The 847,166-nt window shown below is 46.2% G+C and overlaps 3 protein-coding genes and 1 pseudogene across 13 annotated transcripts; 2 read left to right on the top strand and 2 right to left on the bottom strand.

The window, feature by feature from the left end:
- The first annotated feature begins 1,998 nt into the window (after positions 1-1,998).
- IFT88 (intraflagellar transport 88) lies at positions 1,999-539,244 on the top strand. Of its 3 annotated transcripts, none has more exons than XM_085621562.1 (28): positions 1,999-2,128; positions 34,286-34,381; positions 39,127-39,189; positions 51,295-51,351; positions 55,466-55,519; positions 62,587-62,650; positions 62,738-62,807; positions 79,286-79,376; positions 133,086-133,190; positions 135,254-135,356; positions 138,949-139,063; positions 139,173-139,404; positions 159,372-159,442; positions 185,746-185,832; positions 199,340-199,439; positions 232,242-232,328; positions 247,730-247,916; positions 325,500-325,608; positions 327,570-327,720; positions 338,613-338,728; positions 349,270-349,322; positions 362,293-362,358; positions 381,148-381,254; positions 425,973-426,033; positions 456,860-456,907; positions 461,573-461,683; positions 502,032-502,154; positions 539,133-539,244. In XM_085621562.1, exons 2-27 carry the CDS (start codon positions 34,298-34,300, stop codon positions 502,151-502,153), a joined length of 2,514 nt encoding a protein of 837 aa, XP_085477688.1. In that variant the 5' UTR covers positions 1,999-2,128; positions 34,286-34,297; the 3' UTR covers position 502,154; positions 539,133-539,244. The 3 variants fall into 3 exon arrangements, with proteins under 3 accessions (XP_085477688.1, XP_085477689.1, XP_085477690.1); XM_085621563.1 differs by lacking the exon at positions 539,133-539,244 and adding an exon at positions 538,656-538,727; XM_085621564.1 differs by lacking the exon at positions 456,860-456,907.
- Positions 539,245-590,229: 50,985 nt separating this feature from the next.
- Positions 590,230-655,063, top strand: IL17D (interleukin 17D). The gene is made up of 3 exons (XM_085621565.1): positions 590,230-590,788; positions 596,938-597,245; positions 654,333-655,063. Exons 1-3 carry the CDS (start codon positions 590,774-590,776, stop codon positions 654,649-654,651), a joined length of 642 nt encoding a protein of 213 aa, XP_085477691.1. The 5' UTR covers positions 590,230-590,773; the 3' UTR covers positions 654,652-655,063.
- A 51,787-nt stretch (positions 655,064-706,850) lies between these two features.
- EEF1AKMT1 (EEF1A lysine methyltransferase 1) lies at positions 706,851-775,773 on the bottom strand. Of its 9 annotated transcripts, none has more exons than XM_085621573.1 (7): positions 775,661-775,724; positions 765,724-765,901; positions 765,084-765,206; positions 755,179-755,341; positions 752,366-752,448; positions 713,142-713,422; positions 706,851-707,596 (listed from the first exon to the last, which is right to left on the bottom strand). In XM_085621573.1, the coding sequence occupies exons 4-7, from the start codon at positions 755,326-755,328 to the stop codon at positions 707,469-707,471; spliced, it is 642 nt and encodes a 213-aa protein (XP_085477699.1). In that variant the 5' UTR covers positions 755,329-755,341; positions 765,084-765,206; positions 765,724-765,901; positions 775,661-775,724; the 3' UTR covers positions 706,851-707,468. The 9 variants fall into 9 exon arrangements, with proteins under 9 accessions (XP_085477699.1, XP_085477697.1, XP_085477700.1 ...); XM_085621571.1 differs by lacking the exon at positions 775,661-775,724 and adding an exon at positions 775,514-775,647 and having other exon boundaries at positions 765,724-766,058; XM_085621574.1 differs by lacking the exon at positions 775,661-775,724 and adding an exon at positions 775,514-775,600.
- Positions 775,774-827,110: 51,337 nt separating this feature from the next.
- Positions 827,111-828,075, bottom strand: LOC146802020 (carbonyl reductase [NADPH] 1 pseudogene; annotated as a pseudogene).
- Positions 828,076-847,166: the final 19,091 nt, after the last annotated feature.

An 847,166-nucleotide genomic window follows, 5' to 3' on the forward strand; every position in this document is an offset into this window, starting at 1 on the left:
TGCACTACCTCACTTTATTCTTTATACTGTGCATTTTCTTTTTTACTAATATTGATTTAAAAATGCTGACCTATTTCAGCCATGTGCGTTTGACATGAGTTACTCCTGCCCCCAGCCTCTTAAAGGGAGATCACCTCTCACAACTTTACATGCAAAGTGTGCATGTTGACAACTTGGGGTGACGTAAGGTTCTTTTTTATGACCTAGATGCCAGAGGTGATAAACATCCAATCTGTGCCCTCGGTGTTTCTGTTTCTCCTGTAAAGGGGACGGCCCCTATGCAAATGCGGATGAGTGCACTCTGCCCCAGAGGGACCCGCAGCTCTCGGCAAAGACAGCATGAAGGGAGGCACTTCTTTCCAGTACCCGCATCACTGTGCATTATGTGGCAAAAAAGTCAAACTACCCCGCTGGTGCTCACACCCATCATCTGCCCTGATTCCGCCATTGCAGACAGTTAGAAGTGGACTTTTTTTCCACTGGCCTAGCAAAGAACTGTTGCACTGTGAATTAATTTTAAAAGTAAAAACACTCAGACTTAATATTAATTTTAAAAGTAAAAACACTCATACTCAAATCCAGGATTTAACTTTTATCCTAAGAAGGCATTATTATTATTTAGTTATAAAGTTATCTTTATGCATTTGTTAAGTACCAATTTATTGCTCAAATTACTGTTTGAAATCTCGTTGATATTAATACAAGGACAAATCAAATTGATAGACACCTGTGGGTTTCAGTTTTACCAAATTGTGGGACATAGGGGAGGAAACCCATGAGAAGGTGTTATTATCCCTCTAGGCCTTTCTTGATGAGTAATTTGTGCTGTGTAATACGAGTTGTTTTATGGCCTGTGTATCTAGAGGACTGTTTCGCCTGGGGAAAATTGGAGACAGCATTGTGTAATGCAGTGTTTGACCTTGTTGTTATTATTTTGCTACAGTATCTTAAATGCTTATTGATGTCTGTGAAAAATGAAAGCAGCAATTCTATGTTTGTTGATATGTGGAAATGTTTATGGGTTCAGTTAAGTTTTGTACATGCTTATAGACGTTGAGTTCTACTACATGCTGATTTTTGTGACTGTCTCTCTATACTTTATGCCGTTTTTGTGTAGCAAACCATGTTCATTTCTTCACATCTTGGTGTGGCACATTCTTGCCACACTTCTATCCTAGATTGTGAGTGTTTCCAAGAGGTGTAGGCGTCTCTGTAATAGGGGGTGTCAACCAAAGTGGTATGTATTACTGCATCATCCACCTTGAATTTATTCCTGTATACCCAGGCCCATTGGAATTATGCGACTGGGGAGAACTAAATTATGTGGCAGGGTTATCTAAATTATGTGGCAACAAAATGCAAATGAAATTATTTTGAGCTATTGACATTGTAAATGGCAATGCCTTTAAAAAAAATTAAAAGGCATTGTTATTTACAATACCAAAAGTAACACCTATTGCATTGCATAGCGCGGTGTCCGTGAAGACGGCGCCACACTTATTAAAGTAAAAAAAAAGTGTGTGTTGGGGGACAGAGAGCATTGGCATAGCCAATAGGTCTTGCTTTTGGGACCTCATAAGTTTTTAGTTATGCAAGACAATATCCTTAGTGCAACAACATCAACTGTTGCATGGCTAAACACTTATAAGGTCTAAGAGACGAGACCTATTGGCTATGCCAATGCTTGTTATTCTTTCATTTGTTGTGTGCATATGTTTTTTTCCAATTCATTACTCCAAGATAGGCTTCTGCTTTCTTGGAATTGATTGCATGCTGATGTATGTGCGCATATGTGTCATCACATTTCAATTGCTTGTTTTGTCAATGCTGTTATGCATCGGTAAACAGCAAAGCTAATAGGTCGGATAATGCTGTTGAAAGGCGAGACATTTTGGCTTTGCCATTGCTTGTTTAATAAGTTGCGCATTGACAACAAACAATGAACACAGAAGATTGTCCCTTTTCTCTTTCGATTGCCTCGAACGTCTCGTCTCCTAGCAACAAGACAAGCGTCTATAGTCAGCGGCATGGTGCTCCGTCGTCATCGCTGGGCGACTGACTGTTCCCTTGGAGCCAAGTATTATAACAGATCCACCTCTGGTTGTGTACTCCGGGACAGCGGGACGAGGTAAGAGAAGCAGGCGGGCTTACTTGGGGCTGTGTAAACGTATCGTTTGCTACCTCTTGTATGTTGTTTGCTCCTGATACTTGCACTAATGTCACTATTGCCTCATGGACCGTAACGTTTGATTTTGTAACATGTCACTTGTAATTTTTCTCCTTATGTATCATTTCTGCTCCTATTGTGAAGCGCTCTGACACCTTCGGGTAAAGTCCGCGCTATATAAAAACGCATTAAATAAATAAATAAATCGAGAGTTGCAGAGCAGTGCGTAAGGAATGGAGGTTTAGGGGACAGTGTTTGGAGGAAAGGCTGAATGGACAGCTACGGGTGGGCATTGAAAAGACAGAGAAGAAAAGGTTCACTGATATATGTTGTGGCAGGGACTGACGCTTTAGTGGTGGGAGGGCTTGCAGCGTAGTGATAGGTGGCGGTGCAGATAGATTAGTCAATGGGGAGACAGGACAGTGATGTTCGTATAAGGAGGCGAGGAAATTATAGGAGGGTCAGCGGATAGGGCACGGATGAAGGGTGAACTGGCCGAATAGTGTTGAGCAGGAGGGCTGTGTTAATTCGTAGTAAAGTGAGAAAGCGAGGGATGATGGTAGGCTAAGCTGATGATAGGAGGGAGCCGGCTGGCAAGACAGTGGTGTGAAAAGGCAGACGTCGCAGTGATGGAATAGGGGACAGACAGGTCAGTAAATTGGGGTGAAGATTGTCACGCCAGTGATGGGATGGAAACCATGGCAGGGCAATAATGTGTAAAGAGTGCAGGCAGGGTAGTGATGAGAGAGAGGAACTTTCGAAGGTATGAGGAGACGACCGATACGGCAGGCATGATGGTGATGGCTCAATTAATTTGGAAGGAAAGTGACTACCGCCTTTGTTGTAACTTTAGAATAAAGTGTCAAACCTATGGCATCTTACATACTGTTTCTCTATGAATAAATCAGGCCTGTAGCATTTATCGTTGATGGGTCAACAAGTGGTGGCTGGTAATTTTGACAAGGAGGGTAGGCTGTGGGCGGGCCACACCCACACATATACACTCGCTCACACCCATGCATTCAGAAATGCGCACAAACACCCTTTCACAACATGCGGCTAACAGCGATGCCACAACCTTGTGACAAGGGAAAGGGCTTCGAGGCACTTTTGCCAGGCTGATGTGGTCACGCCCACAGGGTTGTGTAATCCTCAGCCTGGCAAAGTTCAGCTCAGGCAGGCAGGGGTCCTGCAAATTTAGCGCATGTTCAGCTTCAGGCTGCCTGACCTGAACAAGAAGAGTGTTAGGCTGACTTTTGCTCAGCCTGACAGAAACTCCTCCTCTCCAGAAAAAGGTGAGGGGGTGTGACCCATATGGATAGGCCCGACTGTTTGTCACTGTGACTAACTCAAGCCTACTGCATTGCTCTTAAACTTCCTTACAATGGCAACCGTCAACGATACCATTAAGAAATTACAAATGTGTACACAAATAGTCAACAAAACAATACACAACTCCTTCCAAGAGGGTTCAACAAGGACTATCAAAGTGCATATTTATACCCACAGCATGTGAGAGGTGGTGGCCAACACCAAAAACCCTTGCCTACTACAGTAATCTGTCAAACCCCATGTACACCAAACATCTATACAGGCTCTACTACAGTGAGATAACAATCCACCCCAAAATGCCTTTTGGCTTTAACAAATGCTTCTCACAATAAATATAACTTACCTAATGTCCTGGTCATAACTTTTCATAATAAAAAGATTAGTTCGATAGCATTGATTATTGGCTTACTTATCCCTATAACCAACTCATTCTGCTATATTGAGCATAAGAGTTCACAAGGTAAAAATGGCAATACAAACAGTATTTTTCAGTGCAAGCACACAACTTCTTTCCCATGAAATGCTGTTCTCAAGCAAATAAATGCATGACTGGAGGCAAAGCCTCTCTCTCAATAGTGCTTTTTAAACCTCTTTTTCTGTTTATTCACCCAAGGACATGCGAGAGCTGCACTGTTAAGACAGACATAAAAAGCTCTTTTGCCTATGGTAAAATATAATTTTTTTTCACTACTTTAAATGGTGTCCACCAGCTTAGATCGTTATGTTTAAAAAACAAAGTAATACAAAAAAACAGCTGTGATCCTGTAATGCCACAGGACAGGCACACATGTGTATGGTTACACATGCATGCTTCATTATGTATGTGCATGCTTAAGGAGTGAAGCAGCTATCAACAGAGTTGTTACTTTGAGACACTCATGCACACATTTGCATCATCGCCTTTTTTCTTTTCTTTTTGTTTTGCTGATGCTGCATCACATAGGGAAAAACATTGGCAAAGCCAGTAGGTTAAAAAGGTAAGACCTATTGGCTTTCCCAATGCTTGTTATAAAGTCTCTCAAGTGCCCAAAGTTGATATCCTTCCTTGATTGTTTGAGAGAACTTGTTGTGTACTCTCTCAATGCAGCATTATTCAAAATATAATTAGTGTCATCCATTTGAGTTTTTCCAGCCCCATGTGGATGGGCCTTACTGAGATGCCTAGTTCGAGGAAGAGTTCCAATTATGTTTTAGTTGTTTGAAGTATGGTTAGCCAAATTAACTTTAAAATATATGGATTCATTTAATCTGTATGTTCATGTGGGTCAGAGTATCATTTTCTTTGCTCCTCATTGTCATGTTTCAAAGTCATAAATTCTATTTACACAACCGTCTTCAAAAAAATGACTGGCAGCATACAACGTCTCTGATAAATGTACTGTACCAGTATTTTCAAAGTGAATGTTGACTATTACATGTCGTAGTTCCTGGAGGCCTATACAGTAATAAGTACCGAAGCACGCATTAGTAGTGCATACAGTGATTCTAAATCATGGCAAGTAGAAACTATAAAGTAGAAAAAACAAGTGTAATCCATAGTATTTTCTTCTTCTTTATGTGTAGTTTTTATTTTTAATGTACATCACACATCTTGATACACATAGCACAAAAAGAGGCAACCGACATGTGTTTCGTGCTTTGGACTTTTTCAAGGCTGCAAATAATATATACATATCGATAAGCACATACAGGACAACAATATATGTTATATGTGAACAATGGTAGGTGGACAACACAGTCCAGAGTGAGACCAAGGCAACCTGGTTTATTGATAGGTTACAAAAAAAGGTCAGAGGGAGTGTGTGTTAAAAAAAAAAGCAAGACATATAGCAGGAGGACCAGTAATGTGAAACTATAGGAAGAGAACCTGTGATATAAATCATATACAATAACAATATACATAAATAAAATACACGTCTCGAACTATAGCCCTTGCATGCAAGGATCAAAGAGAGACTCCAATTCTTTTCTCATAATTAGCAAAAAGAAAGATGTGCTGCATAACATCTCATGCCAATAGTGCTTAGTGAGTAAGAGAGAGCACCACAACCCGTGTTATGAACAAGACCGCTGAGTAAGTGTAACAAATCAAGAAAGAGTTTCCTAGACTGTCTTCTCCAAGAAGGAAAAGACCTGACCGTGTTGAAAAAAAGCTGTTGTTTGTTGAGTGTGCTGGATCCAGCTACTTTTGTGCTTGTGCAAGCAGTCTTAATGTAAGAAGAGTGTGTTCTATAATAATACATAGAAAATGGAACGTATGCGTTACAAAATTGGAAACACTCATAAAAAGAACAAAAATAGTCTACTGCTGGCTAGTAAAACCATAAAGTGTTGCACTGGGTTCATTGGGCAAGTCTAAGTACTACTCAGAGACATTTGCATGATGTGAATACAGTACGCAACCTAATAAAGTGAAAGAACCCGTAAAACAAACATCCTAGTCAAAAATATATGTATTTGAAAATATAATCTTTAAAATAAAAATTTTATTCTAGTTGTGTTGATGTGAAATACCTCCCGGGCGTAAGGGTACTCTCATTATGTAAACCATGCATAGCATGAAGTACCTGCACAGACGATGAGTCGTACATGAGAATTGCTAGTCCCAAATCCAGGAAAGTCATAAAGCGAACACCTAAGAAAACGTAATTGGCGAGTGGCCCCCAAAGTTCGATGCTAAGACACATCCAAATTAGTAATAGTCAGAGAGGCCATGATAAGCCTAAAAAGTAAACAGAAAAGAAAAAGGTTTTCAAACAGCGATATGAAAGGCCAACCTAAAAATGTATTAAAAGGTGGGAAGGCGGGAAGGCGTACTCCTACTTGCATTGAGTTCAGCATCTGGCATAGTATCTCGAAGACGAAAAGCGGGATAAGCCGCGTATACAAAATACCAGAATTATGCGTGCACGGGTCAAAATAAAAGTGAAATAGGACTTGAAAGGGAAAATGTTGGAGTCAGAGAACCAGCTTGAGCGCCATGTTTGTAGTCGTAAAATCTCAAAACTAAAGCGGAGAGTAGATTCCTGCAGTAGAGTGTAACATGCAGAAAGAGTAGTTTGGGCATGAAGTGCGCAGTGGGGAAGAAAGAGGAAAAAAGAGGGTAGTGGTGTTAAAGAATCACATTATGTATTGCAAAGTATAGAAAGTAAACATGTATATAATGAAGTATGAGAAGGTATATCACCAAGGATGTTGGCAAAACTTTTTCAGTGGCATAAAGGGGTTGAATTTGGCACGCCAAAATACCATTGTAACACTCAGTTACAATATAATATTTGTAAATGGAATTCTCAACAAAGGCATTAAAAACAGGAAGGCGAACATCACAAATATGTAAAGCCATCTGGTACATAGTTAAGCGCTAATATTCTTTACAGAAGCAAGAAATGGGACATGAATATTATTGCCAATCCCGAGAGTTGCGACAATATGGATGAGGGAATCAGTACATATGTTGTTCAAAACATCACATTGGGGACACACTAACCCATAGTACTGTTGAAATTGTTCCAACATACGGACATTACCATTATGCTAAACATCATACATATCAATATAAAAAGTGTTAATCGGTCATTTCATCAAAATATTATGGCGATCTCTATCCACATTAAGGCCCATGTTAACTGCTTGAAGTTGGATAATCCAACGGCTTTCAAGCTGTCTAAGAGTCAGGGTCTCGTTGCCACCTCTGGTCATCGGCCTGAGTGTGTCCAGACCATGGAGGGCAATTTTGAGATTTTCATTTTGACCATGCAGACTATTGTAGTGTGTAGCAAAAGGATAGTCTCGATTATTATTTTTGATAGCATGCACATGTTCCTGGATACGTTCCTTGAGGGGTCTATTTGTGCTACCAACATAGATGAGACCACACTCACATATGATGACTAAACCACAATCTTAGTATTACGATTCATGAACTTAATGATTTTGTATGTTTTGTTTGTGTTGTATTAGAACTCAAGAATCTTGTCTTTAGCAAACCGACACATATTACAATGGCCACATTTATGGAAGCCAGTGGGAAATCTGGGCAGCCATGTGTCTGGGGTCGAGGGAGTAAGGTAACTATGACAAAGAGTTTGTCGGACCGTTCTACCCCTACTGTGAATCATATTGGGCTTGGTAGTAATCAATTTCTTAAGTGTATTGTCCATCAGTAGAATGTGCCGGTGTTTGTACATGGCTTTAAACAATTCTGGACTAAGTACACTGTAGGGTGTGATCAGTGCAGGTTTCTTGTTACGCTGGCTACCCCATCTATGTTTGGCTGCCTGGGTAATGAGCAAATCTGTCCGTGAAGAATTGCATTGCATTACATGCAGTCTGTTTTCTAAACAGTTTGGATCGTATTTGTTTCCCATCTATATAAAGAGTATTGTCCAGTTAATTCACACTTTTAGTACAGTGGTGGTAGGTAAAATGAATGTCAAAACGGTTACTGTTAGGAAACTGTATGAAATTGCTAAGTGTTTTAACATCCCCGGACCAGAATAGTAAGACATCGTCTACATAGCGAGCCCATAATACGTTGTGTTCAGTAAATTCAGGAGGACATAGGGTCCAAATATGTGTACCTTCATAGAAGCCCATATACAAGGAGGCAAACAAGGGTGAAAATGTTGCCCTCTTTGCCATGCCTTGTGTTTGCCTGTTAAATATATTAACAGAAACATAATCAACTTTAATGAAAATAAATGCTAGACCTCCTGTATGTCTATGCTGAAGAAAATCTGCCCATAGGGAATTAGATAGGATACAGTAAGAATTCGTTTTAGTCCCTTGTCTAGAAAAAATACTTTTTTACTAGAGACCTCTCACCCACCAGGGCTGCCCCTACATGGCATGCTTCATCATTGGGGCTCCTCTCAATCCTCTACGGATTGAGGCGGGCTGCGACTTGTGAATTACGTAGGAGGACTTTATATTGTAAACTATGTGTAGTGCAGTGGAAAGGGATAGAACATTTAAAAATACCTAGTTGGTATAGTTAAAAATCAGGGGTCGTTTACTGAGAAGAAACCTGAACTTAATGAGTCTCGTTGTCTCAGTAATGTGTTTATGTTAAAATGTTTTGTGCTGTTCCCCTAATAGCTCTTCATCAGGACTCCACGGGGTCCAGCCCCGTGTGTACCACTCCTAGTGAATCCTGTAATAAGGACACAAACCATGCACACCTAATGTATACATACGGTTCTAGTGATTAATCCGTGTATGTAATTAGAAAGCAAAAAGATATATTAAAAACAGTGTACTGTCAGCCGTGCTGGCAGATTGCATTAGCATAATTGTGCATGCAACTTTCAAAATATCGCACCTGTATATTGTGGGTGCTCATATGGTCTATACTATGTGCTCAAATAGTGTGTCATGAACATGCCACACACTGTACTGGGTGACACCACTCGTAAAATAGCACTCGTGAAACAGGACGCCACGTGACAACGTACAACATAGAAAAGATAATCCATGTGACGTACTTCTGTAGATGCTATATTATTGCATCATTGGCAAAGCCAGGGGTAGAGGGGCTTGTAGTCAGGGAGGGGGAATAAAGGTCTATATAAATCATGTACTCTTGTTGCTGCTTAACAGGTGGGTAGCGTACTCCATCTGTAGGAAAAAATAAGCCCCCGCCTCTTACTTCGTCAAAGCCGCCTCTGGTACAGTAACCTACTTCTCTCCCTGCAGACCGCATACTAACTGGGGCATGAGCTATTTCCATTTATAAAGCCCTTTCCTAACCATGCGGCGGGAAAAAAACCCTGCCATTCTGCTTCGTAGTACTAGACCTCTTGGTTAGTTCAAAATGGCCGCCGTTGCCAGAGTAGTTGCAGCGCCATGTTAGGAGAATTCCCATTCTGAAACACATTAAGTTACTGGAAATGTATGAGGAAAGGAGTTGATATTAAAATGTTTCACGTAATGCAGAATGGAATCAAGCGTTATGCATACAAAAACATTGGGAATTACACAGGTATAGTATTTCACAGTTTCCCTGCCCAGAAAACAAGTCCTACTCGGGGGTGGTTAGATGTAATGGCTACTACCTAAGTGTGATATTACTTCAAGCAGGCTACTCGCTTATAATGTAGAGCGGATGCTTCCCATGTATGATAGTTTTATTCTTACTATTGCATGCATGTACCCGTGGACACAGCAGTCAGTATTTTACAATACATATTTCAAACTAATGGCTGCTTGGTAGGTTCTTTTCAACCGCTGAGATGTCCAATTATCGGACAGATGTTATCTGAAGGATCGCTCAATGATTCATTCCCGGTGAATAGTAACGCACTCTTATCACGCTCAGATGTATCATTGTTAATTGTTAGACGCGTATATTAGAATCTCTCAATTATACATTCCCGGTGTTATCCCGTATTACTAATCATGTGTAAGCAGGAAGTCATTGTTTTAAAGTGTGTAGTTTTTATAACACAATATTTTGGTGTGGGACTCCTTCATAGTTATTGTTAGATGGTTCTCGAACTATTATGTCCTTGTGAGATCGTGTACTCTAAAAAAACAGCCTCTGCTGAACTTTAACACAAAGAGGAGAATAGGTAGGAGAGGGAACACCACCCCGGAAAACACCCTCTCAAGTGACTTATATTCTTACGATAAAGCCCTGGAATGGTCGGTGCAGAAACCAATATGTATCAAATGTTGTTATGTGATGGGACGATAAATGTGAAGGGTTCTACCCTTTATAACATGGAGGTCCTCCATCACCTGACTGGTAACATGCTTCATTATAGGGCTCCTCCTCACGTTGATATAGATCTTTATTAATGTGAGCTACACTCTTTTATAAATTTAGGGAAGCTCTTGAGGTATGATTCGTAGAGGAAATTTAGATTTGAAGAAGGATAAAACATGTTGACCTCTTTGGGGTGTGAAATAACATATCCCCTTCATTAGGACCCGCCTACGACAGCTCATGCACTGTCACATGCAGGATATTTTTTTCGCTTACATTAGACTTAGCAGCCGTCCACTGTTAACAATTGTTTGGCTTAATGCTCAGTCTCATTTCCTTGCTTTTCTTAAGTCAGCATGTGCCTGCTTCCGTTTCTCTTTGTGTGATTATCTGCCCCCTCAGAGCATGGCCCAAGTACTTGTGACCTTCCACTGCCCATGCTTTGGGAGCTACTTTTTTCTTTTAGTTGAAGCCCTCCATAAGAGTGCATGTGTTTACAGGTCTACTCCATGCGCATCTACTCAGTCCTGCTCTGTGTTGTTACTTGCCCCTTTCACACCTCTCTGCGTTGTTGGTTGCACCCCCACCCTCCTGTCCCTCTCTGTGTTGTTGCTTTTCCTTTCTGTGTTTTTGCTTGCCCCCTTCCACCTTCTTGTTCCTCTTCATATTGCCGCTTGCCCCTCTCGTCCCTCTCTTTGTTGTTTCTTGCCCCCTCTTCCCCTACTGTAATGCCTCATGCTTTTGCTTGTCCCATTTTAAGTCCCTTAATGCCCCATGTTGTTGCTTGCCCCCTCTTTCCCTACTGTCCTGGCTCATGTTGTTGCTTGACCCCTCTTACCCTGCTGTCCTGCTCCATGTTTTTTCGTGCCTTCGCCTTTCCTCCTGTCCCACTCTGTGTTGCTGCTTCTCCCATCCTGCTGCTGTCTGTGAGGTGCTTGCCTCCTCCCACCCTCCTGTCCCTCTCCATATTGTTTCTTGCTTCCCTATGCTTCGTCCTCTCTCTGTGTTGTTGCTTGCCCCTCCCACATGCTTCGTCATGTTGTTTGCCACGTCCTATCTTTCTCCATCCCATTGCTTGCCCCCTCCCCCACTATATTGTGTTGTGGCTTAAAGCCCGAGCCTCCTACCCCATCCCTTAGTTGTTGCTTGCTCCCTCCTACTCTGCCACGGAGAGACAGAATTTTAATAAACACATGATGTCATGGTTAATGCCAGACCTAATTAGTGGCCCAGTTATTAAATAAAGTCTCTAAAGTGCACTCATGTCCTTGCATTAGGTGCAGATCTACAGCTTTCGTGAATTCACAAGACTTTATAGAAGTAAGCCAAGAAATAGTACTCCTAGAAAATATTTGTGAACAGCATTTTAGCATGAGCAATTATGCAGGTGTAGATTTGCTCATGCGAAAATCTGAGTGTTTGCAAGTTCACTTTCCCTCCAACCACTTTTTTCCCCAACCCTGCAAGAACGTTTAGGTCTGCCATTGTCAGGAGTAAATTTCCAACCTTTCTCAGTATGGGAAAAGATTAGAGAAGAGTTGGTAAAAACCCTTAAAACATGCAAGTTAGTAGGTGTGCACAGACTCAAAAGGGCATTCCGGCCCTGGAACTGATGCTTCTCTTCAGCGCCAGTATGTAGATCTGCGGAAATTTGACAGCATAAGGGAATTGCTAGTATTCAACCCTACTATGGAAGGAGCCCTGGCATAGTCAGAGAGACTATTTCGGAGCTCTCATGTAATGAGATTGCTGCCATAATTTGTCAACGCATTACATGGCACAAAAGGGACAAGTGGATTTTGTTACAGGACAAGTAGATTTATAAAGCAACCTGCCCCATGGACAAGTAGATATTTTATTAAATTCCACACCCCTGGCCACCCCATCCCCTGTTGTTGCTTACCCCTTCTACGCTCTCGTCCCTTCAGAAAAAGCAAGCACCAGCAAAGATAAAGTCAGTAGGTCTTGACAACACTCCTAGTGGCTTCGTTAATGTTTCTTTCTATGATGTACATCAGCATGGCTGCTATGCAGTATGGCTAAAAGTTTAATAAGCAAAGCTCTATGACGTGGCCAGTGCTGGCCTTCTCAGATCGCTTTTTTAATGCCGTAGGGAAAGGAAGGAAGCGTCTACACCCTCTGCACTGCACGAAGTTCCTCCTTCCAAGATGCCTTCTGCATTCCCTCCAACCAGCAACTAAAAAAAGCGCTATGATTAAACCATCACTTTTTTATTTTTAACTTTCAGCTACTGCTGTGCAACGTGGCTAAAAACATTGACAAAGCCAATAGATTCCGTAGGCAGGACCTATTGGCGGTGTCTTTGCCAGTGCTTGTTTTTGTATTCCTGTTCTTTGGGTACATAGAATAAAGGATTATACATTTCACCAATACTCTGCACACCCTATGTTCCTTTGCGAGCACTGCGCTCTGCTGAACACCATTTGCTGTGTGTCTCACATGTCCGTCGGTGTAGAGCTGGGGGTCGCTCCTTCAAAGCCCAGGCCCCTGAACTATGGAACTCTATCCCACTGGCTGCTCGCAGCACCCACGACCACTGGGCTTTCAGGAAATTGATTAAAACTTGGCTTTTCTCCTCCATCTAGCCCTACCCCCTCTGCCCATCTGTCGGCTAGTGCTGGGACGCCCTGTTGCTGGGGCAGCCATGCGCTTTATAAATACCCATAACATAACATAACAATAGGCTATTTTAGTACACCTTCAGTTACATCGCTCATGTTCATAATAGGAAGCATCTTTAGACATCACAGAGCTTCCTATACTAATCACACCCGGTCATACCAGAAAGCACATCAAAACATCTTTGAATGCCTCTTCGAGTCATACCTCAATTTATAGAATTGTTTCCCACATTTATATATACCTAAATCAATGTGAGAGGAGGACCCTATGCTGAAGCATGTCACCCATCGTTTGGTAAGGTTTACTGTCATATAAAGGGTAGAATCTTCAAATTTAAATAACCATTACAGGTTGACATTTGATTCATATTGGTCTTTGCACAGATCATTCCAAGGCTTACTAGTAATGGTACTCATATTTCAAACATAAACACATTATGCCTCCACAAGGACAGAAACGAAAATACATTTCTCACAAGTTTCTCAAACTTAACTTTTAAAAGACATAGTTTATCTTACTTTCAGTTCCTCTGAATTGATTCCTATTTCTCTCTTCTAATCATTCTAATTGTATTACCTATGTCACTATGGGCAAATCCCTAGGCTATATTTTATTGCTGCCTCACCTTTAAATCTCCTTTTAGAAACCTGATGTCAAACTTGTACATGCAGATACAGTTTCAAAACCTTCTTTCCCACCGGAGGCTTTGGCAATGTGTTTTGTTCACTTGTTACCTTTCAGCTAGATGGTTTAAAGAAACCACTGCTAGGCCTCCCAGCTTCTTCTGTCTTTCTCCTTAAAGATATCCTTCACTCCATGATCAGCCCAGTTTCTGGGACTGCTACTTCATTAACATCAACCCTGTTGTTTTTCAGTTGCACTATTGTCCCCTACACCCATGCATCTGTATCAAAATCTGATGCATGTTCCTTCAGGGTGCTTCTCCTGGGCCACCCTTAACATATGGCAACAAACAAAAGTTTTCAGGTCGCTCTTGATGTGCTAGAAGTCGTCAGTGTATCATTTTGAAATTATTAGGTTTCATAAAGCTAAGCTGTCTGTCAAAGCCTTCTTTTCTCCAAATCCACCAGTCGGGAGCTCCCACTTCCAGAAATCAGTTTACCTCATACCCTTCTCCTTCCTGTTTCAACAAAAGCTTAAAACCTTATTTTTCAAATTGGCCTTGTGACTCTCAGTTAAGATCCCTTCTTTCAGCTGTGCCTCGGCCCTACTGGACAAAATCCAATCAAATGTTTACCATTACTTGTGAAACTTAACATGGAACTCTTCTCCAAGTCAAATTTGTCTGCAGTTTGGCTGCAAGAGGCAATCAATTGGGTAGTAGGGTGCAATAGGCAAGTGCTGTTTTAAATTAAAACCCACGGAGCCAATACTTTAAGCAACATTCTGTAGTTAGCAATTGACAGAATGGGTAGCTGCAATCACAGCAGCATCCTCAGAGTATTTGGATAAATCCTTAGCAAACCTGTACCTTGGAAGCCTTTGGGCTCTGCTACTTTCACACAACGCTATTAAAAAAACAGTTAAATCGGCAATGGCCAAAGTCTTTTCCCTAAAGGACAAAGAGGAGCTAGCAAAAAGAGGACACCCCTGGGTGGTCATCAACCATTACCTGGAGCTAAAGTGAGCGTTGTACTTAGCCTGCACACACCCGCTTCACCTGGAACTAAAGCTGCTGTAGTGTCGTCTGCGATGCCCACCCACACTAGTAAAAAACTTGCATGGCTGTAATCTGGCGAGAGAGGTTGCAGTTTATTCAGTTCAAACAAAGAAAATCTCCTGCACCTCCCCTGCACATGCCCTGAGATGACTGTGGAGAGGAGGCGCCTCCTTAAGCCTTCACTAAACATAAAGGGATCCGCAATGCAGGCAGGCTGTCATATCCTGTCTAGAGCCCGTCGACCCTACACTGAACTGTCGCTTTATGAAGTTTTGAAACAAATTTGAACTAGAATTAACCAAAGAAGTAATTGAGACTATCGAGGTACCGTGAAAACGATCATTAATCGTTAATATTAACATCAAAAGCTAGAGTCAATCTGTCAGTTCTTGGACTCTCTTAAAATCACGACAAATTGGACCAGGCTGCTGTCGGGGGACAGATATTCATATAAAAACCTGTGCTATACCGGTCCTTCGGAACCTCCTGAAAGAGACGGGTGCATGTACCCAACTGGCTGTGCATCTTTATGATTCCATCGGACAGCTTGTTAAAACTTTTACCGTGGACATTTGCACTTTAAATCAGGTCCTTAGGAGGCCCCCAGACAAGTCATGTTTTTGACAACATCTAGACAGCTTTCTCACACTTTAAAGCAGCTAATTTGCACATTTGTACTTTAAAAACTCCTCTGGTCCCCTTGGACCTCCTGCAAAAATCGTGATACCTGGACCAGGTTGCTAGCCAGGGAACAGACACCAATATCAAAATCATGGGCTACCCTGGCACCCTTCGACAAAGCTGCGTGCATGAACAAAGGATGGCTGTGTGCCTTTTGTAACTTTAAGAAACAGCTCATGAAAACTTTTTACCCCCACACTTGCACTTCAAACAAGGGTTTTGGGAGACGCCTAGTCCAGTCACGTGTTTGATAGCCTCCAGACAGCTCTTAAGCACTTGCATATTTTAACACAGCCTCCAACTCTTTTGAAGCCCAAACCCACCAGACAGCATAAACCTATGATGTTTCCCCACCACTGCTTTGTCTATGAATTTTAATTTCTGTTTTGTCTTTGAATTTTAATTATTGTTTTTCTCTATTGTAAGATTTTAATTAATCAATACAAATAAAGTTTACTTACTAGTGTACAAGTACAACGTTTAGGAATTCACAAATATTCCCAGTAGCAGGGCTAGAAAGTTGCTTCTGCTTTCAAGGCGTACTGGGAATGTTATTGCCAGTGTTTAGTATTTGCTGGGTGTAACTCCACATTGGGGAAATGAAGCAGCCTCTACAGATCCACATTTTTTTCCTCTACAAGCAAATCATTTCCCCCTGCTGGCAAACTCCCTTTTCTACACTCTTACCCTTCTCACCCAGGAAAGGGAGCTACTCCAAACTTTGCTAGAGTAATTCCTCAACAGATTCCAGGGTGAAAAGAGGTTGTAGAGGAGCCTGTGAATGCCAACAAACTCATAAGTTTGTGGCTGTTTCAAAAACTCTCAAGACAAACTGAGCCTTGATTCTTCCACTCCCCCACACCCCTTGTTTTGGGTTTAATACTGCATAATTGTATGCAGTCCTGGCATACAGTGATGGAGTACTAAACCCATTTACGCATGCCTGGTATCTTTTTGTGGATTCCTGACAGACGTAAATAGAGACATTTTCAGCAATAAAAATAGGTTTACAGCTGTAAGTGGCTTTAGGAGTCATGCCTAGGGACATTAAACAATTTCATGTCTTATATCACACAGGAGACAGACCAGGCTTCCTACCTTTTGGCTGATGGCTGCCAGTCAACAGGAACCTATAATACATTGAGAATTATTTTCAATGCGACAAATTCAATGCGCTACAGGTTATGCATTATGGATTAATGATTTTCTTTTGTTTTACAATAAGAATCCTGGAGTGGATTCGGGCCCCAAACACATTAAGAGAGTCCTCCCTTTTTTTCTTAACAAAATTAAATTAAGTCCTTATTCAACATATACATGATATTGGATAAGCACATTCTTCCCATAGGGCTAGTGATGCCGCTATTCATGTAAGCAACAATTAGACTAAACCACCTCTCTTCATCAGAACCAATTCACTAATTCACTAATGATTGTCTGCTCATTATTTGAATTTGGGTGTACACATTTAGAAATTTGCACACCGATATTCCCCTTTCACAGGATTAACTAGGATTGGAAGTTTTTTATGAGCAAAGTGCATTTATGAATACATATATTTGCCATTGTGCTGAACATTCTGCAGTTGCATATTCAGTTACAAGTTGGTAAACACCCATGTACTTCAGTTTGTCGCTGTTCATCAACAATTTGCATATAGTTTTCAATGCTGAAAATGCTTGTAAAATTACTCTTTTCAAGGTAACTACAAAGTAGGCAATAACACCCTTATATTTGATGAGTTTTAGGGAAGGGGTTCTTGTATAGGGAAAACATTTTTTTCTGATAGCGAACCAAACACTCAAATGTATGAATTCTGAAATATGATCTTCCTCTCTTCTAGTTAATTCCTCTTATAGCTAATAGATGATGATAAACAACTTTTTTGATTGTTGTAAATGTGCTGGTATTCTGAGAGTTTATGTCACAGCATCAGGATAATCCTATATATATGACCAAATTCCTTTTTAAAGATTATCATTATAACTGCTCATGGAGGCTGATCTGTTGCTGAATGCATGCCAGGAGTACCTCACTATTTCCCCCATTGTTTCTGTTCTTTATACAGACATTTTAGTATTTATGCATAAACTAAGAGCTCCAGAGAGAGACTGGGCAATATTCTTACCCCTTCCTTTTTTGTGCCATAGCAATCATAGTTTATCACCACTTTGCATGCAATGATTTAGACCATGTTGGGCAGATGATTTCATGTCTAAAGCAGATGCTTCCAGGTCCTGCTAACATCGTGTACCAAACAGCTTTTATAACCATCAGAGTCTATTTATTGGTACTCATCAAATTTGGAAGGGGTTTGCTTTGGAAGGTAGTTAGTCAATAGAAAGCCATTTGTAGTTTTTGGTATATATATATATGTTTTACAGAACACTTCGCCATTGCTTTAGAGCTGCTTGAGCACATGATATTTGCCATCTCTTCTTTCTTCTATGGTTACCAGTCTATTTCAGTTGCTGTATGTATAGGAGAATTGAGGTCCAACTGGTTAATCTCCTCAATGGGGTTCAGGGGCCTGGATGCCTTACATTTCCTTGCTTGAGATTGCCGAACTGTGCTGGGTCACTGACCAGTGTGGTATGCTCTGGGCTTCCTTCAGTTCAATCAGGAGCAGCCAAAAGTAATGCAAACAGTAATGCAATACACTACTCTGCTCAGATTCTCCTCTTACCCATTAGCCTCCCCTTTGAAATCCATTGACCCCATCTGCCCTACAGCGATCATCATCTAAGCAATCAAGTCATCCTGAATGGCACATGAAAGAAAAAAAAATTGGCATGGTCAAACTTAATGTCTCCTTGACACGCCATGACCTACGAAACATCCTGTACAAGATCACTGAGCAGAAGGCCATTATCTCTGAACTAGAAGTCTCTATCAAGCACTTACAAGCATGTGTAGCCCCATGCGAGGCTATGTCTAAGGCATTGAAAAATCTAGTGGATGAGGTGGAAGGAAGAGAACAACACAATAACCTCTTGCTTCTGGAAGGAGCAGCAGGAAGACATCCCAGAACCTTTTATGCAATTGCTATGATGCTTCTTTCCAGCAAAGAAACTTTCCTATTTTTTGTGGAAATGACACATCTGACTCTCACTTGTGTGTCTTCTCCGATACGCCATATGCACTATTTATTCCAAAGATACTCGGCTATAAGCACAGCTGTGAAGTCTTACCATTTGTGTGAAGCCTGGAACCTGTATGTTTTAAGAAATGATGCATGTTAGTACTTTCCAAATATACTTTGCAAGTGCAACAGTAAAATAAATCCTATGAGGTGGTGAAACTAACTGCCCACAATGAACCTGCAATACATGGTTCTATATTCAGCCAAGCTCAAAGGTCTGTTCCTCTCCAAATCATCCTTCTGTGTAAGAAAGGTTTGGAGATGAGTTGCGGAGAGAAGGGGTCTCAGGCTGTGAGAAAGTGCCATCTTTCTTGCATGGTATGCCCCCACTTTTTGCTGAATTGCTGAATATACTTTGACTGAGTGTGCCCTGGACTCCTGCCAATCAGGTGACCAGGGCCTATGTTCCTAACCTAAAACCCAAATTGGCAAACCCTGGCCCCATGTCAGCCCCTGGTAAATGGTACCCTAGGTACCCAGGGCCTTGTGACTAGGGAAGGCCTCTAACGGCTGCAGCACATATTGTGCCACCCTTAGATGCCCTGTACCCTAACACAAACACACTGCCCTTGCAGGCTGAATGTCTGGGTACAGGACAAAACAGAGAGTCGACATGACACACATCCATGTGTGCCATTCCCACAACCTACACTGCCCTGGCATACATCAGCCACCCCTCTAGCTGGGTGCCCTATGCCAGTGGTGTGGGCACAGGAGCATGAGCCCTGTGCCCCTACAGTACCCAGGTCCATTCCTGGGCACTGTAAGTGCAGTGCTGCCATTTAAGAGTATATGGTGCTGGGAGCTTGTCAAATACGAACACCACAGCACCATGATGGCAACATTGAAGACTGAGAAGTTTGGTATCAAACTTCTCAACACATTAAACCCGCACTGTGTGGGATTTAATATACAATGCACGACAGAGGGCATCTTAGAGATGCTCCCTGAACCTAACCTACAATCCACGTCTTGTCTGAGAGGCTGCCTAGGCTGCCACACAGCTGTCATGTTGCTGGAGCCCTGGGTCGAGAGCCATCTGCTCTCCTGGGCCTGCAACAATGCACGTCCTGGGCGAGGTGCTAGGTCTCCTCCCTCAGGATGACCAGGGGAAGCTTCAAAGGCATGCCGCCTTTGTGAGCTTCTCCAGGCCACTTGCTGTACTCAGCAACTGGCTCCTACTGGTTCTAAACCCCCACTCTAGCGGGAAGACTGGCTGGAAAAGCCAAGTAAGGACAGGGGATGTGCCAGCCTCTGCCAACCCCACCCCTCAAGTGGGGGAGGCGAGGTGAAGCACATCTCTGGGCCCTCGCCATCTTGAAGATGGGGACCCCCCCCTACACAGGACTAGGCCACTGCCCCCCTCCCACAGGAGAGTGGCAGGATAGGGGGTGTACCCTCCCCAGGACAGGGACCCAGTGATCCCTGCCCTTTAACTACCTGTAATGACCCTAAATTTAGTATTTAGGGGCACCCTGAACCTTCCTTCCTTAGATTCCAGATTCCAAAACAGCAAAGAAGATCAAGAAGAAAGAAGACCTGCCGTGCAGCTGCTAAAAAGAGGAAGACACAAACTGCTTTGGCCCCAGCCCTACCGGCCTGTCGACCCTCGAACCTGCTCCTGCTAAATCTAGGCACCTCCTGTGACCAGCAACCTCACAAACCCCGGAGGACCTGGCTACCTTATGACTCTGAGCATCTGGGACTCTCCCAAGCAGTGGCTCTGCTCAAAGCAAGTATCTAACCCCTGGCATCAGCCCGGAACCGCGAACCCTGCATACTCTGCACCCGCCAAGCCTAGCCTGTGCTGGATTGGACAAAGACCCAGAGGATGTCCCCCTGGTGACTGTGACCCCGAATCCGGCACCCAAGGACCCACCTCAACGCTACTGACGACGCCTGCAGCCTCAGAACCAGGGACCCCCCAACCGCGATCAACAGAGGGTAAGATTTCCCGACACCAAAAGGTGCCCCTCCACCCGGCGTCCTGCGGCCCCTTGTGCCTGACTCCTGGGTACCTACCTATCCTCCAACTATCCAACTTACCTCTCGAAGTGGTGGTCACACCTGAAGAATCGTCGTCCCCGAGCTTGCCGCCTTTGTTTATCCTTGAGCTTTTCCATTGCAATCCATTGAGCGCCCGAAGGCACAAAAGCACCCTGCACCCAGCCGCCCGAGTGGCCCTGGCAGTGCAACTTCTACTCCTACCTACTTTCCCCATTTGCCCTGAGCAAGTGACCAGGAGCCCAGCTCCCACAGCCGCGTGGCCTGCTAGTCAGAAGCCACCAACCAAGGGCCCCTCTGCCTCCCATAGGATAACATTGGGCCTAACTCACCCTGCACCCGGCTGCCCCTGTGCCGCTGAGGGTGTAACAACTGTACTTACCTGACCCTGGGAGACCCCTGAGTCTATGCCCAGAACCTTGACTCTGCCAGTCGAGTACTTATCCAAAAGCCGATAACTCACCTTTCTTCCATAGGTTAACATTGACTGGTTTCTCTTGAAATTTCCTCTGTGTGGAGTTTCTAAACTTTAAAATATTCACCTAAAATCAACCGAGTAACGAAAACGGAAATACTCACCTGCCATTAGGAGAGATCCCAGTGCTGGATCTTGGTGCCCAGCACTGACCCTGAAAAGTACTTACGACCATATTTAAAAGTAACTCAATTTTCTCCCATAGGAAACCATTGACTGTTTTTCTGTGAAATTTCTTCTGTGTCGATTTTGCAAACTTATATTAGTTAAAAATCGCCTGTCTAACTTAAACGCAGTTTCTTAACTGCTTACAGGTGGTACACTCGTGCTGGATCCAGGATCCAACACTGACTTAGAAAAAGTAACCATAACCCTACTTACCTGCTAAGTGATTTCATCCCTTAGGATAACCTTGGTAATTTGATTGGAAAAAGTTTCGAAGTGTCAACTTTTAAAATAGCAAAATATTGCTTAAAAATCACACCAGTAACTAAAACGTATTTAGGACTGAATCTAGGATCCAGTCCTGGAGTTAGAAAAGTAATCCTGAAAGTAATCAATTGCATATAACTTAAAATTCCCACTGAGCTCAATGTATTATTGTGTTTGAAATTGTGTTGCCTATTGCAACAAACTGTAACTATTGCATTCCAAATCAATTGCCTCTTGCAAAGTATTTAACTAAAGCATCTCATTCTGAGAAAGTATATTTTGATACCTATTGTTGGTTCTAAAATAAAACAACCATATATTTTTATATACAAACCATTGCCCTAGAGTTCAGTTCTTGAGTGTGTGAGACCATTTGCTGACTGAGTGTGTACAACAAATGCTTTAAACTGTCCTCTGATACTGCCTTACTGCTCGACCAAGCTACCACTTTAGAGAGTAAGGTTATATCTAACTTTAGCCTCTGCCAAACCTCTGGGGGCTGTGGACTCAATACACACTGTACCTATTTGGGAACAGTATATACAGAGCCTCTTTCCTACATTGGTGGATCAGCGGTGGGATACAAACTTGCATTTGTTGGACTACTTGGTTACCATCTGATCACACAACAGAACTCTTAAAATTGCCTTTAGAATTCTGATTGGTCTTTTCCAAAACACTAAAAGTCTTGTCAGGGCCTTGCTTAAGTCCCATTAGAATTTTAGAAAAGTAAAATTCACTATAGTCAGGGTAGAGGATTAGAACTGTCAGGTTAGAATGACTCAAATAAACCCGGCTATTAGTGAAAATAATACCATGCAGGACCTGGTGGAGGAGCTCAACCTCACACCTTACTTACACTTGTCTTTCAAGGCATTGAGGTCCCTATGCAAACTTAAACATTTACCAATGGGCCAACATCCAACCAAACTAGGGCTCCAGGAGCTATTGGCTGAGTATGCTAAGGACCACCCATCTGAACATGGTGATGGCCAGTCAGATGAGGACAGGGAGGAGGAGAGAAATATAACCCCCCTCCACTAATCCCTAGGGAGGAAAGGGCCCCCATACCCTTGAATCCAAGAATCAGCATCTGGGAACCTAGAGATCACACAGGTGAACCAGGTACCAGAGAGTTCACTGGGGGACCCACCAGTGAGGAGGACAGCTTTTTAGCAAAGCTGGCCAAAAGATTGGATCTAGCGTCCAGGCTCCGTGGCTCTAGAGAAAGAAATGAGAGAGATGGGTTTAGCACCCATCAATGGTGGCAGCAATAATAAAAACAAGGACAGGGAGGAAACTTCTGATCCTAAAATCCGCAAAGGGATTGTCCCTAAATTTGAGGAAGGTGATGACATCACCAAATGGTTCACAGCTTTTGAGAGGGCTTGTGAAATAAGAGGAGTAAAGAAACCTCTCTGGGAGGCACTCCTGTGGGAACTGTTCTCTGGTAACTGCAGAGACAGGCTTCTGACCTTCTCGGGGCTAGAGGCAGGGTCCTATGACCTCATGAGGAAGACTCTGATTGAGGGATTTGGATTCACTACTGAGGAGGATAGAATTAGATTCAGGGAGGCTCACAAAACCCAGACCCAGTCCTGGATTGACTTCGTGGTCTTCTCAGTAAAGACACTGGCTGGTTGGTTAGCTGGACATGGTGTGCAGGATTTTACTGGATTGTACAATTTGTTCATGAAGGAACATATATTAAGTAATTGCACAGATGAAAAGTTGCATCAGCATTTGGTAGACCTAGGTTTAATTTCTCCCCAAGAATTGGGAAAGAAGGCAGACCACTGGGTCAAGACTAGGGTGACAAGGACAGCCACTGGGGGTGACCAGAAGAAGGTGGTCACCAAACCTCCCCAGGGGAAAGGTGGTGAGATTCCCCAAGATAAAAAGTCTGAGTCTTCCAAAGGGCCCCAAAAACCTGTTCAGGGGGGTGGGACCCAAACTACTCCCTATATGCCTCAACCCTATAGGGGGAAGAACTTTGACCCCTAAAGGCCTGGTGTAATAACTGTAAGAGGTCAGGACACCTAACTGTAGATAAATCTTGCCCCCACAAAAAAGCCCCTAAGGCACCCAGTACAGCTACTCCTGGGACAGCAAGTTTACAGACGGGATCAGAAGTGTGTCCTCAGCAAATCTGGGGACACACTGAGGCAAGTCTAGTCTCACTGGGGGAAGGGGAGTTTGCCACTGTAGCTGTGTGGCCACCCAATTTAAATAAATATTTGCAATACCCCTGGGTGAATGGAACTAGGGTAGAAGCTCTGAGTGATACAGGTGCCAGTGTCACTATGGTGAGTGACACACTGGTTGATTGAGAAAACTTACCCAGTCACCAATGCTGACAGTGTCACCACTAGTCATCCCACGGCCATGGTGACATTAGGCTGGGGGGGAGGGGGGGGGGGGGTGTTACCGGCCTGAAACAGGTAGTGGTCTTTCCAAAGTTACCAGCTGCATGTCTGCTAGAAATTTTCTGGAAACCTCAGCCTGGGCTGAGGTTGAGCTAAAGGCCCATGCAGCCATGCTGGGCATCCCTGAATTGGTGTGTGTGCAAGCCAGAGCACAGAGCAAGAGGAAGGGTGAAAAAGTAGGTCAGGAGCCTGAAATAATGGCCCAACCAACCAAGAGAAAAGGTAAGCAGACTGGGGAACCAGCTTCTGTACAGCAGACCACTCAGGACCCCTCTCCATGGGGAGAGGACTTGGATACCCCTGAGGGAACCGAGCCCATGGAGCTTGACCCTTACCAGGTTGAACTCTTGGGCCCAGGGGGACCCTATAGGGAAGAGCTGTGCCAGGGTCATCAAGACTGTCCCACTCTTGAAAGCCTGAGTCAGCAAACTGTTTCAGAAGCAAAGGGAGTTGTCAGTGGTACCCACAGAGCTTATTGGGAAGAGGGATTACTGTATGCTGAGGCAAGAGACCCCACTCTTGGAACCACCAGGAGAGTGGTAGTGCCACAGAAGTACAGGGAGCTCCTCCTGATTTTGGCTCTTGACATCCCCCTAGCTGGACATCTGGGGCAAACCAAAACTTGGGAAAGGCTAGTTAGTCACTTTTACTGGCCACAGATGCACCAAAAGGTGAAGGAGTTTGTCAGCTCCTGTGTTACCTGTCAAGCCAGTGGCAAGACAGGTGGCCACCCAAAGGCCCCCCTAATCCCACTAAGAGTGGTGGGGGTGCCCTTTGAAATCGTAGGTGTGGACATTGTGGGTCCACTTGAACCTCCCACAGCCTCAGGGAACAAATTCATTCTAGTAGTAGTGGATCATGCTACTAGGTACCCTGATGCAATTCCACTTAGGACTACTTCAGCTCCTGCAGTAGCCAAGGCCCTCCTGGGTGTCTTCACCAGGGTAGGGTTTCCTAAGGAGGTGGTTTCAGACAGAGGTTCCAACTTCATGTCTGCTTACCTGACACACATGTGGAAGGAGTGTGGAGTACAGTACAAGTTTATTACACTCTACCATCCACAAACCAATGGCCTTGTTGAGAGATTCAACAAGACATTGAAAGGCATGATCATGGGACTCCCTGAAAAACTCAAAAGGAGATGGGATGTCCTGTTGCCATGCCTGTATTTCGCTTACACAGAAGTGCCACAGAAGGGAGTAGGTTTCTCACCGTTTGAACTTCTGTTTGGTCATCTTGTGAGGGAACCACTTTGTCTTGTAAAGGAGGGCTGGGAGAGGCCTCTCCAGGAGCCCAAACAAGACATAGTGGACTATGTGCTTGGCCTAAGGTCCAGAATGGCTGAGTACATGGAAAAAGCATCCAAAAATCTTGAGGCCAGCCAGGAGCTTCAGAAGCACTGGTATGGCCAAAGAGCTGCACTGGTTGAATTTCAACCTGGGCAACAGGTTTGGGTTTTGGAGCCAGTGGCACTCCAAGATAGATGGAGTGACCCTTACCCTATCCTAGAAAAAAAGAGTGAGGTCACCTACTTAGTTGACCTGGGCACTAGCAGGACACCCAAAAGGGTTATCCATGTGTACCGCCTTAAACTCTACAATGACAGGGCTGACATCACCATGCTGATGGTGACTGATGAGGGACAGGAAGCAGAGAGTGAACCTCTCCCTGATCTCCTCTCCCACAGCCCACAAGATGGGTCAGTGGATGGTGTAGTCTTTTCAGACACCCTCTCTGCCCAACAGCAGACTGACTGCAAGCAAGTCTTGCAACAGTATGCTAGCCTCTTGTCCCTGACCCCTGGTCTGACAAACTGGTGTACCCATGATGTTGACACTGGTGACAGTGCACCTGTCAAAAACAAGATCTATCGTCAGTCAGACCAAGTCAAGGAAAGCATCAAAGCTGAAGCCAGCAAGATGCTGGAGTTAGGGGCTATTGAACCCTCTGAGAGCCCCTGGGCTAGCCCAGTGGTTCTGGTCCCCAAACCTCATCAACAGGGCGGAAAGAGAGAGATGAGGTTCTGTGTGGACTATAGAGGGCTCAACTCTGTCACCAAGACAGATGCTCACCCTATTCCAAGAGCAGATGAACTGATAGATAAATTGGGGGCAGCCAAATTCCTCAGTACCTTTGACTTAACTGCAGGGTACTGGCAGATTGGCATGGCCCCAGGAGCAAAAGAGAGAACAGCATTCTCCACACCTGATGGGCATTATCAGTTTACTGTGATGCCTTTTGGGTTAAAGAATGCCCCTGACACCTTCCAGAGGTTAGTGAACCATGTCCTGGCTGAGTTGGGATCCTTTAGTGCAGCTTATCTTGATGATATTGCTGTATTTAGCTCCACCTGGCAGGATCACCTGATCCACCTTGGGAAGGCTTTAGAGGCTCTGCAAAATGCAGGCCTCACTATCAAGGCATCCAAATGCCAGATAGGGCAGGGCACTGTGGTATACTTGGGCCACCTTGTAGGTGGAGGCCAGGTACAACCCTTACAACCCAAGATCCAGGCCATCCTGGACTGGGCAGCTCCAACAACCCAGACCCAAGTCAGGGCATTCCTTGGCTTGACTGGGTACTACAGGAGGTTTGTGAAGGGATATGGTTCCATTGTGACTCCCCTCACAGAACTCACCTCCAAGAAGATGCCCAAGAAGGTTAACTGGACAGTTAGTTGCCAAAAGGCTTTTGACACCCTGAAAGAAGCAATGTGCTCAGCACCAATTGTAAAAGCTCCAGATTATGCCAAGCAGTTCATAGCGCAGACTGATGCCTCTGAGCTAGGGATAGGAGCAGTCCTATCCCAGACCAATGATGAAGGCCAAGACCAACCTGTTGCTTTTATAAGCAGGAGGCTACTTACCAGAGAGCAGCGTTGGAGTGCCATTGAGAGAGAGGCCTTTGCTGTGGTTTGGTCCCTGAAGAAGTTGAGGCCATACTTGTTTGGTACTCACTTCCTGGGTCAAACTGACCACAGGCCTCTCAGATGGCTAATGCAGATGAAAGGGAAAAATCCCAAACTACTAAGGTGGTCCATCTCCCTACAGGGATTGGACTTTGAAGTGGAACACAGACCAGGGACTGCCCATGCCAACGCAGATGGACTTTCCAGGTTCTTCCACTTAGACAATAGGGCAAGGTTAGTCTCACCACCTTTTGTTTGGGGGGGGGGGGGTTGTGTGAGAAAGTGCAATCTTTCTTGCATGGTATGCCCCCACTTTTTGCTGAATTGCTGAATGTACTTTGACTGAGTGTGCCCTGGACTCCTGCCAATCAGGTGCCCAGGGCCTATGTTCCTTCCCTAAAACGAAAAACCCAAATTGGCAAACCTTGGCCACATGTCAGCCCCTGGTAAATGGTACCCTCGGTACCCAGGGCCTTGTGACCAGGGAAGGCCTCTAAGGGCTGCAGAACTTATTGTGCCACCCTTAGAGGCCCTGTACCCTAACACAAACACACTGCCCTTGCAGCCTGAGTGTCTGGGTACAGGACAAAGCAGAGTGTCGACATGGCACACATCCCTGTGTGCCATGCCCACAACCTACACTGCCTTGGCATACATCAGCCACCCCTCTAGCTGGGTGCCCTATGCCAGTGGTGTGGGCACAGGACCATTAGCCCTGTGCCCCTACAGTACCCAGGTACATTCCTGGGCACTGTAAGTGCAGTGCTGCCATTTAAGAGTATATGGTGATGGGAGCTCGTCAAACACGAACTCCACAGCACCATGATGGCAACACTGAAGACTGAGAAGTTTGGTATCAAACTTCTCAGCACATTAAACCCGCACTGACGCCAGTGTGGGATTTAATGTACAATGCACGACAGAGGGCATCTTAGAGATGCCCCCTGAACCTAACCTACAATCCACGTCTTGTCTGAGGGGCTGCCTACGCTGCCACACAGCAGACATGTTGCTGGACCTCTGGGTAGAGGTCCATCCACTTTCCTGGGCCTGCAACAATGCACGTCCTAGGCGAGGTGCTAGGTCTCCTCCCCCAGGATGGGCAGGGGAAGCTTCAAAGGCATGCCACCTTTGTGAGCTTCTCCAGGCCACTTGCTGTACTCAGCAACTGGCCCCTACCGGTTCTAAACCCCCACTCTGGCGGGAAGACTGGCCAGAAACCCCAAGTAAGGACAGGTTAATGTGCCAGCCTCTGCCAACCCCACCCCTCAGGTGGGGGAGGCGAGGTGAAGCACATCTCCGGGTCCCTCGCCATCTTGAAGAAGGGGAACCCTACACAATCAGGACTAGGCCACTGCCCCCCTCCCACAGGAGAGTGGCAGGATAGGGGGTGCACTCACCCCAGGTCAGGGACCCAGTGGTCCCTGCCCTTTACCTACCTGTAACGCCCCTAAATTTAGTATTTAGGGGCACCCTGAACCTTCCTTCCTTAGATTCCAGATTCCAAAACAGCAAAGAAGATCAAGAAGAAAAAAGACCTGCTGTGCAGCTGCTAAGAAGAGGAAGACACAAACTCCTTTGGCCGCAGCCCTACCAGCCTGTCGACCCTCGAACCTACTCCTGCTAACTCCCGGCACCTCCTGTGGCCAGCAACCTCACAAACCCCAGAGCACCTGGCTACCTTGTGAGTCTGAGCATCTGGGACTCTCCGAGCAGTGGCTCTGCTCAAAGCAAGTATCTAACCCCTGGCATAAGCCCGGAACCGCAAACCCTGCACACTCTGCACCCGCCAAGCCTGGCCTGTGCTGGAGTGGGCAACGACTCCGAGGATGTCCCCCCGGCGACTGTGACCCCGAATCCGGCACCCAAGGACCCACCTCGACGCCCCTGATGACGCCTGCAGCCTCAGAACCGGGGACCCCCCCAACCGCGATCAATAGAGGGTAAGATTTCCCGACACCAAAAGGCACACCTGCACACGGCGTCCTGCGGCCCCCTGTGCCCGACTCCTGGGTACCTACCTATCCTCCAACTATCCAACTTACCTCTCGAAGTGGTGGTCACACTTGAAGAATCTTCGTCCCTGAGCTTGCAGCTTTTGTTCATCCTTGAGCTTTTCCATTGCAATCCATTGAGCGCCCGAAGGCTCAAAAGCACCCTGCACCCAGCCGCCCTAGTGGCCCTGGCAGTGCAACTTCTACTCCTACCTACTTCCCCCATTTGCCCAGAGCAAGTGACCAGGAGCCCAGCTCCCACAGCCGCGTGACCTGCTAGTCAGCAGCCACCAACCAAGGGCCCCCTGCCTCCCATAGGATAACATTTGGCCTAACTCATCCTGCACCCAGCTGCCCCTGTGCCGCTGAGGGTGTAACAACTGTACTTACCTGACCCTGGGAGACCCCTGAGTCTATGCCCAGAACCATAACTCTGCCAGTCGAGTACTTACCCAAAAGCCGATAACTCTCTTTTCTTCCATAGGTTAACATTGACTGGTTTCTCTTGAAATTTCTTTTAAGTGTGGAGTTTTTAAACTTTAAAATATTCACCTAAAATCAACCGAGTAACGAAAACGAAAATACACACCTGCTATTAGGAGAGATCCCAGTGCTGGATCTTGGTGCCCAGCACTGACCCTGAAAAGTACTTACGGCCGTACTTGACACTAACTCAATTTTCTCCCGTAGGAAACCATTGACTGTTTTTCTGTGAAATTTCTTCTAAGTGTCGATTTTTGCAAACTACAAATATTCTTTAAAAATTGTACCAACTGTGAAAACGTAATTACTTACCTATTTTAGATAGATGTCCCAATACTGAGCCTAGGAGCCCAGCACTGGATTGCAGAAGTAACAAGAACATACTTTACCCGTAATTAGAATTTTCTTCCATAGTAAACCATTGACTGTTTTTCTGTGAAATTTCTTCTAAGTGTCGATTTTGCAAACTTTTATAAATATTCGTTAAAAATCGCCTGTCTAACTTAAACGCAGTTTCTTAACTGCTTACAGGTGGTACACTCGTGCTGGATCCAGGATCCACTGACCTAGAAAAAGTAACCATAACCCTACTTACCTGCTAAGTGAAATAACAGTGGTAATTTGATTAGAAAAAGTTTCTAAATGTCAGCTTTTAAAATAGCAAAATATTGCTTAAAAATCACAACAGTAACTAAAACGTATTTACTCACTTGTTTCCAAGAACTGTCCCAGGACTGAATCTAGGATCCAGTCCTGGAGTTAGAAAAGTAATCCTGAAAGTAATCAATTGCATATAACTTAAAATTCCCTTTGAGCTCAATGTATTATTGTGTTTGAAATTGTGTTGCCTATTGCAACAAACTGTAACTATTGCATTCCAAATCAATTGCCTCTTGCAAAGTATTTAACTAAAGCATCTCATTCTAAGAAAGTATATTTTGATACCTATTGTTGGTTCTAAAATAAAACAACCATATATTTTTATATACAAACCATTGGCCTAGAGTTCAGTTCTTGAGTGTGTGAGACCATTTGCTGACTGAGTGTGTACAACAAATGCTTTACACTGTCCTCTGATACTGCCTTACTGCTCGACCAAGCTACCACTTTAGAGAGTAAGGTTATATCTAACTTTAGCCTCTGCCAAACCTCTGGGGGCTGTGGACTCTGTACATTCTGTACATATTTGGGAACAGTATATACAGAGCCACTTTTCTACACAGGCTGACTGCATATGTCTTGTCAAAGGCACTGCAGAAACATACTGGAACATGCATGGAAATCCAGAAAGGGTTCACGCTTCACTCCCAAAGAGCATGTCTGTACCCCAGCCCAGCCCATTCTATTCAAACCCTATCCATCATGTGAGGCCTGCAGCTGGGCCTAATGTAAGGATTCAAGGGGATCTCTCTCTCTCTCTCTTGTAGACCTGTGTCACCCTCAGTGGAGCCCACAAACAAGGTTGGAGGATTTCTGTAGGCTCAGCATGGTCCCCTGGACTTATAAACAAAGCAACACTACACAGTTTATCCTAGGGTGCAACGATTCCATGCCTATGTTGTGATTATGAGGTAGTTAGGTTCACAATAAGTTTACTTCTTCCTGGGGTAGTGGATCCTTCTATGCTGATCTTAAACGTTTGTGTTGATTGGGCTTTAATCGCAAAGTCTCCTGTTCCGTTCTGTTGGTTTTGATGCCTATTATGATTTTGGCAATTTGAGACACACTAATCCCCTCTCTGTTTACACATTTCGTAGAAGATAGGATTGAGGGCACGGTGTGCCCCTCAAGCAGGAGTCGGAATGATTGTATTGTTGGGTGACATACATCTCTTTTTGGAAGAGTGTAGTAGGGGAACAGTTTTATATATTTCTTATTACAGATTAGCTTGTTTTTTCCTTCATCAGGAAAGGCACGCTGACATTTCAGGATGGCTATTTCCACTTATGACACCCTTGTATATCCTCCCATGGCTAAATCCCCTAACTGATGGCCACTGACAAAAAAGGACTGGAATCTTCCTCTTTTTCAAGGAATGTCAGTGGCCTACACAACAAAATCGGTTTACTCATGTGCTGTATTCTGGAACCACTAGGGGCTCATCAGGAGGCTAACAATCTTCACCGCAACTCCCTTTCATGTTCCGCACACCTGGCTTGATTTTCCGGGGCTGCATAACATTGTGCAGTTCATTAGAATATGTACCAAAATGTCTATGTGCATCCTCTGGTCCCTCCTTCCTTGCCTCCTTGGGCTCTATGATGCTTGAGGCACCTGAGGGCATCTTCATAGTAGTCTTAATTTCAATAGGATCATGGATTGGAATCTATGTAGACTCATCCCTAGACTCTTTACATTGTCAGGCTGCAACCCTCCTTCTCACTTTGACATTTCCCTTGACCTTTCGGATGCATAGAGCATGCTGCACCCTGCAACCTTCTTGGGTACCTATAAGTTGTTGTCTAGACCAAACTACTTTTCCCTGCTTCTTGTGGACTCTCATCTAATTCCAAAACTGAGATCTTGACCCGATGCATCTCTGGCCAGTTTTCCATTATCTGCTCCATAGGATAACGATAAGACTACATAAGTGTATGTGGAGGCCTTTAATCTCGTCGCATTGATTATTTCTCCTGTTTTTTAAAAGCCAAAATAAAACAAGTGAGCAGACAAGAGGTGATTTCGCTGCTGGAAACTCTTTTCCTTCAGTTAGAACTCTAATGGTGATGCCCAAACGATCAGGCCAACCTGATGGACATGGAAGTGTCCCAGATTGTTTTGAAACAGTACTCAACTGAGAAGGCAAAGAATCACTGGTTATTCTTGCAAAGCGGAGTTTATGACTGTATAGTCAAATGTAGCAAATTGTTTTAGTGGCTGACCTGACTTTAAGGTCCATCCCAGCATGTGGGAGACATTTGGAGTGAAGGAATGCGCTCTCTTGTTGCCTGTTGACAGGTGGCAGCAAATGCTTTTGATTATTGTATGTAGGTCTATATTGTAAAGGCTCCGTGGCTGGGAGTACCTGTTCTGTGACATTACCTTCCATGTCTTTCCCAGGCAGGGGGGAGCAGTTTGGACCGTCTGCTCTCTGTTGCAGATGTGAACAAAGTGGCCATGTAGATCTCATCTGGCAAGACCCCTACACCCAATGGGATCCAGGCAGAGCAGTTTAAGTGTCTCTTTTCCTAGCTAGTCCCACACCTCCAGTGTATGTTCCTTAGGGCTGCTGAAAAAAGGTTCTCCCTCCTGACTTAAGTATGCTTTTTATCACTTTAGTTCTTGAACCTTTTTAAATCATCTGGTCAGTGTCCTTCTTACAGGCCCATATCTCCAATCAGTCTGGAAGCTGAAATCTAAACAAAGCTGTTGGCCAATCACCTAGCAGCTTGAACCTATTCTCTTGTTCTGACCACAGTTGTTTCATACCAGTGGTAGATATACCTGTCACAACAGTATACACCTTCACAATGCAATCACCCTTTCCTTATTCGATGATGGTGAGTTTGAAAAAGCCTTTGATTCGGGAAGGTGAGATGGTTTGGTTGCAAACTTCTCTGGCATGGATTTTGGCCCATGGTTTTTATCCTACGCCTGCCTACTGTACACAGAGCTGATGGCCAAGATGCTAGTCAACAGTGTCCTCTCTGACCTATTCCTTGTTTCGAAGGGAAGCACACAGAGATTTCCTCTCCCACCCTTTTTACTTGCTTTAGCCTTTGTGTTCCTCACCAGACAGCTGAGAGTAGATGATCTTTTCCAAGATTTCTACTACTCTGCAGATATTAAAGTTCAGGTCTCACTATACGATTATAACCTCCTTATCTCCCTAAGCTGTCCTTCAACCTCTGGTTCATGAGTAATGAAACGCTTTAATTTCTGTGCCCACATTTTGGGCCTAAAAGTTAACTGGTCCAAATAGGTCATACTCCTGATATGGAGCTCCTTTGGTAATGCATGCTGGGACTCAGAACTCTTGACAGAGCCAGTATGCTTCAAATATTTGGGTATATATGTAGCAGACTCCGCTTCTCAATGTTAGGAAGGCAGAACTACTCCTCTCCTCAACTCCCTTTGGAGAGATCTAGATCATTGATACCCACCTATTTTGTCTCTTGTAGGGCGAGTTTGGAGTGCACTCTTGGAAAGATCACCTTAGCCCCAACCGAAAAAAAAACATATCATCCCCTTTTCATAGAAATGGAGTACTGGCAGGTGTCTCTCACCTATCTCTCTTACTTTTTCGCTCCATTTTGACAGGGAGTTTTAGGAGTCAGACAAGCCTGTCAGAATAACTGTCATGCAGGGGTTATTTATAAAGCAGAGCCACTTGCAAATTCCCCCAAAACAGTAAACACACAATGATTGGTATTTTGCGATATATAGTTACTTGTTATGCAAAATTCATCTGCAAAGCAGGTGTATCAGCTTTTGTAACTAAAGCCAGTGCCAACAAAAGGAAGGCCCCAAGCATATGTCATCACATAGCGACTCCAAAACCTATGTATGAATGTTGTGCGACTGCAGTTGCGGTCGCAAAACACTCACAGTTTACCATCCTTCTCATAAGGGTGGTAAGGCACTCGCAAACGGGAAGGGTTCCCCAAGGGACCTCTTCCCCTTTGGAAATGCATGCGCAAATATTTCTTAAGGGCAGGCAGTGGTCCCATGGACCACTGCCTGCCCTTAAAAAATGAAACTGGAAAGTTTCATTTTTATTTTTTAAAGGCATTCTATTTTCCTTTAAGGAAAACGGCCTGCAATTTTTTTAAAAACTGCTTTATTGGCAAAGCTGTCTCAGATATGGTGGTCTGCTGACCCCAGCAGGCTACCATCCCAGGGAGTGCTAGCCATTCCCAATGGGGTCGCAAATTGCGACAGCCTCATTAATATTCATGAGGCAGGCAATTTGCGACCCCATTGGGAATCACAAACAATGTCTCAGACACTGTTGTACATAGCATTTTGCGACTCACAAATTGTGACTCGCAATTTGACCCAATTTGCGAGTCGCAAAATGCTATGGTCGTACATCTGGCCCATGGTGCCTCTACATTATAGTCTTACTGAAAAATACAAATATATAAAAAAGAAGCTAGTCAGACGTATTATGGTATATTTTGCCACCATTTTTATTTCTTATTATTTCATTCTGTCAATACATATATGCTTTATATTAAACAAGGTATTTTTGTATTTGTTGTTTAGTAGTCACACACAATGCAGCACGTACATCTAGTACCTGAAGAAGATGAAGATCTTTACTCTGGATACAATGACTACAACCCAGCCTATGACACAGAGGTAAGTGCTTGCCCGAGGATTCGCTACGTCACATGCAGTGCTTCACTGGAGCCAGTGGTTGCATTTTGGGCCCCCAGCACTCATTTTACCTCATCAAATTTTGATCCAAAGCAACGGACAGGGACTGTCTGATAGTGGGTGAACCACTTTGACATTTGATAGCGATGGCTGCGGGTTTTTAAGCAAAACCTTTGGCCCCAGAAATTCTTTACAAATTAAGCCCAAATTAAAGTAAATGTAAATATTTGTCAGGAGTCTCAAAGAGAGACAGTTAGTACTGATGTAGCCTCTTCACCAGAACAAACTCCAGATTGCATTCAAAACCAGCTGCTGATTTGAGGCAGTCGGCTCTGCCAATTGTCGATGTTAAGATTGTATAAAATTGAAAATAGTGACATTAGGTGATCTAATAGATGGAAATGGGGTCGATTATTATTATTATTCTGATTGCATTTCCCTAAAAGAAGTTGAATCTGCAATCAAGGGCCTACCCTTAAACAAGGCGCCAGGTCTTGATAAGATTCCTGGAGACCTTTTTCGCTCCGAACCCAAAATCTGGGCACCATACCTGACCGTCTTGTTTAACGCGGTCTTTCAAGGTTCAGCGTTGCCAGAGACATGGCTTGGAGCCGAGATTGTTCCAATATTTAAGAAGGGCTGTCCACTTACCCCATCCAATTATAGACCCATCAGTTTATTGGATACCACCCAAAAACTGATGGGTAGAATACTTCTTAATAGAGTATTTGATTGGATGGAAACGAATAAAATTTTGACGCCTTTGCAGGCCGGCTTTCGAACAGGAGTTTCTACCCTTGACCAGATCTTTCGGCTCCAGGTCCTTTATTGGAAAACTACAAGAGTGGAGGGTGGCAGCCTCTATCTCATTTTTGTGGACCTGCGAGCCGCTTTTGATCTGGTCCCTAGGGAGAAACTATGGTCGGTCCTGAGGGAACTTGGCTTACCAATGCCTCTTCTTGACGTCCTGGTTCACTTTCACACAGGGAACTTCGCACAGGTGAGGTGCGGGAAGAATGGGGAACTGTCAGCCCGCTTTCCTGTAACTCGCGGGGTCCGACAGGGATGTGTACTGGCTCCCACACTCTTCAGTTTATATGTAAATGGCCTGATTAAGGAATTAAACAACATCAAGGACAGTGACGCACCGTTTTTGGCCTCTGGCAGGGTGCCCGCTTTGATGTTCGCTGACGATACTTTGTTGTTGTCGCGGACATCAACGGGTATCCAGCGGGTTTTGGACGGTTTCATGATCTTCTGTGCCTCGAGGGGACTGGAGATTAATTTGGGGAAAACTAAGTTCATGATCTTCAGTCCCCCAAGGCGAACCCGTCCAAACCCTACACTAGCTGGGGCCCCCCTAGAAAGAGTTAAGACCTTTACCTATTTGGGAGTCACTCTAACTGAGTACTTTACATGGGATGCTCATGTAGCTAAATCTTCCTTGAGACTCTCGCAGATAGCGGGGGGAATTGGAAGGTCTCATAGAACTTCCATATTTAAACCTATCACCCCCGCGCTGGAAATTTATAAAACTCAGGTGAGGTCAGCTGCTTTATATGCCGCAGAATTGTGGGGCCATACAAACACTTCTAACCTGATGAAGATAGAACATGCTTTTATGCGCGGGCTGGTGTCCCTTCCCCAGAGTACTCCCCTATTACCATTACGTCTGGATATGGACCTAGAATCTGTAAGTGACCTGGCGGCTCTACGTCCACTACTTTTTTGGAAAAGGTTGTGGTCTGTCCCTGAACTCACAACTTTCAGGGAGGAATTCATAGCGGTATGGAGACAGTTAAATTATAAGGATATATCATGGCTTCTCCATATCAAGACCTCCCTGTACTTAGTCGGTCTATCCCACCTTTGGGATACTCCGGCTATAAGCTGTGTGAGGACTCAGAAGTCAGTGATACGGGCAGCTGTAAGATCCTATAACTCTAAAAAAGTATGCTGCTCTACCTCTTTGGGGAGGCTGACCTCCGAGTTCCTAATGGTCAAAACAGATTCTGCTTTTGAGATATTTTTGGATTTAATCCAGCCTCCTTTAGCTAGAAAATTATATACTCAGTTGAGGCATGGGTCATTGCCAATTGGGGCATTAACATCCAGATGGGATAAAACAAAGGAGGGTACTTGCCCAGCCTGTCAAACCTGTCATGAGGACATTATTCACATTATGTTCTTTTGCCCAGTTTATTGTACAATCCGAAAATGTTGGCTTGTCCCACTGTGCAAAAACTTGGGCCTCAGACAGTGTGCTCAAGCATGTAGAGTCCTGACGTATGACACCAACCCTCCCATTGTTTATGCTGTGTCCCGTTTTTTATATGGTATGTGGCGGAGAAGGATGAGTTTTAACTAATGGAATAATTTACTTAGTTCTCAATGATAGCTTAATGTTTAATAATTGTCTTAAATCAACTTCTATTTATGGTCTTATTCTTGTACATGTATATATTTTATTGTACTTTTATGGTCTGATGACCGAAATAAAGTTATCTTGATGACAATAGTGGTAATTTTTTTGTTTTTACCTATAAGTGCAAAGACAAACGTGAAGCTTTACTGAATCAAAAGCAGTGTATAAGCCTAAAAGTATAAGGAAAGCTGATGAAGCAGCATCTTGGATCACAACTCGCTCCTCATTGATATCAAATTGGGCCTATGCTATGGATTGGGCAGTTGCCCAATTGTGTTTGTTACCCAGTAGGCATGGATATATACTCGAGGTTTGTGCTGGCAGAAAAAAGTAATGACATTAGTAAAGTTATAGGGTTTGCTTTTTGTTTCTTGGGCAGATTAATCCTTTTACCTTGCTTGAAAAGTTTGGTGTACTGTCTTTTGTGAGAGCGAGGCAGTCTTTATTTTTGTTGCGTCTGATGGTAATGCATGTGTAAGCTTTTTATAGGGATCTAGGTCAAGGATCATCCAACATGATTTGTTCTTGAGTGAGTTAATTATTGTGAGGGGTTCCACCATGATGGTTGTTTAGACGATTTCCAATGAACATTGTGTGGACCTGACACATGTTTGTAACTTTTGGAGTTGAAGAAGTTTATCATTTGTTTAGTTCATTGGGTGGCTTTATAAAATGTGTGGGTTTAGGCACTGTTCTGAGATGTTCTTTTCTTTTCATTTAATTTCTGCATGAGGAAAATGTTTTTTCTGTTTATCGATTGCAAGTCTGTGACCTTTTCCGGGCATTTTGCAATGTTTTTTTGGTCTCGCCTAGGCAGCGCTTGCGCTGTCGCTTCGAGACATGCTGTTTTCAGGCTATGGACATGAAGTTCTGCTCACTTTCCACCCATCTTTTTAATTGGGTCCTGTCACTGTCCTTTGTAAATGGTGGATTTTCATTAGCCAATAAGCTTTTTTAGTCCTTTCTGAGTACCGCCTTTTCTCTTCTTGTAACCTCCCATGAGGACACCCCCTGTTACATGTGTTGCTACTCGGTACTTGTTACTTATAGCCACTAGCACAATTTTTTTAAATGACATTTTTCTACCTGCTGTTGCAGGCAGGAAACGCTCTCCCTGCAATGCTTCTTCCCCCCCCCCCATCCCCCAATTTAACCAGTGTGGCATACCTCAGCACTAACAATGGCAGGCAGCCAAGCTTTTCATTTATTTTGTTAACTGCGATCGCCGAAGTGGACGCATGCCTTTTTTCTGTTTATGTACTTTTCATACAATCACGGCAGCTGCGCTGTAGCTTTAAACATCATAAGCTGCTATTGCTTCAAATGTAGAGAAATAGAAAAATAGATGTGCATTGTCTTTTCTATTTCTTTACGTTTGAAGCAATTGAGCCACCCGTGCTTTAGCTTAAGATGTTCAAGGCCTAAGCGCAGGTGCCGCCATTGTAACCAAAGTAAACAAATAGAAAATAAGAACCGTGCTTCCACCATTCTTTTTTCTATTTATTTACTTTTGTTACAATTGCTCCACACGCACTATAGCTTTAATCATTATAAGCTAAAGTGCGGGTGCCGCCATTGCTTCAAGAGTAAAGAAATAGAAAAAAGCATTTTGTTCTATTTCTTTATTTTGAAGCAATCGTGGCACCCGCACTTTAGCTTAAGATGTTTAAAGCTAAAGCGCAAGTGCTGTGACCCATTTGCAATGCATTAGCTCTCGCATTACTGAAAGTTTGCGCTATTGGCATTGCATTATTAATAGCAATGCCAATAGCTCAAACTTTCAGCAGTGCAAGACCTATTGCCTTGCAAATGCTTGTTTCAGAATAGGGCCTACTTCTAGCCATTTTTGCTCATCATTTCCTTTTTAAACGTTTTAGATAATCATTAAACCATTTATGGTTTGATTTTTTTTTTTTTTTTTTTTCTCTCTTTTTTGGAGGGTGTTTTTGAAGTAGGATACCATGGTTTAAGGTGATTTCAGATTGTGTAGCAGACTGCCATCATTGATTCAATTGTTCATTCTTCTTGGTTACACCGCAGAAAGCACTTTATGAAATCGTAGGAGAGTTTAAATTCTAATTGTTTCAATAATATTTTTGTGTTATTGATTGGTTGTCTTTTGTGTTTTTGATTTGTATTTGGAATTCAGTGCCTGGAAGGATGCACCTAGGGAAAATGTATAGTGTGAAGTCATAATGAATTTTTACTTGGGTCATTGTAACTGTAAAGAAATCATGATCAATGGATGAAAAGGATTTGTCCTTATGTTTTATTTTAATGTTATTGCTTTGTTTTGTTGCAGGATTTGGAAAATGATACAGCTTTTCAACAGGCTGTGAAAACTAGTCATGGAAGAAGACCACCAGTAAGTTTAATTTTCGATCTTCAAATAGAATGAAATATGAATTTTATTGATCCAAAGTGTTATAAAATAAATTAGCGCCTGTGGCATTGTTTTTCAGTAGAAACTTCATGTCCCTTCTTTGCTGTGGCATAACATTAAAGAAAAACTCCAGCAAAACATGTGTTACCTCTATGTCCAGATAAATCTTATTACTAACCACTGCCGAATTGCGTATGTTGACCGTATGATAAGTAATCAGACATGGAGGTTTGTGGTTCTTTTCATTGCGTTCACAGTGTCAAACGGACAAGAACAATTGCCTAGGAGACCCCATTTCTGTAGTTTCTAGCGTATGCGACTATGGTCCTACTATTTAGGAGAATGGAGCCCAGTGCACATGCCAAATCTGGTATAATTAAATATGCATACAGACTGCTGAACAGTAGTTGGACTGAGAATTCTCTAGCTAAGACTGCATCTCCTATTTAACAGTTCCGTTTGTGAGGCCCATCATGCATAAGGACAGCCGCAGCATATTCTCCAGTTTTTGATCTCAATATCAATGTAAGGAAATTACCCCAAACCAACATGAAGCAGGTCACTTATGTTCACAGGGGAAACTAACCTTTATCTCAATTCAGTTCAGTTCAAAATACCTTTAGTCGGTCATATTAATACGGGCCACAAAAGTAAAATGCAATCGTGTACAACACATTAAAAATCGCACAAATTCATATTAAAATCCTTAAAAAAAGATAAAAAGTCAGAGTTCAAGATAAAACACAAATCACAAGGAGCCTCATCTATAATGGCATTAATTTGAAAACCTGCCTACAATCTGCTGCGGAACTAAAAAAAACTACAGTTTAAGTAATCATAAGTGTCATGTTGCATCTTGCGATGATTGCAGTAGATACATAAAAACATATTTCATCTTTAAGCTAGAATTGCATATAATGCTATATGGCACAATAGTAATATAAGAAATGTCTAAATTACAGAAAAGGCACACAACCACATAGGAAACTACCCAAGATGTTTTCTTGTCTTGAGGGCCAGCTTCAGGAAAGTACACACAATAAATGCAGTCTCCTGTGAGGACAGGGATTGTAAAAAGTGCTGTGCTTTTGTGCAATGACGCAGAGAGTACTTCATCAATAAAGGCTTTATAACAGAAGACATATAATAAGAATAAAAAGTGCAAAAGAGCATCACATGTAAAGTGCTCTGTGCTGATTTCTGATCACATGGGTAGGGCAGAAGATCTTGTGACCAGTCATTGCACAGGGGTAAGGTAACTAATCTATGAAAGAGTCGGAACCTGAGTAAAGTAAAGTGCTTGTAGTGCTGTACATCATGCAGAAAAATGGTTGAATGTTCTTAAGTGGCTTAAGTTGGATATATGAAACAACAGTAGAAAATTCAGATACCCTTGTCCATCTCTCTTCCTACCAATGGGATTAGCAAATGGCCCTCAACGTTTTTTTCGTTCATCGTAGACAGAGCTCGTGAATGATCTTCAACTAAGTCCTCCTGCCCAGGGCCACGGCGATGTCCCTGATGCCTTCAGTCAAGAAATCTCTATGCCCCGAGACAAGGGCAAACAATCCTCAATTATCATTCTGTTTAAGCAGAGGGCCTCATTGACCCAGACCCTTCGCCACAACATTATTTGTCGTGTCCTTAAGATAGCTTCAAGATGTGGAAGCCCTAGCTCTGTGTGACTGATAAAGGAGGCGGTAGACGATGGGACAACTAATAGGCGACAGGTAAACCTATTTTCTGTAACCTGTAGTGGCAATACTGCCTGTGTGCCCCAAACCCCCACCCCGTATGTTGCCGTACCAACACATTTTGCGCAGTGAATAGCCTGCATGTGAGCAAATTATCTTTTAGCTATTTTAGCAGCAAAGGAGAAAACAGCATTGAATCTCCTTGCCAGTTGATTATTCCCATTCTCTAACTGTGGAAGCCATGAGCCTCGGTGATTAAAGGTTACCCCTAAGTAACTGAAGTAATCCACATGTTTTATCAGGGTAGCGTGAAGCCTGAAGTTTGGATTCAGGACCCTCCTATTCCGCCAGGACATTATGATGGACTTGTTGGTATTAATCCTCATATGCAGTCCCTCCATGAAGGAGGTGAAAGCATCCAAGAGCTGCTGCAATGCAACTGGTGTGCGGCCCATGATGACCGCATCATCAGGGTATAATAAAGCTGGTTGGATGCTTTCCGATCTGGGGCATGTCCCCGCACCTTGATACCAACTCCCTCTCCTGTTGGTTGTTATATAGGGTGAATAGGAAAGTCTCAAGGAAACATCAATGCGCACCCGGAGTGTCTGCAGCACTCCTCCATTCCCCCTCCCCCCCCGCCCGAACCTTACTATGGCATTTGAGTCACAATACATTTCTTTGATGTGTTAATTCTATTCTCGAGTGCATGGCCACCCAGAAGGGCCTACCAGCTCTATGACAACCAGGTATCATACAGAAGATTTTCTAGTTAAAAAAGGATTGTTTTTAACAGTTTCCTCCATGCTAGTTTCGCATTGCTTTGCCTTAGATTCTGAGGGGTACTGATGGATCTGTCAGTGCCCAGGGCTTCCATTTTACCCCATAGTTTTGTGCGAGATACTTAATAGAAGGCACTCAACAGATCCATGAAAGCCAGATGCAGGGCACCACGCTTGGCGATTGTACATTTCCCCAAGGCACAGGTTAATGCATTGATCGTCCGTCCCATCCCTATCCTGAACCCATACTGGATATCGGCGAAGGCACCATTCTCCTCCGCCCATGCCTCCAGGCGGGAGAGGAGAATAGGACCCAGAAGCTTTACAGTAGAGTCCAGGAGAGATATCAGGCAATAACAACTAGAGTTCTATCGGTTCCCTTTCTTGAAGATCGGTACGATTATTGAATAGGACCATGGTGGAATCTAGGTGGAAGTTTAAAAAACATAAGCTATCAAGGGGGCCCACAGATCTAAATTGCTCTCAGAAAAAGTCTAAATGGACCCCGTCCGGGCCAGGGGCTTTTCCACTAGGGCTAGATCTAATGAGGGACAATACTTGGGGAGGAAACAATCTTTTGCTGTGGTGTGGTAATCAATATCATGATTTGTTACATCACTGTTAGAACAAACCTCCCCTAAAAAAGTAGCCAAATCATGGCCAGATATAGCAGATTCAATCATAGGCTCTTTATGGCTTTTAAGGAACGGTTGATTTAAAATAGTCAAAAAAGGCTTCTGGTCATTCTTAGAGCATACTTCCTGGAGATCCTCCTAGGCTTTTAATCTAAGGGCATTTTTCCTTTTCAGCAATCACCCTTTTATAAGCCTGCCTTCAGCAAGCAACTTTAGGGACTGACATAGGTCGCCTGTTAAGAGAGGCCGTTAACTCTTTGTGGGATCTGGAGTAAGTTGCATCAGACCATCCCCTTTTCTCAAGTCTCTCATGTACTGCCCTACACTGGACTCCTGATACTTTCTCTGAGAGAGTGATCAACGCTTTCTTTATGTTAGCCTCATTGAACTCCACATCTAAACAGACATCAAACGAACTACGATTGCCCTTTACCAATTGAGATGTAAACATCCCAGCATTCACAAACTCCTACTTAATGCTTTGGGGAAGATGGCCACTTACAGCAAGATTATATAGTAGCTGCTCCCCAACCTTAGCAACTAAATTGGTAGATAAAAAAATAAAGCAATTCCAGAGCCTTGGCCCTTGCCCACAAAAGTGTTAGAGAAAAAGCCATTCATAGTGCTGTGTTCATTGGCAAAATATGTTACATTGCTCATCAAATAAATTAGATTGTTGCCAAGCATATCGGGGGATAAAGGAATATGGAGTTCCCTTCAGAATCCGTCAGGCCACAAGCGCACATGCGTCTTTGTACACTGGGGGGTAAAGATGGACATTAAAATAACACCCCCCTACAGCAAGCCCGGCTTATTGCCACCTCTAGGGTTGAATGAGTCCAAGTCAAAGTCTAGTTTTGACAAGATGCGACCTCAATCTGCCATTGGAATGTTGTTATAAAACTTAAAACGCTCAATTGAAAACCAGACACAAGTTCATGACCAAGGACCTGATGAAATAAATTATAAGCTGCATAAAAAAAAAGAGTTTGACTTTAACCATGGCCGAGATGTAGCTCTCCAGGCCTCCTCTGGGATGACAGCATGAGGATGAAATGGCTGGCAAGTGGACTGCTTTGAAACCATTAATATAACCAGGTGACGGGACCCATGTCTCTTGAAAGCATATTATCACAAAGGAGCTCACCAAGTCTAACCATGACTGATTCCTTAATTTCCCTTTAACGCCAGCCACATTTCATACCAAAAACGAAAGTTTCAGGGCGTTGCCAATGATATTAACATGGTGACTCCCAACCACTTGAAGGTAGAATTAGTATGATGTTATCCTCTGCTTGTGCTCGTCTTGTGTCAGGTCCTTGGTCCTCCTCAATGTAAAAAATACCCAAGGCTTGTTGAGAATAAAGTATTGTATAAACACCATATTTGGTATCAAGTACTTGAGCTGGGATTATGTATGAAGATGGACAGAGCACAAATGGCACGGGTCGCTTTCCACTAGAGATATCAGATAACGTGGATTTCCACACAAGAGGAGATACCATTTACTTCTCACCATGGCTTCACATGCGAGAAAACAGTTGCGAGGTTCTCATTCTTATAACATCGCTTTCTGCCTGCTGTGTTTGAGTAATAACTTCTCAATGATGTCCCTTGGTGTACACACATATGGCTATCAAGGGTGTGGGTATATGCTTGCAAAAATCTGAACCTATGACTCCTTTTCAGAAACTCGCTGTCTAGTGCACTAGAGTTGCTGGAACTTTGCAACAATGGGCTGGCCTAACGAGAAGGAAGCACTGGCACCAGTTCAATTCCCAACGAAAAAAAGTTATCCTTGAGCTGCCAAACAAGGTTGGCAAGATCCAGAGGAGACCAGGTTGTGATACTAATGTCTTCCCCTCTCAAATATGGATTTACCCTTCTTAACTCTATTGAATACAGATGTGTGGAATTAATGTGTCTAGTACTCGCCATTGTTCCAAGCACTTTAAAAATTGTACTCCGGTTTAGGTTGTCATGTTTACCCCTAGAGACATAATGTGCGATAAACTTCAGCTTATTGGTTGGAAAGTTGGAAATATATGCAGACTTCTGTTTTACCGCTTCTTTGGTGGAACCAGCGAAAGGAGAAGGCTGGACTATAGGAGTATTAGGCCTTTGATGAGCTGTGTGGGAATGAAAAAACACAAAGTCATCTTTGGACATAAGGGGCTGATAAACGGGTTCTGATATTGCTGTTAATTGGGTTAGCGGTTCTGTTGGTAGTTGAAGACGTGGAGGTATAACCTTCTTTTGATGGAACAGGCATGTTAACTCCTGCAGGGACAGTAGTAGAATCCTCAGAGTGTGTGTTACCAATATGAAGATTTGATGTTGATGGATTTGAAATAAACAATGATGGAGCCAAAACCCTGGCTGTAAGCTGGTTCTCCCAAATTAAAGTTTTACCACCCGTGGCAGTGTCCACTTTTTGATCAAGCTTTGGTGCTGGATTGCATTGAAACAATGAATATGTTTGTATTTCCTTGAAGGGCTGTTTGCCATGAGACAACAGAATGGCTGGCTTGCATGCTGGGGTCTCATTATCTGGAGTGGCCAACTGCACAGGAGTTGCACAAGAGTGCGGTATGCATGCTTCTGGCCATTCACTTATGTCTTACTTTCTGAAGCCTTAGCGCTCCCTTTTTGTGGGTGGCTTTACAACAGCTGTCTGCTGACTTGCAGACACTGCCCCATCAATGGTGGCGCTGGTAATGTCATCTTGTGAGTTGGGAGAAAGTGCTCCAGTGACGCCGCCGTTGACATTTTTAATGCCTGACCATCCGGATTCTAAAGTAACAAATTGCGCGAGTGTTGGTCCCTCAGATGCCTCAAGGACATCAGGTCTAATGAGAGGGCAGGGTAAGCCTGCGTGCCCTGGAAATTCAGAAGTGCAATTAAATAAAACAGGAGCCCATCCCAGTTCCTTCATATCCTGTTGGATTGGGATGGTGCCAGTCTGTTGGTCAGGTGTTGAAATTCGATGAAGGATAACGTCCAGCATTTGCGGTATCCTGGCTAAGGAAATTGAGTGTACTGGGGCAAGGGCAGTAGTGATATGCAGCAGTCTGACCTGACTGGACTCATGTAATTAAATTGTTTAAAGCTGAACATTTTGCATCAATACTCACAATGTGGGTTGCTAGAGCACTTAGGATATCCACTTGCTTTTCAAATTTGTCAGAGTGGTCAGATAGAGATGCTGAGACAGCCTCCACATTGTTGAGTAAGGCATACCAAATGCTGGCACCTGAGTAATGCAGGGGTTTTCCTTCCAACTGACTACTGAAAAATGTACGTTGTAGGTTACATTCTTCCCATAAAGACATAAGGTCAGGGTCACATGAAGAACCAGTCATATGTCCCAAGTTCCTCATCTGCAGGAATATGACTGCATGCTCCCTTGGCTGGGCTATTAGTAAGAGGTTTTGTAGACTGTAAGTTAAGTTTAATTGGGCTAAGGGGGTTAGAAGGCACCAAATGACATTCAAAATTGTGTGTGGTATTGTTCCAGTCTGTTAGTTGAGCACATGGATTTGTAAGATTGGGCTAGTCATTTGATGTACCAGTCTATTCATGGCATTTGATAGTTTGCTTCCTTTGGCTTCTCCTGCATTTGCTGTATCTGTATCCAATAAAAGGGAAGTTGAATGCTGTCTCCAAGAATGGTAAATTGCTCTGCTGATTATCTACATGCGAAGTGTGAACCAGAAAAGGAATAGTTAATACTGTGCGATGTGTCCTAGAATTACTTGAAGTACTGGGAGGGTTGATACCTCGTTCGTCACTTATGGATGCAATGCGATTGCAAGTTGAAGAACAAGAAGCATCCAGAGATATGGAGGCAGACAGGGGGAACAGATGAGAGCCCTGATTTCGTCAAAGTATTGCCTTCCAAATCCTCGGTTGAAGTGGACATATCTTTCTTTCCCGAGCTGCTTAGTTGCCTTTTTGCCACCTCCCTTCTTGTTGGCACAATGATGGCCTGTCCCCCGAGTTCTCCTTGAGCGCATCATAATTGAGAAAAGTCAAAACTAGGGGTAGAAAATTCTAGTTACATTAAGATTAAATTAGGGCACACTGCCCTAGGCTAGATTTACCCCAGAAGTGCTACGTTAAATAGTTTACAGAGTTCTCGCTGTTAAGGCCAGGAACAGGTCAAAGCAGACTATACACAGGTTATGGTCACCCCAGAGGAGCAAGCTGCACCCGCCTAATGCCAACTGCCTCTGCGATGTCTGAGGACCTGTAGCCTTGTAGGCGGAGCTTCTCAGTAAGCAGGCTCTGACCAGGCAACAAACATGTAAACGTCTTACTGAGATCAATGCCACACAATGGTCTTTCATTGGCCTTGAATCTGCTATTCCATTATTACCCGCATGCACAATATAGAAGGCAATGTCTACTTCTGTCCAGCACCGCCCGGTATATCTTGATGTCTTGTGTAGGTTTTTAAAGTGCAAATTTAAAACTTCTCTATCACTATAGCAGGCCCTCTGTACAGGGCCAGAATCAAAGCTGAGTATAGGTGCAGGGGACCACGCAGCAGGGCAAAAGCTGCACCACAGACCTAGCTGGGCCACCTCTGCATTCTGCCGGCTCAACCCTGTGGGGGGTACTAAGCTCTCCTCTCACACCGCATGCCCAATCAACGGAAATGATTACGGGTGTAAGCACAAGCGCCTTCAAAGGTCCTCTAGGGGCCTTTGGAAAGCCAAATAGTCAACTCTCCCCTGCCTTAACCCTCCTTGCCATCGGGGTGCCACCCTCAAGGCTCCCACCTTCTTCCTTACAGTGCCAGTCCCAGATGGTCCTAAATTGTCGTCGGCCTTCAGGCGACCTCCAAGGACCAGTTGCATGACCATGCTGCCGGCATGCTAAAAGCACCCGCCTCACTCCCCTGCTCCAAATTGAATGACGGCGCCTCACCCTCCCCGCTCATGCCTCACTCCCCCGTTCCAGATTTAATGACCGCAAGGCCAGCGGTGTTGGTGGGAGTGAGCGAGAACTGCATGGGCTAGAACTGAGGCGCGCTAAAGAGCCAAAGCTGAGGCGTGGGGGCTGGGGGCTGGGGAGGGAGAGACGGGCAGAGTTCAGTGCCAGGGCCGTATTCACCTTGGCGGCAAGGCAACAGAGCCGCTCTGCAAACAAGCAAATACCCAATTGTCGTGGCCAACATGTGTTTCCATTTCCTTCATCTCAACAGTGCAAGCATAAGACTTTACATGAACATTACTTCCACACCACCCTCAGCGTCATTTGGTCTATCAACGTGTAGCATGAAATAAAAGCCAGAAACATTTGTGATGCAGAGCCACCTATGAGATGAAGAGGAGAGCAGCACACAGGCAATGCAGAGTAGAATGTACTGGAAGAAAGGAACTCGCATAAGGGGAAAAATAAGGACAAGAATAGAACTGATAAAAGTACTTGATTACGTTGTGACGCATCAAAAATCCCACAGAATCATTGGACATCCTCTCGTAATAGAAGAGCAACAGAAAACAGGTGGCCAACTTGGATTAGGCTTAAATTGAATTAAGCGAAGCAGAAATCTCCATCTTGGATTGGGTGAGTTGGAAGATTGTAATTCATGTGCTGGATTCCTGCTTCTGGAAAGTTCTGCAAACGTTTGAAAAGGCAGGCTTCCTTCAGTGCTGCCTTGCACAAAGCTACCTTGCAAAGACAGAAACTGCCTCGGAGGAGAAACTCTGTGCTGCCTGTGCTCCCCATGCTCCATGGAGAGGGTTGCCAGGCCAAGAAGAGAGTTGCAAACCTCCCAACCCACAGGAAGGAACCTAGACTTATGCCAGCCCCCAAAGTAGGTAAACAGCACCCAAGGCAGTGAACACAGTCACCAACCAGACAAATAAGCGGAGTGGGCACCTCCTCTCCCCATGCTGCGGACACAAATGTGTGGTCCAAGTGATAGATACATTCTGTGCCTTTTTGTCTTATTCACATATACGGGACTTATCAATCAGACCTTACAGTGGTCATCACCCTATATCCATGGAACCAGAGGTCCCAGATCTTTCAAAACCTAACGTTTGGCAGAAATAATAATGGAGGTTCAGAGAATTTGTAAAGCCTTCATCTCCCAATGAAAGAGAGCAGGGCAGTACTCCTCTTTTATCCTTGTAGGAGAAAAATAAATCTGCTTCGAACTTGAGGAGTGTGTCCGAATCTGTATTTGAAGTATAAGGTAATGGTGGCAGCATCCATTCTGGAGAAGAGGATATTAAGAAAGGCCTGGTGGTCAACCATATGAAAAGATAAGAGCTGGAACAGGACGAGAAGGCAGTGGATCTATTTGTTGGAGAAATTGAATGTATTGCCCAACACCTGGATTGTTGCAGTCTCCAAGCTCCGCTAAGGTCTCTAGCCTTATTGATAGTCCTGAAGCTGGGTGCTGGCCTTCTCATCAGGTTGTGTTGCTACTGCCTTTTATATATTTAGTCCCAGGATTAGTAGTTGGGTGAGGCTGTAGTTCCAGAATAACTTTTTCCATATGGAGAAATACTAGTCTGACAAATTGAAGTGTCGAGAAAATGGCTGTCGTGTGAGATGCTACATTGCCAGTGCCTCAAAATTGTTTTTTACATTTTGTAGATTTTGTTTTGTGTGAATGCAGTAAAACCTTTTCCATGCAGTGTTTATGTTTAGGGAATAGGGAGAAGGCTTAACAGTGTTGTTAAGCACTTGTATTATATTGGAAGTGGTGCTGCAGTAGTACAATGCCCTGGCTTCTGTGATAAGCTTCCAGCAAGTTGTCTCTTCCAGTTTTTTTTAAATTAAGTTTTTGTTGCCACTTATTTTGTTTGCCTTGTGACGGAAATGATTCTGTTGTAAGCTCTTTAGTATTATAACCTCTTGATTATACGAAAGGGCTTAACCTTGGTCATGGTTTCAGCTTGGTCAAGGCTTGGAATTTGATGAATGGGCTTTGAGTGAGGCAGCACTGTCAGTAATCTAAAGAGAGTAGTTAGGGGGCATTGATATTTTCAGTGACACAGCCAGATGTCCCTGTGAAGGGGAAGAACTGTTGGGTGACTGGATTTGGCTGTCCTCATTGGCAGGGTATAGAGTGTAGTAGATCAATGACAATAGGCATGTTGACAGTCAAGTTTATTGGTGGTTCTAGCGATGATCGAGAATGGTCCAAGGTCTATGCTTTTGTATGTAGGTGGTGTGACAAGATGTCTGATGTGAGCAGCAGAAAGGCAATCTATGTAAGATCTCTTGCTGTATATTGACTTTTAAACAAACCCGCAGATTTGCTGAAATGCTCAGCATAAGAAATGAATTTGCCTTCATGAAACATGTGGCCTATTAGATAGAATTTATGTCCAGGATATTTAGAAATACAACGCCGATTGACAACAGTTGTATAGCACTATTAACTGAACATATCACCTCCAAACACTAAACATTAACCCTGCAATATGAAAACTTATCTACAGGTGTTTTTTGCCATTGCTTGGAGATAGTTATTTACAGGTGTAAACTTGATATGAGTTAGTGGTCTAAAAGTTAAGAGAAGATGATGTCAGCTATTCTGAAATGTGTCAGGAACAAGAACAGTAGCCTATTTGGTTATACAGTATGCAAACCAAGTAGTACATTTACAAATGCACAGCAGTGTAGGCATGACATCTGAAGCTTTGAGTCTGTTAAGCTGCTGCTGTCTCAGTGGGTCAGTTGATGCTTCCTGGACTTATTGAAAGCATGCTTTCTAACACTCAGACGCTCTTTCCTGTATGAGATGAGTGTTAGCCTTTCTTCCTCTTCAGCTCTATGGAACAGGACACCGCAATGCAAGTTTGGTCTTTAACAAACTGGGGCCCTAGTGTTTGTCCCATTCTTTTTGGAAGCTATCTGGAAGGAGACTGATGCTCTCTAATTTATCACTTGCCTCCCATCCTTCATCTAATACCATTTCTGAACCTTCTTCAGATCCGTAGACTCAGTACAAGATGGCTCCTTTTAGCGTTATCTATTCTTCAGGTACAGGAAGTGCCATAATTAGTTTTGCCTATTCTTTCATGGCTTCCACACCAGTGTTGCAACCGTTTATTTTCCCAGTCTGTTGTGGCAGAGTAGCTTTCTTTATGTCATTTCCTGCTTATTCTTCTTTGACTGCATTTTCTTTACCCCTGTGTAAGCTGCTAGAATGATCAGCACCAGGTGTCACAAATGCTACTGTGGCAGCGGGTTTCTCCCTCCTGGTTACCTTTGCTCCTTTTTAGTTCTCTTCCTGCACATGAGAGTTTGGTAGTCTTAAGGAAATTCCTATAGCATCATCTCCTGGAATCCTGTTCCAATTGGATCCGGTCCATTGTTTGTGAGTTCCAGGTTCCTCAATTTTTGCCTATCTTGGATTATCTTGTCTGTCTGGATGATTTGTATGCTGCTTAGCTTTTTCTTCCATTTATTGGCTCTTCAAAGAAACACCTGTTGCCTCCAAGTACGTTACAGAACCATTAAGTAACACAATGACTACTGGAAGGAGTCCCCCTTATTTATGGTGGCCTTGACGAGAGAAGAAGATGCAACTGTTTTCTGAATGTGGTTGACATTCACTGTCTCTGGAACATTATCAGTAGGCCTAGCCCTTGTGCAAATTTTATAGTTCCACCAATGTAATTGGGTGAATTATTAAGTTAGTGATAAGTTAGTGATTTTGTGATTTTGTGAAGTAACAAAATGCTACAAAATGCTACAAAAAGTACATGTGGAGTTTTTTTTGTCCTGCAAAACATATGTTTCTGAACTTTTCCAGGCTTTAATAAAATGCTGATTTTCATAAGATCAATAACATATGTAAAGTATTTCATAGAATTTTATGAAATTCTCAAAATCATGCATTTTCACCTGCCTCTAAATGTTGATGCAGTTTAGTGATACACTTTAACTAACTATTTGGGATACAAGTTACAGTTAAAAAATGGCTAATAACAATGTTTCCTTAAGATTACAGGTAAAGTCCCTGGCACAGCAGCTGCACGGCCTGTTGGCACTACGTTTGGGGTACGTTTTGCCAACTTGTATCATTTTTATTTAAAGACTTCCACCATTGCATTGTATAACATAACTAAAATGATATTCTGCAAGAGATTGATAATATAGTTCTCAGCTGTATGTGATAAATGTAATTTATGATGATTGATCAAAACATATGCATACCGCCAACTGTCACACCAATGCAATCTTATTGGTTATGTTATATTATTTGTACAATTCAGGTTATCCCACTGGAGTGGCCCCTTGACAGTGCAGTAATAGCCAAGTTGTAACTGTTTTTGGAATGCAAAATGTAGGTCAATGCACACCTGAGACAAACACTTCAATATAGATTTTGGACTGACAACATAGAGCAGTGATATTTCTTTTGGAATACTCATTTATTGTATTTGTATGTGAGAGAAATTGGGTTGTTGGTTGAGTGAGGTGGAAACCCTGCTCTAGCAACAACCACTATCCCTGTCCGGGTGAACCACTAAAGACACTAAATTAACCTGTGCTTAATCCTCTAATAGCTTGGCACAAAAACAGTTGAGGTAATGTGTAAAATAATTATGCAACACACAAACAGTAATGAAGTGAAAACACAACACAAGAAAAATCATACACCATTTTAGAAACGTAGAGTTCATTTAAATAAATTATTTGACACCAAAACAATAAAAATCCAATCAGTAGTTACACATTTTTAAAGTTTAAGGAAAAAACTAGCATCTAAAAGATCAAAGAGATCAACATAATGAACCAAGCACTACAGAGAACCATTGAATGGCTAGCTGACAATCATCTTAAGCTCAACTCACAAAAAAACGAATTCCTTCTGACCTCCCTCCCCCCCCTTAAAAGTTCAGCCAGAATAAAGGAATGGACCAAGATGATCACTAAATGGTACCCCGATTATAATTGACTCAACTAAGTCTCTGGGAATTACGCTGGATAAAGAATTAAACATGCAAGCCCACATTAACACAATGGCAAAAAATGCTTGTTTCCATCTGAGTTACCTCAGAAAATTGAAGCCATTCATCGATTCTGGTGATCTTAAAATGGCAGTCCAGGCGCTCTTACGTAAGAAAAGAACATACGATAGTGCGTTCACGGGAGCTGCACCAAGGATTTGGTATTTGCTCCCACCGAATATTAGAAGAATCACTGATGCTCCACGATTCAAAAGGGAGACTAAGTCCTTTCTGATCGGTGAATTTCTCCCATAACGAACAACAGGGATTACTAAAACTTTTGGGAAATCTTCAGTCATTTCAGCGATCCTCCACTCAGCTGAGTCCTAGGATGCTTGTTTCCAGTCCAGGGAGGACCTGGCTTGGCAGTTCGGGCTGGTCTGTTCCCATGAGGCACTGGGTCAATACTGATTTGCATATGGCCAGGTCTAAACTGGGGTGGCATAGTGAGCAAAAGAATGATGGATTTAACCCAGATCTCTTGACTGGGAGTTGAATGTTTTGATTTGTTCTGCATTCCGTCCATCAATTGAGTCTCTTTAACTTTGTGAAAGTGGCATTTTCAAAATTGTGACGTAAAATGCAACTTTACCATTAAAGAGGAAATTAAATTACAAATTCTCAGATACCAAACATGAATTTTCTACCTGCTCCTAATCAAATGTTAGAAGCAGCCCAATGTTGTCCTATGGGACAGATGGGCCTCACAGTAGTGAAAAACTAACTTGTGAGTTTTTCACTACAAAGACATGTGAAACTTAAAAGAACATTTCCAAACTTTTCATTACAGCGCACCATGCCCTATGGGCTATCAGGTGCCTACCTTAGGGGTGACCTATATGTAATGTAATAGGAGTTTAATCCTTGAAAAGTGGGGTTATTTTGCCAAGTCGAATTGGCAGTTTAAAACTGCATACAGGCTGCAATGACAAACTTTGGGCATGTTTCAAAGGGCGACTTAAGTTGGTGGCACAATAAGTGCTGCAGACCCACTAGTAGCTGTTAATTGACAGGTCCTGGATAAATGATATGCCACTTTATTATGGACTAATAAGTACATTAAATATGCCAATTGGGTGTAAGCCAATTTTCCAAGCACTAAAAGAGTATGATAGGGTCTAAGGGAGAGTCTAGTGACCTGCCTCAGTTCTAATCCCCTAAACCTGTAATTGAAAAAACAAATCAAAGAACTGGGGGTCTTTTCAAATCCTGCAAATTGAGCGGAAATGTGAAATAGAGGGCTGACAACCTTGGACCATCCTTGAGTGAAATCACTTCCATTTAGATGCTCTCTATGATCAAGAGAAGCATCTCATTTTGGATTGGATGACCAGATGATAAGATTTGATCACACAGACAATTGATGGGTATCCAAAATTCCGCTCTAAGGTCCTTTTAGATTGCATTTGGTTGTCTCTTTCTCTTTCTTTTTCTTCTACTCCCTCCTCTGCTATGTGGGACTAATCAGCCCTCTATTTCACATTTCTGCTCAATTTGCAGGATTTGAAAAGACCCCCAGTTCTTTGATTTGTAAGCCAATTTTACCATATTTTAGGGATGAGAATAAGCACTTTAGCACTGGTTTGATCCCCCCCCCCCCCCCCCCCTCCAGGCGACTTGAGACCCTCATGGGTATGTAGTGCGCTCTACAAATGTTTGATTGATTGGTAAAGTGCACAGAATCCCAAGGCCAGCAAAAATGAATTCAGAAAAATAGGTGGGCAAAAGCAAACGGTTTAGGAAGACCACACTACGGCTGTCTGGTCTAACTGCCATGCTCGAGCAGGCTGGTGCCCCCGCCTTTGTCACTATTATTTGTAAAATGATCAAGATATAACTTTGAACCTAGATCCAAGTGGGGCTGTTGGTGGTTGGCTGCAAGTTCTGGCTCTTCGCCAGGTGTCATGAGGCTCATAATTCAAGGTAACCTGCAATTTGCACTGGACATTTTGCGAGCGAGTTGACAACACTGAGAGCACAGAGGTGTGTGAGTTATAGAAATTTGAAGGTGGTACATAAATTATAAATATTAGGTATAATTATAAGTTTAGAAATTCTAACGTTTGAGATGTTTAAGTTTGGTTTGGATAGAAAGAATAAGTAACATTTTCCTAACTATAGTTTTATCCTTTCTTTTTTTCATTGAAGTTCATTGTTTTTTATCTTTTTAATAAATAAGTGTTTCAAATTGTTTAGTGTAGTGTTGTAAAAGCGTATAGGGGAGTGGCATAAAGCGGAGTGGGGTTGAGTGACATATCGTAGAGTGAACTGACTTAAAGTGGCGTTGAGTGGAGTGTCATCGAGTGGAGTGGCGTAGAGTGCAATGGCGTAGAGTAGAATACCATACATTGGAATGGCGTAGAGTGCAATGGCGTAGAGTAGAATACCATACATTGGAATGGCGTAGAGTGGAGTGGCATAGAATAGAATGACGTGACGTGGCGTAGAGTCGAATAGAGCAGAGTGGGGTGGTATGTATGGTAGTAGAGTCTAGTTTTAAAAGACGTAGTGCGAAAGTGGCTGAACGGTGTATGCAGATGAAATTTGGCAGGAATATAGATTATAAGGTGGAAGTTTGGTATTCGCTCAAAATATTTTAAATAGTGTTAAAGTTATAAGTATCAAACACTTAGATATATATTGGGCATTTGTATGCCACAGTACCTGCCGATCACAAGGCAGTATATTATTGGCTAATGGCTCCCTTTACAAAAGTAAAAGGCAGCCATGTCGTTTTCATCACACTTTGACTGTGTTCTGGGTTAGAGCCTTAGATATGGGTGAGTAGTAGGTTTTATTGTTGTTCCCTACCTATTTCCACTTTATTAAAGTGGTAATAAGTAGGGAAATGTATTTTATATTTTTTTTAAGTTTACAGAGTACTATATGTATATTATTTAATATAACATAATATATATCTTCAATATTTGTAACATAGTTGGACACATTTATTCAGATCTTTATGTATTTTTATGACACATATAATTGCCCACTATGGTTCATAAAAGAATGACAAGAACACTTGTAATGCAAAGAATAAACCTGCATCATCGAACATGTCAAGGTTTTCTTTTCATTTTGTGTTCATGCTATCAGTTAAATATTTTTAAAATAGAGAAACTAAAACACATATTAAATGTTTGTTTTTGTTTTTTAATTAGGGGAGGTTGACGTTGACCTCTTCGCTTGGAAGACCAATGACTGGATCTGTGCAGGTACATAACCTGTCAACATTTGTTTTTTACTTGTTAATTTCTGTGGTAGACAGCAAAGCTAGAATGAACTTCATTTCCCCCCATCGTCTTGGAACACTCGTTTGAATGTAGCTTCATTGTAAAAAATACATCTGAAGACTCAAAATCCTTGATAAGTGCAGATGTAACTATACCTTACTACTCTCTATTCTGTCAACATTTGGGATTGGGTTCTTTTTATTGTCTGAAGAGGGTGGGAGCAGTAAACACAGTCAGTGAAAAAAATAACAATGCTCCCACCAGCCTTTGTATTGAATGAATGAATGAATGAATGACCGGTAAATGTAAAGCGCACAGCTACTCCAACAGGAGTGTCCCGGCGCTAACGGTTCTCACATGGCTGCCCAGATGACGACTTAGCTCTTAAAAAGCCTTGTTTTCAGCAGTTTCTTGAAATTAGTCAGATCGGTGGATGCTCTCAGAGCCTCCGGAAGTTTGTTCCAAGCTTGAGCACCCAGGAGGTTGCAAGATTTGCCCCCTCTACACCCCAAGCATGCCTTAGGGACACAAGCAAACTCAGCCGAGGATGATCTAAGTGCTCTAGTGGGTGCAAAGCGGCAAGCTCGCCTTCTCAGGTAGCCGGTGCCCTTGCCATGGAGGGCTGTAATGAAACTTACCATGGCTTTGAATTTTATCCGCTCCCTTACTGGAAGCCAGTGTAAGTCCTTATGAGACCTGGGTTTCAATCTGAAGGATCGCCCTAGACGCTGAATTTTGCACCACCTGAAGGCGCTGAAGAAGGTAGTCCGGTATACTTAGGTAAAGGACATTGGCATAGTCTAATCTAGACGTAACAAGCACCTTAACCACTGTCTACCTGGAGTCCGGAGAGAGAAGCGGGAGGAATTTGTTCAACATGCGGAGTAAACCATAACAGGTTCCCACCAGGGCTTGAACTTGGGAACGCATAGAAAGGGCGTTATCAATGTAGATGCCCAGTTTTTTAACTGTGGATTGGGCAACGCTGGGGAGGGGGTTAGAGGGGGGGAATTCCTCGCGCCAATATTGGCTCCAATTGCTCACTAAAGGCTGGCCGAAGAAGACAATCTCTGATTTACCAGGATTGCACTTGAGCTGGTTCTCCTTCAACCATTTAAAAACATTTGTGAGGCAGGATTTAATTGCATCCCCATCAAAGTCCGTGCCTTTATCGCATGAGAAAATCAGCTGAGTGTCATCAGCATATCAAATTATCTTGGCACCTATTGCCTCCGCCATGTATGCTAGAGGCGACATATATAAATTAAAAAGAGTTGGACTTAAGGAGGAGCCCTGCGGGACTCCTATCTGTATACTGGGCAAGAGGGCTGAGAAAGGGGAGGCCATATTACCTGTTCTCTATCCTCCAAAAAGGATGTCATCAGGTTAGTGCCCGACCTCCGATGCCCATGTTCCTCAACCTGTCGAGGAGCATCACATGTGGCACCGTGTTGAATGCCGCCGACATTTTGAGTAAAATGAGAATCGCTCTCCCCCCTTGATCTAGCTTATCATTGAGATGTTCCATCACCTCCAGCAGAGCAGGTTCAGTGCTGTAGTTGGCCCTAAAGCCAGATTGGGTGGGGTTCAGGAGATTGTGATTTTCCGCATACTCCATGAGCATTTTATTGACATGTTTGTATAATATTTTGGAGAAGGCCGGGAGGAGGGAGATAGGCCTATAATTTGTGGGAATGTTAGGGATTTTTGCCTGCTTCCTGAGTGGTGGCACAATGCCCTTTGAAAGAGAGGAGTTCAGTACCTTATTGACTGGTTGATTTAAGGTGAATACTAGGGCGGGTAATAGTTTAGCTGGTCACGCATCTGCTGGTGATCCCGACTTGAGCCCCATGAGATATGCAAGTGAATCCTCAAGTTCGATGGCCGGGATGTGTTACAATGGTGGCCATTGTGAGAGTGCCGAGGGGGGGGATGGGCCAGATAATTCCATCATGGATGCGTGGTGACGACATGTCCTCTCCCTTCTCCGCGGAGAAGGACTGATAGATCGTCATTATCTTTTCGTGAAAGAAACAGGCCACCTGGCTCGTCCAATCTGCCTATAACGGGGCTTCCTTACTAGCTGCCTTAGGAGCCGTAAAAGACTTTACGATATTAGAAATTTCCTTGCCCTTGTAATCATTGTAATACAATTTCATTTTTGCAGTACAAGTAAATGACCCATTTGTGCTTTCATTGACTGGCTTTGAATACAGGTTGAATTAGCATTTCTGTGTATGATTATACTTTCTGCTGCCTAATTATCTGCGTCTGGCTTGGCTAAATGAATGTGTGTAGTCAAGACTGCTTTCTTTGCTGCTGGAATGGCATACCATACCCCACCCCTAAGTGGTTTGTTATTGAAGCAGGGCGTTCCTTTTATGTGAATTATTTTGTGCGTTTATTCCATTTATTTAATGATTGTAGATTAGTGATATTGCACTAAATGGTACAAAGGATAAAGAGTACATCTGTTTTTTAGGATGAGGTGCAGTGGGTTTTCTGGGAGCATGATGTGCAACGAGCAGGGGATGGCAGGTGTCCCTCTTTGTCTCTTCGGTTGGGTTTAGTGACTGTATGGTGAGTCCAGAAGAAGGTTGTTCCCCATCTGCCTAGCAGCCTTGCACTAAGAACACAATGGCCTGGCCGCCATGAACTGAAGGTTTGACCTCCATGGTAGATTAGTTCTAAAGCAGATCAATACTAGGCAACTTTCTAGGATGCTTTAAGCAGGGGAGGGTTGAGAACAAACAGATAATGAGGCCATTTTTGCAAAAGGAAAGGAGCTATAACATGTCATGTACTCTAGAAGTGGCACCTCATAGTGCTGATGACTTTGCACCCTTGGTGCACAATGGCATGGCATGAGGCTTATGGACTGGTGCCCATATTCTAGGTAGCCTGGCACTCAATGCTTTTGGTGCACCAGGTGACTTGGTCCCCCATGTCTTCAGTGATCTTGGAGCTCATGAGCACACTGGCTTGATATTCCATTGGTTTTGTATACTGTTTGTTTGATTGCATCCCTCCACATAAACCTGATGGTCGGGCCATCTGTGGTCTGATGGCTTGAATGTTTTTACTCCAGTTCCTGGGTCATCATCCACATGACAGCTCCCACAGAACTTCCACAGATGATGTGTCTCTTACAGTGCATTACTTTATTAAAAAAAAGTTGGGAACCTCTTCCTAGTTGTTTGTCACTTACCTTCCTCCCCACTTTTTGGCTATGAGGCTCTGTATTTCCTGTCATACAAAACCACCATTCTAATCCCTACAAACTGGGACCCATCTTAGTAGTGCCTTCATGAAACAAAAGGATCATTTGCGCATGGAATTAGAACTTTACTTGCACATACTTGAGCAGCTTTGTTTCCCCAACATTATTTTAAGGTTTATTGGGGGTAGGAAACACACACACAGAGACATAAGCATTTGCTGTGTACATTTTACAATAGTGAAAGAGCGAGTTAACAGTAAGCATCTGAAGACAGACTCGTATGTTATGGTTCAGACCTGTCCAATTTCACTGCAGCAGACCAGTCTCATTATGGGTGTGGATCCCAGTTCTGTCTGTTAAGTGGTTCGGTAGCATGTAATCGGGAGCATGTGTGATAATACAAGACAATTTATAGCTATTATTCTAATAACAAAAATAAGCAACCCCAGTTATTCCATCCCCACTCCCACACTAGATTTAACTTCATCCAGTGATTCGCATATATTCTAGACAAACAAAGTAAACCAAACAAAAGTGTTCCCAAGTTAGAACATTTGACGTCCGCCACGGGGGCGTGTCGGCAACTCGGCCAAGGATCTCCGCGTATAACAGGATAAGTGATACTGTATGTAACCAACTACTTATTTGAGAAGAGTTATATGTGGCAATTTTTAAATCTTTAGTACTGTCCTTGCGTAATAGGCTTCTCGGGGTATGTCGGGGTAGGGCAGTCCGAGAGCTTCATGAAGACTCATATCGCGGGTCTTGTGTTGTAGGGGGCGAGTGGTGCATATGCCCCGGCTCTGAGCGCCGGGTGATGACTGGCCGTGCATGGAGGACTCGGTACGCATTGCTTTACAGAAGGCTACAGCATCCGCAGGTGTGTCTAAGATTTAAGAGTGCCCTATGTATTCCACACGCAGGCGCGCCAGAAATAGCATGGCATATTTGATGCCCATTTTACGGAGTGTGTTTTTAACATCACTGAATTTCCATCTGGCCTCTTGAACCATGTGTGTGAAATCAGGGAATATCGAAATAGTTGCACCCTGGTGCTTTTGATGACCCTTATCACGTGCCATCCTGAGCGCTGTGTTTCTGTCCCTGTAGTTGAGAAGGCGCACTATGATATACCGGGGAGGGGCACCCTCCGGAGGGCACGGGCCCAGAGAGCGATGTGCCCGCTCCACTGCGTAAATGGCTGAGCAACTGGTGCAGTCAAACATGTCGACTAGAAGTTGCTCAACAAAGACCTCTGGACACCCCATAGTCATGGATTCTGCTTGACCTGAAATGTGTAAGTTGTTGCGGCTTGACCTCGCTTCAAGGTCCTTGTTCTTTATGGCTATTTGCTTCAACACACGTTCCATTTTCTCCAGCCTTTTCTGTGTTGTAGTAGAGGTATCTTCCAGGTCTGAGACCTTCTTTTCTGCCTTCCCTAGGTACACCCCCTGCCTGTCAATCTGCTCACCCAACTTGTCGATGTGGCCTGCGAGTTTGTCAAAGCACGCATCCATCGCATTGAACCCCGCCTTGAGCTCCGCCATCAAGGTTTCCATATTACCATTGGAGATACCGTTGTGGCTCTTCCTGGTGCGTTCCTCAGTGTCTGAGTGTTGACCGAACAAAACCCCTCTGTGGGCTTTGTTCGGTCGAACGTAAACTGCTGTTGCTTGGCATCAGTGCAGCTCATGTTGGATGACTTTCCACCCGGTGCTGCCAGCTTAAGGGAATTCTTTGCATCTTTCACTTCTCAAGGGGTCGCTGATAATTCGAGGTATGGTGGAGTGTATTTGACAGGGGGGCAATGACTCTATGAGGTTGTTTGCCCCGGGTCCCTGCTCAGGGCTCTCTCTGTGGCAGCAGTGGCGGGGCTGTACCTCCCACGTGGTCAGCGCAATGGGGGATGTGGGGCTAGCACAACAGGCCCTCTCAATGTTGCCTGCTTATCTCCTCGTCTGCCATGCCGATTGTCCTCTTGCGTGGTGAGTGGGCGCTGTCTGCCATGCTTGGTATGCGTCGGTGCAGAGCCGAAGTTATGCAAACAGGCATCTCTCTTACCTGATGAGGGATCAGACTGTCAGTGGGGTTCTCCCCTTGTCCTGCCGAGCCAACCTGCCTGGGCTCCAGATCATCAGCAGCCTCCCAGCTGGGCCCCGCAGGCCTGCCTCCCTGCTCGTGCAGGCAAGGACTCGTTGCTCCTGAGCCCGAATATGGCTGCTGGCAGCACCCCCGGCTGCATTCGGAGGCTGAAAGGGTGGTGGAGAGATGGCGCGCTCGCCGATGGGGCCAGATGGCCCGGCCCCTTGCTCACCCACTGCCCCTGTCGCTACGGGGCCTCCGAGCAGTGCTGATGGCACCCGCCCCTCCCCCACTCCGATGCCGGGTATGTCCAAGGGGCCGCCTTCACATCGCCTCCGCACCTCCCGGTTGGTTCTTGGGAGTCTCTGATAGTCCTGCATGGCCTCAACACCCGGTTGAATGCGGTTTCTGAGGCGGTTGGTGATGGAAACGGGCTGCCTCTGCCGGAGCCTCACAAGTGAGTAGCCATCTTGGTGGGGGTCCCGGCCACGCCCCACAGATTTTCAGTGTTGCTCACTGAGATCTGGATAGAAATCTCCTGGTTGCCTTTCCACCAAGCTACATAATATCTCATATCCAGTGTCTCCGATTGTCTCTCACTCTTTCTTTGTCAGAAGACCGAGCATATACCATTAGCAAGAAGGTATTTGGATTGAAAAAGCAAACTGTGCAATGTTTCTAGCTCCCTGTGTTCTTGCTTCTGCATTTATCAGCATAGGGGACATGATGGTAAGGTATGCTTCTTCTCCAAAACTGATACAAGTTTTGTGGGCACTCCGTAGCAGTTCTTGTAGCAGAAAGCCTAAATCTTTTTAATCTGTTTGTCTCTGGGAGTTTGACATTAGCCTGATTCACATGACCTTTTTCAGCATTATGGCATTCTCAAAATATTGTGGGATTTAGTTTGGAAGTTCAGAATAGCTCATGCATTTGAGTCTTGCTCAGTTACTCTGCTTTGCTACAGGTAGGCAGAGTCATCTGTTAGACAGAGGGATGGTTGAGGAGCCACTTCCTGTTCTTCGCAGTAGTGCTCTACCCTGTTCCCCACAAGAATGATTTGCACAGCCAAATTAGGTTGTTGACACTGTTGATAGTCTTGTGTTTCTGTCACTCGGGAGATTACAAAGAGGACAATTAATCTATAGATGAGAAAATTGCATGATTCATAGTTGCCAATAGGGAGATCTTCAAATATTCAATTGTTTTATAGTGAATAAAACACACAACAACTTCTAGGCTTGGCCTGTGGAAGATACTGATAAACTCAGCACTCATGGCTGGCTGTGGCCAATCAACTGGAGTAAAACATGCCTGCTGTGGCCTTCTTTAAAGAAATCACAGTGTCCATGTGAAACTTCTTTCCACATACACAGGAGTTACTTTGATGGGTACACTTTCACTAAATAAGCCATATAAATCTTGTACGTGCTAGCCGGCGTGGCCTGTGACACTACACGTTAATTTAGCAAATTGAGTTTTAAGGGTTTATTCATTGCAAAGAACCACGTCAGGACATAGGCAAAATATAGATCTCATTCTTCAGCTGAAGTCCAAAAATGAGGGAACATTCGAGCAAAAGATATGGGTAAACCGTAGATGACATCCCTCATGGACAGTTATGCAGAAATCCTGAAATGGTGTGGCCTTTAAGGACCATCATCTGGCACCTAAGATTTTAGCATGTACTCGCTTGGCAAGATGCAAAATAGATCTGTGGAAAATAATCAAGATGTTTATTTTTTTAAAGGATGGAGTTGCCCGACCAATGACCGCAGTTCGTGCAGCTGGCTTCACCAAAACACCTTTCAGAGGTACAGTTTCCTGTTATTTATTCAAAGCTGATGTTGCCTTTGTTACTTGATGCCTATTGTTATACACTTATTATTTTTTCTTTACAGGATCTTCATTTGATCCCCTTGGTCAGTCAAGAGGTCCTGCCCCTCCTTTGGAAATAAAAAATGAAGATACGTATGTATAACGTTTGAAATATATAATTGCATTCATTTTATTTGAGTCTAAAAGCATCAAGCAACCTTCAAAAAATGGTGGCACAATCACAACAATTAACACAATAAGAAATAGCATATAATTTATATCATGATCATTTTTTCCAAACCCTGATGCCTGATTACTGGTTGAATCTACTGTCCTATTTGTGGTTGTGTGCACCGGTAAGGGTCAGGACCATTCACCCAGAGCAGAACCATGCGTCCTGCTGCACAAAAAAAAAGGCCCATATACTAACTCTATGTAACCAATTGCATCAGTGGCTACCGTTTAAACCAACGCTCTAGCACCTTTCACTGCAGGTGAACCATCCTTGCATTGGAGGGGGTTGACAGGAATCCAACTTCCTTGCGGGGGATTCAACCAATTGCTTAACGCCTGTGAACAGGATTTCTAGAGGGCCTGTGGGACCATACATGCCAGCTCCCAAACAGTGTGCAACTTCTTAGCTGGGACACAGTTTGTGTGACTCCAGTGAGGCTGAGTTATTCCTTTGCATAAAACAATGCCTCCATGCAAATAAGGGAATGCCCCATTCATATCAAATGAGTGTGACATGTGCATCCACGCTATGGTTATTACAGAAGGTGCTGTGCAAGTGTCTGCTGCTCCTTCTTTAACACAGAAGTGTGGTAGGAGCGTAGAAAGTGGGTGCAAATGCCCGTTGTGCTAACAGGCATTTCTGCACTTTAGTAATCTGGCCACTCAAGCATTTTTGACAGTGTGACTGGCTGTTGCATGATGTACAACTACTTTACTAGGGTGCACCATAAATGGAGCAGAATCATGCTCAGTGTTTTTGATCACCATGTCATCTTCTACATAACAGTTCCTACATTCCTAGATTATGCTTTCTTTTAAATCTTGAACAATTTCTGTTGGTCTGTGAACCCATTGTATTCCCTACTATACCATTTGTAAAATAACTTCTTTTGACATTTGCTTTGCCTTAACTGCTGAGTTATCTGTTTTTTTTTAGGTTTCTGGCCAAGGCCAAGACTATGCTCCTTGTTACTAAACAAACAGCATGTATGATGTACAAACAACATCCTAAATATCTGGTTTACCAGATACAGTGCCAACATAGATTTCAAGACAGGCAATATCATTTTGATGATTGTGGACCTGATTCCCAGTTCAACTTTCACAAGCTGCTGAGCGCAGAAAAGAAAAGGATTAAACAATAAATTGAAAACAAAAGTAAAATGAAAGTGACCAAATACAGTTTTGCACATAATCTCTTTGACTTTGTGTATCGTTTGGGTAACTGAAACATCCTCGTATTTGGATGAAGTCTTAAATCCACCTGCACTATTTCCTACTATCTACTAACCCAGTGGTAGAGGATTTTTACCAATGGATTCTCCTATGAGTCTAGCTCTTCTTTAAGATTTCCCACTAACACTGAACTCTAATCAGTCTCTTAGGCTGGTTTGAAGAAATACAAATAATACAAAGACCCTGTAGAAGATAGTTAGCGATACATAGCCGAACAATGATCTATCATCTGTGGGAGGGTGAATGTGATTGAAATTGTTACTGCCATAGTTATTGCCTAATTTAGACCTTTTAAAAGATACGGTTGTAAGTATCCCCCCTCTTATAATTTGCATGCTTTTCTAGTTCATCAAGGGGTGAGACTTCAATGCACACTTTTGTATTTCTCCTCCTTCTCTTCTCCAATGTATCCACCTAAAGTTAATTAAGGGTTTTAAAATTATGGTCGCAAATATTTGATTACAAATACATTCTGTTAGAGCTCAGTTGAAGTGCATTCCAAAGGCATAAACATTTCTGTTTGTGATGACACATCTTGCACACCTATGATGTCTTCTACGTGCCAGCAGCCATTTCAGAGTACTAGTAACATAATACTGAGGGTGGAAGTGTTTGTAGTTCTTGGTTTGGTGCTAGGAGCGACAGCTTTTTTAATTAGTGCCTTCCCCATTCAGAGAAGAGGGTCCCAGCAAACACATTGGAGCTTGGTTCTCCAGGAGGGCAAGTGTTAGGTCAGTGTGTGAGATTTTCTTTGTAGATCACAAAGCTGATGTTTAAAAAAGTCTGAGATGGCTTTGAGAAGAATGAGAGAGCTCCCCACAGCTGAGCCAAGGATTCACCAATTTGGATTTGGATGCGTGCCACAAAATGGGTCAATGGTGTAGGACATGCATCATCTGACTGCAAGAGTGGGAATCCTAGGATTGTATTGGTTTTGCTTAAGCCATTAGCAATAACTGCATGGTTTACCCTTTAAAATATTTGCCTTCTTCCTCACGAAAGACACAATCTTCCTGGAGCTGAAGAGGTTGAGAAGACCTCCATGGCTGCTCCTCTGACGAATCCCTGCTTGTCTTTTTGGTACTGGAGAGAATTGTCTCCTGCTCTGTCTTGAATTTCTGCTGTGACACTTGTTTCCAGGCCTAACCAGTCTCCTACTGTCACTCAGGGCTAAGAGAGTCATGCAAAGAAGACAGATTTCCCCTACAACAATTCTCTCCTGTGACTGAAATCTGTAAGAGGTCTTGGCACAGCATAATATGTTGCTGCCTGGAAAGACTGCAAAGGACCAGTTGGAAATGGACATTTCTTGCGGACTTTGAAGTAGATTTGTGGGAACCCTCCGTTAGATTTGAGGAACCATTCTTCAATAGAGCAGCACGAAGAATATTCACTCCTATAGAGTGCTTAATTTGAACCGGTGTTGGCAGGTGGTTTCCACTGGCACTCTTTTGGGGACTGGGACTTATTTGTAATCATTAGACTGTGACCAAGAAGTAGGTGGAGGATAAAGTTGGAAATACAGTGGCAAAAGGAGAACACCGGGATGAAAAGAAACCCCCAAGAGTGTGATGTAGGGACAGGGACAGTTTATTGGCAGATGAAAGAAGCATTTGGGGAAATAAAGACTAGAAACGTCCTGTCCCGGGTGCATTTGGACCCCCAAGGTATGGTAGTGGTGGTTTCTGGCAGTCTGGAGGGGCGACCCCTTACCCTGATGTCCCTTTATGCGGCGCCATCCCTCTTGCAGTCGGCCCTCTCCCACGCAGCGGGTCTCCTCCCGACACTCCCGGCGGGCTCCCTCATTCTCGGCGAAGATTTCAACGCCGTCTACTCGCCTCACCTGGACTCGACGGGCCCGGTCTCCCTGTCCCGCGTCGCCCGCACAAAACAGCTCTCATCCTGGGCTGAATTGCAGGGCCTCTGCGATGTCTGGCGGATCTGGCACCCGCAGGCACGCCAATACACCCACACATCGGCGGCCCATCACTCCCATGCCCGGATCGACCTCATCTTCGTACCATCCACCGACTGCGCGGGGGTGCGAGATGTACGCATTCTTCCGAGGGGCCTTTCGGACCACTCGCCTGTGCTCCTCGTTCTTGGTCCCCCACCCCTCTCTGCCCGTCCGCTGTGGCGCCTGAACGCCTGGTTCCTCCACGACAAGGCTTTCCGGAAGGCGGTCGGGGGCGAAATCGCCGACTACTACTCCCATAACGAGGGCTCTGTCATCTCACCTGCCGTCTTGTGGGAGGCCGGCAAGGCGACTGTCCGGGGCGCCGCTAAGGGGCATCTGCAGCGCCAACGGCGGGCCCAATCCCAGAAGCTCGCGGAATGCGAAGCCCAAGCCTTGGAATTAGAGCGCGGTCTGGGGGAACTGGACGATGCCGTCCGATCTCGTCGATTGGCCTTCCTGCGGGAGATTCGCCTCCATTCCCTGGAGGCGGCGAAGATTCTATGGCGCTCCTCGGTGGCCCGGGTCTACGGGTGGGGAGACAAAAACGGCGCTCTTCTCCACCGACTGGCGACCTATCCCCGGGCGGGAAGGATCATTCCGGCCATCGCGGACCCAGCGGGTGGTACTCACACAGCCTCGGTGGCGATAGCCCAGGCGTTCGCTGACTATTACTCCCAGCTATACCGCCACAGGCCGTCCACGCTCCCCCTTGAGGAATTGCTGGGGACGACCGCGGTGACACTTACGCGGTTGCAGCCTGAGGTTTCCGAGACCCTTGATTCGCCGATCGAGCTGCAGGAGATCGAGGAGGCCATTGGCCGCTTGGCGCCTGGGAAGACCCCGGGTCCCGACGGGTTCCCCCAGGAGTACTACGCTCACTATCGTGAGATGCTGGCCCCGAGGCTTCGGGACCTCTTTGCAGCCGTGGTGGAAACGGGCTCGTTCCGCCCCGAGACGGACACGGCAACCATAGTTGCCCTCCCCAAGACTCAGCCTCCCTCGCGGTCCTGCTCCGACTATCGGCCGATATCCCTTATCAACACCGTACTCAAAATCTATGCTACGGTCCTGGCACAGCGGTTGCGCCCGTCGCTTGCCTCCTTGGTCCACCCGGATCAATGCGGCTTTATGCCGGAGCGGGGGACCAGACACTGCCTGCGGCGCCTGCGTCTTGCGATGGCGCACCGCGGCCGCCTTTCCCACTATCTGGCCCTCCTCCTGGTTGACTTTGAAAAGGCCTTCGACTCCGTGGGATGGGCGTACTTGGCCGACGTCCTGGAACGCATGGGTTTCGGCCCCCGGTTCCGTGCCATGGTAGCGGTCCTGTACACGCACCCGCGGGCCCGGGTGTTGGTCAACGGGGCTCTCTCTCGCCCGTTTCCCATAGGTCGGGGGACGCGCCAGGGTTGTCCGCTCTCGCCCCTCCTTTTTGCGTTGGCCATGGAACCCCTGGCGATGCTGATTCGCGCGGATCCCGTTCTTCGCGGATGGGAATGGCCAGCTGTGGCCCCCGATAAGATTGCCCTCTACGCGGACGATGTCCTCCTCTATCTTTCCGACCCAGCGACCTCGGGGCCCCGGGTCCGCCAGATCCTCCATCGGTTTGGCCAGGCGTCGGGTCTCCATCTGAACCCCAAAAAATCTGTTCTGGTCCCGCTACACCCGTCGCGGGAATGTTTCGACTGGCAATCAGATATTCCCCTCCGGAGACTCTCCTTTAAGTACCTGGGGATCTGGGTCACCCTCCTCCCGGAACTCTGCTGGGCACTCAATGTGGCTCCAGTAGTAAACAAAGCCAGATCAGATATGCTCCGGTGGCAGGCCCTCCCATTGAATCCGCTAGGAAGAGTCGCCTTATATAAGATGATGATCCTCCCCAAGTTTCTTTACATGCTGCAAAACACTCCATGCCCCTTTCCGCGCCCGTGGTTCCGGGACCTGGATAAGATGGTGACCAAATTCCTTTGGGGCGGTGGTCGACCTCGGCTGGCCTTGGACCGCTGCAGGGTCCCCTCCTACGACGGCGGCCTAAGCATGACCAACCTCTACCTCTACTATCTGGCCACCCAACTACTGGTGGTCCACGATTGGTTCTCAGGGGGCTGGGGCGACCCGGCTTATCGACTCGAGGTGAACTGCCTCGGGTTCTCCTCCATCCAAAACATGCTCTATGGCACAACGATCCCCCTGTCGCTCCCCGGCGTCGTGCGGGCTCCCTTTCTCGCGTGGCATGCGGCCTTGCGACACACCAGATGGTCGGGGACGTCCACGCAACTCACTCCGCTTTGGCACGGGACGTGGCTGCGGGAGGTGGTGGGACTAACGGGCTTTCGGCAGTGGGATCTTCTCGGTATCTCCTGTCTGGGCGATATATGGCGTGGAAGCCGCATGTGTTCCTTCCAGGAGCTTCGGACCCGCTTCTCGCTGCAGCCTTCTCAATTCTACCGCTACCTTCAATTGCGCCACGCGGTTCGGGCTCACGTCCCTCTAGATTCCAGACTGCCTTCCCATAGTCCGCCTGAGGCCCAGGTGATGTTGGGGTATCTTGGGAGGGGGGGCATATCCCGCATTTATAAATCCCTAATCAACAATACACCGGTGGATTGGAGCGGGCTAAAGCAGCGATGGGAGGCTTGGGTGGGACCCCTGGATGAGGCGGACTGGAGGGACGCCCTTATGGGCCCTCGGTCGCTTACCACCTCCGCTAGGCTGCGGCTTATCCAACTTTATTACCTCCACACTGCCTATTTGACCCCGGACCGCCTGTATCGTGCGGGCCTCCGCGTGGACGCCTCTTGCACTCGCTGTGGGGAGGTTCCGGCAGATTTTTTCCACATGATGTGGTCTTGCCCTCGTCTGGGGGACTACTGGGCAGCGATCGAGGCCGATCTAGCGGAGGTCCTGGGTTGGGAGGTCCCCCACGAGCCTAGAATGGCCCTGCTGGGCATCATGGACGGGATGGACGGGTCCCGTAATGAAAAGTACTTCCTCACCACTGCCCTTATGGTGGCTAAGAGGGATATAGCGGCAGTGTGGTCACAGCCAGACCCGCCCAGAGTGGCTACCTGGAGTAAAGGGGTGGATTGGTGTGCGGCTCAGGAGCGGTCGCTATACGCTGCACGGGGCTGCCGAAAAAAATTTCGCAAGATATGGGGGAAATGGTTGGGGGGCCTGTTTTGAAGGGTGGGTGCACAGGGGGGGGGGACGGAGGATGGGAGGGGGCGGGAGGGTTTTTGCACTTGCCTGTTGATGCTTTCCTGATTGCAGATACTGATGCCTTGTTCACTGCACTGCTGTATATTATTCCTGATATTGTTCTTTATGCCGCAAAACACAATAAAAAGAAGTTTATCAAAAAAAGACTAGAAACACTTGGTTCGAGGCATATGAGCTGCGGATTACACACTTTTGCATAGATCGCCATCTGGTGTTGGGCCCGGATGTTTGCAATTTGTTTTTCCTCTTGGAAAGTCTTTGGAAGTCACGAGGTCGGTGACTCCTCCTTTGGATCGTATTCCGCATGGGCTTCGGCTCCATCCTCAGATTGTTTTTTTCCGCCATTGGGCTCGGATGTGATCTTCGCGCTCCGGTTCCGAACAGCTTCCAGTTCGACGATCAACGCGCAATCCTCACCCTAATCGCTGTATTGTTTCGATCACGATCTCTTCAATCAACGCGCTTTCTCATCGACACAAACCTTCGGTTCCAGTCGTCAACGGCGGCCTTCGGGCCTACCCAGGCTCCGGTCCCGGCTCATGGAAAGAACTCCATTTAAAAAGTGCCCTCAATGTGGGTCCAAATTTCCCCACACCGATCTTCATGAGGTATGCAACCTTTGTCTCTCCCTGGAACACGAGGCTCGAGACTGTCCGGCCTGTAAGTCTTTCCGATCCAAAAAGACTATTCGGGACCGAAGAGCCAGAAGGAACATGGCACACTCCTCGACGTCCATTCCAGTCGACATCTTCGGAGACGACATCGACGATCCGGAACATCATCGTACCGAAGAGGACCTCGTCAGCGCTTCTGAGGCCGACGAGTGAGATGTGGAGGACATCACCCCGGCGCAGAGGGTCGTGAGTACCAATCTACCCCCTCCCACACCCGCGCCGACACCCAAAAAGGCTTCGGTCACGCCTTCGTCTCCGGGCCTAGGCATGACCAGAGACACTGCTTCACACACCCCACCTTCGGGCCCGGTGAAGAAGCCAAGTAAGCCTTCCGGCGGCTCGGGCTCGAGCCAGCCTGCCAGTGGTGCTGAGAAACACACTTCAAGAAAACAGAACAAACAGTTCAAGCTGAGAAATACTCAACACAATACTTTAATGGCTCCTAAAAAGAAATGAAACTGAAAAGGAGGGTTTTAAGAATTACCTTATTATTTGACGGAAATGATTTGAATTTATTTCATATTTCAAAAATGATCTTGCGCAGAGACATTTCTTTTGTTGCGCTAAGGTCTAATATACAAAATTTAACAAGACATATATTACAATGACACATAACTGATGATCCCCTGAAAACAAATGGCAAATATATGCAAACATTCATCAAACACTCATGGCCATTATACTCATGCATACACGGCAAACATACAAAAACTGTCAAAAACTGGGTCCTTGTGGCGACCTTTCTTCCCTTGTACAATTAATTACATCTCAATTAAATGTCCAAAAACATTTCATTATTGCATTGCCCAAATGAATATAACAAATTGTTTTAAACTTCACATGGAAATAAAAATTCTTGAAAGCGGTGCGACACAAGGAAATGAGAACTGGTCGACGCGTTTCGAACCCCAGAATTATGGGTTCTCCTCAGGACCAACCAATTTCTGAAATGAACAATAGAAAGGTTTTAGGATGTGATATTGAACTCAGAGTAACTACGGAGCACCAACAGGGCTTCTCAAACACCCACCTTAGAACGTGGAAATCTATCTGCCTGAAATGGATGCGAGTAGTTTCCAATGCAGAGGGACCTAAACATAAAAAACACCAGAACCAACTATATTAAGATTTCAACTTTTATACCACAGGCTGTACAAATAGCACATGACACACAGAAGACTTTGGACAAAGGTAGGAAAGGTTTGCTCGACTTACTGGAACAAGAGAACGTGTCCTCTTTTCCGGCTGCCAATAATTGAATACTTCTGTATCTAAAGGGAGGGAGAACGGTCGAAATGAATTGCGTTAACTATCGTCATCTCTTTAATAACTCTGCACCCGTTAACATGCGCATACGAAAACCAAGACCACAACCAGCTGAATGAAGTTTAGAACTTACTTAGATAAGTTTCTCAGTCAACAAAAAGATGCTCATCCCGCGCCGGAATCCTAAAAAAACGAAACGAGCTGTGTAAGACATCAGCGGAGACTCTAACGACCTGATATCCCAGATCTCCTGTTCCCTAGACATGACAAAACCTTGTTTCCTTACCGGGAGTACATTTTCCATCCGTCCACAACCTAGTCAAACCACGAATGAAGATACACACAGCCTTGTGGGTACTAGTGACGTATAGCTTTCCTTAGGACTACCAGAAGCGCAAAGCTTACTGGTACATGTAGTTTATGCTCAGCGATCCCACAGGTGTGTTTTTGAAAATGTGGCTAGGATTTAGTGAACCTGAAAAACAGTGTTTCGAATTTGAAATGCTAAAAATGAAAAAGACAAAGACAAGTGGTTGCCGGGTGTTGTGGTTAAAAAATCCTTCCTATATAGTTGTGTATTCACAAATGTAGAACAAATCCTTTGCTGCGCACCTAAATTACGGGGAAGGCTTCCCCAAGGCGAAATGCCTATTCATTCAGCTGGTTGTGGTCTTGGTTTTCGTATGCGCATGTTAACGGGTGCAGAGTTATTAAAGAGATGACGATAGTTAACGCAATTCATTTCGACCGTTCTCCCTCCCTTTAGATACAGAAGTATTCAATTATTGGCAGCCGGAAAAGAGGACACGTTCTCTTGTTCCAGTAAGTCGAGCAAACCTTTCCTACCTTTGTCCAAAGTCTTCTGTGTGTCATGTGCTATTTGTACAGCCTGTGGTATAAAAGTTGAAATCTTAATATAGTTGGTTCTGGTGTTTTTTATGTTTAGGTCCCTCTGCATTGGAAACTACTCGCATCCATTTCAGGCAGATAGATTTCCACGTTCTAAGGTGGGTGTTTGAGAAGCCCTGTTGGTGCTCCGTAGTTACTCTGAGTTCAATATCACATCCTAAAACCTTTCTATTGTTCATTTCAGAAATTGGTTGGTCCTGAGGAGAACCCATAATTCTGGGGTTCGAAACGCGTCGACCAGTTCTCATTTCCTTGTGTCGCACCGCTTTCAAGAATTTTTATTTCCATGTGAAGTTTAAAACAATTTGTTATATTCATTTGGGCAATGCAATAATGAAATGTTTTTGGACATTTAATTGAGATGTAATTAATTGTACAAGGGAAGAAAGGTCGCCACAAGGACCCAGTTTTTGACAGTTTTTGTATGTTTGCCGTGTATGCATGAGTATAATGGCCATGAGTGTTTGATGAATGTTTGCATATATTTGCTATTTGTTTTCAGGGGATCATCAGTTATGTGTCATTGTAATATATGTCTTGTTAAATTTTGTATATTAGACCTTAGCGCAACAAAAGAAATGTCTCTGCGCAAGATCATTTTTGAAATATGAAATAAATTCAAATCATTTCCGTCAAATAATAAGGTAATTCTTAAAACCCTCCTTTTCAGTTTCATTTCTTTTTAGGAGCCATTAAAGTATTGTGTTGAGTATTTCTCAGCTTGAACTGTTTGTTCTGTTTTCTTGTATTTTCGGCTCAGTTCAGCTGAGTTTTTTGAGCCATAACCCGGTGTTGTTTTCTAGAGAAACACACTTCGGCACCGAGCTCCGCACCGAAGCCCTCGGTGTCGAAACCCAGCTCTTCAGCACCGACGCCACTTTCGGTGCCGACCAAACCACACAAGGCCACCGGCACCGACACTTCCAAGCCGAAGCACATCTCGGCGCCGACCAAGAGACCGGAGGGTCCCAAGCCGGGTTCTTAACAAACCGGCACGGAAAAACCTAAAAAATCATCGGCCCCGACGCCTTCGAATGCCGACGGACCAAATTACCTCACCAGAGTTATTTACACCGGATCCCTTGCAAAAGACTCTTACCAAGGATCCAAAAACTGGACATTTGACGCTCTCTACTAAAAAGAGACATTTGGAGAAGCCGGCTCCGCCTCCACCTCCAAAGAGGATGGACTCTGCTACCTCTCCATTTAGAATACCTTCTCCTCCACTTCCTCCTCCTTCCCCACCTCCACCCCCTCCACCGTCTCCACCCCCACCTCATCGTTCTCCTACTCCATCTCCAGACTATGATGATCATGGGGACCCATACTATGATACAGGGGATGTGCCACAAGACCCCACCCCTACAGGATCTCCAGACCCATGGGACGATTACCATATAACAGATATTCCCAACGTCCCACAAGACAATATTTACCCCTCTAGACCATCTCCACCTGAAGATTCACTAGGGTTTAACCATCTTCTGCAAAGAGCAGCACATTATCATGGGGTGGACATGCATAATGACCCTGTGGAGGAAGATTTCCTCCTAGACACATTCGATACTACACAGAGGTCCACCTCCATACTGCCCATGCTCAAAGGGGTGGTAAAGCATGCAGCAGAAGTTTTTAAAGACCCAGTGAGAGCCAGGGTCCTTAACCCACGTATCGAGAAGAAGTACAAACCTGCTCCCTCAGATCCCTCTTACATCAGAGGACCAGTGCCACTAGATTCCTTAGTGGTCTCTACGGCACGTAAAAGGGCAAACTCACAAGCATCAGGTGATGCACCACCACCTGACAAGGAATCAAAATTGCTAGATGCTTCAGGCAAACGCACAGCATCCCAGGCCGCCAACATATGGCGTATAGCAAACACTCAGGCACTGCTGGCCAGATATGACAGGGCTCATTATGACGAATGAGAGAGCATAATGCAACATCTCCCTGAAAAATATAAAAGTAAAGCCAACGAGTTGATTCAAGAGGGTAAAACAATCACAAACACCTCTATACGTTGTGCCCTAGACACAGCAGACACAGCCTCCAGGGCCATTAATACCAGCGTCCTTCTCCGTCGTCATGCTTGGTTAAGAGTATCTGGTTTTAAACCAGAAGTACAAGCCTCTATCCTTAACCGTCCCTTTGACCAGGAACACCTATTCGGGCCAAAGGTGGATGAGGCCTTAGAAAAGATGAAAAAGGACACGGATACAGCAAAATCCATGGGGGCTTACAGTCTCACCCACCCAGACGCTCCTTTCACCGCTCATCCTTTCGGAGTGCATCCAGAGGCTACTCCTCAGACACAGCGTCCACATCGTACAAGTCCCCTACTCAGACCACCTTTACAAAAGGTTACCAAAGAGGCGTCTACAGGGGTAACAACAAAAAGGGCAGAGGCAAAACAAACAACGCCCGTTCTGCCACACCTACTACCCAATGACTTCCCCCCGCACCCCCCAGACCATTCCACTCCAGTCGGGGGCAGACTCACAAATTTCCTTCATGTCTGTGAGTCTGGGAGACCATCACCTCAGACAAATGGGTGACCCAAATAATTCAGTCAGGATACTGCCGAGAATTAACATCTACCCCCCCAAACATTCCACCCAGGCAACGCCCAATGTCACAAGAACATTCCACATTGCTAAAGCAGGAGGTAATCTCCCTCCTACAAAAACAGGCAATAGAACACGTTCCTGTCAATCAACAAAATTTGGGGGTTTACTCCCTATATTTTCTAATACCAAAAAGGGACGAGACTCTACGACCTATTCTAGATCTCCGGCCCCTAAACACATACATACACTCAGACCATTTTCACATGGTAACGCTTCAGCAGGTACTTCCGCTCCTCACCCAGAACGACTTTCTTACCACACTGGACTTGAAAGACGCATACTTCCACATTCCAGTGCGCCATGCTCACAGAAAATGCCTCAGATTTGTAGTGGACGGACAACACTACCAATTCAAAGTGCTCCCGTTCGGAGTCACAACAGCACCACGGGTATTCACCAAGTGCCTAGCAGTGGTGGCGGCACACCTCAGGAGACCGCACATTCACGTCTTCCCATACTTGGACGATTGGCTGATAAAAGCCACTTCATACAACCAATGTGTACACCACACCGCCACCACAATCCAACTACTTCACCAACTAGGCTTCATGGAGAACCACCAAAAGTCCCAGCTAACACCATCCCACATAAAACAATACCTCGGTGCCACCATAGACACCTCAAAAGCAATAGCCTACCCCAATCCGGCCAGGATTGCAAGCATTCAGGCTTTACGACAAAAATTCGTACTTCAACACTCCCTTCCAGCACGAGTGTTTATGCAACTGATAGGGATGATGGCCTCTTGCATTTTCATAGTGCCTCACGCAAGACTCCAGATGCGTCCACTCCAAGAGTGCTTAGCGCGCCAATGGAACCAGGCCCAGGGGCAACTGACAGATCTGGTGTTGGTAGACGGTCGCACCCATCGCTCTCTGCAGTGGTGGAACACCACAAACCTTTCCAAAGGTCGACCGTTCCTGGACCCGGTTCCCCAAATAATACTAACAACGGACGCATCGCTCTCCGGCTGGGGAGCTCATCTATTACACCTCACAGTGCAGGGCACATGGACGCCGCAACAAAAGTTACTCCATATCAACCATCTGGAGTTACTAGCTATCTTTCTAGCCCTGAAATCCTTTCAACCACGGATTTCAGGCAAGGCAGTCCTCATTCGCACAGACAACATGACGGCCATGTATTATATTCAAAAACAAGGCGGCACACACTCTCCACAGCTCTCTCAATTAGCACAGAGCATATGGAGATGGGCAATTCCCCACAAAATCTTTCTCCTAGCTCAACATGTCCCAGGAGTCCAAAACACCGTGGCGGATCTGCTCAGCAGACAGACACAACAGATCCACGAGTGGGAACTTCACCCACAGGTTCTTCATCCGTTCTTTCAAATGTGGGGGCATCCACAGATAGACCTCTTCGCCACCCACGAAAACACAAAATGCCCAAGCTTCGCCGCCAGATACCCACACCCATTGTCCAAAGGAAATGCGATATGGATGAACTGGTCAGGCAAATTTGCGTACGCTTTTCCGTCTCTCCCACTCATTCCATTAGTGGTGCGAAAGCTACAACAGCACTCCCTCACACTGATCCTAGTAGCTCCAACGTGGGCCAGACAACCGTGGTACACCACGCTGCTGGAACTCTCGGTAGTACCACACCAAAAGCTACACCTCTCACCATGCCTCCTAACCCAGAACCATGGAGAGATCAGGCACCCGGACCCAGCGCAGCTCAACCTTGCGATCTGGCTCCTGAAATCCTAGAATTCGGGTACCTAAACCTTCCCCCTGACTGTATGAACGTCATCAAAGAAGCTAGACGCCCTACCACTAGAGCCTGCTACGCTGCCAAGTGGAAAAGATTTGTTGTTTATTGCCATAACAACACAATCAATCCTCTAGACGTGTCTATACAACACATCATATGCTACTTACTCCACCTACAAAGGTGTAATCTAGCCTATACCTCCATTTGGCTACACCTCGCAGCAATTGTAGCTTACTTACAAAACAGGCAGCACCTATCACTTTTCAGAGTACCTGCCATTAAAGCCTTCATGGAAGGCCTCAAAAGAATAATTCCCCCCAGAGTACCACCCTCACCTGTGTGGAACTTAAATATCGTGCTCACAAGGCTGATGGGTCCTCCCTTTGAACCTTTGCATAAATGCGAACTGCAATTCCTCACATGGAAAACAGCTTTCCTTGTAGCCATCACTTCCCTTAGAAGGGTCAGTGAGTCACAAGCACTTACCATACAAGAACCTTTTCTTCAAATGCACTAGAACAAGGTTGTTCTCCGTACCAACCCAAAATTCCTACCTAAAGTCATTTCCCCTTTTCACCTAAACCAATCTGTAGAATTACCAGTATTTTTCTCGCAATCTCAGACCGTTGCAGAGAGGGCTCTGCACAGGCTAGATGTCGAACGAGCCTTACTTTACTATATCCAAAGAACACAACCTTTCAGAAAGACCAAACAACTGTTTGTCTCCTTCTCTCCACCACACAAGGTCAACCCCATCTCAAAATCAGGGATAGCTAGGTGGATTGTAAAATGCATCCAGATTTGCTACCACAAAGCAAAACGAACGCTTTCCGTTCCCCCTAAAGCCCATTCTACCCGGAAGATAGGGGCTTCCATGGCTTTTCTAGGGAACATCCCACTAGATGATATCTGCAAAGCAGCTACATGGTCAACACCGCACACTTTCAGTAAACACTATTGTGTAGATGTGCAAACCAAGCAACAAGCTAGTGTGGGCCAGGCTGTACTAAAAACACTATTTCAAACCACTGCAACAGATACCGGTGGTCGCCGCTAAGGTTGGGAACTGCTATATAGTCTATGCAAAAGTGTGTAATCTGCAGCTCATATGCCTCGAACGGAATATGCTACTTACCAGTATGCATCTGTTCTTGACATGTAGAGCTGCAGATCTACACACGCCCACCCGCCTCCCCGGCTACCTGTATCTGTTCCAGTCTAATTTAGATACAACACACATGGGTTTCTTCACTGTTGTTACTACGCTCCATCTTTCCCTGCTGGCGAAAAACAATCTGAGGATGGAGCCGAAGCCCATGCGCAAAACGATCCAAAGGAGGAGTCACCGACATCGTGACTTCCAAAGACTTTCCAAGAGGAAAAACAAACTGCAAACATCCGGGCCCAACACCAGATGGCGATCTATGCAAAAGTGTGTAGATCTGCAGCTCTACATGCCAGGAACAGATGCATACTGGTAAGTAGCATATTCCTTATTGGCCACTACAACATTCGGTAGCAGTGCCAGAGGGCTTCTGAGAAAGGCTTTGGCCCCAGCCCTTTTACAAATTCAGCACTACTTTTAGATGACAAGGACAAGCTGCCAGATGTACTATAAAAAGATGTGACCTAGGCAGCTTAATTTTAGCATTTTCCCCACTGTCCGCTCTTCTAAATGAAGTTCAAGCCTAGAGAGGGACAGCTTGCTCAATGTACTAGATCCTGTGGAGCCCTTGCTGGCTACACTTTCCAGACTTACTATGCTGATGATCTGCAGGTAAAAACTTTCAGCAGCCAAACTATCAACCTAAGTTCCGCCACGTTCATACATGGGTATGCCACATAGTGGACCTGGTCCTCCAGCATGGAGGACACTGACAATTTTTCAGTTATATTTATTGTGCCGTTAGGTCAAATGTAGCACTTTTTTCTAATGTTTTTTGTTTTTAAATAACGATTGACCGTTAAAAAAGATTCTTATAATTTTCGAGCCATTTATTTGTTAAATCTTAATTTATTGACTAGAACAGTTTTTACTTGTAAGTTCTTTAGATTTTAGCTGCATGTTATTTGACTACCTGTTGCATGCACACCACATACATTTTCTTGGATGAAGGTTCAGCTACTTGTGAAAAAGCCATCTAGGGTGAGCCATGGATTCCTCCCAGAAACCAGTTCACCTTTGTGGATTAGTTTACTTCAGCCTTGGACAGTTTCAATCACAGCTCCCAACCAGACTGTAATCGGTTTCTTCCCTATCTTAGTACTCCAGTTTCTTACAAATTGTGAGTATGAGCATTTAAACTGAAGTGGCCCTGAAAGCTTAGTGTCATGAGCCATATATTAGGGGTATAAAGTGTGCTTTTAGTGCTTGATTCAGTCTGATGAGTTACTTCATACCTTGCTAGCAGGTGACCTGATCCTGGCTCTGGTTTTGCTGGCTTCTAATTGTCTCTTTAAAATGTTCACTTGTCAATGGCGGAGTGCTCTTTAGCCTCACATTTTTCAGTATTTTTAAATTTGTGTATATCTCTTTAGAAGCAGGTCAAAATGCCTGTGTTTTGTATTGTACTTGTGAAATAAAATGTTTCCTGTTCTTTTCCTACTGGTTGTGCATTTTATTAATTCACTATATACAGTGTTCATTGTCATTGTATTGGAGGGGCACTATCTGATGATATGAGCTTCTTTTGACCAAACAGTAGTAATAGACAACAGTATTTTGTTCTTACTTACATTATTTCATGTGTTTTTCTCGTTCATTCTCTACATATTCAGTCCCGAAGAAAAGATCAGGCAATTAGAAAAAAAGGTTAACGAGCTTGTGGAAGAAAGTTGTATTGCCAATAGCCGTGGAGACCTAAAACTGGTAAGCTGGACTGTAATATATATGTATATCATCTCACAGTTAGACATTTTGACATTGTCAGTGATGGAGTGCTTATTTTTGCAATCTCTTCTCAGTTGTTTACAGGTAAGGATCCTCCGTTAGACAAGGAGAGTTTTTGTTCTAAGCACTAAATATTTCTAAATCTGTAACCTCCTGGATTATCATTTGTTGTTTTTCTGCTGCCATGTGTTCTTTTGAAATACAGAGGATTACAATTTTCAAACCTGTATATTGGTGTAGAAAAACAAGAAAAGCTCATTTTTAGAGGCTGCAGTGTGCCATTAAGCAGATGGAGTACACATCGGTCAATAACTTGCAATGTATGTCTTGGTCAACAATTTATGCGATTTATGTTGATGTTTATTAACATTGTAGTTCAGATTCTAGATGTAGCCTGCTATCACACTTGCATTTAAACAGTAATGAAAGGGCAATTGTCACGCTAATTGTCTGTGACCTGTGTGACTCAAAGGGAGGTAAGTAATCCTTGTGATAAGCACTGTAATCATCCTTAAGAACAGCTGAGTCAGGTAAAACGACCACTCACTTCAGTTCTGAGTACCTCATTGTTAACCTTTAACTTGCAGGGGGTAGCACAGTCAATCAGTGTAGGGAAGAATGCACAGTTCAGTTAGCACTTATATCATCCTCAAGAAATATAATATCCAAGCAATGTCATTCTTTTTTTTAATCCTTTTTCTTGATTTTTAAGTTTTTATCCCAACATAACATAACAGCATCACCAAGCAACCAGATGTGTTGCAGAATTCCTTTAAATGTCAATTTCAGGGGGCATGGCCAAGATGGCGGTGGTGTAGCGGCGACTCCTGGGAGCTCCACTCGCCATGGCCCAGTAAAGTAATTATTTCAGCACCCCGGGACCCCCGAACCAGCTCAAAAGCTCCGTACCTGGTCGAGAGCTAAGCGGAGTCGAGAGGCAGTGGTGATCACTATCGCCGAGAGGTGCGGGATGCGATACAAGCGTCAGGCAGCGGGTAGTAAGCTCCCAGGAGGTTGGCTGGTGAGCACGGAGGCACCGCAACATCGAGGCCCAGCTGCTGCGGCGACAGAGGAGGGGTAAGGTGCGAGCGGACTGCGAGGAGACAGCACGGAGGAGTGCCAGTTAGCCAGATACTCTCGGAGGAGAGACGCGAGGCCACGGACCAGAGAAGGGGTGAGCCCGCCCGGAGGACTCCGATTAATAAGATAGGTGGCCAGGGCAATGGGGGGCACACCAACTGGCCTTTGAATTGTAACAAGACCCGGGCCGTGGTAGGTGCATACAGGAGGCCGGGCGGGGGAGATGTGAAGTTGCCCCCCGCCAGCAGAATAAACACTGATTAAGCCGGCACCTGGACCTGGAGCAGTAGGAAGAGTGAGGGGTGGAAGGTGAGGTTCCCCCGGGATTGGAGTGTGCCTGACTGGGGAGTAGCCGGCTTGGAGCCAGGAGGAGGGCCCCCTGACGCACGGCTACTGAAGACTGCGAGGGCAGGAGGAGCAAAGTGTGATGGGCCGCGTCAGGCCTTGATTAAGAGGTGATGCGACAGCCGCAATCTTAGTACACCTGAAAGAGGCGAGAATACTCATCAGGCATGAGGGGAGGGACAGCACCCCTTTCGAACGTACCAGCAAGTGCAGCCGGATGTGACTGAGGGACCAAAACCAGACAAAGCAGGGTGTCACACAGCTAGTGGATAGCAGGTAAGATCAGTGGGGCCGGAGAGAACGTATGGCCTGTCGAAGTCAGAGCCCCACTAGGACACCCTACCGCGCCTAACGAGGCCCACAGGGCCATCGGACAGATTGCACCGGTGAACATAGTACTCCGGTATCAGAAGGAGGCCTGGAAGTTATACAGCACACACTGAACGAAGCCAGCGGAATGACGTCCACCCGTCCTAAAAAAGAGACCAACATTAAAGATCTCCTGCAGAAACCTGGGGGCAAGCAGCAGGATGACCAAGCAGCAGAGTTGCCATCATTTCAGGCCCGGGAAGAGGAATTAGGCCACGCAGACCAGGGAAAGGCAGAACCGATCACGTGGCGCTTCATGGAACAACTGTTCACCTCGCTGAGGAACGACTTTGCGGCACTTCGCCAGGATGTCTCCACAGACTTGAAACAGGTAAGAACGGATATTAACGAATTGGAAGATCGCGTAGATGCCCTGGAGAAGGCAGGCAACGGCAGGGAGGAAGAACTTCACTCACATGCAAGAGAACTGATAGACCTGTGGGATCGGAATGAGGAATTAGGCCTGCGTCTAGAAGACCTGGAAAACAGATCCAGGCGCTCGAATATGCGCATTAAGGGAGTTCCTCTTCGGGCAGAAGCTGGGAGACTAGAGGACTTTGTGACCCGACTTTTCCGATATGTCGCCCCGGTGCTGGAAGATCAGGAGATTGTTTTGGACCACAACCCCAAAACATTCTCACGTGCCTTCATTCGTACTGCCAAAAATACATTATTATGGCAGCCACCCGGGACAAGGCGACCATCCAATTCGAGGGCCTGCAAGTGGGCATTTATCAAGATCTCTCCCAGTTAACACACCAACGGTGCAGAGCCCTGCGCCCTGTCACTACTTTCCTGCGACACCTCGAAATTTGCTACAGGTGGGGATATCCCTTCAAACTACTATTTGTGTGGGACAAAGAAACACCTGCAGTGAGGTCTTTGCATGAGGTGCAGAAAGCACTGGGAGTTGACTTTGTGGCAGGTGAATCGGAGGACTATCGGCCGAGCGAGGCTGGACTGGAACAAGTAGGGAAAAAGAGAGGAGGACGCTGCACTGGGAAGATTTTACACGCACGACCCTCAGAAACGGAAAGCCAGAAGGAACGAGCAGCACTTCTTCAGCAACTGCAAGACGGAGAGGGTGGAGGAGACCAGGCAGCAGAATGAGCGGACTTCAGGGACTTTTATTAGATTCCACAAACATTCCGGTGACGGGTGATCCCGTGTTGAGAACTGATTATGGCCTTTGTGGGCGGAGCCCGCTTTTCATCCATTGCGATACCGGATGGTGCTGCACTGTCGCTGGCCAGATGGACCCACGCGCCAAAGCGCTATTGGATGCCAAGGTTGGGGCAGCCTTTTTGTTAAAATCACGCTATAAATCTTTTTTTCTTAGATATCTCCTTTTCTCTCTTTCTCTCTGGCCTCTCGTTGGCGCGATCTTTCTCCAGCCAGATCGGGGAGGAGTCGGGTTTCATCTAAATGGAAATACGGCGAGGGCACGGGGAAAGTGAGTCCGATGCTAGATGGAGAGCTCTGGGTAAATAGCACACAGGGCCTATCTACAAGACCTACAGGATTTGGAATCAGGCAGGTATGGGTGAGGGAGGGCTATCCTGCCACGGATGGGCTACCACAGCCAGGGTTGGGGGTCCATTGCATCTCATGCATCAAGAGGGGAGAGACAAACACCACTCTGACCTATGATTGGGATCCTTCCAAGTGGAAGGGCCAGGGATATACACATTACCAAGAAGACACCAAGTGAAGGGGACCAGGGAAAGATGGAAGGAAGGGATAACCGGATCTGAAGCACACACACTCACATTGTCCCAATGGCGCCTCTTAATACCTTAATGGTAAATTCCAACGTACGGGGCCTTAACTCCCAGATAAAATGACAGGCACTCCTGGCATACCTCAAAGAAATTAAATGTGGAGGGGTGGGGCTGATACATGGACCCAAGAGGGATTTACCGTTCATGTGGAAGTAGAGAGAAGGGGAGGGAGTGTGTTAGGTGGGGGGACTGGGTGCATAGGGGGGAATCGGTCAGGTTGCGCCTGGTATGCATGGTTGGTAACGGGGTCAGAACGGGGGGCGGGGCGGGAGGGAGTGGCAGTTTGAGTGAGGGGGAATAGTTTGGTTGTGTGAATGGGTTGGCTGTGCACGTCCTGGCACCAGCAGGGTAAGGGCATATTGGCATGTTTGGTTGTTGCTGGTATAGTGCTCGTGGGAGGGGGGAGGGGGGCATTGTTGGGGGGGATGTTGAAGGGGAAAGTTGATGACATCAGTTGTATTGCAGGTCCGGCACCAGAGTGGGGCTACGCCGGGACAAGTTGGCCGCGGCGGGGTGGAGGGATTAAGAGATCATGGGATACAAGTTTTTGAGCTGGAATGTGAGGGGGCTCGGCACGTGCACAAAGAGATACAGGGTCCTCTCCTTCCTTCGACGGCACAAAGTGTCGATAGCGTGCCTCCAGGAGACCCATTTAGTGGATGAAGGGGCGCAGAAGTTGGGGAAAAAATGGCGGGGGCAGCTGTTTCATGCGTCCTTTTCTACATACGCCAGGGGGGTCCTGATTTGGGTGGCATTGGGGGTGCCGTTCGCCATCCAATATATGGAGGCGGACATCGAAGGCCGATACCTGCTCCTCCGGGCGCAATTGGATGGCAGGGAAATAATCATTTTGAATTCATATGCGCCCAATATAGATGACCCCGCATTTTTTAGGGCCTTGCAGGACGTCTTGACTTATGATCTGGGGACCCCGATACTCTGGTGTGGAGATTTCAATTGTGTCCTGGATCCGGTACTGGACAGGGTGCCCCCTCGGGAGGGGACGAAACCACGTATGACTGACCAACTCAAACAAGCATTTGCAATGCAATAGGTCTCGCATTTATAAGAGTTTGAGCTATTGGTATTGTAAAATTAAAATGCCTTTTATTTATGTTTTGGTTTTAAAACAAAAAATCCATTGTCATTTACAATGTCAGTAGCATAAACTCGCATAAAAGCAGTGTGTGGAGTGCAGCACTGTGCGGCGTGCAGCAGTGTGCGGCGTGCAGCAGTGTGTGGTGTGCAGCAGTGTGAGGTGTGAGGCGTGCAGCAGTGTGCGGCGTGCAGCAGTGTGCGGCGTGCAGCAGTGTGTGGCGTGCAGCAGTGTGCGGCGTGCAGCAGTGTGTGGCGTGCAGCAGTGTTTCGTGTAGCAGTGTGAGGTATGCAGCACTGTGTGGCGTGCAGCAGTGTGCAGCGGTGTGCAGCGTGCAGCAGTGTCGTGCAGCATGCAGCAGTGTGTGGCGTGCAGCAGTGTCGTGCAGCATGCAGCAGTGTGTAATGCAGCAGTGTGCAGCAGTGTGTGGCGTGCAGCAGTGTGCGGCGTGCAGCAGTGTGTGGCGTGCAGCAGTGTTTCATGTAGCATTGTGCCGCATGCAGCAGTGTGTGGCGTGCAGCAGTGTGTGGCGTGCAGCAGTGTGGCATGCAGCAGTGTTTCGTGTAGCAGTGTGCGGTGTGCAGCAGTGTGCGGCGTGCAGCAGTGTGTGGTGTGCAGCAGTGTGTGGTGTGCAGCAGTGTGTGGCGTGCAGCAGTGTGTGGCGTGCAGCAGTGTGTGGCGTGCAGCAGTGTGTGGCGTGCAGCAGTATGGCGTGCAGCAGTGTGGCGTGCAGCAGTGTGTGGCGTGCAGCAGTGTGTGGTGTGCAGCAGTGTTTCGTGTAGCAGTGTGAGGCATGCAGCACTGTGTGGCGTGCAGTGGCATGCAGCAGTGTGCGGCATGCAGCAGTGTGCTGTGTGCAGCAGTGTCGTGCAGCATGCAGCAGTGAGTAATGCAGCAGTGTGCAGCAGTGTGTGGCGTGCAGCAGTGTGCGGCGTGCAGCAGTGTGTGCCGTGCAGCAGTGTGTGGCGTGCAGCAGTGTTTCGTGTAGCATTGTGCGGCGTGCAGCAGTGTGCGGCATGCAGCAGTGTGTGGCGTGCAGCAGTGTGCGGCGTGCAGCAGTGTGCTGCGTGCAGCAGTGTGTGGCATGCAGCAGTGTGTGGCGTGCAGCAGTGTGTGGCGTGCAGCAGTGTGTGGCATGCAGCAGTGTGTGGCGTGTAGCAGTGTGCAGCGTGCAGCAGTGTGTGGCGTGCAGCAGTGTATGGCGTACAGCAGTATGTGGCGTGCAGCAGTGTGAAGCGTGCAGCAGTGTGCGGCGTGCAGCAGTGTGCGGCGTGCAGCAGTGTGAGGCGTGCAGCAGTGTGAAGCGTGCAGCAGTGTGTGGCGTGCAGCAGTGTGTGGCGTGCAGCAGTATGGCGTGCAGCAGTGTGTGGCGTGCAGCAGTGTGTGGTGTGCAGCAGTGTGTGGCGTGCAGCAGTGTTTCGTGTAGCAGTGTGAGGCATGCAGCACTGTGTAGCGTGCAGCGGCGTGCAGCAGTGTGCGGCATGCAGCAGTGTGCTGCGTGCAGCAGTGTGCTGTGTGCAGCAGTGTCGTGCAGCATGCAGCAGTGAGTAATGCAGCAGTGTGCAGCAGTGTGTGGCGTGCAGCAGTGTGCGGCGTGCAGCAGTGTGTGCCGTGCAGCAGTGTGTGGTGTGCGGCGTGCAGCAGTGTGCGGCGTGCAGCAGTGTGAGGCGTGCAGCAGTGTGAAGCGTGGTGCAGTGTGGAGCGTGCAGCAGTGTGCGGCGTGCAGCAGTGTGCGGCGTGCAGCAGTGTGCGGCGTGCAGCAGTGTGAGGCATGCAGATTGGACTGAAAGGTGTAGAGATAAAATCAACTGAAGGCACCTGAATCACCTTTATTCCAAGATTGCCTTTGTTAAAGATTAAAAAGCGTGTGCACGCATGGGGTAATAATGGTCCTGGAGTTCTACAAATGGTTAAGTGCTAAACCCTTGTGCTTGTTACCCATTTAGTTTTATTTCGTAACATTTTTTGAGCTTAAAATAAAAAAAACAGGATGTTAAAATGCCTACACTGCATAGCGAGAGTGGAGTGTCTGACAAGTGTGGTAAATCGATAATTATGCAGGCAGTGACTCATTGTCTATGTGGCCCTGGGTATTACCATACTAGACGCAGAGACTTGAATTCGGGTGGGAGCGGGAAGCCACCTATGTCTCTCTTGAGCACCCTGCAGGAGACAGGCAGGCATGGGCCAGACCAGTGATGAAGATGTCACTTGTATTCCAGCTGACACATGTCGCTGTTTCCTCTGGAGAAAGTGCTTTAGACAGGTCACCACGTGGCCCGGGGCAGAGGCACGCCTGGGCCCTGTGACCTCCCCGGAAGAGCACCGGATGCCATTCCTGGATTCTCCCCTCTTTGATGATGAGGTGACATTTGCATCTGAATGGGGCTGGCGCTGCGGGGCCGGTGTTTTATGTCCCAGAGAGAGGGGGGGGGGGGTCGCAAGGGACCCTGGCGGACCAGCTAGATAGCAAGGTGTCGGCGCGCGCGCTCCTGAGCCCCCAGGAGGGCGGCTCCGGGCTCCTCATTATCAGATGGCCCAAGGGGGGGGTCCCTTTATCCGAATGCCGCTTTGATCTCCCCCCAGGAGGACTACTGGGTTTACAAAGTGAACAATTAAGGAGACCTACTATCATCACAGAAGCCTCTGGTTTGTAAAACAAACCTGCTTGCCCCCCCCCCCTGAGGTGAAATGTCCGGATGAAAAAAGCACAGGTCGGCCTGGAAGGAAATTGGAGGGGGCGTCGCTTTTATTGTCTTAGCTTCTTATGTCCTGAACATTTACTCAAGGCCCCTACAAACACTGCAGGGAAAGGAAACTTGTCGAAACAAGCATAATAATGTAAGTCATTCCCTGGAGATATCCTGTGCCAGTTAAGGGCCTTCCCTGATAGTCAATCATGCGAGAAGCAGTGTAGGCTTAACTGTGAAGCGGTTCTTGCTGGCAGGTCTCGAGGCGCTGTTTGTCTGCTGGCATCCTTGGAATGCAGGTGGGGGTTTCCATCAGCGTTCCCTCACGTTCATATAGGGAAGTTTCAGTCCGCTGCCGGTGCACAAATGTGATATATTACAGCTGACTTTCCCAGTGGTGCCACAGGAAATGTGCAGAAAGCAAATACGACACAGGACTCTCAAACTGAAAATGTAGTGACTGTGACTTTCTTTGCACTGGACAAATGTTTTATCAAACCCAAATTACGAAACGCTAATGGTAAATTACTAATGCACACGTGTAAGTGTGTTCGGTGACGAGCTGTGTTTTTGTTCATATTAAGAACCAAGTGGCGCACATCTTAATGAAAAAATAAAAAAAATTAACACGCCTCCCGAAATAGCACTGGGCCTTTCCAGTACATTATATCTGTGAAACTTTTAAGAACAAGCAGGAAGGGGGTGGCAAATGGTGTGCACTTTCACGGCTGCTTTGATGTCCTCAGTGGCCGTGGGGCTCACTGAGGACATCAAAGCGGCCGTGAAAGTGAGCAAACGAGTGCTTTTCAGGCTGCCAAATGGTGCGCGCGCCCGGGGCACATGCACTGTATTTGGAGGCCTGAAAAGCACTGTTTGCACTTCCAAAACTCGCTTACTATAAGTCTCGCCAGAGCAGCGCTAAAGCGCTGTCTCTGACGAGACCTAAAAAGTGATGGAAAACATAGGGGTGGTGGATGTTTGGCGCCAAAAGAACCCCACACAGAAGGTGTTCACCTGCTTCTCTCCCACCCACAACCCCTATAGTTGGCTGGATCGGGTCTTGGTGGCGGATGAGAGGAGGGGTATGTCAGTGGAGGTCACACACCTGGCTCGCTTTTTATCGGATCACTCGCCAGTGGCGTGCGTGGTCCAGTGGGGACCCCCGGTGGTCCATCTTCGTACTTGGAGGCTTCCGGCGGACCTCCTCCGGGACCAGGTGGGGAGGGCGCGTGTGGAGGCAGCCATAGGGGACTATGTGGACCTCAATTGGGGAGCAGGAGACATTGCAGTGGCCACAAAGTGGGAAGCCCTGAAGGCAGTAGTGAGGGGCGCATGTATGGGGCTCACCTACGGTGTCCGGAAACAGCTTCTCCGGGATCTACAAAAAGAGGAGGAGTTCCTCCGACAGATCCAGAGGGTGGGGGACCCCAATGCGGCGCAGCAGCAGGAGGAAAGGGAGGCTCGGGCAAGGGTGCAGGACACCTTAGATAGGTTGGACAAATTCACTCTGGGCCAATATAGGCAGCGCCTCCATAGAGAGGGGGATAAATCGGGGCGGCTGCTGGCATGGATCCTGAGGAGAGAGCAGACCCCCGAGCGTATCGTGGCCCTGCGGGATTCCACCGTCCGCGTGGTATACTCGGAGCAGGAGATACTGGGGGTACTCCAAACTCATTTGCGGCAGGTGTACGAGGCGGTCCCAGATATCTCAGAGGCCCAATACTTGCCATACTTACAAGGGCTGAGTATGCTGACCCTGGCGGACTCAGATCGGGAAGGATTGGAAGAGGGCTTGTCATTGGCAGAGGTCCGCAGAGCGCTGGCCAGCTTGCCGCGTGCTAAATCGCCCGGCAGTGTTGGTTTCCCATCAGAGTTCTACCAAGAATTCAAGGATGAGTTGGCCCCGCTGCTGTTGTAAGTATTCTATGAGACGTTCGAGAGGGGTGTCCTCCCACGGACCATGGCCCAAGGAGAAATTTGTATGATCCTCAAACCAGGGGGAGATAAGTATGATCCATCGTCCTACCGCCCGATCACCATGTTGAATACGGACGTCAAAATCCTAACTAAATTGTTGGCCACCAGGCTGGCTCCCCATATGGGTCATTTAGTGCACCAGGACCAATGTGGGTTTATCCCGGGGAGGAATACGGCAATGAATCTCAGACGCCTGAACCACATTCAGCATGAAGTGAGAGGTAGGGAAGAACGGACGGTATTGGTCTCTATTGATCTGGCCAAGGCGTTTGACACCGTGGATTGGGCATACTTGCAGGAGGTCCTTCGGAGGGTGGGCCTAGGGCCCAACTTTCGCCGGTGGATACAGATCTTATATAGCGCTCCGACGGCAAGGGTGCTCCTAGGTGCCGCGGGATCGGGGGAGTGGTGGCTGGGACGGGGCACGAGACAGGGATGCCCCCTCTTGCCGCTACTTTTCGCGCTTGCGATTGAGCCGTTCGCAGTTACGATCCGGGCGGAAATGGAGCAATGGGGAATCCAGGTGGGGGATACGCGTAATGTAATATCGCTCTATGCAGATGATGCCTTGTTTTATTTGAGGGCACCGACAGAGGCACTTCCAGTCTTGCTGCACCACCTGGACCGTTTTGGGGAGGCGTCGGGCCTGAGGATCAACCGAAGTAAATCGCTTATATTCCTGCTTTCGGGCTTTGATGCAGTGCCCTACGAGGACCTGCCGGTGCTTGGGTTGCGCTGGGAACAAACAAGTTTCCGGTATTTGGGTATTCAAGTGGCTGCCACGGAGGGATTGGCGCTCGCACGGAATATAGACCGGGTGATTGCTTCACTTAGGCAGTCTGTGACATTTTGGAACGCCCTGCCGCTTTCCCTAATGGGACGATTGGCTGTAGCCAAAATGGTAATGCTGCCGAGGACATTGTACGTCCTCCAAAATACGCTGTGCCCTCTCCCTCCTAGGGTTTTCCGGACCCTCAATTCGCTGCTGACATCCCTGCTTTGGGCGGGGGGACGCAGTAGGGTGGCCCTCAGGACGGTCGTGCGCGCCTTTGATGAGGGGGGATTGGAAGCCCCACGCTTCGACTTATATTATTATGCAGCGAAGCTTCTCCCAGCAGCCAGATGGTTTGCAGACACAGATGTGTGGGAGACGAGATTATTGGCGGGAAGGGCTACAGCGAAGGAACTTCAATTGGCTTTGATGTGGGGGTCGGGAGCGGACGCTGCGTTGCCCTACGTGGTGAAACATACGGCACAGGTATGGCAGCGTTTTATCGAACTGGTCTTGGGTGCGGCACCCTTCCATAGGGATTTACCAATTTGGATACTGGCCCCATGGTGGAACTCGAACGTCAGGTGTCCTACCGGGACTGGAAAGAGGGGGGTTGTGAAGTGCTGGCAGATCTGTACCCCTCGGAAACCTTCCTGTCATTTGAAAAAGCGGAGGAATTCTATGGCCTTAGCGGGGGACAATACCTACATTATCAGGGACTGCGCGCGGTGGTGCGTTTGGTCTGGCCGCAGTGCCCGGAGATACCCCCGATGACTCAGACCCTTCATGTAATGCTGACGTGCGGCCGGGGCCGCAGATTGATTGCATTGTTATATGCGGCAATGAAACGCGACTCTGCTCCTCCGGAACCTCTGGCGTGGGCGGCCTGGGAAGCGGACTTGGGAGAGCCATTAGATCAAGGGCAACGAACGCGAATCGGAGCCTTGACGAGGCGAGTATCCTGTAACGCGCGATTCAAGCTCACCCATTTTAACTTTATGCACCGCACCTACCTTACCCCGAAGTCGCTGAGTCGATTTGGAACGGGCAGGGGGGACAACTGCCCTCGGTGCGGCGCAGCAGGGGCGGGATTCTTGCACTTGGCCTGGGACTGCCCGCTGGTAGAGAGGTTCTGGATTGGGGTGGTAAGCCGCATCGCGGCCGCCACTGGCCTCCGAATCCAACGGACACCCCTACACTACCTGTTGGCCCTGGTTCCCAAGCCGAGGAAACGGAAACTATCCTATAAATTGCTGCAGTTAATGCTAGTTTTGGCAAGGCGTAGGGTCGCGATTACCTGGATGGGACGGAAGGCCCCGGAGCTTGACACATGGCTCAGGGATGTGAGGGAATGGACGCTGGTGGAAGAAACGCATATGCAGTATTCTAGGAGGGACGAAAAATTGCAGGAGGACCTTCTGGCGTGGCGAGTTCTGTGTATGGAAGGATTGGCGGTGGAGGGGCAATTGTCACAGAGTGAGTCGGAGGGAACAAGTGGAGAGTTGTATTCCCCGCTAACTTCTGAGGGGGAGGGGGAGGAGATGTCGGCGAGGCTACTCCTGTACTGCACTGAGCTGGGCTGGACCGGATTCTCACACGATATAGACTGTGATCTGTCTCACTCTGAGGTACTACATAAGTATATGTGTTTTGATTGGACCTGTATGTACTGCTTTTCACTGATGTCGGGGGGAGGGGGGTGTAATAAGATTGTATGTTTTAAAACGAAAAATAAAGTTTAAAAAAAAAAGAAATTAAATGTGATATCTGCCTTCTGAAAGAAACGCACCTTCGGTCGCACTGGTTTGACCGCCAATTTTTTTCATCCATGGCAGGATAGAAAGCGGGGGTGGCAGAGCTTTTCGCAACACACTTTCCACGTAGGATACTGGTGGTGCAAATGGAAATGCCAGGAAGGGTGCTGGCACTTCGGGCGGTTGTGGAAGACCACACCTACACATTGGCATCACTATACGGGCCAAATGATGGACAAGAAGGATTCCTTAGGGACGCAATTGGCTCAAGCCTAGAAGACTTGGGTGAGAATCTAATAATAGGGGGGGGACTATAATATTGTACAAGATCCCACTTTTGATAGAACCACACAATGGATGGGTCACTTGGGAGCGTTGTCGGCCTCCATGCTGTGTTGGCTGGCAGAGGTGGGACTTGCAGACGCCTGGCAACAACGTTACCCTACGGCCCGTGACTATACCTACTTCTCGGTGGCACACCAGTCTTATGCCCGGCTTGATTTCTTCCTCCCCACGAATTACTCAAGGGATACTGGACACCACTATAGGCACGGCATCACTTTTGACCATGCACCCATTTACTTTTCTTGGCGTCTAGAAGGGGACTACCAGAAGCATAGGCTATGGAGACTCTACCGTAAATTGCTTACGTATGACGGTAATATTAAAGAGATACAGGAGGCCATACAAACCTTTTTAGAGAGCAATGATGATGGTCACACACACATACACTTACTGTGGGACACACTGAAGGTGGTCATTCGGGGACAGTTTCTTGCAATAGTGGCCAGACTGAACAGGGACAGAAAGGAAAAAAGGGACCGACTGCAGGGGCAGGTTAAAGAGCTGGAAATGATGCATCGTAATACGGGGGCAGTATGGGTGCGTCGCCAGCTTACCAATGTTCGCAGCAACTGAAAGCGTTGGACCTCAATAGGGCTGAGTATTCTCTACTCCGCACTAAGCAATGCTTTTATGAAGGAAGGAACAAGGCAGGGAGGCTGCTGGCGTGCCAGCTACGTTCCCAGACACTCCAACGCCGTATAGTGGAGCTAGAAACAGCACAAGGTAACAGTGTACAGGGGGATGACCAAATTGTCCTTGAGTTTGAAAACCTTCACACAGCACTTTACATGGCGGACCCTTCTGATGAAGCAGCAGTGGCATATGTCGCCCAAGCAGAGGTTGCCTCTCTTCCGACCATTGATGCAGACAAACTAGACGCAGACATCAAACCAGATGAGGTGCTGAGGGTGATTCAGGGTCTTGGGTCAGGCAAGGTCCCGGGGGAAGATGAGTTCTCCTCAGATTTCTATAAGATCCTAGCCCCTAGCTTAATTCCGATACTCACGATACTTTTTAATTCCTTCTGCACTGAGGAAACAATAGCCAATTCTATGCATATGGCTACGACCCGAAGAAATGCACATATCGCCCCATCTCACTGCTGAATGTGGATCTTCAATTTTTTACCGGCATACTAGCAGCTCGATTAGCACCACATATGCAGGGACTGGTGGTTGGGATGTATACCTTAAAGAAGCTGTAGCGATGGCACTTGACGACTATGCCACCTTATCGACAAGACTCAACGCTCTCAGAAACCAACCTTGTTTCTATCGGTTGATGCAGAGAAGGCTTTTGACCGGGTCCAGTGGCCCTATCTGTGCTTGGCATTAGCGAGATTTGGCCTTTGGGCCGTGGTTCCTGAGGTGGGTAAATAGCAAGTATAAGGCACCTGCGGCAAGAATTAATGTGAATGGGACTAGGTCTCAACCTTTTAAAATCGGGAAGGGTACCCGGCAGGGGTGTTCACTCTCTCCCCTCTTATTCGCTCTGTAAATGGAGCCCTTTGCGGAGCATATTCGACACCACGCTGCAATTACCGGAATCTATATGGGGGATAGGGAACATAAGATTTCCCTCTACGCAGACGACGTGGTGCTCTTTATTACTCAACCGGATACCTCCATAACACCACTCCTGCAGGAGTTAGTTTGCTGATTTCGGTCTGGTCTCAGGCTTTAAAATTAACATTCATAAAACACAAGCCCTAAGCCTCACCATACCTAGTGCCGATATAGATAGACTGAGAGTGGACTTTCCCTTTGGATGGGCTGACTCAGGGGTCCCTTATTTGGGCCTCCAAATATTCTCCACGTTGGATGGCACGGTACGCAAGAATTATGATACCCTACTGAACAACACTTTGCCCTCCAGCATTGGAGACCTCTCACATTGTCTTGGCTGGGTAGGTTGGCCACTGTCAAGATGATTATACTGCCCCGTATACTGTATGTAATGCAAACTCTCCCGCTGCAAACCCCCACCCTTCCAGCACTTGCCAAACTGCAACACCTCTTAGTGGACTTTGTTTTGGGTGGGAAATAAAGCTCATATGGCATGTCAGATGTAAATCAAGCAGATGGGGGCCTAGGATTTTCCCACTTGGTGCGATATCATCAAGCGGCCCAATTACGATACACGGTCGAATGGTGCAGGCCAATGTCCGAGAAGTATTGGTGCTTCATTGATAGGGCAATAGCGTGCATTCACATGTGGAAGGTTCCTTGGCTGCCCAGACGATACCGTGCGGTGGGGGTATACATTTCCCCAGTGCTGAGAGCTACCATGACCATGTGGGACAGGGTTCATGTGTCACAGGGTCTTTCTACCCCCACGTCCCCATTGACTCCTTTTAAAGGTCACCTGGAGTTTCCGCCAGCGCACCATATACAAAGTTATCTCATATGGCAAGGGTCCAATTGCAAAAGGGTGGGAGATCTTTTTGATGAGAAAGGGATAGTGGATTTCTCCCAGCTCTCGGCTGGATGCGGTCTCCCTAAAACAACATATTGGCAATACCTTGCCCTAAACAACCGTATGTTAGCATACGGGCAGGGCCCTCTTTAACGAAGTTCGAGAAATGGCTGATAACCAGAACTTCAGACAAGCATTTATTATCAGACATATACACCTTTTTAATTACACCAGCGCAGCGTAGGTGGAAGACGGAATGCGCGAGGGAATTTTCCCCAAAGGAATGGCAGGACATCGTACATAGAGACAGAGCCTCCTCTTGTAGCACGGCAGGTAAAGAGATGTTCCTCAAAATAGTGCATTACTGATATTATACTCCAGATAGGGTAGCGTGATGGAAACCAGGAGGAGATGATCATTGCTGGTGCCACTGTGGCCAAGTAGGCACCGTGAATCATTTGCTATGGGAATGCCCCAGGATACAGCCTTTCTGGGACGCCATACTGACAGACATCAACACTACATACGACACCGACCTGGTGGGGTAGGGAAAGCGTTGCAATCAGGCTAGATTGGCTACATAAGTTATGGGAGGTGGTAGAAATGGAAATGAAAACGGCCAGTATATCGCATAGGCTCCCCTGCTTTTACAAAATCTGGAAATCCACAGTGGAGTTCCTATCCTCTGAATTCAACGAACTTACATGCCCTATATATTTACGTGTGCTCGGACTTACCAGAGGTCCCCCACAAGACTCAAAGATAGCCTCGCAGCAGGAACACAAGCCACATGATGATTCCCACTAAAGGATGCAAGATCATAACCAGTGATAAACTCCCCTTACTTCCCCTATTCTCCTTTTTTTCCTCTCTCTTCAACTCAATCTCCTCTTACTACTTTGCTATTCTATGACGTTTATTTGCCCACCGGCCGGTAGGTTGTAGGTAGTGCTTTTTGTTCTGAAAATTCAATAAAAAGATGTAAACATAAATGTCAATGTCATAATCATACCTCTCCCAATAACTTCAATTCCCTCATTTACCCAGTCTCCGTTCATCACCATTTTCTCTTTTAGAGGCTTCCTACAATCTACAGTTGGCCCTTTCATATCGTATTTGAATGGGCCTTGGAGCCCTCGGCTAATTCTGCCTGTCAGTTTTCCCACCCTGGGTCGGCCCCATGTGGTGCCTTCATGGTCCATGGTCTCTGATATCGGTCACTTTTTATATAATTTATTTCTCTATCTCAGTCGGTGATTGCTAGTCTATTGCCCTTTGTATGACCTTCCACCCCTCCGTTCCCTTGATATTGCCCTAGCTGTCTGCCTCGTTTGTCTTGCTACCATTCCCTGGCTGCTTCGCAACTTCCTCCTTTTAAGTAAAGTTTCCTTAATTCTTCCCCCTCCCTACATTTTCATCTGGTGGGCCCAAAAGTGCATCCTCCTCAATGCTGGAAACTTCACCAATCCCACCTTCCTTAAACCGAGCAGTGACTTCTCCCTATGGACCTCTCGTCTAGTCCCAGGATGCTTGTTTACGGTTTAAGGAAGATCTGGCTAGGCATTTCGGGCTGGACTGTCCCCATGAGGCATAGGGTCAAGACTGATTTGCATATAGCTGGGTCTGAACTGAGGTGGCAAAGTGAGCTAAAGTATGATGATGGTTTCAACCCAGATCTGTGACTGGGGGTGAGTGTCTGAAAAGTTTCAGCGCTCCGTCCATCATCTCCTTGTGTTTCTTCGCCCTAAGTTGGCCTGGTATGCCCAGACGTGGGTCCCTTGCTCACTTTGCCACTGGATTTAAGCTAGCCTGGCTGATGAAGGGTGTTACCCAGAAACCGGTCCCAGGATGCTTGTTTCCGGTTCAGGGAAGACCTGGCTTGGTAGTTCGGGCTGGACTGTTCCCATGAGGCACAGGGTCAAGACTGATTTGTATATAGCTGGGTCTGAATTGAGGTGGCAAAGTGAGCTAAAGAATGATGATGGATTCAACCCAGATCTGTGACTGGGGGAGTGTCTGAAAAGTTTCAGCGCTCTGTCCATCATCTTCTTGTGTTTGCCTCTCCTCTAGTTGGCCATTCTCCTCATCTCTCATGATCGCTCAGAGTGACCTAATCTTGTGGAGGGTCCTTTCTGACTGGCTCTTGTGCTTTTAGTGCTTTGTTGTTGGAGCCTACGATCCCTATATTGCCCTCCCCTAAAGCCCCTTCTCAGTTTCTATTCATGCTTCCTCTGGACTGTGTTTTTTGTCCTTTTGGGTGTGCTCCCTTCGTTCTGATCTCTGCCTCTTCTCTGATCTCTTGTGGTCCATCTGTAAACGTGCTTCAGACTGCCACTCTTCCGGGCATGCCTTTCATTTCCTTAGTTAAGTTTCTTCTTTCCACCTCTCATGGCCATGCCTCCTCCAGCATGTTCATAAGCAAACGTTCTCGATTTGTATATTAGCTTTAGTCTAGCATGGAAAAGGAGCTTATATGGCAGTAGCATTGTTCAGAGTTACTTCATTACCCCGCCAAAGGATTTCCTCTGTTTCAATACTTATCTAGAGTAGTCTAGAAAGAACATAACATTGTAGTTAATGGAGAAAAAACATTCACTTTAATAGCTTATCCTAGTCATTATAAATGGCTCAAAGTCCAGTCAATCAGGCGGCAGCACCCTTTAGAACCCTCACCACAGAGGCTCCAGACTCTCAGCTTTTCTACTGCACGTTGTGTGAAGGGAGTCTACCTGAGCTCCGCTCAATATTCCTATATCTGGCCCACTTGGCAGAAATATTTCTTCAGAATTAACATGATTTCACCTCCTCAACGAGTCCGCAACTAAGATCTCTGTTTAGACATTGTGATTCATGTGGCAAGCTGAAACTACATTCGGACGATCCTCACAAAATTTGCATTTACTGCCTTCATCCTGACCATCAGGTAGATATTGTGAAATCTGTAGAACTTTCTCACAGAAAACTTTGAGAGACAGAGAGGGCAGACTTCTTCTGTGGTTTCAGAAGTTAAAAAACAAAAAAATCCCTCTGTCAGATAAGGACAGTGATACCTCTCTTAAAACAGTTGCCTCAAACAAGAGAGCAAGTGATGTGGAGCTTTCATCTCCAAAGTCCTCTAAAGTGGTAAAAAAGCAGCACCATTCCTCTAAGGCTGATGACCATTCTTCCACCTCTAGGAAGGAGTCTTCATCTCAAAAAGGACATTCTCAGCCTTCTACACCTTCAACTGCCACCACTAAAGTTAAGACGACTTCAAAATCTCTACCTGAGGCTAAGTCAACCATTCTCTCACCTCAAAAACTAAAGACGGCTATCTCATTGACCAAATTGTCATCGACACCCCGTCGGCAGTGGTCTCGGTTGTCACGACAGATACGACAACGTTGATTTTCTCATATCTGCCGGCTAAGCTGATCATGTCATTGTCAACGTCGACATTAGTATCTGTTAAAGTAAGACCTGCTGTGCCGACGGCTACATCGTCAAAAAAGATGTGTACGAAAACTAAACCATCAATGTTGACAGATTCTTCGTCATTGAGGGTCCCCATGTCATCCGGAGACTCGAGGGTTCGCCCGTTGTCGTTACAATTATCTTTGACTATTAAGACGACAAGTCTATTGTCGGCAGCGGTCCGGTCGGCGGGTCCAATTTCGACGGCGGCAAAGTTACAAATGCTATCATCGATGGTTCCATAGTCAACGATGCCCAAGATGTCAGTGGATGGTTCATCGGTGGATGCTCCGTCGGCATGTACTCAGTCTGCAGGTCCTGTGTCGTCGGGTTCCTCGCCGGCGGGTGCTCCGTCAACGGTACATTTGACTCAAGATATATTGAGTTCTGATCCATCTACGCTCACAATGTCAGCGTTGTCGGAGCTACAAGGGGTCAAAGAGACCACTTCCATTCCATCAGTGTCTTAGTCTAAGCGTAGCGCTTCACAAGAAATAATATTGCCTGCGCATAATTCCCGAAGCAAAGTATCCCCTAGTGCTCCAGAACAACTTTTTGATTAGGAAGAGGAATGTTCTAAAGATGTTGAGGATATGTTTGGGATGGCACACAGTTCTTCCGATCTTCATATCAAGTGTCAGGAGGATGACGATGATCAATATTACTATTATCAACAACGTGATCCTGCCCAACAGTATAGGGAGAAGGAACCTGCTATTCAAATGCCTGCTTCTCTAGTTTCAAATTTTCAGCATATGGTAGAACACTACTATCGCAGATTCCCACCCTCCAAACCAGCTGCCTCAGTTCCCCAAACTCCTATTCTTATACCGTCTCCACTAGTACGGTTTCCAAGCCAGACATTACCGGTATCACCACTACCTTTGCGTCCAACAACTCCGCAACCAGTTATAGAGGATCAACAAACTACTGATGATGAAAGAGAAAAAGGAGAACTTGAGAAGTGTCTCTTCCCAATGAATGGGACAATTACCAGATCCAGACGTCTTCTCCAGCGACTCCACCTCCAGTTGAAGCCCCACTGGCAGATATGGGGCGGATTCATTCCCTGATGGAAAGAGCAGCAAAAAGATTTCAACTCCCTATGGTCACTAAGCAGTCTGACTGCTTTATGTACAATTGTAAAGAACAGACCAAAAGACAAATCAGTACAATTCCCATTGTAGATTTTATATGGGCGGAGGGCCTTAAAGTAATGAGAACCCCAGCTCCATTCCAGCAGTGCTACCCAAGCTTGAAAAGAAGTACAAGGCGCCTGACATCTCTCCTGCCTGCCTCATCAGTCATTCGAAACGGGGTTCTGTAATATTTCAGGCAGCTTAACGGCTTGCCAGGAATCCTGCTTCAACTCTATCTGCTCCTCCAGATAGAGACGCAAGACGTCTCGACAACATTGGTAAAAACATTTCCACTATGGTGGCAACCACAGTTCGGGCAGCAAATTCCCTTACAATGCTGGGAACTTATATGACTGCCGGATGTGGTTGTCCATTTCGCCTTTTATTGATCTTTTGCCTGAGCATTCTAAAGCAGAGGCTAAGAAAATTTTACAAGAGTGAGAGAGGATATCAGCCGAAAATATTGACTGTGCAGTAGACGTTTCATCTACAGATTTCTGCCAGTTAGCAGGGGCGGCAGTGTTAAGACGCCAGGGATGGTTAAGGGCTACTTCCTTCAGCCAAGAAGTGCAAACAAATATCATTGACATGCCATATGTTGAGGGAATCTCTGTTTGGTCAACATATTGATGAGTCACTACTCGCAATTAAAAAGGATACAGATACAGCAAGATTGCTAGGTACCCTGCAATTTAAAAACAACCTTTTTGTGGAGTTCAAGGCAGAGGTACCTCTTCCTTTCGGGGAGGTTACAGCCAGTATAAACAATTTCAAACCTATAGGGGACAATCCCAATACTCCACTGGGCAACATCATCATCAGCCATACAAACAGTTGCCTTCCACTTCTTCCAGACATCAAAGAAGAAAGTTATCTTACAGATGTAGGGACACCTCTAAGAAGCAGTAATGTATCTTTGGTGTCGCAACGCCCACCTGTATACAAGACACTGGTGGAAAGATTCCCGGTTTCCTTCCCAAATGGTCCAAGATAATAATGCACAGATGAGTACTCCATATAGTAATCAAGGGGCACACACACATTGGAATTTCAACAGATTCCGCCAAATTTACCACCTTGGGGTCCACTTCTTTCCCATCTAAGAGACCTATGATCTCAGATAAACATCATGTTGCGCAAAGGAGCAATCAAAGTGGTGCCGGAAGTGCAAAGAGGGACAGGATTCTATTCAATGTTGTTTCTGCCTAAACATGCGGTTGAAATCTCTATTTTATTAGCGGAAGAATGTCCAGAAGTCTTGTTTTTAACAGAAACTTGGCTTAATAAGGTATTTGATCACGATATTGTTCAAGCCCTTCCTCCGGGCTACGTCATCCAGAGACTAGACCGGATTTCAGGTAAAGGTGGCGGGATCGCCATCATTTATAAAAGTCAACTTACCTGCCGTACCTCCGTAGGTCCGTTACCAGACTGTGAGAACCTCTCATTTACTTTGCACCCACGGTCACTTTGTCAGGTATTCTAATGTATCGTCCCCCTGGGCATTGGGTCAATTTTGTAAATTTACTCCCTGATATGGCTGCTAATCTAGCCAGTGCCCCTGCTAATTTTACTTTATTAGGCGATTTAATCTTCATTTTGATGACCTCTCACATTTGGCTGCAGCTTAGATAATTAATGACCTTGCAGCCTATCAGTTTAAACAAAAGGTTATCAATCCGACGCATGTGAGGGGCCACCTACTAGATCCTATTTTTCCAATATGGAGGAATTAGCAGGAAGTGACCCCATTCCAGTACCCTGGTCCGATCATTTTCTTATTCCATTTATCTGGACCCCCACCTGCGCCACGACATCGACCAGGCCGGTGTGAATACTGTCACGTCTTTGGCCTAAACTCCCTTTAGAAAAGTGGATCTCGGCCTTAGAAAATACTAAGCCGATCCATGACCCTGATCCTATTATTGCTAATGAAAATTGAAATGGACCCAGATGAAAGTTGGGACCAACAGAATGGCATGGTATTCTCCCAAGCTCCGTGAGCTAAAACAAACCTGCAAGAAACTCAAAAGAATTTGGAGAAAGGATTTCTCCTTAACCAAGAAATTGGAATATAGGGAGGCTATTAAAATGTAGAAATTAAACTGGCCCAGGCCTCATATTATGAAGAAAGAATTTCCTTGGCAGCCCAAATTTTTTTCGCATTGCGGAAAAACTGATCAGAGCCCCTCTACCTCCAGCTACATCTGACGCTACGGGCTTACGTTGTAACAATCTGGCAGATTTCTTTTATGACAATATTCAAGCCATTTATACGTCATTTCCCTTTGCAGATAGCAATAACAATCATCAAACATTGAATATTAGTCCTGAGAGCAGGGAACATTACTTGGAGGTAATTCCCTTGATGGACTCTGAGTCATTCAAAACCATCTAATATTTTGAAGCAAGCGGCCGGAACTGTCTCCCCTATTATATTGGAGCTGATTAATGCCTCCATTTCCACTGGAGTGGTTCACCCTCCGTGGAAAAGAGCGATGATGAAGGCATTGTTAAAAAAGCCTAGTCTTTACCCTGATCTCCTGGGAAACTATTCCCTCATCTCACTTCTCCCAGGAAACAGTAAAATGGTGGAAAAACATGTTAATGCAGTACTTTCTACATTCCTGGAGTCCCATAATCTTCTCCACCCTTCACAGACCGGCTTTTGACCACTACAGGGAACAGAAACTGCCGTTCTAGCAGTAGTCAAAGAGTCCAAGAAGATTCTGGACGCCGGAGGCACCACTGTTGTTATCCTCCGAGACTTCAGTGCAGCCTTCGATACGGTCAATCACCAAATATTGGTCCATAGACTCATAAGGTTGGGGGTGACTGGAGAAGCCATAGTATGGCTTCAATCATTATTGGAAGATAATTCCTTCCAGGTCTTCGAAGTTGATGTCATCTCAAAACTGATGCCCCTCCGCTGCGGGGTTCCACAGGGATCGTCCTTGAGTCCTACCCTATTCAATGTTTATATGAGCCCGCTAGCGGAGATTGTGCTTCCTTTTGGAGTTCATATAGTGACCTACGCAGACGCCACTCAACTTGTCGTGGCACTTAACCATTCTGATAATTCCTCTCTTGATCTTCGTCCCTGTCTGGAAGAGGTAGCCAAGTGGATGAACCATTCATATTTGAAGTTGAATGGAGAAAAGACAGAGATGATGCTTCTAGGGAATTCTTCCCTTTTTAATGCAGAAGTAATGTGGCCAGCCTGTCTGGGCTCTGTTCTTGCTCCCAAGACCCAGATGAAAAGTCTTGGCATCTGGCTTGATCAAGATCTGAGCTTTAAGGTACAGGCGCGGAATGTGGCGGCTTCCTGCTCCGGCATCCTAAGGATGCTTCAGAAAGTCCTCCCACTTCTTTCCTTTTGGGCACGAAGGCTTATGGTCCAGGCGCTCATTCTTTCTCCCATGGACTACGGGAATGTTCTTTATTTAGGAGCCCCATTTGCTACCATCTCCAAACTCCAGACAGTGCAAAACTACTTCCTGGTATACCGAACCGTCAATCTGTGAAACCAGCCCTTAAATCTCTTCACTGCTTCCCCATCCAGGCGAGAGTTACTTTTAAGGCCATGTGTGTTGTCCACAAGATGCTAGCAGGGAAAAGAACATCCATCAACCGCTCCATTGTCCTGCCTTACCTTGCGAATAGACGCCTGCATTCAGACGACCTGTATCTTGCCATAGTTCCCAGGATCAATAAGGCTAGAAGTGGTGGCCGCCTGTTTTCTTACAATGCCGCCAGGATGTGGAATACTCTTCCACTTCGATTACGCAAGGAATCCAACTATTTGGCCTTTTGTAAATTGCTAAAAACTTAGCTCTTCCCTTAATGTGGTTGTGGTGTCTACTGTTTGACCGGTGTTAGCGCTGGGATGCCCTTGGGTAGCTACGCGCTTGATAAATGATTCTTTCATTTCATTTTCATTTCATTTCTCATACGGAAAAAATCAGAAGAATGGTGCCCCATCTTGTACATCCGTCAGCTCACCAAATTCCTAAAGAATCAAACATTTCTTATGCTGTCTCTTCAGAAGGTGCTGCAGCTATTGAATCAAGGAGACCATATGACGACCGTGGATCTCCAGGACGCCTATTTTCACATCCCCATTCATCCCAAACACAGAAAATTGTGCGCTTCTGGGTGGCCAGCTCAGATTATCAATTCTGAGTCTTGCCTTTTGGCCTTCGATCAGCACCTTAAGTATTTATCAAAGTATTAGCCCTGTTTGCTGCTCATCTGAGACAAGCAGGAGTTCAAATATTCCCTTATTTGGACGATTGCCTAATAAAAGTGACCACTTCAAGGGCAAACATACGTATGCAGATGTGCCATCTCTGGTCCATTCCCTAGGGTTCTCAAACAACTTTCAAAAGTCTCATATGACACCCACAACTATTATAATGTTACTAGGAGCAACTATCGACAGTCTACAAGCAAAAGCCTTTGCTTCACAGGAGAAGATCCACAACCTAGCACATTATCTCCTTGTAAAAAGGTCAGTTTCTGTACGAATTAACAAGTCTCTACTGGGAATGCTCTCTTCCTGCATTCCCCTCATACCCAACTGTCGGTTACGCATGAGGCTACTACAGGAGGAACCGGACAGCCAGTGGTTGCAGGTCACCGGCTTCTTCGAAGATATTATTCAAATCAAAGATGCTCATTGATGGTAGACACATATACCGAACATCTCCACAGGCTGTTCATTCCTTATCGACCTGCCACAATATGTAATTACAACAGATGCCTCCCTTGAGGGTTAGGGAGCACATTTACAAGGCCTGACAGTCAGGGGGCAAATGCGATGCCCAACGAAATTCTCTACATATCAACCTGTTCTAGCTCAAGGCCATCTACCTTGCTCTAGTGTCTTTCCTTTCAAAGATTTCGGGATCATCGGTGCTCAATCGAGCTGACAACACTACGAGTATGCACTACCTGAACAAGCAGGGTGGAACAAGATTGACTGCACTGTCTCTGCAAGCTCAACAAATATGGACATGGGCAGTCCAACACAATATAAATCTGACAGCGGAACACGATCCAGGCATTTCCAATGTTCTTGCAGATTTCCTGAGTAGGACATGCTCCATAAGCCATGAGTGGGAGCTGCATCAACCAACTCTGGACCACCTTTTTCATCTTTGGGGCAAGCCACATTTAGATCTCTTTGCGACAAACAAGAACCTCAAAGCCAGTACTCTCTCGAGAGAGAGATTTGACTACCAGAACTCCTCCTTCTCTCAGAGTGCAAACCCATTCAGTTGCGACCAATACCGAACCTTTTGACAATAAATCAGGGCCAGGTCCATCATCCCGATCCGACGTCTCGTAGATTATCGGTCTGGCTCCTGAATAGCATGAGTTTGCTGGGTTAGCCATCCCTCCTGATTGTTTGAAAATCCTTGCTAGTGCAAGAGCACAATCCACAAACAAGACATACAAACTGGAATGGAAATTATTTTGTCATTGATGTTCCGACTCCAAACTTCATCTTATCCAGTCATCACCAGAGTGAATAGTTCCGTACGCCCTGCATCTGGCAAGATCTGGCCTCTCTCTTTCTTCTATAAAGACCTACCTAGGCGTAATATCTAGATATCGGCGAAACATTCATGCACAGTCTCTATGCTCCTCAAGAATCATAAAACCGTTACTTAAGGGACTATTTAGGATGTTTCCACCAATAAGACTGCCTCCACCGTCTTGGCATCTCAACATTGTATTATTTCAATTAATGAAGAAACCGTTTAAGCCCATTCATAAGAAATACATCTTGTGGAAGACATCTCTTCTCCTAGCGCTTACATCAGACAGACGAGTTAGGGATATACAAGCTTTCACTACTAAGCAGCGAGTCCTTCAGTTCAGAGATGATTGTGTGAACCTTCGTACTAATCCAGATTATATGCCTAAAGTCCCTTCGGACTTTCAGTTAAATAAACAGGTCATTTGAAAGACTTTCTTCGCTTAAGACAGTTAACATATGCAAAGCAGACCAGCTGTTTGTGGCCTATGGTAACATCAGAAAAGGTTATCCTGTTACGAAACAGACTATAGCAAGATGGATATCATCAGCCATATGGTTCTGCCATCAGCAAGCAGGAAAACCACTATCGACTACAGCAAAATCTTACACTACCAGTGTTGTCTTCACTACAACAGCTCTCTTTGCCGGTATGTCCATACAACAAATCTGCAGAGCAGCAACTTGGTCCGATAGGCACACGTTTACCCGTTATTATTGTCTGGAAGCCACTGATAACACTGACAGTCTGAGGATGGAGCCGATGCCCATCCGCACTATGATCTAAAGGAGGAGTCACCTATCCCGTGACTTCCAAAGACTTTTCTAAGACAAAAACAAGTGCACATATCCGGGCCCAACACCAGATTGCGATCTATGCTCAGTGTGTGGATCTGCAGCTCTACATGCCAAGAACAGATGCATACTGGTAAGTAGCATTTTCCTTCTCCAGTATTGGTATCTTTCATAGATTCACATGCGGCACACTCTCCTCCTCATAGAGGCTCCCCCTGGCTCTTCTATAATTTGAATTCTCACTTGTGCTTGAAAATTTAAGAGCCAGGAGCCTCTGTGGTGAGGGTTCTAAAGGGTGCTGTCGCCTGATTGGCTGAACTTTGGGCCATACCTAATGACTAGGACGAGCTATTAAAGTGAAGGTTTTTACACTTTTAACTTCAATGTTAAGGTTATTGCTTACTGCTTTATATGTACCATGGGACTCCTACTTCGACGACGGGGAATGATTCAAGCATATGAATCTATGAAAGATACCAATACTGGAGAACCACAGTTACAGGTAAGTAACTTATTTATGAAGTTACTATTGGACTTATTTGCCCTGTAAAAGGAGGTGAATGTACTTTAATCAGTGATATAGTTGCAGGGATAATTACGCTGTACAATAATAGCCAAAGTGCAGTGTTATGTTATGCAATGCTAACATAACACTGCACTTTGATTCAAATGTTTATTGCCGCTAATACAGACAACATATCTGAGGTACAGAACAATAGAACAAGAGACTGGATAATGTGAGTAAGCCTGTTTGAATAGCCAGGTTTTTAATTTTTTGCAAAATAGCCTAAAATGGGTTCCTGATGTACCTCAGGTGGCAAAAAAATTCCATTCCATATAAAGAGTGGTTGGACCTTTAAATTGTGGCCTCCAGGGCTACTCTAAAGAAATTTGAGAGTGACTGCTAAATTAGAACTCATCGATCTCAGATTATGTGCAGGAATATATCTTTCTAGCATTTTGGTAATTAAGTGGGGGGCTAATCCACTCCAGCCCTTAAGGGTTGTGCAGCATTTCTTGAATTGAATAAGTTGCTTTTTAGGAAGCCAATGTAGTTGCTTTAATGATTACATGCATCCATCTTGGAAGATGGCAGATAACATGAGCTGCCTCATTTTGAATGGTCTGTAGTCTATGTAAGGTAGTATTCGGTAACCCAATATAAACAGAATTGGCATAATCCAATCTGGAGATAATCACTGCCAATGCTATTGCTTTTTTTGCCTTTAGAGGAAGGAGTGGAATTACTGAGTACTTTTCAGTAGGAATGTTGATTTGCATACAAACGCTCCAATTAGAGGTTTCATTGTTAGATTGCTATCAATTATCACTCCCAAATTTCAACTGTTAATTTTGGCTCTGCAGTCTGTCCCATTTCTGTTGTCCAATAAAGATGAGTCCACAGATTTTCCTTGTTTTGTCAGTTCTGTTTGTATTCAGCTTTAGTTGATTTGAATTTATCCAGCTACTGATAAATCACATCACATTTTGAAACTGGGAAGCCAGCATTTCATCCAAGTGGATTAACAATTAGGGGTTGTCAGCGTAATTGTAGAGCCTGCATCCTCTTGATACTAATACTTTAATCAAGGGCTTGACATAAATATTAAAGAGCTGAGTGGATAAAGATGAGCTTTGTGGCACTCCATGCTCAATGGTTATTGCCTTTGCAGTAAAGTTTGCTAGGTGAACTGCCTGGGGATTGTTAGTCAAGAATGATTTGGTTCAACACAGAGCAAAACTCTTCAAACCGGCCTCTTCCATAGGGGTGGCTAAGATCTTATGGTTACCATGTCAAAGGCAGCTGATAGGACTAATGCCGAGACTGAATAGGACTAATGCGAGACCAGTTCTGAATCATCATCCCAGCTTAGATCATCAACTACAGATAGAATTACTGTTTTGGTGCTGTTCATCAGATGAAAGCCTGCTTGAAGTGGATGAAGACAATTTGTGGACTGTTAGTGAGTGCAAACCTCTTTGGCGACTTGGGCTTCTAAGATGTTGTCTGAATAAGGAAATCAAGATATCGGCATATAATGGTTTTGTATGCTAGTGTCGTCCCCCTGTTGTGTGTTTTTTATGTGTTAGAACTACAGCACTTTTGTAAAGCACCTGGCATCAGAGCAAGCAATGGAGATTTATTTAAAATATCCAGCAAGGGTTTATTTATCACTGAGGCCAAAGATCACTGAGACCAAAGATTTTGTAATTTCTGTAGGACAGCAAGCTATTGGTGACCTTGATTTGACCTTAGTCATAAGTTCAAAGAGCCATGTTTCGCATATTTCTTGAAATAAAGATAAAGTGATGGAGTTCCTCTCCTTCTGAACTACCGTGTTGCTACTGATATTCGCAAAAATACTTTCTTTAAAAAGTTTTTTTTTTTTTAAATTCTTTTTATTAAACCAATTCGACAGTCATACAGCAGATATTCAGTGGCAGGCGACTTCAGTTACAATCGGTCACAGATTACACTATTCAATACATGTTTCAAACAGTGTTTCCTAGCGGTTAGGGGGACACATGAGCCTCATCAACTGTTCGTCTGCTCGGTGGGGGACACACATCACCTCTATAGTGGTTCCAGGCATACCTTAATCCACTTTCCGGGGCAGCCCCTGGCTACAAACACCGACTTTTCCCTCCACATGCACCAATCTAGGTCCTCTTTCCACTTCCCCAGACCGGGTGGCTGCACCGCACCCCACAACTGCGCGATGTTTCTCTTTGCTATCATGAACGCTAGCGTAGCCCACTGCTGAGTATACGTGTTGAGGTCAGTAGGCTCCCAGACATTTAGCAGGCACCTACGCGCCTCTGGATGGATGTCGACTCCCAGCACGGCCCGCATAACACGGTGTACGTCTCTCCAATACGTTTCTATCCGCTGACAACCCCAATGGATATGAAAGAAAGTCCCAGTGTCTCCACACCCCCGCCTACACTCTTCGCTGTCCGCCCGCCCCATGCGAACCAGCCCGGGACCCGTTACATATGTCATATGTAAAATATTGAGCTGTACCAGCCTAAGTCTGGCCTGAGTTGCTACCACCCTAGGGAAGGAAACCGCCTCTTGCCAGTCTTCATCATCAAGTTCAAGGCCTTCACTATTCCACTTGCCCTTAAGGCGCACCAGCGGATCTTTCATATTGTTAATTAATTTCCTGTAAATAAGGGAAATAGTTTTCTCAGGGATATGCCCATCTAACACTCTGGCCTCCAGTGCTGAGGCTTCTGGCAGCGACCCACCCCCAGGGACCCGTGCCAGTAACGCAAGCCGGATCTGCAGGTATCGGAAGTGCTCGGCGTCCACCATGCCATGCTGCTCCCTGAGGGTAGCAAACGGCAGAACCGTGCCCTGTCCCCACATGTCCTTGATCTGAGTGATTCCTATAAGATCCCACTTATCAAAGCCTTTGGATTTCCAGAGGCTCCCTAACTTTTCGGAGTTCCATAGAGGCGTTGCTAACGTCAGTTTACCGTCCCATTCCAAGTGTTTATTGACTGCATGCCATGTTTGGACTGCATGCGCAGTAGGGCCGGTCAACGAGAACCTACCCGGTCTGGCGTACAGCGCCCTAGTATAATCTCCCCCCGGGAGCAGCCACCTATCCATGGCGTAACCGGGATCATTCGGGTTGCAGTGCATCCCGTGGTTAATCGCTGCCAGCTGGGCCGCCCAATAGTATTTCCTGATGTCAGGGAAACTAATACCCCCATCGTACCAATTCAGGGTCAGTTTGGAGAATGCGATCCGTGGTCTGCCATCCCAAAGGAGTTTCCTCTGGAGGCTCTCAACCTCTTTAAAGTAGGACCCCGGGACTGGATCCATCGTGTTATGGAGCGCATACAGGAAACGCGGAAAGGCCATCATCTTAAAGAGGACCGCCCTCCCCAGCATAGAGAGAGGAAGGGACCTCCAACGCGCAACATCCGCTTTGAGTCGCTGCAGGGGTGGGTCCAGATTACAAGCAAAGCGCCGCCTCGGGTCCAGGGACACATAAATCCCGATTTTCTTTAAAGAGTTTTATTGTATAAAGAAAGAAGGTGTTGAGCTGGTCTCAGAATTCCTGAGTAGGATTTAGGCTTAATGTAATTTTATGAGATGCTGACAGTTTATTCAGAATATTACAAATATCTTTTCCATTATTACTTGATTCTAGTATTTTAAATGAGTAATAAGAGGGCATTGCCTGGCACAATTTGACTTTATAAACTGCAAGAATTATTTCAAACTTAGTTTTTCACTCCTAATCATATTCTTTTCACAACTGTTGCTCGAGTTGGCGCAATTCAAGTTTTTCCTCCTTGAGTTCCTGTGAAAAATCATGGCCCTGGCTTTGAGCGATTGATGATCTGCTGCTTAGTCTGTGGGCAAAAGATCACAGGCATTTGCACTTGCTTTCCATCTTATGGCCCACAAAGACTTTAACCTTGCGTTTAAGCATTTTACTGTTCCAGTGTGACCCCTGGCAGCCTTAACTAATTCTAATGGCACATTCAGATGTTTATTTTACTTTTAATGAATCTTGGCTTTTAGTGATTTTATGTACCTGTGTTTTCAACATTTAAAATATTGTAAAGATTTTAATTGATCACACAATACATTATTCTGACTATGGACAAACAAATTAAGATCACAGGCATTTTTCAGGCAGGAGGAAAAATCTGCTTCCGCAAAGGTCTTGTCTTCAGTAGTGCTAGATTTGTGTTCATAATATTATGCCGCCATTTGCATATTTTTTATTTCCTGTTTGAGTCGAGTTAGATACTTAATTTGAGTACAAAAGTTGATTGTATCAGACCATATACATGGTTGGAAATTTATATTAACTAAATTCAGGTAGTGTGTCCAGATTAGGTCTAATGAATGATCTTTAATGTTTGTCCGATCAGTAATGTATTGGCATAGGTTTAAATTTGCTATTAACTTAACAAATTCACTGTCTATGCATCCCATGCACTTAGGTTGTTAACTAGATAGTTGAAATTGCTAAGTATGGTCAACTGTAACTAATTAGTTTATAGAGAACAGAATTGTAAAAAAACATTTCAGGAAATGTTTCCATATGTCTAGCGGGGTCTGGATATGAGTAGACCGATTATAGGACTGTTAGTCCACTCAGTTTTAAATAGTAATAAATCTACGCTCTCAATAGGAGCGATTTGTTAGAGGGAATTGTTACTGCGCGATGGACAATTGCTACCAATCCACCTCCTTTATTAATACCAGCTCTATTTCTGTTTAATATATAATAGTAATAGTCATCAGGAATTGCTTAAAGTATGTCTGGAATAGATTCCCAAGACAGCCATGTTTCAGTTAAAAAAATACTACAAATTTGGATGCTTCTAAAAAATACTACAAATTACCACCTTCTTATTAACTAATTTGCGATTGTTAAGGTAAGTTGCTTTTGGTATTTCCTCAGTGCGCCAACGTTGGGCGGATCACTGTTTTTCTTGGGCCGGTGATGGAGCTACTGAGAGTTAAGCTATTCATACCATGTATGCCATTTGTTTCTAAATTTGAAATAAGCATGGTGGAAATACTGGATTCCACGTACCTTATGGACAAGAGTTCTTTCACTGAAGGAATCACTTTTTCAGAATAGTGGTTGCCCCTTGTCCCGGCAGGTACGGACGGACACAGGCGGGCTTACCTTTGGCACATCTGCTGTGCAAACACGCGGCCTGCTACCCACAAATAAATGAAGTACAAAACGCCAATGAATATTAAAATTCAATTGCTAGTGCAAAAAGAATCACAGTAGCAGTTTAAAACAGAGTAAAAATATCACTAAAAAATACAAATATAAAAACATTCAGTAAATAACAAAGCAGTATTCTGCTTCCGCTTCAATGTGCTGCTGTCCCAATTCATGGATAGAGATGGGCAGAGACTCACAGGAACCCTTATTGTGACACCCAATCAAAAAGCTGGGGTTCGTAGCTGAAGTGATGTAGAGTGACTCTTGGGCCTCACACTGAGATCAGTGTGATCCAATTTAAATAGGGGGGTCTGCAACAGGAATGCAGACACACTGGCCTCAAGCTGATATTGGTGTCACTGTAGACATGTAATGGTACTGACAGTGCAGGATGCAATCCATGGCTCTCGCTCTGAAACCGACGTCCTTGAAGACAAGGTAACTGCAGTGGCAATGCGGGACTCAGGTGCACAGGCCTCACACAGTCATTGGTGTAGCATGTGGTGAGATGTTTTTGGGGCAGTGGCAGGCAAAATCAGGCAGGTTTTCAAAGAGGAATTAGACTCAAACAATGAAAATCAGTCGGCAAGGATGGTCAGCGATTTGTGTGCTTCCAATCTAGGCCGGCTGGGATCTTCCATCTTCTATACTTGAGGCGAGGCTGATTAAGGCATGACCTCCAAACACATAGTAGCGCTCAATTGGTGACTGCCAACAATTCTGCATCCGTTCCTACCCTTCTTTTACACTGGTGTGCAGAGAGTAAAATATGAACACTGGGTAATCCGAAGGCGTCAGCCTGTACCCAATAAAGTGCTGTTTAGGCTGAGAGCAATTCACTAATGAGATTTAGCTTTTGTGGCGCAACAGTCATGATAAAGTGCATTGCCTTTTAAATAGGGTAATGCTCTCCCAATATCATAGGGCACAGTGTATGGGAATTGGGCCTGTATGCCATCTATGCAGTCTTGCGTCTCTATGGTAGATTACCTCCCAGACCATAAATTAACATAATTTAGTGCGTAAGGATGTAAAACATTATCCATACTCATTTTCTTTCGTTAACCTTTTCCTACTTGGGAACACTTTATAGCAAAAACCTTTTTTCAAAATCCCCGCTTCCGAATTGTTTGTTGCAGCCGAACTCAGTTAATGAACATTCTTACACTAGGACTTCTTTCATTTCTTTGTATGCAAAGGTATTTTTCCAATTAATATGTTAACAAATACAAACATGTATATGTACAAACACTTCACTGTATCGGCATTTGACCTAGACATATAGACAAATGACAGATTTTACTGAAATAAAAAGTGAAACTCAGTTTGTTGTGACACAGTACATAAACTTAAATTAGATAGTCAATCGCAACAGTAACTAACATCTTGTAGCGTCATAACATAGTTTGTAACACATCTGTAACCTATATCATTATTGCTTCAGGATAGCACAAAGTAGGGATATTGCTTTGAAAGGTGTTGTGTGTCCTTTTTATTTTGTACTGGGACCTGATAACATTGTCTCCTCTAGCATTTTCATGTGCTGGTGTTATTTAGCGGTCCTGGTAAGGTCAGAGTTATTAGTGGTGGATTTGAAGTAGTACCCTTCCTTGCACTTACTACTAGGTGCCTTATGTGCACTTATGAATAGTTCAACTGGACTTTAAGATGTAATACGCCGACACATTTCGACCTTCATGTGTGGACCTTAAGGATGCTTTGGTGGAAGGTCTTCTTCAGGGCAAATGTTCTTAGTATGGACACGTGTTTTCTTAGTGTTGTTGACTTAACAACTGGGATTTGAGCTAGACCCTTCACGTAGGGGAATCTTCCCTGTCTCACTCACAGATTCTGAGGACCGCTTCTTTTTTTCTTTTCTCTTGAAATCGCTCAAGTTAATTGTCCTGGGGGCCATTTTCTTTGCTTCCTCCATCGTTCGGCACCTGGCACGTCTTCTATGTAGTCTTAACCATGACTTAAGCCACAGTCATTGTTCAGGTATTCCTTTTGCCAAGCCAAAGGCTGATATGCTGCAACTGTCTTAGTCAAGCCTAGTGAGCACAAAAGGTCCTTCCTGCTCCATTCAGAGTATGTGCATTCAAAGCCAGACACATGCACTAGGCTTTACAAAGAATTCACATCTCTGACTAACACTAACCCTCAGGAAGTAACCTTCATACATCCAGGGGAGGCTGCAGCATGGATATCCCACATTTTATAGATCTAAGCACTAACATCACATACAATCAGGAACAATTGGGTACCCAGTCGTGAAATTCTAGACTTAGTTACCAGAGGGAGTCAGTGGACCAGAGATGTATTTGGAAAGCTATGTACTCCACTTTTATAATCTACTATCATTATCTGTTTACAGCATCATGGCCATGTCAGTTTCCTTTTCTTCGTGGTTTGCAACATAACAAAGTACTGTGGAACACTTGTAAGGAAGCTTTGAGCACTGCACAAGAACACATCATATCTGCCAAAATGGAAAAATTAGTAGGAAGTTGTCACATGGGAACTGCTCTGGGGACTATAAAACCTACAGTGTGCAAATCTCACAACTGTGTATATCACTTTCAGCAAGGGTAGGCCAGGCATGAAAGGATTTGCTGCAGAAGGGAATAGCTGCTTCTTTGGATCTGTTATGCCCCACAGTACCATCACTGAAAGCATTTGCAGTCTGTCTGTTGTTACAACTAAAACCATAAATTCTCGATAAAGTTTCAATACTCCACAATTAACGCATCACTCTTGCAGAGAGGACGGAATAACGGGAGTGCTGGTCTCTGAAGTTGGGGCTGCAAACCTTCAAAGCTGCATATAGGAATGCCTATCCTTGCAGACGAAAGTACTATGGGGTGTTAGGTTGGTAGCCCCCGCTGAGGGCCAAAGCACAATAATGCACTAACTAGTACTGCAAATGTTCAAGACTCTGAATGGGATTATAGTCTAGCATGATAAAAAATTACTTTATAGTATTTCTGTATTCTCTTTATTCTGTGCTTTAAATGTAATCAGTTAATTTCTAATATGTACCGAGTATTGGCATTTCATAATTTTATTTTCCGTATTTTAGTCCATTTTCTTTCTTTTATCATAGAATTTGTCTCTGGCTGTGAACTATGTATTTCATGCATTCCTTTCAAGATTTCCAGATATTCTCCCTCATTTCTCTCAAAATACTTTTGTCCAGCATAGAATGTTTCATATGTCCTCCCCAACACCCTAACAACCTTGAATTGTTAGCATTCCATCATTTTGGTCCTTTTTTTGAATGGCCATGTTTCTCAAATGAATCTGTGATGTAATTCAGGATTGAAACCGCTGAACGCCTGATTGATAGCTCTGATTATTTTATACTGTTTATTGAAAACATTAGGACCTTACCACTTCTGAGAACAAAGATAAGAGCATTGTTTTGTGATTGACAATAGTTCTCTCCTTGTTGTGTTCCTTAAACGCATTTTGGGTAGAAATTTCTTTAAAGTTGTTGGCGTTTTAAACAGAAAGCTCCCCACTTGAACTATTGTGATCCTTCTTTATCAACCACACTAAGGGGAAAGAAAATAAGACTGGTTCACTTCACTTATCACATTGACCAGCTAGGCAAATGCCTATGTTGTCTGCGCCCACGTCCGGGAGCATGTACCCTCCCGAAGCTATTTAAACCAAGCAACACAACAAGGTTATATTTGATTATGGAAGGAAGAGAGTAACTCAGACCCTCTTTATTTCCTCATGAAGTTACATTTTCACAGTTTCTTTGTTCTGTCATTTTCCATGGAATTCTATGGCAGGACCGGAGGCTCCGATTATGCTTATTTCCTTCTTCGCTTTAATAACATATTTTCACCACAGAAGCCAAAAAATAGAAAACAATCAACATTTCTATCCTCAAAACAAGGAAAACGCTCTTGAGAGAATAATCACGAGCACAACCAAAGTTCGTAAGACTACAGCTCCCATGAATCACAGTCCCATCCAAACGTAGTCCTTCCTCAGTGTTAGCCTCCAGTAGAAGGTCTGCCACATCCGTTGTTCCTCCTCTTTCTTCGCTGCTCTGCAGCACCAGATAAGTCGTTTTCTTTTCCTCGCCGTTTTGGTGGGTTAAAGTGTTCTGGTAGTGGTTTCGGGGCCGTCTCCTAGCGGGACTTAGGCTCCTTGTCGGGGTTTCTTCCTGTGGGTTTTCTTTCAGATTCCCCGTTGCCGCGGGAGCGCCTTCGCTCCTTTCGCGGCCGCTCCATCTCTGCGGTAGATAATTACCGCCGCCAGGGGGAGCTCGCGCGTCTCGTTGGTCCCGCTGCGCGTCTCCTTGGCTGACGGAGCGCGAAGCGAGACCAGCGGTCCGACGAGCCTTGTCCCCGCACCGCCACACCTGAACGCCCCTTGAGGGGGGTCCGTATTCACCCGCAATCAATAACTTACGCCCCGGCGGGGGTCTGTATAGCAGCGGTGCCGCGGTGATTGCCTGAGGGCATAAATTCATCCTCACTTCGCTCTCCGGAGCTTTTGGCGCTCTGGGTGGCGGTTGGGCCCCGTCACTAAGTGGGGGCTGCGCGCGTGAGGCGGGTGCGGCCTCTATTGCGGTGTATTACACTGCCCGAAAATTTACGCAGTCTGTTAGGCTGCACACATTCCACCGAGGGGTTCCGGCCCTCTATTACTAAACTCCCTTGATACTCCAAGGGGAGGCTTGCCCTATCTTCACGTTAAGGGTGATTGCTGCGCTGGTTGCTTGGGCGGTGGGTGCTTGGCGCTGTTTGTGTCTGTGAAGTGGTGCTTCCTAGCTGCTATGAGCCACTCAGAGTTTGTGGAGGAGGAGCAGGTTCAGTACTTGCCCCTGGCCGACCAGTTTTTTGAGGCGGTGGATGAGTCCATTTATAGATGTGTGAATGATGTGATGGGGCCTGTGGAGGAGCGCCTCTCTAACCGCATTATTGCGGAGTGCGCGAAGTTGGCCTTCTCCCAGGGTCCAACTTCTACCCCTTCCCTGGGGGAGGGGCCGCCTGTACCAAAAAGGGGTCGCACGGAAGGAGGCTCCGGGGAGCCGCGGGGGGTAGACAGGGACACGTTTGACCGTCTCAAGCGTGCGTTTCTCGCAAAGGCGCCCCTGTCCCCCCCCGGCGCCATCCCCGGTCCCAACTCCTGAGGCATCCGTAGTTCCGGATTCCTCTTCCCCGGACGCAGGTTCGCCGACGGATTCGGACGAAGAGGAAGGGTCCTCACGGTCCTGGCGCCCTACCGGCTCTGTCGTGGAGTTGCCGCAGGATGCCTCGGGCATGCTGAACCCGGATGACATCATTCATCCGCGGTCAGCGGTCTGGGCACCCGGTGACAAGGTGGCAAAGTTTGTAGCGAGTCGCCTCCGGAAACCCTTAGAGAAAGAGGCTAGAGGTTGTCTGAGGGCGGAGTGCCCTAGGCCGTCGTTGGACGGGAAGGTGGCCCATACACCGGAATTCGATTCCAAGATGGCCACCTTCCTGGCCAAGTGTATGAAGGACCCCCGTAAGGGCATAGACCGTTCCTGGCGCTCCTGTCAGGATAAGCTCCTCGACGTGATAGGGCCTTTGACAAAGATTTTAGATATGGCTGAGGAGGCCAAGGCGACAGGTTCCTCCATTTCTCCCGACGTTCTTTCGAACTGGGCACAGCGGGCGGTGGTCTTTCTGGGCAACGCCAATTGTGCCCTCTCGACTGAACGTCGGCGTTCATTCCTGATTAAATTGAACCCCAAGCTTGGCGACTTGGCTTTGTCCGAGGCAGGAGCGGTCGCAGAAGGCGGGCTTTTTGGCGAGCCTTTTGTGAAGGAATTGGGCAAGTTTGTGGCCACCTTCACGAGTTTGGACAAGGCCCAGTCCAATATTAAGCGGGTCTTTCAGTCTCGTTTTTCCGGCGGGGCCGGTCGTGGCAGGGGCCGCGCGACCGGCCGTGGCGGACAGCAGAACCCTGGTAGGGGACAAGGCTTCGGACGAGGTCAATATAACACTTCCGCCAATTTTACCAACTTCTACCCGGCCAGAGGGCAGAAATTCCGGGGTCGCGGAGGCTACAAGAACACCGCTGGAGGACCCACAGGTGGCGGTAAGTCTAATTTCCCCTTCCCAAGTTCGTATTGGGGGCCGGCTAGCGCACTTCAGGGAGGCCTGGGAAGCCATCACGAGCGATGCTTGGGTTCTGCAGACCATTCGGGGTTTCCACATAGAGTTTCACGATTCACCCCGCCAGGCAGGCCTTCCGCATCCTATAAGTTTTTCCGTGGCTGATGCCAGTCTTATAGACGAGGAAGTCTCCGCTCTACTCCGCAAAGGGGCAATCTGTCGGTCAACTTTGCATCCCCAGGGCTTCTTGAGCAATATCTTCCTTGTGGAGAAGACAGATGGGGGGCGGAGACCGGTCTGAAGCTGATATATCGCCATTTCAAGATGGAGGGGATCCACCTCCTTCGGGATGTGCACCTTCAGGGAGACTGGATGGCCCGCTTGGATTTAAAAGACGCGTATCTGGTTGTCCCGATCCACCCTCCTCATCGCCGTTTTCTGCAATTTCAGTGGAGACAGCACGTGTACGAGTTTACCGTCCTTCCGTTCGGGCTGTCCTCGGCACCCTGGTGCTTCACGAAGGTGCTCCATCCGGTAGTGGAGTTTCTGCGAAGCCAAGGGGTGCGGATGATTGTATATCTGGACGATATCCTTCTCATGGCACAATGCCCGCAGCGGTTACTTTCTCACCTGCGTCAGGCGGTGTCGCTCTTGCAAAGCTTGGGCTTTATCATCAACGGGCACAAGTCGATCTTACACCCGACTCAAAATATAGTCTTCCTGGGGTTCGTAGTAGATTCGGTTCACGCGTCTTTGAGCCTTCCCCAACGGAAGTTGGCCAAGATTCGGCACCTGTTACGACAGACTATCTCCAAGTCCCACACCTCCCTCCGTCAGATTGCCCGGGTGGTGGGTCTTCTCTCCTCATCCATCCAGGCAATCTTTCCGGGTCCCCTGCACTATTGTGCGCTGCAGCGCCTGAAAGCACATCATCTTCGGAGGGGCGTGTCGTACGACCAGAAGGTGTCTCTGTCAGAGGAGGTCAAGGAGGAAATGTCCTGGTGGCTCGCCCACATGGATGCCTGGATTGGCAGAGCCATTTTCGGAGCCGCTCCCGACATGGTGATAGAGTCCGATGCCAGCAGGTCGGGGTGGGGCGCTCGCTGCGGCGACTTCTCTACTGGCGGCGCTTGGTCATTAGAAGAGCAGGAGCCACATATCAATTGTCTGGAGCTTCTGGCAGGGTCGTTCGCGATCCAGTCTTGGACCAGAGACAGGGTTCGCTCGTGCGTCCTGTTGAGAATGGACAATATCTCCATGGTTCGTTACATCAACCGCCTGGGGGGCCCTCGGTCGCAGGCTCTAGCGAACCTAGCGAAAGACTTTTGGGGGTTTTGTCTGGATCATCACATATCCGTAACGGCAGAGTACCTGCCGGGTCAGGCCAATCAGGTGGCAGACTGGCACTCCCGGCATTTGCGGGATTCCAGCCAATGGAAGCTGAACGTTCAGGTTTTTCAGTGGTTAGCCACACTTTGGGGCCCTTTCTTGGTGGATCTGTTTGCGTCCCGTCTGGACCATCAGCTTCCGAGGTTTTTCAGTTGGAGGCCGGACCCTCTGGCGCAGGCAACAGATGCTTTCCTGCAGGAGTGGAGTCAGGAACAGAGTTATGCGTTTCCTCTGTTCTCCATGATTGTGAGGTTGGCGGCGCAGGCTCGCCGGCAGAAAGCAGAGATGGTCGTGCTGACGCCGTTTTGGAGATACCAAGTATGGTTTCCAGTTCTTCTGGAACTTTCTTGGGATTTTCCAATCCCACTCCCCCTGTTTCCTCATCTTCTTCTGAATCCGAACAGGGAACAACACCACCTGATCGCTCAGGGTTCTCTCCTCCTGATGGGATGGCGGCTTTCCGGCGACGCTGGTCGCTCCCAGGCCTTTCGGGATCGGCTGAGAACCTCTTGTCAAAAGCCTGGGCTGCAAGCACCTCCAGACGCTATCGGTCCGCCTGCGGTCCGCCTGGACGAAGTGGTTTCGTTGGTGTCTTCGACGGGGTTTGGATCCCGTGGTCGCGGGCATATTTCCCATTCTAAATTTCTTGGCCGAAATGGCAACGGACGGCCTGGCCTATCAAACCATTAACGCAATGCGCTCGGCTATCTCAGCGGCCCATTGTCTAATAGAGGGTGTGCCGGTGGGTGAACACCCTTTTGTCTGTCGTCTTTTGAGGGGAATTCGTTTGTCTTTGCCCCCGGAACCTCGTTATTCCGTCTTATGGGATGTCAATGTGGTTCTTAATTTGTTCTTATCTTGGCAGTCGAATCAGTACCTGTCCTTGAAGGAGATCTCGGCGAAGCTAGCCATGCTGCTGTGTCTGGTCTCTTGTCGCAGGGTCTCGGATGTGCGTGCGCTGGACATTTCGGCGCGAGTGTTCTCTCCGGATGGCGTGACTTTTACAATTGGCCGCCGAACGAAGTCGGCTTCAAGGTCAATATCGTATCCCGCCTTTGTGGAGGTGCCCAAACTTTGTGTCGTAAACTGTCTGAAAGCTTATGAGGATAAAACCTCTGAGTTATGCCCTCCGGGCGAGAGACAACTTCTCATTGCATTAAGAAAACCGCACAATGCAGTCTCCTCACCCACCATTGCTAGGTGGGTGCGGTGGGTCATGCAAGAGGCGGGGATAGACACAAAGCAGTTTGGTGCTCATTCTGCCAGAGGAGCAATGGCGTCGAAAGCGTTCTCCCTGGGGGCTCGCTTGGAGGATTTAATGCGAGCTGCGGACTGGTCCTCGGATTCGACTTTTAAACGGTTTTATTTTAAACCGGTGGTGGATTTAGCACATTTGGTGGTAAGTAAGCTTTGAACTAGCATAATCGGAGCCTCCGGTCCTGCCATAGAATCGAAATTTGCCTAGCATAGTAACGGTAAGTTTCAATTCTATTAAGGACACGGAGGCGAGGATTATCCCTCCCTTGGCACAATCTGTGCGAGCCCTCCCATATGGCAGTAAGTAAGATGTTTTTGTTACACTACATGATGTTGGCATGTCTAATCTTTGATTCACAATGCTGTGGTGATGAATTATGCAGTTTCAGGGTCTTTACGTCTTGTGCTTTGCTTTCAGGGAATGATGGTTCCAAACAAGACCAATAACGTGGAGGCGTTCGCGCGAAGAAAGAGGAGGGACAACGGATGTGGCAGACCTTCTACTGGAGGCTAACACTGAGGAAGGACTACGTTTGGATGGGACTGTGATTCATGGGAGCTGTAGTCTTACGAACTTTGGTTGTGCTCGTGATTATTCTCTCAAGAGCGTTTTCCTTGTTTTGAGGATAGAAATGTTGATTGTTTTCTATTTTTTGGCTGCTGTGGTAAAAATATGTTATTAAAGCGAAGAAGGAAATAAGCATAATCCTCGCCTCCGTGTCCTTAATAGAATTGAAACTTACCGTTACTATGCTAGGCAAATTTCGATTCTCTGGTATGGGTGAGGAGCTCTGTAACTCTTGGTAGCTAAAAGGAACATTACCACTCCTTTGTCAGAAATCCAATGAGTAGGTTCACTGGAACCGAGAGACGGGTCAGAAACCAAAGAAGGTTTGGGGCACCTACCTTTTACCACAAAACCTGAAGAAAACTCTCCTTGCTTTTTCCATTTCCAGCCCCAGGGCTTTTAAAACAAGCATTGGCATAGCCAATAGGTCTCACTTTCGGGACCTTATAAGTGTTTAGCCAAGCAACAATTGATGTTGTTGCATCGAGGATATTGTGCTGCATAACTAAATACTTATAAGGTCCCAAAAGTGAGACCTATTGGCTATGCCAATGCTAGTTGACTCTTCCACTCCGTTTTTTCCGCTGTGTGTTGGAGGGGCTCAGCTCCAGCACAAGTCTTTGTCTCAAATCTTCTGTACTGCCCTGTCACAATTCAGAGCTGAGGGTGCAGCAGAACCCCACATCATTTTCAATTAGGCGGCAATGAATACATGACACATTCATTGAATAATAATAACAATATTTAAAAAAAACGGCAGCTGTAAACGTTTTCATAGCTATGCAAGATTTGAGTGGCCCTCTTGGGTCAGGCTGCTCCAACCTAAAGGGACTCAACAAAAGGGGCAAGGTAAATGCATGCGTAAACACAAGTCCTGACTAAATATATATAGTTTTAAAGTAATTTTCCACTTTGTGTATGCAATGCATGTATAAAATAAAGGATATGATGTGTGAGGATTCTGTACTTTTGAAATGTACACTATTCCCATATGCAGTTTAATGCAAGCCCTCCATAGGAGGCAAAATTATACCACTAAGAGCCAACAGCATGAGGTGAGAGTAATATTCCTCTGGGGATTAGCAAAAGCCTATTATGTAGATGTTTAAGTATTGGTAACAATATGTATCCTGCTGCTCCCTCCAGCCAGACCTAACGAGATCTCACGGGAAGAGGCTCCAGTTGTTCTCTTTCTAGCAAACATTTGCATGAACTGTTGTGAAATGCCCATGTGCACCCACACATCACTACCCTGAGTTCACCTTCGATGCACATTTATAAAAACCCTATTTCGGGGGGTATTCTTACGCGCCAAAGCGACCAACAAGCATCCTGTGACGTTAAAAGAACCGCACTTGGATACTTAAGAGCATATCAGCGTCAGCAGCAAATTACATTTAAATAAAAGCACGCATTTTACAGTAAATACAATTCATGTGGCATTTATGGAAGATTTTGCCATGCCATCCCATGTGTGCTCAGGCTGCTCTGCGTCACCTCGCGATCAAAAGATGACGCAACAGTACTTCTGAAACTTCAGGACTTGTGGCACAAAAGGGGGAAAAGAAACACCCACATTCTTACATGGTTTAGTCTGGAGCTGGAGGTCACACTATGTGCGCAGAAAGCTTACGACAGAGCGGTCACGAACAGGCACAGAGATGCCGATTAATGAATTCTAGCCACTGTGCACAGCGTTAGCTTCTGAGAGCACCACCGGAAATTGAGAAATATAATCCCAGGTGACTCCCTTGGTGCAAGAGAGCTGGGTTCAGAGAAAGCCAGGTGTACAGTAACAGAAATATCTCCACGCCTTACAACCGAATGCTATGGCATGCCTGCAAGCAAAAAGCAGAGCAGACAGCTGTTACACGCAGAGAAGGAAAGATGAAATGCGGTTCAAAACAAAGGCTGGGGTCCCTCTGCACACCTAGGGTAAGGGGTGGTATTTTTAAAACCAGTCAAACTTTTACGCCGTACAACATGTTCCACTCTGTAGTATGTAGTGACATGCAATCACGGAAGTGTTACTTTCCATTACCGTGCAGTCTATACCGTCAAGAACACTCCTTCTTCTCTAAGTTCATTCTACATGGTTGAGAATATTCAAACTTAATCATAGGTATAGAATATAATGAACGAAAGTAATATCAACATTTTTATTAAGGGAAGTAAAGAGGAAATATAAGTCACGTGTACTGTAAAGGAAACAAGTCCTAGGGCTGATCTCCAGAGCCCACAAAGTACATACACACATATAAGTATATACTAATAAGTATATACTAAAGTATATACAAGAGATCTCGAATGCTCGACCTAAAAAGGAAGCACCTATCACTTGCCCGCCATTGACTAATGGTGGCTGCCATTTTGTTGTCAACTGGACCTGCAAGTAGAGGGGTTCATACTAAATTTGTTTAGTCTTCGTTATAGCATGGCCCTTGCTATCAGGAGCAGGGAAGTGCTAGAAAAGATTTCTTGTATCAAAACCATCTGAAACATGAGGAGTTTGCACATAGAATTGCACAGGTTGAGGAGTCTAGTTGAGACCAAATCAAAGAAAATGGATGCTGGTGGGAATAGTGCATCCTTTTCTTACATTTTTTTAATCACAGATATTTGGAATGTTTTGCACATGGGCCACTATTTTACCAGATTCACACTACTCTGTAGTATCAACGCGTCAAAGCTGGCGTTAGAACTCAGTTCTCGGGGTGCCAAGTTCAGTTAGGTAGCTGCTTAACAAGATCACACTTACATACATACATTGCACGTTTCCCGGTCCAGATTTTAGGGTGTCGAACTTAGTGGGCTCCGAGTCCTCCCCCTCACCAATGTTAGAGATTGAAGGAGCCCCATTCATTCTTTGACAAGGACGACCTTCACATTGAGATGCACAATGTTTAATGCTCATCGAAAGGGGTGTTTTGTTATTCCAAGTTCTGGCATGTTGGTAGTTTTCTGATTTCTTGAGGGCTTATTTTAGTAAAAATCAAAGCGTAGCTATACACACACACGCAAGTACGCACACACACGCGCACACACAAACACACGCACATGTTCTATGCAAATGTAGCACACTATGTAATGCAGAAGCACCTGTTTGGCCTATAAACATGTACCATGCATTTGTGCAAAGCCTAAAATAAAGAGCAAGAATTTTAACAGACTGAACACCCGAGAGGAGCATCAATTGAAATGTGCCCCCCCACCCACAAATAAGAAACAAAGATCACAAGGATTGTACGTGTACTCTCTTCACAATTTGATACCTGTTGATTAGACAATGGCGCTGAAAGATCCCTGTTCAGAGCAAGTGCATTTGATATGAAAGAGCAGGCTGGATAAAAGGAGGCATGAGGGGGTTTAATAAAGCATTCACCCTAAGTCGCCTTAAGGGTTTTAAATGCTCGCGGTTAAAGAATGTATGGCGCACTGCTAACATGAACCTTTAGGAACATATCAAAGAAACATATTCACAACTGTGGCAAACTAGCATTGAGTTTCAAATGGTTAAGAATGTCTCTAAAAAGTTTAACACGGCCCTTTAAAGAGATGTGATATCCCCATATAACCGAGTCCAAAACAGCTGCACGAACACAGTGAGTTGTATCTCCAGATATGTTGTGACTGAGCTCCCATGCACTGCTAGGGCAGGGGTAATGAATGCGGCCCTGGTTCCTGGGGTCTTGCTGAAAGGTTCACCAATCCCTCAGGAAAAGTGGGTTTTGTGTCCATTCAGCGAGATGCTGCTGGGCCAAATAAAAAACAAGTCCACAGATGCTGAAATGTTAGAAATGAAATATGGTGCGCAATACTTCAATTCACGACCTCACCCTCTAAGGACTGAGGATGTGGTAACCGTCAGAGCTGCCGATTTTGGATTCGCGCTATATAAAACTGCAACAAAAAAAAAGCGTTCCAGCCGACAGAGACTGGTCTCTTCCAACTCAGAGAGGGTGCACAGTCAGTGACCTGCTGGTACAGGGCACAACCCCTGTGTCACCTTCTCTGCCTGCCAGACTGCGCATTGCCTTCAAGGTAAGGGAAAAGCAAAGTATATTGCGCCTCTGATGTGACACCCGATCCTGCAGCAGCACACTTACATGGAAGGCTCCTCCGCTGTGTGTCCAGGTTGGATTCACTGACATCCTCTTCAAAGCACCCTGTGATCCCTACAAGTGCCTTTGGAGTAAAACCTGTGTCTCAAGCAGAGTTTCCAACTCCGTTTATGTTTGAATTATTTAAACCTACGATAAAATAAAATGTTGATGTTATTCACCATATAAATTAACAACAAGAGAGGGAGGGAATTATTTGGAGCCACTCTTAGTCCCCCAGGCCTGGTATAGATAAACAATGGAAGAGTGTGTCCATCAAGTATGAACAAGTGCTGAAAGATATAAGAAAGGTGAATCACTATGTTTTAAAAGAACCCTCACTCACCAACCTAGTTGGTGACATGCTTCATCATTGGGTTCCCACCTGAGAGACCGAATGTCTCCCCGGTGTGCTGCGACGCCTGAAGTACAGCGGAGCTGGGTTTTTTGTGTGTGAATGCAGTGCAAATTGTGATAGTGTAAGTAAAAAAATGTCACAGTTTGAACCAATAAGTAATTTTAATAGTGGTAAACTGGACACAGTTAAAAACAATGTGGTGGACGTGAGAACTCTGGTAATAATTGGGCCAGCTACGTCCTAAATATAGTGCAAAGTGATCAAAGTGGTCGACATGTTTCTGCTTCTGGCGTTATTACATGAAGCATTCTTCAGGACCTAGTGGAAGGCCACCACGGCGGTATACGCTCGCTAAGGCGTACCCTGACCTGTGGGGTCTGGAACCGCTAAAAACTTACGGTCAAAATAAGGTAACCCTTCAGGATTTCTGAGAGCTTTAGTTCTGTTGAGGCAAGAGTGAAAAAATAAAACAGAACAAACAAACAGTGATTCACAAAATACATGTATAATTTCACAGAGAACAGGCTTAGGCTAATCACACAAAATTTGTGAGTGAGTTTCATGCTCACACAGGGTGAAAATTTCCATATTAACAGAACCTTCGGGAGTTTTCACTCATATCAACCCGTGTCGATAAAGGAAATATCCTGTGGTGCTCGTTAGCGCTAGAACAAATAGTGCCGGAGAATACTACACCCTGGTAGGTGGTGAGTACGGCAAAAATGCCTGAACAATTCGCCATCACGCTCTTAGTCAACACTACAATCTGGCTGACTTATGGGAGGCGGGGAAAAAAAAACAAAAAAGGAAAAACGCTTGGTTTTAAAATGGAGATGCGAGGAATTAGCACACTGGTTGGTGAACACCAAGAAATGAGGCTGATTTCCTAACTAAAAGTGAGGGCACTGTTCCCTACTTTTATACGTTACCAAAAACTCATAAGAACAAGTTTCCACCGCCTGGCCGACCAATTATCTCAGGCATTGGTTCTCTCCTAGAGCCTCTTTCCATCTACTGCGATTTTTTCTTAAAACCTCTGATTCAGGGAACACCGACTTACTTGAAAGATACCAAAAGCCTGCTGGTTCTTTTACAAGACATAACTTTGACAGATGATCCGACTTTCCTGGTTTCTTTAGATATAGAAAGTCTATATACCAGCATACCCCAGGAAGATACCATCAGGGTCATCAGTGAGATTTTGGAAGAAAACCCCTGGGACTTCCAGACATCTAAACAGTTCGTCGTAGACTGTTCCACCCTGGCTCTCAAAAAGAATTTTTTCGAATACAAAGGGACCCTCTTTCTCCAATCCACCGGTACTTCCATGGGGAGTACCTTTGCTCCCAGTGTGGCAGGCCTTTACGTTCATGATTTCGAACGGAAGTACATTCTGACCACCAACAATCCTTTCTCCTCCTATATATCTTTTTGGAAAAGATATATAGACGATATCCTGGTGATCTGGAAAGGACCTGAGATCCAACTTGTGAAGTTTTTTTAATGGATTAATACTTGCGACCCCAGTCTGAAATTTACCAACACGTATGATCAGAACGAAATAATATTTCTTGATCTGACCATCACCAAATGGGAAGGCAAGTTACTAACTAAGACCTACTATAAACCGACTTCGAAAAATAACCTCTTAGCCTTCTCTAGCTTCCATCCACGACCCCTGAGAGAAAACCTCCCATTTGGTCAATTTTTGCGCATCAGACGCAATTGCAGTCGCATGGAAGACTATCGCATTCAATCCAATAATCTATCTACAAAATTGAAAAGAAGGGGTTATCCAGATAAAATTCTAAATCGCAGCTATAAGAGGGCTAAAAATCAACACAGAGAAGCCTTACTGGAGGATTCAGTAAAATCAGTGGAAGAAATCCCTTTGACATGTGTGACAACTTACAGCACAGCCTCTAATGCTGTGACTAAATCTATTCGTAAACATTGGGGCATCCTTGTAAGCAACAACTTAAAATGGGAGAAACCCCTTTTTTCTTTCAGAAAGGCTAGAAGCATCAAAGATGCCCTTGTGCACACGAGACCACAAGCAGTACCACCTGACAATATTCCTTCTGTATTACAAGCCTGGGGGTTCCCCAAAGTGACAGGTCATTTCCCATGTGGGCAGTGCAGTGTGTGTCACCTCACAAAAGCCAGCAAGACTTTGAATCTCGAACAAAGCAAAGTGTGGAGTCAACGTGCACACACAAACTGTAACTCATCCAACGTCATCTATCTACTGACATGCCCGTGTGGGATTAGATACGTTGGTATGACCACACGCAAAATCAAACAACGTAGTGTTGAGCACAGAAGTACCATCCGCTGTGGGAAAAGTATCACAAAAATGACAGAACATTATGTACACTTTAAACACACCCCCGATGATTTGACCTGGACTATAATTGAACAAATTAGACCAGGGTATAGGGCAACCAACATCCCGTTCGAAAAAGAACAACGCTGGATCTATCGCCTGTCAAGTCACACTATGGGTTTTAACGATAATATCCCTTGGGGCACAGTGTTAAAACGATAAACACTAAATCAGTCAGTTTGTTAAATGCCATTTACTATTCAAGACATGACCACGCTGTTATATAAATGAGTATGTTGCAGATGCTCTTTTACTTTAGCAATGGGTACATTTCCCTTTGGTCCGTCCCAAACACCCATTAGGAAGTGGCATTTATCATCAATCCATCTCGCCTCTTGAGCATCTAATTTTATGCCTGATTCTAAAATCTTTCCTGACAAATGTGCATAATTACCATTATGTCTACCTTCCATCTATGCTAGACTTATTTTCCCATGATTCATTATCGATAATTTATTTTCCCATGATATCGATAATCGATTGGTACTTTGCTGACCAGGTCTCATATGGATAAACCTTTTGGTGCATGGCGACTTCCCCGGAAGCCGTGTAAGTTATGATTTAGTCATCTAAAAGTCAGTAGTCTAGTCATCTCCTTCCGCATTTACCGTCTCACGTGATATGCGTGATGACGTTACGCCTCCCAATTGGGAGGCGCATCCTATTTTTACACTTCTCCCGGTCCGGACGCTAACATCCGAGTCCGCAGGAGGGCCGAGTAGGTTTGCATAGGGCTGGTGACCTTGGCGTAGTAAGTAAAGGTTCTGCTGTGTTGAATTTCGTACCTCTACTTCCACCATGTAAGTTATTAATTTCATTTTACTTCCTTCACTCCTTGTTTAAAGTGTGACTATAGGTCCCGCCCCCCACCCGGACTCATGTAGTGAAGTTGATTTGAACATCACGTAAGCACCGTTTACGGATTTCTTGGTGTTCACCAACCAGTGTGATAATTCCTCGCATCTCCATTTTAAAACCAAGCGTTTTTTTTTTTTGTGTGTTTTTTTTCCGCCTCCCATAAGTCAGCCAGATTGTAGTGTTGACTAAGAGCGTGATGGCGAATTGTTCAGGCATTTTTGTCGTAATCACCACCTACCAGGGTGTAGTATTCTCCGGCACTATTTGTTCTAGCGCTAACGAGCACCACAGGATATTTCCTTTATCGACACGGGTTGATATGAGTGAAAACTCCCGAAGGTTCTGATAATATGGAAATTTTCACCCTGTGTGAGCATGAAACTCACTCACAAATTTTGTGTGATTAGCCTAAGCCTGTTCTCTGTGAAATTATACATGTATTTTGTGAATCACTGTTTGTTTGTTCTGTTTTATTTTTTCACTCTTGCCTCAACAGAACTAAAGCTCTCAGAAATCCTGAAGGGTTACCTTATTTTGACCGTAAGTTTTTAGCGGTTCCAGACCCCACAGGTCAGGGTACGCCTTAGCGAGCGTATACCGCCGTGGTGGCCTTCCACTAGGTCCTGAAGAATGCTTCATGTAATAACGCCAGAAGCAGAAACATGTCGACCACTTTGATCACTTTGCACTATATTTAGGACGTAGCTGTCCCAATTATTACCAGAGTTCTCACGTCCACCACATTGTTTTTAACTGTGTCCAGTTTACCACTATTAAAATTACTTATTGGTTCAAACTGTGACATTTTTTAACTTACACTATCACAATTTGCACTGCATTCACACACAAAAAAACCAGCTCCGCTGTACTTCAGGCGTCGCAGCACACCGGGGAGACATTCGGTCTCTCCGGTGGGAACCCAATGATGAAGCATATCACCAACTAGGTTGGTGAGTGAGATGTTATTCACCATCACTTCGCCGGAAGCTAACAACCAGCGTGCCTGATCTTAGCTGACAAATGTGACCGCCCCTTTTCTAACCACTAAAAAGTGGTGTAGCATAACAAGCAAGTCCTGAATCTGTGCAACTATTTCCAATGCATCCCTAAGCTGTTTACTTGCAACCGCACATGCTGTTCCGATCTCGGGGCGACTCCTCATTTATAAAAAAAAAAAAAAAACGCTTCTGAGCACTGGTAGGTTTTAGAATTTGTTTTTATACAATACTGTCAAAACTCGGCGACCAGAGTTTGGATGGGTCACCCGCATCTACCTCCTAAAGGAACCGATCGGGAAGAAAGGCAGTCACAGGCCCAGGCGAGGAAGAAAAGGCGGGGAAAACCACACGAAAGGGGAGAGAAAAAGACACAGAGTCTGTCAAGCCAGATGAACAAGCACGCGAGAAGAAGAAAAAAAACAAGCGTCGGCAGCGCGCCCGCCTCGCTTAATGAGCATGACGAGGAAAGCCATATGGCGCCTCTGCTCGTAAGCGCGCGCACATGCACACAAGCTGTAGGCCGGCCATGGTAGCATTTTTTGAAGCCCTTACTAAAAGTCTCGCCAGGCCAGCGCATGCGCTGGGTCAGGCGAGACCTAAAAATAATATCTACCTTGCCTATGGCCTGCCCAATATCCTACCTTGCCTGATACTAGTGCCACATTCCTCAAACCTAGGCAGGCTTCTAAAACCCTGTTCTGCTGTCATGAGCTAATGACACTAAGGGGGTCCCTTGGGGGGCCACATGAGCAGTCAATATTGTGCGCTCTGCCATCAGGGGACCCAATATCAAGATGTTATCCTGCTTTTAGTATGTTTCCCAAAGCTATACTTGTTCCACTGAAGTGACAATGCACTTTGAAGGAATTATGGGGGAGCCTATAGTAGATCATGAAGAAACATATAGATATGATGATCAGGATAAATAATTTAAGAACTATGGGAACATTTCTAATTTTCTGCTAGTCTTTTCATCTTCATTCCCTTTAGTCCCTGACAGGGTTCCCTTGCATCTTCTTCCTAGCCTTGTGGGGCCACACAGGCTCGCTCTTAAGGCAAAAATAAGAAATTTGCCAGTCTTTCACTTATTGTTTAGACTGTTTAGAAGGCAGTTAATAAGTCCAATGCTGTTTATCTCTCCTGTCCACCACACTCAGACCTTGTGTCATGGTCGGGTGATCCACAGCTTTCTCTGTTCCATGACTTTCTTAATTCTCCAGACCCTGGGATGATTTTCCACGAGGATAAGTGGCTTCCCTCGCAGGACCTCTTGCCTTCTTCTGTTCTGGTCCACTCTCATATGGGAGTAGGCAAGCACTGATTAGTGATGGTGTCTAAGCAAATCTGACTAAAATTCCCTGTCTTTTCTGCCTCAATGTGTGTATAATGAAGCCCATACGTCCTTTCAGCATAGAAATCGAAAGTCACAAATCTAACATTACTTATGCTCAAACTCTGCCCTAGGTCTGCCCAGATACTCTTGCTCAAACCAATGATAAAAAAAATCTCTAGTCTTTACACCATGTATTCCAGCTCTCCTGTTGCTTTTGCCTTCCTGGGTCAGGAAAAACTTCCCTACACAAAAGAAGTGGCTGCTGGAATGCCTAGTCATACGCACATATGACCTTGAAGCATTGGAGTGCATTTTCCATTGACTTATTGCGCGGACTGCCATTGGTCTAGCAGCTGCTGACTCTTAGCCACAGAGGAGATTTTGTGTGAACAACAGGAGGAGTCCACTGATGTCAATAGCATATGTTTCCCTCAGCTAGATTACATATATTTTATATTTGAAAAAGTATTTCAGGGAATCGGAATCCAGTCAGTTCTATTACCGTTTCAACCAGGATTGCGTATACACTACAAATATACTTTTGATAGCATTTTACTGTTAAACATGAACAAATAGGGGTTTCTTTTATCCAGGTTTTGCATTTGCCACACGTTTCATTTTTCGGAGTAAGTCTGAAATATTTTCTGGCATTTTGAACATCTGCATATCGTTACCATTTACAGTTAACATAACAAAGTGTAATGTCTGAAAACTTTAGTTGTAAACAGTTGGCCATTTAAAGCAGATGAAAATGTTGTTGGTAGATGTTTGAAGATACTCCTAGGGAATCTGCCACAGCCAGGAATAGAATACTCAGTAAAATGTGATAGCCATCAAGGGAGTGAAATGCATTGATACATGTTATATGTAACAAACCTGATCACCTGTATAAGGGCTAGAAGTGGTAATACCCTCGGGACAGTGTTCATCATATATTCCCAGCTCAGAGGTGAAAGGCTGAACTGCACACAGAGGGAGGAGATATGGCATATCTTAAAAGCAAGAGAAAGAGAAGACATCAGATACAGACTATTTTGTCCCCCAGGGTAACAAGAGTAAGACTAGAAGCAAAGACCAATCACCAGTAGGCACAACACCACCGACAAGGGATCTTGTCCTCACAGACATCGGAAAGGTGGAGAAGATCATGTCTAGGCTCCAAGGAACGTTTTACAAGTTAAACCAAAAAGGAACCTTAGGAGAAGGACAGTCCTGTGAATCATGAGACTAGAATGAACACAGTTAACAGACAACAACTACAACAGTCTGGCAAAATTGGAAAGTTGGACAAAAAACTATTAGAAGTGATCAAAGGTAATCATTCCCTGGCAGTTGAAACATTTAGAGTATGTGATAGGATTAATGCAACCTGCTCCAGTTCAGATTTGAAGATATGTGAGTATAGAACTTTCACTTTCAGCCTTCATGAAAGTGATCACCTGGGGCGCATGGGTCAAACAGTCTTCAGGGAGACTTCATTACCTTCTTGCACCTTAAGGGATGGCCATGCATAGCCCATACCAAAGAGGAAGGAGTGAGAAATGAAGAAACTGTACAATAGGCGGCAGATCTTTTAAAAAAATGACATTATTTGGTGCTTTCTGATTCCCCTTGGCAAGATACAAACAAAATGGAATGCACATTACTTGTACTAACTGATGAACTTTATATCTAAAGTTGTCCCCACCACCCTAGCTTATTCCTCTTCTTGTATGAAAAAGAAATGTTGACAGCTCCTGTTCAATTATAGTTGTTTCTACAAGATAACAGTTTCCCTTCAAAATCATGGGTATACAACGAATGCACAGTAAAAAGTGATGAATTATATTGATTACAGAACCATAAATGTATAATTTCTAGTAGGCAGCTGTAGTATTTTGCCCTGTCAGGTAAGTGATTAGGTCTCACTAACTATGAAATTGTAAAGACTGGGATACAAAAAGTTAGATGTGTGAAAAGCCACTAGTTACCCGAACTATAAAAACCTGTTAATATTTGTGACCAGTGGAAGCACCTTTAAACCTTGCATAGATGTTTTTTTCTCCAGTCTTCTCGTAGTTTTTAGAGATCTGAAAAATGGTAACATTTTATATGTGTAGCACTGACCTGTGTCAGTTAATCATAAAACTGGTCTTGTGTTTGCATTACCTATTTTTCTGTGCACAATAATTTTTGGGTAGTGATTCATTGTATGTCACACAGTTTAAGAGGAGCTCTACCTTAAGACTATGAGTATTATTTATGGAATGGTCGAAGTAGGTACATACGCTTTAAACTGGCAGGTGTTTTGCTTCATTAAACCTGTGGTTCTTCTGCCTCATTTACAAGTGAGCTAGCTGACAGATTTCCCGTGGCAGAGCCTATGCCAGTTCCACCGTCCAAAACCATCACCAATTATTTACTCACGACGGGCCACTGGTGTTTGTGGATAGGAAGTCTTTTCCTGTATAGTGCTTCCTCCTGGCACTGATATTTCCTACCTAGGTCCTCCATGCGGGGCATAGAAGTCCCGGGAAGGAAAAATCAATAGTGATCCACCCCACTGGTAAGAAAATACTTCTAGTGCATCAAGAATGTTGCTGTTTTTGTTTCTCAGAAACTAAACAACACTTTTGGTGTTTGTTTCTGTGAAGCAAAACAAAAATAACAAATGCTGTGCTGCCCGCTTGCCATGGCAAAGCATAGGATTAAGTGTATTTCCTTCTTCTTTGTAAATGTGGCTTAAACCTTTTAATGTGTTGTGACAAGTGACAGATCTCTTCGTTGTTTTCTGATTCACACCCACTCACTTATTATTTTCAGTATAAAACAGCATTTTCATTGCTTTTGTTAAAAATGGTGCAAATGTGTCCGAAAGAGAAATTTGTCTAAAGCTGGCGGGCTACAAGAGTTCAACCATAATTACCTTCATTTTTGAGGAGAGCTAAACTAGCATTTAAACATGGGTTGGAAATGGTGAAAAATAAACTGAAAAAATACTGGAGTAAAATGGTTTCATTTTTCTACCTATATTAGGAACGTCTTGACCTACTCATGGAGATAATTCATTTGTTTCTTTCTTTAACAATTTCAGGCCTTGGAAAAAGCGAAAGAAGCTGGAAAAAAAGAAAGAGTACTGGTGAGGCAACGTGAACAAATGTCCTCTCCAGAAAACATCAATCTGGACCTCACATACTCTGTAAGTAGAAAAGTAGTGCCTCTAACCTTTATTGAACTCAAGTAAACATCCCATTTATTTTGAATGAGCTCTAGAAAATAGTTGTTAACTACTAATATATGTGTTTTCTTATAGACATGACAACACAATCTTTCTTAGGCATCCATTTTTAGGGCTAGCATTTAGCTGTCTGTTGTGGTAGAATGGCATTACTCAGTGTGGACTTCTGGTCAGTCTTTTGCTTGTTGTTAGTTGGCTTTTTTGTCAGTCTCATATGTTTGCTTCTTATTTGATTGCTTTCCTTCCTCTTCTTGTGGTTGTCTCTCCATGGAGCATAGTGTCTTTACTATCCTTTCTTTTTTTTCCTTCAGCTCTACATGTCAGTCCATGTATTTTATTTTTTCCCTGTGGCTACTTTCCTGCTCAAGTCTCCACGCTCTTTACAGTGCATCACTGCCCCCCATTTCATCCTTCTTATGTATTTCTTCCCCAACCCTTATCCTGCTAGGTTATATCCCTTTCTTTAGTATATATTTTTATTTCTACAGCCCAGTTACTCGATTCCTTCCTACCTTATTCTTTTTCTTATCAATACTTATTTCACACGTCCACCCTCATCCTTTCCACCACTGCTCCCTCCTCCCTGCCTCTAACTTCTCTTAATTTGGTGCTGGCCCTTTCGTTCGGGAAAAAAAAGATTCTTTTTTTGGGGCGAGGGGGGCTGCTTTAAGGTAATATGAGCACTCACCATATTAGAATTAAAAGAAGAAACAAACAGCCCACTGCGTCATGACACATGCTTGGTTCTTCCTACATCTGGACACCCAGACCATACCGTCAACGTAAATAAACGTTGTATTTGAGTCCGCTGTACCCCGCCGTGCCCCCTTCTTCCCCTCCAAAGGTTTCCCTCTCTCCCAGTTTACAAACCAGACCTTACGTTACACAGTCCCAACAACTTTCTGCTCTTATACTAGAATGCATGATGTTTGCAATTTGTACTTCTGTCTTTTCTACATGATGGACTCACTTGCCACTCCTCTAGTTGTACTCAGCAGTTGTGGTTCTGTACCAGCAGAACACCTGCTCTGGTTTGCAATGTCGACTGAATCAGTTCTCATGTTTCTAAAACTCAATAAAAATTATTTCCCAAAAAAACAACAACAAAAAAACAAATGACGCATGCACGGTATATGCATAATCATACTTTTCCCCCCAGCATTAGCAACAATTTTTTTACAATGCTGAACAGCATCTGAAAAAAAAATAGCAATCAGTTGGAGTGAGAACATATACATTTACATTTTTTTAAATTCAGCCACGCACAAAATTTGTTTTTTATTTTCTAATTTGCTTTTGCCCAGATTGGAAAACAAATTATGTTTAAACCTGGCCCTTCATTAAAAAAAAGTAATGTGTAAACCTGTCCCTTCTTTGTAGTTTTCTTTCTGCCTGTAGAGGAGCACATGATAAGAAACAACCTCTACACAGTTAGCCTTAAATGTACTCGGGCACATGTAAGATTTAGGAAATATACATGTGGTCCTTAGAAGAAGTTACATGATGGTGTTGTGTATCGCAACAAATGAGACAATAGCTGCAGTGAAAGGAAAAGCTCGGACCTTCAAAATGCACAGGTCTGAGGGTGTCAGCTTGTACAATGTACAACCCCACAGATTGCCTTGTTATCTTGTTGGCATAATGTGTGTCTAAGACCAACCACTGCTTCTGGGTCATACAGGCTGAGTTTACCTTCAATTATTTGTGTGTGTGTGTATGTATGTGCAGTTACTTGTAGCCTCATGTAACTATTGCGACAGTCCTTGTAAATGCTGTGACCTTAAACTAAACTTTATTCAAGTTTCCTTTTTCAAATAAATTAGAAACACATCATAGTTGTTTTGGCATGTATTGTCTTGTCTAGTTACTACTGGTCATGGTGACTGAACTTTCAATGTACAACCGTGATTATAGTTATACTCTTTGAAGAAGGGAGTAATAGCATTTGTTTATATATTTTTCCCACTTTTCGCTGGTGTTCTTATGGCCGCTTCTCACACTTTTGCTTTGTCATTCTTTTCCAGATCCTTTTCAACCTTGCCAGCCAGTACTCGGCAAACGACTTGCATTCAGAAGCACTAAATACGTATCAAGTTATAGTGAAGAATAAGATGTTTAGCAATGCAGGTAAGTACAATCACAAGGACCACTTGCCTAACATTTTTGGGGTTAATACTTTTATGTAGGTATAATTCGTTTCATTTGTTAGAAAAAAGTCTCTAAGAGGTTTTCCTTTGTCTATATTGTCTTTTATCTATACACATTTTTTTAAATGTTCTTTTTATCTTTTCTTTTAAGAGCTTTTCCATTAATTTACCTTCATTCTCACTCTCCATCAGTAAAACATTTTATGGGCGACTGATGTTTCTTCCCTTATGATTTTTCCCTGTCCTTGTGGCTCTTTCAAAAAACATCTTATGGTGGCTCCCCCCTTATGGAGCTCTGCAATACAATTAGAAGTATATTAATATTTATAACTCTAAAATATTTATGCCAGTGTATCCTACTTTGCTTTTTCATCTTCTTGAGCAGGGATCTCTGAAAGTTGGACTTTGGCCTTTTCATTTTTCCTCTAAACAACTGCTGAACAAGCATTGGCACTGCCAATAGATTGGCTAATAACTGAAAGTGCCTCTTCAGTCACTGATGAGTTTAGGCACTGAGGGCCTAATTTATATATTGGCGGTAAGCAAACTTCGTCAGAATGGAGACAGAGAAAGCTCACCGCCAATGTAATGGTCTGTCCGCCAAATTAATTCGGGAGATCCATAGATTGGTAGCGGCGGAGACTAATCTGTCTACGCTGTTCCCAAACTTCTCTTTCTTTACTGCCCATCACCATTGGGCAAACTCTGGAAGTAAGTGGCAGTAAAAAACTAAAAATGACCCCCTCGCCATGGGATATAACTCCCATGGAGAGAGAGCCTTTGCTTTTTTCATTTTCAAAATCAAAAACCCACCTTGGGGTTTTGTTTATGTAAATAAAAAAGTTTTGACAGAGCTGTATGGCAAAGTTCCAATACGTTCACAAGAACCGTCGTGATGCCAGCCTGATGGACATTTCAAAATTTGGCAAACGGGTACTCTGTCAAGGCGGTGGAGTAATTTACTCCGTCACCCACCAAATTGTAATTCAGCTTGGCAGGAACTTATCATATATGAACCTTGTCACTTATCCTTGCACTCATGGATGAATGCAACCACCCATGACTCATTCTTGTATTCACCGACCGCATTAAAACAGACACCTAAACTCAACAAGGATATGGACAATAAATTCATCAAACAAATTAAATAGAATAAAAATAGAAAAAGGAAATGTCACCACCTAAACATGGCAGGTACATACCTGCAAATAGCGATGAGTGGCCGTTTGTAATGGTATTGTAACTAGTGTATCCCTGTTTTAAAGCTCCAGCATAGCTGCAACGTTTAGAAGCAATATGTTGTCCACCTTTGTCTGGTAAAAACAATGATAAACTATGCATAATAACTTTGCAGGACAGCTTCTCATTAAACATCTCACTGATAAGCTATCTTCATACTCTAAAGTGTGTGGTGTATCATTGTTTTACTGATCCAAGGTGGCCAAATAATGCTTCTAAACATAGCCATCTTGTAACAATAAAAAGATGATCCATTATGGACAGTACAATTTTAATATCACCATCCAGCAAAGCCTTGAAAAAAAATAGAATGAAGCAGGCCACTGACAGTGCAACAGTTATAGGAGCTTAGGAATACCACTAACAGAATGGAACACAACATGTGCCCAAGTCCAGGAGTTGTAAAGTAATATGTTTATACTGCACTTATTTAGCCCCTTTAATTTTGCATAGGATCTATCCAAGCAACTCATCTGCATGCCTCAAGTGGAGAACTAGAACGCCATTCATACATATGATGTGATTTTACGATAAATTAACCAAATACTGGAACAAATAGTAGCCAGGTTGAGGACAATGACAAATATTCACATTGATGTATCAGTAAGGCAACTCTTCTTCGGAATTATACCTAGATCTAAGGATGCGAGAATTCAACATATATTTGCAATGAATTTGCTAACTCCTTCATGGTGTGTTGTGATAGCCTCTTGGGATTGGTACCTACTGGAGTGGTCACTAACTGAGGAACCTAAGATGCAGAAAGTTAGGACAGACGATAAGGTAATGAGAGACATGGCTGTATGGGCTGACATTATGGAATGGTAGGATGTGGGGAGGGAAGGTACAACTTCATAGATATTTTATATGATTTCTGACATCACCTTGTGGGGGTTTATGGTGTGGCTATTGCATTTAAGGTAAGAGATGTAAGAATGTCGGTAATATATAGTGACAGCTGGTGTATTTGAATATCAACCCGAATTAAACAAATGATGGCTTAAGCGAAACATGCATGTAAGATATCCATTATGATTACAGAATATTAAGTAAATAGGTAATATGTAGTGCTCAAAATATAATTCATCATTGAAGCTTTTTGACAAGTTTCAAGTTAAGAATTTTGTTTATGTTGTAAAATGAAAAAAGAAAAAGAAAATTATATAAACTCCTTTAATGTGCAAAACAAAGATGGCAGTTCAGTTTAGAAATAGTGGCTGAACAGGATGCAGCACACTGCAGATGAAATGACCGGCAATCAAGAGCCCAAGCAGAACTGTCTGGGAAGCTGCAGGACACTGTAAATAAAAAAGAAGGAAATAAATTAAAGGGGACTTACAAAACGAAAGAATGGAAGACTAAAGGACTAGCTACCAGTCCGGATGCTGAAGGGCACTCATTTTCAGGCAGGTGCACGTATGATCAGGCAAACTGCTGTTACTCACATGACAATAGAGCCCATGGCAGAAATGGAGCAACCTGTTTCCCCATGCAGAATGCTCTCATCTGTAGAAGCAGAATGTGAATGACACTCGAACAGACAGAAAAGGGCTTACTTTTTTCTATAAAGATTTGCAACGATTTTAACGCTCTCTTGTCACAATAAAACCATATAGTCAAAGTGCAGAACTTTGTGAGCCTAACAGACTGTCAGCTGCCACTCAGTCAGCTGCCTCTCACTCAGCTGCCCCTCACTTGCAATATGGAGAGGGCTGGAATATGGGCAAGAAGCCTGCTTCCTGTGCTAGTTTCACAAGCACCTTCATGACCACTCTGTGCACACTGTAGCTTTGATCAAACCAAATAGATGTTGGTGCATGGCTTGGACCTCTTTCTTCAGTAAAGTAGTACTACACTGGGCTCCACATTTAAGTACTGTGGGAGTGAAATCCTGTGTCTTTCCTCAGGGAAGCCAAACTTTATTACCTCTGCTACTGCAGTTTTAACCTGGGGGTCCAAGCAGCCCCTCCTCAGTGTGGAATGACCGGCTGTACAATGACTCTCTCTGTGGCAGGATACCTTGCTTCAGACTCTTCAGCTGAAAGACATTTCTATTTTAAGCTGTGCTTTCCAGCATGGCCGCTCCACTGAGTATGGTTCAGACCTTCAGCCAAGTGCAAACTTCTCATGTTATGTGTGACAACAGTAACTGACTTCCTGAAGTGTGAGTGTCACAATAAAAGCTTAAAAAATGAGACTAATAAAGGACATCTAATGGCAAGCAGTATTTAATGTTTAGTTTTCATCAGTATAGTAATGTTTTGGTACCTTAAAATAACAAAACCAGTTCTATGAAATAGAAAGTTAATGATGTTGCTGCCTTCTTGTATTAGGGAGGCTGAAAGTGAACATGGGAAATATATTTTTGAAACAAAGGCATTTCTCCAAAGCAATCAAATTCTATCGAATGGCCCTGGATCAGATTCCAAGTGCACATAAAGAAATGAGGTGAGTGTAGAACTACTTTAACAAAGCATTTTATCACAATAAATACATGTCCATCACTTAATCAAAAGGAAATGAAGTGTTAAAGCAACCAATACTCTTCTTTCTTCAGGATTAAAATAATGCAGAACATTGGAGTGACCTTCGTGAAGACAGGCCAGTACTCCGATGCAATTAATTCATTTGAACATATCATGAGTGAGTCTCCTAATCTAAAGGCTGGCTTCAACCTGATACTCTGCTATTTTGCTGTTGGTGATGGGGATAAAATGAAGAAAGCTTTCCAGAAGCTGATTGCTGTTCCATTGGGTATAGATGATGACGACAAATATATTGCACCGAATGTAAGTTGAAATGAGTTTGTGCTTTATTCATGGCCTACCTACATTGATCCCTTAATCATGCTCCTTGTTTGACGAGTTATGTCCACTTTAGAGACATGAAGTGGATGTTCACACTTATGATGATGAAATTATATGTTTATGTATTAAACAAAATCAGGCACATAGGGTATTCTGGGCTAGCACCTTTATTAAATGCCACTAATGTATAAAACAGAACTATTTTTGTTGGCATGCGTTCAACGCATACTGCGTCGGCGTGGTGTGGTAGAGTGAGGCATACATATGCCAGCTGAAATACCTTTTCCTTTTTTGCAGCAGGTAGTAGGGAATAACATAGAAAAGTGTCTTTGTGACCGTTTATGAGCATAGTATTGTCCTTACCCCAATGTTTTGCCGGATCAGTTGCCTCACGATAGGACCAGTAATAAGATGCCTTTGCAAAACCTGTTAATATGCTTCGTTTGTGTGACTCCTGGAATGGATGCTGTATAGAAATGTGCGCAGTTTCCTACTTTACGCCCAGTCCTTATTTCATACAATTTTAATTACAATAGATTTTCATGAATTCATGTTGAAAATGGGCAAATCCAAATTTTTAGATCATTTATTAAATGCTAGGGGCGTGGTTTCGGAGCCGACCAAGATGGCAGCTTAGTGTGGGAGCTCCGGCCCTCTCCTGACAAGACACCCCTATAGCCGTACCAATCTCCGCTCCTGGGGTGATAGTGACAGTGGAGCAGCGCAAGGGGCGGCTTGGAAAACAGAAGAGTTGCGGAGCAGCTCCAGAATGGCGCTGAAACATCGATGAAAGATTCAGACCGGAGTGGACCAGCGCACATTTGACCTGCGACACTTCAGGCCCGGAACGAAAGGGGCGCTCGGGACAGCGAGGACGGACCTCCCCCTCCCTAAGACTTGACCCCCGATGCCGAGACCGGTGAAACCGCGGCTTACACCGGGGCCTACTATGTCGAGCCCCGGAGGAGGGGCTAACAACCAGGGGTCAAGGACAGAGGATCACGAAGGGCCGACCACGGGGGCCCCAGGAGAAAATACGGTCCATCCGAGCTGAATAATACCCACCAACACTCCAGAGACGGATCGGTGCAGGAAGGAGGAGGCACAGATGCCAGGAACGGCCCGTGACAGAAGGCAGGCGCATCTCGTGCGGATACTGGGCAGAGACATTGAAGAGGTACCTGCGCCTGCCGGCGGGAAATGGGAGCAGATGTTCGGTGTGTGGCCTGTTTAAGGAAGACCCAAACACCCACCTAGCGACACTGGTAGGGGGACTGAGGAGTAACAGCACCTTGGAAGTAAGCGCAAGTGAGGTCAAGAGGCCCAGTGAGATCTCGGAATCCCCCACCCCCAGGACTCATAGGCAATACAACACATACTGTTACACGCCATAATCAAAGAGCTCCATGCACAGAGTAATATAATGTGAGCTCTGCAGGCCGAGGGCGTGGAGCGCCGGCACTCATTTAACGAACCCTGGATTGATTTGCCAGCAGAGTTGCGTCAAGGGGGGATAGCGAGCTCCCACTATTCAAAACCCAGGGATAGAGACAAGAGTAAGCAATCACCTTTCATCCACAGAGCTCGCACTTAGTCCCAGACCAAACAGACCGCCTGTTGAATCCATCGAGATTCACGGTCGAGAAGCGAGGCCTACGTGGACAATTGGAGGCGGATGGGGCGGGCGGAGAGTGTGTATTCGAAACTTGAAGTCCTGACATACATGGTCCACAAGGCTGCGACAAAGCTGAGCTCACAGATGAAGCCCAAGGGCAGGCAGGGTCCCAGACCAACAAAATGGATAAATACGCGGTCCCAAAACAGGCATTGAGCACCCAAGAGTCGCAAACAGACGAACCTGCGGAACCATCCTTAAGTGCAATCATGGCAGCAATTGCGGATCTGAAAGGGTCGAACAAACTCAAGCGAGATGTGGTGACCCTAGATGTGAACCTGCTGAGGGCAGACCTGCACAAAATCTCTGAGAAAGTTAACACAACAGAGACTGAAGTGGCGAAGTTACAAACTAGCACGAAACGCCTTGAGGAACAGGTGCAGACTCTTACGAAGCAGCATGAGACCATGGCTGCGAGACTGGAGGATCAGGAAGGGAGGGCACGAATAAATAACATTAGAGTGGTGGGGGTCCTGGAGGGCATGGAGTGGCCAAGTGTGGATCTATTCTTGAAAGACCTAATACTATAACATCTCAAACCAAAGAGACTTTCCACCTATTTTACAATAGAGCGGGCACACAGAGCCCCTCTTCCTAATCAAAAACTGGGTGCGCCACCTAGAACGATAATAGCCCGGATACTTAACTATTGAGACAGGGATGGCCTACTGCAGGCCGCACGGGTGCATGGGGACGTCCGATATGAAAATGCAACTATTCGTTTTTTCCCTGACTTCACGTTGCAGGTCGAGAGGCAAAGGAGGACTTTTGAGGCAGTCAAGAGGGAACTATGCTGCAAAGAAATCGAATACATGATGTTTTTCCTGGCAAAATTAAGGGTCATTGAAGAGGGAAAGACCTGGCATTTTAACACAGCGGAGGAAGCATGGGACTGGTTAGAGGGCTGGCGGACGGTGGGAAACAACTCCCAGTGTGACCAGAGAGGAGGAAGGCAGAAAAGACAGCCGCTCTGCCCAACGGAAGACGGAACACCCTCAGCCGATGGGAATGGATAGGGGGGGGGGGGGGGGGGGGGGGAAACAGAGACTGGACACCCTGGACAGGTGTATAACCAAAACTGCTACCAGGGGCCACCGACTATCTTCAGTGCTGGAATTACATTGTCAAACCTATCCATTAAGTAAAACTGGGGAAGTATTATAATGTTTGGGAAGGGAGACATTCAACCGAACACTTCTGATATTGGCAGGAGTGATAACAGGACCAAAAGCCTGAGGGGGTGGAAACAGAAGGCCATCTATGACGTCAGGCACCGGCCTACCCCGTTTTATAAAACACAGTTCAAGGGGTGACAGGCGCTCTGCCAGTTTGGGAGGTGGGTGGTTAGTTAAGCCTGCCTAGCAGGGTAGCAGGGAGGGGGTAGTTACATAGTTAAGGAAAGCGGCATTGTTATAGCCAAAACAAGATGGTTTGTTTTGTGTTACAGTATTGTCAGGATGCAAAATGTTTACTGTGTTCAATACATTGAGTGGTGTTTCACCCAGCAGGATGGCCAAAACAGAAGTTAGCGACACACAAAGGGTAGTTCCGACCCTAGGGCCACAGAAACGGACGGGGGGCAAAATTGTCAACAGGTTGGGCAATCGAATCAAACGTTCAGTGGTACTACAATACCTACATAAGCACTCCCCCGATCTGATGCTAATACAAGAAATGCACCTGAATGGTAATCATTACACGGCGCTAGATAGGTATGGATATAACCCAGTGGCACATACAGGTTATACGTTGGGGTCGAGAGGGGTGGGAATACTGGCAAGGACTGCTGGTCCCCAAGCTATTAAAGAAACCTAGCACGACCCACTTGGGCGATATGTGGCACTTACCAGGACATGGGAGTGGAGGGTCCTGAACATAATTTCGGTTTACGTGCCACCGAACTTACACTCAGATACACTATCGGGTCTGGGCGCCCTGCTCGTGGACCTTCTGCTGGGAATCCTAATACTTGGGGGGGACATGAATGCGACCATGGAGCCAGCGAGAGACAGGGAATCGAAAGCGACTAGGGGAAGGGTGGAGGAGCCACTGCAGGCGTTTGTGGAAGCCATGGGGCTAACGGACCTATGGCACCTGCACAGTCGTAGAGAACGGCAATATACTTTTTACTCAGTTGTGCATAGCAGCTATTCCCGCCTCGACCACATCCTGACACACACGGAGAGTAACAGATTGTTCCGGAATGCACATATCAAAGCAAGAGGGATTTCGGACAACTCCCCAGTGGAAGTGGCCCTCCAGGGCCCACCAAGAATAGTGGTATTGCCACCCAGAATAGAACCCTGGGTTTTTAAGAGCAAAGATATAGTCGAACAGATTAGGGAAAGGACACACCTTTACTTCCAGGGAAACGAGGGGTCTGTAGATTCCACATGCACTCTATGGGAATCATTCATACCAGTGATACGTGGACATGTGCAGGCACTACTGGGAGGGGCATAAAAAAGAAAAACAGTTCCAATGGGACAATCTGGAAAGAGAATTAGTTAATTTGGAGGCAAGAGCGCTATCAGGGGAAGAAACTGATCCACCAGTCCCGCATCAAATCAGGCTTAAAAAAGGGATATGAGAGACCTAGCGGATGATGCGGCTAAATCCCTAGCACTAGCAACGCAAAGGAGACTGTACGATCTGAGAGACAAAGCAAACAGAATGATCGCGTGGCTGGAAAAGAGAGACAGAGAGAGGAGCTGTGTTGAGGAAATACGGTACTCCAATGGGGAAATACAGAAGACAGAGGAGGGAATGGCAGAGGCCTTTGTCGCCTATTACGAGGGCATATATACCTCAAACCCAGTTCGAACAAGTGGAAGACTACCGGGAGTTACGAGTGGATGTCCGACTTCCTGAGCTTCCAGATGCAGACAAGGAAGTCATAGACCAAGATATCACAGTGCAGGAAATTGAAGGGGTCATAAGTGACCTACAGGCCGGGAAAGCATCGGGACACAACGGACTTCCCATCGAACTGAATAAGGGAACCACGGCAGTGGTGGCTCCATACTTGTTGAAGATGTTTGAAGAGGCAAGGGAAAGGGGGTGCCTACCAGCAGACCAACGCATAGCTACGGTGGTGGTGATCCCGAAGATGAGCAAATCACTGGAAGAATGCAGCTCGTATAGGCCCATATCCTTGCTAAACTCAGAGGCAAAAATCTTGGCCAAGGTCCTGGTGAACCGTACTCTGGGGGTTATCACGACCTTAAATACCCAGATCAATCGGGCTTCATACTGAATCGCAGCACTAGGCTAAACCTCTGGCGCCTGTATCGGGTACTACGCCTGATCAAGTCCCACCCCGAAGATAAAGCGGTACTGCTTTCATTAGATGCATGTATGGCGTTCGATAGTATCGAGTGGCACAACCTGTTTGCAGTCTTGGAGAGATTCGGGTTTGGCCCCAACTATCTGGTGTGGGTCAAACTACTCTACACAAAACCAATGGCCAGGGTGCGGGTGAACGGCTTGGTTTCCCGCTCCTTTGAACTGCATAGAGGAACGAGACAGGGATGCCCATTGTACCCCATCTTGTTCGCATTAGCACTGGAGCCGCTTGCCGCATGGGTTAGAGTAGACCCAGTAATTACCGGGATAATGGGATAGGGGACCTGGGAAGAGCGCATCTCATTATACGCCGACGATAATGTGTTCTATGCCACCAGGCCCCGATTCATAGTAAGCAGACTGCTACAGATATTCAGTTTATTTGGCGAATACTCAAGGTACCAAATCAATTGGGACAGGTCTCTTTTGTTCCAACTAACGGGTGGGCCTATGCCCGCACTACCGGGACAAGTCCAACTGCAAACTAAAGATAAATCCAAGTACTTGTGTATTACTATAGGGAAAATAGAATCAAAATTCCTGGAAGACAATCTAACTCCCCAACTGAAATGGTTCAAAAGGGACGTGACACACTGGAAGGCCTTGCCAATTTCATTGATGGGAAGAGCAGTGCTCTTCAAAATGATGACACTACCGCGCATGCTGTATGTCCTACAAAATAACCCCATGCAAGATACCAGATACATTTTTTAGGGAGGTCGACAGTGAACAGAGGAAGCTCCTATGGGAAGGGGGAGGTGCCAAAATAGCCCTAGCCAAGCTCCAGAAGAGTGTGTATAAGGGAGGCCTTGCCATTCCAGACATCAAAAAATACTATTGGGCATCCCAATTGATACCAATTAACGAGTGGATCTACGCAGACAGAAATGACCCGGCGTACAGAGCGGACTACCTAGGGATGGGGCACAGGGGCTACACAGGGGCGTTGTACTGTAAAACCGCGGTCAAGCACATGCCCCTGCACACGCAAGCAGTGATTAACGCATGGCAGAAGGCCAATAACTTCCTGGGGTGGGACACTATGGGACAATGACATTCTTCGAGAAGTGGGAACATTGTGGGGATTCCAGAATTGGAAACTAATAGATATAGTCCATCTGGGGGATGTGTGGAGAGGCTTGGCGATAATCCAATTTGAAGATTTCCAGAGAGAATATCAGTTAGCAACCTCGAAAAGATATAAATAAATTCAGCTGGGGCACGCACCCTGACACCATCTCAGAAAAGGAGAACAGCTCCTGGAATACAGCCCCCTGGAGGACTAGTTACTGCTGGATCCAATCCAGGAGAAAACCACATCCTCGATATGCAGAAAGATAATCAATAATGCGCCAGATCCATTGAGGGCATTGCGAGTAGCTTGGGAAACAGATGTCGGGCTCCTAGAAGACAATGACTGGGCCGAAGCAATTCAAAGCCCGAGGGAAGTAGCGATAAGAGCGAGATTTCATTTTGTCCAATTGCGGATCCTGCATAGATTTTACTCTACAGGGGTGCTGATGAGTAAGCTAGGACGGGTTCCCACGAACCTGTGTATCAGAGGCTGTAATCAAAGAAGCACCTTCTTTCAAATTATCTGGGGATGCCCGGCTATACAGCAGTTCTGGGGAAAGATGATAAGAGTTATGTCCGAGGTACCGGGGCAGGAGATTCCAACAGAGGCTAGAAGGCACATATTCTGTGTGACAAGTGATCTGTCCTGGCAAAAAAATCAAAGAATCTGGTTAAAGGTGGCAGCAATGGTAGCTAAAAGAAATATTGCCCGAGCATGGGGGACAAACCTCCCCCCGAAGGTAGGGCAGTTGAAGTCTGACTTAGATTGGTGCAGCGCTACCAAAAAAAATAGTATATGAAATCAGAGGTTGCCCCTAAAAATGTGGGAAAATATGGAACATATTGGTGGCATACAGAGGCCTCGGGAAACATGGAGGGTGAGGGTGGGAGGTAACCGGAACCATGGGGTGCATGCGAGTTGAAGAAACTTTAGAAAGGGTGTCTCAAGATAGGTTTTGAAATGCATGTACCATTTGAATACATATTTGTAATGTAATCCTCTTGACGTAGACAGTGCTCCCACGTCTGAAACATTGTATGATTGTAACTAATAATGGTTAATTTTCTGGTTCTATGACACCAAGGCTCCTGTAAATGATTCACTGTATACTGCAACTGACAAAAAGTTTAAAAGCGCGAAATTTGAAAACCCACCAGTCTGTTTTGCTTCCTGACGGGGGTGTTGTCCTTTCCATCCCTCGTTCGCTGCTGACTCTGTTTGTCCTTCGTTGGGGGTTCCTCGCTGGGTGTAGGCAGCCACTCCACCGTGCTGCCCGGAGCGGAACTACAACTCCCAGGTGCCCCGGCGCTCCCTGACGACATCGTAGCGACCGGAGGCGCATAAAAGAACGCCGCTTCCTTTGTGGGGCGGGAAAGCGCGAAATTTGAAAACCCACCAGTCTGTTTTGCTTCCTGACGGGGGTGTTGTCCTTTCCATCCCTCGTTCGCTGCTGACTCTGTTTGTCCTTCGTTGGGGGTTCCTCGCTGGGTGTAGGCAGCCACTCCACCGTGCTGCCCGGAGCGGAACTACAACTCCCAGGTGCCCCGGCGCTCCCTGACGACATCGTAGCGACCGGAGGCGCATAAAAGAACGCCGCTTCCTTTGTGGGGCGGGAAAGCGCGAAATTTGAAAACCCACCAGTCTGTTTTGCTTCCTGACGGGGGTGTTGTCCTTTCCATCCCTCGTTCGCTGCTGACTCTGTTTGTCCTTCGTTGGGGCTTCCTCGCTGGGTGTAGGCAGCCACTCCACCGTGCTGCCCGGAGCGGAACTACAACTCCCAGGTGCCCCGGCGCTCCCTGACGACATCGTAGCGACCGGAGGCGCATAAAAGAACGCCGCTTCCTTTGTGGGGAGGGAAAGCGCGAAATTTGAAAACCCACCAGTCTGTTTTGCTTCCTGACGGGGGTGTTGTCCTTTCCATCCCTCGTTCGCTGCTGACTCTGTTTGTCCTTCGTTGGGGCTTCCTCGCTGGGTGTAGGCAGCCACTCCACCGTGCTGCCCGGAGCGGAACTACAACTCCCAGGTGCCCCGGCGCTCCCTGACGACATCGTAGCGACCGGAGGCGCATAAAAGAACGCCGCTTCCTTTGTGGGGCGGGAAAGCGCGAAATTTGAAAACCCACCAGTCTGTTTTGCTTCCTGACGGGGGTGTTGTCCTTTCCATCCCTCGTTCGCTGCTGACTCTGTTTGTCCTTCGTTGGGGCTTCCTCGCTGGGTGTAGGCAGCCACTCCACCGTGCTGCCCGGAGCGGAACTACAACTCCCAGGTGCCCCGGCGCTCCCTGACGACATCGTAGCGACCGGAGGCGCATAAAAGAACGCCGCTTCCTTTGTGGGGCGGGAAAGCGCGAAATTTGAAAACCCACCAGTCTGTTTTGCTTCCTGACGGGGGTGTTGTCCTTTCCATCCCTCGTTCGCTGCTGACTCTGTTTGTCCTTCGTTGGGGCTTCCTCGCTGGGTGTAGGCAGCCACTCCACCGTGCTGCCCGGAGCGGAACTACAACTCCCAGGTGCCCCGGCGCTCCCTGACGACATCGTAGCGACCGGAGGCGCATAAAAGAACGCCGCTTCCTTTGTGGGGCGGGAAAGCGCGAAATTTGAAAACCCACCAGTCTGTTTTGCTTCCTGACGGGGGTGTTGTCCTTTCCATCCCTCGTTCGCTGCTGACTCTGTTTGTCCTTCGTTGGGGCTTCCTCGCTGGGTGTAGGCAGCCACTCCACCGTGCTGCCCGGAGCGGAACTACAACTCCCAGGTGCCCCGGCGCTCCCTGACGACATCGTAGCGACCGGAGGCGCATAAAAGAACGCCGCTTCCTTTGTGGGGCGGGAAAGCGCGAAATTTGAAAACCCACCAGTCTGTTTTGCTTCCTGACGGGGGTGTTGTCCTTTCCATCCCTCGTTCGCTGCTGACTCTGTTTGTCCTTCTTTGGGGCTTCCTCGCTGGGTGTAGGCAGCCACTCCACCGTGCTGCCCGGAGCGGAACTACAACTCCCAGGTGCCCCGGCGCTCCCTGACGACATCGTAGCGACCGGAGGCGCATAAAAGAACGCCGCTTCCCCCGCGTCGCGGGACGCGCGCGGGCGGGCGCCGGGCTAAGCCCGGGCAAAGGGCGGGCCCTCTGAGGCCCTCAGAGGACGGAAGAGACTGGACTGGGCCACGGACATTGTATGTATTGTAGACAGTCTCTGTGTAGTAACTATTCATTGTTGTGTAACGTGGGTGTAAGATAAATTTGAGGGTTATATAGCCCCTGCTAAAAAAGAACAAAGCGCTTGGTTCCAAGGATTACTGCTAATATGCATAAGGCTAAGACGAATAAACCCACTAAGGGGGTTGGCACTATGGATAATTATCTGGTGCAAAAGGTGACCCAAATTAACAACACCCGTAGAGCGTCCCTAGGGCGTGGTAATGATGTTGCCGAACTACCGCCTCCTTTGATAGTCACAGCTCCTATAGACGGCCTGAATGGGGGAAGTGGGGCGGCTGTAATTACTACAGCGCAAATACACATAGATCAGACTGCAGATGACCCTGAAGTTGTATCTGAATTAATAGAATTAACTGAGGAAGATTCATCACCCTTATCTCCCCTTTCACCCAAGCAAAGACCAATAAGGCTGTGTAGGAAGGTACAAGCTAAGCGCACGGGCAATCATTGCAAGAGTAAAACTGGGAGGGGCAATAGAGTCTCTAACAGTGGGGGACTGCAAAAGAATCTAGGGGAGGGTAGTGGCATGGGCGGATTGAGCTCTAATATCGCCCCTGAATCATTAACTCTCCTATTTCACTCTCTGGAGGGGAAATTAGAGGAAAAAATTGTAGAGCTGATGCAACCACTGCTAGTTAAATTAGATACTATGGCCTTAGAAGTTGATAGATTAGGTGGCCTGTTAAAATCCCACCTGGCTGGCGTATCTGGTAAATTAGATGCAGCCATTAATAATCCTTTCGTGGCTGTCCCGGGATCACCAAAAAGTAGTGTATCCAATATTCCATTAAATAGGCAGAACAACACACAGAATAAAGTGGTTGTTGTTGACCCTGTCTTATCAGGTCCCACGACAATAACATTGCAGAATACCATTAATACGAGATCTCTTGAGGGAAATCTGATCCATACCCACTCAAAGAAAACTCGTCATGTAAATCTTCCTCCTGATTGTGCTCCCTATGTGGCTGTGCTTACGAATGTCCCTCCCATTCAGCCCCAAGCACATCAGGTGTCTGAAGAAAATCACGACTCTCTAAAGAATAGGACAGTTTTCTGGCTTAACAAGAATTGTGGGTTTCCCGTTAAGTATGCAGATCAAATATTAACGACAAGAAGGGTCAGCTGGATTGGATCGTCCAGCAAGACAACAAATGGTGACTGCATTATTATTAATTTTAGGCATCCTCAGCATGCTGCTACAGTTCTACTTAGAGCTGCTGCACTAGCCAATACTCCCAACAGTATTTGTATACGTCCTCTGGGGTTCTTTTATTCCCATTTTATTAGAAATCCACCAACCCCTGGCCCATTTAGAACACGTATACCCTCACAGTCTCTGCCCCTTAATGATGGGTTTGATTACAACGTGGGGCAACAGAGAGGTAATGATTTCAACATTGCAACTCATAATAGATTTGATGCCCTCTCGGGATTAGAGCTATGTGACTGACAGGAGGTATCGGGCGGGCAGGAAATTCATGGCTTAACGGATATGAAATGTTCGGAACGTAATTTGGCTGTCAATACCTCTAATAATATAATATCTTGGAACATTGCGGGTCTTGGTTCCAAAATGGAGGATTGCAATTGGATTGAGTATATTAAAAAGTACCAAATTATCTGTTTACAGGAAACTTGGTCAATCGATTGTAATTACTTCCTGGAAGGGTTTAAGGCCTACTACGTACCGGCAGTAGCAACAAATAGGGGCAGAGCTAAGGGGGGCCTGGTTGTGTTTATATCTATAGCTTTATGTTGTAAGGTTCGGAGAATTACAACTAACCACACTGGCATTATTGGTTTAGTTTTAAATGGAGAAAACTGCACGGCCGGTCTGGTTAATTTTTATAATTCCACTATTTGTAGCACCAATTCTAGTCAGATAGCTACACTGCATTCTTTTATTAGTAGCTCCATGAAGGGTTGTTTTCACAACCTCATGGTGGTTGGGGATTTTAATGTTCATCCCTGTGGAGACCCTCTTTTTAAATTGATCACAGAAATTAATTGTCCGGTCTGTGAGAACTTTCATTTTGAGCACACAACTGAGGGGGAACTTTTGAATGATATGCTTAATGAATTAGAATTAACCCCTATGATGGCATTGATGGCCCCAAATAAACGTTTTGATACCCCAACGTTTAAGGGGAATGACAGGGCAACTTTTATTGATTTTATTATGTTAACTTCTGCTATGCAGTCTTTTGTAGGATCCTTCTCTATTGAAGTCAGTGAACTCAGTGACCACAATCCTCTCACTGCTCTTTTGAGGGGTCCACTGATAGCAAAAGAAAGAGTGGAATCTCTCATCGGTAGGGTGAAAACCACTGATGGCAGACGCCGTCTGAGATGGTCCATGGTAACTCCTGACCAGCTGTACACCAAAATAAAAACTACCTGTGCTGACGAGATTTCGTTATGCACGCAAGTAGATGCACTCCCAAACATTGTTCTAAATGCCTTCAACCGGTTAGCAATGAAGGTATCTCAACTACTATCAGTTCCCACAAAAAATTCAGACTCCCTAAAAGGTCCAAAGTGGTTTAACAAGGACAGCACTCTAGCAGCCAAAAATCTAAGAAGAGCATTGTCATCCAAGCCTAGGATAAAAGCTGATGTCCAGCAATGTAGAACGATTTATAAAAATACTATTGCAAGACACAAGGAATCTCTAAGGGAAGAGGCGTGGTTAGCGATCTTAGATCCTGCCACCCTTGGAAGTAGTACAGCTTTCTGGGCTTTAATGAGAAAACCATTTCTGACACAGGACCCGGGAAATGGTACTGAAAGTCATATATCTAAGGAGGAGTGGGAAGAGCACTTTAAAAAACTATATTGCTTTACAGAGGACACGGATACTAGTACTGACTGTAGTAAAACTGGTGTGCAGATTGTTTTTAATAGAACTGAGGTCTTAGAGGGCATACAGGGAATCACAGGGGGAAAAGCTCCTGGCCCGGACGGGATCCCCCCTGATTTGTACAAATCTGATCCTAGCTTCTGGGCACCGATTTTAGAATCAGTTTTTAACGCAGCTGTAAAAGAAGGATGCCGACGATCATGGGGTGTTTCCACAATCGTCCCAGTTTTTAAAAAGGGCGACAAGGGCAGCCCACACTGCTATCGCCCGATCTCTCTATTAGATTCTATGGTCAAGATTGTAGGAAGAATCGTACTGCAAAGATTGATAGAGTGGGTGGAGGAAAAGAACATTATGTCTCTTTCGCAGTACGGATTTTGTAAAGGCCGATCCACAATTACTCAGTGCCTTAATCTCTTCCTGATCTTAAGTAAATATACCATAATACAGAAAGGTACTATTCATCTTGCCTTTATGGATTTGTCTTCAGCGTTTGACTGTGTCAATCGGTGTAAGCTGTGGCAATCCTTGAGGTCTAAAGGGGTTGATAGCGGTTTGGTTGATTTCTTGGTTGCCCTGCACCATGATACCAGTGCCAACGTGAGATATTCCCTGGATTTGAGTGTATCTAATAATTTTAGTATTGGAAAGGGTGTCCGGCAGGGCTGCATCCTGGCCCCCTTTCTTTTTAACTTTTACATTAACGATTTAGATGGGGTGCTACAAGATGTTCATGCTGACTGTCCTAGAGTTGGCAGGCGAGGAATTCCAATACTTCTCTACGCAGATGATGCAGTACTTATATCTAGGACCGAGAGGGGATTGCAATCATTATTAACAGCTTTTAATACATTTATGAGAGATAGAGACCTCTTGGTAAATAACTCTAAATCCTTTGTGTTACAAGTTGGTCAGCAACCAAGAAAACCCTTCCAATTTAGGATTGGCGGAGAAATAATACCTTCAACTAAAACATTTTGCTACCTAGGAGTTCTCTTTGATACAAAATTAAATTGGGAACCCCATCTTGTAAAGAAAAAAGGTGAAATGGTGAGGGTTAATGCATCAATATTTAATTTTGCAACCAAATTGGGAAAAAAGCCAATCTGTGCAATGCTGAAATTGTACAATGCTAAGTCTGTGGCGACTGTATCCTATGGTAGTGAACTTTGGGGGTATGTTAATGGAGAGCAATTACAGATTGTTGAAAATCGTTTTATGAAGCGTTTATTGTGTGTCCCATCTGGTACGGCTAATTTCGCCGTCCATGAGGAGTTGGGGTCCCAATATATATGCGACTTGCTTTCCTTACGCCCTTTGATGTTTTGGCTTAAAATTTGGCTAAATGAGAACATACCCCTAACACACTTAATCATTAAGGACTTTATGTCACTGGACAAGGCATTGAGTTCTCCTTGGTTAAGCTATTTAAAAACAACTTTTGACAATCTTGGTCGCCCTGATCTTTTTTCTAATCCACAATCAATTAACAGGGGAGATCTGGAGCACATAAAACAATTATTTTTGTGTGATAAGAGGATCACAAGAGAAGACGTGGAGCTCCAGAAACCAAGTGTAAGAAAATTTGTTATGCTTAAGACTACCTTGGCCATCGAACCATATTTGGAAGGGTCTTTTTCTTCACATGAGAAATTTTTACTGACCAGATTTAGGTTTAACCAATTTCATCATCTGCTTATTCGACCCAAATGTGACATTTTTAATAAATTGGCAGGGCCCTGCGGCTGCGACGGAAAGTCTCCGCAGGATATGCTGCATTTTATCTTTTTATGCAAATTTTATGAATTTCCTCGTAAATTATATTTAGTGACTCTTTTAAAAAAACTTGATTTTAAACAAATCAGACCGGCTCTCTTGTACTCGCAGCTTTTGCACAGTGACAGTGTTCTCCAAATGAAGGAATTTTTAAAATTATGTATTAGATTGAGAAACTGCCTGGACCAGTGAAACCATGCCCCTCGCTCTGTGTCCATATTTTAGATAGCAATATTCTTCGTGCACTAAAATGGTTGGTGTCTCTGTAATGATGAATTGTATATTTTATGTATGTCTTTTATGGTTAGCAATAACCGAAATAAAGATTTGATTTGATTTGACAAAAAGTTTAATAAAAAGACTATTTAAAAATATATATATATTAAATGCTGAAGAAGATTATTCACATTGTAATTCCAAGTTATAAATGGTTGCTACTATGACAAACCATCAATAACTTACCAGCCGATATTAATAACAGGTTGCTGGAGTCTAATAATCAGTCTGTAGTCATCTAAAATTGTAAAGCCATTGTTACTATTTTGTCTCAGACACTGAAATTTCTCTTCTTTAAATCACAGTGATGCATGCTTTGAAATACTGATACTTTCAACACAGATTGGAAACCATCAGGGCAATGTTCTAACACTGAGCTTTAGTTTTGCTTAGAGTATTTTTTTCCCGGCAATGGACAACAGTGTCAGAATGTACATTTTGTACCTTACCAGTAATCAGCTGAAACCTGTTTCTCTTGGGTCATTGAAAACCTGGAGGTTTCTCAAGGCTAAGCTTATTGGAAGACAATGAACAAATATGGAAATGTTTGTGTTACATACCATACCTGATTTATGTTGTCTAGTACAGCAAGTATACCTCTTATTTTCATTTTCCTTTATGACACTAGATCTTACACCATTACATAACACACACTGTGTAGGGTGGGATAGTGATGGGGATCCCTGATCCTGAAGTAGACCCCTAACCCATCTTTGCTTTAATGCTGGCCGACCGATGAATGTGGCGATAATAGGAACTCCGAACATCCTCTCCTCTTTGGATTTTAATCTAATTAGTGGCGTCCTGAATAAACTTCACTAGGTCACCAACAAGATAATTTTAGCAGTACTCACTGAATCCTACCTGACATTTAGGCACAGCATTTATAAGATCTCCAAAGGTGGTGAGCGCTTTCAGGCAAATAGAAGAGTCCTAAAAGTGCACAGGACCACATGATGCCACTAGCAATGGCGAGGGTCCCATGTCCAAACATAATAGCCCCGCTTAAATATGTCTCTGTGTCTTGACCAGGATGAAGTATTAGTGAACCAAAATATCCTCTCTCTCCTGCTCTTATGGACATAATCTAAATATAGTCATCAATAAAATATCCAGTACTTTGGACCATATAGAAGTATTTTTTCTAATAGTTGGAAACACATAATGTACTACAAGTAGAATGAAGCTTCGTTTTATTGTTGTTTTCCACTCTTTCCCTTATTTCCTTCTCATTGGCTAACCTATGCCTTAATGCTTTTACTTTTAAGCTGTGCACACTTTGTCATTTCCAGCAACTGGCCTGAATAACCTCTGCACAAACTGCCTAGGGCGACAGTTTTCTGGTGTTCACCTTTACATTGAGTGCAGTTCACAGTATCCAAGGGCCAGCCAATAGGCTCTAGCAGTCAGTATCTCTACTTACACCTCCAATCCAACCAAAATGGTCGAGCTGCTCCTGCAGCCACATCAGGGATGGATGAAGCTTTCTAGATCCATCCCTCTTCTCCACTCCACAAGAAACCATGTTTAGGATATCTGGGCACCTTTCTGGATGCAGATACTGTAGATTCTCAAGCCACTGAGTCCACCACATCTTTGCTGGAGAATGAGTACATCTATGATTGATGGTAACACCAACTCTTGCATTGGTGCCCACTTTGGCCACTAAGCCTCAAGTTCTTAGACAAGATCAGAACATCTGAAAAAAACACACTGTAAGCCAGGAGATTCATATCCCATGAACAATAAATATTTGGCTCCTAATGATAGTGCAGTCTCTGAGTGCCCTCCAACTCAGTCTCTGGTGGAGGCAGCCGGGTCCAGACAAGGAGCCAAATTTGCCCAGGAACATAAAGGAAAAATATGTACCAGTCTGGTGGTGTCTTCCTCAGCCACTCAAACCACCACTGCTACTGTGGCCAGCTTCAAGCTTCATTTGTGGCACAAGTTTGATTGGTACTTCTCCTTGAGCTTGATATGTAAAGAGCTGAGTAGAACGTATTAATGTCTTAGGACCTCATCGTTACTGACAGAAGGAATATGACTTCCAATGGCGTACGTTTTCAGACTTCAAGTCAAAAGTTCAGGAGAAATAGATCAGCATTCCCTTTGATGAGAGGAACTTGTCAGATCCCTTAAGAGATGAGGAAATCCCATCAAGACAATATTATTGAGAGCACAACTTCAATTGCAGCTCAAGCTTTTAGGTATTTTAGACCAGTGTCCTTGGGCTACAAATACACAGCTGAAACCTTCCTCTCCTCAGGTTCCGTTTAGTAATCGAAAAGGAAACGCTTGAAGGAGAAAAGCAAGCCCACCTCCCACCCTCAACACAGAACACGTTTTTATTTCCTTTCACTGAGATTTGCTGCACTCTACTCCCTCATTTTAAGAGGCCTACTGCATTGGAGTGAGGTTTAGGCATCCTCTCCATTACCATCAATGGATCAAGATTGCCACTGATATACTAGTGTTGTGTTGGTATGGAACTGCTGTGCTTTACAGCTTCTCAAGCTGGTCAGTCTATATCACCCTGCCAGCTGCTTTTTCTCATATATAAACCTCAGTTTTGTATTGAATTAATTCCCTATTTGTAATCCCATTTGTGTTATCTATTACATCACATGCCCATGCACCCAAACATCCCTGAAAGTGAATGCATGCATAAGTCAACACAGGAGCAGGGTCAGTTGTAAGGTCTGTACCACTCCCTTGGTTGAGCACTTTATAAAGGCTAACCACAATGAGAATATATCTATATCTATATATTTGCAGCTCATTGCCACTGTTGTCAAACCAGCAAAAAAAATGCAATGTTAAAAAAACACTACTGCATAGATAGGAAAGCAAATGGATACATAATTGCAACAAATTAAATCTTGATCATTTTGTTATCGATGGATGTCCACAATCATTACTTTCATTAAATGTTGAAACGTTGGGCCTGATTACGATGTCAGTCATACTTGCGTCCGCCTGACACCGTAGCGGATTGGAACCGCGCAACCATAGGTCGGCGGTTTCAACCGCACAATGTGGATGCAACCGCCCTATGGGTATTGGGAAACATCAATTTTTCGATGGCAGATGTGTAGCGGGCGGAAAAGGCCCACAGCACAAGCTGCCATTGAAAAATGGATGTCTTTAAACATCCCTGCACCGTGTGTTCGGTGCCTGCCACACGATGCAGGGATGTTTAAGCGGGCACCATAGGTGCCTTCCAGGCCTCATTGAGGAGGGCTAGGGGGAAAAGTCCCTGCTAGGGGCCCCCAAAGTCATTTTCCGACAGCCTTTCCATGTCAGAAAGGCCAACATAGAAAGGCTGTTGAAAAGTGACATCATAATCCCGACGGTGGGGCCAAAGCTTGCCCTGCCTTCATTATAGGATTATGTGTGTTTCCGACAGTCCGATTGGCTCCTTGAGCCCATTGGAAGCGCAGCGGATGGTCCCTACACCCGTCGCATCATAATGAGGCGGGTGGACCGCAATGGCAGATGTCGGGCGGATCGCAACGGATGATCGGTTGGTTGCAGTCCACCCGAATTTGTAATTGGGCCCTTTGTGTTTAAGACCAGTAACAGTAGGGGACCGTATACATTTGATTCACTCTGCTCTCTCTTTTAAATGCCCAACAAAGATTTTAAAGCTTTTGGCTTTTTCAACTGATCCCTAAGCTAGTATGTATATTTAATCACTCTTTTCTTTAGGATATCTGTCATCAGCAACCCTGTAAATTGGGAAATTCCATAGTGGTCAATACTATCCCCTTCATTGTTTAATGCACATATTGCCCTGCTTGATTTTGCACAGCAAAACATGAATGATCTATTTTATATATATGCTGATAGCACACAGGCATTAAAAAAATAATGTGAATTCCCACTAGCTACCGCAGCAACATGCCTAACATCCTCCGTTTTGTCTGTTTTTGCGTGGCTACATTTTGTATTAATTGAATCCCACCAAGATTGATATACTGGTTAGCAGAAACTACTGTACAGACAGTTGAAACATCAATTCCAGGCCCTCTACGATGGGTCTTCCACCTCTCCCAGTAAACACTGTTAAAAATCATAGGCAGAATTCCAAATGCAAGCTGCTCATTAGAAGCCCAATAACAGAGGTTTCCAGCTTATGATTCTGTACCTCAAGTTTAGAAAAACGTTTTTACCATTCATTGCGGGAAGTTTTCTTAAACAAGTAGTAACCACTCTAATTTAACCCATTCTACATTATGCTAACATATGCTATCTCGTCTCGCCCAAAAATGGTTTAGACAACTACAGCTGATTAAGAATCCAACTGCACGCTTCATTTGTGAAATGCACCTACAAAGGATCGCATTATCCGTGTTTTGTTTCAACTCCGCTGTTTAGAGGTTGAATATAGAATTTGTTTCTAGTTCACAACATTTTCTATGGTCATGCTCCTTCCTTTCTAATCAGTATATTTTACATCCATTCTCCAACTTGGCCTTTACACTCTAGTGGAAAACATTTACTTGTCATCTCAAACTTCTTGGCCAATACCTTGCATGAGGACTTTTCCTTTAACAGTCACCAGAAAGAGGAATCCTCTTCCAATTACCCTTTGCTCACAAACTTCACTTCTACTTTTCAGAAAGCATGTGAAAACCTAACTGTTTAAGACTGCTTTTAATTTGTCATAACCTTCACGCTAGTTATAGTTTTTTGGGGTTATTACTCTAGCACTATGAAGATATAGTTTCTGCTGCACGTAGGAAATAACATATAATATACTTCATCCCATTTTGGCGCCACTGCGCTCAGAGACTCCTGTGAGGGGGCAATGAACAGTTGCACTGTCAACCCACTTGCACAGGAATCTCTGCCATTCATTACACTGGTCTTCTTAATGAAGTAAAGTCCCTCCTTGGATTTCCTAACCCCATCCTTTTCTGAGTCTTAATTAGTCCTCCCTATTTCATTTTAATTATTTTGTTAGCAATTTATAGCTTCAGATTAGTGCCTACCACACATTCTTTGTAATTCCTTATTATAAATGATCTTTGACACCTATGCTGATACTCTTCTGGTGATTGCTTGGCACCAGTAATCGCAGTAGGGGTTTCTGTTAATATCTCTGTGTTAAAAACCACCCCAGATCTCCAATTCTACCTAAAAATGTTTTTTTTTATTCGTTTCATAGATTTTAGTGTCCTAAAAAAATAGTCCTGATGAAAACTTTAAAACATATGAAAGAAGGGCAAAACAACATCAGCATTCTTACAAACATAGAAGAGATAGCCCATGCATTAATCAGAAAGTTGTGTGGTATAGAATTTATTTTTCTGTTGCGTACTTGCTAAGTGACTTTTTGATTGTTTGTTGTATATTCACACACCACCTCACCTTTCGTTTAGCTTTTTGTAGTTATTGATTTGTTAAAACACCTAATAATTTACTGGTATGAATAAATATCTTAATTAGACATAGAAGGACAAGTGGTTTTACAGTAAGCGCTACTCTGAAAACAATTGTCCTAATCCAAATAATTAGATGTCCGCGTGTGTTTAGAATTCAGAGTATGAGTACTCTCTTTTGTTTACATTGATTAAATTTTATGCTCTCGCTCATGGCGATGACACCCTCTCTTGTTCCTAAACATGCTACTTCTGTATCATCAGGAGATGTATCAGACCTTCTTAACAATAGCAAATTTAAGTTCATGAAGAAATGTACTTTTTTATGCACCCCATTTCTCTTTATAGGATGATCCACACACCACCTTAGTGATAGAAGCCATTAAAAATGACCATCTCCGGGAAATGGAACGTGAAAGGTAATTATTTTTACTATACTACATTCTTATAAAGACTCACTACTTTATGTGCCTCTGATGTCTGAAACAGATCCATGATGTACACTATATCCATTCATGCAGGGTTTATTATATATTTAGTAACCTTTCATAACTAAACCGTTTCCTGACCTCTCCCATTTTCAGGTACAAATTACTTAGTCTAAATTAGTTAAAAACATACATTAGTAGCACCAATTGCTTTGACTTCTGTATAGTGAGAAGATTTTTATCCCACTGTAGTAGCAACTTAAAGACAGCATGGGTTGAAATAATGCAAGCTTCCTTGATGCAAACAGCAGGTGCAGGACCCTTGACAACAGCACTTGGGCAGGTTTACTCATTCACACAGAACAGGTACAACACAAATGGCAGCTTTGGACACCTAGAACCGGTACAGCACGGCAGCAGTAATGCAGCCTTCGCTCATATATAGTACAACATAAGCAAAAGCAGTGCATATTTCCTCACATTAGAGAATAGGTCCAGCGGCAGTGCAAGTTTCACTGGCGGGGGAGTGTGTGTTTATGTGTGTGTGTGTGTGCATACCTATGTCTGTTAGATGGTGCATGAGTGTATTAGTAGGATGTGTTCGCTTTTTAAACAAAATATATCATTTTTGCAATTGATTTTACATTGAAATAAAATATTACAAAAAATATGTGTCTTGAGTCGGTACATTTTATTCCCAGCTACTAGTACAGTCAACTAAATTACTTGCTTATTTACACTCCTATCCCTCACAAGTAGCAGTTCAAACAGATGGTCTGACACTAAGCCAGGGCTCCATTGATCTGAATCCAGAGATTCCAAATTTGATCATATTTCTTTTGCACCCCTCAGGCCTTATATATTAGCTTCTCTAACATAATGCAATGGTTTATTCCACTGGTCCACTTGGTGATAGTGGGGGCTCAGGCATCATGTCAATGGCACGCCATGTCCCACTTTGCAACCAAATAGCCCATAGCTATTATGACACGAGTGGTGCTCTGCTTCCTCTAGGGTGTTTATGATGCCCAGAAGGGCTATTTTTGTGTCTGATTCCAGGTGACACCCTCCCCACAGTTCTGGTGAGGGCTCTGCTAACAGCTTGCCAATAAGTGCAAATGACTGGGCACTCCCACATAGTGTGATAAAAGGTGCTTGGCAAGGAATCACAACGAAGGCATGCAGGGCTGCCAGTACGACCCATCCGCCGCAGGGGAGTAGGAGAGTTGATGAAAATATTTAAACTGGATGAGGCGAAAGCGCATAGCTAGTTGCCTGGGAGCCATCCTCACCTCAGCTCACTCACTGTCCTCATAGGGTTCCAGACTCGCCTCCCACTTGGCCCTGAGTTGCCGTAGGGGATCAGGTATGTGTGTTACAAGGGATTTGTAGAGCCTAGAAATACCTCCCTTTCCCAAGATGTCCATCATTAATTTAACTCTAGGTGGTTATATTTAGAGAGCACCTTGAACCTATCTTTGTAAATGCCCAGGACATGTCTCAACTTCAAATATTGTTAGAATTGGGAGGAATGTAGGAGGAATTTGTGGAATTACTTAACGTTGCTTTGCTTCCAAACGTCCCCAAGATTGGAGACTCCAATTAAATCTCATCGGGTAATCCTGGAGTGTTTCGCTGTTTTAGCCAAACGTGCCCTACCACAGCGGTGTTGCGGCTGTGACTTTGCCATGCTATTTGATGTGGATTAGCAATGTTTAAGGTCAGCATATCAGCAGAGAACAGGGAGTCTCGTAATGGGAGACAGAGAGTGAGGGGGTTGGGGCGTTGCTATATAGTAGAGTGAGCATGCCATGGGGGTTGATGAGATCCAGCTCGAGGCTGATGACAGGGTCCTCCCTATCGACATACAGGCAATAATTTATATTAATCATCTGAGAAGCCCAGTACTACAATTTGATATCTGCTGAGCCTAACCCTGCCTTCTATGGTGTTAATTGGCACTTCTCGAAGGAGACTCTGGGTCTTTTTTTTCTGCCCAAATGAAAGCGTTAACGTATACTTGCAGGTCTGTGAAAAAAGTGGGCGACAAGATAGTATTGCAGAACATCCAGAAAGCAAGGGAGGGAAATAATTTGAAATATCGCGCCCGGCCAGCCATGGAACACTGCAGGGAGGTCCACACCATTAAATCACTCTTTCCCTTCGCTAACAGTAGAACTATGTTTAATTCCCAGTAGTGCTGTTGGGAGAGGGCGATTGTCATTCTAAGATACTGAAAACTGTCTCCCGCCACCTGGTGCCTGGTCTTCATTGATGGCAACTGCACCGCGCCCCATATACGGTCAACAGTCAACTTAAACCAGTTCACTCTAATCCCTGAAGCATCCCCATAAATGCTCAGAAGTTCCATGAGGCTCGGAATGGTAATGTGGAGTTGCTAGATATATAAAACCATATTGTCTGCATACAGAGAAATATGATATTCGTGCTTCCCTTTCCATTGGAAAATACGCACCCTGGCGTCCACTTGTATCAGCTTTGCGAGGGTGTTAGAAATTGGGTCTCTAGCTGCATAGGTATGCACCCTGTCCAAGTAGGGACCACAATCCTAGTCGGGGTAAGTCAGCCACACACCATAAATTATCCTGTGCTCACCCTCTGGTAGCTTGGCACTGAGCAGACAGGCCTAACTTAGGAGGCGATGTGTAAAGTATGTGTGCGCCAACACACAGTAACACAATGAAAACACCACAAAAAGACTCCACACCAGGTTAGAAAAATCGATTGGGATTTTAGAAATAAATCAAAACCAACACAACAAAAATTAAATAAGTAGAAGTCGAGATATACATTTTTAAAGAATAACAAGTGTCTGTAGCACTTAGAAGCCCTATGCGCCAATGCGGGTTATCTGGTCACGTTGGACCGGGGTAAAGTCAAGAGTTCAGGCCGACTGTGATGGAGTGCGGGTCGAATACAGGAGCCACACAGGCCCTCTGAAAACAGTACCTTGATCCTTGTCGCAACAGCAAGATGTGGGATGCAGACGAGCGATGCGTCAATGTCGATCCTGTTGTTGAGGTGATGCATTGTTTTTCTTCATGCAGTGGTGGCAATGTGTCAGTTCCGAAGATGGTGCGCCAAGCCGAGAGGCGTTGGTTCCGTAGACAATGCTTCAGGTTTCTCCATGCAGTAAAGGGGTTGCGTCGATCTTCCCACACTGCCGTGGTGGCAATATGTTGATTCTTCGATGTGGTGCGCTGATTCCGAATGTAACGCGCTGATTCTGCTCCCTCTGCAGGGTTGATGCACCGGTTTGTCTCCACACAGACTGGAGATGCGTCTTTCTCTGGAGCAAGTATCTGGGTCCACTTCCATTAGACCAGGCACAGGAGCAGGTGTAGAAACCTTGAAATCCCTGAGTCTCAAGCAACATGAGACAAGCCAACAAGCCTTGGATATCACGCTGGGTTCAAGGCAAAGTCCATCTTTCCATCAGCATGGTCAAAGGGCAGCAGGGCAGGCACAGCAGAAAAGCAGTTCTTTCAGAGCAGCAGTCCAGCAGAGTGACAGTGCTTGCAGCAGCACAGCAGTTCTTCTGACAAAGGTTCTTAAAGGGCCAGAAGTGTCTGAGCTGGTGGGATCGGAGACCCATTTGTGCCTTTGAAGTGGGGGTGACTTAAAAGAAGGGTCTTTAAAGTGCACAGAGGTCCTTTCTTTCCTGCCCTGGCTCCAGACTCACTACAGAGGGGATATCCACCCTTTGTGTAGGGACAGGACACTGCCTATTCAGGTGCGTTAGTTCCTGCCTTCCTTCCTGCCCAGGATGAACTATCAGGATGCAGATGGGCACTCAGGCACACCTACCCTTTCTTTGTGTGTGGCTATCTAGAGGGAATGCTGTCACCCCTCCATCCCCCCAGGCGTGTATTTGAGACAGACTGCATGCACACAGCTCTGTAAGAGCAAAGAAATGTCCACTTTCTAAAAGTGGCATTTCTAAAATAGTATTGTTAAATCCAACTTTACCAGTAAAGAGGATTTATCATTACCATTCCAAAGATATAAAACATGATAAAACCACTCCTTTCTAATCTGAAATTACAGCTTAAAGGTGTAATAAGGAATTCCTAATGTTAACCTATGAGAGGAGTGGGCCTTATAGTAGAGAAAAACACATTTGAGTGTTTTCCACTACCAGAACATGCAAAACTTAAAAATACATGTCCTATCTGTTACTTACACAGCACCCTACCCTGTGAGCTATGGCTATGTGAGCGGTGACATATGTGTAATAAAAAGGGAGTTTAAGGCTTGGCAAATGGTTTTAAATGCCAGGTCAAAGTGGAAGTAAAACTGCACATACAGACCCTGCAGTGGCAGGCCTGAGACATGTTTAAAGGGTTTCTAATGCGGGTGGCACAATTAGAGCTGCAGGCCCCCTAGTAGCATTTAATTTACAGGCCCTGGACACAGGTAGAGCACTCTACTAGGGACTTACAGATAAATTAAATATCCCAGTTGTGGATAAATCAAATGTAACCATGTTTAGGGGAGAAGCACATGCACTTTAACACTGGTCAGCAGTGGTAAAGTGTTCAGAGTCCTAAGGTTAGCAAAAAGAGGAGGTAAGCAGGCAAAAAGTTTAGGGAAGGCCCCCCTAAGGCTGATAGGTCTAACAGAGCGGTCAACTTTGTTGGATACCTCTCTTGATAGGAAACACAGGTGTCATTATCCCGATGACTTGGACTAGGGCCCAGAGATCTGTATAGATTGTTTCATCCCTTTGAAGTAATTGGGGTCCAAATGGCATTTTTCAGAGGACTGCCAGCAAGAAAGGCCAGTGAACGGTGCTGAAAGTGCGCTCTATATCAATTAGGGGGAAGCGCACTATCATCCGGCTACTCGTCTGCATTGGTCAAGGCTAAATGTAATCTTCGAACGCAATGCCTAGTGCTTCTGTTGGGCATGACATTGTAACCTGGGCAAGGATTTTAGATTTTACAGTTAATTAAAGAGAGCGGGTGGAGGTACACTCCTGGAGGGGGGAGGGAAGTGCCTGGGGATTAACAGGGAGGAGGGAGAAGTATCTTTTGAAAAGTTCAAATGAGAAACAATTAGGACCAGGGGTTTTCCCCAAGGGCCTATTGGATCTCTGTTGTGGAAAGGGGAAGATCGAGTTCCGGTCTGTCTGCCTCCGAGAGTGTTCTCATTGGCAGGTCCTGTGTAATGTGGTTGTAGGGAGGCGGCTGAGGACTCTATAGATCACTAATGGGAAATTAATTCACCGCTATGGGGCCCGCTGTCCGAACCGTCTCTCTCATTGAGACATGCAGCTCGGAAACAAAGCTGTGCATTCTATTCGCGTTCGCGAGCCAGTAGAGTATCTTTCCTGCTCTGTCCGCCAGATTGTATACCCTCCTCTGGTAATGAAACCAGCCTAGGTGGGCTGTGTCAAGGAGCTTTTGTTTGAAGGTAAGACGGGCTGATTTAAACTGCTGCAGTATTCCCTCAGTGGGGTAGGTCATTGCTGCCTATGCCAGGCGGCTAACCTCATGCTCCAGGTGCGGGAGTTCCCCCTCCCGGTCTCGAGTCTTACCACATATGTATGAAAAAAGCCCTCTCTTCTTAGAACCATTTTAAAGGCCTCCCAGAGCGTGGTAGGAGAGGAGGCTGTGCACAATACAAGTCAAAATAGTCACTAATAGTACCCTAGAGATATTCTGTAAATGCATCACATTCAAGTCCAAATAGTCAGTACAAATACCTTAGAGATATTCTGTAAATGCATCGTCTAGGAAACACTAGGCATTCAGACAGCCTGGTACCCTCTCCCTAACCATCGCCGTAACAACAGACAGCAACATAGTCCAGTGGTCTGAGAGTCCCCTTGGGAGTATATGAGTGCAGGTCATATTGCTGATGTCCGTAGAATGGGTGAGAAGTAATCTGAACAGGAGGAGGTGCAGTGCATGCGGGGTGCAGTATGTGTACTGCCTATTTAGAGGGGTGGAGATGGCAAAAGTACAAATAATCCATGTATGAAGGCACAGAGATCTGGGGCTCACCGAACAGGAATCTGTGTCATGTTGAGTGTTCATTATGGCATTGCAGTCACCACCTATGATGGTGAAACCCGGGGTTGAAGTAGTCAGCAACTGTGACCTGCCTCTAATGGGGAATCTAACAAGTGAGGGAGGAATAGACGCTAATGAGCAACCACATGCAACCCTCCAAGATTCTGGTAACAGTCACAGCGCGACCCAAGGTGTCCGTGGACACTTTATGGACAAGCAGAGGGAATGTTTTCTTGTGAAGGATAGCTACACTCTGAGAACCCTGGGTATATCCCACATGGTATACCCTAGATTATCCGTGTCTACCTAAGAAGGAGCATCTGTCGTCCAAATGATAAAAGTCAACACAGAATAACCCAACAAACCGATTAGGGAGCATCAACTATGTGGGGGAGGGGGGGGGTCAGAAGCACCCGTTGATACATTAACTAATAATGCATATCGGCTGTGGGTATGGCGATGTGTAAAAGGGTCAGCCGGGCTGCAGTCTCTCAGGTCATCTCTGTCTCAGTCCCAGTTTTGATGGAGTCCCCCAGGGACATAGAGCGTGGAAGTCTTGGGCGGTACATTGTGGCGTCTTCAGGGCGGCGCCTCTGTCAGTTCATCCTGGCGCACCTTGGAAGCTTCCTCCATTGAGTGATTCCCCTGCCCACATCTCCACTTTAAGCATATAGCTCAGCTCCTCCTGAGCAACACTTTCCCTTTCTTTTCCTTGTAGGCAGCCTTACCATTTTGAAATGTACCTGGATCCCTGACAGCAGTCGCCATCTTTAGATGGCGTAATCCTCCTGAGTTTTTAATAGTTTTATGAGTTTGCTTTACCAGGACACAGCTCTTACAGGGGAGCCTGTAACAACTGCAGGGGTTGCTGGACTCTGGTTTTAATTCCCATTTTCTTTGGCCTATCTGTTTTCCTTAAATCATTGATTAGCCATGACCATGCCCCCTTCAGGGGAGGGCTACTTAACGCAGTGGAGAGCGCATCTGAACAGCTCCTCCTGAGCAACGCTTGCCCTTTCTTTTCCTTGTAGGCAGTCTTGTCATTTTGAGATGTGGCTGGATCCCCACAGCAGGCGCCATCTTTAGAGAGAGTAATCCTCCTGAGTTTTTAATAGTTTTATGAGTTTATTTTCTCACTTTTTATTTTGTTGACTTTGCTTTACCAGTACACAGCTCTTACAGGGGAGCCTGTAACAGCTGCAGGCGTTGCTGGACCCCAATTTTAAGTCCTGTTTGCTTTTACCTTTCGGTTTTCCTTGAATCCTTGATTACGCCATGACCACGCCCCCTTCAAGGGAGGTCTACTTAACGCAGTGGAGAGTGCGTCGAAGGCTCGCCAAAGGCAAGCCGGCCTGCGCCCGAGTTGCACCAAGCGCCAGAGATGCTGCCCGTTTTTCCACCCAGGCACTGACGCTCTTATCATATACCAGTATGGAACTACGGAATTTAAACACCACATCTCCATCTGTGTTAAACAAATGTTTATGTTTTAACTTATGTGTACTACAGCCAAAGAAGCCTGCCGTTTGTCTAAACTGTGACTTCAATCTCTACGCCTTCACCACGTCCTATGCTCCAACCACTCCTTCTTTAATAGCACCGAGACCTAATATAAACTCTCCTCTGATTACGCGTGGAGCACTTATTAACGCACGCTCTCACCCCAAGCACAGACTCAAAATCTCTGAGCTGATAGATTCTCAGAGACTAGACCTGCTCCTAATTACGGAAACTTGGGCAGACCAGACAGCTAGTCCTGATTTCTGCATTTCTGTCCCTCCTGGTTTTTTAGTGTTTAGTCAGGACAGACTACCCAATAAAGGAGGGGGGCTTGCGCTGATTTATTGTAATACCTACAAGGCTTCCTTTGAATCCATTTCTTCCTAGGATTGTGAATCTTTCCTTTTTAACTTAAAAATAGCCAACAATTTCTCTTTCAAAGGGATGCTACTCTACAGCCTGCCGGGTACCAAACATGCCGTGCTTACCAGTTTCAGCTCCTTATTGGAATCTTGCGCTTTTGAAAATAACTTCCACATCTTAGGCAATTTTAATTGCCATTTGGAGGTGGTAGCATATAATAACACTGCCTCACTGTTAGATATCATGAGTGCGGCAGGCAAAGAGCCTATGCACTTGGCTGGTCCTACTTTAGATGGAATATTTACCAACAGTACTTAAATTAAGATAAAGGAAATCCTTCTCTTAACTTGGACTGACAGCTAGGCTATTACTTTCGAGCTTAAGGCCTCCCTTCTTGATCTTGCCAACTCTAAAAATAGATCTAACTCGTGCTATTGAAACTGAAAGCAGGTTGTTAAGAACATGCTCAGTCACCATCTATCACTTTCTCAAGCTAACTTTCCGGAAAATGTAAAACTTGCTTCCTCCAAGTCTAATCATTGGCTAACCATGGTATCTGATAGATTAGCACCTTATGAAAAATCCTCGAGTGATAGAAAAGTCCCTTCTGCTCCTTGGTTCTCAGAAGCTCTCAGGATTGAAAAACAAAATTGTAGAAGACAGGAAAGACGCTGGAGAACCCATTCAACGAGAAGAAACTTTCCCTCTATTAGACTATGCTATCTAAATACAAAGATCTTATTTTTAAAGAAAAGTGCACTTACTATTCTAAATTAATTCAGGATGCTAAAAACTCCACTAAGAAACTTTTTCAGGTGGTAACTAAACTCTCCACCCTTTCAGACAAAGCTGTAAAGGATCATTGCCAAGTTTTCTGCAATACTTTAGCTACGACTAAAAAAAAAAAAAAAAAAGTTGAGCAGATCTGCTTCAGTTTGGAAATCATTCCTAGGCCCGTGGTACGAGAACCTAATGACCTGCTAATTCCCAGCTCCTCAGCATTTACTGAATTCGCTACAGTTTCTAGCGATAAGATTATAGCTCTGATCAAGCAGGCTAAATCTGGATCTTCTCCGGACCCTTTTCCCCCCCCATGGTTTTCAAACAGGTCTCTGGAACCCTGGGAACCAATCTGTCCACCATTTTTAACTCTGTTCAAGGAAGGAGTTTTTCCTTCCATTTGGACAAGGGCCTCAATACTGTCTCTTCAAAAAAAAACTAATCTTGACCCAGCTGAACCTAACAACTATAGACCTATCTTGCATCTTCCACTTCCGGCTAAGCTGGTGGAAAATGTCATGAATACTCAAGTAGATAACTACTTACATGAAAACAATCTCTTGGACGAGATCTAGTTTGCCTTTAGGTCGGGCCATAGCACAGAAACAGCCTTAATCAAAGCCACAAATGAAATTAGTGCAGTACTAGATGAAGGGGGCACAGCGGCTCTCATCCTGCTCGATCTGTCGGCAGCGTTCGACACAGTCGACCACAAGCTGCTACTTAATCGTTTGAGCTCTCTGGGTATCAAGGATAAAGCACTATCGCTGATTTCCTCCTTTTTATCAGGCAGATCCCAGTCTTCAGATTTAGGCATGTATGAATCCCCTTCCTTTTCTCTTCCCTGCGGATTCCCGCAGCGCTCATCAATTAGTCCCTCTCTTTTCAATATTTATGTTTCAAAACTGGCAGCCTTGATGGCACTGACATCTTATTTGGACGATACCCAAATCGTTCAGTCTGTTCACAAAAGCAGTAAAATGTGTAAATGTAAATGTGTATGTACTTGTATAGCGCTCTGCCACCCCCAACGGGGATATCCTGGCGCTTTTACTCATACCGCTGTGGAACCCTTCCTGGCCTTTCCCTGTGAAATGTCCACTCCTGGGCACCCCTATGGTGAAGCCAGGCATCCCAGCGCTGCTGGGGCCGTTGTGGAGATTAAGCAAGCTATTGCCCAGAGTTGCAGCGTGGGACCCATGATTAGAATAGGCACCGAGGCGAGAATTATCAGGTCTGAGGAAATTGAATCCAAGACCCGCCGAGGCGGGGGATTGAACTCTGGTCCCGGGCCAGAACTCTGCATCAGGGTCTGCCGCTCTAACCATTGAGCCCCACTCCTCCAGTGTGTCTCTTGTTAGTCGATTTCGGGACTGCATGTTGGCTGTCAGTTCCTGGATGACTTCACACTGCCTTAAATTGAACTCTGGTAAGACTGAGATAATTCTGTTCGGTAATTGCTTCCCTAACTGGTCGTCTGCCTGGTGGCTGGATGAACTAGGTTCAGTACCCACTCCAGTAATAAAGGTGAAAAATCCTGGAGTGATCATCGATGATAAACTTAACTTCGAGGCTCAAGTCAACGCCGTTACTTCTTCCAGTTTCTATTTACTCAAAGTGATTAAAAAAATCTTGCCCTATATTCCTGAGAATAGTAGAAAGATCATAATCACCTCCCTATTTCTTTCCAAGAAGGATTATTGTAATGGTCTTTATGTTAATATGCCCAAAAAGCAGTTACGAAAGCTGCAGATGATCCAGAATGCTGCTGCAAGGATGCTTTTGGGTATCCCCAAGTTTCATACGGTGGTAAAACACATCCAAAATCTTCATTGGCTTCCAGTCAGAAGCCGTATCAAATGTAAAGTTTTATGCATCACATATAAATCTCTGGACGGCACCGGCCCTCAGTTTCGGAGGCGGTCACTGAAATGGTATTCCCCCAATAGATGCCTCTGCTCGGAAGGACCGAAATTGATGCTCCTTTCCAGGATTGGGAAAGCCAATTGGGGTGGTAGAAGGTTCACAGTAGGGGCCACAGAACTCTGGAAAAGCCTACCAAGCTCTATTAGAAATCTCCCGACTCTGACGACCTTTAGGAAGGGACTCAAAACCTGGCTTTTCTACAATTAGGGTATGTTTCATTTACTCAGGACATAACATATAGTACGCAAAGAGCTTGATTGGGGACGCTCTGCTGCAGAGCTTATCTAGCTCCCCCGCCCAGCGCCTTGAGACCCTAACGGATGAGTAGCACGCTTTACAAACCCCTGATTGATTGATTGTTTGAGCTTGCAGGCTTCTCGTGGGAAGATGTCTCTGTCTACAAAGTTCAGAATCTTGGTGATTATCAGTCGGGGGGGGGGTATTATCGGACTTCAGGGGTGTAAGCCACTAGCTACCTATGTGCACGCTCAACTACAAAACAAAATGACAGCCCCCATGCTGGGAGCCTGTAAATAATACATTCCATGATGAATATAGCTGGATGTGGCCTCTCAGCTCCCTCAGTGCTCTCCGCAATTCGTATGTTGTTCCTCCTGGACCTGCCCTCTACGTCCTCCATCCTTGCCTCCAAGTGCCTTACCCTATGTTGGAGTGCAGCCATTACAGCTTGAAATGTGCTGGTAGAGTCTTCCACCTCCAAGAGCTGACTCTATTCCTCGGTCACGCTGTTGACCGTGCTCCAGAGTTCCTGGCGGAACAGCGAGAAGTCAAGGCTCAATTCATCGATCTTGCCCTCCAGGGAAGTACTTGAGTCCTGTATAGCTTGAAATATGGAGGCAACTGAGTTTTCTAGCTCATCGGCCCCAGGGGACCCTGCACACTGGCATTCCTGCCTGTCTGCAGCAGAGGTGAGTTTTGTGAATTTAGGTATCTTGCCCTGATTCTGGCTTGACCTCTTGTCTTTGACCATGGTGTATTGTAGGGGTAATCCATACCCTGCTGAGGCGAGAGCAAATGGGCCCCACTCAAGTCAAGGAGGGCTCCGAGATCCCAGAAACTATGTTGTGGAGATGTGTTTGGGGTTCTGTGTGTGACAGCTTGCAGTGGTAGACAGTCTCCAGGTGCACTGGCACCGCTCACCAGGACAATACCTCCATGCTGTCTAACTCCTGCTTTTCGCATCAACAGGTATGACTGATGGAGCTCTGGCCTGTGCAGTGTCAATGTGGTAGTGTATGGTGCGGGCGACAACACCAGGCGCAATAGCTAGGCTAAAGCTTCTCCCAAAAAGGGAGGAGGGAGACAGAGCTCCCGTGGCCCACCTGCGACGTCCCGCCCACTGCAGTGTTCTCTCCAGTGCTTCTGCTCCAGAGCACTAGCAGCAATATATGCAATTTCCTGGGCCCGGGGGGGAGGGGGTGGTTTGGGGTCAAGCTGCCTCCTTTGTTGGAGCAGTCCAAGAACCACTCCTGTCGGGCTGCAAATTCTCCTTATTGATGGCGGGCCCAGCCGCATCCGATCCCCATCGTCACTCCTCTGCCAGTGTAATCGGGCCTATCACATGGTACTGGAGGCAGGTATCCCACAAGGCAGGTATCCCACAAGGCAGGCAGGTGACCCAGGCGCTCCCCCAATGCGCCTCTCAGCCGTAGTGTGGCAGGCCCTGCCAAACTTCCAGCACCAAGGCCTGGCCACAGGGCTCCCAGCAGCGGGTCAATTCAAAGGTCTCCGCACTTCGAGGGGAGTTCAAGGCCAAGTGCACAGTGATCCCGAACCTCAGGGCCATGAAGATGACTGCTGAAATGCTTGATTTTGTCGGGTGGCATGGGGCTGGAAACATAGCTCAGAATAGAGGGTCTGCCATCTTCAGATGGTAGCCATACACCTCACTACACCCCCATGGATGCGTTAACCTTTGGTGCTTAATGTGTGGGCAATCTGTTTTGGTATGAGAAGTAAGGAGGATGGTGAGTGTATTAATGGAGACTGAGATGGAGAAATAAGAGAGATGTGGAGAATAGAAGGTGAGGCGGAGAAATGGGTCAATCAGAGAGAAAAAGGTGAAGTGGAAATAGGTGCCGAACTGAAGTATGTCAGACCTTGAAGTCGTTGACTGACTAAGTAAAACAAACCAGTTAAATACAAACACAGAACGAGCTCAGATTCATGTGGGCACCAAAGCTCTGAACCTGGAAGACAAAGCTGGTTAGTTGACAAAGGATAAAGTCAGCGAAGAACAAATATGAAGTACAGTGGCCGAAGCGGGGTTAAAAGGTCAACCTATGACTCCTAGAGCAGTGACCCTAGAGCATATAGCCATAGCCATGATTTCGTTGAATGTGTCAAGTTTCAAATATAAGCTTGTGGACCCAGACTGGCATTACTATTTCGAGCAATTCCATCTCTGCCTCTTCCAGTAGACATGATTGGTAGATCCACCTCTTAAATTGGGATATAAAACATACTCCAAAAATGCAATTCCATCTCTGAGTGGTAGGCCATCAGAGGGGATGGTACTTTAGGTCAAAACAACTTTGACTACGGGAATTAGCATTCACAACATAGACTCACACGACATACTTGGCATGAGTCTAGATACAAAGGACAAGACCAATCTCCATCTATTTAATGTCTATAATCAGCCAAACAGATATAACTTTGTTTCTCAGACTGTAGATCTATTAAATAGTGCTCTTGATTGCACAAAACCACACAATACAGTAATTGTATGTGGCAACTTCAACTGTACATAAGAACCAATAAATGGTCTGAAGCAATAACAGAGGAGGAGGATATAGCTAGGGGCCTCCCCCAGTTCGATGTAGGTCCGTCGGTAGCATGGACTACAGCTGCAATTCGGCTAATGCAGTTTTCTTTAGAACATGATTTAAGGGCATGTAATGGAAAGGGGGAATTACAATAAGAACGAAAATTCTACCCTATACACATTTAAAACGGGCAGATCCCAATCAAAGATAGACCACTTTATGCATAGCACAAACAGTTGGCACAGGATCTCTGGCTTCAAGATCGATACAAGAGAGGATAGTTTTCATTGCCCCCTTTGCCTAGAAATAACAGGGCATTTTGATAAAGAAGCACAGCTACCTAACCTAAATCCATCATTAATACAGCCATCTATAGGGAACAACTATAGAGTGGTCAAATGGTCTCGTATTACAGATAAAATAGAGACCATGACCAATATCTACACGGCATTTGCTGAGATAGTAGGCCCTTATGTAGAACTAACTCCATCAGGAATCTCAACAATGGCAGTGCATCAATCTTTGGTGAGGACCCTAATACCCCTTTTTACCAGAGCTACTTGGGGGAATTCAGAGACACAAAACAATAACTAAATCCAAAAGCAACCCTGGTACAACTTTGATTGCAAGAAGGCAAAGCAATCTCTACTGGAGAAGCTAAAGCATGGGAGCGAACAGTCGATAAGGGGAGCCAGAAATAATTATAGGAAAACACTAGCTATCGCAAAAAAGGTTTTGGAGGAAACAAATTGGAGTGATCTTCTCCAGGCGGCCAAATCCAATAGCATATTAGTATTCTGGAGAATATTAGCTCATGGAAGCAAGGATAAAGTTACTCCCACTGAGCACTGTTTAGATCCTGCAACCTGGACTGAACACTTTACCAACTTCTACTCAGACCCTAAGCTTCTCACTTATGAATATAAATACCATGCCGCACACAGCCCATTTTAGCCTGGAAGAAACAATGCAGGCAATTGCTACTATCAAGCAGGGAAACACCCCTGAATTAGATAAATTACCAGGGGATTTGTTCAAGCAGGATAAAGAACCTTATGTTAATCTGGTCCCTAATGCTATAGAATCAGGAGCGCCAGTCCCAACCTCATGGAAGGGGGCTGAAATAGACCCTATACATAAAAAAGGGAGTAAGCAAAAACCAGGGAACTATAGCCCCATTAGTTTAATTGATGTACTACAAAACATCTATGCCAGACAGCTTCTGAACAGATTAAACGGATAGATAGATGACAATAATGTTTTAACACCATATCAGGCTGGATTCAGAGCCCGCACGTGTACGCTTGATCAAGTATTCAGACTTCTGTGCATTTTGTGAAAATATACAAGGATAAAGGGAGAGTCATATCTACATAGAATTTGTTGACTTAAGGACAGCATTCAGCCTCGTACCCAGAGTACCTTTGTGGGCCTCGTCAAAAAATCAGCAAGTGCCCGAAGATATTTTAAACCAGATAGTAAGGCTGCACCAGGATAATTATGTGAGAGTCCGCTGGGTAATGAACGGAGAGCTCACAGAACCGATCCCCATTGTCAGAGGAGTGAGGCAGGGGTGTGTGCTTGCACCCAACCTGTTCTCACTCTATATCAATGATATGATCAATTGCCTTAAAAAGTCTAAAAATGACCCGAAACTCTGCACAACCCTTATTCCTGCATTATTATTCACAGATGATACCATCTTGATTTCGCAGACGCCTAAGGGTCTCCAAATTTACTGGAGGTGAGGTAAAAGTAGTGTTTGATTTGTACTTGTGGATAAAAGTGGTGTGCCTTGCCACTAATGTTTGGTGAGTCTGATTTTTAGGTCTCGCCTAGGCAGCGCGCATGCGGTGCTCTAGGAGATGACCTTTAGAAGTTGGTCAGCTCTTTTCAAGCACTCTTGCTTGTGCTGGCATCCACCTTGCGGGAACGAGCAGCAGCGCGCGTGCGCTAATTGAAAACAGATGGCCCTCGTGCCGCTGTTCGCTCCTGCAAGGTGGATGCCAGTACGAGTGCTCGAAAAGAGCTGTCAAGCAGCGGCGTGCAGGGGCCATCTGTTCTTGCTCCTCCACTGCCTGTCTCACGCTCGCTCTCCCTTGTCAACTTGTTGATCTCTGCCACCTTTTACTTGCCCCCGACCCTCTTAAGCACTCCTTTCCTGCCCCCCTCTTTAGCACGCCTTTCATTTTCTCCCCGCCCCCCCTTTCAGCGCTGTTTTCCTGACCCCTTCTTCTGCATGCCTTCCCTGTCTCCCCTCTCCAGCACGCACGCCTTTCTCGCTCTTCAGTACGCGTTCCCTTCCCTGCATCCCCTCTTCAGCATGCCTGTGAGCAGTGCTATGAGCGCGCGCCACGCTGCATGAGCAAGGTCCCTCGTGCGGTGGTGCGGGGAGCATCTTGAACTGATTTGTGATATCCTGCCTCCTGCCCCCCCCCCCTTTCTGACTCAGAGTTTGGCAATTCCAGGGAGCCGAGGGAGTCCCTTCACAAACTTTGCAGCCGGACACTTCGAAAGGCGGCTCTGGCTCTCAGCTCTGAGCGGGAATTGGAAGCATGAAATAATAACTTCAGAAATATAGTCATCATTCCCACAGATTCCGACCTGCTGAGTAATCACAGTGCAGTCGGGTTCGCGGCGTGTGCTGGTTTCTTCTGAGATGAGTGATAGAAACACTGACATGAGTTCTCTGCACAGTTCAAGAGCAGTAGCTGAATATTTCAGCGGCAGTAGCCTATTTTGTCTTCTTGACTTTTTCATCCTGAGAAAGACAATGTAACTTCTGCCTGTCCATACCATGCTGTAGACATGGAGCAATACAGTAGACACGGCATTTCAACTTATAGTAGATTTTAAGTTGGGGCTTCTGCGTCCTTAGTCGGGGTAGGAAATAAGAAATTGCCGGTCCCAATATGCAGAGTGCTCCTAGCTGAAAACTTGAGGCTTGTGATGGTGTCACTATGAGCAGCTATGGTGGTTGTGTGTTCACAGATGCCGTGCTAGTGCTGGCATTGAGACACCACTTCCCACCTCTTGTTCCGTGAAAATCTCACACTTTCACTACAACTTTAGGGGCCTGCGCATCTTTTCTATCTCCGGGTCATAGCCTACACTTCAAATGTAAAGGCCGGCAGTTTATTTAACTTTAAATCCGACACTCATAAGTAGCCTCGATATAGCACTCTGGCCTAGTCCAGTGTGTGTATTCATTGTATTTTTTAATACTTTTAAGGTGAGTTGTTGCTGTTGTGTCGTTGCTTGTGGGCTGGGGAAGTTGTCTATTTTGCATTTGCAAACTTCAATCTAATGAGTGTTGAAAGTCTGATTTTTTTATTTTTATCGTGTACTTCATAAAATACATCCATCGACTATTATCATTTTTCAAGTAATGTTCATTTAATTGTTTCACAATGTCCTTCTATTTTGTTTTGTATCATGCACTTTTAACCCAGTATTAAAATATGAACTATCTGTCCCAGAGCAACTCTAGTCTGACCTGCATTTTGCAGTGGGTCCCAGTTCTGAGGCAATAACAGGGTTCTCACAACGTAATTTATAGTGAACTGAACCATGCACCAATATCTCACGTAAGACACCTCTTTCCTAACTTTCATCTTGCACTAGTGTACTGAGACATCTGCGGTGCCCTAGAGCTCCTACAAAGCACCTTTATCCTCACTTGCATTATGAACTCGTATGTCAGTGCTGAGGCAACAATAGAGGCTCTTCAGTACAACTGTCCCGATTTATAACTCAATCCTGGCCTGCCTCGTGCACTACCATAAGGAAGGCCCGCCCACTGTATTAACAAGCATTGGCATAGCCAATAGGTCTTGCCTTTGGAACCTTATAAGTATTTCGTTATGCTGTACAATATACTTGGTGCACCAACATCAACTGTTGCATGGCTAAACACTTATAAGATCCCAAAGGCGAGACCTATTGGCTATGCCAATGCTTGATCATCATGACACTTTGAACTGGAGACTTAAAGAGAAAGTCAGAAATGGAAGTATTGTGAAGAGAAACTGGAAAACTGAGACAAAGTGGGAATTCAGGGATGAAAAAAACCTAAGGTAGTGAGATAAAGAGACAGGAAGAGTATAGTGGTGTAAGAAAGAGGAATGAGGTAAAATCAGTCCTTAATACACAAAACCTTATATAGGAAAGGAAGCTTGAAATGTAGGAGGTTGTCCATAGGGGGTAGCAGGGTAGAATCTACCAAGACATTTTCATACTTAGGTATTCTATTTGACTCTAATGGGTCCTGGCATCGGGCTGTTAAAAGTAGGAGTTTATTTTTTATGAAATCAACGGCAGCTGTGGCCAACTTTGCAAAACAGATGGGTAGAAGGCCACCAGCACTGCTCCTGTGTGAGTTCAATGTGTGAGTATAGCTACCTATGGGGTGTGTGGGCGTTCCAGGATTCTCAACCTATTCAGAGAGTCAAAAACGCCTTTCTAAAGTTCCTCCTGGCGGTTCCAGCTAGTACCTCAGTCTACAATTGTCATAGTGAATTAGGCGTCCCATACATCGCGGATATTATCAAAGCTCGGCCTGCTTTATTATGGCACAGGATCTGGGCATCTAACAGAACTGGTCTTAACCAAGATATTATTAAGGACAGCATGAAGCTGGACCAGGCTACTAAGATCGCCTGGCTAAAATACATAAAAAAACTCCATGTATGATCTTCGGCACCCTGATTACTATAATTCTCTTGAATCCATAAACTCTGTTTCCAGGAAGGTGTTCAAAAGAATTTGCATGACTCACCTGGAGCCAAACAGATTTATTTTAGAAGCACCTAAACCGACAGTTCAACAGCATCAATTGATGTTAACTGCCCACACTATTCGTGCCTATATTCAGTATAATTTAAGTGGGTATGATAGCAATGTTTTGACCCGATTTAGAATTGAGAATTTTTACCGTTTGATAGGTTTTCCCAAAACAAATGATTGGTCAAAAGAGCTATGCTGTTGTCCTTGTGATATTCAGTCTTTGCAATCATCAATGCACGTGGTTCTATTTTGCAAATGTTACATAAAGGAAAGAAGGAGGTGGATTTAGCCAATTGTAAGATTAGGGGGTGGACCCAATTCCGACCTGCGTTTTTATTTTTGCAATTTTTAGATAATGTTTTACCAATGCAATTGCCTGCTTTTTAAAAAGTACGTTGAGAATCAGAAAAACCATTTCATTTTAAATGACACATGGACATGTGCTTTTGATATTCTGTGATGGACTTACTTCCGTGGGGCACTGATTTGATCGTGATTTCTCCTCCTTTTATTTGTCTGAGTTGTATGTCTGCTATTAAGCTTTTTTGTAAGATGATATGTTTTTAATTGTTGTGTTTGCTTTTGTGATTTTACACGCATAAAATCGAATAAAGCTTGTTCTGATTCGGTCCTTAATATCCTGCAACCCTAGCATTCAACAGCAAGAAAAATTGGGCGTCCCTTCATCTATTTTATTTGTTTGTTTACCCAAAATTAAGCATGGGTCAGAAAGGAGGGTAAGATGATGATAAATATAAGAGTTTGAGGAGTCAGAAGATAGGCTGCGAATAAGGTGACAGAGGAAGACCAGTAGTGAGTGGGGTGAAAAAGTGAAAAAGGGAGGTGGAGATCAGATAAAGGAGGGCGTGACAGCTGGTCAGATAAATCGAAAGGGGTGGATTTGAAGGGGGATACGGCCAAGAGGCAAAGAGTAAAGCACATGGAAACTGAAATTAGAAAAAGATAGAGATAATGCAGGGATCAGATATAGAGTGGAGGGTGAGTAACTAAATAAATAAATGAGAGGTCATAACTGAGAAATCTGTGTAGAGGGTCAGACAGACAGACCTGTTAGACTGGGACACAGAAAGTGGGTGAAGGGAAGCCTGTCTTCGCATAGATTTCAGCCGTGGTCTCAGAAGTGTACATCGACTTTCTGTAATAGCTCACTTAATGATTATAGGTACGGAACATGGACAACATTCCCATAACTTGGTTCCTTTCCTTGCATTCCAACTTTGTGGTTCACTCTGCCGCCTTGTAGGAAGCTGGCTCTCTATATTGTGCACTAAAATGAAGTACACTGTCTCGAGAGTCCAGGCAACCCTTATTGGTTTACAGAGACTTGCTTTAACAATCCCGAAGTGATCTATTAGTGGTAGTGTGGGCAAGCAACTTTAGGCTTATCAGAGGGAAGTTTTGAGCATTTGTTTTACAAACAGGGCCTGATTAACAAAAGTAATCTGAGACAAAATCCTAACTTTACGACTTTCGGTATTCACAAAGGGCGTTTAGGAGTAGTAAAGTTAGGATTTTGTCTCAGTTAAACTTCAGTTTTACTTAAGTTGCACTTAAGACCAAAACTTAAGTTTAACTGAGACAAAATCCTAACTTTACTACTACTAAATGCCCTTTGTAAATACCAAAAGTTGTAAAGTTAGGATTGTGTCTCAGATTGCTCTTGTGAATCGGGCCCACAGACAATAAATGGGACACACACTCAAAAATAAATTGACACCAATTTATTAAAATAACGGATTTGTATATTATTTTAGGCACCACGATATTCGTAATCAGGTAAGTACTTTTTAAAATAGGTTTTCAGTGTTTAAATAGACAATACTGTATTCATGGTAAAGTTAACCTAGGGGGAGAACATACACTGCATATGGCCTCTTGTCAGTGACTTACAGGACCACCTTCAGGACATAAGGTAAGTAGGGGCCAAGGTCCAAGATGGCTCCAAAAGGTCACCTTGCTCAGCTCTGGGGCGTCTGGGTGCAGAGGTGCTTTTTGGAGTTGGTTGGCCCATTGAAGTCAATAGGAATCAGTACCTGTAAAAAGTAGCTCCCAGCAAGACTGGGGGCCAGTCAGTTCAAACCCAAAGGGGGGCTTGGTTCTTTAGGGTCTCTGGAGCCGGGATGCACAGTCAGTTCAGCTGGACTCGGGCTATGGGACTCTTGTGCAGTGGTCTTTGGTCAGGCGCGTTGCGTCAATCAAAGCAACTCTATTTCGAAGAGGTTGCAGAAAGAGGCTGTACCCAGAGACTGAGGGGGTCAGTTGTTCCAAACTCAAAGTTGAGCTCGGGTCTTGGGGTGTGGGGCTCGGGTGCAGAGGTGCTTTGAGGTGTTTGGTACCGGCGGTCAGAGGCACGTGCTATAGGTGACGACCAGAAGTTGTGGACACAACGGGACAGCTGGGCCACTCTGGATAACGGTTTCTGTGGTGCTGACATACCTCTTCGGCTGGTCAGTCTCAGTGGGGTTCGTGTCCAGATTGGACCACCAACAAGTCTTGGCTGCTGCAAGAAGTCTGGTCCCCCGGGTATTGGTGCTGGAGGGCTTCTTGAGGGTCTGGCATCTCGTTAATCGCTGGGGAGACGGGGCTGACCTCTGGGAGCACAGAGCGGCTCCTCCTAGGTGGCTGCTGTGGCAGTGATGCCAGGGGTCAGCAGTTCGGTGACCCGGAGCTTGCATTTCGGTGCCTGCAGGATGCAGAAAAGTAGCTCTGCTACTCCACGGGAGATGCTGGCTGTTTTGCGAAGTGCTGGCAGCCCTCCCAGGCTTTTGGAGGCTGAAAAGCTGCATGAAACGTCGTCCTTGGCGCACTTGTCGGAGACAGCTGGCAGGGTTGGCGCCAAGTCAGTTGCTGCACCTCAGGGGGGAGTGGGGAGAATGAATGCCTGTTGTCAAAACATGTAAGACATTCACCAGTAGTAGTATTTACCACTGACAGATACCGTATTAGAATTAAACAAGGTTCACAAAGAGTAAGGTAGTGAGTCCCAGACCAGTATTTGTGGAGAGAAAGTTTCCTATTGGAAATGTAATAACCGACAGATGTTCCTGTGTTTGTACTACAATGCCAATTTTTTCATATGAATTTTTGCTCATCAGTGATGTACCATTTATCCGATTTCGGTTGTATCTTTGTCAGTTAAATGAGTGTGGAAATAGCTTAGTTAGTTTTCAAAATAAAAATGGATAAATACAGAGAAAATGAGAAAAAATGGAACTATCAACAAATACAGATAGGATGCGTAAACAATAAATACCACCAGGCCTCTAGCTCTAATTACAATTTGACAAGTCATTGGTGATGTCAAGTGTCAAATCATTCTTCAGGTAATTTTTCAGATCATTAGCACCACATGGTTTGAGGGGGTGTGAGATGTAGTTTACACAGTTTGCTGTAACTGGGGAATTTCAGTAGTTTGTAGTTTTTGCATTCATTTTAAATGTTTTTTTCACGGAATTTCCAAGTTTGTTTTAAAATAAGCAAATGTTATCTAACATGAGCAAATGTAACCTCAAGCAAAGGTTTTCAGTATTTTGTTTTGGTATGATTTACTACAATCAGTCCCATCTGGTTTGGTATACAAATAAGGTTTTGCTTTTAGGTCCTAATCTATGGTCAGGCCCTGTCTGCATCAACCACCCATCCCAACCAACCCTATTGAACATAGCTCTGAAATATGTGCAATGGCCCTTCTGTGTGAAGGGCTTTTCCTATAGTCTTGTCCAGGCTGTGTCCCAAACAACCCAGCTGTGCCCAGCCTGTTTCTGCTTGCAGGGCCTGGCCTACAGCCAATCCCTACATTCACGTCTGTTTGATCAAACAAGCTGTGCATGAACTTCGGCCATATCCATTGACCTCTGATTGCAGGGTCTGGCTTAAGGCCTGTCCCAGCCCCAAGTCCTCTAGTACCCAGCCTAGCTGCATACATGTTTGCCTATGCACAACACCCTTGGTGCAGTTCCTGTTCAGAATTTGACTGTGTACTACGGTTTCTGGATCCACAGCCTTGCCAGAGGTGTATTGAAGTGAGTAATATTATGTGGGTGTGAGTCAAAAATTTCCCAACAAGCAAATAGGCATACCCAATAGGCATACCCAACAAATAAATGTAGTGATGGGAAGCAGGAGGTGAGAGCGGCCGGTGTTAAGCGCGTGGCGATCTAGCGCATAAGGCATAGGCTCAGCACAGCGCGCTGCGTGACAGGGCTGTGTGCCCCCCCCCCCCCGCTGACATACATCTAGGTCCAACAACATGAAGCAGAACAACCATCTACCAGGTAGTGAGTAGTTTGGCAGAGGCATGTACCCGCACATCAATACAGCTGTGTCCAATACACATGCACATAGACCAACTACAAGGATGTCAACGTAGCGTAGTTTGGAACGATGCCCCAACATTAATACCTTAAGTTCTTTATACATAAGAGGAAAGAAATGTGATATGCACCCTGCTACATCAATGTTATGTTGCAAGCTGTTTTAAAAAAAAAAAAAAAATTGTTTTCATGGAAACATAATGTTATGTACGACCGCTCAGACTACCTATTGATGTAAAAAGGAAAAACAAAAAGAAGGGTATGAAACCCTTGCATTGTTATGTAACTACTGAACAGATACGTACTATAAAATGAGAAAAAGCAACAAAAAAATGTAAACAAAAAATAAGTAGAGCTTGGAATGTGTCACGAATGCTAAAAATCGGGAACTTAGGAAAAGTTTGCAGGCTAAAATAAATCTTTGCATACCCAAACAAAAGAACATACCATCTAGTCCAAATTGGATGTCATAGGCTCCCATGTCATATATATTCATAAAGCCACTCTCCTAATACTCCTTGTACTCATACCACACGCTCAAGATGTCAGAAAAGGGCCCAGTCATGGGACTTCAGTGGAACCTTAGAGAGCGACACTAGTAGGATTCTCACCCAGTACCAGGCATAGTAAAACAGCTTGTCTGGTTCTAAAGAACCAAAAAAGGCTTCCACCAGTAAGCGTCTATGGTCTGATGCATGGATGGCAGTCCCATGTAAAAAGGGAGGCATGTTTTTTGTGCACCTCCAGATCACAGTTACGCACCAGGTTTTTCAGTACCTTCAAGCAGACAAGTCCTAAGTGTGCACATGTGGTTGTTGTGCACTGTAAGCACTAAAATCATTCCCATGGATGATTGCTGTTGGGTATTATCTCAGGGCTAGGGTGAATGCTTGCGAAATCATGCGGGGACACCCCAACAGCAATCCAATACCAGGACTGAACAGCATGCTAAACAGCTAGCTTAACTTATCTCCATTATTTCTAACTGACACATATACTATGGGTACAACAAACAGCTCAGAAGAAATTCCTGAAAATACAGTAATGCATAATATCAGTGTTCATGTTTAACATTTGGTGGACAGTTTCCCATTCTGGCCAGTGTGGGAGGGAAGCAATTCTGGTAGGAAGGAGATGGCAAGCAATGAGGAGTGATGGAAGAGCTGTTACTGAATTAGCAGGAAGTTAGGTGTATGGCAGGGCTGAACGCTTTGCAAGATCTCTGTAGGGGCGTCAAGTGTTCTAGGGAAGTAGTTTGTCATGCAGTACAGCTCTGGCTTGATTTGCATTTGCACAGCTCTGAGGTTGAGCTAGCTAGTGTCTAAGATTTGGGCCCCAATTGCGAGGAGGTTGGTGTTTTCCAACCACTGTGTAAGTAAATCCCTGTTTCTGCAAGGGTCAGAATTAATAATTGTGGGGTGGTATTTGCTGCATCCAGTAATTACCTGACGAGTTAATTATCTGACCATACGTTACGTTTCGGCAGATGAAACACGCCGGAATTTAATGAGGGAGAAGTGTACCGCACTTACTGTGTCGTGAAGATTTTAGTGTGCCAAGTACCAAAATCTACTTGTTATTCCACTGAAACTCGTGATAGGTGCTATTTATTGCACCTGATAGATAATGTGTTCCAATATATTGTTAATTATCTGATTGATAAAAAACACCTGGATTCCGACAACTTGGAATTAGGGCCTAAGTAGCGCCAGTACACCACATACACCACTCTGAAGATATGCCTCTGAGTCTGGCCAGGCCTGTACCCAATCCCTGTTTCACTGAACCAGTGTGCAGCTGCACTGTGGATTTCTGTTTTTGTGATTTACATTAAAAAAGGATTTTTAATAAACGTGCAGTGCTGAGTCTCGGTCTGCACACCCTTGGACGCAATACAATATGTCAACTTTGGGGGCCCCCCTTGACAAAACCTGGGCGGGACTTGGAAACTAGGGTTACGTTTTTGTTTGTATTACTCTTTCCCCAGCTGCCATAACAGGCTAGAGAGGAAGGCAGATCTATGCCGTATCAATTTACCTGGTATGGTATGTTTATTTTTAGACTACACTTTCACAAAGCTTCTTGGCATTCTAGAAAAATCAAGATGTCAAACCACAGCTAAATGGAGATCATCTATTATCCGTTAATAGAACAATAGAAAACCATTAATTTAAAAGCCAGGTTTACAATTTTTTTTTAATTAAACAAGATTCGAAGGCAGATTGTTTAATATTGTGTATCATAATCTGCCATAGAAAATGGCCTATCTCCATAGATCACATAATTAGCCTTAGCCACCAGAAGAAGACAGCGATTAGAGCAGCATCGAGACAGAGTGGAGGGTGTTTCAGTCAACCATTGAGGTTAGGAAGTCTGGGGCCTTCTGAAAAAGGGTCATTTGAGCTGTTGTGCTAGGCGGTATGTCCTTTTCGCACCCTGTGATCGGCTAACCTGCTGTATTTAGCTGGAGACAATCGAAAAATGTGACTAGTGATGCTAGTTAAATGGAATTGGGGGACAACAAGCTGAACTAAACTAAAGTACTTTCTCAATGGACTTCGATGTTTGGATGAACTCTTTTTAAAAGCCTCCGCTGAGCAACGCTGTATTGAGCATCTTGACCCCTTGGATAGCTAGCGTCAAATGCGAAGTTTGTGAGGCTGTCAAGGTCACAGAACACTTTGGCTGGGGCAGGCCATGTGATGGGGGATGTTGCTCCTGTGGCTTGCATTTGTCGTTGTCTGCAGTCTCTGTTTTTAATAGGTTAAGTTTAAGAAAACTGGCCAACATCCACCAACGGATAATGGCCAAAGAGTTTGCCAAAGCCTCCAAATCGTAACTAATACGCAGATTGTAAATGATGGCTGAAGATGAGTTGGGTGCCATCCATACTCATGTGAAAATGGTCTCTGAAGTGATGGAGATGAAGTAGTCAAGACACAGGCTACTTTTACAGACTGACACAGAATGGGAATAAACTGACCCTTGCAGTGCACCACACCTCAGTGCTCAGTTTTGTTGATCCAGATGAAAAATTGACGTGTACTACTCCAAAAAAGGATTGAAATGAGTTTTGGAACTTGCCTATACTATGCTAAACTACAGCTTTCTCTTTACATCTTCCAAACATTAACGAACATCAGAACAGTTTTTCTGCAGTCGGCAGGCCTTTTCCAGTAAACGAAAAGCAGCTGTACCTTGCTCATCATTTTGCAAGGTTGTGTCATGTTTTTTGGGGGTAAAACGGACACCTTCACTCTAATTGCTCCTGTGATTGAGAACATTCTTTTGTACATGGTCATATATGAGGTAAACAAGATGACCGCTTTCATAAATGTTTTCGAAGCTTCTAGCCAATCTTTTTGCTTTTATCCATACTTAATTGTTATTTTGTTCACAGATGTCAAATTTTTGGGTTTAAGTGAGTGGTTTCCTTTTTATAACTTCTGATTTTCAAAACCAGAATAAAAGTATGTGCATTGTATAGTGACTTTATTTTTTCCCTAATGGCTGGCTGCAAATGCATCAAGCCACAAAATGGTCAAGAATGATGCTAAATGTTGCCCATCTCTTCTGCTTTCCATGGCAAATGGTACTTTTGGGAATCCCATGAAATATAATGTAATGATATAATGTATTTATGCACTAATGGCAAAGGCAATAAATGACACCTATATACAGACCCTCTTATGCCATTATGTAAATGAGATCGAATTATGAACTTTGTTAGTTATATGCATTTTTAACTAACATGATTTGTTTTTTTAAATATTTCTTAGGAAAGCCTTGGCAGAAAAGTACATCATGACGGCAGCTAAGCTGATAGCACCTGTAATTGAAACATCTTTTGCTGTAGGATATGACTGGTAGGATCTGTCTTCTGTGTCATTGAACTAAATAGCATATCTATTTCTGTCTGTAAATGTGCTGTGATCGTTAGATACTTTAACTCACAATGTTGCTGTCAGAACAATTGTATTGAGTCTTTACTGTACTTTTTACATTCAGTCTTTTAGACTTTTGCATACAAACTCAGTAAAGTCACAGTGGGGAGGGAAATGAGTGTTAGCGGAATAACTTGACTGGGGTCCCTAGTAGTGGACAAATGTGAGAAAGCGGGCACTTGTAATTGTGACCAGTAAAGAACCCCATGCAGAGATTATTTCAGTTCACATCTTCTCTGCCCAAAGGCTCGCCTCATAAAAAGGTTTGCCTTAGGCGAACCCTAGTGGTGAAAGGCTGTGGCGTCAGACACACAAGGTTGTAATGGTTATAGAACACCATGGAGAGATAAAATAAATTCTCTCCCTGCCCATGGTCGCATTTCATTGCAAGCTTTCTTGGTTATGCCCAGTTGTATATTATTTTGTTTAGTTCAGAGGTTTGACACAGTATCATTTCAGTCCACCATCGGGATTATTACTCAAACTGAGGAAGGAAAAGTGAGGTTGAAAATAAAGCTTCACTGGCAAGTATTTCATATTTTGTCGATGCCTTCCTAGGGAGGTGTTCTTTTAGTGTGTTTGGTTTTGTTCTCCGCATAGATGAGTAGTAAAGATGTTACCTTCGTAGTTTCGTCTTTGTGGGAGGGGTTATAGATGTGAATTTAGATCTTCTAGTTTTCTCTACTGCCTGGGGAAGGCTGCAACGTTCTGCGTAATATCAGGGAGGTATTTCACCTGGAGCAGTTTCTGAGTGATTGTTAGATCTTCCTATTGAGTTTGTCTCATGAGTTTCTCTAGAAAGATCTTTCTGCTCTTTGGGTACTTTTCACTTTATAAAAGGATATGTGTGATGTTTTCAGTTAAGTTCTAGTTGCAGAGGAATTCTGACCTGAAGGTCTTATTCCATCTAAGGCTTTGCTCATGCAAGTCTAACAGGTTGGTCTTGCTAGGGCAAAATTTCGGTGTTCACCATTATCCAGTATTGGGGTATCTTTCATAGATTTACTTGGTTGAATCATTCTCCTTCATCGAGATGGGAGACCCACGGTAAAATAATCAAGAAGTATTTAACAAATATCATAGGCTCTAATGGCCCTTGCCATGTTATTGATAGCCTATCTATGTCCTTTTAAAAAAAGGACCAAATGTTGAACACAGCCAATCAGCTGTCAGCACCCTCTAGAACACCCCCAGCAGAGGCAGGTTCCCTCAGATTTTCATCATACATCATGTAGAAGGGAGTCTCCCTGAGTGCTACTCAGTTTTTCCTACAACGTCTGGATTTTCTGCAGTCTTCATACCATGTCTGACCGAAGAGGCCTTTTCCGCCCATGTAAGACCTGTGGCAGGAAAATGGTTCATGTGGATGATCCACACAAGAATTGTATATATTGCCTCCATCCTAAACATGAGGTAAGAGAATGCAAAATCTGCCCTACCTTTTCCTCAAATACTCTAGATAGAGATGGAAGGGTCCTATTATGGCTCCAGACCACTAAACACTAGGCAATTTCTTCAGATGAAGAAAGGGATAGATCCTCAAAGTCTCACAAGAGCCATGTTGCATTATAGTTCCTATGGAGAAGGTAGGAAACACCACAAGCCTTCTCATGGGACCAAGGACTCTAAAAGGAGTGAAACACTCCTCAGAGCCTACATTGTCTGTGTCCTCTATGCCTTCCATAAAGGGCAAAGACCATTCCAGAGCCTCTTCCTCAGACCCTGTAAGGCATAAATCTGGGGAAGAAGCCTTCGTCGACGACGTTGCCACATTCGTTGACGATGACAAGTGTTACATCATCGACACCGTCAACGACAGCAACTGTAACAACAACGACAATATTGGGTCCTATACCGTCGACATGAGTCTCGCTCGCTAAGAGCCCGCTGACGTTGGGATCACTGCCGACGGCAACATCGTCGAAGGCCATCGATGAAGATATCATTGACGAAGATACCGCCTATAAGTGCTCCTTTGACAACCACTACGTCAATGTCACTATCTTCGATGGCGGCACCGTGGACGACAACACTGTCGATGATGGAATCTGCTCATCTGGCTGTATCTGCACTGTTGACGCCACCGTTGATGAGGGTTACTCATTATACAAAGGTAACTAAAACATTTCTACTCCCAGCCATGTCAGAGTACAGTAAGGAATGACCTTTAATGCCATCACATCTCTTGGACGTTCAGGACTCTGACCATGATGGTATTTATGGTGTAGCTCATAGTCCATGAGAGCTGCACATAAAATGTCAAGTAGACAATGATGAGGAGGATGAGGATTACCATGATGAGATCAGTATTATCAACAAAGCTACGTGGCTCCACCTCACTACCACTCGTATGGTTTTCAGCCAGAACCACGTCCTAGAGACATGGCCAATCTGCCGCCTTCTCTCATCCAAGATCTGCAGGCTATGTTAGCGGATTACAGGCAAAGGTTTTCCCCGGCAGGGGCTCAACCTGAGAGGCCACTACCTCTAGCAGACCCACTGGGTATGCCTGTTTTGCTATCAACAGTTACTCCTATGATTACTCCTCGCCACTTACCAACAGGTCCTATCGCAGAGGATATGTCTGCTTCAGACGAGGAGTGAGAGGAAGGCGAGCTCCCAGATCCTCTCCCTGTGCCAGATCCTTGGGTTGACTATATCATACCAACACCTTCTCCTCCTCCACATCTACCATCAGATTCTCCCCCCGGAGGATATTGGAGGATTCCATAATTTGATAGAGAGCATCCACCAGGTTCCATTTGCCAGTGACAGTCAAGCAGACCGACTGCTTCCAGTCCGATTTCAAGGAGGACACTAGGAAGTCTGTGCACTCCATACCCATTATTGACTACATATGGCAAGAAGGAATCAAAATGATGAGAACACCGGCAACCATACCTCTGGTATTCCTGCAGATTGAGAAAAAATATAGGGCTCCAGAGGATTCTCCATCTTGCCCCACAGGACACCCCAGACCAGATTCGGACATTTCCCAAGTGGCACAAAGAAGATCCAAGAACCCTGCTACCCAAATCATTACTCACCTGATAAGCAGGGATGCAGGATGGACATTCTAGGAAAGCGCTTCTACACTATGGCCGCAGTCACAATCAAAGCAGTGAATGCTTTACATATTTTCGGCCGTTATGACTGCCAGATGTGGTTGGATATGGGAGCTTTGGTGGATCTCATTCCAGAGGAAAGAAGGCAGGAAGCTAGAACGATCCTGTTGGATGGTGAACGTGCAGCGTTGGAAGCTATTGACTGCGCTCCGGATGTAGCCAATACTAGTTTAAGACACTTGGCGGGTGCTGCCGAACTGAAGAGGCAGGGATGTTGAAGACTAACCTCTTCAGGCCACAGGTGCAAACAAAGATTTTCGATATGGCTTTCGACTGTGATTCCCTATTTGGAAAGCACATAGACGAGGTACTTTTAGCAATTAAGACGGATACAAACATGGCAAAATCCTTAGGCACATTACAGTATCAAGAAAGTGCCATTCAGAGGGGCTAGAGAATGAGGTTTTATCTCATACAAAGGACGTTACCAGATAAACCACACAGTATCAGGCCTACCAATCTCAATACTGGCAAAATTATAACCCTCCAGCATACTGCCAGTCTTCTACAGCTGGTTTCTCTCGCCAAGGAGGCCGCAAAAGAACACCTTCCCAAGGATGTGACTCTAACAGAAAACAATGATCACGTCCGGGTACCAGCTTCGCTCCCCTCCCAGCCCGTGGGTGCGAAGATTTCCCACCATATGCATCAGTGGCTTAATATAACAACAGGTGTGTGGGTGTTAGACCTTGTCACCTTTGGAAACACCCTAGATAGCTGTAACCCTATGATCTCAAGGTCTCCAGGTATTTCCATACCTGGACGACTGGCTGCTCAAAGCACCAATGGCACGGAAAGCCACTCAAACTACAAACGCTGGCCTTCAGTTATTCCAGGCTCTTGGCCTTACTGTGAACAGAGAAAAATCTTCACTCCTTCCCAGTCAAGTCATATAGTTTCTGGGAGCTACAATATATTCCATCCAGAGCAATGCTTTCCCCTCAGAAGAGAGGCAAATACGATTGCAATAGCTAGCAAAGAACATGTAAAAAAAGGGTTGGTTTCAGTACGAACATACAAATCACTTCTGGGAATATGTTCATCAGCGATAGATCTAGTACCACTAGCCAGGCTAAGGATGAGAACTCTTCAGGAAGAACTCCAGAGAAAATGGCTGCAAGCCTCTGGATCCTTTGAGGATATAATACAGATCACAACATGCATGAAGGATACACTGCAATGGTGGTTTCACAGACCAAATCTCTCAAAGGGCCCTACTTTCCTTCAAATCCTACCAGATTTCATTTTAACAACAGGCACCTCTATGAATGACTGGAGAGGGTAAGCATATGCAGGAGCTACAGATCCAGGGCAAATTGTCCAGTGTGCAAACATTACAGCACATCAACAGGCTTGGGCTCAAGGCCATCTTTCTATCTCTTTAGGCTTTCGTGCCAAGCATAGCATGTTCCTCTGTGCTGGTTCGTACGGACAAAGCACCAGCATTTACTATGTCAACAAGCACGGGTAAACCAAATCCATCATGCTATCACAGGAAGGGCAATAGCTGTGGGACTGGACTACGCAACACAGAATCTTGCTCGGAGCTGAGCATGTTTGAGGGCTACACAACATGCTAGCGAATACGTTAAACAAAACACAGTCCAGTTGCCACGAATGGGAATTGGATCATTACCAGCTCAACAAGGTGTTTCAGATGTGGGGAAAGCCAGCTTTAGATCTCTATGCCACGAGGGAAAACGCCAAATGCCAGTTCTATGCAAGCAGGTTTCCTCTCCCAGGATCGTGGGGGAATGCCATTTTAATGCGATGGTCAGGGATATATGCTTATGCCTTTCCCCCATCCCATTAATTCCCAGGGTGCTGACCAAATGAAAATTAAATGATGTTGTCTCTTCCTGGTAGCACCACGATGGCCCAGCCAACCCTGGTTCCTGGACCTTTTTCTGTTGTCGGAATCGAAACCCATATGCCTACAACCATCACCATCTCTCCTGACCAGAGACAAGGGGCAAGTATGTCATCCTAATCCCGCAGTCTCTTCATTTGCATGCCTGGTTCCTGAGTTCTTGGAGTTTAGGGACATGAATATCTCACAGGAGTGCAGAGATATCATTGCAAGATCCAGAGCCAAAAGCACTAATAAGATGTACTGCCTAAAGTGGAAACGGTTCTGCTGCTGGTGCCAATAAAATGACTTACACCCGTTTCAAGCATCTCCGGAGCAGATTTTGCCATTTCTTTTCTCCTTAGCAAAATCAGGCCTCACATTCTCTTCAGTTAAGGTGCACCACGCCTCTATTTCCCGCTACAGAAGACCACCTCAAGCTCTGTCTCTCTGTGCCTTGAGTCTAGTGATGCAATTCATTTGGGAACTCTTCCACGCCTTCCCTCTCGGCGAGCTGGGAATGGAGATTTAACTTGGTCCTCGCGCAATTGATGAGCCAGCCCTTTGAACCAATTCACAAAGCCGAGCTAAACTTTCTGGCTTGGAAAGTAGCTCTCCTCCTGGCTCTCAACTTCCACAAGGAGAGTTAGCGAAATCCAGGCTTTTACCATCAAAGAGCCATTTCTTCATTCCACAGAAAATTATGTGGCTCTGTGGACAAACCCATATTTTATTTGAAAAGTTCCAACACAGTTGCATCTTAACAAACCAGTCATACTCCAAACTTAGATCAGTCGATCTATGGAGAAGTGAGAATCCTGAAATCAAAGATTACTCTTCACTCTAAAGTTCATGATGTGTCGCCGTAACTGGAATACTGGCTACTCAGCAGAGATGAATGCACGTGGGCGGTTTTGGTCTAGAAACTCCTGCAGACTCTGTCTGATTACCCACCAGTATGTTTAATATGTAGGGTCCGCAAAATGACCGATATAGAAATTGACGATTTCTCTCAGAGTTCTCATTAGTTATGGTCTTCCATGACGAATTGAACTAGGTCATCATAGAATACTTTGAGCTCAACAGTGCCAGCATACTACAGAAGCTGGAGACTGAGATACGTGAGGAGGAGTTTAGGTGTCAGGGTATAGGTAATAAAGAACCACTTAATAAAATAAAAGGTCTGGTGGATGTATAGAATGACGTAGCTGAATCTCAGGTCAAATTGCTGGGTAGAATGCAGTGGTCCATAAATATGTGAAGTGTATTCACCTCACACTCCATTAACCTGTATACAAGCAACGTTTGAACCTAAGGCTATATCACAGCTCGACAAGTCAGGGCTCCCTGGCTTGGTCAATTATATTGAAATAATAGATTTATGTCACTTACTCACTTCAAATCTACTGGGGCCACATTGAGTCTGGATATCTTTTTATACTTAAGGATATAACTCACAGTTAAGTCAGAAGCCAGCTGATTCACTAAGAAACCAAGATCTCTGGACGTGCCTACCAAGATCATGACAGTGCAGGGAATGGGAAAAAAGGCCTCAATATTATACTAGGATGTCTGCAGCACGGGTAGACCAGCCCCGGTGCCCCCATTAAAGAGTCTAGCAGAGGGACATGGATATAAAAAATACTGAACAGCAATCTCTATTGTGCTGTTCACAAACCAAAAGTATCTTGGTTAATAGTAGACCTAGAGAAGTATATTTTAAATAGTTGCATCAAATGCACTTCTATCAGTACTATTGTTCAAAATGGGGGTTAGAATCAATGATAAATATTACCGATGTTGAAAAAGGGGTGCTAACTTTGCAACCTTGGGGCATTGTCAAGCCAAGTGTGTAAAGTACGGAAGGGAATATTTGAGATTCTCACTTCAATGATCAGTGTTTTGATGCAGCTGTTGCCCTTGGGGCCTTGCGCTGGGATTAGTTAAGGAGATCCCGGATAACATACTGTAATTAGAAAATGGACACTAAAGTTATACTACTGCTGATTACTTCCCCTCCCAAAGATACATGGAACTCCCTTAGGCAGTATGTTCTCTCTGAGGATTTATAGTCTGAGAAGCAGGGGACTAGATGCCAGCATAATGGAGGGCAAGAGAGCCACTTGACGAGCGAGGATAGGATCAAAGCCAATGGATGCGGAGGGATGGGACTAACTCGCTCGGAAGTAAGATGACTACTGAAAGAAGGTAGCCTCTCACCAAGATGCTCTTTCCTGAGTTCCAAGATTAAGGATCGCAATCTGCACAAATCCTGTGTATACCTGAGCCACCCATCCCATCCAACCCATTCCTAACTGAGCCCCAATTGGAAATTGATTGCCCTATTTTTCTCGACCAAACTCAACCTCGTCATCACAAGCACCTGAAGTTGTGGAATCTTCCTGGGAATCAGAGATGTAATTGTTGCGGCATGACTTAGTGACTCTTGACGTTTCACAAAAGATGCCCACAATTCAATCATCTTTTTCTCCCATAATCCTGAGACCTGTTGAATCACCCCCCTTTTCTGATGATCCTGACCACTGCGTCACTTAGGACTAAAAGGTGCTGTTTCTCGTTTTCTGCTTTGCGCCATTTCAAGGCCACGCTGCCAGTTCACACATCAGAACTCCCCATGCAACTCTACAAATACATTATCTGCCTGACTCCTCTTAGCTTCTCTCGACTCATAGGCCTATGGAATGCAGTACTCCTCTATAAAAAGCTCTTATTTGCTTCTAGGAATTTATAAGGGAATATCACTCTCTAAAAAGCTCTCCTTTGCTTCTAGGGATCTATAACTGGTGCTTGTGTATCCTCAGTTTAATCAAATGCACTGATGAAACTACACTGCCACTAACTGAACACATTTCAACCACAGTGCGCCTGTACTGATGCCCTAAATTGGCTCCCAATAGAAGCAAGAAGCCTCTTCAAACAGGCTTGTATCATAAACAAAGCTCTGCATTGCAGAACACTGAAATATCTTATACAAAACTCATCCTATTTAGGGGTAGCCGCTCCCTCAGAAGCACCATATCCTTTTCCATTAACCATCAAGATTTTTAAAAAACTATCTCCCGGTCCTTTTTGGCAAATGCTTCCAGAGTTTGGAACTCGATGCACACAGACCTTTCGCTAAGAACTTAAAACAGTTCCTAATTGACAAATACCTACTAAACTAACACTCTACTTGTCCCCTGACCAGTTGTGTAACCTAATTGTTAAACAAACATTAAAGTAGATGCTAATGCCACTTGCTGAGAGACTTCTGACATGTTGACGGGGAAGGGGCAGAGCTCCCAAGTTTAGGATCTGACTGGAAACACTTATCTATTGCAATGCTGAGCTTGAATTATACACAGACCTGCTCCATCCTGTTTCAAGACCCAGAAATAGCTGGTCTACCTTAAAATCATATCTGCTTACAACCCCATCCTGGCATGTAACGACTAACTTATTACTAACTAGCATGTTAACATGAGAGGCCCACAGTTCACTAGTGTACACGTAGGGTTGGTGGGCTGGGATCTTGGCGGGGTGTTATGGGCTGTAACTGATCTGTAGCGCACTTATGTTGTACTTGTTTGGTATATTGCAGATCTCCTGTAAATTGAAATTGTAACTTGAGTCATTGACCTACAAGGCACGGATGCAAGTGCTATGCGAGTAGTTCAAGACAGTCTAACAGAGATGCATCCCCGACACACCTTACTTTACGCCATTGGTTGGCAATGATAAATGGGTGATCCTTGGCGCTCTGATAATACTACACTAGAGTTGGTGATAGATTAGTTTATTGCTTGACACAGGGTGGATTTAATGATGACAGATGATGTGGGTCTTTGGGCAGTGGCTAGTGGTTATCTCGTGGATTTTTGCATTATATGTACAGTCAGGATTTGCCCACGGGTAAACAATTGAATGGAGTTTGACATAGCCTACCACAGTGAGGCGCCTTTGTAATTAGGATGATTGGCTAATGTACACGGTTCCACTTGGTGATAATAGTGTCATTTCACACCATAGGATGTTGTGATTTAATTAGGTGTCCTACCGACTATGGTGGCATTGGCTAGTTTAAGTAGATACACAATGAAATGTACTTCTCATTGGTGAGTTATGTAATTATGCAACCATGGCCCGTTGAGATAACATAACATAACAGGTGTATTTGTAAAGCGCACGATTACCCGTAGGTGTCCTGGCGCTGAATAACAGATGTTTATTGTTACCCAACTCAATGGTACTCATTTTATCGACCTCAGATGGATGAAAGGCTGAGTGGACCCGCCGGGATTTGAACCTGTGACCATGAGGTTGAACACAGGCCCCTGCAGTGGCTGCTTTAGTCCACGGAGCCACCAGATCAATTTGCATTTAGATGTGATTTATACAAACTGATGAATAGCCCCGTTTTCTGTCTCCTGGCAATTACTGAGCCAGACGACTTCTTTCCTGAAGAGACCCTTTTACTCAAATGGGGTCGAACGTCAACATTTATCTTTCTTGGTTCTCAGATCATTTATGATCCCTATTGTGCAACGTTGTATACGCATACCCGATAGACAAAGAGTGTAATGAACCAGGGAGAATTTACTGTGTCTTTGGTATATATTTACTTACTTATTTATTCACTCACTGTGTCGTTTGCACTTGTTTTTTATATTAAGTTGTACTGCCATCTGCATGTATATTGGATAATATATAACAGCAACATAAACCCTCTCAGTCTCTGTTTTGTGTAGATGCAGTCCAAATGAGAACTTACTATTTGATTGCTTGAGTAATACATTAATTGGTGGTCTCCCCGTACTATTGGTAAAGGGAGAAAGAGACCCATGGTGGACTCTGTGTACATAGCTAATGCTGACCCTGGTCCCCGTGGGTGGATAGGGTTGTCCTTGTGACATAATACAGATTTAGTGCAGACACTGGTCTACAAGGACTAATTCATAGAATTGGTTCTACTTACTGGTTCTAGTAGGTATTATGGCACCGGAGACACTGTCCTATAGTGACGACTGCATGGCAAGAATTATAGGAGGTGCATCCTTGTTGCCTTCCGGCGTGACTCCACAGCTAGGGAATCGTGCTGACATAGAGGAGTTGGAAAGACAAAAGAAAAAAGCTGTGCGCACAGAACTGCATGGGAAATTACTAACCGAATATCCCAAAGGAGACATAATACCATTTGGCTCACAGGTCAGAAATATACTGGTAATCTTCATGGACAATGACAAATTAAAAAACGTTAGCTATATAGTCAACAACTGCTCGCTCCATTGGATGGTGTTGGGCATAGACACAGCTCTTGAAGAACTCAACATACCAAAACGATAAATTAGTGAGCTAGAGGATAAAATTAAGTCCAACAGGTATTACTAGACTCACTTCAAAAAACAATTGAAGAGTTTCACTCGATACAGTTAGGGAAGAAAATAGGCAAATATAGGTTCAGCATAGAAGCAGTTTATTCCTAGTTGAGACCAGATTTCTACACTACATCTAGGAACCATTACTTATCTCATAGGGGAACATTATCGGAATCATCAGTCAGTTCAGACGATCAAGAAATTGTGGGACTTAGCAACAGGGACCAAGCACCAGGAACAGCACCCACAACACCTCGTTTTTTAGAGCAAGAACATAGACGAGGAAGACAGGGGGGGAGAGGCAGGTATCGAGGCAGAGGATGGAGAGGCAACAACAACTACCAGACAGGGGACAGGCAAGAGAGGAACCAATACTACAGTTGGTGAACAGGAACACAGGTCCACATCCTAATAAAAAATACTCTATGTTTAACATTTCGGAATACATCCTCATGCAAGATGAGAACAATATGCTTAGCAGGACTGGGATTTGAATAACTGAGAAGTTGGATTTCTTTAGATTTTGGAGTAAACTCTACCGGTTCTTTAGAACTATCAGATATAATTTATTTTTCAAAAACAAGCCTACATCTCCCCCCAGTGAGGGCACTGGGTTACAGTCACTGTTCCAGTTTGAACCTCCCAGTCATCTCATAACTCCAGAAATCCTGGCTTTTGAAAATACATGCTCAAACAGGTCAATACACTTGAGACACAGAGAAGGCACATCCCTTGCAATATCTCCATCAGTAAGAGACAAGCACTGGACTCACTAGCCAACAACAGAAAGATACTAATTAAACCAGTAGACAAAGAGTGTGCCATCTTCCTCCAAAATACGTCAGATTATGAATAAGAAATCATGAGACAACTCAGAGATTTAAGAGATTACCAGAGGATCACTGCTGACCCTTTGGGAAACATCCAGATTGAGATACACCACATCACACAGAACGTGCTATATGAGGGAGTCAAGGTTGACTTAGTACAGCAGGATGAAGACAGAACCTTGACTTGTAAATGTTTATGACTTTTTCATTTGTATTGTGAAGTCTTCATTATTTCTATCTCTGTTTTATTTTTTTAAGGAAAAAACAACGTTTAAAAGGACATTTTAGTTTTGTGAAAATTCAAACAAAACCACTGAAACTCACCAGTTTAAGTTATCTCAAGTACCTATAACTAGTGCCCTAAGGTAACTATAACTCAAACCCTCCCCAGGCACAATGTTCTTATTAATTATGTAATTTCAGATGTTGCAGTGATGTTATCAGTGAAGTCAAAGAACATGTCATGAGCAATGTAATATGAGAGGTAATTAGCCATGCATGGTGAGGGCACAAGTTATAGTTCATTTAGGGCACATTGTTTGTTTAATATATAATCTCCTTAATTTGGCCTGGCCTGCTTACATATGTTTTATTTTTTTTAAAGTAGTTAAAGAAAACAGGGGGTTAAATCTGTTCAGTGAGATGAAATCATTGAAGATGCCACCTGGCTGTTATCATGGCTGTTTTTGTGTATAGTGTCAGTATCATGCAAGCTGTGAAGAACTAATTGGCAGCAGCGGTCCGTGAAGGGAGTTCCGTGGGGCGGAAAGGCGGGGCGGAGAGGGGCAGGGTGGGGGGTACTAAACACTGGAATATGGATAATTGGAGGTAAGTAAACAATTAAATAAATAAAACGGATTTCGTAGCGCGCGCTGCCCCGCATTTTGTGATGCTGGGCGTGCTACGAAATTCGTTTTATTTATTTAATTGTTTACTTACCTCCAATTATCCATGTTCCGGTGTTTAGTACCCCCCACCCTGCCCCGCCTTTCCACCCCACAGAACTCCCTCCACAGACCGCTGCTGCTAATTGGTGTTTTCCCTTGTACTCTATATACTATGCACTATATTGAAATTGTGGGATTGTATTTTCATTCATATACTTCTGTTAAATAACATGCTATTAGGAGACATCCATTTTCAATCTCCTGAAATATTTATATATAATATATATCTAAATGCACAGAGTATCATATGATATCAAGCGGTGAATCCTTGAGTGGTTACGCTCCTCTCCCCTACCTCGACAATGGTAATATTTTGCCAGTGCAGTGGTGCCTAATTGCAGTGGTAGACTGTGTGATCCTGATCGTGTACTTGGTAGGCACATGCAAAATTACATATTTCTTGGAAAGACACCCTGAGTGCTACATGGCATTTATTGGCATACCCAGTTCTAGCAGAATCAGAGCATATTATGTCGGGACTTGGAGGCCCAAAAATGAAAAGCTATAATTCCCTGTAACAGAGATATGATACACTCTCCTGTTACCATCACCAAAGATTAATAAAGAACATATTTTAAAAAAAACATAACAAAGCCCCTTCAATACTTTTCTATCAGTTGGAAATATGCAATCCAGTGGTTATGGAGTAGATAACAAATATGATCCATAACCATTTGGAAATGTATGTCCAAGGAAAACAGAATAATTGACATGTCCTGTGTACTGTCTGCCTCATTGAGTTAAGAATGTTCAAGAGGCAGGAGAAATTAGATAAACTCTCAGATAGCCACAAAGAATGTGAATATTAAATCCAATATATCATCAGATATGGAAATACAGCATGAATCTGTGTCAGAAGGGATTGTCTGTATAAAAGTCTACTACTTCGTTTAAAGAAACATTACATTTAAAGAAAAACACGACTTACCTATGTAATTAAAAGTTAAAATAGAATATTTAGTTTACACTAGTTGTAATGCTATTGCATAACTGTATGGATTGTTACATACTGCCTCTTTTAAAACAAAACGATAAAAACAAACTTTGCTTACAAAAAACAAGATCTGCCATAAACATTTAAGAGTTATTTTTAAAAATGGTTTGTTTCACACAAGTAACTGTGTGATCAAGTACACATTTTTTATAGCAAGATGTTTGACATTTCTGGATTTGTGTCTAAGGTGCAAGAGAATTGGCAGCTAAAAGTGTTGTTTTTATCCAAATTGTTGTGCACTTTATATATTAAAGATCAATTATGATGTATGGCACTCATTTGGTTTATTTACTTTTGCTTATCTCCTAGGTGTGTTGAAGCAGTGAAAGCGTCTCAGTATGTGGAGTTAGCCAATGACTTGGAAATAAACAAAGCAATCACCTTTCTGAGGCAAAAAGATTTTGATCAGGTAGTCTTTTTTTATGCATTTTAGAGGAAACAAAGGAGTCATCTAAATGCTGCATTGAGGAGTTCACAAACGTTCCTAGTAGTACGCCTGGAAAGCTGTATCAGCAGACTGGGGAAGTCATGCGACATCTAGGGTGACCTCTTCCCTCCAAGTCATGCAGACACCGTTTCCAATTCACTACTTTTGTGTAACAACGTGGGTGTTGTCGTTTCGTTTTGCTTCCACTAATTAGACTAACATATCTCAAAACAATGGTTTGTTGGTAAAAAGTTATCTCACGTTAAGTGAGGGGGGTCACCCTAGTGACATCTACTGTGCCCCCAATATGGGGATATATGCATTCTATGACACTGCATTGGGTAATTACAGCCCAAAGTGGAAATGCATATTTCTGTTCTTTTCATCCTTATTCCTCCACAAGGAACATATTTCCCCACTCACAGAAAACCCTTCCCTCACACACCTTGAATATTTGAAAATCTTCCATTTCTGTTCTCACCCTGCAAGGGAAGGTATCCAATAATCTTCTGGAGTAAATCTCCAGCATTTTCTAGAGTGTAAGATGAGTTTGCAAATGTCAAAAAGTACACACGTTTGTGGGGATTCACAAACAAACCATGGTTTGAACCTCTCACTATCCTGCCCGTTTCCTAGGTTTGACTACTCTATAATGACGTTGGTATTTCACTGGTAACATAGCTTTGTGAAAATAACTTTAGTAGCTAAATATTTACTATTTTGAAAGCGGATTCTATGACAATGGTAATCTCTTTATCAACATTCCATATTAACCTCCCCTAATCTCTGATAATACATTTGGTTTTTTTAAGTACATAACGTCTCCCTTTTACAAAATCTAAAATTGGGCCCCATTCTTATTTCCCACACAAGGGGTTGGAATCTAATAGACTGAATATGGATTTATGTCTAAATTTCTTAGACCTCTATAATGAATCCTGCAGTAATATCAGTGTGTTAGGTTTGCGCCCAGAATTACTGATACAGTGACTGTCCTTATAAAACCTATGGAATGGGGGATAACATTTTGAAGTAATTTTTACTGCTCCGATGTCTGTGTGCAAATCCCCAAATCTGTGTCTATTTTGTGTGTATATCATGTTTGACCTGGTAGATTTGTCCCTAGAGTCATCCGCAGTAATACAGTAGGCCTTGTAGGACCTATTTGGAAAGAAACTCCTGTTTTCACTCAAATTGGTATTAAGAGGTCACATCAGAGGGGTGTCTCAATGTTGTGCTAGTAATCATAGTATTAAATATGATGCGTATAGCACGTTTGTACTGTGAATTTCAGTCTTTATCAATTATGTCTAATGCTTAACCTCTTGCTTTACTTTTGGGTTACCTTGAGCTGTATTTCCTGTGGCAATGATGAACTACTGTGTTAGTTTAAAATGTATCCCTATGTGTAATTTAGAGGATGTAACAATTTATTTCAAAGAAATCAACAAAGAACGTTAATGTCAGTTACCATAAATCCCTTTATCAAATTATCTCTTATAAAACATTTTTATTTCATTTGTAGATGTAGTATCGTAGTACATCGTTTAATGATTTTGTTTCCGTTTTTCAATTGCATCTTTTGCTTTCCTTCTCACTTCTTGCTCCATTCTGCAAGTATAAAGAGGTAGGTTGTGAAGTTAGCATTTAGTTGCGTTGTATGTTAAGTGTATAATTAACGACTGGCAGCAATTTGGCATTTTGGAGAAGAATGGAAAAGAACACTTCAGCGCTTATCCTCCCCTTCAAACTAGCAGATACACATAGCAGCAAACAATTAGTTATTTGACCAAATGGAAAAAGTCATCCAGTTTTGTATGATGGACAACAAACTGGATTTGATTTGACCTATTACTTTCCAGGTAACACCCTAAACCTAAGTAGTTCAGAGACTCTATCATGAAATGCCACATCTTTCTAAAGGGTCATCCAAAGCTTGGTCCTTACCATGCTACTAATTCTAAGCAAGCTGAGTATTCTTTCTTCATCTTTTGTGGCCATTAATTTTAAATATAGTTTCCGATACAGGATACAGATGTATTGCTACATGTTTTCATGAGTACTGTACGCAGAAAGACCTGTGCCAATATTCTCATAAGCCATTCAAAAGCATCATTCATGTTTTTGTCGCAAATAAAAAATGACAATATATAGTTAACATACATTGCTGACTGGGGGGTGGGGGCATCAGGTTGTGGAATAGGGACTTCCAGAATACTCATATGAATTGATTTTCCTCTGTTTATCCTCTTTCTTTCACACACTTAAGTAAATTTACAAATTTAGGAAAATGTTACATTCTTTTTGGCCAAGGTGAAGTGTTATAATGTCAAACATGCTCACTGCTACTTTCTAAAGTGCCAAACTGCTAATAGATACAACTGTTTTTCACCCAGCTAGAGAAGAAATTGCAAACTATAAACAAATACCATGCGCCCACCAGCAACCTTCTTTGTTTTCAGCTTTCCTAGCAAACTGTGGCTGGGCATTTTCATTAGGCCTCTTTCCCCCACCAACTCCCAGCCTCCTGTGGAATGCCGAAGAACTGTATGGCAGTGGGGATTGCTTTCCTCACATAGAAAATTATGTGGTGGAGGCAATTTTTGTACAATGATGCATGTGTATAACCAAGCTACTCCACCATTTCCTCTCTCTCTTTCTTTTATGTTGACTAGATGTATTAAGCCTCACCCAGAGCCTCACCCAGTGCAAGTTACTACTCTGACAGAACCCCATATATTGCTGACTTCTTTGGTCTAAATGTGGTATCAATGGATAAAACTAAAAGTATGAGACCTCTTCCATTACAAGCAGTGGCAATGCCAATAGGTCTGGCTTACAGCCGAAAGAGTGTCTTGTTTAATTGGCAACTTCACGTCTGATTGTGTAGATATACATACCAGATACGCTCCTTGAAAGTGAGGTGGGTCAGTGTGAGGTCTTTGGTAACCGAATGCAGTAAAAGTAGGTACAAGTTAGAGCTGACTAAAGGTGTTGTACACATCAAGACGTTGCTTAGCAAAGCAGAAGAGATTTAAGGGCTGATGGGGAGATCATGCTCCCACTGAAATAGATGCGAAGTGGTTCAGTGGCATCACTAATACTTAAACTAGTGACTCACAGTAAAAAGAAGTAGGAAAGTGGAAGAGCAGGAGAGGGGAGCAGGCAGAGATGGACATGCATGGCTATGTTGAGGGTGTTGGTTTGGGTGAAGTAGAGAAGGTGTCGATGATAGAGGAGGAGGAAATGGGAGATGAGATGAAGAGGTTATGAAGTCTGGATAGGAAGGAAGTGGATGCTTATCATGTATGAGTGCAGAATAGTAAGAAGGAGTGGTAATAGAGGAAGTGAGCTGACAGGGAATGTGCACCCTTGTGGTGAAGGAGGTAGCAAGATGTGAAAGAATTGTAAGTGAGACGAGGGAAAATCAGTGATGAGGTAGAAGGAAGGCCAAGAGATGGAATCGAAGCATGTGGGGTAGAGATGAGATGACAACAGATGTAAAGAGAGAGGGTGAAGGAGAGAATATCTGGTGGTGGATCATAAGTGAGGTAACTGGAGGTTCAGGGGGTAATGAAAAGGTGTGTGTAGGGTTTTGGACATATGATGAGGATCGGGAATGTTAAGCAGCATAGGTTTGTGATGGAGATGGTTGTAGAATGGTTATGAGAGAGAAAAGGGTCTTCTTGTTTATGGGGAGAAGTTTGTGGTATTTGACAGTGGTAATGAGGAGGTAGTGAAGAGGACTGGAGGTGGAAGGAGAAGAGCAAGGACAGAGGGAAAATGGGTAGATGTTTTTGTGGAGGATCACGGGTTTGGCAATCAAGAGTGTGACAAGGGGCTTTGTGGCAGTAAGGAGTTTAAGGGATGGTGGCATAGGGAAAGAAGGCGGGAGAAGAAATAATGATGTTGCGGAATGAAGAGTATTTGAGAATTTGCTCTTCCTACAGGGTCACCCAGCATTATTTGCCTTTTTACTGAATCCTATTTTTGTTGTATGTAAACGCTGTGCTAACCAGTGGTAATGTGCTTGTGCTCTCCATTATAAAGATATTAAAATTGCCTGATTAACACATTTGATTTTCTTTCTAGTAAATGGTATTAACTGTACCCAGGGCCGGTACGTTAAATGCTACTAGTGGGCTGCAACACTCCTTGTGTCACCCACTGCAGTAGCACTGCAAACCTTGTCTCCAGGCCTACCACAGCAGCCTGGCTCGGTAGTTTTGAAACTGCCATTTTGGCGTGGCTAAACATTTTCCTTGTCCTAAACCTTCCTTTTTGATACTTATAAGTCTCCCCTAAGGTAGTCCTTAAATGCATATAGGACAGGGTGTACAGTATTTAAAAGTAGGACATGTCTCGTCCTGGCAGTGACAAACCTCTAAATTCGTTTATCACTGTGGCAATGCTGGATCTCTCCTAGGCTAACACTTGTTTATACTATTACATTTAATAAGTGCTAAATGCAATTTGGAAATAGCTAAATAATTGTTTTTCATTTAATAGTAATTTAAAATCCTATTCAATGGGCAAGTTGGATTCTATATTACTATTTTGTAAATTACACTTTTAGAAAGTTGTTATTTTCCTGATTTAAACCAAAAGACTTTCCTGTTGGTGGTAAGGTTTCACCTGTCCTCTGATGGCTGCCCTGTGGTGAGATGTTTATTGCTCCTATAATGGGCTCTGGAAGGGGGAAGGAGCCTCCTTCCTTGACAGGATGGTCTAGGGGCTGTGCCCAGTCCCTTATTGAGTTTCAAAGGATGCCTACCCTTTTACTGCCAGTTGAAACTCACACCTAGCCCTGCTTCCCTTTTGTCTTTCTAGTCAGGCTGGCTCCAAGCTCAGTGGGTTCGGTGGGGGGTTGCTGCCCAGAACTAGTCTACAGTGTGGAAAAATGATTGCCCCCACTCACAGGTTGGCGCTGGGCATTAAGTGGCATCCCCAGAACCCTTGTCAGAGCAGTCCTGGCACTGTTATGAATCAGAAGAGGGACTGTTCTCCAGTCTGAAGAACCAGAGGGAAGACCGCACCTGATTTCCTTGTACCCAAGACTCCAGAAGAGACACCAAGGGTCAATTGGCTGACCTCTTGTTTGAACTGCGGGGATACAACACACGTCCAGAGACCTCTCTGCCTGCAACTACCCAGCTGACCAGTTCTAACTTGACCCTGCTGCTGGTCTCTACTGGAGTGAGTCCTTACCCCTAAGTGATGGTCCCCTAGTCCTGGACTCTTGCCTGGTGTTAGTGTGTGCACCTCCTGTCCTCAAGCTTCAATAAGTAGGCCTTAGAAATGTTTTGCCAACTTTCTGGTTAAACAACTGATGGAGCCTGGAATCGTCCAGCTGTTGGCATCGAACCTCCGGTCAATATTTGGACAAAATATTGAGTTTTAAATATTGAGTTGCAGAAATATCCCCCAAAAATATCATGATGAAAAAATATTGTGATGCAGATTTATCGTTGTCCAGTATATCGATTTCGCAGGTAAGTAATATCGTTGTCAAGGGTATGGTTATTAATAGCGTTTTCAATAATATAATTGTAAAAAATATTCTTTTTTAATTATCTTTGGGTTTTAGTGCATATCTAAATTTACTGTTTGTATAATTTTTAATATTTTTAAATTTAGCTTGTAATTGTAAGTGATTTCTCATTTTTAAACTTAATTGTTAATAGTGATGTATAGTGTCATAGCAGGTTGCTAGGTTTGTAGGGGCGTAGGGTGGAAAGTTAAATATAATTACCAATTATTAATTTCTCAATTATTTAATTGATTATTAATGATGTTATTTGTGGAATAAATATATGCAAGTTCTATTAGGTGAGAACTGCTGGGTTTGTAGGGGTATTTGTTGGGAAGTTTATTAAGTAATAATTACTTACAGTTATTAATTAATTGATTATTAAATATGTAAATTGTGTAATAATTCTATATTTTTAAGGTATATATTAGGTGTGGACTGGTGGGTTGGTAGGGGTATAGGGTAGGAAATTCAGTAGTAATTAATTAACAATTGATTCTTATTTTATTATTATTTAATTGAATATTAAATATGCAATTTTTGTAATTCTTATATGTTTTAGGTTTATATCAGCTGCAGTTTGTTGGGTTTGTATAGGATGGGAAGTTAATTAAGTAGTAATTAATTAGCAATTAATTAACAATGTATTCGTAATTATTTAATTGGTTATTAATTATGTAAATTGGTTAATAGTTACATATTTTATGTTTTATATATTCGGCGCGAGCTGCTGGGTGTGTACGGGTATAGGTTGGAAAGTTCGTTATTCATTAATTAAACTAATTATTAATTTATTAAATAATATTTTATTGATTATGTTAATTGTGTTCTATTTATTTACTTTAGTTATATTTTAATTGTGGGCTAATAGGTTTGTGGGGGTGTGGTGTGGTAAGTTGATTAGGTAATAAATAAATGAAATCTTTAAATTGATAATTATGAAATTATTTAATATTCATGTTAATTGTTATATATATATATATAACACTTTTTTGTGTTAATAAATTTCATATTAAGAGTTTCATATGTGTTATAAATTAATAGGGTTATGTCACAAAAATGTTATACTTTAATAATAATAATTTCTGATTTGTAAAGCGCGATTTATCACCCCTAAAGGTATGCAGACGATGGGGGCCATCGGGGAGATTAAGTGAGCTATTGCCCAGATTCACATGGTGCTGAAATGAGCTGCTGTCGAACTCGGTACCCCGTGCTCGGGAGACAGCAGCTGTAGCCGCTGCGCCACACCTCTTCCCTGAATTGAAGTACTTTCCCTACTGTTGCAAAGACTGGAGTGGGAAAAGTAAATGTAATCCCTCCAAAGTTCAACGCTTTCCCTATTGTTGCACTGACTGGAATGGGAGTAGTAAATGTAACCCCACCGAAGTCCAATGCTTTCGCTACTGTTGAACAGACTCGGGTGGGAATAGTAAATGTTACCCCTCCAGAGTCCAACACTTTCTCAATTGTTGTACAGACTGAAGTGGGATTAGTGAATTTAGCCCCTCTGAACTCCAATGCTTAACCTATTGTTGCTCAGACTGGAGTGGTAATAGTAAATTTTGCCCCCTCCGAACTCCAACGCATTCCCTACTGCTGCACAGACATGACGGGAATGGTAACTGTTACCACTGTGGAGTCCAGCGCTTTCCCTACTGTTGCACTGACTAAAGTAGGAATAGTAAATGTAACCCCTCTGAAGTCCAACGCTTTCTTTCCTTTCTGTTACACAGACCGGAGTGAGATACTTTGTTTTATATTGTTTAAATATATCTAATATTATTATCCGTTTTTGTTTAAGTTTCTAGTATTTGTATATATAATATACATTGTTTTATTTTCATATTTTTGAAAATATTTACTAAATGTTTTGTTAACTAAATTAATTTGGTAATTTATTGAATGTTTTGCAGTTTATATTTTTATGATGTTTTATATTTATGAATATATATATGTATGTATCTGTGTGTGTGTGCGTGTGTGTATATATATATATGTGTGTATATATATATATATATATATATATATATATATATATATATATATATATATATATATTACCTACTGGCGATAGCCAGTAGGTAGTTATAGTTAGGACCACGTTTCCATAGGAAAACCTCAACATTCTATTTTGAATAACTTTGGCGCCGGTCGACGAATCCTCACGAATTTCTCAAAATAGGTGGGGCGCTACGCTCCGCTCCTACCCTGAAAGTCTCGGGGGGATTCGTCAAGCGGGGGCTGAGATAAAAGGGGGGTCCCAAAACGCGTTTTTCCCATGCATTTTTCCATAGGACCTTTAGAACGAGCTACAGCCCGAATGGCTGAACAGAATTACTCAAAATTTGGCAGAGAGGTAGTCCCTAGGTCAAGGAAGTGCCTTTTGTAGGTTTGGTGTAAATCTGTTCAGTAGATTCTGAGAAAATAGCCTTTAAATCAATATATATATCTGAGCCAGCTTACGGTACGCTTACCGTACGCTTACGGTAAGCGTACGGTGGCGTGCGCGAGCGCGATTCTGATTGGCTCTTAGATCTTAGTAAACATTCGAATCGGCCGAAACCAGGAAGCGGCGGCCGCCATTTTGTCTCTCGCACTGAGAGAGATTTTTAAAATCGGAAGCCCAAAAACATGTAAAGGGGCTGTTTTGACAACTCCCTCCCACATAGTCATGTGGAGGGAGTCCCCAAACATCCCCCAAGTGCAAAAACGGTTTTATTTTTTTTTCGGCAATTTCGCGGGGTACGCTTACCGTACGCTTACGGTAAGCGTACGGTAAAAAAATAAAAATAAAAAAAACACTATCCACACTTACCCCACCCCCTGTGCTTTTGGTGGCCGAAGGCCACCAAATGTGCTGGGCTTATTACAATGGAAAAAAACACTATCCACACTTACCCCACCCCCTGTGCTTTTGGTGGCCGTAGGCCACCAAATGTACAGGGCTTATTATAAGGGAAAAAAACTTAGCATTTAAAAAACCGTACTAATTCACTGAAAAAACCATAGGTTTCACACACGTTATAGTTAGGAATTAGCATTTAAAAAACCTTGCAAATTCACTGAAAAAACCATAGGTTTCACACATGTTATAGTTAGTGGAAATTTTACTGATAAAAAACCAATGAAATTGCCCCGTTATAGTTAGCGCAGGCAACTATAACTCACGCGACCGCAATCCTCTGCTGATGACATATGTGTCTTTATGAAAAAAAAATATTTGTAATATATGTATAGCTAAAAATGTATGGAAGAAGACATGGGCAAATAAGTGTCTAAATACAGTATTAGCATCAGCAGAGGATTGTGGTCGCGTGAGTTATAGTTGCCTGTGCTAACTATAACGGGGCAATTTCATTGGTTTTTTATCCGTAAAATTTCCACTAACTATAACATGTGTGAAACCTATGGTTTTTTCAGTGAATATATATATATACATACATACATACACATACGTACAGAAATCCGCAACATTCTATTCCCCATAACTTTGGCGCCGGTTGCCGAATCGTCGCGAAATTTTCAAAACCTTTGGCCAGCTCTGGTCCGCTCCTATCCTGAAAGTCTCGGATTGATTCGTCAAGCGGGGGCCAAGAAAAAAGGGGGGTCCCAAAACGGGTTTTCCCCATGCAATTTTCCATAGGAACCTTTAGTCGCAGCTATAGCCCGAACTGCTGAACGGAATTACACCAAATTTTGCAAAAAGGTAGCCCTTGGTTCAGAATCGTGCCTTTTGGTTAAATGGTGTAAACCCGTTCAGTAGTTCCTGAGAAAATCAAAAGTAAAATCACATATATAGCTATATCTATGGGCGCGGTGGATCCGTGCACCCTGCCGAGCACGAGCTGTATGCTAATTGGCTGTCAACACTCCAAACCAGGAAGAGTTGGCAGCCATCTTGTGTCTCGGTAGAACCGAGGCACAAGAAAGCAGAAAAAGACCACGAAAAACACAAAAAGGGGTCAGGGTAGAAACACCCTGACCCCCTAGGCTGGCAAAATCCGCTCAGGGTGCGCGGATCCTGCCGATAAAAAAAAAAAACGAAGCATGGGCTCCCGCGCATCTTTGGTAATTAGCCCCGGGGGGGGGGGGGGGGGCCAAATCCAATAGGGGCAATAGTTATTATGTAAAGGGGGGCCCAGAGGGGCTCCACAGCACCGGGCACCGCCACCCCGTGGCTTTTTTTATTTTGTGCGGGGGGGCTCTCAGGCCCCCCCAGCCCCGTGCACTGCCACCCCCCGGGGCTTCTTTAAATTAGGTGGGGGGGCTCTCAGACCCCCAGCCCCGGGGACCGCCACCCCAGGGCTTATTTTAATTAGGTGTGGGGGGCTCTCAGGCCCCCCAGCCCCGGTGACCGCCACCCCTAGAGCTTCTTTAAATTAGGTGGGGGGGCTCTCAGGCACCCCCAGCCCCAGGGACCGCCACCCCCGGGGCTTCTTTAAATCAGTTGCGGGGGGGGCTCTCAGGCCCCCCCCCAGCCCCGGGGACTGCCACCCCCGGGGCTTTATATTTTTAAACAATACCCTGTGTGGGGGGGGGCACAAGCACCCACACACGCCCCGGGGACTGCTCACTCCCCGGGGCTCTAAATATTTAAATTGGGGTGTCCGTGACATACCCCCCAGCCCTGGGGACCATCACCCCCGGGGCTCTGTAGATTGTGGGAGGGGGCCACGTGGCCCCCCTCCTGGAGCCTTGCTGTGGCCCTGGGGACCGCCACCCCCCAGGGCCGGCTCCTGCAGTGACACTGCACTGAAAACTCTCTTTCAAAATTCAAATCAAATTGCTTTTCCACACGGGGAGCTGCATCGTAGCAGCTCCCCATGTGGAAAAGCAATGCCGGCTCCCGAGGGACGCGGGGAGCTGGCAGGGACCGTGGGGGGATTGGGGACCCTCCCACGGTTCCCAACGGAGAGGGCCAGCACCGGGGGGTGGGGTCCCCGGGGCTACAAGTGGCCCGGGAGGGGGGGCTACACGGCCCCTCCCCAAAATTTACATAGTTAAAAAAAACAAAGGCTGGCCCCGGGGGATGGGGTCCCCGGGGCCGATTAAGGCCTCGGGAGGGGGGCCACACGGCCCCCTTCACAAATTATTATTTTTTTTAATTAATTTGGGGGCAGGCCCTGAGGGATGGGGTCCCCAGGGCCAAGAATAATAGGGAAAGAAGGGGGGCCACACAACCACCCCTTCTTAAACTTTTTTTTTTTTAAAAGGTCCATCATCGTGCCGGAGGCCATGCCCCCTCCTTTGAGCACTCTGCAAACGCGCGCCAGATGGGGAAATAACTATGCTTGAATACTGGGGGTCCCTAAGATACACTTAATCAGTCCGTTATACAATCAATTTTACAAAAAAAATCATCCATTTACACACTTATTTACCAATTTATTCTTCCATTGAGCTTGAGATATACATATATAAAACATATTTAATTTTAAGAAAAACACACATTCACTGGATGATGTCATCAGTGATGTCATTTGAGATGTCATCAGTGATGTCATGAGTGATATCACTGACCATGTCATGAGTGATGTAATATGTGACGTCATCAGCAGTGCATTGCGGGCGCGCGAGTTATAGTTAGCTGAACTAACTATAACGGGGGAATTTCACGGGTTTTGTACGAGTGAAATGTCCAGCTAACTATAAAGCCCCTGAAACCTATGTTTTTTTCAGTGAATATATATATATATATGTATATATGTGTATGTACGTTCCCAGCATACTACAAATCCCAGAAGGCGATGGTGAAAATAAGCACCTGTGCAGCCCACTGAGGGCAGGAATGAAGTAGTTATAAGCATGTTGGGAAATATTTACAGATTCACAGTCATGCCTATGAATAAGGAGCGGGGGGGTCTCCGAAACCGGTCAGGCGGCAGAGTATCAAGAGGATCAATGCCGGTTCCCCATGAATAAAGAGATCGGAGGAATCACGATTGCTGTTGAGTGCGTTCTCGTTTGGACTTTGGTGAATCATATATATATATGTCTGTGCTTATGAACTTGACATCATTGTTTCTATATTCACTTGTGCACGTTTTTTTTTTTTAAAGGCGTTTCCTAGGAACTGAGGCATATCATGTGATCAAGCTCGCTTTGACGAGCCAAACGCGTCATGGCAGGCACTATGCCTGTGTATTTCCGTGGTTTACTGCATTAAACCCTCATTCACGTAAGGCAGTTCGTGGGCGGTATATCTTGATTCTCCGCCTTGATATCTAAATACGTGACAGCATCATCATAGGGTTTTTCCCATGCTTCCTCCAACCCGGAGGGAACCACTGGATGTTCCAGTAGTGATCAGGGAAAAAAATTAAAAATAAAAGGAGGTGAGAAGTGCTCAAGTGTAGTGATTGGTTATGTTAAAAAATTCCTCAAGCTACCTATATTCACAAATTTTTATTCTATTAGGTGCAGGGGAAAATATAAAAAACAGCTAGTTGCAGAGTAGACATGTAATGAATCCGCTGCAGTTTTAGTCTGAGTGGTCGGTCGACATGTTTCAGCCCCTAGAGTGCCCAGAAGGGTCGGGGGGCTTTCTTCAGGACCTCAGGTGAAAACAAAGTGAGATTGGTATATTATCCAATACTAGGTGGAAGTTCCAATACTATTCGAATGAACTACGTTCAAGGGAGGGGGGGGGAGGAGGAAGAAAGGTAAACAAAGACGTCCTTGGTTAGTGCAAGAAGGACGAAGTCATTACTTGGTAAAGCTGAAATCGCAATACAAAAGCAAGTATAAATGGCAAATCTTTAGATACAGTTGGTATACATCTTTTAAGAAGCAAGTGGAAATTCGGACCATCTACGCTGGAAAATGGTAAGTTTAAAAACAGGTAAGTGAGGTGTGCATAGATAGTGCTGGGAACGAAATGTACATGCACTCTTATTAGAACCAGACCGTTCAGTTTTTAGAAGATATTCATAACGTATAGTCGATAAAGATGTTGTTAGTCTTATCAAACAAAGGTTAGTGCAAAAATAGTGGGCCAATTGTAAACGATAAGTTGTTACATGTATCGGGGCGCCGAAAGGTGCCTGTCTGTACTATGTTATGGTATATAACGGTGGTAATAAGGGTTAGTTATATCAAGATATTGCGCGTGTTAGGCAAGGTCATGGTTTAGCAAAGGTTAGTGCAAAACATTGTTGGCTGAAGCCGAACGATAAGGTTTTTTGCAGGTATCGGAGTACATGGAGAAGCAAGCCATGGCTGAGATAGGCTGTCAGCAAACGTTAGGATATGTAAGCAAAATATAAAGCAATACCTTCGGGGCTCCAAATTAGAACTCCGTAGGGCGAACAAGTCAGCGATATTACTGTTAGGGTAAAAGAAAAAGAACAAACGTTGCAGAAATAGTAAAGGTTCACAGTAACGTTACGTGTCTTCTTAATCGGCTGTGAGTAGTTCTCCATTACCGCGATTCCGGTGCAGCCACGACTTGTGCTGACACTGTCTTCCTGTTGACACGGAGGACCCGGGAGGCGGGATTAAGTATTGAGTTAGGCGCCAAGGAAGAAAGACTGTTTGTGTTGGGATCATCGCGCGTTACAGAAAACTTTATTGAGCAGGTGAATATCGTTATAGTGGAAACGACAATGAAATTGAAAAGTCGTGAGTTTGGTATATTAAAAAATTATTGATACTCAGTTGAAGCAAAAATCATTGACTGTGCTGCAAAAAATTTGCGGCCAAACATGGCAATGTTGTCATGTCACATGAGGGAGAGAGTACTCACAAATGTTCATGTTCTTATTTTGACAAGCTGGTTCCTTTAGAATTCATGTTCTGTTCTAACTTCCTGGTACCTTAGGTCATTCAGAAGAGAATGTGAGAAGGGGAGTATATGTGTGTATTCATGTCTAGTGTTATAGTTCAGACGTCTATTTACAATTACACACTTAGCCATGGGATGTCGTCGTTCAATCCTTGGATATTGGTCTTAAGGCGGTGGACCCATCTTTGTTCCTTTTCAAAGAGTAATTTTTCTGCATTGGGTGTTTTAGAAGCAAGGGTTTCGAGTATTATCCATCTCAGATCAGTCACAGTATGTGGGTGGTCGATATAGTGATTGCTCATTTTTGTTGTTCCTCGTCTGCATTTAACATTACTTCTATGTTCGCAGATTCTCTGTTTGATCTCGCGGCAGGTCATCCCAATATATCTGAGATTACACGGGCAAGTGATCATGTAAATGGCATGGGTCGTATTGCAGTTGGTATGTTGTCTCATCGTCCAAGTCATTTGAGGTGATAGTTCTATGGTTTTGACAGTTTCTGTCAGGTGCCAAAGATAGGCAGAGTGGAACTTTTTACGATATATATATGTAGTGACCAAGGCGGTACGCCGTCGAAACACGTCTAGGTTGTTGTATGGATTAAAACTTCTTTACCATCATATCACGGAGTCAGTGCCTGTCTGTTCGCCGCCGTCAGGATTGGATCGTAGCTGGATAGCTCGAAACGCGTCTTCCTTTGTGCCCGTGAATAAAGATATATTCTCGAGAACTGGATCGGTGTGGCCCGTATTTCTTCAATTTGAACTCCTTCTGAAGTGCTGGGACCCATAGGAGGGTGGCGTACACACTGGCGGAGCGTGCCGGCAAACGTAATCCAAAGCAAAAAACAGTTCAATATCGTACGCTCTCAGGATAAGAGGCAGGACAAAAGTATGTTTAATCCAAGTTTAATCCACAACGCGTTTCGACTGATAACAGTCTTGATCATATATATATATATTACCTACTGGCGGTCGCCAGTAGTTAGTTATAGTTAGGACCAAGTTACCATAGGAAAATGGCAACAATCTATTCGCAATAACTTTGGCGCCGATTGACGATCTTCGCAAAACTTTCAAAACTAATTTTTTGTTGAGATCAGGTCCTATGTTGAAAGTTTGGGGGTGATTCGTCAAGGGGGGGCCCGAGATAAAGGGGGGGTCCCAAAACGTGTTTTCTCCATGTTAATTTCCATAGGAAACTTTAGACAAGGCTACAGGTCAAACGGGTGAACGGAATTACCCCATATTTGGCAGGGAGAAGGGTCTTGGTCTAGAAATCACACTTTTGTTTATTTGGTGTAAATTAGTTTGGTAGTATTTGAGAAATATCGAAATTTACAGATATCGATATTTGGGAATTCTGCCATCTGATTGGCTGAGGCGTTACGAGCACGAGCTTGTTGCTGATTGGCTGCGAGCGGTGCAAACGGTTGCCGCCATTGGCCGCCATTTTGTGATTCCGTTGAAGCGAATAAGGTGAAAAAAGGGGGGGGAAGTGGGAAATAGGAGGGTAGGAGCACTGTAACCTCTGTGGGGTGTTTAGGGTGTGCTATAGAGGGGGTGCGAAGTGAAGTATTTACCCCTACCGGTGTGTAAGTGGTGGGCTATGGAAATTAAGTGAGGTATTGGGTAGAGTCTGATGCGGGTAAGGTGAGCTGGTGTGGGACTCGGGGATTAAAGTGTGAGCCCAAATTGTGTGTCTTATTCTGTGAAGTCATGTTCCGTGGCCGCTGCCCTACAGTTGTGGAAGTAGTGTCCGGATGTGTTTATAACTACTATGATGAACTACTGACCCGTACTGGTATGAAAGTCCTGGGATACGGAATATATGTGAGGTATTGTCTAGAGTCTCATGTTGCTAAGCTGAGCTGCTGCCGGAGTCGGGGATTAAAGCGTGAGCCCAAACTGTGTGTCATATGCTGTGAAGTCATGTGCTCTGGCCGCTGTGCCACATCTGTGCAAGTAGTGTCAGCATGTAGTTATAGGTACTTGGATGAACTTTTGTTTAGAACATTGCAGCTTGTGTATGGTGCTTAGGTGGTGGTGTATAGGGAGTGCGAAGGTAAATCAATATGGTATTTGTAGAGCGCAAACTACTCACCAATATGGGTGAGTAGAGCTGGGGATCAAAGCGAGAGGTCTGTGCTGCTATGTGAGATGGTCTGGCCGCTGCGCCACAGCTGTGTGGAGAATAAATTTTGGCGAGGGTGCGGAAGTTGGCGTTATATGGCCCTAAAATAGGGGACCTAAGTTGTAAGTTATAGGGTGGCTCTAAAAAGAGCCCTTGTGTTCATTAGTTGGAGCTACATATAAGTGCGGATGCACAGCTTCAAGTTATTCAGGAAAACTCGGTTTCCCTGATCTGTGAAGTGTACTCCATCACTTCTGTATATATCAGCCATATCAAAACGTATGTTGTTGTTGTGTATGGACCCCATTCTGTGGTCTCTGAGGTATGCAGAGACAGCTTTGTTGACTTTTTTTCCAAGATTTTTCAATCTGAAGACAAAATTGTTTGGACCATTTCCACTTCTGTCTTTGGCATATATTGGAATATACAAAGACAGTTTGAGGCAAAAGTAACATTAATTGTCCAAAGGTGTCCTTCATAAGCATTTCCAAATCTACCCCAGTCAATGTGCCTAGGTCGTTTCCACCACAGTGCACAATCATGAGGTCAGGGTGTTGGAGATTCAAACAGGTTTTAACCAAAGGCAACCATTGGTGCCACTTCAATCCTCTCTGTCCAAACCATTTAATGTCCACATTTTGTAATCCTAGGTCTAAGTCAATACGTCTCTGTTCTGCATACCTCTTGCACCAGAAAACATAGCTATGTCCAACGATCCACACTAGCATTTTGAAGGTATGGCTGGAAGGTATGGAAAGATGTCTGTAGCTCTTGCAGTTCCTTCGTAGAATAAGAGATATGTTTAAAGATGGGGAACTAGTTTCTTTTCACATGCAAAACGGTACCTGATTGGGAGATGAAAAGCATTGTTTTTTAAAAGTAGGGTGCACATTTGTTTTGTGGAAAAGTATGTTTGTGATTGATTAAGAAAAAGCAGTTTACACGTACATATTATAGTCTATATTATAGGATAAAATTTGCTCAACTCAACCTCACCTGCTACTTGCATTTGGAAGGCACTGTTCAAACTTAAAACAATCGTGAACTTTTAACCTGCACATGCCGTTAAATGTTCGAGAAAATGTTGCAAAACAATATCGATAGGTTTAAAAAAAATTGATGAACTTTTAACCTCCATGTGTTGTAGAATGTTCTAGAAAGTGTGTTGATAGAATATGTTGCATTTCTGACTTCGATGTGTACTTGAATATGAAAACAACTATTTATATGGAAAAGTAGAAAGACAGTAATAGAGAGAATTTTTGAAAGATAAAAGAATCAAGGAACTATTGTAATTTGTTCTTGATTACCTACTGGCGGTCACCAGTAGGTAGTTATCACTGTTAACGGTCTGAAAGTGCGGTGTTGCTCAGAGTGGCATGGTGGTGATATGATATGGTGCTACACTCTGGTATGAAACCAAGAGTCTAAACCGCGAGGTCATTGCTGTAAAGTGATGTGGTCTGGTGTTTGTAGCATACGTGTACAAGTAGTGTTAGTAGGCGTTTATACCATACAGAGAGTGGGAAGCGAACTACTGACCGCTACTGTGTGTTGATAGTATACCGGAAGCGGGAAGCGAAGTAGTTACGCCTACCGGTGTGAAGACTTGGGGATGAAACCGAGCTGATTGCTGTAAAGTGATGGGCTCTGGGCGGTGTAGGATACTAGCCGCTGTAGTATAAGTGTGTAAGTAGTGTTAGTATGCGTTTATAGTATATAGGGAGTGGGAAGCGAACTACTCATCCCTACTGGTGCGAAGACTCTGGGATTAAACCGTGAGCCTAAATTGTGAGCTCATTGCTGTAAAGTGATGTGCTCTGGGCGCTGTAGCATACTTGTTGAAGAAGTGTTCGTTTAAGTTTATACAATATAGGGAGTGGGAAGCAAAAGTCTTACCCCTACCGGTGTCAAGACTCGTGGATGAAACTATGAGCTCATTGCTGTAAAGTCATGTGCTCTGTGTAGTATTCCATTGTAAGTCATAGTAGAATGTTAGTATGTAATTCTACTAGAATCTAAGGGGCATATTATCAAGGAACGGCGTTAAAATTATCTCCGCTTTATCGGCAGGAAACTGCCGCTAAAACGCAGATAATGGGTTTGATAATTTGCCGTAGAGAATTCTAATAGAAGCCCATGTTAACACGAGAACATGGACTTCTATTGGAATTCTCTAAGGCATATTATCAAGCCCATTATCGCCATTTTAGCAGCAGTTTTCTGCAGCTAAAGCGGCGATAATTTTAACGCCATTCCTTGATAATATGGCCCTCAGTATGTAATGTTAGAATGTAGGGCTGTCATGAGGGGAACCTTGCGGAGTTTGTACACGGTGCTGGATTAGACGTTTGCTTTGCTGTCTGCTCCTGTTGGTGGTTGTTTCAGGTGTCTTGTTTTCTTGTAATAAATCTACTTATTGGATTCACTGCTGTCTGCGTCTTCACTACATAAATTTGGCGACAAGTGGGGGAAGGCAAAAAGAAGGCACCACTCAGCAATATTTCAAAATTGCTTGCGTTGTGCTGAAGACCCGTTTTGTTCGTGTAGCTGTTTCTACTCATGCCACGGTCGTCGGCTCATTGAACTATGTCATCCGACTTCTGATAGGATTTATATTTTTTGATTTTGCGCTTCCTCTGCTTCACTACATTCTGGTCGCTGTACTACACGTGTGTAAGTAATGTTAGTATGCGTTTATACTAACAAATGCATCATGTTATTAGGGAGGGCGACCTCTCAGGCGCAGCTCATACAATGTTCCAGGGTGTGCATTTGCTGGACATTTGTGTTCGCTATTAGAGGGTGACGCATGGCTTCCACCCTGTGATAGCAAATACTTGTTCGACTACTTGAAGCGAGAGGAGGAAAACCTCGTATCGCTGTAATAGAGGGGATGTGGATGGTAAAAATGGAGAGAAAAGAACAAAAACAAAAAAAGGCGGGGTCTCACCCGTTCTTTTAAATGAGGGCCCTGGTGGGTGGGTAATATTCCATGGCTAATCAAATTATATTGCGGGGTCTCTGTAGGACTGGGGATCTTAATGGAAATTAGGCGCGGAAGGGCACAGAGACGTTTTGCAGCCTAGGGGAGCGCCACCTTCCCAGGTATTGTTTACTAATTGTTCAAGGGGGGGTTCGAGGCCAACTGAAGTCCGGGGATCGCCACACTCCGGGTCTTTATTTAAATATGCAGGATGGGCCTCGGCAGTCCCTGAAGCCTCGGTGGTCCTAGGCAGTGCCTTATTTGTTCTGTAATTACACGGGCAGTACTTATGGTGTTATAAAGTGATACACTCATAGAACTCTTGCAGTTGTACAATTACCCAGGCTTCATTTGTATAATAGTCAGTTAGATTATGTTTGGTAGGTGCACTCTAATATTAAATAATGTTGTCCTTAAAATCTCCTATAAACAGATGATTTTCACAATAAACAATAGACAAGTGTCGTCAGAAAAAGAAGACCTATACACTCTGTTATTTATTTGAAAAAATAAGTAACCTTTATTAAAACAGAAATAAATAGAAATGTAACTTTAATAGAACAGTATAATTAAAAAAACGTGGGTTGGACTCCAGTGGAAGCAGCGTAGGAAACCTGCAGGACAAAAATGAAACATAAGTATGTGTGCTGTGTGGAAGAGGTAAAGAAAGGTAGTCCGAATGAAAGGACCATAGTGAGAATGGAAGGGAGGGGGAGTGGGTGGAAGGGAGAAGGGGAGGGAGAGTCAAAAGAAGAGAGGGAGGAGGAGACATAGTGTCGGCCTATTGCACCCAGCCCTTAGTGTTTCCCCTCCGTCACTCGTTTGTCTAGGACGCTGGGGTCTGCGAGAAAGAGTGTGGTTCAGCAAGTCCTTAAAATTAAATACGAGGCCAGAGATTATGGGCCATATTATGAAGGAAGGGCGATTACATTATCGCCGCATTAGTGGCAGAAAACTGCCGCTAAAGCAGCAATAAGGGGTTGATAATATGCCCATGTGAATTCCCTTAGAAGCCCAGGTTACAGCCTTTTTTAAGCCTTCAAAGGATTCTTGAATATGTCTATTGTATCACCCATCGAGCTTCTAAACTCAGATTATATGATATACATGAAAATGTTTTTAATAATTTTTTACCTAGTGGTCAAACCCCTAAAATCCCCACATGGCATAAAAGTACGCTGCTTTGAGCAAACCCGATGCTACTTCCCGAGTCGGCTAAGGTGGTCTCTCAGTAGCTGACTAGAGATATTGAGGCATTAGCAATGGGCAAGTAAAGGCTTTCCACAGTTTCTTTTACATTTATTAGTCATAGTATTGTTATTATTATTATTGTTATTATCATCACTATCATCATTATTATTATTATTATTATCATCATCACTATCATTATCATCACAAATACTTGCATTCCTCATCTGGGTAATGGCTAACCTGGTGCACTAGGGCTGGGAAATTGGGGTGAGTTTTCATGATATTATTCTAAGGGAGAGGCTATTGACTGTTTATACCATTTTTTTAACTTCTCCAAGGAAATGTTTGATGGAATTATGTGAGGTAAAAATTAGTTTAATTGCTCTTATTCATTATTTTTTTTGCTTTAGATATGTCCTGTTTTATTTAAAATTAATTCAATTGCAAACCCAAAAATATTAGTTGTTTGATTTAATAGGCAAGTCCAATGGATTTTTGTCTCATATTGCTATTTACCTTCCCTTGTAAATGTTGGTATTTTAAAGAGTGCCATGCTGTAAGTGTGGAAACAGGATATCCCCACATTTTTAAATAAAATAATTGAACATTCTTAGTGGTCGCTACTTTTTATAACAATATTCATTCTGTGGCACAGTATTTCAGAATGAGGCAATTTTTAAATTATGCAAACTGGGCGCAAGATGCTTTTAAATGTTTTCAAACTATATGGGAGTGATGCATTTAGAATTGTGAAATATTACAATACATTTTGATGTTATTGTCAGATTTGCCTTTAATCCAGATTTGGGGGATTTTGTGTAACATAATTATTTAGTTTCCTTTCCATAATCCCCAAAGCAATTGCAAGTTACTCACCTCCTTCGTTTTTGCAAAAGCTACCTTGCTTCGAACACTAAGATTGGGAAGATTTGAGACATAGAAAGAAACTCGTTTTTCACTCCGGGTATTCCTACACTTTTCCTCTGAGGCACATTTAGTTAATTTTCTGAATGGCCACTCCTGTGAGGAGCTTTTGTGATGAAATGCACTAATACCCAAACAGGCAAAGCCCACCTACTAGAAATCAAACTTAGGCCATCTGATTCTTTTAAAATGTCTGTCAGTTACAGGGAAAGGCTGGGATAGAAGTTGTACCAATAGAGGTGGGAGGCTCATAGACAGCACAGTGCCCATTCATGTTGAACGATCACACGCCATTATCACAAAGTATCACCTCCTTCAGCTAATACTCCAGTTTCATACAAGAGGCAAAGGGGGAATGCTGGCGAGAGGAGAATAGTGAGCATTGCAATTTTTATGCAAGGAAGGTTTCTTTGGAAAGAAGTGTACGGGGACGTTTAGGAAACAAAGTAGAGATGCAGGAGGGTGAGGCAGACATGGTGGATCGTGAATTTAAGGTGACAGAGAGAAAGAGATCAAGATAAAGTAGAGAGATTGAACTAAAAGTTAGGGATCGAAATCACAAAACAAAGTGAGTTCTTAAAGGGACATCACCCAGAAGTAACTTGCTGGTACTATGGTTCTTTCAGGTAATTTAGTACCACAAACTGATCATTTCGATGGAACATGTCCTATTTAGGAATGACATAAAAACATCACATTACATGTAACTTTATATTTGTACAAATGTTCCCAAATAACCCTCCTTCTGCCATTAAATGTATTTGATCCCTTTGGCAAACTCATTAAGCTGCAGATGGGTATTTTCACAACTGTTATCCCTTTAATGAGGTGAGAATGAGGGCCATTACTGTGGAACATTCTACAGCTCCATTGCCCTCTGCACCCAAAAAAGTGCTTTCATTTGAGCACTTCTAAAAGTAAGGTGCCTTGGGTCTCCCTCCCATATCCAAAATGATAGTGTTACTGTGATGTCTGTACTTCTTCCAATGTTGTCTAACACGCTCATATGGGGAAAAAAAGAGAAGCGAGGTAAAGATGGACACGCTGGTCTGTCCATACACGAAAGGAGGCATGCAAGTTCCTGACCTGGAGGCATACTATTTGGCAGCTCAACTGCACTTCATATCTGGCTGCTTCGATCCCGAGGGTGGTGTGGGCAGAGGGTTACTGAGAGGATGCACTACCGGGGGACATCCTACCCAGTCTACTCTTCCAATCACCATGAGTATTAAAGGAAGCCCCAAGTCTGCTCTGCGATGTAGCGTCATTAATGCGGAGATACCGCTCGCTGTTGTGCAGGCATATGCCGTATACTGTGGATCTATTATTGTGGTGCATACGAGAATTTACTCACCTGGAATGCACTATGAACATGTCAGACTGGAAGGGGAGAGCTGCCTCAGATTGGTGGATATTTGGGAAACAGGGGCAGTGTCTTCCTTCGAAACAGCCCAAGCTCATTTTCAGATACCTCATGGCCAATACCTACACTATTATGTCATCAAGGGGACATCCAGATCACTCCAGAAAACTCTGTTTCTCTGGGCCTACTGGTCCGCCCGGACTGCAGGCGATGAATCATTACACTGCTATACCCGGCCATCGGGGAGGACGCTCATAAATACCCATTACACACATGGGAAAAATGGGAGGAAGACTGCGACCGAGATTTCTCAGACACACAATGGCAACAGGCATCAATACTGGTAAAAGAGGTATCAAGTAATGCTAGGTTTCGGCTACTCCGCTTCAATTTCTTACACCGCACATACATGATCCCTGCAATCCTATGACACTTAAACCCTACCGCCTCAAGTCACTGCCTCAAGTGTAGCACTCAGGAGGTTACTTACTATCAGCTGGTGTGGGACTGCCCCAAAGTTGCTGCATACTGGGGTGAGGTAGGGGTTAGGTACATGGCACATATGCCATTAACTGTGCCGTTAACTATCTACGTGTGCTTACTGGGTTTGGATTTCATTACAAGCAAATTTAAAATCAAAAAGATTTGTTCAGCTCATGCTACCACATGGCAATACATTGACTGAGCACTAAAGTTCTAGAAATCCGTAGCTGGACACAGAATGTGTTGGGATGTACAATGGCTGAGGCCATTAGAATGACACAAGTTATAAATGACAAAGGTTCAGGATGACCTTGTTGTGGAAAGCACTATCACGTGTGCTATGTGTGCTAATTTATCCCCCGGACGAGCATCCTCCATGAATCTCTGTAGCCCCCCTATACTGTTGTACCCCCTTGACTATGAAGAACACTGACTACCAATTGTGTTGTTTGATGTGTTATGCTCATATTGTCTCACAAGGAGCTGTGTCATCTGCAATATAATCTATGCTGTGATACTTTGTGTATCTGATACCAACAAGATGTGTGTATATCATGTGTTAAAACCCAATAAAAAGAGTTAAATAAATAAGGTGCCTTAATAAGTCACATGCCTTTTAAAACTATGGTGCCTCCCTTCAAGGTCTTAAAGAAGGAAGTGAAGTCCTCTGATTCCAAAGACCGGACATCAGAATTCTTGCTTAAATGAACTTCAAAGACCATGCAATGTACGAGTAAGTTTTCAGCACCATCCTCATCGTGGAGGAATCTGCCTGTAGCTTTGTTAGCTTTAATTTAATCATGTGCGACGCTGTCAATAGCAACAATCCCGGCTTCAACATCATCTTAATCAGGGCCAAATGTAATGACTGCTACTGCCTCATCTACATACAAAACTACTTTTGTCCCATCAGCATTTTCCATCTAATCATTGTTTTTGTCACTGTCAATGGCACTTATACCTGTTACTGCTTCACCGTCGAAGGGCCTATCCCTCTTCATTGTCCCTGCCAGTGACATCATCCTCAGTAACACAAAAAAAGTTTCTCAGACAGCCAGGAAAAAAGATGACAGCCACCACTCTTTTATGGCACGCTGGGGTCATTACTCTCCGGCTCTCATGCTACCAGGACATACTTCACCATATAAGGGTCAGCAATGCCATCGGCAATGCTTTTTATCACAGGGGTCAAGAATGAGGCTAAAGATGAAGGACCTACACCTCTGCACATAGCCCAAGCCAATTACATGTCAAGAATCAAGATGATGATGCTGCTGCTCAGGATGACCTTTGTCAAACAGGAGCAAAGGGAAACTAGAGTCTCAGGTCACCCTTACCTCTAGGGGGTAGGTGAATAATGATGGCTTTAAAAAGATCCTACTTAAGGTTGGGATTCAATACATATTATGGTTGCCATCACGACCAGGCGCCTCCAATGCTGCTTGTACCCGATTACCTAATCAGGGATTTGCAAATCATGATGCAAGACTTTTATTTTGGGTTCCCCACTAATCTAAGAGACCTCCAGCTATGTCCACAGCCCCACCATCACTGCCTTCTCTGTATCCCCATCACCTCAGCAACCATGTTTGCCATTAGGCACAGCTTTGAGCCATGCATGTCCACTTCTCTATTTCTAAACCTTCTGCATGGTCCTGAAAGGGCCCAGCAGTTTGTTCCCAGATCCAAATAAAGCAAGGGCTTTCACTACAGATTTTTTCTGGTCAAGAAGAAATTAGGAGAATTGTGTAATATTTGAGATCTGCACCGGTTGAACAAATACCTAAAAAAATGATGGTTTTGCATGGTAACTTTCTGAAATCTTCAGGTTGATTAACAAAGGAAAATTTACGACATGATTGGTGTTGCAAGATACCCGTTTTATATCCCTCTACATCCTAAACAATGCAAGTTCCTGGTGGCCAGCTGGTTTCCATTATCAATTCAAAGTCCTGACTGCCCTAAAATCTGCACCCAAATTTTCTCCACATTGCCGTCTACAATCCCCCCTCCGCTCTCCTCATGTGCACCAGTTGGGGCCCCGTTACATATATCCTGTGAAGGATTTTTAGTTGAACGAGTCGCAGACAAGCAGAAATCACCACCTCCCGTGGAGAGGCCACCGCCTCCCGCCATTCCTCATCATCAAGCACCAGGCCGTCACCCTCCCAACTCCCTCCCTCAAACGTAAGCACAACACCCTTCACCCAGAAATCTCCAATCTGGGAGATTCCGATAAGGTCCCATTTGTCAAACCCCTTAGTGGACCACAGATTGCCCAGTTGTTCCGAATCCCTCAAGGGAGTTGCCAAAGTGAGTTTCCGGTCCCATCCCAAGCTTTTATTGGCGACATGCCACACCTGGACTGCGGGTTTGGTCGGGCCAGTTAAGGGGTATTTCCTGGGGCTCGAGTACAGGACCCTGTGATAGCCACCGCCAGGTACCAGCCATCTGTCCATGGTGTAACCTGGATCATCAGGGCTGCGGTTGGTGCCATGATTGATAGTGGCCAAGTGGGAAGCCCAATAATATTTCCTAACATCGGGGAGACTTATTCCTCCATCATGCTAGTTTAGGACCAGCTTATTGAGGGCGATCCGGGGCCTCCCATCCCATAGCAACTCTCTTTGTAAGCTCTCGATTTCCCTGAAGTATCTCGCAGGGACCAGATCTGGCGAGTTTTGTAGGGCGTAAAGAACTCTGGGCAATGACATTATTTAAAATAGGGCAGCCCTGCCCAACAGTGAGAGTGGGAGCACCTTCCAGTTGCCAATATCACGCCTCAGTCTCAGCAAGGGTGGGAGCAGATTTCTCTCGAAGCGGAGCTTGGAGTCCGCGGTGACAAACATCCAAGGTAGCAAAAACCATCCTCGACCGTCTTTAGAGGGCAGTCCCTGGTTACAGAGGGGGGGGTCCCCATTAAGGACATACATGAGAGACTTTCTCCAATTAATCGAGTAGCCGGAGTAACTACCAAAGATCGTGAAGATGTCTAGTACTCACCTAAGGGACATTTTGGTGGAGGCTAGGTAAAGGAGTTGCACCCAAATTTTATTAAAGTGTATTGCACCTATGGAAGACGTTCTGAGATGGCAAAGTTGTCCCCTGCTTTAATGATTGGATGATCAAAGGCAAGCCATAGCACCTGGGTTTGATTTTTAGAAAAGTCTGCCTCTGTGTCTGCACAAAAAATGTGGTTGACCTTTACTGAAGAGAAATCCTCTTTGTATCCTTTTACTCGCCTCCTAATCCTAAAAGCAATTTTGCATGTGATGATAATGTCACTTTACATTCCCATTATACCATTCTGCCTCATGAGGCCAGTGCATAAGGATTTTGAAGAGCAACATGAACAAGTCCCCTATTTCATATAATTACACTTTTTCTGAAGGTGACCTTCGTGTAGTGGGTCCAGAGATTTAACTTCTCCATAGTCTTTCAGTTTCATGTGGAAGCCACTGATAACAGAAGAAGGAAGCGCATGTATCCAGGACTTATTAGCATGAGGGTGATACACAAATCAGGAGGCAATTTGTAGGGGCCTGTAAGCCTACTTTCCAAGAATTCAGGACTAGTTTGTCTTGATGGAGCCAGACCATGTTTAATTAGAAAACCTAAGTGTTCTAGTTCACCAATTAACAAGAGACAAACTCACCTGTTCTGTCGGAGATCTTAACACATAGAACAATTGGACTGATACTTTCAGAAGATTGATAAGTAAGTGTCATGAGTTAGAGTAGGATTCAAATGCAACTCATCAAGGTGTTCCAATACTAGGACAATCCGGAATTAGATCTCTTTGCCACAGAGATCAAGAGGAAATACTGGTTCTAGGCCATCAGATGTTGACAAACTAGGTCTAGTCGGTGGAATATTTTCCAAAAACCAAGTATGGAACATTTACTTATGTTTTCCAATAATTCACCTCATCCCACTGACCATTAGCCCGAAAAAAAAGAACTATTTATGTAAATATTATTTATATAGTGTGAACCTAGCCGAAAGGCAGCAGAGCACTGTACATGTTCAAAGAAAATTATAAAGTCAATGAGTAAGAGGAGAGAAAGCTGGATTGCGGAAGGTTAATTCATTGTGGTGTAGTGTTCATTAAGGAGGTGAGTTTTCAACTCTTTCCTAAATTGGAGAAGTGCTGGGATGGAACTGATTCCTGATGGATACAGGGATGTTGTTGCAGATCCTGGGTGCATATAGGGAAAAGGTCAGCTGTCCTGATTTTTCTTTTTTACACTTAGTCTGATGGTGTCCTGGCTCCAGATGTGCCAAGATCCACCAGAAATGGTGAGCTTGTCTGTAAGACAAGTGAGGGTACTGGTCTTAATAGCTCTGTAAACGTTGCAGCTGGTTTTGTAGATGATGCAGGCTAGCTAGGGGAGCCAATAGAATTCCATCAGGATGGGGTGATGTAATAATATTCCTTCAGGCCCTGGATGAGACAGACATGCTACAGCATGTAGGATGCCCCAAAGGGTTACCAGTGTGGAGACTGGGAGACCATGAAGTAGGGTATTATCACCATCTAGTTTCAACAGTTCGAGAACTTGAATAGTGGTTCTGAAGTTGCTTTCTGGACAAAATAGTTAGATTTTTTTTTTTAGAAGCGAGAGCTGGTTGCCAGCACGACAATGCCATATCACACCAGCCTGTCCAGGGCAGTACTTGTTCACAGTACCTATGTATCCGTTTGAAGTTTCCTACATTGCTCTCTGGACACGCCACCAGATATAGGGATCAGATCTTCAGTCACAAACCATCTCTGAGCTTGACGACATGGCTCTTGAACAGCCTTTTACTCATTCGCCTAGGCAGCAGCATGTCATCAAATTCGTCCTCAAGCAAGAGCATTGTTCACAAAGCCAAATGAAACCGCTTTCGTGCCTCATGCTCAACACAAGACCTGCTTTCGATATTGTCATAGCCATATCAGATATTATCTTACCTGCTACATCTGTCAAAATCAGGACTCCAGTACAGTTCTATGAGAGTTCATCTGCCAGCAATCTCTAGATTCTTGTGTTCCCCTGATACACTGTTTCTCTTCTGATAAAGGATTGTCAAGGAATTGTTCTTGGATTTAGCTGGGGTGTTCAACTAGTATATCACGCGTAATACAGTCCTATCTCAACTCATTAACAGGTCATTCAAGCCCAATCATTTGGCAGATCTCAAATATGTGTTCTTGCAAGTGGTGTTGCTGCTGGTACTCTCTTCAGTTAGTAGTCTTTTTCATTAAATAATCCTTCCATATAGTTCAGAGGCATAGAGTGAGTGACTGTGAACCAATTCCACGTCTGCTTCTAACGTTCCAGTGGATTTCATCGTAACGAACCAGTGCTATTGAAGTCCTTCTTCCAGAACCTCACACTGAAAGATCGCTGCATACAATCGATGCCTACAATCGATGCCTACAATTGTACATTAAAAGGAGGACACACTTAAGACTGAAAAATGTGCTTTCTGGTGGAAACTGCTAACAGAAGATTCATCACCCCAGTGGCCATGCTGGATCCGGACCTTTTTATAGCAGTGCTCCTGTGCGCCACCAGGTAGTGTCATGCGGCTCTGCGTTGAACTCATTCTACCCAGAAAGGGCCGGATCAGAGCCGCATATAGGCACCATCCCTACGCGCTGATGTCAGTCCCTTTGTTCCAAAGCTTCGAACACTGCTCCCCTTTCATCGGTTGATGAATTCCTTCCAAAACGTTTAGCTCCAGCAAATGATATTCCCACCAAAAACTACAGGGTTCAACCTGTGTTGTGACTTCCAGGAACAGATGTTGGTGACAGACCCACAGGAGGTTTGCCGATGGTGTTAGGGCTCGAGGCATAACTCCAAGTTGTGCAAAGAGTGCACCCTCATGCACCCGAACAAGATCCGGGACAGTGAAGTGAAGCTTTAGGTTACTGAACACCATAATAAGTCACTGACATAGCAGGGGCAGCTCCTCCGTTGGAGCGGAGGTGCGTCACCCCACTTAAATTATCCCAAAACCCCAGAGATGAAAAATAAAATGGTAATTCATTACCATTTTATTTTTCAACCCTCTTCCAAAACAGAGTGTCAGGACAGGGCGGGGCGAGGCAGGGAGGAGGGTGGGCTGTCTATGCACTGTTTAAAGTGCGCATGTCTCTTTCGCCGGCTATCGTAATCCAGGTAGGTTAGAGCAAGTGCAGGCCTCTAGAGCGCTGTTGAGCACTGAGTGAGTCCGCTCCCTCCAATCAGGGTGCTGCTGTCATTTTTTTTTATATCTTTATTGCATTTTTATCTTTCCTGTTACATAGGTACTAAGTATCAGCACATATTCCATTTATAACAACATCCTTGATATTATGTCGCAGTTACATCAATCCAATTATTTCAATCACAGAATTATGACATAGTGCATGTTAACTTCGCAGGGATTGTCGTGCGTTTGTAAAGTATCATAGGCAGTATCTGCTCCCAGTCCTGCCGTCTCATCATTAAGTAGCTGGACATATCAGTCAAATGCGCCCCTTCCGTATTGCAATCTATAGTACTTTACCTTGTCTGCCTCAGCTCCAATCAGGGTGCTGCTCTCATGCTGCATGAGAACAGTGCCAGGATTGGTAAAGGTAGTTGCAACATCCATTACCTGGAAGAAGAGGTATGGGGTGAAGGACGTTGTGTTCATCTACAGGTAGGTGTTAGTGGGTTTTTTAAATATTATTATAGCGTGCTTCTGTCCTCCCTCCCTGTAGCTGCCAGATGACACTGAGACCTAGTGTAAGTCCTGCTATAAATCGAGGGGATGGGCTAGGTCCTGATATCAAGGTTACTCCCACGACAAGCCCTCTTTGCGATCCCGGTGTCTGGTCATTCTAAATCGAAATCAACTGCCACCCTCTGTCCAAAGAAATGTTGGGAGGGCATCACAGTGCCAGACGACCTCGCCCCATTTACTGATCACAAAGCAGATTCCTCAAGTGGTCCTATTGCAAAACTTTCTGTATCACAGGTCGGGCCTTTAAAAAGGCCACGCTGCATATTTTTTACAGTATTCTGGTCACCTATGGTGTGCCTTCGGGCCCCAGGGATCCGCCTCAAATCGGGTTACTGCTAGACGATCCATCCTCTTTGCCATCTTTCCCTCAAACCCACCTTGGGTTCTCCACTGACTCTGGTACTGACTTCTATTCCATTTGCACCAGATCCTTCTACACCGACACTGGTCCTGACATCATCAGTGTTGGAGGTCTAGTTTTTACCTACTCTGTTGCCTGACCTCAATCCGAATCTGCTTCGACCCTGACGAGGTCACGCCTTGACTCTCCCCTGGCATACCGGGTCCCAAATGCTCCAACTCAGACAAAACACTTCCTCTTCCACAAGGCCTTCCTCAAAACCTTCATGAAATTGATTGTGCTTCGAGCGCATGAAAAGACTCAATCAGCAATGTTACATAAGCACACAGGGGTGGTGCCTATATGCAGCTCTGCTCCTTCACTTCCAGGGCAGAACGAGTTTGACGCAGAGTTGCACAACTATACCTAGTGGCGGGCGGGAGCACTGATGTAAAAAAAATAAAAAAATCCAGATCCAGTCTGGCATCTTTGGAATATTCTAAAGGTGAGGAATCTTCAGTTAGATAGAATATCCACCAGAAAAGTAAGTAACTTGTTCATTTGTTACTTTTTAACATTGCTGCAAGTCATCACCTCTTCAAACTAGAGCTTACAATGTGGATCACAGTTGCTATCACATTTTGCCACTCAAAATTACTGCACGCATACAGGCAGAGCGATAGCTCATTTGAGATGAAGCAGAAGCAGTAGCGGGTCTCTATTCTGGGGTTCCACTTGTGTACATTTGGTGGGTAGCCACATGAAAGAACCATCATTTCTACGCAAAACATTACTGTCTGGAATTGAAAACTGCGGGAGAATTATCACTGAGATGAGTACTATTTTACATCAGATTGAAGGGACATTTTATTTTTTCATTATTTGAAACAAATACAATATTCACAGAAACTACCTAATTTATATTTCAAAAGCAATCAACTTAATTTCCCATTTTATCTTTTTTCTACTATCCCAACAACAAAAGGATTATCTCGGACAAACTCTTCACCTCACAATCACATCACAAATTCCCTCACATTAATTGTAACACATTGTATTTGTCGACCACGCCTTTTCCCCCTTGAATACTTAACAATCTGTACATGGAGTACCACTTCATCATGCAGATCCTATGGTCTTCTGGTCTAAAATATGACCAAAGCTTTCATGTGTACTTTCAAGATGTCAGGTTGTGATTTGCCTTCTTTTTCAATGGTCCTAGTTTAGAGACGCTTTGAAAGAACACTTTCGTAATCCATCTAGGTCTTATTAAGCTAATTGCAGTATCCTAGGATTCCACAGACACCTATGTTCCTGGTTCAAAATGCAGATGAAGGAGAAACAAAAGCAAAAAAGCATATTTTAAAGTACAAAGATCCAATTTGCGATTCGGTAACCTTTTATTGAATCACAAATTGGGTGTGCGATTCGGTTTTAGGAAGAGTTGTGTTTAGGGCGTCCCTTCCTATTATCGAATCACAATGGTATGTATGAATGTTTTGCTACCGTAATGCGGTTGCAAAAATTAGCATTTTACCACCTACTTCAAGAAGGCGTTAACCCATTTGCAAATAGGGACCCCTTGCCCTTTGTGAATGTTTGAAAAAAAAAAATTTTAAGAGCCAGCAGTGATCCCACAGACCACTGCCTACTCTTAAAAAAAGAAAACTTTTCATTTTTCTTTTTGAAACACACCCCATTTTCCTTCAAGAAAAATGGCTGCATTACTTTCTTGAAAAGCAATCACAGCCATGGTGGTCTGCTGATCCCAGCAGGCCACCATCCTTGTGATTTTTGCAATTCCCAATGGGTCTCAAACGGAGACCTACTTCATGAGTAATAATGAGGTATGTCTGTTTGCGACCAACTGGGAATCGCAAAATTTGTCAAAGACACATTTGTACATTGGTATTTGCAATTACCAAATAGCGAATCACAAAAATTCGCTATTTGGGAATCGCAAAGCATTCCTTACATACATCTGGCCCCTAGTAACGTACTAAACCCAATTACGATTTAGAAACGTTTTCAGAATCGGTAAATTGGTTAAATCAACATTAGGGATTCGCCGTTTGGAAGGGGCCTGTTAAAGGCATCCCTTACAAATACGATTTCTTAACATAAGCATTAATGTTTTGCGACAAATACGGTTGCAAAACATTAATACTTTACTAATTTAAAATTTGTGGTAAGCAATTTGCAAATGTGAAGGGGTCCCAGGGACCCTTTCTCTTTGTGAATGTTGACAAAACATTTTTAAGAGTAGGGAAGGATCCCTGCCTACCCTTAAAAATGTTACCTTAACTTTTCTTTTTTCAAACGCATCCCATTTTCCTTTAAGGAAAATGGGTTGTATTTAAACAAATTAAAAAGCTCTATTTAAAAGCAGTGACATACATGGTGGTGTGCTGACTTTAGCAGGCCACCATACCTGTGATAGCTGCAATTAACGACTTACCTCTTTAATATTCATGAGGTAGATTGACTTGTAACCCACTAGTACATAGGTTGGTTCACAAAAAAGCTTATTGGTCGCGAAAAATACTGATCGCAAATTGCGACCGGTATTTTTTTATCAGTGCTTCATACATCTAGCCCACAGTTCCTTCACTGGCTATGCTTGAACAGCACAACCAAAGTCGAACTGTAAATCAAAATAGGGAGACAAACTTTTCAATTCCCTGTTTTTGTTTGTTAGTTCTCTATGGAAATCTGGAATACTGACATAGAGGAGTTACACAAAGAAATGCCTCTTTATTGGATAGTGCAGTTACATAAGGAGTTACCGCTGAGTTGAGCAGAGTTTGAACAGCACCCCGTGGAAATGCCGGCAGGATTTAAGCATCCAGTCAACTTTGTGTCCCCACCATTCACTGTGGCCGGTCTCTAGCTGAACTCCCTGCCTTACATTGACATCTCCCAACAAAAGACTGGTAAAATAGCAGCGGGGCAGTGGCAGCTCTGGTCTACATTGTTTTAATTAGGAGAGGATTACACCTCAGGAGAGGTAGACTCGGATGCCTCCAAATTATGTCTGCCAGTGGCGAGGCAGGTAGTGGGGAGAAAGTGCAGCCAGAGTATTGGAGATGCTGACACCTGCGCCCACTCGTTTCTCTGTCGTTTGTGGGATTGGTAATAATGTTAAACAGATGGTATAGCTCAACTATGTATTTAAAGAGTGCAATATTTCTCTTTCCCCCTCTTCTAAATGCCTGTGTTTGTCAATCAGTGTGTTCAATATAACACCCTATAAATATATCTATATGCCTTTATATTTTTCTTTTAGGCAGTTGACACTTTAAAAATGTTTGAGAAAAAGGACAGCAGAGTTAAAAGTGCCGCTGCCACAAATCTTTCGTTCCTTTATTTCTTGGTAAGTGTCTTTTGTAAAATGGCTTATGCTTTTCCTAGTGATAAATGTAATGATCACTGGGTTGGCAATGTGCAGTTTCTGTGTTTAGAATAACTTTTGCACTGCTCACAATAGTGTTCCTTTTTCCTTCACTATGTTGAGATAATCTGAAAGAAATAGTGCTGGGTTTTAGGATTTAATAGTCAAAATTATTTGATTTTGAAGTTTTTTAAGGTGATACAAAAGTACAAATTTGAAGACCCCCCTTGATTAGTTTCAATGAAAGACCACGTACATGACCCTAAATTCATGAATCATTCGCAGTCTACATATGAGTGGTGCAAGTATCATACTTGCAGGTGGAGATACCTTTTATTATTAAAAAGTAGATTGAAGTTTTAGTTTTCTTTCTTTTAGCAGTTTTTTACTTCCACAGGTAAACCCTTGGTAAAAGGTACCCTGGGTACCAAGGGCACTTTGACCAAGGATGTTCTGTAAGGGCTACAGCACCTATTGTGCCACCCTTAGAGGCCCTACACCTAAACACCCACACACTACCATTGCAGGCTGTGTGTTTTGGTGCAGAGAAAAGTGAAGAGTCGACATGGCACACATCCCTGTGTGCAAAGCCTTCAACCCACTGCCTGAGGTCTAGGTAAGCCACCCCTCTAGCAGGGTGCACTAGCCCTCAGGTAAGGGTGCAGTGGTATGAGCCCTGTACCCCTACAGTGTCTAAGTCCATTCTTAGACATTGTAAGTGTAGTAAAGCCATATAGAGTATATGGTATAAGAGTTGGTCATTACGAACTCCACAGCTCTATAATGACTTTATTAAAAACTAGGACGTTTCGTAGCAAACGTCTCAGAACATTAAACCCACAGTGATGCCAGTGTGGGATTTAATGTGAAATGCACTCAGAGGGCATCTTAGAGTTGCCCCTTGAAAAACGACCAGCCCTGGTGTGGTTCCTGAATAGCTGCCCACCATTTGCCACCACCAGACAGGTTTATGGACCCCTGGATAGAGATCCTCCGTTCTCTGGGTCCAGAAACAAAGCCCATCCTGGGCAGAGGTGTCATGCCTCCTGGGGTAGGGATGGGCTGTGTCCACAAAGGAGAAGATTCAAAGGCCTGCCACCTTTGGAAGCTGTCCTTGCTTTTTGCTGCTCCCAGCAACTGGCTCCCATGGGTTCTGCCCCTCATTTTGGGCAGGGAAATTTTCAGGAAAACCAAGCTAGCAAAAGTGGTTCGCCCACCTTTATGAACCCTACCAAGACGACTCCTGCAGCCTCAACCTAAAGGGTCCCCCCGACCGTGACCGGAGCTGTTAGAGAAACCCGACGCCAAAAGACACCCCTGCACCCGACACCCCACGGCCTTGGGTGGCCCAACCGACCGTGTCCAGGCATCCCCCAAGAACCCAACTTACCTCTCCAGCCTTCAGGAAGTCTCCCTACCCAAGCCTGCAGCAACTTTGCCTAACCAAATGTCTCCATTGGAAACCACAGGGCCCCAACATCTTCTTGGCTCCCGGCCACCCCTTTGCTAACCGTTGGCCACTGCAGTGCTGACCTTAACCCCAGGAGCTTTGCTCACACACCCAGGTGGCCTGCTCACAAGCAGCCCCTAACCGAAGGCCCCCTAGCCCATTGGCTAACATTGGGCCCCTGCACTCTACACCCGGCCGCCCCAGTGCCGCTGGTGGTGCAATTTGAATGCCTATCTAGACCTTGGGGAACCTTGGTCCTCACCCCCAAAACTCCCACTCGTAAGTCGAATACTTACCTGTGAAAACGATAACCATTTTTCTCCCATGGGGATCAACGTTATGTGTTTTTTACCCTAAAAATGTTCTCTTTTGAACGGATGTTCGTATGGAGAAAGAGTAACTAAACTGCAAAGCTTTAATAGTCTTACTTACCTTGTATTGTGAGATCCCTCGGTATGGTCTTGAGGCAAACCACCCCAAGTAGTCGATGTAATCTGGCTTGGCTACTGCAGGGGCTGTAGTAGTCCTAAGTGGAATTGCTTCAGGGTACCTAGTAACATGATCCACTACTACTAGAATGAATTTGTTCCCTGAGGCTGTGGGAGGTTCAAGTGGACCCACAATGTCCACTCCTACCCTTTCAAAGGGCACCCCCACCACTGGTAGTGGGACCAGGGGGGCCTTTGGGTGGCCACCTGTCTTGCCACTGGCTTGACAGGTAACACAGGAGCTGACAAACTCCTTCACCTTTTGGTGCATCTGGGGCCAGTAAAAGTGACTAACTAGCCTTTCCCAAGTTTTGGATTGCCCCAGATGTCCAGCTAGGGGGATGTCATGAGCCAAAGTTAGGAGGAACTCCCTGTACTTCTGTGACACTACCACCCTCCTGGTGGTTCCAGGAGTGGGGTCTCTTGCCTCAGCATACAGTAATCCCTCTTCCCAATAAGCTCTGTGGGTACCACTGACATCTCCCTTTGCTTCTGAAGCAGCTTGCTGCATCAGGCTTTCAAGAGTGGTACAGTCTCGCTGACCCTGGCACAGCTCTTCCCTAGAGGGTCCCCCTGGGCCCAAGAGTTCAACCTGGAAAGGGTCAAGCTCCATGGGCTCAGTTCCCTCAGGGGTTTCTAAGTCCTCTCCCTGTGGAGAGGGCTCCTGAGCGTTCTGCTGTACAGAAGCTGGTTCTCCAGTCTTCTTACCTTTTCTCTTGGTTGGTTCTGCCATTGTTTCAGGTTCCAGACCTACTTTTTCACCCTTCCTCTTGCTCTGTGCTCTGGTTTGCACACACACCAATTCAGGGATGCCCAGCATGGCTGCATGGGCTTTCAGCTCAACCTCAGCCCAGGCTGAGGTTTCCAGATCATTTCCTAGCAGACATGCAGCTGGCAACTTTGGAGAGACCACTACCCGTTTCAGGCCAGTAACCCCCCCAGCCTAATGTCACCATGGCCATGGGATGACTAGTGGTGACACTGTCAGCATTGGTGACTGGGTAAGTTTTCCCAATCAAATATTGCTCAGGGGAAAGCAGTGTGTCTTTCACCATAGTGGCACTGGCACCTGTGTCCCTCAGAGCTTCTACCCTAGTTCCATTCACCCAGGGGTACTGCAAATATTTCTTTAAGTTGGGTGGCCACACAGCTACAGTGGCAAACTCCACTTCCCCCACTGAGACTAGACTTGCCTCAGTGTGTTCCCAGATTTACACTTCTGATCCCATCTGTACACTTTCTACCCCAGGAGTAGCTGTACTGGGTGCCTTAGGGGCTTTGTTGTGGGGGCAAGATTTATCTACAGTTAGGTGTCTTGACCTCTTACAGTTATTACACCAGGCCTTTAAGGGATCAAAGTTCTTCCCCATATAGGGTTGAGGCACATAGGGAGTAGTTTGGGTCCCACCCTCCTGAACAGATTTTTGGGACCCTTTGGAAGACTCAGACTTTTTATCTTGGGGATTCTCACCACCTTTCCCCTGGGGAGGTTTTGTGACCACCTTTTTCTGGTCACCCCCAGTGGCTGTCTTAGTCAACCTAGTCTTGACCCAGTGGTCTGCCTTCTTTCCCAATTCTTGGGGAGAAATTAGACCTAGGTCTACCAAATGCTGATGCAACTTTTCATTTGTGCAATTACTTAATATATGTTCCTTCATGAACAAATTGTGCAATCCAGTAAAATCATGCACACCATGTCCAGCTAACCAACCATCCAGTGTCTTTACTGAGAAGTCTACGAAGTCAATCCAGGACTGGGTCTAGGTTTTGTGAGCCCCCCCTGAATCTAATTCTATACTCCTCAGTGGTGAATCCAAATCCCTCAATCAGAGTCTTCCTCATGAGGTCATAGGATCCTGCCTCTGGCCCTGAGAGGGTCAGAAGCCTGTCTCTGAAGTTACCAGAGAACAGTTCCCACAGGAGTGCCCCACCAGAGAGGTGTCTTTACTCTTCTTATTTCACAAGCCCTCTCAAAGGCTGTGAACAATTTGGTGATGTCATCACCTTCCTCAAATTTAGGGACAATCCCTTTTGGGGATTTTAGGATCAGAGGTTTCCTCCCTATCCTTGTTTTTATTATTGCTGCCACCATTGATGGGTGCTAAACCCATCTCTCTCCTTTCTTTTTCTAGAGCCAGGCGCCTGGACTCTAGATCCAACCTTTTGGTCAGCCTTGCTAAAAGGCTGTCCTCTTCACTGGTGGTTCCCCCAGTGATCTCTCTGGTACCTGGTTCACCTGTGTGAACTCTAGGTTCCCAGATGCTAATTCTTGGATTCAAGGGTATGAGGGCCCTTTCCTCCCTAGGGAATAGTGTAGGGGGGTTATTATCCTCCTCTTCTTCCTTTTCCTCATCTGACTGGTCATCACCATGTTCAGATGGGTGGTCCTTAGCATACTCAGCCAAGAGCTCCTGGAGCCCTAGTTTGGTTGGATGCAGGCCCATTGGTACATTTTTAATTTTGCATAGGGAACTCAATTCCTTGAAAGTGTAAGTAAGGTGTGAGGTTGAGCTCCTCCACCAGGTCCATGTTATTATTTTCACTAAAAGCTGGGTTTGTTTGACTCATTCTAACCTGACAGTTCTAATCCTCTACCCTGACTATAGTGACTTTTATTTTTCTAAAATTCTAATGGGACTTAAGCAAGGCCCTGACAAGACTTTTAGTATTTTGGAAAAGACCAATCAGACTTCTAAAGGCAATTTTAAGAGTTCTGTTGAGTGATCAGATGGTAACCAAGTAGTCCAACAAATGCAAGTTTTTATCCCACCGCTGATCCACCAATGTGAGAAAGTGGCTCTGTATATACTGTTCCCAAATAGGTACAGTGTGTACAGAGTCCACATTCCCCAGAGGTTTGGCAGAGGATAAAGTTAGATATAACCTTACTCTCTAAAGTGGTAGCTTGGTCGAGCAGTAAGGCAGTATCAGAGGACAGTGTAAAGCATTTGTTGTACACACTCAGTCAGCAAATGGTCTCACACACTCAAGACTGAACTCCAGGCCAATGGTTTATATAAAAAATATATGGTTGTTTTATTTTAGAACCAACAATAGGTATCAAAATATACTTTCTCAGAATGAGAGGCTTTAGTTAAATACTTTTGCAATATGCAATTGACTTTTGTAGGTAATAGTTACAGGTTGTTGCAATAGGCAACACAATTTCAAACACAATAATACATTGAGCTCAATGTGAATTTTAAGTTATTTGCAATAGATTACTTTCAGGATTACTTTTCTAATTCCAGGACTGAATCCTAGATTCAGTCCTGGGGCAGGTCTTGGAAACAAGTGAGTAAATTCCTTTTAGTTACTGTTGTGGTTTTTAGGCAATATTTTGCTATTTTAAAAGTTGACACTTAGAAGAAATTTCATAGAAAAACAGTCAATGATTCCCTATGGGAGAAAATTCAAGTTACAGGTAAAGTATGTTCTCGTTATTTTTGTAATCCAGGGCTGGGCTCCTAGGCTCAGTACTGGGACCTCTATCTAAAACAGGTAAGTAATTACGTTTTCACAGTTGGTACGATTTTTAAAGAATATTTGTAGTTTGCAAAAATCGACACTTAGAAGAAATTTCACAGAAAAACAGTCAATGATTTCCTATGGAAGAAAATTTGGTTAGTGGTAAGTACAGTTGTGAGTACTTTTCAGGGTCAGTGCTGGGCACCAAGATCCAGCACTGGGATCTCTCCTAATAGCAGGTGAGTATTTCCGTTTTCGTTACTCGGGTAATTTTAGGTGTATATTTTAAGTTTTAGAAACTCCACATTTCAGAAGAAACAAGTCAAAGTTACCCTATGGAAGAAAATTGGGTTATCGGCTTTTGGGTAAGTACTCGACTGGCAGAGTTAAGGTTCTGGGCACAGACTCAGGGGTCTCCCAGAGTCAGGATGGTTCAGTTGTTACACCCTCAGCGGCACTGGGGCGGCCAGGTGCAGAGTGAGTTAGGCCCAATGTTATCCTATGGGAGGCAGGGGGGCCTTGGTTGGTGGCTGCTGACTAGCAGGCCACGCGGCTGTGGGAGCTGAGCTCCTGGTCACTTGCTCAGGGCAAATGGGGAAGTAGGTAGGAGTAGATGTTACACTGCCAGGGCCACTCGGGCGGCTGGGTGCAGGGTGCTTTTGAGCTTTCGGGCGCTCAATGGATTTCAATGGGAAAGCTCCAGGACGAACAAAGGCTGCAAGCTCGGGGATGAAGATTCTTCAGGTGCCACCACCACTTTGTTAGGTAAGTTGGGTAGTTGGAGGATAGGTAGGTACCCAGGAGTCTCGTACAGGGGGCCGCAGGGCGCCGGTGTAGGGGTGCCTTTTGGTGTTGGGGGGGGGGTCCCTGGTTCTGAGGCTGCAGGTGTCGTCAGGAGCGTCGAGGTGAGTCCTTGGGTACCGGATTTGGGGTCACAGTCGCCGGGGGACGTCCTCGGGGTCTTTGTCCATTCCGGCACAGGCCAGGCTTGGCGGGTGCAGAGTGTGCAGGGTTTGCAGTACCGGGCTGATGCCAGGGGTTAGAAACTTGCTTTGAGCAGAGCCACTGCTCATGGGAGACCCAGATGCTCAGAGTCACAAGGTAGCCAGGCGCTCCGTGGTTTGTGAGGTTTCTGGCCACAAGAGGTGCCTGGAATTAAGCAGGAGCAGGTTCGAGGGTCGACAGGCCGGTAGGGCTGGGGCCAAAGCAGTTGGTGTCTTCCTCTTCTTAGCAGCTGCACGGCAGGTCTTCTTTCTTCTTGCTCTTCTTTGCTTTTTCGGAATCTGGAATCTGGAAAAGGAAGGTTCAGGGTGCCTCTAAATACTAGATTTAGGGGCGTTACAGGTAGGTAAAGGGCAGGGACCCATTGGTACACCCCCTATCATGCCACTCTCCTGTGGGAGGGGGGCGGTAGCCTAGTCCTGATTGGGCAGGGCCTCCCATCTTCAAGACGGCGAGCGCCCGGAGATATGCTTCACCTCGCCTCCCCCACCTGAGGGGTGGGGTTGGCAGGCTGGCACATCCCCTGTCCTTACTTGGGATTTCCGGCCATCTTCCCGCCAGAGTGGGGGTCAGAACCGGTGGGGGCCAGTTTGCTGGGTACAGCAAGTGGCCTGGAGAAGCTCACAGAGGCGGCATGCCTTTGAAGCTTCCCCCTGCCCATCCTGGGGGTGGAGACCTAGCACCTTGCCCAGGATGTGCATTGTTGCAGGCCCAGGAGAGCGGGGGCTCTCCACCCAGAGGTCCAGCAACATGTCCGCTGTGTGGCAGCCTAGGCAGCTTCCCAGACCAGACGTGGATTGTAGGTTAGGTTTCAGGGGGCATCTCTAAGATGCCCTCTGTGGGGCTTTGTACATTAAATCCCACACTGGCATCAGTGCAGGTTTAATGTGCTGAGAAGTTTGATACCAAACTTCTCAGTCTTCAGTGTTGCCATTATGGTGCTGTGGAGTTCGTGTTTGTCGAGCTCTCAGCACCACATACTCTTAAATGGCAGGTCCATTCCTGGGCACTTACAGTGCCCAGGAATGGACCTGGGTACTGTAGGGGCACAGGGCTCATGCTCCTGTGCCCACACCACTGGCATAGTGCACCCAGCTAGAGGGGTGGCTGATGTATGCCAGGGGGGAAACATCCTTTACCACGCAACCATTACAACGCGGTATGGTTACATCGTGGTTTTTACAACGAAAGTCGTTACACCGACTTGCACTGGAGGGCGCTCTAGACTAAGGAATAGTGTGAATTACTATTCCAACACCTTCCCTACTGTACGTAGACTGGAGTTGGAAGAGTAATTCACACTATTCCTAAATCCAGCGCCCTCCAACGCAAGTCGATGTAACGACTTGCGTTGTCAAAACCGCGATGTAACATACCGCGTTGTGATGGTACGCGTTGTATCATCATACATCCATGCCAGGTTATTGTAGGTTGTGGGCATGGCACACAGGGATGTGTGCCATGTCGACTCTTTGTTTTGCCTTGTACCCAGACACTCAGCCTGCGAGGGCAGTGTGGTTGTGTTAGGGTACAGGGCCTCTAAGGGTGGCACAATAAGTGCTGCAGCCCTTAGAGGCCTTCCCTTGTCACAAGGCCCTGGGTACCTAGGGTACCATTTACCAGGGGCTGACAGGTGGCCAGGGTTTGCCAATTTGGGATTTGGGGTTTTAGGGAGGGAACATAGGCCCTGGGCACCTGATTGGCAGGAGTCCAGGGCACACTCAGTGAAAGTACATTCAGCAATTCAGCAAAAAGTGGGGGCATACCATGCAAGAAAGATGGCCATTTCTCACATGCTCTTTCTGTTCCAAAGCCCCTGCCCTCTCGAATGCACTACCTCTCTCCATCAAGAGCACTCAGAATCATTGGGCCTTCAGAAAAGCCTTGAAGACCTGGCTAATCTCCACCTTATTTCTCTGCCTGTTCTCTTGCCGGCTATTCTAAGACTTGCGCTGGGACACCCCGTTGCTGGGGCAGCCACGCGCTTTACAAATATTCTAACATAACATTAACATAAGATGACTTAACATAGCATAGCATAACCCTGAGGTCTAGGTAAGCCACCTCTCTAGCAGGGTGCACTAGGCATCAGATGAGGGTGCAGTGACATGAGCCCTGTACCTCTACAGTGTCCTTTTTTAAACATTGTAAGTTTAGTTAAGCCATAAAGTATATATGGTCTGGGAGTTCGTCATTACTAACTACACAGCTCCCTAATGGATTTACAAAAAACTAGGAAGTTTGGTAGCAAACCTCTCAGTACATTAAACCCACACTGATGCCAGTGTGGTATTTAATGTAAAATGCAATGAGTGAGCATCTTAGAGATGCTCCCTGAAAAACAACCAGCCCTGGTGTGGTTCCTGAATGGCTGTCCGCCATTTGCCACCACCAGACAGGATTCTGGACCCCTGGGTAGACAGCCTCCATTCTCGTGGTCCAGAAACCAAGCCCATACTGGGCAGACGTTGCATGCCTCCTCCCCCCCAGTATGGACTGGGTTCATGAAGAGAAGCTTCAAAAACCTGCCACCTGTGGAAGCTGTCCCTGCTTTCTGCTGCCCCCAGCAACTGGCTCCCACCGGTTCTGCCCCCCACTGTGGGACAGAGATTCGGCGGGAAAACCAAGCTAGGAAGAGAGGTGTGCCCACTTTTGCCAACCTCATCCCTCAGTTGGGGGAGGTTAGTGAAGCCCACATCTCACTCTCCTCCTCCTTGAAGATGAGGGGACTCAGCCAATTAAGGAGAGCTCGTGCCCCCTCCCACTGGAGGGTGGCATAATAAGAGGTGTACCCATCCTTAGGCAGGGACCCATTGGTCCCCGCCTGCACACCCCTTTAACGCCCCTAAATTTAGTACTTAATGGAACCCTTAACCTTGCCTCCTCAGATTCGAGGAAGAAAGAAGGACAGAAGAGCTGTGCTGACCCAGGAAGAAGAGGACACCGACTGATTTTTCTGCAGCCCTACTGGCCTGTCCCGTCTATGAACTGCCTCCAGCGAGAACCCCGGCGAGTACAGCAGCCAGCAATCACCAGAGCCCAGAGGACCTGCTTCCACTCAACTAAATGACTCTGTCTCCTGTGACTACTGGATGTGCTCAAGCCAAGACTCGCCCACAGAATCCGGATCCAGGCGGCTCTGCAACTCTGCACCACTCTGCATCCGAACCCAATGGACCGAGTTTGAGTGGCCTAACACCAGGAGGAGGTCTCCCCAGTGATCCTGACCTGGGATCTGGTGATCCCCGACCTCCAGCAAACTTCTAGATGACGCCTGCAGCCTCAACCTGAAGGGTCCCCCCAACCGCGACCGGAGGTGGTAGAGAAACCAGACGCCAAAAGACACCCCTACACCCGACGCCCCAGGAATTGGGTGGCACAACCAACAGTGTCCAAGCATCCCCAATAACCCAACTTACCTCTCCACCCGGTGGTCAGCCTCAGGAAGTCTCCCTACCCAAGTCTGCAGCAACTTTGCCGAACTGAAGGTCTCCATTTGAAACCACATGGCTCCCGATGTCTTCTTGGCACCCTGCACCCGGCCTCCCCTGTACCGCTGATGGTGCAGCTTCTGTGCTGATTGTTGGCCCCCTGCAGTGCTGAACTTAACCCCAAGAGCTTTGCTCCCACACCCAAGTAAGGTTGCTCGCAAGCAGCCCCTAACAGAAGGCCCTTTAGTCCCATTGGCTAAAATTGGGCCTCTGTACTCTGCACACGGTCGCCCCAGTGCCGCTGATGGTGCAATTTGAGTGCCTATCCAGACCTTGGCAACCTTGGTCCTAACCCCCAAAACTCCCACTAGTAAGTCGAATACTTACCGTTGAGACCAATAACCATTTTTCTCCCATAGAAATCAATGTTATGTGTTTTTGACCCTAAAAATGTTCTTAGTGTTAAACTGATGTTTGTATGGAGAAAGAGTAAGTAAACTCCAAAGTCTTATTTACCTTGTATTGGGAGATCCCTCGTTGTGGTATCGAGGCATACCACCCCAAGTAGTAAATGTAATCTGAGAGTAATCAAAATGTATCCTAAAAGTAATTACTGTGTAATTTGAACCCGGTTTTTAAAAACATACCAATTGCAAATCTATTCTCAATTGCATTTGTGTGTAAAGGTTTACAATTGACAGTACATTTTACCTGCCTATACCAAGTCCTGCTGGGTTCTAGAAATAAAAAAGTAGTATACCTTTTTTTTTTTGTACTTGCCCAGTTGGTCTGGATTCTGTCTATTAGTGTGTCTTGATTGCGTGACTACAATAAATGCTGAACACACCCTCTGGATATGCCTAACTGCTCGCCCACACTACCACAGAGAGAGCTGTTAGTACTTACTTAATATAGCCTCTGCTATACCTCTAGGGACTCCCTGGAGTCTGTGCACACTATACCTTACTTTAGCATACTATATACGAAGCCAGCTTCCTACAATACCCTTTATGTATTTATTTATGGATGTATGTATGTATGTATATGTGTGTATCATGAATTAGAACTTCTTTTAATGTTTCTTCTAATATGCCATCAGGTCTTTGATGACATGACAAACAAGCATTTAATCGGTCTAGATTTCAACAGCTTACAGAAGTACATACGTTTGTGTTCCCCTGCCGCTCACCTGAGGGAGATGACCCCCAGCACCTTAACATGGAGATATGGATATATATTACAAACTAATTTGTGCATAGAAACAAAATGACAGTCCACTCCTAAACGTGTTGATATGTTTTGGAGTTTATTACAGATTCATGATGGACATACTCCTCTGAAGCATTTCAGCCATAGTAGGCCTTGGTTATGGCGAAATCCTTGACTTCGAATAGTCTGTTAAAGTGTATGGTGAGAAAAGTGAAAAAGACTTTATTGGAAAACAAACTTTTCTTGTTATTCTCCAATCGCCCCCCAATATATTCTGGTTGTTACACCAGTGTTATTACTCAGGTAATTTAGTGTGTTATCATCATTTTATACAATGTCATGACCTAAGATTAAAAATAAGTAAATTCTTCCCCGTGAGTGGTCACATAAACATTCATGATCACAAAATAATAAAATTATTCTTAATCACAACCCTAACAGTATAAATCCCAGGTGGGTATAATTATCACACATGTTTAGCTCATCCATTTCATGTTCACCTTCTGTCTAATTCATTGAGTTTGAATTAGTTAATTAATCAAAATTTCTCAGGTGACTTTCATCTTAATGTAACAAGGTAATTCTCTTTAATGAAAAGGTTAAAACAATGATATAACAACCAGACTTGAGGATTAAATATAATACAATCTTGTATCCAGTTCTGTGATTTACAAAAGAATGGACATTTTCTCATCTTGGTATCCTTTTGGATGATGGCCTCCTAAGTTATTAATACATTTGAACTCGGAATGTCTCAGCTCCATCACTTTGTCTCCACTCCTATGGTTGTTTGGAATTCGGTGCCATAATACAGGAGAGCTTCCCAGCATGAATCATTAAAATCCATGACATGTTTGACTGTACTGTAACTGATATCTACATTGCTGATGGCTGGCAGAGTACCCTGTCAGCAAACCTCTAAAGAAGCATCTCAGTGTGGTTATTATTATTATTTTTTATAAACTTCCATTTGAGTAATTACTTTGGCTATTATGAGTAAAACAACATTAATTCTATTAAATGTAAAGTGTAGCTGAATCTGCAAAAAAATGTATCCTGTTTGAGGCTGGAGCAACTTGGATATTACTGAACCTTTATTCGATTTTCATTGTAAAAACCATAAAAGCAAATCATTTACAGAACATTTAGGCAATACATTTTCAAACCGGTAGTGGGGAGGGGAGGGAAGAGAAGCGAGTTCCACAACTGGTGCTCCTGGAGAAATATGGTGTTAAGTACTTTGTGATTGACACCTTTTCATTATCCATCATTCATGATCACAATCCCCACCGTCTATTTCTTTTTGTATGTAGCTGTAGGCCATACAACAGCACTCAATTTGCTATAGCACTTGCAGAATTATTTTGATAAAGTGCCCAGTGCCTATAAATTCAAAACAACTATGAGCAAGTCATATTAAAATTAGAATATGTACAATAAAATCGCGGTTAATCTTACCATCACAAGAACTTAAAATATCAAGTTAACCATAATAATAGCAGCATAATTATTTGAGCCGTTGCATGCTAAAATCATATTATAGGCATTTGTACGGGAATACATTAAGACGAAAAAGAGAACAGAATTATCTGGGATGTTTTAAGCAGGATTGTAGGAAACTGCTATATTTCACAGTTCTTTCCATTGCAATCCCTTGAATGTTACTCATCCCTGCACAAATGTAGTCCTTTCTGCAGATAGACAACTTACTACCCTGACCGTGCTTCTTCGATGTTCTTTAATGCTCTACTTCATGTCGTCCACACGTAGAGCAAGTATCTGGACAGGCCAAAGACTAGATATTCTGTGCTGTCGCTTTTCAAGATTCTGACAATCTCTGTTAAGCGGTTAGCAGCCAGGATTCGACAGATTGGGATTAACCAGGTCCTTCTTGTTTGTTTGTACGTGGGGCAGAAAAACAAGAAATGGGCTTCTGATTCATGAACACCTTTGCACCCTGGACACTGGGTGAGAATATCGACACCCTTCCAGCTGTTAACAGAACTGTTAACGAGAAGGATGCCATACCTAAATTTTAAGTAAAGTGGTGGCTCTATTCTGTTCAAGAAGTCTTCTTGCTTCATTTTGTCTTTAATGTTGAGAAATTAGATGGTTAATGCCCCTGCGTTATTCCCATTTAACCAGTTGTCCTCTACTTAGCTCCAATATTTCTTTTTAAGGAGATTTACAGAGTTTTTTAATATTTCCTCGGGGATAGCCATAGGTCACTCATGCCAAGTTTTCCCTATCATCGCTTGATATGGTTGAGCCATTGGACACTACCTTTGGTGTCCAGCAATAATATTTCTTGTAGCGATTCTTTAATTGGCAGCAGTGACCTGTTTACCCATATGCGCATCCAGAAAGTTAGAGGCCGTAAGGCAGTTGCATGGGCAACACTCTTCCTGCCCAGATCTATGCGCATTGGCGTTAGTGGGGTATTTCGGGGAAGCTCCAGCTCCAGCCAATTAAGTTATTTTCTATTTTTTCAATAGTGGATGCATTAGTGTGTCCCGAAAGTTCCACACCATAGAGTGCGGCCCCTAGTCCCTTTGCTTGATGTACTTGAATTGTGGGGGTCAATGGTCTATAGATTGACTTCCTTAGTTTTTTAATTGAATCCATCCCCACATGCTGCAGTGAGACCTGGCTTTTCACTAGTTGTGGTGACCATGATAGTGTATTTGAGAGCTGCATGCCTAGGTAATCGAATTGTTTCACCTCTCCTAATATGGTTGAGCCCAGTATTATGTTGCGATTAAAAGACTTGTGGCGGTTAAAAACCATGAATTTTGTTTTTTGTGTATTTCTAATCCATACTTATCCACTAGGTTTTGGAGCCCCAGAGTTGCTCGTGAGATGAGCAAGGTGTCCTCTGCAAAGAGTAATGCAGGTACCTCTTGGCCTGCAAGCATGGGTGAATAACCCCTACAGCCTTTTAGTGTTGAGATCAAGCCGTTTATGTAAAGCGTGAAGAGAGTTGAAGTTAGAACGCACCCTTGCCTCCCTCCACTTTATTACTAGTGAACCTTAGTAAAAAAGTACACTACTATAAATACATTAATCAAGTTAGCATTCTCTCAACTACACTTATAATAAGGCTAACAAGCATTGCCAAGCCAATACGTCTGGCACTGGCTTTTATTTGTTTTGTCATGGTTTTTGTAATACTTTATTTTTGAGGAGTTGCAAGACGATCACCAATATAAAAAGTAAACATTAGCAAAAAGATTTGTTTTGATCTCACAATGCACTTTTCCATAGTATCCATGATACTGAAGGGAACTACTTTGTTTGGATGTGCTATTCGTGAGGGAACAGAATGCTGTCACACACAGCGAGGGTAGCCAGTGGCTGAAGTGGGCTGACCCAGTGCCCCATTCTGTGTGCTGTAATGGGTGGATGAAAAATGTGAATGACACAACAACAGACCAATAGATTAAGAAGACTGACTGAAAGACACTATGAGTAACTGATATATATATACTTTTATTAAAATCAAAAAGTCTTGGCTAATGCCAGACCTAAAAATGTGGTCAACCTTAAGGGCCAGATGTACGACCATAGCATTTTTCGACTCGCAAATTGCGCCAAATTGCGAGTCGCAATTTGCAAGTCGCAAAATGCTATTCATAGAACAGTGCGATTCCTAATGGGGTCGCAAATTGCATGCCTCATGAATATTAATGAGGCTGTCGCTATTTGCGGCCCCATTGGGAATGGCTGGCACTCCCTGCTGTGGTCAGCTTTGTCAATAAAGCAATTTAAAAAAGAAAATCTAGCCTGTTTTCCTTAACGGAAAATGGGATTCATTTAAAAAATAAAAAATAAACTTTTTAGTTTCATTTTTTGAGGGCAGGCAATGGTCCTTGCGACCACTGCCTGCCCTTAAAAAATATTTGTGCATTCATTCCCAAAGGGTAAGGGGTCCCCTGGGGACCCCTTCCCATTTGCGAGTGCCTTACCACCCTTCTGAGAAGGGTGGTAAGCTGTGAGTGTTTTGCAATCGCAATTGCGGTTGCAAAACAATCATACATAGGTTTTAGAGTCGCTATTAGGAAGGGACGCCCTTGGGAAGCCCCTTCCTAATAGTGGGTCGCTAACCCTATTTTGCGAGTCGCTAATTGATTAGCGACTCGCAAAATAGGGTTGGTGCATGGGCCACATGTTTTTTGAGGTCGCAAACGGGCCCAAAACCCCTTTGCGACCACAAAAAAACAGTCATACATCTGGCCCGAAATATGTACTGATTTTATTAGATGTCTGTCCAGGAGGACTTGGGGTTCAAAGAAGCTTTTTTGTTGCTGAAGTGTTCTGTATTTCTCCCTTTTATAGGAGAATGAAGCATTACAAGCAGATATGTATGCTGATTTAGCGGTAGCGGCGGACCGGTATAATCCATACGCACTCACGAACAAAGCAAATTCAGTGTTTTTAACTGGGGACTACGAGAAAGCAGTAGAGTTTTACAAAGAAGCGCTTAGGAATGATTCATCCTGCACTGAGGCTCTTTATAATCTTGGTAAGCAGTGTTCTGTTTAGAAAAAACTTGCATGTTTTAGTTAAGAATGATATTTAGGTAATTGTTGTTAATGTTCTTGACAGATTTTGCAAATAGAAGCATTTGTCAGTAGTACACAACCTTTTTTCAGTGTTTCCTTTAAGCGGTTTAAGATCACAAATGTGTTTATATTCATTCTCAACAACTGATGTTAAGTGAGCCCCTATGCATTTTCCCAAGCAAAGCAATCTTCTCTAATTCACAATTGTTTCCTTCTTTCTTGCAGTCAGAAAGTGAACATTTGTTCTTTTAATTCTGATGAGAACATTTTCCCTATAATTTTTCATGTTACAGCCAGAGGATCACTGTGCCTCACAGATTATTATCCTGAATAAAACACTAACTTAATTAAATATAATGATTACAACATGACACCATCCTAGGTATACCTGTTAATTCTCTTAAACATGTGACTCATTCCCTCTTTCGTGCCATAGTTCACGCTGGGGGTGTCTATTAGGGGTTCAATTTAGAATCTGATAGGCAACCCACAGGCCCACCAGGGCATGGTGGCAATGGTCGTCAACCCCATGGTGTAGGACCATCTGCTATATTTAGGATTTCCCATCAGGTAGACAGGGATCTTGCCTTCAGTGGTGTCGCTGATGCAGTGGCTCCTTGAAAGCACGGATCCGTTGCTGAGTGGTCACCATGTTTGATATACCCACTCAGCAAAGTGTTTTGTTTTCTAAAACCAAAGTCCTTAAGTGGGAGTTTTCTTTCAGAAACAAATGGCCTTGACACGCAAGGAGCGCTGTTGTGCGTTTTTCCTACCTGAGAGTGGCATGCCTCACATGGTGAATCTGGATGAGGAAAACAAGTAATCGTTTTACCGATCTAAATAGGGCCTGGTAAGCCCCACTGTGAGCTGGTGCCCAGTGCCTAGCAGGCGGCCACTTCGAGGATTTATGCTAGTGGTGTACACTCAGCACTCCCCCCATTTTTAAACAGAGTGGGGAACTGCACGTTTGGTGGAGCAGGATCACTGCTGATTTATGACCGTGCTCCAGCTCTATTTCGAGTGAAAGAAAGTACAGAGTTTACATCTATTGCAGTGCTCCTACTCCAGCCATCTTAAAATAAGTATACTCTACGTACCTGGCCCTCTCCTTTATCTCCTCACATCATCATGTGGCAGAATGGTAAACTGCTTCTCAGAGCTACAAGGAAACTCTAATCTTTCACAGCCAGTGCGAGAGCTGAATGTGTGCAAGACCCCTTACCGTTCTTTTTAGGTCGCAGCCTACCAGACAGCACAACTGTCTGATTTGCTTAAGACATCTTGGGGACATTCAGAAAGTTGACCTAGAAATGCATTCCACCTGTTGTGTACCATTGGCTTTTTGGGTTTCTAGCTTTCTATTTGCTGGCTTTGTATGCTTTAGGCTGTCCAGCCTGAGGTTGAACCTCCCGTTGCTCAAACCTTGTTTACTGTATTCTTCCACAAACTATCTTTCTGCAAAAAGGTCTTTAAATCTTGTTCTGATGTTGTCACATTTACAATGCATTCACCGAAAGAGGTCAAATATCAGACTGTCTTTTCCAGGGAGCTTGGTGTTAAGTTTTTCTTTCTCTGACTTCAAAGTGAGAGGATTTATGTGGCAATCATGCTGGCTACTGTCGGACTGCTTAAGGGAGGCTATATGATGTTATTTATTTTTTTCTAGCATACAACAAGATTTAAATGTCTATAAATGAACTTTACAGATGATCAACTCAATACATTGGATAATGACATTTACACACATTTTTAGACATTCTTAGGTGTATTCTTAGGTACCATTCTTAGGTATCTGACTGATGGCCGATAGTTTGAAGCTGGTGGTACTAGGCTGAGGATGGGTGTAGGAAAGCCGAGCGCATGCAACCCTGTGTACAAGTGTGGTAGAAGAGGTTGGTAATCAATCCATGTTGGAACTTCAAGAGACCCCTTTACGCCTGAGAACTGTTGGTGGAACATTTCAGATTATTGATCCTTGCATATATAGGAACCATCCATACTGTTTTCTTTATTTGGTTGAGCTAATAATAAATATGTTTATAATAACCATTTTCAAATTCCCCTTCCCCCCCTTACTCCCTCCCCTAGTGAAAGGCAAGGCAAAAATACCTTGGTGAAATAGCCAGAAGTGTGAACATGCACTGCCTTATGCTCTGGGCGCAGAGTCTTTAATTTACATATCATATTTATCAGGATCCATTTAGATGTTGGTGCAGTGGTGAGCTTGTTCTGGCCTCCAACAAAATCTTAGCTCAACTGCTGGGTTCTGGACCTATTCCCCTGAAAAATCGATAGCTTTATTTTTGAAAAACCAGTGCAAGTTTGCAGTAATCTAGCTGCAACATGAAAATAGTGAGCACCAGTGCTGCATTGTGTGGGAGATCGAGGAGCGGAAAAACATTTTAAAAAGCTGGTGTAGAAAGTCCAGTGCATGGATGGAAGCTTAATTTCTCCAGTATTGAATCTTTCATAGATTCACATGCTTGAATCTTCCCCATCATCGAGGTGGGAGTCCCACGGTAATTTTAATAAATGATGCAAAGCATTATACAGTAAAGCTTCAACCAGTGACGTATATCAATTCACGTCATTTTAGGTAGAACCAAACTTCAGCCAATCGGAGAGCAGCTTTTGAATAATCTTTCCTCTCCAGAGCCACCACACCTCAGATTTCTAAACACACATCATGTGTAAGGGAGCCTCCCTGAGTTCTACTCAGTTCTGCCGGAAAGCTGTTACTTTGATTCCCGGTGACCTGCAGTTGAACTCTACTTCTGTCAGACAGAAGATCTAATTCTGCCTATACTCTTTTTTTTTTAACATCCATCCGTCATGTGAGAGTAGTCCAGAAAGAGCAAGGTGATGGCTATGAAGAACCACAAGGAAGCGGAATACCTCATGACCAGGCCACAAATACAGGAAGCAAATAGAATGATGATATTGTGCCAATATCAGCCCTTCCAACTCCTCCAGCAGCCAGTTCGCCACCAGACGATATTGAGGGCTTCCATGCTCTCTTAAAAAGAGTTGCTAAAAGGTCTGATCTGCCAGTACCTGTGCAACAAACCAAATGCTTCCTATATGATTTCAAGAAAACAAGGAAATCAGTGAGGTCTGTACCCTTAGTTGGCTATATCTGGACAGAAAATCTTGAATTCATGAAAAACACTGCCAAGGTGGCAGCTGTAATACCTAGACTAGATCAGAAATGCAAGGCCTCTGAAAACTCTCCAACTTGTCTAATAGGACATCAGAAGCCAGAATCAGTAGTTATGCAGGTAGCACATCGACAATCTAAAAATCCTACTATATCATGTTTAGCTCCTCTTGATAAGGAGTGTAGGAGGTTGCATTGTATTGGGAAACAATTTTCATCCATGGCAGCAATGACCATAAGAGCGTTCAAAATATTAGCCATACCAGACAGATATGATCACCAGCTGTGGTCATATTTAAAAGCATTTATTGATTATCTGCCTTAGGATAAAAATCAAAAGCAAAATCCATTTTTCAGTAGGGAGAGAGAACGTGCTCAGAAATTATCGACACTGCAATGGATGTTGCGCTGACTGACTTCAGACAGGAGTTGCTATTTTTAGATGGCAAGGCTGGCTGAAGGTAACTTTGTTTCGCCCTGAGCTACAGGCAAAGACTTTGGATATGCCTCATAACGGAGAAGCTCTTTTTGGGAAGCATATAGATGATGCGCTTCAATCAATAAAAGCTCATAAGAAACAGCAAGAACTTTAGGAGTGGTCTAACAACGTCTTTTTCTGAAATTTCGTATTACCAGGGGCAAAAGACAGTACTCCTTCAGAGGAGGCCACCAATCCAATAGATATCAGCCTTATGTTCACCCCCATCAGGGATATCGGCAGCAAATCGCTCAACACTATTGAACTCCACCAATTGCGTCTTTCTCCAGAAAACCCAACAGAAGGAAATTTGCTGATACAGAGCGGGGACATGAGTCCTCAAACAGACCGTGACAACAACATGACACCAGTCGCCTCTCTTCAGGAAAAAGTCCATTTATGTCAAACAGTACAAATTGTTTTCGGGAATGAATTAATCTTCCATTCCATTGATCTCCAACTGTCCTCTGTTCATGAGGCCACTGCCAGAAATAGACATACAATGGAAACAGGAAACTAGCTTTTCTGACAGTGTCATCAGAATAACACCGGCAATCGTAGCAACCATTAAATGGTGGACAAAAAAAGACCACATTTGCATGGATTGAAGATTTCACAGCAAGCCAACAAATTATGTAATGACAATCCATGACGACTATGGAGAGCTGGGGAGAGCACCTCCAGGACCTGGAAGTGAATGGCAAATTTTCGAGCAACGAGAAAAAGAGACGCACATACTTCCTAGGACTAAGAGCTGTGGCCTTGCGACTCCGTGCTTTTTTTTCCAATACTATAGGGATATGCGGTGCTGGTTCGAATGGACAACAAAACCACAATGTTTTACATAAACAAGCAAGGTGGCACAAGATCACAACTACTATCCAAGGAAGTATAAGGCATTTGGAATTGGTGCTTACACCGCAAGCTTTCTCTTCAGGTACAGCATGTTCATGGTAGGAACAACCAATGGCATAAGATCTAAGCAGATCTTTAAAGGAATGCCACTAATGGTAGATGTTACAAACACAACTTTCAAAGCTATTTTAAAAATGGGGGAAACCGACCTTAGGCCTATACGCTACTTTCTTCAATCGGAAATGCCAATGCTATGCAAGCAGGTTTCTACACAAGGGTTCCTGGGGGATCGCCTATCAGATTGCAAGGATAGGAATGTTCGCTTACTCTTTTCCGCCACTGCCTCAATAACTCCAGCGTGGCCAAGACAATATTGGTACACGTAACTTATCCTGATGCCGAAACAGCAACACATTCCATTCAAACCAGTCCCAGGAATGCATTCAATGAATAATGGTCAGGTGATTCATCCAAATCGAGAATCCCTCAATTTAGCTGTCTGGCCTCTGAACACAGTGAGTTCCAAAATGTTTGTATATCGTAACAGTGTAGAGACATCTTTGCGAAAGCAAGACCTGAATCTACAAGATCCTATAAGGCAAAGTGGCAAAGAGTTTGAAAGTGGTTTTCTTCAAATAAATGCCAGCCTTTTTCCTCAACATCATTACAGATATTACCATACCTACTCAGCTTATCTCACTCTGTCCTATCGCATAATTCAATCAGAATTAATCTTGCAGCAATATCAAGCTTCAAGCGATCTTGGAATCAAAAGTCTTTATGGCCATACATGCTCATAAAATAATTTTTAAAAGGGTTTTTTAGTGCATTCCCTCCAATTTAAAAAATAAATGCTAATTGCATGGCAGCTAAAACACAGTCCTGGCACATTTATTGCAACAGCCTTTTGAGCCTATACACAAGCAGACATCAAATATCTTTCTTCAAAGACAGCTCTTCTCATAGCTCTCAAATTTGCTTGGAGAATTAATGAAATACAGGCATTTACAATACAAAGGCCATACTTGCAATTCAAAGAGGACCGGGTTATTTTGAGGACTAATCCTCATTTCATACCTACGGTACCAACAAATGTTCAACTTAATGAACCTATTGTTTTAAAGGAATACTTCCAGAATCCATCAAACGAAGTAGAAAGAACACTTCAATGTCTGGATGTTAAAAGATGCTGGAAATGTTATATTGAAAAGATTAAGGCATTTAGATAATTTTATCAACTTCTAGTCGCCTTCGTACCTCCAAGAAAGGGTCAATCGTTGTCAGGAAATAGAATAGCCAGATGGGTATCAGCACACCCACAAAAAAGCATGAAGACTGCTCACAGTTAAAGTACGGCCTCATTCAGCAAGAAGTGCGGCAACCTCTACAGCACGGTTTGCCGTAGTGGCATTACCTGACATATACAGCAGAGCCAGACGTTCAACCAGTCATGCCTTCACTAGACACTACTGTCTAGATGCCACTACTAGCCAAGATGCGGAAGTGGCTCAAGCAGTCCTTTGCAATGTTTTTCAATCCTTATGCCTTGTTAAAATTATTATCATCATCATTCTAATGTGTACATGTATGGCAAATTTCCCACCTCTGCCTATTATGTATATTGGATCATGTTTGTTACTGCTCATATTCGGATTCAAGCATGTGAATCTATGAAAGATTCAATACTGGAGAAAAAACAAGTTTCTTACCTGTACACTGTGGTTCTCCTGCATTGATATCTTTCATGGACTGTCTTGCTTCAGGATTACTACTAGTAGTAATTCCCTCGTGAATTCTGGAAGTGTGGTCCACTCGTAAGTTCCTAGGAAAAGAGTGAGAAGTTTCTCTATCGGAGTAATCTAGGCCACTTTCTACAATATTTTAGGGATACCATCTGGTCCGTGTGTCTTGCCCCCTAGACATTCCTTCAAGTACATTCACCAACTCCTGCTTTTCTAATGGCATTAAATTCAGTGCTCTGTTCCATGGAAAGTCTGAAGAAATCAATCCTCAACAGATAGTTCAGAGTTGACTCTTCTATGAGTAGGTTAACTCTCCCAAAATATTCCTGGAACACTCTGTTGATGCTCAACATTGTTTGCGATGTCCCTGTGCATCTGTCATCTACAGGATGCTTTCTCTGGCCTTCTGCTCACCAATCACACCAAGAGTATCTTTCTCTGTGAATGTGTAGGACAATTTACAGTTAATATACAGCAAAATATACTGTATCCCCCTATTTGTGACAGAGGTCTTTCAGCCGTGACATCAAATCTGGCTGTTGAGCACTACTTTTTTCATTCTAGTTATGTCAATCTTAACCTTGGTTTTGTCCCATAACGTTTGGCGTTATACCCCATAAGTACAGTTTATAGACATCCCTCTTGGTACTACTTTCAGTTTGCCCCATCAATTGCACATATAGGGGTCTATCCTTCATTGTGAATGAATAAATAAATAAATGGGGGATTTGTGGAGCACAACAACTACTCAAGAGTGTCCTGGCTTTATAGTAGGTACAAATTCTTGAAGCCATGGAGTTAAAATGCAGACGACAACTGCTGCAGATAGTAATTGGTAAATTCTTCAGTTACCCTTTATCTGAACCTGTGGTCTGTCAAGGTTTCTGCAGGAAAGCTCCATGTAGCTCCATGTAGGTGCCACAGAGTGACAGCTTCCCACAGGAGTTCACGAAGGAAAATGTATACATAGGACCTTGTTGTACCCAGATGCTCTGAGATCAAGCAGAAGAACATCAATGTCTGGGTAACAAGTAGGAAGGAGTTGAAGGATTAGAATAAAGCTATCGGGCGGTGTAACCTTCAGATATTAACCAAGTCAAATAGAATGTCTTGGTTTTATCCAATCAATAAATCATCACTAGCTTGTCTTGGAGGGGCATTATTATGTTTGCCTGAGATTATGCAGTTTCCCATATGTGGTTACCAGATTACTCCGTTTTGTCGAGTCTGGGATGGTAAGTGCATACTCATCCTCAATGAGTACGTGGATAGTCTGGATTTAACTCTTTATATAATCAACGACAAAATTGCAGCTATCTAAATAGAATAGGAGAAGACACCACAATTAATCGTGGCATGCATCATCATGGGTGCCTTACCCTCAACCACGTAGGTATATACCACTCGGATTTGCTCAACCACCCTTGGTGAAGCTCTTGATAGAATTCTTTCTGAATAACAGCAGGGATTCGGTTCACACATTTAAAAATAGCTAAGGGTATACCCTAGATATCTTTTATTGAATGAGTGTCTTTACTTTGGTTAAGGCTAAAAGTGTTAGGGGTGTGTAATGAAAATGTTTCATATATCCTTTCTACATTGCATACACGTTTCAGCCATTTTATTATAGCCCAATAGGGTATTCAGCTTTCTTCAGGGTTCAAACAATCCCCACCTAATTGTTTGTACAGTTCCATGCAGTTTTGTTGAGGTGTAAGACTCTCATAGTATTTCCACGTAATTAACTTACCTACAATTAGGAATACGATCATATGGAGTTATATTATTTGTATAGACAATTGCATTATACTGTAGGAAGCTGGCTCTGTATATACTATATCAAAGAAAGGTATAGTGTGCTCAGAGTCCAGGGAGTCCCCAGAGGTATAGCAGAGGCTAAATTAGGTAAGTACTAACAGCTCTATTTGTGGTAGGGTGGGCGAGCAGTTAGGCTTATCTAGAGGGTGTGTTAAGCATTTATTGTATTCATTCAGTCAAGACTGATGGCACACACATAGAGAGACAGAATCCAGACCAATTAGGTAAGTATAAAAAAAAGGTATACTTATATTTTATTTTTAGAACCAAGCAGCACTTGGCACAGGTAAGCAGAATATACTCTCAAATGCAAGACAGTTAAAAGAAATGCAGTTGTGCTTGAAATTGCAATTGTTAAAGGTTTGTATATGGTTCAAATTACACAGTAATTACTTTTCATTACTCTTGGATTACTTTTGGATTACTCTGAGTACTAAGAATGGTATACCTACATATCACACCTTAGAATCTCTAAATACAACCTATTATACTTTGCAATAGAATTCTCTTTTCTTCATACAACACAGTTCAACACAAACATTTTTTAGACCCAAGATCTCTTTAAGTGGGTTCCTATGGGTAAAAAGTGTTAGCTCTTTCACAGGTAAGTATACAACTTACGAGGCTGCGTATTGGAGGTTAGGACCAAGGTTTCCCATGGTCTAGATAGACACTCAAGTTGCAGCGGCACTGGGGCAGCCTGGTGCAGAGTGCAGGTTCCCAGTGTTAGCCAATGGGGTTAAGGGGTCCTTCGGTTAGGGACTGCTGACGAGCAGGCCACTCGGGTAAGGGAGTAAAGCTCCTGTGGTTAAGGTCAGCACTGCAGGAGCCAACGACCAGCACAGGCGCTGCACCACCAGAGTCGCTGGGTGCAGGGTGCATAACGATCCTCAGGGACCCTGTGCTTTACACTGGAGACCTTCGGTTCTGTGACAATGCTGCAGGCTCGGGCAGGGAAACTTCCTAAAGGTGACCAGTGGTTGGAGTGCTAAGTTGGGATCTTGGGGGAAGCCTGGACACCATTGGTTGGGCCACCCAAGGCTATTGGGCATCGGGTGCAGTGGTGTCTTCTGGTGTTGGGTTTTCTTACCAGCTCTGGTTGCGGTCGGGAGAACTCTTCAGGTTGAGGCTGCAGGCATCGTCTTGAGACTCAAGGAAGGTCGTGGATCACCAGATCCCAAGTCAGGATCGCTGGGGAGACCTCCTTGTTGTGTTGTGCTAATCGAACTCGGACCATGGGCGTGGGGTACAGAGTGGTGCGAAATCGCAGAGTTGCCAGAATCCAGATTCCGGAGGTGAGTCTTTGTTTGAGTAAATCCAGTGCTTACAGGAGACAGAGCTTGTAAGAGGGTTGCAGGGAAGGTCTTCCAGGCTCTGGGGGTTGCTAGATGCTGGACTCACTGGGGTTCTAGCTGTAGGCAGGTCATAGATAGTCAGGATGGTAGTGCTGGGGCCAAGGTAGTTGGTGTCCTCTTCTTCTTCCTGAGTCAGCATGGCTCTTCGGTCATTCTTCTTTCTTCCTGGAATATGAGGAGGCAAGGTTCAGGTTCGCCCCTAAATACTAAATTCAGGGGCGTTAAAGGTGTGTGCAGGTCATGGGTCCCTTCCTTGAGGTGGGTACACCCCTTATTATGCCACCCTCCAGTGGGAGGGGCATGAGCTTCTTCCTAATCTTCAAGATGGAGGAGACTGAAATGTGTGCTTCACCTCGCCTCCCCCACCTGAGGGGTGCGGTTGGCATAGGTGGGCACACCTCTCTTCCTAGCTTGGTTTTCCCGCTGATTCTTCCATCCAAAGTGGGGACCAGAACTGGTGGTAGCCAGTTTCTGGGGAGGCAAAGGGAAAAGGGCAGCTTCCAAAGGCGGCAGGTCTTTGAAGCTTCCCCTTTCGTGGACCCAGCCCATCCTCAGGTAGGAGGCATGACTCCTCTGCCCAGGATGGGCTTTGTTTCTGGACCCAGAGAGCGGAGCCTCTCTACCCAGGGGCGCAAAAACCTATCTGGTGGTGGCAAATGGCAGGCATCCATTCAGGAACCACACCAAGGCTGGTCGATTTTCAAGGGGGTGTCTCTAACATGCCTTCTCAGTGCATTTTACATTAAATCCCCCACTGGCATCAGTGTGGGTTTAATGTGCTGAGAAGTTTGCTACCAAATGCCCCAGTTTTAGAGTAAAGCCAATATGGAACTGTGGAGTTCGTAGTGACCAACTCCCAGACCATATACTCTTTATGGCATTACTACACTTACAATATCTAAGGTTGGACTTAGACATTGTAGGGGTACAGGGCTCATGCCTCTGTACCCTCACCTTAGGGCTAGTGCACCCTGCTAGATGGGTGACTTTCCTAGGCCTCAGGCAGTGGATTGCAAGCATAACACACAGGAATGTGTGTCGAGTCAACTCTTCACTTTTCTATGCACTAAAACACGCAGCCTGCAGTGGCAATGTGTGTGTGTTGAGGTGCAGGGCCTCTATGGGTGGCACAATAGGTGCTGCAGCCCTTCCTTCCTTGGTCACAGTGCCCTTGGTACCCATGGTACCTTCTACAAGGGACTTACCTGTGGCCAGTAATGTGCCAATTGTGGATACAAAGGTACAGTCTTGGGAAAGAAAACAGGCCCTGGGAACCTGATTGACAGGGACCCAAGGCACATCAAGTCCGGTTGCATCAGATTTCAGGCAAACAGTGGGGGGTACTGGAGGAAAGTAGGGTCTGCTTTTATGGTTACCCCCACTTTTTACCTGGTGCTATGCTGTTTCTGACTAGGCTGGCTGGGATCCTTCTAACCAAGACCCCAGCTTCTGTGCTTTCTCCCCTAAATTGGACACGGTGAGTACTTGGGTACACTCCAGATTGGCTACTGGTGTACCCTTCCAAGTCCCTAGTATATGGTACCACGGTACCCAGGGCATAGGTACACCAGGGTTCTCCCCTGGGCTGAAGCATGTATACTGCCACCCAAGAGAGACCTCTCAAATTGTGACTACAGGCCTGCCATTGCAGTCTTTGTAAGCTGGTGCCAGCACCACTTACGACAGATATAAGTTTCCTTATATCTTAGGTCACTGCACCTATAAGTTGCCCCTAAGGAAGGCCTTTCAATCCCAAAGGCAGGGTGCTCGGTTCTAAATGTGAGGGTTCCCCTGCATGATAGCGGCACCCCTACAACCTTCGGAGTCCATTCTCCCGGGTTCTAAGTGCATCAGCCATTACGACATATAGATCATTATGCGATGACCATCTCTAAACTGGCTGTAACAAACCCGGTCATGTTTGGTAAATGGTGTGGGAGGTATGATTCCATTCAAAACGGTGTGGGAGGTATGATTCCATGCACTGTATAATCTCTCCTGGAGGCCCTCAGTGCTCCCGGTACCAGTTTTCCAGACCCAAACAGCAAGCTAAGGCTGCTGCCGACCAGAGACATGTTTCTGCCCTCCTGCTGCTGAGCCAAGCTCGAGCAGGGGAAGGCAAAACAATGTATATCCTGTCAGAGGGAGGTGTGACCACCTCCCGTAGGGTTTAGTGTTTTGGAGCAGGGTGGGGGCACTCGCCAGCACCACTGAGACTGCTTGAAGGGCACATTTGGTGCCCTCCTTGCATACTTCAGTTCAAACCAGTTCAGGGAGCCGTTGGTGACCGCTCTGGCGTGAAAATGGACAAAGGACATGGGAGTATCCTCCCCACTGTCCAGTCCATCCTCTGGGAGGGACCCCTGAATCGTCCTAACCCTTTCGTAAGGGTACTTAAGGGCTTACCTATGGGTCGGTCTCTAGATTCGTTGTTCAGATCCGAAACCACTTAATCTTTGACCATTTGGGCAATCTGTACTTCCCTGAACTTCACCTTGGACACCGCGACTGCAACTGGGAAGACTCCTGCTACTCCTGGTCCTGCAAGTCTGCTGCAACATCCGTGCCCGTGCTCCATATAGGATCCTCCCCAGGCTTGTGAACATCCAAGATACCTGAAGGAATCTCTCTTGAAGGAGTCACTTCCTTGCATCTGCAGGCACCGCAACACATCTGATCCTGGGTTCCCACGGACTCCGAAAGGCTCAGTAACACAGGTGGTGGTTCTAGAACTCCCTCGAGGCCTGCACTGCCTTCTCACTGAGTTTGAGACCAGTATCCCCCTTCGGGAGCGCAGGAACTGAGCCCCTGTGCACTGTGTCAACTTGCCGTTGCCATGGCTTGTTGACTCTCTTAACCAGAGACCTTCGGGCTCTAAGAAGCTCCAGCCTCGAACATCTACTGCAGCCAAGAACTTTGTCCTCACCGCATTCTTTGCACTGTGGGCCTGTATCTTTAGTGAGCTGCTCAAGGTCCTCTTGCGACTCCTGTGCCTCCGGCCTGTGGGTCCTCTTGAGGGTCCTTCTTGTAAAAACACAAAGCAGTATCAGCATCATTAGTCATGTATAGATTACATTTCGCCCACAACCCGCCCCCCCCCCCCCAACAAGATATACAAAATCACCCAGTGCGTTAGCAGCATGCAAATGAAGTCATCAGTAAACATACGAGCAATCAGAGTTATAACCGTCTTAAGAGTGGGGCTTGTGATGTGCAAAGTGTGTAGTCCTGTGAAGGAACTAATGCCAGCGGTCCGGCTATAAAATTGATAGAAAAAGGAGAACCGCACCCCTCCCAACCACCCAAAACCGCCATCCCCTAGGCAGCCTATGTGTTCTCTTCAGCAGCCTATCTCTCTCAGGCCCAATTAATAAGAGGTTCCCAAATGTCACGCGGCCGTGATGTGGGAGGCATAAGTTCCCCAAAGGTGGTGAGCTGAGAATGCCCATACGTAATGTCCCTGATCCACTCCTTAATGGAAGGCACCCTCTTTCTACCCCAGTGTACAGCCACCAGACGTTTGGTGAAAAGGAGAAGTAACACATGCAATTTACGAACTTTAACAGGGGTGTCCTTAACGTAGCTTAACAGCCCTACTTAGGGAGATGGAGTGGCAGGAACGCCTGTTTTCTGATGTATCAATGCGAAAATCGTGACCCAGAATGTCGACAGCCGCGGGCAGTCCCAGGCCATATGAAAAAAGTCGGCAGGACTAAGACAGCGCCAACAGCTCTCATCATCTCGAAGTCCCATACGATGAAGACTCACAGGGGTTCTGTATAGCGGTGAGGGAACTTAAAATGAATTAACCGTAGTTTGTAATTCGAGGATAGCTCAGAAAGTTGGCGGCAACAGTACGACCACTGTTCATCCGTGAGCGGTTCCTGGAGGTCATTGTTCTACGGCCGGAGTGCCCTCGGCTGCGTCAAGGGTGCCGTGGTTTGCATATGTGTGTATAACCGTGTAACAAGTTTACGAAGTGAGGGTGACTTCAAAAGGTTTTCCAAGGCTGCAAGTGGCGTCGGGGAGCACGGAAAACTTTCATGTAGGGAACGACAAGCCTCCCTGAGCTGATGATATAAAAATAGTTCAGCGAAAGGCACCGACTGGCCCTCTTCTGCAACTGGTGGAGGACGGAAATTTCCGTTTGGGTAGAGATTCAGCTTTTGAGCCACAGTCCCGCCAATACTATCCTGATGTGAGGCAATAAAGGGTTATGCGCCAACGGCATGGATGGAGCAAAGAAGACGGGGATACCTGCTCTCTTCCGTAGCTCGTTCCACGCCCAGCATAGAGCTTCCACGGTGTCTGTCGTCCCGGGGGTAGCGGTAGGGCTGATACAGGGCGACCCGCAACGGAATAGGTGCTGCTGCATCAGTTTCAACGGCCACAGGAGGCTGAAAAGGGGTCGGGTGAACCCAATAGTAAAGGAACTGTGCTTGCGCACACTAGGCATATAATTGCATGTCTGGAGCACCCAAGCCACCCTGACTCAATGGTAGCGTTAAAAGATCCCAGGACACCCGGGCCTGCCCACACAAGCGAGATCAACAGTGTTTTTAGAGTGCGGAAAAAGGCCTGCGGAAGGGGGATCGGAATATTGGCAAATAAATGAAGAAACTTAGGCAAGACTATCATTTTAACAAGGGCAATTTTCCCCGCAAGAGAGAGGGGGAGTCTGGCCCACAGTGAGACCTTATCCTCCAACCATGTGATGGCACGTCTATAGTTTAAGTTCCACACCTCCTGCAGGTCTCTACTGAGCTAGATGCCCGGGTATTTGACAGAGACTCCTTCCCACTTAAGAGGGAATTCGGAGACGACTAGGGCGGTGTTGTCTGTCAAGGGGAAGATGACTGATTTGGCCCAATTAATAGAGATGCCGGATGAATGAATTCCCGGAGGAGAGGATCGAGATTCACCACAGGGTCAAGCACGTACAAGGTGACATCATCCGCATAGAGCGAGATGAGGAGACTCCGGGTACTGAACCCGATCCCCGGGGCTGTATGGTGTTGTCGCACACGCGCTGCGAGCGGGTCCATCGCGACCACGAAAAGCAGGGGGGACAAGGGGCAGCCCTGCCACGTTCCACGCGATATAGGGAAAGGATCAAATAGGAGGCCGTTCACCCGGATCCTAGCCATCGGTCGGGTGTAAGGTAAGTGAATGAGATTTATGAATAGCGGACTGAAACCCATGCGGCCAAGGATGGCAAAAAGGTATGGCCATTCAAGCGTGTCGAATGCTTTAGTAGCATCGAGGAACACCGCCGCCGCTTGTACATCTGGGTGTAAATAGTGTAAGACCGAAAAAAACGTCCTAAGATTCTGGGAGGTTGCTCGCCCAGGAATGAACCTCGATTGATCGGGCCTTGCAATCAAAGGGGAGGAGGAGCTGCAACCTATTCGCAATCAATTTAGCAAATATCTTAACATCCACATTGATTAAGGATAACGGCCTATAGGAGTCTATTTCAATGCCAGGCTTCCCAGGTTCCAGCAACGTTATGATTTTGGCTTCCCGCATGGAGGGAGGAAGGATGTCGTCGATCTGGGCTTCCTCGAATACCGCCAATAGATGCGGAGCAAGCTCCTCCGCGTAAGCTTTATAGAAGGCAGTAGTTAGCCCGTCGGACCCGGGGACTTTATCAAGCGGCAAAGCTCTGATCACCTGAGCAACATCCTCCACCGTAAACAGAAAGTCTAAATAGTCTCGATATCGCTGACTAAACCATATGAGCTTGAGGGAATCCAGAAAGGATTGCATACCTTCAGGGCATTCCGACTGGGTGGCAGTATAGAGAGTGGAATAAAAAAGGGAGAATTCGTCTAGAATAGCCTTCTGCCCTCTAATAACCCTGATGAATACAAGCCCCAGCTAGGCCCGCAGGACACAAGGGTTCGCTCTCCTGTAATGGAATCTATAAGGAAGTTGGCACGGAAACTGCAAAGTACAAAGACAGCATTTATTAACCCTTAAGGGTGGTCCTACAATCCACACAACACTCTTCAGTATTGCATAGAGTAGCACAAAGAACTTGCGTACATGGTCCCCTTTTATACACAATAGAGGGGCTCATAAGTGGGTGGATACAACATGAGGCCAAAGAACATTACCATTTATGGTCATTTTCGATACTGAATCAATATGTGGGCGGAGCTAACACACTCCTTGAGCCCGCGAAAACATGGTCAAGCAAGGCTAACTGATAACAGATGTGGTCAAGTCTGGGCATGCGCCAGATGGACAAAGGAGCTATTTATAGACTGTTACTAGGCAGATTACAAGAGTAACTAACACAGAGGTTGGACTCTTCTCGTGGGGAACACGTGGAAGCATGACAATACAAAATGGAGTCTGAACTTCGGTCAACATAACAGAGAAAACATGATCTAAAGTAAGGGAATTAATGTCTTTAGTAAATGCTTAATCACATCGTTGTTTCAATTTACAACAGACGACCCTTTCAGCATTTACTGAAGACATCCGGTTTGTTAGGATAATCATCATATATGTCAATTGTCATCATTTCTTCGACTTCTTTAGCTAAACGTTTCTGGTGAGCAACATCGGCAATAGCTTTCTTATCAGGGATACAGAATGATACGCATAAGGAGCAGAGCAAAGGACCACATTGAACACAGATACAACAAGAAAACAGAACTGTTACAATAATACAAAGACCAGTTAAAACCTTCCATCCCCAGGCAGTAATCAATGCCCAAAACCATCCAGAAAAGGACCAAGTGCCGTTTTCTGTATGGATTTCAGCTGCAATTTTATGTCGTTTGTTGATGGCATTATAAACTGATGGCGTATGATCAGGGATAAACACACAACAGCTACTCCCAATAATTTTACATGCTCCTCCTCTGTCAGCTAGCATAACGTCTAATACCATACGATTCTGCAATGCAACAATTCTAGTAATTTGCAATTCCTCCGTAAGATTCCCAAGAGCAACAGCAGTCTGGTTTGTCACAGCCTCTACCACTCTTGTTAATCTTCGGATCTTCCTACTGTTCAGAGCAGCTCCAACAAAGAAAAACAGTCCTAAGTTAAAATCAATATACTGTTGCAGACTGGTATCAGTCTGATCTACATCATCAATTGATAAAGTACGTTTATACCTATTTACAGTCACATTATTCAATAATTTCAGATCCTTATGATAAGATGCGGGTGCTAGGAATACAGGAGGTAATAGAAATGATACATAGCATACCCCAGACCACCCAGCCGGCAGACGGTAATAACCTTTATTTCCGCACACAAAGTATGTATTATGGGACGCTAGAAAGGTACTATTATTCAATCCATCAATGTTCAGGACAGTGATGCAATCACTGACACCAACAGGAATAAAACCCACACTCTGGACACACAGGTCCGCTTGAGCTTGTGCTACTTGAATCACAAATTTGTCCTTCCCCACAGTGTCTCTTGTGTTCGTGAAGATGTAGGGAATGGATTGATTGTCTGGTCGGTACTCTTCCCACTCCCAAATTGTCCCATTCGCTTGCGGATACCCATTTTTATCCTGATGACATTCTTTATTGAGTCTGAAGAGCAATCGTCCCACTGTCGGTTTCCGAGTGGCAAAAAGCAAAGTGTACCATGCTCTACAAGAGCCATTGTGAGAGAAAGGAAGTGGTATGAATGGCGTACCTCCTTTCTTCTGATGGGCTGGCATCATCCCACATATCCAACAGTTCGTAGCGTTCGTAGCAACGTGGGTATGATGCAGCATCTGGATGAAAGTGTTATTCAAGTAAGACTGTCGATGCTTCAACTCTTGATACGGTAATGTATAAAAGTAGTGCTCCTCAGGCACCGGAGTTGTCAACACAAGTATTTTCCGAGCGGGAGTTACATCCTCCACAAACCATGTGGTTATCCCAACAATAGCTACTGTCAACATGAACCCTGATGCACAAAGGATTTTCTTTTTCTCCATGTCAAAAATGAAAACCCAATATCTTCCTGAAACTAAAAGTCTGTCAGAACTCTTCCCCTTGGGCAGCGGTCGATTTCTTCACCAGCGGGCCAAGACGGGTGTCGCTACACTAATGCAGGGCTGATCCCCCCCCCCTTGCCTCATCGGCTCTCCGTTTCACTAACCCAAGGGCCGTTCTGACAGTATGTCCCGGTACTGGAGAACTCACTTCCTTGGTCGAAGATGATATCGCCTTCCTCCAGGAGTCGCGTGGTCCGGAAAGAGCTCCTCAGTGACGTTTGGCTCCGCAGCACGGCCTGTCTCTGCAGCCAGGATTTCTCGTTGATCGGTCAGCACGGCAGGTTCCACCAATCCGGGCGGCACCTTCCTACAGTGCAGGGAATGGATCCAATTCTTTCTGTTGGAGACTCGCACAGCCGTCCTCGTTGCGAGGAGGACCTGCTCAGGACCCACCCATCTCGGTTCCAAGCTGTTTGTTCTGTCAAAGATTTTCATCATCACGTGGTCACCAGGTCGGAGACCATGTCCTTCACCGGTAGACCGATCAGGGAGCGCCTCTCGGACCTGTTGATGAATAGAAACCAAGTTATCCGTTAACTGCGCCAGATAATCATTCATCATCACACAAGGTACATCATACACAGCCTTGGGTTTTGGTGGACCCCAAATATTCATTGGGCGCCCAAATACAATCTCGTACGGTGTAAGGCCAGTTCGAGAGTGTGGTACCGATCTAATTGACAATAACGCCAGCGGTAGAGCATCTGGCCAAGTCAAAGACGTCGAAGCTTGAATTTTAGCGATCTTGAGCTTCAGTGTACCATTATACTTCTCGACTAGTCCTGCAGACTGAGGGTGGAATACCGCGTGAAACTTCTGGGTGATGCCCAGGCCCTTCAAGACGTACTTTATAACATCCGCTACAAAGTGAGGCCCATTATCACTCCACAGAAGTCTACAAACGCCATATCGGGGGAAGAACTCTTTCAGCAGCAACTTCGCAGTAGTCATTGCAGTATTGTCTTTCGTAGGGTACGCTTCAACCCATTTGCTGAAAGCGCAGACCACTACTAGAACATACTTCAGATTGTTACAGCGCTCAAGCTGGATGTAATCCATCTGCAAAACCTCGAAGGGTGCAGTAGGTGTCACAAATCCTCCTGCTGGAGTTCGAGTACCCTTTCCTGGGTTATACCTCAGGCAGATCATACAGGTCTGCACCACCCTCTTTGCTGTGCTAGCAATCTCTGGATGCTCCCAGACTTGGGTAAGCAATTTCACAATTGCGGAAGCTCCAACATGTGCTAGCCCATGTGCCATCTGAACCATAGGTTGTACAAAGGCCGTGGGTAATTTCCATCTATCCATCTGCTTATTTCTCCAGCAGCCCTCGTCATCCAGTTCTCCCTCGCTGGCCCATTGTTCCCGCTCTTTGTCAGAAGCGGTCCTCTGCATTTCTCGCACTTCCTCCTTCGCATCATGCCATCTTTCCACCTGTGACTTTACTACATACATGGCAGTAGTACCGGGCTGCATCGCAGTCTCCCATGCTACTCGATCTGCTAACGCATTCCCTTCTCCAACTTTATCAACTACTTTCCTATGGGCGCTACACTTAACGATGGCAATTTTCTTTGGGTATGTCAATGCAGTTAAAAGATTGTGAACTAACTCTCCATGCATTATCTGTACTCCATGTGACGTTAAAAACCCTCTCTCCTTCCAGAGTAGGCCGAAGTCATGCGCTACTCCGAAGGCATAGCGGCTATCTGTATAAACATTCACACATAATCCTGTACTGAGCTCACATGCTCGTGTTAATGCTATCAGTTCGGCTGCTTGAGCTGATTTCTGTGGTATGCGTGCTGTCTCCACTATCGTTTGTAATGTGGTAATTGCATACGCTGCTGAAGTCGTACCATCTGGTAGCTTCAGGCATGATCCGTCCACCCACAGTTCTCCATCTACATCTGGAAAGGGCGTATCCTGGAGATCAATACGACCCTTTGTTTGTTCCTCAGTCACGAGAATACAATCATGTGCTTTCCGCGCCTCAGGCTGGGTTTCGGGGTATGGCAACAGTGTTGCCGGGTTTAACGTTACGCACCTTTTCAACGTAATATGAGGAGCCAAAAGCGTCAACTCATATCCCGTTAAGCGGGCACTGGTCAGATGCTGCGTCTTCGTCTGATTAAGCAGGGCATCGACAGCATGGGGGACTAATACCAACAGCTTATGAGATAACACAATTCCCTCACTTTGGCGTATTGACACAGCTGTCGCCGCAACCGAGCGAAAACACCCTGGTAATGCTCGGGCGACAGGATCAAGTACAGCCGAAAAATATGCACAAGGGCGCTGCTTATCGCCGTGCATCTGCACTAAAACTGATAATGCACATCCATCTTTCTCATGCACATACAACGAAAAGGGTTTTGCATAATCAGGGGTCCCTAACACTGGTGCTGAACAAAGGGCCTGTCGTAGTTGCTGAAAAGCAGTATCACACTCATCTGACCAAGGGATTGGGATAGGCGTGTCCTTTGTCAAGAGGGCTAACAATGGCTTAGCTATATGTGAAAACCCCAATATCCACTGTCTACAAAAAGAAACAAGACCCAAAAATGCACGCACATCCTTCTGCGTGGACGGTCTCGGTGTGTCCAAAATTACTTGGATACGATCCGGTGTGAGTGCACGCCCCTCCTTAGACAAAAGGTGACCCAAATAAGTCACCTTTGGTCTACAGAATTGCAATTTCTTCCTAGATACCTTATGATTGTGGGATGCTAAAAAGGAAAGTAAGGATAACGTACTTCGTTCACACAACTCCAGGGTGTCAGCCGCCAGCAAGATGTCATCGACATATTGAATGAGGGCGACCTCCTCGAGCAGAACAAAGGAATCCAATTGTCTTTTCAAAGCCTGACTGTAAATGCTAGGGCTTTCTGTGTAGCCCTGGGGGATCCTACAAAAACGATAAGATCTATTATTTAATGTAAACCCAAAAAGATATCGGCTATCAGGGTGAATGGGAATGGAAAAGAAGGCATTCTTCAAATCGATCACTGAGAACATAGTCGCCGTAGGCGGGACCAAAGTAAGCAACGTCGTGATATCGGAAACCACTGAGTACTGAGGTATCACGATCTTGTTTACTTCTCTCAAATCAATTATAAACCGATAAACCCTGGCATCCGTATCCTTTTTCAGTATGGGAAGAATCGGACTGTTACAGATGTTGTAGGGAACTTCCTCCACTACCCCTACCGCAATCAAATCCTGCACTATCTGTATGAGAGCCTCCTCGCCCTCCTGGGAAATACGGTACTATGGGAGGCGTGGTAACACCGCCCCCTCCTGGACACTAATGTGGACCGGTGGAATCACCATTTGTCCCACATCAGTATCCGACGTTGCCCACAAAGCACGAGGGAGGGTAGCTAACAGCGCATCCTCTGACATCGCACACATCCGTTCAGACCGGGGGTAATTGTCATTCAATATTACCCACACACCAGCAGGGGAGCAGCGGATCGTAGCCCTAAAATGCTTTAACATATCAAGGCCCATAATGTTGTCCGGTGTGTACGGGGCAAGCAGAAACGGACAGGGTGCAGAAAAAGAATCAACCTTAAACATGAGGGGCTGCGAAAGAGGGCTTCGGGAGAGTGTACCGTCAAACCCTACCGATGTGACCATTAAGCCGGATGGGGGAGCCCCCGGAACCAATTGCTTAGACAGCGCACTACGTGTCGCTCCTGTATCCACTAGGAACTGATCAGTAGAGCCCAAAACCTCAGCCGATACATAAGGACCCTTCTGATCGACCGGCACCTCAACTGATTCTAACCCCCATCCAACGCATTCCTATGCATGCTGAGAATCATGGTACCCCGATCGGTCAATCCCCGACACTTGATACTGATGCTGGCGATCGAAAACATTCGATCTATCTCGGTGCTGCCCAGCAGAGTCAAAACGAGCCTGTTCGTTAGAATTCCCTCTAAAGTTCGAGAAACCCCCTCTACCTCGCGGGCCACCCTGAGTATGCCCCTGACGCGAAGCATGCAACACCGGGCAGTCCCTAGCCCAATGACCCGATTGCTTACAATACGCACATTGGATCCTATTCAAATCAGATCGGCCCGAGGGAGGACCATAAGATCCTCCCCTACCTCTATTACTACCCCGTCAGGGCGGGCCATATACTTGTGCCAACATCACCTTTGTTTTTAGATCTTTCGATTTCTTTTCCTCCTGGCCCTTTGCTTCTTGCTCCTGACGCTCATAATACTGAGCGATAGTCAGGAGGGCCGTCGGGGTTGCGGAAGACCAAGAACTCTCGCTCGCTTTCAAACGGGCCGCAACTGCCAGCAGCAGATTAGCTACATATTTATCCGCAAAAAGATGGCGACCCGTATCATCAGTAAGCGACTGGCCACTAAAATCATGAAACGTCTCCTCAAAGCGCGTAAATAAGTCCGCCACTGACTCGTCAACTTTCTGTTTACATGAAGCTAACATATTCCAATCAATCTTTTTAGGGGGGATGATTGTCTTCAGCTTAGCCAGAATAGCAGCAGGGAGATCTAAAATACTCTGGGGTGGTTTCTGCGCGGGCTTCCGTTCCCTATCTTCATCCTCAAGGTCAGACCACCGAGCCTTAAAGGCAACTATGTCATCTACCTTTCGGACAGATCGCCACATATCCGGTGGTAGAATAAGGCCAAAGAACAGGTCTATATCTGCTAAGGTCATAACGCAAGAATTCAAGGCCCCCTCGACTTCTTCGTAGAAGGCCGCTGGATTCTTGCGGGGGTCAGGCAACGCATTCTTTAATGCCATAACATCAGCTCTATGCCACGGAGTATAAACCCAATTATACACAAAATATCCCTTAGCATCGGCGGAGGTAATGTCCGAGCTAGTCCCCGCTCCTTTAGGAGGAACATACAAAGGCGCCGCCTCTCGCATTGGTTTAACATGCACTATGCCATCCTTATCTGACTGGGAGGTGGATGAGTGGCCTTCTGCTGTACACGAATCCAACTGCTTCTCCTCCCCTGCTCGTTGGCGCGCTTTTTCTTTAAGGGCCAGCACCGAGTCCCGCAAGGCGAACAGCCGCCGAGCCGTATCAGGAGCCTTAGAGGAAGAGAAAACACCATTATGCAACGCTTTAGCATCCGATGTCACTTCTTCAGGCTCAAAGACACTAGAATATTTCCGGAAGGCAGCAATCACTTCCTCAGCGAAATGACCCAGAAAATACAATTTCTCTCTATCCTGCCACGGCCCCCAAGTATGGAATAATTCATCCACGGACACCTTGCCCTTAAGTGCACGGAAGGAAATTTGCCGAAGCTCAGCCATTTGCTCAGCCGATAGCATGGACCGCGTATCTACCTTACCCGGACCCGGGACAGAATCTTGTGGCATCGGAGCAGATGCGCCAACATAAGGGGGCGGAGAGCGATCTAGTAAATAAAAATCATCATCAAGATTATTAAGGACAGGATAAAGTGGCTGCCGAACAGCATATTGACCCGCGACTTGCAGCCTACGCTCTTTCTCTTGCCTCTCCGTCTGTTCTCTGTCCTCCCGACGCCTCGCTTCCTGTGCTCGCACATGATCATTCTTCCGTTGTTCTTTATCAAACAGCGCTTTCTCACGCTTCTCTCGCTCACGCACCTCCTTCACCCACAACCGCACACACTCAAACATATCCTGACGAGCACGCCGCTTACACATACACTGTTCCACATACTCAATCTTACGTATATCAAACGATCCATACAAAGGCCATCGTAACTCAGGATCTTTTTTAGTATATTTCCTCCATACTGTGCTGTACATTATGGAAGAAAGACCATGCTTCACATACATATCCCTATTAGGAGTCCCCTCTGGGGGAGCTGGAGCAGATTCCTCGAGGTTCAACCGGTTTCCAAAGCAGCAACACCACTTACGGAGTGCGCTAAAAGCAGGCATGTTCAGAAATAATGCAAAATATGCAATATTATAAAGAAAATGGCACTTAATCGTTGCGCCGTTCAAAGTTACACAGCTCCGGAGAAATCTCTCCACATTACCTGCCTATATGTGTTGCAACGCATATATTTTCACAATAACAAATACAAAACATGACTAGTCATCACAAACCAAACTCAAATAGCCGGACCAGGCTTCAAAAACTCGGAGCAAGTACCGTACACCGGTTCTTACCAATCAAGAGTCCAGATTCCAACTGCCAAGCTCCAAAATCGCCCAAACGGCTTTCACGGCAAGACCGACAGAAGAGGTCTCAGTCGAGGACCGGCGCCACCCAGACGGTCAGCTCGGAAGGGAAGGAAGAAGAACCTCGGGATGCCAGGGCTAAGACGCCGCTGGCAATGATCACGTCCCCGGCCAAATTCCTCACCTTCGTCGCGACCAGTCCTTCGAGCATCCGAGTCGCCGATGAGCCCCACGTGACGGGCGCCAATTGATGAATACAAGCCCCAGCTAGGCCCGCAGGACACAAGGGTTCGCTCTCCTGTAATGGAATCTATAAGGAAGTTGGCACGGAAACTGCAAAGTACAAAGACAGCATTTATTAACCCTTAAGGGTGGTCCTACAATCCACACAACACTCTTCAGTATTGCATAGAGTAGCACAAAGAACTTGCGTACATGGTCCCCTTTTATACACAATAGAGGGGCTCATAAGTGGGTGGATACAACATGAGGCCAAAGAACATTACCATTTATGGTCATTTTCGATACTGAATCAATATGTGGGTACAAAATGGAGTCTGAACTTCGGTCAACATAACAGAGAAAACATGATCTAAAGTAAGGGAATTAATGTCTTTAGTAAATGCTTAATCACATCGTTGTTACAATTTACAACAACCCCATTGGGGCCACTGGCCAACTCAGGGATGTAGGCAGTGGAGCAAGGGGCACGGACCATCGCCGCCAACATCCTTCCCGGTCGATCACCCTCCCCATAACGTCTGGCCTCAGCGTATTTGCCCAAAAACTTGACCTCACATTGAGCCTCCTCCTCAAAGTCCAGAAGTTTGGACTTCAGGAGGGCCAGGGCATCAGAGTCATCAGAGGCATAATAAAGTGTTTCGAGATCCCTAATTTCCTTTTCAAGGGACGCAAGTGTACCCCGAATCGCTTTCAAAACCCCCGCCTGTCGCGCAATACATTTACCCCTAATGCACGCCTTAAATGCCTCCCAAATTTTCGCCACCTAATCCACCGAAGCAGAATTAAAGGTGAAATATTCTACAACGTCTGCCCTGATCTCTTCTTTAAATGTATCATCTAGGAGCGCATGTGGTGGTAATCGCCACGTAAACATACATGGAGGGGAGTCAGGGAGCGCTAGACGCAGGAGGCAAGGGGCATGATCAGACAGGGACTGGGCAAGTGCGCCACCTCCATGGTCCAAGTGGCAACATAGCGCGACACAAGCCAGAAGTTCAACCTCGACCAGGCTCCATGATACTCAGATATGCAAGTGCCCTCCCGAACCCCTGAGTGTCTGCATCTCCAAACATCTACCAAATTGCCGTCTGCCAGTATGGCGTTTAGCGCTGCGCTGGCAGCCGGGTGTAAAGTGCGGGATGCCCCCTTTCTGTCTAGATCATCATTTAATACCACATTAAAATCACCCCCCCCATATGATAGTTTCACAACCGGTTGCTTTAACTCAAGCCCAAATGTCCTGAAAGAACCCAGGAGTGTCCACATTGGGACCATATAGTGTAACAATAGTGACTGCGATGCCTCTCAGTGTTCCCAAAAGAATAATAAAGCGCCCATCAGGATCTGTATGCAACTTCCCCTCCTGCCATTCCAGGCCACTTCTAAATAATATAGCAACCCCACGAGAATAGTTAGAATATATAGAGGAATATATCTGACCCCAACGGGTATGTCTGAGCCTGGGGGGAGGGGTAACATTGAGATGTGTCTCCTGCAACATACAAATATCAATATTGTGCCGCATCAAATATGCCTGGACAAGTCTGGACTTTCTGCCATCAGACCCCGAATGTTCCATGTTAAAAAACATAGATTGGCTGCGTGGTGACTAACCAGATTGCAGGCAGATAAGTGATGGAAAGACATACCGGCAATGAACAGAACAACATACCCCACCTTCCCCCCACCACCCACACCAACCCCCCAATCAGGTTGTAGAATACCCACCCAAAAGAACAAACAACGATTCAGAAAAATCAATGTCTCTAAAGGGAGCTCTCCCATGAGGGCATGATGATACTGGCCATCTCCCCCGTAATAGTACAGGGTGGCCGAGAGTGCTTAGGAGAGCACCACAGTGCAGCCATACCCAAACCCAACAATGAGGGACATCCTGTTGTCGAATCACACACTACTCCCCATAATTAACAGTAGGTCAGTCAAAACTAAATACAGATGCCCGGACCTCTCCCAGTCTAGTAGCTGGAGGCGCAGGCAAAGGTAAACTTACAATGCGCAAATCAGTCGTTGTCACTGAGGCGATCCGTTTGTATATGGTTTGTTCTCCCCCTGGAGACCATTGTGTATTTGTGCTACTTACCTGTTTTATTTGCAAAGTATTATGTGCAGTTGTTATATATCGGGGAAGGAGATGTGGTTATGTGTTAGTGAGTGCCTTATAATAAATACATATATTTCTAACTACATTTTGTGGTTCTTTTTCATTAAATCTACACCAATAATATTGTTACGGTAAAACAAGCTGCTTTACACTCCTTCTGGACTAAGTCTGAATGCTGCTCTCCACAGCTACCACTTAGAGAGTTTTCAAAGGTTGTCTAAGGCCACTAAAATCGCCATAAGGGTTTTCTGGATTAGTGCACATAAGTGAGCACCATATACTTAGCAAGCCTTCTACATTGATGTGCAGCGGTTGGAATTCAATCCTGCATTGTTTTACCAGCTAATCTTGGTGGGGATTAATTGAAAACCCATCACTAACATTAGGCACATATAATACAGCTTAGAATAAGTAAATTCTACTGAACTTAGGGTTGGGTATTTAAGGGTCTAGCACAACACTTTCTTCAACCTTAGAGTGTTTAGTATACACTAGGTTAGGTAGGTCCAACACCACACTACACCTAATAGCCATGTCTTTAGTTTGGGATGCTAGTGCACCCCAGTCTTTTAGATAAAGTGGTCTCAAGTTCCAAGATCTAAGGACTCTGTGTACTTCTAGGAAGTTAAAGACAGGTAGCAATCCAACCACTAAGCATTTCTTAGAGCTGCTTATCCTAGATGATCTCCAGAACCCTGACAGGTTGGAGTATCAGGACAAAGTGAGTTGGGATGCTCCAGAAGATGGGTCAGGAGGGGTAACCCCCAGTAGCCCTAATTCTGAGCATGACCAAGAGGAGTCTGATGACTCCACCTTGATGAACTCTGAGCCAGGGAATAGTGCAGATGGCACAGAGGGTGTCCCTAGACGTAGGCCCCCCTTTATTCCTCCTGGGAGGGTTCAGAGCAGACAGAGGAGATCTAGGTCTCCCTCTGGAGAGTCCAAAGCTTCAGTACAGTCCATATGGACTTCAATAACTAGTCAGAGGGAGGACTCCTTAGAGAGGGAATTTTGAGAGAGTTAAACTCATGCTCAGGCAAGATCAGTTGGCCCTTGACAAGGTGGCCCTAGAAGTCCAAAAAGCTAGGAAAGGTCTGGGATTAGATTCCTATGGTGGCAGCCCAAGTGTACCTAGAATCAGGAAACCATCCTTTGACACTAGGAACCTGAGCATGATAGTGTCTCCTTAGCAGGAGGGGGATGATATTCAGAAATGGATGTCTGCCTTAGAGAGGGGCTGCAAAGTACGGAATGTCTCAAGGGCAGTGGGCAGCTATCTTGTGGCTCTCCTTTGCAAACAAAGGTAGAGATAAGCTCCTCACTCTTAGAGAAGAGGCTGCTGACAAATATTCAGTTCTGATGAGTGCACTCATTGATGGGTTTGGCTTAACCACTGAACAGTACAGGATTAAGTTCAGAGACACCCAGAAGGCACACACCCAGGACTGGATAGACTTCATTGATAGTGCTATTAAGGCTCTGGAAGGCTGGCTTCATGGAACCAAGGTACAGGACTATGAAAGATTGTACAATTTGATAATGAGGGAGCACATCCTTGATAACTGTCAGAACCAACTTTTGCACCAGTAGCTGGTCGACTCTGATGTGACGTCTCCCCAAGAACTGGGAAAGAAGGTAGTCAAATGGGTCCGCACCTTAGTCAAGCAGAACAAGCATTTGCAATGCAATAGGTCTCGCTTTTGTAAAAGTTAGAGCTATTGGCATTGCTACAAATAATGCAACGCCAATAGCGCAAACATTTAGTAATGTGAGACCTATTGCTTTGCAAAAGCAATGGGGAGCGGACACAGGAGTAACTGAGGAGAAATTCATTTTAAGTAAATGAAAAAGTATATAGCGCAAACTCGACCCGAAGGTATCTGAGCACTACAGAGCGGTCCGGCAGTAAAAGGCAGCCACCAGTTAAACCTAATAGATTGTAAAACAACCCCCTTTTTAGTAATAAACGTTAAAAAAAAAAAAAAAAATAGAGGAAGGAAGTAACGGATGAAAGGGTGGGAGAGCAAACACTGGTGGAGAGAGGAAAAATGGGGAGTGGGCACAGGAGTAACAGAAAAGGAAATTTTAATAAAATAATTTTTTTATTTAAAAATATTTCAAAACTCCTACCGTCCGCCGCATGGCTCAGTATCCCTTGTACCTACCTGGCATCAACATCACAGACGAGCGGTCTTCTGCTCGCAAACCCCGAGGTTCCCTGCATTCCAAGCCTTGTTAACTGCCCTCTGCACTGCACAATCCAGCTTGGAAGGAAGAAGGGAGCAACGGACGAAAGTGAGTGAACACTGGGAGAGAGAGGAGCAATGGAGGGGGTGGCCAGAGGAGAAGGACATTTTGATCACATAAAAAGTATAGCTCAAACTTGACCCAAAGGTATCAAAGTGCAACAGTGCAGGCCAGCAGCCACAGTTGTGCCATCTCGGGACCTGCTATAAAAAAAAACTGCATCAGAAACCCGCGGGTGCGCGATTCTTTAACACTATAGTAGAGATGAACTGTGATGAGAGCGCCTTCTTCCTACCCGCGGGTACGTACCTCTCCACCAACATCGCTGGGAAAGTTGCTGCCAGGTTTGCAGGCGAATTCGATGTCAGGCTTCTGATACGGGTTGATGGGCTTGCTTAGACCAGGCTCAATCGACGTTCACGCGGAAGCACCAACTCGCAGAAGCGCTGACGTCCGTGTAGTCGTCACTGATAGTAGAGAGTGTTCCCCCGAGCAACGTAGCAAGCAGCTGCCTTGCGTATTTTACGTTTGACATTACCCGTGGTACCAGGCGCATACGGCTGCTTGTGGTCTGTCAAGTAACGCAGGATAGCGAGGTAGCTTTCTTCGCTGGACATTGTTCGAAATTTATTACAATTTAAGGCAAGGACTGGGCAGCTAGAGGAATGTTATACTTTTTTCAGGCCAGAGGCAGAAGAGGGAGATGTACACAAGGGTCCATGCAGGCAAGCGGGAGAGAATATGGCCGTACCCCAGCGGACATGACGTCAACCCAGGCTTCGACAATCTGATGTACAGCTGGTTCCGTGTCTGAGATCGCGGGTTTATTCTCGCTGTATCGTACTAATTAAGTTAACATTTCAATTTATATTTGCCGTTCAATACCAGTAGGTGTGTTGAGTAGAAACCGCTGATATTTGTAACTAGCAACAGCCGAAAGAAACGAGTGGTGCGCACGAGCAGCGCACCTCTCTTTCCTTCTTTCATTTACTTGCTTCCCTGTGAAATGGATTCCAAAAAAAAGAAGCCCGCGAGTGGTGCGCGCGCGCGTCACAGCGAGACATGTGGTTTCAATTATCGCGCCCGTGTCTGGGCACGATAATTGAAACCACATGGCAGCGGTGCACGTAATAGACACCAATAGTCCACGGGCGGAGCAATGCGCCCGCCTTTGGCCAATTGCGTGCTGTCTTTGATAAAAAGACGCACGCAAAGGCCAATAGCGTGGCACAAAAGGAAAAGCACACGCACAAGCGTGTGCGATTCCTAGGTACGTTTGAAAACCCCCTACAAAAAGTCTCTCGCTGCGCGACCAGTGCTGTGCACTGCACCGCTAGGCGCGAGACCGAAAAAAAATGGTAATGGAGGTGACCAGAAGAAGCAAGATTCTTCTAAATCCCAAGATAAAGGTGGGGACAAGGTTAAAGATAAGAAAGAGTCTTCACAAGTTCCAAAATTCTAAGAAAGGCAAAACAAAAAGCCTTGGTGTTAATTATGTAAGGTAAAAAAACTATTGGACAATGGATGCTGATTGCCCAAAGGCCAAGGAAACTTCTACTACCACTGCCTCCAAGGAACCTGCTCCCCCTAGCACCAGTACACGTGGTAGTACAGCAACCAAGGGATTAGTGGAGTTAACCTTGGGTTCCCAGATGGGCTCTGACATAGTCAGAACTCCATCTCAGGCTGTTCTAGTTTGCAATGGTGGCATGGTCCTTGCCACCTTAATAGTAAGTCCCATTAACTGGGACAAGTACAGACAACAGCCTTTGATCAATGAAAATGAAGCAGTGGCTTACAGAGACACAGCGGTCAGTGTCACTATGGTGACAGAGAAAGTTGGGTCCCCTGAGCAGGTCATACTTGTACAAGTGTCCCAAGTCAACAACGCTAGCAATGTCAGGACTGATTATTCCTTGGCAGTTGTGAATCTCAGCTGGGGAGGGGTAACTGGACCTAAGAGGGTTGTTGTATCACCAGACCTACATGTAGATTGTATGTTGGGCAATAACCTAGAAACTTCAGCCTGGTCCGATGTAGAATTCAGAACATATGCAGAGATTAGGGGCATCTCTGCCAGTATCTCTGCTGTCACCAGAGCTCAGGCCAAACAGCTCAGCACTGAAGGAGCACTGGATCCTGGAGAAAGGACCAGGTGCCTCCTAAGACAAGGAACAGGAAGGGTAAGGACTTACCCTCCTCTCAAACTCCCAGTGAAGATCAGCCTCCTGAGGGAGATGATCTCAACCCCTGTAAAGGAATTCTCCCAGAGGAACTTGGGCCTGTCCAGGCAGAGTTCTTGTGGGCAGGGGGCGCTTCCAGGGCAGACTTGAGTTTGGAGCAGCAAACCTGCCCCTCCCTTGAACCCCTCAGGGAGCAAGCTGCTGCTCAGGAAGCAGGGAATATCACGGGTGCCATAGGGCTTATTGGGAAGATGGGCTTCTGTTTACTATCTATGTGGCCCCGTTTGCCAAGGTCATTAGGGAGTACGGCTTCACTCCTTTTTCTTACGCTGACGATACTCAATTGCTCCTGTCCTTTGATAAGGACTCTGAGTCTGTTGATCAACGTTTTACTAGGGGGATGTCAGCTATTGCAGAGTGGATGACGAACCACTGTTTGCAACTAAATGCATCCAAGACTGAAATGTTGTTGTTTGGGTCAGCCCAGAATTTCTGGTCCCCTGGGTGGTGGCCTGCAACTTTGGGTTCTGCTCCTACTCCTACCTTGGTGGCAAAAAACCAGGGAGTACGCTTAGATGTGTTGTTATCCATGAAGGACCAAGTGATGACTACAGCAGGATCTTTTTACCATACACTAAGCCTTTTGTGCAGAGTTTTTCGATGGCTGCCTCTCTCTGTACGAAGAACCCTGAAACAGATTGCAGATTGTACAAAATGTGGCGACTTGCCTGGTCCTAAAAAAACACCTTGCACCTCCTCAGGTCCATTGCTTCAACAACTTCCCTGGCATTCTATCCGCCAGAGAATTAATTTTAAGCGTTGTTGCCTCACCCATAAAGCTTTATATGGTACTAGGCCTAGCAACCTGTCAGATAAATTTCAAATCTACTGCCCAAATAGTCATCTTAGATCGGAAGGTAAAGGGCTGCTGGTGGTTCCCCGGTTTAAGAAGTTTAGAACTGGAGGCAAAACTTTTGTCCATCTAGCATCTAAATTGTGGAATACCCTGCCCAAGGAACTACGCAAATGCTCCAACTTACTCTGTTTCGGGAAACTCCTGACAACAGTATTGTTCAGAGCTTAAACCTGTCTGCCCATGTTTTTCTGACTTACCTGCTTCTCAGCGCGGAGATACCCCTTTGGGGGTGATTCCTGCGCTTTACAAATCCCAATACAAATATTCCCAAGTTAGAGACCCCAAGCCTGGTGCCACCAGGAAGTTGGTAATACCCCAGAGGTTTCCTCCTCTCCCTAGCACTTGATATTCCTCTTGCAGGACACCTTGGGCAAAGTAAGACTTGGGACAGACTTGTCCCTCACTTTCACTGGCCCCATATGTCTGAAGACACCAAGGAGTTTTGTCGCTCCTACGCCACTTGCCAAGCCATTGGTAAGTCAGGTGGCACCACAAAGGCCCTCCTAATTCCACTTCCAGTGGTTGGAGTTCCCTTTGAAAGGGTAGGGATTGATATTGGTGTTCCCTTTAACCATCCAACTGCATCTGGGCACTGTTACATCCTAGTGGTGGTGGACCATGCCACTAGGTACCCAGCGGCAATTCCCCTTAGAACCACTGCAGCTCCTGTAGGGGCCAGGGCCCTCCTGGGAATCTTTTCCAGGGAGGGCTTCCCTAAGGAGGGTGCCCGGTTCTAAGTGTGAGGGTACCCCTGCTTGAGCGGGCTACCCATACAACCTTCGGAGTTAATTCTTCCAGTTTGTAAGTGCATTAGCCGTTATGACATATAGAATGGCCATGCATCATTACGCGATGACAATCTCTAAACTGGCTGTAACAAACCCTGTTATGTTTGGTATCAACCATGTGTGGGAGGTATGATTCCATACACTATAAAGCACCTCTGGGAGGCCCTCACTGCTCCCGGTGCCAGTCTTCCAGAACCAGGTAGCAGGCTAGGGCTGCTGCCGACCAGAGACATGTTTATGCCCTCCTGCTGCTGAGCCAAGCTTGGGCAGGGGAGGGCAGAACAATAGATATCCTGTCACAGGGAGGTGTAACCACCTCCCAGACAGGGTTTAGTGTATTCGGGCAGGGTGAGGGTGCTCGCCAGCACCACAGAGACTGCTTGAAGGGCACATTTGGTGCCCTCCTTGCATACTTCAGTTTAAACAAGTTCAGGGAGCCGTTAGTGCCCTCTCTGGCGTGAAACTGGACAAAGGACATGGAAGTATCCTCCCCACTGTCCAGTCCCTCCTCTGGGAGGGACCCCTGAATCGTCCCAACCCTTTCCTAAGGGTACGTAAGGGCTTACCTATGGGTGGGTCTCTAGATTCATTGTTCATATCCGAAACCACTTAATCTTTGACCGTCTGGGTAATCTGGACTTCGCTGGACTTCACCTTGGACTCCGAGACTGCAACTGGGAAGACTCCTGCTGCTCCTGGTCTCACCGTCCTGCAAGACTGCTGCAACGTCTTTGCCTGTTCTCCTCCATAATATTAATAATAATAATAAAGACATTTATACAGCGCACAGCTACCTCAGCTGAGGTGTTTCGGTGCTTAAGCGGAAAACAACAGAGCAGAGAAGATGAAGTGCTAGTTACTTTGCCTGAATGAACAGCCAGGTCTTCAAAGCCTTTCTGAAGTCCAGTTCAGAGTGCAGTACACGTAGTTGAAGAGGCAAGTCATTACAACACTTGGAAGCTCCCACTTCAAATGTTCTGCCCCCCTGTCCTAGCTTTGACAAAACGGGGTACGGTGAGGAAGCTTTTATTGTTTGACTTCACGGATCTGCTCTGCTGGTAAGGGCACCGTTTCTTTCTCAGATAGCTAGGTCCGCTGCCCTGGTAGGCCCGAAATGCGAACGCAAGGGCTATGAATTGAATTCTCTTGGCAACAGGGAGCCAATGGAGTTGTCTGAGGTGGGGAGAGATATGCTGGCGGAGTGGGACCTTACGGACCATTCGTGCGGCCTTGTTCTGAACTATCTGCAGCCTTCAAATCAGGCTGCTAGGTATGCCTAGGTACAGCTCGTTGATGTAGTCAAGATTCGAGGTGACTAAGGCATGCACCACAGTTTTATGGGTATCCTCTGGCAAGAAGTCGATACATTTTCTGATAGTTTTCATCTTACCGAAGTAGGCCGCAGACACACGCTGGACCTGGGCTGCGAGGGACAAGTCTTTGTCCCACCGGATTCTGCATACAGCTTAAAGAAATTATTTCTCATCCAAACGGTAATATTTTTGAGACAGTCTCTGAAGGAGACACAAACTGATGATGACACGCCTCTGAAGAAGAACATCAGTTGGGTGCCGTCCGTGTAGGATATCACCTTGACCCCCGTTTTTGCGATAAGCTCCGCCAATGGTGTCAGGTAGATGTTAAAAAGTAAGGGGCTTAGGGCCAAGCCTTTAGGCACCTCGCATCTCAATGTTTTTGCCTTAGAGGTAAAAGGGTGGAGAAAAACGTGCTGGTCTCGGCCCTGGAGGTAGAGCCGATCCAATCCAGCACTGTCCCACCAATGCCTATTCGCTTAAGTCTATCAAGCAAGATGGTGTGGGACACCTTGTCAATCGCTGCCGATAGGTCGAGGAGTACTAGCATGGTCGCAGAACCATACAGGATCCTCCCCAGGCCTGTGGACATCCAAGACACCTGAAGGAATATCCCTTGAAGTGAAGAAGTCACTTCCCTGCATCTGCAGGCACCGCAACACAGCTGACCGGTCTGCTGGTCCTGGGCTCCCATGGACTCCAAAAGGCTCAGGAACACAGGTGATGGTTCTACAACTCCCTCAAGGCCTGCACAGTCTTCTCACCGAGTTTGAGGCCAGTCTCCCTCGTCGGGAACGCAGGAACCGAACCCCTGTGCACTGCGTCAACTTGCCGTTGCCAAGGCTGGTTTATTCTCTTCACCAAAGATCTTTGGGCTCCAAGAAGCTCCAGACTCAAACATCTCCTGCAGCCAAGATCTTCATCTCCACTGCATCCTTTGCACCATGGGCCTGCATCTTCGGTGAGCTGTTCGAGGTCCTCTTGCAACTCCTGTGCCTCCAGCTGGTGGGTCCTCCCGAGGGTCCTTCTTTGACTCCAGTGGGCTCTCCTGGTTGGTCGGGCCTACTCCAAATCCCCTGCTCATGGTGAGTCATTTGCACCTTGCTGGTGCCGCCACTGCACATTATTCACCTTCCAAGTTGTTTGCGGTTGCCAAGGCTTGGTGCTCCCGATGGACACCGACCCCTCATCTCCTGACATCCGGCGTCCTCCTTCTTTAAAATTGCAACTGCGACTTACCCATTGACTTGAATTGAGTACCCAGTCGGTTCACACTCTGTCCACGTCCTCCTTGAGGTTCCTAGATACTCACCTTTGGCCCCTGGCTCTTCTATGTCTTCTGGGTCCACTTTGGTCTTAAGTTGTGGTTCGCATTCCACTATTTTAGTATATGGTGTGGTCTCCCCCTGGAGACCATTGTGTATCTGTGCTACTTTCCTGTTTTATTTGCAAAGTATTATGTGCATTATGTTATATCTCGGGGTAGGAGATGTGGTTATGTGTTAGTGAGTTTCTTATAATAAATACATATTTTTATAAATACATTGCGTGGTTCTTTTTAATTAAACCTACACTAATAAGATTAAGATCTGGTAAAACACGCTGCTTAACACTCCTTCTGATCTTAGCCTGAAGGCTGCTCTCCACAGCTACCACATAGAGAGCTTTCTAAGGTTGTCTAAGACCACTAAAATCACCATAAGGGCTGTCTGGATTAGTGCAGGGTGCTACACTTACCCAAGTGAGCACCATATAATAAGCCAGCCTCCTACAATCACTGTGCAAAAAGGGGCACTTTCCTACAAGTTCCCTCTAAAAATAACCTGAGATGGACAGTTGTAGAGAAAATTGAAAATAACACCAACAATAAAAATCACAAGCTACTCTTGTATGAGCAGCACTGGATACAGACTCCAGACAGGACCTAAATGATGAGGGTGCATGGGGCCAATTGCATAACTAATCATAACTCTCGAGTGATTAGGTAATGGTCCTCTCTCCCTCCCCAAGTGTTCATCCAGTACTTTTGATCCAATATATAAAATAATATCAAAATGAACACCATTTTTGGACCTGATGTTCTTGGTGTGGTCTTCCCCCAAACATTTTGCCCTAGTCCCTCCTGTTTTGTGAATATTTTTTTTTTGGGGCAATAGGACTATACCACTGCCAACCAGCACTAAAGTGCTTGTGCTCTCACCCTTTAACATGGTAAAATGGCCCCGCGCCTGAATGACATATTTAATCTACTTGTAGGTCCCTAGTATGGAGTGGGACTAACGGCTAGGGCGGTCGACCTCCAACCTGGGGAACCGGGTTCGAGTCTCACCAATGATGCTGAGCATCCTGTGATTCTGGGCAAATCACTTAATCTCCCAGTGCCTAACAAAAAAAAACATGAATGTGTCATCATCTAATGCAACTGGTGCTATGTAAAGCGTTTTGATACCCGATACCTTCGGGTCAAGTTCGCTCTATATAAAACTCCGTTGAAAAAATATATATATATAAGTATATAGTACTACATGTACCCGAGGCCTGTAAATTAAATGCTACTAGTGGGTCTGCAGCACTCATTGTGCCACCCACTTAAGTAGCCCTTTAAAACATGTTTCAGGCCTGACATTGCAGTCTGTGTTGCAGTTTTAAAACTGACAATTCAACCTGGCAAAAGTAATCTTTTGCCAGGCCTAAACCTTCCTTTTTAATAGTTATGTCATCTCTACGTTAGGCCCTAAACAGCCCATAGGGCAGCGTGCACTGTATTTAATAAGGAGAACATTTGTTTTTACGTTTTGAAATGTCCTGGTAGGGAAAAACTCTTATATTTGTTTATTTCGCTACTGTGAGGCCTATCTGATAGAGACCTCTAGTTGTAGATTCCTTACCTTAGAATTTCCCCCTGGCGTCTGTCAGAATCTGGAGATTTTTCATTCGCATTACCCCTGCACGTCACCAGGTGGCCTTGGTCAACTCTGCTTCCATTGTCGGCATAGTGTGTGCCGGATATGACATCGCGGGAACTACATCGACGCCATGCTGACAACGGTTCTTTCTTTTTCCGCACCAGCCATAGCGCAGATCCGGAGAGAGCTACCCCTTAGCTGTTTATTGACTACCCTTTTGTCTACCTTTTTTAAAGTCGTGGACTCCTGGTGGCATTGAGATGTCCCAACATAGGACCGGATTCAAGCCCTGCGAATCCTGTCCTTGGATGATGTCTGTGGCGGATCTGCACCTCATGTGCCTCTGGTGTTAGGAGTGCCACCACGACCCGAAGTCTGAAGGCTTTGTGGGGGCGGTCCCGACAGCTGTAGTAGGCCTGGCGGTCGGCTTCGCGTCGCTCCCATTCTTGGTCGAGAGGAAGGTCCAGAGAACAGTTCACAAGCTTGCACTCCTTGTCCATTCGAAATCTTCGGGACGTTCAGGTAAGCATCAGAAGAAGTCGAAGAAGCATAGGTGTTCTTTGACTTTACCGTGTCCGTAAGCAGACGCTACGCGGGACACAAAGTGTGGTCGCTCTAGGCCTCCATCCCCGGAGCCTCTTTCCGAGACGACTCCGCGCCTCCCCACTTTTCCGGAGCTAGAGCATCTCCTGCCAATTGCGACAGTCCTTGCACCTCATCTGTGGGCAGTCCATCTCCACTGGTGTGCTTTTGGGCCCTGCAGAGTCGGTTGGGGCCCTCAGGCCTTTGCCGCCAGCAGCTCTGGCCCGGCTCCATAGGGCCCCCACGGATCGGTTGTCAGACCTGGACCAACATCGGTCATTCCACTACGACCCTCCCTGACATAGATCCCAGCAGCGATGATGCTGACGTGTCCCTGGTCGGCGTCAACCCCATCCTCGTCCCTGGCTGGGACACAGTGACTGACCAGCGTCGATCGATGTCGGTTCCGATGCAGGAGGGGACTTTCATCCCTATGTTCGTCCCTGGTGTTGATTTTGTACTGGGATGTGGAGAAGAGGACTGGGAGGGGCTCCTGGACCCTTTAACGGACCAGCTTGAAGACTCCATGAGCTGGAGGATAGACTTTGGTAATGCCAGTGGGTTGGAGGCTTCCCCTGACACTGGCTTGCTTTCTCCCCTACTGTCGCTACGGAGGAGGAGGCATCCTATGCACTAGTGGTGAGGAGGGCAGCCGAGGTCCTTGGCCTCTTGCTCCCTTCGGTAGCAGTCAGAACTAACCTCCTAACAGAGGTTCTTCAGCCTGCGGCTTCTACCTCCGAACCTCTTTTGCCATTTAATGAAGCCCTCACTGATGTCCTTCTGGGCACTTGTCTCAGGCCCAGCACCATTGGCCCGCTCCGGGTGACGGAGCGTTCCTTACACTACATCCTTTCCCTGAGAGCTTGGTTGTCTACGCCTCATCTTCTAAAGGCGCATTCCCTTCTGCTCCTCCCGATAGGGAATCCAAGAAGCTGAACTATCTTGAGAAGAGGATGTTCCTTCCCCCAGCTTGGCATTGCACTCGGTGAATACTCCTTGCCTCTTGGGATGCTACTCTCATACCATCTGGGATATGGTTGCGCAGGTGCTGCCTCAGTGCCCGGAGGAGGCCTGGGCTGTTCTCTCCCAGGCAGTTGCAGACGGGAGAGACGCAGCGAAATTCACCATTAGTTGTGGAGAGGACACCACCGACTCACTGGGCAGAACGGTTGCCTCATCAGTAGCATTATGGCGCTATGCCTGGTTGAGGACTTCTGGCTTTTCTGGGGATGTTCAATCTACTCTTATGGACATGCCCTTTAATGGCACTCTCCTTTTCGGCGAAAGGGCAAACTCGACGCATGAGCGCATTAAGTAGTCTCAGGCTACAGCGAGATCCTTGGACCTCACAGCTCTAATCCGTCCCCCTCAGTCTGCTCTTCGTCCCTTACATTTCTACGGAAGGAGCACCCACTCACGTCCTGTCCAGCCCAGTCACAGCGTCATGCATGCTGTTCAATCTCTGTGTGGCCGTGGGCATGGGACCCATCGTCCTTGTGTGACAGGGAGTCAGCGGTTGGAGCAGTCAACCCTTCCCCCCCCCCCCTCTGCCACTGCCTCCAGACCCTCCTAGTCTGGTGTTTCAGGTCCCTCATCGGCCAGTCAGAGGCAGGATACGCCATCACCTCCTTCGCTGGCAGTCATCACGTTGGCAGGTGGGTTCTGCAGATAGTTCGAAGGGGCTACTCCCTCCCCTTTGAGACTACTCCTCCATCCTTGCCACTCTGCTTCGACCGTATGTTGGAGGATCATTTGGCACTTCTCCGCGAGGAAGTTACTGCACCCTTGGCCAAGAGGGCCATAGAGTTGGTGCCTGTGCTAGAAATAGGATGTGGTTGTTATTCCTGCTTCTTTCTGGTGCCAAAAAAAGAACAAAGGCCTGCTTCCTATTGTAGACCTTTGGACCCTCAACTTCTTCCTTCGGAAGAAGAAGTTCAAAATGCTCACTTTTGCCCAAGTCCTTTCTGCCCTAGACCCAGGAGACTGGATGGTAGCATTGGACTTGCAGGACGCTTATTTCCATTACCCTGTCCTGCCTGCCTTCAGACATTACTTATGGTTCACGGTGGGCCACGAGCATTTTCAGTTCACCGTGCTCCCCTTTGGCCTTACCAGTGCCCGTTGGGTGTTCACAAAAGTGATGGCGGTGGTCGCAGTTCATCAACCGTAGATCAAGAGTACCAGTCTTCCCTTATCTCGACGACTGGCTTTTGAAGGTGGGCCTGCCCCAGGCTCTTGTCTCCCATCTCCAGACTACAGCGGACCTCCTGCACTCCCTGGGGTTCCCTATCAACATGCCAAAGTCACACCTGACTTCCTCCCAATCACTCCCGTTCATCGGAGCGATTCTGGACACACAATTTCGGGCCTATCCTCCCAAGCAGAGAGTCCAGGATTTTCGGGCTATGATATCGATGTTTCAGCCTCTAGCATGTATTTCGGTGAGAATGACTCTGAGGCTGCTGGGCCTCATGGACACCTGCAACCTGCTGGGGGATCAAGCCAGATGGCATATGTAGCCTCTGCAGTGGGACCTGAAGTTCCAGTGGGCGCAGCATCAGGGGAATCTTTCCGACTACATCCAGATCTTGTGGGAACTGTGAAGCAACAGCAGTGGTGGCTAACGAACCAAGACTGGGTCAGAGGCAGATCCCTCTCCCTTTCCCAACCAGGTCTGACGTTGGTGACTGATGTGTCACTCCTGGGATGGGGCGGCCACCAGGAAGAGGCGGTGATCAGAGGTGTCTGGTCTCCAGCGAAGTCCGGTTTCCATATCAACCTTTTGGAGCTCCGGGCAATCTGACTAGCACTGAAGGCCTTCTTTCCCTCTCTCAAAGGGAAAGTAGTGAAGGTGTTCACGGACACCACTGTCATGTGGTACTGCAACAAACAGGGCGGGGTGGGGTCGTGGACCGTTTGCCAGGAGGCTCTCCAACTCTGGACATAGTTGGAACATCAGAGCATACCTCTGGTTACTTACCACCTGATGGGTTCTCTGAACGCCAGAGCAGATAAACTAAGTTTCGGTGCCTGGTCGATCATGAATGGCCTCTCCATCCGGAGGTTGCGCGAGGTCTCTTTCAGCGGTGGGGAGAGCCTTGGTTAGATCTGTTCGCGCCGAAGAGAGTGCGCAATGTCAGCAGTATTGCGCGTTGGAGTTTCCAAGGCGGCTCTCGCTCAGCAAGTGGAGCTTCTGCCTCCTACCTTTCTGCCTATACCACTTCTGCCCAGAGTGCTCAAGAAGATCAAGCATGACCAGGGTCAAGTAATTCTTGTAGCTCCGGATTGGGCATGGAGAGTCTGGTATTCCGACCTTCTGAGCATGGCCATAGATCCTCTGATCAGACTGCCCTTTCGGGAGGATCTTCTGTCTCAGCAGCAGGGAATGGTTCTTCACCCAAACCTGTCCAGTCTCCACCTCCTTGCGTGGAGAGTGAGCGGCAGCAGTTGACAGCTTTCAACCTTCCACCCGAAGTCTGTGATGTTATCTTGGCAGCCAGGCGTCCCACCTCTAAAACGGAATACACCTGTAGATGGAACAAATTTGTGGCATGGTTCACAGCAAAGGCTGTTGTTCCCCTTTATGCCCCTCCTTCAAAGGTTCTGTTGTACATACTTTCTTTGGCCAAGCAAGGCTCTGCTTTAGGCACCCTTAAGGGTTATCTTTTCGTTATCTCTGCCTTTCTGAGACTTCCAGATCAGTCCTCTTTGTTCAGATCTCCAATTGTCATTAGGTTCCCGAAGGGCCTTACTTACTTGTTTCCTCCGTTTCCTTTCATAATGCCCCAATGGGATTTAAATTTGGTCTTGACGTTTCTTATGTGTGCTCCCTTTGAGGCCTCTTCATAATTGACCTCACAGGCTTCTAACCCTTAAGATTGCTTTCCTAATTGCCATCACCTCTGCTCGCAGAGTTAGCGAGCTCCAGGTTCTGTCTTCCAAGCTGCCCTATCTGCCTGTCTATCTAGATGAAGTGGTGCTTCGAACTAAAGCTTTGTTCCTCCCTAAAGTGGTCACTCTTTCATGTTGGACAAACCATTACCCTGCCCTCCTTTTACCCACCCCCGCATCCCTCCAAGGAAGAGGAGAGACTCCACCGCCTGGACCCAAAACATGCATTGTCTTTCTATCTTGATCGTACCAAAGACTTCTGGTTGGACGATGAACTCTTCATTGGCTAAGTGGTTGCCAAGAAAGGTGGGGCAGTGCAGAAAAGGACCATCTCTTGATGGGTTGTCCTCTGCATTAAATTGTGCTGCACATTGGCAAAGAAGGAACCTCCTGTAGGGTTACATGCTCACTCTACTAGAGCAACAGCCGCAACCACTGTGTTAGTACAGAGACCCCTAGTCCTGGATATCTGTCAGGCGGCAACATGGGCATCCCTGCACACATTTACCAGACACTACTGCCAGGACAGTCAAGTCCGGAAGGATGTGTACTTTGCCCGCTCTTAGGTAAGGAATCTACAACTAGAAATCTCTATCAGATGAGTAAGTTACTTACCTTTTGTAATGATGCATCTGGTAGAGACATATTCTAGTTGTAGATTCCTTACCACCCCAACCATCCTCTCCACTCTGCAAACTGATTTCTAGGGATAGAAACTTCCCTACAGGGCCCTAGTTTTAACGCACTAATGGTCAGTGTGTTTTATGGCTCTTCGCTTCTGATTTTGAAAGTCGTGTTGAGAACTGCCGCGCACCCGGGCAGCGTCTGTGTAGATCCTGCAATGTCAGTACCAGCGTGCATGACGCCGGATGTGGAGCAGAGCGACGCCACCTGGCGACGTGCATGGGTACTACTAATGAAAAATCTCCGGATCCAGACTGACGCCTAGGGGAAATTCAAAGGTAAGGAATCTACAACTAGTCCTGTGTCCTAGTTCACGTGACTGTGAATAGCTTGGCAGTTGGAAATTGTTTATTCCTCCCAGACAGTGAGACAAAGGGGGATTAGGTGTTGTCAGGATGAGCCATTCTGCCTGGATGGGTGAGGCGGAGCTATTTCCTGCCCCACTGATATATATAAAAATGCTAGAAATCTTCACTGCGACCCGTCCTGGTGCTGCCTGATGACAATGCCTCCTCCTTGGGCACTGCTTGCTGACTTGCTCCGTTGAACTTTACCTTCTTAGGAACTTTTCTTTAAAACGTCTTCTAAGTCCAAATGTAAGCGGAGACTGGGCCAAATCCATCTTGTGTGACCCAAATGTGCTTCGGTTTCCCACGACCATATACCGGTGGTTGGCTCTTTGATCTTCTAGACTCTATTTTACACTAAAATTTAAAATAAAATCATACCTCCAGTTCTACTTATTGGATTTAATTCATCTTGGTGTTATTTTATTCAATGAAATGTATACTATTTTTCTAAATTGGCGTGGGATTTTCTTGTGTTGTTTTCACTTGATTACTGTTTGTGTGCTGCATAAATGCTTAACACACTGCTTCTAAGTTAAGCCTGACTGCTTTTGTGCCAATCTACCACAGGGTTAAGCACAGATTTATTTAGTGAATTTTGTGATTAACCCTGACAAGTATTGTGGTTGTTGCTTGCTAAAGGTTTACACCCCTCTCAACCAATAACCCAATTTCTTACAACCATTAAGGTAGTTTAGTGACATATTTTGCGGTCTCCTTTATAGGGCACTCAGTGGAGTGGACATGTCTTTACTCTGGTTTCAAAAACAACAATCTAGACCTATTTCGTAGACAAAGCATATGAAGCACAGTGGCAATTCTGTACAAAAAATAGGGCATGAACATTAAAAACACCAAATACACCTGAGAGTATAGAATACATCCATGGTCATTTCCAGTACATTTTGAAACACTGGAAACATGCATTAGACAATTTTATACATATTTTTATCCAAACAAAAACTCTACACAGTTAAAAAAAAAAATATATAAAAGTGGACCGCTGTGGGAGAAACAAAATTTCCCATGATGCCAGGTGGAGCTTTGCACTGATGTAATTTGTTACATGCACATTACATACCCCACGGGGATGCCGCATACATAAACAAGCGGTGTCCGACGTGGTAGGAATGGAAACAATAGGTGCAAATGTGGCATTTTACCCTTGATGGAGTGAGTTCTCAAACTCCGAAACATCTTGAGCTTCCATTTCTCACCAGGACACTTCTTAAGTCAAGTTTTGAATGTGATGGATTAATTAAAGAAATTATGAAGGGCGTATAAAATGTCGTCTCCTCTCATTTTACATGTACGCCAGTGATGAGGCATGCATAAACATATGCTTAAAAATAGGCAAACTGGGGCCAGTTGGTTGTGAAGCGGTGCATGTTTGAATGTTAGTCATCACTTTTTATGTTCAACCTGGAACTTTCTCTGTGCCTTTTGAAGAAGCTATGACTGAATGCTATACCCTGCAAGTTTGAGGTAGGCAATCAGTAAAGGTCAACTACTATGAAATAGGCATAGCCCTTTGTTTTGAAATGTATGTTATGTTCTGCATTCTTGTGCTTTGTTCTTCTTTTAGCAAATACTATTTACTACTATGACTAGTTGAGGAAAAATATTTATACAAAAAGCAATCTTCTTCCTCAAAACAGTTGTGAGTACACAAAAGTGACATTTTCCCTGCCATACCGATGGGGCTTGACTAAAAAAAAATAGTGTAAGTCAGAACACTTTTTATCCAGTATTGGGGTATCTTTCATAGATTCACATCCCTGAATCATTCCCCGTCGTCGTAGTGGGAGTCCCACGGTACAAATAACATAGCAGTAAATAGTAAAAAAAACATAGGCCCATCAGATGCAAACATAGCTTATTAGTCTCTTTTTGTAAAAAGGACCAAACTGAAAACCACAACCAATCAGACACCAGCACCCTGTAGAACCTTCCCAAGAGAGGCTGAGTTCCTTAGATTTTCACAGCACTTCTTTGTGTGAGGGAGTCTCCCTGAGCCTGGCTCAGTTCTACAGTGAATTCAGATAAGTGTATATCTTATACTTTATCAGGATAATGTCGGATTCTAAGGGATTATTCAGACCTTGCCAGTCCTGTGGGAAGAAGAATGTTCACATTGATGATGCCCACAAAGACTGTATTTAATGCCTTTATCCAAAGCATGAAGCAAGGCACTGTAAGATATGCCGCACTTTCCCTACTAAAACCTTGAGGGATAGAGAGGGACATCTTTTATTATGGCTAAAAAAGAAGAATGACGCCTCTTCAGATGCGGAAAGTGATACTTCCTCTAAGTCTTATAAGAGGCAGAGGTCGCCTAAGGGACAGCCTGAGAAGTAAAGGAAGCAACCTAAGACAGCTCACATGGCAAAAGAATCCCTTAATCAGGAGAAAAAGTATAAAGTCTACTCAGGGATTTCATCCCCTCAATCTGCAGGTACTTCTAAGAGCAAATCTGCTAAGAAAACCTCCTCAAGTTCAATAGCCTTACCTGCTACTTCCACAACTTCGACTATGTCATCTTCCAGACCGTCGACGACGATAACCTCTTCAACGGCAAGTCTCAAAGGTTCTATTTCATCGGCATTGCCTTTATCGTCGACGACACCTCCGTCGTCGAGAGCATCCAAACCAAAAGCTTCGACGTCGACCGCACTGTCGACAAGCAAACATTTGTCGGTGAGAAAACCTCGCTGGTGACAGTTTCACCATCTGCAGCAATATCGCTGTCGGCGACACCATCGTCGACGGTGTCAACGACAACAGTGTCGACGACAACACCATCGTCGACGATAACAATACCACCATCGACTGCGGATTCGTCTACGATGAGGATTTCATCAGCAGTAATGTATGCCAGTTTTGCAACGCCGGTTTTGCAAAGGGCGCGCATGGAGTTTAAAACCCCAAAGATTTCACCTTTATCTCCCAGCAATCTTCTGGATGTCGAAGATACGGATGACGCGGAGTGTCAATTTGGAGCGGCTTATAGCCCCTCGCAGCTTAATGTTAAATGCCAAGAGGACGATGACTATGCTGAGGAGGAGCACTACTACCAACAGTATGAAGCCCCTCCTACTCACTTTCGACAATATAGATACTTTGAGCAGCCTATGCGGCAACCTGCTCAATTCCCTCCAGAGTTACTGATAGACCTCCAAAGTATGCTGCAGGACTACAGAAAGAGGTTCTCTCCTCAAGAACAGGAAATTATAGTACCTCCACCACAACCAGAAACTCCGGCACCACTGCCGCCTCCTGTGATACCAAGTCCTATTAACCCTCTGCCTCCACAAGAGGACTCTGCTACCTCTGACGAAGAGCAGGAAGAGGGGGAGATTCCTGACCCTGCGACACCCGCAGATGAATGGGATGACTATGTAGTACCAACGCCTTCACCGCCACCTCACCGCCCTTCGGATTCACCTCCTGAAGACATAGGAGGTTTCCATAATATTATGGACAGGGCTGCTGTTAGGTTGCACCTACCAACTGTCGTGCATCAGGAAGACTGTTTTCTATATGACTTTAAGGAGCAATCCAGAAAAAGTGTGAGGTCCATACCTATCTTCGATCACATTTGACAGAAGGGGTGAAAGTTATGAAAACACCAGCCTCTGTGATCCCTGTGCTGCCGAGACTGGATAAAAAATATAGAGCCCCTGAGGACTCTCCTGCTTGTCTAACAGGTCACCCCAAGGCGGATTCAGTAATCTCTCAGGTGGCTCAGAGACGCTCTAAGAATCCGTCCGCTCCTATTACCTTCCCACCTGATAAAGATGGCAGACGTCTTGACACCATCGGAAAGAAATTTTCATTGATGGCAGCAATTTCTGTAAGGGCGGCAAACGCTCTAGCAGTCCTGAGCAGATACAATCGTCAGCTATGGTCGGATGTAGGGGAGATGAAATCCTTCCTCCCGGAAGAAAATAAGGATGAGTTTCCTAAACTCATCACTGAAGGGGAAAGAGCAGTGTCGGAGCTGATTGAGTGTGTTTCTGTAAGGGTACTGGGAATGCTTTCATCGGCGATAGACCTGGTGCCAATGACTCGACTACACATGAGACCTTTTCAGGAGGAGTTGCAATACCAGTGGATACAGACCAAAGGCACTTTCGACAACATAGTAGAGATCACTCCGCTAATGAAAGAAGCTTTCCTCTGGTGGGCGCAGCAATCAAATCTATCCAAAGGACTTTCTTTTCTCCCAGTTATTCCAGACTACGTCGTCACAACAGATGCTTCTATGGAAGGTTGGGAAGGACACTTGCACGACCTACAAGTGCAAGGAAAATGGTCCTCAGCTCAACGCATAAATGCATATGAAGAGACTGGAGTTGAAAGCCATATCTCTCTCACTCCAAGCTTTCCTCCCATGGATTCAGGGATCCTCGGTTCTAGTCCGCACGGACAACACCACGAGCATGTTCTATATAAACAAACAGGGAGGAACCAAGTCCCTATCTCTGTCACAAGATGCCCAACAACTTTGGGACTGGCTAACGCTCCACAAAATCTCTTTAACAGCGGAACATGTCCCAGGTTTAAGAAATACCCTAGCGGATGCCATGAGCAGAGCAAACAAAGGTTGTCACGAGTGGGAACTGGAACAGTCACAACTGGACAGGATATTTGCCACATGGGGGAAACCAGAACTGGATCTCTTTGCGACCCAAATCAACTCCAAATGCCAATTCTTCTCAAGCAGATTCCCTCTCTCAGGATCTCGGGGGAATGCGCTTTCGATGCGCTGGTCAGGGATCTATGCGTACGCTTTTCCTCCCATATCCCTGATTCCCAGGGTCCTAACGAAGATCAAGTGGGACCGTTGTCGCATTCTGCTCATAGCCCCCAGATGGCCCAGGCAACACTGGTACTCAGAACTTCTCCTGTTGTCAGAAGCGATGCCCATTCGCCTCCTCCCCACGGCAACACTGTTATCCAGGAACAACGGCCAAATGTGTCACCCGGAACCAGACGCACTGCAATTACATGCTTGGCTCCTAAATTCTTTGAATTTAAAGACCTAAACATTGACCAGGATTGTAAAGAAATTATAGCTAAGTCAAGAGCTGACAGCACCAATAGAGCATACAAACTTAAGTGGAAGCGTTTCTGTATATGGTGCAGACGCAAAGCCTTAGATCCTTTTCGCTCTGCTGCTGAAGAAATCTTACCTTATTTGCTCTCTTTAGCGAAATCTGGTCTCACACACTCTTCAGTTAGAGTTCACCTTGCTGCTATATCGAGATACAGGCGATTGCCCAACTGCCCCTCGTTATGGTCATCAAGAATCGTGAAAGAGTTCATGAAAGGCCTGTTTAGGGAGGAGCCTAGCGCGCATCCAAGATGGTCGCGTGAGCACAGGGCTCCCCGGACCCTCGCTGCTCCTCGGAATTTATCCTGACTTTATCCTGACTTGGCTGACGGAATCTGAAAGGCGAATTCTGGCTGAACGTTGACCTTCTTTCAGAAACCGAATCGGACCTGGGAATCCTGATCTAAGGTGGTTGGAACTTTCGAGGCCCAATCGATGGCTGTGCCCGGTGCGAGGGTGACCTGTGGAGCCGGGGCGTAATTGAACAACAGCGGCAGCGGATCTGTGCCAGTGGCCGCTCCATTACTTTCGGTTTCACTTTTGGATCCCTGAGGGGCTGGAAATCGTAACTGCTTGGAGCGGCTGGGTGTTTATCTCTGCTGGATGCCCTTGTCTCCGCCTGCCACCAGTGTGCCCGTTGACTTTGGTGTCCTCGCCCGGCCGCATCACGGTATCTGGTGCGGCTTCTGACTGAGTGGCCGGTGCCCCCTTGACGCTTGGCCGGTGGTCCCCGTTGGTGAGCGTGGTTTTCATGGGTGGCAGGGGGGGCCCCGAGGGGCGTAAGACTAAGACATCCCTCCGCGGGGGTCCGGTCCAGACGAACAACATGGACCGCTATACTCAAGGAAGAGGGTCCCCTGGAGCGGCCGGTGCCCCCTCGGACGAGGCTGGTGGTGGCCCGTCCATTTCTTCGGATCCGTCCCTGCAGGACATTATGGGCGCCATTAACGGCATCAAGGAGACTATTGCTACGCAATACGAGGCCTTGGCCCGTAAAATCGACACGGTGGCTATTGATGTCGCACTGATTCTGGCGGATCTCTCTAAGACCAACGAGAGGGTTTAATCGCTTGACGTGCGGACGTCCACCCTGGTTGCGGATGTGTCGGACCAGCGGGCCACTCTCGGCGACCTCAAGTCGGCCAACGATCTGATGGCCCGGCGGCTGGAGGACTTTGAGGGACGGGCCCGCCGCAATAACATCCGCGTCATAGGCATCCCGGAGACCTCCGACAACCACCCAGTGGATCTCATGGTGGAGGAGCTCATCCTCAAGCAGCTTGCCCCCGCCGGCCTGAGTAAGTTCTTTGCCGTGGAGCGGGCCCATCGAGTTCCGGGCGGTCGGCCGCGGCCGGGGGCCCCCCCGAGGCCCATTGTTGCCAAACTTTTCTACTACAGAGACCGAGATGTGATTTTGCAGGCCTCGCGGGCCCATGGCCCGGTCCGCCATGAGAATGCGTCTATTAACTTTTTCCCGGACTTCACCCAACTTGTCCAGAAACAGAGGATGGGCTTCCAGGGGGTAAAGCGTCGCCTCCGCGACCTGGGTCTCAAGTACTCCATGCTTTTTCCTGCTAGGCTCCGAGTGGAACACGACGATCGGACAACCTTTTCTGACTCTCCCGCGACTGTGAGTGACTGGCTTGACTCGCTGGCGGGCCGCGGGGACCGGCCTGGGCCCTTTGCTGGTACCGAGGGTGGTGGGTCTCCCTCGGAGTGACTTTGGTCCTTGACTTTGCCATTTTGTACTGTTCGGCTGGGTTCAACTTCTTTTTTGCATTTTGTTTCATTATGATCTATGTGGGGGGTGGTCGGGGACGGGTCCCTCTCCTCCTCCGGGGTCTTTCCGTAGAATGGGGTTTATGGGGCGACAGGCACACTGCAAGTTGGGGTGGTTTTTCGGGTCGCAGGGGTGCAGGGTGGGGGGAGTTGGAAGTTGGGGGGGGTTGGGGGGTTTTGATTTGTGTGTTTTGTTTTTAATGCGAGGTCTTTGTTCTGTTCCAGTTTCGGGCGTTGCGCTATCTGCTGGGGGACCCTTGATCGATTGGAGGGGATGGGGGGGGGACGGGTTGAGGTTGATGTCATGGAACGTCAATGGATTGGGGGACCGTATCAAAAGGGGTGTTGTGCTGCAGTATTTGCGACGTATGTCTCCTGATGTGGTGTTTTTACAGGAGACGCATCTGGTGGGTAACGTTTGTCATGCCATGAACAGGGGGGGGTACCGACTCGTTGCCCATTCTGGTTTCACCACTGGCTCTAGAGGGGTTGGCATTCTCCTGCGCTCTTCACTTCCGCTGGAGATCACCAGGGTAGTCCCGGACGATAGAGGGCGCTATGTGGCTTTGACTGGGCGGTGGGAGGGGCAGTCCCTTTCCTTGGTCTCTGTCTATGTTCCCCCGGGCCTCCAGAACTCCACCTTTTCAGACTTGGGTCGAATGCTGCTTGAGCTTCCTGACAGTCTTCTGCTTATGGGTGGGGATTTCAATTCGGTAGTCTCGGGCGACCGGGATCGCCACCCGCCCAGGGCCCTCCCTGCTGCGCAGGCGTGGCTTGGCGGATTCTTGGAGACCTTCGGTCTGGTCTATTGCTGGAGGTTAATGCATCCTACACAGTGTCAGTACACCTTTCACTCTGGGGCGCATGGGAGTCTCTCCAGATTGGATTACTTTCTTATGCCCGCGGCCCAGACTGCCCGGATTCGAGAGGTTAAGCACCTGGCCCGGGGTATTTCTGATCATTCCCCACTGTGGTTGCTTTTTGACACCGGGACGCGGTCTGCTGGGCGGATCGCTCCTATTAACCCTTGGTACCTGCGGAACCCCACGATCCGCTATAGCCTGGTCAAGTCGATTGACCAATACTTCCTTGAGAATGATGGGTCGGTGATGTCCGCAGTGTCCCTGTGGGAAGCTTTTAAGGCAGTACTCCGTGGGCAGGCCCTATCCCAGATAGTGGCGGCTAAGAAGGTTAAGATGGAGGCGGTGGTGAAGCTGGAGACCGACATCTTGGGGTTGGAGGCGGCCTTGGAGACGGGTGTCACTCCGGATGGGCTACATGCCCTCAGCCTGAAGCAGTTCGAGTATAAGTCCCTTGTCACTGACGCTGCCAAGACCATGTATAGGGAGCAGCAGGGTAGGTTGTATGATGCTGGGGACAAGGCTGGTAAATTGATTGCTTGGCTGGATAGGAAGGAGAGAGTGAATCGTGTGGTCCCAGAGCTCCGGGTTGCGGATGGAGTGTGTGTGACTGAGCCTGGCGAGATTGTGGAGTGCTTTGCTGACCACCTCCGGGCGGTGTATTCCCCGGTGTCTGATAGAGATGAAGACGACTCTCGTCTTCTACTACGGGATATTGCCCTGCCCGGCTTATCCGTCGAGGACCGTGAGCAGTTGGATGCCCCCTTGTCCGTCGATGAGATTGCTACTGCGATTAGCTCCCTTCGCTCGGGCAAAGCCATGGGCCCCAATGGCCTGCCGATCGAACTATATAAACTACGCCCGGATAAAATCGCGCCCTTCCTTCGTCGTATGTTTCAGGAGTCGAACGAGAGGGGTTCCCTTCCCGCCGACCAGCGTCTGGCGACTATAGTCGTGATTCCTAAGGAGGGTAAACCACGTGACCGCTGTGCTTCTTATAGGCCTATCTCCCTCTTAAACGCAGAACCCAAAATCCTGGCTAAAGTCCTCGCCAACCGCTTGCTGAGCGTTATCTGTGATCTGATTCATCCGGATCAATGCGGCTTCATCCCCCACCGTGACACCGCTCTTAATCTGCGGCGTCTGCACGGCGTCCTAGCTAGGGCGGGGTACTTTTCTGAACCAGCCGTATTGGTTTCCTTGGACGCCACCATGGCCTTTGATACCATCGAGTGGCCATTCCTCTGGGCGGTCTTGGAGAAGTTTGGCTTTGGGGAGGGATTTCTTAGCTGGGTGAAGCTTCTTTATGCCGGACCAATGGCTCAGGTGGTTGTCAATGGGCGGGCTTCCCGGCCTTTTGCTCTCGGGAGGGGCACTAGGCAGGGGTGCCCGTTGTCCCCTCTGCTTTTTGCTCTTGCCTTGGAACCGCTCGCCGCCTGGCTCCGCTGGGAGCCCTCTATCAGAGGGATCCGGTGGGCCCCGGGCTTCGAGGATCGGGTCTCGCTGTACGCGGATGACATTCTTCTGTACCTCACCTCGCCGCGACAGTCGCTTAATGTTCTCTTTGATGTCCTCACTTCCTTTGGGAGAAGCTCGGGTTTGATAATTAACTGGTCCAAATCTTGCGTGTACCCTATCTCTGGTGGCCCTCCCATTTTGCCGCCTCTACTTCCTATCCAAACGTCCTCATCCGGCTTTAAGTACCTGGGGGTATATGTTTCGTTGGACCCGGCGGTCCGCTATGAGCAGAACCTCCTGTCTCCACTCCGACGTTTGAGGGTGGATACGGCTCGTTGGTGTAGGTTGCCCCTGTCTCCGCTTGGTCGCGCGGCCCTGTTTAAAATGATGTCCCTTCCCAGATTTCTTTACGCACTTCAGAACTCCTTTGATGTCATTCCGGTGGCCTACTTTCGGGAGGTGGAGAGTCTGCAGAGGAGACTGGTTTGGGACGGGCGGGCGCGTATCGCTCTGGCAAAGCTTACTCTCCCCTGGTATGACGGGGGCATCGCGCTTCCTGACATTAGACGGTACTATTGGGCCTCCCAACTGTCGGCAATTAACCATGCCACGTATGCTCCTGGTCTGAACCCGGCGTATGAGATGGATAAATTCCTGCTTCCCGGCGGTAATTATAACAGAGCACTTTACTCCCGATCTGCTGGTAGGACCCTCACGGGCCCTACTAGGATTGCGGTACGGGTGTGGAAGGCGGCGAATGTAGCGATGGGCTGGAGTGAGCGTTTAACGTGTGCTACTCCCTTGTTTGCCTCAGACCGCCTGGGGAGCCTCTGGACGACGAAAGGCTTTGAGCACTGGGACACGATCGGCATTAGCAGAGTGGGGGATCTGTGGGTTAAAGGCGCGGTCAAGACCTTCGCGGCGCTCCGGAGCGAGTATGAGCTTAGTGAGAGGGAGTTTTTCCGCTACGCTCAGGTTCGGCATGCCCTGCTCTCGGTTTTTGGGGAAGGGACCACGGTCCCTGTTTCTTCGCCCCTCGAGGACCGCATACTCGACGGTCACGTTCCCGATAGTACTATCTCTTTGATCTATAAAAAATTGATAAATAATCGGGCTGACCTCTTGGTGCGTCTACGGGAGGCATGGACGGGGGATGGGGTTGAGTTGGACGACGAGGACTGGCAGTCCGCGCTGTCATCTCCTAAGGAGGTTGCCATCCCGGCCCGTCTCCGTTTGGTCCAGCTTAAGATCCTCCATCGCGTTTACGTGACGGGTCCCCGATTGGTCTCGATGGGGTTTTCTGAGGACGGGCTCTGTAAGCGTGGCTGTGGGCACAGTGCCACCTTTCTCCACATCCTGTGGGAGTGCCGCGAGGTGGCGGAATACTGGCGTCAGGTGCATGAGGTTATGAGGCGAGTCACCGGGGTCACGCTGTTGCCGGAGGTGCGTCGTTGTGTTCTGAATGTGTGGGAGCCCAATGACTATAACGCGGCCCAGACTCGGTGGGCGGCCCTGGGGAACATGATAGCAAAGAGGGACATAGCGCAGCTTTGGGGTTCGCAGCGGCCCCCCACCGTGTCTGTCTGGAAGGAGAACATGGACTGGTGCATGTTCAGGGAAAAGACTGTGTATGTGGCTCGTGGTAAACCCGGGGCTTGGAGCAGAATTTGGGGGCAGTGGAATGTGTATCGTGGAAGTGTTTGTGCTCCCCCCCTCGTGGAAACGTCTGAGGTAGCCTTGTCCCCCTGATCCTTGATGGTTCCTTACTTATCTGGCACATCTGAGTATAGATTTGGTATTCCCGTTTCTCCCCCCCCCCCTACCTCTTAGTTCCCCTTCTTCTTGACTGCCATCGGGTGGCCGGGTATGGAAGTGCCCCTGCTGTGGCCCGACGCCCATCTCATGTTTTCTTGCCTCGCTTTTGTTTTAAGTTGTTATTTATGTTAAAAGGGTGTATCCTGATTTCCTTTCTGTGCAGTCTGATCTTCTGTAGGGTGCGGAGCCCCGGTGGGCCAGTCATTGTGTTTGCACTGTTTGAACTTTTTACCTACTAGCGGCCGGCCCAGGTGGTTGTAGGCCCGTGCTTGTAACCTTCTTTCTGCACAATAAAAATTTTCAAAAAAAAAAAAAAAAATGAAAGGCCTGTTTAGGGCTTTTCCACCCATCAAGGCTCCACCACAAAGTGGCAACTAAATGTAGTGTTGTCTCAGTTGACTAGGCAACCTTTTGAGCCTATACATAAAGTGGAATTGAAATTCTTAACCTGGAAGGTCGCACTTCTCGTGGGTCTCACCTCCGCAAGAAGGGTTAGTGAAATACAAGCGTTCACTATATCTCATCCTTTCCTGCGGTTTTCTAATGATAAAGTCATTTTAAGAACAAACCCTAAGTTTATTCCAAAAGGACCCTCTCAATTCCATTTGTATGAACCAGTTGTCCTTAGAACTTTTTTCCCCAACCCGTCCACACCGGCTGAAAGAACTTTACACACTCTTGACATAAAAAGATGTCTCAAGTTTTACTTGCAACAGACAAAAGAGATCCGCAAAACAAATCAGTTGTTTGTGGCTTACGGTCAAAACTGCCAGGGAACTGCAGTCACCAAAGCTACCATAGCTAGATGGGTAGCGAATGCAATACAGTTTTGCCACGACAAGGCTGGCAAGCCCTTATCACGAACTGTACGAGCGCACTCCACTAGAGCAGTCTCTGCTTCTGTTGCTCTATTTGCCGGAGTACCACTTGACAAAATCTGCAGAGTAGCAACGTGGAAGACAACCCACACGTTTTCGCAACATTACTGCCTTGAGTCATTGCACAGAGCGGACGCAGCTGTTGGACAGGCAGTACTACGAAACCTTTTTCACTATTTATATATATATAAAAAAAATATATATATATATATCTATATATGTATATATATCATCTACTGGCGGGCGCCAGTAGATAGTTATTTTCCATAGGAAATCCGCAACACTCTATTGGGAGTAACTTTGGTGCCGGTTGACGAATCTTCGCGAAATGTTCCAAACTTTTGGCCAGCTCCGCTCCGCTCCTACCCTGAAAGTTTCGTGGTGATTCGTCAAGCGGGGGCCGAGAAAAAAGGGGGGTCCCAAAACACGTTTTCCCCATGCAATTTCCCATAGGATCTGTTGTTGGAGCTACAGCCCGAACCGCTGAACGGAATGACACCAAATTTGGCAAAGAGGTAGTCCTCAGTTCAGACTCGTGCCTTTTGCTTAAATGGTGTGAATCTGTTCAGCAGTTCCTGAGAAAATTAGAGTTAAAAGTACATATATATCTATGGCCTCGGAGGATCCGCGCAACCTAAGCGCACCCTGAGCGCACCCTCCCCGAACCGAGCGCGCACCCTCCCGATCGCGCGCTGAATGCTAATTGGCTGTCGAGTCTCGGTCTACATTCGAAACCAGGAACTGTTGGTGGCCATTTTCTGCCTCGGTAGAAGCGAGGCTGAAGAAGCAAGGGGAATAAGTGTGTAAAACATATAAAGGGGGCAGAGTGGAAATACTCTGACCCTCTAGAGGTGCTTAGGGGGTCCCAGAAAGACCCCCTGGGGCCCCCTCTTTTAAAACAAAAAACGGTGAAATGCGCGCAGGGTGCGCGCATCCTATCGCGTTTGGTGCACGGATCCTCTCGCGTTGGGTGCTCGGATCCAAGGATTTTTTTTTTTTAAAAAGACAAGAAATCATTGGTTGTATGACAACTTTCTACACTGAAAGGTAGGGTGTATATTTCTTTTTTTAAAACGCATGATTCTTATTGGTTAACAAAAACTGATTGTAAGGAACATTGTATATGATAAGCTGATATGTTGAAAAGTCAAGCACTCTTGCTGTCTTGTTTAGCAACATTGTGTGCTGACCTTGTGACCTGTGTGCTCAGTACAGTGTTCCATGACCTGTTTCTATGGTAACAGGCATAAGGCAGATTGGGGGAAGGGTTGAAATGTATTTCATTTGGAAAGGGTTGAAATGTTTAACCAATAGAAATGTGTGTTTGCTTTTGAATTTATGTGTGAAGGATTGTGATTTGATGTTTACATGTATATGTGTGGAAAATGAAAGGGAAACTTTGCCATTCTTTGTTTTTGCTGAGAGGTGCACAGTGCAGAGATTCTGTATAAGAAAATCTGGTGTGTGATATCTGAAGTGTGACTGATATACTTTTTAATCTACAAAACAACTTGAAAGGTGAGTTATTTAATTGTGACGGGATGTATGTAGACTATTTTGATTTTAATCAGACTAATGTATTTCTCCTGCTAAAGTGTAGGGAGTACTTTTTTTCTCTACAATCTTATTGACAGTGTGTGTGCATGTAGAAACCATTCTTTGATACACATTTGTGTTTTTCATGTGTTTGCAGACAGATAACTGTGCTATTTTTATATTTTGGAAGAATTAGAAACCAGTCATTGTTTATGAATTTGTGAAATGAGTTATTTTTCTATACTAAAATGTAGTACTCCTGCTAGATGAAGAAATGTGTTTTGGTATAGTGCAAGGGATAGTGTTGTCTGTCTAGAATCACACAGTGAGTATGTGTGCATTTGGGAACCACTGTGAGAGAAGCATTTGGAAACATTGTGTATTTGCTGACAGATAACTGTATCAAAACCTGTCATGTTGTCAAGTTTTAGTAGCATTAGAAGCCAGTCTTTGCTTATGCATTGATAAAATAAGTCTTGCTTTGACACAAAAGTGCAGTCCTGAAATATGTTGATTGTGTGCAGTTCCCTTATCACTTCCACTGTAGTGAATGAGTTTTGGTAAACTCCTAGGGATAGTGGTGCTTGTCTAGAATCACACTGTGAGTCTGTGTGCATTTGGGAACCACTGTGAGAGAAGCATTTGGTAACATTGTGTATTTTCTGGCAGATAACTCTTTTAAAACCTGTCATGTTGTCAAGTTTTAGTAGCATTAGAAGCCAGTCTTTGCTTATGCATTGATTAGATGAGTCATTCTTTGACACTAATGTGCTGTACTTAAATATGTAGATTGTGTGCAGTACCCTTACCTCTTCTAGACTAGTGAATGAGTTTTGGTAAACTCCTAGGATAGTGTTGCTTGTCTAAAATCACACTGTGAGTCTATGTGCATGTGTACTATTCTCTTCACTGTGCCAGAACTGAAAATGTAAACGTTTTACCCAGGCACTGTCCTAGCAGTTGTCTGATGATTTAGTCAGTTTCCAAGTACTCATGTTGTGAACCATACATTACCACATAGACTGCTTCAAATGTCTATGCAGTATGCATGCAGTCTTCTAACATACTATACACTTGTCTTTCACACCCTCAATTCCCTAGTCAGTATCCATACAGTCCAGCAAACATCCTGTCACTCCCTTTGCACTCCTCTAGTGACCCATTCAGTACCAAGTACTAATCCATTCACTGCGCCAAAAGCCAACCACTTATAAATTCACCCAGGCACTCTCCTTGCTGGACTCTAATCATTCCGTCCGTACCCAAGTACTCATGCAGTGAGCCAGGCCTTAGCACATAGACTGCTTCAAATGCCTATTCACTAAGGATGCAGTCCTCTAATCACCTACACAGTTGTCTTTCACACCTTCAATTACCCAATCAGTATTCATACACTTCTAGCAAACACCCTGTCACTCACCCAGTGTGTCTCCTTATAGTACTGTAATCATTCAGTCAGTTAGCATGTAGTCTTTTAGTGAGGTAGGCTTTAGGGCATGAACTGCTTCAAAGTAGTATGCACTATGCATGTAGTGTTTTAACCATCGTCACACTTGTGGTTCAGGGCTATAGTTTCTTAGTCAGTTGTTATATAAAATGTGTTTGTACAGTAATGGAATAGTATCAATTTGAAAGTTATTAATATACATTTATCTGTTATTCTTTTTTACAGATACTGTTTTTCAACGTAAAAATAGAGAAATCATGCCAGAAAGAAAAAGAAAAGAAACTCAGAAAGGCGCCGGAGTGTTTCTCATCCGTTTGCACTCTTCTCGTGCAAGATTGTTCGGATGAAGGGTCCTTAGGTGTTTCATCATACTTGCCGTGCCGTACGAGTATTTCTTGTTAGGATCCCCTCGTGACAGAACTCTTTTGCAAATCTTGCACGTGACCAAGGTGGCATTGGTCTTTGTTTGCCCCTCGGGAAAAGTAAAAAATTTCCACACCACTGAAGAAAGACGTTGTGGGCGTGGTGCCTTCTCCAAAAATATATCCTCAGATTCGGTGAATATTTTAAAGCGGCAACATTTACAGTTTTTGTAAGTTAAACTTATAAAATTTTGTTAGCCGTAAGCATTTTATATATCTGTGATTTGTATCTTGTGGTATTTTGCTGAGAATAGCATGTTGGGGTTTTTTTAACAATCTTTCTGATTGTTTTTTTTTTGCCCGCTGTTAAGTGATAAGTACGATTGAAATCACTATTTTTAGTGAAATTCAATATATTCTGAGAACAGCAAAAAAGGCTAACAAATTACTTTGTGGAAATTATGCTGTGTTGTAAAAAATGTATTATTACATATTATAATTTTTTTTTTTTCTTTTCTTTCACAGATCCAAATTTTAAAATAAGCAATTTCTATGAATTTAGATTGCAATGAAAATCTGAAAAACATGTATACCATTTTTTATTGCTATTACTCTGAAGGTAAGTTTAACTAAGTCTCAATATGCAGAATGAGGAGGTCTGCAAGAAGCTACAAAGTTGAAACACGTTTGTAAAAACACTCTGTTTATACCTATGTAGTTTTGAAATCTGACCATAATCAGATATCATGTGACCTGTAAAAAAAGAGATTTGAGGGGTTCATAATATTTCCCATTGTAGCTATTGAAGGACCGCAATCATTTCAATCATTCTTCTTTGAACATCTTTGCAGACAAAACTCTGTGCTTCTATCATTCGCAAGGAATTTTAAAACTGGAAATATGTCACTTTTTATAACATGGTTAGTGCGCAAGACACTCTTTCATATTTACAAAGAGAGGAAAAGGCACTCTGTGCACTTTTTATACTCCATGTAAATACAACCTCCTTATGCACACCAGTTTGCATTGAAAGGGTGTTCTAAAGTGTTGTTGTGCATGATTGCACTGAATACTCATAGAACAAGACACATGTCTATATTTATCAGAAGTCATAAATCTCGATATGTGTGTGAATGCTGCACCATTCTAAAATTGGTGTAGGAAAGCACAACAAGGAGAATTGTTTTCATTTCTTAACATTTTTATATCTTCAATGCATGCTACAATGCTCAGCATACATTGAAGGAGAAAAATGCCTTTACTGATTGTTTTTGTGCAGGAAGGTGTGTCTTCCTGCACAACAACAAACAGCACATGACACAGATATCCTTGCACTATGGTGCAAGGGTGCCTGTGTCACCACATGGCTGCAGTTTAAGCAGCCATGCAGAGAGAAGCATAGGTTTGCAACATATTTATGTACATATGTTGCATCCCTGTGCTTTGGAAGTACTACAGCACACTGCAGTTAAAGAGGTTACTGTGTGATGCTGCCGCACTTCCTCATAGTTATGCACTTATACATTCACCATACGCTACTAATGCATTCATTCAGTCAATTCCATACTACACATACATTCATTTAAACTTTCACACACTAACAAAGAAATTTAGCTCTTTTTTTAAACCAGGAAAGTTAGTTCTTACAAGAACTTTTTTTTTTCTTCTTTTTTTGTTTTTTATTTTTTTGGGGGTATTCCAACAATTTTGTGATTTTGTTGGATTTTTTGGAAAAAAACAAAACAGGAGGAACCAAACAATGAACTTCAGGGAACAATAGAGAGAAAAAAAAAAACTGGCAATATGACTTTCTTGCCGGAGGCAGATCAGATCGATCGACTGCTCACCATAGCACAAAGTCGCATTGCACTTAGTGCAGAGCACTTTTAAATATTGAAATTAAGGCTGTATGTCCAAGTTTTGGGCTGATGGATGCACTCTTGAAGTGCTCGGCTGCGATGAGGTGGAAGGCGCAGGAGTGTTTCTCATCCGTTTGCACTCTTCTCGTGCAAGATTGTTTGGATGAAGGGTCCTTAGGTGCTTCATCATACTAGCCGTGCCGCACGAGTATTTCTTGTTAGGATCCCCTCGCGACAGCACTCTTTTGCAAATCTTGCATGTGACCAAAGTGGCATTGGTCTTATTATGCCACTTGGGAAAAGTAAAAAATGTCCACACCATTGAAGAAAAACGTTCTTTGCGTGGTGCATCCTCCAAAAATTCATCCTCAGATGTATGAGGAGATGCAGGTGATGCCTGCTGCCCTGAAGCCATTTTTAGTTGAAAAAAGTTAGTGTAAACTTAGTCTAAAAAATCTTCTTCTCTGCAAAGAGATGCTCCTCCAAAGAAGGTCAAAGAAGAATGATTGAATTGGGTGGGGACTTTCAATAGTTAGAACAGGAAGTGTAATGAACCAATCAAATCTCTTTTTTTGCAGGTCACATGGGATCCGCGCACCCTGAGCATACGCAGCACGCACCCAGCGTGCATCTGCGAAATTGAATTAAAAAATATTAGATTAGATGTAAAAATATATTAGTTTTAAGACTAGTTTAGAGTTTGTCTTCAATTAATATTCACATGAAATACATATATATATGTTTTTTTAACTGTTAAATATTTCGCGGGATCCGCGCACCTACCACGTCATAGACGCAGATGACGCATCGCGGAAGCACGTAAATGTCACGTTACGTACATCGAAAGTGTCGCGTATAGGCAGGGAGTCATGTACGTGTCGCATTGCGATCGCGCACTAAACACGTACCCAACGCATACCAAGCGTGGATGCTAACGCGTAGGGATCGAGAACAGTGCGCATAGGGTGCGCGGATCCAAAAACATGGAAAATAAATATATAAAATCAAGTTTTGAACATATAGTTAAAGAAATATTTTTTAAAATATAAAAAAATATGTTTGAAAAACCCAATAAAAACAAATAATATTTTTTAATTTTTAAAAGAATTAATTGAAAAAATAAATTTAAAAAATGGTGATAAAAAAAGAATTTCAAAAAAACATAATTAATGAAATTGACACACTGAATTTGAAAAAATATAGAAATCCAATGAAAATCATTAAACATGATATCTTTAGAGATAAGTTATAGATAGGAATTAGCATTTAAAAAACCTTTGAAATTCACTGAAAAAAAACATAGGTTTCATGCATGTTATAGTTAGGAATTGGCATTTAAAAAACTTTTGAAATTCACAGAAAAAACCAAAGGTTTCAGGGGCGTCATAGTTAGGAATTGGCATTTAAAAAACCTTAGAAATTCACTAAAAAAAACATAGGTTTCAGGGGCGTTATAGTTAGCTGGACATTTCCCTCATACAAAACCCTAGAAATTCCCCTGTTATAGTTAGTTCAGCTAACTATAACTCGCGCCCCCGCAATGCACTGCTGATGACGTCACATATTACATCACTCATGACATGGTCAGTGACATCACTGATGACATCTCAAATGACATCACTGATGACGTCATCCATGTGATAAATTAGTGCATCTTCTCACACCCTAATATAACCTTTGATACACCGACTCAAAATTTCAGACGGCCATTTTGAAAACCATAGATACTCCAATACCAATTACTACACACCCACTCATTGACTCTTAGGTCTACATACATCTCCACTCACTCCCCTGTACAGTCACTCATACTTACAGTCACTCTGTACAGGACTATCATATACATTTATATACCTATATAGACACTCACACGCCACCAATCATCCATTGAGGTACTGACACATCTAGTCAGTCATGCAAATAATTAATCACAGTCCAATTTACTCACCTATACAGTTAAACACACTCAAATTCACTTACTCATAAAAATACTAACAAATTCTGACGCTCTTATACAATTACTGATACGAGCACACACTGATCCATACAGCCACTCCCAAAATCACACACTCTCACATATAGATAGTTAAATACTCTTACACACATATACACTGCGTTTCACATATGTAGTTACTGACACATGTACAACTGAGATATACATTCAATCACTAACACACCCTTACATACAGTCCATCACAGATGCACTCTTAAAACCATGCACCCACTGAATCACCCACTCACACATCTATGCACAGAGTCACACACACCCTACCCACACAAACACTCAGGCACCCATACAGATACTCAGACAACCAATCAATAACCTATATAGACACTCATATAGCTATTCACAAAACCATGCAGCCACTTATACACCAACACACAGACACATACAGACATTCACACAGTTTAGTCACTAGTCTGCAGTAAGATACATTTAATGACTCACTTATAGAGTCAGTTACGCACCTCGAAAATCACCCATTCAAGGCTCTGGATTGATCGCTGTCCTGTTTAAGCCACAACAGTAGCGCCGATACGAACGGGAAAGGTTTCCCTCGCAGCCTCTATCCAGCTTGCACCTGGGCACAAGCCACACCCACTCAGGGCGGGACAATATATAACTGCAGGCTGGCTTTTCCTAATGTTTTCATGCTATTTCTCCTGAGGAAGAAGTCGAATGAACTTTGAAACGCGTTGGGCGCTGCAAAATTCTCTGGTGCGAAATGGCTGGCCGCCTTTGTTAATAAATCAACGGCAGACGAGTGCATCTGGATATGCTTGGGCATTTTGTTTATCAATTCATTACGCGGCAGCCCTGCCGCGCCAGATTGCACCATCTCAGAAATAAAGAGAGGCTGCGAGGGAAACCTTTCCCGTTCGTATCGGCGCTACTGTTGTGGCTTAAACAGGACAGCGATCAATCCAGAGCCTTGAATAAGGTATATTTTCACTCTTGCTATGAAACAGAAGGAACCCACTGAGGGTAACTACACTATCCAGCTTGCACCTGGGCACAAGCCACACCCACTCAGGGTGGGACAATATATAACTGCAGGCTGGCTTTTCCTAATGTTTTCATGCTATTGCCCCTGAGGAAGAAGTCGAATGAACTTTGAAACGCGATGGGCGCTGCAAAATTCTCTGATGCGAAATGGCTGGCCGCCTTTGTTAATAAATCAACGGCAGACGAGTGCATCTGGATATGCTTGGGAATTTTGTTTATCAGTATATATATATATATATATATATATATATATATATATATATATATATATATTCACTTAAAAAACCATAGGTTTCACACATGTTATAGTTAGGTGGATATTTCACTCGTAAAAAACCAATGAAATTCCCCCGTTATAGTTAGTTCAGATAACTATAACTTGCGCGCCCGCAATCCACTGCTCATGACGTCACATATTACATCACTCATGACATGGTCAGTGGCATCACTCATGACATCACTGATGACATCATCCTTGTGATAGTGGCGGTCGCGCGAGTTATAGTTATCTGAACTAACTATAACGGGGGAATTTCATTGTTTTTTTACGAGTGAAATATCCACCTAACTATAACATGTGTGAAACCTATGGTTTTTAAGTGAATTTGCAAGGTTTTTTAAATGCTAATTCCTAACTGTAAAGTGTGTGAAACCTATGGTTTTTTCAGTGAATTTGTACGGTTTTTTAAATGCTAATTTATTTATGTAGTATTATTTTTTTTATATATTTATTTTACAATAAACTACGTGTTAAATTTTTTTTTTTTATCGGTTTTTCACCGTGCGCGCACGGTGCGCGCACCCCGCGATTTTTAAAAAAAAAATTACAAAATGTTTTTCTGCCTTCAGGGACCCCCTGACAAAGGCTAGGGGGTCAGGAACTCTCTACCCTGCCCCCTTTTCACGTTCGCCACCTTCCTTTTTCACTCTCGCACTGAAAACAAACAAAATGGCGGCCGACACTTCCTGATTTCGACCGATTCGAACGTTGACTAACATGTAACCACCAATCAGAATTACGCTCGCGTACGTTAGGGTGCTCGCACGGTGCGCGCACGGTGCGCGCTTATAGATATTTATATGCTTTTAAATGCTATTTTCTCAGGAACTACTGAACAGATTGACACCAGACCTGCAAAAGGCACTTCCCTGACCTGAGGACGACCTCTCTGCCAAATTTCAAGTAATTCTGTTCAGCCGTTCGGGCTGTACCTTCGACTAAAGGTCCTATGGAAAAATGCATGGGGAAAACGCGTTTTGGGACCCCCCTTTTTTCTCGGCCCCCGCTTGACGAATCACCCCGAGACTTTCAGGGTAGGAGCTGAACGGAGCGCCCCATTAGTTTTGAAAATTGCGCGAGGATTCGTCAACCTGCGCCAAACTTATTCAAAATAGAATTTTCAGATTTCCTATGGAAACTCGGTCCTAACTATAACTATCTACTGGCGACCGCCAGTAGATTATATATATATATATATATAAATATATATATAGGTATGTATCCTTCTGTTACCATGTACTGGTGAATATTGTTACCTACACTGATATGACGATATCTATGCTTACTGCTGTATATAGCATCGTTGACTGTATCTTAGAAATGGAACATGTTTGCTTTACGATCCATCACTTTTCATATTTCACATGGTACTAAGCAATATATATTAGCACTACCCACCATCCACTATAGTGCTTACCAGCTAATACGTGTGCGTATATTTATGGATAAGTTTCCATTATCCATATGAGACAGTGCTTGCTATTTTGATTCAGGCATGTGAATCCTTGAAAGATACCCCAATACTGGATAAGAAATAAGTTACTTACCTGTAACTGCAGTTATCCAGTATTGGTATCTTTCATAGATTCACATGCACCCACCCTCCTCCCTGGAGAAGCTTCCTCTATACTATGGTACTTACCACACTTGTGCTGGAAAATATGAGGAACTCAGCCTCTCTTGGGAAGGTTCTACAGGGTGCTGGTGTCTGATTGGGCATGGTTTTCAGTTTGGTCCTTTTTACAAAAAGAGACTAATAGGCTATACAATGCATGTTTGCATCTGATGGGCCTATGATTTGTTACTATTTACTGCTATGTTATTTGTACCGTGGGACTCCCACTACGACGACGGGGAATGATTCAGGCATGTGAATCTATGAAAGATACCAATACTGGATAACTGCAGTTACAGGTAAGTAACTTATTTCTTAGGTCCCACAGTGTTTTATATTTTCATATACATGCATGTGTACACCAATAAATTAGTGGTTTCCGATATGTATATGTTTTTAATTTCTTTACATGTACAGTGTAGATACACCCCATTGGCCTCATCACAATGAATGTTGTTTCTGTATTCACATGTGGGGTGCTTATAGTGATTACTAATAAACAATATAATGCAATTGTCTTTACACATAAAATTACTCCATATAATTGTATTCATTATTGCAGGTGATTTAATAACACGTAAATACCAGGTATAAGAGCATTATGCCTCAACAAAACTGAATGCAACTGCACAAACCATTTGGAAGGGATTGTTTGAGCCCTGAAGAAAGTTGAAGACCTAATACAGCTCTAAAAAAACAGCTGAAACATGTAGGCAATGTACAATGAATTTATTGAACAATATTTTCATTACACATTTCTCATCCATAACACTTTTAGTTTTAAACATGGCAAGGGTACTCATTCAATAAAAGTGATATCTGGGGTATATCCTTTGCTATTTCTAAATGTGTGAACTGATCAAGAGTACCTCCAAATGTGATTGAGTCCATCTGAGTGTTATATACCTACTTGGATGAGGAGAAGACATCTATGATGAAGCATGCCATGATAAATTGTGGGTGAAGTGTATTCCCCCAATCTGTTTAGATATCTGCAATTTGGTAGGTGATTATAGAAAATGTTAAGCCCAGACTGCGCATGCGCTAGGATGTGGATGAATGTGTGATTTAAAGAGGACGTGTGTCAGCTTATACCTCTCTCTTCCAGTTTGTGTTTAGATGGCATGTACATACACATTTAACAGGCCTATTTCATGGCCATTCAGCAGCCCCACAGTTAATACAAACTGCCTTCAGGATCCATCTGGTCATGTGAATCTGCAAGGGGATCTCCTACGCAACCCACACCTCCACCCTGATGGAGTAAAAGAAGAAGTTTGCAGCAATTAATTGTCAGCTCCCCTTTTTTCAGATCTTAACATTTTTGGATTGCACCATGTGGGTGTCCATTCGAAAAGACCTTCTGTCTTTTAGCGTAATCATTCGAACCCTGAACATTCCAGGTCTCCATTCTAATATTCCATGTCATGGGGTAAAGGACGAAAAAGCTAACACACCCCAGAGTCTCCTTCCACCAGTCAACCACATTTTACCACCGAAATATAAAGTTTCGGCACATGCACTAAATGAAGCACAACCCTAACTCCCTTCTTGGACTTGAAATTATGAATGGGTAATCCTACCATTCATATTAACCAAGAATGTCCGTAGACAAGATGTGGCGAACTGCCTCCCTCAGCAACCAGGATGGGTGGACAAAGGGCCCGTGGCAGTTATCCCAGTATGAAGGGCTGGGTCGTAGTAGGAGAGGCGTTAGTATTTCCCCCTTCCTACCAAGGGAGGCACCACTCCTATGGTGGTTTAAGCTCTGAAGTTCAAAACACAGGGAGTTTGGATATATCACTTTATGGTGTGTGCAGGAAAGTAGGATCTGCTTCCATGGTTAAACCCACTTTTTGCACATGGTATGCTGTTTTCTGACTAGTCTGACTAGGATCCTGCTCATCAGCACAACAGTCACTGTGCTCTCTCCCTAAATCTGATAATAGTACTTTGGTACCTCCACAATTGGCACCTGGTGTACCCTTGTAAGATCCTGGAATATGGTAATAAGGTACCCAGGGCATAGGTACTTTAAGGGTCCCCATGGGCTGCAGCATGTTTTATGCCACCCATGAGAGACCACTCAAAGAGTAACTACAGATCTGCAATTTCAGCCAGTGTGAGTGGGTGCTTGCACCCCTCACCACAGTTATAAGTTTCCTTATATCTGAGGTCACTACACTTAAAACCTATAAGTCACCACTATGGCAGGCTCTTCAGTCCTGAGGGCAGGGTGCTTGGTTACAAGTGTGAGGGTGCCCCTGCACGAGCAGGCCACCCCTACAAACCCCGGAGTCAATTTTCCAGGCTTTGTAAGTGCGGTCAGCCATTTAATACATATAGTGGACAGCAAGTCAATTGCAAGATGTCAAACTATATATTGGCTGCTCCGAAACCAGTCATGTTTGATATCACACATGTTGTAATACCTACCCCAGCACCGATTCCAGTGTTGGAAGTAGGATCCCATGTACAGGGGGCTCCCCTAGGGTGACCCCCTGTATTCCCGGTACCAGCCTTTCAGGGTCTACCAGCAAGCTAGTACTGCTGTCGACCAAAGACACGTTTCTGCCCTCCTGCTGCTGAGCTGAGCTCGAGCAGGGGAAGGCAGAACAATAGGTATTCTGTCACAGTGGGGTATGAACTGCTGCCAGACAGGACTTAGGGCCAGATGTATCAAGCGTTTTCCCGTTAGCAAATCGGCCCGTTTGCGAACTGAAAAAAAGCCTTTCGGGATGTATCATCCCAAAAGGCAAGCGCAAAATAGGGAATTGCAATTTTTGCGATTACCTATTTTGCTAATGCATTTAGAGAATCGCAATTTGCGATTCCCTAAATGCAATGCAGGAAGCACTTTAAGGCCCATAGGAACGAATGGGAAGCCATTGCTTATTTGCGATTCGCAATTTGCGAGCCGCAATTAAAGAATGCGTAGGAATCGCAATTTTATTTGCGAAACTTACATACATTGCATTTTGCGAGTCCATAATAATGAATCGGTAAAATTCGCTATTAAGGACCCACAAAATACAATGTTGATACATCTGGCCCTTAGTGTATTGGGCTGGGGTGGGGACTCTTGCCAGGGCCATGAGACTGATTTAATGGGCACATTCGGTGCCTTCCTTGCATACTCCAGTTTGAGACAGTTCAGGGAGCCTTTGGTTCCCGCTCTGGAGCGAAACTGGACAAAGGACATGGTAGTATCCTCCCCTCTGTCCAGCTCCTCCTCTGGTAAGGATCCTTGAATCGTCTCAACCCTTTCCCTAGAGTACTTAAGGGCTTACCTGTGGGTGACTCTTCAGATTTGTCGTGGGACAAGATTCAAACTCAAAACCACTTCACCTTCAACTGTCTAAGCACCTTGGACTTTGTTGGACTCCTCCTGGAACTGAGGAAGACTCCTGCTGCTCTCGTTGTTCTGCAAGTCTACTTCTTCGTCTGTGCCTGTGCTTTATCCAAGTTCCTCTCCAGGCCTGTGGGCATCAAAGACACCCAAAGGAATCTCCCTTGGAGTGAAGGAGTCACTCCCCTGCATTTGCAGGCACCGCAACGAAGCCGACCGGTCTGCTGCTCCTGATGTCCCATGAACTCCGAAAGACTCAGCAACACAGGTGGTGGTTCTGCAACTCCCTCGAGGCCTAACCTGTCGTCTCAGCAAGTTTGAGGCCAGTATCCCTCGTCAGAACCGCTGGGACAGAAACCCTGTGCACCGCGTCAATTTGCGATTGCCAATGATTGTTGACTCTGTCCTCCAGAGATCTTTGGGCTACAAGAAGCTCCAGTCTCCATCATCTCTTCCTACTAAGATCTTTGTCCTCACCACATTCTCTGCACTGTGGGCCTGCATCTTTGGTGAGCTGCTCAAGGTCCTCCTGTGCTTCGGCCTGTGTGTCCTCTTGAGGGTCTTCTTTGGCTTCAGGGGGCTCCCCTGCTTGCTCGGGGCCTGCTCTGACTCTACTGTGCTTGGTGAGTCCTTTGGACCTTGCTGGTCTCAACGCTGCACCTTTTCCGTTTACCATCTCATGTTGCTGCTGCCAATGGTTGTTGGTGCTCCCGCTGGAAACAGACCCCCTGGTTCTTGATTTCTGACGGGGGACAGCTCTTGAATGGTGCCCGGTCTTCCACAGCATCGCCTGTTCCTCACAGCTGCACCAACAAGGTCACTGTCATCACTCCTGCGTCTTCCGTCATGAGTGGTTATTGGTCTTTTGTGCCTCCTGGTCAATTATGAGTGGCATAGACTCTATCCCCTCTGCTGGCAGGTACTTTGCTTCAAGAATCCATCCTTGGATTCCACCGGACTCTTTTACATTCTTTGCCAGCAGCATATTTTCTGAAGTCCTCCATTGTGGTCTGTGGCGGTTTCCGACGTCACTTCGCACCTATGTACCCTGCTTCCATGGTGTAGGTATCCCTGGGTGGGGTGACTCTCCAAGCTTCTGTCTTCCACTGGGTTTCTTAAGGGTCCACTGGGAAGGGTCCTTCTTCCTAAAAACTGCAAACCACGACTTTCCTATTGACTTGGATTGAATACGCAGCTGTGTTTCCACTCAGCACACAGCCTCCTTGGAGTTCCTGGGTACTTACCTTGGTGGTTCGTTGAGTCCCCAGGTCTCCTGAGTATTCTGGTCCATGTCCCGACTTCGGTCCCAGTTCGCATTCCACTTTTTTGGTATATGGTTTGGTCTTCCCCTGGTGACCACTGTGTATTTGTGCTTACTTACCTGTTTACATTTGTAATATTTTTTATATTATGTTGATATCTCCTGGTAGGAGATATACCAATGTTTTAGTGAGTGTGTATAATAAATATACCTATTTTTATTACTGCACTGTGTGGTTCTTTATCGAATAACCTAGACTATATGATTAATTCTGGTAAAACAAGCTACTTAACACTCCCACTGGATTAAGCCTGAAGGCTGCTCTCTCCAGCTACCAATTAGAGAGCCTTCTATGGTTGTCTAAGATCACTAAAATCACCATGAGGGTTGTCTGGTTAGTGCAGGGTGCGTCACTTAAATAAGTGTGCACCATGCACTAAGCCAGCCTCCTACAATGTGCTATATTTGTTCACTGTTGTTTTGTTCCATATGTGGAAGCTTTGGTCATTCTCTATAGGTCCTGTAAAGACGTTCTAAGCTTGCTCACTGCGGGATGATTTGTGCGCATAACTAGTGCCACGTTCTTCTGCAATCTACTAGCCTTTTCACATCTGTCTATCCAGTTTCAGGATGTTTCCTCAAACTGAAATAAATGTAATTTTCTCATGCACGCCAACATTTCAAAACAGGAAAGAGTGAGACTAAAAAAAATCCCTCATTGACTAAATTTTGAATAAGAGGCAACTTTAGGCTGGGGACAGCTAAATTAAAGCCATTTTTAGCTTCAAAAATCGAGAATCTCCCGCCTGAATCGGTTCTGTTAGCATGTTTACTTTCTATCTCTGATAACTTCAAGTTAAGCAAGGAACAGTTGCACATGCTTTGTGTTGTGGTCACAAAGATGTCTTTTCACTTCACTGAAGGATTTTCATGGACGCTGCACCTGATGTGCTGGAAAGATCGGGATCGCTAGACCTTCAAAGTGGTCCATCGCTTTGCCTCTCAAGCTTAGTAAAATGGCATAATTGTCCCTATTGTTCAAGAACTAGGCAATCACATGAGGGGGGAACCTGCTTAGCGGGGGGCCAGGACTCTGTTGTGCACTCTTTTGATGGTTAGTCGTTTTGAGAGGCGCCCAGCTTGGAGGGTTTCAACAGTACATTGTTTTAGAAAACGTTCCTCTGAGTGGTCACGAATCGTAGGTTATTCTGAGGAGACCTTCTTTTGGCATGCCCAGCTCTTGCCACCAGTGTGTGGCTGGAATCCTGAAGCTTAATGATAGTATTACCCATCTCTTGCATCTGGGACGTAATTGTCTTTTCCCCTTCTTCCACTACCTTAGTCCTGTCGGATACATTCCTGAGATCAGTTCTGAAGAGGTTCATCTCAACCGAAGTGTTGTCCATTTTGTGTTTCCGTGCAGTGCGCAATTCTGTGATTGCGAATACCTAGTATACCACGGATGGCTCCGGCAGGGGCCCCTGTCCTTGGGACTGTGGTAGCAAGGATCCTTCTGTCTGCCCCTAAGTCGTAGTGTAGTGGAGTATTGGATTTGGCCTCCCCAATTTCTACTTCACCATGAAGACAGCCTGCGCCTACTTGTGCTCAATAAGCAAGCATTTGGGGTCGAGTTGCGAGCAGAATAGCCCCAGTCATAGTCTTGGTAACATTTCTTGCTATAGCTGTATTGGGTCAACCAGCTTGCTGTGCCTCTATCCTTTCCAGTCGTCTGTGTGGCACTACACCAAGAACGCCTTAAGATACTGCGGCAGTTACGTCCGACCGCAGGTGGTGCGGTACACTGGGGGTACTCCATGCTGCAGACTACTCAGTTTTGCAGGTGTCTAATCAGCAGTGGTAATTCGGCCGATCCATTACCTGGAAAGCACCGGGTGGTGGAAATGCACCCGGGCGCCTCAAGGGCACCACAAGGTCCGGCAGCGCAGAAGGCTGTCATGTTGCATAGGTGCACCAGGAGGGATGCCTGCAGGTCCATCACACTCATGAAGAGAAGGATCATGTCCATCACGGGAGAGCACTTGATTCCCTTCTTCACTGTGCATTGTGACAGCTTATGGTCCCCCTGGCTATCCACTAAGCAGTGTGTTGCCCACATAGGCCCTGGTTGGAACAGCAGAGGAGACCGCCACCTCAAAACCGCCAAACTGCACATCTGGGGAAGGCCTATCAGCCACTCCTCAGCTCAAAGTCCGTTCGGCGTCACCTACCAATCAGCGAACCTTAGAGTACAGGTCAATTGGGCCACCTCACTTCCATCCAATGTTGTGGGTCAGGCCTAGGATCGTGGCCACTCTCCTCTGTTCAGTGGGCACTGGCTGCTGCCATTTTACGATGTCCTGAGTATGGAGCAGGCCTCACCCACTCCTTTTTTAGGTTGAGCCTAGCGGCAGCGAGCATGCACTGCTCGGTCTGCGAGCCATGCAGTAGTCGAGTATGCTGTGAAAGCCTCGCCTTCTCTCCGCCCATATTTTTGATTGGCTGGTGTCATTGTCCTTGATAATTGCTGGCTTCCGATTGAGGCTTGTAAGTCCCTCCTTGTTACCGCCCTGTCGCCATTTGTTACCTGGTTTTACAAGAGTATATCGAAAAAAACTAACCTATGGGGGAAACAGGATTCAACGAAAGTTGTTTGCAATCACTTTCCTAGAAAAAAAGACACTTTTTCTAGAGACCCCTCACCCACTAGGGTTTTCCCTGGGTGGCATGCTTCATCATTGGGGTTCCTCTCAATCCTCTACGCATCAAAGCGTGCTGCGATTTATGGACTATGTGAGGTGCAGTGATGTGGAGTGGAAGGGAATTTTCTTTTATTATTAAAAATACCTAACTAGTGAGCTACTATTTTATTCCCGCCCTTGGCTGGTATGGTTAAAATCAGGGGTTGATACCAGGAAGAAACGCGACCTTAATGAGTCTTGTTCCCCTAGTATTGCGTCTGTGTCAACATGTTTCAAGCTGTCTCCTAAAAGCTCTTCATCAGGACTACACGGGGTCCAGCCCCGTGCGTACCACTCCTATTAAATCCTATATTGATGATTCAGTGAAGTGCACACCTAATGTGTAGACACAAAATACCTACGTTTTTTAATTATACTCCGTATCTGTAAAAAAAGAAGCAAAGAGATACATTAAAAACAACTGCAGCCTGTCAGACAAGCTGGCAGGCCATATAAGCTTGTAAATACATGCAGCTCCTTACATAGATTAATGCACTCGATATAGTGGGTACACTTAAGGTCTATGTTGTGTGCTCATCTCGTGTGAAGTGAATGTGCCACACTCGATGACTGTGAAAATCACTTGTAAAGGAAACTCGTGAGAAAATACACCACGTGACAAACAACATAACAAAATACTTAAGCATACAATGACACATACTTATATTAAAGCAATAATATTGCCTCATGGTCAGTCACAGGGGTAGAGGGGCTTGTAGTCACACCCTGGAAATGGAGATAAGGAACTTAATTAGCCGCTTCTCCTAAAGAAAAAGAACCGGAGAATGGCAATTCCTCACCAGAGGCAAGCAAGCCCCACTTCTTTTGTACTTACTTCATCAAAGCACTCCTCTCGGTCAGTTACCTACTTCAGTCCCCGGAGACCACATATTGATGCGTGCGTGTGTCTGCTGGGCTTGTATTTGAAGCAGTCAGCGTAGAAGTGCCTTGTTATCCAGCTCAACTACTAGTACGTATACTCACACACAAAATGGCTGCCGCTATTGGGATACCGGCGGGCCATTTTGGGAGTATTCCGATACATGGTGCCTGTGTAAAACTAGAATTAGACTTGGAGGGATACTGGAGGGCCATGCCATTTTGGGAGTATTCCGATCTGTAGTGCCTGTTGTAAACTAGACTAGGCACCGTGTTGGGGTAACTCCTTGCCTATAAGTGCTAGTGTCAAACGGGGGTCAAAGAGATGATATTTTTAAGACTAGACTAGACATGAGGACCCTTTCTATACTTGTTCAAGTGTCGGTATGGTTCCAATGTATTGGATGATTTTAGCGGTGACCCATGTGGGTTCAGGTATGGACTCTGCTCATATGGTATAAGACCGGATTTTGGGGGTGTCTTTTAGGGGCATGCCAGTGATGACTCTGATGCTCTTTATAGCATCTGGTTACGGGCTCCGCTCATGTGGTACAAGCCCAGAGTATAAGGGGGTCCTTTAGGGATATCCTTTGGGGGCATTCCAGTGATGAACCAGATGCTCTGTGTAGCATCTGGTTACCAGAGTAAGGGACACTGTGTCCCCAGGCGAGGCATATAAACACTCAGAGCTGGATCATCAGTATTTGGAGAATAAGAATTATGCAGATTATACCACTACAACGATGGTACTTAAATGGGTAGTACATCCTCACAGAATGTGACTAAGTAAAAAACAGGATCATTGTTGCAAAACCGGGCTATTCCTAGTAGATTGACCAACAGAGAGCCCCCAACGGATATTATCATTTAATCCCCGTGTCCTTGTGGAGATTGTACACTCCTTTTCCAATAGTCTGTGTTCCAAATTATCAGTGTAACTCGGGTGTTCTAGAACAACCCATTTCAGATCGTTGGGTGTGTGTTTCTGTTCCATGAAATGTGCGGACATTTTTGTGGTAATGCGGTGACACCTGATGTTACTGCGGTGTTCACATACCCTGATGCTTACTTTTCTTGTAGTCATGCCTACATAATGTAGATTGCAGGGGCAAGTTATCGTGTATACTACTCCTGCAGTGTTCCAATTTGTTAACTTACGTAATTCCCAGCTCATCGCGTTATTGAAGGACACTTTTATAGTAACGGTGGTCAGATGGCATACGCTGCAATTACCGGATTGGTAATGACCCGTGGGTGGTGTCCGCAAAACAGATTGATTCCTATCTCTGTTTGTTATTGATTTTGGGTGAGTATGCACCAAAATGTCTTTCAAATTTCTCCCCCTCTTGTGGGAGAACATTGGTTTAGAGATGATAAGTTGTCCGCTGTTTAGAATGCGCCAGTGTTTTTTTACTATCTTGGTAACACGATCAGAGACAATGTTAAAGATCGTGATGCAGATAGCTTTTCTGTCTTTTTGGGTGTCCTGACTTCGATGTGTCTCAAGTAGGGCATCCCTGTTGGTTATTGGCTGCTCTCTTTTTTGCTTTTGATACCAGACTTGCTGGGTATTTTCTTGTTATGAGTTTATGTGATAACTTTTCGGCTTGTGTTTTGAAGTCTCTGGCCTCAGTGCAGTTCCTCTTTAGCCTGAGAAACTGGCCAAAGGGGAGATTCTCCAACAAATGCCTTTGGTGGAAGCTATTGTAAAGGAGTAAGCAGTTTTTTGAGGTGGGTTTTTCGTGTGTCGTTGTCTTTAGGAACCCCTGCACTGCAAAAATATTGAGGTCCTGGAATACCAACTGAGATCTGCTCAGGTGAGGGTGAATCTGAGAAAAATATCTTGAAGATTCATTTGCTCTGGACTCTTCGCCGTCCCAAAACGGCAAAATATCATCAATGTACCTTTTCCAAAGTGTAATGTGTTGGCGATAAGGGTTGGTGTCTGTCAGGATCTGTGCTTCTCGAGGTGGTGCACGTATAACCCGGCCACACTAGGGGCGAATATGCTGCCAATACTGGTCCCATATTGTTGACGGAATAGGGTGTTCTCGAAGCAGAAAAAATTCTCCGTCAGGGCCCACTTGCAGCACTCCAGCAGTCTTGGTGTGTGGTAGGTCCAGTTCTCTTCATATAGGACCTCTTCAATTATGTCTAGGGTCTCCCTATGTGGTAGGCTAGTATACAGGCTTTCGACGTCCAACCCTGTGAGGATGCTAGTACCTGGGTTGAACTGTAAGTCTTTAAGAAGACTTAGTACCGCCTTAGTGTCCTGTAGTATTTGTTCGTTCCTTGTATAAGAGGACGTAAAAAGGCATCAGTGAATTTTAAAAAGGTTTTCCAGTATGGATCCTATGCCGGAAGCAATGGGTCGTCCAGGCGGGTCCTCCAATGACTTGTGTATCTTGGATATGGTGTAGAAATAAGGGGTTATCAGGTGGGTGTTGATCAGGAAATCCACTTCTTTCATGGTAATCCAATCTTGCAAGATGGCCTCCTCCACCATGCTTGTGATCCCTATCCGTAGGCATTCTGTAGGATCATCTCTAATACGTACGTAGTTCCTCTTGTCTTTAAGTAGTCGCATGCATTCTCGGCGGTATGCCTCAGAGGTCTTTTGGACAATGACGCCACCTTTGTCTGCCGGTCTCACCATTATAATGGAGTCATTGGCCAGTTGTGGATGGCTTCATGTTCAGCTCTGCTTGTGTTGTGAAAGATTCTGATGGTTCTTAGATCAATCTCCCCTATTTCTTTCAAAATAGCTTTTTCAAAAGCTAGAAGTTTCACAGGCAATGTGGCGGATGGGGGATGAAGTTAGATTTCAGATGCAGGCCTGTGTCTCTGTTTCTGGTGTCGGCTGCTGGTTTGTTGGCAAAATAGACCTGTAGTTTGATCTTGCGAATAAATTCGTTCATCTAACAGCTCAGCTTGAATTTGTCCAGGCTCGGTGTAGGGACGAATCCTAAGCCTTTTTCCAGTACTTCCAGTTGGGTGGATGATAGAATTTTGTCAGTCAGATTTACTACTAGACTGGGCAGTTGCTGGTTGTAGGGTTGTTCGGGGGGTCCATGCTCCTCGTTGTCATCCTCGTGGCTTCTAATGGGTACGACCACTGTACTTGCTGTCCTCTTTTAGTTCTTCCTCGCTGTGTCCCTTTGCCTCTCCCTAAAAAAGAAGTCGATGGACCTGGGTATTCGGGTTGTTGAGCCGAGTTCCAGTATGTGTAGGGCTGCTGTTGGAATTGCAGTGGTCCATAGAAGGAAGGGGTGGCGGGGAAGGGCGGTGGGCCTTGGAAAGTGGGCCGTCGTTGTCCGTCTTGGTTCCTCATCCTTCCGATTTCTGAAGGTACCCCTCTTGTTGTATCCCATCTCAGAACTGTCAGAGCCGGTGTCTGATCCCTCTGTGTCAGTGTTGTAGCCAGGGTTTCTCTCTGTGAGACTGTAGTCATCTCGAGTTTATGTGTAGACCTTCTCATGTGTGAAATTCTTTGAATCCTTCTTGAATTTCTGATATTTCGTGTCTTTCAACGCTACCTCGAACTCGTGCATTGTTTTTTTTCAGCTCCTCAAGTCTCTTTTTCTGTTCTGTTTGTCACCGCCCATGTGTCGTTACGCGGTGTCCTTCATAAGTCGGTAAGGACTATTTTTTTTTTTAATTTGCAGCACGCTCCGCTTTCACTTTAGTGGCCGCTCTTGTTTATTTAATTGATTTGCCGCGCCGGCCGAAAGGCAGCATTTCTACTCCCTAATCTAACAAGCATTTGCAATGCAATAGGTCTCGCATTTACGCTAGTTTGAGCTATTGACACTGCAAATAACAATGCCTTTTATTTTCGTTTTTAAAACATAAATAAAAGGCATTGTCATTTACAATGCCAATAGCTCAAGCTTGTGTAAACGCGAGATCTATTGCATTGCAAATGCTTGTTATGTCGATGTAAACAGGCACAATCTACCAGGACTGCTGAATCCCCATAGTCTGCTTGGTCATTCAGGAGGACAAAGATGGGGCAATGGAGCACAAATGATGCAGGATACTCATGAGGGGTGCAAAGCTCCGAGAGACTACGCCTTCTCCACCATCATGCCAGCTAGCAAAGTTGCAGATAATTTGGTGCACACCATAAACTCTTATGCCTTAGCAGTGCAAACAAAAGGGGATATCATTGTATAGTAGGAAGTGGTGTCTCAGTCTTAGGTAGTTTTGTTCATCATTAAAGAGACTTGTGATTTTTTGTGTGACTTAAATTGCAATTCACGCATTAGTAAAATTGGTTTTAGGTGGAGTCAATGATGTTTGCTTTGCAGGCATACATGGTGTAACAGGAGTTTTTAAAGGTGGGCAAGATTTTGAATGCTGTGACAGGTATGAACTGGAGGCGGAGTTCTTCCTGCTGCATGTGTTTGTCTGTGGAGATTCAGCAAAAGATGTCATGCTTCAGGGATGGAATTTACCCTTTTCACCCTGTTAATATGCATCTTTGTTAAGGCTCAGGTGCATAGAGTAGGCACCTACACTCCACTGGTGGTGCATAATGTCCCAAACCCTTCGGGGGTTTCATTAGGTGAAGGGCTGTGTGCATCTGTGTTGTAACTAGTGGTACTGACATTTTAGGGGTTCCTCAGAAAGGCCCCATCATTTTGCATTACACACCTGCCTAACCCTGTGGATTCACCTTATCGCACAAAGTCTACACGAGTAGCTTAGGGAGTAGGTTACTTTATCTTTCTTGAGTTTTTCATGGAAAATCATTTTCCATTCTGCGGCATAGTTTTAAAACCGGGGGTGGGGTTTGTCGCACTTAGCTGCACAAAAAGGCCACTTAAGTGTGAAAAAAGCATTGCAAACATTTGTGACTACCCTCAAAGTCATTACTTTGTGGGTGTTTATAAAATGTCCTTTCACCACTCATTTTACACTCCCCTGGGAACACTCTACCCCCACCCCTAGTTGTTACTCTGACAACTACTGAGATTCCTACACAGCTTACAGATTTAAACAGCAGTCGTAAGTAACTTCTGCACATGTCCTGACTTCATGAAACAGGATGCAGATTTTCCCACATGTAAGTTACACCTGTGTGCAAAAAACATTTCGGGAATAGTTTAGGTATCCAGGTGAGTGAGTTACGGGTAAATACAGGGTGCTTGTGAAACTGTATGATTTTGCTTCCTAGAAAAACTGCCAAGAAAAAAAATCTTTTTGTGTGAAATTTCTGTAGTTGAAGTTGTGCAGAGTTGATAAAAAGTTGGAGGAAATTGGCAATTTTGCACACTGCGAATTTGTGTAAAGTTTAATTTTGTGCACCCGTTTTAAATACACTGTGCCATTACCAGTTACAATATTGCTCCTGTAAAAATCAAAAAGGATGCATTAAATATAAATACAGGTTTGATTCAAAAATAGGAACCACACTTACCTTTATTATGTGTTAGTGATCTTTATATTATTTTACTAACAGTGTCTCTTTGTTTTAGGTTTGACCTACAAGAAATTAAGCCGGCTGGAGGATGCACTGGATTGCTTTCTTAAACTGCATGCAATACTGAGAAATAGCGCTCAGGTTCTTTACCAAATAGCCAATTTGTATCCTTCTTTAAAGTCTCAAGAAGATTTACTGCCTGGCAAAGAAAGACACTTCGATGTAGGGGCCAGACATACTATTTACTATTCACAGAATACTGCTTTCAATTTGCGACCAGTATTTTTTTAAATGCAGCACGGTTTCCTTAGAGGAAAAAAGACTAAGTTTAAAAATAAAAGTTTCCTTTTTTTTAAATGTTTATATGAGAGTCGGATATTGTTCCGTCGACAAAAGCCTATTCCCCCACAAACCTTTTTTTTTAACATTCACAAAGGGTACGGGATCCCAATTGGACCCTTTCCCTTTTCTGAATGGGTTACCACCCCAGCCTAGGGGGTCAGTAATGTTTCAGTGAGTACGACCATTGTTTTGATTCCAAACCATTGATCCGTATCGATAAGAATCGCTATTTGAAAAAAACACCTACAACAATTGCGATTCCTAATCTATTTACAAACCCATTTTAGGAGTAAAAAAAAAATTATTGACTCCGAATATGGGTTTATTACATTGCAAAAAGCATTTTTACGGTCACAGTCTCCTATTGTCAGTGTTTGCAACTACACAAAGTATTTGTACATTTGGCCCTAAGATTCTTCAGATAGTGTTATTATATCAATGTGTTCGTCTAAGTTCTCTTAAGGATAAACAAATAAGCATAATTTTGTGAGAGTTGGATGCCACATTTCATATTGCATGAAGCTGCACGATTAAGAAAAGGTAATTGCCCTTTGTCTGATAGCAGATGTGGTGGCAAGGTGGATTTTAGCACGCAAGCCTTTTTAATGTCGGCATTAGAACGAACGCGTCGTTATGGCGAGTTCCTTTTGTACGCAAGTCGTTACAATGACTTGCCATAGAGGGGCGCTGGACTTTGGATTAGTATTATTTACTATTCCAACTCCAGTTTGCACAAGAGTAGGGAAGGTATTGGACTTTAAATCCAACACCACGATGTGCCCCCTCTTAACAAGTTGTTGTAACAACTTGTGTGCTAAACAAATGCGTGGTAACGACAAGTTTGTTCTATTGCTGGCACTTTGAAGGCACAGGAGATTACGGCGTCAGATTAAAGGATGTTGCCCGGTAAAATGATATCATGGAGTTGTAGAAAAGACCAGCGTAATTCAGATCATGTGCTAGATTTGCTGTAACACCTTGAACTGGATAAAGTGTCACTGGTGCGGTCCAACCATTTTTATTTCTTTTACAAATAGGAGTTCTTTTACGACATGGAAAGTAATTGTGTGTTCCTATACTGTCCTCCTTATACACCACCTTGGCTTCACTTGTTTGCACTCTGAGGGACAGGACATGCAGCGGTCAACTCCAGGCAGAATCTCCTTGTTTCTGACTCTCAAATTGTCATAAACATTTCTTTGAGGTAGTGGCAGTGCCCCTCTTAAGTGACAACCTCCTCACCATCCCTATCTCTTTTTCTGATGCATATCAGAAGATTTCTTACAATGCCATGACCAAGATGCGCCATGGAGCGACACATTTCTGCCAGCTGTTTTAAAATTATCCCTGTTGCAGAAAGGAGGAGGCACAAAATTGGCAAAAGGACCTTTTGTCTTAGCACTAATAGTCCTCGCACCCTTCTTGACTTCCTCCATTACCTGGTCTAGGCGATCCAATCACCAAGCATTTGACACTAGTGGTTCTAGTTCAGAATGACCCTTTGGGATATTATGTCTCATCGCTACAATACTCTGGTCACCTAACCCGCTTTGGAATAACCACCCATAGTAAGGATGGTTAGAGAGGTTTCCTCAGTAGACCATCAAGACACACCACAGAAAGCCAAACCACTCTTGCACAGCTATACATGTTCAACAGATTAGAAGGTATACAATGCAAAAAACAGTCATCAGTCAGTACCTGATTGCATTATGTATTCATGTTTTGTTTTATCAACATTCACTGACTCCAAAGTAATCATCCTTAATTTGAGCAATCCCAGGTATGAAATGTTGGAGGATCCAAATCAAGCAATCGAGTGGTTAATGCAGCTTATCAGTGTGGTACCTACAGATTCCCACGTACTGGCAAAGCTTGGTGAACTTTACGACAGTGAAGGGGATAAATCACAAGCGTTTCAATATTACTATGAGGTAATGAGGCTCTTTCTTCTTTTACAGTTCCTCGTCATAAAACTGTGACCACGCTATACACTGATATTATGCACATTACACGGGGTTACTATTGGCCTGAAACATGTATAACTATTTTTCAAAATAATTTAAAAGGTTTGATGAATTACTATTAAAATTATTGCTTGTAAAATTGTGCATATACACTCATGACTTTGCTTTGAATTGTTTCCACTTTGACTGAGGGAGAGGGTGCAGTGGGTAATCAATTTGTATCTTACCTTACATGAAAGTCAAATCAGTAGTATTGTTTGTTTATGTACTTATTAGTGATGTGGTATATAGAAAAGTGAATTCTTATGGTGCCTTCAGCTCATTTTGGCTGTGTAAAGTGATAAAGTGCAAAAGAATGCCATTAATTACAGTAAATGACTGAACTTCTTTGAGAGCTCTTGCTTATCATCTTTGAGAGCTCTGTTGATGTTGGCTTTTTAAATTCCCGCTCCATGGCATGTGGTTTTTGCTCCACCTCTCCCCAGTGGCATTCAAAACCCTCAGTGTATTTTCTTCAATTGGGCACCAAATGCCTTGGTTATTTTTACAGAAATTTCCTTTTTCTGAATTCATCTTGCTTCACGGGAAATAAAAGAACTGAGGTGTTCCAATTGGTGTATTTAAGTGAATGGTCTTACCGTATATACTGTCTTTTTGGAGATTATTAATCATGCTGAACCCAACCCTCCTGAAGTCAACAGGAGAACAAGGAGATATGTCCTTAACGTACTCCTCTTGGGTGACTAGCAAATTGCATGATTCCAAAGGTGATCCGTTATGCCCCACCTGCCCTGGGCTAGGTCTTCAGGTTTTTTAAATGGTTCATGCATCCTGCAATGGGATTTGCAAACCATCACTGTCTTGTGGATCCATGTTAGGCTTTTTGTAGGGTCTGCAAACTCGCTTTCAGATTCACTGAACCACCAAAAGGGCCAACATAGGTCCATGAAGCTTGGTGGGTTCAGGATCCCTTGCCCATAAAGCTTGCACTGGCTTCACGTGCCCCAAGCCAGTTTTTGTTAGATTTCGGCAGCCATGCCGAAGGCTACAACCCCTACAGCAAAATTGGCCTGTTTGCTATTTTTTAAACATGGGGAGGGGGCATATGGGCCTGTAGTTAGATTATACTAACCATTGCCCCTTATGTGCTCTATTACTTGTTTCTTTTCAGGTCACAGGGACTGAGTCCCTTGCATCCTTTAATAGCAATTTTTCCAGCCAACCAGAGTTCTTTAGATCAACAAACCTATATTTGGGTTGTGAAATTGAAAGGGATCACAGGGGAAAAAGCTCATTCGACCAATCAGATTTGACTGTTTTTTTAATTTTGGGGTGTGCAGAGAAACCAGGTTTGTGGAAGTCCACAAAATAATGGTCCAGATGCCTTTAACATTTATCCTCTGCATGCACAGACTGGAACACATTTGAAATGTTAACATCTGGAAAACGACAGAATGGTTTTACAAACCAAGCAAAGGGGTTCTTCGAATGGAGCTCTGCTTTCATACCATATTTGATATCAGACAACAATGTCTCAACGTGGAATTAGTGTTAGTTAGTAGGAAAGAGTGTTACGGGCCGAAACGCCGTCGACTTCAACAGCGTTACTGTTGGCGCATTTACAAACATGGGCATTTGCTTTACTGTCCTTTGAATTCCCATACATTTACTGTGTAAATGCCCTAACTTTGGCATATTCAAAATACCATTGTTCTCCTTGTTGCGCCGTTTCACCGCTGTATATACCACTTTATGTGTCACTTGCGCCGTCACCAACTCCACGAGCACTTGTGCACAGTATTTTTTCGGTTACACTTTCACTAAGTGTCACGCAGTGCTTTTTAAACCTATATGATATGTACATATGACGCAATATGTTCATCATTTGTTGAAAATACAACTCTTTCCTACTAACTTGGTCTCCTGTTGTCCTCTGTGTATGGATTCATTCCTCTGATACTGTAACATACAGCTCACCTTTGAATTACTTGTCCTTCCACTGAATTCCACGTTGAGACATTGTTGTCTGATATCATGTACTGCCCCAGTCTCACTGTGGTTTATGGGCTACCTCCTGTGGTCTGATACTTCATACCATATTTAGCGCAATTCCATGCAATTGTGTTTTCTGTAATGAAGAGCAAAGTATCCTATGGGAGGTATCCTATGGTCCTCAGGAGTATAACGGAGGTTGGTGCAGCCCCCACAGTGCGGGAGCCCCCCATGGTCTCTTGTTTTAGAAGGAGCCCCCTTAACCTCTAACCATGCCATTGCATGCCTTGCAGAATGCACGCAGTGGCTTGGAATGGGAAAAAAGTAGACGCTCAGGGAAGCTACTCTGCTTTCCCAAGCAGGCCATGGTAGCTTAGGTGGGGCCCAACCATTCAGAAGGCCCCTATTGATTCCGTTCTGCAGGGGGATATCATAATTTTGCGTTACGTCACTGATGGCCCTATGGAAGATATTAAACTCTCTGCAGCCAAACCTTCTGATCTGAGCTTCATTCTTCCACTCATAAAACATCTGCTGAGTCACAGGCATTCTTCCAATGATGTACCTTGCATGAGCAAACAACTCGTGAAAGTGGCTGCCTTAGACACATCTTTCACAGCCTGAGCCTTACAAGCAGTCTCAAAACTGACAAACATTCCAAATATCTTGTCCCTTCACATACATGTTCACGCAGTCTTATGGAACCTTGGTAGGAAATTAAAGAGTTGGAAGTAGAATCGCTTTTCCCAGATGTAGCTGTCTCCTCTGATCACCCAGAGTTTTTCTTTCTCTGAAGCTATAATCTCCCTCTCTAGTTCTGTATCCTTTTTTGTTTTCCTGCATTTCCTCCTCCCTCATTCTCGCCTCTTAGGCCCATTATTTTATGTATTTCCCTGCTCCTTTCCTGTTGTTTCTGGTGAGCTAATGTTGACTTCTCCATTTCAACCCCTGTTTTTCTCTTTTTCCTCTCCCTTGGAGTTTATGAGAGCCAACTGCAAGTTCAGCATCTCAACTAGATTACTCTGTTGTCTAAAGTTGTAACTGGCTTAGCATGATCTCAAACAGCTAGCTAGCAGTGGGTTTCATGGGATAAGCAAGGGATACTGGTCTTCGGCTGTGGTGGTGGGGTCATTTGCCTCTTATGTCTAGGGTCCATCCTACTGTGGCTCTGTAAACTGGGCCAAGTGCAACCCCTTCAGCACTTGACTCTCAGTGATATAGTTGGGAAGCAGTTACAGGTTTCTCAGGGAGGCAATGCGGGTCTGAAACAAGCTGAGAACTCAGCAATCACCCAATAGTGCAATAACCTATTGTCCAACTCAATGCTTGTTTTTTGAGAGAAGAAAGTAATACACATTAAACAAAATGCTTCACACTATAAAATGCAGGTATTTTTCACAGGGGTGGGGCCATTCCTGTTGTAAGGTTTCCTTTTCTCCTCCCTCTTAACTGAAGATAGGGGCTAATATGGCATGTGTCAGGGGCAGTTCTCCCCCTCCCTACCTGTAGACCACAGTAGTGTCAGCCATGCATGTCATCTACTTTCCCTTCTCCTGTGAAAGGGAGATGCACTTGCTGCAAGAGAGGCAACACTTGTTTTCAGGTCTGGAACATAATAGCTGTGGAGGCTGCCTCATGGGTCTGGCTGTTGACAGGCTCCCGCATCGCAGATGTCTGGTCTCTGGAGTGAGTCAGGCAGGGGGCAGAAGTTTGCAGCTGTTGATCATCTTCAGGGCGGAACCCCTCTTCGACATCATGCTCCATGATGCACGGCGGCTAGGTCTGCCCCAGGCATGACGTTTGCTCTCCTGCAGCATGATCCGCATCAGCACAGGCCATACTTCTGGGTCACAGCGGATTATCTGCTGAAGGATAGTACCACAGCTTCAGCCACATGTCGAGGTCACAGTGGTGTCATCCGCTTCGGGCACACTTCAGGAGAATGCAAAGGCTTTGGCCACACTTCTAGGTTAGAGCAGCGCCGCCCACTTATGGCACGCTTGAGGACAGTGGCAAGATTTTGACCAGACATCGGTGTTACAGCGGCATCATCCTCTTTGGGCATACTTCAGGACAATGATGCAGCTTCTGATCTGAGAGCATTCCGATTGCTCTCCCTGGAGCCTTTCTGGGTGGACAGACCCATGCGTGGAAGTCAACTGCTCAGCTTGCTCTGGTGGTCAGCACCTTTTGCATGGTTAGCACACTCTTCTCATCAGGCAAGTTCACTCCAGGTGCTTCAGGCTGGGACTCAGCTGTTCCTTCCAGATAGAACACTAGGTGATGTCCTTTCAACACTGGGATGTTGGTGGTCGGGCAGACACCAGCTCTGATTGCACAGCAGTCCTCTGGGTGCTTTCTGGAGCACCTCCTTCCTTTGTCTAAGGGAACTTGGAACTGGGTCAACAAGTGGGTCAGGAGCTCCCACTTCAAACAGGTACAGAAGACGGGGCATATGTATTCTGTCTCCGTTTTTAGAACCAGCTCGAGTGAGTTCCCCTTTCATGTGTTAGTCTCTGTCTGTTTCTAGACTCGCCCTTTGTGTAGAGGTTTGCTCCTCATAGAAGGATCATCTTCAGGTTGGGGCACCCCCAACGGAGTTACTAAATTTTCTGAGCTTCTGCGCCTGGCCATAAGTAGTCACACCTAACAGTTAGCAAAAAGAGAGACAAAAAGCTGGCCTCCTCTCAAGGACCCTTAACACTCTGAAAACAGAGATATTTCAAGAAATTAACTGTTTGAGGAACATCTGATGGACACTTCTAGCCGCAGATTCTTTACCGTAGAATATTCTCCAGGCATCATACTGGCTCCTGAAAGTTTTGACGAGCAGTACCCTTGCGCGCCAATAGGTTGTGGTGTTCTGATCCGCATGGAGTCATTGTCCACGCCAGAAGTGATGTGCGCAGTGCCTATGTAGGTGTCACTCCAGTGCGCTGACTTTGGTTCTTTTCTTCCATTCCAGTCAGCGCAGATCTGAGAGATCTAGCCCCAGTCACTATTCGACTGGCCTATTCTTCACCCTTTTGTTGAATATTTTTTCGATACTTTTTCTTCTGGAGTGAAAATGTCCACCAAAAAGGCAAGTTTCAAAATTTGCGGCGCCTAACACTTCTAGGTGTTGGTGACGGACCTACGCTTGGTTTCCTTTTGGTGTCTGGAGTGCGATCACGATGTGAAGACGGGTGAGGATTGCCTCCGCCATGCATCCAAAGGCGCAGAGGAAGCTGTTCCTCAAGCTCAAGATCTCGGTTGCAAAGAAGTTCCCGAGATTGTTCGTGGAGCTGCTGCTGGCGATCGTCGTCTCATTCAAAGTCATCAGTAAGATCTGGTAAGTCCCATAAGAAAAAGAAGTCGTCAAAGAGTTCTTTCACTTCGCCGTGCAGGTATTCGAACGAGATGCAGGGGCGTTGGCACTCGAGGACTAGCTCTGTTGTGGAGTCTGCGTCTGGGCCGCCTGCACACCTCTTTCAATTTCCGGGAGCCGGAGCGACCCCCGCCCAGCTAAAGGTATTTTCTGAGCCAAGGGGTCCCTACTGGATTTCTGCCCCCAGGTTCCAGTGATGGATCCAGAGCGGCAGCGGTCGAGCGACGTAGACCTCCCCCGGCACCCGTTCCAGTTCCAACGCCAATAGCTGGTGCCGCCCCCACCATTATCATTCCCACCATGGAGCAGGACGGGCACCGTCCGAAGGCGGTTCCGACGCTGGCTGAGGGCAGACCATCCACGTCGCAGTAAGTGCCTTATTCTTATGACCGGCCTGGATTGGGTGATGAATGGAGGGGTCTAAGGACCCTTATGATTACCAGCCCTCAGAAGACCCTGAGGACACTTGGTATGAGGATCTGGTGGGTGCCAGTTGACTGGGCACCTCACCAGACACTGACCTGATCTTTTCCCCTACCGTGGCTATGGAGGAGGGTGCCTTGTTCGCTATGGTGTTTAGCGGGCCAGCTGAGGTATTGGACCGTCAATTGACCTCAGTTGCGGTCAAGACAAATATCTTGATGGAGTTGTTTCAACCAGAAGTCACCGTATCTGAACCACTTCTCCCTTTCCATAAATCCCTCATCGACATGCTGCTTGGGGCCTGGTCCAAGCCCTGCCCTCCATGCTAACTAGTTACGCGACCCCCAGCGGCTTGGGAACTGCATATTGACTGAAACCATGAAGATCCATTAAATCATGGAAAGAAAGAAACAGAAAGAAATCGATTGTTTATTTCTTTGTACCTTTTCATGTTACTTCTTATGAAAATTTACAGTGATAATCTATGTGTGCTTGGGTTTCTAATGTAAGTTTCTTTGTTGCTTTAGCCACAAAATTTAGAGAGGCAGGTGGTTCTCTCTAACCTTTAAGCACCTTTGCAATTAGAGTTATTATTTGTAATACCTGGTGAATTAACCTTGAGGTGCCTTTTCCTATCACCTATACCACCATTTTCATTGTTACTACACAAGCCCTGCACAGGACAGTTGCCCGCCATAATAGCCCTGACCCAGGTGAACCCAATTTCCTCACCCAGCACCCCACCTCGGAGAGCTTGGTGGACCAAGCTTTCAACTCCATAGTCCACCCTGGTCTCCGTATAGGGAATCCAAGAGACTGGATACCTTCAGGAAGAGGATGCTCTCTTCTTCCAGCCTAGCACTGTGGTAGGTGAACAACGCGGGCAGATACTACCATTTGATCTGGGACTCAGTTGCGCATATGCTGCCTACGGTCTAGGAGGAGGCCCAAGCCATACTCTCTCAAGTAATTGCTGATGGGAAAAATGCAGCCAAGTTTGGCATATGATGTGGGTAGGACACGATGAACTCAATGGGCAGAGTGATTTCATCATTGGTGGCCCTTAGGTGCCAAGCCTGGATGAGAACCACAGGAGATGTCCAGGCCTCACTCATGGACATGCCCTTTAATGGCTCCCATTTGTTTGGAGAGAAGGCGTATTCCGCGCTGGAGCTCTTTAAGGACAGCAGAGCTACGGGCAAGTCCTTGGGCCTTTCCATGGCCCCTTGCCAACACCAGTTCGCCTTCTTCTCCTTTCGTGGCCACAGACGGGGCTTTCAACAATGTGACAACCCTCCCAGCCACCACGACCAGCAGGTTGACCAACCTTTTTGTGGCGGAGGACGTGGTTCCCATAGACCACGTGGTACAGGTAGCCAGAGGTCGGGCCAGTCCACCCCCTACCCCCAGCAGCCACAGCCTCCAAGCCCCTTTTGTTTGCCCTCCAGCCATCATGGGCGTCCATTGGGGGGGACAGGATCCGCCATTACCTGCGTCACTGAGGTCAATAATATCCGACCATTTGGTTTTGCGGATCGTCCAAAGGAGCTACTCCCTCCTCTTTATGACCACCCCTCCACACATTCCACCCATTTGCAACAGGCTGACGGAGGACCAACTCTCCTTACTCTGTCAGGAAATGTTGGCTCTCTTGGCCAATGGAGCCATAGAGAGGGTGCCAATGCCAGAGGTAGGTCATGGTTGCTGTTCGCGCTAGTTTCTGGTGCAAAAGAAGGACGGAGGCCTCCATCCAATATTAAATCTGCGCCTTTTCAATCTCTTCCTCAAGAAGGAGAAATTCAAAATACTCACACTCACTCAAGTGCTGTCTGTCCTGGACCCAGGAAAGTGGATGGCAGCATTGGACTTGCAGGACGCATATTTTCACATCCCTGTCCTGCCTGTCCACAGACGATACCTGCGGTTCACGGTGGGCCAAGAGAACTTTCAGTTTGCAAAGCTCCTCTTTGGCCTTACCAGCGCCCCTTAAGTGTTCACCAAGGTGATGGTGGTGCTTGCAGCTCATCTGTAGAGGTCATGAGTTGCAGTCTTCCCCTACCTGGGGACTGGCTGTAGAAGGTGGGCTCAACACAAGGATTTATCTCCCACCTCGAGACTACAGCAAACCTTTCCTCACTCGCTGGGGTTCACTGTCAATAAGCTGAAGTCACACCTGACTACAGCTCAGATGCTCCCTTTCATTGGAGCTGTTTTGGATACAGTGCAGTTTCATGTCTATCCTCCCGATCGGCAAGTCCACGATATTCAGGCTATGATACCGACGTTTCAGCCTCTATCCTGAATTTCGGTAAGACTGACTCTGAGCTGCTGGGCCTCATGGCCTCCTGCATCCTGCTTGTGACTCATGCCCGTTGGCATATGCAGGCTCTGCAGTAGGACCTTAAGTTTCAGTGGGCACAGCATCAGGGGAATCTCTCTGACATGATCCAGATCTCAGAGGTAATTGCAAAAGACCTGCAGTGGTGGCTGCTGGGTCAGTGGCAGACCCTTCTTCCTTCCCAAAGCAGAGCGGACTGTAGTGACAGATGCATCACTCTAGAAACGGGGCAGCCGTCTGGGAGGGGTAGAGAGCAGAGGACTCTGGTCTCCGGTGGAATCCGGGCTCCACATCAACATGTTGGAGCTTCTGGAGATTTGTTTAATCAAGGAAAGGCTGGTACAGGTTTTTATGGACAACACCACGTCCTCCAATCAGGCTGCCTCATCGAGAGGATCTTCTGTTTCAGCGACAGGGCAGGGTTCTTCACTCGAACCTGAAAATGCTTCACTTTCATGCGTGAAGATTGAACGGCAACAGTTGACAGCTTTCGGTCTTCCAGTCTGCAATTTTATTTTGGCAGCCAGGTATCACTCTACCAAGACAGTATACTCCTGTTGTTGGAGTAATTTTGTGGCATGGTGTACAGTTAAACATGTTGATCCTCTGTCTACACCTCATTTTCCCAGGTTCTTCTGTTCATACTGTCCTTGGCTAGCAGGGCTATGCTTTGGGCATATTAAAAGGTTTATCTATTTGTCATTTCATGGATGCCAGACCAGCCATCCATTTTCAAATCCCCTAGTGCAAATAGGTTCAGCATATAATCCCACCAGCACCTTTTAGTATGCCCCAGTGGGACCTAAATTTGGTTCTTACGTTCCTGATGTGTGCTCCTTTTGAGCGACTCCACAACTGCCCACTGAGACTTTTCACCATCAAAACGGCCTTCCAAGTGATAATGACAGGAGCGGCCGGTCCATTGGGGCTAAAGGGCCATTCCCTTCCACCTTTCGCCCCTCATGAACAGCGTCTGTCATATCTGAACAAAGGTCAGCCTGACAGACACTGTTCACTTTCAGGTCAGGCAGCCAAGAGCCAGACAAGCATTTTAGTGCAGGCTCCTGGCTGCCTGAGCTGAACTTTGCTGGGCTGAGGAAGTCACAGCTCCTGAACGCCTGACCTCCTCAGCTCAGCAGAGGTCCCTGAGGCCCTCCGCTCAGTGACGAGGGGTAGCTCACTGATTGCCTCGCAACTGGGCGCTTCAGTTTTAAGCCCTGAAGCGCCCAGGGTCGACTGTCAATCAGTGACACTTTATCTCAGAGTGGTGTGGGGTTAGCAGTCTCACTACCAAATCCCACTCTGTGATGACATTGGGACTGCTGCTTTCCCTCATTGGCTAACCTTAGGTCAGCCAATAAGGGAAGGCAGCAGTCCCAAGCCTCCTGGAAACTGTTTGGTGCATGCGTGCGTGTATGTATGAATGTTTGGTGAAGAGTGTTGTGAACGGATGTGTTTGTGTGCGTGCGTGCGTATCTGCCTGTGTGTGAGTACATTGCTTTGAGTGTTATGTGTGCTTGAGAGTGTGCCCCGTCCGCCCCCCTCCCTCCAAAACTTACCGCCGCCACTAGGTAATGACATCTGCCAGAAGAACAGTGAGTTGCATGCACTGTCAGCAAATTCTCCATACCTTAACTCCTACCCAGACAAACTGGTCCTCCAGACTCAAGCATCCTTTATACAAAAGGTGGTAACCCTTTTCCATGTAGGCCAGTCCATCGTTTTGCTTACCTTTTATGCTCCGCCTCATCCCTCTAAAGCAGAGTGGAGACTCCACCCACTGGGCCAAAAAATAGCATTGTTGTTCTACCTTGAGCGTACTTCTGAGTTCTGGGTGGACGATCAACTCTTCTTGGGGTTCTGTGAACGGATTATAGTATAAAGGGTTAACCCTTTTAAGACCCATAGCTCCGCACACCAGTGGCCAATGTTCCTGGTGGCTCTGCCCTTCTGGCACGGAAAGTGGCGAAAAGAAACTGAGGTCAGTGCGCCAGGGTTGTGCCTATATTGGCAGTGTACATGTAATTTCCGGCGCAGCAAATGACGCCACACGAAGCCAATACAACACCAACTACCGGGGCGCAGGGACACTGCTCGTCACAAGTTTCTGGATCCAGTCTGATGCCTGGGGAACCAAGGAACCTGCAGCTAGATAGGGTTTCTTCCAGATAAGGAGTTACTGAAGGTAAGTAACTTGTTCATTTTTACCATTGATGCCCTCATTAAAAGTGCCGTGGAAAGGTGGGGGGTGTGTGTGTGATATGTGATATTAATCTCTATCAGAAAAATCTGGCACTGCAGGGGTCTATTGAGTGGGAGAAATACCAACAAGAATGGGGGATAATATGCAAATTGTTGTGCTTAACGCCCCAAAATCCACATGTGCAGGTAATTACAGGCCATTTCCCCTGCAAATTACACAGGCTTGACCTGTTGAAAATTAACGTGTGCTGTGGACTTTATAGCATCCAGTGACAAACTGCATCCTTTTTTCATGAACAATACCTGAGGGGATAGAAGGATTCATTTGAAACATTGCAAGTAACCATCAAATTTTGATTTCTATAAAAGAAAGTTGTCATTTAGGGATTAGGTCTAAGTAGGCACACAGTACTTTCATTCAGTGTGTGTGTGTACGCGCGCGGGCGCAATGTTTTTGACCCATTTAAGCAGCTTTGCGGCTGGAATCGAAATGTTTATTGCTAAAATTGTTTCTCTCTCCCTTTCATACTTTGCCAGTCGTATCGCTATTTCCCCTCGAACATTGAGGTCATTGAGTGGCTGGGAGCCTATTACATCGACACGCAGTTCTGTGAAAAAGCCATCAAGTACTTTGAAAGAGCAGCACTTATCCTGTAAGTAGAAGTTCGCCCCTTACCTCGGAGCCTTGCATGTCAAGCTATGATTCTGAGCGAGGAGCTGAGAGAAATGGGACTTCTCACTGAGTTGTCCAAGATTTTTAATGAAAGCGCTTTTCTGCTTCAACTATGTTTTTTAAATGTATGTGTTAGGTGCCTGCACTTTACCTGAATAAAATATTTAGGCCCTAACGTCAGTGCCTTTGAGTAATCTCGGGTATTACATATAGATGGTGTTTATGTGATTATCTCTCTTCTGACATTGGGGCGAGGGGCGAGGGTCTGTAATGGGGCGGGGCCTAGTGACTGTTGAATGTAATGGCTCATTTTCTACTCTGTTACAATGGTGTGAATGGATTCGTACTTATGTAGAAATGTACTTTATTTTTATGCTGCTAAAGTGTGTTATATGTATGCCCCTTATATGTGCTGCTTCAGTCACTGACTAGCGCTGTTTTAACAATATACAGTTGATTTTACTTTTGTCTGTTTTAAGGATAAGTTTTCAACACATTATATTATCCCCTGAAACACAAACGTATTTACCCGCCGTTTTAATACAAGTTTCCCTTTTCCAACCTGAAGTACTAAACCAGAGAATACATTTTCTAAGAGTTGAAACGTTCAGCTGTTCTTACAACACATATGTAACATTTCCGACGTGGCCAGTTGGCACTCACAGTTACCAGCATATCTCTCGTACATCATAAGACTAATGGACAGCTCCAAGGCACTACCTAACTGAGAGCAGACCGCCATTATACCCGCTGCTTGTATGTTCTTAACGACTAAGCAACAACACAGCGTAGGCTTATGGGTAGCTTTAATGAACATTATTGTTTTTCTTTATTTGTAATGTCAGTTTTGCATATAATGGAAGTACAAATGAAGACAATATAAAATATTACAATTTGCACAATCATTGTACTTTCTTCAGATAGTGAGCAGTTCCTACAGTATTATAAAAAAACATAGTGGTCAAACCCATACTCAACAAACCTGACCTGGCCCCATCACTGCAGGAAACATCTAGACAGATCCAGCCTCTCCTTCTTTTCAGAAAATGCATAGAGTGGTCATAAAACATTTAGACGATGCCAAGACAGTAGTGTGATGAACAGAAACTATGATTACTGTCTTTAAGAAGGCGAAAGTAGTGAACGGCCACTTCACTCCTGTTAGAAATGGGGTTTCTGGTTGGCTAAGGTGTACACTCAGGCTAGACAGAACCCACCACTCTCGCCATGGTAAGCTACACACACCTGAGATAACCTGTGCTCACCCTCTGGTAGCTTGGCGCAGAGCAGGTAGGCTTATGAAAAGAGACAATGTGTAAAGTATTTGTGCAACACACACACAGTAACACAATGAATACACCACAAAAAGACTCCACACAGGTTTGTAAAAATAGCTTAGTATATTAGCAACAAAACAAGACCAAAACGATACAAAGCTGATGAACACTTTTGAAGTTAAAAGCATTTAAAATATAGAGGTAAATACGGTGCTTTGGCAACACTCACAATCAACAGTTCAAAACATGGAAGGCTCCAAGTCAAGGCGGACTTCTATCGTGGCCAAAATAGTATTTAAAGCTAGTGCTTAGCTGAAGGTGCACCATGGGTCCCTCAGAACCAGCGTGGTTTTAACCCGTTGCATACGTCGGACGGCCCCCGCCCGTCCGACGTCACAGTGGGCGTGTGCGGAGGACGGCCGGGGGATCGTCCAAACTCTGCCCACTCATAATTTGCCTGCACCGTGGCGGAATTTGCGCTGCGGTCAACGGGTTAAGGATCTCCACTTAATGGCCAGTGGCTCACACACAGTACCTTGGGGGAAAGGTGGCAGTCTCCAGGGGGGTACTCTGACAACAGTCCCCCATTACGGTGGTCGTGATGCAGTATCCTGGGTCCAGAAGAGCGCAGCTCAACATCGTCCGGGAACCCTGTAGGGGGTGGGGCTGAGATGTGACTTTGCCGGCGAGTCCTTGGGTTGCCATAGCAACACGTTGTTTGCCCCATTGGGAATAAGCATAGAAGTGCAGTGTCTTGTGAGGAGGCAGGGCGCTCAGGCTTAAACAGAGGAAAACGCTCGATCTTGATGCCAGCAGTCAGGCGAACCGCGCTGGAAGACTTTCTTCGGCATGGCGGCGTCTGTGATAGAACCAAGGCATACAGTTGCTCTCAAGCACTCGTTCTCTTTACAAGAGATGATCAGGCATACTCTGATCATTTGTTAAAGGTCCCACTGCTGGAATGACTACTGACAGTCCCATGGCATTGGCAAGCAAGTGAAATCTTTGAGGGCCCTGAGAATTTATGAACAAGGAACAAGCCAGCAAGCCCTTGTAGAACACTTAGGTCGGCACAGCAAAAATAAGAAGGCAGCTGGCCAGCACATTAAGGCAGATAGTAAGGTGGCAGTCCCTCCTGCAGCTCAACAAGCAGCAGGCCAACAGAGCAGATCAGTTAGCAGAGTGGCAGTCTCTCCTGGCAGCACAGCAGTCCTTCTGGCAATGTGCAGATGTAGAGCCAGCAGTATCTGGTTATAGGTCCAAAAAGTGCCTGATTTGAAGGAGGCAGAGCCCCAGCACTTATGCCCAAAAGTGCCTATGATAGCCCATGCTGCCTTTATCACCTACAAAACGCCCTCTGTTCCCTAAAACCAGACGTCTTTCGGCAGTTAAACAGCCTTTTGCTGTCCTTGGTATGGTTTGGTGGGTGCCCTAGAGTGGCACCCACAACTCTTCAAATGGATTAGGAGCTAGGAGGTTAGGATTGCTGAATCTTGAACTGAACTATTATGCTGTCCACATTCAACATGCTGCTAAGTGGCTGGTGGAGGAGGATAATTGGGAGAAACGACTGCTGGAGGGTGTATGTGGGGGAGTAATCATTGTCTGTACTGCTAATCAGAGGCAGTTGTTTAGAGCATGGAGTGTCGTATGTTGTACGACAGACTGCCCACATCTAGGAAAGGACTGTTAAACGGATAGTTAGGCATTCACCTTTTGCTGGGGAGTTGATCGTCTGGGACCTTCAAACCTACCGGCTGATTAGTGGTGACATGACGATTGCTGGATGGAGGGAGGGAGACTGCTTGTTGCTTGGCTACTTGTACCCAGGAATAAGTTTGTTATGTTCTAGGAGGCGCAAGACACCTTTTGGGTTTGCCCAAGGCAGTTCCTACCATATGCCAAACTGGCTGGAATTGCCAAGGAGGTGCAGACAGGTTTTCCTGCTGCCCCTCCCACAACGCATATTCTTAAAAGCCTCTTGCAGCTTGGCACGGTGCCCCATCTAGTCGTAGTGACGTATAAAGGCCTGATGGCAGATTCATCTCCACCTGGATATAAGGCCAGACGTGCCTTGGATGGGGAATTGGATGTCTTGTTGGTAGACAGCGAATGAGCGAGGAAATGTGAACTGGTACGGAGAATGTTGAGGAATCCACAATTTAGGTTAATACATTTTATCTTCCTTCATCGCACTTACCTGTCCTGAGCACATTAGCAAAAATATACCCTTCCAGAGTACAGAACTGTCTTTGGTGCAGGCCGGGTGGAGCCCCGAAGTCTTGGAATACTGGCATGAAGTGGGGGACATAGTGATGCGAGTTCAGGTTCGCTTTCCCTATGCAGCATTGCATAATGTTGTTGGGTCTGGTGGAGCATCAGAAGGAGGCAAAGTGTAATATAAATGTTTTTAGCTTGCCCTGCTGTTAGCAAAACAACGGATTGCCATTGGCTGGTTAGGTGCGTGTCGATTCAGCATTGCGCTGTGAATAGGGGATACAGTGGAATGGTCCCTGGCCGAAGAACCCCGTATGAAATTGTCCAGGAGGAATCAGAAAGCCCGGGATGACTTGTCTACCGGGGCAGCATCACAGAACACTTTAGTGATGGGGGAACACTGGGGAACGAGAGGCTAATCAAGCCACAAGCCAGACTTGTGATGAGACTGGGATGTAGGAGGGACACTCAACTGAACTATTGTACCTTGAGAGAAACAAGCTGGATGTAAGACATGCGCTGGCTGGAGAAACTGGACACGGTAATTGATGTGGGTGATTAAAGCTGATTACACAGCATAGGGCCTAAACAATTGGGTGAGGGTATTGAAAAGGAGGAGAGGAACACTTAAAAATCAATGAGATTTGGAGCTTATTGTTCTCCATATACTTAATTTGCATATCTGTTAAGAATTGATGAATGAGCATAACAGAGCTGTTCTTGAATGTTTCTTAAAATGCATAAATAAACATGTTAAAAAAAAAGAGAGAGAATTCCACCAGAAAACCATTAGATCCAGAGGTCTTCCCACTCTGGTGCTGAGATAGCAGTGTTAAAATGTATTTTGACTTTCAAAATTCAATTCATTTGTTTCCTCTGGGTCCAATGTGGGGACCTGCAAGTCTGCCACAAAGTCTGGGATGTCATCCTCCTCCTGTAATAAGCGGAAAGCATAAAGAGACAGATAACGGTCAGCAAACGAGTGGGCTATTTCAGCCCCCTTTGTGATTATTTCTCTAAGTTTCTACACCCAAAGACTATCTCCTTCAAGCCCTCTGATCCATGCAATTCATTTACATGCTTTGTTCCCTTCTTCATACAGCTGTCAGTCTGTGCCCAGATACAGATATCTGAGCCTCATTGTTAAGCAGGACCTTCTTCCTGCACAACCAGGCACTTGAGTACACCTATCTCGTCAGTTTCCAGTTGAGTTTTTCCGGTTGAATCAGGGTTCCTACCATCGCTCTTAATATCTTGTACTCTTTGTGCTACTTCCCTGGAATACAGGATATGGCGCAACTTCCGGAGAAGTCTGATACGCTTCCCAGATTGTCACTTTTGGCTGCCATGCTTGTATTTTCTTGGGTGTAATGCTTTGTCACGTCTAAGTGTTAAGGGCCCGATTTAGACAACGTTGAAAAGGATACTCCGTCGATAAAGTGATGGAGTATCCTTTCTGCCAGCCTCATTTAGAGTCCGGTGGACCTTCAGTATGTCAGCGGCAGAGACTACTCTGCCTCCGCCACTGACATACTCCTCCTACAGCTCAACTGAGTAAGGGCCATAGCAGGTTATTCCATTTGTCGCTCCCCCCAATTCAGAGTAGGCAAACAAATGGCAAGTTTTTACTTTCACTTACCGTGATCCAAAACGTGGAGGTAAATGAAAGTAAAAACATTTCAATTACCCCAACGCCATGTGAGAACACTCCAATAGTGAGGAGGTTATTGCTGTTTTTATTTTCAAGAAGAAAATCCCACTTCCGTACTTTGTTTTTGAAAACAATAAAAGAAATTGAAAGAGTGCTGTACTGCTCCGTCATGTTAGCGGAGCCACCTGACCGTTTCAATGCATTCACAGGAACCGCCGGGATGCTGGTTCCTGCCAACTGAAGAGATGTCTGCTGGGACAGTGGAAATCTGTAAATCAGAATTGCGGTTACTCCGTCAAAGTGACTAAGTAAAATAACCTGTCGCCCTGATTGAGTAACCACACTAAATCAGGCCCTTAATCATAAAGCTTACCATCCTTCATATCTCAAGTGTCCACCTCCAGTACCCAGCAAGCCTAATCAGTTAAATATCCAACGTTGTTAAAAGCTGTAACTGATCGGAGATAATATTCACTTTAGGTGGCATAACTCTTAGCCTATGTAGAGCATCCTGAGACATGAAAAAGAAGCCAGCCCTGAATAGGAGAATTGTTGATTGGTCCAGTGTATTTTGTGCCAAACATCTGCAAGTCCCAGCATATCTACGAAACCAACCAGTCCTATTTACTTTCTAGAGGCTATTGGGTTTTTGCAGGGCAGTCTACCCATCCTCTCCTTCATGCTCAAATTGAAATCTCCCCCTATTAACAGAGTCTACTCTGGCATGGGGAGTAGCAATGTACCCAGCCACCCCTGAACAGGCTATTATAACCCAAGAGGCACATATACTGAGATCCATGTGACACCATCCTAGGAACAAAATAAACGCTGCATAATACCCTTGTGAGTAAGCCTGGGTTTCTTGTACAATAAAAGCCACTGCATTTCTGTCTCTGGTGATCCTACATGTAGTATTCTAAAGCACATAGACCAGTGTATGGAGTGTAATACATTTAGTCAGGCTAGACCCTTTTAATGACAATAAGATCTTTTGCCAATTTCCTAAACTGAATTGAGTAAGAACCTTAGGAGGTATTCCTCAATAAAACAGACTTTACACTGAGAAACTTAACTTCTGAGAAACTTAAAGCTCCTATTTTCAATCCAAAAAGGATGGCAGCTGTTTGGTCCTGCAATCCAAGTGGTTAAGAATTGTCTTTGTTTAATTAATAGTGAATTCTAACTATTGCCTGAATGGTCTGTATTATATAACAGTCTATAGTGTTAAAACGTATATTCCGTTTTATTCTATTCTTAGCATTTCTAAACCTCAGTGGCTACCCAACGGGCCTCCCAGCACTACAAGTCTCAGAATCATCAGCCTTTATGTGAATAGTGCACTCTTCAACTGTTTTCTAAAGCTGAATCATCATTGTTCATTCTTAAAACTAAAGGTAGCACATTCCATTATTTAGCAGCCAAATAGGCAAAAGATCATCCTCCACGCCTTGCTTTCTTGATCTTAGGGACTTTTAATAGCGTTAAAGCAGCGGATCGTAACGATCTTCTTGGAATACAAGGATCGACAAAGTGCTCTAAAAGCTGGGGGCCCTTGTTGTGCAATGCCCAATGAGATATGCAAAAGCCTTGAACTGTACCCCCTTGGATACAGGCAATCAATGTTGAGAGGCCAGTGCACTAGAAACATCCTGATATCTTGGCAATTTCAGCAGTATCCGAGCTGCTGTTTTATTTATCATTTGTAGTCTTTGGTAACAAATTGAGGACTTCCAAGGTAAAGTGAGATACCACAGTCCAATCATTATAACACTAATCCTTCCACCACCACTCTCCATGCTGAGTTGGGTAGCAAATCCAGCAGTTTCCTCAGTGTCCTAAATGGACCAAAGCAGCTTGCAGCTAACTTCCTGGCCTGGACCAGCAGGGAGAGCTTGCTATCAATCCAAATCCACAAACTTTTTATTGGTGATTTAGGAATTGGAGGATCCCCTACAGAGTCAGGTCAGCATGAATCGTTCCAGCTAGTAGGGTGTTAGCAACTACTAGCACTTTAATTTTGTCACCATTTAATTTAAGGCAGCTTGTTGACATCCATTCTGCTACTTCCTTTAAGCAAACATTTAGCTGATTAGAGACTGACGCTGCATACACGGTAAGCAAGCTACGTGTTTGTGCATATGACACCATTGAAAACCCATGTGCATATGCAATCTCTGCCAGCGGAAGAACATACAGATTGAATAGCGTCAAGCTTAGCGAGGATCCCCTGAAGCCCCCCACACCTTAGAGGGTATGATTTTGAATAAAACGGTTCCTCATAAAATAGGAAGCTTCTATTGTTCAGAAAGGCGAGCCATTTTAGGGCTGGGCTCATAATTCCAACCTCTTCTAGCCTCTGTACTAGAATTGGGTGAGACACAGTATCAAAACCTGTGCTAAGATCTAGTAATATGACTGTGGCCGATCTGGCTTGATCAAAGATTATTTTTTACCTCTTCCATAATGGCTGAAAGTCCTGTTTTCTTACTGCTTCCAGGATGGAATCCTGTTTGAGTGTGGTGTGATATCTTATGATTCTCCGAAAAGTTTGAGAGGTGGCTATTAATACATTTTTAAAGTATTTTACTAATGCTTGGATGTTGAGATATTGGCCTGTAATTTTCTACTAATGCAGAATGTAACAATAGTTTCTTTAACTGGGTAAATTGCATTTTCCTTTTCATCGATACAGCAGGAGGAGCCAGGTCCAACAGGGATCCCGATATATTATACACAATTAGCATGATATAGTCATCCAAATTATCAGACCATTATAAGTAACTACTCAAGAGGTCTCCGGGGATCTAGCAAGCTGGTGGTTCTATAATTCGGTCATAGAGCAATGGGGATAAAGTTGTTGGGCCTCAGATAGGAGCACTGGCTCCTGAGTAGGAAAGTTGTTCAAGCAAAAGTTTCCTACACCAAACTTTCGCAAGTCCCATTGCGGCTCCAAAGGTAATCAATCTAATTGACCTCCTGAAATCCTGAGGGTTCCCTTGGGGCAGTCCATCTTACTTCTCATTCAGTGTGATACAGAAATCCAACCCTTCCCCTGTATTTGATTCCCTTCCGACGTCTGAATCTGCAGTGATCAAAGCCTCTCCAGAACAGGCTTCTGAAACTAAACAGGCAAGTATACTGAGAGCCGAGTGTCAAGCCCACCATTCCAGTGACCAAAAAACTCTGCATAAGACCCTTGTGGTCAGGTGTTGTGTACAATAAAACTGCTGCCTTTCTTAATAGTATTGCCACCCACCGTAGAACTGCTGGTGTAACCTGCTTGAATCAAGAGATGGTATTTTCCCTTCCAGTAAAGTGACACTGGTTCCTGGCTAAGTGTGCTTCTTGTATCAACCTCGAATTAGCACTTTATTGTATCAGAGATTTAACCACCAAACTCTTTTAATTTAGCAACCCAGACCATACCCTTTCTGTCCTGATCTTCAAATGTCCCTTCTTATGAGTCACTTGATGAGGTTGTTGTGTTGCTACATTGTTTTTTTCCAGGCTGAAGTGCAAACTCCATGTTATCTGTCCTATGAACAGTGGCTGTTCTAAATGAAAAAAAGTGAATAGTATCAATGACTTTCAAAATATGCCATGTTAAATTACAATCCAGTGGGGTACCAGAACTAGTACAACCACGCCATCCACACCACCACCTTACATAACTAGTAGAAACAATTCACAATAACACAGCGTGGCCCATAAAAAACCTTCTCTGGGCTGTTAATGCCCCTTATTGGGCCAATCTGCAGAATGACCAGTTATACATGGAGTTAGATGCCGCTGGGGTGGGTGACTTCAGCAAGGTCCCCTTATCAGCCCCAAGCATCCAACTTGTGGCTCAGAAGTGTAGGGCTGGCTCTCCCACAGAGCTGCTGCGGATTAGGCCCCTGGAACTCTTCTTCGCTTCTACTACTCACATCGGGCCCTCCTCATCGTGGAAGAAGAGTCCAAGGCACAAGGCCTCCTAGGGCTGCAGGTTCGAGTAGACCAGTGCTGCAAGGGGCGCAGAGCCATAACCTGACCTGATGGCCAAAGATCAGGAAAAGGGGGTAAGGCTCAGGGTTCTCTGGTGGGAAGTGATGAGTAGGAAAACAACATGAAATCCAACATGTGCCATTGGGCATTGCCAGCCGGAAGAACTGACATGTACGGTTGGTCAGGGCCCATTACCCCCTCCCCTCCCCCCACCCTGGGTGGTGGCAAAAGGTCAAAAGGGGGACACGCAGTCCCCAGCCGCAAATCCAGTGGCAATAGCACTAAGACCTTGCTCGGTGTGCCACTGGATTCAAGCTAGCCTGGCCGATGAGGGGTGATACCCCGAAACTGACCCCAGGATGCTTGTTTTCAGGGAGGACCTGGCTTGGCAGTTCAGGCTCGACCTTTCCCATGAGGATCAGGGTCAAATCTGATTTGCATATGGCTGTGTCAAAACTGGGGTGGCGAAGTGAGGAAAAGAACGATGGATTCCACCCAAATCTGTGACTGAGGGTGAGCGGTTGAAAGGTTTCAGCACTGTCCATCATTTTGTTGCGTTTGCAATAGTACAAAGACCCACACCAAAAGCAGGTATGGGTGAGGTGAAGGCAGAATGTAGTCACTATGTGGAGTTGGAGTAAACCGAACTGCAGGAACAAGGTACCCCTGAAAGGGGTAGAAAGTGAGAAGAAAGACCCAGGGGGCCTTGGGCTGCCAAATGGTAGGATTCAAGTGCTGTCTACCAAAGTTGGCGCTGGCCGCCCACACAGCAGTGCGTTGATTATGGTGATTACTATGGTGCATCCACCTCTCACCTGTTCCCTGCAGTTACGTGAGACATGGGTGGACAGTACGATCAGGATGCTGGTAGGCTGGAGCTTATTTGTGTTTCCGCTTTCTTGTTCAGCGTCCCAGCCACACCCACTGTAGTTGTTTATTCTTCACTTGACTACAGCGTCTTCAGTTGCATTGGGGGGGTTGTGCAATTGAAAGGTAACCAAACAAACATGGATAACAAGCACATCTAAAAAAGCAAAAACATACAAAAAATATTTTTACAAAAGTACCTTTGCTTTTAGCCTCAGTCGTGTGGTACTTCTACTTTTTTCCTTCTACTTCTTTCTTTCTCTGCTCTACGTATGTAATAGGACACAGGTAATGCAATTCATAACGTGTGTGACAAAAACTAATTTGCTCAACATTACCGGATTATAACCAACAAAGAATCCTTTAAAAAGATTTTCAGATTGTCCTAGATACCTCAGTTTGACCCTACTATGTGTTTTGATTTCTACAAATGTTGATTTCTTCATTAAACTATTTGTCATATACATATTTTTTTGTTATTTATGTTCGATTTATTATATTGTAACGCTGCTGTTTTTTTTTCAGACCCACCCAGGTGAAATGGCAGCTGATGGTGGCTAGTTGCTACAGGAGAAGTGGTATGTTCCATCCTTGTTCGCATTTTTAAACACTTATATTTACATTTCTGTTGGATCATATCTGTATAGATGCTCTCTACATCCACATACCTCTATGCACTTATATCCTTTCATGCACAATGCCAAAGCCAAAAATAATAATTTCATCCTTGCGGTGTGCTGAGAAGTTCTGCTAAGAAGGGGTGGTATCCCTTCAGCAAACTCTTTATTTAAAATATTGAATCCTCATGGTGGGACCCAGGAACAATTTTGACAAGCGGCCAGAAAACCAGAGGGCATCACTTGTGTTCCGGAGTATCGTGCAACACCAATAAATATAATAACCTGCTAGTACAAATGATGTGCCACTCGCTCTGACTCTTCAGTTCCATTTTCAGCACCTTAGTTTTAGGACATTGGAGCATAATAACAGTCTGCGTCCAACAGTTCAAATTCTATTTGGATTTTTTATTTTTTCATTTTTTTTTACTTTTGTTTCTTGAAATATGTAAAAATTGTCTTCAGTGTTCCAGAGTTGCAGCAAGCGCACGAAGGTGATGTCAGAATACTGACACCAAATACCACAGTAAGTGGTGTTTGCGTGTGAAACACAACAGTGATATATTGGAGGATTGCCACAGCATGACCTGAAAGGTCAGCTCAGGAGAAAGGAAATTGATAGGTCTGGCAAGTTTGGCCCACAAAGCAGACGGGCCTCCAAGAGTGAGGAATAGGCTGCTTCTTTACACCGATGGGGATTCCCATCTGAGGTATTTTACCCAACAAGCAGGGAAGAAAGAGTGATTGCAGACTTGGAGCAAAGACTGGTCTTAGTGAGAGAGGCTAAACTCCTTCTGTGGTCAATGAGGACAACCAGCGACATTTCTGGAGTCATTTGGGAAACTGCGATAGGAGAGAACTCTGAGTTCACCCTTAAGCAACTTGGGGTGCACTGGTGGAGTTGTCAGCAGTGCAATCTATGGCCCCGTTTGAACTGACTAAGTGAAAGATTCTACGATTCATGACCAAATTGAAAGAGCATTAGACCTCTCCAGCCCTAATCAAACGTGGAACATATTCCAAATCTGGGGTCGCTCTACAACAAATGTTGGAGAGCTTAGCAAAGCCACATATGTTCATCAGAGCTGTATGTATGTTGCATGCAGAGGTGTGGTGCAGTGGCCAGAGCGGCTGACTCCAGAGCCCGGGATCACAGTTCGATCCCCGGCACCAGCGGCAGCTCAGCTCCGCATCAGGTGACTCTGGGCAATAGTTCACTTAATCTCCCGACAGCCCCCAGCGCCTTGAAACCGCAAGGGGTGATATGTTTGTGATTTACAAATATGGATTTTTTATCCACACCTCTTTGCCTAGCACATACCTAGTTGGAGCACTGTTCATCAATCAGGGAATAAGAGACAATTGAGGGTTGTACGTTGAGTTGACTGTTCTGTGGCACTAACTAGTGGTTTCCTCAATACCATTACCAATCCCCAATGGCACCAGAATGAAGTCTGTGCCATAAATTCTAGTGCTCGCTCATTAGATTCATGGTGTTTAATTTTTGTCAGAAAAACAGTATGGTATAGACGGTTGAGTGTACATTTGCAGGTTTCAGAAAACGTATTCACGAAAGCAAGGATGGCAACAGTGGTTATATAACAATACACTTATCAGTTCAAGCAAAGTACAGGATACTTAAATATGTTCAGTGGCTCAGTGGGGATTCATTTCTTTCCTTTGTGGTACTTAACCTACACAGGACCCTATTGCCAAGGCCTAATTATCAAAGTGCATCATATAGTGACAGTAGGTTTGCACACCTGTCCAATATTGCAAGCACACTTAGTCTGAACAAAAAGTAAATTAAGTATACATGCAGACAGCAATAGTTTTTCCCATCTTTGTGGTTTGTTTTAAATTTTGCTTTATCTTGTTTCTTCTTGTTTTTCATCCCAACATGGGATTTTCACTAGGCTATAAAAAATCATAAGCTGCGATACATATTAATACTTCAGTAAATCAAATTCAACCAAGTGTACACTTGCTCTAAAGTAAAAACTTTGACTGCTGGTGTTCAAATGTTAACTGTTACAAAAACAAGAATTTCTTGAAGTAGCCTGTGGTGGTGCGAAGTTAGGATAATGAAGACTCTAGATATCCCCTGCCCTTAATTTATTAAATCAAAGTGTCTGCCACAGTTGTCTAGCTGCATCTATGTTAGTAAGTGATCCAGAACAGATGTGCATATTAATTTGTACCAGGGAATAGGCTATTATCCACATAGTTAGAAAATAGATGACGGCAACAAACCCACCTTGAATATCATAGTGGGTCCTTAACAGTTTTTCCTAAGTTCAATAGCATGAAAGCTTCAAGGCAGGTAAGAGGCATAAGAGGGAAAGATGCAAAAAATTGTTAAGATGAAAGCCACGGTTCACTTAAGGTAAGAGTAAAATAGGTCATTAAGAAGCAGCATGGTAGAAGAACAGTGAGGAGATACAGAAAAGGTAATAGAAGCTATAGCTTTAGAAGTATATTTAAATACCTGTATGTATTTGATAGTTACGATACGGTAAAGAGGAGTTTCTATAACCTTACAAGATTTGCAGCATGCATATAACCCAGACACTTCACATGGTAGATGAGGGAAGTGTGCCCATTCTCCATAGGTGTGTAGGAGTAAGATAGGACATATGCAGGTACTTCAGTTATACAATGCGCAGATGGCTGGAGGTGGCCAGTTCACACGGGGCCATCCTAGCGACCTTCTGGTCACTCTCGTCCAGGCGACTCACCTAAAAGTAAAACAATTTGAATCAAGGGACTTGTAGAGGTGCAAGATTCTGCACCAGCCTAGTGGGCTTGGGGAAACTCTAGATTCTAGCGATTATATTCCAGTGGGTTACCAGTACCAACTGATAAACTGTCAGGGCGTTATGTGTATTGTTAGAGCACGCTGTCACCTGCGAGGGTATTCTGGCACTGAGCCGGTGTGTGTGCGCCTTGACCTGCCCATGGCAGGTTGGTTAATTGAAAAGCCAGGTCTTTAGCTTCTTGGTGAATTCAAGAGAAGAGGAGGAGGCTCTGATATGAAGTGGGAGGTTGTTCCATTCTTTAGGAGCGATGTAAAAAAAATGCTCATCCTCCTCATCTGGTTCTGAGAATGCGTGGCATTTGTGTTAGTAGGAGTCCTGCGTAACAGAGGTGTCTGGGTAGTTGATGGAAGAAGATGCAACTGTATAGGTAGGTGGGGCCTGAGTTATGCAGTGCCTTGAATGTGTTGATGAGGAGTTTGATTTGAGTGCGTTTATGTTTCTGATGGATACATCTGCCAGTGGATTCCTCACCTTGTGAATATCCCCTGCGCCAGCAACATTCGGAAACTTTTGTAGCAGTCCACGCCGATGGGGTCGAAGATGACGTCACAGAGACACGGCTCCGCTCGCGACTCCACTGACGTCACCGGCTCCATAAGAAGACCTCCCCGGCGTGATGACGTCAGTTCCCTTTTTTCCGCGCCGACGACGCCAACGGATTTCGGGAATCGTTACTGGTAGCTTTACCTGTTACTTTGTGTTTATTCCGAAGTTTCTCTGTCTTTCTTCGAGAATGTCGGCAAGGAAGTCTGGTTTCAAGCCTTGCCATGAATGTGGCAAACACATGTCCATCACTGACCCGCATGACGACTGCGTTTGGTGTTTGTCATCGGACCACGATGTTGAAGGATGTTCGTGTTGCAGGAAGATGAGCTCAAAGGCTCTTAAGGAAAGAGAGGCAAAGCTCTTTATCGCCCGGATGAAGAGAAAGGAGAAAAGAGGTAGAAGAAGATCCAGGTCGAGGTCGAGGTCGAGGTCGGCTTCCAAGTCGACGTCGGGACATGCTTCAAAGAGCAAGAAGCATAAGAAGAAAAGGAGGCATTCGTCTCATCACAAGGCCTCGACGTCGAAGTCTAAATCGCCTGCTCGGCGTCGAAGGGAGTCAGTGTCTCCTTCTCCTGTTCCGGCTTCGCCTCCTGTTCCATCTTCTCCTGTGTTTTCTCCGGCTCCGGCTGATTCGCCGGTGCCGGCGTCCTCTCCGGCGCCGATGGCTTCTCCAGGTCCTGCAGGTCCTTCGGCTCCGACTCCGACTCCGGCCCAGGATGAGGATGATCAGGCTCCGGGTGAGTCTGTGACGCCGCAAGTTCCACCGTCGGCGCCGGCAGGCCCGAGTCCGGTGTTACCTGACCAGTATCCAGCTTTCCCTAATCCAGGTCAGGACCCCTCGCAGTATCTCAATGCGATGTATGGGGTGTTCTCACGGGCCATGTATTCCTCTGGTGCACCTATGGGTCCGATGGGTCCGATGGCTTTTAATCTGGGAGTGCCGCAGGTTTATCCTCAAGCACCGTTTATGCCTTTCTTCCCAGCGACGCCGTCTTGGCAGATGCCGGCGCCGAAAACATCGACGCCGCTTCCCTCTTCACCGGCGCCGACTCGACCTCGTTCGACGTCGGCTGCTCCAGCTGATCCGCGTTCGACGCCTCTGCCGGCGCCATCGGATTCGATCACGGCGCCGCCGACGCCGCAGGTGCGGATCCGTTCCAGGAGAGAGGCGCAGAGAGTGCTGGAGGAGAGGAGCTATCTTATGGATGAGGCTGAAGAGGGAGAATTGGTCGAATCCGATGAGGTGTTTGACGAATTGAAGGAGGCAAGTGGGTTGGATTTGTCTCCGGAGTGGGAGATCACTCCTCCTTCAGATGAACCTTCTAAAGACGCGGCTCCTTATCATGCTGTGATAAGAAAGGCTGCAGAGTTGTTGGACCTTCAATTGCCATCTGTTGAGTTCAAGTCTAATATCTTGACTGAGGTGTTGCACTCTCCAACTGCGGTGTCAGAGCCGCTGTTGCCTTTTAATGAAGCAATATTGGAGCCTGTGTTGGATGTGTGGCGCAAGCCTTTTTCGGCTCCTGCGGTGTCCAAGGTGGTTGCAAGGAGATATAGGGTGGCTCCGGGGGATCCTGAGTTTTTGTCATCACACCCTTCGCCTGAAAGTCTGGTCGTTCAGGCTGCTTGTTCTGGACGTTCAAAAGGTGCGTTTCCTCAGGTCCCAGGGGACAGAGAGGCCAAGAAGGTGGACCAATCGGCCAAGAAAGTCTTTTTTTCAGCCAGTATGGCATTAAAGTCTTCTAATGCGACTTGTTTATTGGGGCGCTATATCCATGCGCTTATGGATTCAGCTAAAAAGTTGGCACCGAAGCTGTCGGAGGTGGATAGGGCAGGCTTCAGTGAAGTACTGTCGGATGCCCAGGCGGCTGCTCGCCAGGTTATACAGAGTGGCTTGGATACAGCAGACTCAGTTGCCAGGGTCATGGGGTCTTCAGTTGCCACCAGGAGGGGAGCATGGCTTAAGTCCTCCGAATTTTCTTCGGATGTCCAGTCGACCTTGTTGGACTTACCTTTTGATGGGTCTGGTCTGTTCGGGAAGAAGGCTGATGCTGCTCTCGAGCGCTTCAAAGAAAGTAAGGCTACGGCTAGGTCGTTGGGCCTTCAATCCCAGCCGAGAGGTACTTTCAAGAGGTACAGAGGTTTTGGAAGGGCGAGTTTTCGTTCTTATAGACCAGCCCAGCAGCAGCAGCAGCAGCAGCAGCAAAGCTCCAAGGGATATAGAGGAAGGCTTAGGGGTCGCTCACGTGGCCGTCAACTCTCCTCCTCCTCTTCCTCTTCCTCAGCCCCTCCCACCACCGCAAAACAGCCCTAGATTCGACTTTCCGGATCATGCTGGTCCTGTGGGGGGCCGGCTTACCCATTTTCTACAAGATTGGGAATCGGTTACTACAGACCTTTGGGTTCTGGATCTTGTAGAAAATGGGTACGCCCTTCCCTTTCGGGAATTCCCTCCAGTTTACCCTCCTTGCCAAGGTGCTTGCTCGGAGGACCACCGTCTTCTCCTGCAGGAAGAAGTCCTGAAGTTGTTTCAGAAAGGGGCGATAGAGGTGGTTCCGGAGCAGGAGAGGGGTCAGGGATGCTACTCCCGGTATTTTCTGATCCCGAAGAAGGACGGCAGATTGCGTCCGATACTAGACCTCAGAATCCTGAACTTTTACCTGAAACAGGAAAAGTTCAAGATGCTCACCCTTGCGCAGGTTCTTCAGGCGCTGAATCAGGAGGACTGGATGGTGTCGCTCGACTTGCAGGATGCGTATTTTCACATCCCCATTCTGAAGTCGCACAGGAAGTATCTCCGTTTCACGGTAGGGTCGCAACATTATCAGTTTGCGGTCCTTCCGTTTGGTCTTACTTCGGCACCTCGAGTCTTCACAAAGGTGATGGCAGTGGTGGCAGCCCATCTCAGAAGATCTGGAATTTCGGTTTTCCCTTATTTGGACGACTGGCTGATCAAGGCGGAGTCGTCGGAGAAGGTGCTGTGTCATCTGCAGGATACAACTCGGCTGTTGTACAGATTGGGTTTTTCGATCAACGTGCCCAAGTCTCACCTGGTGCCCTCTCAGCGCAACCTGTTCATAGGTGCGGTACTGGACACTACTGTGTGTCGAGCATTCCCTCCTCCTCAAAGGATTCTCGACATACAGGAAATGATTCCTTTGTTTTTCAGCGGAGCGGTTGTTCCAGTTCTGAAGGTCCTTCGCCTGCTCGGTCTGTTCGCTTCCTGCATACTGTTGGTCAACCATGCACGCTGGCACATGAGGGCGCTCCAGTGGTGCCTCCGCAAGCAGTGGTATCAGCACAAAGGAGATCTCAGGGAGTCTGTGAGGATCTCCAGAGAAGCTGCAGCGGAGATGTCTTGGTGGAGCGTGGAGGGCAATCTGTCCCAAGGGAAGCCCTTCCATCTACCTCCATCGGTGGCCACGGTGATAACGGATGCATCCACCTTAGGGTGGGGTGCTCATCTGGGGGATCTGGAGATCAAGGGTCTTTGGTCTCCAGAGGAAAGGTTGCTTCACATCAACCTTCTGGAGTTACGGGCGATACGCTTGGCGCTCAAGGCCTTCCTCCCTTACCTTCGCGGTCAGTCTGTTCAGGTTCTGACGGACAACACTACCGCGATGTGGTATATAAACAAGCAGGGAGGAGTGGGGTCTCTTTGTCTGTGCAGAGAGGCCCTGCGTCTATGGTCCTGGGCTCAGGACCATCGGATTTGTCTGATGGCAAATCATCTGGCCGGGGTGCTGAACGTTCGTGTGGACAGTCTCAGTCGGCAGTTCTCTGCCGACCACGAGTGGAGGCTCCATCCGGAGGTAGTTCGTCACGTCTTTCGGACGTGGGGAACTCCTCGGGTGGATCTGTTTGCCACTTTCGAGAACGCGCACTGCCTGTCATTCTGCAGTCTCCAGTATCCGATGCAGGGGGCGTTGGGAGACGCGTTTCAGTTGAGTTGGGGCTCACGACTCCTTTACGCGTTTCCTCCCATACCCTTGATTCCTCGGGTTCTGAGGAAAATTCGCCAAGACCGGGCCCAAGTTATATTGATCGCCCCGGATTGGCCAAGGAGGGTGTGGTATACAGATCTTCTCCACCTCTCCTCGTGCCCTCCGCTCCGTCTCCCTCGCAGGGCAGACCTCCTCTCGCAGTCGGAGGGGCAGGTTCTACACCCCCACCTCCAGAGCTTACACCTTCATGCCTGGAGATTGAACGGGGCAACCTGAATTCTTTTTCTCTCCCGCCGGATGTGGTGGACGTTATTTTATCGGCCAGGCGACACTCCACCAAATCCATATACTCCTATAGATGGTCTAAATTCGTTCTCTGGTGTGGAGAGAGGTCGATTGATCCCTTGAAGGCTCGTTTGTCTAACATTCTGCAGTTTGCTCTTTCTCTTGCCCAGCAGGGCTTTGCTGTGGCCACTGTAAAGGGATATTTATCGGCTTTGTCGGCTTTCCTATGCCTGCCGGATCAGCCGTCCTTATTTAAGTCACCTATTGTGCTTAGGTTTCTCAAGGGCCTTACGAATAAATTTCCTCCTACTCCCTTTATTGTACCTCAGTGGGACTTAAACCTTGTACTGACTTATCTTATGGGTTCTCCTTTCGAGCCCTTACATAAGTGTCCCTTGAGATTGTTGTCTTTTAAGACGGTTTTCCTCGTTGCAATCACCTCGGCAAGGAGAGTAAGTGAGCTTCAAGCTCTTAGTTCAAAACCCCCATTCTTGACTGTGCATGCTGAACGAATGGTTCTCCGGACCAGGGCTGCGTTTTTGCCTAAGGTGGTAACTCCCTTCCATCTGGGGCAGTCCATTACCCTTCCTACCTTTTATCCTCCCCCTCACCCTTCCAAGGAGGAGGAGAGACTTCACCGCTTGGACCCTAAGAGGGCGGTGAGCTTTTACCTGGACAGGACTAAGGACTACAGGATTGATGACCAGCTCTTTGTGGGCTTTGCTGGCTGCAGAAAGGGTCGTGCGGTGCACAAGCGCACCCTTTCAAGATGGATTGTGCTATGCATCAAGATCTGCTACTCCCTAGCTGGTAAGGAGCCTCCGGAGGGTTTAAGAGCTCATTCCACTAGAGCAAAGTCTTCTACCTCTGCTTTGTCTAGGGGTGTTCCTGTGGAGGACATTTGTAGGGCGGCAACTTGGGCCTCCCTTCACACCTTTGCAAAACATTATTGTTTAGATTCTGAGGTGAGGAGGGACGGACATTTTGCCCGTTCCGTCCTTCAGGATTTTCTGGTATAGGGGGATGGACACCCTCCTCCGGGAGCGGGGACTGCTGTGGAATCTATTCACAAGGTGAGGAATCCACTGGCAGATGTATCCATCAGAAGAACAAGTTACTTACCTTCGGTAACGCTTTTTCTGGTGGATACAGTATCTGCCTGTGGATTCCTCACTGACCCACCCGCCTCCCCGTTGTCCATCCTTCTATTCCAGTGACTCTATGACGGTAGTTCTATTATTGATTTCAAATGTATTTATGACTGTCAAGGACATTGGGTTATTTCTAGTGCTTTGATGTTTCTTTTCCACACTGTGTGTGTTGATATGCATATTGTGTACTGTGTATGCTGTTTATGTACATATTGCTGTCGGTCCGTCCGTGTGCCTCGGAGGCACGGAAAAAAGGGGCGGAACTGACGTCATCACGCCGGGGAGGTCTTCTTATGGAGCCGGTGACGTCAGTGGAGTCGCGAGCGGAGCCGTGTCTCTGTGACGTCATCTTCGACCCCATCGGCGTGGACTGCTACAAAAGTTTCCGAATGTTGCTGGCGCAGGGGATATTCACAAGGTGAGGAATCCACAGGCAGATACTGTATCCACCAGAAAAAGCGTTACCGAAGGTAAGTAACTTGTTCATCGGGGACCAGTGTAGTTCTTTGAGGTGTTGTGTAATGTGAGTTCTGTGTGGGAGGTTGAGGATGAGTCTGACTGCCAAGTTCTGGATGGTTTGTTGTCTTCTAGTGAACTGCTTGTTGTAGAATAGTGGTCCTAAAAGTATGGCCTGTGGGCCGCCAGTGGCCCCGCAGGTCTTTCCTCTAGGCCCTCCGATCTTCTGGAACCCCTGGTAAACCAAGAAAGAAAACTGCTCCAGATTTGTTGTCGGCTTTTTCTGGTACCCCATCAGCATTGTAATGTCCTTCTTGGTTTTGTTTCTATAGTTAGTTCAGCGTGTTTTATGAGCAGGACTGTCCTGCTTATGGAACAAGCATAAATGACTGTGGAAACAAAGCTTAGAATCAAAAAATGAGGTTGCAAAGGCACATTTGTGTGCACTTTTGGTTATGGGCTTTGTTTTTACAGCCATTGTAGCTTGTACTTTCAACAAGGCTGCCCTGCTCATTAGTGAAACCTTATATAAGAGAACTGTGTAAGTGCTTAAGTAAAATTATGGAAAATGTGGCTATGATTACAATGGCAGGGTGTGTAGGGGAACGGGTTTGTAGAGAGGCAGTTAAAAAGTACACTATATTATGTAACTGTTTTGTTGGTATTTTATTCTACAGGTACCTGAATATAAAATATAATGCAAACACGATAAACGAAAAAATGAATGCAAGTAAAACTAATCTGTGGAAATGCATGTTTTTGGCAGGAAAGCTGAGCTAGGCAATGCCATCACATGTTTGTGTGTAACTACAGGGTCACTGAGCTGCATCGTGGTTGGCTCACTGTACAAAAGTGATGTGCATGTAAAATGCTCAGAGGTCCCTTCTTGTGACATTAAGCACTGTGAATATGCAAGTCATTAGTTTAAAAATGTATTGCACACAGTATAACATAGCCTACACAATTTAAAAACAAATGTAGGAGCTACACACAGTATAACATAAACTGCACCAAAAAGTGCAAAAAAGACTTTAAAATAAACATTTCCTAGTAATCATTTCAAAGGTGTGTTTTTCTTCTCTGTTTTGATAATCCCCCACCCTACCCGACTCCTTGGTGATGCCACGGCATCGATGTGTCCCTCGGGCACACTCCAAACTGTACATTTTGGAGCCCGAGAAAATGTTTGGGAGTACCCATGGTGTAGAGGAGGTTCTCATAGTCCAACTTTCTGGTGACTAGGGTGTGATTGACAGTTTTTCTAGTGTTACTTGGGAGCCAATTGAAGATCTTCTTCTGCATCTTCAGGGTGTGGAAGCAGGGTGCAGCAACAGAGTTGTCTTGTGCATCCATGTTCAGTTTGTTGTCAGAGATTACTCTGAGCTTCTTGGCATGAGTTCTGGGTGTGGACTTGGGTCTAAGTTCGGCTGGCCACCAGTTTGAGTGTTGTGGTGAGGTGTTTACTATTTCTGTCTTGTCTGTGCTGAGGTTGAGACAGTTAGCTTTCATTCAATTAGCGACTTCAGTCATTCAAACTGTGACGTTTTTTTCTTGTGTTAGAGGTCTTGTCCGAGCGGTAGAGTATGAGTTGTGTGCCATCTGCTTAGGAGAGGATGTTCATGTATGCGCGGATGATATTTGCCAGAGGGATCATGTATGTATTGAAGAGGGTGGGGCTGAGCGGTAACCCTAGAGGCACTCCTCAGATGAGTTTGCAGGGTTCCAAGGAATAAGATGCCAGGCTTACAGCTTATGTTCTATCCGTTAAGAAGGAGCTGGTCCAGCAGAGAGTGGTCCGTTGGATGGCAATCTTGTGCAGATGAGAAAGGGGTGTTAGACAATGGCAAATGCTACAGGAAAGCCAGGAGAATGAGGGCTGCATGTCTCCTCTGTCAAAGAGCATGTGGATGTCATCTGTAGCTGTGATGAGTGTTGTTTCTGTACTGTGGTTAGGCCTGAATCTGAACTGCATAACGTTGAGGAGCTAGTGGTTGCTCAGTAGCGCAACGTCTAAGCCTACTTCACCAGTTTTGGTTTCAAGGGCTGTTGAGGATGGGAGGATAACTTGTAGAGTAGAGTATATGCCTGGACCGTCAGGGGAGGCAGAGACCAGGAACAATTGGGGAGTGGGGACTTGGGTCTGTTCAGGTGTATTGGTGGAGGGGAGGTGAATCTGTTTATCCTGGTTTGTGCCTGCTATGGGCAGCAGGTGGTCCCTTTACATAATAACAGCAGCAGCAGCACAATGTCTGGTTCACTGTGTCCAGTGGGTGTCAAGTGCTGCAGACAACAGTTTCCATTGACCCGCCTGCAACGCAGTTGTCCACCCACAGGCAGCCCGAGCAGTCAACTGAGTCTGCAGGATACAGGTGGTGCGTGAGGCACCACAACTTGGCCTAGCCCCCAGTCCTGGGCAAAACAGGGCTGGGTCCACAAAATGATCGAGCGGCCGAGTGAATCCCAGGGCAAAAGGAAGGCCAGGGGCCGGCTTACAGTCGCCGAGTCCTGTATACATAGCCCAGTAGAATTCATTAAGATGGAGAGCCCCACCACTCAGCACGCTAAGGTGAGGCCCTTGCCATCCAGAGTCCTCCCTGTTATGCCAGAGTCATACCAAGCACCCTCCCAGACCTCAATCCAGTGCAGCGGGTTGCTCTGGTTACTGGACGCAAAGTCCATCAGCCACCCAAGCAGGCAACATCCCCACATGGCAGCACTCCCAAACAAAGGCTCTATGCAGAGGAAACCAAACTACCACACCAAAGACGTCGTTTTGGTCGCCACCAGGTGGGAGAGGAGGGACTCCAGTTAAGGAGCCAGAGGAGTGCCAGGCATCTCTCAGAGAGGGTGAAGGATGGGCTACGAGATAACACATTGTGGCCCGAGTTGCCTGATCACCAAGAACCAGAAGCTACTGTCCCGCGTCTACCAGAGCTGCAGCCTCGGGCCTCCAATAGCCATAAGCCAGTTGAGGGCACATTCAGGCCCACAGATGAATGGAGGGGTCAGCCAGCAGTTGTCACTTGAGGGTGTCACTTGAGGGTGTCACGGGTCCGCCCGCCTCCGGAAGACAATCTTGTAAATCACACATCAACTGCCTAGCAGGCAGGACACTCCTTCATCCCCAGTGCATTGCTGGTTCATAAACGAGGCCCCACAGCACCCCAGGATGCACAGGGTGTGAATCTGCCGGTTGAAACTGAATCCGCTGCCACCAGCCGCAGAATGTGGGCGGAAGGTGGAGTCGGGTGCTGGGACTCCCTAGTGAGTGTCTGCCATCTTGGTAGTCCAGGCCACACCCCCCCTTCACATATTTTTTTTACTAAGAATTTGAATCTGTGTGCAATGGTTTTAGATAATTTGTTCCTGGAAAACACTACTTGGAAAATTGTCTCAAAGTAGTATATTTATGAGGACTTTACAAATAAATGTTTTTCAAGACCGTGTGAATATGCGCTCATAAACAAAAATGCTTCTTTGCTCTTTCTGTTGAGCACTGACAGCTCAAAATGTATATGTCACCTATGTCACCTATGTCTTGTGCTGGTAGTCAGTGTGCATTATTTATAATATTTATAGCTAATTGCAAACATACCCCACACACTCTTGTTTACTACCATGGAATCTAAACCTTTATTGTATGTTGTACCAGAAGTACAAGCACATCCATTGTTTGTCGTGAACAGGGATGTTTAGAGCACTCAAACAAACTCTGTGTGTTTTATTCCAGGCAACTACCAGAAAGCACTGGATACGTATAAAGAGATTCACAGAAGATTTCCTGATAATGTTGAATGTAAGTTCTTTTGGAGTTATAAATGAATAGAAATTCATTTATTGTGTTACATATTACAGTTACTGTCATGCCAACTCCTACCTTTTTAGACACCAGAATGAGTTTGAGGAGAAAACAAATCGTAAAATATAGAAATAGCATTACACATCAAGGTTTGCTTCCTCCTAACTGACTTGTTTTATTTATTTTATTGTGTTATGTTGTCCAAAAGATATCATGGATGTTCTAACTGTGCATCAAAAATAACCAGTCCAGGAACAGAGACTCACCTTCGAGTATATGCCGAGGCAAAGTCTTTCTTGTTAGAGGTGGCTTTTTAGTTGATGTTTGTATGTGGTGTTCTAGTGGCTCTGTGGCTGTATGAATTTAAAAGAAATAAGGAGTTTGTAGTTGTTCATGAAGTCAATGGTTTGTTTATGCTGATGAATCCTAATTTATTGACCAAGTAGAGACCATATTACGTAATGAGCCCCGGGAGCAAGGGGGGAAGAAGCATTTGTACCCATTTGTGTGCCATATTTTTGAATTACATTTATGTGCCCATTTTTGAATTACAGAGGAGGCTTCAAATACTACAGTAGCAGCTTCTGTAATATGAATCACGCAGGGCTAAACATACCACTGGGCGGCGGTCTCTGTGTGCCGCATAAAAAGTGGTGCACAATCAGTGCTTCCCCCAAGAGGTCTTCTTTGGAGATTTGGCGTTGTTTCACAGTGATCTTCCCACAGGTGGGAGCAGTGATACACCACAGTCTCCTTCAGTGGACCTTCCACCCCCCACTTGAAAATGAGGCCAAAACCACTGGCAGTCAAAGATGGAAACACTGGTGTAAACTGTGTCACTGTCTTTCACTCAATTGCTTCCCCTCAGGACAGGTGCAAACTGTCAGAGTTGCACTTACGCTGAGGAAAGTGCATTTATGTACATAATTTGGAGCAATATCCAAGTCTGCGTTGTGGAAACCCAATAAAGGGTGTGCCACTGCGTGGATTGGGACACAGTCTAATTAGTAATTTGGCCAGGAGGTTAGGTGGGTGTACTGCTGATACTTTTTGGAAGTACATTCCAAAGGTGTTAGGCTGCTATTGTGAGGATCATCTGCTATTATGTGTTATTTTGTGTTTGGGGCTAATTAGCATACATTTTACTGTGCCATCGCTGGTGCTTCATACGGAATATAAGACTCGAAGTGCCTAGACCATTACCATGCCCTGTATATGACATATATGAAGTATATGAAGTATGACCTTTGAAGATTGACCGTGCCACATGGTTGGGTGTGGGTTGACGCGCTAGTTGTTGGGCTCTGTGACCTTCAAATGCCGGCACTACTGCGGCCGCGCAGCCCCTGACTCCTGAGGCTTGAGCCGGGAGATAGTATCTGGCAGTGTGGTGTGTGCTACGTGTCGCGTGTGCTACGTGTCGCTGCTGTGCCTCGCCGCGCTGCTTGAATCCTGCGATTACTTGTGAGGCTGTTTTTGATTGCATTTAGACAGTTATTTTAAATCAATAAATCATTAGACTGTTTTAAAAATTACGTTTCTTAGACCCTACCTCCTTTCCTGCCGCGTCGCAGTCTCTGTGAGGGGTGGCGAGGTGCGCTGACAGCGGGAATAGCAGAGGGGCTGTGAGGAAGTCGGGCGCCATCTTGGTTGGGTGTGGGTTGACGGGCTAGTTGTTGGGCTCCGTGACCTTCAAATGCCGGCACTACTGCGGCCGCGCAGCGGACGCGCGCAGCTGGCACGCCCAGGGCGCGCCCAAGGCAAGCCGGTCTGCGCCCGTCCGCGCGCGTCAGTCGCCGGACACCCTGCCCGAGCTCCCTCCGATTCCATCCATTATTCGCGTGCGGAGCTGCTGGGGCTGGAGGTTAAGTGCCCTGCACCACGCTGGGAGCCCCAGGTTGCTTCCTACAAGTGTAAGTCCTGTGTATTCCAGATATCAGGAACGGATAGGGCGCCATCTGCACCGGAGGTCACTGAGTTCAAGTTTTTTAGCTTGAACTGTCGGTCCCTCTTGAAACATCATGCTGAGTTGTTTGATTTACTCTTTGATGAGGCCCCAGATGCTGTATTCTTAACTGAGACCTGGCTTACGCATGATTCAGTGACCGTGCCCTGGCTTGCCCTTCCGCAGGGCTATGTGCTAAAGACAGTTAATAGAGAGGTGGGGCGTGGTGGTGGTATCGCACTAATTATTAAAGATGTATATATCTGTAGTTTTATAAAAGAAACTATCGCGGAATGTGAAAGTGCGGCGTTTAAAGTTATGTTGACCCCCAATTTCACGATGTCAGGCCTTTTAGTCTATCGGCCCCCGGGTCCTGCAACAGGCTTTAGGGAGGACTTTTTGAGTAGAATTGCACTCTATGCGGGCAGGGCGGCGAATTTTACTATTTTGGGGGATCTCAATATCCACTTTGAGATGCGCGAGAAAGTGGAGATTTCTAAATTATTGGCAGATTTGGAGGCCTTTCAGTTGGTACAATGCGTCTCCACGTGTACTCATGAGGCAGGGCATCTGTTAGACCCTATTTTCTCGAATCTTCAGCCTTTACAGGTCCCCTCCCCAGTCCCCCTGGCCTGGACGGATCATTTTTTAGTCTCTTTCACACTGCGTTTGCAGGGGAAAGCTGCTCCCCTACGCTCTGCCGCCGTGCTGAAGCATCCCTGGCATAAATTAGATCTTTGCCAACTTTCGAAGTGCCTAGCTGATAGTAAGCCTCTAATGTCCTCTGACATGGAGGCAGCAATCTCTCGCTTCCAGGAATGGGTGGTCCTGGACCTGGATGTTTGTATCCCGGCCCGTTTGGTGGTAAAAAGTAGAGGGTCTTCCAACCCATGGTTTGATACATCACTCGTTTCAGCCAAAAAGGGCTGTAAGCAGCTGGAACGTGTCTGGAGACGTTCCTATGACGCCTCAGCTAAATTGGAATATCGGGCTGCCGTTAAACAGTATCACCGCCTTATTCGGAAGGCGCGAGCTGAGTATGTGGCCAAATAAATCCTGGCAAGCTCTAATCCCGCTAAGTCGGTATTTGCCCTGCTTAAAAGTATGAAAAATGCAGGCTCTGTGGTATCCTCCCCGATTGTGTCCAACCAACAGTGTTGTAAGTTGGCTCGTTACTTTCTGGAAAAGGTTGAGCAGATCTATTCCAACCTACCATCAGCTGATCTGTGTGCTGGGAGTGAGCCTTCTATTTCATCTAGCCCCTTGGTGGGTCGCAGCCTGGTATGTTTTCCTCCTGTATCCTCCAGCGAGTTTGATGCACTATGCCTGAAGATCAAGTCTGGTTCTCCAGCTGACCCTCTGACTCCTGCTTTATTCCGCCTACTCCACTCCGTGATCTCCCCTTGGGCTGTGGGCCTAGTGAACTTATCCTTGTCCTCCGCAGTGGTTCCTAGAGTCTGGAAACACGCTAAAGTTGTTCCATTACTTAAGAAACCCTCCCTGGACCCTGGGAATTCGAGCAATTATCGGCCTATTTCCCTGCTCCCGTTTCTGGCTAAGGTGACGGAATCTCATGTCAACACTGTCCTCTCGGAGTATATAGATCAAAACGCCATTCTGGACCCCTCACAACATGGCTTCCGTGCGCGCCATGGGACGGAGTCTGCATTGCTGGCAGTATCCGAAGCCATCAGGGATAATCTGGATAGGGGTGACTCCGTGGCCCTGGTCCTTTTGGATCTAAGTGCCGCCTTCTACACCATATTACATGCAATTTTACTAACTCGTCTGCAGGAAATTGGTGTTGTGGGCGAGGTTTTGGGCTGGCTCCACTCCTTCTTAGAGGAAAGGTCTTTCCAAGTCTCTGTGCCTCCGTTTCATTCGTAGGAGCTTGCTCTGCATCAGGGAGTTCCACAGGCCTCAGTTTTGAGCCCTCTTTTGTTTAATATCTATGTTCGTCCCCTGGCTGCGGTAGCTAAAAACAGAGGGCTTGTATTGGTGTCATATGCGGATGACACCCAACTGCTGATCTCCTTCTCTAAGAACTGTGATGCCAATCTAGGGAAATTTAAGGAGGATCTTCTAGCAGTGGCGGACTGGATGGCGGGTAACTTTCTGCAGCTCAATGCCAGCAAATCAGAGATCCTGCTGTTCGGGGATGACCGGGAACTATGGTCCGAACAGTGCTGGCCTGAGCGTCTGAAACCTGCACCCTCTCCCAAAAAGGTGGTAAAGAATCTAGGGATATGGTTTGATCAGGGTCTGAGGTTTGAAGCGCAATCCAAAACTGTGGCTGCAGTGTGTTTTGGGCTTCTACGTGGCCTCAGACCCGTGATTGGCTTTTTCCCTCCCAAAGTGCGTCAAACCATAGTCCAGGCCCTAATTTTGTCTAGGCTGGACTATGGTAACGTACTTTATTTGGGCTCTAATATGGCCAGTATTAAGCATCTGCAGCGTGTCCAGAACGCCACTGCGCGGCTGCTGGTAGGACTCCCTAAGTCTAGCTCCGTGACCGCTCTGCTCCCTAAACTGCACTGGCTTCCCGTGGAAAAACGCACCCAGTTCAAGGCTTTATGTGTGGCGCATAAAATCCTGTCCGGACAGGCCCTGTTGGGCCTGGCCAAACTACTTAAGCCCTACACCCCACGACTCCTATTAAGATCGGCTGGTCTTGTTTTGGTCTGTGCCCCCCGCGTCCTCAAAGCCAGAGCTGGTGGCCGCTCCTTTCGGAACTTAGCCGCCAAACTCTGGAACTCATTACCGGTCCCTATTAGAATTATTCAGAAGCACTTGGCGTTTCATAAAGCAATAAAAACCTGGCTCTTCTCTGGCCCTGCTAAATCCTTGTAGGTTTAGCTGTCATCCTGCGTCTGTCTCTTGGTTGTTGGTCTTGGTCAGGGTCGCGCTGGGACGCCCCGTTGCTGGGGCAGCCATGCGCGTTATAAATCGGATTAATAATAATAATAATAATACCAACATAAGATCTACAGTACCTTTTTGTGTGTAGGAACCATTCACATGGCGTACCTTTTGGGCTTTTGCTGTGTGCACTACATAGAAAGGCATGGAGCTTTGGGTTTTCTAGTTGCACAGAGCAAGATCTTTGGTCTTGGCTTATGTCTGCTAATTGAAGATGCATCTAGCACCCTGCATGTAGATTTACAGAATGCTACTGATGTTGTATATATAGCTGAATGTGATATCCTGCCTCCAATTCTAGTATTTAATAGTGCCAGTATATACATACTTGTACCAGTGGCAGCTAGCATATGTAAATAATCTTAATTCATCTTAAATACCTCTACAGCATAGTCCGCCATTGGCACTAGGATGTGAATAAATGCATCAGTAAATATCCCAGTGGGTAAAGTGAGGTTAGGCAAATTCATTGGATACTCAAGTAATTAATGAACCAGAGATCACCAGCTGGCTGTGCTGTGTACTTTACGTGACAGCACAAGTACAACAGTGTTAATCTGTTATAACCAGCATAGACTTCTGCAACATTAACATTTAGACTCAAATACCACAAATGTATTCCTTTCAGTTGTAAGTAATACAAACACAGGTTATACTTACTTTCATGCACACTATGTGTGTGGTGTCTTGTGTGATCTGTGTTGCATTTACCCAGAGAGACTTAACAATGACTCATCCTCCTTTCTCTTCTTGAGTTTTCACAGTTTCCATCAATTAGTCCCACCTTGCTCCTATAGCTTTCCAGGGCCCAGCTTCACTGCCCTGCCTTCCTCAGCAGCTCACTCAGCCGTATCTCTGTCCCCTCCGTACCTCTGACTCTTGCTTCTTTTATGCTTTATTTCTCCACTCCCAGGCCTACCCCATTTCAACTCTTACTTTCCCAATTCAAACATCATACCATTTTATGTTTGCTCGGTTTGACTATCCTGTCTTCATTCGACCATTGCAGTTTTCCTGCTGACAATCTAGTAACGTTACTGACTGAATGTTCCTGGCGCCAGCCCTTCCATGAATTCTCCTCTTGCCAACTTTACAATGCTCCGCTCACAATCACCAGTGCCATTCTGCTTTGTACCATGCACTGTTTCCCCTTGCACCCTGTGCTTCTCTTCTCCCCTCTGCACCATGTGCTGCTTCCCCTTGCCCCTGTGCTGTTCCCTTATTCCATGCACTGCTTTCCTCTTGCAGACTGTGCACCTTCCTCTTGATCCCTGTGCTGCTTCCTCTTGCAGTGTGCTGTTCCCATGCACCTCTCCCCTTTGCCCTTTCCGCTGTTTGCACCCGGTGCCACAACCCCATGACCCTCCTTACATAGTCTGCGACTTCCCTTCTGTATCCCAAGTTGCTCATCTTGCAACCCTTCCGCTCATCTTTGCACCTTCCACGCTCACCTTGCACCAAGCTCTACCACACTTGCAGCTTTCTCTGCCCCCTCTTGCATCAGACACTGCTCCATCTTGCACCTGGCCTGCGTCCCCTTGGGCCTGGCACTGCTCTCCTTGCACCAGGTGCTGTTCTCTCCTTCCACCTAATGCTGTTCCCCATGTTCCACCGATACACTTTTTCTAATCCCATTCAAAACATGGCCTGGAATGTAGGTTTTCTGACCCTCTGGCAAACGTGTAGGCTCAAAGTCAATTTACCAACTTGAGCCAGCAAATCTGGTAGACTGTAGCCCACGAATCACCTAAGCATTGCAAGAGGAAAGTGCATTCTGGGTAACAATCAGTTCTATAAATCATTACAGGATTATTTGCTGTTAATAGATTCCATATTTCTTTTTATCATGAAAAGACACACAAACAAAATGCACAATATGGATACGTTTTATGATCTTATTGTTTCCTAGTGCATAAAATGCATATAGTTAGAACTATAAACATGAACAAAAGAGTGGAAATGAAAATTATTTGAAAACAGAATATTAAGAAGAATTGCAGCACTGTAACAGTGGCTGAGAATTCAGACTTCTTGTGCATGACAAAATCGAGTAGTTCTCTATTTTTCAACCCCTCCTTTCTTGCCTCTAGTTAAGTTGTCTTAGCACCTAAAGGGTCTGTGTGAGTTTTCTAAGGTGGCCTCTCACCGCATACATTAATGGAACAACTGAACTGTGTGTAGAAGGTCATTGTCTATCTGTGCTCGTTAGGTGTGGCCTCTTAGTAAGCTTATAGGGCCGGGCTGGCTCTGAGAAGCCTGCGGCCTTCACTGAAGAGTGTTTACAGTTTCTGTTCTGATCTCGGAGTCTTCCAGGAAACTGAACATTTCCTCTCTGCCTTTTACTTGTCCATCTTAACTACACTTTTCCAATTATTTTACAAAGGGCAGGCCTCACTTCTAATGATACCAACTTTAGGAATTGGCACGCTTATTTTGTTGCATCTTCACCTAAATCTATAAAGCATTACATATTGTAAATGCATTTAGGAATTATTGCTGAGCTTTAAAACTATAATAATGCAAAGTATACTTAATGCATCATGCATTTATAAATGGTATGTGTGCACTCAAATACATGAATATTTGAAATGCAGTAAAGGTACCCAAGCAGAAAATGTGAAAATTACGTCACCACCCATGCTTTTCAATTCTTGTGCCTGATGCCGATTCACCCTTTGCGCACTGCACTATTCCCCCAGACTCCCTGTAACCAGTGGCCTTCCTATTACCATTAATCTACTTTCTTGATAGTGATAATTAGTGATTAATTTGAGCCGGTGGTTGGTAGTGAAGCCCACCAGCACTCATTTCTGGGGACTGGTTTATATATTTCTGAGGAAGAGAAAGTAGGAAAAAATTGTGACAAAAAAATAAATAAAAGCAGGGATTAAAAGAAGATGAAACACTGAGATAAAGGGTCAGGGAATGTCTGGTTGTGGATGAAAGAGTCATGAAGTGGAATGAAGACCATGCACCCTTGGTATTTGGCACTCCCTACATTCAGTCGCACTGCCCGTGGGCTACTGAGCAAAACTTTGGGCACCGGCACTAATTTCAATGGTCTGATGGTCTTCTTCCCCACTAAGGACTCAGAAGCAGGTAATTCTAGATTGCATCCTATATGATACCTCTAAATGAGGCTTCCCATAGTTCAGTCATATGGAGTTTCCAAGTAGGATATTGTAGCTCTGAACCTCCCCATCCCCATTAATTTCCCAATAGCAAGGGGTTGTGGTTTGAAGTGTTCATAAGAGTAAAATAATATTTCTTTGACATTAATGTGACACATTATCCCGGGAGCTACAGATTCCTAGTTACTTCTCCATTCCACCTTACCTTGGCTCTACCAAACTTGCCATCTGGGTAGAGGGGTGAGATGGGATGGGAATGACTGCACAGAATTGTGTACTCCTGCTCTGAGTGACATGACTGGAAGTTAATCTGAAATTCTGATTTTCAACTGTCTTGTTATCATGCTAATCTAGCATGTGCACTGAGTCCTACACTTGCCTCTGAGAATGCCAACGTCAAGAAATGGTTCTATGACCTAGATAGGTGCACACATATGCCCTCCTTTCAGTGACATGAAACTGCTGTCTGTGTCCTTGGTTGTTGGCATGAAGCAGTGGAAGGAACGCAATGGTTTATGTGAATTAATAGTCCTGACCAGACCTTTTTCTGTGCCAGAAAGGAGTATGGCCTACTTGATCCACTCGATTTAAAGTTCCACCTCAATGTAGCAGCCACACACATGCGCTGACATCCATGGTGCATGTGGCCTGTGTACAGTGTGTGTGGCACACACATGGCAAAAAGACTGTCTGCATCTTTAATATGTTTACTGGGACCCGTAGGATCCATTTTGAATGGCTCCTGGTTTTGAATGGGACGAGATGGAGGGCGCGGGATACAGGTTCCCTTAGACATCGAAAGAATATTGCTTGGATTCCTGAAGCCAGGGGGTGGAGATCCAGATGCTGAGGTGAGGGAGGAGGGAAACTAACTAACTAATTGCTAATTAGATTTTTCTGAGCACCACCATTTAGCAGACCATGAGAGACAGGGAATGAGTCAGCAGATTCTTTTGTGAAAGGTGGGGAAGTTATCCAGTATTGGGATATCTTTCATAGATTCACATACCTGAATCATTCCCCGTCGTCGTAGTGGGAGCCCTGCGGTACAAATAACATAGCAGTAAATAGTAAAAAACCATTGGCCTAATAGATGCAAACATGCATTGTATAGCCTATTAGTCTCCTTTTGTAAAAAAGGACCAAACTGAAAAGCACAACCAATCAGATACCAGCACCCTGTAAAACCTTCCCAAGAGAGGCTGATTACCTCAGATTTTCACCGCACTTCGTTGTGTAAGGGCGTCTCCCTGAGCTTGGCTCAGTTCTACAGATTCAGATAAGTGTATCGGCAACGATTACCTCGTCGACGGCAAGTCTCAAGGGTTCCATTCCATTGACATTGCCTTTATCGTCGACGACACCTCCGTCGTCGAAGGCTTCCAAATCCAGAGCTTCGACGTTGACCGCACCGTTGACGAGCCATTCGTCGTCGAGAAAGCCATCACCGATGACAGCATCACTCTCAGCGATGACACCATCGTCGACGGCGCTGTCGACGACGACAACATCGTCGACGGCACTGTAGTCAGCGTTGATACCGTCGTCGACGATGACACCATTGTCGACGACAACATCGTCGACGGCAGCAATATCACCGTTGACGACAGATCCGTCGACGACCAGAATTTCACCTGCAGTTATGTATGCCAGCTTTTCAACGCCGGTATTGTAGAGGGCACGCATGGAGTTTAAGTCCCAAAGATTTCACCTTTGCCTCCCAGCAATCTTCTTGATGTGGAAGATACGGACGATGAAGAGGGTCATTTTGGAGCGGCTTATAGCCCCTCGCAGCTGAATGTTAAATGTCAGGAGGACGATGACTATGGTGAGGAGGAGCACTACTACCAACAGTATGAAGCCCCTCCTACTCACTACCGGCAATATAGATACTTTGAGCAGACTGTGCAACCACCTGCCCAAATTTCCACCAACGTTACTATTAGACCTCCAAAGTATGCGGCAAGATTTCAGAAAGAGGTTCCCCCCTCAAGAACAGGAAGTTATAGTGCCTCCACCACAGCCAGTAGTTTTGCCACCACTGCCGCCTCCTGTTATGCCAAATCCCACTATCCCTATGCCTCCAAAAGAGGAACCTGCTACCTCTGAAGAGGAGCCGGAAGAGGGTGAGATTCCTGACCCTACGACACCCGCAGACGATTGGGATGACTACGTGATTCCAACGCCATCACCACCACCTCCTCGCCCTTCGGATTCACCTCCTGAAGATATAAGAGGTTTCCATAATATCATGGACAGGGCTGCTAATAGGTTCCACTTGCAAACAGTTGTGCATCAGGAAGGCTGTTTTTTATATGATTTTAAAGAACAATCCAGGAAAATTGTGCGGTCCATACCTATCATCGATCACATTTGGCAGGAACGGGTGAAGGTGATGAAAACGCCAGCCTCTGTGGTCCCTGTGTTACCGAGACTGGATAAGAAGTATAGAGCCCCTGGGGACTCTCCTGCCTGTCTAACAGGTCACGCCAAGGTGGATTCAGTAATTTCTCAGGCGGCTCAGAGACGCTCGAAGAATCCGTCTGCTCCTATTACCTCCCCACCGGATAAAGATGGTAGGCGTCTCGACACAATCGGAAAGAAATTTTCATCAATTGTGGCGATTTCTGTAAGAGCGGCTAGCGCTCTAGCAATCTTGAGCAGATACGATCGACAGCTATGGTCTGATGTAGGGGAGATGAAATCCTTCCTCTCAGAAGCAAATAAGGATGAGTTTACCAAGACCATCACTGTAGGAGAAAGAGCAGCATCGGAACTGATTGACATTTCTATGGACATTGCCACTACCAGTTTTAGACAGTTAGCGAGAGCGTCAAGGGTGGCTGAAAGCAACTAGTTTCCGCCCGGAAGTGCAATCCAAAATTCTGGATATGGCCTATGATGGGGAAAGCCTGTTTGGTAGTCACATTGATGAGGCCTTGACTACAATTAAAAAAGATACAGACACAGCTAGGGCTTTAGGTACCCTTCCGTACCGCAAGGTTCCCTTTCGGGGAGCTCGAGGCCGGGGTTTCACAAACTACAGGGGCAATTACCAGCGTTCTCAGTCTTACCAACCGCAATTTCAACAGGGATATCAAAACCAATATAACCGCCAACCAACTACGGCTGGTTTCTCTCGTCAAGGCTCAAGACAGAAGCCAGCATCCCAAGGCTGCGACTCCGGCCACAAGTAATGAGTTCAGTCGGGTACCAGCGAGTGCTCCTTTCCCCTTAAAAGGTGCGAAGCTCTCCAGGCATTTTCACCAGTGGCGCAACATTACTTCAAACAAGTGGTCCTAGATCTCATATCCCACTGCCACACCTTGGAGTTTATTCAGATACCACCAAATACCCCCCCAGGGGATCGCACCCCCCTCGTCTGCATTTGCTCAAGAACGAAACAAAGATCATGCTCCAAAAAGAGAAGGTCCCTTTTTTGCAGAGGAGGAAGGGCTTCTACTCCCGTTTTTTCCTCATTCGCAAGAAATCAGGAGAGTGGAGACCTATCCTAGACCTCAGAAATTTAAAGAAATTGTTGAAGTCTCAAACATTCAGGATGGTCACTCTAGCAGACATCTTGCGCCGCCTCAACAGTGGCGACTTCATGACTTCATTGGACCTCGAAGATGAGTATTTCCATATCCCTATTTACCCAAAGCACAGAAAGTTTCTCAGGTTCGCAGTGGCTTGTACCCACTACCAATTCCGAGTACTTCCTTTTGGCCTCAAATCCGCTCCACAAACTGTCCCGAAATTCATAGCTCCAGTAGCAGCTGCATTAAGGAACAGCAGTCATCAGGTATTTCCATACCTAGACGATTGGCTTCTGAAAGCGCCATCAGTTCGTCTACTAGAAGCGGCAACGAGAGATTGCATTTCTCTGTTCCAGCGATTAGGCCTATCATTAAACTATCAAAAATCCTCGCTCACTCCAAGCCAGAAAATTGTTTTTCTGGGAGCAATTCAGAACAAGGCCTTCCTTTCACAGGAAAGACAACAACGATTGCAGACGCTAGCACTAAGACTGTCCAGAAAAAAGTGTGTTTCTGTAAGGGTGTTCAAATCTCTACTGGGAATGCTTTCATTGGCAATAGACCTGGTGCCAATAACTCGGCTACACATGAGACCTCTTCAGGAGGAGCTACAATGCCAGTGGATACAAACCAAAGGCTCGTTCGACGATGTAGTAGATATCACTCCACTAATGAAAGAATCTTTCCTCTGGGGGGCTCAGCAATCAAATCTATCCAAGGGGCTTTCTTTTCTCCCAGTAATTCCAGACTACGTAGTGACAACAGACGCTGCCATGAAAGGTTGGGAAGGACACTTGCAGGACCTTCAAGTTCAAGGGAAGTGGTCCTCAGCTCAGCGCAAAATGCATATAAACATATTGGAGTTAAAGGCAATATCTCTCTCACTCCAAGCTTTCCTCCCACGGATTCAGGGATCCTCGGTTCTAGTCCGCACAGAGAACACCACGAGCATGTTCTATATCAACAAACCGGGAGGAACCAGGTCCCTATCTCTGTCACAAGATGCCCAACAACTTTGGGACTGGCTAACTCTCCACAAGATCTCTTTAACAGCAGAACATGTTCCAGGTTTAAGGAATACCCTAGCGGATGCCCTGAGCAGAGCAAACGACAGCTGTCACGAGTGGGAGCTGGAACAATCACAACTAGACAGGATATTTGTGATATGGGGGAAGCCAGAACTGGATCTCTTTGCGACCCAGATTAATTCCAAATGACAATTCTCCGCAAGCAGATTCCCTCTCCCAGGATCTCGAGGGAATGTGCTTTCGATGCGCTGGTCAGGGATCTATGTGTACGCTTTTCCCCCATACCACTGATTCCCAGAGTCCTCCCGAAGATCAAGTGGGAACGCTGTCGCATTCTGCTCATAGCCCCCAGATGGCCCAGGCAACACTGGTACTCAGAACTTCTCCTGTTGTCAGAAACGATGCCCATTCGCCTCCTCCCGACGCCCACACTGTTAACCAGGAGCAAGGGTCAAGTGTGTCACCCGGAACCAGCTACACTGCAGTTACCTGCTTGGCTCCTGAATTCTTCGAATTTAAAGACCTAAACATTGCACAGGATTGTAAAGAAGTCGTAGCCAAGTCGAGAGCTGACAGCACCATTAGAACATACAAACTCAAGTGGAAGCGTTTCTGTATATGGTGCAGACGCAAAGCCTTAGATCCTTTTCGCTCTACTGCTGAGGAAATCTTACCTTATTTGCTCTTCTTAGCGAAATCTGGTCTTACTCATTCTTCGGTTAGGGTTCACCTTGCTGCTATTTTGAGATACATTCGATTGCCCAACTGCCCATCGTTATGGTCATCAAGATTAATGAAAGAATTCATGAAAGGCATGTTTAGGACTTTTCCACCCATCAAGGCTCCACCCCCAGAGTGGCAACTGAATGTAGTATTGTCTCAGTTGATGAGGAGACCATTTGAACCTATTCACAAAGCGGAACTAAAATTCTTAACCTGGAAAGTCGCCCTTCTTGTGGCTCTCACCTCAGCAAGAAGAGTTAGTGAAATACAAGCGTTCACTATATCTCATCCTTTCCTACGTTTTTCTAATGAGGCAGTGTTGTTAAGAACAAACCCTAAGTTTATTCCGAAGGTGCCCTCTCAATTCCATCTGAATGAACCAGTGATCCTAAGAACTTTTTTCCCTAACCCGGCCATACCGGCTGAAAAAACTTTGCACACTCTGGACATAAAAAGATGTCTCAAGTTTTACTTGCAACGGACAAAAGAAATACGCAGATCAAATCAGTTGTTTGTGGCTTACGGACAAAACTGTCAGGGAACTGCAGTCAACAGAGCTACCATAGCTAGATAGGTAGCAAATGCGATACAATTTTGCCACGACAAGGCTGGCAAGCCTTTATCACAAACTGTTACTCTAGAGCAGTCTCTGCCTCGGCTGCTCTATTTGCCGGAGTGCCACTTGAAAAGATCTGCAGAGTGGCAACGTGGAAGACAATTCACACGTTCACACAGCATTACTGCCTCGAGTCATCGCACAGAGCTGACGCAGCTATTGGACAGGCAGTACTACGAAATCTGTTTCACTAAGGTAAACCACTTTTGGTTTCTTACAATGTACTGGTGAATGTTGTTCACTGCCCTTTTTTCAGTCCCTACTTCAGGAAGGCTGATGACAGCCAGGTGTAGAGTTTTCACACTTTATTTTTCCCATGTAATCTATACTACTCGAAGTTAGAATCACCACGACCTGCTGTGGAGCCATCACCTTGTACCAAGGCTATGGCTGCACTGCAGCCAAATGTGAAAGGCAACCATCTCAAAATGGTTCAAAGACGTTGGATAATGGATCCCCATCCACTATCTAGAAAATTAGGAAAAAACACCCTACTTTGTTCCATTTCCAGGTTATTCTTTGATCAAAAAATGAGTGTTCCACAGAGTACTCAGAGCTGCAGTGAGGTCAGTGCTGGTGTATGAATGACAGCCAGTCTTCCAGATGTGAGGGGACATCACCTGCAGTCTGTGACTTGCTGTAGAAGTTGTGGATCTGCTTAGCACCTACCTGCCTGTCTGCTCAGAGTGGAAAGAAGCATCCTGCCCCTGCAGGAGGAGAAGTCCAGATGTTCTTCTGTTGTGCGGGACATCCAGAAGAACCGGACTACCCAGCGGTAGCTTGCCATGGATTAACTAGTGCTGCAATAGATCGCCCAGTCTCCCCAAGTGCGGTTTTAGTGAGGTGTGTTAAGAAGTGCAACTGTATAACCTCAACAAGTATTTCTACATTCAAAGGATTGGTGCTGCCACTAGTCGCCACCAAAACAGGAAGCCTGTTGTCGTCTGCATTCTGCATCTACCAGGGACCATCCGGCCCAGAAGCCTTAACCTCCAAGGGCACCCAGTGCAGAAACTGCATTTCTCGAAGGCCAACCCTCATCCATTCCTCCTTGGAAGCTAATGCCTGACGTTGTCTGCTAAAAACAGAGAGAAAGAAACAGCACCACTGTCATGGGCAAAGAGACTCCAGTGAAGATGACAACATGAACACCAGCAAGCGCCCACCAGGCCGAATCCTTCACCGATTAATTTGCCGAGCAGGTACCAGGCATGGTCTCCAAAGACTGAGACTGTACACATGGTAAGGATTAATCCTTTTCAGTAATACTCTTTTGGTCTGAAGAACTCTATGAACCAATCCATTAGTTGCCCGGTAGCAGGTTATAAGTGAAACTTGGACATATACCTAAACTTTACTAACAGGAGTGGACCACCCTAGGTACAAGATATGCCTTAAAGCAGCGAGGAAGGGACTGAGCATGTCTAGCATTACAGTATAAGCCTGGAATGAGATCATGTAACCTTACATTTTATATCCATCTAATATCAAAAGTACTTTCTTCTCCAAAAGGCCAGCACTAAGCTGGACAGTAATTTATTGGATCTGCTGGCTGATCGTTCTGTTTTGAGTTTTGCCCCTGCAATACCTAGATGAAAGGTTTTTGACTTCTGGCCCTTGCTGCCATGGGCGTCACGTGCAGAAAAAATTTACTTGGCGCATTTTGAAGAACCATAGTAGGATGAACCAAAAGACACCAGTGGCAAAGATCCTCAGCCACCACAATTGCCCCCCAGTCGCTGGAGTCAACACTTTCTACCCCACACCCCCAAAATGGGTCTGACAAGGAAGGTGGTTCCATACCATGGGGCCTATTAAAGAAAGTGCTGTGTCTCCTTATTTTAAGCGCTTGGTACATGGCACAGTCATGGGCATTAGCAGGTCTCTGGGAGCTGGCCAGAGAGTAATGGGGCAATCCGGTCTGGATTAACAGTGGTCCTTTCTTATAAAGCGCACAATGGAAAAAGCACAGTCTTAAACTGAACTTATGTGTGCACACGGGTAACCAGTGCAGTTCCTTGAAGTAAGATGATCCCTCACAACAGAAGGGCAGTTAAGAAGTACTTTCACCACAGCATTTTGGATCTTTTGGATGTGCTGGATGGATTTGTTGGAAGACTAAGAAAGAGCATATTACAATAATTAATGTGCAGTAGAATAAGAATACAAGCCACTGTCTTCTGCAGTTAGTAGAAGAATAGTTTCAGATAATGACAGCAAGAAGATCTGAAGGAACTGATTTTTCTAACAAAAGAGCGAGGTTTATCAATCTTGAGCTCAAGATTATTAACCACTTCTTTAGGGATGGGAGCAGGACCCAGATCCACAGGCCACAAGCTGGGGTACCATGACACTAAAGCACCTCCAAAAAGAATAAACTCTGTTTTCTCCCCATTTAGTTTAAGTGAATGACACCTAATCTAGTCAGCCACGGCCAACATGCAACTGAGAAACCTTGGCCTGGACGACTTTGATTCCCCAGCAAAAGATACCATAGTTTGGGCCAGATGTACAACCATTGGATTTAGCGCCTCACAATTTGTGACAAATTGCGAGTCACAAACTGCGAGGCGCTAAATCCAATGTACAAAAGTGTCAGAGACACTGTTAGCACTTCCCAATTGGGTCGCAAAATGCGAGGCTCATCAATATTCATGAACCACTCGCAATTTGCAACCCCATTGGAAAGCCAGCCTCACAGGGATGGTGGCCTGCTCGGGTCAGCAGACCACCATGTCTGTGACTGCTGTTCATTAAAGCAGTTTTTTAAAAAAAAATACAGACCGTTTTCCTTCAAGGAAAACGGGATGCATTTAAAAAAGAAATAATAAAAAACGTTTTTGTTTCATTTTTTAAGGGCAGGTAGTGGTCCCTGAGACCACTGCCTGCCCTTAAAAAATATTTCCCCCTGCATTCCCAAAGGGAAAGGGGTCCCCTGGGGAACCATTCCCATTTGCGAGAGCTTTACCATCCTTCTGAGAAGGGTGATAAACTGCGACTGTTTTGCGACTGCAATTGCGGTCACTAAAGAGTCATACATACCTGGACGCCCTCGGAACGCCCCTTCCTAATAGCAACTCGCTATTCCTATTTTGCGAGTCGCAACTAATTTGTGACTTGCAAAATGAGAATAGTACATGGCCAACTCATTTTTTGCGGTCGCAAAGGGGTCTGAAACCCCTCTGCGACCGCAAAATACGGTCGTACATCTGGCCCCTAGTGTATTATCAGCATGTGACATCAGCACATAACCAAAACCATGAATAAGCTTGCTTAAGGAATGTTATATGTTTTGAAAAGTGTAGGTCTCAAAATAGAGCCATTCATAACTCTACCTCTCAACATCTTAGCACTGGATTTAAATGACTTGAGGTACACTGCCTGAGACCTGTTACATAGAAAAGAGATCAGCCACCTTAATGCTTCTCTGTCACTCTCACCCTTAGCTCAACAACCATACAGGAAAATTGACTATTTCTCAGTAAGACACTCTTTGAAAAGGTAGTTTAGCAGGTGAAGAGAGAATCAATTTACCCTACAGACAAGGTCCTCTGAAAAGGAAGAAAGGTCAAGGAAGAGAGCCAGTCTTATTTTAGGTGTGCCCGAAACATAACAAGTTGTACTTTCCAAATCAACCTTAACGTCTCTACCCCCACACAATAATGTGGAAAGCATTCCCCCCTCAAGAGAGTGCAAATTGCATCCTAGAAATGTTTCCACATTTTCTACTAGGAGCTAACCTGAAGTCAGTCTCATTCCTGTGCCTATCAGTTTTCATGGCTTGTATCATTGCTCTAGTTCCCCAATCCAGATTTTTAATTATTTTCATACCAGAATTGAGCCATTATAAAAGGGATTTGCCACAAACAACTTTAGGCTTGACCAAATCAAAACAAAATTCTTAAGCAGTAGCAAAACTCACACACCTAGTTACATGGGAAACAACTGCACCTGAAATGGCCTTGGGAAATTGTTATCTTAGAAACGTCCTTAATAATATGAGATGTGAGCTTTAAGGACAAATCTATTAGTGTACTGTGTGGGCCACAAAAAAAAAAAAGTTACACATTAATGCTTGTTTCTTGTGTGGGACTTCCATAGTCAAAGTCTAACCAAAAATACCACATTCATCCATTTCGCGATCTAAAGAGGAGGTGTTGGCTCAAGGGTCTATGCAAGAGAGCAGCAACTTTGACACAATTTGAAGGAGTGCTTGTACATGTTTACCAAACACTACTGTTTCAAATCCAATACAAGGAGCGAGGCTAAATTTGGTAAAAGAGTTTTGACAATCTTTATACTGTAAGAAGTTATTATTTCAATCTGTAGAAGTCTAACTCCGTTGTTTGGAACTGCTACGGAATTCTTCAAGTTGAGTAATCTGCAGCAAAGACTGTTGACCAGAAAAGCAAATTCCATATGTTGGTCAAACTTTTTCTAATGGTTTAAATTCTTCCTGCTGATTCCTCATTCCCTTTCTCCTGCCCCCTATAATGGGATCATTTAAATTCTTTCTTACAATTTTTCCTAAACAAGAAATGAAAAGTCAGGTCTACACTGTTATTATGCTGGCGTCGAGTGCGCACATTGAGCATCCAAAATTATGTGAAACTGGCATCGCTGGCACAAGTTGTACCCTCATGTAAGCAACACCTCATTACTGGGGTTGGAAATAACCGCTGTGGTGAACTGTTACAAAAATTGTGGATTCAGTCTGCTGCCTTTGGATAATTCAACATAAGCGATCTGAAGGACGATTTCTCTCTATCAAAAAACTTGTAATAGAAGTTAAGTAACCTATTTGTCTTTGAGCTATTGAACCTGAAAGTTGCTATTAATTGTAGATGGAAAGCTTTGTAAAATTAATCTTTCAAACGTTCAATTGTAGGTCTACGATTCCTGGTCCGTCTTTGCACAGATATTGGGTTAAAAGAAGTTCACGAATATGCAACAAAGCTCAAGAAAGTTGAGAAAATGAAAGAAATAAGAGAACAGGTACATGGATATTGAGACAGCACAATAATTGTATGCGCTTCTGTCAAAAGAACTGTAAAGTAAGATTTTTTTCTTGCATTTAGTAGTCAATAATTAATTTTGTTAATCTGATAGCGACGTCTAGTTGCAGATTCCTTACCTTAGAATTATCCCCAGGAGTCAGACTGAACCAGAATGTGGCATCATGTGGCTCTGCGCTGGGTTATTGGTGATGTCTGTATCAGAATGACGTGCGCTGTGCTTATATAGACACCACCCCAGCGCGCTGACTTCAGTTCTTTTCTTTCTGTGCCAGTCAGCACAGATCTGGAAAAGAGCTGCTCCCAGTCAATTTTTCTCTGTCCTTTTCCTGACCCTTTTGGCAAAGATTTTTGAGACATTGTCTCTTGGCGTGGCAGGGATGTCAATGAGAAATTCTGGTTTTAAGCCCCATGGCACCTTTCATTGAAAGATGTCAGTGACGGGCCCACACCTCATTTCCATCTGGCGCTTCGAGCATAAGCACGACGCCAGGACCTGCATCGATTTTTGCGCGATGCACCCCAAGGCCTTGATGAGGCAATCCCTCAAGCTCCTTACCACTCAACGTGCGACACCACGATAGTCTCATTCCCCTTTGAGAGTATGATTCTTGGAAGAGTTGTGTAGCCACTCCAAGCGCTCGTCATCACACGCAAAGTCGTTTGAGCATTCCGGTAAGTCCCTCAAGCGCAAAAAGTCGAAGAGGTCTTCGTCTTCAATACGTTCGTCAAAATCTTCCGATGAGACGAGGCAACATCGGCCTTCTAGACCTGCCGCAGTTGAGCCTGCGCCAGGGCTGTCTCTGTATCTCCCCGAGCTTTCTGAAGCTGGAATGACCCCGTCCAAATCTGTGAGTTTTATGACGCCGTGCACCTCATATTTGGCGGGCCCGACCCACTGGCTTTCGCCCCATGGGTTCGGCCGCTACTGGTTTTCCGCCGTCGCTTTCGCCCCCTGCGCCAGTCGGTTCCCTTGAATCCTTGGATGGATCCAGACCGGAGCCAGTCGGGCCATCTCAACTATCTCCAACGCCAGCACCATTTCCAACGTTCCCAGTGCCTACCAGCACTGCCATCCCCATTCTCATCTTCGACACGGAGCTTGATGGGCGTCATCCGTTGCCGACACTGGCACTGATGGGAGACATTCCATCCAGGCTGTGATCTTCCCTATTCCTATGGGATAGTACTTGGGGATGAATGGGAGGGGCCACTGGACCCTATTGAATACCAGCCCCTAGATGTAACAGAGGGAACTATGTGTGAGGATCTGGGGGATGCCAGTGGGCTGGACACCTCTCCAGATGCTGGCTTAGTCTCTCTTCCTCCCGTAGCTACAGAGGAAGGAACCTCATTTGCTGTGGTGGTGAGAAGGGCAGCCGAGGTCCTCTACCTTCTGCTGTCCTATATGGCTGTTTTGATGGGGGCGCTTCAGCCAGAAGAGACTCCATCCTGATTAATGACGTCCTCACAGATGTCCTGCTTGTTCTGGTCCAAGCCCTACATAGGGGTTCTATGAATAGGACAATTGCACGCCCCTATCGCTCCTCCCAGGAGATCCCCGTTTCCTCACTCATCACCCCACCCTGGAGAGCTTGGTGAGTCAAGCCTCCACTTCCAATGTAAATCATGGTGCATTCCCTGCCACTCCACCGGACAGGGAATCCAAGAGGCTGGATACCTTGCGGAAGAAGATGTGTTTTTTCCCCAAGCCTGGCACTGCAGTCAGTGAAAACTGCATGCCTTTGGGCCTATACTCCCACTCTGGGGCTCGGTTGCACAGGTGCTGCCCATGGTCCCGGAGGAGGCCCGGGCCATATTGTCCCAGGCTGCGGCTGATGGGAGAGATGCAGCTAAGTTCACCATGTGTTTTGGACTGAATATGACAGACTCGCTAGGCAGAGTGTTTTCATTGTTCGTGGCCCTTACGCGCCACATCTGGCTGAGAACCGCTGACTTTTCAGGGGATGTCTATTCCTTACTTATGACATGTACATGCCCTTCGATGGCTCCCGTATCTTCGGAAGCAAGGAGGACTCTGCATTAGAGCTCTTCAAGGATCGCAGAACTACGGCAAAGGTCCTTGGGTTTTTCTATGGCCCCTCAGCAACCCCAGTCTGCCGTTCACTCCCTATGTGGCCATGGAAGGGGCTCCCAGCCATATCTCTACCTGCCCAGCCACCACAGCAGGCAAACTCCTTTACTTTTCCCTTGTACCATCAAGGAAATCCAGTGGGAGGGAGGATATGCCATATCCTGCCCACTGGAAGTCAATTGCATCTGACCGCTGTGTTCTCCATATTATCCAAAGGGCTACTCCCACCCCTTTGTGACTGCACCTCCACCCACTTGCGACAGGTTGACAGAGGATCACCTCTCATTACTCTGCCAGGAAGTGGCGGCTGTCTTGGCCAAGGAAGCCATGAAGAGGGTGCCGGCATTAGAGGTAGGTCATGGTTGTTATTCCCCCCTACTCTCTGGTGTCCAAGAAGGACAGATGCCTTTATCCTATCCTAGACCTGCCCTCTCTCAATTTCTTCCTGAAAAAGGAGAGATTCAAAATGCTCACGCTCGTTCAAGGTCTGGCTGCCCTGGACCCTGGAGACTGTATGGTAGTGTTGGACTTGAAGGACACATACTTCTACATTTCCATCCTGCCTGCCCACCTACGTTACCTGCAGTTCATGGTGGGCCATGAGCACTTTCAGTTTGCTGTACTCCCTTTTGGCCTTACCAGCGGGGGTTGTAGTTCATCTGCGGAGATCAGGGGTTCCAGTCTTCCCCTATCTCAACGACTGGCTGTTGAAGGTGGTATCACCCAAGGCAGTCGTCTACCACCTCCAGACTACGGCAGACCTCCTGTACTCTCTGGGGTTCACTATCAACATGCCAAAGTCATACCAGATACCTTCTCAGATGCTCCCTTTCATTGGAGCTGTGTTGGACACTGTAGTTTCGGGCTTATCCTCCAGAGTGGCAAGTCCAGGATATTCAGGAGATGATACAGATGTATCAGCCTTTATCCTGGATTTCAGTGCGAATGACTCTGAGACTGCTGGGCCTCATAGCCCCCCACATCCTGCTTGTAACGCATGACCTTTTGCATATATACGGGCTCTGCAGTGGGACCTGAAGTTCCGATAGGCCCAGTATCAGGGAAATCTCTCCGACATGGTTCAGATCTCAGAGGGCACTGCAAAAGTTCTGCAGTAGTGGGTGGCGGACCACGATTTCCTCCTCGCCCACCCATATCTGATGGTAGTGACAGATGCGTCACACCTGGACTGAGGCGGTATTTGGGAGAGGTGGCAATCAGAGGCCTCTGGTCTCCAGTGGAATCCGGACTCCACATCAACCTGTTGGAGCTCTGAGCAATCCTACTGGCATTGAAAGCCTTTCTATCCTCCATCAAGGGAAGGCTAGTGCAGGTGTTAATGGACAACACTACCGTCATGTGGTACTGCAACAAGCAGGGCAGGGTTGGGTTGTGGACCCTTTGCCAAGAGGGCTTACTTCTCTGGACATGACTGGAACGTCAGGGCATTTCCCTGGTGGTTCAACACCTGGTGGTCTCTCTGAACACCAGAGAAGACGAACTTAGCCAAAGATGCCTAGCTGGTCACGAATGGCACCTCCAACTGGAGATAGTGTAATGTCTCTTTTAGCAGTGGGGAGAGCCTTGGTTAGATCCGTTCACCACTGCCGAGAACATGCAAAGTCAGCAGTTCTGCGCGCTTGAGTTTCCAAGGCACGACTCGCTCGGAGATGCTTTTCATCTCTGGTGGAGCTTCGGCCTCCTGTACACCTTTCTGCACATGCCACTCCTGCCCAGAGTTCTCAAGAAGATCAGGAACGACTGGGCCCAAGTCATCCTTGTGGTTCTGTACTGGTCTCGGAGAGTTTGGTATCCCGTGCTGTTGAGCATGTCCATCAGTCCTCCGATTAGGCTGCCCCTTCTGGGGGGGATTTTCTGTAACAGGATCAGTGGCGGGTTCTTCACCTGAACTTGTCAACTCTTCCCCTTCATGCGTGAAGATTGAACGACGACAGTTGACAGTTTTCGACATTTTGCCCAAAGTCTTTAATGTTATCTTGGCAGCTCGGCATCCCTTAACCTTAACGGTATACGCCGGTAATTGAAACAAGTCTGGGGCATGGTTATAGCCAAACAGGTTGACCCCCTTATCTGCTCCTCTTTCCCAAGTCCTATTACTTATCCTTACCCTCACCTAGCAGGCCTCTGCATTGGATACGTTGAAGGGTTACTCATCCATCATCGCAGCTTTCATGCAGGTCAGCATTCCATCTTCAAGTCCTCTATTGTAAATAGGTTTCTATTTCTATAGGGACCTTAATTTGATACTAATTTTTCTAATGTGTGCTCACTCTGAGCTGCTTTATATCTGCCCTCTTAGGCTTCTCACCATCAAGGCGGCCTTTCTAGTGGCAATCACATCTGCCTGGAGGGTCAGTGAATTGCAGACACTGTCATCTCAGCCTCTATACGTATATTTCTTCCCAGACACGTCGGACTCGGGCTTCATTCTTGCCAAAGGTAGTCACCTCATTCCACATAGGGCAGTCATTCACTTTTCTACTTTTTACGCTCCGGCTCATTCCTCTAAGGAAGAGGAGAGACTTCACTGGCTGGACCCAAAAATACGCTGTTGTTCTACCTTGACCTCACAAAATTGTTCCGGGCAGACGACCAACTCTTCATGGGGTATGTCGGAGTGAAGAACAGGGAAGGCTGTGCAGAAATGAGGCATCTTCCAATTGATCATACTCTGCATTAAGATCTGCTACACAAGAAGCAACCCCCAGAGGTTTGCGCACTCATTCCACCAAAACAAAGGCTGCGACCACTGCGTTAGCACACGGAGTTCCCATCCTGAATATCTGCAAGGCAGCGATGTGGGCCTCACTGCATATGCTCACTAAGCACTACTGCCTGGAAAGTTAGGTCTGTTGGGGTGAGCACTTTGCTCGTTTTGGCCCTGCAGGACTTTTTGGTTTAAATCATGTTTGCAGACCCACCTCTGGGGAGGTATTGCATAGGTAGCTATTCTAAGTTAGGAATCTGTGGATAGAAGTCTCTATCAGATGAACAAGTTGCATACCTTCAGTAACGCCTTATGTGGTGGAGACTTTAACTAGCCGCAGATTCCTTACAGACCCACCCATCCTCCCCGCTCTGCGAACTGATTTCTAGGTACAAGGCTATTCCTTTTTCAGGGCCCTAGTTCCACACACCAGTGGCCAGTGTTCTTCGTGGCTCTACGCTTCTGGTGTGGAAAGTTGTGAAAAGAAACTTACGTCAGCGCCCTGGGGTGGCACGTTGCTTCCGGCACAGATTGCTCTAGGCGTAGCCGAATGCCCCCACTTACCAGAGCGCAGGGGTACTGCTCATGAAAAATTTCCGGATCCAGTCTGACGCCTGGTGAATAATTCTAGGGTAAGGAATCTGCTGCTAGATAGAGTCTCTACCAGATAAGGCATTACTGAAGGTAAATGACTTGTTCTTCTGTTGAAAATCCAGCTGAGTAGTTGTGTTAATTGGTTTTTGCTGCTGCAGCATCCTGTTTCACAGAAGCACACAGACTCCCTTGAGTGTTGCTAATTGACACACTGTGTAGAAATGAAACTCTCACCTTTTGCTTCAATATATTTTTGCTTAAAACATTATCTTTTTTCTTTTCCTCTGCTGTGTTCCTGGTTCTCCTGGAAATCTTGTGTAATGCTACAGCAGACTAGCAGAATGACTAAAGTGTTCACTTCAGACTTCTTAATTGCAATCCTCTCGGTTTTCCAGTGCTCTTCAGGCTACTTGGCAACATGCGCACATAGACTTTTCGTCCCAAGCAATCATTGAAATGTAAGGGCCTGATTTAGATTTTGGCGGATGTGTTACTCAAATGGATATCCCTTCCATCTTATTACAAGTGCCATAGGATATATAGCACATGTAATAAGGTGAACAGAATATACGTCACATTTGTGATGGAGTAACCCATCGGCCAAACTGTACATCAGACCCTAAGTTTGCTTTCCAATAGAAAATGTAGATGTCATTCAAAAGCAAATCTTCTTTTCTGTTGTTTGAAGACTCAACTAAGGAGTCTTCTTGACTCCTGGGATGGTTGTCGGTTCTTCATACCATATGTTAGATGTTGTATACATTTAGGCATATTGACTACTTAACGTTACCACAGAAGACTAGTGATGAGAAGGTACTCATTTCCTTTATAGGTGTCTCCCATTAGGACTGAGTTATATGCCCAGAACGTTCACCAAAACAATTTACAATATATCATCTGCTTACATAACCGTCTAAACAAGATTTGAACTATAGAGCTCTAGCCTAAATTTGAATCTTTTGTCAAACAATAGCCAATATAACTCATATGTGTTCAAGCATCTAGAGAACACGTTTGTATCTGTGTTTGTCTGATGGCTAAGAAGGATCTATATTTCACAAAACCTTGTGAAAATGTAACAATTTCCTCAAACTCAATTAAAGATTAGCACTGGGTTTTCAATGAAATTTCCATTCCACCCCTAAAATTCCTTTTTTGTTTATATTTTCTCTTTTTTCTTCCCATGCATCATCTAAAACAACCTATACCACAACACAGGGTACTTTGCCACCCATTGGGGGACCAGAAAGTGTCTCTTGAAACTGTTCTCCAAACTGCTGCAGAGCCAATTAAGCAAAGCTTACTGTCAGAGTATATAGTCTCAAAACTTTTCTTCAGATGTGTTTGCCCCTTCACCATTTATTAAAGCCTGACTGTTTAACCGGCTCAAGATTGGAGGTCACAAAAGATCCAGATCACCGATACTCCTAGGTCTCCATACTGTCTTATGTCATCAACTTATACATGGAACTGCTTGATGCTCTACTCGCATGTAACCACATTAAGATTCAGCAATTTGCCCATGATACACAACTCTACTTGGAAGTCTCCTCTACTTCAGACATTGTATTCCTCAAACACTGCTTGCAGATCATTCAGGCTTCATGTCCAGTGCCTACCTGAAGCTCAACCGAAGCAACGCAGAATTCCTTTGCCAAGAACAATGAACAAGATACAGTACAAACCTGAATCAATGACACGAACCTTGAAGGCTTTGTACCCTAACTTTCACTGAATACAAAGTCACTTGAATTCACCCTGGACACCAACCCCACCCCAGAGGAATGCATTACCAAAAAAAAAAGACTGGCTGGCACCTGCTCTCTCTTCTATTAAAAAAAGTCAAACCATTTATTCCAGAAAACGACTTAAGAACTGCTGTTCAAGTCCTCATTCATACTCTTGCATCTGGATTGTGCTAATGTCCTACTCTATGGCCTCCAGACTCCACATTGGCACCCCTTAATAGCAATTCCCTCGCTTATCAAGAGGTGACGTCGTGTGGCACTGTGTCGGGTTCACCGGTTCCAGATGTGACGTCGAAGCCACTAGAAAACTGCCACCTTCGCACGCTGACTTCAGTTTCTTTCTTTCTGCACGTTCCGAAGCAGATCCAGAGCTAACAGTGCCATCACTGATAGACTTTTTTCCACTCACAAAACTTCTAAGTTTGCATATAGTGTACAGATATGGCCCCTAATCCGACAGATTTCAGGCTCAGTTATGATTGTGTCTGGCAGATGTCGGTGACGGACACTCACGAAGGCTGCCTCTGCTGTCTTAGCACCTTCCACGATATAAAGTTGTGCTGCGCTAAGATGAAGCACAAAGCTATACAAGACCAAAAAGCCAAGTTCACAGTCACTGATCTCCAAAAGAAATTGTGAAAGCAGTCTTGATCATGGTTGAAGGCAAAAGTATGATCTCGATCGTGCTCCTGAGGTCATCCTCCAGAGTGCTCCACATCATGGTCCAGGAATTCAGGTAAGTCACGTAAATTCCACGGATCCCACAAAGAGCATAAGAAGTCTTAGAATGACTCTCCAGCATCCCACCCCTCGCACCTTTCAGTCACGAATTACCCCCAGGTACTTCTAGGCAGCGGAGGCACTCCACTGAACGGACTCTAGCAGTGGTTGCGCTCTGACTCCCCATCGAGCAGACTGCTGCAGTGAATTAACTCTGCCAGCTGAGAGAGGCTTTGGAGAGAATGTTTAGCACCCCACCAGATCCCACTGGAGCTTCTTTGGGCCCCAAGAATCCAACGTAGCAGTCTATCAAAGGACTGTCAGCAGATTAATCCTCGACATCGACCGCACCACTCCTCCTCAATACAAGGCTGGCTCCATGATCGAGAACCCGCCACCATCGTACCCCCTGGTGCAAAGTCTGGTGCCTCTCACAGCACCAAGACTGATGCCACAGGCCCTAGCCACAGTGCCGTCACCAATGTTGGACCTGAATCCTATAGTTTAAATGGATTTGGAGACTCAACCCATCCCAGAACAACGTTGGTACAGCTTTTCTGAACATAACCCTCAAAACTATGACCATGATGACAATGGAGATTTTTATGAGGAACCCACTATTTTTGTGGACTTATAGGCAGCCAGTATGTTGCCGCCTCCCCTAACATTGGACTAAATTTCCTGAACCATATGCCACTGACAAATCTGTATCTTTTACCAATATCATTCACAGGGCAGCAAAAGTGCTTGATTTGACACTACCCATGCAGTAAGTTAAATCCAACACCTTAACTCAAGTCTTTAACTCAACAGTCACAACCCAGGAATGTCTGCTACCTTTTAGTGAGGCTCTTACAGACATACTGGTGGGCACCTTGGCAAAGCCAGGATCTTGCCCCCCCAGTCAGTTGACCAGTAGCAGGACGGCACAGGCCTGCTCCTGGGAACCCAAACTTCTCAGTGCAACATCTTACCCTGAAGTGCCTGGTAGGGAATCCAAGTAGATGGAGAACTCTGCGAAATGCATCCAGTGCCAGCTTTGCCTTACTGTCTCTCAATACCTCCTGCCTCCTTAGACTGTATTAGCACATCTTGTGGCACAGAGTGGCAGACACATTACCAGCTGTTCCAGAAGATGCCAGGCATATGCTCCAGCATCTGAGCCTCGAGGGCCACGATGCTGCGAAATATGCCATCCGATCTGGCCTGAACACAAATTACTACTTGGGTAGGTCAACCTGGACTAGCTTAGTGCTTAGACCCCCACACCTGGATTTGCTCAACTGGCTTTTAGTAAGATGTCCAGTAATCTCTAATGGACATGCTGTTTGATGCCTCAAAACGTTGTGAAGGCTGACTTGGCCCTTGTGAATTGTAAGGAGAGCAAGGCCACCACATCAGCAGAGGCATTGCAAATATCCACTTTAGCAGTAACAGGTCTCCCCTCTCTTTCGAGAGCAAGGCTGAGGAGTCCGCCAACAGCATTCGGGCCTCCAGGAGCAATGCCCTACCCTGACACTCATCCTTCCCCTTGTAGCTGCTGCGAAACCATGTTAATTTGTTCTGGGCAACACACAGTCTTAAGGTAGGAGGTCGAGTCACCTTTCACCTCCCCGGATGCAGTGGCATCAGATTAGTCTGTGCTCCAGATCGTGAAGCAAGATACTGCCTCACCTCTTCTGTCTTATGTCCTGGACATGCCACCCACACTGCAACATCTCTCAGAGGACCACTTGTCCATACTACATGGAGAAGTTCAAGGTCTCCTGGCCAAGGGAGCTATAGAGATTGTGCCGGCACCAGAGATCGGGAAGGTTGTTTCTCTCGTTACTTTCTAGAGCCGAAAAACGACAGAGACCTTTGCCCATCCTAGTTCTCCACCTTCTCAACTTCTTTCTCGAGAAGGACAAGTTTAGAATACTCACACTGGTCTCCTCTGCATCCAGGGGACTGGATGGTGGCTCTCGACTTGTTGGACACATGCTTCCCCATCTCCATCCTTCAGTCCCACAGTCGCTACCTGCAGGTTCAGGTTGGCTGAGAGCACTTTCAATTCCCTATTCTCCTTTTTGGCCTGATCAGTGCACCTCTGGTGTTCACCAAGGTGATGGTGGTGGTCGCAGCCCATCTGCGAAGATTGGATGCATGAGCCTTCCCATACCTCAACAAGTGGGTACTGAAGGTGGGCTCACCTCAAGCGGTCGTAAACCACCTCCAGATGGGGACCAACCTGCTAACATCGTTGGGGATTTCCATCAATGTGCCAAAGTCACATCTGACCCCTTCACGGAGGCTCCTCTTCATCAGAGCCATCATGGATACAGTGCTTTATTTTGTTTTGTAGAATTCCTCTACTTCAATGAGTCCAGGACGTTTGGGCTATGATACGATATTTTAACCCTTGACCTGAGTCTCAGTGAGAGCGGTTCTGAGGCTTCTGGGTATCTTGGCCTCTTGGCCTCCGGCATGCTACTTGAAGACCACGCCAGGAGGCACATGTGGGCTACGCAATAGGATCTGAAATATCAGTGGGCTCAGCACCATGGCAACCTGTCAGACTCAATCCAGGTGTCGAAGGAGACTGCAAAAGATGTGCAGTGGTGGCTGCTCGACCGCAATTGGACCGGCGGTAGACCCCTCTTCCTACTCCACCCAGAGCTAACAATCGTGACCAATTCATTGTTACTTGGCTGGGATGGTCATCTTGGAGAGGTGGGGGTCAGAGGAATCTGATCCCCAGTAGAAGCTCAACTCCACATTAACTTGCTAGAGTTGTGAGCGATTCACTTGGCACTCAAGGCTTTCTTCCCATCCATCAAGGGGGAACGGGTTAAGGTTCTCACAGACAACAAGACTACCATGTGGTACTGCAACAAGCAGGGGAGAGTGGGGTCATGGATCCTGTGCTAGGAGGCTGTTCGCTTCCGGAGTTTGAAGTTTATAGATTTATATAGCTCTGAATCACCCCAAAGGGGTATCTCTGCGCTTGGACGGTAATCCTGAACAGTCAAATCAAGGGCTAGAAGAGGTGAGTTTTAAGAAGTTTCCTGCGAGAAGGTCGCACAGTAGCGAAGTTGAAGAGGCAGTTCATTCCAAAAAGCAGGGGCAAGGTGAGTGCCACCACTGCGGGTCTTTTTGATTCTAGGGGTGCAGAGTAGGAGTTTGGAACCTGATCTAAGAGATCGTGAGGGAGTGTACTTAGTTAGCTTGCTAGAGAGATAGGACGGGCCTAGGTTGTTTAAGGCCTTGAAGACAGTGCAGCCTATCTTGAAATTCACTCGCTTTCTCACAGGGAGCCAGTGGAGTTTTCTGAGGAGGGGAATAGAGGGGGTTCTAGGAGGGGCGCCCGTTACCAGGCGGGCAGCCGTGTTCTGCACAACCTGTAACTTGTTAAGGGAGGCTTCATTGGCCAATAGAAGCAGAGCGTTACAGTAGTCTATTCTACTTAGTATCAGGGCTTGCATCAGAGTTTTTTTAGTGAAAGGGGGTAGCAGAGGAAAGATCCTTCTGAGTAGGCCTAGAATATAATAGCATGTGCCAGCGGTGGTGTTGGCGTGAGCGTCTAGAGTCAGCTTCTGATCGATTCTGATACCTAGGTTCTTGACCACTTCCTTGGGTGACGGGGCTTTGCCCAACTCCTCGGGCCACCAGCTAGGCAACCAGCATATGGCAGCTCCTCCAAACAGCATGATTTCAGATTTTTCGGTGTTTAGTTGGAGGAAATTATTTCGCATCCAAGAAGCGATAGCCATCAGGCCCTCGGAGAAGATGAGTTGTATGTCTGGTCTGTACTTGTCAAAGGTGAGGAGGAGCTGGGTATCATCTGCGTATGACATGGGATTGATCCCTAAGTTCCTCATGAGTTTAGCCAGGGGGGGGGGGTGTCACATAAATGTTGTAAAGAGTGAGGCTCAAACACGATCCCTGGGGGACCCCCTTGGTGACATGAGAAGGGGCAGATCTAAAGGGGCCCAAGGTGACGGTCTGTGTTCTATCAGTTAGAAAGTCAGTCATCCATTTCAATGCAAGTCCCTGAACCCCTATGTCTTGTAGTCTCTCTAGCAGGATCTGATGAGAAATGGTGTCAAATGCTGCTGAAAGGTCAAGCAGCACCAAAAGTGCTGCCTGACCATTGTCAAGAGCCAGCCTGATGTTATCAGTCACCTCCACTAGAGCTGTTTCGGTACTGTGTTTGGCCCGGAAGCCCGACTGGGAGACATCTAGTAGGTGAGAGGATTCGATGAAAGCAGACAGATGTTTATTAATGTGTCTCTCAATAAGCTTACTCTGTAGGAGAAGCATGGATATGGGACGATAGTTGGTCAGCTCAGAAGTCTGAATCTTAAGATTTTTGCATATGGGGATTATCTGAGCATTTTTCCATTCCGAAGGAAGTCTACCTGAGCTCAAGGAGCTATTAAGGATAGAGCAGATGGGTATGGCGAGTTGAGTCGAGAGTCTGGAAGATATTTTGGCAGGGATAATATCAAGGGGGGAGCCTGATTTAGTACATTTAAGAAGGGATATGACTTCTGTAGTGGCGAGTGGAGGAAAGCAGTGTAGTTGCGAGAGAAAGTGTTGATGGCTAGAGTGGTCCGTTAAGGAGGGGGAAAAGGACAGCATTAGATGAAATAATTTTCTGATAAATGTTTTCAAATTTTTTAATAAAAAAGGAGGCTATATTATCACACAGATATTGAGATGGGGATTCTGCAGCATCACAGGCTCTAGGATTTGTAAAGGATTTAAGGATTTGAAAGAGAGTCCTGGAGTTGTTTCCAGCTTGATCCAATTGGAGTGAGATGTGGAGTTTACGAGCATTTTTAATATTTTTGTGGTAGGAAGTCAGAGCAGTCTTGTAACTCACTTTGTTTTGCTCATTGTGTGAAAGTCGCCAAATCCGCTCTAGCTTCTTACATTGGCTCTTTTCCGCATGCAAGGCGGGGGAATACCAATTAGAGGGGGTGAATTTAGGAGGGTGGGTCTGGAGTTTCATTGGGGCAGCCTTGTCTATAGTATTTAGGATGACAGAGTTAAAATGGGATAGTTGTTGTTCTACATTATAAGTGGCGGTGTCCATGTCCCAGGAGCGGAAAGGGGACAGAAGATGATCAGGCATCCAATTATTCCATGGTCTATACCAACGATTAATATGAGTTGTGGGGCTGGGGGAGATAATGGGACTGGTTAGTTGGAAGTTTCTTAGTGGTTGAATGCCCAGGGTACTCCCTGATTGCCCAATACCTGGTAGGATCTTTGAACACCAGGGCAGATAAACTAAGCCATTGATGCCTAGTGGAATCACTAATGGCAGTTGCACACAAAAGTGTCACATGGCATCTCCCAGCAATGGGGAGAACCCTGGTTCGATCTATTCTCCACGGCAAAGACTACTTAGTGTCCAGTCTTTTGTGTGTTGGAGATCCCAAGCAGGTGTCCTTGGGAGACACTTTCCATCTGCGTTGGGAATCGGGGTTCATGTATGCTTTTCCTTCCCTCTTGCACAGAGTGCTGAAAAAGATCTGGAAAGACCGCCGGGAAAAAGTCTTCCTAGTGACTCCGGACTGGGCAAGGAGAGTATGGTACCTGGAACCATGAGCATTTTTTCTAAACTTTGGCTGCCCCTACTGGAGAACCTTCTGCTGCATAAGCACGCATTCCTTTTCAAGTCACCTGTTGTAATGCTTTTTTCTAAGGGGTTGACCCAGATGTTTCCACCGACACCTTTTGTGTAGTTGCAGGAGGACCTAAATTTGGTTCTCACTTATCTAATTTGTACTCCATTCGTACCTTTACATAGTGTCCCTTACGCCTGCTAACTATCAAAATGGTGTCCATATCATAATCACTTCAGCTAGGCGAGTGAGCGAACTCCAGTCCTTGTGTGGCCAGCAATCATACACTTTGTTCTTTCCAAACAAGTTACTTAGTGTCAGTAACGTTATTTATGGTAGAGACTCTATCAATCTGTAGATTGAGATCAGAAATGTACTGACGTGAGTGCGCGAAGGTGGCAGTCTTATAGTGGCCTCAATGTCACATCTGGAACAAACGGACCCAGCTCGTAGCCGCACACCGCCACCCTGAGAGGGAATTGCTGTTTCTGGAGCCAGCGTAGCACGTGGGGGAAATTCACAAGGTTAGGAACCTGCAGTCTCTATCAAAAAAAGTATTACTGAAGGTAAGTAACTTGTTTTTCAGTGGTGTTACTAACAATTAAAGCAACCGATTTGGCAACACTTATAAATATCAACACCACTAATAGCCAATGTGCCTTAGAGTTTTAAAGAAAAAAGCCTACCTTCTCTAGCGTTTATTTCTACTATTGAAGTAATGCATCATTATGCTTTTTTTTTAAAAAAAATTTATTAGAAGACCCTTCATATTAAAAACCTAATGAAGACAGACTGATCACTGTCCTTGACTATTTTTAAGACACCTGGAAGGATGCATATATTCATCTGGGCACAAAAGCAAACACAGTTTCCACACCCCATTGTGGAATATCATTCAGAGTGTACTAATCAAAGACGCTAAAACAAACAATGCAACCAAACGGTAGTGCAACTCCTTCCACCGTACAGTTGAGTCATCCCCCCTCACCAATTTATAGACCTATTACAAAAAGAGCATAGCTACCAAAACAACACTCTCTCAAAGTCCATCTATTTCAGATCTTCTAAGAGGTGGATGACTTCGAATCAGTGGCCTACACATTAATTTAAACTGCATCTCCAAGCCAACAGTAAGTCAACCAACCTTGAAAGAAAATATACCTACACGCAGAATCATGACTTAAAAAGTAAAGTAAACCATCTTAACAAGTATATTTTTTCAACTCAATACTTCTAACCGCAGATTCTTCACCTTGTGAATTCCCCCATGTGCTAGACTGGATACCAAGATATTTCTCATCAGTGTTCTTGCGTGACGGTAGGGGACACTGTGCAGCTCCGCAATTGGTCCATCCTGCGCCAGAGTGACTTCAGGCCACAATATAACTGCCACCTCAACACGGCAATGTCAGTCCCTTTCGTTCTGCACCTTCCAACGAGGATACAGAGCTCTCGCCCTCGATTTCTGCCTCGATTGAAAATCCTGTAAAGATTGCCACCAACAGATGTTGGTGTCTGTCTGGGCTCCCCACATGACTGGAAGTTGTGCGATAAATGCATTTGGACGAATCTAGAGGCCATCAGGGACCACAATGCCAAACTCTGTCACCGAGCACCGCAGGAAGGCTCAGAAGGCCTGGGTGCCTGTTGAAGCTGAGGATGCAGAGCTCATCGTCTCACTTCAAAGATAAGTCAAGCAAACAGAAGTTGAAACATGGTTCCTCTTCTTCTCGCCAATTTTATCAGGAGAAGTCGCTTGAATGTCAGGATAACTCCAGTAGCTATCTCAGTCTTCCACTTTGGAGGAAATACTTGCACTACTCTCGATACAGCCCAAGTTTCCGGGTCCATCGACATTGCCGCAACAAATTAATGCTTGCAAAGAGCCTATGTTGCAAATCTTTTGTACCACACCAGATTCCTCTGGATCGCCTTCGGGCCCATGGATTTAAGGAGGCTGCCAGTTGGGTTACCACTGGGGAATCTGTCCCAACACTGATTGTGCTTCTCAATCCCTTACATGGTCTGCCCTACTCCACGGACGATGCCTGCTCTGAATCCCATACAATGCAGACAACTACTCCAGGAGCCCATGCGTACACGCCAGCAGCGCTACTGTCAATGACAGAAGAAGAAAACCGAAGAACTCCGATTCTGATACGCTTCCATTACACTACAGATCTTCAGACTCAAGGCAACAAGATGATGGTGGCGGTGACACATGGCCACTGTTTTACAAAGAGAAGGTACTCTTTCTGAGCCTCAAATTAGCCAGTGGCCTAGATACCTCAACTGACACTGGCCTCAACTCTCCACCTGGCCCCATCAATTGAGAAATCTGGTTTGTTTGCAGTGGTCATGAGAAGGGCAGCAGAAGTGCTTGACCTCCAGCTCCTCTCAATGGAAGTAAAGGCCAAATTATTCAATTGCGTACTGCAGCCAGTACAAAGCTCCTTAGAACCACTACTTTCCTTTAACAAGGCACTGACAGGCACAATTTTGGGCACCTGGGCAAAACAAGGCTCTTGCCCTCCTCTTAACCGCCAGATAGGTATGCAGCACAGAGCAGTTCAGGGGGACCCATCTTTCCTCCTGTATCATCCGACACCTGAGAGCCGCGTGGTTCAGGCCTCCATCACCAGGCTGAATCCAAATGCATTCTCAACCACCACGCTAGAGTCAAAACACATGGAGGCATTCAGGAAGCAAATACTCTCATCTGCCAGTCTTGCCCTCAGGTCTGCAAACTCGAGTTGCCTCTTGGGGTGTTATTCCTATGTGTTATGAAATGTGGCTGATATCTTGCATGCAGTCCCTGAAGACCTTTGCATCAACCTCCAACATGTATATCAGGACGGCAAAGACGCTGTCAAATACATGTTCAGGTAGGGCCTGGACACGACCAACTGTCGGGGTAGGACAGTTGGTACCAGCATGTTGTTTCAATGTCATGCATTGATTCAGTCTAATGGCTTTTCGAGTGATGTCCATCAATCACTCATGGGCATGCTTTTTGAGGGCACCTGTCTCTCTGGAAAACAGGCTGTGCATTAGAGTGCCTTAATAAAAGAAAGGCAACAGCCTCCCTTGGTATCAATCAATCAATCAAGTTTATAAAGCGCAGCTACTCACCCGTTGGGGTCTCAAGGCGCTGGGGGGGGGGGGAGTTGTGTAGCGTGTGCCGGTGAGGTGGATTAAAAAAGACACATGTCTGCAGTTCCTTTGTGAAGCTGGGGAGGGAGGTGGTTTGTCTGATGTGGATGGGTAGGGTGTTCCAGGAGGTGGCTGCGAGGTAGGAGAAGGAGCGTTCTCCTGTTCTGGTTTTCCTGATGCGGGGTACTTCTGCGAGAGAGAGCTGGGCTGTAACCAGCACAAGCAACACAGCAATTTCCTTACCAGTATTGGCCCTTTGAAGGTTTTGGAAGAGGCTTACAGCTGAGATTATGTCAGCCCTTGCCTCAGCAAAAACAGCCTTCTTTGACCTTTTAAGGAATGGGTCGGGGATGCGGACAACAGTGCACAGGCCTCCACGGGTAACAAACTAGCCTTTTCCTGCCCCCTTCTGCCACCTCTGCAAACCCCTTTGAATTAGTCCTTAGCGGCACACTCTCACCCCATTTGAGGCTGGTTAAGTTGTTACCTGTGTGGGTGGTAAGGCATCACTTCGGACTGATAGGTGCTTCAGATCATTCATCATGAATATGCCCTACCCTTAATTTCCATCCCTCCAAACATGTCACCTACACCTTGCTTCAGGAGGACCTTTTGTCCATTCTGTAAAGAGATGTTCAGGCTCTCTTGGAGAAGGAAGCCATAGAGTGGGAATCCGCATCAGATGTTGGGACTGGCTGCTACTCCCCCAACTTTCTGATGCGAAAAAGAGGTTGAAGGCCCTAGTCCTACTTTAGGCCTTTGACCTCTGTACTTCTTCCTCATAAGGGTAAGTTCAAGATGCTTACCATGCCCGATTTCGATCTGCCCTAAATCTGGGAAACTTGGTGGTGGCACTGGATGTGCCGGCACTTATTTCTGTATCCTCGTTCTGTAGTTCTACAGACGCTACCTGCAGTTTCACATAGGCCACAAGCATTTTCAAATCTCAGTGCTCCCCTTTGGCTTTACCAGTGTCCCTTGTGTGTAACAAAAGCGATGGTGGTGGAGTTTTGGAATACCAGTCTTCCCATACTTTGCAGGACTGGTGTCTGAAGGTGGGCTCGCCTCAAACAGCCATGAACCACCTCCAGACGACTTCTGACTTGTTGACATCTCTAGGATTTCCCATCAACATGCCAAAGTGACACCTGATTCCTTCTCAGAGTTGGAGAGGAGTTGTGAGCCCAGTGCCGAGAGGCTCTGAGCCTCTGGAACTGACTGAGTAGGTGGAGCATCTCTCTGGTTGTGCATGATCTGTCAAGATATTTGAACGACAGGACAGACAAACTCAGCCGGCGGGGCCTAGCGTACTTTTTATGGCACCTATAAAAATACGTGCTGCAGGATGTCTTCCAGCAATGTGGAGAATCCTAGTTTGATCTTATTGCCACCACAGTCAAATCAGGGTCCAAACGTTTGCGCGATGGAGTTCCCAAGACAGTTCTCGCTCTGAGATGCCTTTTAGTTCTGCTGGAGCTCGGAATCTCTGTATGCCTTCCTGCCCATACCTCTTTTGCCTACATTTCTGAAGAAGATCAGGAATAACTGGGCCAAAGTCATTCGAGTGGCTCCATATAGGGCCAGGAGAGTGTAGTACCCAGAATGTCTGGCCATGAGCAGCTGTCCTCTGATCCAGCTGCCGCTTTGGGATGATCCTCTGTCACAGCAGCTGAGCAGGATTCTGCACTCGACTGCCTGTACAACTTACGCCTCGATGCTTGGAATCTGACCAGTAACAGTTGACTTCTTTTAGCCTCCCTCTCGAGGTACTAAATGTCATTCTGGCTACTTGGAGTTCCTCCACCAAAACCATAGATGCGGAATGCTGGAAGTTTGTTGTTTGATGTTCTTCTCTACATATCCAACCCTTACAAGTCCAGTTGTCTGATGTTTTTCTTTTTTCCCTGTCTCTGTCTCAGCAAGCCCTTGCTGTGGCAACAGTTAAAGCTTACTTGTCTGCCTTATTGGCCTTTTACAATGCCTGATTACCCATCTTTTTTCTAATCACCTGTTGTGATGTGTTTTCTAAGACTGCTGACTCATATGTTTTTGCCAAGGCCCTTTGTGATGCGTCAGTGGGACTTCAATCTGGTTCTCACATTCCTAATGTACGTTTGCCCTGTGGGGTTGCTCACATTCAAGGCTGTATTCTTCATAGCGATCATATTAACTCATCACGTAAGTGAGCTGCAAGCACTTTCTGTCCAGCAACCGTATACCATCTTTTTTCAGGACAAGCTACTGCAAAGGGTAAGGCGGCATTCCTTCTGAAAATTGTAATAGCTTTCCACACTGGGCAGTCTATCACTCTGCTGGTGTTCTTCGCCCCACCTCATCCATCCAGGTCGAAGAGAGACTCTGTCACCTAGACACGAAGAGAACTTTCAGTTTCTGCACTGATCGTATTAAAGAACATCAGGTGGGCGATCAGCTGTTTTTTGGGTTCTCAGGGATGAAGAAGGGAAACGCAGTACAAAAACAAACCATCTCAAAATGGTCTTTGTATTCAGATATGCTATGTCCTAGCCAAGAAACAGCCTCCGGAAGGTCTACAGACTCATTCTACCAAAGCAAAAGTTGCTAGCACTGCTCTGGCGCATGGAGTACCAGTTTTATCCATTTGCCAGGCTGCAACATTGGCATCAGTTCACAAGTTCACAAAGCACTACTGCCTGGATAGCCAGGTCCAGCAGGAGTGCCTTTGCCTGGTTGACCTGCAGGATATTCTGGTCTGAGGAGGGGTGGGGAGGGTTGTATCCATCAGAAGAACAAGTTACTTACCTTCAGTAACGCTCTTTCTGGTGGATACTCAATCTAACTGCAGATTTCTCACCGACTCACCTGCCTCCCCATTCGGAGGAATGGACTGACTTTGTTGTTATATATTAAAAAGATTCCAATTAGAGATTGGCACACTTGCATAATTTGATTATTGAAGGCTCCGCGTCTGACTGCATGGACACATATCAGAAAGAAAGTGATGTTGAGACACATAGGTGGCAGTTATATTGTGGCCTTGAACTCACTTTCGAGGCAGGACAAACATGCATGCAACTAAAAAAATTAAAATAGAACCTACAGTAAAACACTAAATGCACACAATGAAAATAAATTAACCACAACAATAAGAACTTTTTTTAAAGCAACATAAATGTAACATATCAGAAATGTTATATGCAATGCTATTACATACATTTTACAAATCAAGCTCTTTTTTATTAATCTAACCAATAATATTCCTAAATAAAATATACAAATTCCATAGAAGAAAAGCCTCATCACATCATATAATCCAAATGATAAATCCCAGAAATGCAAAAATAAAGTTCTGCAAAATAAAAAAAAAAGCGGACTCGGAGGTGGACACCCAGGGTGAGGCCCCATCCACGCTCGAAACAACGCTCCTGGCTATGCAGCGAAGTCTCCAATCCATAGGGGGGAACATGGCTGCGCTGAATCAAAGGCTAGACCACTTGTCAGCACAATTGTGGAAGCACAACGCTAGAATAGGGGAGGTCGAACAAAGGGTCTCTGCCATGGAGGAAGAGCTTGGTGAGGTCTCTGGCAAAACCGTCAACATGGAGAAAGTGTTGGCGCTAAGTCAAGCAAAAAACAAGCATTGGCATAGCCAATAGGTCTCGCCTTTGGGACCTTATAAGTGTTTAGCCATGCAACAGTTGTATAACTAAATACTTATAAGGTCCCAAAAGCGAGACCTATTGGCTATGCCAAGCGGCCGTGCGGCTGAAAAAGTGAAAATAATCGCGGAAAAGTGCAGCGTGTGCGCCCACCCACATGCACTGTAGCTCTAGGCTGGCCTGGTAGCACTTTTTGGAGCCCTCTCAAAAAGTCTCGCCAGACCAGCGCATGCGCTGGGTCAGGCGAGACCTAACGAGGACCTAGAATCCAGGTCTTATCGTAACAACATTAGAATGACGGGCCTGCCACAGTCCACCAACACCGGCAAGATGGAGACCTATGTGGATAAGAGAGGTTTTTGGCACAGAGAACTTGTCCCATATGTTCATCATCGAGCATGCCCAGCGCTCATTGGCTGCTAAACCAATCCCAGGGGCAGCTCCGCGCCCTATTGTTGCGAGACTGTTAAATTACAGGGACCGTGATGCCATTTTGCAGATGGCTAGAGAAAATGGCGCCATTGAACACCAGGGGAATTCGTTGGCCTTCTTCCCAGACTTCCCGGTTACGGTACAAGCAGTGAAAAGGGAGTTTGGTACAGTGAAAAAACTTCTGCAAGCAGAGGGCATCCCCTATGCCGTGTTGTACTCGGCTCGCCTAAGAATCGGCCAGGAGGGGACTTTAAGATCTTCACCAACCCTAAGGCGGCGCTGGACCATGCGAAGAAGCTAAAACGGAGAGGGTGAGAGGCCTCGGCTGATCCGGACGAGGAGGAGGAGTAGTATGTGTTCGAGAAAGCCGGATACACGTTGCGCCAGTTACCTGCATGGGGACATGGACTCCAGCTAAAGCACCATGCACCACTTATTCTGATACTGAACTGGAGAATCTGGAGATGATATGCAAGGGAGGGCACCTGGATGCATAATGTTTACCTGTATAGTTATACCAGTATTGCATAAGTTGTAGATCTGATCGGCCACCTCTTACTTCAGTAGGAGGCTAGTAGCACTCTGACGCTCCCCACATGGGACAACCCCACATGTTGCGATTGTTCTGTTGTATATTGGGGGTTTTGTTTACTCAGGGTAGGGATGGCTTTAGCAAGTTGGGAGTGCTGAAGTGGGTGGAGGCTTGTGGGGGGGTGGGGAAGGGGTGTTGAGAACCTCACAACGGCACTGCAATTGAACCATGGCAGCTGATTCTCTATGTCAGGCATCACCATGTCTTCAGTATCATGCTGAACGGAAAGTATGGGAGGTGACATAAAATTCTTTACCTGGAATGTACGTGGCTTAAACTACCCTAAGAAAATCCGGACTGTCATAGTATATTTGGAAAGGTTAATGTCCAGCTTACATTTCTGCAGGAGACCCATCTCACAAAGCTATCAGAGAAAAACGTGGGCGCACGCTGGGCAGGGGTGCGGGTGGCTTCCTCCTATTCCTCCTATTCTAGGGGTGTGATGATTCTCGTTAAGAAGGGAGTTCCGTTCACTATGATTAGCTCGGAGACGGATGAGCAGGGCTGGGTTGTACTAGTCCAGGGCAAGCTTGGTGGCGTGAAGGGTACTGCTGGTCAATGTGTATGGCCCGAATGTGGATGACCCTGCCTTTTTTGCTGATGTTTGACATCGATTTTCAATGTTCCCGGCAGCGGAGATACTTTGGGGAGGCGACTTTAATATATGCCTTGATGTGAATGTAGATAGGTCAGGGAGCGAGACAGCGCGAAGCAAGCAGGCGATAGACACACTACTTGGGTTGCTGGAGGCAGGGGATATTCAGGACATTTGGTGACTGCGGCAACCCGGGTCGCAGGAAAGCACCTTCATATCCTTAGTGCATGGGACGTGGTCCCGATTAGACTATTGGCTTGCATCTGAAGTGGCATGCACATTGGTGGTCCAGGATAACCATTTGGCGAGGGTGCTCTCGGTCCCTGAGTGTGAGAGGCCCCCCTTTATGTGGCGGTTGCAGCAGGCTTCCTTGATGGACCCAGTTTTTAAAAGCGCTATTGGTGTGGCGATACGAAATTATTTTAGGGAAAATGAAGACACAGTGGATAGCGCAGGGGTCCTGTGGGAAGCATTTAAAATCACGATCCAGGGCGAGTGTATCAGCGTGCAGGCCGGAGTCCTGAAGGACTTGCGGCGCAGAATTAGCAGGTTGGCTGTGGAAATATCTACTCTGGAACGGGAGTATGAGCGGAACCCGGCCCCAGAAAAGCTTGCTGCAATACGAAATCTCGTGACTGAGCATAATGAAACGGTTGACCAAGAGATGGCACACAGATCAAGATGGAGCACTGCTCGATATTATGGGGAGGGGGGTAGACCTAGCCAGTCGCTGGCCCAGAAGTTAGCTCAAAAGTAAAACAATAAATTTTCCCTTTGGAGATACTAATAGACCCAATGGCACCATATATGAACTCTACTCATACATTCACTCTCATGCATCCATCACTACTCAGCTCGGAATGTGAAGGCACTTGTACAATCTTTAAAGAATATTTTTTGTTAAAATGTTAAAAAGACATATGATGTCACATTACGTAAAGGAATTCATAAAACGATTTAAAAAATATATATATATCACAGTAGTCCTCAGTAAATACAGTTATATAACAGTGTAGGCTCCCTGTAAAGGAAAAACAGAAGAGGCAATAACATCTGTCATCTAACAGTCAATTTGAATAAAAGCACCCAGCAGAGAAAATAATTCTCTGTCTCTGCGCCAAGGTCCCAGGAGTACATCACAGAAATGCTGGACAGGGAAAGGGTGGCGCACCACAATACACCACAATAGACCTGAGATCAGTAGGGTGGTGCTCGACTTTTACTCTGAGCTTTACGGTGCTGGGGTGCAGGTGTCGGCTGCAGACATAAGCACATACCTGGAAGATATTGCACTTGGGTGGCTGTCAGCTGGCCAGAGGAAATATCTTACGTAGCCCTTCGATGTAGACGATGTCAAACTTGCCATAATGTTTCTCCCCACATGCAAGGCAGCGGGTCTTGATCGTCTCCCAAGTGAGTTCTACAAGGCCTTTGTAGATGTGCTGGCACCCAGGCTTTTAGATGTATTCACGAAGGCCTATGACACTGGAAAGCTTCCCCCACATTTAAAGAGGCACTCATTGTTACTCTACTGAAACCAGACAAGGCAGCAAATAGGTGCGACTCGTATAGGCCTCTCTCACTTATTAATATAGATGCTAAAATATTAGCAAAGATGATTGCCAATAGGCTGCAGCCGCTGGTACCCAAATTGGTCCACCCGGACCAGTCGGGATTTGTTCCCACCAGATCGACGACACACAATCTGCGCACTATTTTTGCGACTCTGCATTACTTTGAGCCGGATTTCCAGGCAGTGGCTGTGCTGCTCGATGCAGCGAAAGCGTTCAACTCCTTGCAATGGGAGTATATGTTCACGGTACTATTGAGAATGGGCCTGCCACCGTTTAAGTGGATTCAACTATTATGAAAAATGAAAAAGAAGCATGGGGTGCGCGTCAACGGTTGGGTTTCAAAGGCATTCCCTATAAGAAGGGGCATGAGGCAGGGGTGCCCCCTGTCAATGATGCTCTTCTCGCTGGTGCTGGAGCCCTTGGCTTGTAAACTTCTTCAAAAGCATGGGCTTGCATCTCTGCGATTTCGGCTAAGACCCCTAGTGGTCTCATTATATGGTGCTGTATGTGTGTGAGCCCGCTGTGCATCTCCCGAAGCTATTGCGTGAATATGTGAAATTCGAGCAATATTCCGGTTTAGGGATAAATTGAGCAAAGTCAACAGTCTTTCCGTTGACAGTTGACACCTAAGGGGTGGAGCTGGATTTTCCACTGTCGTGGTCAAATGACCCGGTGAAGTTTTTAGGGAAATGGCTGCATAGGGACCCTGAAATGGTAATCTCCATGAACTATGGCCGAGTCATTACACAGATCACTAACCAAGTGGCGCGGTGGGCTAGGCTGCCTCTCTCGCTCGCAGACCAGAATTGCGGTAACGAAAATGACGATACTGCCCAAACTCCTCTATTTGTTTGTCAACATCCCTATTCAGCTGATAATTGCATTATTCCATACGCTACAGTCGGCCATACTGCACTTCGTATGGGGAGGCAAGAAACCCAGATGTAGTTGGGAAGTGCTTGTACAACCATTCGAACAAGGGGGTTTTGAAGCACCTGACATGCGTCTGTACTATCTGTGCGCACAGGCGCAGTTTGCGCACTATTGGTTCTTCCCACAGCAGTACCAGCCACATACTGCAATTGAGGCGGACACTGCGAATCCGATTCCTCTGGTGGCGGCAGCGCTATCGGGAGGGTGGGTGGTCCGAGAACTGAAATCAACTCGGGTCAGTGCACTGCATGGGCATGGAAGACTGTGGCTAAGCGACCACAGATGGATTATTTATATGCCCCGACGCTACCGCTTGCTGCACACCTGTATATCTCCGCGACTTAGGAGCACTAGGGGCAGCAGGAATCAGACAATTGGGAGATCTGTATAAGAGTGGCTGGTTCCACTCACTTCTAGACTTGCAGGGTGGGCGGGAACATGGTATAATGCTGGGTTTCACATATGTCAGGGTGCGGCAGGCGGTCAGAGCTATTTTTCCTGATTATCCAGCGGAGCCGAGAACATTGATGGCGGTGCTTGCGGGGGAAGAACGTAGGGCCTTGATAACTAAATTGTACAATGCATCATTGAGAGAGTGGGAGCTCACTGAAAACCCGTCGTATGATAAATAAATGGAGTATGGTGCTTGGGTCTGCACTTACGCTGGAACAGTGGAAGTTCTGCTGTGAGCTGACTGGCCGATTGACTGCAAGCTGCAACCTCCACATCTTTCATTTCAAATATCTGCATCAGTTATATATTATACACCAAGTCAATTGCGGAAGTTTGGTCTGCGAGAGAATGCATGTTGTGTGCGGTGCGGGCAGGACGATGCAGACTTTATGCATCTTGCATTGTAGTAAGGACTCCCTTAATACGTATATGCATTGTTAAGTTAGCATAACCACGTTAGATGTTAGAAAGCCATCTTGCTGTTTTTGCACACGACACTGCGTCTACATGTTATTGTTTAAACAAACTGCTGACTCGTGCTTTGCCTCACAGGGGAGCAATCTGTTGTTACCATCCCGAGCTCTGCGCAGCGACCTTGGTCTGTACATGATGTGACAAACAATTTGGGAAAAAGGGGGTGGTGATGGACAGCTCACTGCACCATCCCAGCTCAGAACCTGGCTACATGCAAATTAGTCTGTACCTGTCCAAGTGCATGATGGGAACAGGGCAAACCAAACCAAACTACCAAGCCAATTCTTATACTGGGAAGGAAACAAGCTTCCGGGGACCGGTTTCTGGCATCACAGCCTTCGTCAGCCCGGCTTGCCTGAATCCTGATGGTGCAATGAGCAAGGGACTCACGTCTGAGCATACCCTCCCACACTGAGTGTGGATAAAAACGATTTGGGAAAAAGGGGTGGTGATGGACAGAGTTTCTGAATGATGCAGAATACTCTTACCAAGTCAAGAGATCATGGTTTTAATCCATCACCGTTTTTTTAGCTCACTGCACCATCCCAGCTCAGAACCTGGCTACATGCAAATTAGTCTGTACCTGTCCAAGTGCATGATGGGAACAGGGCAAACCAAACTACCAAGCCAATTCTTATACTGGGAAGGAAACAAGCTTCCGGGGACCGGTTTCTGGCATCACAGCCTTCGTCGGCCCGGCTTGCCTGAATCCTGATGGTGCAATGAGCAAGGGACTCACGTCTGAGCATACCCTCCCACATTGAGTGTGGATAAAAACGATTTGGGAAAAAGGGGGTGGTGATGGACAGAGTTTCTGAATGATGCAGAATACTCTTACCAAGTCAAGAGATCATGGTTTTAATCCATCACCGTTTTTTAGCTCACTGCACCATCCCAGCTCAGAACCTGGCTACATGCAAATTAGTCTGTACCTGTCCAAGTGCATGATGGGAACAGGGCAAACCAAACTACCAAGCCAATTCTTATACTGGGAAGGAAACAAGCTTCCGGGGACCGGTTTCTGGCATCACAGCCTTCGTCGGCCCGGCTTGCCTGAATCCTGATGGTGCAATGAGCAAGGGACTCACGTCTGAGCATACCCTCCCACACTGAGTGTGGATAAAAACGATTTGGGAAAAAGGGGGTGGTGATGGACAGAGTTTCTGAATGATGCAGAATACTCTTACCAAGTCAAGAGATCATGGTTTTAATCCATCACCGTTTTTTAGCTCACTGCACCATCCCAGCTCAGAACCTGGCTACATGCAAATTAGTCTGTACCTGTCCAAGTGCATGATGGGAACAGGGCAAACCAAACTACCAAGCCAATTCTTATACTGGGAAGGAAACAAGCTTCCGGGGACCGGTTTCTGGCATCACAGCCTTCGTCGGCCCGGCTTGCCTGAATCCTGATGGTGCAATGAGCAAGGGACTCACGTCTGAGCATACCCTCCCACACTGAGTGTGGATAAAAACGATTTGGGAAAAAGGGGGTGGTGATGGACAGAGTTTCTGAATGATGCAGAATACTCTTACCAAGTCAAGAGATCACGGTTTTAATCCATCACCATTTTTTAGCTCACTGCACCATCCCAGCTCAGAACCTGGCTACATGCAAATTAGTCTGTACCTGTCCAAGTGCATGATGGGAACAGGGCAAACCAAACTACCAAGCCAATTCTTATACTGGGAAGGAAACAAGCTTCCGGGGACCGGTTTCTGGCATCACAGCCTTCGTCGGCCCGGCTTGCCTGAATCCTGATGGTGCAATGAGCAAGGGACTCACGTCTGAGCATACCCTCCCACACTGAGTGTGGATAAAAACGATTTGGGAAAAAGGGGGTGGTGATGGACAGAGTTTCTGAATGATGCAGAATACTCTTACCAAGTCAAGAGATCATGGTTTTAATCCATCACCGTTTTTTAGCTCACCGCACCATCCCAGCTCAGAACCTGGCTACATGCAAATTAGTCTGTACCTGTCCAAGTGCATGATGGGAACAGGGCAAACCAAACTACCAAGCCAATTCTTATACTGGGAAGGAAACAAGCTTCCGGGGACCGGTTTCTGGCATCACAGCCTTCGTCGGCCCGGCTTGCCTGAATCCTGATGGTGCAATGAGCAAGGGACTCACGTCTGAGCATACCCTCCCACACTGAGTGTGGATAAAAACGATTTGGGAAAAAGGGGGTGGTGATGGACAGAGTTTCTGAATGATGCAGAATACTCTTACCAAGTCAAGAGATCATGGTTTTAATCCATCACCGTTTTTTAGCTCACTGCACCATCCCAGCTCAGAACCTGGCTACAAACAGTCTGGGTTTTTAGACAATGCATGTTTTCCACTCTAGGTTGATCGACCCACTATTTAGCCATAACACACGGGCAGCTGCGAATACCTGAAGGTTGGTGCTTTTAATATTGCAGACATCATGTTTAATATTCAGACCGAAGACGAGCCTTCCTGCGAGAAGACTCCTGATGCTCCTGTGATGTGATTTCACTAAGCTGATCTTTGAGGTATGGGGTCCCCCATTCAAGCCTAAGAGACCTTCTATTAGCATAATAATAATATTAGCTTCTTAGTAAAGGGAAGGTGGTAGTATCCACTGTCATTATAACATGATCACTCCTTTTATATTCTATGGTATTGTAACGATGCTGATGGTTTTAATTATAATCATTTGTCTGCTTGTATTAGCCAAAGTACTGCATCTTAGGACACGTGGTTTATAAAAATAAACTCTTTTTATTTTCACCGTGTCTCTGTTGATTCTTGTTGTGTATTGATGTGAGAATAATATACGAACAGGTATTTCCGATTCCCACCATTCCTGAGAGTACACTGAGTCGCTTGTTCTGGGTTGTCTTTTCATTGGGACCGCCGAGCCAAATCTCGGATAACGAATGGGACACTTATGCTAGCCGGATACTGGGTTCTGGGTTCTGAGGTGAGTTTCTGGTACACCACAATTCACTGAGGTCCTGGGGTTCTACGCATAGATCTGTGTATAAGCAGGATCCCTGCAACAGCATGGAGCTGTGAACATTTTCACATTCTGGACTCAAGTAACGAGAGTGCTTACAGAGGTTGTGTTAGAAAATGTGGTATGCACGCCTGAAGTAGGTTTACTGGGATGGGTAAAGAAGTTTCAACCATGCAACCGGCGAATTGCCGCCTTCTCGACCTTGTTTGCCAAGTGGGCAGTGGCACAATGCTGGGGTGCCAAATCTACCCCAACTGTGCAAAAGTGTTTCCGGGGTTTAATATATTGTAGAGAACAGCTGGGGGCCTATGCAGAGGAAATACCCGAGGCCTCTCGACCGAAGGACTTATGGGCCCTGCTAACTGGGTACTTTCTTGGGAATCCAGATCTGCAGCAGACATGAAGTGTAAATGTGTGCGCTGCAAATGATTGCTAGAGGTGGGTTGGAAAGTGTGGGATGCCATAATTATGATGTATAATTACTAAGTGGTCAAGATTAGAACTTGTAGTGCCGGGAGGTGTGGGGAGGGGTTCGAGGGTATATTTATTGGGGTAAGTGTCAGATTTAAAATGCTTGTACTGCCTTATATAGTCACAATGGTTATGTTTGGTTCCAGATGTGGAATTATGTATTCACGCGTTACAAGCAGATCAATAAAAACATTTTTTTCTTAAAGGATTGCATTGTCTGCCTTTTGTCCGTCCTCTCATCATTCATGGGCTTGTATGAATCCAAAGCACTTGAAAGCTAGGCAGTATTGGCCATAGTTAAGTCTAAGAGTTTTGAATTATACTTTTTCAAGCAAGGTTAGAAGAAATGTTGTGATTTAAGAATACCCCTAGAGCTCTGGTGGAGATGACCGCGATATTTATTTGCAGCCATGCACAACACAACTTGTGAAAAATTTGTGAGAGTCCAGTTCCTCAAATTCCTTTATCCGTTATTAGAGGATCATCCGATCCCGCTATGGAGGGGAAAAAGATCTGCTGGCTGTGTAGTCAGGGGTCTAAATCGCTGACCCACATTTTGGGTGCATATATAAGGCTGGTGAATGTATGCTTACAACTAGTGAAAAATCATAGGCATCACTTCGTTTTTCGAACTGGAATTGAAGCAACACTAAGTTGCCTGGCTGGCAAGTATGTCCAGTTTATAGGGGCAATTGTGAAATTTATAGACATAGCACTGGAACGTATTGTGCTTCACAAATAGGCCTAAATGATAAAGTATCTATCTATCACAGATGGAAGGATGTTTACATCATTTTGACCATATATAGAGTGATAGAAGAATGCAGGGTTCTTCGACATCTGTTTGTGAGGTTCTTTTGTGCTAGCAATGACAAGCATGGTACAAAGCAGACAGTCCCCAGATGAGTTACTTGATGCTTTAAGATGTACTATAAACTGGTTCAAAGATGTACAGAAGGGATCAGGGCTCACTCCACTAGATGGTGTTGCAGTATGTGCTCTTCAGCGGAAGGCGCGTACCCAACATTTGTCAAGCAGCAACTTGGGCTAAACCCTCCTATGTACTGCTGCCTTGCTGCTGGTGTGGGACAAAGGGTACTATCCCAATTTGCAAATCGAGGATGTGCAAATTGCACTCTGACTTGTTTGTGGATGAGGATGTAATTTGTCACGTGACCTATGCTCTAATAGATCACATCACAAACTTCCAATTTATGAAGAAAGCAAAACCAGATGCCCACTGAATATAAATTAGGCAGGCTGTATTTTGTGACTTCCTGTAAATGTCTACAAACGCAGGGATGGTGGCCTTCAAGGGACAACAGACAACCATTTCTGCATTTGCTTACCCAAACTGGGAAACTTATGTTTTTCCAAAAGCAGTCCGTGTCCATCAAAGAGACTCGTGCTGCTTTTGCAAAAAGAAAAAAACATTTTACTATCTGGGAAAATATTAGACGAGCACTGGTCTATAGAATCGCTGCCTGTTCTCTCCAAAGCCATCCAATATATTTCCCAAAGGGAACAGCCTCCCCGTTGTAAATCAGATACTACCCCAACTTGAGAGGTGGTAACTACAATGGTTTCCAACAGCAATTGAGGTCACAAACCATTCATGTATTTATTTGTGACTTCAAGACTGCATCTTTCACACCCCATCCTGGGTTTTATTCGGAAATCGGTGAAAATCCTCCTATACAAGCTGGAAAGACTTGCATCTCATTAAATGGGCTTTGTACATTGTGGAAAGATGTTTTGCAGGCACAAAACCTGATCCAGAGGCATTGCGATCAAAACTATTACATATGGCCAAATCTTAGGATATTTCCTGCCCTGAATCTGTTCTTTCTGCGCCGTACAAACCTATCCCTATCATAGGCATTGTCCATGTTGTCTTTCTCGATAAAGAATCTGTGGAAAGAAATAATGATTTCACGAATAATAATTGTAGGAACAAGAATTTAGGGCCTCATTTCAAAGTGCAGGGTAGTACCAAGAGGTAATACTGGCAAAATAAATTATGATAATGCTGATTGTGTGTATGCAGCAAAAATGGATAATGGCCGAGGGACACTTCAGATGAGAGAATCTAAAGTAGGAGTCATAAGAGGAGAAGAATAACTTAACATCCGGAATATGGTCCTCAACACGTTGCACTCTGTTCTTCCCGTCTTGAGAAGACCTCTGTTAACTTTGTGCACCGTAAACATCATAATACTGACTGTTGTAATGGTCAATACACCTGACTGTAGTACATATATAGATGTAATGTTGTAAGACATTGAAAATGTCACACTGAATTACACATATTATTATTTGTTAAAATGCAGCACCAATTAACTAATTAGTATGTTCAGATTATCTTCTCTGCATACCTTGCCGTGTTCTGTACTTTGTATTGGAATATAATGTCTTCACTTTGAATATTAGGTTTTAAAAATCAATTAATTTGTCAATTGCTGCCCCTCTCACTCCAAAGGCTTGTGTCACAGGCTCATTTACACAAGCAGATGGTAGTGGTCTCTATGCACGGTAAGGATTTGCTACATGGCTCCTCATACCTCCTAACAGCATTACCTAATGCAGATCATAGGATATACATTGAAGTCCTGGCCCTGCGGTTTACAGAGATTTTATCAGACTTAATGCCTGCATATCAGGCTGGCTTTATTAAGAGCAGGCAGGTGTGTCGTTTTGGAGGTGGCTAACACAAAATTTCCCTGTTTGATGATGATGTCCTGATATATCTGATTAGGCTGATTGATGCAGTCCCACCCCTGCTGAAACTATTGCTGACATGTCTTCATATGAAACGAACTCGAACAATTTGGTACTTTTACCGATAATGCTGGCAAGCGACGAAAGGTATTGGATTGGATCCTTTGTCCTTTTAAGCTGGGGGAGAATGAACTGAAATATTAGAAATATGCCATCATGGCACTCATAGGGGAGTTGCATGTGGATCACTATTTCACCTATGATAGAAACAAATATATCAGATCTATGTAGATGGAGGCAGCTCTATGTCTCATGCCTGGCTAGGAAAGCGACCATAAAAATGTCTGTAATTCTTAGACTCTTGTACCTGTTTCAGGCACTTCCAAATAAAATAGAAATTGTTACATTCCAGACTTTACAAAAAGCCTTGATGGGGTCTGTGTGGAAAGGGAAACCCAGGTTAACGAGAAGGATGGTGGTAGCACCAAGGCACAGCGAATTATTTTCCTGGCAAATAGTACACTGGGACATGGGGATGGCTGCTTAAAAACGGAAAGCTGAGCTGAATGTTTATGGTGGATACTTCTTACCACAGATTTGTCACCTTGTAAATACCAAAAACAACAGTTGATGGACAGAATGCAGAACAATGTCATACATTCACCCCAGTACAGAGATCTGGGCCTAAATCCATAGTTTTTTTGCTCACCATGCCATTCCAGTTTGAATCCAGCCATATGCAAATCAGTCTTGACCCTGTGCCTCATGGGAACAGTCCAGCCCGAACTGCCAAGCCAGGTACTCCCTGGACTGGAACCAAGCATGCTAGGACCGGTTTCGGGGTTTCACCCCTCTTCAGCCAGGATAGCTTGATTCCAATGTTTTGCCAATGTGCAACATTCCGTCCATCATCTTGTGTGTTTTGCTGTTTGCCCTATGTGGGAAGGGTATGCCCAGACGTGGGTCCCGTGCTCACTACGCCACTGGAGTCAAGCTATCCTGGCTGAAGAGGGGTGAAACCCAGAAACCGGTCCTAGGATGCTTGATTCCGGTCCAGGGAAGACATGGCTTGGCAGTTCGGGCTGGACTGTTCCCATGAGGCACAGGGTCAAAACTGATTTGCATATGGCCATGTCTGAACTGGGGTGGCGTGGTGAGCAAAATAACGATGGATTAAACCCAGATCTGTGACTGGGGGTGAATGTTTTGACAATTTGCCCTTGATCTCTGCCTTACGTGACTCGAAGCTCTGCACCAGTGGACTTTGATAAATCCGTAGGCCATCCAGGACCGTGAGGCCAAACTTTACTTTGCTGAGCACCGTAGAAAAGCAAAGTCCTGGTCGAAGTCACGAAGGCAGATGAGTTCTCGTTCCAGAGGCCATTTCCGAGAGAGGTTGTTGTCACACTCCAAGGGCCTGATTATGATTCTGGCAGACATAAGACCGCCAGACTCGCGGTGGTCTGTCCGCCTCATTATTACTTCAAAAGTTGTTGCGGCGGAGGGCCACCAGCTGTACCAGGGAGCAGTCGTCCCCTGGCAGGACTGCAGCACAATATAACATGCTGAGCAGGACTGGTGCAGACCTGCTCACCATATTACGAGTTCCGCCACCCATTTCATGGCGGGAGCCCCTCCATGTAAGAGACTGGTGGTGGAGGAACAAAGGGGGCCCTACACAGCCCCCATGTCCCTCCCTGCCATGGGAATATATTCAGGGGGCACGTCTGTATTCCCCCAAAGTTCCAGCATGGCATGGACCTCACCGTCTATGCCGTGCTGGAACATTTTTGGCCGTTTCCATTGCGGTGCCTGTTTTCCAGGCACTGCAATGGGAAAGGTGAAGGGCCGTCTGCCATACACGAGTTCAACTCTTAATACTGTAGGCGGTCCTTGCGGAGCTTTGCCACAGCTGTGTCAGCAGGGAGCTGGCTCAACTGCGCCACAGTCTTAACCAGCCTCCAAGTTCTCAGGTAAGTCGAAGAAAAAGAAGCAAAAGTAGTCCAAGCATGGCTCCCCTTCTCACCAGGAGAAGGACATCGAGTTACCTCTAAGTCGCGGTCTTGGTCTCCCCCACTCGGAAAAGATCCCAACCCAACCAGGTACATCAGTGACGCTGCAGCAGATCCAGGCTTTCAAGAAGGCTATGCTATCAATCTTCGGTCCCCCTCTGAATTTCACTGGAGCGCTTTCAGGCACAGGTTGATCCGAGTAGGCCTCCAGTATGGTTACCGCCAGCTGATCCGTCAACTATGCCGATTCTGCTTCTTGACCCTGTTCTAAGCCAAAGCCTGCTCTGACTTCCCCTACGGTGCTGAGACCTGGATTAGGGCCCTGTGCGTCGATGCCGGCAGCGATGCCGCCGGAAGAGGCCAAAGTCCTTTTGAACTCAAAAGCAAATCACGCGTGACTTCGGAAAAAGTCGCCTCCACCTTGATCTCTCCCAGAATCCTAATCTGAGTCAGATATACTTGCCCTGAATTATAGATTCTCTGACCCAGAGCCACAAGATGACGCAGAGTTATATAGTGACGAAAAAAAGTGCCTTGACCTCCATGAGGCTAGTGACCTTGATAGGGCACCGGCCACAGACCTACATGTCTGGGTAGATGAACCAAACTGGCGTTGCCTAGCACATCAAGAATGGCGGGCGCACTCAGAGGTGACCCGGAGTGTTGGAGATGGCCCTTTTTGCAGGGTTATCCCTAAACTTTTTGCTTCTTCCTCCTATTTTTTCCTAACCTGTTTGTGTTGGTTTTAGGACTATGGGCACTTTACCACTGCCAATCAGTGCTAAAGTGCATACACTCTCTGTGTAAACTGTGTTATGGATTGCTGTTTCCATGATTGGCCTATTTGATTTATGTGTCAGTCCCTAGTAAAGAGCACTGCGCTTTCCAGGCCCCATAAATCAAATGCTGTTGGTGGGCTGCAGCACTGGATTGTGCCACCCACGCAAACAGCCCGTAAAGTGTAATTCTGGCCTGCCATTGCAGAGCCTGTGTGCAGTCTGGAACTGCCATGTCGACTTGGCAAGTGCCCCCACTTGCCAGCCTCTAAACCTTATCTTTTCTACATGTTAGCCACCCCTAAGGTAGGCCCAAGGTACATTGTACGTGAAAGGTATGACATGCCCTGGTGTGTGGCATGTCCTGATAGTGAATTACAGCCAATTTCGTTTTTCTCTATTACAAGGCTACCTGTTCCCATAGGCCAGAATGGGCAGTTTGATTATAACATCTATCTGATAGAGACATCTAGCCGCAGATTCCTTAACTTAGAATATTCCCAGGCGTCAGACTGGATCCGGAACATTCTTTGCAGCAGTACCTCTGCTCGCCGGGGGACGGCGCCACACGACCCCCGCCCTGATGTCGTCCACGTACGTGATGTCAGTGAGGTCATATAAGTCCCTTCCGGCGCGCTGACGACAGTTTCCTTCTTTTCCACGTGCAACGCCGATCCGGAGTAAGTGGTTCCTCTGGCCTGTTTTCCGGCCCTTTTTTACGCTTCGCGTCTGGAACATTGTGCGATGCCTTCGGGCTTTAAAACCTATACGTCTTGTTCACGGCAAATGTCCGCGACAGACTCACATCTTATCTGTATGTGGTGTTTGGGCGAACACCACGACTCGACAGATTGCGATGCCTGCCAACACCTCAAGCCGAAGTCCCGGCGGGGGCGCCGGATGAAGCTCCTTTCGGCTCAACTGTCCCGGTCGGAGTCGTCTCGTCTTCCAGCCTCCTCCTCGCCGGCAGGCCCCTCTGGTTTCCAGCTGTGGCATTGCTCGCCCTCTGGGGCCTGGTGACGTCGTTCACCCCTTCTGGGTAAGTTGCGGCTCATGTCCCCGAGGTCCACGACCTCACTTCCGTCTGTTGTCGGGGGCACTAGTTCCCGGGAGTCGCCCATGCCCTATCCGCCATATCCAGGCACGGGGGCGACTCGGTCCCAAATGGAGGCCTATGCCGCAGCTCTGCAGACCTCCCTTGGGTCCGCTCCTGTCCCTGGGGCATCCTCGGGGCCTCCGCTACTTGCGGGGTCCCTGACCGACTCGCCGATGGGTTCGCCCCCCTGCGCCAATTAAGCTCTTGCCCCCCAGAGACGAAGGAGATATGGTGTCGTCAGGGTGCGGCCCGGCTGGGTCCCCCTCTACGACCCATAGCACCCTTGCCACGCCACATAGTCCCGTGGGGCTCCCTGTGGCGTCGCAGGTGGCTGCTGGTTCTCAAAGCCTTGCTTAGAGCACACCTCAGCCTTCTGGACAGGTAGCCGCCTGCCCGAAGCTGTAGTCGGCGCCGTTCTGGCGCCGAACACTCGTGTCATCAGGGTGTGGCCCGGCGGGGTCCCCCTCTACCACCCATAGCACCTCTGCTACGACGCATAGTCCCGCGGGGCTCCGTGTGGCGTCGCAGGTGGCTGCTGGTGCTCAAAACCTTGCTTCGAGCACACCTCGGCCCTCTGGACAGGCAGCCGCTTGCCCGGAGCCGAGGTCTGCACCGTTCCAGCGCCGAAAACTCGCCTCCCCTGCTCCGACTCCACTTCCTACTTCGGAGTCGGAGCCTGTTGTGGTTGAGGCTAAGTCGGCACCGGAGGCTTGCCTCCCCAGCTCCGACGCCATCCCCTTCTTCGGAAGCGGGGCTTGTCGTGGTGAGTGTGGAATCGGCGCCGGATGGATCCGACTCACCGCCAGATGGAGCTGAGTCGGCGCCAGACGAGGCAGAGTCAGGGCCGACCAGAGTCATTTTGGTGCCGCGCCGGGTTGTGGACTCTTCTCCGGAAGCTTCTGGGGAGAGTTTGGCGTTGCCTTCACGTTCAGCGACGCCAGATCTATCCTTGCCTGTCCCCCCTTAGAATTTGTGGACCCGGCAGGATCCCCGCCTCCTCAGGAGCCCCATCAGGACCCCCGCCTCCTCAGGAGCCCCATCAGGACCCCCATTCGTCAATGAGGCTTCCTTCCTTTGGGCATTGGTCGCACCCTCAGTGTATTGGTAGACTTAGTTTACAGCCCTCACCTACAGATGAGTTGCTGTCCCCTCCTCCGAGGGCTACCGAGGCCGGTGCAGCGTTTCTTAGAGTAGTCTCCTTAGCCACTCATATACTTAACATGCAGCCCCCTTCGGTCCCCTTGCCTGTGGACCCTCTGCTTGGTGTCCTTCACCATGGGTCGGGGAATGTGAAGCCGCTTCTGCCCTTTGAAACTTCTCTCTATGACGCCCTTTTGGGCACCTGGGCTCGGCCAACTTCCGGTGATCCGGTAGCTCGTTCTTTCTTGCACCACCACCGACCTGCTACTCATGATCCAGTTTGCTTATTTGTTCACCCAGATGTGCAGGGGTTCGTTTTGCAAACTGCCTTCCCTTCCTTGCCTCAGTTAATGCTTCCTCCCTCCAGGGATTCCAGATGGCTTGAGTCGTGGGGTCGTAGCATCTTCGCCTCCACTAGTGCTGCCCTTCGTTCACTAAATACAGTGTGTGTCTTGGCTCGGGCTACCTCGGCATTTTGGGACTCTGTAGAGTCTCTTTTTTCAGACGCCTCTGAAGGCGCTCGTGTTGACCTCCTTCATCTTCTTCATGATGGCCGTGACCTAGCTGAATTCACGATCCGCTTGGCCTTGGATACTGCTGATTCCCTAGTCCGAGCTATGGCTGGTTTGGTTGCCTTGAGGCGCCATGCTTGATTGCGGGATAGCGTCTTCCCGGAGAATATCCGGGAGCGACTTGTTGATCTACCCTTTGATGGGGTTTTATTGTTTGATGCCCGCGCCGAATCGGCTGTTCGGCGTCTCCTTGCGGGCTTTCGCCCTTCCCCTTAAGCCAAAATATTTCCCAAGTCTTCTTTTTGCATGTTATGTGGTGGTTACCCTTTCATTTACCATCCTTTCGATGCCTTTTGTGTTTGAGCTGGCAATAAGCCTACTGTGGCAGTATTCCACAGGTTATTGTGTCTGGCTTCTGACTGTGGTTTGCCCTAAGAGGTGTTCCCCGTTCCCCATTGTTTGGGGTGTCCATACTCCAAGTGGGGTACTTGTATACTATTATATATCTCTGCTTTATGTTATGTGGACCTAGAGATCCTTTGGGCTTTATGCGTCCCCTGGTGTTTAATGTTGTGACTTGGCGCACTCTTCTATACGTCATGGGTTGACTTGCTTATATGCGTCATTCTCCTCCTTGGGAGGTTTTCATGGTGTTTTACACTCTTAAAATGCGGATACCACTGGCCATTAATGCACTAGGTGTGCTCCTATATATATATATATATATGTGTGCATATGCAGGTTACCATGGGTACTCTTCTTCCTACATCTCCACCTCTCTTCGCTGCTGCAAGGTCTGGTCCTAGATCGCCATGAATCAGGGAGCTTTTTAGGGCTGCACTCGGGATTGCCCTTTGTCTACACTGCAGGGTGTCCTTCAGTACACTTAGGTGCACTTCGATACTTTTCCTGCATCTTCAGCAATAGGGTCCCTTTTGCGTCCCACTACCTGGGGTGGTTCCTCGGCTTTACACTGCTCACTTCTTGGTGTGCAGATACTGAACGATATCTCTCTTTCTGGACGAGGGTTAATTTTTACTCCCAGTCGGAGGATGTGGTATACGATTCTCAGATTCTTTCCTACATTGATACGCCTATTGGTACTCGGATGCCTATGCTGCCACATCCTTCGGATGTGCCCCTTTCATTGGGTATCACCCTATACTATGTCCGCTGTACCTGCGGAACAGCTCTTCCGATGTCAGTCGTTCTAGGGTCTGCACCCTACAACTGTATTTCGTGAGTTGGTTCTCACCTTACTCTTCAAGCTGCCTGGTTGAGCAGTCCTATGCCTTTTTTAGCTCCGCCACCTTGTTGTCTCTGTGGTTGTCGGCTCTGTGCATGTTTCAGTGATGGCCCGCATCAGCGTGCTTCAGATTGTTCCTGCTCGCCTCTGTCCCCCCTTTGGTGCCTGGGTGTGCACTTGGTGTGTTTCTTGTTCCCGCCTGTCCTTCTAGGACATTGCTCAGTTTCTACCTCTTGCCCTTCAGTTCCTTGCGATAGCTTCGCCGGCCTTCCTTTAATGGGCTAGCCTGGTAGGGTCTGGTATGGTCGCATCGCTTCATGTTTTTCCTCGACCTTTGGTTGGTGTCCACATAGTGCGCCATTAAGCTCAGGGTAGTCCTTCTTCTTCCTGCGTTTGGGACTCTCTCTCTCTCTCTCTCTCTCTCTCTCTCTCTCTCTCTCTGTTTGCTATATAGCTGGTGCCGTTTCTACATCTCATACTTATACAGGTGTGGCGTAGCACCATTATGGCTTTTGTTTTTGGGACGCCTTGTCTCCCATTCTCTTTTGCTCTTCCGAGCTAATTGGGTTGCTGTCTGGTTGTCCTGCCACAGCCTTACCCATTGTCCGTCACTCTGTTGCCAGCTCCGTGCTTGAGCACTTTCTGTTGTTCTGTCGCAGACCCACCACCCCCCTGGGGTATGACTACGGTATCTATTCTAAGTTAAGGAATCAGCGGCTAGATGTGTCTATTAGATGTACGAGTTACTTACCTTCGGTAACGATGTATCTAGTAGAGACGTTGTCTAGCCGCAGATTCCTCCCCGCTCTGCGAGAACCTTGCCAGGTGGGCTTCTCCTCTTGCCTACTTTCAGTTACCATTGGTTTTTCTTTCAAGGGTGCTCACATAGTTGCGCCCCTTTCGGAATTACCATATGCGGCTGACTCCCTCCAAGGGGCTTTTTCCTGTAGATGGTGCCTTTTCATTCACTTTCATCATGAGATTCTTCTTCTCCTGCTGCCTTCCCTCCCGCCCACCTTCTCCATTAACTAGAGGCTCTTGTCTCCTATATAGTCGTCTTCTTTGACGATCTCTTCAGCTCTGTTTCCCACTTCCATGGTTATAAGGGAAGACTCCTTCTTCAAGTACATTGCTGTACTTTCCGTAAGGAAGATACTTTCTTAAAGTACATTGCAGTTCTTTCTGTGCTCCGTCCTTGTTGGACAGCACAGTTCTACATGGTTATAACAGTCACAGTTCTACATGGTAATAACTGTCTATTTTTTTGTCTGTTGAGATATTCTTCCCTTCTTGCTCACACTTTGGGATGGGCCTACGCTTCCCTATGCGGGGTTCTTTCTCACAGAGTAGTTCTGCTTTGGCTTTTTCACTTATATGTATACAGTGTCTGCTACTGGCTTTTATGATGGGGTTTTGCACTATCCACCTTATTTATTTTGCGGATTTTTAATCTTTCGCACACTGTTCCCATACTTTCCCAGTTTTTGTTTGTGGCTCTGCGTTGTGCCGCGGAAAAGTTTCTCCGAAGAAAACTGTCATCAGCGCGCCGGGAGCGACTTATATGACCTCGCTGACGTCACGTACGTGGACGACGTCAGGGCGGGGTCTTGTGGCGCCTCCCCCCGGCACACAGAGGTGCTGCTGCAAAGAATTTTGCGGGTCCAATCTGACGCCTGGGGATATTCTAGGTTAAGGAATCTGCGGCTAGACAAAGGCTCTACCAGATACATCGTCACCGAAGGTAAGTAACTCGTACTATAATCCTAACTGACCCAGGGAAATGGTAGAAAAACTAACTTAGTATTCCTGAATTTAGAATGATAAAATATGTTTTTTAGTGAAGTTGGTTTTAACATTATGTGTTTGAAAATACCACTTTTAGAAAGTAGGTATTTTCTTACCTAACCATCCAGCCTGCCTCGGCTAGCTTGTGTATTGTCTGTCTGGTTTGCGAGTGACAGGGGCTGGGGAGACTCCAGAAGACAGGGTTAGTCAGCACAGGGCTGAATAGACCTATCTTCACGTAGAGTGGTGGGAGGAGTAGTACCTGGGCCTGAATAGGGTTGTGCCTGCCCTCCACAATGCTGGCTCCACCTCCTGTGGTGCGTCTGATGACCCTGGCCCACATTGACAAAGGAAGAAGGTGCACACTGGCAGAATGCACCCAGAACTGGTTGGTTTGAGCTAGGTACAAGGCCCTCTACCTTCAGAGGACAAAGGATTTCCTAGTATAAATATTGGGGCCCAGACCCCAAGACTTAAGAACTCTTTTGGATCAAGAAGACTGCCAAGAAGAAGAGGTGGAGAAGCTGTGAGGAGGAACTACCACTTTGCTGTGTGCTTTGCTGTGTTGGCCTGCAGTGGCTGCTTCCGACTTGGGCAGTGAATAGAATGGACTGAACTTTCTGCAATCTACTTTTGTGAGTTTCTCCAAGGGCATGAGGTAGAGCTTGCCCCTTGTTTAAGAAGTCTCAGGAACAGCAAAGACTTCAAGCTCTTCTGCCCTCAGCACTGGGAACTGTGTGTTTTGTGCTGCAACAGAAGAAAATCAACACGACGACGCTGCCGGTGCAAGCCCTTGCCAACTAAAGACCCCCATTTCTAACACTGGGCATTTCCCAATAATAGTGGGAACCTTGGCTTGATCTTTTTGCCACTGTGGATAACACACACTATCCAAGCTTTAGCAGGTTTTAGTTCCCAAGACAGTCCTCACTCGTTAAGGTCTTTTGGTTAGGCTGGAGCTCAGGAATCTTGTTGAGCTTCCTGCCTCTAACTCTTCTACCCAGAGCTCTGAAGAGAAAAAAGAATGACCAGGCCCAAGTCATCCTAGGGGCTCCAGATTGGGCTAGGAGACTGCAATACCCAGAACTTCATTATCTGTGCTCCGATTTGGCTGCTTCCTCAAAAGGACCTATTGTTGCCACAACAGGGCAGGGTTCAGCACCTGAGTTTGCCCAACTTACACCTCTATGCTTGAAAGTGAAAGTTAATGGCCTTCAATCTCTCTTTCGAAGTCTTGAATGTGATTTTGGCAGTCAGGCGTCCCTCCAATAAGACGATTTACGCTCGACCCTAAGAGAAGTTTGTTCTTGGGTGTTCTTCTCAGCACAGCCAACCCGTACAGGACCCGTTATCGGATGTCGTTCGTTTCTCTGTGTCTCTAGCCCAGCAATACCTTGCTTTGGCAACAATTAAACTATAGTTGCCTAATCAGCCATCTTTGTTTTAAGTCATTTGCGTTGTTTGAAAGGGCTGATACACATGTTCCCGCCAAAACCCCTTGTGGTGCTCCAGTGGACCTCAATATGTTCCTTACATTCTTGATGTGCACTCCATCCGAGCCTATACACAGCTGCTCCCTGAGATTGCTCACATTGAAAACATTCTTCCTCATTGCGATCATGTCAGCTCATTGCATGAGTGAGCTGAAAGCACTTTCTTTCCACCAACCATACACCGCCTTCTTCCTGGACAAATTTGTTCGAAGGACAAAGGAAGCATTCTCTACAAAAGCTGCAACACCTTTCCACATTGGACACGCGATTATTCTGCCGATGTTCTTAACTCCTCTTCATCCATCTAAAGAGCAAGAGAGACTCCATCACCTAGACCCAAAGAGAGCTCTGAGTTTCTATATTTATCGTACCAAAGATCACCTGGTGGATGATCAGTGCTTTATTGTCTTCTCAGGTGCAGAGAAGGGAAGAGCAGTGCAGAAACAGACCATCTCCGGATGGATTGCTTTATGCATAACGATCTGCTATTGTCTTGCCAAGAAACAGCCTTGGAAGGCCTGTGAGCTCGATCCAGCAGAGCAAAAGCTGCTCCACTGCGCAGACGTACAGAGTGCCTGTTTTGGACATCTGCCAGACTGCAACTTGTATCTATCTACAAGGAGAGGAATCTGTGGTTAGAAGTAACCATCAGAAGAGCAAGTTACTTTCCTTCGGTAATGCTCTTTCTGGTGGATACTCTTACCGCAGGTTTCTCACCAACCCTCGTTCCTGCCTGTTCTGTGGGATGGACTCCTTTGGTCCATATTAAAAAGATTCCAATTATATATCTACATGCGGGGTATAATCTAATTACTAGGGCTCCGTGTCAGACGGTGCGGACAAATATCAAAAATAAACTGATGTCAAGAAGCAGAGGTCGTGGTTATACTGCTGCCCCTGCGTCACTGCCTGGGCACGGCAGACCTGATTCAGAGCTGCACAGCGCCACACACCGGCGCACAAGGTATTTGCTGAGAAAAAAATCTGGATTCAGATAGAGTATTCATCAAAAAGACAATTACAGAAGGTAAACATCTTTGTCATCACAGCCATATTACAGCACACTACTGGACATATCGGACTCTATAACCATGAGAAAAGGTTTAACCATTTTATGATCGCTGTTAACACCAATGTATAATACCTCGAATTTGGACTGGGCTTTAGGGGGTGTCAACTTTAAAGCGTGAAAAGATGGAGATGGTAAGATCAACCAGATAGGTTTGAAAAATGATTAGTTCATTTTTTTTTATTAGATACCCAACCGTGCTTTTGAGGTGAAGAAGCAAGACCGGTCTCACTACTTCCAGCTGAGGCTCTAGGCACTGTAACCCATTCCCCCGAGCAAAGTAGTAGCGACAACAGACAAAACTTACTTTGAAAACTTCAACATCACACATGTTGGTGCAAAGAACTTAAGGCCTGATTTAAAGTTTGGTGGGGAGCCATCCATAGTCTAGGGGAGCGAAGGTAATAATTTAGAGATACCCTCCTGCCTGGTGGCAAACTCTCTGCCTGTAGAGGAGCTCATGTTATAGAGGCATTGGCTGTCCTGTCTCACGCAGACACTCACAAATCTTTTTTGTTTTAAAAAAACAAAGTCCCAAATGAAGAGTTTGTTTCTGTAAAACAAAACATTAATGGCCCTGACACCATGGGTGTTTTCCTCCAGGGTGAGGGAGTCAGTTTTCTTTTCTTTTTTTCTCAGGACTGCCAAGCTTTTTTGAAAGAGAAGAAAATGACAACAGACAGGCTGCTCTAAATAAGGCAGATGGTCTGATGTACTTACACCAGCAGCCCCAAGTCTATTAGGTTGTCTGTGTAAGGTTTCCACCGGCCAAAACATGATGGTTTGTCTAAGTAGAGCAGGCAGACCCTAAGTTTCTCAGACAGTTTCTCGCTAAACTCTAAATCAGGCCCTTAGTATCCAACCTGTACAAATTATTTGCAAACTTTTGAGGCAGATGGGATATATTGGTTGGGGAAAAAATTGGCTATGAGCCATGGGAACAGCTTTGGAAGGAAGTAGGGGTACAAAACAAGTCAGTGGCAAATAGAGAAACTTAGATCAAAGTGATTATGGGGTGGTACATTCCACAAGATGAGATAAATCAAATGTTCTTTGGTAGTTTGAGGGACTGCTGGAGGGGCTGCAGGGGATGGTGGGGGAGAACCTATACACATATGGTGGTAGTGCCTAAAGGAGCACTGGAAGGGGATGCTAGCAGCCATAAAGACCATAAATTGTATCCCCAAACCAGAAGTGTGTCGCTGATAATCTTTGGACCGAGGTTAGAAGCAGTGGAGACATTAACGGGTAGAAGATGGAAATTAGTGTTCTAGTTGTTGGTGTGTGCCAAGATGGTAATCCCTCGAATTTGGAAACAAACAGCATTGCTTACAAGCACTACCTGGGTAGGCAGACTGCGGGACATGATTGCAATGGGAGGGCTTTCAAACCCCTTAGTGAAGGATAGGTATAAATTCCTGTTGGTGTGGCAGTCCTGGTGGATAATATGGGACAAAACTTTAGAGTAGAGAGGTTTCGTACCTGCCAATGTTTAAGGCCATATTCCTTTTTTTTTAAAGTTTTTATTAGGTATAAATTGCAATACAATGCTGATATAATACCAATCACACAATTGTCAACATACAGGGAGGAAACCAGTACGGAATATGCCCCAGAACAAGAAGGGCTACACTAAAATAACCCTATTCTTCCTTGATTAATTGTGGCAACACCTTCAGCTGCCTTGTGAACTAGCTTGATGACCCTTAAAAGAGAGCAATTGAAGCAAGAAAAGACGTAAGCCTGAAATAAAGATACATAGAAATAAATCTCCTGAAGCAGTCAGGCGGAATGAGGGATGAATCCGAAACATTGTCGTTTTGTTGTTTGTGGACTTTTCTGTACTTATTTCCCTGTTGTATACACTCAATTCATGTCAAACGAAGAGACAGGTATAAAGGGGGTAACTTGAGATTGAAGTGGCAGTCTATTAGTTACTGTATTGAATTCCAATAAATGAAAGTATTTACAAACCTAATAAATTGATTTTGAAAAAAAACCTCTTTTCAGCTATTAATAAAATTTAAAGTAAATCTTTATTTTTTTAGCGTGTCAGGTCTGGTAGAGATGGCAGTGGACGTGGTCGTCGAGAAGGAAGTGCCAGCAGTGGTATGTACCAAAAAATAAATGAAGTACGGAAAAACATTTCAACTTTATGCTCAGTAATTTCGTATCAGTAATGTTTGATAAAGAAGTTACTTACTTTCAATAATAATATTTCTGGTGGATATGTAATGTTCCTGTGGATTCACCACCTTATTCCTTCCAGCTTCAGACTGGTCCAGATACCATTTCTCCACCAATGCCAGGTGGTGCCATGTACCTCCATCCACTACCTTGCCTCAGTACATGATACCACTGGGTTATATTAAAGGCCAACAAACATGTTGACATCAGTTCCTGATATTTATCCTGTGCCCCATCAACCATTCAACAAGTGTCGAGAGAAATAGAGAGAGACAATAAAGTAACAAACGCAGCACGTAACATGGTTGTATACTTTGTGATCTTATGATGGCATTTGCTCATTGAGGACGGAGGACAGTCAGACATCTGCAGGAAGCTTATGTATCCACCAGAAATATTGTACAAATGTAAGTAACCTTTTCTTCTGATGGATACATCTTTCCAAAAATTCCACACCTTAAATGAGCACCAAAGGAATATCTCTCTGAGAGGTATACCTGACTAGTGCCAGTGGTGCCAGTTAACCAAGGAAAATATGCAACACAGGATGGGCAAAGCGCTGCCTGCCTGAGACGTGAGGCAGTGATGCCCATGATGTTGCCTAGCTGGTTCTGGCAACATGCACGCCTCTGTAAAGGGCCACAGAAGCAGCCATGGCTTGGTAGAATGATAGCAAATGGAGAAGTGCACCGGCACAAGTCCAATAAAGAGTCCAATTTGTAAAGTCAAACACCAATTGTTTATTGTTTCTTCTTCATCCAAATATATAACAAGATTCAGTGAACGCGTTTCGTTCCAAAAGAATTTAGAACTTCATCAGGGCTTAATAGTGTAGAATAGTAAGGTATCAATATATATATATATATATAAAATGAGTATACATAGTTCCATCCAATGTCAAACGGTCTGTGTCATCAATCTCCACAGTCACGCGGTCATAATAACTGATAATGAAGAGTCGCCACAGGAACCATGATAAGTATCCATGTGCTTCTTCAATATAGCCCCAGTAAGTCTTGGTGGAATGAGCATGATTACAATCCGGTGGAAGGGGTCTTTCTTGGCCCATGCATAGCCAATCGTGATACAAAGGATGATCCAACATGCAACTCTGCATTTGGTCAATTCCTTGCAATTTTTAGCTCCAGCAAAACCCACAAAGACATGATCATCAACTACATACTGTTGAGTTTGGTCTGTGTAGTACAACACTACGCCCCAGGGATCCAGCCTAGTCAGACATTCCTAGTACATGGTTGGATGTGGAGGAGGAGGAAGGATGAAACAATAATAGTTTATGTCAAATGAAATGCATAAACCTCTTGGATAAAGAGGATGGGAAGGTGCAAAGGACCAGCTTATCCAAGCCTGAGAAGGGTGGGCAAAGTGACAGGGCCTGGAGTTCTCTGACCCTGCGTTCAGAAGTAATAACCAGCAATAAAACTATTTTCAGGGTAAGGGATCCAATCATGTGCATCAGCTTCAATGAAGATACGATCAAGAAACTCAAAATGAGGACCTGATCCCACTGAGAAACACGGACCTTTAAAGAAAATGCACTTTTAGTGGCAATTTAAACAGAAATGGTTGAACAGATGGATTCATAAAAGCAGGCGGGGTTGTCAGGCCACGCTGAGCATAGGATGCAAATCCTAAAACATCGGAAACGTAGGACTTTTAACAGGTTGAGGCCTTCTCGCTGAAATAACTTATCCAACATCTTGCATAAATGGATTTAGCAGCAGACTTTCTGATTGCCAAGATGACATTGCACATCAGGATGACAAGATGATGCTAACTAGGACTACTTTATCTTCACCCATGGAACTGCAGCATCCGGGCTATTGGGGAAGAGGTGCTGACCATCCGGCTGCCAGAGCAAATCCAGTCTGCACAGGAGAGGACAGGTCAGCCGAATACTGAGTGCAAGTCATATCAGATCCTCCTCACCCAGTCTGAGACGATGAAGATCAGTTGTGTTTGATCCTCCCACACCTTCTACAGTACTCTTGACAGAAACAGAACTGATGTAAAACACTTAGAGGAGGCCCTGAGACCAGTTGAACCTGAAGGCATCCCTAGGGAGTCATTCAGATAATGGTGGATGGCACACCACCAAGAACACTTCCTTTATTGGGCTGTGACGAAGACATCCATAAATGCAATTAACAATCTGCAGAAGATCGCCTCCAGGAGCACCACCCATGTACGCTTCTCAGTGAGATGTGATTGAGAGCATTAGCTCTCACATTAAAAGTCTGCCTGGTGAGCTGTTTCTGGAATGAGTCCTCATTATTGCACCCATGTCTGCAGGCGAATCGTTTCCCAATATAGGGCCCATGACCTTACTCCCTGTATGTTGATGTACTGGATGGTGGTGGAGTTGTCCAACACTGCTTCATAAGGTGGAGTGGAAGAGAGCCTTAAGGACAAAATGGACCACCCGCGTCTTGGGAACATTTATGTTCAGGTTCTACTCGACCTCAAACCAAAGGCCCCATGTCAACATGTAGCCCAGAAGTACACCTTAGCCAAGCAAGGCAGCATCCATGATCACAGTATCTTTAACTAGTACAGCGGCCGAAAGGGCGACCCCACAGAAGGTTGGATGGGCTCAAACCAACTGTGAAGATACTGGTGCCCCGACTGGAAGATCTGTACCTGAGATCAGAGGCCCCCTTAATGTTGCAAATCAAGCTTGTCTTCCTGGATGAACATATGCACAAGGCGGGGATTCAGCATTGGTCTTAGGTTTCTGTCCTTCTTAATGAGCAGAATGTAAGGGGAATACAGTCCTGTGCCCTTCACGTTCAGAAGCAACCCTTATGATCCATTTTTACAAAAATAACAATGAAATCTGCCTCCAAGAACTAGGTGTGAGTGGGCAAGCACTCTCCAAGAAGGGGATGGTCAAGCAGCATAGCCACAGCGGATCTGCTGGATGACAGAGCAGTCTGTTGAGATCAGTTCCCAATTTTTAACAAATGGGAGACCCTTCCTCACCTGAAGATGATGATGTGAGGGAAAGGTATCAGATGGGTTGTGAGGTGGCAAAGTCACAGAGGATGTTGGTCATTGACTTTGAAGCTGACGATGCCCTGTAGATCCACCCCTGACTCAAAAGGATTGGTACACCTACAGAAACGTTTAGATGGGCTCAGGCGGATGCTGTTGCTTCCGATAGTTCTGCTGGAATTTTCAGGCACAGAGCTCAGATTGCACCCCCACTTTCCTTGATGAGTTCCAAAGAAAAATGTACTTTCTCTCCAAATAGCCATTCTCCATAATCGGCATATCCATAAGCTTAGCCTAGAGCATCTGCCAAAAAGTCAGTGGAGCGAATCAAAGCACGTTACCACACTTTGACACCTGTATCCATAGACCCGGCAATGGTGTCGCAGAATCAAAGTTACATTTCAGCACCTATTTTGACTCATCCAGGCCATCTCTCACCAGGCCAAATAATGGTCTTTCCATATGTTCTGGCAGGCTGACGATTGTTAGTTTTACCAGTCTCCATTAAGGCGTGCACATTGCAGTAAAAAGATAGATGCCTTTAGCTGTGCGTAGTAACAAGCTACTGGTGGCAGGAAAAAACTTTGTGAACAAAAGAGTAAGACAACTTGAACTCAGTCCAGAGGAGTTGTAGAAAAGGCATGTGGATTGTGAGGACACGGCTTGAACAACCAGACTCTCCAGTGACGGGTGGAAGGAAAAAGGGGCCCGGTCATTTGAGGCTGGCCTACGGTAATAGGTCGTATGCCTGTTCTAAGAAAGGGTCTTCTCCCTTGCAGACCTCGTATGGTCTAGGGGAGCCCCATTGAACGAAAGAGAAGGCTGCTCAGAAACATTCGAGGATTACAGAATTTCTGTCGAGTGTTAGGTTTCACCTCTGCCACGTACCACATTACATTGGTAAAAGATGAAACTTAATCCGAAACAGGGCAAGAGGGATAGGAAAAGTCAATTTCAGAGGAAGTATCGAGGCCTCTGCCTTATGTACTCCAAGTAGTTGCTAGTATCAGTAATGAAAGGGGGCTGAGGTTTTATCTTTGTGGCCCAAGCATTTGAACCTGATCCAAAAATCTCCAAGTGTGCGAATGTTCGGACTCGGTGAGGGGTGTCCATAGGATTCTTTCTTAAAGATTAGCCAGGAGCTTCTCCTTTGTCCCACAAATGAAACTTTCCTCTATTGCTGGCTGTTTACCTGCTCCCTTTCTCAGCTTCTCCTTTAAAAGCCATTATAAAATATCATTAATGTATAGCTGTCTGTTACTTTACATCTTTGTTTGCACTATGTAAGTCTCAGACATAGAGACTCTTCTTCCTTCATCTCAGCATTAGTGAAAGGGTCTTTAATCAGAACAAACTGATTTTGGCCGTCATCTCCGTTACTAGTCTCTAATCACAGAGGGCAGAACCAGCTCGTTGGTGGGTCCTTTGCAATCCATCCTATCTCCCATGCATTATAGTCTCCAGATTGTTGCTCTCTCTCATTGTAAGCCTTCCCTGTGTGTCTTAGCCATGTTACCTCTTGTTTGAGCCCTAGGGGTTTTACGCACTTTTGTTATCGCTGCAAGGCATGCCCCCTCGCCCCCCCTTCTCCCTCCTGGGACTTCGTCATTGTGGTTCTCTCCACGCTTTCACTAAAGAAAAGCCCATTCACAGGATTATGTGGAGAAACGGAACTCGTGGTCCTCGTAAGGGGGAGACCTGGAAACGCCATGTCCGTAAGCCGAGCTCTGTACTCACAAAATGGATCCTGCGAAAAAGGCCTCAGGTTTCCAGCCGCAAGCGCTACACTTCCTGCAGAATTTCCATTCTCAAGCAAATTCACCCTAGGTGATCCAGGGCGTAAAATGTGCTCATAACATCAACCCAGAAGTGGAATGAGCATCAGGCTGTAATAACCGTGGGCCCATTTCACCCTCCTGCCTGACTGCTAATGGTGTACTAGAGGAGTAAATCTATTTACCACTGCCTAGCCTCCTGAGCCCTTCATCCACTTCTTCCTCATCTCCTTGTCCAAGCCACGGATGAAATGCTCGCCACGTGTTTATGAGATGCTCAAGTGCTCTGTAAAAACCTGACGTGGTGGAAAGTGATTTATACTCTAGCAAAACATTAAAAAAAGTTACCGAATCCAGAGTTAAAAAAGCTACGACTCCAGAGTTTAGAGTTTAAAACATTACCGACTCCAAAGTTTCAAAAGTTACCGAATCCAGAGTTAAAAAAGCTACGACTCCAGATGGGTGGGAAACCGTTTGCAAAAGGAAAAGAAAGAGGTTTAAACTCTCACAAATCATCGCCCCTAAGGACAGATGAATAGAGTATTTTTCCTTGCTTGTCCCAAACATTGAATTTGTTGTTTCTTGAGAATATTCTGACCTTAAAGCTTATTTTTTGAAAATGCTTTAATCCAACCGATCTGATTTTTAGTGAACTGTTTTTGCTTTACTTTGACTACTTTTATGTTTTTTTGGGGGAGAACTCGTGACCTTTTTATAAATATTTCTATTTATTTTATCTGCCTTCACCTGTAAAAATATACTCCCTGCTGAAAGTAAAAATAAATCTGCACCACGATAACCCAAACTAGAACATGTTGACAAAACTAATTTGTCTTCGTCTGTTGGTTCCAGTCCACCGTAAACACACCACGCATGATAAATACGAGAGAAACGCTCGGCTCCGCATTTAGGATCAGGGCGTTCACCGAGGAGGCTTTTAAGTTGAAAATACATTTTTTAAACGTTTAAGCAAGGTTCTTTTCTCTCTATTTTGAGAAAAAGATACAGATTCTGACCGTTTCCGCTTTAGAATTGCCACTGTCCTTTGCAGCCTCAAGCTGTTATTATATACAAATATTTTCAGACTAGTTTTACATTTTATCTGGCATGTCAGTGAACTTAGGACGTTGTCAAAGTGGCTTCTGTGTGTGCTTTTCTCCAGAGGTTAGAGGTGTCCGCAGATCCCTGTGCTCCTGCTGTCCTTTATTTGATTAATTTTATTTTATTTGTAGAGTTTTATATAGCGCTAACTTGACCCGAAGGTATTAGAGTGTTTTACATAGATGGGAACATAATAGTTGCACAATTTACATATCTGGAGATGCAAATAAATAGGAAATGGATGAATACAAAACAACAACATACAGTTGGCCAGAAATGGATTATATATAAAAATGTTGTAATGAAGGGGTTATAAGAGAAAAACACAGATACACGTAACGGTGTGTACACAAAAAGTAGTGGGGGATAGGGAATTGAGCCTGTAGCCGGATTAATTCAGGTCCCACAGACCGGCCACCAATTGGGTAACACCAGGGGCCAGTCACGCCAACCGGGCCGTAACAAAGGCAGTCCCTTTCAAGTCATGTGGCAAACCCTTAATCTGGTTCGGGGTTGCGGTATTGCAGGACCAGAGTCCCGTTTTGCTCTCCGAGCTGAAGTAAGCTGGCCGTGGAGAGGGCCTGTAGGTTGGGACAAAATGGCTGCCTCGCACATACCATCCTTACCGATAGGATGCAAGTGAGGTTCCCGATGGGGGAGTCCATCATGAGGCGTAGATCAGGCTGCCGATTCTTGACAAAGACAGGCTGCATGCGGCGTTCCTGCTTACGAATTTCACCGCGGTCCCAGTCCCATAGAACTCTACCATTAAATGGTGGAGTGCAGATCCTATAGACCCCAACCACAAATCATGGGAGGAAGCCAACTTCTGGGTGTTGGATTGCAGGAGGGGCAGTCACAGGGATGAGAGGGTGGTAGACGGGAACTCTTTGCTCTCTCCCGTTTCGTTTGGGAATCACTCTGGGACTGGGATACAAGGGCAGCCGGATCTCGGTGTTCTCTCCCTGCTTTGTCTGGGGAAAAGGGAAGCGTCGTGAAAGGCAGTCGTAGCGGGATGCAGACTAACAGGGGCAGTGCCCGGAAGGTAGGTGACGGCCGTGGATTTTCACCGGAAGGGTGATCCCAAGTCTGTCCCCTCTCAGCTGCTTTTTAACAGCTCAACCGTGCCTTCGGACTTCGTACAAGGTTGCCACTGGCGACAGTCATTCATGATTTTGTTTACTGCTGTAGTAGGCTTCATCTCTGTCGGCGATAGCATCGGAGCGGCCCTGGAGGATCGTGGAATCGGAGCCTTCAGATCCCTGGGGGTGGTGGTGGCGTGATGGGGGGCTTTTCTCAGGGATTCGTCACGATAAGGCGATCCCTAGCCTGGGAGCTCCCGGGCCGAAGCGCCTTACCCGTCAGACATCTTGAATGCCTTTTCAGCATAAATGGTTATTTAGTCGGTATGTAATCAGCCATCTCTAATTTACGGATGTTTCATCTCAATACACACTTTAAACCTAAAAGAAGAGTGTTCTTAAATGTTACTGTTTGAGTGTCAATCTAGTTTTAGAATCTCTCCCACAATCTTCTGCATTGTATTATATTCATGGTTGAGTGGCTAATTAAAGGGTGTCTTCTACCAACGTGTGGGCGATTTCCATCCTACTCAGAGGGCATAATAAGCTTTTGACAATTGGAAAATAACCACATGTAATGCTAATTTTGTGAGAGGGATAAACTGAACATCTGCCGAGGGGGTATTGATCAAGGTCATGGCTACACATTGATTTTAATTGTGAGATTTGAGGTGTGTGTTAATGATGTGTAACCCACAAATACTGTCTTTTGAAGCTTACATCTTAAGCTATTAAGAGATATGATTAGAACATAAAATGTAATAACTTGAAAGGGCAGCTAGGCCTAGTACTCTAAATTGTCTTTTTCTATAAATTCACATGCGTAGAAGTCTGCTTCTGTTAGCAGTAGTGTTGGCTGGAGGAGGCCAGGGGCCTGATGTAACAAATTCATTTTGCAGTTGCAATCCTGTAATTCGCAAAATCACAGGGTTTGCGGCTGAGAAATGGCTTTTTAAAATGTACTGAACCTGTTTTGGGATTAAGTAACATGTTACCGAAACTTAAATTTGCTTTTGAAAGACATTACAAATCGCTGTTTGCAGAGAACAGGGTGTCCCTTCCAAATAGTTATTCATTGTGATATGTATCAATGTTTCGCGACAGAATCCGGATGCAAAACATTAAAAACTTACCGACTCCAGAGTTGTGGTGGAAACACGTGTGCAGAAGGAAAGGGATCTTTTAAATGCCCCTGTCCCTTTGTGATTGTGAACAAAAAAATTGCTGGGGAGTTGGGAGTGTTCCAGGGGACCGCTGCCAACTCTCAAAGAAACTTCAGAAAAATAAGAACGTTTTATTTTGAAATGAAGTCTAATTTCCAATGGCCAAAATGGGCTGCATTCATTTTTTTAACTTCATTTAACATTTAAATACCATTCCAGACATGGTGGCCTGGTGACCCCAGCAGGCCATCATTCCTGTAATGGCATTCAGTCATAGTGAGGTGCATTTTGCAACCTAGCTCATGAATATTGATGAGGTAGCTCGGATTGCGATCCACTACGATTTGGAATTTTGTGAACAGACTTACTAGTTCATAGGTCTGTTCTTAAAATTTATTTTCCATTTGCAAAAAGTCGGTGCACACTTTGTGACCACCTTTTGGTGGTTGAAATTTTGTACATCAGGCCCCCTGGACAGAAGATGCTGCCACTGATATTGCAGAAACGAAGACGTTTCTTGGCACAGTCATAGCATTAGCCAACCCGCTTTCAGAAGCCAAGACGTTTCTTGTCATAGTCATAGCATTAGCCAACCCGCTCAACGCACAGAAGGATAGTACACTGGGCGGCGTACCAGGAGGATTTTGAGGTGTATTTTGTGCAACCTCATAGGATACGTTGGTGAGCCTCTGCGACAACGCAGTAAGGCAGTGGCAGCTTGTACTTTTTGAGGGATCTCTAGAGAAGACTATTCAACATGATGATGGGAATCACATTATGTGGGAAGCTACTTTGGCAGCTGAATCTGCTTGATGCTGTGGAAAGTGTGGAGTAAATATTCCGTCTTAAACTCCTCACTTCTGTTGAATATGAAGACCTGGTAAATGTGTACTGATCATGGAGCGGTGATAGTTGGTCGACTTCCCATATGCAAGCGGCTCAGTTTTTGACATATTTAGCTTGCAGTGGTTTGTTGTTATCCAGTGATCGACTGCTTGGAGTCATTGGCTGATGACTAGGTAGTTGACATATGATTGGTTTTCACATTTTAGAATGATTTGCATGCCATCGGCTTGGGTGTAGCAGTTAAGTTTGAAGGAGATGAGGTGAGGTAAACATGTTCCTATCCGCTATCACTGACATGCCTGCATCCCCCCTGAATGCACCACCCACACAACAAAGAAAACAAATTCATATTTGTTGCATGCGCAGCTATGCAGTCCAATTCCATTCCAGATCTGCCCATTTCAATATTTAGAGAACCTGTGAAATTGTATCTAAAGCATTCCCAACAGGTTGCATATGTATTTCCCATGGAACACCAGGGCACCAGGGCTCTGATACGACTGGCAGGAGGGGCGGTGCCACAGTATGTAGCTGCCCTTCAGCATCATCACAAGATGGGATCAGATTGCAATAAATACCCTCAGAAAGTACCTTTCCCGTGGCAGAGGGGTCTGCCCCAAAGACAAGCCGTCATGTTGCCTGGTCCCTGAGCTCGCTGCCAGCACACATGTGAGTGCCAGCAATCGTTGTTTGGTGATTTCAGTGGCACCTGAACATCGGTGTGCATCAACATTGACAGAAACAGTCCTATCATTCTGTTAAAAGTGAATAAAAAAAATGACAATACATTTAAGAAGCAAGCCAACAAGGTTATGTGCAATTCGACCGTTTATATTTTCAGTAAAACTTCAGTTTTTACCCTCGATCCACTTCTTTCAGCATTTGTTCTACATATTCTTTCTCAGTCACCGAGAACATGCAAATTGGCTTTGCATGGGTTTTAATTTAATTAAGCCCCAACAGGAATAGAACAAAAAAGGAAAACTAGAAGGCTCGATAAAAAAAGTATATTTTGCCCCGACTGGACCTGTGCACTAAAACAAGAATTGGCTGAAAAGTGCCAGGTCCGTAAAGATTCAGAAGTGATCAATGTGGTTGCATAATGTTACCCTGCCGATGTGTAACATGCATCAGTGCAAAAAGATGGGTGGGATCGTCATTTGTGCATGCAAGACCGGCATGACCAAAGGGAGTGGTCAAAGAACAGCATCGCTCAAAATACCCCTGGGTGAAGCCAAGCCACAGGAAGACTGCTGAGTTGATGACAGATGTTTGATGCAAACGTTTTTCACAATGAACATGTGATTTTTCAGAAATCATTTTCACCCCCCAGACCTTTGTTCTCTTCTCCATGATCAAAATGTATCATGTACAAGTTGAGTCTTGGGTTTTGGCCAAAATTTGCCATTTTCCTATTCCTCCAGAGCGATTCAATGTAGGAGAGCTGGGCGTGGCCCCTAACCTCATGCTCTGAGTGGCATACAACACCAGCAGAAGGCTTTGACCCATGAGCGCCAAATATTCGGACTAAGCGCTAACTGTCCACAAATTCCTACATCTGAATGGGCGGGAGATGACGCACAACAGCACTGACCTAGAAGCACCACTACAAGTTGTTGCGTGAAGATGATACCAGCTGTAGCCAAGCGAGGGAAGCAGCGAAGGTGTAACCTGTGAGCTCTCTACCAAACGTGATTATACTTAGAAATTCACATGTTCCCAGATACGCCTTGTATGATCTGCCCTTGAGCATTAACCGCATGCATGTGTTTGTGAGTTTGCAGCTGCTCGCGCCAAGACCCTGATGCACATTTGCTATAAATGTCAACTGAGGATAGCCAGCCAGGTTTATCGCATGCTGCCCATGTCCTGCCCTTTGGTGCCCCTTGCAGTGTCCTTGCCACCCATAAAATACCTGAGATATAAGGCCGATTAAGGGTGGGGCAGTATATGATGTCATCCAGTGTTTAAGAATGCATGTCTCTTTGGTCACCCCTGGCATTTTGGTGAATCAGACCTCGAATACATTTGCCCATCGTATATTTAGCCACATTGCAATTGTAGTACTCAGCCAGGCTCTTGCTTTTAAAATAAATCATGGGGTTTCCTGTGAAAATAATTGGCATCTCAAACTCGCTGAACCTTTTTTTTATTTTTTACACCCTGGAGCAGGTGTTGTGTAAAAACATCGACCGCCTATAAGCGTTGGCTTGTGTGGTAGAAATGTGAAATGAAAAACACTTGTAAAGATATAAGAACTTTTTGAAGCTGCTCAGAAGGCGAGCGAGTGAGGCCGCATTTACAATAAGTTCTTGTAGTAAACGTCTCGCCACATGAAAATAATTCGCCCCAACACCGGCACTTGTTGCTAATACAATCCGGGCTCTGTTTGCATTCCCGTGCCAGCGCGTGGAATGCTTTGTAGAATGGCCAGAATGTACTTATAAATATGTGCACAAGAGCAGTTGGGGCCCCGTGAATGAGAGTTACAAACTATTGACACAAAGACTGAAATACGCACCTGTGCGCGTGTATCCTGTCCGTTTACGTCAACAGGGCAGGACTGAAGTCACGCTGCGCTGTACATTCCCACGTGAGCCTGAAAGCAGCATAAGTGAAGTATTCATTCGAGGCCGTGTTCTGCCATTTGTGCCCTGGTTGCTTGGGGAGTTCCCGTTAATGCTGGGCCTGTGTACAGTTCTTCCTGGATTGCAAGCCTGCCTTTCTGACCTAAAGCCAGGCCCTTCCAAGCCCTGTGTTATCATTCTGTTGTGTCGATTTATCTTCACAAATTGTGGACAGCGCTTTCCGATATTAGAAAAAGCCCCTGTCAGATCGAGTTTACTGAGGTCACTAACAATATATTTGCATGCTAATGCCGAAGTGAGCTTTAAAATCCTCCCTGCTACAGGCAGCTGTAGCTGTCCATGGACAGACCAGTCGTTTCCAATTCAAAACACAGACTTAGATCGGGCTTTGGGGCGGCCCCTTGCTCATGATTGGATGGCTTTGTTGTCTGTCTCAGTTGTGGGTTCATGATTCGATGCTTTGCTCTGTATCCTTGTGATTGCAGGACCATTTCGGTCTGGTGTTCTGATTGCCGGAGTGACTCGAAATGGATCAGTCTCAGTTTACTGAGTAAATGTTCAAATTGTCTCTGGAATGACTCAATCAGTCGGCTACAGCGCCAACCTACCATGCTGGAATATATTCCTTTTCTGGCAGTTCTAACCAGAGCATTCATTCTGATGGATACATCTGCCAGTGGATTCCTCACCTTGTGAATATCCCCTGCGCCAGCAACATTCGGAAACTTTTGTAGCAGTCCACGCTGATGGGGTCGAAGACGACGTCACAGAGACACGGCTCTGCTCGCGACTCCGCTGACGTCACCGGCTCCATAGGAAGACCTCGTCGGCATGATGACGTCAGTTCCCTTTTTTCCGCGCCGTTGACGCCAACGGATTTCGGGAATTGCTGTTGGTAGCTTTACTGTTACTTTGTTTTTCTTCTGGGTTTCCCTGTTTCTCTTCGAAGAAGATGTCGACGAAGAAGTCGGCTTTCAAGCCCTGTCGGGAATGTGGCAAACACATGTCGATCACAGATCCACATGACGACTGTGTTTGGTGTCTCTCATCCTACCACGATGTGGATGGTTGCTCTTGCTGTCGCAAGATGAGCTCCAAAGCTCTAAAAGAAAGGGAGGCGAAGCTCTTCATCGCTAAGATGAAAAAGGAAAAGAGAGGAAGAAGGAAGTCGAGATCGAGGTCACGATCGAGGTCGGCGTCGAAGTCGACTTCGGGGCATGCTTCGCGAACAAAGAAGCATAAGAAAAAGAGGAGGCATTCTTCTCATCATCACTCTGATAAGAGTTCGGCTCCGAAGTCGAAGTCGCCGGCTCGACGCCAAAAGGAATCCGTGTCTCCTTCACCAGTCCCGGGTTCTCCTGGTCCTTCTTCTCCAGTGACTTCGCCGGCTCCGGCTACATCTCCGGTTCCGATGCCATCCCCGACGCCGGTTCCATCTCTGGCTCCATCTCCGGCTCCGTCTCCGGCCCCGGTTGAAGATCTTCAAGTCCCGGGTGAGCCTGCGACGCCGCTTGTTCCACCGTCGGCGCCGGTTGGCCCAAGTCCGGTGATGCCTGACCAGTACCCTGCATTCCCTGGGCGAGGTCAGGACCCCTCGCATTATCTGAATGCGATGTATGGGGTGTTTGCGAGAGCCATGTACACCACTGGTGCACCTGCCGGTCCGATGGGTCCAATGGCGTTTAATTTGGGGGTGCCGCAGGTCTATCCGCAGGCCCCTTTCATGCCGTTTTTTCCAGCCACGCCGTCTTGGCATCTACCGGCGCCGAGGACGTCGACGCCGCTTCCATCTTCACCGGCGCCGGCTCGACCTTGTTCGACGCCGGCTGCTCCTGCGGATCCACGTTCGACACCGGTGCCGGCGCCGTCGGATTCGAACACGGCGTCGCCGACGCCGCTTGTGCGGATTCGATCCAGAAGGGAAGCACAGAGAGTGGTGGATGAAAGGAGGTACCTTTTGGAGGAAGCTGAAGAGGGAGAGCTGGTTGAGTCTGATGAGGTGTTTGAGGAGCTTAAGGAGGCTAGCGGACTGGTATTGTCTCCTGAGTGGGAAATCACTCCACCTTCAGATGAACCCTCAAAAGATGTGGCTCCGTATCATGCGGTCATCAGGAAGGTTGCAGAGCTGCTAGATCTTCAGTTGCCAACTACGGAGTTCAGATCAAATATTCTGACTGAGGTGCTGCATTCGTCCACTACAGTTTCGGAGCCTTTGTTGCCCTTTAATGAGACCCTGTATTGGAGGTATGGCGTAAGCCTTTTTCTGCTCCCGCAGTCTCTAAAACGGTCGCAAGAAGGTATAGGGCGGCTCCAGGGGATCCTGAGTTTTTAACGTCGCACCCATCGCCCGAGAGCCTGGTGGTTCAGGCGGCCTGCTCGGGTAAATCCAAGGGTGCTTTCCCTCAGGTTCCAGGGGACAGAGAAGCTAAAAAGGTAGACAAAGTGGGCTGGACACGGCAGACTCAGTAGCGTGAGTCATGGGGTCTTCTGTTGCCACCAGGAGAGGGGCGTGGCTGAAGTGTTCTGAGTTCTCCCCAGATGCACAGTCGACTTTGTTGGACCTGCCATTTGATGGGTCTGGTTTGTTTGGTAAGAAGGCTGATGCTGCTCTTGAACGCTTTAAGGAGAGCAAGGCTACCGCTAGGTCTTTGGGCCTTCAATCTCAGTCAAGGGGGTCTTTTAAACGATACAGAGGCTTCGGAAGGGCATTCTTTCGTTCTTACAGACAGACCCAGCAGCAGCAGCAGCAACAGCAGCAAAGCTCTGTGTCCAAAGGTTACAGAGGTAGAATCAGGGGTCGCTCACGTGGCTGTCAACTCTCCTCCTCCTCTTCCTCCTCCTCAGCCCCTCCCACCACCGCAAAGCAGCCCTAGATCCACCATTCTGGATCATGCTGGTCCTGTGGGGGGCCGGCTTACCCATTTTCTACAAGATTGGGAATCTGTAACTACGGATCTCTGGGTTCTGGATCTTGTAGAAAATGGGTACGCCCTTCCCTTTCGGGAATTCCCTCCAAATTACCCTCCTTGTCAAGGGGCTTGCTCGGAGGACCACCGTCTTCTCCTCCAGGAGGAAGTCCTGAAGTTGTTTCAAAAAGGTGCGATAGAGGTGGTTCCAGAGCAGGAGAGGGGTCAGGGATGCTACTCCCGGTATTTCCTGATTCCGAAAAAGGACGGCAGATTGCGTCCGATATTGGACCTCAGAATCTTGAATCTTTTTCTAAAGCAAGAGAAGTTCAAGATGCTCACCCTTGCTCAGGTTCTTCAAGCGCTGAATCAGGAGGACTGGATGGTGTTGAACGACTTGCAGGATGCGTATTTCCACATCCCCATCCTGAAGTCGCACAGGAAGTATCTCCGGTTTACGGTAGGATCGCAACATTATCAGTTTGCGGTCCTTCCGTTTGGTCTTACTGCTGCACCCCGAGTCTTCACGAAGGTGGTGGCAGTGGTGGCAGCCCATCTCAGAAGGTCGGGGATCTCGGTTTTCCCCTATCTGGACGACTGGCTGATAAAAGCGGAGTCGCCAGAGAAGGTGCTACATCATCTGCAGGATACAACTCAGCTGTTGTACAAATTGGGTTTCTCGATAAACGTGCCCAAATCTCACCTGGTGCCCTCTCAGCGCAACCTGTTCATAGGTGCGGTACTGGACACTACTGTGTGTCGAGCATTCCTTCCTCCTCAAAGGATTCTCGACATACTGGAAATGATTCCTTTGTTTTAAAATGGAGCGGTCGTTCTAGTTCTGAAAGTCCTTCGCCTGCTCGGCCTGTTTGCTTCCTGCATTCTGTTGGTCAACCATGCATGCTGGCACATGAGGGCGCTCCAGTGGTGCCTCCGCAGGCAGTGGTATCAGCACAAGGGAGATCTCAGGGAGTCTGTGAGGATCTCCAGAGAAGCTGCGGCGGATCTGTCTTGGTGGAGCGTGGAGGGCAATCTGTCTCAAGGAAAGCCCTTTCATCTACCTCCATCGGTGGCCACAGTGATTACGGATGCATCCACTTTAGGGTGGGGTGCTCATCTGGGGGATCTGGAGATCAAGGGTCTTTGGTCTCCAGAGGAAAGGTTGCTTCACATCAACCTTCTGGAATTGCGGGCGATTCGTTTGGCACTCAAGGCCTTCCTCCCTTCCCTTCGCGGTCAGTCTGTTCAAGTCCTGGCGGACAACACTACCGCAATGTGGTATGTCAACAAACAGGGAGGTGTAGGGTCTCTTTGTCTCTGCAGAGAGGCTCTGCGTCTATGGTCCTGGGCTCAGGACCATCAGATTTGTCTGATAGCAAATCATCTGGCCGGGGTTCTAAATGTACGTGCGGACAGTCTCAGTCAGCAGTTCTCCGCCGACCACGAGTGGAGGCTCCATCCGGAGGTGGTTCGTCACGTCTTTCGGATGTTCGGAACTCCTCGGGTGGACCTGTTCGCCACTCACGAGAATGCTCACTGCCCGTCATTCTGCAGTCTCCAGTATCCGATGCAAGGAGCGTTGGGGGACGCGTTTCAGTTGAGTTGGGGCTCACAACTCCTTTACGCGTTTCCTCCCATACCCTTGATTCCTCGGGTTCTGAGGAAGATTCGCCAAGACCGGGCCCAAGTCATATTGGTCGCCCCGGATTGGCCAAGAAGGGTGTGGTATTCAGATCTTCTCCACCTTTCCTCGTGCCCTCCGCTCCGTCTCCCTCTGAGGGCAGACCTCCTCTCGCAGTCGGAGGGGCAGGTTCTACACCCCCACCTCCAGAGCTTACACCTTCATGCTTACACCTTCATGCCTGGAGATTGAACGGGGCAACCTGAATTCTTTTTCTCTCCCACCTGATGTGGTAGATGTAATTTTGTCTGCCAGACGTCATTCCACCAAATCTATATATTCATATAGGTGGTCTAAATTTGTTCTCTGGTGTGGAGAGAAGTCAATTGATCCTTTGAAGGCTCGTCTATCTTACATTTTACAGTTTGCCCTTTCTCTTGCTCAGCAAGGCTTTGCTGTGGCTACTGTAAAAGGATACTTGTCGGCTTTCCTTTGCTTGCCGGATCAGCCGTCAATATTCAAATCACCTATTGTTCTTCGTTTTCTTAAGGGCCTCACAAACAGGTTTCCTCCTACTCCCTCTATTGTGCCTCAATGGGACTTAAACCTTGTCTTGACTTATCTTATGGGTTCTCCCTTCGAGCCCTTACACAAGTGTCCCTTGAGACTGTTGTCTTTTAAGACGGTTTTTCTCATTGCAATCACCTCGGCAAGGAGGGTAAGTGAGCTTCAAGCTCTGAGTTCAAAACCCCCGTTTTTGACAATTCATGCTGAAAGAATGGTACTCAGGACCAGGGCTGCATTTCTGCCTAAGGTGATAGCTCCCTTCCATCTGGGGCAGCCCATTACCCTTCCTTCCTTCTATCCTCCCCCTCACCCTTCCAAGGAGGAGGCTAGACTTCACCGCTTGGACCCTAAGAGGGCGGTGAGCTTCTACCTGGACAGGACTAAGGACTTCAGAGTTGATGACCAGCTCTTCGTGGGCTTTGTTGGCTGCAGGAAAGGTTGAGCGGTGCACAAGCGCACCCTTTCCAGATGGATTGTCTTGTGCATCAAGATATGCTACTCCCTGGCTGGTAAGGAACCTCCAGAGGGTTTACGGGCTCATTCCACTAGAGCAAAGTCTTTCACTTCTGCTTTGTCTAGGGGCGTTCCTGTGGAGGACATTTGTAGGGCGGCAACTTGGGCCTCCCTTCACACCTTTGCAAAACATTATTGCTTGGACACCGAGGTGAGGAGAGACGGACACTTTGCTCGTTCCGTCCTTCAGGACTTTCTGGTATAGAAGGGTGGACACCCTCCTCCGGCAGTGGGACTGCTGTGGGCATCTATTCACAAGGTGAGGAATCCACTGGCAGATGTATCCATCATAAGAACAAGTTACTTACCTTCGGTAATGCTTTTTCTGGTGGATACAGTATCTGCCTGTGGATTCCTCACTGACCCACCCGCCTCCCGGTTGTCCACCCTTGTATACTTTTAGTATATGATGGTGTTTTAAGTTATATTTATTACTGTCAAAGGCATTGTGTTGTTTCTTTTGCCTTTTTACTTATCCTCCACACTGTGTGTGTTGCTTTATATATTATGTACTGTGTATACTGTGTATATATTGCTGTCAGTCCGTCCGTGTGCCTCGAAGGCACGGAAAAAAGGGCGGAACTGACGTCATCACGCCGACAAGGTCTTCTTATGGAGCCGGTGACGTCAGCGGAGTCGCGAGCGGAGCCGTGTCTCTGTGACGTCGTCTTCGACCCCATCGGCGTGGACTGCTACAAAAGTTTCAGAATGTTGCTGGCGCAGGGGATATTCACAAGGTGAGGAATCCACAGGCAGATACTGTATCCACCAGAAAAAGCGTTACCGAAGGTAAGTAACTTGTTCTTCTGTTCCTGTCAGCTGAGCGTGACTGTTGTGGAGCCCAAGCTACTGGTGGTGTTTTCCTCTCTGTAGAAATAGAAGTTATACCTTTTTATCAGGTTTGGTCTTCATTACCTAACAAAGCCAATGTTGTCGCTCTCTGGGATAGTTATCTCCACAGATGAAACGCTGATCACACAGTGCCAATCTGGGCCGTGATAAGAATGTAAACAAATGTGTACAAAGTTTGCTATCACATTTTTGAGGGCCGTCGACGGTGCTTCAGTGAGATGGTGAGTCTCTGTGTTGCCATCTGTGCTCATGTGCTCAATGCAGTGTAGGGCGTAGTAGCAAAATGGTCTCTGCTTTATTTTTTTCAAAGTAGGAGTTGGTTTTGTCTCTAATGAGCTGTTTCCACAATCTGGTTGTGGTGCATCTTCGAACATCCTTCTCTCTTTCACACTCATGGGAAGCATCTGTCTGTGGTGAACTTAATATGCGCCTTGAGGGCAGCAGAGGTTTTGTAGACCGTGGGCAGTTAATCCTAACACCATTCCTAGAATATTTGGGGAAAATGAAACTTCACTCAAAATAGCCCAGTAAGCTCAATCATTTTTGTAGTTCAGTTCCGGGAATGTTTCGAGGTAAATTAAAATTATCCAGATATTGGATAAAATGTAATTTAATATCTCGATATAAACCTTAAAGGTTCTGCCCTGCAGTCATTGCTGAAGGAAAATAACTATAATAAGTTGGAAGGCAAAAAACGAGGGATACCTAAGCCGTGGTAAGCATTTTCACATTTTCACCAAGTACTTGATTTAAAATGGGAAATTCAAGTCGGCACATTTTTCAGTGTCCCAAACTAAAAATGGCTGCCATGGGTCATGACACATTACTAGAAAACCCATTACACGATTACCAGCCATGTGTGCACATGTGTCTTGACGAATGTGTTTGCATGCTAGTCCCATCAATCATTGGCAAATATAATTTGGCCACCTTTTAAAGCTAAAATCTATTACCTTGTTGGCATTGTGTAGGCTAAGCTGCTTTAAATATCTTTTTAACTTGATGGTTAACTGACTAGCATTCTGTTTCACCTTTCCTGCACAAAATATATGCTTCTATTTGTCATCTGCTTTTAAAAGCTATCCTATGCGGGATACCTGGGCACAAGTCCTAACAAAAGAAGTGGGGGGACTAACCTAATTAATCAGTATGCAAGTGGCATCACAGTGCGTGACATCATGGTGCATGATATCATGGCGCGTGACATCGCGGCGCATGAGGCTCATGACATCACATCGCGTGACAATCCAGCGCGTGACAACACAGGAAGTGGCATCACAAGAAGTGACATCAGATCTTAAGCCCTCACATATATGTTTAGTAGGTGTATCAAGAGTACATTTGAGCACATTTCGAGTATACTTGCAAACCCTCCTGATTTAGGCAGAACATTCACACTTTTGTATGCTACACATAAAACAATGTTGCCTTTTGTCAGCGTAAAGCTTCCTCTAGCCATAGTGCTTTAAAAGAAAAAATAGTGATATTTAAATTATTACAAGGCCTTCTAAGGGGTAGTAAGCACTATATAAATGCTATTTATTTTGTGCAAATACTGGGAAAGATCAACACATCTGCCGTTCTTACAATGCATGCATATCTCCTAAACAGAGCCTGAACAAAGTGAAAAGCTGCCTCTCAAGTATGTGTGAAGTGCTAACAAGATGTGAGCCTTTGTTTCCCCTCTGCTGCATTTTAATATAGGTGTGAGGCTCCTGACTGCTGCCAGACAGGAGACGCGAACAAAAGGAGGCCCAGCAGGAGTCAGAAACAAGGAAGCCCCCTCCCCGAGCCTGCATGTTGTTGGGGATCGAAAGCAGATAATAACGTGCAGGCGCTGCTAAAAGTGTCCCGGTGTTTGGAAATTGCATCGGGACAAATTCAGCATCTTTTTCAGTGGGGCCCAACTTCATGGCAGGGTGGACGCCGTCCACCCTGTGAAACAGTGGGTGGACGCCGTCCACCCGCGTGTACTCCCGACTCGTGCCCTGCGGGATACCCTTGCCTGTAGAGATGTCCACCCCTGTGGAATGGTCTTTCTTCTCATCACAGTTAAAAGACCTTCTTCACTTCAGACTACAGACGTCTCTAACAACCATACTTTTTAGGTATATAATAGCAAGTTTTACGCACATACTATGAGAAAGTGGAGTTTTAGTTGGGGTGGATGGTAGTCCATCACAAGTAATAATGTCACTATCTGTCTTTGGCCCAGTAAAGTTTTCAGTAATTTAAACCTCAGGTCAACCCCTGGTAACTATGGCACAGAGCAGACGGGCTTATCTTAAGAAAATGTGGAAAGCATTTTGTAGCACCAAGACAGTTAAAAAGTCAAAAAGACAACACAATAAAAATCCCACTCCACTTTATAAAATGACAAATATTTTAATGAACAAAATGACACCGAAATGACAAAATTCCAATAGGGGAACCAGAGATATGATTGTTTTAAGTTTTAAAGAAAAATAGAAATAAAAAGCGCAAACCGCGGGCATCTTGGTCATGCTAGACTGGGACAAAGGTACGATTTGAGGCTGACCGCGAAGGAACAGAGGTCGAATACAAGGACCAAGTTGGTCCTGTCAAAAAGTTACTTTCGTACTTGGAAATGTTTCTGGTGAAAAGGTGGTCATCAATGAGCCGTTGGATGGGCAAGCTGGATCTGATTTGGGGGTTGATGATGGCCGGATGCGGAAGAATGGGGTCATGGACAGTTGTCGACAGGAAAGTTCCGAGCAGGTAAACTCCGGCATCTGTGCCCAGGAAGGTCTCGATGACTATCAGCTTCCACTTGGCATCGCTCTGGGTAAGCCTTTTCTGTTTGAACGTAAAAACTTTTCTGGAAATTGGACTTCCTTCAGCAGTAGAAACCATCAAGTTGAGTCCGACCAGCATATGAACGGCTGCAGCTTCGACTGCAACCATGGTCTCCGTCAGTTCTCCAGGCAGAAAGCTGGTACCAGGTTAAGCAGTTTGGGCAGAAGTTGTACACTCTAACACCAGCCAAGGGTTCCTGGACATCAAGAACATTTCTTGGCGGTCAGGACTCACTTCAGCAAAGGCCACCAGCAGGGCCCAAGGCAGGCCCAGTTGAAACTTGTCTGCTGGGCACTTTCAGGAAAGTGGTCTTTTTGCAGCTTTTGTGTCCTTGTAGATTAACAGGAGGTCAGTCAACTGACCCTTGGTGTCCAGTTCTTTGTCATGGGTACAAGCGGGAGCATGTCCAGCTTTTAGGGTTCACCTCACAGGTCACCCTGCTCCAGTGGGAACAGTCAAACCCGAACTGCCAGGCCAGGTCCTCCCTGAACAGGAATACAAGCAACCAAGGACCGGTTTCTCCCCAGTTAGGGCTCATCAGCCATGTATAGCTTTATTCCAGTGACACTGTGCACGGGATCCGTGTTGGGGCATATATGTCCCACTTAGTCTAAAGAAAAAAGTGACAGATGTGAGGACCTGGCCTGGCAGTTCGTGCTGGACTCTTCCCATTGGAGCAGGGTCAAGACGGATTTGCATATGGCTGGGTCTAAACTGAGGTGGGATGGTGTGCAGAATAATGATGGACAGTGATGTGGCCCCAGGTAATTAACAGTGGCTGAGATTAATTAAAGCATTCCATCCATCCCTTTTTTGTATTCCCAGACATGGGTCCTGTGCACACTGTGTCGCTTGAATCACGCTATATCTGACTGTTGAGCCCTAACTAGGGCGAAACCGCTCCTGGGTTGCTTGTATTCCGGTTTATGAAGGTCCTGGCCTGGCAGTGCGGACTGGACTGTTCCAACTGAAACAGGTTCCAGACTGATTTGCATAGGGCTGGATCCCAACTGAGGTGGCATGGTGTGCAAAATAATGATGGACTGGGATGCGGACCCAGTAATTCGTTTTTTATAGATTTACTTCCGAATTGTGCCAGCTAGCCTTCCGGCGATGTGGCCAGTGTTGTGGGGCTTTAAAGGGAACCATTACATTGCTGCTTTAAATATCAGTTTCTGGTGGATACATCTTGCCACATATTTATCACCTCATTAATACTCTTCCAGACACTTTTCCCTAGCAATGACTCTCCAGATAGTGCAGTGTGGCTCCAGCTGCGACCTCGCTCTGGACATAACGTCACAGTAGTGTATTAGGCACTTTCCTGTGCATTGATGTGAGTTCCTGTTTTGTCCACACCTTAGCCATTCAGAGGAGGTTTCATCTTTCACGAAAATCATTCAGAAGGTGGCAGAAGCCTTCGAATTGACTTAACCTTGTGCAGAATTGAGATATAATGTTTTGCCCATACTTTCAACTTCCACTGCAGTGGTGGAGACCTTGCTTCCAATTTATTAGGCCCTCTTAGACCCTATCATGTTCCATGGGTGAAATCCTTTTTAGGCCCATTAGTACACAGGCAGATTGCCAGATGCTATAGACCCTGTCTAGGTGACTCACAAATGTTTGCCCTCCCACCCTCAGAGGTTTATTCTCTACCTCATACTCTCTCCTGAATTTCTCTTTAGGATAGTGTGTACCCGTAGCCCCATGGCAGGGCCCCCGAGTTGAGGCACAACACCCTACATAAGCCTGTATGGGTTTGTTTTGTATGCACACCTTTATTTTAATTTATTATGCAATCATTGCGGCAGGTGTTTGGATTTTGTCTTAATCTAGGTGTAAAATGCTACAACTACAAGTTCATTTGTACTAGTCACATTGTTTGAGTGACTAGTGGCACAACTTAACAGCCGCCTTTGTTTTGGAACAGTAATTTAGCTGTATATTCTTCTACCGGTTGATCGACAGTGGATCCCCTTTGAATTTGCCAGTGGACCACTGTATGGTTTTGTGTTATATTATTTCATTTTTGAGCACATGTTTTGTAGCAGAATCACTTCTATTTTAGGTTCTGACAAATGCCCAAAACACTTAATTGGAGGTGGCAGGAACATGTTGACCTTCTTCAGTGACACACTTCAGCTGGTTTAATGTACTCCTGCAGTGTTCCTTGTTTAAATCCTGAACCAAGGCTGCATATATAAAGGTGTATGTGTGCCCTGTAGCTACTTTTAAACCACTACATCACTTGTTGCACGCTCTGCTTACCTCGCCACCCTTCAGCACATTGTGGGGTCTCTACCATATCTCCGAAAATATTTTCGCGCTCCTCCTCAGTGAAGGAGTTGTAGCCTGCACCGTGGTCAGATATCACGCTGCGAGGAGGTTCCCTATGATGAAGCATACCACCTTTGCTGGGTGAGGGAAATTGTCCCAAAAAAGAAATACCCCACCTAGGTTACTCCTGTTTCTTGTATTCGTTTTCTTTTTCCTTTTGAAGACCCAGGTGTATGTTTGTGTGTTATAGTGCCTTGTTATTATTGCAAACTTTATTTCATTTCTAATGTTCTAATGTTTCTGCTGACGATTTCAGTATATGTGCCCATGTAGCTTTGATTAATGTTCTTACTATCATCTTATCTATCCTCAGGCATTGTTGTGCCACATATATGTAGGTAATGTACTTGACTTGTGCCGTACAACTTGAGTTCTTAAAATCCATCGATGTATAAACTTCAAGAGGACCTCTTTGTGAAGTCTGTTGTTTGAGCTTTGTTAGTTCTCTTCACAGTTGTGAGAATGAGCAAGTATGAGTAGCCTTGGCTGACCAGATGACTTTCATTGTATCGCGTCTAGTCTATTTTCAGTGGTTTTACACAACAAATTTGTGTTTTCATTTTAATTTTATTAAATGTTTTCAAGTTTGCACAAATAATTCTTCAAGTACTTTTTGCACTCATTTATTAGCAATTCGCCACCGAGAACTCACGGCTGATTGTGAGTGCTGCTGCGTCATTGTTATTTGTTAGGTTGGAGATGCGGGTGCAGGCCATCCTGTACTCTTGGCTAGCTCATTTATTGAGCCTTGCGCTTTCATCAAGTTTTGAACCTGTGTACTGATGATCATGAGTTCTTTCAACTTTGACTGCCCTTACTTCGGGTACGGTGGCCGGACATAGTCTATTGTTTATTCTTGCTTTTGGCCTTTTTCTTCTTGTGACTAACTGACCAAGTGACAACATCCAGTGTCTTTTTTCAATAATCTATTAGTATTTTTGTCAATGTTTGGTGGTAAAGACTTCTCATCCTCTGCTTTTCAGTGCTGCCTTTTTTCAAAAATCCTTATTTCCTTTTTATCTTATTTTCTCCCCTTTGTGTATAGTGTCCTTGGATAACCCTCATTTTCCCACGATACTAGTAAAAACAAAATTCCTTCTTTTTTCACATGACCATAATGAACTCGGCCTGGCCCAGTCTCATTATTCATTTATGCTTAATTCCTAGATCTTGCTCATGCTCCAACTTACCTTGTCCTCATGATGACCTTAAGTTGTATTAGATCAAAACACCATTGATGCTTTTGGCTACTGGACTTTTAGATCAAACATTGCCTGTAGGGCTCATGACCAAATGTTTTTGACTGTGCCTCTGAAGAAAAATTGATGGTTGAAGCCCATTGTCTTTTATTATACACACTTCCATTCAACTCTTTTTATTGCACTGTGTGATCATTATGAGCATAGAAGACCTTTACTTCTAAACAAAAAGCATTCATACTCTTTCGTTGTTAAATATAATTTTTGTGCAAATAGAAAGCATTTCTTCACTAGGAACCCCTCTGGTTCATCGACTCTAGAAGAGAGAGGCAGAGGATTTTACTCCCTTTAGTTCTTGGTCCCCAAAAAGGACAGAGGCCTGAGACCCATCTTGGCTCTCTGCCATATTAATCTTTCATCTGGCAGGACAAATTCAAGATGCTGTCTGAGCCAGGTCCTGTTTGCTTTACACTTGGAAGATTGGTTGGCATCCGTGAACCTCCAGGATACCTGTTTTTATCCTCAGATTTTTGACACCCAAAGGCAGTACTTGAGGTCCAAAGTAGAATCCCCACACTAAGTCAGCGGCCCTCCCGTTTGATCTGGTGACAGCCTCATGCATCTGTAGGCAGATGCTAGCAGTAATGACAGCTTCACTGCATTAGGTGTGAGTACATGTATTCCCGTACTTGAATGACTAGCTGGTGATACTGGTCCAGGAGCATCTCTTGTAGAAGATGACACTCCTCCATAGCTAGGGCTTTAGCATACATTTCCAGACATCTCTCTCCCACACAGGGGCTGATTATTATCGGGGAAGTGCTCTTCAATCCTTATGAAACCCTTCCCTCCTTCTACTCGAAGGATAGCGGACATTTTGGTAGTGATTCCAGTGGTCTGGCTCAAGCTTGGATCCCTGTCCTGCAGGGTCATCTTGTCTAATGCAGCCTGTTGGTGCTTCATGTCAGGAAGTGGATAAGAGTCCTCTAGTGGTGTCCGAGGCGCAGGGGCTTCATCAATAAGGAAGTCTCTATGCTGAGGGGAATCAGAATATGTGCTGGTAGATGGACTCTTCCATAATTCTGAAGGGTCTCCCATTCAACCCTCTGTAGGTTCAGGCTACCAGGTCATGAATGCCTCCACCCTGTGCTGTTGTGCTCATCTAGGGCACACAGCAGTGCAAGGCCTCTGGTCTGTGTCTGATCAGCGCCTACACATAAGTGTTCCCAAGCTACAGGCTGTCCGTTTTGCCATGCAGGGCTTTTATCTCTTACATCTCAGGGTGCAACATCCATATTCTGACAAACCACCACTACTGACTATTATATAAACAAACAGAGCAGTGTGGGGGTAATGGACCCTATGTTGTAAGTTGATTCACCTGTGGACATGGACGCAGCGACAGGAGTCTTCCCAGTAGAGGTTCATCTTGCGGGCTCCCTCAGTGTGAGAGTGGTTACCCTTAGTCATTTATCGGTGGAGGACCATGAGTGGTAGCTACAACCCTAGGAGACAGGAATGATTTTTCAGCATTGGGATTTTCCTTTGTAGAACTCTTCCCGAAGGCCCAAAACAGGAAGTGTCCTCAATATTGTACGATACGCCTCCCATCAGATACAGAGTCAGCTGTTCTCATGGACTGCTATAATCATTCCCACTGATCCTGCTTCTGTACAAAGGTCCTGTCGGAAGTGCAGGAGGTTTTGGGGCAGTTGACTTTGATCGCTTCAGACTATGCAAGGAGGATCTGGGGCACGGATCTCTCGGTATTCAGCTCCTCTTCCCACTCCCACATACAGCCTACCTGCTCTCATACCAAGATGGTCAGGCCATCCAACCCAATTGCCAGATGTTGTGGCTGCACATGTGGAGAATGTGGCACCTGCTATAATCTCTATGTTTTATTAATAAGGTTGCAGACATCATTTTGGCAGTAAGGAAACATGTCACCAGATCCATCTACATAGGCAACTGGAACACATTTGCGAAATAGAAGGCATTCATCCTTTTACATCTCGCCCGTTAGAAATGTTGAAGTTTGCTTTGTGCCTTTCACAGCAGGGTCTGGCTGTGGCTACTGTAAGGGCTACCCAACCACTGTTTTTACATTAGTGTCTTCCTGTCTAACCGTTCCTGCCTAATTTGCTACTAGTGACATGTTTTCTGAACAGAAAGGAAGGAAGGAAAAGAGGCTAGGGGGAGCAAGACTGAAAATCCATAACTTCAGAACCAAAAAGACCAATACTCTTGAACAAATGTTCTAGATTCTAGTGTCAGAGGGGGACTGGCATGATTGAGGTGTCATCAGTTGAACCCATTCAGTACTCAATATGCTTATTCTGGGTCTTCGAAGTAGGTTTTGAAGACGTGAGTCTGAAGCCCTTTTCTAAAGCATAGGATGTCAGGCACTAGTCTTGGCTGCAGAGGTAGAGTGCTCCTGGCACTTAGAGCCCACCCTGAGAATGATTGTTTCAGTACTAAAGAATTTCTAGAATTTGGTGTTTCCAGGCAGGGAAAGCTTTTGCTTCTGGATTCTCTTACACCACCTGAAATGAGCTGTAAATCTGCTATATATAGGTGAGTTTGTGGTGACGAAGGGTGTTGTATTTGAGGCAACATGTTTTAAACGTTATCTTGGTCTCTAGAGAGAACCAATGGTGATATCTTCGGTTTTAGAAATGTGATTTTAGATATGTGGTTGAATCTTTTTTCTTAGTGATTAGTTGTGTTGTGATCTGTAAACTGTTTTTAAATAGGATACTGTGAAAACTGGAAGACCAGCCAGGATTGCATTACCGGAATTGAGTCTGGATATAAACAAAACATGATCTGCAATTCTCATTAGTTTAGAGGAAATTAAGCACTTTATTTTCTTTAATTGGTGGAGATCTAAGTTTGCCGAGTGTGCCAATTTGTTAACACAAGGAATCGTAGTCAAGGAGCAGTCAATAATGAATTCTAAGGCTGTTCTTCATGTTGCCAACTGTTCCTGTGCCCTTCCCAGATGGCTAATCCCTGCTAAGTGGCCTCAGGTTTCAATACACTTACCTTCCTGCAACCGGAGGCCATGCCTCTCTTTTCCAGGAGGGGGAATGCTTAGTTAGTCCGTGGAGCAGGACTGTGAAACATACCAACTTTATCACAGCAGCTGTAAAGTTACTTTTGCACTATAAGTTATCAAAAATCTACTTTCACCATTGATTAGGCCACTCGACAATTTTCCCAAGCCTAAAGTGTAGCTTTATCTACAAGGTAAAAAACATGTTTTGCAATTATTCCCTGCAGGGGCATACTTTTCCCAGTTTTTATCGTACCCCCACATTTATAAGTTTAGCACCTATGCCTCACAAAGTCAGAAGAAAAAGACACACAATTGGTGGACGGAATGCAGAACAAATCAAAACATTCACCCCCCGTCAAGAGATCTGGGTTAAATCCATCATCCTTTTGCTCACCATGCCACACCAGTTTAGACCTGACCATATGCAAATCGGTCTTGACCCTGTGCCTCATGGGAACAGTCCAGCTCGAACTGCAAAGTCTGGTCACCCCTGGACCAGAACCAAGCTTCCTAGGACCGGTTTCGGGGTTTCACCCCATTTCAGCATCTGGGCATACCCGGCGCACTTAGGGTGGACCTGGCTTGGCAGTTCGGGCTGGACTGTTCCCATTGGGCACAGGGTCAAGACTGATTTGCAAATGACTGGGTTCAAACTGGAATGGCATGGTGAGCAAAAAAACGATGAATTTCGGCCCAGATCTCTGTACTGGGGTGAATGTATGACATTGTTCTGCATTCTGTCCATCAATTGTTCTTTTTGCATTTGTTACAAAGTCAGAAAGCATCCCACCAGAAAGAGACACTACAATAATTGGTATTCCAAAAGAAGGATTCATTTGGGGTTGACGGCATGGCAAACCCGCCAAATAAGATCAGTTAATGTACAAGTCTCTGTCTCGTTCTGTCATCACAAACAAAATCAAGATTCAGTAGAGACTTGCACATACAGTGAGTTCTATATTAAGGAGGAACTAAACTAGTGCATACCCATACATGGTATTGTTATCATTATGGTTGCCGAATTAGGATGATGTGCAACAGAAATTGACCCTCTGACACATTTTGCTGTGAGGAGTTCCCGATTAACTGAATAATCCATTTCTGGACCCGACCATATTAAAGATTTCCTTTTTTTCCACCTCAGTTGACAGTTTCACATCATTGACAAAGGGAGGGTGAGAGTGCTCTGGGTCATACATCATGCCAACGCTGCTGCATCGGGTGATAGAGCCAGTTAGAACAGCATACAGGCCCTGGAGGCGCCTGTGACAGATGACAATATAATCAGCCATGGAGTTCACCTTAATTCCACAGATCCACAGTAGTCAAACTTATTTGTAAGATAAAAGAGTTATAGAAAGGGGAAAAACAACAATACCTACAATTAATAGGTCAAGAGTGAGTGGACAATTGTTTGAAACATATGAGGAGCTGACATACAGTTTGTATGACAAATGGACAAATGATGGCTTACAAAGATACAGCATGGGAAAAAGAAATAAACATTCATTCTTAATTGATGGTCTCAACGTCACCTCAGAAATCCACGTAGACTGAATTCATGTGCTGGTCCCCTTTGGTTAAGGCTTAGTGCCGCAAAGATGATAGACAGTACCAAATACGATTCCACATTGGCACCTCCTGGAGGATAGGTGGGTGAAAGTAACTGGGGGGAATGAAGTGTCACCCTGATGAAAAAGCACTTTGCCATAAAAAGAAAACTAGAGAAAATCACTAAACTAGTCCATACCTAATAGTGTGAGTTTGTTGAACGGTAGAGAATTCTCTTTTTATCTTCCTAAAAAATGGGTGTGCCATTCTCCCAAATAAGTGTCACTAATTCATTATAAGTTTCATTAAAGGATGAAATACAAGCAAGAGGTTTATGAGGCATTGGTTCAATGTTATCAGTTATGTAAGTTGGGCAAACAAAGAACATTGTAAAACTGCCACAAGATTACAAAACAAAAGCATGCAGCTACTTATTTTCCTTCTTGTCACCCAGCAGACAGCCCAAATATGGACAGCTGTGGAGCTGATCTAGAAAAACCTGCCCTGATATATATTGAGCAAAGGTCGCAATATTCCCAGCAATGCTGAACATTTCCTGGCATGACAAGACCTGTGGGTTTTAGGAACTAGAGGCTTCTTCAGGCAGACTCATTTTCCAGAATACGAGGAAGAGGATCAATAGGAAAGAAACCTGCATATTTAAGAGGAAGAGGGTGCTGATAAAAGAGGAGCAGTGATTGATGAGGGGAGGATATTTGGACACACTTTATGTCTCCAGTTCTAAAACAAGAAAGACATTTTCTTTGAAGCTTTAGCTTTGTTTTTGAAACTCAACAGCAATCATGTTAAGAACAATCTACTGAAGTCTGCTGCATTGATGGCACCTAGCTGAGGCTGGTCTTGTTTGTAAAACAGCCAATGTCCACATATGCCTAGTTATGGTATAGAAAATATTTGGAGATGAGTCTTCTGTTACTTTTCCTTATGGCTCACTTTTCAGAAGGGCTCTGTTATTCTCACAGTTTGTAAATTCAGATATTTTCTGGCCTCTACGTGTGATCTTGGGAGCATATTGTGCCTTCCATATTCAATATGTGAAAAGGATCACACAATTTTTGGAAGACAGCAAAAATCCACAGTGAAAAAACAATCAGTGGATGTTATAGTACAACTGACACCGTCACCAACCATCAAAGGGGTTTGTCTCATAGCCACCCTACAAGAATGAAAACTCCTGCAACTTAGTTGCTATTTAATCCTTCTTCAAGTAGTGACAAAATAGTTTGTACATTGTTTGCGATACTTTAGCACACATTACCTCTAAGGGCATTCACGTCGTCTTTGGAGCAAAAACATGCATAGATCTTCAATTGTTCCATATCCATGAATTTATTGGGGATGTGGTGCCTTTAGCCATTTTTGGTAATCTGGAAGTTCTGCTCTGAAGTAATTCTGCATTGCACAGTCCAGTCTTTTCTATCTGTATTTTCTTTCCGTTATGGATTTGCAGCAGATTAAGTAAAATTTGATGTATCATCGTTTCTGCTTTTCCTTACATTATCCACCAGATTTGAAATTTCATGTAACAGTTCATGAACTTAAGCAGTTACCAGCCCTATTAAATAGCATGAACAATATTACTATATAGATGCAGACTATTCTTTACCTTTGTTGTTTCTTGCCTTTACCGTTAATCTTTCAGTCTACGTACCTAAAAGTTCAACTCCTTCCATTGTTTTCTTAACCTTTTTCTCCTTTCTGCATAATCTATATTTCCTCCTTTTTCTCAGCTGTCCCTTCGCCTGAAAACAATCATAGTCCTTTGGAACCATTAAAAGGTCAGTGTAAGATTAAGCTGGTGATATATATATATATATATTTAAAAAAAAATATATATATATTCATATATATATGTGTGTGTGTGTGTAATATATATATAATATATATGTATATATATGTGTATATATATGTGTGTATATAGATGTAGGTGTGAGAATATATATATGTGTGTGTGTATATATCTATATCTATCTATAGATAGATAGATGGATACAGATATACACACAGTGTATAATTTATATTTCCAATCCAATCCGATAGTGATGTGAGTTCCTTACGTAACCTAGATTGTTTCAAAAGAGTTCTTTTTTTAATAAATATTTCTAATAAAGCATGTCTATATTTTCCTGAAATGAAAATGCCATCAAAAATGTCCTATCCTGTTTTTCAAAATATCCATATAACTGCACGAGAAGAGATGTTTAATGATCCACTCTTGTGAGTAAACTGGCTACCTTGGAACTTGTAAAGTCTAAGAATAGAAATACAGGGTGCAACAAATTAAGCATAAAAGTGTCTCTACCACCAATGTTTGAACTGGTTTTAGTCTTGGGTAGTTGTAACAGTGATGGGTCATCAAAACGATTAGAATCCCTGCTGTGCTATAGCATTAGGCCATTATAAATCCTTGCGAGGTACCCCTGATAATAATGGGAAAATAACAAAGGTCACAAGAGCCACAAGGCTTAGCTCGACAACTGAGCTGGTGACTCATTGCGATGTTATAGGCTTTCACCTTGGACCATGGTGTGAATGTAACTGCAGGGATATAACAGGGCCTCCTGTTCTGGCGAAGGTCTTGGAAGAACCAGTTAGTCACCCAGTTACAGGAATATATGGGCAAGTCCTGGTGTCTTTCACACAGGTGTTTGGCCAGGTTTTGGTATGCAGTCTGCTTAGGTTAGCTTTTAGAAAAAATCCTACTGTGGATTGGTGAGGAGAATGCAACCTAAGGGGTCTGTTTCAGTTTCTTTTGACACAGTAGACCACTGAATCATTCTTTGTAAGGTGACCACAGTGTCAAATAGCACTTCACCAGTTCTATTTTTATTAAACAACTTTTGTTTTTTTTTTGTTGCAGAGTTTTATATAGCGCGGACATGACCCGAATCCAATCAGGTATCAGAGCGCTTTACATAGCACCAGTTACGTTACATGAGGACACACATTCATTTTTTGTTAGGGACGGGGAGATTAAGTGATTTGCCCAGAATCACAGGATGTTTAGCTTCATTACCGAGACTCGTACCCAGTTCCCCCAGGTCCGAGGTGCGAGGTCGAGCGCCCTAACCGTTAGGCCAACTCCTCTCAACTTTATTGGCATGTCAATGACAATATTGCATAGACAAACAATTACAATACGCAGAACCGGGCTAGCGAAAGAAACAATTTCCACAAGGGTCATAGAAGTCAGCACTAATACATAACCTTTATGTGGCACAATTAAGCAAATAAATGTGATCAACATGAAACCGGTTGCCGGTAGGAATCTACAGGAAATTGGCTATTTGCCTAGGGACTTGGACCGGGGCGCAATACACTCCCTGCTCCTGCCCAGGGCTAAGATCCCCGTGGATAGCCCGCCCCTCCTGAGGACAGCGTTGAGTTGCTGGAAGAAGGCACTGTCATACACTGCTACAGCGGCTCCATACTCGCCGAACATTCCCTTGTTGGGTATTCCCATACCACAGGGCAGACTCACAAGAACCAGGATCCGTGATTGGGTGGAGAATGGTGTGGAGGACGTGGGGGCTTTTTTCAGTGATGGGGCTCTGCTTGATCATGACTCCTTTATACAGTCTACAGGAGCACCCACACATTTATACCTCTTACATGCCGCGGTCTCTCATTACATCAGGGACACATGGGCCCCGCGGCGTGCTGAACCCTCACAACATACCCTGGTCCACCTCCTATATTACATGGGAAATGGGGAACACCTAGTCAGATGGTTATATACGGGTATACGGACACATGCGGCAATCACACTCACATCCCTTAGAACAAAATGGTCCGAGGACTCCGCCACTGAACTCTCGTGTAAAGCCTGGAAATGCATGCTCGAACACCCTAAAAGAGTGTCTCGTAACGCCAAACTGAAATTCATACAAACAATGGTTCTTCATAGGTCATACCTAACCCCTAAAAGGATCCACCGTATGTTCCCTGACGCACACCATAGCTGCCCTCGATGTAGGGGAGACGAGGCGGACTTCCTTCACATGTTTTTTTTTTTTGAATTTTTTTGTATTGATTTTTCCCCAACCATCGCAGCATTAAATCAACGTTACATACAATAGCCTCCTGCAAGAGAGCCAGGCAACTTAGGACTTCCTTCACATGTTGTGGTCATGCCCCCGTCTCCAGGATTACTGGAATGGCGTCCGCGGATCCCTGAGTGAGGTCACACACATTCCTGTTTCTGATAATGTTCTGGACTGCCTCATGGGCCTCCGTAAACGCACGAGCACACAGAGGGTACAGCTGAGATTTGTAGACTTGGCCCTCATCCTAGCAGTTAGGGCCCTTACAATGAGATGGAAATCTCCTAGATGTCCAACGCTATCCAGCTGGCACGATGATAGGATACAGTGGGGGAAAGCGGAGAGTGTAGCCCTTCGGAGGGAAGAACAGAAAGGGCTACGGAAACAACCCATTTCAATGGATTGAGATATCATGTTACATAACTTCGAACTTCTTGACCTCCTACCACCACTGGGTGCCCCTACACCATAGCCGGTTACACTGCTTAATGGCCACCTGAATGGAAGCTCCCGGACCCAAGTCCCCCCCCTTGTCCCTCCCATTCGGACATTTCAGGAAAACATAGACCCCTAGGATACACCCGGCTAGACTCCCCTTTTTAGGTACCTAGGGCTAAACCATAAACAGACCAGGAGCTCGGGGTGGGAGGGTTAGGGCGGGGGGATGGTTGCTGGGGTTGTTTATTTTAGTCAAATAGGACATTTGCGTTTTGCGATTTGGATGTTTTTATATCACAGATGTCTCATTTCTGGAAAATGTTGCATTTCTTCGAAAGCAATTGCAGTACTCTTTCAATGCCTTATATGCACATCTGTAGTATGGACTCATATACTGTATCCTTTACGGCTGCCTTAAAGAGGGGGGAAAAAATAAAAGAGACCTTTCTGTGCTAATTTTCTACAATGTTATGAAGTCACGGTCCTCAATACAGTTTGTTAAAAAAACAAAACATGAAACCGGTGTGCACTTACACAAACCTCACTACTAAATCATGGCATCAAGACCTACTACGTCTTGAGTAAAAAGTTTTTAGTCAAATGCTAATGACCTGTTTCTCTGCATATGCATATCCAACACACTCAAAATAATTTTGAGATCCTCCAAGAGTGTCTTCTACCAGTTAAGAAATGGATTTCATCTTGAGATCTCAAGTTAAACAGCTTGAAAATGCAGGTTATTATATGTTGTCTGGCCCTTCAGGGGATTATTTGCCACCTTTGTTGGATCAGTTCCTCCCTATAACTATGAAAGTAAAAAAAATGGGATGCTATTAGATGCAGAGATTACAGTCCTAGGTCAGTGGGCAACACCTGTTTTTTTCAGTAGACCGCACAGAATGTGAGAACTCAATTACACAGACACCACACTGAAGATCCTACAAATTTCTTGCTTTTGAACTGCTTCCCAAGGCGCTAAACTAGATACAACAATTTTTCTAGCATATCTAGGCACCCGTGCCAAGAGGCACTGTCTAACGTTCTGATTGGTATTTTGAAACCTCAGCTGGTAGTGGTTCAGAGGCCCTCTGTAGGACCCACCCACGCCAGGAATTTCTAATGGATACTTCTAGACACGGATTTCTCACCTTTAAAATATCCCCAGAGCTGGGCAGATCTGGGAAAAGGACTTCCAAACAGCTTAACCGATTTTGGCTAGTGCATGGTTTCGCTGCTCAGTGTAGATTGCAACCCAGAAACTAGGTCAAGGTGAAACTGTTGTGGGTTCTCCAAGGGTCAGTCAAGGTGGAATGGCCTATGTAAGCCACCACTATCTTGTGGGAAATGTATTGCGTCCTAAGTCTTCCTTGAAGAAATATTACCATTCAACATCTTGGGAAAGTTGGTACAGTGGAAAGGGAAATTTTGTGGATTTAACAAAAGGTTCACTAGACACATTTCAGCAGGTAAGCAGAGAAAATGGGCCTGTGCCCCTCTACTAGGGGTTACGTGCCTTCAACCATCAATCTCCACAATCCATGATAGGAGAAGAGATAGCCTTCCTCTTCGACATTAAAGAAATACAGGTAATTATACATCCAGTCCAGCAGAATGTAGCGTTCTGCTGGGCGAACAGCTGCGCACACACAGAACATCTTCAAGTGTCTTTGAAGTGTGAGGCTACTGAGCAGACAAAGCAAGAGATAGTCTAGAATGTACAAAATGACGTAGGATGTAACAGTTGAATACATACAAGAACTTTACTCTCATAAATATGATGCCTTGAAATATTGAAGGTGATCAGAAGAAGAAAATAGTTTTTCTCTGGAAAGTCATCTTTCTTTTATAAACTAGTTAAGAGCCCCTTCACTAGTTTCTTTAGCTTTAAATAGCTTAAACAGTAGATGCATTTGTTCCACTGTGTTCTATACAATAATTGTTCACATTTCCTCCTTTTTTCAGATAGTGGACAAAGCAGTACTGCAAGTGCCAAAGGGGAACGGTTAAGCGCCAAACTAAGATCCCTGCCAGGAACCAATGATCCCTATGAAGCTAGCAATAATAAAGAAATAGGTATGTGAAGTGTTTTATTTACTATTATTAAGTTATGAAAGTATTTAATGCCATTTCTCGTAACTTTTTGTTTTAATGAAGTATATTGCTTTTTCACCATCTGTGATACTTGCAGAATAAATCGTGGGGAAAATAGATGTTGCTGCAATTTTCAAACAGGATCCATGGTGCAGAAATTGAAGCAAAATGTCTTTGTCCCATTTTATATTTAGTAAAATGACAGAATGGTGCAATGCTTTTATGTTTCATTTCTTTTTATAACCGAAGACTGTAGAGTCTGAGCACACAATTTCAGGATTTCAGATTTTGAACCACTCCGATCAGCTTTGTTATTCTTATTTCCAGTGGTTTATTTTCTTTTATCCAGCCTTTGCTTACTTTGCTAAACTCATTATGAACTTCATGTAGCTGGCATGGTAACTGGGGCTAACAAACTGAGGAAGAGGCCAGAAAGGATCTCTGCAGCTGGTGTGTTAGTTCCCAGCCACTTAAAGTTTCTAAAACACACTTATTTTGAGCCTTCAATTCAACCATCTGGAGCAAGATGGCACCTTTGCAGCACCCGCTGCAGGTCCACTAGACATCACAGCAGAAGTGATATAGTGTCTCCTTATAATTTCCACCTGCACAATTGACAGGTCTGAGCTCATACCCACTTATGTGTAAAGATCCCTCCGGTTCTGGCCTGCCTTCCGCCACCCTGTATGACCCCACCTGCCCACACCCTGCATGGTCCGACCCCACTGCACATTCTCTGTTGTCAACCCTCTTCTGAACCTAACTGTGATTACAGAAGGGTGCACCTGCTCACCCACCCTTTCCAGCTCTATTTTGTCCCAAACTAAAGCCAGAAATTGTTATCTGCAGGGATGGTTTTTTTTTAAAACAACTTCTTCCAAATTAGACTACTTCAGCCTACTTCCTTTAGGCTGAACGTTTCAGACTTTGGCAGACTACTCAAGCGTACAGTTGACACCTATACTGGTGAAGGTACTGCTCCAACAGTGGCATTCCGTCTATAGAGGCTAACCCTGTGCAAGTATAGATCTTCAGACAGGCAAATGCCTACAACACTAAACACATGTACCTGAATCTCATTTCACAACAGTGCCAGCTATCACACCAAGAAAGGTGCCAGTGAAGGTGACTTCAGTGTCAGTGTCAATTTCAGCCCCCCCAGATCCAGCTGTGTCAGCGCCAAGTGACCTAGATGCCTTCATTCCTCCAACATAGGTGATGAGTCTTAAAGACTACTGAGAAAAGAGTGGCTTGGGTCTTTTCCAGTGACGAGACCTCTGCCAATCAGGTTTAAAGGCCACATTATGTTTCTTCAAATGTGTTGCCCTATTTTAGCCGTATTCCCATCCTCTTGGTGTTACAGAACCGTACTCAGAAATGGATGAAGATAATGACAATGAGACAGGCAATCTCTCAATCCTCACAACACTCTTATATTTGAATATAACTTGATTAACAAAATGGAAGTAGGATTAACATCTTTTATGATTTCCTCAATTTATGCTTTATGAGACTCTCATGTACTTTTGGCTGACCTTGCAACCAAACGGTAGCCACAACATGTGGTTGTGGCCTTTTGTCATCTTGTCAAAGACAACATGCATGCTTCTGAACTGGGCCTAACGGCTAACCTGTAAACTGTGGAGTGGGTCCCCTTTTATTATATATAAGTCACCCGTAAGGTAGGGCCTAAATAACCCTAAGGGCATGGTGCCATGTAAGTGAAAGGTAGGACATGTACTTTTATGTTTGGCATGTCCTGGTAGTGACAAACAGCCTTTTTCGTTTTCACTTCTGTGAGGCATACCCCTCCCATAGGCCAGCATTAGGAATGCCTTAATACACTTTTAAGCTGTAATTTGTGATCAGAGAGGAGTAGCTTTTTCATGTTTCTTATCATTGGAATGGTAATGATAAATTCTTACTGGTGAAGTTGGATTTAGCATTACTGATTTAGAAATGTCACTTTTAAAAAGTAAACATTTCTCTACATTTACTGCTCTATGTGCCTGACAGCCTATCTCCAATACACATCTGGGGTGGGTGACACCTACTCTTTGTGCATTCCCTCCTGACAGCCACAAACACAGGATTGCGAGGCTCATCTGCATTCTGATGGTTCTTTCTAGACAGAGAGGAATGGGAGGGGCTGACACACTTCAATAGGTAGCATCCTGCCCACACACAAAGCACTGATTTATCCCCGACAGGACTGGGTTGAAAGGGGTCCTTGTGCAATACAGAGAGCTGCTTTGAAGTCACCCCTACGTTAAAGGCACTTTGGGATATACGTACTGGGTCAATGACGCCCTAAAATCAGACACTTCTGAATTTTAACTGAACCTCTGTCAGAAGGACTGCTGTGCACCTTAGAAGACTCCACTGGACTGCTTTTCTGGAAGGACTTCTTTTCTGCTTGTTGCCCTGCTGCCTGCTGCCCCCTTACTCTCCTGAAGGAGTGCTGGGCTCTGTCTTTCTTCCAGGTGATCTCCAAAGGGCTTGCCTCCTGTTTTCTGAAGTCTCCAGGACACAAAAGACTTCCTGCAAGTCTGCTGGTGCTACTGGACTCTGCTTTCTGTGAGTCCTCCCCTTGCCTGAGGTGCCCTGTCCAAGTTCTGGACTTCAGAAGCAGGTTCTGCAGCTGTTTTGCTACACAACGACACATCATCACCACTGCGCCGATCGGAACAGATGCATCGCCCTTCGCTGCCGATGCAGAGGCTTTTTGACAACAGTGGTTCTACAGCCTGCACGTCCCGATGACAACGCTCTGCACTGTGACTACGCACTGCCTTCACAGCAGCGAAGCTCGATAACTACGCATCGACCCGACTGCGTGGAAAAAATTAATGCATCGCGCCCTCAGCGTCAATACTTTGCTCCATCTCAGCGTGCCCTGTGTGGGTCCTGTAGCCGGCATGCCCTCCATCGTGGTCAGTCTGAACTGTGGATTTCCACCTGTACCTCGCGACCTCAAGTAACATTTTGACCTCTAGTGACTTCTAAGCACTCTTTGCATTTAATCTTTTTTTTTATTTATATCTCGACTTCTACTGATTAGACTTTTATGGTTTTGGTCTTGTTTTGCTCCGATAACTATTCTCTATTTTTCTAAACCTTTGTGAAGACTTTTAGGGTGCATTTATTGTGTTACTGTGTGTGTGTTGAATAAATACTTTGCACATTGCCTCTAAATAAGCTTGACTGCTCTGTGCCAAGCTACCAGAGGGTGAGCACAGGTCATCTTTTAGTGTATCTAGCTTACCCTGACTAGAGTCGTGGTTTCTGCCTTGCCTGGGTGCATTATTCAGCAAACCAGGAATCCTATTCCTAACACTCGCAAGCTCATAGTAAGCATTGTAGTGTGAATGAACCCTTTTAAGTTTACAGTGCTGCTCTATTCCCCTACCTCGGTGCCCTTGGTGTTTACAAAGTTGCTAGTTACACAGAAAATCCACCTCCAGACGCCACAAATCCTCACTAGCCCTTTCTTAGATGATTGGCTAACCAACAGTTCCCAAAAGAGTAGCAGATCATATTCAATATATGTGCAATCTCTTGCACTAGATGCACAAAGTAATCTTCAGTAATTGTGGCTCAGTATATTCATTATATGCGGTCAGTTTTGGACATGGTGGCAGGAAAGCTTTCTGCTTTTAGGACAAATTAGAATGCATTTTAGAAATTATAGTACTGTTTCACCCAGATTCCTGGTTCTAGAATTGATGACATCCTAAGTTTTCTTAGTTCTGCAAGGCAGGGTCCTGAAGAGGGCCTTGCATTAGAGGTGAGTTGCAGAAGGAGTTGGGATTCTCTCTCAGGGGTTTGTCATTTATAATTGTAATCAGTGATTTGATCTGCCCAGATCCTGGAACAGGTTACAATATTAAAATACATACTTTTCTCTAGAAAAGCCAATTCTTTTAAAATATAAACCAACTTTGTCAGCAGATTGAAGGCTATATTGACCAATTTATTTTTCTTTAAAAAGCACAAAATGTTCATTAAAAAAGTGAAAAGTGATAAAAAAAACTCTTTCACAAAACTTTTTTAAAGAAACAAAGTGAGAGAAAAAGCAGGGCACGGTACTTAGCAAGGCTGCAATAAATAAAAGGCTGGAAACTCCTCTAAGGGAGCATTTACCACTATGTACCACAGTATTCCTTCATGCCAGGGCAACTACAGTTGCTCTGACTCTTTTTTTCCACTCCTGGCAACAGTGTCCTGGAGCACTAAGCTCTGGATTTTTTAGTCATAGCTTTACATCTATGCTGGTGCTTTCTCGTGTTCCTGGACTTGTTCCTGACTACATCAAAGACGTTTCTGCCAGATACCAGAAAAAATACAAAGCTCCAGATCCTCTTTTCCTAAATGCAGATCTGCAACAAGATTCTATTCGTTTTTAGGCAGCAAGACTGTGCCACTCTACTGCACCAACATCAACAGTTCCTGCTTGAAAGCAATTACCTAAATTCTCTAGGAATTAAGTTATTTTGCTGATCTGCTACTGCAATGAAAGCTGCCTGTGCTTCAGCTTTACTTGGCACACATGACAGGTCTCTTTACAACTCATTGAAAGAGTTCTCTGACCTCATGAAGAAAGAGAAGATTTTCAGGAGGTACTGCCAGAAGGAATGATTTTTTTTTTTTTTGTCCTCATATGCCACCAAGGTTCTATATGCGCGATCGATAGGTTAACAAGCGATATGCTACCTCAGTACATGCCAACTGGAAGGGACAAAACATGGAGCGAGGACGTCGTCCCATAGCGATAGTGCTTGATATACCTGCGATCACCATAGCGTAACCTTAAGAGGGATTTTGGAAATCCGCCAGAATACTGAAAGAAGTATCAAGGCACTGCTTATACCCAGAAATGGGATGGATGGCTTAATCATTGGACCTGGGGTAAAAAAAAAAAAAAAAACCCCAGTCTCTCAATGATCCCATTTCAAGAGGCGCCAAAAAGATCTTTTATCAGGATTCCCTATTCTGGCCAAGTCCAGCTTGGAGACCTGCAGGGCAGAAGCAAACCATTCATTGACAGAAGGAGGTGAAGAGTCCTTCCACTTCTTACATATCTCCCTTCTAGCAAGTAGTATAGCGTAGAAGACTAACTTTTTCACCAATGTGGAAACCCCCTCTAAGATTCCGAAGATCACTAACTGAGGATCTAGTATTATGTTGAAGTCTACTGAGGACGACAGAATCTTGCAAATAGCTTCCCAGAACTGCGACAAAAAAGGGCACTCATAAAACATGTGGATATGCGAGGCAGCCAAGAGTCCACATCTAGCACACACCACCATATTCCCCTGAGTAAATTTAGAAAGTCGAAGGGGAGAGTAGTAAGCTCTGTGAATAGTATAAAGGTGGTTCCTGCGCAACCACGCCGGTTTCACAACATCCCACATCATTCTACATGATGTACCCCATAGCTCTTGCAAGTTGGTATTGCTTATATCTGGCCCCCAAAGTTCATCTGGTAACAAGAATACCCCATCCATCTCCTCCAAAATCAAATTATACCAAGACGAGATCTCCTTCTTAGCAGGGGGTTTGTCAATCAACAAAGTTATAAGGGTACTATAACCACCTAGTGGGAACTTGCTTCTCCGAGAGGGCCGTGCTGTATAAGATCGAGACCAACTGGACATCTGCAGATATTTTAGCCTAGCTAGGCCAGGGCCAATCCTCCTACTCAAACACTCCCAGGAAAGCAATTCGCCCTCAACAAAAAGGTCTCCCCAAACCTCCATCCCTGCCTCTGTGATGGGTATTGCAAGTGAATCACACAACCAGGGCGGATTATCGGGCAGATCCCATAAGGGAGTCCTACAGCCATAATACCCTATTTTAATAGCTTTTAGAACCTGGGCCCAAGTCCTTGCCATCCCCAATAGGATCTTCAATTTAATTTTTTTAAAGTACTTGGGATCTCCAAATTTCAAAAGGAATCCAAACTGGCTAACCCCCTCTCCATTAAGCAAAGTGGCGTATAGAGTTCCCACCCCATACTCTAATGGTTTCTTTAACAGCATCCTGGCATGAGATAGCTGGAACGCCCATGCATACACCTGGATGTCCGGAGCAGCCAACCCCCCCTTTTCCCTACGCCTCCTTATCTTTTTCCATGAGATTCTTGGAAGATGTTTATTCCAAATGAATGTGTTAATCTCAGCCTGAAATGCTTTAATAGAGATTGGATCAAAATACAGGGGGATAGTGTTAAAGAGAAAAGAAAGCTTTGGCAAAACGGACATCTTGACCAAATTAGCCCTCCCTAATAACGACAGTGGAAGATGGGACCAGGACTGAAGTAACTTACGGCAGTCCTTAACTATCTTGGAAAAATTGATATTGACAATCTGGTCTATATCTTCTACAATATCAAGGCCGAGATATCTCAACTTCTTTCCTGGCCGAATACCAGCAATACACAGACTCTGGTCCATACCCCAGGTCATCATCTCGGTTTTTGTGGCATTGATCTCATACCCAGATACTTCCCCAAATGCCGAGGCTAGCTTGAATATTTCCGGGAGAGCCATATGGGCGTCAGATGTAAAAATGAGAATGTCATCAGCGTACAGGGCCACTTTCCTCTCCCAACCCCTGCACGCAAACGCCTTGATGTTAACATTATCCCTCAGACTTTGGGCAAAAGGTTCAGCATATAGATCAAATAGAGGCGGAGAGAGGGGGCAGCCCTGCCGTGTACCCCTCGAGATGTTAAAGGGATCAGATAGATTGTCATTGACCAGTACGCATGCATTTGGGTTCTGATATAAAAGACCAATTGCCCGGCGAAACCCTGCTCCCACCCCGAACTTCGCCAGGGCCTCCGACAGATACAACCAATTGACTCTGTCAAAGGCCTTGGCGGCGTCCAGGGTAAGGACCGCCAGGGGGAGAGACTCCAAAACTGCCAAATCTATAGCCCCAATTAAGTCAAAGGTCAGTTCATATAGCTGCCGCCCCTTGACGAACCCCTTCTGATCAGGGTGTAAGATTTTAGGGGCAACAAGAGCTAATCTATTGGCCAGAATTGAAGCAAATATTTTATAGTCTACGTTCAGTATGGAGATAGGCCTATATGAACTACATGCCGTGGGTGTTTTCCCCGGTTTTAAAATTACTGTAATAGACGCACTGTCCCATGACATCGGGGGACACCCACCAACCAGTAGGATATTATTAAATAGTAGAACCAGGAAGGAGACAAGTTCCCGCTCCAGTATTTTATATATTTCGGCCGGTAGGCCATCTGTACCAGACGCCTTCCCCTTTTTGGCATTATGTATGGCCCTAATAACTTCCTCCTCCGAGATTTCACCATCTAACATTTCGCTTTGCTCAGCAGAAAGTGCTGGAAGGGTGATCTTGCTGAGCCAATCTTTAATGGTACCTAAGCTAATGTACTTGTCTTCACAATAGATATTTTGAAAAAATTCTCTAAAGGCAGATCTAATATCGTCGTCTCAGGAGAGTGGGGAGCCATTGACACTAATCACCTCGATGTTGTTCCGGACTTGGTCCGTTTTGGTTTTCCATGCCAATAGCTTCCCCACTCCTTCTCCATATTGAAAGTGTGCAAGTTTGCTGGCCTCCCACCTTTCTTGAATCCGCTGATATAGAATCGAAGCTAGATGGCCCTTTAAGGAAAGTAATCTCTCAGACAAAGAAGAGCGGACCGCTTCTATATTATAATCGGCGACTAGATCTAATTGGGTCTGGATCTTAGCAATATTTGCTTCCACTGATGTCACGGCCTCCCTATATTCCCTCCTACTGTATGCCGTTTTATTTGTAATGAGGCCTCTCAAAAATGCTTTCAGAGAGTCCCACACCATTCCGATGCCTGCCGATCCTACATTTATCCTTAAAAAATGGCTCACCTCAGACTTAAGAAAGAGAACATCTTCTGGGTGGGAGAGTAAGGAACGATCAAAAGACCAACTCCTGGCCGGCGCCCTTGACATTGATATAAGTTCCAGAACTATGGCAGAGTGGTCAGATAAATGTATTGGGAGGTATTTAATATCTTTAACAAGATCCTCTAAGGAATGGCTAATTAGTACAAAGTCTATTCTGGACTGATGGCGGTATTTATAGTTTCTATAAGAGACTCCCTGCTGTTCACCTGCCCTTAACCTCCAGATGTCTACATATCCATACTGCTTCATTGCATTTAGCAAGAAGGACCTTGATTTTGATGGAGTTAGAGATCGACTGTTATGGGATTTATCCAGAGTGGGGTTTAGGACAATATTAAAGTCACCTGCAAAAATTACAGGCTCTGGAAAGGACAAAAGGTGAGAGAAAATTACCTCCAAAGATGACGGATCGTCCTGATTAGGACCATAGTACCCCACAAAAGTAAACTGAGTACCCAAGATGGAAAGAGAAGCAATAACCCATCTACCTACAGGGTCAACTTTGAAATCTAACAACCTAGCCCTAAGGTGTTTTTTGAAAATAAGCGATACCCCTCTACAGGTCAAAGACTGGGAAGTAGAAATTGCAAAGTCGATCCACTTATTCCCTTTAACTAACGCATCCATTTCATCCTGGATCAAATGCGTCTCTTGCAGTATAATGACCTGTGCCTCTGAGTCTCTAAGGTATTGTAGTATTTTCCTAGCCCTAGCTTTGGTACGCAGGCCGTTCACATTCCAAGATATTATCTTTAGACTAGCCATAGCCATAAGAGCTTGTCCTGATGACTGCCCCTAACACCACCAAACCTTACGTGGGAGCCTAGGACCTCATTTGTCTGACCTGACCTTATATCAAACAGCAGCATATCTAAGGTTATCATACTCTAAGCAAAGTACAATAGAACGCTAAGTTGGCACATGAGGGATTTTATAAAACATTTTACCCCGTGACCCTCCCAACCCCCCTTCCACCCCCCTCCCTCCCTCCCATGGAGAACCCTTGGTGTATCTAACCGGATCAAGTCCAGCAGATGGCACCCCCATCTCAAGCTCCCGTGCCCCCCCCCCCGATCCCTGAGCCGAGTTTCCCTCCAAAGTGACCAAAGTGTTCAAGGTAACCGTTTATGTTAACGGAAGATAAGTGTGCTAACGAAAGTGTAAAAAAAAAAAAGAAAGAGTAGAAAGGGGTCATAGACATATATGTATATCTATTTCATCGCCTATTCCCCCCTCTTTCCACCCCTCTTGTCTCAGCTTTATATATATTTTCTTTTTTTTTTTTTTCCTTCTCCTCATCCATCGGAAATTATTATTTTTTTTTCTTTTTTTTCCTTCTTCATTATCATCTTTTTTTTAATACCTGCAATTATGCGATTATACCTAGCACTCAGAATCCTTCCTTCCTTGATCTGTAAGTTACAAGGCATATATTTTAACCCGCTGTCTTATTGCCATCTAAAAGGAGCTTGTCAGCAGCTTGCACTGTCCTAATACTAAACATCTTATTATTGAACATCACCTTCAAGACGGCAGGAAACACCAACTGGGCAGTTGCACCCAACTTTCTAAATGCATCAAGCCGCCTGCCAAACTCCCACTGTTTCTCTAACGTAACTCTAGAAAGATCGGACCTAATAAGAAAAGTAAATCCCTTTCCAGGAAGAGTTTTTTGTTTTAGGGCTAAATTGAGAATCTGCTCTTTAAGGGCGTAGGTATGGAAATTGACAAGGATTTTGTGGGGCTTAGATCTTTGTTGGTTTCTCCTAAACGGGTCTCTATGGACCCTTTGAATGTCGATGGTCAGTTCCTCTGTCGTTTGATCTAGACACAACGACTCCTTCAGTAATTGCACCACATAAGTTTTGACATCAGAACCTTCGGAGCCCTCCGGTACATTAAGTATGCGGATATTAGGTCTTCTGGCATTGTTCTCTAACACCTCCATCCTGTCTAATAGGGCCTGATCCTCCTTCCGCAACTTAACAATGTCCTCCTCAGCTTTATCTAAATGCATAGACATCACAGCGACCGTCTCTTCTAACTCTCCCGTCCTGGAGGTTAGCCCATCGATCTTTTTGTCTAGGGATTCACAATGGTTACAGATGTCCATCTGATTGGCAGAAGATTCTTCAAACCCTTTTTTAATATCTCGGGATAGGGACGAAAACATTGCCAGTAAGGAGGCTGCAGAAATTGTGCCCTCTGTATCAGGGTTAGATGTACAAGTTTGCTGCTGGTCCAGATGTAGGGGATCTTCTATCCCCTCTCTACTTAACTCAGCGCCATCAGATTCTAATTGGGTTATCAGGTTGGGGGTAACAAAAACCCCTACTCCAACCCCTGCTCCTGGTAGATCGTGCTTTCCATTCCCCGGGAGTTCGCATATTGATGGACCAGACATGCCACTGGCCAATAGGTCTCCCTTGGATGAAGCCAACTCCACCTCAGAGGAAGCATTCACAGAAGTGAGTAAAAACACCGAATCTCCTCCGGAAGGGCGACAAGAGGCAGGGACGGAATCTGAAATTGGAACATCCATGACGTCTAGGATGTCTGGAACAGGCGTTTCTGCAGCCCCTGAATCCATTACTGTCAGGGGGGCAAACATATCCTGCGCGTCTTTCAAACAGAGCACCTGTGGTATTACTTTAAAGTAGGAGCGCAGGGATGGAGTTATCTTAGTACCCAGATCCGCATTCAAATCCCTTTTAAGTTTAGCCTTACATCTGGCCCCGTTTGATCTTATGCCCTTTGACTTTACTTCTGCAGACAAATAAGATGAGGCTTTCTTACCTTCAAGGGGTGTAGATCCATTTTCTACCAGTTTAACCAAATTTACCTCACATGGAGCAGTAGGGGTGGGCTTCTTCCACAGTGCCTTTGTAGGCACTCTGCCTCTTCTACGAGCACCTCTGCCCTTATTTTTGGGGGACCACTGGTGTGACTGCGAACACTCCTCCAAGACCTCCTCCACACCGACTCCCGAGAGCTTCGTGCCCGCAGGACACTGAACAGCCTCTTTGCCGTCGACTGCTCCTCGAGATACAAACTCGGAGTTTTGAGCCTGGGACATAACTGAAGTGCTACATACAGTAAGCACCAGACAGCGTGCCTTCCTCCCCCGTCGCAGCTCCAGGGCGGCCACGGACCACAGCCTCAGAACGGCCGGTACTTCGGTGTGTATTCCTCCATAGTTAGAGCCTCGCTTAGGACCAATAGTGCTCACAGCACCCCTGCCGCCTCCATCACCGAAGAAGCCTGATTCGCCGCCTGAAGCTCCCGTCATAGAGAGGGAGGACAGACAGCCACGTCGAGCTATGCCGAACGCCAGGTACGTGGGAGGAATACTCCGTTTTCCTTTCTTCGGTTTTAGAAATCCAAAAACTTTGGTCAACGAGACATTCTGAACAATCTGGACCTACACATCAACCACACAAAGTCCAGTTTAGTCCATTAATTACTTAGGAGAGGTAGTTGGCACACTGGCTGCATAATTGTATCCTTTAAAAGAGAGACTAGCAATGGGAGGTGTCGGAATCTTCTGAAGACATCAGTAGATTTCTTTGCTACTGGAATCCCTGGCATGCTGCATTTTCCTACTACCTCACACTCCACTCCAGATGATGTTTTTTCAACAGTGGCTTCATGATCAGTGGTGCCAGTACTACAGCAGTCGGGAATGCAATATTAGGTCTCACCTAGGAAGCAATACAGTCTCATCTGTGGTGGTGCAAGGCGAACAATTTTCTCAAATGAGCCTAGATCAAGATCAAGAAAAACTTTATTCGGTTTAAAAAACAAAAACCATGAAAGCAACAACATCAGATTACAAATTTACACAGGGAAATTGTTAAAAAGAGAAACGACGGGACATATTATATTTCATCCAAGCCCAATCGTTTTCAGAAGTTTAAAAACATGTTTAAAAAAGCTTAAAATTACGGTAACAGTTAGAACAGTATCCATTCGTTGAAATTCTAAAAAAGCTGGACGACATTTATTCAATTTCAGTTCTTTAAGGAATGGTATAATGAACTGCCTACGAGGTAGAGTATAGAATTTACAGAAAAATAAGATATGAATATCTGATTGGAACGATGAGTCATCACACGGACAGAGGGGCAGATTAAACGACCATAAGTTCATTACTGGGAAGGTCAGGAGTCTAAAGATAATATTTAATCAAAAACGAGTCAAGAGAAATTTATCATAATTGGACAGCGGCAAAGTTAGGTAGGGCTGTATTTTGGAATAAGTTAACAGAGGTGCAAAGTTACTGACTTTTTCTTCGCTTCCTCTTGTCTTCTTATGTCTTCGAGGTATTCCACACATAGCTTAGACAATAGGTTTCTAGATATGCTAACCATTGAAGGTGGGTCTTCATAATATTGTTGGCATTCAATATTAACCAAAATGTTTTTAACATAATTTAGCCAGTCAGATCTGCCCACATTATCAAGGGTTAAAACATCCTGTAGGATAGCCCGATTCATAACACACTCCCTTGTTGTCCATACCCTATGCCACAAAAGTATTGGTTGAATTCTGATCGTGTCAGATATATAAGATAAGCCCAATTCAGTGTGACATATGTATGTCGCGACACTTTGAGGGACTGTCAGGATGTACCTCAAGAACCTGTTCTCAGCTTTTTGAATTAAGTCAATATTGGAATACCCCCACAGAGCCGAGCCATACATATCTACCGAGGTACATGTAGCTTTATATATTGTTAACATTTCTTTTGTCGGTTTCTTACCCAGTTTTTTAATAAAGTTTTTCAGGGCCATTATAGTTTTTTGGAACAAAAAGGTTCTGGCCTTAACCGCACTAGACCATGCCCCAGTGTCATGGAACAAGACTCCAAGATAAGAAAAAGTAGGGACAATTTCCAAAGGAACGTTATTCAAAAACATTCTTTTTTTCTGCTTTCCAGGACCATTACCACAGTACATAGAGAAGGTTTTACTGCAATTTACCTTCAAGTCTAGTCTAGACATAAAGGTCTCAAATGATTTGACCAGATTTTGTAGTGCCATGGGGGTACGGGCCATCAGGACCGCATCATCCGCATACAGGAGCGCAGGGACAGACCTCCTCCCGACCTTAGGCATGTCCCCACACTCCTGCAATAGGTGACGCTCCAAACCATTTATGTAAAGCAAAAATAGAAAGGGGGCCAGGACGCAGCCCTGGCGCACACCCCGGCCCACATCAAACCTTCTAGTGCACTGACCCCCGATACCATAACGGACCGATGCTGTGGCCCCAGAATATAAGTCTTTGAGAAAGCAGACAATGGGATCTTCCACACCCATTTCTTTCAAGATTGCCCATAACTTGGCATGTGATACACAATCGAACGCCGAAGAAAGGTCCACGAACGTGAGATACAGACGTTCGCCCTTTATCCTTATATACTTTGATTGGAGGATCATTAAATTTAGACATTGTTCGATTGTGCCAATGCCCTTTTGGAATCCATATTGCAAATCACTCATCAAATCATTTTCCTCGATCCAGCTTTGTAATCTTGCCAGGACGATTCTCCCCAGGATTTTTATGGATGAATCCAGGAGGGAGATGGGTCTATAACAGACACAACTTTGTCTGTCTCCCTTCTTGTAAATGGGTACAATGATCGAGGTGAGCCAAGACGGATTTAGGCCCCTTGCTAGTGCCGCATTAAAAACCTGTACCAGCAATGGGCCCCAGACCTCAATATTTGCTTTAAACAGATCTACAGGGATCCCGTCCGGCCCTGCCGCCTTGCCACCCTTCATTGCTTTCAGACCCGCAGTAACTTCCTCCAAGGTTACTACGAGTCGTTCAGTCTCCACATCCACAATAGCCCTTACTGGAGAATCTATACTATGACATGCATCATGTGTCTTGTAAAGAGATGAAAAATGCTCCACCCAGTCCTCCTCCGCGATGGCGATCTCTATAGGCGCTTTGGAATTATCGTAGAGGAACGGGGTATTTACGGCCCTCCTGAATGCAGATGCATCCTTTAATTGTGATGCTTCACATAAAGCTACCAGGGCCTCTTTTTTAATAGTATTTTTCCTATTTTTTAGGGCTTCGTTATATTTTTTCCTACAGCCTCTTATTTCTGTGGGATTTCGAGGTGGCCTATGAATTGCGCGTTTAAGGTCGGTAAGAGAGCGGGTACAAAGAGTATCAAACCAACTTTTCTTACCCTTAGTCCTCTTCCTAACCTCCACCCACAGATTATCCTTTATTGTGGAAGCTATTATATTAAAATGCTCAGTAATCAACTCATTATTAGACTTTTCATCCAAACAGATGGAGAAACTGTTTGGGCAGGCATTCAACAGCTTACCCAAAAACATTTCCGGGACCACCTTACTCCACTTTAAGTTATACCCATTCTGTTTACCTAAGACTACGTCGGGAACAGTGCACATGGTGGGTACATCTTCAAGCCGATTGAAAAAAGGGTTTTCAACCTCCATTATTTGGGGCAGATGATCACTTAATGGTAGGTCCAAAATGTTTGAGTTAAGGATCTTGTAATTACAATTATTTGAGGCAATAATAAAATCAATTATAGACTGTGCTCCTCTACCAATAAATGTAGGGACAAAGGAAGTAGGTTTCAGAGCAATTTCATTTACATAACCCAAGTCATACATAAACAGTATGTCATTTAATAAGTCCCCAAGCAAAGAATGGTTAAAATGAGATGGATTTGTCTCCTGCTCAATTGTTAAACCGCAGATGCCCTGATTACCCCTAGGGCAGAGTTTACAATTAAAATCCCCTCCCCATAAGATCATGAACTCCCTGCCAATTTTATCTGTTTCATGTTGTATATCCTCCCTCAGCATTATTAAGATGCTAGGGATTTCTTTCCTAGGAATATTGTTATAAAAATTTATGAGAACAATACTAAACCCCTTCTTGTTTCTTGAGGTGATTAGTTGATAAAAATTAGTTTTAGGCGTAAACTGAATCTTAGCGCATTTAAGCTGGTTCGAAACCAGGGTGAGTAAACCACCCTTGGCTCTTCCATGTTGGCTACCCTCTGCCGGAGTAAAGTAACTTTTGTAACCATTAAAATGTACTGGATCTATAGATCAGGTTTCCTGAAAGGCCATTATATCATGACCTTCTGTAACAGTTTCCCAAGATGGGTTATTTATTCTCTCCTTTAGACCTGCCACATTCCAAAAAAGGAATGTGCAGGTTTTCCTTATTTCGTTGACCCCAAGGTCACATCGGTGTCCTTTATCCATTGCCTTTCCAGTTAGCTTATGGCGAAAGCCTTCGTTATTTCCCCCATCCTTAACATCGAATATACTTACTACCTTTCAACAATTTGTCCCAATATCAGTGTTGGTCACACTGGGAACAGTTTGTATTTGTAAACTGCCCTCAGTGAAGACCAATGGCCTCAGTACATCTATGTTTTCACTGACAATGTTGGCAGGCCCCCCTAATGCTATCGATGGTCTATCACAGGTATCCTTCTCGTATCAATCCACACAATCGAGGCCCGTAAAGACCTCAAATTGATTATAGGTTGGTATATTGTAAGCAAATGGGACCATGCCTCTGTTAGCCCACAGGGAGTTGTCACCATAGTTCGGGCCTCTATTGCAAGGAAAGCACTGCCTAGAATGGGAATTAGAAAGGTTGACTGGTTGCAACAGTGGGGTCCGACTGAGATCATACCTTTTTGCCTCATAGTTCTTGCGACGTTGGGCTAGAACATATGGGTAAAAATAATTAAGGTAATGAGTGGAAATGGAGTCATTACTACTTGGATCAAACCAGTCCCCAATGTGCCTAACGGCTCTATGATCTTTAAAATTTACAATTAATTATCACATCTCCTGTTTTATCTTTGGGGCGGGCCCCCACCCAGTTGCAGCGCCTTACATGTAAAATTTCCCCATTTATATGGGCGGGCAAAGGTCTATTATTGCTCAGCCAATAAATGACTTTATTCCTTAGAGCTTGATGATCTTCCTTATTTTCAAAGGAGAGCTCCGGGACGCCCGCCATAACAATCACATAGGGTGCAGCTTCCGGGGGTAAATCTACAGTACTATGATGATGCCAAGTTTTATTACTTGTAATTCCTACCTCCCTGTCCTTATTGGCCTTAATAGCCTTATGTTGTGAGGGTACTAGGTTTCCTTCCAAATTCAGGTTAACCATTGTTAAATCCCCTGCTTTACTATGAGGTTCCGTCCTATTGACGGACTTTTTTATTGGCAAGGGAGCGGTTGTCTCCTTGGTTTGAGAAGGACAAGATTGAATTTGACTACTCTGGGTGGGTTTAAAAGTGGTCGCGGAACATAATGGGGCTGGTGTTAGAACTGTCGAAGCTTTTACAGAAGTTTTACTGGGGATCATATTGCCTAAGTTACTCGCCAAGCCAGAAAGTGAAGATGAGTTTTCTTCTACTTTCTTCTCAATCAGGTCCAGGTGCGTATTAATCATCATGATTTTTTCAAAAAGGGGCTGCATTGAAAGTTTAACCAGGTGCTCGATTTTTCCCAAGAGGTCCCCCTCGTTGATAGCGTGGCAGATAGCGTCTCGGGGAATTGATGGATCATTTGCGATCCTCAAAGTTGGATATAAGTTCCTCTGAGAGTTTTCTGTTTGCCGCTCTAACGGTGGGCCTCCCCCTCTTTGTTTGCAATCAACTTTATGTAAGGACGTTTCTTTTGAGGAAGAGGAGGACGCAGGAGAAAATCCCTGATAATATGATGACCCCCCTCCATCACTGCTGGTAGAAAAACTTGGCAAGAACTCGCAGCATTTATCAGGCGTACTGAAGGGATGATCATCCAAACAAGGACTAGCCAGGAGATCCCCCACATCCTCCACAACACCGGAATTAGGTAAATCTATGTGATCTACAGAGAGAGTAATGGGGTTGATCGATATGGGTATCACAGTCCCTATGTCCCCCGTAGAGGAACCCATTTTATGTTTAGTGGATGCTACTTTAATTTGGTTTTCCTTCCTCCTGTGTCTCCGGAGTGCTTTTTTAATTTTTCGTGCCGATTTGACGGGTAGCGAGACCAGTTCAGAATCTACCTTGGGGTTGGGTGATTTTATCATGCACCTGAACTATAGTGAGTGCAAAATTCCCAACATTAGTAATAGAATCACTGGGCACGTGTGTGTGTGCCGGGGTGAGAGACAACTCTTCAGATAATATGGTGTGGGCATCCTTTCCCAGGGAGGCTCTTCTGGCTGTATTGATCTGATTTACCTTTTTGATTAGGTAATTGTCCAAGGTACCCACCCCTTGCAGCGTGATCGCATTTTTACCCTTGGCCATCAGATAGAAATAAAGCTAATCGCTAGCTATAGATGAGGGATTAGCAAATTTAACACACAATGCAACACCCAAATAAGCAACAATCTATAAACCTAAGGAAATAAACACAGCAATACTTGCACAAGCAGAGTCTCGGGCCCAGTCCAGTCTCTGCAGGCCTCTGAGGGCCACAGAGGGCCCGCCCTTTGCCCGGGCTTAGCCCGGCGCGGCCCGCGCGCGGTCCCGCGACGCGGTGAAAGGAGCCGTTTATCAAGCGCCGCCAGGCGCGAAAGGAGTCGAGGCTGCTTCCGGTGTGTGTGCGCCGGGGAACCTGGGGGATGTAGTCGTCTCCCTCCCCACTGCGGCCGCTAAGGACACCAACGCGGCGGCGGGAGGGAGAAGCACCAGGGCGGAGTCACCAGCAGGCAAGTTGGAGGGTAAGTGGAGCCAAGTCAGGCGCTGTCGCTGCTAACACCCGCTCCACCGTGAAAGGAGCCGTTTATCAAGCGCCGCCAGGCGCGAAAGGAGTCGAGGCTGCTTCCGGTGTGTGTGCGCCGGGGAACCTGGGGGATGTAGTCGTCTCCCTCCCCACTGCGGCCGCTAAGGACACCAACGCGGCGGCGGGAGGGAGAAGCACCAGGGCGGAGTCACCAGCAGGCAAGTTGGAGGGTAAGTGGAGCCAAGTCAGGCGCTGTCGCTGCTAACACCCGCTCCACCGTGAACGGAGCCGTTTATCAAGCGCCGCCAGGCGCGAAAGGAGTCGAGGCTGCTTCCGGTGTGTGTGCGCCGGGGAACCTGGGGGATGTAGTCGTCTCCCTCCCCACTGCGGCCGCTAAGGACACCAACGCGGCGGCGGGAGGGAGAAGCACCAGGGCGGAGTCACCAGCAGGCAAGTTGGAGGGTAAGTGGAGCCAAGTCAGGCGCTGTCGCTGCTAACACCCGCTCCACCGTGAAAGGTGCCGTTTATCAAGCGCCGCCAGGCGCGAAAGGAGTCGAGGCTGCTTCCGGTGTGTGTGCGCCGGGGAACCTGGGGGATGTAGTCGTCTCCCTCCCCACTGCGGCTGCTAAGGACACCAACGCGGCGGCGGGAGGGAGAAGCACCAGGGCGGAGTCACCAGCAGGCAAGTTGGAGGGTAAGTGGAGCCAAGTCAGGCGCTGTCGCTGCTAATGCAAATGAGCCTAATTTCATGAAGACATTCCAGCTGGGACAATTGTAACAGACACCTCCCTAATTGGACGAAGTGCTCATATTAATCTTCTACGAGTGCAAGGCACATGGTCATGCAAAGAGAGTCTGTACCATATCAACATGCTGGAGTTGAGAGCAGTCCACCTGGCACCCAAATCATTTTTTCTGCTTGTTAGTTTGAACAAGCAATTATTTGCTAGTTCAAACCAACTGCATGCCAACAGTGCATCACTTGAATAAGCAAGCAAGGAAGGACCAGATCAGAGTCCTGTGTTAAATCTTGACATAAAACACCAGATAAAAGGGTCAGGAAGCGTCCACATGGAGGAGATGGAGAATGGGACAGTGGATACTACAATCATGGAGGACAAATACTTCCAGGGCTGGGTCCAATACACACTGCCCCAGCCATCTGAGGACCAGAACTTGACTTCCAGGTCAGAGAGGACAGAGCACTATATGTTGTTACTGGGCAATAAAAACGGTGTCTGGCAACATCTTCGGTTCTCTGGCAAGTATTCTGGTTTTCCTTGTGGGGTAATTACAGTGACGCTGCCCTACACACCAGGTAAGCCTCTCAAGCTTCTGAAAATATACTTACCTATTCTAGAGTTCTGGACAATTACTTAAATACTCATTTTTATTTTCTCCTTAAGAGTGAGTGATAGTGCACCTTTGCAATGTTGTGCCATCCTGTACCACAGTGTTCACTCCACGTTTTTTTTACAACCATCCTGCTGGAAACAAGGACCTCCATGTCTCCCTCTCTCTCAGCCCTCACCACCTCTTCCTTTAAGTTATAATAGGTGCTCTACATTCTCCTAGATACTGATACAGGACTGCCTCTAATGCCTGAAGGTGGGATTAGCTTCTGACCCTCGAGCCGTGTTTCAAGGGCTATGACAGTTTGCCAGATCACCTACTATGGATACTGGGACTAATTCTTTACAGGTTATGCCACAAGCAAATTATAAGATTCAAGGGGACATAGAAATGGACAAATGTGATCCTTTTTGTTGCACAAATTTAATCGGATATTTAGTGAAAACTGAGCAAGTGCATAACCATCAGGAACTCTGCTTCCATTAGGGCCTACTCTCACAGCTGGTAATGCTGATGCGGTAAACGGAAGTTCCTTACCAGGATTTCCTTATACACCCTTTCTTACCGCAGCTATTACAACACCTAAAAGAAATCTCTGGTGATCCTCAGCAGTTTCAATCTTTTATTGGCCAATGTAGTCTGTATCATTTTGCTAAACCATAGCAATTCACTGCAGATCCTTCCAAAGTCACCTTTCATGCTATCTTGTCTGACTAAAAATGTGTTAACATGGGCCACAACTCTCATCTTGAGCCAACGCTTCTGGCTTTCCAATTTTCAGATATTTGTACAACAATTTACAATGATTTTTGGCAGAAAGCAGACCAGACTAGCTGCACATATTAGACTGTTCTCTCTGCGCCAAGGTTTCAGAAATATAGTTGCTTATATTAATCAGTACCAGCAGTTAGTGCAGTGGTTGAGACTGACTGGACAGATGAATCCTCTGTAGCTGCATTTTATCAAGGACTACGAGAGGGACTAAAGGAAGCTTGATCTGTGATGGTGATTAGCCTACCACATCAGCACCACTAATAGATTAATCTCTGCAGATTGACTCACAGAAATAGCAGATGCCAAGAGAAACCTTTTTATACCACAAGAGTCTTTGTAAGGAACCCGTGGATAATGGAGAAACTTCAGTGACGTCACCTGACTAACCACTACAGATGGATAATATTCAAAAGACTCTCAGGAATCGCCAGTCACATATCTTTGTCAGTGACTGTCGAAGTTGATAGGAAACTTCAGGACCTCACCTTAAGCAGCAAACCTTGGTCGAGTTTCCTCCAAGACAGGCTTTTCACCTTATAGAGAGTAGACAGAACAAGAGCCCAAATCTGCGGGCCCATACTCTTCTCAATATCTAAAGGACCTCTGAGGTTATTGCCACTATTAGACTCTGATGCTTTCTGATGAATTATGGACCAGTCATTTCATACTTTGTACATACTTCCCAAGCAAGAAAATGAAAAATCAGAAGCCATTTTGGGAACTTGATGGTAAAGCTCTTGTAGAGGAAGGTATTCGTTGGGAAACAGAATTGGTGATGCTTCTAGAAAATGGATTTATCGGAAAGATACATTTTCGATCTCCTAGAATGTAGACGTTTCTACCTTTCTGGTTATTTTAGCAAACCACTCGGCTTTGCAAGCTTAATCCTCATATCAATTGGAAAGACCAGAAGATTGCTTTCTCTTCTCAGTGTGACCTTATGTAGTGTTTTCCACAGCAAGGTCTGAGACAAGAAATGCCAGTAACAGGAAGTAAGCTGAAGAGAGGGGTGGTATCCAATGTTTGTTAACTAGGCAGAACCCGGATATAATCCTTCTTCAGGAGACTAACTAAGTGGGCAGCAATTGTGTGTTCCTGGGGAGAGGCTGTTACATGGTTCTGGTTAATTCAGGCTTCCCTGTGGGCTTAAAAGAGATGGGCATACTGGTCAGGAAGTTGTTCCCACTACTGGTCAAGAGATCCTGGACTGACCAAGAGGGCTGCTATGCGGCGATTCTGTTGGAAAGGAATGGTGAACAGATAGCAGTTGCTTCCTGGTACTTCCTGCCAGTTCTCCAGATGGACATGCTGTGGAGGACTGAAGATTTGCCGGTGCGGCAACCACGACCATGGAGAGAGACCTTAACCTCATTGTGGATGAGGAATTGGGGCTAGAGATATCTGGGGAGGGACACATGTTTGCAGGTATTTGTTGAAGCTATGGGACAGATGGACATCTGATGCGAAGCCCACACTCCAGACTGACAACACTCCTACACACCAGGGACGCAGGCTCCATGTCCATATTAGATTATTTCCTTTGCCCCTGGATGTAGGTAGGAAGATACCATGACACCTGTTATTTACCACAGGGCATTTCAGATCATTCCCGATCTACATTCAATTGGGGAGGATGTTCTGTGGGGGTTGGGGACAGCGAGGCACTTGGAGACTAGACCCCTAGAAACTTAAGAATTGAAACACTGGGAAACTCTTAAAATCGGCCACAGAGTCATACTTTAAGGAAAATACAGGGAGGTGTTGACAGAAGTAGTAACATGCGAGGCCTACAAGGAAGTGCTAAGAGGTTGTCTGATATCCCACATCACTGGAAAAAGGCAGGAAAAACAAAGAGAGGTAGCTGAGCTTGAAGCGAAAATACTAGAATGGGTGGAGGAGTATACCCTCTGCCATCTCCCACACTCCTGAACTGCATCACCCTCATCAAGAGTATTGCAGCCTGGTGGTAGATGATGCAAGGGCTCAATATAGGTCCAAACAATGTTGACTGTACAAAGTGTGTAATAAAGCCGGGAAACTATTGGCCTGGCTGGCGCAATGAAAGGAGGGAAGGCGACTGGTGCACCATGTCATAAATAGGGAGGGGGTGCCACACTACACGGCGTAAGAAAGTATTCGCAGCCCATGTAATGGAGGTTTTAAGCCCTGGGAGGAACCATCCTGATATAGAATTCCAGGGTTTCGTGGAAGACCTCCCCACCCCAACACTAATCCAAAATGACTCGGAGACCCTGTGTAGGGAGATCAGTGTAGAGGAGATTTGAGAGGCCGTGCAGCCACTATGGAAAGGAAAGAGTATAGTTGCGTGAGCCGCCTAGTAGCAGATCCAATAAGCTGCATGCTGTAGGCAGCCAGGAAGGAGGGAAACCTGCACCAGGACCATAGAACTGCCCCAATTGTTATTATCCATAAGAAGGGTAAGCATCCAAAGCAGTGTAGTTCCTATAGACCAATCGCCCAGATCAATTCAACAGTTAAAATACTGGTGAAGGTCCTGGTTAACAGGCTAGCACAAGTGATTGATAAATTCGTGTCCCATGATCAATTGGGCTTTAGGACCAAGACTTCTCCCAGCATAACCTGTGATGACTCTTCGGGTGCCTGGACTTCAAACGGGATCTGGGGGAACCGCCCCTACTACTAGCCCTTGATGCTGAGAAGGCTTACGATTCAGTCGAGATGGACTTTATGTGGGCGGTCCTGCACAGGATGCGGTTTTGGGGGGAAGTTTGTGTCTTGGATCCTCCTACTGTATACCAAACCAAATTACCAGAGTACAGACAAATGGGTCTTTCTCTAACCAATTTGACATGGGACAAGGCAGGGAGGTCCACTTCCCACCATCTTATTCACCCTGTGCCTGAAGCCCTTGGCCTGTTGAGTGCGGGCAGATGCTCAGATCCGGTAACTGAGATGGACTGCGGATTGGGAGCACTTTATCTCACTCTACGCAAACGATGTGTTGCTATACATAGTCAATCCCCTGAAGTCTTTCTCCAGAACCCTTGAGATCAATGACAAATGCAGTAAATACTCCGGGATCCGTATTAACTGGCGGAAAGCGGTGGTGTTTCCATTGACCCCCTGAGCACCTCTCGCGGAATGGACCTGCCTGCTGCAGTGTTCCCTGCAAGGCTTCCGGTACCTGGGGGTCTATATTAGAGGCGATTCCAGAGATTTCCTAAGCCACAACCTGGGTTGAGGGAGGAGGGATACGGGGCACTGGAGGACACTTCCACAATCCCTGATGGGCTGGGCCACCTTGTATATGATGATTGTGCTCCTCAAGTTCCTCTACCTACTCCAGAATAAAGATCCCAGATGCTTCTTTAAGTCCGTGGATGTGGTCACCAGATCCCTGTTGTGGGACAGTGGGACCCCGCATTGTGCTTCTATCGCTGTCTGGAGGCCCATACTATGGGGGACTGGAGTTCCCAGTCATAGATCTGTATTACTGGGCCGCACAACTGCTGGTTGTCAATGGCATTTGGCTTGAACCATCTCTGAAGGCAGATAGGAGATTGATGGCCCCTGGGGATAATTAAGGTGGCTTTGTGACAGCAACTCAACATTTCTGGTGTATATAGGTCCATCACACACTCAGAGGATGCTGGGATATGCTACATAGGGTATCCGTTGAGACACCGCTGAAGTTCCTCTTGCTGTCGGCTTCTCTGTAGAGCTTTGCTATCGCCCTGATAAATCAAACACCAGGTGCTAATTGCCACCCTTTCCTTGATGCGCTCTGTGGTCGATGGGAGTAAGACCTGGGGTTCTTACAGACAAGGATTGGGGGAAGGCATGTCATCACCCTCATGAGGTGGCCATTATCAGGCTTCTGACTGGTGCAGTTGGAAATCCTATACTGCACCTATCTCACCAGAATTTGATTGCTCCTAATGGGTAAGGCCGACAACGACAGGTGTCTGCGGGCACACACGCTCTGGGATTGTTAATTCGTTCAACCATTCTGGATACAGGTGGAGTCCCACTAAATGTTCCCTCTAATTTTGTTCCTCTGTGTACGGCAATGAAAGGTGTCAGTGCACTACAGCCGAGGCTATGTGCACCGAAGGCATGAACCAACTCTTTTTGAGAGCATGCTCAGTGTGCGAGCTGGAACAATCAGTGGTGTTTGCCACTCCTATAATTTGATTAACAATAAAGACAAAACATTGCATTTTGAATCACATTTTGCTACATGTTCTACTCACTCTTGAGGCTTGCTTACCAGTCTCTATGTACAGTGTGTATAATTGTGCATAGAACTATTGTTTGCTTCCTTGTGATAACAATGTTTCCTATACTTTGTTGGCCGTTTGTATGCAGGCATTTTAACTATGTCATCTGGGTTAATAAATCACATATTCCAAGAGGGCTTGATTTATAGTTTAGTTTTATGCCCAACCAATTTGCCGGCTCACTTCAGTGATTTATGATAATAGAGAAAGTTACTCCCTCTTTTCATGGGTCTGCTGGGTCACAGAAAGCACCCAAGTGTTTCAGAGGTTCCATGTTGGAATAGCAGAAATGACAAATGTCAAAGTCTCACTAAACTCTGGTAGCCTTGGAGTTTCCAACCAACACTGAGGGTGCTGAAATGAGGATCTGAAAGAAACAGTTAGTTATAGGTTTCTTAACTTAGAATCACCCCCAGGCGTCAGACTGGATCCAAAAAGTTTTTCGTCAGCAGTACCCCTGCGCGTTGAAAGGTGGCGTCGGTCGGCTCCGTGTTCATCGTTGGCGTCGTGGTCGCCAGGATGACGCCGCGGTAGCTACTTAGACGCCAACCTCGCACGCTGTCAGTTCTTTCTTTTTCCGCGCCAGCCAGTGCAGATCCGGAGAGAACAGTACCTCCAGTTATTTTTTGACTGACCTTTTCACGTTTTTGGCTAAACCGTTTTTGAGTATTCGACTCCTGGTGCACGTCAGGGATGCCCGGCTTCAAGGCTTGCGGTTCCTGTCGTCGACTGATGTCGGTGACGGATCCGCACCGTGTGTGCCTATTCTGCCTGGAGCGCGACCACGACCCCAAGTCGTGCTCCGACTGCCGGATCATGAATTTGAAGTCTTTGCGGGAGCAGTCCCGAAAGCTTCTCGAGGCCCGGCAGTCGGCTCCAATCCGCTCGAGGTCCCTGTTGCGTAGGAGGTTGAGTGACCGGTCGCGGAGCCACTATCTTTCTTCTTCCAAGTCTTCGCACTTGGGGTCAGGTATGTCGAAGCACAAGAAGAAGCCAAAGAAGCATCGTCCCTCTTCGACTTCTCCCCGTCCTTCTGCTGACGCTATGAGGAATGGTGGTGGTGCCCCTCAGCAGCTCTGCTTGCGGAGCCCGAAGGGTCGACTCCGGGTTTCCCTCCCTTTCCGGGACCTAGAGCGACCCCTGCCTAGCTTTGTCTATTTTATGAAGCGATGCACGCCATCTAAGGGCAGCCGGCGGCTCCGGCCTTGGCACCGCAGGGTCCCCTTGGATCCAGATCGGTGCCAGTCGACATAATAACACCTTCCCCGGCGCCGCTTCCACCGGCACCACGTCCACAGCCGGTTGTGTCCCCAGTCAGCGTCGACCCCGGCCTCCACCTCGAGGTAGACACGAAGCATCGTCCGACGCCGAACCCAGTGCCGACGGGTACTTTTGTGCCCCTGTTCTACCCTGGTCTACCCCAGATTGGCAGCCAGAGGAGGACTGGGAGGGGTCTGGTGACTCTCTAACTGACCAGCTGGGCTAAGAACCGGACTGGAGAGGGGAACAGGGGGAAGCCAGTGGTCTGGATATATCACCAGACCATGGCATGTTGTCTCCTCCTACCGTGGCTACGGAGGAGGGAGCGTCGTCCTCCATGGTGTTGCGTAGGGCGGCCGAGGCTCTCAACCTCGAGGTACCTACGGTGGCAGTCAGGACTAACCTCCTGACAGAGGTGCTTCAACCAACAACGAGCTCCTTCGGAGCCCCTGCTGCCGTTTAATGAAGTCCTCACCGACCTTCTTTTGAGCACTTGGTCCAGGTCCAACACAGGGGATCCTGTGGATAGGATGATTGCCCGATGCCACTGCCCAGCTCTGGGCGACCACACTTTCCTCTCCCAACATCCCACCCCTGAGAGCTTGGTGGTCCAAGCCTCCACCTCCAAAGGCGCATTCCCTAACGCTCCACCTGATAGGGAATCCAAAAAGCTGGATCATCTTGGGAAGAAGATGTATTCTTCCTCCAACTTGGGACTGCGGTCGGTAAACACTGCATGTCTGTTGGGTCATTACACCCACTCCGTGTGCGATACGGTGGCGCAAGTGCTTCCCCAGTGCCCGGAGGAGGACCGGGCCGTACTCTCCCGTGCAGTTGCCGAAGGGACGCAGCAAAGTTTACAATCCGCTGTGGGCTGAATACTGTCGACTCACTATACAGGACGATTTCCACGTCGGGAGCCCTTCGACGCTACACCTGGTTGAGGTCGACTGGTTTTTCAGGGGATGTCCAATCCACTCTTATGGACATGCCCTTTGATGGCCGTCGCCTATTCGGCGACAAGGCAGACAACTCGCTGAAGCACTTTAAGGACTCTCGGGCAAAGACCAGGTCCTTGGGCCTCTCCACCACTCGCCCTGCGCAGTCTGCCTTTCGTGGCTACAGAAGGGGTGCCCCGCCACGTCCCACCCAGAGCCACAGGCCAGCGCAAGCTGTTCAGCCTCTGCACACCCCGGGACGTGGGAACCACTGCCATGGTTCTGGGGGCCAGCGGGCGGGCCAGTTCAACACAGCCCCCTCTGCAGCAGCCTCCAAACCCTCCTACTCCGACCTTTCAGGGCCACCAAACGCCAGTGGGCGGCAGTATTCGCCATCACCTCCCCCACTGGTGCATCATCACACCGGACAGGTGGGTTTTGCAAATAGTCCTAAGGGGCTACTCCCACCCCTTTGAGACTACCCCTCCATCCATGCCACCTCAGTACCATCGCATGCCGGAGGATCATCTGGCCCATCTCCAACAGGAAGTTTCAGCACTCTTGGCCAAGGGAGCCATCGAGCACGTTCCTGTCCCAGAACTAGCTTGTAGTTGCTATTCCCGCTACTTTCTGGCGCCCAAGAAGGACAAAGGAGTGCTTACTATCTTGGATCTCAGGAATCTCAACCTCTTCCCCCAGAAGGAGAAGTTCAAAATGTTGACGCTCGCTCAGGTCCTGCCTGCCATCGACCCTGGAGACTGGATGGTAGCGTTGGACTTGCAGGACGGTTATTTTCACATCCCCGTCCTGCCGGCCCACCAGCATTACCTACGTTTCATGGTAGGCCATGAGCACTTTCAGTTTACCGTTCTCCCCTTTGACCTTACCAGCGCCCCTCAGGTGTTCACGAAAGTGATGGCGGTGGTCGCAGCTCATCTGCGCAGATCAGGGGATCCAGTCCAGGCTGTCGTCTCCCACCTCCAGACTACGGCCGACCACCTGCATTCGCTGGGGTTCTCCATCAACGTGCCGAAGTCACACCTGACTCCCTCTCAGAAGCTCCTCTTCATCGGAGTGGTTCTGGACACGACACAGTTTCGGGTCTATCCTCCCGAACAGCGAGTCCGGGTTATTCAGGCTATGATTCCGTTCTTTCAGCCTCTATCCCAGGTTTCAGTCAGGATGACTCTCCGGCTACTGGGCCTGGTGGCCTCCTGCATCCTGCTGGTGGACCATACCAGATGGCATATGCGGGCTCTGCAGTGGGACCTGAAGTTCTAGTGGGCACAACATCAGGGGAACCTATCCGATTGCATCCAGATGCCTCACTTCTGGGATGGGGCGGCCACATGAAGGAGGTGGAGATCAGAGGTCTCTGGTCTTCGGCGGAGTCCGAGCTCCACATCAATCTTCTGGAGCTTCAGGCGACTCGTCTTGCACTCAAAGCATGCCTTCCCTCTGTCCGGGGAAGAGTAGTGCAGGTGTTCACGGACAACACCACTTCCATGTGGTACTGCAACAAACAATCCGGGTGGGGTCGTGGACCCTATGTCAGGAGGCTCTTCGCCTTTGGACATGGCTGGAACATCAGAACCTGCCAACACCTGGCAGGTTCCCTGAACGCCAGGGCGGACAAACTCAGCCGCAGGTGCATGATGGATCATGAATGGTGTCTTCATTCGGAGGTGGTGCAAGGTCTCTTTCGACAGTGGGGTGAGCCTTGGTTAGAGCTATTCGCCACCAAAGAGAACGCGTAATGTCAGCAATTCTGCGCATTGGAATTTCCAAGGCGGCACTCGCTAGGTGACGCTTTTCGTCGCGTGTGGAGTTGCGGTCTTCTATACGCCTTTCCGTCTATACCACTTCTGCCCAGAGTGCTGAAGAAGATCAAGCACGACCGGGCCCAAATCATTCTTGTGGCTCTGGATTGGGCACGAAACGTCTGGTATCCCGAGCTGCTACTCATGGCCATCGATCCTCCGATCAGATTGCCTCTTCGGGAGGAGCTTCTGTTACAGCAGTAGGGGACGGTCCTCCACCCGATCCTGTCCAGCCTCCACCTCCTTGCGGCTGCAGTTGACGTCGTTCGACCTGCCTCCCGAAGTCTGTGATGTTATCTTGGCAGCCAGGCGTCCCTCCACTAAGACGGTATACGCCTGCAGATGGAACAAATTTGTGGCATGGTGCACAGCAAAGGCTGTGGATCCCCTTTCTGCCCCTATTTCGGAGGTCCTCTTGTTCCTCCTTTCTTTGGTCCAGCAGGGCTCTGCTCTGGGCACTCTAAAGGGCTACCTCTCGGCCATTTCAGCCTTTCTTAGGCTTTGTGATCAGCCATCTCTTTTCAAGTCCCCGGTTGTAAATCGTTTCCTTAAGGGCAGTACTCATCTTTTTCCTCCTGTTCCCTTCGTAATGCCACAGTGGGACTTGAATTTAGTTTTTACATATCTTATGTGCGCTCCCTTTGAGCCACTACATAACTGTCCTCTCAGGCTTCTGACTTTGAAAACCGCCTTTCTGATGGCGATCACCTCTGCACGCAGGGTGAGTGAGCTCTAAGCTCTTTCTTCTAAGCCTCCTTTTCTGACTGTTCATCTGGACAAGGTTGTCCTTAGAACTCGTCCTTCCTTCCTTCCCAAAGTGGTTACTCCTTTCCATATTGGACAGACCATCACTTTTCCCACCTTCTTTCCGCCTCCGCATCCTTCTAAGGAGGAAGAGATGCTCCACCATCTGGGTTCAAAGTGTGCGCATTGCATTTACTTGGATCGCACAAAACAATTCCTGGTGGATGACCAGCTCTTTGTTGGCTACGTGTGCGCGTAGAAAGGTCGGGCCGTGCACAAACGGACCATTTCTAGATGGGTCGTTTTGTGCATCAAAGCTTGTTATTCCTTGGCAAAGAAGGATCCATTAGTGGGGTTGCGCTCCCATTCCACCAGGGCAACGGCAGTTACCACTGCTTTGGGACGTGGAGTCCCCCTTAATGACATCTGTCAGGCAGCTACGTGGGCATCGCTGCACACGTTCACAAGACACTACTGCCTGGACAGCCAAGTATGGAGAGGCGGCTTCTTTGGCCGTTCTGTTCTCCAGGACTTTCTGATGTGAACTTGGTTCGCAGACCCTCCTCCGGGGTTGGTATTGCTGGCATATCTATTCTAAGGTAAGGAATCTATAACTAACTGTTTCTTTCAGATGAACAATTTACTTACCTTCGGTATCGATATATCTATAAGAAACATAGGTAGGTATAGATTCCTTACCGCCCACCCATCCTCCCCGTTCTGCGAACTGACTTCTAGGGTTAAGGACTTCCTTTCAGGGCCCTAGTTTTGTGCACCAGTGGTCAGTGTCTTGCATGGCCCTGCGCTTCTGGCGTGGAAAGTCGTGTACAGAACTAACGTAAGTGCGCAAGGGCGGCGTCTAAGTAGCTACCGCAGTGTCATCCCGGCGACAACGAGCCAACGACGAACGCGGAGCCGACAGACGCCACCTTTCAACGCAACGCAATCTTCAAGTGCACCAGTATTGGCATGGAAAGCTATGTCAGTGTCCAGAGATAACAAATTGTGTACTGGCTGTTTTGCGTTGCCCGTCTCAAGTCCCAATGTTGAGAGGGCCTTTTCATAGAAAAAGGTTTACATGGGAAGGAAAGAGCGAGCGCACATGACCAAAGACTCACTGAAGAAGTATTGTATGGTGTACTGCAATAAGTTTGATTTGCAAACATTTATGTGGACCTCATATACACTGTACGGACAGTGTCTATATACCATGCACAATCAGTGTAGAAAGCAAGCAATAATAAAAGCAAAACTTTCCATAAACACCGGAAAAACACTGTTTCTGTTGTTTTTAATGGCACGAAAATGTGTAACCACTGATAACGACTGTTTTTTTTAAGGAATTGAAATCCCTTGAAAACACTGAAAAAACCCCACCAGAATTTACCAAAAATAGAAACTGAAAACAGGAAAGCCTAATTATGTGGTATGAGAGTTTTCATGTAATTTCAAAGGCCATCATACCTCCAAAGCCACTGCCTGCCCACCCAGGAGGCTGCCTCCTCCTCCTTCTGTGTTCACATTCACACTGCTGCTTCCTTTAGATACTGCCATCCTTGCAAACTGTTGAGGTTTATATTATAACTGTTTGCCACTTTTGTTTAAAGGAAAATAAACAGTATACACCATGCCCATGTGGAGTAGCATGACTCTATAAAGCACCGTTTTCTATTTTTACGTTTGTAAATGCTCCTTTATTAACTTTTAGCAGAATGAAAGGCTGAGTTGACCACTACAATTTAAATGTATAATACTGTCAAGCTAGCTCAGTACGAAAGGGTGCGTGCTACAGAGATCTGTATGTAAAAAGCTGGCCATAAGATTGAATCATCCCATGATACTTTCCAAAATGTTTGCTGAGACTATTGTGTAATTTGCAGTTCCCAAATTCCTATCATAGTTCACCATTCAGTTGGTTATTCGGTGCCTACTGTAAATATTTAAAACTAAATAGCAGTGTGCGAAATTCTCATCATTGTCTTTCCGTAACTATGCGAAATATCAGAAAAATTATATGAATTACAAATTTAGCATTAAGAGCTATTTTGTAATGAGAAAGTGTTCTCTGAGTAGTTATGAGATTTGGTGTAATGGGGTTTCAGGGCAGCACAACACTTGGACCAGAATTGACTACTGGCTCCTCTCCCCGGGCCTGTCCCCTTGGTTCCGCGCGTTGAGGACGTTCCCGAGAACGTACTCGGACCACTCCCCAGTCCTGCTTGGCTTAGACGTTCCTCGACCGGAGGGGTTTGAGCGGCAGTGGCGCTTCCCTGGGAGGGCGCTGCTGGATGACCTTTTTGTGCACGAGGTTTCCGAGGCGATAGAGGACTACTTCACCATAAATACTGGCTCGGTGGACTCGTGGGCAGTGCTCTGGGATGGGTTCAAGGCATACATCAGAGGGGTCTGCATTGCTAAGCACGCGGGGGTCCTGAAAGTATTGCGCGCCACGATAACACAACTGGAGACACAGCTAGACGCGCTAGACACTGAGGCGCAGCAGGCACCCGCGGACGAGGTATTCACCAGGCGCTTAAGACTGTTATCTGACTTCCGGGAGGCCGCGGACAGGGAGATCCTGTATCTGGGGAAATACCAGGTTGCGCGTAGGTATGGAGAGGGGGACAGACCAGGGCGCACGCTAGCGCAGGCCTTGCGACCACCATACAGCAAGTCCCTGATCGCCGAGGTGCGGGGCACGGACGGGAGCTCCGCACAACGCCCGCTGAGATCCGGGACGAGTTCCTGGCCTACTACACAGATCTATACACCACCAAGTTGGGTGACTCCGCGGCCGCGCGTGCGGCCTATTTATCGGAAATCGCCCTTGTGTTCCTGGATAGGGGCATGCAGGAGTTCATGGCGGAACCTATAACTGTGGCGGAGGTGCGGGGGGCGATCAAAGTGCTCCGGGGCTCTTCTGCCCCGGGCCTTGATGGCTTCTCCGCTGACTTCTACAAGGCCTTTTCGGATCTGCTGGCGCCCAAGCTAATAGAGGTGTATGCGGAGGCCTTGGAACGTGGCTCCCTCCCGCCAACTCTTAGTGAGGCGGTCATTGTGCTGCTCCCGAAGCCGAATAAGGACCCTACCTTGTGTGGGTCGTACAGACCCCTCTCCCTCTTAAACACTGACTATAAGATCTTGGCCAAAATAGTGGCCAACAGGCTTTCCCAGCTGATGGAATTCATTATATCGCCCGCACAGTCCGGCTTTGTCCCCCGCCGTTCGACGTCGCTTAATTTGCGTACGCTCTTCACGGTTCTGCACAGAATTAACCCGACCACTCCGGCTGCAGCGATCCTCCTAGACACCGAAAAAGCGTTCGATTCTTTGGAGTGGCCTTTCTTTCTTTCCGTCATGGAGCGCATGGGCATGCCCACGAACTTCCTGGCGACCGTCAGACTCCTTTATAGTCGCCCTACGGCCCGTTTGCGTCTCAACGGCACGCTCTCTCGCCCATTCTCACTCACGCGCGGTACGCGGCAGGGCTGCCCGCTTTCACCGCTCTTGTTCATTTTGGCTATGGACCCCCTGATTCGGCATTTCCAAGAGCGGCACCTCCACAGGGGTCTCCAGTTTCGGACGGGCCCATTGCTGGCCTCTCTTTATGCCGATGACACAATCCTGTATGTCAGGGAGCCGCAGGCCAACCTGGCCCCCTTGATACATGAGATCCTTCGTTTCGGTAGCCATTCGGGCCTGGGCATAAACTGGCATAAGTCCATCATCTTCCCACTGACTATCGGCACCTCCCCATGGCAATGTGAGTTCCCTCTTGAGTGGTGCTCAGACTCGGTGCGATACTTGGGCATACAAATACATTTGAACACGGACGAGATCATCCGCCTCAACTATGGCCGCGCGATTGCGCGGCTGGAGACTCAGGTGGATGGCTGGTTGCGGCTCCCGCTCTCTATGTCCGCCAGGATAGCTATTCTTAAAATGATAGTGCTCCCCAAATTCTTGTATCTTTTCAATAACATCCCTATCCCTCTGACCCGGGCCTTCTTCTCCACACTGTTGTCCCTCCTGATTAGGCTGGTCTGGGGCGGGAAACGCCCCCGGATCCGCTGGGCGACCCTCACACTCCTACAAGAGCGTGGCGGCCTTGGAGTGCCGGATTTATATTTATACTATCTAGTCGCTCAGTGTGCACATGCCTATGCCTGGTATCACCCTGATGCTCGGATCCCATTCCTTCGCCCAGAGGCGGACTTTGTCCTCCCGGGTCGCCTGTCGACGGTGTTGCCCAAAGGTGTCCCCAGAGACCCAAAGGACATTCAAACTGTGTCTACCACCAGCTGGGCATGGAACAGGCTCTCGCGCTATCTGGCTCAGCCTCTGCTGTATTCGTCTTCCCTCCCGATACCCAACCCTGGGCTGTTGCCTGGCACGGATGAAGCACTAGTGCGACGAACGTTGACGAAATTTGACCTCACCAGGATCGGGGACTTGTACCCGGGTGGGCACATTTTCTCGGCGTCAGAGGACACGCGATTAAGTGACGCTACATTCATGGACCGGTTCGTTCTTCGCCGGCTCTATTGCGCCGCCCGGGCGGAGATTCAGGGATTCCCCCTCGAGCCGGCCTCCCTTGAACCTCTCACCATCCTGATTGACGCCGATACGGGGGCACATATTGTTTCCAAGCTGTACAGGGCGTGCGCGGCGCGGGTCCCCTGTGCGGATGATCGTGCGCGGGAGGAGTGGGGGACAGACCTTGGTAGGCCTATCACGGACGAACAATGGACGGCATGTTGCAAGGTCACCGACACAGTGTCATTGAATAGCCGCCACAAACTCCTACATTATAAATTCCTACGCCGTTGGTATATGACCCCGGTTAGACTCCACGCCATTGATCCCGCGCGGCCGCACGCATGCGCTGCACCACATGCCGATTTTGCACACATGGCCTGGACGTGTCCGAGACTGCAGACATTCTGGGCTCAGGTTCACAAGATCCTAGAAGAGATGCTAGGGCTTACACTCATTCCCACTCCGGAGGTCGCACTGTTGGGTTATACGGTCAATTTCCCAAAGAATGTCCGTAAACTGGCCTCTCTAGGGCTTCTTCTGGCCAAGCGGGAGATAGCAAAGCACTGGGGGAGGAAGACAGCTCCCACGTCCAAGACATGGCTTACAGCCATGGCTTTCTGCAGCACGAATAGCGAGATCTACTCTAGTCTCCTCCCAACGATAGCGCGTCCTAGGGACATCTGGGGCCCTTATAAAACATACATTGCAGGCTTGCCTGACTCGACCCCGCCATCCCCGAATCCCGGAATAGCTCCCACTGGAGTGGGGTAGGTCGTACCAACCCACTATTACGAAGATGTAGGGGTCCTGCTGGGGTGTTGACGCGGGGATATTAAGCTCCTGGGGTCAGGTACTGTACGCCGCGTGGCGTTTTCCCATGTTAGAAATGAGGGCAGGGGAGGGGGACGCCTTTAGTACCCTGGAATCAGCTCACGGGTCAGGGACCCCCTTGGTTCAGGTTCGGGCAAGTGTTGATGATGGATTGGTAGATGGGGTCTTGTTGTCGGTTGCATTCATGATGTGGTATTGTTTATCTCAGGACCGGAAATGTCACAACGCTGCTACTGATTGGTTATTTGTGTATCGCACAGCCGCAAAATCTGTATTATTTGATTTGTCTAATTTCAATAAAAACTTTAAAAAAAAAAAAAAAAAAAGATTTGGTGTAATGGGGTAATGTAGGGAATTTTGCATATCAACCAAAACGCGAAATTCCTGAAATTACACCTGCATAATTGAAACTTCGCCCAGGCCTCCATATAACCAGAACTGCATGCATTTGTTTCTTTGTGAGTGTAACAGAAGTTTCAGTCCTTTGAGCCATTCTGTTGGGTAGTAATTTAAACATTTTCTAACTCCCATAAATAATTCACTTTGCCTTTTGCACATAAAAATAGAATAAAATGTAATTTCAGTATGACTTCGAACTAGCACCCGCTTGAGCATGACATTCCATGAAAGAATCATACTTAAATGCCCTGTATAGTTGAGTATTTCCCATGCATTTACTGAAATTCAAGTTGCACTGTATCTTGCAATGTTGCTGTCTCTCCTTGGTCGTCTTCTATCAGCAGCCTCATTTCCTTCAGAAATCCTTTCCATTTTCTATAGGGCATCTTGTCAGTAGGTTTTTTCTTCATATCCTAAGTGCAGTACTTCTTATCCGTCGGCTTGCTCAGTAGTTATCTACCCATGCCTTATTCCCTTTAAGAAATCACTGCTGTGTTGTTAACAACAGATCTCTGAACTTCCTTGAGACAGAGGACATCCAAAAGAGCTGAAATCTGGGGAAGACAGCGGGGCTTGGGGAGAGTGCCTGATTCTGCAGTAAAATTTTGACTGAAGGCAGCACGGCTTCTTTATATATTTATTATTTTCTTTATCAGTTGTTATTTTATCCCTGATCCAGCAGCGTACCTATATTTTAATGGACTTGCCTCGCACCGAAAAGAGGCATCTATGCTGCCTGTCTTCTTAAACAAGCAGCTGGCGCAATCTCTCTGGTCTGCACGCTTCCACAGAACACTTGGGCACAGGAAAATATAAGCTCCATGCGCACTTAGTCAGCTTACAGGGAACGTAGTGGGAGATTGCCTCTCCACGGTCACAGACGTGCCAGCGGAGTTGACCCAGAAGTTGGGCACACTGGGGATGGAGGGGAGGGGGGCACTGTCTAGACACGCTACTGTTCTGTACTGTAATGTGGCCCTTATCATGATTCGAAGAGACACTGCCTATAAATGGTGGAGCAGTCATAGTGGTAGAAAGGAATAAATTGGTGTATGCAGGCTGAATGCAGGATACATAAAGGCATAGGTTGCCCACGAAAGTTGGAAAATATATGGGTCCAATGGAAGGAATACAGGGATCTCGACTGATCTGGCAGGTTGTCAGTGTGTCAGCTCAGTTTCCATTATGTATGAAACACCAATTTCTGAATTGTGTGCTCTATCAGTGACAATATGTTTTGCTAGCTTTCCTTGTTCACAGCATAATAAAAAGGTTCCAAAAATAAAAGAAGTGTCCTTAACTTGTGTAGCCCTAATACATGGCTTGTCCTTCAATCTCTATCACAGATTCTTATTAAGACTTCAAAGAGGTGCTCAGTAAGAATGGGGCAGACCAGTTACCATCACACCAGCCATATTATTGTCGATTGACCTTTCTCCGGAAGCTAAAAGCTCTCTTGGGTAAATCTATTGGCTCACAGTGAAAGAATTGTGATTATCATTTAAAGCAAAATCTACAACAAAAAAATGTATTCAACATTCTACCTCTTCGACTGGTGCTCCTCCCTTCTCCATCGCAAAACCAGCAGGGAATTACCAGCCATTCATTGACCACAGAGAATGACTGCAGCTATAGTTCACAATAGATACCTGTTACTTCTCATATCAGTCCTTCTAGATCACATCAGACCCGCAATGATAGTTTCCCAGTTGGATTTGAGAGGCACTTCTAATTTGGTTAGAATCAGACCAGGAGATGAGGGAAAGGCGGTCTTCAATGCCCGAAACAGGCATTTTGAATACTTTGACATGCCATTTTGTCTGTGTAACGCCCCCCCCAACATTCCAACATTTTGTTCCACAATATTTGCAGATATATAATCCAGAAACACGTGTCTAGAGATGACAGCACTAATCTGCACCAACTTTGGTGGAACACTCCAGCAAAATACCAAGTAAGCGTGCACTGCAAACTGCATTTACCATAATGCTAAGGGGCAAACTGTGCTGGGAGGTCAGCAGTGTGCTCCCACCCCTTCCTGTTTAAAAAGGCTCCCTTGAGCCATTGAGCTGACGAGCTAGTGGAGATGCACCTGTGCGCCTGTGAAAGGTACTGAGACCTGTAAGAATTGTGGCAGCCTTCTCAGCAACCCCAGAAGAAAATCGTTTTTTGATCTCTACTGATGACGGATAAAATCCAGAAACACATGTGTCTAGAGATGACAACACTAATCTGCACCAACTTTGGTGGAACACTCCAGCAAAATACCAAGTAAGCGTGCACTACAAACTGTACTAACTGTACCATAATGCTAAGGGGCGAACTGTGCTGGGAGGTCAGCAGTGTGCTCTCACCCCTTCCTGTTTAAAAAGACTCCCTTGAGCCATTGAGCTGACGAGCTAGTGGAGATGTTCCTGTGAGAGGTACTGAGAACTGTAAGAATTGTGGCAGCCTGCTCAGCAAAGTAAGCGTGCACTACAATCTGCATTTACCATAATGCTAAGGGGCGAATATAATATATATATATGTAAATTCAAAGGTTTCAAAAGTTATATACTTACCCACCATGGAGAACATGAATTATACTTCAATTTCTTGCAAGAGTTTAAATCAGACAATTGTCTGTAGGCTTATTTGCACTTGCAAGGCCAGCACCACTGGCAGGCTGGAGCATGTGGAGGAAAATGTTACATTTCCCTTGTATCTGGTCTAAAAGCTGCCCGGTACTTGACTGGCTTTCAGCCACCTTCATAGATGGTACACTTTATATGAAAATATTTCCGAGCTATGTTCACACTGTCCTGTGCAGGTCATGCTCAGTTTATCAGTTGAAGGTTTTATCCATTACTCAGAAGCATATTATGGCTGTGTCCTCCGCGGCGGTGCAAGAAGAAGGGCTCTGAGAAGAAACAATATCGATACTTACAGGTAGAAATTAGATGGCACTTCCATTTCTTAGTATAGTAGGTATTGCTCACCAAGTCACCACATCCTATGGAACTGACTGTTGATTTCTGCACTGTATTGAAAAAGAAGCAAAAAGTAAGTATGTGTAAATCAGTTTGATCGGATGGAGACAAAACTGTATTTAAGCATAATGGACAGTTAGCTTTTGTCTCTGATTGAGACAAAACTGTATACAAGCATTTTGGACCTCACTGCAGCCCTATGATTTATTCGTGTTTTTATAGTGTAACTGCAAAGGTGTAGATCTTAACAGACAAGACACAGCAATATGGTACAAGAGCAAACAGGACAGAATGAGATTCTTGTGACTGTTAATATTTTCGAATCGTTGGCAGTGTTGAAGTGACGAGGCAAACTCCAGGAATTGAGGAATTTGTAACTGTTACCTGTGAGAAGTTAAACATAATGTGCTAATGGATACTGTTCAGAAAAATGTACCTCCTTACCTCCTGTGCAACCAACTTCCCCAGGAAAAGTTTTATTTATAATTAATTTGCTTCAAAGAGCAATACCAGATGTCTGCATTTTACTCTACTAAGGTTTCAGCTTTCCAAAACCTTATCAATCTGAGTGCAATATTCTTCACCTCATAACTATGGAATGACAGCCAAACTTGGACCCTGTACAGCGTTCCGCTGCCTTTCACCTAGGTTTGCCCAATACAGCTATCACATTTGCACATACATATGAAGAAGAAGTGACAATCCTCTGGTGCTAACTGCTTCAAAGAATGATAGAATGCAAAGTGACATTTGTCATCATTTCTATCCCAGTCGTGCAGGCACAGTTTGCTGTTTGTACTGACAGTCTAGCATCCCCTGCTGCTGGTGGCACCTTAGAAAGGAATCTTGTTTTTCCGTTTTCTAAAGTCTGCTGTGTTCATCGGGTGTTGAATTCTGAGAACTGAGACCTCCTAGGTAACCTTGAAAGCCAAGAAGCCCTTTTGATTGCTAAATATGTAGGGCTTTATTTAGCTAAAAAAAAGAGTGTTTGACCATTCTCCTAACAGGGTCAAGTGAGTTATTAAATATGTCCTTTTATTAGTCATCAAAATATCAATGCAGCACTGTTAGGTTACCACCCTCTGCCCAAGTCCCACCATCACCATCAACTGCTGTATTTCCTCCTAATGTTATGAGGCTGTCAGTCACTGGTTCTGTTCATACTGGGCATCAAGATAGCTATCTCTATGCCAATGCCTTTGTGAACTGGTCAGCCACCATGGAGCTGCTTTTGGCAGATCTCATCCCTTTCCCACCTCCCTTCCTCTTGTCTGGAAAACCCCTGGATATTCACTCTGCGCTGTTGTGCTTTCAATTAGTATGGGCATGGTTGAAGTGATTCCCTGTCCATAGGGATATGGAAAACTCTAACAATTCCCTTGCTCCATGTTTCCATTTACTCTACATGGTGACATTGAAAGTATTCCCCTAGTCCTACAATGCATGCACAGTACACCCAGTTACACACGCAGGATTCCTGCATGCCCATGGAGGCACACATCTTGTAAGGGAGAATCACAAGAATTTTCCGCCAACCCTGCTGGGTAGTGGGCACCGGTTTTGTTCCCAGGGCCTGAGATGAAACAATGGGAAGAGCATCCAGGATTTACTTTGATCGATGGATGCGAGGCAAAGGATGCATTTTAGAGCTCAGAACCTGCTGCATGCCCTTAGGCATTTGCCCCACTTTGGTTAACATGGTCCGAATCAAGCTTGTGAACACATCTGAATAGGACACTCTTCCAACAGGGTGTGGAACAGGAGTTTATTGGAAGGGGTTACAGCCACCCCCCCAATCTCAAAAAGAAATTAGTAGAACAAACGGATAAATATATTTACTGGAAGTGGACAAGATCCATTCATAAAATTGTTAAAAATCCTATTTCCTGTTAAACAGTCAGTGTCAACATGGAACGTGTACCTTGTCCTGGAAAGTACTACTGCGGCCATGGAGTTGTTTACATAGTTATGAATTTGCTGTATTTACCACATACTCAATCATCTGCTGCATGATTTACAGTATGTATCCAAAGAAATTGTTTCTAGCTCAAACGAATCAAAGTTTACTAAGAATGCAGGGACAGGTTTTGCAGTCAGTGGAAGGCCTTTTACCAAGTTTGACTGGTCAACAGTGGCTTATTGCTGTGTTTGAGTTTTAAAGTAGTACTAATGAGGTGAAACTTTTGCTAAGACTGTGTTATCATGGGTAAAAATAACAAAATAATAAAGTAATACTGTCACAAAATGTGCTGCATTACGCCACATCATGTGTGTTTTTGTGCTGCATAATTTAGCAAGCTTTGCCTCATTATTTGGTCCTCTCTTGCCACTTGACTCCAGTGGCACTTACAGTATAGCATGTAAAGACTGGCACATTCCAAGATGTTACTGGTCACCTACTGAGTCTTAGTTTGTTAGGGGAGATAGATTCAAAGAATAAGAAATGTAATAACCTACAAGGATTGAGGATTTTTCTGCAATCCGCGCCCATTGTGATTTTGCACAAGAGCTTTTATATATCTTAAGATCGGTAGGTATGAGTTTATTATTCATAATCCTCAATGCCAAAGACAGTGTATGGGACAGAATGTCGCTCTGCACCGCCTCTAGATATAGGAAAGGAAAAGACCATATGAACCACATAGTTCCTTTCAACTTATCCTCTTTATATATAGTCAAAGCTAATGTGATGAATTATTTTTATAACCAATGGTCAGTGATCACTTAGTGTATCACACTAAATGTGTTTCCATTTCAGATGCCTCCTACATAGATCCGCTGGGCCCACAAATGGAAAGGCCGAAGACTGCTGCAAAAAAACGGGTTGATGATGATGATTTTGCAGACGAGGAGCTAGGAGATGATTTGCTTCCAGAATGATGTAAGGCTCAGTATTTTGAATAAACCCATGTATGCATAATTTAATAAAGTGTATGTACTATTCAATAATAATATATCATGAAGTGCAATGGCCTCATAATGTTCTGTGAGTACTTAGTTATACTTGCAGTTAACACATAACCATTCTGTTAAAAAATGCAGATCTGACTAATCTACAGGGCTCTGATTCTCAACCTTTTTACTTTGATCTGAATATAGGCTTTGTAGGCCTTGGGTCTGGAGAGTTTCGATGTATACTTTTGATGCGCACTTCTACCTGTGGATTCTTCACCTGTAGAACAATCCCAGGAATCAGACTGGATCTGGAAAAACATCAAAGCTCTCAGTTAGTCAGTCGAGGGCATCGGTCTTGGTCGATGGCAAAAGTGTGAAGTCTGGCAGCGTCACCAAGACAGACCCGGCGCAACAGAGTCAGTTCCCTTTCTTCCACGCCTTCGAAACAGATCCGGAGCTTTACTCTCGCTGAGGATATTCCTCACACAAAATTAATTTAGCAGTACCATCTCTCCTCCCAGAAACTCGGGGTTTAGAGCCTTCAGGCACTTTGAAGGACAGATCTCCATTACAGGGCCCCAAGAAGTTTACCTTTGGTGCCTGGGGTCATACTATGACTCCCAGACCTGCTTGTCTTGCCTCAGCATACACCCTAAGGCCATAAAGAGTGGGAAGCTAAACTCTCAATGGCCAGTGCTAGATAGGACTATTGATGCTGCAAACAGTCAAGAAATCGCTCTGGGTTTCCATCCTCCTCAGCAGGAAATCAAAGAAACACTCTGAAGGTAAGCCTCCTTGTTGTTCTCCATCTCCTACAGGGCCTTAGTCCTTGGAGCCAGAGTTAGTTGACTTGACTGGTTCCTCCTCCATGCAGTCCTGCTTTGCCTCTCGCCAATGGACTCCACTCCAGAGTGATATTTGAACCTTCCAGAGCCTTTGGCGCGGTTGCCTAATTCTGACTTTGGTGCCAGCCTTCCCCAAGTTCCTAACCCCAGGGTCAGACCTGGTGGCATTCCTTAATGCCATGTATTCTATCTTCAATGCCAACTGAAGTTCCTTGGGGCCTGCAAGCCCATACCAGCTCCCAACTTTCATGCTCTTGCATCTGACGCCTTTTAGCGATGCTCCGACTGGTCCGGTGCCGACGCCACATTGTCTTGACAGAGTGCTCAGGTACATGACACCTTACCAGTAGAGACCTTGGACAGCGCCACATCTGCCTCTACCACCGCCATCTCCACCTTTTGCCCCGGATGCGGCGCCACCGACACTACAGCCAGACTTTGCCCCTCAGAATAAATCCCGAGGAGGAAGAGCATATAAACTGGTCTGCACGATATTTTTGGAACAGACTCTGTACCTACTGATCTCATTCCCTATGGAGACCCAGGGCATGATACGTACAAATTTCAAGTACTTTCTGTTTATTTTTTGTTTATACTGGGAAGGGGGTCTGCGTGGCCCCACCTCCCCAGGCCGATTTTGGCCCCAAAGTCCCCATCCCCCAGGGCCCAGCCTTTTTAAAAAGTTTTTAAAATTTTTATTTAAAGACCCCATCCCCCCGGGCATTGCGCCTCTTTTTATTTTTTTTAAATTATAAAACAGGGGGTCGTGGGGGCGTAGCTTGCAAGCTCAGCAAGATGGCCTCTTCTTAGTTGAGCCCCGCCACACCATAACACTATCCTTAAATATCCTGGCGCAATCAGTGATTTCCCTTGCCTGCACCTGGGCGCCAATGGGATTGGAGACTATATGGCAGCGATCGGTGCTGATTTGAGGCCCCTACTTCGAAAATTGGTGCTGCTGTGGCACTGAAAAGCCGCTCGACCCTTACGCTCTGCACTGAAGCGTGGAGCTACGCTTTCGAGGCCTAGAGCGGAATCCCGACTAAGACGAGATGCCCTGACCTCCTGGGGGAACGCGGCAGACTCCTGCGGCCAAGTGGTGCAACCGAGCTAGCGGAGAATTGCTGTCACCCCCCCTCTGTCAGCGCAACAGACCCGGCAGACCGGTGATGAGGAGCTGCGCGGCCTACTGAAGTGGGCCCCGATCACGGCCTGGTCCTGAAGCGGGGGGACGCCTTGGCTGGCTCCCCGGACTGCATCGGGGGACTGCTGCCTGCCCCAGCAGCGGGTCTTTCACTTCTTCCCCCGTCATCAGTGCTCGCGAGGCGGCCGGCCTCCCCGCAGAATAGAGTACAGCCGCATCGGCAGTTGAGGGGCGCGCGAGGTATCGGCATGCTGCTCCCCCCCCTCGCCGGACTTGGCAGGAGCCCCTTGCCTTTTGGATTCCCCGACCGGGAATGATACTGAAGTTACTACGTGTCAGAGGAATAATCCACATCGCGTAGACATCGTAGCAGCACCCCGGCGCACTGCCCGATTCAATGTGGTTGGTGCGGCCCGGCGGCCCTGTGACCTATATCCTCAGACAACAGCGCTGAACATACTAGAACCTACATCGTATCCCCCTCAGCCACGTACCTCTATTGCGGAAGCCGCAGCATACTACGACGACCTGTGGCTCCTCAGTCTGCTAGAGTTTGCGATCAACATCGACCCTAGACTGACTGCGCAGAGGAGAGGTGTGACGCTATGCACAGTTAACATTGCTGAGCCTCAGTGAACAACGCCCTTAGGAGAGTTTAGCCCAACAGCATGGCCCGGTTCCCCTGGGCTCTCCAACCCTAGATAACAATAGCTCCTCATATCTGATACAGCAGGGGAGGTTGGTAGACCGGGGACATCTACTTCGAGCACCCTCTGCCAGAGTATGCCGGTGCGTACACCAAATTGGGGCTGGTAACACTAGGCTCTTCATCGAATTCCCCACTGTTTCGCTATCCTGTCTGTGGAAACTCCACTCCAGTGTTCTATCAGGACTGCTTGCTCCGGTCTGGCTTGTGGCTGCTGAGTCATTGCTTCTACTGCTGCTTCGGGCAAATTCATTGAGGCACTTCCCTGGCAGCTATGGGGAAGGTAGACAAACTCCAACCCAAGATGCAGTTCGATCAGCGCAAAACCAGGAATCGTGAAACAGATGAGACTCAGTCCCTCCCTGAGCAGAGAGCGGCGGGCAGGGAGACGCCTGCGGAATTCTGTCAAATACTAGCCACCATACAATCCAGTCTCAGCTCCATAGACTGTAAGATAGACTCATTGGTTTATCGCATCAACCGCATGTCGGAACGTCTTGATAAACACACCGAGAGGATTGACATGGCTGACAGGTGCATCACTGAAGTTGAGGAGTCACATATGGAGATGGATGCGACACAGTAGCAGATGGGGAAAGCCCTACCGCAGCTGCAGGAGAAGGCAGAGGACCTTGAAGCTAGGTCACGAAGGAGTAATATACGTCTTACAGGCCTGCCCGAATCGACTTCCACCGGTCCCGCTTCGTACCTGAGGCCAGAATCAGGTTGTGCTGTTCGTCACCCCCGGAGGGGTAGAAACCAGGGACTGCTGCCGCTGACATCGCTGTTGTGCTCGGGAAAGAGCATCGCACGGGACTCCATTGTCCAGGAGTCCGTGCGTGAGCACACCTGCGCGGAGGTCCGCCTTCCTGCCCATAACCCTTGACTATTGGTTCCCGCTCATACAAAAACATCCACCCTCTGCAGAGCTGGACGCGCCGCGGGACGCCCAGGACGAAGCCCGGACAAAGGGCGGACAGTCTGTGACAGTCCGGGACAGGAGTGGGTAGGTGGGGGCCATAATTTTTGGCTTTACATTGTCTACTGTTAACCTGCTTAATTGGTTGTGTGATCCGCCGTAACGTAATTGCCTCGAGGGTGGGGTAGTGTGTCATATAGTGGTATAACTTGAAGTGACTATCTGTGCTGGGCAGCCATATATTGCACCGGTTTACAGGTTGTTGATTGTTGTGGTGTTAATCTGTTTTTGATTATTGGTACTGGCCCAGCCCGGCATATCAATGCCTAAAGCCAAACCAGCGGCTGTATTGTCCACTATGGATAACTATTTGGTAAAGATGGTGGATAAAATCAACCAGGAAAGGAGGAAGTCCTTAGGACGATCGGGGCCTCAAAGCCTGTGCCCTTCTTCTCCTATTGGACCAGCATCCCAGTCAATCCCCATCTCTGATCTTAGTGTTTCGACAAATCCAATGGTCAGTCCCATTTTGGTTGATTCTAATGATACCATGAGTGAGGCAATTGTCATTACTGTGCCCACCAATGAAGTAGAATCCGATGCAGAAATTTCTTCTGACCCAACAGTCCCAAATGTGCAGGCTCTAAGGCCATAAAGATTAATACGTTCATGCAGGAATAATAGTAAGATCAATCAGCCCAAACGAGGGGGGAACCGCCCCGCTAAAAGAATTGACCCCTTATTGCCTAAAACTCAGCATGACCAAATTAAGATACTGGATGGTCCCACGATCAGTTTGGACAATGAGCAATTAGATTTTTTGCTTAATGCTATTGAGACCAAGCTTGATCTACTTGTTAAACCCCTATTGACCAAACTCGCTACAATTTCTGACGAAGTAGCCAGACTGGGAGGTTTAGTGGATACATTCATAAATACCGCAAAGGGAGTAAATACCGTCGACAAAGATCTTGGACCCGCTGTGGTGCCTTTTAACCCTCACATTTCAGTTCCAACGACGGCCGTGTGCAGTAACTTTAGATCTGGGAATGATTGTGAAGTAATTCCTGCTGTGCCCAATCCTCTCCCGCAGTTGCCGGTCCAAGCTAAACCTTCCTTTAGCTTAGCACTAAGGAAGCAGATGGGTCCCAATGTAAATCTTAACAGTTCTAGTAGCCCCCAGCCGGATCTACCACCGTCCTGTGCACCTTTTGTAGCAGTTTTAACCAATGACGGGTCTGATGAATCGCACTCCTCTTTAAAAAATAAAACCGTGGATTGGCTTCATAGGCACTGTGGTTTCCCCGTAGCACTTTCAGGGGATATTCTAAGCACTAGAAGAACCAATTGGGTGGGCAAATCCCGCAAGACTTGTGGAGGGGATTGTATCGTTATTAATTTTCGAAACCCACAACTTACCTCCACGGTGTTGATTAAAGCCGCATCTCTTCCTATACGAGATGAAGGAATTTCTCTACGTCCCCTGGGGTTCTTCTATAGAGACTTTGATATTCAACCTGATGCTGAGCGTTTTCGAGGGAGGTCCAGAGATTTGAATTTGTGTACAGGTCCTACCATTCCCACGTTCAATAGATTTCAGCCCCTGAGTGGCCTCGATTGTAATGACTGACTGGGGCTACCCTTGGTGATTCCAGGGACTGTGATCATTCCCATGGGAGAGGGAAGGTGTAGTATGGCCAACGGGGCTTCTGAATCAGTGGAGACTATTGGCTTAAATGGCCCCAGTGTTAATCATATTGATGTCCCAGTGGATAGTGGAATTGTAAGACCGACCTCTGGCGATAGGGGCAGGGTTGTTCCAACTAAACCCATTATATTAGATAATAGGGGTCGGTGCTCTATCGCCTGTTGGAATGTTGCTGGTCTCTTACAAAAGGATACAGGTCTAGGATGGTTTGATTTTATTAATAATTTTAAAATTATTTGTTTTCAGGAAACCTGGAGTCTGGCCCCCATTAACTATTTGGGTTTTGTATCTTACCATTTGCCGGCTGTGGCTTCCACTTCGGGCAGAGCTAAGGGTGGGCTTCTGACTCTGGTCTCCGTGGATGTACCACTTATTGTTAAGAAATATGTAACCATTGGGGTCCACTCCCAGATTTTATGGCTTTTTCAGGAGCTGGGTAGAAACATCCTTTTAATCAATTTTTATAATAATGTATTTGATAATACCAGGCAGCAGGTAGTTTTCGCTTTAGAGTCCGCTTTGGCAGATATAGTCACGGGTAATAATGTTGTGTTTGATTTCATTTGGCTAGGGGATTTTAACACTGTTGTGTGTCCATCCCCCGCCCACAGGGTTTGTGGTTTTGTAAATTGCTGGGGGGAAGGCGTTTCTCATTTTCCCCACAATTCCTATGGAGATTCATTAAACAAAATCTTGATGTCTTATGATTTGGAATTATTGGAGAACTTGAAAGGTGCCTCTGGTGAAACCATCCCTACATTCACGGGCCGGAATGCAAACACGGTGATTGATTTTGTTTGCATTTCATCTAGCCTTAACCCGTGGTGTACAGCCCCTCTGGTAGTTGATAACCTAATTAGCGACCATAACTGCCTAACCATGGAGGCCGTACTATGGAAGGCGAAACTAGGCCCCAAACCAAACATAATAGCTAATATTGAACCCCACCGTCCCAACGGAACTAGAATTAGGTGGAAGGGGGATAAAGCTGATATCTTGTCCAACTCCATTATTAATAAATGTGTTAACGACATTTCCGTTATTTTAGAGAGTAAAGAACTAACAGAGGTAATTATTCCCAAGTTTATTAATATTAATATCACTATTGATGCAAAATTTACCATGTTTCTTAAGGGAAAGTCGTGCAGGCAAAGGGGATGGTTCGACCATGCTAGCACTATTGCACTTAAGGGTCTCAAAGAGGCACTTGCTGCAAAACCTAGGGATATAATTCTGGTTAGGGAGCTTAGAGCCACCTATCAGGCTGCAGTTAACAATAGGAAGGCCGAACTAAGACAAGACGCTTGGGACAAGTTAGACCAGGCGGCTGAAACTTCGGACTCCTCCCTTTTCTGGGCAACAGTTAATTGTCCCTTTCTTAAGAATGAGGAGACGCCTGAACTGACGGCAAACGTTAGTGCAGAATGTTGGGTCTCCCACTTCTCCATGATTTTCGACTCGGACAAATCTCTGGATGAAGGCCGAGGTGACTGGCCTGTCATTCCTTTAGATATATCCACTTCTGAGGTCCAGGATAGTATTTCTGCTAGTAAGGGAGGTAAGGCCCAGGTGCCAGACGGGTGCCCATTGATGTCTACAAAAAAGAACCAGAGATTTGGGGCCCGTTGTTAACTAATGTGTTTAACGCAGCGGTCTGTTTCGGTGTCCCACCCTCCTGGGAGGAATCTACTATAATACCTATCTATAAGAAGGGAGAGAGGAGGGATGTTAAGAACTACCGTCCAATCTCCCTTCTAGACTCCTCCGTGAAAATCATGAGCAGGGTGCTCCTGGTTAGACTTGAAGAATGGGCAGATTCTAATAACATATTGGCAAACTCCCAATACGGTTTCAGGAAGGGACGAGGGACAGTAGAACAGTGCCTCAACCTTGAACTTCTTATAGGGAAGTATACGAAGGCCAAGAAAGGTTCTCTTTTTCTCTGCTTTGCAGATTTGAGCAGTGCCTTCGATGTGGTGAACCATAAGATTTTATGGGAGAAACTACTAGAAATGGGGGCTCCGGAGGGCATTGTTCATTTCTTGGCCCGGCTATACGCCAATCTCAGATCTAGCGTCCGTTACGGCCCGGGAGGGGAGTGCACCCCTAAGTTTCCTATTAGACGCGGTATTAGGCAAGGGTGTGTGCTCGCCCCCCTACTTTTTACACTCTTTATTAATGAGGTTGACTCTGTCTTAAAGACCGTAGTGGCTGACACCCCTAAAACCCTTGACTCCCACGTCCCTGTTTTACTTTATGCAGACGATGCCGTTATTTTATCTAGGACCCCTATCGGCCTTCAACGCCTAATGGACAGGTTCTCCCTGTTCATTAAGGATAGGAAGTTGAAGATTAACAACTCAAAAACTTTTGTCATGGAGTGTGGTAAGAGTTGTAAAAAACCGCATTCATTTTTTATTGAAGGGCATAAGGTCCAAACGGTGGACTCTTTTAACTACCTAGGTATTACTTTCTCCAAATCAGGTAGCTGGTCCAGTGAGATCAACTATGTTAGGGCTAGAATGGCGAAAAGTGCCCACGGGGTGTTTCAGTTTGCTTCTGTTGGAAACGCCCACTCCCACTCTGAAAGGGTGGTGGTGGTCTTCCGGACACACTGTGGTAGCTTGGCTCGAGTGGTCAGGAAACAGGCGCAGTGCTAAGCATACAATATACCCATACAATAACCATGCGTGCATCCGTTCCAAAAACGACTCTACACCGTAAAAATTATGAAAATATTCTTTCTTTATCTTTTTCTCTTAGTTGCTGATTGGAAAAATAAATAGGTCAATCACAATATACAAGTTTCAATTAGTGCAGGTCAAATAAATATTGGCTGTTTGATGAAATAAATAGGGGTGATCATAAATAACAGGGCATAAATACAAGTGCAATATATACAGACAATTAAATACTTTGAGGCAATAAATACTGTACCAATAAATATTGTACACCCTCAAGTCCTGTGGACCTATAAATATAGTGCAGCAATAAATAGGTAAAAATTCAATAAATACAGTACCCCCAATAAATAATTAAAAGTATACAGCAACACTCATGTAATCAGATGACACTTCAATTCTTAAGGGCAGATTTGGCCCAGGCACAGCTTGTAGGGTTGTGGAAGGCTTGAGGGGGGGCTACTCCCTGGCTGGGACAAGGCTGAGGCCTAAGCTGAGGTAGATCAAAGGGGGGAATACCAGTGCCCTGGCTTTCTCTCTCCACACAACCTCTCTAGGTTAGTCCCAGTTCACCCCTTGCACAGTCAGGTTGGTTTCAGCACCTCCCTAGCCCCTTAGAGCAGTCTCTCAGGTCTCCACAGGGCCTTAGGCGCCCTCTACTCCACTTACTGCCCTTTTTCTGATGTTCCGACGCCGCTGGAGTCGTGTCGACGCCGTGAGGCGGTTCCGGTTCGGTCTCGGCGGCCTCGGCACAATGTCAGTTCTTTGACGACGCCGGCAGGCGGTTCCGGTCCGATGTCGGTGGCCTCGGTTCGATCTCGACCTCCGATTCGACGGCGTCGGGCAGTCTCTTCACGATGTCGACTTCGGGCGGCTCCGGTCCGATGGCGCTCTCGGCTCCGATGACGTCGGCCGGCCTGGCCTCGATGTCGACTTCCGGCGACTCCGGGGTGCGATCCTCACCCCCGACCTCCGGTGCTCCTCCTCACAGGCTCCGGGCGACTCCGGAGTGCGATCCTCACTCCCGACCTCCGGTGCTCCTCTACCTCGGTCTCCGACGACTCCGGAGGGCGGACTTCACTCCTCCGATGACGCCGCTCGCTCGACCTCGGTTCACTTCCTCCTCGACCTCTGGTATTCCTCACGACCTCCGTCGGCGCCCTCTCACGACCTCAGGCGGCTCCGGGTACGACGTCTGCTACTTCAGTCAGCGCCGCTTCTCCACCTCGGGCTCCAGGTCTTCAGGCTACTCGACGCCGGACTCCAGGGAAACCAGTTCTCAGGTCAGAATCTTGCTGTTTTCTTGGTTCTAAGGCCTGTTCCTGCTGTCCAGGTCCTTAGGATAAGTTTCTTCTGTCTTCTTCCCACACAGGGCTATAGGCTGGGATCCATCAGTAGGGACAAGTATCAAGGGTGGGTTTATGGACCCCACTCCAGGCACAAGTTTCCACCCCTGCTGCTTCACTCCTTCCTCCTTCACTGTTGTGCTCCTCTCTCTTCACCAGTCAGGTGCCAACTGCCAGCTCCAACTGCCAACTGCCTCTCTTATCCTCCCAACATTCTAAACGGCCTCCAACCGTCACAGAGTTCTGGAATCTCCTGGAATGTTCTGGAAGGTGCTGGTAGGTTCCAGTGGATGCTGGTGATGTCACAGGTGGCCACCATCTTGTGCTCCAGGCCCTCAGACAGAAGTTTCAGGGGTAGCTAAAATGGCTCCCTGAATCTGCAGCAACACGAAAAAGTCTGGTGGTTCCCAAAAAGGAAAAATTCAAACAGGGTTTGAGGCAAAAGTGGGACAAAATAAATAATGATGAGGAGGGACCACCCAAAGGGCTGACAGGTCTAACAGCTTCTAAATTAGGGGATAAACGGCTCAAAGACATGTTGAAAATTTACCAAATGAGGTGTCTTTCTATTACTCTCTATGGTGCTGGTATTTGGGGGTATGCTCCGAGTGGAAGTTTACAAGTGGAGGAAAATCTCTTCCTTAAAAGACTTTTAAGTCTACCTACTTCGGCTTCTACCGATTTGGTGCACAGGGAGTTTGGAATCCAACATCTTTCAGACTCCGTTGCCCTTAGACCACTTATGTTGTGGCGCGCAATTTGGGTAAAGGAAAAGACCTCCCTAAATAGAGCTATTATTAAAGACTGTCTCTCTATTGACAACCATTTAAAGATTCCATGGGTTAAATTTGTTTCGGGTAGTTTTTCTGAGATCTATGATCTTAATGTAATTGAGGATCACTATGCTGCCTCTTGTCTGACAAAAATGAGTTGAAATCTGTTTTTATGAACCATAGGAATGAGAAGCGTGGGAGGGCCAGTGGTAACTTAACAACCTGTCGGTTCTATGAAAGCTTTAGTGAAACGACAGGGTTCCAACCGTATTTGAGTTTTGTTTCCAGACCCTCCCATAGGTTCGTACTGACAAGATTGCGTTTTGGGATCGTCCACCATTTGGTGGCATTCCCAAGCATTAGAAAACACCCGATTGGTCCCTGCCCATGTGATAATACTACCGTACAAAGTACCATGTACTTTTTATTGTTTTGTCCATTTTATGGGAATTTTCGTTTAGCTTTTTTAAAACCTGTTTTTAAGAAGTATGGAGTTAGGACTGTAAAAGATACCATGAAATTGTTATTTAACCCGTCACCCGATGTCTGTTTTTTTACTGCCACTTTTCTTCTTCGGGCCATCAAAGCAAGGCCTAGTATGTCATTTTAAAATTGTTTTAACGTATTTTTTAAATGTCCGACTGATTTTGTCAAAACGATGTTGTTTTATATTGTAATGTTTGTGCTTTTATGGACTTTGTGTTTAAGCTCCGAATAAAGCCTTATGAACTGAACTGAACTGACTTCCACCGGAAATATGGAAGCTTTTACTGAAACCCTTTTGGTCTCACTGCTGGGCTGTGACACTTTTTCTGCTTTGTTTGTTATTGAACATGCGCATCGATCTTTGGGCCCGAGACCGCCCCCGGGTGCGCCCCCGCACTCAATCATTGCCAAGTTCTTGAATTATAGAGACAGGGACGCGGCCCTCAAGAAACCAGGGAACTTGGAACATTACAATATGAGGGATCAGCGATCTTGCTGTTCCCTGATTTCACAGCCAGGGTCCAAGAGGCACGCAGACAGTTTGCCCCAATGAAGCAGGCGCTATGGGCCCAGGAACTGGAGTACGCTATGCTTTATCCTGCATGTATGCGAGTTACCATCAATGGTGTTACAAAGATCTATCAGGACCCCAAGTCCCTGCAGAAAGCGCTCAAGGAATACACTAAGGAGCAGCAACATGGTACTACTTCGGATCGATCGCAAGGGGCAGAGGGGGGCACCCTTGATGAAAATGACTAAAACATAGCGCAAATCACGCTCCCTACAGAAGTTTTTATCAGCGGTAGTGATACGTGACTAAATTTAAGATAGTTGGCAAGTATGGATAGCGAAGTCCTTTCGAGGGTGGATAATTCATTTAACTGTGATGCTGTACTGTTCTTTGCTACCGCTACAATGTGAGACTCTCTATCGGTCTATGTCATTATGGTAGGAACACTCACCGGTGCTGCTAGTCATGGACACCCCATGGAAACATATACCCCCTTTACTTGGCATTTCCCTCCATACTCGCTACTTGATACTGTATTTACAGCTGAACTATCGGAAGCCATAGAAACATTTATTTAGATAAACATAGGATCGGTTGACACCTTCTCTGCGGTATGGTAGACTTTTAAAGTATACATTAGAGGGATAGCTATGCCTAAACACTCAGGAGTTCTCCCCGCGCTCCGAAAACGACTTTCGGACTTGGAGAGCAGCCTAAAGTCGCTAGAACAAAGGTTCCTACACAACACAGACGACAGTGCAAAAGAGGAATTTCAAGCATTACTGAATGAATGAATGAATGAAAATGGATTTATACAGCGCGGTTGCTGCCCTGGGGCGTCCAAGCGCTAGAGGAACCAGATGGGGGGTGTAGTGAGGATAACAGAACTGGGAGGAGGGGGGAGGGGCTGAATTGTTACCGAGATTTGAACAGATGTGTTTTTAGTTGTTTACGGAAGGAGGCGAGGTTGGGGTTAGATCTCAGGTGAAGGGGAAGGGAGTTCCAGATTTTTGAGGCGTTGAAGGTGAACATTCTTCCGCCTGCTCTAGTCCTTTTAATTCTGGGGACCATTGCCATGAAAGCCTGACTAGAGCGTAGGTCTCTGCCTGGATGATATTGGCTGACTAGGCTACGCATGATTTTGGGGCCCGAGTCCCAGAAGGCCTGGTGGGCAAAACACATTGCTTTGAAAGAGACTCTTTTTCGTACTGGTAGCCAATGAAGGCTGGTCAGTGCCTCCCTAACTGAGGTTCTGCGGGGAATTTGCAGTAAGGTACGGGCCGCGCAGTTCTGTACCAGCTGCAGTCTGTTCAATGTGTACTCTGGGGCTCCCACACACACACAGCCGATTCAGAAATCAAACATTTAGGAAAATATGCAATAGTCCGAAATTATTAAGATGGAGAACAACTGGGTTTGGTCTTAGCCTCGCTACTAATGAAACACAGAGAGACGGCAGGGGTTGTTGAGCTGCATAATGAAGAAGGGGAATCACTAATGGATCCGAAGGAGATAGAGAGTAGAATGAAGCTGTATTACTGGTCACTATATAGCTCAGAGTGTTGGGGAAATGACGCCAAAGTCCTTGATTATGTGGCACATATCAAGCTACCCTGGTTGACGAATGAGCACAGGGAATATCTCATGCGTCCTCTAGAGGCAGAGGAAATAACCGCAGCTCTAGCGGGGATGAAGTCTGGTAGCGCTCCAGGGGTCGATGGCTTGACGTTCTCCTCTTACAAAGAATTTAGAAACCTACTAACACCGCATTTAACAACACTTGATGCGAGGAGTGAGAGCGGACTGATGCCGCCCTCGATGAGGGAAGCTTTAATTGTTACAATATTAAAACCTGATAAACCGCCGACTGAATGCTCATCGTATCGCCCGTTATCGCTCCTGAACGTTGACACGAAAATATATGCAAACATTTTAGCCAATCGTATGGCACTGCTGGTACCTCTTCTCGTTGCGCCTGAGCAAGCTGGGTTTGTCCCTTGTCGGAACCTGACATACAACTTGAGAACAGTGTTCAGGGCAATACAACACACCAGGCAAGATATACAGGCAGTCGCTGTGTTCCTTGACATAGAAAAAGCGTTTGATTCTGTAGAATGGTCATTCATGAATCAAGTCCTGACGAGACTTGGGTTGGAAGGCATATTTCTACAATTGATAGGAGTCCTATACAATTCCCCCACTGCCACAATCAAAATTGGCAACATGGTCACTAACTCGATTCGAATAACTATGGGCACGCGGCAGGGGTGCCCACTCTCCCCGTTACTGTACGCCTTGGTGGCTGAGCCCTTGGCCTGCACTCTTCGTGAATATCACAGTCACAGAGGAATACGTCTTCCGGGCTATAATTTGATTATTTCCACATATGCAGACGATACATTGTTATACGGAAGAGACCCGGACCATAATTTGTCACCAGTGCTGCGCGAAGTTGTATAATTTGGAACAATGTCAGGCCTTATGGTCAATTGGACGAAGTCGCTTATTTTCCCGCTCACTAAGGTCACCACTCCCTTTACCCCTGAATATCCACTAAGCTGGACCACTGAACCGGTGCGATACCTTAGAATTAAGTTGCACACAGACTCAGAAGTAGTTTTCAAGGAAATCTATGGGAGAGCAGTCAGTAAATTGGAAGAGGACATTGACCGTTGGATCCGTCGGTCTTTGTCCCTGGCGGGCAGGGTCTCGATTGTGAAGATGGTGGTCCTACCTCGGTTCCTGTTTTTAATTGCAAACATTCCAATGGTCCTCCCTACTTCTTTCTTCTGGACGATTGCTAGTCAGGTTGGCTTGGGCCAGGAAGCATGCTCGAGTTAGGTGGGGTATACTCACGATACCATACCACATGGGCGGCCAGGGTGCTCCGTACCTGGATTTGTATTACAGGCCGGCACAATGCGCACATGCACACTATTGGATTCACGGCCCTCCTGGCACCCTCACGTTCAAATTGAGTGAGTGGTGGCAGATCCTCTTCCACTGCGAGCGCTTTTGTTTAACTCTCTTGGCCGTAGAACTGGAATCCTTGTCTCCATTAACACAACCGAACATGATTGGTAATATCTCCTGAAGTTACAAGCAGGCGCTATTTCATATTCCTCACTGGCACCTTTGGAATGGTGCCTTTGGCTACCGCCATGCAAAGACAGAGGGGGGACCCGGGCCTTGAACTCATTAAATATTAAGACAAAAGGGGATATGTTTACGGACAGCAACATGAAGACATGGGGCAAAGTAGAGCCGGCTAGACAGCACGCCACACTGTTAACACGATTCCAGTTTCACAGAATGAGGAAATCGCTGATGGATATCTTAGGCAGTGACTTAGTAGAACCGCCTGATGTTGCCCCACTCTCATAAATGATAAAAACTGACTCGCCAGCGCAGATTGTATCTAAAATTTACACAATGACCCAGGGGTATCACTACACCAGGCTAGACTGGCTTAGCAAGCAGATCTAGGCAAGGTTATTGACGATAAAATGTGGAGATACTGTTGTGAGGGCACAAAACTTATTTCTTTGAACGGACGCCACAGGCTGATACATTTTGCATTTCTGAACGGGGCATATTGTACCCCTGAGAGGCTGTACAGGTATGGGCTACGAGACTCCGCGGAATGTGAGCGCTGTGGTGAAAGCTCGGCGGACTTTTATCACCTAGCCTGGTTATGCCCAGGGATTGCCAGCTTCTGGGTCCAGACCTTTAAAACTTTGGGGGATATTACAGATATGACTTTGACACCTGACCCTATACTGGCCCTATTTGCATATTCCTTACACCTGCAAAAGCAGTAAGACGGCTGGTTGATATGGGGCTGCTGATAGCTAGGCGCAGGGTAGCGATCTACTGGTCCCGTGGCCCAATCCCCACTATGTCATGCTGGTCCAGAGACCTGGTGTATTTCAACACACAAACTGAGTTTACAGCGATCTGCTTCCTCCTCGTAATCACCCTAAAAACTTCTGGGAACTACATAAAACCTATTTGGCTACCAAAGATAACGAGACAATGAGAGCTGCCTCCCCTGGACAAGAGCAAGCTGAGTAATGGCATGATGTGTTATTGAATGTGCAGTGTACAACCTGTTCGCTTCCTTGGGGTCCTAGTATGCATAGATTTAGCGAGCAGCTAGATGATATTTGATGCTGGTTTTATCTATTAGAATCACAACATACTGCACTGTCTCTCAAATATTCTTGATGTTAACTGCACTGTGTTGTCCTAGGACTGTATTCCATGTGGCAACTATAATGTATGGCGGAATGTGATGTTGGACGCTCTGTACATTGATGCCTAATGTTGTGTCTCTGTTTTTTTTGTTTTGTTTGATGTTCCTAAAAAGAAATACAGAATATTGATAAACATAAAAGGGGAGGGGGGTCGTACGACCCCCCTCCCCAGGCCTATTTCAGCCCCGGGGACCCCATCCCCCTGATCCCTGCCTAAAGTAATAAAATAAAAATACTGGGGGGGGGGGCTTCCCGGGTCGATTTTGCCCCCCGGGGCCCCGGCCATTTACGGATGGGGGATGGGGGCTGCGCGGCTCGCCCCGGGGACCCCATCCCCCGGGGCCTGGCCATTTAAAGTGGGTGCCTCCAGGGCACCCACTCACCACTTGGACCGTGTAGGGAGCCTCAAATCCCCTCCGGTCCCTGCCGGCTCACTGCCTCCTACGGGAGTCTGCATTGCTTTGACACAGAGGGAGCTGCTAAGATGCAATTGTGCTAGTTTTCAGCAAGCGAGAGCAAACTATGCTCACTTTCAGCAAGCACGAGCATTGATAATGCTTTCTCTTACTGAAAGCGAGCGCAGTTTGCTATGGCTTGGCGGGAGCAGTGAAGTTCCTGCCAAGCCATAGCAAACAGCTATGTCCCGGGGGTGGGTACCCCGGGACATAGTAGGAGCCGGCCCTCTGGGTTGGCGATCCCCGGGGCCATGTATGGATCCAGGGTAGGAGGGCGTGCTGTCCCCCTCCTTCCTTAATTTAAGGCCTGCCCCGGGGAGGTGGTGGTCCCTGGGGCTGAGAACAGCTAGGTGGGGGTGTCATGCGACCACCCATTTCTAAAAAAAGAAGTTTGGCCCTGCGGAGATGGCGGTCCCCGGGACTGTGGGGGGCTGTGCAGGGCTCCCCGCATCACTTTACTTTTCTTTGCCCCGGGGAGGTGGCAGTTCCGGGGGCGCAGGGGTACAGCTTGGGCACCTCCAGCATAATTTAAAAAAACATGCCCCTGGGATTTAGCCCACCTGGGGGCTTCTCACAAAAGACGCACTAGAGCCTGCACGTCTTTTCTTTTTTTTTTTTTTGCTGCGGGTCCACCCACGAATTCACAGCAAAATTTAAAAATAAAAATGCTTTGAACCCCCTGCGTGGCCCCTCTGGGCCCCCCTCGCCATATCTGGTGGGTTCAGGGAGTTCCTATACTGCCCCCTTTTCTTTGTTTTTTTGTGGGGCTCAGCTTCAACCTGATTTAAGGCTGCCAACACTTCCTGGTTGAAGTGTTGGCAGCCAATCAAATTTCATTAGGATCCACAAGTCCACTGCAAAGACTTGCGTCCCCAGATATCTTTTTTTTTTTTTAACTTGAATATCTCTTAAACTACTGAAGGGATTTATACCAAATCACAACAAGCACACTTTCTGGACCAAAGTCTAGCTTTCTGTAAAAGTTGGTGTAGTTCTGTTCAAAAATAAAAAATCGCATAGACTTAATATGGGGAAAACACGTTTTTTTCTCAGGAAAATCAAAGAAGCACTCTAAAGGTAAGCCTTCTTGTTGTTCTCCATCTCCCACAAGTTTGTCTTTGGGGCCAGAGTTAGTTGACTTGACTGGTTCCAACCTCCATGCAGTCCTGCTTTGCCTCTCGCCAATAGACTCCACTCCAGAGCGACTATTGAACTTTCAAGAGCCTTTGGCACGATTGCCTAACTCTGACTTCGGTGCCAGCCTTCCCCAAGTTCCTAACCCCAGGGTCAGATCTGGTGGCATTCCTTAATTCCATCTATTCTATCTTCAATGCCAACTGAAGTTCCTTTGGGCCTGCAAGCCCTTACCAGCTCCCAACATTCATGCTCTTGCATCTGACGCGTTTTAGCGATGCTCCGACGGGTCCGGTGCTGACGCCACATTGTTTTGACTCAGTGCTCAGGTACACAGCACCTTACCAGTAGAAACCATGGATGGCGCTACATCTGCCTCCACCACCGCCGTCTTCACCTCTGGGCCTGGTTGCGGCGCCACCGACACTACAGCCAGACTTCGCCCCTCATAATAAATCTCGTAGTGCGTGCAGGGGTGCAGATTGTGCACCTCCCGCATAATTAAAAAACATGCCCCTGGGATTTAGCCCACCCAGGGGCTTCTCACAAAAGACACACTGGAGCCTGCATGTCTTTTCTTTTCTTTTTTCTTTTCTTTTTTTAATTTTGCTGCGGGTCCACCCACGAATTCACAGTAAAATTAAAAAATAAAAATGCTTTGAACCCCCTGCGTGGCCCCTCTGGGCCCCCCTCGCCATATCTGGTGGGTTCAGGGAGTTCCTATACTGCCCCCTTTTCTTTGTTTTTTTGTGGGGCTCAGCTTCAATCTGATTTAAGGCTGCCAACACTTCCTGGTTGAAGTGTTGGCAGCCAATAAAATTTCATTAGGATCCGCAAGTCCACTGCAAAGACTTGCGTCCCCAGATATCTTTTTTTTTTTTTAAACTTGAATATCTCTTAAACTACTGAAGGGATTTATACCAAATCACAACAAGCACACTTTCTGGACCAAAGTCTAGCTTTCTGTAAAAGTTGGTGTAGTTCTGTTCAAAAATAAAAAATCGCATAGACTTAATATGGGGAAAACACGTTTTTTTCTCAGGAAAATCAAAGAAGCACTCTAAAGGTAAGACTTCTTGTTGTTCTCCATCTCCCACAAGTTTGTCCTTGGGGCCAGAGTTAGTTGACTTGACTGGTTCCAACCTCCATGCAGTCCTGCTTTGCCTCTCGCCAATAGACTCCACTCCAGAGCGACTATTGAACTTTCAAGAGCCTTTGGCACGATTGCCTAACTCTGACTTCGGTGCCAGCCTTCCCCAAGTTCCTAACCCCAGGGTCAGATCTGGTGGCATTCCTTAATTCCATCTATTCTAACTTCAATGCCAACTGAAGTTCCTTTGGGCCTGCAAGCCCTTACCAGCTCCCAACATTCATGCTCTTGCATCTGACGCGTTTTAGCGATGCTCCGACGGGTCCGGTGCTGACGCCACATTGTTTTGACTCAGTGCTCAGGTACACAGCACCTTACCAGTAGAAACCATGGATGGCGCTACATCTGCCTTCACCACCGCCGTCTTCACCTCTGGGCCTGGTTGCGGCGCCACCGACACTACAGCCAGACTTCGCCCCTCATAATAAATCTAGTAGTGCGCGCAGGGGTGCAGATTGTGCACCTCCCGCATAATTAAAAAACATGCCCCTGGGATTTAGCCCACCCAGGGGCTTCTCACAAAAGACACACTGGAGCCTGCATGTCTTTTCTTTTTTCTTTTCTTTTTTTAATTTTGCTGCGGGTCCACCCACGAATTCACAGTAAAATTAAAAAATAAAAATGCTATGAACCCCCTGCTGGGCCCCTCTGGGACCCCCACCATATCTGGGTGTTCAGGGTGTTCCTATATTGCCCCCATTTCTTAATTTTTTTTTTTTTTGTGGGGCTCGGCTTCAACCTGATTTAAGAAGGCTGCCAACACTTCCTGGTTGAAGTGTTGGCAGCCAATCAAATTTCATTAGGATCCGCAAGTCTACTGCAAGGACTCTCGTCCCCAGATATCTTTTTTTTTTTTAACTTAAACATCTCTGAAACTACTGAACGGATTTAAAGCAAATCACAAAAAGCACACTTTCTGGACCAACATCTAGCTTTCTGCTAAAGTTGGTGTAGTTCTGTTCAAAAATGAAAAATCACATAGACGTAACATGGGGAAAACACGTTTTGTTCTCAGCCCCCGCTTGACGGATCACCCCAAAACTTTACACACAGCATCTGAACCAAAAAGTGGACGTTTTTTAAAAAATACGTGAAGATTCATCAAACTGCCCCAAAGATTTTGGCAAAACGAAAAACGCTTTTTCCTATGGCAGCTTTGATACTAACTATAACTACCCACTGGCTATCGCCAGTAGATATTTATATATATTTCATATAGTTTATTCATTTGTAAGGTGTGCATATCACAAAATACAGTGGTTATCATTAACAGAAAGCAAACACAACAAGATGATGGTCGAAGTGCTGAATCTTTTCAACCACCCACAGTCAAGAGATCTGATCCATCGTTCTTTTGCTCACTATGCCCACCCCAGTTTGGACCCAGCCATATGTAAATCAGCCTTGACCCTGCTCCTCATGGGAACAGTCCAGCCCGAACTGCCAGACCAGGTCCTCCCTGGACCAGAAACAAGCATCCTGGGACCGGTTGTGGGGTATCACCCCTCGTTAGCAAGGCTAGCTTGAATCCAGTGACACAGCGAGCAAGGGACCCACATCTGGGAATACCCTTGACCACTTAGAGTGAACATAGCAAACACAAGATGATGGACGAAGTGCTGATGCTTTTCAACCACTCACAGTCAAGAGATCTGGGTTTAATCCATCGTTCTTTTGCTCACTATGCCACCTCAGTTTGGACCCAGCCTTATGCAAATAAGTTTTGACCCTTCTCCTCATGGTACCAGTCCAGCCCTAATTGCCAGACAAGGTCCTCCCTGGACCGGAAGCAAGCATCCTGGGACTAGTTTTGGGGTATCACCCGTCATCAGCCTGGCTTGCTTGAATCCAGTGGCACAGTGAGCAAGGGACCCACTTTTGGGCATACCATTAACACAAAGACAGATCTGGTAAATGGCAAAGGGCAAGAATGTTTGCTGAGGTCAAATGAAGGCAATACACCTTGTGATTAAGTGGAGGCAAATGCGTCCTAAAATCCTCATTCTGAACTTAGACACATATGAGTCCATAGGTGTTTTAAGACTAATGGTGAAACAATGTTAGGGACAGTTAAGTATGTTATTAGAAATGTATTCTGGATTTTCCCTTATAACCATAAACGTAGACCTCTTGTGCCTGCGGAGACCCCAGAACTCTTTTTTTCAAAATAAAACAAAGTCCATGTTTTGAAATGTAGTTAATATCTGCCATTTTTCAAAGTGTATGCCCAACCCCTGTAGATTAAACAGGCAAATGTTTTCTGAATTGTACTCGTTGTCTACTACCCATACATAGATGTGAGGTGTAAGATGGCTGCCTGAGATATCGGCACCTGTTTGCCTGAAAACAATATGGTGTAGCACAGTTGCACTGAAAGCGCATGCAGTTCACTCATGCCACAAGCTGACATAATGGCAATAAGGAAAACATTTTTCAGGGTCAAGAGGTGCAGCGAGCAACTATACATAGGCTTGAAGGGTGTATATATAAGAAATATCAAGACCAATATAAGGTTCCAGTGGGGCATCACAAATTTCTTGGGAGGGAACATGTATGTCAAATATTTAATAAACTGCATCACAGCTAGCGATGTAAACAAGGATGGCTGGTCTGGAAAATGCAGAAGAGCCGAAAGGGCTGACAAATAACTTTGACAATGCCTGCTGTAAGGCTGTGCTGGTCTAAAGCAAGAAGAAACAATAGTTGTCTGAATGATAAGCCTGTAATATTCATTGTTTTAGGTACCACACCAGGCAATATGTCCCATTTCCTAGTATAGATTTCGTGGAAGGGTGACCACATATACCGCTTTACATGGCAACTCAAATGCAGTCAATTGCTGCTACTCAATCTCCATGCATGGAGCTGTAAGTTGCGGATGTTCGGATTAAGTACCTTGCCCTGTTGCTGAGACATTAGGTCCTCAGAAAGTGGTAGGCTAATCAGAGGAGAGTTGCTCATGGAGGGTTCCACAATCTCCTGGCCCAGTCCTCAGCATTGTGATGGATACTTCTAACCGCAGATTCCAATTTGCAGTGGCATTATGTAAGGGCCACCCCTGTACTCTGATGTCTGCTCCTTTCATTTTACGCCTTCTGATGCAGATCCAGAGCTCTGGTCCTGTCTTTTTCAGTTTTTCAACCATTACAAAACCTTTCCAAAGAGTACTAGGTGATGATGTCCACACTGAAAATGACAGAATTCAAGCATTGCTGCGACTGCAGGAAGCATATGTCGGTGACAGACCCATACAGGGTGTGCCTTTGGTCCCTGGGCCCCAGAAACAACTCAAAGTTGTTTGATATATGTGCACTACTGCACCTGGAGGTGATTCAAGAGTTCTTTGTTACCAAACACAAGAAGTAGCGGCCTTCAGACAGATTACGCTCCTGCTGCAGTTCGCGCTGCAGGTTGCAGTGACATTCCTGCGACCCCTCCACTTTCCACCATTAAGTCGAAGTCCAAGTGAAAGCATAAAACAATTAAGCGGGCCTCTACCCTATCCTGCATCTTTGACTCCAAAGAGAAGGTGTCAAGATGTCAGTTGCACTCCACTGGGGTCACCGACCACGGAGCCAATTCCTCCATCTCGAGTCTTCGTCATCAAACCAACAGCAGATCGAGGCCTTAAAGTAGGCCATGCTGCAAATGTTTACATTGCTTTTAGCTCTCTGATGCTCCTTCAGGCCCCATGGAACCGCCGGGTGCTCAAGTCAGGTTACCTCTGGCGAGTCCCTCTTGGAATCTATTACTGGGCCCGTAATTACTCTGGTCCAGACTTCCACTCTAGCTTTGAGATCCATGTCAGTTCCTGCCAATCTGATGCCCATGCCAACACCACCAGCACCAGCACATGACCTGGTGCCAATACCCAAGTTGGATCCTGAACCGTCGTCTGCTCTAGCTCGCCCCAGTTTCTCGCTATGAGATTACAAAAGTTCAATCTGTTGTCATTCACCATGATTCTACCCTGTGCCTGTACTGCCTTGCAGCTATCAATAGAGACTCAATTATCTTTTTGGCCCTGACACTAATCCTGTGCCAGAGCATGGTGCACACCAAGATATTGCTGATGATGGTGAGGAGGATCACGTGCTCCCACCTTTTTACACTAATGAGGACTTGATGTACAAAATGCCAGTGACCTTGATACCTCCCCTGAGAGAGTTTGGCTCGCCACATGGGCCACCAATGTAAGAAAGTGCCTCATTTGTTGTGGTGTTTCAGAGGGCAATGGATGTACTTACATTACAACTGCCCTCCATTCAGACCAAAACAAATGTTTTGATGGAAATCTACAGCCAGCCCAGCATCATCTGACCCTTTGTTCCCATTTAAAAGTGCCATCACAGAAACTCTGATGACTACCTCATCAAAACCATGTTCCTGCCAACCTGTTAACTGCATGCAGACATCATAGAATGGCCTCAGTGATCTGGATTTTCTCACCAAGAACCCTACCCCAGAGAGTCTTATTGTAGAGGTCTCGACTATTGAGGGGAACCCTAACTCATTTCAAACTAATCCTCCAGATGGAGAATCAACAAACATTGATGCCTTTGACAAATGTATGTTTTCCTCTGCAGGCTTGGCACTGTGATCCATAAACGCAGTCTGTCTGTTGGGCAGATAAACGCAGTCTGTCTTTTGGGCTGTTAAACACAAAACCTCTGGAAGATGGCCAGTGAGATCTTGTCAGTAGTCCCGGAGGACTAGTCCCGGAGGACCTTAGGGCCTGTCTGGCTCAGGCAATACATGAAGTGCAGGACACAGCCAAGTATGTTATCCGCTTCGGTTTGAATACCACAGATGCATTGACAAGGCCGTCGGTACCAGTGTTGTCCTCTGTAGATGTGCCTGAATGAGATCCACTGGCTTCTCCAGCAATGTGCAGGCTTCACTAATGGACATGCCCTTTGCTGCGTCTCACCTTTTTGGAGAGAAGGCGGATTCTGCTTTGGAACATTTTAAAGACATCAGAGCTACAGTGTGCACTTTGAGGCTGTTGACCCCTGTCCAACCATTTCTGCACCATTTCCAGAAATGTAGGGGTTATTCCAGAGCACTGATGTGCAGGCAGAGAAAGCCCAGTCTGTTCGGGGCCATGGGCAAGGATCTAGCAGGCAACACACTGTTCAGCCAGGGCATCAGTCCTCAAACACCTTTCTGCATTCATCGGCCAACAAACCAATTTAGTTTGCCCTTAGTGGTGCCTGCCCAACCGGTGGGTAAGGGGAATAGGAGGATAGGACGCAGCAGTTCCTCCTAGGCTGGGGATGAATTACTTCTGACAAATAGGTCTTGCAAATTGTTGAAACATGGTACACACTACCTTTTCTACAACACACCAATATCTTTCCCACTCTAGAATCAATTTCAGAAGGGCATCTGTCCATCCTGCTGCAGGAGGTGTGCCTGTTGCTCTTAAAGGGTGCCATAGAAAGAGTACCAAACTCGGACAAAGATGGGATTTGTTATTCTGATATTTTGTTGTTCCAGAAAAGAACAGGGGGCTCAGGCCTATATTGGACATCTGACCACTGAGGGCCTTTCTGCAGAAGGACAAATTCAAACTAGATGGTGTCCTTGGTCTTGCATATTTTCTTATATCCCTCCTGCAGTTCCACAGACATTACCTACGTTCATGGTGAGCCCGGAGCATTTTCAGTTTGCCATCTCCCCTTCAGCCTCACCTCAGCCCCTTGAGTGTTAGCGAAAGTTATGGTGGTATTTGCTGCTCATTTCTGGAGGTTGTGCTTCCCTGTATTCCTTTACCTCGCTGACTTACTGCTGAAGGCAGACTTGCCACAGTCAGTCATAGACCACCTTCAGATGACGATAGAACTCTTAACATTTTTCAGTTTCATAGTAAAGTCTCACCTGATTCCCTCTCAGAGGCTTCCATCCACGGAATGGTCCTGGTTATAGTGAGGTTCAAGGCCTTTCCTCCACTGCAGTGCGTCTGGGATATTTGGGCTACGATCGTTCTGTTAAGGGTTCATCCTTGATCTCTGTGAGGATGGCTCTGAGGCTTCTTCATTTCTTGGTTTTGTGCATCCTCCTTGTCAGCAATGCCACAGGGCACATGCAGGCCTTGCAATGCAACCTGAAATCCCAGTGAACCCAGCATCAAGGCTGCTTCTCCGACTCCATCAAGATCTTGAGGGAGATGACCCAACATATGCAATGGTGGCTGTCAGATCCCAATTTGTGGTGTCCACATGGCATCTACATATGAGCATTTCGAAGAAAGGACAAAGCATCTAGGATAGGCATGAGGCCCTTAACTTTTTTCAGATTGAGGAAGTAGTATAAGAAACAGCCCTTCCCTTTCTCCGGGTCCAGTACACATTCAATTGCACCCTTGGAGAGTACCTTCTGCAGCAGGATGAACAGACGATCCTCTGTGCAATAGAAATCAGTGTGGACCGTAGGGCAAACGTGGAAGCTTGTACCCATGTGCTTATGGCCCCAGTAATGGGTCCCAAGGGGCAGACGGCATCTTGGGAGGACCGGCTGACGGTAATCTGACTGGAGCTCCCGGCAGTTCAGTGGGGCCTGAGGGCGGGCTAAGGGAAGCCAAAAGCACACAAGATTTGTAGCACGGCCTCCTTGAAGACCTTGATCTGCTCTGTGGTTGACAACAGCCTGGGAAACTTGTGGTGCATCAGGGCCAGTTGAGGTATCGGATCTGTGGCCTGTGACCTTAATGGAGTGCAGTTTAGGTCTTGATGCCCTTGCACCAAATCTGGTGCAGCATGATGCCACCTACTGACTCGCAGGAGCACTGCTGAAAAAATTCTCAAAATCCAGTCTGGTGCCTGGAGGGTAGTTAAAACTTCTGCAGGTAGAAGCATCTACCAAAACACTGAAGCACAGTCCATGGTGCAGGGGATTCTCCGGCATTTCCTTTGCTTCTACCCTAGCATTTTCTGCACCTTGAGACCATGTTTGGCTCAGTTTTAGATGTGATACTAGACCTTTAGAATGTTCCACATGGTATGGATTATGAGGAGGAGGTTGACAATTTGCTACTATACTGATGCTGATCTCTAGACCTCCAGAATGCTAATGGCCTTGATAACTCACCAGAGACTAATCTGGATTTTCCATTGGGGCCCCCCCACTGAGGTAGGTGCCTTCTTCATGATGGTGGATGATAGAGCTGCACAGGTGTTGGAACTAAAGTTGCCAACTTTGAAAACCAAAGAGAATTTACTTACAGACCTGACAGACTACTTGATGGCGTCATAGTTGAAACCATGTTCCGTGCCGACAGTAAGTTAACCATCACTAGATGCCATATGCATGCTCCAGATGATCCAGCCTTTTCTGAAACAGCACCCCAAAACCAAAGACCCTTGTAATTCAGGCTTCTGCTTGCAAGGTGAACTTGAATGACTTTCCTGCTGCTCCAGATGATAGAGGGTCGAAGCACATTGACACACTTGACAAGAGGGTGTCTTCAAGTTTGGCATTGCGATCTCTGAATAGTGCTTGCTTGTTGGGGAGATACCCTCATGTCCGCTGATTTTGGATCTTCAGATCGTAAACACCTTTCTTCAGAAGCTATGAACACCTTCCTTCAAATGCTCTGGCCCGGTCCACTCCTTACTGGATCCTGGGGATAGCATAGTATACTTTGGCTTGCAGGACGCATACTTCATCTATCTGTTCTGTGGTCCCATAGGCATTTCCTCCATTTTTCTGGGGTAGCAGCCCATCTTTGCAGATCAGTGGTACATGTATTGTTATACCTAGATGACTGAAGGCTGAAGGTGGGCTCCTCATAGTCAGTTGCCAACCACTTGCAGACAACCATCTCGCTACTGTCTTCCCTCAGATACTGTGTGAACTGGCCGAAATCACACATTTGGTCAGTGTAGAGGACTCCTTTTAAAGGGCAGTTTTGCACACATTGCTTCCAAAGCATTTCCGCCACTGCAGTGAGTCTGGGGCATTCAGGAGTAAGATACCGTTGTTTGGGTGTCGGTCCTGTGTTCTGGTCCAGATGGTAATGAGCCTTCTAAGTCTCCTGTCCTGTTGGTGGCTCATGCCCATTGGCATATGCGGTCTCTGCAGTTGAACCTTCCCCTTCAATGGGTACAACACTCTCTTGGACAACATTTGTGTGTTGGACAAGGTGGACCAGGACCTTCAATGGTGGATAAAGGATGCCAACCTGAACTGAAGCAAGCTGTTTTACCTTTCCTATGCAGAGCTTATGGTGGGGATGAACGCATCGTTTGTGGGCTGTGTAGGCCACTTGGATGAGGTGAACTTTATAGGCCTTCTGTCTGCGATTAAGCAATGGTGCCACATTAACTTTCTGCAGCAGCAGACCTTATGACTGGCCCTCAAGGCCCTCCTACCTTTCATCATTGGCATCTCTGTTCAGCTTCTGATGAACAACATGACCTCCATGTGGTACTGCAACGAGCAGGATGGGCTTGGGTCTCAAGTGCTCTGCCATGAGGTACTGAGTCTGTGGTGCTGGCTGGACCTTCAGGGCATTTTCCTGACTGTAAACCTGGAAGGCTCCCGGAATGGCTTGTCAGACAACCAGGCATCGTCTAATTTACAATGAGTGGCTTCTGCACCCAGATGTAGTACAAGGCATCTTCATTCAGTGGAACGTGCATTACTCAGATCTTCTGGCAACCATTTCTGGAACACTCAACGTCAAGCTTTTTGTCTCTAGAGTTTCCTTCTCAGGGCTCTCTGGGAGACACATTCTGCCTTTTGTGGGATTCCGGTCTCCCTCTTTATTTCAGTCATCTGTTGTGATGCATTTTTTGAAAGAGTTGCATCAATTATTTCCACCCACACCTTTCATTATGGCTCAGTGGGACCTTAATGTATTTCTCTTATTCCTAATGTGTGCCCCCTTTGACCCACTGCACATCTGTCCATTGTGGCTCTTCACTCTAAAGAAATGTTTACACATCGCCATACCATCTGCACAGCGGGTGAGTGAGCTATAAGCCCTCTCAGTCAACCCAGCCTTAAACAGCATTCTTTCCAGAAAAGCTGGTGTTGAAGACCTAGCATCCTTCCTCCTGAAAGTGGTTACTCCCTTTCTTGTCAGCCAAAACATCCGCCTCCCAGCTTTCTTCGCTCCATCTCACCCATTTAGGGAGGAGGAGAGACCACACCAGCTGGATCCCAAAAAACTCACAGCTTCTATATTGATCATACCAGGGAATATCCTGTGTATTATCAGCTCCATGTTGGGGTTGCTGGAGCGAAAAAGGGCAGAGCAATGCAGAAAAGGACGATTTCGCACTGGATTGTTCTGTGCATTGAAATCTGCTATGCACTGGTTAAGAAGCAACCTCCAGAAGGCCTGCAGGCTCATTCCACCAGAGCTAAGGCTGCTACTATTACGCTGGCATGCATAGTACCTATTCACTGCTGTCGACTCATGTAATCACTATAGGAGCAACCTGTAGACCTAAATAACAGTGTCTGTAAAGGTTTCCATGTTATAAAAAATTAGGAATTCCTCAGATACCTTCAGTGTATCTTATTTACAGGGAATGTGAAAAACAAAATTTACAGAAAGAAAAGGGACATGACCGTGTGTGACATTATGAAAATAAATTGGTTTACATAAACTATTATTATATTATGCAAGACATAATATAATCATCTGATCGATAATAAATAGTGAAATATGTACTCAGTGGGCACGGTGCTAATAGTAAAAACGCTTGGAAAAAAGAATCACAGAAAGAAATAAAAATCGCAATACGATGCAATATAGAGAAAACTCATAGCCGATAAAGTCATGAAAAGTATATGTAGTGCTCTGCAGGTAAAAATCACGTATGTATTTAATGCCATATGGCTGTTGACAGCGTTCCGACCCTATGTGAATAAATGGATCATCAACAGGACCGGGGAATATTCTGCTGAGCACAGGTAGAAGGCAGTGCCTTTGACTGAATAAAGGGCAAGGAAGTCATCCAAACCAGATTCAGAGAAAAGGTTTTGTAACTAGGATATCTGGGTCATGTCAGAAAGTACTACATGCAACTCAAAACATATCGCCAGCACGTAGGGGGAAAATGAATTATAAAAGTAGAGAGAGTAGCGTACAAAAGGTGGAGGGTGAACACATGACAAAAGTGCACAGATAACGTTACACCAAAAATAAACTCGGAAGAGGATCACTGTTATTTGTATAAACCTGAAAGGGAGAGTAAATAACAGTAAAGACCCATTCACTGAGTGAGGTTATACATGTAATAGTAGGCGGATAGAATAACTTGCATATCTGGCCAATGTGGGAAGAGACTCAATATCCAAGTTGGCAGTGGAATTAATGTTCGGAAAAAAGCAAGCACCAGGAAAAGGCTGAGTAATTCATATAGGCGCTCAAGAGTTTATTGAGTAGCGCTTCAGAGTATGAAGAGCTTCGTGTTACAGGCGGGGACTGTTTATGGTCTAGGGCTTAGGGAACAGTCAAGAGGTAATCTGGTGTGACTCAGCACGACCAAGAATGACATTGTATAAAGAGGAAGGGTAGGGTCGGATTGGGATCACAATTTGGCCCGGGCATTGATGAAAAAAGTGGCCCACATTCGCGGGCGTGACCTACGTTTGCGGTGCGTGACCCACATTCGCGGGGCGTACCCACATTTGCGGGCGTGGCCCACATTCGCGGGCGGGGCCCACATTCGCAGGGCGGGTCCCACATTCGCAGGTGTGCCCTTTCATGAAACACACAAGGAATGTAAGTGGGAGGATATTGTTCTTGGGAAGGACACAGGGCCAAGGTGACAATGTCCTACAAGCTGAGGAACTGAAAAGCAGCGAGGCCCCTTTCTATTATAAAATTATTCCCCAGCCCTCCAGCGCAGGAGCACCTGAAAAACAGTGAGACCCCTTTCTCCTAAAAAATGATTCCCCATCCCTCCAGGGCAGGAGCACCTGAAAAGCAGCGAGGCCCCTTTCTCCTAAAAAATGATTCCCCAGCCCTCCAGCGCAGGAGCACCTGAAAAACAGTGAGACCCCTTTCTCCTAAAAAATTATTCCCCAGCCCTCCAGGGCAGGAGCACCTGAAAAGCAGCGAGGCCCCTTTCTCCTAAAAAATTATTCCCCAGCCCTCCAGGGCAGGAGCACCTGAAAAACAGCGAGGCCCCTTTCTCCTAAAAAATTATTTCCCACCCCTCCAGGGCAAGAGCACCTGAAAAACAGCGAGGCCCCTTTCTCCTAAAAAATTATTCCCCAGCCCTCCAGGGCAGGAGCACCTGAAAAACAGCGAGGCCCCTTTCTCCTAAAAAATTATTTCCCACCCCTCCAGGGCAGGAGCACCTGAAAAACAGCGAGGCCCCTTTCTCCTAAAAAATGATTCCCCAGCCCTCCAGGGCAGGAGCACCTGAAAAACAGCGAGGCCCCTTTCTCCTAAAAAATGATTCCCCATCCCTCCAGGGCAGGAGCACCTGAAAAGCAGCGAGGCCCCTTTCTCCTAAAAAATGTCTCTCCAGCGCAGGTGCACCTGAAAAACAGCGAGGCCCCTTTCTCCTAAAAAATTATTCCCCAGCCCTCCAGGGCAGGAGCACCTGAAAAACAGCGAGGCCCCTTTCTCCTAAAAAATTATTCCCCAGCCCTCCAGGGCAGGAGCACCTGAAAAACAGCGAGGCCCCTTTCTCCTAAAAAATTATTTCCCACCCCTCCAGGGCAAGAGCACCTGAAAAACAGCGAGGCCCCTTTCTCCTAAAAAATTATTCCCCAGCCCTCCAGGGCAGGAGCACCTGAAAAACAGCGAGGCCCCTTTCTCCTAAAAAATTATTTCCCACCCCTCCAGGGCAGGAGCACCTGAAAAACAGCGAGGCCCCTTTCTCCTAAAAAATGATTCCCCAGCCCTCCAGGGCAGGAGCACCTGAAAAACAGCGAGGCCCCTTTCTCCTAAAAAATGATTCCCCATCCCTCCAGGGCAGGAGCACCTGAAAAGCAGCGAGGCCCCTTTCTCCTAAAAAATGTCTCTCCAGCGCAGGTGCACCTGAAAAACAGCCGGGCCCCTTTCTCCTAAAAAAGTATTCCCCAGCCCTCCAGTGCACGAGCACCTGAAAAACAGCGAGGCTCCTTGCTCCTAAAAAATTATTCCCCAGCCCCCAGGGCAGGAGCACCTGAAAATCAGCGAGGCCCCTTTCTATTACAAAATTATTCCCCAGCCCTCCAGCGCAGGAGCACCTGAAAAACAGTGAGACCCCTTTCTCCTAAAAAATGATTCCCCATCCCTCCAGGGCAGGAGCACCTGAAAAGCAGCGAGGCCCCTTTCTCCTAAAAAATGATTCCCCAGCCCTCCAGCGCAGTAGCACCTGAAAAACAGCGAGGCCCCTTTCTCCTAAAAAATTATTCCCCAGCCCTCCAGGGCAGGAGCACCTGAAAAACAGCGAGGCCCCTTTCTCCTAAAAAATTATTTCCCACCCCTCCAGGGCAGGAGCACCTGAAAAACAACGAGGCCCCTTTCTTCTAAAAAAATATTCCCCAGCCCTCCAGCGCAAGAGCACCTGAAAAACAGCGAGGCCCCTTTCTCCTAAAAAATGACTCTCCAGCGCAGGTGCACCTGAAAAACAGCCAGGCCCCTTTCTCCTAAAAAAAGTATTCCCCAGCCCTCCAGCGCAGGAGCACCTGAAAAACAGCGAGGCTCCTTTCTCCTAAAAAATGATTCCCCATCCCTCCGGGCAGGAGCACCTGAAAAACAGCGAGGCCCCAGCTATTTGTATATTACTCAGCCCTCCCCAGCCCTTCACTGCCACGGGGCAATGGCCTGGCAGGAGAGGAGATAAAGCAAAAAACACAGCTGCTGGGCCATCCATGGAGTTGGGGGGATGGCTAAGGTGAAGATGGTGCCAGTTCCCAACATTAGCTGGCCCCCACAGCGAGACCCATTCTTCCTCGCCCACTATGACCTGAATAAGAAGGGCTGTGGGCGAGGTGTTAATGCAAACACTGTTTCAGGGCTGCGTGGGCCATGGTGAAAATGGCTCAATGGCCTGAGCAACACCTGGCCCCCTGGGAGGCCGATTCTGGCCCAGAATCATCCCTCCTCAGGCCACCATCAGCGTGATTGCTTGGCAGGGTAGGGGGTCAAGGAGAGGCCACAGCTGATCATCGCTGAACAGACGCACAGCGAGGCTGCTTTCCTCTCCCTGTCCAGTGCTCTCTGTGGACTGGAAAAGGGGGAAAAAAATGGCCCACTGAGATACCGGCCCTTCGGCCAATGCCCGAGTGCCCGTATTATCAATCCGTCCCTGAGGAAGGGTGTTTGTCCCCTAGAAGCAACTAAAAGCACACACAAGCGGAGCAAGCTAACCGAAAAAAAAGAGACTTAATGTCAGAGTGTGAATGAATTAAGGTGTGAAAATGAATCAATAGAGGGAATTAATTGGACCAAGCGCTACATTGGATGGTCTTAAGTATTGGTTAAGCTCTAGAACATAGTAAAAAAAAGAACTAAAGGAATTGCAGAGCTAGGGAAACAGATCCTACAAAGTGACGGGTTATTTGATGCCAAAAGAGTACCAGAGAGGTTAGAAAAGACTATAGCTGACTTTAATGCCATAGATCAGAATATGAAAATTATTAAAATGCAAATAACCATTACAAACAACTACTTCTAAACACAGCCTCCTCACATTGAACAATATGGATCCTGGGATTGATTTAAAAAACAAAACATTGTCAATTTTTCAAAGACCTTTGCTAGCTCCACTGAGGAATTGGATCACTTAGAGGAATCCAGTACTGTCAACTCAGCAAGTGCCCAGCTCAGACTTTATTTATATCAGCAATCAGAAAAGGGGCATGGCAGAGGAAGTGGCAGACCAGGGGCAATATTACACACAATAAATAATATGCATATTTTACCAGGCATTCCTCTTGATGAGACACAAGTTACCACGTTGCATGATGCATCAGATTTAAAGCGGAATACCATCCCTCTATTTTTAATCCGTCCAGCCACGTTCTGTCCTCCACAGAAATCGATCTACTTAGCAAAGGCCTTCCTTTCATCCCCACTGAATGAAGTGATTTTTTTCACCCTACAGGAAGCTCCTTTTCTTTCAGCTATATAAGCCTCAAGATCTTCTTTGCAGATCAACAGGATGAGTACACCACCAATACCGCTAACCTTTGCCATCTGTCCACATTTAACCCACAATCTGGAGTATGCCTTCTGAAAACCTAACCTTTGAAAAATGGAATTTTGAATATGTCCCATTCAACCTCACTAAGGAAGAAGGAGTATTCCTTAAGAATCTTAAGGGCTGATTTAAAGTGTGGCAGACAGTATACTCCATTGCAAATGCGACTGAGTACCCTATCCTCCAAACTGATGGTCCACCTGCTTCATTTAGAGTGGAGTGCACCGTCAGTATTCTGTTGATGGAATACTTCCTCCAATGGCCCAACAGAAGAGGGCCATTGGAGGAAGAACTTTACAGACTCCATCCTATTTAAAGTGGACATTGTAACTTTTTTCCCCTGTCTGTTTCCCCCTGGGAAAATCTGCCAGGGTGGGGTCATTCTTTTTTTATTTTTCAAAAACAAACTTGGAGTTTGTTTTGAAACACAATAAACTTTTGAAAAGTGTGCTGGTCAGCCCTCATGGTTGATGGTACCATCTATCAAATTTCTCAATCATTGATAGGAACTAACATGACAGCAGTCCCTGTCAATGTACAAGTTGTCCACAGGGCCTCCATACAACTCAAAATAATAGTAAAAAAAATAGAAACCAAACCTGTAGCCGAAGCAAGTGGAATTGTTATAATGATTCAAAATTATTGCCATAACAAGATTTCTGATTCCCCACCTTGTGAACATTCCCCCAGGTGTCAGACTGGATCTGGAAATTAAAAAGCAGTACTTCTGCATGCCGGTAGGTAGAGTATATAAGCATCACCTAGGCACGCTGACATCAGTTCCTTTCTTTCCACGACTTTAGACACAGATCTGGACTAATCCTCTCCTCCTTGATGAGTCTTTTGACCAAAATTCTCTTTTCCACCAGTGTGCAAGGTAAATATGTCCTCTCAGAAAACAAAACGGTTCAAACTTTGTAGCGACTGTCGCAAACATATGTCTGTGACAGACACCCGCGAGGTATGCCTGTGGTGCCGGGGGTTGGAGCTCAACTCCAGGGCCTGCAACAGCTGTGCTCAGATGAACTTGAAGGAGATTTGGAACCTCAATGTGAAACTCTATGTTTTCAAATATCTGATAAGTCGCAGAAAAACCAAAACAAGTCAAAGCGGTAATCTGCACTTACCCACCCCTCTCGAACTCCAGAGAGGGCACTAGAGCATCAACGTGGCTCTTGTCTCACTCCAAAATTCCTGAAGAGCCAATTCTTAGTTTGGTCCCGATGCATCCTACATTTCCAGGTCCTTCAGCAACGTCACAGCAAATAGTGGCCTTTAGAGAGGCCATGATGCCCATATTTAGCAAGGTTCCAACTACCTTTGGTGTGCTACAGGCCCCACGGATCTGCAGAGGCATCTAGTCACGGTCCTACAAGCAGGTTAGATTTTGGAGCCGTCTGTGCCTCTTGAACCTTCTTCAAGCTCCGCACTAGCTTCAGTGCCAACTTCAGTTCTAGCGTCACTCCCTGCGCAGGTTATCTTCACATTGATGCTGCCGCCAGAAGAGGATCTGCTACCTATAATGGTTTCTGACTCCACGCTACTCTCACCTCGACCAAGGCCGCATGCTTACCCCACCGGAGCGCAGCCATAGGGCAATTCTTCTGACCCCTATACCTTGCCTTTACCATGCAACAGAGTTTATACTTAACATCAGCTTGGTTGCTCAGATTCTGACAAAAATGACTATGATGAGGGGGTCCAATTTGTCCCTCAATACGATGAGGACAATATGTAGGCTGTGTTACAGATTGTTAGTGTTCTGGAGACCTCCCCAGACAGTGGACTTATCTCCCACAGTCCTGCCAGAGAAGAGAGTGCTTCTTTTCTATAGTTGTTTGATGGGCTGCGGAGGTCACTGCCCAGCAGCTTCCTACAACGAAGGTCAAATTTGCGTTCAGACAGAGGTTCTTCAGGATGGCTAGGCGCCTACTGAACCTCTCTTAACATTTAACTAGGCCGTAGAGGATATCCACCTGGGCAAAGCTATACTCTGGGCCCCGGTAAACAGACTTATTGACCCAACACCATATGCCAGAATCTGGCAGTCCAAGTGTTCTCCAGCTGAATCAACCCTAACGCCTTTTCTACGACTCCTCCTGATCGTGAGCCCAAACACTTGGAGACCTTTGGGAAGACCATGTTCTCTTCTGCTAGTCTTACTTTACTCTCTGTCAATGCCAGCTACCTCTTGGGCTGTTCCAGTCATGCTTTATAGGATGCTGTTGGTCAAACCCTGCTGGCACTTCCGGAGGACCTAAGGGTAACTTTAGCCCAAACCACACAGGCCCTGGATGTGGCAAAATTCATTATTAGGTCTGGCCTTGATACTACTGACTGCTTGAGTCGGGCAGTGAGCATAAGTTTACTGCTTTGGTGCCACACCAGGGTGAGGTCTAAGGACTACTCTGGGGATGTCCACAAATGTTTTATGGACGCACCGTTTGACAGCTCTCGCCTCTTTGGGGAGAAAGCGACTAGGCCCAGGAATGCTTTAAGGAAAGTCGTGCCACAGCACATTTCCTGTGGCTATCTACCCCTACCAGGCATTTTCCTCAACAATTTCCCCCTTTTCGTAGTTACACCTGGTTGTTCAAATACTACCAATACCAGACACTCTTACAGGCACAACAACGTTTCTCAGCCAGGTTTGTGGTTGAAGCCACAGCTTCCAGGGACAAAGTTCAGGGCATCAGGGACATGTAGCTCAGACCCACCCCTCCGGCAAATACAAATGGAAAACCACTTTAATGTGTCCTTTCTGACACCCACCAATCCTGTAGAAAGCAGAATCAGTAATTTCTTCCAATGGTGGCAAGCCAGCTCTTTGGACACATGGGTCCTCCAAGCTGTACAACGGGCTACACCCTCACATTACTTTTTAGCTGCACCGTCATTAGTGCAGCTAATAGAGGAGAACATGTTGTTTTGGCAGCAGGAGGTGCTGGCCCCTTTGGTCAATGATGCCATAGCTAGGAGTCCAAAAGGGGGTGGTGATGGACGGAGCATCAGAACCAATCAAACACTCACACCCAGTCAACAGATCTGGGTTTGATCTATCACCGTTCTTTAGCCCACTCTGCCACCCCAGTTCAGACATGGCCATATGCAAATCAGTCCGACCCTGTGCCTCATGGGAACAGTCCAGCCCGAACTGCCAAGCCATGCCTTCACTGGACCGGAAACAAGCTTCCTAGGACCGGTTTCTGGCATTTCAGCCGTCTTCAGCCAGGCTTGCTTGAATCCAGTGGCAAAGTGAGCAAGGGACTCTCGTCTGAGCATGCCCTGCCAACTTATGGCGAACAAAGCGGTACAAAAGGGGGTGGTGATGGACGGAGCATCAGAACCAATCAAACACTCACACCCAGTCAACAGATCTGGGTTTGATCCATCACCGTTCTTTAGCCCACTCTGCAACCCCAGTTCAGACATGGCCATATTCAAATCAGTCTGACCCTGTGCCTCATGGGAACAGTCCAGCCCGAACTGCCAAGCCATGCCTTCACTGGACCGGAAACAAGCTTCCTAGAACCGGTTTGTGGCATTTCAACCGTCTTCAGCCAGGCTTGCTTGAATCCAGTGGCAAAGTGAGGCACAGGGTCAGACTGATTTGCATATGGCCATGTCTGAACTGGGGTGGCAGAGTGGGCTAAAGAACGGTGATGGATCAAACCCAGATCTGTTGACTGGGTGTGAGTGTTTGATTGATTCTGATGCTCCGTCCATCACCACCCCCTTTTGTACCGCTTTGTTCGCCATAAGTTGGCAGGGTATGATCAGACGTGAGTCCCTTGCTCACTTTGCCACTGGATTCAAGCAAGCCTGGCTGAAGACGGCTGAAATGCCAGAACCCGGTCCTAGGAAGCTTGCTTCCGGTCCAGGGAAGGCATGGCTTGGCAGTTCGGGCTGGACTGTTCCCATGAGGCACAGGGTCAGACTGATTTGCATATGGCCATGTCTGAAAAAGAATAGGTCAAGACACCTGGATTCCTAGTGATTGAGCTACTTTCATATCCTGCTCGCTGTCCTTGGCAATCAATATCCAGTCATCCCCTCAGGCTTAAGTAGTTCACGTCTTGGCTCCTGTTGTAGTGAAGACTTTTGAAACTGGTTGCCAGAAGGTGGTGACATAGGGAGTGCGGGCTTGGGCTGCTGCTCACAGGGGCGCATGTTAATTGCTTCTTTCAAAATGTAATACTATGCTTTTTTTTTTTTAGACATGCAAGGAGCATCTTTAGCCTGGCCTGATTGCTTGAAAGCAGGGTTCATAACACGTTGTGATGGAGGGTATTGCCTAGAATTATCTCAGTCATGATTAAGGTATTTTTACTGTTCCAGTTCTGGCATAGACATCTATAGTAGGTGATGTGGGACATTTGGCATGCCTATAATACTGATATCCATGCCTGGTGAAGTATTCACCCCTCACTGTTGACTATTTCCTGATTTGTACGCAGTGTTATGAGCAATCTTGAAAGTTATTACAATCTTTCAGCTTTCTGGTGTATTTTGTACGGCAGCCAAACAAAGGCAATATATATGCTTTACCAAATTGTCCTCTTTTTAAACAGTTCATTTAAATGTGGTGCTCGGTTATGATAACAATCTGTAAAACAAACATTTTAATGAAGTAAAAACTGTGTGTTAAATAATTTGCTTTTGTTCTGACTGATATATATTTTTTTCTCTTCCAGGTGTGTGTTTCTATGAACATTTTATGCTCCAGAATCTGTGTGGCTGTGCAGTGTGTCATAGGTGTATTTATCGCAGTGTAAATTATCAATAAATATATAAACTATTTTTAAACCAAGGGTTTCTGTGCATTTAATTGCATTTACCAGAAAATAGTGTATTCCGCGAGTGTATGCACACTTATTTACTTTTTCCTCTACTGAAACGTAATAGGAAAACCTTTTATAAAGTGTTTGAAACTTTTTTGCCCCCCTTTGGCTTGAATTTCATTGTGATAATTAATGCATCATCTCCAGTATGGTGGGATCACAATTATTATTATATTTTTTGATTATTATGTATGGCTCTAACATGGTGGTTTTATTACGATAGTTACTCAGAGGCGCCGATTCCGATGTCGGACGGACTCAGGTCCGTCCGACATCGGTCAGGAGCCGTAACCGACCGACCTGCTGTCATCGGTTACGGCCATGCAAGTACGATGCGACCAAACAGGGTTCGGTCGCACTCGTATACAACGCAATGCAAGCATGCATTCCGAGCAGAATGCATGCCTGCATCGTGGAAAGCAGGGGTGCAGTTCATCCCTACACCCTGTGGGATCCACATACGGCAGCCTCGCAGCCATGGGGCCCTGCTGGGGGACCCCAAAGACAGTTTCCAAGCCTTTTCATGCCGGAAAAATCAGCACGAAAAGGCTGTGAAAAACTGCCATTGTGCTCCCTCGGTCACAAAGAGGCGGCCGGGGAAGTACTGAGGTATTTCCGGACGGCGGACGGGCTCTCCGAACCTGTCGTCTGGAAATCCGTGTCGGATTCCTTTCCGACCGAGCCCATTAGAATGGCTCGGTCGGAAAGGAATCCGGCCGACATGATCTGATTCGGTCAGAAGGGCTCCGACCGTCGGTCAGAGCCCTTCCGACCGAAATCGGAATCGGCCCCATAGTGTACCTCAGTAATTGTTCTGAAGAATACTTCTATCAGATTACTAACCTTAGAATATTAACTAGCCGCCTGACTGGATCCAGAGATTGTTTATAGCAGTGCTCCAGCGCACTCCTATGTTGCGTTGTGCAGAGATGGAGATATTTAGGTTTGAATTCTGACTCAAAACAAATGGATCAAAGTCTCCTTTGGACCCTTCTTTGCACAAGCATCAAACATCTTTTTTTCTACCCCTCGCAAACAACAAATACACACACCGTCACCTCTGCTAAAAAAAAAGATCTGGTGGACCAAAAACACTGGCCAATTACTGGCTTATTTCCAACCTCCCTTTTCTCTGCAAATCCTGGAAAGTGAGGTCATGTGATACCTTCAAAGGTATGTGGAACTAAAGCACCCTTCCCAAGATCATCAGTGTTGATTCTGCTCTTCTACCGGTACCAAAATCACGCTGACCAACATGAAAGAACAGCTCCTTCTCTCCTCGATCTTTCCACCGCTTGTGACACTGTTGACTATGCAATTCTACTGGGCAGATTCGAACACTGGGCTGACATCTGCAGCCCTGTACTGCAATGGGCCCAATCCTTTCTTTCCAACCACACCAAAAAGATCAAGATTACAAATATCAAAATATCCATGCAACCAATGTCATGCTTTGCTCCTCCGTGATCATCCCCCTTAGGCCTTATTTTCAATGTTTATGTGTGCACCTCGTTGCAGCTCTTTCAGTAGTACCAGTTGAATATCAAAGTGTATACCATCAATACACAAATCCAAGTCGCACTTGGACTATGTGTTCCATCGAATGGCGCCAAGACTGGGATTCAAATAACAGGCATCACTAAGCCCTCTTCCTACCATTTGAATGGCCATCTGGCCTTAGATCCCATCCATCCTCTTCCAAAGTAAGGAATCGGGGGATTTATTTTTGTTTCAGATCTCACTGTTGCTCCTCAATTGCATTGACAAACAGTATGACTATGCAATAACAAACAAATGGACTATGCACCTCTCGCTCTCAAAAAATCCTCCTACTTCTCCACTCTGGGCAAAGTTTCAGCTAATGAGAGCTCTCTTCCTAGCATGCCTTGCCTAGTGTAATATCATCTAACTTTGTCTTCCGACAGGCTCCAAAGACTCATCTTAATTCCCACTCTTCTAGCTCTCAATAGATACCAAGACCACTTTTAAGATTTTGAGCACTATCCAAAACGTTTACTGGGGAAAAGCCAGTGCTTACCTGTAGAAACTGACTCCTCACTACATAAGTCACAGCTTTTCATCTAATGTCTGCCCATCTGGTCAACCAACAGTCATACAAGAGAATGAATCATAGAAGCAGCTCACTGGCGAGGCAAGAATCTAAACTCTGTAAAGCCCCCAGTCCACACTTGAGATCTGCACCCAGCCACCAGAAATGTTTGATAACTTAACTATTCAAACAATGCAGCGCAGGGGTCACAGTTGAAGAATATCTGGGATGGGATCTCACCCTGTATCTGCCCTACTGTATTTTACTTCCGCCGAGCACTGTGAAGTTACAAAAGGGGACAAGCAGCACTTTATAACATTTTTTAATAAATACATGTTTTAGAGAAACGGTGCTGAACAATGCACAATGTTTCCAACATTTACATGGGGTAAGTCAATCCTTTAGAGGTCAATGGAGTGTCAGGCTCTCTTTAAACACCATAAAAGTGATGGAATATTTCATAAGTGCCTCTTCAGAGCATATAGGTGTTTTAGCAAATTTATGTGAGAACTGTGCTGTAAAAGGCACTATCTGGCCCCATATTTTAAAACTGCCCCTATCTTTCTTTGCTTGTGCTCTCAGTACAATTCGGGCATCAAATTGCAATCTAGCACTTTTAACGTTCTCCGGGACTACGCTGAAATGTGGATTTACTCAAAATGCTAAGTTAAAATCACCTCATCTATCCTATAACAATGCCGAACACAGTAGATTAAATTGCATTGCAATAATTGTTGTGCGTCTCATAACTGCTAAACACTGGTTCGATCCTGACCCGCTTAGCTATGAACTCTGGTAGATCCTCGATGTGCAATTTTTATGCAATAAAGACTACTGTCTATAAGGGAAAAGGTAGGAAAGGAAGGTAAGGAAGTTTGAAATTCGGGGTTAATAATTACTCAAGGAATAAGTGTATGTTGGAGGGGTAGAAAACTGCTTGACTGAAGTAAGGATGCTGAACAGATTGACAATTTGAACTTGGACATGCAAATGTGCTAGATAATAATCTTGCTCCTTAGTCATTTTTTGGTTATTGACTTATGAATTATGTTTTCTGTTCTTTTTCCTACAATTCCTGTAATTTCTATTTCTCAATAAAAAAGAAGCAAAAAGAATGCCAGGAGAATCACTATGCAAAAGTGAAAGGCGACCTTCGTAGGTCAAAGCCTTTTAGAAAATACTTATTTAAGAATGAACAGGGCAGATGTATTTCTTGTAGGTCCAAACCATCCGGAAATACACGGTAGACAGCTTTGTTGGGCAGTATTGCTTAAACATTGTACAATGCTGTATGTGACTCTTTTAAAAATGAAATTGCTTTTTCATAGATCAACATGTACCCTTAAAGCACTCTGTAAACTTACTAATTGTGAAAGGCTTGGAGCAAACAGAGAACTCACTAAACCAACTTCATGTCTCCCTGTGCTTTGTGTAGGTTTGATTACATAATGGCTTTACACTCGGTGGGAAGCCTTGTTAACAAGTATCGAACAGACTCAATTAGCTGACATATCTGTGACGTGTCTACAGATTTATGTGCAAACTGCTGGCCTTTTAACAAAATCGTTACTATGTTTGTGTTTCTTGGCAACTCATCAGTTGTGCAGGAGCTGAACGTTTCTAAAACCTAGGACCACGAGCGCGCCGGTCCTTTGATCATTATCGTGAAATCTGCAAACCGTGTTTACAATGTAAAGAAAACGTTTCGCTTAGAAATCTTGATCAGGAACATTATTCGTTTTTTCTTGTAATAGAGAACAATAAATCAAACAAGCAGACTCCGTCGATCCGCATTGCGGCAGAACATAGCTTTGCTCGCCATGTACGAGTAATCATGTTAACAATCAGTGTATTCCTTCTCGGTACAAAGAGCAGGACCCATAAACCATATATAGATGACATCTCGATGGTACTTGTCCGTTTCTCTGGGTGCTTTTTGCTGCACCCTAACACTCTGTACACAGTCTCCTCCGCTATAGAGCATGGGTCCACTCCTCTGAGCCATTCAGCCTTCCCTGGGGCCCTCATGTCTCTCCACTTACACGCAGTGTCTCGAGTAACTACTAGGAGGTCTACACACAAGGAGGAATGAGCTGCTGCTCTTGTGCCCCCCCCCCCACCCCTCTATACTTCCACAACGCCCATCAAGGTAAGTCTAGGACTCACCGAGCATTCTGCCCATGAATTTCTCCCAGGGTGCTATGTATCTCTTCTCAGTAGGTCCAGTCCAAATGAAGCGCAAGAACGCCCCTTCGCTATGGACTCACCTTGTACATGTGAGGCTGGGCGCCCTCCCCATCCTCCCTAATCTAGCAGGATGATAATAGACTCAATGGAGAAACTTAAATTGGATTGTGGAAAGCAAAACCCACTAAACATGGTGCCAGGAATAGGGCATATGTGTTTGCAAAAACACCAGCAGCCTGCTTTAATGGTTACACAAGCCCAGTGTATGTCAGTGCATGAGGTTTCCCCCTTTCTGATGAAGTGTATCATGGAAGGAGTGAGCAGAAAATGCTACCACGGGTTGGTATGCATTGCATCTGAGCTGCCAGCCCTTGCTTATAGAGGAGATGGTACCAAAGAAGAAGGATACATAAGAACTCTATGCATGGTAAAAGTATAGGCTCAGAAAACTCAAATGACAAGGGGCCATTTGACAGTTCTGTGTACTGGAGCATATATCTGACGCTGTGTGCATGATGGCTGCTTGGTGCACTGATGTCTTCCCGTTGGTCCTCTTCCCAACCTAACTATGACCTGCCAAAAACCGTGCATCCCTCAGTGAACCTCAGCAACATTTTACAGCAGCATACTTTATACATCTCTACTCTAGAGGCAGGCAGAACCTGCTCTGGGTCAGGAGTTTGTGTACGTTCCTGTATCCCAGCACTGCTGTCAACAGGAAGGTTTTGGAAGGTCCCTCTTTGTGTCTGCAAATGTAGAACCTTGAATGTCCCCACTTGTTATGTAAAAAAGGTGTCTTATGGTACCCTCTGTGCAAGACTGGAGTGAAGTTAAGAACCTCTCAATATGGTAAGATTCATGTACGAGTTAAAGTTATAAGTCCTCATGAGTGCCTTCTTGGTTCCTGTACAGAAAGTGAGTGTGGTCCATTTATAGACTGAATGAAGGAGCAAAGGGCGCAGCTGATTCGGCCACTTACAATTCTGTCTGTGGCAGGAATCATGTTAACAGATACTTCAACGAGGGTGGATTGATCCAGGCCTCAAGTGATGATGGCTAAGAGGAATAAAACAATCACGGTGAAGTCAGTAGAAAAGAAATATTAAAAAGCAACAGTTCTTTAAGTACATATTAGAACATTGGAATGTTTGGATCTCCATTGAAAACAATGGAGTGCTCCGGGCTTATAATGGCTGGTATAAGCCCGGAGCTCCAACATTCCAATGTGTCTTTGTTCACAGCTCTGGCTGTGAACAAAGACTTCAGGGAGCCTGAGGGGATTCCAATCCCCTCGTGCTCCCTGAAGGCTTTGTTTTGTTAGAACATTCTGCCCTCTAGTGGCAGAATGTTCTAATAGCCTTATAGCCCTTCGTAGCAGGGCTATACCGGCTTTTAAAGTCCCTCTGCTTTGTTAAAGTCCCTCGCCTTCGGCTCGGGCCTTTAACGCTTCAGCGGGCCTTTAACAGCCGGTATAGCCCGCTACGGCGGGCTACAAGGCTATAATACATGGCAGTTTAGTTTCATTAATGCTTTGTGTTCAGGAGTGCTTGCATCATAGGCACCATTAGAATTGTAAAGTAAAATGACAGTGTGAGAGGCCAGCTATAAAGCTAAAAAAGAGTAGATGACTGGATACGTTTGAATTGGTATTAGGTGCAAAGTAAATATGGTTCGAGTAAGACGGTTACCATAATTCTTTAGCGTATCGTAGCTACAAGTTACTGTGAAGTTATTTACGAATGCACTACCAACCGGACCAAAAGGTTAGGACTCCTTAATCTTTCTTCTCCAGGCACCACCTGAGCATGTTACTGAAATGGTTAGTGTCTAATAATAATTCGGAATTTTTTCAGGGGCTACTAATTTATCGGCCACCTGGGGTGAGATCGCCTTTCTCTAATTCGCTCCAGACCTTTTTGGAATCTTGCTTGGACACCCCAACATTTACGGTATTGGGGGATTTTAATTTCCATTTGGAGGCTAACAATAACTCTGCTACATATCACTTAACAGACAATCTTGCAAGCTTTGGTCTGAGGCAGATTGTAGCAGAGCTGACACACTAAGCAGGTCACACGCTGGACGGTATCAACAATGAACATCTCAAGATAGTTAGCGTGCAACCTCTATCGTGGTCGGATCATTCTGCAATTCATTTTCGCCTAAAGATCTCTCTAACAACTAGGGGGCGGCAGGAAAGGTCAGGCATATTTAAATCACGCCCTTAGAAATCCATCCAAATGAGTGATCTGGTAACTGCCCTGGAGAAGAACCCCCCGGAGGTGACCTCTGACTCTTAACACCTCAGCTAGAAATGTTGAAAGCTGGCTTAGCTCAGCAGTAAGCACGCTTGCCCCGGAAACCACTAAACACCCCTATAACAAACGTGTTACTTCACCTTGGTATTCGACTGAGCTCCGGCAAATTAAAGTAATCTGTAGACGTAGGGAGCGCATCTGAAGATCGGACTATAGTGCTGATCACAAAAAAGATTATAATTGCTCCTTAGAAGAATATAAGGCAGCTATAAAACATGCCAAATCTGTCTACTCTACTGCAAAAATCCTGGAGGCGAAGAACTCCTCCAAGGAGTTGTTCAAAATGTCCGTGTGACAGAGTATTTTCGCCGGACCAAAATTTTGTGAAACAAATGGCCGTTTTTTTTTCAAAACAAAGTTCAAACGGTCTCTGATGGACTAGCTACTGCAGCATGTGTTCCGGAAATGAACAGTGCAGGTTCTTTGGATAACTTGACATCACTGCATAGGTTGTCACGTTTTTTTGCTCTGGAGGCGGATAAAGTTGCCAACCTGCTGCTACATACCAAGTCGGGCTCACCTCTGGACCCGTGCCCCCCTTATATATTACACCTGGTATCTGAAGAAGTTAGTTCCTCCCTGACCCCCCTACTAAATGAGATCACTAGTTCCGGGGAATTTCCATCTTCTTGGAAAAAGGCATGTATTGGGCCCATTCTAAACAAGCATTGGCATAGCCAATAGGTCTCGCCTTTGGGACCTTATAAGTGTTTAGCCATGCAACAGTTGCATAACTAAACACTTATAAGGTCCCAAAAGCGAGACCTATTGGCTATGCCAATGCTTGTTTTAACTGCTTCAATCTATTGAAGCCTCACGGAGAACATCAAAGCGGCCGTGCGGCCGCGAAAGTGATCGTGATCGCGATCAAACATCAAAGCAGCCGCGAAAGTGAAAGTAATCGCGATAAAGCGCCGTGCCCACGCACATGCACTGTAGCTCTAGGCTGGCCTGGTAGCACTTTTTGGAGCCCTCACAAAATGTCTCACCAGACCAGCGCATGCGCTGGTTCAGGCGAGACCTAAAAAGGCCTCCTTAGACCCCTCAGAGGCAAAACATTATCGCCCAATCTCCTGCCTTCCACTACCATCAAAAATCTTGGAGAAAGCCTTGAATCTAGAACTGACAGAATACCTGGATAACAACAACATTCTTGACTCCACTCAACATGGTTTCCGTTCCCGGCATTCCACTGAGTCAGCTTTAATCATGGCTACAGAGGAGATCCGTAAAGTGATGGATGGGGTAGGCAGAGCTGCACTCATCCTGCTCGATCTGACCGCAGCTTTTGACACCGTAAATCATTCGGTATTGCTGCGGCGATTGAGGGAAGCAGGCATTGAAGATGTAGCTCTGACCCTACTCCCATCATTTTTAACATCACAAGAACAACTGATCCACAGGAATGGCCTACAATCGGGAATCTTTCACCTCCCATGTGGAGTCCCACAGGGTTCGGCCTTGTCCCCAACACTATTTAATTTATATGTCAGACCCCTGGCACGTGTAATTAAAGAACATGGCATTATGTTGGTGTGGTATGCTGACGACACTCAACTAGTGGTATCAGTGACACAAAGTGTGGAGCTAACAGCGGACAAGTTTCGTAATTGCCTCACAGATGTGATGGCATGGATGAACTCAAACTTTTTAAAGATTAACACCGAAAAAAACGAGGTCCTAGAGTTTGGTCAACTATGATCAGTATGGAGCCAGGCCTGGTGGCCTCCTAAGGCTGGCAATTGTCCAGTCCCTGTGCCCAAGGCCAGGAACCTTAGATTTGTGCTTGACAAGGTCCTCAAACTTGCCTCGCAAATAAATCAAGTTTCCTCTGCATGTTTTTTCACATTAAAAGTCCTGCGGAAAATCTTGCCATTTATTCCTTTGTCACTTAGGAAAACAGTAGTCGGAGCTCTGGTTTTGTCCAGAGTCGACTATTATATATTTAGGGGTTGACAAGGGACAGATCACAAAATTTCAATCACTTCAGAATGCAGCGGCTCGGGTTCTGCTTGGTTTACCTAAACACCAGCCCACATCAGCGGTGATTAAGCATCTACACTGGCTTCCAGTCCATCAGCGAGTGAATTTTAAAGCCCTATGCCTAATGCATAAGGCTATATACGGAGGAGAGGCTGTGGATATTCAAACCCTGTTTTCTGTATACCAGCCCCAACGCTGTCTCAGGTCTGCAAACACAGGACTGGTATGTGTTCCTAGAATAAAAAGAGCTAGATGGGGATGAAAGGGTTTCTCCTACCAAGCATCCATCTTATGGAAAGCCCTCCCCGTGACAATCAGGTTACAATCCAACAGGGCCTTATTCAGGAAACTGATAAATACCTGGCTCTTTCCAAGGTCTTAAAGCTCCATTAGCTGCCTGCATCACACTCACCCAGCGCAAAGACGCCTCGGCAAAAGTGCGCTTTATAAGCTCTTCAGTCAGTCAGTCAGTCTAACACACTGTACCATTTTTTTCTAAGTTGAAAAACCAATAAAAACACTTTGGAGAAAAAAAGGTACCATAAGTCTTTTTTTGCGACTTCAAGTTCTCAGCGAGAGTGAGGAAAAAGTTCTGAGAAAAGGCGGAAGGAGAGTGGTAAGTATAGGTGCCAATTTAGAGGCCGAGGGATGAGCCAGACCGTTGCTGTCTAAATAATGTGGTACTCACTCATTGTGGTCATTGTGAGTATATGGTCAGTAGTCTTGTCAGGTAAGACTCTTACAGGTTGTGGTGACAGAGAGGAATGTAGGGGGAGATAAGCCCAAGACATTGAGATAAGGGAAGAATGTATCATAAGGTTTACAGAGTTCGGGGAAGCAATAAAATGGAGCAACACAGTGAGTTATGTATCTAGCAGGTAACACAACATGTGGTTATAGTCCATAATTTCTCTCTACAAAGGAATGTGTCTTGGTCTGTGTTGTGTCTGGCAGGAATTGGAACAATGAATTGAGTAAACAACATGGAAATAAACACTAATTATTGCAGGGGTTCAATTAAAGTACTAGTGAAAGATTGGACGGTTGCCTCGTTTGTTGGTTCTATCCAAAGTGATGTTGCTCATTGTAAGAATGATATAAGAAGTGGAACGTTAGTAATGAGGAATAGGAAAAATTGTGACTACTTTTCTAACGTTATCTCCCCTAAATGTGTTAATAAGCAAAGGTAAGTCAAGCTACTCATTTTGGCAAAGTTGTGATAGAGCTAGAAAACTTGTCTCACATATCAGTAAGCACGAGGTCTATTACAGAGGTAGGTATATAGTATGTGGCATCAGTAAGACGCTATGAGCTGTAAGCGATATATTTGAAATTGAGATAACTATAACGTGGAAAAAACTAGCGGAATGAGTAACGATGTTTTTTCAGTATACACCTTTTTCTCTTGCATCTGGGTCATGTGTGTAGAGCGGCCGTGGCGTTTTTATGGTAAGGTAACAAAGGCATACCAACATGAATAGTATACCCAGAACTGGTGTGCACGGCTAACCCAAATGAAAAAAACAGCTGTCGGCTATATTGAAAGTATCTACATTATGTTTAGATGAATTGGTATCATATGTAAAGTCCTAAAAATAGGAAAATGTGTAATTAAAAGTGAGGTTGCATTTAGTACAGGCATATTCATCTTGGATCTTGTGCAAGTGCAGATAACAGTTTTGTTTTTTAGACATTAGTTGTAAATCAATCAATCAATCACTGCATTTGTAAAGCGCGCTACATACCCAAGAGGGTCTCAAGGCGCTGGGGAGGGGGGGGTGCTACTGGTCGAAGAGCCAGGTCTTGAGGAGTCTTCTGAAGGCCAGCAGGTCCTGGGTCTGTCGTAGGATGGTGGGGAGAGTGTTCCAGGTCTTGGCGGCGAGGTAGGAGAAGGATCTGCCGCCGGCGGTGGTTTTTCGGATGCGAGGGACTGTGGCGAGGGCGAGGTTGGCTGAGCGGAGGCTTCGGGTGGGGGTGTGGAAGCTGAGTCGGTTGTTGAGGTAGGTGGGTCCGGTGTTGTGCAGTGCTTTGTGTGCGTGGATCAGGAGCTTGAAGGTGATCCTTTTGTTGACGGGGAGCCAGTGCAGGCCTCTCAGGTGGAGTGTGATGTGGCTGCGGCGGGGGACGTCAAGGATGAGTCGGGCCGAGGCGTTCTGGATGCGTTGGAGTCGTCTCAGGAGCTGGTTTGTAGTTCCTGAGTAGAGGGCGTCGAGTCTGTTGGTGATGAGGGCCTGGGTAACGGTTTTTCTCGTGTCGAGGGGGATCCATTTGAAGATCCTGCGGATGTGGTCCAGGCCAGGGCCTTCTCTTGGATACCGGCGTCATGGAGGCGTGCTGATAGGGTGCGGTGGCAGACCGCATCAAAGGCTGCTGATATGTCTTGGAGGATGAGGGCGGCTGTTTCTCCTTTGTCCATCAGGGTCCGGATGTCGTCACTGGCGGCGATGAGGGCGGTCTCGGTGCTGTGGTTGCTGCGAAAACCGCATTGGGAAGGGTCCAGGATGTTGTTAACTTCGAGGTAGCGGGTCAGCTGTTTGTTGACAATCTTCTTGGTCACTATTGCCGGGAAAGGGAGCAGGGAGATGGGCCTGAAGTTCTTGAGGTCCTTGGGGTCCGCCTTGGGCTTCTTCAAAAGGGCGTTGATCTCGGCGTGCTTCCAGCTTTCTGTGAAGGTTGCTGTTTCGAAGGAACAGTTAATTGTTTTCCGGAGGTGGGGCGCGATGGTTGCGCTGGCTTTGTTGAAGACGTGGTGAGGGCAGGGGTCCGATGGGGATCCGGAGTGGATGGAGCTCATGGTTTTGATGGTGTCTTCGTCGCTGACGCTGGACCAGACGGTCAGGCGACTGGTGCGAGTGGTAGTCGCAGGGGTGGTGGATTCGGTGGTGGGTGCGGGGGGGTCGGAGTTGAAGCTGTCGTGGATGTCGGTGATCTTGCGGTGGAAGAAGGTGGTCAGGGAGTCGCACAGGTCTTGAGATGGCGGGATGTCGTTGGTGTTGGAGCTGGGGTTGGAGAGTTCTTTCACGATGCTGAAGAGCTCTTTGGTGTTGTGTGCGTTGTTGTCTAGGCGGTCCTTGAAGGCGGTCTTCTTGGCGGTCCTGATGAGTTGGTGGTGTCTGTGGGTGGCGCTCTTGAGGGCTGTGTGGTTGTCTGGTGTTCGGTCGTGGAGCCATTTCTTCTCCAGCTTCCGACAGGTGTGCTTGGAGATCCGGAGGTCCTCGGTGAACCAGGCGGCTTTCTTGTTGGTGTGGTTGGTTGTAGAGGTCTTGAGAGGGGCGAGGGTGTTGGCGCAGTCGTTGATCCACTGTGTGAGGTTGGTCGCGGCGCTGTCTGGGTCGGTGGGTGGTCTCAGGGCGAGGGCGGTAGTCAATTGGTCCTCGGTGACCTTGCCCCAGCAGCGGCGTGGTAGCTGTTGGGTGCGGTGGTGTGTGGTGGGTTTTCTGAAGGTGAAGTGGACGCATCTGTGGTCAGTCCAGTGTGGTTCGGTGGTGTGGTTGAAGGAGACGTGGGGGCTTGCGGAGAAGATGGAGTCGAGCGTGTGTCCAGCGGCGTGAGTAGGTGTCGTTACGAGCTGTTTGAGTCCGAGGTTGTCGAGGTTGTCGATCAGGGTGGTGGAGTTGGCGTTGTTGTTGTTCTCGAGGTGGAAGTTCAGGTCCCCGAGGAGGATGTAGTCCGTGGAAGCGAGGGCGTGGGTGCTGATGAGGTCGGCGATGGTGTCACTGAACTGTGGGCGGGGTCCGGGAGGTCTGTAGATGAGAGTTCCTCTGAGGGTGGTGTTGGGGTCGATGTGGATCTGGAAGTGCATGTGCTCGGTGGTGAGGGTGTCATCGGTGTTCGTTGAGATTTTGATGGAGTCTTGTGGATGATGGCGATTTCTCCTCCCACTCCATTGGTGCGGTCTCTGCGGGAGATCTTGTAGCCCTGTGGGATGGCTATGGCGATGTCTGGTGCTGAGGTGGCGTTCAGCCAGGTCTCCGTCAAGAAGGCGACGTCGGGGGCCGTGGAGTCTAGGAGGTCCCAGAGTTCGATGGCGTGCTTGCGAGTGGAGCGGGTGTTGAGGAGGGTGCAGCGGAGGTGGTTGGGTTCTCTGGCTGGTGGTGTGGAGGGTTGGATGCTGGTGAATCTGCAGTTCCGGCATGTGAAAGGCCCCTGGGTGCGTTTCGGGGTGGCCCGGTAGCAGGGGTGGTCTCGTCTGGTGTGAGTGCGTGGAGGGTGCTTGCGTCGTAGTGCAGTCTGGCGTTGCGAGGGGTGCGGGTTCCATGGGTTCTGGCGCTGGGTGCGGTCCAGGCACGGATGGGCGCAGATGGGCTAGCCGTAGGCGCGCCAGCGGCGCGCCCGCTGCGTGCGGCCACTGCGCGCCCGCTTCGTAGCCTCCATATGAGGGCAGAGGAAGGGAGGAGCAGCTGGGAGGTGGGAGCGGGGCGGCCAATGGGAGTGAAGGGGGCGGGGCCACAGGGGCTCAGCGGCGGGGGGAAACCCGGGGAAAAAACGGCGGGAAAAGACAGCGGGAGAGGGACAACAGAGCACAGGGGTACAGAAAGCAAAACACAGGGGCACAGAATGAAAAAACAAAGTGGAAAGAAAGCCAAGCGCAGGGGTACAGAATAAAAAAGGGAGCGAGCAGTCAGGCGGCAAAAGCGGCAACTGGGGTTCAACCCACAGGGGGCTGCGTGGCGGATGGGGGAGCGTCCTGCCTGGTGACAAGAACAAAGAACCTTTGGACTATTTATGACAAAGGCTGTGATCTGAGGAAAGTCTGCGTGGCCATGTTAGGAGTGTATGTCTATTAATTGTATGTTTTTGAAGAAATCAAATCCGTATAACTGAAAAGATGCATTAATTAAGAGTACTGGTAGATGTAACATAAGATGCCAGTTCTCAAGTGTAAAGGTGAAGGGGAAAAGGGCATGTTTCTGTATCATCGTAACTAGTAACACTGGGTGGTTGTACAACCATTGCAGATTAACTATGACGTATTATGTGTACTGTGCTAGTGTTGCAGCTAAGGCTTAGAAATGAGGTGAAATTGTATAAGCACTGATGTTCTAATGGGTGTATCCTGATGAGACAAGCCCGGTATTTTTGTTTGTGTAGAAAATGAGATGTTGGTGTATATATGTGATGGCTATACATAATACATGTAGCAGTATAGGCGAATTGTTATTTGGGTGTTGTACATGACTTCCATAATAATCAAAGTTCAAAAAATAATCTAGTTAAATACATGTAATCACCAGCAGTATAATATGACAGGGAGACATTGATGGGCAAAGGCATGAAATTGTTTATATATTGTTCGTTTTTGAACATACAAACGAAGTTTTAATATAAAATGATGTACTTTCATAGTCATTCATATAGCTAGTTTCTGTACTTTCACAAAGGTAATATTGTTTTAGAGTGTTTAGCAATGTTTTGTGGTGGAGCATATCTATCTGATCGACCAAACATGAGCAATTTCCAATTTAGCATAGATGTACCTTTCTAATTCATATCATCTATCTATAAAATGTTAAAATTAGAATGTAAGGAATAATTTGAGAGAAAGGTGAGAACACTATTTCTGTAAACATTTCCGCCAGAATGGAGTATCCATAGGTTGGCTATGGGATACTTTAGAGCATATTCATTATAAACCTTTCTCATTGCATGGAATTATATATTGTTGCTTTTTTAAATTTATTTTAATTTGTGGTCTCAAAGAACATTTGTAATTCCCTATCCGAATTGATACCCATGTCAGTAGATCAAAGTTATCCAAATGTCCTGCATTCTTCCCAGTTAATTCTGTCTCCTACTCTTGGGTTTGAGTTAAAGAGTGTCAATATATAATGGTATATAATTACAACGACAGCAAATTTGGTGTTGCAGTTCATGAAGTCATGCAATCGGTAGGTAATCTGTGAGTTATATTGGGAGTTAGTAGTCTTATCTTTGCAAAATTGACACATATTACAGTTGTTGGAATCGCCAGGTGTTTTGCTTCAGTGTCATTGCTTCAGTCGGATGTGCAGTGCTTGCCCGCTGAAACTTTTTAAATAGCATTGGCAAAGCCAGTAAGTGTCGGCAATCCGAGAGCTACTGGCGATGTCAGTTATTTATTTTTTTAGCCATGTTAAGTAGCAGTGGCCTCTTTACTTGTCTGATAAGCCCTTCTCAGTGCCTACTGTATATCCACAACATGAAAGTATGCACTTGTTTACACTTTCTTTTATTTCACTTACTTTGTTTCCTTAAGCCGGAAAGGTAGCTCACTGGGCTACAAAGATGTGCATTAAACCTGCAGCTATTTAAGAAACAAAGGTTTATGAAAAGTGCGTGGGAAGACTAATAGCTTTTAGAAGACGGAACCAGATATTAAACCTCATGTAATACACATAGGGGCCGATTCCGATTCCGGCTGCAAAACTAACCGACCGACACGGACCCGGACCGAATACCGACCGACACGGACCAGCGGCGTACGACCTGTGCAGTACGATGCAACGCATGTGAATTACAACTGACACGTACGGAATACAAGCCGTACGACCGAGCCGTAGGGAAAATAGTGATCCGGACGGAAAACCGACACGATTATCACCGACCGACACAAACCTGGAATGAAGCCTACCGACCCGTACCCGCGAGGTACGATTTGCACAGTACGATGCAATGCGTGTAAAACCAGACCGACTCGCACGGAGAACAAGCCGCACGACCGACACGCACAGACAACCCGGCACACAAGCAATAGAGACCGCCGCAACCGATGCGTACCAAACACAGAAGATAAGCAGCGTGAACGAGGCGGAGAAGCCTGCACGAGACAACAGCAGCGTCCGTTTCTGTCACATGAACGCCTCCTTCATGCCTACAAAACACAAAGGAAAAAAGAACAAAACAAGCAATGACAAAGACAATAATTACCAAAAAAATAACATGGGACAAAGACACACCCACCACTCCAACTATATAAAGGACTACAATCACTACCATCATCCCTTGCAAACAGGAGAGACAGCCAGCAGCAAACACCAGTACACAGCAACCACAGACACACTCGCAACTCACCCATCACACAACTCACCCACCATCAGCACCTCATACAAAAGCACACACACATACACTCAGCAAAACCAACACCAACCCACCATCACTTGCACCCTCACACACACATCCCTTACCACCACCACCCATCACCATGCCTCCAAAGAAGAATCTAAAGTTCACGACGCTGACCCACATCGCCGGTCACACGCTTGATGCCATCTTCTCCTCAAGCCCCCACATCGCCTTCAGCCACGCCTCCGAACTCACCTGGACGGACCACCACTGCATCCACTTCTCCTTCCGAAAACCCCTCACACACCACCGCACCCTACAGATCCCCCGCCGCTGCTGGGGCAAAGTCACTGAAGAACAACTACAGACAAGCCTCACACTCAACTCACCGACCTACCCCACCAACCCCGACGTTGGTGCACTCACCCTCAGACGCTGGATGGACGACTGCACCAACACCGTAGCCCCATTGAGAAAGCCCACCAACAGAGACACCAGCAAAAGAGCCAGCTGGTTCACCCCGGAACACCTCGCTTCTAAGCGCACCTGCCGGAAACTGGAGATCATATGGCACAGCGACAAGACGCCGAACAGCCGCGCTGCCCACAAAGACGCCATCCGCAACCACCACCACCTCATCAGGACCGCCAAAAGGACCTCCTTCACAGACCGCCTTGACAACAACGCACACAACAGCAAGGAGCTCTTCAACATCGTGAAGGAACTCTCCAACCCCAGCTCCAACGCCAACAACATCCCGCCATCGCAAACCCTGTGCCACTCCCTCGCCACCTTCTTTCACTGAAAAATCACCGACATCCATGACAGTTTCAACCCCCGGACGACGCCTACAGGCCTCGACACACCAGACTCACCGCACCCCACCGACCACGACTCCCTGACAACCTGGGCCAACGTGAGCATCGAGGACACAATCAAGACCATGGGCACAATCCACTCCGGATCCCCGTCCAACCCTCTCCCACACCACATCTTCAACAAAGCCGGCAGTACCATCACACCCCACCTGCCCAACATCATCAACCTCCTTCGAGACCGCCACCTTCCCTGAGGACTGGAAGCATGCAGAGATCAACGCCCTACTGAAGAAACCCAAGGCAGATCCGAGCGACCTCAAGAACTTCCGGCCCATCTCCCTGCTTACGTTCCCGGCAAAGGTCATCGAGAAGATAGTTAACATCCAGCTCACCCGTCACCTCGAAGACAACATCCTGGACCCCTCTAAATCAGGATTCCGCAGCAACCACAGCACCGAGACTGCCCTCATCGCCGCCACAGACGACATCAGGATCCTTCTAGACAACGGCGAGACGGCGGCCCTCATCCTCCTGGATTTTTCCGCCGCCTTCGACACCGTCTGCCACCGCACACTACGCACGCGCCTCCACGACGCAGGGATCCAAGAGAAGGCCCTGGACTGGACCACCTCCTTCCTCACCGGCAGAACTCAGAGAGTCCGCCTCCCCCCGTTCCGACCTGAAGCCTCCGAGATCATCTGCGGCGTCCCGCAGGGATCCTCCCTCAGCCCGACGCTGCTCAACGTCTACATGGCACCACTCGCACTCATCGCCCGATAGCACAACCTCAACATAATCTCCTACGCCGACGACACACAGCCGATCCTCTCCCCCACCAAGGACCCTTCCACCGCCAAATCCAACCTCCACCAGGGAATGAAGGCCGTCGCAGACTGGATGAAGGAAAGCCGACTTAAGCTGAACTCAGTCAAGACGGAGATCCTCATCCTCGGGCCCAACCCCTCAGCATGGGACGACTCCTGGTGGCCCGCCTCACTGGGGACCCCCCCCGACCCCTACCAACCACGCACGCAACCTGGGAGTCATCCTCGACTCGAAACTCACCATGACCAAACAAGTGAACGCAGTCTCCTCCACCTGCTTCAACACCCTCCGCATGCTCCGCAAGATCTACAGAGGGATCCCGACTAACATGAGAAAAACAGTCACCCAGGCCCTAGTCAGCAGCAGACTCGACTCGACTACGGAAATGCCCTCTACGCCGGAGCCTCGTCGAAGCTCATCAACAGACTACAAAGAATCCAGAACGCCTCTGCACGCCTAATCCTTGACGTCCCGCGCCGTGACCACATCACCCTCCCACCTGAGGACCCTGCACTGGCTCCCCGTCGACAGAAGAATCTCCTTCAAGCTCCTGGTCCACGCACACAAGGCACTCCACAAGACCGGCCCAGCCTATCTCAACAGTCGACTCTGCTTCTACGTACCCAACAGGAAACTCTGCTCCGCTGACCACGCCCTGGCCACGGTCCCGCGCATCCGCAGAACCACTTCCGGAGGCAGGTCCTTCTTCCACCGCGCCGCCAAGACCTGGAACACCCTCCCCCTCAACCTACGTCAAACCGAAGACCTGCTGACCTTCAGGAGACGACTCAAGACCTGGCTCTGCGACCAGTAGCAACAGCACAACCCTCAGTGCCTTGAAACCCTCACGGGTATGTAGTGCGCTTTACAAATGATTGATTGATTGATTGATTGATTGATAGTGAGTTAGAAGTGTTGGTAGACGAGATCATCAGAGTAGAGCCACATTTGTTTGGTACATTGGTCCAAAGGACCCCCATCTCACAGAAAACCAAGATGTGGGCGAGGATTGTGGACAAGGTGAACGCCCAAGCATCAGCAAGGCGCACAAAGGACGTTATCCAGAACAGGTGGTATGACGTGCGCAGGAGGGTCAAGAAACTCATCGAAAAAGATCACGCCCTGAGTCAGTGCACCGGCGGGGGCCCTCCTGCCAAACCAGTCTACTTCAGGACCTGGGAGGAGAAGGTGCGGGACATCCTACCACAAGAGAGTGTCCATGGCATCCCAGAGCCTGGTGAGTACACAAACAGCATACCCAAGATTGTGTGGCAAGGGGACAGTGAAACCATGCACTGCAAGCAAAGCTACACTAACCAATAGATAATCAGCCCAAGATGTGTATACCAGTCAGACAAACACAATACCTGCCATCTCAGAGTGACTGGGAACTGTGTCATGACATGCACGAACCTACAAACAAATAGAGCAAGCCAGTGGCACTAAGCCAAATAGACCCTGCCAGACAGTTTGACACCACAAACACACCACCTCACAGTGCAGCTGACTGTCAGGAAGGAATAGTGGGGATGCAAGTGAAGTGAGTGTAGCCAAAAGCATGATGGGGCCTGTAGTCACAGATAATGCTCCCCCTCCTGATTGGCCCATCAAGACCTCTCAGAAACATGCCCACACCACTGAGAGTGGAAAATGACTGACAAGATGGCTGACACTGGCTCCTGCTGTGGGGAGCAGAAGCCCCTGCTAGGGCTTGTGTGCAAATCAGAAGCAGGACACCACTGACTGACATCCTGAAAGACAACTTGCACGCCCTACAATGGACGCACGTTTCATGATGGGAAGGAGGACCATGCCCTGACCATACTTATCAGCTTGGGGAGACCCTCCCCCCACAACACAAACTCCACACAACTCACCGGGTACAATGCATTGACTCACACCTCATTGAAATATCAGCAAAAGATACCCCATACTGGATGCTGCTGTGTGAAGCACAGGGGCTCACTTTGGACTTGTAGCCGAACAAACACCAGGATGTCACAGTCAGCCATCTTGCCATTGCTGTCACACCCCCTCACAGGGAAGCAGAGTCAAGAGGGAGGAAGTATGGGCATGCTGGGAAGGGGGGTGTAGTCAAGAGTGTGATGGGACTCGCAGTCACAGACAACCTACACCCACCCACATGGCCCAGCAAGATCAAACTGAACCATACTTGCCTCACAGGGAGTGGGAAGGGACTGACAAGATGTCTGACACTGGGCTCTGTTGTGGGGAGCACAAGGCCATGCTGGGAAATGGCCAACAACAAACATCAGGACTTCACAGTCAGCCATCTTGCCATTGCTGTCACACACCCTCACAGGGAAGCAGAGTCAAGAGGGAGGAAGTATGGGCATGCTGGGAAGGGGGGTGTAGCCAAGAGTATGATGGGACTCGCAGTCACAGACAACCTACACCCACCCACATGGCCCAGCAAGATCAAACGGAACCATACTTGCCTCACAGGGAGTGGGAAGGGACTGACAAGATGTCTGACACTGGGCTCTGTTGTGGGGAGCACAAGGCCATGCTGGGAAATGGCCAACAACAAACATCAGGACTTCACAGTCAGCCATCTTGCCATTGCTGTCACACCCCCTCACAGGGAAGCAGAGTCAAGAGGGAGGAAGTATGGGCATGCTGGGAAGGGGGTGTAGCCAAGAGTATGATGGGACTCGCAGTCACAGACAACCTACACACATCCACATGGCCCAGCAAGATCAAACTGACCCCCTGGAAGCTACAGCAAACACCACCAGCAACACCACCCAAGGGGTCCCAGTGTCACCTGTGCGTCCCGCCGCTGGTCCTGCCCATGTGGAGAGGGGTGCTGGGAGGGGTGGGAGGCACAGGGCGCGCCTTGCAGACGGGTCTGGACTGCATGATGACCCCCACCAGGCACGCATCTTAGATGCGTACCAGGATAGCACCGGAGGATTTGGCCAGGTAGTGGGGATCCTCAAGGACATGCAACACGAGCAGGTCGCCCACCATGCCCGCATGGAGGCCAAGTGGGATGACATTACTGCGGTGCATCGTGACTACAATGCCTCCGCCAGATCAACACCAACCTGTCCACACCCCCCTGTGTGCCCACAACATCTGTTGCAACACCATCTGCCAGCGCCACAGGGAGGGAGGAGGACTCTGGCGGAAAGTCCCCTGCACCGCAGAGGCCTGCACATGAGGATCCCCCTCCCCCCCGGAAGAGGGGTCATCCGAAGAAGGACATGTGAGAGGCAGACGTCCCAGCACATCCCCCAGGGCCTCTAAACCTGTTCTGGACAATGTTCTTTGTGTGCAAACCGTTCACCTTGTCCAATCGCACACAAGTCGCCCACATGACATGGAGGGTTCATGTTGGGCCAATGTATCAGATGACTGTGAACTTTACTCTGGACATTACATCTACCAGCACTTCCAACTCCAATGTGAACTTTGGATTCCCAAACCACTGTACAGCACCCACCATCCTGTGCACTTCCCTCACACATGTTTGTAAATAAACTCACCAGTACACCATACTTGCCTCTGTAGTGATTCCAACTTGTCATGTTCAGGGAGGTGTCGATCTGCTACACAACACAGTGCATGCCAAGTACGGCAACAATGTGACCAACGTAAGGTGAGTCATGGGGATGTGACACATGTGAGGGAGATACACCACTATGGCAACACAAAACATACTCACCATGGCCATGTTACTCATCATACACAATGATGTTGACCTGAAACGCATTGGCATGCACAGACACAACACCAACCCCAGTCAGTGGTAATAAGTCCACAGGTGAGGTAAGCAGATGTCACTCAGATGTGGGAAGACAGACAACGCACATAACAAAGCGTATCACAGATTCATTACACATCAGCAACACGTTTATTCCACACCAGTTGCACGATAATTCTACGTAACATTGGACACACGCTCCCAATGTGTTGGAGAATGGAAGTCCAGGGATGTGTGGTACATCAGTTGATGGGAATTGTCAACTTCCACACTGGTGTTGACTTCTGGGTGTTGGGGGTCAGTGTTGACCACACAACAGGCAAAGTACCCTGGGAAGGACAGACAAGATACAGTCAAAAGCACAGAAGAACAGGCGAGAAATGCAATACACATGCACAAAACATGTTGCAAGACACCTACACAAACACTAGTTAGCAGTACTACCCTATTGTGGAGTACACACCACCTGAATGGACACATCACAGCACGCATCCAGTCAAGTGGCACACAGACACACTCAGACAGCAACAGAGCAGCCACAACACATTCCAGGCTACCTCCATACATTCACATAACAACCATGGAAACTCACATTCAGGTGAAGAAGTTGTTGATGAGCTGTGAGCGGACGTCACCATCATCTTCATCATCACTGGCATCTTGGCCCAGGCCGGGATCCTCCACAGGTGCCGGACGTTGGTCATCGTCATCGTCATCCTGGATGAGAGGCACCTCCTTCCGCACCGCCATGTTGTGTAACATGCCGCAGACCAGGATTTATTTGCACACCTTTGAAGGCTCATATGGGAGGGCCCCTCTGGTCTTGTCCAGGCAGCGAAAGTGGCTTTTCAGGAGGCCAAATGTCCGCTCAATCACCCTCCTACTCCGACCATGTGCGTCATTGTAGCACAGCTCGGCTGGTGTCACAGGGTCCCTGAGGAGTGTCAGCAACCACGGCATGTTGGGGTATCCAGAGTCATCTACACACACAAAAATGAACAAGTAGCTGAGTTTTGTAGGAGTGCTGAATACAACATTGACAAACACACACAATGAGTAACAGTCAGTACACACCGACAAGCCAGGCATGCTGAGCTGGCATCTGTGACATCAGCGTTGCAATGCGACTACTCCTCATAATGTAGGCTTAGTGCACAGAACATGGGAACCGTGCACACACATGTGTGATTGACATGTCAGCAAGACAGACCACCAGAGCATTGATCGAATGGTAGTGCTTCCTGTTACGGTATGCCTGCTCATGTGCCTGTGGTGGTATCAGGGCAACATGTGTCCCATCAATAGATCCGATAACGTTCGGCATCCTCCCCAGTGTATAAAAGGCATCCTTTATTTCAGGAAGTTCAGCTGGGCTCGGGACCTTGATATACAGGTCGAGGAATTGCAACATCCCCTCCAAGACATCGCGTAGCACCCGACTAAACATCGTTTGCGACATCCCACCAGCAGTAGCCACAGTGTACTGGAAGGTACCAGTAGCAAAGAAGTGTAGGGCTGCCATCACCTTCACCTCTGGGGTCAGTGCTGTAGGGTATGTCCGGCCAGGTAGCAGATTGGGCGCCAACTGCTCCGCCAACTCCGCAATCAGTGGCCTGGTGAAGCGGTACCGTCTGATGCAGTCGCGTTCCTGCATGGTTGCAAGGTCTGGGAACTGCCGATGGACAGCTGGTGCCCTGCAGTACAGAGATGCACAAAGGAAGATTGTCAGTTCATCCACCCATGTGGCCATGACCACAAACAATATCACATGCTAGTTCATGACCTTACACAATGTACTGAGGTGTGTGCTGTTGGTCATGGACACGTATGTCACCTACAAGACCACCACCTCACATCTCAATTCCACATATCCACATGAGTCCCATGTAGTGCAATGGCCAATCATCTGGCAGTGTCACCCAACCTATGTGCTGCTGCAACGTTCCAAACACACACCACAGTGACAATTGAGGCCTCATGTCTCCCAGGCATCACAGATCTTTGCCATGCAGAAACCTAGGCTCCCTGTATTGCAAAATCAACACAGCAATGGACATGGCGTAACACGTACACACCACAAGGCAAGCGTAAGTCCCACAGGTAGTGGCCACTGTTGTTCCTGCCGGCCCTACATGTATGTCTCTTGGACACACACCCCATCAAGGTTGATGCATATACCACATGGATGTGCAGACTGTCACCCATTGGGAACATTTGATCAGACACATCTGAGACACAACATGAACACCGACTGTGGGTGCACATCAGTATTGTGGCTACAGGTATCACTGTGACGTACATGCCATCACCCCCAGGACTCAGGGTGTATGTGACCTGTGCTAAACATATCCAACCTGACACTGTGTCCATGACTCATGCCCATTACTGTCCTATTGCACATCACAGTGGTAATGTGCACAACACACAGAGGATTCTGCCCCCATGTACACATGCACAGCCTGGGAGTGGCTGCACAAAGTGCCAGCCAAAAAAACAGATGTGCCCCCCCCCCAAACACCCAGGGTATGCAGCATTACATGCCATGGGACACTGTGTGGCCAATGCTGTAGTGTGGTAGGTGTGCACAGGTGTCCCTGGCCAGTATATGTGTGTTGCATCCGTATAATAGTCACACTAATGAGGTCCGACGCGGGTGACAATGCGTACGCATTGCACGGGTCATGTCCGAGCCGTGCGTACGCTTTGTCATTGAATGCAATGAGGTCCGACACGGGTGACAATGCGTACGCATTGCACGGGTCATGTCCGAGCCGTGCGTACGCTTTGTCATAGAATGCAATGAGGTCCGACGTGGGTGACAATGCGTACGTCTTGCACGGGTCATGTCCGAGCCGTGCGTACGCTTTGTCATTGAATGCAATGAGGTCCGACGCGGGTGACTATCATGCATACGCATCGGACAGGCATGGTCCGAGACAGGCGTATGCCTTGGCCATTGAATCGTATGGAGACGGGTGCATGTGTATATTCAAAATACGCGTTGTACAGTCAGTTGAACGAGCCGGGCGCACCCATTGGCTCCGGACTGTCATGGAGACGGATGCGGATTCAAAACTTGTACGAGTTGTGCACTGGAAATTCAGTTGGATGCCTACAACGCAAGTGTTCCATGAAGGTGAAGATTTGAACGATGCGGAACGCATGTACGAGTCGTACTTTTAAATTGATTGGCCAGATTCATAGAATGCAACCGTGTTGGACCTATCACTTGGGACACATGACACAGATTCTGCCTCTGCAGCACAGATATAAGGCTGGCTGGCCCCCAGGGAGTTCACTTGCCTGCACTACATGCTACTGGACCACATCCCTGCTACCACTGCTGCTGTCTATGCATCCTCTGGCTCCTGCTATGGCGCGTACTCTGGAGAGGGCCCCAGCCTTCAATGAGGAGGTGAACCAGGCCCTGCTGGACGGGCTCCTTCCAGAGTACAGCAAGCTCTATGGGAAACCAGGGGAGCAGGTGAGTGTGCAGTCCACTGACTTCATAATTATGCATGTTGTCTGACTAGCAGTACTAGCAGTGTGTACACCAGTGGCAAGCATTCTCACTGACTACTTTCATCCCCCAAAGTGTGTAGGTACATGTAATGAATAGTTTTCCTGCTGCTAAAGTGTATTATTGCAAGCTTAAACTATCCAGGCATTGTTAACATGTCAGACATGCAGGTGATTTTTCCTTCCCCATGGTTGCACTACCTGTGTAATTCATTTCCCTTTGTGGTGATGACATGTATATATATGTGTGCTGCACAAATCTGGGGCATATGTGTTAATGTACTTTTCTTTTTTTTTTTTTTTTTTTTGAAAAACCTTTATTGACATTTCAATCAATGACACGTACGGGCCTACAACCCCCGGGGCCGGCCGCTAAGCAGTCAGAGTAACAGAAAACAATTTTATCACAGACAGCACCTCGGGGAGCAGAATCTCCACGCTAGCATACTCTCGGTCACTGAACAGTCCAAGGAGGAGATCAGGATACAAAAGGTTTACATTTTATAATAAGGGGGGATGGAGGATCAGGTGCCGAACAGTTTCCCAGCAGCGAAAGATGGCAGGCAGAATAATAAACGTAAACAATAGACAGCAATCTATCTAATCAATGGCGCTGAAACAGGAAGTTCAGGATGTGAAGGAATATCACGGCCATTTGCGCCTGCAGTCCCCTGCCCTGAGACCCAGAAAACACCACGGAATTGCGGCACACAGGAAAAGGCAATGATTAACAACGAAGGAGTTCTACCATGCTGATCCCAGAAAAGAAAGACAAAGAAGAATAAGAGAAGAAAAAGGAGGCCATGGAAAAAAGAGGTTAAAGACTGACGAATCCCCTCCCCCAACCCCCCACCCTGCACCTCTGCAGATGAGTACGGCCCCCCCCCCCCCAGCAGTGTGCCTGTCGCCCCGGAACCAGACCCGAAATATAGAAGAAACAGAGAAAAAGGAGTAGGAAAAGAAACCCCACCAGACGGGGGGTAGAGAGAGTATTAATAAACTGGAGGAGGGCCTTCAAAACATGCCTCCGGCTTCTCCCTCCCGCACCATATGCTTCCCCCCAAAGCAAACAATAAACAACACAAAATCGACCATGTCAGGGAAAAAAGGGGGAACATTACGCACCTATTACACTAACAGTTATGCCGTGAGAGCACGCAACCCCCGAGCCCGCCCGCCTAGTAGATGACCACCTCTGAAGGATCAGCCCTATCCTTGGCCACTCTTCGCAAATCTACCCATGCAGACCCATCGACCCAGTGCCATGTCCAATGTTACAAGGAAGAGGAGCGTCCGAAAAAGACCAGGAAGCGACACACACAGGTAGGGTGGAAGTCTCTGAATAGCGACACAGTCAGCATTATGGAGGGTCGTCTTTCCCAATGCTGCCACAGGATCTGCACTGCACACAAGGTCCAGGAAGGCGGAATCAGCCAGAGCAGGCGACCGTTGCTTGAATAATGCCTGGGTCGCCGGAGGCTGCGCACGGGACAAGGCCACCACCCCCCACTCAGGTACAAAACCTCCGGAACAGACCAGACCCACAGCCAGCCGATCACACGTTAGTATACTGTCCGGAGTTTCCAGCCGGTCACTATTCACAGGGGCGGCCACGACACTGTCCTCCTGTGTGCAGTGTAGGAAGTCCCTGCGTACCTGGGGACAGGCAGGCCGCAACTGGTCCGACGCTGATGCCACACCATCAAGTTTACTCCCCAACACCCAAGCGCCGTGAACCAAGGTAGAATGAAGGGCACCGATAGCTTCGAGAAGGTCACCGTACCCCAGTACAGCTCCCGGCGCTCGCTCCGCTACGCTCCTCATAGTCGCACACTCCCAATCTTGCTGCGACCCAGTGTACAGGATGGTGGACTTCGTCCTATCAAGATGGCCGCCGGGTAGGTCCAACCCAGATTGGGACCGGGACCCAGGAACACGCGCCTCGAGTTCCTTGTCACTGGAAACAGGGCACCGGGGGCAGGCAAAAATATGTATCCGGTGTGTGGTCACGGGCAACAGTCATCCCCACCACGGACCAGCGCCCGCGAAAATCCGGGAGCAGCCCGCAAGAATCGGGGCGAGTTACGGGCGGCGTCCGGGCAGCTCACCGGCGAAGGCTGAGGCAATCACCGGAGAATCTTGGAATTGCCACCTCGGACATGCACTCGTTCCGCTCCGCTCATTGGTAGGAACGACCACAGCGAAATGTAGGCCGATATTCGGACCGCTCCGGTAGTCCGACTCCACACAGTCACCAAAGGCCGCTGTTGTTGAACTGCCGCCCGGCCATGCTGTCCACTCGAGGTCCCGGTTCCAGGGATGCACAGGCCGCAAACTTCAAATGGACATTTCTCCGGCGGTACAGCAGCCAGAAACTGCGGAGTCACACGATCGGTTGCCGCTCTCATTCACCAACACGGGCATATAGCGCAGGCTAAGGATCTCATGCAGGATATCTGTGCGGGATGCGGAGGTCCACGGAGCCGGGAGCCTACGCTGCCATCCCGGTCGCCATCTTGGCTCCTCCCCCGTTAATGTACTTTTCACTTTGTCATCCTCACAGGTTGATGCCCACCAGAAGCAGGAGATCTAGCTGACCATCGCCCGGGCTGTTCTTTCTATGGGGGTCTACAAGCGCCGGATCCACAACTGCCAGAAGAGGTGGCAGGACCATCGGGGCTGGACCCGGAGGATAGGCACCACGCAGGAGGGGAGGACACCGGACCCTGACTCCCCACATCATGCTCCGTATCCTGGCGGTGGTCTTCCCGGACCTGGATAGGCAGCTGAAGGCCAGACAGCAGCAGGAAGGGGGTAAGTCATGCCTGATCTGTGTACTATGTCTGACATGCTAATAGCAGTCTTTTGGCCTGGTCACACTTCCACATTATGTAGGTCTTGTAGCCCAATACTCAGGTCCCTCAATTGTGTGATGCACCCTCCTCATCTGTTCCACAGGAATCTATGACGTCATGCCGCCGTCTTTTTCCCCGCAGGGAATCACAACGCGGACGTTACAATGACCGCGTTGTGATTCCGCATACCATTACTCCGCAAGTCGGAACAACGACTTGCGGAGGGGGGGCGCTGGATGTTGGAATAGTATCATTTACTATTCCAACTCCAGTCTGTGTGGACACTAGGGAAGGTGTTGGATTTTAAATCCAACACCTCCCCCCCCCTCCGCAAGTCGTTGTTCCGACTTGCGGAGTAATGTTATGCGGAATCACAACGCGGTTGTTGTAACGACCGCGTTGTGATTCCCTGCGGGGAAAAGGTTTCGTGGTAAACGTTGTTTACCGTTCCACAGGTGTGGCCCCTCCAGTCTGTTGCTTGTGTCACTAGAGCACTGTGTCCCTGCAGTCAGCTATGCTTCAGCTACCGGTCAGCATTTGTTCCCGTGACTCTGTTGTGTGTTTCATGGGTGGGTCAATTGTTTACACAATGCCTGAGATCTGACATGTGATCTGTGTGTGCCCTTGAGATGTGTCCCAATTGCTGGTCTGACTCGCAACATGTGGCTGGGGTATTCCAAACAAACCCATGCAGCAGGGTACTCCAATTTCTGGGCCTCAGGAGTATGTATATTAAGTATGTCACACTTGCTTAGCCACCTGACTACTGTCCAGGGCCAAACACTGTTTCACGTAGACCTGGCCAGTCATGCCTCCTCAAGGGCATTTAGAAACACTCTGTAATCCCACTCCTGTGTATGAAATTGCAGGTTGTGCTTAGTGACATGTGCCCTCAGGTGTCTGCCTCTGTGTCATTAGGGTGTGGCTTGTTGTACGTACAACTGGGGTGTCCATGATTCAGAGGGTCAGCATGACATCTGCGATGTGACTGTGAGAGACAAGACCTGTGTGACATATAGGTGTGTGATGATCTGACAGCGCACAATGGTGTATGGAACTGTGTCCTTCATGCAGCTGGGTTACATGCATGGCAGACTGTGATGTGTTAATGTACAGGGATTTGTGTTTGCAGAGACTCATATGTATGATTTGCATGATGTGGGGTCTTCTGGGTCCTGAATATGTTGTTTGCATGGGATGGGAAAGTGCACCGGTCATCTGCAGAGTTAGCTTTGCCCCTGAGCTAGGATTGTGAGTCAGTGCATATTGTTGTTGTCTGGATGCCCTGCCCCTGTGACAGGAGACGGTGTTGACTGACTTTCAGGACGTCCCAGTGCCATGGCATTTAACTTGCTATGAGTGATCCTGCATTGTGTTCAAGTGTGCACCATGCACCCCATTGTGGCATTGCCCATCAGGACATGAGTACATCATAGTGTGTGTTGCTGGCATGCATCTTAAGCATTTGAAATGAGTCTCTGTCCATCCCTTCATCCGGACACCTGTACTGAGTCAGTAGCAAGAGATGTGCTGTGTGTATAGTGACATACTCCTACATGTTCACTTGCATGTACAACTAATGTGTGGGTGGTGCATGTTGGCACATTGGGGTGTTAGCATCCAACATGCAACAGACATATGTGTGAAAGTCAAGGAGGGATATGCGTGCCATGGTTGATGTTGAGAATAACAATTGTCTTATCCTAAACAGTGTTGGCACTTTGAGCTGTGTTCAGCTGATGATGCCAGGGCTTGCCCTGTGATGTGATGTACTCACTGTGGTGTGTGCAGTCGGTGCAGGTGACTGATGTTGTTCTCTTACTTCCTATTCCTATCCAGATACATCCACGGCCACAGGAGGGGACAGCTCCACGGACCAGGAGGAGCCACAGAGCCTTACAGGGACAGAAGGAGAGGAGTCGGGTGGACCCAGTGGCACGGAGGGCGAGTGGAGCCACACAGAGGAGTCGTCAGCACCATCCCCCCCAGCTGAGGGCCACATCAGCTCCGAGGATGACTACCTTGTGGAGGCGGGTGTCAGCAGCCACCAAACCCCAGCTAGTGAGGCTGTCCCCGCCACCACCACCCCCCTCCCATCGGCTCACATCCCAGAAGTCCCTGTGGGCTCCCGTGTTCGTGAGCATGTCTCCTTTGTGCCAGGCACCGCACACCCTGACCCTGTGTCCCCCGCTGCCCTGAGTGAGGAGTCTGTGGACTTACTTCGACAGATCCATGTAGGGCAGACGTCGATGCTGAAGGTCCTCCATGCATACACAGGTCTGTTGACACAACTGGTGTCATTCATGGAGGGCATTTCCTCGGGCATGTCTGTCCTACAGAGGACCAATCAGTCCGTGGCCTCCTCCCTGACGGCAGCAATGTCCCTCCTCCAACAGTCCCGCACCCCTCCTACCCCTGCACCACCCACGATTCCTAGCACCCTACCTGTCCCAAGCACAGAAACCCCCAAACCAAGGTCTAGACGTGCACACAAGCAAGCGCAGGGGACTGATTCCACACTCACAGGGGCTGGTTTGCAGACACACACACAGTCATCCATAACCACTCCGCAGTCCTCCGAGACCTCTCCCTCCCAGCCCCCTTCCCTTGCCTCACCTGCAACCCCATCCCCCCAGAAGCTCTTCCTCTGTGACCTTGGCCTCTTCCCCACCGACCCTGCAGATCCTGATTACAAGGGGAAGAGGAAGTCCCCCACACACAGAGGGGAGTGCCCCTCACACCCGGACACCCTCCCCCAGGCGCAGTCAGACAGAGAACCCCACCTGCAAGTCCCCCCGGCGCCAGAAGAGCAAGACCCCCCCCCGCCACCACGCAGTTCCAAGGCAAAGTCTCTGTCCTCCATCCCCCAGGCCACCACTCCAGAGGTTCCCCCGCCACTCCCTGCCCCGGGTTCCCCCACCCACAGATACTAAGGCCATCCCCCCCTAGCACTTGCTCCTCCACACCTGGTCAGAAAGTTAGTGCCACTGATGTGGGGACCGTGTGTCCCCCCCCGCCAACCTCACCTGTTCCCCATTCCGCTCCCATGGATGTAGGCACTGCTTTGGAGTCCACGACCAACCCATCTGACTTGGGGCACTGCAGTGGTGAGCCAATCCACTCCATCTGACCTGCCCACTGGAGTTGTGTCGGCACCCACACCATCTGACTTGTGCCCCACAGTTGTGACAGCACCCACCACTTCAGTCAGCTCCACTGCAGTTGCAAGTGTCTCGCCTGCATCCCCCACCTCTTCACTGCCTCCTACTGCTGCGCCCTGATCCTGTCCCTGCGGTGCCTGGCCTGCCCCCATGTATGCCCCTCCGAGGGGATGACCCCGGTACTTAGCAGTGCAGGCAAGCAAGGTGTGACAGTTGTCACTCTAATTCACTCCTTGGCATTTGGACATGGACTGGCCATTGGCCTTTTGTTTGCACAGACGTTTAACTTTCTAAAATGCTGAATAAAGCTTTTTCTTTCTCCCTGTGAACTATATTTAGCTGTACATTATGTTGATGATGTTTAACATGCCCCTGCACCTGTGATGCTTTGTTTACAATGTTGAATACTGATGTGTTGCTGTGAGGTACTCCCTGTGGTCCATGAGATATGTATCCTATTCTGGTGGGTATCCATGTCATTCTTTGCAGCTACCTGGGTGTGTCAGGATCAACTATTTGTGGACATCTCTCTGTGAGCATTTCATTTGCATGGTCACATATCTGGCTTGCACCCATGCACATATGATGTGCTTCCCATTGTCCAATTTGTCACTTCCACATACTTTGTGCTCATCAACACTGGACCTACAGGTGTGGGCATCATTGTAATAGGAGCAACTGGGTCCTCTGTGCAGCTTGCTAGACATATGTTTTGGGTATGTGCAGATAACTTAGGGGAGACTCACGTAGCCAGGCTGTTGTGACCAGAGCCTTCATTGTGTGGTAACTGATGGCTGACTGACCAAGTGTTCTGCAGACATGAGTGAGACTTGCGGTGAATATGTTTGGCACAGCTGGGCTTCCACAGGAGTTGGGTCCCCTCAAGTAAGTGTGTTGTCCAGTGACATGGCCTGGGCCCATGGTGTGTGTTGTATGAGCATGTGTGTCCACATCCCTGTTCATACACAGACAGTGTTCCCTTGATATGTTCCTGTTGTTGATGCTTGCTGAGTGGTACTGGGTTCATCCCACTACTTTTCCAATGGGCTACCAGATGTGTGGGTGCATGACACACTACTGTTAATTGGTGTATCATCATTGGGATTTCTGAGTGGTGATGATGTTGTCAGACACCGATGGGACACAGTCAGGGTTCCTCAAGGCACCTGTTTATTTGCTAAATCATGTAGTTGTTCCTAGGTGGTAGTTTTCAGTGATTGAGACATTTGTATGTGTGTGTGACTGCTCCCACTTGTCGGGTTCATGGCTGCAATGCTGGCAGGTGTAAGCATGTGTGCCTTGTGGTTCTCCTTGGCTTCTGCATTGTCCTGGGACTGTGGCAGGGATTCTGGAGGTTACGTGAGCTTTGAGGTCATGGCCATGTACCGCATGCTGTGCAGTATGTCGGTCATTCCCCAGGGTTGTAAACTGTCCTTGTGTGATGTGTCTGTGCACCTTAGTTCCTCCCAACATTCCTGTGTTTGTCATGGGTGCATGTACAATGTCACCTGTCCATATGGGCTTCACAGATACACATTGTTGCAGTTCAGGGTGTGTGGTGTTGAGGGTGGACTGATGTGAATGTTTGCATGGATGGTCCCCTAGCTCCCGTTTGTCCATCGATGAGGGGCCATCCTGAGTGATTTGTGTTTGTGTATGTGTGATGTACATTTGTGGAACAGGACACATGTCTGGGTTTCCCAGTTTGTACGACATCTGCCTTTGTCATCACAGTGGAGGTGTCATGCATGCTTGTGTCACCCCAATGTCTGGTCCCTGGGGGTAGTGCTGTTGTGTGTCAGTCTCTTGCTGTGTTAGTTGGCGTTCATTCCAGCTTGTGTCACATGTGTCTGTTGTTCTCCCTCTCATCTCTCAATGCCTGATTGCCAACTGAGTGTGTCCCAATGATGGTTTACTTTTGTATGGCACTGTGTCCACATCTGTGTCACTGTGGTTCTGCCCCCCTCATGTGTTGTGTAGTTGCCTGTGGATACTGTGACACACACACACATGCTGTGTCAGATGTTCAGTGTGAGTTTGCCTGATGGTGTTTGTGCATCTGCACCAGTGCATTGGTATTGCTGTTGTGGGCCTTTGTCTGGATGCTGTTTCTGTGATTTTGCATGCTGTCCCTGTGAGTCATATCACATCATTGTGCGCATTCATCCTCGTTGTTAGGTGCCATTGCTGGCATGGAATATGATTTTGTGAGCTGACACCTACAGTCTACACATGTTTTTTTGATTGGTGTGTCTATTTTCGAGATGTGTGCATGCTTGGTGATGGTCACTTCTGCTCTTGTGCATTGTACACTGTATGCATTGTCAGCCCCCATGTGTGGTGCTTGTCTGCACATGGCCGGGAGTGTGTTATGTTTTCACAGCACTGTTAGCCTCACCACATCTCTGTGTGTATGGGACACAACCACTAGTTTGCCCCAGAAGTGTTTAATGTGTTGGGAGCAGCTTTGACCATGATGACACTTACCTTTTGGTCACTGTGATGAGGGGGGGTTTAGTCCCCATCACCACAGTGCTCTACATCTGCTGCATTTTGGAAGCCCACACTTAACTTCTGTTCTACACAGTGAGGGGGTGTTCTTTTTACATTGCCACAGTGCTATGGTGATGCTTGCCTTGTGTATGTCACACTCATGTGTTGGTCACACATGTGCTGTTACTTACATTGTATATTTGTGGCCATAATCACTGTTGTGGGCATTTGTTACAGATTACACACTGTTGACATGATGTTAGGGGGGATGTATTTTGCAGACATACCTGATGTTGGAGTATGCTGGATGTGTTGCGCATCACCCATCCTATGGCTGGGGGTGGCAGGGGTGATGGGCAACTGGTCCCCTGTGGGTGGGGGTGGCATTAGTGATGGGCAACATAAGCCCTATGGCTGGGGGTGGCAGGGGTGATGGGCAACATAGTCCCTATGGGTGGGGGTGGCAGGGGTGATGGGCAACAGGTCCACTGTGAGTGGGGGTGGCAGGGGTGATGGGCAACAGGTCCCCTGTGAGTGGGGGTGGCAGTAGTGCTGGGAAACATAAGCCCTATGGCTGGGGGTGGCAGGGGTGATGGGCAACAGGTCCCCTGTGAGTGGGGGTGGCAGTAGTGCTGGGCAATATACGCCCTATGGCTGGGGGTGGCAGGGGTGATGGGCAACAGGTCCCCTGTGAGTGGGGGTGGCAGGGGTGATGGGCAACAGGTCCCCTGTGAGTGGGGGTGGCAGGGGTGATGGGCAACAGGTCCCCTGTGAGTGGGGGTGGCAGTAGTGCTGGGCAACATAAGCCCTATGGCTGGGGGTGGCAGGGGTGATGGGCAACATAAGCCCTATGGCTGAGGGTGGCAGTAGTGATGGGCAACATAAGCCCTATGGCTGGGGGTGGCAATAGTGATGGGCAACAGGCCCCCTGTGGGTGGGGGTGGCAGTAGTGATGGGCAACAGGTCCCCTATGGGTGGGGGTGGCAGTAGTGATGGGCAACTGGTCCCCTGTGGGTGGGGGTGTTAGTGGTGCTGGCCATGCAACCCTATGGTGGGCTGTTGTTAGTGGCCAGGATGTGGATCCCCTGTGTGTGTGTGCCATTTTGCGGGTACGTGTCGTTTGTTTATGTGGTAGGTGTCTGACTTACCGCCTGCACCGTCGGCGTCGGTTCCTGAGTCGGTCATAGATGTAGAGTACTGGTATGACCTGCGCAATGGGATTCATGATGTGTTTGTGTCGTACACGCTGCTTGTTGCTCCGTCTCGTACCCGCTGCAAGCTGGTCCGTCTCGTAGCCGTCTATTGATTTGTGGCGCGAATCGTAGCTGATATGCTTGGTTTCCGGATGCTGTGACGTCCCATACGTGGCGACCCGTCCGGCACGAAGGAAGTACGCATCGTACTTGTCATGCCGGAAACTACTATGGATACTGCTTCCGGGCGACTCGGTTCAGCGTTTGGAGTTACGGCTCGGACGGAGAATGGAGCTTGAATCACAGCCTACGTGTCGGTCGTGTTTTTGGCAGTTATGCGCATTGTACTTACTCTACAGGACGGACCAGCTCCGGGTACGTGTCGACCGCACGGTACGGCTACGGACAGCTGTTTAAGTTGGCAAAATGAGGAGAAATGCATTATATCTCCTCGCTTTTAGGTCTCGCCTGACCCAGTGCATGCACTGGTCTGGCGAGACTTTTTGAGAGGGCTCCAAAAAGTGCTACCAGGCCAGCCTAGAGCTATAGGCCGCCTTGATGTTTGATCGCGATCACGATCACTTTCGCGGCTGCACGGCCGCTTGGCATAGCCAATAGGTCTCGCTTTTGGGACCTTATAAGTATTTAGTTATGCAACTGTTGCATTGCTAAACACTTATAAGGTCCCAAAGGAGAGACCTATTGGCTATGCCAATGCTTTTTGCTTTTTCCATGTGTGCTGCCTTGTCAATAGCATTTCGTAGTACTTTAGAAGTACTGTTGTAGTACTAATAAACATATTACCAAATGCAGTTTATAGGCCCCATAGTTTACTCATGTGTAAGTTCACATTTTTAAATAGGCCCCTTTGAGATTTGTGTTTTAAGTTTAAAAAAAACTATTTTATTATAGGCCGAGAGGGAAATTTAAAGCAGTGGAGTCCCTGTCTAAAACAGGAGTCCCCAAGATCTGGATGACGTTTTTCACTTCCAGATAGAAGTCTGGAAAATTAGGGAGTTTGCTTTAAGTCAAGCTTTAAAGCTTTGTAAAAGGAGAATGTTTAACGTGGACACTCTGAGCTGGCGAAGCATGACTGATGGAACATTGCAGACATATATTCTGAAGAAAAGTCCTTACATTTTATACTGCAGTGTGAAGTTTGTTTTCAGTGAAAGTGATGAGTCTCAATTAATTTTTTTAATGGAAATTAATTTGATAAGATATTAAATGACCTGAATTGAGGAATCTAAGCGGTAAGGTTAACTACTGCTGTTGCCTGGAGGGCACGTCAGAAGGCAAATAACTTGAGGAGCTAGAAATATATGGAATTTACTATTTAGAACCAATTGTACATATTTTAATTTCAAGGGCATTTCACCCAATAACAACACCAGTGAGCTGCTGCCGAAAATCTCATTCATTCCAGCATGCCTTCGTATAAAACACACGAGTACGTTCCCATGACCTTTTCCAGAAAGTGCTCCATACATAAAGAGCCAGGCAAACATACACATAGCATAATGCAGAGACTCCTGACAACGAGCTGGTGTTTGCGTTGCTGTGTGTGACATCATCATGGCGAGGAAGGATAGCAATGCCTACTGTCCCAGTCTGCTTTCTGCGGTGGCACTTGGTCCATGCATGAACCTGGGCCAGAGAGCATCTGCTTCCCACCGGCATCCTCAGCTGTGCAATAATGCGCGTCCATGAGGGACATATGTGCTGACCATGAATCACGTGAGGCTTCTAGTTCTCCGTTTTTGTTGATTTTTATATGCAAACACGAACAGAAAACCATCAGTAGCCCTTTCTGTATTTATTTTTTAAATCAGAAATTAGGTCTTCTTTTCTCTGCTGTCAGGCATGATAACCGGGCCAACAGCCGTGTACATTGTAAGCACATAGAGTTAAAAAACAGAAAGAATAATTGCTATGCTGAATAATGCACTATAGTTTCTAATAAATGCTAATAAAAACGTATTGAAACAAAAATATTATTTAGAAAATGTCATTGCTAATAATATGTGTGCTGTAGAAAACCTTCTCCTGTGTTTGACTAAATAAAATATAATGTTCTTGTATAATATAAACACAGTCCACTCAAAGAGTGCATGTAACAACTGACTTGCCTCTTAGTTCACTATTCGCATTGTTGTCAGGGGGTGGGGGTGGAGAATGAAAGTTGCTAAATTCATGTCTAAAAACTCTCACTTTAAATAATATATATTTCTCAATATACTGATATAATCTTTTGTACTAAGGTGAAACGGTTCTGCATGTTAAGGATATATGCATTTTGAATTTGAACAGACTTTAACATATTTTGAAACTATTGCTGCTAGATGTTGGTAAAGGTGTTTCTAAATTAAAAAAAGAAAGAATGATATTCCCTCATGACAACTGAATAGCTGCAGACATGCAAATGCTCTTGCAATTCAATCATAAATATTTCCAGTTGAATATTGTATTTATTGTACTGGGCTGCTTACTCCTCTAAAATCCTAGAGTCATCAGAGGGCGAGAGTCTATCTAACAGTTGTATACCTGTGGCAATATACTATTTGCAACTTCTTTTATCTCACCCCCAACAAATAATCATAGATAAACACCAAAATGATGAAAAAATAAATATGACTAAATCCAGCCGTAAATGTCATTAAATAAATATTCTAAAACTGGCAGCCTTAATTATAAGCAATTCAACCATTAGTTGGCGTCTTTAGTATGCCAGGTTCTAAACGACAGCTGCACCCTTCCAAAACTGGATTTTGTTTGTTTAAGAAAGGCATAGCCTTCGGCATGCTCGGCGCTGACCTCCAGCACGTTTGTGAGCAGCAGGCTTATGCCCCCTCTGAGTGTTTCTCAGAATCACTGCAACTTAGTGCATGTCCTGTGGGACTTCCCCGCTTTGACGCAATGTTGGTAAAGGATTTGGGGCGAGATGAACACTTATGGGTCTATTAGGATGGCGGTCGGATGGCTGCCACCGGGCCGGCGGTGGCAACCGCTGGGCCGGCGGTAGTCACCCACCTGCGATCGCAAACCAGAAACACGCCGGTCCCATTAGCAGGGCGGTCACAACCGCGGCGGTGAGATTTTCCGCCCGCCACTTTTACGCCGGTAGCAGTACGCACGCTTGCCTGGCAGGCGGAGCTGGACCGCTAAAATGGGGCCTGTGCAGGGTCAGGCTCAGCCGGCATGATTATGATGCTGGCGGTAGCCAGCCTTTCTGTGGCGTTGAAACTGCCATGGAAAGGCATGTGGAGACTGTCTCCGGGGGCCCATTGCGGGCCCCCAATGTGTTTGGGGGGATGTGGGGGCACTGGGGGGTGCCCATGGTACCCCCTACATGTCCCTGTACCAGGTGGCAGGCACAGTGGGGATATGCTGGACATGCTTTTATAGACATCGCGGCGGTGCTGCTGCCAGCAGCAACCGCCGCAATGTTAAATGCCGCGATCGTACCGTCGCGGTTGGATTTAGACTGCGGAGCATACTAATTGGACCGGCGGTTATGCCGTGGTCCTAGCGGGTGGTGTTTTCCTGCTACCATGGCGGTCGGAGTGATTTTCCGACCGCCATCCTAATAGACCCCTTACATGGAGATCTCCGAACCTCTCCCAACAAAGCAATATTTCATGACACGTCTAAGATATCTGACATCTCTTATCGCACAAGGACATCGATAGTTTTCCACATCTCTGCCAGCAGCCAAGCTCAGTATCTTGACGCAGTATAGATCGGTGACATATGCCATGACCTTGTATGAGAAAATAATTTTCAGGTTGACCGACCATATGTCTATCTTCGAAGACATATTTGGTCAGTTTCTTTCTTCCTTGACCTATTCTCTATTATAACAGGAGTATATCGAATGGGTGTTGAATGTAAATAATAATTTAGGGCCCAATGCACAAAAGTAATCTGAGACAAAATCCTAACTTTACGACTTTCAGTATTCACAAAAGGCATTTAGGAGTAGTAAAGTTAGGAATCCTAACTTTACTACTCCTAACGCCTTTTGTGAATACCGAAAATTGTAAAGTTAGGATTTTGTCTCAGTTTAGGAGTAGTAAAGTTAGGAATCCTAACTTTACTACTCCTTAATGCCTTTTGTGAATACCGAAAGTCGTAAAGTTAGGATTTTGTCTCAGTTTAGGAGTACTAAAGTTAGGAAGCCTAATTTTACTACTCCTAAATGCCTTTTGTGAATACCGAAAGTTGTAAAGTTAGGATTTTGTCTCAGATTACTTTTGTGAATCGGGCTCTTAATTTTGTTGTGTATGTGTTTATGTGTATATCTTTTAGTCCCCGATGCAGAAAGTGATACAAACTGATGACTCCCTTGACATCCTTGGATACCTTTAACACAAACTACTAACCCTCATTCTAGATGATGGACCTCTTACAAGCTCAGTGTCCCGCACTGTCATTTAGTATGTTATTTTGTATGAATCACTTCGGACGGTGTACCTTGTAAGATGTTAACAGTATACTAGCACATCTATGGGATCATTGTTAGGCCTCACAGGTAGTGGCCATGTTACATAATGTATGGCTATGGTTCTGTCACATACGTTATATCGGTCATGTATTATGGCTATGATTCTGTTGCATAGGTTATGTCGGTCATTTATGGCTATGATTCTGTCACATAGGTTATGTTGGTCATTTATGGCTATGATTCTGTCACATAGGTTATGTCGGTCATGTATGGCTATGGTTCTGTTACATAGGTTATGTCGATCAAGTATGGCTATGTATGATTCTGTCACCTAGGTTATGTCAGTCATGTATGGCTATGATTCTGTCACATAGGTTATGTCGGTCAGGGATTTTGAGAATTTCACTTCCATCAATGGTTTTTGTGCTGTTTGTGACTTTTGCATGTGGTTTATAGTTTGGACAACCCCGTGATGTAGGCAGCTATGCTTGAAGAACACAAGTTGCCCTTTAGTTCATGAAGTGCTGGTGCCTTCTTCTCTCGCTTCACACCCATCACCAAGTGCTCAGAATGAGCTGAACTTACTTCTACATATCGCAGCTGGCCAAGCAAGACTTTTGTCTAGCCTTTCTAAATCAACTTCTTAACAAGAGGCCCAATATCTAAATGACATTTCTAAAGTCATAAACATGTGCAGGCCTGGTCCAGACATCACAACCACACAGGACGGAGTAGCACGAGGTATAACGATGCCTCAGGACACCATCTACTGGCGCAAGGGGGAATTGCTACGCAGAAGTTTCCGGATCCAGTCTAACACCTAGGATAATGAAAAGGTGAGTGATCTGCAGTTAGAAGTCTTTTTTTTTTTTTTTTTTGAAACCGTTTATTACAGAATCCAAAAAATATACAAAGATGGGCCTACAACCTTCAGGCCGGCCGCTAGCAAGCAGGAGGAGCATGTGATACAGAAAATAGCACGCATGCCGCGGCAGAGGGAAAGTCACAGGAGTTGGAAGAAGCGTTGGCAGCCACACCATCCGGACCCCACATAACGGTTTCTTTTTAATATAAATAACAACAAAAAACAAATCCACAAGGCAACCCACAATCGGAAACAGCAGCATGTGCTCCCCGAGGAGGGGGACCCCACTAGTCCATAGGAGTATCGATGGGGGAAAAAGGTCAGGACGGGGACTAAGTAGACTCATTGCCCAGAACCGGGAAGACAAACTGGCTAAGGAGACGGGGCCGGTGACGGATCGGGCAATAACGGCGGGGTACAGATTCCCCCACGGTAGGCGTTCCAGGGGCCCCATACTTTCACCCATGTCCCAGGCTTACCTCTCGCAACATACACCACCTTTTCCCGAAACATGCACCAATCCATGTTATCCTTCCACGCCGAGACAGTCGGCGACCTCTGGGAACCCCACAGTTGAGCAATGTCACGTTTGGCCACCATATATCCCAGAGTCACCCACCACGTCTGCGGCACCGAGTAGTCGGTTGGCTCCCACACATTCAGAAGACATCTCCTCGCCTCGGGCAGCAGCGGCACACGCGTAACTACCCGCAAAACCTCATGCACACCACGCCAGAATCGCGCCACATCCGGGCATTCCCACAAAATATGGAGAAAGGTCCCCAAAGAGCCACACCCACGCTTACACAACCCGTCCACAGCATAGCCCATACGCATCAGCCTCGGCCCCGTAACATAGACCCTATGGAGTATCTTGAGCTGGACGAAGCGAAGGCGGGCCGGTATGGCCACCTCTTTCGGGGAGGCCACCGCAGACACCCAGTCCTCGTCATCCAGCTCCAGTCCATCGGCAACCCATGCCTCACGAAGGCTAGTCAGCAGTCCCGAACGGTCATTGATAAGTTTTTTATAAATGAATGAAATCGTGCCGTCCGGTACATGCCCATCCAGCACTCTATCTTCCAGCGGGGAGTACTCCGGGATGGAGGCGACGTCCGGAAAGACGGAGCACAACGCATGACGAATCTGCAGATATCGAAAATACTCCCTGTCCTGCAGCTGGAATTCTGTCTGCAGCACATCGAACATCTTGAATCCCCCCCTCGTCCAGAGATCGCCCACCCTGCTGATGCCTATCATGTCCCACTTCTCAAAGCCCTTCGAGGTCCACAGGGAGCCCAGCCGCTCAGATGCGTATAGTGGCGTCGCCCGGGTCAAGCAGTCCCTCCACCCCATCGCCACGTTAGCCGCGTGCCACACTCGTACCATGACCCGCGTGGGGCCCGTCAGACGTGCGTCGAGCGAGCTAGAGTAAAGCGCCCGATTATAATCACCACCCGGCAGTAACATCTTATCCATTTCAAAGGCAGGGTTTAGAGCGGGCCCGTACAGGCCGTGATTGATCGCAGCCAGCTGGGAGGCCCAATAATATCGCTTGATATCCGGGAAGGCGACCCCCCCGTCGTACCACGGGAGCGTCAGCTTCGCCAGGGCGATACGCGGTCTACCCTCCCAAAACAGTCGGCGCTGCAGACTCTCCACCTCGCGAAAGTAGCGCGCCGGGACGACGTCCATTGTGTTCTGTAAAGCGTACAGGAAACGTGGCAGCGACATCATCTTAAACAATGCCGCCCGGCCGAGCGGCGAGAGTGGCAAGCGCCTCCAACGCGCGACGTCCTCCTTCAGGCGCTGGAGGGGGGGGAAGCAAATTCTGACTATATCGGGCCTCCGCGTCCAGGGTAATGAAGACACCCAGGTACCTAAATCCCCGCGGGGCGATCTGGATAGGACAACCCCGCGGAAGGATAGGATCCTCCCCAGAGAGAACATACACACACGATTTAGCCCAGTTGATGACAAGGCCGGAGTTGAGGCCAAATGAGCGCAATACATCAACCAGTACTATCAGTGATTTACGTGGGGAAGCCAGGTACAGAAGAATATCATCAGCGTATAGAGATACGCGGTCCTCATACTCAGGGTCCAACGGAGACCACGGATAGAACGATGCCACCGCAGCCACTCCGCCAGGGGCTCCAAGGCAAGCGCGAAAAGGAGCGGTGATAACGGGCAGCCCTGACGCGTGCCCCTGCCCAGCTCGAACGGAGCCGACACTCTACCGTTCACAACCACCTGTGCCAGCGGTCCCGAGTACAACAATTTTACCCAACCGATGAATCCTGGGCCAAACCCAAACTTCGCGAGTGTCGCCCAAATATATGGCCACTCAAGTGTGTCAAACGCCATAGTGGCGTCCAAGGACGCCAAAATGGCCGGCTCCCGTATGAACGGGACACGTGCGAGCACCCCATGCAAGCGCCGCAGGTTAAGCGCAGTGTTGCGATGAGGGATAAAGCCGGACTGATCCTGGTGAATCAAGTCGCACACCACGCCAACCAGCCGAGTAGCCAACACCTTGGCGAGAATTTTGGGCTCCGCATTCAACAGCGAGATAGGCCGATAGGATGTGACCCGGTCCCGCGGCCTCCCCTCCTTATGAATAACCACAATAGTAGCCAGACGCTGGTCTAGCGGGAGGGAACCCGCCGAGTGGGCCGCGAGGAACATAGCACGGAGATGCGGTGCCAGCGTATCCGGTCGCAGCTTGTACAACTCGATGGGAAGACCATTAGGACCCATGGCCTTGCCGGAAGCGACCGAACGTATGGCGAGGGCAATTTCCTCAGATGTTGGGGCGGCGTCCAACGACACTCTGTCCTCCTCCAAAAGGGAAGGCAGCGCGATATCTCTGAGCAGGGCATGGGAATCCTCTTCCGAGCGGGAGGACACCGGGGAATACACCCCACGGAAATATTCTGCAAAGCAGTCAACAATTTCTTCCGGTTCAGTGACACACACACCATCCTGTTTCTGAATCGTTGGGACAACTCGACTCGCTCTCTCCTTTTTGTCCAGCCACGCAATCAATTTACTAGCCTTATCACCCACATCATACAGTCTCCCCTGTTGCTCTCTAGTGAGGCCCCTGGCCGCCTCCGTGACGAGGGCCTTATAGGCCGCTTGCTTGAGTCGGAGAACATGTAATTTGTCATCCGTCACCCCACATTCTAGATCACCCTCCAACTCGGTTATCTCAGTTTCAATACGGGTCACCTCCTCCCGCTCGCGCCTCCGGGAATGGGAAATAAGGGACAGGGCCTCCCCCCGGAGTACCGTCTTGAACGCCTCCCACAGAGAGACCGCCGATGACACAGACCCCACATTATCGTCAAAGTATCGCTTAAGGGATTTGACCAACTCTGCGCGAATGGTGGGGTCATGCAGGTACCAAGGATTAATCGGGACCACCCTACCCTCTCCCCTCGGGAGAATATCAAAGTGCAACAAGAGCGGGGAGTGGTCTGAAATACCCCGCGCCAAATGGCGCACCTCCCCTATCCTCCCTGCATGCGCCGCCGGCACCAGGACATAATCTAGCCTTGAGAGACTACCATGGGCCCCAGAATGAAAGGTGTACTGTAGCTGCGTGGGATGTTTCAAACGCCAACAATCCACCAGCCCCAAGGTATCCAAGAGGCCAGACAACCACGCTTGGGCACGGGGGAGATCCCTAGGGGGGTGACGATCCTCCGTTCCGGAAACCACAGCGTTAAAATCCCCCCCAACCACTAGAATCCCCTCCGGAAGGCCAAGGAGGAGGCGTCCCAGATCCGCAAAGGTGGTCGTCTGCAACCCTGGCGGGACATAGACAGACACAAAAACGACCACTCTGCCCTCCATTCTACCCACCAGAACCGTGTAACGTCCCCTGTCATCATGGAGCACCTCATCAATTTCCAACGGGAGCGAGTTCTTGGCCATGATGCCCACACCCCTTGAACCAGACGTGAAGCCCGAATGGGCCACAAGGCGGTAGCCCCGTCGATTCATAGCACGAAAGGAGTTGCCAATGAGGTGTGTCTCCTGCAGAAAAACTATATCGGGTGAAATTCGTTTCAGGAACTGCAGGACCACACCTCGTTTTATCCTGTCTCCCAGTCCATTAACATTCCAGGACAAAAGACTCAGTCCCCTACCCCCCATCATAAACGAAAGCAATCACTCGTCCCCCAGAGAGCACTTTAGAAATAGCACACCGATACTTTTGCCTTGTGGTGTAAACGAACAACACCCCACCCCAACCCAACCGCCCCAACAAAACTCCCCCCTCCCTGCACCCCTGCATGAGCCCAGACAGCCCCCCCAACTTGCAGTGTGCCTGTCGCCCCTATATAATGAAACTAGCTAGACCCCCTAGAGGAGGAAAGAGTACCCCTTCTAGACCCCGCACCACCTCCAAAGGAGGGAAAAACGAATACAGAAGAACGAAAAACCCTAAGCTTGGCCGAAAGTGGCATCATATCCGTCCAGAGTGAGGCCCAGTATCAACACCTCAGTCCCAGTCCAGTGGGCCGTCTCCTCCCGCCGCCCCCCCCCGCCATCCCGATCACGACCCCCAGACAGAGTGTCCAGCCAGTCCCCGGCCACTTCAGGACGTACGACCATCCACCTCTATCCGCAGCCTGGCCGGGAAGAGCATGGCGTATTTTAAGTTCATGTCCCGAAGCCGCCGCTTGACGCCCAGGAAACTCAGTCTCTGCTTCTGGACCGCTTGGGTGAAGTCAGGATAAAAGTTCACCTCCATGTTCTCCAGCTTAATCGGCCCTTGCAGTCTGGAGGCTTGCAGAATCGCGTCTCTGTCCCGAAAGTTAAAAATACGGGCAATGAGAGGCCGCGGAGGGGCTCCGACCTTCGGCTTTCCCCCGGGAACTCTATGAGCCCTCTCCACGGCAAAGAATTTACTCAGTCCCCGAGGCTGGAGATGGGTAGTGATCAGGTCCTCCACAAAGAGATCCGCCGCCGCCTCCTCCCGTCCCTCGGGTACTCCGATGATGCGGATGTTATTCCTCCGGGCCCGACTCTCGGAGTCCTCCAGGCGCCGATCCATGAGCGCACTCGCCTGACGAAGTCGGTGCACCTCCGTTTGGAGGGCCGCCACCTCAGTCGTGAGGCCCGACGCGGTGTGGGCCAAAGAATCGACCCGGTCGTTGGTCTTGGAGAGATCAGCCCTCACCAGGTTGACATCAACTAGGACCGCGTCGATTTTATGGGCTAAGGTGTCAAACCGCTGGCCCACCGAGGCCTTCATCTCAGCAATGGCGCCCATGACGTCTTGCAGAGTCAGCTCTGTGGGCAAATCCGGGGCATCCGGGGGGCACTCAGGGGACTTGTGCGGTCCACCAGGAGATCCTTTCGGGAGGGTGTAGCGGTCCATGATGTTGGCCTGATGTGCGGCGCCACGCCGGGTCGACTTGGCCTTTAACCGATCGCCATCTTGTTTCGTGGCCATCGTCGTGGGTCTCACACCCTCACCAGCAACGCAGTAAAAGGCAAGCAATCAAGGCCACGGGCTCCGGGGGGTCACCCCAGGACGGCGGAGCGGGCCACAGCAGGCAGGCAGGCTGGGTCACCCAGCGAGGCCACCCCAACACAAAGAGCGCCGCGATCCCACTTGCAAAGACGGCAAGGGGGCGCGAAAGTGAAAGTGAAAGTGCGGGGTACGCGACTCGCCAGGCCCAGCCCGCCGTTGTTGTTCACTTTGCCACCGGGTCGCCCCCAAACGCGAGTCCGGGGTCAGGAGCGAAGCAGGCCGCAAACTTCAATCGGTGCTCACTCCGGCACCCGAGGTCCGATTCGAAAACGGGAAACGGGTACCACCTCGGCTCAGGCTCACCGACACAGTCCCCTCAACCGATGCAGGATGCAGACAGGATAAACGTAGGAGGTCGCGGAGGTCCTCGGGAGCCTCGCACCTACGCGGCCATCTTGGTTGCGCGCTAGGCTCCTCCCCCCTAGAAGTCTTTATCACCATAAACAATCTTCATGGGAGTTAGTAATAGACATATGACCTCCACATTCCCAACATGGCTTAACACCCGACTTCTTCTGGGTAGCCATGATTGCTGCTACAATTACACATCGTACTTGCAACAAAGAAACTCCCAGGAATGGAGAGCCCTAGAAAAACCGTTACGTGTCGAGGGGGCGGAAAAAAGGGAACTGACGTCATCACACCGATGAGCTCTTCTTATGGCTTCATTGACGTCAGGCGGAGTTGCGTGCGGAGCCTTAATTAATTGTGACGTCCTTGTCGATGTGGAAGAGCTATGGAGAAAAGTTTCTGTGGAATGGTGTGTATGTGGTAATTCAAAAGGTGAGGAATCCACAGGCAGATGTATCTATCACAATGGTAAAATCTGCTTCCACCTTTAACAAAACATAGTAAATGTATTAAAGTCTTGTCTTCATTGTTGGTGTGCGGAGAATGAACAGATTAATTCTTAAAAATTGTATGTGGGCAGTGCGCCAGAAGGCTATTACCAATGCCATTCCTAAAGAAACGTCAGCACGTTCGCTTACTCTCCGCTCAAAATGAAGTGGGCATTTCTTAAAGATGCTTGGACAAAGTCCACTTCATGAACCGTCTGGAACACAAGGAACTAAGGGCCATATGTACTAACGTTTTTTGCGGGCGTGAATGGGTTTTAGATCCATTTGCGACCGCAAAAAACGTGTGGCCCATTTACTAATCCTATATTGCGAGTCGCAAATCAATTTGCGACTCGCAAAATAGGATTAGCGACTCGCTATTAGGCAGGGGCGTTCCTAGGGTGTCCCTTCCTAATAGCGACTCCTGAAGCTATGTATGACCGTTTTGCGACCGCAAGTGCGGTTGCAAAACAGTCGCAGTTTACTACCCTTCACAGAAAGGGGGTATACCACTCACAAACAGGATGGGGTCCCCAGGGGACCCCTTACCCTTTGTGAGTGGCTCTAAAAATATTTTTTAAGGCCAGGCAGTGGTCCCAGAGACCACTTCCTGCCCTTAAAAAATTAAACTGAAAAGTTTCATTTTTATTTTTCAAATCCATCTTTTAAAAAGAAAAACACTGCTTTATTGAAAAGCAGTCACAGACATGGTGGTCTGTTGACTCCAGCAGGACACCATCCCTGGGAGTGCCAGCCACTCCCAATGGGGTCGCAAATTGCGACAGCCTCATTAATATGAATGAGGCATTCAATTTGCGAATCCGTTGGGAATCGCAAACAGTGTCTCAGACACTGTTGTGCATCCCAATTTGTGAGTTTCAAATGCGACGCAATTTGCGACTTGCAAATTGGTGAGTCGTACATCTGGCCCTGAGTCTAATAAGACATACAGTAGCTCTAATGAGTATACATTTTGGACAAACAAATGTTAATCCATTCTAGCAAATGTTTGAAATAACAAAATAATTTGAAAAAATACAAGTATACAATCACACCACTTAGGGGCCGATTCCGATCCGGGTTGGAAAGCTCTCCGACCAAGCCGGATCCGGAGTGTTTTCCAACCGAGCCGGAGTCCTGCAGTCCGACCGAGCGAGTACGATGCGGCCGTATGCTGCCGGACTCGGTTCAGTCGGACTCCCATAGAAGTCAATGGGAGCTGGTCGTACGACGCGTACATGGGCTCCCATCGACTGAATGGGTACATCTCGCACAAGGGGGCCCCTACAGTGGGTACGTGTCGGTGCCATCCACACCGTACATGTCTGTGTTGGGGGGACCCTTGGGTCTCCCCCTGTGTCCAAGTCGTAGGGCTGCAGGTGTCAGGGGATCCGACGCGGACCCCCAAAGGCAACTTTCCGGACGTTTTGCGAGCTGGAGTGCCCGGCTCCCACTGGCTGTCCGACGCGTGCATCGTACTGGCTCGGTCGTAAAATGCATCAATTGCGCGCCACGGTTAGCTTACGGCCGAGACGTACGGAGCGGTTCAGACCTTGAAACGACTCGGTCGGTGAATTTCACGTAGCTCGCATCGTACTTGCTCGCTCGTACAGCTGTACGAGTCGGGCGGAAAACACGCGTACGGCTCGTAGTTTTTCCGGCCGGATCGCGTTCGGTGCCCTTCCGACCTGGATCGGAATCAGTCCCTTTGTAGATTCTTCCCTCCTCTATCCTATTTAATCAAACTAACAGACACTCAAATTAACAATGTATATTTCCCTATACTAATCCTCTGGGTTCTAGAATAGCGTGCTATTCCCTGAAAAGCACTTCAGGGGTAGTAAGCGCTATATAAATATAATTACCAATAACCCTCACCATTTTAGCTGGTCAGCTCCCCTCGTCTTGTCTTTCTAGGATGGTCCTTCAGTGAACTTGTTGACTCTGGAAGCTGATAGGAAGCCTCCCCTAGACTTCAATCCCCTTCACCTGTCCTCAGAAAGGTCCATATCTCCTGTGCACTGCACACCACGATCCAACCTCTGGCACGCAGTGCTGAGCTCCTGCCAGCTGCTTCCTCTGGCTCAGCCTTGTAAGGTATCCAGCAAAATAATCCAAAAGGTCGTCTGAGAATAAAGGATCTGCAGATATTTACATCAACGTATGGAACATACACCTTGGGAACATCCACAGGTATGACAGATTTTCCACAGTCCTACATTCAGGAACATAGGTGCTAATATTGATTTACCTTAGATTTTTCCAGCACACTAGCATAGGTATATTTACTATATAAAAAAAAAAAAAGCTTGGATATTGGGGTTGTAACAAAAAAATTTTACAACTATGAAAAACTGTTTTCTTGGAGAAAGAAAAGCATTTCTTGCACACTTAATCCTGCAGTCTATCCACTCTGAAGACAATCCAAAGGGTTAATTATGGTGGAGCGGTTTGATTCATGACAATGTGCACTGTAGGTAAATTTCCATCCTGTGTGAGTCGTAGTGTCCGGCTCGCAAAACGTCCGGGTGGTTGCCTTTGGGGGTCCGCTTCAAACCCCCTGTCACCCGCAGACCTACGACTCGGACACAGGGGGTGACCCAAGGGTCCCCCCAACACAGGCATGTACGGTGCGGATGGCACAGATGCGCACCCACGGCAGGGGGCGCCCTTGCGCGAGATGTACCCATTCAGTCAATGGGAGCCCATGTACGCATTGTACGACCGGCTCCCATTGACTTCTATGGGAGTCCGACTGAACCGAGTCCGACAGCATACAGCCGCATGGTACTCGCTCGGTCGGACTGCAGGACTCCGGCTCAGTCGGAAAACACTCTGGATCCGGCTCAGTCGGAGTGCTTTCCGACCCGGATCGGAATCAGCACCTCTCTGTCATCATTGTGGTGCCTAATGTGCTTCATGTATTGTTGAATTGTTGAGTGACGCCTCAGTCTGCAACTAGAGATTTATCCCCTCGAGTGCAACTTGAACTTGAGTTTGTACCAATGTACTGCATGGTGCAAGTCCCATCCAGCTGCAACACCACCATGTACGTTGAAGCAGCTTGCAATCATTTAGCACATACTTGTTGGCACTGGTGGTGGGGAGATGTGATTTGTGTCTGTGAAAGAGAGAAATGTAGCGACAGTGAGAGATTGTAGTGTTGTTAAGTGAGTGACGCAACTACTTTATTAAAGTTCAAAATGGACACCTTTTATTATTTGATGTGCTTCGCAATAGGGGGATTCTGGATTCAGACCATTGCTATATACTTGGATATGGCTCTGGGGTGGCCTTTCCCAGTGAATACTTGTCATTGGTAACCCTTTAAGTGGTCAGGTTATGTTCAGGGATAGCTAAGTCTATGTGAGCCACTGTAATGTTAAATTGGCCAACACTTGTATTTGGCAGAAGCTGTGCGTAGAAAATACTGTTACTGCACTGGAGAAGTTCTTTCTGAGAGTGGCTTATAGGTTTTGTCTCTGGGTTTGTAATCCTGGCCAGCTTACCCCCTGAAGTGGCAGAACGAACACTCTTCCGCCCTTTCACCTGTACTGTGTGATGGGATTGAGCCGCAACTCTTCCTCCAACAGTCACTAAAGTCATTGTGAGGTTAGGGCTGCTGAACTTTATAGTCACTCCAAAGTCGGGTGTGTCCAACTTTGATGGATCGTTGTGCCTCATCTAAACCTCTTTCTCCTTTATTGATGTGTAGGGACATTAATCATTAAGGGGCCGATTCCGATAGCCGGTCAGGACCAGGTTTTACCTTGTCTTAATTTTGGCGCTGCCTCCTATATATGTCACTCTTGTACATAGGGGGAAGCGTCAAAATGTATAGGTGTTACGCAGTGACGTAAGAGGGTACCCCTGCAGTATACGCTGAAGCGGCCCCTCACACTCACATCAGTAGGGGCTGAGGGGGCCCCCTCCAGTATGGGTAAGTCTGGGGGGCCCCCGCACCATGGGGGCTGCAGGGGCGTATGTTACGACCCTGGAGTTACGGTGGAACGTCCACCACAAACCCACTGCACGCCCCTTTCACGCTAACCATAGTGTGAAAGGGGGCCTTATTTACAAGGGAGCGTTAAGCCACGTTCAGTGGCTTAACATTGCCTTGTAAATAAAGCGCAGCCCCTATCGCCACCACAATGTTGATATAGTGCCGTTGCGGTGGCGATAGGGGCTTGTACATATGCCCCCTCAGTTGTGCAGGCAAACTTTGCTGTGCAGGTGTCCACACAGTGCGCATCTGGGTATTGTGAATTTGACTTGACTGATGGTAACCTAGTAGTAGAGGGGGGGAGGTATGGAGATATTGAAGAGGGGAGAGAAAGGACCTCTGCTGGGAAATGAAACACGTGAACCTTTCCATATTTGTTGGGTTCAGATGTGAGGGAATTTTCAAATCTACACAAGGGCCCACCCTTGTGTTCTTCCAATTGTAAAGTTTTCTTAACAGGATGCTCTGATCCCAGGATAAGCTCTGCTTGCAGGCCTTTGACAAGTGTCAGCAGTATTCTGTGCGGTTGGCCAGGGCTGCTCCCTGGTGACGACTTTTTCCAAGAATTGGCTTGGGTATGGAATGTTTGAGTTTGATCTACAGCTGGCAGCACCTGGGGGTCTCTCTCGAGGGTTTCTTTAAAGGGGAGGGGAAATGGTATATATCAAAGAGTCGGAAACTGTGGCCCCTATAAAGGAAGCGTTATTTGTGCTCGTAATTTTAGTTTCCAGGGATTAAGATACATTTCTTTACGCATGGTTCTGATGGGAGTTTGGAGGCTTTGATTTTCTTGACAAGACTGAACACTTCCTCCCCCTTCAGTGGGTTTAAAGAAAGAGTGTGACGACCAGAACTATGAGGATATAGTGTTGTTAGGGTGTTTTTATTGGGCTTTCAATGACAAACACCTTTCCAGGATTGTGTGGGGGACTTTACGTCTAATGCACTGTAAAGTTTTGTTAATTCTTGCCAGATTGTGACCTAATTTTCTCAATTGCTGGAGCAAGCGCTCACAAGCGGCCTGTGCCCGCAGCTAGCGCTACAAACACAATAATCTAGAAAAGTTTCCATAACGGCTGGAGGCATTTGCTTCCTTTGAACCGTGGGGCGCAAAGCGTGCGCACTTCTCCGTGCCTACAGTTCGGAAGGAAGCACAACAGCGGGGCATTCATGCCGGAGTGTTTGGATACGTGTATCCCCCTGTGTGTGGGGGGATTGAGGGCAGGCGGGCAGTGTCAGTGCTGCTGCTGCACGGAGCAGCTCGGAGGTCCCGGGCAGTGCATGGAGCTTCACTGAACAGAAAGGGGGCTATGTGTCCCTGCTGCCTTCCCTGCGAGCGGCGGGATCCGTGGCTGCGTCACTGACTCCCCTCCCTCGCGAAAAAAATAAATCTCCTCAGATGTCCGGGCGCGCCAAGAGCTCTGAGGTGAGCCCGGCTCTCGTTATGCCTGCGTAAAATGCTCTCGGCATTAGGGGCCAAGGGGAGACTCCGCTCATCGGGGCAGTTTTCCAGCGTCCCCTGCAACTCGTCCACCGAGTCACTGGCAAGAAGTTTCCTCCAGGAGCCAGCAGCCTCCGCCTGCCTGTCTCTGCGCCACCTCCCCTGAACGACGGCCGACATGCAGGACGACAAGGTAAGGGTGCGCGTATGCTTTTAAATTTAATATTCTAAAGGAAATGGGAAGGCGGCGTGTGGATTGTTGTATCTGTGAAAAGATATCTAGACCGCCCCCAACTCTAACCCTTCTGTTCTGTCTCCTCCAAATATTCTACTTGGTACAGCTGCGGACTCTCTTGTTTTGACCATTTATGGCCACCGAAAAGAAAAAACAAATTTAATTCTACTGGGTTTACACTAATAAATACCAGTCACCTGAACACAGTCACCTACAACCAGTTCTACTCAATCAACTGGAATTAATTACATAGGGTTTCGCACATAATATGTCAAGAACTGGAGTCATGAGAAGTCGTTGCATAATCGGTGGGCTGGATTTACCGGGGTTGGCGGTCCCATGCCTCGTTGAATATGAGGCCAGATCATTTCTGTCATGTTTTGTGTGTGAACTGTCTTCTTTTAGACTCATTTCATCTGCAACGAATTTAATGCACACATACATATCCCTCCAGGGCCGTTTAGGCGTGATGCGGTTGGAAGTGAGGAATTACACCCTTCACCACAAACACGTGGGCTGGAAACACTGAAATGAAGTCAAAGTGCACGGCGGTATTCATATTTACATATGTTCACCCTGCTTCTCAATTTCATAGTCGTGTGGCTGTTAGAACGCTTTACTACCTGTTCATGAGGTGCTGTTAATCGTGGGATCAACAATACCGAGCCTACAAAAACAATGTGGTGTCAAATAAAGTAAAACACGGTTCCCCTGACTGTCGCTGTTGAAAAATGCCACGAAAGCAAAGTCAAGTCAATATTGTGGCAGTCACCGTGGCCTGAAAATGTACTGAGTGTGAGCGTTGGAGGAGGGAGGCAAGGGACCGCTGTGCCACTGTCAGTACATTTCCATTCCTTGGGGATGTGTACCAGATTATCCAGCATAGAAGTGGGGAAGCCTCATTGTGGGTGCATATTTTGTTATGTATCCTCTCATAGAGAGCCTCTGTCGTTTATGTCAGTTTCTAGATCTCATAACTCCCTGCTATGACATGGCTTCTGTTGATAACAAAACTGGTTGCCCACTGTTGTGATTTCATGGAGCCCTTCCAAGCCAGGCTGACAGGGCTCTGTGAGAGCCTGTCAGAGCCGTGCTGCATGTCTATTTTGGCTAAAAGCAGAAAGCATAGCTGCAGGAGGTGGAAGGAAGGCAGGGAAGGTGGTGAGGGCTGGTCAAGGTTGGAAGATATGAATTTACTTTTTACCTTTGGGTCAGGGATACATAAAAAGGGGCCATGTTATATATGGCTCCCCCATTACTCCTCTTCCACTGCGTATCCGTTAAAAGCAGGGGCAGATGATTTTGGGGGCCGTACATAACCGAAAGTTATAGATGGGTAAAAAGGGCATTACGGGTATGTTTTTCACCTCGGGGCCCTGACTGATATCATAGACAACATAAGCTTCACACTTGTTTTCTATTTGATGTCACTCAGAGCTCCTTGGTGAAAAATATCTCCGTAGTTCGTTCTTACCCATCTATAGCTCTATGTTTGTTCTGTCATATTGGCTTCACGAAGCCGCAGCATAGTACTCCGATGTTTTCTGGGCACCCACTCTTCACATTGATTTGTTGCCCGTTGCATCTCACCCTTTTTTCTTTGTGGAAATGAGCCAACCATAGAAAGGAACATTTTCATGTCACCCAAATATATGTAAATGTACAAAACAATATTTATATGTACCTTTACAATGTGGTTTCTGTTGTTTCCCTTGCATTTTATGCAGTGCTTAATTTGAACCGGTGCTCGGTATCGGCAGCTAATTGTCAACACCGACACTTGTAAAAGTCCGCCACATGGTAGGGCTTTCTGTGTAATTTTGAAATGCGCACAGCAACAGTTGTTTAATATTTAAATGTAAAATAAAAATGACTAATACATGCCACCGAGCCATTCTTATAGCTTTGAGTGATATGGAAAAGTCTGAAGTGTCACACGTGTAGGAGTGTGATGGTTAGTAGTTGTGTTGGCATTGTCACTGGCTGCGCTGGCTAGAGCAATGGGAGGCTCAAGCTGCAGTGGTCTTCTGGCAAGGGCCCTCACATTCTTTTTTTTTTTTTTTACAAATTAACGACTTTTATGTTTTTATGTTACATCTGTCTTATTTCACCAATTAAGTTGCTTTACTATTATTGAAATCTTTTTATTTTCTATATTTTTGTTTTTTATTTCTCTTGGCCTTTATCTTTCTTCTTTTCCTTAGGATTAGTTAACATAGTGATGAGACATACTTTTATTTTGAGCCCCACTATTGAGGACCCACTGTTCTAGTGGTGATTGAGTGGTTTTGAAGTCATGAATGTTTGTCGTACTATGTATGGCCCATCCCTTAATCATCCTGTGCCTTAATTACACAACTGTTATGTTATGTAATTAGGATTTGTATGGCCCAGCTAATCACCAATGAGGGTATCTATGGGCTTGAGCAAGCGTTTTTGCCTAGGACTAGGGTGTAGGGTGTTCGCCTGCTGAGTTAGTCAAAAAGCCAGATCTTAAGTTTCTTGAAGAATTCAGGAAATGAGGAGAAAGACCTGATGTGTTGAGGGAGGTTGTTCCAGATCTTGGGTGCGATGTAAGAGAGTGCTCGACTTCCTATTCTGCTTTTGTGGATGGGGTGGTGCGAGTTAGAGTATGGTTGAGCACAGGTCGCTAGTGGGTTGCTGAAAGTGAAGGCGGTTGTTGAGTTCTGTTGGTCCGAAGTTGTACCGTGCCATGTATGCATGTAGGAGGAGTTTTAATTGGCTGTGTTTGTGGATGGGGAGCTAGTGTAGCTCTTTGAGGTGTAATGAATGTAATGAGATGTGGGTGCACGATAGGAGGGCAAGTATAAGCCTTGCGGTGGCGTCTTGGATGATTTGGAGTCGATGTAGGAGATGGTTGGAAATCTCGACGTACAGTGCGTTGCGTAATCTAATCTGATTGTAATGAGTGCATGAGCTCCCGTTGCTTAGGGGCAGCCCTTTCAAAATAATGCGGAGCACGTGAAGTATGTGGAAGCAGGATGAGCTGACCTTGTTGACCTGTGCAGTCGTGTTCAACTTATCATCCAGGATGATTCACAGGCTTCTGGCGTGGTCGGTTGGTGTGGGTCTAAGATTTGCAGGCCATCAGGTGGAGTCCCGTGGTGAGTTCTTGTTCCTGAAGATCAGCACTTCCGTCTTGTTAGAGTTGAGTTTCGGACACTTAGATCTCATCCAGTCTACTACATTGATCATGCAGTTCGAGAAGTTGGTTCTTGTGATAGTGGACTTGTCGGTCAGAGAAAGGATGAGTTGGGTATCAGCTGCAAAGGATATGATGGCAATGCCTTAGGATCAGATGACATTGACGAGCGGTGTCATGTAGATGTTGAACAGGGTTGGATTGAGTGATGAAGCCTGAGGGACTCCACGGATCAGATCTTTGGATTCAGAGGTGTAGGGTGGTAGTGTGACTCGCTGTGTTCTTCCTGTAAGGAAGGAGTTTATCTAGTTGAGGGTGGGACGTTGGATGCCTATGTCGGGCAATCTTCTGGCGAGCACTTGGTGGGAGACTGTGTCGAAGACTTCTGAGAGGTCAAGGAGGATGTGGGATGCAGTTTCTTCACAGTCTAGTATTGTGCGGATGTCATCTGTGGCCGCAATGAGTGTTGTTTCTGTACTGTGGTTGCTCCAAAATCCTGATTAATTGTGGTCCAGTAGGTCATGGAGTTCAAGCTGGCTGGTGAGTTGTTTATTGATGGCCTTCTCCTCAGTTTGGTGGGGTATGAGGGTCGAGAAATGGGTGGGAAGCTGCTCAGCTCGTTGGGGTTGGGCAATGGTTTTCTGAGGAGGGCATTGACTGCGACATGTTTCCAGGCTTCTGGGAAGGTGGCAGATATGATGGAGGTGTTGATGATGTGGGTGAGGGTGTTGCTGATTAGTGGTCCTCCCATATTGAAGATGTGGTGGGGGCATGGGTCGGTTGGGGCCCGGAATTGGAATATTGTCATGATCGCTGCTGTTTCTTCTTCTGTGAGGGTTTTCCATTCAGATGTCCATCCTGGTAGGTGGTTGGCAGGTTGGAAATGAGAACTTGGGTTTCTGATTGTTGTTCCAAGCTGCTGTAGATCGTTTCTATTTTGCCGTGAAAAAAGTTAGACAAGTTGTCACAGAGTTCCTATGATGGGGTGAAGGTATTGGCTGTGGTCTCCGGTGTTGTGAATTCTTTGACTATTGGGAAGATCTGTTACAGCTCACCTCTATGCTTTCAATTAGTGTCCTTTTCTTGGTGTTCCACAGAAGTTGGTGGGAGTGTCTGATTAGAGCTTTGTGGATGGTTCTGGTAACAGCATCATGGCTGGATCTCCATTTTCTTTCCAGCTGCTTGCAGTAGCATTTGTATTCCCAGCGGTCATCTGTATACCAGCTGTCTTGTTCATTTTTGTCTGTTGTTTTTGATTGAGGCAAGAAAGTCCATACAGTTCTTGATCCATTTGTTGAAGTTGGTGATGTCCTTGTTGAGGTTGTTGATGGTGTTGGGTTGGTCCATTTTGAGGGCGTTGAGCCAGTCTGCCTCTTTGACTTTACTCAAATTCTGGCTGGATACGTTGATGCTGGTGGGTTTGTTGATTTGTGGTGTGTAGATGTGGAAGTGTATGATGGAGTGGTGCGTCCACGTGAGCGGTGAGGAAGGATTGTATGTGATCCTGTCACTGGTGGTGAAGATTGGGTCCAGAGTATGTCCTGAGATGTGTGTTGGGTCAGTGATGAGATGGTATGATTCTGATGTTGCCCAGTCTTTCGAGGAGGTCAGTGGAGCAGGGGTCCGTTGTGGCCTAGAGGTGGAAGTTGAGGTTGCTGAGTAGCATGAAGTACTTGGAGTTGATGGTGAGGGATGCAAAGAAGTCTGTGAGGAGGTTGCTGAAGTTGGTTCGTGGTCCTGGCAGTTGGTATGCGAGGGTCCTTTTTAGGGTGAAGTTGTCGTCTGTTTGTAGTCTGAAGTGCATGTGTTCCATGAAGGGGATTTTGGTGTACGTGGATTTGGTGCATTTGATGGAATCGTTGTAGATAATTGTGAGTCCTCCTACTGAATTGTGAAGGCAATCCTGTTGTGTGTTCTTGTAGCCCAAAGGGATAGCCACAATAATGTCAGGTGGCAAAAAAAGGGATGAGCCAGGTTTCCCTGAGGAAGAGGAGGCCTGGCACATTGTTGCTGAGGAGGTCTCAGATCTCAGTGGCGTGTTTGGTGAGAGAACTGGTATTGAGGAGCATGCATGCAAGGAGCTGTTGTGGTGCTGGCTTGGTGTGTTGTGTGGTATGGTGTTTGCCGCGGGTGGTCGGAGATATTGCTAGAGCATGGGAGACATGTGTGAGTGTGCTTCTGCAGGTTAGTCTGCAGTGAGTGCATGTGACAAGTTCTACTGTGTTGTGGGGTGAGGCATAGCAGCAGTGTGGGAATCGGCGGCCCGGGTCAAGGGAGCGAAGGAACGCTGCATTGTATCAGCAGAGGCTGCTTGGACCAGGGTTCGTGGTGCTGGGGGCAGTCCAGGAGTGGATGAGCGCAAACAGGCTTTCCTTTTGCACACTAGCTCCTTGGCTGCCATTAAGCAAGTCTTGGGAGGGGAAATGAACATGAGGGCGGTGGGCAGGGATGGTAGAGGTGGGAAAGCGACGCTCAGGAGAGCAGGTAAGGAGTGGGAGAGGTGGGAAGAAGTGTGGGAAGGAGCAGGTGGGTTAGGCGACAAGCATGTGGGGAGAACGGCACAAAGCAGAAACGATGGTGGGAGTGGCAAAAAAGAGTGGTAGAGAAGGAGAGCGGAGAAGGAGGCTAAAAACGGGGGAGAAAAAGGCATAAAAAGTCACCAAAAGTATGATAGAGGAGTAAAAAAAGAGGCAGAAGGGAGGCTGGATTTGGGAGAGAAAGGTCACAAAGAGTAACAGAAAAGTAAGATAGAAGAATAAAAAGAGGCACAAGGAGGCTAGAAATGGGGAGAAAAGAGCACAAGAAAGTGTGACAAAGGAGTGAAAAGGCACATAAAGTGGGACAGAGGGGTGTGAGAGTGGAACGAAGAGGATACTAATTATGGAAATATGAAGTGATAGTTTAAGGCTATACTTTATTCATGGTTTCATATTGTGTCTTGCAGGTGTGGCTACTGTTGGCTAGCATTCTACTTTGCCCACTGGTGCAGCACCAAGCTAGCTTGGAAGGGGTCCGTGTGTTTAAACGCCCCCCTGTATCGCGAGTTCGGAACTGCGCTGATCGACCAGAAGAGCTGCTGGAACAATTGTATGGGCGCCTGACAGCGGGCATGCTCAGCGCTTTCCACCACACTCTGCAGCTGGAACCCTTGGGGAAGGAGAACATCAGCTGCCCCGCTGGGGGAAGAGGTCCCGCCGATAAGAAGCATCGCCTGCCCATCAACCTCCATAGTGTGTCCCCCTGGGCCTACAGGTGAAGCTTGTGCACCACACCCACTTTTACTGCATGCCACTTACTGAGGAATTTCTGCACATTTTTTCCATAATTATGTTCCTAGTGCTTAACAAAATAGTCATTTTTTAAGAGATTGCAAAAGTCAGTATTATATGCATTTGTTCTCAAGGGAAACCCAAAGATTTACAAGCCAAACATCTCTGCTGTATGGAGTAATTGCACACATCGCAGAATAATTCATGTTTAAAAACGATTAACTCTCTAAGGCAGATCTAGATAAGTTTTCTCTGGTTATATAATTCTTTCAACCTACCAAATGCTCACTCTTGACCCGTGCACGCATCTTATTTATATGGCAACAGTTTAATTGCGCATCGGGTGTTCCTGAGAGAGGACCCCCATTTATCCATCTATATTCCAAGGTACAGTTGTAAAACCAACCCTAATGTGATACATTTTACTGTCACAACATCTCCAACATAACAGAATATCATACTCTTCTGACTCCTCACAATAATCCAAAATGTAGACCAAATGCACCCAGACAAGCTGCCACATAATCCATGATTGCTGTCACTCTGTGCTCCCAAACCTTTAAAAGGGCCATCCAGTGTAGAGTAAAATTATCACTTCTCTTTAGCCAGTCCTGCATCAGCAACAATAGGCATTTTAGAATGTGGCTTTAGTGATGGCGCCTGTCTAGGTTTTGAAACCTATTATGACACTATTCACCGGAAGGCCCATTTAATATTAGACTGTGGTATTTCAGATGAGTGGACCCTCTTGCAAGTCATTAGTTACCCATGAGCATGACCTTTCTTGCCATGTTTCAAATTTAGTTGACTGATACCTCTTGATAAGACAGCAGTAACTACCACAAAATGCTGTCAGAGACGGTACAATAGGTCTCATACAAAAAATGTTTTAAAAAAAGGTTTCCTGCTAGTCAAAATTCATATTATCTTTATCCCAAGACAAACTGCTCCCTGAAATAATTTTCAGGCTTCTACCGACGTCTAATCTTTTCGAAGAAGGCGCCTCCAGTAACTTCCTAAAATTGACACTAACAGGCCCTTCAGCCCGAAGGACCTAGACTTGTGGGCATGTAGTTCAGATAAGGGTATCACAATCATCATGGATATGCACCTGAAATCTCTGTCCTTGGAACAACATACAAAACACCCATTCACCTCAGAGGCTCTGTGCACAATCTAGATGATACTCCTACTTTACTTTATTTCCAGTTAGTGCCTTGGTTGCCATACACTGATGATAATATATATTTTTTAAAGAATAGGAGTAAGCCACTGAAGGAATCCTTGTACCATATCAATCAATCAATCACTTATTTGTACAGCGCACTAATCACCCGTGAGGGTCGCAAGGCGCTGAGCGGGACGGGGATGGGGGTGCAGCTACTGCGCGAACAGCCAGGTCTTGAGGAGTCTCCTGAAGGTCAGCAGGTCCTGGGTCTGTCGCAGCTGTGTGGGGAGGCTGTTCCATGTCTTGGCAGCGAGGTAGGAGAAGGATCTGCCACCAGTGGAGGTCCTGTGGATGCGTGGGACGGTGGCGAGGGCGAGGTCGGCGGAGCGAAGCTGGCAGTTCGGGGTGTAGAAGGTGAGACGCTTGTTGAGGTATGCTGGTCCGGCATTACAGTGCAACACACATGCAAAGTCAGAAGAAAGGAGAAATAAAAGCATTTCTCCTGATTGCACCTGGTTGAAGTGGGTGCTGATTTTTTAAGCAAAACTGTGTCTGCTTTTTTAAGTAAACTTTGTTTTCCGTCAGAAACCTTGGGCGGTTGCATGTGAACGTTCAAGTACCACCTATGGAACACCCCCCTTGGCTCTAAGTAATGCAAAGCAGCGCTACTTTATGTGATTTTCCAGCACAAAACAACTAAATTAGTAACAATTATTTTGTGTCGATTTGTGTCACTTTTGTGACGCAAACACTGCACTAAATCTTAGGAAATATACCCCTCGATGTGCAGGACTTGCCAGCAACATTAGGAACTCACATAACTTGGCAATGTGTTGTTTTTATGCTGTTTTTACCAAAATGAGAAGAAGTTTATCTTTAATCCCCCATCCAATCTTTAGAATACCCATCTAATGGATCTCTTTCCTTACCAACCAAGAGCCAGTCACTCAGAAAAACATTTTGTTAAGATTTTAATTAGCATCTGTGATTTCTCTGAACAGTGTTATGGACACATCATAATGGTAATTACTGCCTTGTTTTTTACATAGTGCTTCATGCTACAATTCTACCATTTCTAAGCGCTTTAACTGTTACCCAATATAATGGGACTCAATTTATTGACCTATGAAGGTGGGGTTTCCTGGATTCCAATTCGTGACCTGCAGAGCACAGCAAACATCAGCAGTGAATGCTAACTTGCTGACAATATTGCAAGTTGAATGAGTTACATGTACGCAACTTTGATAAAACAAGTACTGCATTTAAGAAGTGTTCTGTGTCCTTGGATTTTACTTAGAAATACACTCCTTAAATCTTTTACTGTTTTACAAAATATTTCTAAGACATGCTAGAGTAGAAAACCTGTGTGCCCAGCACTCATATATATGTAGGTTTTGCGTCGCCCTTCCGCCATACAAAGAGACGCAAGGGCAACGCAAAAACTAAGTCAGATTTTTCAAGCCATGCAAACTGCTGCATCGCATTACTCTGAACTGGGAAGGAGATCCCTGGGTGGAGTGTGGATGTTGTCACGCATCCACCCATGTATTTTGGCGTATTCCCATATTTACCAACTCTGGGAATACGTCAAAATGCTACGCCTCCCTAGACGAGGCGTAACGAGGAAAAATATCTTTACTTCTCCTCGTTCTTTACTCTTTTTATGTATTCTGCAGCACACATAGGAAGAGGAAAATGCCTCTCAGGATTGTTGTTGCGAGGGTAGGTGTCCCTTCTTGCCAAAAACAATCCTGCTTACGACGCAGGCACCCTGGCACCACGGTGCAAGGATGCCTGCGTTGGCGCTAGGCAGCACATTGTGCACCAGTGCTGGGAAAATCCAGGAATGTGTCGTATTATGTTAAGTACAGCGCATTCCTGCCCTCTCCCTATTACGCAGTGCAATGCAGCGGGGTGACTTGCAGCGCTACTTGATTTCTTTATAAATATGCACCCTAACTTTTTAAAATATAGCATTTTTCTCTGCACTGTCAGGGGCTTTTTCCTAGTCTTGGTTAAGCTTGAGAGTCATCTTAGTGATGATGAGCGAGTGTTTGGGACACACCTGTATGTCAGCAAATTTAAATGTCTACTAATGAAGATCATAACTATGAACTATCTTGCCTGGTTGCAGCACTGTGCCAATTTGAACACAGGACATGGCAAGGAGTACATGATCTTTCTCATTAATGTTCATAAGAAGATGATTACATGTGAACCTCTAACGGAGCACTCAAAATACTTTTATTGGATCACCCTCTAATTGAAAATGTACTTGGTAAAGAATGTAATTTAATGTAAACATCTCCTCAGATGTAATTAAGCACCTAGCGCTGGATGTGCAAAGCATTTTTCCAGTCGCAGAAATCCGGGAAAATGTTTTTTCAAATGTACAAAAGGCAACATGTGCTTCGGTAACTTGTTACCGAAGCGCATTTTGCATTTGCGATTCAGTATTTGGAAGGTGTATGTTTAGGGTGTTTGTTCCAAATACCGAATCGCTATGGTATGTATTATTGTTTTTCACCGCCATCGTGCTGCCATTCTCTGCCCGCCAGATAGGGATGGCGGGCGGAGTGCTGGCGGACGGAAAGCCCGTCCACCACGGGTCTGACGCAGGCAATCGTTACGATTGCCTGTCGGACCTGGAAAGCATACCTAGAATGGAGGTGGTGCCTAGCAGGCACCGTCTGCCACATTAGGATGCTTCATCCCCGCCAGCATTGAATGGCGGTTCAACCGCCATTCAAAAGCTGGCTGAGATTGACTTTGGGGGCCCATTGCGGGCCCCCAAAGTCCCCTGCACCTGGTGTGCCACGTAGTGCAGGAAAATGCACATCTTGCATTTTTGCCTTTGCGGCGGGTGCTAAGTGTTAGACCTGACAGCCCTTATGGTGGTCTTCTCCCATACTTTTTGCCTACTCACCTCCTGTTTGCTGAAATTTAACTTTGTTTGCTTCAAGACTATGTGCACTTTACCAGTGTTAACCAGTGCTTAAGTGCTTGTGCTCACTCCTTAAAACATTATAAAATTGGCCTACACCTAATTGTCACATTTAATTTACTTATAAGCCCCTAGTAAAGTGCTAAAACATGTTCCCAGGGCCTGTAAATTAAAAGCTACTAGTGGGCCTACAGCACTTATTGTGCCACCCTTTTAAAACACTCAGGTCTGCCATTGCAGCCTGTGTGTGTTTTTTTTAAACTGCCAATTTGACCTGGTAAAATCAACCTTTTGCCATGCCTAAATCTCACCTGTTAATACATACAAGTGACCCTTAAGGCAGGCCCTAAACAGCGCATAGGGCAGGGTGCATTGTATTTAAAATGTACGACATGTGTTCTTAAGTTTTACACGTCCTGGTAGTGAAAAACTCATAAGTTAATTTTTCACTAGTGTGAGGCCTACCTCTCCCATAGGATAACATTGGATTACCATATTCCATTTAATAAGTGATGACTTTTGATAGGGAGCAGGTAGAAATATCATTTTTACACCCAAAAGGATTGTCATTTAAACTCCTCTTTAATGGTAAAGTTGTATTTGAATCCCACTGGGTTGATGCAGATCACAATATATCACAACTGCGGTTCCAAGTTTTGGAAGTAGTCATACCTAAGATGGGGATGGATAATCGTAAAAAACTTTTTCAAACTGAATCTTTCTGGATGAAGAGATTGGATACCATGCACCGGAATATTCTTGTTTTCTTTGATAACCGAATTACACATGGTATATAGCAATAGTCTCATAACACACACAGATGTTGTTCAATATAAGTTATGCTTTAAATCTCAGATTTCATATCAAGATTACTGCTTATCGTGCATTTATGATTGATGCATATGGTGTTCAATTGTCTTAATTCCTGATCGTGATTATGATGTCATGTAAAACATTTTGTGGAAACAATATTTTCTTGGTTCTCTCTAACTATGTTCATCATATGGAGTGGTGTCAGGCGCAATTCTAATTTTTTTAACCATGAACTATTGTGACAGGAAGTGGCTTGATATAATGTCTTACAAACTTCCCTGTGATTATTGCCTCTTTTGTTGAATGCAGTATTAAATTTAGAGATTTGTAAAATGATGTACTTGTAATTCTCAGAGAACAGGGTCATTGTTTTTTCTGTTTTTTGTGTTATGCAATAATGTTTTTTTGGGGAAAGTTTTTGTGTAAATGAAGATATCTTTGCACTCAGTTCCCGGTGGCAGGGTTGCACGCGGTGCATGGAGAGTCTCTCCTTCTGCTTTATGATCACATGGGCATTTAAAACAAGCAGCCCATCTGTGCATTGGTGATTACTTCCGGGGAGCATGCGCAGTCGGGAACACGGCCAAACACTCTTCTGTGCGGCATGATGAAGTAATAATTCCGCGTACAGACGTGCATCTTCCGTGCTTGGCAGTGATTGTGAGTTCATTCTTATTAACAGTGTTGCATGACGGTCATATACACTTGGGAACTCCTAGGTGTATAAATGGTGATCTGCTCATTTTCACGCGTAAAAGCATGAGCACATTAGTTTATGGATGATCACGCACTGTATTTGGCATGGATTTTCAAACTAAAGGAAGTTGTAGTTGAGAGCATTATGCATCATTTTTCTTAACATTAATGGCCTTTTTGTTTCAGGAGCATGTCACATTATTGACACATTCAACACAGTACTCTTTTGTTTATGGAGCATTTGACATTCTTTGGGTAGAAGTTTCAGACCAAGCGGACTCTGTTAAACAATGGGCAATTCTCTGGAGGTTCATTGGCATGACAGTATGGTGATAACTTGTTTGCGCTTTCGGTCGCTTGGTTATAATGATAGAAATAGCCAAAGTTTATGGGATTCATGACAGTCACAGGGAGAAGCGGCACCTTAGTCATTGTACAGATGGTAATTGAATGAGATGTGCTTCTTACAGTGCTACATACAGATTTGTTTTGTTTTGTTGTAGAGACCCCTGATGAAGGGTCCCATGGCCTGAATGAAATGCATTGGGTCTGAGAAATCCCTGAATGATATAATTGTATTACTTTGGTGTATATGATCATTTTGTGGAGACCTGAAATGTCATTGCAATAGTCAGTGGAAAAGAATGACAGATAATAAAATTATTATGAAAGAACGCACATGAGAATGTTGCGTTGGAATATAATTTCAAACATCAGTTGATTCAGGACTAAAAGTTGGTGAACCTACGGGTCATAGAATAGTGTGTCTGGGGACTTGGAAGTGGATTCACTACCAGCGAGAGTACATGTTTTAGCAGGTGTGCCAAGTGGGACTGTGCACACACCTGGACAGCACATCGATTACATGTATAAACTTGCTGAGGCAGTATCAGTTGGAGTGCACACTCTGAATATTTTTTTAAGTCGAATTATAAGTCACAATTCTGCAAAATGCCCCCTGTAGAAAGTTGGAATTTTTATGTCTTAGCAATTTGATGCCTGCAGCCTGTGTCACTTGACTAAGTGTAGTTGGCAGTTGGCCTTTGTGTATTCCTCCCAGACAGTGAGACAAAGTGGGGCTAAGGGTTGACAGAATGGGCCATCCCGCCAGAACTGGAGGGGCGTAGCTTTTCCTGGTCCCAATTACATTTCAGTGGTGCTCCCCCCAGCATTCTCACCAAGAGCTTGTCACCAGCCTGTTGTCACCCTAGAACCATTGGATCTTGGGCAAAAGAAGGAAGGAAATTCCAGAACCAGAAGTGGTGGAACCCTAGAAGTTTCTCCCACTTTAAAGCTGGTACCTGATATAAATATTGGACCCTCAGGCCAACACTTCAATACACCCTTGAACCTGTGGCTACTACAAAAGAAGGACTGCCCTGCTGCTAGAGGACTGCTCTGCTGCTTGAGACCTCCCCTGCTCTCTGAGAATGAAGACTGGACCTGCTCCTTTCATCTAAGGCAGAGTTGCTCCAAGAGTTAGGAAGCTGATCTCCTGTTCTGAGCTACAGGGACACAAAAAGCTCCAGAGGCCTCTCTGCAACTGCACAGCTGCCCTGGTGCCCTGCTGCACTGGACATGCAACTGCATCTGCCTGAGCTCTGCTGGCCTCTCCAATGGACCCGACTCTCCATGCTACAGAGACCACCAATGATGACCGGCAGTGTGAGATCTGCACTTTGCTGTGCATCATCAACAGCCTGCAGTGACCTCCAGCACAAACCTCCAGCAATGACTGTCAGTGACGCCCAACAGGATTGTCACGCTTCAGCGACGACTGTCCGCGATGCTCTTTGCGCTACAGCAGTGACTGTCAGACCTGTCAGCCTTGGGGGTGGTTTTCCACCAAAAGTTTTGCCTTCCTCAGCCATGTTTTTTGCTGATCTCGTATCTGCTGGCCTTAGGACGCTATGCATTTTACCACTGCTTACTAGTGCTAAAGTGCATGTTTTTAGTCCTTAAAACATGATAACATCCGAGTATCCCCAATTGGCATATTCAATTTACATATAAGTCTCTAGTAAAGTGGTACTACATGCACCCAGGGCCAGTAAAGTAAATGCTTTTAGTGAGCCTGCAGGACTGATTGTGCCACCCACCAAAGTAGTCCTTTAACCATGTCTCAGGCCTGCCATTGCAGCCTGTGTGTGCTGTTTAAACAGCCATTTTGACCTGGCAAATTTTGCCAGGCCCAAACCTTCCCTTTTACTACATATAAGTCACCCTTAGAGTTGGTCCTTGCCAGCCCAGATGGCAGAGTGCAGTTTATTTAAAAAAGTGGGACATGCACATTTGAGTGTTACATGTTCTGGTAGTGAAAATAACTGTAATTTTCAAATGGGAGCAGGTAATCAGTTCATGTTTGGTGTCTTTGTACTTATAACGAAAAACACTAACTTATGATGACTCGGATTTTAAATTACAATTTTGAAAATGCCACTTTTAGAAAGTTAACAACGAAGGAACCATCCTGGGTTTCACCAAGCTGCACAGCCGAAAGTTGTCATTTTTCCTGCCTATTTAGTGCCTGTGGTCTGTCTCTTGGTCACATGACTGGATGTAGCTGACTATTGGGCTTTGTGTATTCCTCCTAGACAGCCACACACAATAGAGATCTTAGGTGTGTCTGGATGGGCCATTACTGGCAGGATGGGAGGAGGGAGCTGGGCACAGCCCTACTTACACTTGAATAGGCTGTGTTCTGCCTCCACTCAAATAGTTGTGTACCCCCTGCAGTTGGTCAGGCACCAGGACAGGGGAGGCAGGATGCCTGGGGACTTCAAATGGAAACCTCTAGAAGCTTCTTCAAAGGCCCCAGTGAGTATAAATAGTAGACCTCAGACACCAACTCTTCAGTACACCTCTGCACCTGTAAATACTCTGCCAGGAAAAAGGACTGCTGTGCTGCTGAAAAGACTGCTATTCTGCTGGGCTTCTGCTCTGAAGAACTGCTGCGCTGCGGTGCTGACCTGCTGTCTGATGCCCTTTTGCCTACGTGAGAAGGACTGGACCTGCATCTGTTGAAGCTAGGATGCTAGGGCTAGTTGGTTGGTGTCCTGACTACAGCCTCAGGGACAGAAGGCTCCAACAACCCTGAACCCGGCATCTGGACTCTGCCATATGTGAGTTTACCCTGCTAAATGGTGTCACCCCAGTCCTGGACCCTTGGAAGTGGGCCTGAGGTGCTCTGCCAGCCTCTGTGGATATAGTGGAACCGATGCATCTCCTCTGCTGCGCTGCGCAAGCCAGAGCAGAAGCAACACATCTCCGTTGCTGTGTGGATCAGAACCATTGAAAATTCCCGCTTTGCCTTACAGCCCGTCGCCTCATCAGAACCGCCACTGCGCAACGCATCCTCGGCACAGGCCCTTGCATGCCTCATCAATGGCAGCCTCAACGATGACGACGGACTCCGCATTGCGGCCACACAGTTTCTCAGAACCGATGCATTGTCCCGACTACATGATGCATCTTCATCACCGAACTTCGCATCGCGATCCCTTGTTGACAGAATCATAATGCCTGACCCTATTTCAGAACCAACACATCTTCGAAACAGATCCTCGTAACGCTCCGCAAACCATGATTTAAGGTACTTTGTTCAGCAGGCCTAACTTGGTCCCAGTTGCCGGCCTGCGCTCCATTGCGGTCGGCCTGAATTTGCGACTTTGTCCCAGTCCGGCATAACCAGATATTCACTGTTGGCGCTTTGTGCTTTTTGGCGTTATTTTTACCAACATCCCTAAATTTGCATATTTCTGGTTCTACTGGTTGGATTTTTGTTATTTTTGGTCTTGTGATATTTAATTAAAAAATATTTTTTTTGTCTAAATTGGTGTGGGATCCATTTGCGGTGTGTGTTCACTGTGTTATTGTTTAAAGTGTTACACAAATACTCTACACATTACCTCTAAGTTAAGCCTGACTGCTCTGTGCCAAGCTACCCGAGGGTTGAGCGCAAGTTAATTTAGGGTTTTCCTGTGACTTCACCGTGAGAAGAATTGTGGTTGCTGCTTGAGAAGGGTTTTACTCCCCTCAACCAGTAATTCAATTTCTTACAACGACAATCGCAACACTCTCCCTGCTCCTTGCAGCCTCCTCCACCGTAAACTGGACTCTTTGCGCTAGACTTTGTTAAAAAGGTAACTTTTTCAGCACAACTAACCTGGTCCTTGTATCCAGCCCACACTCCTTTGTGGTTGGCTTGAGCTTGTGACTTCACCCCAGTCTAACACGACCAGATAAGCGTGAGAGGCCCTTTGTACTTTTGGGCGCTATACTTACCTAAATCTTTGAAATTGCATATCTCCAGTTCTACTGATTTGATTTTTGTCCTTATGGTCTCATTTTTTGTTTCTAAATTGGTGTGGGATTCTTCTTGTGTGTTGCATAAATACTAACCAGGTACCAAAGAGTTAAGAGCAGGTTTGTTTTAGGAACGATTGTGGTTCACTCTGGCAGGGATTGTGGTTGGTGCTTGAGAAGGGTTCACACTCTTTCTACTAAAAACCCCATCCCCTGAGTTAATCTTGGCAGTGCTTGTAAAATTAGTACATAACCTTAAGAGTTTGAGCAAACACTGGCAGCTCTGGGTCCTGTTGCCACAACACCTAGAATGGCCACTATGTTTCAAACAAAAGTTGCCCACCCCAAATGACCAGCTACCAATTGGCATTCCTCGTTAGATATATTTAAACACAAAGCGAAACAAAAACTAAGTATACATAGAGGGAGTTGTACATGAAACAACAAAAAACAGTAGGATGAGTGGGTCCTTTGAATGTGTTTGTCTTTTTAATCGTGCTCTTCTTCAGAGGATACAAACAAGCGCAGCCAGCACATTTTGCCCAATCACAGGCTTCCTCAAGGCAGAAATGTATAGAACGGTATTGTAGGCAGATCTGAACAAAACAGCGTCGCAAAGGAACAAATAATCATCCAGAGTACACTTATTATAAGACCTACTTGGATAACGTCGTGAATGTTGCAAAATATTCTGGTTCAAACATTTAGAATTTGACAACCATCACCTTTGTAAAACTAAAAGTATTGAGTATGCCATGGATTGGAATTGATAATAAGGACAAATTCACACTTATTTGCAAGCTGAACGCCGTATGCTGAGCAACTTTGCAGAACACAGCTTAACATGGACAGCTGTTCTTAAAGACTCAGAACTTTTGAAATCTGTCCTTATTATTACTTCCAATTCATGGCATACTCAATAATATTACCTTTACTAGTGTGATGCCTGTTCCCTTGACTCTGAATGTTTAAACCAGATAGTTTAGCAGCATTTACAATGTTATCCAATTGAATTTTATAATAAGTGTACTCTGGAATTCCAGTGGTGTGCCAGGTTTTGGTGGAGTGGTAGGAAAAGGATCTCCCTCTGGTCCTGTTCTTGCAGATCGGAGGGACGGTGGCAAGGGCCAGTTGGGCGGAGCGGAGGTGTCTGGTTGTTATGTGGAATGAGAGGCGGTGGTTCAGGTATGCTGATCCGGCATTGTGGAGAGCTTTGTAGGCATGTGAGAGGAGCTTGAAGGTGACTCTTTTGTTGACTGGAAGCCAGTGGCGTTCTTGCAGGTGTTTGGAGATGTGGCTGTGGCGGGGGATGTTGCAGATGAGTCTGGCTGCTCTGTTTTAAGTTTAAGGGGGATGCCTTCATGAGTGCTTACCCATAGTCGAATCTGCTGCTGATGAGTGCGTGTGCGAACATCTTTCTGGCTTCAGTGGCGATCCATCTGAAGGTCTTTAGAAGCAGGAGTGTGGTAGCATGATGAGGCGATTGGGTTGATCTGGCAGTTCATAGATAGCGAGGAGTCCAGTATGATGCAGAGGTTTCGTGCATGGTCTGTGGGCTGGGTGGGTCCTAACCTGGCGGGCCACCAGGAGTCTTCCCAAGCAGAGGTGTTGGGCGCCAGGATGAGTTCTTTGGTCTTGCCCAATTTGAGCCTGAGGCAGCTGTCTCTCAAAGCGATACCAAAGGGGAGGATGGATGGAGCGTTTGAGCAAATCAAACACTCACCCCCAGTCAACTGATCTGGGTTTAATCCATCATCATTCTTTAGCTCACTCCACCACCCCAGTTCAGACATGGCCATATGTAAATCAGTCTGACCCTGTGCCTCATGGGAACAGTCCAGCCCGAACTGCCAAGCCATGTCTTCCCTGGACCGGAAACAAGCATCCTAGGACCGGTTTCGGGTTCATAACCCTCATCATCCAGGCTATCTTGAATCCAGTGGCAAAGTGAGCAAGGGACCCACGTCTGGGCATACCCTGCCAACTTAGGGCGAACAAAGCGATACCAAAGGGGATGATGGATGGAGCGTTTGAGCAAATCAAACACTCACCCCCAGTCAACTGATCTGGGTTTAATCCATCATCATTCTTTAGCTCACTCCACCACCCCAGCTATCTCTCATCCAGGTGGCGAAGGCCTTCGTCCCGTCGTGGAAGTTGTTTCTGGCGATTGTGGGCTCATTGATGAGCAAGAGGACCAGCTGGGTGTCGTCGGCATCGGAGACTTTGTTGAGTCCGTGGTTCCTTACTATGGCTGCGAGCGGGCCATGTAGTTGTTGAAGAGGGTGGAGGTGTTGTTTTAAACCTTTACCTTTTTATATACTAATTCCTTAACCCATGAATCTCCCATTCAGTATCAAATTGCATGCGCTCTGCCCCTCTAAACAAAAGGTAAATTGTTTACTCACAATTGTTCATTTAACTTTCCTGGAAGTCAGTGGTAGCCTGGTGTAAGAAACGCACTATTTGCATGGAAGTTAAATTCATATATGGGCTGTAGTGTATATTACATCATACACATATGTGACTAAAGTGTATGGCTCATGGTAATACCATTGAGTCCTTGCCAGCGCTAGTTTTAAACCACTTCCGTAATGCATGACAGTGAAAAGTGTTCAGCCATGTAGAAATCAGCCAGTCACTCTTAAGTGTACCCTATAAACCTACTTGATAGGTGCTCTATGTATAAAAGTGGGACATGTTAAATATTGAAGAAGAAATATTTGATATACTGGTTAAGTCATTCCTAACTGTACCCTGTAAACCCACCAAGTGGGTGCTTAATATACCAAGGCAGGACACTCTAACTATTTAAGAAACATCTCCCCACAATGAAAAGTTACCAAAAGTTGCTTGTCACTATGTGGACATAGTTACATTTTCCTGCGGCAAGGTGTGAGTGTAAATTAAAAGCCTATTTTCATAATTTACTGGTAAAATGATGAAAATTTGCTTGGATCTTATTTTTCAACTTTTATCAAACATCAGTTCAATGGTTAAAAGTAGATTTTGGATATCTGAGAAGGAATTACACTTAAAAAGTGTATCTTGAACTGCCTGAAAGCTGAATAGAATTATACCAGTGCTGCTGATCCTACCTTTAATCCAGTGACTGTAATGAGCATTTCATTTAGGATAGACGTGTTGATCGGTCAGAAGACAATAGAGCCACTGCTAGGGACAGGGAGCCAGTTGTTGTGCAGACACTGACCACTTAGCTGGAATGAGGCATTGGAAGAGGCAGGAAATCATAACAGCACAAAGGAGTATAGCAACAGTCTTCCTAGTCACATCAAGATCCCGAAGAGGGACTTAGATGACAGAAGCCTTTAATTCAGTGGGGTCTCTTCAGAGATTTTTTTATGCCCTAGGCAGGAACAGAAGCTGTTCCCAGATCAGGAAGAGGAAGGTGTTCCTCATTTCTGTAGGTCTGGGAGTGCATTTGGAGCTTCTGAGAGTGAAGCCTTGCTTCTGCGATTTTGAGTGGGGGCCTCTACAGTTAGTTAAAAAACTGGTTAGGTTTTGGTGGGAATTCCTCCAGGACTGGGCCTAGGGATTTTCTGTTGACAGGCTATGGCATAGACAGAAATTATACTTCATGTGCAACTCCTCAGAACATTACTCAAACTGGAAGAAAACACCTGAAAGAAGCATGATCCTGATTTATCCTGCTTAGAGTAATGATGCCTGAAGAATGTTGACTCCCCACTTGTACCCAGGGACTGAAACTTCTCTCCACATGGTCAACCTGCTGGACTCATGTTCATTGCCTTAGATATACTAAAAGCTGAAGGAGGGTGTCATCCTGCGGAGAAGAACCAGCTGCTCAGTTGAGAGTGGAATGCAGTGACTTGGAACCCTGACCTGAAACCCTGGGGGCTGTAGGAGAGACCAAGAGTAGTTTTTGCATCATCTGCAAGTAATTGAGACACTTGGTTGTTACAAGAAGCAGGCGTAAGGAGGCCACTTTAATCCTAGGAGCTGCGACTAAAGCCAGCCAGAAAGCTTTGTAATTTACCATCATGAAACATTACTGGCTTACCACTGATCTCCTCACCTCTGTGAAGCAGATCAATAAACCTGCTGCTTGTAAACTGCAATTATTTGCAGTTTTTGTGCCAGAGTCGCCTCTGGTGGCTGTTTTTGGGTAATGCACATAGAATGACAGTGACTTTTACACCCCCTTAAAATCAATTTCTAAAGCTTCACTAATCTATTTTGCCAATTTGAGAGATTTTGTCTATTATGTAGTTCTTGATTTTTCCAAATTGGTTTGGCTATTTTATTGAGTTGTGATTTTAACCTTGCTGTTGTTTGATACTGCTTCAACTTAACACAGATTTCTCAGGGGAATTGGCTGCTGCTTGTGCCATAGCTACCCGTACTTAAGAAAAGTTTCTCGTTGAACTATGTTGTGTCTTTACCAGACTGTGGTATATCAAGCTGGTAGGCCCCTAAAAAATTAATAACCCAATTTCCAACAGTGTTGATCTGCATGCAGTGACCAATTATTGGCCAGCGAAGATCAGACTTTTGCAAGGCCTTGGAGCAAAAAACATCATAAGACAGCAAGTGCTGCAGTACATTTTAATTAGGTATGATAGTTACATGCAAAGTGGCATGTGTGCCTACATTTCGTCATCCTCCACTTCATCTGCTATACCCCTTGAACCCTGATCTGCTGCACTCTGGCATACACGGTTGCCATGCATGTTATGCATCATGAGTGCCTCTCTATATTTATCTCGTTTGGTAATTTTCCCTAGTTTTTAAGTCTGGCTTGCAAGTGTATTGCTACAGTTTCTTTGAAATATACATAGCAAGGAGGTTGGCTCTACTCAGGGGAGCCAACGTAGGCTATTGGCTATTTGGTGTTTCACTCCGCCTTTTGTTTGAATGCATGAGAAATGCACTCAATCATCAGACTATCAAATTCCATTCTTTAGCTCCTATATGTATTCTATAGAGAATGCAATCCTTCTCTGCTAATTTTTTTGTCAGCAGTGGCAAGGCCAATATGACAGAATTTACAGGAGTGTTGAATTTAATAAAATATCTACTTGTCCATGGGACAGGTCGCGCCATATATTTGCATCTAATCATAGAGCATCCTTGAAGCATGCGTAGCCTTATATTGTTAAACTTTGTAAACATGTGTACACATTTTTATACTGGAACCACTGTCAGTAGTGCAGTTTCAACTTACAACATTTCCTTAGAGTGCTCACGCTAATAATAAAGGCTTTGTATTAATAAACCATAAATTCAAGCATATGGACACAAATATTACCTTAACTGCAGGCAATGCCCTTCCTTGATTCATAATGTGGCAGTGGCAGCCAAAGGGTTTATGCTGCGGGGGTGGGCCTACATGACCAAGGACAAAAAAATCCTGAAAAGTTCTTTGTCTTGACCCCAAACAATATGTCCTGGGCATTGGGCTATAAAAACTTCACACCCCTGTGTCACTTTTAGAAAGTTGTCATTTTCTTGTCCTCACTCAAAGGACTTCACACTCTGCAAATGCCCAGCTGACCTGCTGCAACTAGACCTCCCTGAGCCCTGCTGGCCTCTGCTGGAGTGAGTTCCTGATCCCCAAGAGGTGCCTCCTAGGTCCTGGACTCTTTATGTGGCATCACTCGAACTCTTCCTGGAAAAAAGGAGTCCTAAAGTTTTGGGCTGTTTGTGACCTCGAACGGTCCAAATCTCGCCGAGCGACTATAAGCTCTGGTGAACCCGTCTCTTTGCGCTACAATGACTGCCATCGACAACCGGCGATATGAGATATGCACTTCGCAGTACAGCATTGACAGCCTGCAGTTGCTCCCAATGCGAAGCTCCAGCAACAACTGTCCGTGATGCCTGACAGGATCTTCTTGCTACATTTATGACCATCCGCAACGCTCGGCCTACTCTTCACACATGACGCCCATCTGTGACACTGTCCCAGCTCTTCACGGCATTCTTCACCGGTAACAGAAGAACTTATTGTGCTGGACTTTAGAAGGTAACTTTTTCAGCGGGTTCTAGCCTGGTCACTGTATCCAGCACATGCTCCATCACAGTCGGCCTGAACTTGTGACTTTTATCCTATCACGCACGACCAGATAACTGCAAGTGGCGCTCTTAAGCACTATACTTACATTAATTTTTTTAAATTGCATATCTCCAGTTCTACTGATAAATATACTCTATTTTTTTTAATTGGTGTGGGATTGTTTATTGTGCTGTGTTTTCACTGCATTACTGCTTGAGTGCTGTATAAGTACTTTACACATTGCCTCTAAGTTAAGCCAGACTGCTTTTGTGCTGAGCTTCCAGAGGGTTAAGCACAGGTTAATTTTGTGACTGTTATGGTCCACCCTGAAAAGGATTGTGGCTGTTTCTTGAGAAAGGCTCACATCCTCCTCAACCAACAACCCAATTTCTCACAATCCACGTTTGCCTATGACAATAACAATTAGCATTAGGGATCCAGACATCTGTACAGTTGGGGCACTCAGGGCAGGGATGCACATTCATTACCATGCGGATGCTTTTCTATCCCAACAATATATCAATACATTTTCAAGTTTAGACGGCTGCATAAAATATGCAAAAAATAGCAAGCAGGAAACTCTGGAGAGTTCCCAAGTTTAGGTAGAGAGCAGCTCCTACACATGGACCACCCTACAACACTATCGACACCCTGAATCTGCTCATCTCAAATGTTTCTTTTTCTAGCAGAGATTTTAAGCATAGGATTAGCACAGTGCCATTTACGCCGAGCTACAAAGTGACAAAGCCCTTTGCTATTTTCACTGCAAAGTCTTTAAGCATAGGGTTGGCTAGTGCTGTCCACGATGAGCTGGAAAATGGCAGAAGCCTTTTACCAATCCAGGCACAGTATTACAGCTGTTGATTTGTAAAAGAAATGATCAAACTGGAAATATGTATCTGGGAGGCCTACATGCAATTAACAAATGGGTAGGATTTGGTAAGTAGTGGAAAATGAACACTGCAATAAAATAATTTTGCTGAGTTTGCATGGCGCAGTCCTATCCCTATCAGCGAAGAGAAAACAGGAATTGTGTATGAAGACAAACTGTAAATTCATGAACAGATGCATTGGGAAGAATAAAAAAAATCCCAGACGGTAGTCTATGTTGCCAAATCAGGCGTGTAGGAGCTGATGCAATAACAGGCGCAGACAGACATTCCATTCTGCAACAATGATAGTGATACATGGTGCTGCTGATAAAAGTGCTACCACCGCTGACCCTCTCTGAGGGAAGTACCTAGAGAGGGCCTAGAGAGAATGTTATTTCCGGACCGCTCTGTTAGACTTGCCACGAGACGAAGCAGATGACAGGATCACTTACTTAATTCAGTCCAGTGCTCCCTCTGGTGATTAAATAACTGTCAGTAACAGTTGCTGAAATAAACTGTACTGAGGCATTTCCTGAAATACGTATGAGATTTAGTTCACTCCACGTCACAGTTCGACATGGTGTGAGCTTGTACCGTTTCAAAAGGTTGTGAGATATTTTCAGGGCCGGACTGGCCGTAGTGGGCACCGGGCAATCCCCCGGTGCGCCGCATGGGTGGGGGCCGGTTTTGGGCCCCTGGGGGCCGTTTTCGTTACAGGGCCGTTTTTTTGCAAAATCGGCCCTGTAACAAAACCGGCCCTGGCAAAATGCTCGGCGCCCCCCCCCCCCCCACCCCGGGAGGAAGGGGGGCCGGCCGAGCACTTTGCCAGGGCCGGTTGTGGTTCCCAGTCCAGCCCTGGATATTTTTGCAGGTAGCTTACTCTTCCATGTCTATTTTTCTAACATTTCTTACTTTTATGTTTGTCCAACAAGCCTTCTTGCTGCGCGGCCCTATGCTAATGTGAAAGGGCAGGAATACACCGTATTTTTGAAATATGGTGCATTCCTATCCTTTCTCCCTGTGCTTTCGCACAATTTGCTGCCCAGCACCAACATAGGCACCTTTGTACCTCAGTTTCTGGCAGGATTGTTTTTGTGCAGGAAGGGGTACCCTCCTGCACAAAAACAATCTGGATGGGCGTTTTCCTCTTTCTATGTGTGCTGCAGAATGCAGCACATATGGAACGAGGAAAAAATAAAGAGAAAAAATCAATTTCTTCTTGTTACAACTGCTCTGGGGTGGCGTAAGGTTTCAAATGCCCCAGGTTTACGTGATTAAGTAAATCTGGGGCAGCGTCAAAATCCATGTGTACTGCGGGGTAAAACCAATTGCAACGCTGTGGAACGCCTCCTTGACGCAGCGTAAGGCAAGACACCGACTTGCGCTACTTTGTCTTACTCCATATCTCTGAGGGAATGGAAACCAATGCAGAGTGGCTTTGCCTCACTTCAGAGATGCTTACGCCGCCGCAACGTCAAATAAAGTGATGCTCTGGCAGCATAAGTCTCTCATAAATAAGTCCCCAAGAGTTTCATGGATGCTGTTGTCTTCTGTAGTAAAGGATTATGGGGCTCATTATGATGTGCGGAAAGCCTCCGAACGGCATTTGGATTCCCCTAGACCTTGTCGGAACCTATCCGCCCGACTCGATTGATACCAATTCCAACCGACTGATTACGATGCTCGCGGTCGGAACTGAATCCGAATTGGTTCCAACTGGCAGTTGGAGAAACCGAGTCAGTCGGAGCCAAATCGTACAGGTCTACGGACAGTGTTTCCGAGCGTAATGTTGGATTCCAACAGCCTTTCCGACTCGGTTTGTCTAACACAAAAAGGCTGTCGGAAACTGTCTTTGGGGTCCCCTTACAGGCCCCCCTTCATCCAGAGACCTCCAGTTGGGGGCCGTGGGGGTACCCATGGGATCCCCCTGAAAAACCATGGACAGTGTGGCAGGCACCATTGGGTGCCTGCACCAGGGTGCAAGGTTTTCTGCAACCACCCCTTTTCGGAACGCAGGTTCCCACAGGAATCAATGGGAGACCTTCCGAACGGTGTTCAGAAGCATCGTAATCGGTCGTGCGGAACTGCCTACCGCTAGTCGGTCGGAAACCATTTCCCACAAGGAGTTGGGCAGAAAGTTTCCGCACAACATCGTAATCAGTCCCTAAATGTCCCTTTCTAAATCTTAAAAACATATTGATTTCTCCTCCATCATATAAATGGGAAACTCACTATCCTAACAAGAATTATGGCATAATTTAGTGCTTGGCAGGTGGGGTGGGTTCACTGACAAAATATTGACTCTGAAAATATCACCATACCAAAATATCGTAGTTAAAATATTGTTGTAAAAAATATCATCATCCTATACTTATGATAGTAACTACAAAAATATTGAAATAAAATATATCTTATCATTAATATTGTTGTATTAAATATCGTTTTTAAATATATTTAAATGTAAATATTAAATATATTAAATAGTAACATTAATGTAATAAAAATAAAATTGATTTAATGTATATTTAAACAATAACACTTAAACTAATTTAAAAAAAGTTAAACACAAATTTTAATATATATTTATATTCAAATATTTCTAGTTAAAAACTATTAAACTAATAATTTTAATTTACATTATAATTTCAGAATGTTTTAAATAATGTCATATATATATATATATATATATATATATATATATATATATATATATATATATATTACCTACTGGCGGTCGCCAGTAGGTAGTTATAGTTAGGACCACGTTTCCATAGGAAAACCGCAACATTCTATTTTGAATAACTTTGGCGCCGGTCGACGAATCCTCGCGAAATTTTCAAAACTAATGGGGCGCTCCGCTCCGCTCCTACCCTGAAAGTCTCGGGGGGATTCGTCAAGCGGGGGCTGAGATAAAAGGGGGGTCCCAAAACGCGTTTTTCCCATGCATTTTTCCATAGGACCTTTAGACACAGCTACAGCCCGAACGGCTGAACAGAGTTCCTTGAAATTTGGCAGAGAGGTAGTCTACAGGTCAAGGAAGTGCCTTTTGTAGGTTTGGTGTAAATCTGTTCAGTAGATTCTGAGAAAATAGCCTTTAAATCAATATATATATCTGAGCCAGCTTACGGTGCGCTTACCGTACGCGTACGGTGACGTGCACGAGCGCGATTCTGATTGGCTGTTAGATCTTAGTAAACATTCGAATCGGTCGAAACCAGGAAGCGGCGGCCGCCATTTTCTCTCTCGCACTCTGAGTGGGGCAGCAAAAACAAAGACAAAAAACATCTTAAGGGGCAGTATATTCAGTTCTTAACCACCCAGCATTGATATAGGTGTCCCCAAACAACCCCCAAGGCCAAAAAAACAATTTTAATTTTTTTCGAAAATTCGCCGATTACGCTTACCGTACGCGTACGGAAAAAATTACTTAAAAAAAAAAAATTATCCAAACTCTCCCCACCCCGTGTGCAAAAGGTGCCCGAAGGGCACCATTTGTGAATGGAATAAGTAGTACTTGAAATGACTAAAGAAAACCTTTCACAACGAAGCGCATAATATGTCCCCCATGTGCGCACGGTGCGCGAAGCGCATCGTGCGTACATGGCCCATCCCGCGTAACGTGGGCACGCGGTGCGCGTAGCGCACCGCGTGACCACCGTGCGTGCACGGCACTAACTGCGTAAAGTGGGCGCGCGGTGCGCGAAGCGCACCGCGTGCTCACTGTGCGCGCACGGTGCGCGAAGCGCACCGTGCGCGCACGGAATGAACTGCGTTAACTGGCCGCGCACGCCACGAACGGCGTAAAGTAACTTAGCATTTAAAAAACCGTACAAATTCACTGAAAAAACCATAGGTTTCACACACGTTATAGTTAGGAATTAGCATTTAAAAAACCTTGCAAATTCACTGAAAAAACCATAGGTTTCACACATGTTATAGTTAGCTGGACATTTTACTCATAAAAAACCAATGAAATTCCCCCGTTCTAGTTAGTGCAGGCAACTATGACTCACGCAACCGCAATCCTCTGCTGATGACATATGTGTCTTTATGAAAAAAAAAAATTTGTAATATATGTATAGCTAAAATTTAATGGAAGAAGACATGGGCAAATAAGTGTCTAAATACAGTATTAGCATCAGCAGAGGATTGCGGTCGCGTGAGTTATAGTTGCCTGCACTAACTAGAACGGGGGAATTTCATTGGTTTTTTATGAGTAAAATGTCCAGCTAACTATAACATGTGTGAAACCTATGGCTTTTTCAGTGAATTTGCAAGGTTTTTTAAATGCTAATTCCTAACTATAACGTGTGTGAAACCTATGGTTTTTTCAGTGAATATATATATATATATATATATATATATACCAATAACATAAAGTATTTAAAAAACAAGCCATTTTAAAATAAAAAAGTAAACAACATAGATAGGTCTACGACAGCGTTAACGACCAATGTATTACAATGTCGGATTCGAACAGCCTTTCCGACTTGGTATGTCCGACACAGAAAGGTTGTCGGAAACTGTCTTTGGGGGGCACCTAGCAGGCCCCTCTTCATCCTGTGGCCTACAGTTGGGGGCCGTGGGGGTACCCATGGGGCCCCCCTGTAAAACCATGCACAATGTGGCAGGCACCATGGCGTGCCTGTGACAGGATGCAAGGTTTTCCGCAACCACCCCTTTTCACTATGGGAGCCTGTGTTGTTGGTTGGAATTCAGGCTCCCATAGTATTCAATAGGAGGCCTTCCAAACGGCGTTCGTAGGCATCATAATCGGTCGTGCGGAACCGCCGACCGCGAGTCGGTCGGAAACCAATTCTGACAAGGAGTCGGGCGAAAGTTTCCACATGACATCGTAATCAGTCCCTTAATAAATATACTATTCCCACTACAATTTATACAAAAGTAGGCAAAGTGTTGCAAGTCTGGCAGTCCGTGGACTGCCAGACGCGTAATAAAGTCCTATATTTTCGTAAACAATATTAATGGTTTTTCAAAGTTGATATTACTTACCATAAAATTGATATTCTTGGCAACAATATTCTTTCAGACAATATTTCCATATCACAATATTTTGGTAGGACGATATTTTGGTTTCAGTATTTTGTCTGAATACCTGTTGGGGGACATCTTCCAAAAAAGAATCGATGTCCTATCTTTACTGTTTAGAGTGCATCAACATCCACACATTCTGGGTATGGAAGCGCACCGTGCGCGCACGGAATGAACTGCGTTAACTGGCCGCGCACGCCACGAACGGCGTAAAGTAACTTAGCATTTAAAAAACCGTACAAATTCACTGAAAAAACCATAGGTTTCACACACGTTATAGTTAGGAATTAGCATTTAAAAAACCTTGCAAATTCACTGAAAAAACCATAGGTTTCACACATGTTATAGTTAGCTGGACATTTTACTCATAAAAAACCAATGAAATTCCCCCGTTCTAGTTAGTGCAGGCAACTATGACTCACACGACCGCAATCCTCTGCTGATGACATATGTGTCTTTATGAAAAAAAAAAATTTGTAATATATGTATAGCTAAAATTTAATGGAAGAAGACATGGGCAAATAAGTGTCTAAATACAGTATTAGCATCAGCAGAGGATTGCGGTCGCGTGAGTTATAGTTGCCTGCACTAACTAGAACGGGGGAATTTCATTGGTTTTTTATGAGTAAAATGTCCAGCTAACTATAACATGTGTGAAACCTATGGCTTTTTCAGTGAATTTGCAAGGTTTTTTAAATGCTAATTCCTAACTATAACGTGTGTGAAACCTATGGTTTTTTCAGTGAATATATATATATATATATATATATATATATATATATATACCAATAACATAAAGTATTTAAAAAACAAGCCATTTTAAAATAAAAAAGTAAACAACATAGATAGGTCTACGACAGCGTTAACGACCAATGTATTACAATGTCGGATTCGAACAGCCTTTCCGACTTGGTATGTCCGACACAGAAAGGTTGTCGGAAACTGTCTTTGGGGGGCACCTAGCAGGCCCCTCTTCATCCTGTGGCCTACAGTTGGGGGCCGTGGGGGTACCCATGGGGCCCCCCTGTAAAACCATGCACAATGTGGCAGGCACCATGGCGTGCCTGTGACAGGATGCAAGGTTTTCCGCAACCACCCCTTTTCACTATGGGAGCCTGTGTTGTTGGTTGGAATTCAGGCTCCCATAGTATTCAATAGGAGGCCTTCCAAACGGCGTTCGTAGGCATCATAATCGGTCGTGCGGAACCGCCGACCGCGAGTCGGTCGGAAACCAATTCTGACAAGGAGTCGGGCGAAAGTTTCCACATGACATCGTAATCAGTCCCTTAATAAATATACTATTCCCACTACAATTTATACAAAAGTAGGCAAAGTGTTGCAAGTCTGGCAGTCCGTGGACTGCCAGACGCGTAATAAAGTCCTATATTTTCGTAAACAATATTAATGGTTTTTCAAAGTTGATATTACTTACCATAAAATTGATATTCTTGGCAACAATATTCTTTCAGACAATATTTCCATATCACAATATTTTGGTAGGACGATATTTTGGTTTCAGTATTTTGTCTGAATACCTGTTGGGGGACATCTTCCAAAAAAGAATCGATGTCCTATCTTTACTGTTTAGAGTGCATCAACATCCACACATTCTGGGTATGGAAGCGCACCGTGCGCGCACGGAATGAACTGCGTTAACTGGCCGCGCACGCCACGAACGGCGTAAAGTAACTTAGCATTTAAAAAACCGTACAAATTCACTGAAAAAACCATAGGTTTCACACACGTTATAGTTAGGAATTAGCATTTAAAAAACCTTGCAAATTCACTGAAAAAACCATAGGTTTCACACATGTTATAGTTAGCTGGACATTTTACTCATAAAAAACCAATGAAATTCCCCCGTTCTAGTTAGTGCAGGCAACTATGACTCACGCGACCGCAATCCTCTGCTGATGACATATGTGTCTTTATGAAAAAAAAAAATTTGTAATATATGTATAGCTAAAATTTAATGGAAGAAGACATGGGCAAATAAGTGTCTAAATACAGTATTAGCATCAGCAGAGGATTGCGGTCGCGTGAGTTATAGTTGCCTGCACTAACTAGAACGGGGGAATTTCATTGGTTTTTTATGAGTAAAATGTCCAGCTAACTATAACATGTGTGAAACCTATGGCTTTTTCAGTGAATTTGCAAGGTTTTTTAAATGCTAATTCCTAACTATAACGTGTGTGAAACCTATGGTTTTTTCAGTGAATATATATATATATATATATATATATATATACCAATAACATAAAGTATTTAAAAAACAAGCCATTTTAAAATAAAAAAGTAAACAACATAGATAGGTCTACGACAGCGTTAACGACCAATGTATTACAATGTCGGATTCGAACAGCCTTTCCGACTTGGTATGTCCGACACAGAAAGGTTGTCGGAAACTGTCTTTGGGGGGCACCTAGCAGGCCCCTCTTCATCCTGTGGCCTACAGTTGGGGGCCGTGGGGGTACCCATGGGGCCCCCCTGTAAAACCATGCACAATGTGGCAGGCACCATGGCGTGCCTGTGACAGGATGCAAGGTTTTCCGCAACCACCCCTTTTCACTATGGGAGCCTGTGTTGTTGGTTGGAATTCAGGCTCCCATAGTATTCAATAGGAGGCCTTCCAAACGGCGTTCGTAGGCATCATAATCGGTCGTGCGGAACCGCCGACCGCGAGTCGGTCGGAAACCAATTCTGACAAGGAGTCGGGCGAAAGTTTCCACATGACATCGTAATCAGTCCCTTAATAAATATACTATTCCCACTACAATTTATACAAAAGTAGGCAAAGTGTTGCAAGTCTGGCAGTCCGTGGACTGCCAGACGCGTAATAAAGTCCTATATTTTCGTAAACAATATTAATGGTTTTTCAAAGTTGATATTACTTACCATAAAATTGATATTCTTGGCAACAATATTCTTTCAGACAATATTTCCATATCACAATATTTTGGTAGGACGATATTTTGGTTTCAGTATTTTGTCTGAATACCTGTTGGGGGACATCTTCCAAAAAAGAATCGATGTCCTATCTTTACTGTTTAGAGTGCATCAACATCCACACATTCTGGGTATGGAAAGACCTTAAGAACTTGACACTATAGGTGCGGTGACCAATAGATTTAGTAGGATGGATTTTTATTGATTTTACATATTTAATCTGTTTGTTGTAGCCCTGATGAAGTCAATGGTGAATATACCAATACAACAAAACACCTGCTGACTAAAAGTATTGTAACAATTTGCTGGATGTATGAGAAGATAAGAAAATAAAAGATTATACTGAGACTTTAGAAAGTTTATATCTCGGCGCTCAGGAGATGCCCGGGGACCCCACCTTCCCAGAGCCTGGCCAATCAAAAGTATGGGAAGGGGGGCCACGCAACCCTCTTCCCAGGGCTGATTTCGGCCCTGGGGACCCTATACCCTGAGGCCCAGCCAATTTCTGAAAGGGGAAGGGGCCTCCCAGGGCACCCAGTGTCTTTTGTTGGGGCCGCTAGGGGAGCCCCAATGCCCCCACTGTCCCTGTCGGCTCCCCTCCCTATTATGTATATCGGCCGGGGCATGGGGTCTTGGGGCCTAAATCAGCCTAAAAGGGAGGCCACTTGCCCGCCCCTTCCTGTATTACATTTTAGCCGGAGTCTGGGGGGTGGCGGTCCCCAGTGCCATAATAGGCCTGGGGAAGGGGCCACATGCGCCCCCTCCCCTATTTAATAACATTTCTTTTCTCCCCGGGACCAGGCCCACCTGGGTGGCAAAATAAAAACCACAGTTGTGTTTCTTGCAGTGGATTCGCTGATCCTCCATGAATTTGCAGCAACATTTAACAAAAAATGGTTTTGGTCCCGGCGAAGTTCCTGTGGGACCCCACCACCAAGCCTAGCAAGTCAGGGTATTCCTACCCTTCCCCTTCTGTTTCTTTTTAGTCTGAGTCCAAAGATGGCTGCCAAAACTTCCTGTTTGAAGCATTGGCAGCCAATCAGATCTCAGTGTGAGATCTGTCGGATCCATGGTCGATTTATATCCCTAGATATACACATTTCTTTTTTTTTTTTTAAACTCTAAAACTACTGATCCAATTTACACCAAATCAAAAAGAGCTCATTCTAGCGTTCTGCCAGTTTCGGTGTAATTCTGTTCAGCGGTTTGGGCTGTAGTCCTTTTCAAAATCCCTTGGGGAAATTGCATGGGAAAACGCATTTTGGTAACCCCCAACCCTTGCTTTCAGCCTCTGCTTCATGGATCACTCCGAAACTTTCCAGACAGCAGCTGAAGTGACCAGTACACCACTTTTGAAAATTTCGTGGAGATTCGTGAAATGGCGCCAAAGTTCACAAAATACTTTGTCTACGGAAATTAGGTGCTAACTATAACTACATATCTATATATATATATATAAATATCTATATCTATAGATACATAGATAGATAGAATGCTGAATATTGAGCAGGCTTAAAGCTTATTTGCTTCCAGCCCAGGCCTGCCATTTTGAGTGGTCTTCAGAAGCGCGCCTTGATGCTGCACAGGAGCGTCACTTTCTAAGGCAGCTCTGGGCGCTTTGGGCTTAAGCCCAGTACTGCTTGGAGCTGCATGTGAATCATTGGTCTCTCTGTGACGTTGGGTCACATGTAGTTAACTTTTAACTGCCTCATGAACACGATCTAGCATGGACCAGACCAAAAGAGGATGCTGACCCGAGTACCAAGTCCTCCGGGATGCTCCCTTTGTCCTGCCCACCTGTAAGTGCTTTTGCATCCTTTGCATTTTGCCACCATTATTCCGGGACAGTTTGCTCCAAGAGGAGCAGAGACATTTCAAGGCATGGGCAAAGATGGCTCTGGCCCAGGACCCACTTTTTAAGAGGCCCCCTTGTTACGTTTTTGTAACAGTCCCTCTAGAGTTTGCAAATAATCAGTTTCTTAATTTTCTTTTTTATCCATCCCAGGCTGATTCTGGTTAGATTCGGCAAGCACTTTAACCTTTTAGATTTTATAGTCTCAGTTCACCTGCATAGGCTTTTGCCTTTATGCAGCATATACAACTTACTGTGCAGTGGAAATTGTCATTTTGTGCTCCCTTTGTAACTGCATCAACCTTGTAGAGCTGTTTTCAGACTGTTGTGATCACTACCTAGTGCCACCTGATTGTGAATACCAGTCCTACGCAGCTCAGGCAGTGCAGCAAACAAAAGCACAGGTCAGCACCATATTCCAGAAGGGTGCGGACAGAAAAGGTACACCACACATTGTGGGTGCAAGGCTTTTCTGACACAGCACATCTGGAAAACGCTTCACTAAGATAGGGCCCTGAGGGCAGGCCACACATCAAAGTGCGATGCAGTGCGACATTATATGATCCCTCCATGACTGCACTGTCCATCTGGTGGCACTTCCGGGTTGGTGCGATCACAGTCTAGTGCCACCTGACTCAGAGTTCCAGTACCTCATAGAGCCGAGACAGGAGTGCAGTCAACATAAAAACACACCCTCTGTAGGCACAGGTTCAAAAGTGAGGCACCACTCAACATGCAGCTATCTTGTTCCAGTGGCGGCTGGTATTTTTTATCATGGAGCGGAACGGGGGTGTCACACACGCACACATACACACTCACACTCATACATTCACACATGTGCACACACATACTTATTCACAACACTCTCTCACTCAAATACACATACATGCATTCATACATTACACTTACGCACTCACTAAACATCAAAAAACAAAACTTTCCTTCAATGCAGCTCTCCAGGAGGGAAGTCTCAGAGGTCCCAGGAGGGTTGGGGCTGCTGCCTTCTCTTTAGGTCAGCCAATGAGGGAAGGCCGCAGTCCTTTACTCATCACAGAGCGGGATGACGTCTTTGAGACTGCTGACGCCACCCCACTCTGTGACGAGGTGTCACTGATTGACACTCCAGGATTGGCTGAACTTAAATCTGATGCGCCCAGGTTTGAGGTCGGGAGCGTGGCCCCTCAGCCCAGACTGACGTGCGTAGGCTGTCTTGTTCACACATCTAGTCTTTCAGTCTGTTGCTGAGAGACTGTTTGTTCCAGAGTTGGGGCCAGATGGAGGCTGGCCAGTGATTCCATATAGTTGCCGAGGGTGTGAATAAGCAGAAATTAGAAAAATAAATTCAGAGTTGTTCTGAGCAGGGGGACCATAATTATGTTCGGCCCCTGAAATCCTTAAGATGTCCGTGAGGAGGAGGACTTCCTGCTCGAAGATTCCTCTATTTGAGACCAGACTGTTCATGTCCTTAACTAAAATGGCAAAAAACACAGATCGACTTCTGAACAGTGAAAGTTAAAAAACGTTAAGATAATCTTGTCTCAGCAATTCAGTTCCTGTTTATATTTCACAGAAATCTCACATAGGCACCAAAATACCACCGGGGTAACACACTATGGAAATCAGAAAAATGAAATTTACATGTTTAAGCCACGCCCTAAATTCCATAGACCACACTCCTTTTAGAGGCCCCCCACTTTTTCTTTCCACTTAAAGCCCCTTAGGCGTGTAAAAGAAATACTGTATATCATGCCAAATGAGTTGCTGGTTCACCGCTCATGTAAATAGACCATTGAATCTAATTCCTACCCTTTCTACCTCCAAAGTGCCTGCGAGTTAGGTTTAGTGTTTAAAGAGGGTTCAAAGGTTCCCCTCCTGGACGTAGTAGCCTTGTATCTCGTGTTGGAGAAGGTGAATCTCGAGGTATTGAAACTTTAGGTACCTCAGTCAGTAATCAGTAGGGAGTAAGTGAGTACCTCCGCCACCATTTCTCCGTTCATTCTAGGCGAAGAGACGCTCACAAAGTCCTGGTTGTGATTATATATCTGTTTATTTGTCCAATATTCATTGCATGGTGAAACAAGGGAACTTTCAAACAGCCAACACGGGTTTCACCCTTATGTGGTCATTCGGACCAGGGCTTCCTCAGGGCTTCGTATGAGTTCATATCATGTCTTAGATTCAAATTGGGGTTGCATGGATTCTCTCAACAGCGTTAATCGATGTGCGGTCTGTCCATAGTCATTGTATGTGTTTGTTGTCCAGATGGTGTCTGACTTGCTCAAAATTAAGCTGCACACTATTAGAGATTTAGCTTGAGCTGGCAGCAGTGGGAAGAGCTTCCTAAGACCACGCAAAAGTGTGAAGCAGGTCCCTGCCACTTTATTAACATGGTTCTCCAAGGATAGTTTCGCGTCAAAGGTGACCCCAAGGTTGTGGACCATGTCAGAAAGAGCCAGCTCTTGTTCAGTTGGGAGTGGCCAGAAATTAGAGGGCAGTATCATGATGACTTTATTTGCAAAACAGCAGAGGAATTCCTTTTTCTCCCCATTAAATTTGAGGGAATTTGCATTCATCTAGCTTACGTCTGTCACACAGTTAGAAGATGCATCAATGACATCCTGCTAGCTATCATTGATGGACCGAATCAACTGTGATTTATCAGCATAGTCAACTAGCCTCATATTATAGGCTGTGAGAAGAGTAATGAGCAGCCAGTAAATATTAGAGAGGATACGACTGAAAGCTGAGCCCTGTGGAACTCTATGTTGGGTAAATTTAAAAGCAGAATGGTAAGGGGGCAAGGCAACCACCTGGCACCTATCTGAAAGATTTCCACCTGTTTAAGAAATAATGCATTTTTTTAACATGCAGAAACATTTTATTTTAGTGCATTAGATTGTATTCTACAATGAGTGGCATTTATTAGAAGTAATACTATCTAAACATGAAAATTTTAGTTTTTTTTGCCCCACTGCCCAACGACCTAACAGCGATGCCAGTAAAGAACGAGAGAAGTGATTTATCATGTTCAACTTATTTGTCTCCTAGGTTGTGACCATAAATGGAGAAATATTGTAGTCTATTAAAACCTGCAAGAAGGGTTTTAGTACAGTGCGCATCCTGAAGTATTTCCAGACCCTCTGTGCTTCCTGCTTGACCAAGCTGTTTTATCGTATGGCCTCTCTTAACTGTTCTGTGACTGGAACACCAAAGGACAGGAGCAGAAGCTTATAAACAGTGCAAGAAATCAAGATGCTCTGTCACATTTGTTTGGTGGTGGGAGTGGAGGGCATGGAATCCAAATCGGATGACAACAATAAATGATTTAAATAGCAAAGAAAACAATAAGTGAATAGCAACTTGAGTGAGAGGGTGTAAAAAAAGGAAGAAAAGAAGCAGAATGGAAATAAGGTACAAAGGAAGAATGGAAAAAAAAGATGAAAAAGGGGCAAGAGAACGAAAGCAGGATGGAAAGGAGGATAGAAAGTAGGAAGGCAGGAAAGAAGGACTTCAAGAAGAAAAGGAAGTATCGAAGAAGTAAAAAATTAAAAAAGAAAAGAAGGAAAGCAGGAAAATAGTATGAAATGATGGAAAGAATGAAGAAATAGAGAACGAAGGAGCAAGCTAGGAACGATGAAAGGAAGGAAAGAAGTATGAAACGATTACAAAATTAAAGGAATATGAAAAACAATGTTCCTTCATGGGAATCGATCACTCACTTACTCAGTGCCACATGGTTCAAATAGGGGAAAGTGGAATTTAATTTCCCGCCTACTCTCTTGGTCTCACTCCCATTCCAAACCCTCTTGCATGATGTCCACGCCCTGGGGAGCCCAGACTTGATTAGAAAACCAGAAATTGTATAAAATATGATATATTTTAGTTTTCCTTTGAAAATTCTTCAGGGAACTTTTTATTTGGGCCCATTTTTTTTAAAGAAATTCTGTTGGAAAGAGAGAAGGGGAAGAAATACCCTAAAGCCCTAGTGGAAAAAGCCAGCTCCATCACTCACCAAATTTTATTAATTTGTTGTATGTCCACCACTTTCAGACTTTGCCAGCCGCCACTGCTTATCTTGTATAGAAGAAACAGGATAATTGGCTTATTTACAAGCCCCTAGCGCCTCCGGTAAGTCACTTTTTCTCGTATTGATGCATCAGTGGTCCAAGGGGCTTGTAAATAAGTCCCTATGCTTGGAGGGCAGGAGCTGTTAATTTGTCTGTCTTGGACTACTCAATGGAGATAACTGGAAAGTCAAGTGTTTAGTGTGGTACTGAGAAACATGCACTTTATTAAAAATGTGATTGCTATTGCTCCAACGCATGCCCAATCCATTATTCTACTGTAATGTACGCCTCCCTCAGAGACCCTCTATCGTTTATTTCAGTTTGTGAGTCTCGTAACCCACTGCTATTACAGCAACAGTTGATGACAAACTGGCTACCCACTGTTGTGATGTCATAAAGGCCTACCAGACCAGGCTGAGAGGCCTCCCAGAGAGCCTGTCACTGCAGCTCCGCGTATCTGCTTTGACTGAAAGCAGAAAGCTGGATTGGAAGGAACTCAGGAAGGCTAGAGGGGGCTGGTCTAAGATGACAGGTATTTTTTTTTTTTTAACCTTTGGGACAGGGATGCATAACAGAGGCCATGTTATGTATTATGCCCCCATTACTGCTCTGCCACAGCGTAGAAGTTGAAAGTAGATGATTTTGGGGCTATACATAATATAAAATGATAGATGGGTGAAAAGTGCATTTCGGGTATGTTTTTCATCTCGGGGTTCTAAGTGACATCATAGACTACTGGATCTTCGCTCTTGTTTATTTGAAGTAACTCAAAGCCCCTCGGTGAAAAACATCTTGGTAATTCACAGTTACCTATCTATAATTCTACCCTTTGGATTTTCTTTCTCTCGTTCATAAAACAATAAAAAGAAAAATTAAAAGTTATAGCATATAAAGACTAATTATAATCGTTGAGCAGTTACACATCACAAGTAAATTGGTCTAATTAAGGAGACTTTTATACAATCACTGAATGTTAATAAGCATCTGATGACTGGAAGGCGGAATCATTTTACACAATTGCCTTTCTTCATTATGTTTCTTTCGCCTACTCCTGTTTTCCCTTCGAACAATTTTACCCTTAGTCTGAAGAGACACGCAAACATCTTTAACCAGTTTGTCTGCATGGGAGTTCTCGCTCACCAATATATCTTATTTTATAATCCTTTACATCTGCTTCCTCTGTTTCTGTCATCCTAATGCTTTCAACTCATGCAACATTTTGGCATCTCTACAGCTATAGCCGAAAGCATTTTAAAAATATTTAACACAGATATATTTTTTAGCTTTATTTTGATTTTAACAAACTTCTAACGAGTTTGGCTGCCTTGGTGTCATTGCTCCACTCACACTTTTATTGATTCTAACTGCACGTTTTAAGCCGATACATGGCTTTCTGCTGAGCGGGAATACATGCTTCATCTGCAACCACTTAACTCAGATGAGACCGTCTTGTTTTTTTGTACATATGGTTTATATAATTGACTATGCATCATCCTAGAGGGAAACAGAGTACAAACTACATATCCCACCCATTCTTTTGGAATATATATTATCTGTCTTTAATAACAGGTTAAAGGGACCTATGAGATTAAAAAAATGTCTACTTGTATTTCTGTAACCAATAGTACTGCAAGACTACTGAGAATGTCAATTAGTTTGTGTCTATATTTGTATGCCAATATGTCATACACTTTACTACGCATTGCTATAGTTGCCCTAGGTGGGAAGATATGCCCAACGTGTGTTCCGTGCTCGCTACACCACTGGATTCATGCTAGCCTGGCTGATGAGGGGTGATACCCCAAAACTGGTCGCAGGATGCTTGTTTTTCGGTCCAAGGATAACCTGGCCTGGCAGTTTGGGCTGGACTGTTTCCATGGGAAACAGGGTCGAGGCTGATTTGTTTAAGGCTGGGGCCAAATGGGTGGAATGGTTAGCAAAAGAATGATGGCTTTAACTCAGATCTGTGACTGGGAGTGAATGTTTGACAATGTTCGTCATTTCATCCATTATCTTTTTGTGTCACTATAATCACTATAAGTGGAAAGGGTATGCCCAGACGTGGGCCCTATGCTTGCTATGCCACTTGATTCAAGCTAGCCTGGCTGATGAGGGGTGATACCCAGAACCAGGTACCAGAATGGTGGTTTTCCAGTCCAGGGAGAACCTGGCCTGGCAGTTCAGGCTGGACTGATTTGTATATGGCTGGGTCCAAACTGGGGTGGCATGGTGTCCAAAACACGAAAGCAAAATCGCGAGGAATAATACTGGAAAACAACCTCTCCATGCAGAACATCACCGCCACCATCAAAGGGGCCAATCACCAACTCCACGTACTAAGGAAACAAAAAACCTTCTTTCCCAATGCAGATCTTAAAACAGGCACTTGTAATCTGCAAACTTGACTATGGTAATTATACCCTCATGGGCCTACTGAAAATAACACTAGCACCTCTGAAGGCTACACTGAATGTGGCTGCTTGGCTCCTGACAGGCTTGGAAAAAAGTTATCATATCACCCCGGTCCTCTATTCATTGACTTGGCTACCTTAGTCTCAAAATTGCTTCTCTGACACTTAAAGCCCTTCACCACAACACTCCTTGCTACCTAGCTCAGCAACTGACTCTTTCTGGTGGGGACAGAACTTCTCATAGCACAAGCTCCTTACTGTTGAAACCCTAAAAATTCAAGAAAAAGAAACCTTGCAAGCCAGCCTTCACCGGAATTGCCCCTAAAATGTGGAACTTTCTTCCTCCGTACACCTTTACCAAGCCTTCAATAACCCTCTTCAAAAAGAAGTAAAAATTGTATTGTTGAGTAGTTTCTTTCCCCACTGTAATATTCTAGTTCTAATGTTTTTGTTGGTATCACGCGCTATGCAAGAATGGTTGGCGCGTGATACCCAATGTATTGTTTATGTTGCTATGTTCATTTAAACTACGGCTCATGCATGGAGCACAGTTGTGAGTGCGTTCGAATGGCATTAATCAGTTGCCGTTTGATCGCCTGACAAGAGGACGCTCCGTGTGATGGGTGGTCTATCCAACTTGTGATATAAACTACCTTCTACACTTTCAAGATGAATATGTAACTTATTTCATTTGGCGACGACTGGGAACAGCTCCACCCATCAGCCCACGTCTTTCTTCAAATTTTCTCTGAAGTGCAGCATCTAAGGGACTGACGGACACTTTTCCCCTACCTCTTCAAAAATATCCGAAGTTTATTGTCATCTGTGGTCGGACTCCGGACGATGTGGGGTAAGGTCCAGTAATCAGCCCGGAAGGAAATTAAGGTACGTTTCAGAGAGTTTACTTCGGAGCGTTGCTCTGCTCGCGCATCTCCTTGAGTGCCTCCTCGAGCTAACGCGCCATTACACTACGTGACGCCATTTTGAATTGGGACATTATCGCCTGCAACTCAACTGGAGCATTTCAGCAAGCGTTTATTGCGGCTGTTTTCATTGAAATTACTTCGCGTGTCACCGGATTATCTTCCGACGATACGCACGTCATTAATGCTCATATCTTTTGAAGATTTCCTGCGAGTTGCCGATTACTTACGAAGACACGCATGTCATTACCATACATAACACCTGCGTATTGCCGACCACTTACGACGATACGCACGTCATTTCTGTACATAATATATTTAGAAAATAAAGCTGATTAAGCATTTGGCAGTTTTTCAGCATGTCACAGGATTATATCACGACGATACGCACGTCATTGTTTTATATACATTTATTTACTGTGAAAAGCACGTGATCACACTGGTAAAGATTGGAATAACATATTTATTTATTTTTCGTTATTTATTTTTCTTTCATTCCTCCTGCGTGATCACCTGTATTACAGATTCCACCATGGCGGCAAATACTCAACAAATCACTAAACCTCCACCTTTTCTTAGTAAACCCGGCAGCCCACCAATTAACTGGATTGAATGGTTCAGACTTTTTGACAACCATCTAGTAGCTATAGATGCTATTAATTATTCTCCGGCACGTAAATTTGGTTTACTGTTCGGCGGCGGCGGCACTGTGCTCGTGACGAGCCCAGCTCGTCATGAGGCACAGTGGAGCTGTGCTCATGACGAGCTGAGCTCGTCACGACCCCGCCCACTGATTGATTCTCCCACACAGGTGGGGAATCAATCGCGCATGGGCGGGCCACGATCGTTATGACGACCCAAGTTCGTCATGAGCACAGCTCCACTGTGCCTCATGATGAGCTGGGCTTGTCATGAGCACCAAAGCGGTTAAAAATCAATTTGCAGAAGAACCCAACATTATGCTTGAACGTCACAACTTCTACAAACGCAAGCAAAAAGAAGATGAAAAAGTGGAGGAGTACGTTTCTGCTCTTAGGGTTTTAGCTACCACCTGTGGTTTTGTTCCACTATCTGATAACTACATTAGGGATCAATTTGTGTTTAGTTGTGCTTCTCGTAAAATTAGAGAAATAATTTTGAGTTGTAAAAACCCCCCATTGTCAGAAGTAATTGACTTGGCCCTGAGTATCGAACGATCGACCATTACTAGTAAAATTATGCAAGACGATACCAAAACAGGGATCAATTCAATTGCTTCTAACGATTCAGAAAATGAATGTTCATTAGCAGCCGTCAATATTAAAAACAAGAATACCAAATTTATACAAAAGAAACAACCTATGTTTTGTTACAGGTGTGGATCGAGGAATCACATCGGCAAAAAAATAGGTCATTTCCAAGGAGTTTTCAGGAACTCTAGGAAAACCATCAATGTCCAAAGCATAGATACTGAAGTCAAGGCATGTTCAAATTCATTGAACAACGTGATTGTAACGTTAGATTGCGGAAGCTATTGTATTATAGGTCCTTTATGTTCAGCTTCAATTGATAACATTAATTTACAGGTCATTGCGGATTCCGGATCGCCGATAACCATTTTAAGAGACTCGACATTTTTTGAATGGTGGAAGGGTAAAGAATTATTTACATCTGATATATATCCAAAAGCTTTTGGCGAAAAAGACATTGATATGTTAGGATATTTTTCAGGAGTTGTACAATGCCTTGGAAGAGAAACTAGAACAAAAATTTATGTTGCTAAAAAAGGAAAAGATATAATTGGGTGGAAAGATTTGGCACGCATGGGTTTGTATTTAGTCCCTGGGGACGAAAATCCAATTAAGTTGGGGGAATTACCTGTATGCAACATTGATTTTCCAGAAACCGAGGGAGACATGAATAATCTGAATGACATCATTCATGAGTTTAAACCTGTTTTCAGTGAAAAAGTAGGAAAAGTAAAAGGTGTGGAACATCGTATTAAATTGATACCTGGAGCACAACCAGTATCACATAAAGTTCGATCAGTCCCCATGAGCGTCAGGGAAGACCTTAAACTAAATTTGAAAAATTTATGCGATCAAGGGATTATAATCCCTACAGATACTTCACAGTGGGTGGCCCCCATTGTGGTCGCACGAAAAAAATCCGGTGAGATTAGGCTGTGTGCCGACTTGCGCGCACTCAACAAGAATATAATCGTGGATTGCCACCCACTGCCCAGAATCCACGAACTACTGGCAAACCTTGGGGGGCCAAATGGTTCTCATTGATTGATTTGAGGTCAGCATACCACCAAGTGTCATTATCTAAAGATTCACAAGATTTAACAACATTTGTAACCCCATTTGGTGCGTACAAATTCCTTTGCCTCCCATTTGGTTTAGCGTCAGCGGGGAGCGTGTTCCAAAAACTAATGGACACTCTTTTCGGCAAAATAGTTGGAGTTCAGGCATATCTGGATGATATCCTGATTTTTGCCAAAACTCTTGAAGAACACAATGCAATTTTAAAACGCGTTCTTGAAATATTAAGGTCTAAAGAGATGACTCTGAGGTCAGATAAATGCAAGTTCGCTGTACAAGAACTCGAATATTTAGGGTATACTGTGTCCTATAAAGGGATTAAACCAACATTTTCAGTAATTAGAGCGATTGAAGAAGCTAAAGCACCAGATGATAAGGACGCTTTACGTTCATTCCTCGGTTTGGCCGAATATTACGCAAGATTCGTACCTAGTTATGCTCAGTCTGTGGAACCTTTGCGTGAGTTGTTGAAAAAAGGTCATGGGTTTAAATGGAACGACGAGATAGAATCAGCATTTAAGAATGTCAAGAAATTGATTGTGTCAGCACAGGCTTTACACGCTTTCAGGGATGACTGTACGTCTCTTATAACAGTAGACGCAAGTATGTCTGGATTGGGAGCGGTCCTGAGTCAGAGAGTGGACGGATGAGAACAGAGAGTGACATTTGCGTCCAGATCCCTCAAACAATGTGAGAAGCAGTACAGTACAATAGAGAGAGAAGCTCTGGCATGTGTATGGGCGGTCCAAAAATTTAGGATGTACATTTGGGGACGCAGATTCGAGTTGGTAATCGATCATAAACCACTAATATATATATTTAACAAAGTTAACACTGCCTGTATGTCAGCAAGACTCATGCGCCTAGTCTCAAAACTTCAGGAATTCAATTTTTCAGTGAAACCCATCCAGGGTGGGAAAAATGTTCAAGCTGATTGCTTGTCTAGACTTCTAATGGACAAAGATGATGAGGAAGACTCCTTAGTGGACGATGTTGAATGTGTTGCGTTGGTGGATGTTGTTCTGTTCAGCTGTATGAGTCAGGGTTGTCAGAGAATGATTGGAAGGACGCATGCAACAAGGATACAGTGATGAAGAAAGTAATTGAATATTCAACTAGCGTATGGCCTGACCCTAGATGCCTAAATGGGGATCTACGTATTTTTGCTCAAATGGTGAGTGAGTTGTCCATTGTAAATAGGATTGTATGCCGGGGGACAGATTTTTCCCTCCGGTTGGATTACGTTCAGTAATCATAAACAATGCTCACCTGGGACACCTAGGATCTACTAAAACGACAATGAAAATCAAACAACATTATTGGTGGCCAGGTGTGGATTCTCAAGTTAAGTCCAAAATTGATAGTTGCCCAGAATGTTTATTGTCTGACAAGCATTGGCGTACTTTGAAGACTCCTTTGCATCCTACCGATTTTCCAAAGGCACCATGGGAAAAAAACGGTCAGGATTTTTTAGGCCTTTATTCTATACTTAATCAAGACAGGAAGTTAATTATATTGGCTGTCGATTATTTTTCAAAGTGGATGTACAACTGTTTTGTTGAATCTCCTGACACTGAGTCAACCCTTACATTCCTAAAAAAACATTTTTCACAGGAAGGTACCCCAGAAGTCGTTGTAACTGATAATGGCACACACTTCGTCTCAGAGAAAATGTGTACATTTCTAGAACAACAGGATATAAAACACCTTAAAGTAGCATTATACTCACCAACTTCCAACGGGTTGGTGGAAAGGGGCAATAAAGTTGTAAAGGAGGGGATACAAACCGTGTTGTCCGCTGGATTAGATGTGAATGCGTTTTTGGAAGAGAAAATTTTGAATTATAACACTTCTCCCCATTGCACAACTGAAGTATCTCCTTTCACCTTATTAAGAGGCAGGGAAGCCCATACGTCCTTGTTCCCATCTTGGCTTAAAGAAAAGTCTATCGAGCCAAAAATTGATGTTAAAGACGTTTCAAAAAGAGTTGTCTCTAAACAATAAAGAAAATGTTGATAAGAAATGTCACGTAATGAATGATGATGTATTGGTTGGTGATTGGTTTTTGATTAAAAAAAACAGTAAAAATAAGGAAAGGAGAATCAAAGTTTTTGAAACCTGAAAAAGTATGTAAAGTGAGCAAAGGGGTCGCTTTTGTAGAAAAGAAAGGGTGGTGGAACAAAAGACAACTAGTTAAAGTTTCTCCTGACCAAGCTAAGATTTTATTAGACATACAGAAGGAAACGAAGGATGACCTTCATTGGGGTCACTAGTTGGGTACAACTAGGTCTGCGGGATCTTCAAGGTTTTCTCCACAAGTTTCTGTATCACAAGAAGGTTTTTCTTTTCCAATTGTTAATAACACTTCATGCCAGATTAACGAGAATGTGACTAGTAGCTGTTCTTCTAGAGTACGCACTATTAAGACTCCTAAGAGGTTTGAGGATTTTGTTAGGTATTGACGTAATAATTTAATGATTGACATGTACTCCATTGACGATTTTGTTTCTTGAATGTATTTTAATTATCTTTGTGTTTCTGTAAAGGGGGAAGGTGATGTAATATTCTAGTTCTAATGTTTTAGTTGGTCTCACGCGCTATGCAAGAATGTTTGCCGCTGTGGGCTTGGAGTTATGTGGCCTGCGCTATTGATATCTCCTGATTTACCAATCTGCACCGCCAAGAGACTCTTACTGTATGTATGTCATATGCTTCTGCCACTCTAGCGGCCGGCCGGATGGTTGTAGGCCCATACTTGTAAAAAAATTTTTTTTTAAATGCAATAAACGGTTTAAAAAAAAAAAAAAAGAATGTTTGCCGCGTGATACCTAATGTATTGTTTATGTTGCTATGTTCATTTAAACTACGGCTCATGCATGGATCACTGTTGTGAGTGCGTTCGAATGGCATTAATCAGTTGCCGTTCGATCGCCTGACAAGAGGACGCTCCGTGTGATGGGTGGTCTATCCAACTTGTGAAATAAACTACCATCTACACTTTCAAGATGAATATGTGACTTATTTCACCCACTGATGCAATACCTATTAACTTTACCTCAATTATTCCATTTGACTCTGGTAACTTATTTCTCTTGCTCCCCATGTTTGACACTCTGTGCATCTTAACAAGTATGTTTTTCGCCAATCTTCCTATCACAACAACTTACATGTATACTATTATAAAGCCCAGTTACCTGAAATGGTCTTGTTCATAATATCACCTTGCGTTTTTTTGCATTACATTGATGTGCATTGTGTGTTATTTTCCTATTGTACAGCGCTCTGAACCCAGAAATGTTCTTTTTTCGTGCTTTCTAAAAACTCAATAAATAAATAAATGTGTACATTTTTATGAATGCTTTTAAATATTTGTATGTTTTCCACTAATGCTAGTGGTGTTACAGTGACAGAGTATAAGATATGGTTATTTTTGTTACTGTGGTAACATGCTGACAAAGTCAGTAGGCTTGCCTCTTATATACTGACACCTCTTATATTGTGATGCTGCATCTGGATTAGGTAGGGTGGGTATTGTGATTATGAGGTTCAGGGCCCACTAGGGGTATAATATGATATGAGGGTGTCACCAAAGGTATTTCCATGTGCCTGAATGTATATATTTGTAATTTAATTGTAGGTTTGAGTAGTGTGTGTGTGTGTAATAAAAGTGCTTTTCCTTTTTAAAAGCAAAATCATTGACCAGACAATAATTTATTGAGTGTTTTTGTTGTGTTCCACCAAATTGGGATTGATAGCCCACACCACCTCCCCAGAGTGGGCCTTGGACTGTTCTGCTTTGCTACATTGAGAGAGTCAAGTACTACAATGGAGCACTTGGTTCCCTAGACAATAGCGAAAATATTACTTGTAAAGAACTCTCATCCTTTGCAACTAATAGCCCAATTTTTTACAGCTAGGTTCTCCATAGAACTGAAAAAGGCGAAATAATGCTGGCTGCCCCATCTTCTTCTCTGTCAGCTTCAGGTCTCTGGAGCCGTGGATGACCTTGTGTCATGCTCAGGGTTGACAGTGCTGACAGGCTCATTTGGAGCCAGTGCCAGCTCAGTGCGAGCTCATCGCGCTCTCTTAAGAGCAGAGAGCACAGCAATCAGATCAGAAAAGGGAGGGTTGACCGAGAGGGCAGTGATGGATGGTGACATGCCACCAGGTATTGTTTTTAAATATTTTGACAGGAAGAGAAGAGTTTGAATGGAGGGGTGTAGGGAAGAGTAGCAGGATTCTGGGATTTTTAAAAACAATATTAGGACAATGATAGAAAGGGTTTAAACAGAGGATGAAGGAGGGTACTGTCAGTATGGCTTTATTTATTTATTTTAAATATTTATGTGAGTGGCGAGTTGTACCAAGGGTGGTCCATTTGGATGGCTGCATACCAGGTATATATTTTACGTCAGAGTTCTAAGTTTGCTCTTGTTGTTCACTTGGACATGGATTTGCCAAGATGTCAGAGGTAGCGGAAGTGTTTCACCTTAATGACAGCACAGGAAGTGACATCATATGACCAATGGCCCCTAATCATCCCAGGAAGTGATATCACATTACCTTAATCCTGAGGACATCACAATAACTGACCCTTAAAATTTCATAGTAACTCCATAATTACTATAACAACACAGGCAAATGTCTATTTTAGATACCACCTTTATTTGGGTGTTGACATGATCTTTGAAAGTTGTGGGGCATAATACTTGCCCTAAATTGTAGTGAGCGAGCAAAGGGATCGAGACAGACCTCTTCTAGAGGGCTTGTGAGAGAACATTTTTTGAGGGGGGGAAATGGTGTCAAATAGTGCATTTTAAAACATGATTTTTACATAACTTTGCTAAAAATCCTTAAGCTCTGAAAGCGCATTCATTAAACATTACAATCATTTTGTGGTGTACCAAGCAAATGAAACCTCATGCTCCCCAGGACTTGGCCCCAGTTTTTCTAAATATGCTATTGGTGCCTCATATGTCAAACATTACCTCTGGTGTGCCAAGGTTACCATTTTGTCATGGGTGCCCTGTGATGCCATGAATGCCTTCTTATGCCAAAAATCACATACATACTGTGCTAGTTTTTTGCTATTAATGCTGTGCATATACCATGAGTGACCCTTATGTCAAAAAATACTTTAGTATTGAAAAGCCAGCATGTTGTTTTGGTTGCCCCTTCCATATGCTACAGTTGTCCTCCTTTATTCCAACAATTTCCTCTAGTATACCAGTACTAGTACTTTACGATTGGACCCCATTATGACATAACTACCTTCAATATTTTGTCACTAGTGCCTGCCATGCTTTCCTCTAGTATGCCACTGCCAGCATTTTGCCATGTGTGCCCCGAAAAGCCAAGATTGCCTTCAGTGTGCCAGGGCCAATAAAAGGCTCGCAAATATTACCCACATTTTTATCATGCTCACTTCCATTCGCTCATTCACTCCATCTCACTCACTCACTATCACTCATACATTCACATTCACTTTTCCCATTCCTTCTTACTCTTCTGCACTCACTCATTCTTACTCTGACTTATACTTATACTTTCTTACTCACAATTACTCAAACTCATTCTTAGTCGTTAATTGACACCCACTCACTCATTCACACTTTCTCACACTCGTTTGTAAACTCTTACTCAAATTAATTCTAACGTATTCTTACTCACACTGACTCACATTCTCACATTTACTCATTGTCACTCAGTCTCACACTTTAACAATCCCTCACAATCATTGCGACTCATTCACTCACACTCACTCACTTTTACTCTAACTCAGTCATTCACACTCACTCTAACTCATACTTACTGACACCCAGCCTCACTCATTTTCACTCAATAGCTGTTATTGACTTTCACTCGCAGAAAACAGATACCCGCTCTCACAAAAAAGTGCGCACAAACACACACTTGCTCACAAGCATTCCCACAGGCAGCTTACATTTAAAAGCATTATTTCACTTACCACAGCTGCCAGCGAAGGTCCCGTTCCAGAACCTGGTGCTCCATTTTTTATTACACTAATAGTGAATAACAGCCCCGTTATTGACAGCTACTGATATGTCATTCTATTGGTAATCTGTTTGCCATCAATTTCATCTACTGTAACTGGACAAATTCTCTTGTACTCCATGCACATTAATGACTGTTGCCTCACAGATTTTTTTGTTGCTATTTCAAATGTTCTTTTTAAGTCAGACTATTTCAATCTGGAGTCGGTTTTATTTTTATTTTATATTTTGCTAAGAGACAGTACATTCCATACATACCTTGAACATATATTATTGGCACATTAGGAACAGCATGTGTTTTGCAGACACAGCATGGTGCTGGGACGTCTGCCACTTCTACAGAGAACCCTGGATTGCTGCCGAGTGTAGAGGCCAAGAGATTTGTTAAAGAAACCTAACGCCTATGCTTTGTTAATGCTCTGAACTTCATACCCGAGCCCATTTAAGGCACAAAAACACACATAAAATATTACAGTGATATATAAAATATTAAATTTACAAATAATTTGTTTCCTAATTACATTGTTTTCAATAGCCCTCCACGAGCATTCACATAAGATACAAAAATAATTCTATGTAAAATTATTGCATTGCTCAGACAGAATGACCATTAAACTTTTTTTAGTATTTCTGAGCTGACTTTACCCTAGCAGTTCATATTTATATTTTTCCGTGTAGTGTTTTAAAAATCTAGCTCCTAAGGTTCTCTTGAGTGAACAACCTGATGCAGTTGGCAAGCTAAGTATTGCCTAGGCCACTTGTTGTGAAAATAGTTGGGCCTCAGGACTGTGGGTCTGATACATATGTTGGCACAAAGGGTACTCTGTCGCAACAGCGAAGGAGTACCCTTTGCGCCAACCTGAAGGTCCTTTCGCCTCATTTGTCTTTAGAGTCAGGTGAACCTTTAGTATGTAGACAGTGTAGACGGTGGAGACTACGCTGTCTCCACTGCCTCAACACACCTCAGACGGCCTGATGAAGTAAGGGCCATCAGAGGTGTGGCCATGGGTCTGCCTGCCCTATTTAGAGAGGGCGAATACATGGGCAGTTATCACTGCCCATCACTGCCATGAAACACAGTGATAACTTTTAAATAACCCTCAGGCCATGGAAAAATGCTGCCAAGGGGAGGGTGGTGGTCATTATTTTTCACGCTTTGGGTTTCTCTTTTTGAAAAAAAAAAAAAAAATTGTAAGTTTAACTTACGGCTCCATCATGTTGAAGCCATCGATCACACTTACAATGCATTCCCAGGAACCGACGTAGCGCTACTTCCTGAAATTGCAAGAGATGTCCACAGGGGCAATGGACATCTCTTAATACAGCTGGCTGAGTACCCTCGCCTTGACGGGTGTTAAGTAATCCACCATGGCAATGACCCCGTCCACCAATAGTTAAATGAGCCCAATGCCTGGAAACTCTCTAGCACAGGCAGGAGAGCCACGTTATACAAGTTTCCCAAGATCTACAGAGGCTATCTAGTTCCACTTTTCGTGCCCAGTAGCTCCTGCAGTTGTGGGATGGCAGCCGGTTCTCCTTTTGGTGGTTTTTTACTGTGTTTTGGGCATATTTTATTTATTTGAGCAACAAAAGCAATTTCAACAATAAAATAATATAGAATAGCAGGAGTTTTCCTGTCTATCACACTAAGTTAATAACGATTGAGGCACAGTGCACAGACATTAGGAATACATATACCATATATACAGACATGTACATTAAAGGGGGATTTTGTGGAATGAGGGAAACATTAGTAGGAGAGAAGAGATACTGAGTAGTGGCTGCTATGAATGTTTAGAATGTGCATCTTTAGTGTTGTATTTAAGGTTGAAATTAAGAAGATGGAACTGAGATCTGAAAAGAAACTAGTATGATCTGAGCAGATGATAAACAGTGATGCAGCACAAAGAAGGTTAGGGGTAACAACGAGGTTTGAATTGGTGTAGTTTGTGTAGAGGCACATATCACTATAATGTTAGAGTTAGACATTGAACATACCACTAAGGACTTTGAAGATAAGGATCATTTGTTTTCCTATCACTCTTTATGTTCTGGCTTGAAAATGCACTGTGACCAGATAATTATGTGAGGAACACTAGAGAGGGGTTTTAGCTCCGCCCACATGCTGGGAGCCAGGAGTACATGGTTTGACTGGGCAGAAGTTGCGTGCTTCCATGAGAGAACAGCTTGCCCTCCATGCAGCTGTGATCACTTTGTTTATTTATACAGCTGCCTGAGCTTAAACTTTTAGGGGCGCACACACATGACATTGTAAAATTATAAAAGTGTCTTAGATAACTAGTAAATGTATGGTGTTTTTCTCTGGTTGCAGCACAGATAAGAGTTGGGCAGTCAATAACCTACATGGATGTTTAGGTCTGGCTTGAAAGTTGAACTGCCACCTGACTGTAAGAAATTGGGTTACTGGTTGAGGGGGTAAAAAGTAGCCACCACAATTCTTTTCAGGGTGAAGTCACAAGAAAACCCTAAATTAACATGTGTTCATCCCTCGGGTAGCTTGGCACAGAGCAGTCAGGCTTAACTCGGGCAATTTGTAAAGTATTGGTGTAACACTTTAAACAGTAACACAGTGAAAACACTTGACAAAAGGATCCTACAACAGATTTAGAAAACAAGAGTATTTTTAATAAATAAAACAATACCACAATGACAAAAACCCAATCAGTAGAAGCAGAGATGTGCAGGTTGTAAGATTTCAGTGAAAATGGCACCAAAAAGCACAAACTGTGGATATTTGGTTGCGCCGGAAAGGGACAAAGTCACAAGTTCAGGCTGACTGTGATGGAGTGCAGGCCAGCTAAAGGGACCCAGTTAGGCCTGCTGAACAAAGTACCTTAAATCTTTGTTTGGGAAGCATTGCTAGGGTTTGCATCAAAAATTCTTTGCGCAGCCAAAGCAATGTGTAGATTCCGAGACGCGGCGAGGCTGCGGCGTGAGGTCCTACATCGTCAGGTCCTGCATCGTCACCAAGGCTTTGCGATGCGTAGTCTGAACGTCAAGGATGCGGTTTGCAGATGGGGCGATGCATCACTTCCGAGGAGCTGCGAGGCTGCGAGGTGGAGTCCGGCATAATTGTAGAGGCTGCCATCAACGACGTATGTGAGGGCTTGTGCCGAGGAGGCATTGCGCTGCGGCAGTTCCGAAGTGGCGACTGGCTGCGATGCAATGCCGGTCTTTGTGGCAGCCCCCGCAGCAGTGGCAATCCATCCGCTCTGCTCAGGTTTGCACCACCCAGCAGATGCGTCTTTTCCGTTGGATCCACAGAGGCTGATAGAACACATTAGGCCCACTTCCAAGGGTCAAGGACTGGGGGGGCACCACTTGGCTGGGTAGACTCACAGATGGCAGAGTCCGGTGCTCGGTTTCAGGTTGTTGGAACCTTCTGTCCCAGACGCTGTAGTCAGGAGGCCAGCCAACTAGCCCTTGGAGTCACTTTGTGGTCCTGGGTTCAACAGATATAGTTCCAGTTCTTCTCACCTAGGCAAGAGGGCAACAGATCAGCATAGCAGGGCAGCAGTCCTTCACGAAAGCAGTCCAGTAGAGCACAGCAATCCTTCGTCCTAGTAGAGTATCCACAGATCCAAGAGTGTACTGAAGAGGTGCTGTCTGAGGTCCAATATTTATACCTAGTGCCCTTCCTCTGGAAGGTGGGAGAAACTTCTAGAATTTCCTTTGAAGTCCCCGTATTTCCTGCCACCACACTAACTACAGGGGATTTGCAGCCCTTTGTGTGGAGGCAGGACACAGCCTATTAACGTGTAAGTCGAACTGTGCCCAGCTCTGCCCTTCCATCCAGCCAGTGACGGCCCATCCAGGCACACCTAAGCTCTCAGTTGTGTTTGGCTGCCTGGGAGGAATACACAAAACCCAAAATGTCAGCTACATCTAGTCATATGACTCAGGGACAGGCTACAGCCACTAAAGTGCTAAGTCAGAAAAAAGCCAACTTTCTAAAAAAATACATTTTCAAAATTGTAATTTAAAATCGGACTTTGCCATGAAAGAGAGTTTTTCATTACAATTCCAAAGACACCAACCATGAACTGGTTACCTGTTCCCATTTGGAAATGACAGCTTAATAAATGTAATAAGGTAACTTCTATGTTATCCTATGGCAGCGGAAGATCTTGAAGTAGTGAAAAACAAATGTAAGAGTTTTTCACTAACAGGACATGTAAAATGTGTACATGTCCTGCTTTTTAAATACATTCCACCCTTCCTTCTGGGCTGTCGAGAGCCTACCCTTGGAGTTTGGAGTGACATATATATATATATATATATATATATATATATATATATATATATATATATATATATATATATATATATATATATATATATATATATTCGCTGAAAAAAACAAAAGTTACAGGGACGTTATAGTTAGGCTGACATTTCACTCATACAAAACCAGTGAAATTGAGCAGTTATAGCTAGCTGAGCTAACACTCGTGCCCCCGCAATGCATGCTTATGTCCTCACATACAACATCACCTTATGATATGGTCAGTGACATCACTGATGACATCTCAAATGACATCACTGATGACATCATCCACAGAATATCAGATGCACCCACTCACACCCCCATATAACCTTTCATACACCCTCTCCAACTTCCATACTACCATTCTTAAACCCATTCACAAGCTCATACCAGTACTTACACACCCACTCATTGATTCATAGATCAACACACACATCGACTCACGCACCCAGAGGCACTCACACACCCACTCACTCACTAATAAAGCCACTGACATACCCACTCATACACCCATACAGCCACTCTCACGCTGAGTCAGTCACCCATACAGTGAATCACACAGCCACTTACTCACCCATACAGGTGTACACACACCCACTCTTACTCATATGGAAACTAAAATGTACTCACTTACCTATACAGTCACTGACACAAGCACACACAACCATACAGCCAGTCACTCTCACATTCACTCATCCACCCATACAGTCACTCGTTTACCCTATCATCTATACTGCCTTTCACATACCCAGTTACTCACACATATACCATTGACACATCCACTTACTCACCTACACAGCCATACACACACTCACGGAGGTGCATTTGCAGAGTGGTGGAGAAAGGGGGAGGGCCTCCGAAGGTCTCTTAGTAATCTCACTGTTGTGGTACTTACTGGAGGTAACAGGAGGGGTAGTTGGACCCCAAGGCAGCCTCATCAGATGCCACGCCCCTTTCTCCACCGCTCTGCAAACGCGCCTCCTGACGCACTACTGGTTGGGGGAAGAAGTCCACTTTAGTCATGAGGCTCTCATGAGTAAAGTGGAATTGATTCCCCAACCAGTAGTGTGCCAGAAGGCACGTTTGAAGAGTGGTGGAGAAAGGGGGCGTGGCCTCCAAGTCCTCTCAGCAATCCCACTGTCTGGGACTTACTGGAGGTAACAGAAGGGGTTCCCGGACCCCAAGGACCCACAGTATCCATGGAACTTCATCCCCCCCAACCAGCACTGTGCCATTAGGTGCGTTTGCAGAGTAGTGGAAAAAGGGGATGGGGCCTCCGGCAACTTTCTGGTCCAGCATTTTATTTGTTTTTAGGGGAGGAGGGCCCATATGGGCCCCAGTGACCCATCCCTGGGGCCAGGCCTATTTTATAATGGGGGGCACGTGGCTCCTCCCCGGTCCTATTTCAGCCCTGGGGACCCTATCCCCTGGGGCATAGCCACTTTTTTTTTTTTTTAAATATTTTTATTGGGTTTATCAACAAAACATAAAACAAACACCACTCGTTTAGTGCAAGGCATGGCATACAAGGGTTACAAGGTACCGGAGCAATGACAATACAGGTGTCACAGAGAGAAATAAACAGCCCAATGACAACACACCATCGCTCCCATCCCCGCCCGTCTCCAGCAATGGAGCCATTAATCCTGGTCACTGAGATCCGAGTCCGCTGCATCCGGTGGGGGCTCACAGATATTTCCTCTGTATACATTCCATCCACTCCAGACCTGGGACCATTTCTTGGGGCACCCTCTATGGACATATACAGTTTTTTCGGTCACCATTACAAGGTCCATATCTCGGATCCACTGCGTCAGGGTAGGCCCCTGCCCCGATCCCCATTTCTGGGCTATATTACGCTTTGCAAGCATGAGCCCCAAAGTCACCCAAAGCTGGGTCACCCTCTTGTGGTCCGTCTGTTCCCAGACATTGAGGAGACACAGCCGAGGTTCCGGCAGCGTGGGAATTTTTGTTACCTGGGAGAGAATACACAACACCTCTTTCCAATAAGTCGCCACGACAGGGCACTCCCAGAGGGTATGTAAGAAGGTCCCCTCGTGGCCACAGTTCCTGAGACACAGCGGGGACTCCACCCGGTGGAGTCTGAATAGGAGGGTGCGAGTGTAGTATGTGCGGTGCAAAATTTTGAGTTGGACCAGTCTGAGCTTGGAAGATATGCCCACCTCCCTGGGGGATGAGAGCGCGGAATTCCAGTCCGTCTCATCAAATTCTCCAAGTTCTGCCTCCCACTTCCCCTTGAGGGCGGAAAAAGGGTCGGGGCGGTTATTTATTATCTTCCGATACGTTAGGGACGTCGCCCTCTGGAGCAGATGCTCCATGAGGAGCCGGTCCTCCAAGGGCGATGACACAGGGAGCCGAGTCCCACGTGGCAGCGCCGCCTGAAGAGCGTGTTGAACTTGTAAATATCGGAAGTGCTCGGTGTCCGCCAGGTCGTAATCCGCTTGCAGTTGGGCAAAAGTGATCACCTCTCCCTTGCGCCAGAGGTCTCCCACCCTGGAGATACCAATGAGATCCCACTGGTGGAACCCTTTGGTAGTGCGAAGTACCCCGAGCTGCCTAGTGTCCCAAAGCGGCGTTGCCTGGGTAATCTTCCCGGCCCATCCCATCGCCCGTTGCGCCGCGTGCCATATCCGGAGGGTATGGGCTGCGGGCCCCGCCGGAACGCGACCCCTTTTTGGGTTGTAAAGGGCTCCCATCACCCCTCCGGGGCCGAGTAGTTGTCGATCCATACGGTATGCGGGGTCATCCCCCGGCACATGGAGCCACTGGTTAATAACCATGAGGTGCGACGCCCAGTAATAGGTCTTAATGTCGGGGAGGGCTATACCTCCATCATACCAGCCCCTGGTAAGCTTATGGAGGGCGATGCGAGGCGACTTGTCCTCCCAGAGAAGACGAGTGATCTCAGCGTTGATCGCAGTGAAGTAAGAGGGTGCAATTGGGAAGGGGGTATTTTGCAGCGCATAGAGGAATCTCGGGAGGGCGAGCATCTTAAAGAGCGAAGCCCGCCCAAGCAATGTCAGCGGCAATGCGCGCCAGTGTTTAACGTCGGTGCGAAGCCGTTGGAGGGGCCGCATTAGATTTTCCGCGACAAATTTGTCCCGGTCGGCCGTGACGTATACGCCAAGATATTTGAACCCGTCGTGAGCTACTAGAATGTTACAGCCTGACGGAAGCCGTGGTGGGGAGCCTCGGAGCATATATAAGATGGATTTCTCCCAGTTTATGTCGTATCCGGACCTACTACCATATAATTCACATATGTTGAGGAGACAGGCGATAGAGCGCGCCGGCGAGGCGAGATAGAGGAGCACATCGTCCGCATAAAGGGATATGCGATCCTCCCAGTCCAACGTCCACCTAAGGCCACGGATCATCGGATCCTGTCGCACCCACGCCGCCAATGGCTCGAGAGCCATGGCAAATAGGAGCGGGGAGAGGGGGCAACCCTGCCTAGTCCCTCGACCCAGCGGGAAGGCCTCAGAGACGCGGCCATTGACCACCACCTGTGCAAGGGGCTTAGTGTAAAGCAGCTGGATCCACGCGCAAATCCTGGGGCCAAGCCCCATATGGCGGAGGACGGCGAAGAGGAAAGGCCACTCCACTCTGTCAAACGCCATCCGCGCATCTAACGACAGTATGGCCGCATCTTCCTCGATCGAGGAGCGGCAAGCAATGATGCCATGGAGACGCCGCAGATTCAAGGCGGTGTTCCGGTGGGGCATAAATCCCGACTGGTCCGGGTGTATTAGGGTCGAAAGGCAGGGCTGCAGCCGCGTTGCTATCACCTTGGCCGGGATCTTCGCCTCGGCATTAAGCAGCGAGATCGGGCGATAAGAGGAGCACTTGTGGGACGGCTTGTTGGGTTTCGGGATCACCACTATTGTAGCCATCCTCTGATCACGGGGGAGAATCCCCGTCGATAGACCGTCCCCATACATGGCTAATAGGTGAGGGACCACAAGAGCGGAATTTTGCTTGTAGTATTCGATTGGGATTCCGTTGGGCCCCATTGCCTTGCCACTGCGGAGGGCCAAAATCGCCAGCGTGATCTCCTCCGCCGTCAGATCCGCCTCCAGGGCCTCAGCCCCCGAAGCGGCCAGCCGAGGCATTGCGATGTCCCTGAGGAAGAGCTCATTATCTGCCACGGTGGCCGAGGCCTCCGGGGTATAGATGCGTTGATAATGGGCCGCGAAGGCCTCGGCTATGCGCTGGGGCTCCGAGGTAAAGTCTCCTTCGCCCAGGCGAATCCGCGCCACCCACCGCGACGCACGGTCCCCCTTCTCCAACCACGCCAGGAGTTTGCCAGCCTTGTCACCGAGTTCATAGATGGTGTGCTGGGTGGCTACTTGTCGAGCTCGGGCCCCCTCCCAAAGATGGGACCTATATTCTTGCTGCGCCATATGAAGGGTATGCGCCGAATCTCCGTCCCCCTGCAGTGTATGGGATGCTTCCGCCTCCACTATCGCCCGTTCCAGCTCCAGTACAGCGAGCCGCTGGGTCTTAGTGTGGTCCGTAATGATGGAGATGGCCTGGCCACGGAGGGCGGTTTTAAAGGCCTCCCAGAGGGTTGCTGCGCTCTCGACAGACCCAGCATTCTCGGTAAAATAGGTCTTGGTCGCCTTTTTGAGGGTCTTAGCAATTTTAGGGATTTTAAGATATCCGGGGCGAATCGGGAACAGTGTGCGCCTACCTGGGTCACCGGACGCAAACGTGATGACCACCGGCGAGTGATCCGAGATGCCCCTAGGTAGGTGCGACACCTCAGTCACCCCTTTGTACCCGGCCGGTGAGGTGAAGATGTAGTCGATACGGGAGAGGGTGTGGTGTACCCCGGAGAGGAAGGTGTATTGTCTCTCATCAGGCCAGTATGCCCTCCACGTGTCTACTAAGCCAAGTGCGGTAGCAAAGTCTGCGAGCGTGGAGGTGTCGGCCCCAAGAGTCCTGTGTGCAGACCTGTCCAGTGCAGGGTCCATGGCTGCATTGAAGTCCCCGCCCATGATGAGCTCCCCAGGCGGGAGCGCCAAAAGGAATTCGCCCAGTGCCCTGAGGGAGGCTTGGTGTAGTGTTGGGGGGATGTATACAGAAACCAGGTTATAAACCCTCCCCTCCCATTGACAGGTAAGTGCTGCGAAGGGGCCATAGTCGTCTCTACGGGAATCAAGAAGAATCAGGGGGACACGCTTGTTCACCAGTATGCCCACCCCCCGGGACCCTGTCGTAAATTCTGAATGTGTTGCCATCTTAAACCCCCACCTATCCAGGGCTTTGGTGGACGTACCCACTAGGTGTGTTTCTTGCAAGAGCGCCACCGCGAGCCCCCTGCGCTTGAGATATTGAAGCACTAGCCCCCTCTTAATCTTGTCTCCCAGGCCATTGACGTTCCAGGAGAGGACCGCAAAGGAAGGAGAACGCCGCTGAGCAGGGGCGTCTGGCAGTGAGTCCGTGGTCACCCGAGGCAAGCTATGTGACGCCGTCTCCAGGGGAGGGTGTGTTAGTCGCGTCCTGCCCTGTGCCACCCCTGTGCACCTGTACCTGCCCAACTTGCCGTCTGCACCCCTGAGTGGTTGGTGAACCTAAAACAAAACAAAAATCAACATGTAAACGAACTTCCCATCCCCCCACCCCCCTCCCTGCCTCCCTGCCCAGCGGATTCACAACTACCCGCCACCCCAACACAGCAGAGTGCTTAGTTCCCATAAACTTGGTACGTGCGTACGGGGGAAAGCCGCTCAGCACACAGCCGCCTCTCCCCATACCGTAAGTTTGTCCCCTCAAGCAGCAGACTGTCAGACGAGAGAAAGGAAAAAGGGGATCCGGGGTCGTCAGCCCCCTGTAGGTTCAAGGCCCCAAGGGCCGACAGCCACAGCAAGGCCCCAGGTCGCCAAGCGTCCAATAGTTCGGTCACATCACAGCACCATGCCTCAGGGCACTTCGCCACCCGCGCCCGAGTCCTCAACGTTCAGGGTTTGGTGAGAGTCGGGAAGGCCGCCCAGGGCGCGCTCTCCCCTGCCCCTCACTCTTGCTGGACGCCACCCCTCGAGCCATTCCGAGGCCTCTGCCGGCGACGTGAAGAACCATGTGCGCCCCTCCGCCTCTACTCGCAGCTTTGCTGGGTACAACATTGAATACTTTAGCTCTCGAGAGCGGAGGTCTGCCTTAACTGCCATGAAGTCCTTACGTTGCCGCACTACTGTAGCGGTGTAGTCTGGATAGAGGGTGACCTTAGCGTTGTCCACCCGCAGTGGTGGGGCGGCACGCGCCGCCTGGAGGATCGCATCCCGGTCGCGAAAGTTGAAAATGCGGGCCAGGATCGGGCGCGGGGGGGCCCCAGGCTTAGGCCTCCCACCCGGCACCCGGTGCGCCCTCTCGACCGAGAAGAACTTGGAGAGCCCGCGGGGCTGCAGCTGTTCAGTGATCAGTTTTTCAACAAAGAGGTCTAAGGCAGGGCCGCGTTCACTCTCAGGCACACCCACGACCCGCACGTTGTTGCGCCGGGACCGGCCTTCCTGGTCGTCCAACTTGGCCAGCAGCTGCTTTTGCACCAGTTCAAGGGCTTGTATGCGTTTGTGGTGGTCTGCCGTGCCCCGCGTGAGAGTCTCCGTGGTGGCTTCGACCTCAGTCAGTCTGGAGTTAATTTTGGCGACGTCCGCCCGGAGGAGCGCAACATCTGTGGAGATAGTGCCGATTGAGGCCTGCATCTGTGTCAGCGTGGCCATGACGTCCGCCAGCGTGTACTCCGCGGGCCCGTCCGGGGGGGACCGTTTCTGATCCTGACAGAACGCGTACTTTTCAAGCTTCGCCTGTGCCCCACTGCGGTGGCCCTTCCCTCCCATGGTGCCAGGCCGTCTCCGCAACCACTCCCGGCCGATGCAGGCACAGGACTACCGCAGGAGCGTCTGACCCACGTGCAGGGCAGGCCCAAGGGCGGCGCCGCCCGACCACGAGTGCCGCAGTGGGCCGAGATATCTCCAGGTCGCCCCCACGGCGCGGCCGCCGATATCCGAGGCGCCACAGGCAAAGCGACGGTCCCCACCGTGAAAGGTCAGAGTATGGCCGCAGGCACTAGGGCGTTGCACTGTATCCCAGGACTACACGTGCTGGCCGGCAGTCCACCCAGGTCGGGCGCTCACAGTCCCCTCAGAAGGCCGCAGGGAGGCCGCAGTCCAGAGCGGCAGGGTGCCGCCAGCCCCGCATAGGTCAAATCAGAGTCCGTTCTCCACTAACCTCCCTGTAGCCGGCGAGTCCACCTCTGCTCCTCCTCAATGCTGGTTGCCTCGAGGCGCAGGCCGCCGCCCAGGCCCCTCTAGGCACGGAGATGGACGGACGGCGGGACCAGGGTTCTCACTCGAGGAGGCGCCGCAGGTGGCTCAGCTCACACGATCGTTCCGCGGGGCCAGATCAGCACCCCGCCCTCGCCCCGGCGCGAGTCCGCCGAGGGCCCTCGAGTCCTGCCACAGGTCGCTCCGGGGATCGGCCCGTCCCAACAGAGCCCGGCCGCACGCAAGGCGACGCAGCCACGCCCCCTGTCTACCAGGCCCCGGGGATGCGAGGCCCAGCAACGCGCCAGAGGCCTCGCCTCACAGCTCCGGAACGGGGGGGCCACCAAGAGTCGAAAGGCCAGATCTGGGATACCGAGGCCCCCGGACCCAACAGCAGTCGTCCAAAGATGATTTTTGCCTGAGGGGGTGTCGGATAAATACAGGATAGTAGGCCGGTGCGGAGGAGCTCCGGGCTCAGGCGGCCATGTTCGTCGCGAGCCAAGCTCCGCCCCCCCACTTTTCTTTTTTTGTTTTTTTTGCAAAACAGGGGTGGGGGCCAGGTGACCCCCACTCCGCTAGCCAATTTTGGCCCCGGGGACACCATCTCCCAAGGCCTGACCTGTTAAAAAAAAAAAAAAACATTAATACTAGGAGGGGGGGAGGGGGCAGGGTTCCCCATCCCCCAAGGCCTGGCCTTTTAGAGATGGGGAGGGGAGCTGCGCAGTGGTCCTCCCATGGTCCCTGCCACTACCCACCTCCTGTGGAAGCTGGCCTTGCTTTTGGACAGAGGGAGCTGCTCCCTCTGTCCGAAAGCAATTCTGCTCTGCTTCGAATATGCGAGGGCTTTTTAAATGCTGTCGCTTAGTCGAAGCAGAGCAGAGTTTACTATGGCTTGGCAGGAGCGTTGTCCTGCCAAGCCATAGCAAACAACAATGTCCTGGGGGGAGGGGGGGACACCCCAGGACATTCAGTAGTCAGCCCTGGTGGGTGGTGGTCCCCAGGGCCATTATTGGCCCCTTTCCATTGCAGAACACAGCCCCATGGAGGTGGTGGTCCCTGGGGCTATGGGAGTGCATGCTCCCCTCATTATTTTCTTATTTAGCCCCAAGGAAGTGGTGCTCCCTGGGGCTTTAGGGATTGCCCAGGGACACCCAGTATATATTTTAATAAATGTCCGAGGGAGGTAGTTGTCCCTGGGACTGCCGGGGGTCTAGTTTACGCGGCACCCCGCATTATTTAAATGCAAATCCCCAGGGAGGTGATGACCCCAGAGCTGTGGGGCTGTCCACTCGACCCCTCCTTAATTACTTATATTTGCCCTGGGGGAGGTGGTGGTACCATGGGCTGCGGGGGTTGCCTAGGGCAACTCCTTCATATAATGTAATGAATGCCCTGGGGAGGTTGTGGTCCCCAAGGCTGCGGGGGTCCACATGGCCCTCTCACAATATTTAAATGTAAAGCCCCAGGGAGGTGGCGTCCCCCAGGCCTGCAGGGGGGGTCCGCTCTGCCCCTGAATGTTCAATAATACATAAAGACCCAGGGAGGTGACAGTCCCCGGGTCTGTGGGGGTTGCCATACGGGCCTTCCCCGCACAAATTTATGACATAGCACCGCGGAGGTGGCAGTCCCCAGTGTGCAGGGGAGCTGCATGAGCACCCCCCACATATTTTTATAAACATGCCCCTGGGATTTGGCCCACCCGGAGGCTTATTTCAGAAGATGCACAGGAGCCCACACATCTTCTGTTTTTTTATTTTGCTTCAAATCGGCACATCGGCCTGTGATCACGGTGTAGGAATTCCTAACGCCCAGCTTTGCATCTCTAATGAGATGCAAAGTGGGCGTTCCTGACCTGACATGACAGGAGAAATGTCGCTAAGCGACATTTCTCCTATCAAGCCACACGCTATGAAGCATAGCGGCAAGAAAAGTAGCGATAACCCCTGTTATCGCTACTTTCCTTACGCCTGCTTCAGGACTGACTTAGCCATGATATCCTATGGAAGGTGGATATCATGGCTAAGTTTGTGAGTCCCTATCATCAAGCTAACGCCACATTGCGTGAGGTTATCGCTGGGTTTCCAGCGATAATCTCACGTTAGGCAGTTAGCGTGAGGATTTTTATCCTTTTGAGATAAGCGTTGCTAATAGCACGCTATCTCAGCGATAAAAATCCATGCTAGCCGGCGATAATTATCCTAGCGCTAAGTGCGCTTAGCGATAATTATCGCCGGTTGTTGCTGATATGCCCCTAAGTGTTTCCTTGCAAGCCATCGTATAGCATAATTATTTAGAATAGAAAATGGATTTACAACCTATCCACCACTTAAAATTCACTTGCATGTTTCACTATACTAATGCAACACTAATCCTCTATGGGTTCCGGAGTAGCGTGCTACTCGCCGAAAAAGCGCTTTGACGCCTCTTCAAGGGTAGTAAGCGCTATACAAATGCAATTACAATACAATACAACAATGTAAGATTAGAAGTTGTTTTCCTTCCTCTGGCTTCACAAAACTGAATCTTACAAACATGGGCGGTATTAAGGACGTCTCCTCCACTCTCCATTATCTTTATAAAGCCCGTTTTGTATTCATCATCATCATATAATCTTTATTTCGATCACTTAAGATCATAAAAGACATTTGCAAATAAAAACACTCAACCCGGCCAATTGAGGATGACAAACGTGAATGGATATAAAATATATTAAATAAAGTACATTGTTCTGTTAAAAAAAAACTAAAATTCATATTAGTTAAAAAAGACATAAAAATATTTCCAATAAAGGTCCGTACTACTAATTAGTTTAAAACCTAAGGGTGTACAATCATTAATAAGCATAATTATTCGGAATAAGTAAATGGCAAATATATGCAAATTCATACAGCAATATATATTAGGTCGAGATATTTTTGTATTAGATGTATTTGGTTGCTGAGCCTGAAATGTTGACATTAATTCATCTGGGGGAAATGAACACGCATACCTTATGTAATAGAGCACAGCAGCCAGGATGTCTGATAAATGTACTCCAGATGCTTGGACAGCCCTTACAAGAATCTTTTTTTTCTTCTTTCTAATCGCTTACAGAATTTCCTTTGACCCTGCAAGGTACCCCAAATACATTCCCGAGGCCTACTGCCTGTGCAAGGGCTGTCTGACTGGCATCTTTGGAGAGGAGGACTTCCGCTTCCGGAGTGCGCCTGTCTATATGCCGACGGTCATCCTGCGCCGCACTCCCACCTGCGCCGGCGGGCGGTACATTTACGTCGAAGACTATGTCACTGTGCCTGTAGGATGTACCTGTGTGCCAGAGCAGGAAACCGGGCCCGAGGCTGCCAACTCCAGCACAGGCAAGGAAGAAGGCAAGGTGCTGGCGAGCAGGAGTGACAAGCCCACGCCCCCTTGAACCTTGCAGTTGTTTGCCATTGATGTTGCTCTCAGTTTATATTCGAAGTAGCAGCTGGGGTTGTCTCCAATGCAAGACAAGAATCACACCAGAGTGCTGGTGTCAGGAGTGCAGAAGCAAGTAAAGGCCCCTTTCACCGCTGGTGGGACCATCTTGTGGACATTGCGTACAGGCCTTCAATAAACACAACGCAGCCAGAGTAGAGGGCGGCAGTGATATTAAGCGGTCCTGGGAAACCACTGTGTTAATTGTTTGCTTGTGTTGCTTGACAAAACGGACTTGGACAATAGCATTTGTTGGAGGAAATATACGAAGCCGGAGTTCAGGACTTGTAGTGACAGATCAGCATTTAATATATTCAAAAATACCTTTATACTATTTAAAACAATACATTAAATGGTTGCTTCTTCTACATAGTGTAACTTGCAATGTATGGATTATAGATTAACACTTGTTGATATTTCAATTATATTCAAATTCAGGTGTTTTCAGAAGGGGAAGGCAATGCAGATGGATGGCATCTCACAGGGCTGTGCCCCAAGTAAGTGGTAAGTTGTTAATACACGATTAAGGGCCAGATGTACAAAATTCTTATTTTGCATTTCCTAAATAGCGATTAAATAGCAATCGCGATTTCGGAAATGCTAAATGATATGTGCAAAATTCGCAATTTCCTAAAAGCGATTCCTACAATGTATCACTATTAGGAAATTGCAAATAGAAAATGCTATTGCATTCCCACCTATGGGCCAAATAGGAAAGGGTTTGCATTTCCTAAATTGCGATTTCTTAACAGGACATCGCAATTTAGGAAATCCAATCCAAGGTTGCCTCTAGCCCTAAGGCCCCCTGGAGGCACCCCAAAATTCGTAGTGCACATGTATGTGCACATATGCCCGAGGGGCATATGTGTGCTTCATGCCACATTAAAAAACATATTTTTACATTTGGCTCATGGTTACCATCGACTTTGAGTAGATGGTAATAGCATTTTCTAAATGCCCAATTCGCATTTAGGAAGTGCTTTGTACATCTGCTACCCCTATTTGTGTTTCCTAAATCACGGTCGCAATTTGCAATTTCTGCTGGGAAGAAATGGCGACCGTTTTTTGGCCTTTGTACATATGAAAATGCTGTTTTGCAATTCTTAGTGGCCCGAAATTGCGATTCGGCCCTTTAAGAAATGCAAAAAGCTTTCATACATCTGGCCTTTAGTCACACTTTTTAAGAAATATGACAGCGTACAACTCAAATGAATTGGATTTGTTAGGTTTTATTTCCCGAATCCCACTGTTTTAAATAGTGGTATTTACGTAGGTGTTTAAAATATGTACAAAAAAACGCAGGAGAAAACAGGAGATAGTTTTTCCCAAACAAAGAACTATTTTCTTCAATTCCGTGTTTGAGCTAACACACACTGTTCACCTCATAAGGGACCACTTGGGTATTAATTGAAGAGCTTCTGGTAGATTAACATTTTCTGCCCAAAGACGGATAATTCTTTAGAAAATACTGACGATTTGCCATACGTAGATTGTGTGATTTACAGAACTTATATCTTGAGTGGGAAAGACTTACAACTTTGAACATTTCCTTTTGTAGCTCTGTATTGGTGTCCAAAAGGTTTCCACCTTCCACGTTGATTGTTGAAGACTACAGTCAGGAATTAGTGATCCTTAAACAGTAATACAAAATTAGCTGGTGCTTGAATTCCACTGCACCAATATTATCAAACTGTATTATTCTCCCCAAATGCATGTGCCTCAAATTCCTTGTCTCTTAAAAATTGTGAGCGCATAGTAGTGGTTCCTTTTGCAATGTGCAGAGTGTGCTACAGACAGATTTTATATTAATTAATAATGAGTCAATGCAAAGGTCTCAAGTCCCCAAAGATGTGGGGATACATCTTCCTTACAATAATGACATGATGCTAACACCTCCAAATCTGTGACCAGGGTCTCAGTATACGAAAATGATAGTACAATCCTGCCGGATCCCGGTTCTGGCAGATATTTCTGGGCTACATCTGACCGACCCAAAGAAAACATGCTTAATTTGTCCTGGTGTAATTTTCTGACACCGGGTCACAATCCAGCAGTGCTCACACGTTGTCTGCAATCTGTTTGGAGCAGTAATTTGTAGTCGGGGAGGGGCTTTCTTATTCTAATATCCATGTGGGTGTGAAACAGAGGCCTGATTTAAAGGGCTATCAGCCCTTCTTTTGTTAAATTATCACCCTGGCTGGAAGCCATCTGGAGTCTAACATCTACATGCTAATTGAATGGAAGGAAACAAAGGCACACAGCTTATCACTTCACAAGTACTTTAGAGAAACTAAAACTTGGAAAAAGGTTTTTGACTTTGTTCAACCACCTATGTAAAAGAGATGTGCATGTACTGTAAGAATGCAAGATTTATCTGTGTGTATGAGTAATTACGCAAATAATGATTTCATTTTGTTTTTTGAATTCTTTTGCAGCCGTTACTCATCCCAGTGCAGGGTGTCAGAGTGCTTTACATCACACACAGAGGCATAATAAATCATACAAGTGTGTAAATCAGTACAGGAAATGTTACAAAAGACAATGATGGTTATAAGGGTTAGGAATCGCGTATCCATAATTGTAGACATTATATAATAAGAGTGAATGGTCAGTAGAAACACAAAGTCAGGATATCACACGTAACAGTGATTGTTGTTGTATTATCAAGACTTTATTACTTCCCAAAGGTACCCTTCTTTGCAATCTTAAAATAACATAAGATTGAGGAAAAAACCAATAAGGCTTTAAATCCATAACTCACACAATTTGCATGCAGCTCCTCTCAAAAAAAGATTTTTTTTTTACCATTTTATTGGATTTTCCACTTTACAGTTTCATTCAGCATAATTGTCACATTTGAAATACATGTGTTGCGTTAAATCACATTTCAAGAGATTTTCATTGAAGGTTACAGATGGGCAAGAATAGAGGTTGGTGATTAGATGGGATCGGAGGCGTGTGAAAGTGGAACTTGCTCTTCCCCCTGGGGGAGTGTATCTCCCTGTGATGTGTCCGAAAGTTGGAAACATTGGGAATGGCTGATTGAGCGGTTGGGGGGGGGGGGGCATGCATGTACCTATTATTTGTGGCTATGGTGCAGGGTGTGTGTGTCTTGTCATGGTGTGGGGTGAATCTGGTCCATTAGGGACTGACTGGGGCATACCTGCGTGTGCGGGGAGGAGTTCGCAGGGGTGGATGTTTGTTTGAGACCTGCATGCAGCTCCTTGATACCGATAATTAGATCACTGTGCTATATTAGGATTGCAATTTAGGAACTGAAAGTAACAAAACATTTTCATGACCAAAGCACTTTTCTATATACGTAAAATACAAATCTATGATTTGCATGTTACACAACGTGCTTTGCAGCAGCCACATTGATTCGTTATACTTTATGAGTCAAAACTGTGCCTGGACTAACCACAGAACTCACTGAAAACTGCATTAAACATTAGCGCTATTTTACCGCTATTATAATCCCCTCAAAATTGCTGAGCACACAAAGATCTCTGCAGCAGGTGTTTTAACCCCATAAGATATTTTCTAACGTAGCCTCTTTTTGGCCAGTTAAGTAAGCTAGAACAAATTTTTCTGTCACATATGTCCTTGTTGGCAATTTCTTTGCACCAGATTTGTTTTTAAATAAATGTATACGTTGAGTGTCAGATTCTGCATTTCAAGCTCTGCCCCTAATGAGTCCACCCTCTTTCCTCTTCCGCACCTTGACCCCAAAATATGGGTACCAGGAGTAACTTTTTCCAATTCCAGCACTGGTCAGCAGCAACACAGTTGATGGCGGATTAAGATGTAATTGACGTTTGCTGTAACAGCAACATAAAAATCGACACTACACTTTTCAATCTTCTGTACAAAGTAGAATGCATAACATTCTCATGAATTCCAGTTTCTGCAGTTCAATTCAATTAGTCCAACACTGAGCCAGACATCTGGCTGATCTTGAAGCAATATTTATAATTGGAACAAGCTTTGGAAGACATAACTAATGTGATCAAAAGCTGGCAAACAGAAACATACTTCATAAAAGACTCTGAGTCCGAACACTTAATAATTTTTGAAGTTGAACGAGAGGACATCCTCATTGGATTGGGTCGTGGATGCTTTTAAAGTATTTGTCAGGCGATTGTGTGATTTTCAGCTAACAAAGAAGTTTGAAAGCAATCTCTGCAGGCTATTAATTCTGAAATTTAGGAATACGATGTTGGTAAATTCCCTTATAACATTTCTCTATAGAACCAACTATTTTCTAACCAGATCAAAACTTGTGATCTATTCCTGAAATAAAAATAAAAAAACAAGACTTTAGAGGCCGCAAAGTATGAAGAAAGAGAGAAAATAGGCACTGCCTTATTATAGTAAAATTAGATAAAGCAGAAGGAAGTTAATAAAGAAACAGGTCCAATGACAAAATATATGACCGGGGCATTTCCACAATGATATGTATATAGTATAAAGAAGAAAAAAGAAGCAAGTGAAGTCATGAGAAGTTAAGGACAGCAAACTAACATTGAAGCAGATTTTGTTTTTGTGGGAGGAATTTTGAGGTGCTGAACATAACAGTAATAATGAAGCTCCAGGTGAAGACTGGACTAGAATTTCAGTCTGTAAGGTGAATAGACAATTCATTCCTAAACTGAAAACACAATGTAAACACAATTTAAGCCAATGATCTGGCAACAGACCTTTATTATATAGAATATAAAGCAGGAAAGAGCCCTGGATATAATGAGTACTACTGGCCAATCTCTCTCCTAAATAGGGACTTCCAACAGTTTTTCAAAGATATTGGTAAATAGATTAAAGTCTCTTATAGGAAAATAGATAAAATACAATTATTCAATTTCCCATAACAAAAAAAACAAAACAAATGATTTTCTTGAATAGTGAGATATGAAAACTATATTAGCAGACTGAGATATCTATTTAATGAATTACTTTACTAAACAACATCATTTGATGCCAAAATTAAAATGATAGGTTACTTTCCAAGGTAAGAGAATGGTCTTACTTTAACACATCTGTTTTGTTGTAGCTACCATTAGTTTTGCAATAGGCAAAATGAACTTGAATGTTCAATGATGTAAAGACCAAAGCTAAGTATTTAACTGTGGAGTTCTTTTGGTAATTTTAGCAGAGCTGGAGATAAGGTAGCATTCTCAGGGGTCCATTACGATTTGTCCACCCGCCACCGCAACGGAACATGGGACCGACTGCCGAAGTCGCAGCGGTCCCGCAATGCAAATTAGGATGCGCCCGCCACACTGGCGGACGCATCCTGGGCATTTGATATTGTGGGTGGATCTGCTGGCTGCAGACCTGCCCGCAAGTGCCTACATCATTGCCATGCACTACATGGCAGGCACCGTGGTACGTGCCACGTAGTGCATGGCAATGAGGTGTGTACCATGGGTACCCCCTCATGTGCTCCCCCCGATACCCTGGGAGCCCGCAACGGGCCCTCAATGTCAGCCACCGCATGCCTTTCCATGGCGGCAACGCAGCCATGGAAAGGCCAATGACCGCATGCATCCTGATATGGATGGCGGTATCTTGCAGACACCTCCACCATATTATGTCCCTTTTCCGCCTGGTCGACGGAAAAGCGGCGGACGGTCTTCCCGTCTGCCGCGGTGCCCCCCGCCATACTAATATGGCAGGGGAAGTACCAGGGGCATTCGGCGGGCAGTAGCCACCGTCGGCACGGCGGTGGCGATCCGCCCAACATGCTAATGGGGCCCTTAGTTTTTTTCTATGTTTACTTGTATAACTCTTGGCGAAGTGGTGTGCAGTTTTCTACATTCGTATAACTGATCAGATAAGTGAACATGCTTCGATGTAAAAATCTGGGGGGCATATTCACAAGGAACTATCGCCGAGTTAACAGCACTTCATCGCAGCCAAAGTTGCGATACATTTTTCGCCCCATTCACAAGCTGGTGCTAACAGCCCAGAGCACCAGTTTACCCTCGATAGCAGGCGCAAAAAACATCGCCACAGAGGAACACCGCAACTATCTCTAATGAGATGCAGAGTGGGCGTTCCCATGCCAAAAGCCGCGACCACACCACACCTCAACATTCTCAACGACTAGACAGATCGGCGTTAAAACCAGAAAACGGGCGATAAGGCGCGTTAGCACCAGGAAATCTACACCTGCTCTGACCTGGTGTTAAGTCGGACGGCAGCCAGCACCACAAAAGGGCCCAGGGCCACATCAGAAGGGCAACAGATGCCATGGAGCCACCCATCATGCGCCCGGACACCCAAGAGAGCCACAACACCCACCGACACCACCCCCCGGACAACCCCTCCCTGGCACCCCCCAACAAAGACATGCCACATCAGCTACACAAAAACATGTACAAAATATTCTGCATGATGTCGCACAATCACAACAGTTGAAATGCATGTGTCGTCACAGAAATGAGCATCACACATTCACTTTCGAAGAAACAAATAAAACTTTATTAACATGAACACCGAAATGAAATGAAGACACATGGCGGCTCCATGCGGAACAGTCCGTAGCTCACAGCCTGCAAGAAAAAAAACATGATGAGAAGGTGTGTCCTGCGCACATCAAAGGACAGAGAGAGAGCGAAGGAGAGAGAGAGAGGAAGAGAGGGAGAGAAAGAGAGAGATAAGAGAGAGAAGAAGGCAGGGGGCGAGAGAGAGAAGAAGAAGAGTGAAGAAGGGAGAGAGAGAGGCCCTGCGCACCCAGGCCACACTGCTCACCTGCTGCCACCGGTGTGTCCAACCACGTGCCGGTAAGTAGAGCAGTACACCAGGACACACATCGGAGTCAGAGCCGTCATCTGAAACAGAGTCCAGATACATGACTGGCACAGTACACACACTTCCACAAGATAACATCGCCTACCCGCCCATGCATACCCAGGCAGAGGCATCACAAAGGCACCCGCCGCCCACGGAGCATGCCCGCCCATACACACCCAGGCCTCACTGCTCACCTTCCGCCACCGGCGTGTAGACTGATGTCCCACCACATGCCGCTGCAAGCCAAAGGCCCGGGGCCTGCGGACATGGCACCCTCCACACCATGCAGCCACGCACCGCAGGCCACCAGGCCTCACGTTTGGTGCTGGGTCTAGAATACTCCATGACAGAGGGCATTCCAGGGCACCCGGCAACATCACAGGCTGCACACCCGCCCAGTCTTGATTTGTTCAGCATTACATACATCATTTGTGTGTCTTTTGCACACTCGATCAGTCCAATGGGTGCTACTAAGTCTGTGACCCGGAAGCGAGGCCACGTGGCAGTAGGCCGCGCTGCCCGCAGGCTCTGGCCTACACTGCGGTCCAGCAGGGCACACAAACCTGAGTTGCCTGGACTGCCGGGACGGGGCATCATCGCGGGGTGCCCACCCGCTCAGCAGCCTAAGGTGCCACTGACTCAGTGCACCCAAAGTCACCGTCCCGTGGCGGGGTGCCTGTGCCTGTCTCAATGTGCCAGGTGCGGCTAACCCTGTGCAACCCCAGTCAGCGCCACGTGGTCGGCCCGTGCCTTACGCAGGCCTGGGTTGCCACTAACCCTGTGCAACCCCAGTCAGTGCCATGTGGTGGTCGGCCAGTGCCGTAAGCAGGCCTGGGTTCCCATTAACCCTGTGCGCAACAAAACTCTTGGGCCCTTTATGATTGGGAACCGTGGCGTCCGTCATCCAGTCGCCATGGGCATAGGAGAATATGATGTCGTCGGCCCCTTATGGTGGCAGTCACATGGCCTGTGACGCCTGTGCCGGATGGGTGTGGTGTGCGTGCAAACCTGCCCTCAGGGAGTGGCTGTGACATGCTGACAACTAGACCAGTGACCTGCACACCTCCAGCGAGTACGCCTACGAGGGGTAGCAATGAGGGCCCCCCCTCAGTGCGTAAGCAGAGTGGTCAGGCCTGCCGTACGCTGGACCAGTGCAGGGCTTGCCACCATGACACGTGGGCTCTGGGCACGGTTCAGTCCATGTCCGGACATGGAAGTGAGTGATGCGTGTGTCCCTGTTGTAGTGTCCACGAGAACCGGTACACAAAATGCAATGTAGCACCCTCTGACTGGCATCCCACAGGATGAGCATCGTTGAAGCAAGGGTAATCACTGCCCCTACATACATCCACACATGCATACATGACTGATGAAAGACGTGACACAGCAGTGCGTCAATGGATGTTTATTGCACATCCAGTGCAGTTATGCAGATGGAGCAGTTCAGTGCACTGCCCAGCACACGACACAATATGGGCCCACGGAGGGCCAGCCAGAGTCCATCTGGGGATGACAAGTCCTGCTGAAGGGAAGGGTACAGTCCGCAGCCTGGTTGACGTGTCATTGGTCACCAATCCGGAAGTGGCAGTCCATGTCGCTGTCCAAGGTGAGTGCACCGGAGTGTGTCGTGGGTCAGTATAAGGTCATGAGGCCATGTGCGGGACCAAGCAGAAACAGGCCAGGTGGCAGTAATGAATGCTAGTGCCTGGTCCTTCTGACCGCAGTCCCATCCGCGTCCTTGTCCCCGGGTGTGTGCCCTGCCCCACCTGTGGCTGTTGCAGAACCGGCTGCCGCACTGTGTACCACTGACATCAGGGGCCTGAGTGGATCCAGCTGCCGCACTGTGTGCCACTGACACATCAGGGGCCTGAGTGGATCTGGCTGCTGCACTGGGTGGCACGGACACCCCAGGGGGCGGGGATGTGGATGGTGTGGGGGCAGCAGCATTCATCTGCGCCACGCCTTGTGGCGGCAATGCCATGGTGGAGGTCAGTAGGGCACGATAGATCCCAGCTACATTTCGATGATGTGCAGCGGTGGCTGCCATCTTTTCCACCTCCATACGGACCATGTCCTCCATGAGCCTCCTTATGTGTAGCAGCTCACGGCTGGTATCGCTGGAGCCACTCTGAGTGGACAGCTGTTCTACTCTTCGCGTCATGACTCCAGCGATGTCAGTCAGGACTCGTTGGAGACCATGGGGCGGACATAGACACCCAAGGATGGTGTCCAGTTTGGCAGCCATGATGCCGAAGCCCACCCGCACCTGCTCAGCCGTCTCCATCAGGCACTCCAGCAAACGGCGTTGGAAGGCTATGTGTTGTTCCTGGAGGTCTTGGGAGGGTGCCGGGCTGTGGGTGCATCCTGCTGGGTGGTTTGGGTGGTGGATGGGGTCTCATCGATGTAGCTGGGCTGCACTGAGCCTGGAGGTGAGTGGCGGATGAGGTCAATGATGTCTTGGATGTCGATGCTGACGTTGTCCTCGTCCTCCGTGAAGAGTGGCTCGGACTGCTCTGCAGGAGGTGTTGACGGTGCCCATGCGTTGTGAAGGGGAGATGGTGTATTACAATGTGTCCACATGTGTGTAGACGCACTGTACAGGTTGACATTCAGACAGCATGGCATTGTACATTGTGACTGTCTGTAGATCTGGGCGATGACCCAGAGTCATTGTGGGTGTGCACTGTGCTCTGCTTGATTGTGCATGTGTGCCATTGTGGCCATCTCCACCTGTCCCCCCAGTACCTGGTGATCACTCACCCTGTTGCAGTTGTGTTGTGTCCGGTCCCCCGACTCCAGCCACAGTCTCCACGCTGATGACTGTCGACACCAGCTCCTCCATGTCATCCAGCTCTAGCTGTGGCGCTGGGCCCCCACCTCCAGTCTGCATTGCTGCCTTCTGGCGGAGAGTTTCTCCTTGGTCTCCCGCTTGATGTCATTCCATCGCCTCTTGACCTCATCCATTGTCCTCTTGAGCTCTCCGACCACATTCACCTTTTCGACGATGTCCCGCCATATTGCAGTTTTGGTACCCAGTGACCCGTTGGAAATGATGAAGAGTTGTTGATGGTGTTCCATCACCTCCGTGACTATGATCCTGTTCGCCTGCGGACTGAACTTCGTCTTCCTCATCTTCTTGTCCTTCCCTGTCCCCGTGGTCCCAGGCTGGTTGTCCGGGGTGCTTGTGGGGTTGCGCACGTCCTCTGTGTGAGAAGTTGGCCTGATATGTAGTGCTCACTATTCTAGTGATCACTGTGTATCATTCCAAACAACCCTTATTGATGATTGGTTGTAAGTCAACCTTATAGACCAGCTATCCTAGTAGCGTGGATACGAGCAGTCTTAGGCTAAACTCTAGAGGGCGTGTTAAGCCAGCTGTTTACCATCACATATACCCCTTGAACACCAAGTGAAAGGACACCACACAAGTTGTTATGAAAATAAAGGATATTTATTTATAACAAGACTACCCTGGCTCTTTATGAGTCAGAGAGCTAAGCACAATACAAAACTCTTAGGAAAATACTTCTAGTTGCACAATTTACACAAATGCCCGAGGGCACGAAACCATTACACTGCAAGTGGAAGGGGAGAAGTTAGAAAGTCTAAAGTGACTGATTCCGGAGTGATCCGATCAGTGGGACTAAACGTAAAAGGAACTGGACACTTGTAAAGCGAACCTGCGATGGAGCACCGAAATGCTCGAGTTACCTAGCCCAGAGGCTGCGGCTGTGGAAGGTTCGGCAAGATGTCGGAAGTCCTCGTTGTAGTCTCAGGAGCCTGAAAGAAGAGTTGCTGGCAGGCGACCAGTGTCGATGTTCAGCGAGATCCAAACCTGGATCGGTGATGAAGGAAACCTGAAAGCAGAGGGGACTCAGTTCTCAACCGCTAGCCAGCGATCGTGTGGGCACCAGGAGGGTACCGGCTGAAGTCACCTCGACCAGGTGAGTGGATGACGTCGGACTCGGCCGTTCCTCGGACCAGGAGGCGCGGCGGCGACCAGGATGGAGGGCGAGCTGTCCCACGCAGGTGTCTGCTGTCGATGATGCTGGGCCCAGGAGTGGGGCAGCGGATCTTGGCAGTGGCAAGCCCACGCGGTGGAGTCAAGATGGCATCTGGAGTGGACCAGGAGGGCCCGTGGTACTCCTCTGTTGAAGGGGAGCAAGAGCCAGTCTGGAGCAACCAGACTAGTGATGAAACAAACGTGTTGCGTCGTGAAGAGGGCCACAAGCCGGTCGGCAAGTGGTCGAACAACGCGGTGAACAGCAAGGAGCGGAAGGGCCCCCACGCAGATCTCGGGGATGCTGGGGGGGCGGACTTCGGTGCTGGAGCTGCTCAGGGTTAGGGCTTCTCAAACCCTAGGTGCACTCACTCGAGGGTCCCTCGGTGGGCGTGCTAGATAAGCGTCGTGCAGGTTCTGAAGATGGCCGGTCCCGCAGGTCTCGTCACACCTACGACTCTCAGCTGGGCTGATGAGGTAGGTAAAAGGTCAGAGATGGCAGGAACTCGGGCTTCGTCGAGCTGGGCAGTCTTGATCCGTAGGAGAGACTTACAGCAAACCGCAAGCGCTTAGGTGGTGCCTGCTGGTGCAGGGTGGCTACTCCTTAGCCACAAGGGAGAGTCTTCAGAAATAGTCAAGAGTTCCTTTCGTGGCAAGTAGTTCAAGATTCAGAATTATCCAATTTGGGAAGGGGACTCGCTCCTACCTTTATTCTAAGAAAAAGGGGCTGGCCCGTGACTAGGTTCTACCTATGGGTGGAGCCAGGAGGGGGGTGGTTACACCCCTTTCCTTTGTCCGGCTTCGCCCCAGCTCAGGGGCTGGTGTGCCCCCGAAACTGGTTTGAGCCGGGCTATGCACAGTGAGCACCGGGGTGCCACTGGCAATCACCTTCCTTTCAGCCCTGCCTACCTGGGATACACAAACCCTGTCTGGGATGGTGCTAACACCGCCCTCGACAGGAAACCCTTTGTCCAAGCTCCCCTCGCTGGAAGGTCTCCCAGCAGCAGGAGGTCAGACTTGTGTCTGGTGGCAGCATCCATTTTGTGATGCTGAGGCTTGAGTCAACTTTAACCGGGGTTCAAGGTTACTTCCATGTCGTGCCCCTCTAAAAGGGGGGAATGCTAACCCCGTCGCCAGAACTGGCGAGGGGTTCGTATTCCAATTCGTATGACACCTTACTCAACATGTGTAGGTGATGCGATGCCAAAGTTAGCAAATAACCGCGAGGATTATAATGCATTTAAAAGTAGTTGGCCCGCGTCACCATGGAACGGCTATTAGGACTTGGTTCCGCAAGCCGTCGACGGGCTCAGCTCGCGCCAGAGCACCGTCCCACATGATTCCCTGCACTCTGCCTTCAGGATTGATAAGGCCTGCCATAGGAGTGACTGATAGGAATCCATGTGTCCATTTTAGGGTTAGGTGTAGGAATACTACACCTACAGCAACGGGTGATTACACCACGTTGCCCCAGCTGTCGTGCAGCCAGTTGTGTCAGATTTGGGCGGCCATTCCAGGGGTGGCATAATACATGCTGCAGCCCCTGGTAGGCCCTGGGTACACCGATGCCCTGGATACCTGTGGTATGCTTAGACAGGGACTGACAAGGCGGCCCAGTTCCAATTGGTGGATGCACCTAATGTACATGTGTTTAATTTCGAGAGAGAACAGCTAGGCTGTGGGTCTGATTGGCAGGCCCACAGCCGGCGAAAGTCATAAACCAATGAAGCAAAAGCAAAAAAATCTGGGTGATCATAGGATTGCATAGGATAGGGGGTCTCCTACATGACCCCCCCCAAACTTTGGGACAATAAGCTAACCTTGACCAGGTGAGTCTTCTTGCTCTAAGTGGAAATACCTGGAGAGCCCATCTGCATTGCCATGATCAGTGCCAGGTCTATGCTCCACTGTGAAGTCCATCCCCTGTAGGGAAATGGACCACCTAAGTAGTTTGGGGTTTTCACCCTTCATTTGATTTAGCCACAAGAGGGGCTTATGGTCGGTCTGAATCTTGAAGTGAGTGCCAAACAAGTATGGCCTCAACTTCTTCAGGGCCCAAACCACAGCAAAGGCCTCCCTCTCAATAGCTGACCAATTCTTCTCTCTGGGGGTCAGCCTCCTGCTAATAAAAGCTATGGGCTGGTCATGACCATCAAAATTCAGTTGAGATAGAACAGCTCCCACACCCAGCTCCGAAGCGTCTGTTTGGACAATGAATGGTCTGGAGTAGTCTGGACTCTTTAGGATAGGTGCTGTGCACATGGCCTGCTTTAGGTCATCGAATGCCTTCTGACAGCTTGCTGTCCACTGAACTTTTTTTGGCATCTTTTTACTTGTCAGGTCGTTTAGCGGGGTCACAATGGATCCATAATTTCTGACAAACTTCCGGTAATAACCAGTCAGGCCCAAGAAAGCTCGAACCTGAGTCTGGGTGGTTGGAGGAGCCCAGTCCTGGATGGCCTGTATTTTGCTCTCCAATGGTTGAACCTGGCCTCCACCTACAAGGTGGCCCAGGTATACAACCTGTGTCTGCCCTATCTGGCACTTAGTGGCCTTGATAGTGAGGCCTGCCTTTTGCAGGGCCTCTAACACTTTCCTCAGGTGGACCAGGTGATCCTCCCAGGTGGAGCTAAAGACAGCGATATCGTCCAGATACGCCGCGCAGAAGTCGTCCAACCCAGTGAGAACTCGATTCACCAGCCTTTGGAAGGTGGCAGGTGCATTTTTCAAACCAAAGGGCATTACCACGAACTGATAATGCCCACCCGGGGTAGAAAATGCTGTTTTGGGCTTGGCCTCCTCAGCTAGCCTGATTTGCCAATACCCAGCTGTCAGGTCAAACGTACTTAAGTAGCTGGCCGAAGCCAACCGGTCGATAAGTTTGTCTGCTTTTGGTATGGGGTGGGCGTCAGTCTTAGTGACTGCATTGAGACCTCTGTAGTCCACGCAAAACCTCATCTCTTTCTTACCGCCCTGGGTGTGAGGTTTCGGCACGAGAACTACGGGACTAGCCCAGGGGCTGTCCGAGGGTTCAATGACTCCCAGCTCCAACATTTTCTGCACCTCCGTCTTGATGCAGTCTCTGACATGATCAGGTTGCCGATAGATTTTACTCTTTACAGGCAGACTGTCCCCAGTGTCGACCTCATGGGTACACCAATTGGTCTGACTGGGCGTCAGAGAGAACATATGTCGAAAGGATTGAAGAACCTGTTTACAATCCTTTTGTTGATGTCCAGAGAGGCTGCCACAAAAGACAACACCATCTACTGACCCATCGTCAGGGTTCTGAGAGAGCAGGTCCGGGAGAGGGTCACTCTCCTCCTCCTGTCCCTCGTCTGTGGCCATGAGCAAGCCCATGCCCTCCCTGTCGACATATGCCTTGAGCCTGTTTACATGGAGCACCCTGTGGGGGCTCCGGGGAGTTCCCAGGTCTACCAAGTAGGTGACCTCTCCCTTTTGCTCAATGATCGTGTGGGGCCCAGACCATTTGTCTTTGAGTGCTGCTGGGGCCACTGGCTCCAGCACCCACACCTTCTGTCCAGGCTGGTACACAGTCAGGACAGCCTTTTGGTCGTGCCAAGCTTTCTGTAATTCTTGGCTCGCCTCAAGGTTTTTAGACGACTTTTCCATGTACTCCGCCATCCGCGAGCGGAGACCGAGTACATAGTCCACAATGTTCGATGCCGGCTTTCTGAGAGGTCTCTCCCATCCTTCCTTTACCAAACAAAGGGGTCCCCTTACAGGATGTCCGAACAGAAGCTCAAAAGGGCTGTAGCCAACCCCCTTCTGCGGGACCTCTCTGTAGGCGAACAAGAGGCAGGGTATCAGGACATCCCATCTCCGCCGAAGCTTTTCAGGTAGTCCGTGAATCATCCCTTTTAGGGTCCTGTTGAATCTCTCAACAAGCCCATTGCATTGTGGGTGATAGGGTGTGGTGAACTTGTAGTTGACACCACACTCCTTCCACATTGCAGTCAGATATCCCGACATGAAGTTTGCACCTCTGTCTGAGACGACCTCCTTAGGGAAGCCCACTCTGGAGAACACTCCAAGTAGGGCCCGTGCCACCACAGGTGCTGTAGTGGTCCTAAGTGAAATAGCTTCAGGATACCTAGTGGCGTGGTCCACCACCACCAGTATAAACTTGTGCCCTGATGCTGTCTGGGGTTCCATTGGTCCGACAATGTCGATCCCCACTCGTTCAAAGGGTACCCCCACCACCGGTAGTGGTATGAGGGGGGCCTTTGTCGTGCCACCTGACTTACCGCTGGCTTGGCAAGTGACACAGGAGCGGCAAAACTCCTTCGTATCTTCGGACATGTGGGGCCAGTGAAAGTGTGGAACAATTCTGTCCCAAGTCTTATTCTGGCCTAAGTGACCTGCAAGGGGAATCTCGTGGGCCAAGGTAAGAAGGAAACCTCTCAGAGACAAGGGGATGACCAGCCTCCTGGTCGCACCAGGTTTGGGGTCTCTTGCCTCGGAGTACAGGAGTCCATCGTCCCAGTACACTTTGTGGGTACCTGTGGCGTTCCCTGCAGTCTCAGCAGCAGCCTGCTGTCTGAGGGGTTCAAGGGAGGGGCAGTCTAACTGTGCCTTCCCCAGGTCTTCCCTGGAGGGTCCCCCTGAGCCCAGAAACTCAACCTGACCAGGTTCAAGCTCTTTCGGCTCAGTTTCCCTCAGTTCTTTAAGGTCAGCCTCCTCAGAGACTTGATCCACGACCTGGGGGAAGGCGAAGCCTTACCCTTACTGCTCCTCTTCTTGGAAGGTGTCGGGTCCGTTCTTCCAGGATCCAGCACCTGTCCAGTGGGGCACCTTTTGGCCTGTGACCTGGTCACAGCAAGGACATGTGCTGGCAAGCCTAACATTTCCATGTAAGTCCTCTGCTCCACTTCTGACCATTGTGACGTTTCCAAATCATTGCCCAACAGACATTCTACGGGGAGGTCTGAACTAACCACAACCTTTTTCGGGCCACTTACCCCTCCCCAGGAGAAATCAACAACTGCCATACTGTGATTGGTAGTGACGTTGCTGGCATTGGTCACTAGGTAACTGGTACCTAGCATGATCTGTCCAGGGTCCACAAAGTTAGGCGTCACCATGGTGACACTGGCACAAGTGTCCCTGTAGGCCTGAGCCACTTTTCCATTAATCAAAGGTGTCTGTCTGTATTTGCCCAAAGTATTGGGACTGGCATCAGGGGACATATCCATATCCCCTGTACAGACAAGGACGGCCTGAGTGAGTGTGCCGACTAAGTCGTCACTCCCCTCGGTTCCCAAGGTTAACCCAACTAATGCCTTGGGAGGCGCACTACCACTGCTTACTGTACTAGGGGGTGCAGGTCCCTTAGGGGCTGCAGTGGCAGGAGTTTGCCCTCCTTTCTTGGTGCACTCACTAAACCAGTGAGTCTTACTTTTACAGTATTGGCACCACCTTTTTGACTGGCCTTCTTGAGTCTTCTTCTTCTGTGAAGCCTGACCCCCACCCTCTTTGGTTTGTTGGGGACCTGTCGAAGACTTCTGGTCATTTTGTTCGTTTTTGTTACTACCCTTCTGGTCTGCTTTCTTCTGACCACCCTGGTTCTGGTTCTGCTTGACCCTTGTTCTGACCTATCTGTCTGCCTTCTTTCCCAATTCTTGGGGAGAGGTCAGATCCGAGTCGACAAGGTGCTGATGCAACAATTGGCTCTGACAGTTGTTTAAAATCTGTTCTCGCATGATAAGATTGTACAATCCTGTGTAATCAGTAACCTTGCTACCCAGCAACCAGCCTTCCAAAGCCTTAGTGGCACAATCGACAAAGTCAGTCCAATCCTGAGACTGAATCTTCTGGGTGTCCCGGAACAGCACCCGGTACTGTTCCGTGGTTAAGCCGAACCCATCAATCAGTGTGTTCTTCAGGACTTGGTAGTTGTTAGCATCCTCAGCTCTAGTAGTGAGGAGCTTGTCTCTTCCTTTACCTTCAAAGGAAAGCCACAGTATAGCTGCCCACTGACTTGGGGGGACGCACTGGACAGTGCAGGCCCTCTCCAAGGCAGTTATCCACTTGTGGATGTCGTCCCCTTGTTTAAAGGGGGGCACTATTTTACTCAGGTGTCTAGTGTCTATACCCCTGTCTTTCTCTCTATTGAGAATGCTGCCACCAGCGGGATCTAACCCACTTAATTTCTGCTCTCGGGCCAGGGCAAGTCTCTCTTTGGCGAGGGCGAGTTCTTCCCGCTCGATCCTCAGATTGACTTCCCTCATCTTCGCTTCATGCTCCCTTCTCTGAGGGGACGTCATTCCTCTCTGAGAAGATGCCTGAGAGACATGTGTGTGAACCGATCTGCCAGAGCCTCTGGAGAGAGACCTAGCTCGTCCGTTCCCAAGGTTAGGCCTGCTTGAGCGTGGGCCCGGGGCTCCCCCAGTTCCATTCTCATGCCTGCTTAAGTTGGTCCTTGTAAGCCTGCCGACTACCACTGGACCTTTGTCTGCCTCGTCTCCTGATAACTCCTCCTCGTCCTCCTCCTCTGTGTGGAGGTCGAAGTCTGGGTCACCGAGGGTTCCCTCTAAGGGAGGCATGTTCCCATCAGCATCGGGGGGACCTGTGTTGGAGGACCTCCTTGCATCGTACGTCTCTAAGAGACCTATCAGAAATGCGATGGTAGGGTTAGAACCCTGGTTTAGCTTCCTGGAGGCACACAGTTGTCTCATCTCCTTGAAGCTAAGAGCTGCATATCGTGACACGACCTGTGGAGGGTCACTGACCACTAAGGGAGTCTGCGAAGACTCTCCGTGGACCGACATGCTTTTCTAGTGAGGTGTAAGTGATGCACCTACCTACACTATGTGTTTACCTACTGATCCCTTGCTAAGAGTTGTAGTCAGGGTGTGCTAAGCCCTGTTACACTACAACAGCCGGTTCAGTAGAACTCGGAGTATTCTAAGTTAAGTTATATGTACCTGGGTACTTATGTGATCTTTCACTGCGATATTCTTAGGATACGTGTGTGGTAAAACAACAGCAAGCTCAAATCCCAACCGCTGCTCACCAATGTGAGAAGTTGGCCTGATATGTAGTGCTCACTATTCTAGTGATCACTGTGTATCATTCCAAACAACCCTTATTGATGATTGGTTGTAAGTCAACCTTATAGACCAGCTATCCTAGTAGCGTGGATACGAGCAGTCTTAGGCTAAACTAGAGGGCGTGTTAAGCCAGCTGTTTACCATCACATATACCCCTTGAACACCAAGTGAAAGGACACCACACAAGTTGTTATGAAAATAAAGGATATTTATTTATAACAAGACTACCCTGGCTCTTTATGAGTCAGGGAGCTAAGCACAATACAAAACTCTTAGGAAAATACTTCTGGTTGCACAATTTACACAAATGCCCGAGGGCACGAAACCATTACACTGCAAGTGGAAGGGGAGAAGTTAGAAAGTCTAAAGTGACTGATTCCGGAGTGATCCGATCAGTGGGACTAAACGTAAAAGGAACTGGACACTTGTAAAGCGAACCTGCGATGGAGCACCGAAATGCTCGAGTTACCTAGCCCAGAGGCTGCGGCTGTGGAAGGTTCGGCAAGATGTCGGAAGTCCTCGTTGTAGTCTCAGGAGCCTGAAAGAAGAGTTGCTGGCAGGCGACCAGTGTCGATGTTCAGCGAGATCCAAACCTGGATCGGTGATGAAGGAAACCTGAAAGCAGAGGGGACTCAGTTCTCAACCGCTAGCCAGCGATCGTGTGGGCACCAGGAGGGTACCGGCTGAAGTCACCTCGACCAGGTGAGTGGATGACGTCGGACTCGGCCGTTCCTCGGACCAGGAGGCGCGGCGGCGATCAGGATGGAGGGCGAGCTGTCCCACGCAGGTGTCTGCTGTCGATGATGCTGGGCCCAGGAGTGGGGCAGCGGATCTTGGCAGTGGCAAGCCCACGCGGTGGAGTCAAGATGGCATCTGGAGTGGACCAGGAGGGCCCGTGGTACTCCTCTGTTGAAGGGGAGCAAGAGCCAGTCTGGAGCAACCAGACTAGTGATGAAACAAACGTGGTGCGTCGTGAAGAAGGCCACAAGCCGGTCGGCAAGTGGTCGAACAACGCGGTGAACAGCAAGGAGCGGAAGGGCCCCCACGCAGATCTCGGGGATGCTGGGGGGGCGGACTTCGATGCTGGAGCTGCTCAGGGTTAGGGCTTCTCAAACCCTAGGTGCACTCACTCGAGGGTCCCTCGGTGGGCGTGCTAGATAAGCGTTGTGCAGGTTCTGAAGATGGCCGGTCCCGCAGGTCTCGTCACACCTACGACTCTCAGCTGGGCTGATGAGGTAGGTAAAAGGTCAGAGATGGCAGGAACTCGGGCTTCGTCGAGCTGGGCAGTCTTGATCCGTAGGAGAGACTTACAGCAAACCGCAAGCACTTAGGTGGTGCCTGCTGGTGCAGGGTGGCTACTCCTTAGCCACAAGGGAGAGTCTTCAGAAATAGTCAAGAGTTCCTTTCGTGGCAAGTAGTTCAAGATTCAGAATTATCCAATTTGGGAAGGGGACTCGCTCCTACCTTTATTCTAAGAAAAAGGGGCTGGCCCGTGACTAGGTTCTACCTATGGGTGGAGCCAGGAGGGGGGTGGTTACACCCCTTTCCTTTGTCCGGCTTCGCCCCAGCTCAGGGGCTGGTGTGCCCCCGAAACTGGTTTGAGCCGGGCTATGCACAGTGAGCACCGGGGTGCCACTGGCAATCACCTTCCTTTCAGCCCTGCCTACCTGGGATACACAAACCCTGTCTGGGATGGTGCTAACACCGCCCTCGACAGGAAACACTTTGTCCAAGCTCCCCTCGCTGGAAGGTCTCCCAGCAGCAGGAGGTCAGACTTGTGTCTGGTGGCAGCATCCATTTTGTGATGCTGAGGCTTGAGTCAACTTTAACCGGGGTTCAAGGTTACTTCCATGTCGTGCCCCTCTAAAAGGGGGGAATGCTAACCCCGTCGCCAGAACTGGCGAGGGGTTCGTATTCCAATTCGTATGACACCTTACTCGACATGTGTAGGTGATGCGATGCCAAAGTTAGCAAATAACCGCGAGGATTATAATGCATTTAAAAGTAGTTGGCCCGCGTCACCATGGAACGGCTATTAGGACTTGGTTCCGCAAGCCGTCGACGGGCTCAGCTCGCGCCAGAGCACCGTCCCACATGATTCCCTGCACTCTGCCTTCAGGATTGATAAGGCCTGCCATAGGAGTGACTGATAGGAATCCATGTGTCCATTTTAGGGTTAGGTGTAGGAATACTACACCTACAGCAACGGGTGATTACACCACGTTGCCCCAGCTGTCGTGCAGCCAGTTGTGTCAGATTTGGGCGGCCATTCCAGGGGTGGCATAATACATGCTGCAGCCCCTGGTAGGCCCTGGGTACACCGATGCCCTGGATACCTGTGGTATGCTGAGACAGGGACTGACAAGGCGGCCCAGTTCCAATTGGTGGATGCACCTAATGTACATGTGTTTAATTTCGAGAGAGAACAGCTAGGCTGTGGGTCTGATTGGCAGGCCCACAGCCGGGGAAAGTCATAAACCAATGAAGCAAAAGCAAAAAAATCTGGGTGATCATAGGATTGCAGACCCTACTCTCCTACACTCTGCGCCTGCTCCGGCTGCCTCCATTATGCTTGGGTGTAGGTCCGTTTGTGTGTGTGTGTTTTTTCTGCTTTTATGGGGGATTTTTCTCACCCACCAGGTGTGTGTTGCAGGCCTGGTGCTGATTATCGCTGATTTCCTCATCGCGCTTTGGCCCATCGCAGGTTTTTTGGTGTTGTGGTTTGTGTTTTTATCTCCATCGAGGTGGTTTAATCGCAGACATTGTCCGCGGTTTCGGCAGACTATCGCATGCTACCGCCTTGTTGTGAATCCCACGTTGTCATGGGGTTATTTTCCCGCGATGGGCTGCGATATTGAAAGTTGCGTTACGCTACGCTTGCGGTAGTTATCACACGTTCTTGTGAATATACCCCTAGGTCTGTATTTCTCCACCTTGTGGATTCTGACCAATTCCTCCTGCAGGAATCCGTGCAGCTCGCCCTCTTGAGCACACACTAATCTCCCTCCTTGACTCTGTGTCTGCTATCTCTCAGGCACTCTTAATTTTGTGCTGCCCTGGATCCTGCATTTCTCTCCTTGGGTCCAAGCTCTGCCTCCTGTACACCTTTGTACATTGTGCTACTCCCCATTGGACCCTGCACTTCCCTCCAACTTGTACCTTTCACTTAACACTTAACCCCAGGCTGCCTAATCTGCCACCCCTTGAGCCGTATGCTGCTGCTGCTCTGGCCTGCTGCTTTCTTCCATTGTGGTTGCTGAACACTGCTTTTGGATCCTTCCCTCACAATAGTGTCAATCATTGAGTAAGCTTTGGATGCTTAAACTGCTTATGCCTATACTATTCTTCTTCTCTGAGGAAGAGATCCTTCATCTAGTGAGCCCCTTGCTGTACTGTTGGAAGGGGCGAGGGAAGCATGTACTTGATGCCTGTATGGTAATGATCTTCGTAAAAAAAAGGCCGCTCAGACCACTGATGCCAATGTATTACATCTTCTCATTGAAAATTGAAAAATCTTTTGGCTACACCAGGAGTGTCAAAAATAGGTCTAAGAGGGCCGGATAAATTACAGACTTAGAGGATGTCAACATAATATGCAGTTAATCCATTCTGAACTAATTTACAAAGTCAGTGGTTTTCCTGGCAAACCTTATCTCTGGGACTTACATTGGATACCCCTGCAGTATACAGAAGTTGCCTTACCTTTTCAGGAGCTTCCATCTCGTGATCACTTATCAACAGAACATCTCCTGGTTAATTAACATTTTCTGACTAAATACGGGGTAATTCTTTGGAAAAGACTGCAGATTTGCCATACGCTTTTATTTATTTACGGATTTACAAAGTGCATGGTTAACCTAGGGCTTCCCAGCACTCGAGACATAGGCAAAACACCAGGGGGAGAAGACTGCAGGTAGATATTACTGAGGGAACAGCCAGGCTTTGAGCATTTTCCAGTCTCATTGTCTAGGCACCTTAACTCTACTGGTAATGCATTCCATAGTTTAGGAACAAGGTGTGAGAATGACCTTCCACCCCAGCAGGATTTAAGAAAGCTGAGGACTTTCAAAAGTCCTGTAGTGGTCCTAGAGGGAGGGTAAGGTGCCAGAGGTCCTTTAAGGTTGATCACTCTGTGTACCAAATACAGGAGCGTATGCACAAGCCCCTATCCCCACGGGAAAGTGACTTTTCACAACGTTCCTGTGGCTATAGGGGCTTTGCCTTATTTACAAGGCAGCGTTAAGCCACTTAACGTGGCTCAACGCTGCCTTGTAAATAAGGCCCCCTTTCATGCTATGCTTAGAGTGAAAGGGGTGGGCAATGAATGTTGCTGTGGGTGTTCCACCGCAACACCCATTGATTCTGACGCTGCCTCCTACTTACAAGGGAGGCGTAAATAAGCGTAAATAGGAGGCAGCGCCAGAATTAAGATCAGGCGCTAGGCTGCTAAGTGTAGCGCCAGCGCAGGGGGAAACGCAGGGCTGCACCATATTCTTGTAAATATGGTGCAGACCCGGGTTTCTGAAGTGGCGGAGAGAGGCATTAAGCCAGGAAGGCTAACGCCTCTCTCCACCACTTCCCTTGTACATATGCCCCACAGGTTTTTTAATTTTATCCTCTCTTCAATAGGAAGCCAATGTAATGGGAACATTGCCTCCTTAACAGAGGAAAATGTGGGGATCTTGAGTAAAGTCTTTGCCACAGCATTTTGGGCAACCTCTAACCTCTGTATAGCATATTTTGGGGAACCTATATACAGTGAGTTACCGTAGTCCAACTGAGACAAAACCATACATCTGGACTACAGTTCTTCTTGATACACTCAGTATGAGATCTAAGATTCTTTGTAGCGTTCTGAGTGTACCAAAACAGTTAGCCACAAGCTTTTTTGTCGGTTCTTCCATGGAGAGAGAGTTATCCAACCACATTCTGAGACTTCTAATGGAGGAGTAAGGCGTAGGAGGATTGCCCAAACATTCTTGACAGCCAATCACTGGTTGTGGGACCAGTCTATTCCCAAGAATCATTATCTCAGCTTTCTCCCCATTCAATTTGAGGTAACAATTGGCCATCCATTTAGACACTTTCCAGACAGGGAGACAGCTGGTGATTCAATAACCTCTTCCCGTGGGAGAGGGATACAACCAATTGCGTATCATCAACTTAAGGGACTATGGATTGTTCAAAATCCTGCACAAAATCCGCCAAAGGGCGAAGATACACGTTAAAGTGCGTGTGGCTGAAGGCCGAGCCCTGTGGCAACCTACATTTCATTGGCAAGACATCAGAAAAACAAGGGCTCTCACAGATTTGAATGGATCTGTCCTTCAAGAATGAAGTCAGACATTTAAGAGCAAGATTCCTGCTTCACTCAGTCTGTTAGTAGCACATGGTCGACTATATCAAACACTGAACTTCAATCTAATAGGTTGATAGCAGCAGTCCCTCTCTAATCTAGCAACCTGTTTAGCTCCTTCCTTGCTGCTAGTACGGCCATCTCCATTCTGTGTTGGCGGCAGAATTGCATCTGCGTGATGTGCAGCAGTTGATGCTCTTCAAGATAGTCCGAAAGAATTTGGTTGACACATGTTTCCACTAGCTTCCCAATACCCGGGAGCAGGGAAATTAGTAAATATTTCCCTAGACAGGTGGGATCTAGATGAGGTTTTTTTTTTAGCAAGGGCTTAACTACTTAAGGTTTTCTCTTCAGGGGTATCACTGCAGTGGAAAGGGAAAAAATGAGAAGTTCCAGTAAAGTTGGAAGAATTACTTCCATTCCTTGGAGCAATACGTGGAGAGGAGCGGGGTCTAATGGAGATCCTGATTTGCCAATTAATGCAGACAGGCCGTGTTCAGTGATAGAAGAGAAAGATGTCAAACAGATGGGGGGGGGGGGGACATTGGGCGTGTCCAGTTCCACAAGAATAATGGGAGTTGAGCAATTCTTTTGCAGTGACCCATAAATATCATTTACTTTGGGGCATATTATCAAGACAGGCGATAAAATTATCGCCGCTTTAGCAGCAGAAAACTGCCGCTAAAACGGCGATAATGGGCTTGATAATATGCTCTATGGAATTCCAATTGAAGCTCAGGTTAGATGCTCATGTGGCATCTCTCTTTGTGTGTGAGAGACTTGTTTTAGGCTCGGATTTAGGTCCCGGCTAGACAGCGCATGCACTCTCTCCAAGACCTGTTGTTTACACACAGCAGTTTTACACCCCACCCATAGCTTTTTCATTGGTTTGCTTCAGCGTCCCTCTCATTTCCTTTGCGAAGGCATGCCGGCGTCAAGTCCTCTTGTGTTTGACTCTCCCCTGTAGCATGGACCTAGTACTTGTGTCCATCTGCTGCTTTTGGAGTAACTTTTTGTGTGCTCAAGCACTCCATGTGAGTGCTTGTGTTTTCACTCCGTCGCCTATATATCAATGCCACCGCTGCAGGTCCAATTTTACAGACTTGGCCTCACGCCTGTCCCCTTTGCAGATCAAGTACCATTTACTCTGCTGCCCGAGCACACCAGCTTTACAGGCTACACCATCCTTCCCAAGCATACCAGCCCTACAACACCTGGACCATTACCCTACTTTCCCCTGAAGCCCAGGTTTGCGACAGCTCTGGTGCCCGTTTTCACAGTAGCGTGTTAGAGCATTAACTATGGAGCTGTCACCCACTTCAAACACTTGAGGGCATATTATCAAGAAACAGCGTTAAAATTATCACCGCTTTAGTGGCAGAAAACTGCCGCTAAAGCGGCGATAATGGGCTTGATAATATGCCCTTGAGAATTTCCATAGAAGCCCATGTTCTGGTGTCAACATGGTCTTCTATTGGAATTCTCTGCGGCATATTATCAAGCCCATTATCGCCGCTTTAGCGGCCGTTTTCTGCCGCTAAACCGGCGATTATTTAACGCCGTGCTTGATAATATGCCCCCAGATCATCAAACTCGGCGGCCTCTGCTCTTCGCCATGCCAATCCCGCTGTACTCCAGGAAATGCCGCTGACCGCGGCCCCCGCAGGGGGCCACTCGGCGGTCGGCGCCTTAGTGGCCCCGGGGCACCGGTCACCCCTCCCCACCCCCTCCCTAAGGGGGGGGCAGGGACGCAGACCGGAGCCCCCCTCCGTTGGCAGGGCCGGAAGTGACGCGCAATGCGTGTCACTTCCTGGCCCAGGTGTGAGGGGGAGGCTATTTAGCCTTCCCCCACCCTCACTGGCGACCTCTTTGTCGCCCACCTCGCCTTTGACCTCACCTCGCAGCATCGGTCCGTCGTCCGCGCCGTCCTCGTGCGCCTCCGGCCCCCGCGGCACTGTTGATCGTCGTCGCCTCCACGCTTCTTGTTCTGGTGAGTCTTGCAGCACCCACTCCGCCCCGGCCCTGTCCCTGGGCAGTACCAGGTCGACGGGGCCCTGTGGCGAGGATCGCCACGGGCGGAGGGGATGCAAGATGGGGGCATGGGGGGTTGGGGAGGTGGGGTTGGGCTAAAGAGCGCGCTGTTTTGATTTCGCCCGGACCGTTGCGGAGGTTGGGGAGTGCGGGCCACGCATGGGGCAGTTTCGTGGGGCGGATGCCATTGAGTTGCGGCCCCGGCCTCTTGTGTCGATGGTTTGGCCCCTGCGGCCTGCCTGCTCCTGGGCGTTGGAGACCTTGTGGCGGGCCTCGGGTCGCGTCCTTTCGTTGCATCGGTGGGAAACGGGGCGATTAGTGCAGAGCAGCCCTCGCGAGGGCAGCGCAGCCCACCGGGGGGGGGGGTTGCGTCCAATGAGCGGCTGAGGCTCGTGATGCTGACGATTGTTATTACCGGAAACGAAGGGGAAAGGGATGTGGTCCGTCGGCCGCACGGCCACCTCTGGTGCAGAAAGAAAGAGGGGGCGAACCGCGAGCTCGCATCCCATTCTGTGAGTCGGGGCATACCACGTAATCTCCCAGTGGAGTAATATATAGGTAGATACGGCGCTTCTACAATTCCTTCGGGTCGAGTGCCCGCTGGATAATGAACAATGATAAGGAATCTGATTGCAAGGTCTGAGGCGCAGGTCCTCAAACACAATCCGGTCGGGGTTTTCGAGTCTCGGGGCCGCGTCCGCATTCTGGGTTTCGGGGCAAATCACTTAATCTCCCCCGGTTTAAAGATGTATGTTTAATACGTTACGCTGCTGCTGCGCTCCAATAACTGCGGCCTGTTTTCCCGCTACATAACGAATACAGGCATGCTCAGGTTCTCGATCTCAATCGGCGTGGTGCGTTTGAATCCTGGGCCCGCGTCCGCATTCTGTGATTCGGGGTGAATCCCGTGCCTAAATATTGATTTAATGACGGTGCTGTGCGCTACAATGTCTTCGGGTCGCGCGGCGGCTCGATAACGAATAAAGGCTTAGAGAGCAAACCTTTACAAGGGCCGTGGCTCATGTCCTCAATCCGGGGGGCGGGGTCTTCGAGTCTAGGGTCCGCGTCCGCATCGTGCCTTGTAGGAGAGCGATTGTGGTCTGACGGTTGGTTTTTCGACTTTGGGGCAGGAAACCAAGGTTCGAGCCTAGAGGTCGACTCCACATCCTGTGCTTCTGGGTGAATCACTTAATCTCCCCGCGCCGGAATGTAACCGGTGCTCATTTTAGGCGCCGTCATTCCTTCGCGCTGTACAAACCTGCATTGAATGAATAAGGTAACCGATGCTCATGTAAAGCACCGTCATACCTTCGCGCAGTACAAACCTACATTAAATAAATATTTTGATGGCTGCTCATGTAAAGCGCCGTCATTTCTTCGCGCTGTGCAAACCTACATTAAATGAATAATGTAACCGATGCTCATGTAAAGCGCCGTCATACCTTCGCGCTGTACGAACCTACATTAAATAAATATTGTAACCGATGCTCATGTAAAGCGCCGTCATACCTTCGCGCTATTCAAACATTCAAACCTACATGAAATAAATAATATTGGGGGGGGGAGGCACTCCTGCTCCCCCCCCCACAATTTAGCACTCACGTTAAGCGCTCCCATTACCTTCGGGTTGGTCCAACGCTACATAGGGAGGCGCTTCTGGTGCGGGGTGGGGGTCGTGGGGGTAGAGGCGGGCGAGGCGGGATATTGTAAGAAGTGATATGTATGACCGCCCTTTGAGCCCCCGTCTCTGTGCTCCCGCTCCCCCCCCCCCTGGTGTACTGTCACGCATGTGCTCTTGTTTGCCCCGTTCTTGTGTTTACGCTGGTTTCTCTTACAGTACGCACCGTCCGAATTCGTGGAGTGGAGAATTATTAAGGGACAGCAGACAAACGCAAGCCAAACGCGCTCCGTACTCTGCACCTTGACGGGAGTAAGTACGGGCAGGCGGGAAGGGGGGATTCCGTCCGGAGTAGCATCCTGAGACCAAGGAGCAGGGAAGCTGCCTCAAAGGGGGCGAACAGGAAGTTAATTCTCTCTCTTTCCCCTTGCAGAATAGAAAGCGCCACCGTAAAACGATGGACAGCCAAGGATCATCCCCCCCGCTGTTCACACCAGGGCCACAGGTTGAGGAGTCCCAGGCGGGCACATCGGAAGAAGCCTGGATTGCCGCCTTCTTGGAGTTGACAAAGACCAAGGGTTTAGCTTGGGCAACTGAACTGTTGAAAGCCAGTAACCCCCCAGACTTTGGGATATCCAGTGACGTCCCGTCCGTAGACAGGGATTTAGGGGAGGACGCAGGCCCGTCGCGGTCGAAAAGGATTCGCCGCCCCACAGGCAAGGACTTTCCGGCCGAACAACCGCCGGCACGGATCAGAGCCGCTGCCCCTCATAGGGCCACATTGGCCCCCCAGGCGACCGCTGGCTTGGGTATTGGGCCGCTCCACGCACCCCCGGACCCATCCCAGGTGACATTTGCGTCAGCAGAGGATCTGGGTAAGCTTTCAGAGACTTTAAAAGACTTTATGGAGGAGGTCAGATCTGGTCTGTTGCTTGCCAGGTCACCCATAGGGGTCGGCCCGTCCGCCCCACCCACACAGAGTGTAATGCCAGGGCCGGGGGCCTTCACGCAGGTCTGGGGCCAGCCGCCGGCTGTGGTGGAACCCCCACCGCGGCCCTCCCCCCCGACAGCTGCGAGTACCCTTAACCTCGCAGTGGTGGTTCCCCCGGTGGTACCCATGCCGGCCCTGACGCTAGCGGTAGTACCCAAGCCGCTAGTTACCACGGCCCCGCTAGTGTCTGGCCGCTGCTCCCTAGCTTGGATGGTTTCATTAGTGGCCAAGGAGGGGATTTGGCACAGGGAATTTATCGATATCTTCACCTTTCTCATGCATGGGGCAGAGGGGGTAGATACTAGAAGGATGGGCAACAAGGAGGAGGACAAGAGGGTGCGGTACCATTCATATCCTGCAAAGAACATTGGGACCTGGGGCCAGGCCTTTGCCATCATGGCAGCGGTGATAGTGGAGAAATTCCCAGATGAAGGGCCAGGTCTCTTCCACTACGCAAGCGTGATTACAGAAGAGGCTGCTAAGGGCGGGGGCATGGGTTGGTACCATTACGATTGTGACTTCCAGAAACAGAGAGCGATCTGCCCAGACCTTGAGTGCGATCAGTTGGAGGTCCGGTTATGGGTAAAACACATGGGCAAGCATACAGAGGTGTCAACTACAAAGTTAGGCGCAGAGAGTGGCGCAAAGAGCAAGGAAGTTAAACAGGAGGGGAAATGGCAGGGCAGGAAGTCCTTTCGGGGCGGTCGTGGGGGGGGCCGCAAGCCGGGCTTTCGGGCACGGTCATCTGGTACCTGCAGGCTCTTTAATGCAGGGTCTTGCTCGTGGGGCAAAGCATGCCGTTTCTCACACAATTGCAGCAAGTGCGGGGCCCCCCATGCCGCCACCGCATGCTCCAAGCACGACACTCCTGACAAGCCCTCCACCAGCAAGTAACCCAGGGCGGGTTCACCCACCTGCGCACTGGCCTCCTGCGATTACAACTGCCAGCGCGCCTGCCCTCGCCCCACACGATGCATCGAAAGGCCCCTCCCCCATCAGCGTAAAGAACCTCCTTACCGCCCTCCGCGGATACAACAGCAGTGAGGGGTCCCTCATTGCAGAGGGTTTCGTAGAGGGATTCCGCATACCTTACCAAGGCCCCTTAGTGAGTAGGGATGCTGAGAACCTAAAATCAGCTAGGGACCACCCGGAGATAGTGCAGGCTAAAATAGCAAAGGAGGTGTCTTTGGGCAGGGTGGCTGGCCCATTTACCTCCCCCCCCCACTGCCCCACTTTGTGATTTCTCCCTTGGGGGTGGTACCAAAGAAGGAGCCCGGGGCGTTTCGACTTATTCACAACCTATCACACCCAGAGGGGGACTCCGTGAATTCCTGGCTTGACAAAGGGAGATGCTCAGTGTCCTACTGCTCTCTAGACCTGGCAGTTGACATGATCAGGAGGGCAGGGGAGGGAGCCTGGTTGGCCAAGTCAGATATCGAATCGGCCTTCAGGCTGCTGCCAGTACATCCTGATAGCCAACACCTTCTGGGCTTCAGGTGGGGGGACGAAGTCTTTTACGACAGGTGTATGCCCATGGGTTTCTCGGTGTCATGTGCGTACTTCGAGGCGTTCAGCTCCTTCCTACAGTGGGCCCTAACGAGCAGGTATGGCATTGAAGGAGTGACCCACTACCTGGACGATTTCCTGTTCATTGACGGAGCTGACTCACAAGATTGCGCAAGGGCGCTACAGTGTTTCCAGGAATTGGCAGGACACCTGGGCGTGCCTTTAGCTCCTGGTAAGACCGAGGGTCCGGCGCAGGTTTTGGTATTCTTGGGCATCGAGTTGGACACGGTGAAGGGCGAGTCCCGACTCCCTGCGGATAAGGTACAGGCCTTGCGTCAGGATATTCACGGTCTGCTGGGTAGGGACAAGGCTACGCTAGGTGAAATCCAATGCCTGCTAGGGAAACTGAACTTTGCGGTAAAGGTCATACCCATGGGGAGGGTCTTTGCCCGCAGGTTAGCCAGAGCCACCGCAGGGATAAGGAAGAAACACCACTGGGTCAAGCTGGGGTCAGGGTTGAAACAGGACCTGGTTGTTTGGAGCGAGTTCCTAGCCTGCTTCAATGGGGCGGTAATTTGGAAGCAGCCTTGGGTGGACAGTCAGGAGCTTTGTCTGTTCACGGATGCCTCGGGCAAGGAAGGTTTCGGGGCTATCCTGGGTGAGGACTGGTGCGCTCAGGGATGGCCCAATGTCTGGCGCAGGCGCAGGGTCACCAAAAACGTTACTGTACTTGAGCTCTTCCCCATTGTGGTAGCACTGCACCTTTGGCCTGCTGCGTTGTCGGACAGAAAAGTCATATTCTGGTCTGACAACATGGCGGTCGTCCAGGCAATCAACAACCAGTCTGCCAAGTGCCGGCTGGTGCTGTGCTTGCTGAGGGAGTTGGTCCGGGCCTGCCTGCGCATCAATGTAGAGTTTAAAGCCAGGCACATCGAGGGTGTTCAAAATGTGGCAGCTGACGCTCTTTCTCGTTTTCAGTGGCTCCGATTCAGGGAGGCCTGGCCGCGGGCGAGAGCGCAGATGACCCCATTCCCGGACCATCTATGGAGGATCCTGCAGTGGGACTGAGCCTGAAGGCGATGGGAGAGAGAGCTCTGGCCCCAGGTACCAGGAAGCGGTACAGTGCCCACATGGCGACCTTCAAAGCAGCATTTGTGGCGCTGGGTACTTCAGGGGCTACGTTGGTGACCCAAGTCCGAGCATTTCTTGTGTGGGCTAGGGGGCAAGGGAAAAGCCGGTCTTGGGTAGGTAGTCACTTGGCGGCCGTAAGCCACGACACCAGGTTGTCCGGCGGGGCGGATCCCACTAACTCCTTTGCCATTCGGGCTGCCTTGAAGGGTTGGGCTAGGGAGGAGCCCAGGGTCCCTGACAGTCGAGCTCCCATCGACTTTGAAATTCTGAAGTGCATGCTGGGGGTCCTCGGGCTAGTGACCCATTCTCCTTACGAGGCCACGCTGTTTTCAGTAGCATTCTGCTTAGCTTTTTTCGGGGCATTCAGAGTCAGCGAGCTAGTGGCCAGGTCCAAGGACGACTGTTCAGGGGATGCGCTGGCTATTTCGGATGTGTCTATCTCCGAATCCCTGTCCATCCACTTACGCAAGTCCAAGACTGATCAGGCAGGGCGTGGGATCAGGGTGGTTCTTCAGCCCCTCGGCGACCCCTGTACAGTGGGTAAAGGTATTTTTGGAATACAGACCCCCCGGCCCTGGTTATCTACTGTTGCATAGGGACGGTACCCCCGTGACTAGATACCAGTTCGAGCAGATGATCAGGGCCAGTCTGGCCAGGGCGGGGCTCGCCCAGCCAGAGAAAAGGTACTCCAGCCACTCCTTCCGCATTGGCGCAGCCACTGCCGCCCACCTGGCGGGTTTAGAGGCCGCCCAGGTGAAGAAAGTAGGGCGTTGGGAATCTGATTGCTATAAGAGATATGTTCGCCCGTGAGGAAGGCTCAATTAATTGTGTGTTTTGCAGTGATTTATAGTGTGTTGTATCAGTGAAATGACCTCTCTGATTAAAATAACCTTGTGTGCACACCATGTCTCCTCTTTATTAGGGCGCGTGGTGTGGGTGATCGGGCATTCATTTGTCGCCCGGGCTGCCCAATGGGCGTCGCACCGGAACTGGATGCGGCACTTCCCACAGACTCAGGTGGAATGGATGGGGGTCCCGGGAATGAGATGGTTTGAGCTAAGGACCAAGATCGAGCAGAGACTAAGATCACATGGCTCTACCTTCCCCCACCTGTTGGTGATTCACCTTGGGGGGAACGACCTCATTACCCTAGGGAGACGAATGCTGCTGCTAGCCATGAAAAGAGACCTAGGGGAAATCTGCAAGCGTCTAGGCGAGTGTGAGATTGTGTGGTCAGAGATCATCCCCCGCAGGTCCTGGCGAGGGGCCAAATCAATGGAAGCGGTAGAGCATTCCAGAAGGCGCATTAACGGAGCTATGCGTAAGTTTACGGCTCAAAGGGGATTGGGCTTTCTTCGCCATGAGATGATTAGGGGGAATGTAAAGGGGTACTTCGACTTAGATGGGGTACACCTTTCACAAGTAGGCATGGACCTGTTTCTATTAGATTTAAGCGAAGCATTGGAGATGAGAGGGTGCAGGTAAGAACTAGGTTGGTGGGGGGCCCTGGCTGCGACGGTAAGCCGCCTCCAGGGCTGTGGTGGAGTTACAGGGCGATCTGGAAGCAGGCCGGTACAAAGGGTACCTCTGCGCGGCACCAAAGGGGGTGCCTGAGCCAAAACGAGGAGCCTCCAGAGAGGCCCCGGAAGCCGTGTCGGCGCCCCGCTAGTCCTGCGTGCGGTTATGGGCCTGAACAACCGGGGGCTTGCTATGCGACGCTCCGCCCCGAGAGGGGGGGCGTGAGTAGAATTACCAACGGCACGTGATCGTAGAAAGAATCACTTGGAGAGCAGCACTGGCGGGCTTCGCTCCCGCGCTGCCCGGCTCATCAGGCGGGCAGGCGACCCAGTTGGTTGCCTGCCCTTGGATCCCCCGTAAGATAACCCACCCATTACATATCTTGGAATTATGTAATAAACCTGCAGCATTGTTACCCAACTACAACTGTCTCGTGTGTGTCATTGGGTAACCTAATTTGGGGGAGGGGGGACAGCGGGGTGCCCCTTGGGGTACTATGCCGCTGACCACGGCCCCCGCAGGGGGCCACTCGGCGGTCGGCGCCTTAGTGGCCCCGGGGCACCGGTCACCCCTCCCCACCCCCTCCCTAAGGGGGGGGCAGGGACGCAGACCGGAGCCCCCCTCCGTTGGCAGGGCCGGAAGTGACGCGCAATGCGTGTCACTTTCTGGCCCAGGTGTGAGGGGGAGGCTATTTAGCCTTCCCCCACCCTCACTGGCGACCTCTTTGTCGCCCACCTCGCCTTTTCCCTCCCTACCGCTTACCCGGCGTAGGCGTGAGTGGGGGGGGGGGGTTTCTGAGCGTTGTAATGTTTTCTTTTTCGTTGCAGGCGGAGTTACAGGCCGATCTGGAAGCAGGCCGGTACAAAGGGTACCTCTGCGCAGCACCAAAGGGGGTGCCTGAGCCAAAACGAGGAGCCTCCAGAGAGGTCCCGGAAGCCGTGTCGGCGCCCCGCTAGTCCTGCGGGCGGCTGTGGGCCTGAACAACCGGGGGCTTGCTATGCGATGCTCCGCCCCGAGAGGGGGGGCGTGAGTAGAATTACCAACGGCACGTGATCGTAGAAAGAATCACTTGGAGGGCAGCACTGGCGGGCTTCGCTCCCGCGCTGCCTGGCTCATCAGGCGGGCAGGCGACCCAGTTGGTTGCCTGCCCTTGGATCGCCCGTAAGATAACCCACCCATTACATATCTTGGAATTATGTAATAAACCTGCAGCATTGTTACCCAACTACAACTGTCTCGTGTGTGTCATTGGGTAACCTAATTTGGGGGAGGGGGGACAGCGGGGTGCCCCTGGGGGTACTATACAGTTGTGCAGAGCCCGAAAGCTGACATCTGCGATCCCTGCACGCTATCCAGCTGCAAGGACATCTCACAGAAGCTCAGCTGGCCAGTCTCCTAACCCCAGCAGAGCATCTTTGGGTCTTTGGGTGGTAACCAAAAGCAGGAGCAGGCTTCTCATTTAAAAATTCTTGCCTCTGACCTTTTGTTAGTGTGCGGTCATCACAGATGCCCCCCCCCTCCCCCCCCGCCCCCGCAGACTGTTCTCTTCTCCACTGGGCAGTAGATCCTTTTATTGTGAAGTAGGAAAAACGTTTCCGCTCATGTCCCAAAGTGCTCCCCAGAAGGCGATTCCTTTTGCTTTGCTGTTACTAGCGCTGTACATTGTCACCGCCCCAGCACTTTTGCTTTCTATAGGGGGCGGACACGTGAATGTGACGGAGTCCCCTCTGTCATGGTCCAGCTGCTCTCTATTAGCACTGCGTTGTAACAACGGCAGTGGCAGGGCCCCAATACAAGTAGTAACAAAACGCGCACTTACACCCGGCTTCAGCAGTGATACCAGCTATGATTGAGGTGTAATGTTTCCCTCGGACTCCTGGGCTTCGGTGCCACCTGGGCCTGATTTTTGCAGTTTTATATAGATCAAACTCGACCCGAAGGTATCCGAGGGCTTTACATGAGCACCAGTTACATCACAACAGGAAACATTCATTTGTAGGTCTCGGCTAGACAGCGTATGCACAGTCTCTTCGAGGCATTTTGTTTACATACAGTGGGCTTACAGCTCATCCATAGCTTTATCATTGCTCTGCTTTAACATCACTCTCATTTCCTTCTTTCCAGTTAGTGAAGGTATGCCTATGACGCTGCTATACAATATTGCTAAAAGGCATTGACAAAGCCAATAGCCCTCGCACTGCGAGACCTATTGGCTTTGCCAATGCTTCTTCCTTGTGAGTACCCATGCGTTACTCCATCTTCCTCGCACCAGTCCTGACAAGCGTGAGGATGTACACAGCCAGCTGACAAGGACACTAGCTGCACAAGTACCCAGGATACTGTACACATTGTAATACAATTAAGCTCAACAAAAACAGCCTCCAGCACCAAAACAACCATCAACCGATCCCAACACATCCAGGAGTTAGTGAACCAAAAACATGGAAATGAGGCCCAGTAGCGACTCAGGAAATGTATTTTAAGGGAACCCCATTAGACTTAACCCACGAAACAGAAATGCCCTAGTGATGCACCCGGATCAGCCAACCTGAGGCACAGGCCTGAGAAATGAGATGAGCCCAGCATCTTAAATGCAGCACTGGTTTCTTACCCGAACTGGAAGCCTCAAAGGCAACAAACAAAGATCATGAAACAAGAAACACAACATTCTTTGGTTGTCTTTAGATGTTCACAGGGCGTTGTTGATTCATTTAAAGAGGAAGGAATGGTGACAGGAAATGTGACTTAAACAGAAAGCCATACAACGAAGCAGACTCATAAGATTGAAAAGGGTCTCTGTAAGCTCTCCAACGCAGTGGGAAGATCCCTGCAAGAGAGAGGAGAGTGAAACACTGCGCATTTGTTGCAAAACCATAAGCCATTAGGCCACCAAAGGGACAACCACAGCCAAGGAACCCCAAGACACCCAGAACGCCAAGAAGTCACCAAAGAACCCAACGTGGAAGAAGCCATCCCTTTCATAAAGCCATCCTGAAGGAAGTCCGATATGAGGAAGGGATAACAGGACCTCGTTTGAGCTGTCCCCCATCTCGAGACACCCAGAATCCAAATGTCTTACAGCTGTTCTTGTTTTATGCGACCCCTCTAGAGGTGCTTGTACACACCCTTCCCAAAAAGTCATGGGGAGTAGGTTAGGGGTGTTGCTTGTATCTTTTTTCCCTTCCCGGCCTGGCCAAAGGTCTGGGAGAGAATTTTTGTGCGGCATTGTGTACACGCACAGGCACCACACCTTGATACTGGACATTGCCCAGTGGCCAGGAGGGTCCCTCGGGCAAGGTTGGGTGGAAAGAACGGGCAAAAAAATAAAAAATAAATCACCACAGTCTTTGGGAGAATCAACAATCAATCGGGCCACTGATGCTCGTTGATTACTGCAGGAATTAATCTTCACTCCTCCATTGAGACAACAAAGGGAGACTAATGCTGGGCCATTCTCTCTCTTATGCTTGGAACCATATTCATTACTTCCTGGGGCCACTGATACTCATTGCTGCTTGGGATCATTCAAATTTGGGGCTAATAATACTCATAAATGCTGCTTCCATTACGTTTCATTATTGAGAGGGAACATCTATTCCTGATTCGTGCATGGGGCCCTTGATGCTTATTGTTGCTGGGGGACAATACAGCTTGCTCGTGATGGGGCAATAAAATCTCATTAACGCTGCCACCACTGGGAATTTATCTCGTCTCCAATGATGTGCCTCGGACCAGTGATATTTGTTAGTGTTTAGGTCAATTAAGCCTTATTACTTCCTGCTGACATATTTTCATTATTGCCTACATTGTTATTCTTTTCTACCTAGAGCAATTTATTTTCTTTACTGGCTGAACATTTTGACGCCCATTCAGACTCATTACCCGCTATGGACAGTGCCTTGTGCCCACTGATGTTTATGACTTCAAGGGGCCAATATAGTTTGTTAACTCCTGGAGCCATTTAAGTACATTTCCTATGGGGACATGGACAGTTATTGGGCTGAGGGCCCACTGGCTCCATGGGATTGGTTTTGAAATCAATAAAGAGTGGCTGGTAAAAACTTTAGTTAAGATTATTGTGACACGAACAATGCTTATTAACACAAACCTAAAAGACGGGAAACACAACCTTAATTCCCACCCCCACCAAAATATGTGAACATTTGCAGGCAAACACCAATAAGTGATTGAGGGGTATATTCACAAGAAAGTGTGCTAAACATCACCAAAAAATGTTAACGCAACTTTACACATGGCAGCCTATCGCGGGAAAATAACCGCGTGTCAACGTGGAATTCACAACAAGGCGGTACCCTGCGATAGTCTGCCGAAACCGCGGACAATGTCCGCGATACACCCACCTCGATGGAGATAAAAACACAAACCACAAAACAAAAAAACCTGCGATGGGCCAAAGCGCTATGAGGAAATCAGTGATAAGCATTGCCAGGCCTGCAACACACACCTGGCAGGCGTAGAAAAAACACCCAAACACAAACTGACCAACACCCAAGCAACATGGAGGCAGCCGGGGCAGGGGCAGAGGATTAGCGCAACCCCACAAGCACCCCGGACGACCAGCCCGGGACATCGGGGACAGGGAAGGGCAAGGACAAGAAGAAGAGAAAGATGAAGTTCAGTCTGCAGGCGAACAGGATCATAGTCACGGAGGTGATGTAACACTATCAACAACTGTTCGTCACCACCAACGTGTCATTGGGTACCAAAACTGGAATATGGCGACACATCGTGGACAAGGTGAATGCTGTTGGAGAGCAAAAGAGGACAATGCACGAGGTCAAGAGGCGATGGAATGACATCAAGCGAAGGACCAAGGAGAAACTCGCAGCCAACCAGAAGGCAGCAATGCAGACTGGAGGTGGGGGCCCAGCGCCACAGCTCGTGCTGGATGACATGGAGGAACTGATGTCGACAGTCATCAGTGTGGATACTGTGGCCAGAGTCGGGGGACCGGACACTGCTCTACAGGACACAACACAACCGCAACAGGGTTAGTGACCACCTCGGACTGGGGGGACGGGTGGAGATGGCCACGGTGGCACACATGCACAATCAAGCAGAGCACAGTGCACATTCTCAATGACTCTGGGCCATAACCCAGATCTATAGACTGTCACAATGTACAATGCCATGCTGTCTGAATGTCAACATGTAACATGCGGCTACATACATGTGGACACATTGCAATACACCATCTCCCCTTCACATTGCAGGGCCACCGTCAACACCCCCTGCAGAGCTGTCCCAGCCACTCTTCACTGATGACGAGGACAATCCCAGCATTGACGCACAAGCCCTCCTAAACATCATTGACATCATCCGCGACTCACCTCCAGGATCAGGGCTGCCCAGCTGCATCGTAGACCACACCCACCACCTAAACCACCCCGCAGGAGGCAAGCACGGCCCGGCAGTCATCATCCGCGACTCACCTCCAGGATCAGGGCTGCCCAGCTGCATCGTAGACCACACCCACCACCTAAACCACCCCGCAGGAGGCAAGCACGGCCCGGCAGTCTCCCAAGACCCACAGGAACAACACACGGCCTTCCAACGCCGTGTGCTGGAGGGCCAGAGGGAGACGGCTGAGCAGGTGCAGGTGGGTTTCGATCTCATAGCTACCAAACTGGACGCCATGGAGTGTCTAGGCCCGCTCCATGGTCTCCAACGAGCCCTGACTGACATCGCTGGAGTCATGACGCAGAGAGAAGAACACATGTCCGCTCAGAGGGGCACCAGTGATACTAGCCATGAGCTAGCACACATGCGGAGGCTCATGGAGGACATGGTGCGGATGGAGGCGGAAAGGATGGCAGCCACCGCTGCACACCAGCAAAATGTAGCTGGGATCTTCCATGCCCTGCAGATTATCATCATGGCATTGCTGCCACAAGGCGTGGTGACGATGAATGCTGCTGTCCCCACACCGTCCACATCTCCGCCCCCTGGTGTGTCATTGCCTCACAGTGCGGCAGACATTTCCACTCCGGCACCTGATGTGTCAGTGGCACACAGTGCCTCAGCCGGTACTGCAACACCCACAGGTGGGGCAGAGCACACATCCGGGGTCGAGGACGTGGATGGGTTTCTGATCAGGAGGCACTAGCATTAATTTCCGCCACCTGGCCTCTTTCTGCTTGGTGCCGCACATGGCCCCATGACCTTCCACTGACCCCCGATACACTCCGATGCACTCTCCTTGAACAGCGACAAGGACTGCCATATCCTGTTTGATGACCAATGACACGCCAACCAGACTGTGGCCTGCACCCTTCCTCTTCCACAGTACTCGTCATCCCCGGATGGACTCTGGCTGGACCTCCACGGGCCCATACTGTGTAGTGTGGTCGGCATTGCCCTGTACCGCTCCAGCTGCAGAACTGCACTGGATGTGCATAAAACATCCAGTGACACACTGCTGTGTTAAGTCTTTCATCATTCATGTATGAATGTGTGGATGAATGTAGGGACAGTGATTTACCTTGCGTCAATGATGCTCATCCTGTGGGATGCCAGTCAGAGGGTGCTACATTGCATTTTGAGTAATAGGTGCCTTGGACACTACAACAGGGACACACGCATCAGTCACTTCCATGTCTGGACATGAACTGAACCACGCCCAGAGCCCACGAGCCATTGTTGCAAGCCCCGCGCTGGTCCGGCGTACGGCAGGCCTGACCACTCTGCTTATGCTCCGAGGGGGGGCCCTCATTGATACCAGTCGCAGGCGTACTCGCTGGTGGTGTGCAGGTCACTGGTCTAGTTGTCAGCATGTCACAGCCACTCCCTGAGAGCAGGTTTGCGCGCACACCACACCCATCCAGCACAGGCCATGTGACTCCACAAACATAAGGGGCCGACAACGTCACATTCCCCTCTGCCTGTGGTGACTGGATGACGGACGCTTCACCGTTCCGAATCATAAAGGGCCCATGAGTTGTTGCGCACAAAGTTAGTAGCACCCGAGGCCTTGAAGCCATCACGGGCCTACCACCACTTGGCGCTGATTGGGGTTGCACAGGGTTAGTGGCACCTGGAGCATTGCGACTGGCACAGGCACCCCACCACGGGATGGTGACTTTGGGTGCACTGAGAATCTACTAGGCTGTCTGACTCTAAAATGGCGACCGATCGGGCCACAACAAACCAGCTCCGTATCTATTTTGAATCAAGCCATATGAGGACTGAGCCACTAAATTAAGAGCCACCACCAGTGCAAGCAAGCAGCGGCCACCATAAGCACTTTACCCAGCCAATTAAAGTAACATAAGACCACAACTGGAACACCCGGGAGGTCTGACTCCAAAATGGCGGCCACACGGAGCTAGTTACACCGACAATATAATCACCCATAACTCGGATGTGACCAACGCCATCAGGCATGAAAACAAAGAAGGACTTAAATAAATACACAACGAAACAAACAGGAAGCCACAACTCCAAGCCCCACAAGCTTTACATCTTAAAAGCCTGACCTCAAAATGGCGTCCATTCGGGACCAATCACACCGGTGACCGCGTCCAGCTGCCGCACAATAAATTGTAACCAGACCCTACAAATGCAAGGAGAGGCTGCATCCGATCCCTAGAACTTCCCATGAGGCAGCAAGCCATTCATATAATCCGCTGCCTCTAGCTCCAACTCAATCATCCCAAATGCCTGTCTATAAAATGGCGGCTCCCCAAGTCCAGGCTCACCGATGCCAACATTCCTTTTCTCGGAAAGGGGCAGCACAGTCAAGCAAACCAACGCAACCTTCGACCACCTCAGACTCTATGGCGAATCACTAAGCCGCAAAGAAAATAAAGAAAATAACCATAAGCTAAATTCTATTAAAATAAAAAATATGTTTTTAAAAAAACAACTAACACTGCATAATCCTCAAGTAAACTGAAGCATTGCAGTACTGCAAGCAGGCAAGCTCGAAGCACCTATTCTACCAACAAGGCTACAAAGGGCGATTCACCAGGAAGCTGCCTAGAATTAGTCTGCAACCCAACACAGCACACCTTCTAGTTTAATCAAGCTGGGACACTCAGGGCAGGTGTCAATAAATATCTCCCGAAATCTATCATCTAGCTCAGAAGGCTCCTCCCATCCCTGTTTCCTAGCACGCAGTGAACAATAATGCTCCTGCACAACAGAACAAATAGATCACAGGACAGTCTAACCCCCCTCCGAGCCAACTCAGCACTTGGCTTAAAACACCATGGCCGGAACTCCTTTTCCGTCACTTACCCTCCCAACCTCTCACCTAAAGCGAAAAGAAATTTTAAACACAGGCTGATAAGACAGCACCAAGAAACTTTAATTGAGGACATACCACTGCTCCTCAAAAGGCCAGCAGAAAATGGATCTTATTTTCCACACCCAGAATCCGGTGGGATGGAACTCCATTCTCAGATCCCACCTCCACATCTCTAAAACTATCAGCACCCCTCTCAGCTGCAAACTAACGTTCCTAATACCTAACCACCTCACAAGCAGTGCCAACACCTTTGCAACTATCTACAGCAATGGCACAATCCTGATCCAAGCCAACAATGACAACCTGGACGCTTTCGACTCACTCTTCCCCACGCTAAGTCTCGCCCTCACTCATCTATCCCATTCTCACACGAAAGCTACCCTGTCCTCGAGCCAGACGTCCCGGGAAAACTATCAAATCAATCCATCGACTCAATCCCAAGCCTACAGCATATCTCCCCTCAGCCCCACCATCCCCTTTAACCCCCCCCTAACCCACACAAATCATCCCTCTTAGACACACCCAACACTAGGCTCATCCATGAAGACACACTACAGCCCTTCTCCAGTCTCCCCCTCTCCCAATACCCCCAACCAGCAACCAAAGTAACCGACCTACAGACAACAGCCCCGAACTCCCCTCCTGCACTAAGCCCAGTGAATTTGCTGCACATTCTCCGAAACAATCTATCACAACCTACCCCCGCGATTTCCCCCATAAACCACTCAGATACTAGAAGCACAGAGAGCCGCTCCCACACAGATAAGCTATCATTCCCAAACATAACCAAGCACCCCCCAGCCATAAATGGCTTGGCTCTGGACACACCGAGACCAAACGCCCCCACCCCTCCCTCCATGAATACATCCCAGAGACCAAACTCACCCACCCCTCCCTCCTTGAATACTTCCCAAAGATTGGCTCGACTAGAATACCAGCTAGAAATAGTTATACAGGGTATTAACAAAATCCTATCCAACCGCAACACCTACACCACCCATCGCCCACCCCTTACACCCACTGGCACTCCTAATAATCACAGATACCACCACAAAATCCAACAATTCAGATGGAAGTCAACCCCCCTTAGAACCCAGCTACATAGACCCAAAAGGACGAGCGCTGCAATGTCCATGCAAGAGGCGTGGGATCTCGCTGAATCCTATAAAGCAGCTCCAACGGTCGCCCCCAGCTCGGTGATCCCAGTAATCACTGGATTTGGTAGAGAACCTACCGCTCCAAAAACAGCGAGACCTCCAGCGCACCTCACCAATATTCCTATGGCTCTCCCAAATAAGGATCTCAACAACAAGAGGGTGGCTTGCATGCTCATAAACTGCAGATCTGCGAACAAACACGCAACCGAACTGGCAGAAACCATCCTAACACACGACAGACATCACGTTTATCACAGAAACATGGTTGAATGAATCCTCACCCCCCATCTTTGATTTGCTCGTACCCCCGGGGTTCTCTATCATCAACAAGGACAGAAAAAACAAGCGAGGTGGGGGGACCGCAATCATACATAAAAGGAACATCTCTATAACAGAAACTGACTCAGTCAGAGAGTCAGTCAGTCAGTGAGAGAGAGAGTCAGTCAGTCAGTCAGTCAGTGAGAGTCAGTCAGTGAGAGAGAGTGAAAGAGTCAGTCAGTCAGAGTCAGATAGTCAGTCAGTCAGTGAGGGAGAGATTGAGTCAGTCAGTGAGAGAGACAGTCAGTGAGAGAGAGAGAGAGAGTCAGAGAGAGAGTCAGTGAGAGTCAGTCAGTGAGAGTGTCTGAGAGTCAGTCAGTCAGTGAGAGAAAGTCAGTCAGTCAGTGAGAGATTGAGAGAGTCAGTCAGTAAGAGAGAGAGTCAGTCAGTTAGTCAGCCAGTGAGTGAGAGTGAGTCATTCAGCCTGTCAGGCAGACAGTGAGAGAGTCAGTCAGTCAGTGAGAGAGAGAGAGAGTGAGAGTCAGTCAGTCAGAGTCAGTCAGAGAGTCAGTCAGTCAGTGAGAGTCAGTCAGTTAGTGAGAGAGAGAATGAGAGAGTGAGTCAGTCAGTCAGTCAGCGAGAGAGAGTGAGCGAGTCAGTAAGTGAGAGAGTCAGTCAGTTAGTGAGCGCAGGTGGTGGAGGGCACAGAGAGAGGAGGTGGTGGAGGGCACAGAGAGAGGAGGTGGAGGGCACAGAAAGCGCAGGTGGTGGAGGGCACAGAGAGTGCAGGTGGAGGGCACAGAGAGAGAGGTGGTGAAGGGCACAGAGTGCAGGTGGTGGAGGGCACAGAGAGAGGAGGTGGTGGAGGGCACAGAGGAGGTGGTGGAGAGCACAGAGAGAGGAGGTGGAGGGCACAGAGAGAAGAGGTGGAGGGCATAGAGAGCACAGGTGGTGGAGGGCACAGAGAGGAGGTGGTGGAGGGCACAGAGAGAGGAGGTGGAGGGCACAGAGAGAGGAGGTGGAGGGCACAGAGAGAGGAGGTGGAGGACACAGAGAGAGGAGGTGATGGAGGGCACAGAGAGAGGAGGTGGTGAAGGGCACAGAGAGGCGGTGGCGGAGGGCACAGAGAGAGGAGGTGGTGGAGGGCACAGAGGAGGTGGTGGAGGGCACAGAGGAGGTGGTGGAGGGCACAGAGGAGGTGGTGGAGAGCACAGAGAGAGAGGAGGTGGAGGGCACAGAGAGAAGAGGTGGAAGGCATAGAGAGCACAGGTGGTGGAGGGCACAGAGAGGAGGTGGTGGAGGGCACAGAGAGAGGAGGTGGAGGGCACAGAGAGATTAGGTGGAGGACACAGAGAGAGCAGGTGGTGGAGGGCACAGAGAGAGGAGGTGGTGGAGGGCAATGAGAGAGGAGGTGGAGGGCAATCAGAGAGGAGGTGGAGGGCAATCAGAGAGGAGGTGGTGGAGGGCACAGGGAGAGGAGGTGGAGGGTACAGAGAGAGGAGGTGTTGGAGAGGAAGTGGAGGGCATAGAGAGCGCAGGTGGTGGAGGGCACAGAGAGAGGAGGTGGAGGGCACAGAGAGCACAGGTGGTGGAGGGCACAGAGAGCGCAGGTGGTGGAGGGCACAGAGAGAGGAGGTGGTGGAGGGCAATGAGAGAGGAGGTGGTGGAGGGCACAGCGAGAGGAGGTGGTGGAGGGCACAGCGAGAGGAGGTGGTGGAGGGCACAGGGAGAGGAGGTGGTGGAGGGTGCAAGGAGAGGAGGTGGAGGGCACAGTGAGAGGAGGTGGTGGAGGGCACAGAGAGCGCAGGTGTTGGAGGGCCCAGAGAGCGCAGGTGGTGGAGAGCACAGAGAGAGGAGGTGGAGGGCACCGAGAGCGCAGGTGGTGGAGGGCACAAGAGAGGAGGTGGTGGAGGGCACAGAGAGAGGAGGTAAAGGGCACAGAGAGCGCAGGTGAAGGAGGGCACAGAGAGCGCAGGTGAAGGAGGGCACAGAGAGCGCAGGTAGTGGAGGGCACAGAGAGCGCAGGTGACCCTCCAATATTATTATCTATTTTGCATCTTCTAAAAGGAAGAGGGTCAATCTTTTTCAGATTAAATGTGTTAAAGGTTAGAGGCCAGTGCAAGCAAGCACATGGAACTGGGTTTAAAAGGGAAAAATAATTTCAAGGGATGCTGCCCATGAAACATCTGATTTTTAAAAACATAAGTGTAGAACAAAGTTAAACAGTCCTTTGCGAATTGTAGTTATTTTGAATGGATTTATTCATATTGGAAAGCTTGCAATTTTAAACATATTATTCGAAATTAATGTTTTTCTCACTCTTGCATTCAGATTATGCCAGCGTTTCTGCCTGCGCGTCCTTTGCCCACATCTCTGTTTACCGAAGGCTCACTTTCTTAGCCGTGTTACCTTGCACATCTTTGTGTTTTTGCAGTTTTTCTGTTTATAAATCACCCAGCACAATGAAAACAAGATCCCCACAAGGCACGGGAATTCCTCACGGCGCTGTGCGTATAACCTGACCCACGAGGAGAGGAATGTAGCTGCCAGCCTGCGCGCCCCTGCTCGCTCCCGCAAGCAAAAGACTGTGGGAGTGACCATTTGGCAAAAAGGTGGGACATGCACCCGCCTTTAGCCATTTGCAGGCTACAATACGAAAAGGACTTAAGCAACAGCCAGCCCAGTGCGTGGGGGGGGGGGGAGTCAGACCCACACACAGAGGTTTTAAGTGCTTACAAGAAGCCTCACAGAGCAGCGCATGCGTGCTGGCTCGACCTAAAAAGGTGGGTGTGTGCCTGAAACGCAAAATCCCCATGCAATTTCCATGTGTAAATCCATAGAAATTAAAGCTGGAAAATATTTGTATAACTGGATGCTTAAATTTGTGGGACTACCACAAGAGTCTCACAAGGACAACGTAAAAATTGAGCTTTTCGAATGGCCTATGGGACTTTTTTCCCTTGAGCTACCTTCTTCCTGCTGAAGTGTCGATTCCAAGAGAATGAGCACTCCGACTGGCTGACCGCAGTATAAAACACAAATGTAGCTGCAGCCATTACAGGACTCTGGGAAGTGTTTAAATATACTTTGCTCCCTAGTCCCTGTTTTTTTCCCATGATCTCCCGGGAGTAATCACATAATAAAGGCAGCTGCCATGGATTTTGTAAGTAAAATAACCTGTGGGTGGACCAGGGTCTGGGGGGATAAAATATATTTAATTATTTGTGGTGTCATGTGTTGGGCACCCTCCAAAAACAGATTTCGCCCCAGAAACCTTATCTCCGGGGTCTGTCAAATTTTGCACTAGGGAGGGGGACGAGCAGCCCTCCGCCCCAAGCCTCATAAGGCCCAAGGGACCTCATTCCAACTACTCTAAAAAAAAAGCGGCGCAAGCCCCCCCTCACTGAGCTTTGTAAGGCGCCGCAGGCCCCATCACCTAGATCCACCTTATGTAAAAATAGGGAAAGGAGCGCGCAGCACCCATCTATGAGCCTCATAGGGTCCCGGGAATCACAAACCCTGGGGGCCGACTCCAGTTATGTGTCCCAGGGAGTCCACTTCTGGGACAGTTTCCCTGCCCCCAAGAGCAGGGGAAATAAATGTACACTCCTTCCCAGCGGGAGATGCAAAAATGCTCCGGCCGAGTGGAAGCAACATTTTGTTCACTGGATTACTCCCTTCTGATGGGAGCATAGAAACATACCTGCTCCCGCTGGGTGGGAACAATGCCAGCTCCCGCTGCATTCAGGATGGGTACATGCAGTGAGTCGGCGGCACCGTGGGGCCCTGAGACTCCCCCAACTTTCTGTTTTGTAGATGCCCTGGGTGGGTATCAGTCACCCTCCAAAGGCCCCAGAGGGTGGAGTCCCATGGGCGAATATGCATTTGAGGATTGGGGTTGAGCATCCCCCTCCCCAGAAAAATGAAAAAAGCCCTAGGGAATGGCTTCCCTGTGGAATGTAAAGGCTCGGGGAGGGGGGGCCAAACACCCCCTGGCACTATTAATTAAAATGCTGTTTTTTTTGTTTGTTTTTTTAATGCTGGTTCGGCTGGCACCCAGGATGGGCGCTGGCAGGACAGCCAGCGGGCTGCAAGGTCTCTGGGGCTCTCCCTGCAGCCCTCATCATAAAAATAAACAGCTGGGTGTCCCAGGTGGGCACCAGGATACCCAAAATATATATTTTTTAAAAGAAAGAAAACAATGAATAAATGAGCAGCAGGAAACACTCAGTTAATGCCCTAGGGCATTTTAAATTAAAATATTTGTCATGCTTGTGGTGCCCCTACAAGGAGTGCAGGAGCCACCAAGCAACATAAAAAAACATATTAAAAAAACTAAGTCTCCTAGATCATTGAATCCATGACCCCAGGAATGCTTACCATGTTTTTTAAAGCACTCGCAGCTGGAGCTCTATGCTCTTCAGCTGAAGTGCAGAGCCCCCTTGTGGTCAGTGCTATGACTACACTTTGAGTCTTTTTAAAACATTTTTCAAGCTACAGAGACATGGCAATTATTTTTTCAATAAAGCTTTATACATTTTTTTAATGACAATAACTTCTATTAAACATTGACCTGTGTGAATTCATGAAATATACATGTCATTATAATTATTGGGCAGTCTCTGTAAAAGACAAAACATGTGCCTTATATATGTTGATATTCTGAACCCTTCATAAAGCCAATAGATCCACTTTTATATTTTAGTGTTTTGCCCCTTTGACAAAGTCAGTAGCTCTGCCTTACTTAAAATGACACCCATTAACCCTCAATCCTATATAATAAGAAGTTGACTATGTCCCTGCCACACCACACAAAGAAGGTGGTACAGACGTGGAATGATACAAACAAATACTTGGTTTGGGATGGCATGCTGACAGATAAGACACCACTGTAGGACAGCGAGCAACTCAGGGAATTCAGAAAATGTAAAGGTTTCCTTAAGTGGGTACTGATCGGTATCGATTGCCTTGGAGATATTTGGGGGGGCAGGGAAACAGTTTAGATATTTGCAATTTAAGCTTGCATTGTGGCGTCACGTGCCGGAGGGGTAACAGTTGCCTGAGTCTTCCCCTCTGGAGGACCAACTTTTGCTGGACCCTATGCCAGCCAAGGTGATCTAAGAAAATAATAAATAACTGTCCGGATCGCCACGCTCCTTGTGGGAGGCTTGAGAGGCGTGAGAGGGTGATGTGGGTCTGATTGAGGGTGACGACTGAACGGAGGCTTTACAGGGCCCTAGGTAGGTGGTCATACAGGCTTGTTTCTGTCTCATACAGTAGCGGACACTGCACAGATCCTAATATTCCAGGTCTCTGTTCCATTGCTTGGGCCCATGCGATACAGTTCTCTGTGCCAAGGGCTGCGGCACGGTGGGCTCCTTTTTTCATGTCCTCTGGGAATGCCCTGCAATCAAATATACTGGAGGGGGTGGTGCAAGTTATGACCAAGGTAACAGGCCTCAAAGTGCCACTGAATGCTAGATGGCTGTTGCTGTGTATTACCGGGGAGGACATGGCCTAGGTACACCAAGATTTGGCTAACATTAGCAGCAGGGGTGGCAAAGCGTAATAGCATGGGGTGCGGGCAGACTCCCGGCTGTCCGGGACTGAGAGAATGATCTACATTGGTGTCAACAGGCAGAGCAAGTGATTTACCAGGGTTGAGGTTGCCCTAAGAAATATGAGAAAATCTGAGACAAATGGGGTACATACAGGGACTCAGATCTGGAGGGATAAGTCAGGGAAGGAGGGTATATGGTTCGAGCAGTGATCGACGTCCTTAAGGCTACAAGAGCGTCCCTCCATACCCAATAATCCATGTATTGTCTCCTAACATGTGCAAATGCTGTGAGGCAAGGCCTCCATATCTAGAGGCGCCGTACTGTTATTAGTAATTATGTGTTCAGAATGTACTGGTCAACTGTTTGATAAAAATATTTATTTTTTAAAAATGACACCGCTTATATTCAGCCCTATGTCCCCACAGGAGTTTGAGTGCCAAGCCCTGTGCCCCTCCCCCACTGCACACAAGTCATGTGCAGCATGGTTTTGGGCGCAAGACCTGGCGTGTGGCCAACCCTATGCCATGCATGGCCGAAGGCCGTGTGCAGTGGGGGGTTGGCAACCTACGGGTAGTTGGACATAGGGCCTGGTTAACCTCAGACTGAGCATGGCCAAAGGCCACGCACAGAGTGGAGTTGGCATTAGGTATGGTGATCAAATATTACTTTACATTTAAAAAAAGACCCTAGAAACTCACTGGAAAAAACTAAAGTTGAAGTGACATTATAGTTAGGTATAGTAATAATAGCCTAGAAATTCACTGACAAAAAGAGAAGTTAAAGGGACGTTACAGTAAAGTGAAAATGTCAGGAAAAACATACTGTTTTAAACAAAACCACTGAAATTCTCTAGCATCATAACTGGCGCCCTCGGCATGCACTGCTAGTTACCTCCCATATTTCAACACTCAAGACATGTTCGATTACATCATTGATAACATCACTGCAACATCTGGAATGAGATCATTGAAGACAACACTGTGCATAGCAAGGGTGCGAGTCATAGTTAATTTAGGGAAGAGCTATAGTTACTTGAGATAACTACAACTGGTGAATTTCAGTGCTTTTATTCGTTTAAAGTGGTATGTTTAACTAACATTGTCACCTAACTATAACGTCCCTTTAGCCAATGGTTTTTTCAGTGAATTTCGAAAGTCTTTTTTTAATGCAAGATATTATTACCATCAGCAGCGGCGGCCACTAGAGGGCTCCAGGGTGCCACCCACTTGGTTTTTCAAGTTATTTGGATGGTAATTGCAAAGAACAATTACCATCCACAGAAGTGTTACTTTTGTTTTTAGTTATATCAGGGCTTTAAGAATGTGCCAGGTGCTACTTAACTGCCTCTCGCACTTGCTGTGATGAGAGTCAGGCAGCCAGGCACTTTCGAGTGGGACACCACTCTAGTGAGCATTTGTCACTCAGCATCTCACTTAAAAAAAAAAAAACCTATGCAGGCTAAGACCAGACCTAGCCCCAGCTCTGGCTTGCAATGTTGAGAGTCTGAAGTGACCCCCAATTCACGACGTCAGCAGCGTCATATTTACAATCAGTCCAGGGCATCTAAATCCTGTATTCCCGGGACTGCCTGTCAATCACTTTCACAGGCTGCAAGCAACACCCTTTCCCAACTCATCACCTGTGATGTGTTTGGGAAAGGGTGCTGCTTGCAGCCTATGAAGGATTGCAAGCGTGTGACTCGAGGTCACAGAGTCATGCGGCTCTGTGACCTTGAGCCACAAGCATGCTGTAAAGAGATACACTGCACATGCTTTAGCATTCGCAGATTCGCTTGGCCCACACTGGTCTCCCATCCTGGACTGAACAGTAGCAACACACCCTGTTGCGGTTCATTTTTACTGTTTTTGAAACAATAAAAACAAACTGCAGGCAGGCACAGCACAGCACACATCCGAAGCGCGTGTATTTAAAAGTGCTCCCTTTGTGTGCTTTTTTGTTATCGTGCTGCGGCGTTTCACTTTAGTACATCAGTTTATATTACTATATTGAGAGGCATTTATTCAAACTGTTAATAAATGTATCTCAATATAGTGATATAAACTAATGTAGTAACTTGAAACGCTCCCGCATGTTAAAAGCATTCAGAGAGCACTTTTAAATATGTGAGTTCAGGATGTCGGCATCCTGAACTGACATATTTAAAAGTGTTCTATTCTCTTACATGCTTTTCACATGCAGGGGCGTTTCACTTTATTTCATCAGTTTATGTCACTATTTTGAGAGGCATTCATTTACAATTTTAATAAATGCCTCCAAATATAGTGATACAAACTTATTTACTAATGTAAAATGCTCCCATGTGTTAAAAGCATACCCGAGGTGGCCTTCCCCTTTTAAATTCCACCAGCTGCAACTGATTACCATAACTAACTATAATGTCCCTTTAAACTTTGTTTTTTCCCAGTGATATTTCTAGTCATATTCAATGAAAAAAATAAAGGTCGAAGATTACCACGCACAGTCTTCTCATAAATGATCTCATTTGAGATGGCATAAGTGTTGTTACGAATACTATGATTTAATGCTATATGTGATGTTATACGAAAGGGTATCAGCAATGAACGGGGAAGGCACAGGTTATAGTTAATTTAGTCTGGCAAGCAAGTTAACAACACTCTATGGATGTGCACGAGTTATAGTTTTGGGCGAAGTGTAAATTATAACTTTAAGTTATAACTATAACTTTTGAATTTAGATGGTTTGTGTAGCTTAAGTTGTTTTTTTATAGAAATAATAAATGAAGTTTTCCAAACTAAAAATCTTATTTTTTTTCATTGAACATGTATGTTATTTTTTTTATTTTTTTCTAATCATGTAATGTTGTTTATCAGTTTTAATTCTTAAAAATTGTTGTTTTGGAACCGCAGTACTTTCTAGGTACTTTAAAGAATGTACCGCAGTACATCGTAAACTTTTTAAAGAATATATAAATCAATTAAAATACTCTCCCCTAACTTTACAGACATTGCTAAAGTGCCTCATTTCTTCCCATCATCACAAAAAGAGTACTAAGCTATATTTGACATTAAAACACTGACAAAGAGAAAGTGGGGCCTAAACAATGTGGCTGCCTTTTTATTTTGCAAGGGCTCTGATTAACCATAATATTGTGTTTCGTCATCGCCATGTACCACGGTATACCTAATTACTTAAAAGCAAGTGAACAGATTAAGATCAAATAACAGAAAGCACCCTTTCCACACCATAATCTATATTTCTGCCAAATTTCATGTAAATCCATTAAGCCATTTTATAGCTACATCAGTTTAAAAAATCTAGGGAAAATGCATTGGTGTCAAAACGTGTTTTGGGACCACTCTTTTGTCTTTGCACCCCCTTAACTAATCACCATAAAAGTTTGCATCATCAGCCAATGTAGAAAAAGAATAGATCTGCAAGGTTTCCTGGAGATTCATCAAATGGTGACAAGGCTATTAGCAGGTAAAAAATCTGAGGAATCCAAATGTCAGGGATTCCTAACTAGAACTATAGAGCGGCTACTGCCACTCCGAAATATAGAAAATCTTCTCCTTTGACGAAAAGATGAGGGACACAGTGGATCACGGTAAGGCAGCTTTAATTATATCTGTGGCATGACGCGTTTCGGAAAAATACCGTTATCAAATGCCAAATGTTAAAATTGCTGTAGACTGCTTGAGTGTATTTAAGTAGTCCCGCCTCTCCTTCTGATGAAGTGAGCACACCTGACCACCATGCGCTCTGGCACCACCCATGCAGCTTGCGGTGGAAAACTGCATCTCCCACAAAGCAGCACAATGTTCGGCCGGGGCGGGTGATGCTTGTTGCCTGGATTTTGTTGCTCCCAATGAGTGAGGGGCCGATTGGGAGCGAGGTCAAGGGTATTTTGCAATCCAGATGTCAGGAAAACTGCCTCACTTGCCCCTACTTCCAGCCGCACTTTCCCACTTCAGGCAAAAACCGGAGACGACGGCACAGTGTCCATGTCTCTCCATACAGTGATGGACTGTCACTGCCAGCAGTTTCACTTCCCTTGTGGGTCGGGTGGCGGTCCTCAGCTACAGATCACTCGGAAATACCAAAAAGTGTTGCCACTGTTGCCTGTGATTCTGAGGACGCTTAACGGAAGGGTCCCTCCTGCGTGTCATAGGCAAACACGCCACACATGAACAAAAAATCTTCTCCTTTGACGAAAAGATGAGGGACACAGCGGAGCACGGTGAGGTAGCTTTAATTATATCTGTGGCATGACACGTTTCGGAAAAATACATATATATATATATATATATATATATACATACATACATACATACATATCTTTCTTTCTGGGTGACTTCTCCCTTTTATAAACACTGCCCCTTACCCATCCCTGAAGCCCTTATAACACTCTACTACTCTGTAACCTTCCATAACCTTAAAAACCACTTAGTGGCACCTACTCTTACCCATCCATGAATCCTAAAAACCCTAACTTCATATCCATACCAATTCCTGAACAATAATATCCCTTTACTCTTACTCGTCATTGAACCCTAAACATCCGGCCACACCACTTACTACTCTCTACCCAGCCCTGAACCATAACACTCTTATAACCCATACCATTACCCATACCCGAACCCTAGAAACTCTCTACTACTCCTACCATTATCGATTTGTAAACCCCCTAAAAACCCTTACAGACATTTAACTCCCTTAAACACACACGTGTGTGGTAATGTCCCACGTTATAAAGTGCCAGAAAAAGGCATGAGTGGTACTTACATATGTGGTCAATGTTGTGTTGTAAAAGTACCACATGGTAATGTCTGCATTGTAAAGACGGTATACCTGTACCCTTATGAAGCACATTATCAAACCTACATGTTCCAAAGAGCACTCAGGGAGATCATTATGGCTTATACAGCTCATACTGAATGTTTATTAGAAAATTACTTTTGGTTGGAATGGTTACTTGTTTGGCACTAGAAGTTCTTGATTGTTAGTTCCCTGAAATGTTGGTGATTCCGACGTACTGGAGACCCCAACATTTCTTACTTTTGATGAGAATGGCTAGCTTTCAGTCCTTCAATATGAAAAGTGAAATAAATTGCAAAGCTAGAAATGTTAAAGCAAATCCTTATTACAGATGAATGTTAAAAGATTCAACAGACTGTCTGCATTTGTATAACCTTCCAGTTTCTTCTCTGGTTCGTCTTTACTATACACTTAAAAAGCACATATTTTCTCTTTGAATTGATAATTGTAGTTTTATCTTGTAACGTTTTACTTCTGAGGCAGTGCTGATTGACAGCCTATACTGGATCTGACAACATTTCTGGGTTGACAAGCAGGCAGGTTTATTAAACAATATTTTCATTAAGAGCAGAATATATATTTACATTCAGGATAATTTGATTTGCATAACAAAACAAAGTGTTTACAAAATGTTGCCAGATGATTTTATGCTCGACATCGGAACACCACAAGTAAACGTGGGAATAAACGATTATACCAGGCAGCTGAAAAATCAGTCAAGGCCGCAATCATAATTTGCATAACATCGAAATTCGTTTGCCAAGTGCCGCCTATGTTGAGGAATAAACTGACACATTTTCACACCAAGAATACTTGCTGCTGCCTCCTCCATAACTGCACCTGAAACAAATACAAAAGTACATTTAGACTGCGTTTTGAGGCTGTTTAAGACATTTCTAATAAACCAATTCATACCTTCTGGCTGAACCAGAAAAATATATTTCTTCTATGTGCACACCGCAAGAATACAATGTTGTGTGTGTTTCTTGCCACATAATCTTTACTTCATGTTGTTTGATACCTATATATTTCTTATGCAACCATGTCATCAACTTGCATAACAGGCCCGATTAAAAAGCTGCAATTGAAAAGGCAGAAATATACTCAAATATGTTTTCTCCCACATGTGAGGTATAGTTTTAACATTAAATGTATTCACTACAAAGAGTTTTCCTTAAATTGTAGACAGTAGGAGACTTCCAGTCAAATGTACTCATGAGGTATTTCCACCTTGAGGAAAATACACATTAGAAAATTATGTAGAAATGTGGATATGCAGAGGGAACTTTCCATTTCTCATCTCTAGCCCTGATTTATCCATACAAGTGCAATTTCTGATTTTTTTTTTTATATACACACATACACGTAACATATAGGTGCATAACAACGTTTGTGAATCAGACCCAATGGGCCTTCTGTGCTTTAGCCAGTGTATACTCGAGAACAAGCTACAGTTTTACCTAGGGTACTCTGTTGGCCTAATTACTTGCATTTTTGACAGCCTAGTAGTCATTGGCAGATTGCATGAGATTTAAAATGTTAGCAGGTCTTTTTTTTTTTTTTTAAGAGTTTTATATAGCGCAAACTAGACCCGAGACATCGGGTATCAGAGCGCTTTACATGAGCACCAGTTTCGATTGGTAATGAGTAAGGCAGCTTACCCATGGCGAGAGCGGAATTAACATGTGCCCAGGACAGAAAACATCAACTTTAGGGCCAGATGTATCAAGCCTTTTTGCGTTCGCGAATGGGCTGATTCGCAGAATCTGCCCGTTTGCAAGCGCAAAAATTGCCTTTCCGATGTAGCAAACCTAATTTTGGGATTTGATAACCTGTTACCGAATCGCAAAATGGGTTTGCGATTCAGTATTAGGTTGGGGAATGTTTAGGGCGTCCCTTCATAATACCGAATCACATCGGTATGTATGAATGTTTTGTGACCGCAAGTGCGGTTGCAAAACATTTGCATTTTACCACATACGTCAAGTAGGTGGTAACCCATCCGCAAATGGGAAGGGGTCCATTTGTGAATGTCTGAAAAACATTTTTAAGAGCAGGCAGTGTTCCCACGTACTACTGCTTGCTCTTAAAAATTTAAAAGAAAACTTTTCATTTTTCTTTTTCTAAAGCATCTCGTTTTCCTTTAAGGAAAACGGGCTGCTTTACAAAAAAAAAAAGATTGCTTTATTTAAAAACAATCATGAACATGGCGGTCTGCAGATCTTAGCAGGTCACCATCCCCGTGATTTTTGCGATTCCTAGGGGGTTGCAAATTGTGACCTACCTCATTAATATTCACGAGGTAGGTCATTTGCGACCCCATAGGAATCGCAAAAGGTGTACTATACATCTTCATTCATTGCATTTTGCGATTTCCTAATTGCGAATCCTTGTGATTCGCAATAAAAAATAAAAAAAAAACGCAAAATGCTATATTCATACATCTGGCTATTAGTATCTAGAGTCAAATCTAGAAACTGTGCAAAGCTGAGGGGGAAGAGGCAAATGGCTCATGCAACTTAACCCTGATTGATTTTCTCGTTTTGAAAAGGAGTAATTATAGTTCCATGGAAAAAGAAAATACAATCGACATTGCATTTGTCTTATAATTGGAAAACTAACAATGTAACATCTTTTTAAAAGTTTCAGTAAAATACTCATTGAGCCTTTAGACATTTTGTCAATTGATAGTCAAGAAGAACAATGCTTTCAACCAATATTAATAAATGAGTCATTTCAGTATGTGTTTCAATATTTCTTGCAGGGACTTCATGATCGAACCATAACCCCAATTCTGGTAAATGGAAGCTGATTGATTCAAATTCTCAAGTCAAAAACAACAACAAAAAATTAAGCCCCATCATCATTTGAGAGATTGCCTCATATTTATATCTGATAAACAATTCAAAATGGAAGAAACTGTCCACCCTCGTAATAATCTGCCTCAGGATTTAGAGGACATTTATCGGTCAGTCTTTATCGGTCAGTCCCAATTTATAGAGAACAGAGGTGTTTCATTCAAAGGAATGGCACTCATTTAGTACTCCTACATGCTCACTCATCAACACCTCTGTGTTTTACGAACTTGTCACTACCCAGCTGTTAAGTTACTGAAAACCTTTTTTATCTTGGTGAATCCTCTGCAATCGTCAAATCCAAATATCCTCAGGTCGCAGGTTCAGACATTATCTCACTTACTCCAAACCACGCGATTTGTAGCAGGGAAAACAAATTATTCCCTCACATCAGATAGGCTGCCGAAGTATGAGCCGGATCACGCTCGACAGATTCTTCAATTACCTCAAACTGAAATTTTCAGCACACAGAACGCAATCAGGGGTGTCCTCGCAACCAGGGTCTGTTGGCTTTGTAAATTTAGGCAGTTTTTTTAAACTCTGATTATTACCACAGTCCCTAAAAACATGCCACTTAAGAAGGGGAGTATTATATTTGCAGATTATTTCCTTAGGGCAGATTGCCATAGCATAGTTCACATGCGGGCTATATAATTTGGATTACTGGAACAGCACAGCAATTTTCAATTCTTTTTCAGATGTATCCTTAGAGTCTGATGAAATCCAGATGTGGCCTAGCTCTTGACTGAGGGAAGAGTATACATTGCATATTAACTGTTTATGTTTAGAGCTGTATGCCCTTTCTTTTTGTGTGCACAGTTTCAAAACAAAATGTCCATTGTGCAGTATTGTGCCTTCAGCCTCATTTTACACCACCATCAAATTTCTGGAAGCTATTGCAGTAAGAGACAAACTTAAAGACACAGAGATCTCGCAAAGGGGTGAACGGTAAAACAGTTTAGAACAAGGATAACTGTTCCAAGATAGGGCATTTTAGTAATTTGATGACACAAGACTATATTATGGATTGAGATTGTGTCAGATTCTGACATATATGAAACTATATTTAGATGGTAGGAGACTATGTCCATGCCTTTTGATGCACATTCCCCTCCCCATGATAATACAGATTTAACAGGCGGGAGAAGGTAAATTATTCCCCAGTATTGGTCATCCTACCGCTAACTGGCTATGGGTGTGCTTATTCATGAATCACTTCTTAAAGTTAAGTGAGCTAGAGGGTAAGAACATGTGAAGCAGGCATACCAAAACCACAGTTAAAGCTTACATCATCTACAATTTTGCATCAAAGCACCACACCACCAATTTAAGTGCATGGGTTCAAGGCCGTGAATCCTACTGGCTGTTCTAGATTTGGATCTATGAGCACAGTCTTCCTGTGTATGGCGGGGGTTGCCAAGGAATCTCTCTGGTGTGGTCAAAAACAGCTCCTATGGCATCTGTTTTTGTCGATAGATAGGCTTGTACAATGCTAGCACACATATATTCAAATCAAGGCACAAATGTATATCGCTTGTGTTGTATACAACTTACTGATCCTCTAGTGCTGGATCAAACGCCGAGCTCAGACATTTGATGACCAGCACAAGGATATGTTGTACTTGGTTAATTTGTAGGAGGATCAGTGTATTGATGGCAGGCGTCATAGACCAATGTAAATATATAGGAACATCTCTTGGGCAGTTCCACGTTCCCTGGGGATGATGGTGGGGGTGTGAAGGATGGCCAGGGGACTTGGAGAAACTAGAGGGCCATTAAAGGGTGCACCCGCTAACATATTAACTGTGTTAGAATTCGGGCTAAAAATGAACATTATCAACTTGGGAGGAACTCCTGCTGCATTTCATCCATCTATAATCTGGGGAATAGTTTTAAGGCTCACAGGCTAAGTGCATGGCTTTTTTATTACCATTATATTTGCCCTAACAGCCAACCTACAAGTTTAAAGCTCTTCTGGGAAACAGTTTAGGTACCACCAGAAATATAATTGCTCCAGTGAAACACAGACAAATCTGGCAACTTTCCAACATAAAAGAATAGTGTTAACTCAGATATACGCAGATTGCTCCAGCTCTAACACTGCAATGTTTAACTCTGTTGTATGACGTTTACATGCATAGAACGGTGGTCACTCTAGTGCATATGAAACATTTAATACAAGTCTTCTGAGTCTTATGATATGCACATTTCACCTGATACACTTATTGATTATGCTTTGCGTGGTGATCATTATCGTAAGTGTTGTACAATGGCGCAGTAATTAGTATTGCCTAATATTAATGTCTGCGTGTTACCAAGCCCTTATATTTTCTTTACTTCTTTCCCCCATAGCACTAGCCTAGATACAAGTACCGCAGTGCACATTAAAACATGACGGACATAAACGAGATAATGAAAGCAACATCAGAAGAAGCAATAGACCAAAGCCCAAGAGCAGAAACATTAGGTCAACACATCACAAGGAAGGAATCTTGGTCCAGACAGGGCCATATTATTACAGTCATGTCCTAAGATGTGAAAAAGAAGGGTATCCGCGATGGAGCTGGAATTACAGATTATAGAGCAGCACAAACTTGGATGAGTTTATTTATTTAACTTTAAAATTGTTTATTATTGTGGTGGTCTTAAATCCTGATAGTTTTGAGCCTCCAATAATGGAGAATTTGCCCCACAGGTATGAGTTTTGGCTGACGTGCATCACTTTGTAGACAATGAAGCAGAGCCCGGTCACGGTCAGCTTTCGTTGTCCCTAACAGGAAGGGGGACTTCTGCGTGAATGTAGGCATTCAGCAATGCAAGAACTGCTATGAAAGCCCACAAGGATATTACGACCATTTATATGGCACATATCTAAGGTTGTAATTCATTTACATTTAAAAGTACATCCATAAAAGAATGAACCTGAAATTGCATCTAAAACTGATGCTCAAGGCAGGTAGCTATATAAAGCACATTATGGGCGAGGTTTGAGGTCTAATGATGCAAAAAAAGCCGAGAATAATGATTAACAACATTGTCATATTACAAAGGACTGACATCCACCTGCTTGTTTTTTTTTATCCAGTATTAGAGATCATTTAGAAAAATAAATGTTTGCATAGTTAAAGCTCAAACTGGTACCTTTATTTGGGAGCTAAACTGTATTACCATGTCTGTGGGGGGAGATAGTATAGTGAGTAGATTATCAGTTGCAATGCATCACTTCCACTACAAGCCCAGTGTCAATTGTCTGTCTGGAAATAATTTCATCAAAAGAATTAGCTAAATAAAACAACATCTCCAGCTCTTTTTTGGCATCTCCTGCCCATAGTCTAAAACAATGCATTATCAGTTAGGAACATAGTAAATCATTTATATGCAAGCATTCAGATGCAGCCTTCGTTGATGCGTTTTGTAAAATCAAGCTGCTAGCACTTTTTCCCCTGCAGTCACTGCGTGCTTAAAAACACTGTAGGCTTCCAAGTCCAGGACATGCTTTCATGGAAAACGTGTAGAGGATCATGTTGTACCTGTGCACAGCAGTATCTTTCCCTTTGTCAGATGCTTGATTGTCTGGGCGGTTTTTCCAAGGCACTCGTTCGAAAGGTAGGGGGGATCTGCTACTACAATGTCAAAACTGTTTGCTCCTATGTTCTTCGGTAAATCCAATGAGTGATTGTAATCATAGAAGACAAAGTCGTCACCATAGACTGAAAACCGTCTATCGTACTCCAGTAAACAGGCAGAGTAGTCTTCACGGTTTAAGTCCTTCAATTTCTGGAAGACACTTGGAGCACTTAGGCAGGCTATCCTAAAAAACACAAAGCAGTGTTTTAACAAATGTTAATGAATGTTAAAGCCGTTGCAAAAGGATGTGAATAAGTTCATATAAGTTAGCTGCTTTTAAAAACGCCTCTCTTGTGTGAGTATCTTTAAGAGAAAGATGCATCAGAATGACATACATGTAAGCTATAAACAATCTTGGTATTTGCCCACTTCAATTTTACTGCAAAGTGTGATGCATGACCCAGGCATTGATAATAAATTAAATTGTATTTATTTTTAGTACTTTTATGTTTGTCACACTGCCACGTCCACATCTCCAGAGGGTTTTAAACTGAACCCAAAACGTAAGGTCACATATGACATGGCAGCAAAGATCAGTCCTCCACAGGAAGAAAACTGAACAACCGAGTATAGTAAGGAAATGGATACACGGGGTGGAATAAGTGTACAATGGGCAATAAAACTCCTCCTGCAGGCTTTTCAGTCCTTTATGGTGGATATCACGCGCTACCACTATCGAACTAGGCCACACAACCTGTGCAAATATTGCTGTGCCTCAAATGCTGACAGTTCAAAAGCGGTATGTTGGATGGCTTTCAACATACTAACTCACCTTGAGTAATCACTGCCTCTGTACAATGAGGGATCCACGAGGCTCAACAAAGCAGCCTGGAGGAAATGTTTATGATCTGGAGAAAACAGCTTGTGTTCGATTTGATCATTGCTCCAGCAAAGAAACCTTCCACGTAATCTTGATGGTGTAAAACCCATGCAGAAACCTCTCCAACTCACTACATAAAAACCTGCAATAAAAAGATTTTCTACAGTCTTGTGTTTTACTATTACTCGTTGGTCAGCTTTCTTCTAAAATGTGTCCCTTCCAAATTGTGACTTGGTATGTGACATAGCAATGTTCTGCAACCATAATATGGTTGCAGAACACTGAAACTTATGGACTCCTCAGCTGAGGCGGGCATCCATTCAAAAGCGTATGAAGCTTGTAGGGACCACTTCCGCTTTGTGAGTTTAAAAAAAAAAAGAAAAAAGTTTTCTGGGACGGAGGCAGTGGCCCAAGAGACCACTGTCATGCCTCAAAGTTTTTTTTTTTTACTCAGTTTCATTTCTTTTAAGGAAAAAGGTAGCATTAAAAAAAAAATGTGTTTATTTAAGTGCGCTCACCAACATGGCGGTCTGCTGACCCCAGCAGTCCGTGTGATAGTATCCAATCAGAGTAAATCACAATTTGCGTCCTAACTCAATAATATTCATGAGTTTAAGTTAATTGTGACCCACTCCGACCGATTAGTACATAGATAGGTCTGTTTGCAAAATTCAAAACTGCCCACAATTTGCAACCAGTATTTTGAGACTGGTGATTTGTACCTCAGGCCCCGGATTACAAATCTAAAAGTAAATTGAAAGGCACTCCGTGAGTCATGATGGACTTCCTTGGTTTGTTAGAAAGCAAATCATCTCCCATTGTGAGAAACAAATATGTGAAGGCGAAGTAAAACTGGAAAGCCTTGCAACATTTGTAAAGAGCAAAAACCGGGAACTTAGAAAACCTTTGCAGAAAAAAAAAGAACTCAAAATAGCTTAAACTGAAAATAAAAATGCCAATTGTCAAAATTATGTGTATGCCTCGGCCATTTGGCAACACTTTTGAACATAAAAGGCTCTCCATTAATACCCATGGCATCACAAATATTTAATTTTCTTAATAACAAAGAAAAAGGAGAACTCGTATTTCCTTTCTGAAAAGTGGAGGATAATTTGCAACACAGCTGCAGATACCCAAGCTAGAGAACAGATATTCACCACTAATATCACCTGGATGCGTTCAACTTAGATTGCCAGGATTTCGAGCACGTTTAGAAATAGCTGTTATAATAAAAAAAAAATGACTTTGATCGGTTTGCAATGAAATGGGTCTACACAGGAAGAGCCACTGGACTTGGTGTACCTATATATTAAATCATTTCATTCCATACCCGACACATTTTCAGTGAGACACAATACATTCGGGACTTGGGGATAGTACAACTACTACAACACTTTTAGCTCAGATGTGATATTCTCCAAATGGTGAGAGAACAATAATAAAAACAAATTGTACTTGATATACCTACATATTAAGTCATCATTTCATTCCACACTGGACACATTTTGAGGGAGCACTTTAAATTCAGGACTTGGGAACAGTATCAGGCATAGGCTCATTCCTGGAACCTCTGCCACAATTCTGTGATGTTTTTCTTAGACCCATAGTCATCAGAATACCAACATACATCAAACATTCTAAGGATCTTCTAGTAATGCTGAAGGAAACTGAATTCAACCCAGAGAGTAATCGGTTGGTGGGTCTCGATACAGAGGGTCTGAATACGAGCCTACCTCAGGAAGAAACACTACAGGCACTCGAAGAAGTGCTCTTTCACGAAACATGGACATACAGAACAGCACACCATTTCAGTTTGGAATGTGCAAGACTTGCTCTAATGAGAAACTTCTTTGAATTTGAAGGTACACTTTTTATAGCAGGTGCATGGTACATCAATGGGAAGTACCTTTGCCTCCAGTATAGCAGGGCTCTACGTGGATCATTTTGAGATGAAGTTCAATTTGAATAACATCAATCTCTTCCAGGAAAATATCAACACCTGGAGAAGGTCTACAGATGACATCCTTCTCATTTAAGAAGGTAATGATGAATCCATCTTCCCATTCTTCCCTTGGCTAAACACCAAAGATAAGTTTCTGAAATTCACATACACAACGAACAAAGAAGAACTCAGCCTTTATGTCAAGATTTCCGCTGTTTCAGGGGGACTACCAACTGACATGTCAGAATCCCACAGATAAGAAAAATGTATTAAAATTTGAAAGTTTTCATCCAAGAGCATTAAGAGATAGTCTCTCCTACGTACACTTTCCGAGATTGAGTAGAAATTGCAGTAAAATAGGTGATTTTATAAGACAAGCCGAAGATCTTGCTAATAAACTTAGATGTAGAGGTTACCCAGAAATTGTTTTGCAGGAATCTCAGTAAAGAGCAAGAAATCAAAACAGGGATTTGCTCCTAGAAACATCAATGAAGGAGAAAAAAAAAAGACACCACGATTTGCGTCACTACAAATACCATTGCAACCAAGCAAGTTCAGAGGATTAGTCAGAAAAGTTGGTGTTTTTTGATTACAGGTTCCTTCAAATTTGACAAGCCTATGCGCTTGTAAAGATTAATAATGAGCCTAAGAGATTCCGTGGTTTATACAAGAGGAGACAACAGGTGGCAAAAACTAACTTGACACCATTGCTATGGAACCTCCTGAAGGTCATGGCACATTACCCGTGTGATCACTGAAGCGAGTGAGACCTAATGAAACAAGTGAAATAAATCCCTGGATCTAGGGCTAAAGCACCCTTGAATATTACAGAAACATACAAACTGCAATTCTACAACATAATTTACATGATCAGGTGCCCCTGTGGATTGCGATACATAGGAATGAAGTATAGAAAGGTTAAAATCTGAATTGGAGACCACAGAAGTAACCTCAAGTGTAAACAGACTACGACAAAAATGGTCCATCGCTACATCTCAAATGGCTATAAACCTGCTGACCTTAATTGGGTAGTGCTTAAACAATTGGATGACAATGTCAAAAACCTGTAAAAAGTTCGTCCTGAGAGACAACAGCAATGGATTCATCACCTCTGCACCCATATCCCGGGTATGAATGATGATATTCCCTGGACTGCGATAAAGAGATGAAGAATAAACTACAGATAGGGTGGTTCTACACTCTTAAATAATGTCCAACAAATCAGTCAGGATGCAATACTTATAGGAAAACAAATACATCTTATTAATACTTCCTTGGTTGAGAATAGTACCAGAAACACAATATATCATACACAATATACTAACTACAATACGTTCATTCATTTTCAACTAGTAGTTATATAGAGAACCTGTTCTACTGCGGTATTAGGTCTCCTCAAATAGAAAAGATTTGTTATTTTTACACACAAGAAATACTATGGGTAACCGTAGAAAATATGAATATGGGGTCCCATGCATAACGATGGGGATAGGCAAAATTGCTTGCACGCGTACTGTGTTTCACGTGATAGCGTCTGTGTGACATGGCAATAGGTAACACAAGGACGAGGATACACAATGGCACTCCCATGCTCAGCATCATATGACAGCGTTATTGTGACGTCGTAAGTAGTGGCTGCACTGATCACGTCAGGGATCACGTGAAACGCGCCAAAGAAATGAAAAGACGTGCTGCCACCATGACAAACTAGGATGCAAGGGAGAGGCATGATTTTTGGGCGAATAGCTGATTCAGAACCTTTGAAGAAGTAAGGTGAGCTGGAGACACTGGAGATGATTACTGATTGATATGTACGCTTGCTTCGTTTGATAAATTGGGACCTACACTATTTTGTGTATGTTTATTGCCTCCCCAGTGTGTGACTACAAAGGTCGAACCCCACCATTACCACAATAGGGCCTGAAGTAGGGAACATTACACTGGGAGAGGCAGAAAAGCATAGGTAAATATCCCTAAACAGCTCATCCATAGTGCATTGCCCATGGACTGTGGGGGTGGGTACCTGAAGGCGAAGCTTGGGCATTTTGCATTTTTGGCAGTGGTGAAGAGGTCTATATCAGCAAAACTTCAATGACAGACGTACAAGAGTATGACTTGCGGGTGGAGTTCTCACTTGTTGACTTGTTATCGCATCCTGCCACGCAGGTCTGCAAAGTGGTTGTCCACTCCCGGTGAGTACTTCACCAGTAGGTGGACTATGTGATGGAGTGTCCACCGCCAAATGCACTGTGCTAACGCTTACAACTATAGTGAGAGTGTACCACCCGGTTTCTTAAGGTAGTACATGACAGTTATGTTGTATGTGTGGATAAAAACTACCTTGTGTTGAATGTGCCAGAAGAAGCCTTTGACTGCTAACTGGATGGCCAGTAACTCCAGGTGGTTGATATGGAGACCCAGTTGGTGCGGTGCCCATATGCCGTGAATAGTCAGGTACTGTAAATTCGCCCCCCCCCAACACAGTTAAGGAAGTGTCCATGGTGATGGTCACCAGTGGTACTGTGTCACGAAAGGGCTAGTCATGCTACAGATTGTTGCTGTTCCATTACTGCAGGTACCGGCAATGTGTATGGGATGTGACAATAGACATCCTTCAGTTCAAGGGCAATCACTTTGCTGTAGTAGACAGATTACATCCTGGAGTGTGACCATGTGAAAGTGCTGGAAGTATTTGCTGACACGCAGGTCAAGGATCAAGGATAAGGCAGAGGGACTAGTCCTTCTTAGGGATCAGGAAGTACACCCCTTTGCGGTATTGGTTTGATGGCACAGGTTATTTGGCTGCTTTGCAAATCAGGGTGTTTACTTCTTCAAGAAGGAGGCACTGACGTTCTGAGGAAACGGTATGTCTGCTGGGGTGGGGTGTGGGGGGGCAATATAGGGAGGGGTTGCAGTCAGTTCTAGACAGTGACCCTGCTGTAAGATAGACAGGACTCATTGATCGGCTGTGATCTCCTGCTGCAGTCCCAGAAACCCCTGGAGTCCCTCAACAGATATAGTGTGATCAGGGAGAGTGAGTATAAGTGAGAGGCAGCTCCTTTAGCCGCTCTGCTTTTTGCTTTACCCTGAAAATTGTTCCCCCTGTGGCCTTTGCCTTGAATAGCTCCATGAAGGGGTGTGTTGCTGCTGTGGCCTCTGATAAGAGATTCTGGCTTCGGGGAAGGTAGCCTTGGCCCCTCCTCTGAATTGTGATCTGCAAACAGCACCCCGGGGAAAAGGCATCTGGACGGCCCTCATGGCCTTTGTGGTATCCGTGTCTTTTTAATTTTTCCAAGCATCTGGTCAACCTACAGTTCGAAGAGGAGCTCCCCATCAAAGGGCAGGTTGAGCAGAGACTGCTGTACTTTTGGCATAATGGCAGAAATATGTAGCCAGGCATGGCTGTGAATGAGGACTTTGGAATTAATGCCACGTGTGCAGTATCAGCAGCGTCCAGGGCACACCGAATAGTGGTGTTGGAAATGAGTTTACCCTTCGTAACGAGTTCTTGGCCTCACGTCTTGTACTGGGTTGGGAGATGCTGGAGGAGCTCCTCCATCCTGTACCTGTGTGCCCGTTCATACCTGGAGAGCAAGCCGACAGAGTTGGCAATGCACCAACCGGTCGCTGGCTGAGCGTTAGCATGCCTACGGGCTGTATGTACCATAAGGGAGTCTGGAAGGGATTGTTTCCTAATGTTTGCGGGGTCCGAGGGTGAGGCTTTATTTTTTTGGGGCCAGCCTTGTTGTGATCACCCTAGTTTTAACCAGCTCCTTGAACACCTCATGAGCGATCATCAGCATTCCCTTTAGCATAGGGATGAATTGTATGGAGCACTGGGTAGAAGATAGTGTCTCCACAAGGAAATTCTCATCCTTCTGGAACTTACACATTTTCACTTTATGATAAGTGGCTGCCCTCTGTAGGACCTCAAGTGGCGGTGTTATCTGGTGGGGATGGCTTGACAGGATAAAGGTCCGGATCAGTATCCCCAGGTGAGTATTTCATAATCACGCCATGGGTGAACATGTGGCTGTGGGTCAATTGGAGCGTCATAGGAATTCAGTCAATAGCCTGGATTGCCCCCTCCCCACGAACAGAATATAGCGAACACTCTTGCGATTCGGGCCGAGAGGCAGCAATGTAGTTGAGGTGAAGCAGGGAGGGGAGGAGGGTTAAGAGATGGAAGAAGAATAGGAGGACGGTGTTGAGAAAGCAGAGGGCTAGTGCCCAGACTGTGTGCCTCTTTTTCTTAGCCAGTGGTTCTGGATGCAAGTCAAGAGCTCCCTCAACAGTTAATTTCCGTTTGGGAGGAATGAAGACATGAGCCTTTGGTGGAGACTGGGTCATGATCATGCCAGTTTGTGGATCGATAAGGATCCGCTTCAGTCTCTGGTGCTGCATGGCAGTGATTTGATGATTCTGGTCTATCAACTTGCCCCAGTAGGCTTCTTCAGCTGTTGCGGGCCTGTTCTGTGGAGAGGTCAGCCAACTGACCTTTGGAGTCTCTGGCTTCGGCTGGGATTCAGAGACCTCTTCTCCACGAGCAGGACAAAGTCTCTTCTTTGCAGCCACGAGGTTCAGAAGCTGCAGTCCACGCAGGTGCAGTCGCTCTCTGCGGGTCTTCGGGGCAGTCCTTTTCCAGTCCAGTTGCGATTTGGGTGCCAGGGGTGCCCTTTACAGCTCAGAAAATGCCCTCAGGGTAGGATGCGGTGGTGGCCAAAGGGCTACCACGTTCCCTCCCTCCTAATGACCACTTCCTGCAAAGTGTGGCATCTGGTTATCTCAGGAAGCACCTTTCTGCCCACTTCCAACATTGCAGAACCCTCTCGGGGCGTCCAGAGCATTGACTGGGACATGGATGGAGTTATGTGCCAGTGAAGGGCATTTCTGCAGTGAACAAGGGGTGGAGGGCAGCAGTGAAATGTGGGCATGCAGCTTAATTTTAATCAGTTTGCTGTTGAGCACTTAGAACAATGTGCCTTTTTTTTAAATACTTGGGGATTTAGAACATTCTCCAATACATTCCAAACTGGAGTTAGCATAGGGAAAAACTTTCCTGGACTATTTTGGGTTAGAATGGTAGATTTGAATTGTAAATTTGCACTGCCAGCGCCCACAAAACCCTCTGCTGCCCTGACGGTGGAAATGAAGGTAATGAACCGATCGAACAGAAATGAAGAGCAACCCATGAGTGTTGGGGGACAATATGTGGGGGAGAATCAGAGACTGAAGTCCTATTAGGTAGGTTGACCCAGCCCTTCAACCCCAACTTCGAGTCAAACGAGGTGTGAGCTGTTAGCCTGGGGCCACTGACACTGCCTCTACTCTAGTGGGTGTGAGGCAGTCTGCCCTAGAGTTTTAGGGTGTAGGAGCTGTATGAGTGAGCGGCGCCACAAGGGGTTCAATCACCCTCACCACTCAATGTGTGAAAATGCCACTGGGAGGCAGAGAAGGAGTTCGGTCACCGCAACAGCAGGATATTTTGAGGGGGTCATGAGGAAAAGGACAGTGAAAGGCTGGCCACGAGCAAGCAGTCTGTGGTGGATTGCAGGGTGTCAGAGGAGGGCTGTGGGTGAATGGGAGACTATTAAACACACCTATGGCAGGTCAGACCCAGAGGAGGGTGGTAACGAAATCATCAGGCATGGTGAAGGGGGGCTTTCAACTGTTGTTGTTATGATTCTGCTGAAGGCAGCAGGTGGGAGGTCTGATAGGAGGCTAGCCATTTAATTAGGTGGAGATGTGCGGGAGACTGGGGGAACAGCAGGGAGAAGATGCTGCTGGCTGGACGGGGGGGGGGGGAAGCATCCATATAAAAGACTACAGAAGCGAATGGGTGTTTTATAGTCAGAGAAATAGGCTACTCCTACTATAATATGCCAGTGCCACTGACCAGCCACACAATGCTGCCCCATTCCAAACGAAGGTGGAAAAATTGGGAAAAGCATCGAAACAAGAGGTTAGATGGTCAGATCATTCTTGAAATACAAGGCAAATGGCAGTCATCTTAGAATGGGATTTTCACTATCCTCACAGGAAACTCCCATTCTAAGACGAGGCAAATTTTCCTTATTAGTTACTGATGCATCACTGCAATAATTGAAATGGGCTCCCTGTCGGTGGCGGATGCGTCTGCCTTCAACACGCTCCCCTTCAGTGCTGCACCACCCAGCGGAGCCATAATACAGCTGACAGGAGCCGCTGCTCCTGAGGTACAATGCTTCAAAAGCACTACTGAATCACCAAAAATACATGGTTAAAAAGTAGATATCTATGAAATGCTGCGAGACAATACCAAACTTTGATAGACACCCCTCTGGCAAACATTTGAAAATGTCAAGCCCAAACAAGCCATTAGTTGCCGTGGTGTGATGCAATGCTCCTCTCTGTATGTTATATTTTGTGTCTTGTGCCATAAGGTAAACCAAAAAGTTACAGTTGTCTGTAGCCAGACCTAAAAAGCAGAAATCCCCCCAACGGAAACATAGACCATGGTGAAGTAGGAACAGTTCCAGGTATCCATACTATTTTCTAAAAGGCTCAGAATGCATCAGCCTTGGCAAGAACCCTCCCATGGAGTATGAACCTGACCTTATATTATGATCTAAATGCACAGTGTTGGGAAAGCCTGAATACGTATGGCGGAGCCTTTTTAATGTATCCCATCTTCCCTCACTAATGAGGCTTACCCAGAATAGCAAGAAAAGATAAATAAAAGGTGGCGCCTATTTACCCTCGATAACACTCAGCACACCAGACTACACGATTACAAACTCCTTAGCGTCATGAGCCCATTGACTCCGTACAAAGCAACAAATGACAAGTAGAATTTATTTCCAGCAGTTTTTTTCCAATCCTAAATATTGGGACAACATTGGTATATGTATACAGTGTCAGAGCAAATGCCCTCTCTGAAGACTGCCAGGTGATTAACATATTACAAGTCCACAGCTATCTATACAAGAGACATCTATCAGTGAAACAACCACTTAACCAGAAATAAAGTGACCATCCAAGCCTTCATATCAGTGATGGTGGCTCTTAACATTTTTAATCACTTTGTTGTCCAGATTATTCCTTTAGAGCTCTGTTTAAAGCTCCCACTTTTGAAAACAAGCACACAGATTACAAAAATATCCAAATTCAAATCTTGTAGCATTTTTTTTTTTTTTAGAAATCTGCTTAGTCGGTCATGGCACATTGCAGCATAAGGTATATGTATTAGAGCTTTGAACTTTCCTTATTCTTGCACTGAGGGAGAACTGACACTATAATGCATAATTTGTGGAGTTGAGATGGAAACGGATAAAAGGTCTCTCGTGCAAAACATATTTGTCTAACCACCCTCAACAAAAGTCCACACAACTCTCCTCAGCTTTGACATGACTGTCTGTCTTATACGACATCCTCCTAGTATCACTTGGTTGAGCTGCAGCTAGAAATTACATACTTGAATGTCAAACTTAAAAAATACTGTGTATTCATACAGTTAATCGTCCGCCACAGGGTCCAATGCTTAGATTGTTTTCACCTTACTACCACCAAATCAACATCTAAATTGTCATAATCAAACCACTTATTGCTTCAATGACTACCTTCTAATTCACAGAATTATAGCCAAAGTCTTCTAAGGGACGTTAACATGTGGGCTGGCCTTCCATTAGAAGCCTTCCTTTACGTTCCTCTGCATCTTTAGTCTGTACCCTTTAAATCTCAAGAATCAAAATTCGTAGAAAGCTCCGACTCAACTCTTGTGGGTTCCAGTGTGCTGAACAGGCACAATCAAAGTCAGAACATCACAAACACCACATTGATGTATTTGATGCGAACTTCAAGAAAAATGAGATAACAAGGGCAGGTATGCAAGTAGATGATCTGTGATTTGGGGCTCTTAAGTGAAGAGTCATATAAGAGGACACCCAAGTATGGAGCGGACATAATTCTTGCACATGCTTTGCTTCCTATCAACTACTATTTTGTTAGTTGGCATGAGGCACCATCAGTGATGCAAATATATTGGTTCTGGCAATTGTCAGTATGTTTACCTGGCACCAACACACTATTCTGCTCACAAATTCCCAAAGGTTTAAGGCTCTAGCCACCCAAGCTGCTATGTCTGTTTGCCTCTCGTCTGAACACATCATAAAAAGAAATTATGCACAACATTGTTTCTAGTGTCACATGGTGTGATATAGAAAGTAAATTTGCATGTAGTCAACTGATCAGAGAGTAATGCCTCATTTTCAGGTAACCGTAAGGCTCAGAGTCCTTGTGATCCTAATCTTCTTACTTCTACACTAGAGTCTGTGGTATGGCCAACTCAAAATTAGAAAGCTGGGTTTCACTATGGACCTAAAGAGTTATTTCCCTAAAGGAAGCTGAAGTGACCAGATAGCGATTTTATCAGACTACCCAGTTTGAGGTGCTCTGCGCACCTACTTGAGTCGAAGCATCAAGAAGTGGTTATCAAAGGTGACACAAACTCCTATGTGGACTTATGAAGTGGTCTTCAATGTAGCAGCCTCTGCACACCTAAGAGTATACATCAAGTAGAGGAAGAAAAAAAACAGTCCACTTAGCCCCAGGACTGCACAATTACTACCATATCGGTATTAACAACTGTGCTTGCTTTTCATGTACACAAGAGTCAAGCAGAAGCAAACCAGATAAAGGAAATCTTCCATGACAGCATCCTCATACTTCATTCATTGTCCCAAACCCAAGATACTTTTTGTCTCTACCCATTTTCCTGTAGTTTGAAAGGACAGATGACATTAATTGGTACTCATCCTGAAAGAGCAAAACACAAAGCAATGTGGGAAAGTCTTTTAAGACTAAGATCTTCCTTTAAGAAGCTCCTACTCCTGCAGATTGTATCTAATCTGGAGGAACATGGCGGCGGGCTGACGCCGGCTGCGGGAGCTCCGTTCCTGACTGGATGATGCCCTGTTGTCGGAGTTTGCCTTGAGTTGCACAATTGTTATGAAGCGGTGAGAATGCAGAGAATCTGAGCCGCGAAAAAAAAGCATAAGAAAATTTACCCCATATTTCCTTTTTCTTTCCACTCTCCCTCTTGGCAATTCCTGCCTGCGAGACCCGGGGAAGATCGAAGGGGGAGCGGCCGATGGGCGCAGAGACGCTGACGCAGACGTCGGTAAAGGAGGATGGGCTTGGAGCGGGTCTAGGAGCCGGCGCCCATAGTGGACGAAGAGCAAGGTTCTGGCGCAGAACTCGTATGGTCGTGGCAAGGGTCAATTTTCGACCTCTGCATTGCGCCGCAAGCCGGTTTAGAACGCTGACTACGGACACGAGGTTGGTGCCTGGCGCTTGGGGGAGAGATGTGTATTGCTTAGCTGGTGCTGCGGGTGTCAGCGGTGGTAGCATCTTTGAAATTAGTTGGTCCCGTGGAGGGTCACCCTTAGGGGGGTTCGAGGTTACTGTAAGGTTTGGATGTGAGGGGGGCGAGAGTGGCAGAGGGATGGACTTTGAGATAGAGCAGTCCCCAATAACCCTCTCTGAAGAGTGCCCTGCAGAACAGGAAACCCACCAGGGAAGAAAAACAGAAGAGACTGGGGGGAAAGAAGGCAGGGTAGGTAGGAGACAGACATCTCAAGCCCAAGCCCGAACCGCTCCCCAGTAGCGAGGAATAGATACCTCCTCTGCTCTCAGCCTGAGAAGGAGCAGTTCTTTCCTCCCTCTGGTGGGGTTGGGGGGCCTACCCCCCTAACTCCACGACAGAAAAAGAGAGAGAGAGAAGCAAGATAGAGGAGGCGAAGAAATCTAAAATCTACCTGAACACAGCTAAGCCCACTCCCTCACTGAAGTCTTATTTCAAAATAATGGAAAAAATGACTGCCCAAAAGATCCCCCTTAATATCACTCCTACCCCTGTCGCCAGTGTAGATAAGGTGGCTAAGGTGGGCAAGCTGGTTCTCCCCCACCCCACAACCTCTCAGGCTCCGGTTATATTTGACAATAGGTATTACCCACTGCTCTCTGAGCCAGAAACAGACTTATGTGCAGAGGAACCTGAGTCTACGATAGTGGAAGAGGAGGGCTCAATACGTCGGATATCGCTGGAGCATAGCCCAATGCTAGAAGCCGGTTCCATCTCCGATAATTCTCCATCAGTCTCTCGGGAGACTCAAGACAAGGAAAAGGGAACTAACCAGTCCCAGCTTGAGTTACTCCTCCAATCTCTACGTGAAGATCTTCTTTCGAAATTACTGCCCAAATTTGAAATCCCGGAGGGCAACCAGAAGGAGATCAATGAGAAGTGCAACAGTTTGGAGAATAAACTAGACGATATATGTTCACGAACAGAGGTCTTGGAAGGGGAAGTTGCTGCCCTTGCCCAAGTCTCCCAGGTCCAATTAAAAGATATATTGGAGCTAAAAGCACAGAACAGGTCACTTCAAATGGACATGGAAAGATTAGAGATCCATGCTAGGAGGAACAATCTAAAATTCTTAAAAATACTTGAAGGGGCTGAAAATGGAGATGTAAATCCCTGATATGTAGATTACTGAGAGAGGGAGTGCTAAAAGACAAACCAGATATAGATATAGAGAGCAAAATACAGCAGGCTCACAGGGACCCGTTTAGACAGCACCCGGATAGAAAAGCTCCTAGAAAGATATTGGTTAATTTCCATACCTATGCTATAAAGGAGCTGATACTGGGTAGGGCACTTGTAGATCCTTCTCTGCAGATAGATTCCACTAAATACCTCATACGCTCTGATGTAGGTAGAGTTACAGCACAAAGGCAGTGGGAGTTGGGGTCTCGAATGGCAGATTTAAGAGGTCAAGGGGCTCAGGTATTAATGAAATTCCCTGCATCATTGAGGGTGGTTTGGAGAAACAGAACATATAATTTTATCTCGCCTCAGGAGGTTGATACTTTCTTAATCAGTATGAAGGAGACCCAACGCTAGAATTACATATTGGTTATCTTGTACCTTTTCTGTACCTATTTCATTACTGGCCCTTGTTTCTTTAAAAAGAGAAAGAGGAGAAAGTGAGATAAAATTGGGGGGTAGTCAGCATGATAGGAAGTCATAGATTAACCATGGATATAGAGTACACATTGAACACATAGGGTAGTTAGAGGTTAGGAAAAGGGGGAAGAAAGGGAGGAAAGGAGAGAGGGAAGGGAAAGAGAGGAGGAAGGAAAAGAGAAGAAAAGGGGGAAAAAAAGTTAAATAAATAAACATAAAAAAAAGGGGGTAGTAGGCGGTTCAATTAGTACTTCGCTTCATTGTATTCACTTATGATACAGAGGCAAATCCCAAGTCGGGGGGAAGGGCTCCCAAGGGGCGATATGATCGCCAAGGCTTGTAAGGGCGGGTTCCTCAAGGGTGGGGGGTGGGTGGAGATAATAAAGAAAAAAAATATTCCTCATGTAACCACAAAGGCTGAGAAAAACATGACGCAACTTCTTGGTAGAAAAAAGATCTGGGGCATCTTCGAGCTTCCTATCTCAGAATATCCTCCTTTATGACAGGTACAGCTAATAAAATAAAAATTGTAAGCTGGAATGTCAATGGATTAAGGGAAAGTAGGAAACTCTTTAGAATTTGCGAATTTCGAAATAAATCAAAGGCTGACATCTGTCTCCTCGAAGAAACCCATTTGGAGCCACAAGAATGTAAGAGAGCACTCAGGAATCAAAGGTGGATTCAGGACCTCCTCTGCTCCAATCAGAGAGGAAATACCAGGGGAGTGGCAATTATAGTCCGTGCTAATAGCAGGATTAGGGTAGAGAAGTTTGAGACTGATTGTTCAGGTAGATGGCTGACTGCATCCTTAGCGGTAGACAGCTCACAATTTACATGCGCAGTTTACTACGGGCCTAATGTAGACTCTCCAGGGGCTTTATTTAGTCTAAAAATGAGTCTCCTGAACTATGAAACACCTATTATTATAGGAGGGGATTTCAACTTGATCTTTAATGAAACTTTGGATCGTACTTCCAGGGCCAAATTTATCCCTCCACGTAAATCACAAATTGAGCTAAAAAAAATCATGAAAGATTTTAACTTGCTTGACATCTGGAGGGTTAGAAATGGCAGCGGCAGAGATTATTCTTTCTATAGTCGCAGATATAAACATCATTCCAGAATAGACTTTTTTCTTTTAGACCAAACACTACTTCCTGGGGTGTAAACCATATCCTATATCCCAGCCATACTTTCGGACCATTCTATAGTGGAATTAAAGATCAAGTTTAAGCAAGGCGATCAATCAAGAAGGTGGACTCTGGATAGATCAATACTCTTAAAAGAGGAAGTGAAAGTGGACCTAGAGACTGAGGTAGCTGAGTTCTTCAGGATAAATAGTGGTACTGCGACGGATCAAACAGTATGGGAGGCCTTTAAGGCCTGTCTGAGAGGGCATTTAACCACTTTAATGATCAGGAGAAATAAAGTGAGAAGAAGAGAGGAAGAAGACCGCCTCACTAAAATAAAACAGAAAGAACAACAGCTGCAGAAGGCCTCGTTAGATCAGCAGGCTAATCTAGCCACTATACAGAATGAGCTGGATTCCTTGAGAGTCGAATATCAGGCCAATATTGATAAAATAGTCAAAGATAGATGGGATGCAAGTAAACTGCAAAACTTTTCCTACGGGGAGAAATGTGGACAACTACTTGCCTGGAAGGTTAGGTCGGATAGGGCCAGAAATCTGATCAAGGGTTTAACCATACGTGACACAGGGGCCATTTCCCATGACAATGCCCTGATCTCTGGGGAGGCAAAACGATTCATGCAGGATCTCTATGCAGAAGAGATAGGTCCTCCAATTCAAGGCGCAGAAGAATGGTTAAAGCAGCTCGAACTACCCCAGCTATCAGAGGCAGATAGAGACTACCTGAGCTCAGAAATACAAGAGGGCGAAGTCCATAACCAGATAAAAAAATGGCAAAAGCTAAGGCAGCTGATCCAGATGGACTCCCTGCAGAGATCTACCAAATCGGCCTAGATAAAGTTGCCCCCGTTCTTACGACTTTGTTTAATAAGATACACATGTCAGGCGAGACAACTCCACAAACTTGATCCGAAGCCACAGTTACCCTGATGCTGAAACCGGATAAGGACCCCGTAGCAATCGAGTCTTATAGGCCAATCTCACTGCTGAACACAGACTACAAGATCTTTGCTGGAGTTCTGGCGGCGAGATTGGCAAAAGTTATAAAATCTATAGTACACAGAGACCAGAGAGGCTTTATTCCAGGTAGGCAGTTAAATGAATTAACTTTTCAGGCTATTGCTGCCATAGATGTTGCTATCGATAAAAAACTTCCTTTGACTATTGTAGCCATCGATGCAGCTAAGGCCTTCGACCAAGTCAATTGGATATATCTATGGTTGGCACTGTCTGGTTTTGGAATCCCAGAAAATTTTATAACATCAATTCGATCACTTTATTCCACTCCTAGGGCAAAAATTCTGATAAATGGTCTCCTTACAGACTGGGTCCATATCTCGCGTGGAACAAGGCAGGGGTGTCCTCTTTCCCCGCTATTGTTCAATTTATATATTGAACCTTTGGTTTGCCAGTTAAGATCAGACCCTGTCTGTTAGACCTGTCAGCCCTTTGGGTGGTCCCTCCTCATCATTATTTATTTTGTCCCACTTTTGCCTCAAACCCTGTTAGTATTTTTTCCTTTTTGGGAACCACCAGACTTTTCCGTATTGATGCAGATTCAGGGAGCCATTTTACCTACCCCTGGAACTTCTGTCTGAGGGCCTGAAACACAAAATGGTGGCCACCCATTGTCACCTGTGACATCACTGGAACCTACCAGCACCTTCCAGAACATTCCAGAACCCTGTGACAGTGTGAGGCAGGTTTAGAATGTTGGGAAGCTAAGCCAGAGTTGACAGTTGGAGCTGGCAGTTGGCACCTGACTGGTGAAGAGAGAGGAGCACAGAACTGAAGGAGGAAGGAGTGAGGCAACAGGGGTGGAAACTTGTGCCTGGAGTGGGGTCCAGAAACCCACCCTTGATACTAGTCCCTGCTGACTGAGCCCAGCCTGGAGCCCTGTGTGGGAGAAAGCAAGAAAAACCATCTTAAGGACCTGGACAGCCGGAACAGGCCTTAAAAGTAAAGAACAGCAAGTTCCTGACCTGGTTACTGGTAACTTCCTGAAGTCCGACGTCGAGAAGCCTGGAGACCTGGAGCCCGAGGTGGAGAAGCGGCGCTGACTGGAAAGCAGACGTCGTACCCGGAGCCGCCAGAGGTCGAGAGAGGGCGCCGACGGAGGTCGTGGAGAGTACCAGAGGTCGAGGAGGAAGTCACCCGAGGTCGAGTGAGCGGCGTCGACGGGGGAGTGAAGTCCGCCCTCCGGAGTCGCCGGAGACCGAGGTGAAGCGTGCCGGAGGTCGGGAGTGGAGATCGCACTCCGGAGTCGCCGGAACCTGAAGAGAATCGTGCCGGAGGTCGGGAGTGGAGGTCGCACTCCGGAGTCGCCGGAACCTGAGGAAAGGAGCACCGGAGGTCGGGAGTGGAGATCGCACTCCGGAGCCGCCGGAAGTCGACATCGAGTCGAGGCCGCCCGACGTCATCGAACCGGAGCCGCCCGAAGTCGACATCGAGCCAAGACTGCCCGACGTCATCGAACCGGAGGTCGACATCGAGCCGAGGCCGCCGACATCGAACCGGAGCCGCCTACCGACGTCGTCAAGAACTGACATTGCGCCGAGGCCGCCGACATCGAACCGGAGCCGCCTCACGGCGTCGACACGACTCCAGCGGCGTCGGAGCTTCATAACAAGGGCAGTAAGTGGAATAGAGGGCGCCTACGGCCCTGTGGAGCCCTGAGAGACTATCCTAGGGGCTAGAGAGGTGCTGGAACCAGCTTGATTGTGCCAGGGGTGAGCTGAGACTAATACAGAGGGGTTGTGTAGTGTGGGAGAGCCAGATCTCTAGATCCCCCCTTGATCTACCTCAGTTTAGGCCTCAGCCTTGACCAAGCCAAGTAGTACATCCCTCAGGACATCCAAAACTCTACAAGCTGGGACTGGGTCAAATCATCCCATAGTACCTCAGGAATGTGAACTGATTTTCAAGTGTCACTGTTGGCTTTTATTATTTATTGAGAGCACTGTATTTATTGTATTCATTCTATTTATGGCCTTACAGTATTTATTGCCTCACAGAATTTATTGTTTCACAGTATTTATTGTCGCACAGTATTTATTGTCTCGCAGTATTTATTGCCTTATAATATTTAATTGCCTTTCATGTAATGCACTTATATTTATGCCTTGATTATTTATGATCTACCTTAGTTATTGAATCGTTAAGATAGTATTTATTTGACGTACCCTTCCACAGGAAAAGCCTTGTGTACTGTGATTGTATTATTATTTATTTAATCAGCAACTAAGAGAAAAGAAGATAAAGAGATATATGTTCAGTATAATTTTTAAGGTGTAGTGTCGTTTTTGGAACGGATGCACGCATGGTTATTGTGTGGGTATGACGTATGCTTAGCACGGTGCCTGATCCCTGACCACTCGAGCCAAGCTACCACAGTGTATGTCTGGAAGACCCACCACCACCCTTCCGGTGTGGGAGTGGGGTTTTTCTAACATAATTGGTGTTCAGCGGTGGGATAGAGCTGTGCCTACGTATACTCGACAATAACTGTGGGTAGTCCATAGGCCTACACCGGGAGTTTGCTCCGAGCGGCCTTCCTAATTGTGAGTTTTTGTTTTTTCCAAATTTACTCTGGTGGTGGGAGGAGGTATTATATAAGGTACCCCCCTGCATAGCTACTGCAAATAACTGTCCTCTGACCTGAGTGGGCAAGATGGAGTTTGTACTGGAGAATTTAGAAACGTACACTGTGGCCCAACTCAGGGAGTTTTGTCAGCGGGAGAGGGTGTATTGTCCCCCAGGAGCAAAGAAGGGTGCACTCCAAACCAGCTTGAGGGCTTGGGGGGAGGCACGACGAGAAAGCAAGGCTGAGGAGGAGGACAGGGATAGAGAGCCCGACAGTGAGGGAGCTGGTTTGTACCAACCTGAGGTGGGGAACCTGTTAGCGGGGCCCAGGACACTTTCCAGGAAGGGCAGCAGTGCCTCTAGCGGTGGCTTGTCTGAAGTGGAGTTAACAGACCGGAGGGAGAAAAGACAGCTCACATGGGACTTAGCAAGGCTGGAGAAAGAGAAGGAGGAACAGAGGATGGCTCACGAGTTAAGGCTGAAAGAGATAGAACTTCAGATCCTAAGAGTCGGGGCACAAACTGTTCCTAATGGTGGCAGCAAAGACCAGGAGTTCACTAGGGAACCCAAACCCTACTTGCCGAAGGACATAGTAGCTAGCTATGGGGCGGGTGACGATATCGCCAAGTGGCTAGCGGCCTATGAGGTCTCGTTAAGGGCCCATGGGGTTCCAGAGAAGTATTGGGGAGGGGGATTGTACAAGTACATGCCTCCAGCTGGTAGGGATGCATTATTGGCCCTCGAGGAGGATAAGCAGACCCACTACCCCACCATGAAAGTGGCGCTCATAAGAAAGTTTGGACTAACACCCGAAAAGTACAGACAGAAGTTCCGGGGTAGTCACAAACTGGGCACACAGAATTGGGTGGACTTCCTGGATTATGCAAAGAAGGCACTAGAGGGTTGGATTCAGGGCAGTGAAGTGAGGAACTACGAGGCGTTGTTTGATTTAGTACTGAAGGAACACCTGCTCGAAAAATGTTTCCCTGAACTGCGTCAACACCTGGTGGATAGCAAGCTGACCAATCCCCGGAAGCTTGCTGAGGAGGCGGACATTTGGGCTAGTACCCGGGTGTCCACAAGGGGGACTGGAGGGGATACTCAAAAGGCCGGACAGGGCGCCCCCCAGAAGAAAGAGGGAGGGGAAAAGAAAAAGGAGTTCTCCAAAGGCCCCCAAAATAGTTTCCCAGGAAAGGGAACAGGATTCACCCCTAGGGCTAACCCACCCAGAAACCCTAATCCTGGCCAGAGTCAGCAGCCAAGGGTTGTCCATTGCTTCGAGTGCGGTGGCGTCGGACACTATAAGGGAGATGCGAAGTGCCCGAAAAGACCACCCCCTCCCATTGGAGGAAAGGCCCCCGGAGTAGCTAGTGTAGTGCTCGGGGAGGAGATGCCCTTAACTAAGGGAAGGGAGTGGGCGGGTGTCACTTTAGTGTCCCTGGGAGAACGGGAGATGGTTCCTAAGATCCAGGTGCCCGCAAATACCGTAAAGTATGGGCAGTGGGTCACCATCAACGGCCAACGAGGGGAGGCTCTGAGAGACACAGGAGCCAGTATGACTATGGTACGTAGCCAACTGGTGTCTCCAGAGCAGGTAATTCCCGATGTACTCCACCCAGCCGCGATGGCTGACGGCAGGACAGGCCACTATCCGGTGGCCGAGGTTCCCTTTGAATGGGAGGGGGTTGCAGGTTCACTTCGAGTTGCCGTAAGCCCTGCCGTGCCAGTCGATTGTCTGCTGGGGAATGACATGGAGCACAATGCTTGGAAGGAGGTGGAATACCGGACTCATGCTGAGATGCTGGGTACACCTGACTGGGCCTGTGTCAGCACAAGGTCCGCGACTACCCGGAGGGGGAGTTCGTTTCGGCTGGAGCCTGGAACAAAGGCCCAGCCAGCTGCCGACCAAGGGAAGAACCGAGGACAGGGGGAGCCTGCCTCGGCCTCCGCGCCCCGTGTGACGGATAGGCCACCGGAGGTGGTGGACCAGGAGTCCGCGGTGGGGGATGTTACCAAACTGGAGGACCTACCCATCCCGGCCGAGTGGCACGTGGAGGGAGGGCCGACCAGGGAGGAATTCTGCAAGGGCCAGAGGGAGTGCCCTACCCTTGAGGGACTGAGGCGACAGGCCGAAGCCCAGGCAGCAGGGAACGTTGAGGGGAACTACAACGTTTACTGGGAGGATGGCCTCCTCTACAGTGAACCCAAGGCACCCCTACATGGATCGTCACGAGCCTTAGTAGTCCCTCAACGTTACCGAGCCTTCCTACTGGAGTTGGCTCACGAGATCCCCTTGGCAGGACACCTGGGGCATGACAAGACCTTCGCCCGTCTTGTCCCACACTTTTATTGGCCTCAAATGAAAGTGTCGTCCGACACCTACTGCCGGACATGTGTGTCTTGCCAAGCCAGTGGGAAAACAGGGGTGAAGCTGAAAGCTCCCCTGGAACCACTTCCTGTCGTTAGCACCCCCTTTGAAAGGGTGGGCATCGACATTGTGGGTCCGTTAGATCCGCCTACGTCAGCTGGTCACAGGTTTATCCTGGTTCTGGTGGATCATGCCACACGGTACCCAGAGGCAATACCTCTGAGGACCATAACAGCACCTGTTGTGGCTAGGGCCCTGATGGGAATCTTTACCCGAGTGGGTTTTCCCAAGGAAGTTGTGTCCGACAGGGGGACCAACTTCATGTCAGCATACATGCGGGCGATGTGGAAGGAGTGTGGAGTGACCTACCGGTTCACAACTCCTTACCACCCCCAGACCAATGGTCTGGTGGAGAGGTTTAACAAAACCTTGAAAGGCATGATCAGAAGTCTGCCTGAAAGCCTGCGGAGGAAATGGGACGTCCTCCTACCCGGTCTATTGTTTTCCTACAGGGAAGTGCCACAGAAGGGAGTGGGCTTCAGCCCCTTCGAGCTTCTGTATGGGCACCCTGTGCGTGGACCTCTCAACCTGGTGAGAGACGGATGGGAAAGAACTCCCAGAAAGCTTCCCCAGGACGTGGTGAGCTACATGCTGGCCTTTCGGAGCCAAATGGCTAAGTTGTGGAAGCAAGCTTCTGACAACTTGGAGGCCAGCCAAGCAGTAATGAAGGCGTGGTATGACCACAACGCTCACCCGGTGGAGTTGGAGCCTGGCCAGAAGGTGTGGGTGATCGAACCAGGAGAGCTTAGTGCCCTCCAGGATCGCTGGTCAGGACCCTTTGAGGTGTTGGAGAAGAAGGGTAAGGCTACCTACTTGGTGGATCTTAAGACCCCTCGTCAGCCCCTACGGGTGCTGCACGCCAACCGCCTCAAACCCCACCACGAGAGGCCCGAAGTCATCTTGATGATGGTGACTGACGGAGCAGAGGACGCGGAAAGCGAGCCTCTCCCCGATTTGTTTGCGTCTCAAGAGAAGGATGGGTCGGTGGAGGGAGTGATTCTCTCCCCATCTCTAACTCCTGAACAGCAGGAGGACTGCCGCCAGGTCCTGGGACAGTACTCTTCGTTGTTCTCCCTTGTTCCGGGTAGGACTCACCTGTGTGTCCATGACGTGGACACAGGAGACAGCCCTCCTGTGAAGTCCAAGATCTACCGGATGTCAGACAAGGTGAAGGCCAGCATTAACAGTGAAGTCACTAAGATGCTGGAGCTAGGAGTGATCGAACCTTCCAGCAGCCCCTGGTCCAGTCCGGTGGTGTTAGTACCAAAAGCCGCACCACTGGGTGGCCAACCGGAACTGAGGTTCTGTGTGGACTACCGGGGACTGAATTCAGTAACCAAAACTGATGCTCATCCGATCCCTAGGGCGGATGAATTGATTGACCGGCTGGGAGCTGCCCAATATCTAAGTACCTTTGACCTTACTTCTGGGTACTGGCAGATCTCTTTGACTGATGGAGCTAGGGAAAGGTCAGCCTTCTCCACGCCCAATGGCCACTACCAGTTCTGTGTGATGCCCTTTGGGCTCAAGAACGCACCTGCCACGTTTCAGCGCCTGGTAAACCAGATCCTCACCGGAATGGAGAGTTTCTCTGCTGCTTATCTGGATGACATAGCCGTCTTCAGTAACAGCTGGGAGGATCACTTGCGTCACCTGCAAGCTGTTCTCCAGGCCCTGAGACAAGCTGGATTGACGATCAAGGCCAGCAAGTGCCAGATCGGGCAGGGGTCGGTAGTGTACCTTGGACACTTGGTGGGTAGGGGAGCGGTGCAACCCCTCCAGGTGAAGATCGAGGCCATCATGGCCTGGGAACCCCCCAAGACACAGACTGAGGTCCGAGCTTTTCTGGGCCTCACGGGATATTACCGCCGCTTTGTGAAGGGGTACGGTACCATTGTAGCCCCCCTCACGGAGCTCACGTCCAAGAAACAACCTCGACGGGTAGTCTGGACGGAGGCTTGTCAGCAGGCCTTTGTGAGACTGAAGAAAGCCATGTGCGAGGCCCCGGTCCTAAGGGCCCCAGACTTTTCCAAGAAGTTCATTGTCCAGACGGATGCATCAGAACATGGCATTGGGGCAGTGTTATCGCAACTCAATGAAGAGGGTCTGGATCAACCCGTGGTCTTCCTATCCCGGAGACTACTTCCCAGGGAACAGAAGTGGAGTGCAATAGAGCGTGAAGCCTTTGCAGTGGTATGGGCTCTGAAGAAGTTGCGGCCATACTTGTTTGGCTCGCACTTCCTGGTTCAGACCGACCACAGACCCCTTCGTTGGCTGATGCAGATGAAGGGGGAGAATCCCAAGTTGTTGAGGTGGTCTATCTCCCTACAGGGAATGGACTTTCAGGTGGAACATCGGCCTGGAGTGGACCACGCCAATGCAGACGGTCTCTCAAGGTATTTCCGCCTTAGTGATGAGAACTCCCAAGGGGTTGGGTAGCTCTCCCCACTTTCAGCTGGGGGGGGGGGACGCGTGTTAGACCTGTCAGCCCTTTGGGTGGTCCCTCCTCATCATTATTTATTTTGTCCCACTTTTGCCTCAAACCCTGTTAGTATTTTTTCCTTTTTGGGAACCACCAGACTTTTCCGTATTGATGCAGATTCAGGGAGCCATTTTACCTACCCCTGGAACTTCTGTCTGAGGGCCTGAAACACAAAATGGTGGCCACCCATTGTCACCTGTGACATCACTGGAACCTACCAGCACCTTCCAGAACATTCCAGAACCCTGTGACAGTGTGAGGCAGGTTTAGAATGTTGGGAAGCTAAGCCAGAGTTGACAGTTGGAGCTGGCAGTTGGCACCTGACTGGTGAAGAGAGAGGAGCACAGAACTGAAGGAGGAAGGAGTGAGGCAACAGGGGTGGAAACTTGTGCCTGGAGTGGGGTCCAGAAACCCACCCTTGATACTAGTCCCTGCTGACTGAGCCCAGCCTGGAGCCCTGTGTGGGAGAAAGCAAGAAAAACCATCTTAAGGACCTGGACAGCCGGAACAGGCCTTAAAAGTAAAGAACAGCAAGTTCCTGACCTGGTTACTGGTAACTTCCTGAAGTCCGACGTCGAGAAGCCTGGAGACCTGGAGCCCGAGGTGGAGAAGCGGCGCTGACTGGAAAGCAGACGTCGTACCCGGAGCCGCTAGAGGTCGAGAGAGGGCGCCGACGGAGGTCGTGGAGAGTACCAGAGGTCGAGGAGGAAGTCACCCGAGGTCGAGTGAGCGGCGTCGACGGGGGAGTGAAGTCCGCCCTCCGGAGTCGCCGGAGACCGAGGTGAAGCGTGCCGGAGGTCGGGAGTGGAGATCGCACTCCGGAGTCGCCGGAACCTGAAGAGAATCGTGCCGGAGGTCGGGAGTGGAGGTCACACTCCGGAGTCGCCGGAACCTGAGGAAAGGAGCACCGGAGGTCGGGAGTGGAGATCGCACTCCGGAGCCGCCGGAAGTCGACATCGAGTCGAGGCCGCCCGACGTCATCGAACCGGAGCCGCCCGAAGTCGACATCGAGCCAAGACTGCCCGACGTCATCGAACCGGAGGTCGACATCGAGTCGAGGCCGCCGACATCGAACCGGAGCCGCCTACCGACGTCGTCAAGAACTGACATTGCGCCGAGGCCGCCGACATCGAACCGGAGCCGCCTCACGGCGTCGACACGACTCCAGCGGCGTCGGAGCTTCATAACAAGGGCAGTAAGTGGAATAGAGGGCGCCTAAGGCCCTGTGGAGCCCTGAGAGACTATCCTAGGGGCTAGAGAGGTGCTGGAACCAGCTTGATTGTGCCAGGGGTGAGCTGAGACTAATACAGAGGGGTTGTGTAGTGTGGGAGAGCCAGATCTCTAGATCCCCCCTTGATCTACCTCAGTTTAGGCCTCAGCCTTGACCAAGCCAAGTAGTACATCCCTCAGGTCATCCAAAACTCTACAAGCTGGGACTGGGTCAAATCATCCCATAGTACCTCAGGAATGTGAACTGATTTTCAAGTGTCACTGTTGGCTTTTATTATTTATTGAGAGCACTGTATTTATTGTATTCATTCTATTTATGGCCTTACAGTATTTATTGCCTCACAGAATTTATTGTTTCACAGTATTTATTGTCGCACAGTATTTATTGTCTCGCAGTATTTATTGCCTTATAATATTTAATTGCCTTTCAGGTAATGCACTTATATTTATGCCTTGATTATTTATGATCTACCTTAGTTATTGAATCGTTAAGATAGTATTTATTTGACGTACCCTTCCACAGGAAAAGCCTTGTGTACTGTGATTGTATTATTATTTATTTAATCAGCAACTAAGAGAAAAGAAGATAAAGAGATATATTTTCAGTATAATTTTTAAGGTGTAGTGTCGTTTTTGGAACGGATGCACGCATGGTTATTGTGTGGGTATGACGTATGCTTAGCACGGTGCCTGATCCCTGACCACTCGAGCCAAGCTACCACAGTGTATGTCTGGAAGACCCACCACCACCCTTCCGGTGTGGGAGTGGGGTTTTTCTAACACTGTCATTAAATCCTTTAACATAGCAGATCTTATTTAAAAAATGTCTTTATATGCTGATGATCTCTTAATGTTCACCTCTAATCCAGAAGAAGCTATTCCCAGGTTATTCGATCAGGCAGAGTCTTTTGGGAAAATATCAGGTTACAAGATAAATAAGGAAAAAACTGAGATCATGCAATGGAATCAGGAGGTGGCAGCTCCGGGGGTAAAATTACGCATGAGGTACCTTGGAATACATTTGGCTCAGGATATCTCAGAGATACCCAAAGTAAACCTAAATAGAGTCTATAAGGATGTGTGTAGCCTTCTGCAACGCTGGTCAGGCCTCCCGTTGAACGTCTTTGGGAGAGTGAATTTAATTAAGATGATTATTCTACCTAAAATTACTTTCTTATTTAATTCTATTCCACTAATGTTCAGTCCATCTGATATAGCCAAAGTTCAGGGGAAAATTGGTTCTTTTATATGGAATACAAAGACATCGAGAATTTCCTGGAAGAAAATGAGAAGAAATCTGAAAACTGGAGGGTTAGCCTTACCGGACTTATTTATATATTGCCACTCCTTCCATTTCAAAAACTTTAGACTCTTGGCAGATAAGACGGACGCATCCTCCTTAGGTCTACTGTTCCAGGCACTTCTCCATGGTATCCCACAAGGGCAGGAGTACTTTTTGTTTAAATACGGTGATTCTAAGTACTACAAAAGGGTGAGATTAAAAAGTTTAGGCACGGCCCTGAAAAATTGGATGTATATTAGGAAAAGGCTGGGAATTCCTTACTACGCCCCCAAGGCCCCTATATGGGATTCCCCGGGGGACACCAGATTGCCTTAAGGATCAGCTTTCACGCCCCCTTAAATTAGCAGGATTAACATATTGGAGCGATTTGCAAAAGGATTCAGCACTTTTAGATTGGGAATCCCTTTCTAGTCTGACTGGTGGAACACTTACTAGATTTAAGTATTACCAGCTCTCAGGATGGTGGGCTACCATATCATGGAATCCTAATATTTCCAATCTGAAGTTTGATCTAGTAAGTAGAAAGGGCAGATGGAAAAAAGAGCTATCATTTTGGTATTGGGCCTTGATTGAGGTAGAGGGAGTGACAGAATCTGAACTCCAAAGGCTGTGGGGTAATGTTATTGATCTAGACTTTAACAATTTAAAGGAACTGTGGGCGGACACCTTTACTATGCTCCATATAGTGGTTAAGTCTGCCCCTCTCAAAGGAAATCACCTCTTCACAATGTACAGAGTGTATATATCACCCAAAAAATTAGTAAAAATCACAAGTCTAGAACACCATTGTCCGAGATGCAAATTGCTGGCCGCCGATGATCTGCACATGTTTGTAGAATGCCCAATGATAAAAAATTATTGGTTTAAAATACAAGATTTTCTGGCTGAGGTACTAGATACACAATTAGTGGTTACTACCGGGATGATTTTGTTTGGATTAACTATAGATCTCCATCTTAACGATATGGTGTCCAAATTTATTTTTTATGTTATCATCCTGGCAAGGCGAGAAATATGTAGGGCCTGGAAAAATGAGAATGCCCCCAATTTCTCAGAGTGTCTGAAACATCTCATATATATATAAGTGAATCTGATATGGCCTGTGATAGTACAAGCTATAATAGGATCTGGGCGGCCCTTGTGGCATGGCAGAACAGATGAGAGTATTCCAATGATTTCACCTGGGCAATGTTGGTTCTTTGTCTCCAAACCTTTGAAGGGCCATGTAGATTGAATGGAATGGAGTGGAGTAAGAAAACAGTTGCTACTAGACGGGTTTTTCCTTCCCATCTCTCCTCAGGTCTAAACAACAGAGTCGGAACATCATGGGAAGAGGAGAGTGGGCGGGATTCTCCATCTAGAATGCTCATATTGGTATATGAGGGGAAAAAAATGAATGAAAAAAAAAAGTCTAAGATCTTCCTTTCCATCTCTTCACCCTTCCGTTGCAGAGAGCCAGAGAACTGCAAGGTATGCTGCAGCAGTATAATTTCTATAATGGTGCAAGAGTCTATGTGTACTTAGATGGGTGCAGATCAATTTCAGATAAAGAGGGTTTCTGAACCTGTCACATATGACTACACAATTATGGGGCCAATGCCTCCTGTTCATCCTTCGGAGAGGAAGCAAAATAAATGACAGTTCGTTATATACATACTTCACTGCTCACAATATATTTATAGACAACAGGAGAGCAATGTAACACATACATTCTCAATGAGAATTGGCTCATCCATGGCAGACTATTAGCTATCTTAATGTTATTCCTTCTGTTTTGTCATTATTTATGTATCAGTGTTCCCAAAGAGCATCACAAACACTATGACGTCTTCCTCTATTTGTAGTGGATGACAAATAGCATCACAAACACTGACGTCTTCCTCTACTTGTAGTGGATGAACAATTGACACCAGAATTGATGGAGGGCATGGTAAATATAGGGTTTTACTGCCATTCTTCTAGCATTATCGTATTTTATTCAGTTTCATTATTTAAATTAAATATATGCACAAACCACAGGCTGGTGCAACTTCATAGCATTACTGGAGAGTCTCCTATTCATTAAATACTGTAGTCTTTATTCATGTCACTATTTGCCATCTATTATGCCAGACATGTTCCTTGCATGGCTCTGGAGGATTTGTGCCCCCGCCTGCAGTTCCCCATGGCAAGTTTGTTGGTCTTTGATTTTTCTTTGCCTCAGAACACATGGTACTCAACCATGGACGCAGAGGGTTCCTTGTAACACGGAATGAGACCCAGAGCTGGGCTCTACGTTTAGAGTATGCTCTACTCTTCTGAGCATTACTACCGTCAGCTCACCGGGATGCAAAAGACAGTGTTGGTAGCAACAGAATGTAGTGGAAAGACAGAGACAGGGCTTAGAACCTGTTGCCTGCAGGGGAGAGCTGCCTGCTAGCTTCTCTAGGGGCCGTATGCATCAACACATTTTCCCATAGACACAGAATGGGCAAAACCCTTTGATGCATCTGGCCCTATGGTTCTAAATTGGTATGTCAGTCCCCTGAAACCAGATCCTTCACTCAAACCATGTGGTACATGGATGACGTGTGTGTGTGTAATATGCAGGTACAGTAGAATGTGACTGGAGCCTGTGTGGAGCATGTGACAGTGGAAATCCTGACATCTAATTTGGTTTCCTGACCAAAGTGTTTCATAAGATGCAGATTGCAGAGAGCTCTACACATCAACTAGAGCAGGCTCAAGACTGATTTGCATATGGCTCAGTCCTAATTGAGGTGGCAGGGGGTGCGAAAAATGATGGACTAGGATGCTGCCCAGTGTAATGGTCACTGACTAAGATTAATTTAAGCATTCTATCCATCACTTTTTTGGATACTTAAGTGCAACACCCTAAGGGGGACAGGAATGCCAGACATGGGTCCCGTGCTCACTGTGCCACTGGAACCAAGCTATGCCTGGCTGATGAGCCCTAACAAGGCTGAATCCGGTCCCAAGTTGCTTGTGTTCCAGTTCCGGAAGGACCTGTCCTGGCAGTTCGGGCTGGACTGTTTCCACTGGAGCAGGGTCAAGACTGTTTTGCATATGGCTGGGTACCAGTTGAAGTGGCATGGTGGGCAAAAAGTGATGGATTGGGATGCACCCCAATGCGATTGCCAATAGCTGAGAGTCATTCAAGCATTTCACAAATTACCTTGTTTTTGATGCCTTGAAGAGTAGAAAATCAAGGAGCTAAGGAACAGAACACAGCCAGCTCCAGGGCAGGAAAGGATCTGCAGTGCCAGTCTGTGTGGTGAAGCCTAAAGACAATGTGGCCCCAGTGTTTTGCGTGGAAACTATAGCGCCTGCGACAGCTTGGTGCTCTTGTTGATAATAAATGCATCTCAGTCTCCCTGTAATCAAATGGGGCACCTGTGACTGTGGGGCACCTGAAGAGTCGAGATCATATTTGGATCAACACAGACCATAGCTTACATGGAGATTTTTGGTGCTATAAAGAGATCACATAGCGCAATAGACGGGTTTCAGGAACCTCTAATGGTGCACTGGTTGGACTGGGGATGGGTTCTTCACTTTCTTTGGTTGGCAGGTTAGTGATAGGTCTGGAGAAGAACCATCACCATGAAACAACCTGCTTCCAAGTAGCACTGGCAGAGTGTGGGTCTATCTCGCCTTTGAGTGCACCGCCCGCCAACTTAGTCCGAACAGACATCTGCACACTAGATGCAAGGCCAGAGACACCAGAAATGCCAGTTGTGCCAGGTATCAGCCAGCACACCTCCTCGTGGGGGGGTCTTAGGATTGTACACCACTAGGAGCCATACCACCCCTACCCTCAGCCAGCAGGAGTGGGCCGACCCACCATGTACAAAAACACTAGGGTGCAGTGCAAGGGAGCATCATTCAGGGAGAACTGAGACTTTGTGGCCTAATACGTGCTATCATGCACTAAGCCATGTTTCCTGTGGGGAGGATAAGTAAGAGGAACGAAAATGGGGATAGAAGACCTGTACTCTCCATTTTTCCAAGGATGGCAATTTGCCTTACCTTGCACTGATGATATTGTACACTGCCTTAGCATGGGGAACAGTATACGCTAATACCAGAAAGTTCCCTCACATATTAATTGTTACAATGCCTCCTGGCACACTTTCACTCCCCTCAACGAAAGTGACTTCTATAACATTCTTCCAGCGATCAACCCATAACCACTTCAGCGACCCACAAACACATCCAATCTTCAAAGAAATAAAAGCTGCCATTCTCCCCTTTTGGTCTAAGATTGTTAACGCCTCACTATTGCAAGGCACTATCCCCGACTGCCTAAAAGTAGGTCAGGTTACCCCCATTCTAAACAAGCATTGGCATAGCCAATAGGTCTCGCCTTTGGGGCCTTATAAGTGTTTAGGCAGAGCTGTTGACTTTGCCATTATGTTTAAGCTGTGCTGTAGAGAAGTGTGGCTGCTGTGCAGCATGCTGAAAAGTTGTAATAAAAAAGTGCCAGAAGCATTTTTGTTACCTTATATATGACCAAGAAGGCATTAAGTGCAAACGAACGACCATATTAAAAAATGTATGTACAATAAAAAATGTCCTCATTTTTCTTTTGTTCTTGCAATGCTTGGTAAAGTTGTTTTTTGAGGGGGCATAAACAATTGGAGGTTGAAGGTTGTGAACTAGTACCTGTATTATAACACTAGCAGCAGCCAAACGCTAGGGGAGAATCAACAGATGGCAGATTCCGAGAGCAGGCTGAGGTGGTGTTGAGTGATGTTGAGGTGGTAGTGGTGGTGGTGGTGGTGACTGGTGCTGAGACGATGCTGAGGTGATGCTGAATGATACTTAGGTCTTGCTGAGTGATGATGATGTGGTGGTGTACTATTGCAAAGGCGATGCTGAGTGATACTGATGTGGTGTTGAGTGATGTGGTGGTGCTGAGTGATGCTGTGGTGGTGCTGAGTGATGCTGTGGTGGCGATGAGTGATATTGTTGTGGCCCTGAGTGATATTGTTGTGGCCCTGAGTGATATTGTTGTGGCCCTGAGTGATGCTGTGTTGGTGTTGAGTGATGCTGTGTTGGCCGTGAGTGATGCTGTGTTGGCCGTGAGTGGGCCCTGAGTGATGCTGTGTTGGTGTTGAGTGATGCTGTGTTGGCCGTGAGTGATGCTGTGTTGGCCGTGAGTGATGCTGTGTTGGCCGTGAGTGATGCTGTGTTGGCCGTGAGTGATGCTGTGGTGTTGCTGAGTGATGCTGTGGTGTTGCTGAGTGAGCTGAGTGATGCTGTGGTGGCGCTGAGTCAGTGAGAAAGAGTCAGTCAGTGAGAAAGAGTCAGTCAGTGAGAGAGAGTGAGCCAGTCAGTGAGAGAGAGTGAGCCAGTCAGTGAGAGAGAGTGAGTCAGTCAGTGAGAGTGAGCCAGTCAGTGAGAGACAGTGTGAGAGGGAGTCTGTGAGAGGGAGTGAGAGAGTGTCTGTGAGAGAGTGTTAGAGAGTGTCTGTGAGAGTGTGTGTGAGAGTCTGTGAGAGTGTGTGTGAGAGTCTGTGAGAGTGTGTGTGAGAGTATGTGAGAGTGTGTGAGTCTGTGAGAGAGTGTCTGTGAGAGTCTTTGAGAGAGTGTCTGTGAGAGAGTGTCTGTGAGTCTGAGAGAGTGTCTGTGAGAGTGTCTGTGAGAGTATATGTGAGAGTGTCTCTTTGATAGAGTGTCTGTGAGAGAGTGTCTGAGTCTGAGATAGTGTCTGTTAGAGTCTGTAAGAGTCTGTGAGAGAGAGAGTGTCTGTGAGTCTGTAAGAGTGTCTGTGAGAGTATGTGAGAGTATCTGTGAGAGTCTGTGAGAGTGTCTGTGAGAGTCTGTGAGAGTGTCTGTGTGTGAGAGAGTGTCTGTGTGAGTGTGTGAGAGTGTCTGAGAGAGTGTCTGTGAAAGTCTGTGAGTGTGTCTGTGAGAGTGTCTGTGAGAGAGTGTCTGTGAGAGAGTGTCTGTGAAAGAGTGTCTGTGAGAGAGTGTCTGTGAGAGAGTGTCTGTGAGAGAGTGTCTGTGAGTCCGTAAGAGAGTGTCTGTGAGAGAGTGTCTGTGAGAGAGTGTCTGTGAGAGAGTGTCTGTGAGAGAGTGTCTGTGAGTCCGTAAGAGAGTGTCTGTGAGAGAGTGTCTGTGAGTCCAGTTCTAACAGCAAAACAGAAGCACGAGACGGTGTGCAGTCAGCTGAGTTTTCTCCATCTTATAGTCCACTATTGTTTTCGTATCCATCTGTTGAAAATGTCATAATTTGGTTTATAAGGCTGGCTAGCTTTTCAATATTGCATACCCTAATATAAACGCTGAAAAGAAAAATAAACAGTTTCGACTAAGCGTCATTTGGCAAACACAGCATCATGGGTTTCTTAAAATAAAGCAGTCTAGCCGCTTTCAGTCACTAATTTACATTTAAACAATGTCCTTAAAAATAACACATAATTATCGGAATGTTATGTATTTTACACAGCGCTTTGTGTCTTGCATCTGTCACTGTGAGCTTCACAAAATTGCAGATTGTGGGTCACTGTCATCCAATATACTCCTTTTATAATCCTTGAAATTATTTTGCATTTTAACTGGTGATAAAACGCCGATGTCTGCTGCAAGCTCTTTTACTGCTCGCCAGAAACAGCACCTTAAAAGCAGGCACTGAGTCACGGGGACGTGAATCTTTCTGCCAACAGTTTTACTATGTGTCATTTTGTTTCTAGAGAGAGTTTGTCGCTGTTCTCCAAATACATATAATGTAGTCAGCTCTGGTCTGTATTCTGACGAGACACTGTATGAAAATTAGGCGTTCATTAGCCATGAGGCAACTGACAGAAAACATGTCTTAATGTGCGGAGTCTCATTGTAAATTGCAAGTGCAAAGATCACCACAGTTTCTTTTAACAATCTGCCTGCAGATTAACCCAACTAGAAGCGGAAGCAAGCACATTTAGTGGATAACGTGTGTCAATTATATAAAAAACCCGTGCATTCAACAGTGTTAACAAATAAGTTAAAAGCGTCGTGGCCTCACATGATCTATTTATTATTCAGTTCTACCGCACCCAGGAACCTTTTTTCTTTTTATTAGAAGTTGACATTGGAGGTGACAGTAAAAGCCGCTCGTAAGATTTTCAAATGAAATAGCACCACAGACTGAAAGTGAGTGAAGTCAATGCCTCTCCATAAAATTATACGGGCAGGAGCAGACGAAAGAAATAAGCAACAGCTCAGGGGGGGGGGGGGGGCAGAGGCAAGAAGAAAAGAGGGGGGGGGGGGGGGGTCGAGGGATAGATAAACAAGCACCAGAAAATGTCTACTGTCTGAGGCACGGCATTGGCTTAGTCGGAAGTAAATTGCACCTTGAAGAATTCACATCAGATGCTTCCGAAGATAAGAATAACAAGCTAACGAGGAGGGAGGGGGAGAATGGAGGGGGGTAGTGAGAGCAGACAGCAAGGGGGTGGAGGAGCATGATTCACGCGCTGGAAGGCTTAATGAGCCATGACAGAAAGGCAGTTGGCGGCTGCGCGCGTGCACGCAAGCTTTAGGCCACCAAAAGTCTGTGGCAGCACTTTGAAAACTCATACACTAAATGTCTCGCACAGCAGCGCATGCGCTGCCTCAGCGAGACCTAAAAAAACCTAATGCAGACAGTCCTGATCTTAACAGCTTCCGCCCTATTTCCAACATCCCCACTCTGACGAAACTTCTAGAAAAATGCATGCAAATTCAACACTGCATCCACATAGAGAACTTCCAACTCTTGGATCAACATTAATCCGGCTTGTGTCAAGGACACAGCACTGAATCTGCACTCACTCACATCACGGATGACATATTAAAAATACTAGTCCATAATGAATCACGTCTTCTGATTCTACTTCACTTATCCTCTGCCTTCGACACTGTTAAGCACGATTGCTTCCTGTCCATTCTGGACGAAGGATGGGCCAATAAGGGCCTGTACTGCAATGTTTTACATCATTCCTCCACAACAGAGCCCAAAGAGTCATGGTGAATCAAACCCTCTCTCAGCCCCCTGCGGTCAATATGGGGGACCACAGGGGTCTGCCCTTTCACCCATTCTCTTCAACTTATTCCTGGAACCACTTACACATGCGCTGAACACTGGGAACATCCTCTATCACATGTATGCCAATGACAATCAATTGTATCTGAAACTTTCCTCCCCAGAAGACTTAATTTCCCTCAACTCTACCTTGTTGAACACTCAAAACTGGCTCACTGTTAACCATCTCAAGCTCAACGCTTCCAAAATGGAATTTCTCCTCATCGCTCCTCCTAATCCCACTCTCAAGATCGACTTCTGGATAGAGCATCTAACAGCTTTCAACCGTTCTCCTCACATTATTGATTAAGCTAAATACCTTGGAATCACACTAGACAAACAACTGAATATGCAGAATCATATCAGCAATGCCACCAAAGGAGCAAAATACCAGATGAGTATACTAAGGAAACTCAAACCCTTCCTACCATAGGACAACTTTAAGCTTGTGGTCCAAGCTCTTGTATTGCCTAGATTAGACTACTGAAGCTCCACTCTTTGCGGTCTTTCTAAATATATTATGGCACCGCTAAGGGCCTCCCTTAATGCTGCGGCCAGACTGATATCCTGTACAAAAAGAAATGATCACATATCTTCAGCCCTAAAAACTCTAAAGTGGCTACCATACGAAGCAAGAATACAGCTAAAGATTGCTTGCATGACTCACAAAGCACTACATTTCAAGACCCCCATATATCTGCCACAAAAGCTAGAGGTGTATGCACACCTTCACAAAGTTCACTGCTTTTGAAAAAACAGATTTTCCACAAAAAGAGAACGAGCTACAGAGCCTTCTTGGGTATCGCCCCGAAGATAGGGAACTCTCTGCCACCGGATGTCCGCAGAATCTCATCTACCTCTTCATTCAACAAGCATTTGCAATGCAATAGGTCTCGCACTTACGCAAGTTTGAGCTCTTGGCATTGTATATGAAAATGCCTCTTATTTATTTTTTGGTATTTAAAACATAAATAAAAGCATTGCTATTTACAATGCTAAAAGCTTAAACTCTCGCAAATGCGATACATATTGCTTTGCAAATGCTTTTTTTAGAAAGCTGCGTTGTAATTGGCTAAAAACGTAATGCTGCCTTTAGGCTATTCTATCAGTTCAGTCTGTTTTAAATGTATTCACACCTTGTGCTTCAAGAAAGAAAGATGTGCCAAGCAGTGTGGTGTGGTGTGAAATGTTGCAATTGTTTCTTAAATGTACTTCTGTTAGAGACTGAGGCAGCACACTTAAAAGTTGGGATATAAGGATGTAGGGTATAACAAAGCTGCATGTTCCTTTGTCGTGACCCGTGGCTTAATGTGTGAGCAGTAACTGAGCCAGTGTACAACTGTTGACTGTTATCAGTTCCTCCCTGCCCCAAGAAGTCTGGCGTGGTGTCAAAATTTCCAATTGTTTAGACTGTGGCAGCATAATACAAGCATTTGCAATGCAATAGGTCTCGCCTTTACATGAGTTTAAGCTATTGGCATTGTAAATGACAATGCCTTTTATTTATGTTTTAAAAACCAAAACATAAATAAAATGCATTGGCATTTATAATGTCAATTGCTCAAACTTGCGTAAATGCGAGACCTATTGCATTGCAAATGCTTGTTATTAATTAAATGAAAAGCCCATAGGCCTCCCTTATTTAAAATGACATCCTTTTATACTGTGTCTGGTATAGGAAGGGGATATTGTGACCATGGGATCCAGGACCCACTAGTAGTGTAGTGCCATAATGGCGTCATGGGGGCAGGGGGTGGGTATGTGCGCGTAATGTCGTGTTTATTTTTAAAAGCAATGAATATACAATGTTTTACTGAGTTTTTCCATGCCCACAAACTGCGATTTCCAGCCCACGCCACCTCCCACTGATGCGCTCATGCACGCACCCACAACTCCACACACACTGACTCATGCTTGCACATACGCTGACACACCTACATTTTTCACACACATGGAATCCTGGTTGTACACACACATACACACACACAGACACACCTACAGCTTGGCACAGCCAGAGCTCTCACACGCTGCTCCGCACACACACACTCACAGGCAGGCGAGCACACGCACAGCCAGGCATTGCACACACATGACACTCACATCGGCAAACGCATCCCAACAACAGGTCTCACAAACTGACACATTCAAACACACAGACGCCCCGGAGGGCACTCACTCACAACCGAGCACAGCAAGCCGCATCCAGACACACCGACCTACCAGAGACTTGACCGGCATGCCACAGACTCACCCACCTATCACAGATCCCTCTAGACACACCGACCTACCATACACTGGGGTCTCGAAATCCTCTTCCACACCATGTCAATTCAGCGCAGCATAACACGCGCACAGCATTGGTTTGGGAATCACTGAATTAGAAGTACTGGGAACCAAACGGAAACTGCTATGCGCCAGACGTGCAGAGTAGTCAGCTGTTTTAAGCCTCATGCAGTTTTACTTTCTCAATGTGCCCGCGCAGTTTTCTGTAGAATTTACTTACGTACGTGACGTCTCTCAGCTCAACTCCTATCACTACGCACGCGTGATAACTGAAAGTTAAATGCTTTTATCCGGGCAGTGACCGGCTTGCGAGACATTTCACCCAGATACAGCTAGAGCAGTTGGGTGAGACCGGCAGGTGAGTGATTCTGTGTGTGCGTACCGGGCAGATGTGAAGATCGGCCGAGCGCAGTAATGGTGGCTCGCTGGTTGGTATGGGGGCGGGGGTCCTGTTCTGATGAACATGAGCGCTCAGCTCCGGATGTCCTTAATCTCCCAAGAGTCGGGAGCACTGGCACGTGTTCTTCCCTTCCTATGCGACTCCCCCTGGTAGGCTTTGGAACAACGTAGTGAGTATCGCGCGGGGGAGAAATAAAATAGTTGCGTATGTGAACAATCCTTTGTAACCCCCCCAAACGTGCTCTGGGGAAGCTGGACGGTGGTAAAGTTCCAGGGTTCAACGTGGGTAGTGAAGACAAAGGAAGGAGTTGGCGTTTGAGCCCATTTGATGGGGTGCGTTAAGATTGGTGATGTGGTTGAGACTGTGATTTGAGGCTATTTGAACGGTTATTGAGCGGTAGTGTCTGGACTGCTACGATGACGTGATGTTGTATAGTCTTGTATCTGCCCTTATCGGGAGCACCATTTCAACCAACAGTGGTTTATTGGCCTAAATTAAGGGATGTGGTTAGGCCAGAGCAGCTTCGGGACGGCTTTTATGTTAAAGCAAACCAAATGCTGCGTCCCGCAAGTGGTGCGAGCGTGTCCGTGTGGCGTTGGGCTGTATAGGCGAGCGTGGTGTGAGCGCGCATTGGCAGAGAACAGACGGCGTGAGCGTGCACATGGACTGTCCGGGGGGAAAGTGCACATCTCCTGTCGGGTGTCCAGGCGAGCGCAATGGGAGCACGCATTGGCAGATAAGATGGCGAGCGCTGTCACTTCAGAACCCACCAGTCTCGAGCCACGGGGGCGAGGCACCTGCCTGCAGCGCCCACCGCACAGGCCGTCGGGAGCGGACCCCCCAATGCCCGGCATCCCGCGGGCGGCATGGGCCAGGCGAGGAGGGAGCCAATAGCCAGAGCCCTGCGCGCGGGGCCGAGCGCGAGCCGCCGAGACAGGTGAGCTGCGCCCGCGGCCGGGGGGATGGGGACGGGCGGGGAAATGAGGGGAGACGGGAGTTTGGAGAGAAAGAGAGAGAATGCGTGTGATGGGAAGCGGGCAGAAGACACCGGAGAGAGCGGGGCAATAGTAGCTGTTGTTGGGCCGGGGAGTGAAGGTAAGAAGACAGCAGAAGCTGCGCACCGAGCGGTCCGTGAGGGGGCGGAGGAGACCCAGAGCACACGGGTGGGCAAGAGAGAGTCGGGGCCGGGTGTCGGGGGCGCACAGACGGAGAAAGGAAAGTTACAGAGAACATGAAAACGGACCGGCCCTGAAGCAGGAGCGCCGAAGACAGAGGCTAAGACACCGAGGAGAGGTTTGAGAGAGGCAGGACTGGGGAGGCAGGTGAAGAGAAGGGCCGGGAACGAGCGGGCAGGAGGAGAGAGAAGGACACACTGATATAAAAGGAGGAGACATACTGAAGAGAGAGGGGCCCAGACAGACAGACAGGGGATGAGCTGAGATGCAACAACTTCTACAATGAGGACGAAAGTGAAACTGCATACTGGCTTGCTGAGGGAAGGGAGACAGGAGATGTGCACGCCGCGTGGCTGTAGGCGCGTACACCAACTCAAATCCGCCGAGACCATGCGCGTGCCCATCTCCTGTCCCACTTCCGAGGCAAGTCAGCAACAATAGATCTCGCTGGCGACAGCGCTTCGCGCTGCGTTCGCCAGGCGAGACCGAAAAAAGAAGTGAAAACAACACTAATGAACAAAGTTTCTGCCTTGAGATACATTATGTGTTATTGTTTATTTAACTGCCTTTTATTCCGATGCTCTGTATGACCACTACATTGATGTGCTTTACCATGCTATTCTCATATATGTGACAAGTGTTTATTCTTATAACTGTATCCTACCTACCTTATAATGTAAAGCGCTTTGATACCCTCTAGGGTCATGCTCGTGCTATACAAAACTTTATAAATAAATAAATAAAAATACATTAATGACAATGTACTGCATTTGTGCCGTCTGATACTCATGTACATTACTATGTTGCATATCAAATATAAAGTAATTGTCCTTTCTTAGTAAAAGCGTTGATGTATAGACTTATATAGGGTTCATTGAGTCCTGAGTTTCTACCCCACACCACCTATCCAAGTACGCCTTGGACTGCTCAACTTCACTACTATGAGGGTTGCATGCTATAGGGGGTATACTTTGTGATCAGTTTTGAGCTCAATTGTAAGGAAAGCCACAGGAAGTTAAAAGGTCTGATTGCTACAGCTTGAAAACAGTAAGTAGCCTGTGGCTGCCTAGAGACTGCTGGAAATAGTTCCCACACCACATTATTGATTTATTTAATGTGGAATGCAAATGCGAAACAGTTCTTTTTGCAGTCATGTTTGTTTATCCGGCCACAATGATTAGATATGTGAATAGATCGCCCTCACAGGCCAGTCCCAAAGGCAACATATCAAGCAATGCTTTATTGAAAAATTGCTGTGAAATCAATAAAATACAACTCACTCACCTGCCACCTTTTCCAGCTGCTGCAATGGCTTCCTCTGCCAATTTCAGCGCAGTCTCTTCACTATACCAAAACTGGCTCAGTTGCTAGGGAAAAAATAATGCTTTCTTTCACTGGTTTAAACCATAATATTGGTTATGGCAGTTACATATCCACCGATGCCACTTCAAACAATCAAAGTTTTGCAAACTGCGGGCCTGAATTACACAGCCATTTGCACATGTAGGTTAGAATTACAGATGCGAATGACTCCATTTACGAGAGCAAAGTATTCGCAAAAATTGACCTTAAACACACATGACACATGGGCATAATACCCCCTAATGTAGTAATATTTCACATCCACTCTCCACTCGGTGGTTGAATCTATGTTCCAGGATAAAGTTTACCTGGAAAGTTTAGCAACCCTCAAATTCAACAGATGGTGTGTTTTTTAGAACTTTTATATAAGTGACTCCTAAATGGATGGTCGGAAATGTATTCCTAATAAGACCACGAGTAATTGGTGTGGATTTAATGGTAAGGGTTTTCTGCAGAGAAAATTATTTTCCCCATGGAGAAAAACAAAGAAAAAACAATTTACAAAGGCAGCGACATTTCACAATAAGTGACGGGCAGAGTTGCTTTAGATATGGCATAGAAAATAGATTGTGGCTTTAATGTGACACTTTGAAGTTACTTTTCACTTCCAATGTTCTGTGTTCTCTTGCTTTCGAAAACCAATAAAAACACATTTGAACACAAGAAAGGATGAGGAAATGCCCCCGCATTGACGGAACCATGAATTCACACCAGGAATCCAGAAGTCTATCTTGAGCTTTCTAGGAGCACTTCTAGAAAGCCTTGTACCTTTCTGAAAGTCGTAAATCCTCATACAATCCAGGTCGTAAATCTACGAGTGCATATACGGCTTTGTGAAGCAAGCACTATGAGCAAACTCTACTGTTTAGACCTACAAATGCAAGGCTTAATACAGCATTTACAAGCCTATCATAGACTGAGTTACATTTGGACAGAATCAATTCTATTCAACTCCCACAAGACATAGGGCAAGGCCGAGTCTCTCCTAATAACTAATCAACAACTTTACCTCCTATCTTGAATGTCAGTTGGCCAATTCATTGTTCTGGGCATTTTCAACTCATAGAAGGAAATTTAGTACGCAAGATATCTGGCAGTGTAAAATTATTACAAATATAAGTTTCAATGAGTTTAAAGATCTATATTTTAAAATATTGCTTGTATTAATACCAATCAAAAGTGAATTTACTGAACGTTAATGTCCTCAGAAATAGTGATTCTATAAACGTTATCCTGATCGCTTCGAACAAAAATTAGCGAGTACAATTTTTTTTTAAACCTTTGCAGTAATTACCATCTGAAATGCAAGGTCATTAAAAGTAAATCCTAATTTGGTAAAGCCATTACAGGAAACATGATGATAAAACGTATTACAGTCCAGCCATCTGTAAAGCAGATAGACATGCCAACCAAATCTGCAGCTGTGTTCAATGCCCATTGACTGAAGCAATAATCCATTGCTAGAAGCTGATGGTAACTGCTCACTCAAAACCATGAAAACCCGGTGTCTATATGAGCAGAAACAATATGTGTACAGTAATACCAGTTTAACATCTGGGAGTTACAGGGACACAAATGCATAATTATTACAAGCAGCAAGGCCCACTTTGGTAATTTTACTTTTTTTTCACTGGTTTCTCGAGAACTTACACCCATCTCAGACTATTCAGTTTTAGGTGCTATACATGTCTTACTCAGCTGAATTACATAGGCAACGTGTATACAGCAGTATTCAAATTACATACATGGTAAAAGCATATTTGTTGGGTTGAGTGGAAAGCCCTCTAGGTATGAAATTCAATATTTGTGGAGGCTTGTGGGCCTATCTCCTGTATAGGTGATTGTGCCGCACGGGGGCCTCCAACGGGTGGTCGAGAAAATAATTTTACTTGTTTCCTATAGATGTGTAATGTTTTCCTTATAAGCCCATGCCAATGGTTGCTCACACTGGCATTCATTGGAAACATTTTTCTATCCATGTTACTTTCATAATTTCTCCTTGAAGTTTGTGTAGCTATAGTGAACATATTTCTTAGCATTTTTATAAAACTGATTTTGAACTTCCGTTCTTTAACTGTATGCAAAAATACTTCCGGAGCTATCAACGGGTGGGGGAGGGAGAGGAAGGAAGAAAGAGAGAGAGAGAGAGAGAGAGAGATCGCATAGGCATTTATGGGCTCATCTGTCTCCCACGCTTCCAAGCCTGCCACGGGGGGTTCTAACACTGTCTGTTTAAAAGCTGAAATAATATGAGCTGGGTGAATATTTAGGACCACAAAGGTACACTAAACTATTCCACATGTCTAGGTTCTCAAAGTGGACAGAAATGCTCCTGGAAAATAGTTTGAAAGAGCGGAGTATTTTCATGAAATGGCAGATTTAATAGACCATGTACTATGTGTGTCTGTGTGACGGATAATCATCAGCAAGAATGAGTGACTAGATAGAATACATTTAAATTGCTACACATGTAGCTTCATAGTTTGAAGTGGCGCTAATTGAAATACTGACCTGATATTTGTATACTGTGCTGGTTGGGCTACAAATGAGGAGTTCTATATGGATATAAATTGGTGAATGCTGGAATCTGCTTGGAAAGATCCAATAACCAGGAGAGGATCTTAAATCAACAGAGGGAAGTAATCGAAAAGAAGCATGGAACTAGATTTCAGGATTACTGAACTAATCACCTCTGCTCTACGTTACTGGACATAACCATTTCACACCATGCTTACCCAGTCTTCTTCCACTGAACCGAAAGACTGTTTTGTTGAGCCTTGAGATGTGCTTAAGGCGTTCTTCACTTGCTGTTCTGCGTAGAATTCATGCAGCGCAGCCAGTGCATGGGAAGAGAGCTGTGGCATGTCGTTATCATCATCGTCCATTTTAAAAATATATCTAATCAATAATAGAAAGCACAGCTTGCTGAAAAACTAAACCAAATAATTTACACTCATCAGAAAATATTTTAAGATATCAATAATCATGGTTAACCCATGGTTATTACGTGCTAACGATGTAACAATGAAACAAACACCAGCCTGGAAGAGCCACATAAATATATAAATTTCACACTTTTGGTTCAATGAGTGCTTGACATGCATTGTGTAATAGATCAAAAAATCAGATATAGAAAGTTCATCTTGTATCATCAATTTCTGTCTGTTTCTGCCCCCGTTTTTGTTTTAATTTCTTCCACTACTAGTCAATCATCAGTTTATCTATGCCCATCTTGTAGCAAGTCCTCATTGAATGGTGACACTTGAAGAACAGCAACCAATAAACTGGCTATCTACTGGGACTCTTAAGACGTGTGAACCAACGTGGTCTTCAGAGAGTCCCCAGTTAGGAGTTCACTTTTAGACATATGGCAAGCTTGCTTATCAAATGTAAATATCTCTTTGCATAATGTAGGATCCCTACCCTCAAACACTTCCTGCCATGTTCAAATAAGCAAAACATTCCCTGCTACTGAAGAAGGCAGCACATACTGCCCACTACACGACTCCTCAGCGTCTGCTCATCATCTCTTGGTGCAAGCCTCTGAGAAGGCCCTGGAAGCTCTTGCAAGCTCACAACAAGCTGCTCCATGCCACGAGGGGCACTACAGAGGCTGTTTCTGTACGTTCGAATGCAAGACTAGTTCTTGCTAGACCACACTTGAATCAACTACACAGGAACTTTCACTTCAATTGCCAATGAATCCATTCAGGTTTGTTTCTGAGCAACAAAGCATGGCAAATCCTGTAGGTTCACCCACCATAATACGAGTTTCAGCAGCAAAGGCATCCAGTACATAGGTTTACCTGACCCTAATCAAAACAATTCAGAGTACTTTGCTTGGTAAAATGCGAAGGATAAATGTGTACGCTATATAGTTTTATCAGTAAAACTGAATGTCAGTGGGAAGGTTTGTGGATATTTCAATAGAATATGTCTGTATATAAATGGCAGTGCACTACCACATCATGCTTTAGTAATATATTTATTAAAAGTGAGTTTTTAAACATGAACTGAGAAACATTCCTGCCCCCGCCCTGGTGACAGTGCTGTTAGTAAACAGGCATGTCAAGGGACATGTGTACTCTATATATGGGCTAGATTTTTATTATACATGGAGCAAACGTTTAGTCCATAAAATAAAAAAAAAGACTTTTTTGTACATCAGATATGCTGAACTCACATATTTGAAAGCGGTCTCCTATGTGATAATGAAGAAAAAGGTGACAGTGAAATAAAATATTTGCCTAAGATCAAACAATTTCAGACACGTTTATGGGTCAGGTGCTTTGCAGTGAGGTTGAGTAGATTATTCAAGTCACAAGACTAGCAGGTCTGGCAATATTTTAACTGGATGTTAAATGCTTCCTGTGGACTGCAGCAATTACTCTGTCATCCACAAAGTGGGTCTGTTAAACATGGCTACAGGCCTACCAAGTATAGCCTGACCGTAGTGGCTTAAAATTCAGCTGTCAAACCTGTTAAAATGACGGGGAAACCCTTGCTACAGCCGGCACTGCGGTCAGAAACCTGCAGTCAGAACTGTTGTCAGACACCTGCAACCAGCACTGCGATCAGACACCTGCAACTGGCAATGGTGTCAGAAACCTGCAGCTGGCAATGGTGTCAGAAACCTGCTGCTGACAATGGTGTCAGACGAATATCACTCGTTACTTAGCATGCGTTTAGTACGCATGCCATTACAACGCGGTCGTTAGTACGACCGCGTTGTTAGTTTGCATACCTTTACTACGCAATTCGGAACAACGAATTGCAGTAGGGGGCGCTGGATGTTGGAATAGTATAATTTACTATTCCAACTCCAGTCTATGCGGACACTAGGGAAAGTGTTGGATTTTAAATCTAACACCTTCTCCCCCCTAACGCAAGTCGCTGTTCCGACTTGCGTAGTAAAGGTATACGAACTAACAACGCGGTCGTACTAACGTCCGCGTTGTAATGGCATGCGAAGAATCGCATGCAAAGTAAACGCTGTTTACCGTGTCAGACATCTGCAGCTGGCAATGATGTCAGAAACCTGCAGCCAGAACTAAGGTCAGAAACCTGTAGCCAGCGGTAAGGTCAGAAACCGGCAGCTGAAACTACTGTACGAAACCAACACCTTGCACTTCTGTCCAAAACCATCAGCCAGCACTGCTGTCTGAAAACCTGTGGCCAGCACCGAGGTCAGAAACCTGTAGCTGGCAATGGTGCCAGAAACCTGCAGTGAGCAATGGTGTCAGAAACGTGCAGTCGGCACTCCGGTCAGGAACCTGCAGATGGCACTGCGGCAGGCGCGTAGCTAGGGGGGGGGGGGCAGACCGCCCCAGGCGGCAGTATATTTCGGGCGGCCGCTCGGCACTGGTGTGGCCCGTTGCGGCTGCGGTGGCCTTTATAATTTATTTAGGGACTCAGTGTCACTAAATAAATTATAAAGTCCGCCGCGGCCGCAACAGCGCGCGCAGCCGGGCGGCCCAGTTTAAGTGTTGTAACTTGTTGGTCCCATCCCAGCCTGCTCCAGGGCCGTCCATCTTGGAGAGCGCGCGCCAGCGCTACCAATGACGGCCCTGGGCTACATTTTTGCCCGGCCCTCGCGATGAGAACGTAGCGGTGACGCGTCATGCGCTTCACCACTACGCACTCTCGTGAGGACCCAATTGTGGCCTGGGGCAGTCAGTCTGCTGCATGGATAATTCGTTCTATGCAGCGCAGGAGAAAAGAAGTTTGTTTATTCCTAATCACCTTCCCTGACCCATGCAGCTGCTTATCACATCAGGCTTAGTTTGACTAATGGAGTAGTAGGTAAGAGAATGTGTGACTATTTATTTTTCTTTTAAAAATATGCGCAGGCCCAGCAGGACACGTACTTCGTGTGCGCTTCATTTAAACAGTTTTTATCATTATCATGGCTGATGCAGAACAACAATAAGACAAAGACAATAACAAATGTCCCAATAACGCTGGTGATTAATGATCCGCTGGAGAGCAATAATTTGTCTGTTAGTAGTTTTTAAATGCAGATGAACTGTATTTTGTGTGGAAGCTCAGTGGGTTACAGCCTTTGTCACAGAGTTCCCCCTGTTACTTGCAGTTCAGAAGTTACAGTCCTAACATAGGACAGTGACCAATGAACTGTCACCAAAGAGCTGCATACAAACATGAATGGTATGGATTTTTTGTTTTGTGATATAGTTAGAACTTCCTCAGTCTTTCATCATTCTAATGTTGCTAAAATGAGTATGTTTGGGCAGAGATACATTTTTATCAGTAAAGCTGACCCCCATGGAATACTCTTTTAAATCCTAAGGTTGTGTTTCCCCAGACCAAACCCTCTCAAAATATACTGCCCATCAGTATGGATGACATGTGATTCCTACACCTTGTAATCCTCATTGGCTTATGTGACATTCCCTGTAGACTGATTTACATACTTGTATGATTCATTGTCTCTGTATAATGTGTTCGTGGTGTAAAGTGCTGACACACTACACTGATATGAGTAGCGCTAAACAACAAATGCATATGAGAGAGGGGCTACGGAGCGATGAGGGGCACTGGTGGAGGGTGGCAGTGAGAGAATCTGAGGAGGAGGTAGTTGGAGGGGCTGTGGAGCGATGAGGGGCACTGGTGGAGGGTGACTGCAGGGCTCGAGTCGGGGTACCAGGCGGGTGGACGGCGTCCCCTCAATTATTTTAACGGGAGCTCGATTACTAGAGCAAATGGAGCCACACATTTACTCTTTGGCCTCTCTGGGGCGAGATCGGACCTCATTCAGAACGCTGCTCACGCGCTGGCTTCTCTGATGCAATGGCATCTAAGGGGTGAGCGAGGGGAGGCAATGAGTCTGATGGTGCAAGCCACCTTTCGTGACATCACTTGCTGTTGTGACGTCAGCGTCCCCCCACTTCTTTTTTTAGGACTTGTGCCCTGGGTGACTGTGAGGGAATCCGAGGAAGAGGTCATGGTGTGGAGGGGGAGCTAGGGTGAGATGAGGAGCACTGGTGGAGGGAGGTAGTGAGGGAGTCTGAGGAGGAGGTCATGAGGGGGAGAGGCTACAGAGAGATAAGGGGCACTGGTGGATGGTGGCAGTGAGGGAGTCCAAGGAGGAGGTAATGAGGGGGAGGGGCTATGGGGAGATGAGGGGCACTTGTGGCGTGAGGCAGTGAGGGAATCTGAGGAGGAGGTCACTAGGGGGGCCATGGAGGGATGAGGGGCACTGTTGGAAGGTGGTAGTAAAGGTATTTACGGAGAAAGAGGTTATTAGTGTGGCGCCAAAAAAGACTTTCGCATCAGCGCTAAAGCCGGCCCTGTCATGGCCTTTCTGTTTTTGTTTATTTAATTAGCAGTCGGGTCATAAGGGCTACTGTGAAACATACTTTAAAGTGCATGCTAATTATATTTACTGCTATATTCAATGTTTTAAGTTTGAAGGTGATTTTACTAATGTTTTTACCGAGAAAAAGCAAAGTGGAGCCCGATGGTGCCTGATATGGGGCTGGGGCCCAAGGTCAGCTGTGAGATAAGGTGCACTGGAGAGAGGAGTAGTGGATAATCAAGCCTGTAAGGGAGAGCGTTGCCGAGTCCGGGGTCAGGTGGAGGTAGTAATGAAGAGGCATTCTCCCTGAAGGCTCGCACAGAGGGAGCCTGTAAGGGAGTGCGATGCAGAGTCCGGGGTCAGGTGGAGGTAGTAATGAAGAGGGATCCTCCATGAAGGCTCGAACAGATGGAGCCTGAGTAGTATCACTTGCCTGATACTCCCACCTCAGAAACCTCCTCTTCCCATCAAAGGAACATTACATGGAAAGTGATAATATTTAGAAAGAGATTTGGAAAAGAGTGAGTTTTACTGGTCCTTATAAGACTAAGAAGAGATAAAGGAGGGCCCTGAAGCAGGCCTGCCCAGACACCGTGTTTGATTCCTTACCCCTCCCCTCCTCTGCTCTCAACTCCCGTTTCTCAGGTCTGCTGAACTAGGGTTTCACTAGCGCTGGGATACTTCCGGGTGACTACGCGCTTTATAAAAATAAATAATAATAATAATAATAATAATATGCGACAAATCGAGCCCGCAGTGGCCCACCCAAATGCACCCTTGGCCCACCCAAATAAAAATTCCTGGAGCCGGGCCTGATGTGTGGCAAGAATATTTGTGCATGGGGATAGTGATATGTATGGTAAGGGTTGAATGGTCACACAGTGTTAAAGATCCTCAACCCTTTACGTTCAAAGAATGGGTGAGCACAGCTCTAAACGGTTTGAAGCTGAAAGCATGGCTCTCCACAGAGAAGAGGCATGGGGCTTCAGACAGCATTCCATAAGCGATCAATGACTGGGTGTATAATAATGTTAACAGACAAATCTTGTAGTTCCAGCATCTGAGCAGTACTTCCAAAATAAAGACCCATTACACACATTAAAATCCCACTCCACATTGAGGAAGAATGTAACAGCTTGGACCCAGGGGCTTAGTTGATCCTCGACCATTTACATTCAAACAATGGATGTCTGAAGCTAACAGCATGGCACTCCACAGAGCAGCCCTGCCCTGGCACTGCCTCCCAGCCCGTGTCTCTCTCGGCAGTGGGTCCCTTCCCGTGCCCGGGGTAGACTTGGGGGTAGGTTACAGGCTCAGCCCACAGGACAGGCGGCTCTCAGCTTCCCACCATTGGCTGCACTTCCAGCCCATTAGGAAAATTAAGCCCTCTCTCCAGTTGCCCGAGCGGCTAATGCCGTTTTCTGGAAAACCTCCTCATTCTCCTAATCACTCCCTGGCCTCTCTCCCTCACACTGGCCCTCCTCATTCTCTTCCTGTCTCGCCTGTTGGTCGCCCCCCTAAGTATGTGCATCTACAGTCCCTCTACCAATTTGCCTGCCTCTACTCCTTCATTACCTACCACTGCTCTCTGACACAAGCCTGACCATGTTATTGCACGTTCTTTTTTCTTCCTGCATCGTGTCCTCTTCCATGAGGTCCCCTCCCTGTCCGGAGTGTGTCTTGCTGTGCATTGCCCTCCCAGGTTCTTTCGTGCCCTCCGTCCCCAGACGTGAACCAACCCCTGCCATAGAGACCCTGGCTCTGGCTGCCACCACTGTGGAGTGCTGCTGGAGGCTGAGTGAGGTAAGAGCTAAACGTTTTCAGAGGGGATATTTAGTGAGTGGCAGAGTGGCAGCATAGCTGTGTGTTCTCTTTTATACTGCCAGTCACCAGTGTATTCAACTGTGTAGCCTTGGACCGTGTCATGTATGTGCATGTAACTTGCATGATCAAGGTAACTATTAGCGGCGATACTACGTGTCTCTCGGACCTCTTTGAAGTGCATGCCCTCCCCCCCCCAGGGGGTGGCGGGGGCGGCAATCTGAGGGATAGCCCCGGGCGCCACAAGTTCTAGCTACGCCACTGCACTGCGGTCAGAAAATTGCAGCCAGAACTAAGGTCAGAAACCTGTAGCCAGCAGTAAGGTTAGAAACCTGCAGCCAGCACTAAGTTCAGAAACCGACACCTGAAACTACCGTTCGAAACTAACACCTTGCACTTCTGTCCAAAACCAGCAGCCAGCACTGCTGTCCGAAAACGTGTGGACAGCACAGAGGTCAGAAACCTGTAGCTGGCAATGGTGCCAGAAACCTGCAGCGAGCAATGGTGTCAGAAACGTGCAGTCGGCACTCCGGTCAGGAACCTGCAGATGGCACTGCGGTCAGAAACCTGCAGCTGGCACCAAGGTCAGAAACCGGCAGCTGGCACTACTGTACGAAACCAACACCTGGCACTTCTGTCCAAAACCAGCAGCTGGCACTACTGTCAGAAACCAGCATCCGGCACTGCTGTGAGAAACCAGCAGCCGGCACTGCTGTCAGAAACCTGCGCCCCGCACGGAGATCAGAAACCTGCATCTGGCACTATTGTCAAAAACCTGCAGTCGACACTGCAGTCAAAACCTGCCGCCGGCACTGTTGTCACAAACCCGCAGCTGACTCTGCTCTCAGAATCTGCAGCCGGAACTGCTATCAGAAACCTGCAGCCCGCACTGCTGTCAGAAACCTACAGCTGGAACTGGCGTCAGCAACCTGCAGTACTAAGGCACCCTACCACCCTCTTTTACAAACATTTGTCAGTAGAAAATCCATCAACAACCCCCTGAGAGGCTCAGGTACTTCACTATCCTCACTATGTTCACTTGCTCAGTGACACGGGTATAGCTCACTTTTATAATTTCCATCTTATTTCCAGAAAGGTCAGCACCCCTTACTCTTAAAGTTCTTCCAGCTCCCCTGTGCACTGACATGCAGAGAGCACACAACAAAGGGAAGCACAACTTCACCCAATAAAATATTCACTGCATGTTCACAAAGCCTGTTACAAGTGTAAGCTCAAATTACTAACACAAATGGCTTGATTTATGAGAGCAAGTTCAAGTTTTATGTTTTCAACAATATGAATTTATCCTTCTAAGTTATTCACTCACACAAGTTATGGTGTAAAATCATGTAGAAGTAAAGTTGCTACCATGGGCAATGACTAAGAGATCCAGGAAAGATCCATGGATAATCTGTGCACACTCATGTACTTCTGACTTTGAGGAATGGCCCTGTGATTGGTGAGGTAAAACCCCACAGAAGTATGTCAAGAGACAACGCATGTGCACTGCACCTAAAAAGGAGCGCAAGAACCCAACAACACTGCAACACACTAAGACCTGAACATAAAACAAGAAAACACAGCATAACAAGAAAACAGGACAACAAAACAAGAAATTAACTACTTAAGAGCAAAGGATGTGACTTGCGCTATCTCTGTAGTGCAGAGAATGTGGGGCTATTCTATTAGAGCCCGGGGGTTGGAGACCCTCTAAGACACGCAGCACAGGGATTCTCCTGTCAGGCCCCCACCTCTACTATTTTTTTTTAATACCAATGACTGTCAGTGCCCACAGTGCAATTGCGTCATTCCTTTGAAACTGAAAGCAGTCTGAGCTTTTATTGTAATCGATGTTCAGGGCACAGTTCGGCTCCCAAACACCCATTACAATGGGGGAGAGACCGATGGAAATAGAACAACCTTCTCTTTCTAATGTTACCTCTAACTGACGGATCCTTGCTTGGACAGCGCTGCATGAGGGTATTCCAAGCCATTGCAATTTGGTATGCTCACACAAAAAACATATTGGACAACAGAACGAACGGCAACATTAGGCAGAAAAAAACACATTATTCATTCGCCCAACCAATATAAGATTGTGTCAAATGGTATATTGGAAGGTCAATATCTTTGGTATTCCTCAGAAAACCAATCCTGGGTAATAGTAAAAAAATAAAAATACATACATACACTTTAATCTATCAAATAAGAATTTCAACTGGTATATCGCTAAAAGCTAACCCTTAAAATATAGGGAATACAAGATATTAAAGCAATATGTGTGCTTATATTTGGCATCCAGACACAAAAGACACTGGAAAACAAAAGGCAGTGTGTGACACTGGACACAAAAATGTTCTGTTCACCTACTCAATGAGGCCATTTCAAATGGTACATTATTAAAGGGTTTGTCCTATGAAAACTATTGATAGCAAACATAATAGCGCTATACGTGTCACTATATTTGATATTCCCCACAAACACAGAAAGTGAAAGCTAGTTGAACAATAAAAAAGTACATAAGCATATTCTAATCTCCCATCAAATAAAAGACAGTTTCATCTGGTGTATCACTAAAAGGTAACCCATTAGAAGTATCGGATACAGTATAATATAGCACCACATCATCTGTTATAACTGCAGAATCCGTCCATTTAGAGTAGTAGACAAGTTAGGGTGGCTGACACTCAAACTGCCCTGCCAGAATCACAGGCCTTTGTTGTGGCTAGCCTGAGGAGCACGTGCAAGAGTAGGAATATTGTTTATACTAACTTGCTGAAAGATGACCTCATAGCTGGGGGTTTTTGCCTGAAAAGCGGACAGGGACACCCGATGTGCATGGGGTACTGAAAGGGTTGAGTTTTAACGGGGTAACCCACGTAAAACTACCAGACCTGGGTCAGTATTACAGTACAATAGAAAGGTGGTCGTGGTGGCAACTTTTTTATACAAATGAATAACGAAAACGCATTCACCACTCTTGCTTTTTTTGTGATGCTCAAATCAGAAGTAATCCAAAAATTGAAAGGCATCAAATGTAATATAAAGTCAAAGCATTTCTTAATGGCAACACAGTTGCTCCAATAGATAGCAGTGAGATAAATATTTACAGTGCTCTTGGTGTGAGGGAAGAAAAAGAAAGTAGGGTAGACGTGGCGAGTCTGTGAGCGAAGGACAGGGTAAAGGTATAGTGACATATATATATCACTTATGCATGGAGTAAAACCTTTCCAGCCTAACATAAGTAAATTGTTCCTGGATGTAGACATAGCTCAAATGTACACTTTATTTGTCACAGTCTATCCTTTGAGCTTGTGGTGGGGTTGTATGTTGTCAACGTTTCGACCCCTAGAGTTGAGGGTAAATGATGTCCTCATGTTGGGGTCTTCGTCAGGACAAGGCTGAGAAGAGCACCTATGAATAATCGTAGAAATGTGTAAGAGGAGTGGTGGTATTTACAAAAGAGGGGTGAGTGCTTGGGTAAGTGAGGTAACAGATACCTACTTGTAGGAAAGGCACGGTCAGTGAGCGTTCAAGAAGATTAAAGCTCGTACGTAGCTTTATGTAGGAAAAGGTAGCTTGCGAGGTCATGAATCTCTCACAGAAGGGAACCAATCCAGTCAATATCTAATACAAGGAGAGAGAGGGTCATCAGTATACTGCTCAATATTCTGCTTTAACAAAGAAGTCTAGGGGGGCGTGAATCACCGTGTATGATGTGCGTAATGGAAACAAAGGGGCATCGCTAACCCCTAATGGTGGCACGATATTGGCAAACGGCATGCGGTCCGTAATTCGCAGAACCGGTGGGAAGCTTGCTTGCATCTCGGAATGTGGTAACAGGATCCCCCAGTGGTGGCACATCGTTGGAAAGAAATGGCTTTCTTCGTGTAAATTACAAAATGCCGCAGTGTTCTTAGCAATAGGCACTATACACCCCTTAAATGACATTAGATGGCGGTGTGGGTCTAACGTCTGTGCGTGCTGTGTATTAAAAATGCATCCCAATGCGGAGAAAAACCCATCATGACAACGCAAAATAAAATACAATGCGGTATATCGTACATTCGCTTCTCGTTGAGTTTGGAACTAAAATCCGATCCTGTCTGGGGCTCAACATGGATCGCATGGGGGAGAGGCTTACCTCATTCACGGCCGTCCGGCTCGGGAGTGGGCGCGAGTGCCAGATCTTACATTTTATGAGGTAAAGAAGCCAGGTGTGCGTGCACCGCAGGGTGCAGCCGCTGGATGCTATGACGGGGGCTCGTCAGCCGACGGCCAATAGTAGAACAGGAAGACGTCATTGACCACAGGGCTGACTTCTTCATTTCGCCAAACGATTTCAAAAGGGGGGAAAAACAAACAAAGGCTCATCTAAGCTGTCAATTAAAGGATACGGTGTGTACAGAAGAGACAAATGAATTAGGAGTGCCGTATTGACTTTTCCGGTGTGTCGATGTGTGCATCAAAACAGACATCCTATAAGGTAAAAATAAAATTTTTGTGAAAATCTATGTTTTAGTCACCCTTGAACAAATGCATAAAAGACACTTAGAAAAACATTCTCTCGGTGCTGGTATTGAACTTGGGGCCTGCACGTTGGTATTTGACATAGCGCATAGACAATGTGCGTGTGTCACACACTGTGCAGCATAGATGATTGATACTCAGACCTGCGGGTTCGCCATATAAAGACACATAAAACATAGTAAAGTATAATCAACGTCTTTCTCACGCATGTAAAGTACCCTCATAGCATTTGCAGTCAAACAGTACGGTCTGTTGAAGGGTTCAGGGCACCAATATGCATTATTTTGATCACAACACAAGATACCCTCATTACATTTGCAGATACAGTACGGTCTGTTGAAAGGTTAAAGGCAACAGTAAGCGTTGTCTGGATCACCTCACAATTTGGGCGAGTGTTGTACGTGTGGAACATTAGATGAGTCTTGCCAGGGGCTAGTCCCCCATGTGTGTCATGAAGTTATTCAGTTGACAGCCTGGCTAACTGGGCATTCTTACATCAGATTCTGCTGCAGTGCTGTAAGATCCGTGTTTTGATTTTTTGTCTCGTTTGTCCAACGTACAACTGATTGCAGTGGCACAGGATCGCATAAATTACATCGCATGAATTGCAGTTCATATGAGCTTTAAGATCTATGGTGTGATGTTTATAGCAGAATGTTTTGGTTTCGATGATCATCTTACACGCCTTACATTTAGTGCATTTATAGTGGCCAACCACTTCAGGTAGGCTCCACATTCTTTGGATGGTCTGTTTAGGTGGCATGTCCAAGAGTGAGCGGACGACATGGTCTCTGATGTTTTTGACCTTTTTGAAAGCTTGCATTGGGGCATCGTGGACTTCCAGGTCATCTGAAATTAAGCCCCAATATCCATTAATAATATTTTGAATGTCATTGCTCCTGGTGCAATATGTAGTTAACATATCATTCTGTTGTTTTCAGTTTGACATTGTTTCGGTATCAGTAGTGTCTCTCTGTTGTTTTACCACGCCCTCTTGCACGCTCTTTTCACAAGTCTTTTTGGATATCCCCGTTCCAAGAGGCGTACGATCAGGTTGTCCGATTCGCGAAAGAAATCATCCTTCAGTGAGCAATTCCTCCGTATCCGTAGGAACTGGCCGAATGGCAGGTTATCACGGAGTCCCCAGGTATGGTGGCTTGTGCACCTCAGCAGGGTATTACGTGCTGCCGGTTTCCTATATAGGGTGGTGTATAGGTGGTCTTCTGATGTCTTGATACTGATATCCTAGAAGTCGATGACATACCATCGACCAGCTGGATGCCGCCACGAACACGAGTGTGTGCTTGAAAATAACCACAGTGACGGTTAAAGGTCCTACTATGCAGCGCATGCACGCTGCGTAGGCGAGACCTAAAAACTAAGAAAGACATAGGGCTTATAGAAGAACTCAAAACAGGCAACAATGCTCAGTTCCAAGGAAAACCTGCAACACACAGAGACTTTTCTGGATCACTCCAAGAATACCACAATCAAAAGGAGAGGTGTAACAGTTCATGAATACATTGCAAAAAGTGTTAAAATTGCTGAGGAACGAGAAGTGAACATTGAACTAGCTGTGCTTCCATTACTCCAGGAATTCCAAACTAATGGTAACATAGATGTGCAGATCTACAAGCATGGACTGTCTATGGTGATCCAGTTCTTCACCTCTCCTCTCTTACGACATGGAACCAGAAATGTGTCCTTAGCCACAACTGTACTGTTCTTTTAGCAACTGCAAAAGTTCCCAGTGGTAGAGTCACCGCAGGCATCTGCAGCAGTAGACCAAAGTCATAGCCAAGCCCGGCAACAGGCTGCTCGATGTTCTACTGGCGAAGAGATGGACCCAGGAAAGTGACAAGTAGCAGTGAGAGACCCTCAGCACACACACTGTTTTCTAGTCCATGAAGAGGCTCTTCAGGCTATCGCTGGGCGCAGCCCCACTGGGCAGTCCTTGCTCGTGGGTAAAAGCATCCAACAGTTATGCCCTTGCCATTCTTTTGACTTGTAGCTACTCTCCACTTGACATGCAGCATGCTTATCGACTGCATGAGGTCTGGGGTCACCGTCTAGAGCCTCTTGGCTTCTGGGGGCCTAACAGAACCACATCCTGAGGGCCACAGGGGCTACTGGGCCTAACCGTAGGGTTTGAGGCCTTTTACTAGTGATGACCCGGAGCCCGACGTACTATGGATCCTGAGCAACTGGGCCAAGTACCCCTTCAGCATTTGACTCTTAGTAGTAGCGCAGGTCGAGGAGTCCAACGCTTCTAAGGGAGGCGGTGGATAAAGGGGGGAGGTGAACACAGGCTCACAACTCCAATAATGCGCAGCACGGTAATAAATTGTTGTCCAGTCAAAAACGTACTTTTATTAAAAAAATAAGTATTTCCTTTATCACTACTAGCACAAAGGGAAATATGACATTCACAAACAACTTTCACAGTCCCCTGAGGTCAAGGATCTAGTGTTTCTTAGACAGATTCATGAATCCCACTCTCCAGTGATAGTGGTTATTCCCCATTCATATGCGATATTGAGGTGAATCCCCACTAGTAGCCCGAGTCTCTGGAGTTCCACTCAGACTCCATATTAAAGTCAAAAGTGTTCCAGCGATTAATTGTGCTATCGGACAAGCAAGTTTCCCTGGCCCGAAATCAGTCTTACCCATACCTGCAGGATCAGAGCAACAGAAGTCTCTGAGCGCGCCCCTCCGGTGGGGCTGAAGCTGCAGCAGAAGTCTCTGGCATGTAACCCAGGCTGTGTTGGGTGGCACTCCAGTTCCTTACATGTGGTCGTGCAGCTGCAGCGACCGGGAGTAGTACGAAGGTCCTCGTGCCAATTATCAGGCACCGAACAGGTCCATAGGTATCTCCATGGTGGCCTCACTCCTCCAATGTTGAACTTGACGATCTCACTCTTTTTACTTGGTCCTGGTGGCCCTCTATGGCATAGGTGGTCACTGTCTTTTCACTGCACATGGGTTTCAACGTGATCAGCACCGCACATTTTCTAACGTAAGCCCCTCCTGGCATATGGCGTCAACTCCAAACACAGACTAAAGCCCTCTCAGCACAGAAGTCTCTTCATGGTGGCCACCCCTGGCATACAGGGTCGTCTGTTCTTCACTGCACACAGGCGATGACCGATTCGGCACGGTGACAATCACAGCTCACTTCAAAGTGGTCCTCCTCTGAAATATGAGGGTCTTTCCCTGCACACAAGCAACAAACCAATTGGTGCAGCAGCCATCTCCTCAAACCTTACTAAGGGAATACACTCGAAAGGCTCCCCCACTGGACCTCTCTCTCTCCAGCGCTCTCCTTTTCCTTACAGGGCACCTTGGTCTTGGCAAGCAGGGAGGTGCTGGTTCTCCAGGCTCTAGGGCAGGTAGTCTTGGATTCCCTGGTAGATGTCCCCTAACCCAGCTGGGAGACCAGCAGACCTTGCCCCCCCCCCCTCCTGGTCACAGGCAGAAGTCTTGCAGAGCTTCGACTCCTCACACACCCCACTGGCTGCTTGACAGTTGACAATTTGGGGGGGGATCTCAATCTCCCCTTATTACAGTCCATTTCCAACCACCAAATGTGATTCAGAGTCTGAATCTTTGAAGTTTATTTTGGCGGTCTGCTTCCTTTAGAAGTGCCCTCACTTCCAATTCAAAGCAGGAGCTACTCCAGAGCCCCATACCACAATCCATGGGACTGACTAGATGTTCATACCTGGATGTCAGCCACAGTGATATGTGTATCAAAAGGTTAGCACAGAGCTTAAGCCCTATTTTTCATGATTCTCTTATCTCCTTCCTGAGATGTGCCCAGGCCCCTTTCTTGTGACATCTCTCTCAATCAAAGAGCACTTTTGAAGTTTACAGTGGGAGCCTGGCTATCCCTCTCTCCAGTGTGTCCTACGCAGCTTACATGGATGCAGCTATACACAAACTGTCAGGGGCGGCTCCTCTACCTCCTCATGTTTCATCATGCAGCCCCGGGTCTCCCAAAATGGAAACCAGAGTCTGCCACGTATTGTACCATTCACAGGTGCACATACACACAGGATAGGTACAGAACATACATTCACAAAAAGCATTACATCCACACGTGCACCCGGCACATGCATATAACATACATGCACTGCACAGCACTACATCTTTCATGTATTGTACCCTTCACAGGCACACATACACCCAGCACATGCACACAACATACACACACTGTACTGTACTGCATTATCCCTGTATTGTACTATCCACAGGTAAAAATGACCTGTTCACTCCTTCTGATCGCTACATGGTTTGCTGCCTAGGTGATGCAATTCCCACACATTTTTGTTTGTGCACTGTGTAGATTTATTAGTAAAACTGTATGTCTGTGCAAATCTAAAGGCCATTTCAAAGTGTAAGTGTTCCTAGTATAAAGTAATGGTAATTGGTTGTCCATGATTGGTATGCTTGCCTTACTAAGTGAAGTCCCTAGTAAAGTGCACTATGTGTGCCAGGGCTGGTAATGCAACTGCTACTAGTGGGCCTGCAGCACTATTTGTGACACCCACACAAGTAGCCTTAAAAGCGGAACTCAGGCCTGCCATTGCAGGGCCTGCGCGCAGTTTGTTACACTGCCATGTTGTTCTGTCAAGTGCATTCACTTGCCAGACCTTACCCTTCCCTTTCTGTGTACATCAGACACCCCTATGGTAGGTCTAGGGTACCCCCTGGACAAGGTGCAGTGCATGTGAAAGGTAGGACATGTTCTAAGGAGTGTGTCATGTCCTGACAGTGAAATAATCTCAATTTCGTTTTTCACTGTTGAAAGGCCATCTTGCCCATAGGATAGAATGGGAAGGCTGGGTAATATGTTTTCCAGTCTATTTTCCTAAAATCTTAAGATGGAAAGGTGAAGTTTAGTATGCCTGAACTCACAATGTAATAACACATCTTTGTATGTAGGTGGTTTTTGCATTGTGTATTCAGAAGCAACTCTTTTAGAAGTGGCTGAGTTTGTGTGCTCTAACATGTATGTGTGTCTACCTGGCTGTGGATTGACTGTCTGGATTTGAAAGCGATAGGATCTGGGGAATGTCTTGACCCAGGGGATGAGGTGAGACAGCAACAGGCTGACCTGTATCTGGAGTGTAGGGGGAGGAGAAGCCCTGAGAGGTGAAGAGGCCTGGGTTGCTGCTATAAAACAATTGGCTAATCTCCTGCTGAGTGATTGAGAATCCAGACCCCCACTAATCAAAAGAAGAAAGGTGTCACTGGGAGGGAGGCACCCAGAACTGGTTTGACAGGGGTCAGTGACCCCTGAAGCACGAATACTTCAAAGCCATTGAGGGGTATAACTATGAGAGCTGAAGCCCCTGTACTTTGGAAAATGGCTTGATCAAGTGTGAACAAGACCGGAGCAACTTCATGGTCAAGAGGACCTTTGCCAAGAAAGAAACAACTGAAGAATAGGTCTGACCCTTGCTGTGTGATCTGGGGCTGGCCTGCAGTTTGCGGTTTCAACCAAGGAAAGGCTAAAGGGACTTTGCTGTGGGCTGTGTCCCCCTGCTTGAAGGACTTTGCTGTGTGCTGTGTCCTCAAGTAACTATCCCCAAGAGCCTGAGGTGAGCTGGCTCCCGGTTTGGAAACACAGGAACATAAAAATTTCCAGGAGTCGCAGCCGCGCTGTGGGAGCATGCCTGTTGCAGTCTGAGACCCTCGTAAGAACTGCCTGTGATCGTGGGCGCCTGGTGTCCAAGTGGGTCTCAGTAACGCTGTGTGCGTGTGCTTTGTACAGCACCGAGACCTTCAGGAGGATCGGCCTGTGATCATGGGCACCTGGTGTCCAAGCAAGGATCAGCGACGCTGCATGCGTGTGCTTTGTGCAACCTGAACCCTGTTGTGAGGATTGTCCAGCGATTGTGTGCACCGGAATCCAAGTGAGTCTCATCGATGCTGTGAGCGTGTGCGTTAGGCACGTGAGACTTTCGTGAGGATTTGCCTTGTGATCGTGTGCACCGGAATCCACGTGAGTCTCATTGCCGCAGTGTGCCGGTGCGTTGTGCACCGGGAGACTTCCATGAGGATTCGTCGTGTGCACCGGAGTAAAGTGAGTCTCAGCGACGCTGTGCGTATGATCTTCGTGCAGCCTGAGACCTGTGTGTGGAGTGCCCAGTGATCGTGCACCCGGAGTGAAGGAAGACTCAGCAACGCTGTGTGTGTGTGCTTTGTGGCAACTTGAGATCTTCATAAGTGAAGCAGACCAGCAGTCCCAGAGAAACTGTGTTGTCAGCCCGAACCGCCGTTGCCCTTTCACAAAGCTGCTTGGAGGCCCAGCCGCTGGACGAGAAGAGTGGGTTCGCACCCCCCAGTTAACATGTGTCGACTCCTGAGGCGGGGCGCGGGTTCGGAGGGAGATGCTCTCGGCCTCTCTCTCTCTCGTGTTGGCAGCGCGAACCTCTGCTTCGGCTCGTACCGCGGCTCGTATTGCCAAAGGGAGTGGCGGTACAGGGGCCTGAGTGTACTACGCAGTATTCCATTTCTGAGAGCGGAGTACCTCATTGACGTATTACACATAGCAACATTTCTGTATAACAAACTACTTGATTTCCATATGACGCATTGCCTTGTTCCTGAATAACGAACTACCTGATTAGCGTATTGCGCATTGCATTATTCCTGCATTAACGAAATACCTGATTAGTGTATACGCATTATTGCAGAACGACATATCTGGAGGTTGGATTACGCATTGCATTGTTTTACCTTGCAAAGTGCCTGATTGTTGCGTTACAAATTGCATTCTTTTTATTGAAGAGGGTCTGATTGCTACTTTACGCATTACAGTATTTTTACATTGCAAAAGTACCTGATTCTAGCATTACGAACTGTATGACATGTGATTAGGAGTACAGGAGAATGTTTAGAAGAGCTCATTGACCGCCAGAACTTACAAGGGCTGGCTGGCCTAACAACCGGCCAGGAGAAATATTACACAACCTCATATGTTGGTTTTATATCGTGTGGTTTTATCGTATATCTTTTTATAATAAAGTTTATACTCGTTTATAAAACTTGAGTGGAGTCTATTTGTGGTGTCATCATTGGATTATTGTGTGCGTGGTTGCAAATACTTTACACATTTGCCTTGAAGATAAGCCTGGCTGTTCATGCCAAGCTACCGAGGGGGTGAGCGGGGCTATCGAAGATGGTGACCTTCCTTTCCTTGACGTTGGAATGCGGGTCCCTACTTGCCCTAAGGTACCTACCTCACCCAACCAGGGATCCCGGGTAAAACCGCTACCATACCATGTATACTCCGCTCTATGCAACTTCACTCTACTTTATACCACTCTATTCTATTCCAATGCACTCTTCGCCACTCTACTCTACAGCACTGCGCTCTTCACCACTCCAGGCTAGGCCACACTAATCTACTCTGCACAACTCTACTCTACGCTACTCTGCAACACTGCACTCTATGCCAATACACTCTACGCCAATGCACTTTACTATGTAACACTCAACTCTATGCCACTGCACTCTAAGCCATTACACTCTATGCCACTCAACGCAACTGAACTTTACCCTGCACCACTCCACTCCACTTCACTCTACCCTGAAACAATCTACTCTACGCCACTGCACTCTACACCACTCTGCACCACCCCACATTATGCAGCTGCACTCTACGTCAATGCACTCTACACAACTGCACGCTACAGTACTTTACTCTCATCTGAAACAATCTACTCAATGCCACTGCACTCTATACCACTCTATTTTCTGTCACTGCACTCTACATCAATGCACTCTACTCTACATCACTGTACCCTATGCCACTGCGCTCTACACCACTCTACTACACTCAATATCATTGCACTCTGACACTTTACTCTGCAATCTACGCCATTTTACTCTACGCCACTGCACTCTATGCCACGGCACTATACTCTACTCTGCACCACTCTGTTACTCTACACAACTGCACCGTATGCCACTATATTCTACACTCTATGCCACTACTCTATGACAATGCTCTCTGCAACTCAACGCCATTCCACACCACTCTATGCCACTGCACTCTACTCCACAGCACTCTGCGCCACTACACTCTACTATGCACCACCATAATCTACACCAATGCATTCTACAATGTTGCATTGTATGCCGCTGAATTCAATGCCACTAAAGTCAATGCCACTATACACTCCACGCCAATGCACTCTACACCAGTCCACTCTATGCCACTCTAAGCAACTCCACATTATGACACTCCAATACACGACCCTCTCTCCCACTCCACAACACTGTACACCACTCCGTCATTCCACACTACGACACTCCACGCAACTCTCCTCCATTTCACTTTTAGCCATGCTGAACAGCAGCCATGCTGGTGTACAATATGGCTAAAACACATTGGCAAAGTCAATAGCTCTTGCATAGGCAAGACCTATTGGCTTTGCCACTGCTTGTTTCCATAAGTCCCCAATCGTGTCCCTGTTAGGCATCCATAAACTGGCACTCACCTATCCATACAACGAAATATACCAGTGTTCTTTCAGTGAAGAAGCACGTTCAATTAAAAAGCTTGACTGGCTTTGTGAATACTTAAAAGTAAATATATAAGACCGATAGCAGCAAAAGCAACAAAATGACAATCTGATAGCTTCCCGGCTCTATGGGATAGTTGCCACTCGTCTCTCGATTTCTGAGGTCTAAATTGTAATGATTACCCTCTTTTTCTCCTCCAAGCTACGCAGCAATATATTTAGGATAGCCCCAAAAATATTAACAATAAGACATTTGCAAAGATAACCAAGTATTCATTTTAATATATTGGTGCCTTCCCGTTCTGCTTAAATCTATACAACATGACAAATCGATTAAACGTATTTGCGAAAAGGAAATGCAAGAATCAAACTTGGTAGTTTTCAATGTGTACTCTATTGTGAACACTGAAGGCTACAATGGAACACGAACGCAGTGTTGAAGTCTGCTGCTTTGGTCTGTTCAACATGGGAAGTTTTGATTTTACCAACGACGGCCAAAGAGACGATAAATAAAGTAAATGGAACACAGTAGCGGCACTGACGCTTAGCAAGAGGCCACGCAGCAGCTATGAACATGCGCGAAGTCATGAAACGTGCCAATTAAGAATAATCAAATTGACAATTAAGCACATGCGTCCCTAAGCAGCATGCCTCACAGCGTGAAGAGCGGTACGCCTCGTCAAGGCCATTATGTGAGCGCTATAAAGATGCAATTATGCACCTCTCTGCGTATACCCAGTCTAAAAAGTTTGCTACTTTTCCTTATATTTTCAACAACATCATAAGACCATCAGTACACAAATGCGATTTTCTACAATTTCTAGCACAATAAAATCAATCACGCCAGAAATCCCAGAACTCATACCCTACCTTTCGTCTTCTAACAGGACGTCTTTAAAAACTCGACCTCTGCCTATTTTTATTATTCATGTTATTATTTACATAATAAAACAAGGTAAGTCAACAAGAGCCAATCGAAACTCTCACTAAAACAGACTGACGGCTTAGGGTACACACCAGGGCAGGGACCGGGAGGGCGTACACACCGAGTCGCCTAAGTAGGACCAGCCCCCCGGAAGAGAATGGGCGGAAGTCCCGGAAGCCCTAGCCGCACGTGGACTTCATTAGGCATGAAGGAAAAGCGTCTCGAAAAAAACTAGAGTGCTGCCTTCCTTCTTTAAATAAGAACAGGGGGGAACCACGGACGCCATACTGCCTGTATAGCACCGGTGGAATGCACAGCATCACTGAAAGGGTTTAGGACATTGGTAAATGCTGGTATTTATTTCTCTATTAACAGTTTAAGACCTATTTTTAAAACAAGATCAGTAAGTTATCCCTCCCCCGAGGCACGCCCAAGATGCATGTTCCATTCGTGTATTCTTTAACTCCACACACGGGCGTGGCCAAATCAAACAGTAGTTTAGGACATGAGAACGGTAGCGTTTCCAGTATAGGAGCAGCTAGCATGTTCAGCCCTCTGCTGTGCGCTTATTAGCGACCGGGGAAGCTCTTTAAACATTGAGGAAAGCGTCCTGCAAAATTCATTTCCCAAACTGCTGCAGCATACTTGTTAGTATTTTTTTGCAGTTTTATATGAAACGTACTCGACCCAAGGGTATCCCTCCCCTCCTCTTCCCTCCATTATTCTCCATCTACCTCCCCTATTACTTCCCTCTCCCCCCCAATCTTTTTTCCCCTTGCCTATTTTTTTCCTCATGTTTATGCTATGCTTTTGTACTCCTGTAATTCCTGTAACTACGCTCCAGTAACTGTAACTTTGTAATCATGTTCTGAGACAATGTTTCTTCCTCATGTAAAGCGCTCTGATACCTCTGGATCTAGCCAGCGCTATATAAAACTCAATAAATAAAAAATAAAATAAAAAGAGCTCTTTACACGGGCACCAGTTGCATTACAGACGGACACATTCATTTTGTTAGGCACGGGGAGATTGCGGCTGTCCGCGGCCCCCACAGGGGCCCATCACAACGGGCGGCCCATTAGCAGGGCAATCCCCCGGTGCGCCGCACGGGTGGGGGCCGGTTTTGGGCCCTGGGGGCCGTTTTCATTACAGGGCCGTTTTTTTGCAAAATCGGCCCAGTAACAAAATCGGCCGAAAACCAGCCCTGGCAAAAAGCTCGGCGGCACCCTCCCTCCTCCCCCCCCCCCCCCTTCCCCCCGGGGCCGACCGAGCACTTTGCCAGGGCCGGTTGTGGTTCCCAGTCCAGCCCTGCCCATTAGTGCCATTTGGCACACGCCACCCACTGGCCAAGGGTTGGACTCAGGGTTGAGTCCTTCGACTTGGCGCGCTAGGCGCGTCACTTCTGGCGGATAGAGGTCAGGGGAGGGTACTTATACCTACCCCCACCTTTCTGGCGTCCTCTTTGCACCAGACACGCCGTCTTGCTGGTCGTGCCGTGGGATCGCTGCCGAGTCCCTAATCATGTCGTCGGTCGGAGTAGGAGGTGAGGTTAGTCGTGACAAAACCATCACTCCAAACCCCCCCCCCCCCACAAGCGAGCACTGGTGCCCTGGGGGCGACCCTGGGTGGCGCGGGCCCTGGAGTGCCGGCCAGCTCGCGAACCATGGCCTGGCTTTCTGGTTGGCGGGCTGCGGGTTTTAGCTGGTTCTCCTCACCCCATACGCCGTTCTGGTGCCCCTAGGGAGCTGCTGACTTCATTTTCACGGTGAGGCATAGCTATACCCTCTCCCCCGGTTCTTCATTTGGCTGTAGCTGTAGCCTGGTGGTCCAGCTTTATTTCAGACCGCCTGGTGGGGGGGCGAGTCGGGCAGCTCCCGTTTACTCTGGGGCGTCTCCGCCGGGCTGCCCCCGGTCCCGGGTGGACTCCGTGGGGGCTGGGTCGGGAGGTTTCTGAGGTGCCAGCTGTGCCTGACATCGAGTCCCCCACTTCCCGGCGCCCGCCCGGGTGGTGGATTTAGAGCGGTTGGGGGGGGGGTTTCCCCCCCTTTCTTGATCACAGGAGGTCAGGAGCATATGGGGCTTTAGGCCTGTGCCCCGCATGGGGGCACCGAGGATTCCGGCGGCGCTGGGGGAAGAGCTTCATGCAGGGGCACCATCCACGGGGGTTTAGGCCCGGGACCGCCTGCTTCCATGCGCGCTGCAGCGACGTTGTGGCTGGGTATCCAGGCTCGCCCGGTGCCTGCTCGAAGTTTTTGGCGATGCCCCCCTTGCCGTAATTATGTGCATTGTAACATGCATTTAGGCCCTTAGCCCTCCTGGCAGTACCTTTGGTTGCTTTGGTAGGCCCCCCTTCCACTACTCTCCACACGCCCGCGGAGGGCGAGTGCAAGGAGCAGGCCTCACGTGCCTTCTCCACACACACTGAGGGTGGGTGCAGGCCTCACGTGCACTCTCCACGCATATCGATGATGGTTGCAGGGAACAGGCTGTCGGCAGGGGGGCCATGGCATGCGGAGCATCCATCTCCCGGCTGCTGCCCGCTGACGGGGGCCTATTGTGTAGGAGAAAAGATAAGGAGAGAAGAATATCTGGGAGAAAACATCCTTTTAATATAATATGCCTCGCGCCAGTCCCGCTCTGCAACTTCCGGTTAACAGCACATTATGGGTCTGTGAATGCTGCCTTCTCGCTCTGTGCTTGGTTACCAGGACAGCTATGAGGTGTGCTTTCAAATCATATAATGTACAGGGCCATGGCAGCTCTGCAGCTTCCATGCTGGTGTTCTGTGTGTGATGTGTGAACCAGAGACCACCGCTTACACCATGAGCCAGAGTTGGACATTAACAGAGAGTGAAGGGTTTGTTGGTTCTCTAAGGGGTGTTAAGCATCCCCAGCGGTGGTGGTGGTTAGGGGATGTTCCGGTTTCCGACTGATGACACCAGGGCATGGTGTCCTTGTTCCGTGGTAGCACGGTCCCGCTGCCCAGAGTAGAGTGGGAGCTCGCTTTGTCTGCACTGTCTGGAGGAGGGGCCCGGGCAGTCTTGCTGCGCCACAAGGAGGAGATTCTGTTAGGCAATTAGATGGCCCTGTCTGTCCCTCACACCGACACTCGGTGTCAGTGTGTCCCCGCTTCTCCGAGTGCAGCGCCCAACAGGGGCAGACTCGCATGTGGATCCCGGCAACCCTCCCGGGGCCCATCGCGGAGAGCAGCATGAATGAGTACCGGACACTGAACAGGGCAGCCATCGAGCGCCACCCTTCCCATGCCTCCCTTATTGGCCACAGGGTGTTGTGAGGGGCTGCGCGGAACAGTCAAACACCGGGTTGGGCTGTGTCCTGGTATACATACCATCACACGTGTGTGTCAGTTAATATCACCCATTGTATTCGTAGCCCTTATTTAAATACGGATGTTTCGGGGACAAAGCACGGCTACACACCCTGAGGGATTCAAGGCGCTGCATGACACCATCTCCACTGGAGGAGGAGCAGTTGGAAGATCACAGAGGCTCTGCTACTTGATTGTTTACTACAACAGAGTCTTATTGTGCAATAAGTATGAAAATGATGTGCGGCAATGCCCGTGCATTTGCGAGCAGCCATTGTTTCAGCTGGGATGGCATTTACCCTGAGCATAGCGGTTGCATGTGGGGTTTGTTGTTGGAGGTCCTGTGGCGCGTTTTCCGCGGATGGGGTGTGGGTAAATTATTTGGACGTTGACCCTATGTCCGCATTTGGGTTTGCCGCCATTTCAGTCCAGGTTTGCGCCGGGCACACCGCCTGGTGTGTTTTGTGAAGTGGCTGCCCTCTAATAGTCCTCTCAATGTACCAGGCACTACACAGGCAAATGCCTAGGTAAGGGCCTGAGTACATGTGGAAGGCTGGAGTCACCCGCTGCAGCAGGACAGGGACGCAGGCACATGTCCACAAAAGCAATCAGCATGGCTCGGGCAAGTTGCGCCGCCATGGGGGAGGGAGTGCTTTACTCGGGCGTGCTTATTAAAAACGTCGCCCACCTCCCCCTTTGTTTCCTCCTGGTCACACCGTCGGGTCATGTCGCGGGTGCCCTTACGGTCCTTGGTGTCGCTGAATACGTTGTTGTCCCCCTGCTTTGTGTTGCGTGGTGCCTTGAGCCCGGTGACAAATGCAAAAACAACAGTTGATGGACAGAATGCAGAACAATGTCATACATTCACCCCAGTACAGAGATCTGGGCCTAAATCCATCGTTTTTTTGCTCACCATGCTGTTCCAGTTTGAACCCAGCCATATGCAAATCAGTCTTGACCCTGTGCCTCATGGGTACAGTCCAGCCCGAACTGCCAAGCCAGGTTCTCCCGGGACTAGAAACAAGCATACTAGGACCGGTTTCGGGGTTTCTCCCCTCTTCAGCTAGGATAGCTTGATTCCAGTGGCATAGCGAGCACGGGAGCCACGTCTGGGCATACACTTCCCACTCGGGGTGACAAGTGCAAAAACAACAGTTGATGGACAGAATGCAGAACAATTTCATGCATTCACCCCAGTACAGAGATCTGGGCCTAAATCCATCGTTTTTTTGCTCACCATGCCGTTCCAGTTTGAACCCAGCCATATGCAAATCAGTCTTGACCCTCTGCCTCATGGGTACAGGCCAGCCCAAACTGCCAAGCCAGGTCCTCCCTGGACTGGAAACAAGCATCCTAGGACCGGTTTCGGGGTTTAGCCTCTCTTCAGCTAGGATAGCTTGATTCCAGTGGCATGGCGAGCACAGGACCCACGTCTGGGCATACCCTACCCACTCGGGGTGACAAATGCAAAAACAACAGTTGATGGACAGTATGCAGAACAATGTCATACATTCACCCCAGTACAGAGATCTGTGCCTAAATACATCGTTTTTTTGCTCACCATGCCATTCCAGTTTGAACCCAGCCATATGCAAATCAGTCTTGACCCTGTGCCTCATGGGTACAGTCCAGCCCGAACCGTCAAGCCAGGTCCTCCCTGGATTGAAAACAAGCATCCTAGGACCGGTTTCGGGGTTTCACCCCTCTTCAGCTAGGATAGCTTGATTCCAGTGGCATGGCGAGCACGGGACCCGCGTCTGGACATACCCTTCCCACTCGGGGTGACAAATGCAAAAACAACAGTTGATGGGCAGAATGCAGAACAATGTCATACATTCACCCCAGTACAGAGATCTGGGCCTAAATCCATTGTTTTTTTGCTCACCATGCCGTTCCAGTTTGAACCCAGCCATATGCAACTCAGTCTTGACCCTGTGCCTCATGGGTACAGTCCAGGCCGAACTACCAAGCCAGGTCCTCTCGGGACTGGAAACAAGCATCCTGGGACCGGTTTCAGGGTTTCACCCCTCTTCAGATAGGATAGCTTGATTCCAGTGGCATGGTGAGCACGGGACCCACGTCTGGGCATACCCTTCCCACTCGGGGTGACAAATGCAAAAACAACAGTTGATGGACAGAATGCAGAACAATGTCATACATTCACCCCAGTACAGAGATCTGGGCCTAAATACATCGTTTTGTTGCTCACCATGCCGTTCCAGTTTGAACCCAGCCATATGCAAATTTAGTCTTGACCCTGTGCCTCGTGGGTACAGTCCAGCCCGAACTGCCAAGCCAGGTCCTCTCAGGACTGGAAACAAGCATCCTGGGACCGGTTTCAGGGTTTCACCCCTCTTCAGATAGGATAGCTTGATTCCAGTGGCATGATGAGCATGGGACCCACGTCTGGGCATACCCTTCCCACTCGGGGTGACAAATGCAAAAACAACAGTTGATGGACAGAATGCAGAACAATGTCATACATTCACCCCAGTACAGAGATCTGGGCCTAAATACATCGTTTTGTTGCTCACCATGCCGTTCCAGTTTGAACCCAGCCATATGCAAATCAGTCTTGACCCTGTGCCTCATGGGTACAGTCCAGCCCGAACTGCCAAGCCAGGTCCTCCCTGGACTGGAAACAAGCATCCTAGGACCGGTTTTGGGGTTTCACCCCTCTTAAGCTAGGATAGCTTGATTCCAGTGGCCTGGCTGATGAGGTTTATGAACCCGAAACCGGTCCCAGGATGCTTGTTTCCGGTCCAGGGAAGACATGGCTTTGCAGTTCGGGCTGGACTGTTCCCATGAGGCACAGGGTCAGACTGATTTGCATATGGCCATGTCTGAACTGGGGTGGTGGAGTGAGCTAAAGAATGAAGATGGATTAAACCCAGATCAGTTAACTGGGGGTGAGTGTTTGATTTGCTCAAACGCTCCGTCCATCATCCCCTTTGGTATCGCTTTATTCGCCCTAAGTTGGCTGGGTATGCCCAGACGTGGGTCCCTTGTTCACTTTGCCACTGGATTCAAGATAGCCTGGCTGATGAGGGTTATGAACCCGAAACCGGTCCCAGGATGCTTGTTTACGGTCCAGGGAAGACATGGCTTGGCAGCAGAGGCTGGACTGTTCCCATGAGGTACAGGGTCAGACTGATTTGCATATGGCCATGTCTGAACTGGGGTGGTGGAGTGAGCTAAAGAATGATGATGGATTAAACCCAGATCAGTTGACTGAGGGTGAGTGTTTGATTTGCTCAAACGCTCCGTCCATCATCCCCTTTGGTATCGCTTTGTTCGCCCTAAGTTGCCTGAGCAAGCTGGGTAGCCACTGCAGATTAGTTTTAACTCTTAAACAATCCTTGAAGCTTGCTCAGGGGTCCCTCAGCTCTGTTGGTGTCTTTTATATTGGCCAGGTCCTTCTGGAACTCTTCACCACTGTGTCCGGGACCAGGTGGAAGGTGTACACATCGCTTTCAGCACCTATGCTAAGCAAAGATTTAAGCTTAAGTGTTGAAGGTGATATAATGTACTGCCAGGGTGCCACAAAGGGGGAAGGCCACTTGGGGGCAGTGTTCCCCACTTTGGCTGCACATGAATGAATAATGCCTTCATTCACTAATACCGGTAATGGGCATTGCTCCATCCTTCTCAGCAAGGTAGACCAAAGCGGTCTGATATGTCCTTTGACTTTGATGAGCGAGTCTTTCAATGCTTTTCTTTCAAAGAACTATTCTCGCCAATTTTAATTCAGTAGTTTGGATGGCGCATAGGTCTCAAATCCATCAATATTTCTTTGACGATCTGGTGACTCGTATTTAGGGGATGTCAATGGTTCTTTGCGTGGCTAATTAATGTTTCCAGTACACAAAGACACCCGTGCTTAAGGCCTCATGCTCCTATTGCTTCAGCCTTGGTTTGGTCCTACCATATTGGGGGTCAGTCACTTACGTATAAACCGCTGGTTGGCTACGTTAGGAAGACTTTTCTCACACCTGAGATTATCTGGAGCCCCTATAGCTGAGAAATTCGGCGAAGAGCTGGACCGACCACTGCCTCTAGGGGGGTGGCTGCCCACTGTAGCAACAGGTGTATAGGGCATGGGTGCATGCAGCTCATTTGGTAATGGTGTAGGATAATTATTGTTTTACTCTAAGAAACTGGATCTTATGAACAGGTTCTGTCTTTTGTGGCCATCGTTTACCAGCCCAATGGTGGGAAAGTACAATTTTTCATTTACTCTGTGCTGTGTTATGCTAAGTACAGTTCCTAACAGCAACTACGGGGTTGTGCTAACTGAGCTGTAGGATGGTGGCCTAATAATGGCCATTGCTCCATCCTTCTCAGCAAGGTAGACCTTAGCGGTTTAATATGTCCTTTGACTTTGATGAGCGATTCATTCAATGCCTTTCTTTCAAATAACTATTCTCGCCAAATTTTAATTCAGTTGTTGGATGGCGCCTATGTCGCGAATCCATCAATATTTCTTTCATGATGAGGTTTGGTAGCACAGGGTACTAAGTCTCTCTTGTATGGACGATACTGGTAGTGTGCCTCTTCTGTAGTGTGCCACTGTGGGAGTGCAGTTGGTGCATTCAATTTACACTGCCTCTGGGATAAGCCAAAGTCTCTGCCTAGCCAACTAGGGGGTGGGCAGGTGGCAGCCTAAGTGTGTGCTCCCTTCTCCCGACTAGAGAGGTGGGTTCGGCCAGGCTTAGGTGCATACCCTAGCCAACCAGAAACTCCATTTACAACATTGGTAGAGAATGCCTTGGAGTGGTTTGCTGTCCATTCACAACCGCCCCACTGGGCGAATGATTTAGGCCACAAGGTTTGTGGAGGGCTCTTGCGTGGGAGCCTGGTGAAGAGCTAAGGTCAGGCTAGGATGTCTCGTGCTTTCACGGCACTGTTGAGTCCCAGTCACAAGCGGATTCTATCAGGGTGAGCTGGCTGTGGGTCAGGAAGCGCCAAGGCATCAGTAGCACTGAGCGGCTTACAGCCAGAGGCGGTATCCGATGCAAGGGGCATCTGTTAGATTAGTGCCCTACTCAGAGGTACCGCCTTAAGTGCTTGGAGGTCTGTTGGCACCGCCTTTCAATGGAAGCCATTGTCTAGCGGGCTGCTCGGAGCAGAGCATTTGCAGGCGTAAGTAAAAGTATCAGCTGCCAGTTCAAACGTGCATTTTTCACTAATTTACTCAGATAACTGGGACAGGAAGTAAGGCGGGCTGGATAACTCTTGCTTCTACCTGCATTGGTACATCTTGTCAGGAGTGATTGTCAAAGGGATTGCACTTAAGGGTAGGTGTAGTGTGGTTTTGTATTATATACCCGGAGGCTATGTCAGAAGCCACAAAATACCAGCCGGCGGCACACCAAGCTTAACACCAAACCAAAACTTAGGCCTTTAGGAGGAACATCGGCTGACACCATATAGAAACAGGTCCAGATATACACTGGGGGCATTCCTCTGCAACCAAGGGCAGGTTTCAGGTCGCTTCAGTTAAGACATATCCACCCACGTTTTAGCCAGGGCAGTAGGCGGGTGGTGTAGTTGTCATCTAACAAGTGTGCGGCGGTGCAAAAAAGTTTGGTAAACACTACGTTAGAACCAAATGGTGACAGGGTATTATAGACCATTCGGCATTCTCAATATTCAGGAAAGGGCAGGTATTGGCACTGAATGATCCCGTCTGGTACCCACAGACTTGTCTGCTCCCTGGGTTATCCTTCTATGGGTTAGAACCTGAGACTTAAAGGGGCATCTTCTGCCACCAGTGTCCCAAATACGTTGATAGTCAACGCTGGGGTAGATGTACCATGAAGGGCCTGATTACGACTTGGGTTTTCCCTACGTTTTGGGGTCAAACTAGATGGGAGCATTAAGTCTACAGTCCTTAGGAAGCATCCAGCATTCCTTCAATCCAAGTAAGGGCAGTTAGCGATAGATAAGTATCAGCGAGTGGGTAACAGACACCGGCTGTTCAGCGTCATCATGCTGCAACCAGAAGGCTGCCAAGTGGCAAAAACCAGTAAATAGGTTTAAGATGTGTGTTTCTGGCATTACAGCTGTGTGAAGCCAGTATCATTTAAAGGTACACCCAGGTGAAAATTGGGTGCTTCTTAAGGTTCTCATGACCAATGCGGTTTGTGTTACCTCCCAGCGGATCCACTGAAAGGGTACTGCAGCTAACATGAAACTGGGAATCAGGGATTCTGACACTTTTGCGAGTTTAAGCATCCAGGGTCATCTGGGATTCTGACACTTTTGCGAGTTTAAGCATCCAGGGTCCGAGATGGTTAGCAGGTATTGGAATCTTACGGAGAATTGGTTTTCGCTGCTATAGTGGCTTTTTTCAAATCTAAGCGCCAGGATACCCGTAGGGTGGCAGTTTTGCGCTATATAAGTGTCAATTTCATTCATTCATTCATTCATCTGTGATCTAACGGCAGTTAAGGAAGCGAGGTGCACTGCGTAAGTTGTCATTATATGAAAGGGTGAGGGTCGCCAATAGCGGGCATAATACATATAGGGTCAAACCAGATTTCACACCAATAAGGTGGTCACCAGGGTTAGCATCCAAAGGGGTCTGTGCAATTGTCTGGTCAACAGGGTAAGGTAAGTGCACCCCAGAACCAAGGGAAGGTGACCTGTTGCTGCAGTTTAAGCTCAAAAGCCCCGCACTGTCAGCTACATTAGCCATGCTTGGTGTGGACGCGGTCAGCTAACATAGTGTGCTGCCGTCCCAATAAATAGGATAATAAGGTGTCAAGCACAATGGGCTACTATGTCATTAGAACATTTGGCACGTCCGGTGTTCTACAGAAACTAAAAGTTAATGGAGCAGGTAATTTTCCACCGCTGGGGATGCTCCGGGTTCTGCAGTGGGTATCCCCCCACCCCCCTCTATTAGGAAATATTCGAGGATGGGGGTAAAGTAGGACTTAGTCAGTCTTGAATGTTAGGCACCATATTGCAGACAGTGCGCATGGTGCAAATCAGATAGATTCTATAAGAGGGTATTCCAAGGGGGTTTCACCACAGAGGGAGCTGAACGGGCAAAATTCCCACAAGGAATAAGGGATGCAGGGGAAGTGCTGGAGGGCAGCCTTGCTCATTGTCACATTCGCCCAGCCATGAACATTCCTGTGCATCATGATTTAGTAAGCTAGAGACGGTGCAAATGTTAAGTATAATCCTTCTCGCCTTAATAGCCAAAGTAGGCAGGCGGGTGAAGGAACGGTCTGCTAACAAGTGGGCTGCTGTCCGAGAGATGGGAGACATAGGTGTTCAGGCACACACGGTGCTAGAAGGACGGCAACTAGTTGAGCTAAGCAAATAGATGGGGCAATGTGAGCCTTGGTGTCTGAAACCATCCCGCCCAGAGTTGGCACGGGGCTTGGTCATGTGAGGCAGTGGAACTTTCCCGCAGGAGGGTGAATAGTTCTTGGCACAGGTTCACAGGCCAGTAGGGTCTTTGGTTCATCGGACACCAGCTGATCCAGTCCAATGTCAAGGGCTATTGTGATAGATGGGGTTCATCCATCACCAGTAGGGAGGGATCTCTTCCCTTAGATTTGCAGGAGGCCTGGGATTGAGCATTTGTAGGTGAGAAATGCGCTGTTTTGGTGAGATCAGCAACTACATGGGTCAAGGTGAGCTCTGGTGGTCTGAGATGACACCTCGCAGAGGTCGGAGCTAAGTCAGAGGAGGCCGTTGAACATCCCTGTAAGAAGGAACTGTTCATGGCCTAAGTTCACAGACCAGAGGGGCCTGGGTTTCATCAGACACAAGCTGATTCAGGCTAATGTTAAAGGCTACTTTGCTAAAGATGGGGTCCATTGTCACCATTGCCATCCAGGCGTACGCCTAGTTTAGGTTGACATACATGGAGTGCATTTGTCACAGGTGAGCATGGACACTTTCCACTGGACATGCATGAGGCCCTAGAAAGCAGGTTGCAGGTCAGAAATGAGCTGTTTTGGTGGGTGCTCTGGCGGCGACGGGGGCCGCCCCCCAGAGCTGTGGTGGAGTACAGGGCGATCTGGAAGCAGACGGGTACAGTAAGGGTACCTCTGCGGCAGTCGGGTACAGTAAGGGTACCTCTGCGTGGCACAGTAAGGGTGCCAGAGCCAAAGTCCAGGAGCCTCAGGGCAGGTTACTGGAAAACCGCGACGGCGCCCTCTTAGTCCTTTGGATGGTTGGGGGCCTAACCTGCTATGCTTCACCCCGGAAAGGGCGTGAGTAATACAAGACCAACGTGTCACGGATCCGGAAGAGGATCACCAAAGATGTAGCACTGTCTGGGTATCCCACAGTGCTGGCTCATCAGTCGGGCCGGGGCAGCATAGGCTGGTACAGCTGCCCGCCCTTGGATCGACCGTAAGATAACCCACCATATTGCATACTTTGTATGGAATAAACCTGCAGCAATATTTTCCCAGAACAAAAGTTGTCTTGTGTATTTATTTGTTCATGCATGCTCAGACAGTGGGTGGGGGTAAGTTGCCGATAATGGCACTATGCGGCTGTCTGCGGCCCTCGCAGGGGGCCATCACAATGGGCGGCCCTTTAGTGCCATTTGGCACACGCAACCCACTGGTCAAGGGTTGGACTCAGGATTGAGTCCTTCGCCTTGGCGCACTAGGCGCATCACTTCCGGCGGACAGAGGTCAGGGGAGGGTACTTATACCTCCCCCAACCTCTCTGGGGTCCTCTTTGCACCAAATATGCCGTCTCCCACCCTACCGCTTACCCGGCGTGGGGTTGGCAGGCAATGTACGTAGAACGTTGTAATGTTTTCTTTTTCGTTGCAGACGGAGTTACAGGGCGATCTGGAAGCAGACGGGTACAGTAAGGGTACCTCTGCGGCAGTCGGGTACAGTAAGGGTACCTCTGCGCGGCACAGTAAGGGTGCCAGAGCCAAAGACCAGGAGCCTCAGGGCAGGTTACTGGAAAACCGCGACGGTGCCCCGTTAGTCCTTCGGGCGGTTGGGGGCCTGACCAACCGGTGGTTTGCCCTGCTACGCTCCGCCCCGGATAGGGCGTGAGTAATACGAGACCAATGTGTCACGTGATCCGGAAGAAGATCACCAAACATGTAGCACTGTCTGCGTATCCCACAGTGCTGGCTCATCAGGCGGGCGGGGGCAGCATAGGTTGGTACAGCTGCCCGCCCTTGGATCGCCCGTAAGATAACCCACCATATTGCATACTTTGTATGGAATAAACCTGCAGCAATATTTTCCCAGAACAAAAGTTGACTTGTGTATTTATTTGTTCATGCATGCTCAGACGGTGGGTGGGGCCAAGTTGCCGATAATGGCACTATAAGCGATTAGCCCAGAATCACAGGATGTTTAAGCCTCCAGACAGGATCGAACCTGGTCCCCCAATTTCAAGGTCCGCTGCTCTAGCAGTTAAGCCACCTTCTGTCCTCTCCTCTCGTTAAATGTTTTCTATCGCTTCTTCGCCTCCGTATCTGAAACCTCCCTGATTCCAAACTTATTTTGCTATTTTTTAATAACAGCTTGGGTAACTTTTAGTAAAGCTTGGCATGCGTCAATGCACTTAATTTTCGTGCTATGGAGTGATGTACTTTTCTTTCTATTTTTTTCGTGTGTATGTGCATTTATATAAAATATGATACACAGTGGCTATAGCCACTGTTGTGTGTTCTTTTTGCGATTTCATTTTGCACAAACGAAACCAGAAGGCATTAGATCGCTTTACATGAGCACCAGTTTCATTATTTTCAGACACTTTTATATTTTTTTTTTTAGTTAGGCAGAGATTAAGTATTTGCCCAGAATCACCATATGTTGGTTGAGCCGACACCGAGACTGGAACCTGGATCCCAGTTCAAAGGTCAACAGGTCTGGCCGTTTACCCCACGTCCTCTCCCAAGTAGTTTTAATTGAAAATACATTTTTGATTATCCTATAGCTTTTCACCTCGTGGACTATTTGCCTAAAACTTGGCAGTCTACTCATTCAGCTAAATTCCAGCATGCCAAGTTTTGTGAAGATTCATCCATGGAGAAGAAAAAAGTTCAGGTGTGTGTATAAAAAAAAACAAGTTCTTTCGCATTTTAGCTCCCATCTGAAACTTAGCTCATAGCTACAGGATGAACTGATTTACATCAATCGAGGCATGATAGTAATACTTTTCTAAGAGGCGATTCATTCAAATGTGTGTCGTTTGTAAAAGCTTGCTTTTGTTTGGTTTATGGTCTTTGTTTGCCCCACATTTTCAGGTCTTCCTCCTCCACTGGAGTATTGGCCTATTACGTGTATACTTTCTTTAAAGGCTTTTTACCTTTGTGTTTGAGCACTATTTTATTTTTGTGCATGCTGCAGCATTTTGTAAAGAATGTTCCTTTTTGGTCTCTTTATTTGCATAACCCTATGTGAGATGCATTGTACGTTAAGGCCCTTGTTTTGACTAACATATTTAGCGTGCACTATTTGTAGATTTAATCCTTTTTTTCCATTCTATTTAAAACAACTTTTACGCGTTAATTCAAAGCCTATTAGACAATGATAAACATTATTTGTTAACATGCATTTGTAGAAAAAAAATATTTTTTCTTAAAACTAATTTCACGCGCTAATTCAAAGCCTATTAGCCTATGACAAACAATATTTGTTAACTCTTCACATCATTTAAATGTGGCCACCGTTTGCGTCATGTTTATTTTTGTTGCTTAATTTTTGGGTTTATTTAAACATGTATGCAATACCCTTAATCCTGATGCAAGATTTTACTTTAATAAGGAGCAGTGTGAATTTATATTGTTTGCTTTCTGTCTGTGCATTCTTATTTATGTGCAGACTTGACGAATTTTGCTCAGAACTCAAAATAAGCTCCATTCCATATTCCTTCTGTATAATAATGTCACAAAAACATTGGTATTTGCACCTATTGGGGTAAGGAATGGTCCCCTACATGGATCAGGGCATTCTAAGTCCTCTAGACTGTGCAGCTAGCAGCTTCCCTGGTCCCGTCTATAATTCCTCATTCTAAGTTCTCAAGGCAGTGCTTTTAGCTGCTTCTATGGTCCCAGTGATAACGCCTCAGTTTTAGTCCTCTAAATAGTGCTGCTAGTTGCAACTCTGGTCCTGTCAGTATTTCCTCATGCTAAGTCTTCTAGACAGTGCTGCTTCTCTGGGCCCAGTTGTAATTCAAATATAAATACATAACTAACTGTGAGTCTATAGGGCTAGGTGAACTTCATACAGCTGCACCATAAAAATGTGTTCCTACCAAAACATCGCTTTGGATATGTGCATGCATTTTAAGATCTATGAATGCATCGAAGGTTCCCATCACCCACATAAAGTGGCTTGCCTCATCATTTGGGAAACCAGGGACTTTTATCTGGAAACCGGATGCCGCCAAGTTGTCATGAGGCAGGGTTCAGAGTACGTCCCGGATGCTCGTGTGGCAATGTTGTTACAATGAGAAGACCACTCTAGGAATTTGTGTGGGGTGATGTGTGCAGTGCAATTAAGTGAATGTGGTGTAATAAAATTGGGAACAAGGCACAAAAATAGTTTAATGAGGTGCTGCCTTGGTACCAAATTAAAACAGTGCTTTTGACAGTTTTAACAAATAACTGTGGTGGAGGTGGTCGACATGTTTCAGCCTTGGGTGGATGTACCCTAGCTTTCGTCAGGACCAAGTAAGCTACTGCAACTTAAATGTGAGAAAGGTAAATCATACGACCTGCACCTGGAATAGGTGTGGAAGAAATTACCTGTAAGGTGGAAACAAACATAATGAAAAATAATGTTTCAAGGTGAACCCTTATGGATGATAGGTCACACAACGCATCAAATTAATGCTCAATTATGCCAAATACGTATTAGTAGAAAAACCTTTTCCAAAAGGATAAAGGTGCAACAAGTTCTTTCACTTACCCGAATAAATCTGGGTATTCGCCTCGCCTCACCTGGCAACTGCTCAGGAAACAGGAGGCACCGCTCTGAAACAATGAATAAGAGGCATGGTCCATCATGTAATGTGACGCACTACCTTAAAAAAGTTGGAGAGGAAACAAATAATGTTCCTCTGGTACTTCGTGTACATGTTTGTTCTCGACAGACGAGACTGCATATATTAGTAGAGATGAGTGCAGTTAATATCATTCCTCTGTGCCTGCACATTAGGTAACAACGCTACGATATTTCTCTACTCATTTTAAGGTTACCATCAGTAATATCCAGCTCAGATAGGGCTCTACCCCGGTTACAGGACCATGCCTATGTGTTTCTGCCCTGGGTTTTTAAGGATAAGCGTCTCCAACTTATTTGATGCGTTGTGTGACCTATCATCCATAAGGGTTCACCTTGAAACATTATTTTTCATTGGGCTCCACTGTGCCTCATGACAAGCTGGGCTCGTCATGAGCACCGCGGCGCCACACCCCCCTGCCCCCGCTCCGTGTGGGAATTACCCCCGCGGCGAAGGGGTTAAGCATAAAGCTTCAGCATATAAAGCAGTTCAATAAATCAAAAATCAATCAAAGCAGAACTTCCCATAAAGAGAGGTTAAAAAAAAAACATAAGAGTATCAGAGCAACGTAAAATATGGGTAAAATGGAAAATCATAAGGACAAGTGGTAAAAAGTAGTAAACAACTCTAGGAACACACACTATTACAAACAACACATTCGGAAGCTTTTGCAACATGTTGCTTCTTCTCCAGTCAGCTTTCGGGGCTCTCCTGGAAACAGGATAACTCCTCCTCCTCTTTATAGAGGAATATAATAGTCCACAGACAGCAATGTTAGGTTTGCAACTAACTTGTATCACTTCTAAGTTAATGTGGATCATTTTCTCGTTCAAGACTACTTTCTCAAATATACAACTACATTTCTAACCTTCTAATTATCAAGTTATCCAAATTGCTAACAATGGTCTATGTAGAAGTAAGAAAAATATGTATTAACGAAAAAGAAAACATTTAGCACAGCAACCATTCATTGGAAAAACCAAGTAAGTTAAAAAGTCAAGTTCATGTTTAAATACTGCATCTCTATGTATAAGCTTCTTCATTACCTCACGAAATGACAAAAAAGAATTAGGAGTTAACAGTGATGTTTATTTTAGTAGAAATATTTTGCAGAGTTTAGATAAACATTTATGCAACAAATATTTATTTATGAAAAACATGCTCATGGAAAGGTCAAGAAATAAACATTTTATGTGTGTTTAAGAAATTCTAATCAGTCAGCTTGTCAAGTAATATCGTTTTAGCTATTTGAGGCCTAGCACAAATAAATATGGTAGCATACAATCTTTTTAGCATTTAAACACATTTTATTTTCATTAAAGCTTGCATAATTCTGTACGTTTGTTTCTAATCTATATTATTCTCTCAAAATTATTAAATCGCTCCCTCGAAATTACCCTCTGATGGTTATCTAACCATCACAATTTCTTCACAAATTAATCTTTAGAGTTCACTCTCATCCTCAGTTGAGTCAATTATCTTTTATAACCTTCAGACTCCTATAACCACTTATATTCTCGATTGATGTGATGATTTAATGCTAATTCCCTCTCTATTTGTTTGTTTGTTTCCCTGCCCTTTTTTAGGTCGAGGACTACCGGTCTGCCGGAGGCAGAACCGGAAGTCGGAAGATTTAATGTTTTCTAGAGTGGCTATTTAGCCCGCCTCTCTTTTTGCTTCTCCTCCATTGGCTGGCTTCCTAAACGGAGGCCAGCCATTGGAGGAGAGAGCCGTCCCTCCAAATAGGCTCCGTCTTTTTCAGATTCGGGGGCGTGTTTCTTGCTGTTCTTTCCACTTTTTAGCCACGCCCTTTTTCGAACAGCAGGAACACGCCCCCGAATCCGAAAAAGTTTGGAAGCTCCCATCCGCCATTTTTTATCTATCCTCTGGCCGTGAGGATCTTCTTGCTGTTGCTCTCGCGCGCTGCCCGCCTGCGTCCTCCTCGCTGCCCTGCACACCGGGTTTTCAGGCTGTGCTTGTTTTTCCTCCTTTGTGCGTTTTCCCGATTGTGCGAGCAATCCGATGGACCCTGACGGCTCGAATTACAAACTTCGTAAGGATCACGCACTTTCCCGGTTCGCAGCGCCTTAAAGGCTGCTCTCTTTGCTTGTTTTTTATTGACTGGGCTCTTTTTAGCACCACGGTGCAGAGCAATGTATTGTGCACGGAGCTGCAGGGACTTCGCGTGACACCAGTAGATCCATGGATAACTAAAGCATTCGCCTATTATACAACGAGGCTGCATTTTGCGAACATTTCATTTTGGAAAAAAAAGTATGTTCTGTTCAGTAATTGACTGCGCAAACACATAAGAGTTTATAACTTGGCCAAATACTCCTTCGGATACGCAAGTGAGTAGTGCTTCACACAACCAGCGATCAAAGTGCATGAAAAAAAGTACGGGAATTGTGATCCTGGGTTAATTGTGGGGAGGGGGGGGGGGGGGAGAAGGGGAGAGGGCGTGGGAACAAAGTGAAAGGCCTGGCTGAAGAGAACTAAATAATCTTAATTATGTTGGTGTATCACCTTTAGGTAACGGCATACAACATAACGCACACCTTAAATGAAAAATAAACGCAAGGGAAACTAGTGAGGGGGACATATGCTATTTGACGTTATGACGACGACTCTATTGATTAATACGATCACTGCGGAGATCTGTCGGTGTAACGAGATCTGAATCCGGGTTGGTGTGGTGGGGAACAATGACTTGTGTATTTTTAGTACTACGAGGTCTACCCTGTGGCAGAAAGCCCTGTGATTACATTATTTTAAACTAGCATTGCACAGTATGAGATTGGCTGCCACAAGTGTGCAGAAGATTTAGTTTCACGATTAAAAAAGCTCTTCTAAAATATACATTTTATTAATACACAAACTGCACCTAGTCCAAACATTTTTTTAACTGTCCATTAAAAGCACACGTTGGTAACCACCTCAGCATACCTCTGAAAAAGAATTAAGCTTTGTAACCAACAAGCTTCAAAGGGCTCCACCACCGGCCCCCGAGCAGCCTTTACATTCGCAGATCAATCAGTCGCACATATTTACATTTCTTTCAGCAGGCACCCTAGCAAAAAGTCTTGTTTCTTGTTCAGGGTCGTACCTCTCTCGCGCCTTCATAACACCGGAGACTCCCCCCCCCCCCCCACCCCTTTTCACTTCCAGCTGTTTAAGCTAACTGCCCCCGGGATCGTTGTCCTTTACAAAAAGAAGGGGAGCTGTTTTTGTTAAAGGAAAAAATAAATATGGGCAAGCACTGCCCCACAGATCCTGTCCACTTTGACCTCTTCACACAGTAGAGTGACCACATGGCACCAAAAGCCATATTTATTGCTGGTCCTGGACTCTCTTTTCACAGTGTGTATGTATACTTTGCAAGCCTTCACTTCAGGTCCTACTGAATGAGTTGCAATAACACGCCCAGAGTCGCCTTACAGTGTCGCGGAAGCGTTTGAACCAGAACCCCCAACCCCCCCGGCCATTTTCGTATGGCAGATTGGGATGTAGCCAGCGATGATGCACATTTTGGGCAGCACAATTTCAAAGGGTTCTTTCCTCATTTGCGGAGGTCATATCCTCATGCGAGTGAGGAAACACCCCTACAGGTGGGGAGATTCCTTTGCTCCTATGCAGTTTTACTAACACACGTGCATGTTTAAACCAACATTGTGGGAGTGCAAGCATTGTTTGGCAGCTAGTGCGCTGTATGCACACCTCTGGCGTTGCCCTTCACCCAGGAGGTGCATTTTAGAGGGCGGCGGAAGTGTGGGCGTGTGTGGAGGTCTCTGTGGTCCCTGAAATGAATTCCTTGCCTGCCGCTGCTGTCACACACTTCACTTTGGATCTGCCGCTATAGTATGAAGTCACCCCTCCTCATGGGATTGCGTCACTGCCCTCAAGGCAGACGACTTGAGTGTGCTTCTGGAACACGCATATTTCCCCAAACAATCTCACGCACCGTCACGGTCTTTGCCAGGTACACACGCAAAACAGACCAGCAGTGTCAGGTCCCTAATTTGGCCCCTGGTAACAATGGCCGTTAAATGTACAATACTAGGGTTCGATTACAAAAACACTTTGGACTGGTGCAAACACTTATGCAGCGTTTCTGGTGCTTGAGTAATATGAAACGAAGAAAACAGTATATGGGCAATCATGGTACAAACTTAATATTTCTGCTGTGCTAACATAGTAAGATTTTTTTTCTCCTATTCCAGAAGTTTCACGCAGGCCCCAGACAGCAAGGCTAAATGTCACACATCGCCTTTAAGCGAATTCTGACTTTAGAGCCAGCAGTACTGCTAAGACTTGTAATGCTTGTTTTTTTTATTGTAAGCACGGATATGCTTTCAAAGTCCTGTTGATTTAAAAACATGGCCGGTTATATGTGTCCCTGCATGGGAGCAATCCGGCAGCTATGGCCAGAGAAAGGCACCCTTAGCTTTTTTCACCATGTATTTGTTCCAGTTGGCACGTTTTGCGCAGAAACGAAAAAGTAGTATTGCAAGTTTCTCCAATAAAATGTTGGCGTCCATCTTATATGTTCTGCCACATATGACCATACAGGATTTATGGACTCTTGCGTCAATCATAGATAGTAGTCAAAATACCCATGGCAGGTGTGATGCCTTTAGCTTTACTCTGATTTTGTTGTTTGTTGTTACCTCACAACATCCCTCTCCCTCACTCTTTCACTACCTCACTCTCTATCTCACTACCTCACTCTCTAACTCACTACCTCACTTTCTCTCTGCTAATGCAATAGGTATCACATATGCAAAAAAAAAGCTAATGCCAATAGAAATGACAATGCCATTTATTTAGGGATACAAAAATGATAAAAAAATAATGAGCAATACCAATAGCTCTACCTATAATATTGCCGAGACCATTGCATTGTAAATGCTTGTTTGTTAATGTAATATCTACAGCCTTTGAAAAAAGCAAAGTTATTAAGCAAAGCCCTACTATTAGTTCTGAGCAAACACAAGGAGATGATGGACAGAGCACTGAAACTTATCAGACAGTCAGCCCCCATCACTATTAGATCTGGGTTGAAGTCATCATTGTTCTTTAGCTAACTTCGTCACCTCGGGTCAGACCCAGCCGTATGCAAATCAGCCTTGACCCAGTGCCTCATGGAAACAGTCCAGCCCGAACTGCCAAGCCAGGTCTTCCCTGGACCGGAAACTAGTATCCTGGGACCGGTGTCGGGGTGACACCCCTCATCAGCCAGTCTAGCTTGAATCCAGTGTAAACGTCAGCAAGGGACTCGCGTCTGGGCATACCCTGTCAACTTATCGCGAACAAAACAAACACAAGGAGATGATGAACGGAGCTCTGACACTTTTCAGACACTCACCCCCAGTCACCACTAGATCTGGGACGCATCCATCATCGTTCATTAGCTCACTTCGTCACCCCAGTTCAGACCCAACTATAAGCAAACCTTGCAGCGTCTGAACTGGGATGGTGAAGTGAGCTAAAGAACGATGATGGATTCAGTCCAGATCTAATAGTGACTGGGGATGTGTCTGAAAAGTTTCAGCGCTCCGTCCATCACCTCCTTGTTTATGCTTTGTTTGCGCTAAGATGGCAGGGTATGGCCAGACATGGGGCCTTTGCTCGCTTTGCCACTGGATTCAAGCTAGCCTGGCTGATGAATGATGTTACCCTGAAACCGTTCCCAGGATGCTTGTTTCCAGTTTAGGGAAGACCTGGGTTGGCAGTTCCGGCTGGACTGTTCCCATGAGGAACAGGGTCAAGACTGATTTGCATATGTGTGGGTCTGAGCTGGGGTGGTGAAGTGAGCTAAATAACAATGATAGATTTAACCCAGATCTATTAGTGACTGTGGGTGAGTGTCTGAAAAGTTTCAGTTCTCCGTCCATCATCTTATTGGGTCTGCATTGTTTGCCCTACTATTAATAATGACACAAATATAGCCTTCAAAATTCCTCCCCTAGTAGTAGCAAACCATCTACCAATTGCGGAAATTACCTTGCCAAAATGTTCTAAACTCTCAGGTGTTTCTAATGGTTCAAATTCAGGTTTCAAATAAAAAATTATCATTGCAAATTCTTGAATTTTCTTACTTTCATCAGGTATGTATGAACGGCATTGCTGAGCTTCCAGCATTTTGCAGACTACGCCTTTCTCTGCGAGTGAAATGCCTAATGTTGAAGCATGACATCTTTCGGGGTGTGTGAGGGCACTTGTGGAAAATACCTCCCCTTCCCCTCCCCTAGGAACTGCACACCCCTGTGATTTACTTCTGTAATGGTACTCATGAGAGAACCCAAGTCATAATTTGAGTAAAATATTCAGCATTTTCTCACTTATACACTAAGCTAATCAAAATGCTACATGTGATTTCGTGTGACAAAGCTTTGTGGTATTAAGTCACTTTTTCTGCAGCTGATGAAGGTAAGTTGGTTCAGACATAAGAGTTATTTGTTTCTAGTGCCTATGCATATTCTTGAACTAACCAAGAATAAATATTAGTAGAAATATCGTCTTTCTTGTAACTCACAATTGATGCCTTCAATCTTTCCTCATCTGTTCTGTGTTTAGATGTACTGCTTTGTTCGCCATAAGTTGGCAGGGTATGCTCAGACGTGAGTCTCTTGCTCACTTTGCCACTGGAGTCAAGCAAGCCTGGCTGAAGACGGCTGAAATGCCAGAAACCGGTCCTAGGAAGCTTGTTTCCGGTCCAGGGAAGGCATGGCTTGGCATTTCGGGCTGGACTGTTCCCATGAGGCACAGGGTCAGACTGATTTGCATATGGCCATGTCTGAACTGGGGTGGCAGAGTGGGCTAAAGAACGGTGATGGATCAAACCCAGATCTGTTGATTGGGTGTGAGTGTTTGATTGGTTCTGATCCTCCGTCCATCACCACCCCTTTTGTACTGCTTTGTTCGCCATAATTTGGCAGGGTATGCTCAGATGTGAGTCCCTTGCTCACGTTGCCACTGGATTCAAGCAAGCCTGGCTGAAGACGGCTGAAATGCCAGAAACCGGTCCTAGGAAGCTTGTTTCCGGTCCAGGGAAGGCATGGCTTGGCATTTCGGGCTGGACTGTTCCCATGAGGCACAGGGTCAGACTGATTTGCATATGGCCATGTCTGAACTGGGGTGGCAGAGTGGGCTAAAGAACGGTGATGGATCAAAACCAGATCTGTTGATTTGGTGTGAGTGTTTGATTGGTTCTGATCCTCCGTCCATCACCACCCCTTTTGTACTGCTACTATTAATAATGACACAAATATAGCCTTCAAAATTCCTCCCCTAGTAGTAGCAAACCATCTACCAATTGCGGAAATTACCTTGCCAAAATGTTCTAAACTCTCAGGTGTTTCTAATGGTTCAAATTCGGGTTTCAAATAAAAAATTATCATTGCAAATTCCTGAATTTTCTTACTTTCATCAGGTATGTATGAACGGCATTGCTGAGCTTCCAGCATTTTGCAGACTACGCCTTTCTCTGCGAGTGAAATGTCTAATGTTGAAGCATGACATCTTTCGGGGTGTGTGAGGGCACTTGTGGAAAAGACCTCCCCTTCCCCTCCCCTAGGAACTGCACACCCCTGTGATTTACTTCTGTAATGGTACTCATGAGAGAACCCAAGTCATAATTTGAGTAAAATATTCAACATTTTCTCACCTATACACTAAGCTAATCAAAATGCTACATGTGATTTCGTGTGACAAAGCTTTGTGGTATTAAGTCACTTTTTCTGCAGCTGATGAAGGTAAGTTGGTTCAGACATAAGAGTTATTCGTTTCTAGTGCCTGTGCATATTCTTGAACTAACCAAGAATAAATATTACTAGAAATAGCTTTTTTCTTCTAACTCACAAATGATGCCTTCAATCTTTCCTCATCTGTTCTGTGTTTAGATGTCATAGGTGCATGTGTTGACATAGTTTTCTCCTTATCTGGTGTGGAATAAAACCCTACTAATACTGGTATGATCATTAATACCGTTACTAAAAATGTAATACCCATTATAATCTTGCATCTAGGTCTGGTTAGGAAACACTTTTGTCTGTAATCAAAATATAGCAGCAATAATTTAACAGTTCAGTTTTTCTTTTCAAGCAGTTTCTTTTTGCAGTTAGTTTCTTTAGACAGTCTCTTTATATACAGCAATCTCCGTATAGTCTACCTTAACCCTACTCCATCTTCTCTAAATGTGTTATTCCTACTCTTCTTCAGCAGCCTTGGGTATCTTCTTAAAGACAAAATAAAAATTCTCAGTCTTTGATCATTTCTTGGAAATGTTTGTTTCCTTTTTCAGAAATTCTGTCCCACTTTTGACTCTATTGTGATGTATGGGGGCTCCTACATTTCAAATCTAAGATAAATAAAATTTACCACAGATGCATTCAGCACTTGATTCGTGTAGTATGTCCATTCATGTTCAGAATACTTTCAACAAGGCATGTGTGATCTCTTTGATCTTCTTCTGGATCACTTACACCCCTTAACTCGGTTTCCTCAGCAATAATCGGTGGTATGCGATCAACTGACACTTGTTCTCAGTCGCCTTTGACCATAATTTCTTGGTCATTCAGCATTGCAGGTAACTTTAGTTCCAGTACTTATTCCTTCACCTGGATTCTCTGTTTGTTTTGGTGCTATCTCAGGTTGAGATCTGGTCTCTTCTTCTTCATTAAAGACTTGTGAGGAAATATGAATTTTTTTAATTGTGTCCCCTATCTTAGACCCCAACGGCTCCATGTACATGCTACAAGTACATGTATGTTCCCTCCACTTCAAGCTATGAAGACGCAAATACATATGCGTCCAACGTTAACATGTCCTCTTTCAGATCTGCCATGAATGGGTAGAGATATTCCGTTCCTAAGTATGCCTTGCCACCGTCTTTATATGGTGTACTTTTCACGTTTTCCAGCTCTGGCAAGGTAGGCCCTGAATTCTGCCATCGAGCCTTTTCCTGCTTCTGCCTCTGAATGCTCCAGCCTGGACCTGTATCTGTATCCATGAACTTTGTCCTACTCCCTGCGCGGCTAACGGTGCCCGGCCCGGCCTGTTGCCTGCCAAGACTGTATTCAGCCTTCAAGTTATCTGCTCCGCTCCTCGAGAAATGCATTCCTGTCTAGTAGTTTAGGTAAACATCTTTCCAGCTACAGAGCAAAGGGCCCGGCCTTACTGTCTCCGTGCAAGTAATTCATGACTTTCGTTTCCATGGTAGGCCCATGCCCCCTCGCATCTCATGTAGACACTTAGACGCTTGTACACGCACTAGCAGTCAGTATAGAATAGACTCTGTCCGAGAGACCTTCCCTTCCAGATAATATAGTTCCTTAAACACAAGATATTAGATACGATTTGGGATTAGGTTGTTCTGACATCTCAGACTTCTGTCTCCTCATGTAGGGCTAAATGTCAAGTCCCCTTCACCCTCTAGTTACACGTCAATCACACGTCATGCGGCTGTGCGCGCATCTCTGCCATATATTTCTGCTGACATTGCAGGATTCTCTTATGGATCCACCCACCTGTGTCATCATCATAATGACGTTTCTAGTATACGCCTTTATGCACGCCTACTGTAACGCCTTTTTCATTACGTATGTGTATTCTTATCTCTCTTCTCAGCTGTAACGCCTTCTGCATATGTCTTCACTGTAATGCATTTACTATAAATATGATAACCTGTCAATAATGTATTGCCGATCCCTTCCTGAACCTTCGTGGTGACGGAACCCGATTGCCTGGTCCGAACCATAATTCCTTTGTAAGGAATAAATTCCCTTTTATAACCTCAAATACCACGGATTCTGCCTCTTATTTTTACTGAGTTATTCTTATTGAATTTTACCGCATAAATTAAGTCTAGGTAATTTAAATTTACCACACAATTGGCGCCCGAATAGGGACACCTCTCACACCCCACGCGCCGGAGGTGCGTTGCAGACCCGGTCTCCTGCCACAGCCGGACGGACAATTACGCGTACCCGCAGGATTTCCTGTATCTCCCTCAGGCCAACGGGGGCGACTGAGGCTGCGATCAACACCCAGACGAGGCGGTGAGGAGTGCAGAGAATCCCGACCAGAGCCTAGCTGAGATAGCAAGATCCGAGGTATACAGAGGCCCACCAGATTCCGAAGTTCCGAAGTATCTAATTCACGAGTCGAGTCCAGTCCAGTTTGGTCTAGTCCAGTCCAGTTTCCGAGGCCTTCCGTTCCGTGCTTCCCGGTGAGTACCGTTGCTGGGGACGCATCTAGACGTGCACATTGGTTTGTGCCGGTCAAGACGGGTTTGGGTACACAGATCCGGTCTGCACTGTTTCAGCAGTGTATCTGTACTGTTTAGCAGTACATCCAGTATATTTAGTATTATGCAGTTAACTAGTTTTATTCTAATTATTATTGTTCGTTCTAAAATGTTTTGATATGTTTTAAATGTCGTGGTATGAGTGATTGTTCGATCTTCATTACTGTGTTTTTGTATTAATTGTGTTCAAATCCGAGTAAGAACCAAGCAGCAAGGTTCAAGATGCCGTTATTTTCAAAATTAAGACAGATAAAAACTAGAAAAGGGATACTCGAAGAAGCTGTTCCCATTCCACCTAGGGACACTCCAGGGTACTTTATGTACCATAAACATGGCCTAGATGCCGTATTATATCTTGATTTATGGGTGGATTACACCAAGGATTTAGCAGAGAGTCAGAGATGGCCCGCTGCTGGGACATGGGATGCAGATTGCATCATGAGAGTAGAAGAAGTATTATGGAAAAAGAAAGCCAGACAGTCACAGAAAGATGCCATTGAATTATGGCGTAAGGAATCGCATAGACGCGCAGAGAAAGCGTTCAGAAAAGAAGAGAAAGGTAGAGAGAATTCAGACAAAGCCCGAGAAAACCTATTAATTGACGAAGGTATCCGAGTAAAAACAGAACAAGTAGACAGACAACGAAACACTCTTATGAATGGTATGTATCCTCTTCTGGCCGAGGGTTTGCCTAAGGCCACCCTGGAGGTACCAAAAGATCTGCCACCTCCATTACTCCCGATTAAAGTACATCCCAAGACCGCAAAGGACATTTTCCTTTCTTCCTATTTAGATGATGCAGCCCCCGAATATGCTAATGGTGTGCAGCCACGCGCACCACCTGTTGACAACGCTCAACCCCAAGATCATCTGCCCCCACCTCCGCAGCAACAAACTCCTCCTCACGTTCAAAACGTTCCACCTGTTTCTACAGTCCTTCCTGCATCTACACTCTCTATCCTACATCCAACAAATCCTTTTGGGCTTGGTACCTCAGGAGGTGCGACAGGAGGTGCGACAGGAGGTTTTTCCACGCCACCGCCAGCACTTAGATTGACTTATAGGGATTTAGCACACCAGCGTACACCCCAAACAGCTAATGACAAAATATTTAATGAGCCTCTTACAGATTGTAGATATGATCCAGTGCCCGGTAAACACGACAGAATGTTGCTATCATCAGTACGTTTACGACGAGTTTCGACCTATCTAATGACGCTACCAGGAATGATTGGTCATCTAGACAAAATATATCACTTTATCCAAACAGGGGAAGGTCCTGAAAGTATTGGCGAAGCCATGGAATACCAGAAAGTGGACATGCAAAAATTATTGTTACGCTTCTTCATAAACTGCTTGATCAGAAACAGAGATAGGCCTGAGGTAGATCCGGAGGAAATGCAGGTACTTACCAGATGGGGTCAGAATATAACAGACGGGAAACATGATAAACAGAAGAGTATAGAAGTTATGTACCGAAAGATCAGAAAAGAAGTAGAACGAATACATGAAAGAAGATTAGAAGCAGATAAAACTGAATCAGAGGGAGAGGAGGAGGAACAGTCAGAAATGAACACAGGACAATTAGAATTACCAGCTAGAGAAACGATAGCTTATGTAGGAAAAGGAAGATCTCTTAATAATACAATGCGTCCGATACGTCCAGAATGTAACAGAATTTTTCAAACAGCTATCTCAAATCCAAGGACCCCTGAACACTTATTCCAGGCTACTGATAAATTACTTCGAGAACGAAGGGGGTACCATGTGCTCGATTCTATGGATGAACAAGAATTAGCCAGGTCAGCAGTACAATGGGCTGACAGTTCTGAAAAATACAGTAATGATGCGCTAGCACACACGTTTCTGAATCTTACACCCGACGAACAGCGTTTAGCTAGTATATACATGATACAACATCTCCTTATATTATATAAAGGCCAACACTCCGATCCTGGTCCCCTACCTGATATACTGATAGAACTACTCATGAATAAATGGAGAGGTCTAGGTACCGATCTAATTAAAGTAATTCTAGAATACCGACACAGATATAGTGCCTTTTTGTGTCCAGAACATGATCCAGCTCCCTCCATGGAAAGAAAAACGTATTACATAGACAGACAGAATCCCTTACGCGAAGTACACCCAGTTAGAAATGATGATAATACTTTTAGACGTGTGTTCGTGTACACGCCTATAACTAAAATAGAACTATTGGAAATGAAAAAATTAGTGCCCAGCCATGACAAAGATCCAGCAGGTTTTCACCGTGAACTAAAGGACATGTTACTCATGGGTGATTATACCTATCCTGACATTATGAAAATATTGAAAGTATTATTGCCTGCCGGTATTTACGAGAAACTCAAAGAAAAAGAGTGGGAGGTGGGAGACCAAAAGATTGATTGGACAGCATTAGAAAACGAAGAAAATGCCCGAACTGCAGGCGTAGGGCTTGGAGACAAAACTAAAGCATTACCAGGATTATTAGTACAAGTATTGCCACGTTTATTAACTACGAAAAAGGAAGACTGGGGTGCAATCTCAGCCTGTAAACAGAAACCCGATGAAGACACTAGTGATTTCTATTCCCGATTTGAAAAATGTTTTGGTATTAATAGCGGCCTAAAAGCAAATAGTGAGTCATATCCACATCTTTTTGTAACAAAACTAGTCGAGAATTCCCTGCCACAGGTTAAAAACAGAGTATTGAAAGTTGAGAGCACTTGGCAAGCTAACACTCCGGCACAAATGTTACAAATGTTACAGTATCACCAGAATAGAATTAGAGAAGAACAAGAACACGAACAAAGACGTATGAAAGACACGAAAATGAAAATGCTCGTCGCCCAGTCAGTTCCAGCTGACGGTCATAAAAAGGGTGCGACACAGTCCAGTAATTCAGCGGTTCCCGTTAAAGGGACATGCAACTATTGTAAACAGCCAGGTCATTATATAAACGATTGTGCAGTTCTGAAACATAATATCTCTACGGGTAAAACCAAGGAGAGACCACGTCCGCCTAGACAGGATCAGATCCAACAACAAGCACCTCAGCATGTACAACCTATGCCGGTTCCACAACAGACCGTAGCGGTACCACAGCCACAGCCTATTGCCGCAACACAAAACACGACACAACAGATGTACCAGTATGCCCAAAATGACTATCCAGATTATCAGCGATACACATGAAATAGCCTAGAGAGGGAAGTTGGCTTACCCCTTATTGAGGTTCCCGTAGATCAAGAGGGTCCTTATGTACAGAGTCAAGTATTAGGGAAAGACAGAAAGTTTTTACTTGATACAGGGGCAAGCAGAACAACTATAAGTCACGACGAAGTCCCAGGGGCACCCCTCTCAGGCTCACAGAATATTTCCCTTGGATTTTCAGGAAAGCCTACTATTAACGAAGTATCGCAACCGCTTCCACTTACAGTTGGTCCGTTGACACGGACTACAGATTTATTGCTTACTACATCATGTCCAGAAAACTTGTTAGGTATAAAGACATTGAAAGCTCTAGGAGCTATAATATGTTGTTCTCCGGACGGAGTACGACTATTTTTGCGTGACTTTAAAGGTCACTACGTGTCAAGAGACATGGATCACCGGTTACAGAATCTACCTGCACATTTATGGGCACAAGGCCCCACTGATGTAGGTTGTATGCACATCACACCATATCGAGTCACACTCAAAGCAGGAGTGGTATTACCACGAATGCGACAATACAAGTTTCCTCCAGATGCTGTAGTGGCTTTACTGCAAATCATTGACGAGCTCATTGCACAAGGAGTGGTTGTGGAAACCGACTCCAATGTATGTAATTCTCCGATCATTCCGATTCTTAAACGAACTGATCCAAAAGCACCCCCAGTATATCGATTAGTTATTGATCTGCGCAAATTGAATAAATGCATTGTACCACAATATCCCGTGGTCCCAGATATCTCTTCATTACTGACAGCTATTGATTCAGAAGCAACGTTCTTTACTGTAATTGACCTCAAGAACGCCTTCTTTAGCGTCCCAATTGATCCGGAAAGCCAATATTTGTTCGGATTTAGTTTAAATGGACGAAGCTTTAAATTCGCACGCGCGCCTCAAGGATTTACAGAAAGTCCCAGCATCTATAGCCAAGCACTGAAAAGACAACTTGACAGTATCCACATGCCTGTTAACACTGCACTGCTTCAGTATGTCGATGATCTGCTGATCACCGCCCGAAGCGAACCCGAATGTGAAAAAGCATCACTGACGGTTTTACATTTTCTGGCCGACAAGGGGCACAAGGTGTCCCCTGCGAAGCTACAATTCTGTGTTCAGCAAGTTGTGTACCTTGGGCACTTGCTGTCCAAGGGGGGGAGACAGCTCACACCTGACCGCATCCAGTTAATTGTAAACATGCCACCACCCAAGACACAAAAGGAGGTACGGGCCTTCATAGGCCTCACTTCGTACTGTAGGCAGTGGATCCCCCAATACGCATTTTTAGCAAAACCACTCATTCAGTTGACAACCCAGGAGGCAGCGACATCGACTGTCCTCCCTTGGACTCCAGAACATACACAAGCTTTTGAAGACTTAAAGAAAGCCTTATGCCAAGCACCTGTTTTAGCGACACCATGTTACAGTAAGCCTTTTACACTTTTTGTTACAGAACGTGAAGGTACTGCCTTGTCAGTACTCACTCAGGAACAAGCAGGATCACACAAACCATGTGCTTATTTTTCTAGCACATTAGATCCCGTAGCTCAGGCTCTTCCTGCGTGCCTGAAATCAGTCGCAGCGACAGCTTTAGCGATCAGACAAAGCGATTCCATAGTATTAGGACATCAATTGACAGTACAAGTACCACACGCAGTAGAAGTTCTCTTGAACCGGACACAAACACAACACTTGACTATAGCACGACTGACGGGTTATGAACTAACATTGTTTCAGCCACACATAGAAATCAGACGTTGTAGTACATTAAATCCTGCCACACTTTTGCCATTAAGTGGAACAGACCCATTGGCACATGATTGTATTGAAGTCATTACTATTACGACAAAACCCAGACAAGACTTGACAGATGTCCCATCATCAGACCCAGACCTGACACTTTATGTGGATGGGTCATGCATGAGAACAAGTACAGAAGAATTAGTGGCCGCTTATGCAGTCACAACAGACACTGAAGTCATTGAAACGAATTGTATTAACACTTTGTCAGCTCAAGCAGCAGAGCTCATCGCTCTGACACAAGCCTGTATTCAAGCCAAAATAAAAAAGTTAACATAGATACAGATTCACGTTATGCATTCGGAGTTGTACACGACTTCGGAGTCCTTTGGCGAGAGAGAGGTTATTTGACTTCTCATGGTGCCAACATTCAACACGGTCCCCTCATTCAAGCTCTATTAGATGCAATACATCTGCCTACTTCGATATCTATCATGAAGTGTAAGGCCCATACAAAAGTCACCGATATTATTTCCCAGGGTAACGACCTAGCAGACCGAACAGCTAAACAGACAGCACAGAATAGAACTCATGCAACTGACTTGACAAAGACAATAGTTCCGACACACTGCATGACAGTTAGGGATTCCGCCCTTGATGTAATTGACATACAGACACATGCTACACCAGAGGAAATAAAGAAATGGACTGAATTAGGAGGGATCCAAACAGATCAGGGATGGATGACAAAGGGAAAATCTATATGGTTTCTCCCCGACTCAATGGTTCAAGTTATCATTAACACAATACATAGTCCAGCACATTTAGGAGAAAAAGCTATGTTAGACAGTATTCAAAACATTTGGTTTAATAAACACTTACGAGCTGCAGCCAAACAGAAAGTTCGAACTTGTATGATTTGTTGTCAGTTCAATCCAGGTAAAGGTGTACCTGTAGAGCAGGGTGGATTTCAACCTCCCGATCACCCTTTTGAAGTCCTCCAGATGGATTATATCCAGATGGAACGTTGTCGAGGATTCAAATATGTCCTCGTAGTTGTATGTGCTCTTTCCCGTTGGACAGAGGCATATCCCGTCTCAGATTACACTGCCCCGACTACTGCCAAACAGTTAGTTCGTGAATTCTTCCCACGGTATGGTTTGCCCCGTATCGTGTACTCAGATAACGGCCAACCGTTCTCATCCGAGCTAATGAAACACATTTCACTCTTGTTAGGCTATCAATGGAAATTCCACTGTGTCCGACATCCCGAGGCAGCAGGTCTCGTGGAACGTCATAACCAGACTCTGAAAATTCGACTTTCAAAAATCTGTAGAGAGAAAGGCGTCGACTGGATAGTAGCCTTACCAGTTGCACTATTTTACATGAGAATGGTAGCACATTCTCGCACAGGGCTATCCCCGTACGAGGTGGTCTTCGGTAGGCCACCAAATATGTGGGGGACGCCTATACCTCGTAAAATCACTGATGTTGATTGTAATATGCTGACAGATTACCTTGCTTCCTTGATGTCTGCACTACAATCTTGCCGTTCACAGGTAGCTGCAGCCTTTCCCGACCGAGGTGAAGCCCCATGAAGTGGTTCCTGGAGACTTGGTCTTCATAAGAAATTTCGACAGGAGGAGCCCGTTGGAGCCTCGCTGGCAAACGCCAAAACTGGTACTTCTGACCACGAGGACAGCAGTGAAGGTCGAGGGTCGCAAGGGTTGGCTACACTCGAGCCATATCAAGAAATTTCATGGACCACTTTCTGATTTGAACTCTCAGCCCTGCCTTCCCCCACAGACTGATTCAAAACTCCCCCTGGTCGAGAACACTGTTTCTCAAAACTATAAACTGAAACTAAGGTCTAACAAGTCAGACAATTCGATTGTTTAAGTCCTCTCCAAGGTGAATCGGTTGAATTAGTCTCTGACATGTATCCTCTAGACCAAAATCGAGAGAGAGATAGACAGAAACAGCTCAAGAAACGTGCATATTGTAAATCACTTCATAGTCACTGTATAGTGACACTGTTGATTATGTTTTTTCTAAGTCTTTTGATTATTGCTGCAAGTATACTGTTGCACATGTACTATCCTATTTTCAAGCGTGCTCATTCTGCTTACAATGTTACTGCCGAACATTCTTTTAGTGAATTACCTCCACATGAGTTGTCCTACAGATTTGCGCTGCGCAACAACACATTCATTAGTATGTTACATCATTCCCATCAGACCAGCAATGCGACAAATTGTTGGATATGTGGCCGACTCCCTCCCTATCAGAAATACAAAGGAGGTCTGCCTCTCTTTCCGTACCCGTTCACACATAATGGTTCCTGTGGAGCATGGTTTAGTTTGATTAATTCTTTAGATTCAAACACTGTAGTTTTCCAGAGCAACTGGGTATGGGGAAACCTGAACTTAGTTTTGCTTAAAGTCTGCTATCCTAACAAGGAGGGACTTCCCAAAAGAACAGGAACTGACCTAGAAAATGAAGTATATGGATTAGGTAATTTTACACTTAACCTCATGATTCTGAATGTTGAATCCGAAGCTGCACCAGTCTTGCCCGCTATGTCAGTATTTCCAGTTAAAGGTGAATTCTGTGTAAGAAAGAATGGTTCTGTACACCTGGGTCATAGTAAATGTACTACTGTGATCGAATTCAGTGATAAAGGCAAGTCTACATTTAGAGCTTCCCGTCATTCCTACTTCATATGTGGTCATACCGCATATATCCGTTTACCTCTAGATTGGGATGGTACCTGTTACATTGCATTCCTTCTGCCACCTGTTTTCCTAGCCCCTCCTGATTATCATAGAAATACCGATTTAGTACACAATAGACACCAGAGAGATCTCCCGATTGTTGACTACACTGAAACAGCATGGGAACAATATACAGATTTCAATAAAGGTTTCTTTCCCTACATAGGTGTTGTCACTAATAGTAAACTGATGCGTAGATTAACCAGAACCCTTGAAGCAGTAGTGAATGAAACTACTTCCGCCCTAGGCAACTTAACAGAGGAGCAGTCTGCGATGCGGATTGTTGTTCTTCAAAATCGTCTTGTCCTTGACGTCATACTGGCCGATAGGGGCGGAGCCTGTAGGGTCATCGGATCAAGTTGCTGTGTTTTCATTCCAGAAAACGCGCCATCAGTATACAAAGCCATAACTCGTCTTCACAAGATTGCAAGCCAGATACATCAGAATCCAGGCACCTGGACATGGTCCGGTTGGCTCTGGAGCGTATTGTCAGCCTGGGGATGGAAAGTCCTATCCTTCCTAGGTATTGGCCTTCTCATAATATTCAGTTGTTGCCTGTGTCTACAATGTGGACCAGCGATTTGCGGCCTGTGTGCCACATCATGTATTCCACGTTCAAGTTCTCATTCAAAATCTCGGAAGAAGAAAGAAGAGCAAATGATGTTACATGAACAGATTGATGGATTCCTGAGGATCGATATTTCATGAAGGGTCCGTAGGGGACAAGGAGGGAATGAGGAAATATGAATCTTTATGGTCAATTGTGTCCTCTATCTTAGACCCCAACGGCTCCATGTACATGCTACAAGTACATGTATGTTCCCTCCACTTCAAGCTATGAAGACGCAAATACATATGCGTCCAACGTTAACATGTCCTCTTTCAGATCTGCCATGAATGGGTCAGATATTCCGTTCCTAAGTATGCCTTGCCACCGTCTTTATATGGTGTACTTTTCACGTTTTCCAGCTCTGGCAAGGTAGGCCCTGAATTCTGCCATCGAGCCTTTTCCTGCTTCTGCCTCTGAATGCTCCAGCCTGGACCTGTATCTGTATCCATGAACTTTGTCCTACTCCCTGCGCGGCTAACGGTGCCCGGCCCGGCCTGTTGCCTGCCAAGACTGTATTCAGCCTTCAAGTTATCTGCTCCGCTCCTCGAGAAATGCATTCCTGTCTAGTAGTTTAGGTAAACATCTTTCCAGCTACAGAGCAAAGGGCCCGGCCTTACTGTCTCCGTGCAAGTAATTCATGACTTTCGTTTCCATGGTAGGCCCATGCCCCCTCGCATCTCATGTAGACACTTAGACGCTTGTAAACGCACTAGCAGTCAGTATAGAATAGACTCTGTCCGAGAGACCTTCCCTTCCAGATAATATAGTTCCTTAAACACAAGATATTAGATACGATTTGGGATTAGGTTGTTCTGACATCTCAGACTTCTGTCTCCTCATGTAGGGCTAAATGTCAAGTCCCCTTCACCCTCTAGTTACACGTCAATCACACGTCATGCGGCTGTGCGCGCATCTCTGCCATGTATTTCTGCTGACATTGCAGGATTCTCTTATGGATCCACCCACCTGTGTCATCATCATAATGACGTTTCTAGTATACGCCTTTATGCACGCCTACTGTAACGCCTTTTTCATTACGTATGTGTATTCTTATCTCTCTTCTCAGCTGTAACGCCTTCTGCATATGTCTTCACTGTAATGCATTTACTATAAATATGATAACCTGTCAATAATGTATTGCTGATCCCTTCCTGAACCTTCGTGGTGACGGAACCCGATTGCCTGGTCCGAACCATAATTCCTTTGTAAGGAATAAATTCCCTTTTATAACCTCAAATACCACGGATTCTGCCTCTTATTTTTACTGAGTTATTCTTATTGAATTTTACCGCATAAATTAAGTCTAGGTAATTTAAATTTACCACACTTGAATGCCACTTAGTGCTATTTTCTCTCTTGCTGTATTGCTCCTTGCAATTGAGCTGCTTGAGGGGATTCAGGCTCTAGTGCTTTTGGTACTGGCTCAAAGAACACTATTTCTTCGTATGGACTTCTTGCTCTCAGAGAGTCCGTTGCATGTACCCAGGTTGGTACTCTGGCACACTTTACAGCAGTGTTCATGATGAGAATCACCTGTAAGGGGCCTTTCCATCTTGGTTTCGAACAAGACTTCCGCACGTGCTTCTTGACTAACAACCAGTTTCCTCACACTGTTCCTGATGCGGATTTAAAGTAGCAGCTTGAACCTTGTGAGAAACAGAATGTACCACATCAGTCAATCCTTTGCAGTAATCGACTATCATGTCATCTGTGATGTTCAATAGTGCATTTTCAGGTACAGCAGGCAGTCTCATCGCACGCCCCATCAATATCCCATGAGGAGATAATCCAGTCTTCCTGTCAGGAATACTTCGGAGACTCATCAACACCAACAGAAAAGCATCTGGACATTTCAGTGCTGTTGAGGCACAAACCTTTGCCAATCAGGACTTTATGGTTCCATTGAGCTGTTCAACAATCCCAGAGGCTTTTGGTCGATAACTACAGTGTAATCTCTGCTCAATCTGTAATGCTGCACAAAGCATCCTTAGGACCTCATTTTTGAAATGAGTCCCACGATCTGACTCTAGAGAAACCGGTAATCCGTACCTTGGTATTAAGTCCCGTTTTAGTTAGGATTCTACCCATCAAGAGAAAATGCAAGAATGTTCAACCCTTTTATGGCAACATACATGTTACCGTCTATTTTCCTGCCATTAAATTCCAACACATCCTCTATGTAGACCTCTATTTTCCACCCTTCATATGAAACCAGTCAGGTGGGACTGAAATCCTGCCCCCCCCCCCCCCCCCCCCAGTGTCCTTGAATAATTTTTGGGGGATCATGGTGATCCATGCTCCTGAATCGACTAGGAATTTGAACACTTAATCACCCACACAAATATCAACAATGGGATCAACACATGAAGAGGGATTCCCCGAAACAGGACTTTGTATTTTGATGAAGGTTGTTGTTACAATTTGATACTTCATCTCCCACAGTAAGCATTAAATCATTCAACCCCTCCACATCTGATTCAGTCTCACTATGTGTCACATATGCTACAGGCCTAAAGGTGTTTCTCTTCTTCTTTTGACAGACTTGGCAAAATGCCTTGCCTTCTAGCAGTAGTTACAAGTGCCATTTGTGGCAGGACAATGTTTACCATTTTTAGCTTGTTACCACAACAATAACACATGTTGACCATAGACGTTTCTGTTTTGAACCCAGTTATGGTACCAACATTTTTCTTTGACTTTTTTCCAATATGAATTTTCAGGCTTAATTACATTCACTGACTCCATAGGTTTCTCCTCAAGTTCTTTTACAGAAATTAGCGATATTTCAATACTTTTGATGATGTCATTCATAGATGGATTTCCCATGGATAAAAGTTTGACAAATTTGTTTATCTTTACATTGGCACACAAACTGGCCTATATTGAACTGATCTGTGAAATTTTCATTTTTTTTTTTTTTTAATAGTTTTTATTCACGTTTTGACAATTTAATACAATACAATACACCTCCCCCCTCCCCCCTAGGAGACCAAGGTCAAGAAGCACTTTCTGTTGAGCCCCATTTAGTATAAACATTTAAGAATTTGTGTCTCACAGCGTGTATATTTAATAGCCAGAAAAAAGAAGAAAGATAATAAAAGAAAAAAGAAAGGAAAAAGAGAAAGGGATTCACACATCCATTTTCTCCTACGGGTTATTCCCTTAAATATATTATTTATCCTTGACTATGCTCTTCTATCCAGAGTAACAGTGGTTCCCAAATCAACATCCCTCTTTGTTTTTTCTTAGATCCCTTGTTCTTATATATGGCCACCTCCATGCTACAAATGGCAAGTAATCTAGCCCTCCATTGTGCGAAAGATGGCGGTTGAGGATCAAGCCATGCGGTGGCTATACACAGTCTAAGGGTTGCCATAGCTACGAAAATCAGCCCCTGTTGGTATATTGGGCGCTCAATTGCAGCCACTCCTAAAATCATTTCTTCGCTAGAGATAGTAATTTCTGCCTGAAATAAATCCGAAATGAAATTAGATACTTCTAGCCTAAGGTTACTGAGTGAAGAGCACGTGGCAAACGTGTATATCATTAGCAGCCGCCAATGAACAACGTGGACAAGCGGTTCCCAAGCCGCTGGCCCATTTGCCCAATTTATACGGTGTGTAATACAGGGCAAAAAATGTTTTGTAGAATTAAGCTTGTAGTTTTATTGACATAAGCAGAGTTTGTGCGTACCCTATTGCTCGCTCAGGTGTTGTTTGCTGTACGGATAGGTTGATCTGCCATCTAGTAATATGATTATCTAGATGATCCGGGAGGGTGCTAATGAGATCCTTATATATTTCCCCGATTCTATGGGTGGTTTCCGAGCATAGTTTATCTATTACTACGATATTTTGGAACTTACAGCGCCCCCCCATTTTCTTTAACAGGTAATCCCTAACCTGTAAGTACTTGAAAAAGTCCCTGTTGCTAACATTGTAGTCATTACGTAGCTCTGAGAAGCTTTTTAGTCGGTTTTCGATATAGAAGCAACCAAGTTGGGTAATTCCTGCCCTAACCCACCTGGACATATAACCATCATGAAAGATCTCAGCGAGATCAGAGTTGCCACTAATTGGAGTATAGCATGAGAAGCGTCCCAACCCTAGGAGTTTACGGATATTGCTCCAAACTTTCCAAATCCCCCAAATGGTCTTAAGTTTAGTTTTCTTGAAAAAATTGTCATTAATATGTCGCCATTAGCACCTTTTGCTTCTATCCCCTAAAACCATTTCCTGTGGGGTCGGGATCAGACAATTACTCTGCTCAATATCCAACAAGTGTGGTAAATATTTAAATTACCTGTACTATTTTTTATGCGGTAAAGTCTAGTAAGAATAACTCAGTCAAAATAAGAGGCAGAATCCGTGGTATTAGAGGTTCTGAAAAGGGCTTTATTCCTTACAAAGGAATTATAGTTCGAACTAGGCAATCTTATTCCATCACCACGAAGGTTCAGGAAGGGATAGGCAATACATTATTGACAAGTAACAATATATATATGAAAAGCATTGCATTAAGACAGATACAGGAGGCGTAACAGCTGATAATACAGATAAGAATACACATACGTAATGAAAATAGGCGTAAATACAGGCGTATACTAGAAACGTCATTTAAAATGATGTCACAAGTGGGTGGATCCATAAGAGAATCCTGCAGTGTCAGCAGAAATATTTGGCAGAGATGCGCGCGCAGCCGCATGACGTGTGATTGACGTGCAACTAGAGGGTGAAGGGGAATTGACATTTAGCTCTACATGTGGAGACAGAAGTCTGGGGGGGTCAGGTCAACCTAATCCCGAATCGTATCTAATATCTTTGTTTAGGGAACTGTTTTATCCAAAAGGAAAGGTCTCTCGGACGGAATCTATTCTATACTGACTGTTAGTGCATGTACAAGCGTCTATGTGTCTACATGAGATGCGAGGGGGCAGGAATCTTCCATGGTAACAGGGGCTATGAATTACTTGCATAAAGACAGCGAGGCCGAGCCCTTTGCTCGGTAGCTGGAAGGATGTTTACCTAAACTACTAGACAGGAATGCATTGGGTGAGGAGCGGAGCAGATAACTTGAAGGCTGAATACAGTTTTTGGCAGGCAACAGGCCGCGTCAGGCACCGTTAGCCGCGCAGAGAGTAAGACAAAGTTCATGGACACGGATGCAGGTCCAGGCTGGAGCATTTCAGAGGCAGAAGCAGGAAAAGGCTTGATGACAGAATTCAGGGCCTACTCGCCTGAACTGTAAAACTAGAAAAGTGAACCATATAAAGTCGGTGGCCAATCATACTTAGGAATGGAATATTCGACCCATTCATGGCGGATCTGAAAGAGGGCATGTTGACGTTGGACGCACATGTATTTGCGTCTTCATAGCTGGAACTGGAGGGAACATACATGTACTTGTAGCATGTACATGGAGCCGTTGGGGTCTAAGATAGGGGACATAACTGGTCATAAAATTCATATTTCCTCATTCCCTCCTTGTCCCCTACGGACCCTTATGAGATATCCATTTTCATCAATCCATCAATCTGTTCATATAGCATCATTTGTTCTTCTTTCTTCTTCCGGGATCTTGAATGAAAATTTGAAGGCGGGATACACGATGTGGCACACAGACCACAAATCGCTGGCCCACATTGTAGACACAAGCAGCAACTGAATAGTATGAGAAAGCCAATACCTAGGAAGGATAGGATCCTCCATCCCCAGGCTGACAACACGCTCCAGAACCAACCGGACCAAGTCCAGGTGCCTGGATTCTGGTGTATCTGGCTTACAATTTTATGAAGTCGAGTTATGGCTTTATATACTGACGGCGCGTTTTCTGGTATGAAAACACAGCAACTTGATCCGATGACCCTACAAGCTCCGCCCCTATCGGCCAGAATGACGTCAAGGACAAGACGATTTTGAAGAACAACAATCCGCATCGCAGACTGCTCCTCTGTTAAGTTGCCTAAGGCGGAAGTAGTTTCATTCACTACTGCTTCAAGGGTTCTAGTTAATCTACGTATCAGCTTACTATTAGTGACTGTACCTATGTAGGGAAAGAAACCTTTATTGAAATCTGTATATTGCTCCCATGCTGTTTCAGTGTAGTCGACAATCGGGAGATCTCTCTGCTGTCTATTGTGTACTAAATGGGTATTCCTATGGTAATCAGGAGGGGCTAGGAAAACAGGTGGCAGAAGGAATGCAATGTAACAGGTACCATCCCAATCTAGGGGTAGGCGTATGTATGCGGTGTGACCACAAATGAAGTAGGAGTGACGAGAAGCTCTAAATGTAGACTTGCCTTTATCACTGAATTCTATTACAGTGGTACATTTACTATGGCCCATGTGTATTGAACCATTCTTTCTTACACATAATTCGCCTCTAACTGGAAATACTGACATAGCGGGCAAGATTGGTGTAGCTTCGGATTCAACATTCAGGATCATGAGATTAAGTGTAAAGTTACCTAATCCATATACTTCATTTTCTAGATCAGTTCCTGTTCTTTTGGGAAATCCCTCCTTGTTAGGGTAGCAGACTTTAAGTAAAACTAGGTTCAGGTTTCCCCAAACCCAGTTGTCTTGATAAACTACTGAATTTGAATCTAGGGAATTAATCAAACTAAACCATGCTCCACAGGAGCCATTGTGTGTGAATGGATACGGAAAGAGGGGCAGAACTCCCCTATATTTCTGATAGGGAGGGAGTCGGCCACATATCCAACAATTTGTAGCATTGCTGGTCTGATGAGAATGATGTAACATACTAATGAATGTGTTGTTGCGCAGCGCAAATCTATAGGACAACTCATGTGGGGGTAATTCGCTAAAAGAGTATTCGGCAGTAGCATTGAAAGCACGCTTGGAAATAGGGTAATACATGTGTAATAATATACTGGAAATAATAATCATAAGACTTAGAAAAAACATAATTAACAATGTCACTATGCAGTGACTACAAAGTGATTTACAGTACGCCTGTTTCTTGAGCTGTTCCTGTCTATTTCTCTCTCTATTTCGGTCTAGAGGATACATGTCAGAGACAAATTCAACCGATTCACCTTGGAGAGGACTTAAACAATCAAATTGTCTGACTTGCTAGACCTTAGTTTCAGTTTATAATTCTCCTTTTCTGGTACATCAACCAGGGGGAGTTTCGAGTCAATCTGTGAGGGAATGCAGGGCTGAAAGTTCGATTCAGTTGGTAGTCCATGAAATTTTTTTATATGGCTCGAGTGCAACCACCCTTTACGTCCCTCAATCTTCACAGCTGTCCTTGTGGTCAATAAGACGAGTTTAGGCGACTGCCAGCGAGGCTCCAGCGGGTTCCTCCTGTCGAAATTTCTTATAAGCACCAGGTCACCTGGAACCACGTCATGGGGCTTCACCTCAGTGTTATCGGGAAAAGCTGCAGCTACCTGTGAACGACAAGATTGTAGTGCAGACATCAAGGAAGCCAGGTAATCTGTCAGCATATTACAATCAACATCAGTTATTTTACGAGGTATAGGCGTCCCCCACATATTTGGTGGTCTACCGAAGATCACCTCATACGGGGATAGCCCTGTTCGAGAGTGTGCTACCATTCTCATGTAAAAGAGCGCAACCGGTAAAGCTACTATCCAGTCGACACCTTTTTCTCTACATACTTTGGACAGTCTAATTTTCAGAGTTTGATTATGTCGCTCCACGAGACCTGCTGCCTCGGGATGTCGGACACAGTGGAATTTCCATTGGTAGCCTAACAGAAGTGAAACATGTTTCATTAGCTCGGATGAGAACGGTTGGCCATTATCTGAGTACACGATACGGGGCAAACCATATCGTGGGAAGAATTCTCGAACTAACTGTTTGGCAGTAGTCGGGGCAGTGTAATCTGAGACGGGATACGCCTCTGTCCACCGGGAAAGAGCGCATACAACTACGAGGACATATTTGAATCCTCGACATCGTTCCATCTGGATATAATCCATCTGGAGGACTTCAAAAGGGTGATCGGGGGGTTGAAATCCACCCTGTTCTACAGGTACGCCTTTTCCTGGATTGAACTGACAACAAATCATGCAGGTACGTACTTTCTGTTTAGCTGCTGCTCGCAAGTGTTTATTGAACCAAATGTGTTGAATACTGTCTAGCATAGCTTTCTCTCCTAGGTGCGCTGGACTATGTATTGTGTTAATGATGACCTGAACCATTGAGTCGGGGAGAAACCATATAGATTTTCCCTTCGTCATCCATCCTTGATCTGTTTGGATCCCTCCTAATTCAGTCCATCTCTTTATTTCTTCTGGTGTAGCATGTGTCTGTATGTCAATTACATCAAGGGCGGGATCCTTAACTGTCATGCAGTGTGTTGGTGTCGGAACTATTGTCTTTGTCGTGTCAGTTGGATGAGTCTGATTCTGAGCAGTCTGTTTAGCTGTTCTGTCAGCTAGGTCGTTAACCTGAGAAATAATGTCAGTCACTTTCGTATGGGCCTTGCACTTCATGATCGATATTGCAGTAGGCAGATGTATTGCATCTAACAGAGCTTGAATAAGGGGACCGTGCTGGATGTGGGCACCGTGAGAAGTTAAATAACCTCTCTCTCGCCAAAGCACGCCGAAGTCATGGACGACTCCGAATGCATAACGTGAATCTGTGTATATGTTGACTTTCTTATTTTTGGCTTGAATACAGGCTTGTGTCAGAGCGATGAGCTCTGCTGCTTGAGCTGACAAGGTATCGATACAATTTGTTTCAATAATTTCAGTGTCTGTTGTGACTGCATAAGCGGCCACTAACTCTCCTGTACTTGTTCTCATGCACGAACCATCTACATACAGTGTCAGGTCTGGATCTGATAATGGAATATCTGTCAAGTCTTGTCTGGGTTTCGTCGTAATAGTAATAACTTCAATACAATCATGTGCCAATGGGTCTGTTCCACTTAATGGCAAAAGTGTGGCAGGATTTAATGTACTACAACGTCTGATTTCTATGTGTGGCTGGAACAATGTCAATTCATAACCCGTCAGTCTTGCTATAGTCAAGTGTTGTGTTTGGGTCCGGTTCAAGAGAACCTCTACTGCATGTGGTACTTGTACTGTCAATTGATGTCCTAACACTATGGCATCGCTTTGTCTGATTGCTAAAGCTGTTGCTGCGACTGATTTCAGGCACGCAGGAAGAGCCTGAGCTACGGGGTCTAATGTACTGGAAAAATAAGCACATGGCTTGTGTGATCCTGCTTGTTCCTGCGTGAGTACTGACAAAGCAGTACCTTCACGTTCTGTAACAAAAAGTGTAAAACGTTTGCTGTAACATGGCGTTGCTAAAACGGGTGCTTGGCATAAAGCTTTCTTTAAGCTTTCAAAAGCTTGTGTATGTTCCTGAGTCCTAGGGAGGACAGTCGATGTCGCTGCCTCCTGTGTTGTCAACTGAATGAGTGGTTTCGCTAGAAATGCATATTGAGGGATCCACTGCCTACAGTACGAAGTGAGGCCTATGAATGCCCGTACCTCCTTTTGTGTCTTGGGTGGCGGCATGTTAACAATTAACTGGATACGGTCGGGTGTAAGCTGTCTTCCCCCCTTGGACAGCAAGTGCCCAAGGTACACAACTTGCTGGACACAGAATTGCAGCTTTGAAGGGGACACTTTGTGCCCCTTGTCGGCTAAGAAATGTAAAACCGTCAGTGATGCTTTTTCACATTCAGGTTCGCTTCGGGCGGTGATCAGCAGATCATCGACGTATTGAAGCAGGGCAGTGTTAGCTGGCATGTGGATACTGTCAAGTTCTCTTTTCAGTGCTTGGCTATAGATGCTGGGGCTTTCTGTGAATCCTTGAGGTGCGCGTGCGAATTTAAAACTTCGTCCATTTAAACTGAATCCGAACAAATATTGGCTTTCCGGATCGATTGGGACGCTAAAGAAAGCGTTCTTGAGATCAATTACAGTAAAGAACGTTGCTTCTGAATCTATGGCTGTTAGCAATGAAGAGATATCTGGGACCACGGGGTATTGTGGTACAATGCATTTATTTAATTCTCGCAGATCAATAACTAATCGATATACTGGTGGTGCTTTTGGATCAGTTCGTTTAAGAATCGGAATTATCGGGGAATTACATACATTGGAGTCGGTTTCCACAACCACTCATTGTGCAATGAGCTCGTCAATGATTTGCAGTGAAGCCACAACAGCATCTGGGGGTAACTTGTATTGTCGTATTCGTGGTAGTACCACTCCTGTTTTGATTGTGACTCGATATGGTGTAATGTGCATACAACCTACATCAGTGGGGCCTTGAGCCCATAAATGTGCAGGTAGATTCTGTAACCGGTGATCCATGTCTCTAGACACGTAGTGACCTTTAAAGTCACGTAAAAATAGTCGTACTCCTTCCGGAGAACAACATATTACAGCTCCTAGAGCCTTCAATGTTTTTATACCTAACAAGTTTTCTGGACATGATTTCGTAAGTAATAGATCTGTAGTCCGTGTTAATGGACCAACTGTGAATGCAAGGGGTTGTGATACTTCGTTAATAGTAGGCTTTCCTGAAAAACCAAGGGAAATATTTTGTGAGCCTGAGAGGGGTACCCCTGGGACTTCGCTGTGACGGATAGTGGTTCTGCTTGCCCCTGTATCGAGTAGAAACTTTCTGTCTTTCCCTAATACCTGACTCTGTACATAAGGACCCTCTTGATCTACTGGAACCTCAATAAGGGGTAGGCCAACTTCCCTCTCTAGGCTATTTCATGTGTAGCGCTGATACTCTGGGTAGTCATTTTGTGCATACTGGTACATCTGTTGTGTCGTGTTTTGTGTTGCAGCAATAGGCTGTGGCTGTTGTTGTGGTTGCTGTTGTGGTTGTGGTGCGGTCTGTTGTACAGCTGGCATAGGCTGTATATTCTGAGGTACTTGTTGTTGGATCTGATCCTGTCTAGGCGGACGTGGTCTCTCTTTCGTTATACCCGTAGAGATATTATGTTTCAGAACTGCGCAATCGTGTATATAATGACCTGGCTGTTTACAATAGTTGCATGTCCCTCTAACAGGACCTACTGAATCATTGGACTGTGTCGTACCCTTTTTATGACCGTCAGCTGGAACTGACTGGGCCACTAGCATTTTCATTTTCGTGTCTTTCATACGTCTTTGTTCATGTTCTTGTTCTTCTCTAATTCTATTGTGATGATATTGTAACATTTGTAACATCTGTGACGGTGTGTTACCTTGCCAAGTACTCTCGAATTTTAATACTCTACTCTTAACTTGGGGCAGGGAATTCTCAACTAATTTTGTCACAAACAGATGTGGATACGACTCACTACTTGCTTTTATGCCACTATTAATACCAAAACATTTTTCAAATCGGGAATAGAAATCACTAGTGTCTTCATCTTGTTTTTGTTTACAGGCTGAGATTGCACCCCAATCTTCCTTTTTCGTAGTTAATAAACGTGGTAGTACCTGCACTAATAATCCTGGTAACGCTGTAGTCTTTTCCCCAAGCCCTGAACCTGCAGCTCGGGCCTTTTCTTCGTTTTCTAATGCTGTCCAATCTATCTTTTGGTCTCCCACCTCCCATTCCTTTTCTTTGAGTTTCTCGTAAATACCGGCAGGCAATAAAACTTTCAATATTTTCATAATGTCAGGATAAGTATACTCTCCCATGAGTAACATGTCTTTTATCTCACGGTGGAAACCTGCCGGGTCTTTGTCATGGCTAGGTACTACTTTCTTCATTTCTAATAATTCGATTTTAGTTATGGGCGCGTACACAAACACGCGTTTAAAATTATTGTCTTCACCTCTTATTGGGTGTACTTCGCGTAAGGGATTCTGTCTGTCTATGTGGTACGTTTTTCTTTCCGACTTGGGGGGAACTGAAACATGTTCTGGGCATACGAAGACAATGTACTGGTGTCGATATTCTAGAATTTCTTTAATTAAATCAGTACCTGAACCTCTCCATTTATTCGTGAGTAATTCTATCAATATATCAGGCAGGGGACCAGGATCGGAGTGTTGGCTTCTATATAATATAACGAGGTGTTGTATCATGTATATACCAGCTAAACGCTGTTCGTCTGGGGTAAGGTTCAAAAACGTGTGTGCCAACGCATCATCACTGTATTTTTCAGAACTGTCAGCCCATTGTACTGCTGACCTGGCTAATTCTTGTTCATCCATAGAATCGAGCATATGATACCCCCTTCGGTCTCGGAGTAATTTATCAGCAGCCTGGAATAAGTGTTCAGGGGACTTCGTATTTAACATAGGGGCTTGAAAATGTCTGTTACATTCTGGACGTATCGGACGTATCGGGTCATTAAAGTATCTGGTATTGTTACAAGGTCTTCCCCTACCTACATAGGCTATCGTTTCTAATTGTCCTGTGGGTATTTCTGATTCTTCCTCCTCCTCTCCCTCTGATTCAGTTTTGTCTGCCTCCAATCTGGCTTTATGTATTCGTTCTACTTCTTTACGGATTTTTCGGCACATAGCTACTATACATGTCTGTTTATCATGTTTTCCCTCTGATATATTCTGACCCCATCTGGTAAGTACTTGCATTTCATCCTGATCTACCTCGGACCTATCTCTGTCTCTGATCAAGCAGTTTATGAAGAAGCGTAACAGTAGTCTCTGTATATCCACTTTCTGGTAATCCATGGCTTCGTCAATACTTTCAGGGCCTTGCCCTGTTTGGACAAAGCGATATATATTGTCTAGATGATTAATCATTCCTGGTAGTGTCGTTAAATACATTGAAGCTCGTCGTATACGTAGTGATGATAGCAGCATTCTGTCATTTTTACCGGGCACTGGATCATATCTACAATCTACAAGATGTTCTTTAAACATGTCGGACGTTGCTATTTGGGGTGTACGTTGGTTTGCTAAATCTCTAAGAGACGATTTACTTCGTGATGGTGGCGTGGCAAACATTGCTGTCGCACCTCCTGCCGCACCTTCTGAGGTGCTAGGCACGAAAGGATTCGTGGGATGTAAGGTAGAGACTGTGGATGCAGGAAAAGCGGTGGAAACCGATGGACCTGTGGGATCGTGCGGAGGAGTTTGTGTTTGCGGAGTTGGGGGCGTTTGTTCTCGGCGTTGAGCACCATCGACAGGTGGCGGGTGTGGTGGAACATTAGCATATTCGGGAGCTACATCGTCTAAATAGGAAGAAAGGAAAATATCCTTTGCGGTCTTGGGATGTGCTTTAATCGGGAGTAATGGGGGTGGCAAATCTTTCGGTATTTCCGGGGTGGCCTTAGGTAAACCTTCGGCCAAAAGAGGATACATACCATTCATAAGCGTGTTTCGTTGTCTGTCTACTTGTTCTGCTTTTACTCGGATACCTTCTTCAACTAATACGTTTTCTCGGGCTCTATTTGAGTTCTCCCTACTTTTCTCTTCCAGTCTGAGCGCTTTCTCTGTGCGCCTATGCGACTCTTTACGCCATAACTCAATGGCATCTTTCTGTGACTGTCTGGCTTTCTTTTTCCATAATTCTTCTTCTACTCTCATGATGCAATCTGCATCCCATGTCCCAGCTGCGGGCCACCTCTGACTTTCTGCTAGATCCTTGGTGTAGTCCACCCATAAGTCAAGATATAATACGGCATCTAGGCCATGTTTATGATACATAAAGTACCCTGGAGTGTCCCTAGGTGGAAGGGGAACAGCTTCTTCGAGTACTCCTTTTCTAGTTTTGATCTGTCTTAATTTTGAAAAGAACGGCATCTTTAAACCTTGCTACTTGATTCTTACTTGAACTGGACTTGAACACAATTAATACAATAAACACAATAATGAACACTCATTCATACCACAATTTTTTTTAACACATGAAAACATTTAACATTTAACGAACAATGATAATTAAGAGAAAACTATCTACTGACATAATACTAATACTAGATAATACTGAATTATATACATGAACATACTGGATATACTGCTAAACAGTACAGATACACTGCTAAAACAGTGCAGACCGGATCTGTGTACCCAAACCCGTCAGGACCGGCACAAACCAATGTGCACGTCTAACTGCCTCCCCAGCAATGGTACTCACCGGGTAGCACGGAACGGAAGGCCTCGGAACTGAACTGAACTGGACCGGACTGGACTCGACTCGGAAACTTCGGAACCTGGTGGGCCTCTGTATACCTCGGATCTTGCTCTCTCAGCTAGGCTCTGGTCGGGATACTTCGCACTTCTCACCGCCTCGTCTGGGTGTTGATCGCAGCCTCAGTCACCCCCGCTTGGCCGGAGGGAGATACAGGAAATCCTGCGGGTACGCGTTTTTGTCCGTTCAGCTGTGGCAGGGGACCGGGCCTGCAACGCACCTCCGGCGCGTGAGATGAGAAAGTGTCCCTATTCGGGCGCCAATTTATGTGGTAAATATTTAAATTACCTGTACTATTTTTTATGCGGTAAAGTCTAGTAAGAATAACTCAGTCAAAATAAGAGGCAGAATCCGTGGTATTAGAGGTTCTGAAAAGGGCTTTATTCCTTACAAAGGAATTATAGTTCGAACTAGGCAATCTTATTCCATCACCACGAAGGTTCAGGAAGGGATAGGCAATACATTATTGACAAGTAACAATATATATATGAAAAGCATTGCATTAAGACAGATGCAGGAGGCGTAACAGCTGATAATACAGATAAGAATACACATACGTAATGAAAATAGGCGTAAATACAGGCGTATACTAGAAACGTCATTTAAAATGATGTCACAAGTGGGTGGATCCATAAGAGAATCCTGCAGTGTCAGCAGAAATATTTGGCAGAGATGCGCGCGCAGCCGCATGACGTGTGATTGACGTGCAACTAGAGGGTGAAGGGGAATTGACATTTAGCTCTACATGTGGAGACAGAAGTCTGGGGGGGTCAGGTCAACCTAATCCCGAATCGTATCTAATATCTTTGTTTAGGGAACTGTTTTATCCAAAAGGAAAGGTCTCTCGGACGGAATCTATTCTATACTGACTGTTAGTGCATGTACAAGCGTCTATGTGTCTACATGAGATGCGAGGGGGCAGGAATCTTCCATGGTAACAGGGGCTATGAATTACTTGCATAAAGACAGCGAGGCCGAGCCCTTTGCTCGGTAGCTGGAAGGATGTTTACCTAAACTACTAGACAGGAATGCATTGGGTGAGGAGCGGAGCAGATAACTTGAAGGCTGAATACAGTTTTTGGCAGGCAACAGGCCGCGTCAGGCACCGTTAGCCGCGCAGAGAGTAAGACAAAGTTCATGGACACGGATGCAGGTCCAGGCTGGAGCATTTCAGAGGCAGAAGCAGGAAAAGGCTTGATGACAGAATTCAGGGCCTACTCGCCTGAACTGTAAAACTAGAAAAGTGAACCATATAAAGTCGGTGGCCAATCATACTTAGGAATGGAATATTCGACCCATTCATGGCGGATCTGAAAGAGGGCATGTTGACGTTGGACGCACATGTATTTGCGTCTTCATAGCTGGAACTGGAGGGAACATACATGTACTTGTAGCATGTACATGGAGCCGTTGGGGTCTAAGATAGGGGACATAACTGGTCATAAAATTCATATTTCCTCACAAGTGTGTACAGTATTTGGTCACTGTTGCCCAATAGTAGATCCTTAAGTTGGGCAGCGCTAACCCTCCTCTTTCAGGTGGTAGCATAATCCATTTTAGTGCCCTTCGAGGTTTCTGGAACCCCCAAATGAATCTAGAGAACAGAGATTCGATGTTTTTAAAGTAATACGGGGGAAACTCAAGACAAATTGTTCTGAAAAGGTATAAGAATTTGAGTAGGATCAGCATTTTAATCAGATTGCACCTACCACCAATAGTTAAGTGTAGATTATCCAGTCTAATCAAATCTTTTCTAGTGCAACCTATTAATGGATCAAGGTTTATCTGTACAATTTTGTCTACCTTGGCGCTTATATTGACACCTAGATAAGTAGCGTGTTCCACAACTCTATCGTCCTTCATCATCACTTTGTCATTTATAATTATTTGAGTTTTCCCCGCATTCAGTTTATAACCAGAAGTTTTACTGAATCGCGCTGCTTCCTCCTCAACCATCTTGATTGCCTCCTTGGGGTTGGAGGTAACTAAAACTATATCGTCTGCGTAAGCTAAGACTTTAGTTTCATAATTGTTGATCTTAATAGATGGTACGCAAGGATGACTATCGAGTTTGCGTATAAATTGGTCAATGTATATCACAAATAAAAGAGGCGAGCAGGGACACCCCTGTCTAGTTCCCCTCGTGATCATGAAGTTCTCGGACATACTCCCGTTTATCACTACATTAGCTTTAGGATTGACATATAATCCTTGGATAGCTTTAATAAATCCATTCGTTTGTCCCCGGTCTGACATTGCCGCCAATAGAAATTTCCAGGAGACCCTATCGAACGCCTTTTCTGCATCCAGAATGATAAGGGCCATAGGGTCTCCTGTAGTTTCTGCATAGTCGAATAAAGAGATAACTCTTTGTATATGGTCGCTTGTTGATCTGCCTGGGATAAATCCGTGTTGTCGGACTGAAACAATTTTATGAATTACAGGTGCTTATCGCCCTGCAAGCAGTTTGGAGTAAATTTTTGAGTCTCCATTAATCAAGGTTATTGGGCGATATGAGCCCATTTCCAGCGGATTTTTGTTTTTCTTCAGGAAGATCATAATTTTTGCTAGTGACCAAGACGGTGGTGGGTTTCCTCCCTGAAGTATGGACTTAAAAAGTTGTAGCATAATTGTTTTCATTTGTTCTGCAAATTCAAGAAAAAACTCTGTAGGGATTCCATCTGCGCCGGCTGCTTTACCTGCGGTCAGAGATTTCATGGATGATAATATTTCTTCCCAACTAACGGGAGAGTCCAATGAATCCTTATCTTCTTGTCCTAGGTGCTCGACCAGCTCTTTATCCAAATATTCTCTTGCATCCTCTTGCCCGCCTAACGGTTCCTCGTATAGTTCCTGATAAAACATTTGAAAGGCAGTTAATCTGTGAAATTTTCAAATTGGCATTCAGAAATAAGTCTAAGAAGGGTTGTAATGTAGGTATCCACATCTTCCTCAACCTTCTGTTTAAAGAACTTGTGTCTAATGACAATTAAACAAGGTTGCTGATCAAACCTCATTTGAAGTTTTTTTACTGCCAACTGATACTCATCCAGTACTTCACCTTCATCTAATAATAATTCAGGTGAGTGATTGAATGTAGATCTCCCATCAAAACACAGCAAGTACATTTTATTTGCAGCTTGATAAACCACAGGCACACATCACTTGCATACTATCATAAAATCCACAAAACTTTAAATGCACTTGTGTGCAGGAACTGGGGTTTGATGGACATGAAAATGAGACATGTGTACAATGGCAGTTATATATTTCTTCACAATATAAACCAAAGAACAATTTAGGATTATGGGGTCACCGTATGTGGCTAGCTACATATGGTGTTTAAAAGTCACGCATAGCGTTTTGTGGTCTCGGTCATAGTGATAATAATAGGTACTATAGAAAATGTATTCAGGGAACACCAAAAGGTAGTTTCACCACTTTCCCACTTTTTTTTCACTAACAAATTGACCATGGGGCCCCTCAGCATCACTGGGTAAGAGTGCTAGATAAACTGGCGTTTCAGCTCCCTGGTCTGGAGTTTTTGGGGCCTTGTCACCTGCCATGTCGGTCTTGACCCACCCAGGACAGCAAGCATTAAGAAGTAACCCATCTGCTCCCCTTTCTTTAGTCAGCTTCCTAGCTTGAATCATGGATAGGACAGTTACTCCAATTTTTGACACCCCATACGCTGTGTTGGGCCAGCCCTCCTGGCTGTGATTTCCATTCTTGGTGTCTTCAACAAACTTTTCCATGAGTGCTACCAGTTCGTCTTCTGTGATGGATTCATTGCGAAACTGCTCTTGGAGATCTTTGCTGCATTTGGCCAAAGCATGCTGACTAGACATGCTGGACACATTAACAACTCTTCCGTGCGGCTTTATGATCGGTAACAACTCTGTGCAGATATCCCTGGTAGCAAAAAAATTGGTTTTCAAAGTAACTTCCGCTTGAATATGAAATGGTGTAGTATCAGCGACTTTGAAAGCAATTCCTGCGTTATTGATCAGAACATCTATTCCACCATACTCTTTCTTCATGAAGTCCTTGATTGTTCTGATACTCTGCAAGTCTGTGATATCCAGCTGGTGGAAATGAGACGCCAAACCCTCCTCCTCTTGCAGCTTTTTCACAGATGCTTCCCCCAGTTTGGGGTCTCGGGCAGTCAGGTACACGTCTCCTTTGAACTGCTTGCAGAGAGCCCGCACAATTGCCAATCCGATGCCTTTATTACCTCCGGTCACCACTGCCACTTTGGTGCTAGCCATGATTAGGCAACAAAGCACTGTCAGCAGAGCCCCGGTCTAAATTATGCAAAAGTAAACCGCAGAATGTGAGCGGTTGCAAAGGAGAGTTCGAGTTTGCTGCCTCGGGTCCTGGAGGCAGGGAGGGCTCGGATTGGCGGCACAGCAAGTATAAAAGAAGACATTTCTTCCTTTCTAGCCTGAAATTGGAAATTCCAATTTCCCCTAAATAAGTTTGTTTCAAACGCATCAACGTATCGACCACCTGACTGGAGGATCTTCCGGCGTGTATTGCAATGATAGAGGTGGAGTCACGGACTGCATTGGGACTACGACAGCAAAAATTAAATTAACTTTTTAAACTAGTAACATATAAATTGTATAGATGGTATATAGTGTTCTTGTCACTGTATCTAATTTATTTTAGACAAGCAAAAGTGTGCTTGTCACAGTGCAACAAGAAACATGTAAAGGTTAACATTTAATCGTTAGTGTGCTCTTCACTGTAGAAGAAATGCCATGCAGAAATTATTAGATATAAAAAGTGTACTTGTCATTGTGCAACAAGCAGCATCAATAGAAACTTAAATTGTTACTGTCTTGGAGCAGAAACACTAGCAAAAAAGTGCTCTTCACTGTAGAAGAAACACTGTGCAGCAATTGTCAGACCTAACAAATGTGCTAAAGGGCCCCCGTGCGGGAAGAACTGTGCTGTAACAGCGGCTGGATATCATGGAGGCTGCTGTGAGGAGCTGGGGCCTATTTACCTCTTTGGCCAGCGGTGAGTCTGCAGAGCGCGCGGATACTGGGGATTTCTGCACATCAGGTTAACACAACTGAATTACATTACAACGCGGGTTGTTCAATGCGCTCGCCATTGGTCCTGGTGTGCTGGAACTTGGGGATATATGGTGTTCACTTCCCTTCCCTTTTATTGACTGGATGGGCAGTTCCCTTGCATGCTAAAGCCTGGTTTTAGAAATGCGGACGCATCTCTCGTAAATGGATTAATGCGGGCCTACAATCGAACCACCACAACTTAATATCTGTGAATTGTCACGGAGCTGAGGCTTGTGGTGTGGGTCCTGATGTGCTGGAGGGGGGGCTATGCTGCAGTGCCAGGACCCTCTCTGGCGGTTTGTTTACACTCACAGGAGACCTGTGCCATCACTATAAGTCTAGTAGCAGGAGCAGAAACGCTGCCACGCACGCCGATATCTGCAGATACTGAGGCCAATTTCTTGCAATTCGTTAGGAGTGGGTAGAGGGCACTGCCATTGTTGCGTCTCGACTTGAGCGTGAAGCTCTGTCCTGATCCCTACCTTTGCCTGGTGAGTGGTGCGTGGGCGACTATTATACTGACTGCGCACCTTGACCGAGAATAGCAGCGACCCAGCCTCCTCAAGTTAGCGAACGAACGCTAATATCCACGCGTGCCGGTCACCATGGGTAAACCTAATAAAAAAAAAAAAAACACACCTTAACTTCAATCTACGAAAATCAGGGAAACCACAGCTGACTGCCGCATCTGATTCAGAACTGGATAATGCAGCTGAGTCCCCTACCGCTGTGAAAAAGCACTATCTAGGCTAGCTTACAATCAATAGACGGTAAAATTGAGGCCGTCAATGGCCCACATATCGGCCAACTAGATAAGCAGGCAGTTAGGATTGGCGAAACAGAGCAATGTATATAAAAATCGGAAGATGGATTACAACAGGTCACTACCAAAACTACAGACATGGAGAAGCTTCTAGCAATAATTCAAGCTAAAAACGAAGACATTGAAGCGCGTTCGCGGCACAATAATGTACGCATTTTGGGTCTGCCCGAATCCACAAATGTGGGAACATTGGAAAGTGGTACCGACAATCTTTCCGCCCTGCTCATTGTGGAACGGGCCCACCGCTCTGCGGTGGCCTGCCCGCCTCCGGGTGCTCCGCCCAGGCCAATCATTGCCCGCTTACTGAATTTCAGAGATCGGCATGCGGTGCTCCGCATCTCCTGCCAAAAGGGGACCATCACGTACCAGGGTAATATCCCGTCTTCACCGCGACAGTTCAAGCGGCAAGAAATGAATTCCAACTAGTCAAAAAGATCCTAATTGCAGAGAATGTGCAGTACACGATGATCTACCCGGCCCATCTTCCGATTGGCACTGACAATAAGGCCCGAATCTTTACTAACCCCAAGCAGGCCATGGATTATGCCAACTCTCTCCGCCGCAGGAAACAGGCTCCTAGAGATGCATCGGACTCCGAGGCCTGACTCGCATCACTCCCCCCCGGGTCTTGCCAAATTGCCCATTTCACGGCCCGGCAGCAACTGAGAGCACTGTTGTCATTAGTTCACTGACTGCTATGACATAAGGCATCCGATCTGCTGGATGCGTCACCTGTACCACCACAGTACGTTGTTGTCAATGGTAACTTGCATACAATTATGTTCCTTAAAGTTTTCGCCGTCTTTGAAACCACTGTGCAAGTAATATTGTTTTAGTAGTACAATGTGGGTGTTGTCATTTCAAGCTTCTGGCGCAAGCTTAGTGTTCTAGGGAGCACATATTACTAGATGGCGGCCACCTCCCTTGTCCACTAGGGAGTTGGATGTGCCGCGGCCTCCCCCAATGGGTGTTCCCCTCGTCTTTTCTTATATTCCTTTCCACATGTGAGATCTGTATTGTTTTTTTGTTTTTTTTTCTTTTTTTTTGAAAACCTTTATTGACAGTTCTATCAAGAACAAGTATGGGCCTACAACCCCCCGGGGCCGGCCGCTATGTAATCAGAGCAAAAACAGGCAAGTGTAAACACAGGCAGCACTTCGGGGAGCAGAATCGTAATGCTACTACTGTGAACAAAGTAGGTAGGGCACCAGGAGAAAAAGGTTTTCATTTTATAATGAAACAAGGCAGAAGGATCAGGTGCCAAACAATTTTCAAACAGCAATTACAGATATGCAGAGTAATAAACGTAAGCGATTTACAGCAATCCATTAGGTCAATGGCGCAAACACAAGAACATCAGGATGGGGAAAAATATCATAAGCAGTTGCGCCTGCAGTCCTACGCCAGAACTCCCGGAGAACGCCCCGGAAATTGCGGTACACACGGAGCGGCAACGAGTCATAGCAAAGGAGGTGTATCACGCTGATCCCAGAAAAGAAAAACAAAAAAAAATCAGAGAAGAAAAAGGAGGCCATGGAAAAAGAGATAAAAGACTAAAGAATCCCCTCCCCCAACCCCCCACCCTGCACCTCTGCAGATGAGTACGGCCCCCCCCCCAGCAGTGTGCCTGTCGCCCTGGAACCAGACCCGAAATATAGGAGAATAGGGAAAAAGAAGTAGGAAAAGAACCCCACCAGACGGGGGGGGTAGAGAAAGTATTAATAAACTGGAGGAGGGCCTTCAAAACATACCCCCGGCTTCTCCCTCCCGCACGGTAAGTTTCCCCCAAAGTGAACAATAAACGGCACAAAATCTATCTTCTCAAAGAAAAATGGGGAGCATTATGCACCTATTATGCTGTTAGCTATGCCAGGAGAGCACGCAACCCCTGAGCCCGCCCGTCCACTAGATGACCACCCCTGAAGGATCAGCCTCATCCCTGACCACTCTTTGGGAGTCTGCCCATGCCTACCCCTCGACCCAGCACCATATCCGATGTTCCAAGGTAGAGGATTGTCCAAAAACGTCCGAGAAGCGACGCACACAGGTGGGGTGGAAGTCTCTGAGCATCAACACAGTCCGCAGCGTGGAGAAACAGGCTTCCCAGTGCTGCACAAGGATATGCACTGCACTCCAGGTCCAGGAAGGCAGAAGCAGCCAAAGCAGACAATAGTTGCTGGAGTTGTCTCTGGGTCGCAGGAGGGCACGTACGGGACGAGGCTACCACATCCCACTCAGGTCTAGTGCCTCCGGGCAGATCAGGTCCTCAGCTGGACGAACACACTGTAGCATACTGGCCGGAGTGTCCAGCTGTGCACTAACCTCAGGGGTGGCCGCCAAAGTGTCCTCCTGTGCGCAGTGTGGGTAGTCCCTGTGTACGTGCGGACAGGCGGGCCGCCACTGCCCCAACGCCGACGCCACACCGTCGAGCTTACTCCCCAAGACCCCGACACCATGAATCAAGGAGGAGTGAAGAGCACCAAGGGCCTCGAGGAGGTCGCCGTACCCCAGCACAGCTCTCTGCGATCGCGCCGCCACACTCCCGAAAGTCGCACTCTCACAATCCCGCTGCGGCCCAGCGGACAGGATGGTAGGCTTCATTGCAACAAGATGGCCGCCAAGTATGCCCGACCCTCACCGGGGCCGGGACCCTGGGACAAGCGTCTCGATGTCCACGTCGCCGGTGACCGGGTTCCGGGGGCAGGCGAAAAGTTATCCGTTGCGTGGTCACGGGCAACAGTCGTCCCCACTACGGACCAGCTCCCGTAAAAATTCGGGGGCGGCCCGCAATGATCAGGGCAGGATACGGGCGGCGGCCGGGCATCTCACCATCAAAGGCAGGGGCAGCCACCGGAGGGTCTGAGAATTGCACCCCCGGGCATGCACTCGGTCCGCTACGCATGACAGTAGAGACGACCACGACGAAATGTAGGCCGAGTTTGGCACCGCTTCGGTGGACCGACTCCACCCAGTCACAACAGGCCGCTGTTGTTGAACTGCCACCCGGCCACGGCGTCCACTCGAGGTCCCGGCTCCAGGGCCGCACAGGCCGCAAAGTTCAAATGCACATTTCTCCGGCGATACCGCAGCCAGAAACCTCGGAGTCACACAGTCGGGTGCCTCTCTCCTTCAGAAACACGACCGCGTAGCACAGGTTAAGGATCTCGTGCAGGATATCCGTGCGGGATGCGGAGGTTCACGGAGCCGGGAGTCTACGCTGCCGTCCCGGTCGCCATCTTGGCTCCTCCCGATCTGTATTGTTTTGAGGGCACGGCTTGAACAGCATTGGGTTTGCTAAAGTGGGTGGGGGTTTTAAATGTTGTGGTCATGGGGAATGTTCAATGTGATTGTACCAATATACAGACCACTGTTGGCGTTACACTTTCACTGCAAGATGAATACTATACTGCTGGTAATTGTTCTGGAATGTATTGATGGGTGATAACTGCATTTGTTTGACGTGGAACGTTCGGGGGCTGTATTCTCCCCAAACAAATTGTCATGTTTTTGCCTACTTGGACTGTCACGAGATACAGGTTGCTCTCCTACAGGAGACGCATTTGACCAAGATAACTGAAGCTAAAATTGCCCTTAAATGGGTGGGGTACAAACTAGCCTCCTCATATTCTTCCTACACCAGAGGGGTTATTACTATGGTTAAACGAGGTGTCCCATTTATGCCAATCAAAACGTACATAGATAATGAAGGGCGATGTGTTTTGGTCCACGGTAAACTTGGGAGCTCTCTAATTACCTTTATCAATGTATACAGGCCTATAGCGGATGAACCAGAGGTTTTTGCACATATATGGCATGCTGCGAAACTGGCCTGATGCAGCTATTGTGTGGGAGGTGATCTTAACACCTACCTGGATCCCCGCTTTAGATAAATCTAGACCACAAGGGGTACGTATGCCTCGAGTGGCTCAAAGTATTAAAAGTGCTATGATGGAATTTGGACTGGTTGACGCTTGGAGGCTTTGCAATGGCACAGCAAGGGAGGGTACACACGCCACACCTGCACATCACAGCTGGTCCCGCTTCGACTACTGGCTTCTCAGTGAAGGGGCAAATGAGTGGGTCACTGACATGACAGCTCTCCCACACACACTCTCCGATCACAACCCGGTGCGGCTCACCCTCAGCATACCATCTATTGCCCATCACCCATTCACGTGGCGTTTCCGCTCGGAGGCCCTCTTGGACCCCATATACTTTGATACCATTAGAAAAGCCATACAACAATATTTCAATATCAACACTGGGACCGTAGAGAGTGCCACCAATCTCTGGGAAGCCTTCAAGGTGACCATCAGAGGGGTTTGCATCGGTACCACGGCGGGCATTTTAAAAGACCCCAGGGGACAACTCACGAAGAAAGGAGCCACATTGGCGGAACTGGAACGCGACTACACAACTAAGCCCTGTGCAAACACGCTCTCTCATATTCATGAGCTAGTCCTAGAATACGATGCCTTAGCAAAATCCGAAATCCGCTATCTCTCACGTAGACATGTAGCCAGGGAGTATGGAGAGGGTGAGCGACCGGGCCACAATCTAGCTGCCAAACTCCAATTTCGTGCCAACCATCATCACACATCTTAATACTTGATACTCAGGGCGGGGAACATTACACTCCTCAGGAAATAGTGAACCAATTTCGTGCCTTCTATGCCAACATATACACATCAAAAGGGACAACACCTGCTCCGGCTCTTGCGGAGCACTTGTCGGACTTTGGTTGCGGGTGGCTGTCGGACGGCCACCGTGAGTATCTTAGTCAACCGATTAACGTATCGGAAATAAAAGCGCCGTTATGTGCCTTACCCAATAAAAAAAGCGCCCGGGCAAGACGGCCTTACGTACGGCGGAATTTTATAATTTATTCACACCCCATTTCCTAGAAATGTACGCGGAGCACACATCTGGCACTTTGGCGCTGTCTCTTCGTCAAGCGTTGATTATTATGTTGCTTAAGAAGGATATACCACCTGACCTCTGTGAGTCGTATCGGCCCTTATCCCTGATTAATCTCGACGCTAAAATACTCGCCAAAATTCTGGTAACACGTGTCCAGCCGCTTATGTCCCGTCTCTTCCTCCTGGACCAATCTGGTTTTATTCCAGAAAGATCCACATCCCATAATCTTAGAACCATATTTGCGATTTTTCACGTACTCGATCCAAATACACATGCAGCTGTAGTAATATTGGACACAGCAAAAGCATTTGATTCTATAGAGTGGAGCTATATGTTTCAAATTTTGCAGCGCATGGGATTTCCTCCTATATTTCTTAGGTTGGTGAGGCTATTCTACGGGTGCGTGTAGGGGAACTGACATCAGTCTCATTTCTGACTGATAGAGGCACCCTGCAGGGTTGCCCCCTATTGCCGCTACTGTTTGCCCTTGTACTTAAGCCCCTGGCCTGTGTGATCCGCCAGCGGCATAGGGAAATGGCCCTCAATTTCGAGAACTGCCCTGTTGGTATATCCCTCGTGGGCGACGAAATGGTTCTTTTCATTAGAGAACCACAGCGGAACCTATCTCAGGTGCTGAGAGAATAAATCAGATTTGGGTTGTTCTCTGGTCTCACTATCAATTGGGACAAATCGGTGATAATACCACTGACATCCATAGCACCCCCCCACAGTATGGAATACCCTTTATTGTGGGCCATTGATACAGTTAAATACCTGGGTGTCTGGGTGCATCGCGAACCCGAGGTCACCATAAAGGAAAACTATGGCAGAGCGTGCACTTCCCTAGAGCAACAAGTTGATAAATGGATAGCATTACCACTATCCTTGGCCGATCGCATTGCTGTTATTATAATGGTTATTCTGCCATGCTGTCTATACTTATTCTGCAATATCCTTATAAAACTGACACAACATTTTTTTTAGCAATATGCGAACCTCGTTGCTTAGACTGATATGGGGAGGTAAACAAGCTAGAGTGAGTTGGACTACACTCTCGCTTGATTATGCCAAGGGTGGATTCAGCGCAACGGACCTATATATATACTAGCTCTGTGCACAGGCGGGGTATGCACACTACTGGTTCAGTCATCACACCTACACCCCTCACGTGGCGGTAGAAGATGGCGAAGCTCACCCGATCCCGTTACCTGGCGTCATCACACAAACACACACACACACACACACACACACGTAGAGGCATGCCAAGAAATGAAATTAACACGGTTGATAAAACTATTGGAGCCTGGCAATCTATAGGCAAACAAGCAGCTAAACTACCTATCTACGCCCCGGCACTACCGCTAGCACACCATGCTGCACTTTTGGTGACACAGGAGGAGGGCCCACTGCAATCACTAAGAGAGACAGGTATCAACATCATGCAGGACGTCTACCCTAACTGGAGTTTCATTACTTCAGAGGGGTTCCAGTACATCACCAACCCTACACCCCTGTTCGAATTCACGGTGCACAGGCAAGCTATTAGAGCACATTACACTACATATCCAGCGGAACTGCCAACCTTGCATACTTTAAAATCACTACTGGTTGTGCCCACATGGCGCAAACTAGTCACCAGACTATACAGAGTGGTGTGTGATGAAAGAGTCACTGGAGCAGACAGAAGCCTTGCTTGTTGGAATGATAAACTGATGCCTCCTCTCACACCCACTGAATGGGGACACATATGCAACCTCACTAGCGCACTTACACCTAACGGGAATCTGCGAATTATACATTTTAAGTATATCTATCAGATCTATCACACGCCTTTTAGACTGCACTGGTGTGGGCTCCGTGAATCAGCAAATGCAAGCGGTGTGGCTAGCTAGATGCTGACTTTTGGCACCTAGCGTGGGATTGTCGACTGGTGTTCCACTACTGGGAAGAAGTTGTGAAACGTCTACAGGAAATGGCTTGGGCGGTATTGCAATGTACACCACTAGTGTGCCTGTTATGCTATGTTCCTCAACTGAAGGGCACCCTGGGTAGATTTGTGCACATTGCATTATTGATGGCTAAGCGCTGAGTAGCTATTACCTGGGAGAGCACATTAGCCCCGAAAACTGAGCTTTGGATCAAAGACATGGTGTACTACAAAGAGAACCTTGCGCTATAAGCAGAGGAGTTACCAACATCATCCAAGCCCACGGACATTTGGGAACCACTACGCCAATATCTCCAACAGTGCACACAGGCCGATTCCCAATCTGCAACTGAATGATGTATCTGTATCTTTAGCAGTGTGGGCTATATCACTGTTTATGGTCAAGTCTTTAACATTACTGATATTTCGTATACGGTCAATCACATGTTGTTTGTATGTTCTTAATTGTTGGAGCTGATGAAGAATGGGAGGGCTGTTGTAGTCTCACTGGGCGGCTGACATCGAACAGAAATCTGCGCTTGGTGCACTATAAATAAGTACATCAGCTATACTATACGCCTGCCCAGCTGCATCGGTATGGTTTGCGTGAATCCGCTGCCTGTAAACGGTGTGGTGCCCCAGATGCTGATTTTTATCATTTGGCGTGGGCTTGTCCTAGGGTGTATTCATATTAGGAGGCTGTTGTACAGACTATACATAACATGACGGGGACTCCCCTGGATTGCACCCCGCTACTTTGTCTCCTTGGTCATGTTGCTGTCGTTAAAGTCTCATGTAGAAGATTTGTGGCTATAGCGTTGCTAATGCTAAGCGGAGGGTCTCCATGTGCTGGGAGAGTAGGGTGGCTCCCACCACTAAGCTGTGGCTGCAAGATTTGACTTATTGCCGGGATCAGTTATGCTGAGGAATTGCCAATAACCTCCCGACCCCGTGATATTTGGTCACCTCTCACGACCTATTTACTGTCTGTGCCCAACATCTAGCGTGCTGTTCCTTTGACTGATGATATGTACATGTCCCTGTATTAACATGTCTGCTCCTGTTGGCTCGGGTTGCTTGCTTTTTCATATTTTTTGCAGGCTCCTCAACTAAATCCAATGACATTTGTACTATGCTATTCTGTATTGATGCCTCACTTGCACTGTCTGATGTACCACCTTGTATTGTTTTGTTGTTGTTTATGATTTTTAAAACTCAATAAACAAAATTAAAAACAAAATAAAAAAAATAAAAAATAAAATTGTTTGAGCTGCCTTGCACGGCAGCACTGCTGCATATATCATTTTGAAAAATCAATAAAAAGGTTTTTTTTTTTAAAAAAAAGGAATATGCTGCCTTGTGAGTTGTAGAAAAATGTGGCCACTAAACATGTCGCAAGGCTCACAACCAATAATTGCCTTCGCTGATTAGGTTGGCACACAAAATAATTTGAGGTGCTCAATCTCTTTCCACGCTTTATTGGCAGTATGTATGCTGCAGCTTGAAGCAGAGTTGAATATGCTTTCAAAACTCTAGGCCGAAAGTTGCCTTCAGCAGATGCCAGTCAGAAGCTCCTGGCTGGGATAATTGCCAGTGTGAGCCAATGCACAGATTTGCACCGATGCACACGTAAACTCCCAGCCACCTGTAAAAAGAACAAGCATTTGCAGTGCGATCGGTCTCACCTTTGGGACCTTATATATATTTAGCTATGCAACGCATTAGCCTGGGTGCTGAAACATCTACTGTTCTTTAACATGGAGGGAAAGTAAGCACCAAACTGCGGAACACGCCATGTATAGGAACGCATGGGGAGAAATACTGCCTATCAGCGGGAAATGGTATTGTCCAAAGCTCTGTTTTGAATATAAAATCAAGGCCTTCTGTGGTCATATCACTGAGAATACAAGATTTGAAAAAAATATTGTTGTCTACGGGTGCTCGTGGAAGACAAGTTTCTATGGCCTGGAATCTAGGGAATGCTAAAGGGATTCTGGTATTTTACTGACCTCTGCTAGTTGTTTTCTATCAAGAAAGTTAAATAGCAAAAACCCGACTCACAGCAGTGCGACACAGGGTATATGAGACCAGGAACAAGGCAGGTAAGCTTCTCGCCTGGCTGGACAAATGTACACAGGCGGACAGGTGGGTGACAGAGCTCCGACTACAAGATAGTAACATCACGGCAGACTCGCAAGAGATAGTGGACGCATTAGCGATGCATTTTGAACATGTTTACACTTCTACAGTGATGATTGGAGAATACAAGATGCGACAGCATTTCTTAAGGATATTCGCCTACTGACACTCACACAAGAGGAGACTCTTTCACTAGAGGTTGACTTGACCACAGACGAACTAACACTAGCCTCATACAAGATACAGTCAGGGAAAGCATTGGGACCCAATGGTATCCCAATAGAACTCTACAAACGCATGGCAGATAAGCTGACCCCCCATCTATAAAAGATGTACAGTGCAAGTCTAGAGCAAGGGGAACTTCCCACAGACGAACGTATAGCCACCATCACGGCTATTCACAAACCAGGTAAACCCCCTATTGAAGGTGCCTCCTAACGACCCATCTCTTTGCTCAACGCAGAGGCAAAGATACTGGCTAATACATTAGCCCTCCGACTGACCCCACACCTTACTAAACTGGTCCACCCGGATCAATCGGGATTCATGCCCGGAAGAAATACAGCCCTAAATCTCAGACGCCTAAACAGCATAATGAGACGCAAACACACCATACAAGAGGAGGCCGCCATATCACTCGACGCAAGCATGGCCTTCGACTCCGTCGAATGGCTGTTCCTATTCACGGTCCTTACACATTTGGGGTTCTGGCCGAAATTTTGCACATGGGTCCGAATGCTATACACTAAGCCACTTGTGCATGTAGTAGCTAATGGACATATCTCACGTGAATTTTCCCTAGGACCAGGCACACAAGGGTGCCCTCTGTCCCCACTCCTTTTTGCCTTAATCCTAGAGCCTCTGGCAGCCTGGATACGTGGAGACCCAATCAGTCACTCAGTCAAAAGTACTTTATTCGGTTAATTAAAACCATAAAAGCATTCCATACACGAAATTTAAATCAATAAAACATTGATTAGCAGCAAAGATGTTTACACAAATTCTAACTTTAAATGATCGGGACAGACAATCTACAATATGACATTATAGAAAACCATGGTGCATTAAAATCAATAGATATGAACTAGATCATAAAAATCAATCTCAGTGTTTTCCCCCATATTCTAAAACATTGATTAGCAGCAAAGGTATTACATTAATTATAGGTCTTGAATAATCCGGGAGAGACAATCTAAAATATGACATCATAAAAATCCTTGATTCATTAAAAATATAAACTAGATCATAAAAATCGCTCTCATTTTTTCTTCTTTTTTCTGACTGCTGCGATTAAACAACTTGCTGTGCTAAAAATCTCCCAGACATTAGACAACAACTGTAAATACATAAGTGCCGGTTTTACTTGTAAAAAACCTTTATCTTTTAGAATTGGGAGAATCAAACGCTTTCGAATGTGCAAAAAGTGCTCACAAAAGAAGATAAAATGTAGTGTGTCCTGCGTAGAAAAGTTGTCGCATGAGCATACGCCCAAATCCTCCACCTTCCTCCATCCCGGAGGATCAGCAAGAAGAAAATGTAACTGATTTAACCTAAATCTTATCAGGAGGAAGCGGTGGTTAGGGTTAGATACCACATTCAGATATGGTTCAATTGCACAGGACGTTTTTAATAATTGGTGAGCGCGTACAGTTGGTTTTGCCAAATCCCTTTCTTCTCTCTCCAGGGAAGCCATATATAAGTAAGAATTCTTCACCCACTGCAGGTCACCCTTTACTAATTTATCTGGCGAATTGAATAGCTCTGGCCGACCCAATTTCACTGCCAACCTTTTAACATGACTCAGCCAAGGGATGCGGCTCACTTGATCTAGGGCCAAACAATCACTTAAAACTTTACGATTTAGTTCTAGTTCGGGGTTTAACCAAGTTGTGATCCATTTCAAGAGAGGGGATAATACAATTTGATCCTCAACAAAGCCAATCCCGATCTCTGGGTGGATTATATATGTTGGTGTGGATTGTGGCACCGATAAAAAGTTTCTTAAAAATTTGTCCTCAACAACTTGAATTCCACTTGCCTCTCTAAAACCCCATATATCCGCGCCATAGGTTGCAATGGAGATACATTTTGCTCCATACATTTTTAGCAAGGCTTGCATTGGTTTTGCCCCTAACCTACGTGCAAACCCTAAAACTGCAGATGTGGATCTGGCCAGGACATTTCTTTTTGCGTGTAATTGTGGAATCCATGTGCCTCGTTCATCAAATAAAACGCCCAGATAAGGAAAAGTGGTAACCCTGGTAATCACGTTACCCTCGCAATGAAGAGTTTTAACCCTTTGAGGCTTAGAGCCAATTGTCATTGTGTGCGATTTTGAAAAATTAACACTTAAATCCAGGGATTTCATGAAAGTAGCAAAAGAATTTAAAATAAGTTGTAAACCAACCGCCGTTCTTGCTAGAAGTGCGGCGTCATCCGCGTATAGGAGTGCCGGGATCAATCGCTCCCCCACACGCGGGATGTCTTTGCTGGCTTCCCCTAAAACTTGCTCCAGGTTATTAATATAAAGGGTGAAGAGTAAGGGGGCCAGAATACACCCCTGCCTAACACCATTAGCAATACATATTCTCTGGGTGCAGTTTCCCCTTTGGTCATACCTCACAGTGGCAGTCAGGTCCCTGTGCAGATCGGCAAGGAAATTAACAATATTTCTGTCCACACCTAACTTGAGGAGCATAACCCATAATTTGGACCTATTCACTCGGTCGAAGGCCGAGGAAAGGTCCATAAACGCCAGATAGAGTGTTCCCTTCTTGGCAATGGTGTACTTCCCAATTAATAGGTGCAGATTGAGGCACTGATCAATAGTGCCTCTTCCTTTCCTGAATCCGTATTGCAGATCTGATAGAGTGTTAGATTCAGTTAACCAAGCTGTCAGTTTACCAAGTATCGCCCTTCCAAGTACCTTAACAGCAGAGTCAATGAGCGATATTGGTCTATAACAGCTCTATTGCCCTTTTTGAAAATTGGGACAATCACGGACTCTGACCATGAGCTAGGTAATTCCATTTTACAAGCAGTGTTAAAAACGTGAGCCTAGATCTTAGACCAAAGCATTATATCAAACTTAAAAAGGTCAGCTGGGACACCGTCTGGTCCAGGGGCTTTGTTACTGGTCATTTGGGTTATAGCCTCCGCTACTTCTAACTCTGTGAACGTCAGAGTGTATGCCTCAACTTCAAAGGTGGTGCCTGAGGGTCCTCGGTCGCCGTACATAGATTTAAAATGATTATGCCAGTCTTGCTCCTGTATGTTACAATCAAGGGGGGAAAACAATAGATTCTTGAAAAACAGCTTTGTTAACAATGTCCAAAAATTTGGCGCTATTTTTAATGACGTCAATAGACAGTAGATCATTCCATGCCTCATATTTAATCTCATTTTTATGTTTATTTATTGCCAATTTATATATTTTCCTTATGGCTGCTAAGGTACACTTATCTTGTGGTTTGGACTTTAAGGCCACTAGCAGCTTTCGATGAGCAACTGAACAATTGCGGTCAAACCATCTCTCCCCTTTGTTTTGATGTTCCCTAAAAGGGCATTTAAGATCAGAAGCCACCTGGGTACAGATTTTAGTATATCCCATGAGGACCTCCCTGTCCCTCGAATTGTCATCTAAACAAAGGTTCATCTCTCTTCCAACAGTATACAACAGATTCGCCTGAAAGTCCCCCGGTACTACCGAGCACCATTTGAGTCTACGGGCCTGATCTGTAGGCCGGATATTCAGGATACAAGCCGATCTATCGGGTTTTCGAGTTTTCTTAAGACCACCCGCCAATGTCAAACTTATAGGATTGTGATCACTATGCACAGACCACTTGGTGGTGTAGTCCATCACCCATGGGGTCAGAGCTACACTAATAAAAATATAGTCAATGGTGGAATGCGCTCCCCTACCTTTAAAGGTGGGGACGTCCTCACCATCCTGCCCTATATTGGGATAAAATAGGCCAAGATCCGCCAGGGTGCTCTCCAAGAAACCACCCTGCGGTGTATGTTCGAAGTGCATCTCTGAATAATTAGCAGGACCCAGGCTATCCGAGACATAACAATTTAAACAGCAGCGATGTATGTTAAAATCACCTAGAATAATAACCGAATAAGAAATAGTTTGTTTCTTGCTGTATGAATCAAGGAAACAATTCAGACTGACTAAATGTTCATTAATAGTAATTTTGTCAAATGAATTATAAAAGTTAACAATGAGCAGGTTTGGAGCGTTTAAACAAGTAATCTGTACCACCAAACAATTCAATGAGCCTGAGTCCAATTTACAATGGTTACCTGCAACTTTTAAAGAGATCAAGGTCAAAAGACCACCCTTTGCCCTGCCTGTTACAGAGACCCAATCATCCGCAGACTACGATAGACGGAGTGATGGGAAGATCGTATATCCCTCTACGCAGATGACATTTTAGTATACAATGCATCCCCCAAACGTTCCCTCCATAGATTGTTACACATATGCGAAATATACAGGACCGTATCGGGTTACACCATAAACTGGGAGAAATAGATCCTATACATTTTACATGGATCTCGGACTGTATTACCGAAAGACTGTACAGTTAAAGTAGTGTCGGATTGCTTTAAGTATTTAGGGATCTATGTCACGTCTGACCCAGACGACTTAATGGCAAGAAATCTCTAGGAACCACTGCAAAGATTGCAACGAGACTCTAAACACTGGAAGTCGCTACCGCTTACCCTACTGGGTAAGGTGGCTCTTTTTAAAATGATGGCACTCCCCAGGTTTCTATATGCATTACATAACACCCCTTTCCCAGTTCCTACAGCTTACTTTAAGGCAATAGACTCAGAGGTCAGTAATCTATTATGGGACGGAAAGCCTGCCCAGATAGCTGCGACAAAACTGGTCAGAGGTTGGTATGATGGTAGTATCGCTCTCCCCAATGTCCGGGTCTACTACTGGGCCTCCCAATTGGCAGTGATCAATCAATGAGTCCACTCGCCCCAGACCAACCCCGCATATTGCTTGGATAGGGAAACAACCTTTACAACGCAACTATTACATTGCACTACACTTACAACGCAGGCATTACAACGGAACATCCTTTACAACGCATGACACTACAACGCATACCATTACAACGCAGACACTACATCACATGTCACTACAACGCAGGCATTACAACGCATACCATTACAATGCATACCATTGGAGTTAGAATATTAATTTTTAACCCCTACACTATCCAACACTTATCCTACTGTTGCACCCCCTGGAGTTAGAATAGTAATTTTTACCCCTATACTATCCAACACTTACCCTACTGTTGCACCCCCTGGAGTTAGAATAGTAATTTTTACCCCTATAGTATCCAACACTTACCCTACTGTTGCACCCCCTGGAGTTAGAATAGTAATTTTTACCCCTATACTATCCAACACTTACCCTACTGTTGCACCCCCTGGAGTAAGAATAGTAATTTTTACCCCTATACTATCCAATACTTACCTTAAATGCAATTTAACATTATGCGCTGTAATGGTATGCGTTGTAAAGGTAGTATGCGATGTAATGGAATGCGTTGTAAAGGTAGTTTTTAAAAATGCGTTGTAGTGTCATGCGATGTAATAGAATGCGTTGTAGTGGATGTTGCGTTGTAAAAATTGCGTTGTAAGTGCATGCGTTGTATAAGTATGCGTTGTAACGTCATACATCCGCTTAGATAGGCACACCCTGGGTGTGGGAGGGATCAATCGCATACTATATAATATAAAGAAAAAACTCAGCCTCCCAGGTCCCACTGCACACACAGTCCAGATATGGCACACGGTTACGCGATATTTTGGGTGGTCTGACATACTGACTCAACAAACTCCACTATGGGACACCCGTAAACTCGGCACACTGGGAAAGAGTAAAGGGTTCCAAAAATGGAATACAATAGGAGTCTCCCAACTAGGCGATCTCTGGAAGGGGGAGAAAATGGTCACTTTTGCCCACTTACAGGAGCAGTAAGAAATGGCGTCTACAGAGTGGTTTCGTTACATCCAGATCAAACACGCACTAGAAGCAGCTATCCCATTAAACACGATCCTTCCCGAAGCCTCCCCATTAGAAGATCGACTTCTGACGGACCACATGGACAAAAAAGCGATCTCCCTCACATATCGAAATATCGTAAACAATCTGCAGGACCCCATGCAAAAGTTGCGGACACAATGGCAGGCTGAACTAGGCCACCTGGACGAAACAGACTGGCAAGAGGTGATAGAATCCCCCATAGTGGTGGCGGTCTCCTCTAGACTACGCCGAATACAACTCAAGGTACTCCACAGAACTTACTTCACTAGAGTGACATTATACAAGATGGGGAAGGCCACCGATCACTCCTGCCTACGTCTATGTGGGGAAGTAGGTACTTTCTACCACACACTCTGGGAATACCCCGTAATTAAACAATACTGGACTGCAGTGATGCGCACCATCACTGAGGTTAGCGCCGTGTCTGTCCCGCTTGACCCTAAACAATGCCTCCTGAACATCTGGGAACCAACAGACTTAAATCACACTGCACAGGCCTGGGCTACCCTAGGGGGGGGATGATAGCAAAACAAAATGTGGCCAAACTTTGGGGAGCAGCGCTTGCCTCAATCCTTGAGAACTGGTGCAAAAATATGGACATGACTATGGTGGCGGGCAAAGCCCCGTATGTCCTCAGGAGATGCCCTAAAAAAAGAGAGAGCCTTAGGGGTGGTATTTTCACCCCTCCGACAATGAATCCGAGCTCAGATGACGAAGAATACAAATGTTGTTTAGTTACTGTAACTATACTTTATGAATCTATTAGGTGCACCCATGCCTGTGTAACTCGTGATGTGTAACTCGTAACTGTTATCTGTACACAGTTTATGCATGTGAACATATTGCAAGTCTCCTTCAATAGTGTTAAAAAAAAAAGTTAAATAGAGGCAGTTGCCAGAAAAATAAAAAAGAAAGTCCCTAAACAGAAAGCAATACTGGTATTTTACTGACCTCTACTGGTCGTTTTCTATCAAGACACTTAAATAGAGGCAGTTGAACAGAAAAAAAGTTCCTAAGAAAAAGCGGAAGCAGACAAGTCCTGGGGCTGATCTCCAGAGCCCACAAAGTACATACAACAGATCTTCAAGACAGCGCAAGTGCTGTCTCGGCTCGTCCTAAAAATATAAGCTCTTACCCCAGACCTTGATAACTGTTTAAACTGGTGCTTGTGAATGCGTCTCTTGGCCACTAGATGGCAGTGCAGCCTAAGCAGAGGATACAGAATCGGAAGCAGGCCTGGAAAACAGTTTGCGTCACTATGGCAGAAAAGAGGGACGCTCCAACTTGAACGAGCTGAGAGGTAGGCCCTTTAATTTCAGAGTTAAAGGCTAGGAGGAGGAAAGTAGACCCTGTAATTGGCCGTTGTCCCAATGTCAAGAGCGCAGGCAGCACACAGAGATATGGGCCCTGTAATGGCTGCTCTCTATGCACAAGGCCGTTCTGTCAAGACAATGTTGCATTACAAATAGCCTGCTGATGGCTGTGCATTGGCCGCACAGCTGTTACCTTTGCATTAGAAATTTTTAGCAGAAGGCCACTAGGGCTGTTACCAAACCCAGTTGTTTGAAGTGCTTGATGAGGCAGAAAGCGAATGTGGGCAAAATGGAATCCTCATGCACAAAGTTTTCTGCGGGGGATCAGCCAAAACGAAGCAGCCAGCAGGGTTCAAAGGCAGCTCTAGTCGTTGCCAACAAATCTGTAGTAACGGACTACAGACCAGGTGTAGAATAGACGTATAAATGAGATTATTAAACACTAAGTAACAAGCTGCTTAGGGTGCACACATCCAAGTACTGTTGGCTTTCCCCAGTCTCCAACTGCCAAACTGTGAAACCACTTCAAGTCCCAACAATACTGTTGTAACTTGCCTTTTAATGAGAGATTCTTTCTGGGAATGTTAAGTACATCAGCAGCAGAATGTGGGGACCTCAGATGGATAGTGTAGATTGCGGGGTCTGCTGCTGGTGCGGTCTGATCTGGTGGGCGTACATAAACCTTATCTTGGAGATGAACAGATGAGAGCCTCGTTTTACACCCACCGAAGAACTCAGCGTGCTTGGACTGTCAAGATATGCAAAGACATTGATGACGGAGGTTGTTATTTATTATTATTCTTTTTTTACATAAGAAGTTGCGAGACTCTTGAATTGTATTGGCTGTGGATCGCATAACATTATATCTATCGAGTGCTGGAGAATTTGAGCTAAAGTTGTACTTTGATTCACTGTTGGACCGTGATGCTGCCGTTGAGCACACGAGTCATGTAAATTGAAAAAAAACTTACAGCGAGGCAGATTCCACTGTGAGCAGGTATTGTCTGACGCGTGGGCTGAGGCAGAGCAGAGCTCGAGAGTGTTATCAAGGCTCGAGCGAGACACGCTGTGGAAGTGTGCGCATTTCGTGAAGGAAAGGTGGTGACGCATGTACGCTTTACGTAGCGACGCGAGTGAAAGACTGGATCGTGTATTCCTACACAGCGCTAATGCACAGAGCTGTCATTTGACTTCAGTGAATGTGT

Source organism: Triturus cristatus, chromosome 8 (assembly GCF_964204655.1).
Source record: "Triturus cristatus chromosome 8, aTriCri1.1, whole genome shotgun sequence".
NCBI classification, from domain to species: Eukaryota; Metazoa; Chordata; class Amphibia; order Caudata; family Salamandridae; genus Triturus; species Triturus cristatus.

Bases quoted from the DNA above. Each gene is read 5' to 3' on its own strand.
- IFT88 (XM_085621562.1), top strand. From the start codon at position 34,298: ATGCAGCACGTACATCTAGTACCTGAAGAAGATGAAGATCTTTACTCT. The intron at 199,440-232,241 runs GTAGTCTTTTTT...TTTTTCTTTTAG, and splicing joins GGCAAAAAGATTTTGATCAG to GCAGTTGACACTTTAAAAAT. The intron at 456,908-461,572 runs GTCAGTGTAAGA...TCCTTTTTTCAG, and splicing joins TCCTTTGGAACCATTAAAAG to ATAGTGGACAAAGCAGTACT.
- IL17D (XM_085621565.1), top strand. The intron at 597,246-654,332 runs GTGAAGCTTGTG...AATCGCTTACAG, and splicing joins GTGTCCCCCTGGGCCTACAG to AATTTCCTTTGACCCTGCAA.
- EEF1AKMT1 (XM_085621568.1), bottom strand. The intron at 713,423-752,365 runs GTGAGTGAGTTG...TGTGTTTTTTAG, and splicing joins GCAGCTGGAAAAGGTGGCAG to GATAGCCTGCCTAAGTGCTC. The intron at 707,597-713,141 runs GTACAACATGAT...TATTTGTTTCAG, and splicing joins AAAGATACTGCTGTGCACAG to GTGCAGTTATGGAGGAGGCA.